This window comes from Dasypus novemcinctus, chromosome 3, assembly GCF_030445035.2.
Source record: "Dasypus novemcinctus isolate mDasNov1 chromosome 3, mDasNov1.1.hap2, whole genome shotgun sequence".
Taxonomy (NCBI): Eukaryota; Metazoa; Chordata; class Mammalia; order Cingulata; family Dasypodidae; genus Dasypus; species Dasypus novemcinctus.
Window position 1 is genome coordinate 126,921,047 of NC_080675.1, and position 1,153,433 is coordinate 128,074,479.

At 37.1% G+C, this 1,153,433-nt stretch overlaps 1 protein-coding gene, 2 non-coding genes and 3 pseudogenes across 3 annotated transcripts; 3 read left to right on the top strand and 3 right to left on the bottom strand.

The window, feature by feature from the left end:
- The first annotated feature begins 130,068 nt into the window (after window positions 1–130,068).
- UNC13C (unc-13 homolog C) lies at window positions 130,069–868,142 on the top strand. The gene is made up of 32 exons (XM_058294229.1): window positions 130,069–130,748; window positions 153,334–156,576; window positions 309,572–309,594; window positions 310,178–310,242; window positions 392,576–392,654; window positions 394,656–394,727; window positions 406,321–406,540; window positions 416,345–416,572; window positions 417,772–417,913; window positions 459,292–459,461; window positions 462,686–462,801; window positions 464,523–464,686; window positions 495,109–495,265; window positions 528,266–528,334; window positions 532,738–532,827; window positions 541,588–541,716; window positions 630,634–630,767; window positions 649,745–649,830; window positions 713,661–713,787; window positions 719,373–719,469; window positions 720,105–720,248; window positions 727,510–727,587; window positions 735,129–735,206; window positions 748,443–748,531; window positions 753,051–753,200; window positions 768,677–768,800; window positions 771,339–771,395; window positions 777,941–778,021; window positions 789,111–789,258; window positions 860,378–860,470; window positions 862,001–862,160; window positions 866,344–868,142. The coding sequence occupies exons 2-32, from the start codon at window positions 153,588–153,590 to the stop codon at window positions 866,627–866,629; spliced, it is 6,645 nt and encodes a 2,214-aa protein (XP_058150212.1). The 5' UTR covers window positions 130,069–130,748; window positions 153,334–153,587; the 3' UTR covers window positions 866,630–868,142.
- On the bottom strand, window positions 294,570–295,554 carry LOC139438204 (zinc finger protein 784-like; annotated as a pseudogene).
- LOC139438205 (cell division cycle protein 20 homolog) lies at window positions 560,363–573,857 on the bottom strand (annotated as a pseudogene).
- LOC131278012 (centrin-2 pseudogene) lies at window positions 584,393–585,288 on the top strand (annotated as a pseudogene).
- Window positions 741,910–742,012, top strand: LOC111767173 (small nucleolar RNA U13). The gene has a single exon (XR_002799064.2). It is a non-coding gene; the product is annotated as a small nucleolar RNA U13 (small nucleolar RNA).
- On the bottom strand, window positions 858,130–858,236 carry LOC131278122 (U6 spliceosomal RNA). Its single transcript, XR_009185372.1, has one exon. It is a non-coding gene; the product is annotated as a U6 spliceosomal RNA (small nuclear RNA).
- Window positions 868,143–1,153,433: the final 285,291 nt, after the last annotated feature.

Sequence of the window (1,153,433 nt, forward strand, 5' to 3'; positions counted from 1 at the left end):
TTCTTCCTCTTTACTTATGTGCATTGTCTTCTATGAACCTGGAAGAAGGAAAAGTAATGAAAGTTATTTTAAACAGGAAAAACAAGCAGTATTTTCTCCTCTGTTCATGCTTTGTCAATCTCATTCTTATTTCAACCCCTTTTAAAAGTCACAATGTGAGTTCTATTATTCTATTGTAATACAAAGACATTGCATAATTATTTATATAATTTATATAATTATTGCTTTCAGACAAATGAATATTAAAGGTAATATTTAATATTACCTCCAGCAGCTCCTAAAGCAAGTGAATTTCACTTCTAAACTTTCAAATTTCTCTCTTCTTTGGTTATATCTCTATGCATTTCAGACCAAAGATATTCTCTTGTCACAGGAAGAGGATTGATCTATGGAAACAAATTGTGTTTGCAGAATTGTAGGTATAGATTACCTGAAGAAATACTCTCTTCTTAGATTACAGTGTTTATTATAAAGTAACTCTAGTTTATTTCAGATGAAAAGGTGACCAGACTTTATGATGGGCTTTAGAAATGTTCATTGCAGAAAGGCTTGAAAGGCAATTATTTGATTATCATACAATTCTGTTTGTATGGAGGGAGAGAAAAGGAATTCTCTAGAAGAATCTATGAATTGGTGTAATGAGCAATGTAGTGAGTGGGAAATGGCATTGAACCAGGAATCAGGAAATCCATGATTTGAAACCATAAATCAATAAAACCCTATTGATTAAGCCAACCCATTGTGTGGTATTTGTCATAGCAGTTTGTCAAACTGAGACAAACCAGTTGTCAGGAAATCCAACTCTATGGCTACTGCATTAGTGGAATATCTTCTTCCAGCCTTTCACTTTCAATCTATTGGTACCCTTCAGTATAAGGTGAGTCTCTTGCACACAGCATTGATTAGGCAGTTTAATCCAATGCTATTATATGATCCCAGTGTATTTTAAATTTCAATGTTATTACTGTAAAGGTGGTTCTTATTTCACCATGTTGACCTTTAGGTTTTATCTGTCATATTTTATTTTCACCACTCTTTTGAGACTTCAGTTACTTTTACTGATATAATCATCATTTCTAGAGTCTCTTCCAAGCCTCTCTCTCCTGTCTTTTGTTTCAGATGGTAGCACACCCTTTAGTATTTCCTGCAAGACTGGTCTCTTTGTTATAAATGCTCTCAGTTTCTGCTTATCTGTGAATATTCTAAATCTCCCTCATTTTTGAAAGACAATTTTGCTGGATGTAATACTCTTGGCTGGAGGTTTTCCTCTGGCAATATCTTAAATATATCAAAGCACTGTCTTCTTGTTACCATAGTTTCTGATGAGAAATAGACACTTAATCTTATTGGGTACCCCTTATATGTTATGCATTGCTCTCATATTTCTCTTGCTGCTCTCAGAATTCTCTCTTTGTCTTTGGCATTTGACATTCTAAGTAGTATGTGTCACAGAGTTGGTCTATTCAGATTTATTTAGATGAGAGTACATTGTGCTTCTTGGACACAGATATTCATGTCGTTCAATAGGGTTGGAAAATTTTCTACCATTATTTCTTCAACTATTCCTTTGCCCCATATCCCTTCTCTTCTCTTTCTGGGACACTGATGACACATATATTTGCACATCTCTTGCTGTCATTTAGTTCCCTGAGAACTTGTTCAATTTTTTCTATTCTTTTCTTCATGTATTCTTTTGTATGCTTGCTTTCAGAGGCCATGTCTTCAAGCTCACCAATCCTTTCTTCTGCCTCCTCAAATCTGCTGTTATATGATTCCAGTGCATGTTTAATTTCATTTATTGTGCCTTTCATTCCTGTAAGATCTGCTACTTTTCTATGTATGCTTTCAAATTCTTTGTGCTCATCCAATGCCTTCTTAATATCCTTAATCTCTTTAGTCATTTCATTGAACTTATTAAGGAGGTTTGTTTGAACATCTCAGTTAGTTGTCTCAACTCCTTTATGTCATCCAGGAGGTTATCATGTTACTTTAACTGAGCCATATCTTCCTGTTTCTTGGAATGGATTGTAGTTTTTTATTGGTGTCTTGGTATTTGGCTTACTTGATGTATTTATTCTGGGTAGAGTTTCTCTCCTTAATTTAGGGCTTTCTTGCTTTTCCTCCCTTGCTGGTTGTGTAGTATTTGCTGAGGATATAGTTGGTGCTGTAAGTTGTGGAGGCTCAGGGTGCCTGTGTTGCCCCGGAACTGATGAAGCTTCTTCCACCTTTCTCTTTTGCCAGGGGTAGGGACAGAGTCACAGCCATGTGTAATAATCCAAGTTTTGCAGGCCTAGACTGAAGTTGCCTGGAGAGACAGATGAAGGCAGGCCCTTCTTCCCCTACCTTGGGTAGGGATAGAGCTGCAGGTGTGGGTGGCAATCTGTGCTGTGTGGGTCCAAAATGACCACAGTTACCCTGATAGACTTTCAAGTATTCAGTCTGTGCCATCCATATGTACTTGCATTACCTGGGGAGGCTAGTGCAGGTCCTACCAGCTTCCTCCCTGCCATAGGTGGGGCTGGAGATTAGGTTAGAGCTGCAATCTGATCTGTATGAAAAGAAGACATTCCCTACCATCACTGTACCATGCTTCCCCTCATTCTGGGGGTGGAGTTCAAATGGTGGCTACTGGCCTCTTTCTGACTTGGATAGGTTCAAACTTTAGCTATTCTTAGCATTATACTTTAGTCCACTGAATTTACTTATCAGTGACTGAATTTGGTGCCCAATCGTCTCTGCCTCCCCCATTTTTGAGAAGTGGAGCTTTCAATTCCAGCCACAGAATAGCTCCCAAGGTGGCTTGTGCTGCTGGTGGAGGGTGGGCACTGGCTTCCATGGTGGGGAGTGCTTTACTTATGAATCTTCTTTGAAGATGAACAGTCTCCTCCTTCCATTCTTTCAAGAATGTTGAAGGATGCTCTTCTCGCTTCCTGGAGGTTCCAAACATGTGCTTTAGATAGCTCTGGGTGATTACTAACTGCCCTGCAGCACAAGCTCACACTAGGAGCTCCTTATTCTGCCACTGTCTTGCTGGTTGTCCTTATATTTTTCTTGATATATATATATATATATATATACACACACACACACACACACATATATTTGATAATAATTGATCTAAATATGTACTTGATTTATTTAAAATAATGTATCTATCTCTACCTGTGGTAGTTTGGAGCTCTATACCCCAGAAAAACATGTTCTTAAACCGAATCCATTCATGTTGGTGTTAACCCATTATAAATAGAATGTTTTGATGAGGTTACTTCAGTCAAGGTGTGACCCAGCTCAATCAGGACTTAATCCAGTCTTTTTTTAACCAATAAATTTTATTGATACATACTATTAAAGCATAAATCCATCCAAAGTGTACAATCAAAGGTATTTGGAATAATCACAGAGTTGCGCATTTATCACTTCAATCATTATTAGAGCATTTTCATTATTCCAACAATAGTAATATTAATAAAGACAAAAATAGACAAACTAAAAAAACCCAATTCATCTCCTCTCAATACCTCTATGCTTCCCTGTCCTACAAAGCTACTATTCTGTTTCTGTCTCTCTAGATTGTGTTTATACTTTGCAAAAACAGTCTAATATATGCAATATTACTCACATTCATGTTCCACATGAAGTTTCACTATATTATATAGTCATGTTACATTTTTTAGTTTTCCTTCTAGTAATATACATGTTCTTAGACTTTCCCTTTTAACCATATAATTGCTCTGCTAATCACAAGCACCATGATGTGCTCTCACCATTTCCATTCATTTCAAAAGATTTACAATGTTTCTTTAAACAAATTTTGCACAGGTTAGCCTTCAGCTTTCCATTCTTTACCCTCATTCTATTTTCTGGTGACCTATATTCTAATTAACACAATGAGTTTACACAATATATTTAGTTCATAATAGCACAATCATACAATATTTGTACTTTTGTATCTGGCTTGCTTCACTCAACATAATGTCCTCCAGGTTGATCTATGTTGTCATACTCTTCACAACTTCCTCTCTTCTTACTGCAGGATAATATTCTATTCTGTTTATACACCATAGTTTGTTTATCCATTCATTGGTTGATGGACACTTGGGTTGTTTCCATCTTTTGGCAATTGTGAATAACGCCACTATGACATTGGTGTGCAGATATCTGTTTGTGTCACTGCTCTCAGTATTGTTGGGTCATATGACAAGTCTTTATTCAACTTACTTAGGAACTGCCAAACAGTCCTCCATAGTGGCTGTGTCATTCTACATTCCCAACAACAGTGAATAAGTGTTCCTATCTCTCCATATCCTCTCTAACCCTTGTAGTTTTCTGTCTTTTTAATAGTGGTCATTTTAATAGGTGTGAACTAATATCTCATTGTAGTTTTGATTTTCATTTCCCTAATTCTTAGTGATGTTGAACATTTTTTCATGTGTTTTTTCACCACTTGTCAATTGGACAATTGTCTCTTCAAATCTTTTGCTCATTTTTAATCATGTAGTTTGACTTTTTATTGTTGAGTTATAGTATTTCTTTATATATCATGGATACTAAGCCCTTAGCAGATATGCGATTTCCAATATTTTCTTCCATTGAGTCAGCTGCCTTTTTACCCATTTGACAAAATCTTTTGAGGTGCAAAAGAATTTAATTTTGAGGAGGTCCCATTCATCTAATTTTTCTTTTGTTGCTTGGGCTTTGGGTGTGAGTTTTAAGAAACTACCGCTGAACACAAGATCTTGAAGAAGTTTTCCTACATTTTCTTCTAGGAGTTTTATGGTTGTGACATTTTTATTTAGGTCCTTGATCCATTTTGAGTTAATTTTTATATAGGGATTAAGATAGGCATCCTCTTTCATTTTTTGAATATGGATATCCAGTTCTCCTAGCACCACTATCGAATAGACTGTTCTGGCCCAGTTGGAAGTGTTTGAGGGTCTTTTCAAAAATAACTTGACTGTAGATGTGAGGGTCTATTTCTGAGTTTTTGATTCAGTTCCATTGGCCAATCTGTCTGTCTTTATGCTATTACATGCTTGTTTACCACTGTAGCTAAGTAATATGCTTTAAAGGCCAGAAGTGAGAGTCTTCCAACTTTGTACTTCTTTTTAAAGACATTATTGGCTATTCAGGGCCCCTTACCTTTCCAAATAAATTTGATCTTTGCCTTTTCAATTTCTGCCATAAAGGCTGTTAGGATTTCTATGGGGATTGCATTGAATTTGTAAATCAGTTTTGGTAGAATTGACATCTTAAAGATATATAGTCTTCCAGTTCATGAACACAGAATGTCTTTCTTTTTATTTGTCTTCTTTGGTTTCTTTTAGGAATGTTTTGTCGTTTTCTGAATACAGATCCTTTATGTACTTGGTTAAGTTTATTCCTAAATATTTGATTGTTTTAATTGCTATTAAAAATGGAATGTTTTTTTCTGATTACCTCCTCAGATTGATCCTCAGAAGTGTATAGAAACACTGGTTATGGCATATTAATCTTGTATATTGCCACTTTGCTGAATTTGTCTATTAGTTCTAGTAGCTTGGTTTTGGGTTTTTCAGGATTTTCTAGATATAGGATCATAACATCAGTGAATAGTGAAAGTTTTACTTCTTCCTTTCCTATTTGGATGCCAGGTGCCTTTTATTTCTTTTCTAACCTAATTGCTCTAGCTAAAACTTCTTGCACAATATTGAATAACAGTGGTGACAGTGGGCATCCTTGTTTTGTTCCTAATCTTCCTGGGAAAGCTTTCAAACACTTACCATCGAGTACAATGCTAGCAATAGGATTTTTTAATCCCCCCTCCCCTTGTGGCTTGCTTGCTGTCTGCTCTCTATGTCCATTCACTGCATGTTCATCTGTGTTTTGCTTGTCTCCCTTTTTGTTGCATCACCTTGCTGACTTGGCTCTCCATGGCGCCTGTGGGCTGCTGGCTCTCCACAGCATGTGGGTAAGCCTGCCTTCACAAGGAGGCCCTGGCATGTGAACCCAGGGCCTCCCATATGGTAGATGGGAGCCCAACTAATTGAACCACAGCCTCTTCCCAGCAATAGGATTTTCATATATGCACTTTACCATATTGAGAAAGTCTCCTTCTATTCCTACCTTTTGGAGAGTTTTTATCAAGAAAGGATGCTGTATTTTGTCAAAAGCCTTTTCTTTATTAGTTGAGATGATGATGTGATTTTTTATCTTCAATTTATTAATGTTGTTTATTACTCTAATTGATTTTCTTGTGTTGAACCACCTTTGCATACCTGGGATAAAACCTGTTTGATTGTGGTATATAATTCTTTTAATGTGCTTTTGGATTCTATTTGCAAGTATTTTGTTGAGGACTTTTGCATCTATATTCATTAGAGACATTGGTCAATAGTTTTCTTTTTTCATATTATCTTTACCAGGTTTTCGTATTAGGGTGATATTTGATTCATAAAATAAGTTTGGTAGTATTCCCTCAACTTTTTGGAAGACCTTGATCAAAATTAGAATTAGATTATCTTTGAATGATTGGTAGAATCATCTGTGAAGCCATCTGGTCCTGGGCTTTTCATCTTTTGGTGGTTTTTGATGACTTATTCAATCTCTTTACTTGTGATTGGTTTGTTGAGGTCTTCTATTTCTCCTACAGGCAGTGTAGGTGGTTTGTGTATTTTAGGAATTTGTCCACTTCCTCTACATTGTCTAGTTTTCTGGCATACATTTGTTCATAGTATCCTCTTTGATCTTTATTTCTGTGGGGTCAGTGGTAATGTCCCTCTCTCATTTCTGATTTTATTTGTTTGTGTCTTCTCTCTTTTTTCCTTTGTCAGTTTAGGTAAAGTTTTGTCAATTTTGTTGGTCTTTTTGAAGAGCCAACTTTTGGTTTTGTTGATTCTCTCTATTTGTTTTTGTTTGTTTGCTTGCTTGTTTTTTGGTTGTTCTCAATTTCATTTATTTTTGCTTTGATCTTCATTATTTCTTTCCTTCAGTTTGGTTTGGAATTAGTTTGCCATTATTTTTCTAGTTCCTCCAGGTGTGTAGTTATATCTTCAATTTTAGCTCTTTCTCATTTTTTATCTTAAGCATTGAATGCTATAAATTTCCTTCTCAGCACTGCCTTTGTGGTATCTCGCAGGTTTTGAAATGTTGTATTCTCATTTTCCTTCATCTAAGATATTTACTGAATTCTCTTGTAATTTTCTCTTTGACCTACTGATTATAAGAGTATGTTGTTTAATCTCCATATATTTGTGAATTTTTCCTTTTTCTGCCCATTATTGATTTCTAACTTAGTTCTCTTATGATCAGAGAAAATGTTTTTACATAATTTAAATGTTTTTAAATTTATTGAGACCTGTCTTGTGACCCCACATATGGTCTTTCTTGGAGAAGGATCTATTAGTGCTTTAAAGAATGTATATTCTACTGTTTTGGAGTATATTATTCTATAAATATCTGTTAGGTCTCGTTCATTTATCATATTATTCAAGCTCTCTGTTTCTTTATTTTACCTCTGTCCAGATGTCCTATCCCATACTGAGAGTATTGGATGTATAAGTATTGAGTATGTAAGTCTCCAACTATTATTGTAGAGATATCTATTTCGCCCTTCAGTTTTGCCATTGTGTGCCTCATGTACCTTTGGGCATCCAGGTTCCATGCATAAATATTTATTATACTCTTTTCTTCTTAGTGAATTGCCATTTTTATTTATATAATGATCTTCTCATCCTTTATAACAGTTTTACATTAAAAATATGTTTTGTCTGATATTAGTATCACTACTGTAGCTCTTTTTTTATTACAATTTGTGTGGAAAATCTTTTTCCATGTTTCACTTTTAACCTAGTTGTGTCCTTACATCTCAGGTGAGTCTCTTATAGACAGCATATAGATGGCTCAGTTTTTAAATCTATTCTGTCAGTCTTTGTCTTTTGATGGGATGGTTCAAGCTGTTAACATTCAATGTTATTACTGTTAAGACAGTACTCGCTTCATCCATTTGTCTTTTGGCTTTCTTTTGTCATATCTTACTATCGTTTATCTTTTTACCTTTCAATTTATCCTTCCTAATAATCTTCATTTCTATACTCTTTTCCAAGTACATAGCCCTTATTTTTTTCCTTTCAGGCTATAGCACTCCCTTTAGTTTCTCTTGTAATTCTAGTCTTTTGGTACCATTGGTAACATTCTCTCTCAGTTTTTTTGTTTGTTTGTTTGTTTGTTTATTTTGTCTGTGAAGACTTTAAACTACTACTCATTTTTGAATGACAGTTTTGCTGGACACAGAATTCTTGGCTGGCAGTTTTTCTCTTTCAATACCTTAAAATAGATTGTACCACTTTCTTCTCACCTCATGGTTTCTGATGAGAAGTTGGCACTTAATTTATTGATGTTCCCTTGTATGTGATGCTTCTTTTCTCTTACTGCTTTCAGAATCCTCTCTTTATCTCTAGTATTTGTCATTCTGCCTATTAGGTCTATTAGGATTTATTCAGTTTGGAGTGTGTTGTCCTTCTTGGATATTGATATTTATGTCTTTCATTAGAGTTGGGAAGTTTTCAGTCATTATTTCCTCAAATAGTCTTTCTGCCCCTTTTCCATTATCTTCTCCTTCCTGGACACTGATAATGTGTATGTTTGTGCATTTCACATTGTCATTCAATTTCCTGAAACACTGTTCCACTTTTTCATTCTTTGCTCCTTCTGTTCTCCTGTCATTTCTGGCTCAGATATTCTGTGTTTGAAATCACTAATTCTGTCTTTGAGCAATTCAAATCTGCTGTTTTGTGTCTCTAATGTATTTTTTTTAGGACATACCTGGGAATGAACCCAGGACCTCATACATGGGAAGCAGGCACTCAACCATGTGAGCTACATCCACTCCCCTCTAATATGTGTGTGTGTTTAAAATATGTAGTGTTTTGTCTTTCTAAATTGTCCCAGCATTCACATATTTATTATTTTTTAAAAAGATTTTAAAATTTATCCCCCCCACACCTTGTTTGTGCTCGCTGTCTGCTCTCTGTTCATCGTGTGCTCTCTGTGACTCCTTCGTTCTTTTTTTAGGAGGCACCAGAAACCTAACCTGGGACGTCCAACGTGGTAAGTGGGCACCCAACTGCTTGACTCACATCTGCTTACCTCTAATGTATTTTTAATCTCATCCATCATTTATTTCATTCCCATAAACCCTGTACTTTCCTTTGCAGGTTTTCAAATTGTTCATTATGCTCACCCAGTGTCTTCTTAATATCTTATCTCTTTAGTCATATTTTCCTTCAATTTTTAAAATTAATTTAGGAGATTTGTGTGGTTATCACTGATTAGTTCCCTTAAATCCCATATCTTAGCAGGATATTTGGTTTGTCTTTTGGGTGGGCCATATCATCCTCTTTCCTGCTATGGCTTGTAGTTTTTGCTGATGTTTAGGCATCTGAATATGTTGGTGAATTTACTCTGATGGTCAATTTCTCTCTTTTGCCTAGTGTATTTTTTTTTTTTCTACAGCTCTTCTTTGATTTTTGGTTCAACTTATTCTATGTCTTTAAAATTGCCCAGTTAAGTTATGTAAATCAGGTCTGGGACTCATTAATGGGGTGGAGATTTTCTCCCAGAGATGGGGTAAAGAGAGACCAAAAAGCAGTTTCTCTCTTTGTAATCTCCAGCAGATGGCAAATGTTGATGAACTTTTCCATAGAGGTGTTTCTTTCTATCTCTGCTTTCCCATGTTTCTGGTCTTGCCAGAGTCGAGATTCAAAGTGGGCTCTGCTGACCAAATTCACTGAAAGAAAGGCCTTCTGACTCATCCTCCCTTGTAACAGCTGACAGGGAGGACAATGTCTGTTCCCCTCTCAGTTGACTGCAGTGAGCCATGGGTTTGTTCTTGGCTTAATATTTTGAGGGTGGGTATGAAAGCCCTTTCTGGCCACCATGGAGTTTTAGTAACTCATATTTGTTGTTTTGGGTTCTTTGTCTCTCTGTCTCTCACTCTCCTGGGAATTGTGCAGCACTGTCTTGGTCTGCTGACCCCCAAAGCAGTTCCCAGACAGGTTTTAGCCCTTTCTCCATTGTTTCTGAAAGACAATTGAGCCCTGCCTGCCTACTCAGATACCATTTTCCTGGAACTTCTTAATCTAGTCTGAATCCTATTACTGGAAAATTAAATGAAATTCGGACAGACAAAGAGAAAGCCATAGGAAGCAAGAAGATGAAAGTCAGTGGAACCCAGAAGAGAAGGCAGAGACAAGGAGACCCCACCATTTGCATTGCCATGTGACAGGTGAGCCAAGGATCAAGGATGACTGGCAGCCAGGCCCAGGATGCCACAGTCTTCAGGGAGAAAGCATCACCCTAATAATTTCTTGATTTGGGCTTTCCTTAGCTTCACAACTGTGAGCCAATAAATTCCCATTGTTTGAGCCAACCCATTGCATGATTTGCTTCAGCAGCTAGGAAAACTAAAATACTCTTTCCTTTTGAATTGTAATTACAGAAATTTTCTAAAAATTGGCTCCACTTAAAAGTAAGTTAGCTTTAAAATATTCACATACAAAATTGATTACATGTTAGGCCAAAAGAAGAATGTCAATAAACCACCCAAAGTAGAAATCCTGAAGCTACAAAACAAAAGAGTGAAAAATCAATAGCTAAAAGCTGGCAAAATCAAAAGAAAGGAAAAGAAAGGAAAATATCAAAATAACTGTAAAGAAATAATTAAAAAATACACACTTGTAAATAGCTAAGATTAAAAGACAAGAAAAAACTATATAGTGCATAGTGTAGTGAAGAAAACTTTTCAATTTTTGTTCTGCAGTACTCTGAAATATTTATGGTGTGATTTTATCACTTTTATAACAAGAAATCAATAGTTATTTATAACTAAGTGGCAGTTAAGACAGAACATTAAACATTTTTTCCAAAAGAAAAAAATAATTCAAAATATATGAGCTATGTGTTCCTCTTAAGAAGGCAGGTAAATTTCGTAGCTAAATAAATAATATAGGAATGAATGAAGAACAGCTATTAATGAAATAGAAATTTAAAATAATGTTTTCAGAGCTGTCTCTTTGAAAAAACCATACAAACAACACTAATAGTAACATTAGTATAACAGAGATATTAACTCAAATAAAGAAGAGATTTATCCATTCTAAATGAATACTAGCTATAAACTTATACTAATACATTAAAAAATGGATGAAATAATTATTTTCTTGAAAAAAAATACCCAACAATTTTGATTTAAGAAGTAGAAACCCTTAAAAAATGATCATCAAAGAGCTCTTTCCCCCACCACTCTCCAACCAAAGGCATAGGATCCAGATGTTTGGACAAGAAATCTAGTCAAATCTTTAAGGCACAAAAATTTGAGATATTTAAGTTATTGCAAAGCATATATAAAAATTTATAAACTCTAAAATCATACTATTAATAAAAAATAGTATGATACTAGTTCCAAAGGTGTAGGAAGATAGCAACAACAACAAAAAAATTTACAGATTTGTATATGAATATAGAAACAAAAATATTAAAAACACATATCTAATAAAACCTAGCAGCACATCCCATATTTCAGAAAAGCAAAGACATCTGAGCATTAGGAAATCTATTGAGATAAATCACTATATCCGAGGGAGTTGAGGCAAGATGGTGGCTGCGTGAGCTTGCCTGGTAATGTCTCTGCAGGGGGCGGCTGGGCAGCGTTGAAGGCTCTTTGGGACCGCGCTGTTTCGGGGATTTTTGCTGGTTGGAAGGTGTCTGGACGTCAATTCGGTGGGAAGGTAACAGAGAGGATACGTCTATAATATATAAACGGAGGTCCCAGCTGGGCGTGGGAAGTTCCCTCCTTGGGTGGGCGGAGCCGCGGTAGCGGGCGCTCCTGCAGCTCCGGAGCCGCAGCGGCCAGGGTTTTTGTTTTTTGTTTTTCCTTTTTCTGGAGGCTTTGCGGTGCTGAGAAATTCGCGGATACTGGGCTGGCTGGTGAGGGGTTGTTGAGACAAGACTCCTTTGCAGATCGATTTGGGGAGACAGACGGTGTTTTGTTGTGAAGCGGGGGACGTTTTGGTCGCCGGACAGGGGGGGTAGCGCTTCCGGCTGGAGCCCCATCCCCACAGGTCCGGCTGCCGATCTGCAATGGAATTAGATTTTGGGCAATAAGGGGACACAATTGGGAGACTGTTGTAGGGTGCAGTGAGGGAGGAGGACACGTCTGGAAGCCGATTGGGGAATATTTTGCGAAGTTTGGGATTTCGGATCTTAGAGTCTGTTTTTGGCGTTTCCAGCTGAAGCCCACCCCACCTGGCGGGGCTTGGGATCTGGGTCATTGAACTGGCTGTGGTGTAGAGGCGCCCTCAAGTGGCCGTTTTGTGGGAGCACAGAGAGGGAGCTGTCCAAAGGCTGAAACCCTGAGGAGTAGGTGAATTGCAGGGATCAGACATTCAATATAGAGTTCGCGGACCTGGCTTCCCCCACGGGGCTGGCACCCAGCTACGGGGATCCCTGAGGGCTGTGTTGCACTGCGGGGCTCCTAAGCTTTCTGTGGACCAGATTTGAGGTTGCCAGGTCTGGGTCCCCTGGACTCTGGCGGTCTACACCCCAGACTCACACCTCTTGAGTCTTCAGTGTCTCAGACTTTCCACCCCTGAATCCACCACGCCCTGGGGTCTACCTGGGGTCCTTGAGTGCCCTGGACCCTAACGTTTGCGTTTTATCTTTATTGGTTCATATTGTTTTGTTTTTATTTTCACTTTATCTTATTTTTTACTCTTTTTGACGCCCTGATTGCTAATATTGCATTATCCCCTAGTCTTTTCTCCTAGCGTGTCCCCCAAAGTCCTTTTTTTTTAATACAGTTATTTAGGGGTTTTTTGGTTGTTGTTTTAGATAGTGTTGCAATTGTGACACGTGTATACCTGTATCTCTCTTCCCACTATCTGTTCCCCACTGTTTGCCCATCCTCTTTTTCTTTCTTCCTTTCTTCTTGTCTTTCTTTTTTTCTTTATTATAATTAGTTTTTTTTTCCAGTTTTCTCTTTCCCTCTTGTCCCTCATCTTCCACTTATTTTATTTTAATTCAAGTATACAATAGGTGCTACAGGGAACACCTCACATTTGCTGGGTTTTCCCATCCTCCACTGCCTCATTTCTGTGTGAACTGATTTAGGCTACCTACACTATCCCCCTTCCCCTGCATCTTGATATCCACTATCATCTACTGTCTCTCCTATATTCCACCCCCCACCTCCCGTTCTTTGATCCACAAAGTGTCTAACTCTTAATTTCTAATACCTTTGTTCTGTTTTCTGTCTGTTATCCACTCTTGAAACTATTACCTTTCTTTTCTTTTTCCCTCTCTCATGAAAACAATAGCTTTGTAGTTCATACCATATTCCTCCCATATTCAGTCATCTACTTCATAAAAGGTACTCTACCTACAGCTATAACTCTATACAATCTACATGAATCTAACCTCCATCCTCCCAGATCTCATAGTCTTGCTTTGTTAACATACATCACCAATACTACTTTACACTTTTCCCTTGCTTACACAATTGCCTTTCCCCAACACTAATACTTTCCTCTAAAGTGAACTTAACCAACAACAAGTAACTAGAATAAGAAGAAAAAAGTGACAAAGAGAAGATATAACACCTATGCAAAAATAACAACTAATTAACCTCCAAGAGCAGACAAAGAAGCTAAGGAACTGATTAAATTCGTCAAAATAAAGAGATGACCAGAAAGCAACAAAAATCTACAAACCAAACCAATAATCAGGAAAACATGGCTGAATCCAATCAACAAACCAATAATCACGAAGGGGAGCAAAACTTGGCACAAGCAATGAAAGACCTCAGAACATTTATCACCGACAAATTTGATGCAGTAATGAAAGAGGTTAACAACATGAAGACATCACTTGGAGGGGAAATTGCAGACATACGCAAAAACATAACAGATATGATGGGAATGAACACCACAGTTCAAGAAATCAAAAATACACTTGCAGCAAATATCAGCAGACTAGAAGAGACAGAGCAGAGAATTAGTGATGTGGAAGACAGTACATCAGAAATCAAACAGATAGTAGAAGGGGTCAATAAGAAGATAGAAAAAACCCAATTAGGATTTAGGGACCTGAATGACAATGCAAAACGCTCAAACATACGTATTATAGGCATTCCAGAAGGTGAAGAGAAGGGAAAGGGGTCAGAAGGAGTGTTGCAGGAAATAATGGCTGAAAACTTCCCAAATCTACTGAAAGAGACAGATGGACATATCCAAGAAGCACAGCGCACTCCACAAGTCATAAACCCCAACAGGCCCACCCCAAGACATATACTTGTCAAATTATCCAATGCTCAAGACAAAGAGAAAATCCTAAAAGCAGCAAGAGAAAAGAAAACCATCACATACAAGGGAAGCTCAATTAGATTAAGTGCTGATTTCTCTTCTGAAACCATGGAGGCAAGAAGACAGTGGTATGATATAGTCAAGGTACTAAAGGGAAAAAATTTCCAACCAAGAATACTCTATCCAGCTAAACTAGCATTCAAACATGATGGAGAGTTCAAAATATTCGCAGACAAACAGAAACTGAAAGAGTATACCAACAAGAAACCTCCCCTTCAAGAAATTCTAAAGGGAGTTCTGCAGGAAGAAAGGAAAAAACAGGAAAGGCAAAGTTGGAGGAGAGTATAAGACCAACAACAACAACAAAAAAGACAAAAAAAATATACAAACAAAATATGACAAACACAAATCCAATCAAAATATGGCTAACACAAATAATTCCTTGATAATAATAACACTGAATGTCAATGGATTAAACTCACCTATCAAAAGATTCAGACTGGGACATTGGATAAGGAAATATGACCCATCCATATGCTGCCTACAAGAGACACATCTTAGACCCAGAGACGCATGGAGATTGAAAGTGAATGGCTGGAAAACAATCATACAAGCTAACAATAACCAAAAAAAGGCAAGAGTAGCTATATTAATATCAGACAAAATAGACTTTAAATGTGAAACAATTGTGAGAGACAAAGAAGGATACTACATTTTAGTGAAAGGGAAAATCTGCCAAGAAGATCGAACAATCATAAATATCTATGCCCCTAACAAGGGTGCCTCTAAATACGTCAGGCAAACGCTGGAAAAACTAAGTGAAAGAATAGATACATCTACAATTATAGTGGGGGATTTTAATACACCACTATCAACTCTGGATAGAACATCTCAAAAGAGAATCACCAAAGAAACAAAACATCTGAATAGTATATTAGAGGAGCTCGATCTAATAGACATATATAGATCGCTACACCCAAACACAGCAGGATATACATTTTTCTCAAGCGCACATGGATCATTCTCCAAGATAGATCATATGCTAGGCCACAAAGAAAGGCTGAACGAATTCAGAAAGATTGAAATCATACAAAACATTATCTCTGACCACAGTGGAGTCAAGCTGGAGATTTGCAAGGGACAGAAGCCCAGATTTCACACCAGGATTTGGAAATTAAACAGCACACTCTTAGAAAAACAGTGGGTCAAAGAGGAAATCTCAAAAGAAATCAATGACTACCTTGAAACAAATGATAATGATAACACAACATACCAAAATTTATGGGATGCAGCAAAAGCAGTACTAAGAGGGAAGTTTATAGCCATAAATTCATATATCAAAAAAGAAGAAAGAGCAAAAATTGAAGAACTAACTGCACATTTGAAGGAATTAGAAAGACAACAACAAAGTAACCCAACAGGAAGAAGAAGGAAGGAAATAACAAAGATAAGAGCAGAACTAAATGAAATAGAAAATAAGAAAGCACTTGAACAGATAAACAAGACCAAGAGCTGGTTTTTTGAGAAGATTAACAAAATTGACAAACCTTTAGCAACACTAACAAAGAAAAAAAGAGAGAAGATGCAAATACACAAAATAAGAAATGAGAAAGGTGATATCACCACTGACCCCACAGAAATAAAGACTATCATAAGAGGATATTTTGAAAAACTATATTCCAACAAAAATGACAATCTAGAGGAAATGGACAAATTCCTAGAAACACATAAGCAGCCCATATTGACAAAAGAAGAAATTGATGATCTTAACAAACCAATCACAAGCAGAGAGATAGAATCAATTATTAAAAATCTCCCAACTAAGAAGAGCCCAGGGCCAGATGGCTTCACAGGTGAATTCTACAAAACATTCCGGAAAGAACTGACACCAGTCCTGCTGAAACTATTCCAAAACATCGAAACAGAAAGAACATTACCCAGCTCCTTCTATGATGCCAACATTACCCTAGTACCAAAGCCAAACAAAGACATCACAAGAAAGGAAAATTACAGCCAATTTCTCTAATGAACCTAGACGCAAAAATACTTAACAAAATACTTGCTAATCGTATTCAACAACACATTAAACGTATTATACACCACGACCAAGTGGGATTCATCCCAGGTATGCAAGGATGGTTCAACATAAGAAAATCAATCAACGTAATACACCATATAAACTGATTGAAGTAAAAAAATCACATGATTATATCTATTGATGCAGAAAAAGCATTTGACAAAATACAGCACCCTTTCTTGATAAAAACACTCCAAAAGATTGGAATACAAGGGAATTTTTTGAACATGATAAAGAGTATATATGAAAAACCTAAAGCCAATATTGTTTACAATGGAGAAATCCTAGACTCCTTCCCTCTAAACTCAGGAACAAGACAAGGATGCCCACTGTCTCCGCTCCTATTTAACATTGTCTTAGAAGTACTTGCTCGAGCACTGAGGCAAGAACCAGAAATAAAAGGCATTCAAATTGGAAAGGAAGAAGTCAAAATTTCATTATTTGCAAATGACATGATCCTATACATAGAAAACCCTGAGAGATCTACAACGAAGATTCTAGAACTCATAAATGAGTTTAGTAAAGTCACAGGTTATAAGATCAATGCGCAAAAATCAGTAGCATTTCTGTACACCAATAATGAGCAAGATCAGGAGGAAATCAAGAAACAAATACCATTCACAATAGTAAATAAAAAAATCAAATACTTAGGAATAAATTTAACTAAAGAGGTAAAGAACTTATACAACGAGAACTATACAAGATTGTTCAAGGAAATCAAAGAAGACCTAAATAAATGGAAGACTATTCCTTGTTCATGGATAGGAAGACTGAACATTATTAAGATGTCTATCCTACCAAAACTGATCTACACATTCAATGCAATCCCAATAAAAATCAACGCGGCCTTCTTTAAGGAACTAGAAAAACTAACTATGAAATTTATTTGGAAAGGAAAGAGACCCCGAATAGCCAAAGACATACTGAAAAAGAAAAACGAAATTGGAGGAATCACACTACCTGACTTCAAAACATACTATAAAGCTACGGTGGTGAAAACAGCATGGTATTGGCATAGGGAGAGACACATAGACCAATGGAATCGAATTGAAAGCTCTGATATAGAACCTCACATATACAGCCACATAATATTCGATAAAGCCACCAAACCCTCTCAACTGGGAGAGAGTGGCCTATTCAACAAATGGTGTCTGGAGAACTGGATAGCCATATGTAGAAGAATGAAAGAGGATTACCATCTCACACCTTATACAAAGATCAACTCAAGATGGATCAAAGACCTAAATATAAGAGCCAAGACCATAAAAACCTTAGAAAGCAGTGTAGGGAAACATCTACAGGACCTTGTAATAGGAAATGGATTTATGAATATCTCACCAAAAGCACGAGCAGCAAAAGAACTAATAGATAAATGGACTTCCTCAAAATTAAAGCCTTCTGCACCTCAAAGGAGTTTGTCAAGAAAGTAAAAAGGGAGCCCACACAGTGGGAGAAAATATTTGGCAATCATATATCTGATAAGAAACTTATAACTTGCATATATAAAGAACTCCTATATCTTGAAAATAAAAAGATAAACAACCCATTTAAAAAATGGGAAAAAGACTTAAACAGACACTTCTCCGAAGAAGAAATACAAATGGCAAGAAAGCACATGAAAAAATGTTCCAAATCTCTAGCTATCAGGGAAATGCAAATCAAAACTACAATGAGATACCATCTTACACCCATAAGATTGGCAGCTATGAAAAAAACAGAAGAATACAAGTGCTGGAGAGGATGTGAAGGAAGGGGAACACTCATCCACTGCTGGTGGGAATGCAGAAGGATCCAACTATTCTGGAGGACAGTATGGCGGTTTCTCAAAAAACTAGCCATAGATTTGCCATATCACCCAGCAATACCACTGCTGGGTATATACCCAGCAGAACTGAAAACAAGGACACAAACTGATATATGTACACCAATGTTCATAGCAGCATTGTTCACTATTGCCAAAAGTTGGAATCAACCCAAATGCCCATCAACAGATGAGTGGATCAATAAAATGTGGTATATACACACAATGGAATACTACTCAGCTGTAAGAACAAACACACTACAAACACATGTGATAACATGGATGAATCTTGAGAACCTTATGTTGAGTGAAGCAACCCAGACATTGAAGGACAAATACTACATGACCTCAATGATATGAAATAAACAAGCTGCCCTAGATAGCAAGAGACTGAACGATAGGCTTACAGGAAATCGGAGGGTGGAGGAAGGATATGAGCCGTTGTCTGCAGGGGTGGAATTTAAGACGATTTGGTGGTAAGTATGAACACAAAGAAGAGATAAAAGGGGGGCAAGGGGTTGCCTTTAGTTGGGGCTTTGCGGGTTTGAGGGTGGCTGGGGAGGGACGGATGGGTAACATTGCCCAAAAGTGGGGGGAGGGAGGGGTAGCATACGAACACAGGAGAGGGTCAGGTGTTGGTGGAGAGTAAAATGCCGAGAAAATCATATCAAAATATAATAAAGAGGGTTACCTGTTTAGAATGCTCGGAGGGGAGGGTCTGATGCAGGACGGGCTTCTGGGGAATGTCTAAATGCTCATTCTGCCAGAGTGGGTGACACCATGGGGTAGAAACCCAAGTAGTGAGAGTGGGGGTGGACCCACATCCTGGGGAGGACTAATGCCATCAAATAGAGGGAACTGTATCCCTCGAGAGAAAGGGTGGCTCCCAGGGCATTGGGGCAGTTGAGCAAGTTAGGCCCTGAACACTATTTCATCTATCTCTAGAAGTGGCTCCTCAGGAAACGGAGGTTGGCTGTCACTGTGGGCACCAAGGTGGAAGGGAAAATGGACGTTAAATGTGTGGAACCAAAGTAAATGGGGGGTAAGAGAGGAGTTTCTTGAGAGTACACAAGGATGGATATAAAACATGTAATATTACACCATAACATATAGGAGATGACAGACTGATAATGTAAACCATAATGTAAAACATAGGATAACTAAAAATGTAAAGAACTGTGTATCCTAAAGAATGCACCATAATGTAAGCACAGATGTCACCTTGTTAGAAAGCTAATGTCTCAGACTCTGTACATCACTTTAAGTAAATATGATATGAATAGGGCGTAAGAGTATCACTGTGGAAGGGAAAAGGTTTTCTGGTGGATGTGTGGGAGTGCTGTATATTATATATATGCATTGCTGTGGTCTAGGACTCCTGTGAAGAAAAGCTGAATAATTAGGGGGGGGGAAAAAAAAAAAAAAAAAAAAGAAAAAGATAGGATGTGGAATTTTTTCAAGTCAACATTCTTTATCTAAGTTCTTTATCTAACTTTATCCAAGTTCTTTATCTATCCTTTAAACCCATCGCTATATGCCATTCCCTAGTAAGGGACCATGACATTATATTGGGCTTCAAATTTCGGGGAGTTCTGGATTACAGAGTGTTTCAACAATGGCAATGGAGGGATACTGGTATGGGATACCAATGACAGGTGATATATGGCTGACAGGGAGCTGTACAGAACATATGTCCAGGGTGCATGGTAATGTTTGGATATACTCATAGTGGCAACAATTAAAAACCACAACAGGGGGGGTACTGGGTTCCTGGCCAGTGGTGCTCTGTCGTGGTCCCTAGGGGAGCAGCGACAGTCTCCCAGGAACAGCGGCGGGGACCGGGAGGGAGTGAGGGTTCAACAGTGAGCCCCTGATGCTAATGACTATGCTTGTGAGCTGATAAACCTAAAATAAGAACAAGGCCTAGAGCAACATTGTGCCTGGGAATTTCCTCCTGCCAGCCTTCATGTTACTCAAATGTGGCCAGTCTCGAAGCCAAACTCAGCATGTAAATGCAATGCCTTCCCCCCAGCGTGGGACATGACACCCGGGGATGAGCCTCCCTGGCAACGAGGGACCACTATCAACTACCAACTGATGATGCAACTGGAAAATGACCTTATACGGAAGGTTCAATGCGGATCAGCAGAATATCCATGTCTACATAAAATACCATGACTTTAAAATGCTGTTTGACCTAAAGTAAGGGGGAAATGGAAAGGAGAAATGAGTTTATATGGCTACGAGTTTCTAAAAAAGAGTCTGGAGGCTGGCAGAAGGATTGCCCTCATGCACAACTGAGCAGAGTCAGAGAGACAGATAAAGCAGATACAACCCCCAGATATTGGTTCCTTTGAGGGCTAAAGAGACCCATGGGAGTTATGGTCATGGCCGATGGGGTTAACTACCAGGGCAGATGGCCCCTCTTTGGAAATGGTGTTTATGTGTGATGAATCTGGACTCAGATGGGATCTCCCTTCATAAGACTTTCATGCTAATGTGCTGGAGGTGCAGTTAATGTTGGGGTTTAAGATATATTTAGGGGATTTGAATCTCTGGACTGACAATGTGATAGCCAGGTCCTGAGCCTCAACAGACTCCAGCACCTACAATCTGATCTATTGGACTTACCACACTCAGCTAAGATGGAGTTGAAGAAGGACAACCACCACACCATGGAGCCTAGAGTGATTACAACTGAAAATGGGAGGATTGCATCCAGCATCCATGTGGAATCTGAGCCTCCTCTTGACATAGAGGTGCAATGGACACAACCAATCCAATGTCCACATAGAAGAGGTGGCATTGGATTGGGAAAAGTGGACATGGTGGACGATGGGTATGGGGAAAGGCAGGAAGAGATGAGAGGTGGAGGCGTCTTTGGGACATGGAGCTGCCCTGGATGGTGCTTCAGAGGTAATCACCGGACATTGTAAATCCTCACAGGGCCCACTGGATGGAATGGAGGAGAGTATGGGCCATGACGTGGACCATTGTCTATGAGGTGCAGAGGTGCCCAAAGATGTACTTACCAAATCCAATGGATGTGTCATGATGATGGGAACGAGTGTTGTTGGGGGGGGGGGAGAGGGGGGATGGGGGGGTGGGGTTGAATGGGACCTCACATATATATTTTTAATGTAATATTATTACAAAGTCAATAAAAAAAATGAAAAAAAAATCACTATATCCATAGATTAAGGAGATAAATTATATGATAGATGCTAAAAAAAGCTATTTAATAAAAAGCCACTTGATAAAGTTCAATCTCCATTTCTGAGGAAAACTCCTCAGTAACTTGGAAATTAAATAAAATAGTATTAATTTGAAGACAGTATTTATAAGAAATTAACCATAGAAATTGTACTTCTTAGAGAAACTTCAGAGGAATTCCTAATAAATTTAGGAAAAAGACAAGAATGTCCACTGATTATTATTAGTGAACATTGTACTGGAAAACTAAACTAAACAAAACAACACGAATGGGTATTTACAGAAGCAGAAATGCAAATGAACAATAAACAACAAACATGAGAAAACGTGCTCATCTGTAGTATCAGTTAAAGAAATGCCAGCTAACCTGTAGTAAAATACTGTTTTTACCTCTCAGCTAAAAAACAAATAGCATTTAGCTTCCATGGCATTGTTCTCCTTCATCCTCCCTTACCCCGCATCAGGTGTCCACCCCACCGCTCCCTCTCTCAGCAGCGTGCTTCCCTCTGGATTAATGAAACCCACCTTTCAACCCATTCTTTCTAATTCCAAAGCCTCAAACCGTTCATTGGATGTCAATGGCTTTCTCCTCTGAACAAGACTCTGCAAGGGCAAAAAGTCTGAGGCATTGGGAGAAGGTGAGGTGGAGTGGGAGGAAGTGGAATGGGGAGCTCTGTGCCTGTGAACGGTGGTTGTTGGGGGAATGGTGGTGCTTTTTCCTAAAGTATCTAAGAATAAGCATACCTTGCCGCTGTGAGGATTGAGTGCCTTCCGGACAATTAACATGATTTGGACCCTGTTTATGTAAACTAATAGCCCTTGCATTATTTTGTTAAATTACGTTCTTGCCGTCCTTATTCAAGGTTATATTACAAACCTTTATTCCATTAAACTAACTATGAATAGAGACTGGCCAGATTACTGCTCTCTAATGTCTGCACTGAACACCTGAACTGTGTTGCAGGAAGGCAGGAGGGATGAAAGGCATTTCAATGTACTCCCACTTCATTAGCAAGCAGAGAAGCAATTTATTACATGCTTGGGCTGATCAAGAAAAAGGAGCAGGGACCATTAGGGATGATAATCTGCTGTTCTTTGTAACAGAAGGGCCGGTTTAAGCAAAGAAAAGAAATACATGTAATCAGAGGCTCAGCCCCTGGTTTACCTTTCATGGCTCTGGAGGCTGGAGCCTGGGCTTGTGTTTCCTGTGCTGTCAGACTCAAAAGAGGGGGTGTTGGAGGAGAACTGATACCCTATGCATCCTGCCCCTTGGGGGTCCTCATCTCTGTTTACAGTGTGCACTGGGTTGAACTGTGCCCCCAAAAGATATGTTCAAGTCCTAATCTTCAGTTCCTGTGAATGTGAATTTATTTGGAAATAGGATCTTCGCAGATATAATCAATTTAAGATAAAGTCACACTGGACTATGATGGGCCCTAAAACGAATATCTGGTGTCTTTATAAGAGAAAGAAGAGGGGGTTTTGCACACAGAATCACCAAAAAGACTCAGGGAAGAACCAGGATTGGAGTGGTGCTGCTACGAGCCAAGGAATGCCAAGGATTGCTGGCGACCCCAGAAGCTAGGAGGGAGACATGGTTCACAATCTCCCACAGAGATTCCAGAAGAAACCAAGCTGTGGACACCTTGATTTCGGACTTTTCGCCTCCGGAACTGTGAGAGAATAGATTTCTGTTGTTTTAAGCCACCCAGTTTGTAGTGATTTTTTAACAGTCCTGAGAAACTAGTCAAGTTATTCCTGCTCAGGAAGTGCCTTGTCAGCAAAAAATGAATATATTTCCTCTTGTTTAAACCACAGGCAGTTGGGATTGTTTCTTTTGACTAAGCCAGAAAGAGGTAAAATGACCTATATGACCTGGAGGAATGGGGATAAGTTAAATTCTAATTGGTAAATTAAATTCTATAACTCAGGGATTGGAGTAATTTAGAGTATTCGAGATTTTCATTATTTCAAAATTTGAGGTTTTTGATGGAGATCTTATTAAAGGCCATATTTTAAAGTAAAAATAATCATAATGACAGAAAGCAAGTTGATAACCCACCATTTTGAATGAGGGAATAGATCCTGGGCCAGGACACACAGGATTTCGAGGTAGAAAGTTTAGGGCAGTGGAAACCTGCAGTCATGAGGAGCACCACATGGGGGCAGCAAACATTTGCAATCACAAAGTAGCCAGAGCAATTTGAGATTCCCTATTAGCTCATGAGCTGTGTAATAGTGTTAGTAGACTGAAACAAACATTCATGACTTTGTTTTTCAGAAGAAGAAGAAAATAATATTTCTCTCCATGAGGTCATGCATTGCTAGGGAATCCCTAGCAGCTCCCTTTTGGGCTTATTCCTTTTTCTTTCAGTATTAGGATATATTTCTCTTCTCCTTGAAAACAGTTTATTAGTCATATTTGTGGTTCCTGTAGCTTTGCTCCAAATACTTTAATTAATTCTTAAAATATCTCTATTATAAAAAGATCAAATCCTTTGGGTGCTTCATTATCCTTACATGGTTTTTGCCTAATAGAGTTCACCTTAAATCCTTCACTTTCGATAAAACTTTGGAAATCTTTTACATTTACCAAGTCTCACCCACCAGAAATACATTTCTCTTATTTTTCTCCTCTCTTTAAAGTGGTCAATCTTTGTCATTGTATAAAATTAACATATAATGAATGCTGCTAGTTGCTAATTGTCTCCCAACAAGCATTCCTCCCTCTTCTGTAAAACACTGACTCCTGAGTTTTGGCTGGACACCCCCTTCCTTTGCACTTTCCTCTTTTCTTTTCCCCACTGGCTGGAATGAAGATTTTCTTGAACTATGTGGATAAGTGCATTATCCCAATGATGGCAAAGCAACAAGTTTGAAGAGTCCTTGGCCACCCAGCTGAGAAAAGCACACGTCTTTTGTCTTTTTTAAGTCACTGTAGTTTGGGGTTTCTCTTATAGCAAGTGAGCTTATGTCCCAACTAATGCAAGCATCTCATCCGTGTCAGGTAATAGCTCAGCACTTTACATGCATTGTCACATTTAATTTTCACAACTACTCTATAAAGTGGGTCTTGTTGTTATTCTCATTTTGCAAATGAGTAACCAAGGGACAGAGGTTTAAGAAATTTGGCCAAGATCATGCAGCTAATAAGTGGAAGAACTTAATAATGCAGCTAATAAGTGGAGTCCCTGCTACTACCCACTACACCATACTTCTACTCCAGGGTGACTCTATCCTTTCCCTCATTCCTCACATACCATCAAGACCAAGTCCTGCTTAGCACTTGCAGATACTGTAGGAATCTATTCCTTTCTCCCCCCTTCTACTATCACAAACCAGCCTCATTCTTCCTAATTGGTTTCCCAGCAGCCAATCATGTTCTCCTCTAATTCTTTTATGTCTTCAATTTAGCCTTCAGTTACCCACCCCAGAAATAAATTTGACTGCTATGTATTGCATTGACTTCCTTTTAAAATTCTTTTATAAAGGCCTTCCTACATTTATGATATGGCTACTGAATGCCTTTTTGATCTCCCTTTTTATCCTTTTTCTCTCTGCCACCTTTCCCTATTTTCTAGGATAGAGTGATTTTAATTGGCCTTTGATGAACAGGCCATGCTCACACATTCTTGCATTGGGCCTTTTGCTCATGCCTGGGAAAGTTAATCCCTTCTCCCTTCTTCCCTGGCTGACCTATCCTTCTCCTTCATGTTTAGCTGATGTTTGAATTCTGGGAAGCATTCCCTCCCAATCTAGACTGGCTGGACGTGCATTTCCACAGCAACCGCTGTCATTTATATCAGGTCCAACATTCTGCTTTGATGTCTTAGATGTTTTCCTCACAAAGCTGTGAGTTCCTTGAGCAGGTCTATTTTGTTTATTGTTGTATTCCAGTTAATATAGTTCTGTGCTTGGGACAGAGTAAACCTTGAATAATGGTATTTTGAATGAATCAATAAATGATTGAAGAGGAAAGCGGCCATGAGGCTCCCTAGGCCTGATCATGTGGGCTTCAAACTTACAGGACAGTTTAAAAAATGCTATGAATTCAGCATACCCCTGATCTCCCAGATACCCAACACTACAAAATTTTTTCCTGAATCCTTGAGTGTAGGTTGTATACATTATGTCCCTTGAACGCTTAGTATGCCATGTATATTTCCTAAGAACAAAGATATTCGCTTATGTTACTACCTTAAGTACAGTTATCAAGTTTAAGAAATTTATCATTGATATAACCTTACAGTTTCTCTTCCAATTTTTTCACGTCCCAAAATGACCCTTAAAGTTGTTTCTCTTCCCTTGCTTGATCCCATCTAAGACTGTGCATTTCATTTGTCATTGTCTCTTTAGTTGTTTTTATTTTTTAAAATTATGGGCACATATATACAACATAAATGTTCCATCTCATCCACTCCCAAGCATTCCATTCAATGGGATTAATCATATTCACAATATTGCAGTACTCTATGGGGATTAATCATATTGACAATATTGCAGTACTCTAACCACCTTCCATTGCTAACACTTTTCCATATCCCCAAACAGAACTATCTCTTCATCTTTAGCATTCAACAGTTTGACGATAATATGCTGCAGCATATGTCTATTTGGGTTAATCCTGCTTGGTTTTTGTTGAGCCAATTTGTATATTTATATCTTTCATAAATTTGGCAAATTTTCAGCCATTATTTCTTTGAATATTCTCTCCACCCTTTTCTCTCTTCTTCTGGGATTCCCCCAATACATATATTGGTATGCTTGATAGTACTGCACAGATTCCTCAGGCTCTGTTTACTTTTTCTCATTCTTTCTTCTTTCTGCTCCTCAGACTGAATGATTTCAATTGTTTTATTTTCAGGTTCTCTGATTCCGTCTTTTGTCTGCTTCAATCTTCTGTTGAACCCCTCTAGGGAATTTTTAATCTCTGTTATTATGGTCTTCAGCTCTCTTTGGTTCTTTTTCATAATTTTCATTTCTCTATTGATATTCTCTGTGTTCATTGATCATTTTCCTAATTTCCTTTAGTTCTTTGAGCATATTTAGGACCATCTTTTAAGTCTTTTTCTGGTATGTCCTTGGTCTGACCCTCCTCATTGATAGTTTCTAATACTTTAATCTTCTCCTTCACCTGCACCATCACTTCCTGTTTCTTTGTATGTCTTGTGATCTTTTGTTGTAACCTGGATATTTTGGTTATTTTAAAGTGCTATGGCCAGAATTTAGACTCTGAGTTGTCTGTTCCTTAAGCTGGAATCTAGCTGGTGTTATGACAGAGTCTTCCTCAATTTCCAAGAGCTAACGAAGAGACAGAAGAATAAGAAGAACGAAAAAAAGAAAATGCTTTCCCAGTCTTTGCATATTAACTTATTTGAGTATTCTCCTTCAGGGCTTATCCCTATAATGAGTTTAGGAAATAGTTCCATGCCAAAGTGTAGGGGTCTCGCTGGTCCTTTCTGTGCATGAATCTTGTCTAGGGCATGTGTGCCTGCCCCTAGAGAGTCCCTTACTTATATGATTCCAAATGATCTTTCTTTCTTAGGAAACTGTTCCCTCATGGTCCCAGGCATTGCACTCTAAATCCTACAACCAGTGATCCCTTGCACCAGGCAGCAGAACTTGACTGCTCTCCAACAGCACATGAAGGGCAAATCCTGGGACAGTGTCTCCCTCAGTCCACCACCAGACAGATTAGACAAGACATACAGGTTCCAGTATATACAGTGGGGTTACTCTGATCTCCCTGGAACCAGGACTAGATCTGCACTGGTCCTGTACTGGATCTGCACTGGGAGTGTGGCCCAACTCCATACCAAGCTAGTGAGAAGTGAGAGAGGGGCCAGCCAGGGTGCTAGGAGATCTTATTGCTTTCAAGTAGACTTTTTTCTTGATTTGGCAAATGCCTTGTTACCACAGTCCTTTAAATGTTTTCTAGAGCTTTGAGAAAGACATTTTTTTTCCAGTTCTTGTTGATTGTTTATTGCTTTTTGGGGGAACAGAACCCTGAAGCATCTCACATCACCATCTTGAAGGGGTGGGACCAGACAGTGCAATTTCAAATTTTAATTTTATCTCCTTCCTCACCCGCACCCCCACACAGGCGTCAGCTGTGCCCCATGAGATCTTCAATGCAGTGTCACATTGCCTGCTCATGCCCTCCTCCTTCTCCTTCCTGGTTCTAGAAACTTTTGGTATGTTAAGGAGGTATAGGGCCAGGGAGAAGACCCTCTTTCTTTGGTGGACATGGCTATAGTCTTCCTTCTAGGGTTTTCCCTGTTGCTTTGTGTAATACCAACTCACTGTCAACGTCTTCTGTGTTTCAGGCCTTCAAGAGTTGTCTCTGGAGAGAAGGGGCTGTGAGTTCTGGGGTTTCCTGTGGACCCTGGTGTTTTTGTTTCGTGTCAGGTATTTCTAGATCTACCTCTTCCTACTCTGTCAAATTCCCTAACCATATGGTCCCCCAACAGACACTTGCTGCTGGAGTTTTCCTCCCTGTTGCTTGCAAGATGGCTCAATTGGCTATTCTTCCATAATGTCCATCTGACCTGTAGGAAATTTACACAGTAGCTTTACCTTGCCAAATCATGGGCTTGTAGGCTACTCCAGAGTCACACTGATTTTCCCTCCTCCTCTCTCTCTTTGTCCATGTACTCAGTTCAAAGAGGTTCAGAAGACAACATCATCAAGTGTTCTCTATTAGCATATTTCCAATTATGGGATGAGACATCATTGTACCCTATATGTGAAAGGTCCCACTAATGTGATTTGGGAGGAATTAAGCACCCCTTCTTACTTCCATGGGGAGGAGAGGAAAAACATACCCAACTTCTGTTCCAGTAGATGACTTACAATTCTGATGTTTCCTCTGCTCACTGCCACTTCATTGCCCATTTCTCCTTTTGTGTAGACTAGATGGGAGGGTTGTGATGGGTTGATGGTGTAGGGTAAATGAGATGGCTTAGTTATCTCCAAAATGCCTTAGAGGGATTCTGATCCTCCAATAACACCTTCAGGATGTGGGTTTTTAGATGGTCATTTGTCGTAAACTTTAGTTAGGTTCTAGTGCCCATTCTGGGAAAACAGGAAAAGTTTTAGTTAACATTCTTAAGCATTCCCAGATAAGCATAGTTGTTATTAAAAAAGTAAAATTTACTGGGCATTTATACCACGCTAGGTACTGCACAAAATATTAATGCATTTAATCCTTCTGACAATATTATTAGGCATATATTATTGGTATTATTCTCAATTTATAGATGAAAACAACTAAGACTTAAAGAAATAATACAACTTTTTGAAGGCCACATGTGTGGGAAGTGGCAGTAGTAGGACAGGATCCCAGGTCTGTCTGATGTCTATGCCCATGCTCTTAAACTCTATGGCACATTTCTCCAAGCACATGTGCACTATGCCTTCAATTACATTGTTGAAAGTAGACGTTAGAGATCATCAAATTTAGATAACTCCATCATGCAGATGAGATAACACCTCAAGAGGGCAGGTGAATTTGTCATGGTCACACATCAGAGCTTTCTTTCCTGAATTGCCTCTCCTACTGTCCTAGACCTGCAAACCCTACCTTGCCTTCAGTACCAAATTCAGATTCTGCCTCCATCCAAAGCCTTCCTTGTCCAGCCCAGTTCTGGCAATCTTATAAAATTTCCTGCCTGTGCCATTCTTTTAACCCACATATATTGTCTTGACCTTCATTTAATTACCATGTGACTGACTTTTAAACAATCCTTTCATGTGCACATGACTTCTTTTCCCCTAAGATTGAGGCGCGCTTTAAGTGTTCTCTCACATTACAATTTCAAGTCAGTTCACTGAAAATGTATTGCGCGCCCATTAAGGTTAACACAATGTACCCAGAGATGAGTAAGAAAATCTCTTATTTCAACGAAGTTTGTATTTTAATAGAGAACATAATTTAGGTGCACAAATTATTATTTTAGAGAAGAACAATTTATATAAATACCATTGCTATGTGTCTTAAATAGACAGGTTATATCTGATTTGAAGGGATCTGGGAGGATTCAGAAAGGAGGAAGATTTAAGATAGATGTTGAAGGTGTGGATTTGTGGGCTTTCAAAACCAAGGGAAAGACAAAAAAGAGCAAAGAGAAAGAAAAATGATGCCCTAGCTTATAATGAGCCTGCCCAGCAGGTGGACCATAGGCTAATTTTGTATGACTAGCATGAGATTTTTGTTTTTCAAGTTATAATATAAATGCCTTTAGGGGAGTCTTGCAGAATATTTAAACTCTCTGTAGATTTATAACAGGATGCTGCACATTTTTACTTTGCCTTCTGGATCCTGAAGGCACTTGATTGAGGAGAAGAGTGGGAGAATACTTAAAAGGTGATTTGGAGACTGAAGTCATGCCAGGGTAAAGACTTTTCAAACAGACGAGTTTAGGAAGCAGATCAGTTTTCCAGTCAAAGAATTGTGTGATTGGAGCAGCACTTGGGGAGATGGACCTGCCAGCTGTGTGTAAGACTGATTGAGTAGAGAGAAGTAGGAATCAAATAAGAAATTAATTCTCCCTTTGTTCCCTCTCTGTCTCTGTTACAGGTTGTTTTTCAATAAATACTCATCCAATAGTTCTTGCAGTTTGCATTCTACAATTTAGCATTCCTGATTCCTTCTCCAGTGTTTCCATTGTGGCATTCTTTACTCAAGCATTAGCAACCTGGGGTCATGCCTTATACATTTTGGGTATCACATAATGCTGGCTCTATGACAGGCAATCAATGGAGAGTTGCTTGAATGTTGCTGGAGAGGTAATATTATTTGTTCTCGCACAAGGGGTGGTGAAAAGGGGCATTAATTCATGTGCTATGGCAATTTAAATTTTTAAAGAATTTCTCTCTTAAATATCCCAGCACAAAGTATTTGCTCCCACATGTTGACCTTCTATGCTATCTGATCTTTCATATTCAAGATAAAATATCTTTCTTTTTGTAGCCTGACATATGTGATGTGATCTTAAATATTCATGATTGTTCTTAGCTTTTGCTCATGTGGCATTTTGAAGTCCAATATGCACAAACATTTGGGCATTAATGTGGCGCTAAGCTTACTCATCAATATGTTGGAATCTGTTATTCCAGTTCAATGGAAAATTAAAACTTATAAGCTCAAGTTCTAAAGCTTCCATTGAGCTTCAGGGAGGCATCACTCACCTTCAATTGTTAAGCCCGTCTCAAAATTGAACCCTCTTATTTCCATATTATATTTTAAAATGAAGGCTTGAAAGATTGACTTGGTGGTATGTTGAGCTTTGTAGGAGTAATGAATAGGTCTGGCAGTTCAGCTTCCCCATGTTATCTATCATATTATGGAACTAGAATGTTAAGAGATTAAGAAAATGCTATAGACATGGATGGATTTCTTTAAAAAGTCTCATATCTCATAGTGCTCACACACCACGCTGTTTTGGAAATAAAAGGAGAAGAGACTGCATTGCTGTCTATGTCAGGTTTTCTTTGTTCCAAATGATTTTTATAACATTATCTTTGGTTATGTTTGTTCAGGTTTATGTGTTTTGAAAAATATGGACAATAAGTGGGTGTGGAATGTGGATTTACCTCTCTTTTATCCTGGATATATTTTTAAGTATATCTTTAGATTTTTCATAATTATAAAACAATATGTTAATTGTAAATGGAAAGCAACACATACAAATAAGATAGTGCATCCTGTGGTTCCTCTCCCCAAAGATAACCACTTTCAACAATTTCACAGTTTGATGTCTTGTGGTGTATACCTATATAATATATATACACAAATATGTACATATATAAGAATGAGAGAAAGGGAGCTGAGATTTTCGGTGCTTTAAGATAAAGAGCAAACATTGACACTTCTGTAAGTAAAACTATCATATTTTTTGGAAATCACTGAGGTGATTTCTTTCATACTTATATTCATTCTAATGTAAGATTCAACAACTTCAGTGAGTGTTTTTCTTAACTCTTTGGCTATTGCGGGACTGCTCCTTGACCATAGTTTAGACCTCAGGCTGTTAAACTCTCCTGTGTAGTTATTTAAATCTGGCTGAGTTAACCTGATGGACCATTTACTAAGTCCAAGAGATTCTGGAGATGCTCTTTCTGGGTAATTTAGGAAGTTGTCAAGATAAATCCTTCTGGGATAATACAGTAATATTTGTAAAAAAATATAGGTTAAAAATTCATTTTAAGATAATTGTTCCATTGGATGAATTGTGCAAAATGTCGCAGTATTCCACAGGAAGTTTGTAGCAGGTAGTGTCCTTTACCTCGCCCTCTTCAGTGCCGCCTGATCCCCTCGATAGTCATAGAAATTTAAGAGAAAAGACTTCACTTCCTTAGGGACTAGGAAAGGTAATGGAGAGAGACTAGATTAATTAGAAAGGCTAGCATGTTTCTGTAGCAGGTGTATGTGGGTGTTTGTGTGTGTGACAGAGAAAGGGAGAGGGAGAGGGAGGGAGAGAGAAGGGGAGGGGCCGGGGGGAGGGGAGGGAAAAAGGGAGAGGAGTAGGGACAAGAAAAGGAAGGGGGAGAAGGAGGAGAAAAAATGAGAGAAGAGGGGAAATTGCCTTTTTAAAAAACTATTGAGGTACAATAGAATATTCAGACAAATGTGGAGATCATAAGGTTTGGCGTGTTTACACCTGTGTCAATAGCACTCCAATAAAGATATAGCACAGTTTCTTAATCTCAGACGGGTCCTTAGTGTCCCTGTCCTGTCAGTCTGCACCATCCCCTCTGCAACTATGGAGATTTCTTTCACTAAAGATTAGTTTACCTGTTTGTGAGTTTCATATAAATGGAATCATATAGCGCATTCTCGTTGTTTCTGTTTTTTTTTTTTTTTGGTGGTTGTTCAATATAAAGGTTTTGAGATTCATCCTTGTTGTTTGTATCATCATTCTTTCTTTTATCCTGCTGAGTATTGTTCCATTTTATGAATATACCACAGTTTGTTTAACCATGAAACATGCCTTTTTGTGTTTTGTTTTTTGTTTGTTTGTTTCATTTTGTTTGCTGGTTACTGTGATTTCAAACTTCGAAGTGGAAATATTTGTGTTCTCCATGATGAGGGACCAGGTGATTTGGAAGTGAACCGTAACTGCAACCTGTAGTCAACTTAACAACTTTATCTGTGCCCACTGTGATTACCTCCCCACCACCAAACCTTAAATCCCTGCTAATGTCCTCTCAAGTGCTGGGATCTAGCTGAGATGGAGCTTGACACAGTTTTCATACATAGCATTTTCATTCACCTTGATCAACATCCAGGGTTTCTAGGTACTAGGTTTTGAAATGGAGATTCAGGTGTATAGACTTTCTGTTCCTTCCCATCGAAGTTCTTTGTGAGATGTGCTATTCTTCCAGATTTCTTTTGCTCTGTACTAGAAACTACCAATGCCCTGCAGAGTTCCCAGAGCCTGGCTAGGGTTTTAATGCAGTCAGCCTTACTATCCTGCTAAGCGTGCCTGCTTAAAGCCCTGTGGTTCTGGTCCATGATGCTTTTTGTCCACTCTTGGTCTTTCACACATTCTTTTTTAAAAGTAAGAAATATTTGGAAACTCCAAAGAAAATAAATAGAGGAGTTGGTTGCCTTAAATAAAGCTATTTTCAATTCAATTTCATCTTGAAATTGCTTTAGGAAAAAAACAACTTTTGTTATAAACATCCTATTGCATTGCTGAAAGATTACTACCGCTTTATTCATGAAATCTGACCAAAACATTAACCCCTGGAGCAATGAATGTGCATATACGAGCACTCTGATATCTGTAGAAGCGATGGTCTTTAGAAAATTTACGATTGTATTATGTGCCCTTTGAGTTTAATTAAAAAAAAATTTGGTTTTTAACTATTCAATCAAATCTGGATATGGTCCCTGTGGAAAAGATAATTGCTTCCAAATTCTCTTTGGAAAGAGGTCAGTGCATTGTAAATTTTACTTCCCTTGTAAAAATAGATTATCTGAAAATTGGAAATATTTTTTAGCAAGGAAGGTATTCCTCCCCAATTTTTAAATAGGTTCAATATTTTTTACAATTTTTATGTCAAATGCATGTATGGAAATATATATGTTAATGTGTATATGTAGACTCCATCGGTAACAAAAGAGCTTTGTGCTTGTGGCTCTATTAAGTAAACCTTATTCGTAAATAAATATTGACCCTTAAAAAATAAAAATTGGATACAAAATATGCATAGTAATGTAAAATACATATAAGGTGTGATGAAAATGTTTTAATAAATTTTTCATGCTGCATATGTATGTGTGTCTATACATATATACCTGTGTATATAGAATATATATATGTATGTGTGTATATATATATATATAATTTTTCTCTTTTTGTTTTCAGTCAACACATGTTATCAGGGATGACTGGCATTTTTGTTTAAACCGTATCATCGCTCTACAAAAATCTGTGAGCTCATCAGGGCAAGTACATGCCCTTTTTACAGATGTGAGAAAGATGACTCTGCAGTATTAAATTGCTGGTAAGAGGTGGGGCTAGCATTAAAAAGCAGGCCCTCTGAGAGATTCTTCCAGTGCTCTCCCTGCTACCTCTTTTTCTTTTTTTTTTGTCTTTTTCAGTGTTTGGTGGAGTTGCCGAAGGAGCAGACCAGGAGCAAAGCCAAGATCAGAGGGAGTCTGCAAATGGCATAATGAGTGCTTGACGAATCAGAGACTAGATAGCAAATCAATATTCATGCAGAAAAAACTATATTGATCAATTACTTCAATGTCAAAGAAGTTAATTTGTATTGTAGCAGCTTTGCAATTGCTTTCTGAAGAGCTGCAGAATGAGCCCCAGGATGCATGTTTAGTTTTAAGAGAGGATGATGTGCAGTGCCTTAGAAAACAACTGCGGGTCAGCATTTTGGTGGCAGTGGGAAAGGGCATTGGTGTCAAGAAGCTTCCTGTGAGGTCAGCTGGGGGCTCTTCTGGGACCAAATCCTGATGTATTGTCAGGACAGTGCAGTCTTCTCATGCTATGAGAGGATTTCCAACAGGAATAACTCTGATTCCTTTTTCCTCTTGAAAGCAAGCTGCTTTGTCATTATTCTTTTACCAATATCCTCACCAAGGAAGAGTTTAAGAGTTGTTCTGCTTAAGACATTGAAGCAGATAATAGACAAAAATAAGATATAGGTGATTGCTCACTGACCCCTCCCAACACCATTGCTTCTTACCTCCTTTAGAGAATACACAAGTGGGTTTTTGCATGACAATGGCTTGTTTTTTTAATGTTCATGAATAAAAGAAGGAACTCCAGTGAAAGTCTGAATTCGGGAGGCAGTAAAGAAACATCAAGAGAGAAAAGGAACTTGAGGCTAAATTGAAACTGTAATAGGAAAGAAGCAATTCTTTTTCTGCATTGCCCCAAGTAATGTTGGCCTCAAATCCATCACAGTTTGAGTCAAGTTTTCAACAATAGTTAAGCCATAGAGAAGAAATAAGCCCATTCTTTAAGGGGCAGCATTTACTGCTCTAAGACACTTAGAGTCATGTGTGTGTATATGTGTATGTAAATTTAAATCTAATTGGTTTGTTGTTTTGCTCTGTGAAGGGGGCAAAGTAGAATTTTAAGCATCAATATTCTCTATTATGAGCTTCAAGGTAGCCATTTGGAGAGCCTGCTGCTTACCCAAGTTTCTGTGCTTAGGAAATGACAGAGCTGAATATTATGTTAAAGTCTGTGGAAACTTACCCTACCCCACATGGTCAAAATGTTAAATATCCTAAGGTTAAAATGCTTTGTCCTGTAATGGATCGTAACTTCTGATTTTCACACATTTGAAATCAAGTACATGTAAATTTTAAAGGAAGTTCTGCTCAGCCGCACCTCTCTTTCAGCCACTTTAAGCCAGATTAACACAAATGAGAAATAACAAGATTTTTCTTTCGAAAATGAATAGAGGAGAGGAGGGGGCAAGATGGCGGCTGAGTGAACATCCCTGTTAGAGTCTTCTGCAGGGAATCGGCTGGGCGGCGTTGGAGACTCTTTGGGACCGGATTGTTTCGGGATTTTTGCTGGTCCGGAGGTGTCTGGACATCGATTTGGAGGGAAGGTAACAGAGAGGATTCGTCTGTGAAATATACACGGAGATCCCAGCTACCTGTAGAGGATTCCCTCCTTGGGTAGGCGGAGACGAGGCATCTAGCCCCGCTCGGTGGGGCTGAGCCAGGCCGGGCCGCAGCGGCAGACGCCGGAGCCGGGCCGCGCTGCGCCGGCGGTGAGCGGGGCCGGGCGGGGCCGAGCCAGGTTTGGAGCCGGGCGGGGCCGGTGCAGGCCCCGGCTGCGGGCCGCGGCAGCGTTTGGAGCCGGGCGGGGCCGGTTCAGGCCCCGGCTGCGGGCCGCGGTAGCGTTTGGAGCCGGGCGGGCCCGGGTCAGGCCGCGGCGGGTACGGAGCCGGGCAGGGCCGGTCCAGGCCACGGTGGCGGGAGGTGGACGCCGGAGCCGGCTGGGCCGCTGTAGCGAGCGGAGCTGGGCGGAGCCAGGCCAGGCCAAGGCGGCGTGAGGAGCCGGGCAGAGCCGGTCCAAGCCTCCGCGGCGGGCGGAGCCGGGCCTGCGGAGGGGTTTCTGTTTTTTTTTTTTTGTTTGTTTGTTTGTTTTTTGTTTTTGTTTTTTTTTTTTAATTTATTTTACTTAATTTTTTTTTTTTTTTTTTTTTTTTTTTGAGCATCTGCAGTACTGGGGAGTTCGTGGGCCCTGGGCGGCCTATTGGGGGTTTGTGGGAAGGGAGGTGCTTGCAGACCCATTTGGGCAGACAGACCGGGGGGTTTTAGGGCAAAGCGGGGGGAAGCTGTTGTTTTAGATAGTGTTGCAATTGTGACACGTGTGTACCTGTATCTCTCTTTTCCCTATCCGTTCCCCACCGTTTGCCCATCCTCTTTTTCTTTCTTCCTTTCTTCTTGCCTTTCTTTTTTCTTTATTATAATTAGTTTTTTTTTTTTTTTTTCGGTTTTCTCTTTCCCTCTTGTCCCTCATCTTCCACTTATTTTTACTTTAATTCAAGTATACAATAGGTGCTACAGGGAACACCTCACATTTGCTGGGTTTTCCCATCCTCCACTGCCTCATTTCTGTGTGAACTGATTTAGGCTACCTACACTATCCCCCTTCCCCTGCATCTTGATATCCACTATCATCTACTGTCTCTCCTATATTCCACCCCCCACCTCCCGTTCTTTGATCCACAAAGTGTCTAACTCTTAATTTCTAATACCTTTGTTCTGTTTTCTGTCTATTATCCACTCTTGAAACTATTACCTTTCTTTTCTTTTTCCCTCTCTCATGAAAACAATAGCTGTGTAGTTCATACCATATTCCTCCCAAATTCAGTCATCAACTTCATAAAAGGTACTCTACCTACAGCTATAACTCTATACAATCTACATGAATCTAACCTCCATCCTTCCAGATCTCATATTCCTGCTTTATTAACATACATCACCAATACAACTTTACACTTTTCCCTTGCTTACACAATTGCCTTTCCCCAACACTAATACTTTCCTCTAAAGTGAACTTAACCAACAACAAGTAACTAGAATAAGAAGAAAAAAGTGACAAAGAGAAGATATAACACCTATGCAAAAATAACAACTAATTAACCTCCAAGAGCAGACAAAGAAGCTAAGGAACTGATTAAATTCGTCAAAATAAAGAGATGACCAGAAAGCAACAAAAATCTACGAACCAAACCAATAATCAGGAAAACATGGCTGAATCCAATCAACAAACCAATAATCACGAAGGGGAGCAAAACTTGGCACAAGCAATGAAAGATCTCAGAACATTTATCACCGACAAATTTGATGCAGTAATGAAAGAGGTTAACAACATGAAGACATCACTTGGAGGGGAAATTGCAGACATACGCAAAAACATAACAGATATGATGGGAATGAACACCACAGTTCAAGAAATCAAAAATACACTTGCAGCAAATATCAGCAGACTAGAAGAGACAGAGCAGAGAATTAGTGATGTGGAAGACAGTACATCAGAAATCAAACAGATAGTAGAAGGGGTCAATAAGAAGATAGAAAAAACCCAATTAGGATTTAGGGACCTGAATGACAATGCAAAACGCTCAAACATACGTATTATAGGCATTCCAGAAGGTGAAGAGAAGGGAAAGGGGTCAGAAAGAGTGTTGCAGGAAATAATGGCTGAAAACTTCCCAAATCTACTGAAAGAGACAGATGTACATATCCAAGAAGCACAGCGCACTCCACAAGTCATAAACCCCAACAGGCCCACCCCAAGACATATACTTGTCAAATTATCCAATGCTCAAGACAAAGAGAAAATCCTAAAAGCAGCAAGAGAAAAGAAAACCATCACATACAAGGGAAGCTCAATTAGATTAAGTGCTGATTTCTCTTCTGAAACCATGGAGGCAAGAAAACAGTGGTATGATATAGTCAAGGTACTAAAGGAAAGAAATTTCCAACCAAGAATACTTTATCCAGCTAAACTAGCATTCAAATATGATGGAGAGTTCAAAATATTTGCAGACAAACAGAAACTGAAAGAGTATACCAACAAGAAACCTCCCCTTCAAGAAATTCTAAAGGGAGTGCTGCAGGAAGAAAGGAAAAAACAGGAAAGGCAAAGTTGGAGGAGAGTATAAGACCAACAACAACAACAAAAAAGACAAAAAAAAATATACAAACAAAATATGACAAACACAAATCCAATCAAAGTATGGCTAACACAAATAATTCCTTGATAGTAATAACACTGAATGTCAACGGATTAAACTCACCTATCAAAAGATTCAGACTGGGACATTGGATAAGGAAATATGACCCATCCATATGCTGTCTACAAGAGACACATCTTAGACCCAGAGACGCATGGAGATTGAAAGTGAAAGGCTGGAAAACAATCATACAAGCTAACAATAACCAAAAAAAGGCAGGAGTAGCTATATTAATATCAGACAAAATAGACTTTAAATGTGAAACAATTGTGAGAGACAAAGAAGGATACTACATTTTAGTCAAAGGGAAAATCTGTCAAGAAGATTGAACAATCATAAATATCTATGCCCCTAACAAGGGTGCCTCTAAATACGTCAGGCAAACACTGGAAAAACTAAGTGAAAGAATAGATACATCTACAATTATAGTGGGGGATTTTAATACACCACTATCAACTCTGGACAGAACATCTCAAAAGAGAATCACCAAAGAAACAAAACATCTGAATAGTATATTAGAGGAGCTCGATCTAATAGACATATATAGATCGCTACACCCAAACACAGCAGGATATACATTTTTCTCAAGCGCACATGGATCATTCTCCAAGATAGATCATATGCTAGGCCACAAAGAAAGGCTGAACGAATTCAGAAAGATTGAAATCATACAAAACATTATCTCTGACCACAGTGGAGTCAAGCTGGAGATTTGCAAGGGAAAGAAGCCCAGATTTCACACCACGATTTGGAAATTAAACAGCACACTCTTAGAAAAACAGTGGGTCAAAGAGGAAATCTCAAAAGAAATCAATGACTACCTTGAAACAAATGATAATGATAACACAACATACCAAAATTTATGGGATGCAGCAAAAGCAGTACTAAGAGGGAAGTTTATAGCCATAAATTCATATATCAAAAAAGAAGAAAGAGCAAAAATTGAAGAACTAACTGCACATTTGAAGGAATTAGAAAGACAACAACAAAGTAACCCAACAGGAAGAAGAAGGAAGGAAATAACAAAGATAAGAGCAGAACTAAATGAAATAGAAAATAAGAAAGCACTTGAACAGATAAACAAGACCAAGAGCTGGTTTTTTGAGAAGATTAACAAAATTGACAAACCTTTAGCAACACTAACAAAGAAAAAAAGAGAGAAGATGCAAATACACAAATTAAGAAATGAGAAAGGCGATATCACCACTGACCCCACAGAAATAAAGACTATCATAAGAGGATATTTTGAAAAACTATATTCCAACAAAAATGACAATCTAGAGGAAATGGACAAATTCCTAGAAACACATAAACAGCCCATATTGACAAAAGAAGAAATTGATGATCTTAACAAACCAATCACAAGCAGAGAGATAGAATCAGTTATTAAAAATCTCCCAACTAAGAAGAGCCCAGGGCCAGATGGCTTCACAGGTGAATTCTATAAAACATTCCGGAAAGAACTGACACCAATCCTGCTGAAACTATTCCAAACCATCGAAACAGAAAGAACATTACCCAACTCCTTCTATGATGCCAACATTACCCTAGTACCAAAGCCAAACAAAGACATCACAAGAAAGGAAAATTACAGACCAATTTCTCTAATGAACCTAGACGCAAAAATACTTAACAAAACACTTGCTAATCGTATTCAACAACACATTAAACGAATTATACACCACGACCAAGTGGGATTCATCCCAGGTATGCAAGGATGGTTCAACATAAGAAAATCAATCAACGTAATACACCATATAAACAGATTGAAGGAAAAAAATCACACGATTATATCTTTTGATGCAGAAAAAGCATTTGACAAAATACAGCACCCTTTCTTGATAAAAACACTCCAAATGATTGGAATACAAGGAAATTTTTTGAACATGATAAAGAGTATATATGGAAAACCTAAAGCCAATATTGTTTACAATGGAGAAATCCTAGACTCCTTCCCTCTAAACTCAGGAACAAGACAAGGATGCCCACTGTCGCCGCTCCTATTTAACATTGTCTTAGAAGTACTTGCTCGAGCACTGAGGCAAGAACCAGAAATAAAAGGCATTCAGATTGGAAAGGAAGAAGTCAAAATTTCATTATTTGCAGATGACATGATCCTATACATAGAAAACCCTGAGAGATCTACAACGAAGATTCTAGAACTCATAAATGAGTTTAGTAAAGTCGCAGGTTATAAGATCAATGCGCAAAAATCAGTAGCATTTCTGTACACCAATAATGAGCAAGATCAGGAGGAAATCAAGAAACAAATACCATTCACAATAGTAAATAAAAAAATCAAATACTTAGGAATAAATTTAACTAAAGAGGTAAAGAACTTATACACTGAGAACTATACAAGATTGTTCAAGGAAATCAAAGAAGACCTAAATAAATGGAAGACTATTCCTTGTTCATGGATAGGAAGACTGAACATTATTAAGATGTCTATCCTACCAAAATTGATCTACACATTCAATGCAATCCCAATAAAAATCAATGCAGCCTTCTTTAAGGAACTAGAAAAACTAACTATGAAATTTATTTGGAAAGGAAAGAGACCCCGAATAGCCAAAGACATACTGAAAAAGAAAAACGAAATTGGAGGAATCACACTACCTGACTTCAAAACATACTATAAAGCTACGGTGGTGAAAACAGCATGGTATTGGCATAAGGAGAGACACATAGACCAATGGAATCGAATTGAAAGCTCTGATATAGAACCTCACATATACAACCACATAATATTCGATAAAGCCACCAAACCCTCTCAACTGTGAGAGAGTGGCCTATTCAACAAATGGTGTCTGGAGAACTGGATAGCCATATGTAGAAGAATGAAAGAGGATTACCATCTCACACCTTATACAAAGATCAACTCAAGATGGATCAAAGACCTAAATATAAGATCCAAGACCATAAAAACCTTAGAAAGCAGTGTAGGGAAACATCTACAGGACCTTGTAATAGGTAATGGAATTATGAATATCTCACCAAAAGCACGAGCAGCAAAAGAACTAATAGATAAATGGGACTTCCTCAAAATTAAAGCCTTCTGCACCTCAAAGGAGTTTGTCAAGAAAGTAAAAAGGGAGCCCACACAGTGGGAGAAAATATTTGGCAATCATATATCTGATAAGAAACTTATAACTTGCATATATAAAGAACTCCTACATCTTGAAAATAAAAAGATAAACAATCCATTTAAAAAATGGGAAAAAGACTTAAACAGACACTTCTCCGAAGAAGAAATACAAATGGCAAGAAAGCACATGAAAAAATGTTCCAAATCTCTAGCTATCAGGGAAATGCAAATCAAAACCACAATGAGATACCATCTTACACCCATAAGATTGGCAGCTATGAAAAAAACAGAAGAATACAAGTGCTGGAGAGGATGTGAAGGAAGGGGAACACTCATCCACTGCTGGTGGGAATGCAGAAGGATCCAACCATTCTGGAGAACGGTATGGCGGTTTCTCAAAAAACTAGCCATAGATTTGCCATATGACCCAGCAATACCACTGCTGGGAATATATCCAGCAGAACTGAAAACAAGAACACAAACCAATATATGTACACCAATGTTCATAGCAGCATTGTTCACTATTGCCAAAAGTTGGAATCAACCCAAATGCCCATCAACAGACGAGTGGATCAATAAAATGTGGTATATACACACAATGGAATACTACTCGGCTGTAAGAACAAACACACTACAAACACATGTGATAACATGGATGAATCTTGAGAACCTTATGTTGAGTGAAGCAACCCAGACATTGAAGGACAAATACTACATGACCTCAATGATATGAAATAAACAAGCTGCCCTAGATAGCAAGAGACTGAACGATAGGCTTGCAGGAAATCGGAGGGTGGAGGAATGATATGAGCCGATGTCTGCAGGGGTGGAATTTAAGACGATTTGGTGGTAAGTATGAACACAAAGAAGAGATAAAAGGGGGGCAAGGGGTTGCCTTTGCTTGGGGCTTTGCGGGTTTGAGGGTGGCTGGGGAGGGACGGGTGGGTAACGTTGCCCAAAAGTGGGGGGAGGGAGGGGTAGCATACGAACCAGGAGAGGGTCAGGTGTTGGTGGAGAGTAAAATGCCGAGAAAATCATATCAAAATATAATAAAGAGGGTTACCTGTTTAGAATGCTCGGAGGGGAGGGTCTGATGCAGGACGGGCTCCTGGGGAATGTCTAAATGCTCATTCTGCCAGAGTGGGTGACACCATGGGGTAGAAACCCAAGTAGTGAGAGTGGGGGTGGGCCCACATCCTGGGGAGGACTAATGCCATCCAATAGAGGGAACTGTATCCCTCGAGAGAAAGGGTGGCTCCCAGGGCATTGGGGCAGTTGAGCAAGTTAGGCCCTGAACACTATTCCATCTTTCTCTGGAAGTGGCTCCTCAGGAAACGGAGGTTGGCTATCACTGAGGGCACCAAGGTGGAAGGGAAAATGGACGTTAAATGTGTGGAACCAAAGTAAATGGGGGGTAAGAGAGGAGTTTCTTGAGAGTACACAAGGATGGATATAAAACATGTAATATTACACCATAACATATAGGAGATGACAGACTGATAATGTAAACCATAATGTAAAACATAGGATAACTAAAAATGTAAAGAACTGTGTATCCTAAAGTATGCATCATAATGTAAGCACAGATGTCACCTTGTTAGAAAGCTAATGTCTCAGACTCTGTACATCACTTTAAGTAAATATGATATGAATAGGGCGTAAGAGTATCACTGTGGAAGGGAAAAGGTTTTCTGGTGGATGTGTGGGAGTGCTGTATATTATATATATGCATTGCTGTGGTCTAGGACTCCTGTGAAGAAAAGCTGAATAATTAGGGGGGGGGGAAAAAAAAAAAAAAAAAAAAGAAAAAGATAGGATGTGGAATTTTTTCAAGTCAACATTCTTTATCTAAGTTCTTTATCTAACTTTATCCAAGTTCTTTATCTATCCTTTAAACTCATCGCTATATGCCATTCCCTAGTAAGGGACCATGACATTATATTGGGCTTCAAATTTCGGGGAGTTCTGGATCACAGAGTGTTTCAACAATGGCAATGGAGGGATACTGGTATGGGATACCAATGACAGGTGATATATGACTGACAGGGAGCTGTACAGAACATATGTCCAGGGTGCATGGTAATGTTTGGATATACTCATAGTGGCAACAATTAAATACCACAGTAGGGGGGGTACTGGGTTCCTGGCCAGTGGTGCTCTGTCGTGATCCCTAGGGGAGCAGCGACAGTCTCCCAGGTACAGTGGTGGGGACCGGGAGGGAGTGAGGGTTCAACAGTGAGCCCCTGATACTAATGACTATGCTTGTGAGCTGATAAACCCAAAATAAGAACAAGGCCTAGAGCAACTTTGTGCCTGGGAATTTCCTTCTGTCAGCCTTCATGTTACTCAAATGTGGCCAGTCTCGAAGCCAAACTCAGCATGTAAATGCAATGCCTTCCCCCCAGCGTGGGACATGACACCCGGGGATGAGCCTCCCTGGCAACGAGGGACCACTATCAACTACCAACTGATGATGCAACTGGAAAATGACCTTATACGGAAGGTTCAATGCGGATCAGCAGAATATCCATGTCTACATAAAATACCATGACTTTAAAATGCTGTTTGACCTAAAGTAAGGGGGAAATGGATAGGAGAAATGAGTTTATATGGCTACGAGTTTCTAAAAAAGAGTCTGGAGGCTGGCAGAAGGTTTGCCCTCATGCACAACTGAGCAGAGTCAGAGAGACAGATAAAGCAGATACAACCCCCAGATATTGGTTCCTTTGAGGGCTAAAGAGACCCATGGGAGTTATGGTCATGGCCGATGGGGTTAACTACCAGGGCAGATGGCCCCTCTTTGGAAATGGTGTTTATGTGTGATGAATCTGGACTCAGATGGGATCTCCCTTCATAAGACTTTCATGCTAATGTGCTGGAGGTGCAGTTAATGTTGGGGTTTAAGATATATTTAGGGGATTTGAATCTCTGGACTGACAATGTGATAGCCAGATCCTGAGCCTCAACGGACTCCAGCACCTACAATCTGATTTATTGGACTTACCACACTCAGCTAAGATGGAGGTGAAGAAGGACAACCACCACACCATGGAGCCTAGAGTGATTACAACTGAAAATGGGAGGATTGCATCCAGCATCCAGGTGGAATCTGAGCCTCCTCTTGACATAAAGGTGCAATGGACACAACCAATCCAGTGTCCACATAGAAGAGGTGGCATTGGATTGGGAAAAGTGGACATAATGGACAAAGGGTATGGGGAAAGGCAGGAAGAGATGAGAGGTGGAGGCGTCTTCGGGACATGGAGCTGCCCTGGATGGTGCTTCAGAGGTAATCACCGGACATTGTAAATCCTCACAGGGCCTACTTGATGGAATAGAGGAGAGTATGGGCCATGATGTGAATCAATGTATATGAGGTGCAGAGGTGCCCAAAGATGTACTTACCAAATCCAATGGATGTGTCATGATGATGGGAACGAGTGTTGTTGGGGGGGGGGAGGGGGGGGGGTGGGGGGGTGGGGTTGAATGGGACCTCACATATATATTTTTAATGTAATATTATTACAAAGTCAATAAAAAATAAAAAAATTAAAAAAAAAAAAAAAAAAAAAAAAAGAAAATGAATAGAGGGAGCAGAAGTGGCTCAAGCAGTTGAGTGCCAGCCTCCCCACATGGGAGGTCCCAGGTTTGGTTACCAATGCCTCCTAAAGAAACAATGAGCAAACAGAGGAGGGAGACATCTGGGAGTGGGGTAGGGTGGGGGGGAATGAATAGAGGCTGTCAAGTTCTCCTAGATCCTCTCCCCTGCCCACAGTTTAATTGTCCAGTTGTGGGCTTCTGACTCCAGTCACACATCAGAGCTCAGACTTTTAAAACATGCAATTAGAAAATTCTGTAGTCAGTTCTCTCTTGTCAAGGAAATTGTGAGGTTTGGATGTTGATTTTGTAGCTTGTAGTCAGAGTCCTGACCAATACTTTAATTTGTTTGTGGGGTAATTCAAGGTCTCATGTTCTTGATATCTCTCAATGGCATTCCAAGAAATTGAATTTTCCTACATTTCCACTTAAGATGTAACTATTATCTAGAATGTCTATATATCAACCTCTAATCACCATGGTCATTTTAATATTAATTATCTTTCTACTGTCTAGTCAGCAGTCTTTCCAATCTAGAAAAGTTATCATAGGTCAGTTTTGAAGGAGAAGAAAGGCCAGAAACAAAGGCACGCTTGGTTTGAGGATGCCCAGAACATACATGGTTGTGGTAAGTTAACCTGTAAAATGAGTGTAATTAATACTTAGCTCATATGATTGTAGGAATGCGTTTTAAAGTATTGAGTACAATGCCTGGCTCTTATTTTATGTTCAGTAAGTATCAGCTATTACTATCTCATAATAATATTAGTTAACATAATTGATCATGTTTTTATAAACTATTTCAGAACTTCCATTATCCAGGGATGTTCAGTTATCATAAAAATATGATATTATGTTTGTGATTTGTAAATCTAGAAATTAGTTTTTTTCATATAACTTGTGCATAAAATGGTATTTGAATATACCTATAGTTATTGTATTTTAATCCATTATTCATAAATACACATGTGACCCAGAGTCTTTATTTATTTGTATGCATGTGTGTGGTATTTGTATGCTTTATTTTATAATATGTCAGGGTGTCATGACAGAAAATAATAGAAATATTCACATTGGCTTGACTACTCATATGGACCTTAGAGAAAAGACATTTCAACACTTTTCTACTGTCATTTGATAGGATAACAGGGCTAAATGAGGCAATAAAAAAATTATTTATTGAAAATGGATTTGGTGATGGTGACCTATTCTTGCCAGAACTTTTTCTAATTGATACAACCAGGAAATGATTTCAGTGGATAGAAGAGAATTACATTCCTGAGCTCCTAATTTATGGATTGGCTTGATGCCTACAGAGGTTTTAACATTAACTACTTGTACGGCTTTTGGAAAAGTGCTGTTCTCCACTAAGAATGATATTACTGTTCTTATTAGTAGACAACTTCTGATCATCTTTTTTGTACTGAGACAATCTGAGGAGAGCTTTGTAGCTACAACATCTGAGAAGACCACCTTGTAGGAAAGATTCAATGGAGAACCAGCAGTTGAACTTTCTTTAGGTTTAACACAACACAGATTTATTATCCTCCAGTTTTGTAGAGCAGAAGTTTGGCATGGATCTTACGGGGCTAATGTCAAGGTGTTGGAAGTAACTGACATTTTAAGGGATGCAGAACTCAATAAAAAGTAAGGCGTGGACCACAGATGAACTCCAACCTCAGGAAAGGGCAATACAGCGGCGGTAGATTTGGGTCACAGGCTGCAGCATTGGAAGCCTCAAAAATGGGGAATTTGATTTTTTTTCCACTTCCAACATCAAATATTGTTGCTGTTTATTTTGAAATCTTTCCTTTTCCTCAAAAATGGGGAATTTGATTTTTTTTTTCACTTCCAACATCAAATATTGTTGCTGTTTATTTTGAAATCTTTCCTTTTGGTGTCAGCCATATTTCTGCAAGTTGTAGCAAGTAGAGCATATTTCCTAGGTTTTCGGATTGGATCAAAAGCAAAAGATAACTCCTTTTGCATCCGATTCAAGAGTTACTTGCATTTTCTTAACACAAAAAGAGAGAGCCCAGTGCAAAATTGGGTCTACCCACATGTCCTTTCCTAGAACTGTTGGTAAACACCTAAATGTATAAATGACAGAAATGATAGATGTTGGTTCCATTATTGCTATTTTATGCAGGCAGAATATGTGTTTTCCCAAGATTAGATTTTTATGACAAGATTATTTTTTTAGTCACCATATAATACAGAAGTGTTATTTGTCAAAGAAGTTATATTTGTCTTTGGCTGTTGCAGAAATCTCAGAGGAAAAATTCCCAGGTTCTGTATTACTTTTAAAAAGTACATAGCCCTGAAACAGTAAGGTTTTTCCTCTCCAAATGGGTTTTGTTTTGATGAAAGCCTCAGATATACTCAAAGAATTCTGGTATTTGGAATAAGAATATATTTCAGGTTACTGGTATTTCTTTTCTCTTATAAATCTGAAAAAAAATTTCCTAGGGAAAGTCTGAGAGTACATTTCTGTTATTTTCTTTCTATTGTTTTCAGTTTTGCGAAGTTGTCTTGATGTAGGGGTCTGTGGGAAGTGCTTCAGGTCCAGTCACACAGCTGAGGAGTCACGGCCAGCTAGTGCCAGAATTGTGACCCAGGCAGACTAGTTCTCCATCTAGTGCTTTTCCCCCTTTTTTAAAAGATAAACTTTTTATGTTGGAATAATGATTTACAGAAAAGTTGCAGCGGTATTATGGACTTCCAATAATGCCCTTTAGAAAAAGGATTCACTCTAGGGCATCACATTGCATCAAGTTCTCATATCTCCTTAGGCTCCTCCGACATTCCTTCCTTTTCATGACCTTGACAATTTTGAGGTGTACTGGTCAGGTATTTTGTACCATGTCCCTCAACTTGGATTTGCTTTTTAAATATTTTTCTTATGGTTTTTCTGAGGTTATGGATTTGGGATAAAAATATATGAGGTGCCCTTCTCATCACATCATATCAGGCAGGGTCTATATGAAATCAGCATAACTTACTACTAGGGAATGAACTTTGAGTATCTGGTTACGTTTGTGTTTGCCAGGTTTCTCCTCTAAAAAGTTACTATTTTCCCTGTTCCATACACTATTTCTTTGGAATCAATTCCCTAAGTCCAGTTCATACTCTGGATAGGGTATCAGGAGACTAAACTCCACTTCCAAAAAAGGGAAAGAGTATCTACTGATACCATTTGGAATTCTTCTGTAAGGCTTTGTAGTGCTTTTTCTCAGTAACTTCCCCAGATCCTTGCTACTTCACTCCTGACTTGCCTCATTCCGTTCCATTTCACTGGCCCCTGATCTTGCCTGGGATCCTGTTCTGGACTCAGTACTGCCCTTTGGATATATTGACTGAATGTGATTACTCTGTCTTGAATCTTGGCTTTCCCTGAGTGATTTTGACTTGGGCTTACGCCTTTGGAGGTTGCAGTTCCTGCTTACCTTGAGAGAAGGGCTACTTCTCTAGCTCCAGCCCCATTTGCCTTTCTAACTATTTCCATAGCTATTGCTCCTGTTATTGCTACCCCCACCCCCGCCCTGCTGCCCCCACATATTATTTAATTACTCCTTTGTGTGCAGCACTGTGCATGGCACTTTATAAAAATATTCTCATTTACTCTACACAAATACTCTTTAAAGTGTGTATTTTTGTCACTTTCTTGCAGCTGAGGAAGTTAAATCATGTCCTCATCATTTCACAGTGCTGAGTGGCAAGAGCTGAGATTAAGATCTAGCGAGGTCCACAACCCATTCTCTTTCAAAGACACCGCACATTCCCTATCCGCAACTTCTTAAAACTCAGTGTTTGAGTAACAAAATCACTGCAAATTATACTGCTTAGGGGACTCGGCTTCCCATTTTACGTTGTAAAATACTTTTCTTTAATTATGTATTAACACTTGAGGCTTCCCTTATTGGGCTTGCCTGGTGACTTTGCTGGGAGGACTTTGTCTTCCCTGTTCTGCTCTGCTATGTTTTCAAGATGTGGAAATGGGAACAGTTAAAACTCACTCTTTTCACTGAATCAGTAATGTCCTGATTAAAACTGGAGCTGGAGCTGAAAACAAGCCATCCAAATGGTGAAATCTTAGAATATTTGATGTAACACTATTGAGTATTTCCAGCTTCTTCCCCACCTCCCACTTAAGCCGCTCAAGAGATAATTTTCCCTTTAACTATTTCACATCCATTATCGTGAAGTTGTCATGGTCAAAAGGCTCTGTAGCAGTGTTTGTTCCCATAGTTGTCAAAGGCCATCTGCTAGCTGTTAGCTAAGGCAGGTGTGTCTACCTATCTTACCCCGACTTGTTGGTAGCTCCTTAGAAGCTTTGATCTGACAGCCTTAAATTCAGTATTTCCTGGTAGGATACTTCTCCAGATAAATGGAAAAGAAGGAAAAAAATATTCATTGAGTGTTTAGTATGTACATGAAATTATGCTAGAAATTTTCACATATATCTCCTCAATTGATCTCCACAATAATTGCATGAGATATGGGATTTTATTTTTATTTTTAAGAGAAATTAAGTAAGTTATTCAAGATCACCTATTAGTACTGGGAAGAGCTGGCATTTGAATCTAGGTGGGCCTGGCTTCATCTACATTACCAGGCTACCCCCGAATACTCCAGGGGTCAGGGACTCAGGCCTCCATCATTCAATTCATCATTATTTTCACCCTTTGAGGGTTTGACTGGAACCTTGGTTTCAGAAATCCTTACAAGAATCTTCACTAATCTTTGAAATTATCTCTATCAAAGAATAGAAATTCACATTGTTATACATGGATTAATTAGAAATCTGTACCTTCATATAATTTCAATTTTCTTTACTCCACTCAATATCTGGACAGTTTTTTGGTGAAAAAAGTTACCCCTTGTTCCAGTGTGTCCTGGTACGTATGGGAACATGACAGTTTTTCTCTTTGACAAAGACCCAGCAAATTCCTACCCCTGATGGCTTAATGAAAAGCCAAGTTGCCATCTGTTTTGGTGACATGTTTAGTCTCAAGGGAAGGTAATTCAGCCAATTAGAATAGCTAACTAATTCCCTTTTCTCTGGATCAATAGCTCCAAACCTGAACATAAACAGAGAAAGAATCTTATCCCCAAATAGTGCTTATTTAGGATTCTTTCTCTCTTTCCAGTTTTCAGCTTCTGTGGCCATCTGTACCAATTCAGCAACACATTGGTGGCACACATCACCAGTATGCACTGAGTCTTCATTTTTAAAAAATTCCTTTCTATGAAGGTGAAGATAGACTGTATATATATTTTCTGTGCATAACTCACTTCACCTTTCTAAATTTGAGTTTTCTTTTCTGAAAATGACTAGATTAAATTCATGGTATTTCCAGAATCCACATATTTCTCAACCTGATTAAAAGAAATGAACTTTAATGAGCAGCTCTTATTCTCTTATGGTATGTAAAATTTTAGTATTGGCCCTGCCAGCCATGAGATGACTGCCTCGGTGAGGCTGGAATTTTTTGCCATTTCTCTCAGGTCTGATCAGTGCACAGCCTCCTTCTTTCCATTCCTTTTTCATGGGCATCCCATTTTCCCTACAGTCTCCTCGTTGGCTTCTCAGTCACCTACTAGTTCTTTTCTCCTTTGCCCTCAGGGGCTAGTCAGGCAGAGGTTTTTGCCTTAAACTTTTCCTTAATTTCCAGATTAAAGTCATTCCTGTCAACTCTCCTTAGAGATTTCCTCATACTAAATTCAGTTCAGCAAATGTATATTTAGTGCTCACCATGTTGTATCAGTCAAGGTTCTACCAGAGAAACAGAAGCAGTAGGATGGAGATTAGGTAGCTAGCTATGTGGAAGATATACATAATAGAGTTAGAGATATAAATATATGATATTTATTTCAAAGAACTGATTTATGCAACTGTAGGGGCTGCAAGTCTAAAATTTGAAGGGTAGGTTGGCAGGCTGGAAACTCTTGGACAAGAGCTGACACTGGTCCACTGGTGGGATTTCTTTTTCCCAGGGAAGCCTATGTTTTGTTCTTAAAGCCTTTTAACTGATTAGTGAAGCCCACTCAGATTACTGAAGATAACCTTCTTTACATAACCTACAGCATATCTTAACAGCAAAACCTAGATTAGTGTTTTATTGTATAACTAGGTACTATGGCTTAAAGGGAGAATAGAGCGAGGTAATTGAGAACATTTGTGAAATGCAAAAGCACTCATCAACATAATTTTTTTTGCTCATTAAAATGCTACATTAAAGACAATTCATTAAATAAAGAGAATTTAATAACACTTATCATAAAGTACTAGTAATGGATAATATATCATTCCTTTTTCAGAAAAACCCACTTTAGGATTTTACTCTGCCATGTTTTAATGAGATATATAAAAATGTATTTAGCTTTGTTGGGAATTATGTGATATTCCATCCTGAATTTGGTATTTGTTCCAGAAGCTATGGAGTAGAATTGTTGACTTTTGCTTTCAAGGTTGGACAATGATTCCAGAAATAAAGAGTAATTAATGACTAAGATGAAACAAAGCACTGGAAATTCTTTTTCATAGCTAAGTAAGCATCTCTCAGCCCTGTTAGGATTATTTATCCTGAGTTCTGTTCATGGTCATTTTAGGTCAAGTTACATCTTAGCAACATAAAAAAAAAATCAAATCAATTTTATTAATACATATTAATAAAAAGCATCCAATTCATCCAAAGTGTACGATCAATGGTATTTGGTATAATCACATAGCTGTGCATCTGTCACTTCAATCACTATTAGAGCACTTTCATTATTTCAATAATAATAATAAAAAACAACAGAAAACAGACAAACAAGAAAATTCTTGTTTATTCTTTACCTATAGCATAATTACTTTGTAGTATCTTATTTGTCATTATTATAAGCTTTTCAAGTATAGAATTCACTCATCTTTTTTTTTTTTTTTAATCCAGCAGCATTTTTTAGATAATGGCTACTCAACAACATTGCCTGAAATGAATTATTGAGTTATTTTTTGGTAACTTTGTGCTCACAATGGAATAGTTAAATTTTACTATTCAGAAAAGAATGACCAAAAACATACCCTCTGTACAATGTGTGAATATTTCTTTTCAATTTCATAATATACTAGATTGAGTTAATTTTGTAGCTCAAAATTTGACATATTGAAAATACTGGCAATTTTATATGGCTTACCTAATATTATTATTAAAATTTCTTTCAAAATTTCTAATAGGCACTTGTGTAACTTTTGGACACTGTGATACCAATGATCAATATTTTAGGACCCAAGGAAATCAAGTTTCTTTCCTCTTTTAAGTATTTCCCCCTTCAGTTGCTAATGTAGGTTAAGGAGAAATTTTATGGTATATTTTGAAAGATAAATAATACTTGGAGCACACACATATCAAGTATTGGAATTATTGCTAAGCACATAGTGTGGAGAATATAGAAAGTCAATTCTAATTCTGTCAAATAATTTGGTATAATTTGTTCATGATCAAATAAGAGAATTATAAGGATGGATTTATTTACAGTTGTTTCAGGATTCATTGAGGGCCTCCAAAATAACAGTCAACCATTGCTGTATCTTTCTAAATAATATGCTTAAATTGTTATTTCCTCATTACTCTGGTAGGTGAGGATAGATCTCTTATACTATCACTCTCTTTACTCATGTACACCTTTCTTCTATACCTGATAGCTTCATATAGTTATATCACAATTTTGGTTAAATATTATTCTCTATTTATATTATTATGACCATGTGTATTTTATTCTAAGTAAAGCTACATAGTATATGATGATTCGATTTCTTTCCTTATACAGTTTTTAGGTTTTCCTGGAGTTAATAATTTCTATGCTTTTCATATGCTTTGCTTCCTATTCCTATTTACCTTTCATCAATCATCACTTGTAATTGCCTAAAGAATTGTAAAAGTCTTTTCAGTATAATGAAATATATCATATAAAAAAAGAGTGAACTATAGCTGTAAGACTTGCAAGACTGAAACTCTTTTTAAGATAGAGTTATGGGAAGCAGATTTGGCTCAAATGATAGGGTGTCTGCCTACCACATGGGAGGTCCAGGGTTCAGCACAGGGCCTCCTGACCTGTGTGGTGAGCTGGCTCATGCCCAGTGCTGATGTGCACAAGGAGTGCCATGCCACACAAGGGTGTCCCCTATGTATGGAAGCCCCAAGCAAAAGAAGCACGCCCCATAAGGAGAGCCACCTCCACATGAAAAAAAGTGCAGCCTGCCCAGGAGTGGTGCCACACACACACAGAGCTGATTCATCAAGATGATGCAGCAAAAACAGACACAGATTCCCAGTGCTGCTGACAAGACTACAAGCAGGCACAGAAAAGCACAGAGTGAATGGACACAGAGAGCAGACAACTGCGGGGAGGGGGAAGGAGAGAGAAATAAATAAAAAATAAATCTTAAAAAAAAAGAGGAAGTGTTATTAGGGAAACCCCAAGATAACAGGGGAGAAAAAAACAAGGATGCTACAGGAAACAGAAACCTCTGTCACCTAATGCAGCAACATCAAACACAGACCAGCTCCTAGCCAGATTAACATAAAACCTCATACCAAAGGCCCATTTATTTTAGTACCTTTACACAATACATTTTGTCCAGCTTTCAACAAAAAATTCTAAAGTATGCTAAAAGTCAAGAAAATATAGTCTGAAGAGACAAAACAAACATTAGAATGAGACGCAGATATGACACAGATATTGGGATTATCAGCTAGGGGGCTGTCTGGGGATTTTTAGAGTGGTGAAATCATTATGAACAATACTGTAATGTGTATTTATGGCATTATACATTCGCCAAACCTATAGAACTTTACATCACAAATTTTTACTTTAATATATGCAAGTTTTAAAAATAAAAAAGAATCATTTACAAGGCCAGAGGATTTCCAGAAAGAATGAAGACTGTCACAAGAGAATCTAAATGTATTACCAATGTATAAAACAACCTCACTGAAGGGAGTAGGAAGAACAGTTGCTAACTTAAGTAACTTTGTAAATTAGTGGAGTCTGTAAGACCAAAGGCAGAAAGAACTGCACTTAAGCACAGTACTCATGTTGATAAAGCTTTCCCATGGAAGTCCAGGTTAAAAATTCTGATACTGCAATATATGTATACTGAAATTGAACATTTAGATAAATGAATGATGAATGGTGGGAACCAGATTCCTCACTGGTAGATTGGGAATTTACAGTTGACTGAAAGGAAGCGAGAAGATGTGATCCATATACAAATTAATGAAAGTTAGAGACATTGGTAAGAACTCATGTTTAGCTAAATATAGATACAGATGGTTATACAAAAAATTTATAGATATTTGTATATATCATTGGTTATTATACACACATACATTTTTTTTCTCTTTTAGCTGAGAGGATCTAAAAGAAACAACATCCCAGTAGTAACATGCATTTATAATGACCTCATCTTGGTTTCTAAACCATTCTCCAATAAAAGGAACTAGGGATTCTTGCAGAAATGGTTGTTTCTAAGACTGGAAAAGACATATATGAGATAAGTCTAGAGCATCTTGTAGTGCCAGAAAGTAATGAAGTACTAAAAAAAAAAGCCCGTATTGATAAGTATATATCAAAGGGTTCACAGGACACAGGAACCAAATTAAAGAGTTCCCAGTGGCCAAAGCTGGAACAATTTCAATAACCAAATAAATAAAGTAGTATTGGTTATAACCCAAAGTATAAAATAAATATCCATGAGTTTGTAATGCTGGTATAATTAAATGATTTATTAAGTTAAATAATGAGGGATAAGAGACAAATCTCCTTGGATATTACTTTCAAATAATTTATGTATCTACTCCACCCTAAAGGAGAGGGAGGATAACTCTTTACTCCTTAAGTATGGCTGCACATAGTGACTTCTTTCCAAAGAGTACAGTATGGAAAAGGGGAGAAACCTGACAAATGAAAACTGTACTTAACCTCTGTGATCTTCCTCCCCCAAAAAATCTATTACCCAAGTCAAACCATGAGAAAAATATCAAATAAATTCTATTAGAGGGGCATCCATAATACACCTGGCCAGTTCTCCTCAAAATTGTCAAAATGATCAAAAGCAAGGAAGGTTGAGAAACTGTTATAATCAAGAGGAGCCAAAAGAGACATGACAAATAAATGGGATCCTGGAACAGAAAAAGGATGTTAGGTAAAAACTAAGGAAATGTGAATAAATATGGATTTTAGTTATTAATAATTAATCAGTATTGGCTCATTAATTATAAAAAATGTACCATACTAATATAAGAGGTTAATAAAAGGTTGTTATAAACAATAAAATCTATTTTAAGAATTAACAGTTAAAATGTCAGTGATTATCCATATCTTAATAATCCTTCATTATTTAATATGCTTATGGTTCTATTCTAAAGTAATTCATTTCATTAAAGGGAAAAGGGTAGGGGAGAAAAGATTAAGGGTAAAATAATCATTCCAATCCATTATATCAAATGTAACTCAATACTTTTGCTGCATTTCATTATTTTTTTTCTATACTTAGCATTTCATTGTTTTTATTTCACACTTAGTGGTACTGATATCAGATATAAAGTTGATATGAGGGAAACGGACTTTGGCCCAGTGGTTAGGGCGTCCGTCTACCACATGGGAGGTCCACGGTTCAAGCCCCGGGCCTCCTTGACCAGTGTGGAGCTGGCCCATGCGCAGTGCTGATGCGCGCAAGGAGTGCCGTGCTGCACAGGGGTGTCCCCTGCGTAGGGGAGCCCCACGCGCAAGGAGTGCACTCCATAAGGAGAGCAGCCCAGCGCGAAGGAGGGAGCAGCCTGCCGAGGAATGGCACCGCCACACTTCCCGTGCGGCTGACGACAACAAAAGCGGACAAAGAAACAAGATGCAGCAAAAAGACACAGAAAGCAGACAACCGGGGGAGGGGAGGGGAATTAAATAAATAAAAATAAATCTTTAAAAAAAAAAAAGTTGATATGAAGCTATAGCCTTTTTTCATGTTGTGCATGTGTCTTAGTTTCCCAGTTGCTAAAAGAAATATAATACAATGGGTTGGCTTAACAACAGAAATTTATTGACTCACATGGTTTCAGGGGCTAGAAGGCATGCTTGCTCCCAGTGTCAGTGTCTTCTGACTGGCTGTCAATCTTTGGAGTTTCTTGGCTTTTCTATTACATTGTAAAACACGTATTTTCCTTTCACTTCCAGGTTCTCCTGATTTCCAGTTACTCGATACTCCCTGTGGTTTCTCCTCTCTGTGTCCAATTTCCTTTGCTTATTAGGACTTCAGCATATTGGATTAAAGCCAACCCTCATTCAGTGTTGGCACACCGAAACTAATAACATCTTCAAAGGTCTTATTTACAAATGGGCTCATACCCACAAGACCAGGGGTTGGGACCTGAGCATGTCTTTTGCAAGTTGCTCTTGCAGATATTGTAGATTGACACAGACAACATCAAAATCTAACCTCTTTCTCTCTTTTCTGACTCTATTATAGAGAATATAAAAGCCAAATATGCAATTTCTTTGCAGCAAGGAGTGGTCATGTGACTGGGCTTGTGCTGGAAGCAGAATTCTGCTACCATTATTCCCCCTTCTAATGCCTTGAAGACAGACATGTGGTTGAAGCTGTAGCAGCTACTTGAGATAATAAGGAAGGGAGTTGCTGAGCCTTGAGTATCTTGACACTTCTTGCTATTTAGGAAATAAACTCTCATTTATTTAAGGCACTCATTGGACTTTCTTTTAATCACTACAAAAACTTTCCTGTATGAAATAGTTTAATAATTATTTATTCATTTATTTGATTGTAAATGAATTTTTTTATTTAATATTATATTTTAGAAGATATTGATCATTCACAAAAATAGAGACTAATATAATGAATCCCCATGAAATCACTACCTATGTTCAGCAATTATCAACTCATGACCTACCTTATTTCTCCTAAAATATATCCCTTCACCCCCCTCATGTAGTATTATTGATAATCATAATACTTATGTTGGGCATTGAATTATATTTCCTGAAAATGACATGCTCAGGTCTTAATCTGCATTCTTGTGGGTTTAAATCCATTTGTAAATAGGACCTTTGAAGATGAAATTTGTTATGGTGTAGACTCATTAAAATAGATGAGTCCAAATTGAATCAAGGTGGGCCTTAATCCGAATGACTAATATCCTTGGAAGGAAAGGAAATCTAGACAGAGACACAGATGACTGAGCAGGAAAAGGAGAAGCCCAGAGGAGAAGCCGTGTGTATTAGTCAGCCAAAGGGGTGTTGATGCAAAAATACCAGAAATTGGTTGGTTTTTGTAAAGGGTATTTATTTGGTGTAGGAGCTTACAGATACCAGGCCATAAAGCATAAGTAACTTCCCTCACCAAAGTCTATTTTCACGTGTTGGAACAAGATGGCTGCTGATGTCTGTGAAGGTTCAGGCTTCCCGGGTTCTTCCCTTCCAGGATCTTGCTTCTTCCTGGGCTCAAGGTTCCTTTCTTCCTGGGGCTTGCTTTGGAACTTCTTCTGTGAGCTTACTTCCTGGGGCACCACCTTAAGGCTTCAGCATCAAATTCCAACATCAAAAATCCTCCAACTCTGTCCTTTGCCATGACTTTTATCTGCAAGTCCTCACCCATCAAGGGGCAGGGACTCAATCCTCTACTAACACATGATAATCAAGTAAACCTCTTAGTCCAATATAATTTCATATGCCCAGAGGAAAAGACCAGTTTACAAACATAATCCAATATTTCTTTTTGGAAATCATCAATAATTTCAAACTGCTACACCATGTAACAGAGTCAGAGAAGCAAAGTAAGGAACCTCAAGGGTTATGGAAAGCCAGCACCAGAATGCTATAGACTGGGTGATACCATGACCTGTCAAGACCTTGATTTTTCACTTCTAGCTTCCAAAACCATGAGAGAAGAAATTCCCATTTTTAAAGCCAACCCATTGGATGGTATTTGTCTTAGTAGCTCTGTCAAACTAAGACAACTTCTAAACTGAAATGTTATGTGTAATTATCTAGTGAATACTTTCATGATTAAAGTTTTTTCTTTTATTAGAAATATTTCTTTATAATATATCCTTAAAAGTGAAATTATTGGGTCATTAGATGATTGTTCTTGCCTTTCAAAAATTAGGTGAAGAGGATTCAGGCATGATCTGATACTGTTTAAATCTTAGGTGAAAATGGATAGCCATAAATGACAGTAAAATATGTTTTCTGTAAAATATATTTCAGCATGCATTTATAAACCTAATTAAAATATATTCTAGCCTTAGTAAATTGTATATTTAACTCATAGTACATATAATCCCTTGTAGATGAGTTTTATATTCTCTAGTTGTCTGTGAGATTAGAATGTATGTAGATAGCTGAAGAATTAATAGTGCTTTTTATACTTTTTAGGAGTTACAGATGGGAAGGATTTACCTTTCTCTGAATTCATTACATCATTAAAATTTCCACCAGTTTTATAAATATCTGTTCCAAATTATTGAAATATTTGAGAAATCTTTGCTCTTTGATTAACATTAAAAGCATGAACCAACATAATGTTAATCCATTGTTTAATCTTAACATCTTTAACAAAGATAGAGTTCTTGTATGATGCAAAAAATTAAGAATTTCTGAATCTGAAGGCAATGTTGGTACCATTTAATTCGATGTTTTTAATTTTTCAGTGTGTTTTTCTGTGATTCTTGAATTCTGCACATTATATTTGATCTTTGCTTAAAAATACATCTCCAACAACTGAAATTATAATAAATAATAAAAACTACACATACAGTTAAATATATGCCAAATAGGACACCATTAGCAACCACCACCAAGTTAACATGATTGCCTATGTAATTTGCTTTTATGGAACCCCTAGAACAATGCTTCTCTGGTTACCTCTGGGAATATATTTGAATGTCTTATAACATGTTATTGATTGAGGAACATGTAACTATCATTGTTTCATATGGTGTTTATTTGATTTTAACTTACTTGTGAAAAATATGAGTAATATATTACTAAAGCATATATGTGCCAAGTACAATTAAGTGAGTTAATTATGAATTGGGCCACAATCTTTCATTGTGGTTTTACCGCTTTACGTTGGGTGCTACTTTGTTCTTCTGGTTCAGTTAGTAGATTTTTCTGAGATTCCATGGATTGTTTGTTTTTCAAAGTTATTACTTACAAATACTTTTGTGTGAATCAGTATTTTCTCCTCTATTGCAGTAGTATATTAGATGATTCAAATATAAGTTTGTAACCCCTAAGCTTTACCACAGACATCCTATTTGCTCATTCAATTTCCACTCTATTCCTCTTCCTTAAGAAAGCCAGGTTATGTTTTGGGCAATAATCTGCTCTGCTGAAAAATATTCTCAGCTTCCCTAGAGATGCAAGAGCAGTCTGTTGGAGATTCCTAGGAAAGTTTGGCTTTCCAAATGCAGGCACAGTCACTTCTCCTTGGCACTTAATTCTTTACCATGACTGGAGTGAGAACGTGAGACAGTCATCCTACCACTATGACCACAAGCATAAACAGCATACCTTAAAGCCACTGCATATGAAAAATAGAAGGCACTGGGACACTAACGACATCATGAAGCTGCTCCACCTGCTCTAGACTGCCTACCTAATATACATAATAGGTTTTTTTTTTTTTTTGAGGTACTGGGGGCTGGAGATTGAACCTAGAACTGTGAATGTGGAAAGCTGGCACTCAACCACTGGGCCACATTGGCTTCTCTGAGTTGGTTTATTCATTTGTTTTTGCTTTTGTTTTTTCAGGAGGCACTGGGAACTGAACCTGGGACTCCCATGTGGGAGGCGGGCACTCAACTGCTTGAGCCACATCCACTCCCAATAACTTCTTTTTAAATGAGAAAAAGAAACTTCTATTATTGAAAGTCAAGAAGGTGGATTGGTTAGGATTTTTGGTACATGAAATAATTTAAAATCTGTGAAAATCACCAATGGAGTTCAGCCTCCTCCTTTTGTAGATAAGGTAACACATTCTTCCTTCACTTGCTCACAGCTTATCTGACTTTACTTTTCTTCATGGAGCCTAACATTAGCTGAATTTATATATTTATTTGCCTATATCTTTATTGTCTGTCTCTACACTAGAATGTAAGTTCCTCTCGAGGTCATTGCTATAGCCTTAGCACCTAGAGCAGTGTCTCACACATTGGAGACACTCAATAAATTTTTATTGAATAAATGAATGAGTCATGAGTCCTTAGAGGGTTTAAGTGACTAGACCGATAAAATCCAACTCCTAATACCAGCTCAGTAATTTTTTAAGATTACTTGATGCTTTGGGGACTCTTTCAAGCCCTTGGATAGCAATGATAATTTTATACATTTATTTAAACTTCAACACATTATGATTCAATTGAATTTATTTGCAAGGTCTCCAAAACTCTTGTAGCATTAGCTCATCAGGTTTATGACTTATTCAGTACCATTTTAGTCATTTTTCCTGAATTGCAATGAGTGGAAACTATCCCTGCAAAGGCTCTGTACATGGATCCCTTTCATGGAAGAAACACAAAACATTAGCATCATAATTAAAGTTTCTGATATGTACAACAATTTTAAAAATCCATTTAACTTTATGTTAACAAGTTCCAAGTTTATTTTCTCTCAAAAAGCCCTGCCTGTTTCATTTTCCAGCTAACACCTACTAAAAATCCCAAGGGGTTAATGTACTTTGAAAAACCCAGGGTTTGACCATTGTAGTTCTAGTTGAGTATTTTAAGTCCTTCAATTTCTTAAGATAAAAGCCCTGCTGAGAGCTTTGTTGTCTGATGATAAAAACCCCTCTCACTAATCAAGTGTTCTCTTTTTGGGCTAACTCTTCCAGCTGTGAGACTCATGCTGGTCAGTTTGATATAAGAACTTCAAGATCATTTCTTCCTGCTGGAGCTTCCAGTACTAAAATTCAGCTTATTCTCTTTTTATACAATTATTATGATGATGATGATCATTATCATAGACAACTTCTAGGATTAATATTAGGGCTCTTATTTTTAAACCAGAAATGTTTATCTTTTAAATATAGTCCTAATGAAAATATTTTAAATAATGGAGGATGTAAAAGAATTGTTGCTGCAATCAGCTCACTAAAGGTTGGCTGGAAGGGAAGGCAATGCAAAACTTTACAAAATAAAGGGACAGATAGAGAGACACAAGAGAGGACATAAAGATGGAACCAGGGACTCTCAACTTCTGGAACTGAGAACCTCAACCCTAGTTTCCACTTAGTATTTATTGGAAACTACCGTGCAGCTGTTTGCTATCTGAACTGCAACATGATCCACAATAATAAAGAACAACTGAGGGAAACGGACTTGGCCCAGTGGTTAGGGCATCTGTCTACCACATGGGAGGTCCACGGTTCAAACCCCGGGCCTCCTTGACCCGTGTGGAGCTGGCCCATGTGCAGTGCTGATGTGAGCAAGGAGTGCTGTGCCACGCAGGGGTGTCCCCCGCATAGGGGACCCCCATGCGCAAGGAGAGCGCCCCATAAGGAGAGCTGCCTGGCGGGAAAGAAAGTGCAGCCTGCTCAGGAATGGCGCAGCCCACACTTCCCATGCTGCTGAGGACAACAGAAGCGGACAAAGAAACAAGACGCAGCAAATAGACACAGAGAACAGACAACCGGGGGAGGGGGGATTTAAATAAATAAATAAATCTTTAAAAAAAAAAAAAAGAACAACTGCAACATCTACAATAGAACAGATGAAACTCTTTTTCCCACAAATTGTAACATTTATTGAGTGCAGTTTTTCTCAACTTAAATGACTTTAAAAGCCTATCTTAACTTCTCTTTCACTGACCATTACACACACACACACATGCATATTTTTTTTTCTAGTTACTATATATATTCCTCAAAAAATCAAACTTGTCCCCATTTGGTTTACTTCAAGATAGCCTAAACACAGAGGTCACCATGGTCTCTTCTGATTCCCTAGTAATGTGGGAAGTAATCAAAGGCATCAGATTATTTGGAGAACAGACTTTTGACTAGACCATTTTAAACTGAATATGTTTTAAGAAGTAGGCAGACAGTAAGTTTTAAAAAAATATGGTATCATCTGTTTTGCGGACCAATAATGTTTTGCTATGGAATATTGTCGATTTTTATATTAGCAGTTAGAAAATAGAATCCAGAGATTCATTTCCCAGGATATGGTTAGAAGGTATTGATTTACTCAGACCCATCAAATCAGTTTGAATCCACCACTTTCTCAACTTCAAAATGTTGGGTTATCTCAGGCTCTGCTCTTGGCATTCATTGATCTTCCATAAACACACATTCTCTCTGGGTGAAATTTTCCAGATACATGGTTTTCGATATCCTCTTTGGTCTCCTAAGTGTGCAAAGCCATTTGACCCTTTTGCTAAGCTCCAGACTTATATATCCATGTGCCTTCTCAATATCTCTGTTTGCAAGTCTAACAGCCATGTCAAGCTTAAAATGTCCTAAACACAAAGCTTAATTTCTAGCTCCCTTCCCACAATTTCTTCTGCCCCAGTTCTTCCCATTTTGGGAAATGGCCCAATCCAATTGCTCAGGACCCCAGATTGGCAATCATTCTTAATTTCCTTTTTCTCCTTATCCTCTACAACTATTCTATTAGTAAGTGCTGTCAGTACCTTCTCTAAAAATATATCCAAATCTGACAACCTGAAACCATCTGCACTAATAAACTCTGATTCAAGCCACTGTTACATCTCAGCTAGACTATTGCAGTGGCTTTTTAATTTATTTTCCTGGGTCTACTCTTGCCCTCTTTTGGTCAATTCTCCATTGAGCCAATGTGATGGTTCCAAAGTTAAATCACATTATACCACTCTTTCGTCTCAAACTTTTCAGAGCCTTCATAGGTCAGTTAGAAGAAAATCCAGGTCCTTATCATGGCTCACAAGTTCCCACACGATATAGTCCCTGCTATCTTCCACACCTTCTACCACTCTCCCTCCTACAACCCTGGCTGCCTTCTTTTTTCGGTCGGTCAAGTACATCGTGTTCATTTCCTCTTGCGGCCTTTGTACTTGTCGCCTCTGCCTGGAAAGCTCTTCTGCTGCATTTTTCCCTGGCAGCCTCGCTTTCATCACTGAAGACTCAGATCAATGCTACTTTTCAGAGAGGTCTCCTCTGGCACATGATTTGCTTCAGTAGACTCCTGTGAACCAGGCATTGCCCTACCACATATTTATTATCTGTCTATGTCCACTGGCATACAAGGTCAGAGAATTTGATTATTGCATATTTCCAGTGCCTAATACAGAGTCTCTCATAACAAGTGCTCTATAAGAATTTGTTGACTAAATCTGGATTATTAAACACCTCTCTGTCTCTAATATCTTCCTTTAAGATAAATTAAACTTTTTGCAACATCATTTTCTTATGTTAAGGAGCATAAACAGCTTCCTAAAGGAATCAAGTTCCAAACTCCTTGTTTTTTTCCCCAGTCCACTCTTCTTATCTAAAATTTTTAGCCACAGTTCCCCAAGATGAGCCCCTTGGGGAAAGACTGGTCTCCCTGTCCTCAGAGGCTCCCTTTCCAGTCTCTCATCTTTGCAATAGTCCCTTCCACTAGGAAGTCTCACCCAATTCCACAGGTTCAAGCCTCACCTCCCTTGCTAAGCAGTGTTCTGGCCCACAGAAAGCTCCTCCTTTTCTGCCATATGTATTTTGTATTTTATTTCTTATCAGGTTGGTATAATATCTACTATTTTCTGTTAATATGTAATCTCCCTGAAAGAAAAAATAAATCCTCATGTTAAAATTTTCCCTCAATTTCCTAGCACAGTGCTCCATAGATGGGACAGCTATTTAATTAGTAATTAATGATGGGCTAGAATGGTAGCCTAGGATTTAATTAGGAATTATGATTTTTTATATTAAAATATAGAAGCAATTTATTTACATTATTACCATTACTGTGTCCCCAGATTTATTCCAGGATTGCAGAGGCAAGTGCTTAGGTGGCTCATGTAAATTAGAGAAATGTAAATTAGAGAAATGTACCTGGTGTAGAAATACCAGCCATATAGGAATAAAGTGTACTTCCACAAACAAATATGCTCTTTATTTTCTTGAAATATGTGGCCCTTTCAGGCTTTTCAGTTTTACTGACATGGTGACACAGAAATATTTATTTACTGTAGGAAAAAAGAGAGAGAGAGAGCAAGGGTTATGACAAAAGGCAACTTCAAGAAGCAGGGAATTTGTGTTGATAGAAGCCAACATAGAAACAGATTGGTCAGGGGTCTTCAGTAGTTTAAGGCGTGTATAGATGCTTCAAATATATGCTGGTAGCAATAGCAGCAGAGGAGGTAACTGAAAGTCATTATGGAAAATAAAATGTGTGAAGAAAGGAAGTAATGAAGTAAGAGGGGTGATAGGAGAGATGGAAAAATCAGAAGCAATAGAAGTTACAAAAGATTGGTAGGTGACAGTGGTGAGATTGGGATATTCAGACATGGGTTCTGATGGAGGTAACTTTTCAAGATGCCAATGGTGATCACATAGTCAATACAAATTTTAATTCTGTTAGAAATAAAGACATGTAAATGTCAATGTAATCATTTGTTTGCTAAAAAGTATTGTCTAACACAGGAGATAAAATCTTCATAAAAAGAAATGTTAATATACAGATTTTAGTCTCAATTTTGGAACTCTAAAGCTAATGTAGATTGTAAAGTAAAAGGTCAACTCAGAATTCAAGATTGCCTTGATCCCAACAGATGTAACACATTAGAATTTTCTAGTGCAAAGAGCAAGACTCAGACAAGAGTCCTTGTTGGAATCTATCGAAATAAATCAGAACACATCCATCAAATGTCACTTGAAATATTTCAGAGTTTAATCTCTCAAGAGAAAATAATTTTCATTTTAATTAAGTTTTATGAATTTTAAATCTAGCCAGAATAAGACAAATCCAATGATAATCCTCTTCATTAATTTAAGATTGTGATGATAACGCCACGTGGAACAGAATGGCCGCAAGACTGATCAGATCATTTTGTCCTTCTTGAATCTCATACCCTTCAGTGAAGTCAATAGAGTGTCAATTATCATCAATTTCTAAGCTGTCCACAATGATCAGACTAGTTACACTGCTGTACCATGACATATCTCTAGCAATGTTCTGTAGCCTGAGAGCAGATACAAGGAAAGCAGGCAGTAGATATGACCTGGTATTGAGAAACTCTAAATTGAAGGATTGTTTTTAAATCCAGGCTATGCAGGGAGTCATAGTGTTACCTGTTTGGCCATGAATGAAAACTATTTAGTGACTGAAAATCTCCCTGAGAGAGCTTTAGTGATTGTAGGATAGTCAAAGAAAAGGGAGATATTAAAATTTCCACCTAAGGCAGGGAGCTCTTAGTGTTTAGATCTTGAGTGCACATTAGAAAGGGGTGATGATGTGAAGTAGAGATGGCAGGGTGTAGAGACAAAAAAGAACACTTGAACCTCAGTGGGTTTTTAACATGAATATCAAAGATACTTAATAATTCTTAATTGTTTGATTGATGATTGATTAGTTTACTTGGCCAAATGCAATCCTTAGAATTAAGATTTCTAATCCTGCTGGATATTCAATGGGGAGGTTTCTTGGTTTGGGGAAATTCAACATTTCTGCTGAGATGGGAAATCCTGCTAGCTCTGTTTCCAGTTTGGAACAGTGCCATATTTATCAAATAACTCTTTTTAGTTAGCACTTGAGGAATTTATGAATCTTTGCTTTCCTCATTTTTAAAAGATGAGACATTTAATACATCCGAAAGAATTTATATAAACACATTATAAAGCATAATAATATATAATGCAAATATTTTAATGTAAAAGCTGATTTTTATTTTTCAAAATGCATTGTGCTCTTACAGTATATAAATGGGAAGAGATACTGTCATGTAATTTTTTTTTCAATAAGAATGCACAAAATCATCCTTTCAGTGTTTGCCAGATTAACTCCAAACTATTTGTTTGCCCTTAAGCCAACAGGGATATCACCACTTTGCTTTCACAAAGTAACATTTTAATTTCTAGAATTCAAAATATATTCACAAGGTAGGTTAGTCTGAACTTTAAAGGCGAAACTTAAAATCTTGAGACCTCTGATTCTTATTCTTAAATCTAATGTTCTTTTCACCAACTTCAAATCTGATCATTGAGAAAAGATACTACATTTCTGTGGCCATGGGTGGAAATTTTACATCAGCTTGCTTAGGTTTGTATCCTCTCCTACTTATTGGCTATTGTACTTTGGGCAAGTAACTTACCTTTTATGACATTTCATTTTGTTCATCTGAAGGTATGTGATAACCTGTATGTATTGTCGTGAGGAGTAATGAGACAACGAATAAAAACATTGAATGTAAGATTATCAAATTTCTATATAGATATTTCAAGGGCTTTAGAACTGAGGCATGAATGGAGAGAAAATCAAAAACAGAATTGATTCATGTTTGTTTGGCAATGAAAGCACATGTGTGACTCCCTGCTTCAGAATAGGAATATTAAAAGTAGACAGCATGCTGCTCTCCTTAATACATCAAGCAGACTGAGTGTACTAATATTATAATAAAACTTTAAAATATAAATATCCACTGCCCAAGTTCTTGCTAGAGGTAGGTGACCAGGGAACCAACTTAAAAGTTTCTGTAATGGAATTATATGAATAGCCCCACAACTGTTCTAGGTCTATCAACCCAACATAGTCTTGCGTACATTGCTGCCTCTGAAATTCTAATGTTCAAAATCTGTTTTTCACAACGTCTGTTTGTTAACCTTATTCATTCTTCTCATAATGGCCTCCTCTTCCACTTTTGGTTGGCATGTAGATGGAACAGTCAATCCAGGTGCCCCAAGGGATCAACCAAGACAGTTGAACATTCATCCCAAGATACTGAATTTTGAGTGAACTGACTTAAGAATTAAAATGGTGTTCTTAAAAATTCCTCCAGGTCACAGTGTCCAGAATCCAGAAGAGACTTTTTTTGTTGTCGTTGTTATTGAGATCCTTAGAGTTGTTCTGCTTTTTGCCTTTCCCAAAGCTTGCTTCTGATCTTTTCCTTCAAGTACATTGGCTACCCCAGATCCTCTTAATAATGCCATTATTTCTAACTTAGACTATCTGCTTTATGTCATCAAAGGCATGAATATAAAACTTCAAATACATGTGTGGCAGTTTGAAATTATTTTATGAATCCCAGGAAGAGAAATATTATACTTCTGAGTTAATCCATTCCTGTGGGTGTGAGGCCATTTCAATTGGACTATGTCAGTGAGTTGTGACTTAGGTTGAGTCTCCTCCCTCTTGTTGGGTCTGACAAAAACAGAGACAGAGAGAGACACATGCACAGAAAAAGGGAACTGCCATATTTAATCCTGCCATGGGAGAGAAAGGAGAGGCTCAAACAGCTGAGGCCCAAGGAGAGATGATCCATATGCCCACTAGCTTGAAGCTGAACTTGGGATGAAAGTGGAGCAGTTGAGCTTGAGAGAGGAGGCCCTGTAAGAGACAAGCCCTATGCCTAGTTTCTCACATCTCCAGGAGACCACAAAGGGGAAGGCAAAAATCTCAGCACAGATCAGCTGCCATCTTGCTTCCCCACATGGCAACTGACTTTGGTGAGAAAGCACCTCTTATGGTGCCTTGAATTGGACTTTTCATGACCTTGAAACTGTAAGATTTTACTCCAAAAAATCTCCTTTATAAAAGCCAACCCATTTCTGGTATTTTGCATTGGCAGTCCTTTAGCAAAGTAAAATATTATCTTTAGAGATAACAGGAGGAACTTTATCCCTGCGTTTACCCACACAAATGATCAGATTAGCAGCACATGACTCATTGGGTAGTATCCATTGTGGTAAAATTTGGTATGTAAACCTTTGAATGTATTCATGTTTTCAAAAATTACATTTTTTAAATACTTAAGATATATTTTTACCATTGGTGGAGTGGCATGACACAAATGATATGTGCTAATTTAAGAACAATAGCAACAAAAGAGTAAAAATATTAACCATTATATTATCATTGAGACAAACACTATTATAACTGGTTTAATAGATCTATAAACACATTTATACATGGTATGTATATATATGTATATATATATACACATTGTTTTATTGAAAACATATAAATGATAAAGTTTAAAAAGTAAAAAGTATATTCAAGGGAAAGTTAGTTTCTTTCCCCACAGACTGCCAGTTTCCTACTCCCCAAGGCCCCATGTGTCATCCTCATAAACAGTTGCTGTTACTAGTTTTCACCTCATTATTGTAGAAATACCCAATATATATAAGCATACTTATGTATCTCTACTTAAAATTTCATATCAAAGCACTTTTCTATGCTGTGCTCTTTTTTAACTTTTATCTTACAGATTTTATTCCATATCAACATATATTAAATATACATATATGTACAAATGAATTTTGATTCATATTCAAAATTTAGTAGAACCCCTGAAGCACCAGACATGATTCTAGAGCTAATATGGTCCAACTCCTCCATTTTAGGAATGAGGAGATTGTGCCCTAAGGAGGTAATGTGAGGGTGAGAGAGTAACAGAGTAAGGACTAGACCACAGGTTTTCTAGCTCTCAATTGTGTTACTTTACATTACACCCTGGGAGTAGGTTCACAGAAGTCCTAGAATATTTACAGGTGGGGAAAAAGTAGAATATGGAAAGAAGGGGGAAAAATCACAAGGATGGGAACTACAGTGACAATAACAATAACACTACTAAATTGAGAAAGTGTCAGGAAGTCTTTGCTAAAAATTTTGCTTGGAGAGGTTTGTATTTCTGACTCAGTCACTAATGAAAACCTGGAATAGATATTAGGGCCCTCTGGAGTTTTCCTACGGTTTGGAACAAAGTGAAATGTGACGACTCTTCCATTAGTAGATTTCTATAGGTCAGGAAAAATGAGAGGGATTCCCTTCTTCTCTAGCCCCAGGGTCTTTACCTCTGCCCCTGATGCACCTACCCTGGCAGTGTTGGACCCTAGGAGCAGGGTTGGGTCCCAGGGACTTGCACTAGAGGCTACAGATCCTAGACTAATTCCTCTGAGGGTTGTTCAGTACTGGGCCTGAGCCCTGGGCCCCAGTTCTGCCCAGTTCATCAATCAGAGCTCCAGGGGCTGTTTGCACAAAAGTGCTCCACCTAATTAGACAGACTAGTTTAAAGGCAAAAATCTGTGGGGATATTGCTTTATCAGACACACTGGGGAGACAATCATTTTCTATTATATATTTTTTAACACCTTACTCTCCTCATAAACCAGTTCAACTAACCTGTGGTCTATGTCATAAATTCTATCTGGAAACCCCTTCTAACTGCTTCCCACAAAAGAATCAATTCCTCCCTTATGGGGGAACTGATGAGCTGGATTTTTTATCAAAACATTATTTAGATCTACATATGAGTGTGAATTTAAAGGTATGCTAAAGTAGATTGGATTATACATGTCAATTTAACATGTTTTAAATTTTAATCTACGTTCATGTGGTTGTGAACCCATTGTGGATATGATCTCTTGAATATGTTATTTTCAGTTAAGGTGTGGCCCACCTGAATGAGGGTGGGTCTTAATCTGGATTACTAAGGTCCTTTATAAGCACAAGAAATTCAGACATAGAGAATGAAACAGGGAGATGGAAGCAAGTAGTCAATGGAATCTGGACCAGAAAGGAGAAGACATCACCATGTGATATAAGACAGGGATACAAACCAAGAGACCTCAAAGGATCACCCACATCCATCTCCAGAATGTTACAGACTTTGGGGAGAAATGATGGCCTTGCTGATGCCTCAATTTTGGACTTGTAGTCTCAAAACCACAGGCCAATAAATTTTCATTGTTTAAGCCAATCCATTGTGTGCTAGTTGTCATAGCAGCCTGGAAAACTAAGACATATACCATCTTTCCAATAGAGTGCTACAGTTTACCAGAGTTAGACATCAAAAGATTGAAAATATTTTATAAGGCCAATGGATCTTGACTTTTGATTCAATTCTATAAATGTACTTTTGAGCACATACTTTATATAAATCTCTGTTCTGGGAGGAGGGGAGGCAGGGTGGTTAGGGACAGTAAATGATAAATATAATATAGTTCCTACTCCATTGGGCACACACTGGAGAAAGTTATTACAATTCATTGTGATTTTTAATAGGGCAATTCAATAGCCAGGTTGTAGAGAAGGAAATATCCCATATTTTTTTTTAAGATTTATATATTTATTTCTCTCCTTTTCCTCTCTCCCCCCCCACCCCAGTTGTCTGTTCTTTGTGTCTATTTGCTGCATCTTTTGTCCGCTCCTGTTGTTGTCAGTGGCACGGGAATCTGTGTCTCTTTTTGTTGCGTCATCTTGTTGTGTCAGCTCTCCGTGTGTGCAGCGCCATTCCTGGGCAGGCTGCACTTTCTTTCATGCTGGGTGGCTCTCCTTATGAGGCACACTCCTTGCGCGTGGGGCTCCCCTACGCAGGGGACACCCTGCATGGCACGGCACTCCTTGCGCACATCAGTGCTGCGCATGGGCCAGCTCCACACGGGTCAAGGAGGCCCAGGGTTTGAACCGCAGACCTCCCATCTGGTAGATGGACGCCCTCAAATTCTAGTAGGTTAAAAAGTGAAATATGCAAGTTAGATGAAAATAGAGCTGAATATCAAACACCTGGAAGGGAAGTGAATTTTTTCAAGCAGAGGATCACAAAAGAAAATATTTACAAAGTGAACTACTTAAGTCCAATCCTTAAGAATCTCAAAGTGATTTTTAAGCACTTTAAAGTTTGAGAACCAGCATGTGTAAGAATCACCAGGAAAGCTTATTAAAATACACATTACTGATCCCATTGCTAGAGATTCCGATATACTACATAGAGTGCTGCCAAGATTCTTCATTTATAACAAACATCTTATAACTTTGAGGCAGGTAGTTCACAGATGACACTTTGGGAAACAGTGCAGTAGGTACTTTGAATAAAATCATAAGGAAATGAAGTGGATGACCTGGTGTATTAGTCAGCCAAAGGGGTGCTGATGCAAAATACCAGAAATTGGTTAGTTTTTATAAAAGGTATTTATTTGAGATAGAAGCTTACAGTTATCAGTCCAGAAAGTACAAATTACCTCACTCACCAAAGTTCATTGCCACGTGTTAGGGTAAGATGGCTGCTGACATCTGTAAGGGTTCAGGCTTCCTGGGTTCCTCTCTTCCCAGGGCTTGCCTCTCTCTGGGCTCAGCTGCTCTGTTATCTCCATAAGTCCAGCTGTGGACTATTAGGCAAATGGCTTGTTTGTCTTCCTGAGGCCTTCTCTCTTTCCTCACAACCAAGATCCTCTGTGTGCTTACTTCCCAGGGCTCCAGCTCAAGATTCCAACCTCCCTTTTCTGTAGTGAACTTTTTCTGTGAGTCCCCATCTACCAAGGGACAAGGACTCAACATTCTACTAATGTGGCCCAAAGAAAGCCTTAATCATTATTTAATCAAGTAAAAGTAAAACCTCTGAATCCAATATACTCTAATATGCCCAGAGGAAAAGACTAGTTTACAAACACAATCCAAGATTTCTTTTTGGAATTCATCAATAATATCAAACTCCTACACCTAGTTATGATTAGATATTAAGCTAAACATCAAAAAGTCATCCTAACTTTTTATTTATTTATGCATTTATTTTTATGATATTCCAGTCCTGGTGAGTTTACTTTAATATTCAAATAGATATGAGTACTTTATGTGAGAATTTTATCCTTTCTCCTTTCTACCCCATTACTATTGGTACATCATGTAGGTTGAAAATCTGCAATGGAATGACAATAGTGAGCTCACTTCCGAATATGAGAAATGATTACATCTGATTGAGCCTCCCAGGATTCTTTAAGTGGTGGCTGCAACTAAGAAAACTGAATGAGAAGCAAGTACTTTCTTGATGTCACACACTCTGCTTCTAGCTGGTTATGTTCTTGAGACAGAAACCAGAATAAATCAGGAAGGCACTAGATTGTTAGAGATTTCAATAAAGAAAATAATTTTTAAAAGTTGCATTCTTTCATTGACCCTGAAAGAGAACGCGTGTAAGTACTCCAGTTGTTATGGCCATTGATTGCCATTTGCATGAATACAGGCTTGGCTTTGGTGGAGATTCAGCCAAATGAGCACTCCAAAATTCTCATGGTGAAATTTTACATTTAGAGAAATATAACTAAGTGATGATTCAGTTTGTAGATGGGAATATGACACAGATGAGGGTACTTTTCTCCATCTCATCCCCACTACCCCTAACCCCAGTTCTTACCACAATCCCCAACACACTCATATACTCATACACATTTTAAATCATTCTGTTATTTTTTTCCTCCAAAAGTAAGGAAGATTAAGATTGTGGAGTGAGATGCTTCACGGATCCATCTCGCACAGAAGTTTTAAACAACCAGCACAATCTTGTGGAAATGTCTTCCACAAAGCTCTAGAAAACACTTAAAGAACTGCAGTAATATGGTGAGTGCTGAATCAAGGAAAAGGTACTTAAAAGTAGTGATCTTGTGGCTTCCTGGCTGGCACATCTCCACCCCTCACCAGCTCAGCACTCTCCAGTGTGGATCCCTGGTCTCTGTTCTAGAGGGAGGAAAGTAACTGGGAGCATGTATGTCCGGCCCAATCTGCCTAGCAGTGGCCAGAGGGACTTGCCAGCCCAGAACATGCACTGTGTGTAGAAGGAAATTCATAGAGCTCTCCTAAAAAATGTTATGGGAAATCAGTCAATCCCAAAAAGGGCTTTCTGGCTATCAGAAATACAATGATTCACCCAGACAGTGGGGGAACTGTTTCCTAGAGAAGAGGGAATATTTGAATCTGTGTAAATGGGGGAATTCCTAGGGACATACCACATGCTCAGACAAGACACATGCACAGGAAGGATCAGGGAGGCTCCCACACTTTGGCCTGAAGTTATTCTCTAAAATTATTGTATAAACCCTGAAGGAGAGCATTTGAGCAGGTCAGTCTGCAAAGACTGGTAAAGGGGTTTTCTTTTTCACTTATTCATTTTGTTTGTTTGTTCATGAGATCCTGTCAGTCAAGGAAAGTTGTCTTTTTTCTTGCTAAATACCAGCTTAAGGAACAGATACCCCAGAGTCTAAATTCTGATAATATCACTTAAAATATCAAAGTGTTCAAGTTTCAACCAAAAATCACAAGACACACAAAGACACAGGAAATGATGGTCCAGGTGAAGGAGAAGATTAAAGCATTAGAAACCATCAATGATGAGAACCAGATTTGGGGCATATGAGACAAAGACTAAAAAAATGGCACTAAATGTGCTCAAAGAGCTGAAGAAAAACAAGGAAAAAGAACTAAAGGAAATTAGGAAAATGATAGATGAGCACAAAGAGAATATCAATAGAGAGATGGAAATTATGAAAAAGAACCAAACAGAGATGAGATGAAGACCATAGTAACAGAAATAAAAAATTCCCTCCAGGGGTTCAACAGCAGATTGGAGCTGGCAGAAGAAGGAATTAGAGAACTTGAAGATAAAACAATTGATATCAGTCTGAGGAGCAGAGGGAGGAAGAATAAAGAAAAGTAAACAGAACCTGAGAAACCTGTGAGACACCATCAGACATATATGCATTGTGGGAATCTGAGAAGGAAAAGAAAAAGAGAAGAGTGAAGAGAAAGTATTCAAAGAAATAATGGCTGAAAACTCCCAAGTTAGACATGATTATACACACCCAAGATGCTTAATGAATGCCAAACAGGATAAACCCAAATAGACCCACGCTACAGCATATTATAATCAAACTGCTGAATGCCAAATCTAAAGCCACAAGAGAGAAGCCACATGTCATGTACAAGGGAACTTCAACAAGATTAACTGCCAATTTCTCATCAGAAACCAAGAAGGCAAGAAGGCAGGGAAATGACATATTTAAAGTGCTGAAAGCAAAAACTTATCAACCAAGAATTCTATATCTGGCAAAACTGTCTTTCAAAAATGTGGGAACTATTAGGACATTCCCAGACAAACGAAAACTGAGGAAATTTGTCACTCACTAGATTTGCCCTACAAGAGATGCTAGAGAGAGTTCTGCAGGTTGAATGAAAATGATGATAGACAATAAATTGAAATCACATAAAGAAATAAAATATCTCCAGAGAGTGTAATTAGATATGCAAATATAAATTCCAGTAGTGTTGTATTTTTGTTTTTTTTTAACTCTACTTTTTACTTCTTACAGGATCTAAAAGGCAAATGTATGAAATGTAATGATACATCAGTGATTTTGCACTCATAATTTGTAAACATGTAATTTGGGATAAGAACTACATAAAAGATGGGGTAGATGGAGGATATAGGAACATTGTTTGTATATACTATTGAAATTAAGTCGGTATCAAAGCAAACAAGATCGTTGTAGTTTTAGGATGTTAAATTTAAGCCTCATGGTAACTACAAAGAAAGTATCATAGTATATGTAAACTCAGAGAGATAGAAATTAGAGTACAATTTTCATGGCTGGGGGTCAGGGGGAATAGGGAATTAATACATAATGGATATAGGATTTCTGTTTCGGGGGATGAGGAAATTTTAGCAATGGAAGGTGGTGAGGTACTGCAATAGTGTGAATGTGATTAATTCCATAGAATGATATGCTTGGGGTAGTTACATATGTTCACACAATTAAAAAAATAATAAAAGAAGGAAAAGCAACTAAAGATACAATGACATGTAGTTGGTGCTGGGGCTTAAGATATATCTAGGGAATTTGAATCTCTGAACTGACAATATGATAGCCAGGCCCTGACCTCAACAGACTACAGCTCCTACACTCTGATTTATTGGACTTACCCCACTCAGCTAACATGGAGTTGAAGAATGTCAACCACCACACCATGGAGACTAGAGTGCCTACAACTGAAAGGAGGAGGATTGCATCCAGTATCCATGTGGAATCTAAACCCCCTCTTGACAGAGATGTGGAATGGACACAGCCAGGCCAAGGTCCACAGGAGGGAGGAATACAGTAAGGATCAGAGTGGACTTAATGATATTCTATTCATGAACTATTGTGGTTAGTAATCGAGAAGGTGTGGCATTGATGTGGAGAAAGTGACCATGGTGGCTGCTAGGTGTGGGGAAGGGGAGGAAGAGAAGAGATGTGGAGGCATTCTTGGGACTTGAAGTTGTCCTGGGTGGTGCCCTAGGGACAATTGCCAGATGTTGTGTGTCCTCCCATGGCCCACTGGATGGAACGTGGGAAAGTGTGGGCTATGGTATGGAACACGGAACATGGGGTGCAGCGATGCCCTGAGATGTACTCACCAGACACAATGGATGTGACATGATGATGGGGGAGAGTGTTGTTGGGGGGGGAGTGGTGGGGTGGGGGTGGTGGGGGCGAATGGGGAAATGTAGTATCTTTTTAAAAAATGAATAAATTGAGTAGAATTTGAAAAAAAAAAGATACAATGACAGTTTAACACAATATACACTGTGGGATGGGATCTAGGAAAGAAGAAGAAAATGCTCAAAAAGATATAGGAAATATTTGAAATAGACTGTAAGGGTTATGTAGATGTTAAATTCCTTCAACCAGATAATAACACTTGTGATTACATAAGTGAAAAATGAATTTAGAAAATGTACTTGGCAGCATTAAGTATTCAGAGAACTTGATGTATACAACCTACACTCCAGTGTTCAGTAAATGGATAGAAAAAGAGAGAAAGAGAAAAGGGGGGGAGGGAGAGAGAGAGAGGAAGGAAGGAAGGGAGGGAGAGAGGGAGAAAAGAAAGAAAGGAAGAAAAAAGGAAAGAAAGAAAAGAGAAAAAGGGAGAAAGAAATATGGCACATGTGGCAAAATGTTAAAGTTGGTCGATGTGTGGACCTGTGGAGGATGGGGTATATTGGAGGTCTCTGTATGGAGTATGTGGTTTTTTTTTTTCTTTGTAACTCTCCTGTAAGTTTGAATGTATTTCCAAATAAAAAGTTAAACATAAAGTTAAGGAAGTAGAATAGGTAATGTATATTTGAAGTGCAACCGTTTTTTGAGGCTTAGGACAACAGGGTATAGGAATAGCTAAAGTTCTTCATACTCTAGTTTTGTCTGAGAACTACTATACAGATTTTTATTTTTTGTTTTTTCTTGTGGTTATTTCCTTTTTTTGTGCTCCCTAACTTTTAATAACATAAAACACAGTTGCCTGTTTTAGTTGGAGTAAGAAAATGAAGGAAAGGTTTTTTTTTATATTTTTTAATACAGTGTTATTTAGTTTAGCAAGGCTAAGGAAAGTAAGACATTCCTGGGGCTGGGCGTGGTGATAACAGCTGGATCACACACAATTCTTTCCATCTGAAGAGTCTCTTGCCCAAATTTTGTTTGCTCAAACACTGGATGGTTTATAAATTCTATTTTAATAAGAATGATTGATTGCTGCTCACTTTCAACCCTAATTTGTTATTGTTTTAGTTTAGTTTGCTTTTACTTATGAAAACCACTGAATTGCAGAAGCAATAGGGACTTGAATCTGTGGTGTATTGAGGCCCTGTTTGTGTGACTTTCACTGGCTGAGCTGCAGCTCCTGGGAGCAGGTATTTGGTCTCAGGCTTGGTTTCTTTCCTCCAGCTCTCAGCAACTGCTTATTTTCCTACTCAGTTTCTTTTTCTTTTTTTTTTTTAACCCTCTGGTCACAAGTCATACATAATAATAGCTCCTTAACAGTCTTTTTGGTTAAGGAAGAAATAAAAAAGAATATTTCAGCCTTCAACCTTTCATAGGCATCACTTGTGAAGTCTCTCTCTCAGTGGAGCATCAGTCCCTGACATTGATATTTTTGTCCTTGGCTAGTGAGTCTTGTTTATGTCTGTCCCCTGCTGTGTCAGCCAAGTGAGTACTGAGCACAGGGACCTGTCCCAGCTCTTGTAGCTGGTATTATACACTATATGGCTCGTGGGAAATGAGACTGGGGCCATTGGAGTTTGCGCATTCCCCTTGCCTGGTGACTGCCGGGTCCCACAGGTACTTGGAAATTGGCTATTTTCCAAAGCAAAGACCAGCAGGTAAAGTAAGTACTGTGAAGCCAGATGACTCTTCTTGCCAGTTCCTGTCGTCGGAGAGCCTCTATCCTACATGGTACTTGTTTAGTAGTAAAAGGTCATGCGCTCGTGAATGTGTATGGGGCATTGCATAATGCTTTAGAGTATTTAGAAAGATGGGGCATGCACTGTATTTACTATAGTCAAAACAAATATGCCTCCTTGGCTCTGTAGTGAATAATGGGATTTCTTCTTTTCTGCAATCTTAGATTGTTCTTGTATGTGGAGGCCCAGGAAGCTCTATGGTTTATGTGAATTTAACAATACAGAAGCAGGTATTTTCTGACTTGCCAAATTTTGCCTAAAGTTTTTCAGATCTTCTCAAATTTCCATGGTAGCACAATTTAACGACTAAATGTTCCTGTCTTGAGTAATTATTAGCTCTGTGACCATGCCGGTTATATAAATATTATGAAGTTTCCATTCCTTTTATTAAAAGGTGGGAATTAATAATCATGCTTAATTATTATTATGAGGGTGAATATGTCTGGCACATCATAAGCACTCGAACATGCTAACCTTTGGTACGACTATCAGGAGAGTGCGTTTTTCCCTAGGAGACTCAGTGCTTCAGTGAATCAGTGCTTTTAGAGTAGTGTAGAGTGTTCCAGGTTAAGCAATGAATTAATTCCTGGTTGGAGCTGCCTGGGGGGCTATGTCTAAACTGAATGCAGCTGGGCTCACCTAGATGCCCTGCCAACACATGTCCAACCTCCAGTTCAATCAGATGTTTGGGGAACACTGTAACAGCCCTGGAAGAAACAATCTTCTGACGAAGCACTGTAAATTTTAGATCCCAGCCAGGTATACTCAATTAGTTTAAATTCAGGGAGTTTCCATGACTAAGACTAGGAGCCTATTGGTATTTGCAATCTTCATTCAAAGGTGTGGCCAGGTTTTCCTTTACAGTGAAAAATGTGCCATATATACAGTAAAGCATTCTTAAGATGGGTTTGTAAAGTTTTGGTTAAGATATTCTGTAGTTAGCCTCTGAGTACTACTTTATGTAAACTTTCTAATGATATCTTGATACACATATTATAACAAAGATACAATTAAAGAGAAGCATTCACTTTAATCTTGCCACACCCTGAAATTAAGTTGCTTTTCTTTTCCATGTCTATTCCTAATCCATCTTTCTACATAAATATATATGTACTCTGTATGTCAGAAGATAGTTATATAATTTTGTATTTTGTCCTTATTCACTTAGACTTATTTACTATGGGGAGTTTGCTTGTTATAAAATAATCTTCCTGATTATACATTTTAATATAACAATCAATGAATGGGTACATTTTGCTTCATCATTTCCCCCTTATTGGCTAAACTTGTTTCTGTATTACTGTTAGTATAACACTGTTGTATATAACTCTGTGCATTATCCTCCTCCCCTTCTCTTAGATTTTTTCTGTAGACATCAATTTAAAAAGTAGTGTTGTATTCATAATTGTTGAATTACCAGTGTAATTTTACCAGGTAAATATATAATCTTAGAAGGATTTTGACTTGATAGCTTGGTCTTAGGCAGGAGTGCTGTTTATTGAAGGGGAAGATTCCAGCTAAATGTGAATGTTTTAAAATACTCTTACAAAGTATTAACTCCTTGGTGTATAAAACCCTTCTGGAATAAAAATCCCAGGCACAGGGTTTGGAGGAGGCTATGAAGCATGGTTACTGAGACTGGATGGAGTCTTCTTCAAGAGAGGGCAATTTATTCTCTCAAAAATGTTGACTGAGTATCTTGTATGTACAGGCCACTCTGCTAGGCCTTGAGAATATAATAGTGACTAAAAAGTCATGGTCTCTGTCCTCTTAGAGCTTGTGTAAGTGAGGGAGTCATTTTCAATCAAATAATCACACAAATATAGTAGCTGCAAAAAGGAAGGTCTATGCCCATAATTATGAGAAATATGGTAGATTGAGTTTTGTACCCCAATTCAGACAGGTGTGTGAACCCATTATAAATAGGATCTCTTAAGGATGTTATTTTCAGTTAAGGTGTGACTCGACTAAAGAGGGTAGGTCTTTAATCTGGATTATAGAAGTCCTTTAGAAGGAAAAGAAATTCAGACATAGTCAGAGAATGCCAAGGGCAGGAGCCTGAAGCTGGTAGTCAAACAGAACCCAGAAAAAAAAGGAGAAGATATTGCCATATGATGTGAGGCAGGGATACAAGTCAAAAAATGCCAAGAATCACCATCAGTCAGCAACAGAATGCTACCCGCCCTTGGAGGAAGCAAGTTTTCTAGCCTCAAAACTGAGCAAATAAATTCCTGCTGTTTCAGTTAACTCGTTATGTGGTTTTTGTTATAGTAGCCTGCAAACTAAGACATGGCAGTTGGGGAGCATTTGAGCTGGTTCTGTGGCAGGACAGGAAAGGCTAATTGAAGACAAGAAAGCCATGCCAGTGCAGATGGAGCACAGATATTGAGGTATCTTCTGTTTTCTCTGACAGGAAGGGACATTGCTCTACAGTATTTACTCTGGAGGTAAATGGGAGATTCAAGTCAATGTTTTATTACTTTTTAATCTGCAAAGTTCTCAGAACTACTATGAAAACTGGTTCTAATATTGGTAAAAACCTTCAAAATTGCTTGGTAGTCTATGCGCGCTTATTCGAAATAATATTCCATTTGCAATCAACAAAAAGTTGGAGTTGCCATGTTATTTCTATAGATCTTTTTAATGAGTGAAAACTCCCATCTGTGACTTTAGGTCAATAAAGGGCATTTCATTTGCAACATGATTTCTTCTGATCGAAGGAAAGTGAATATAATACATATTCTGTTTGACATTAAAGATGGCCAAATCCTTTTAGAGATTATATATTGCATATGAAAGGAAGCCAAATTGCTTAAACATCTATTATTCTCAGAGCTCTCCAATCTAATAACTTCTTCAGTGGAATATCAACTTTGTGAATGTCAGGACAAATTATGGCTATTTATGGCTTAATCTTCCCAAGGCTATAAAGACTCAAAATGTCTGCCCACTTACTCTGGCATGCAAATAATGATGAGTAGGATTTGTTGGACATGTGGGCATATATTATTAATGAGTGTTTTATATTGCCATCTCACATTTTTATAGCATTTTATATGTTCTAAAGCATTTTCACATTATTTTTTTAATTGTATTGCATATTCAGTTTTAGAATCAGAATGGACCTAAAGCATTATTTGGTCTAAAATTATTTTCCCAGAAAAAGCAAAAGGTGTTCAAATTGTAGCTCTGTAACCTGTTTGCTGAGTAGTTTTGAACAAATCCAAAACTCTTCACAACACAGTTTTCGAATTCTAAGACAGGATGAACTATAGCCAAACAAATGAATTTGGCTTGAATAATAGTTTTGTAAAAAAAAAAGTTCCTAGGAGATGGTTAATCCATATCCATATATATATTTAAAAGCAACGCATGTTCACACACAAACTGGGAGATAAGAAAACATACAAGTAAGTGGTTCCTGGCCAGATATTATTGGTTCAATTTCACAGGTAATGAAATGGAAGCCATTTAATAAGTATGTGAATCATGATCAAATTCAGATCACCTGACTCTTGGTATTTTATATTTACCTCTATCCCTTGTCCTCCTCTTTAGGGCTTTATTCCTTTTCATATTAAGCAGAAAAATAAATAACATTTGTGGGTTCAATTAACATCACCCTCTGACCTCAAACTATCACCTCTCTGGTTTTACAAAGGACAACCCTAACATAAACTATTGACTCACAACAGGACACAAATATCAAAGTTTCAGAGAAAGAATTCTGGATAGGATATCAGGAAATCTAAAGTTTTAGTCTTTTTATTTCAACCAACTGTGTAATCTCAAATAGGATACTTAACCTTTCAATGCCTCATTAAAAAAAGAGGTGATATTAGGCTAGGCAACAAATCAGAACTTTTCTACCATTAATATTTTAAAAATCAATGCATAAATGTAATAGTTAAATTATCCTTTTTCCCTCAGAGGCAATTATGGATAGTGAAACGCATGAGGTGATCTGCAGTTATTATTTACTAAACCATTCTACGCATTGTTCTAGAAATTTTTTCTTTCTTTCTATCTAATAAAATATTTCAACTTTAGGTTGATAGAGCCTTCCCATGGGAATTGATGTATCCATTTGTATTTATTGGTTGTGAACTGCAGCAGGAGTAAAATACTTCCCTTTCTGTTCCTTGCTTACTGAACTACTACTTCAATTATAAGAACCAGTCCGAGGGTCAGTTTCTGTGGAACCTTCCCAATGCCAGCAGATGGGGGTAATCAGATTCAATGCATGTAGTTCTACCTTCTACTAGGAGGCAGTGTGGTTATTTGTGTTATGTGTCTGTCTTCCAGACAACACTGAGGTATGCTCAGGGTCTAGTCTAGTGTCCGGCACATAATAGATGCCTGATAATTATTTACTGGGTGAAAGAAAATTCTGGAAAACATTTGGTAAATCACTAAATGTAACTAGACAAAACTATTATCAGAATGTTCTGGGGTAGTCTTCACTGTGTATTTGATACCATGTAATATTTATAGTAGAAACAATAATGAAGAGGACTCTGATAAGCTGAGTAACCAATAGCCTTGACTTATGGGAAAATAGGCTCACTATCCTGATTTGTCCACAAAAAGCAACTCTGTAATCCTGTGTGTCTCACTCTCTTACAATAATGCTGTCATTACAGAGCACTATAGAGGTGTTTGCTTGTTTTCTGGTGGAAACTATTAAAATGTAGAACTGAAAAGAATTCAGTTGGAAAGAGATGAGCACACAGAGAACATGGGGCATATTGCTGGAGAGTGTGGTTCTTTCTTGCAATGCAACTACCACGCAGAGAATCATCTCTGTTTTTAAGTGCTCAACAGCTGCTCTGCAGAAGCCTCCCTTCTACACTTCCCAAATTTGTATAGCTATTGCTAGAGTTAGTTTACAGCAGGTAGGCACCCTGTAGCACTTTGGGTGCAAAATGGATTATTCTATGTAAAGGCAAATTTTATTCAAGAGAGATAACACTATGTAGTTCAGTAAACTAGATTTGTTTCCAATTCTGCATCTGCCAGCTGGATGACCTAACCATACAATCTTTCTGAGACTCAGCTCCTCCTTTGTAAAAAGGGGGTTAATGATCCCTTCGCTTCTCTTTCTTACAATTGTTGTCAGGCTCAATTTAGAAAATGAATGGGTAAGTGTTTTTAAAATGTAAGATGCTATTATTAACCTCTCCCATTTCTATTTTACTTTCATGAATTAAGAAAATAACCACAGACAACTTTATACTTTTAGCTTGTGGTTAACAGTAAATTTTAGTTTGGGATAATTTGGGCAATAACACTGGTGTTATGAACTTATGCTGAGTTTAACCTAAATAATTACTTAATTTTCACTGCAAATTTAGTGATATGCCACACGTTATGAATTTTAGTTAGAAAATATAAAAGGGAGAGCTATCCTTTCCTAATCCCAAAAAAGACTATTCTTCATTGAACAAAATCATAGGCTTTGAATACTAGCTTATCTGAGAATATCAGTCAAAATTTGACTTCTTATGGACAAATAAATAAATTCTGTTGATCTCAGAATATTTTCTTATGTGTTGGGAATGTATGGCTATATCTATGTATGAGCCTGTGTAGAACTGAGAATCCCAAGGTGGGCTGGGAATTAAGTTTTCAATATAAAATTGTGCTTTCAAAGCTATTCTGGGTCAAATATTGAATAAGAGTACTGTTTCAGTCAATGTTTTTCTAAAGAGAGAGCAGCACTTAGTTTCACAGGGGAGTATCTCAAAACAAGGGCAATTTGTTTGCATTATTCTGCTTCTTCAGTGTGTAAATGTCGCCAGGTGAGTTTCTTAGAGATTCATGGACTTTTATAACAATTACATTAGATTTTTATTTCAGATAGCCTCTCATGGGGTAGGTATCATCCTAAAGTAAGGATAAAATGAAAGAGATCATATTATACCTTTTGTGTTATAGAAAGTTAAACACTAATCTACAAAGACAAAACAAAAACAGAACATTCTTGTTTGGGGCCTGTCAAGATTTCAAACCCCAAAGGGTACCTGTCTGGCAAAACAGCCTCTGCTTCCCGAGGGAGAGGCTTGTTTTCTCTGTGGCAATTAGCATTTGCCATACACCTGGATTTGGAAGGTGTTTAGAGCTGAGAAAAACTCATTTTAGAGCTTTGGTATAAAGCTCCTTAGTCAAGCAGGATAGAAATGTTTCTGCATTTTAAATTCGGCTTTTCTTAAAATCCCTGGAAAGGGAAAATAGGCTAGATTTTAAACTCATAGTTGTCCTGGTAAAATTGCAGGCTCTGAAAGTCTGGCTGCCTCATTCAATTTATGGTGTCAGGAGAAACAATCCCCCGTGAAAATGTAAACACTAGACTATTATTTACCAGTGACACTGGCTCTGAGCCTAATTTTCAGGTGTCTCTAAAAACTATCTTTTTAAAGAAAGATCTTTCTTGTTTAGCTCTTTTGAAAAAGTCTCCATGTTGGCCCAGATGTCCTGTTTTTGTGACCTTTCCAGGCTGAGTCCTCTTGTGGACTGGCTGTGGGACATCAAGGAGCAGAAGGTGTGAAGAAGATCGGTTTCAGGGTGGGTGGTGATACCATTTAACAGGATGGAAGGAGTGAGAAAGAATGGGAGGGAGAAGACAACTGGCCATGTGGATTTTGAGGCAGCTGTGGACTATGGAGGTGGGCCTGTTTAGAAGACAATTGGTTATACGAAGCTGGAATTCAACAGAAAATTATGAGTTTGAAATTTAGCTTTTGGGGTTAACCCAGAAGCTGTAGGTATAAATGTGATTGTCCTGGGGAATTTTGAAAACTGAAAATGGGCCGCTGTTGGTTTGTCCTGGCTTGTGGAAGTGCAGCGTGTGGCTCATATAGGGAGTTCTAGAGACATTGGAGTTTGCCTCCTTTGGCATGAAGTGAGAAGAGCAAAGGGCCTGGAAAAGAACTCAAGGGAGGACCAGCTCTCATGGTGTCTTCAAGGTGTCAAAGGCGGAGATCTATGTAATGGCTCAATTAGTTTGACAACTACAGAAATAATGGTTTATAAAAAAAGAAGGGATAAAGTATGTCTACCTGTGGAGCATTTCTGTTTAGAGATAGAAAAATCTGACTACTACTCAAGAGAAAAGTCCTTTCTATTTAGACTCCCCTGGGAGGATACCTGATTATATCTGCTTTAATCTCTGTTATGAGAAAGCATCACTGCCGGCTCTTTCAGTTGGGGTTTATGACATAGTATGATTTACTGCGAATGGCTTTCTAGGGCCATGCTGAGAACTATTCCTGGAGGCACTGCTGCTTTCTCTAAGACCTGGGAGGCCTACCTTCTTATTTTACCCAGAGTAGAAGCAATCTCAAAGTACAGAAGTTTCTTTAGTTCAGTGGAAAAACAATCACAGGTGTAGGTCATGCTCTTTAGGTGCCGTTTGGGAAGACTCCACATTGAAATTAGCCCTGAAGTAAGGGATGAGGCAGTCAGTGAAGACATGAATCATGCTCAGTGCTCACTGGAAAGTCTAATAGGGTGTTTCGTCATTTCACCATGTTATTTAGAAATGCCACTAAGTCAAAATGATGTTGCCAGAGACTTTTCGATGAGTGTATCTACCGTAAGTAATTTAAAATATCTCCTAATGAAATTTTGAGGGATAAAAGAATAAGCCATTTCTGATAAGACAATTTACTATGAAGATATGCAGTTGATTATACAATGGATCTGCTTAGGCCTGAATGAATTTTTTAGATACACACCATGAGGGCAGAATATATTAAGTTTGGGTTTTGCTCTTCTTGTTACTGACTGCTTAAATATCAGCAGATTTTTAAGAGTAAAATTTCTAAGTATTTGAATATTTCAAGTGCAGTGAATTTGATTATAAAGGGGAGACTGTATCCTTTATAATAAAAGTTATTTATCTGACACTGTACTCTTTAGAAAATTTCATTTTGAAACCAGCATTTTTGAGTATAGTTCTTCATCCTAGAAACTGGTTTCAATACTGCAGGTAAAGGAATCATGGTAGAATTTCTATGAGAAAAGTATCAAAATGAAAAAAACAAACAAACCCTACAACAAAACACATAAGATGCTAATGGTAACATGGAAGGGAAGAACTGTGATGTCATTTGTTTTAATTATCTATTACTGTGTAACTAGTCACCCCAAACTTAGGGGCTAAACAATTTCTTATTCTTACCATTCTGTAGGCTGATGGGGTGGATCTTGGCTCCAGATGGGGTCACTCACTTGGATTCATCTGGCAACTGGGCTTGCTGGGCTGGGCTGGACATTCAAGATGGTCTCGTTCACCTGCCTGGACCTTAGTGCTGACTGAGCTGGATACCCTCCATTCTCCCCTAGGGTCTCACATGACCTCTCTTTCCATGTGATATCTTATCTTCTAGCATTTCTCCACATGACCCCTCTTTCCAACAGGACACCCTGAACTTTCTCACAACATGGCGGTTGACTTCTAAGAGAGCAGGAATGGATGCTCCCAGGCTCTTAATGGCTAGGCCTAGAACTCACTCATGTCCCATCCATTGCATTTTGTTGGTCAAGACCAATCACAAGTCCAGTCCAGATTCAAAGGGAGTGGAAATAATCTCTACCTCGTGATGGGAAGAGTGGCCTGCAAATACAGGGATGGGAAGAATTGTTGGTGGCCATCTTTGGAATCTAACAACCTTATCATTTAAGGTAGATTTTATGGAAAGAGGGCTGCTTTGGCAGTGGTGGACTAAATATGTGGAAGGGCAGTGGTGGACTAAATATATATAAGACTGATATTAACAAAGACTCCTGTTGGTCTGCGTGTGCTGAGGAAAATTGCTTCTTGGTAACCTTTGCTGAATTTTATTTGTATCTCCTATTCTGTACTGACTCACTATACTGATTACCTGACAGAACAAATATTATATACAGATTTAAAGATTGCATTCAAATTTCTTCATTCAACAATTTTTGAGGGCTTGCTAAAGGTCATGTACAATGCTGGGGAAACATCCATGAACAAGGCAGACATAGTTGCTGCCTGCAAGCATTTTAGTTGTGAGATCTTAGCATAGTTTTGCAATGTTGAGATTCCTAGGGCAAGAAAATGAAAGTAAGATCTAAACCTAAATGAAGTTATTGTCAGCCTCTGCAAAGAACACTTTATTGTGTCAAATGAAAAATACTCTCTAGCCATTGCCTAATAGGTTCTTCCTAAATTGAATGTACTTAATTGGAAAGGGCATTTAATCAAGTGGTTTTGCAGGGTAAGAACCAGCAGGTAACAACTGTCTAATGCCATTGAATGACAGAGAATCTCAAGTGAGATGAGCTTTCCATCTCAGACAGGAAGTTGTTTTTTCTCTATTTTTTTTTTAAAGGTTTATTTATTTATTTAATTCCCCCCCTCCCCCGGTTGTCTGTTCTCTGTGTCTATTTGCTGCGTCTTGTTTTTTTGTCCGCTTCTGTTGTCGTCAGTGGCACTGGAAGTGTGGGCAGCGCCATTCCTGGGCAGGCTGCACTTTTTTTCGCGCTGGGCAGCTCTCCTTGCGGGGCGCACTCCTTTGCGCATGGGGCTCCCCTACGTGGGGGACACCCCAGCATGGCACGGCACTCCTTGCGCACATCAGCACTGCGCATGGGCCAGCTCCACACAGGTCAAGGAGGCCGGGGGTTTGAACTGCGAACCTCCCATGTGGTAGACGGATGCCCTAACCACTGGGCCAAGTCCATTTCCCATCTACTTTTTCTTATTAATTATACATTTTGTATTACAAACTACGTACGTATGTGAGTGCAAATTGTCTTTGAATCTTTGTTCCTAATCATACATGCTTTTCAGAGTAACTTAGGGTAAGGAGCTGATCTCCAAGACCCTCAACCTTTTGTCTTTTGTGCCTGGCTCAAGCTTTAAAACTACTTAAGACAAATAAGTCAAGGTATTCATCTGGGTGAGTTTTGTGAAGGATTCTAGGATGACTCTTCAGGGAAGGGTGAAATCAAATGAGTTTTTTTTTTGGTCAAAAGTATTTCCTACTTGTTAGCAGCAAGTATGTCTAATTGCCACATATAGCATGTATATTAACAAGTAGTCAAGTCCCTGGTGTTATGATGTTGTCAATGATTCATGTAGTAGGAATAAAGTCATCTCCTTTTATGGAGATGATTAACTCCATCATTTGCTAACATCTGGACTGCCATGAGTGTCAGTGTTTTGTAAATATCCACAACATGCACATTGTGTTGCTCTTAATTTATCATATACTAGCTGCTGGGTTAACAATGCTAACCTCAGGCGTTTAAATGATAGACAAAAAATGTTTACTGTTTGAGACTACTATCCACAGATATTCAATTCTAAATTGTCTGTGTCCATAATACTGTGATCATGAAATTAATGTGGTTTTTGTAATTGTAGATGTGTAATAAATACTTGGCAATGACTTTAGAAGGACAAACAAGGACTGTTGTTTACTTAAGGCAGTTAGACAAGTCACTTTCCTTCATGAAACTCTCCCTTACCTGGGCCTTATTGACACCCATCTCTGTTCATACTCTTCCTACCTCTCAAAGCTTTTCTTCTGAGCTTCTTTTTCTGTGTTTTCTTCCTATACTTTCCCTTTAAAGATTGGTATTCCCTTAGCTTCTGTCCTTGAACTCCCTTTCTCTTTTTATTCTTTATACTCTTGTTCACTTGTATTGACTAAACTACTGATTACATGCTATTAACAACCATACATATTTATTAGAGCCCCAAAACCCACATATTAGTCTCCTAAACATCTCTAAATGATTTTCCAGAAGAATCTCACAATTTGACATGCCAAAATAGCAGCTCATTACCTTTCCCACTAAACCTTCTCTGTTCCAATGCCTCAGTCACTATGGATGCTACTACCAGCCACTCAGTCACTCAATCCAGGAATGTGGTTTGCATTCTAGTTTCTTCTCCTCATCCCTTTCACCCTATAAGTAATTGAGCCCTGTTAATTATTTTTCTTTAAGATCCTCCAAGAATGGTTCCTTCCTTCCTCCCCAATTCCAAAGTTAGTGCTATAGTTCACATCCTCATCATCTCAGCCTGGACAATTATAATATACCCCAACTGATCTCCCAGCCTGTAATCTAGACTCCACATTGCCCGATCTCCCCCCACCATGAGGACTTTTTCATGGTAAAACCTCATTACTTTATGATCTTGATTAATACCTTTAGTAGGAGTTGTACCCAAACTTTGTGAATAAAGTACCTCATCAAAAAAGGTAAAATTTAAGCATATGCTCCATATTTATATATAAATGCATTTATAAATTATCAACATATTACTATACAAACACATTATATATTATAAAATATGCACAAAATAGAAATTATGTGTGGGATTAAAATAAATATAAATGGGCATTCTAATATTTACTTCCCACCCTCCAGTGGATCACCTTGCACATCTCTGGGGGTGAGGATGAATGCATCCCATGGTGGAGACCTCTGAGCTATCAGAAAAATCACAATATTTAAATATGTCTTTCATGATCTGACCTGCCTGCCTCTCTAGCCATTGCCCTCAAAGCACCTGGTGAGCACACTATGCTTTAGTCATGCTGAACCACTGAAGTTCCTTAACTGCACCCTACATTGATATAGATATTCATGATATATAGATATACATGAATAGATATAATCTATTCTGCTTTTGTGCTTTGTTCTGCCTTCTCAGCTTGGAGTGCCCTTCCCAACCTTGTCTACTTGGTGAACATTTGTTGAACTTTCAAGTCTCAGCTCATAAATCTTCTCATCTTTGAAGTCTTTCCTGCAATTTTACCCAATAATACCCTATGCAGAACTTTTGCAACAATACCCACACAACTTCATTGCACTTGTCTACATCTATAATTGTCTCCTTACATTCTACTGACAGGGCTCTCTCTCTCTCACACACACATTATTCCAAATACCTAAAAAGTTTCAGATAATAGTAGATACATGATAAGTATTTGACAATGAATGCATATATTTATGACGAAATTATCCTCAAACCGGAGTAACAAGCAAATCAATAATAATAGCTAAGAATCAATGAAGGCCAGCTTTGTCAACAGCTGTATTATGTTTTTAATTGACTTTATCTTCCATCTCTAAAGCAGACTTGAAGTTAGATATCCTCATGAAAGAACTGAGATTCAGAGATGGGAAATGCTTCCTCAACATCAACCAGGAAGTTCAATCACATCTATTGTTGTTGGTGTCCATGGCCACAATTTTCACTCTCTTTGTATTACTTTTATCAGCCCTTTGATTTTAACATTTTCAGTAGTTCCTGATTCAGGTAGGAAGGTTCAATCTGTTATGAACTTTGCTTAACAATGAGCACACTCATCCCTGCCCCATTTTTTTTCTGGTTAAAGAAATCATAGTGCATCAAGGGAAATTCTCAGCCTTCAGTGATTTTCACCCTCTGTTCATTAATTTCTTCCATGCCAAGGCCAATGACTTTTTACCATGCCAAGCAGATGGGACTTTTGTTTTATTTTTCTGCATCTAAGGCTAGATCCATGAAAAATTGTGTAAGATTTACTCACAAAATAATATATGTGATATAGATAAGGAAAGAGAGGATTAGAGAATACTTATGAACCAAATGCCCAATTTAAGAATTAGTGTGTTGCCAGTATGTTTGAACATGTGTATTTCTTCCCTGGACCATATCTGTGCTCCCTTTCTAGGTAACTATTTTTTTCCTGATTTTTTTCTGTTTGTTGCATATCTCATTTATGAGATATTTCTTTTCCCTGAAATATGAATCATATTTGTCTATATTTTTGTGTAAAAATTTAAAATTTCTCACTCAATATAATTATTTAATCCACCTGAGGTTGATTTTGATGTATAGAATAAAGAGCCAACTTCATTTTTTCCCCTATTCGAATAGCCAATTGTCCTGGCTCTACTGAATTGTTTAGGCTTTAACCATTAACCAGCAATGCTAGTTCTTCTAGCAAATTTTAGCAGATCTGTTTATGAAGTTGAAATTTTATTCCATCAATTAATTTATTGAGACTTAGGCCAATCTCACACTATCCTGTCATAATTGTATGACAAATTTTACTGTCTAGTAGGAAAAATTCCACCATATAACTTTTCTCCTCTATAAATGCCTTTGCTATTCTTGGCTCTTTGAAATTCCTGGTTTAGCATTAGAATTAGTACTTCAGATTCCTTACAAAAAAACCTGTTGGAGTTTTGTAAGCCATATATCAGTTTTGGGAAACTTGGCATCTTTTCATCTATGCTAGGCATATGTCTCTTTGCCACTGTTTTCCAAAAAACTTTACAGTTTTATCTATAAAGGGTTTATGCGTAATTTTAATTAAACTTTCAATCTGAAGTAATTATAGATTCACATGTAGTTGTAAGAAATAATACAGTCAAATCCTGTGTACCCTTTACCAAGTTTTCCCCAATAGCAACATCTTGCAAAATTATACATAATATAATTGATATTGATATTGAATCAGTCAAGATACAGAATATTTTCATCATCACCAGGATCTTACCTGTTTCCCCTTTATAGCCACACCTACTTCCCTTCCACCCTAGCCCACTCCATTAACCTTCTGGCAACCACTAGTCTATTCTCCATTTCTGTAATTTTGTCATTTCAAAAATGTTATATATATATGTCATCATACAGTATGTAGCCTTTGAGACTTTCTTTTTTTACTCAGCATAATTCTCTGGAGATTCATCTGAGTTGTTGTGTGTATGAAAAATTTGTTTCTTTTTACTGTTGAATAGTATTCTATGGTATGGATAAATCACAATTTGTTTAGACGTTCACACATTGGGAGATATATGGGTTGTTTCCAATTTCTGGCTATTACAAATAAAGTTGCTATGAACGTTCATGTGTATGCTTCTGCATGAAAATAAATCTTCATTTTTGGGGGGATGTATGTTCAGAAATGCAATTGCTGTGTCATATAGTACATGTGGTTCCAGAGCACACCACATATGATTTCAGTTCTTTTAAATTTGTTGAGGTTTGTCCATTCAGTCTTTCTCCCTCCCCCTCTCTTTTTTGCTTGACATATTTTGCAGCTCTGTATTTGGTGCATGCACATTTAGGATTTGCTATACCTACTTGGTGGATTGACCTTTTCATCAGTGTGTAGTGTCTTTCTTTGTGTCTGTCTCTTTGTCTCTGGTAATTTTCTTTGCTGTAAAGTCTATGATATTTTATATTAATGTATACAACTCCTGCTTTCCTTTGGCTAATGTTTACCTGATATATCTTTTTATATTCTTTTATTTTCAATCTGCCAATATTCCTATATTAGAAGTGAGTTGCTTATGGAAAGCATGTAATTTATAATCTGTTCTGCTAATATCTGTCTTTTAATTAGTGTATTTAGATCATTTACATTTAATGTAATTATTTACCTTAAATATAAGATGGCCCAAGTCTGCCATTTTACTTTTGTTTCATGTTTGTTCTGTTTTTCATTTCTGTTTCCTTTTTCTTGCCTTGCTGTGGTTACTAAAACATTCCATTTTTTATTGTTTTTCTTTTTTAAGATTTATTTTATTTATTTCTCTCCCCTCTCCCTCTGTTGTCTGCTCTCTGTGTCCATTCATTGTGTGTTCTTCTGCATCTGCTTGCATTATCCAGTGGCACTGGGAAACTGTGTCTCTTTTTTGTTGCATCATCTTGCTCCATTAGCTCTCCATGTGTGTGGTGCACTCCTGCGCAGGCTGCACTTTTTTCGTGCAGGGCAGCTCTGCTTTCAGGGCACACTCCTTGCATGTGGGGCACCCCTATGCTGGGGCACCCCTGCATGGCACGGCACTCTTTGAGCACGGCAGCACTGTGCGTGGGCCAGCTCACCAAATAGGTCAGGAGGCCCTGGGTATCGAATCCTGGACCCTCCAAAAGGTAGGTGGACACTCTTATCAGTTGAGTCATATCTGCTTCCCTATTCTGATTTTGAATGTATCTTTTTATATAACTTTTTAAGTTTTTACTCTAGGTTTTTAAAATATATATACATAAATTATCAATTTACCAGTGTCATCACTTTACTAGTTTGAGTGAAGTATAGAAACTTTAATGCCCTACATACTCTTTGCCTTCCACCATTTATAATTGTTTTAATTGTTCCATCTATATACATTCAGAAACACATCATACAATGTTATAGTTTTTGCTTCAATCACCAAACGTAATTTAGAAAAGTCAAGAATAGAAAGGCAGTGGGGATTGGGAATTTTTTAATGTAACATTTAGTGTGATCTATTAACTTTAAAAAAGATATGAAAAACAAAATAAAAAATAGAAAGAAAAAAAAAAAAGAGAGTCTTCACCCATTTTTGATTGCTATGTTTCTTCTTCTTTCTTGATGTTCCAACTTTCCTTCCTTTATATATTTTTTAGAGAGATACTTTTCTTTAGCTGTTTCCCTAACCATAGCTGGTGGCAACAAATTGTCTTAGTTTTCCTTCATGTGAGAAGGCCTTGACTTTTCCTTTATTCCTGAAGGATATATTTGCTGGCTGTAAGATTCTGGGTTGACAGTTCTTTTCTTTCAGCATTTGAAAATTGTTGTCCTACTTCCTTCTGCCTCTAAGGTTTGCATTCTCTCTTCAACTATTAAATCAAGTTTGCTACTGTGTGTTCAAAACTTCTAAATATTTACTAAATTTTAACTTTCTGAAAGTGGTTTCTTGAGAATTCCCACTAGGAGAGCCAATTTGTCATTTTCCCTATATTGTATTAATTATTACTTTATATATTTTGAGGGGTTTTGTAGATACACACAAGTTTAGAATTAACAAAAGCTAGTCATTTGGTAGTCATGATTTCTTAATTACAATGATATTCTCAGAATTAGTCCCCTCTTGGGTCCTAGGATGGCAACAGCCTTCTTAATTTTTATAGTCTCTTAAAACTACAAAAAGAAAAAAAATGAATTACTTGTTTTATTATTTTGATCATTTTGTTTGTTTTTGTTTTGTTTTGTTTTGTTTTGTTTTAGGTACTGGGGCCAGGGATTGAACTGGGGACTTTGTATATGGGAAGCTGGTACTCAACCACTGAGCCACATTGGCTTCCCTGAGTTGGTTTTTCCATTTGTTTACTTTTTGTTTGTTTTATGAGGCATGAGGAACTGAATCCAGGACCTTCCATGTGGGAAGTGGGTGCTCAACCGCTTGAGCCACATCTACTCCCCTGGCTTAATTTTTTAAAAGTCATAGCTGCAGAGACTAATAGATTATAATTCCAGTCCTAGTTTGTTATATAGGTAGCAGAGCAAATAAATGAAACAATCTTTTCTCTTTTGTTCCCTATCTTTCCAAATATAAGTATAAAACTGGATCTCAAACCTATAATGATGATTTATGTGAAATGAATCATCAATCCATGTGACCTGTTCTAGACTCTTCAATCTATGCCCTGATGAGTCCCAAGGATGTGTGTGCCCCAGAATTTCAAAGTGAAATCATAAAACCTAATGAGGTGGATAAAAGATATTATACTCTAATACTCTAACTACCATTAGAGTAGGGGTTCTTAAGCATTTTTGTTTCATGGACCCCTTTGCCAGTCACGTGAAATGAATACTACTGTAATTTATTTATTGCATACATTCATAAGTGAAGGAAATGCTAGATTTCAGTTAGGGGTCAGAGAAAATAAAGATAATAAGTTGATTTATTTTTCAATTCAAGCTCATGGACCCCCTGAAATCTTTTCACAGACCATTTAGGAGTCCATGGACCCCTGATTAAGAACCCCTGCATAAAAGCAAGGGTTGTGTTTCTTTTGTTCACCAGAATATGTTTAAAGCTGAGCATGGCATGGCACATAGAAGACATTTCATTAATACTTTGTGCATGAAAGAATGAAAAGAATGAACAAATGAATTAGAGGACTGATTTATTAGCTCAAGAACAGTCCTTTGGAATGTCCTTTCTTGCATTGTCTCTTGTCCACACCCAATCCCAATACTTTAAGGTTCAGCTCAAAATCCATTTCCTTCACAACATTTCTGAATCTTCTCCCAAATGGAAATAGTCTCTCCCTTTCCTGAAATTTCATCTAAATTCCCTCACCATTTTCACTGATCACTTTCTACCTCTTGTTGAAGAGAATTACTTGCATGTCTTATTATGGCCATGGATTCCTCTTTATTTCCTGAAGGGGGCATATATGTTTCTTTTATCTTGTGTTATCACAGCCTCTGATACTGTGCTTTGTATACATCAGAGTTCTTGATGAATTCTTACTGTGGAAAATCAAAACTGAATGAGATGGTTGTTCCTCTTGTCTGAAAGTTGTTCTGTGATGATGGGTGAAGGGTTGGCAATATAGAAAATGACCCTTCAGATTTTTCTGCAGAGGAATATATGGCCAGAAAAACACCTAGAACTGGAAGTTGTGCCTTGTATCCAACAACTTTGTTTCAGAACTATGTTATAACATAAATTTTGGAAAGTGGCAGTCAACATCTCCTGAATAAAAAGGCAGCTGTAGTTTTAAGTATGTCAGCAGGATTGATTTGCTGTCTAATTCAGTAGTGAAACTAGATGAATATATTCTGAAGGTAAATGAGCAAAAATTGAATGTAACCAATAGAGTAGGCTGGAAGTATAAGCCAAAAGCAAACTCCTGATTCAAAAACATTTCTGTGTTGGGAGATACCCATGTAAGAATTACCTAGATTTTCTATCATAAAAATCTTTGCTTTCTCTTTTTAATAATTAAAATGTCAGTTTACTGAACGTTATTGTTTGAAGATGATTCTCCTGGGGATTTTAAAGATGGGTAAAATGTCTTAAAAACTACCATACATACTTAAGATCAACAGAAATTTATTTATTGTATACCAACCTTGGGCAAGGGTCCTTTCATTGATTGGCCTCTTAATTTAAAAAAAAAAAAGTGAGGATTGTAATGACTCTAGAACAGGGATTTTTAACCTCTTTTGTTCCACGGATCCCTTTGCCAGTCAGGTGAAAACCATGAACCCCTTACTAAGTCCACACTATCCTGTGTATTATTTAATAAATATATCACACCCACACCAAGACGTCCCCACAAGAACAATGCTTTTTTGAATTTCAGTTCAAGCTCCTGGGCCCCTTGAGAACCTCTGCTCTAGAAGGGTATGTAGAAATTAGTCAGGTGAGGAAACAGTCTTCCATACAGAGGAAATGTGGAGAGTGAAAGCACACAGCTAATACAGTATATGCTGTGAGGAGAGCTTTGTAGGCTGAAGTGAAAGGCAGGAGAATTGTAAGAAATGAGACTAGAGAGAGAGCTTTAGATAGTATAGGTAAAGAACTTAAAATTTATGCTTTATGCATGATAAACCACTAGAGGTATTTCCCATTTTAATGCACTAATAACTATTATCTAGGCACCGTTCTAGGTGGTAGGAATATCACAGTGGGCAAGACAGAGCTTCTGTCCTCAACAAGCATACACTCTAGTTATGGTTACAGCAATCATTTTATATTGTTCACTCTTGCTGTGATTTAGGTAAAGAGATTGCTAACTGGCAGACTGGGCCATTTCCTACTTGTTACAAGGGAGATTGAGATATTTTTAAAAAATTAACTGACTCAGAATATTCAATGAGGTAGTCCAGGAAATCCAAGGGGCTTTCTTTGGTTTTGTATTGTGTTCATTTGTCTGTTTTAAGAGAGAGATAAGAAAGAAAGCTGCAAGTTATCTACAGTAATTTGTATAAAATAATTTCTCAATGATCTAAAGTACTTGGTTGTTTTTCTTCTCTTTCCCCATAGCACTCTGTACATACCTTATTTAGTATTTACTGCAGTTTATAACAATCCAGTTATACATCCCAGGACTGGAGGGCTGTGAACTGGATTGTAAGCAGAGGACACAGTGCCTCAAAGGGATATTTGTCTCAAAGCATCATTGAAAGACCACCTGAGGGGCTTACAAAAGTACATATTCCTAGAGCCCTGCTCCAGATCTACTGAATCAGGGCTTGGGAATCTGCATTTTAGATACACTTCTCAAAAGAGTCTTATGTTCAATAAAATTTGATAAGCATTTACTAAAGCCTCAATAAAACTCAAAATTTTTTTCTTTTTGAGTGAAAGATATCTTTTAATAAAGTAAGATTTAACTAAACTTTCATTTGACATTAAAAAAATCCCCACTATCTTTTTTTGTTCTTCTTATATTTTTGGAACCACTATCCTCCATGTCAGAAACACAAGCAGAAAGAAGCTATAAATGTCAATACTGTATCTAGAAAAACATCTGTGACATTCTTACCTTAGTTCATTACATCAGTATACATTGGAAAAATAATCTACCAGCCAGGCAACTGAAAGTCATCACTATGGCAACGTCTAAAACTCAAAATATAAAGAAGGGGGTGGGTAAAGGTGATCAGGTTTTGAGAGTCCACTATATAGCACACACCTTATGTTTATGAACTAGTTTAATCTTCACAACAGCCATATAAATTAGGCAATATTATTCCCATTTTATAGACAGGAAATTGAGATGTGGAGAGGTCAAGCAATTTTCCAAGAGAAGATCTCTTTGTTTTTCTCCCTTTATGTTAAATACAGTATTTTCCCCCTTTTTCTTTTTTTCCTTTCTTTTCCTTTGCCTGTTGAAAAAGGTAGCAGCAAAAACAAAAACAGAAGCTAACAAAGATGTTTTCTTTGTAGGACCTGATGTTTAGCATTTAATTTGCTGCTAACCTTTTCAGATATAACTCCAAAATCTGAGTTCTGTAATATTGTCTCAGCTTTAACAATAGAAGACAATGGTTGGGGAATCATTGGCATCGCTTGACACTTCAAAGTTTTTATATTTAATTTTGGATTATAGTCAATTCATCTACCTCTATCCATCCACACAGTGTTGTTTTTACAAGATAGGAAACTGGCTGGAGAAAAGTCACATCTAATTCTGGACTTGGTGCCTAAAACACAGAAACAGCGAATGGCAGTCAGTGATGATGCCTTTCTCTTGCAGCTGAGAGGGCAAGCTCAGGGTCAGCGCTGAGCTACAATGTTTTGTTATCCTTAGGTAAGAAATGTTTGTGTTTGAAGAGGCTTTTAGGAAATCAGCCAAAGTAAGTGCATTTCTTTCATAAATATATCCCCATGTGTTATAGGCCTTTAAAACAGATTATGTAACATTTTTGGATATATTACAAAAAGAAATTTAATAATGTGGTGAAAAGAACCTTGGAGTTTTACTCTCTGACACTGTGAGCAAAATGTGCCTTTTCTCTGAAGCTGTTTCCTAGTTGCAAAATATGAACAGTGAATTGAATCATTTCTAAGGTTCCTTTTGCCAGACTTTCTTTAATAATTATCTCTATATGTCTATAACAAGGGCTAACATCTTTATCTTTTCTCCTAATCCTGACTCAATTCAATTCAACTCAACTCTTCATTGATGGGTGGTTTGGCATAAGAAATGCCCTATCTGAGCTGAATTGGGGCTAATGAATTCCAACTTGACTTACTACACATTTTACCCTATTTTCACATGTTTTATCTATAAAGCAGGGATTCTTAACAAGAGGTCAATGAGCTTAAAATTAAATAAACAACAACAACAACAATATTCTTGTGGGGATGTTTTGGTGCAGGTGTGATATATTTATTAAATAATACACAGTATAGTGCGGACTTAGTAAGGGGTCCATGGTTTTTACCTGATTGGCAAAAGGGTCCATGGAATAAAGAAGATTCAGGACTCCTGTTATAAAGGCTTTCTCTGGTGTTTAACATAGTAATGCGAATAACCAAACTACATTGGGGGTGTCCATTATGCTGGCTCACCATATATGAGTTTGCCTGGGACAGACCTTAAGTCTATTAAAATTAACTAACCCCTGTGAATTACTGTAGTGACTCCTTTTAGTCTCCAAAGTGTCCTGATTTGGATGATAAATTATATGGTCACCCTAATCCTCACAAGACCTTTGTAAAGTATGTATTGGTCCTAATTTTGTAGATGAGGAAATGGTAGTTGGCTTTGAGAGATTGAGAAACTCACTAATGAGAAGTGGATTTGACTCAACTGATAGAGCATCCACCTACCACAGAGGAGGTCCAGGGTTCAAACCCAGGGCCTCCTGACCCATGTGGTGAGCTGGCCCATGCACAGTGCTGCTGCACACAAAGAGTGCTGTGCCACATAGGGGTGTCCCCTGCATAGGGGAGCCCCATGCACAAGGAGTGTGCCCTGTAAGAGCCGCCTCACACAAAAAAATCGCAGCCTGCCCAGGAGTGGTGCTGCACACATGGACAGCTGATGTAGCAAGATGACATAACAAAAAGAGATACAGATTCCTGGTGCCACTGACAAGAATGCGAAGTGGACACAGAAGAACACACAGCATATGGACACAGATAGCAGTCAATGGGGTGGGGAGGGGAGAGAAATTAAAAAAAAAGAAACTCACTAAGCCAGCAAGTGGCAAAGCCAGTATGAAAACTCTGTGCTGTCTGGTGCCAAAATCCATGTTTTTAACCACTACCTTTCAAGGTCTCCTTGTTTCTACAAAATGTTTAGGAAAAATACTTCTAATGTAACACTGAAAAGGGCATTGCATCCTTTCTTTTTTTAAAGTGCAAATAACCTTGGCATCTAGAACATTTTTCTTTACGTTGAACTCAAATCCATCTTGCTGCAAATCTGAGTGTTTCCTTTGGCACTGTCCCAGTAGAGCTAGGGACCAGCTGGTCACGAGAATTTTATCTTTGCTCAAGATATTTTTGTTTCTTAGTCTTTGTAAATGGAAAACTTTGACGGCAAAGAACAAGAAGTTAGAAGTTGCATAGGGTGAGATGTCTCTTTGGTTCACACATCTGCTCTAGGACCTTGTGGGAGCTTGGGTTATTTGGGGGTTATGATGGTGGGCTAAGGTGACATCCTAAAGGCAAAGGACACAGTCCTTATCCTGAGCAGAAAAGAGGAAACTTTTCTGAAGTGTAAGGATTCTGAAGACCTGGGACACATGGCCTGGAGCATAGTCAGGATACTTGAGGGCCCCAAAGTTGTGCAGATCTTAAGCAGAGTGGGAAATTCACAGGGAGGTTGAGAAGTAAATGTGGTAATGCTGGATAAGATGATGATGATGTTTCTTGTTAGGAAAATATCATTATTCCCATTCCACAGAGGAGGAAAAAGAATCAGACAGGTTGTGAATTGCTTGTCCAATGTTACATAGGAATAAAAAAGCTGCATCTTGAATTCTGGATTATTCACACTAAACCAGTCCACCATTCATTCTCCCTCCCCTCATAAATCCTGCCTCCCCACTCACAAATTGATTTATAGTGTTAGTTATTGTCAAACATTTATTGAGTGCCAACTTTGTGCTAGGTTCCCAAACTTTGGTACCAATTTTTAACACCTTGGAATCTTTTAAAAATTCTGGCACCCACTTGGCTGCGGCTCTAGACATTCTGATTTAATTGGTATGGGGTGTGAGGTGGGCATCAGGACGGTTAAGCATTCCCCAGGTGATTCTAATGTGTAGTCAATTTAGGAAAACATTATGCTAGGTACTTGGTTAGGTGCAAGGAATAAAAGAAGAACAAGGCAAACTGACGCTCTTAAAATTTTGCAATGAAATAGGAATTAAGGCCCATCCTTGAAAGCGGACTTGGCCCAATGGATAGGGCATCCACCTACCACATGGGAGGTCCGTGGTTCAAACCCCGGGCCTCCTTGACCCGTGTGGAGCTGGCCCACGCGCAGTGCTGATGCGCGCAAGGAGTGCTGTGCCACACAGGGGTGTCCCCCGCGTAGGGGAGCCCTACGCGCAAGGAGTGCACCCGTAAGGAGAGCTACCCAGCGCGAAAGAAAGTGCAGCCTGCCCAGGAATGGTGCTGCACACACGGAGAACTGACGCAGCAAGATGACACAACAAAAAGAGACACAGATTCCCATGCCGTTGACAACAACAGAAGTGGACAAAGAAGAACACGCAGCAAATGGACACAGAGAACAGACACCTGGGGGGGGGGTAGAGAGAGAGAAAAAAAAAAGCCCATCCTTACTTCAAGTTTTACAGAAAAACCAATAAAGCACAGTAATCCATGGTGTTCAAAATATTCATAGCATATATTAATAATAATTGCCAACATTTATGGCTTCTTAGATTGTCTGATTTTTTTCTGAGAGGTTCGGGAAAGAACATAACAAAAAGAAAATAAGATTGCTGTAGTGCCTTGCATTTATATAAAGTGTAAAATGTGAAATATATGTCACTTGTATGTTCAAAACATTAACTAAAATAGTAGATGTGAATAGTGTAAATTATTACTGAATTAGCACCTTTGAACAACTGCTCTCGGGGTAATTTAGGCTCCTTTTATATTCTGCTTCAGACTTTGTTGTGATGAGAGGATTTTGAAATGCACTTTGAGAATTCTTTTCCTCTGACTAGCATGGCTAAATGATCAGAGATCACATTTTTATTTCAATGTGGAAAACCTCCATTAATCTGATGCAAAGCAGGCACTTTTGAATCCCGAGAGAAAGGAGAAATTGATGGTTTTCCTTGTAAGAGCATGCCGTGTAGGCGAGGAGCTTGGCTTCGCTGAGAGGCTGCTACCACGCGGTGTTCCAGGTGTTTCCCTTCAGGATGGCTCCAAAAGTCAAGACACATTAGCAATGAGTCTGCGGCTTCTGTCCAGCTTAACCCTAAGGAATCTTTCAGACCCAGGGATATTTCTTGACTAGCAATATATGGCATCACCCAAGAGTATATTACAAGAGGAGCAAAATAAAGAAAAAAATCTTGTCTCCGGACTTGGATAAAGGTTGAATAAGTTTGCTCTAAAAATGGATGCATTGTAAATTGGGGGCAGTTGCTCATGGCAGGGGCTGGAGGCAATGACACAGACGCAGAATGGATACTTAGATATCATCTGCATGTGCGATAGCATTTGTTTTTACACATGCCAACACATTTGATTTAAATTTTGCCTGTGAAATCGTAGGATGGAAAGGGATATGACGAGATCCTAGGGCTTTCTGAATCCCCCTTAAATTGTCTCAAAGCCATCTAGGATTGATAAGTTTTCTCATCACAAATCTCTCCCAGCTCCTAGGTCCCCTAGAAGCAGTGCTGCATTAGAATCCAGAGCTTCTTATTAACCAGCTGGCAGATGCCATGTGCTCTTGGGTGTGAACAGGCAGGAGCTGAGACTCTGGAGGGACACACAGCAGCCAGGCCTAGAGCAGTGGCTCAGAGCTGCAAATAGAAGGAGCAGTAATGCTGTCAGCTCTCTTCTTCCTCCCCCGTGTCCCCTTTCTCATTTGTCATTTCCTACCCATCCCCTAAAGAGCCTGGATCTCTTGAAGTCATGGGTTGCAGGAGAAATAACTACCACTTGCTGGTATGTTTTACATAGGCCATCCCAGAAAGCTATTATCACCACCTTCTCTGCCAGTGTCTGGGCTAGGTGTTTCTTTGCTGTATTCTAATAGCTAATTGAGATAACATCTTCCATTATCTGTAGTATTTCACCTGCGCAGACAGAAATGCTGGGCTGCTCTGTGCTTTCTGTCTCATTTTGTACTGTGAAATCAAAGTTATGATTTTTTCTATGCTTAACTCTGTAATTACACAGTATTATAATTATCTGTTTGTCAACCTCCTCCACCACATTGTGTGCTCAATGTTTCTCTTTGAGCTATTACTGTAAGTACAGCAATTTCACATAATAAATGTTTGGCATAATTATTAATTTATTTAAAATTCAGTGCCTTATGTTTGCCAAGAAAGTATTTATTGAATGAACAAAGGAAATTAAAGTCCAGGGATGTCAAAAATAATTTGCTTATGGCTATACATAGTTAGGAAATGGTCAACCTAGAATTCAAACCCCAAAGCTCCAAATTCAGGTCCCAGTGCTTTTCCTGCCATCATATATTCTCCTCTGATGAAGATGGAATCCAAAATTAGATGTCACCATTTATTTTCACAATTTGCTGTTGAGTGAGCTGTTCAGATTTTATTTTCTAACTATAGGCTTCCAATAGAAGTTAGTAGTTAGATTTGTCTGTCACAGAATTATATATTTAGATGGTTCCCAGGACAAGCTTATGAAGGAACAGTAAGATTTCTCCTACTGTTCTGATTTAGGATTAAGGGATAGGGCATTTTCATTACCTCAAAGTTAAAGGAGAAACCTTATATGAATTATGAAATGCTATGCCTAAATTTATATTTCAAAAGATTATAATAAACTACATCCTGCTAGCCTTATATGAAGGGTTAATGTACTATTATCTTGTCATGTTAAGGCTTTCAGAATTTATAGTGATACCAAAGTCAAGATTAAAGGTCAAGACTGCAGGTCAAAATGACCAAGAAACTGGCATTATTTCATAGTCCAGTTATAATGTTATAAAGGTGAGCTGCCTAGGATATCTGAAATTCAACTTCTTTGTTCTGCTATTTGACAAAGGTAGTAAGAATCAAAGTGTATATTCTTAGTCACAGAAGGAGGAAAATAACAGAGTCATTAAGTACAGAGCAACTTCAGGCAAGTATATATTTTGAGCCTGAATTATCAAGATAATCTCTTCAATTATCTGTAGTATTTCCCCTGCATAGACGGAAATGCTGGGCTTCTCTGCAAAGATTTCTGCCTCTTTTTTGTTCTGTGAAATCAAAGTTTTGATTTTTTTTCTGAAAGTCCCATGTATCAAATTTAACTAGGAAGAAAGTCAAAATGGGAAAAAGAGCAAACTATATATATATATATTTATATATTGAACATGCAGAATTAAGGAATACAAAATGATAAGAGACAGGGTTTGAAAGAGCCATGGTGTTTATCATCTGTATTCTTGTTATTTCATTAGAATGAATGGAACTAGAAAATAAGAAATATTGAAACTGCTCCAGCCAAAATGATGTGGGTAATTAGAGCAATATACATTTGGCTAAAACACAATCAAAATGACAGAGCTGTTGAAATTCCATCTCCAGAACATTTAAATACTGTTAGAGTATTCTCTACAGAAATTGGGGCATCAAGATGTGTAGGCATGTAAGTGGATGGTGGCAGCAGCTCAAGAATCATTGGAGGTGGAGTACACGGAGCGGGAGGGAGGCAGTTGGTTCTAAAAACCCCAAGGCTTTTTACCCATCTGTTCAACTGGGTATTTTAACAGTACTTCCACCACCTACCTTCTGCATCCTGATTCCTTTTCGTGCTGGCCATTTTCATCAGCTTTCATCTGTTTAAGAATATTGAAGAATGTGGTAGTCACTAGAATCAATATGTATAATATGTATTGCATGACTAAAACATCTAGGCACTTGACTACATGCTTAGAAGGCTGTGATCAAAAATAGACATACATCATCTTGGTCCAGAGTCCAGTTCCTAACAATTATGCTATACTGTCTTAGGATGGGGTCTGTCTACTAAAAATGAAAAGAAGAAAAAAAAAGAGGACACTTAAATTAAGGGTATTGGTAAGGGTGTTACTGAAATGATCAGCCCTGGAATTTAAGGTGGATAAGATTACAAGACGAAAATAAAAAGAGAATCTTATGGATTGGGACAAAAAGTGGGTCAAAGGGATGGACACTCATGAGTTTGCAGATCTGACACACTGGTACCCTGCGAATGGTTGAACAAGACAACCAGAGAAGACTCTGAGCAGAGAATGATTGTGTAGCTGGAGGATCTAGGGGTGATGACCATGTCATGATGTGATCCAGGGAAAAAATGCCTGAGTGGGATGGAGGAAAAGATCATCAAAGTTGAGTAGGTCATGGAGTTTAGAGGCAGTGTTGTTGGTTGGGTTGTCTGTGGTGCTAATAAATTTATGCTAAAGCATGTGTTTGTGAGCTCACGTATGCATGGAAAACATAGAGGCGCTGCACCTCCAGGTTTATAAAATAATCTAGGAGCTTTAAGCACCACCCATAAGGCTCAAAACACTCTACTATTGCCTTTACAGGAATATTTTATCATGAAAATAAGTGGAAATGCACATAAACTATTACTATATGCCTCTTAAGTCATGATAATCCTTACTGAGAAATTCTAACGTACGCAAAGCAAGAATTTACAAAAATGAGAATGTTCTCAAAGTTATGTTTTTAAAAGTAGTGGTAAATTATTTATTTTTTGGGGTTGGAGCATCATTTATCCAATTTAAGAATTTTAATAGTTAATCCTTTCTTAGCTATTATGATATCAACTAATCCTAACATCAAATCAAGTTTGTCCTTCAAATGACAGGTAATAGATAGTCTCTCACCTTCTCGGCAGCCAACCTCTCCCCGATCCCCAACTGTGAACACTTATTCCCCGGTCCCTGCATCTTCCCTGGTTTTGTATATTACATAGCAAGAAAAGTAGATATTGCCAATTATTCTTAGTTGATATGTAAATGACAAAATTACAAGAAAATCCAGAAGTTGTTTACAATGCTTATAGCCATTCTTTACAAAAATGTATGGATAGGTAAAATTCACCTTTTGAGTGACTGCCTACTTTCTAATGGCCCACAGAGCTCCTTCCCTCATCCTTTCCTTCATCCCCGAGGTTTTGCTACAGCAGACAGTCATAAACAATTCCCCTGAGCCCCTTGGGGCTCCACAGGTAGTGGAGCACGGCCCAGCAGAGGGACATCTGTTCCCCCCAAAACTTGCCCCCCCTGCCCCTTTGCCCACCCTCTGACCACGATTCCCCCAAGGATTTGGCGCTGTTGTTCCTTCCCCAGAGGTATCTGCTCTGTCAGTCCTCTTCTCTGAATTGTTTTGCCTTTTAGAAGTTGCCCTGTTTGCAAAGAAGTCCATACAAGCAGGGTTCTGGCTCTGTTGTCTGAAAAACGCTATCCTTAACTTGTCTTCATGATGAAGGATGAATGGATAACAGACCCAGGGGTGCTCTTACTACAGGGAACTTGGAGGCATAGTACACAGTGGTTAAGGGTAGGTTTGGATTCAGAGTGATTGGGTTCAAATCTTCAATTTGTTACTGTGTGACATCTCTAATCTTCCATTTTCCTAATTGTAAAATACAATGACGTTGTTAGAGTATTAATTTTGGTATATGTCAAGTGCCTAGCAAAAGAGAAAGTTTTTATATATTTCATATACATTACATATATATCACATATACATTGGGCAATATTTTTGCTCCAGCAAAATAGTCATCCCGAAAAAACCTTGTAACTAGTTTCTTATTTATCACATTTATATGAGGAAATTCACCTGACACAAATAGATATTATAGCAGAGCAAACTGTATTTTGGATAATGGATCAGCATCAGGAATCTACAAAACAACTTCACAGTGTTAAAATTTTTTGGGGAAAAAAAGAAACCTTTTTCCTTGTCATTTTTCTTCCTTTAAATGCCTTTCTTCACTACTGTTTACATCATCAAAGTTTAGATGTTACAGAGTTAGTGACTTACAAATTTCCTTCAACAGATAGCCTCTCCCATTCCCAACAACTTATGGAATTTGGGCTTGTGTGCTAATTGAGTGTTTCCATTATTTTCAGTGACTTTGAATGATAGCCACAATGCTAGATCTCTGCTTGTATTTTGTCTAAACTCTAGGAGCTAGCTCATATCTGACAATGCTTAGCATTTTGCTGGCTTAAGGAGGTTATCAGACAAATAAATATATAAATGGATATATTAGAAATAGAACAGGCTGCATAGATTTAAAATGACCAAATTATTTTTAAACATTGGACTTTTAGAATACTGATATATTTTAGTAGCATTAGTATTTGTGAAATATTTAATTTCACATTATAAGGTTATGATTTCTTTCAAACATATGATATGAAATGAGTTTATTTTCAGGGGTGTGTGTATCTATTCGAGTGTGTGTTTATTGCATTCAGGGTCCAGCCCTATTTTTAACAGAGCATAGGAAAATGTTATTCTCTTAGCCCCAGTGGATACCATAGCAAACCTAGTGACAGCCATCTGTCTCCAGCAGCAAACAAACCTAAACCATGCTGACTGTTCTATTTCAGTGTGGTAGCATTCATCAGGTAACCAGCTGCAAAAAAGAAGACTGCATTATTAAAAAAGAAGAGAGGAATAGATTGAAGCAAATGCCAAGGTTTTTAGTGTCCTTTCCCTTCAGATTCTTCTGAATCTCTGTGATTCAGAATGGAATCACAGAGGTGAGCCTCTGCTCTAATTAGTTCTTCCCTTGGTTAGAATGTCAGCCTTCTCTTTTCCGCTGCCCTCATCAAAACCACCTGAAGAGAATAATTAATATGAATTCATCTGCCAGCTTCTGTACATGACAAAGGTAGCTAGTTATTCTCATCTGCAAAAAAATCCTAATAGCATATATTATTGTAGCTCTACTGCATGGTTTTTACAGATTGTCTTACCAAGATAAGAAAGCTGATTTTGCTGCACTAATTCTAAATGGACAGAAGGTAGTTTATGCTTTAGTTACCCTACAGAAGGGTTCTGGCCTTGAAGAAAATGTTTTTGGAGCAGAAATAAATTACGCCAGCAGGGGGCGAGCATTAGCCATGAGAAAGGCTCAGTGTTCCTGTGTTGAGGTCCACTCACTCACGCTCCCAAACTCATGCACTTGTACCCCCACACTGTAATTCTTCTTTGAATCTTATTTTAAAATATTTCAAAATGAAAATTATTATATTTTCTCTGTTGTATCAAGAGCTTGGACTATTGTCTTCATACTTCATCAAAATTTTACCCAGAGTTTTGTTGTAAGATATAGTTTCAGATTTGGGGAAGACAGCCTGGTATAATGGAATGCACCTGTTTTGAATTGAATCAAGTCTGCCTGGGTTTGAACTCTTGGGAGATGTGTGACCTGAGGCAAATCTCATAACTTCTCTGATCTTCCAGTTTCTTATTGGTAATGTGGGATGACAAGGGAACCTACCCCATAGTGTTATTAAGCTACCTAGGTGGGATAATACATGTAAAGGGTTTAGTTCAGTCTACTAGCTAGCTCTTAGCACAAATCCTGGGTAAGAGTAGACACTCAAAAATAGTAAACTACTATTCTTAGAGAAGCCCTGCTAAGAATGGTTTTGGGAAGGCTTAATAAAGGATGTGTCTGCAGAATTGAAGGACCAGGTGCTTGAGGAAGATGGATGCACATTTCAGTTAGTGGGGGTGAATCTACAGGAGCAAGGAGCCAATGACTAAAGTTCACAGTTCACAAACCTAAAACGACTAAGACATTGTCAGGAGAATTGAGTGCTGCACATGGAAATGGAAATAAAACAGGCTGGATGGTTTTATATCCAGAAACATAATTTACGGTTAAGCAATTGTGTCAGGATAGAGGGATTTTCTGTATCTATTTTACCAGGATTCAGGGAAGAACATATCTTTCAGAGTTTGGCAGATCACAAACAGGCCTATAGTTCTGGAAGGAAATGGTTTTTACCTTTTGCTGTTTTACAATTTGGAGTCTTGACAGATAAAAGACGTAAGCTTGGGGAAACAAAAATGGGTTCTAATAGCAGTAAATAAAATCAGAAAGGACTAGCATATTTATGGAGTAGAATGAGTACTGAGAAATCTCATGAGGGAGACTTATCTACTTCTTCATCCTGAACTGTGTATACAGAAAACTATTAAATCAAACAACTTGATAAAAAAGGCTTGGAAGCAAGTTAACAATTTTTCTGGGCTATTGGTCTGCTTGCTGAAAACAGTCGATATGCTTGATCTGTCTCCCTCAATCCTGAATACCCTCTGGAAGTAGTATTTTAAGTCTAAGAATTATACCTAGTACAAACACTATATTTTCACAGCTATTTGTACAGAGTATGTCTATGGGTGTCTATTAAAAGTAGATAAAAATGGTCTTTCTCCAAATAATTACTATTTCATATTTTTCTATCACCTGAGGGTATGTTATACATCTCAGTAAGGCAAAATGAATTCTAAAGTGATTCTCAGGCATTCTTTTGAGGTACTTAACAACAGACCCGGGCAACTATCCGAGACAGAAATCTGTCATATTAAACAAAGACTTCACTTTCATTATTAGAGATGATATATGAAAAGCCATACTTTTCTAAAACTCAAAGAAGAGTTTTAGAAATAGCCTCTCATATAGAGCTGGCACTAGGTAAGATTTGACAAGCAATAAGAAAACATATAACCCTTTAGCACCTCAGAAGCTCTGACAGCCATTATCACTGGAGAGAAACGGTAGCACAGTTGAAAAGTCATGTTGTAAGCCACAGTTACACACATGTATTACAGGTTAAGATGAATTCTGAATTTCTGCACTTTCTGTGGAGGCAGTACCTTGGAAAAAATTTTTTCCAATGGCAGTGATGTTTGTCATTTACCATATTATTGTCTTAATATAGTTGCTGTTATCAAGGTTTTTCTATGTGAAGGTTGTTAAATATCGTACCAGGGCTCTCCAAAGTCATATCTCATCAGTATTTAGAAATGGTTCCTGATCTTCTTCAGACTGAGCTAGTTTTACCTAAGTTCTCTCCCCAAATGCACATCTTTTAGGCAAGAAAGTGCAACTGTACAGGAAAACAATGTTAACAATCTTATGAGTTTTCTTCTCTGGTTAGGCCAAAGTACTTGTTATTTATAATGGTATAGAAGTATTTGATACATTATAATTACATTGGCATCACAACTCCATACAAATTGGTTTCTTTACTCTGTGATCATCAGGCATTAGCTGACTTGAGCTGCAAATATAGACAGATTATTATAATAAACTCCCATGGACCTATCAGCTGGTTTCAATGAATATCAACCCATGCCCATCATCTAAACCTTATCCACTACCTCCCAGCCTGAATTAATTTTTGTTTTACTTTTTTTATTTGAAGTATATTGTTGCATCATAACCTGAAATCTGCCCACTTCCCTAGCAACAGCTAACAGCACAAAACCACAAGTCCGCCCACAAGTTTCTGCCAATCCCCAGCCGCCCCGTAGCCCTCACTCCTCCTGCTCTACCCCGCCCTCCTCATTCTCTATATAACCCACTGCACTTCCTTAATAAACCAGACTTGCGTACCAGACCTGGTCTCCGCGGCATTCTTTCTCCCCTCGCCGCGCGTCCTCCACGCCTGAGAGCCCCTCTGAGGCTGTCTGCCGCAGCCTCAGACGCCTTTGCAGCCAGCTGACCCCTCCAAACCCACCCGTCAGCGTCGGGGTGCAAGCCGCCCCAGCCGCAACTGGCGCCCCAACGTGGTGGCAGTTCAAGTCCGGTCCGACGTGACCACTGCCTCACCCCCGTGGGACCTCGCTCCCACCCCTTCGCCGCGCTCTCAAGGTAAGGACCCCCGTTATCGGCCCCCGGCAGAAAAATGGGCGGGCGTCTATCTTCCCGCCAAGCGCCGCAAGTCAGAGCGCTTGCTGGTCTCCTAGACACTAATGGCGTTAGGGTTTCCCTCCGCCACCTGCAAAAGTACTGGGATCTCCTCCTGCCTTTCAATCCGTGGCTGGCCACCTGCCACCTTTGGAGCCCAGACACTTACTCGCGTCTCATTGACCGCGTCACCTCCTCTATGGAGCATGAGGGCAGGTCGTTTCCCCCTGGCCTCCTGCCCACGCTTGTGGCCATCCGCGCCTGCCTCCTTGGCACGCCTGCCCTGAAAGACGCTTACCAGGTTTCCGCCGGGGCTGCTGCGCGGCCGCTCGACTGCGACCCTGATAAGGGGGACACTCCCGACTCAGATACTGAGTCCTTATCTAGTCAGCTCAATGCCGACCTTGAGCTCCATCCTCTTCGGGACAACCATTATCAGGATGGCGAGCCTCCTCTTTCCTCCCCGCCTGAGGGGGGGAGGTCCCTGCCTGGTCGCCAAGATGGCGAACTTCCTCCTTCTTCTTCGCTTGAAAGGGGGAAGTTCCCACCTGGCCACCAAGATGGCACACTTCCTCCTTCTTCTTCGCCTGAAGGGAGGAAGTATGGGCCCTCAGGCGGAAATCCCGCCTCTCTTTACCCGCCTCTTCCGGTCACTCCGCCATCTTGGCGCAGACCGGAAGGAGAGCGTCCGCCATCTTGGCGCAAACCGGAAGGAGAGCCTCCGCCATCTTGGCGCAGGGCGGAGGGAGAGCCTCCGCCATCTTGGCGCAGGGCGGAAGGAGAGCCTCCGCCATCTTATAAATCACCGGAAGCCTTGCCGCGGACATTTTGTCCGCCGGAAACTGCTCCGCAGCCATCTTGTTTGCAACCGGAAACTCCTCTGCGTCCATCTTGTCCCCCCTCTCAGACAACGTGGCCGCCACCTCCTCCTCCATTGGCCGCTCCGCCGGCACCAGCATCCAGGCCTTGGACCAGTTCAGACACATGGCTGGGCCACTCCGGCCCACCCATGACAGGGGCCATCCCTCACCTCTTCCCTTTGAACCCGGCGCCCTCTCAAGCGCGCCCCCAGCAATGGCTCCCTTTCACCACTGATGAAATTAAAAACTCTCTCAATTCCCTTTCTGAGGTAGTTCTCCAAAACCGCCGGGGCCTTGACCTTCTCCTCCTCAAGGAGGGAGGCCTTTGTGCCGCCCTTGGAGAAGAGTGCTGTATATACGCCAATTCTACTGGCCTTGCCGAGGACAGCCTAAGAAAGATCCGAGAAGGACTAGAGCGGCGCCAAAAAGAGCGTGAAGCCGCTAACTATTTTTCCGGAGTCTTCCATACCCTCCTCCCATACCTCCTCCCTCTCCTAGGCCCGCTAATAATAATTCTCCTAGCTCTTACCATAGGGCCCTGGGCTGTCAAGAAGATCATCCAGCTCGCCAAGGACCAAACCAACGCAATCCTCACGTCCTTCGTGCGCATCCAGTACCATCAGCTCGCCACTGAAGACAGCCCCCCCAACGAGCCCTGCTCAGCCCGCCCCAAGAAGAAATCAAGAACAACCCAACACCTAAAAACCCCGCAACACATCCCATTGCTCCCCCAGCCCGCACGTTCCCCACCTTAACAGCCAACTTCACTCCCCTCCCCAGCTGCCACCACCCTAGAACTGCTTGACAATCAATAGGGAGCAGGGGACGGGGCGGGCCCGAGTCTGAATGGCAAGCGTAGCCGCACCTAGTGGGGGAAGTGCGCAGCCCACCACTCACGTGTAGCACAGCTGGTCTGTTCTGCTTGCCTGCCACTCTTTGGACCTGCCACTCGCCCCCTGTTAGCGGCCAACATAGCCAGCACACGTCCATAAGTACACACCCAAGCAAACCTCTCACCTATACCCCCCCCAATAAAAAAGAGAAAAAGGGGCAAATGTTGCATCATAACCTGAAATCTGCCCACTTCCCTAGCAACAGCTAACAGCACAAAACCACAAGTCCGCCCACAAGTTTCTGCCAATCCCCAGCCGCCCCGTAGCCCTCACTCCTCCTGCTCTACCCCGCCCTCCTCATTCTCTATATAACCCACTGCACTTCCTTAATAAACCGGACTTGCGTACCAGACCTGGTCTCCGCGGCATTCTTTCTCCCCTCGCCGCGCGTCCTCCACGCCTGAGAGCCCCTCTGAGGCTGTCTGCCACAGCCTCAGACGCCTTTGCAGCCAGCTGACCCCTCCAAACCCACCCGTCAGCGTCGGGGTGCAAGCCGCCCCAGCCGCAGTATATCATTCATATATGAACACACATAAGCAATAAGTTTATAGTAAAGATTGTGATCTTACAAAATAGACATCTGTAACATTGCACAGGGATCTCATACATCAGCCTTCCACCAACACTTTGCATTGTTGTGAAACATTTGTTACAAACTATGCAAGAGCATTATCAAAATATCACTACTAACTATAACCCTTATCTTACATTTCGTGTACTTTTCCCCCAATCTACACTATTTTTAAAAATATATATATTTTTACAGATGTTGTGGACTTGCAAAACATTCATTCAGATGTGTAGATTTCCCATACAACATCACACCCTGGTGGAACATTTGTTACAGATTATGAGATAATATCACCAGACGTTATCACCAATTATGGCCCATAGCATACACTTGGCACTCCTTTTCCATACACCTCCATTATCAACACAGTACAGCTTTGGCACTGATGCAAGAGTATTATAGTATTGCTGTTAACCACAGTCTATAGGTCACACAAATTGTAGTTTTTCCATGCTCTCCATTTTCCATTGCCCTGCAATAGTGATGTACACCTGCTCTTGCTCACAGAAGGATTCTCTTGCATTTTACCCCTAATTACCATCCTCATCCACCTCTGGGTTCACTGTGTTATTCAGTCCCTAGATTATTCTTTAGCTTTCTTTCTAATGACATTTACTTTCCCAGACTACCATTTTCAGCCACAATCCCATTTATTAACCAGTTGCTACTCACTATAATGTGTTACCATCAACTCTACACATTTTCACACTTTTACAGTCAAGTTAATTAAAACTTCTTCATACATTAAGAATCAGTAGTTCTTCTCAACCCTCCTCTTACCTCCTAATAACCTATACTCTAGGGTTTAATTCCATGAGTTTATTATTTGTATTTAGTTCATATAAATGAGACCATGCAATATTTGTCCTTTTGTATCTGGCTTACTTCACTTAGTATAATGTCTTCAAGACTTATCCATGTTATCACATGTGTCTCAATTTCATTTCTTCTTACTGCAGCATAGTATTCCATCATATGCATACACTACATTTTGTTTATCCACTCAGTGGTGGATGGACACTTGGGTTGTTTCCATCTTTTGGCAATTGTGAATAATGCTGCTAATGAACATCGGTGCACAGATGTCTGTTTGTGTCATAGTTTTTAGTTCTTCTGGATATATTCCTAGTAGAGGAATTGCTGGATCATATGGCAGTTAAATATTTAGCTTCCTGAGGAACCATCAAACGGTCTTCCACAGAGGCTGCACCATTTTCACTCCCACCAACAGTGAAGGAGTGTTCCTATTTCTCCACATCCTCTCCAGCACTTACTGTTGTCTGTTTTTTTAATAATGGCCATTCTTTGTGGAGTTAGATGACAGTTCATTGTCATTTTAATTTGCATTTCCCTAGCTAGTGATATGGAACATTTTTTCATGTGCTTTTTGACCATTTGTATTTCCTCTTTGGAGAAATGTCTATTTAAATCTTTTGCCCATTTTTAAATTTGATTGCTTGCTCTTTTATTGTTGAGTTGTATGATCTCTTTATATAGAATGAAAATCAAAACCTTATTGGATAAGTGGTTTCCAAATATATTCTCCCATTGACTGGGCTGCCTTTTTGATGAAGTCCTTTGAATCACAGAAGTGTTTAAGTTTGAGGAGGTCCCATTTATCCATGTTTTCTTTCATTGCTTATGCTTTTGGTGTAAGGTTTAAGAATGCACCACCTACCACCAGGTCTTGAAGATGCTTCCCTACATTTTCTTCTAGGAGCTTTATGGTACTTCCTTTTATATTTAGATCTTTGATCCATTTTGAGTTAACTTTTGTTTAAAATATGAGACAAGGTCATCTTTCTTTCTTTTGGCTGTGGATATCCAGTTCTCCCAACACCATTTGTTGAATAAACTGTTCTGCCCCAATCGGGTGGGCTTGACAGGCTTGTCAAAAATCATTTGGCCATAGATGTGAGGGTCTGTTTCTGAACCATCAATTAGGTTCCATTGGTCTATGTATCTATCTTTATGCCAATACCATGCTGTTTTTACCACTGTAGCTAGGTAATATGATTTAAAGTCTGAAAGTGAGAGTCCTCCAGCTTCACTTTTCCTTTTTAATATGCTTCTGGCTATTCGGGGCCTCTTACCCTTCCAGATAAATTTGATAATTGTGTTTTCCATTTGCTTAAAAAATGCTGGTGGAATTTTTATTGGGATTGCATTGAATCTGTGTAGCAATTTGAGTGGAATTGACATCTTAATGATATTTAGTCTTCCAATCCATGAGCATGGAATATTCTTCCAATTATTTAGATCTTTTTTTAATTTCTTTTAGCAATGCATTATAGTTTTCTGAATACAAGTGCTTTGCATCCTCAATTAAGTTTATTCCTAAGTATTTGAATTTTTTAGTTGCTATTGTAAATGGAGTTTTCCCCCTGACTTCCTCCTTAGGTTGCACATTATTAGTGTATAGAAACACCACTGATTTTTGCATATTGATCTTGTATCCTGACACTCTACTGAAATCATTTATTAGCTCTAGCAGCTTTGTTGGAGATTTTTTGGGACTTTCTAGATATACAATTGTATCATCTGTGAATAGTGAAAGTTTTAATTCTTCCTTTCCAATTTATTTCTTTTTCTTGCCTGATTGCTCTAGCTAGAACCTCTAGCACTATATTGAACAGCAGTGGTGACAGTAGGCATACCTGCCTTGTCCCTGATCTCAACAGGAAAGATTTCAGTCTTTTACTATTGAGTACAATATTAGCTGTGGGTTTTCATATACGGCCTTTGTCATGTTGAGAAAGTTTCCTTAATTCCTATTTTTTGTAGTATTTTTATCAAGAAAGGATGCTGTACTTTATCAAATGTCTTTTCTGTATCAATTGATAAGTTCGTGTGATTTTTCTTCTTTAATTTATTAATGTGGTGTATTCACTGATTGATTTTCTTGTGTTGAACCAGGCTTGCATGTCTGGCATAAAACCCACTTGATTATGATGGATAATTCTTTTAATGTGTTGGATTCAATTAGCAAGTATTTTATTGAGGATTTTGCATCTGTATTCATTAAAGAAATGGGTCTGTATTTTCTTTTTTTTTGTAATATCTTTACCTGGATTTGGTATTAGGGTGATATTGGCTTCATAGGATGAATTTGGTAGTGTTTCTTAGTTTTCAATTTTTTGGACGAGCTTGAGTAAGACTGATATTAAATCTTCTTTGAATGCTTGGTAGAACTCATCTGTGAAATGATGTGGTCCTAGGTTTTTCATTTTGGGGAGCTGTTTGATGATGGTTTCAATCTCTTGTGATTGTTTTTTTGAGGTCTTCTATTTCTTCTAGCATCAGTATAGGTTGTTTGTACATTCCTATGGATTTTTCCATTTCATCTACATTGTCTAATTTTTTAGCATAAAGTTGTTCATAGTATCCTCTTATGATCTCTCTTATTTCTGTGGGGTCAGTAGTAAATGTTCCCCTTTTCATTTTTTATTTCATTTATTTGCATCTTCTCTCTTTTTTTCTTAGTCCATCTAGCTAAGGGTTTGTCAATTTTGTTAATCTTCTCAATGAACCAACTTTTGGTTTTGTTAATCTCTCTATTTTTTTGTTGTTGTTCTCAATTTCATTTATTTATGCTCTGATCTTTGTTATTTCATTCCTTCTACTAGCTTTGGGATTAGTTCATTGTTTTTCTTCTAGGTCCTCCAGCTGTGTAGTTAGGTCATTGATTTTTGCTCTTTCTTCTTTTTTCAATGTAAGCATTGAGGGTGATAAATTGTCCTCTCAACCCTGCCCTAGTGGCATCCCATAGATTCTGATATGCTGTATTCTTATCAAGATATTTGATATCTTATATCAATATAAGATAAATAAATATCTAATCAAGATATTTATTGATTTCTCTTGAAATCTCCTCTTTGACCCACTGATTATTTAAGAGTGTGTTGTTTAATCTCCACATATATGTGAATTTTTCCTTTTTTTTCCACTTGTAGATTTCCAACTTTATTCCATTATGATCAGAGAAAGTGCTTTGTATATGTTCAATTTTGTTGAATTTATTGAGATCTGCTTTGTGACCCAATATACGGTCTATCCTGGAGAAAGATCCACAAACACTTCAAAAGAATGTATATCCTGCTGTTTGAGGGTGCAGTGTTTTGTATATGTCTATTAGGTTTAGTCCATTTATCATATTATTCAAACTCTCTGTTTCTTTATTGACCTTCTGCCCAGATGTTCTGTCCAATACTGAGAGTGGTGTATTGAAGTCTCCAACTATTATTGTAGAGATATCTATTCTCTCTTCAGTTTTGCCAGTGTTTGCCTCATGTATCTTGGGGCATCCTGGCTAGGTGCATATATTTTTATGATTGTTATTTCTTCCTGGTGAATCATCCCCTTTATTAACTTTTAATGTCCTTCCTTGTGTCTAATAACACTTTTGTTTTTATAGTCTATATCATCTGATATAAGTAGAGCTAACCCAGCTTTTTTTTTTTTTGGTTACTGCATGCATGGACTATCTTATTCCAACCTTTCACTTTTAATGTATTGGTATCCTTGGGTCTAAGGTGAGTCTCTTGCAAACAATACATAGATGGCTTATATTTTCTTATCCATTCTGCCAGTCTGTGTCTTTTGATTGGGGAGTTTAATCCATTAACATTCAATGTTATTACTATAAAGGCAGTTCTTATTTCATCCACTTTGATCTTTGCATTTTATCTATCATTTTATTTTTGACACTTTTAGTTACTGTTACTGATACAGTTGTCATTTCTAGACTCTATTCCAGGCCTCTCTCTCCTGTCTTTTCTTTTCAGGCTGTAACACTCCCTTTAGTATTTCCTGCAAAGCTGGTCTTTTTGTTATAAACTCTCTCAGTTTCTGTTTATCTGTGAATTTTCTAATTTCACCCTCATTTTTAAAAGATAATCTTGCTTGGTATAAGATTTTTGACTGGCAGTTTTTCTCCTGCTGTATCTTAAATATATCATACCACTGCATTATTGCCTCCATAGTTTCTGATGAGAAATCAGCACTTAGTCTTATGGGGTATCCCTTATATGTTATGCATTGCTTTTCTCTTGCTGCTCTCAGTATTTTCTTTGTCTTTGGCATTTGACATTCTGATGGGTATGTGTCTCAGAGTTGGTCTATTTGGACTTATTCAGATGGGAGTACATTGTGCTTCTTGGACACAGATATGTACGTCCTTCAATGGGGTTGGGAAATTTTCTACCATTATTTCTTCAAATATTCCTTCTGCCCCTTTTCCCTTCTATTCTCATTCTGGGACATCCATGACATGTATGTTTGCATGTATCTTGCTATCATTTAGTTCCCTGAGACCCTATTCAATTTTTTCCATTCTTTTCTTCATCTGTTCTTTTGTATGTTTGCTTTTGGAGGCCATGTCTTCAAACTCGCCAGTCCTTTCTTCTGCTTCCTCAAATCTGCTGTTATATTCCTCCAGTGTATTTTTAATTTCATTTTTTGCACCTTTCATTCCCATGATGTCTGCTATTTTTCTATGTATGCTTTCAAATTCTTCTTTGTGCTTATCCAATGTCTTCTTAATATCCTTCATCTCTTTAGCCATCTCATTGAATTTATTAAGGAGATTTGTTTGAACATCTAAGATAAGTTGTCGCAACTTCTTTATGTCATTTGCAGACTTATCTTGTTCCTTTAACTGGGCCATAGCTTACTATTTCTTGGTATGGATTGTAATTTTTTGTTGGTGCTTCCAAATCTGGCTTGCTAGATGTATTTATTCTGGGTGCTGTTTCTCTCTTTAGTTTTGGATTTCTTGTCTTTTCTCCCTTGCTGGTTGTGTAGTATTAGCCAAGGATGTAGTTGGTGCTGCAAACTATGGAGGCTGAAGCTGCCCACATTTTCCCAGGAATTGATGAAGCTTCTCCCACCTTTCTCCTCTCTCACGGGCGGGACAGAGCTGAAGCCATGTATAATAATCCAAGTTGGACACAACAAGACTCTCTGTAGTCCCCCAGAGACCCTGATGAAGCTTCACACCCCTTCCTCCACTACCCTAGGCAGGGATGGAGCTATAGCTGTGGTCAGCAATCTATGCTGTGTGGGTCCAAAATGAACACAGTTGCTCAGGTACACTGATGTAGCATCCCTTTCCCTGCCAGAGGTGAGAATGGACTCTCTGGAGTGCCCAACAATCTAATCTCTGAGGGCCAAATATGTCTGCAGTTGCTCTGAGAGACTGAGGGAGTGCTGTCCCTTCTGTCCTTTCGGGAGTGGGAATGGAACCACCAATTCTCAACAGTTCAGTCCCGTAGGCCAAAAGTACCCACCATTGCCTGGAGAGGCTGAGGAAGCACTAGTTCCCTCCTATCCTATTGGGTGGTGGGGTGGTTCTATGGGCACTCAACAGTTCAGTCCCTTTAGGTCAAGAATACCTTTAGTTGCCTGGTCCAGCCTGAATTAATTTTAAGCAAATTTCAGACATTATACCATTTTATCTTTAAAATATTTGAACTTCTATTTTAATTCATCCTTCTATACCAAAACCTCCAAATTAACAATAATTAAATGTGCAATTTTCCAATTATCTCACAGCATTCTCTTTCTCTTTTTCTCTGAATCAGAATGCAAATAATGTCTAAATATTGAATTTATTTGATGTATCTTTTAAGTCTCCTTTAATCTATAGGTTCTTTTGCTATCTTCCACTCTCCTTTTTTTTCCCTTCTGAAATGTGTTTTTGAAGAAACTGTTAAGAGTTTGCTCATTTTATGGAATTTCCACATTCTGGATTTTGCAGCAATTGGATTCTTGTGGCCTAGTTAACATATTCTTCTATGTATTCTATTTCCTATAGAAACACATACATAGAAGTAATTTTATATTCTCACTTGATTAGATTCAGTTTCAATTTTCTTTGTAGGATGATTTCATAAGTTGTATATTTTTCCGTATACATGCAGATGTTCAATGTCACCTTTTTTTGTTGTTTTTACATACAACATGTTTCCAGTCACTTTAGTTTTCTGGTGCTCTTTAATAGTATATTACCCAGCAAGAGCTCACAAGAATGATATTCCTTGAGTTTTTATATGCTTATAGCAGTTTGTACACTTTATCTTTGAAAGTCAGTTTGTCTGAATATTAAATTCTTGGCTCCTATTTTCATTTCTTAAGTATGTTAATTATTGTTACTCTACTGTCTTTTGGCATAATGGTTGTCAAAAATTCTAAAGACAGTTTGGTTTTCTTTCTTTATAAATGACTTGGTCTTTTGGTCTGAATATCCAAATATTGTATTAGAATATGCCCTGGCATTACTCTTTCTGGGTTGAATTTCTCAGGCACACTGAAGGCAATCTCAAAACATATTTCAAATGTTTTCTTTTTAATTTTAGGAAACATAACTTCAATTAAAGCTTTTAGTTTTCTCCTTTGTGTATTCTTTTTTTTTTTTTTTTTTTTTTTTCATTACTTTGCTCTGGGTTTCTTCTTTTGGTCTCTTGCTATACCAATGATGGATTTTCTTTGCCTGGCTTTAACTATTTTATATAATTTTGATTTAACTTTTTTTCTCCTTTTACTTATATTCATCTTTCCTGTTTGTAAACTCTTATGTTCTTCCATTTCTGAAATAATTTTACTTTTATTACTAATTATTTCCTGAGTTCTATAACCTTATCTCTGATTTTTCTATATCCAATTTATTACAGTTTCATAGCTTTTATCATTTTCTTTATTATGTTTTGGCTTATTTTCAAATATTACTGTAACAGTTCTAAAAATCTGTTTTGGGCTTGTCATGTTTTCATTGACTAGAGGACTGTTTGCATTTTATGCTCATTTTTTCTTGTGCCAAATTTGTATGGGGTTTGAACATATTTCTTTTATGCTCCATACTTTTTAACAAAATTAATTTTCATGAAAACAGGTTCCTTAGAATCATTGAGTTGAATTTGTACCTGCTATTCTCTAATGTCCACTGTGCTTTCAAATGAATACCTTTAATTATTTTGGTGTTCTCCTTTTCTCAAGTCTTCTAAACTCTTTGTTGCTTCTTTTTGTTCCCTCTCACACAAAAGCTGATACCAGGAGGGTCTGATAGTTGTCTGAATCTGCCTACTTATATTTTGGGATCCTTGGGGTATCACATCAACTACTTTTATTGTATTGTTGTCTGTGGGTTTTTGTTTTTTCCCTCTGAATTATTCTGTCTAGTATTTGGAGGCATTCACATTGTGCAGATTAAAATGACAGGATAAACTGCATTGAGTTCATTGTTGTTTTGCTTTAATGAAGTATGTGCCTTTCTTGAATATGGAAGACATTTGGTACAAGCAAGTTTGTTGGAATTGGTTTGGTGGTTTCAGATAGATAGTAATAGTAAGTATAAATTGCGACGGGATGTTTCAAACTAAAAATTTATCTGTGGATAATATAAAGACTTTGTTCTTACACATGTTTTTTGCATGTATTGCTAGGAGGAAACTGCTGGGTACCAGTAACCATACTTGATACTGGATTTTTATATGAAATCCTGCATACCCTGGGAGATGTCTCCAGTGATAAATGGGATTGCTTTCATGACTTTGGAGACTTGAATCTGGCTACTAAGAGGAAAAATGTCTTTGTACTCCATGCTAGGATAGAATGTGGCCTAGCCCATTGCATACCAGAGAATAATTTAGAGAGGGTTTAAGAGATTGCATTATGCAGGATTATAGAAGCTCATTTCCCTAGGCAACTTCGGTTCATTCTGATCGCTTCTGTGAGAAGCAACCAAATGATTTTTAAAATTCAGCTTATAGTTCCTGTCTTGGTTTGCCAAAGGGCTGCCGATGCAAAGTACCAGAAATGTTTAAGTTTTTTTAATGGGGATTTGTTTGGGGTAAAAGCTTACAGTTCCAAGGCCATGAAATGTCCAAATTAAGGCATTAGCAGAGATGTTTTTTTCATCACAGTCAGCTGGCACATGGTGAAGCAAGATGGTTGCCAATCTCTGCTGAGGTGTCCAGCTTCCCCTCCAGAATATCCCATCTCCCAGACCTCAGCTGAGGACAACCAGGCATAGGACTTTTCTCTTTCTGGACCTCCTCTATTAGTCTTGGCTCCTTCACTTTTTCCTTGAGTTCATCTACAAGCTATCAGGCATATGGCTCATCTCTCTCTCTGGGTCACAGCTCTTTGCTCCTCTCGGGGTGCAGCTCAGCTGTGGGTGAAACTAGAGTCCTTTCTCTCACATTGCAGGATCAATATGGTGGCTCCCTTTTCTGTGTCTCACACTTCCCCAGGAATTGACGACGCTTCTCCCAACTTTCTCCTCTCTCAAGGGCAGGGATAGAGCTGAAGCCATGTGTAATAATCCAAGTTGGACACAACAAGACTCTCTGTAGTCCCCCAGAGACCCTGATGAAGCTTCACACCCCTTCCTCCACTACCCTAGGCAGGGATGGAGCTATAGCTGTGGTCAGCAATCTATGCTGTGTGGGTCCAAAGTGAACACAGTTGCTCAGGTACACTGATGTAGCATCCCTTTCCCTGCCAGAGGTGAGAATGGACTCTCTGGAGTGCCCCACAATCTAATCTCTGAGGGCCAAATATGTCTGCAGTTGTTCTGAGAGACTGCCCAACAAGAAGGCTGAGACTCAACATGGGTCCAATGAAAGGGTCTCATAATTATTTTATGAATTCCTAATCCATTCCTGTGGGACAGGGGTCCCTGCTACTGGAAAACTTCTATCAATCCAAGAGTAAGACACCAGTAAGAACAGTTGAAACACTAAGATATCAAGAACTTATTAAGATGAGGAAGAACCCAAGGAAGACTGTGGGAGAAGCAGATGGACTCAGGACATTGGGTCACAAAGGAAATAGTGTCTCAGTATAATCACTGAAACGCCATGGGAGGAGAGGTTGGACTCAATGCTTATCACCTAACAATATCCTTTGGGAGCCACTGATCCCAAGGAAAAATTGCACAGGAAAGGGCATTGGGCTAAGAAAAGATCCAAGTCTCAGGGTTTAATTAGTAACCATATTTAGACCTCTCCATTGGAAAAGGGGAGCCAGTCTTCCTTTTTTATGTAATTTGGGGTCGGAAGAGGATCTAAATTTCTTGTCTCCTTAAGCTTTATGCAAGGGATTAAAACTTTGCAGCCAGAAAACTGAAAAGTGCCCAAAGATTTTTTTTTTTTTTTGGTATGAAGATTTATACAAAGTTCCAGAATTTCTGACTTTCTTTGAAAACATCTCATAGTCTGGTACCCTTCTGATAGGCAGCTATCTCTTTTAGATAGGGCAGGTACTCTGCAATTTCCTCTAGTCCCTATCTCTTTGAGTTTTATCACATTCAATTGACTTGAACAATTTCTATGACCTTCCTGACCATTAGAGGTATTTGTGTTCGAAACCTCTGTCCAACAGGGCGATGAAGATAATTAAATTTCAAACACTTGAGTTGGTTTTATATCCCAGAAACTATGGAATTCCAGAGATCTCAGACCCACAGCTTACAGTAGAAGGTACAGACAGAGGAATGTGATTCCAAGTTGACTAAGAAGAGGTAAAGAAGAGAATTAGAGAGGTATAATTAAACATTGGATATAAGCCTTGAAGAGATAAGAGCAAGGAAGGAGAGGTCCTGAAAAAGAGATGCCTCAAGGTGACCTGTAGTCATTCTCTCAAGGAGCTTGAGATGGAAGCAATTCCAGCACTCTACTCTCTTTCTCAAGCAGGAACTTGATGAACTGTTTTCTGAATTTAATATATAGTTTAGCACAATACCCCTTCAGAGAGCAGTATTTTCATTTTAATATAGGTTGCATCATTAAAAACTGAAAAAAAGTCTCTATTTGTTGGAATTTCAGATATTGTAAGAGGGCAATGTTTTGAAGCAGAAAACCTTTCTGGAATTCTTTTTTTGTTTGTTTGTTTAAATCAGCTTATTTCCAGGCATATATTTAGTAACTAGAAAAAATTTCATGAACATGAATAAGACTTTATTTTCTCTGTTTTATTTCCTATTACAATGCTATCAGATATTGTCCCCATTTACCACTTCTAGGGGGTATAGCATATCCTCCTCCAACACCCATCCAAAAAATAAAACAAAACAAATGATAATAGTAATAACAGCTGATACTCTGCCAAGCACTTTATATTTTTAATTCATTTAACCCTTAAAACAATCACATGAATAGTTAGCTACTCTTTATTTCTCTTCATTTTATAGATGAGGAAATTAAGGTTTCAAGTACATTATTTGACTTTTTCAAAATCACAAAGCAAGTAAGGGCATAAGCAGATATATTGTAAGTTTTCTGTCTTCAGAGATCTCTCAGTCCTTTCCCACCTCTACCCCTTTGCAAAGTCTGAGCTTCTTAATTTATTTTTCATATCATACTCATACCTCATTTCTTTGTTAATACCAAATGTATATTGGTATTAAAACTTTGTCTAAATCTGACAGGTGATAGAACATTTTGCCTTAACCTTTTTGGATAATGCTACATATAAATTATATACATATAAATTATAGATGTATAAATGATATACTCCATCCACACAAGGATGGAGTAACAGAAATGAAAGAAAAGAAAGGACATATTCAGGCAAATAGTAAGTAGGTTTAGTTATCTGGGAGAGGATTGAATTGAGTATTTCCTTCTAATCACTCAGTGTCAGTTAAAACCCTGCTATTTCATTTATTTTATTATGAGCAACTGAACAGTTCCTGTGTTTGTTATTTTATCAAGTGTAACTAAAATAAAACTAAAGTTACTTCTGGGTTAAGAGGAGAAGAAAAGAGAAGATGCTTAAAAACCTTAGAGTTATTTTAGCCTCCTAGGTAGAACTCGACTGAAGAGAAGAGAGGGATGAGGATAGTACTTTTAAATCCTCTTGTTAGCTACTGTTAATTGCTACATCAATTATTACTAAATAATGAAAATAATGATTTTAGGATTTCAAGTAGGTAGACTGTATCAGTTTGCTTTCAACTTGAGCATAGTTCTTCACAGAAGCTATATTGTACAGATTGTGGCATGGTTTAGTAATATTTTAGGGGGGAAGGTTACTGTAGGGTAGGGGTCAGATAATTCATTTTAAGGTACCTTTTGCTTCATGTCAGAGTGGAGCAGGATGCTTCTGTTAGAGCCCATAAAAGGACCACTGCCAAATGATGGGTAGCCTAGGCAGTTTTTAAAATTGTTTTCTTTACAAAGTCCCTTGGGGGAACTATGTCAGAACATGTCCGTGCCATCGTAGAGGCAAAGTGACTGTGGTTGAAGATCAGGTTGTATGAAAGCACTCAGCCATAGGCATGTTGACAGTGTGATTTAATGTCACCAGGAATGTCCCATAAATCAAATCTACCAACTGTCCTTTAATGCTGTAATGCCAGAATTTACCTAAAAGACTGGGGGCTCATAGCCTTGATTTCGTCTTTCTCCCATGTGATCTATTTTATTAATTTAGCAGATAGTATTGGTTACTTATAGAGCCTTTCCTTCATAGAGATAGCCACAGTAACTGGAGATTGGCTGAAGAAGAAATATAGATGGGCAAAGACCTGGAAACTGAAGGACTCTCAAACAAACTTCACTTAGTTCCAGCTTTACCTAGAATTAACCCTTCTGACAGTCCCTTGGCCCCAAATTAGAAGGTGGGTATTTTTTTTTTTCCTTCTAAGCTCTATCCAGTATGCGGATGTGCTGTGTAGAGACAGAAACCTAGAAACTGAACAGAATATGAAATATCATGAAGAGGAATGATATTGAGTCAAATAATATTAACAAAATGCTCTAAAGTGAATCTATTTTTTGGTACCACTTCAAAAAAGGATTCTTTTGACTTGCTACATGGTTTGCACACATGCTGGACAGTGTTTAATTTACGTAGAAAGGACTTTCAATATGATGCATGAACAATTGCTTATAGCCAGGAACTAGGTAATTAAAGTCCCTTTAGTACCAATGCAGTTTTTGAAAACCTCTGGTTAGACAAAGGACATATCTTTACAAATTTTGAATCTTGCTGTAGTTTCTACCGTTGTAGACTGATTTTCCATCAGTCATCATGGAGCTTCTACTGAGGTCATTTTCACTGCTCTTGAACTCAACAGCACATATTGAATAACTTCTTAAACACTGGCATGTAGTGCTAGGATTCACAGTTACATTGCTTGTCATCACAAGATAGGAAACGAGGTCATAGCTGGCTTAAGGGAAACCCAGGAATCATTTATGAATCACTGTATGCATAAATACTTTAAGACACTTATTTCTTGTAATATTGAACAAGATATTTCAGTTTATATGTGAACTTTATTGTCAAGCATTTATTAGAAATATCTGGTAGACAGAAAATGTTTAGCAAGCTCACATAACCCATTATGATAGTAATTGTCATTTTTGCCAAACCCAATTGTAATTTGCATTTGGAAATCTATAAAGAATATAAAAGGGAGAAATTAACACATATATTGAGCATATGGCATATACAAACATAGTAGATATGAAAACTGAGGCTCAGCGTTATATAACTTGTCTAAGTTAATGCAGGTAGGAAATAGCAGTGCTATGGATCTAAAACTATGATTTATAAAATATTCTTAATATATTTTAAAAATTTCTCCTCTGAAAGCTTCACTACTATGAATTCAGGGCAGGTTAGTAATAGTAGAAAATAACGATGATGATATCTGGTGAGAAGTTTGATAATATGTCAATTATTATTGGCTAATATTTGTTGAGTATCTTCCACCTGTCAGGTGTATAAGTTTATACTAGATTATCTCATTTGTTTCATTGGTAGCAGTACGAATAGGAATTATTATTATATCCATTTTATATATGAAACAACTAAGGCTTTAGAGAGGTTAAAAAACTTAATCCAAATCAGAAAGACAGTACTTGTTAGGGCCAAGGGTCAAAGTTCTTATATGCTTTGCTGCCTCACTAAATCATAGTTCCCTAAGTCAACAAAAATCAAAGGAATAAGGGAATGGAAATATTTTTACTTGCTACTGTCCGAATGCTGAAGTTTAGAACTCTTTATAAATGCCCCCAGTTGATGATTTGTTTGAATATACTGCTGATGCTAATTTTACTAAAGGGGAAAGAAAACCAGAATGAAAGCATGGATTCTGTTACATCCAAGTTTTCAACAGCTAAGATGATTGCCCAAAGTGCAATAATTATTACTCAAACAGATATAAGTGTTTTCTTGAGTAATTTCCCTCCTCCAGTATTCCTTAAAACTTTAAAAAAACTTATACATTTTTCCATCTATTTTGATGTTTGCTTAAATAAATGCTTAAATAAATACTGATCAGCTTTGTGGAGGGACCAGTTTTGAAGTGATTGGTTTCCAGTTCATTCTCTATCACTTACTAGTTCTGTGCATTAAGGTAAGTTATGCAGTCCTTCCAAGTCTCTTTTTCATCATTATAGTGTGGGGACCCAAACAAAACTGCCAGAAAGTCTTATAGGTTTTTAAAAATTAAGTATCAAATGAGAAAATATATGTAAAAATGCTTTACAATGATGTTAAGCAAACTTTAGACAGTATTGTTTCACTGCCTCACCATTGTTGGAGGATGTAGTTAGAAGATTTATTCTGGCACACAGTTGTGAGATAGCTGGCTGGAACTAAGAAGTGCTATTTGGGCAAAGAAATAGAACAAAGCTATTTGTCTACGTTAAGGACTCAAACCATGGCTTTAGCCTCGCTAACTCAGTCCTCTACTAACTGAGCAAACTGTCACCCACTCACTTACTCAACTTACCTTTAATGAGTCTGGCCTTGGGGTGGGCATTGGTGATGTGAAAATGAATATACCATGGTCTCTGCCCTCAAAGGCCTCACAGTCTAGCAAAGAAGGGCAGGCAGATGAGTAAATTGATGTGCTTTATAATACACCAATGTTGTAATAGTGCTAAGAAGGCCCAGAGAAGAGAACCACTTCAGTGGTTAGGGGTGTATGTCATTCTTGCTACTGAATTTCTTAAACCTACAATTCTTACACCTCATAATACACAGTTGTACATAAATCCACAAGTTAAATATTAATCCGATTTTTTTGGAAATTTCAAAGGTTTGTTTTGCTTTGTTCTTTTCTTCATGAACGTTTATTATCTCATGGTTTCTGTGGGATAGGGATTTGGGAACAATTTAGCTGGCTGTTTCTGGCTTAGAGTTTCTCGTTTGCTTTCATTCAGTATGCTGACAGCGTTGAAGTCATCAAAAGCCTGAATGTGACTAGGGGATCAGCTTCCTAAAGGGCTTCTTCATGGCTTTTCGTAGGAGGTCTTAGCCCCTGGCTGGTTGTTGGCATTAAGACCTTAGTTCCTTGCCCTCTGGACGTCCCCCTTGGCTGCTTGAGTGTCCTCAGGACATGGCCATGAACTTCCTGCAGAGTGAGCAAACCAAGAGAGCCTGAGCAAAGAGAAAGCTAAAGTGCCTTTTATGACCTACTCTCTGAAGTCACACACTCTCACCTCTGCCTCAAATGTACATTTTAAAAATGGCCCATATTTAAGAGAAAGTTTTCATCTAAGAACAGGATTCAATGTGTGCTTTACAATGTTGAAATCTATATTAGGTAAACCTTTCCAAATTACACTGGATGGTTTATTCACAAATATTTGTTTCCTTATAAGATATTCATTTATGTAGCACTAAAAACACCAGCTGGTTATTTTAGAGATAATCATGCTTTTGCCTTTAATTATCTTCACAGTTAATGAATTTTTGCCAATTCATTTGCAAGGATAGAAAGAGCCAGTGACTGGCCACAGTTTCTTAGAAATAGTGAGGTTCAGTATTGATCACCAGTTCACTGAAACAAAGAGTAAAATGTTCTAAAGAGGTGAAAATCCAATCCAATCCAATATATAAGGGGTTATTTTATGCTTTTTCAAGAACTTTTCTATTGCTTAATATTGCTTAAAGCCAGGCACACAGGCAACAAAATTCTCTAAGGAGAGCCATCTTATTTGGTCCTTTTGGCCCAGTCAAGCTTTACTAAAAATAATAAAATAAAATAAAATAAAATAAAAACCAATGACCCAGACACCTTACCCTTCTCCCACCTGAACCAAAAATGAGATAAATGATCAGACCCAGTATGTATGTTGGGAAATGGGAAAGGAATAGAACCCTGTAGGTTTTATTCCTTCTGAAATTATTGCTGAAGTACTTACAGGGGGAAATTATTATATATAATATATACATTATTGTCTTAATCAATCTGTGAGTTTTGGAGCATGTACCTGTGGAGTAGCAAATATGTAAGTGAATGTTACTTGTTTCCAATTCTGTGCTGCTTAATGTCACTAACCAGAGTTTGAAAAACTCTTTGCAGAAATAGAATGCATTTTATTGGTAATAGAATGTAGACTGTAACCGATTGCTATATTTGCATTAGTATGATTATATATTATTAAAATCAGGCACTCAGCAGGAGCCATCAAGAGTCAAAGAAGTTCTGGTAGGGATTTTGGTGTCCCTGCAGGTCCATAAAGTTATAAAGCTCTGTCATTTCCTTCTGTAGTGATATATTTTATTAGCAGCCAGTATCCCTCAGATACATGATTCCTGCCACTTTCAGAGATGTAAACAATTTCCTTTTTGAAATATATAACTAGGATCCTGATCATTAGAGCTAAGCAGTACATTCATCAGAACACACATTGGCTTTGGAGCATTCTTGAAACATTATTTCTCCTTACCAGCAAAGACTGATAGTCACCACCCTTGGTGTTATTTCCTCTACAAGAGTATTTGAATTAAAGCAATATTTTCAAAACTCATTTTATTACACTACATACACGTTCTGGGAATCACTCATGGTTAGGATCATCTTATTTGTATTTCCTTTTATAGGTTTAAACATTTAAACCACTGGTATTGTATCCTAATTTACTGAGGACTTAGATACATTGCACTATGCTGTGTGCTTCTATGCTAAGTAATAAAGCTTCAACACATTGGTCTGTGTTTTGCACCTCAGGAAAAAAAAAGCCAAAAAACTAACAAAACCACTGTGTGAATAAATACAGTGTAATGGCCAGCCTGAATTTTTCTGCATAAATATGTTGTTTTGCCCTGTCATTTGCTTTTAGGTTTAACCAGTTTTCTTTGTTAGTCTTGTGTGCTCAAAACCAAGGGCAGCAAAGGTTTGTCCTGCCTGCCTCTCTAGCGGCTGCTTGAGGCAGAAATCACACTGCCCCAGTGTTTGCCCCCTGATGCAGCTCATTAGACCTTGAGCAGCTGCTCAAGTCCATTAACAGTCATTTGAGCAGCAAGTTGGGGAAGTTGTACTGCTAAAAGCTAAGGGTGGAGCTGAGAGCTGGGAATGGGGCGGTCTCAGCTGCCAGTACTTGGCGTATATATTGTCTCAGATTTGGGGACAATTTTTTAATCAGGTTATTTTTCAGTTGTCACATATGGTAGGTGGAATATGTTTGGCTGTGAGTTTTGCCAGAAGAAGGCTGTAACAGATTGAACTGTTCATTTTTTTCCAGCAACCATGATATGTTAAACATTTAGGTAATGTGGAGTCAACTCTAAAATTGGTCAAAACATATTTACCTTTACATGTACTGAAAAATGCCATGTAAATCTGCATATTTACTTCTTATCCTGTGTCATCTTAAATGCTAATTGAATTTTCATCAGTCATGGAAAACATCCTATATTTTTTTAAAGCAAAGAAAAGTAAATATAAGTAAGCCAGCAGAGCAGATGCAGCTTAAAACCTACAAATTATACAAGGACTTGAACTCCTCTAAGATTCTATTTTTAAGATCCAATCCTTTTTTGGTTTGTTTGTTTCAACAGGGGTGTTAGAGGATTGAAAATGCTTTATTGATGGAAAGTGGGAGCTGTTACTCCCCCCACCTCCTCTACTCAGCAAAACTGAAAAAGAAAGCAAGCCACTTGGATTCCTAGCCAGATCTTTAAATGCTAACAAAAAATGGGAAGACTATTTCTAAGTGAGAAAAACCTTTGTATCACCATAAGTTTTCCATCATTTCCCACTTTGATTTGTGTATGTGTGTTTAATAATCCAAATGGTTGAGGATTACCTTAAAATGGTTTTCCAGAACGTGAAACTAAAAGAAAACCCACCTGGATGAGATATCAGCGTCTCCTCCCTATGTACCTAGTCTTATTAGCTGCCTTTCCGTCTCTAATTGGAAATTATACTATGTGCAGTGTACTTTTCATGATTCCAACCACAGCCAACTACATCTAAAACAATCATTATTAAATTATCCCGGTTATCAAAAAGACTGTTTATACGGCTGGCTAGCAGACCTGCTGGCCATACGATTGCCTCCCAGGTCACCGTCCAGTGATAAAAGAAAGATTAGGCTAAGGAGGCTCGGGCACCCAGGCGCTTCCCCAGCGACGAAGCTGTGCCCCCACGCAGTTAGTTGCCTGCGCGGCGGTCACGGCCACACCTGGCCGTGTCCCCGTGTGTCTCCTGCGAGCCAGGGCTGTGGCTCACCCTCGCCGAGCTGCTCGGTGCAGCAGCGGCCGCGGCAGAGGGGGCCGAGGCGCTCCCGGTGGAGGAGGCTGGGGGATCGCGGTGCCAGTGCTGCATTGGCCAGAGCCGCGGCGGCGAGTGAAGTTCTCGGCGCTCACTCCGCCAGGCTGCTGCTCGCCCTCAATTGTTGATGAGTCCTGGCGCTCCTCAACGCACAGGAGAGACTCCCATTTTGCTTTCCCAGAGAAAAGAATGAGAAATGAGCTGCCGAATTTGGCAATGAGAGGAGTGAAAGGCAGTTTTGTGCCAGCAGCTAAGTTGTAAAATTGCTTTGGAGGCTGCCCGGGGAGCACGATAGACCTGACAACAGACACCGTTGCAGATCAAAGGCTGTCCTGATTGCACAGGAGTCCGATCACTGGGATGCAGCCTCAGCTCCGGCGCTAACTATTTGTGGCCGAATAAAGGGAACGAGTCTAGAAATACGATTGCAAATGGTATTCCAGAAAGGAAAACACAGACACCCAGAAAGGAAGGGGAGGAACAGCCTAACTGATGTGTACCTTTTTTTTTTTTTTTTTAAGGAGAATCCCTCAGGTATGTTCTCTTCTCCCATTATACGTTGCCTCATCCGCATGTGTTTTTGTGTCTGTCTTGTTACATCTTTTTGTTCGCACTTTGAATCACAGCTATGGGGTTCTCCTAGTGTAGTAGATGCATTTGTAAATGCCCAGTTAACCTGTGTATGTAATATAGAGGATCCTATTGAGGATCACTGACTTTACTCATTGCTTTGTTGTAAAATGCAGAATGATAAATGATTGCTTAGTTTCTACTCAACTTTCAGGGAAATATCTGCATAGGGACAAACAGGGCTGGGATAAAAGACTGTCATATTTCCTGATCCCTGGAATTTGGGGGAAAATTAGAGTCAAACGGAAAAGTTGAGGGCTTCCAGGAAGAGGTTAAAAGCCAAGATGCCATAGATTAGCATTGTGTCACCCAAATGTTTTTCCAGCAAAGCATGAAGTATGGAGCAAAGTGAGCTTTAGCAATGGTTCTGCATTTCTAGCTCTTGATCAGTCCCCCGAGATGAAGATTCTGCCCATTTACTTACAAGATATGAATCGCTTAAATTGTGTGCTTGCTTCTGCCTTACAACTGTTGTAAGGTGCTGGAGGAGGCAGTGTAAAAAAAAATCTCTTTGCTCCAACAGTGTGAGTAAACCCGAACTTCTGCAATTACATCATCGATATACATGTATAATAAAGAGAAAGACAGATATGGCAACAATAGTGATGTTGGCTGCCTTCAGGACCTAGGCTGAGATGACGAAGCTTAAAGACAATTTTCCTTATTAGGCTTTTAAAAGAGGAAAATGAAAGGGGTGGATGGGTAACACACGTAAAGATGAGTTTCAGTGATACTCAACATTTTTGTAGAAAGCTAAAAGTATACATTTTTCTCATTTTGGACTTGATAATTAATATAGCACTTACTCGTTTTAAAAGTCTTGCCAGTTTTACCCTTCAAACACAATATTACTTTCATAAAAGTGGGTAAAATTGGCAATAAGGCAAATGCACATGTAGTTAAATGATGTTTGTGTGGAGGGGAAAATGAGAATGAAAAAGTTCGCTAAATTTCTGTGCATGTCAAAATATTTTAAGGATTTTTCTGTGTTTTGTTAACATACAGAGTTAACATCAAGGTCCTAGGACTTTGAATTATTTTTGGGGTTGCTTTTTTATGATTTAAAAGTCCAAATGGACTAGAGTTAAATGGGATTTAAATGTTATTTTATTTATACTGTAAAGTACATCATTGCCCTGATCTTTTTAAAACATAAACCTCATTTTTGCCAAATGATAGCTATCTGGAGCACTGAATTGGGCCACACAATGAGGAAATGAGGAAAACTGTTGTTTTAAAATGTCACACATTATAACAACAACATTGTTAAAATATGGTAAGTAGCTACAGAAATTTCTGGGACCAGAAAGCAAGATACAGAAAATGAGCAAAGAGTTGAGTTTATATTCATTGGTAGGGTAAGAAAAACCTTACATATTTCTTCTATGTTGACATCTCATATGGAGAGGGCTATTATATCTGTAGATGAAATACTAAAGCAATGATGTAACAGTTATTTTACTGACCTTATTAAAAAATTACTTTTCAAACTGATGAATAAACTGCCCTTAGATAACTTAAAATAATACTTGAACTCATTTACAAATTTAAAACTGTAATGGAATTCTGTTGAGAAAGTAATTTCAATAGCATTGTGGACTTGGAGTTGAAGGTAAATAAGCACGTATGGATTTAATTCCTAGGATTTAATAATTTATTCTTAAACTTCCATTAACTAGTCTTGGAAACTTCTCCCAGAGATTATTATCATGTGTTTTGATAAATCATGCCCAGGTGAAATCCGAGGTAACTATATTAGGTATGCCTAGAGGAACCCCTTTCCATATCCAGATTGTTAACAAATAAACTGTTTTCTTTCCTAGGCTATCTAATACTGTTCTATGGCTGCTAATCTTTAAATATGTAACAATGAAGTACGGTACACAGAACTACTTGTCTAAGAGTCCACGGATCATTTAAAATAAATGGCAACAGTCCTGATTCCCCTTCAAAGATAAATTATACTGACTAGGGTACGTGTGAGGGGGACGGGATTGGTCAGTAAGGAAGAGAAAGTACTTTGGCGTCTCCGCATATTTAGGGAAAACCTGTGTTTCTGAATATCAGTATATTTTTTATATGATTAAATCTTTTCCTGATGCTCTAGGCATTTCCATTAGTATTGATCTACTGAAATAATGCAACCCATCAAGCCACACAGTGAATTCTCTGAGGCATTTTGCTACCTGTATGTTTTTTTCCACCAGTTTTATCACTATCAACTTCTGCCATTTATTCTTTCTATTTTATGGTCTTAACAGCAGAAGGACTTTTTCCAACATTTTTAAAGATACTGGATTTTCCTTCCACACCCCCAAAATTTTCCTGCTTTTCAGGTGGAAATGTTAGGAATTTTAAACACCTATGAAATTTATTACACTTTTACAGATAGAAAATCTACTTTCTTACTATGTTATGGTTTACACCTTATATCAACTTCCTCCAGAGGAAACACAGAAGTGAAGATACACGAATCATTTCTCTTTCTCTTATAAAAAATGGTTGCAACCCAAGGAACATAAATGTTTCCTTTTTCTTGTGTATCCTAGTTATAGTGTATAGTTTAGGTGCAGGATATAGAAATTACTGTCCTCTTGATATGGGTGAGGGTTTTATATTATTCTGCCTACATAGAGAGTATAGAAGACATTTTATAGTATATTCAGCATTTGAAAAATATTTTAAAAACTTTGTTAAGGGACGTATAACTGGCAAAAGCTAAACAATTTCTTTATCAATGGAAAACTTTTAGCAAAAAATGCCAGTGAGATAAAGATGGAGCACTAATCAAAACACTAAGTTTAGTACTTTGTACTATGTGATAGAAAAAAACTGGAATTAGTCAAATTCTGGCTCAGTCTCCAATTGACTGGGTAAACTTGGACTGTCACTTTACCTTTCTAAGCATTGATTTCCTTGTAAGCAAAAGAAAAATGATTAAATGCTCACGAAGATCCCTTCTAGTTCTCAGACTCAGACAGTCTCTAAAATCTACATAACGCACATTCTCCAGGGTTGATTCCATTTGAAATGTAGCTACAGGCTTACTTGACTCTGATCTGCTTCTCCTGAGAGGTTAGAGACATTTTCATTACTGTTTGTAAATAGTACTTAACTGCCTAAAAACCTGAAGAAAATGTATTAATCCTTTTGTAATTAAATAGGAAATTTGTCAACTTGTTTTTCTTTTCCCAACTAGGCAATGATAAGTATCCACCTAATCATATTTTATGTAACTGCATATTTTCTGTAAGGCCCTGGATCTGTGAGTCATAAAGTATTTGCTACGGTTTTGATAGATATTGAAACGCTGCCATTTTGCTACAAGAAACAAATGGTTTGTGAGTATTTAGCTGCTCAGTTCTTTAGAGCCATTCATAGATAAGTTTTATTGAGTGCTTTGTAAAACTCAATGCATGTCCATCCTGTACTTAGCCATTTGAACGAATTTGCTCTCTGTCCCTCCAGCTCTCTTCTCTTCTGACTGGGCACACTCACTGACCCTGTGCCTGAAAGGATGGAGTGCAGGACTCCCTCATGGCTGAAGGGTTGAACTCTAGGCAAGCTTCCCAGAGCTAAGGAGAATTTTGATTTCCTTCTTAATTTCAAGGAAGGTTGATTGGGAGGAGGCAAATATATATAGATTGTTTCCTATATGTGAAAATTAAAATTTAATTCTAGGAAGTTCTTAGAAAGTCACCTATAAGATAAGAAAGCAGTGCTTAATCACCCAGTAAGGTGCAGTGATACGATTGAAGGGAGTTGACCATATTTTAAAAATGGTAAGCAATTAAGAAATATAAACTTGATAAATAAATATAGCAAATTATAATAAATGTATGCCTCAATTGCTCGCTTCTTTCCATTTAGCCTTGAGTGGGAGAATTCTCTTGATCCTCTGTCTACTCTTTGTCTTAGTGACCCAAATTACCCTAGTGACCTATACTAGCTCTTTAAGGGGTTTTCTGCCAAGATATCTCATATCAGCTGAAAGTCAAGATTTAACTCCTCCACTTCTCCCCAAACTTCTCCTCTTCCTAATTTCCTCAGTCTCTCAGACTGAACCCTGAGTCATTCTCACTGCCTTCTTCTCCTTCATACCCCTTATTCAGTTACTAACCAAATTTTGGTTTCTCTTTTACACATAATTTATAGTTTTGCCTCCTTTCTCTTCTAATTCAAGTCGTTATCACTTTTACCTAAAATACTGCTCTAATCTTCCAATTGTTTTACTTGCTATGCTGTTAGCATAGTCTCTGAGCATCTATTCTGCGTACTACTGCCAGGTTCCTTGTCCGAAAAATATTTTGATTATGGCACACGTCACTCTGCAGCTTTCAAGGACATCGTGTTGTTTATAAAATAAAGCCCAGAATATTTAATTTATATAAAACACCTTTTATAACTAGATCGTAGCCTGCCTTTCCAGAGTTTACGTTCTGGTTTCTCACCCATTTTCTATCCCAGTTAAACAGATTACTCAATTTCCAAATACTGCCATTTCTTACTCATCTATAGGATTTAATTACCTGTGCAATTCATTTACTAATTCATCCTTTACCTTTTCGTCAGATTTCTTCTTTTGTCTATACCTATAGTTTAAGCTTTTATTGTTGCATGGTATTTAAAAAATATTCCTAGCTGGACTGTCAATCCCTTAAGTACAATGTCCATAAACTTTGCCAAGATTTCTACATCTTTATTTCATAACCATAAAAAAGGACACTAAGAAGAGCATTGCTTCACAGAGCTTTGTGAAGCAAAAGTGGTTATTATCAATTATAGATATGTTCCTATTCCTCAACACCTTGTGTATGGAAGGAGGGTTCTCAGAAAATATATATATGTATTTTTGCTTTTGTACATAATTTGCATTCTTTATCAGTTATTAGAGGAAAAGACCAGTAAGGGAAGGAGAGATACTGGTATATGAAGTAGGAAATACCAAAGAGAAATTAAATAAAGCCTGAAGGAAAAACTCAAACTTCTACCATGACCCGAGATAGAAATTACCTCTGTCACTACATTTAGGACAAATTGCAATAGTTTTACACAGCCTATCTTTGGTAAAAAATACAAATGTCCTGAGATTCCGATATGGGCTATGTGCGTTTTCCAGAGTGTTATGAGGCAGAAAATCTTTTTGGCTTCCCATGTCACAACTGACATTTTGAGCCTACCACCCTAAAATGCTCCTGAGATCAAGAGGAGAGATTAGTGTGTGACCAGTGACCCTAGTTTATTCTCATGGTGCAGAGCACCCTTCTTCAGAAGGCACTCAGTAGCTCTATGGCAAATGACAGCATCTAGTGCCCATGACGCTTATGAACGCAAGTACTAAAAGGCAGAAGAGGAGGAGCTACAAAGAGGTAGAAGATGGGCAATGAACAGGGAGCTGCCTTCCTGACTTTATTTAGGTCAGAGCCATGTCCCATAATAGGTCCACATCAACTTGATGAAATTTGTCTTCCTTTTCTTGATCAGGGATTCTAAGAAAAATGAATGATTTTTTTTTTTTTTGGCTCAGTATTTCTAGTTACAATACTTTCCTCATTGGCAATTTTTCTTTACCTCCTCAGACTTAAACTCTTTCCTTTTTTATGTAAGTTAATAATCTAGAATGCACTCTACTTCTCTTCTATTTACCTTGCAAGAGAGCCCACTGGTGTTCATATTACTGGTTTCTACTCCAGTTGCTCCTGCTTTGTGGCATTCAGTCCCCAATGGCTTCTGCAAGAGCCACCATTCTGGAAAGAAATACAGAGAATCAACAATAGTGGGCTTTTGGTGGCGTTTTTTTTTGGTCATTGTTTTTCTAGGAGAAATTCTTAGAACATCTATTTATTACAAGATAGAAGGCTGTGCGACTGACTATAGACAGGGTTTTTGCCTGAGATATTTCATATTGGAGAGAAATTTTCCAAGAAAGGATGAAGAGTCTGAGCAAAATCTACCTTGAATTTCTTGTTTGAGGCTGAAACCTCTGAGGTCTTCAATATTGATGGTAGGGGCAGGGTATGTGAATGTGAGGGGCAAAGTATGGTCACCTCAGAAATCTATTGAGGGAAAACATGAGCCTAGCTTTGTGAGTTTTCCTTGTGAGTTTCTAGGTTTCTTATTACCTATCTCTTAAGAAACTTTGTTGGGCGGCGGACTTGGCCCAGTGGTTAGGGCATCTGCCTACCACATGGGAGGTCCGCTGTTCAAACCCTGGGCCTCCTTGACCCGTGTGCAGCTGGTCCACGCACAGTGCTGATGCGCGCAAGAAGTGCCCTGCCGCGGCGCAGGGGTGTCTCCCGCTTAGGGGAGCCCCACGCGCAAGGAGTGTGCCCCGTAAGGAGAGCCACCCAGTGTGAAAGAAAGTGCAGCCTGCTGACACAAGATGATGCAACAAAAAGAAACACAGATTCCTCTGCCGCTGACAACAACAGAAGCAGACAAAGAAGAAGACTCAGCAAATAGACACAGAGAACAGACAACCGGGGAGGGGGGGGGGTGGGGGAGAAGGGGAGAGAAATAAATAAACCTTTAAAAAAAAAAAAGAAGCTTTGATGAATTACTCTTTTAGTTGGTCCCAGTTGTCTGGACTTCAGACCCTAACACACTAGATATTATTTTTTTTTTATGTTTAATTTTCAAATAACTTCAAACTTACAGAAAACTGCAAAAAACAAACAAAAAACCAAAAACGTAGAGCTCCAATATACTTCTATTTCCCCAGTTTCCCAGATCCACCCATCTTAACATTTTGCCACAGTTGTTGTACATTGTATGGATCCGTCTATCTGTCTCTCTATCTCTGTCTATCCCCACACAAGGTATTATTTGCTGACTGTTGTATTTGGAATATAAAACTTCCTCCCATAAGAATGGAGAAGACATTTCTTAGAATGTAGAAAAATTTAACAATCTATAAGATGTGGCACAAATTTCAAATACTAAATTTGATTAGAATTATAAAATGCTGTATGTGTTTTGAAAACCTATAGAGCACCAAGAAAGTGTTGAGATAGTCATAGTTTCTGGATATCTAAATGTTTTTCAATTGCTCTTCAGTTAATCCACACATCGTCTTGGTTTTCGTTGTGGACCAATTGCTTAGTTCAGTTATCTAAAACTCCTAGAGGACAGATGATTTACTGTACTGTTTAATACCAGATGGAAATGGATCAAAAAGGAAAGCCTGTTTATGTTTCAATGCAAATAAATTTGTTACTACATGTCTGCAAAAATTATTGAGTGATAAAAACCAAATAATCTGAAATTCTATGGAGAGGTATTGGGAACTTCTACTTGTCAGGAATTCAAACATTAATGAGCAATTAATTAATTTGGGGCAGTAGTTTTAGAAGAAGAATAAACATCAGATATTTATAAATAAGAATACTACTATTGATTAAGACTTCTATTTCTGAAATATTCTGCTGTGTTGAGTGCTGAGTGACGGCTGTCTAGGTAATTAAAATTCTATTTTATTTGGTTTGAGAGATAGTAGAAATGACCTTTGGAAAATAACTTAATTCCTATATGGCTTGCTTATTAGTGCTGAGAGAAAAATGCTGTCCCAAGATCCCAAATCTGGATCCCAGTAAATCATCTTGGAAGAGGAATAACAATTGATCCTGAAGAGGAAGAGAGAAGAGAATATAGTTATGCAAAATCTGTCACTATTCTCAAAACAGCAATTCAAAGCCAGCATCCTACTGCAGGGAAGTGAGAACATCAACTTCACACATAAAAAAACAGAACGTTTTCCATAGTCTTGAATCTTAGCATGTTTGTCTTAATTACATTTTGCTTATGTTACTACTGAAACTAGATTGGTGGGTCCTGAGGACTCAGCAGCTGGCTATGGGAGAAGGCAGGACTGGCGTGTCCAAGAGAGCAGATGAAAGCCTTGAACTTAAAACTCATCCCAACATAATCCACATTGCAGAAATTCCAGTGCACAGAGCTGATGGTGTTTACATGTTCTGTTCTTGATACAGGCCTTAGGCTGCCCGAGGGAGGGATGCCTCCTGTGCCACTCTGATTGAGAGGTGTACCTCATGCCACTTGAGCTGTCTTTGCTCTAATTAGACTAGCTCTAAAACACTCAGAGTCTAGGGGATTCCTTCTGGATTAATTACAGAACTGTGAGCATTTTTGCAGAAGAAATGAAGCAAGTTCAATTTCAGACAAAAGCTTGTGTCTCTGTGTGGTTTTAATGTCTGGCTACCTGTGTAGTGGCCTGGGGCTCGGCTTTCCCACTGCCTCTCTCCCTCGCCATCCAGTGTGGTCTGAATACTTAGTGCCTCTACCCACCTTCCCGTCTACTCTTCTCTAGAGTATGAGTTCCAAGAGGGTAAGGACTGTGCCACTGTTCTTATTGCAAAACTGGTAGAATGCTTATGAATATTAGATGCAGGAGAAGAAAAACTGTTGAATTAAAATGGTTCTGATAGGATACAACACAGCAGTAACCTGTGTTTGACATTATTAATAACAAAATCTGGTGTTTTTTTTTTAAGAGTTTCCTTCATATTTTGTAGAAGGAAGGATGACATAGATTATGGTAGTTGGTCAGAAGGGATATTCCAAAGCAGATGAAATACTTGTGGGGGAAAAAGAAATAACAAAGATATGAGTGGAAAGCAGCAACTGGTTTTGTTATTTAGGAAGACTCTGCTGAGTGCCTGTTTGTGTACTAGGCACTTTGCTAGGCTTTGCAGAAGGGAATATGGAGAGGAATAAAAAGAGACCCTGCCATCAAAATCTCTTATAGTGTACAGCGGGAGGGAAACATGAACATATATTATCACCCAAGGAGTGAATGAAGGGGGTTTGTGGGAGTATTAAATGTGAGTTAAATATGAACTACAATTGGAAGGAATGCAGCATTGCATATTGCAGCATCGATAGTCTGGTGAGGAGGAACTAAAAGTACATTCTATCTGAGCAAAGAGGTAAAGAAATATGTTTGGTTAGAGCAGAGAATGTATGTTGAGGAGCAGGGCAGTTTAGTATGTCTGAATTTCATGGAGCAGATGTCAAGGAGCCACTGTTAGGTATAACTGATTGCAAAGACCATCTGTAGTTTATTGAAATTGCTTGCTTATATGACTCTCCCTTTTCATTGTGCTATTACAGAGGGCAGGAATGCTTGCTGTTTTCCTTGCCTTTATATCCCCCCAACCTAGTGCAGGTCACAACACATAGAAGGTGCTCAATAAATATTTGTTGGGTGAATGAAGAATTGATATCTTAGTCCTGTCAGCATTCTTAAAGCTCTGGAAATCAAATGCAGATTTTTAGCTAGTCAGATTCCTCAAGAATAAAACTTTGACTTCATCAACACTAGTAACCTTTTCTGTGTAGACCAACATGGAGGTACTGGGATTACAGAGAATGGTCTTTCAAATGAAGAGTTTGTAACCTTATTGGAGAGAGAAAACACAGACATGTCATGCTTGTTGTGAATAAAACATCATAGAGTGAATTTAATTGTTGCTCTAATGTCAACACATATTAATCAATTTTTTAGAATCTGTTAAATAAATAATACTCCTTCAAATTGTGATCAGATATTTTTCACCTGACGTTATGGCTTGATTTGCATTTACCTATAAAGGCAAGGTTATGCAACCTCAATTACAATCTTGGAAAACTGTCAACAAAATCTTATTAAATACTGTTTAATTATTAAAAATAAATTAAGGCAATCTTTCTTGATTTCTGCTTGAAACAATATTAGACAGGTAGGAAATTCAGGGATAAAAATAAGAGGGTGGAAAAAAAAAACCTTTAGTCCAAACAATGCCTAAAGTCACGAAGGCCAGGCAGTGGCCCTCAATTAAAACTGAAATTCCTTATTCTACACTTGTTTTGCCATTAAATCTATAGATTTCTTCTTGGCCAAAGATAGGCTATTTGTGTTTTATTTATTTTTCCATGTAAAATCTGTCTTATTATTTTCACTGTTCAATTAAGAACAGCCAAATGCATACCAAAGGGAAGATCATTTCTGGTCATGTATTCATGCGTAGTTTTAACTTATATAGCTTGGGGGTTTCAAAAATATCTGCAAGTTAATAGCGGTGTTAAATTTTCTAGGGCACTGGCTTTCTTTATTTTCTGGAATATTGTGTTAAAAATAAGTAAACTTCCATTGATTTATCTGATTTTTAAAAAATATGGATATGCTTATCCTAATGCATAAGTGGGCACTTTTTGAAAATAGTAAGCAGATTTAGAGCACGGTCACCCTGTTCTCTGCTTTAAAAAGAGATGTCCTGCCTGCTGATGGGAGCACTGCAATAGTCTCTCTTTGTAGAATTTTCCTGGAGATCTCAGATTGTTAGGCTATGGAAATCAGAAGAAGAACTAGGCTGAAGAGCCTAGCATGACTGTATATTCAGGTTTTTTTTTCTAGAATACTGATAAGATATGGATCACTGGGAGAACTCCAACGTCTACTTAATCAGGCAAAACTCATGAAAGGAAACAGGCCACGGTGAGCCTCACTGCTGAATCTTTGGCTTCTTTCCTTCTGTCCCCTGTCTGTATTCTTGCTCCCACTGGGTCTCACATAGACCTGCCTTCTCATCTTAAGCAAATTCTCTGTTCATTCATTGATCCCTCCATTCTATTAAAACATAACTGCATTGTGTCTCATTCCCTTACCTATTTGAGATGCTTTAAATTATTTCAACTATGCAGGTAAGTATTTCATGTACCAATGGGATTATCTTTGAAAGAAAGACCATGAATTAAGAATGATTAAAAAATTATAGGTCTTTCAAAAGGAACCAACAAGAGATTAGGAAGATCAAATGCGAAGCATCTAGCCCTCTGCTGCCCAAGAAATTGGTGACACAACTCTAGCTTCGATTGGTCTATTTATATTTGTTCATAAAGAGCATATTGAAGTCACTTATAAATGTTATATAAAAAAACATTTCGATCCTTCCTTCCTTAAATTGTATTTTCTTATATTATTCCTATTTCATAACCCCTTCCCAAAATAAAAAATTTCTTTGTAACTTTCTTTCATTGTGTAATTGAATTTAAATGTCCCTATTAGTAAAATTTGAACCTCTAGAGAATGGAAAATAGCTTAAAAGAAAATAAAGTAGATGTGCTGGGAGTAGCAAAATAAATTTTCACTTATATGGTGTGATTTCAAATGCCATAAAGCCCTCATTTGGTGTGATTTCAAATGCCATGAAGCCCTCATATGGTGTGATTTCAAATGCCATGAAGCCCTCACAATTGGGGGGAATAACCCTCATCATTATCCCCCTAGAATGCTGATGCTTTAATTGCTATGCTAAAATTCTTCCAAATATCCCAGAAAAGTAAATAAATTGGGCTGCATCTGTTATTATCAATTATCATCTCCAGTCATTATAGTCTTTCCTGAAACTTGTGGCATGTCAGGTAAGACTTGAATGCATTGGCCACTTGAGGCAGAGAAAGGAGTCATTGAATGGGCTAAAAAGAATTGTGAAGGGATAGCCAGAATGTTGGGAGAAAAATTTATTATTTCACAAACCTTGTCTTTGTAGAGCTAGGTACTCCTCAGGTGGGGAGAAACTTCAACACTCAGATCACCTGCGTGAGAGCTCCTCTAGATTTTAGGAAACCTTTGATTTAGGAGAGTGTTCTGTAGTTAAAACCCATTTGGGAGAGGGAGAATCTACCTTGGAGATGGAATTTTCTATTAAGGATTCATCAAGAATGATTTCTTAAGTGCTGTACACTTTATCAACAGAGGGTCTTTTCAGTAGAATATTTAGAACATTTATATTTAGTACATTCAGTATTTTAAATGGATAAGCATGCAGTTTAAATTAAAACTATGCTTTCTCTGACAGTAACTATATGCATTTTATATTGGTATATTATCTGGATAGTGTAGTGATATGATAAAAGGTTAAGGCTTTGGAATTATATAATCTGTGTTCAGAGGTAGAATTGTGGTGTTGGGAAAGGTGCTTAATTGTACTGGGCTGCAGTTTCCTGCTCTCTACAGCAGAACTAAGTATAGTACCTTCTTTAGAGAATTGTCTGAAGATTGTGACATATCATGATTAAATGAAATATTTTTAAAAAATGCTCTGCATAGTACCTGGCACAGAGAAAGAAAATATTAAATGGTAACTGCTATTATTATCCTTTGTTACCCATTAGCTGTCTTTACCACTTGTGATATGCTGCAAAAAGAAATAGGTATATTACATTTTGTAGATCATGAGTCAAGTGACCTGAAGATAAAAACTGGGGCATATTCAGAGGTGGTATGGATAAGTGGTGAATTGGTATATGTGTAAATGCAGGTATCAAGACTCCCTGCAGCCAAAGACCTTTCCCAGGGGTTGACTCCAGGGAATGGGTGCCTTGGTCCTGCAGGGTTATCTAAGTATTACACCACAGCATCCATTATCTTCCTTTAATTTAAGAGACATCCTCCAATGAAGCCAAATATATGGGCTGAGGAAAAGGAGCTGATGTAATAATAGTGGATGGTAGACGTCTGGGTCACCTACTCATGCAGCTTATTTTGCTTTCTGAACCTGTTCAAACTGAAAATCCCAGTTATATCATCTCCACCTTACAGTGGATTGCTATTGGGGTCAGCCAATTTTATGAGTTGGTGGGTCTAATGAGACCCAGATCATGATCAATGTCATTACACCTTCAATTGCTCTGTATATGTCTGGGCCCAAGTTGCAGATTAGAAAATATTTCTTGAATGGGATATGCAGATAGCATGATCTTTCTTCAGAACTCACAGGTCAACATTTTGATTCTCTTATGGGGCTGGCCATAAAGGCTACAAATTATCTTTTCCCACCAAAGACATCTCTGGTTTATAGGGTCTGAACCTACTGCAGAACCCTGGGCTTCACTAAAAGCAAGCAGCCTTTCATGCCACCAGCAGGTGGGGTAGAGTAGTGCTCCTGAGTATGGAAGATATTGCCTTCAGACCCCGAAGAGGCTATCAGGCTTTGGGTATGAGAGACAGGGACTAGTATTTTACTTCGGGGCTTGGGGGGTTGGGAGAATATTGTCTAGACCACTTACCTCTAAAACTGCACTGAAGTGGGTCTCTGAATCGTCATAGAATTTATCTCCCTGTGGAGCTCATATGTCTTTTGTTGGAATGTGAAAAGCAATGATTTATTTTTCACATTGGAGGAGATGTTAGGGTATGCTCTGGACCACTTGCCCTAAAAACCTCACTGATGTGGAAGGCCTCTGAATCATAATAGGATTTATCTTCCTCTGGGGCTCAGCGTGTCTTATCATGTCTTTTCTTGTTTATCTTCTTGCCACTTCTTACTTGCTGGGTTGAGTTAACATAAATGTAATGGACTCCCAGAGACAGATAAAGTAGATACGACCCCAAGTATTGGTTCTTCTGAGGGCTACAGAGACCCACAGGTTCTATGGTCATGGCAGATGGAGTTCAGGACCATGTCAGTTGACCCCACTTTGGAGTTTGTGTTTCTGTGTGATGGAGCTGGACTCAGATGTGATTTTTGTTCACAAACCTCTCCTGCTACTTTTACCGGATCTGTAGTTGGCACTGGGGTTTAGTGTATACCCAGGGGACCTGAAACTCTGGACTGACCATGTGATAGCCAGGCCCTGAGCCTCAACAGACTTGCAACCCCTACACTCTGGTTTATTGGACTTACCGCACTCAGCTAACATGGAGGTGAAGAAGGTCAACCACCACACCAGGGATCCAAGAGTGCCTACAACTGAAAGCAGGAGAATTGCACCCAGCATCTATGTGGAATCTAAGCCCCCTCTTGATATAGACGTGGAGTGGACACAGCCATTCTAGGTTCCACAGGATGGAGGAATAGAGAATGGATTAGAGTGGACTTACTGATATTCTATTCATGAACTATTGTGATTAGTAATCGAAGAAAATGTGGCATTGGTGTGGAGAAGGTGGCCATGGTGGCTGCTGGGGATAGGGAGTGGGAGGAAGAGATATGATGTGGGGGCATTTTTGGGACTTGGAGTTGTCCTGGGTGGTGCTGTGGAGACAGTTACCAGACATTGTATGTCCTCCCATGGCCCACTGGGTGGACTGTGGGAGAGTGTGGGCTATGGTGTGGACCATTGACCATGAGGTGCAGCGGTGCTCAGAGATGTATTCACCAAGTGCAATGAATGTCTCATGATGATGGAGGAGGTTGTTGTTATGGGGAGAGGAGTGGGGTGTTATATGGGGACCTCATATTTTTTTAATGTAACATTAAAAAAATAAAGACAAAAAAAAGATAACCTGAAATGTAATGGACAAATGTGATGTTCTATATCATGTGGTCCAGGTTCCAGTGCACTATATACTATTATGGAGGGTAGGAGATTTAGCATAGTTTTTAGCATAGTATTTAGCATAGTCTTGGGGCAAGACTGTATAATCTTGCCTGCCTCATCTGAATATGAACTGCTTCTGAACCATTTTTCTGATAAGGATTGCCAACTCAATGATCTAATACTATATACCAGAGGCCCTGTTAATTTGCTCTATCAAAGTTTTTACATCTGGCACAGCACCTACATTTGAAGTGACTGCTTTGTTGTGTTTGTGGTAGTTCACTGTCATTCACAAGGATCCATCTGACTTTTGTAGGAGCCAGTCTGGTGAATTAAATGGGGATGATTTAAAAACTGAAATGATTGAGACCACTGCCTTTGCATCCCTTAAACCTTTAAGGGTGGTACTTATCTCTGTGTTCTCCAGGAAGTGAAATTGTTTTTGATTTACTCTCTTGGCCAGTGACAAGGAGGGTAGTTTCAGAGGCTTACACTTGGCCTTTGCTACTCTGACAACTCTAGTCAATGTGAAGGTTCTTCCAAGTATCAAGTATCTTCATTCCAATTACACATTTCAAGACTGGAGAAATTATTACTGGATAGGTCGATGCTCCTAGTGTACTCAGGGAGTGTCGGACTTGAGCCAAGACTACATTTAATACTTGCTCCTTTATGCCCTCACTGTAAATGAGATATATGATGATGCTTCAGGTCACTTTTTGTCAGTGTCAACTCAGAACCTGTGTCTCATAGTCCTCAAAATGTTTGGGTATTCTCTTTTATCCAGTGTATGCTTATATGAGTTAATAGCTATAGGTCCCCTTGGTGAAGGTCCAGGGGAATCATTACCATATTCATTTGACACCATGTTTCAGGGCACTACTTCTTGGAGAACCTGGTCTTTCTTCTAATCAGTGGGTTCTATATTTCAGTATTGACTCAACTCTGGAAACCTGGTAGGAGTTCTTTGTACTGAGGAGATGACCCTTAACTCCCAGATCATCCATCCACAATTTCAATATCTTTGGATGGGTGCCCATCTATCTTGTCTCAATGAACTATGTCCTATAGGCCATCTCCATACCTCCTTCTAGGTCAGGCCCTATAGTTGCCACTCCAACATTGGAGCTTATTATTATAATTATACCTATCTTGCTTCTGATAGCTAAATGTTATCACCTAATATCCTAATTGTTTGGGGGTTCTAACATTCCTATTATTATCAGAGCCTAGTTCTATAACAGCCTTGATTTATAGAAGACAGACACAACTTCATTTTCCAACCATGCCAGTGCCCTTACCATCCCATTGCTTATCTTATTGGTAAAGGTGTGCCACCTGCCCCTTTCTGTGTAATATTCTTGGCTGTGGGGCTTTTGGGCTTTACTCTAGCTCATCTACTTCTCTGAGATTTAAGATCCCTTTCACTACTTTGTCCATAGTATTTCTACTAAGTATGGAACATAACATTTTCCAAGTTTCTAAGAACCATCCTAGCTTTGTGTTAATCCTGTCTTCCATTGTCTTTTCTAGGGTGTTTAATTCTGTGTTATAGGAGAGTACTCCCATAGCAATAAATTCTCCCTTATTTAACTTTATGTATTTCCCATTGATCCTGTACCCTCAGAATTCTGTCTGTAAGTACTCTCCCAGTTCTTACTGGTACACTTTAGTAAGGTCTTGCAGCTTCTTCAACATATAGTCTTTTTCTTCCCTTACCAGACCCAGATTTTCCTCAAATGAATTATGTTGTGACTTTACCCTAGTCATTGTCCTGGACATCCAGGAGAGTATTTGGGAATAGATCTTGATGGACAGTTTTGATGGTTAATTTCACGTGTCAATTTGGCTAAGTTATCATGTTCGGTTGTTTGGACAAGCATTGGCATGCTTGTTACTGTGAGGGTTTTTGTAGATGAGATTTGAATCTAAAATCATTGATTGCATATATAATCAGTTGATTATTGATAAAATCAATGAAGTAGATTGCTCACAGCCTTGTGACTTTAAGACCTCCAACTGATTAGATGACCTCACATGAGCACTGATGAGGGCCTGAGCTAAGGCAGTACTCTGGGAAAAGAAAGGAGATGTGGGAAATGAGAGATATTGTGAAGTTAGGTCCATAAGATTTAGAACTGGTTAGAAGTGTGGGGCAAAAGAGGTGAAGGAATCAAGGGTGAGTCTGGCATTCCCAGCTGTATGACTAGAAGAATGTTGGTTTTGTTAATAAGAACTCTATGACAAATTTAGAGAATATTGTAGTTCATGGTGAATTAGAAAATACTGAATTTGAGATATTACTGGTCATTTGTGCCAAAATGGTCAACAAACAAATAGGAATTGATACTAAGGCTATAAGCTAATTGCATGCAGACTAATTGATTTGATAACTAGGGGAAAGAAGAAAAGTCTGACAAGTCCTTCGAATAGAGGCCAGTAAAAGGATTTCGTTAGGACTTTTTCATTGTAAGCAGATAACTTCTTAAGCTGGCATCTCACCACACCTTAGACACACTTATTATGGCTCCACACAGAATGGAGACACAGAACTGGAAAGCAATCAGAGCGAGGGGATCCATGGGGTCTCTCATTTCTGTATTTCCCCCCCATCTACATTCTTTCTTTTTTTCCTGAAAATATGTTTTCATGTTTTAACTTTTACATGGTTCAAACTTGGTTGCTCAGATCTCAACTTACATCAGGGTCAAGAACAGCCCTTGGTTGTGATGAGAGGAACCAGGTTTCATAAGCCAGAACTACTGGATTCTAGCTCTGTGACCTCAGGCAAGTCACTTAATTTCTTCAAAGCTTATTTTTCTGGGAGATCATGTCTCCTCATCCTTCCTGACCTTTGCTAAGCAATCTAAGCATTCTTAGGATCAAGTGAGAAAATAGGTATGGACAAATTTCAAAAGCAAAGTCGTAAAAATGCAACTGGTGATATTATATCAGAATATCACTGAAATCTCTAGCAAATTTTATTCAAATCTATGTAAAACCAATTTTAGATTGTCCAGCAAGTGGTACTATTATTGATATAATTTATAAGTCAGTATCTTGCTTTTCACCCTGGTCTTAGAAAACCACAGTTAGAAATCAGTCTGAAATTGTTACTAATTACTAAATAATTGTCTTGCTTTTCAGAATATGCTCTTGGCATATTCTATATTAGATAGAATGAATTTATGGACAGATCAAAAGTAATAACACTGAGCAAAGTGAGCTAGCAGCATCTAATAATCTATGAAGAATACTTTGTGAATGGATTTTTATCGAGACACTCTTACTACAGAGCTCTTTAGATTTCAGGAATTAGGTGGATATCTAGTTTAATGTACCAGTTTGCCAGCATTATTCATAATTTCTTGTTATAGATATATTTAGTGTAATTTTAGCATGACATTTTTGACAAATATTTTATTGCACTGACTATTCTTATAGAAATACAGGAAAACTTAAAAAAATTTCAGCCTTATTCTTTCAGAATGTATGGTATTTCTTTCACCTAGGAAGATATTAGAGTTATGTTAAGAACAGGTTAGCAACTCCTTTCGCCTTCCTCCCTACTAACATTTAGGTCAAGGTCTGTTTATGGGTTACAGGTTAGTGAGAGTTCACGACAGGCTTGAATACATTTGCTCATTACTTTTTTTCAATGAAAAGCAGTTGAACAGGTATCCTGAGACATTCCATCAGGGAAAATAGACGCCGAAATGAAGAATTGTATTATGACATATAATATGCTAAAATACATATAATATGGTATAATAAAGGTGTGTATGTACGTCAGAAAAGGTATTTATGATGTTCAGTGAGCCTGTGACACAGATAAAGGAGCGCATTTACTTAGATCTGCACTATCAGGAAAACTTTTGCAGGGAGTATTGTTTAACTTGGCTCAAAAAAATCAAGCTTGCCAAGTAAGGAATTCAAGACAGACTCTCTTCATGAGGTTTGGTTTAAATAAATTTTTGTCAAGGTAAGAGAAAGAAGGAAGGAAGAAAATAGATATCATTGAAAGGAAATAGTATAACCAGCCATGAAATGTGTTCATTTACATTATCACCTTATCTCATGTTCACTCAGGATTACATTATCACATATCTCACAAACATCTTTATGAAATAGATATCATTCCCAGTTTATATGTAAGAAAACTCAAGTTTCCAGTAGCTACAAACCCAGCATCAGAAATGTCAAAATGAAAAAAAAAAAAAGCACTTTTTTTCTAGTTCATGGAAGAACATTCTTAAATCTGTACTGTTAACCACAGTCATCATGTACAACAGGGTTCACTATATTATACAGTCCCAAGTTTTATCCTCTAGCTTTTCTTCTAGTGACATACACAACCCTAAACTTCCCCTTTCAATTAATTTTAATTACATATAAAAGTTAGATATTTATATTCCTCAAAAATATCTAAAATTAGTGTGACTCTTACTACACCTTAAAAAAGATACTGGACAATTCATATTAGTCTAAATAAATTGCTGTGTTACTGTGGGGCTTTCATGGCTGCCCTGCAATGTAGAAAGGAGTTACAGTAGAGAGAGGGTCTACTTAGATAGGAATCTTGTCATTGTTTATTAGCATCAACAACATTTTTTATTTCTTATGATATTCCTGGCACTACTTTAATCATTTCTTATTTAATCCTTCCAGCAACATGAGGAAGTTAGCACTGTTATTTCCATTTGCCTGATGAGGAAACTGGGAAACAAAGCATTTAAGCAATTTGCTTAATCATGACTCAAAGCAGGCAGTCTGGATTGAACCAGGTAATCTGGTTCAAGAGACTCTGCTGAAAACCAATAACTGTTAGTGCCTCCTCAGCAAATGATACTGCTCAACGTAGATTTCAAAAAAACTTTCCACAGTCTCTTTCCATTTTGCCCATCCAAATGCATTTCTGTCTGGACCCCATCATAGGCATTCCTTTCTGGCCGAGGAGGATGCTTTTCCATCTCTGGCTATGGCACAAATGTCTCTGAGGCGCAGCTTCTGCTCAAACAAAACTGCTCTTCCTCCAGATGGAGGAACAATCCAGATGGATTGTTTGAGGCCCAATTCAGATTTCTTGGAGTCTTTATTATTTATTAATTCACAGACTTGTTATTTGTCAATTCATTCATTTGTCCATATATTTATTTATTTGTCTAACAAACAGTATGGGTCTACTGCATATTAAGTAATATGGATATTTAAAGTTAAATAGAACATGGACTCTGCTCTTCAAGAGTTTAGAGCAAGGTTGGAGAGACAGACACATACATAACATATTTCACATATGTAAATATATTATGAAAGTCAACCACTGTAAAGGTACAATTGCAGCAATATGAGAGTATGGAGGAGGAAATGTCGAACTGTTAGGATGTCAAACATTCTGATGCTGGTCAAAGGATATATACATATTCAGGAGAGCAACATGTTGGGTGAGAGGAGGAAGGGAAAGGAATTTGAGGCCAAAGGAACAGCATGGAAAAAAGCATATAGGTGAGGCAAAAATGTGGTAATCAGGAAACCTACTGCTTCATTGTGGCTGCAGCCCAAGATGTGCCTGTGGGAGTGACAGGAAATGAGACTCCCAAGGCAGAAAATGTTTTATGCAGGAGGATTTAGAAATGTTTAAAATATAGTCATTTTAGAGGACAATTTGGCAGATGGGCCAAAGTAGTGTTGGGAATATCACATAGGAATACTATTGTAGCAGTACAGATGAGAAATAATAGAGTTCAGAACTAAGGTACTTCTAGCAGAATGAGGTGACATAGTCATAGGTATGGATGTGGGATGGATCATATGGAATTTAAGATGATTCCTGAGTATATATCTTGGGAAAATGGATAATTATTACTATAATGATTGAGATTGATAATTCAGGAAAATAACTAGGTTTTGGATGGAATTTAGTGTTGGGCTCTCAGGTGGAAATATTTAGCAACTTGGTAGCTGAAATGTGGGCCAGTTCTTCAACAAATATTTACTGAATGCTTATTATGTATGCTGGATTCCGGCTGTGGAAAGTTGGACAAGACATACTTTTCTCCTCCCTTAAAGAAGGCACAGTGTAGTGGGTGGAGACAGAATTGTAATTATAATACGGAAGAGCTCTGATGGCCTATGAACTGGGCAGTAGTACAGCAGAGCAGAGAGAGATATGAGCTTGGGTTAAGTGGTGAGATATTCACAGGACAAATGATACACAATTTTCAGTCAGAGAGGGCTGGATATGAATTGTATTATAGATTGGGAGAACAGAAAAGTTACCACGGTGTGAAAGAGCGCAGAACCCCTAGCAAATAATAAGTCATCCTGTGTGGTTGGAATACAGAGCACATAACTTCATATCTGCAACTGTGCACATGTACCCCTTGGCTATGTGTTCAGTGGGGCAGCACTTCTCCAGATTGGCTTTTTCTGCTCAAAGTTGTTCTAACAATTATTGCCTAAGCAATAGTTCTCAATTAGTAATGCAACTGGTCAGAGGATCTATATATACAACTTTGTGAAAACTTCGGAGACATTCACAAAATTGCTCCCTTCATTTAAACAAAAAGTAGATATTGTTTGGGAGACCAGGATTTTGGACTGAGTGACTGGCAGAGTAGGCTGTTATATCAAAGTTGGTTTTAAAATAGTTTTTCTACTCTACTACTACTTAACTTTCAGAGGAAGCTTTTTCTCCATGAGGAGAGGTTGCAGAGGAGCACAAGAAATACTTTTGGAATTTAACTCAGGAGTCAATTTCTTTACATTTTTCTTAGTAGAAAACAGATTTGGTTTGTAACTGTGAATACCAAATTGTTTCAGAGAAGAGAAGTTATACTCTGGCAGCTTATGAAACTCCGTGAGACACTGGCTTCTTTAGAGGCACTCTCTTTTTCTCCTCCATCTCCTCACCTCTCTCTCTCATTGACACCCCCCTGTCTGTGAAGCTTGGCTCCCAGCCAGAGGATGTGTTCTGTAGGTCCCTGCCAAGCCTGGATAAAGTAAATTTGGCAGATATCCAAGTAGAGGGGGTTGACAGAGTCTGCAGGCTCCTGAAATAATATTCAGTTTATGATGTATTCCTTAATGAATTAGATTATATCCCCAAATGTATAGTCCAATGTGAACAAAGGATTTTAGCAATATCTGTTATCCTATGATGAATTTCAGTGGTAAAAAGAGTAATTCGATTCATCAAAAGTTTATTTGAATAGCCACTATTTATAAGGCACAGTGCTAGCAAATCGATAAAATTAAATGTAAACTTTTCACTTCTTCACATCATTCCAGAAACTAGCCATCATAAAGATTATTAAGTTGTGTGGTCATTTGCATTATAAAATACCAAATCATTGCATGGACTATGTTCAACCTTTTTTTTTTTAAGGTACCAGGGATGGGGATTTAGTTGATTAGACTGGCTCTGCTCTCTCAAGCCATAGCCCTTTTAAAAGTTGGATGAATTATCCACAGTTTAAAATGAATTTGATATAACACCAATATAACCTTCAATTTTTTTCAACCCACGGTATTCCATTGACAAATTTGAGGGCTAAATAAAATCTATTTTCTCTTGGTATTTACTTCATCATTTGAAATATTTATTTACTTGGTTTACTTTAATAGTTATTTGAGAAATTCCTAATCATTGAATAACTAAAAAAGTAAAAAGTTATTGAATAAGAAAGGATCTTACATACATGAATAATATCAGTTTGGAGAACTTTAAATATCTGGGAGGAAATACACTTAAATTTATACCCTTAAGATTATGTAAGGAAATACAATTTTAGAAAAGGAAAAAAAGTAAAAATCATTTTGTTATGCATTTAGCACTGGTGTTTAAATTTGCGTGTCATTTCACTCAACCATTTCTACATAATAATTAGGTTTTATTACTATTTCAACTATGTCATAAATTTAAGGAAAAAAAAACCATTGTGATTTAGACAGTTACTGGTACTGATTTGGCTTAGTTAGTTGTTCTAAAAGCAACTAGATTCCAACTCCTAGTTATTTTACAAGGAACTTTTAAAGTAAAACTTTAAAAGTAAAAGGATTTTCCTGCCCCCACCACAATTTTTCCCACGTTGGGTACTTTTGGAAAATGTTGGCAATAGGATAAACCTAGAATTGAATTCTGATATTCATTTTAACATTCCTTTCCTTTTAGACACTAGATGAAGTTACATGGAAATGAGAGAGATTCACCAAACCCCTCCACTGGGAGAGAATGTCTTTCATCAATGGAGCTTTGCTGGTTTTCACGAGACACTGACATTGTGGCAAAGCCACGGCTGCTATTCATGCTGTTTTCACTGATTCACAGAACATCTGACCAGTGATGCTTGCCTTGAATTTACAGATTTTCAACCTGATACATTGTTTACTTCTTTGGGACAGAAAAACTTGCACTGATTGCCCTCCATGGTGGCCAACCTTTTCAAGAGCCTGATTTTACCTTACATCCATAAGCTTTGCAAAGGAATGTTTACAAAGAAACTGGGAAATACAACCCCCAAAAAAGAGAATCGTCAGCAGAAAAAAGACCAGGACGTTCCTGCTGCTGTCCAGAACAAAACTCCCAAATTTTCTAATACCTTAAAAAGCACTGTCAAAAGGATTGCAAAGTGTTCATCTGCTCGCAACTTATCCACTGAAGAAGACGAGGCCAGTAGAGAATTTTCCCTCTCACCAACATTCAGTTACCGAGTAGCTATTGCCAATGGCCTACAAAAGAATATTAATGTAGCCAGCAGTGATAATGAGGATCTGCTTCAAGAGCTGTCTTCAGTTGAGAGCTCCTACTCAGAATCATTAAATGAACTAAGGAGTAGTGCAGAAAACCAGGCACGATCAACACACACAATGCCAGTTCGACGCAACAGAAAGAGTTCAAGCAGCCTGGCACCCTCGGAGGGCAGCTCTGATGGTGAGCGCACTTTACATAGTTTGAAACTGGGCGCTTTACGCAAATTGAGAAAATGGAAAAAGAGTCAGGAGTGTGTCTCCTCAGACTCAGAGTTGAGCACGGTGAAGAAAACCTGGGGAATAAGAAGCAAGTCTTTGGACAGAACTGCACGAAACCCAAAGGCAAATGCCCTCGAGCCCGGATTTAGTTCCTCTGGCTGCATTAGCCAAACACATGATGTCATGGAAATGATCTTTAAGGAACTTCAGGGAATCAGTCAGATTGAAACAGAACTTTCCGAACTACGAGGCCATGTCAATGCTCTCAAGCACTCCATCGATGAGATCTCCAGCAGTGTGGAGGTTGTACAAAGTGAAATTGAACAACTACGCACAGGGTTCGTGCAGTCCCGGAGGGAAACCAGGGACATCCATGATTATATTAAACACTTAGGTCATTTGGGTAGCAAGGCAAGCCTGAGATTTTTAAATGTGCCTGAAGAAAGACTTGAATATGTTGAAAGCATTGTGTATCAAATTCTGATTGATAAAATGGGGTTTTCAGATGCACCAAATACTGTTAAAATTGAATTTGCTCAAAGGATAGGACAGCAAAGGGACTGTCCAAATGCAAAGCCTCGACCCATACTTGTGTATTTTGAAACCCCTCAGCAAAGGGATTTTGTTTTAAAAAAATCATACAAACTCAAAGGAACAGGCATTGGAATCTCAACAGATATTCTTACTCATGACATCAGAGAAAGAAAAGAGAGAGGCATACCAACCTCCCAGACATACGAGAGCATGGATATAAAAGTGTCTACTCCAGAACCCAAAATCAAGAAGAACAATTGGCAGTCACCTGATGACAGTGATGGAGACCTGGAATCTGACCTCAATAAAAACAGTTATGCAGCACTTTCCAAGTCAGAGTTTCAAACAAAAGGAAGTACTTCCAAGTCAAGCTCGAAGTCTCACAATGCTAGATCCAAGAATAAAACTGCTAATAGCAGCAGAATGTCAAATAAATCAGATGATGATAAAATTTCCTCACAGCTACCTGAATCAGATAACCTGGAAAAGCATACCACAATCCCTTATGTGGATGCAGTGCCCCTCTGGCATTCACAGAGTGATTTTTTCACTACTAAACTTAGTCGTTCTGAATCAGATTTTTCCAAATTGTGTCAGTCTTACTCAGAAGATTTTTCAGAAAATCAGTTTTTCACTAGAACTAATGGAAGCTCTCTTCTATCATCTTCGGACCGGGAACTTTGGCAGAGGAAACAGGAAGTCATGCCTACCTCTTATGAAAGTACCCAGGACCAGTGTTTGAATGGGGGTATTCAGGATGTCCAAAGGCAGAGTGAAATTGTGAACACAGAAACTGTGGATAGTGGAATGAGTAATGGCATAGTGTGTGCATCTGGAGACCCAAGTCATTACAGTGATTCTCAGCTCTCTTTACATGAGGATCTTTCTCCATGGAAGGAATGGAATCAAGAACAAGCAGCTGATTTAGGCTTGGATTCATCTACTCAGGAAGCTTTTGACTATGACACCAATAGTCTATCTGATCAACAGCTGGATGTTTCCAATAAAGACCTAGAAGACTTTGGAAAGTACCAAAGTGACCTTCAAGATGACTCTGAAAGTTATGATTTAACCCAAGATGACAACTCATCACCATGCCCTGGATTGGATAATGAAACACAAGGCCAGTGGGTTGGCCAATATGATGCTAATCAGGAAGGTATTTCTAATGAGTTGCACCAAAATAAAAACCAGTTGTCTATGATATATCAAAGTCAAAGTGAACTGCAAAGTGATGATTCAGAGGATGCCCCACCCAAATCTTGGCATAGTCGATTAAGTATTGATCTTTCTGATAAGACTTTTAGCTTCCCCAAATTTGGATCAACATTACAGAGGGCTAAATCAGCCTTGGAAGTTGTATGGAACAAAAGCACACAGAGTCTCAGTGGGTATGAGGACAGTGGCTCCTCCTTAATGGGGAGGTTTCGGACATTATCCCAATCAACTGCAAATGAATCGAGTACTACCCTTGACTCTGATGTCTATGCAGAACCCTGTTACTACAAAGCAGAGGATGAAGAGGATTATAGTGAACCAGTGGCTGATGATGAAACAGATTATGTTGAAGTGATGGAACAAGTCCTTGCTAAACTAGAAAACAGGACTAGTATTACTGAGATAGATGAGCAAATGCAAGAATATGACCACACTTCATATGAGACTCCATATGAAACCCCACAAGATGAGGGTTATGATGGTCAGGCAGATGATGTGGTTGGTGAAGGGGGATTGGAGCCCTCAAATGTAACATCAGTTGTAATGGAAATAGGAGAAGATGAAAACCAAAACATTCCTGAACAATCAGTAGAAATCACAAAGCCAAAGAGAATCTGTCCCTCTTTCAAAGAAGCAGCTTTAAAAGCCTATAAGAAGCAAATGGCAGAGTTGGAAGAAAAGATCCTGGCTGGAGGTACTCATATTTAAATATTACATTATGAGCTAACTCTTTACCATTGGTTGGTGATTCTTTAGCGCAAGCTCTGTATATACTAATGAGAGAAAGGGCTTACTTGCAATGATTTTTTTTTATTTTTCTGAGAAGAATTTTATTTCCCCAGACAGTTCCCCCAACATGTTGTGCTTAATGATTTAAAATCAAAGATTATTTAATGTGGGTCACTTAAAAATGAGCCTAAACTTCTACACAGTTCACCTATATTGTGGATCAAGATTTCTTTGCTAGTGTTAGGCACAAAACCAATGTTAGATTAACCAACAACCCTGTGGCATAAAAATAGTTATCAGAAAAATTGGTGACTGAAATCAAAGAGCTGCCTCTCAAGCCAGCATCCTAGGGTCTGCTCCTTGGTTCCATTAGGTCTTCAGGAATGAGGAGAAAGGTATAGTTAATCTTTAAAAAATTGGAAAGATAGACTCTTAGACTTTCCATTCTTTTCATTAAATCCATAATTTGGGACCTACCAGTACGAGGACCTGGGTCTATACAGCCAACCTTAGCCACTCCTATGGAGGGCCATAGGCTGTGCTACCACTTGATGCAGCTGAGAAAACAGTGGAAACAAGAGCCCAGGCCATGGCTTCTCATGACCTGTATTTCAACCTCCCTAAACAGAAAAGTCTCTTACGGAGGAGGAGTCAGTTAGGGGTCAGAGTCAAGAAGTTTCCTTCTAAAGAGCATACTAGAAGTTCCTACTCCTTTATGGAAATGAGTACCTTAGCTAACAATTTTACTTGATTTCCTGTAGAAACAATTTTAAATTTTACACTTTTGAAAAGTAGCTGTGAATGAATTTAAGAGTTTTTGACTTTTCATTTCTGAACTAAACTTGATCTGCCCCTCTCCCAGTCTCTATCATATACTTTATTTGCATGCTTATTGCTTTATAGTTTGTAAATAGTTTGTTATAATCTCAGTTTTAATTAATTACATATTGCTAATATTTGCCATAATTGTGGCATTTTAATATTTTATTCAAATATTTACTCCACTTAATCTTTCTTAAAAGTATATATTTACTTGAGCAAGAGTTACTTACTATTATGAAATTATGTAATATCTGCAGACAGCAGCTGATTGCAGCTTCTTTGTCTTGACCAAAGCTGATTAGACATTCTTCCAAACTGATCATTTTCTACTTAATAGGGAGAGATTATGGAATAATCATTATTGTTAAACTGTTTCAGGCTTTAAGACAATTGAAAAAACAATTAGTGTTCTCCGCTTTAAAAATATGTCTATATAAAACAACATGTAATTCATTTAAAGAAAAGCATAAGTCAAGATATTGGGTGCATTGGCCATTTTATTTATTTCTTGTGGGAGAGAATGGAAGTTCTTGAATATATTTACAACTTAAAAGTGCAAAACTGACAAAATAAGTTCATATTGGAATAATTTATATCTCATTTCAGAGTAGTTTTTGGTAGTTAGATATCCTTGTTATTGAAACTCATTTGATAATTTCTTGGGATACAGACCAGCAATTTGATATTTCACTTTATCTGCTGTTGGTTCAGAGAAGTCTATTCAAAAGTAAATTCAGACTAAGCATTGCATGTATGTGTGTAGGTTGTATGTGTATCTATTGCAATATAATAGGTGAATGTTTAAGTGCCAGTTGGGAAAAGTATCTGTTTGAAATGTTAGGTAGTATCTTAAACAGAGATTAGGCCATAAATTTCAGGAAAAAAAATGGCTGTTCATCAACTTGTTAAAAATTCCAAATTAGCAAAGGATACTGTTATTGTTAATAATCCTTCAAATAGCTAACAAACCTAGTCAGCTAATGACACTTAGTTGTTACTCATTTGCCACCAACTTAATAATTCTCAAATGGGTACAACAATCTCATGCCATATAACTGACATACTAGGGCTGGCAACAGGGAACTCAAACCCCTCTACCATCTTGGAGCTTGGATTCTTATGCTGCCAGCCAGCTTCCAGTGCAATCTGTTGGATAACCTCTATCCCAGAGGAAATCAGCACACATGTCTTTAAGATGCTCTCTTGTTGCTGAAAGGCACCAGATTGACTACCCAGGAGCCTGCACTAGCCTAGTTTCAAAAGGCCATCGCTCTTCCCCTTGGCAGCAACCAGGCAGTTTTTCCCATCCTGTGCCACCAATATGCCTCATAAGGAAGGGCAGCCAAAGAAAGGCATTTTCCAGACCCCTTCCCTGCCAGGGCACCCTAATGAGGTGCCAATTGTCATGATACTTTTTGTGCCTGGGGCCATCTGCTTACTAGGCTTTGGGTATATGCCAACAGATTTTTCTCTCCCTGGCTACCATTAGGTAGCAGTGTTTTCTTGCCTCCATTATTAACCTGGCCAGATTCGACTGTAGAGCTCTTGCTGTAAAACGTCATAGGATGCTTCTCCCCTGACATACCTTCATGGAGTCATAGTCTTATAAATTTCAATTATTTATTTCAACTCTTATCTTCAGGGTTCTGGTGGGAATGAATTTTTAAAACTTTGATGTTACTGTGGTAGATATTGTGATGATAGTGTTTCTGAGAAATTACACCTTGAGTAGCATGCCAATAGGGAAAGAGATATGAGTGTGTGCAGCCAGGAACCACCCCATTAGGTCTAGTTCTTCCCTCAATCCTGGGCCCTGATGAGTGACACTTTTTATGTAGCTGGCCTGAGCCCTACACCATGGTGGTGACTATGACACCCCATCTCCAGCCCTGTACCACCCTTCAACTGGAATTTATTATTGTCTCCTCCAAACGCCCATCCATATGCCTCTTATGGAACTTACTACTGGCTTTCACCTTACATAATACCTCTTTATATTAATCTCTCATTTTCTCTTCTGAACTTTAATCTACTGGTGAGATGTCTTGTCTTCTTCATTGTTTCATTTGCCCTGGTACTAGACCAGTGCATGATGCAGATATGACACTGACAATATTTGTTGGATGACTACCTGATCACAAGAGCAGGATACTAAGTAAAAAGCATAAGCTTTGGAGTCAAATCCAAACTATGCCCTTTAATTGATGAGATACTGACTCTCTTTCCTAGGAGCTCAGAAGCATGGCTAAAATTGAAAGCTTACGTGTATTGAGAACTTCTGTCTATATACTAGGCCCTTTCCAGGCAGTTAACATGTTTCCATTTTTTTATTTTGTATACAACCTCTATCAATATTCCATTTTATGCATGAGGAAACAAAAGGTTGAAAAGTCATGTAACTTAATGTCACACAGCTAATGAGTGGTGGATCCAGAATTAAATGGGTGACTAGTGATTTTGAGCTGCCATATGATTACTCATTTCAAAAGTCATTTCTTTCTTATTTAACTGTGAGAAAAAGACTAAGGATGGAGAACAGAGTCAGGCCATTGGGTTTATTCTAAGAAAGACGTTTGGTTTTCTGACACACTGGAGGTTTTGATGTGGAATAGTTCATTCTAAGTTTTTCTACTTCAAATCCTCCTATCAATTTATAAATCAAGACTTGAAGGGCCCCATAAATACTGTTCTTTAATGACTGCTTGAAGGATGACGTATTTGAAGTAAGAGGACACTTAACCTGGAATTAGAGCTAAAAATCAGTTTGAAGTAAATTTTTCTAGTATAGGAAGAAAAATCTTGTTTTGTTTAGAAAGGCCATTCCCAGGGTGTCTGTAGATCCTGAAAGAGACTGTTACATCATTATTAAGTATGATTATGACTAAGATGTTTTATCATTGTATGCATTATTGTTTTCTGAATGATTATAGAATTTTGTAGGAATGTTTTGGCTCCCAAATAAAGATGTGAAATTGAAAGTATAAAAATTTTCCTCAGGTTGATAATTTGTTATTTTAGTCAGTGGTTCTCAAATGGGCGAGTTGTTGGAATCATCCAGGGAACTTTTTGTAGTAGTTGTTGATGTTCCTGGGGTGTTGTTAAAAAGTTACAGAATATTAGGATCCTACAACTGAAAATTTTGATAGGGTGGGCATGTATTGGAGCCCAGAATATGTATCTAAAACTTGTTATTGTTGCATTACACAACCACACTCACACATACATATCAAAACATAAGAAAATAAAACCCTGAAAATTCTAAAATGAAAAGTAAAATAGACAGCTCTTTCAATTCTTCAGAGGAAGGTAATCAGTTCCAAACACTACATAGGGATAAAAACATGTATACCTTTTATCTTTTTCTTTCTTTATGTTTAAACATAAATGGCCCTATAATATCATATATTCTTATTGTTCTGCCTCTTTTCTTACATGAAATATATATTAAAAGTATCTTTTCATATTAGCATCTACTGCATTCTCTTTTTGTAATAACTTTTTAAAGATAAGTTTTAGATTTACATTTACAGAAAAATTACATCAAAGTATAGGGTATTACCATATAACCCTGAATACCTCCCCCCTCCACAGTTTCCCCTATTTTTAACATCTTACATTAATGTGGTACACTAATTGTTACAATTGATGGACCGGTATTAAAGCATCGCTACTAACCAAAATCTAGAGTTTACGTTATGATTTACACCCTGTTCTGTACAGTTTTATAGGCTTTGACAAATGTATAATGTCACGTGTTCATCATTGCCTCATACAGAACCATTTTGCTGCCCTAAATATGCCTTGTGTTCTACCTATTCATCCTTCCCCCTCCCTTCTGAATCCCTGGCAACCACTATCTTTATATCAATGTTACGAGTTCCTCCATTAACACAAGATGATAACTACACTAACAATAAGTCTACCTTGGTACATGTTATGTTTGTTCATTCCTTAGTCTTGAGGGATTTGGGATGATGTCTGCTCTGACTGCTTCAGGCTCAGAGGGGACTTAGATATTATGGTGCAGATGGAAGAATTGTTTTGCTTGCTGTTGGAGACACTCCTTGTTTTCTGGAATGGGACTTACCCATCATCATTGTTTTCTTGGTTGTCCATGGCAAGCCCGGAAGAACTGGAGAGTAGGAGTTGGCCACAACACTGCTGGGATTCAAGGCTCAATTGGCATCTAAGCAATCCAAAGATTTAAGTCTCTGGGAAATATAGTTAATGGGTATATTGAAAATTATAAGTTTCAAATGAAAGGAGTAGAAGGATCACAAGTAGGGGAATTATTTTAAATAAGTATAACTATGTTGTACTGGGGAATTAGTTTATAATATATTCCCAAATACCCCCCGCTGAAGGGGTGTTGATTTCATGAGACCCTGTCCAGAAGTGCCCTAGAGCCCTCAGGAGCACTCTTGTTTGAGGCTTTGTTTACTGTGGCACTTAGCAAGGATTGTGACTAAGAATACCATAGTAAGACCTATGGAGTAGCTAACAAAACACTAAACTTCCATCCTGGAGAAGCCCTGCTACTTTCTCAAATAAAATGGCAAACGTCTCTGGAATGTATAAGGTGTGCCTAAGAAAAGAAATCTGGCCTGTATGCCAAATCCTCGATCTTAATGCCTGTACTGCATTCTTTTTAATGACAAAAGATTTCTACTATATAGTTCTTCTGTAGTTTATTTAATTAGGTCCCTATTAATTGGCTTTTAAATTCCTCACAAACAATGTAAAGCCATCATCTATCTTTGGGCAAAAGAGATAATTTGTATATAGGATAAATTCCTAGATGTGGGTTAAAGGATTTATTCTAGCTTTGGGGAGTTAGGAACTCATGAATCCTAGGTCAGCTCCAACTACTTCATTCTCAAAGCAGCTATCTTAGTTATAAATTTACATTTAGAGATATGACGATTTGATTATTGTAGATCTCTTTCACTATACTAGATTGAAATGTTAGTGAATGATCTTTTTTCTTTCCACTGCCAGTACCTGGCCCAGTGTGTGGCATGTAGTAAATTCTCAATAAATATTTGTTCAGCAGAAATGCTAGCATCCTCTCTAAGTTGCTGGCATATTTCCATTTCAGGTAGAGACTTCTTGGAATTCAGATAAACTTTCTTCTCTTTTTTTTTAACCAAAAGGAAATTTCTTGTATATATATATATATATATATATTTCCTTTTGGAAATTTATATATATATATATATAACACAGTTATATATATATATATATAATAACACAGTACAATAACTCTTATTTGGTTTTAACTAGGAGATGCATAATTGAGAGTAAAAATATGACTTTCATCCCTGTAGCACAGTTAATCACATCTTTGAGAAGATTAGCTACTCTTTCTATGTTGATGTAACCTTGACATCTCCAAAAACTTAGTAGCATTTACTTAAATTCCAGGCTTAATGTTTAAGAAGAATAAACATTTCAACTAAGTCTTTGTCCTTGTTGTCCTAAATCTATGGAAATGTGCTTCTCAAACTTTAGAATGCATCTGAGCCTCACCTGCAGAGTCTAGACTGGGAGGGATGGGGCCTGCCAAATTAACATGCCCCCTTGGAGGTTCTCATGCAGGTGATCATAAGATCACACACAGTTTAAGAGCACTGCTAAAACATTGATGGCACATAATATACCTGCCCACATAGCATTGTTTAATTTCCTCTTCTTTTTTGTTTCTTAATTGGAAGGGAAAGAATCAGTCTCGAGAAAGCATGTTAATAATTTTCATGGCTTAGAAACAAAGAACAATTTGCCAGTTTTCCAGAGAGGTATATTATACTTTAAAAATGCTTCGTGTGTGTATTTATGTATATATATAGAAAACACAGAGAAGCAATAGATGTATCTTAAAAGGTATATGTAAATTGAAAACTAAGAAATCACCTATTACAAAAGCCCTAGTATTGGAGGAACCACTGTGGATAATTTTGACTACACATAAATCCCCATCATCTCACTTTTATCTGTTTTTGTGAGTTTAACATATATATTGAGTACCTGCCTATTAAATTTGGTCCTAGATGTTTTAAGTACATATTTAATCCTCACCTTAACCTTGGTATTAGCACCATTTTTCAAATGAGATGACCAAATCTCAGAAAGGTAAAACAAGGACTAAGGTAATAAAGCTAGAAGTGTATTTATAGAGTCTAATGAAATCTAAAGTCTGATTCTCTTTCCATGACATAACTTTTCCTTTGTGGGAAGTCTTGTCATAAAAGGACACAGCTTTTGGTTTCAGCATACATGTAAACTGTGCTCTCAAATTTAGTCAGTTGTGTTAGCAACTATAGGAAATATTGATCTCTGTTAACATAAAATGAAGAACAACAGTTTGGACTAAGATGTAGTATTATATTTTTATGAAGTTTAACAAATTTCAGAGGTTGACACTTGTCATGTTAAAATACTTTATTATGGGTGAAGAAGTGCCAGTAACAGTAGTTTTTGAGGAGTATGAAAATATTTACAGAATGTAGGGAAGAAATTTATGAGGATGCACAAGGATGAGCCATGAACAGGAACAATCACTATGTTGTAGGTTCAAACATTAAGTTTATTCAAAATTATATATGGCTACCAAACTATATACCTGAAACACTTGTTTTATAGGGAAACTAAAAATATCCACTGGCAATGAAAGATGGTGGTTTCCAGTTGCCTTGGGAATATTGCTTTAAAGCCTGCAGTGGAAATTTCCAAATCCCTGAGATTCAAGAATGGTGTTATGTAAAAATCTCAAATGAGTAGGTTTTACATTTGTTTTTGCTAATGTCATTGTTCTTATTCTTCCTGCAAGGTCAGAGAGGCATATTCTATAGAAATTATGAATAATTTGTGTGGAATAAAATAAAACTCTTACCTTTGACATAAGACACAGAAATGCATAGCATAATCAATTATTATAGAACAGGTTAGAATGGAAGGTTCTAGGACCTGGAGTAGGCACACCCACTGTGTGATTCAGGCTCTGGGCTAAAACTCAGGAGCATGTGAGGAGAGGAAGCCCAGTGCAGCCAAGAAATATGCCACCAGGGGAGAATGACTTCACACAACAGGTGACCACTAAGGCATCTGGGAGTCTGTATCTGATAACTGTAAGTATCACTTGGGCAGGTAGAGAACAGTAATAGACATCCTGGAATTGAGATGATCAGGGACCTGAGATGGACATGGAGTTACTTCCAGGAAGCCTGTTTGATGATAGTAGAGCCTTGGCTACCTGCCTAGGGATTAGGAAAAGCTTTCAAAACCCCAGAATGGGAACGGTTGAGAGAGATGCAGATCCCAGTAGGGATTAGGGTTCTAGAAAGTTCATCAAGAGAGTGGCATAGATACTTAAATAGGTACTTAAATTGAATCTCTGAAACAGGTAAAAGTTTGACTGTTTGCACTAGGAACTAAGGACTGAGCCAGGTGTGCAAACAAGATAGCTTGATGCTCAGTGTCAGAGAGTTGGGATATCCTGACCTCGAATTGAACAGTTTCCAGCACTAAGGATATTAGCTTAGGTTGCCTCTAGAGGCTACAAAATGTAACAGAACTAAATGCAAGAATTAGATTCTTGACCATGGCTTAGTTCAACCAGTGATGTGCTTCTGTTTTAAAAAAAGAAAGTATCCTGTAGAATATTATCATCCCTTTCATTGATCAAACTTGGCTCATGTTGACTCTCAGTTACTTCCAAAAATAAAAGAAACCCTCAAAGGATAAAAATTTACTACCTTGGGAGAATCAAATTACTGTGAGGACTTGGTAGGCAATCCGAGAGAGTACCAAAGATATTCTGAGCAATGTCACTTTATTTAAGGGAATCTATCTCTCCCCACTCCTTCCAACCATCTTCACTTTCTCCTACTTATCCCTCACTTCTTCCTCAATTTAATCATTCTGACCTCTTTGAAAAGGTTAGTCCTTATTTTGTAGTATGTAAACTGATGTTTGTGAGGGTTTTTTCAGTAACATTGACATATATACAAAATTGCATAGGTTTTCCTATGAACCCTGTAAGAAAAGTAGCTTAATATTGGCTAATATTTATTGAGTACTTTACTATGTATCAGGCACTTGTATAAATATTTTACATTATATTGAGTCATATGATCCTTACAACAACTCTATAAGGTAGATACTATTACTATCTCCGTTTTATGGATGAGGAAGAGAGACACTATAATTTACAAAAGGAGAAGTCAGGGCAGCTAAGAAGTGGCAGAGCCATGGCTTGAACTCAGGCATTCTTCTTCTAGATTCTGCTCACTTAATCACTGTTCTATGAAGCCTGGTGTAGGACTTCAGAAATTAAGGATTTGTATTCAACTTTATAAGATGGAGAAACTGAGGTGATTTACCCTACCACACTAATCCGTCATGTAAGCTTCAATGACAAGCTATTCTCTAAAATCATAAGCTAGCACTCAAGCCATCAGACCATTCTTCCATTGTTCATGATATTATTATAGCTACATGATTTGTCCAGGGATCATTTCTGTGTAACTTGTGAAAAAAAGAAATTGTTAACTGCATGTGATAGTGGCAACAAGAAATGCCAGGTTGAATATGATCTTCTTATTTCCCAGAGATATAGGTTAAGCTTCTGCTTTTCTTAATGCCTTTTCTGATGCTTAGCAGTGTCTTGTGGAAAGCCCATTTTTATTTTCTATTTCTCTTCTTCAGTGACTACAGGTGAAAGGACATACACACAGTCTTGTGCATATAGAAAATTCTTAACGTAATGGTTTTTACTGCCTGAGGAAAACCAATAGGAAATTCTCAAGATCATCAAAATTCTCTTTGAATTTTCTAAAACACAAAAAATTATAATATACTAAAAAGTTAGCTATAACATGTACTGAATCTTCATATCAGTGAAATAGATTATAGCCAATGATTAAGGTCCTCGGGTCTCTGTTCTTTCAAGTTAATTAGTAATAGTTACATAGATTGTAAAACTAGCATGGATTGAACTGAACCTAGGACTTCTGATTCCTAATCTGATATTTTGTGCACAACAACTTGCCATTAACTACTTATGCTTGTTTATACATCATTCTTTTAGAGGAACATCTGGCCTTTACAAGAAACTTCTGGGGTTGTGCTAAAGGTATCCCTCTGTGATTCCTTACATAAATGGTTCTCAGATATTAGAATCCATGAGAAACACCTGAGTGTACTTGTTAAAACTACAGATCCTTGAATCCAATCTCCAGTTAATTCTGATGCAGGGTGAAATATGGATGACATTAAGAACTGCTATTTTAGTTAACAATATGTCCTAAATCTTACTCTGTTATTTTTACTCTTTCTTGAGGGATTTCATTTGATTCATTGGCTTGGGTTACCATCTGTGTGATGATGAACCCAAATTAAAGTCTTTGAGCTAAATCTTCCCTCCCTAAATTTAGAATAGTAGTTTAATTCATCCATCCATCCATCCATCCATCCATCCATCCATCCATTCATTCATTCATTCACCCACTTATCCATCAAAAAATATATAATTGCCTGGTTGGGCATCTGGGATATATATCGTAAAGAAAAGAAAAAGCATTCTTGGAAGATAAAACCATGGTCAGAGTCTTGAAGCAGAAAGTGACATGACATTTAAGAGGAACTTGAAGTAAGTCACATGTTACTGGAGTATTTTGAACAAGGCATGGAACCATGTGAGATAAATCTGATGTGATAATCAGAGGCCAGATTTTTCTTGGTCTTGTGTATCACTTGGGGATTTGTGTTCTCCTAAAAACCAGGGAAAGCCATTGTAGGGGGTGACAGATATGTGGTGTATGAGTTACAGCAAAGAGGATATTCTGCATTCTTCAAATCATAGTGTGTAAGATTGAACTCTTCTCTCTCATCAGGTCCATCCTAATCCTGCTTCTCCCCCTCAGTTCTCCATCTCAATAAATGGCACCACCATCCCCCTGCTTGCTCAAATCAGAGCCATCCTCCTTGGCTCCTTTCTTGCCACACTGTAGTAGGCATTTGCACCTTTTTGGCTACTCAGCATCTGAATTCCTTTCTCATTGGTGCTCCCCCAGTGTATGAGCCCTTGGAGGGAAGTAGCACCCCGTGTCCTATCACAGAAGCTGAAGGAACCTAGATGTTCCTTTTCCCTACTCTGGCAGCCATGGCTTGAACATATGACATAGACTCAGCTAAATGGGAGCTCCTTCCCAGGACTTTGAATTTGGAGGGAGCAAATCAAGGTAGGGATAATTAGATATTATACGTTATCAGTGTGCAAGGAGTTGAGAATCCAGTATAGTATTTGTTTGTAGTACAAGTGCCAGCCATGGTGAACTCACTAAACTAACTGGTGAATGAACCTTGGCTATTCATTTAACTCCTATGTCTCAAATCTGGTTCTTCAGACTTCCAGTTGATTCTATGATCTACTCGAAGAAATCCTTTTTGCCAAAGTGAAATTTATTAATTGGGATATACCCGTCACCCTAGATGTAATCATTCAACATGCCCGGATGATTTTACCTCTTAATTAGATCTCAAATACAATGAATTCTTTAACTTTCCATAGCTTCTACTCTAGTCCTAGCCAAAACTCTCTCTTACCTGCACTATTGCTAAACTTTATAACTAGTCTCCCTGTTTCTCCTCCCTCCCCAACAATCCATTGTCTTTCTGCATTCAGATACACATACAGATATGCAAAACTGTGAAAATGTCTTTATATTTTATTTTTTGTATAAGGTCTAATAAGCAATGAGCCATTTACTGAACATACCTGTGTTCCTGCTACTTCCCTCACTAGACTGTAAGCTCCTGGAAGGCACGGCCTGTGCCTTGTACCCTCAGCATCTTGCACAGTGCCCACTGTGACCCACAGTGAGGCACTGATCACAGTGGCTAAGAACATGAACTCTAATGTCAGCTACAAGTTGTGCAATTTTGGGCAAAATGTTTATTTAGCCTCTCTGTGGCTCAGTTTCCTCACTTCTAAAAGGGAAATAATTAATAATAGTATCTTGATGTGATAAAAAATAAAGTAAATAAAAATAAGATAGGCTTTCAGCCAAACCAAAAGTAATCAGTAAGGGAGCCAACCTCACTTGAAAAGCATAACTACATCTTCCTTTGACCTTAAACTGTTTCTGAGAAATATGACCCAGAAGCCAAATGCTTCAATTGCCTTCCTATGCATTTCTTAAATGAAGTAAAATAACTATCCAGAATGCATTTCGGGAAGTGATAACTTATCTGATTGTTTTTGTGGCTTGAATCCTTGAAAGACTTTGGGCACATGCAGCTTGATAGAACTCAACACAGTATTAATAGTTACAGTTTCCATGGAACACAAAACATTTAACTGCCTGATATCTCCGACATGTTGTCAATTTCCTTTGCCTCAGGGCGATTTCAACATAGAGAACCAAGTATGTCTACCAACATTTATTGAGTGCCAGAAGTGTGAGGGACTCAAGATTAGGGCAATGTGAAGAGAGAAAAAACAGAGAGAAAACACATGGATTCTTAACTTGATTGGGTTACAGTCTAGTTCAGGTCAGTTCCTCAATTATTTCTTGAGCTAACTGTTTTCAGAGGCACTGTGGCCAATCATAAAAGAAATAGACGGAGGCATGTCCTGCTGTCATACATTATCATTCTGTAATTCATTAAAATATTTATTTGCCCCTACCCTTATGTTCACTATCAAGGAGATCATAGTTACAGTGATACAAGAAAATTAAATAACTGGATGACTAATGTCAAAGTTAATAATAAGTCTAAGAAGGTAGAGTTATTATTAAAAATAATAACAAATATGTATCCAGCTCAAACTATGTAAGAGACAGAGGTGATTACCTTGCATGCATTTTCCTCTTTGATTCTCCACACAGACTCAGGAGGTGCAGCAGATGTCTTTGGAATCCCATGCCATTCCCTCACAGCCTTCTCATGACTTCAGAGGCAGCTGTGGTGGGCAGTAGCTTGTGAGCTCACCTCATCTGTCATTATTTACTGGACAGATGCTGCAACTTCCTTGCTTCAGGAGGGCAATGCAGGGGGGCACACTGGACATGACTTTCGAGGCCCTCACTGAATCAAGCCTGCAGCAGCCACCTCAGTAAAACAACCTGATTTTGGCTCTTCTTTCATCTCTGTCCTCTTCCCATCTCCTCATTCCTGCTTTAGGGGATCACCTCCCCAAAAAACTACCTTTGCCCAGTCTCTACCTTTGGGGGAGCCCCAACTAAGATGTGAAGTTGTAATTATTAATATCCCCATTGTCATATGTCCTTAGGACATTAAGCTAAGTTTTGCTTATCTAGCTGACTAATCTTAAACAGAGACAGGGTTAGAATACCCGCCTCTACTCTTAGTTACTGCACAACCTCATGTAAACAATATGAAGGAAATTGTGAAAAAATGCCTGCTAATGGTAACCAGAATACCTAGAGGGGCTTTAGAAGTTATATCTCAGACACTTAGGTCAGTTGGGTTAGAAAGTATTGTCAGTGACAGTGACAATACTGAGCAAAAACACCTCTCTGCTCGTTGAAGTGCAAATGGGAAAAATTATGTAGATGTGAGCAGAGCTTCCATCTTCCTTTATCCTGTTTTTCTTGCTGGGCTGGCAGTGCTGTGTCTTCCCACCATCAAGTGTCCTGTAACCACTTGCCCTCTGCTTCATCCTTCTTGCCTTCCTGTATTAGTCAGCCAAAGGGGCGCTGAAATACCAGAAATCTGCAAAATACCAGAAATCTGTTGGTTTTTATAAAGGGTGTTTTTATAAAGGGTGGTTTTTATAAAGGTTTGTTTGGGGTAGAAGCTTACAGTCACAAGGCCCTAAAGAGTCCAATTCAAGGTACCATAAAAGTTACTTTCTCACCCAGAGTCTGTTGCCACTTGTTGATGCAAGATGGTGGGCGGCGTCTGTGAGGGCTGGCTTCCTACTCCTCCCTAGGCTCCGTGGTCCCAGCTTCTTCTTATCCCAGCCACAGGCTGGGACAAGTCTTGTCTTTCTCCTGGGGCTGGTTTCTCCCCAGGCTCAGCTGCTCTGCTCTCTCCACAAGGCCAGCTGTCAACTGTCAAGTGAACGGCTTGTCTCTCTTTCTGTGGCCTCGGCTCTCTCTAATGGAGTCTTCTCTCTTTCCTCCCATACCTGCTTCTCTCTGTGCTTACTTCCCTGGCACCAGGATCAAAACTGTAACTTTTTCCTCTGCCATATCTTTTTCTCTGTGAGTCCCTGCCCCCTTGGGTCCTACTGACGTGACCTAAACAAAGCCTTAATCATAATTTAATCAAGTAAGAGTGAAACCTCTGAATCTAATACGATTTGTGCAGAGGATCAGACCAGTTTATAAACATAATCCACTATCTTTTTTTGGAATTCCTAAACATTATCAAACTTCCCTACCTTGCTTTGTAAAATGACTCTGTTATTTATTGTAATTGACATTCAGCTAATAAACTAAGCATCCTGGGGATGTTTACATTTTATGCCTTTCCTTTTCCATTATAGATTGACAGGCTTTCCTGCAGATGAAGACGTTTTAGGCATTGGAAAGTAGGTGAGGTATAGTTTTTTCATAGCAGAGCTTATCCAAATATTCTGAAATGATACCATATTAGTAACAACAAACATAAAGGAGAACTTGAATGAAATTATCTTTGAACAATTTAAAGTTTCTGCATTTTGAAGAGGAGTTAGAAGAACTGATAGAGGTACATGGAAAGAACCAGAGCATCAGGTCTGTACCAAATATTTGGGAAGGGGCACAGAGTGTGAGTGTTCATGTGTGCACTGGCACATGCATGTGTGATGACCTCACTGTACATATATCTGTGGAAACAGTTTTCATTGACACCTTTTACTGATAGTATAGAAATAATAAAATAAGGATTGAGTACAATAAAGCTTTGATCTGGCTGCATAAAATTAACCATAATCATGGTCAAGTATGTTATTTATTTACCATGGTCACCTTATTATCAAAACCAATTATTATCCAAAACCAATCTTTACATATCACTGATGAACTTTGTCATAAATTTTTTTTGATACAAAACAGAATTATTACACAGGTGCTTAATATTCATGGTTTATTGCCTAGTTAGCTCAATTTTCTGCCTACAACTTAACTTTAATTTAAACAGTTAAAGAGAGTATTAATTAGAAATATTTTCTTTTCTTAAGATTAAGTCATGCCTTTATATGTCTTACAGATGGAAGATTATAGAGGGAGGAAATACATTGCACTCAGAGTTCAGGGTCAGATGACCTTCCTATAAGGTATCTGATTCTTTGAAAACCTAGACTCTCTCCTTTCAAGTGTAGTAACAGACCACAAGGGGATACAGGTAGATGTAATGTGGCATTTCCTAGGCACATTGATTTTTAGGCTGGAAAGAATCTTGTAGATCATTTGGGCCAATTCTGTCATTTAACAGTTGAGGTCTGAAAATTCAATGATTTGTCCAAATTCACACAGGTAGTTGTATTAGAGAATTTACTAGAATCTAGTTCTTCTCATATAATCAGCTATAAAAACAAATGCTTAGTTCCAAAAATAAAAAGAGATATTCCTATTGATATGACTTTCACTAATGATGACATAGATACAATTAAAATAACACTGACCGCTTCAGAGGCTATTATCAAATTTATAAAAAGAAATGAAAAATATTCAATTTACTTATATTTACCAGTATTAGAATGGAAATCTGAAAATGCGAAGAAAAAAGAAAGAAAAAAAAGAAGAAGGAGGTAGAGGAAGAGGAGACGGAGAGGAAGAAAGTAATGTCAAAATATTTTTCAGTTAGGTCAGAGAAACATCATTACTTTGGATATATCCCAATTCCTAATTTTATCTATTGGGTAATAAGAAAAACTATTCTTTAAATCATCATTTCAATTTTGTCTTAATTTCATGGAACTGGAATGGATCTTGGAAATCACTGAATACAGTTGTTCCCAAGCCTAGATTCATGTCAGTATGACCAAGGTGAAATTTACATACAAAGGTTCTTGTGTCTTCCTGGGAGGATTCTAAGTCAGAGGGCTGGAGAAGGATTTGGGAATATGCAATATGCATTTTCAGAATGATCCCCTAAGTTTCTGAAGACCACCCAAGTTGGAGAATGTCCAGTCTAATTCAGTCCCTATGTTTTGCAGATGAGAACAGCTGATATTTCTAGATATTGTGTGTTTGGCTTTTTAAAAAATTTCAGGCCAGAACATGGGATGGTAGGAGAGGGCGCTTGGTCGCCAGAATCACTGTAATCAGAAGCCTCATGAAGGCCCTCACACTGAGCTTTTTGAGCCTTTGTGACTTTATATGGCCTTTCACAGTTCATTTTTTTGCTGACTGAAAAAAGCATTCAACAGGAATGAGCTCCCTATAAAATCTCCTACTATATACACCGGAGTCTCATTTTAGGGTCTTTGAACTTAGTTTCACTCCACATGCAGAGAGAGAAGGAGTGGGGATAGAATGACTTAAATAGTGCCAGTATTTGTTCTTACCAATTCAATCAAGAGTTTGCCCCAGAATGAGTAGATGTGAGCCCTTTCCTCCTCTAAATCCCTTCCCTACCCTTCTCTGCCTTGCTGTCTGCCCCAGGACGCTGACCCTCAGACTGCTTCATCTAGTCTCCTTTGCCAGCAGGTTTTTGGCCAAGATTTTAGGAGATCATTGGGCAGAAGGGAGAGAAGTTCTTCTCCTTTTCCTCCCCACTTTGATGCCTGAGCTCTGGCTATAGGTGGGTCTCCCCTGTTAACCACTTCTGTTGGCAGTCCCCCTTCCACCATAGCATTTTCTCTGGGCACTAGGTTTAAGCCTTCACCATGGTAACTAGTTCTCACTGTAGCTAGTCTCTGGGTTCCTTATCCTAACTCTGTTCTCTTAACCCAAACTACACCTCTGTAATTTGTATCTTTTTAAAGGACATTCATTTGAACTACTGGCACTTAGAGTAATACAAGATGAGAAATATAATTATTCCAAATACATTTATATTCTATAATATTTCTACTTTACTTATTTACTCTATTTCATTGCATATCATGGTACATTTATTATCTTTGCATACATTTAATGTACAATTTGTTGATGTAAAACTATACATATTATACTTTATGAGCTATTGATTTTCAAAGGTCATTTTGACTATGTGGGTTCTTCCCCCCTTTCTTTTATGAGCAGCTGGTTTTATTTGAGTAGCTGTATAAATGGCAGCCAGGTATCCATAGTGTTGTGTGGTACATTGCCATAGTTGGAAAAAGCATCAACATCCTATAAATATAACAAGATGGAGACCAATTAATCCTTTTATTGTTGCCCATCATTTAAAATTTAGATTGGAAAACCATGTTAAAGGGTTTAACCATTGTAACTATTCTGCTAAGATTTTTAGTGTGGTTTGTTGAGTTTGATTTTTTAAGTTCCATAATTGCTGAGTGGAGAAGGCACTTTGAAGGTGTTTTTATAATTTGGTTTTAATTATGTTAGGTGTTATTCCATTTCAAAGGAGTGACACAAATGCCAGAATGCCTCCAGTCACTTTCATTTTTTAGTGACCCTATAGGAGGAACCCAGTATCCTCCTGTCCATGTTGAGTTGTTTGAGGATAACAGGGGGCTCAGGATCCCACCAGGAGGTGAGAGCAAATAGGGATGGATTTGTTATAAAGGCTCAATAGGTGTGATTAGCACCTAAAAACATAAGGATGAGCAATATGTACATTTTCCATTTACCCACCTTAGCAGAAGCAGAAGTGACTACTGCCAAATAAGCTAAAAATGTATTTTTAGGCGTCTTAGGGCATACAACTTGTGCCATAAAATTGGTTGCCCAATATTTTAAGACTCCCCCATGTAACCATTTCAAATTTTTGGGTAATACTCAGGGGGATGTTGGCCTGTTGCAGGCTGAGTGCTTCCAGGCTTGGTATTGGGTTGTGCCGCAGATTCCACCAGACCATGGTATGGTTTTACATGCTTTGCTGGAAGTCAAGGAGATCCTCCTGGGGAGAGAACACATGCATACCCTTTTCCCCATGTTAGTAAATTTACTGGACCATGCCAGTTACCACTAGCTCCTTGTTCATCCAGGGGTTTGTATAACATTTTAGGATAAATTTTTAAAATTGTTATTTGAAACGTTGTTCTGCTGCTATATAACCATTCTTATTGTGATTTAAAAAATTTAAATTATGTCAGGTTATTTGTATGATGTTCTTTGGACTGTTTAGACCTAATACCCTATTCCCCCTTTTTTGTTTTGTAAGCATAGTTTTAAGGTGGAGTGAGATTATTCTGTTAAAAAAATTTTTTTGTTAACATAATATCATTAATACAATGAAATAGGGTTAAAACTACAGGTTTATTATACAGTTAGATTTTTGTTATTAGGCTAGGATAGATGGTTGGATTATGTACACAACTTTGGGAAAGCACCATAAAATTTACTCTTGGCTTGTTCACATATGAATGTTGGCTGGTTGACTTGTTTAAGGGGATACTAGAGAAAACTTTAGCAAGTTTTAAAATAAAGTGACATAATTGGATATTAGTTTTTGAAATAAACTAACAATACTTAGGGTTGCTGCACACAGCAGTGGTGTTGCTTTAATTTATGATAGCTTGTTGTTATATATTACCCCGTGGCAGCTTTTAATGTGAATTGAACATGTATGAGTTAAAACATCTGCCTTGTGGCAGCTTTCAGTGTAAATCAGATGACTATGAGTTAAAGCATTTGTTTTTTGATTTTCAAGCAGAGAGGTTGTTTTTGTGATACATACTATTTTTAATAATAATTAAAACTATGGTTAACGACATTATATTTTTATTATTATGTTGGAACATTATCAAATTTTTAGGAATTTTACATACTTTTTAAGTATTCATATGAAATTTTCACTCATACAACTTTAACAAAGGGTTAAAGAATCCCTTTAATTTTATAATACTTTTGAATATTGTTCATTTAACTTATAACATATTAAATGAACTTAACTATTTTATTACTTTACCTTTTTTTAAGGTAAAAGAACAAACCCTTTGTAAAAGCCTGAAATAAAAGATTTTTTTAGGATTTGACTTTAAGAAAGCATGTTTGAACATTTTGTTTCTTTAAAAGTGATAAGACTTGCTTCTTAAATGACAAGGTTAAAGAACAAAAAGCTATTTTGATAAAACAGACTTTCTTTGTATTCCAATTATTCATGAGGGAAAAAAACCTTTTATAAACTTTCACTAAAACAGATTAATAACTTAAGAACCTTTGAGAAAACAAAATTTAACTTTTCATTAGTATACTATTTGATAATAAATCTTTTAAAACTTAGATAGACCCATCAAATTTTATTTAACCATAAAAATTCCTTTTCTGCATATCTTCTGTACTTTCTGTATTCATTTAGGTTTTGTCCTAAATTTTACTCTTTCTTAATAACTAAATATTTTATCTTAGGACAAAATTATTTTGTTTCCTTAACAATAAAAACACATTCTATACACCCTATATATATAAGTTAACAAAATGATTTTGGAAACTGTCCCTAAGCAAACTTCTTACAGCATACAATTACCATCAACACTAAACAAACTTGTTATAATAATGATTCAGTTTGGTTATATGCAAATATAACTTTTCTTTATTTCAAATAGTTAGCATGCAAAATTTGAAATAGTTTTTTAGAAACAAGTTGGCAGGGGGAGGCTTGCTGCTAATAAGTTTTCCTGTTATGAAGTTACTTTTTGTTATTATTGTTAATTCAGTTTCTGTTTAATAATGACTTCTTGGAATTAGCTATTTAAACAATGCTTTCATAACAATGCTTTCATAAACTTCTTATAATTATTCATAACCACATAGACTATACTTACTTTATCTTAAGACAAATTTTACCTTCACAGAACACCTTCCTTTTACTGAATGCTACCACAATAATTTTTACAATTTGTCATATGCATTCAAATTTTGTCCTGCATAATTCCATTTTGATTTTATGAAAACTAGTTGTTTTATTTTAGGATAAAACACACTGTTATGGACAAACTTATCAAATTTCAGTTAGCATTCCCACAAACTTTTTACCTTTTTAAATATTCATTTAAGTTTTATATTCTTCACTTGATCCTGTGAAGAAAAATAAACTATTTATTTCAATTTAGGAAAGAACTATTTTTTAGGAAGAAATTTTTAGTAATTTCATTACTCAAGACTTTGAATTTTTATCAGTGTGAAGATCTTATTAGCATTTATACTTACATATTAATGTAAGCACTTATTTATATATTTACTTATTTATTGGTCATTTGAATAGAGCTCTTTTAGGAATTTTTATTTAGTAATTTAACATTACCATCTAGAGGTATTATACACTGATACTGAACAAACAGACAAACACAAAGACAATTGTAACATACTAACAGAAACACAAAGTTTACAATTTGATCCATAATTCTAAGTCTACAATTTCCATAATTTAAAATCTAAGGTTCCCTCATTGGGGAAGTATGGACAAAAGGTCTGTATACTGTTTGAAGCAATATAATAATTTGTTCTTCTTTCACTTTACGATTAACTGCTTTCAATAGTTGTTGTAAAGTGTGGAGATAGATCTCCTGTTGCTTTGATAATGTATTTATTATGTTATACTACTGTCTGCGGTCAGCTTACCTCTCTCGGGGCAGCTGATATCCTCTCTGTGCAGGATGCATAGTCTGGACCAATCTCACTAGGCCGACACGTTCCTATGACTGAAACCAGTGAGCAGCTTACCTCAAGGGCGACTGTGATCGCTGGCAGTGATGAACGTCCAGACTGTAGATACACTAGGCTGTTCTCGGGGGCCATCCCAAAAAATTCCCCTCAACTAGAGGGAATATCAGTTGCCCCAGTTTGGACACCAATTGCTATGGGAATGAAAGACTCACACACCAAAACTCATATGCAGGGAGGGCCCTGTCTGGTTTATCTCTCTTGCTTATATATCATGTATTTTTGGATTCGACCAAGGGCTATGGTTAAAGTTAAATTTCTCAAAGATGTTTTGTCTTGGAAAAAGAAACCTTGTTTCTAGACTCACATCCTATCTAGTGGCAGAAAGGGCAAGAGGAAGCCGTTTTCAAACTTCAAGTGACAAGAGATAGCTTGTGCAGAGATAGCAAGGACAGAGCTAATTTTGCATTGAAGCAAGAACAGATGAGCTTTAATAAATCATTTAACCATGCTCTTGCTGAGGTGGTGAAACTAATCCCCACAGGTTCGCCTTAGAAACTGACTTCAGAACCTTCCTCAGTGGTTAAGTGTAACTTTGCTGTACTTATAGCAAAAGATTTTAAAGCTGGGTGTGAAGCCATAAAATGAGAGAATCAGTGGAAAGAACCCTGTTTATTTCTTCCCATAATCTGCAATTTGCTGTGGCCTAAAAGTCTGTAACTTTTCTTCCAGTGACCCTTTCAAATGTTCCAGGAGAGTATAAATTTGTGTAACCCTCTCAAGGACCGTTTGACTATATCTATCCAAGTTTTAAATAAACATAGCCTTGCTTCCATGAAATCTTCTTTTACGAATGATTATTAAGATATACATCTGTAAGGCTGTTCATTGCAGCATTGTCTTATTTAGCACATCATACACCTTAATCATCCATGAAAGAGGACTTGCTAAAAATGTGTAATATATCCAGACAATGGATTACTCTGCTGCTATTATTTTAAAAATGAGGTATATCTAGTTGAGATATATTAAGTTGGGAAAAAAGCCTAAGTGCAGAACAGAATGTTAAGTGACCCTATATGTGTTAAAAATGTAAATATTCACATTATACTCTTATATTTTTCTATTTCATTTATTTTAAAAAATCATAAGCATGTGTAATTTATATGCTTAAAAAAACAACAAAACAATAAGCAAAACAATGTTTCATCAGTGATGGTGTTGAGAACTTAGAAGCACCCAGCAAACTCTTAATTAACTGACTGCAAAGGATCGCCTTGTCTCCAAACTGAGAGATACCTCTGTGTCTTCAAAGTCCACTGCCCTTTATCCAGACACTTTCAATTAAAGCCCATTGCTGGATCCATGCACATTTATTACTAAAGAGGTGATTTGCATTCTGACCTTATCTGCAGTGAAATGTCAGTGCCCCAATATCATCAGTCAGAAGCAAAAAAGGAAGCTGATATCCACAGGTGATGAGAAGTTTGTCTTTTATTTTCTAGTCTGATTAAGCCATTCTTTAATGAAAAGATACAAACAACAATTACAAAGAACAGTGAATTTAATAAAGCCACAAGTGTGTCATTCAAAGTAAAGCCCAGATGCCTATGGATCCTCCAGCGCAAGAACTCCTGAGAGGCATGTGTACACATGTTACATCAGAAGCAAATAAGGATGCTGATTTGCTGATTTCCACAGGTGATGAGAAGTTTTTCATCATTTGAGATGGCAAAAAGACAAATGAGAATGGATGAAGGGATGATGCTGTGATGCCAGGAAGCAGGAAATGTTCACAACAAGACACAAAAAGCCAGAGCGACTCACAGAGAGGGTTCACACAGAAGGAACTTGATAAATCAGAGACGAGGATTTGCATTCTTAGATGAAGTCACTGGCTGCTGGAAAGAGATAGAAAAGGGGAAGATATGATCATAAATTCATCTATCTTAGAAGACATGTCGGGTATTTTGTAGGCTAGCCACCTGGGACTTGAGGTTACCAAGATTATTGTCATGCTGGGGGCCTGTGAGTCAAATTGAGAGGTTTGTCCCTGGAGCACAATCCTACATTTTTTTTTCCGAGAAACACACAGTCACATCTCCACTTACCTCCAGTTTTGTATTCTTTCCCAAAGAAACTTGGAATTCTAGGATTTGGTGAAGTAACCAAAGCTGATACTGATTGTAGCAGTTTGTTATTGTTTATGAATTCCAAAAATAGATATTGGATTATGTTTGTAAACTAGTCTGTTCCTCTGGGCATATTAGATTGTATTAGATTCAGAGGTTTAACTCGTACTTGATTAGATTATGATTAAGGCTTTGATTGGGCCACATCAGTAGGACATTGAGTTCCTGCCCCCCTGGTGGGAAGGGACGCATAGAGAAAACAACATGGCATAGGAGACAGTTGTAGTTTTTGGATGCTGGAGCCCCAGGAAGTAAACACACAGGAGAAGAACACAGAGGTATAGAGATGGCTCTGAAGACATGGCAGAGGCCCTGGGAAGAGAGAGAGCCTGACAGTCTACAGCTGACCTTGTGGAGTGACCAGTGCAGCTGAGCCCAGAGGGAAATGAGCCCTGGGAGAGAGATGAGACTCAACCCAGCCTACAGCAGATACTGGGACCACAGAGCCTTAAGACGAAGAGGAAGGCTGAAACCTTGTAGACATTGGCATCCGTCTGGCTCCAAAACATGACACAGACTTTGGTGAGGGAAGTGACTTATGCTTTATGGCCTGGTAATTGTAAGCTTCTATCCCAAATAAATCTTTTATAGAAGCCAATAGATTTCTGGTATTTTGCATCAGCACCCCTTTTGCTGACTAATACACTGATAAAAGCTTTAAAGTTTCCCCAGAATCTTGATCTGTCAGAACTGATAGAGCCTCTGGGATCTAATCCAGTGGGTCTAATTTGGGGCAGTACTGGCATCTAGTGGGTAGACACCTGGAATGCTGCTAATGTTCTCTAGTGCACATGAAACAAAGACTGTCTTGCTCAAAATGTAAATTGTGCTGAGGATGAGAAACTGATCTAGTCCAAATCTTTCAATTTACAAAAAGAGAAACTGAAGTCCAGGGAAAATATGAATATCTTAAAAGCATTGAGAACTCTTGCTTAACATGTTCTTAACACGTTTTAAATTTCTTAAAAACATTGAGAACTCCTGCTTAACATGTCCAAAAATCCTTATTTCAGTTCTTTAGATGCTTCTCTTTGGGGCTGATTTCAAAGTGCTGGTAATATGATGGTTAGCCATATCAACTTCATGGACAGAGCACAGGTAATTTTCTGCCTGTCAAGGCAAATGTTGGCAGCCTTCTCCATTTCCCTTCACTGTAACTCTCCTTAGTAGCACTAGATACAGTTAAATTTCTTTCCATCTCCCTTTCCCATACTGGCTTAATCCTGGGTTCTTATTAGGAAATTTGGGAAGTTTGCTAAATTGTAGCATAATTTAGGTGTTAGAGGACCATATCAGAATGGAGAACTTCCAATTTTTTTTTTTAACCTCTTAATCTCTGACTATATGACATGGTAAACCTCCAATGACTCAGATGAAAGGATTCGGGGTACAATGAGAGTTGTTAAACTAACTCAACTTCTGCCCTACTTCACTTAAATCACCAGAAGCAGAGTACTCTGCCCACATAAAGCACCTAATTGCCAAGAAAATGAGCCACATATGAGCACTAAATCGGATGCATTTTATATTGTTCTGGCTATCGAAGGGCCTAGCATTAGAAGGAGACCTGTTCTGGGTACTCTGTGCTTTCTAGGTAACAAGTGTTCCTAAACTCCTGCTGCTTCTTGACATAGCTGACTGAGTTTAACATCACTGCCACCCATCTATTTGGGGGGTTTTAGCTACCTTTTCAGCTTCACATAATTTTGCTGATTTCCCTGTTCATTCAATAGTAGCTACACTTTTAGGCATCACAGTGAAGTAGTTAACAGTATGTGCTGTATATAGTCAGAAAGGCCCAGGTGTTCCATTCTGAACTTCTCTGCAGGGTTCTTGGGCAAGTAGTTGAAATGCTCTGTGCCCTGCCCTCTTCAGCCGGAAAACTGGAGTAACAATGCAATTTTATCATTGGGTTGTTGTGCAGAAATAAAAATGTTATCTAAAGGGGTTATCACAATGCTTGATACTGGGTAAGCAATTAGAAAATGCCAATAATTATTTTACTCTTTTAGTACCCATTTATTATAGCAAAAAGTGACTTTGAATTCATTTATGTATTTAAATGAATTTATATTTTATTATATCAGCATCTATACACATTTGCTATATAGTAATAGATAACTGTATGATGAATAATGCTAACCTAACTTATAACACTAGAGATTAGTTTGGCCTGTTTTTGCATTTAGAGTTCACTTAAAAAAATGCTAATCCAATTTGTATAAGACACCCCTAAGAATTCTGTAAGTGTTCTAACAATATTTATTTACTTAGCTTTTAGAGGCAAAATGGTTAAAAGTAAAAGCATTTTTAAAAAGTAAAAGTATAATGATGTTATGCATGTTTGCTTTGTAAGTTCACAACTTTTACTATATACTTAAATAGTTATGTATGTTCATATATAAATGATATAAAGATAATAATAGGAAAAAAAGTAAAAGTGTAAAGTACAAGTATTGTAAAAGTATTTTTTGGATGTTCATTCAGTATTTTGCCTAACTCATGTTTTATTTTGTGTCCTATTAACTTTTTTCCTAAACAAAACTAGTATGGCTTATTGTGTAAACTTTTAAAATATATATTCTTCAATACCAATAGTGGGAAGTGTAATAGTTAGAAGTTCTTGGTGTCCATGAGAAAGCTTTTGAAGAAGAAAATTTTATTTACACGTATTGTTTTAAAATTAATATTCAATTTTATTAAAGTTGCAAATTTTAAAAATAGTTTTTACTTATGCTTTTAAGTTCAACTTGCATATCTTATTCTATCTATAGCTGCAGTAAATTTTAACAATCACTTGTTAAAATCAAGAAAGCTTTTGATTAATGTTATACTTCATTTACAAAGGAGTTTAACCAAACAATTTTAAACTTTTAAAACTGCATTTCCACATGAAGGTATTTGGTTTTCTTTTTAAGCACTGTAACAGATAAATCAAAACTTTCCCAAATGATTAATTCTTTTAAAAATATAATTAAATTTTTAAAGAAGGAAGGTATCAAACATCTGAATACTATTTTTTTTTCGAATACTATTTGAAAGCTAGCTAAATTTTTCTTTAACAATTAAGATCACAGTTCTTCCAAAATCAATTAATTATGTTTTAAACTTAAAATTCTGGAGCTTATATGTCAGTCATATAAAATTTTCTTAAATATTTCTAATACTTTAGCCACAAAACATAGACAGATTGTGCCCATCTTTATATAAACAATTTTTGTACTTAGCAGTTATATCCAAATAATGGAATATTTATCATCTCTGTGCTTAATTCTAAACCTTTCTGTTTAAGGGGTGATTATATAATCTCAGGCCAGTTGTGGTCGCAAATCAAGGAAAGATTTTGGGTCAGGAGGCAGTATTTGACTCTCCTGTGTCTCTTACCTACAAGCTGAACTACTTTTTCATGTGATGACAACAGGAACTGCAGGTTCCTTGATTTTGCCCTCTTTTTGATGTAGACCATCCTTATCTAACATTTCTGAAGGCCCCATTGAGGTGGTCTGTAATCCTCTTCACTGCTTGATTGAGTTTTGCACTTATTTGATTCTCTCAAAATGTCTTCTCATCTGGCTTAAAATACTTTTCTTTTTTTGCAATTTCATCACATAGTGATACTTCTGAAATCTTTTTTAACATTACTGTCTGATTTAAGTTGTCAAAACTATGTATTCCTTCTATATTATTCCCAGCTGGCAGGACCACAACTCTTAAACAAGGTAGAAAGACATGGCATTGAATGCTGCATGTCCTTGGGTCTTTGGCTCTACACACTTAATGCTGAAATCAAGTGAATGACAATAAGGGAAAATAAAAATCATCTAGAATCCCTCCACCAGACATTGCTATTGTTGACTTTCTACTTTCTAGAAGGTTCACTTCCAATATTTCTAATGTTTTTCTGTCTACAGAAAGCTTTCTTTTTCTGTCTACACACACTTTCTAAGTGACCTTATCCAGTCCCATGACTTTAAATACCACTTACATGCTAATGACGACACTTTTATATCTCCTAGACTTCTTTCCCAGACTCTGGACTATTATATCCAACTGTCTACTGGACTACTTCTTTTGGATATCCAGAATGTGACTTTTACTCACATATCCACTGCTTCCTCTCCCTGTGCCACCAACATATGTCCCCATCATCTATATCCTGTAGCCTCTGAACTTACCTCCTGCTTCTGCCCTTGACCCTTCTGGTCTATTTTCAACACAGTAGCCAGAGAGAAGTTAATAATGTCAGATTATGCCATTCTGTGCTCAAAATTCTGAAACTGCCCCAGTTACTCTGTAAAAGCCAAAATCCAAACTCCTTAAAATGGTCCTATATGATCTGCCCCCATTATCTTTCCAAACTCTTATCCTTTTTTCAGCCCTCATCCGCTCTACCCAGCCCAGCCATACTGGATTCACCTGCCACATTTCTGCCTCAGGACATGGGTAGGGTTATCCCAGAAGCCTACTTTAAGACAAGATGAAGGCAACTAGTTTATTGTGGTGGGTGATGCCAAGAAGCACTGTGTGGCAGTGAAGAAATATGTCAGGGATTGGGAAGATACCAATAAAGGATGTGTTACTGCCATGGGCAAGTGGAACCAAACTTACTGAGTAAACTCTCTAACCTTGCTACTAAGGCGTGGTCTGTGGACCCGCAGCTTGGCAAAGCCTGGGAGTTTGTTAAATGCAGAATCTCAGGTTCTACCCCAGACCTACTGAGTCAAAATCTATATTTTAACAAGAACTCCAGGTGATTTGTATGCTTACTAATATTTGAGAAACATTTCTCTTAGAAGACAGCATAGAACACACATCTGAGCTATCCTATCTGAGGGTAAGGAGGCTGGGGGTATTTTTTCCATCAACTTTTGCTATTGGTTGAGGCCTGCTTCCAGGGCAATTACCTCTGGCATTTCCAGCTTGCCTCAAACACTTGGCCATGACCAGGGAAAAAAGGGAGTGCAAGAAGAGAGTCCCAGGTGTTTGCACTAAGTCATCTACATGTGGCATGGGTGAGGATCCAGAATGTAGGTAAGGCACCAATAGCATCTGCTACCTAGTCTTCCCTCCAGCTGCTTTTCTCTGCCTTAAATCCTCTTCCCTCAGGTATTCACTTGGGTAAATCTTCCACTTCCTCCAAGTCTTGGCTGAAACCGTACTGTCTCCATGAGATTTACTTCTTTTTAATTTTGCAACCTATACCTGCCAATACCACATTTCCAATTCCCATCACTGTGCTTTCCTCTTTCTTTTTTCAATTGTATTTAATACGTATCCCTTTAATTCACTGAGTAATCTATTTACTGAATATATTAAGTGTTTACCTTCCCCACTGGAAAGTTAGCTCCCAGAGCAGGGAACTTAGTCAGTTTTACTTACTGATCGATATCATTGAGGAGTACCTCGAATATTTGCTGAGTGAATATCTTTATTATTTTTAGTGTAATGTAGACCATAGAATTCATAAAACTTATATCTTGTATTTTGCTTAGTATTACATCATAAGTATTTTCCACATTGTGAAAAGTCTTAACAAATGTCATTTTATTAGCTGCCAAATATTCCATTGTTTCTATAAATTAGAATTATACATTGTCACAGATTTGGCCTTTTATATTGTTTCCTCTTTTCTTTTTGGAATTATAAATTATGCTGTCATGAGCTTCTCTGCATAAATTTGTTCTCATTTTAAACAGTTCTTTAGTTAGATTCATAGAAATAAAAATATTGAGACAAAGGCTAAAAATTACTGTCAAGACTCTTGATAGATATGTACAAAATCATCTTCCAGAAATTTTGTCCCCAAAAACTTCTAACCAGCATGAATGAATATGTCTGAATCACAACACCCTTGCCATCAATCCAATGCAACATGGTATAATTACTAAAAGCATGCTTCCGGAGATAGATTTCCTTGGATTGAATCCCAGATCTCTGATTTATAAACTGTGTGACTATGAGCAAATTACTTAAATTTCTGTGTCTCAATTTCATCATCTGTAGAATGGGAATGATGAAACTAATATTGCTTATCTAATAAGGTTGTTGTGGATTAAATTGTTTAATATTGATAAAGCACTTAGATTTGTAGCTGTTAAATAATAAGCACTATGTAACTTATTATATCTTGACCTTTGTTAATTGATGAGTAAATGGCACTTAGTTTTTGCTTTATTTGCATTTTGAAGTTGCATCTTGAAGAAGTTGAACATTTCTCCTCTTATTTGGCATCCGTATTTTATATTTTGAGAATTGTATGTTCCCCTGATATTTTTTTTAATGATTATTTTATATAGTAGGGATATTAGTCTGTTATATTTGGGAAAAATATTTTTCTGACTTAATGTTTGCTAATTAATTGTTTTTGCTCTCCATAAATTTACATGTCATGGGGTAATATTGTTTTCTTTATAATGTCCTCAGTTTTTAAGTTTAGAAGATTTTCCTCATTTATAAATAAGTTAGATGTTTGCATATGTTTTAGATTACATTTTTATTGATGTTGGTTTATTTTTTGCTTCTTTTATCTATTTGAAATGAATTATAGTGTATTTTGAGAGCTAGGTTCTAATTCTACAACCCTCCCCCTCCACCCTGCCCCCAAATTAGCCTATGGTTTTTGAAGAAATTTTGAATAAAGGTCAAGAAGAAATTGGACCCATTCTTTAATATAGGCACCACAATTTGTGGTGATATCAACTTTTGTAGGGCAAAGAATTTTCACAAATTTTATAGAAAAATGAATTTATTTGCAAGAGCCCCATGACACTCCTCAGAGCTATGGTGTCAAATACCCTATGACATTTCTAATTGGGAGGAGGGTTAATTCTAACTCCCTGATAGTGAGATGGTAGCAACCAGGTAATTTTAACTCCAGGGCAGGTCCTGAGAGAGACTCTGGAATGAGTTTCTCAGCTGTACACAAAACATCTGACTGTACATGAATAATTTGATGTTATCTCTCTAAGGAGTCTGTAGCTGGGCACAATTCTGGGTAATGGAACATTTCTAACAATCCCTAGGGTACCTTGTCTGTCCTGGGGATAGAGTGCTGTCACTAGTGAAGAGTATTATTTGGTGAGATTTACAAAGACTGTACAGTTTCAAAATCTGGTCTTGTACTTCTCCGTTTAGCATAGTGAAGTTGGGGCTTGACATTATAAGAAATTGTAATACTACAGAGCCCGATGCGGGAATTCTAAACCCAAATAATTTCCAGAAAACATTTATTTCCTAAATATTTTATTTTTGACATAAAATAATGTGTTCAAATACATAGGAAATTGTGAAATTATCATTGAATATGAAAATTGGCAGGTATAACTCCAACATAACTGAAGGCTCAAACCCACACAAATCGGTACCATTAGTAGTGGGTACCAGAGAATCTGGAGATGTACATGGACATGCCTCTCTAAGGACTTCTTGGGGTGAGGAGGAAAAAAATATAGTTTGAATAACTCCTTATAACGTTCTGAGGGACCCTTCTCATGGGCATCCTCCCTAATCCAAATTTACACTTAAGAATCATTGTCAGAGCCTTGCTTAAGATTTACTTCCTTTGCTCTGTTGTTTTATCTTACTCTTTGCTATCCTTTCATATACCATACTATCTCAAATCACAATCACAGTAGACCAGTAAGCGTGAGTCTGTTTCATTTTTATTCCCCAGGTAACGAGAGTTTATTGGCAATAAAAACTCCAACTAGTTACAGCTGAACAAGGTAGTCAACTATCAATCAAGGTTTTAAGAACTGTAGAGATTCTAAATTCTTAGGTTATTTTAGAAGCAGAAAGAACATTCAGCAAATATCCAACTCATAGCGAGGAATTACTAACTACTTGATTAATAGCGCCAGGAAAATTAGCTTAAAATAAAAAGAGCTAGCCCTGAAGTGGGCTATTACCTAAAGAAGAAGAAGAAATGGTGAAATTTCATATCATAGTGCCTGGTATTTGGGGAATTATTTTGAGCAAGGCACTCCTTTTAGGCTCTCTTCAAATTATAGTAAAATCTCAAATCACAATCACTATAGACTGGTAAGCATGAGTCTGGTTTTTTTGTTTTTTTTTTTTTTTAATTATTCCCCAGGTAAATAGAGTTTATTGGCAGTGAAAACTCCAGCTAGTTATAACTGAACAAGGTAGTCAGGTATCAATCAAGGTTTTAAGAAAAACTGTAGAGGTTATTTGGGTCATGTCACAGCCAATGAAGTGGCAATTTATTTTAGCTCTTTATTTTTAATTTTTTATTACTACTCATAACAAAGGAGTTTTTTAAAATCAGAGCAGATTATTCATAATACTATGTCACTAAAATGAAGCTGTATCTATAACGGCAAGTAAAACAGCTCCTTCCATCTGCACATAAGATCTAAGGCCCCTCTCAATCTGAGACAGAGCGGGTATCACCATCCCAAAATCCTCAAGTTTGAGGAATGGACCAACATAAGGGGGGAATGCAACCATGGACAGAATAAATGTATTAATAGTGTAGCAATGGAAAAACATGTAACACATTGACATAAAGATAGTGGTTACTGGAGGTTCTGAGGGGAGAGGAATGGAATAACAGGTAGAACATGGGGGATTTTTAGGGCATTGTAATGAAATGTAAGCCACAATGTAAACTATAGACCTTGGTTAGTAGCAACGCTTCAACATTTGTTCATTAATTTTAGCAAACATTACACGCATCTTTTTTACATAAAATAATGAATACAAATACATAGGACATTGTGAACTCACTGAATATGGAAGTTGCAAGTTAATTGTAAGATGTTATTAATAGGTGAAGATGGGGAAGGGGGTGGGGATGGGAATAAGGGAATCCCTTATACTTTCTATGTAACTTTTCAGTAATCTAAAACCCGTTTAAAAGTAAAGTTTAATGTATTAATGAAGAAATGAAACTGCATGATGCTTGCTTATATATGATGTCAAATTGAGAGCAAAATTGAAAGAAATGTATATTTTTAGTAATATTTTTGTATTGGTAATATATTCTGTATTTTTCAATTAATCTGCTGGTTTTTAAAATTTCTTAATGGCATTTTATTTGGTCAAAAAATTTATGTTAATATTAATGTCATGAGTATTATTGGTATTGATCATTTTATTATTGGTATTAATAGTATTATGACTAAGTTTACTATTAGTCATAGAGTTTAATACTGGTATATGATTAAATATGTATGGTTCTAAGAATTACTAAAATATCTTAATTGCCAGATGTTTTAATTTTGAATTAAAATTTTTTTTATTTGATTTTGAAATAATTTTAGACTTACTGAAAATTTCCAAAAATATTAGAAAGAATTCACATATACCTTTCACCCAGCTTCTCCTAGTGGTAGTAACTTACAATACAATACTACAATTACTGAAACCATGAAATTAGTGTTAGTACAATAGCATTAACTGAACTGCCAACCTTATTTGAATTTAACCAGGTTTTCCCCTAATTTCCTTTATCTGTTCCATTAGCCAATACAAAATCTTGCTTTACTTTTACCTTTTGTGTCTCTTTAGCCTTTTCTGACCTATGAGCGTTTCTTAGTCTTTCCTTGTCTTTTATGACCATGACACTTTTGATAAGGAGTGATCAGTTAGGTGGTAGACTGTACCTCAGTTTGTGTTTGTCTGATGTCTTCTCATAACCAGATTGTGGTTATGCATCTTTGGCAAGAGTACCATAGGAGGGATAGCCTTCTCAGTGCATCATATCAAGAGTACATGGTGTCTATATGTATTATTACAGGTGATGTTAACCTTGATCACTTGGTTAAGATGGTGTTGGCTGGGTTTCTCCATTATAAAATTTGTTTTCTTTTCACTTTATAGTTGCTAAGTCTCTTGGAAAGAGTATTTTGGTCACTCTTTGTGGTAACAATTATCACAGTTGTATTTGCTTAATTGCTATTTTCTGTTTCACTCCTTCCTTCTTCATTATAAATTGAAATTCTTCTGTAAATAACTGTCCCTTTTGCCCAATTCATTCATTCATTCAGTCAGTCATTTATATAATTATAGACTCATGTATAGTTATGTTGTTCTATAGGTTATAATCCAATAAATCATTTATTTTGTTGCTGAAATTGTTCTAGCTTTGCCATTGGAAATTCTATGCAGTTGGCTTCTGTATTATTTTACATACTCCCATTATTTTTTAGGGATTCTGTATTTTCTGGGATCAGAAGATATTCCAGGATTATCTTGTACTTTTCCTGGAAAAAAATCACATGTCCAAGGAGCCCAGGTTTCTTGTATTGTAGCATGACATATAGAAACCAAGATCTGGGTGCTATGGTTATTCATTATTACTGTAGTATTGCTCCATTGCCTTCCCAGCAGATGGAGCCATAAAATATATGTATGTATACTAACCCACATGTGTACAACACACACATGTTTACATTTATTTCTTTGTCTTTTGTCTGCTTATATATTTAAAACCATGAATTAATATTGGTATTTCTGCTTCCATTGGGAATCTAAAACCACAAGTTTTGCTCTAATATTCTATCCTTCTTAATTTTAATTTCTTTCTATACAGTGAGAATCAAGGCTTTAATAATGTACAGTTTAATCCCTTATTTGTTCAAATTTAGTATACACAGAAGGTAGATACAAAATTGTTCATCCATTACCCTGTGAGAAACATGTACTAACTAGAGTAGTATTTGTTTACTAACTAGAGTAGTATTTGTGTACAGTTCATTAGATCTTTAGCCTAATAGTAACCAGACAAAACAGTGTTTTCCAAAGTTACTTAGGTTAGTAATTTTATCCCATATCTCCATTCTAACATGAGTTTGTTATTGATCTTCTAAAAAATTATTCTAGTAACATATATACAACCTAAAAATTTCCCTGTTTAACCACATTCAAACAAATAATTCAGTGGTGTTAATTATGTTCACAGTGTTTTACTACCATCACCACCATCCATTAAACTTTTCTATCACCCCAAACAGAAACTGTCCCAATTAAGTATTAACTCCCTATTCCCTACCCCCTGGCAAACTGTGGTCTAGATTCTGACTCTATGAATTTTCTTATTTTAATTATCTCATATCAGGGAGATCAAACAATATTTGTCCTTTTATATCTGGCTCATTTCACTCAACACAATGTCTTCAAAATTTGTCAATATTGTTGCATGCATCAAAACTTCATTTCTTTTAGTGGCTTAATAATATTCCATTGTATGTATATACCTCTTTTTTTTTTTTTAATAGAGCTGTCTTAATACCCAAAGTCTTTATTGATGAATATAAAATAGGAGAAGTGTTTGTTGACAAATATATTTAGTAATTTCAGGTTCTTCTCTTTTTTGGTACTGTTTTTTTTTTTTTTTTGGTCTTTATTTTTTAATGTTATATTCAAAAAATATGAGGTCCCCATATACCACCCCCCCTTCCCCCACTCCTCCCCCCCATAACAACAACCTCCTCCATCATCATGAGACATTCATTGCACTTGGTGAATACATCTCTGAGCACTGCTGTACCTCATGGTCAATGGTCCACACCATAGCCCACACTCTCCCACAGTCCACACAGTGGGCCATGGGAGGACTGTCCCTGACAACTCCAAGTCCTGAAAACACTCACACATCACATCTTTTCTTCCCACTTCCTAACACCAGCAGCCACCATGGCCACTTTCTCCATACCAATGCCACATTTTCTTCAATTACTAATCACAATAGTTCATGAATAGAATATCAGTAAGTCCACTCTAATCCATACTCTATTCCTCCATCCTGTGGACCCTGGAATGGTTGTGTCCACTCCACATCTATATCAAGAGGGGGCTTAGATTCCACATGGATGCTGGATGCAATTCTCCTGCTTTCAGTTGTAGGCACTATTGGCTCCCTGGTGTGGTGGTTGACCTTCTTCACCTCCATGTTAGCTGAGTGAGGTAAGTCCAATAAACCAGAGTGTAGGAGTTGCAAGTCTGTTGAGGCTCAGGGCCTGGCTATCACATGGTCAGTCCAGAGATTCAGGTCCCCTGGGTATAAAATAAACCCCAGTGCCAACTAGAGATCTGTTAAAAGTAACAGGAGAAGGCTTGTGAACAAAGATCACATCTGAGTCCAGCTCCATCACACAGAAACAAAAACTCCAAAGTAGGGCCAACTGACATGGCGCTGAACTCCATCTGCCATGACCATAGAACCTGTGGGTCTCTGTAGTCCTCAGAAGAATCAGTACCTGAGGTTGTATCTATTTTATCTGTCTATGGGACTCTGCTCAGGTGTGCATAAGGGTGACCCTCTGATAACCTCCTGGCTCTTTTTGGAGACTTATAGCCATATAAACTCATTTGTCCTTTTCATTTCCCCCTTTTATTCAGGTCAAAAAGAATTTTTATCTCCTGGTTTTATATGTAGACTGAGATATTCTGCTGGTCTGAGTTGACCCTTTTATTCAAGGTCATTTTCTAGTTACATCATCAGCAGGTACTTGGTAGTAATCCCTCGGTGCCAGGGAGGCTCATCCCTGGGAGTCATGTCCCATGCTGGGGGGAAGGCAACACCTTTACATGCTGAGTTTGGCTTTGAGACTGGCCACATTTGAGCATCACAGAGGCTCTCAGGAGGTAACTCTTAGGCATCCAGCCACTCTAGGCCTTGTTTTTATTTCAGGTGCACAGGCTTACAAGCATAGTCATTAGTATCAAGGGCTCATTGTTGGACCTTCCTTCTTTTTTGGTCTTTGCCGTTGCACTTGGGGGATTGTTGCTGTTCCTTTAGGGATTGTATAGAGCTCCCCTGGCTAGGAACTCAGCACTCCCTCAGTTGTTGTTTTTTATTGTAACCAGTATGAAAATACCCAAACATTTTTATGTACCCTGGATATATGCCCTGGAGAACTCCCTGACAACCATGTGTCCCCTGTCAATAACATCCCACACCAGTATTCCTCCCCTGCCATTGTTGAGCCTCTCTGTGATCCAAAACTTCTTGAAAAATGAAGCCCAGTATATTGCCAGGTTCCATTGATAGTGATGAGTTTAAAGGTTAGATATAGAATACATATTAATTTAGAAAAATTAAGTTAAAAATAAATTGGGGTATCAAAAAATTAAAAAATGCAAAAGCTTTGTTTTTGATGTTTTGCCTTCCATCACTGCAATAAGTGTTGCCCTGTATGCAAATTGGCAAGGCAACTTCTTCCATCTTTTCCTCAGTGTCTATGTCCTTTCTTTTTCTTTTTTCCCCCCTAATTATTAAGCTTGTATTCACAAAAGTTTTAGATCACAGTAATTCATATATACAATATGCAGTACTCCCACATATCCAAGATAAAACCCTTTCCCTTCCCCAGCAATAATCTTTTTACATATTCATACTATATTTACTGAAACTGATGTACAGATATTGAGACAATAGCTTTCAAACAAGGTAACATTTGGGTTTACATTGCGGTTTATATTTTAGACTACACAATTTTCTAAATTTTTAGTTATCTTATGTTTTACATTATGATTTACATTTTAGCCTATTGGCCCCTAAACATTTTTGGTGTAATTTAACATGTCTTATATCCATCCTTGCATAATCTTGTGGAACACTTCTATTGCCCACACAGTTACATTGATTCCATCTATTCAATACCTCTTTCCCCCTTCCCTCAGGGCCCACAGTGACAGTCAATCTTCATTGCTTGAAGGGCCATGTTCAGAGATACTTGCAGCAATGTTTGGGCTTGACATGCTCAACTGCCCTAATGCATTGGGAGCCACCATTTCTCTCAAGAGATACAATTCCCTCTATTTGAGAACATTAGTCCTCCCCAAGATGTGGGTATACCTTCCCTCTCATTATATGGGTCTCTATCCAATGATAAAACCCACTATGTCAAAATGAGCACAAACACACACTCCCTAGAAGCCTGTCCTGTGTCAGATTATCCCCTTTAAGCATCTTAAACAGGTAAACTTCCTAATTATATTTTTGAAAAAATTTTCTCAGCTTTATACTCTCAACCAAATATCTGACAATCTCCTATGTTCATATGTTCTCCCACTCTCCCGCCAGTTTCTTGGGCAATATTACCCATCCTCCCATCCCTAGCCACCCGCAAGCCCACAAAGCCCCACCCAAAGCTATCCCTATGCCCCCATTTTATCACTTCCCTGTACAAATACTTACCTCCAGCTTATCATAGATTTCACCCATGGAGGTGTTAGTGTACATCCTTTTCTACCCACCAATTTCCTTTAAGCCTATCATCCAGTCTCTAGCTCCCTGAGGCAGCTTGTTTTACTTATTTCATATCATTGAGGTCATGTAGTATTTGTCCTTCAATGCCTGAGTTGCTTCATGCAACATAAGGTTCTCAAGATTCATCCATGTTATCACATGTTTGTAGTGTATTTCTTCTTAAAGCTGAGTAGTATTCCATTGTATGTATATACCACATTTTATTTATCCATTCATCTGTTGATGGGCATTTGGGTTGATTCCAACTTTTGGCAATAGTGAACAATGCTGCTATGAACATTGGTGTGCATATATCGGTTTGTGTTCTTGTTTTCAGTTCTACTGGATATATACCCAGCAGTGGAATTGCTGGGTCATATGGCAAATCCATAGCTAGTTTTCTGAGAAACCACCAAACTGTCCTCCAGAATGGCTGGATCCTTCTGCATTCCCACCAGCAGTGGATGAGTGTTCCCATTCCTCCACATCCTCTCCAGCATTTGTAGTCTTCTGTTTTTTTCATAGCTGCCAATCTTATGGGAATAAGATGGTATCTCATTGTAGTTTTGATTTGCATTTCCCTGACAGCTAGAGATTTGGAGCATTTTTTCATGGGCTTTTAGCCATTTGTATTTCTTCTTTGGAGAAGTGTCTGTTTAAATCTTTTCCCCATTTTTCGAATGGGTTCTTTATGTTTTTATTTTCAAGATATAGGAGTTCTTTATATATGCAGGATATAAGTCTCTTATCCGATATATGGTTACCAAATATTTTCTCCCATTGTGTAGGCTCTCTTTTCACTTTCTTGACAAACTCCTTTGAGGTGCAGAAGGCTTTAATTTTGAGGAAGTCCCATTTATTTATTTGTTCTTTTGCTGCTTGTGCTTTTGGTGTAAAGTTCATGAAGCCATTTCCTATTACAAGGTCCTATAAATGCTTCCCTACACTGCTTTCCAAAGTCTTTATGGTCTTGGCTCTTATATTTAGGTCTTTGATCCATCTTGAGTTGATTTTTGTATAAGGTGTGAGTTGGTAATCCGCTTTCATTCTTTTACATATGGATATCCAGTTCTCCAGGCACCATTTGTTGAATAGGCCATTCTCTCCCAGTTGAGAGGGTTTGGTGGCTTTATCGAATGTTATATGACTATATATATGAGCATCTATGTCAGAAGTCTCAGTTCGGTTCCATTGATTTGTGTGTCTTTCCTTGTGCCAATATCATGCTGTTTTCACTACTGTAGCTTTTCGTATGTTTTGAAGTCAGGTAGTGTGATTCCTCCAATTTCATTTTTCTTTTTCAATATGTCTTTGGCTATTTGCAGCCTCTTTCCTTTCCAAATAAATTTCATAGCTAGTTTTTCTAGTTCATTAAAGAATGCTGTGTGGATTTTATTGGGATTGCATTGAATGTGTAGATCATTTTTGGTAGGATAGACATCTTAATAATATTTAGTCTTCCTATGCATGAACAGGGAATATTTTTCCATTTATTTAGGTCTCTTTGATTTCCTTGAGAAGTGTTGTGTAGTTCTCTTTGTATAAGCTTTTTACGTCTTTAGTTAAATTTATGCCTAGGTATTTGATTTTTTTATTTGCTATTGTAAATGGTATTTGTTTATTGATTTCCTCCTGAGCTTGCTCATTATTGGTGTACAGAAATGCTACTGATTTTTGTACATTGATCTTATAACCTGTGTCTTTACTGAACTCATTTATGAGTTCTAGAAGCTTTCTTATAGACTTCTCAGGGTTTTCTATGTATAGGATCATGCCATCTGCAAATAATGAAATTTTGACTTCTTCCTTTCCAATTTGAATGCCTTTTATAGCTGGTTCTTGCCTCAGTGCTCGAGCAAGTACTTCTAAGGCAATGTTAAATAGAAGAGGTGATAGTGGGCATCCTTGTCTTGTTCCTGATCTTAGAGGGAAAGATTTTAGGATTTCACCATTATAAACGATGTTGGCTGTGGGTTTTTCATATATATTCTTTATCATGTTCAGAAAATTTCTTTGTATTCTGATCTTTTGCAGTGTTTTTATCAAGAAAGGGTGCTGTATTTTGTCAAATGCTTTTTCTGCATCTATCGATATAATCATGTGATTTTTTTTCCTTCAATCTGTTTATATGGTGTATTACATTGATTGATTTTCTTATGTTGAACCATCCTTGCATACCTGGAACAAATCCCACTTGGTCATGGTGTATAATTCGTTTAATGTGTTGTTGAATACAGTTAGCGAGTATTTTGTTGAGGATTTTTGTGTCTAGGTTCATTAGAGGAATTGGTCGGTAATTTTCCTTTCCTGTGGTGTCTTTGGTTGGCTTTGGTACTAGGGTAATGTTCGCATCATAGAATGAGTTAGGCAATGTTTCTTCTGTTTCAATTTTGTGGAATTGTTTCAGCAAGTTTGGCATTAGTTCTTTCCGGAATGTCTTGTAGAATTCACCTGTGAAGCCGTTGGGCCCAGGGCTCTTCTTAGTTGGTAGGTTTTTAATGATTGATTCTATTTCTTTACTTGTGATTGGTTTGTTGAGATCGTCAATTTCTTCTTTAATCAATATAGGCTGCTTATGTGTTTCTCGGAATTTGTCCATTTTCTCTAAATTGTCCTTTTTGTTGGAATACAGTTTTTCAAAGTATCCTCTTATGATAGTCTTTATTTCTGTGGGGTCAGTGGTCATATCTCCTTTCTCATTTCTTATTTTGTGTATTTGCATCTTCTCTTTTTTTTTTTCTTTGTTAGTCTAGCTAAGGTTTTGTCAATTTTATTCATCTTCTCAAATAATCAGCTCTTGGTTTTGTTTATCTTTTCATGTGCTTTCTTATTTTCTATTTCATTTAGTTCTGTTCTTATCTTTACTCTTTCTTTCTTTCTTCTTCCTGTGGGGTTACTTTGTTCTTTTTTCACTAATTCCTCCAAATGTGCAGGTAGTTCTTCAATTTTTGCTCTTTCTTCTTTCTTGATGTATGAATTTATGGCTCTAAATTTCCCTCTCAGTACTGCTTTTGCTGCATCCCGTAAGTTTTGGTATGTTGTGTTATCATTTTCATTAATTTCAAGGTAGTTATTAATTTCTTTTGAGATTTCCTCTTTGACCCACTGTTTTTCTAAGAGTGTGCTGTTTAATTTCCATATCTTGGTGTGAAATCTTGGCCTCTGTCCCTTGCAGATTTCTAGCTTCACTCCACTGTGGTCAGAGAAATTACTTTGTATAGTTTTGATCTCTCTGAATTCATTGAGCCTTTCTTTGTGGCCTAGCATATGGTCTATCTTGGAGAATGATCCATGTTCACTTGAAAAAAATGTATATCCTGCTGTATTCGGGTGTAATGATCTGTATATGTCTATTAGGTCCAAGTCCTCTTATATACTGTTCAAAGTTTTTGTTTCTTTATTGATTCTCTTTTGAGATTATCTGTCCAAAGTTGATAGTGGTGTATTAAAGTCCCTCACTATAATTGTAGAGGTATCTATTCTTTCACTTAGTTTTTCTAGTGTTTGCCTCACATATTTTTAGGTGCCCTTGTTAGGAACATACATATTTATGATTGTTTGTTCTTCTTGAAAGATTATCCCTTTCACTAATATGTAGTATCCATCTTTGTCTCTCACAATTGTTTTGCATTTAAAGTCTATTTTGTCTGATATTAATATAGCTACTCCTGCCTTTTTTTGGTTATTGTTTGCTTGTAAGATTGTTTTCAAGCCATTTACTTTCAAACTCCTTGAATCCCTGGGTCTAAGATGGGTTTTTTGTAGACAGTATATAGATGGGTCATATTTCCTTATCCATTTCTCCACTATGTGTCTTTTGACAGGTGAGTTTAATCCATTGGCATTCAGTGTTATTACTTCCAAGGAATTATTTATGTTAGCCATATTTTCTTTGGACTTGAGTTTGTCAATTTTGTTTTTTTTTTTTCTTTCTCTTTTTGTCTTTTTTGTTGCTCTTACACTCTCCTCAAACTCTGCCTCTCCTGTTTTTTTCTTTCTTCCTGCAAACCTCCCTTTAGTATTTCTTGAAGGGCAGGGTTCTTATTGACATACTCTTTTAATTTCTGTTTATCTGTGAATATTTTGAACGCTCCATCATTTTTGAATGCTAGCTTAGCTGGGTAGAGTATTCTTTGTTGGAAATTTTTTTCTTTTAGTACCTTGACTATATCATACCATTGCCTTCTTGCCTCCATGGTTTCAGATGATAAATCAGCACTTAATCTCATGGAGCCTCCTTTGTATGTGATCATTCTGCTTTCTCTTGCTGCTTTTAGAATTTTCTCTTTGTCTTGAGCATTGGATAATTTGACAATTATATTTCTTGGGGTAGGCCTGTTGGGATTTATGCTGTTTGGGCTGCAGTGTGCTTCCTGGACATGTACATCCATCTCCCTCAGTAGATCTGGGAAGTTTTCAGACATTATTTCCTCCAACACCCCTCTCTCCCCCTTTCCCTTCTCTTCTCCTTCTGGAATGCCTATAATACTTATGTTTGTGTGCTTTACATTGTCATTCAGATCATTCTGTCATTCTAAGTCTCAGATGGATTTTTTTCTATCTTTTTATCAATCAGTTCTACTATCTGTTTGATTTCAGATGTATACTATCTTCCACGTCGCCAACTCTCTCCTCTGACTCTTCTAATCTGCTCCTATTTGCTGAAAGTGTATTTTTGATTTCTTGAACTGTGGTGTTCATCACCATCATATCTGTTATCTTTTTGTGTATGACTGCAATTTCTTATGTATTCTCTCCAAGTGTTTTCCTTGTATTGTTCATCTCTTCCTTTACTTCATTAAATAGGTCGCTAATATATATTTTGAGAGCTTTAATTTCTTCTCCAATATTCTGCTCCTCTTCCTGGTTTTTAGTTTGTTCATTGGATTGGGCCATGTTTTCCTGATTATTTTTTTGGTTTGTAGTTTTTTGTTGCTGTCTGGTCATCATTTTATCTTGATGGTTTAACCAGTTCCTTAGCATCTTTGTGTAGTCTTGGGGATTATTTAGTTGTTGTTCATGCATAAGTGTTATGTCTTCTCTTTGTCACTTTGTTCTTCTTACTCTATTTTCTTGTTGCTGGCTATGTTCACTTTGAAGGAAAATATTAGTGCCTGGGAAAGCAAAATAAGTAAGAAAAGAAAATGTATAAAGTAGTATTGGTAATAAATGTTAACAGAGCAACAATGTGAGATCTAAGAGAATGGATATTAGGCTCATGTAAGGTGTGTAGAGTTATAGCAGTAAGTAGAGTACCTATAATGAGACAGTCAACTGAATATGGGGAAGAATATAGTATGATAGTATGAATTAAAAGGCCAGTGTTTTCATGAGAGAGGGGAAGAGAAAAGAAAGACAACAATATCAAGCATGGATAAAAGACAGAAGACAGAAGAAAGGTATTAGAAATAAAATGTCAGACATTTTGGGGGCCAAAGAAAGGGAGGTGGAATGTAAGAGAAACAGTAGATGATGAAGGATAGAAAGACATAGAGGAAAGGGGAGAGTGTAAGTGGCCAAAATCAACACACACAGGAAAGAGGAATTGGAGGATGAGGAAACACAGCAAATGTGAAGTGCTCCCTGCAGCACCTGTTATATAAAGAAAAGAAAATAAAAAAGAAGAAAAAGAGAGGAAAAAGAAAGAAAAAAGGAGGGACAAAAAAGGGGGAAGCAAGCAAGAAAAGGAAAAAGAGAAAAATACTAAAGAGAAGATAAAGGGCCTTGGGGAATAAAATGGAAGAGAAAACCAGAAGACAATGCAATAATAGCAACCACGACCAAAAAAAAAAAAAGGGACCAAAGTTTCAAGCTAGGAATCCTCTTTGCAGTTAAATAACATGCTTAGGGATCTGACATTCCCCCTTTCTCCCTTTCTCACTTCCCTCTCTCCCAGGGCAGCAGGAAAGCTGCATAAGTGGTCCAGTAGGGGATTCAAATAGGTCCTTGGTGAACCAACTCAACACAGAAGACAATGACTCTTTTATTTCCAGCGTGAGAGCACCTACACCTCACCAGAAATCCCAAATATGCTATTGGAAGCTTGGATAACAACTCCTACAGTCACTCCCCCTTAGGTGTGCTAGGGGAGGTCTAATTGATTTTCTGACTCCACCTTCTCACAGATGAAGTTTCCTATCCCAGGATGTTTAGGTAAATTGGACTTTCTCAGCAGATTCGCCTCTCCTTTCTTCCCAGACTCTCCCCAGGTCAGCTGGTGTACTCCTCCAAGCTCAAGGAGAAACAAGAAACAAAAAACAAAAAACAAAAAATGTGGAGGGCTAGGGTAATCAAGGACCTCAGACAGCCCTGGGCATGGTGGATTCAGGAATGGGAAGTCTGTGATATTGTAGACTCAGGGTATGTGAGTCTCTAGAGCATGGGCTACTGGGGTTTAGGGGATACAGACCTGGATACCACACATCCGGTAAACACAGGGTTTGGGAACACCACAGCACAACAAAGTTTTCAGGGATTGTCCTGGCTGGGCCACCAGCCCTAGGGGGAGGGGTTTCACCCACAATTTCTGACCTCCTTGTCAGAAACCGAAAACTCCACCTCTCACAAGAATCTCTTCTGTCACTGTCTCACCAAATTGACATCCAGACACCTCCTGCCCTGCAAGCCCCCAAAACAGCCCACTCAGGGTTTGGGAACACCTCAGCACTACAGAGTTTTCAGGGATCACTGCAGCTGGGCCGCCAGCCCTAGGGGGAAGGGTCCTGCCCACAACTTCTGACCTCCATGTCTGAAACCCAAAATTCTACCTCTCACAAGAATCTCTTCTGTCACTGTCTCACCAAATCGTCATCCAGACACCTCCTGCCCTGCAAGCCCCAAAACAGCCCAGTCCAGCAGGACTCTGATCCTACTCAGCCACTTCTTTGCAGGAGAGATTATGAGGTGCACTCCTCAGATGCCATCTTGCCCCGCCTCCCTGTACATACCTTCTTTTATTCATCCAGTCATCTGTTGATGGACACTTGGGTTGCTTCCATCTTTTGGCAATTTTGAGTTGATTTTTGTATATGGAGTGAGGTAAGTATATGGATATCTGTTTTCCCTGCACCATTTGGTGAAGAGACTATTCTATCCCCATTGAGTAGACTAGGCACTCTTGTAAAAAATTATTGGACACATAGATGTGAGGGTTTTTTTTTGAGCTCTCAATTCAATTCCATCTGTCCTTGTGCCAGTAACTTGCTATTTTGATATCTGTAGCTTTGTAATAAGTTTTAGAATTTGGAAAATGTAGGTCCTGCAACATTGTACTTCTTTTTCAAGATTGTTTTGTCTATTCAGGTCCCTTCACCATTTCTTTGATGTTTGGCATCCCATTTCTGCAAAGAAGGCTGTTGGAATTTTGACTGGGATTGAGTTGAATTGGTAAATTGCTTTGGGTAGAATTGACATGCTAACAATATTTAGTCTTTCATTCCATGAACACAGAATATCCTTCCATTTATTTAGGTCTTCTTTGATTTCTTTTAATAATATTTTGTTGTTTTGTATGCATCAATCCTGTTCATCTTTAGTTACATTTATTGCTAATTATTTATTCTTTTAATTGCTGTGGTAAATGGAATTTTGGTGTTGCTTTCTCCTGCAGATTGTTCATTACTAGTGTATTGAAGCATTAATGATTTTTGCATGTTGATTTTGTGCCATGTCATGTTGCTGAATTAATATATTAGCTCTAGGGACTTTGTTGTGGATTTTTTTCAGGATTTTCTCTATACATTTTTATGCCACCTGAAATAAGGAAAGTTTTAGATTTTCCTTTCCAATTCAGATATTTTTTGTTTCTTTCCTTTGCCTAATTACTCTGGCAATAACTCCTAAGAAATGTTGAATAATAATGGTGACAGTGGGCATCCTTGTCTTGTTCCTGGTCTAGAGGGAAAGCTTTCAGTCTTTCACTATTAACTAAGATGTTAGCTGTGGGTTTTTTTGTATATGCCTTTTAACATGTGGAAGTTTCCTTCTATTCCTAGTTTTCTAAGTGTTTTTATTGAGGAGCATTGCTGGATTTTTTCAAATGTCCTTTCTGTATCAAATGTGATATCATGTGGTTTTTTTTTTTTTTACCTTCATTCTGTTAATGTGATATGTCACATTAATTGATTTTCTTATGTTGAACCACTCCTGCACACCAGGGATAAATCCCACTTGATAATGATGTATAGTTCTTTTAATGTGCTTTTGGATTTGGTTTGATAGTATTTTGTTGAGGATTTTTTCATCTGAATTCATAGGAGATATTGGTTGTAATTTTCTTTCCTTGTGGTATATTTGTCTGGCTTTGGTATAAAGATAATGCTGACCTCATAGAATTATCGTGTACTCCCTCCTCTTCAATTTTTTGGAAGAGTTTGAGCAGAATTGGTGTTTATTCTTCTTAGAATGTTTGGTGAAATACCTTTGGAAGTCTTCTGGTCTTGGGCTTTTCTTTGCTGGGAGGTTTTTGATTCCTGCTTTAATCTCTTTATTAGTTATTTGTTTGTTGATATTTTCTATTTCTTCTTGAGTCAGTACAGGAAGTTTGTATGTTTCCATGAGTTCTCATTTCATCTAGGGTTATTTAATTTATTGGCATACAGTTGTTCATAGTGTCCTCTTATAGTCCTTGTTATTTCAATGGGGTTGGTAGTAATACCCCCCTTTTCATTTCTGATTTTGCTTATTTGTGGCCTCTCTTTTTCTTCATCAGTCTAGCTAAACGTTTGTCAATTTTGTTGATCTTTTAAAAGAACAACTTTTGTTGATTTGTTGATTCTCTCTATTGTTCTATTCTCTATTTCTTTTATCTCTGCTCTATTCTTTGTTACTTTCTTCCGTTTTAGTTTACTAGGCTGCTTAAAGCAAATAACATGAATTGTGTCAGGTTAAACAATTGGAATTTATCCTCCCATGGTTTTAAGACCTAGAACATGTATAAAACAAGGCATCATCAACTGCCAGTGATCCTTGGCTCCTTGTCACATGGGGGCATCTCCCTTCTCTTCAGAGTTTCCTTGATTTCACTTTTGTCTCCCTGTATTTCTCTCTCTGTCTGAATTTCAGTGTCTTATAAAGGACTCCAGTAATAGGATTAATATCCTTTGTAATTGAGGTGGGTCATGCCTTAACTGAAGTCACCTCATCAAAAGGACCTATATACCATAGGTTTACACACACATGGAAGGATTAGGTTTAAGAGCATATTATTTTGTGATACATCCAGCTCCAAACCACCACACTCCACTCTCTGGATCCCTAAAACACATGTTCTTTTATATGCAAATTACAATCATTCCATCAGAATATTCCAAAAGCCTTAAGTCATTTCAGAAACAATACTTATTATAAATTCTCATCAGGCTTATAGTTATGGGTGTGTCTGTGCTGTGACACAACTACCCTCTATTGACCTGTGAAACCTGGAGAAAGTTATCTGCTTCCAATATACAATAGATTTGCTATCCAAAGAGACATGCATAGGATAAGCATTCCCAGTCCCAAAGGAGAAATTAGAAGAATAACAGTGGTCACTGGTCACAAACATTTCTGAAACCCTGCGGGACAATGCTCCCTTAAAGCTCAAGGACTGAGAGTCATGTCTGGAACAATGTTTCATCCTCTGGGTTGAATGCCAACCTCACCCCTTTTAAATGAGTGCTCAGCAGCCACTCATTCCTTGAACACTGGGGTGAAGACTCCACCCTCACCAAGTATTAAAATAGCGGCCACACTCTCCAGAGTTCCTGGGACACCGGCCCCACTGATTGAGAAAACTGAGGTATCAGCACTTTTCCTGAACAAAGGGTAGAAAGCCCACCCTCTCCCAGCACTGGAGTAAACTCGCCATTTCCACACACAGGGGTGGGCCCACTCTCTTGGTCTGAAAAATTATCTTCCGTCTAGATCTCAGCTTCTATGGTTTTGCCCTTGAAGTAATTTTTCCTTCAGTTTGTCCCTACTCTGTCTCTTTTACCCAGGCCGGCATTGGTCCAGTTCATAAAGATTTTACAAAAACTTGTTGGTTTTTCATTTAGTACCATGAGACAGTAGAACTTTCCACAGATTCTTCCTGGATAACTGAAACTTCCAATCCTGACTTGCATAGAAATAGTTGACTGGTTCCATGTTTAGTTAATCCTTCACATGGAGCACTGGTCTTTGGTGACTCATTTTTTGAAATCTCAGAATTTTCCAAATTATCAATTTCCAGTTTATGTCCCAGAGTTCAGTTCTTAGCTTATTCCTTTCTTTTCTCATTTCACTGTGTGTTACAATGAGAAACCAGGTTGCATTTTCCATATTTAGCTTGGAAATCTCTTCAGCTAAATACGAGTTTATCACTTTCAAGTTCTGTCTTCCATGTAACATCAAAACATCATTTTTGCCAAGTTCTCTGCCATTTTAAAATAAGGATCACCTTTCTACCAGTTTCCAATAATACATTCATTTTTTCCTTTTAAGACCCTATCAGAAGCACCATTAGCACCCATATTTCTACCAATGGTCTCTTCAAAACAATCTAGACCTTTTCTCTCAAGCACCTCACAATACTTCCAGCCTCTACCCATTACTCAATTCCAAAGCCATTTCCACATTTTTAGTATTTACAATAGCAGCACACCACTCTTGGTACCAAAATCTGTTTTAGTTTTCTAGGCTGCTCAGGTTAAACAATGGGAATTTATTTGATCATGATTTTGAGGCTGAGAAAATGTCCAAATCAAGGCATCATCAGGGCCATGCTTTCTTTCCAAAGAAAGGCTGCTAGTGATCCATGACTCTTTTATCACATGGCAAGGCAGATGGCAGCATCTGCTTGTCTCTCCTGTTTTTCCAGGGTTTCATTGATTTCAGTTTCTAGCTCTATGGCTTGCTTTCTCTGTGTCCGAATTTCATTCTCTTATAAAGGACTTCAGTAATAGGAGTTGGGCCCATCTTGATTGAGGTGGGACAAACCTTAACTGAAGTAACTCATCAAAATAGGTTATACCTACAGGAATGAGTTAGATTAATAACACGTTTTTCTGGGGTACATACACTTTCCAACCACTACACATTCCTTCGCCTTGCTTTTAGTTTAGTTAGCTCTCCTATTTTAGTTCTTCCAGATTTGTGGTTAGGTCTCTCATTTGAAATCTTTCTTTTTTTTAATGTAAGCATTTAGCACTATAAATTTCCCTCTCAGCACTGCCATTGCTGTATCCCACCTCCTACAATTTTTAAAGCTGCATTTTCTTGACTTGGCGCTTGCTCAGTTGCTGAAAACCTTTTACTGTTTTCTGGTGGTTTGTGGAAGATGGTTCTGCCAGTTTTTGCTAGTTGTTGAGATTCTGTGGTAGACTACCACCATAAAGCATGTTACTATGCCCTCTTGGTCACCTGGAAGTCCCTTATTTTTCATTTTTATTATAGTTTGCTTCATTTGTTACTGTTTGTATTGCATTTTGTGTTACCCCTGCATTCTGGTTGATTTTAATCGTTTGGCTTATTAAAGGAGAAATGTTATTATTTATTTTTTACTCTGCATTAGGGTTACATAGTTAAGAACTTCAAAATCAGAGTAAATTACCTGATCTAGAAATACTTCGTTGGTTTATTTATATTAATGGAAATGATGGGGGGAAAAAATTGAACAGAAAGGAAATTATGTGATAATTTTGCTTCCTGACCTTACAAAGTGTAAGTAGTCAGACATTTGACAGTTTTACTGGGATGTTAACTGTCTTGCTTAAACCAGGGAAATGCTATTTATGTGACAAACCAGAAAGCCCTTTTGCTTCATCTCACCTCATCTAAATGCCTCAGGACTGTGTAGCCTTACGACCTGGCTGCCTTCCTAATGGTGCATTGTTATTTGTGGAGAAAAAATAGTTCATAATGTAAGTTCAGGAAGACTTAACAAAAGTCATATCCATTTATGCTAACAAGCAATGTCCCCCGACTTAGCAGCTCACTGTCACTGCAGCCTGCCCTGAGCCTCCTCTATGTGAGAAGAGGGTTTCTGCCGGGCTTTGGGTAATAGCCTCCACAGAATTGCTATGGGTTAGCGGGCTTAGGCAGAATTCTTTAAAGATTGGAAAGCCACTATTTATGCTTTTAAAGTCAAGGAAGATGAAGGAAAAGTTTCAGTTGGCAGGAGTTGTAAAATCAACCCAGAAAATATTTTGAAGAAAGCAGACTATGTCCAGTCACTTCCTCCCTCTCCCTGGTAGCATGCCCTGGCTTTCTCAGTTATCAGAAATAATATGATGAACAAAGGTGAAGGGAGGCTACCTCTTCTAGAATTATCTACATTTTAAATGAAAGTCTTTGTTCAACTATTGGTGACTAAGAAATACTTGGATTGTAGAACTTTCCGAATATCACTTTAATTATTTATTGAGCTGCTGATACTGTGGCCTTGGGGTTTTAAAGCTAAAATACAAAGGGATTCACTGTTATTGTAGGAGATGGAAACATAATGATAATACTTTTTTAGTTGATATTTGTATGTGAAATAGTAGTAATTGAGGGCAAATATAAGTAAGTTAGGGATATTAAAAATAAAGTGACCATATTGGGTAAAGTGGGTAGAAGGAGACATAATGGAAGGCTTCACAAGAAGTTTAAAAGTAAATTTAAACCTTTAAACCTTAAAAGTAAAGGAAGAGGAAGAGCTTGCCACTGTGCCAAGGCCCAAGAGAGGTCCAGAAAAGGGAAATGCTTGCAGTACTTACGATCTCTGATCAAGCATATATGAAAATATGTATGTGCACATATACAGCAGTGTGCTGTGTCTCAGATGCTGTTGTAAGAGCTGGAAATTCAGTGGAGCACAAAGGTGCTTGCCCTGATGGAGCTTATGTTCCAGTGAAGGAAAAAATAGGTAAAAATGTAGATGCACATGGCCCAGTCATTAATTATCCATTCACCTATTGATTCAAAACAGTTTACTGGGCACCTACTCCATAGTGTTGGGCATTAAGATTGCAAAGTGAATCCATCACATCCCTTACCTTAAAGGAGCTGCCTCAGTGCCACCTACTCATTCTGTAAACCTGCCTGTTCCTTTCTGTAAGGAAAAGGGAAAGGCTAATAACATATGCTTGCTCCATAACAATAAAGACTTCATCCCACAACTCTACTATAGAAGCTCAGGTGAATTTACTTTTATCTTACCTCTATGTGGATTTTGAAATTCTATTTTTCATGACTTTCTATTTTGTTCCACTGCCCAGACTTATTTATATGCTCATTATCACAATCTTGAATTGGAGAGGTATGTTATATAATCCATTATCTGGTAAGACTAACTGCAACCAGATACTTGCTAATCCATGGCTTCCCTTTTTTCTGGCTTTTAATTCTATTTCTGAATATTTATTTTTTCAGATGAATTTTAAATCTAGCCTGTTGATGTAAAAAGTTTGGTATTTTTATTTATATTATAGTAAACGTATACTTGAATTGAAGGAGACTACATGTTTTTGGAGTTGAGTTGTCCTATCCAAGAAAAAGGAATGCCTTTACATTTGTTGAACTCTTTCTTCTATATTTAGTATTTAATTCCTTATATGCTAAAGTTCATTCCATAGTTTGTTTCTCTTTCTGGATTGAAAAGGATATGCTGCCTCCATTTTCATATCTCCAAATAATGTTTTCATAAAAATTTTGTATCTTCAATATGATTGTTTTTTTTTTATTTGATACATATCCAGTGATAGAAATAGAATGTTCAGTAAAGTGATTACTGTCCAGATAAAATGATATAAAAAATAAATTAAAAAATCTAAATGACTCTTATACTCTCTCATCTTTAACCTGGACTGTGTACTGAGAATTTCTAAATGGTGTAAAATACATACGTAAGTGCCACAGTGAGCATTTAACTGAAGTGTCATATTCTTTATAAAGCGTTCTGGAATATATACTTTTTATCCACCTGTGATTTGACAGCTCCCTTCTCTTGTTTTCCATCTACCCTATAGTCTTCATCAGAATATCTGTCACACTCTTTGCACTTGTCTCCCTTTTGGACTGTAAATTCCTTGAAGGCAATGCCCATCACTAATTCATCTGTGCATCTTCCTATCATAATATTTGGCTTAGAGCTCGGCCCTTTTGAAATTTCTTCAGATGAATCGGTGCAACAGAACTTTGTGAATAGAATTAAGTGTTATAAATCCAGGACTTTGTATTATAAAAGTTTTGATATTTTTACAGAATCAAAAAACTAAGATGATTCAAGTGAATGCTCAGCAACCATTCACTAAGCTCTTTATAATTTAAATATGTGAGTGGGTTCCAAATTGGACAGACTTTCTACTTTCCTTAATAACTTTCCATTTCTCCTGCCAGTTCTACAATGTATTGTGTGAACTCTTTTCAATCACAAAGGCACATATCAATGTCAATTATTTACGCCAAATATATATTTTCCATCTGACTACCATATAGATGAGAGCTCAGATGAGACTTTCATCAAGGTATTATTATTATTTTTTTACAGTTTTCTCTAATTGGCCTTTGATAAAGGCTAAGAAAGAACTGAACTGACTTTTGTGCAGTTGATTTTATTTTCCTTTAGTGTTCATAATATCCACTGCTCAGTGAATTGGATTCACTGTTGAAATATCCAAATCAACCATGATGTATATTACTTGACCAAGGTTGCTAGATTATTTCATTTTTTTTGTTGTATAAGTATAGTCTACAAATAAACAAGCATCATTTTAAGGGTTAAGCTTTGTTATCCTACAAGTTGTGTAAGAAGAATCACTCTGTCTAAAGGGTAATTTTATTTGGTTAAATCCATTAAAGCATAATTCCATATAATTGACTTATTATAATAAAATACTCATGTCTTAATTCTAAGTTGGTTAAAACAACTCATTGGTAGTAAGTAAAATGATACAAATAGAAATACCATAATTCTGTATATTTAGGTTTCTTTGAAAACTAAGTTAGCTGCTTAGGAGTTGATCAATGGCAATTTGATTATATTTTGTCCTGTCTTTTCTGCTATTTTTCTTGTTAAGTGATACACCATTCAGTTATACTTTGGTGAGTGTTTATCTTGAGGAAACATACTTAAGAATTATTTTCTAAGATTTTTATTTATTTATTTATTTACTCCCCCCCTTGCCACTTGCACTCACTGTCTGCTGTGTCTATTTGGTGTGCGTTCTTCTGTGACTACTTGTCTTCTCTTCTGGTTTTCTCTTTAAGAGGCACCAGGAACTGATCCTGGGACCTTCTGACATGGGAGAGAGACACTCAATTGCTTGAGCCACCTCAGCTCCTTTAAGAATTCTTTTTTTTAAATTTTGTCATTCTTTTTGACATATACCACTACAAAATAAATAAATACTATTGTTGTATTGATGACAGATTTATTTGGTGCTTCAAGCTGATTAATGGAGGGATTTTAGTTCTGTAACCATGTCTAGACAAAATGCAAATGTGAGTATTTGATATTTTTGTCTTACAGCCAGTATGCATTTAGATAGTGCTGAGCATACTCCACTGTGTTAATTGTCTAATGTAACTGATTATCAAGGATTTGGAGACTTCTTTGAATAGGTGGCTGAATTTTTGGGAATAAATATATTACTATGTACATTTCCTAGTAAGATTTTGATGGAATCAATAAGTGACAGGATAAAACAGAATTAAGGTGACATAGATTGAAACTGAAAGATCATGAAACTGAAATGCCTGCTTTGTTTCCAATAGGTACAATTTATTATTTACATTAAGGAATTTTTAGACAGGTGAACAATGGAAGGGTAGTGATTCTCAGAATGACTACAGGGAGCCTGTGGTTCTCTATCCCCATCTCCTGGACACCCTCCATTAGCTCTTCTCACTCTGAAGATTTCTCTGGCTACTGGAGACCCAACAGAGGGCAAGCCAGTATCAGGGAATTCACATCCTGGGAGTGACCCTCGACTCACAATTGGAGAGATTGGTGAATACATTCCCCAGCTTTCTCGAAATTGGGTGGAACAAGTCTGAGGTATGTTCTATGCCATTATCCAGAGGCCCCCAGCAGGAGTGAGTCCCAGTTCCCCATAAGGTTAACTTTGCAATGTTGGCTTCCTTCCCTTACCTTTCTCATTTCCTCTCTCCTCTGCCACTGTTATCTGATTGCTTCCCAAGTACAGGGGATTACTATATACCTCACTCCTTTCCCCTCTAACATTTTCCCGTTAATAACATCTTACATTAGTGTGCTACATTTGTTACAATTGATGAACAGATACTGAAGCATTGCTACTAACCATGATCTGTAGTTTACATTATGGTTTCTACTTTGTACCATATAATATTATAGGTTTTAATAAAATGTATAATGGTCTGTATCCATTATTGCAATATCACTCAGAATAATTCCAATGCTCTAAAAATGCCTATGTTCCACCTATTCTTCCCTCCTTTTCCCCTCAGAACCTCTGGTAACCAATATCTTTACATCATTGTTACATGTTCTTCTGTTACTACAATAATAATAAGCCCCCCCTTTATGTTTGTTCATTCCTCAGTCCTGAGGATTTGGGGATGGTGATGCCCACCCTGCTGCAGATTGAGACGGGACTTAGCTCTTACGGGGCAGATGGAAGAAACTATTTTTCTTGCGGTTGTAGATACTCTTTGATTTTTGGAATGGGGGTTGTCCATCAACATTTTGTTAGTTGTTCTGATGAGTCTAATGAATTGGAGAGTAGGCATTGACCAACTCCTCTGAAATTTAGGATTTAACTGGCATTTGAACAGACCAAATATTTGAGTCTTTGGGGTATATATTTAATGGGTATAGAGCTATTATAATTTACAGGTTCAAATAAAAGGGGTAGAAGAATCATGTATAGGGAAATGATAAATGAATCTAACACTGTAACATTGGGGAAATGTCATCTATTTCAACATAAGGCCCACTGATGGGGTGTTGTTTCCATGGATTGTATGCTTGGCCTATAGTGTCCATCATACATCTCTAGAGCCTTTGAGAGTAGCCCTGTTTGAGGCTTTGTTTACGGTGGCAGTTAGTGAGATCTGCCTAAAACATGTGTAAGTGTAACTTTGGGAATGACCTCCAGACTCACATTTAAATCTCTTGTCTGTAAAAACTCTTTTGTATGTAATATCTCCCCCTTCAGGTCAAGGTCCTTTTCTAAATGCTTGTTGGTGCTTGGTAATAATCCCTTGGTGCCAGGGAGGCTGATCCCAGGGATTCATGTCCCATGCTGGGGTGGGGGTGGAAGGGGGAAGATAGTGAGTTTATTTTCTGAGTTTGGCTTAGAGAAAGGCCACATTTGAGTAACAAGTTTTTCAGGAGGGAACTCTTAGGCAATAGATATTATTAGGCTAACTTTCAATTTTACAAGAAAAAAGTTTGTAAGTACAAGCATTAACATTGAGGGCTTAGTGTATTGATCTGCATTCTTTTATTAGGCACTGTCTATGTACTCTAGAGATTTTTGCCACTCTTTGGAGAACACAGCAGGACTCTCCAGGATGCAAATTTAATATTTTGCTCATTATTGTGTGGGTCTCCACCCACTGAAATAACATCTTATGATCAAATGAACACATTTAGATTCCCCAAGTGTAACATTCCCACACATCTCCCCAATATCAACACCCTGTACCACCTGTCATCATTGCCAAAAGAACACACCCACAATTGAATTCTCAACTCTACCATCGTCTACTTCCCCAGAGTTAACCTGCTCCTTCCTCCAGCCCTCCCTCCAGCTCTATGGATAGCCAAATCCACCATTCAACCCCACTAACCCTCACACTCGAGCATTGTTGACTCCATTCATACTCCTACACCGCCATCATCCTCATCCCCTGCCAAAACTCCCCCATTCACCTTATCTTAGATTCTGCCCAGATTGAGCATCAGTTCACCACTTTTTACTCCCTTTCTATCACCTGGTGACCTATCCCCCTCTGTGAGTCTGCTCAATATCCTTAGTTGCAATCAGTGATTTGTCCTTTAGGGACTGCCTTACTTCACTCAACATAAGGTCTTCAAGATTCATCCGTGTTGTCTCATATGTCAATACCTCATTCATTTTTACAGTTGAGTAATATTCCATAGTATATATAATTTATACCATATTTTGCTTATCCATTCATCTGTTGATGGACACTTAGGTTGCTTCCAACTTTTGGCAATTGTGAATAATGCTGCAATGAACATTGGTGTGCATGTATCTGTCTGTGTTCCTGCTTTTTTCAATTCTTCTGGGTATATTCCTAGTAGTGGAATTGCCAGATCCTATGGCAATTCTATACTTAGCTTCCCGAGGAACCACCAAACCATCCTGTAGAGTGGCTGCACCATTCTTCATTCAGAGCCTCTTTATGAAGGCAAGCTGGCCTGTGCCCACAGAGAGTTGATGGTCCATGCCTGCAGAGAGGTGATGGCCTGCACTTGCATCTTTTCATGTGCTTATTTAGCCATTTGTGTTTCCTCTTTGGAAAAGTGTCTTTTCAAATCTCTTGCCTGTTTTTTAAATGTGTTGTGTTTTTATTTTTGAGATATAAGATTTCTTTATATATGCTGGATGTTAGACCCTTATCAGATAGGTGGTTTCCAAATGTTTTCTCCCATTGACTGGGCTGCTTTTTCACTTTCTTGACAAACTCCTTTGAAGCACAAGAGTTTTTAATTTTGAGGAGTTCCCATTTACCCATTTTTTCTTTTGTTGCTTGTGCTTTGGATAGAAAGTTTTTGAAAACATTTCCTCCTACCTGATCTCATAGATATTTCCCTACATTATCTTCTAGGAGCTTTATGGTCTTGGCTCTTATATTTAGGTCTTTGATCTATCTTGAGTTAATTTTTGTACAGGGCATGAGATGGTGGGGATCACATTCTATTTAGACCTTTCCATGCACAGTGACATTGCTCATTGTAAATACAGCTGAATTCAAGTTTTAGGATGTGACCCATCAGCATCCTCTGTAGGAGGTAGAAAGAATCTAAAAGGAAAGAAGAAGGGAATGACAAGCAAATGAGGTAGTAACCTTCTCAGCCCTTACCTCTTACCACAGTTAGTTGTTGATGTACATAAATTTTAAAAATACATCTCATTTTTCTTTACCTTTTCTCCCTTTTGGCCAAGGTCTTTTTCCACTTGCATTGCTAGTTGGTGCTTGGTAGTAATCCCTTGGGGTCAGGGAGGCTCTTCCCCAGGAATTATGTCTCATGCTGGGGAGAAGATAATGCACTTTATATGCTGAGTTTAGCTTAGAGAGAGGCCATATTTGAGCAAAAAGGAGACTCTCAGAAAGTATCTCTTAGGTACCCTAAAATACTAGGCTAGTTTCAGTTTCAAAAGTAAAGGTTCATAACTACAGTCATCAATATCAAGGGTCCATCAGTGGTCCATCCTCCTTCATTAGTCTCTGCTCCTGTATTCAGGGGATTCTTGCTGTCCCATTAGAGAATGTGGCAGAGCTCCTCAGGACGGGAATTCAATATTCTTTTGGTTATTGTGTGAATCTTCACCCACCATGACAATACCCCATGAACACTTGAACACATTTATGTGCTTTGTAGGTATGCCCCAGGTGAGCCTCCTCCCATATATCCCCCATCATTGATACCCCACATGAATGATCCTCCCCTGCCACAGTTGTGGCCCTTCTGTGATCCAAAACTTCTTCAAAAATGAAGCTAACAAAGGAAGTGGTTGTGGCTTAATAATTGGGCTCCTGTCTACCAAATGGGAGGCAGCAAGATGATGCAACAAAGGGAGACAAACAGACAAGCAGAAGAACGTGCAGCGAGCAAACCACAAGGGGGGGGGGATAAATAAAAAAAAATGAAGCTAACAAAATAACCAAATATAACTATTAAGAAAATGAAACAACAATAATAATAGTGTTAAAAATAACAAAATATAGAAAATTAAAAATGGAATAATAAAAAATACAAAATATGAAAAGTTAAAACATTTTGGACAGTCTGTCTTTCATCACTGTTAAGTACAGTGACATTTTCTTCCATTTATTCCCACAGTGTCTTATTTTTTTCATTTTGTCTTCAAAGAAACTTTAGGTTAAAGAAAGGTGATATACAGAATATAGGGAATTCCCATAGACCCCAAATCCTCCCCCTTTTCCCCTTTCCCCTATTAATAATATTTTACATGTAGATGGTACATTTGTTACAATTGATATACAAATATTGAAACATTACTACTAACCATGGTCAATGATTTACATTATGGTTTACATTTTGGACCATAGACTTTTATAAAGTTTGATGAAATTTAACATGGCCTGTATTCATTGTTGCAAAATCGTGTAGAACACATCCATCACCCCCAAAATGCCCCATGTTACATCTAGTCTATTCTTCCCTACCCCTCCTCTCAGCGCCCAAGCTTCACTCCTTGAAGATCAAGATTCATAGTTACTTGCAACAACATTGAGGCCTTGGCCTGTCCTCCCCTATTAGGCACTCCCTATGCTTTAGAGGGACTTCCACATGTCTGCTTGAGAACATAGCAGGACTCCACAGGATGGGAGTCTAACATCTTCCTGCTCATTATTACCCACAACACACTATGACAAGATGAACACTCATACACTCCCTAGAAGCCTGCCCCAGGTGCACCTGTCCCACATGCCCCCCACACCCAACACCCTAAACCAGTAACCCTCTCCTGCCATATCTGCCAAAAGAATATTTTCAATGTTGTATTGGAATATTTCCACATACCTGCAAATCCCCATAGTTCACCTGTTCCCTCCCTCAACCCTTCCCAAAGTTCCATGGACTGTCCAACCCACACGCCCCCCCTTCACAAACCAGCACTGCCCAACCCAATAGCATCACTGCACCACTGTCACGCCCATCCACTGCACCACTGTCATGCCCATCCACTGCACATGCACACTACACCCTTCCACCTTATCGTAGATTTTTGCCCCCAACCATGGCTAAGAGATTTCAAAATGAGTTGGGTGGCCATTCCACAGGTTACATTTATACATGTCTCAGCAGAATCTCATTGACTGCCAATGTAAATATTGCCTCAAATAGTGGGGCTCCTGAAGGCTCTGGAAACATCCAAACACTCTAGGCAGGGCAGACCACTCAGAAATTTGGTGCCCTGTCAGTGGGCCCTACTTGGGAATTTATGCTCCCCATTGTGACAGAGTTGGACTCAGTTGTAGTTTCTCTACACATGGCTTTTCTGCCCCTTCTATTTGAACCTATAGTTAGTACTAGAGTTGTTAGGAGTATGACCAAGGGACTTAAATTTTTGGGCTGTCCATGTGCCAGCTGGGTCCTGAATCTCAACAGAGTATCAACACCTACTCTCCGGTTCATTGGACTCATCCAAGACACCACCAAGAGATGATGATAGACAATGATCATCCCAAGGAATAGAGAGAGTCTGCAACTGCAAGCAAGATAGTCCTATCAGCCCCATGGAACCTAAGCCCCCTCTCAGTTAGAAGTGGAGTGGACATCACAATCCTAGAATCCTCAGGACTGAGGAATGAAAAATGGACTAGAATAGACTTACTGTTATTCTACTATAGACTTATTGTGATTCTAGCAATGGAAGAACTTTTATCATTTATGTGGGGCAGTGGCTACTGGAGGTTTTGAGGGGAGGGAAAGGGAACAAGAGGTGTAATAAGGGGGCATTTTTGGGATTTGGGAATTGTCCTGAATGACATTGCAATGACAGGTGCAGGCCATTATATATCTTGTAATAACTTACAAAATTGTCCATGAGAGAGTGTAAATGACAATGTATACTATAATCCACACCTAGTGGTAATGCTCTAAAATGTGTTCATCCATTGTAACAAATGTACCATACTAATGAAGGATGTTGTTAATGTGGGAAAATGTGGGAAGGGTAAGGAATGGGGCAGATGGGAATCCAATCCCCTATATTTTTTATGTAACTTTTATGTAATCTAAGTATCTTTTTTAAAAAAATAAAGTATATTAGAAAATATATCTCAGAATTTAGGAAGTCAGTACCCTACTCCATGAACTTAATTTTTAGTTTATGCAGTGATGTGGAGTGACTCAAGATGACTTCATATGTCTTTTAAAAGTCCTTACACTTTCTGTTACTCTCCTAACACCTTAAAAGTCAGTTACCTGTAGAGAGTGATCCAAGTACCACTTCAGAACTAACAGGATTCATCACTTCTAGTCCTGAAGTCCCTCAACTCCATATTCCTTCTTCTTTTTCTGAAACTCAATCTCCAGGGAAAGCAAAATGTCATTGCTAAATATGCTCTGCTGTTCCGCACCTCTATAGCTACTCTTTCCTTTCCCTTACACGTGGAAAGGGAGTTTAGTGTTGCAGTGGTTTTTAACATGTTGTTCTTGAAGTGGCAGTGTTAATGTCACCTGGGAGCTTGTTGGAAATGAAAATGTTTGGCTGCACCTCAACGTATTGAATCAGAAATACTATGGTTTAACAAGTCTTCCACTCTGAAGTTTTAAAACTGTCTGTATAATGTTTGATAACTGTAAATATTGGGCACAGAGACATAGTGGATAAGGAAGTCCTATAGCTTAAAGGAAGGCTGGGCATCTCAGTCATTCTACTGCTATCTCTTTTACTGAGGGACAAAATTGTGCTCAGGACCACTCACTGGCCTTGGTTCACGTGAGAGGGGAGGAAATGGTCCACTTATTCCTACCAAAAATAGGCCTGGGGAATCTTCATGAGGATGGATTAAGAGAAATTCTGCAGTTTTTTATTTTCTTCTTTCTGGAATAGAGAGAATACCTTTCTACCCCAAAATAGCTCCTCCACATTGAATGATATTTTACAATTAGAGTTAATAAGAAAACATCTCTGAACAGGTTAAGGTATATATGGTGAGATTATTAGTCATAAACTTAATGTGAATTAGCCTGATCAGCTTTCTTTCTATAACTTAGCTAAGATGTCTTGTGGGAGGAGAGGCACCCGGCTTTCCTTAGTGGCAAACAGTGCGGCAAGAGGTGACACCGCCTCTGCCCACTGGGCCTAGACAAGGTGACCACGCCTGACTAGGCCTTTGCTGCTAACGGCTGGCCGGCACGGCCCTCCCCCTTCCTATCTCCCGCCTAGCCCAGCTCTCACTTCCCCTCCCCCCTCCCTTGAACCTAATCTCTTAGTACGCTGTTTGCCCAGCAACAGCTTACAACCACCTATCAGCTTAGTAACAGTGTCAGCCTATCAAGAGTTAGCACATACTCTACTGGCCAATCACTAGCCCAATGCCAGATTATTGCCTTATATGGAAACAGCATTTGCCCTAGCCAATCAGAACCCGCCACACCACTCCCCAATCCTATAAATCTGCATCCCCTTCCGCAATAAACCAGACTTGTGCCATCAGCCTGTCTCCGCAACTCCTTCCTGGGTTGTGCACCCTCCACGCCTTCGGAGCCCCCGAGGGAAGCCTCAGCGGCCGTACGAGGCTTTCTTCCCCACGCCAGGGACCCCGCTCGTCCCACAACGGGACCCCACTCGTCCCGCAACAGGGACCCCGCTCGTCCCATAACAGGGACCCCGTTTCGTCCCTCAACGTCTGAAGCAAATGAGAGTTTTGAGCAAGACATCCATGAGGTGGGGTTAGAGATGTGGAACTTTATAGTAAGAAGGTGGTTGATTTAGACAGTGAGAGGGCTTGGTGAGCTTAAATAGGACTCTAAGGGAAAAGAGAGTGGAACATAAGGGGTTTATGCCAAAGCAAATATTGTCTGCTCAACTTGACTGAAGAGCAAAATTTATTTAAGATCACTTTATAGAAATCATTAGCTCTCAATCAAGGATAATGGTCATTTTATTTTATTTTATTTTATTTTTTTAATCACCCTAATTCATTTCATTCTCCTGGAGTCAGCAGAATGTGTGTGGAAGCAAATGAATATTTCTCTGACAGTGGCATGGAGGAAAAAACATTATAGAGAATTTTCTCATTAAGGAATTCTAGGCACCCAGTAAATGATAAAATAATAACTTGATCCTTACAAAAATGATCATTCTTTGTATTAAGTGTATGAAGGAAATGCTGTGCTTTCATCCAGTTCTACAAACACTTTTTGTGCAAAAACTATGGTACTGCCAGACACTGCAGGGGATACCAAGATGGCAGGACAAGGGTTGCCCTGGGAAATCTGTTATTGAAGAGGAGAGGCAAAGTCCAGAAGACAAATAAATGTAGTAAAAGTTGAACGTAAGGGCTTTTAGGTGCTACAAAGGGCAAAGGAGATGCAAGGAGGGTACAGTTACCCTTAGGATAAGCAGAGAGTAAATTTGTATCATCCACACACTATTTCATTTAACATGGGAGTGGTTTGTGGCCACCCATGAATTTCTGAGACTTGAACTACAGTCATGTGCAAAGGAAACTAGATGGAGAAGGCTTTATTATCCCTTTCTATGTCTAACTTCTCACCGTCTCCTTCCCTCAGTTTTCTTTCCTTCTTTCTTTAGACTTTTAAGGTGTATGACTTCTTGTTTCTAATGTTTGGTAAACTTGCCCTCACAAAGGATGCTTAGCCTACGGAGGTCTAGAGAATTACTTAGAGCTACTAACTTAAGGTCACATGGTTAGTTTATGGCAACACAGAGACCAATGGTTCTATGACCTTGCCATGATTTCATTTCTATTATTATTTCTGCCTATAAATTTGCTCAATTTCTTATTAGAAAGATTACAAAGAAATGATACAATCTTTAAAATTTGAGAAAATATCTGCAGTTTGCTTAAGAAGGAGACTATGCTGAGGTCTCTCTCCACTTCAGAATTTACTTTAGGGGGCTGGCAGATCAATACCTCAGATTTCTACTTCCCTTAGGATCAGTAGAGAATAAATTTGTATTGAGTCTGTTCCATTTCATTCAATATGCAGGTGGCAGCAGTGAAACAAATGCAGTATGGCTGATTTCCCAAGAGATACTGCTAACCCAAACCAGAAGCTCATTCAGAAGAATTAAATGTAAATCTTTCAAACACATATTTACTGATATCAGCCACTTCCCTTCCCCATTTCTTTTTCTTTTCATTCCTTTGCATCCAATCTATTAGCAGAAACTATGGCCTAAAATTTTTTTAAAGAGCAGTTAAAAAGGAACTATAGAAGTACTATTTAACTTACCTTCAGGAAACAGGCATAAATTGAAGAGTTTACTTCTTTTTGTATGTTCTTGCCAAAACATTAGAGGCTTAATTTGCTGTTACTGACCATTACCATGTGAGAAAGTTTTCCTAGAGGAAATTCTTATATTTCATTCTCAAAATTGGAGAGGGGTGATAGTACTTGAGAAGTGAAATATGTAAATAAATTCAATCTGCAAGGATTTCTAGCTGACAAATATTACTTTTGTTATTGAAAACTGTCTGGGTTTAAGATTCATTCATTCTAATTTCATGGTATTCTTGAAATTCAGAGCTAATATGTAGGCCTCCAAATTAGATATGCAGACTGAAGTGTCTTTCTCAGAGGTCTAGGTTGCAGAGTGCATTTCAATTGGTCTGGCAATACAGAGCTCACCTTCTAGCCAGGATCAGGAAGAGTAACACCAGGTACAGTCAAGAAAGTTCTCAAGGGCTCTCTTCCCTGTTGGAGGCCTGCCTTCCCAGTCCTGACAAGGGAGCCAGCTCCAGGATATGTTCTCCAGTTATACCTCTACCCCTGCTATTCCTGCCTTTGATTTTAGTTTTTTCTGCATTACCTTATCTCTACTGCCATCCCTCATGGCTCACCATTTCCTCCCTGCTCCGTTTCTTTAGTAGTTTGATTGGAAACCTTGGATCTAAAAATATTCTTCCATTATGAAGAACCATGCCAAGCCTACTAAGACTATTGGGCCTGAGCACCTTCCTCCATGTCAGGGTAATGCTGGTAAGCTGCACCAATATCTCAGTGGGTTAGCATAGCAAAGATGTATTTCTTGCTCATACCATAGTCTGATGCAGATTAGAAGGCTTTTGAGTGTAGATATAGGCATCTGGGTTCTTTCTTTAGGATGATTTAACTATCTTGGAGTCCTTCATTTCCAATTAGTGGAAGAGAGTCGAGAGTCTTGTGGGAGTTTTTAGGAGCCAGTACATTCCATTGGCCTGAGCTAGTTTCATGGCTTCAGTCTAATTGTGAGACTCCAGTGAGCCTGGGAAGAGGAAACGGTATTGGTGAACATCCTGTTATACTCTGCCATACCTAGAAGTTGGCTATAAAGGGAGTAATTTTAATTTTTTTACAGTCCTGGCCTGGGGGGTGGGGGTGGGGGTGGTGCAGGACTGGAGGTGGAGAGCAAGCAAAATTTGAACTTAATTATTTTCTCTTAAATTGTTTATTAACCATACTTATAAAATTTACTATTATCATGAGCACCCATGTAAAGTCCTGGAAACCTGAATTACCTCATCTCTAATTATGACTTGAATGCTATTTCTGCCAGACTTAGGCAAATAGAAAACTGACCAAAGAACCCCTAACTTCACCAGCAAAATCAACCCCAGAGCAGCTAATGGGAGTAGTTTGTTTCACTTTTGGTACTACTGTCAATAAAAGATACTCATATATGGTCTAATTTAATAAATGAGTGGTTGTAGATTTTGTGAGGTTTCGTATAATGTTTTTCCTGCCTTGTTCATGATGATCAAGGGACAAGCACACAGCAGGTATTGAATGAAAATTAATTTTTTTCTCCCCTTAAGATAATTTCTCCAGTGAATCTAAGGGAGAGCCTTTTGTAATCCATTGCTAATAGAACCTGGGGCTCATCTTCATTTAAAACGACTACATCTTGCCCCCATAATTTTCAAACATTTTTTCTAGTCTCTGAACTCCATGTTCAATTCCATGCTATCTCCACACCCATTATGTAAAGCAGACACAGGAAGAGCTGCTGTGGGCCAAAGATTTTGTTCAGCCTCTAGCACTCAGTCACACTCAAAGGAGGCTCTCAGGGCTCCCCACAACACTGCCCACCTAAGGAAATGAGGCCCATGGAAGTGAGATTTGTGACAGAGGAAAAGAGGAGGTCACATTCTCTTCCTTCTGATGATCGTTTTAGGAAATAAGTGGCCAAACTGTACAGTGAAGCCATTTCTCTCCTCTGAGAAGTGAAAACCAGTAATTAAGCCAATGTGGTACTAGAGCATTCAAAATTGAGGAATGGGAAAAAGAAGTTCTAGACATGTTAGTGTTAAGATTTTTCCCAGTACACTATTCTGGAAGGCAAAGTGGTCTGTTGGAGAAATATCTTATTATAATGCCTAGATTCCAGGGATCAATTTGAGGGGAAAACAAATTTACATTTATTTGTTTTAGTCCAGGCAGAATAGATTATGTCATGCTAGAACACGGTGTTGCCATACGCACTTTATCTAATGTTCAGCTTCTTTAGACAGTCCTTTAGTTTATAATTGTGGCCATTGCTAATACATTTCAAGGTAAATGCGTTTCTTTGATTACTTACAGTAATTCTTCCCCATATCCTTGTTTAGTTAATTTGATGGCTGATTTCTTAATCATGGTTGCGTATTCCTGAAAGTGATATTGTCTCAAGTAATTATATTTACCTCAAGGAAAACTGGATTGTCTTCATATAAACATTATGAAATATTTAGATCAAGGCCATATTTAAAATGCCTTTTAATCATCTGCCTTATCTTCTGAAAGAACAACTGTATCTATTAGGATGCCTCTTAGGGTAACATACTCCACATCAAATTTTGGATTTTTATCCTTCGATTTAATTAATGTCTTACAATGTTGTAGCAGTTTGGTATTATTCATGAATTCCAAAAATAGATACTGGAGTATGTTTGTAAACTGGTTTGTACCTGGGTGTGATTCAATTATGATTAGGCCTTTGATTGGACCATGTCAGTAGACCCCCACTAAGGGGGCAGGACTCACAGATAAAACTACACAGCAGAGCAGAGGAGTAGTTGGGGTTTTGATATTGGAGTTTTGATGCTGGAGTTTTGAGCTGTAGCCCAGGAAGTAAGCGCACAAAGGAGCAGAACTGCTGAGCCCGGAGAGAATCAGGCCCCAGGAAGAGAGAAACCCAGGAAGCCTGAGCCCTTACAGATGCCCAGCATGGGCAACAGACTTTGGTGAGGGAAGTAAATTATGCTTTATGGCCTAGTAACTGTACTATCTCAAATAAATACCCTTTATAAAAACCAATGCATTTCTGGTGTTTTGCATTAACACCCCTTTGGCTGACTAACACAAATACGTTATAAAATTGTTAAATATTTGACTTTCTTCAATTGATTAAAAATGTCCTCTTCTCCCAGAGAAAGAGAATTCATTGTTTTAGATAATAAGTCATGCAGTGACAGTTAAAGGTTTTCTCCATGATGATTCATGCATTCATGTGAATGCTGTTTTAAGAAATAGCTATAAATGTTGGAATTGTGTAGACAAAACAGAAGAACTTTTGACTTTAATGTCTTTATGAGTACCTATTGTGCAAAGTAGATAGTAATTACATAATGAATTAAATGTTTGCATCTCTTTGAAGTTATTAGAGAACATTCAGACCTATTTGTCATTAACCCTTAACCTTAGCTAATTCACAAGTCTCTGTATTTTAGTTTTTCCCTCTTTAGAATGAAGATAATGCTCTCTATGTCCAACATGTAGAATGTTCTAAAGACATAAAAAGGTCATGCCCATGAAAATACATTTTTAATAATGCTTGTAGTCTGGCTTTTTTCTCAAATTAACTATTGGAATAGTATTGTAGTGGTTCAATTGCATATACCCAGAAAAACATGTTACTAAACTTAATCCATTCCTGTGGATAGGAACCCATTTTAAATAGGACCTTTTGATGAAAGGTTACTTCAGTTAAGGTGTGGCCCATCTCAGTCAGGATGGGTCTTAATCCTATTACTGGAGTACTTTATAAGTAGAATTAAATTCAGACATAGAGAAAGAAACCCACAGGAAGCAAGAAGCTGAACATCAAAGTAACCCAGAAGAAAAGGGAGAGATCAGGAGATGCTTGAATGTGCTTCGCCATCTGAAAAGTTAAGGACCAAAAATCACCAGCTGCTATCCCCAGAACACCAGTCTTTGGGAAGAAAGCATCGCCTTGTTTATGCCTTTATTCAGACTTTCTTTTAGCCTCAAAACCATGAGCAAATAAAGTTCCATTGTTTAAGTCAATCCATTGCATGGTATTTGCTTGAACAGCCAAGGAAACTAAAAGGTTGCTAAATAAAATGCAGAATATCTATTTAAATTTCATTAAACAGTAATAATTTTTACTTGCTAAATCTGGAAACCCAACTTTGGGATTATTGAGAGACTCTAAGGAGCAGCCACTATCACTTTCCAAAGGGAAGAGAAAGTTTGTGAAGCTTCTTGCCACACAGATTGGTGCCAGATTTTTAGGGGGTACCCTTTGGGAACCTCTTTAATAAGTCTTAGGGAATGTCTGAATAAGCAGTTCTGAATGTAGCTGTAGTGGAAACTGAACAATTCAATTGCTACAACTCTTTGAGAGATTTTTGTGAAAAGACTCATAGACATTTTGAAAATTAAATTCCATTACAAATCATGTAATTTGCTCCATTTATAGATGAAGACTCTGAAGTCCAAAGTGGTAAAGTTATTTTGTGCCATCACAAAGGTGGCTGAAGGGAAGAGCAGGCTAGAACTCTTTTCTCCTGACTACCAGGCCAATGTCTTTCCTATTTTACCATACTGTGGGCAAGGGTCAGAAAACCATGTTCCATTGGGCCAAATTCAGGCAAACACCTGCTTTTGTAATTGAAGTTTTATTTGAATACAGACACATTCATTTGTTTATAAATGGCTGCTTTCATACTACAACAGCCGAGATGAGTTGTTGAGACAGACTGTAGGACTAGCAAAAGATACAACATTTACTATCCTGTCCTTTACAGAAAAAAATTATTTGATCCCTGCTGAAGGAGAAAGGTTTGTCTCCAGCTCATGGTTGTGAGCCTGTAAGTGGGTTTGCTCTTCTAATTATTGCAAGCAAAACCATAGCAACTATATAATTTCCTTTACAAAATGACAAATCATAGCTGCATATAACCATGAAGTGATATATAGATTGATAACTATAGTAGCCACTGGATTTCAGTACACTAGAATTGTCAGATTTGAATTTTTTCCCTTTTATCTTACTGTACACATAATGAGGCAAGCTGCACAATTACTGAAGAATATTTAGTGAGAGGTCATTATGCACAGGGCATTGTGACTGTTTTAAGCATTCTAAAATAAGGCACAGCACAGGCGTTTTGCCATAAAGATGGCAATTAAGTTATAGGAAAAAGGTCACTCGACATCTTCTGTATATCACATCTTCAAGGATCACAGAAACACCATATAAGATATGTAGAACAGTATAGAAGCTTAACATTAAACTCTTCTGTATGTCTGCAGACAGTGGACTAAGATACAAAGCATCTTTAAGGAAGCTGGTCTTTTCTCAGTATGAAGAATGCTTTGTTATTGCTTTTGAAAATGACAAAGATTATCACAGTAAGAAGCAAAGTGCCACTTAGATAGAAAGTGGTCAAGCGGCCCCACAATGGCCATCAGGAAGTTATAGACATAAGAGCTGGACGAGATGGCTTTTAAAGTTCCTTTCTGTGTTGAGATTCATTTTTGGACAGTCTCCTTTTTATCACAGTCATGGGCAGTCTTCTGATCATGGGGCCCATGTGGACAAACATTCACTACATGAAAAGCGTACCTATGATTACTGAACTACTATACAGATTTTCCTGATGTGACTGTTTATTTTAGATATTTATTACTTTCTGCATAAAATAATTCTGGGAAACACATCCTTGACTAAATTGCTGTGATGTGTATATTGAAAACTACACAATGCCTTATGCTTGGCCAAATTTGCCTAATAATTTTTTTTGAAGCCATGAATATCTTCTTTTGATTGCTTCAAAAGGAAAAGAATGATGTTTAAGGCAACACAGGAAATCATAACTGAATTGAATCTATACAATTTGCATTGTAAAGTTAGATAGTATCTTAGCCACAGGGAGGTGTACCTGGCTCCTGAGGACTCTTCAGCACTTGTAGGACCTGATTTTCTACAGATGATGAGTAGACATACAAGGATTAGTCCTCATTCTTTTCAAGAACCTTCCTCTTTCCTTGGTCATATAAGCAAGGAAGAGAATCAGCAGTTATCGATGCCTGTTCTGTGTTGTACTTTTAAGCATTATTTAATTTAATCCTCAGAATCGGGTAGGTATTACTAACCTTCTGGTTTTTGTTTTTTTGTTTTAATGAGGAAATTGATTCTCAGAGAAGTTATGTAATAAAGAAGCTGAAAGTCAGAGAACCTCAAGCAAAGAAGCCTGCATTCTGACTTAGGTCTGCTGGATGCCAAAGCCCATAAATTTGGGCTATTTTACCATAATGTCTCCACTAGCAATGAGGAATCCAAATAACTGAGATTTAGAACTGTTCTGATTTAGCCATTGCTATTTATAGCTTGCTTTTACACCAACCAAATGTTTTCATTAAGTCCTTGCTGTGTTCAAGGCACCATGCCAGTTATTCTGGAGCTTCAGAAATGCATCATCACCCTCAAGGACCCAAATGGTCTAGTTAGGGGTAAAAAACATGAAGAATTGATAAGATGACTGAAAAAATAAGTCAGCCCATGTCAAGAACTGATTGAGTGGAATATATAAGAGCAATAGTTGTTCAGAGAAGGGCAAGTCACCCCCATCTTTAGGAGAAACATGAGGGAATGGCATTTGAGTCCAAATGTAGTATGATCATATTGCAGTATATTAGCCAGTCGAATGTTGCAGCATATTCATTACACATAGACCATATAGTTTTGTTTGTTTTTTTTTTAGGTCAATTCCTATAAAAATCTGATTTGTGGGTTTCCTCAAAATATTTTTTCAGAGGATCTGGGCCATTCAAACCCACATGACAAAATCAGGCTCTGTGCTTCCTAGTGTGCTTCAGCCTCTTCCACTCTAGGAGATACAGCTGCTCTGCTTCTCCTATTTATAAGTCTTTTTTGGCCCTGTGGGCATTTGAGTTCATAACCCCTGATCAAGATGGGGAAGCTGAAACCCAGTGAAAGGAAGTGAATTTTGTCAGATCTCCTAAGTATTAATCTAGTTTTCTTTTTACTATACCACATTATCATTCATGACAGTAAATTTATACTTTGATAAAGAATATGGAGTTAAAACAGGTATGCAATTCATTATCCAACATCCTAGGGGCCATATGTGTATGGAAAGTAAAACTATCTTATGCCTTAGAAAGGTAACATTATTCATATATCAACTATAATGGAAGAATTCCATCAAGTTCTGGGGTGGCATGCAAGTGAAACAAATTAATGTTTCCTCCATGAAATGTATGAATGCTCACCCTAGGTAGGATAAATAAAGAGCAAAAATAGCTGCATGTCAAGTCAGGTCATATTTTGCTATTAACTGAGTTCAGATCAGATCGGGTTTTGCAATAAAATTTTTTCCATTTCCTAAATTTTCAGGATTTCATCATTGCAGATAATGACTTGTGGATTTATAGATATTTTAATACTCTTGTGTTGGTTGCCTTAGTTTTCTTATCTATATAATAGGTAGTAATAGCAGTTACTTCTTCATATGATTATGATGGGGCTAAAAGTTAATATATGTAAAGAACAGTACCCAGAACATAGGAAAATCTATACAAGTAATGGTTATAATTATTATTTTTCATTAATAATATTTTTATTTAAAATGTTTATTTCACAATCATTCTTGATTTGTTCTTCTGCATATATCTCATAAGAGTCCCTTTAAGCATACAGTGTTACCACACAAAAAGCAGGACTATATACAATCAGTTCTGAATGTTAACTCTTGACCCAGAGATTGACAAACAATGGCCCATGGACCAAATTTGGTCTGCTACCTCTTTCTTTGGGCTTGTGAGACCTGAATGGGTTTTATATTTTTAAACAGATGAAAAAAAGAATAATATTTTGTGGCATTTGAAAATTGCGTAAAATTCAGATTTCAATGTCCATAGATGAAGATCAGTTGTGAAGAGCCATGCTAATTTATTTTCTTTATCTATGGCTGCTATAATGGCAGAACTGAGTTGTTGCAACAGATTCCTTATGGCCTGTAAAACCTAAAATATTTATTATCTGGCCCTGACCTATTCCTGGTCAGATTGTCTTCTGCTTTCAGTTTGTCCAACTTCTGACTTGTTTGCTCTTCTCCTTCCATTGTGCTAGTAAACCAAATCTACCTGATTTTCTAAGATGACCTTGGATTTGCTTTGACTATGATGTGGGGTATCCTGCTTCTCTGCTGAAGAATTTGATCCTCTCCTTTCTTCCCTTATTACTTCTCCTATGAACTCTGTATCTCCATTTCCAGAAGTGGGAGCCAGAAACAAGGGTACATTTGCTCTTGGATAATACAATATGCAGAGTTACTTCAAGTATGTCCAGATGCCAACACCTATGCCCCTGTAAAGCCTTGTCAAATTTCTTTTCTAGAAAATTTTCACTTTCCACAATATAGTTATTATGTCCTATAGTCTGTTTGATGACAAATGCAAATCCCTAATAACCTGAATTTCTTTTTTCCAGTTACCAGAAAAGCCCTGGTAATTGTTGAGGCTATTCTTTACACTCATTTCTTACTTTAAATGAAGTCAATAGGGCATGAGAGAAGGATATCACCTAAGCAGCTTGTGAGTTTACCATGTTATTAAACTATTACATGGGTCTTGATTTGCATGGACAGCACACGCCTTTTTTATACCCCTTTCTTTCAAGCTGCTACATTTTCTTTTTTCATACTGTAGTGATTTTAATAGAAAGTTCAGTTTAGGGTAGGTGGAGGTAAATTGAGAAAGGAATTTGAATTATCTAGGAACTCTTAACAGGGGAGCTTTGTCTTCATTTCTCTTTGATAATTGTAGTAGTCAGCCAAAGGAATGCTGATGTAAAGTACCAGAAATCTGTTGGCTTTTATAAAGGAGATTTATTTGGTAGAAGCTTACAGTTACCAGGAAATAAAGCATAAGTTACTTCCCTCACCAAAGTTTGTTGCCATGTGTTGGAGCAAGATGGATGCCGATATCTGCAAGGGTTCAGGCTTCCTCTTCCTCTTAAGGCTCCATGTTCCTAGCTTCTTTCTTTCTCTATTTTCTTTCTTTCTCTCTCTCTTTCTTTCTTTTCTTTCTTTCTCTCTTTTCTTTCTTTCTCTCCCCTTCACCCCCACCACCGCCCCAGTTGTCTGTTCTCTGTGTCTATTTGCTGTGTCTTCTTCTTTGTCCACTTCTATTGTCAGCAGCATGGGAATCTGTGTTTCTTTTTGTTGAGTCATCTTGTTGTGTCAGCTCTCCATGTGTGTGACACCATCCTTGGGCAGGCTGCACTTTCTTTTGCACTGGGTGGCTCTCCTTATGGGGCGCACTCCTTGCACGTGGGGCTCCCCGACGTGGGGGACACCCCTGCGTGGCACACCCCTGCGTGGCACAGCACTCCTTGCATGCATCAGCACTGCACATGGGCCAGTTCACACGGGTCAAAGAGGCCCGGGGTTTAAACCGTGGACCTCCCATGTTGTAGACGGATGCCCTAACCACTGGGCCAAGTCTGCTTCCCCCTAGCTTCTTTCAATATCAGCTGTAGACTGGGATAAGTCTCATCTCTCTCCCAGGGCTTGTTCCTCTCTGGGCTCAGTGGCTCTGCTCTCTCCACAAGGCCAGCTGTAAACTGTCAGGTAAATGGCTAATCTCTCTTTCCCGTACTTTTGCCATGTCTAATGGAGGCTTCTCTCTTCTCACTTATCTGCTTCTTTGCGTATTTACTTTCTGGGGCTCCAGCATTAAAAACTCCAACCATCTCCTCTGCCATGTAGTTTTCTCTGTGAGTCCCTGCCCACCAAGACAGCAGGGACTCAACATCCTACTGATGTGTCCCAATCGAAGCCTTAATCATTATATAATCAAGAACAAGTGAGACCTCTGAATTTAATACAATCTAATATCTATTTTTGGAATTCATAAATAACACCAAACTTCCACGATAATGTACACTTTTAGTTCTTTCAGCCTCATCTTTATAAAAGAATTTTTTATTCCTTATGGGTATAATTATATAACTGAATAATGAATTTACTAGCCAAACATTGAGAGCTTGCCAACAATTGAAACCACAGTGGACCCATAGTCTCTTTCTATAAACAGTTCTTTAAAAATTGATCACCTTAAAGAACTGTCTTGTTGGTGATTTAGGTTTTCAATATAAATCTCTGTAGTGTAGTTGGAGGCATGTAGACCTGTGCTCCAACATTTGTTAGTGGTCTGAGTCTCAATTTCCTCATTTGGAAAATGTCTTAATATCACTCACAAAGTAATGAAATGATTAAGGAAAAGGGTGTATATAATCTGCTTTGCCCAGCATCTCAGAATTAGTGAGCTTTTCATAAAGGATGATTATTAGTACTGTGAGAAGTATTTAGCAGCTTTTGAAGAATATCATTCTGGCCACTCTATGGCAAGTTGTTACTGCAAATAACTGGTGAGTAATTTAGGTCAATTAAAAGAAGCCTCAATGTGTATTTCATTCATATACTTATGTGTGCACATATTTAAAAACATTCCCTATATAACAACTATCTCCAGATATAATAGTATGAGAAAATAATTCTCAAATATTAGATACAGAAACACACAATTGGGAATTTTTTTATCTGAAAACTCAAAGGGATCTTAGAGATCATCTAATGAATTGTCTTCACAGCTATTTCAGAACAGGGTCTTCTAGAGTTGCAGTCTACCTCTTCCCACTCCTTCACTCATACTCTTGCATTTAATTTTATTTCCTTTTAAATGCCTCCTCTCCTCTCATTTGTAAATGAAAACTATTTTTTAAATGTTTATGATTCCCTGGAAAACAACACAATTAGTGGGTTGTCTAAATAGAAGTAGTTCATTTTCCACTTGTATCCATGAGGCTGCTAGCAATGAAGAGAAAGTTGGCTCTACTTCGTAATGAAGCTCTACTTCTACTTACACTGAAGTAAACTAACAGCTGAAATTACAAGCATTACTCTCCCTACCCCTTCCCTCCTCCCCATCTTTAACTTCAATCTCATATTCTGTTTTAGGCTAAATCCCTGGGATTTGTGGAGTAGAGATAAAGAGAAAATAGATGGATGTAGTTGAACAAATATTACTACCTGCTTTCTCTCCATAACAGTTGATCTTAACATTATTAGTGATTTGGACAAATGATTATAAAAGCTCACTTTTTAAAGTGGGCTTTGCTTTATAAACTTTTAATATATTTTTCTGATCTTCATAGTGGACATTTTTATCCCCATATTTATGCATAAGAAAGCAGCATCTGAGGCACAAGTGGTATATCAAGGTTACATAGTTCAAACTAGATCTTAGGTTATGGTATTTTGGCAGTAAGTCCAGGGTCTTTTGAGATCAGGAGTTCTTATTCCCTGTATTCAAGGGTCTCAAATGTCCTTGAAGGCAAAGGCAAAGAGGAAGGACTGCCAAGCATGAATAAACTTTTGCACTGAGTATCTTGCTTAAAAATATATCATATTTAAGTGCATTCTTAGTATAGATTATTAAACATTTTCTTATGGTGCATTTTTAATGCATTTTGTTATCTGCAAATTGTATTTCTTCAGCAAGACTCATTCTTAAAACATTTCATTCAGAAATTGGTATAAATAGTTGCAGATTTATTGGTCCTGTAATATCTAATTAAAGTTAATAACAGTAATTACAGAACTTGCTAAATAAGAAACCGATACCTAAACAAATAAGCCTGTGCAATTTTCTTTCCCCATCACCTTTCTGCTTTGCTTCTGTAATCTTTTACTCTATTCCTTTCCATCAGATGGATCTTAATTCCTCATATGTAATGTGAATGTGTGGAGTTTGATTATGTCAAAGCTCCCCATTTGCAACTCATTTTATGGGCTTATGAATTATCATTATGGATGAGGAAGCATATCCAACTTCCTTTCTTCTTTTTTTATTTTCTATTTTTTTATTAAAAAAGTTGTAGGTTTACAGAAAAATGATGCATAAAATACAGAGTTCCCATATACCACCCTGTTATTAGCATCAAGCGTTAATGTGGTATCTTTATTACATTCATGAAAGAACATTTTAATAGTTGTACTACTAACTATAGTCCATTACTTATTTATAATATTTGTGCTGCACTGTCCTATGATTTTATTTAAATGGAGCTGATAATAGATTTATTCAGTTAATCTGTACTTAAAACAGTGCTGGACATAATGTGTATATCCAAAATATTATTTTGTTCAAATGGGAAAATTAAAAATTGATGTCACTTTTTCTTCAGACTTCATCAGAATGATAGTGGATTTTTGTTATTTTTCTTTTTATAATAAACTGCTAGGTCAATGTAAAAAAAATCGTATCTGTGTACTGAGAAGCTGTCTTCTTTTGCCAAACTGGTCTTGGATTTAGAAATAAATTTCAGCAGTGTTAGACAGCACTTGGGCCCTCTCCCAAACGTTTGCAAAACCCAACATTTTTGCAACATGGAAAGGCTCCCAAAGACAAATGTAATCTTCCGCTCTAGTCTTTGCCACACTTCTGGCATTGACTTTTTACTATTTCATACTTAATGCCCTGCTTTTGTACTTGTTAAATTTTTTTTCTATTATTATTATCTTTATATCATTTATACATGAGCAGACATGAACAATTAAGTGTATAGTAAAAGTTGTGAACTTACAAAGCAAACATGCATAACATACAGGGGTCCCATACATCAACCCTCTACCAATACCTTGCATTGTCGTGAGATGTTTGTTACAAATTATTAACGAATATTGTCAAAATCTGACTACTAATCATAGTCCTTATCTTACATTTGGTGTGTTTATCCCCCAACCCACCCTATTATTATTTTTAAAATATATTTTTTATGACAGAAGTTGTAAACTTATAAAACAATCATGCACATGTGCAGAATTCCCAAACACCACCCCTCCATCAACACACCACACTGTGGTGGAATATTTGCTACAGATAAGATAATATCATCTGATTGTTACCATGTCCATAGTGTACATTTGGCCCACATTTTCCATACTGCCTCATTATCAACACAGTACATCTTTTGCATAGATGCAAGAATATTATATTATTACAGCTAACCACAGTCCATAGGTCACTCCAGCTGTTTTTTTCCCATGCTTCTCCACATTCCCAACATCCTGCAGTAGTGATGTACATTTGCTCTAACTCACAAAGGACATTCTTGCATCTGTACCATCAACCACAACTCTCATCCACCTCTTGGTTTACTGTGCTATTCAGTTCCTAGATTATTCTCTAGCATTCTGTCAATTGACATTTACATACCTAGACTACCATTTTCAGCCACATCCCCATTTATAAACTAGCTGTTATTCACTTTGTGTTACCATCCACTTTATACATTTGCACACTTTCACAGTAAATCTAATTAAATGTTCTACATACATTAAATATCAGTAGTCCATCTCAGTCTTCCTCTTATCTCCTTTAAGAATCCACCACCTACTACCAGGTCTTGAAGATATTTTCCTACAATTTCTTCTAGAAGTTTTATGGTTCTTGCATTTATTTTTAGGTTTTTGATCCATTTTGAGGCAATTTTTGGATAAGGTATGAGATAGGTCCTCTTTTCTTCTTTCGGCTATGGATATCCAATTCTTTCGGCACCATTTGTTGAATGGATTGTTCTGCCTGAGCTGTGTGAGTTTGACAGGCTAGTCAAAAATCACTTCATCAATAATCTTTGATCAAGTGATTTTTGACTAGCCTGTCAAACCTACCCTTGTGTTTCTGACCGGGACAGGCTCAAACTTTATCTGTTCTCAGGATTATACTTTAGTCCACTGAATTTACTCATCAGTAGCTGAAGTTGGTGCCCAACCATCTCTTCCTCCCCAGTTTTTGGGAAGTGGCGCTTTCAATTACAGCCGTGGAACAGCTCCCTAGGGGACTTGTGCGTCAGTGGAGGATAGGTACTGGCCTCTGTGGTGTGGAGTGCTCTACTTATGAGTCTTTTCTGCAGATTGGCAGTTTCTTCCTTCCATTCCTTCAAAGATGTTGCAGGATGCTCTTCTGACCTCCTGGAGCCCCCAAACAGGTGCTCCAGCTAGCTCCAGCTATCTCTGGGTATTTACTTATTAACTGCCCTGTAGCAGGAGCTGACTCTAGGAGCTCCTTACTCTGCCGCCATCTTGCTGCCTCTCCCTATGAATGTTTTAAAAATTTTTTATTCTTGTAGCATAGATACAACCTAAAATTTCCCTTTTAATCACTTTTAAATATATAATTCAGTTATGTTAATTATGCTTACAATGTTGTGCTACCCTCACCACCATCCATTAACAAAATTTTATCATCAGCCTAAATAGAAACTCTGGACAATTTAAGCACTAACTTCCTATTCCCCCCATCTCCTGGTAACCTATAATCCAGATTCTGGCACTAAGAGTTTTCTCATTCTAATTATTTCATATCATGAAATCACACAATATTTGTCCTTTTGTATAGGCTTGTTTCACTCGATGTGATATCTCAGTTTCATCCATGTTGTCACATGTATCAGAACATCATGACTTTTTATGCCTGAATATTATACTATTGGATGTATATACCATATCTTATTTATCAGTTTATTGGTTGATGTACATTGGGGTTGCTTCCGTCTTTTGGAAATTGTAAATAATGCCACTATGAACATTGGTGCTCAAATATCTGTTTGAGTCCTGGCTTTCAAATCCTTTGGGTATGTACCTAGATGTGGTATTGCTGTGTCATATGGTAATTCTATACTTCTGAGGAAACAACAAACTGTCTTCCATAGCAGCTGTACTAGTTTACATTCCCACCAACAACAAGTGCTCCTATTTCTCCAAATCCTCTCTAACACTTGTAATTTTCGATTTTTTTTTTTACTATTAGCCATTCTAATCTATGTGAAATGGTATCTCTTGCACTTTTCATATTCATATCCCTAATAGTGAATGATGTTGAGCATCTTTTCATGTGCTTTTTGGCCATTTGTATATATTCTTCATAGAAACGTCTATTCAAGGTATTTTGGCCATGTTTAAAATTGGTCGTTTGTCTTTTTATTGTTGATTTATAGAATTTTTTTATGAAACCCTTATCAGATATGTATTTCCAAATATTTTTCACCCATTGTATAGGTTGTCACTTTACCTTCCTTATAAAGTTCTATGAAACACAAAAGTTTTAAATTTTGATGAGATCCCATTTATCTATTTGTGTGTGTGTGTGTAGCTTATGCTTTAGGTATAAAGTATAAGGAAGCATTGCCTAACAGATGGTCCTGAATATGCCTCCCTAAATTTTCATCTAGTAGTTTTATAGTTCTGGTTCATATATTTAGGTCTGTGACCCATTTTGAGTTAACTTTTAATATGGCACAAGGTCGGGGTCCACCTTCATTCTTCTGCACATGAATACCCAGTTCTCCCAGTACCATTTGTTGAAGCGACTATTCTTTCCCTAGTGACAGGACTTGGCACCCTTGTCAAAAATCAGTTGGCTGTAAAGGTGACAATTGACTTTTTAAATATCGATGTTACAAGTTACTCTGTTACAAGTTACTCTGCCCTTTATCATGTTCAGGAAGTTACCTTCTATTCCTGTCTTTCAAAGTGTTTTTACAAAGAAAGGATGCTGTATTTTGTCAAAAGCCTTTTTATGCACCAATAGAGATGATTTTCAAGTTATTTGTTGAGGATTTTTGCATCTAAATTCATTAGAAAGATTGGTCTGTAATTCTGTTTTCTTGTAAGCATGTTTATCTGGCTTTGTTATTAGGGCTGATGTTGGTTCTGTAGAATGAGTTAGATAATGTTCCTTCCTCATCAATTTTTTTAGAAAAGTTCAAGTAGGATTGTTATTAGTTCTTTTTGGAATGATTGGTAGAATTCACCTACAAAGCCATCTGGTTCTAGGCTTTTCTTTTTGGGTGGTTTTTGATGACTGACTCAATCTCTTTACTTGTGATTGGTCATTCTTAGGTCTTCTATTTCTTCTAGAGTCAGTGTGGGTTGTTTGTGTGTTTCTAGGAATTTATTCATTTTTTCTAAGTTTTCTAATTTGTTAGCATACAGTTGTTCATAGTATACTCTTATGATCCATTTTATTTCTGTGGGGCCAGAGGTGATGTCCCCTTTCTTGTTTCGGATTTTATTTATTTACAGCTTCTCTCTTTTTTCTTTGTTAGTCTAGCTAAGGGTTTGACAATTTTATTTATCTTCTCGAAGAACCAGATTTGGTTTTGTTGATTCTATTGTTTTTTATTCTTAATTTCATATATCCCTCTTCTAATATTTGTTATTCCTTTCCTTCTGCTTGCTTTGTGATACATTTGTTCTTCTTTTTCTAATTCCTCCAGGTGAGCATTTAGGTCTTTGATTTTACCTCTTTATTCTTTTTTTAGTGTAGGCATTTAGGGCTATAAATTTCCCTTTCAGCACTACCTTTGCTCCACCCACAAGTTTTGATATGTTATGTATTCATTTTCATTCACCTTGAAATATTGATTTCTCCTGCAACTCCTTGTTTTATTCATTGACTGTTCGAGTGTGTTGTTTAACTTTCATATATTTGTGAATTTTCTAGTTCCCTGCCCATTGTTGATTTCCAGCTTCATTCTGATGTGATAAAAAATTCTACATACATTAAGCATCAATTCCCATTCTCAACCCATATTCTATCTCCTAAAAACCTATACTCTAGAATTTACCTACATGTGTTTACTCATTTTATATAGTTCATATTAGTTAAATCATACAATATTTGTACTTTTGTGTCTGGCTTATTTCACTCAACAAAATGTCCTCAAGATTCATCTATTTTGTCATATTTATCCCAATCTCCTTTCTTCTTATAGCTGAATAGCATTCCATTGTATGTATATGCCACATTGTGTTTATCAATTCGTTGATTGATGGATACTTGTGTTGTACTAATATTTTAGAAATTGTGAATAATGCTATGAACATTGATTTGCAAATATTTCATGTCCTCGCTTTCAGTTCTTCTAAATATATTCCTGATAATAGGATTGATGGATCATACAGCAGTTCTACATGCAGGTTCCTGAGGTACTGCCAAACTGTGGGACTCAGGCCCACTAATGGGCCTTAGATCAGATCCAATTGGTTTGGTACTTGAGAGACTCCAAATGGCAGTTTTTCTTCCTGCTGTTTCTCAGCCTGCCAGCAGATAGCTCTCTTCAGCGAATCTTTCCATGGAAGCGTCTCTTTCAACCTCTAATTTCATTCTTCTCTTTCAAGATGTGTCTGGCTATTTAGGGCCCCTTACCCTGCTATACTGGCTTTTCCATTTCTGTAAAAAAGGCTCTTGGAGGTTTGATTGGGATTACATTGAATCTGTAATTTTTTTTTGCATACAGTTGACATCATAACATAATTTAGTCTCCCAAACCATGAATATGGAATATCTTTTCATTTATTTAGGTGTTTTTAAATTTCTTTTAGCAATGTCTTGTAGTTTTCTGTGTATAAGTCCCTTACTTCTTAGTTAGATTTACTTTTAGATATTTCATTCTTTTAGTTGCTATTGTAAATTGATTTTTTTCTTGATTTTTTCTTCAGATTGTTCATTACTAGAAACACTCCTCATATTTGAGCCTGTACCCTGACACATTGCTAAATTCATTTATCAGTTCCAGTAGCTCTGTTTGGATTTTTCAGGATTTTTCATATATAGAAACCTGTCATTTTTACTACTTTCTACCTTACTTGGATGACTTCTATTCCTTTCTCATGCCAGGTTGAACTGGCAAGAACTTCTAGTACATGCTAAATAACAGTGATGACAGTGGGTATCGTTTTCTTGGTTCTGAAATTAGAGAGAAAACTGTCAGTCTCTTACCATTGAATATTATGTTAGCTGTGGATTTTTCATAGATGCCCTTTATCATATTGAAGAAGTTTCCTTCTAATCCCAGAAGGACTGCTTTTGTCAAAAAGTGTTGCTGGATTGTCAAATGATTTGTCTGCATCAACTGAAATGATCATGTGCTTTTTTCCTTTGTCTGTTAATATGGTGTATTACACAAATTGATTTCTAATAGTCAACCACTCTTGAATACCTAGGATGAATCCCACTTAATCAAGATGTGTAATTCTTTTGATGTGCTTTTGGAATCAGTTTGCTGGTATTCTGTGGAGGATTTTTGCATCTATATTTGTATAGGATATTGGTCTATATTTTTCTTTTTTTGTGCTATTTTATCTGGCTTTGGTATGAAAGTGATCTTGGCCTCATATAATGAGACAGGGGTGTTGCCTTCTCTTCAATATTTTGGAAAATTTTTGTCAGGATTGGCATTAATTCTTCTTGGAGGGTTTGGTAAAATTCAACTTTGAAGTTATCTGGTTTTGGGATTTCATTGTTGGGAGTTTTTTATTACTAATTCAATCTTCGTACTACCTATTGGTTTGTTGAGATCTTCTATAACTTCTTGAATCAGTGTAGGTAATTTTTGTGAAGTTGTCTGTTTTGCCTATGTTATCCAGTTTGTTGGCATACAGTTGTTCAAAGTATCCTCTTGTAATCCTTTTATTTGTGTGGTCAATAGTAATGTCCCCCTTTTCATTTCTGATTTTAGTTATTTGTGTTCTCTCTCTCTTTACCTTTGTCAGTCTAGCTAAAACTTTCTGTTTTATTGTTCTTTTAAAAGAACCAACTTTTGATTTTGTTGATTCTTGCCATTTTTTTAAACCTCCATTCCATTATCTTGCTTTGATCTTTGTTATTTCCTTCCTTCTGTTTGCTTTGGGTTTAGTTTGTCCTTTTTTTCTTGATATTCTAGTTTTGATGTAAGGTCTCTGATTTGAGATCTTTCTTTTCTAATGTAAATATTTAGTCTATAAATTTTGCTTTCAGTACTGCCTTATTGTATCCCATGTTTTAGTGTGTTGTGTTTTCATTTTCTTTCACCTCAAGATATTTACTAATTTCCCTTGTAATTTCTTCCTTGACACATAGGTTAAGACTATGTTGCTTAATTTCCACATTTGCCAATTTTCCATTTCTCCCTGTTATTGATTTCTAGTTTTATTCTGTTGTAGTTAGACAAGATACCTTTTATAGTTTCAATATTTTTTAATTTATTAAGACTTTATCTGTGACCTAACATATGGACTATTCTGCAGAATAATTCATGTGCACTAGAGAAGAATGTGCATTCTATTGCTGTTGAATGAAGTGTTCTGTTTGTCTGTTAGAACTAGCTGGTTTAAAGTATCATTCAATTCTTCCATTCCCTTATTGATCTTCTGTCTAGATGTTCTATTCATTACCAAAGGGTGTATTGAAATCTATTATTGATGTAGAACCATCCGTTTTCTCCTCAAATCTGTCAGTGTTTGCTTCATGTATTTGGGGGCTTTGCTGTTATGTGCATATGTATTTATAATTTTTAAGACTTCTTGCTGAATTGATACTTTTATCAGTATACAGTGACCTTCTTTGTCCCTCATAACAGTTTTTTTTTTTTCTTAAAGCCCTATTTTATCTGATATTGGTATAGGTACCCCAGGTCCCTTTTGGATATTACTTGCATGGTATATTTTTTTCCATCCTTTCCTTTCAACCTACTTATATCTTTGAATTTAGGTTGAGTCTCTTATAAACAGCCTATAGTTGATATTATTATGTCATGCCTTTGTAACCCATTCTACCAATCTCTGCCTTTTCTACTAGGGAGTTTAATCCATTTACATTTAAAGTAACTCTTGATAATGCAGGCTTCCTTTTGCCATTTTGCTATTTTGACTTTGTAAGTCTTTATTTCATTCTCAATTCTTCCATTAATGTCTACTTCCATATTTATTTGACTTTCTATATTCTACCATTTTCAGACCCTCCTCATTCTTTATGAATATTTTTTCTTGTATTTATGGTTACTAAGGGGTTATAATTTAATATCCTATACATATAACAATCATATTTGATTTGAAACCAGCTTATTTTTAATAGCAAACATATACACTGTTCTTAAACCTCTCTGACCACCACCTTTTTTTGTACTTATTACAAATTATATCTTTAGTACTTTGTATGTACAAAATCATCCATTTATCATACTTGTTATGCTTTTGCATTTTAAAAGTTGTATGAAGCAAGAAGTGAAGTTAAATAACAAACTATATAATGCAATAATACTGGCATTTATAATTACTCATATGGTTACTTTTATCAGAGGTCTTATTGCTGTATGCTGTTTGATTCATTTATTTCAGTCTGAAGACTTCCTTTAGCACTGCTTTTAAGGCAGGTCTTGTGATGACAAATTCCCTCAGCTTTTATTTATCCAGAATTTATTAATCTCTTCCTCATTTTTGAAAAAAAGTCTTGCCTGATATAAAATTCTTGGTTGACAATTTTTTTTTCTAGCACTTTAAATATTTTGTACCATTTCCTTCTTGCTTCCATGGATTCTGATGAGAAATCAGTACTTAATTTTATTGGGATTTTCTTGTACATGACTCATTGTTTTACTCCTGCAGCTTTCAGAACTCTTCCCTTGTCCTTGTCTTTGGATAACTTGATCACTCTGTGTCTGGACTTGGTGCTCTCTGAGTTTATCCTGTTTGTGGTTCATTAGGATTCTTGCATGTGTTTATTTAAATAATGCATATAGTTTTACATATAATAGTGTCACACAAGTCTCTTAGACTCTGATTATTCTTTTTCAATCTTTTATCTTTCTGCTCCTCAGACTGAATCATTCCAGTTGTCTTGTCTTATAGTTCACTAGTCCTTTTCTCTGCCTCCTGCAGACTGCTTTTGAAACATTTAGGGAATTTCTTATTTCAGTTATTGTGTTATTCAACTTCAAAATTTCTCTGGAGAGATTCCCATATTGTTCATTTATTGCCTTCCTAATATCCTTTACTTTTTTTGTCTTTATTTTTTTAATGTTACATTAAAAAATATGAGGTCCCCATATACCCCCACCCCCTCACCCCACTTCTTCCCCCATAACAACAACCTCCTCCATCATCATGAGACATTCACTGCACTTGGTGCACCTTATGGTCAATTGTCCACACCATAGCCCACACTCTCCCACAGTCCACCCAGTGGGCCATGGGAAGACATATAATGTCCGGTAACTGTCCCTGCAGCACCACCCAGGACAACTCCAACCCCCCAAAATGCCCCCACATCACATCTCTTCCTCTCACTCCCTACCCCAGCAGCTACCATGGCCACTTTCTCCACACCAATGCCTCATTTTCTTCAATTATTAATCACAAGAGTTCATGAATACAATATCAGTAAGTTCACTCTAATCCATACTCTATTCCTCCATCCTGTGGACCTTGGAATGGCTGTGTCCACTCCACAGCTATATCAAGAGGGGGCTTAGATTCCACATGGATGCTGGATGCAATTCTCCTGCTTTCAGGTGCAGGCACTCTTGGTTCCCTGGTGTGGTGGTTGACATTCTTCACCTCCATGTTAGCTGAGTGGGGTAGGTCCAATAAACCAGAGTGTAGGGGTTGCAAGTCTGTTGAGGCTCAGGGCCTGGCTGTCATATGGTCAATCCAGAGATTCAGGTCCCCCGGGTATACACCAAACCCCAGCACCAACTACAGTTCTGGTAAAAGTAACAGGAGAGGCTTGTGGACAAAGATCATATCTGAGTCCAGCTCCATCACACAGAAACACAAACTCCAAAGTAGGGCCAACTGACATGGCACTGAACTCCATCTGCCATGACCATAGAACCTGTGGGTCTCTGTAGCCCTCAGGAGAACCAATACCTGGGGTTGTATCTACTTTATCTGTCTTTGGGACTCTGCTCAGGTGAGCATAAGGGCAACTCCTCTGATAACCTCTGGCTCTTTTTGGAGACTCATAGCTGTATAAACTCATTTGTCCTTTCCATTTCCCCCTTTTATTCAGGTCAAAAAGCATTTTAACTCCTGGTATTATATGTAGACTGAGATATTCTGCTGGTCTGAGTTGACCCTTTTATTCAAGATCATTTTCTAGTTACATCATCAGCTGGTACTTGGTAGTAATCCCCCAACACCGGGAGGCTCATCCCTGGGAGTCATGTCCCATGCTGGGGGGAAGGCAACACATTTACATGGTGAGTTTGGTTTTGAGACTGGCCACATTTGAGCATCACAGAGGCTCTCAGGAGGTAATTCTTAGGCACCCTGCAGCTCTAGGCCTTGTTCTTAAATCAGGTGCACATGCTTACAAGCATAGTCATTAGTATCAAGGGCTCATTGTTGGACCTTCCTTCTTTTTTGGTCTTTGCCATTGGACTTGGAGGATTGTTGCTATTCCTTTAGGGACTGTGATAGAGCTCCCCTGGCTAGGAACTCAGCATTCCCTCAGTTGTTTTTAATTGTAACCACTATGAAACTATCCAAACATTTTTATGTACCCTAGACATATGCCCTGGAGAACTCCCTGCCACCCATGTGCCCCCTGTCAATAATAATCCATACCAGTATTCCTCCCCTGCCATTGTTGAACCTCTCTGTGATCCAAAACTTCTTCAAAAATGAAGCCCAGTATATTGCCAGATTCCATTAATAGTAAAATGGAAAATAGTGATGAGTTTAAAGGTTAGATATAGAATACATATTAATTTAGAAAAAATAAGGTAAAAATAAATTGGGTATCAAAACATTTAAAAATGCAAAAGCTTTGTTTTTGATGTTTTGCCTTCCATCACTGCAATAAGTGTTGCCCTGTTTGCAAATTGGCAAGGCAACTTCTTCTGTCTTTTCCTCAGGGTTTACCTCCTTTCTTTCTTTTTCCCCCTAATTATTAATCTTATCTTCACAAAAGTTTTAGATCACAGTAATTCATATATACAATATACAGTACTCCAGTTCTTTCTCCATGTTTTCCTTTATCTCCTTGTATATGTTAGTTTTAAAAGCCTCTGTCTAGTAAGTCCAAAGTCTGGTCCTCTTCGTTTATGGTTTCTGGATTTTTATCTTGTTCCTTTCGACGTGCCATCATTTCCTTTTGTTTTGTCTGTCTTGTACTCTTTGCTTGTACACTGTACATTTTAATATTTTAAAGTGTTAAATATGGGATATAGTCCCTGGGTTGTTCCTTAAATTTGTACCCAGCCAGTGATTTTGCAGAGATTTTCTTGAATGCCAGGAGCTAATAAAAACCAACTAACCAAGGCTAAAAGCACCTTTCATTCTCTTTGCAAATTCATTCAGCTTTGGCTAGTGGCGTCCTTCAGAATTTAGTACTACTATCAAGAAGATCAGTTGGAAGCAAATGGGAAATGAAGGAATCTGGTATCTATACCTTCCTGGAGCAAGAGCTTGGTATACAGCTTTTATTCCTGGGTTTTTGTTTGCTAGAAGCCTTCGGCATTCCTCATTTACAGTTTACAGGAGTTGAGTAAATGCCTCCTCTACTCCCTTTGAAACAGATCTCTTCCCACTCGTCTGTCTTCTCTTGAATGACTTAATGCAGGATTTTGCTCCAGACCATTTCAACTTAATTGTTTCTCACATTGTCCTAGCTTTCTGCAGGTAGCTTCTCTGCCCTCAGGACAAACTCTGGGTTGGTGACCTGGAGACATATTTCTGGCTTAGTCTCTTAAAGGTTGTCGAGGATAGAGATAGACGGGCACTGACATACATACAGTATGTATAGAGGTCCCTCTCTACTCTCTCTGGACAATGGCCAGGGACCCACAATGGGAAGGCAAACTGACTCACCTTGTATTGGGAGGAGATTTGTGGGAGGGTCAGGAAGGGCACCAGGAGTTTCTTCAATGGTATCTGAAGCTGCATTTTCTTAATTCAGCACTTCCTTTTAATACATTCTTTAACTGTTTTCCATAGTTTTGAGGAAAGTTACTGTTTTCAAGAGTCCTCTGCCACCTTTGCCCTAGAAGGCTTGAAACAATGGCAGCCCTCAAAACAGACCCCCAGCATTCTGAAGTAGCTGATCAAAGGTAGAGATCTGGGATGAAACCAAACATCCCTGGAGTTTGAAGGACTAGTTTTTTATGTCCCAGCCTGGCAAAAATAAGCTGATCCAGAGCTTTAGTTCCCACTGCTGCCTGCCACCAGTCTAGGGGGAGGTGGTATGGTGGTGTTAGTGGAATGCTGTGGGTTCTGGGCTTCTAGATTCTTGGCAATGTTGTATAAAAAGAATTTAAGGACATGCTATAAGGTAGGTAAGGAAATAAAGAGTTTATTAAGAAACAATAAAAGAGATAAGTATACAATCCAAGACATGGGTTCTGGCATGCTACAGGGTGACATGTCCATGTGGGGCCCCAGCTATTTTTGTCCTGATTGGTTGCCTTAGGAGCCCTTCCTGTTAGCTCTCAGGGGACCAGTGGGAGGTCTGTTTGGTGTTATCTGGGGTTTCCCCTTGGCCTCAGAAAGAGTTCCAAATAGGACCTCATGGCCAGGTCTTGGCTGCATCTTTCCAGCTTTGTTCTTTAGTAGCAGGCTTCCCCTTGGGTCCAGGCAGGGAGTCGCAGCCATGTTCTCTGTAGGTCCCAACTGTTTTCCCTCTTTCCCTATACTAACCTGCCTAGTAGCCACAACATAGAGGATGAAACTCACCAATATTTAGGTTAATTTACCATCCTCTTCCTCCCATTCCTCCCTGAATGCCATATGGTGTTCCCAAGGACTTTGGAGTTTTAAAGTGTTTGATTCAGACTGTTCCTGCCAATTCAATAGTTGCTTTGGTGGAGGAACTAATTCCTGGTGCTTCCTATGCTTACCATCTTCCCACAATCCCCAGTGTTATCCCTTTTTCCTTTCTTCTTAAATGCAATAAATTTCATTTAAACTATTGATTTCTGGCTTTATAAATTTCCAACCCTCTGTTTGGATTATTGGCTACCTCACTTTCTAAAATCAGTTGTTCAGGGTCTGAATCTGTTCTTTTCAATGTCATTGCCATTTTTCAGGCACATACTTTTTGGTGGTTTATTTGAGTTCTCTGAGCTTTAGTTTCCTTATTAATTATAGCTATTTCATATGTATACTGTTCATATTAAATAAGGTATTTGTTAGAGATTGAATCAAATACCCCACAAAAGATATGTTCGTGTCCTAATTGTCATTCTCATGGATTAAGGAACCAATGAACCGGTTTGTAAATTGGACCTTTGTAGATGTTATTACTAGTTTAGGTATTACCAAACTGAATCAGGGTGGGCTATCATCCATGTGACTGGAAGGAGACCTCATAAGGAGATGAAATTTGAATGCAGTCAGTCAGAAGAAGCCAGAAAGGATAGAGAAATCATCCTGTGACAGAAGACTGACATCATCAGAAGACTAGGGACCGTGAAAAAAAGTACTTCTTTGTCAACATCTTGATTTTGGAATTCTAGTCTTCAAAACTAAGACAACAAATTCTTGTTGTTTAAGCCAATACATTGTATGGTATTTGTCATAGCAGCCCTGGCAAAATAAGATTATAATATATATGAAAAAAAATACATATTGAATATACTAAGGAATCTATATATATTACTAGTATTTGAATAATTGGAAAAAATTATCTTTCCTAGAAGACATACCTTCCTCTAATATAGATCAGATGCTAATGCCATTTGATTTACTATTTTGTATTTAGAAGCAGGGACTATAATATATTTTCATGAAATATGAAAAAAATTAATGCTTTACTTTGGATCAAATACAGTGGCATTTTTAAATAATCATGTATTTTGATTATTATTTAGAAGTAATGTTGATTTGCCTTTATTATAAATAACATTTTAAAAAATTAATTTATTTCTTATAGAAGTAAATAGTTCAATTTTTCCAAGTTATAATTATATAAATAGACATTTATGTGTCAATTATGGAGATTTCTGCTGCAATTATTAGTGGATTAGTAATTTGGAATAACTCTTCCTATGGGTTGAATAGAAAACCTGGGCAAAATAATTTAAAGGCAAGAACTAACAAGCTAATGAGGAATGAATGGCAGGGCTAAGATCTCAGAGAAGAAAGAAATCCACAGAGATGGAATAGAAATTTGGGGCCTCTTTCCTCCAATTATATTTATTGGTTCCTAGAGAGACAGCCAGATGTTTAATTGCATTTTGACAGGCTTCCAAGGATAAAATCACTAAAATTAGAATCCAGGATCTTACAAACTAGGTGCTGCACCTGGCCATTTAAGGATAGAACCTATTAGATTTTGGCCCAGGCTAGTCTTACAAGGGTCCAATGTCTTAGTTTTCAATCATCCCACTCACTGAAATTAGATTAATAAAATTATGGATTGCTAGTGCCCTCAAATGCCTAGCAGAAGTTAAAAAAGAAAAAAAAAACCTCTCTGAAGGAAAATATACTATCCTTCAAGTTATTCAAATTATTTTTTACAAAAAAATTATCAAGTAGAATGTTCAGTGCACAGTCAAACACAATAAACAATAAGCAGACACAAGAGGAAATAAATAATATGAACCAGCAGAAAAAAATAACCAGATAATGAAAACATACCCCTTGGGATCTCAGAATTAAGATTTTTCTATGTTCAAGAAGATAAAAGGCAAGTCTGAGAAGTGGAAACTATAAAAAAGAGTGATAAAATTAGAAAAAAAAAGGAAATTCTTTTTTTAAAATTTTTATTTATTTTATTTATTTTTTTATTGACTTTGTAATAATATTACATTAAAAATATATATGTGAGGTCCCATTCAACCCCACCCCCCCCACCCCACCTCTCCCCCCCCCAGCAACACTCATTCCCATCATCATGACACATCCATTGGATTTGGTAAGTACATCTTTGGGCACCTCTGCACCTCATAGTCAATGGTCCACATCATGGCCCATACTCTCCTCCATTCCATCCAGTGGGCCCTGTGAGGATTTACAATGTCCAGTGATTGCCTCTGAAGCGCCATCCAGGGCAGCTCCATGTCCCAAAGACGCCTCCACCTCTCATCTCTTCCTGCCTTTCCCCATACCCATCAGCCACCATGTCCACTTTTCCCAATCCAATGCCACCTCTTCTATGTGGACATTGGATTGGTTGTGTCCATTGCATCTCTATGTCAAGAGGAGGCTCAGATTCCACATGGATGCTGGATGCAATCCTCCCACTTTCAGTTGTAAGCACTCTAGGCTCCATGGTGTGGTGGTTGTCCTTCTTCAACTCCATCTTAGCTGAGTGTGGTAAGTCCAATAAATCAGATTGTAGGTGCTGGAGTCGGAAATTCTTGAATTGAAAAATAAAATATATGAAATGAAGAATGCTATGGGTAGTTAAGCAGTTTAGACCAGTTGAAAGGAGAATTTGTACACCAGAAAGTAGATATTATAATTATTGGTTAGAAGAAATAGCCAGAATGAAGTATAGTAAGACAAAAATATGGAAACTACAGAGTTGAGGGTAAAAGATTTAAAAGATTCAGTGAGTAAAACTAACATATTATAGTTAGAGTGTTAGGAGGAAAAGAAAGAATGTGATGTAAGTAATGTTTGAAGAGATAATAGCTGAGAATTTTTGAAACTGATGAAAGGCATCAAGGCCCATATTCATTTGAATCCCCTAGTAGTACATATAAAAAATAATTCTGATTTAGGCATAGCATAGCAGAGAAAAAAATTGGAGAGAGAAAGAGAGAGAGGGAGACTACAGCTATTGAGTTATATTACTTGCAAATGAGCAATAATTTTAGCCTAGTGGCTGACTTCCTAACAGAATCAGTGGAAGCCCCAAACAAAAAAATATTTCTTTAGTGTTCGAAAAAAAAAAACTTTCAATTTGGAACCATTATATAATGTAACTATTTCATTCTTAAAGAACGAAAGAGATAAAGATAATTTTGAACAAATAAAAGTCAACAGAATTCATTACCAGCAAGATAAATGAATTACTGCAAGAAGTTTTTCAGATATTAAGAAAATTTTCTGAGATGAAAGCGCAGAGATGTAGGGGGCAGTATTAAACAAAATCATAAATATATGGTTGAATCTTAATGAATATCACCTTATAAAAACAATAAAGATAAAATGGTGTCTTTTTAAAGAATGGCATGTAAGTTGAATAGTTTTAAATAAATTTAAATTATGCACAGTTCTTTGCATTTTTTTAGGGAAACAATAAAGACATCAATGATCTAAGACTTTGGTAAGTTAATGTTCTGATTTTAGTTGTGTAGCAAACCATTCATAAGCTTAAATTGGTGGCATAGAGCTACCAATTTATTATGCCCGCAGATTCTGTGGATGAGGAATTCTGACAGGACAGAGCAGGGGCAACTCATCTGCGTTCAGAATGACTCACTCACATGTCTGTTATATTAGCGGTGGCTTTTGCCTGGGGGTCATCTGGGGCAGTGGGCCAAGGTCCATAGTTCTCTGCACCTGGTAATCTCCATGAGCTTCTTGGATTTCTTCAGTCTAGTGTTTCAGTAACAAGAACAAGCATTCCAAGAGATTAATGCAGAAGTTTTTATCACGTACTCTCAGAAATCACAGAGCACCATTTTCACTGACTCTATAATTAAGACTGTCATGAAAGCACACTCAAGTTCAAGGTGAAGGGGCATAAAATCTGCCTCATACTGGGGGCATGACAAGGTTGCAGGAGAGCATGTGAGATGGGAGAGATTATTGAGGCTATCTTAGGAAATATAATCTTCCACAGTCAAGAATGCATGTTTTAATTTCCAGAGCAACAACTAAAAGAAGTGTGAAAGTGTGGATATAGTTCAGGAGCATGAAAATTTTACAGTTTATCTAACAAGAAAATAAGGAAAAAAGAAATATTGATTAGCCAGGGTAAATGGAAAAAAAAATAGAATCAAAAGATAGAGACTATTAGCTGTATTAAAAACAAACACTACATGCTATTTATTAGAAGCACACCTAAAAGATGTAGATTCAGAAAGTTTGAAAATAAAGAGATGGGGAAGATGCATTGTGCAAACACTAACCAAAAGAAATCTGGTGTGGTTATATTAATGTGAAGATAAAGAAAACATTCAGATAAAAAGGATTATGAAGACAAAGATATTTCACACTGATTAAAAGTTCAGTTCACCAGTAGCATAATTCTAAATTTGTATGTACCTGGTAACTTAACTTCAAACAATTCAAAGCAAAATGTGATAGAAATACAAGAAGGCATATATGAAACAACAATCAGAATGGTAAATATTGGATATATCTCTTAGAACTGATAAAACTAGCAGAAAAAAAAAATAGAAAGGATGTTGAAAATTTGAAAAATATAATCAATACACTAGATCTAATGAGTAATATTTAGAGCACCACAAGCCCAAACTGCAGGATACACATGGAAATTCCTTTCAGGTATCCATAGAATATTTCCAAAGTTTGGCCAAATATAAGAAAATCTCATCAAATTCCAAAGAACCAAAATTATAGTATGTTGTCTGACCACAATACAACTCAGCAAGATATAAATAATAAAAAGACCTCTTAGAAATTCACATTTGGAAATTAAGAAATATACTTCTGATATATGAACCAATTTGAACAAATAAACCGTAGAATGTTAAGTCATGAAATTAAGAATGTTTAATGTGACTGAATATTGGGCTAAATTAAAGAATTATTGTGGTTATGTTTTTAAAAGAGAGTCCTTTTCAAGTTACTCATAAATTAAATATTTACAAATAAAATGATACATAATAATTGCTTCAAAATAATGCTAGAAGGGAATGAGTGGTTGGGAATAAAGATTTTTCAAAATGCCTGTAAGTTAATTATTGAATCTGGGTTATGAGTCTATAGTATATCTTTGAAATTTTTCATAATAAAAGTTCAAATATAAATATATTGAGAAATAACCCTTGAATCAAAAAAGAAATTCCAGTGAAAATAAGCAATTATATTAAACTGAATGATAATTTAAAATGCTATGTAAAAACTATAGAATGTAGTAAAGCCAAGCTTAGAAGTTTATAATCTTTAATGGTTATACAAGGGAAAAAAGAAAGGCTGGAAATCACTGATAGAAGTTTTCTAATCCTAAGATATTAGAAAAAGAAGCCACACAAAGAAAACAGAAAATATTAAATATATTAATGGATAAAAAACAAATATAAAAATAGTATTAACAAAGCCAATATTTGGTTCTTTGAAAAAGACAATAAAACTGTTAATATCTGGTGAAAACAACCAAAACCAACAACAAAAATAACCAAAGTGAGGAATTAAAAGGGGCCTTATTTTAAGTTTTTCAGACATTTAAAATATTGTAAGAGGATAATATGAACCTTAGGACAATAAACCTGAAAATTTAAATGAAATAGACCAATACTTAGAAAAAGTTACTATAACTAGCACTATAAGAAATAGAAAGTCTAAATATCTAGTAACAATGAAAGAAATTGAATCTGTAATTTAAAATCTTCTTACATTAAAAGTCCAGACCCAGATGGCATTTGTGGAATATTCTACCGAACTTTTAGAACAGATATACTGATTTTCACAAGCTCTTCCACAATCATAAAAAAGAGGAACCACTTTAGCTAATTTTATGAGGACAGAAAATGTTAGTTCTAAAAATTAAAAAAGGTATTATAAGAAAAAAAATTACAGGAAAATGAAATTCATGAATATAATTGAAGTTATTCTAAACAAATATTTGCAAATCAAATCCAATAATATATATGAATGATAATATATCACAATCAAGTTGAGTTTATTCTAAGAACACAAATTTGATTAACATTTAAATAGTATGCCATGATATTCACCATTACTAGGATAAAGGAGAAAAATTATATGATTATCTCACTAGATAAAATAAAAGTTAAAAATTAGCATCCATTTATGATTACAATCTTCTAGCAGTCTGGTAAAAAAGAACTTTCTCAATCCAAAGGATATCTATAAGTGATACAGCAAGCATTATACTTTGGAGTGAAATATTGAAAATCTCCCTAAGTCAACAAGACAAGGGTTCCTCTTATCGCTGCTCTTACTGAGTGTTGTTCTGAAGATCTGGGACAAGAAAGGCAAGAAAAAAGAAAATATATAGAAAATAAAAGTATAATTATATTATTATTCACAGAAGATAAAGTTGTAAATGTGAGAATACAAAGTAAAATGTTTAAATTTTTAGAACTAAAAAATGAATCTAGCAAAATTGCTGACGATAAGACAGATATACCAAAAATAAAGCCAATTTATTTCTTTATAGCAGCAACAAATAATATATTAGACGGAAAAAAAGATACCATTACAATACCTTAAAATAGAAAATATCTATAAATAAATATAAAGAAACTTATAGAGGAGCTCTGCACAGAAAACTATGAAATGTTACAGAAAAAATGTTAAATATAATAAATATAGCCATACACCATATTCATAATTTGAAAGATTCAATACAGTTAAGATATTGATTCCTCTAAAATTATCTATAGACTTAATGCACTACAATCAAAATACCAACAAGTATTTATAGAATTTGATAAGCCCTTTTATTTAAAAAAAACTATTGAAATAATATAATTAATGTACCCAAAATTCACCCATTTAAAATGTATTATTCAGTGGATTCCCACCCCACCCCATCCCCGAGGCTTTTTTTTTTTTCGTGCTGTCTGCTCTGTGTCTATTCGAGGTGTGTTCTTCTGTGTCTGTGTTCATTTATTTATTTTGTTTATATCCCCCCCCCCCCCCCCCCCCGTGGCTTTTTTGCTGTCTGTTCTTTGTGTCCGTTCGCTGTGCCCTCTTCTGCATTTTTTTGGCTTGTCTCCCTTTTTTATTTGTTGCATCACCTTGCTGAGTCGGCTGTCCATGGTGCTTGCGGGCCTGCGGCACTCTGCGGTGCCCAGGCTGGCGATTCTCCGCAGCAGGCAGGGGAGCCTGCCTTCACAAGGAGGCCCTGGGACGCGAACCCTGGGCCTCCCATTAGGTAGACAGGAGCCCAGCTGATTCAGCCACAGCTGCTTCCCTAGTCAATGGATTTTAGTTGACAAATTTTTTAAATGCAAGTGCCAAGAATAGTCAATATATTCTTTTTGTCATACAGTATAATTTATTGATTTTTAATTTTTATTATAAGAATGTTTGAGTGTACACAAAAGTTAAAAAGTTGTATGGTGACCCAGTCATATATCTATTTTCCTAGATTCAACGATTTTTAACAATTTGCCACTTTGTTTTATTTATCTCTCATATTATTTTTTTTTCTTTTGCTGATGTAGTTTAAAACAATTTTTAGTCATCATAATTTCACCTTCAAACACTGGTTTGTGCTTCTAGCAGATAAGGACTTCCAAGACAATTTTGACAAGGAAGAACAAGGTGGGATGATTTACTTTTTTGAATAACAAGACTTATACTAATGTCATAGCAATAAAGTCAGAGTAGTATTGAGGATACTTAATTAATAATAAAGGAGTCCCTATAGAGCAGTAGGGAAAGTATAATATTTTCAATAAATGGTGCTGGCTAAATTGGAGATCTACATGGGAAAAATAAACTTGAATTTCATCTTTATATCACATGCAAAAATCAGTTTTACTGGATTATAGAACTGAATGTCAAAGGCAAAACAATGCAGCACTAAAAGATAACATGGAAAATTATATTTATGACTTTGGGTATGAAAAAGATTTCCTAAAATAAAAAGAAGTGCTAACTATATAGCAAAAGACTGATAAATACAACTGCCACTAAAATGAAGAAATTGTCTTCATGCAAAGATTTAGTTAAAAGAGTTAGAAAGGAAGCCATGAAGTGACTGAAAATATTTGCAATGCATATAATTGGCAAAGAACTTACGTTCAAAATACAAAGTGAATTTCTACAAACCACTAAGAAAGAAAGATAACATAATAAAAGGGGCTAAAGTTATGAAAAGGCATTGTGCAAAAAGGATATCCAATTTGCCAATAAAAATACAAATAAGGCCCTCAACCTCATTACTAATCAGTGACATATAAATAAAAACCACAAATTAAATACTCATATATGCTGTTAGAAGAGTTAAAAAGGATTGCCAACGGCAAATATTGGAGGTAGTGTGGAACTTTGGCAATTCACATGCACTGCTGATAGAAGTATAAATAGGTCAACCGCTTTACAAAAAAGTGATCTTGTCTATCAAAATTAAAGAGTCGTACCTTATGACTTAACAATTCTAGTCCTAAATATTTTCCCAAAAGAAATGTGTTAAGAGACCAGTGTGTACCAAAAGACATGCATAAGAATATTCAGAATAATATTGTTTTTAATCGACTCAACCTGGAACAACCCAATGTTCAACAAGAATAGAATGGATAAATTGTGATATATTTATATAATGTAATACTCTATAGCAATGGCTCTCAACAAGGGAAGCTTTTAACTCTGAGGGAATATTTGGTAATATCTAGAGATATTTTTGGTTGTCACCACTATGTGGAACAGATCCCTGGTAGAGGCCAGGGATGCCAATAAACATACTAAAATGCACAGGGTAGCTCCCACAACAAAGAATTATTTTCCCCAATTGTTAATAATATCAAGGTTGAGAAAAACCTATGGTGGTTAAAATGAAGGTACAATCGTGCAAGCAACTGGTATGCAATCTCACAAAGGCTGTTGGGATTTTTATTGGGATTGAGTTGAATCTGTAAATCAGTTTGGGTAGAAGTGACTCTTAATATTTAGTTTTCTGATCCATGAGCATGAAATGTCCTTCCATTTATTTAGGTTTTCTTTGGTTTCTTTGAGCAACATTTTGTAATTTTCTGAATTCACGTCCTTCATGTCCTTGGTTAAGTTTATTCCTAGATATTTGATTATTTTAGTTGCTAATATAAATGGATTTTTTACCCCTTCTTCCTCAGATTTTTCATTAGTAGTGTATAGAAATGCTACTGATATTTGCATATTAATCTTGTATCCCACCACTTTGCTGAACTCTTCTATTACTTCTAGTAGCTTTGTTGTAAGTTTTTCAGGATTTTCTAGATATAGGATCATATAATCAATAAGTAGTAGATATTTAAATATTTTACCTCTTTTTTTCCTATTTGGGTGATTTTTATTTCTTTTCCTTGCCTAATTGCATTAGCTAGAACTTCTAGCACAATATTGAATAACAGTGGTGACAGTGGGCATCTTTGTCTTGTTCCTGATCTCAACAGGGAAGTTTTCAGTCTTTTGCCATTGAGAACAATGTTAGCTGTGGGTTTTTCATATATATACTTTATCATGTTGAGAAGGGTTCCTTCTATTCCTATCTTGTAGAGTGTTTCTATCGAGAAAGGATGCTGTACTTTGTCTAATGCCTTTTCTTATAACCATAAGTACAGATCGATTGATGCAGAAAAATTTTTATTTCTATGTTTATTTATATTTTCCTCAGTAATCAACATATGCTATTAATATGTAGATTGCCAAGGATTCCCTAAAGCCCACAACTGTGCAGATTACAGATTTACTGTGATGTGTGTTACCAGTACAGATGCATTTCTTGTGCCGTATCTACTCTGGGTAGCACTGAGTGATCCTTACACAGCAGCTGCTTTGGTATCTAAGAACAAAGGAGGATTATTGTAGATTAGCCCCTGCACCTAAGAAACTGAATTAAAGTGAATTCCTATTTCATATTCTTCAAGCTCATTTTCTACAGTGACCAAAGCTTTCATCTCTACCAGGGACTTTCAAATCTGATTAGTCTGAGAATTGGGAGGGAAGGAGCTTAGAAACAATTTCCAATATTGTTTAGTACAAAGCTAGTCAAAATGTGGAACAAAATGGAAGGAATGTAATTTCATTTACTTAAAATTACAGCCACTATTTAAGAACTCATGCATCTGTTCTAAAGTCACAGTTGCAATGTATACCAATAATGCCCATATAGACTAGAAATCCAGAATATTACACATATCTCTTGATACATGTTATTGCAATAACATGGCCTTAAAGTAATTGAAGTAGGCTGTTACTCTGCTTGTATCAACTGAATTTTCTTTTCTTCCTTTTAAAAAACACATCAGGCATAGATGTAGGAACAACTTTAAGTTCCTTCTTTCACCTTCGTTTCCTCATCCAGTCAGTGAAGGCTTCCCCTTTCATAGCCCTAATTTCTCAGTAACAAGACCACAGAGAACACTTCCTCCCACCCAAGTCTGGTCCCTACCTTTCAGTTTGAGGTAAGTCCATCTTTCACTCTTAGGAAAAGCTGAATAGAAGAATGACATGCTATTCTGGTGTATACAGTTCTGACTGTGAAGGGAGAGAAGCATTCTTATATAGAATTGGTCAAAATGTGATGTTAGATATAGTTCCAAATGATAGGTGCTTTCAAATGGATAGGTGGTGTACTGATTCAAAGGAACTTTATTTTTCCCCCACAGAGCACTGTTGTTATTTTTTTAAAAGATTTATTTATTTTATTTCTCTCCCCTCCCTCCCCCCCCCCCCCCCAGTTGTCTGTTCTCTGTGTCTATTTGCTGCATCTTCCTTGTCCACTTCTGTTGTTGTCAGTGGCACGGGAATCTGTGTTTCTTTTTGTTGCGCCATCTTGTGTCAGCTCTCCGTGTGTGTGGCACTATTCCTGGGCAGGCTGCACTTTCTTTCGCACTGGTCGGCTCTCCTTATGGGGCCCACTTCTTGTGTGTGGGGTTCCCCTACGCAGGGACACCCCTGCGTGGCACGGCACTCCTTGCGCGCATCAGCACTGCACATGGGCCAGCTCCACATGGGTCAAGGAGGCCCAGGGTTTGAACCGTGGACCTCCCATGTGGTAGACGGATGCCCTAACCACTGGGCCAAGTCCACCGCCTGTGGTTATTGTTATTGTTGTTTGTTGTTGCTATCACTGTTTAACTCAAAACCAGGTTATGAACAGATTTATTTACTCCTGGTCTATCACTTTTACCAGAGCATGTTATGTCCTTTCTCCAAACTATCCTGTTAAGATTAAATTTGATGTGAGAGTTAGGATAGTGGGTTAAGAAAATAGTCTATGTTACTATCTTTAATTTCTAAGTATATAGAGGGTGGAGACAATGGCTATAGTTTGACTTTGTACTTATATTGCAAGTGCTAAATGGGGATTTAAATGTTTTCTGCTTTATCTTACATAATTTACTATTCTTTCCCAGTGAAGAAGGAACAAGTTTTACACTAGTGAAACAGAAGACTTGGGAGAAACATCATGATTGTTCTAGAAACTTGATAACTGGCCTTGGCGTATCATTGACTCATTATATACCACATACACATGCCCCTAGAAATTCCTAGCAGCCCTCCCCCTCCCTTCTGTTATATGTCATTAAAGTTCCTCCCTTTCCTGCTTCCTTCCTGCTTCAGCCTTGACAATTCACCTCCTCTTCCAATTGGTTCATGGACCTGCTAGGTGAATCACATGTCATCTGTTTATGTATAAGATGGGGTTAACAGTACCTGCCTTGTTCTGCTTTTGTGAAGACAAAAGGTGAGGTATGCCTACTACTGCACAATATCTAGAACCAAAGAAGCTCACTTTCCAATAACTCATTTTTCGTGTGAGAATGGGACTGAACATACCATCTCTTCTCTTAATTCGATGGGAAAGAGGGACCTGGAATACCATAGACCTTATTTGGCTTTCCTGGGTTAGGGCTTCAGTTGGAGTAGAGTGACCAGAGAATCAAGATTTCTTCACATGCAGATTCCAGACAAGAGAGCACTTTTCTGATTGTGTCCCTTTCAAGGTTAGAGGAAAGAGCATGTGTATATGTGTAAGAAACAGTGTGTGCATGTGTTCATTTAGGGAGGAGGTAGTTTTGTACCGAGTGAAACATATATGTGGCCTTTCTACATTATTTTATATTTCTCAAATTTAAATTAATTCGGCAAGAGCACTTCTGATTATTGCTCCAAACATCGATTTTGCCAAGCTAAATGCCTTGCTAGGTTATGTATTTGATGCATGTCACATTTGGCTGCACAATGGGACATTAATTTCTAATGCCTGGAGAGAAAGTTCTAAGATACATGTATGCAGCAACTCAAATGTTCAACTCGTCGTAAAAAGAGATGTTATAAGCATGTAAATACATTACTTGATAGAGAAGTTTGCCTCCATGTTTCCCAGACTAACCTCTGGGTGTGCAAATCAGAACAAGCTGTAGGCTTCCAAATGTGCTGCTTCAGTCTGGGTTCTCAATGGAATGAATGTGGGAGAAGAGAAATCTTAGCTGAGCTCTGTCTGACCCATATTACTGAGAAAGATTTTGGCACTGACACAAAAAGCCTAGGGCTCACATGTGTTTCCTTTGCTGAGTTCTGATGTACAGAACTCTGACATTGGGTAAAGTTCTTTCTCTGAGGATGTATGTCACCTGCAAATGTCAAGTGATAATTTTGTTCTAGCCAAAGGGAATCTGCCCACTGAAAATAGAACCACTTCAGGATTGTAGGGGTAGAATACATTCTACATGGGCCTTATCCTGGGGTCTTATAGGTCAAGTATCAAACAGTATCTGAAAAAACTGTTTGAAGGAAAGATTCGTCAGTAAGGACTCTGTCATTTCTGTAGGAAAAAGAATTGGTGAATGAAGGCCTAAGGATGAAGGTTCAAGAAGCTTGACCCTGAAGGGTTAATATGCTGTTTAAAATAGGAAGAGCAAATGCTTTTATTGTACTATGTAAACACACCTTTCTAAATTTTATATATTTACTCATAATCCTCACAATGGTCTTACAAGGTATCATGCCCAGTTTGCCAAAGATATAACTAGAGAAGTTATATGACTACCCACAGTTAGAAAGTGGCAGTCAGGATTTGAACTCACAAAAGTTCATGCCCTTAATCAACTGTTATATTTAACTATCATCAAGAAGTTCATTCTGTACAACAGCAAATGTTGAAATGTTTGGGAGTAAATGATAGGAGGTACGTCCCCGTTTCCTTCTAGACATCCTGTAGAGATGGTGGGTAACACAGCATTTGATGGCTCCTTGTGAAGAGGTTTTCAGGCTGGAAGTCTTGTGCTAGGCTAAGCAGCTTGAAACTTGGGCAAGTGCACTATCAGCTGCTAGAAGGATCCACTTGATTCTCTTTGTTCATGACTTAGAAGGTGCGGGGTTGTTAGGAGGGACCAAAGCCTAAAGGTCATTCCAAAGTGCCCACGAATCACACACTTCCATTAGAACCAGCAGTCACCCAGGACCCTTCTCACAGGGGCTCTTCGGACTACCTCTGCCTGACTGAACTCTTACTCTGACACCCTGGTTGATCCTGCCTTTAACCTTTCATCTTAGAATTTGCACTTGTCCTTCCTGCACTTAGGATCTCCCCTTTCTCTGTAAGACTCTATCCTGAGTTGTCCTTTCAGTTCATCTTATCTTGTACTGCCTCAGGTAACATCTCCTCACTTGTTCTGTTTTTGTAAACCTCCAATTTCATTTTTTTCTTCCAGGTAGGTTTTACAGTCCTTTGATAGTTTCTGAAATAATAGTTGAAATTTATATTGGAGCTGCTTTAAATTTGTGGATTAATTTGGAAAGAATTGATATGTTTATAACGAGGAATTCTTCCTTCCCTGTTATTCTATATCTTTACACTTATTTAGACTTTATTTTATATCTCTGTGAATTTTTGTAGATTCAAAATATAGTTTCTGTTAATTTCTTGACGTTTATTTCTGTAGATTTTACATTTTATTGCTTTTTTGAATGGGAGTTTTTCGTTATTTTTACTAACTAGATATTTCTACTCTATAAAGAAGCTATCAATGTCTGAATATTTATTTTGTAACTGTCCTCTTTTTTAATAAACTTTTATTAAATCTTACAGTTTTTCAGTTGATAAGTTTTTTAAGAGGTGTTGATTTATTGAGTTTCTATTACACAGGACTTAAAATTTTCCATTTGGTTTAGTTTCTGCTATGAGTATTTTCTGATGTAGATTTATTTCTTAATTGTTAGCCTTCTCATTATTGTCAAGCTTTGCTTATTATGCATCAACCATGTTTCTTTCCTTAGTTTAATTTCAAGAACAAGAAAAGAGTAACTCAAAACTTTGATATCAATATTGACTTGCATTGAATTCAAATTTACTGTACCTCTTTGGCATAGGAATGTGGACATTAGGGATTCTTAGGAACTGAGGAGAGTGATGTTATGCTATCTTTTTTATTTTTTTCTTTCCATATTACCTCCTCCAGGCCCTGGCTATAATTCACCTGCCTCACTGGCAGGACATGAGATCCCAGAAAGACCTTTACCTGAGATCGTGTAGTTTTAGGATTCTACGGGAACAAAAATGATTCAAGCATGACAATATATTGCATTATGGAATGAAGACTTGAATATAATTTATTTTTATTTGGGACCTCCAAAATATTCAGAATTGGGGGTTACTCATGGGCTGATTGGGTTCCAAAGCATATTCACTCAGCAAATATTTACAGAGCACCTGTAATGATATTTATTGCACAATTTCACTTATATGAATACCTAGAATAAGCAAATACATACATTGAGACAGATAGTGGATTATAGGTTACCAGGGGCTGGGGATGGTGGTGTTGGGAGTATGGGTTATTAGTTGATGGATACAGAGTTTCTGTTTGGGATGATAAAAAAAGTTTTGATAATAGTGGTGGTTTTGATAGGATGATATTGTGATTGTAATTAATATCACCTAATTCTAAATATGATAGTGGTTAAAATGGGAGATTTTGTGTTTTATATACATTACTACAATAATTTTTTTAAGTCTCTGAACTCCAAGTTAGCCTCTTCACCATTATTGTCTTCCTTGTCAGCTGGAGGTGCATTTTCTGTACCAGATTTCAAAAACAGTGTTAAGCAACCTTCCCTACCTTTGTGGTCCCACTTTGAAATATGGAAATTATTGGCATTTATTCGATAGTTTGATATTTAAAGTGTGGTCCAAGCACCAGCACTGTCCTCATCCAGGACCCTGTAGAAACTGCTAAATCTCAGGCTTCATCCCAGCATTCACTACTGAATCAGAATCTGTATTTTAAACTTGTCAACAGGTAATTTGTATTCACAGTAACTTTTGAGAGTCTCTAGCCTAGAGTATTTAGCTGAAACAGAGGTAAGAAATATCCCTTTTAACATTCTGTTACAACTGTACTTATTTCTTGACTACTGTTAGGTATAAGACAAAGTCAAAGGGCTTAATTAGGATCTTGTAGGGAAGATTGAACAACCTAATACACAGTTAAAATGCTAAGATTGTTATGCAGTATTGTAGGATTTTGTAAGAGGAAAGATTATTTTTTTGGTCTGGAAACACAGAAAGGAAATTATTTTTTATTTAAGCCTTGAAAGACACGTAGCACTAGGCCATATAAAGTTGAGGAACTGGTCATTTTATGTGGAGAAAGTAGAGTAAATAAAGACACAGAAGAGTTAAATCATAGACAAATGGGAGAGAAGGTATGTGAGGATGAGCCGTAGGAGTAACACTAAGGAAAGTATTTCAGGGTCATGAATGCTGAGTCAGAGCCTGTACTTCATTTAGAAAACTTTGGGGATCCCTTAGGGTTTGGGTCTACAGAAGGGGGATTTTGGAAAACTGTTTTGGCAGCCTTGTATCACATGACATGAAGATAGTACTGACTAGAAACTGAAAAACAGAAAGGAGACTTCTGTAGCCCCATTGAGCATCTAACCTAGAACAATGGCAGAGGAATGGAGAAGAGAGATGAGGTTACCAGTCCTCCTTGGTTCAGTTGTGAATAGTGTGTGAGTCATGATTTGAGACTTTCATTCAGTTCTGAAGTTAAAACCAGGCTGGAGTAGAAAGCTTAAATCTGGAAAATGAGAGATTGGTTTATGCTAGGTCTGTGATGTCAGGGTTGGACATGTGATTTTACTTCACACATATATATGTGGCATTTTCATTCAGTACTAAAATTAATTATATTTTTTGCTCTTTAAGATTAAGTATTCATTGTGCTTTAACTGCCAGTCAACTCCTAAGTAATTTTTTATCACGTTGAATGAAATAAACCAGGCACAAAATGACAAACATTGCATAATCTCACTTACATGAAATACCTAGAATAGACAAATTTCATAGAGGCAAAGTAGATTACAAATTACTAGAGGCTGGGAGAAGGGAGAGGGAAGGGGTGTTATTGCATAACAGGTCATGTGAGTTTTGACAGTGATTTCTCTATTTGAAAAATTAATCTGTGATGGACCAAGAATTTTGTATTCTCGGGAATGTTGAGGGGAGAACATGCTGGAAACTGCTTTGGAGAATTACCAACTTTCTGTTCCCCATTCACAGCCAATTTCTCTAGTTGTCTATATTACTATTACCCATTCTTCAGCTTTCAGTCTCTCTTCAATACGGATTAAGTCTCATTCTGATGCATTCTCTACACACCTACTAGGGTGGTTTTATCTATAGTCAGATTAGACAATTCCTTGCTTTAAACATTTAAAAGCAACTTAGAATAAATTCCAAGTTCCTTACCATTACCTAAAATTTAGCATGGTCTGCATCCTGCCTTCCTCTTCAAATTTGTCTCATATTCTTTTTCCCTTCATTCACCATATTCTAATCACAGAGTAGAGGCAGAATAAGACATTCTGAAAGGTAAAGCTAGGATAGAAGAAGAGAAAACCCTGTGTATTTTTCTATATACATGTATGCATATAAATACATTTTTAAATATCTAGAAAGATAAATTGGCAATAATGGCTATTTTGCGGGGGTGATGAGTTTAAGGGAGGGAAGCTTTGTTTAATCTGTAATGTCTGAATCTAGTTCTCTACAATAAAAATGAATTGAAAAATGTATTACTTGGCAATTTTTAAAATCAGATTTTGAATAAGACTCAGTTAGAGTACAGCTTTTCCCTTCTCAAATGCCCCAAGTAGAGATAGTTGGATCCTTCCTCTTCTCTGTCCCCATGGTGGTTATAGTTCTATTCCACCATACATTTATTCTAAAAATATTTGTAGAACACACAGAATACATGTACGTGGCTAAGATAGTCATAGCTGTTTCCCACAAGGAGTACACTTTACATAATTAGTTTGGTATGCATTTCTCCTTTAAATCATCGATTTTTTATCTCACATATTATATGTTTGCCTTTGTATTGTTTTAACAAAATATCTCAGATGTCTTTCTATGGCAGGAGATATAAATCTAGCTTATTCTTACCAATGTGTAAGAACGTTTGTTGTTTTAATAGGGTACTTGGGACTGCTCTTTGTAAGAAGATGGTGATAGTGATAGAAAACAATGTTTTGTATTCTGTTTAATATAGGTTTTCCTTCAAGGAATTAGAGGACTTTTAGGCACTTTTTCATTTCATTTACACCTTCTTTAACTTCTGAAGAAATCTAGGGACAAAAAGTAATGGATTGTTTTCCAAACAGAAATTCTCAGAGACACAGAAATTTCAATAACTAACTCATCTTTATAAAGAATTCAAGAAGTAGACCCAGGAACTGTAGATTATGTTGGTCTATAAGTATATCTATAATTTGTCTCTTGGTTCATTCTACCTATCTACCCTTCTTGGTCCACAAAGGATTTGAAATAAGTGGATCCAGTAATGAGACTGATATTCTTAGGTGACTGATAAACCATCTTCAAGAGGAATTCATCAAAAATGAAATTGAAATCATTGTTGGAATAACCCACTTTCAAAATTAGTACTGTGATGGGAACAGCACCCATTTTATATAGTCTTTAGGAGTTTGGTTCTTTCTTTTCAAAGTAAGACTTCCTTCTGTAGAGCCATGTTTCATATAAGTTAAATTACTGTGAGTGTTTCTCAGCCATATAGGTTTGCTTTGCACTGACAGGGAAGAATGCAGTTGAGTGTGTGTTTACAGTACAGTGGTCAGTAATAAGTCATGGCAGATACAGTCATCTCAGTTGGGCAGAGTGGCCAGGGCAGGTCCTTCTATGGATAGCTGGACTGAAGCTAATGGTCAGCCATTGTGACTCCCTTTACCGCTTCCTTTCCTTCCTCCCAACTTCTGGGACCTGCGAGCAGATCCAATTCCCCAATCCTCAGTTATGCATATGCTTCCATGTTTTCAGGGATTAAGGTGTGGAATTTTCACTCTACCTGGGTTTCTTTCAATGGGATTGCAAAGTAAAAGAAAGGCGCTCAAGCATAAAATATATATCAATGAATTACACTTTTCCAATCCATATCACAGCTGGCAAATGACGTATACTGTTGCATTTTCCACAGGAACATTTCGAAAACATTTTAGTAGGAATATCTTTAACTAACAGATTCAATGTTTTCATTTTTATAATTTGAAAATGATCTTCCTAATAAAGATTTCCATCTTCATCAAATGTCAGAGAATCCCCGAAGGATATTTTTATTCTGTAATTCACTGCTAAAGTGGGTCAGCAGAGTTTGAAATCGTTGAGGATACATCTACAATTGCCTCTTCAAGTTAGGGCCATAAAATGGATTGTCATTTCTGGAACTCTTTTATTCGTGACTCCCTTATGTATTCTAGCGACCTAAATAATTCCTCTGAGAGAAGGCTTATCAAAGGCTCAGCAGTACCTTTGTGTTAAACAAAGATGTTCATATTTTCATACCTATTCATGAACTTGTAGTGCTTTTTACATGGAAAAGGGCAATTTTCTCAGAGGAGAACCACGACAAGTGACAGCAAATCCAGATTCCCCATCTCTGACTTCTCTGTACCTTGGGGTCATAAAACTCTCCAGGGCATTCAGTGTAAGGAACTATAGCATCCAAGCGGAATAAAATGCCACTTTTTCAATCTACATTCCTCCTGTAGAAATATCCAGATTGTGGTTAACTCTTACTTTCCTACTGCTACCCATATTCTTTCCACACCTGTACAGCTAAACTTTGCTTAAAAATGTAGGAAGTCCTAATAAATGATCTCACTGTAAATCTATGACCATGCCTTTGAGAGAGGCTCTCTCTAGTAACTTTCACTGCATTTCCTTAATAAATTTGCTTTTTATCAAGATGACCCTTTCATATTTTTCTTCTTTTATTAGTCCTCACATTCATTCCTCCACTCTGATGAAGTCATATCAAACATTATTGAGAAAACAAAAGCATTCAGATAAGAAGCCCACCATATTTCTATCATTGAATTCCTAAAGCTATGTGCGTCTGCATCTAGTGGATTTTGTCAAATACCTTTTCTGTGTCAAGGGAGATATCTTGTGGTTTTCCCCTTTATTTTGTTAATGTGATGTATTACATTAATTGTTTATTTTTATGTTAAACCACCCTTGTATACTTGGGCTAAAACCTACTTGATCACAGTGTATGATTATTTTAACGTGCTGTGGGATTCAATTTACAAGTATTTTGTTGAGGATATTTACATCAATATTCATAGAAGAAATTGGTGTAATTTTCTTTTCCTTGTAGCATCTTTATCTGACTTGGGTATTAGGGTGATGTTGACCTCATAGAATAAGTTAAATAGTGTCTCTTCCTGTTCAATTTTTAAGTAGGGTTTGAGCAGGATCTGTATTAGTTCTTGGAATGATTTGTAAAATTCACCTGTAGAAACCATTTGTCCAAGCTTTTCTTTGTTGGGAGGTTTTTGATGACTGATTCTATCTCTTTACTTGTAATTGATCTGTTGAGGCCTTCTATTTCTTCTAAAACCAGTGGAGGTTCTTCATGTATTTCTAGGAATTTGTTCATTTCATATAGGTTATCTAATTTACTAACATACAGTTGTTCATAGTATCTTCTTGCAGTCCTTTTTATTTCTGTGGGTCAGCTATAATGTCCCCCCTGTCCTTTCTGGTTTGATTTATTTGCATCCTCTCTCTTTTTTTCTTTGTCAGTCTAGCTAAGGGCTTGTCAATTTTATTGATCTTTTCAAAGAACCAAATTTTTATTTTGTTAATGCTATTTTTAAAAAATTCTTGATTTCATACATTTTGGCTCTAATCTGTTATTTCTTTCTTCCTACTTTCTTTGGGATTGTTTTGCTGTTTTATTTCTAGTCTTTCATGTGTGCAGTTAGTTCTTTCATTTTATTTCTTCTTTTTTAATGTAAACATACAGTGCTATAAATATTTCTCTCAGAAGTGTCTTTGCTGCATCCCATAAATTTTTATATGTTATGGTCTCATTTTTATTCATCTAAAGATTACTGATTTCCTTTGCAATTTCTTTTTTGACCCACTGATTATTTAAGAGTGTGTTATTTAATTTCCAAATACTTATTGGTTTTCCAGTTCTCCACCTGCTATTGATTTCCAGCTTCATTCCATTATGGTCAAGGAAGATGCTTTGTATAAATTCATTCAAATTTAAATTTGAATTTTAAATTTATTGAGACTCGTTTTGTGACCCAATGTGTAGTCTACCCTGAAGAATGATCTGTGTGCACTTGAGAAGAATGTATATCCTGCTGTTTTGGGGTTCAATGTTCTGTATATGTCTGTAGGTCTAATTCATTTATCATATTATTGAAATTCTCTATTTCCTTATTGTTCTTTGGTCTAGATGTTCTATCTATTGATGAGAGTGGTGTACTGAAGTCTTCAACTATTATTCTAGTTCTCCTTTCAGTTCTGCCAGTGTTTGCTAGCGTCCTTTGTGTCATAACAGTTTTGCATTTAAAGTTTATTTTGTTTGATATTAGTATAGTAACCCTAGCTCTTTGTTTGGTTACTATTTGCATGGAATAATTTTTCCCAGCCTTTTATTTAGTACTTACATTAAAAAAGAAGAAAGAACCAAAATCAAAGACCTAACGGTATACCTGGAGAAACTAGAAATAAAACAGAAAATAATCCCAAAGTAAAAGACTGGGGTCTAAGGTGAGTCTCTTGTAAAGAACCTGTAGTTGGATCATGCTCTTTTAGCCATTCTGACAGTTTGTGTCTTTTGATTGATGAGTTTACTCCATTAACATTAAGTGTTATTCCTGTAAAGGCAGTATTTACTTCAACTATTTCATTCTTTGAGATATACATCTCAGTCCCTTTATTGGAACCTCCTTTACTGTATAGTTGATATTTTACGATGTCTCTGGCTGGTTCATTTCTCATTTCTATTTCTGTATATTTTTAAAATGTTTTCTTTGTTGTTACCCTGGGATTTATATTCTACAATTAACATCTATGACCTAGTAATTTGAAAAGATACAAACCTAGCTTCAATAGCATACCTATTATTTCACTCTTCTTTTCTTCATACTACTCCAAGTCACTCTCCCCTGTTTTTTCATTTCAACCTGAAGAATTCCTTTTACTATTTCTTGTAAGTCAGGCCTCTGTGGTTGAACTCTCTCAACTTCTATTTATCTGTATTTTAAACTTTCCCTCACTTTTGAAGGGTAGTTTTGGCTGTCAGTTTTTCTCTCCCCGTACCTTAAATATATCATATCACTGCCTTCTCACCTCCATTGTTTCTGATGAGAAATTGACTCCTGAGTCTTTCTGAGTATCCATTGTATATGATGACTCACTTTCCTCTTGCTGCATTCAGAATTCTCTTCTTATCTTTGCTTTTGATTAGTATGTGTCTCAGAGTAAGTGTATTAGGGTTTATTTTGTTTGGAGTACATTGTGCATCTTGGCTATTTATGTTTTTCATAAGAGTTGGGGAGTTTTTAGGCATTATTTCCGCAACTATTCTTTCTTAGGGATTTGAGTGACAGCAAAAAGTACACAAACCTATTCTTTCTTCCCTTTTTCCCTTGTGCACTTTTTGCTCTCACTCAAATCCCTAAGATACTGCTCAATTTTTTATAATCTTTTTTTAATCTGTTTTTCTAACTGAATGATTTTGATTGCCCTGTGTCCTAGTTCACTGATTCTGCTGCTTGTTCAAATCTGCTTTTGTATGCCTCTAGTGTATTTTAATCTCCACCATTGTAACTTTCATCCCCATAATTTGTTATGTTTATTTTTATAATTTCAAATTCTTCTTTATAGTCTCACATTGTCTTCTTAATATACTTTATATCTTTATGCATATTTCCCTTCGTCTCCTTAAATTGATTTAAGAGATTTGTTTGAACTTCTTTGATTAGTTGTTCCAAATTCTTTGTCTCCTCCCAAATTTTAATTTGTTTCCTTGACTGAATCATATTCTTCCTGTTTCTTAGTATGTGTTGTAATTTTCTGCTGATGTCTAGGCTTCTGTTTACCTTGATGAGTTAATTCTGAAAGTCAGTTTCTCCCTCTTGTCTAGGATTTTATTGTTGATTGGCTTTGTGTTTAGGTTCTTCTTTGACATTTGGTCCAACTTATTCTGAGCCTTTAGAATAGTCCAAGTTTAATTGATCATATTTTCTCAGCTGTTCTTCACCTGATTCTTGCTCTGGATATGTAGTATAATTTTTAAGATTGCACTTTTGTATATTTGTTTCACCTCTGGGAGAAAGCTTCCTTTCTGCTGTTCTTTCTCTGTGAATGTTGATCTGTCCTGTTTGTTTGTGTGCAGACTTTTCTCCCCAGATCATATTATTTGTTTACATTCTTTCCTTCATTCAGTGCCTCATTTTCCTTAAACTTTCCAGTTTTGGGAACTTCCAGTGTTATATCAGTTCAGTTTAAGCACCCGCCTCCCCTTTTTTTTTCTCTGTCAGTTTTTCTGCCTCCGGTTTCTTCCCTGTTAGAGTATCTTACCCCGGGAATTTAGATGGGATTAATCCAGAGATGGGTCACTCCAGAAAAATCTATTTTGTATATAGGGAGTTCTGCCTATAGTAACTGGATTGAATGAGTTCATCACTTGGCTGCTGCCAGTCTGCATGTTTTCTCTCTCTCTTTTTTCCCCCTTTGGGGCCCTTTTCTATGCAGCACTCCTCAGTGGTTTCTCTTCTGCCCTGGGTCTCTGTGGATTTGGGTCCCTGTGCATGGATATGAGTGGGGTTCTGACTAACTGCTATGAGTTTCTCTGTAGTCTGTGTCCCCAGTGGGAGGGATCCTTGCAGTTGCCTCTGGATAACTCCCAAGTTTTGTGCTCTACTGAATGGGAGGGGGAAAGAGGACCAGTAGGTCTGGAACTGAAGTTTTCTACCTGTTATTTTTCTCTTGTTTCAATTCATAGTTTATGGAGTCCTTCCTCAGTCTTTACCATCCTCTGGAGTTCTAAGCAAGTGGAATTTGTCCTTAAATCATGGAATCTCTCAGGAGATTTTTTCAGGGAATATCTTAACATCAGTTCACGATGTTACCCTAATCTATTTCCAGTTTGACCCTATTCCTAGATTAGATCCCTTCAGGGATTTCAGTAGAAAACCTGGGGATTTTATTAGTATTAATTTTCATTGAAGGGTCCTGAATTTCAGTTTTTGTCTACCAGTGTCATGGAAATGATGAAATATGATTGGCTTTTTTCAGTCTCTTAGAAGCTGATTTTTATTTGGTTTCTTGGTATCTTACTCATACATGTGCAACTAAGTAATTGGTAAATCCCTCTAGGGGAAATTTCCTGCACAATTTCAAATTTACCTTTATGCTTTCTCCTCTGGGATCATGATATATTGGTTATTAACTACTGCCTTCATACAATTTTTCATTTTTTTAAACAAAGCTTTTAAATTTGTTCCTATTGGGAGGGGTAAATATATCTGGTATTACCTATTCTGTCATAGGCAGAAGTAAAACTCTGTGCTATTTTAAATAGGAAAATCAAATCACATAAAATTACTCCTCTGCTTAAAACTCTCTAACAATTTCCCATTGCAATTAGTATAAAATAAAAAACTCCATATCATGACCTAAAATACTGTAAACAATCTGCCAAAAGGCACATAGCATCTAGTGACAGAACTGGATATAAAACTGGCATTTCTTGATTCTCAGTACAGTGCCACAACAGTTTTGTCTCTCAAGGGTACTTTACCATTATGAAAAGCCAAATTTTGGGCAGGAGTGAATGGGATTCCTCCCAGTCCTTGGTTAATTTATAGGATTAAATTGTGCTTTATTTTATCGATAATACCTAGCATAGTGCCTGTACCATACTAGGCCTTCAACATTTATGGAACTGAACCAAAAAGAGAAGATTTTCCACTATTTCTTCAAGGTATTTATTACTGCCTATTGAAAAGGCTTTAAACAGTCTGAATTTAGCATCAATTGTATCTCAATCTCAATCTCTCTCATTCACTTTCTCTCTCTTTTTTTCTCTCTCACTCACACACGCCCATACACACATAACTAACTCTCTTCCTTTCCCTGCCTCCTTCCCACTTTTCATCAGCTAATCATTACTCGAAGAGAAATCTATAGATATATTAAAATCCTCATATTTCATGTTTCCAGGGCTAAATTTTAGAATTTTATAACTAGAGAACAGTACTTTTATGTTTCATGTAAGGAAACTGAGGTTTGTGCAAGTTAAATGACTTGTTAAAGTTATATAAAGTCACAAAATTGGTTGATAGCAGAGGTAGAGAATAGAATCTAAGTTTTCTGATTCACAGCTTATTACTATACTTGATGTCTCTCTGTGAGGTTGTTTTATGTTTGAATATTTTTCCCTTTGGTCTCTTCTATGAGGGAGAATCCTCCACTACATTCCCTATGTTTATGGCAGTATTTTTTAAAGCAGAAGAAACTATATATTTTACTAAATGAAATCTTAATAAATGTTCCAATATACAGACCAGTTTTTACTGTTAGTTCTCTGATCTGTTTTATAGGTATAATGATATAGAGAACTAGTTTATATATACATATATAACTAATAATTACAACAGAATTTACTCAATTTTTCCATCCCTTCCCCACTAATCTGTGATGCTACCTCCATCTCATACCTAGATTTATATTATTGGGTTCTGTTGGAGGTCTCTGTGCTTTTCCACTGGTGTGTTAGTCTGTATCTATACCAGAACAACACACTCTTAATTTCTTTCTATTAAGTATTACATTCAGTAATATTTACTGTAGATTTTATTTTCTTTTGTGTCCTTTGTTATTTTATATAAATGTAAGCATCCTCTCATGTTCTATGGAGAACTCTGTAGATATTTCTCTTTTTTTGTCTTTATTTTTTTAAATGGCACATTCAAAAAATATGAGGTCCCCATATATCCCCCACCCCCCTCACCCCACTCCTCGCATAACAATAACCTCCTCCATCAACATGGGACATTCATTGCACTTGGTGAATACATCTCTGAGCACCGCTGCACCTCATGGTCAGTGGTCCGCATTATAGTTTACACTCTCCCCCAGCCCGTCCAGTGGGCCATGGGAGGACATACAATGTCCAGGAACTGTCCCTGCAGTACCACCCAGGACAACTCCAAATCCTGAAAATGTCCCCACATCACATCTCTTCTTCCCACTCCCTACCCTCAACAGCTACCATGGCTACTTTCTCCACATCAATGCTACATTTTCTTCAATTACTAATCACAATAGTTCATGAATAGAATATCAGTAAGTCCACTCTAATCCATATTCTATTCCTCCATCCTGTGGACCTTAGAATGGTTCTGTCCACTCCACTTTTTTATCAAGAGGGGGCTTAGATTCCACATGGATGCTGGATGCAATTCTCCTGCTTTCAGTTGTAGGCACTCTTGGCTCCCTGGTGTGGTGGTTGACCTTCTTCACCTCCATGTTAGCTGAGTGGGGTAAGTCCAATAAACAAGAGGGTAGGAGTTGCAAGTAAGTCTGTTGAGGTTCAGGGACTGGTTATCACATGGACAACCAGAGACTCAGGTCCTCTGAGTATACACTAAACCCCAGTGCCAACCACAGGTCAGGTAAAAGTAACAGGAGAGGCTTGTGAACAAAGATCACATCTGAGTCCAACTGAGTCCAGTATGGAACACAAACTACAAAGTAAGGCCAACTGACATGGCCCTGAAGTCCATCTGCCATGACTATAGAACCTGTGGTTCTCTGTAGCCCTCAGAAGAACCAATACCTGGGTTTGTATCTACTTTATCTGTCTCTGGGACTCTACTGAGGTGTGTGTAAGGGTGACCCCTCTGATGGCCTCCTGGCTCTGTTTTGGAGACTCATAGCCATATAAACTCATTTGTCCTTTCCCTTTCCCCCTTTTATTCAAGGTCAAAAAACATTTTTAACTGCTGATATTATATGTAGGCTGAGATATTCTGCTGGTCTGAGTTGACTCTTTTCTTCAAGGTCATTTTCTGGTTATATCATCAGCTTTGTACTCGGTAGTAATCCCTTGGTGCCAGGGAGGCTCATCCCTAGGAGTCATGCCCCATGCTGGGGGGAAGGCAATGCATTTAAATGCTGAGTTTGGCTATGAGACTGGCCACATTTGAGCAACACGGATGCTCTCAGGAGGTAACTCTTAGGCACCCTGCCGCTCTAGGCCTAGTTCTTATTTCAGGTGCACAGGCTCACAAGCATAATCATTAGTATCAAGGGCTCATTGTTGGACCATTCTTCTTTTTTGGTCTTTGCCGTTGCACTTGGGGGATTGTTGCTATTTCATTAGGGAATGTGATAGAGCTCCCATGGCTAGAAACTCAACACTCCCTCAGTTGTCGTTTTTAACTGCAACCACTATGAAAATATCCAAACATTTTTATGTATCCTGGATATATGCCCTGGAGAACTCCCTGCCAACCATGTGTCCCCTGTCAATAACATCCCACACCAGTATTCCTCCCCTGCCATTGTTGAACCTCTCTGTGGTCCAAAACTTCTTCAAAAATGAAGCCCAGTATATTGCCAGGTTCCATTAATAGTAAAATGGAATATAGTGATGAGTTTAAAGGTTAGATATAGAATACATATTAATTTAGAAAAATTAAGGTAAAAATAAATTGGGGTATCAAAAAATTTAAAAATGCAAAAGCTTTGTTTTTGATGTTTTGCCTTCCATCACTGCAATAAGTGTTTCCCTGTATGCAAATTGGCAAGGAACTTCTTCCACCTTTCCTCAGTGCCTACGTCCTTTCTTTTTCTTTTTCTTTTTCTTTTTTTCTAATTATTAAGCTTGTCTTCATAAAAATTTTAGATCACAATAATTCATATATACAACATATGGTACTCCCACATATCTAACATAAAACACTTTGTCCCTTCCCCAGCAATAATCTTTTTACATGTTCATACTATATTTACTGAAACTGATGTACAGATATTGAAACAATAGCTTTCAAAACAGGTAACACTCGGTTTACATTGTGGTTTATATTTTAGCCTATGCAATTTTCTAAATTTTTAGTTATCTTATGTTTTACCTTATGATTTACATTTTAGCCTATAGGCCCCTACACATTTTTGGTGTAATTTAACATGTCCTGTATCTATCCTTGCATAATCTTGTGGAACACTTCCATTGCCCCAAATTACATTGATTCCATCAATTCAATACCTCTTTCACCCTCCCTTCAGGGCCCACAGTGACAATCAGTCTTCATTGCTTGAAGGGCCATGTTCAGAGATAACTTGCAACAATGTTGAGGGCTTGACATGCTCAACTGCCCTAACGCATTGGGAGCCACCATTTCTCTTGAGAGATACAATTTCCTCTATTTGAGAACATTAGTTCTCCCCAGGGCATGGGTATACCCCCACTCTCATTGTATGGGTCTCATCCAATGATATAACCCACTATCACAAAATGACCACTCACCCACTCCCTAGAAGCCTGTCCTGTGTCAGATTCTCCCATTTAAGCATCTGAAACAGGTAACCTTCCTTATTATATTTTTTAAAAAGTTTTCTCAACATTATGCTCTCAACCAAATACCTGACAATCTCCTATGTTCATATGTTCCCCCACACTCCCCCAATTTCTTGGGCAATATTACCTATCCTCCCATCCATAGCCCCCTCAAGCCCACAAAACCCCACCTAAAGGTGTTCTTATGCCCCCATCTTATCCCTTCCCTGTACAAATACTTACCTCCAGCTTAACATAGATTTCACCCAGAGAGTTGTCAGCTCGCAACCTTCCTCTACCCCTCAAAGTCCTTTAAGGCTATCATCCGGTCTCCAGCTTTCTGAGGCAGCTTGGTTTACTTATTTCATATCATTGAGGTCAGGTAGTATTTGTCATTCAATGCCTGGTTTGCTTCACTCAACATAAGATTCTCAAGATTCATCCATGTTATCACATGTGTTTGTAGTGTATTCAATCTTAAAGCTGAGTAGTATTCCATTGTATGTATATACCACATTTTTTTAATCCATTCATCTGTTGATGGGCATTTGGGTTGATTCTAACTTTTGGCAATAGTGAACAATGCTGCTATGAACATTGGTGTGCATATATCAGTTTGTATCCTTGTTTTCAGTTCTACTGGATATGTACCCAACAGTGAAATTGCTGGGTCACATGGCAAATCTATAGCTAGTTTTTGAGAAACCGCCAAACTGTCCTCCAGAATGGCTGGATCCTTCTGCATTCCCACCAGCAGTGGATGAGTGTTCCCATTCTTCCACATCCTCTCCAGCATTTGTAGTCTTCTGTCTTTTTCATAGCTGCCAATCTTATGGGAGTAAATTGGTATCTCATTGTAGTTTTGATTTGCATTTCCCTAATACCTAGAGATTTGGAGCATTTTTTCATTGGCTTTTTAGCCATTTATGTTTCTTCTTTGGAGAAGTGTCTGTTTAAATCTTTTTTCCCATTTTTTAAATGGGTTGTTTGTCTTTTTATTTTCAAGATATAGGAGTTTTTTTATATATACAGGATATAAGTCTCCTATCAGATATATGGTCACCAAATATTTTCTCCCATTTTGTAGGCTCTCTTTTTACTTTCTTGACAAACACCTTTGAGGTGCAGAAGGCTTTAATTGTGAGGAAACCCCATTTATCTATTTGTTCTTTTGCTGCTTGTGCTTTTGCTGTGAAGTTCATGAAGACATTTCCTATTACAAGGTCCTGTAGATGGTTCCCTATATTGTTTTCCAAAGTCTTTATGGCCTTGGTTCTTGTATTTAGGTCTTTGATCCATCTTGAGTTGTTTTTTTTTGTATAAAGTGTGATTTGGTAATCCTCTTTCATTCTTTTACATATGGATATCCAGTTCTCCAGGCACCATTTGTTGAATAGGCCATTCTCTCCCAGTTGAGAAAGTTTGGTGGCTTTATCAAATATTATATGACTGTGTATATGAGGATCTATATCAGAACTCTCAATTTGGTTCCATTGGTCTGTGTGTGTCTCCTTGTGCCAATACCATGCTGTTTTCACTACTGTAGCTTTTTGTAGTCAGTTGTTTTGAAGTCAGGTAGTGGGATTCCTCCAATTTCATTTTTCTTTTTCAATATGTCTTTGGCTATTTGCAGCCTCTTTCCTTTCCAAATAAATTTCATAGCTAGTTTTTCTATTTCATTAAAGAATGCTGTGTTGATTTTATATTGGAATTGCATTGAATGTGTAGATCATTTTTGGTAGGATAGACATCTTAATATTTAGTCTTTGTATCCATGAACAGGGAATATTCTTCCATTTATTTAGGTCTTCTTTGATTTCCTAGAACAGTGTTGTGTAGTTCTCTGTGTATAAGTATTTTACATCTTTAGTTAAATTTATGCCTAGATATTTGATTTTTTAATTGTTATTGTAAATGGTATTTGTTTCTTGACTTCCTCCTAAGCTTGCTCATTATTGGTGTACAGAAATGCTACTGATTTTTGTGCATTGATCTTATAACCTGTGACTTTACTGAACTCATTTATGAGTTCTAGAAGCTTTCTTATAGACTTCTCAGGGTTTTCTATGTATAGGGTCATGCCATCTGCAAATAATGAAATTTTGACTTCTTCCTTCCCGATTTGAATGCCTTTTATAGCTGGTTCTTGCCTCAGTGCTCGAGCAAGTACTTCTAAGTCAATGTTAAATAGAAGAGGCGATAGTGGGCATCCTTGTTTTGTTCCTGATCTTAGAGGGAAAGATTTTAGGATTTCACCATTATAAACGATGTTGGCTATGGGTTTTTCATATATACTCTTTATCATGTTCAGAAAATTTCCTTGTATTCTGGTCTTTTGCAGTGTTTTTATCAAGAAAGGGTGCTGTATTTTGTCAAATGCTTTTCTGCATCTATAGATATAACCATGTGATTATTTTCCTTCAGTCTGTTTATATGGTGTATTACATTGATTGGTTTTCTTATTTTGAATCATCCTTGCATACCTGGAATGAATCCCAGTTGGTCATGGTGTATAATTCATTTAATGTGTTGTTGAATACAGTTAGCAAATATTTTGTTGAGGATTTTCGCATCTAGGTTCATTAGAGAAATTGGAATGTAATTTTCCTTTCTTGTGGTGTCTTTGGTTGGCTTTGATACTAGGGTAATGTTGGCATCATAGAATGAATTAAGCAATGTCCCTTCTGTTTCGAATTTTTGGAAGAGTTTCAGCAAGTTTGGCATTAATTCTTTCTGGAATGTTTTGTAGAATTCACCTGTGAAGCTGTCTGGCCCAAGGTTCTTCTTAGTTGGGAGGTTTTTATGACTGATTCTATCTCTTTACTTGTGATTGGTTTAGTGAGATTGTCAATTTCCTCTTTCATCAACATAGGTTGCTTATGTGTTTCTAGGAATTTGTCCATTTCCTCTAAATTGTCATTTTTGTTGGAATATAGTTTTTCAAAATATCCTCTTATGATAGTGTTTATTTCTGTGGGGTCAGTGGTGATATTCTCCTTTCTTATTTTGTGTATTTGCATCTTCTCTCTTTTTTTCTTTGTTAATCTAGCTAAGGGTTTGTCAATTTTATTGATCTTCTCAAAGAACCAGCTCTTGGTTTTATTTATCTTTTCAAGTGCTTTCTTATTTTCTATTTCATTTAGTTCTACTCTTATGTTTGTTCTTTCTTTCTTCTTCCTGTGCGGTTACTGTGTTCTTTTTTTTACTAATTCCTCCAAATATGCAGTTAGTTCTTCAATTTTTGCTCTTTCTTCTATTTTGATGTATGGATTTATGGCTCTAAATTTCCCTCTCAGTATTGCTATTGCTGCATCCCATAAGTTTTGGTACGTTGTGTTATCATTTTCATAAGTTTCAAGGTAGTTATTAATTTCTTTTGAGATTTCCTCTTTGACCCACTGTTTTTCTAAGTGTGTGCTATTTAATTTCCATATCTTGCTGTGAAATCTGGGCCTCTGTCCCTTGTAGATTTTCAGCTTCACTCCACTGTGGTCAGAGAAATTATTTTGTGTGATTTCAATCTTTCTGAATTCATTGAGACTTTCTTTGTGGCCTAGCATATGATCTATCTTGGAGAATGACCCATGTATACTTGAGAAAAGTGTATATCCTGCTGTATTCAGGTGTAATGTTCTGTATATGTCTATTAGGTTCAGCTCCTCTAACATACTGTTCAAAGTTTTTGTTTCTTTATTGATTCTCTTCTGAGATGTTCTGTCCAAAGTTGACAGTGGTGTATTAAAGTACCCTACTGTAATTGTAGAGGCATCTATTCTTTCAGTTCATTTTTCCAGTGTTTGCCTCACATATTTGCAGGCACCCTTGTTAGGAGTATAAATATTTATGATTGTTCGATCTTCTCAAAAGATTATCCCTTTCACTAATATGTAGTGTCCATCTTTGTCTCTCACAATTGTTCCGCATTTAAAATCTATTTTGTCTCATATTAATATAGCTACTCCTGCCTTTTTTTGGTTATTGTTGCTTGTAAGATTGTTTTTGAGCCATTCACTTTCAACCTCCTTGAATCCCTGGGTCTAAGATGTGTTTCTTGTAGACAGCATATAGATGGGTCATATTTCCTTATCCTATCTTCCAGTCTTAATCTTCTGACAGGTGAGTTTAATCCATTGACATTCAGTGTTATTACTTTCAAGAAATTATTTATGTTAGCCATATTTTGTTTGGACTTGTGTTTGTTGTATTTTGTTTGTTTGTTTTCTTCTCTTATTGTCATTTTAGTTCTCTTTCACTCTCTTCCAACTCTGCTTCTCCTGTTTTTTTTTCTTTCTTCCTGCAGAACTCCCTTTAGTGTTTCTTGAAGGACAGGGTTCTTGTTGGCATATTCTTTTAGTTTCTGTTTATCTGTGAATATTTTGAACTCTTCATCATTTTTGAATGCTAGTTTAGCTGGGTAGAGTATTCTTGGTTGGAAATTTTTTTCTTTTAGTACCTCATACCATTGCCTTCTTGCCTCCATGGTTTCAGATGAGAAATCAGCACTTAATCTTATGGAGCCTCCTTTGTATGTGATCGTTCTGCTTTCTCTTGCTGCTTTTAGAATTTTCTCTTTGTCTTGAGCATTGGATAATTTGTCAATTATATGTCTTGGGTAGGCCTGTTGGGACTTATGCTCTTTGGGGTGTGTTGTGCTTCCTGGACATGTACATCCATCTCCCTCAGTAGATTTGGGAAGTTTATCAGGCATTATTTCCTCCAACACCCCTTCTGTCCCCTTTCCCTTCTCTTCTCTTTCTGGGATGCCTATAATGTGTATGCTTGTGCCTTTTGCAGTGTCATTCTGGTCCTTAAGTCCCAGTTGATTTTTTCCATCTTTTTATCAATCAGTTTTACTATCTGTTTGATTTCAGATGTACTGTCTTCCACATCACTAATTCTCTCCTCTGTCTCTTCTAATCTTCTGTCATTTGCTGAGAGTGTATTTTTGATTTCTTGAATTGTGCTGTTCATCACCATCATATCCATTATCTTTTTGTGTTTGACTGCAATTTCTTCTGTATTCTCTCCAAGTATTTTCTTTATATTCTTAAACTCTTCCTTTACTTCATTAAGTTGGTCTCTAATATATGTTTTGAGAACTTTAATTACTTGTCCAATGTTTTGCTCCTCTTCCTGGTTTTTATTTTGTTCATTGGATTTGGCCATGTTTTCCCTATTATTGGTTTGGTCTGTAGTCTTTTGTTGCTGTCTGGTCATCATTTTATCTTGATAGGTTTAATCAGTTCCTTAGCTTCTTTGTCTAGTCTTGGGGTTTAATTAGTTGTTGTTTTTGTTTAAGTGTTATGCCTTCTCTTTGTCACTTTGTCCTTCTTATTCTATTTTCTTGTTGCTGGCTAAGTTCACTTTGAAGGAAAATATTAGGGCCAGGGGAAACAAATGCATAAGAAAAGAAAATGTACAAAGTAGTATTGATAATAAATGTTAACAGAGCAACAATGTGAGATGCAAGAGAATGTATATTAGACTCATGTACGTTGTGTAGAGTTATAGCAGTAAGTAGAGTACCTATAATGAGACAGTCAACTGAATATGGGGAGGAATATAGTATGAATTAGAAGTCCAGTGTTTTCTGAGAGAGGGAAAAAGAAAAGAAAGACAATAATATCAAGAGTGGATGAAAGACAGAAAACAGAACAAAGGTATTAGAAATAAAAAGTCAGACACTTTGGGGGCCAAACAATGGGAAGTGGAATGTAAGGGAAACAGTAAATGATGGAGGATAGAAAGATGTAGAAGAAACAGGACAGTGTAGGTGGCCAAAATCAATACACACAGACAAGAGGAAATGGAGGTTGAGGAAACACAGCAAATATGAAGCACTTCCTGCAACACCTATTATATAAAATAAAATAAAATAAAATAAAATAGAAAGGAAGAAAAAGAGAAAAAAAGAGAATAAAGAGGAAAAGGGGGGCAGCATGTCAGGAAATGAAAGAGAAAAATACTAAAGAAAAGAAAAAGGGCCTTGGTGGATGAAATGGAAGAAAAAACCAAGAGACAATGCAACAATAGCAACCACAAAAAAAAAAAAAAAAAAACAACCAAAGTTTCAAGCTAGGAATCCTCTTTGCAGTTAAATAACATGCTTAGGGATCTGACATTCCCCCTTTCTCCCTTCCACACTTCCCTCTCTCCCAGGGCAGCAGAAAAGCTGCATGAGGGGTCCAGTAGGAGATTCAAGTGGGTCCTTGGTGAATCAACTCAACACAGAAGACAATGACTCTTTATTTCCAACATGAGAGCACCTACACCTCACCAGAAACCCCAAGTATGCTATTGGAAGCTTGGATAGCACATCCTACAGTCCCTCCCCCTTAGATGTGCTAGGGGGGTCTAATTGATTTTCTGACTCCACCTTCTCCCAAACCAAGTTTCCTATCCCAGGACGTTTAGGTAAATTGGGCTTAAATTGGGCTTTATCAGCAGATTCACCTCTCCTTCCTTCCCAGACTCTCCCCAAATCAATTGGTGCGCTCCTCCAAGCTCAAAGAGAAAACAAAAACAAAAACACAGAGGGCTAGGTTAATCATGGACCTCAGCGGGGAACACTGGATTTGGGAATGGGAAGTCCGGGATATTGCAGACTCAAGGTATGTGAGTCTGTGAAGCATGGGCTACCGGGGTTTAGGGAATACGGACCTGGGAACCATGCATCTGGTAAACACGGGGTTCAGGAATGCCTCAGCACAACAAAGTTTTCAGGAATTACCGCGACTGCCAGCCCTAGGGGGATGGGTCCCACCCACAACTTCTGTCCTCCATGTCAGAAACCCAAAATTCTACCTCTTGCAAGAACCTCTTCTGTCACTGTCTCACCAAATTGACATCTAGACACCTGCCTTGCAAGCCCCTGAAACAGCCTGCTCCAGCAGGACTCACACCCTACTCAGCCACTTCTTTGCAGGAGAGATTATGAGGTGGACTCACTCAGCTGCCATCTTGCCCCACCCTCTCCCTGTGGATATTTTGATAGTCACATTATTTCAATCACGATGGTCCTTTGTGTACCATGACAACTTTCATTCTTTTTTTAAAACTTTTTTTGCCAGTTTTATGACTATCTGATTTTCATCTCTTCAAATAGGTCCATTTTGGGTCTGCATTTGTGTTTAATCTGTTCTGTAAGTAGTGAGGACACTGATAATTGCTTTGCAGTCAGGTGTATGCTTTTGAGATTTCAGGTGACTGAAAATGACTACTCCCATCAGTACTTTAGAATTAATTAGAATACCAAGGACTTGACTTGACTTCAATAGATTAATATTAGGATATTTTGTTAGTAGGATATACCCTAACAATTGTTCTCTTCTTAGCATTATTCAGTTTCTTTTGCCACAGTGATATTAATACATAGTGGGATACAGTTGGCAGACATTCATTAATTCAAGTCTCCTTTGAATTCAGACTCTGGAACTTGCTGGTTGTGTGAAACAGAGGAACAATTTATTTGAGCTTTGGTGTTCTCATCTATAAAATAAGGATAATAATATACATCTTAAAATGTTTTGGTAAAAATAAATGAGGTAGGGAAGTGGATATGGCTCAACTGATTGGGCTCCCATCTACCATATGGGAGGCCCTGGGTTCGCGTCCCAGGGCCTCCTTGTGAAGGCAAGCTGGCCTGTGCCTGCAGAGAGCTGATGGCCTGTGCCAGCGGAGAGCTGGTGCAGCAAGATAGCACAACAAAGGGAGACAAGCAGACACAGAGGAGAGCACAGCGAATGGGCACAGAGAACAGACAGCAAGCAAGCGGCAAGAGGGGGGGATAAATAAATAAAAAATAAAATAAATGAGGTAATAAATGTGGAATAATACTATCTGGTATGTCAGAGATGCTAAAAACATTCATGTTCTTCTAAAAGAACTTATTTCAGGATATTTTATGGAAATCTTTGCTGTGCAGAAAGAGGAAACATTCTTTGCAAGTGATTTAACTACTTGTTGAAATAAAACAGTTTTGAGCTGATTAATTTTTAATGACTAAAGGAGAATGATTTTCTTTTACATTATGTAATAATTTCAGAAGGGAAATAGGCAGGTTTGGGAACCAAACATTTTTCTATTAATCCTGACTTTACTACTTATAAGTTACATGATCTGGAAAAGTCAGTATTCTTATTGATGATATGTAGATAATTCTTTTAAGATCTTTATGAAAATTAGAATTAGTAGATTCAAACCTCTTGATGCACTGTCACAATTTAAGTGCTTAATTATTTTCTTTTACTTTAAAAAATTTTTTGAAGTATATCACACATACATAAACATACATAAACAATAAGTGTATAGTAATAGTTGTGAACTTACAAAACAAACATATTTAACATCATACAAGGCTATCACACCTCACCCCACCACTAATACCTTTTGTTGTTAAACCTTTTTAATGAATGATAAAAGAGCATTGTCAAAATATTACCAGTAACGAAAATATTTTCCCCCAACCTCCCTTTATTATCTTTATATCATTTACATATGAACATACATAACAATAAGTTTATAGTAAAAGTTATGAACGTAAAAAACAAACATGCATAACATCATACAGAGGTCCCATACATCAACCCTCCACCAACACCTTGCATTGTTGTGAGACATTTGTTAAAATTATGAAAGAATATTGTCAAAATCTTACTACTAATTATAGTCCTTATCTTATATTTGGTGTATTTTCCCCCCAACCCACCCTATTGTTATTTTTTAAATATATTTTCTGTGATGGAAATTGTAAAATATAAAACAATCATGCACATTCACAGAATTCCCAAACAAAACCCCTCTATCAACACACCACACTGTAGTGGAACATTTGTTGTAAATAATATCTGATTGTTACCACGTCCATAATGTACATTCGGCACACATTTTCCAAACTGCCCCATCATTGACACAGTACATGTCTGGCATAGGTGCAAGAATATTATATTATTACTGCTAACCACAGTCCATAGGTCACTCCAGTTGTACCTGTGCTTCTCCACATTCCTACCACCCTATAATAGTGATTGTATATTTGCTGTAGCTACAAAGAACATTCTTGCATCTGTACCATCAACCTCAATTCTTATCCACCTCTTGGTTTACTGTGCTATTCAGTTCCTAGATTATTCTCTAGCATTCTGTTAATTGGCATTTATGTACCTAGACTACATTTTCAGTCACATCCCATTAATAAACTAGCTGTTAGTATATGTTACCATCCACTTTATATATTTCCATACTTTTACAGTAAAGCTAATTAAGAATGCTACTGACGTTAAATAACAGTAGACCATCTCAGTCCTCCTCTTATATCCTTTAAGAATCCACCACCTACTATGAGGTCTTGAAGCTATTTTCCTACAATTTCTTCTAGAAACTTTATGGTTATTGCTTTCATTTTTAGGTTTTGATCTTTTTTGAGTTAATTTTTGGGTATGGATATCCTGTCCTTTCAGCACAATTTGTTGAATGTACTGTTCTGCCTGAGATGTGTGGGTTTGACAGGCTAGTCAAAAATCGCTTGGCCATACATATGCGGGTCTCTTTCTGAACCATCAATTTGGTTCCATTGGTCTATGTGTCTGTCTTATGCCAGTACCATGATGTTTTTAGTATAATAGCTAAGTAATATAATTTAAAGTCTAGAGAGGAGAGTTCACATTTCCTTTTTAAGATGTGTATCCTTCCAAATAAATTTGAGAATTGTGCTTTCAATTATTTTTTTAAAAATGCTGGTGGACTTTCATTGGGATTGCATTGAATCTGTGTATCAATTTGAGTAGAACTGACATCTTAATATTTAGTCTTCTATCCATGATCATGGAATGTTCTTCCAGTTATTCAGGCCTTTTAAAATTTATTTTAACATTGAGTTGCAGTTTTCTGAATAAAAGTGCTTTGCATCATTGGTTAAGTTTATTCCTGACTTTTTTAGTTTTATCTCCCATATTTTATTTTCACCACTTTTGACACTTTTAGCTACTTTCATTGTAATAATCTTCATTTCTAGGCCTCTCTCTTTACTTTTCAGGCTCTAACACACCCATTAGAATTTCCTGAAAGTCTGGTCTCTTGGTTAGAAATTCTCTCAGTTTCTGTTTATCTGTAAATACTCTAAACTCACCCTCAGTTTTTAAAGACAATTGTGTTGGATATAAGATACTTATGGAATCTGGAAGTTTTTCTCTTGTAGTATCTTAAATACATCACACTATTGTATTCTTGCATTCATGGTTTCTGGTGAGAAATCAGCACTTAATCTTATTGGGTATCCCTTATATGTTATGTAAGGCTTTTTTCTTGCTGTTCTCAGAATCCTCTTTGTCTTTGGCATTTGACATTCTGATGAGTATGTGTCTCAGAGTTAATCTATTTGGATTTTTTTGGATGGGAGTACATTGTGCTTCTTGGACACAGATATCTATATCCTTCAATAGGGTTGGGGAATTTTCTATCATTATTTCTTCAAATATTACTTCTGCTCCTTTCTCCTCTTCTCCTCCTTATGGAACACCCATGACATGTATGTTTGCATGTCTTTTGCTGTGATTCATTTTCCTGAGACCTTGTTCAATTTTTTCCTTTCTTTTCTTCATCTCTTCTTTTGTATGTTCACTTTCAGAGGCCATTTCTTCAAGCTCACCGATCCTTTCTCCTATCACCTCAAATCTGCTATTATATGATTCCGATGGTTTTTAAATTTCATTTATTACACCTTTCATTCCCATAAGATCTGCTATTTTTCCATGTATGCTTTCAAATTCTTCTTTGTGCTCATCCAATGTCTTCTTAATATCCTTAGTCTCTTTAGTCATCTCATTGAATTTATTAAGGAGATTTGTTTGAACATCTATGATTAGTTGTCTCAACTCCTTTATGTCTTCTGGGGGCTTATCTTGTTCCTTTAACTGGGCCATAGCTTCCTGTTTCTTGGGGTGAATTGTAATTTTTGTTCGTGTCTTCGCATGTGGCTTACTAGAGTATTTATTCTGGGTGTAGTTTTTCTCTTTAGATTAAGACTTCCTGCCATTCTCCTTTGCTTGTTGTGCAGTATAAACCAAGGATGTAGCTGGTGCTATAAGCTGTGGAGGCTCTAGCTGCCCTCATTATCCCAGGGACCGATGGAGCTTCTCCCAACTTTCTCTTTTGCTAGGATTAGGGACAGAGTCACAGCTGTGTGGAATAATCCAAGTCATGCAGGCCTAGACTCTAGTTTCCCAGAGACTGATGAAGCTTCACATCCCTTTCTTTCCTGCCTGGAGTGGGGAAGGAGCTTCAGGTTTGGGCAGTGATCTGTGCAGTGCAGGTCCAAGATGACCATGGTTGTTCTGATAGACTTTCAATTATTCAGTCTGTGACAGCCAAATGTACCTGCAGTTACCTGAAGAGGTTGGTGCAGGGCCCACCAGCTTCCTCCCTGCCAGAAGTGGGGCTGATGCCTAGGCTAGGAGCAGGCTCATCTGGGTGAAAGAAACTGATTCCTACTGTCACTGTGATTTTTGGTCATCCAGGCTTCCTCTCAGGTTGGGGGCAGAGTCAAAATGGCTCCTTCTGACCTGAACAAGTTCAAACTTTGGCTGTCCTTAGGGTTTTACTCTAGCCAGCCAAATCCATCACTAGCTGAAATCGGTGGTCAACTCTTGCCTCCTCCCCTGTTTTTGGGAAGCAGAGCTTCAAATTCCAGCCACAGAATAGCTCCTAGGACAGCTTGTGCTGCCAAAGTAGGATGATCACTGGCCTCTGCAGGTTGGCTGCAGACTGGCACAGGTCCCTGTAGCTTCCTCCCTGCTGGAGGTAGCACTGGAGCCTAGGCTAGAGTTGCAATCTGATTTGGATGGAAAGAAGCCAGTCCCTACCAGAACTGAGATTTTCAGTCTGCTCTCCTGCCCCTTGTGCCAGGCACATAATTAAGATGGCAGCTACTGGCCTCTTTCTGACTTGGACAGGTTCAAACTTTAGCTGTCCTCAGGATTACACTTTAGCCCACCGAATTTAGTCATCAGTAGCTGAAGTTGGTGCCCAACCATCTCTTCCTCCCCCATTTTTGGGAAGTGACACCTTCAATTCTAGCTGTGGAACAGCTCCTGAGGGGGCTTGTGCCTCCAGTGGAGGATGGGCACTGGTCTCTTGGGTGTGGAGTGCTCTACTTATGAGTCTTCTCTGCAGATGGGCTGTCTACTCCTTCCATTCCTTCAAGGATGTGCCAGGATGCTCTTCTAGTCTCCTGGAACCCCCAAACAGGTGCTTCAGCTAGCTCTAGATAGCTCTGCATATTTACTAACTACCCTGTAGCAGAAACTGACTCTAGGAGCACTTACTATGCCACCATCTTGCTGGTTCTCTTAAGTGCTTAATTATCAATATTGCTATTTTTACTATTTCATTGGACTAAGATTTCAAATGTATTAGCACCATTAAAGGAGGAACTTCTAAATCTTTCTACTTGCTTACTTGAGAGCAATCCCATCAAGATATATGTTAATGAAAAATAACTAATTTTTCTCTTTATTTATTGAATACATTGAGCCATGATGCCAGAAAATTTCTGTGGTGTTTTACACCAAGTCATCATTCAATAAATGTGCATAAGTTAAATGGAATAATGGAAAATGGATGTTGATTTACCCTAGTAATTAATACCAAATGTATATTAGTTGTCAAAAACCATAATCCTAGCAGGAAGCCTGCAAAGATTAGCAAACAAATCAATGTAAAATACTTTTGAATCTGAGACTCAAATGGCAGAGAAAAAAGTAGAGACATTGGAATTCCAAAATGTAAAGTTGTAGGTGATTCTGATTGACAAAGCATCATTGAAAGGAATTCAAGAAGGGAGCATGGACATGTTTCCATAATCTCTTCCTGAAAAATCAAAGCCATTGAGTTCTGGAAAACAGTTAAAGGGTTGTAATAACAGGGTAAGCATTGAATCAAGAAAAGGAAAATTTAATAATGGTGTGAAAACTCATGGTACCTTTTCTAGCCCATTCCTAATTCCTTCCCTGCCTTTGTGCACAGGCAGCCCAAATTCCAGGTAAAAATTCCTGGCCCTGGTTCTGGAAGGAGCAGAATAATTTTTATGTGCTTATAGGGCTGGGTGTATGTCTGTACCAGTCTGTCAGGTGGCAGCCTGAGTACTGAACAAGGATGATTTTCTCAGCCTTATCAGTCTCAATACTTTCTCTGACAATGAAGATCACATGGCGTCTAAAATGCTTGGAGAAAACAATCAAACTCATTTTTCTGATGCAAAAGACTACCAGCTTTAAGACAAAAAAGAACTTCCTTAAATTTGCTAAAAAAGCTATGAGAAAACCATACAAAGATCTAAAGGAAATAAGGAAAATTGTATACGAACAAAATTGGAATTATTCAGTCTAAGGAATAGAAAGAAAGAAGAACGAAGAAAGTGAATAGAGCCAAAAAGACCTGTGGATTCCTTCAAGTTTACCAATATATGCATTATGGGAGTCACAGATGGAGAGGAAAGAGAGAGAGGGACAGAAAGAATATTTGAAGAAATAGTACATGGAAACTCCCCAAATTTAACAGCAATAACAACAAACCCCCCTAAACATATGTATTCAAGAAGCTCCATGAATTCTAAATAGGATAAATCCAAAGAGATGCACATGGGGACACATTATAATAAAACTGTTGAATGCTAAAGACAGAATCCTGAAACCAACAAGAGAGACGCTATTGTTTTGTACAAGGGAACCTTAATAAAATTAAGCACCAATTTCTCAACAGAAACCTTAGGGGTAAGAAGTCATTGGGATAACATATTTAAAGTACTTTAAAAAATCCCCAAAGAAGAATATTATATCTGGCAAAACTGCCTTTGAAAAATGAGGGGGAGATTAAGATTGTTAATCTCAGAATTCCCATATAGTGAAAAGCTGGAGGCATTTGTCACAACTAGACCTGCTGTACAAAAGTGCTAAAGGGAATTCTTCAGGCTGAAAGGAAAGGACATGAAACAGTGCCTTGAAGCTGGTATGAAGAAATAAAGATCTCTGATAAAGGTAACTATATGGCTAAATATAAATGTCAGTACTAATGTATTTTTGGTTTGTAGCTCTACTTATTACTTCTTCCAACATCTAAAATGAAAACGCATAAAAAATAATGATGATCAGTGGTTAGGAAATGCAATGTGTAAAGATGAAATTTGTGACAAGAACAACATAAAGGGATGAGGGTGGGGCAGTCTAAGAACTTTGATATATTATTGAAGTAATGTTTTTGTCAAATCAAACAAGAACATTACAGATTTAGGGTGCTAATTAAGCCTCATGGTTACCCAAAGAAAATATCTGAAAATACACACAGAAGGAAATGAAAAGACATTCCAAATGGTTCACTACAAAAGATCAAATAAATAAAATCTAGACTGTAATGAAAGAAATGACAGACAAAATTTATGACTTATAAAAAGCATATAACAAAATGGCAAAAGTCCTGTGCTACCAATAGTTACTTTAAATGTAAATAAATTAAACTCTCCAGCCAAAAGGCAGAGGTTGTCAAAATGGATTAAAAAAAGTATAACCCAAATATCTGCTATTTACAAGAGAGTCACCTGAAACTCAGACATAAGTAGGTTGAAAGTGAAAGTATGGAGAAAATACATCACACAAGTAGAAACCAAAAGAAAACTGGGGTGACCAAACTACTGTCAGACAAAATAGACTTTAAGTTAAAAACTGGTAGAAGGGACAAAGGACATGATATATTGATAAAAGGGTCAATTTATCAAGAAGATATAACAATATTAAACATTTATGCACGTAACAACAATGCCCCTAAACATATGAAGCAAACATGGACAGATCTGAAGGGAAAAATAGATGGTCCTATATTAATAGCAGAAAGCTTCAATATACACTTTCAATAACTGATAAAACAGGTAGACAGAAGATCAGTAAGGAAATAGAAGCAATTCTATAAATGAACTAGAGCTAACAAATATAGAACACTTCACCCAATATTAGCAGAATATGCATCCTTCTCAAATAAACATGGATCAATTTCTAAGATAGAACATGGTTTAGGTAACAAAACAACACTCAATAAATTAAAAAATACTGAAATTATACAAAGTGTCTTCTCATCATAATGGAATGATACTAGAAATTAATAATAGAGGGAGTAGTGGACAATTCACAAATATGTGGAAATTAAATATATACTCTTAAATAACCAAAGGGACAAATTACAAGGGAAACTAGGAAATATCTTCAGGTGAATGAAAATGCAAACAAAACATACCAAAGCATGTGGGAAACAGTAAAGGTAATACTCAGAGGTAAATTTATAGTTGTAGATGTTTACTATAAAAAAGAAAGATGTGTAATCAGTAAACTTACCTGGAGGAATAAGAAAAGGTAAAGCTTACTAAACCTAAAGCAAGCAGAAGAAATGAAATAATAAAGATTAGATTGGAGATAAATGAAGTAGAGATTAGGAAAACAAAAGTGTGGCAACCCCATTCAATGGAGAAAAATATTCTCTTCAGCAAATGGTGCTGGGGAAACTGCATATCCACATGCAAAGTATGAAAATGGACAAGTACCTCACACTATATGCAAAAATTAAATCAAAATGGATGAATGATCTAAATACAATATTCAAAATTATAAATTGTTAAAAAGAGAACATACATGAATATCTCAGGACATTGTATTAGGCATTGGGGTCTTTGACTTTATACCTAAAACACAAGCAACAACAATAATAAATATTGAACTTCATCAAAATTAAAAACTTTAGGGTACCACAGTACCTTGTCAAGAAAAAGATACTCTACAGAATGGGAGGATATATTTGGAATCCATATATCTGGTAAAGCTTTAATATCCAAAACATAAAAAGAACTCTTTCAACTTACACACATACAAAAGAATAAACAACCCAATTAAAACTGGGCAAAGGACTTGAATAGACAGTTCTTCAAAGAAGATATACAAAGGGCAAAGAAACATTTGAAAAGATGCTCAGCATCCTCAGCCATTAAGGATAGGCAAATAAAACAGAATATAGCCCTTCACACTCACTAGGATGACTATTATTAAAATAATGGAAAATAAATATTGGCAATGATATGGGGAAATAGGCACTTTTGTGCATTGTTGTTGGAAATGTAAAATGGTGCAACCACCCTGGAAATCAGTTGACATTTCCTGAGAAAGTTAAATATAAAATCACCACATGGCCCAGCAATCCCACTTCTGGATATATACCTAAAATAACTGAAAGCAGGGTATTTGTACAATGGCATTCATAGCATCATTATTCACAATAACCAAAGGGTAGAAACAACCCAAGTACCCATTGACAGATGAATTGATAAATAAAATGTGGCATACACATACAATGAAATATTATTCAGCCATAAGAGAAATGAATTCTAATACATGCTACAGCATGTACTTCATTAGGATACCATGTTGAGTGAAATAAGTCAGACACAAAGTGGCAAAAATTATATGATTCCATTTATTTGAAATACCTACAACATATAAATCCAGAGTCAGAAAGTAGATTAGTGGTTTCCAGGGGCTACAGGAGGGGTGGATGGGAGTGTGATGGCTTGGATCTGTGTACCCCAGGAAAATATGTTCTTAATATTCATCCATTCCAGTCATTGTATATAGGACCTGGCAATATTCTTAATAGGTATATATCCAGAAGAACTGAAAGCAATGACACAAGTAGACATCTGCACACCGATGTTCAAACAGTGTTATTCAGATAACCAAAAGTTGGAAACAACCCAGGTGTCCATCAACTGATGAATGGATAAACTGTGGTGCATGCACATGGTGGAATATTATGCAGCAGTAAGAAGAAAGGAAGTCATAAAGTATATGACAGCCTGGATGAACCTGGAAGACATTATGTTGAGTGAAGGAAAACAGTCACAAAATGACAAATACTGTATGATTGTGCTATTATGTACTAAATATATAAACTCATGGAATTAATAATCAGAATTTAGGTCACCAGAAAATAGAGTGAGGGTGGAGAATGGAAAGGTGATGGTTAATCTATGCAGAATTGGTTAAAAGGTTGTTTGCAACTTTTGGGTAATGAAATGACATCATGAGAGCGCATCATGGTGTTTGTGACTAGCAGAGCTATTACATGGGTACGACAGTGGTTGAAAGGAAAAGCCTGAGGACATTTATATTTCTAGAAGGAAAGCTAAAAAATGTAACCTGGGACTGTATAACATAGTGAAATCTAATGTAAAACATGAATATTGGTGATATTGCATATGTTAGACTATTTTTTTAAAAATAGAAATACCAAAAAAACTAGATAAACACAGAATAACAGCTATGTATTGCAGGGGAAAAATAGGAAGACTGAGAGGTGATGAGTTTGTTCATTTTTTTTTTCTTTTTGTATTGTTACTATTGCTAGAATAATGAAGATGTTCTAACAATGACTGGAGTGATGAATGCACAACTATGTGATTGTACTGAATAGCATTGATTGTACACTTTGGATGAATTTATGCTTTATTAATATGTATCAATAAGATTTGTTATAAAAATTGAACAGAATAGGCTGAAAGTAAGGGCTACATAAGTACAAGGATAAAAAGAATTTTTAAAAAAGTCTTCATAGTTGTATTTTAAATACTTATCAGTCAAATATCAATATAAGCATTTCCAAGCCAGTGCCATAATACATATTCTCACACACTTGAAGCACTTTCATGCATTGCTTGACATATACAAGTGTGTTCCAGGCACTGTGTTAGAACGTGGAATCTGACAGAAAGGTGACGACATGGCTCACATATTCAAGGAACTCTCAATGTACAGGAGAGGTAGTACAGTAAGTCAGTCTTAAAAAGTATATATCGTTAAGTCTTTTGGGAAACCAACTGAGAACAGGAGCAGAATGAGCTTTCAGAGCTACTGCTCTTTTATACAGAATTAGAACTTGGCTATTAGTTTAAAGGCAATTAGTGTAGTGTATAACACTAAAGGAAAGCAGTCTTTTCTCAAACTTTTATATTAAATAGCATGATAACCATTACTTTGGGATGGTTTTGTTGTCCACATTTAAGGAAACATGAGAATAGATTAGATCATCTGTTAAAGTCTTTTTATTTTCATTCTAGGATTATATGAAAATGAGAAAAAAAAACATCCTTTTAAATGAAATTCCCCACTAAGAGATTTGAGTTGAGTCTTAAAAGGATTGGAATTATAATCTTTTATACTGAATTACTGAAAACTAGTATAAGCAAAGGCAAGAGCATAATGGTTTTTCTGACTTTGAAACCACCATTTGTAAAATAAGAGAACACATACTTCAGAGAGAATATTTTCAAGGTTCTAATAAAATGCAGGGATTATCTGGGTTTTATTCTGTTTGATAGTAATGACTGTTTTCTTTTTGCACCTGTAGCAAATATTTTGAGGTACTGATTTGATGATAATAGTTTTTGTGTTATTATATCACCAAAAATATATCTTACTAGTTAATACTTTATTTTTTATCTCAATATGAAAAATGTAGACCAAGAGAAAATTACTTAGTAGTCATAATATTACAGTTCACTTGAATTTCAAGTCACAAATTATACCAAATTCCCTTAACTTTTTTTCATAGAATATATATTTATCCCCAAGGCTACATGGGGATTAATGAAGTTCAAAGGAAGAGACTTATCCTTCTTTCAACTATAACTTGAAAGTTTCTCTCCTTTTCTACTATTTTGGTCTAGAAAAATAAGAGACAGAGAGAGAGAAATAAAAGTAGTGGCATGCAATTGGCTGAATTTCTCTCTGTTGGTTTAGTGATGAGAAAGAGCCACTGTTGGGGTGGTTTACTCAGCTGGGAGGAGTAGTGATATCTGGAATGAGAATGAGAACCTGGAATATGGGTTCAAGGTTTCAGTCCCCTTACCTAGTTTAGTGTTCCTCTTCTCCCCAGTGGCCCAAGAGAATATTCCACTCACCTTTATCCCCTGCACTTCCCTGCATTAACAAATGTTTCTTACTTATGTTTAAAGATGTTTTCCACCTGCACCTGCAGTTGCCTCAGTTTCCAACTAATACTTTACAAAACTGAGTCGGTAGCATTTTTCCTGCCATCAGAGATGAGATTTTTATAAACTATATTTTCTGACTCAATACAAATAATTTTATGCTTCATAGTCTTTATTTAGATAATCCTACCTCATACATTCTGTAGAGTACTCTTTGGTAAGAGGTGGAATCATGATGAGATAATGTGAGTTGAGAGCTGCTAGGGTAGGCATAGAGGTCTTATTTGCAAGGATTCTCTAGTCCCACCCCCTATCTCTCTTCCATGTTGTTCAGACAGAGTCTGTGACAATACTTTCCTTCATCACACTCACTCTTGGTGGCAATACCATCTGCCTTGACTACTAGTAGGGAAGAAGAGGGCTATTGAAAACATTATCCCCAGATATGGTGGCAGTTCCCTCTGTTTAAAGTAGAAATATTAATAGAAATTCCTAACCTTGGAAAGTCCAGAAAAGACAAACAGTATTTTTCGAAGATTCTGTACCAGCAAGAGTAGAATATTATTATTTTTCTGGTTTTTAGGTAGAATGAGATCTGAATGCAAAATCAAATTCTGTATCTTTGGCCTATAGCCTTAGAATTGGGAGATTGCTTTCTGTGTCTAGATGAGTTATGGTAAAGTTGTTACAGGGAGAAAACAATGCATTTTTGCAGTAGTTGGTTTCAAAATGATTAAGAGACTTCCACTCATAAGGAAAAATATAATTGCATGCTATTTGAACATTATAGCTGCAGCCACATGACATCTTTTCATGAAAATTAATGATTATTAGCTTTCCAGATCATTAAACCAGAGCCTGGAGTTGAGATCAAAGTTGATTTCCCTGAGCTTTCTTCCTCGTGAGCTTTGTAGCTTAATATAATTGCCCTCTTTTTTAGTGATAGCCTTGAAGAGAACTGATCAGCCTCATAAATGACCTCTATAAATGACCTCCATAGAGCACCAAGCTAACAGAGGCAGAAATGGAAACTTGATGCTTTATTCCTTCCTCCCCCAACAAGAGACAAGACTAAACCATGGCTTTCAAAACCTTGTATAACCCACCATACTTCCTTTAAAAAGTAATGCTATTTTAGAGGGTTACAGCTAGGTTATGTGTATCCAAAAGCTAACTCTATACCATTTGATTATAACTCTCATTCGTCTGACTGTTAGAATAGGGCACGATGCATACCACAAAATTTGAAGGAGCAAATTCTATCCTCTTCTTCCCTCACTTTGTACCAGAATTGCTGATAAATTAAATATAATTATCCTTTCACTTCTGATTTGACACTTGGAAGAACAGCCTCCTGTACATATGGTATGATGGGATGTTTCTAATAGTGCTGAGATTTCTTCTGTAAACATAAAAATCAGTTAAATATTGAAGAGTTGTGTGACCTTGCTAGAAATTGACTTTAATTTTCTGTTTCCTTGTTTTTAAAAAATAAGGTAATGCCTAAAGTCACTAGTTTTTATCCTCCTCCTTTTAGAGAGAGGAGTTGTTTACTTTTAAAAATAGAGTCTTATTTGGAGCCCAATTAGAAAGCGGATAAAATCAGAGCTTCTCTGCTTGCATCAGAGGTTGTTTGGGTAGAGTTCCTAGCTGCCAAGCCCCTTTCTCACCCATGAGTCTTCCAGGAGAATCCTAAGGCTTCTCAGGACACAACTCAAAACTTACTGGGCAATATGATCTCTCAAAGCACTTTAGTTCTTAGACACTGTGATTCCAACAAGTGATTACTAAATATTTCCATGTTATTTGTTCCATACTCTTTTATACCCCATGAACAGTTGACAGAAGTCCCTGTCATCAAAGGATAGTAAGATTTTTGGCAAGAGAAAGGCCAATGGATATCTGAGGGTGCATGGAGGCCAGCTTTGGGGTGGCTGGGAGTGGGGGGGCAGAAAAGTATGTTGTATTTTCATGGAAAATAGAAGTGAAAGAATATATTGTTCTTCCTTCAGGGTTAAAGTAAGAATCAGTAGCCATTCAAAGGTAGTATGCAAAATCTTTTGGGAAAGAACGTTTACACATGGAGGCTCTCAATAAATGTTGGATAAGGAAACAAAGAAGGAAGGGAAGGAGGGAGGGAGGGTAAAGGAAAGAAATGGAAAGAGAGAGATAAAGAGAGAAAAAATTACTGCCTTCTTTCTCTGTTTCTTTATTGCATTTCTGATCTCCTGAATTGGGATTATTATTAGGAAGAGAAGAAGTGGGGAATGCTGTGTGTTTTATTAGCTGGTCAGAGAAAATTCATACAGGGAAATTGGGGAGTGGCAGCTAGAATGAAGAGGGAAGTCAGGTCAGATATCTGTGGCTGTGGGAGAAGAGGGAAGTGTTGTAGTAGAAACTTGTCAGAACTGGAGAAGTTTTTCTTGGAGTATGGATAAAAGGCAAGCTGTGAGATGCTGTGGCTTGCATGTTCAAACATCACCACAACTAGGATACAAGAAAATATGGTTTTAAAAAGTAATTCAAATAATTAAGTGTATCTTGTGTGTGGATTCTGGAAGATATTGTTCCTATAAATGGTGCCAGAAGCCATTTCTTTTTCATCTGCAGAACAACTGAGTAGACTCCCTCATGCTTTTGAAAGTCTTGCTTTGCTCATCTCTCTCTTTTTTAAAAAAGATTTATTTCTCTCCCCTTCCCCCCCTCCCGCCAGTCTGCTTTCTGTGTCCATTCACTGTGTGTTCTTCTGTGACTGCTTGGCAGTCTTCTGCCTGAACATGCAGCCCTGCCTCACAGTGTTCCTTTCTCACTGTACCTGTGCCTCTTAGAGATGCTTCCCCATTCCACATTCACTATGCAAAACATGATTACACAAATTTTTTAAAAGGCTGTGATTTCCTCCTTCATCCCTTCACCCTCTTTCTATGTATTATATTCCCAGTCTTAAGGGTGCAATGTGAGCCTGATAAAGAATCTGCTGCTGGACTAGCTTTATTTTTTCATACATACTTAAAAATAAATTTTTTTAAAGAGGTAGCAGGGATTGAACCCAGGACTTCATATATGGGAAGCAGACACTCAACCACTTGAGCTATATCTGCTTTCCTCATACATACTAAAGATGTTTCCCATGTTTTCTTCTAGGAGATTTGTAGTTTTTGATTATTATTTTAGGTCCTTGATACATTTTGAGTTTATTTTTTAATATGGTATGAAGTAGGAGTCCATCTTCACTTCCTTTTTTAGAGAAATCCTTCAGAAAGTTTTAAAATAGGAATAGAGCTGGGAGTTTCCCACCTCCCTTTACCAAGCCCTCATCTCTCCAACACGACAATGACTCTTTATTTCATTCCCATCACACCCAAGTGTTAACGCCAACCAACCCACTTTGCCTGCACCAGTCAAACTTTCTTTGGAATTGCTTGAGCACTGAGCAGTAAGGTATTTGCTGCAAATTGGGAGTGGAAGATACTGGAGATACCTGAGGCTGCTTTGGAGATGTGGGAGACCATGGGTGCCAAGCTAAAAGCTTTTTTGCATGTATGTGTGTGTGGGGGGGGGGTTGTTGGGAGGGGATATTGGGTGGTTGCTTCTTGTCCATGTCTGCATTTTCAGTTGCCTCCTAAGAGGAGTATGGATGGGTTAAGGAGGGGCCACTGAGGGTATGGGGTAGGAGCTCTTGGAATCAAGATCTTTATAGTCAGGCTTACATCCTTGAGACTCAAGTGACTTGGGGAACTTTGGCTTCAAAGTTACAGGATTCCAGTCTTTTTATGTAGGACCTGGAGGACATCTGCCTGAGGGTGGGTAGAAATCCCAGGTCTAGAACAATCCAGTGAGGTAAGCAAAAGATTCCATCCTGATTCACCCTAGGGAGCCCCCAGGATAGTTCAGGGCTATGCAAATGCTAAAGCAGAAGTGCAGGGTGGACCCTGATTCCACCCTTTTCTCACAACCCTGACTCCACCTCCTTAGCGCCCCTGTTTTTTTATGGCAAGCTGTGTCTTGTCCAAGGACAATCCAATGTGGAATCAAATGGAGCAATGAAACCCAGTCCGTGTTCCTCTCATTTATCTGGGCATCCAAGGAAACATGTCTGTACCTTCTCCTAAGTCTCACAAAGGTGTTGTGTGGGTTTGTGGGGGTTCCTGAGCTGGTACTCCTTTACCTCTCCCTCTGTTATCCAACCCTACTTTTTCCTGGCTACTATTAGCTGTTACATCATATCTGCCTGAGTCTCCCTTCTTCTGTCACCTGCCTCCTTTTTCCCACTCTCCATCACTTCATCTGTCTTCTACTTCCCATGTTAAATTCCTCATGGTTCTGCTTCCCCAAACTACTAGTCAATCTCAATTTTCACCTTCACCATCTCCCTATATCCCTCTCCCAAGATGTTTTCTGCCACACACCCACTCCCTGACTCCTGAGCAATAGGACCCAGCTGGATTCCAGAGTCTCCAAGACTCTGGCCCATGGGTGTGCTGGTGCTTGCAGAAGTTAGAGGAGTTGTTGCAAGTGCCATCACAGAAGGTACGGCATGGCCTCCCAGCAGTGAGGACTGGGTAAAGTCTTTGCTGCAGATACTGTAGTGGTATGGCCATTCACACCCAACTCATCGTCACACAAGTCGGAGGAGCAGTGAAATGGTTCTACACAGAACCTGCAAGCAAAAGGCTTCTCCACCACTGCTCCCATTGCTACACCTCCATCACTACCTCTGATCTTTCCTGCAGCACCCCTTGCCTCTGTTTTCAAGCTGCTGCTACTTCTGGAGACCTCTGAGAGGTCCCTGGCTCCAGGTCATATCAGTGCTGGTGCCAGAGCCCAGGTACCAAGGACTTGAAGACCCAGAGGCAGTGCAGGCAGTGATAGGGCCACTTCCCTGTGTGGGCACAGAGGCTGTAGTGGGCACAGAGGCTGGAAGGACCTGAGCAACTGTGGCCACACATAAGACATTGGTTCGGGTTCCCATTCTGCCTGCCTCCCTCAGCCCCTGACAGGTGACCATGTTCATGGAACAGCAGCTGAGAAACCAGCTGGACACAAGGCACAGCAAAGAGAGCCTGGTTTCAGGAACTCAAGGACCAGTGTGGTGTTGGTCACCTTTACCACCTGGATCTCGATGAGATCCCTCAGGCTTGTAATGGGGTGGACATCATCAGGACCAGGACTCTTGGATCCTGAGTGTGGTAATCTGTAGATTCTACTCACTTGCAGAAGCAATCTCAGCCCCCCGCCAATCTACTCTGGTCCAGAGGTTCAGGATAACTGGACTCTAGAATTGCTGGTCTTAGACTTGAGGTCTCCATTTGCTCAGCTGCCATCTTGTTCATCCTCATTCTTTTGTATATGGATACCCAGTTTTTGCAGCACTATTTGTTGAAGAAACTCTTTTTCCATTTTGAGTGGAATTTTCATACCTGGCAAAAATTGACTAGAGGTACGGGTATATATAGCTCAGTGGCTGATCATCTGCTTCCAATGTAAGAGGTTCCTGGTTCAATCCCAAGTATCTCCTAAAAAAAGAAAAATTAATTGGTCAGAGGTGTGAGGGTTGTTTTTTGAACTCTCGATTCAGTTCCATTGGTTTATTTCTGCCCCTGTGCCAGTACCATCTGTATTGATTATTCTAGCTTTGTGATACGTTTTTAAACTGGGAAGGTGAGTTCTCCTGCTTTGTTCTTCTTTCTCAATAAACTTTTTAGCTATTCGGGGCTCCTTACCATTCCCACATAACTTTGATGATTGACTTTTCCATTTCTGCAAAGAAGGCAATTGGAATTTTGTTTGGGATTGTGTCGAATTTGTAAATTACTTCGGGTAAAATTGACGTCTTACCAAAATTTAGTCTTCCAGTCCATGAATGCAGAAATGTTCTATTTATTTAGGTCTTCTCTGATTTATTTAGCAATGTTTTGTAGTTTTCCACATACAAGTATTTTACATCATTTATGAAATTTATTTCTGGATATTTGATTCTTTACTATTATAAATAGAATTTTTTCTTAATTTCTTCTGATTGTTCATTAGTAGTATGTATAAACAATACTAATTTTTGCTTTTTGATATTTACCCTGCCTCATTTCTGAATTTCTTTATTAGCTCTGGTAGCTTTGTTATGGATTTTTCAAGATTTTCTATATATAGAATCCTGCCATCTCCAAATAGGATAAGTTTTACTTCTTTCTTTCCAGTTTGGATGCCTTTTATTTCTACCTCTTGCATAATTATTCTGGCCAGAGCTTCTAGTACAGTGCTCAATAACAGTATAACAGCATGCATCCTTGTCTTTTTCCTGATATTAGATGGAAAGCTTTCAATCTTTTTATCATTAATTGTGATATTAACTATGAATTTTTCATATATGCCCTTTATCATTTTGAGAAAATTCTCTTCTGTTCCCAGTTTTCTATGTATTTTTATCAGTAAGGAGTGCTGGGCTTTGTCAAATACCTTTTCTGCATTAATTGAGTTGATCATGGTTTTTTCCCCCTTCATTCTATGAGTATGGTGATTACATTAACTGACTTTATTTTGTGGAACTACCTTCAAATACCAGTGATAAATCCTACCTGGGTGTATAATTCTTTCAACATTGCTGTTGGATTCTCTGTGCTAGAATTTTGTTAAGGATTTTTGCATTATTTACCTAAGGGATATTGGTCTGTAATTTTCTTTTCTTGTGATATGTTAATCTGCCTTTGATATGAGGGTAATTTTAGCCCCATAGAATGAGATAGGGATTGTTCCTTCTTTAAATTTTGGAAGAGTTTGAGCAGGATTGCTGTTACTTCTTTTTGGAATGTTTAGTAAATTTCACCAGTGAAGCAATTTGGTCCTGGGGTTTTCTTTATAGGAAGTTTTGCTTATAGATTCAACCTTTTTAATTTTCATCTTAGTCTGTCGAGATTTTCTATTTCTTGAGTCAGTACAAATAGTGTGTGTTTCCTGAGATCTTTCCATTTCATCTAGGTCAACTAATAACTTGTTAGCATGCAATTATAATCCTTTTATTTTCTGAGGGATGAGTAGCAATGTCCCTCTTTCAATTTTTTAGTTATTTGTGCCTGTTGTTTTTTTCTTTGCCAATTTAGCTAAAGTTTTGTCGATTTTATTGATCTTTTCAAAGAACCAACTTTTGGTTTCATTGATTCTCTCTACTGTTTTTTATACTATTTTTCATTTATCTCCACTCTAATCTTTATTTCCATCCTTTTGCTTCTTTTTGGTTTGGTTTGCTATTCTTTTTCTAGAATCTGTATATGTCTGTTAGATATAATTGGTTTATAGTATCCTTCAAGTCTTCTCTTTCCTATAACTCCTCAGTCTAGATGTTCTATCCATTATTGACAGTCATGTATCAAAATCTACTATTATTAGTACAATACTGCCTATTTCTCCCCTAAAATCTGTCAATATTTCCTTCAAATATTGTGGGGCTCTTCCATTAGGTATATTTTTATTTATAATTGTATCTTCTTGTTGACTTGACCCCTTTAACAGAATATAATGATCTCATTTTGTGCTTGTGACCAAACTTACTTAACAACTATATTATCTGATTTTACTATAGCTACCCCAGTCCTCTTTCAGGTACTCTTTACATGGTATGTTTTTTCCATCCTTTGAATTTAAGGTAAGTCTCTTGTAAAGAGCATATAATTATATCATGCTTTTTAGTCATTGTGCCTTTTGACTGGAGAGCTTAATCTATTTACATTTAAAGTCACTACTGAAAAAGCAGGACTTTCTTTTGCCATTTTGCTATTTGGTCTTTGTATGTCATATTTTTTTTTCCTCTTAATTCTTTCACTAGTGCCTATTTTTGTATTTATTTCATTTTTTGTAGTGGACCTGTTTGAGACACTTCTCATTCTTTCTGTTCATATTTTTCAGATATATTCCTCATTGTTATCAAAGAACTTCAATTTAGCATTCAAAATCTGTATATCAGATTTGATATCAATTTAACTTCACTGGCATGCACATACACTGTTCCTATATCCCTTCATCCCTCCACCTTTTTTGTCATACTTGTTACAAATTATATATTTAAATAGTTTATATTCAAACCCATAGATTTATCGTTACTTTTTCAGCCTTTGCACTTTATAACCTTTTGCATTTAATTACTGATATGGTTGCCTTTACCAGAGGTCCTTATTTCATCATGTTGCTTCAATCCACTTACCAGTGCCTTTTCCATTGAGTCTGAAGAACTCCTTTTAGCATTGCTTATAGAGCAAGTCTAGAGATGATGAACTCCCTCAACTTTTGTTTTTCTGTAATGTCTTAATCTCTCTATCATTTTCAAAAGACAGTCTTATCAGATATATTCTCAGTTGAAAATTGTTTTTTTCCAACACTTCAAATATTTTGTCCCATTGCCTTCTCACTTCCATGGTTTCTGATGAGAAATTGGCAATTGATCTTATTGGGACTCCCTTGTACATACTCGTTGCTTTTCTCTTGCAGCTTTCAAGACTATCCCCTTGTCCTTTGCATTGGGAGGTTTGATTACTATGTGTCTGGGTGTGGTTCCCTTTTAGTTTATCATGTATTTCAAGTTCCTTGGTCTTACTGAATGCGTATATTCATGTCTTTTGTTAAATTTGAAAGAATTCTGTTATTATTATTGGAATATTCCTTCTGCCCCTTTTTTCTCCTCTGGGTCTCCTATAATACATATCTTGATTGGTAGACTTTATGGTGTCTTACAGGATTTTTAGTCTCTGCTTTTTTTTTTTTTTTCCTTTTCTTTCTTTTCCCAATCTGAATCATTTTAATTGTCTTATCTTCAAGTTTTCTGAGTCTTTCTTCTGTCAGCTCCAATAAGCTCTTGAATCCCTTTAGGAAATTGTGGTCTGCAAACTTAGTATTTCTATTTATTCCCTCTTTATTTTCTTGCTCTTTGTGAAGATTCTCATATTGTTTATTCTTTGTTTTCCTGATATGTCATTGTTCTTTCCATGTGTTTCCCTTTATCTCCTTGAGCATACTAAGGATTTTTTTAAAATTTATTTTGTCTTTATTTATTCTTTTAATGTTACATTAAAAAAAATATGAGGTCCCCATATATCCACCACCCTCCTCCACCCACTCCTCCCCCCGTAACAACAACCTCCTCTATCATCATGAGACATTCATTGTACTTGATGAATACATCTCTAAGCACTGTTGCACCTCATGGTCAGTGGTCCACACCATAATCCACACTCTCCCACAGTCCACCCAGTGGGCCATGGGAGGACATAATATGTCTGGTAACTGTCCCCACAGCACCACCCAGGACAACTCCAACCCCTGAAAATACCCCCACATCACATCTCCCACTCCCTACCCACAGCAGCCACCATGGCCACTTTCTCCACACCAATGCCACATTTTCTTCAATTACTAATCACAATAGTTCATGAATAGAATATCAGTAAGTCCACTCTAATCCATACTCTATTCCTCCATCCTGTGGACCTTAGAATGGTTCTGTCCACTCCACATCTATATCAAGAGGGGACTTAGATTCCACATGGATGCTGGATCCAATTCTCCTACTTTCAGTTGTAGGCACTCTTGGCTCACTGGTGTGGTGGTTGACCTTCTTCACTTCCATGTTAGCTGAGTGGGGTAAGTCCAATAAACCAGAGTGTAGGAGTTGCAAGTCTGCTGAGGCTCAGCGCCTGGCTATCACATGGTTAGTCCAGAGATTCAGGTCCCTTTGGTATACACTAAACCCCAGTGCCAACCACAGGTCCGGTAAAAGTAACAGGAGAGCCTTGTTGACAAAGATCACATCGGAGTCCAGCTCCATCACACAGAAACACAAACTCCAAAGTAGGGCCAACTGGCATGGCACTGAACTCCATCTTCCATGACCATAGAACCTGTGGGTCTCTGTAGCCCTCAGAAGAACCAATTTCTGAGGTTGTATCTACTTTCTCTGTCTCTGGGACTCTGCTCAGGTGTGCATAAGGGCGACCCCTCTGATAACCTCCTGGCTCTTTTTGGAGACTCATAGCCATATAAACTCATTTGTCCTTTCCATTTCCCCCTTTTATTCATGTCAAAAAGCATTTTTAACTCCTGGTATTATATGTAGACTGAGATATTCTGCTGGTCCAAGTTGACCCTTTTATTCAAGGTCATTTTCTAGTTACATCATCAGCTGGTACTTGGTAGTAATCCCTTCATGCCAGGGAGGCTCATCCCTGGGAGTCATGTCCCATGCTGGGGAGAAGGCAATGCATTTACATGCTGAGTTTGGCTTCAAGACTGGCCACATTTGAGTAACATGGAGGCTCTCAGGAGGTAACTCTTAGGCACCCTGCAGCTCTAGGCCTTGTTCTTATTTCAGGCACACAGGTTCACAAGCATAGTCATTACTATCAAGGGCTCATTGTTGGACCATCCTTCCTTTTTGGTCTTTGCCGTTGCACTTGGGGGATTGTTGCTGTTCCTTTAGGGACTGTATAGAGCTCCCCTGGCTAGGAACTCAGCACTCCCTCAGTTGTTGTTTTTAATTGTAACCACTATGAAAATATCCAAACATTTTTATCTATCCTGGATATATGCCCTGGAGAACTCCCTGCCAACCATGTGTCCCCTGTCAATAACATCCCACACGAGTATTCCTCCTCTGCCATTGCTGAGCCTCTCTGCACCCAAAACGTCTTCAAAAATGAAGCCCAATATATTGCCAGGTTCCATTAATAGTAAAATGGAATATAGTGATGAGTTTAAAGGTCAGATATAGAATACATATTAATTTAGAAAAATTAAGGTAAAAATAAATTGGGGTATCAAAAAATTAAAGAAAGCAAAAGCTTTGTGTTTGATGTTTTGCCTTCCATCACTGCAATAAGTGTTGCCCTGTTTACAAATTGGCAAGGCAACTTCTTCCATATTTTCCTCAGTGTCTACGTCCTTTCTTTTTTACCCATAATTATTAAGCTTGTCTTCACAAAAGTTTTAGATCACAGTAATTCATATATACAATATGCAGTACTCCCACATATCCAAGATATAACCCTTTTCCCTTCCCCAGCAATAATCTTTTTACATATTCATACTATATTTACTGAAACTGATGTGCAGATATTGAGACAATAGCTTTCAAACAATGTAATTTTATATTATATTTTAGACTACACAATTTTCTAAATTTTTAGTTATCTTGTGGTTTACATTATGATTTACATTTTAGCCTATCAGCCCCTATATATTTTTGGTGTAATTTAACATGTCTTATAGAGGATCATTTTTTAAAAGTCTTTTTCTGGTATATGGAAATCTGGACTTCTTTGTTGATGGTTTCTGGATTTTATCTTGTTAATTTGGATGGGCATTATTCCATTTTGACTTGTAATTTTGTTTAACTTGTAATTTTGATTGATTGACTTGTAACCTTTTGTTACACATTACACATTTTAATACTTCAAAGTATTTACTCATATGTAGTCCCTGGACTGCCTATTCCTTAAGTTTGTGTCCAGCTAATGATATGACAGAGATTTCTTTGAATGCTAGTGGGTAACAAACCAAACAACCAAAAGCAGAAACAAAACAAACAAACACACAAAAATACCCTTCAATATCTTTGCAACTTAGCTCTGTATTGGTTGGTGCTCTCCTCAAAGAACAACCCTCCTATCCAGAAGATCAAACCAAGGCAAAAGTGAAATACAGTGTCTTCTCCATCTCTTCTGAGACTTTATCTTGTCCTGGTCCTGGGATGACTGGCTTATCACCTTAGGAGTTCCCTTGTTTACTGTAACTTGAATGCCTCCTCTACTTACTGTGAAATAGACTTTCTCCCCCTCTGGGGTACTCTATTGTGTGAATTAAAGCAGGTAATCTTTTGTTTCAGGCTGTTTCAACTTAATTGTTTTTTACACTGCTTTAGATGTCTGCAAGCTGTTTCTTGTCCACAGTGAAAGTTTTGGAAGGGAAAGTCAGAGATGAGTTTCCTGGTTCAGTCTTTAGATTGCCAACATATCCTAGTATACACATAGGTGTTACTCTGCTCCCTCTGAAACAAAGCCAGGGACCCACAATGGGAGTACAGGCTATCTCTACCTCGAACCATTGAATGGTTGGGCTAGGGGTCAGCAAGGGCATAAGAGCTTCTATTACTATTTTTAAAACCTTGTTTTCTTGATTCAGCACTTGTCCCATTACTGCAAACCTTTAACTATTTTCTTGAGTTTTGAGGAAGATAGTTTGGGCAGTGTTTGCTAGTTGTTCAAATATTCTGTGAGGGATACCTTAAACTGCTATCTTGGTTGACCAGAAGTCAAGATTTTACTTTTATTCTAGTAAAAAATCTCTGATTTAAACCAGTTTTCATCCATGGCTATTTTTATCATGATTTTACATATTTATTTCCTATCTTTTAAAAATTATTTCCTGACTGTTATTTTCTTTGGGTTTATATTCTTGTTCTTATGTTTTATCTTCCTTCGTTGTGTATTTAGCTCTTAAATTTTTATTATGTTTACAATATACATTTTTATTTTTAAAAAATTTATTGAAGTATATCACTCACACATAAAGACACATAAACAATATATGTATAGTAATACTTGTGAACTTACAAAAACATATATGATATCATACAGGATTCTCATACCTCACCCTACCACCAATACCTTGCATTGTTGTTAAGTATTCTTAACTAATGATCAAAGAGCATCATCAAAATATTACTACTAACCAAAGTATTTTCCCCCAACCCACCATATTATTCTTATTACCTTTATATCATTTATATAAGAACATACATAAACAATAAATATATAGTAAAATGCTGTTACCTTCCTTCTAATTGCTGTATTAGATTTTTCCCATAAGTGTATGTATGAGTTTATGTGTACTAATTTAATTTATAAATATTTCATAATTTCTATTGTAATTTTTTTCTGTGAAACAATCAGGGAATATTTATAAATTTCTAAATGCATTTTTTGTTTCTATTTTGTTTTATTTTGTTTTGTTTCATTTTAATTGCCAAACTCTTATTGACTTCTTATTTTACTGATCCATGTGATATCACTTCTCTGGAATATGTTGTGTGTGATTTTTTGGCCAGGTGCATCATCAATATTTCACAGTATTTTATGTGAAATGAATAAATATATTTCAGTTTGCTGTAATTCTGACCCCATTTCTATTTGTGGTATAGGTCTGAGGTATCTAGTTTTCATGGATAAATGCATTCATATTCCTAGGTGGATAGAAAACTATTTTGATGCTTATACATTCCCATAGGTAATATTTTCCCTGTGCATTGATTTTGTATGAGTTTATTTACAGTACATTGACTTTCTGCTTTTTACAGGTAGCTCCAGAAAGTTCTAGCTTTCCTTGTTCTTAGCTCCTGTGATCCAGGCTCACCTCTTAAATGAAATTTCTACAAGGAGCAGAGATAATTCACTTTTATTTTTGATTGTTGCACCCTGTCTCTTGCATAATGCCTGTAACTTAGAAGGCACTCAATCAGTGTTTTTTGACTGGCTTCTTCCAACATCCTTGTGATCAATTTTAACTTTTCTCCATTCACTGTTAGTTTTAAGTTTCTGCTTCATTTGCAGTTATTGGAAATGACTTTCATTTTTGTTTCCAAGCTTAGATACATTCTAAAGTTTTAAAATTATGTTACTGAGCATTTGAATGTGTGCGTGTGTGTGCCCAATTGTGGTACAGATGGGCCAGAGGACAGAATTCTTCCACATCATCTTATTTTGTCTTAGATTCTAGAGGACTAGACTAGAATTTTAAAAATGAACACAAAATTTTTACCATGTTACCTGTCACTCTTGCTTGAAAACAATCTGTGATTCCTCATTGCAATTTGTTATAATTCAAATTCCTTTATAGGACATACAAGTGCTTTCATGCTGTGAACCCTGTCTATCTACCTTTCATTTCTTATAACTCTTCACTGTCACTCTCCCATGTTGCAATTCCTAACACTTCATGCTCTTTCAAGCTTCCATGCCTTTGCAATTTTTTCTCTCTGCCAAGGGTGCGGTCTTCCATGTGACAAGCACCCCTCATAAATCATCTCCCCCATGAATCCTTATAAACCCAACATCCTTTCTGGCTGTAGAGTTAGGGGCTTTCTTTTCTCTGTTTCCATATCGCTTTGTTCATATCTCTCAAATACTTCTTTTGTATCATATTTGCTTGTGACTAAATTTCTCAGATTCCCCTCAGCCTTTAAGTAAGCAATCAATGGAGTGTGAGATATGAGTTACATCAGCATTAATCTTTCACTAAGCACTCACCCCATTTTATTGAGAATGGCGACTGAAATGTGAGCCAGGCCAAAGTGCTTCCTCTGCCCTGGCAGTGTGTAAAGCATATTCATACTTCACAAGACAGTTGAAAGGATTCAATGCAAGAACAAGCAAAGTGCTTACCAGAATACTTAGCACATAGTAGGTACTCTTTTAAGGCTAATGACAACCCAAAAATCTTCTGATAATGGCTTTTCTCTGAACTGTTTTCATCTCCCATATGATGACTTTCAAGCATACTATGTGCACATTAAAAGTCGTATATATTTTGATGTGGTGGTAAATTAAATAGACCTACTTGCAAAGTGGGTAATGAACAGTATTATCACCAGTGGGAGATTTATATTGTCATCGAGCGACTTAGTGTGAGAAAGTTTAAGGGAATTTCTAACTACATGGTATTTTAGAATTCAAACTCTTTACAAAATTAGAGATTCCTTCCACTCATTTTTTTTCAAAAAATGTGTTATAATAGGAGTAAAATATTGAGAGAAAATGCAACATTTTATTTTTATCTTTTAAGTGTGAAATGACTATAAATATCTCAAATTTAGATATTAATTTTCAACATTTATTTTCTGTGTAACTGATGAACAAACATCCTGTTAGAGTGAAACTTCATTACACATGTAAAAACAAAATAGAAATTCCAGTTAGAAACCTTATATATATGCTGGTCAAACCTTCTTATTCACTTACGTGTGAAGAAAACTGAGAGCTCAGGAGATCACTTAGTGCCTTAGATTACTCTCTTACTGATTTACCCAGGAGATACACACATATTTATATGCACTCCTCTAGGCTCATGATTTTAGTGTTGTTGTTTTTTTAGGTCCCCATGTAGCATGATTGAATAGAGTGAAGCTGTTCACCTAATAAATATTTTATCAATTTTTTTCTTTAAATAACTCATTTATGGAATTCTGAGACATTAAAATGTACAGAAACTGGAACTTCACTTTAATCCTCTTTTAAGTGTAAATTTTGCTATAAAGTAGATGGATGTACCATCTGTACATTAAAGACAGTAAGTTACTGAACTACAAAATGACCTTGTTGTGAGGTGATACGACTTCTAAGACAAGGATCCTTGGAAAAAGCATGATAGTGCATATCCAGGACATAATTACAGAGGTTTAACCAGAATTCAGCTAAGCAGAACTCCTATATGTAGAATAAAAGGCAATTTACCAAGGAACAAAACCATCACTTATGTTTGTGCATATGTATATACACATATATACAAATACATATCTACATACATATATATTTATATACACATGCATGCATATTTTGATAATGAACATATATATATATATTTAAATATCACACTTTGCCAAAGATAATATTCAGTCCTTTTGAATAGTGTATATTTTTGGAATGGTTATTGTAAGAAACTTGGAAAACAAAATGAAGCAAAAAATTATTTTGTTCTACTGAAAGCTGATAATTGTTAACATTTTGGTGATGTTCCTTTCAATTTTTTTTCTACATATAATTATTTTGTTTTTACATACTATTATACTATAAGAATAATATTGTTTCCTGAATTTGATTTTATATGTCATAAACATTTTCTACATTTTTAATCTTTATAAGAATCATTTTTAATGGTGGCAAATAATTGCACCAAGGTCATATAATTTTTAAACAATATGTTTTTACTTAATCATGTATTTGACACATTGTTTTTTGGAAACAACAAAGAATGAACATCTTCACATTGAAAAATTTTCAGTATTTAAATAATTTTATTAGCTTCAGTTTCCAAAAATGGAATTTCCTTGTCAAAACAAATAAGAAGTACATTGGGGAGCAGAGATGGCTCAAGCCACTGAGTGCCTGCTTCCCACATGAGAGGTCCCAGGTTTGGTTTCTGGTGTCTCCTAAAAACAACAACAACAACAACAACATGCAAACAAATGAGGGGAAAAGAAAACAACACAGGGTAGCTGATGTGGCTCAGTGGTTGAGTGTCGGCGTCCCATTTTTGAGGTCCCTGTGTTCAATCCCTGGTCCCTGAACCTTTAAAAAATGAAGTATATTGATAGACATGACTAAAAGTTTTTGAAAATTTTATTACAATTTTCACTGTCACCAATCAGACAGTCTCATGCTTGATTCATGTATGAAACTCTCAATAGTCTTGAGAATTATTTTTAATATTAAAATTAATATATTTAGTCTAGATTGTTTATTTCACAGTCATGACTAGGCATAATTTAAATAAATTGGATACTTTTTCATGTTTATTCAATATTGTTGCATTCCATCTCGTGAATTATCTATTCATATTCTTCATCATTTGTTTATTGGATCCTAAGGATCATTTGTATAGACATCTAAGAATTCTTTATATATTAAGCATTAATTTATATTCATATTCTTGCCAAAAATATTTTTTCTTTTCTTTTTACTTGCTTTATGCACAGAAGTACTCAGTCGGCATTAAACATTTTTCAAACTTTTCTTTGTAGTTTCTTCTTTTATTCTGTTTGAACATGTCTTCACATTCCATAGATTTAATAAATATTCCTTTCTAATTTTCCTTTTTCTTTTTAAAATTATTTTATATTTAACTCTTTTATACTTTCAGAACTCCTTTAGCATATTTATGAGATGAGGCTACCAATGTATATTATACAATACTTAACCCATTATCTAAGCACCATTTGTTGAACTCTGCTTCTCTTTGCCTTTGAAAACTATGTGTTCATTGAATTCTTTGATGTTTCACTCCTCTTTTAATTTATTCTTTTGCCAGGACCATAATATTTATTAAATATTTTAATATTTGTATAGATCATCCTCATATTGCTCCTTTAAAAATGTTTTAGCAGTTTTCTCTTATTTATTAATCTGTTTACACTTGAGAATAATTTCAAATTTTAGGACCTGCCATTAGGGCTTTGAGTGCTAAATTTATTAGGCTATGCCCTATCCTCCCTATACAGGAAGGTGAAATAAAATTTATCTCTTTATTCAGATTTTTAGATGCTTCCATAAAGTTGTATAGCTTATTAACGTTGTTTATGCAAAGTTAAGTAAACATTTATTGGTCATCTACTATATTCTAGGAATGTGGTAGTAACTAAGAAAAAGAGGCCAAAAATCAGGCTATTATGAAGAAACTCATATTTTAAGGGGAATTCTGATTAATAATCTGGCAAATGTTGAAAATTAGCAGAGAGGAATGCACAGTGGGCAATGCTGAGGCACAGGGGCCAGAGAAGTGTCAAATTTTCAGGGGTGGGGGATACAGCTTGGGCTGAGATTTGGAGGATGACATGAAATTATGAAGATGAAGAAAGGGGGATAGTTGTTTTGAGAGAAAGGAAGCAGCAAGCACACAGGCACACATACGCTTGACAAAGCATAGCCTGGAAATGGAACTTCAAGAGCTCAATTGGGGTCAAAGTGTAGGATGTGATGATAATGGAATTGCCCTTAGTATTTCCCACTTGAGCGAATGACTGTGGAAGTGACTTTTTTGTTGTTTATTTTTAAAAAGCAAACTTACTTTAAGGGAGAACGATTCCAGACCTACTTGAAAGAGGTTTTTAAAATTTTTATTTAAAAGACTTTGAATTTTATCAAATGACTTTTGGGCACATTGAAATTCTGATACAGTTTCTAGCCAATTGATACATCATATTAAGTTAGCTATTTCACAATGTTGAATCATCCTTGGTATAAAATCTTCCTGGCTATAGTATATTATTCTTTAGATATAATGCTGAATTTTATTTGCTCTGTTTTTTTAGTAGTACTTAAAAATATTTATGGCCATAAATAAGATTATTCTTCATTACTTTCTGCTGTAATTTACCATGCTTTATATTTAAAGATATAGCCCTGAGATACCAGCAAATGTGAATAGACATATTTATCTATGGTAATTAATTAATCCATACTTATTACGTCTGAAAACTAATCCATTTCAGATTTTCATCAGCAAGGGTCATCAGTGAGCTATGTGGCATTGGGTGTATTTCTTTTTCTTTCTGGAACTCATCTTTTAAAAGAATAGTATTAGTATAAATGAGCTCCACAATCATTCCAGATATAACATTCTGCCAACTTGTATTTAGAGAGATGTCCACCAAGTTATGTTAACATGAATTAGTAAGTTTAAGAACAATACTACTGTTTAAGGTTCTAGACTTTATCCTTATTTAGACCTGAGTTTTAAAAACCAACAACTCCTCCATAGTTCATTGGTCATCTATATGGGCCCATGAGCAGTTAGAACTGACAAATGTTGATCCTGTGATTTATCTTATACTCATTGAAGAACTGTGGACTAACCACACCTCGCTTTTTTGTTCACCTCCCCTGAAACATTGCCTCTAAGGAGCACTGCATGGAGAATCAGGAGCCCTGGATTAGTATCCCACTTCTGCCTTTCACTAGCTTTGTGATCTTAATCAACTCACTTAACTACCTCAGGAATCAGTTGTTTTTTTTCTTTTTTATATATACATAAAATGAGGTCAATTTAATTAATCTTTTAGTTCTCAAATTGTGTGACATGAGAAGCCATAAATAAATAATACCTTAATAAAGTATCTTTAATTTATATAGTTACCTCCTGTTTATTTTCACAAATACTGATCTCAAGTGATCCTCTCAACATTATGAGGCAAATAAGCAAAGTATTAGTATCCTCCTTTCAGAACTGAGTCTAGACTCTAGAGAATAGAGAATTTGGTAATATGCCCAAAGTGCTTAGTAAGTGGCAGAGCCCCAGCTGGAGCTCAGAACTTCTGCTTCTTCAACTATATTCTCTTCTTTATATGTCACACTGCCTTTCATTATACCCTATAATCACCTTTTATACTTTTCAAGCATTCTGGCACATTTTTTAGCTCTTTTATTTAGGAGGACCAACTATTCTTGTTCCCTGGGGGTTCAACTTTGAAACTCTGCTCATTTATCATTTTAAACAATGTAACATAGTAGCACTTTGTTCATGTGTATGTTTAAATGATTTCTTGAAAAGTACTCCATCTAACATTTATCCCTTCTTTTCCCGATTCTCTTTCAGATAGCAGTTCTGTGGATGAAAAGGTTTTAAATCATACTTTTTCTTCCCTCCTTGGGGATCTTGTCTTTTGTACATGTTTGTTTGTGACATATTAGACCCGTTTTGGTTCCTATTTTAGTTGTGAAATGTGCATGCTTTCGCAGCTTTCCATTCTTTGGTTGTCTTTTAAGTGTACCCCCACTACTTTGCATTTATGAAGAGGTTATACCTTGCCAGCTGCGCTTACTTTAGCTTTAATATTTGCCAACCTAGGGGTCTGCTACGGTCAAACATGGCATCTGTTCTTAAGTCTGGCCATTCATGGCCTTCCTGACTGGTTCATGGTCTTCACTGCAAAAATATCAAGTTTGAAGGGCAAATAGTATTTCGGTATGATATATTTTCTTGATTTTCTGCCAGTGATTTTCTTTAAATGCTGACAGATCATTTCAAAACCTCCACTCATTAGCTTTGACTTGGAGCTGACCCTGCTTAGCATCTGTCATACTAGGTGTTACGTGTCTAGTGTGGTTGACCTGTGTCCCAGATTCATGAACATACAGTTGGAGTATGCTAAAAGCCTGTTTGTTTTGTTTTGTTTTGTTTGTTTCTTGTTCTTCATTTAAGGCTCGAATAGTAAGTGGCAATGGTTTGGAAGCTTCCAAATTCTCTGCACTCCAGGCATTTGGTGGGTAAGTGTACATACAGAACCTTTCTAATTCATTCCATTCATTGATGGTACTTGTCTGTGTTCTCAAAATACATAATCTTAATGTGAGATGTTGAATAATGGTATAATTAGCTAGCCTCACTGTTGATTTCTTTTTTCAAAATAATAGTTTCATAGTGTATTTAAAAAGTAATGAAAGACATATGCTCATGAAAAAAATTTCTAACTATGATAAAAATATATAAAGCCAAAATCACTTAAACAGATTAACCTTTAACATTATTGTTGTATACAGAAATACAACCTCATTATTTTATATAAATTGATTCCTATTAATACAGTCCATACTATCTTGTGATCTGCTTTTTCACATTTAATGTTCTGTGCATGAACATCTTTCCAAGTAAGTCAATGATAGCAATCTATGCCAGCATTTTAAACAGTTACTTAGTATTACATTTAATGGATATGTCAAGGTATTTACATTTTAATTACAAAATTCACATATGAATTGTAATTTTCTATAAATAATATTCAAACAAAAAGCAAAGAATTCCCTTTAATGCCCAGAACTATGCACTGATAGTAGTTTGGTATTTATCCCAGTAGGCTTCTTCAAATTGTTGAGGACATATCTATATTTGCATAAAATAAGTAGTTTTGTTTATCTCTGTGCATTTTAACATGAATTAAGCCATTCTATAGGTAAATAAGCACTAATTAAGTGCTGATTTGGGGCCAGGTATTGTTCAAATGTTTCACATATATTGACTCATTTGATCCTTACAAGGACCCTTTGAGGTAAGTACTATAATGATCCAAATTTTACAAATGAAACTGATGGTTTCTTATCATACAGCGAGTTATTGGCAGTCAGTGTTCAGACCCATTTAGTCTGGTTCCAGAGTCTAATAACTATGCTATATAGTCTCTGCAACTTGCTTTTTTATCTTGTTTCCTTTTTCCCCATTTAACAACATGTCTTGGAAAACCTTCTACTTTATTATTTCTAACGAATGCAAATGTTATTTAAAAATGTATATAAATATTTGTTAATTCTTCAATTAATGGGTTTTCAAGATTATTTCTAGATTTCATTATTGTATAGAATATTATAGTGAATATAACACATTAAATTATAACTTTTAGACCCCAGCTAATGCACATTAAATATATGTCCTTATCCATTTATATATTAGTGGCTATAAATGTAGAAATTTGAACATATTTCTGTGTAATATAAATGGAATCTAAATTTAGATATATGTTTTTATGTACAGCAAAGGTGTTGTTTTTATAATTTTAGGTGAAAAAGTAGTTTCATAGTTCTGTTTTATCATTTTCAATTCTTGAAAATGTCTCATTAAATACTTATTTTAAATGAAATGTTTGTAAAATTTAAATTAAAAAATTAAAATTCATGGAAAATAATATAAACCATTTTATCTTGATTTTCCCAAATAGAAGTGATGTTATTTCTATAAATTCTTCACTGTCTTTAACATAAATACATGGAAAATACATTCCTATTGTAATGCCACAGTGATTTAAATATGTTATGCAAACAGACTATCATAAAAGATCACTATCAATTATACATAGATAATTTGTAATAAATGGAGTATTCTTTCCTCTCTACAAACACAATCCCTTTCTTGACTAAAGAATGATAACTTGATAATGAATAAAATGGTTATCAGAAAATAAGTCAAATTCTATTTTAATTATGGAAAATTCTTTTATTAAAATGTCTTGATCCTGGAGTCTGAGTTTATGATCTTACATGTACTGCAATCCTTCATTTCATAATGGTGCTTTCCTAAATACTGTCTGAATGTGGACTTTTATTATTGTCAAAGCATTAGAGTTAACTGCATCCATGTTTTTATTATATGAATGCTGTGTAAATGTCTAGCTAATGTAAGTATTGCATTTTAAATGGATTCCTTCTATAGCATTATTTTTCCAGGAAATACCATTTTTAAGGACTTCCCAAGGGATTTTGAATTATGATGATGTGGGAAAAGGTGATAATTTTCATTCAAGAGAATTTGTCAGTTATTGTATGCTTATTTCCTCTTGAAGAACCTGAAGGGTAAACTTAAATGTGAATCTTTAATCACAAGCTCTTTCAGAAAGGTTTGCTTCTTATATTACTTTCTCTGTAAATATTTATATATATATATATATATATTTTTTTTTTTTTTAAATAAAATGAAATGCTATTACTTTTCTAATATCACAAATTCTACTGTCCTGGGCAACTGAGACTGGAGCAACTTTCAAATTAGAAAGTCATTGCTTCTTCATGACAGTGCCACTGCATCCTTCATTTTTCTCTCTTCAACATCCCTAATCAGTTCAGAGCCAAACCACATTAATCTTTCCCTTCCCCTTCTAAAGTGTCAATGAAAGAACAATCTATATGTATTGAAAGCAGGTAATGGAATTAACAATACTTCTCTCTGATTTCTACTCAGCTTTCTGCACATTTCCTGTAAATGTTGCTGGAAAACAAGCTTCATTTTATTTTTCCCATCTGTCACAATAAAAAATTTAAACATGAATCTGGGAAAATAATTGGGAGGGGAGAAAGAAAAGGTGAACAGATAAAAGGAAAACAGAGAAGACTAGAAGGATGAATGCTTCCATGAAGTCAATAAATTGAATAGTTTATACTTTGGTTTTATAAAATTTTAGTACCTTATGTCATGTCTGTCAGCTACAAGTCATACTTTAGGCAGACACCAAGATGTTATTGGAAGTACAAGAGCTTCATTGGGGGGAAACACCTCTGAAGATAAAATAGGGAGAAGGCAGGAATAGGCAGGTTAGACCGTGATGCAGGTTTGATACCTGTGAAAGGAGAGGGGAAGCCAATTTCTCTGCTATTCCTTTGTTTTTAATTTATCTTGATTTAACATAGTGACTTTTTATAGAACTTACTAGGTTTCACTATCTACGGATATAGATGATTTAGTATACTTGATTCTTTTGCCATATTTCTGACATTTTTTATTTCTCTATAAAGTTTGAGAGATTACATACACACTCCATCTCTCTTCCCCACTCCTAGTCTTTACCTCCATGTTAACAAGGCCCTAAATTTATCCATTAAACACAGAAGCCCAGGTTGTTCTTATTTTCCATGGACTCTGAACCCACCTTCTCCTATTTGCAGGCTTTTCTGTGATAGTTGAGAACTTTGTTTTGGATTTTCTTATCAGACTCCATCCTTTCACATCAGGTAACTTCTTTATTTCTCAAGGGCCAGAAACTCCCCTAAGCCAAGACTTGGGCTGTTTCCATTGCAATTGTCCCTTCCCTGAGGGACGTTTCCACCCACCCCAACATCTTTGCATGCTCCGCACCAAGATTGCCAAGTAAAGAAAATGGCAGCTCCTGTAAATATAATTTGTTTCAATCACAGTAGCAGAAGGTCACTCTTGGAGGAAGATGGAAGCTTCTATCTCCTCTGATTTCACAGTTACTTGTTTTTAAAGGAGTGCTCTACCTCCCTCTCCAAAAGGAATTTGGTACAAAATGAGTTCACTCTTAGATTTAGGTAAGAAGGAATTAGATTATTAATTATTACAAGGGCTATCAGATACAAGCAGGATCCATTTTCACAGTTTATTTCATATAGCAGTTTAACCACTGTCCATATTTTTCCAACTTAGTTTAATTCACTTAGCTTTAGTCCTCAATACCTTTCACATAGGTTATTGCAAACTGATCTTCTAGCTGATCTGCCTTCATCAGTTCCTTCCTCTCAGTCCATACTATACACTGTTAGAGCATAATCTCCTTAAAACAGTCCTTTTCTACTTAAATACATTTGATGGCTCCTCATTTTCAGCATTGAAAATTATGAGATTTTCTAAATGCCTTTGAAGATCCTTTCTGACTTCCATTTCTTCATCTTTATTTTTATAAAAGAGGGAGGTAATCTCTGTCTTTTCTGTGTTCCCCTTGTTTGTTTGATTCCAATAGTATATATAGCATTCTTAAGTTGCATAAAACTAGTTATATTTATATCCTCCAACTTGTTTGTAAACTTCTTAAGGCTGCAGAGTAGGTCTTTTTCATTTAGATTTTATTCCATATAGGTTATGATAATACTTTTCCCACATTAGGGCTACATTATGAATTAGTGTTGCTTTGGAAGGACAGTCTCTAGATCAATTGGTTAGGAATGCTTCCCCTAAGTAAATTCTAGTCTAGTACATTTTAGGCAAAAATACAAACAAACAAACAAAAAACATCTTGAGACAATAATGGACATAGGATAAGACACACATGGACAGTCCTGTGAGTTTAAAAACAGCTGAACCCATCCTCAGACCCAGTGTTCCTCAGCATTTACAGGAAAAATTCATCAAGGGGTTTTTCTTTTATCACACCTAATCCCTGTTGGTCAAAAGTCACTTTGCTTCTGATAGTGACTTTCCTTTTCTCTTGTTTGGAGAAATTTTTGAAGGTTTTATTGAGCAAAACTATTAAAAAATATCATTACAATTGGACTAAGATATGAATTTTATTTCTTCATTTCGCTATCTGAATATCACAGCACTTCAGAACACCTTAGATATAAATTCATACTGTATTAAGGATTTCCTCTGATCAACTCCTTTATTACTTCCTTAGAAAGGAGACCTTTTGTGGTTCATAAATGGAGGACCTTTTTAATAAAAGTAATGAATGGGAGTTGCCTGGCTTAAACCATAGCAGACTGAAAAATCCCTAACATTCCTTGAATAAGGTCAGACTGAATCGTGACACAGGGTAGTTATAGCTTCTATAAAGGAACCCCATGTAAGGCCAGGAAAAGTGCTTTATCAAGCACTTGATTTTACCTGTCTGAGAGTCTTCAGTATCCTGTCTGTGGTCCTCCCACCAAGCAGACACATGGCACATGGTGCCATGCACCAAGGCTTGGCTAGACAGAGAGCCTCTTAATTAGGAAAGCTGACAGCAGTATGGCCACCAGCTTCTAAAGCCTGTGCTTCAAGAACTGATCATTAAGCCATTACCTTCCTGGGATGCTGTATATCTGATTTTGGCCTACCACCAGCTCTCGTTTCTCTAGTCTCAGTGTCATCTGAATGTGTCACTGCCCTCGCTTGGAAATTATTCAGGAAACACTTGACATCTCTTTCAATTAAGAAGTCATGGTATCAGAGTAAATTTTGAGATTAGGCATGAGAGCAGACACTATGGCTGACTCCGTCAGTATGTGGACCTACACGTCACCAGGGTCACAACCATGGGCCCCTTAGGTGGGAAATACACTTCGGCACACTATTTGTGGCAGTAAGATTAAAGTTTACTAACTACGATCTAAAGCAGGCTTATAAACTCCATGTTTCTTTGGGGCATATTATTTATCATTTCTTTTAGGCATATGTATTTTTCCTACACAGATAGTGGAAAATAATATACAGAACTAGCTCAAAGGATTAAGAAAATCTGGATCTCATGCCCAAGCTACTGATCTTTCGTGGAAAGTTCTACACAAAATTACAAATTGGCATCTTTTTCACCATCTCATATTCTGGACTGGTTTTGGAGCTTAACATTCTTCATTTTTTCATACTAATTAATAGACCATAAAACCAAGATGCTCTCACTTAGACCTTGGCATCTCCTCTGTGAATTCCACCTGCCTAGTTCTCCCGTTCCATCCTACTTCTCTTTCCACATCATCAGAAAGGAAAATCTCTGTCTTCAAAAGGAAGAAAAAACATGAAGCATCTTATCTTCTTTTAAAAGAATTTTAAACCATGAAAAAGATAGTTTAAAATAAAAGCATTAAAGTTCATTATATTATTTATCATGTGTGAGAATAAGAAGTATATAACTGGCTAGTAGGTCCCTTTCTCTCATCTCTTAGTTTGTATGAGTAGGGTTTGCTTGGTGCCAGTCCTGTGCCCTTTTCTGTCCTGTCATCTGTAGCTGTCATTAGGAAAAGATATCTGCACTGCACTGTCGGAATCTCCTTTCACTGTAGTGTGTATTAAATTACCTAAGCTCTTTGTTTCATGAAATAAACTGAATTTTTATTTTCTGGAGGGGAGAGAGTGCAGACTATGTAGAATTGTTAAGTAGAGAAGTTTTATCCTGATGTAGATTCTCTGAAGCAGGCTTTGGTTGGTAATTGACTTGACAGCTGCTCTGGAGATGGCTCATAGGACAGGAAGGATTGAGAGAAAGGCAGGGCCGTAACTGGTCCTTGTGGTTTTTAGGTTTTTTTCTCTTCTTCATTTCTCACTGGAGACTTCATTCCAGACCTGCATGGGAAAACAACTTCTGAGCCAGGCTTGGTTTTGAGGGGTAGTTCTTTATCTAAATGGATGGATAACCAGGCTTCTGTCCAGGACCCTTTAAAGACACTCTTGGGTTTGCTGAGTGAAAGCAGGAAGGTTGAGCAGTAGTGCCCACTGACACAAGATTGTCAAAATCCTGTCATCATAAAATTAAAAGAGTCAGGACAACTGTTGGGGAATTAGACATGAAGGTGGGGAAGGAGGGGCCTTGCCAGCCCTGATGGACTTCTCTTGAACTTATAACGAGATATTTTCTCCAAAGAAAAGGTGGCTTGGCAGTTAAAAGGAAATTCTGATCTTGGTGCAGGATGGTATTTTGCTGTTTGGTATTTGGCCAAGTCCTTGAAAATAATGGGTTCTCAAGAGAGTCTGCCTCCAAGCCAGCTGCCTAGGAAATTTTTTTGGAGGGGCATCCAAAGGTTGAAGTGCTCAGATGGAGCTAGTGCCTCTCCTAGCTCTGTCAAGTGGGAAAATAATAATAAGGAAACTGTTGAAATTCGCATTCAAAGCCACATTTGCATCTCCTGGAACCAGCCCATTCAAAGAGTAAAATATCTGCCACTGTTACAGAAGCATCCAGGTTTTTAAATGGCTGCTTTCCATAAAGTTACTGAGTTTGATATGATTTTTTTTTTATTTGAAAATGTGAAAAACCAAGATGCTTACATTTTATCCACAGCCAATCCAGGAATACTGTGTAGACTCCCTCATTCTCTTGTAATACTACAGAACAGTTTCTCCCATCCTCACATATTCACAAGAAACTTGATACTTACATGTTCTGTGTTTAGAAGGCAGACCATAGTAAAATATTCTCCCAAATCATGTTTTTGCTTCCATTATTTAATAATACATAAAAAATGGAGCATCAGGATTTTCCTGCACCTCAGTGATTCTTTGAAGGCAATAGAAACCCCCCAAATTACTAAATTACCAAATTACAAAAGGCTAACCTTTTGTTTTTAAGGAAGAAAAGTTTACATTTTAGATCCAGAGGAAGCAATTAACAACATGTTCCTGTCAATGCAGGGTACAGACAGTGGCTCCACTTCAAGGAAGGAGACCACAACCTTCAACTCTGACCTCTTTTCCTTTTGCCAGTCCCTTAGCCCTGGAGCCTTCCAAAATTGTTGGACGTGGCTCCAGTGTGGCTCCTCAAAAATAATCTGCTTTTCCTTTAATCCTGAAAGGACTGTCAATCTAAATTAATTAATTAATTAACTAATTAATTAAAGCCACTAGTGCCCTGCTTGGGAACCAGTTCCTGGCGGACCAATTCAGCTGCCGCGACTTGCTCAGCTCGCTCTGCCCTTCCACCATTCACCAAGCTGGATTTAAAGGAAGGTAATCACCAGGTAAATATGTGAATTGTATGATTTTTGTGTAAAATTAAACAGATATTGTCATTTCTTTTGACCCATAAAAAACAACAAAAACTCATCAAACAAAAAATTTTCCCTTCTCTGTCTTTGAGCAACTTGCTCCACCTAGTAGCACTTGAGACACATTTTAAAGGAATCCCAAATCATGCACTTTCCAAAGACCAGCATTTGGCAAGGGCCACCTCTATTTTAATGATATAAATTATACTCCCAGCAGCTGGAGTGAAATATTTTCTCAACTTGGAAATGAAGGCCACCAACATCAGCTTAGTTACAAGGCTACTTCTACCTCCTCACCCTTGTGACTCCCATTCAAGATTTCTCTTCTCTTCCCAGATCCCACCTCAGAAAGTCACACATACTGTTCAATCTAGCATTAGTCACATGCTCTTGTGGCTCTGACTCATAGGAGGTCCCATCTAATGTAGAAGCTACTGGGACCATCTAGCCTCGAAAAGTAAAATTTCCAAGGGACCATGAAATATATTTGTTGCAAAATTTTTAAAAAATAACGCCATGAAGAAGCATAGCATTTTGCTAAAGCTTTCTCTGTATTTGATTAGCTAAGTGGAACGTTACACATTACTATAAACTTCACTTCTTTAAAACAGATCCTTAATCATGACCTTTATTTGCTGGAATTTATTAGGAAATCAATGAATCTTTAGAGATAACATAGTATCATGCTTAATCTTCTAATGCCTACCTGGTATTTTATGAGTTTGAGGAGCAGCAAATTCAAATAACAGATGCATCCTTTATGAAGATAGAATTCAAGTAGTCAGTCTTAAAGCACTACTATTTCAGTAAACATGAAAGATATTTTTACATTGAGCAGAAATTTCACTTGTATTAGAAAATTACTAGGTGATAGTCAAAAACATTGAAAATTATCCCACAAATTCAGATGGCAGTTGTACTGAGTACCCTGTCTCCTAAAGTGGCTGGTTTCTTGCAAATTTACTTGAAATAGCTATTGAGTATATCATAATATACATAATACTTCTTAGGTAAAAGAGGAGCACTGAGCATGATTATTTTATTTCCCAATAAAGCATATACAGAGTATGTTTTTAAAGTTTCTTTTAATAATTGAATACTATGTTCCCTGAACACTATGCTTCCTGAATAACATAAATTTCCTCCTATAGTCATTCTATATAATAAGTAGTACAATAGGGTAATAAAATAATCACTGCTACAAAATACTGCCCTTTTATTATATTGTCAGTCATAAAATCACACTTTTTTGTGCTCAGTTATTTTTTTTTGAAAAGGGTTACTTTTTAAAAAGCACACTGTTAGTCGCTTATTTAAAGTAACATTTGCTTATCTCATAATGCTTTCTTACATATTAAACAGCTTGCAGTCAGAACAACACCATAATTCTCAGGTATGGCCATTTCTAAATATAAAACTAGAAAGATTAAAAGAGAGTTCTTATTTATTTATTCTTCCTTAGCATTTAGAAACAATATGGAATATAAATGGGTAATTAAAAAGAAACATTTTTGATGTCATTATAAAAATGGGGATAATGTGCTACATCCCTAATTATTATAATGATAATAAAATTTTTGAAATGTTACAAAATATATCTCTTCTAATCCTCATAACAACTCTCTGAGGTTGGTATTATAATTATTCCCATTTTACAGATGAGGGAACCAATGCTTAGAGACATTAAATGACCAAGGTCAAACAACTAAATTTCAAAGCTGAGATCCAGACTAGGTTTATCTGAATCCAGGACTGGACTACTTCACTATTATGCCAAGTCGATATAATTTGAAAATAAATGATGCTTATTTATGGGTCAGTTCTGTAAAATTATATGTGATATTTTGAACTTAATAATTTATTTGTAGTGGTTTGAAAAGGTTGCTAGGCATATTAAATAGATATATTTCTGCCCATCAAAAAGATATTTATTATGGTTTTTCAGAAGAACCCCTGGATCAATATTCCTTAGATGAATTAATAACTGGTGAAATGACTGGATGAATGATATAGGAAGCTCTTGGTGGAATACTTAGGAATATTACTTTAGACACTTTAGTTTTTAATAGAACACAATAAAGTATAAAATATCTGCTCATAGGATCTGTGGGTGACATAAGGCTGGACAACATAACTAGTGTTTTGGATGATGGAATTAATGTTAAAAATATCTCAGCATACAACAACGAGCTAAATCTGAAAGATAACGTATAAATGGTATTTCAATCAGAATACAGTAAGCGATGGTACAGGAACAAACAAGTCCCAAATATCAATAAATTAATCAAATGGAGGTTTATTTCTCAGTCATTCCACATTTCCATGCATGTAGCTATGTGTGGGGGTCAGGGTGGGAAGGATAAGCTCTGCTCATACTCAGGTACCCAGACTGGCAGAGGCTTTGTCTCAATACACCAAGCTTTCATGATTTCACTGCAGGGAAATTAGTATGAGGTAAACTAGGTTCCACCTTCCAAAGCTTTCAACAAGAAGTGATACACTTCACTTCTCCTGACATTTCATTAGACAAAACAAATCACATGGCAATGCGTAGCTTTAAAGGGAGAATTGAAGTGCAATCCTACTATGAGTTTGGAAGGAGAAAAGAACTGGAATAGTTCTGAATATCCTTAATGTCTATGACAACTAAGGATAAATAGAGATCTCAAATTCAGACTTTAAAGAAGAGTGGAAATCCAGTTTAATGCCAACACATGAAAAAGTCTAAAGTATCTATTTAATTTAGTGGTAAATTCAGTAAGACTCTTGATGATAGTGCAATGGATACAAGGGAAGTCATGACAGTCTTACAGTGCATTGAGATAGTGTAGTTTGCAGGGTAGGGAGGTGAAGGTTTGTTGCCTTTTAACCCTGCTGCTTCTCAGGACTGCTGGGCTCATTTCAGGGCCCCACATCCGAACAGGATATGCACTAAAAAGAAAGCTTGCAGATCAAAAAATTAAATTAAATAGGTGTTTCAAATCACACCATATGAAGAATCACCAAAGAACTGGGGATACTGAATCTGGAAAAGACAAGTTTCATAGGAAAATATGTTAGAGTATTTGAAATATTTAAAAGACCAGGTGTGGAAAAGAGATTAAATTTTCCTGAACTGCCCAGAGGACAGAACATGGATCATTGGGTAGAAATTATTGTTTGGCAGACTTCTGCTCAGTCCAAGAAGAAATTTCTAAGAATAAGAGCTGTCATTGGAAAAACAGAGTTTCTCATTTCTAGAGATATTTAAATAGCTTGGGTGACCACTTGTTAGAAACGTTGCAAGGGAAATTTAATATCAGGTGGCAGATTATCTTGTCTTTTCCTTCTTAAAGATTTTATTACATCTCATCCTAATATTATATATCCTAATATAATCATTGTATCAGTTAGATGTTGCTGAGTAACAAACCACCCTACAACTAAGTGACTTTGTAAAAGCACTCTTGAATCTACTGATTTTGACTTGATTCATTCATGCAACTATGGACTGCTGGATAGGGGTTAGCACTTACGTGTCTGATGTTCTTATTTGTCTGGAGAAAAGAGAAGATTGTGCTATGTTTCACTCATCATTCAGCAGGCTAGCCTAAATTTACTCTTATATCAGTGGCAGGATTACAAAGGAACGGTGGAAGTAAGCGAGAGTACTTGAAGCCAAGTCTGCACTAATAAGCCATCACTTTGTTGCTTTCTATTTTCCCAAACAAATAATAAGGTCAGCTTAGCTTCAAGAACTAAGGAAATAAACTCCTAACTTCTTTATGGTTGGAGTAAAGGTCTGAGGACATTTTTTATGATCTGTCATAACCATTGCTCTTATAATGAAATGTTTTACAAAATAACATATTTTCCATAATTTGAAGAAATAGAATATTATTTTACATATTTACCTCACATTACAACCTGGTGTTCCCTGTATTTGGAATAATAAAAAATAGCAGTTGCCAAAAAACATCTGAATTTAAAGTTTGGTATTTACTCAATGATCTCAGCTATATTACAGAGTGAAGAATAACTTACTTTTCATGTAAGTAGATAAAGTCCTTTGGAAATTTAAGAGGAAGATATCTATGACTTGGAGGTATCAGAGCAGACTTTATGAAGAAGGTGGCATGGAGTCAGAATTTGAATGTAGGATGTAATTTTGACTTATGGATATGGAAAAGAAAAGGAAAACCAGGAAGTAGTACAAAAATTAAGTAGCCTCATGGGTAAGAAAATATATTGGACAATAATGTCTGAACATGTGAAGGAGAGAAATGACAGATGTCATTAGGTAGGTAAGTTGATGGGGTGAATGCCTTTCTAAAAATATTAAACATCTTCGTATTTTGAACAATATATAACTTTGAATACCTGCATCTTGTGAAAAATGACTCTGGTGTTCTTGGAACATAAGGATTGAACAATAATTACTGGATCATGATGAAAATGATGAGGAAGAAAGTGGTTGATTTAAAGTCACAAGAGTATATAGTTTTCATGATTCAGAGCAGAGTCATCTGTAAAAAGTATCAGAAACTTAATTTTTAGAAAGATTGTCCCCCAAAATCCAGTGCATTCAGGCATAACAGCCTTTTTTTTTTCTGAGAACTTTTACAGAAATCTGTCAACCATGATAAACATCACTGTATCGCCTGCTCATTATCTTGATATTTAGAGTCTAATGTTCCAGGTATGAAATGTCGAAGCATGAGAATGGTAGAAGCCATCACTGCCCAGAACCATCTTACTACGAATCTTCTCACACAAGGTGACACCATCTGACACATAATCTTTACATATAAAATCCTTTCAGTCACAGAGTGACAATTACAGAATCTCATCGTATAGAAGTTTCCCAAAGTTTATTGGTAAGATGTATTTATTTATGTAAAGTGTAGGAAGCACCAAAGCTATAGAGCAAGAGTCAATTAAATCATGGATTGTATATAAATGAGGGTATAGTTGAGACTCAGATTTGTCCATTGGGATGAGAGCAATGAAACTCTTTCCAAAGTATGTATTTGCTTTCCATCTATACATAGGGTCTGAGAAGTGCACTTGAACAGGGACTGCAACTGATGTTCAGACCTAAACATATCTGAAGGAAGACTAAGTTAGCAGCAGGGAAATTGAGAGGCAGAATTCAGGGAAGACCAGTGCGGTCCCTGTGAAAAATCTTTTCATAAGAGTACAAAGAGCCTGTAGTTCCAATTCAGACTCAGCAGTAAGAACTGAACGTTAGAGAGAAGGAATTACGATTAGAGTATGTGGTGCTTTGTTTGCTTCTTTGTTTACACCATCCTGACCTAGGCACACTGGTTCTATTGGTGCTCTCAAAGAAACAAATCAATAAGTTTGAAATTGAACTGGTTTTTTGAGATCCAAACAAACCTGCTGAGGTTCCTCCTAGGCAACTTGGTATCAACACCGAAAAGGCACAAATTAGAATTAAAATAACTAAGTTAGGAGCAAATAATATCTTAATTTCTTCTATTTGGTTAATGGGTATTCTGAAGAGGGAAAAATTCCTGCATTGCCTTCAAGTAAAAGACAGAGAATATTGTGATCTACAGGTAAATATGCAGAATTAGTTTTCAATGTTGGCTCCACCATTTATTAGCTGTGTGAGCTTGAGGAAATCGTTTAACCTCTGAGTCTGAATGCCTCACTTTAGAAATGGGGATAATCATCATAATTAGCTCATAGGGTCTTTTAGTGCTTCTCAACTTTTTCATCTAGCACATCATAGTTTTATGATATATTATAGAAAAAAGTAAAAGCTTTGCTCATGATGGCCAGAAATAAGGTCTCTTAGGACTGAGGAGTTTCAAGAGACACAGGACTTTTAGTGTAAAATGCAGGAAAGTCCCAGGCAATAGAGGTCACCGAAGTGGTTCTGGAGAATTCTGGCTGCCCCAACTCACCGAGAGAGCTCTTCTGAGAAGATCAGAATTGTTGTATATTTGTCACACCTGTGTAGCTCACTAGAAATTCTGGTTTTAAGAATTAAATCAGGCAATATCAATATAATATACTTTTATTTATGCAGCTTTGCTTCTCTGGGCTTCTGTCTACAAAAATGCATAGATTCAAGCTTGAAAAAGTAATTGCCTACTCCAGTCTCCTACTTGATATATTTCATTAGACTGGTTTGCTTTTGAAAATAGGATGGTCATATTTTAAGAAACCACAGTAAAGCCATCTCCCAGATAGGCAAAGAAACAGGGAAGAGGGGAGCCTTAAGAGATAGAATGGGAAATAAATTTTGGACTGAACTGAGTAGTAGCAAGGAGGAGAGACTTGACTAAAATAAAAACCTGTTCTACTACCTCCTTGAGGAAGTTATAGTAAGTTTAAAACTCAGATAGCAGATCCTCCTCTTTCTACAAGCTTTGATGTTTGAGCGAGGACATGGCAGAATATTGATGATCATGTTCCCTTTCGGTGTGTGCTACAATATAGTACTCTATTTTCAATTTTAGTCTCAGCAAAGAGTGGACTTTTCGTTCCGGTTATTGCAAGGACTGTGGAGGGTTTTATTTCACCATCTTTGGCCCAAAAAACCAGCTTCCTGTTGGAATCAAAACTGAAAACATCCTGACACTGCTTGGAAACTCTGCCTTTCCTGCAGCACAGCTTTAGACATCTCCCTAATGGCAATGTGTCTTACTACTCTTTAGCTGTATTCGGTCAGTATTGAGCAGCTATACTAGAACTGTCTAGTAAATATGCTGGTATAGTAATTTCCAAGTTTCTCTAGCATTCAAATCTTATTGCGATCACTGGACCAGGCAGAATGCATACAGTAAAAATCTGACATAATATAAATATCGGTGGATTTGAATAGAGATGAAAAGGAGAACTTTATCATTTCAGAAGCCAAGTCAACACATATGTTGAGGGTATACCCAGTGCGAAAGCACCGTTCATTTGGTGAGCCTTTTTTGGATTGCTGTGGAGTATACAGAAGCATGAGGCCATTTTTCTCCTTGTACATGTTGTAATTTAGCTGTGGAGATAATTGGGGTATGAAGTACATATGTGAATCATAAGGGGCCATATGAAACCAGAAAGAAAAACACCCACGTGGCCTTGTGACCAAAGTGGGCATTAATGATCTCCTGTCATTTAAGGCCCTACTTCTGGCATGGCCTGGAGATGGGAATTAATAATTAGTGGGCCAGTTTGGTGGATGCATAAGGTTCATGAGGAGGAAGGGGGGCATAGGCCTTTCAGTGTAAAATATGGTCAGATTGGGAAGGGCCTTAGATATAAGCTAAAAAGAATGGACTTTTTGCCAGTATTTCCTAACCTATTTTTCTGACTCCAAATACCTAAAGGATGCTTCGGCTCACCATTATGGCAGTGGTACCCTAGAGAAAGTTCCAGAATCTCAGGAAAGCATTAGAGGAGTAATGTGTATCTTTCTTTTATCTTTGAAATTATTATATCACCTGCATTTCTCATTCTTCCTTACGAAGAGTCAGTTTTAGGCAATTTGGAGCCAGTAAGGACATTTGAGCAACAAGTTAAGAAGGGCTGAATCTGTGCTGTATGAAGATAGAGCTGGAAGGAGTATATACTAGATACTGGAAGCCAGACAATTGGAAGAATTTGGGGCTATCATTAACAAAAAGAGCATAGGGGAAATCTTATTAGTATAAATGATGACTTCAACTTTAAGCATCTTTAGCTTGGGGAAAATGTAAAATAGGTAGACAAATAGAGGTAAATAACAAAAAGAATAGAGAATAAAAATAAATATAAAAATTAGAAATAGATATGGTCATCCAACATGCTTATTTCCATACTACTGTGTTCTCTAATTATTACAAGATTCCATACTATAGAGTCATATTATTGCTGTTGTTCATTTGAAAATCCATGAGTGTGTTTGTATGTGTGCATGTCTGTGTGTAACAAGTGTCTTATGATTCAAGATTTGCTTTGTTATAGCACTTATACAGCAGATAATCTATCATTCCAAAAGGGCTATTGTTGAGTCCAGCAAGAGACCAGCATACATCTTCCAGGAATTTCATTAAAAGGATGGAGACTCTTCCATTTATCTGTTTGATTCACTTGAGACTTATCCCCTGGGATTGCAAAATCTAGAGACTCAACTCCATTATGAACTCATGGGAAAACAGACCAAAAGACATTCAAAGAGATCTCTGGGGCCAGGCCTTGTAATCAGAGAGAGAACATTTAAACCCTTTTGGCCGCATACTTAAAGATCTCCTGGGGAGGGGAGTTCAAAACCTTTTCCTTGCTATATTTCATCTGGTATATTATTACTTCATTGTCAGCTGAAGACCCTTGTTGTCAAAACACGGTCCTGATTTTAAACCAGCTTCTATTGTATGTCTCCTGTTCTTTTTTTTTAAAATTTAGTGAAGTATATCACTCATACACACATAAACAATAAATGTACAGTAATAGTTGTGAACTTACAAAACAAACATATATAATATCATACAGGACTCTCATAACTCACCCTATCACTAATACCTTGCATTGTTGTTAAACATTTTTAACTAATAATTAAAGAGCATTGTCAAAATATTACTACTAACCAAAATACTTTTCTCCCAACCTACCCTATTATTATTATCTTTACATTATTTCTATATGAATATACATAAACATTAAGTGCAGAGTAAAAGTTATGAACTTACAAAGCAAACATGTATAACATACATCAACCCTCCACCAACATCTTGCATTGTCATGAAACATTTGTTACAAATTATGAAAGAATATTGTCAAAATCTTACTACTAATTATAGTCCTTATCTTATATTTGGTGAATTTTTCCTCCAACCCACCCTATTATTATTTTTTTAAAATATATTTTTATGACAGAAGTTGTAAACTTATAAAACAATCATGCACATGTGCAGAATTCCCAAACAAAACCCCTTTATCAACACAACACACTGTGGTGGAACATTTGTTACAGATAGAATAATATCATCTGATTGTTACCACATCATAGTGTACATTTGGCTCACATTTCCCATACTGCACCATTATCAAAACAGTACATCTTTGGCATAGATGCAAGAATATTATGTATTTACTGCTAACCACAGTGCATAGGTCACTCCAGTTGTATTTTTCCCATGCTTCTCCACTTTCGCACCATCCTGCAGTAGTGACGTACGTTTGCTCTAGCTCACAAAGGACACTCTTGAATATGTACTATCAACCATAATTCTCATCCACCTCTTGGTTTACTGTGCTATTCAGTTCCTAGATTATTCTCTAGCATTCTGTCAATTGGCATTTGCATACCTAGACTACCATTTTCAGCCACATCCCCATTTATAAACTTACTGTTATTCACTATGTGTTACCATCCATTTTATACATTTTCACAATTTTACAGTAAAGCTAATTAAAACTTCTACCTACATTAAACATCAGTAGCCCATCTCAGTCCTCCTCTCATCTCCTTTAAACATCCACCACCTACCACCATGGCTTGAGATATTTTCCTACAATTTCTTCCAGAAGTTCTTTGGTTCTTGCTTTTATTTTTAGGTTTTTGATCCATTTTGAGGTAATTTTTGGATAAGGTGTGAGATAGGGGTTCTCTTTCCTTTTTTCAGTTATGGATATCCAACTCTTTCAGCACCATTTGTTGAATGGACTATTCTGCCCAGCTGTGTGGGTTTGACAGACTAGTCAAAAATCACTTGACCATATATGTGAGGGTCTGTTTCTGAACCATAAATTTGGTCTGGTCTATGTGTCTATCTTTATGCCAGTACCATGCTGTTTTTACTGCTATAGCTAGGTAATATGATTTAAAGTCTGGAGATAAGAGTTCACTTTTCCTTTTTAAGATGTTTCTCACTATTCAGGACCCCTTACCCTTCCAAATGAATTTGATAATCATATTTTCAAGAAAAAAATGCTGGTGGAACTTTTATTGGGATTGCATTGAATCTGTATATCAATTTGAGTAGAATTGATATCTTAATGATATTTAATCTTCCAATCCTTGAGCATGGAATGTGCTTACAGTTACTTAGGCCTTCTTAAAATTTCTTTTAACACTGAGTTGCAGTTTTCTGAATACAAGTGCTTTACATTATAGGTTAAATTTATTCCTGACTGAGTTTTATCTGTCATATTTTATTTTCAGCACTCTTTTGACAATTTCAATTACTTTTATTGATATAATCTTCATTTCTAGACTCTCTTCCAGGCCTCTCTTTCCTATCTTTTCAGACTCCAGCACACCCTTTAGTATTTCCTGAAAATCAGATCTCTTGGTTAGAAAGTCTCTCAGTTTCTGTTTATCAGTGAATATTCTAAACTCACTCTCATTTTTGAAAGACAGTCTTGCCAGATACAAGATTCTTGGCTGGAAGGTTTTCTCTTGCAATATCTTAAATATATCACATCACTGTCTTCTTGCCTCTGGTGTTTCTTGTAAGAAATCAGCACTTAATCTTATTGGGTATCCCTTACATGTTATGCATTGCTTTTCTTTTGCTGTTCTCAGAATTTTCTCTTTGTTTTTGGCATTTGACATTCTAATGAGTATGTGTCTCAGAGTCAGTGTATCTTGATATTTTCACATGGAAGTACATTGTGCTTTTTTGACATGAATATCTATGTCCTTCAATAGGGTTAGGAAGTTTTCTACCACTATTTCTTCACATATTCCTTCTTCCCCTTTTCCCTTCTCTTCTCCTTCTGGGACACCCATGACATGTATGGTTGCACGTCTTTTGCTGTCATTTAGTTCTCTGAGACCTTGTTCAATTTTTTCTATTCTTTCCTTCATCTGTTCTCTTGTATGTTCACTTTCAAATGCCATTTCTTCAGGCTCACTAATCCTTTCTTCTGCCACCTCAAATCTGCTGTTATATGATTCCAATGTTTTTGAAATTCCATTTATTGCACCTTTCATTCCCAGAAAATCTGCTGTTTTCTATGTGTGCTTTCAAATTCTTCTTTGTGCTCATCCAGTGTCTTCTTAATATCCTTAATCTCTGTAGACATCTCATTGAATTTATTAAGGAGATTTGTTTGAACATCTATGATTAGTTATTTCAACTCCTTTTTGTCATCTGGAGGCTTATCTTGTTCCTTTAACTGGGCCATATCTTCTTGTTTCTTGGTATGGATTTTGATTTTTTGTTGGTGTCTTGGCATCTGGCTCACTAGAGTATTTATTTTGGGTGCAGTTTTTCTCTTTAGTTTAGAGTTTCCTACCCTTTCTCCCTTGCTGGTTGTGCAGTAGGAGCCAAGAATGTAGTTGGTGCTATAAGCTGTGGAGGCTTAAGCTGCCCTCATTGCCTCAGGGATGGATGAAGCTTCTCCCAACTTTCTCCTTTGCCAGGGGTAGGGAAAGAGTCACAGCTGTGTGGAATAAACCAAGTCCTGCAGGTCTAGACTGCAGTTGCCCAGAGAGACTGATGAAGCTTCACACTCCTCTCTCCCCTGCCTGGAACATGAATGGACCTGCAGGTGTGGGCTCTAATCAGTGCAGTGTGGGTCCAAGATGACCACAGTTGCCCTAGTAGACTTCCAATTATTAAGTCTGTGCCCACCAAATGTATCTGAAGTTACCTGGATAGGCTGGTGCAGGTCCCACCAGTCTCCTTCCTACCAGCGGTGGGGCTGAAGCCTAGCCTCGGGGTGCAGGCCTATCTGGGTAAAAGAAACTGTTTCCTACCATCACTGTGATTTTCTTTCAGCTGGGTATCTCCTCATGCTGGGGGCAGAGTCAAAATGGCAACCACTGACTTCTTTCTGACTTGGACAGATTCACACCCTACCTGTCCCTAGGGTTATACCTTAGCCAGCCACGTCAACTAATCAGTAGCCGAAGTCGGTGGCCAACCATCTCCTCCTTCCCTGTTTTTGGGAAATGGAGCTTCAAATTCCAGCCATATAATAGTTTCTGGGTCGCTTGTGCTGCCAAAGTAGGATAATCACTGGCCTCCACAGCTTAGCCATTAATTTCCCTGAGAGGCTGGCACAGGTCCCACCAGCTTCCTCCCTGCTGGAGGTGGCACTGGGGTCTAGGCTAGAACTGCAGTCTGATCTGGATGAAAAGAAGCTGGTCCCTACCAGCATTGTGATTTTCAGTCTGCCCACTTCCCCTTGTGCCAGGTGCAGAGTTAAGATGGCAACTACTAGTCTCTTTCTGACTTGCAGAGTTTCAAACTTTAACTGTTCTTAGATTTATATTTCAGCCTGTTTACTCAACAGTAGCTGAAGTTGGTGCCCAACTGTCTCTTTCTCCCCTGTTTTTGGGAAGAGGCACTTTCAATTACAGCCACAGAACAGCTCCTGAGGCAGCTTGTGCCTCCAGAGGATGATGAGCACTGGCCTCCATGGTGTGAAGTGGTCTCCTTAGAATCTTCTCTGCAGATGGACAGTGTCCTCTTTCCATTCCTTTAAGGATGTTGCAGGATGCTCTTCTGGTCTCCTGGAGCCCCCAAACAGGTGCTCAGCTAGCTCCAGATAGCTCTGGATGTTTACTAACTGCCCTGTAGCAGGAGTTGACTCTAGGAACTCCTTACTCTGCCACCATCTTCCTGGTTGTCTCCTGCTCTTTTTTACCACTTCTAGGAAACAGTTTCCAGATGTTCAGTGAGAAAAATTTGATGAGGTCTGTGAACCTCAACCCCCAGCACCACCCAGTGTGGACTGGTTTATACTTTAGCATGCTTCTTAGTTTACATTTAATTCATTAGCTCCCTAAAGAGCTTATTTTGTACAGAGCTTTTTTTTCAACTCTAATCTCCATTTAAAATATTTCCCTAAATAACCACTTATTAATATTCAACAAGATTAAGCATGAGGGGAAGTTCTAGAGATAAACAGATGTTGAAAAATCCAAGGTTATGAGTTTAGTTTTAAGTTTTCAATATATTTTCACTGACTGGGTAAGAGAAGAGTACTTTGGACAAAGTAAAGTTATGCCATATTTTAGGGTTTTCTCCTGCCTTCCCTCTTTCCTTCCCTACTTCCTTCTTTCCTTCCCTACTTCCCTCTGTCCTTGTGGTAGACAGAATAATGACTCTGCAAAGCTGTCCATATCCTCATCCCTGAAACCTGTGAATATCTTACCTTACATGGCGTAAGGGACTTTGTAGTGTGATTAAATTCAGGATATTTAGATGGGAAGATTATCCAAATTATCTGAGTTGGCCACATGTAATTACAAGGGTCCTTATAAGAAGAAGACAGAAGGAAATCAGAGGTTGACAAGGGGATATAATGATGGAAAAGAAGACAGAGGTTGGAGTGATGTGAGGAAGGGGCTATCAGCCAAGGAATTCAGGCAGCCTCTTGTAGCTTGAAAAGGCAAGGAAATGGATTCTCCCCCAAAACCACTGGAAGGAAAACAGCTCTTCTGACACCTTGATTTTAGGACTTCTGAACATTACTGTAAAATAATAAGTGGGTGTTGTTTCAAGCCACTAAGTTTGTGGTAATTTTTAAAAGCACTTTCCTAATACACTCATGCACTTTTTCTTTCTTTTTTTCTTTTTTTCACTTGTAGTTCCTGGGACTAGGGATTGAAACCTGGACCTCAGGAAGTTGGCACTAAACCACTGAGCCACATTGGCTCCCTTCAGTTGGTTTTTTCATTTGTTTTGCTTGTTTGTTTTTGTTGCTGTTTTTAGGAGGCAAGACCATATATGTGGGAAGAAGGTGCCAACCACTTGAGGACATTCACTCCCCTTAATATATATCCTCTTAATATACTCTGTTTGTTATAATGGGTTTAATCCATCCTTAAGTTGCCAGAGCATTTTGTATCTCCTGGAATACCTATCATTCTTTTCAGTTTCCTGTGTTCCATCCTTATGGGCTACTCTATTTTATAGCCAGAGTCTCTTGTACAAATCTCCTAAATGAGAACAGGTATTGCAAGTGGATACAGTCTCTACTCTGTCAGTTCAATGGGGTTTCCAGAACCATCTGGCTCTTGAGAAGCTGCTTTTACTAATGATTATGGTATGTATGTGTGCTATCAAATTTGAACTACAGTGTCAAGGACTCCGGATAGATGTAGACTATTTGGATTTAATTTTTCTCAGCAATTAATCTGGTTGTCACTGAAGGTCTAAAAATAAATGAGAATTGTATGGTGTTCACTATAAAAAAGTACTGGGCAAACCTGGTTTGGAGTAGTTTCACAGTGATATTTTATAATTTGATGCTTTAATTAATAAGGTTGCCATTTGCATATCTTTATGCTTTTGCACATATCATAATATAAAAAGTAATTTTTATTAAAGAAAATGGAAACTATAGAAAAGAATAAATCAAAGTCACTTGCAAAATCCTTTTTATCCAGAGATAGAGTTTGGGGTCCATACAAGTGTGTGTTTGTTATTTTAAACAATGCATGCTTGTTTTAACACTTCAAATAGCCCCAAAGTGAATTTAATAAAAAGTCCCCTTCCCTCTTATCCCAGCATCCCCTTGCCCAACTTCCAACAATTACCCATTGCTTACAATTTCTTGCATACACTTCCAAAAATACTTCAAAGAAATACAAATATATATGTGTATATAGATATATATGATTTTAAATAAATATGGAATCTTTTATTATTTTCACTTAAGGGTATTAATAATAATAATTAATAATGATATACATATATTTGGGAATTTTTTAAAGAGTAAACCGAAAAATTAACTATGTGCCAGGTACTGGTACACTTTTTATCCCGTCTCATTTTACTCTCACAATAGCTATATTAAGTGGTTACCATTATTGCTAATTTATAGATGAGAAAACTGAGGGTGAAGAAGAAGAGATGAAGTCCAAGGCCACATGGTGGGTAAATGATAGAGTTGAGTTCTGAACCCAACCCTATCTTACTTCAGAACTTAGGTATTGTAGACATCTTCTCATTTCAACAAATATAGAACCTCATCATCTTTTATGTAAAATACTTCACATCATTCAAATATAATGAGCTACCATGATTTATTTAACCAATATTTTATTGTTAGAGATTTAGGTTATTTTTTTCTTATCATAAAAAATTGTGCTTGCAAAATTATTTTCCAATGATAAACTACTACAAGGACAATTCCTGAATTAAATTGTATGTGCATTTTTAGGACTCTTAGATTATATTATTAAATTGTCTTCTACTTTACATACTACTAAACTGTCTTGTACTATTATAATTCCATCTTTCTCTCTCTCTCTTGCCAATCTGAATGGTCAAAAGGCATCTCATTTTTTGAATTTGTATTTTTATTACTAATGAGATTAACATTTCTCTTATGTTTCTTGCCATTTGCATTTTTTACTTTATTTATTTTTTAATTTATCAAAATACATCACTCATACATAAACATAAATAATAAATGTATAGAAGTTGTGAACTTACAAAACAAGCATATATAACATCAAACAAACATATAGAACATCTTACCCTATCACCAATAACTTGCATTGTTTTAAACCTTTTAACTAATGATTAAAGAGCATTGTCAAAATATTACAACAAAACAAAGTATTTTTCCCCTAACCAACCTGATTCTTATTATCTTTACATCATTTATATATGAACATACATAAACAATTAAGTGTATAGTAAAAGTTGTGAACATACAAAGGAAACATGCATAACATCATACAGGGGTCCCATACATCAACCTTCCACCAACACCTTGCATTGTCATGAGACGTTTATTACAAACTATGAAAGAACTCTGTCAAATTCTTACTACTAATCATACTTCTTTTTTTACATGTGGGTGTTTTTCCCCCAACCCACCCTATTATTTTTTAAATATATTTTTTTATGACAGAAGTTGTAAACTTATACAACAATCATGCACATGTGCAGAATTCCCAAAAAACTCCCCTCCATCAACACACAACAATGTGGTGTGTCATTTGCTAGAGATAAAATATCATCTGATTACTGCAATTGTCCTTCTCTTATCTCCTTTAAGAATCCACCACCTACCATCAGGTCTTGAAGATATTTTCCAATAATTTCTTCTAGAAGTTTTATGGTTCTCACTTTCATTTTTAGTTTTTGATGCATTTTGAGTTAAATTTTGGATTAGGTGTGAGATAGGGCTCCTCTTTCCTTCTTTCAGCTATAGATGTCCAATTCTTTCAGCACCATTTGTTTAATGGATTGTTCTGCCCGAGCTGTGTGTTTGACAGGCTAGTCTAAAATCACTTGACCATACCTGTGAGGGTCTGTTTCTGAACCATAAATTTGGCTCTATTGGTCTATTGTGTCAGTATTTAGGCCAGTACCATGTTGTTTTTACCACCATAGGTAGGTATTATGATTTTGAGTCTGGAGACTCTCTGGTTTAGGGCTTCCTATCGTTTCTCCCTTGCTCGTTATGTAGTAGGGGCCAAGAATGTAGTTGGTGCTGTAAGCTGTGGAGGCTCAAGCTGCCCTCAGAGCACCAGGGACCAATGAATCTCCTTCCAGCTTTCTCCTTTGCCAGGGGTAGGGACAGAGTCACAGCTATGTGGAATATACCACATGCAGGCCTGGACTGTAGTTGCCCAGAGAGACTGATGGAGCTTAACATCCCTTTCTTCCCTGGGGCAAGGATGGAGCTGCAGGTGTGGGCAGCAATCTATGCAGTGTGGGTCTTAAGATGACTGCAGTTGCCCTGGTAGACATCTGATTTTCAGTCTATGCCAGCTGAAGTTCTCTGCAGTTACCTGTATAGGCTGGTGCCGGGCTCCTCAGCCTCCTCCCTGCCAGAGGCAGGGCTGAAGCCTAGACTAGGGCTGCAGGGTGATCTGCCTGACAAAAACTGTCAGCCCGCCTTCCCCTCAGGCTGGGGGTGGAGTCACAATGGCAGCTACTGGCCACTTTCTGACTTGGACTGGTTCATACCCCAGCTGTTCCCAGGGTTGTCTTTTAGCCAGCCAAGTCTACCAATTAGTAGCCGAAATTGGCAGCCAACCGTCTCCTCCTCCCCTGTTTCTGGGAAATGGAGCTTCCAATTCCTGTCACAGAGCAGCTCTTGGGGTGGCTCTTGCTGCCAGAGTAGGACAATCATGGACCTCCAGGGCTTGGCCGGTAATTTCCCAGAGAAGCTGGCACAGGTCCCCACAGCTTCCTTCCTGCTGGAGGTGGCACTGGGGCCTAGGCTAGACCTGCAATATGATCTGGATGGGAAGAAGCCGGTACCCACCAGCACTGGGATTTTCAGTCCGCACCACTTCCCCTCATGCCAGGTGCAGAGTTAAGATGGCAGCTCCCAGCCTCTTTCTGACCTGGACAGGTTCTAACTTTAGCTGTTCTCAGGATCATAGTGTAGCCCGCTGAATTTACTCATCATAGCTGAAACTGGTGCCCAACCATCTCTTCCTCCCCCATTTTTTGCAAAGTGAAGCTTTCAGTTCCAGTCACAGAACAACTCCCGAGGTGGCCTGTGCCTCCAGTGGAGGATGGGCACCGGCCTCTGCGTCGTGGAGCGCTCTACTTACAAGTCTTCTCTACAGACGGGCAGTCTCCTCCTTCTATTCCTCCAAGGACATTGCAGGATGCTCTTCTGGCCTCCTTGAGCCCCCAAAACAGGTGCTTCAGCTAGCTCCAGAGAGCTCTGGGTGTTTGCTAACTGCCCTGTAGCAGGGGCTGACTCTAGGAGTGCCGTACTCCACTCTCATCTTACTGGTTTCCTGCATTTTTTATTTTTTGACACTTCCATTATAATCATCTCATTTTTCTTTTATGGTAAATTGTCTTTTTGATTAAGGTTTGTAAAGAATGATATTCATCATGTGGGAAGCAGTAGCTCAACCATTTGAGTCACATCCCCGCCTTAGTTTTTAAAAAATTATTTATTTTATTAAATTTATCAATCTTCTCTTGGTTTGTGCCTTTGATTATTGCTTATAAAAACTACTCCTCATACCAAGATAATAAAAAAAAATTTCTTCTAGTTATATTATAGCAAACATTTGTACTTCTACCATTTGAGTGCATGGTATAAACTATGGAAAATAAACTTTACATTTCCAAAGATTTATCTAGTTATCTTAATAAAACTGGTTGAAAATATATTATTTCTCAAAATATTTTAAATGTTAATATTTATTATATGTCTGTATATATTTGAAATTTTCTGGACTTTCCATTTTCTGTCAATTTTGGTACCAATACCAGAGATTTTAAAAATAAGTATATTTTAATGAATTAATAAATATATACCTTAAGCAAAAAAAAAATGTGTAGGCAGTTAGGCAAGAAAAGAATTACATAAGACTAGAAAGGAAGAATTTGAATTTTGCTAATGGAATGATTATATATGTAGAAAAACCAAAATCTATTTGATTTTATATACTTCAGCAAACAATAATAAAATGGAAATTTTATAATTTTATTTACAATAGCATTAAAACACATAATATATAGGGATATATATATTTTTAATAGGCAAGATCTGTGACCTAAGAAACAAAAGATCTGTGGTTTAGAGAAGTTAAAGACCTAAATAAATGAATATACCACATTTGTGGATTGTAAGGTGCAATATTGTTAAATACTAATTTTCTCCAATTTGATTTTTAGATTCAATGCAATTGCAGTCATAATCCCAGAAGCCTTTTTTTTTTAATAGAAATTGGGAAGCTGGTTCTAAATTTATATGGAAATGCAAAGGACTTTGAGTATCCAAAGCAAAGCTGACAAAGAAGAACAAGGTTGGAGGATATACATACACTACCTGACTTTAAGATGTAGTAAAGAGCTAGAATAATCGTAACAGTGGGAAACTGGCAAAAGGATGACAAATAAATCTGCACATTCCAAAAATGCACTCATATAAATATGGTTATTTGATTTTTTTTAAAAAATTATTTATTTATTTATTTCTCTCCCCTGCCCCCTACCCCGGTTGTATGTTCTCTGTGTCTATTTGCTGCATCTTCTTTGTCCGCTTCTGTTGTTGTCAGCGGCACAGGAATCTGTGTTTCTTTCTGTTGTGTCATCTTGCTGCATCAGCTCTCCGTGTGTACAGTGCCATTCTTAGGCAGGCTGCATTTTCTTTCGCACTGGGTGGCTCTCCTTACCGGGCGCACTCCTTGCGCATGGGGCTCCCCTATGCAGGGGGCACCTGTGCGTGACACAGCACTCCTTGCGCGCATCAGCAATGCGCATGGGCCAGCTCCACATGGGTCAAGGAGGCCCGGGGTTTGAACCACGGACCTCCCATGTAGTAGACGGACGCCCTAACCACTGGGCCAAGTCTGCTTCCCATGGTTATTTGATTTTTGACAAAAGTGACAAAATAATCCCAAGGGGAGAAAATGTATTTTCAACAAATGGTGCTAGAAAAATTGAATATCCATATGGGAGAAAAATTAAATCTTAATCCCTATCTCATACAATATTTAAAAAAAATAATAATTCAAAATGTATCATGGACCTAAACATAAAGGTTAAAACCAAAAAGCCTTTAGAAGGAAATAGGGGAAAATATCTATTTTTTGTGTTTAGGTCACAGAAATGATAACTAAAAAAAAATAGATATATTAGACTTTAACAAAATTCTGTTCAAGAAAAGACACCATTATGAAAATTAAATAGACAAGCCATGCATTGGATGAAAAGGTTAACAGAGCACCTATCCAAAAAGTGACTCACAGGCAGTAATACCTTACATATGAAAAGAATTTCTACACTTCAATAATAAAGCTAAACTATCCAATACTAAATGGGAAAATGATTTCAACAGACATTAACAAAACCATATCTATCAATGGCCAATAAGTACATGGAAAAGTTCTCAACATCATTATTTTTTAGGAAAATACATATTAGAACCACAGTAGGATACTACTGCACACTCACCAAAATGGTTAAAATTAAAAGAACTGACCACACCAAATTTTGGCAATAATGTGGAGCAGTCCGAACTCTCCTATAGATAGCTGGAAAACTATCACAAGGATAACAGAATGGATATATGGATAGACATATGATAAAGTAAGTATAGTAAAATGGTAATGGTAGAATCTAGGTGGTGGGCAAAAGCGTTCCCTTCAAATGTGTTTCAACTTTGCTACATGTTTGAAAATTTCCTAATGAAATGTTAGAAAAGAAAAATGTAACTTTAAAGTACATTTTAATATTCAGTCGATTCCCACATTCCTCTTCTTTAAAAAGTTTCTGGCTATTTTTTACTTGTTAACATGCCCAGACAAAAATTAGGATCATTTTGTGAAATTACCAATATTATTTTGAAATTTGTTTTGGATTTTGGTTTATTCATAGATTAGTATGATAATTTCATGCAATCTGTATAGTGAAAATATATTTATATAATTTATAAATTTATGTTTACATTTATTGTTGAGTTTGTTGCCAGGTAGTAAATATTGTTTTTTTTCTTAATGTATTTAGGATCTCACATTCATCTTTATTCTAATTGGTCTTGCTAGTACAGATGCTTCTCTATTTAAGAGTTTTGTGTTTTCATTTGGTTTTATTTTTTAAGGTACTGGGACGGGGGAGTGAACCCTGGGACCTCGTATGTGAGCAGAAGGCTTTCAACCACTTCAGCTACATCTGCTTCCCAATTTAAGAGGTTTTGATTTACAATTTTGATATGCTCTACAGAAAAATTGGGTCACTCTGTCCATTGACAGCAGATGGAGAAAGTTGTCGATGGTCATTTTGTTCCTGGCCAGATCAATTTGACTTGCTTCCTGTGCTTGCTTAATTTTAGGTAGTTTATGAATACAGTAAGCCCAACATGTTGATAAATTCCTGCTGTGCTGCTACTAAATTATTGAGTGGATGCAAAGTTGATAAATCTTAGATTCAGAATGAAAATTAAATTATTTTCACTTCCAATCTCTTAACTCCAACAAGTGCTCATTTAGGAGTTTGGCCATGTGGGACTGGGCATCAGAAACTGTTGTGCTTTTGAGGGATTATAATTATGCAGGCTATGTTCTCTCAGGTCTGTGAGATATATATATCAGATCTGTAAGCTTTTATCCTTTATGATGAGCTCTTACTGGGATGCTCAGTTTCCATATTCACTAAATCAGTTTGTCCAAATATATTTGAAACTGAATATTCTAGAAAATTGAAGTTCATACTTTTTGTTGAACTATTTAGGGCATTTACTTTTTTACATCAAGAAATCTAAAACCTATTGAATTAATGATCATAAGGTAGATTACCAAGCATGAAGTTGAAACAAAATGAGCTGGGTAGTTTAGACCTATACTGTCTAATATGATAACCACTAGTCATAAATGACAATTAAGCATCTGAAATGTGGTTAGTTCAATTTGAGATGCACTATAAGTATAATATGCACATTGGATTTCGAAGACTTGATATGATAAAAAGAATGTAAAATACACTATTAATAATTTTTATATTGCTTGGATGTTAAAATGATACTTTGAATACCTTAGGTTCAATCTATTTTACTTTATTTAATATGGCTACTACATTGTATTTCTATTGAATAGTTCTAGTGTATAGGTTGTCTAAATTATGTTGAAGCCTGGCACATTTTCCCTGTTCTGCCAGGTGAGGGGCATAGGAGGTATATAATGATTACCAGCGACCTAGGAGTGCTGTAATCCTGCCTTGCCAACCATCCCTCTTTGCCCCCTATACTATACTGCCTCTTAAAATCCATTTCCAAATCTTAGGGCTGTGCCAGCCATCTAGAAAATCAACAAGAAAGCCAGGGGAAGCTGTACCACTTGCACCAGGAGGCTAAGCAGCTAAATTATTTCACTAAGCTACACATAAGAGAGTTGTAGAATTATAAGAGCATGGACACTTGGCTTTTGGTATACACTGACAATGAGCACTGGTAAACATGACCCAATGAATGTCTTCAACTCTAACCAATCAAATCAGATTACCTGCAGATTCTCCCAAGATGAAGTAAAGTGGAGGGTGGGGGAAAGGGATTAGAGTGAGAAGTAGAGTTGGAGAGATATGTAACAGAATGTCCTGATGTTCTGAAAAGAGGTAAAAGGACGTCTCTCCCTACATCTTCCATTCCTTTTGTTCCTTAATCCATTGGACTAAAATCTAAGTTTACAGTTAGGATGTTCTGGTCTCACATTTCTGAGGCTGTTCTGCCACTAAATACCCTGGCTCTACTATACCCTAATGGACCAATGAGATGGGTTATACTGAGTTAACTTCAAGGACATTCTGTATTATAGACCAAAAGTTCGCAATTATCAAGAAAGCCTAACTGTATTGTCTGACCTAATTAACCAGATTGTAATACAGTAGGGACTGAATCCAAATACTAAAATGCCAACAGTGTTAAAATAGGCACATTTGAACAGTTTAAACCTTCGTTATTTAATTTCATCAGAGAAATTAAAACCAAAGTGGCATCTAACTTTCTCTGTAGAAACTGAAGTCCCCAAATTACTAAAATTCAAAATTATTTCATTCCTGGCTTCAGTTTTTTCACTTTTTTGGTCACTTAATGCTCAGTAACAGATATTTGAATGAAGTTTGTGTTCTTTCTTCTAATCAACAGCTCAGATATTTTTCTCTGGAATAGATTAGGTCTATTTACCTTTCCAGCATTAAATCAATCCAGTACTGTGTTTCCTGAGTCCCATTTGTCCAAAGCAGTAATTGTCAACAGGGCACATAAGAAAATCATAGTACTAGCCCAGATCTATACAATTCAAAACTGGTTATTGCCCCTGAAGTAACAACATTACATGATTAAAAGAATGTTCTTATGTTGCCTTTGTCACCCATAAACAATTTAGGTATACAGATAAAGCAGGTGAGAATAGAGATAGTTTTTATTTCAGTTTCATTAGGATTCTTACTGTCCAAAGTTCACCAACTTCCAATTTAAACTCATTTAGAAGAAATATCCCAAGGAAAGATTAATTTTTACTTTTGTAAATTTCTGCCATATCCTATTTTGGAGGAGAGTAGAAGGGAAGGGAGATGAAAAGGGAGAATGGAGAATAAGTCCATTATGTGAATGTACAAGTACTACAAAGGGGCCATAATTTTTCATACATAATGAACATAGACTACTAAAATAATAGCCAACCTGATGCCTTGAACTTAACCAATTACATTAGGATTTTCTCCTCTTGTGAAAAAATGAGGAATGAATTGAGCAGAAAGGAGGTCAGAAGAAAAGAAGCCATATTAAATAAAGAAGCACCTTATCCTGAAAACCTTCTAGTGGTTCAAGAATTCTTGTCCACAAGGAGATATACAGAATCTGAGACTAACATTAAAAAATATGGCAATTGGACTTTGCACCAAAATTTACACCCTTCATCAATAGACTCATATGATTAAACAGTCATGGATCAGTTCAGATGCTGTCCAACTCACTTGGTGAAGTGCTTGCAGCATGAGCTGCACACTAGTTACGACCAAGACTATGTGCTCAGCTACTATAGATAGAAAATTTTAAAAAAAATCTTGCCCTTCACCACAGTTTGTTTGAGAAGTACTACTATAGAACATATCTTTTAGTGCTTAAAATAATATGTGTCTGCCCTATATAGGAGCTCTTTTTCCTTATCCCTCAGAACAAATTTCTGCTTTTTCAACTTAGTGAAGATCCCCAACATTTTCTATGTTTATGTTGTTACGATAACCTTCAGTTCAACCTCAGAGAATAAGAGAAGGAAACATTCTTTTGGGAAAGAATCCTAATGGGAAGGGAGTACAATGTTTTTTTTAGCTGCAGCCATCAAGGTTATAGATATTTTTTCTCCATTAAATTTTATCCTAGCTGTTTTCAGTGGTATATAAGAAAGCATTTTCTGCTTTTTAGTAGCATCTTTAAGTCACACTAGAGTGGTGACTTCCAGAATGTAACAGTTAATCCCAGTGAAAGTACTGAGAATGTTCTCTTCCACCAAAAGAAACTATATGCTGCTTGATGTGGGTTGCCTGTTGTAGTTTTCAGCCTCAGTCTTTTAAGTTTAGTATCCAACTTATCTTAGCCTTCTAACTTATAATCACCTCTTATATTATCTCTTGTAACACAAGTTCATCCGTTATATTTTTACAAATATTACATAACCAGAAATTAGATTGGAACAATGTTTGAAAGACTTAAGCCCTTTGTCAAAAAGTTCTGAATGAAAAATTACAATTCTAATAATTCATATCCACAGTAAGGCCAGAGAAAATGGTCTCTTGATAGACTCAAAGCCTATAAAGTTTTCGTTCATGTAAGTCTGACATTGATTAATAAATTTAATATTGCCAGATAGTACCTTAAAACACCAATACAATATGGGTTTAATATTGCAGGACTAAGATATTAGATATAAAATTAAATTTTTGGCTCACCATACAATCATGATTTCTGTCTTGCTCTATGGAGCAAAAAGATGAATGGTTTATAGGTGACATCTTACAGTGCTATAAAAGAAGCATAAATGCTACCAATGAAGAATCATCAAATTAAGGTTTATAGAATTTAATAGTCTTTCCCCAGTACTGAACCCCAGTAGCATTGAGATTGATATTACTAAACTATCTTTAAAGTAGGCTGGATATGTAATTGGGTTGCCTCACTATAATCTTCTAATGAATACTTATCTCTGGTTATAGCATAGATGTCTAAAAACCTAAAATGTTTTGGAGGCAGTCTGAAAAATAATCTTAAAAAGCAGCTATATATAACATCATGGACACATATATTAGGATCATACCATATATATGGGTAAAGGGTAAAAGTTAAAGGGAATTGCTCCTTTGCATGTGCAACTCTATAAATTACTTCAATTACTAGCCCCACCATGAATAGTAATAAAAAATAATGGCGATGGTAATATTTACCTTTGGGTACTTCCCTTAATAATATCTAAAGAGGTTCTTTACAATTCAGGATTTTAAAAATATGCACACAAAGTATGAGTTGAGGCGACCTTTCCATACTCTGGGAAAGTACTTGCAGCTTGCTAAATTAAAACAAATACATATGTAATAATAAAACAAAATATATATGTAACTACCTTGTAGTTCTGGTATAAATCACTAGGCTGTGTTCACTAAGAGGTTAAAGGAAGGTCATTACCTAATTTAGAGGAAAAGCAGAATGAGACAAGCAGTACTTTATCTGGCCACTTTTGCTCCAATGTATACTTTCTTCTGTGGCTCTGTTTCCTGATAAATCAAATTGAAAACTTTTAAAAATGTAAAAGTAATATATATAAACCCAGCTGCGATGAAAGGTTAAAACAATAATAACAACAATCTGGAAACAGTGCACCCATCCCCAGAATGCCTGCAGTTATTGGTCAGTGATCTGGGTTAGTGTTCATTTCCAGGGACTTAATTTTCTATCCTTTTTTAGATTCTTTGATCTAACAGTGGTGGCAATAGCAAAGATTCCTTTTTAGGATACCATAAAAGTCATTTCCATATCTCATGAGACTGTGAAGGTACAGCTGCAGTCTTTCTTTGAAAATACTCCCCCTTTATCTTGCAAAGTTCAAACATGCAGCAGCATTACTATGCATTATGAGGGTAAGACAGAAGTAGGAGAGAAAAGTGTCACCTTTATTGGTTGTAATAGAAAATTCCATTGTGGTTCTACATATAAATTCATATAATCTTTTAACTATTTTAAGTTTATAGGAATCAATCTAAATAGGAAATCAGAGAATTATATAGTACTGGTGTGTTTATTGACCGATTATATATTTTTTATATTTGGTATATGTTCATATGTTAAGCTTCTTTATTATGGGATTGATTTTATGATACTTACATATTATGAAAACACTGTGCGACCCAGCTTTTCATTTTAATAGCAAAAGAAAGTACATAGGAAATTCAATTACTTTGTATTCATACTTTTCCTGATTTTGTAAAATATAACAGCTGTGACACTTCATTCCCAAGAAAGTGATTTTCTATTATAACAGACAAAAATCCTGTTGCATTCATTATATATGGATAATATTATTAAACATCTTTCTTTCTCTTCCTCTTCCTCTTTTTTTTTTTTTTTCCATTTGCCATTTCCTTTAATAGTTGGTGGCTTACAGGAATTCTTGACCATGCATTTTCCTGAATTTTATTCTTTATGTAGTTTCTCTTTTTTGCTCACTTTTTTGCTAAAAAACAAACAAGTATATCCTACCTTCCCCCATCTTTCCCTTTAACTTCCATCATGATATTTTTTCTTTTAAGCAGAAAAATTATGTTTTCAGCTTATAGCAAACCAAGTGTTTACCCAACAGGCATAGTTTCTAAACTATAGAATCCTATATTAAGTGGCTTATACCTATAAGTCAAATATGTAAAACCATTTAAAGTAGGTCTTTTTAGTTTAAAGTGGAGTTTAGGAAGCCCACAAGGAGATGGTAGCTTCCTTCTCACCATCCCTTCTCTCCACAGGCTCTTTCCTATCCAAGTCATGTTACCCTTGATAAGCGTCCAGAGCAACCCTTGATTTCCTTCATGAATAAGTTAAAAATCAAAATCAGTGGATTTGAGGTATCTCCAAATTCCAAAAGAAAAGTTATCAGCAAATACACAGAAGAGTGACTCTTGGAATCTTAAAGAACTTGTGTTTAATAAATAGTTCCTAGAAGGGGAGAGGTATGTAGGCAAAGATGATTAAATGAACAAAATTTCAAGAGGGACAAGCCTTTCCAAGGTAAAATGTCAGACACCCATTGTTTTATTCCCTGGGAGTAATTATCAATTTCAGTATGAGTTAAGGACAGGCTTGGCTCACATAAAGGGGAACTTGACACCAACAAAATTTCTGTTTAAGACTAGCACAATATTTTAGAAACCCTCAAAGTCCTAAAATTCTACTTTTTCCTCCCATATCATCCAGTTGCTGAATTTTGGAGTCATGCTTAAGAGTGAGGGAAATTTATAGGGCAAAATGACAGTTTTCCGTGGTATCACAGAATTTAAGGAAATAAAGTCCTACTTGGAGAACATGGAACAGAGTTTTCCTCAGATACATAGCTTATTTTCTTCTTAGGAAATGTACCAAATTTGGAATTGCCATGGAGTGAAAGGCCAAAGATGAAAACATACAGTTTCAAAGTCTGACTGAATCAATACAACTTTTCAGGGATAAGGAGGTAGAGACCTGACAGTCTCAAGCAAAATCCTGGAACATACCTGAAAAAAAAGAAAAAATTAAAGATGAACCAATCCTTTGTAAAATGGCAGCACAACCTTGACCCATCTTGTATTAGTCAGCCAAAGGGCTGCTGATGCAAAATACCAAAAATCTGTTGGGCAGAATAAAGGATATTTATTTGGGGTAGGAGCTTACAATTACCAGGCCATAAAGCATAAGTTACTTCCCTCACCAAATCTATTCCTACATGTTGGAGCAAAATGGCTGCTGATGTCTGTGAGGGTTCAGGTCTGGGTTCCTCTGGGCTCAGTTCCTCTGTTTCCTCCACAAGGTCAGCTGTAGACTACGAGGCTCTGTAGGGTTTGCCTCTCTCTACAAGGTCAGCTGGAGACTATCAGGCGAATGGCTCTATTTCCCTGGGGCTCCAGCTTAAGACTTCAGCATCAAACTCCAACATCAGAAAACCCTCAACTCTGTTCTTTGCCATGCCTTTCATTTATGCCCTAATTATAACTCAATCATGCCCAGGTACAGATCAGATTACAAACATAATCCAGTATCTATTTTTGGAATTCATAACCATATCAAACTGACATCTCAATACCTGTTTGGGTGGATTTAATTAACTCCTCACCCTATCTACCTCACAGAAAAAAAGGGGAACACTATTCAGAAAAAAAGATAGCAGAACCTTTATTTTTCTTTTATATAAAATATTTACATGCAATAAAAGATTACTAGACATGTGAATAGGCAGGAAAATGAGACTAATTATCAAAAGAAACAAACAAAATAAACAGAACAACAGAAAAATCCAACATTGGAGTTTATAGATATGGACTTTAAAAATAACTATTGTTGATAACATAAAAAAAAATAGAAGTGCACTGAACATAGATAAATGGATAGAAAATTCATAAGAGAATTTAAATATATAAAGATGAAACAAACTGACATTCTAGAATGGTAAAATATATCTAATATCAAGAACTCATGGGATGGGTTTAACAAAATAATGGACATGCAGAAAATAACATGTGTATTCAAAGATAGGCTAATTTACAATATCCAGATAAAGCTCAGAGAGACAAAAGATAATCTACAAAGAACAAAGAAAATTTTAAGAAAATGTAAGATACAGTTATAAATTTAAATATATGCATAATTGAAACCTTAAAAGGAAAGGAAAGGGACATAGAATGGGGAAAATTCAGTATTTAGAAAGAAAATAACCAAGATTTTTTTCCCAAAACCGATTAAGGGCATTGTGGTGGTTTGAAGCTGGATGTAACCCAGAAAAATATGTTCTTAAATTTAATCCATTCCTATGGGTGTGAACCCATTGTAAGTAGGACCTTTTGAAGAGTTTACTTCAAAGGTGTGATCTACCTCAGATAAGAAGGGTCGTAATCCTATTACTGGAGTCCTTTATAAACAAATGAAATTCAAAGAGAGAGAAAGCCATGGAAGCAAGAAACTGAAAGCAATGAAACCTGGAAGAGAAGGGAGAGATCAGCAGACACCATCATGTGCTTTGCTATGCGGCAGAGTAGTCAAGGATCTCTGACAGCAAGTCTTTGGGAAGAAAGCGCAGCCTTGATGATGCCTTGACCTGGACATTTTCTTGGCCTCAAAGCTGTAAGCTAAGAAATTCCCATTGTTTAAGCCAACCCATTTCATGGTTATTTGCTTTACTCATCCTGGGAAACTAAAATAGATTTTGGTACCAAGAGAGTGGGATGCTGCTATTGCAAATACCACAAATGTGGAAACAGCTTTGGAATTGGGCAATGAGAAAAAGCTGGACAAATTTGAGGTACTTGAGAGAAAAGGCCTATGTTGCCTTAAAGATACTGTTCATAGAAATATGGATGCTAAATGTAGTTTTGATAAAGCCTTAGAAGAAAATTATTAATGTGTTATTGGAAACTGGAAGAAAGCTGAGTCTTGTTTTAAACTAGCAGAAAATTTGATGTTGGATGAAAGGGCAGAGATTAAGTTTATTTCTTGCAGCTTACAGTAAAATGCTGGAGGAAGGGGATAAGCTGAGAACTGAACTCTTGGGCACAAAGAAACCAGAAACTGATGGTTAGGAAAATACTTAGCTTCTTGAAGCAAGTCCCCAGAGAATGGTGCTCCATGTGAGAGTTTAACTGAACATGGATCCAGTCAGCCATTTCATTGCAAGTCAGGACTGGAAATAACAGTTATCCAGGAAGACTCCATGGAAGGGTCTTTTGTCTGATGGTTTGGACCCCTGTGTTTTAGATGCAAAACTGACAAGTTTTTTTGTTGTTGTTGCAAGATCTATATGAATGAAATGACTGTCACCTTGGACTAAAAGGGACAGACTGAAGGAAAAATCACTTCAAGGGCAGAACCATGGAAACTGAGGTCTGGACCAAAGACATCTTCTCAGAGATGAGAATCGGAATGTTTATTCTATGCCTTTCCCTCCTTCATGTATTGGAAGCAGATAGCCTGTTCTCTAGGTTTCATAGGTCCACAGACCAAGGGGAATTGTGCCCCAAGATAGACCACATAACCAATATCGATGAGAATTTGTACTTAGCATTTCTTCTGAAATGACTTAAGGCTTTTGGGATATTTTGATGGAATGAAAACTGTTAGCTAATGAATCCCCATTGTTTAAGCCAACCGATAGTGTTTTTTTGTTTTTTTGTTTGGGGGGGTGGGTACCGAGGCCAGGGATTGAACCTGGGACCTCGTATTTGGGAAGCTGGCACTCAACCACTGAACGATATTAGCGCCTCATATTATTTATTTTAAGCAGCCTAGGAAACGAAAACAGACATCAAATCACAGATTCAAAAGCATAACAGTAACCAAGCAGCATAAGTTTAAAAAAAAAATCATACAAAAATACATTACTGTCAAATTGCTGAATGCCAAAAAAAGAACATTTTAAAAGCAATTGGATATTATCTTCGAAGAGCAGCAATAATTTTTATAATAAATTTTTAAGAGAAAATGGAAGACAGAAAAAAGTGAAATAACATATTTAAATGCTAAAAAGAAAAAATGCTAATCTAGAATTCTATATCTAGAGAAAATATCCTTTAACAAAAACAAATAATTCATCAAAACCTACCTATAATGTAAGAATTAAAAGAAATACTTAAGATTGAAAGGAAATTATTCCATATAAAAACATGTATTTTAAGAAAGACTGAAGAGTACCAGAAAGGGAAAATACATAGGTAATTATAAAGGAATATTTACTATTTAAAGTATAGGAAATAGAAATATTCAAATAAAATAACGGAAAACAGAGTAATGTCATCTGTAGTCTATAGCATATATTGAGGTAAAACAAATAACAATAAGAAAGGGTAAATGGAGTTAAAGATATGTTTCATTCATTGTTCAGGAAGTCGTAACAGTAGTAATTCAAGCATGACTTTAATTAGCAAGAATGCATGTTTTAGTATCTAGGCTAACCATTATAATAAAATAACATATATGCAAAAGAAAGGGTAAAAATGGAATAGTAAAATAAAATCATTTAATTTAAAATAAGGCAAAAAAGGTAAAAAAAGAAACCAAAAGTAGATGGGACAAATTAATGTTTAATATTAATACCTATTATAAAAATATTGGGTTTTATCATAGCAATATAAAATTTATTTGATAAGTAAATGTATTTTAACTTAAAAAGTTGATTTAAAGAATAAAATTAAATAAAAGTGGTAACAATTGTACAAAGATTAACATTTGGAAAATACTAGCAAAATAAATATTGCAGAGGAGTAGAAAGAATGCTTTCTGCATTTAGCAAACTAGATCCAGTCCTGACTATGCTATTAACAGTCTATATAACCAGGGAATAGAAATTTGTCTTTGCAAACCAAAAGATAATTTTAAAAGAATCTTGATCTCAAATACATCCAGAATTATTCAATCACATTTTCTGTGGTTAAGATTACTATTATTTGTCTACCTGAATATTCCCATATGTAATGACAAGGTTATTAACAGCCAATGTATTTCTCGGTTATGTTAAAAATCAGAAGAAAAATTCACCTACATGGTGAATTTATACAATTGAGAAACATAAATTATTGAAATGCAATTATGAAGAATATGACTAATGAATCATGTTCTAGAACTCAGCCATTCATGCAATAAATATTTACTGAGCACTTACTATATGCTTCTCTTTGTGCTAAACCCCAGAGATAGTGAGATGAAAAAAATCATTTCCATCTATTACTAGAAATCCATCATTGCAAACAGTGTTGTGATCAAGAGTAGATGTAAATCCCAGATTGATTGGTGACACAAAGGGAGGAATAACTGATTTTGTTAGAGACAGAGAAATCTTCACAAAGGACCAAGCACTTTGCATCTTAAATGATGAATAGATGAATTAATTGATAAAGGATATTTATTACGTTTGGGAAAAAATATTACAAGTATACTATTTTTAAAAGTATAAAAATTATATAAAATCAATGACAATTTTTTTCAGCATCAAAAGTCTCCACAATGCAGACTGTGTTATACTCAATTTAGAGTTTTTTTTAAGGTTTGCTTTGTTTCTGAGGTAACATATGCTAATAAGACAGTTAATAAGAAAGAAACTCAATGTATTTTCCTATGTTGACTTTTTCAGTGTTTATTTGAGTCATTATCCATTTGCTCTGTTTAAATTTCTTCTGGAAATAGATGGAGAAAATAAAATAAATTTTGGTATATACTTGACACTTGAAAAATTCTCTCTTAATCCACAGAATAACTATTTGGAATCAATATATATCAATCAATATAGCAATACTAAAACATTTTCTACTCAATTATTTGGAATCAATATAGCAATAATAAAACATTTTCTACTCAATTATACAACATATTTCAAGATTCTAAAAACAGATTTATCTCAATTTTATATCATACAATGAACTTTTCTTAAGGTAAAGAAATTGTTATTTTTATATTGTAACTGACAACAAATCTACCCTAATGTGTAAAAATATTTAATGAAGGATTATAATAAGAATAGATTAATACCATTTCCATATAAGGACACTTTACTACATTTGGGATTCTGGAAAAAATCTTAATGATATAGTTGAAAAATAAAGTATGCTTTTGGCTTATACATTACTTAATGTAGACTACCCTTAATTACCAAATTATTATGTTATGACATGCAGAAAATGAGGGTTAGTGTCATTTATATATACATACATATGTACATGAGCATGACTCAGAAATATGTTTTGTCTGAGTGTAATTTTTAAAATTCAAGCAAAATTCCAAGTATCTCCTAAGTCTCATTGCTTCACTCCATCACTACTCACTCCCCTATTCTCACCTGGACTATTCTCACCTGGACTTCTACCTGGATACTAGTCCTAACTAGTATCCCTTTACCCTCTCTTGCCCCACACAAATGTGTTCCCTTTACCATAGCCAGAGTGGTCTTTTTCAAAAAGCAATTATAATTGTCAATCTATTGCTTAAAATTCTTCAATGACTTTCCATTGCTCCTAGAATGAAGATCAAAGCCAACCATAAAATGGCCTGTTTGACTTCTCCATAACTCTTTGCATTCCACTTATTCTGGATTTTCAGTTGCTAAAATGTGTCTTGTTTTTTCTCCCACTGTTCCTTTATCTCTGATACCTTTTCTGCTCAGGTTAGTCTGCCAGAGAGAAGCAGACTGCTTTTTAACATAATTTAAATAGTTATAATCCATCAAATATCTTTTCATCAAAACTCTTTTCCCATCCCCTGTAACACTATAAATTTCCTCTATAATAAGATCTCATGGCATTATGTATTTCTCCTTCACATCACCCAACCAGCTGTACTTCTAGTACTGTCATCTGTATGATAATTTGTTTAAAGTCTTTTTTTGCCAGTTGCCAGTGAGGTCCACCATGATCCAGACTGTGAGTTTTTACTTGCTGCTGGCTCCCTAGCCTCTAGCAGTGTGTGTCTGGTAGAAAATGGGACTCAATAAATAATTGCCTAACCTACTTATATAATGAAAACTAAGTAGAAAATCATTATATTTGAGGGTGCTTCCAATAAGAAGGCATAAACTGACTTTCTTTGGGTTAAACCCAAAGTTTGTTAAATAATTTTCTAGTTGTGATGTGTACAAAAGTAAAATATTTGTTGCGTTTTTATATCACTTTTATACTGCAAACAGGAAAATAGTAATCACATTAGAAGAGATTTTATTTATCATTGGGAAAATATCTGTAAAGTAATTTTAATAGAAGATTTTGATTAAAACATTTTATTTAATGATGGACTATAAAAACTACATTAATTTGAATTTATTATATGAGTTTGCAAATATTATATTAATATTTTAACTGTGCAAATATAAGTAGGATTCAAAACCACTTCACCTAACTCCAGAGCCTAAGCCTTTAATAATTAAGCTAAAGCTTTGCTCTGGCAGTTTGATGTATATTGTAGCCATCAGTTGTTAAAGACCTATTATGTTTCAGGCACTCTGCTAAGGGCTCTATGTGCATGATCTCAATTGATCATCATAGCGAAATAGACATGTATTATTATCCTTATTAATTAGATACCCTTTCTGTGTAGTTATATTTATTGACAGTTTTATGTTGATGGTTCTAAATAGGATAAATCACTAATGCTTACATATTATTGACTTTTCCAAATAGAATCTTTCTCAGGAAACAGTGCAGACTCACTCTCCCATTATTATAGACTGCACTCCTCTAGCAACATTGCAAACACTAATACTATTTTGGTAAAACTACATTAAAGATCGGGACTGTTGTTGCTTGGAAGGTTGATTTTGGCTGAATGATATTCCAAAAATATTAGCTTTTACTAGACAATGCATAGATTTCTATATTTACAAAATGGAAAAGAGAAGGTAAGTCCCATTGGATGTCAGGAATGGGAATCTGTCCTCTAGATATGAGAAGATAATTTTCATGGTCCTGAAGGCCAATATTTGGAATTAGTGTAGAATGTATGGAAGTGGCTCAGTAGATTCTATCTACTCCTCACCTAGAAAATAAACATTTCCTGGGCACACAAGGAAGAAATGAGTTGCAGGATGTGGGTGTTCAGCTTGCCTGTTCATATTCTATTTAAAATTTTTCTTTTTACAAAGTGAGCACTTTGATGTTACCACTTTTAGAAATTCAATTTATTTTAATAGCAGTTTCAAGAAAAACAGTATCTTCATAACAACAGTTGCCTACTGAATCTTTTATAATGATTAAGATATGTAGCAACTACTTCAATAGAAGTTATAAGGAAATTTTAGGAGCAAATTACATTGTGGAGACGTATCTGCAGAGGCAGAATGAAGCAATTTTCTAGATATTTTGGGCAAAAACATGTCAAATAATTAAGAGAAAAATTGAATTATTTAACTCAACAGGTTTCATGGTCATGAATCAATGTTGGGTGGGGCAAAGTTTTAGGGTCATGTTCAGATCAAGTGTTCTTAAAGGAGAGAAATGACATCATAGTTCTTTGACAGGCATCTTTATTCTTTGATGCCACTTGAGACACGTCTCACTAAAAATCCTTATGTAGAATGAATGGTACTGCAAAAGACAGAATTCCAGGTAGTATTTTTAGTATCTGCTCCTGGAAGAGAGCCAAAGCAACTACATCTATGTAGTTTCATAGATATAGATAGATGATAGATATGGATACATAGAGAAGGATAAGAAGGTATGTATATATATTTATACATATATGTAATATTTCACTATTACAATAATTCTATGAAATTATTAATGCTAATACTTACATTGTAATGAAAAGGAAACTTATTCAAGTTTGCACAAAAGTGACAGAGTCAAGATTCAAACCTCAATCCTACTACTTTGAAAGCTGTTGCTTAAAAAAAGGTGTATTTAAGAAATAGGTAATACATATACACAAAAAAAGAATAAAAAAGATGAACAGGGGAAGCGGATGTGGCTCAACCAATTAGGCTCCTGTCTACCACATGAAGGCAAGCTGGTCCATGCCCATGGAGAGCTGATGGCCCGTGCCCACAGAGAGCTGGCACAGCAAGATGACACAACAAAGGGAGACAAGCAGACACAGAAGAACATGCAGCAAATGGACACAGAGAGCAGACAGCAAGCCAGCAGCAAGTGGGGGGCGGGATAAATAAATTAAATAAATCTTAAAAAAAAAAAGATAAACAGTACATAGGGATAAGTAATCTCCTTCTCATTCCTACTCTTGCTTCTGGCCATTCATTCCTCTTCCTTAGAGACAACCACTGTTACTCATTTACTTATATATTATCCTAGTGATGTTCCAAGCATGGAAATATTTTTATATATGTCTTCATGTATGTTTATATTCTTTAAAAAGTGGTGGAATAGCATATACATTTCTGCATCTGGGTTTCTTTTTTTTTTTTTAATCATAGATGTTCTTCCATACTAATAGATAGAGAGCTGCCTCTTTCTTTTAAGACGGTATATAGTATGCCATTGTATAACATATCATAAAATTCATGAGGAACATTTAAGTTGTTTCCAGTCTTTTGTATTATAAACAATGCTACAAGAAATACTCTATGAATACTGAGTTGTAATTTTGCTTTAGGTATATCTCTTTGTATACATAGTGTATTGTTGAAATGTACTTAGGTTTAAATATTAACCTTGTTTTTAACTGTAGACATAATGATTTAAGCATACTTCAACTACTTACCACATTTTGTCTCCTTCCCCTCCCAATTTTTGTCTATTAGATCATCTCTACATATCACTCTTTTTTTGTAATCATAATGTCATACTAGTTGTCTTGCTATGACAGAATGATTCACTGTCTTCTAGTCGTTTTGATATAGTTTCTCTTTCAACTCTTTGTCCATTGAAATTCATCCTCTAATACTATTGCCATGAAGGGCTCATGTAAACTATATTCTCTTAATTCCCAAATTTAAAAAAGTTTTGCCTATTGTCTTTATAATTAAACAATAATTTTACTGGTTTATTAATCAGAGTTCAATCTAGGAAGCAGAAGTCATTATTATAAATATTTTAAGTAGCCTTCAGAAATGCCTTGCAGAACAATGGAGAAATCATCCAACAGCAGAGTTATTATGTCTGAGTCAGCCACTGCAAATGTTGAATTCAAAACATAAACCCATAGCTTCAGTCCAGAGCTCATGAAGCCAGAAAAGCAGCCACTGCTGCTGCTATCATCGTACCTGCCTTTTGACACCTAGAAACATGGAGAATGGAAAATGGAATGCTGCTGCAGAAAGACCTATGATCATGCTTGTTGAAAAGGGGCAGAACTTCTGCTTTCAGATCTCACATGAGGGTATCTTACTGATGGTTCCTAATCTGAAATAAGAACTGTGTTTGCAAATGAGTCTGGGAAGTGTAATTTTATCTTTCTCTCAGATATAGTCCTGAAGTACATACTCAAAGGAAGATGGTATAGAGAATAACTTAAGTAACTCATAGTACCCAAACATCTTTTCTTGAGGAACTTGTAAGCAAGTCTGCATTCTGCTTGTTGTTGTGAAGGAAACTAAGGATAACCACTTACCGCCCCCCCCCACCCCCTTTACTTGTAACTTCGCATTTACTCAGGTGCTCAAAGCATTCTTTATCTTCAAGGTTCAGAAATTTTAATATGATATGTTTTGATATTGATCATTCTGAGTCATAATTTTGGAGAACAATGTGTTCTCAAAATGACATATAGTTTCTTTTTTCCTGTTTTCTTCTTTATTAGAGAAAGTGTGGGTTTACAGCACAATCATGCATAAAATACAGGATTCCTATATACCACCCTATTATTAACACCCTGCTTAGCATGGAACATTTGTCACAACTGATGATAGCACAGCTTTATAATTTTACCATTAACAGTCCATAGTTTAACTTAGGGTTCACTGTTTATAGAATGTAGTTCCATGGATTTTTTAAAAATTGTTTTATTCTATTACCATATATACGGTGTAACATTTCTCCCTTTAATCACATTCATTTATTTTGGCAGCTGCCAGACTGCTCATAAAAAAGCCGTTCTTCTCCATTCTGCACCTACAAACATTTTATTCCCCAAATTATTATGTCTGGATAATTTCATTTTTTGGTTGAGTCTTCCTCAATTTACTTTACCTTCATAAAGTTTTCAAGATATATCTTTTCCAACTTTCCAAAGGAATATTGGCCTTAATACTCATTGTGGGATATCATTGCTCTGTTAGTTTCACCAGAAATCTGGAAATGTAGGAATACTCTCTCAACCTCTTCCTATACTTTATTCAGCCTTCACTGCACTTGGCAGCCTTTCTCATAAATTGTGGTTTAGATTATAGATATCTCCTGGAGTCATCTAAGATCAAGTTTTCTTTTTTCTCTCTCTTTCATTATTATTTTAAGGCAAGAGGAGGCAGTGCTCTTTCCTTCTCACCCTTTTTCAAAATAGAAACTCAAGCTACTCAAATCGTTTATTCTCAGTTACTGTGCCATACTACTTTACCACTGCCTCCACTAATAATTTCATAGGTAATCCACCATGGTATGTTCATGTTCTTAACAACTGGAGCTCCAAATTTACAAATTTGGTATTTCTTCTACTTTATAAAGAACAGAATAAGATGGAATTTAATATTTGGCAAATGAGAAAAAAGAATTATTTAGATTTTAGGAATTGCAGTCATTTAAAATAATTCTGTTCAGAATCATCACTCCCCTCCTAAGGAATCTCAATTCAGTCTCAGTAATCACTGGTTATGGATGACCACATATTATGCTAGGACACTTCCAGACTCCTTTCTCTAAGAAGACAGAGTACATAGGCACAAGTTTCCTACAATTACCCAATTTATATAGCATCTTCTCATTGAAGAAAGAACGTCTTCATTTCAAAAGCTTACCTATTTCCACTTTTGCCATAAGTCCTTCCATTCCCACCTCTTTCTTGCTCTTTTCCCTACCTATGTTGATCCTTCTGTCTGCCTTTCTTTTTCCAATGTTTCCTTTTGTCTCATAATGCAAAAGCCCTACACTCACATCCCCTGGCACTTTAATCTACCCTTCCATTTCTATTTTATCTAAACTAATTGAAAAGCTATACAATATATTGGTTATCCTTTTTTCCATTTTGCTGATAAGAAAACTGAGGGAATGAGATGTTAAATTACCTATCCTTACCTCTCAATGGAAAACCTTCTCATTTTAAAATTTATTTACTTATTTTAATTAGAGAAGTTGTAAGTTTACAGAAAATAATGCATAAAATACAAAGTTCTCATATACCATATTATTAACACATCATTGGTGTGGTACATTTGTTAAAATTGATGAAAGAATATTTTTATAATTGTACTTATTAGCTATAGTACATGGTTTACATTAGGGGACATTGTGTTCTATAACATATTTTTAAATTTTTATTCTAGTAACTTACATACAACCAAAAATTCCCCACCTTTAACCACATTCAAATATATAATCAAGTGCTATTAATTACATTCCTGTGCTATGCTAACATTACCACCATCTATTACCAAGACTTTTCCATCAACCCAAAAAGAAACATGGTACAATTTAAATATTAACTCCCTATTTCCTATCCTGGCCTAGATAACCTATATTCTAGGTTCCTGACTCTATAAGTCTGCCTATCTAATTATTTCAAATAGATTGAATCATTCAATATTCACATTTTTGTATCTGGCTTATTACACTAAATATGATGCCTTCAAGACTCATCTCTATTACTGCATGTATCAGAACTTCATTCCTTTTTAGTTTAATAATATTCCATTGTATGTATAAACAATTTTTGTTTATCCATTCTTTGGTTGATGGACATGAGGGTCACTTCCATTCTTTGACATTTGTGAATAATGATATCATGAACTTTGGCATACACATATCCGTTCAAGTCCCTGCTTTCAATTCTTCTGGGTATATACTGAGAAGTGGGATTGCCAGGTCATATGGTAATTCTATAATTAACTTTCTGAAAATCCACCAAACTGTCTTCCACAGTGGCTGAACCATTTTGCATTCCCACGAACAAAGAAGAATTCCTGTTTTCCACCTTCTCTCCAACACTTGTTGCATCCTGTTTTTGCTTTTTTTGTTTTTTGTATTTTAGCCATTCTAGTGGATGTGAAATGGCATTTCATTGTGGTTTTTACTTTCATTTCCCTAATGGTTAATGATATTGAACATCTTTTCCTGTGATTTTTGGCCATTTGTATATCTTTTTAGAGAAATATATTTTCAAGTCTTTTGCCCATTTTTTAATTGGACATTTGTCTTTTTGTTAAGTTGAAGGATTTCTTTGAATATTCTGGATATTAAATCTTTATCAGATATGTGGGTTCCAAACATGTTTTCCCATTGTGTAGGTTACATTATACTTTCATAATAAAAGCTCAAAAGTTTTACATTTTGATGAGGTCCCATTTTTCTATATTTTCTTTTGTTGCTTGTGCTTTGGGTATAAAGTCTAGGAAACCATTAGCTATCATAACATCCTGAAGATGCTTCTCTACTTTTTCTTGTAGAACTTGGATAGTTCTAGCTCTTATATTTAAATCTTTGATCCATTTTGAGTTGATTTCTGTATAAAGTGTAAGGTAGAGGTCCTCCTTCTCTTTTTTTCATTTTGCAAATGGTGATCCAGCTCTCCTAGGACCATTTGTCAAAAAGACTATTCTTTTCCAATTGAGTGCTCTTTGATCAATTGTCAAAAATCAGTTAGCCATAAATGGAGGGTTGATTTCTGAGCTCTCAATTTGATTCCTTTGGACTATTTGTCTATCCTTGTACCAGTAGCATACTATTTTGATTATTGTGGCTTCATAAGAAGTTTAAAGAACAGAAAGTGTGAGTCCTCCAACTTCATTCTTTTTCAAGTTGACTTTAGTTATTTGGAGCCATTTACACTTCCATATAAATTTGATGATTGGCTCTCCCATTTCTGCAAAGAAAATTGTTGGACTTTAATTGGGATTACATTGACTCCATAAATTGCTTTGGGTAGGATTGATGTCTTAACAATATTTAGTCTTCCAATCCATGAACTTGGAATGTCCTTCCATTTATTTAGGTTCTTTTTTGATTTCCTTTATCAATGTTTGTAGTGTTCTGTGTAAACATCCTTTGTATCCTTGGTTAGATTTATTTTTAGATATTTGGTTATTTTAGTTGCTATTGTAAAGGAATTTTTTTCTTGATTTCTTCTTCTAATTGTTCATTGCTTGTGTATAGAAATAATACTAATTTTTGGGTGTTGATCTTGTACTCCACCATTTGCTGGTTCTTGGAGCTTTGTTGTGGATTCAGTGGTGATATTGGGCATCCTTATCTTGTTCCTGATCTTAGAGGAAAAGTTTTCAGTCTTTATTAAGTTGGATGTGAGCTGTAGGCTTTTCATTTTGCCCTTTATCATATTGAGGAAATTTCCTCTATTCCTAGTATTCTAAGTGTTCTATAAAAAAGAGGTGCTGGGTTTTATCAAAAGTCTTTTCTGTATCAATTGAGATGATCTTTTTTTCCCACCCTTCATTCTGCTAGTTAATTACATGAATTGGTTTTCTTATATTGAACCACATTGCATTTTAAGTATAAATCGCAACTGATAAAGATGTATAAGTCTTTTAATGTGCTGTTGGATTTGGTTTGCTAGTATTTTGTTGAGGAATTTTCCATCTGTATTCATAAGGGATATTGTTCTGTAATCTTTTCTTTTGGCATCTTTATCTTGCTTTGATAGGAAAATTATGTTGACTTTACAGAATGAGGTAAGAAGTGTTCCCTCTTCTTCAATTTTTTTGAAGACTTTGAGCAGGATTGGTGTTAATTTTTCTTAGAATGTTTGGTAAAATTTACCTGTGAAGCTTTCTGGTCCAGGACTTTTTGCATTGGGAGGTTTTTGACAACTGTTCTATCTCTATACTAATTGTTGGTTTGTTGAGATGTTCTATTTCTTCTTGAGTTAGTGTTGATAGTTTGTTTCTAGGAATTTGTCCATTTTGTCTAGTTTATCTGATTTTTTATACAGTTGTTCATAGCATCCTCTATAGTCCTTTTTATTTCTCCAGGTCAAGAATACTGTCCCCTTTTCATTTCTGATTTATTTTTTTGTGTCCTCTCTCTTTTTATATTTGTCAGTCTAGATAAAGACTTCTCAATTTTACTGCTCTGTTTTAAGAACCAACTTTTGGTTTTGTTGATTCTCTCTATTGTTTTATTTGTTTGTTTTATTCTCTATTTCATTTATCTCTAATCTTTATTATTTCCTTTCTTCCCTTCTCTTGTGAGTAGTTTGCTCATGTCTTTCTAAGTCTTCAAGTTTCTAAGTTAGGTCTTTGATTTGAGATCTTTTTTCTTTTTTAATGTAGGTATTTATAGGTTTAAATTTTCCTCTAGAATTACCTTTGAGGCATCCCATAATATTTCATATTTTTGTTTTCATTTTCATTCACCTCAATATATTTCCCAATTTCCCTTGTGATTTCTTCTTTGACATATTTGTTGTTTACAAGTGTATTGTTTAATTTCCAAATATTTGTGAATTTTCCATTTTCCCTCTGTTATTGATTTCTACTTCATTTCTTTGTGGTTGGAGAAGATACATTGTATGATTCCAATATTTTAAAATGTATTAAAACTTGTTTTGTGACCTAAAATATGATCTTTCCTGGAGATAGGTCTCTGAGCACTAAAGAAGAATATGTATTCTGCTGCTTTGGGGTAAGTGTTCTATATATATATATTAGGTCTAATTGCTTTAGAGTATTGTGCAAGTCTTCTATTTATTTATTGTCTAGATATTCTATCTATTATTGAAAGAGGTGTAATGACGTCTCCTACTATTAATGTAAAAACCATCTATTTTTCCTTCAAATCTGTTAATGTATATTTTATATATTTTGGAGCTGTGCCGTTATATATATAAAAATAATGACCTTCTTTATCCCTCATAACAGCTTTTTACTTAAATTCTATTTTATCTGATATTAGTATAGTTATCCTTCATCTCTTTTGTTTACTACTTGCATGGTTTCAACATACTTATGTTTTTGAATTTAAAGTGAGTCTCTTGTAAACAAAAGCTCGTTGAACCATCCTTATTTATTGATACATTCTGCCAATCACCGCCTTTTGACTGGAGAGTTCAAACCATTTATATGTTTTTTAATAGATGCAGGTTTTTAGAAATATATGTATATACTTTTTATTTTTTTTAAAGATACTTAGATTACATAAATCTACATAAAAAATATAGGTGCTTCCCATATGCCCACTCCCTAGCCCTCCCATATTTTCCCACATTAATAACATCCTTCATTAGTGTGGTACATTTGGTACAATTGATTAACACACTTTGAAGCATTGCCATTAAACATGGATTATAGTTTACATTGTGATTTAAACTCTCTCCCTCACCACTTTGTAAGTTATGACAGTTAAATATAATGGCCTGTATCTGTCCTTGCAGTGTCATTCAGAACAATTCCCAAGTCCCAAGAATGCCCCCATATTACACCTAGTTTACATTTAAAGTAACTAGTGTGCAGGGCTTCCCTCTGCCATTTTGCTATTTTGTCTTTGTCATACCACTTTTGACCTTCAAGTCTTCCATTAATGCCTACTTTCATATTTATTTGATTTTTAAATATTGCACCATTTTGAGTTCCTTTTTATTTCTTTATTTTTCAGACATTTTCTTTTGGTTACAATTGGGTTAAAATTTAACATCCTAAATCTACACCATCATATTTGATTTGATACCAACTTAACTTTTTTTTTTTTTTTTAATTTTTTAATTTTTTATTGACTTTGTAATAATATTACATTAAAAATATATATGTGAGGTCCCATTCAACCCCACCCCCCCACCCCCCCTCTCCCCCCCCCCAACAACACTCGTTCCCATCATCATGACACATCCATTGGATTTGGTAAGTACATCTTTGGGCACCTCTGCACCTCATATACATTGGTTCACATCATGGCCCATACTCTCCTCTATTCCATCATGTAGGCCCTGTGAGGATTTACAATGTCCGGTGATTACCTCTGAAGCACCATCCAGGGCAGCTCCATGTCCCGAAGACGCCTCCACCTCTCATCTCTTCCTGCCTTTCCCCATACCCTTTGTCCATTATGTCCACTTTTCCCAATCCAATGCCACCTCTTCTATGTGGACACTGGATTGGTTGTGTCCATTGCACCTTTATGTCAAGAGGAGGCTCAGATTCCACCTGGATGCTGGATGCAATCCTCCCATTTTCAGTTGTAATCACTCTAGGCTCCATGGTGTGGTGGTTGTCCTTCTTCACCTCCATCTTAGCTGAGTGTGGTAAGTCCAATAAATCAGATTGTAGGTGCTGGAGTCTGGATACCAACTTAACTTAAAAGTACTCACATATACACTTCCTATATCCCTCTAAACCCCACATTTTTTGTATTTGTTGTAAATCATCTTTGTACATTCATTTTATGTCTCAGACCATAGATTTAGCATTACTTTTATGTATTTGCATTTTGTACAAAGTAGGAAGTAGCATTATATACCGAAAAATTACAATAGTACTGGCATTTATATTTACCCATATGGTTGCCTTTACTGTTGTCTTTATTTCTTTTTGCTGCTTGGATACATTGTCTATTGGCCGTTCTTTTTAGTCTGAAAAACTCCCTTTAGCATTGTTGGGTAGGGCAAGAAGTAATGAACTAAAATAATAATAATAATAAAATAAAAAATAAATTTAAAAAAAGAGGTAATGAAATCCGTCAACTTTTGTTTAGCTGGGAAAGTCTCAATTACACCTGCATTTTTAAAGTAAATCTGACTTGTTATAAAATTCTTTGTGTTGATTATTTTCTTTCAGCACTTCTTATATTTTGTACTTGCCTTCTTACATCCATGACATCTAATGAGAAATCAACATTTAAACTTGTTGAGATTTCCTTGTACATAACTTGTTTTTCTCTTGGAGCTTTTAGAACTCTCTCCTTGTTGTTATTTGACAGTTGGATTATTCTGTGTCTGGGCATGGTTTCCTTTCAGTTTATCCTGTTCGGGTTTCATTGGGCTTCTTGAATATGCATATTATTGTATTTCACTAAATTTGGGACATATTTTGCCATTATTTCTTTGAATATTCCTTTTGCCCCTTTCTCTTTTTTTTCCCTCCCTCTGGGTGTCCCATAATCATTTCAATAGTCAATTCAGAGAGTTCCTGTCAGTTCAGTAGCTGTTTTGGGGGAATGACTATCTTCCCACGGTCCTTCTAAGAGTAATTCATCCACCTGCAAAGATTTCCCTATCACCTACACAGCAGTACTTACTAAATGTACATATCTGGACTTGATTTCTCATTCCCATTTAGGTTTCCTTTATTTTTAATGATTTACTGATGAGTTTGTTGTATAAACAAAAAGTAAATATTTTAAAAATAATTTTAATTTTATTTTTCTTCACTGTTTTTCCATGCACATAAATCTTTTTCACTTTTACTCTTTCTCTACCAGTGTCAATCTCTCCTACCTATTTTCTAAGGTTCAAGGACCTGCTAATTACATTAACAAGTTAACTAATAAACTCTCCTCCAATTTTCCTGCCTGATAGTATAAAACGTTTGAGTGCTCTTTCTTCCTTTAAATTCAGTTTAATAATTGAATTAACCATGTATTTCTGCTAGCCCTATTTCTTTCAGTCTCTTCCAAGTATAATCAGATTTTCACGCAGCAGCTATGTATGTTGAAAATTTTATCATATTTCTCTCTTGCTCAAGAAGGTAAGGTGGTATGCCATTGCTTATTAGAGAATATTCTTTCATTCATCTAGTCAGTAAGTAGTTATTAGCCTCCTTTAATGTTTCAGGCACTGTTTTAGGCTCTGGTGTAACTGTCACAAACAAAATAAGCAGGATCTTATTCTCATGTAACTTAAGTTTTAATATATAGAGATAAAGAAAGAAATAAGCAAGAAATTACCAGATAATGTTAAGTAATATGGAGGTAATAGACCAATGTTCTGGAGAGTGCCAGGGTGGCTTTTTGGAATGTTTTTCAAAAAGGAGTTATTTGAATTAATACCCGATGGAAGGGCCTTGCAGCACTTAATATAGAGTGTGGACTTTATTCTAAGTTTAATTGGAAACAATGAGGAGATTTTAATTAGGGAACTTGACATATATTTTGTAGAGAGAACTTTGGCTGCTTGAAGGAGGCCAGTTGGGTGACTATGAAATAATCAAGCCTGAATGGAATGATAATTTAAACTAGAGTAATCATAGATGCAGATGATCATATTCTGAAGGCCCTTCAAGGTCCTTTGTCAAATCCTACTTTATTAAACTCGCTGCTTTTTTCCCCTTTATATGTGCTATTTTCATCCTTATGTAGAGAGATGTTTTCTTGCTTATGGTTTATAATATTCTCTTCCATTTGTAGATTTTTGAGTGTGGACTTTATTCTAAGTTTAATTGGAAACAATGAGGAGATTTTAATTAGGGAACTTGACATATATTTTGTAGAGAGAACTTTGGCTGCTTGAAGGAGGCCAGTTGGGTGACTATGAAATAATCAAGCCTGAATGGAATGATAATTTAAACTAGAGTAATCATAGATGCAGATGATCATATTCTGAAGGCCCTTCAAGGTCCTTTGTCAAATCCTACTTTATTAAACTCGCTGCTTTTTTCCCCTTTATATGTGCTATTTTCATCCTTATGTAGAGAGATGTTTTCTTGCTTATGGTTTATAATATTCTCTTCCATTTGTAGATTTTTCCGTAAATTCTTAGCATCTTTTGTGGTAAGACCAACATTGACACATATTTTTAATCATAAAATATTGTCAGTGTTAAAAAAGATAGACATTCTAAGATTGAAGCTCTTAGATTAACTCTTGTAATGAAGAATGGAGCTTTAAAGGACTTTAAAATGTATGTGGAGGAGAATATTCATTTGATAATTTAATGATTCACATATTAACATTCACAGCAACCTCTCCATTGTAGCTTTGATATGGAACCAAGGTATAATAAATGACGTTGGTTTTTAAGGCAGCCTTGGGTATGACAGTTCTTCCTGTGGTCATTCAGTAACCTTTACTGAGGAGCCAACAAGATTTTTTGCCCAGAGGGTTGGGCTAGTGGGAAGAGAACAGAAGCAGCCCTTTGTGTTCTAGAGATGGATCAATAAATACAACATTGACGTCAGGAAGGTTAACAAGTGCTTGGCAAGTCAGACTTTTTACAACCCAACTTTCTCCTCAGAATATTAAAGATTCTCTGCTACTTTCCCTTAAGGCCTCATATTCTTAGCAGATCAATCTCTGATTATCGTTCTTTTCAGCAATGTTTAGCAATGTTATTTTTTTTATTAGAGAAGTTGTGAGTTTACAAAACAATCATGCAACTATTGTGATTAGTGATCAAAGAAAATGTGGCATTGGTGCGGAGAGGGTGGCCATGGTGGCTGCTGGGGGTGGGGAGTGGGAGGAGGAGATGAGATGTGGGGGCGTTTTCGGGACTTGGGGTTGTCCTGGGTGGTGCTGAAGGGACAGTTGCCGGACATTGTGTGTCCTCCTGTGGCCCACTGGGTGGAATGTGGGGGAGTGTGGGCTATGGTGTGGACTGTTGACCGTGGGGTGCGGTGGTGCTCGGAAATGTGTTCACCAGGTGCAGTGGATGTCTCGTGATGATGGAGGAGGTTGTTGTTGTGGGGGGAGGGATGGGGGTGGGGGTGTAGGGGGACCTCGTATTTCTTAAATGTGATGTTAGAGGGATAAATGGGGACAAGAAAAGCAAAACAAAAGAAAACAAAAAAAAAATCATGCAAGAGCACAGGGTTCCTATGCACCACTTTACCACCAACACCTTGCATTGGTGGAACATTTGATACTGTTGATGATAGCACATTTTTAAATAATTGTACTATTTTAAAAGTAATTACCTTTGTTACGATTGATAAAAGATTATTAAAATAGTTCTATCTATTATCCATTATTTACATTTAGTGTATTTTTCCTATATACCATCCTGTTATCACCTTGTATTAGTATCATACATTTGTTTTAATTCATTAAAGAACTTTCTTATACTTGTACTGTTGACTATAGTCCATCATCTACAACAGGGCTCACTGTGCTGTACAATCCTAGTGATTTTTTATTTTTGTTCTAGTAAATATACATCCTAAAGTTACTTTTTTTTTGTCTGTTAGGATCTCCTAGTTCTTCTATTTTTTTTAAAAAGAAGTTTTAGATTACATAGAAGTTCTATATAGGGGATTTCATATACCCCACCCTCTCCCCCTCCCCCTCTCACATTTTCCCCTACGAATAATATCTTTCATTAGTGTGGTACATGTGTTGCGATTTATGAACAAATATTGAAGCATTGTTATTAACCATTGTCTCTAGTTTACATTATGGTTTACACTTTGCACAAGGCAATTTTACAGGTTTTTACAAAATGCATAATGGTCTGTATCTGTCATTGAAATATCATGCAGAACTATTCCAATACCCCCCAAAATGCCCCATGTTATACCTGTTCTTCCGTCTCTTTCCCCTCAGAACCTCTGATGACCAATTTAACCACATTCACCTAAACAGTTCAGGGCTGTTCATTACACTCACGATAATGTGCTGCCATCACCACCACCCATTTCTAAACCTTTACCATCAGCCAAAATAGAAAATCTGCCAAGATAAGCATCAAATCCCCCTTCTCTAACTCCCATCTCCTGGTAACCTATATTCTAGATTCTAAGTTTATGAGTGTACTTATTATAATAAATTCATCACAGTCAATACAATATTTTCCTTTTTGTGTATTACTTATTCCACTCAACATAATGTCCTCAAGGTTATATGATGAAATATTATTCAGTTTTAAAAAAGAATAAAGTCCTGGTGCATGAGATAACATAGCAATGCTATTTTAGATGCAAAGAGGAGGTTTCAAGGAGGTGGAGTTAAAGGGGAATAGGACTGATAGCTGCTGAGAGCCTCTTATGGCACTTGATTAAACTTGATGAAATTAACCTGTTGCTTTATAATACACTGCAGCTGAATTGATTTAAGATAAGCTACCCAAGTTGTTCCACAACAGCTACTTCATGAGCTGAATTTTGTCTCATTACTGTCAGCTTGTGTTTGCACATGCTCTTCCACTTTCTCACAGTACTGCCAAGCCTGGGCCATCTTTGTCTTGTTCTAAACTCTCAAACTCCAGAAGTATTTCTCTACAGTTATTCAAGCAGATCTTGTTCCTCCATGGTGGGAAAGCATTCCTATGCATAAGAGATGAAGTTTATTTCCCTCCCCACTAGAAGAATGACACACATTTCCTGAATAAAATATAAAATCGTCCTCTTAAATATATTGATGACCTTGCAAGAAAGTAAGGGGAAATCCTAATAAGTCAAAAATTAAGTGAGAGCGCAAATCCAAAGAGACTAGCAAGAATAAAGCTGGCAGCTGTCCTTGGGACATTTGCTGATCTCAGAAACCTAGATATTTGGCTTTAGAGTATGCCACAAAAAGGATTTGGTACCTCCAAAAATAAAAGACATTGTAGTGGAGATCACTGAAAAAAGCAAGAGCCTAGAAAAGCCCATCCTAAACTCATTTTCCATATAATAGAAAAAGAGGAACTATCTTCCATCTAATTTTATGGACCTGGAATAACCTTGGTATCCAAGTAAGAAAAGGAGAATAAAAAGAAGGAAAATTACCAACTATGCTCATTTATGAATGTGGATAGAAAATTCCTACATACAATATTAATCCACATCTGACCATGTAAAAAAAGACAATATATCATGACCAGTTAGGTTTATTCCAGAAATGCATTTGTTTTAACAGTAGATAATCTACTCTAGCGGATTAAAGGAGAATTTTTATATGATAATTTTAAAATATAATGAAAATTCAATAAAATTGAAAACTCATTTAAAAAATCCTAGCAAATGAAAAAAGACTTCTCCTGATTAACTTCTATAAGCATAACCTTTAGGAAATACCATAATAGGGAATAATTGAAGTCTTCACTTTAAAATCAGGAATGAAAAATGATGCTCTATTCAGAATTGTCTTATAGATTATAGACTGCTCCATAAGAAAAGAAAAAGAAATAAAATGTGTAAGATTTGGAAAATAAGAAACAAAACTTCCATTATTTGCAAATGATATGATGGTTTATGTGAAATGCTTGAAAGAAACTCTACATTTTACGAAAACATTTTATATGTACAGATACCTAAGAAGTCCTATCTTTGACTATTATTGACTAAATGGGGTTACACATGTGGCATTTTGCTGTCAGCATAAGAGTTTGCCTGCTCTACAAATGTCTGTGAAAATTTAGTCTGGAACAAAAAGCAGCCATTTCTCTACATGCACGATTTACAGAAACATAAGAGACTCTTGAAGAATTGTCTCCCAACTCTCCACAGCACTTATTAGTTTACGTAGATAGTAAGAACTTGGTGTATGTTGAAATGAATTAATTTGACCCAAGAATCAGTTCAAAAGAGCACTGAAATGAAGTCATTGCTGCAAATTACATGACTATTTATGGTTACTTCAATGCTGAATTTCCTTTCAGTTGAGTACCTTAGGAAGGTAGTGATTAGTAAGAACTTATATAAATATTATGGAGAAAGATGCTAAGGGCCCATTCCAATCAAAAATACATATGAAAGGAAATGAGAGAATTAATTCAGTTAATGAAGTGACAAATTATAGGAATTCTTTATTGGAGATATAAGAAAGCATTGTGGTTAGTGCTGTGGTGGTAAATGTTTCACAATTGGCTCTTCAGAAAAAACGGTACTAAAGTGGAGTGTTTGCCTATTTTCTTTGTCTACATTCTACCAGTATAGCTGATTTCAAGTTATCAATGTGAAATCTCTATGGAGTTGGGTAAAGATATGCACAATTTACTCTCCACAGTCATGGAGCCAGCTCCAGTGTGCCACTCACTGCATTGGACAAAATGGAAGTAATGGTACCAAATGTCCATCTCCCCAAACTGCTACACCTGCCCAATGTTCTTCTTCTATATGAATAGGGTGATGGCTATAATGCCAGTGGACTTCTTGGGATATGCCATACCTGACAGGTCTAGTCTTACTTCCTTTTCAGGGAAAAACAAAAAAGACTTTAATCTCATTATTTAAACAGCAGGCTATGTATGGCAGCTGTCTTGGATCCCTGCCCTTGCGCCTGTTATGATCAGAGGCAAAAATCTGCTCTTCCCTGATATGACACTCTCAACATGTAAGATAAGAGCCAGAAGATTTCTTCATATTTACTTATTAACTCCTAACACTCACTTTTTAAAATGGGGTTCCAGTTGTCATTGGCTCAAGTACTTTAGCTTACAGAGGGAGGCAACATGACCAAGTTAGGACTCCAGAAACTAATGTTTTCTGTGACCAACACTTGCTGACTGGTATAAGATTGCTACTTTGTTCCATAATCTGTATGCTTATAATTTATAAACAAACTTGACATATGTTCTCTTTACCTCATCTCCCAAGGTGAAATAACCATGAAAAGATAAGTAGCTAAGCTCTCATCATGCCAAACTCTTGAACAGCCTACCTATGCAGGCAATAGGTATAACGGACAAATGACCAGCAGGTATATACTCAAAGAAAAAATTCACATAGTATTATACCTTTGAATTATTTTTGTGTTACTGAACATATTCAGAGACATGTCCATTTTTAAGTGGCTAAGCTTATATATCACTGGCCAGATGATTCTTACCAAAGTCCAGAGAATGATAGACTGTCACTGAAAACCAACTCCTATATCAACACATTGAAAGAAGACTGACATTGCTGTACGTGATATGGTGCTTCTTACGGAGCTGAGCAGAATAAACATCCCTCTTTCTGCTTCTCCAGTGAGCACAGCCAAGTCCCCCAAGTCTACACAGTGTGGTTCACTCCCTCTCCCCTCCACCTTAATTAGATCTATATTTGTTTATTTGTTTGTTTAAACACTGGGTTTAAAAAGTGTTCCTAGAAAATTAGTTTGATAGTCTTCTAGCAGAGTTCATTTACATATTAAGCAAAACAGATGGATTTGTCTTTGTTTAAATAGCTATAATTACTTTTTGGTTGGGTGTGTGTGTGTGTTTAAAAGCTCCATTTCAGGTCCAACAATTGTACCTGAAAACACAAGGCATATCCATTCAGAACAAATGCACTTATCTCTGTTTAACTCTTGATTGCAATGAGTAGATAAAATACTCTCATGCTAAGAACAGGAAGTACAAAATTTTGGCTTAGAGCAATGATGAATTAATTTTTTTCAATTTTCAGAGAATTGTAACTATTAGAACAATAATCTTTGTCCTAAACCCTGAAGCAGAAAAGAAAACTGGCAGAGTCTTATAATTTCTAGTCATTTAAGACTTCCAAAATATGTATGTATTTTTGCTCTAGAAAGGAGTGTTTTTTAAACTGAAAGGAATTATTTCCATTCATTAATTTTACCATCATTCAATTACTAAGTATGTTGTATGTATTAAGTCCTAAACACATCCCTAAATGCTAGAGATGAAAAGTAAATTTTACATAATTACTATTTTTAATGAGTACATAATTTAGAAGAAAGTCAGATGTGAGAAAATAATTATAACACAATGCTTGATGTGTGTAATAAAAGAAATAAATTGATTTCAGTGGTAGCTTGTGCAAAATTGGTCCTTAGCAACTAAAGTTATTCAAGTGCATGCAGTTGGGTTTTGTTAACTTTGTAAGCATATGATCACTTGCACAACCCTGGACGGACAGTCCTCTCAGTACCTTCACGGGTTGCTAAGGAATGATCTTTTTCGAACTTTAATAGAATACTTTATTTAATCAAACATATCTAAAACTTTGTCATTTGTGATCTATATTTAAAAATCAATGAGATATTTATACTATTTTTTCACACTTAGTCTTTGAAATCCTAGGTGTCTTTATACTTACAGCACATCTCAATTCAGTCTAGTCACATTTCAAGTGTTCAGGAGCCACATGTGACTAGAGGCTACTATATCGAAACAGTACAGATCTTGACAGTTTTCTCATATTTTGTATAGAAAATTAAGTCTAAAAATAATGTGTGGTTATGAGCATAAGATATTAGTCATCTAGATTTTAAATTATCTTTTTTAAGACATGCCTATGGCAGTAGGCATGAACAAAGACATCTCAAGGTACTTTGTAAGGGTTTATTAATTATGATATTTATTCAAAATGGACACCTTAGAGGCCCAATGCAAGCTTTACACTCTCCATGAAGCTTTCCCATATTTTAGCATTCTTGTTGATTTCATTCTGTCCTGAGTGACCACAGAACTTAACATTGTTAAGATGTAATTTAACATTCCTCTATATATTTCCTAAATTGTTCTGTTTCATGTCTGGAGACTTGTCTTTGTAATTAGCAAATGAACTATTTAAGGTCAGAAACTATAATATGTGTTTCTTCATTATGCCTGTATATAAACTTTGTGTATTCAGTTTTTTCTTTTTATATTTTTAACCAATCTTATTGATACGTGTTAATAAAAGATGATTCATCCAAAGTGTACAATCAATGGTATTTGATATAATCCCATAGTTGTTCATTTATCACTTCAGTCATTATTAGACTTTTTTCATGATTTCAATAATAATAATAGTATGCAACAAACAAACAAAATTCCCTACCTCTCTCTCTGTGTTCCATGCTGTAGATAGCTGTTATTTCTAGTGATTATGCACAATCATTGATTTGTTTATTAAGCAATTTTACTGGGATATATTCACACACCATATGATAAAACCAAAGTGTGCAATCAATGGCTTGTAGTATAATCACAAAGTCGTTCATTCATTATCTCATAAATTTTAGAAAAGTTTCATTACTCCAAAAGAAAGACTTCATGCTCCTTAGTATTCCTTCCCTAGCCCTACATAACCACTAATCTAATTTCATCCTTATAAACTGATTTATATTTACATTTCATATAAATGGAATCATACAATATGTAGTACTCTTTGTCTGGTCTCCTTCACTTAGAATAATGTGGTTTTTTTGGTCTGATATTAACATTTTGTAGTATTAACCTACATTTGTTCAACTTCAAAGAAAAATGCTCATACAATTTTACCCACATTTATATTTCACATAATATATTTATATTTCACGTAATATATTTAGTTCATATTTGCACAATCATACAGTATTTGTCCTTTTGTGTCTGGCTTGCTTCACTCAACATAATGTCCTCCAGGTTCATCCGTGTTGTCATGTTTCATGACTTCATTTCTTCTTATTGCTGTAAAATAGTCCATTGTGTGTATACTCCACAATTTGTTTATCCATTCATCTAGTTGATGGACACATGGGTTGTTTCCAACATTTGGCTATCATGAATAATGCTGCTATGAACATCAGTGTGCATATATCTATTCGTGTCACTGCTCTCAGTTCTTCTGGGTATATACTGGTATTTTCCGGTCCCATGACAAACTGCCAAACAGTCCTCCACAGTGGCTGTACCATTCTACACTCCCACCAACACTGAATAAGTATTTCTGTCTCTCCATATCCTCTCCAACATTTACAGTTTTCTGACTTTTAACAACAGCCAGTCTAATAGGTGTGAAATGATATCTCATTGCAGTTTTGATTGGCATTTGCTAATTGCTAGTAATGTTGAAAATTTTTTCATGTGTTTCTTGACATTTGTATTTCTTCTTTGGACAGTTGTCTTTTCAAGTCATTTGTCCATTTTTTAACCAGATAGTTTGTCTTTTTATTGTTGAGTGTACGATCTCTTTATATATCATGGATATTAAACCCTTATCAGATGTGATTGCTATTTTCTTCCATTGAATTGGCAGCCCTTTCACCCTTTTGACAAAGTCCCTTGAGGTGCAAAAGTGTTGAATTTTGAGGAGGTCCCATTTATTTACTTTTTTCTTTTGTTGCTTGTGCTTTGGGTGTAAGACTTAAGAAACTACTGTCTACTATAATCTTGGAGATGTTTTCCTACATTTTCTCTTAGAAGTTTTTCCTACATTTTCTTCTAAAAGTTTTATGGTTGTTGTTTTTATATTTATGTCCTTGATCCATTTTGAGTTATTTTTTGTACAAGGTGTGAGAAAGGGTCTTCTTCCTTTCATTTGGATATGGCTAAACAGTTCTCCCAGCACCAATTTTTGAATAGACTGTTCTGGCCCAGCTGCGTGGAATTAACAGCCTTGTCAAAAATTGCTTGCCTATAGATGTGATGGTCAATTTCTAGTTCTTGATTCAGTTCATCGGTCAATCTGTCTGTCCTTTTGACATGCTGGTTGTTTTTTTTTTTTAATCACTGTACCTAAGAAGTCTGCTTTAAAGTCAGAAAGTGAGAATCTTCCAATTTTGGTTTTACTTTTGAAACACATTTTTGGAATAGTGGGGCCCCTTACCCTTCCAAATAATTTGATTATTGGCTTTCTGATTTCTGCAAAAAAAAAAGCTTTTGGGATTTTTATTGCGATTGCATTGAATCTGCAAATCAATTTGAGTAGAACAGACATTTTAATGATATTTAGTCTTCCAGTCCATGAACACACATTATCTTTCCCTTTATTTAAGTCTTCTTCAATTTCTTTTACCAATGTTTTGTAGTTTTCTGAATACAGGCCCTTTACGTCTTTGGTTAAGTTTATTCATAAATATTTGATTACTTTAGTCTCTATAAAAATGGATTTTTTTCCTGATTTCCTCCTCAGATTGCACATCAGTTATGTATAGAATCAGTTTTGATTTTTACATGTTAATCTTGTATCCCACTATTTTGCTGAATTCGTCTATTAATTCTAGTAGCTTTGTTGTAGATTTATCAGAATTTTCCAGATATAGGATCATATCATCAGTGAATAAAGTTTTACTTCTTCCTTTCCTACTTGGGTGTCTTTTATTTCCTTTTTAGCCTAATTGCTCTAGCTAGAATTTCTAGCACAATATTGAATAATAATGGTGACAGTGGACATCCTTGTCTTGTTCTTTATCTCAGTGGGAAAGCTTTCAGTCTTTCACCACTGAGTCTAATGGCTAGCTGTAAGTTTTTCATGTATGCACTTTACCATATTGAGAAAGTTTCTTTCTGTTCCTATCTTTTGGAGTGCTTTTATCAAGAACGTGTGCTGTATTTTGTCAAATGCCTTTTCTGTATCAATAGAGAGGATCATACGAATATTCTTCTTCAGTTTATCAGTATGATTTATTACACTAATTGATTTTCTTGTGTTGAACTACTCTTGCATACCTGGGATAAAAATTAAAACTGATTGTAGTGTATAATACTTTTAATATGCTTTTGGATTCTGTTGGCAAGTAGTTGAGGATTTTTGTATCTATATTCATTAGAGATTTTGGTCTATAATTTTCTTTTTTCATACTATCTTTTTCTGGTTTTGGTAATAGGGTGATGTTGGCTACATAGAGTGAGTTTGGTAGCATTCTTTCCTGTTCAATTTTTTGGAAGAGCTTGAGTAAGATTGGTATTAGGTCATCTTTGAATGATTGCTAAAATTCACCTGTGAAGCCATCTGGACCTGGGCTTTTCATTTTGGGAGGTTTTTGATGACTGTTGTAATCTTTTCACTTGTGATTAGTTTGTTGAGGCGTTCTATTTCTTCTAAAGTCAGTGTAGGTGATTTGTGTGTTTCTAGGAATTTGTCCATCTCGTCAACATTTTTTAATTTTTTGGCATACAGTTGTTCAGAGTATCCTCTTATGATACCCCTTGTTTCTGTGGGGTCAGTGGTAATTTCCCCCCTCTCATTTCTGATTTTATTTATTTGTGTCTTCTCTCTTTTTTCTTTGTCAGTCTAGCCAAGGGTTTGTCAATTTTGTTGATCTTCTCAAAGAACCAACTTTTGATTTTGTTGATTCTCTCTATTGTTTGTTGTTGTTGTTCTCAATTTCATTTATTTCTGCTTTGATCTTTACTATTTCTTTTCTTTAGCTTGGTTTGGGATTAGTTTCCTGTTCTTTTTCTAGTTCCTCCATGTATGTAGTTAAGACTTCAATTTTAGCTCTTTCTTCTTTTTTAATGCAAACATTGAGGGCTATAAATTTCCTTCTCAGCCTGCCTTTGTGGTACCCCATGGATTTTGATATGTTGTGTTCTCATTTTCATTCCTCTAAAGATTTGTGCTGAATTTTCTTACAATTCCTTTTTTGACCCACTAATTATTTGAGTGTATTGTTTAATCTGCATATATTTATTATTTTTCCCTTTTTCCATCCATTATTGATTTCCAGCTTCATTCTGTTATGATCAGAGAAAGTGTTTTATATAATTTCAATATTTTTAAATTTATTGAGACTTGTCTTGTGACCCAAAATATAATCTTTGAGAAGGCTCCATGGACACTTAAGAAGAATATATATCTTGCTGTTTTGGAGTACAATGCTCTATAGATGTCTGTTAGGTCTAGTTCATTTATCATATTATTCATGTTCTCTGTTTCTTTATTTATCTTCTGCCCAGATGTTCTATCCAATACTGAGAGTGGTATATTGATGTCACCAATTATTATTGTAGAGACATCTATTTCTCTCTTCAGCTTTGCCAGTGGGTGCCTCATATGTCTTGGGGCACAGAGCTTAGGTTCAAAAATATTTAGTATAGTTATTTATTCATGCTGAATCACTCCTTTTATTAATATATAATGACTTATTTGTCCCTTATAATAGTTTTGCATTTAAAATCTATTTTGTATGATATTAGTACTGCTACTCCAGCTCTTTTTTAGTTACTATTTATATGGAAAATATTTTTCCAACCTTTTACTTTTAACCTGGTTGGGTCCTTATGTCTGAGGTGAGTCTTTCATAGCTAACTTATAGATGGTTCATATATATATTTTGATCCATTTGATCAGTCTTTTGATTGGGGAGTTCAAGCCATTAACATTCATTGTCCTTACTATAAAATCATTTGTAATAGTCAGCCAAAGGGGTGCTGATGCAAATTACCATAAATTGGTTGGTTTTTATAAAGGGTATTTATTTGGGGTAGGAGCTTACAGACACCAGGCCATAAAGCATAAGCTACTTCCCACACCAAAGTCTATTTTCATGAGTTGGAGCAAGATGGCTGCCGACATCTGTGAGGGTTCAGGCTTCCTGGATTACTCCCTTCCAGAGTCTTGATTCTCTCTGGGTTGAAGTTTACTTTCTTCCTGGGGCTTGCTTCTCTTTCCTCTGTGTGCTTACTTCTTGGGTGCCAGCTTAAGACTTCAGCATCAAACTCCAACATCAAAATTCCAAAATAAAATCCCTCAACTCTGTCCCTTGCCATGCCTTTTATCTGTGAGTCCCCACCCCTTAGTGGGTGGGGATTCATTGTCCTAATGATGTGGCTGAATCAAAGCCCCAATCATAACTTGATCATGCCTAGGTACAGATCAGATCTCAAACATAATTCATTATCTATTTTTGGAACTCATAATCATATCAAACTGCTACAGCATTACTTCATACATTTTAACATTGGCTTTCTGTTGTTTTATCATACTATTGTCTATCCTTTTACCCTTTGATTTACCCTTTCTAATAATCCTCATTTCTACACTCGTCTCCAAGTCTCTTGCCCTTGTTTATTGTTTTTTTGTTTTCCTTTCAGGCTGTAGCACTCCCTTTAGTATCCCTTGCAATTCTGGTCTTTTAGTAACATATTCTATCAATTTTTGTTTGTCAGGGAAGACTTTGAACTCTCCTTCATTTTTGAAGAACAGCTTTGCCAGATACAGAATTCTTGGCTGGCTGTTCATCTCTTTCAGTACTTTAACTACATCATACCACTTTCTTCTCTCCTCTGTGGTTTATGATGAGAGGTTAGCATTTAATCTTATTGAGGTTCCCTTGATTGTGATGCTTTTCTTTGCTGCTTTCAGAATATTTTCTTTATCTCTGATATTTGTCATTCCAAATAGTAAGTATTTTGGGGTAGTTCTATAAGGATTGATTTTGTTTGGGGTGTGTTGTCCTTCTTGGATATTGATTTATGTCTTTCATAAGGCTAGGAGAATTTTCAATCTATTTCCTCAAATGTTCTTTCTGCCCCTTTTCCTTTTTTTCTCCTTCTGGGACATCGATAATGTGTATGTTTTTGCATTTTGTATTGTCATTTAATTCCCTGAGACCCTCTTCCATTTTTGCCATTCTCTTCTCTTTCTCTTCTCCTGTCTTTTCTGTTTTTGAGCAATTCAGATCTGCTCTTATGTGCCTCTCATCCATTCTGTCTTTCATTCCCATAACTTTTCTTTGCATGCTTTCAAATTGTTCTTTATGCTCACCCAGTGTCTTCTTAATATCCTTCATCTCTTTATTTATATTTTCTTTCAATTCTTTAAATTGATTTAGGAGAGTTATGTGATTATCACTGATTAATTGTCTTAAATTCTGTATCTCTTCAGGATATTTGGTTTGTTCCTCTGGCTGAGTCATCTCTTTCTGTTTCCTAGTACAGCTTATAATTTTTCGCTGATGTCTAGGTATCTAAATATGTTGGTGAATGTTCTCTGATGGCCAATTTCTCTCTCTTGCCTTTGTTATTATTTTTTCACAGCTATTCTTTGATATTTGGTTCAACTTATTCTAAGTCTTTAAAATTACCCATGTTAAGTTATAAAATTGTGCAAGGCACTCACTAATAGGGTGAAGGTTTTCTCCCTGAAGTTAGGGAACAGGGAGACCCAATTGCAGGTTTTGTCCATGAAATTTCCAGACTGGCCAGTAGATGGTGTTCATTGACTCACCTTTTCACTGAGGTGTATCTCTGGATTTTCCCAGCTGGAGCTGAGATTCACAGTGGACCCCAGTGGCTGAATTCACTGAATAAAAGCCTGCCAACCTTTCTTCCCTTTTCTCTTGTAACAGCTGACAAGGAAGAAGACATCTGCTCTCCTCTCAGTCAGATGCAGTGAGCCAGGGGTTTTACCCCACTTAACATGTTGGGGGTGGGGGAGGGGAGCCCTTCCTGACTGCTGGGAGGTTTAGTAACTCACAGTTTGTTGTTTCTGGTTCTTTGTCTTTCTGTCCCTCGCCCTCCTGGGAGTTGTGAAGCACTGTCCTGGTCTGCTGATCCCTAAAGCAGGTCTCAGGTAGCTTTTGGCTCTTTCTCCTCAGTTTTTGTGAGAGAGCTGAGCCTTTTCTGTATAATCTAATGCCATCTTCCCACAGTCCTCACAGAGGAATGATTTTATACAAATGGTTAGGTTGAGGAATCCACATCCCAACTTGCCATATATAATTGGTAGTTATGCTTGAAACTTTCAGAGTTGAGAAAATGTCCCTTAGTCCAATGATGTCTACCAGAAGTCTACCAGCTATAGGACTTAATTAAAGCCAGAGATCCAGAGAGGCACAGTTGTGAACTATGGAGGTAGAGAAATAACAGGCTCAGAATCAGTGGTCAGAGCCATGAAAAAATTTTAAATATAATTCTTATTACAGTATTACTTTATTCTGACCTTGCATGTTATGTTCATTTCATCCCAATATTGGAATCTCTCCAACAATCACCCCTGATTAGCAATTTATTAAAATAGTATTTGATGTATATTTATTGTTTTTCCAAATTAGATTTTAATTTTATCCTAAGAATTCTGTAATTCCCATTTAAACAGTTAGACTATCACAAAATGACACACAAGAAGGGCTTGACTTAGTGTCTTATCTGTGAGATGGAGTACTTTATTGGATTTTCATGAAGATCAAAATAAACACTTGTGAAGGTATACAGACCAGTGCTTGGCACATAAACCTGAGTTTTTTCCACTTGTCTTTAAATGTTTCAAGGTGTGGGAGGATCTAAAAGATAATCATGCCTTTCCTGGTGCTACCATCAAAGGTAGAATATTGGGTTGGATATATCTTTATTCTGAGCTGGTGGGCCATGTGTTGTATTTCTGTGAGCACAACATAGGGAAACTATGAAAAAAAAAGGATGCAAGAAACACCAATAAAAAGAGGGACTTGGACTGTGAAAGACTGACAGCCATTCAATAGCTTTAGTTTTGCTGTCCTCAGGTACTGCTAATTTTCATTAGTGATTGGAGGGGATTCTTAAATATTTCAGGGGATTATATGTGCAGCATACTTCTAAAGAAGAATGAAATTAAAAGGAACTCAAGGTTTCAGCTTTTAGACATGTAGTTTCTTTGCTATTAGATATTTTATTATATTTAATGGCATCTAAGTAAAGCATCTTAAAAAGCTGGTCCGTCATTAATTTGTGAAAAAGATTGCACTTTATAAACTATGTATAAATGAATGCTGAGATTTTCCAGAGATAGAGATTACTAAGAAAATTAGCTTCAAACCAAGAAACACCAATACACACAATTTCATGTTTACTATTGCTTTGAATTGCAAAAGCAGGTTTTGGGAGTTTAAAAATAATACTTTAAATTAAAACCTTACATAACAAAAATTTCAGTTAAAGAGAAAATTATTTTTTCAAATAATAATGGGTGCTTAGTTAAGAGACAGTTTGGGGGCATTATTTTTTTCTGTGTTCTGTAGAATGTGATAATGTGTAGGATTAACTCAGGTACAGATTCCATTATGGGAAGGGTAGGAAAGGTTTAATATAGGGAAATGAAAGGGCTGTATTGTCTACTCAGTAAACAATCTTAAAAAAATGAGTCCTAAGAAGGTATATTTTTTAATTGAGTTAAGAAGTTAATCCAACACCTGACATCCTCCTCTCAAACCTAAAATTGAGATAGTCTTCAGGGGAATGTTTAAAAGCTGACTTTAAGTTTTTACTTCCTCAAGTCATTTTAATAGACGGTAGGACCCTTTGATTATTTGTTTTGCAATGAAAAAGAATGTAATCACTGCAATCCCTTTCCCACCAGATTGGTAAATCTACCATGTCTCCTTTATCTTTTTAAAACTCAAAAGCTGCTTTCGCTTTTTAAAAGTAAGGTAAAGATGAATAAAGAGATAGTCAGCACTTCTGAAACGAGGTTCCAAAGGAACAATGGTTTGAAAGAAAAAGCCTGCTTAAAGTGGTAGGAAATATGAAGCTTACAGAAGTCAAATGCCTTGGATAGGAGAAAGTAGTTTAGTAACCTACAAAGCCTCTCCTTGACAGGGGAGCCATCTCATGTTTTTAAAAAAATTAGTAATAATAAACTTTATCTTTAGAGAGACTTTAAATTTACAGAAAAATTACATCTGAAATTCCCCCCTGCACCCACACATGCACACACATAGCTTCCCCTATCAGCTTACATTGGTGTGGTACATTTGTTACACTTGATGTACCAATATTGAAGTATTGCTACTGACCAAAGTCTGTAGTTTACATTATGGTATATACTTTGTGCTGTACAGTTTTATAGGCATGGATAAATGCATAATGTCATGTATCCATCATTGTAGCATCATACAGAAAAATTTCACTGCCTAAAATGCCCTGTTCCACCTATTCATCCCCTGCCCCTCAACTCCTGGCAACTATTATCTTTATACCAGTGTTACAAGTTCTTCCATTAACACAAAAGAATAACCACAATAACAATAAATCTAGTTTGGTCCATGGTTACACTTCTTCCGTATGTGTGTTCATTCCTCAGTCTTGAGGGATTTGGGATGATGTCTGCTCTGACAGCTTCATGCTGAGAAGGGAATTAGATATTATGGGGCAAATGGAAGGCATTGTTTTGTTTGCAGTTGTAGATACCCCTTTGAGTTGGAAACTTAACTGGAGTTCACAAAGTAGAATGAAGGGTTTGAAAATGAAACTGGTAAAAACACCTCAGACCAAGTCCTCATTAAGGAATCCAATCAGAATTACTTCAGCAAATTTTATTTATTTATTTATTAAATTTATTCATTTTTTAAAAATATTACATTCAAAAAATATGAGGTCCCCTTTCACCCCCATCGCCCCCATCCCACCACTCCCCCCACAGCAACACTCTCCCCCATCATACTGACACATCCATTGCATTTGGTGAGTACATCTCTGGGCATCGCTGCACCTCATGGTCAATGGTCCACATCACAGCCCATACTTTCCCATGTTCCATCCAGTGGGCCATGGGAGGATCTACAATGTCCGGTAATTGTCCCTGCAGCACTACCCAGGACAACACCAAGTCCTGAAAATGCCTCCACATCTCATCTCCCCCTCCCATTCCCTGCACCCAGGAGCCACCATGGCCACTTTTTCCACACCAATGCCACATTTTCTCAATTACTAACCACAATAGTTTATGAATAGAATATCAGTAAGTCCACTCTAATCCTTACTGTATTCCTCCTTCCTGTGGACCTTGGCTTGGTTGTGTCCATTCCACATCTATGTCAAGAGGGGGCTTAGATTCCACATGGATACTGGATGCAATCCTCCTGCTTTCAGTTGTAGGCACTCTAGGCTCCATGGTGTGGTGGTTGACATTCTTCATCTCCATGTTAGCTGAGTGGGGTAAGTCCAATAAACCAGAGTGTAGGAGCAGAAGTCTGTTGAGGCTCAGGGCCTGGCTATCATATTGTCAGTCCAGAGATTCAGATCCCCTAGATATATCTTAAACCCCAGCACCAACTACAATTCCAGTAAAGTAACAGGAAAGGCTTGTGAAAAGAGATCACATCTGGGTCCAGCTCCATCACACAGAAACACCAACTCCAAAGAAGGGCCAACTGACATGGAAGTGAGCTCCATCCGCCATGACCATAAAACCTGTGGGTCTCTTTAGCCCTCAAAAGAACCAATACCTGGGGTTGTATCTACTTTATCTGTCTCTGAGACTCTGCTCAAGTGTGCATAATGGCAATACCTCTGACAACCTCCAGACTCTTTTTTAGAGACTCATAGCCATATAAACTCATTTGTCCTTTCCATTTCCCCCTTAATTTAGGTCAAAAAGCATTTTTAACTCCTGTTATTATATGTAGACAGGGATATTCTGCTGGTCCACGTTGAACCTTTAATTCAAGGTCATTTTCTAGTTACATCATCAGCTGGTACTTGGTAGTGATTCCTCCGCACCAGGGAGGCTCATCCCCAGGTGTCATGTCCCACGCTGGGGGAAAGGCAGTGCATTTACATCTTCAGCAAATTTTAGATCAACTCTGTCTCCTTTATCCATCCTCCAATCCTTCAGGAACAGCACTGCCATTTTGCTCTTCTTAAAACATCACTTTCATCATGTTGTTCTCATGATTAAGTACCTACAGAAAGGTGGATGTGGCAGTATTGTCCAAGATGAAGTGAAGATGGGATAAACTGGAGATGGGAAAATTGATAATTAGAAAGTCAATGGAAATAATTACAGACATGACAATTCACAGTACAATTGTGTTGATCTAAATATAAAGAAAGATTGAAATGAGAATAAAGTGAGAAAGAAACTGTGAAAGAAAGTGAACAAGGCTTTTGGCAATCATCTGGGTATCTTGGGCATGCCATTTAAATTCTTTGCATGTCAGTTTACAAATCCCTAAAACACAAGAATGTTGGAATATATTGTTTCTTAGGGTACTTCAGTTTTTCAACTTGGATTAGCAGTTATTTAGGATTTTAAGCCTGTGAGATAGAGTAAATGAGGGTAGTTTAAGAAGCAGAGAAAGCAAAGCCTCATCAGAAAAATTGCAGGGAAAATAATTGGTTCTAAGATGGAATTATTACCTTAGAAGTGCTGGCAGTCTTGTGAAAATACTGAAGAACATTTAAAAACCATTTCTTGATACTCACATTGTGTTCTAGGCATTCAGCAGAATGGCCATGTTTTTTTCCTATTTCAGTGGAGTTACTTCATATATAAATTTACTAAATGAACTAGAGAAGGCACAAAAGAGAGAAAGTAAGCCATTTAAAAATGATAGTTCAACATGCCTGTTCACTATTTCATTAATACATGCTGAAAATGAGCAAGAAATGGAAGAGAGGGATATGCTATACCTTATTCAAGTTTATTTTTCCTATTAACTTTCAGGTGTGAATATTTTTTGTCCCATAGAGCATAATTTCAGCATGAAATAGTTATTTTTCATATAACTATGGCCCCTAAACTTGTCAGTTACTTCATTTCATGCTCAACAAAAGAACTAGGAGTCATGCCAGGACAAGAAGAAATATGGCTGTGCTGGTCTTATTGAGAAATGGCATTTTGGTCTCTAATGGGTTCTCTTCAAAGAGGTCATAAAGGATAGTTTAGAGGACTATTTGTGATTTCCAATAAAGAAAAACACTCTACTTTAAGGCCATAGTTAAGAGAATCTAGCCATTAATGGAAGGAAGATGGGAGAGTTTGAAATGATTAATTTTGTGAAGAGCTTTATTCTTTGAATTTTGTTTTCTGTTTTAAGAAGGGGAATAGAAAATTATTTGAGAGATCAGAGTTAACTGAAAAAATTAACTTGGTCAGAACATCATCTGTCAGTCTCTTGTTAATTATGAAACTAAGTAACTGGAACTGGAAAGCTTGTAAATGTAAAGCAAGGAAAAAGTCAACAAGTTGCATCATAAGTCTTCATCACAAAGTGAGATGCTAACCAAACCAGAGCATCAGAGGACAAAAGTTTGGACCAAAGCCAAGTAAGATGAGAAAGCTAACTGAATTCAGAATACAACATAGAGTGCAATCATGAATTTGGTTTTCTATCCTTCTCTTCCTCTAATTCTCTAAGTATAGAGCTACATACAAGTTCATGTCTGCCAGATTCTGTTACTAATCTGTTCTTCATTTGGAGGCATATCATTGACCCTCAGGCAGTAATGTACCAGCTTACGTGCTATCAGCTTCAATACTATTCCTGTGTATGTAAACTATAATAAAATATTTGCTACCAATGATATATAATCTATTTACATTGCTATGCCAATCAATACTTCTAACAATCCTGCAAGGAAGTTAAATTTCCACTTCCCTTATGAGAAAAATGAAGTTCATAGAGGTTAAAAAATACTACCAGTATAATAATTAGGTTCTTATCTTCTTCCTGTGACTAAATCAATGCCCACTAACCTACTTTACTTTGGGATTTCTGACTTTCCCCTAGTCCTCAGGTATTTCAAACAAAGAATCTTTTTAAGTAAAGCCCTTGGAGACTGTTTCCTACTATTTGATGTCAAATTCTCTGGTATCAAGGCCTATTTATTTTTATTAATTATTATTATTTATTTGAACCTCCACTTTTTGTTCATTCCGTAAACACTTATTTTGTACCTGTCATATGCCAGAGCTGGTCCTAAGAAAGTAGAGATGAGTAACTTATTCCTTATTATTTTGAAACATATTATCTTGCATATAAACAATTAAACTGAAATTACAGGAGCTAAGACAAAATACTTCAAGCATTTGTTCTCAAACATTTTTCTTCCCCAGATCAACTAAAAGGTAGGATACCACCCATCCATAAAAATATTTACCTTTCAACCCATGGAGGCGGTAAGAAGTCTATCTGAGATGCAAGGTCCGTGATGATCCCCTCTCCCCCTCCCTTGCTTCCCAGCCCATGTCTCTGAGAATCCCTGATGGCGGTGGGAGTACAGTGGAAGCACAGTTGGTTGAGATGGAGAGGAGGTATTTACATCTAAGTTACGAAAGATTGGGATGCATCTTAATAACTGATGTTTTAAAATCATTGGTAGTCATGCAGCAGTTGTAAGAGTATTCATTGCCTGCATACTTGCCAACTTAGTTAAAAGTCTCCTGGGAAAGTGTCATAATTTGTTATTGCTGGTGTTATGGCTGGATAACTGCAATCCCTTAATGTTTCCATTTTCAAAACAAGGACAATTTGTGAAAGGTAGGAGTCCTGTTTGTCTCTTGATATTTTTGGTAAGACTGAGAACACACCAGCATAAAGTGCAGCATGGTTGTCTGCTCCTTGGAATAATATCTCAGAGTCAATAATGGAACTCTATTTTATATAAGGTAAATTGCCAAAGCTTAAAGGATAATAATTGGGGGAAAGTCCCAGACACTGACAGTATTGGGTTGAAAATAATTACTCAAAATCAGATCTGAATGAGAGATTAATTTTGTTAATATGGACAAAAGTAATTGATACATGGCAAAATACTATGGCATAAATTAAGTCAGTTTAAGAAGGCTCTTTCAATAATTAGAAAATTTAAATTCTAATTACTAGGAAAGTAATGTGTCAGTTGATTTTTATATTTTCATAATGACACATGAAATAATGCTGCTCATTATGACCCATTGCAATGGTGTCTTAGCCTCAATGAAAACTGGAATCAAGGAATCTTTAGGAATTGGTGATTAATTTGGATCTGGGGAGTGAGGAAGGTAGGAGACAGATTTGGGGCCCATAAAACAGATGAAATCAACTGAAAATACCAAACAGGTTGTTATAAAGAGAAGACTTAGGATAGAACCTTGGAGAAAATAAACATTTCAGGGGATAATTAGATAAGAAGGTGTCAAGAAAGGAAATTGAGATGGAAAAGTCAAAGAAAATTGTAAACCTGAAGAACAATGTCTCTGAATCCAGGGAGTAGATTCAAACTCTTTGTTAGTATAAGATCTAACTAATCCTTGCAGCTGGGCCTGTCCAGTCAATGCCTCATTTGCCTGACACAAGTCTTCAATTTTAGAAACCACCATGCAGTATGTTTGAACCAGCATATGGAATAGATTTCAACTCTTACTTATATTAGGGCAGAAGTTTGAAAATTCTCTAATTATTGCAGTCTACTTTCCTAGTATCCAGAGCAGATACTACTGATGATGTTTCTATCTGTTCCTTTTGATGAATGAAAAGAAAAAAATACTATCTCATAATCTGTTAGCATGGTGTCTTTAATGCTGTCAGTGTAAATTCAATCATGAAGAATGTTAAAATGTTTTTGAATTGATGTTACCAGTGACTGATGTTCTATTTGGGCATCTAAATCAGAGATATTAAAGATAACACGTCTCACTGAACAAAATCATTAATTACAGTCACTCACAAATATTCATTTAGTGTTGACAAAGAAAAAAAGAGAAGGGAAAAAAGAAAAAACATCCTAAAATGCTAATATGCAGCAAGTGAATAATTAAATGAATTGTATCATGATCAGCAGCAAAATTGTGTAAAAAAGTATGTGCAATATAAAATGTTAAGCAAAAATTGCAAAATAGGTTACTGTGTATTTACCAGTTAGTAACTAAGTAAATACAAAGAGTTGTTTAAAAAGTCAGAAAGAAAATATAGCTGTATTAAAAGACAGGGATTTTAGAATGATTTATCATTTATCTTTTGTATTGCTTTATGTTGCATAATGCTGAAAAAGATTAATTATATAATCCTGCCCAACTGTCTTGGAAACAGAAGTAAGCAGAAGCACTACGCTTTATTTGTTTTTGTTTGTTTTTATTTTTAGGCCTGTGGTCTTTAAGAAATTCATCAATTCCTTTGGCTATAAACAGAGTTTAATAATTTTTTTATTTCTAAAGGAAATTAGCTAGTATATCAGTATTAGCCAATAAACTATCACCCATCAACTTGTAGAAATAGCATACCTTTGTCCCATCATCAAAAAGATCTATCATTGGGAAATCTTGATGGTTTTTATGTGACACCCTCCTGGTATCTTGTCAGAGTTCTTTCCCAAATCTGCAAATGTTCAATATGCTATCAGATCAATTTTGGGTGAAATATTCCTATGAATTTATTCAATGAAATCATCTTTTTCCATCTTCTAGCTAAGTATCAAGTTTCTTTAAAATTATAGAATATGTGTCCTTTTGGTAATTTGAGTTTGTTTTTTAAGCAAGATGATTAACCTGAGTTAAGGTTATACATCATTGTGCTTTTTTATTTTTCATTTTATTTAGTGTTTCAATATGCGTTGGATCTCAGATTTCATTAAACTTAGTAAACATGTTTTAATAGTATGGAAAAAGCAAACATATGGAGCAAACAAACATATATAGAAACAAACAAATTATTATGGATACAAACAAAACCGCTACAAATATTAAAACCATGTAATGGGACAAAGGTTGAACTGGAACACAGTCCATTTAATTTAGCCTATAAAATTATGTCCATTTTGTCAGTTTTATGTGATCTGACTTTCCAGATACTCTGAAGATTGCCTGACCTACAATGTCAATAAAAAAATCAAAATGCTCCTCTTTCCATAGAGAGAATACTGTAATAGCTGGAGAGGAGCTACTGGGGGAGATTTGGGCTCTTTTATAGAGTGATGCAGGGTTTCTGATCTGAAAATAATACTGATTTGGAATACCTTGAAAGAATGTCCAAATGATGGCAGCATCCCTGGATCCACTGAGACAGGCCTCTTATCTCCATTTAGCAAAAGACTATTGGTTAACAAGAACACAAAAAAAATAAAAAAAGCAAAAAAAGAAGACAGAAAAGAAAAAAAAAGTAAGAAAAGAACTGAAGAAAATTTAGTGTTGGTTATTAGGAACATGAGATTTGAGATAAGATAATCTTGCAGTTGATACATAGCTCTGACATGTACTAGATGTGTGACCTGGGCTTGGGTCCATTGTTTAACTTCATTTTCCTTCAATGTAAAATGGGATTAATTTTAAGGCCCAGCTCATATTATTGTAGATACGGAATGATCCAATCATCTCTCAGTAGGGCATGACAAGCCCTGGGCTCAAATTCTGGCTCTGCCATCCCCGCTCAGATAGTGACCTTGAGATGATTCAGAACTAAGCAGAACCAACCAATTGGATGCCTTCATCTCCTTATTTATAAAACGTGGGAAATGATTGTACTATACCTCATAGGATTTTTTGAGAATGCAATGAGGTAATATATGTAAAATGCTGACAACAGTAAGCACTTTGTAAATGTTAGCTATGATTGTTAACATCATATCTGGTACCAGTAATCATCATATAAATGTTAGCTGTTGCTAGCTAGTTTCCTAGCCTTGGACAACACCTGTGAGTTCTGGGTATCTTAATCTAATTAACTATAAAAATTTTTTTTTTAAATGACTGAAGTCAAACAGTTTCTTCCCTAGAATCAAACCTTGCCTTCAGAGTTAGTTCTCTGCTTTTATAATTCCTTCTGACCTCCTCCTCATAAAGCTTTGCTTACTTTTTGTTTAATGTCCTTTTAGTCAATTTATCTTAGTATTTATTTATCTACTGATGTTTCCAGTTCTTGCCATATGTTTATTGTTCTGGCTTTCTAAGATCTCTTCTGGATAGAAAGTCTCTCAATAAATATTGCAAAAATATCATGCATTTGTTTAGAGTTCCACAGTATTTACCAGGTGCTTCTCTATGCATGAGATGAGGTCAGTACAGCAGACTTTCAAAAGTTCATTTTTATAATAAAAACTTTATTATCAGTTGAGGGAAAGACTCATGAAAGTATGTGTGTATAAACTTCTTATAGTAATGATAAAAATGTAAAATTGTCAGGGAACACAACCTGATGAAGAATATTTTTGAGGCTCTCTGTGAAGTCTATAAAAGCATTTTATTATAATTTTCCAAATTACAAAATTTAGGTTGAGTGAAATTAAATTATTGACAAAATCAGAAATGGCAGAGACGAATTTTGGATCCATGTCTTCTAACTTGGGCTTATTATTCTGTAATGCTCAGATTTGGCCTGCGCTCCTTGGATATCTGCTCTCATGAGGCAAGCATAGGGATGAAGTATGAGGACAAAGAAAACACACATATGTAACTTATTCTCAAATTTGTCTGAGTGCACTTTGGGAATTTGAATTAAATTCCATGAGAAAGAACACATAAAGAAAAGCAATAAATCATTACTGATAGAAGAAAATACTCAACTTATTTACATAACACTGCAGTTTATAACTTTCGCAAACATTATCTCAGTTGAAAGTTTCTTCACATCGTTATGAAAGTCACATTATTTATGAGTCAAATATTTCAAAACACAACTTAGTATGATTGCCATGTAATGCGAAAGGACATTTATTAAGTGCCACTTTATGCCATTAATAATTCTATTTGCAGAGGGAAGGAAGTAGAAGCCACTTAGAATTGGAACTTAAGATGGGAACAAATAAAACTAGAAAACTCCTTCTAGAAATTCACTTGCACAACTTTTTTTTCCCATTTACTGATGTTTTGGAGGGTGGAGGACTAAGAACAAACTGGAAGGAAGAGGGAAGGTGGAAGTTACAGTGATAGAGTAGTTTGGTGGCTTTCTTAATACCCTTTTTCCCTTGCCATACTCTGCATTCTTTGCAGTTCATAAAGACATGCTGCCAATGATTCTTTTTCATAATTCCAATTCCTGAGCTTCAACTGTCTCTGTGACTAAAACGTTCATAACAGTGATCTTATTGTCTTCTTGGTGATACATAATGATTAGGTTTGAGGTAACAAAAAATCAAATACAAAGTATTAAACTCATTTTTAGGAGACATATAAGGGCTCAAATCTTTTTAATTTTCTAATTGCAAAAATGCTCATTAAAAATTTTTGAAGAGTACAAATTTTACAATATAGTGAGGGTCTTCTCCTTATTTCTCAACCAGTTTCACCCCTCAGAGGTAAGTAACTATAGTTATGTTTTGATGAAAATCCCCAAAGACATTTTCTGAGCATATGTAAATGTAAGACATATCTGGAATATACTAAACCTACTAATTGTAAATTTTCTTTTTTCATATATATGCATAATATATATTTATATCATCCACTTCAATTATTGTATTCTCCCAATTGTATGATGAACTATAATTCTTTAATCAATATATTATTAATGAATATTTAGGTTATATAGCTTTTGTGTATTTACCAAAAATGTTGCAATGAACATCCTTCTACAATAAATTATTTAATCCTTTGTATTTATCTAAGGCCAGCAACACCTTTATACCAAAGCCAAATAAAAAAGGTACAATAAGAAAAGAAAGTTACAGTTATTAATATAGAAGCAGAAATTTTCAACAAAATATGAGCAAACCAATTCCAACAATATATTAAAGGAATTAAACACCATAATCAAATGGGATTTATGGTATGCAAGGTGGTTCTACATAAGAAAATCTGCTGACATAATATGCCACATTAAAAGAATGAAGGTACACATCAAGAACACATGATCCAGATTCCCGGTGCTGCTGATAAGGACAGAAGGAATCACAGAAGAACACACAGCGAATGGACACAGAGAGCAGACAAAAACAAAAACACATGATCATCTAAATTGATGCAGAACAGGCATTTGACAAAATACAGCACTCTTCCTTGGTAAAATCACTTACACAGCTAGGAATAGAAGGAAACTTCATCAACATGATAAAAGGCATATATGAAAAACCCACAGTTAACATCATTCTTGATGGTGAAAGACTGAAAACTTTCTCTCTAAGATCAGGACCAAGTTACTACTGTTATCCAACATTGTCAACATTGCCAAAGCAATTAGGCAAAAGAAAGAAATTAAAGGTAGCCAAGTTGGGAAGGAAGAAGTAAAAGTAAAACTTTTCCTATTTGCAGATGACATTATCCTATATACAGAAAATCCTAGAGAATTCACAATGTAGCTCCTAGAGCTAATAAATGAATTTAGCAAAGTGGTACAAGATCAACACCCCAAAACCAGTAGCATTTCTACATACTTCTAATTAGTAATTTGTAGAGGAAACCAAGGGAAAAAAATCCATTTACAATAGTAACTAAAAGAATCAACTATCTAGGAACAGATTTAAAGAAGGATATAAAGGACTTATACCCAGAAAACTACAAAACATTGCTAAAAGAAATCAAAGATGACCTACAAACATGGAAGGACACTCCATGTTTGAGGATTTGAAGACTAAATATCTTTAAGATGTGAGTTGTACCTAAAACAATTTATGGGTTAGACACAATCTCAATCAAAATTCCAATAGCTTTCTTTGCAGAAATAGTAAAGCCAATCATCAAATTTATATGGAAGAATAAAGGCCTCCTAAAAGCCAAAATCATCTTGAAAAATAACAACAAAGTTGGATGGCTCAACTTCTCATCTTAAAACTGATTACAAAGCCACAATAATCAAAATAACATGGTCCTGGCACAAAGGCCGATATATAGGCCAATGGAATTGAACTGAGAGTTCAGAAATAAACTGTAATATCTATGATCATGGTTTTTGACAGGGATGCTAAGGCCACTCAATGGGGAAAGAATGGTATCATCAATAAATGGTGTGGGAAAACCACATATCCATCTGCAAAAGAATGAAGATGGACTTCTATGTCATGCCATATACAAATATCAACGCAAAATGGATCAAAGACCTAAGTATAAGAACCAGAACTATAAAATTCCTAGAAGCAAACATAGGGAAGTATCACCAGGACCTTGTGTTAGGCAGTCATTTCATAAGACTTTACACCCAAACCACAATCAACAAAAGAAAAAAATAGATAAATGAGACTTCATCGAAATTAAAAACTTCCGTGCATCAAAGGACTTTAAAGGAAGTAAAGGAAATAAAAAGAAAACCTACAGAATGAAGAAAATATTTGGAAATCTGTTAAAGGTTCGATATTCAGAGTATATAAAGAAATCCTACAACTCAATAACAAAAGACAAATAATCCAATCACAGAATGGATACAAGTCTTGGGCAGACATTTTCTCAAAAAAGATACAAATAGCCAATAAGCATATGAAAATACACTCAACATAATTAGCCATTAAAGTAGTGCTTTTAAAACCCCTATGAGATACCATTTCACTCCCACTAGGACGGCTACTATTTAAAAAGTAGTAAATAGCAAGTATCAGAAAAGATGTGGTGAGGTAGGAACACTCATTCATTGTTGGTAGGAGTGAAAAATGATACAACTGCTATAGGAAATCAATTAGTGGGTCCTCAGAAAAGTAAGTATAGAATTACCGTAAAATGTGGCAATCTCACTTCTAGATGTATACCCCAAAGAACTGAAAACAGGGACTTGAACAGATATTTGCACACTGATGTTCACAGCAGCATTATTCACAAAAGCAAGAAGATGGAAGCAAACCAAGTATCCATTAACAGATGAAAGGATAAACAATTTGTGGTATATGCATACAATAAAATATTATTTGGCCATAAAAAGAATTAAGTTCTGATACATGTGACAACATAGATGAACTTTAAAGACATCATGTAGAGTGAAATAAGCCAGACACCAAAAGACAAAATTGTACTATTTCACTGATATGAAATAATTAGAGTAAGCAAATTCAGAGTCAGAAAGTATATAAAGGTTACAAGCGGCCAGGGTAGTGGTAGGGAATGAAGAATTAATGCTTAATTGGTAGTGTTTCTGGTTGGGGTGATGTAATACAATATTGCCAACATAATTAATACCACTGAATTGTATTTTTGAATTCAGTTAAAAAGGTAGATTTTAGATTGTATATAGATTACTAGACTTAAACTTTTAGAAAATCTTAGAATTGTACAACATAGTGAATCTTAATGTAAACTATGGACTATAGTTAATAATATAGTTATAAAATATTGTTTCATCATTTGTAACAAATGTTCTACACTAATGGAAATTGTTAATAATAAGGAAAATTACATGTATGAGAGGAGAAGTCTGTATGTTCTGTATGACTTTTCTGTATACATATACTTTCTCTAATAAAAAGATTGTATAAAATGTATAAGATAGTGTCTTCTCTTTTTCTCTCACCTAACTTCTCCCCACAGATGCAGCAATGGTTATCAATTTGATGACTATCCTTCTATACTTTCTGTGTACATATGAGTGCACACACACATATGAGATCATACTAAACATACTAATATGCAAATTTCCCTTTTTCACTTAACATTTTATGGGTATTTTTTCATATATATACATATATACTTTTCTCATGCACTTTAATTATTGTACTTTTCCACTGTATCATGCACTATAATTTTTGAATCAATATGCAGTTGATGAATATTTAGGTTACATAGATTTTTTTGTTATTACAATAAATCTTGCAGTGAACATCCTTGAACAACAATTTATTTTAATCCTGTGGATTTATCTGAGCGATAAATTCAGATAAGTGGAACTTCTTGCCCAGAGTAATTTTTTTCAATGTTCAATATTTTAAATTCTTTCATGCGTCTTTGAGATGCCATTTTTTAGTTTAATCTGTGAAGCTGCAACATAGAAAATGTTATTTTTATGTTGAAGTCACTTTATCGATGCAGGTAGACAAACTTGGACCAAAAATGATTTTGTCTTTTTTCCCTTGGAGGTACAAAGTTCATTGTGCCTAACAATTTTGATTCTCCTCTCTGTGCTATTGACATAAAAGCAGTGTGTCAAACCAGGTCACCTCTATTTTCAAGTTTGAAAGTTTGGAACTATCCTTGAAGCCAAGTAAGCGCTAGATGTAGCAGCTTGAGTCTTTTTCCCCTACACTGGCTAAGGTCCTAGAGTGTTTGGTTCTTTCCTCCTTGTGAACTAGTTGAAATCCACAGTCAGTACCCATTTAATTTTTTTTCACAGCCTATATACTATGAAGAATGGATATATATTTTTTTCTTATAAGATGTCATTTTACCTACTGAAAGCATTCTTTTTTCTTCCCCTTTCAGGACAGGGCAGGGACTTTATGGTATTGACAGTATGCCAGATCTCCGCAGGAAAAAAACTTTGCCTATTGTACGAGATGTGGTAAGTTACTCCTGTTTAATTCTCTTCGGTTGCCTGTGTTGCCTTTTCTCTATTATAATGTAATATTGTTCTTCTCATTAACTGCCTATGCTATAAGTATTTCATGGAATAAAATATATAAGAGGCTGAAGTCTGCCAAGTGTTTGATTTATTTCCTTAAAATCTGTTAGAGGAGGAAATAACTCTAACCTTTTGACAGCTTTTGATATTAGTTGAAATTACAAATTGAGTTAAAAGGACTCTATAATTGAGAATTTAAAAAATCATACAGCTTGCCAAAAGTGGCGCCACATCTGGACTTTGATGTATTAGTGTTATTAATGACCACAAATTTAATTTTCAGAGTTTAAGGCTGGATTTGAACTTTCTCACCTTAACCATAAACTTTAATATTTTATAATGCAAGCAGATATTAATCAACACTTTATTATATTAAGATCCAGAATAGACTAATTAATAAAGTGTCTCACTTCCTAAAGAAAATTGTGGTTCCCAAGTCATTAAAACTTTCATTAGCCCAAATAGAACATAACTCAAACTGTCTTATAATAAAGTAAATTGGGGGTCACCAAGACATGCAAAAGATTGATAATGGTCTGTATTAGATTATGAAAACAATTAGCCAATCAGTATGAAAAAAAAAGTGTTGTTTTTATCTCATCCAAAATGCCTTCACGTTTTTCTAGTAACATACTCTTAATATACTGTAAAGTATAACACTATGTACAGTCTTCTCAGATTCTCGCCATTATAGTGTAGATGTTATTTTAAAGTGTTAGGCTCATTTAGCATAATTTTACTCTTTTCCCATCTTTGATATATCTAATTATTTACAATTTGTTTCCTCTCATTCGTGGAATCTTCAGGCCATGGTAAGTGGCTTTTCAAATTATTTAATTAATATTTGTCAATCTCAAATGTATATTGCCTTTAGTCATGGGGTAAAGTATGGCAAGGTGGGAAAATAAAAAGAAAGAGACATACAATAATACATTTGGAGAATTTAAGACCCAGCTCAAATTATTTACACAACAGGTACAAATGACAGGCTAAAATAGATTCAAATATTATTTTAGTGACAATACTTGTCAGATATGGAAGATCATCTTAAATAAACACTTAGAGATAAGTCTTCTAATTGTTTTCACATTTGGAGAAGAGGTGGATGGAGAGTGATCTCGCTACTTAGATATGTGCAGAACTTTGAGTACATGGCCTGGGGAGATACTGTATATTTATGACCAGATGGGATTAGAGGCAGAGAAGATCAGGATTGCATTACTTTACTGTGATTTCCATTGACCGTAATGGGAAAGCACTTTTAATATTCCCGTATTAACCTCCTGATTTCCAAATTCCTCTGTAGCATTTTGTATTTTCATGTTACATATATTTTATTAGAAGCATGTAATAATGCTTCTATTTTGTAGATGAGAAATTAAAGGATTTGATTTAAGAATATCTTAATTACCAGCATTGAGTGAAGGAAACAAAGCTGGAGCTGATTCCTATTACATAAAATGGCCACTTGAAAGGGAGTAGCCTGGTTAGATATAGAAGAATATTCTAGGGAACTCTGAAGGACTCAAGACCCATCTAGCACTGACTCACCTCAGGACAGCCCATGTGTCAGACAAGCTCTCTGTTGATAGTCATGTTTTAAGAAGGAAGGTGATTATATATACCATGGGGAAAATAAAAGCTCTAGAAGCTTCTTGCTAGCCAAGTAACCTGGGGCCAGTCATTCTTCTTGGTGGGTCTCAGTTTTCTCATCTGTAATGGTTGGCTTTGATGAGCTAAGACTACTTTTCCAATTTTAATAGTCTATGAGTCCACATTCTGAGTAAATTGGCTGACTATTGGAAGTGGCAGGTGAATTGATCCCTTTGGCTAAAACATGAACAGCAATTGTAGATTCTTTTAAATATTCACACTCTACTGATTAATATGCAGATGACAGCCTCCCTATGTACCAAAAAGTCATAATTCTGTTTGTTTTAGACCCTGGCTGCCCGGAAATCTGGACTCTCCCTGGCTATGGTGATTCGGACATCTCTAAACAATGAGGAACTGGTAGGTGTTGTGTTAATTGTTACATTTGTATTGATAACCGCCATAGAAGGAAAACCTTTCTGTTTGAACTACACATTCGTATTGTTCATTCCACTGTTCCAGTGTTAATTAGGACATGGGGGAAGCCTGAAACCAAACATGTTCCTCAGGGTCTTAGCTTCCCTATCAGACCAATTCATTCTCTGCTCCTCAAATATGCATGCACTTTCCCATCTTTAGAAATGCTGTTCTGCCCTGACATAATTTAACTGTTATTCTTTCCCTGAAAAAAAAGTCCTGCTAATTTTTTAAGAGCTAGTTCAAGGTTCACCTCCTTCATAAGGCCTGCCTCAAACACCCTCCACCACTTCCAGCTGAGTTTTTAGATTCCTTCTCTGGGCTTTTATAGTTTAATCATGACCTCATAGTATCGTAATAGAGGATAGTTAAGAGTGAAGGCCAGTAGGTCTGAGTCCCAACTGTACCGCTTAACTAGCAGTGTTACTTTGGGCAAGTAATGCAATTTATCTGAGCTTGAGTTCTCTCATCTGTAAAAAAGAGGTAATAATAAGACCATGAGGATTAAGGGAGAGGATGGCTGTATGTTTAACATGTCACAAAGTCTAATACATGGTAATGAAATTTAGAAGCTGCTGTTTTATTGTTTTTTATACTTAATTTCATTATTTTACATAAGTTTCTCCTTTTAGATTCTGATTTCATTGAGTGTAGCATTGCATTTTGTTTGTTGTTAAATGTTTTCATCCACATTGCTTCCTTCATCACCTGGCATGAGATAGATGCTTTTAAAGGTTGTTGAATGAAAGAACCAGTCTGATTATTAATCACTGGAAGATACAGGTAGGCTAAAAATATCTAGGTCAAAGAGTCTATATTTGGTGATTTGAATTACCTGGTGGAGCTTTAAAACATACAGATGCCTGGGTCTCTCTCCAAGAGATGCTGATTTAATTGGCCTCAGTTATCACCTGGGCATGAGTTTGGTTTTCATTTTGTTTGTTTTTTTAACTCCCCAGGTGATTCTAATGTGCTGTGGATATTGTGCCATGGTAACTCCATCCTGAACAGACCTTCTGCAGGGACTGTTAGTGCAAGACAATTTATCTACATCCTCCTTTATGGAAACTAATATATCTTAACTCTTCCTAACTTTAGCAATTTTATCATTCTTACAGGATTAAAATTTTGCCAACAATATTGCATCGCTTATTTTAACTTTCTATATACTTGACCTTTAAACACCATTATTTACATTGTTTACAATGCTCATTTTCTTCTTTCCATCATTGTCATAGTCCACCTAAAAAAATACCTTTCCTGGGTCTCTTTAACAGCAGGCTTCTCCTACCACCCCTAAACATATCAGCAAAACTGTATGTATCTATTTGAGTATCTGGGTGCTACAGCAAGCTAAACCATTTTCTATTGTGCCACAGGATAACAAATGTTACTGATTTTCCAGGAAATTATTATTACCTACTGGATTTATGATGCCATGTAGTATTTCGAGTTATAATTTGGACATAAGAGATAGATATTTTCTAGTGTAGGAGAAAGCCCCATATTGCTTGCTGAATCTCAAAACATCTAGTCCAGGGGTTCTTAACAAGGGGTCCATGAGCTTGAATTGAAATTCAACAAAACATTGTTCTTTTGGGGATGTGTAGGTGCAGGTGTGATATATTTATTAAATAATACACTGTATAGTGTAGACTTAGTAAGAGGTCTGTGTTCTCACCTGACTGGCAAAGGGGTCTGTGAAGCAAAAATGGTTAAGAACACTTGATAGTCCTTTGTTTTTTGAGAAAATCATGAATCCAGGGTTGAGGATTAAAACTTCTACAATGTCCCTTTCTTGTAATTTAAAATACAGTATTTTGTTTGAACCACAAATACACATTCCTTTGAAATGTTAACAGGAAAGCAATAGAAATTAGTGGAAAGCTACTACATTTTCTGAGACTCTGAACAGAGAGCACATCCTTACTTTATGGTTAAATTAGCTATTGATCTACTTCTCAAGAACTTTAAAATATCACTTTTCTTCTTTAGTTTCGGAAGGCCTACGTAAAAGACCTCTTTGTGTGGTGTTGGGTGGATGAATAGTCTATCAGCAACTTTCAAAGATCATAAATTCCATTTCCCTAAGACTCATGTCTCATAAAAGTAAATGAAATATGACTTCTATACAACAGCCATAGTAAATGTCACTCTTGGCAAGTTGTCACATTCAGTTACTATATGGGTAACTAACATAAGTGAAGAGTGACGTTCCCACTGCTTGGTGCACAAAGTCTTTGTAGGCACCCTCAACGTGGAAGCATGAAATATTTGCCTTTCTGAAGGAACATGGCTTGGCCATGTGGAAAATATCAAAAGGTAACACTTCTATTTTAATGAAAGAGATGCATAGTAAAAAGCTCAGTCATCTCTTCCAGTGAAGGAGAGGGCCCTAAAGTCTGATGCAAGATGACGGTAGGCCACTCAGCACTGCTGCCTTCATTGGCACTATGTTGGCAGTGTGTGATGCACTGCCAGGTGCCCCATCCAGTAATAATTCCAGTCCACCCAGAAGGAGCTATTGGGGCTGATTTGGAATCTCAATTAGCCATTAAAGGCTATGGTTTCTGAAAATTTCCATCTGGCTTAATTAATAACAGGAAAGATTAATCAACCTAATATATACATACCACAACAATAATCTGCCTGGCACTACATTGTCTAGCTTTGTGCTTGCTTTCACAGAATGATAGTTTCCTAGGTATGGCCCCAACAGTGCGACAGTCATGCAATAATTTAAAAAATATTTATCAAGTACCTACTTGGTGTCAGGCATTATTTCAAACTTTGGAAATACAGCAGCAAACAACTCAACTAAAAATTTCTGCCTTCATGAAGCTTATATTACAGTGGGAGGAAGACTGAGATATTATGTTTTATACATACTGGTGCTACAGGGCATAATGGGAGCCTCTAGCAGTCAGAAGTGTTTAAACTAAGGCATGTTCCAATGAGGGCTATGGAAAACTCAAATAGAGTGAGGAATTCAAGTCACCAGTTCTAAGGGGAATTCTAGGACCCTGTTTGTTCTGTCCAGGTTGATGGCCATGTTTGGGGCCATGGAGACTGGTCTAATCACAGGTTTCCAGGAAGTGTCAATTATCAATATGGTATAGTTTGTCTGAGATGGGGTGGGGTATGTGTGGCCCTTCTCCTAACTACAGAATTTAGTCCCAATGAAAGAAATGGCCTATTAGCATGATGCTAGAAAGATAATATAGGAGTAGGAAGAAGGTCAGAACACCTTTATGATTCAATCATGAAGCTGCAGGTGCAAAATACACCCAGATACTCTGGACACAGTGATCAGGAGGCAGAACCCTAAAAGATGACATTAGACAAATGTTGAAGTGCTATGGGCCTGATAGGGATCTCAACTCCACTACAAAATAGCTTCGAAAAGTTGTTTCTTATCAATAGTCTTCACCTGCCTGAGACTTGTTTGCCTCCTCTGTAAAATGAAATAATAGCTATCTCACATGTTGTAAGAATTAAAAGTGAGACCTGATATATTAAGAAACAAACAAATAGCAACAACAACCTTCCTTAATTCCTCCCTACTGTCCTTCTCTCTACAAAGTACCAGACAGAGAAGGTGGCTATCTGGCCAGTGGAGCCAGGGACTTGCCATCAGATATTTAGAGACCCTGCTGTATCTAATGTCTCCCTGTCACCTTTGCAGCCGAAGGTCAGATTCCTTTTCAGAGATTGTTGAAATGGAAACCAGCATAATGACACCAAATTTAAAAAGGATCTCTTATTTTACATATATTGCTGCTGGTTAAGCTTTCATCCATCAAGAAAACAGTCTTTGCATAGATATTGGTCCAACTCATCATTTACTAGATGTGGATTTACAAGATGTGGAACAAGTTACTGAAACTCTCATGTCCTTGATTTTCTCATATGTTTTCTAATTATCCAAAATATAGTTCCTTTTCATATATTTTTGTCCTTTTTATTGTTTACAGTTTGTGGCAGTTTGATATTATTTATGAATTCCAAAAAAGATATTTGATTATGTTTGTAAATTGGTCTGTTCCTCTGGGTGTGATAGCCTTTGATTGTATTAGATTCAGCTGAGATGATTTTTATTAAATTATGTTAAGATTAGGGCTTTGATTCTACCATGTTATTAGGGAGACTCAGTTTGAGTCACTGCCTCCTTTGTGGGTTATCTAAATGGGCACTCAATCAAGGAGAAGCACAGAAGTAGATACACAGGAGAAGACAGAGGAATAGAGACATCTCCATAGACATGGAAGAGGAGAAAACTTGTCAGCTTTGATCCTCCAGCCCCCGGAAGAGAGATGAGATAGTTTACAACTGACCTTGTGAAGAGAACAGAGCAGCTGAGCCCAGAAAGAAATGAGCCCTCCAGCTGAGATAGAAAGAAGCTGGGCCCACGGAGCCTTCAGAGGAAAGAGGAAGGCTAAACCCTCGCAGATATTGGTAGCGGCAGCATCTTGCTACAACAAGTAGTAACACATTTGGTGAGAAAGTACCTCTTATGGTACCTTGAGTTGGACTGTTTAAGGTGTTGTGCTGTAAGCTTCTACCCCAAGTAAATACCCCTTATGAAAGCCAACAGATGTCTGTTATTTTGCATCAGCACCCCTTTTGCTAATACAGTTATTTCCTTCTGGCTTATAATCCATTATTTCATGTTTGTATCCTTTTTCAATATGTATATTTTATAGTTTATTTGAGATTATCCTTTTAAATTTTCCATTTCTTGGTACACTAATTTTCCTGTTTGTTGTGGGTTACATCTTCATTAGAGTAGTTTGTGGCCTCGTTTGTTTGTGGTTATTTTTCTATCTATCAACTTCTCTTGTTTTGGAGTTTATCTCATACTGGACTAGGGATGTGGTTTTCATTTGTTTCTGTCTATGGCTCCAGGAGTTTTACAGGAGTAAATTTTTTAAAATAAGAATTTGGATCAAAATTCCTTACACTAATTTGTGTAAATTGGAATCCCACAGCCATATAACTCACGTCTAGATTTCCATTTTATTCACAGTAGACATTTCCCCCATCTCAGAGACAAAGGTTGAATGCAGGTAAGGCCACATGTGACGTCTGAATATGGCCCATAAAACCCAAGGTTCCATCCCCTGGAGGTTTCCTGGGTCCCAAACACCCCTCGGCTTCTGTTCTAGTTTGCTAAGCTGCCAAAAGCATATACCATACAATGGGTTGGCTTTTAACAGCATGAATTTATTAGCTTGCAAGCTTACAGTTTTGAGGCTGAGAAAAATATTCAAATCAAGGCATCATCAGGTGATGCTTTCTCCCTGAAGACCAGATGCTGGCAAGCCTGGATTCCTCTGTCACATGCCAAGGAACATGGCAGCATCTTCTGGTCTTTCCCTTTCTTCCAGGTTTTGTTGCTTGCAGCTTCTTGCTTCTGTGGCTTTCTCCCTCTTTGTCTGAATTTCATTCTTATGTAAAGGACTCCAGTGAGAGGATTAAGATCCACCTGGAATGAGGTAGATCACATCTTCACCTTAAATAAAGATCCTACTGACCAAAAGATCCTACTTACAATGGGTCCACACCTACAGGAATGAATTAACTTTAAGAACTTACTTTTCTGTGGCACATACAGCTTCAGACTCCCACAGCTTCCTCACAGTCAGCTCTTGTAATTCTAGCATGAAGTTCATTTATTTTTGTCAGGTACCTGGGAAATCTATTAATATTTCTTTTGAGCTCCTCTATGTATTAAAATATTTGTAGGAAGGGAGACTGTTTCAACCTAGCCTACCATATTGCTAGAAGACCAGTTTTCCAATATGTAAAACGAACCTACTAATATTTCTCGAGGGTTGTTAGGGGAATCAAATAAGATAACAAACCTAAACTTTCTCAAAACCAACTATTTTTGACACATGGTAAGAATATAGCAAATGTTACTTATTTTTATTTTCAGCTACTTTTTTACCTCATACTTTCCATGACTTCATGATTTGCTGTGTTTGGGTGTACCAGAGGACAAGCAGAATGGGCTCCCCTTGTATGTGTGTGTGTGTGTGGGGGGGGTCGTCTCCTTACCTATTTTCCTTTGATAGTCCCCAAACCATTCTTCTCACTCTTTCAGGGCCTCAGGGAGGAGATTTTTAAGAACTCAGACTCTGCCTGAGTGGTAAGAATTAAATTTACCACATGAAATGGCTAACATTTCCCCTAGTAGAAGAATTCACATTATTTTCAGTTATGGTATTTGACAAATTAATCATCTCATAACACCTCCATCATTTCATAATTTAAAATTCAAAAGTTTGGAGAAAATAATGGCACTTGTAGCACATGACAAATCCATTATACTTTGTTTTCAAATCTTGTTCCATGTCATGGTAGAAGGTGCTTGATGGAGTACATCCTATATTGTACTCTCCTTGAATTAGTGAATCATTCACTAATCATTGTTCTGCCCTTTTTATTTGGACTTGCCCTATAAGTTATTTAGGACCATGATGATTAGTATCTGTTATAAAAAAAAAATACAAGTAAAAGCAAGTTACTTACAGTCTTACATGAACAGATATATAACTTTTTAGTCTCTGTACTTTCTGTTACAAAAAAGTTTATCTGAGTAGTTTTAGTTTCTGCAGTCAAACTTATATAATGATTATTCTGATGAGTAAATCAGCACTGATATTATATCTGTTTTTATACTTAAGAACTCATTGTAGCTTTGCTCTGTCTTAAAGTTTCTAACAAATTTCAAAGGTCTTATTTGTACTTAATTTTTAGTCTGCATATTTTTCTGATACTTTTGTCCAGAAATGGTAAAATGTATTCCTGAAGGATAGGAAAATAAAAGATTTTTTCATGTATCAAGTACATAAAAAGTGATTCAAAACACAAAGCATATTTTTTTCTTGCAATTATCAAAAAGTGTTTTGGGGGTATATAGGAAAGGCACTATCTACATAATCCAAGAAGGAAACCCACAGGATGAGAATGAAAATCCATTCATTAGTTTAGTCACTATTTAACATAGTAGGGCAGAAGTAGAAAAAGAATATGGGAAACGGAGGCACACAAGCATTGATCCTGGTATAATCTAACAGCTGGCAGATCGGAATGTTGAAGGTCTTAAAACATTTGTCATTGCTCTTGGTAGGAAACCTGATTGCTTTATTTTTGGGGCTCATTTTAGTTCCCTCATGAAAAGGTAATTCATTTTCTTTCAGTGTCCTAACTATTCAAAAAGTGATATTTGAATGTGAACTCACTGTAATTTCCAGTTTCTTGGAGGAGGAAGTTTTAGCAAAACATGCGTCCAGTAGGTGAGCACCCTCTTCCTATGCAGTCTATAGGTCATACTTGGCTACAAAGTTTTATTAGAGTGAAAGTATTTCTTATTCTCATTTCTACAGTTTAAAAGCATCTACCCACAGAGGAGATTGCCTTTGAAATTATTTAAGCAATGTAAAAATAATATTTATTGTTTTTTTCCTAATTGCAAAAATCTTACATCCTATTTATAAATAGAAAAAGAGGCTAGAAGAACCTGCATCAGATTATGCCTAACTTTGAAAAATTAAAATGAATAAATTTTATTTTTTATTTTAGTGCATTTCTGTATATTATAAATTATTTTTTCAAAGCACATGCAATTTTTATAATCAGAAAATACATACAATTTAGAAACAAATATATACTTATTGTAAAAGATTTGAAAAGTTTAGAAACATTTGAAATTGGTTAGCATCTAGTCACTGTACGACAAACTCATTCTATCCTTGAGTTCTAATCCCTGTAATTTTAGTACTGCTTGTTCTTGGGGCCACTCTCTCCATATGTTCTGGTTCCAAGTTGACTTGTTTACCTATGTTAGAAACCTTCTCTTGATAACATTTCCAGTCACATCTATCAGTTTTTTTTAAGATAGGGCCCTACTATCTGTAGCAATTTATTTCTCTGCCGCCTCTCAGTGCTACTTTATATTTTAAAGATTTATGTAATTTATTCATTTCTTCCCACCCCCTCATTGTTTTGCATTTACTATGTCTGTTTATCTTCCTTGTTTCTTTTAGCAGGTACACCGGAACTACCCCTGGGACCTTTGATATGGGAGGGAGGCACCTAATTACTTAAGCCACCTCCATTCCCTGCTTTGTTGCATCTCTCATTGTGTTTTTCTTCTTGTGTCTCTTGTTGCATCAGCTGGCCTCATCTACCCATTGCATCAGCTTGCTGTCTTGCTTGTCCTCTTTAGGAGACACTGGGAACCTCTGTTCCCTGCTTTGTTTTGTCTCTCATTATGTTTTTCTTCTTGTGTCTCTTGTTATGTCAGCTTGTCATCTTCTTTAGGAGGAACCAGGAACTGAACCAGGTACCTCTCATATGGTAGGCAGGAGATTAATCGCTTGAGCCACATCCCCTTCCTTTTCAGTGCAACTTTTTTTAAAAAGCCTAATCTCTTTACTTCTATCCAACTCAGGGTATTGAGCTACAGATTTCTATTTGCCATTGCTCATGGTAAATTTTCAGGTTTTCTCTTCTTAGTTCTGCTTTTATTTAGTGTTCTTTGCCCTTTTTGTATTAATCCATAACCCCCACACTTTTTAGTCCTTCTATAAAATTTGTTTAATCTAGATTAATTTTGCTTCTTTCAACAAGATGCAATATTATCTTGAGACACAAGAATCCCTTCCTATGAAATATATTTTTACTCTCCCCAGCTATTCATTTGGTGAGTTTCTAAATATGACTGTCTTTTATTTTGGTGGAATAAGGAATGTTCTCACATGCCATTTATTTTAGAGTACTACTTAGCTATGATAAACACATGCCCAAATACAAAAATTCAAGAATGAAAAATTTTCATCATATTATCATTTCTCTGAAACTGAAACATACTGTTTAGAGAATTATCTAATATTTTTCTCCAGCTTCAGTAGCTTTTTAATGTTTAGATTTGCTTTCATGCCTATCCAATTGATTTTCAGTGTGCTTTTTAGTAAGTTTTCCATGTTTCTTATTTTTTTAAATTAACTTCACTCTCACTGCATGAAATGGATCATGTGATGCTTTTACAAAACAAAACCAAACAAAATATTTCAGTGAAAACTTCTCAGCTGTCTGTTTAAAATTCTCTTGTATTTGTTTTCCTCTGGCATATTTATTTTTTTTATCAACTGTTACTTATATTTATTGCTTCTGCTGTATCCTAAGGACTTACAGGACTGGTTATAAATCACCAGAATTTAATAAAAAGAAAATGGACATAGAAGCTTATATTAATAAAACTATTAATCATTCATTTAATTTTGAAAGATGTGAATAAGTCCATGTTCAAAGACAATCCCTTGTCCAATTCTGCTTTCTAAGTTCAGGTTTATTTCTTAATTTTCTTGTGTTCAGTAAGTCAACTCTGTCCTATTTCCTCTTAACATTCCATTGAATTAGAAGAATTTCTATTTCCCCTACTAAAAGAAACAACAAATTGCCTGATGCAATTGCAGATGTACCACAACTCATTCCTTATTTTTTCAGCTAAACTACAAATGCTGTATTAAACACACGTACACATGTGCACCTGCACAAGTACACAGAGCTCCACAGCCCAACTGCATCAGGATATTTTGTGGAAGGCTGATGGAAAACCCATTATGTCAAAAGTCTTTCAATTCACTTTAATGACATTGAGATATTCCCTATGCCAAGCAGAAAATGGGAGGCAAAAATGATTAATACCTGCTTCTACTTCTCAAAGAATTCTGTGTCTTTGAAAGACAAGACATCATTGTGAAATGAAGCCAAGAGATATTTGTGGGTCAGAATACTGTTGCTGAAAAGTGATGGATCCAGTAACTTTGTCCTTATAACCCTCAATGCAGGGGTTTCCCCCTTGAGTAATTCCCATAGTTGGCCACACTGCTGTTCTGTAGACTCATTTGAAGTATAAATAGATTAGAATCAACCAGATCCTCATGTGTTAGCAAAGTTGGATCTGACTGTTCAAGTTAGAAAAAAAAAATTGTTCATCTCCCATTATGATTACTGAACATATTCTGGGTAAACACATGATGAGAGGAATGTACTAATAAAGGGAAATATATTGCTACCATATTGTGGAATTGAAAAAATAATGTTAAGTTGATGATTGCAACACTGTGGGAAGTTATCCTGAAATGAGATTTAAGGATGATTCATGTAAAATATAATGCTTCCATTTTAGCATTACTTATCAGCTAGGCTCCTACAGGATTCAAGTAAATATTCATTAATTATGCATCAAGCAGTTGTATGAAAATATCTGTGAATGAAACCAGAGAGTGCTCATCTTTGTCTCAGGAAGTCATCTTCAGTAGTGGGCTATGAGAAACATGGAGAAGAAATCATCCGATATAAGTCTTTCTTTCTGTTGGCCTATAGTTGGTTCTTGAAAATTCACCATCAGTACCATGGCCTATTATTTATTTAGTGTTTTTCAGTTTACATAATACATTGGTTGCCATTATATAATCTGATCTTCAAAATAATTCCATGAGATAGTCAAGACAGAGGAGGAAAGAAGGCTTTAATTTAAACCTCTTCCTAGATTATAAGACTCATAAGTGACAAAGCATTCATTCATTTCACAAAAGTATACTACACTCCTACTGTGCACTAGGGTCAGTGATAGGCACTGTTTAGGCATTAAGGAAAGAAAGATGGAAGCCAGGGCCTAGCTAAAAGAAGCTCATTTTATATACCATGTGATCTTGTCCATGCTGGGAATCCCAGGTCCCCTGACTACTCATTCAATGGATTTTACTATTACATCTTGGTTTAGGAACATCCTTTTATGTACTTTTAAAAATTACCTCCCTTTAAAATATAAATCACCATGGTGAATATCATATATTGCCTTTATCTACTACCAATGCTTTCATAAGAAGTAGTTAATGAGATCCTTCCTAAGTGATAGATGCTGAAAGCAGTTCCCTGCAGAATGAATTACAGAAGAAGCATAATTTGGGGGTGAAGGAGGAGTGCAGTGTCAGGAAAGGGAAGATAGACCTGGGTGAAATACCACGGAGAAGTGGGGTTTTTTGAAAATTTAGGGTCAATGTTGAGAATATTTTCTATCTACTTCGCAGTTTTACCAATAATCAACATAGACCAAGGATAATAGTATAATTTCTTTTTTTTTTTTTTGTAGAACTACTGTTTCCAGTAGTGAGTAAGATGTCCATGCCTTTATGAAGTTTAGTGAATAGCAGGGGAAATGAACATTAACAGGAAATTATAAGTAGATGCTATTATGAAAGAAGCATGCACAATAGTGAAACCCAGTCAAATCTGGAAAATTAAAGATTTATTTGTTTTTAAATAAATGAATTATGCCCTGCAACACCAAGAGAAGAATAAATGAGCAGAGTTGCTATGTTTGCTGTTGTTACTTAAATCAAGAATCAAGGGGTTCTCTGAAAATAGCTTTTTTGAGGCAAAGTAATAACATGGTTTGTTTTATGTTGCAATTCTCCAAAACCATTGACTTGGCTTGCATTGGTAACTTTTCTCATCTTCGCAGAAAATGCATGTCTTCAAGAAGACCTTGCAGGCACTGATCTACCCCATGTCCTCTACCACACCGCACAATTTTGAGGTCTGGACAGCTACCACGCCCACCTACTGTTACGAGTGTGAAGGGCTCCTGTGGGGCATTGCCCGGCAAGGCATGAAGTGTTTGGAGTGTGGAGTGAAGTGCCATGAAAAGTGTCAGGATCTTCTAAATGCTGACTGTTTGCAGAGTGAGTACTTGGTTAGGCTGAAGAATTGGATAATCCTTATTCCATATATACTCAGGTTAAATCTCTTCAGGTATCACTGGTTTTCAACAAATCCCTCCTACCCACCTCCTACCATACACACAAAGATATGGATACTGTCCATCAGTTCGTATAGTTGACATAATTTTGCATCCTACAGGGCTGAACCATAACTATCATCAGAGTAAGCACCAGGAGAGCAATTGCCCTCTTTAAAGTTTTATACTCTTACCTTCAAAGAGATTCTTAATGAATTTTCTCACTTTCATTTCATGTAGCCCTATGTGGTAAGTGGGAATGTGTAGTCTTGTTCCCCAACTAGAAGTCAAGGCACACCCCTGTAATTGCAGTGCCTGGAATATTTTTCCATGCCTACTTGATGCCTGCCTGACATTCTTCTAAGTCTTGGGTTTAAATATCAAAGTCAAATTTACTTACCAGATATATGACATTGAGCAAATTGCTTAACTTCTTAGGACTTTGTTTTCCTTCAGTGGATGAACAGGGATAATAAAATTACTTCATATGCTATTGGGAGGACTAAATGAAATAGTCTCTGTTAGGAGTCTGGCCCAAATAAGATGAATGTCAATGTTCTCCCTAACTTCCAACTCTTTCACACTCCTGAATGGGTGGGCATATGCCACTTTGACATTTATGACAAGTTGCCTTAAATTTTCCATTTCTGAAGAAACCCTTTTCACTGATACCTTAGATTAGGTTCAAAAGTGCCAAAACATCACACTCTAAAGTATGTATTATTGACCTCCACTACTGTATTTATTCGGTCATTTCTACTGACCTTAAGGCACTAAAACACCAATGCCAAAGAATATTTAAACACAAATATTCATTTGCAAATAATGTTTTTCAGATCTAAATATTGTCTTCTCCTTTTACTGTTTATATGATATGCTCAATCTAAGGTGTATAGATTGGCTGAAATTGAGGGGAGACCAAGAAAAATGTCAAAATAAAGATTAAATTAAAATTGTTGTCACAGATGGCCTATTGTAGTCATGGTCACATGCATTCTAGACTTTTTTCTACCTGATTATTATTATTCCTACACAATCAGATCAGATTGTGACTGTGTTAATGATAATGAATGAATCTTTTAGCAAAAGAAGTTGTATTAATCAGGCAAAGGTGTACTGATGCAAAGTACCAGAAATCTGTTGGCTTTTATAAAGGGTATTTATTTGGGATAGAAGCTTACAGTTACCAGGCCATAAAGTATAAGTTACTTCCCTCACCAAAGTCTATTGCCACATGTTGGAGCAAGATGGCTGCTGACATCTGCCAGGGTTCAGACTTCCTCTTTCTCTTAAGGCTCCAAGGTCCCAGTTTCTTCCAATACCAGCTGTAGGCTGGGATAAGTCTCATCTCTCTCCCAGGTTCATTTCTCTCCATCTCAGCTGTTTTGATCTCTCCACAAGGCCAGCTGTGAACTATCAGGTGAATGGCTTGTCTCTCTTCCTGGGGCCTCTTTTGTGTCTAATGGAGCCTTCTTTCTTCCTTCACTTATCTGCTTCTCTGTGTATTTACTTCCCAGGCTCCAGGACCCAAACTCTAACTTTCTCTTCTGCCATGTCATTTTCTCTGTGAGTCCCCACCCACAAAGGGGGCGGGGACTCAACATCCTACTGACATGGCCCAATTAAAACCCTAGTCATAATTCAAGTAGACAAGAAGTGAAGTAGAAATGAAACCTCTGAACTCAGTACAATCTAAGGATATCACTACTCCAGAGAAACAGACCAGTTTACAACTACCCTGATTTTGGACTTCCAACTTACAGAACTATGAGACAGAATGTCTCTCGTTTTAAGCCACCCAATTTGTTACAGCAGCCCTAGGAACTAAAATATTTCCAGGGAAAAGAACTGATTTATTCTTCCTATCTCAGTTCCAAGCCAGTGACAGTAGGCAGAGTCCACCTGCTTTTTCTTTAATTAACTCATTTGTGTCCTATCACTTACAAAGACATTCTCCTTTTTTTTAAGGGATTTTATGGAGGACGAATTGATTTATAGCTAAAACAGGAGCAATCGTGTCCCTTAATTGTCTTAATATAACTAATAAGGGACATTCCATAGACGGTACAATGGCAGTTTTATACCAAGATAAAGCAAAAACAGAGTGCTGTTGGCTGGAGTGAGGGTTGTGTGCAGAATGAGACATATGATTTCTTTTCAAAGTAGAAAAAATGCACTATATAAATTGAAATAAAAAACAAAACAAATAACCTTGGTACCTCGCCCAGCTGTCCTATACTACCATATACATCTCCAAAAATTAAATCCCAAAGCCTCATTGAATAAACATTCTGCCTAATCTTAATTCCTAACTGGGAATTTCAAGTTCCTGCATAAAATAAAAAAGTATTTTACCAAAAGTTCAGGAAAGCAGAATCTTGTGAGATGTGTTCTTTCCCACTGATATGCTGGTAAACTTATATGTCCTAATGTAATATAAGACTTTGCAAATTCAAAACAGTAATAAAACCTGGCTAGTGGACTCCTATCTCTAAATTAGATATTGATTCCCTATTCTTTGTAATTCTGTTACCACATTTGCAAACGTGATATTTTAAGACAGTTACTTATTTGTATTTATTGAGCCATGGGTGGGAGCTCTATTTAGGGTTTTCAGAGCTAGAAAGAAAGTAATCAGCTCTGTACCTGGACTCAATTGTATTTTCTAAAACTAACTTAGATGAACAGATGTGACCATACATCATGGAAACTTTTAACATTCTACCTTTTCATTAGCAATTATATAAATATGTTTATGTAATGAATACAAAAATAGCTTAGAAGTGGGACTCTATATCTGCTACTGTAGGCTGGTAACCATATTCTTTATTTTTCCAAGGTTTAGCACAAATTTAAGTAGAAAAGCTGTTTAATAAATGTTCGGTTTAGCAATAAGTGAGCACATGAGAACTATAATTAGAAATAGCCTTTAATGGTTTGAAGATTGGCTTTCTATGAAAGCATAGACTATTAGAGGAGTCTTTGAGAATCTAGTCATTTGATTTTATTGCATTTAGGAGGTTTAGTATCTTCTCAAAAAGAATCAAACAGATAGCATAGACAAGGCTAGAATCCAGGTCTCTGACTCCCAGTTTAATGTTCTTTGCTAACTTATAAAAAATGTGTAAACTCTAGAGAAAAATAGAGAAGTAGATTAATTTTACTTTTTGTGCCTTCCCACTTTCTCATGTGGTGCTTCTGTCTTTTAGACATTCTATTCTACTCAGACCTTGTCTTCCCAGAGCTCTCCTTCACGATGATTCCTAAAGTCCTACCTTCTATGGCCAACCCTCCAGCCAGCTGTAAACCCTCAATACCACCATAGCCTATCAAGTAACACTTATTGCATTGAATTTTCAATAACACTGAGAGGGAAATTAGCTAATAAGCTAATTTTGGCAAAAACAGAATCAACAGTTAATAAATTACCTAAGACAATGGAATGAAATAAAAATGGAACATTTTCAGATGTTGCGGTCAGTTCCTGAAGGGGGATAAAGAGGGTGCTTTTTCCTTAAATGATGACATAGAGGCACTTAATCATTCTATGTAACATAAATAATGTGTTTTTTTCTGTTTTTTTTTTTTTTGTTGTTGTTATGGTTTCCTGAGCTACTTGGAAAAAAGTCTAGTTTCCAATCCTGTCACCATAGGAAATTTTAAAAAAACCTTTCTGGGCATCATTTTCCTCATATGTGAAAAGAATTAATATTTGTCAATGCTTTCCAGCCAAAGTTCACCAGGAACATACTTTTTGTTTAGAAAGTCAAGTTTATTATTTATTGTTGCAAGGAAGAATGGACGCGGGGGTTAACTATAAGTTGTCTCAGTATGAGGTTGTTAGAAAGCAGAGGTTTGCTCTGGCTCAGGTGTTGTCTGCAAGTGAGGACAATTCTATGATTGAGAGTCTCAATAAATTTTATCTAGAAAGAGGGCAGACTAGAATGAGGTTACAGCTGTAATTGGTAAAGAAATAGCAGTCACTCATATAGTCAGAAGCAGAGATGTTTGGTATTTTGTGGTTTGCATCGTGACTTTGTTTCTGTCTAGGCTTAACAGACAAAATTATGGTGTGACCTTGTTTTGCCTCATTTCAAAATAGTCATAGAGTGACCTTATCTGAGATTGGAGTTCTGTAAGATTGCTTATGTCCAATAGGATAGTGACATAACTCAACTATGAGCACCAGACCAGCGTCTGACAACACTGGGAATGAACTCTAAGTGTCAGCCAGTTCCCAGCTGCCAAAGGCGGTCTTATCTTTCTTGTGTTTACAGGTAGATATTTTTGTTTTGGTTTGATTTTATTTTGTTTTTTGAAGAGGATATAAAAAAAACTAACATTGTAAATAAACATGTTAAGTACAAAAATATTCTTCCATCACTTTCTCACTTTGCTCTTCTTTTCCTTCATGGAGGTTAAAGTATTTTGAAATTTTAGCACTTTACTGTAAATTTATTACAAATTAATTAGTTATCCTAATCCATATAGGTAATTTTTTACTCAATAATGACTGGGAAATCTCTAGAAAATCATACCCTCATAAGACTTATTGTCTTTGACATACAATAATGAGAATCAATTCCTTATTTTTTAAAACTATGTAAATGGTTTTAGACTTGTTCTAAATGTTTGTATTTACCAATAATGGGATAACTGAATATGGCAGGAATGATATAGATAGAGATGAAGAAAAGGTTTAATTCTGTTTATTTTTAGTGCCAGGTTCATTGACAGTAAAGGCACTTTATAGAAGGCAGCAGTTCCTTGAAAGGTAGCCAGTTGCTGACATTTTCCCACTGCCAGTGATGGAGCCATCTCTGGGAATGAGAGCTGATGCCCTGTTAGATCTGTTCTCCTCCAGTTACCCTTCTGTTAAACATCAGTCCTTTGTTATTTGCAAAAAATCATGTGGGGTGTGTGGCTTTGATTTCATAAGCAAAAGGAGGTGGCTGACTTGCGTTCTGGGGGAGTTATGTGGGTCTGCACCTTGAAAAGACTGAAGGCATGTTTGAAAAAAAAGAGGGTTGAGATTATCTTGGATGTAAAGCAATTAAGGGGAAAGGGCAGAAAATGCCAACTCCACACCCACTTACATGATTTCACGGGAAAGGAAAACAGAAAGGCACCAAAAGCAGGCCCACCTACATGATTTTACTGGGAAAGAAAAGAAAAACCTTCAAGACATGTTTCTAATACTAGAGACTCCTTGAGAGGGAAAGGAATATTTAAACCCTAAGACCCCCTCCACATGCTTTCCAAGGATGTTAGCTCCCTACCTCCTCTCAGTTCGCTAGCCTCGGGTGCAGCTTAAGGGTTTATGACTATCCACAAAACACATGGTTTTCTCTAGTTTCTTTATAATCAATTTTCTTTTATCTTAAAGAATTCATTGGTTCCCATCCATGAAATAGTTATAGAGCATGCAGCAGACACTCGGCATGATGCTTTCCACAGGGGAGTTTTCAAGGAGATGACTCACAGCCAAGTAATTATGAAGTTTCTTGTTACTGTTGAATTATTTAATAAATGCCTATGTCTTTACTTTTCTGACATTCTGAAATCCCTTCATTTTCTCAGTTATTATTATTAAAGCTACATGCAGTAGCTCATTTAATCTTCACAAGGACCCTGAGGGAAGTACTACCATTATCAAACCCCTGCATTTTTTTAGATGAGACATAAGTAGGGATGAAGGAACTTAGATAAATAAAGGCTTCTAGATAAAAATGCTAGCCCAATTTCACACAATTAGTAAGTGGCATACCAGGACTCATATCTAATACTGTCTCCTTCTATAGCCAAAGCATCATTAGTGACTATGCTCTTTTGCCTTATTTAAAAGTTATTATATAATATATGTATGTATGTACACATATAATATACATACACATATTCCTTCCATCTACATTTGGACTTTTGCTTTTATTTTATGCTGGCTATTAAATGCATATGGTATATAGGCCAACCCAATTCTGCTTTCTAGTGATGGGCACATAGTTCTCTATGAATTCCAGTTCTGAAACCAACAGCCAGATATACTTGTCTCTTCATAAGATGTGTTACACAGCATGTTTATCTTTTACATTGAATTTTTACTTGTTTCTTCCAATATCATAGCGTTAGGGTCAGAGAGCATAAGAAGTTCATAACATTAAATTAAGTTGAGAGCCAAATGAAATATTCAATATTGTAGTAATTTATTTTAGGGTTCTCTTATCTTTATTTATTTGGTGAATGCTTTTTCCAAGCACTGAGGAATACTTGGAATACTCATTTTATACAGGTTGGTCTTACAGGCTAGCATGAAAGACAGCCACATATGAAGGTAGCTGTGTCATTGGTAGTAATTGTTAAATATTCAAGAACTTTGCAAGGCAGTTGCTCGAAATCAGCCGCGGTAGGAGAATCTACATTACAAAAATTTGCTAACCCTACAAATCAGTTATTTTTCTCCCCAGGGAAGGAAAGGAAAAAATGTGGTCAGTGAGTTCAGAAGGCCTCTATTTTCCATTAAGTTAGAGATAAAATCATATGCTGAGAAAGAGCATAATGGCGTGAGGTATATAGCTGGAAGGGTAGAAATGTTTGGAACAACTATTAAGAAAAATAGCAAAGATAAGGGATTGAAAACAATGGAGAATATTGCAGGCGTTATGTGTGTAGCAATAATTATTTGCAAGAAACACTAAAATTGTAAATAGTTAATATGCAAAGGTGGTAAATTGTGAATTAATAGTTTGCTAGAAATTCAGATGCTTTAGGCAGTAATCAAAATTAAAGAAAAATTAGGATTATGATTAATTTAATATACCATTAAATGATGTATAAGGGAAATGTGGGATAAATTTGCTATTGTCTAGGGTTTAATTCTCTTGTGATTTTATTATGCATAATCACATTCTCTGATCTGTCAATTAAATGTTTTTAAAAATAATAACCACAAAGCGTTCCATTTGGATAATGTATTATGCCTTACAAAGTGCTTTCACTATACATTATCTCTTTTGATCTCATTTATTGATGATCCCTGGTTGGCATATTACTGTATTCTAGTGAAGTTACTAAACTTTCTAACATACATTTTAAAGAAATACTCATATAAATGCAAATTTAAAGATATCTCTGATGACTTTGAGATAAGCAGAATAAGGCTGAAGGAAAATAATAAACCCAAAGGACTAGAAATTCATGACACATTAAAACTCTTTAAGAAATAGTTTGGTAAGAAAAATAAGATAAGAGATGTGAATTTGATAAAGAATAGGGCAATGGAAAATACTGTAGATCAGTGACAAAATGTAATTATGAATTTGTCTCTGTATCTCTGAGCAAAACAAATCTAAGTTGAATCATTTTCTTTCCTTCAGATAAAAAATGTCAAAACAGAAATAATGAAAGCTACAGATCATTTCTAGAAATAACAAATAAAAGACTTAAATATAATTCCTCTTAACCTGTTCTCCCCAGATTGGCAATTTCACAGTTTACAGATCTGTTATCTGTATATACTAAGGTAGATTCTTGACTCCAACATCAAAACAATAAGGGAAGAATTTCAAAGTTAAATGTCCTACTTTCCTACTTTTTTTAAGGATTCAAAAGCAGTCATTAAGGATAAAGTTTTTATTCCTTTTTATGAGGAAACTCTTAATATTCTAGTTTTTAATTTGGTTGTTGTTGATTTAATGAGCATTTATTGTATGGGTGGAGATTAACTGCCTCTTCCTGAATTTAGAAAAATAATCCAAAATATGTTTAGCTCCAAGGAATTTTCACACTTTTCCTAGAACCTTTGGGGGTACCAATAGCCACATCATAATACACATTTAGAAATCTAGAGTCGGTGGTCAACATTTGTAAGATATTTTTTACCCTTTGAATATTCTTAGAATGGTTGTTACAAACTGAACTTTTTGGACGCTTTGAATCTTGCATGTAAATTCTTCAAGTCACCACTGTTCTTTCCAGTTAGTGACTATTCCAATACTTGAAGTAAAATATGCCTATTGTGTAGCTGCAACTATTCAGTTAAACCTAAGCTAATTTTACTGTATAGGAATGATGCACTGGATAGTTTAGCCATTATTGATAAATTACAAACATTCTTAAATACTTCAGGGTGCACAATTTACAAATGTGTAGCTGTTCTAGGGCATGTTTTAACATAGGAGTAAGACATTTAGAATATCTTTTCACATTACTTTAAATGGAATTTATTCATTTTTAGTATACCTTTTTTAAAAATTGTAGTTTAAGTTCTCAGAGTTTAAATATAAGCTACCCTTTCCAGCATTAGAATATGAATTTCTTTTAGTTTCTTTTTATCACACCCTGGTTATTAGGACTTCTTTTTCCACCTTAGGAAAGAAATGTTATGCTTACAAATAAATTAAAATTTTAACTAGAGTATGGCTGTCAAATTGCATATGAATTTATCAAATAAAGTTAACAGTTGACCTTTCCTCTTTGTCTTAGCTTCTATACTTAATTGGGCTTAACAGTCACAGAACTAGATTCAAAGACTATCAATGAGGATCTCCTTCTGGTAGGAATTGTGCAGATGAATTATCCCATTTAGTCACCACCACATTCCCTGAACTATAAGTTTGCCTGTTTCAGAAGTATACTATTTCTGATAAAATCGTAAGAGAAGTTGGGCAATGCTTACAGTCAACAGTCATATAGATCAAAAGTGAAACAATTTCTATCAACACAAGTCTTTTAATTCTTTTTACTCTGCCTCAGTTACCAGCAGTAGCAGCTTTTTCAGACAGTGCTACATGGTTTTATTCTCTTTGACTTCAAACTTTCTGAAAAACTATGAGGGTTGGACTCATATTGACTTGTTATATAATATCAGGCAACCCAGGAGGCCATGTGGGGCAGTGAGTATATTCAGCCAGTAGCTGGACAAGGTGAGGGACCCTTAAATTCTATTTTGGAAATCCTTCAGGGTTAGAAGAATTTGTGTTATAAACAGATGCCCAGAAAGTCGAGACTAATCACAGGAAACAATGTCTTAGAAATCAAAGGGTTTTGAGTGGAAATTGAGAGTATAGCCTGTTACAACTGTGGCTATGTCAAAGAATGAGAGATCAAGTCTGTGGACAATCAGATATTTTAGAGATCATGCAGCCCGATGGTTCCAAAATTTTGTAAATGGAATCACTTTCATTCAAAATAATAGCTTATTCTTTATTCAATACATATTAAAAGTTAACAGTAGTATTTATTTTATAGGAAAAATTAAAACGTTTGATTATAAAGGCCATCAGCAAAAATAATTCTAGCCACTTTAGATGAATAAAAGTGTATGAAATATCAGTTTCTAAGTTGCATTTGCCATTTATACCCAAAGTATTTCTGAATTTTGGTTATCCATTGAGTAAATAAATACATGTGATACATAACACATTTGGTGGTGCCAATTCTTTTGATTGTTTTGAAATTTCATTTTGAAAATTCAAACCAAATGTGTGCATACCGACTGATTTAGTCTAATAGTACAGGTGAAGAAACTGGAAATCATGGAGGTCAATTGCCCAAAAACATGAGAGGACTAGTTGTTCTCAATCTCATTCTAGTGACTTATTCTCCTGATTTTTTTTTTTCAAAAAAGCTACCCTTACTCTTCAAGATGTAATCATTCATCCATTCTTACATTCCTCTTTCTTTTTCTCCTCCCCTTCAACTATCAAAAGTAACTGCCCATATGTTCACGTCATCATTGATTTTTCTATTATAGGAGCAGCGGAAAAGAGTTCTAAGCATGGTGCTGAAGACAAGACTCAGACCTTTATTACAGCCATGAAAGAAAGAATGAAGATCAGGGAGAGAAATAGACCAGAAGTATTTGAAGTAATTCAGGAAATGTTTCAGATTTCTAAAGAAGATTTTGCGCAATACACCAAGGCAGCCAAACAAAGTGTACTGGATGGGACGTCTAAGTGGTCAGCAAAAATAACCATAACAGGTAAAAACAAAAAAAATTCTTTTTTAAAATTTAATGCCACATTAAGATATTTATGTGTCTTAGAAATCACTGATCATTAATAAAATAAATAGAATTTTTTGCCTTATCATGTTGCCAGAAGTCTTGTTAGTGTTTCAAAATTCTAAAATATTTATTAGATAATTGAAGTGATTTTCAATCTGTGTCTTGTTCAAATCATAGCTCTTCCAGAGGGAGAAGGGTATGGTTTTTCAATGTATTCATCAATACCCTGAAGTTCACAGGAGATTGGCTTTGTTGCAACCTGTTACTGATCAATTTCAAGAGTAGCTGATAATCTCTTTAGTCAATTTTTAAAATAAGAAAACAAATGTCACTTTACTTACTCTTGGTTCATTATTCTCCATCCATTTGATCCTAGAGTTAAGGCAATTTGAATTTAGTGATGTCTAGTAATTTGAGCTTCTGAAATTGCATGTAACGTTAACAGCAAGTGCCTACGTATCATGTTAACATTTACCAAGCCTCTTGACTTACTCATATTATATTTACAAGGTAACATAAAGATGCTTATTTTTCTGGGTTGAGTTGATCAATAATGACAGCAAACTCATAAATAAATAAAACCATTTAAAATTACAGACCTTCACTGGGTTAGAGGTAGGGAATGGGGATTTAGTGCTTAAATTATATAGAATTTCCATTTGGGTTGATTGTAAAGTTTTGGAAATGGATGGTGGTGAGGGTAATGCAACACTGTGAGTATAACAGCATTGAACCATATATGTGAAGGTGGTTAAAATGGGGAAATGTTAGGTCATATATGTGTTACTAGAATAAAAATTAAAAGATAAAAAGATTACAGACCTTCGAATTATGTTGGGTGATTTTTTGACTACTATATGTGCATCCTCATTTCCTTAGTATGTATATAAGTATATAGCTAATATGTATATGCAATAAGTATGCATATAGCAAATTTCATTACAGCTAAAAGCAAATATTAGGCAAAAGAACATTTTAATGTCCACTGTATTTATTCTTTTATTAAGCAAACGTTTTTTAAAGTACTGATAGTCATTAGTATGAAAGCAAAAGAATGCATCTGCAAATCTAGGGGACAAAATAGATATTTTTTATAATAGAAAATAGTACTTTTTTATTATCATTTTTTGTGTATGAGGAAATCCTTATACTGAAACAATTTTGGTTTATTTCAGTGGTTTCAGCACAAGGTTTGCAGGCAAAAGACAAAACAGGCTCCAGCGACCCTTATGTTACAGTTCAGGTTGGAAAGAACAAAAGAAGGACTAAAACAATCTTTGGAAACTTGAATCCAGTTTGGGATGAGAAGTTTTATTTGTGAGTATATAATATGAAACTATTACAAATATTAAAATATTTGAGAATAAATTTAAGGCAAATTCACAAAGTATAGAAGCAATAATAGTCTCATATCACATTTTAATAATCTTATATCAAAATTGCAAAATAAATGAAACTAATGTTATGAGTCCACTTAAATTCTCAAAATTATTATTTATTCTTCATCTTTAGAAGCAAGTGAATAAAAAGAATTTCTTTTTTAAAAAAAGTAGGTATGAAGATTATTGGTATAACTTTGGAGAAGAAAAATAAAGATTCAGAACATGACCTAAAGCTCCAATAACCCAACATAGCTAGGAACTTACTGATTTGATTCAGTAATACCTTGACATAGGAGGATTTATGATTAAAGATGATAGAAATACCTTGGGAATTACTAGACCCCAGGAGGAAGACTGTACCTGTACCAGCACATACTGATGAAATAGTAGATGATAACTTTTATGAACCCTATTTTCAATCAGAACTTCCTTCCTAAACCTCATATATAGTGTGTGGAATATCAAGAAATCAATTTTTTTCAAAGGTTCTTTTTTTCTACCACTCTTTCTTCTTAAAGATACATAAAATGACTTCCAATTACCATTTGGGAGAAATGAAAAGCCCTAAATGTTGATTTAAAGTCTGTCTTTTTCTTCCCTTTTAACTTTGATAATGGTTTAAACATGTACCTTGCTTAACATGCTAAGTAAGCATAGTTTGTTTGGGAATATGGAAAACAGTGTATAAGAAGTGTAGCATTTCTTGCCTATATGGTCTGATGAAAGGAGTAAGAGTTTTGGAAAATTAGTTGGGACCAAATAAGAGGGGGTACAGTATACTGGGTTAAGGGTTTTAGATGGTTTCTCCCTAATGGGAAAAAACTACCCAAATATTTCTTTGCTTGGTACACAAGACAAGAAATCAATCAGTTATCACAAATTGAAATTCCTACTGGGATCCAGTAAATGAATAAAACAGGATAAGGGCACCAAATGGGAGGGATGGTGTGGTGGTTTGAAGCTGTGTGTACCCCTCGAAAACTTGTTCTTGGATTTAATCCATTCTTGTGTGTTTGGACCCATTTAAGTATGATCTTTTGATGAGCCTACTTCTGGTAAGATGTGACCCACCCCATTCAGGATGGGTCTTAATCCTGTTACTGGAGTTCTTTATAAATGGAATGAATGCAAATAGAGAAGAAAGCCAGGGAAGCAAGAAGTTAAAGCAATGAAACCTAGAAGAAAAGGGAGAGACCAGCAGATAGCACTGAGTGACTTGCCGTGTGGCAGAGTAACCAAGGATTGTTGGCAGCCAGTCATCAGGAAGAAAGCATTGCCTTGATAATGTCTTGATTTGGACATTTTCTTGGCCTCAAAACTGTAAGCTAATAAAACCCCATTGTTCAAGCTGACCCATTTCATGGTATTTGCTTTACACAGCCTAGAAAACTAAAAAGATTTTGGTACAAGGAGAATGGGGTACTGCTATTGCAATATTAATACCACAAATGTAGAAATGGCTTTGGAATTGGGTAATGGCTAGAAATATTGTGAGCACTTGATAAAAAGGCTAAGATTTCTTTGAAGAAACTGTACAAATATGGACACTAAAGGTACTTCTAAAGAGGCCTTAGAATAGATGAATGTGCTATTGAAAACTGAAAGAAAGGTGATCCTTCCTTTAAACGTGGCAGAGAAATTGGCAAAATTGAGTTCTGTCATCAGATGGAAGGCAGGATTTGAAAGCAATGAGCTCAGATATTTACCTGAGATTTCCTAGCTAAGTATGGAAAGTGCAGCCTGGTTTCTTCTTGCAGCTTATACCAAAATGTGAGAGGAAAGGGATAAGCTGAGAACTGAACTCCTGGGCACAAAGAAACCAGAAGTTGATGATTTGGAAAATTCTGAACTTTTGGAAAGCAAGTCCCCAGAGAGTTGTGCTCCATGTGAGGGTTTAACTAAACATGGATCATTCAGCCATTTCAGTGTGAGTCAGGGTTGGAAATGCAGTTAACCTGAAATGATCTTTGGAAAGTTCTTTTATTCAATGGTTTGTATCCCTCTGTAAAACAGACAAAACCAAGAAGTTTTTTTTTTGTGTGTGAGTTTCTGTGAATGGAACCACTGCCAGCCTGTACTAAAGGAAAGGACAGATTGAAGGAAAAATCACTTCAAAGGCAGGGTCATGGAAGCTGAGGTCTGCACCAATGATACCTTCTTAGTCCAAGAGAGCAGACCAACCTATGTGTGTGGGAAGGGTTGGTATGTCCCAATATTTGGAGAAGGTGGGCCTTCCACCCTGTTGTTCAGGAAAGGTGTTACCATCCAAGGTTTCTCAGATGGCTAGGGGTTTGCAGAGTCTAGCCACCACCCAGTGCTTCATGAGGGTGGAGCCTAGAATTTGGCTGCCACTATGATACACCTTCCTCAAAAGAATTGAAGGTTTTTAGTAACTAGACAAGTGCCTAATCAAGAAAAAGTAGCCTGAAAAATGATAGGTGAAGCATGTAGTCTTTGTGCTAGTCCCCCCCACCCCTTCCCCATTGAGGTGTGGAGCCAAACTACAGTCCCATTGTAGGTCCCTGTCCCTGTTCCAGAGGAAGCAAAGTAACCCATGTGCACATACTGGGGTGACTGCATGTCAGTGCTGTTTTCATACAGTGGAAGTTTGAAGACTGAACCAGTAAATTTGTCTTTGGCTACCTCTCCCAGAATTTGTCCTGAAGACGGACAGCTAAAGAAGTGTAAGGAGCAATTAAATTGAAGGGTCTGGGGAAAAGGACTAACTGCATTAAAGCATATAACAGAGAACCCAGGAAAAGGTAAAAGTTATTTCAAAGGAAATAGAGGGGCATTGGAATTCCTGGAAACTGTAAACTCAGGAATTCCCAGGACCAAACACAAGCACAAGTCTAGGCAAATGAAGCAGCTCCATGGCCCTACACAAGCTCAGATACGACAGAGAGAACCTATACTTCACATTCCACTTGGGCTGATGATCTTCATAGGAAGGCTAAGTTCTGAAAGAAACCACCAGCCAAGTGAAATCAGTTTTGAAGATTGTGAAAGGGTATTTTTGTAAGGAATTTTTTAAAAATTCACAAGAATGTTTTTGTAGGAAAATCTGTCATATCACTAGCTGGATATGAGCCCAAAGTACAGACAATTTGGGGTTTAAATTGCAGAGTTAATACTTTAAAATATTAAAATGTACAGTGATATGTACTGTTCACTTTTTAAAAATTCTTTTTCTCTTCTGCTTCTCAGCCTGAACTGTTTCAATTATCTTATCTTCAAGATGGCTGGTTCTTTCTTCTGCCTTTTCCAGTCTGCTACTGTAACCATCTATGGAATTTTTCAGTTCAGTTATTGTGACCTTCAACTCCATTATTTCTGTTTGCTTCCTTTGTAAAATATTTATCTCCTTATTGCAAGTCTGACATAGTTCATTCCTTGCTTTCAGGATATCCTTTAGTTCTTTCTCTGTGTTTTTCCTTGACTCCTTGAGCATATTTGAGAGGATTTTTTAAAAAGTCTTTGTCCAATATGTCCAAGCTGCTCTTCTGTGTTAATGGTTTCTGGAGTTTTATCTTGTTTTTTCCACACTTTACATTTTGATATTTTGAAATGTTAACCCTGGGATTTAGTCCCTGATCTGTCTGTTCTTTAATTTTGTACCCAGCTAATAATATGACAGAGATTTCCCTGATGGAAAGAAACTTAAAAAAAAAACAATCAGATGCAAAAATGACCTCTCATTGGTTTTGCTTTGGATAGTGCTCGACTTCAGAATTTAGTCCTCCTATCAAGAAGATCAACTCAGGGTGAATGTGAAATGCAGGATCCTCTCTTCCTTTTCTAAGCCTGTGTCTTGTCTTGGGTTTTTGTTTTCTCATTTATAGCAATTCAAATGCCCTTTCTACTCCTTATGAAATAGAATCTCTACCCCTCCTTGGTGCTCTATTCCATGGCTCAAAGCAGATAATCCTTTGCCCCAGGTTGCTTTTACTTCATTATTTCTCACATTGCTTTCTGCTTCTGCATTCAGGGCAAGTTCTGGGAGGGTGAGCCATAGATGAACTTTTTGGTTTAGACTTTTCAGTATGCCACTCAATAGGTTGATGCAAATATACAAGCATTTCAGTTATGCTAATAGGGGCTACTGTGTTCCTTCTGGAATAGTGTCAAGGATCCATCCATGAGTACAGTCTGGCTTCACAATGTACCAGGGAGTGGATGGAGTATGGACATCATGAGCTTCTCCTGACATTTTTAGAGGTGCATTTTCTTGATTAGGAACTTACTCAGTTACTGTAACCCTTTAAATGTTTTCAGTTTTGCAGTAGATGGCTCTGCCAGTTTTTACTAATTCCTCAAAGGTTCTGTTGGGGAACAGCACCCTGGAGCATCTTATGTTACCATTTTGTTCTACCTACATTAATATCCAACTCATCACCATTTTTTTTTTTTAAAGATTTATTTTCATTTATTTAATTCCCCTCCCCTCCCCCGGTTGTCTGTTTTCTGTGTCTTTTTGCTGCGTCTTGTTTCTTTGTCCGCTTCTGTTGTCGTCAGCGGCACGGGAAGTGTGGGCGGCGCCATTCCTCGGCAGGCTGCTCCCTCCTTCGCGCTGGGCGGCTCTCCTTATGGGTGCACTCCTTGCGCGTGGGGCTCCCCTACGCGGGGGACACCCCTGTGTAGCACGGCACTCCTTGCGCGCATCAGCACTGCGCATGGGCCAGCTCCACACGGGTCAAGGAGGCCCGGGGCTTGAACCGTGGACCTCCCATGTGGTAGACCGACGCCCTAACCACTGGGCCAAAGTCGGTTTCCCCTCATCACCATTTTTAAAGAGCTCTATCCTTTCCCTTCTAAATTGCTTTTGCACATTTGATAAAATTTATTTCTTCCAATATGTGTGAGTCTATTTCAGGACTTTTTATTCTGTTCTATTGACCTATTTGTGTTTATGCCAATACTATACAGTCTTGATTACTGTAATTTTATAATTAATCTTAAAATCAGTATTAACCCTCCAACTTTTTTTCTTTTTCCACTATTTTAGGACCTTTGGAATTCCATACGAATTTTAGAATATGGACATGATTTTATTTACACACACACACACACACACAAACTCTGATTGATTTTAATGGTCTTGCACTGGCTAACACTTCCAATAGGTGTTGAATAGGAGTGGTGAGTATAGAAATCCTAGCCTTGTTCCCAATCTTAGGCAGAAAATTCCTTTCCTGATTTATTATGTTATTTTAGATGCCCTTTATCTACTTAAGAAATCCACCTTCTATTCCTGGTATGCTGAAAAGTTTTGATCTGAAACCAAACTTTACATCTTATTGTAATGAACATATGATTTTGGTTGCTGTGTTTCTTTGTTTTTAGTTTGTTAGAATAATGAATTATCTTTATTATTTTAGAGCATTTGCATTTAAGAGATAAACTGATAAAGATGTATTATTCTTTTTCCATATTGTTGAATTCAATATGCTAAGAATTGTGTTTAGAATTTTTGCATCTAAGTTTGGGAGGGCTATTGGTCTACAGTTTTATTTTGCTGGCATGTCTTTTTGTTTATTTGCTTGTTTGGGTATTAGGATAATATTGTTCTCATAGAATGAGTTGGGAATTATTCCCTTCTTTTTAATTTCTGAAAGATTTAAATAGAATTAGTATTATTTTTCCTTGAATATTTGATCTAATTAATTAGTGAGGCCATTTGGATGCAGGGTATTCTTTATAGGAAGGTTTGAACTGGAAATTCAATTTCTTTAATAGACATGGGGATAGTTTAGCTATCCCTTTTTTCTCGAGTGGGCTTTGGTGGCTTGTGCCTTCAAATAAATTTGTCCATTTCATCTAAGTTGCTAAATGTAGTGCCAAAAAGTTGTTGAAATTATTCCCTTAGTATCTTTTAAATAACTGTAGAAATCGTAGTGATTTCAGCTTTCTTTTTATTGGTATTAGTAATTTGGGTATTTTTTTTTCTCTTTTAATATTGATCTTACTGTTACAGATTTATCAAATTCATCATATTTTCTGGTGTCTAAGGTAGAAGCTGTGGTCATTTATTTGTGTATTTTCATCTTTTGTAATGTAGGCATTTATTGCTATAAATTTCTCCTAGGTACTTCTTCAGCAGAGTCCTCAAATATTGATAAAATTATTTTCATTTTAAAATATGTTCTAATATTTCTGTGGTATCTTGTTTTTGACCCATGGTTTGTTTATAAATGTTTACAAATACTTGGAGATTTTTCCAGATGTCTTTCTGCTACACAGTTGTATGACTTGAATCCTTGTAAATTTATTGAAACTTGTCTTATGTTTCAGAATAAGGTCTTTCTTGCTAAATGTACCATGTACACTTAAAAACAATTTAGTTGATATGAATATTCTATTAATGTCAATAAGGTCAATTTGGTTATGAGTTTTTTTTTAATATCACCTTTATTCCTACTGATATTTTGTCTATTTGTTTCATAAATTGTAGAGAGGGATATGTCCGATGATAAAACTGCTTTTGATTTGTATAAGTATGTTGTGTATTTTTTTCATCCTTTTACTTTTAACCTATCTATAGATTTAAATCTATTATCTTCTATTTTTTTCTAATAATTCCGCATGTTCTTTGTAGCCCTTTTTTTCTCATTCCTTTGAATTAGTTGAATATTTGTTATGATTCCATCTTATTCTTTGGTTCAATTATTAGCTATAACTCCTTGTTTTATTTTAGTGGTTACTCTAGAGTTTACAGCAGACTTCTTAAGTTATAACAGTCTATCTCTGATTGATATTATATTTATGTGTAGTATAAGAACCTTATAACAGTGTACTTCCATCTTTCCCCTCTGGTCTTTGTGTTATTTTTGTCATACTTTTTACTGATGCATATGTTATTAATTTCATACTATATTGTTATTCTTTTCATTTAAGCAGTTAACTATATTTTTCAGAGATTTAAATAATAAGAAAAAATTTTATGTGCCTACCCATGTAGTTTCCATTTCTGTTTTTCTGCATAGCTTTGTGTATATCTCTGTTTCTATCTTATATGCTTTACCTAAAAAAAAACCTTCCTTTAACACTTATAATATACAGGTCTACAAGTAATCAATTCTTCCAGCTTTCATATGACTAATTATTTTTTAATTCACTTTCATTTTTGGAAGTTATTTTTGCTGGGTATATCATTTTAGGTTGACGGTTTTGGTTTTTTTTACTGTACTTTGTAGAAATTGCGCCACTGTTTTGTGCTTGAATTATTTTCAGTGAGAATTCTGCTATTTTTCTTATCTTTACTTCTCTGTATGTAACATGCCCCCTGCTCTGGCCTTTTTTAAGATTTTGTTTTCTTTACTCATTTGTTCAGTTTGATTTATTTGGTATAATATTCTTTATGATCTTTGTGTTTGGGCTTTGTTGAGCTACTTGGATCTGTGGGTTTTAGTTTTCTTCCAATTGGGAAATTTTTGGCCATTATTTATATAGTTTTCTGCCTCCTACTCTTTTGGGATCTTCTCTTATTCTTACTCATATATTAGGCCTCTTGAAATTGTTCCACAGGTCACTGATACTCTATTTCTTTCTATGGATCTATGTATCTATCTATGTATTTATCTGTTTAACATCTTCTCTGTGTTTCATTTCAGAAAGTTTCTATTGTTGGGTCTTTGGCTACATTAACCTTTTCTAATGCAATATGAAATCTGGTATTAATCTAAGACTGTATTTTTCGTATATTGAAGTTTCCATCTTCAGAAGTTCAAATTGAGTCTTTTTATGAATCTTCTCTGTCTCTGCTTAACTAGGGTTTGTTTGTGTTGTTTTTTTTTTAGGAGGTATGAGAATTGAACCCAGGACCTCATATATGGGAAGTAGGTGCTCAACCACTGAGCTACATCTCTCCCCAATGAGAGTTGTTTTTTTCATTTGTTTGTTTGTTTTTAGGAGGTACCAGGGATTGAACCCAGGACCTTGTACATGGGAGGCAGGTGTTCAACCACTTGAGCTTCCTCCACTCCTCTTAGCTGGTTTTTGAACATACATAACAGTTATAATAATTTTTGATGTCTTTGTTTGTAATTTTAACATCTTTGTCAATACTTGGTTCTAGTTGATTGATTTTTCTCATTATGTGTCATATTTTTCTGCTACTTTCTATGTTTTAACATTTTTAAATTGGATGCCAGATATTGTGGTATTACCTTTTGGGATGCTGGATATTTTTGTGGTCATTTAAATATTGTTGAGTTTTGTTCTGGGGCATAGTTGTTATGTGGAAACAGTTTGATTCATTTGGTTCTTGCTTTAAAATTTGTTAGGTGGGAGTTCAATAGTTGTCAGTCTCAGATGAATTATTCCCCACTGATGAGGCAAAAGTCTTCTATCTCTTCTGTCAGATGATTCATGAATAATGAGGTTTCCAGTCTGTCCAGGGCAAGCAAGCATTATTCCTGGTCATTGGTACCTCTTACATCTAATTCTTTTGGGTGGTTCTTACCCTGGCCTTCATAGTTTCATCATGTGCTTGTACTTATAAGTACGCAGCTGATTTCTCAAGGGGCACCCCTTGCAGGGATAAAAAAAAAAAAAATAGATGAAATATTTCTATTACTGCATTTCTTTGGATGGATGCTTTATTGTACAGATTGCATTCAGCTGCTTGTGGGTTCACTATCTCTAGAATATTTGCTCCAGAATATGCTCACTGAAATAGCAATAGTGCCTGTTGCCACCAGACGAACTAGACATCCTCATGATTCATTGGGCTTTAGAGTATACTAGAATGGTCAGTTAAAATATGAGTTGTTTGTTATATTCTAATTAGTAGTTTTCATTTAATTCATTATGCTGTGTGCCTACATTTTCCTTTTGATAGAAGGCACCATGCACAATGGCAATAACATTTATTTTAAACGATTTTTTTTCAAGTAAGAAGAAATTCAAATTTAAATCCATTGCATTATGCAATGCATGTAGACAGTTATTAACATAATGAGAAAGCAAGAAAAAAAGCCCCATTTCCTGTTTCAATGAAATATGGGCAAATAAAAATAAATAGAAGGATATGTAACATGTGGTATGTAATATTTTGCAAGATCTAGTATTTTACTGACAAAATAGTTTTGAGTTTTAAGTGAAGTTAAATTCACAATTATTTTCCATTTATTTCCTTCTAGAATTTAAAAAATGAATGCCGGAATTTTCTTCCACTTCAATTCCCTTTGTTGACTGTTTTAGTTTCATGGCTGCTAAAACAAATCCATTCAATGAATTGGCTTAACAACAGGAATATATTGGCTCATGGTTTCAGAAGCTGGGAGGCTTCCTTCCTCCAGTGGTAATATCTTCTGGCTGACCAGCAGTCTTTGGTGTTCCTTGACTTTCTGTCACATGTTAAGGAGGAACATGGTGATGTCATATTCTTTCTCTTCTGTTGACCCCAACTTTTGGCTGCTCCCTGTGGCTTCGTCTGTAGCCAATTTCCTTTGCTTTTAAGTTCCTCAGCCATATTGGATTAAGGCCCATCCTCATTCCATTTGGGTACACCTTAACTAATAATATCTTTAATTTCCTATTTATAAATGGGTTGATACCTACAGGACCAGAGGTTGGGACCTGAACATGCCTTTCAGGGGGGACATGATTCAATCACCAATATAGGCATTTTCCTAAATAAGATTCTACTCTGATTATAGAGGTTCTATATTTCTGGTTACAGGAAAAACTATTTTGAGTTACCAGGGCATTTTCATTTTCCAATGAAAATTTCATGAGAGTTACAAATTTATCTCTCCTTTCTAGGGGGGTTTTCTTTTGCTGGAGGAAATTAGTTCATAGTAAATTTATGTGCATATTTTCAAAAATGCATACATGGCACAGATGTCCTCATCCTTGCCTCTTACTATTCTGGCACTTCAGTCCTCTGTCACTGGAGTGTAAAAAGATGTCCTGAAATTTTGAAAGCAGGATGTTCTATTAATGGTAATGGTTTAGATGCATCTTGGGCAATTTACCTAACTCTGATTGGTATTTTCCTTGTCTAAAAAGTCGTGCTAAGTTTTTATTTCAGAGGTTTGTTATATTTGTTGAGATAATGTTTATAAATTTCATGGAACTTTTAAGCATTAAAAATGGCAGTTGTATTTTTGTTAATTTTAACATTAATAACATGATCATGTCCTTTGTGTTGACATTCAGAACTTGATAGCAGAAATGATAGCAATATTCTCATCTCAAAAATTGTTCCAACCTCAAAAGTAAGGCTGGGAGGGGACCAATGATCAGAGGGCTGAAAATGGAAGTACTCTTAAAATAGGTGTCAGAGAAGTAAGACTGGACAAAGGCTCTCAGGCATTGTTTTATCCAACTCTGTCATTTTGCTAATGAAACCTCCAAGCTCAGATGGGTAATAGCAGAGCCAAGACTGCAAAGTAGTCCCCCTACTTTGATGCCATGAATACGATACAAGTAGAAATTTGGAAGTGCATTTTTCCCACTTCCAAAATGTTCCCTTGAAAAACAGCTGTTGATTGAACAAGGCAGGTGAACACATTTCAGATGAAAATGCAACTAAAATATTTTTTCAACTTTGGGATTTGGATTGAAAGATTAGTTGTCCCTCTAGTCACGGCACTTTGAGGCTCCCCTGAGATTAATGCTAAATAATTTCCATTTTAATCTTACTTCTCTTAAGTTAAAAAGATGTTTGAAATTTTCATCTTTACAAGACTAAAGATGTGTGTTCTAGGATAGGGGCTCTGGAGAATGTTTTCAGAGAACAGCGACATGACCGATCTCATGAGCCTTTGCAAAAATCTGGATGAGTGAGGGGTATAAATAGATATCAATTTTTAAAATCACATGAGGATATAAAAGTGCTTTGAAAATGATAAAATATTACATAAATCTAAGGTGTTCCTTATCTTTACTCTTTAACCCTAATAAATTGTATATTTATCATTTCATGATTAATTATTATATTTTATTTTACTTTCCTATGCTACAGTTAATGAAATCTTTTATGACTATGTTAAACCATTCCATCAAGAGAAAAGGGAATAATTCTCTCCCAATGGGTTTTAGACAAAGAATGGAAGTGTGGTTTTCCCATTGGAATAAGAAATTTTGGAGTTTGGAGACTTATATTTTATGTTTATATAGATATTACTTTTTCTAGAGGACTCTGTGGTTGATTTTTGGTGCCTCATTTTTCCTAACTTCTGACATAAAAATACAATTATCACTGATTCCTTCCTGGGATGGAGTGGGGGATACTTCATTACAATGAAAGTAGGCATGTTATGGTTACTTTTTTAAAAAGTTAGTATTAGCCATTGGAGTAAAGTATTATATTAATAACAGAAATTCTAGTCAACACAATACCTGCTGATAGGATTATAAACATGCCCTCCTTTACTTATAGCATTATTGACTATGTAGGGCAGTGGTGTTTAAACGTTTTGTTTTTATAATTTACTGGATAACCAGTTCCACTTGGATAGGGGTGTTTTCAATTTAATTCCACACACAATTCCTGAATGCTCATTATATGCAAGGGACTGTGCTGGGTACTATGGAGAGTACTGTTTGAAGAGTGATTCCACTTTGCACCAAAGTGCTATCCAGCCTAGATGTTCATAACCAGGACAGTTCCAGTCCTGTTCTAGCTCCACCAGACTTCTTGACCTCCAGGAAATCTTTTAACTTCTTTGCACCTAAATTTCACAGCTGGAAAATATGAATAAAAGTTATTCCCCACCCTGAGTCAATAAATGTTTTATAAGAGGCAGTACACATGACAGCTCCTTAATTTTTAAACACACCTTAAGCTCACAATGCTGTTGCTTTGGAGGCTTGATGGCTTTGGTCTTTTTGCAGCATATGTCAGCCATGCTGGAGTCACAGCTACCCAGATGGGATGGCTCACATTGAGTGCCTCAGGCCCATAGCTCTCTACCACACCAAGTGCTGCTCAGCCCGCGGCTGAGTATAAATTCAGCATAAGCGAAGTGCCAAAGGAGATATCTTTTTAGAATACCACAATTAAATAAAAATAACTACGTGGTACAGCAGACCAATTTTTTAAATGACAGCAGGAATGTAATCAAGGACTTGATTTATTGCCTAGATTACTAGCACAGATCTTTCCTGGGTTACATGGGAAGAGAGCATTTCCTTGACTGTCTTAGCCCGCTTGCAATGATGCTATCAGCATTAGCAAGTCATTTGTCATAGAAGAGGGTCCCCCAATTGTATCAGACAAGAGAGAGTTGTGAAGTTTAGTCACAGTTTATGAGGTTATAAATTTTTAATAATCATTGTCTATGTTGTGAATGTGCCTGGCACTAGGAAGATAAAATAAGTAATACTGCCTTTCAGTCAGTTAATGAGATGAAGACATTACCCAGCCACACACAGTAGAGCTAATAGAAGAGCATCGATGTCATCACTGCTCCACATCAGAACCTAAGATTTTTGTAATAAGGAGAGGAAGGGGGTATGCAAAGAACTCTGGAATGAATTCCATGAAATATGACCTTAGGGTCACCAAAGAGACTTTATTAATAATCATCAAACTATGAAATAGCAGAACAGGACAGCTCTTTTGAGATAGTGCTATGATATTCCATAGGCAGAGAGGCAGACTGCCATAAATTTCATTTAGTTTTAAACTGAGGGTCAGACATAATCCCCCAAATCTTCAGGGAACTGTTAGATTACAAACAGCAAACCTTGGGAAAATTGGGACTAGAATAGGGGGTTACCTCTTGGTGAAAAGAAAGAGAAACCCTACACATTTAAACTAGACCAGGGGAAAGGGACTGAAGGGAACACATTTTATTACATGGGTACTGAAAGCTACAATAGGAATCCAGGAAAAGCCAAACAACTAAATTTCCAAAGGGACAAAAATTAATATGCCATTTTTTGGTCTATTTGAATATCTTAAAACCATCAGTCTTTTGCTTGGTGTGTAGAGGGGAGTAGGGAAGTCCTGGTGGTCACTTATTTGGGCCTGTGTGTTGAACCAAATTCCCCTTAGTGAAATACACCTAGTGAGGTCACTGTGACCAACCTTGTCTATCAAATGCCTGCAGGACTCAAACTCTGCAATGCCAATCACTCGCTATTTTTTCATTCTCTCACTGTCCATAGCCAAACTGGAAGTCTATAGCTCTCTATTGACCTGGGCCCATATGATTTAAAATCCATTTTCTGGGCAAAATTTTCAGTATCATTTCTAATACTATATAGAGAAATAATTCATTTAACAAATGCGTATGTATGAGACTATGTCTTAGGTATTAGGGACACTGAGGTAATATGAAGGACAAATATTTGGCTCTTTGGAAGCTTTCATTCTAGTTGACATGCAGATGGTGCTGAGGCTAATTGTGGCAGTTAGAAATTTTATGAATCCCAAAAAAGAGAAAGACTATGTTTGTAACCTAATCTGTTTCTCGGGGTATGATATCCTTTGATTCATTAAATTTAGCTAAGGAACCTTTTATTAGAAGGCCTGTTAAGATTGTTGTGGCCTTTTTATTGGACTAAGTCAGTGAGGCATGACTCTGTTTGAGTCCCTGACCCCTTGCTGAGTCTGATATAAAGGACTCATACAGACAGAAGAGGAAAAAGAAAATTAGCATGCTTGATTCTGCCATGTGTGAGAAAAGACTCCAACTTTGCCACAGCTGAGCTGCAAGGACAGAAGTCCTAAGATACAAGCCCTATGCCAGGAGAGAGAGGACTACAGGGTCTCTTATCACAAAGCCCCCGAGAGGATGGGCCCACAAAGCAGTGCAAGAGGACACTTGCCCTGCTATATGCCTGTTAAATTACAGCTGAACTTGGGAAGAATGCAGAACCACCTAAACTCATACAGAAGGCCCTAAGAAACAAGCCCTGTGCTAACTTGCAGCTAAAATGGGGAAGAAAGGGCAGCTGAGCCACAGCCCAGACAGGAAGGCTGAAACCTGGGCAGAGATTGCCCCCATCTTGCTTCAATACATGGCAGCTGACTTTGGTGAGAAAGCACCTCTTGTGGTACCTTGAGTTTGATTTTTCACGACCTTAGAACTGTAAGCTTCTATCCCAAATAAACTCCCATTTTAAAAGCCAACACATTTCTGGTACTTTGCATTGGCAGCCCTTTGGCAAATTGAAACAGTCCCATTATTCTTGAAACATTTTAGGGCATCTTTACATGATTTTAAATGATCTATTAGTGTTGATTTAACACCAATGTTTTAACCTCCTTGAGGATGGGAAGTTCCTAAAATAATATAAGCCCTAAATATTATTCATTGATTATTTTCAAAGGATATTTCTGAAATTGATTTCTTACCAATAAAAGTATCATTTACACAATTTTACTGTTTGTTTATTCATTTATTTTCACTATTGCTTCACCCTTATTTCTTCCATTTCACTGTTCCTCCAATGGCTTTCTCTTCCAAGAAATCCCTAATGCATGGATTCTCCTCTGTGAATGTTACTTCACTTTATTTTGGTGAACTTAGACATTGACTTTTAAAAATTACTATCTCCCGTATATGTTTTCTTGCTTAATGAAATCTTAACAATGCCTTTAGTCTTCATGATATGTTTGTTATTTTCCTTCAGTTCTGTCTCTACCCAATAAACTTTGATTCTGCTTTTGATTAGAATTGGACTTGGAGGGACAATAAAAGGGACAAAACTTATTTTCATTTAATTAAAGCACTGAAATAAGCAGTAGGAAGTAACCTCTTGAGCTTTTCCTGCAACTAGATTCATGGCATCCTTCTCTACTCTGTCCTGTTAGAACTAAGAATGGGGTTGGAATAACATAGGAGGGAAAACTGTCACTAACTTGGGGGGAACTTTGGCATGACTTTTCACCTCAAGATGGTTTTCTAAAGTCCTCTCTGACATCATAAGTTTATAACTTTAAGAAACTCTACTATTGACAGATAATTTAGTACATGTGTTGGGTAATTGCCATCAAAAAAAGAGACACATTTTATCTTTTTACTACTGCCAGTACAAGGACCATATTTAAGATGGGGTAAGAAAGGCTTAATTTAATATTTAATTTTAAGGTATTTATTTATGCCTTTAATTGTTCCAAAGAAGATACAATGACTAGACTTATTTTACAACTAATCCAGGTTTATTTTTCAGTGTGCATAAGGACTGAAATAAAACTCAATGGTGTGAAACCAAATTATTTTGTAACACATGAGTAAAGTGTGGGAAAAATGGTGAATTTGGGGAAAATTAAGTTGCTGATACATTTATACACTTGCTCTCTAGGAAGTCTCAGAGATTCAGGACTACTCTAGAATGAGTCATCTTTATGTGCAGGTAATAATCAGTAGACAATCAGAATCAGTCCCTTTAGGAGAACTATTTATGGAAGCAGGTTCAGTGTGGCATGCATCTCAAGAAAAATTCTATGTGACTACTGTCTTCCAACCTGTCTACCATTCCTTAGCATCTTTGACCTCCTGACTCTGACCGCAGACCTCTGGCTAAATGTTCTGCCAAGCTTTTCCTGTGATTGTTTTTATGCTGCCAAATTTTACTCTCTTCTCATCCCTTATTTGAAATCATATAAATCTTCCTTTATCTAGTGTCTCTGTTGAGTACTTTCTCATGTCACATTTCTGGAACCCCAAGGAACTCCTTAATGCAAAGTTTTTGACTGCTCAAGTTGAAGTTAATTGTCAGTATAATAATCTCACGTGAGCTTAAACTCTAAACCAAGCACTGCCTTTTGCTGGACAAAATTAAACCCCCACTCTGATGGGGAAGGACAGAGAAGACCCCTGAATAGTGGTGGAGTTTCCAGAAAAGCATTTCACCACAGTATATTAATGATCACCTCTGGGCTCAATGCCATCCCCCAGTGAACCAAATGAGTAAATCTTGAAGACCTCCAGGGCTCCCTCAATTTTGATGTTAAGCTTTCTGATACTGTTCTATATTGTGCACACACCCCAGCCTGCCCTACCCCCACAAATCTCTTCAATATCTTGACTGATAGCCTAAAAGGTCTAATGAATGGATTAATTAGATTTCTTAAGATTCTTATAGAATTCCTTGTACTTGACAAATACTAACTGGATTGTCAACTAGGACATAGACATGACTTCATTATGTAGTACTAGTTTCTACTAAGTTAAGCCATATAAAACTGCTGATACTGGATTCTTTTGACCAATAAAAATAGTAATTTCATGCGGTTCACCCTAATGTAATATCTTTCATTAAAATGAATTCTACTTGGATTATCCGTCTTATCGTTTTATCTTCTATATGATGGTATTTTTTATATTTTTTTACTCAAGCTATGTGTATATTCCATCAAACTGGATGTGTCATCTTCATTACCCAAGATTTTGTAAGCCTGAAAACATTCAAATAGATGTTTGGCTAACTTTTTCATTCTGTTATTCAGATTTATATGCATCTAAATTAAATTTTCATAATGCTTAAGTTTGTGTAATAATAAAGGATAAATATTGCAGATTGTACCAATGCCAAAATATCACAGGTGGTGTCAAGTGTTTTCAAGCATCTGTGCAGTGACTTGTTTCTTTTGTAAATTTGGATTCAGTCTCTGATTTTTCTGTAACATCCTAGAAAAGAGTCAAGAGAAGACAGAAGTAGAACCAGCATTACTATTTTTGAATCCTTAAGCACAGTTGCTCAGTTTCAGATAATTGGCTGAAGCTTAGATTTGAGTGGAAAACTAATTGGAATGTAGGATTTACTAACACTGCTCTTCTTCAATAATACCTTAGTGATCAGTGCAAACGTTTTCTATAAGCTTTACTGTGTCACTGTGTTTTGAAATGAAAACAATGTTAGTTAATAGTATTTGCCCTCATGATTGACTTTTCTGATTCAAATTAGGTGTTCAGATGAAGTCTTTTCAGGTATTTGATGCAACTCCATCTTGCTGCTGACATTTCCAGCTTTGGTTCAGAGTTTCTTGGGTGATGGCAGCTCTCCTTTTCCACCAAATAGTAAGGAGGAGAATCTAAAAGAAAGGCAAGTTAGGTGGCTATATGAATGAGTGCTAACTGATCCTATTATCTTGCCAGAGATTAATGTCTGGCAACTTGTTTAGTTTAACCCTTTGTGTTGGTAAGAAATACTCATAAGCTCTTTAGAGGTTTCTTAGATGTGGGATGAGGGTGCTTTTCATGAGCTTTTCTTTTTTCTTTTCTGATGGACTGGTATGAGAAAGAGGAAAGTATGTACAAAGCTATTGTGTGCGTGTGTATCATTTAATGTTGAAATTTGTATTCTGTAAAAGGTAATATAATATGGAAAGAGAGGTTTTCACTTATCTGATTAGCAAAGATTTGAAAGTGAAAATCCTTAATGTTAATGAGAGTATGGAGAAAGAGGTACACAGCACATACTTGCTTTTTGGAGGATAGCGTAGTAATATGTGTGTATGTGTGTATGTCTGTCTGTATATGGATGTGTGTGTGTCCATATATAGATGTGTGTATATATTTAATCAGAATACCTTTCAACCTAGAAAATCAACTGTTAATAATTTGTTTTACTAAAATAGTTCACAAGTTCATAAAGATATATATGTATATATACATACATACATACACATACACAGTGTTCTGTGTAGCACTGCTTGTAACAGTAAATTATTGGAAACCACCTAAATGTCCATCTACATATATAGGAGTTGAGTAAAATAAAGTAGGGCACATTCATATAATGAAATACTATGTAATTAATAAAGAATGATGTACATGTGTGTCAGGATGTGCATGATATATTAAGTTAAATGAGTCAAAGTACCACATGCTGTCTACAGTATGAGCCCATATTTCTAACAATTCAAAGAAGTAGATGCACTTATATGGAGAATGTAATATATTAAGCCTTTTAAAGGTAATATGAAACAATAACTTTCTATTACAATATTGACAATAATAATTGAGTAAAGTAATGCACTGAGTACAAATACCACAGTAATAAAAATTGTGCTTGGGGAGTGGATATAGTTCAAGTGGCTGAGCACCTGCTTCCCATACATGAGGTCCCAGGTTTGATTCCTGGTACCTCCTTAAAAAAATTCTCATTGCAGGTAGAATTGTGCAGAGGTTATCCATTATTCTGAAAAGCACTCAAAATGTTTTAAAAAGTTTTTAGGCATATATATACTCATACAGAGTGACTATATAAATATAAAAATAATGATAATAAAACAGTTTATATTTGTATATCACTGTTACTTTCTCAAAGCATTTTACACCCATAATTTTCTTTCCAATTCACTTGTTTTGTTACCTAGTATGAAAGTGCTTATTATTATTCATTTATCAGTTTCCTTTTTTGAAATGAGGGAGTTGGATTATATACTCCTGAAAAAATGCTTTTAGCATTAGAGAGAGGGCTGTGTCTATCAAATTCAATCACTAAGACCTTTAAGGGAAGCACAGAGAAATACTGAAAGAAATAAGGGAGTGAACCAAAGAAATACTTAAATCGCTTTGTGTGTCTCTCCATAGCATTTTCTACATGAGTTTGGTAAACATGCCGATCATTCTCCTGTTTGCTTTCAGGCTTATTCCCTGAGGTTTCTTTGATATACATTATATCTCAGGAGACTGAATCCTTCAGGCTACATTTCCCAGATTTTCTTGCTCATTAGGTTTAGCCATTGAGGATGGCAGGATGGGAGTAGCCAGAGTATTCCACTCTGTCTTGGACAGCAGTCCCGGCAATGCCTGGGTCTCCTCCGTGCATCAAGCTCCATTGGATGTGCCTTGTTCTGTGATTCCAGCTTGTACCTGATAGCTCCTTCCATGATCTAGTCCTTGCTTCTGGACTCTGGTAACACTACCCCTTCCCTGAATCCCTCTGACATGGGGTTGATAGTATTATAGTTTTGTGATGTTGCTAATTTCTGGGGTGCATTATTTTTGCATTCTGGTTTCCCTGCTATTCTATCACTAGTATAAGCAATTCCCTGTACTAAATTTCCTGGAGTGTTTTCTGATACTGACTACATTTAGATTGCTGTAGTACATTTTGATACATTTATAAACACAAACTTTTTTTTTGGAGGGGGTACTGGGGGCCGGGGATTGAACCTGGGACCTCATATGTGGGAAGCCAGTGCTCAACTTCCCTGAGTTGGTTTTTTCATTTGTTTTGTTTCTTATTTGTTTTTGTTTTTTCAGGAGGCACTGGAAACTGTACCCAGGACCTCCCATGTGGGAGGCAGAGGCTCAATACGTTGAGCCACATCCACTCCCAAAATATATATATGTTTTACTTTAATCAGGGTCAGGTAACCAGACATAGGCAGTAAATGTTTTATCACTTCCTCATGCTTTAGGAAGTAAGGTATATCCTTTTCTCTCTTAGTCACATTGCAGTGAAAAAATATTTTGTAAGAATTCTACAGTAATGAGAAACAATTGTGCAGTTGGATTCAATGTCTTGAACCACATGCACTTGTCACATGCATCTGGTTCCTCTTTGGGGCCAAGCACTGTATCTTACACTTGGGCATAGAATGAATGAGGCATGACCCCTACAGGAATAGATCTTTCAGTTAATTCATTTGTAAATATGGAGTGAGTATACAAGCAGTAGTTAGAATTTTTCAGTATAGAAAAATGTCACTTACATCAAAGTCTGCGAGCAGCTGCCAAACAGGACCCTGAGGCTAAAGTGATTGTCTAGCAAAGTGGAGCATTTCTGGACTGCAGAATGTACTTTTATTTGGAGTATATGTCCTCTTTCCAAGGCAAACCCAAGCCCTTGGCACAAGCTCTTTGTCACAGAAAGAACGGTGGGGCTTTCCAGGCCAACAGCCCTTCTCCCAGGCCCTTGGAGAGTCCAATAACCTTTCTGAGATATCAGTGTTGGCTGCTGCTTGCCTGCCCCCCATGGTGTTTGGCTTTTTGCCCCTTGATGTGACTTCGCACCTTCCATAATTGCTCACAATACTATCTCAATTTATACAAAACAGTGGTAAATTTCATCTTGCTCCAAATAAGATTATAGCATTTCTCTCATTTGATCTGACACCTTTAAAAATAAGGCTAAATTAAGTTACACAACAGTAAAGTTATTTTAAACAAAACAAAATAAAGCAAAATGACTACACAAATTCTATTTTCTTAAGAATTATATTTTCTTAACTAGCAGCCCACTGTTTTCACATTTTCCAGGTAATTCACAGACATGCAGCAGTGGAGAGAAAATCTGAAATCACAGACTCTATTAATCAACTATGAGGTTAAAAAAATGAATGTGTAATTCAATAGATAATCATAAAGTCTATATGTCTCCTGAGTACTATGCTTAGTGCTACCCCCATACACATTAATCTGTTTACTTCTTACAATAGCATTTATGAGGTAAGTATAATAATAATAAAATTATTATTATTTATGGCAAAATCAAGGCACAGCGAAGTCAAGTAACATAACTGGCTAGTAAATGATGGAACTAGAATTTAATGTCCTTTCATTTTTTTAAAACATCTTCATTGAGGTATAATTTATATACCATAAAATTCACCCATTTTAAGTGTGTAGAGTTCAATGGTTTTTAGTAAATTTACAGAGTTGTGTAAAAATCATCACAATCCAATTTTATAACATTTCTATCACCCAAAAATATCCTGTCTGCTTTTATAGCCAATCTCTATTCCGACGCACAGCCTCAGGGGACTCTTCATACTTGCATTTTCTGAAACATTGATATTAACGGAATCGTACAATTGGTGGTCTTTTGAATCTGACTTTATTCACTAAGCAGAATGTTTTTGAGTTTCATCCATGTTGTAGCATGTGTCAATAGATCATTTCTTTTAATTAATGAATAGTATTCCATTGTATGGACATACCACATATTGTTTATACAGTTTCCAGTTGATAGACATTTCAATTGTTTCTACTTCTTGTATATTATGAACAATGCTGCTTGAAACTTCATTATTTTTTAAACATTTATTGATAACTGTGTGCCAGTTCTGTGCAGTGTTTTATATGGACGGCCTCCTTCAGTTATTGTATGAGGTTGGGAGAACAGTTTATTTTTATACATCTGGTATTACAGGAGGAAAAACCCACATGAACAAAATGTATGTATTTACACTTGTGTCTCCCTATACAGAGGGTCTGCCAAGCATTTCTCAAACTTATCTGAGTATAGAATGTCCTCTTTATTCCAAATGTTTTGAAAAACTTCAGCAGGGGCTTAGGAGACCTCATGTGCACTTGGATTTGAATAGAAACACTGAAGAAGTTTTTCACATTAACCACTGGACAATTAATTACACTATATTTTATTTTATTTTTATTTAGATTTTTCCCAGACACTCCCCCTTTCCTTCTCTCCCCATCCCTTATTAAACTCTAACCTACTCTCTATCTCTATAACTGTACTATTTCTAGCTCTCTTTTAAGTGATACCATATGATATTTGTCCTTATATGCCTTGCTTATTTCACTTAGCATAATGTTTTTAAGCTTCTTCCGTGTTGCAGCATATTCACAACTTCATTCTCTCTTATGGCTGAATCATTGTGTGTATCAACCACATTTATTTATCCATTCGTTTGTTGATGGACACTTAGGTTTCCACCTTCTGGCTATTTCTAGTAAGGCTATGAAGATTTATATACAGGTATCCTATCTGGGACCCTGTTTTCACTTTCTTTGTGTATACACCTAGAAGTGGGATTGCCAGCTCATGTGGTAATTCTGTATTTAACTTTCTATGGATCTACCATATTGATTTCCATAATGGCACATCCAATGGATGTGAATTTGTATCTACTTGTGGTTTTCATTTACATTTGCCTGGGAATAATGATGTTGAGCATCTTTTCATATGCTTATTCATTGGAGATGTGTCTGTTTGAGTCCTTTTTAATTGGGTTGTTGGACTTTTTGTTGTTACATTGTAAAAGTTCTTTATATATTCTGGATATTAAGTCCTTACCTGATATATGGTTTTCAACTATTTCCTTCCATTTTGCAGATTGTCTTTTTACTTTCTTGATAATTTCCTTTGATGCACAAAGGTTTTTAATATTGATGAAATCAAAGTTATCATTTTGGTGTCTTATCTAAAATCCACTACTGAATCCCAAGTCTTGAAGATTTTCCTTTACGTTATCTTCTACGTGTTTTATATATAAGTTCCTATATTTGAGTCTTTGGTCCATTTTTAGTTGATTTTTTGTATATGGTTTTTGGTAAAGATCTAACTTCATTCTTTTGCAAGTGGATATCTCAGCACCATTTGTTGAAGAAGCTATTCTTTCTCTACTGCATGTACTTAGCATCTTCATGGCCATATATGTGTGAGTTTATTTTTGGATTTTCAATTCTATTTTTCTACCTTTATGCCAGTATCACATTTTTTTTTTTAGAACTGCAGATCTTAAGTATTATGTTATGATCACTCCAGAAATCTCATTCCCTACTCCTCAGTTCACCATGTCAAGAACAACAACCAAAAAAGGAAAGAGAAAAACAAGAAAAATAAATACTAACAAATGCACAATACACCACTTCCGCCCTCCCACACACACACACAAAATAGAACGGATACTATGTCTCCACGTCACTTGTTATGTGCCAGTCAGAGGGTGGAAGCAGCTCTATGGAGGCTAAAACCTAGATCAGTGTCTGTGTTCATTCCTCAGGGATCTGCTGAACCAAAAAACACAGAAAAGAAAGAGAAAAAAATCCCAAAAATCACAAACACAAAGAGAGGTGCACTGGCTCTTTATGTCCACATATATGCTGATGTGAGACTGGAAGACACTGCTTTCAGAAGGGCTAAAAGGGAGGTTCCATCTTAGTTATCACCAGACCAAACAATACCAGAAAGAGAAAAAAGTAAAAACAAACAAAAAAGGTACACCAGCTTTTTATGTCCCGGTAGGTGCTGGTGTGAGACCAGAAGCCCCAGCTGAGAGAAGCTGAAACCTAGACTAGCGCCTGTGCTTGGCCCAGAAACACCCACCCAGAAAAGAAAGAAAATCTAAGGAAGAAATATAAGTCTCACTGGTCTGTACTTCCTATGGTTGCTGGTGGGGAGATGAAGCTCCTGCTGCCCAGAGCCTAAGGAAATGAGCCAGCACCGACACCGCTCCCTCAGGGATTCCCCGCACCAACCTTGACCCTGCTCAATGCCAGCTTTTGGAGGAAGCAGTTTCCTCTTCCTGCCCTGGCCCCAACAGGCCAATCCCAGAATCCTACCTTTCTGGTTCCTGGGTCTAGAAATGAGAGCTGATTTGTTCTTTGACTTACAAAAAGCTGGACTCTGGGCAGCCTCTTGCTTCCTCTGGTACTCCTGTAGTTGTTCTAAAAGACCATACTTCTTCCAGGGTTACCACTGTCAAAGAAGAGACTGCACCGCACAATGTTAGATAGGCAAGGATGACTTTATTCAGGGACTTGCTGTTGCTGAGAAAGAAGAGAACTCAGTCCCATAGAAATAAAGGATAGCAAGCTTTTCTTTTTTTTTAACTTTATTTTAAAAGAAGTTTTAGCTACAGAAAAGTTATATGGAAAAAATAAGGAACTCCTATATACCACACCCCCTCCCCCATTCACATTTTCCCCTATTAATAAAATCTTATATTAGCATGGTACATTTGTTACATATTGAACAAATATTGAAGCATTGCTACTAACTATGGTCTATAGTTTACATTATGGTTTTCACTTTGCACCATACAATTGTATAGGTTTTGACACAATGTATCAATGCCTGTATCCATCTTTGCACTATCATACAGAACAACTCTAATGCCCTAAAACTGTCCTATATTCCACCTATTCTTCCCTCCACCTCCCCTCAGAACCTCTGGTACCACTATCTTTTTATCAATGTTACAAATTCTTCTGTTACTATGTTGGTCCATGGTTGCATTCCTCCCTTATGTTTGTTCATTCCTCAATCTTGATTACTTTGGGATTGTGATGCCCACTCTGCTTCAGAGTGAAAGGGGCTTAGATCTTATGGGGTAAATAGATGGAACTGTCTTGCTTGCAGTCGTGGATACTTTCTGATTTGGGCATGGGCATTGTCCATCATCATCCTGGGCAAGTCCAATGACCTGGAGAGCAGGTGTTGGCTGCAACTCTATTGAGATTCAGGGTTCAAGAGATTCAGGGTTCAATCCACATATGAACAGACTGAAGATTTTAAGTCTCTGGGGCAAATATTTAATGGACTTAGAGTAGGTTGGAGGAAAAGCATTGGAAGATAGTAATGGGGGTTGATTTCTGGAGTTGGTGAATAATTTACTGAGGTTGTACTTAGGACAGTTTTGTTCCAGGGAGATAGGTAAAGGATTTAATGAAGTTGCAATTAGGACCACTTGGTTGGGAATGCTTTCCTTTGTAGTAATTAGGCCATCTGGAGTCTGTGAGGGCTGAGAGAGAGGAGGGAGGGGATAAGGAATGACCTAATTAGGAGCCTTGGGGTCTTGAGGATTGGATAAGAAGGAAATGGGGGGAGTTTGATACTTAGAGTAGAGTTAGGGTCTGAAATTGCCTTTGTCCCTTTTTATTCTTTCTGTAGGTTTATGTATTTTTCCCTGCAGTTCCATGACTGCAAACTTGGTTTCAAGATAATCAGGACTAGGGAGGAGGGATTAGGGGTGGCAGAGTAAAGGTGACAGCTTGGCCAAGAGAAATAGAAAGGGTTTTGGTCATCACTTAGTTTGGAACATCTTTCCAGCTCATTCCTTTTTCTAGTGGAGGGAAGGAGTGATCAGTAAAACTTCCTAATCCACCATTTTGTGCCTGCTCAATTGATAATTCCTAAGCACTGCTTGAATTTCCTCTCAAATAATTTATGAACCATTTTTAAGGATTATTACATAGTGTGATTATAAGGATGGGAGGCTTCACAACCCTGGTCCATAGAGCTTCTTAGAGTAGCTCCTCAGCAAAGAGAGCAGGGAGTTGGTTTGTTTGAATAACCATTTATGGGGTGAAAATTTCCCATGTTGAAGGCAATGTGCAAATATGTACATTGCAAAGCTGTGGAGTCACATATTGTCCAGCTTAGGAGAATGTAGCTGTTTGATATAATTGATGAATTCCAAAAAGAAATATTGGATTATGCTTGTAATCTGATCTGTACTTGGGAATGATTGAGTTATGATTAGGGTAGTGCATCCCCACCCCTTGGGAATAGGAACTCACAGACAAAAGGCATAGCGAAGAACAGAGTTGGGGATTTCTGATGTGAGAGTTTGATGCTGAAGACCCAGGAAGTCAGCAACCAGAGGAAGGAAGGAAACTTGAACCCAGAGAAAAGCAAGCCCCAGGAAAGTAGGAACCTAGGAAGCCTGAACCCTCGCAGACGTTGGCAGCCATCTTGCTCCAAATAGACATTGGTGAGGGAAGTAACTTATGCTTTATGACCTGGCATCTGTAAGCTCCTACCCTAAATAAATACCCTTTATAAACACCAACCAATTTCTGGTTTTTGCATCAGTACCCCTTTGGCTGACTAATACAGAGAAAAAAATAATTTAGAACATTTTTTTGTTCTTTTCGTTCTTGATTATATACATCTTCAGCCTTTTTTTGTTTTGTTTGGGCTTGTCTCATATAGAAATCTATTTGCTCTCTATAGTCCAGTTTGAGTTCTACCTCAGTCCAAACCAGATCTCTCTCTTTAAAAGTCCCCACAATGGGAAAGCTCTATATTGTCTCCTGATAAACTCTCTAGGTCCTAGCTAAAGGTTTGACAGAAGAGGAATCTTCCTTCTTCATTGCTCCTCCAAGTCTTCTTTACTCATGTCAGAGTAACTTTCTTTCTTACGTATTATTTAGTTGTACTAGCCAATGGCCTTTCAGCCAAACTGTTCCCTTTTAACTCCTGTTTTTTTTTACATATTAGCTTATGCAAACATTTTTGTTATCAATACAGCTACCAATGATGAACAAATCTTATGAATAGAACATTCACAAAAAATGTAAAGAGAAACATTCAATGAAAGACTTTTTTTAGCAGAAGAAACATAACAGGTGAAAAGCTTCAAGTGGGTCTATTTTAGAAAGGCATCTCTCAAATACCAGTTTTCAAATAGTAAGGACGATGCTATTAATGATGATTCTGATTTTTCCTCCTTTGAAATGACTCGACTATTTCTCCCTGTATTTGGAGATAGTCCCTGTTCCTTTGGCAGCAGAATAATGGCTCCCCAAAGGTGCTCTGTCACCTATGAATATGTCATGTTAACATGGCGAGGGGGAATGAAGGTTCTTGATGGAATTAAGATGCTTCTCAGCTGGCTTAAAATAGGGCGATAACTTGGGTTATGCAGGTGGATCCAATGTATTCACAAGTGTCCTTAAGAGATAGAAAAGCAGAAAGAGATAGTGTCAGAATAATGTGAGGTGAGAGAGACTCAACCGACCATTGCTGGCTATCAAGATGGAAGGAGGTCATGAGCCGATGAACAGTATCTAGAAGCGGGCAAAGGTAAAAAAAAAAAAAAAAAAAAACTGGCTTGTTCTCTGGAACCTCCAGGAAGGAATGCAGCCTTACCTGACACCTTGAATTTTAGCCCATTGAGATGCATTTCAGACTTCTGACTTTTAGAACTGTTAGATAATAAATTTGTGTTGCTTTTAGCCATAATGTTTATGGTAATTTTTTACACCAACAGTGGGAAATTACAACAGTCCCAAATACCACTGCTCTTTTACTATTCACTACCCCAAGAATGGAAGGAGGAGAGGTAAGGGCTGTGAAACTAAAACTAGTGGTTATGAAGAGAAGCTTTTTTTTTTTTTTAACTAAATAAGGTGCTTTTCTTTAATTAACTTATATAATAAAATAGATATTTCAATTCTATTATAAAGTTTCTTAAGAAATCTCAGTCCTTAATTTTTAATGGTTTTTCTTATTTCATTTATTCAAAGAGGGGAAAGTGTAATTTGGAGTCTATTATATAAGAGTTGTTGAAGAGGACATGATGATGTACAAGCAATGATGCCTGCTTTCTGGAAAATGGAGTTGGAGTGATAAGACAAAGCTAAATTATTGGTGTTATATGATATGAGTGGTAGGAAATGCCATAAAAGAAGAAAAAAAGAGAGCTTTTGAATGTGATGACTAGGGAAGAATGTAGGAGAGAGTGTCATTTGAGATGATTCTAGAGCTATGTAGAATATTTCATAAATGAAAATGGGTTTTCTGGTGGCAGCATGCCTGAAGGAAGCAAAGATCCTCAAGACCAGTGGCTGAGTTTGATGTAGAGAATGAGGGAGAAGGAGATGGTAATGTTTCTGAGAAGTTGAGCTGGAGCCTAAGAGAATGGAGATTTAAGTCTTACATTGAATTAATTACTGCATTACATTAAATTCATTTTATGCTTCCTAAAAATTTTCAATTTTAATGTTTTATTTTTCATCATAAATCAAGAGAATAAACATGAAAATGCTTTCCAAAGTATATATTGCTCTTAAATTTTAAAGATAAAAATATCCAAAGGAACTCTTCATACTTTATAAGAACTTTCTGTGCTTTGTGTTCAGATCAAAAATTTAACTGAGCAGCTATTATAGCTTCAGAACATAAAAAGAAATAAAATGTGACTGAGTATCAAGAAAGAAATTGGTCTCATTTTATTACAAGAGTTTATTACTTGAAGCCATATATTTCTAGTATATGTAAAGAATATTATCTTTAAAATTAATATTTAAACTGTTTACAAAGATAGAGTATGGTTAAGGCGGGAGAGCATAATGAAAAAAAAGTGTCCCTAAAATTCTACCAATCCCCAGAAATACCCACTCTAAAAAATTTTAGTATCTCTATAACCATACATATACATGTACATATACACATACCTTTATACATATATTTCTGACCTTTAAGCATATATAAAAGCACATTAGTTTAAAAGTTAGAATCACTGTACCCCTTGCATTGTAAGATGTGTTTTCTCTTATTCTCTATTATAAAAATTTCTACATTGTGAAATATTTGAAACATTATTTTAATAATTAAATAAGGTTGTATTGTATCAGTATAGCTCAATGATGTAATCAGTTGCTGGTATTTTTATATTTAGGCTATCTCAAATATTTCCTTATATTAAATATCTTCATAGTGATTTATCCTTAGCTGCTAGCAGCAAAATACATTTATACATATGAATGATGTAAGTAACCATTGGTAGTTGGCTTGCTATCATTAAAAACCTATGTGCCTAGCACAGTTCAAGGTATTTTAAATATATTATCCCTGATCCTCTTAAAAAGGTAATTAGTGATAGTCTCATTTTATATATTGGGCACAAAGGCTGAGTGCAAATGAATAATAATTTGCCTATGGTTCTAATGCTAAGTGACTGAAATGGAATTTTGAGGAGGCTGGTCTTTCTCCAAATTTGGTCTCTTACTCTATTCAGCCAAATACACATTAGCTTTGAAAGTAGAATGCAAAGAGGCACACTTTTTACCATGAATAGCAGACCTTGGAATATTAGAGCCAGACTTGGACAACCATAAAACAACAATACACACTGTTCCGTGCCCTTTATCTTTCGCTGCTCATTACAACCAGGGACTTCAGCAATGATTGACTTGCCGTTCTTTATTATTTTTTTTCTTAAGATTTTTATTTATTTATTTATTTCTCTCCCCCGCCCCCCCGCCTGTTCTCTGTGTCCACTTCGCTGCGCCCTCTTTGTCCGCCTCTGTTGTTGTCAGTGGCAAGGGAATCTGTTGCGCCAGCCCTCCACACGTGACACCATTCCAGGGCAGGCTGCACCTTCCTTTGCGCTGGGCGGCTCTCCCTATGGGGTGCACCCCCCCCTCCCCGCCGCTTGTGGGGCTACCCCACGTGCGGGACACCCCTGCGTGGCAGGGCACTCCTTGTGCGCATCAGCACTGCGCGTGGGCCAGCTCCACACGGGTCAAGGAGGCCCAGGGTTTGAACCGCGGACCTCCCATGTGGTAGACGGACGCCCCAACGGGCCGGGCCAAGTCTGCCGCGCCCCTCCCCCCCTTCTTTATTCTGTGGGTCAGTAAATTTAAGAAAAAAAGAGCACAAGAAAAGTCAGACTTTGGGAAGTCAATGCCTATATTTAACTCTCAAATATGACCACTTATTCAAAGTGGACCTTGCTTCCAACCTTAAACAAATGGTCCGATTTCAGCCACGTAATCATACCACATATTAGAACAGGCAGATTTGTAATATTAGGAAGAAAAAGAAAATATAATTACAATTAAGCTGTGATATTTCACTATTTATTCATTAAACAATTTTTGAATACCTACTTGCTGTAGGTAACTGGGATTGGAAAATAAATTTTAAAAAATAAAGAAGAGTTCCCAGGGAATTTTCATAAAGAAGTGACATTTTGAAAGACAAGTCTTTGTCAAGTAAACAAAGATATCTTTACCAAAAGAAAGACAGTGAATAAAGTGTCTGAACTGGAAAAATGGACTCCTCTTCTCCTCCTTTGCTTCTTCAAAAGTGACATTTACCATATTAATTCATTTCTTCTCTGTCACCGATTAATACAATGGAGCTACAAAATCCAAATACTACAAAGAAAAATATCTCAAAGAAAACTTGTGTTGGGACAGTTTTCTTGATCCCAATTCCCTGAATAAAGAGTCACTGATAAATGCAGGTCAGGGAAGTAGTAGAGGATTTTGAATTTAGAGTTTGTCCATTTTTTGTAATAGAATTCACAAATGATTGGCTTAATGAACTTGATTCATTAACAACTGAGAGATCAATAACTGCAATGGAAGTGCGTTCTGTAATTCATGGTAAATCACTAAGAGGAAATGTGAAAGTTGAGTTGTCTCACAGTATTTCCATTTGGTGGTTCAGAGTTTAAGGAAGTAAGCTGTAACTAGAGATTTTAATTACTGTTTGAGAGGCTGCTGCTGCTTTTTCTCTGGATGGCTCTTGCAAGAGGTTCCTGACAATTTCCTCAATGTCCAGCCTTCCAGCCTGAGTTGAAAAGAGATTATTGATTGTTACTAGAAGATATCTTAAAGTACATTTCATTGATTGTAATGGAAAAAATTATAAAGAGTAAAATAAATTTACAGGGCAGCAGACTTGGCCCAGTGGTTAGGGCGTCCGTCTACCACTTGGGAGGTCCACGGTTCAAACCCCAGGCCTCCTTGACCCTGTGGAGCTGGCCCATGCACAGTGCTGATGCACGAGGCGAGTGCCTTGCCACACAGGGGTGTCCCCCGCGTGGGGGAGCCCCACGCGCAGGGAGTGCTCCCCGTAAGGAGAGCTGCCCAGTGCAAAGGAGAGTGCAGCCTGCCCAGGAATGGTGCCGCACACACAGAGAACTGACACAAGAGAGGCAACAAAAAGAAACACAGATTCCCGTGCCGCTGACAACAACAGAAGCGGACAAAGAAGATGCAGCAAATAGACACAGAGAACAGACAACCGGGGTGGGGGTTGGGAAGGGGAGAGAAATAAATAAATAAATCTTTTTTAAAAAAAAAGTGTACACTAATTTTACTACCCATATTTTAACTTTTCCTTTATAACTTGTTTCACTATGTATGTGTATTTCTATTAATATATATTTACTATTTCTCTCAATGTACTTTTTAATAATACCTGGTAGAATACTTTTTAAAAATAGTTATGCCATTTTAATTTTTATTAGCATTAGCAAGATATATATTTTCCATCCTTTTACCTTTTATTTTTTTCTCTAAACTTATTTTGAAATAATTTTAAACTTATAGGACAGTTCACAAAAATAATACAAATTTTCTAAATATAGAATCATATCATTTATGAATAGTGAGAGTTTTCCAAATTGGATACCTTTTATTTTTTTTTCTTGCCTAATTGTTCTAGCTAGAACTTTTAGCACAATGTTGAATAATAGTGATGATAGTGGGCATCTTTGTCTTGTTCCTGATCTTAGAGAGAAAGCTTTCAATCTCTTCCATTGAGTATGGTATGGGCTGTGGAATTTTCATATATGCCCTTTATTAAATTGAGGAACTTTCCTTCTATACCTATCTTTTGAAGTGTCTTTATGAAGAAAGATGTTGGATTTTGTTGATTACCTTTCCCGCATCAATCAAGATGATCATGTTGTTGTTTTTTCCTTTAATTTGTTAAAGTGGTATAGTATCTTAATTGATTTTTTTATGTTGAGCCACCTTTGCACACCAGGAACAAACACACTTGAACTTGATCATGGTGTATAATTTTTTTATAAGCTGTTGGATTCTGTTTGCAAGTGTTTTGTTGAAAATTTTTGCATCTATGTTCATTAGAGAGATGGATCTGTAATTTTCTTTTCTTGTAGTACCTTTATCTAACTTTGGTATTAGGGTGATGTTGGCTTCATAAAATGTGTTGAATAATTTTCCCTCCTTTTCAATGTTTTGGAGGAGTTTAAACAGGATTGGTATTAATTCTTCTTAAAATGTTTGGCAGAATTCACATGTGAAGCCATCTGGTCCTGGAATTTTTTATATTGGGAGATTTTTGATGATTCATTCAGTCACTTTAAATATAATTGGTTTGTTGAGTACCCTTATTTCTTGTAGAGTCAATGTAGATTGTTCTTGCAATTCTAAGAATGTATCTATTTCATCTGGGTTGTCTAATTTGTTGACATACAGTTTCTCATAATATTCTCCTGTGATCCTTTTTATTTCTGTGGGGTCAGTCATAATATCCCCGCCCCCCCCCCCCCCTTTTCATTCCTGATTTTGTTTGCATCTTTTTTTTTTCTTTGTTAGTTTAGCTGGGGGGTTGTCAACTTTATTGATCTTCTCAAAGAACCAACTTTTAGGTTTTTTTATTTTCTCTATTTTGTTGTTAATTTTGTTCTTAATTTCATTTATTTCTGCTCTAATCTCTGTTATTTCTTTCATTCTGCTGTTCTTTTTCTAGGTTCTCCAGGTGTTCAGTTAGGTCTTTGATTTTAGCTCTTCTTTTATAATATAAGCATTTAGGGCTATAAATTTCCCCATCAGTACTGTCTTTCCTGTGTCACATAAGTTTTGGTAAGTTGTGTTCTCATTTTCATTTGTCATGAGATATCCACAAATTTATCTTGGAATTTCTTTATTTGATCTACTGATTGTTTAGAAATGTGTTGTTTAGCCTCCATGTATTTGTGAATTTCCCCTTTCCTGCCGATTGTTGATTTCCAGATTCATTGCACTGTGATCAGAGAAGGTGCTTTGTGTAATTTCAATCTTAAATTTATTGAGAGCTGTTTTGTACCCCAACATGTGGTCTATCCTTTCAAAAGATCCATGAACCCTGAGAAGAATGTTTAACCTGCTGATTTGGGATATAATGCCCTGTATATATATCTGTCAGTTCTATCTTCTTTACCATATTGTTTAAGTTCTGTGTTTCCTTGTTGACCTTCTGTTTTGATGTTCTGTCTACTGATATGAGTGCTATGTTGAAGTCTCCAAATATTATTGTAGAGATGTCTATTTCTCCTTTCAGTTTTGCCAGAATTTGTCTCTTGTATTTTGGGGCACCCTGATTAGGTACATAGATATTTATGATATTTATGACTGCGACTCCCTCCTGGTGTTTGTCCTTTTTATTAATATATAATGGCTTTCTGCATCTCTTATCACTTTTTTTTGCATTTAAAGTCTTTTGTCTGACACCAGTATGACTACCCATTATCTCTTTTGGTTACTATTTGCATGAAATGTCTTTTTCCAACCTTTCACTTTCAGTCTATTTGTATTCTTGGGTCTAAGGTGAGTCTCCTGCAGGCAGCATATGGATGGCTCATGCTTTCTTCTTTTGTGTGTGTGTGTTTGAAGATGACTTTTATTGCTTGAAAGTAATGCTTTTAAAATTGGTGTGAAGCCTAGAGATGTAACGGGGACAAAGTTAAGATTACTGATTTCAAAGCAATCCCACCATAACTTTGATCCAGGGAAGTGACTGTTGTTGCACCAAGGATTTGTCAGCAATTACATCAGTGACAGAACTTTGAACTAGACATTGTATCATAAGTTCCAGTTACAGCATACATGACAGAACTTGTCTTTTGCCTAGAATGATACTCAGTCACACTCATTCAGTCCTATGTAATTATTATTCATGCTATAGAATTCAGATTTAAGGGAAGGCCTTCCATTTTAATGCAAAGCTTACGTATATCAGAGTCCATGCTGGAGAAAAGCCATATAAAGCTGATGAATGTTGGAAAGTTTATTTTTTTTAAGTAGGTAATGGTTTTGGTGATTGAACCTGGGACCTCATGGGAAGCCAGCTCTCAGCCACAGATCTATACTGGCTACTGAAACCTTTTAGTAAAGGCTCAAATTTTATTGTCCAGTAAGTGTGGGAAAGACTTTAGGTTATATGAATCACTTTACATGTGAAAGATCATAACAAAGAGAAACCAAATGACCTTAATTTTTGTCTTAGTAATATTAAGATGTCATACTTTCTTATACATTCTGTCAGCTAATTGTCTTTTGATTGGAGAGTTTAAACTATTAACATTCAATGTTATTACTGTACAGCATCGTGTCAACAATTTTATCCATTGGCTTTCATGTGTCATATCTTATTTTTGTCTGTCTTGTTGCCCTTTTCTTATGGTCTTCACTCACTTCACACACTCCTTCAAACCTCTCTCTTTTGTCTTCTCTTCTCTAGCTGCAGAACTCACTTTAGTGTTTCTTTCAGAGCTGGTATCTTGCTTACAAATGAACTCTCTTAGTTTCTGTTTAACTGTGATTATTTTAAACTCAGCAACATAGTTGCTGGATAAAGAATTCTTGGTTGGCAGTTTTTCTCTTTAAGTACCTTAATATATCATATCACTTCTTTCTGGCCTCCATGTTTTCTGAAGAGAATTGTACACAATAATCCTGAATCTAGAAAGGGAAAATGTTTTTACTTCAATTTGGGAAAGAATAAAGCACCATATTATCTTTGGAAAATCAGACCTATCTTTAAAAAAAAAAAAAAGGAATAAGAACCACTCTTTAAGAAGAGAATTAGATTTAATTAAAGCAAAACTGCAAGGCAAATTGCTTTGATCGAATAGTATTGACCTTAGTTATTAAGAGCATTTATAATAAAAATATTTTCAACTTGAAAAAAACTGATTTCAACAACACATAAACTAAAAAAGTGAATTAATCAGGTTGCAACACTATCTTGTAAAGATTTAATAGGATTATGCTATTTCTGTTATACATGGTAGATTTTTCTGTTGTTTGGAAAGATGTTTTTGCTATCAAATTCTGTTTACTATGAGAGCCTATCATTTCCTTCTGAAATATAAACCTTTATATTTATATAAAAGTCAAGGTTTGTAAAACATATTTTAAATAGTTAAGAAATGCCATAAAACACACAGGTAAAAAATAGTAACAGTTCATGAATTAAACATATTTAAAATCATTTCCTATATAATCAAACTTAAGGTTACTATGTGTTTTATTCTCTTCTCACTTGATTCAGTTAAGATTGCATTCAGTTTCACATTAAGTCACAACTTTAAGGGCTTGTTTATTGCATGCAACAAGAATTCTAGGTATAGGAATTTAGGGGCTAGTATGGTAACTTAATACTCTATCAAGGATTTCTGCTTCTCATTGACCAGGACTATGCCACATGGTTATCTCTAGTCGTAAAGAAGACTGGAAAATTGAGTAAAAGGATGAAATTCTTTTATACTATCTGTTACACTCACTCTCTTGACTATTCAACATTCATGTACAACCTTTCTACTATATGTTTACTTCAAATGAACTCATCTCCTCTTTTCCAAGATAGGCAGTCCAAAAATTATATTTAGGACTTCCTGAGCCTTCTAACGTTCGTAGTTACCTGGTTAGCCAATATGGTAGTCCCTGGTACTTCTTTCCAGGTGAATACCTTTTATTCATTTTCTGCATCTGGGTAGACCTCCCTTGCCCATTACTATTCATGCGTATACTTTGTGGCTTATACTGTGCAAAGTGAAAGAGGGCTTTAAAATTACTAAAATACATTAAATCATCTACAGTAACCATAAATTGGGACCATCCTAGGAAATCCAACAAGTAGTTTCCTAGTTGGAAAGATTGTTCTATTGGGAGCCCACTTCTTATTGCTATGAATTCAGGGACCCAGGAATTACTTTAGAAACAAACATAACCAAGCAAACCTGAAGCATATTTGTCAGTTCTGTTCTCTGGAAAATTTTCCAGGTTTCCAGGCTATGTGCTTCAAGGCAATTTTATGAATGAGTAACCACATAAGCTTGGAAATTTTAACTTTTAGCTGCTGGCTGCTCTGTTTTGATCCATTCCTAATGATTGCTGCCTCAGGCCCTGGAAAATAGTACCCCAGGGTGAGAATGCAACATCCTTAATCTAATTTTTGTCACTAAATTCCTCCTCATTGTCATTCTGAGAATTCCTAATAGAAGGTATTTGAAAAAAGTCTGAGACAACAATTTTGTCTCTTTTTCAAGTTGCACTTAGAAGCCTCTGCTTGTATGGATATATTTTTGGATTCAGCAACAACTGGCTTTACTGAAACCTGCAGGGATCCAAATTATGATATTCTGAGTCAATTTATAATGCAAGCCACAAGAAAAGTGAGCCTCTTTTGGCATAACTGTATTCCTTTGCATCTCTGCTCAAAGACTGCCCAGCTCTAGTTTCAATGCTTCTCTCTTGCAGTATATTTTTGAAAGTGGCAATATTTAATAAGCATATGCCAGCTTTCTGCATTTTATTCCTACTATTTCTGCAAATAAAAAAGCCTCAGTTGGCATATAGTCTGAATTCCCAGGTATAGTGAGCAACAGTATGACCAGTTATTTTGCTATTGCAAATCAAAGTGTATTGATTTTCCGGCCTGACACTCTCTGCCCCTAACATCTCCACAGAATCAATTTCACATCTTAGGTTCTGTTACTGGCAGCTCCCTTTGTTCTTTAAAGAGTATTGCAATAATCGGTATTATTAGTTGCAGACAATAGAATCCATTCTGGTTAGTTTATGCATATAAAATAGATTACTTCATAAACTATTAGATCTCTCAGGAATCTTTGGAGAGGTTAAAGCACAAGTCTGTGAGGCAACATTCAAGAATAATGTCCAATTACACTTTGGAGAAAACCAACCATGGCTCCTGCTTATCAAAGCTTTTGCCGCTCAGAACTGAATACCAGAAACTCTATCTCAAAGAACTAAAACCTGCACCACCACTATTGCCTAAAGAACAAAGCCACTGCATAGTTTTGCTCACTTTTGTGTTAATTCAAAATAACTGTTGAATGGGTGAATGGATGGACAGATAGGCATATGGATGAGAGCATATTGAACTCTTTTTTTTATTTCTATCCCCTTCCCCGCCCCGCCCCCCCCCCCCCGTTGTCTGTTCTCTATGTCTATTTGCTGCGAGCATATTGAACTCTTAAAGTCATACTAAACACAAAAAACAAAAACAAATTTATGAAGAAATTTAATAATGGAAATGTGGGCTTTTTGAAAGATGTGCTACCACCTAGTACCCAAAAAGAGTTATTTCTAACAGAAATGCAGATGATATTCTCTCACTCTTCTTTTGCTATATAATATATGTATATATAATGTTTATGTATATATGGATGCATATATTTATGAGTTACAGATAGAGAGAGGAAGAGATTGTAATAGATATATATAAATGTATGTGGGTAGTTATGTGTATCTATACACAATATATATGATTTTTTATGGCTTACTATTTGGGTATATATTAAACCAGCTAAAAAATCCTATCTTATTTTTGTTGCAAAAATTACTCCTTTGAAATTTCTTCAAAATAAGGTAGAATATTTTATCTTGTTAAAAAAAATAGATCCCAGAAATGTTTAATCATCTTTACTATCTAGAGATTGATATTTATTATACCTGGTAGTTGAAGGTAAAAAATATATTAGATCTCTGTATTCTAAGGTTATGTGGACTCTGATGGTGTATTTTATCAAAGGGTGATAAAAAGGGACATCTTTGTCTTTATAATGTTTTGAGTTTTATGTTTATAGCAATGATAACTGTTTTCTTCCTGCTACTTTGAGTTTTTGTTTTTCCATTCACTTTCTAAGATAAGAATGAGGTAAATGGGCTAGTTATGGATTTTTTTTTCATGTTTCTACCAGAAGACCTTCCCCACCCCACCCCACCCCTTTTTGATAGTAAAGAAATTAAAGTCTCCATCATTTCTGTTATAAATTTTTGGCAAATTACACAAGACTTCACAATGCAAATACCCTTTCTACAATAGTTTTTGGTGTGCTTTCATGTGAAATTTTGAGTAGATGGCAGACAGCTGTGCTGTTATCCATCCAGCCTGTTCGCCTTGTTCGTGAAGGGCTTTGCTGACTGCGATGGGAGCAGTACTATGAATTTATTAGTCCTCCCTTCACTGTTTCCAACACATTTTACTAATTAAAAAAAAACTATCAAAATTGGAGAATATTTTCAATATATTTCTAAAAATGATAAAATTATTTTTCCTTCAAATAAAATAAAGGGGATTTTATTTTGGTAAAACATTGTGGGTTTTGTTTAATGAATATTTATTGAATGACAGATGCTAGAAACTGTGCCAGGAATATAGATATTACAAGCATAGTCTTGTAAGTTCAAAAAGAACTTACAGGATAATGACTTTTTTTCCTTTAAAATATTTCATATAGTTTTTATATCAATGTTACAAATTACTCAGTTAACACAAGATAATACCTACAATAATAATAAATCTGCTTTAGTCAGTGGTTACACTCCACCCTTATTTTTGTTTATTCCTCAATATTTAGGCATTTGGGACGAAGTCCCTTCTCTCAGCTTCAGGCTGGAGAGGGATGTAGATATGAGGCAGAGGAACGGAATTGTTTTGCTGGCAGTTGAAGATAAGCCTTGCTTTTGGGATGGGGCAGGAATATCATCATCATTTTGTTAGTTGTCCAGGGCAGGCACCAAGAACAGGAGAGTAGGATTTGACTGCGTACCTGCTGGAGTTCAGGGCTTATCCATCATAGGAAGAATCCAAAGGCTTTAAGTTTCTTACTTCTCCTGTAAATTTCTTCTCCTCCTTTCCCCTTACTTCCCCTACTTTTCCTCTCCTCCCCTCCTCCTTCCTTTCTTCTTCCCTCCCTTCCTTTTCCTTTTGCAGCTGGCCTTGTGAACTTTCACAGAAACCTGAGAGTATAACAGTGTAACTGACAAGGAAACTTGGTTGTTTCTATGACGTGTAACATTTTTCTAAGAATTAAAAATACGACATTTCCATATTCCTTCCGTCTGTGCCCCATGTTGACACTTAACATTGATGTGATACCTTTATTACAATTAATAAGGGGATGTTAAAGAATTATGTTAACTATAGTCCATATTTTGCTTTAGGTATATTTTTCCCATATACCACCCTATTAATAACACCTTATATTAATGATGTAATTTTGTTATAGATCCTGAAAGAACATTTTTATATTTGTTCTACTAACCACAATCATCATCCACAACAGGGTTTACTGTTTATATAATCCCATGTTTTTACCCTCTAGCGTTCCTTTTAATAACATTCACAATCCAAAACATCCCCTTTCAGCCATGTTCACATACAAATAATTCAGTATTCTTAATTATACACATAATAATGTGCTGCCATCACCTCCTTCTATTTCTAAACAATTATAATCAACTTAATTATAAATTCTGCACAGATTAAGCATCAGCTCCACATTCTCTACCCCCATTCTATCTCCTGATAATCTATCTTCTAGATTCTACCTCTGTGAGTGGGCTTATTATAATTAGTTCATATTAGTGAAAGCATGTAATATTTGTCTTTTTGTGTCTGGCTTTTCTCATTCAACATAATGTCTTCGAGGTTCATCCATGTGGTCACAGGGTCAGTATTTCATTCCTTCTTACAGCTGAATATTTCATTGTAAGAATATACCTCACTTTTGTTTATCCATGCATCTGTTGATGAACATTTGGGTTGCTTCCATCTTTCAGTAATTGTGAATAATGTTGTTATGAACACTGGTTGCATATATCTGTCCATGTCCCTGCTTTACATTCCCACCAGAAGTGAATGAGTGTTCCTAGTTTGCAACATCTCCAACACTTGCAGTTTTCTGCTTTTTTAAATAGCAGCCAGTCTAGTAAGTGTAAAACGATATTTCATTGTAGTTTTGACTTCCATTTCCTAAATAGCTAGTGATGTTGAGTATCTTTTTCAATAACGACATTTTAACAATAATGTGTTTGGCACTATGCTGACTGCTGTAAGAACTTATTCCACTTATTCTCCATAAATATGTATTATTTATGGATATGTATTTATGGATGTGTATTATTACCGCCATTCTGTAGATAAGGAAACTGAGATTCACAGAAATTATGCCAAGTAGAAATAGTCAGCATTTCTCAACCCTATCAGACCCAATGTCCCATTTTTATATAAAATTATTGACTCCTTTCCATGGTGAAACAAAGTAATATCTAACTTAACCTTATCTACAAACATAATTTTATATTAATTGCTATACTATAAAAGAGAAATAAAAATGTTCTAATATATTTCAATATGAGGGGCTCTGACACAACTACCCTAGAATTCTCAATTTAGTAGACATATGTTTTCACTCATTGATAGAATCAGCATGAATGTCACTGTTTCAAATATAGATTGATAGAAATACTTGACTCAAATATTATTTTGAGGAACTTTGATATCAGTGATAAACTTTCCAGAATGGAGAATAAGCCATGGCAAAATTCTGAATAGCAATAAAAAATCTTCCTTTGATAATGATTTGCATACTCATGCTTTCCAGGAAATTTCCCTAGTTAGTAAAATATACAAAATATTCACTGTGTTTTTGTAAAAGGGTGAAGCTCCAAGTTGTGGTTTTGTACCTTCATTAATATCTAATGAGATATTTTAAGTTGTGCACGATTGTCCTGTGTCAATAGTGTGCCCTGGTGTTTATGTGATCAAATATGCTCCAGATATTGCTGAAATGTTCTTTGATGACTATTCCTGGGTTAAGTAGAAATGGTGGGACCAGGATCTGCACAATGGCATGTCAGACTCCAAATCCTAATCTTATATGTACTATATTATCTTGCCTCATAAGTTAATGGGAGAGACATTATACTATCAGGAGTTCTTAAATGATTTTTGAATTATGAACCCACTTGGCAGTCTGGGGAAGACCATGGACTCCTTCTCAAAATTATATTTTTAAAATACTTAAAATAAAATACATGCTATTGAAAGAAAAATTATTTATACTAAAATAGAACAGTAATGATATATATAAATAATATTTCAAGAATCATAACATTTGTAATGTTATATGTAAATACCTATGGTTTCTATTGGTGACAAATGTACTAGATACTGGATAATATTGCTGTGGTTTTTTGCTCATATTCATAACTGAAGGAAAATAAACTTTTTTTTTTTCAAAGCCAAATTTAGGGACCCTCTGAACTCATTCATGGTGCTTAGGTTAAGGACTCCTAGGCTAGAATGAATGAATATGCAGAGTATATTGTGAACTTGGGTTTGATAATGACAAACTAGTTCACAAAGCTGAAGGAAAGATTATACAGAACAGGTGATTAGCTCATTCTTAAAGAATGATTTAGTTAACGCACAGGGAAGAAGGTAGATACATTTTATGCATAGGTTCTATACATAGGGAAGAGTATATACAAAAGCCATAGGTCAGGAACGACCAGGAAAGACCATAATATGTTGGTACTACTAAGTAGTTTGCTCTGACAAAACAACAACATGGAAATAATGGAAAAAACAGAATGTGTCATTTATTCTTCTTAAAAGTAAGGGGTTTTGCTCTAATTCTACTTGATCTAACAATATCTTATAAGTTCACTGGGATTTTTGCTTTATTAGGTACTTGCATATAACTTTATTGTATAATTTATACTCATTGCAATAAAATGAGCTTTATATTTATCATGCAGAATTTTCTGATCTTGCAAATAGGAAATACGTCATTAGCAAAAATACCCCAAACAAAGATTTCTGACCCATACATGATTATATCTAGTTCAGGTAAATGAAATAAGATGGAGTGGGATAGGATTTTCCCTTATTAATGCCATTTAACTAATACAACTTTTCTTCAAAACTCTGGTAACTGCAACATCCTATGGATATAATGGACCAGCGGAAACTCTCTAAAATTACTTAATACACTGTTTTTCCAGATTAGATAGATTTAAAATAGATGACTAGCATCAGATGCCCTTTGGTACCATTATAGCTGGTTCCTAACTTTTCCACATTTATTTTCAGTGAGTGCCATAACTCCACGGATCGAATCAAAGTCAGAGTGTGGGACGAAGATGATGACATTAAATCCAGAGTCAAGCAACATTTCAAAAAGGAGTCAGATGATTTTCTGGGACAAACGATTGTGGAAGTGAGGACCCTGAGTGGAGAAATGGATGTCTGGTACAACTTAGGTGACTGTCTTTATATCTGCTTGAAAAGGGTTATATAAAATTCTGTAATATGTGATGCATGTATTATATTTGCATGTAGATAAAAATAACCAATGTTCTTCTATAGCATTCTGTTAGATTTCATGTAGTTTATTTTATTAGATACTGATAGTGATAATTATACATTCAAGTCCAGAAGTATTGAAATGTATTGGTAAATTTGAGATGGAAAGGAAAAACAGTTTTTAAAGAATCGACTGGATATCTTTTATTTTTATTTATTTATTTTTAAAGATTTATTTATTTATTTTTCTCCCCTCCGCCCCCACCCCGGTTGTCTGTTGTCTGTGTCTATTTGCTGTGTCTTCTTTGTCCACTTCTGTTGTTGTCAGCGGCCCTGGAATCTGTGTCTCTTCGTTGTGTCATCTTGTGTCAGCTTTCGCTGTGGGAGGTGCCATTCTTAGGCAGCCTGCACTTTCTTTCATGCTGGGCAGCTCTTCTTATGAGAGGCGCACTCCTTGCGCTTGGGGCTCCCCTCTGCGGGGGACACCCCTGCGTGGCAGGGCACTCCTTGCATGGCAGGGCACTCCTTGTGCGCATCAGCACGGCACATGGGCCAGCTGCACACGGGTCAAGGAGGCCTGGGGTTTGAACTGTGGACCTCCCATGTGGTAGCCCGGGGTTTGAACTGTGGACCTCCCATGTGGTAGACGGACACCCTCACCACTGGGCCAAGTCCGCCGCCTGGATATCTTTTAGGTGAAAAATCTTATCCAATGCTTAATTCATGAAACATAGCTTTAAAAACCACCATCAAATCTGTGAGGAACAAATAATCAACCTACACTTTAATACTGTTTGACTTATTTCCTTTTGATACCTTAATGAAAATTTTGCAATACAGGAAAAATGTATTCTATATGTCTTTCCAATAATGTTATAAAAATAGGCAGTAGTTGGCAAAGCCAAGTACACTACATAGATTTGTACTAACTCTGATGAGGAAGATTCTGAGTACAGTTATTGGCATGCTTTTTTTAAAATGCAATTTGGTTGTAGAACTAGTAACTAAATAAAGATAAATTTTAATTTTATCTCTACTGGAATCTAATGATAACCTAGAATCTTTAATGCTGATTTAATAATAATATAATGTCTGGGTTACCACAGTTTCTGTAAAAGATATGATCCAAAATTTCTTAATCATATCTCCTGGAATCTTTTTTTGAGGGCTGGCTATAAATCCAAGAAGGGTTTACAAGTCACTTTCTAAGAGAAAGTCACTTTGATTTAATGGAACTGTAAATATATAGTAATTTAAAGGTGGGAAGAAGTACAACTTATCTAAACATATATGATTAAAATTAAGTAACCATTATAAAAATATTTTATTTTAAGGAACTCTTCTGTAAAGAAGAAATATCTTCTATAATCAGAATATGTATTTCTAACATACAAATCAGTGCTTCTACATTGTTGGAGAGTAAATTTTTAGCCCTCAGTTATAATGAGTACTCTCGGATATCTTGTTTACACTATTAAATAACTATAGATAACAACAGATATGTTAAATAAGAGTAAATTCAGGCCATTAACTCTATCCAATATTTACAACTTGTGATTTAATTAAAGAGGTTAGGGTAGAGATGATATCTTAAATAGACTTTTTTTCTATAAAAAAATAATATGTCCTTGAATTGAAGTAGTAAACGTATAATTCAGAACAGAAATTCTTCAACTTTGTTCTTTTGACAGTGTGTACAGGCTCAGCATAATCATGGATAAGTTCAGTTTGTGGAGGAATTTGAATATGCTATTAATAAAAGCTGTTATCTAACTCTCAAGCTGAAAGTTCCTTTCAGTCTATAAGAGGAAAATATGAAGAAAACAACACTATGGGCCTTTGCTTATTCACCATCAGTTAGTACTTTTGTCCCCTCATTTCTGATGTTTAACCTTTTTTAAAAAAGAGAGAGGAGGAAAAAAACAAGTTTAGCTATATGTAAGATCCCCCAATGAGCTCAGTCCACACAAATACCATATTTTAATTCTTCATTCAACTTTACTATCACTTAGAATTTATCCCACCATATAGAGGAAGATTTGGTCAAAAGTCCTGGCCATCCAATTAGAGCTATTTCCTATGGATCCATTGGGATGATAATAGGTAAAATCAAGAAATCAGTAAGGCTGTCCTGGGACTCTATAAAGAGCCATGTGACAAAAAGATACCCAAGACTTGTATTTCTCTTGGCCCCAGCTTAGGACTTTAACAATTGTTTAAATTCAACCATCTCCCAGCTCTTAGGAAATAAAACCTCATGATCGTAGCACTCCTAAGGGAAGAATCTGTGTAGTACAATGAATATTAAATAGTAACAGTGGGAAGTCAACAGACATTCAACAAGAAGAAAGTAGCCTTCATGATTTAACTGTATCTTATATGGCTAAATAGATATTTGTGTTTGAAAGAGGGCAGTTAAAGAAGTCATTATCACTAACTTTGTGACACTTTGGTCATCCTACCTCTTTATATTTCATCTGTGACATGGATTTCAAACTTACGTCCCCAACTTACATTTATACCCCAGGAATTTGTGACTATACCTATGTTTGTCTGAAAGCCACTGATCAGTTAATATCGGTCACCTACAGACCCACATGCAACACACACAAACACACAAGTTATTTAGCTGAATTGATTACATATTGATTCTATTCAATTAAGCAGGTAATCTAACACTCATAAGTAAATACAGCGTGTAGCCTGTAGGTCTTAATGAATCATTGACAAAAAAGAAAACAGTTAATAGACACTTTTTAGTTAGGCAGACTTTTGAGACATCTTTTCAAGCACAGAAAGAAAAGAAAAGAAACCATGCAGTTGATGCTTTTAGATTAAATAGATTCCTGTTAATATTATATATAAATTATCTTGTCTTTACTAGCCCACATAATTTATTTCCCTTGTATAACCTGATGAAGTACACAAAAAATTTATATAAGAATGGTAGGGTATCCTGATGAAATTTTTTTTGTTTGTAGTATCTACAGTGCAGTTTGTTATACAATGATAAAATTGGCAAATATTTTAAATTGTATTTAGGAGAATTATTAGTCAATAATCAAGTCTGATATAGAAAAATAACATTTAACCACTTAATCCTTTTCTTTAAGCTCTGGAGAACTAGTATGAGAAATGTGGTATTGTTGAATATGACTGACTATTTGTTTTGCTTCATCAGAGAAACGGACAGATAAGTCAGCTGTATCTGGAGCCATTCGTTTGAAAATCAATGTGGAAATAAAGGGAGAGGAGAAGGTTGCTCCATATCATATACAATATACATGTTTACACGAGGTAAATATATTGAATTATGTTTTAAAAAGATGTGACAAGACATTGGTCTTCATTATACAGAAAATACCTGAATTATAAAATCACTGAATTAGTTATATGGAGTTGATACTGGAGTTTGTACTCTATGTACTATACTATGGCAAGTGATATTCTAGGATATCATAAAGTCTCTGTATTGCCCCCTTAAAAGGTTGTGGGCTAAAGAAAATTTGAACTAAGCACATGCGGCAGGTACTAATAAACAGGAAAATAAGATGATAATGCAAAAAACAGACCGGATTAAATTACCATTCTTCCAAAGAGAAGAAGAGTGTTAAAATATTTATTGAAGAAATGAGTTATGACAAGGCATCAAAGAATGCAGTACTAAGGAAATAGAGGATCGAAACTACGATTTTTCTTGAGAACCTTGAGTTAGTGTTCAGATTTTATTGTGGGTTTAATTATCAGCATTGCTTATAACAATAGATATAGAAAAATGCTGATGTTATATGAATGGCTTTTGGGACCCAAAAAGAGGGGCCCGGTTGGGATGGGGGGAAGGTGGAGACAACCCAACGTGAATCCAAAGTCAGATTCACTAGTTACCTTGTGGGTCTCAGTGTAGACACACAGAGAATCTTGGGCTTCTATTGGATGCCTTGCATTTGAGTGCTTAGTTATAGGTGTCACCAGAGCCTATTTCTGAGGCAAATACTTGTCCCATTTATCAAAAATACATTAGGTGAAGGTGAAGAATGTACCTTTCCCCATATTCAAAGATGTAAAGAGAGAGTGCCTTCCCAAGACAGAAATAGGCAGCCGAAAGAATCCTTTTTCTTTCACATATTAATTTTTCTAAATATATCTATTAAAATTTATATATGCAATTATTTGCATCCCTATTTTATGAAAGAAATGAAGAACAGAAATGTAGGGAAATATCTTTCCATATTATGCAAGTAATTAGATATAGGACCTAGGTCTAATTTCCTGACTACAGTCTGGTCAGTGATATTATTCAAGAATGATGGTTAGGTTTTGAGACCAATAAAAATAAACCCTTGCACTGGCATGAATTAGGGAGCCAACTCTGGCCTTAAAGTATGAGCACAGAAGATTCTGGATCAGAGGAATTGCCTCATACTTTGCTTTTCAAAGTTGTTGCTGCTGGCCCATTTATCAGAAAGAACTGCAATCTAAGAAAGAATCATGCAATTATCCAGGCTACATCCACACAGCAATTCCTAATCTTGTTAGAAGTCAAAAGGATTTGTTAATGGTGATTTTTAAATTCATTACAAAATTCTCAAACATTTATTTTCAATCTCAATTCTTGATCGGAGACAAATCCCCTTATTTACATGATCAAATGCTGTATTAACATAGCCCCAACCACATTATTTTTCCAGGACACTATGACTTTACTCAAAGCTCATGAAGGAAAAACACACCCAACATGTAGAAATGTTCACATGCCAAATTTTTACTTACTTCTGAAAATGTCTTGGTATAACAAAATATTGAAATCAATTATCATATAGATACAAACAGAAGTTAGAGCAGATTTTACATAAAAGATGAGGTGAATTAGAATAAAAATCCAACATCTTCCTCTTGGCTGGAGATGTTGATGAAACATTAAAAGCAATTATTGTACAAGTATGTTGTAAAGTTGCAGTTATATATTTCTGGATTATTCTGAGGAATCACTGAACGATTGAAGACCCTCTTACTTTTAGAATCTCTTCCATTACTTGACTGAGGTAAAATCTAATGGTGGAGTGAAAATCCCAGAGGTCAAAGGGGATGAAGCATGGAAGGTTTTCTTTGACGATGCCTCCCAAGAAATAGTGGATGAATTTGCCATGCGTTACGGGATTGAATCCATTTATCAGGCGATGACGTAAGTACTATAGAACATTTACACAATCAGAAATCTCTGTCGTAATCTGAAATAAAAACAAAAATTTTTATCTCATTTATAATTCAAATGAAATTTTAATTAAGGACCATTGCATTTTAATGTTTGTTTGCTGACCATAGTTTTTCTTACAGCTTTGAAGTGTTTAATGACTTTGTTACTCACCACTGCCATCTTGCCAGCCCAAACTCTGTTCAGAAAGTGTGGTCCCAGAGCAGCAACAGAAACACTTGGGAACTTTTTACAAATGCCGAATATTGCCCACCCTTCCCCCCACAGACCTACTGAATCAGAAACTTTGAGGGTAGAGCCCAGCAATCTGCTTTAACAAGCCTTCTAGTTGATGCTCAAAGCCTGAAAATCAATGACTAATTTGATATCTGAGGAAAGTTAAGCCCTGATGATCGAAGCGCTGTATCCAAGGTTACAGAGCCAGTTAGTGTCAGAGGTACACCAGAGCCTTTAGTGTACTTGTCCCTCACATTAGCCTATCCATCATTTAAATCACTGCTCCTAGTTCAGTAAAACGAAGCTCTACCTAGCACCCATGGAACCCAGACGCTATTCTAGATGTAGTGTTACGGTAGGGTCCCAGACCCACATACAGCTCTTCCTGAGGAGTTTCAGTAAGGATTTATAATTGGGTCATTATTTGCTCATAGTTTAGTTTCTGAAACCTGGTCTAAGTTTTTTAGGGCGTTTGATTGAGATATTTACTATGTATGATATGTAGACTATTTATATGCATATATTAAAGGACTATTCTTTCATGTTAAGGATAATATCAGATTTTCATATGAACTGAATATATGCTGACCAGATGAGCAATTATTTCCAGCCATCTTAATGGTGGATTTGGATTGGAGCAATTCAGTCCTCCCCTTCAAAATTATTATTCACAGCATTTAATCACCATTAATAGCTCTTGAATAGCATATGGAAAATTGAATGTTTTTTTATTACTGATAAAGAAATAAATTATTGTGCCTTTTCAATTCACAGAATGTCCTGATACTAAATAGTAAAGAATAATAGTTGCTTAGACTTGAGAGGGACTTTAATGGTTAACTAACTGAACCTCCATCCCAAAGCAGGAAACCCAGTTATTGCATCCCTGACTGGTGACCATTACTCCTCTGCTTGCACACATCTAGTAACAGGGAGCTCACTCTTTTTTTTTTTAAGACAGCTATAATCGTGCAGCCATAATGGAGTCTGTGATTTTGGCATCTGTTTGTCCTATGCCAATGGCTTAACAGAGCACCTAGTATACCACTTTACCACAATTAAAATGCAACTATAATTAATAGTCTAAAGTAAATTTATTACAATGCTCAAAGAAAGCTAGCTTAAAAAATACCAGAACAACCTGTTGAGGAAACCGTCACAGTAAAAGGAAAGATCAGGTTGAATTCCCTGCAAATATCTCTGTAAGCTGATGTTGGATTCCTTTCATTTCTATGTTTCCTATATTATAAGAAGCATAGTTCTGTTAATGTAGAAAAATGGTAAATGTATGATAGTTGGAAAAAGGAGAATTAATCCTCCTTTGTTTTACCACATTGCCTTTTTCTCTTGCCTCCTAACCTAAGGAAATAATATCAACAAAACATATATTATTGGATACTTATTTGATTTCAAGTGTCCTGCAGGTGAACTTATTAGAGTTATAAAATGAGATTTAACAAAGACTCTGCTTGGACTAGAGCAGGAGTTGGCAAACTTTCTGTAAAGGGCCAGATAGTAAATATTTTTGACTTTGTGGATCCTACCTTTCTCTGCCACAGGCACTCAACTACACAGCTGTAGTACAAAAGCAGCCAAAGGTATTATGGTAGTTTGGAGCTCTGTACCCCAGAAAAACAGGTTCTTAAACTTAATCCATTCCTGAGGATATGAACTATTTTAAGTAGGACCTTTGAATGAGACTACTTCAGTTAAGATGTGGCCCAGCTCAGTCAGCATGCGTCTTAATCCTCTTCCTGGGGGCCTTTATAAACAGAATGAAATTCAGACAGATAGTGAGAGAACCACAGAGAGAGCAACCAGAAGCTGACAGTCAATGGAATCCAGAAGAGAAGGAAGAGTTCAGGAGAAGCAACCATGGGCATTGCTATGTGACAGAAGAGCCAAGGACAGAGTCACTGGCAGCCAGCGCCAGAACACTAGTCTTGAGGAAGAAAGCATTGCTTTGATGAGGACTTGATTTGGATTTTTCCTAGCCTCAAAACCGTGAGCCAATACATTCTTATTGTTTAAGCCAATCCATTGCATGGTATTTCCTTTAGCAACAAAGAAACTAAAACAGATATTAAGTAATCAAATGGGTGTGGCTATGTTACAACAAAATTTTATTTCCAAAAACGAAACCTACAGGCAGAATTTGGCTTGTCGACACAGATTGTGAACCACTGGTCTAGAAGGTAAAGGCAAACAGATACATACAAAGAAAGAGAATGCTGTGGATTTTTGTGATAAATTGACAAAGGCACATCAGTGATAAGCCAAGAAATAGTAGGTTGTATCTTTGCATCTTGAACCACTAATTTATTTATTAAATATTTCTTTTAGCATTGAGAACAAAATTTACCACATTTTCAGAATAAAAAAATAAACATTTCTATTGTTTGACGATCCAACTCCTTAAGAAAAAACAAAGAATCCCTACCAAATAGGTACAATATCTTTAGCTACTATTTACTATTAATCATTAGTTGTTGGAAATTAATTGTTTTATATGAAAATATATATATTATATATATATATAACTGTCATAGTTTGCCAGGCTACTGTGATGAAATCTATTCAGCAAGCTAGCTTAAACAACAGGGATTTATTGTCCCATGGTGTAGCAGTTTGATATAATTATGAATTCCAAAAATAGATATTGGATTATGTTTGTAATCTGGTCTGTACCTGGGTGTGATTTGCTTATGATCAGGGCTTTGATTGGGCCATGTCATTAGGGTGTTGAGTCCCCACCCTGTGGTGGGTGGGGACTCACAGATAAAAGGCATGGGAAAGGACAGAGTTGGGGGTTCTTAATGTTGAAATTTTGATGTTGGAGTTTGACGTTGAAGTCTTAAACGGAGCCCCAGGAAGTAAGCTCACAGAGGAAAGTGAAGTAAGCCCGGGAAGAAAGGAACCTTGAACCCAGAGAGAAGCAAGACCCTGGAAGGGGGGAACCCAGGAAGCTGAACCCTCACAGCTGTTGGCAGCCATTTTGCTCCAACATGTGAAAATAGACTTTGGTGAGGGAAATAACTTATGCTTTATGGCCTGGTAACTGTAAGCTCCTACCCCAAATAAATACTCTTTATAAAAACCAACTAATTTCTGGTATTTTACATCAGCATCCCTTTGGCTGACTAATAATACACATGGTTTCAGAGGCTAGAAGGCTTGCTTCCTCCATAGTCAATAGCTGACTTGGTGGCAATCCTTAGAGTTCCTTGGCTCTCCAATCACATAATGCCCTCTCTTTTTTGCCTTCTGTTACTGCCAGTCCTCTTATGCTTCCAGTCCTCTTATGCTTCCAGTAATCCAGAATAAGACCCACCTTCATTGAGTTGAGCCATACCTTAACTAAAAATAACATCTTTAAAAAGTCCATTTACAGTGGGTTCACATGCACAAGATGGAGATGAAGATTAAGGACATGTGTTTGGGGTACATAATTCAGCCTACCACGGTAACCTTTTTATATCAATATATTAACATCTTATAATTATCATCTATAAGCTTGTATAAGAGTAATAATAGGATTAGTCATTCAGAGGTGCACTTGCATTCTATTCAAGGATTTAAAAATTGAAATTTTCGCTTTTTAAGAAGTTCTGGGTGGCTGATAGAAACTCAATATATATTTGTGATGGAATGAATCAGATACAGAAGTTGTTTATCAGCATCAAAATTTTTTTCACCTTCTTCTGATGTATGTCTGTGTGTCAGAGATTACCAGTTGCCAAAAGAAAGCAAAGTGGAACCAAAAAGTTTAATTAACCTGGTACAGGTATCAATTTCACTTTTTATGTTGTATTAAAGTATTTTAGAGAACACGACACTGATCACTTCTAATAATATGAGGATTTTTGGTGTATTGACACTTTCTGTCTGGGGTTAAAATATAATTTTCAGAGATGCTTTTAATTAATTCTTTCAGCAAATAGTTTTGTTATTGAAATGTAACTTAAGTCTCAAATTCCTCTTGGCCAATGAATAGGTCAACTTAAAAAAATTATGAGTAACCCAATCTCCGAATATAAACTATTAACTAGAGAATCAGTTTTACTGCTGTTTTGAAGTTTTGCTTCAGTTCACCAAAAACCAAAACCAGGAAAACAAACCAGTTGAAAAGCAAATAAGTGAAGAAACAAAAAGAAATGTAGAATTAGCCATAGATATCAAGCTAATCTTGGAATTACTTTCCTCTTAAATTTTTAAAAAGCAAAGTATTTTAGGGAGAAACCAATAATCTGTCTGTGTAGTAAGGACACACATGTTTGGGAAAGGGTAAAACTGCTTAATTCATGTGGGTTTGATCATAAGCAGAAATCAAATTACAGTTTCTTTGATACTTAGTCTCCTTAAGCTAGGGCAAATCTCCAGGTAACTTTGTAATCTTCCTCTCTTACTAGAGATTGCTTGGTTTCTTTTAAACATTCTTATGTTTCTTTGAAGATGGATTTGGAACAGAAATCATTAAAGTAGAAGTGTGCATTAAGTCAGAGTCTGGTAGTACATGATTACATTTTCCACTTGTGTATTTCTCATCATTAAAAGGAGCTGAATCTATTTTACTGGTAAATAACCTAAACATTAATACCGAATTTCCCAATCCTCTAAGGTACCTCCTGCTTACTGTAAATACACTCCTCTTACCACAGAACATTTTCTATGAGGGCACAATTTATTAATTCAATTTATTGCATAAAAATGTATTCTTTGTTCTGCAGCGTTCATGAGAAGGTGGAAAGGGAGTACAATTTTCCCATTTGGACAAGTGGAACCTATTTCCATCATGAGATTTTTGGGGATCTCTGATGCTTTTTATCTATTTATGCAAAATAAGTGTTCCTAATAATGTTGTGACCAACTTTTTCCCCAAAAAACTCCCAAGGAATTTCAGGGTAGGTGATTTCTTTCAAGCATAATATATTTTAATTGAGTATTTCCTAAGTCTTTCCTTTATTATAAAATAAAGCTTAAGGTGTCTCAATATCTGAGATTCTATTAGACTATGGTCATACCTGCATAATGCCAAATGAGATAACAGCATTAGGTAATGTTCTTGACCATGGAATGCTTTACAAACAACCTGTATTTCGGCATTGGCCATCTTAATCTAATTCACACTTGAGCCAGAGCTTTTTGGATACAGTTTACTTTAAAGTTGCCAGTCAATTTCAGCTGCTTGAGCCATGAGCCAGATTGCCAGTGCACTCAAGGGCTGCTTAATTGTTTCATTCATTCACTTAAGAAATCTTATGGAGTACATATCATATGCCAAGAACTCATCTAAGAACTGAGGATGCAGAAGCAAATTAAATATCAAGATCCTGTCTTCCATGGAAAAGATGTAATTCATTTATTCAATATACATTTTCTGAGTGCTGACTTATGCTAAGCAATGGGAAAATATCAATAAAAGATAGCTCTTTTCTCCAATAAGCTCCTAATCTTGGAGAAGAGGAAGAAGACATGAAGTAATAATGAGACGGTATGATAAAGGTGTGTGTGGGTGCTATAAAAGCATAGACATGGCGGAACCAAACACAGGCACAGCTGAGGAGAGCTGTCAGAGAAAGCTAATGAGCAGCCTGAGGGCCATGCCATTCTTTGCTCTTCATCTTCTGTCTCTTCCACACCATATGTATTCTATTACTTTCCTGACCCACGCTACTTCCCTCACACTCACATGTCCATAATTGGGCCCAAGAAATCTATAGCATCTGTGAAAGGCTATGGTGATTTTAGCCAAAGGAGAACTGATTCTTTAAAGACTTAAACCTCTTTTCAATGACAAAGATGAATAAAATATATAGCCATCACTGAAATACATGCTGATCTGAGTTTGGGGGAGCAAATAATGATAAATACTATCTTACTGTACTTCTCACATCAGGAATACAGGTAGTCTTTCCTTTTATCTTACAGCTCTGAAATCCTTTCCAATTGATGTAAGAATCATTGCTCTCTCTTCAGTCTTTCCAGTTTCTGCATTCTTTTGTTCATTAGAATATGTTGGCTTTTTAATCTTTTGAGTTGTGAACATTTCCATTCCTTCAAAACTATGATACAATTGTCCATGGAAAGGCACATGAATTGTTTGTTTTTCATTCCAGCATGATGGCTATGAAGGAATAGGAAGTTAGCTAAACCATATGTGCTATTTAAGTTATTTAAGATGTATATGACTTATCAATATTTTGCTAATAACATTTGAGAGTTAATTGTTGATAAATATTGTAGCAGTTGCATCAGCAGAAAATATGCCAATAACTATTTTGTTTTTAGCAATTTAAGCATCATCTCAGAATGTTACTCTGACTTTTTCCATGGAACTGGAATTCAATTTGTTACAATGTCTTAAAGACTAACCTCCTCTTCTTGCAAAACTGAATTCGCATGCTTTTAATACTAATTAATCCATTGTTTTAGTCATGTCTTTGGGGGGACTATTAAACATTTGCGGAGATTGCAGTAATACTTTTTGAAACACATTTGAAGGTATATTTTTTAAAGGTGTGGATTACTGAAGGAATATACTAGTTATTTTAAATTGCATATTGTTCTTTTAATCCTCTTCTCATCCTAAGAATAATTTGTGTAGTATTGGAAACATGTCTTTAAAAAGGAGGTGATTTTCAATGGGTTAGAAGAAATAAAAAGTTTGCCTTGGCTGTAAGAGCACATAAAATAAAGGTCAAATTCAGGGGCAGAGGCTTGTGCCAGACTGAAGACCATTGGGAAGCTTGTTAGCTGAAAGGGCTGCAAAGAGCAAAGGTTGCCTCAGGCTGACTCCTTGTTCCCTGCTTTCTTGTCATCCCTTCTAACTCTGCTCCCAGCAGAATCAAATGTTGATGATAGGAGCAAGTAATATATATAGCTAGGCACAACATTTTATTTATATTCAGCAGGTAACATTCTTACCTGTTAGAGCTGGTAAGAAGTAGATCTTATACTATCCTCATTTTACATATGGAGAAAGTGGATTTAGAAGTGATAAAGTTACTTTTCTAACACAAAACAGGACTATGATTAAAATGAAATATTCCTATGCCATGATGCAAAAGAAGTATAGCTGCTAATTCTAAGATGTGCCTTATTTGAAATTTGTCTCTTCTTTTCTTTTTCTTCAATCATCTAAGAAATGTGTACTTCAATGTGTACCACCACCTCTAACATGTCAACGTCCTAATTACAGTTATCATTTAGGGTTGTACGAAACATAGGATAGAAGGGCAAGTTCAATGTAGGCCTTTGTTCTGGTACCAACAGAACTTACCAGGCTTGTAGTCACAATTTCTAGAAAGGACAAGTATCTCTACTGACCAGGAAAAAGATTATACTAAGTTTTTATAATGACTGTCCTCATCAGAGTGAACTGGAAATCCTGTTTCTGAGTTGCAGTGTTATTGATTTTTTCTTTTAGTCCATATCAAATGCTTGGATTTTTAACCTGGATATTCTGACTTTGCTTCATTCCTAAGTCACTTTTTCTTTCTGAAAGCATTTTTACATAAGTTCTAAAATGTGGGAACTGCTTCCTAAATATTTTATCTTTAATAAGATGTGTTAAACGTAATTCTCACCAAATTTTGGAGAGTCAGATTTATGACTTGGATTCATTTGCCTTTTTCCTTTTATCAAACAACAGAATTTCTGCTGATTGAAATTTTAATCAACTCACAAAAACACCACAGTAATGCTAATTTGATATTGAAACTGATGAAAAAATCTAATAGGAGAGTGGAAGATGGTGGATTAGGGGCCACAGGACAGACTCCTCCAACAAAAAGAGTTAGTGGACAGGCAGAAATGGTCTGAATCAATTATTCTAGGGCTCCAGAAGTCAGGGGAGCACTGTACAGCATCCAGAAAAGAGTGTGATAGGGAGACTGAGAAGCTGTAACAAAAACTAGGAGTGAACCTCTCCAAAGCCAGGCTTGCCTTAGATATGGTTCATAGCTGGCTGCCACCCAGGCAGAAGGGGTGGACAGGCCTTCCTCCCTGGAATAGAATTGGACACATGGTTGAGTGCTGAGCATGGCTTCTGGCAAAAGGATAAAATGGTTGAAGTAAGTAATGCCTTTATAGTAATAACATGGAATATTAATGGATGAAACACCCCAATCAAAAGATACAGAATGGCAGAATGGATTTTTTAAAAATCCATCTTATCTACATGCTGTCTATAAGAAACTCACCCTTAGAACACAAATAGGTTGAAAGTGATCAAACAGTAACCAGCTAAGAGCAGGTAGCTATACTAATATTGTACAAAATAGACTTTAAATGCAAAACTGTTTTATGAAATGGAGAAGAGCACTATATATTAATAAAAATGGCAATCAACCCAGAAGAAATAACAATCATAAATATTTATGCCCCTATCCAGGGTGCCTAAAATTACATGAGGTAAACATTGGCAAAACTGAAGGGAGAAATAGACGTCTCTACAATAATAGTTAGAGACTTCAATATATCACTTTCATCAATAGATAGATCATCTAGACAGATGGTCAATAAGAAAATAGAGAATTTGAAAACTATAATAAATGAACTAGACCTAACAGACATATACAGACCATTACACCCCCAAACAGCAAAATACACGTTCTTCTCAAGTGCTTATGGATCATTCTCCAGAATGACCACCTTGGGTAAAAAACAGATTTCAATAAATGGTAAATTGAAGTTGTGCAAAGCACTTTCTCTGATAATAGTAGAATGAAGCTCAAAATCAATAACAGGTAGAGAACTGGAAAATTCACAAATGTATGGAGGTTGAACAACATACTCAATCAGTGGGGAAAGGAACATATTGCAAGAGAAATCATAAATAGCTCAAGACAAATGAAAAAGAGAAAACAACGCATCAAAACTTATGAATGTGGTGAAGGTGGTGCTGAGAAAAATTTATAACCCTAAATGCCTATATTAAAAAAGAAGGGCTAAAACCAAAGACTTAATGACATCTGGAGGAACTAGAATTAATCCCAAAGCAAGGAGAAGGAAAGAAACAAAGATTAGAGCAGAAATAAATGAGACTGAGAACAAAACCAAAACAACAGAATCAGCAATACCCAAAGTAGGTTCTTTGAGAGGATCAAAAAAATTGACAAAACTTTAACTAGACTGACAAAGAGAAAAGATGGAAAGAAACAATCAGAAATGAGAGGGAAGACATTGCTATTGAGTACAGAGAAATAAAAAAGATCATAAGAGCCTAGTTTGAACAACTGTATGTCAACAAACTAGAACACTTAGATAAAATAGACAATTTCCTAGAAACAGTGAACTTGAATAATATAATAAATGAACAAGGCCTAACTGACATGTACAGAACACTGCACCCCCAAAAAGCAAAAAATACATTCTTCTACACTGACTCTAGGAAAAATAGAAGACCTTAACAAACAATCACAAGTAGGGACTTAATCAGTCAGCAAAAAACTCACAAAAAATAAAGCCCAGGGCAAAATGGCTTCACAGGTGAATTTAACCAATCATTCCAAAGTGAATTGATACCAGTCCTGCTCAAACTCTTTCAAAAATTTGAAGAGCAAATACTACCTAATTAATTCTAGGAGGCCAACATCACTCTAACGGCAAAGCCAGATAAAGATGCTACAAGAAAAGAATATTATAAACCAATGTCTATAATTAATATAGATGCAAAAGTTCCCCAAAATACCTGCAAATCCAATCCAACAACATAAAAGAACTATACACCCTGATCAAGGGGGACTTATACCAGGTATGCAAGGTGGTTCAATACCAGAAAATCAATTAATGTAATATACCACAGTAACAAATTGAAGGGGAAAAACACATTGTCATCTTGACTGATGCAAGAAAAACATTTGGCAATACACAACATACTTTTTTGATAAAAAGCAAAACAAAACACTTTGAAAGATAGGAATAGAAGGAAAGTCCTCAATATGATAAAGGACATATATGAAAAACCCCACAGCCAACATCATACTCAATAGTGAAAGACTGAAAACTTCCCCTCTAGGATCAGGAGAAGACAAGGATGCCCACTGTCACCACTGTTATTCAACATTATGTTAGAAGTTCTGACTAGAACAATTAGGAAAAAAAAAAAAAAAAGAAAGAAAACATCCAAATAGGAATGGGAAGAGTAAAACTTTCATTATTTGCAAATGACCAGGTCCTATATTCAGGAAGTCCTGAAAAATCTGCAAGAAAGCAACTAGAGCTCAAGTTCAGTAAACTGGCAGGACACAAGATCAACATGCAATAATCAATAGTGCTGGACAACCAGTAAGATGATGGTAGAGTAAAGAGCTCCTGGAGTCAGATCCTGCTACAGGGAAGATAGTAATCACCTAGAGCTATCTAAAGCACCTATTTGGGGGCTCCAGGAGAGAGAAATTCATCCTGCAACATCCTTGAAAGGATGGAAGGAGAAGACTGCACATCTACAGAGAAGATCCAAAAGTAGAGCACCCCACACCACGGAGGCTGGTACCCATCCTCCACAGGTGGCACAAGCCACCTTGGAAGCTACTCTTCACTTCCCAAAAATGGGGGAGGAAAAGACAGTTGGGCGCCAACTTCAGCTACTGATTAGCAGCACATTTGGCAGGCTAAAGTATAATCCTAAGAACAGCTAAGTTTGAACCTGTCCAAGTCAGAAAAAGGCTGGCAGCCACCATCTTAACTCTGAGCCTGGAACAGAGTGGAAGTGGGGCGGGGAGTACTGCAAATCACAGTGTTAGTCAGGACCGGCTTCTGGCTCCTTTCCATCCAGATCAGATTGCAGCTCTAACCTAAGCCCCAGCCCCACTGCTGACAGGGAGACAGGGGGACCTGTGCCAGCCTCTCCAGGAAACTACAGGCCATGCTGCAGAGGCTGGTGATTATCCTACTTTGGCAGTGCAAGTCACCCCAGGAACTATTCTGTGGCTGGAATTGGAAGCTCCATTTCCCAAAAACAGAGGAGGAAGAGACAGTTGGCCACTGATTTCAGCTACTGATTAGTAAATTTGGCTGGCTAAAGTATAACCCTAAGAACAGCTAAAGTTTGAACCTGTCTAAGTTGGAAAGAGGCCAGTACTTGCCATTTTGACTCCACCCCCCGCATGAAGAGAAGCTGGGCTGACTGAAAATCAAAGTGACTGTGGAGACTGATTTCTTCACCAGGTTGGCCTGTAGCCCTAGGCTAGGATTCAGCCCCACCTCTGCCGGGGAGGAGGCTGGCAGGCCCTGCACCAACCTATCCAGGTAACTGTAGGTACATTTGGCTGGCACAGACTGAATAATCGGAAGTCTACTGGGGCAACTGCGGTCATCTTGCACCCACACTGCAAAGATTGCTGCCCACACCTGCAGCTCCAGGCTGGGGAGAAAGAGGCTTAAAGCTTCATAAGTCACTCTGGGCAACTACACCCTAGGCCTGCGTGACTTGGATTATTCCACACAGCTGTGTCTCTGTCCCTACCCCTGGAAAAGTAGAAAGTTGGGAGAAGCTTCATCAGTCCCTGGGGCAATGAGGGCAGCTTGAGCCTCCACAGCTTATAGCACCAACTACATCTTTGGCTCCTACTACACAACCAACAAGGGAGAAAGTGCAGGAAGCCCTAAACTAAAGAGAAAACCTGCACCCAGAATAAATATCTAGTAGGCCAGATGCCAAGACACCAACAAAAAATTACAAACCAGGGAAAGAGCTGTGGCTCAATCAGTTGGGATCCTGCCTACCATATGGGAGGCTCTGGGCTCGTGTCCCAGGACCTCCTTGTGAAGGTAGGCTTACCCACATGCTGCGGAGCACCACCCAGTCCACAAATGTCACAGAGCACCACCTGGCCTGTAAGTGCTGCAGATCACTGCTTGGCTATAGATGCCATGGAGAACTGACTCAGCAAGGTGACACAACAAAAGAAGGAGACAAGCAAAACAGAGAGGAGCGCACAGCAAATGGACACAGACTGCAGAGAGCAAGCAAACCACAAGGGGGGATGGGAAACTAAATAAATACAGACACAGAAGATGCACAGTGAATGGACCCAGAGAGCAGACAGCATGCACACACATGCAAAAAGCCACAAAGGGGAGGGGGATATAAAAAATTAAAAACATTACAATCCACACCAAGAAACAGGAAGATATGGCCCAGTTAAAGGAACAAGATAAGCCTCCAGATGACATAAAGGAGTTGAGACAACTAATCATAGATGTTCAAACAATTCTTATAAATTCAATGAGATGACTAAAGAGATTAAGAATATTAAGAAGACACTGGATGACAAAAAGGAAGAATTTGAAAGCATACATAGAAAAATAGCAGATCTTATGGTAATGAAAGTTGCCATAAATAAAACAAAAAATACCCTGGAATCATATAATAGCACATTTGAGGAGGCAGAAGAAAGGATGATGAGCTTGAAGAAATGGCCTTTGAAAGTGAATATACAAAAGAACAGATGCAGAAAAGAATGGAAAAAATTGAACAAGGTCTTAGGGGACTAAATAACAAGAGATGTCCAAAACATATGCATCATGGGTGTCCCAGAAGTAGAAGAGAAGGGAAAAGGGGCTGAAGGAATATTTGAAGAAATAATGGTAGAAAATTTCCTAACTCTATTGGTGAACTTGAATATCCATGTCCAAGAAGCACAACATACTCCCATTCAAAAAAATCTGAATAGACCAACTCCAAGACACATACTAATCAGAATGTCAAATCCAAAGATAAAGAGAGAATTCTGAGAGCAGAAAAAGAAAAACAATGCATAATATATATGGGATACCCAATAAAATTAGGTGCTGATTTTTCACCAGAAACCATGTAGGCAAGAGTACAGTGGTATGATATATTTAAGATACTGCAAGAAAAAAATCTTTCAGACAAGATTCTTGTATCCAGCAAGATTGTCTTTCAAAAATGAGGGTGAGTTTAGAATACTCACAGATAAACAGAAACTGAGAGAGTTTGTAACCAAGAGACCAGCTTTGCAGGAAATATTAAAGGATGTGCTACAGCCCAAAAAGAAAAGAAAAGAGAGTCTAGAAAAGAAGATTATATCAATAGAAGTACCTAAAAGTGTCAAAAGGGTGGTGAACATAAAATATGGCAGATAGTACCCAAATATTCAGAAATAACCTTAACCAATGAGGTAAAGCACTTGTATTCAGAAAACTACAACTCAACTACAAATATTAAAAGAAATTTTTAAAAAAGTCCTACATAATTGGAAAAACATTCCATGCTCACGGATTGGAAGACTAAATTTCATTAAGATGTCAAGTCTACTCAAATTGATATACACATTCAATGCAACCCCGATAAAAATTCCACCAGCATTTTTTAAATAAATGGAAAATGTGATTATGAAATTTATTTGGAATGGTCAGGGTCTTGAATAGCCAGAAACATTTAAAAAGGAAAAGCGAACTCTTATCTCCAGACTTTAAATTATATTACCTAGCTTTAGAGGTAAAAACAGCTTGGTACTGGAATAAGACAAACACACAGACCAATGGAACCAAATTGCTGGTTCAGAAACAGGCTCTCACATCTATGGTCAAGTGATCTTTGACTAGCCTGTCAAACCCATACAGCTCAAGCAGAACAATCCATTCAAAAAATGGTGCTGAGAGAACTGGATATCCATATCCAAAAGAAGGAAAGAGGTCCCCTACTCACATCTTATCCAAATATTAACTCAAAATGGGTCAAAAACCTAAAAATAAAAGCAAGAATCATAGAGCTTCTAGAAGAAATTGTAGGAAAGTATTCTTCAAGACTTGATGGTAGGTGATGGATTCCTAAAGGAAATAAGAGGAGAACTGAGATGGACTACTGATGTTTAATGTATATAGAAGTTTTAATTAGCTTTACTGTAAAAGTGTGGAAATATAGTTACTGGTAACATATTATAGTGAGTAACAGTTGGTTTATAAATGGAAATGTGGCTGAAAATGGTAGTATAGGTATGTATATGCCAATAGACAGAATGCTAGAGAAGAATCTAGGGGCTGAATAGCACAATAAAGTCAGAGATGGGTAAGAATTGTGGTTGATGGTACAGAAGCAAGAGTGTTCTTTGTTAGCTAGAGCAAATGTACATCACTACTACTGCAGAGTGTTGGGAAAGTGGAGAAGTATGGGGAAAATACAACTGGAGTGACCTACAGCCTTTGGTCAGCAGTAGTAATGTAATATTCTTGCATCTATGCCAAAGATGTACTGTGCTGATAATGGGGGTGTATAGAATGTGTGTGTCAAATGTACACTATGGACCTGGTAATAATTTTTCTTAAGTTGTCTTTATTATAGAACTTCTCAGAGACTTTATTTATTTATTTATTTTTATTATTTATTTCTTCCCCCCTCCCACCCTGGTTGTCTGTTTTCTGCGTCCATTTGCTGCATCTTCTTTGTCCACTTCTGTTGTTGTCAGCAGTACGAGAATCTGTGTTTCTTTTTTTGTTGTTGCATCATCTTGGTGTGTCAGCTCTGTGTGTGTGTGGCACCATTCCTGGGCAGGTTGCACTTTCTTTCATGCTGGGCAGCTCTCCTTATGGGGTGCACTCCCTGCGTGTGGGGCTCCCCTATGTGGCGGACACCCCTGCATGGCATGGCACTCCTTGTGCACATCAGCATTACGCATGGGCCAGCTCCACATGGGTCAAGGAGGCCCAGAGTTTGAACCATGGACCTCCCATGTGGTAGACAGATGCCCTAACCACGGGGCCAAGTCCGCTGCCCAACCTGGTAAAAATTGGATGATATCATCTCATAATCTGTAACAAATGTTTGACCGTGGTGTGTTGTGTTGACAGAGGGATGGTGTTTGGAAATTCTGCACATGTGCATTATTGTTTTCTAAGTTTATAACTTCTGTTATAAAATTATATTTAAAAAGTAATAATAGGGTGGGTTAGAGGGAAAATATACCAAATGTAAGATAAGACTATAAAGTAGTAAGATTTTGACAATATCCTTTCATAATTTGTAACAAATGTCTCACAACAATGCAAGGTCTTTGTGAAAGATTGATGTATGGGACCACTGTATGAAGTAATGCATGTTTGCTTTTTAAGTTTACAACTTCTACTATACACTTATTGTTTGTGTTCATGTATGAGTGATATGCTTCAATAAATTTTTAAAAATATCAAAATATCAGTAGTGCTTCTATATGCTAGTAATAAGCAATCTGAGGAGGAAATCAAGAAAAAATGCCATTTACAACAGCATCTAAAAGAACTAAATATTTAGAAATACATTTAGCCAAGAATGTGACGGACTTGTACATAAAACTACAAAGCATTGCTAAAAAAAAAAAAAATCCAGAAGACCTAAATAAATGGATATTCCATTTTCATGGATTTAAAGACTATATATTGTTAAGACGTCAGCTTTACCCAAATTGATTGAGATTCAATGCAATTCCAATAAGCCTACTTTGTAGAAATGGAAAAGCCAATCATCATGTGTATTTGGAAGGGCAAGGGGTCCTGAATAGCCAAAAACATCTTGAAAAAGAAGAACAAATTTGGAGGACTCACTTTAAAGCATATTACAAAACTGTAGTAGTCACAGCAGCATGGTATTGGCTTAAGAATAGACAAATTGAACAATGGAATTGCATTGAGAGCTCAGAAATAAACCTGCACATCTAAGGTCAATTTTTTTTTCAATTGATCTTTGACAAGGTTGCCAAGTCCACTCAACTGGGAAAGAATAGTCTCTTCAACAAATGGTGCTAGGAAAACTGGATATTCATATCCAAAAGAATGAGACACTATCTCACACCTTATTAAAAAATTAACTCAAAATGGGTCAAAAACTTGAATATAAGAGTCAGGACCATAAAACTCCTAGGAGAAAATGTACAGAAGCATCTTCAAGATCTTGTGGTAGGCTGTGGTTTCTTGGACTTTACACCCAAATCACAAGCAGTGAAAGAAAAAACAGGTATGTGGGACTTCTCCAAAACTGAATACTTTGGTGCTTCAAAGGACTTTGTCAAGAAAATGAAAAGGCAGCCTACTCAAAGGGAGAAAATACATGTAAATTGCCTATTTTAGAAGGACTTAATATCCAGAATATATAAATAAATCTTATCACTCAACAATAAAAAGAGAAGCAACACATTTTAATAATGAGAAAAAGAATGGAATAGTCATTTTTTCCAAAGCAGAAATATAAATGACTGAAAAGCACAAGAAAACATGCTCAAGGTGACTAGCTGTTAGGGAAATGTAAATCAACACTGCCATCATATATCATTTCACACCTACTAAAATGGCCACTATAAAAAAAAAAGAAACAAAACTTCAAGTTTTAGAAAAGAGTGGGGAAATAGGCACATTTATTCACTGCTGGTGGGAATGTAAAATGCTACATCTACTACAGAAGACAGTTTGGTGGGTCCTTATGAAGCTAAGTATGGAACTGAGATATGATCTGACAATTCCACTAATAAGTATATACTCAGAAGAACTGAAAGCGGGGTTGCAAAGAGACATTTGCACACAAATGTTCATAGCAGCATTATTCACAATTGCCAAAAGTTGGGAGCAAACCACATGTCCATGAACTGATGAATGGATAATCAAACTGTGGTGTATATATATATATATATGTGATGGAATATGATTCAGCTATAAGAAGAAATGAAGTTCTGATGCATGAGACAACATGGATGAATCTTGAGGACATTATGGTAATGAAATAAGCCAGACACTCAAGGACAAATTTTTATCATCTCACTAATATGAACTAATTATATATATACAAACTCATGGTATTAATATCTAGAATATTGGTTACAGAAGATAGAATGGGGAGCTGATGCTTAATTTGTGCAGAATTTTTAATAAGGCTGATGATAAATGGAAATGGATAGAGGTGATGGTAGTACCTTATTGTGAGAGTAATTAACAGTGCTGAATTGTGTGTGTGATTGTGGTTGAAAAGGGAAGTTTAGGATTGTATATATCATTAGAACGAAAGCTAGAGGATAAAACACAGGACTCTAATATACTGAACCCTGTTGTAGACAATGAATGTGGTTAATAGTACAAATGTAAGAATGTTCCTTCTATGAACTAGAATAAAGGTATGTCACTATTACAAGGTATATTGGTCAGCCAAATGGGTGCTAATAGGAAATACCAGAATCTGTTGGCTTTTATAAACGGTATTTTTTTGGGGTAGAAGCTTACGATTACCAAGCCATAAAGCATAAATTACTTCCCTCACTAAAGTCTGTTGCCACATGTTTGAGCAAGATGGCTATGATCTTCAGCCTTCCTCTTCCTCTTAAGACTCTATGGTCCTAGCTTCTTCCAGTATCAACTGTAGGCTGGGATAAGTCTCATCTCTCTCCCAGGGCTCAGCGGCTTTGTTATCTCCACAAGGTCAACTGTAGACTATTAGGCTCTCTAGGCTTTGTTTCTCTCCCCAGGGCTCAATTTTCTTTAGGCACAGCTGCTCTGCTCTCTTCCATGTGTTTACCTACAGGGCTCCAGCTTAAAACTCCAACCTTTTTATTGCCGTGTGGTTTTCCCTGTGAGTCTCAACATCCTATCCAATTAAAGCCTTAAGCATAATTTAATCAAGTAAAAGTGAAACCTCTGAATCCAATATAATCTAATATGCCAAGAGGTACAAACCAGTTTACAAACATAGTCTAATATGTATTTTTGGATTTCATAAATAATGCCAAACTGCTACACAAGGTATTAATAATAGGGTAGTATAATAGGGTAGTATATGGAAAAAATATACCTTATTCAAACTATGAACTATAGTTAACAGTAATCTAGTATTAACTCATAAGTTGTAACAAAGGTACCACACCAATGCTAAGTGTCAATAATAGGAGGCATGAGGGATATGGGGTGTTTTTTTTTTGGAGCAATGAAAATGTTCAATAATTGATTGTGAGGATGAATGCACAATTCTGTGGTCATAATGAAAGCCATGGATTGTACCCTCTGAGTGGGTTGTATGGTGTATGAATAAAACTGCTTTATAAAAACAAAATCTAAAAGGAAGGAAAGTATAGAGTTAGGTGAAATATTGTTTTCTTCATTTGATTGTCCCATCCTCACCATTCATACCTATATTTTGCCTTAAGAAGTCATGCATCATGATCATTCAATATCTTTAAAATGAATTATTGGTTTATTTTATTTCATGTAATCAAACTGATATCCATTTGATAGTAATTTTATGCCATTTTTGCTGTTGTTCACTAACCAGAAATCACTAATGTCTATGATAAATTTTGATATAAAAATTATTTTAAGGGTGATTTGTTGACTTCTTCCACAAAATCTTATCTAATGATACTTTAAAACCTACACAGGTTTTTAAAGTATAAATAAAGGAAAATTTTACTTTAGTTAATAAAAAGAATTAAAAACAGGAGTTGCATTATCTCTTTGTTTCTTAATAGCATTTAAAATTACAAGGGGATTTTGCTTATTAACAATAGGGCACAGTTGAATTAGCACAAAATTTATTTTTATATATTTTGTCCAATTAGGGTAAGAGAACATCCTAATGGCAAATTATTATGAAATTACAGAATTCATTTTTAAAATAACAAAAGTCTGTAATTCTACCCAAAAAATAACCACTATGACCACTGTGGTCATTTGAAGTTATATGTACCTCAGAAAAACATATTCTTAAATCAAATCCATTCCTATGGGACCTTTTGATCAGGCTACTTCAGTTAAGGTGAGACTCACTTCATTTAGGATGGGTCTTTTTTTTAAATTTTTTTCTCTTTATTTTTTTAATGCTACATTAAAAAAATATGAGGTCCCCATATACCCCCCACTCCCCTCACCCCACTCCTCCCCCCATAACAACAACCTCCTCCATCATCATGAGATATTCATTGCATTTGGTGAATACATCTCTGAGCACTGCTAAACCTCATGGTCAATGGTCCACACCATAGCCCACACTCTCCCACAGTCCACCCAGTGGGCCATGGGAGGACATACAATGTCCAGTAACTGTGCAGCACTAGCCAGGACAACTCCAACCCCCGAAAATGCCCCCACATCACATCTTTTCCTCCCACTCCCTACCCCCAGGAGCCACCATGGCTACTTTCTCCACACCAATGCCACATTTTCTTTGATTACTAATCACAATAGTTCATGAATAGAATATCAATAAGTCCACTCTAATCCATTCTCTATTCCTCCATCCACCCTAGAATGGCCGTGTCCACTCCACATCTATATCAAGAGGGGGCTTAGATTCCACATGGATGCTGGATGCAATTCTTCTGCTTTCAGTTGTAGGCACTCTTGGCTCTCTGGTGTGGTGGTTGACCTTCTTCACCTCCATGTTAGCTGAGTGTGGTAAGTCCAATAAACCAGAGTGTAGGAGCTGCAAGTCTGTTGAGGCCCAGGACCTGGCTATCACATGGTCAGTCCAGAGATTCAGGTAGGATGGGTCTTAATCGTATTACTGGAGTCCTTGATAAACAGAATGAATACAAAGAGGGAGAGAAAAAGCCAAGGAAGCTAGGAGCTCTAATCAACAAAACCTGGAAGAGCTGGGGGACACCAGTAGATATTGCCATGTGACCTGCCCCGTGGCAGAGAATCCAAGGATCACCAGCAGTCATCCCTAGAGTATCCCAGTCTTTTGAAAGAAAGTATCACTTTGATGCCTTGATTTGGACATTTTCCCAGCCTCAAAACCATGAGCGAATGAATTCTTATTGTTTCATTGAACCCACTTCATGGGATCTGCTTTCAGCAGTCTAGGAAACTAAAACAGCCATTTAAACTGATAATGTCTTGCCAAATTTTTTATTGTTTTTGCTGTGTGTTGGGATGATAATATACAGAAATGTTTGTATCCTGCTTGTTTTGCAGTTTACAGGGTTCCTTTGAATTCTTATATGCTGACATCTGATTAGTTCACATCCACCTGCAGACTTAAACTGGAGAACAAGACCCTGAAAGTTTTCCACTCTTTTCCATGTTTTATTTAAGTGCAGCTCCCTTTTACACTAGGGAATGAATACTCCTCTTCCTATTGATGAATTCTCTAAGTATAAGGGGCTGATTTCTTTTTCTGGATAATGTAAATGACCTATGAATTCTTATCTTGCTGGAAGTAAAGAACACACACATATATATATAAACATATATATATGTATGTTCTTCCAGTCTCTTTTTCTAACTAGCTTCACATCCCATTGTCCTTTCCCATTCTCAAGCTGTCTGGCACTTTTGGGAGTTGTGAACTCTTTAATGGATAAAGAGTAAGAAGATGTGGGAAATGAATAGCAGCTTTGCTGCCTTGCAAAGCCATTACCATAAACTAGGGAAGTGATTGAGAACCTTGCTGGGCAGAAGCCTAGGCCCCAGATATCTGACATAGGAGTATACGATAGGGATTCCCGGAAATAGTCTCCTGTTTCTTCTCTGGTCAGGTTAATATTTCAGGGATTTAGATACAGGTCAATCACTGAATATTTCTCACTCTAGCCAGTGGCCTTAAAGTTAGGGAAGGTTCCTCCCAGAAACTGGTAAATTTTGGCCTTCCAGTGCAGTTGTGACATTGTGTTCTTTTTGGTTTAGTTGGGCTTTTCCATGGGAGTAGTTTAGATGGGTGAGTTTTGCAGTTAGCTGCCTGTTATTATACTCCAGAAATCATCTAAGTTAAATTTTAATCAGAAAATGAAATATTTCTGTCAGTTCTCTAAGATGAATAATACATGTTAAATGCTCTGTAAAATTTAAAATACTGCTCTCAGCCTACCAATTATAAATAGAATACTATTAGCTTTCAAAGCTGCTAACCTCATTACAGCATTAACTATTAGGCACTTCAACCAAATGTTCACAAAGTAATTGGATATTTTGAAAAGCTGTCATAATCAAGGTAACCAAGCACATGTCCTATGCTCTCTAACTCTACAAAAATACCTTTGGTTCATATTGCATTAATTTGTTTTCATTAAGAAATACCTATTGTTAATTCCTATATACCAGAAAACATTATGCAAAATGCCCAACTGGAGGGGAGGACAGCCAAGCATGAACTAAGCACATTCCAGAAGAAGAAGATAGATATATAAATAATAACAACATTGAGCAGAGAAGGAAGAGGGTAAATTAGGAGAAGGTATAGTCTAGTGGTTAAGAAAGATGGTGCAGAACTTACATTGCATGGGCTCTAATCCTTCATCACCGTACTTCCTCTGTGAGCTTAGAGACACTACTCTTTCGTGTGTGCAGTGTCTTATCAATAATGGAACACTGATGAGACTTCTATTATCTCAGAGGGTTGCTCAAAGAATTAAAAATAATTAAATGAGGTATCCATATACAACATTTATTATAGTAAAGGTTATTTGGTAATTAATATAAAATATTAAGAGAAGAAGGAAATATGAGTGCTAAATGTGCTGAGACCAAAGCAGAAAGTCTCAAGATTCTAATGAGAAGGTGAGTGGACCATTTTAACATCATATCTCAGCTGTATATCCCCAAGATCTGTTGACTTAATTTTAAATGTTTTGAATTTATCATGATCTCTCTTTTCCAAATATTAGTCCAGAATTTGATCTGTCACCTTTTGGGCACAGATTTTTGCCATTATCCTCTGGAAAGTAAGACTCAGAGGAAAAAATTATAAAAGAAAAGAAAATGTTTAATTGCAATAAATGTAAGGATGGGTAGTTACATTATCACACAAGTACCAGTAAACCAAAACAAAATACAATGAACAAAACCAAACAGTATTTAAAGGAAAAAAAACTGCAAAATTTCTAAGATCACCAGGTTTACATGATGTTTTCATGTTGTTTGTGGTGGAAATAGCAGTGTTCCCACCAGATTTTCGTATTTTCTGAGGTCATAATAAATCACCAGATAGCAACATGATCAAAGTCAGGTTCAAAATTATTTTCTTAGGGAATCTAGGCTTGAGAGAAATAATAAAGATTTTATATTTTGTAGATCAAAACTTTTGTTTTATCTCAAGATGCAGGGCATTTCCCCCCTTCTGAATGTAGTATGTGAAGAGCTTAGTCATATTGGAAGTAGGGCAAAGCTTCAGTTTTTGCTTCTATGCCTCCTAACATGTTTTTCTACTTCCAATACCTACTCACTTCAATCATTTTTCCAAATTCATCTGATAATGTCAGTTCCCACTGTTAAATTCTCAGCAAATTTTATATTGTCTACATAAGAAATCAAAACTCCTGAGGTATATGAGACTAGATCATCTCCCGGCACTTCCTCATTTTTTGCCTAATTTCCCTTAGTGGAATATCTGTCTTTCTATATCTATCAGTAACAGCATGCCATATCCTTGTCTTGGCTATCTCTTAATCATCCACTAATTCTTAGCCCCATCTCATTTCAAGAGGTTTTTGCTGCCACTCTCCACCAGGTTGTGGTATACACATTCTAATTTGGTGTCTTCATAGCACCTTTCTCATAACAGTTCTCATAATTGTATTAAATTTCTTTTGTGAATGGTTTCCCTATTAGTCTGTAAGTAGATTCATTGCTGTATAATCAGTGACTAGTATCTTTCACTCATATGTGTTCAATAAATGCTTGTTGAATCAAGTTCTAGGGACACTTTGCACTTTTCCATGGCCATTATATAAATTCTTATCCTACAGGCTAAGGTTTTTCCCTCTGACTTCCCCTCCCTTCTCCACTAGTAGACTCAACTTAGCCTTTCAATCTCAGGGCAATGCAACCCATATAGAAGATTTGTCTCTATCTCCTGGGCTTAGCTCCTTCACTATATGGCCAACCAAACCTTTTAGCTACCTCTATAATAGCACTTCTTGCTGCATGAAAAAATTAGATCTCATTGTGCATGCATCTCATTAGAGATGTATAAGTGTACATTAGATGTATAAGTTTTTACATTAGAGACCATTTTTTTTCCTTATTACAGAAGTTGTGGGTTTACAGGACAATCATGCATAAAGTACAGGATTCCCATATACCACTTGATTATCAATAATTTGCATTGGTGTGGATCATCATTTGTTACTGCCAAAAGCACATTTTAATAATTGTATTATTAACTATAGTCCATTGAATAACTTAGGGTTTACTGTATAGTGCAGTTCCATGTTGTTGTTTTTTAATTCTTATTCTGTTACCATAAATCCAACCTAACATTTCACTTTTAACCACATTCAGATGTATATTTCAGTACTGTTAATCACATTCACAGTGCTGCACCATCATCATCACCACCATCCACCAACAAAACATTTCCATCATTCCAAACAGGAATCCTGTATCTTTTAAGCCTAACTTCCCTTTACCTATCCCCATCCCATCCCCAATAGCCTATATTCTAGATTCTATATCTGAGTGTGGTTATTCTAATTATTTCATAACAATGTGCTCCTAAAATAGCTGTCCTTTTGTGTCTAGCTTAGTTCACTCAGCATGACGTCTTCAAGGTTCATCCATTTTTTGGCATGTAGAAGGCAATGTTTTAATCAACTTTAGGTTCTTACCACTGAGTACAGTGCCAGAAATGTAGTAATGTGTAGTCAATGAAGGGAGATTTCTTTTGTCAGACTGCTGGTTTTGATATAAAAATGAATAAAAGGTTTTACAGTAGAATACACCAGCAGCATTGAAGCTTTCTCAGTTAAAAAAATATATATATATATGAATCTAGTATTTTATTATGAATTGGACTTATGGAGGTTTTTTTGAAGGAAAGTTTCAAGTGTGAACAACAGTATATTTTCACTGTTTTTCCAATTTTTCTATGACTATTATGTATTAGCATTAATGATAAATGCATAAAAAGCTTGTATTAAGTTGGATAACACAAAAGTACATCTATTTACATTGCTTTGTTGATGTTATCCATAAATTTTCATATGTAACTCATAAATATTTGTTAAAGCTCTCGTTTTGGTTGTGAAGCATTGTTTGGGTCACAAATCCACAGCTTTTTAGGGCATTTTCTTCATCAAGGTATTAGCTTAACTAACTGAAAATCTAAAATAGAAAAATCATGTTTTTTATATCACCAGCCTGCACATATTAGATTCATTTTGCCCTTACATGGCTTATAGTGAGCGATGTTCAATAATGATATCATTTTCATAAAAATCACCCTGTGAGGACACAAACAGCAACATGGCAGCAGAGTAAGGAGCTCCTAGAGTAAGCTCCTGCTATAGGGTGGTCAGTAAACACCCAGAGCTCTCTGGAGCTAGCTGAAGCACCAGTTTGGGGGCTCCAGGAGACCAGAAGAGCATCCTGCAACATCTTTGAAGGAATGGAAGGAGGAGACTGCCCATCTGAAGAGAAGATTCATAAGTAGAGTGCTCCATGCCACAGAGGTCAGTGCCAATCCTCCACTGGAGCCACAAGCCACCTTGGGAGCTCTTCTGCGGCTGGAACTGAAAGCTCCACTTTCCAAAAATGGGAGAGGAAGAGAGGGCTGGGCACAAACTTCAGTTACTGATGAGTAAATTGGTTGGGCCAAAGTATAACCCTAAAAACAGCTAAAATTTGAACCCATCTGAGTCAGAAAGAGGCCAGTAGCCACCGTTTTGACTTTACCCCCAGCATGAGGTGAAGTCCCCCTGACCGAAAATTACAGGGACGGTAGGAATCTATTTCTTTCACCCAGATCAGCATGCAGCCCTAGCCTAGGCTTCACCCCACCTGTGACAGGAAGGAGACTGGGGGACCCTGCACCAGCCTATCCAAGTAACTGCTTGTACATTTGGCAGGCACAGACTGAATAATCAGAAGTCTAACGGGGCAACTACAGTCATCTTGGACCCACACTGCCTAGATTGTTGCCCACACCTGCTGCTCCTGTCCCAGGCAGGGGAGAAAGAGGCATGATGCTTCATCAGTCTCTCTGAGCAATGACAGTTTAGGCCTGCACAACTTGGATTATTCCACACAATTGTGACTCTGTCTCTACCCCTGGAAAAGGAGAAAGTTGGGAGAAGCTTCATAGTTCCTGGGGCACTGAGGGCAGCTTGAGTTTCTGCAGATTATACTACCAATTACAACCTTGGCTCCTACTGCACAACCAGCAAGGAAGGAAGGGCAGGAAGCCCTAAACTAAAGAGAAAATCTGCACCCAGAATAAATAGTAATCCAGACACCAAGACACCAACAGAAAATTACAATCCACACCAAGAAACAGGAAGATATGGTCCAGTTTAAGGAACAAGACAAGCCTTCAGATGACATAAAGGAGTTGAGACAGCTAATCATAGCTGTTCAAACAAATCTCCTTAATAAATTCAATGAGATGGCTAAAGAGAGTAAGGTTATTAAGAAGACACTGGATGAGCACAGAGAAGAATTTGAAAGCATACATAGAAAAATAGCAGACTTTACGGGAATAAAAGGTGCAATAAACTAAATAAAAAACCATTGGAATCATAAGATTCGAGGAGGCAGAAGAAAGGATTGGTGAGCTTGAAAAATTTCCTCTGAAAGTGAACATATAAAAGAACAGAATGCATGAAGAAAAGAATGGAAAACACTGAACAAGTTCTCAAGGAACTAAAGGACAGCAAAAGCCATGTAAACATACATGTACATGGGTGTCCCAGAAGGAGAAGAGAAGGGAAAGGGAAAAGAAGGAACATTTGAAGAAACAATGATAGAAAATTTCCTAATCCTATTGAAGGACATAGATATCTATGTCCAAGAATGTCCTCCCATCCAAAAAAATCTAAATAGACTAACTCTGAGAAACATTACTAATCAGAATGTCAAATGCCAAAGACAAAAAGAGAATTCTGAAAATAGCAAGAGAAAAGCAATGTGTAACATATAAGGAATACCCAATAAGATTAAGTGCTGCATTCTCACCAGAAACCATGGAGACAAGAAGACAGTGGTATGATATATTTAAGATACTACAAGAGAAAAACTTCAACCAAGTATCTTATATCTGGCAAAATTGTCTTTCAAAAAAGAGGGTGAGTTTAGAATATTCACAGATAAACAGAAACTGAGAGAAATTTTAAAAAAGAGACTGGATTTTCAGGAAATACTAAAAGATGTGCTAGAGCCTGGAAGGAAAAGACAGGAAAGAGAGGCCTAGAAGAGATTCTAGAAATGAAGATTATATCAATAAAAGTAACAAATTATCAAAAGTGTGGTGAATATAAAATATGACAGATAAAACTCAAATACTCAAGAATAAACTTAAACCAATGATGTAAAGAACTTGCATCCAGAAAACTGCAACTCACTTAAAAGAAATTTAAAAAGGCCTAAATAACTGGAAGAACATCCCATGCTCAAGGACTGGAAGATTAAATAGCTTTAAGATATCAATTCTACTCAAATTGATATACAGATTCAATACAATCCCAATAAAATCCCATTAGCAGTTTTTAAATAAATGGAAAACATGATTATTGAATTTATTTGGAGAGGTAAGGGGTCCTGAATAGCCAGAAACATTTAAAAAGGAAAAGCAAACTCTCAGAGGCGTGGCAAGATGGTGTCTGAGTAAGTACACCATCGTCATCTCTCTTACAAAAGACTGGCTGTGTGGTGATGGCGACCTGATGGAGTAGGCTGTTTTGGGAACCTGCAGGGTGGGAGGTGTCTGGACATCGACGTGGCAAGTCTGCAGCAGAATTGGTGTTTACTCAAGGGAATTGAACAGGCTCCCACCTACCACATGGGAGGTTCCTGGTTTAGTTGCTGGTGCCTCCTAAAGAAAAGAGTGAGCTAGAATGACAGGATAGCACAAGAAGCTGACACAGCAAGACACAACAAGAGACATAAGAAGAAAAACATAATGAGAGACACAGAAAACCAGGGAACAGACGTGACTCAAGTAATTAGGCACCTCTGATCATCAGAGGTCTTGGGTTTGGTTCCTGGTGCCTCCTAAAGAAACAAGGAAGACAAATAGACACAGCAAGTACAGAAATAAATAAATAAAAGTAAATCTTTTTTTCAGTTTAAAATAAGAAGAAAAAAAAAAAAGGAAAAGCAAGCTCTCATCTCCAGACTTTAAATTACCTAGCTATAGTGATAAAAAGAGCATGGTACTGGCATAAAGAAAAACACATAGACCAAAGGAACCAAATTGATGGTTCAGAAACAGGTTCTTACATCTATGGTCAAGTGATCTTTGATTAGCCTGTCAAAACCATACAGCTCAGGCAGAACAGTCTATTCAACACATAGCGCTGAGAGAACTGGATATCCATATCCAAAAGAAGGAAAGAGGTCCCCTACTCACATCTTATCCAAATATTAACTCAAAATGGGTCAAAAACCTAAAAATAAAAGCAAGAACAATAAAGCTACCAGAAGAAATTGTAGGAAAGTATCTTCAAGACCTGGTGGTGTGTGGTGGATTCTTAAAGGAGATAAGAGGAGGAATGAGATGGACTACTGATGTTTAATGTATGTAGAAGTTTTAATTAGCTTTGCTGTAAAAGTGTGGAAGTGTGTAGTGGATGGTAATGCCTAGTGAGTAACACCTAGTTTATAAATGGGGATGTGACTGAAAATGGTAGTCTAGGGATGTAAATGCCAATTGACATAATGCTAGAGAATAATCTAGGAACTGAATAGCACAGTAAACCAAGAGATGGATGAGAATTGTGGTTGATTGTAAAGATGCAAGAGTGTCTTTGTGAGCTAGAGCTAATGTACATCACTATTGGAGAAGCATGGGGAAAAAAAACTACTGGTGTGACCTATGGACTGTAGTTAGCAGTAATAATATATTCCTGCATCTATGCCAAAGATGTACTGTGTTGATAATGGGGGAGTATGGAAAATGTGTGTCAAATTCATAATATGGATGTGGTAACAATCAGATGATATTACCTGTAACAAATGTTCCACCAGTATGGTATGTTGATAGAGGAGTGTTTTTTGGGAATTCTGCACATGTGCATGATTGTTTTATAAGTTTACAACTTGTGTCATAAAAAATATATTTAAAAAATAACAATAGGGTAGATTGGGAGAAAAATACACCAAATGTAAGAAAAGGATTATAATTAGTAGTAAGATTTTCAGAATATTCTTTCATAATGTGTAACAAACATCTCACAGGAATGCAAGGTGTTGGTGGAAGGTTGCTGTATGGGACCCCTGTATGATGTTATGCATGTTTGCTTTGTAACATGCATTACATGTTACTATACACTTTACTATATGCTTATTGTTTATGTATATTCATATATAAATGATATAAAGATAATTATAGGTTGGTTTGGGAGAAAAATATTTTGGTTAGTAGTAATATTTTGACAATGCTCTTTAATCATTAGTTAGAAATGTTTAACAACAGTGCAGGTTGTTGTTGGTGGGGTAAAGTATGAGAGTCTTGTATGATGTTATATATGTTTGTTTTGCAGGATCACAACTATTACTATATACTTATTTTTATGTATGTTTATGTATGAGTGATATACTTCAATAAATTTTTAAAAAAATTAAAAACAAAATCACCCTGTGAGTGCCTTATGCAGTGTATTTCCACTCTTCTCCAATATTTGTGCTTGAAATAAGTCCTAAGTTGTTGCTTCCACCTTTATAAGATACCAAAAACTCTGGGTGGCAGCCAAACAAGTGAAGACTGAGTAACATGGCTGAATTATGAGGGCACCTATTCTTTTTTGAAAGCAAGTATAAGATTATTGATTGTGATAACCTCCAGTATTCTTTTAAATAGATAATATTGGCTCAGGATAATAAAATTCTTATCTTTTAAAGTTCTTAACAATTTATCCTGACAATTGTCCATGATGTCCCAATATATCTTTTGCCATATTGGTATGCGTATGTTCCATTAATTTTTTGCCATTCATTACCCCATTACATTTAGGCATTGCATATTCCACATTTCTTGAGATGTGACTTGGGTCTATCAAATCTAATTACCTGTGAATTGTTGGGGAAAAAATATAATAGCATAGCTTTAACAATTTTTTAAAAAATAATTTATTTTTAATATCTCTATCATTTGTGGTATTCTTCATAGATGTTGATTATAATCAGTTTAGTGCACAATAAAATCAAAATAGGTATCATTTACCCTAAAAAGCAATCAATAGTATTCTAATTCCAGGGTTAAATCACTCAAATGATATAACTCTCACGGCATATATTATTATTCATATTCCTCAAAGATTCATATTTTAAAGTTAATCACCCTTCACTAACTGGTGTCATGAAAAACTAGGTGAGCTGCTTAGATGAGATCTAATTGGTGCCGACAGTTCATTTACTTTTGGGATGCAACTTAGCTAATCTATTTACGTGTATTTTGCATTTGTGTTTAATAATACAAAATTCAGAGATTTTGGGGTAAAGGATAAATTACTGAGATATGAGAGAAAAATACTATCAGATCAGGAAACTAGGTATTTCCTCCATTCAGATTTCATCTTTTTGCGTTTACCGTAAACTCACTTTCAATTTTCAAGTCTTTTGTTATAATTCAATTGAAACAGGTTTCCATGAGAGAAGTAACAGAATTGAACACTTGATGCCTTAGATGGCTGAAAATGATACCATTATTCAGGGTTTAAAAGAAATGGTTTTTAAGCATAAAGCTGGCCTAATTCAATCTGTCTGCACTATTCATCTGTTTGCCTAATTAAATCCTGGTTTTAACAAAGTGCTTAGAAAACAGAACTCATATGGAAGACATTCTTTTCTGAAGAAAGCTCACAAACTGGCCTCAAGTCATATCGTTTGATCAATGTGTAATGAAAGGAAGACCTCTTGCTATTTTATCAATGAGAGAGGAATACAGGTTTAAAATAACATCGTATAGTTTGAATATGACATTGCAGAAATTGAAATAAGTAGGGGCAGGTATGGGAGACAAAGGAAGACTTCTGTGTTATTGCTTTCCAATAGTGCTAAATTCCACTGGAAATTGCATTTTGGTGTGTACACAAAACACACTCACATTTGAAAGGAATTTTGCACACATCCCTGTGGCAAGTCACATTCTGAAAAAACCACTTCACATTTGTGAATGAGAGATTTTAAAAGAGCTGAAATTGCTTTTTCTGTCAATTAGAGCTTGGTGGTGAGGGAGTCCCTCTTTTTCATACATGTAGTTGAGAAATTATTTCATTGCTGATGTTAGAGACTATGCTGTTTAAAGGGCTCTTCATGTTTCTGTCTTGCAGACACTTTTCATGTCTTTCTTCTAAATACATGTGCCCTGGTGTCCCTGCCGTCATGAGTACCTTGCTGGCGAATATAAATGCTTTCTATGCTCACACAACAGTTTCAACAAATATACAGGTTTCTGCCTCAGATCGATTTGCTGCTACCAACTTTGGCGTAAGTACTATTTTTTAAACTTTAAAATCCCTAATAGTTACATTTTCAAAAGACTTGATTCAAGATATGCCTGGAATCTTATTGGCATAAGGAGCCTTTTAGGAAATATCTTCTAGTATAATGGGCTGAAGCCCAAAGTTCAGTGAAATATCTATTTGGCAGTCAATAGAAATATTCTTTTTCTTTTTTTTTTAAAAGATTTATTTATTTATTTAAATCCCCCCCTCCCCGGGTTGTCTGTTCTGTGTGTCTATTTGCTGCGTCTTGTTTCTTTATCCGCTACTGTTGTAGTCAGTGGCACGGGAAGTGTGGGCGGCGCCATTCCTGGGCAGGCTGCACTTTCTTTCACGCTGGGTGGCTCTCCTTACGGGCGCACTCCTTGCGTGTGGGGCTCCCCTACGCGGGGGACACCCTTGCGTGGCACGGCACTCCTTGCGCTCATCAGCACTGCGCATGGGCCAGCTCCACACGGGTCAAGGAAGCCCGGGGTTTGAACCGCGGACCTCCCATGTGGTAGACGGACGCCCTAACCACTGGGCCAAGTCCGTTTCCCGAAATATTCTTTAGATTCATTCTCTGTATCTGATTTAATCTACATATCTTGATGACCTTTCCCAATAGAAGGAAAGTTGACATTTTATAGGAATTCTTCCTGTGTGCAAATTTGAGATTCATAACTTCAGATACTATTCTCTGGTAAATATGAGCTTGGTTGCTTTCTCTGGGGCCTTTGGACTCCATTTACACTTCCTCGGTTCCTCCTGATAGTGGTGGCTACTGGAATATCTCTAAATAAAATGTAGTAGGCGTATAGACCTAAGAGAGCTATCTGTACCTAATTAAGGCTGTCCAGTTGAATTAGCTAAATGGATCAAGAATATATTGAAAAGTCACTTTTAGAAAAAGGTAAGGTCCTAAAGAGTCTCAAGAATTTATCTGTTGCCCTTGTCACTGGAACTCATTCTGTACAACCTTAATGAAATTGAAATCAGCTAGTCAGGGAATAGAGACATATGTTAAAAATAATCCCAACGAAGTGATAAGGATCTACAATAAGAGACAAAATCAGTAGGGATGGAGAAAAAAAGGATAACTTCCAGAGCTCTTCAGGCACAGAATCAACAGTCATGGGGATATGGACAGTAAGGAGAAGAGGAAGAGACCTAGAGGTTCCCACATGTCTGGCCAGGGCCACTTAATGGGTCATTGTGCTATTCAATAACTCTGCGAGGCAGATATTTTTATTCTCTTTTTTTCATATAGGAAACTAAGATCCACTGTAGAAAAAGTGATTTTCATAGCACCATAGTTATTTTTCCCTCCACACTTCCAAATTGGTTAACAGAATAGATTTTTGTCATTGAGTATATTGTTAGAAATCAAATTCCAACGTGTTTACCATGCAGTAGAAATATTTGAAATCTTGTCTCTGTAGTAAATTAGTAAATAGAAAAGTGTAAACCCAGTATGGAAAAATAATGTGCTGCTGTCTTCACTTTTCCTGTCCTCACCTAAAGAGAAAAAATGCATGTGTGAGGTGTGTGAGGGGGTTTGAGTTCATTTGAAAATTTAGCTGTTAGTTGGCAATTTTGTTCAGATATCCAAGCCTCAGTTTTTCCATCAGTTTAATAATTCTTGCTCTAGCATATATCTCAAATTTAAGACGAAGATCAAGTAAGATAAAAGATACAAAGCTAGTTTGTAAAAGTTGAACATGCTCTATAAATATAAAGTATGAGGATATCATCTCTTCTCCCCTACCTACAGTATAAACAATACACTAACAACTACTTTTGTTAAAGAAATAAACTCTTGTAGGAATTGGGACCGAAGAACTCTCCCTAACCAGCTCAACAAAATAATATTACAACCAAATACCAAGTCATGGAACAGTTTTCCTATAAAACCTGCTTCAGTGACAGTATTCACGGTTTTGGGATTTTATCTTAACATAAACGATTCTGTGTTATGATATTGTTTTTTTCTAATATTCTACCTGGATATATTGTAAAGAATAAAGCAACTTTGTGTAATAGTGATCGCTGAGAAGGAAGATGTGTTTATATGATTAATGTCCATCATAAAAGCTACCTGAAGGAAAATTAGAAAATATGCTCCTTTCCTTCATGCCAATCCAAAGAAGAGAACCTAGATTGATTTCAGTATATTTCAGTGTTTCAGTGGCAACATGGTCATAACAAATTTCATTTTGTAGATCAAATAACTTATTGTATTATAGGGTAAGAAATATTTCTTCAAACTGTATCTTGGTAAACTGGTAATTTAGTATATGAATTTGACTGTATTCTTCTATACCTATTGAAAATAATGCTATTTGCTGGGTCAACTATTTCCTTATGTTATAACTCCCATTTCCATACTGGAGCCTTGAAGTTTTATTCATCTTGACTACTTAAGTTGAAACTGTCATTTGGGACCCAATAATACCATTATATTGGCCTGCCTTTATCCTACTCATAGATATAACTCAGACGTTTTGATTTCCCAAAATGTAAACCAATGGAAAAAGCGTTGTTAACTATAATCATTGTGAAACAAACAAATCTCTAAGAAAAGAAAACCATTAATCCCATTAAATTCATATGTTTTATATACAAATATTATTTGAAGTCATGCTATGAATTTTAAAAATGCTCAAGAATCAGGTGAAAAGAGAATTTCAAGAACAGAACCCTTGCGTGTAAAGAAGAGAGACAAGCAAATTTTGCTGAGGAGAAAGGGTTAGATAGGACAAAAAATGATCATTAAAATGTGATATCCTGAAAAGTGAGGGAAAAGAATTTTTGAGAAAAGGGGAGTGTATAACATTGTCAACTGTTGCAAAAAGTTCAAATAAAATGGAGAAAGAAATGATCCTATTGGATATGGCAATTATGATGTCATTATACAGTGGAGCAGTTGAGGTTGAAGTTAGATTTCATGGCATTGTTAAGTGAATGGGATAGATGAATATTCGTACAAATTAGGATCCATTCACCCACTAAAATATAATGCAGTCATTAAAAACCAGCTTCTATCTTTCTCGCAGTCAAGAAGCTGAGAAATCAGGAGGCTGCCTCCTTTGCCAATGTAGCTGTCATTTCAGAACTATGAAGTTAGTGACCGGGCACTGAAAACTGAATGTCTCCAAGACTATACATAGCAGCAGAAAAAAAGTCAAGGAGCAGGAAGTTGGCCTTCACCTCATGTCTGCTTTTCAGATGCAGCAGAGTAAAATAGGCAGAAAATAAGATCATTGCAGAAACCTAGCTACAAGGAGTTTGGGATATGTGGTGTTTAGTTTCCCAGACTGAAATATAGGAAGACACATTGAAGAAAGGAGGAGTGATTAAACCAGTGACTGGTATTGAACAGAGGAAGACTAGATGAAGATTAGTGAGAAGGTTGGGATACTGGTACTGGCAAAGCAAGTAATGCATTTAGACAGTGGTTTAGAAAAAAAGAAGTGGTGTGGCAAAGGAGAGAATGGATTTGGAAAAGACTTTGGAGGGAGTTATTTCTTTATGTCTAGCAAAATGATTAGTTCTGGGCAGGGATGAACCCAGGTTTTGGGCTGGTGAACCTTATGTAATTTGAGGCAACCCTCTTTAAGCAGAATGCAAAATTGTTAAGAAATTTTTACTTAAAATTAACACTTATTTATAATGATAAAATAAGTCAATAAGTTATAAACTATTATATTTTGACAAATGCCATATACTTTACAAAATCCAACATAACACATTAATTAACTGGTTTGATATACCTCAATACTACTTTTACCTACAGTTCTTGACTGCAAATTTTTTGTTCACTTCTCATATGCCAACAATTCTGAAATACCATTTTCTATAGAAAAAGAAAAAGGAGATCATTCAGTCTTTTATCTGGCATATTGATCAAAATTTTTAATTGATAGTTTAGAACAGTTTCCTTCATCTTCACAACTCATTGACAATGCCATGTACATTTTAATGACTTTTATCAAATTAGAAAAAATTTTTTTTTTCATTTCTGAACTATAACGTCAATGTCTTTCAAGTTGTCTCATGAAGTGACTTAAATCCTCTTTGAATTACTGAAAGGTGTAATATTAATCGGTTTGTCATCAATGTCATCATTGTAGTAATATTTCATAATTTTTTAGTGTCTCTATCAGTATCAGTATTAATCTCAAATCAGTAAGACATGTAAAAATATTTTCAGTATATTCCTATGATTCATAGTAACTGAATTATTAAACAATCCTTTAACCTGTGCCTTATTTCTATTTGAAATGTATCTTTTACTCTTAACCAACTGCTGTTTTTGGTCTGATCTGGGGAGAAAAATTGCTATAATGTGCTAGTCCATGTCAGAATAACTTTTATCTTCCTCTTACAAATTTTACAAAAACATCAAGCCACGTAAATCCACTCCTGGCTCTTGGAGGTAGACTGGAAGAAAGAAAAAGGACTCAAAGGGAGAAACTATGAATGACACAGAGGTGTTTGTTCCCCTTCCTTACAAGAGTACCCTGGGTAAATCTCCTGAGAATAGCCTTATGGAGGGGCAATTACCTCCCTGTTTTAATTTCCTATGGCTCCTCAAACAAATACTGTGAAGTTGGTCAGGTTAAACAATGGTCATTTATTTGTTTATAATTTGAAGCTGGGGAAAAGTCCAAACCAAGGTATCATCAAGCTGGTGCTTTCTTGCTGAACACTGATGTCCTGGGGCTGGCTGCTGACAATCCTTGGTCCTCGGCTCCTCTGCCATATGGCAATGCAGATGGCCTATTCTTCTGCCTCTCCCTTCTCTTCTAGGTTCCATTGACTTTCAGCTTCTGTTTGTTCCCTCTGTGGCTTTCTCTCTGTCTGAATTCCGTTCTGCTTACAAAAGACTCCAGTAATAGGATTAAGGCACATCCTGATTGGGCTGAGTCATACCTTAACTGAAGTAACTTCACCAGAAGGTCCTACTTACAATGGATTCACACTCATAGGAATGGATTAAATTTAAGTACATATTTTTCTAGGGTTCATATAGTTTCAAACCACCACACTTCCCTAGTCAAATATATCCACTGCTCATGGGCCAGATCTGGCCCACCCACTATTTTTGTATGAACCGTAAGTTAAAAATGTTTTTTCACATTTTAAGTCACTTAAAAAAACAAAAGAATATTACTTTGTGGTACATGAAAATTATATGAAATTTAAATATGTGTCTGTAAATCACCATGCCCATTCATTTGCCTATTTTCTATGGCTGCTGTTACACTACAATGGCAGAGTTGAGTAGTAGTGACAAAGACCACAAAACTGAAGAAATTTAGTATGTGGCCCTTTATAAAGAAAGTTTGCTGCCTCCTAGTCTAGAGTTATTCCAATCAACCCTTTAGACCTAAATTTTTGGTAACTGTTAATATTTGTTATTAATTACTGGTTTGCCTTCTGCCAGACAGATGTGGTCCTTACCTAATGCAAAGAACTGAATAATGTGACAGTTGCAGACATTGTGACATGCCCCAAAAGGGGAGACAATTTTTAATTACCCAGTCTTTTGTTGTTCCTCCAGGGGCATCATGCAAGCAGCAAGCCTCCTCTCCTTCTGTAAAGGCAGTATCAGTCTAGTTAAATGGAAATATGGTAAATAAAATTAAATTTCATGCTGTCCTGTTGTTTAAAGAATCTTTATGAAAATTCAATCAGCAGCACACTTTTAATTTCACATCAGCTTATATTGTTTTGGATTTAATAACAAAAAGGATAGTAGTTTTTTCTGCAGTTTTATCTTTCCTTTGAATGGAAATTTTCCAGGTGGGCCATGAAGATGTAGGTGAAGAGACCAAATATGTGATCTGTATCAGTCAGTATTCTATTCAACTGCGTGAAGCAGATGCTCAACTAAATAAACTTAACTAAATTTGATTTTTTTTTTCATATAGGTAAAGAATTCAGGATTAGTACAACTGCTCAGGGTTATAAATTTTTAAAGGGTGGCAGATGGGTATGGATTGAGGTGTGTGGTTTCTTCTAGCTTCCTGCTCCACCATTCTTTTCTTTTGTTTACATTTTCATTTTATGGCCACCAGATGACTGCTTTACCTTTCAGGATCTTATCTGAATTTAAAATGAGAAAAACAGGAGAAAATAAAGGGCAAAAGGGAAAAACCTGAATGTTATATTTAATGAAGAATTACTTGCAAATACCAACATAAACACTGTCTTCCAAACATTCTTTTAAGATGTCTCCAAGTTACAATTCATTGATAATATACTAACTCAATCTGTCTACTTTACTGAGCATTCCCAGAGATGTCTGTATATATCTCATTTGCTAGAATCATTTTATGTGGCCACCTCCAGTTGAGAAGAGGTCTGGGGAGGTATATTAGTCAGTCAAAGGGGTGCTGATGTAAAGTACCAGAAATTGGTCAGTTTTCATAAAAGGTATATATTTGGGGTAGAAACTTACAGATACCAGGCCATAAAGCATAAGTTACTTTCCTCTCGAAAATCTATTTTCATGTGTTGGAAAAAGATGGCTGCTGATGTCTGCGAGGGTTCAGGCTTCCTGGGTTCCTTTCATCCCAGGGCTTACTTCTTTCTAGGCTTAGGGTTCCTCTCTTCCCAGGGCCCCAGCTTAAGGCTTTAGCATCAAACTCCAACATCAAAACTCCAACATCAAAAACCCTTGTATCAAAAACTCCAACTCTGTCCTTTGCCATGCCTTTTATCTATGAGTCCCCACCCACCAAGGGGTGGGGACACAATGCCCTAATGACGAGGCTCAATCAAAGCCCTGATCGTAACTCAGTCACACCCAGTAATAGACCAGATTGCAAACATAATCCAATACCTATTTTGGAATTCATAACCATATCAAACCACTACACTCCACCCTCTGAATTCCAAAAAGAAATTAAAATATTTAAAAAACCTTAAATCAGTAACAATGCAAGTACTAAATCATATCACAATCACTTTAAAGAAATACAGTTTGTCTTGGGCCAAAGTCCTGTCAACTATAGACTACTGACACTTACAAAACAATTTATCTATTTCCAATACACAAATGGACAAAGGATAAACATTTTTGTTACAGTAAGGAGAAATTGGGAGGGAAACATGAGTCACAAGTCCTCTACAGTTCAGTAAACCTGCAGGGCATTCTCTATTCAATTTTAGTCTGAGAGTCATTTGTAAGATGATGGTTTCTTCTCCTTGGTACCTTATGGAAACTCATCCTTTCCACATGCTTGCCCAATGGCCATTTTCTTGGTTCCACCCTCATCAAGCATCTGGGTGTTGACCAAGCTCCAGACCTCATACTCCAAGAGTGTTAGGATGATGGCCATACCTTACCCAATCTTTGGGTTAGAGTCTTAACCTCCCTAGTACAGTGATGTGAAGACAACATTCCCCCTAATCTTTGGCGTACAGGCTCAACACACTCAGAGCAATGTGCTAACCACCTGACCTTCCCTAACCTTTGACATATAGGGTCAACCCTCTGAGAGCAATGGCTTGACCACCTGGCCTTCCCTAATCCATGGGGGACAGGTCCATCCCTCTCAGACCTATGGGGTTCTGACCTTAACTGTCCTAATCCTTGAGGAATGTATTCCACCCTCTCTGTACCCTGGGGTGGCAAAACTCTCCCAGAACATCAGGTGGGAACATCCACCCTCTTCAACTGCTGATGCAAACTCACCCTCTCTGTACACGTGGGTGGAGTTCCACTCTTGGCCCAAGGTGATGTCTTAATTCCAGATCTCAGCTTCCATGGTTTTCCTCTTAAAGCTGTATCTCCTTCAGTCTTTCCTTTCCACGTCCCTTTTAGTCCAAGCTTACAGTGGTTTTGTTCCTAAGGTTCTCTCAAAAACCTTATTGGTGTAGCATGTAAGAAACAGGGGTCCAAGCCATCAGACAATAAGAGTTTCCACAAGTCTTACTGTATCTTCAATCCTGGTTTACAAGTTCCAAGTTTAGTTAAGTCCTCCAATGGGGCACTTTCATCTGGGAGCTTGATTTCCAGAGGCTTGGAATTTCCAGAATCAGTTTCTGTTTTCTTTGTACTGGACAGTTCAGTCCTCAGCATCTCTCTCTCACCTAGCATTTTGTTATAAGCTGCAAGCAGAAGCTGAGCCACATTCTCTGGGCTTACTTTGGAAAGTTCTTCAGCTAAATGCCCAGGCTTGCCATTTTCAAATTCTGCCTTCCATAAAACACCAGGAATTAATCTTGCTAAGTTCTCTGCAACTTTAAAACATGGATTGCCTTTCCTCCAGTTTCCAATACTAGTTTCATCATTTGTTGGAGAATTGGACCTGAAGGGTATCGGGAATGAAACAAAGAGAAAAGGAAGAAGGAAACAAAGAAAGAAAGAGTGAGAGAAAAAGAACAAGAGAGCTGGGATCAGGGGGTCTGCGAGTAATAACTCCTCAGACAACTTTGTTGTTTACAAGGGGCTCTATATACCCTAGTGTACGTGACAAGAGGCAGGCATATGTAGCCTATGTGCCAATAAGCATAAACACATAGCGTACGTGACATCAACCTGCAACATGTATTAACTATCAGCATTACCCATAGTCTAAGGAATTTTTAAAAATCTTATCTCAAGGTACAAAGTCTAAGTGTTCTATTCACTACAAAAGGTATGTGCTCATCTTTTCTTTCAGCCTTTAACAGCTTCATCCCTTTTGCCTGGAACTCTTAATTACCGCATTCCTTAGGTTGCAAGCATAGCCATGGAGACAGCACTAGCATGGAGAGAGCATGTCTCTCCTTGAGAGGCTACTGTGCCTCAATTTCCAACATCTCCCCCTATTTGTTTTTCTTGAGGTGACCGTGCCTGTCTTAGGTTGCCCTCTTCTGACAGTCTTACCTGTCATTGACTACTGGCCAAGCTCTTTGACCTGAGGAAATTATTGAAGTGCTTTTGCTAGCACCAGATTATTTGCATGTCCCATGGCTGTTAAGCTTTGCAATTTTCTTCAAAAGCACTGTCCGGCACAGGCAAGAATCATGAGCAACAGAACAAATATGATTAGCCCTATTCCTAAAGCTGACAAGAAATGCTGTGATTTCCACCAATTAACTGGGTTAAATTTTGTAATATGTGAAATCATATCTGAGAAAATATCCTTATCATTGGCTACATGAATTTGATTTTGAGACATTTCTAATATTTTTCTTTGTAATTCCATTATTTCCAGAGAGATATTACTTTTATGGCCTAAAAAATCATTTTTCCCCATTCTATATTAGATGAATTATAGGCAAGAGGAGTTATACAGAAATTACTTTCATTCCAATCACATTTCAATCCCCTTAACTTTAAATTATACAATTGATCTCTAATATGCAAAACAGCTGATTCCAAATCATTAACCCGATTATGTAAAGCTACCACAGCAGTAGCAGCAGCTGTAATGATTACAATCAGTCCCAAAATGCTTATAATAAACAGTCCAATAAAGTGTTTAGTCTGTTTGAAGAATTCTTATGTAGCAATAATTGACTTTCAGAAGATGACTGCCAAATCTGCATCATTCTCATGGGTATCCAGATGCCTTTTCTTCTTCTGGCCATGGCTTATCGATGTTCACCTTTTCAGTGGAGCCACTTTTGCCTTTTCTCAGGTTTCAGTGGTAGGGCCCTGGATCTTCACAAAGGCATTTGCATCAACAGTAAGAGACATGACAGACACCTGTTACTACTAGCAGGTATCCCAGATGTTTTTTCATAATCTGAGGGTGATTTACAACAGTCCATCATTTCTGTCTTGTTTTTAGTATTTGCAATCTACCCCTGGATAGGGATGGCAGTCTTTAAGTGACCAGACACTATTGGGTTAAGTCTTTCACTTTTAGCAGGACCTCTTATGCTACACACAATTGCCTTTTTATATTGTACTTTTGACTTCCTTCCAGAATTGTGATTAAAACCAAGGGGTACTTGTTTAGAATTTTGCTTTTGCCACAAACTCCACCCAAAGCCAATATGGGTGCTTGCTACATCCAATTCATAGGCTTAAGTTAATGTCCACAATTTACCTTCCTTTTATTATTATTAAAAGCAGCTTGCTGGAGGTTTTCCTACTTCCATGAAGGACTTTTCCCAATTAATACAATGGTTTTAATATTTGAGCTAAATGAGGGATTAAAGATTTTTAGCATTTCAATAATATTACAAACTCTATTAACATGAGAAAACATTGCACTCCATCAGCTACAACAGAGGGTATAGTTTTATCCCACCCAACCAAACCACACTTAGGAATTTGATAGAGCAGCAGGGACTTTGCAGCCTGTCCCAATTGTTTGCTTAGTTCAGGCTCTTAAGATAAGATAGTGTCTCTGATGTTTCTTTTCATTCTGAAAAAAGGATTACTGGTTAACGTCACCAGTAGAGTTTCAGACACTGATTTTATGCAGCTAGATTATTATCACCATGCCAGGACAGATGGTTGGGCTATGCACTCAGCCTTGGGGAAGCACTGCAAAAGTCCGTTGTTCATTTTTCTACAGGTAGGAGAATGCAGGCTGGCTTGACTTGCCTAAGGAAATACTAAAGGAAGTCTTAGCATATTTTAAAACAAAGTGATAGTGACATAGTTGGATATTAATTTTTTGCAACAAACTAGCAATATTTGGGACTGCTGCATACTACAGTGTTATTTTAATTTATGATGAGAGGTTGTTTCTGTGGCATATACCTTTTTATTATAATTAAAACCATAATTAACTACATTGTACTTCTGTTTAATATTATGCTGAAATATTGGTAAATTTATACTCTCTTAAGGACTCATTTGAACTTTTACTCATACAACTTTAACTAATGAGGTTAAAAAAATCTTAATTTTATAGCACTTTTAAACACTCTCTACTTAACTTATAGCATATTAAATGAACTTAACTGTTACTTTAATATTTCTTTCAAGGTAAAAGAACAAATCTCTTGTAATTAGTTTGGAATAAAAAGCTACTTTTCAGGATTTGATTTTTAGAAAGCAGGTTTGAACATTATGTTCCTTTGAAAGAGATAAGACCCTTTCTTCTTCAAACACTGAGGAAATGATGAGGTTAAAGCACAAGAAGCTATTTTGATAAAACAGATTTTCTTTGTATACTGATTATTCAGGATAGAAACTTTTCACAAACTTTCACCAAAACAAACTAATGATTTGAGAGACTTTGAAAAGGACAAAATTTTTATCTTTGCTTTAGTATACTACTTGATACTAAACATTTTAAAACTTTATAGACAGACCCATCAAATTTTATTTAACTTTAATCATAAAAATTTCTTTTCCACGAACCTTTTACACTTTCAGTATTAACTCAGGTTTTGTCCCACACTCTACTCTTTCCCAATATTCAATCATTTTATCTTAGGACAAAATTATTACTATTATTTTTAATAATAAAAACACATTCTATATATTCCACATACTAAGTTACCAGGCAAACTTCTTACAACATGTAATTGCCATCAACACTAAACAAGCTTGTTAAAATAATTAACTTTTCTTCACTTTAAATATTTAGTAGCATGTAATACCAGAAACAGTCTTTTAGAAGCAAGTTGGCAGGGGAGGCTAGCCACCAACAAGTTTTCCTGTTATAAAATTACCTTTTATTAGTAGTATTACCAGTTCAGGTTTTGTTTAATAATGATTTTTTGGAATTAGCCATTTAAATACCTTAAATTAAACAATGCTTCATTAAACTTTTTATAATTATTTATAATTGTAAGACAAATTTTACCTTCACAGAACATATTCCCTTACTTAAAGTTACAACAATACCTTCTACACCTTGCCACATGCATTTAAGTTCCTTGAGTTTATGAAAATTAGCCATCCTATTTTAGGACAAAACACACCTTTTTGAAAAAACTTATTAAATTTCAGTCAGCATTCCCACAAACTTTTAACATTTAATATTCATTTAAGTTTTACATCCTTCATTTTATCCTGTGAAGAAAAATAACCATTCATTTCAATCTAGGCAAGAACAACTTTTTATGAAGACTTATAGTAATTTTGTTAATCAAGACTTAAAATTCCTATCATTAAAAAAGAGATCTTATCAACATTTAAACTTATGTATTAATATAAGCACTTATTTAATTTTTGGCCATTTGAATAGAGCTCTTTTTAAAAAAATTTTACTTATTAATTTATATTACCATCCGGAGGTATCATAATATACACTGACACTGAACAAACAGACAAACACAAAACAATTACAACACATTAACAGAAACATACAGTTTACAATTGACTCATAATTCTTACTTTCTTGGTATAGCTGCTTTTAAGTTCTCCGTTATATCACATCTTAGACTGTACTTTTTAAAATTTCCTCTGGAATCCATGTTGTCTGTAACATGCAAGCTTGTGCTTGGAAACATTTTTATTAGTTGTCAGTAATCAGTTAAGATAACTTGAGCAGCATAAATGCAGTTAAGCTCTTAGTTAGCAGTTTAGACAGACCGTTAACACACATTTTTGGATTACTGCTCTGTAAGACCATACTGAGCACCTTAAGCTCCTGTTCTTGTTCCAATTTACTTTCTTTCATTTCAAATTTACTTATGGGCTTAGGAAATATAGTAATTTCATCTTTCTCTCCTTCTTCAGACTGTAAAGGATCTAAAGCTGCTGCTTTCTGGTGGCATAAGGTCCATACTGATAATGGAATGAATTCCCTTTTTTGATATGCTCTTCATAAAGCTTTCATTACACATCTCCACTGTTTCAAATTTAAAACATTACATCCCTGAGGCTGAAACCAGCAACAATGCTTTTGTATTAAAGCTAACAATTCTAGTAATTCATAGCTTTTTACAGGCACCCCATTAACTTTCAGTAAAGTTCCTAACGTTTGCGAATATGCTTCCACATGTCCCATTTGATTACCCATTACCCTGATGACTTCAGGAAAATGTTACTTACTTAAAAGAAGACTTGAGTCACACTGCTTTGGACGTCACATGACCCTGGGCGAGGTCTTTTCCGTGATTCCTGATACTGATTTGGAAGGCTCACTAACTTCTTCAGGCCCTATATTGGGGCACCAGATGTTGGAGATTTGGACCTGAAGGCTATCGGGAATGAAAGAAAAAGAAAAGGGAGAAGGAAACAAAGAGAAAGAAAGAGCGAGAGAAAAAGAATGAGAGAGCTGGGATCTGGGAGTCTGCGAGTAATAACTCCTCAGACAACTTTATTGTTTACAAGGGGCTCTCTATATGCCCCAGTGTACGTGACAAGAGTCAGGCATACATAGCCTATGTGCCAATAAGCATAAACACAAAGTGTACGTGACATCAAGCAGCAACACATATTAACTATCAGCATTACCCATAGTCTAAGGAATTTTTAAAAATCTTATCTCAAGGTACAAAGTCTAAGTGTTCTATTCACTACAAAAGGTATGTGCTCATCTTTTCTTTCAGCCTTTAACAGCTTCATCCCTTTTGCCCAGAACTCTTAATTACCGCATTCCTTAGGTTGCAAGCATAGCCATGGAGACAACACTAGCATGGAGAGAGCATGTCTCTCCTTGAGAGGCTACTGTGCCTCAGTTTCCAACAATCATTTACTTCTGAGGCATCATAAAAAAGTATCTTTAGCATCCATATTGCTATTAATAATCTCTTCAAAGCACTATAGGTCTTTTCTTCCAAGCATCTCTTAATCAGCCAAAGGAGTGCTGATGCAAAGTACCAGAAATTGGTTGGTTTTCATAAAGGGTATTTATTTGGGGTAGGAGCTTACAGATACCAGGCTATAAAACTTAAGTTACTTCCCTCACCAAAGTCTATCTTCATGTGTTGGAGCAGAATGGGTGCTGATGTCTGCAAGGGTTCAGATTCCTGGGTTCCTCTCATCCCAGGGCTTCCTTCTTTCCAGGCTTAGGGTTCCTCTCTTCCCAGGGCCCCAGCTTAAGGCTTCAGCATCAAACTCCAACATCAAAAACCCTTGCCTCAAAAACTCCAACTCTGTCCTTTGCTACGCCTTTTATCTGTGAGTTCCTACCCACCAAGGGTGGGGATTCAATGCCCTAATGACGTGGCCCAATAAAAGCCCTAAACATAACTCAATCATACTCAGTAATAGACCAGAATAGAAACATAATCCAACATCTAGTTTTGGAATTCATAAGCATATCAAACCACTACAAGAGGTAAGTAATTTATATTGGGCGGTTTTCCATCTGAAAATTATTTAGATTCTATTAGTAAGGAAAGATGGAAGAATGGATGTTGGGCAAACAACCAGAAACATCTGTCCCAGAATATAGAGTAGGGCCATTGATTTTGGCCACAATATGTTGATAAGGGTCACTTCAGAGGTCTTGATGATTTGTAAAGTCACTGAGGTCAGATCAACCATCTAGAGACAGAAATCAATCATGCTGATTTTTACTGTCTTCTCAATGATTAACTTTACTGTGGCCTGAAGTGATCATTTCAGTGACTTCTATTTTTCTGTTTTGGTTGAAAACTATTGTCACACAGGGATGAGGGTTGGGGAATTGAAAAGGGGCAGCACAGATTTCCTCCTCCCTGGAGAGAGAGAACTCTAAGATATACAACTCACTTATATTTTTCAGTAGCTTTATTAGAATAAAGTATGTTCCTGCCCAACAAAAGCACAAGCTTCTGGAAGGCAAGAATCATTTCCTGTGCCCCTTCATTGATTCCACAGGGACTAACACAGATACTAAAAATTTATTGACTGATGTGCAAACCTTATGAAAGTAGTTTACTCAGAAAATTGGGATTTCAAATTAAGAATAATTCATCAACTCCTGTTAATATTCAGCTCACTCCATCAAGATCAGTGTATTCAAGAACAAGAGTTATATACCCCATAAATCTAACTCATAATTGAAACTACTAGGAAAACTTCCCATTTTTGCCGGTATCTTCCAAAGTGCAATTTGGTGATTACAGAGTATTAATGTAGGAAGAGATCTTTACTGTCATTTAATTCTACCCTATTTTTTTTGTTACTATTATTTGATGAGAAAAATGAGACTCAGAATGGTGAAATCTACCTGTAGGGTTTATGTGTATGGTTTTGAGGTTTTTCTTTTGTTTCCATTTAATCTGTGCAACTTAACCTTATTCTTGTTAGCAAAACTTATTTTCATCATTTTCAAATCTTTCAATGGCTAGTTCCATATTAAAATATCATCAGAGGAAGCATTGGTATTTTATACCAGTTTTAGGCATAAATCATAAACATTTTTTAAAAGCAATTGAGAGCAGGATCCAAGATATTAGAATAGACAATGGTAGGCTGCTGTCTTCCTCCAGAAACTGAAAGAATGTAGGCAGGTTTACCTGGCATAAGGGAAGAAGCAGGACAATGGGGGTGATTGGAGAGAGTGGTTGGAGAGGGCAGACCCAGTCAGCTCTAGAAGACAGGGAAGCAGAGCTATCTGGGCCTAACTGAAGCACCTGATTGGGGGCTCCAGGAGACCAGAAGAACATCCTGCAACATCCTTGAAGGAATGGAAAGAGTAGAATACCCATCTGAAAGAAAGATTCATAACTAGAACACTCCACACCATGAAGGCCAGTGCCCATCCTCCACTGGAGGCACAAGTCACCTAGGGAGCTATTCTGCAGCTGGAATTGAGGGCTCCACTTCACAAAAATGGGAGAATAAGAGATGGTTGGGCACCAACTTCAGCTACTGATTAGTAAATTTGGTGGTCTAAAGTATAATCCTAAGAACAGCTAAAGTTTCAATGTGTCCAAGTTAGAAAAAGGCCAGTGGCCACCATCTTAACACTGTGCCTGGCATGAGGGGAAGCAGGGCAGACTGAAAATCATAGTGCTCATAGGGACTGGATTCTTTCTATCCAGGTCAAATTGCAGCTGTAGCATAAGCTGCAGGCCCACCTCCAGCAAAGAGGAAGCTGGGGGAACTTGCACCAGGCTATCAGGGAAATTACAGGCCACATGACAGAGGCCAGTGATCATCTACTCTGGCCACGTAAACCACCTAAGGAGCTATTCTGTGGCTGGAATTGGAAGCTCCATTTCCCAAAAACAGGGGAGGAAGAGACATTTGGCTACCAGTTTCAACTACTGATTAGTAAATTCAGCTGGCTAAAGTATAACCCTAAGAACAGCTAAAGTTTGAACCTGTCCAAGTTGGAAAGAGGCCGATAGCTGCTATTTTGACTCCACCCGCAGCATGAAGGGAAGCTGGGCTGACCAAAAATCACAGTGGTGGAATGGACTGGTTTCTCTCATGGTTTCTTTCACTCAGATCAGCCTGCAGCCCTAACTTAGGCTTCAGCCCCACTTCTGGCAGGGAAGAAACTGGCAGGCCCTGCACCAGCCTATCCATGTAACTGCAGGTACATTAGACTGGCACAGACTGAATAATTGGAAGTCTACTGGGGCAACTGCGGTCATCTTGTACTTGCACTGCATAGATTGCTGCCCACACCTACAGCTCCATGTCTGCCCCAGACAGGGGTAAAGGGGCTTGAAGCTTCATTAGTCTTTCTGGGAAACTACAGTCTAGGCCTGCACGATTTGGATTATTCCACCCAGTGATGACTCTGCCCCTACCCCTGACAAAGGAGAAGGTTGGGAGAAGCTTTGCTGGTCTCTGAGCAATGAGGGCAGCTTGAGCATCCACAGATTTTGGGACCAACTGCACCCTGGCTCCTGCTGCACAACCAGCAAGGTAGAAACCACACCTAGATTATATACTCTAGTAAGCCACATGCCAAGACACCAACAAAAAGTTACAATCCACACCAAGAAACAGGAAATTATGGCCCAGTTAAAGGAACAAGATAAGCCACCAGATGACATAAAGGAGTTGAGACAACTAATTACAAATGTGCAAACAAATCTTCTTAATAAATTCAATGAGATGGCTAAAGAGATTAAGGATATTAAGAAGACATTGTATGAGCATAAAGAAGAATTTGAAAGCACACATAGAAAATAGCAGATTTTCTGGGAATGAAAGGTGCAATAAATGAAATTAAAAATATATTGGAATGAGGGAGCGTGGCTCAATCAGATGAGCTCCCATCTACCATATGGGAGGCCCTCAGTTCGCATCCTGTAGCCTCCTTGTGAAGGCAGGCTCGCCTGTATGCTGTGGAGTGCTGCCCGGCCCACAGACACCACGGAGAGCTAACTCAGCCAGGGTTACAAAACAAAAGAAGGGATTCAAGCAAGAACACAGAAGAGCTGGCAGCAAATGAACACAGAGAGCAGACAGCAAGCAAGCCACAAGCAGGGAGGGGTAAATAAATAAATACAGACACAGAAGAAATGAAAACTGTGATATGGAAACAGAGCAGAGAACATGCAAAAAAGTTGCAAGGAGGGATACAAAAAGATTTTGAATCATAATGCATGTTTGAGGAGGCAAAAGATAGGATTAGTGAGCTTGAACATACAAAAGAACTGATGAAGAAAAGAATGGAAAAAATTGAAAAAGGTCTCAGGGAACTAAATGACAGCAAGAGTTATGCTAACATACATATCATGGGTGTCCCAGAAGGAGAAGAGAAGGGGAAAAGGGCAAAAGGAATATCTGAAGAAATAATGGCAGGAAATTTCCAAACCCTGTTGAAGGACATAGATATCCATGTCCAAGAAGCACAGCATACTCCCATCTAAAAAAATCTGAATAGTCCAACTCTGAGACACATACTAATCAGAATTTCAAAGGTCAAAGACAACAGAAAAGCAATGCATAACATATAAGGGATACCCAGTAAAATTAAGTACTGATTTCTCACTAGAAACCATGGAAGCAAGAAAACAGTGGTATGATATATTTGCAATACTACAAGAGAAAAACTTCCTGTAAAGAGTCTTATATCCAGGAAGATTATCTTTAAAAAATGAAGGCAAATTCAGAATATTCATAGATAAACAGAAACTGAGAGAATTTCTAACCAAGAGATCAGATTTTCAGGAAATACTGAAGAGTGTGCTAAAGCCTGAAAAGAAAAGACAGGGAGAGAGACCTGGAAGAGAGTCTAGAAATAAAGATTATATCAGTAAAAGTATCTAAAAGTGTCAAAAGAGTGGTGAAAATAAAATAGGACAGATAAAACCCAAATATTCAGGAATAAACTTAACCAATGATATAAAGCAATTATATTCAGAAAACTACAACTCAATGTTAAAAGAAATCAAGAAAGCCCTAAATAATTGGAAGAATATTCCATGCTCATGGATTAGAGGACTAAATATCAATAAGATGTTAATTCTACTTACGTTGATATACAGATTTAATGCAATCCCAATACAAATTCCACCAGCATTTTTTAAATAAATGGGAAACATGATTATTAAATTTATTTGGAGGACTAAGGGGTCCTGAATAGCCAGAAACATCTTAAAAAGGAGGTGTGACATTGAAGGATTCTCACTTCTGGACTTTAAATCATATTACCTAGCTACAGTGGTAAAAACAGTATGGTACTGGCATAAGACAGACATATAGACCAATGGAACCAAATTGATGGTTCAGAAATAAACTCTCACATCTATGGTCAAGTGGTTTTTGACTAGCCTGTCAAACCCACACAGCTCAGACACAATAGTCCACTCAAAAAAATGGTACTTAGAGAACTGGATATCCAGAGCCAGAAGAAGAAAGGAGGACCCCTATCTCACACCCTATCCAGAAATTAACTCAAAATGAATCTAAAACCTAAATATAAAACAAGAACCATAAATCTTCTAGAAGAAAATACAGGAAAATATCTTCAAGACCTGGTGGTAGGTGGTGGATTCTTAAAGGAGATAAGAGGAGGACTGAGATGAACTACTGATGTTTGCAGTATATAGAAGTGTTAATTAACTTTAATAGTGTAGAAATGTATACTGCTGATGGTAATACATAGTGAGTAACCACTAGTTTATAAATGGGGATGTGGCTAAAAATGGTAGTCTAGGTATATAAATGCCAATTGACAGAATGCTAGAGAATAATCTAGGAATTGAACAGCACAGTAAACCCAGAGATGGGTGAAAATTGTGGTTGATGGTGCAGATACAAGAGTCTCCTTTATTAGCTAAAGCAAATATACATCATTGTTACAGGGTGTTGGGAATGTGGCGAAGCATGGGAGAATTACAACTGGAGTGACCTTTGATCTGTGGTTAGAAGTAATAATGTAATATTCTTGCATGTATGCCAAAGATGTACTGTGCTGATAATGGGGCAGTATGGAAAATGTGTGCCAAATATACACTATGGGCATGGTAACTATCAGATGATATTATTTTATAATCTGTAATAAATGTTCCACCACAGTGTGGTGTGTTGATACAGGGGTGTTTGTAGCCCTGTCCCCACAGGTGGCTATCTTTCTGGCCAACTTAGCTGATACGCCTGTGTAGCCATCAGACCGCCAGGAACGGCCCCCCCTGCTATCCCCGCCCTCTCACCCCCTCTCTAGCCAATCCATCAGCTACACGCCAACCCCTATCAGTATAAAACCTGTAGCACTTCCTCAAATAAACGGACTTGCGCACAGACCTGGTCTCCGTGGTGTCTCCCTGCAGCGCCACGCGTCCTCCGCGCCTGAGAGCCCCTGAGAGCCCTCTCCTGCCTAGGGTCTCTCCCCTTCACCGCCGCCCGACATCTGGCGCCCAAACATGGGGCCTACAATGCCTCACCCCTTCGCCGCGCTCTCGAGGTAAGGACCCCTCTCCCTTACCGGCCCCAGGCAGCATGGGCGGACGACTATCGTCCCGCCAGGCACCACAAGTGCAGGCACTTGCGGGCCTCTTGGACACCAATCAGATCCGGGTGTCCCTGCGGCAGTTGCAGAAGTACTGGGACCTTCTGCTGCCCTTCAACCCGTGGCTTTCCACATGCCACCTGTGGGACCCAGTGACTTACACATGGCTTATTGACCGCGTCACCTCAGCCATGGAGCATGAGGGCAAACGCTTTCCTCCGGGCTTGCTTCCCACTCTCATCACGATCCGGTCGTGCCTGCAGGGTGCCCCTGCCCCGCAAGAGACCTTTCCCTGCCATACCACCGGCGAAGGGTGCTCCTCAGACCAAGTAACCTCGGACCCTGATTCTGACACCGAATCCCTGTCCATGCGAGTAAATGCCGCCCTTGAGGAGGAACCGCCCGAGCGGGAGGGCTGCCATAAGGATGACCACTGTCCTGGCGATCACCCCACTAAAAAGAAAGATGGCGAACTTCCTCCTTCTTCACCCCCGCCTGAGGGGTCCCCCGCCCAGCCCGCCCTCGCGGGCACGGGAAACCTTTACCCGCCCCTTCCGAGGCTGTCGCCATCTTGGGGCCCACCGGAAATGAGGCAGCCGCCATCTTGGGGCCTGCCGGAAGTGCCGCGGCCGCCATTTTGGGGTCCGCCGGAAGGAGGGCTAGCGCCATCTTGGGGACATGCAGAGGCGGTGGAAGCCAGGCATCAACATCTTGGGATTCACCGAAAGTGGGTCCGTCCCCAGCTCCCGCATCAGCTGGGGAAGGCATGAGCCCTTGGGGGCGACTTACGAGCCCGCCGCCTAGCTACCCCTCTGCGCCAACCCCCCACCTGTATCCGTTAAATGCCAATCCTTCCCAGCAGCGCCCTCAAGATTGGTATCCCTTCTCGTCGGAGGAGATTAAAACTCTCCGACGGGCTGTCAAGGAGGATGGGCTGGGCAGCCCATACGCCCAGCAGCTTCTGGAGGAGCTGGGCACGCAGCTAGTGGTTCCATATGATTGGGTCTCTCTTGGCCGATCCATCCTAACTCCGGGACAGTTCATAGACTGGAGAGCGCACTTCCAGATTGAGGCTGAAAAACAAATAGCAGAGAACGTGCGCATGGGCATCCGAGACCCCCCCGAGGCGTATACGGGAACCAGCCCCTTCTCCAACTCTCAGCGGTACCGGAATGCCCCGCCAGCGTTCTGGCTTTGACTGCGGGCACTAGTTTCGCAATTCGTCAGCCACCCAGCCCCAGAAGTTCGCGCAGCTCACGCAGGGCAGGGACGAAGAGTTTTCGACCTTCGTATCGCGGGTCATGGAGGCCTGCCAGTGGAAGGTCGTGGGGGAACAGGCCCAGCTAGCCCTCGCCCGAGACCTCATCCTTGAGGGAGCCAATGCAGTGTGTAAGCCTGTCATCCAGAACATGCGCGAAAAAGGGGTCCACGACTGGGTCCTCGCCTGTAAAGCCATCGACCCTCAAGCCACCGCCTTGGCCAAGGCCCTTGCAACGGCCCTAGCGATCTCGTCGGACTGTTTCAAGTGCGGTGAAATGGGCCACTTCGCTCGCGAGTGCCCCCACGCTGGTGGTCTCCCACGCTCACTGCAGCGGGCAGAGGGAGCCGCCCCGCCACCAGCTCCGCAAGCACGGCGCAGTCCTCCCACTCCCTGTCCCAGATGCGGGAAGGGATATCACTGGGCTCGAGACTGCCGCTCACGCCCCTCACAGCGCTTGCCTTTAAACTCGAAAGGGGGCAAGCCTCAGCCCCGTCACCAAGAGGCCCCTGCTCAAAGAGCCCCTCTGCCGTAATGTGGACTGTTCCTCTAGGGGAGCAGAAGCCCCTAATGACCTTGAGAGTCAACGGGCAGTGGCTCGAAGGCCTCCTCGATACGGGCGCGGAGATGTCCTGCATCCCCGTCTCCATCGCAGCAGCGCAACACTGGGCCCTTGAGCCAGGACCGCGAGTTGTCAGAGCCACGGGCACTTCCCGGTCCCACCGATGCACCAGCGACCTCAACTGGGAAGATAAGGAGGGCCAACAGGGAACCTTCCGACCCTCATACTGGACTCCATTTCCTACATTCTTTGGGGGCGAGACATTCTTCACCAAAGTGGAGCGGTCCTCACCACATCGCTTCCCCCCCAATGAATTGCGCCACTGTTCGCGTTACACCTCCCGCGCCCACTCCTCTGCAATGGGACACAGAGGAACCCATATGGGTGGAGCAGTGGCCTCTCCCGTCCCACAAACTCACAGCGCTGCGGCGTCTAGTCCAGGAGCAGCTTGACGCAGGACACCTTGAACCATCTACCAGCCCATACAATTCACCCATCTTCGTCATTCAGAAAAAAGGAACTTCTAAGTTTCATCTCCTCCATGACCTCCGGGAGATTAACAAGCACATCCGGCCGATGGGCTCGCCTCAGCCTGGGTGTCCGCATCCTACGGCAGTGCCTCGAAACATGCACGCTGCTGCTCTCGACATCAAGGACTGCTTCTTTTCGATCCCTCTCCATCTGAGGGATCGACCACGTTTCGCCTTCACGGTTCCAGAAACCAACCACCAGGGAGTAGCAGCTTGCTTTCAATGGAGAGTCCTGCCACAAGGCATGAGCAACAGCCCCGCCATCTGTCAGCTCTATGTTCATCAAGCCATCGCACCGCTCAGAGACCAGGCGTTCATCATCCACTATATGGACGACATCCTTGTAGCCCATAAAGACCAACAAAGACTGCGAGAGGTTGTCAGTCGCCTTCTTCAGCTCCTGGCACAACTGGGGCTACAAGTTCAGGCGGAGAAGGTGTGACTCTACCTCCCCTTCCATTTCCTGGGGTTCCAGGTGCGAGACACTGTCACTCCGCTCGCACCTCAACTGCACCTCCCACCCAAGATGACAATAACGGAGCTATAACAGCTCTGCGGGCACATCAACTGGCTCCTTCCTCAACCTCAACGCCTCTTGGCCTACCGCCCAATACCGTCCCCCTGTTCCCCTTTGCCCAGCAATTGTTCGCCCCCCCCACCTGGCTCTCCGACCTCGCTTGGCCTGAGTGCACCTCAGCTGTCCGCGGCTATGGAATCCCCCACAACAGTTCCTCCGCTAGCCTTTGGGTCAGCCCCCTTGCCTCTGCAGGAGCCATGCCCAACGCAACCTGGGGATGGAGGAGAGACCCTTGGCAGCATCTTAGAACAGCCTTTGGTCAACAATATTTTTGCGGTACCTCTGCCTGTTTTGACATTACTGCCTTTCTTTGTCACCCTAACTGTACAGTCCAAAACGGCACGTGGTCACTCCCCGTCAACGCCTCCTGGGAGGCCGAGGGGGCTCTCCAACATCTAGTACACAACTCCACCCTCTACCAGCCCCAAATTACCGTTTCCCTCCCCATGCCTTCCTTACCTGTCTCGATCTAAACAACCTTACCACCTGCAATATTTCTAACTATTGGAGCCCCTTGCACCCCTACGCTTTCCTAATATTACTCCCTCCAGTTGCTTGGATTCCTATAGAAGTCAACGATTGGGCCGGACCAGTTCTCGATCCACGCCAGTTCTCGCAAACGTCTCTCACCCCTCACAGCCGCCAGAAGAGAGACTTCGGCCTCTCCGCCATCATTGCCCTCGTCTTCGTCACAGCTCTTGCCGCAGCCACCACAGCCGCTGTTGCACTCACGCAAACCACCCTCACGGTCGCGGCCCTTGAAAATATCACCGCTACCACTCAGCAGGCCCTAAGCAAAAATCACGAGCTCCACGGCCTGCATCACGTGGCAATCCTCAATCTGCAGCAACAAATTGACCTACTGGCACTCGAACTGGCAGGATTGTGGAGTGTAGCAACTTCCCACTGTGATGGCCGGTACCCCTCGTCGTCAATCTGCATCACCCCTTTCCCCGTTAATAACTCCAGGGGCCCGCTCCGCCAGTGGATCCTCTCCTCCTACAATAACACCTACCTTAACCTCTCCGCTGCGCTGCAAAGCGACATCGATGCTCTCAGCGCTATTACCTTCCCCCACCTAACCCCCTCCCTACTAACTGATGTAGTCCAAAAGCTCACGTCCTTCTTCCGCCCTTCCTCCCTCATAGCCTATGGCGTAATCGGCCTGGGGGGCCTTCTTCTGGTAACTGTCGTTTGGTGCCTCTTCTGCCGCCTGCGGCGAGCCACTGAGAAGAAACAAGCCGCCCTAGCTGCTGCCGTTTTAGAGCTAGCCAATAAAAAAGAAGGGGCAAATGTAGCCCTGTCCCCACAGGCGGCTATCTTTCTGGCCAACTTAGCTGATACGCCTGTGTAGCCATCAGACTGCCAGGAACGGCCCCCCCTGCTATCCCCGCCCTCTCACCCCCTCTCTAGCCAATCCGTCAGCTACACGCCAACCCCTATCAGTATAAAACCTGTAGCACTTCCTCAAATAAACGGACTTGTGCACAGACCTGGTCTCCATGGTGTCTCCCTGCAGCGCCACGCGTCCTCCCCGCCGAGAGCCCCCGGGAGCCCTCTCCTGCCTAGGGTCTCTCCCCCTCACCGCCGCCCGACAGGTGTTGTTTGCGAATTCTGCACATGCACATGATTGTTCTGTAAGTTTACAACTTCTGTCATAAAAATATATTTAAAAAATAAAAAGTTCACAACTTTAAATATACATTAAATATATTTTAAAAATAAACTTCACAACTTTTACTATTCACTTATTGTTTATATATGTTCATATAGAAATGACATAAAGATAATAATAATAGGTTGGGTTTTAGGAAAAATACTATGGTTAGTAGTGATATTTTGATGATGCTCTTTAATCATTAACAATGTTAACAACAACTACAAAGAAGACACCTGACTATTCTCGTAGGAGACTGCATCAAACAATCAAGATTTGGGAGCTGAACCAAAGCCTCTTCAAAACCAGAGGGATTGCATTTAAATTTAATTTCCATCAACATGTTGCTAAGATATAAAAGACATCTCACTCACCTTTGTCTTGTACTTCTGTGTACATATATTATTTTCTTTTTTAAAAAAATTTTGACTAGCATATCTACTGTCCAAATCAAAGAATTGCAGTGTGTATTGCTCCCAGAATCTATAAATGTGTTTCTGATCCACTCTGAAATAGCTTAGTAAAATTACCATTACAAACACATTTACCTATCCACAATATTCAAAAGAGAACTTTCATTTCTGTACCTTACAAGAAAAAAATCTGTTTATGTTCCATTGTATATGGTATATTTTGCTCATATGAAACAATATGATGCTTAAAGTTTTCTAGCAATTTTCTTTTGTTTCTTTTCACAGCGTTGTCTTTGCTATACTCTTGCTGATATTAGGCTGCTAGATTTCTCTACTTTACTGATTCTGATTTCTGTTATTCATTTTGTTTTGTTTTTGTTTTGTTCTTCATATAACATTGGTGAAGGGTCCAGGAATATGACACAAACGTTGGATTAAGCATTCATTTTGTGCATTCTTTGGTATTTTTTTTGTAACTACAAATCATTGCTACAAATTTAAGCATTTCATTCAAAGCAATGGTTCTTGTTTGTGTGACTTCCTAAACATACTTGTGGATTTTCAAAAATGTACCCTCATAATTACATTCCGAACTAAAATTAGAATATCTAATTGTTATCTTTATATATTTTAACACTTTGTTACTTAGGCTATTTTGCTTTGGTTAAAGATGGCTCAAGTAGAGACTCAGTCCCATTCATATTAAGACTGTACAAAATTGTAAATAAAACATATACATTAAATTGTCTTTCAGACAACAAAAAGAAGAAATAGTAAGGGGAATTCTGCAGGATGAATGGAAAAATAAGGAGATAGAGGGTGGGAAGAGAGTATAGAAAGTAAGACCAGTGGTAAATGTAACTAAAAGTATAAAAAGAGAAATAAAATATGACATACATAAACAAAGAAAAAAATGGCTAAAGTAAGTGCTGCCATTACAGTAATAAAATTGGATATTAATGGATTAAACTCTTTAATCAGAAGACAGATTGGCAGAATGGATAAGGAAATATGACCCAAGTATATGCTGTCTATGTGAAACTTAACTTGGACCCATGGACAAGAGACAAAGAAGGCCACTACCAATTAATAAAAGGGGTAATCTATCAAGAAGAAATAATGATAATAAATATTTATGCACCTAAACAGGGTGCCCCTAAATGCATGAGGAAAACACTGACAAAACTAAGGGGAGAAATAGATGTCTCTACAATCATTGTAGAGGACTTCAATACAACCCTATCCCACCATCAGAAAGAACATCTCAACATAAGGTCAGTAAAGAAACACAGACCTTGACTAGTAAGTTAGAGGAACTAGACCTAATAGACATATACAGAACTTTACATCCCCAAACAGCAGAATATACATTCTTCTTGAGTGCTCATGGATCATTCTCCAGGATAGACCTCATGCTAGGTCACAGAATATGTCTCAGCAAATTTAGAAAGATTGAAGTTATACAAAAAGCAATTTCTCTGACCATGATGGAATGAAGCTGGAAATTAATGAGGAGCAGGGAGCCAGAACAGGCACAAATATATGGAGGTTACACAACACACTCTTTGTTTAAATCAACAGGTCAAATAGAAAGTTGCAAGAAAAATCAGTTACTACCTCAAAGTGATTGAAAATGAGAAAACAACATACCAAAACTTAGGGGATGCAGCTAAAGGAATGCTGAGAGGAAAATTTATAGCCCTCAATGTCTATGTTAAAAAAGAAGAGAGAGCTGAAATCAAAGACCTAACTAACTGCACACCTGAAGGAACAAGAAAAGGAAAAATGAACTAATTCCAAAGCAAGTAGAAGGAAGTGTGGGAGGCAGAGGTGAAGGCAGGGGTGGAGGTGCTCAGGCACGCGCTCCTGAGAGTTTTATTGGTGCCTCTTGATCATAGCGGGTCAGTATAAGCCCCCGACATGGAAGGAGAAAGCCATCCAGCGATTCTCCCAGACCACCGTGGATCGTATGAGGTCGCCAAGGTTCAGGAGCAGCAATGCAGAGTGAAAAGATAGGGGTGAGAAGAGAGGAGGGGGGGGCGCCAGGTTATGGAGTGAGGCGGCGGAGGTTCTCGGGGCCCTTACCCTCTGAGCGGTGCAGTGGTGGGGTTGCTTTGGCCCCCCGTTGTGCTGTGGTGGGGTTGCTTTGCCCCACGTTGGGCGCCAGTTGAGGGACAAAACGGGGTCCCTGTTATGGGACGAGCGGGGTCCCTGTTGCAGGACGAGTGGGGTCCCGTTGTGGGACGAGCGGGGTCCCTGTTGCGGGACGAGTGGGGTCCCGTTGTGGGACGAGAGGGGTCCCTGGCGTGGGGAAGAAAGCCTCGTACGGCCGCTGAGGCTTCCCTCGGGGGCTCCGAAGGCGTGGAGGGCGCACGACCCAGGAAGGAGTCGTGGAGACAGGCTGATGGCACAAGTCTGGTTTATTGTGGAAGGGGATGCAGATTTATAGGATTGGGGAGTGGTGTGGTGGGTTCTGATTGGCTAGGGCAAATGCTGTTTCCATATAAGGCAATGTTCTGGCATTGGGCTAGTGATTGGCCAGTAGAGTATGTGCTAACTCTTGATAGGCTGACACTGTTACTAAGCTGATAGGTGGTTGTAAGCTGTTGCTGGGCAAACAGCGTACTAAGAGATTAGGTTTAAGGGAGGGGGGAGGGGAAGTGAGAGCTGGGCTAGGCGGGAGATAGGAAGGGGGAGGGCGGTGCCAGCTAGCCGTTAGCAGCAAAGGCCTAGTCAGGCGTGGTCACCTTGTCTAGGCCCAGTGGGCAGAGGCGGTGTCACCTCTTGCCGCACTGTTTGCCACTGAGGCAAGCCGGGTGCCCCTCCTCCCACAAGGAAGGAAATAAAGATTCAAGCAGAATTAAATTAAATGAAATTGAGAATTTTTTAAAAAATAGAAAAAATTAACAAAACAAAGAGTCATTCTTTGGGAAGATTAATAAAATTGACAAAACCTTGACTAGACTACCAAAGGAAAACAGAAGAGGCAAATAAACAAAATCAGAAATGAGAGAGGGGATATCACTGCTGATACCACAGAAATAAAGATTATCATAAGAGGATACTTTGAAAAATTGTGTGCCAAAAGATGGACAATTTAGATGAAATGGATTTCTAGAAACACTCAAGCAGCCTACATTAATGAAAGAAAAAATAGAAGATCTCAAGAGACCAATCACAAATAGTAAAATTGAATTAGTCATCAAAAATCTTCCAACCAAGAAAAGCCAAGGACCAGGGGGCTTCACAGATGAATTCTACCAAGCATCCCATAAAGAACTAATACCAGTCCTGCTCAAACCCTTCTAAAACTTGAAGTGGAGGGAACATTACCTAATTCATTTTATATTGCCAACATCACCCTAATACCAAAACCATGTAAAGACATAACAAAAAAAGAAAGCTACAGACTAATCTCTGTAATGAACATTGATGCAAAAATCCTTGACAAAATACTTGCTAATCATATCCAACAATACATCATATGAATTAAACACCATAATCAAATGGGTTTTATCCCAGGTATGCAAGGATGTTTTACCATAAGAAAATCAGTGTAATCTACCACATTAACAGATCAAAGAAAAAAGTCACAAAATCATCACTATTCATACATGAAAGTCATTCTACATGATACAGCATCCTTTCTTGATAAAACAAAAACACTTTGAAAGACAGGAATAGAAGAAAACTTCCTCAATATGTTCAAGGATATATATTAAAAACCCAAGCCAACATCATACTCAATAGTGAAAGGCTAAATGATTTCCCTCTAACTTCTGCAACAAGACAGGATGCCCACTGTCACCACTCTTATTTAACATGATATTAGAAATACTTGCTTGAGCACTTAGGCAAATAAAAGAAATAAAAGGAATAGAAACTGGAAAGGAGGAAGAAAAACTTTCACTATTTGCAGATGACATGATCCTATATGTAGAAATTCCTCAAAAATCTACAACAAAGCTTCTAGAGCTGATAAACAGTTGCACTGAAGTGGCAGGATATATGGTCAACATGTAAAACTCAGTATCATTTCTACACACTAATAACGAGCAATTTGAGGAGGAAATCAAGAAAAAATTCTAAAAGAATCAAGTTTCTAGGAAAAAACTTAAGTAAGGGTGTAAGGGCTTACACGTAGAAAACTATACAGCATTGCTAAAATAAAGAAGACCTAAATAAATGGAAGCACATTCCATATTCATGGTTTGGAGAACTAAATATCATTAATATGTCTGTCTTAACCAATTTCATTTACAGATTCAACACAATCCCAATAAAAGTTCCAAAGTCATTTATAACAGAAATTGAAAAACCAATTACCAAATTTATTTGGAAGGGCAAGTGGCCCTAAATGGCCAAAAGCATCTTGTAAAAGAAAACCAAAATTGGATGAATCATGCTTCTTGACTTTAAAGCATACTACAAAACTACAGTGGTCAAAACTGTATGGTATTGGCACAAGGATAGTCATATTGACCAATGGAACCAAATTGAGAGTTCATATTTAGACCTGCACATGCATGGCCAACTGATATTCATCAAAGCCACCAAGACCACTCAATAGGGACAGAATAGTCTTTTCAACAAATGATGCTGGGAGAACTGGATATCCAAATCCAAAAGAATGAGAGAGGATTACTCTATCATACCCTATAGAAAAATTAATTCAAGATATACAAAAGACCTAAATATAAAAGCTGCAACCATAAGGTTCTTAGAAGATAATGTAGAGAAGCATCTGCAAGATCTAGTAGTAGGAAATGGTTTCATAAACTTCATACTCAAAGCACTAGCAATGAAAGAAAAAAATAGATAAATGGGAAATCTTCTAAATTAAGACTGTCTGTGCTTCAAAGGAGTTTGTCAAAGTAAAAAGGCAACCTACTCCATGGAGAAAATATTTGGGAACCATCTATCCAATAAGGGTCTAATATTCAACATATATAAAGAAATCTTACATCTCAATAATAAAAGGACATCTCATTTTTAAAATGGGCAAGAGTTTTTAATAGACACTTTTCCTTAGAGGTAATACAAATGGATAAAAGAACACATGAAAAGATGATCAACTTCACTACTATTAAAGAAATTCAAACAAAAACTATGCTATTTTTAAAAAATGAAACAGAAAACTACATGTGTTAGAGAGGATGTGGAGGATTAGGAACATTCATCCACTGCTGGTGAGAATGTAGAATGGTTCAGCCTCTATGGGAGATGGTTTGCTGGTTCCTCAGGAAACTAAGTATAGAATGGCTATATGATCTAGCAATCCCACTATTAGGAATATACCCAGAAGAATTGAAAGCAAGGATTTGAACAGATATATACGCCAGTGTTCATTGCAGCATTATTCACTATTGCCAACAGCTGGAAGTAACCCAGTGCCTATCAATGGATGAATTGATAAACAAAATGTGGTATATATTACATACTGTGCAATATTACTCATCTATAAGAAGGGATGAAGCTTTAACACATGTGACAACATGCATGAACCTCAAAGACCTTATGTTGAGTAAGTAATCTAGTCACTAAAGTACAAATATTACATGATATTGCTGATATGAACTAAGGATAATGAGCAGACTTAGGAAGGTAGAATCTATAAGACAGGTTATTAGGAGATAAAAAGGGAGTAGAGAGTGGTAGGCCAATGCTCAATCTTTGCAGAATTTATGATAAGCTGAATGGTGGCCGTTTGGGAGTGGATGGGAATTAGCATGGTACAGTGATATGAGTAGGGTTAACAGTGCTGGAGTTAAAGTGGGAAGGCGGGTGTGTTGGGTAATCCTTGGAACTCAGGGGAAGGCTGTATGAAAGAACAGATAAATGTGAGACCTAGCAGACTCCAGGGAGGCTGAGGACTGTCATTGAGAATATAACGATGGGAGTGTTCTTGTAGGATCTATGGCAGTAGAATGTCACTAGTACAAGGGGTTGGTTGTGGGGGATGTGTGGAGAAGGGTACACCTGGGGTACGCCACTATGGAAAATGAATGTTTTTATGCTGTCATAGGGTGTTTCCTCAGTGGTAGAGACCCACACAATAACCAGAAAAATATTAAACTTCCATCCTGGGTAGTCCTGCTACTTTCTCAAATATGGTGGCTAAAACATCTAGAGTACATAGGTAGCGCCTAATGAAAGAAAATACACCAATATGCTAAGCCTTCAGTATTAATGCTTGTACTTATGAACATTATTCTTGTAAAAGTGAAACTTTGCCTAGTAATATCTATTGCTTAAGAGTTACCTCCTTAAAATATCTTTTTTCCTGAAAGAAGCCAAACTCAGCAAATAAACTCATTACCTTCCCCCTGTCATGGAACATACCTCCCAGGGATGAGCCTCCCTGGCACCATGGGATTACTACCAAGTGCCAACCACTGATGCATTTGGAAAAACACCTTGACAGGAAGGGGGAAACAGTTACATATAAAAGAGTTTTACGGCTAAGAGATTTAAAAGTGAGTCATTTCAGAGGTTACACTAACAGGCAGATCTCACTAACTGCTGCAAGAAATGAAACCTCACATAAGGGTGCTCCCTGGTCTCTAGAAATGTCTGCATACTCTAGGCAAGGCATACAGCCTCATGAAATCAGCACCCTTTTGGTGGGCCTTATCCTGGAATATACAGTAATCCTTTTCCCCAATATATCAGAGTTAGACTTATTTATGATTTTGCTACACATGATTCTTCTACCCCTTTTATTTGAACCTGTAACTAGCACTATACCCATTAAATATATTACCCAGAGACTTAAATCTTTGGTTTGTACATATGCCAGTTGAGCCCTGAATCTCAGCAGAGTCACAGCCAACACCTACTGTCCAGTTTATCAGATTCACCCAGGACAATTAACAAAATGATGATGGACAACCTCCACTCCAAAAAACAAAGAGTATCTATAACTGCAAACAAAACACTTCCTTCCATCTGCTCCATAAAATCTAAGCCTTCTCACAATCTGAAGCAGAGCAGGCCACATCATCCCAAAAGCCTCAAACTGAGGAATGAACAAATACAAGGTGGGAATGCAACCAAAGAGCAAAGTAGACTTATTGTATTAATGTATTACAACACTGATGTAATGATAGTGGTTACCAGAGATTCTGAGGGGTAGGGGAAGGAAGAATAGGTGGAACACAGGACATTTTTGGAGCATTAGAATTGTTCTTTTTATATGATATTGCAATTGTGGATACAGGCCACTATATATGTTATCAAACTGTAAAACTGTACAGTGCAAAGTGTATAACATAATGTAAACTATAGACCTTGGCTAGTAGCAATGCTTCAATATTTGTTCATTAATTGTAACAAATGTACCACACTAATATAAAATGCTATTAATAGAGGAAGGTATGGGAGGGGGAGGGGCTATATGGGAATACCATATATATATTTTTTCATTGCAGTATCATTTATACTCATGGAAATTAGAAACAACCTAAATGTTCAGCAGTAGGGAATGGTTACATTAATTATGATGTGCACATAGAATATTATGCAATGATTTTAATAATTTACATTCATTGGCATGAATAGACATTTCCAAATTATTATTCTATGAAATATGGTTACAGGAGAATATTTATAGTAAATATCAACTATAGTACAATTTATAGTATAAAAAATTTATATGTGTATATGTAAATGCACATAAAATTGTGAGGAATATGTATATTCTGAGTTAATTTTCCATATACTTTTGATGTAACCTTTCTATAATCCAAAATTTCTCTAATAATGTATAATTGATCCTTTTAAATTATGAAGTCTATAATTGTTTCCAAAAGGAAAATGTTTTTTGAAATTTTTTTTTCCTGACAAAAATAGCAACTGTTCCTACTTCCATAGATGGGAAAAAAAATTTTAAATTAATTTCTGGGATGAGGGTGGTGCTATGTGGGGGTAGATATAGGGGTGGATTGAATTTTTTCCTGCTGACATTATATTGCTGTGAATCATTTGCTACAGAGGCAATTTTTTTTGCCTGTGCTCTTTCTAGAGAATACAATTATTAAAATAGTTTATTGATACAATTTTACATTTCGCATTTATCAGAGAGGCAGTGTTGCTTATTGGAAAGAGCATAGATTTTATGTCAGAGACATGAGATTAAATCATCATTATGTCACTTACCAGCTTGGATATCTTTGAACATGCCTTTCTGTAAATTGTGGATTACATTTAGAATGACCATTTATTTCCATTTTCCTATTTTGTGTTTTCTTTATACAGAGGGAAAAGTTCATAAAACTGCTGGATCAGTTGCACAACTCTTTGAGGATTGACCTGTCAAAGTACAGGGTATGTACAAAATTTTTGTCTAAAGGTAAAACATTGTGTTTGGTCCATCTGATTTCTTATAACATAGTAAAAAATTATCATCTATATAATTGAATAGTAAAATCCTTGTCTCAGGTTTTATCACACTGGAAGGAAGTTAGCAAATGCCCCTATTGTTCATGTACTTTACCCCATTTCAGCCTGCATTAACATTCTGTGTGTATGTCCAGCTTTAATGTTATGTTATGTTTTGTTTTGTTTTTAACTAATGATCAGAGTGGGTGGCTAGCCCTCTATTAATAGTTCTCATTTTGAAAGACCATCCAATGCTTCTGAGATATGCTGATACTTCGCCAGCTTCTGAGATTCCTACTGGAGTCCCTGCTTAATTCCTTCCTCCTAGATCAGTACAATACGCTCTCTACAACCTGTCCAGAGTTCCATTGTCAACAATTCTATATTTCACCCCATTGAAAGTATCATGAAAAGACACACTGTGTCCTTTATAACTATATCTAATGCCATAAATTAATCATTGATAAAATGAGATAAACATTGTAGGGTAGAGTTTTGCAGATTACAAACTGCATTCACATTTTTATAGCCTTATGAAACGGTTAGATTGGAGAGTTGTATAATCTAGTAGTGTGCTGGATACAACCTGTACCTGATTAAAAAGGTAGTTGTTAAATTTTCAGGAATTTTTGCAATCTAGATATTAAACAGTCATTATTAAATTTTAAATTATATAGACCTAAATAGCTTTAAACATTATTTTGTCAAATCATGGAATAATTTACAGTGTAAGTTGACTAGGGATACGGAATTTAGAAAAAAAGTATTCTAAAAGAATCAATTGACTACATGATATTTCCAATACAGAATATTCATATTGTGTATTGTATTATTCATAAGTTGTTAATTAAACATCCTTTATATCTCTAAAATTTATAATATACTTTTGAACACATTTTGTTTTTAAAGAGCTGGTTATAGGCATTTATCAGCACACCACTGAAATAAATCTATTTTATAGTAATAAATTTACTATAGTAAATGAATTTCAAAGAAGTGGCTTTCTGAAAGCCATGAAACTAAGAAAGATGAAGTCAGGGTTTGTGTGTAAGTCATCTGATTATAAGCCTAGGGTCTTTTCCAACTACCTTAAACTGCTGAAAGTCTTTTCCTCCTGCTGGATGGCCATAAATACATTACAAAAGCAATGAAGTCATTGTTTTAAAAATGCAAACAATATGGAAGGTTATAAATGAAAATAAAATTCTATAATTTCTTTCACCCAAGGTAACTATATTCTTGGGTATCCTTCCAGTAATATGTTCCCACCTCTATATGAAAATGTATGTGTATATGTATGTATATATGTATGTGTGACTACAGAATCACACGTTTTCAGTGTGTGTATAAATACACACGTAATTTTAGTTGAAAAGAATTTTATTTACAAAATATCTATAGTCATGACTACATAGTCTCTTCTACACCTTGCATTCTTTTTTGTTTGCTTGATTTTTGTTTTCTGCCATCCAGTCTGCTCTCAATTCCAGCCATCACAATAGTTTCTGTGATATCTTGGGGATGGTTTACTAATTCCCTCATCATGAAAAAGAATTCTCTAAACTAATCCTAATCGCCACAAAAATTTCTAAGATTTTCCCTGCTAAATTTTAAAAATCTTGTATAACTATAACTATTACTAAATATTATCCAAAAGAGTTTTCCAATCTCCATAAGTGAAGCCCTTCAGTATATGTACCCAAAGTTACCTGTTTACTAATGATTACTCATATATAAAGAACACTAAAAGTTGACTTTCTAAATATTCTCTATATTACAATGCAGGACAAACAAAATCCATAAAAGAATAATCTGGAGAAAGGTATGAGAGTTCCTTTTGAGACACGTAGATGAATGGCAGATTTACAGGACATAATCTGTTTTCCCTAACTGATTCTCTGTGATTTTCCTAATCAAAGGGAAAACATTTTGTTTAAAAGAGAAATATCTTTTTCACAAAATTTTTTGAAGTATATCATTCATACATGAGCATACATAAACTATAAGTGCATGGTAAAAGTTGTAAACTTATAAAATAAGCATGCATATCATCGTACAGGGCTCCCACACATCAGTCCACCACCATCACCTTGCCTTGTTGTGAAACATTGTTACAAACTATAAAAGAGTGTTGTCAAAATTTTACTACTAACTATAGCCCATATCTTACATTTGGTGTATTTTTCCCCCAACTCACCTGATTATTAACACCCTGTATTAGTAATATACATTCATTATAATTAATGAGAGATGTTCTCATATTTATTCCGTTAATCACAATCCATCTTCCACCACTAGTTTCCCTGTGTTATACAGCCCCATGTTTTGTACAATCCATTCAAAATGTAGACTCTGTGGTTCTCATTTTCATCCCAGTCATACTGTCATCACCTCTGTCACTTTTACGGCATTTTCATTACTCCAACAGGAAAAAAAATCCCATACTTCCTTGAAGTCCCCTGTAGTTGTCTCTTAGAATTGCTGTAATATCTTTGCCATTGCAACAAAAATACTACAATATTACTGTTAACTCTCATCCAGAAGTTATGTTAGTTGTAATTTTCCAATATATCACCATATTCTTAGCACTCTGTAAAAGAATATTCTTATGTTTTTACTATTAAACACAGTCTTCATCTATCACCAAAATCACTGTTATTCATTCCCTGGATTAATCTCTAGCTTCCTTTCAGTTGACATACATTTCCGTAGACTACCCCTTTCTGCCACTATCACATTTTAAATCAGTAGTTATACTCAATATAAAGAATGAGCATTCTTTATTTAAGAATTTATCCTAAACATTTTCCATATCTGTGCATATGTATAGCTTCTACATTCATTTTTGTTGAGTTTGTTTAATTAATTTCTCATCGATGGATACATTAATTGAGTATTTAGAGTGACCTCTTGAAATTTATAATACCATATTTTGTCAAACTAAAGTTTCATGTTGGAACTGGATCCAAAATTTTGAGAGCAGAATCATCATGCCAGACATTTAAAAAGGTGTTTGGGGCAGACATAGTCTTAAGGCTACTTCATTCCTCATTATTTAGATACCCCAACTCTATTAGAGTTCATGAATGTCTAGAAATTTTCCAAATGGCTTAGTCTGAGAACGTGCTAATATGAGAAATGGCTCAACATTATAATTGTTTCTTAGTTCAAGCATTTTAATAATCATGATTTTCCTTTGCTTCAAAATTCTGAACATCTGTATTTTTTAGTGGCAATCCATAATATTTCAGGGTAAGAATATCTAGTGCAACCTAATTTTTTTTAACTTTTAAGTTTCTCTGTGACTAAAAGCAAATGTAGCACATTCAGAAGTTCCTAATGAATTTTTTAAATTACCCAACTTTTACAACTCTGTGATGAAAGCAAGAGCCACTGAGAGTATACTCTACATAGAATGTACAAGGCATTTTACTGCATAACACAGTGAATCATGTGGTGGAAGATAGATTGTGGTTAACAGTACAAATACGACAGTGTTCTCTCATGAGCTATAACAAATATACAATACTAATACATGGTGTTAATAATAGGGGAGGCTTGGAAAAAGACACCAAATTTACTCTATAGACCATAGTTAGAGGTAATAGTCTGATGATGTTCTTTCATAATATGTAACAAATATTCCACAACAATGTAAGTTGTTGGTAGAGGGGTGTTGTAGGGAATTCTGCACATTATGTGTAATTCTTCTGTGAGTTCCCAACTTTTCTAATGAAACTATATCTATATAACTCACCTTTTGAAAATTATAAGTATTTTTTCAAATATTTGCTTTTTGTAGCAAAACTATTTTATAAAAAAAAGAATTGATAATCTAATAACTTTGTATTCGTGATATTGTTTTGTATATTTTATTGTAGGGAAAAATAGAAAAATATGGATTTTTGTTGTTTGGATTTTTTTGTTGTTTGTTTTAGGAGGTACCAAGGATTGTACCTAGGACCTTGTACATGGAAAGCAGGCACTCAACCATTGGGCTATATCTGCTCCCCATTGAAAATTGGTTTTTTAGTTTATTTGCTTGGTTGGTTGGTTTAGGAGGTTCCAGGGATCAAATCCAGGACCTTGTAAATTGGAAGCAGGCACTCAAACACTTGAGCTACTTCTGCTCCCTGAGATATGGTTTTCAAAGACTAAGAAGAGAATATTTCCAAATTGTTTATATTCTATAAAATTTTATGATAAAAATATTGTAAAAATACATTAGGGATTTTAAAGAAATAAGTGGTTTACTCTCCATTTTCTGTTATAGAAAGCTAGTTTTAGTTTATTTTCTCCCTCAAGATTTGCTGCTTACTCTGTATGTGTTCTGTTTCCTAATTAACCAGGAAAACTTTCCTGCCAGCAACTGTGAAAGACTGCAAGATCTGAAATCAACTGTTGACCTGCTAACAAGCATCACCTTTTTTAGAATGAAGGTATCTCATTTTATATCTGCCACTGCCTTGATGCAATAGAGAACCCATTTATTTCCTTGTAAAATCTTGTTTTACCATCCTCTTGCTCAGTACTATTCAACCCCAATGATTAAGCTGCCCTGTCTGTGCCTGATTTTAAAAGGGATTAATATCCTAGCCACTTAGGGTATTCTGATATATTTGGCTCAAATATAGTTTTAAATTAAATCTGTCTTAAAGAAAGCACTCTAGTAAATCTAAATGGACATGCTCTTTTAAAAGAAAAATCCTAAAGAATGTTAAAAGGAAATGGAGTCTAATTCTTATTTTAATTTAACTCAAAAATATTTTGTTTTAATAGTAAAAGTTTACAACCATGATTTTAGTTAGCAGGACAATTCGGGTACCCTTAAAGGTAAATAAAGTCTTTTGTAAAGCTACTTGCCAGATTGTGGGCTAAAAACTTTTGCCTTTTGAGAGGATTATGCTGCTTATTTGGAAAATTCCTGGACAGAAAAAAATTACATAGTTGGGGTTTTTTAAAAATTTCCAGTCCCTAGAGGCATTTTTAAGAATATTTTACAATACAGAATATTTTAATACAGAATATTTTGTAATATAAGAGAGACAGAAAACAAAACCCTCCATATCATCATTTAGATTCTTTAAAGTTCACTTAAAATTCTTTTGATTTAAAATCATTGTTAAATTGGATGACTGGGATAGTAGAAAGAATAGCAGATGGGTTTTATCTTTTATATTAGTTCAGATCTACTGGCAGAATCTGCTGGAATAGTGTATAGAGAATGATAGTGAGACAATAGAAAGGCTCAGTGAGAAAGTTTACCCAGTTCACAAGGTTTGCCATTACACTGAGCAGGTGAAGAATGGGGGTGAGAGTAGGAGTGGGAGCAAATGTACTATGTATTTGTCATTCCTCCAGCACAAGTCTGGCAGTCTGTAGAAAACACAATCTCTTCATATTTGCCACTCTTCCTACCCCATCCTCACTTGCAGCTGATGACCTTGCTTCCTAGTTCACTGGAAAAATAGAATCAAAGAGAAAAGAGATCCTCAAGTTTCTACCACCTAAGTGGTAGCTAAGTACCTGAAACTTCCCATATTTGCTTACCTCTTTTTTATTACTAATGAACTACCTGTTCTACAAAAAGCCATCTCTTCCACTTGTACAATTGATTGCATACTAAACCATTGGTCCAACAATGCGCCCCTCTCTCTTGAATCACCAGTTTTCCTATCTTTATGGGATCTTCTCCATCACCAAACAGATTGTTATTTGCCGATCTTAAAAAATATCTCTTGATGGTACTTTCTTCTGTAGCTACTACTCCAGTTCCTTCCTTCCAATAGAAAAACTCCTCAAAATAGTTGTCCATATGCTACCTTTCCAATTTCTTTCTTCCCGTTATCTTTTTTCGCATTTATTTAAGTATATCACTCATACATAAACATACATAAACAATAAATGTATAGTAATAGTTATGAACTTACAAAACAAACATACATAACATCATACAAGACTCTCATACCACACCCTACCAGCAATACCTTCCATTTTTGTGAAGCATTTTCAACTAATGATTAAAGAGCATCCTCAAAATATTACTACTAACAAAAATATTTTACAATGGGTGTATTTTCCCCCAACCCACCCTATTATAATTGTTATTTGTATATCATTAATATGTGACAATACACAAACAATAAGTATCTAGTAAAAGTTATGAACTTACAAAGCAAACATTCATAACATCATTCAGGGGTTCAATACATCAGCCCACCACCAATACCTTGCATAGTTGTGAGATATTTGTTACAAATTATGAAAGAATATCATCAAAATCTTACTACTAACTATAGTTCTTATTTTATATTTGGTGTATTTTCCCCCTCATCCTACCCTATTATTATTTTTTAGCTCACATTTGACACACTTTTTCCATACACCCCCACCACCAACACAGTACATCTTTGGCATAGATACATGAATATTACATTATTACTCTTAAACACAGTCCATTGGTTACTCCAGTTGTATTTTTCCCATGCACCCTGCAATAGTGATGTACATCTGCTCTGGCTCACAAAGGATATTTTGCATCTGTACCACAGGCTTGTCAAAAATCACTTGACCCTAGATGAGAAGATCTGTTTCTGAAACATCTATTCAGTTCCATCAGTCTATGTGTCTGTCTTTATGGCAGTACCGTGCTGTTTTCACCACTGTAGCTAAGTAATATGATTTAAAGTCCATAAGTGAGAGTCCTTCAATGTTGCTTCTCCTTTTTAAGATGTTTCTGGCTCTTCAGGACCACTTACCCTTCCAAATAAACTTGATAATTGTCCTTTCCATTTATTTAAAAAATGCTGGTGGAAATTGTATTGGGATTGCATTGAATCTATATATCAAGATGAGTAGAATTGATATCTTAATGATATTTAGTCTTCAATTCTGTGAACATGGAATATTCTTCCAATTAATTAGGTCTTTTTAAATTTCTTTTAACAATGAGTTGTAGTTTTCTGAATACAAGTGCTTTACATCATTGGCTAAGTTTATTCCTAAATATTTGGGTTTTATCTGTCATATTTTCACCACTCTTTTGGTACTTTTATTTACTTTATGATATAATCTTCATTTCTAGACTCTCTTCCAAGCCTCCCACTCCCATCTTTTCTTTTCAGACTGTAGCACACCCTTTAGTATTTCCTGCAAATCTGATCACTTGGTTACAAACTCTCTCAGTTTCTGTTTATCTGTGAATATTCTAAACTCACCCTCATTTCTGAAAGACAATCTTGCTGGATATAAGAATTTTTTCTCTTACAATATCTTAAATATGTCATACCACTGCCTTCTTGACTCCATGGTTTCTGATGAGAAATCAGCCAATTTTATTTGGTATCCCTTAAATGTTATGCATTGCTTTTCTTATACTGTTCTCAGAATTCTCTTTGACTTTGGCATTTGACACTGATTAGTATGTGTCTCAGAGTTGGTCTACTCAGGTTTATTCAGATGGTTGTATATTGTGCTTCTTGGACATGGATATCCATATCATCCACTAGAGTTGAGAAATTTTCTACCATTATTTCTTCAAATATTCCTCCAGCCTTTTTTCCTTCTCTTCTCCTTCTGGGACACCCATGACACCTATGTCTGCATGTCTTCTGCTGTCATTTAATTCCCTGAGACCTTGTTCAATTTTTTTCCATCTGTTCTTTTGTATGTTCACTTTCAGATGCCATTTCTTCAAGTTCACCAATCCCTTCTTCTGCCACCTCAAATCTGCTATTATATGATTCCAGTGTACTTTTCATTTCATTTATTGCACATTTCATTCTCATAAGATCTGCTGTTTTTCTATGTGTGCTTTCAAATTCTTCTTTTTGCTCATCCAATGTCACCTTAAATATCCTTAATGTCTTTAACCATCTCATTGAATTTATTAAGGAGATTTGATTAGTTGTCTCAACTCCTTTATGTCAGCAGAGGCTTATCTTATTCCTTTAACTGGGCCATATCTTCCAGAGCATATTTGTTTGAGAGTATTCCTGAATTGTCTCTACTATTCACTTTCTATACTTTCATCAATTTTATACTGTCTTTACTATAGTTTCATAGTAAATCATAAAATCATCTCCAAATTTTTCTTTTTCTTTCAGAATTGATTATAGATGTTAGTTCTTAGTTTTTTTATTGGAATTACATTTAATCTATATATAAATCTAGGGGAGAATTGAGAGTTTAGCAATAATGAGTCTTCTTGTACACTCTTAGCTTTTGAACCCATTCTAATCAGACTTTAAATTTAATTAATTTTTAAAGCAACTTTATTGAGATATACTCACCATATAATCCATCCAAAGTATACAATTAATGGCTTCTAATATAATCATGTTATTGTGTATTTATCACTGCAAAAAATTTTAGAGCAATTTCATTACTCCAAAGAGAAAAACTCTCCACATACTTTAGCAGTCACCTCTCAATCCCTATATCCTTCCCCAGTCCTACATAACCACTAATCTAATTCCATCTTTATAAATTGACTTATATTTATGTTTTATATAAATGTAATCATACAATATGTAGTACTTTGTGTTTGGTTTCTTTTACTTAACATAATGCATTTTTACCTAATATTAACATATTATAATAGTAATATACATTTCTTCAGTTTCAAAGAAAGACAGTCTTATATGTGCAATATAATCTCTGTTCATATTTCACATGAGTTTTCACTGTTATACAGTCTCATGTTATATTTTTTAGCTTTCCTTCTAGTAATATACTTGACCTTAGACTTTTTCTTTCAACAGCTGTCATCCCCATATAATAGCACTGCTAGTTATGAACACTGTGATGTGCTTTTCATCTCTTCTATTCATTTCCAAAAATTAACAAACATTTTAAGCAATTTTGCATAGATTAACCCTTGGCTTTCTATTCTCTAGCCTCATTCTATTTTCTGGTGACCCATGTTCTAGTTATTAACTCTGTGATTTTACACAATACATTTAGTTCATAATACCACAATCATACAATATTTGTCCTTTTTCGTCTGGCTTCCTTCACTGAACAGATTATCCACCAGGATATACGTATCTTGGGGCTCCCTAGTTAGTTGGATAGATATTTATGACTGTTATTTCTTCCTCATGGATTATCCCTTTATTAATATATAATGTCTTTTTGTATCTTTTACAATTTTTTACATTTAAAGTCTGATTTGTCCAATATTGGTATAGCTACCCCTGCTTTTTTTGGTTACTGTTTGTGTAGAGTATCTTTTCCCAACCATTTGTTTACCCAGTTTGTAGCCTTCAGTCTAAAGTGAGTCTCTTATAGGCATATGGGTGGCTCATTTTTTTTTTTTTCAATAATCCATTTGATCAGCCTATCTCTTTTGTTTGGGAAGTTCAATCAATTCACATTCAATTTTACTGCAAAAGCATTATTTACTTCCATTATTTTATCATTTGGCTTTCCTACGTCTTATCTTACTTTTGTCTGTCTTTTTATTCTTTTGGTTATCCTTTCTGCTAGTCTTGCCTTCTTCACTCTCCTCCAAGCCTTTCTGTCATTTCTTTTTCATTTGGGCTCTAAGGGTCCCTTTAATATTTCCTGTGAAAGTAGATGCTTTTTTGCAAACTCTCTTAGTTTCTGTATTGTGAATATTTTAAAGTCAACTTTATATTTGAATGGCAGTTTTGCCAGATAAAACATTCTCAATTGGCAATTTTTCTCTTTCTGTATCTTAATTATATCATATGCCTTCTAGCCTGCATAATTTCTGATGAGAAATCCACAGTAAGCCTTATTGTACATCACAGAATTTTCTCTTTATCTTCAACAATTGACATTGATTGTTGAATAGGTCTATTCAGATTTATTTTCATTGGGGTACACTGAGCTTTTTAGACATATATATTTATGTCTTTCATGAGAGTTGGGAAATTTTCAGTCATTATTTCCTCAAATATTCTTTTTGTCCCTTTTCCCTTCTCTTTTCCTCCTGGAACTCCCATTACACATATGTCATCTCTCCGGGTCCCTGATCATTTTTTTCATTCTTTTTTCTCTCTGTATTCTTTCTCTTCCATTTCAGCTATTCTGCCCTCTGAATCACTTATTCTTTCTTATATCATTTCAAGTCTGATGCTGTATGCTTCTAATGTATTTTATATCTCAATTATTGCGTATTTCATTCCCATAAGCTCTGTTGTTTTTCTATTTAGGTTTTCAAATTCTTCTTTTGCTATCCCAGTGTCTTCTTGATGTCCTTTATCTCCTTAGCCATACTGTCTTTCAACTCATTGATTTAATTTTGGAGATGTGTATGAAGCTAATTGATTAGTTGTCTCAGATCCTGTATCTCATCTGGAACTATGATATATAATCCTTTTCTTGGGCCATTTCTTCCATTTTCTTAGAATATCTTGTAATTTTTTGCTGATGTCTGGGCATCTGATTATGGTGGTGTGTTTACTCTGATGCTCAATTTCTCTCTTTTGTGTACATATTTAGTGATGGGAAGCTGTGTGTTACTGCTGTTCTTTGATTCTTAGTGTACCCTTTTTTAGGTCTTTAGGATAATCCCTGTTAGTTACTCAAATCTTGGCCATGGACCTGTAATGGGTTGTAGATCCACTTTCCAGGGCCTTGGGAAGGGAGGCTGGAAAGGCTGGAAAAAGCCTCTCATACTTATTTACTTTTAATTTCCTCACATGCACTTCCTTGTTTAGCCAGCCAATGGTTTTCTTCAGGAGCCCTCTCAGTTCAAACCCTGGTCAGTGTCTGTTCTCACAATATCAACCACAAGAACCTGAGAGAGGATCTTGCCTCAAGGCTATTCAGAGCCTCACAATTCAAACTTTCTCAGAGGCTGTTCTCTAACCTTTGGCAGACCCCTTCCTTTTCCTGGGTAGGAAACAATCCCACTCCCCTCTGCATTAGTAAGGAGAGGGATTGAGAGGGTCAGGTCTCTTTAATCCTGTGCTGGCTCCCAAGTCAAACAATGGCATGGTCCCACCTGGCCTAGAGCTGCTCATGGGACACAGCAGACCAAATTTATTGGCCAAAAGCTGAATCAGCCTTAGGCTGTGTCCCTCTCTATCCCCTTTCCTGGGGCATGGATCCCTGCAACCGTTTTTGTCCATTGCTGTTGGCCAGAGGCCAGAGAATTCAATGCTGCCTGTTCAGAAGGTGGGGGTAATGGTGCCAGCAGCTGCAGTTTCAGCTTCTACTCTGTCTTTCAATTGATATTTTTTGCCTGTGCCTCTCTCTTTTTTTGGGGTGGTATCCAGCCTTCCTCTGGTGTCCTAAACCCTAGAACATTTTTTCCTAGACCATTTCTGCCTGTTGTGTAGCTATTTTTCTGGGGAGAAGTCCTGTGTCTCTATAATCTGCCATCATCCCCTCCCATCAGACTTTTAACTTACCACTTCACCAAAATTGATCTTAAGTCATTAGCGACCATCACTTTGCAATATCGAGTAGTTAATTATTCATCTACATCATAGTCAGTGTTCATAAGCATTTGACACATTTCTTCACTACTTCCACTAGGAAACCCTTTTCCTAGGTTTCTAGCACCCACTTTTGCTTGGATTTCTTCCTGCCTTATTGGCACTATCTTTTCAGGTTCTTTTTCTTATGTCTTAGAGTTAGAATTACCCAGGGTTATTTCTTGGACTTCTTCCCTTCTCTAACCATACTCATCCTGTCTCATTTCTTTAAATTCTCTTGTAAGCAAATGGTTTTCAAATGTATATATCTCGCCCAGAACACTTCCACTGAAATTCAGACTTGTTTAACCAAATGCTTACTTTAAATCTAAGCTTGTATTCCTAATAGGTATCTCAATCTTATCCTGAGTCCAACACTCCTAAGCTCCTAACCACAATCTTTCACATCTAAGTTGAGGCTACCTCCACTGTGCCAGTTGCTCAGGAGATTGAGATGATCCTGATTCCTCTTTTTCTCTCACACCAAATGTCCAATTTGTCAACAAATCCTATTAGCTCTCCCTTCTAAATATAACCAGATACTTATTTCTTCTAACCACTTCTAGTTCTACCCCTTTGATCCAAGTATTGTCTTCCTTTTACAGTTATTATTGCATCAGTCTCATAACTGATCATTCTACATTTTCCATTTCTCTTTTAAGGCAACATAAGGGAGTCTTTTAAAAAATAGGTAAATGAGGTCATTTTGTACCTTTGTTTAAAACCCTCCAATTCCTTACTACATTGCTAAAATAAAGTTCTTACAATGGTCTATTAGGCATTTCCCCCTTTTCTTTCTTCATCTGATTTTTTTTTTAAGATTTATTTATTTATTTATTTATTTCTCTTCCCTCCCCCACAGTTGTCTGCTCTCTGTGTCCATTCACTGTGTATTCTCCTGTGACCGATTCTTTCCTTATCAGCGGCACCAGGAATCTGTGTTTCTTTTTGTTGCGTCATCTTGTTATGTCAGCTCTCTGTGTGTGTGGCACCATTTTTGGTCAGGCTGCACTTTTTTTCATGCTGGGTGGCTCTCTTTATGGGGTGCACTCCTTGTGCATGGGGCTCCCCTACACGGGGTCACCCCTGCGTGGCACAGCACTTTTTGCGTGCATCAGCACTGTGCATGGGCCAGCTCCACACGGGTCAAGGAGGCCCGGGGTTTGAACCACAGACCTCCCATGTGATAGGCAGATGCCCTGTCCATTGGGCCAAGTCCACTTCCCTTCATCTGACTTCTCTGCCTTCATCTACCCTCGCTTATCTCTCTATTAATCCTACTCCAATAAACCATTCCCTATCCCTCTCTTCTACTTAACTTTTCTCTTCAGCATGCATCATATATAATTTCATTACCTATTATATTTTATTTATTATTATTTAGTAGAATTTAAGCTCTACAAGGGAAGGGCTTTTTATTTCTTATGTTCATTACAATATCATCTACTCTTACTGACATATAGTAGGTGATAAATATTTGTTGAATGATCGAATGGGATGGATGAGTGAACTATGTTGGATTGATCACTTTCAGTGTTTTCAGTCAAATATTTAAAACGATAATCATTTTCAATAAGTTGTCCCATAAGAAAGTTAAAATGGATATTTTCACACTTAAAACTTCTCAAAAATCATATTTCCTGAATGTAGAAAACTCAACTAAAAAAGCATTTATTGAATATTGTTCAGATTGTTTATCTTGGATTAAAATGTTCTGTTTGGGGATTTAAGAAAAAAATTTGTTTCTAGGTTCTGGAACTGCAAAGTCCCCCAAAGGCTAGTGTGGTGGTGAAGGACTGTGTCAGAGCTTGCCTGGATTCTACATATAAGTACATTTTTGACAATTGCCATGAACTCTATTCCCAGCTAATAGACCCGGTAAGAAATGATGCTCGTCTTTTATGATCTCTACTATTCTGTTTCTAATGTCTGCTTCAATCAATTTAGAATGACTGTAAAAGAGAAGCTATGTTCATTTAATTTCATATTAACTACAGATTTTTAAATTTCCATATCTTTTCTTCACAACTGAATCAGTTTCATATACATGAACTAATTGACTCCTTACAATAACTTTATGTAGTAAAGGCAGATATTATTGCTCACAGTTTTCTTAAGTGGGGAATCAGTTTTAGAAAGATTAAGGCATTTGTTCAAGGTCACATAGTGGGTAAGTGGCATATTTTGGAATAGAATTTAGGATTCCAACCTCTGATCATCTTGATATTATGTTCTTCCCCCAACACATAGTGTCTCTGATCATTTTACCTCATAAAAGTTATAGATGATAAATTTTTCTAAATTTTTATTATATTATTGTATTATAATGAAGTATTTCAAGAATTCTAAAAGGTAAAGTAAATTTTAAAAATCCACATACTCTAGGGCCCTCTAGGGCCAAATGTTAATATTTAACCATTTTTGCTCCTGTTTTTTGTCATATAAAGACATTAAATGTTACGTATAAAACAACACTTCCCTTTGTACTTTTTCCAAATTCCATTTTCCTTCCATTCTCCTTCCCCAAAGATGAGCGATATTCTGATTTGGATGAGTTCAAATGTCTTTTCACATGTTCAGTGAACATTTGCATTTTATATTCTGCAAATTGTGTGATAAATCTTTACTGATATTTTGTTGTTGTTGTTCGTCTTTGCTTGTTTGTCTTTTTCTTATAAATCTGTAGAAAATTCTAAAATATATTCTGGGCAATAATCCTTTGTTGGTTATTTGGATTTCATATAATATTTCCCTCTTTATTCATAATATGTCTTTTTGTTGTGTGGAAATTTCTAATGCACACAATGACTTGGACACTACTATAACTTCTGGTGTTTTGGGATGGTTGTTTAACATGTATCTGTTCCATGGTGCCTTCACCAAAGAATGCAGTAGCTCTACTAGATATTGAAAACTTAGGATTTGCTATGGAATTTCCTGGTTACTTGGGCTGGGTAGGTTCTAAAAAGCAAATGTTGAAAGAAGGAAAGTAGGAGATCTGACTCTCTCAAGCTGAGTTTTATACTGTCAAAAGAAACTGAGTCACAAATAATAATCAATAGTCAACATACAGGTTTATTGGAAGAGAAACTCTTTGAGCCAGTAGACCTTAAACCCAAGTAAGAATTTCAAATGGTCAGTATGTTACTTTGGCTTATATTGATCAGAGGTAGAGACACCCAAAGAGATGTCAGTCCATAAATACAGGTGTCAGGATTGCCAGCAAAACACAACTGATGCAGGCTCTCATGGACAGATGTTTTACTCACATAAAGAGGAGACAGAGAACAGTCACCGTTCACTTCAACCGTGGGTGTTGATTTCCCACAGAGAGCAGGTCTAAATTTGTGGCCCATGTAGGGGGATTTTCTATGCACAGCACCCCCTCTCATGTTTGTATGCTGCCACAAGTAGAGGAACACCCTGCCTTCCCCATGAAGGACAGATATACTGCTGCAGTATGAAGTAGATGTCATAAAACATGCCTAACAGAGTCAGATTGTCTCCAGTGAATATCTCCTAGGTCATTATGTTTTATCCCACCAAGCTGGTCCAGAGCACAGGATGTATTTGTGGGACCCAAGAAAAGGTGGCAGGCCATGCTAGGACTGTCCCCTACCACAGTTTATAAAGGCAATTATTGCATTTCCTTCCAAATGAATATAATAATTGATTGACATTTATGTTCCTTATTACAAATGAGGGTCTTTCAAAGCCAGGGATGGTTACTGATTGGTCTATTTCTGATAGATTATGTCCTGGGCCAAAATCAACTTATTTCTAAATGTTGATTAATCTGCAACTCTTCTAGAGTATATTCCATTTTCCTGAAAAGCCCCTGCTTTTATTTTTTACTCTTTAAAAAGTTCCTATCACCACCCAGAAAGGAGGTCTTTCTCAGCAGTGCCAATGTGGGCAACAATATCATTTTACTTAACAATAGTATTGCATCTTCCTGGGGTAACTGCTTTCCTAGACTAGTAAGAAAAAAAAATCAAAGCTGGAGTTTGTCATTGAATGAACAAATCATTATAAAATTATATAATTGTTCAGAACTGTAAATATCAGACTTGTTAGATTGCTTTAGTTTAGTAATTTGATTCTCTGGGATTTCTAAGGATTAAATTAAATCTCACTTATACTCTCCCAAAGGGTGGCTTCCTAATGACTTCCGTTTATCTATTCTCTGCTCTATCCTCTCTTCCCTGAAAGGATCTTTCAAATCTTCTTTTATATTTCAACATTATTGTCTTTATCTAAAAGTAATATCCAAACTTTTGATTGTACCATGTGTTACCCAAATATAACTTCCATAATCAATCTTACCAGTCCTTACCAGAATTGATTCTCTGTTCCTAACCACCTCGCCACAACTGGTCCCATTTATGTGCCATACATCCTATATCTTCCATGAATTGGCCATTCTCTTTCATGTTTCCATGCATTTTTTAATCTATTCTATATACCTAGAGTGCTCTAAAGAATAGAATTCATATAGAAGAGATTTCTTCCTGCTAGAGTAGATAGACTAGATTAGACAGATATCTAGATAGATAAGAGATTAAATTATATAGGTAGAATAGACTTTTACTGCCTCATCAAAATCCAGCTCAAATATGTTCTGCTGGTTTACAAAATCATACCCAGTGAATGAATCAAGCTACTAAGGTAAGGTGTGGTGCCTTATTTGGTGTCTTTATAATACCAAAATAAAAGGTTTTATTTCTTTAAGGGAGTCCTGTGGTCAGTTCCTCGAAGTATAATAAATGTGTCCCTATGTATTCGCCAGGTGCAGTGGATGTGCCACGATGATGGAAGAGGTTGTTGATGTGGGAGGGGTAGGTGGGGGTTGGGGGTATATGGGGACCTCATATTTTTTTAATGTAACATTTAAAAGAAAATAAAGAAGAAAAAAAAAACAGAAAAAAAAGACCCCACGTGATATGGCCCATGATATACGTTCCATCACTTCCTCTACTTCTCTCCCCTTTGCACATGCCACCTACATAGTAAATGAGTAGGGAGCCTGTGAAGAATTACCCACAGAAAAGCGTTAGATTGTAACCACTGACTCTGAGCTCAAGCTATGTGTAACTACTGACCCTGAGCTCAAGCTATGCTTCATTCCAGCCCTATCCCTGCCCTAACTGCCAAACATTCTTTCCCCCAAATAAGACAGTTCCCAGAACAAAGATTCCCAGAACAACATCACAACCTACTCTGGAAGCAGCAAACCCAGTAATTTTCCATGCCATATCTATGAGCCACAGCTTTACACCACTCTCCAACCCTGCCCGACTCCACCAGTTCAAAAGGAACTCACCAGCTCAGTAAAATGGGCTTAAGTCTCACTTCAAACACTGCCATGCTAGTGATCTAGTAAAACTCTCTGTTTGAATCATTGGGTTGCCTCCAAACCTCATTTAAACTGGGACCTGACAGAAAGTAACTTGAAAAATGTCATATCCTAAGCACTATGACAGTGCCTGCCACATAGTTTGTGCTCAAAAATACATTTGTTGAATGAATTGAATAAATGATGACTTTTCTCTCATCAGACATTAAGAATTCATAGCGTACTTGGTCTTTTAAAAACAAGAATGATGGAGTCTCAGGACTCCCCTAATGTCTCTTGCAGTTACATGGGACCATATGACTGGGCCTTGGACAATGAAATATGGGAGGGATTTGATGAAAGCCACTTGTAGTCCTGACCCTTGGAAACATCCTGCAATATCCTCTAGCTGTCTCTTCTTCTGCTTCAATAACCTTCAATAACAGAGAGATTCCCAGCTAGCATCAGACATGAACTGTATAAAAATGAGATCATTATTGCATCACTGATGTTTGGAGGTTTCTTACCCCAACACAACCTGGCCTATATTGAGTAATAGACCCAAATTCCATTTTTTCAAAACTGCCACTCAAACTATTCAAAACACAACCATGTTGTTGGGACTTTCCTATTTACCACTCCTCACTGACTCCCCTTTCACTCATGGAATGAAATATAAACTTTGCCATTATCCAAAACTCCTAAAAGATATGAGTCCTGAGACTGATCTGAGTTCAATTCCTTACTTGAACTTCATCTCCAGTTACTAGTTACCTTGCATTCTATCATTCAGCACATTAAACTCCATGATACCTTTTTCTCTACAATATCTCCATCTCCTGGAATTGAGCTTCAGTTTCCAACACCCCCTCCACCTGCCTAATGCCAGTTCACCCAACATTTTCTACAGCAATCTTTTTTTAAATTTTATTTTTAAAGAAATTTTAGATACAGAAAAGTTTCATCATAATATAGGGGATTTCCATATACACTAAACTGTTGTGGGAAACTGGCTAACCTGTTCCTTATTGTAAATGTTACATCTGTTCTATTGCAGATGTTGCAGTTGTTAGATATTGTAGTTGTTCCCTATTATTGTAGATGATGTTGCAGTTCTAATAGCAAACAACTGCTTGGTAGTTTCCAATAATTAAGAGGTGGGAACTAGGGTCAAAGCTCTCTCAGTTCCAGAAACTGCAAGCCCCCTGGTTCCATCTTTGGTTCCTCTCTCATGTTTCTCTTTATCTGTTATTTCTGTAAGTTCTGCGTTGTCTTTCCCTGGAGCAAACCTATTGCTGAATTGGTTCTCGGCAACTGGTGCCCAATGTGGGGCTCGAAGAGAAGCTCAGCAACCAACCCCCTCAAATTTTCCTCTATTAATACATCTTACATTAGTGTGGTACATTTGATACAATTGATGAACAAATTATGATGCAGTGCTACTAACCATGGTCCATAATTTACATTATGGTTTATGCTTTGCACCATACAACTTTATAGGTTTTGACAAAAAGTGTAATGGCCTGTATTCATCATTGCAATATCATGCAGTATCATGCAGAACAATTCCAGTGCTTAAAAATACCCTGTATTCCTATGTTCCTTCCATGTAAATTTGATAATGGGCTTTTCCAAACCTGCAAAGATAGTTGTTGGAATTTAGATTGGAATTGCATTGAAGCTTTGGGTAGGCTTGACATCTTAATGATATTTAATCTTTGAATCCATGAATATGGAAGGTTCTTCAATTTATATAGGTCTTCTTTAATTTCTTTTAGCAATATTTTATAGTTTTCTGTGTACAAGTCCTTTACCTACTTGGTTAGATTTATTCATAGATATTTTATTCCTTTAGTTGCTGTTGTGAATGGAATTTTTTCTTGATTTCTTCTTCCAGTTAATCATTGCTTGTGTATAGAAACACCACAGATTTTTCAGTTTTGATCTTTTACCCCACCACTTTTCTGAATTCATTTATTACCTCAAGGAGTTTTATTGTGGCTTTTCAGGGTTTTCTGTATATTAGTTCATGTCATCTGCAAATAGAGCAAGTTTTAATTCTAATTTATAATATGGATGCCTTTTATTTCTTTTTCTTGCCTTATTGCTCTGACAAGAACTTCCAGCACAATGTTGAATAACTGTGGTGACAATGGACATCCTTTATTGCTCCTGATCTTAGAGGGAAAACTTTCAAACTTTCATCATTAAGCAGACTGTTAACTGTAGGCTTTTTATAACTATAGGCTTTTTATCATATTGAGGTAGTTTCCTTCTATTCCTAGTATTCTAAATGTTTTTATCAAGATGTGCTGCTGGATTTTGTCAAATGTCTTTTCTGTATCAATTGAGATGATCATGTGCTTTTTTTCTTTCATTTTGTAAATGTGGTGTATAACATTAATTGACTTTTTTATGTTGAACCAACCTTGCATACCTGGGATAATTCCCACTTGATCATGGTATGTAATTCTTTTAACATGTTGGATTTGGTTAGTTAGCATTGTGTTCAGATTTTTGCATCTATATTCATAAGAGAAATTGGTCTGGTTTTTTTTCTTGTGGTATTTTATTCTGGCTTTGGTTTGATGGCAAATTTTAGTCTCATAAAATGAATTAGGAGAGAGTCCCTGTCTCTTTAATGTCTTGGAAGAGTTTGCACAGAATTGGAGTTAAGCCTTCTTGAAATATTTGGTCAAATTCCTCAATGAAGCCATCTGGACCTGGGCATTTCCTTGTTGGAAGGTTTTGACCACTGATCATTCCCTTTATTAGTAATTGTTTTGTTGAGATCTTCTATTTCTTCTTGATTCAATGTAGTTTGTGTGTTTATAAGGATTTGTCCATGTCAAGCAGGTTATCTAAATTATTGGCATACAGTTGCTCATAGTAGCCTCTTTTAGTCCTATTTTCATTTCTGATTCTTATTATTTGTATACACACTCCTTTTTCTTTGTCAATTAAGCTAAATGTCAATTTTATTGATCTTTTCAAGAGACCAATTTTTAAAAAATTTTTTTCAAAATTTATTGAAGTATATCACTCATACATAAACATATATAAACAATAAGTGTATAATAATAGTTGTGAACTTACAAAACAAACATGTATAACATTATACAGGACTCTCATAACTCACCCTACCACCAATAGCTTGCATTGTTTTTTTTCCTTCTTCTTCTTTATTTTCTTTCAAATGTTACATTAAAAAAAATATGAGGTCCCCATATACCCCCCCCCCCACCTGAGCCACCCCACCCGTCCCACATCAACAACCTCTTCCATCATCATGGCACATCCACTGTACCTGGCAAATACATTCTGGAGCACTGCCGAACCACATGGGCAGTGGTCCACATTGTAGTCCACATTCTCCCCCAGTCCACTCAGTGGGCCACGGCAGGACACACAATGTCCAGGATCCATCCCTGCAGCACCACCCAGGACAACTCCAAATCCTGAAAATTCCCCCACACCATATCTCTTTTTCCATCTACTTACCATCAGCAGCCACTGTGGCCACCCTCTCCACATCACTATTACAATTTCTTCCCTTACTAATCACAATAGTTCCCCAGCAGAACACCAGTAAGTCCACTCTAATCCATACTCTATTCCTCCATCCTGTGGACCCTGGGATGGTTATGTCCAGTGCCCTTTTACATCAAGATTCTACATGGATGATGGGTGCAATTCTGAGGCACTCTTGGCTCCCGGGTGTGGTGGTTGACCCTCTTCACCTCCCTGTCAGCTGGCCAGGGTAAGTCCAACAAACCAGAGGGTAGGAGCTGCAAGTCTGCTGAGGCCCAGGGCCTGGCTGTTACATGGACAGTCCAGAGATTCAGGTCTCCTGAGTATACATCAACCCAAACTCCAACCACAGGTCTGGTAAAAGTAAGAGAAGAGGCATGTGTAGAACGGTCATATCTGAGTTCAACTCCATCACATTCAGGAACACAAACTCCAAAATAGGGCCAACTGACCAGGCCCCGAACTCCAGAGCCACCTGCTATGACCATAGAACCTGTGGGTCTCTGCAGCCCTCAGGAGAACCAGCACCTGGGTTTCCATCTACCTTGGCTGTCTCTGGTATCCTGCTGAGGTGTGCATAAACATCACCCTTCTGATGACCTCCTGACTCTTTTTTGGAGATTCATAGCCATATAAACTCACTTGTCCTTTCCATTTCCCCCTTTTATCCAAAGTCAAAAAGCAGTTTTTAACACCTGATTTTACATGTAGGCTGAGATAGTCTGCCAGTCTGAGTTGACCCCCTTATTCAACATCTTTTTCTAGTTACATCATCAGCTAGTGCTTGGTAGTAATCCCTTGGTTCCAGGGAGGTTCATCCCTGGGTGTCATGTCCCACACTGGGGGGAAGGCAATGCATCTACATGCTGAGTTTGCCTTAGAGAGTGGCCACATTTGAGCAACATGGAGGCTCTCAGGAGGTAACTCTTAGGCACCCCGCAGCTCTAGGCCTAATTTATATTTCAAGCACACAAGATCATAATTGGAGCCATCAGTATCAAGGGCTCACTGTTGGACCATCCATCTTTGTTGGTATTTGCCATTGCACTTGGGGGATTGTTGCTGTTCCATTGGGGAATATGATAGAGCTCCCCTGGTCAGGAACTCAGCACTCTCTCAGTTGTCATTTCCAACTGAAACCACTATAAAAATATCCAAACCTTTCTATGTACCCTGTATACATTCCCTGGAGAACTCCCAACCATGTGCCCCCCACCAATAACACCCCACATGAGCGCTTCTCCACCACCATAGTTGAACCTCTCTGTGGTCCAAAACTTCTCCAAAAAGGAAGCCCAATATATTGCCAGTTTCCATTAAGAGTAAAATGGAATATAGTGATAGGTTTAAAGGTTAGAGATAGAATACATAGTAATTTAGAAAAAATTAAATAAAGGAAAAATAAATTGGGGTATCAAAAAATGAAAAAATGAAAAAGCTTTGTTTTTGACATTTTGCCTTTCATCACTGCTATAGGTGTTGCCCTATATGTACAGTGGCAAGGCAGTTTCTTCCATTTCTTCCTCAGTGTCTATGTCCTTTCTTTTTTTTTCTTCTAATTATTAAGTTTGTCTTCACATAAATTTTAGATCACAGTAATTCATATATACAATATATGGTACTCCCACATATCCAACATCAAACCCTTTGTCCCTTCCCCAGCAATGATCTTTTTACATGTTCTTATTATATTTGCTACAGCTGATATACGGATATTGAAACAATAGCTTTCAAACATGGTTCCATTTTGATTTACATTATGGTTTATATTTTAGACTATACAATTTTCTAAATTTTTAGTTATCTTATGTTTTACATTATGGTTTACATTTTAGCCTATAGGCTTTTATTTATTTTTGGTATAATTTAACATGTCCTATATCCATTATTGCATGATCTTGTGGAACGCTTTCTTTGCCCCACAGTTACATTGATTCCATGTATTCAACACCTCTTTCCCCCTCCCCTCAGGGCCCACCATGACAATCAATCTTCATTACTTGAAGGACCATATTCAGAGATACTTGCAACAATGCTGACGGCTTTACATACTTGACTGCCCTAACCCATTGGGAGCCACCAATTCTCTGGAGAGATACAATTCCCTCTGTTTGAGAACTTTGGTCCTCCCCAGGATGTGGATATACCTGCACTCTCATTGTATGGCTCTCCACCCAATGATATAACCCACTATGACAAAATGAGCACTCACACACTCCCTAGAAGCTTGCCCTCTGTCAGATTTCCACCCCCCTTAAGCGTCTTAAACAGGTGAACTTCTGTATTATATTTTCTAAAGATTTTTCTCTACATTATAATTTCAACCACATACCTGACAATCTCCTATGTTCAAATGTTCCCCCCACCCTCCCCCCAATTTCTTGGATCATCTGACCTATCCACCCATCCCTAGCCCCCCTCAAGCCCACAAAACCCCACCTAAAGTTATCCCTATGCCCCCATTTTATCCCTTTCCTGTACAAATGCTTACCTCTAGCTTATCATAGATTTCACCCATGTAGATGTCAGTTCACAACCTTCCTCTACCCCCCAACTTCCTTTAAGTTGATCATGCAGTCTCTACCTCTCTGAGACAGCTTGGTTTACTTATTTCATATCAGAGAGGTCATGTAGTATTTGTCCTTCAATGCCTGGGTTGCTTCACTCAACATAAGGTTCTCAAAATTTTGGTTTTGTTGATTCCCTCTATTATTTTTTAAAAAGTTCTATTTTATTTATTTCCACTCTAATCTTTGTTATTTACTTCCTTCTGCTTGTTTTGGGTTTAATTTGGCCCCTTTTCCCCTATTCCTCCAATTTTGAAGTTAGGTTTCTGATTTGACATCTTTCTTTTTTAATGTAAACATTTAGAGGTATAAATTTCCCTCTCAGCACTGCCTTCACTACATCTGTTAAGTTTTAGTATGTTGCATTTTCATTTTCATTTTCCTTAAAGTATTTTATTTGTGATTTTCTCTTTAACCCATTTGTTGTTTCTGTCTATATTGTTTAATTTCCACACATTTGTGAATTTTCCATTTCTCCTATTGTTATTGATTTCATTCCATTGTGGCTGGAAAAGATACATTTTATGATTTCAATATTTTTTTATTTATAAAGAAATTGTTTTCTGACCTAACATATGGTCTCTCCTAGAGAGTGATTCATGTGCACTTGAGAAGAATGTGTGTTCTGTTGTTGTTGGATGAAGTGTTCAATATACATCTCTTAGTTTAGTTGGTTTAGAGAATAGTTCAAGTCTTGTATTTCTTTATCGGTCTTCTGACTAGATAGATGTTCTATCCATTATTGAAACTGGTGTATTCAAGTTTCCTACAATTGATGTAGAGTCATTAATTTCTCCCTTCAAATTTGTCAGTATTCATTTCATATATTTTGGGCTCTACTGTAAGGTACATATATATTTATAATTGTTACAGCTTCTTGTCGAATTGACCCCTTTATTAGAATATAATGGCCATCTTTATTCCTTGTAAATGATTTTGATTTAAAGTGTATTTTATCTGATACTAGTATAGACGCCCCAACTCTCTTTTGGTTACTACTTACATGGTATATTTTTTTCCATCCTTTCACTTTCAACCTACTTGCATCTTTGAACTTAAGGTGAGTCTCTTGCAGACAACATATAATTGGGTCATTATTTTTTATCCATTTTGCTAATATCTGCCTTTTGACTGAAGAGTTTAATCCATTTCCATTTAAAGTGACTACTAATATTTCAGGGCTTTCTTATGTCATCTTGTTATTTAGTGTTTGTATGCCTTATACCATTTTTGTCCCTCAATTCTTCTGTTAATGCCTACATTTATGTTTATTTGATTGTTTGTGTTGTACCATATTGATGCCATCTCTGTTCCATTTAGATAAGTTTTTCATCTATTTTCCTTGTGGTTTCCATGGGGTTAAAATTTAACATCCTAAATATACAGCAGTCATATTTAGCTTGATGCCAACTTACCTTCAATAGCATGCACATATACTTTTCCTATATATTTTTTTTTGCTTTTTACCGTTTATATCTTTGTATATCATATGTACCAAACCATAGAATTATCGTTACTTTATATGTATTTGCAATTTAGCACCTGTAGCAAGTAAGAAGTGGAGTTAAATACCAAACAGTACATGGTACTGATACTGTCATTTATGATTACCTAAATGTTTATCTTTACTACAGGTCTTTATTTCTTTATGCCATTTGAACCACTGTCTGGTATCCTTTCCTTCCAGTCTGAAAAACTTCCTTTTGCATTTCTTATAGAGCAGGCCTAGTGGTAATGAACTCCTTCAGCTTTTGTTTGTCCAGGAGTGTATTAATCTCTCCCTCATTTTTGAAAGACAGTCTTGCCGGATATAAAATTCTTGGTTGGTAATTTTCTTCTTTTAGCACTTTATGTATTTCAACCCACTGCCTTCTTGTCTCCATGGTTTCTAATGAGAAATCAGCACTCAGCCTAATTGGGATTCACTTGTACATAACATGTTGCCTTTAACCTGCAGCTTTCAGAGCACTCTCCTTATCCTCTGTATTTAACTGTATGTTCAATATATGATGGGGTATATTTTTCTTCATTTTTGTCCTGTTTGGTATTCTGTGGGCTTCTTGTATGTACATATTTACATCTTTTGCTAAGCTGGCAAAGTTCTCTGTTATTATTTCTTTAAATATTCCTTCTTCCTCTTTATCTTTTTCTTCTCCTTCAGGAATTCCCATAATGCATTTTGTTGTTTTCTTTTGTTTTCTTTTATATGTTTAATGGTGTCCCAGACATGTCTTAGACTATTTTCAATTTTTATGATATTTTTTTCTTTCTGCTCCTTAGTCTGACTCATGTCAAGTGACTTCTCTTTGAGATCACTGTTTCTTTATTTTGCCAGTTCCAATCTGCCTTTGAAACCCTCCTGAGAAATTTTCATTTCAATTATTATGGTCTTCAACTCCAGAAGTTCTGTTTGATTCCTTTTAAAAATTTATCTTTCCTATATTGCTCATTCATTGTTTTCCTGATATCCTGTTTTCTTGATATCCTGATTTCCCTTCATCTCCTTTAGGGTTTTGAAAATCAATTTTTAAAATATAATAAACTTTATTTTTAAAGAGATTTTAGACAATAGAAAAGTTACATAGAATGTATAAGGGAGTCCCATATACCTCACCACAACCCCCACATCGTCCCCTATTATTAAAATCTTACAGTTGTGTGGTACATTTTTTATAACTGATGAATAAATATTGAAGCATTACTACTAACCAGGGTACAAAGTTTACATTGTGCTTTACACTAATTCCAATGCCCTAAAATTGCCGTATGTTTCAGCTGTTATTTTCACTCCCTGTCCTCAGAACCTTTTGTAACCATCACCTTTATAACAATTTTACATGTTCTTCCATTACTACAATATTAATGTTTACTTGTCCGTGGTTGCATTACCACCTTATGTTTGTTCATTCCTCAACCCTTGGGAAGTGTGGGATGGTGATGCCTACCCTGCCTCAGTTTGAGAGGGGCTTAGATCTTATGGAGCAGATGGAAGCAATTGTTTTGCTTACAGTTGCAGATACTTTCAGTTTTTTTAGATAGGGTCTGTCATTTTGTTAATTGCCCTGAGCAAGTTCAATGCTCTGGAGAGTATGTGTTGGTCACAACTCTTCTGACAGTCAGGGCTCAACCAGCATATGAACAGACCAAAGATTGAAATCTCTGGAACATATATTTAATGGGTATAGTGCCAATTATAGGTTCAAATAAGAGGTAGAAAAATCTTGTGTAGGGCAATTATAAATGAGTCTAACTCTGTTACTTTGGGAAATAGGTTATCATACATTCAAAGGTAAGGCCCACTGATGGGATGCTGATTTCATGGAGTTACATGCCTTGTCTATAGTGTCTGGATGGCTCTAGAGCCCTCAGGAGCACCCCCATTTTGAGGCTTTGTTCACAGTGACAGTTAGTGAGATCAGTCTGAGACATGCAGAAAAGTAACCTCTAGAATGACCTGACTCTTTTTAAAATCTTTTTGCCATAAACACTCCTTTGTATTTGGTGTTTCCCCCTTTTAGTCAAGGTCTTTTTCCAAATGCATCTCTGTTTTGTGCCTGATATTAATCCCTTAGTGCCAGGGAGACTTATTCCCAGGTGTCATGTCCTAACCTGGGTTGAAGGTCGTACATTTATTTGCTGAGTTTGGCTTACAGAGAGGCCATGTTTGAGTAACAAAAGATTTTCAGGAGGTAACTCTTTTTTTTTTTTTTTTTATTGACTTTGTAATAATATTACATTAAAAATATATATGTGAGGTCCCATTCAACCCCACCCCCCCACCCCCCCTCTCCCCCCCCCCCAACAACACTCGTTCCCATCATCATGACACATCCATTGGATTTGGTAAGTACATCTTTGGGCACCTCTGCACCTCATATACATTGGTTCACATCATGGCCCATACTCTCCTCTATTCCATCAAGTAGGCCCTGTGAGGATTTACAATGTCCGGTGATTACCTCTGAAGCTCCATCCAGGGCAGCTCCATGTCCCGAAGACGCCTCCACCTCTCATCTCTTCCTGCCTTTCCCCGTACCCTTTGTCCATTATGCCCACTTTTCCCAATCCAATGCCACCTCTTCTATGTGGACACTGGATTGGTTGTGTCCATTGCACCTTTATGTCAAGAGGAGGCTCAGATTCCACCTGGATGCTGGATGCAATCCTCCCATTTTCAGTTGTAATCACTCTAGGCTCCATGGTGTGGTGGTTGTCCTTCTTCACCTCCATCTTAGCTGAGTGTGGTAAGTCCAATAAATCAGATTGTAGGTGCTGGAGTCTGTTGAGGCTCAGGATCTGGCTATCACATTGTCAGTCCAGAGATTCAAATCCCCTAAATATATCCTAAACCCCAACATTAACTGCACCTCCAGCACATTAGCATGAAAGTCTTATGAAGGGAGATCCCATCTGAGTCCAGATTCATCACACATAAACACCATTTCCAAAGAGGGGCCATCTGCCCTGGTAGTTAACCCCATCGGCCATGACCATAACCAGGAGGTAACTCTTAAGCAATAGTTATTATTAAGTTAAGTTTCAATTTTCCAAGATAAGATTCATAGTTACATGCATTAATATTGAGGGCTTGATATATTGGTCTCTTTTCTTTTCTTAGTAACTGCCTATGTACTTGGGAGATTCTTGCCCCTCTATTAGAGAATGTAGCAGTATGCTCCAGGATGGGAGTTTAATTTTTTTTTGTCTATTGTGTGGGTTTCTGCCCACTGACATAACACCCTATGACAAGATGAACATAATCATGTTCCATAAAAGTATGAGCAAGTGCACCCTTTCCCCCACATCACCCCCTCACCAACACTCTGCATCAATGACCCTCCCCTGACATATCTGCCAAAAGACATTCCCATTATTTTATTTTCAACCACAGACCTCCGCCTCCCCAGAGTTCACCTATTCTTCCTCCAGTCTCCCCAAATTTCTTTGGATCATCCAACCCACCTACCCAGCCGTGCTCACCCTCATGCTCTACTGACATTGATCCTGCTCACATTCCTGTACCACCATCACCCCCATCCACTGTCAACCCCCCTCCTTCCACCTTATCATAGGTTCTGTCCAGATTGAACATTTCAGCTCAACATTCTCTATTCTCTTTCTGTCTTCCTGGTAACCTATCGTCCAGACTCTATCTTGGTGACTCTGCTCAATATGCTTAGGTCATATCAGTGAGGTCAGGCAATATTTGTCCTTTAGTAGCTGGCTTACTTGACTCAGCATAAGATCTTCAAGATTCATCATTTTGTCACATGTGTCAAAACTTCATTCCTTCTTACAGCTGAGTAATATTCTATTGTATGTATATACCACATTTTACTTATCTATTTGTCTATTGATGGACACTTGGGTTGCTTTCACTCTTTGGTAACAGTGAATAATGCCACCATGAACATTGATGTGAATATATTTGTTCATGTCCCTGCTTTCAATTCTTCTGGATCTATACCTAGTAGTGGGATTGCTGAATCATGTGGCAGTTCTGTAGTTAGCTTCCTGAGGAACCAACAAACCATCCTCACAATGGCTGCACCATTCTACATTCCCACCAGCAGTGGATGAGTGAGTGTTCCTGTTCCTCCACATCCTCTCCAAAACTTGTAATTTTCTTTTTTTTCAATAGCAGCCAGTCTAAAAGGGGTAAGATGATATCCCATTGAAGTTTTGATTTGAATTTCCCTAATAGCTAGTGATGATGAGCATTTTATGTGCTTTTTAGCCATTTGTATTTTCTCTTTGGGAAAGTGTCTATTCAAATATCTTGCCCAGTTTTTAAATAAGTTGCTTATCTTTTTTTTTAATAAGAAAATTTTGTTGATATATATTAATAATGCATATATTTCATCCAAAGTATACAGTCAATGGTATTTGGAATAACCACATAGTCAGGCATTCATCACTTCAATCATTATTAGAGCATTTTCATCATTTCAATAATAATAATGATAAAAAACAAAAAGCAGATAAGCAATCAAACAAGAAAATTCATCACCTCTCAATCTCTCAATGCTTTCCCTGCTGTATATAGCTGCTATTTCTGGCTATCCTTCCACATTTATTTATTTACTCTTAAGTCATTTTATTGATATATTCACATGCTATATGATCTGTCCAAACTGTATAATCAATTACTTTTAGTATAATCACATTGCTGGGCATTCCTCAGCACAAAATTTTGGAACAATTTCATTACTCCAAAGAGAAAAAATCCACACCTCTTAGCAGTCACCTTTCCATTCCTCTATCCTTCCCCTGCACTGCATAACCACTAATCTAATTTCATCCTTATAAATTGATTTATATTTACACCTTATACAATATGTGCTACTTTGTGTCAGGTTTCTTTTACTTAGCATAATGGGTGTTTTTTGTGTAATATTAACATCTTGTAGTATTAACATACTCGTGTTCAGTTTCAAAGAAAAATGGTCTTATATATGCATTTTTACCCATATTCATATTTTACATGCACTTTTACTATGCAATACTGTCTCATGTTACATTTTTTAGCTTTTCTTACAGTAATATTTTTATTTTCTAGATGTAGCATTTCTTTATATATGCTAGATATTAGACCCTTATCAATGAGTGCTTCCCAAATATTTACTACCATTGAGTAGACTGCCTTTTCACTTCACTGACAAACTCCTTGGAAGCACAACAGTTTTTAATTTTTGAGAAAGTTCAATTCATCTATTTTTTCTTTCCTTGCTCATATTCTGAGTGTAAAGTTCATGAAACCATTTCCTACTACAAGATCTTCATGGTCTTGGTTCTTATATCTAGGTTTTTGATCTGTCTTGAGTTAATTTTTGTATAGGGCATAAGACAGTGATCCCCTCTCCTTCTTCTGGATATGGATATCCAGTTCTCCCAGCACCGTTTGTTGAAGATGCTATTCTGTACCCACTGAGGAGGCTTGGTGGTCTTGTTAAATATCACTTGGCCAGACCATATATGTATGGGTCTATATCAGAACTCTGACTTGGGTTCCATTGTTCAATATGTCTCTCTCTATGGCACTATCATACAGTTTTGACCACCGTGGATTTGTAATATGCTTTTAAGTCATGTAGCACAATTCTTCTGATTTCATTTTTCTTTTTCAATATATTTTGGCTTTTAGGGCCCCTTGCCCTTCCAAATAAATTTCATAATTGACTTTTCCAGTTTAGTAAAAAATGCTGTTGCAATTTTTACAGGGATTTCATTAAATCTATAAATCAATTTGGGTAAAACTGACATCTTTATTATATTTAGACTTCCAATCCATGAACATGAAATACTCTACCATTTATTTAGCACTTCTTTGATTTCCTTTAACAATGTTGTGCAGTTTTCTGTGTATGTCCTTTGCAATCTTAGTTGTTTATTCCTAGATACTTGATTCTTTTCATTGCTCATGTAATTTTTTCATTTCCTCCTCAGATTGTTCATTATTCCTGTATAGAAATGTTACTGAATTTTGCATGTTGATAGTATATCCTGTCACATTACTGAACTCATTTACAAGGTTTGTTGTACATTTTTTTGAGTTCCCTACATATTGAATCATGTCATCTGCAAATAGTGAAAGTTTTACTTCTTCCTTTCCAATTTGGATTCCTTTTATTTCTATTTCTTGCCTATGTGCTTGACCATGTACTTCTAATACAATGTTAAATAAGAGTGGTGACAGTGGGCATCCTTGTTATGTTCCAGACCTTAGAGGTAAAGCCTTTATCCTTTCACCCTCGAGTATGATGTTAGACTCAGGTTTTTCCATATATACCCTTTATCATGTTGAGGAAGTTTCCTTTTATTCCTAACTTTTGAAGTGTTTTTATCAAGAAAGGATACTGCATCTTGTCAAATGCTTATTCTGGGTCAATAGAGATGATCATGTTTTTAAGAACTCTTTAATAACATGGATGTTTTTCAAGAAGTATGCCTAAAAGGTTTAAAAGTAATATTAATTTTATCATCCTTATTCCAATAGGGATATTTCTACTTTCAGTAAGGATTCAATTAGCTGCAAATAACAGATTCTCCTGCTGTTCACATTGCAAAATCCAGGTTCCCTTGGCAAGGAAGTAGGGATTAGTAATGCCTCCTGGGTTGGCTGACCAACAGTACCATAACATGCCATTTGTTTTAGGAATTAAAGTTATTCCTGTTGAAGAACTCTGATTATCAGTGTGTATACTTGCTCATATCAACTAAAATCTGACTCACTAGCATTATGGTCTACAAAATTTCATTCCGACCATTTGAAAAATAAAGAAAAATTTTCCACCAGAAAACTCTTCAAATATTTATTAGAGCAGCTTTATTGAGGTATAATTTGTGTAACATAAAACTGACCCATTGTCATATATAATTCAATGACTTGGGTAAATTTAAAAAGTTGTACAACTATCACCACAATTCAGTTTTAGAATATTTCCACGCCCCCCATATAGTTCCCTTGTACTCATGTGCAATCAATTTCCATGTCCATCTCTCCCACCTCCAGTCTAACGCAACCACTGGTCTGCTTTCTGTGTCTAAGGTTTTCTTTTTCTGGAAACTTTTTATAAATGGCATCATACTTTATATGTTCCTTTGTATCTGGCTCATTCCAGTTAGTTTATGTTTTTGAGGTCCATTCACATTTTACATGGATGTGTGATTAATTCCTTTTTATTGCTGAGTATTATTCCATTGTATGGATATTCTCCATTTTGTTTACCCATTCAGCAAATAAAGGATATTTGGATTGTTTCCAGTTTTGACTGTTATGAATAATGCTAAGAATATTCTTGTTCAAGTCTTTGTATGGACATATGTTTTTATCTGTCTTGGGTAGGTTCCCAGTGTGGAGTAGCTGGGTTATATGGTAGGTCTATGTTTAGTCCTTTAAGAAACTTCCAAACTGTTTTTCCAAAGTGGCTATATCATTGTACATTTCCAATCACAATGTGTGAGAGTCTCAGTTTCACCAAATCCTCATCCACCACTTGTAATGTCTGTCTTTTTTATATTAATTATTCTTGTGCATATTTGTATTTCATTGTAGTTTTTATTTTCACACAAGAAGAAAAGGAGACGTGATTTAATTAGAAAAATTAAAACAAACAAACAGAAAATGGAAGATGAGTTGGTTTTCAATGCATGCTCTGGTGGATGAAGTTCTTCTGGCTGCACTGGTCTTCTCAAGTTTCTGCCACGGTGCTGGGTCCAACTCAAAGCAGCAACATAGCCTCAGGGTCTCATCTGCTGCTGCTGATGCCACAGAGGCCCCATCTAGGCTCATGGTCAGACTCAGGATCTAGGCTGTGAGGCCTTTGAGCTCAGCCATCTTGGCCATGGTTGGGTACTTCCAAAGAGCCAGGTGGTTCTTGGCAAAACCATGGCCTGAGATGAGTTTATAGTGGAGGGACCAGAGGATGGAGCACACCTGGGAATGGGCATTCACAGCATTCGGCAGAGCCCAGAGCAGATGTTCCAGATACGAATGTGTCAATCACCATTGCCCCTCCCGTGGCTGAGACATTGAACTGCCAGGGACACCAAGCCAGAACCTTGACAGCCCCTTGATGCTGAGTGAAATTCTGCAGGGGAGCCCAACCATGTTCTCTAGCAGCACTAGGCCACTCATTGACCAAGTTATCATTGCCACCACTAGCCAAGTATCGGCCATCTGGAGCCCAGCATAGCCCACACACTTCTTGGCTGTGGCTACTTAATGTGGCCACATGGTATTCTGCTAACTGGACATCATGGAGGTGGATGTGACCAGAGCATGAGCCACTGGACAGGATATAACTGTTCCAACAAAGGGAGCCCACTTGGGCAGAGTGACTGTTCATGTTTTGAAGTCCTTTCTGCTGTTTGCACACCCCACAACTGTACCTCAGCACTGCTGGTGCCTACAGCCAGGTAGTTGGCCTCTTTGATCCCAGATACAGAGGATATGTATTCCCCAGGTTGCTCCATTTGCAGCAGCTTCAGAATGTCACCAGAGCTAGCAGTCAGTCCACAAGTATACACTGTCATCCAGTGTCACAGCCAATACGTCGTGAGAGGGCCAATCCATGAGGTTCAAGTGGTAGTCATCATGAATGGCACAGGCATCCAGTATACAGTCTGGCAGGAAAGGAATAGATGGGCAGGTCTTCTGACTGGAGCCAGGCATAACCTTCTGGCTATATGGTACCTTCAGTCTGTTCTGGTACCTATCCAGGTCATTTTGGGGTTTTCCACTGAGCTGAAGGATCTTGGCTTCTTCCACATCAAAACCGTTCAGGTTCAAGGTCCAGGAATTCTGACGTTCCTTCTTCCTGTGCATCTGGCTATTTTCAGGCTGGTTGTCCTTGCTCAGGAGCAAGCTGGCCACCTCCATCCGGTAAGCGCTGCGATAGGGGAAGTACCGGTCACCGCCAGCTTTGTTGAGAGTAGTCCGAGTTTTGGAGTTGGATTTGCCTAGGATGGGGAGAGAGAAGCCAGGCAGTCTGACTAGGCTCTTGGCGCAGAAAACATGACGGATGCATCCCACCTACCAGAGTTTCGCCCGGGTCCTGCCAGTGCTGTGGTGTGGGTTGGCCACCCTCAGGGTGGATGGTGCTGGCCTCAAGGCATCCTAATCTTTGCACAGCCAGCGCCTTAGGGTGTGCACTGGGGATGGGTGTGTCTAATTGGAGCAGAGAGTGCAGGTCGGTTGTTTTGTAACAGGAACAGTGCCTTAGGTGTTTCTGGAGAAGGCATCTTCAGAGCTGTTTCCTGCCAGCCCTTCTGCTCCCACTATTTTAGCAGCTCTAACCTAAACTTCTTGAAATTCCCACAGGGAGCATGCTTTGACTCCTTTATATCCCAACCATCACAACTATCCCATCGCACATTGACTTCTACAGCATGGGGCGGGGAGAAGGGGGGGTTCCAGGCAAATCAACGCTCTCACCAGATTTCAACCACAGAGCGTGAATTGAAGGTTGTGTTAGATATGCTTGTTAACTATTGGTATACATTCATAGTAAAATGTCTATTAAAAACCTTTTTACCCATTTTCAGTTTGGGTTGCCTTTTTATTATTGAATTGTAAGAATTCTTTACATATTTGCAAAATATAAATCCTTTATCAGCTGTGTTTTTTGCAAATATCTTCCCTCACTCTGTACTTGCTTTTAATTTTCTTTGGACTGTCTTTTAGAGTCACTTTATTAATTTGATAAAGTCCACTTCATTAATGTTTTCTTTTAAACAGTGTTTTTGGTGGCATAGCTAAGAAATTGTTGTCTAACCCAAGGTCACAAAGATTTGCTCCCATGTTTTCATCTAGATGTTTTATATGTTAGCTCCTACATTACATGTATAATGCATTAAAAGTTGATTTTTGCATATAGTGTAAGATAAGGTTTTAAATTCATTTAAAAATATGTATGGATGTCCAATTGTTCCAGCATTGTGTTACCTACTGAAATGATGCGATACCTTTAGTGAAAATCAATTCCCCATAAGTGTAAGCATTTATCCCTGGACATTTAATGCTATTACATTGAGCAATATGTCCACCTTCATGCCAATACCATGGTGTCTTGATTATTGTAGTTATTCATTACACTTTGAAATGAGGTAGGGAAATCCTCCAACTTCTTTCTTAAAATAGTTTTTTCTATTTTAGGGACTTTACATTTCCATTTTAGAATCACATTCTCAATTTCTAAGAAAGTATATGTTGGGATTTAAAGAGGATTGCATCAAATCTACAGATAATTTTGTAGATAACTGCCATCTTAAGAATATTGAGCCTTCCAACTCATGAACTTGGAATGTCTTTTCATTTTATTAGATTTTCTTTAACTTCTTCAGCAATGCTTTGTTTTCAGTGTACAAATTTGTACTTCTTTTATTAACCTTATTCCAAAGAATTTTATTCTCTTGGATGCCATAGTGAATGTTTTTTCAGTTTTATTCAGATTGTTCACTGTTAGTTCGGTGTACTTAAATGTAATTGATTTTATATTATTAATCACGTTTCTGCAACCTTGCTAAACTCGTTTGTTCTGGCAGTTTTATTTGTGTGTGGAGTTTTGGGGAATTTTATATATACAGGATCATGACATCTGCAAATCATGATAGTTTTACTTTCTTTCCGATCTGGATAGGCTTAATTTCTTTTTCTTTTTTCTTTCTTTTTTTCCCCCTTTCTCCTTATGGTACAAGCAAGAATCTCCAGTACAAAGTTGAATAGAAGTGGTGAGAGCAGATATCCTGCCTTGTTCTTGATTTTTAAGGGGAAAGCATTCTGTCTTTTGCAATAAGGGTGATATTAGTTGGGGCATTCTTCAGAGATACCCTTCTTCATGTTAAGGAAATTCCCTTTTACTTGTACTTGATTAAGAATTTTTATCATGAATGGTTAGTGGATATTGGCAAATGCTTTTTCTCCATCTTTTGTGATAATTTCTTCTACGAAAATGGTGCACTACATGAATTGATTTTCACATGTTAAAACACCCCTGAATTCTTGGGAATAAATACTGTTTGGTCATGGTGTGTAATCCTTTTTATAATGTTGCTGAATATATTTTTCTGAGTTTTTGTTAAGGACTTTTGTGTCTATTTTCATGAGGGATATTGAGCTGTAATTTCCTTTTCTTCTGTTGATTTTGGCTTTGGCACCTCGGTATTACTAGCCTCATACAATTGATTTGTGAAGGGTTCCTTCTTCCTGTTGTATAAAAGATTGATACTTTTTTTAAGGACCTAATAAAATTCACCAGTTAAGCCAACCGGACCTAGGTTTTCTTTTGTGGCACTATTTTAAATTACTAATTATTTACTTGTTTTTGTTTCCATTCAGATTTTCTACTTCCTTTTGAGTCAGTTTAGGTAATTTGTGTCTTTCTAAGAATTTTTCCATTTGTCTGATATGTCTATTTTTTGGCATAATGTTATTTATGATATTGCTTTTCTTTTTTCAGATAAATTATATATATATATATATATATATATATATATATATATATATATATATTAGAGAATTTGTTTTCTACAAAACAATCATGGATAATGTGCAGAATTCCCATAAAACAGCCCTCCACCAACATCTTTTATGGTGGAACATTTCTCACAGTTTATGAAAGAACATCTTCAGACTATTACCACTAACTATGGTCTATAGCATACATTTGGTATATTTTTTCTACACACCTGTTATTAACACCATGTATTAGTATTATACATTTATTATAGTTCATGAAAGGAAAATCTCATATTTGTACTATTAACTGCTATCTATCTTCTACCATGGTTCACTGTGTTATACACCCGCATGCCTTGTACAGTCTATCTAAGGTGTACACTCAGTGGCTCTCAGTTTCATCACAGAGTTTCGCAGACATTGCCTCAGTAAATTGTTGGATGTTTTCCTTAGTTCAAAAGAAAAAATCCTGCAGGGGAGGGGATGTGGCTCAAGTGGTTGAGTGCCCACCTTCCACACGGGAGGTCCCAACTTCAGTTCCTGGTGTCTCCTGAAAAACAAAATAAACAACAAGCAAAACAAATGAAAAAACAGGGAAGCAAATGTGACTCAGTGGTTAAGTGCCAGTTTCCCACATACAAGGTCCTGGTTTCAATCTCTGGCACCCAGTACCTCAAAAAAAAAAAATCCCATAGCCCCCTGTATTGACCCTTAGCATTGATATAGTGCCTTCTTTGACACTGATGCAAGAATATTACAATATTGCTGTTAACTGTAGTCCATAAGTTACATTAACTGTATTTCTCCCATGTATCACCATATTCTTACCACCTTGCAATAATGATATACATTTGCTCTAGTACATAGAATAATATTCTTGTATTCGTGCTGCTGACCATAATCCTCATCCACCTCTGGATTCCCTATGTTATTCTTTGATTATTCTCTTTCTTTCAATTGACATTTACATCCCTAGACAACACTTTTCAGCCACAATCCCATTTTTAAGCCAACTGTGTTAGTTATACTTACTATTATATGTTACCATCAACTCTATCCATGTCCACACTTTCACAGTCAAGCTAATTAAAACTTCTACAAACATTAAACATCATTACACTTTCTCAGCCCTCATCCTATCTCCTAGTAACTAATACTTTAGGTTTTAACTCTATGTGTTTATTCTCTATATTTAGTTTATATTAGTGAGACAATACAATGTCTGTCCTTTTGTGTCTGGCTTCTTTCACTCAGCATAACGTCTTCAAAGTTCATCCATGTTATTGTAAGTATGCCAATTTCATTTCTTCCTCTAGCAGCATAGTGTTCCATTGTATGTACACCCCACATTTTGTTTATCCATTTATTGGTTGATGGACACTTGGGTTGTTTCTATCCTTTAGCAATTGTGAATAGCCCTGCTGTGAACTTCACTGTGCAAATATCTGTTCTCTTCACAGTTTTCAGTTCTTCTGGATATACTCCTAGTAGCAGAATTGCAGGATCATATGGCAGTTCTAAATTTGACTTCTTGAGTATGAGAGTTTGAGATTAATTTTTGTGAATTCCAAAAAAAGAAAGATTTTGCTTGTAAACTAATCTATTCTTCTTGGGGCAATACCCTTAGATTATATTGGATTAAGTTAAGAGGAACTTGATTAAATTCCCTCTTTAGATTAAGGTTTTGACTAGTATCACTAAATATCTTTGTATCCTACTTACAGACTCATTCAGAGGCCCTTCTTGATCAAACATAAAAATTTAAAGAGAGAATCTAGAGGTGGAATGGGAAGTTAAAAAAAGGAAGTAAAAGTTTTTCCAAAGATGTTAAGAAGGGCCGTAGTCCAAAGAATCACAGCAAAACAACTTCAGTGATTATGGTGTGTACATATTGCAGTTTATAGAGAGCTTTTCTGAGAATTCATTTCTCAATTTTGAACTAGTATGCATTTGACAAACTGGTTCCTCCTCCAAGAATGAGAACAAAAAGAGAGGAAATCTGAAACATAATTTTGAAGCTGAAGGAAGATTAGAGCAAAGAGAAAAGGAAGCATAAGGACACTTCAACAGAAACATTTTTAGGTGAAGGAACAGAACAATATGTCAATAGTATCTCAGACTGACCATGCATGTTGTCATTTCTACCTTCAAAAATTGAATGACTTTTACCTTTGGCTATAGACAGTAAAGAACTGAACTGCTCACTGCTCAGAGTGATTTGGAAATATTGATGCCTGCATAAATGACATATAATTAATTCCCAATGGAGTGTGCATTAAGTAAACATCTGTAAATGTGTTAATGAGGCCATTTTTTCAACATTTATAATTATATTTCTCACTTTTTAGGAAGCTTTTGTTATATATTTTCTGTTAATAGGATTTAAAAGTGAAACGTCTAAACAGAAAATAAATAAAATATTTATGGGAGGAAACTGTTAATTTGATCTTTAGTAAATTTATATTAAATTCCTCAATGGGTGTGATATATTTCATAGGAATTGTATTAGTCAGCCAAAGGGGTGCGGATGCAAAATACCGGAAATCTATTGGCATTTATTAAGGGTTTTTATTTGAGGCAGAAGCTTACAGTCACAAGGCCAAAAAGTGTATGTTACTTTCCTCACCAAAGTCTGTTGCCATGTGGTAGAGCAAGATGGCTGCAGGTCTTTGCAAGCATTCAGCCTTCCTCTTTCTCCTAAGGTTCTGTGATCCTAGCTCCTTCCATTCTTAGCTGTAGGTCAGCATAAGGCTTGTCTCTCTCCCTGGGGCTCATTTCTTTCTGGACTTTCTCAGCTATTCAGGGTTCTGGTCTCTTCAGCTGCTAACTATCAGGCAAGCAACTTGGCTCTCTTCCCCAGATTTCCAGCATGGAAAAAACTAAAACTCTCTCTGCCCTGTGATTTTCTCTGGGAGCATCCTATTGATGTGACTGAATCAAAGCCCTAATAATTTAATCAAGTTAAAGTGAAAACTCTGAATTCAATACAATCTAATATGCCCAGAGGAATTAGGTCAGTTTACAAACACAATCCAATATCTATTTTTGGAATTCATAAACAATGCCAACCTGCCATAGGAATATTAAAGTATCTTTGATAATATTTTGATCTTTTATGTTTGTTTTAAAATAAATTGAAATATGAAATTAAGATTAACTTCAAGGCATTTTGAAGTAAGAAGAAAGATGTCTTTCATATGCTTCTTTAGCTGAAAAAAAATAACAGGCTTTCTTATACACTTTCATTGTGTTCAGGGAACCAAAGAAATGTTAATAAATATTTATAATTTTAAAGAAATATTTATAAAGAATCAGTATTAAGAGAAATTCAAATAAAAATATCCTTAAATTATGCTATTAAATAACTAAATATATTTTATTATGCATTATTGTAAAATGCATTTCTGGAGAAGTGAAAATCTCAGGTTAAAACTATTTCGGTACATGCAGCTTGAATTTCAAATTTTCCATGTTACCTTCCTATATAATAGCTGAAAGCATGCTTCAGCCTGTGTGATATAATTAGTTGCTAAATATTTTTAAGCTGTGTAAACCCAGGAATTTAGGAATTTACTATTTCTTTGAAATGGCTTTTGCTATTTCATTGCTCATTTTGTTCTTGTTGTTTTGATAAAAGTATCATATTTTACTTAAGGAAAAAAAAAAGATTAGGGCTTTGATTCAACCACATCAGTAAGGTGTGACTCAGGTTGAGTCCCTGCCCCCTTAGTAGGTTGATATAAATGGACACTCACTCAAGACACACAGAAAGAGTGAAAGCTCTGTCATTTTTTATCCTGGTGCCACAGGGAGAGATGAGCCATTCCCCTGGTAGTTTTCAGTTGAACTTGGGAAGAGAACAGAACAGCTGAGATTGATATAGAAAGCCCAGAAAGAAACAAGTCCTATACCAGGAAAGAGAGAGGAAGCCCTGAGAAACAAGCCTTATCCAGCCTGTAGCTGAGAGAGAGGAAGCCCAGGCGGGAAGGCTGAACCCTTGCAGATAGCAGTGACCATTTTTGCTTCAACATGTGGCAACTGACTAGTGAGAAAGCAACCATGAGTTGGACTCTTTAGGACCTTGTAACTGCAAGTTTTACCCAAAAAAATGCCCATTATAAAAGCCAAAAGATTTCTGGTTCTTTGTATTGGTATCCCTTTGGCAGAGCAATACACTGAGAAACAACCAAACTGTCTTCCACAGAGGCTGGTTCATTCTACATTCCCGCCAACAGTGAAGGAGTGTTCCTATTTCTTCACACCCTCTCCAACGCTTATTGTTTACTGTTTTACTTAATAATGACCATTCTATGAGGTTTGAGATGTTATCTCATTGTACTTTTTTAACATAATAAACTATTTTTAAAGAGGTTTTAGAGAAAAGTTACATCGAAAGTGTAAGGGATTCTCATATAACCACTACCTTTCCCCTCCCACGTCTTCCTCTATTTATAACATCTTCCAATTGTGTGGTACATTTATTACAATCGGTGAATAAATACTGTACCAAGGTATATAGTTTACATTGTACTTTACACTTAACTCCAATGCCCTAAAAATGCCCTAGGTTCCAACTTTTATAACCTCCCCCGTTCCTCAGAACCTCTGGTAACCACTATCTTTATAACAGTTATATTTTCTTTCATTAGTACAATACTAACAAGTTTACTATATGCATGGTTGCATTCCCACCTTATATTTGTTCACTCCTCAACTGTGAGGAATTTGGGATGTTGATGACTGCTCTGTCTCAAATTAATAAAATGCTTAGGTCTTGTGGAGTGATGGAAGGAACTGTTTTGCTTTCAGATGTAGATACTCTCAGTTTTTTGAGATAGGAGCTGTCCATCATTATCATTTTGTTAGATGTCCTGGGCCAGTGTGATGATCTGGAGAGTATGTGTTGATCACAACTCTTCTGAGATTCAGGACTCAAGTGACATATTAGCAGACCAAAGATTGAAGTCTCTGGGACATATATTTAATGAGCATAGGGCTAATTATAGGTTCAAATAAAAGGGGTAGAAATATCATGTGTAGGAAAATTATAAATGAGTCTAACTCTGTTACATTAGGGAAATAGGTTGTTATGTATTTCAAGGTGAGGCCCACCAACAGGATGCTGATTTTAAGAGACTGTGTCTGTTGCCTATAGTGTCCAGATGGCTCTAGAGCCTTCAGGAGCACACATAATTGAGACTTTGTTCACAGTGGCAGTTAGTGAGAACTGCCTGAGACATGCATAAATGTGACCTCTGGAATGCCTGATTTGTTTTGAAATCTCTGAGCCATAAACATCTCTTGTATTTGATGCTTCCCCCTTTGGTCAAGTTCTTTTTCCAAATGCATCACTTGTTTGTGCTTGGTATTAATCCCTCAGTGCCAAGGAGGCTTGTCCCTGGGAGTCATGTCTCATACCAGCTTGAAGGTAGTGCATTTATTTGCTGAGTTTAGCTTATAGAGAGGCCACATTTGAGTTAGAAGGAGGTTTGCAAAAAGTAGCTCTTAGGCAATAATTATTATTGGGCTAAGTTTCAATTTTACAAGCGTAAGGTTCATAGTTACATGCATTAATATCGAGGGCTTGACATATTAGTCTGTTTTCTTTTATTAGGCACTGCCCATGTACTTGAGAGTTATTTGAGAATGTAGCAGGACTCTCTTGGATGGGGGGTTAATATTTTTTTACAAATCAACTTTATTGATACATATTAATAAAGCATACAGTTCTTCCAAAGTGTACAAACAATGGTATTTGGTATAAACACAAAGTTGTGCATTCATCACTTGAATTATTATAAGAACATTTTCATTATTTAAATAATAATATTAATAAGAATAAAAAAACAGGCAAACAAGAAAATTCTTCACCTCTTGGTCTCTCTGTGCTTTCCCTGCTGTACATAGCTGCTATTCCTGGTTATTCTTGCACCATTATTTATTTTTTTGGTAAGCAGTTTTATTGGAATATATTCATATACCATAACTTCTATCCAAAGTATATAGTCAATAGTTATTAATATAATCAAAATGTAGTGCATTTGTCAACACAAAAAATTTTAGAATAATTTCATTACTCTAAAAAGAGAAGCTTCACACCATATAGCAGTCATTCCCCAGCCCTATATAACCACTAATCTAATTTCATTTTTATAAATTGATTTATATTTACATTTTATATAAACAAAATCATACAGTATGTAGTACTTTGTGTCAGTTACCTTCATTTAGGATAATGTGGGTTTTTTTTTTTTTTTGGTCTGGTATTAACATCTTATACTGTTAACATACATTTGTTCAGTTTCAAAGAAAGATGGTCTTATATAGCAATTTCACCCATAATCATATTTCACATATAGTTTTTGTTGGAGAAAATACGGCACTTACTGGGACATGGAGACTGATTGACCGCAGGCAGAAAATATATCTATTGAGACACTCTCCCAATGGAGGGGTTCTGAAGAACAGACTTCAGCCCCCTCCTGGAAGGGGGAGACTTGAATTTATGCAGAACTTTCCTAGGCAGGGAAATGATAGTTAGTGGGAGGGGGTTGAGGGTTCGAGTGAAGTGCAGGGACCAATAGGAAACCCTAGAGATGAAAATTTTTTCTGATAGTGACTAGAAGATAGTGGATTAGGGAGTTATGGTTTCTTGGAATGCTGCAGGAGCAGATGTTTCTTTGTTCTGTAGGAATTTCATCTCCCTCTGATATGTAGGTAAGAAAGGTTTCCATTTTCCTTTACTCCCATCTCTATTGGTTTCTTTATTTAACCTGTGGGGAAATGCCATGCCCTTGGACGTGTCGGCTTATGGGGGATGGGGTTATTAACCTTTCCCCAATGCATATCAGGGAAACTGAGCAATAGCTTGTTAATTATTGCAAACCTCTAACAGTTTTACTATGCTTTACGTCTCATGTTACATTTTTTAGCTTTCCTTTTAGTAATACACATGGAACTTACACTTTCTTTTTAAACCACTATCATACTCACAATAGTACTGCTAGTTACTAACATATGTTGGACTTTAACTTTTTTATTCATTTCCAAAGATTACACACATTATTTTTACCAATTTGGCACAAGTTAACCCTCAGCTTTCCATTATCTACCCTCATTCTATTTTCTGGTTACCCATATTCAACTTACTAACTCTATGAAATTACACAATATATTTAGTTCATAGTAGTTCAATCATACAGTATTTGTCCTTTGTGTCTGACTTACTTCACTCAGCATAATATCCTCCAGATTCATCCATGTTGTCATATGCTTTACAAATTCATTTCTTCTTATACCTGTATAATATTCAGTCACATGAGTACAACACAGCTTGTTTATTCATTAATCAGTTGATGGACACTTGGATTGTTTCCAACATTTGGCAATTGTGAATAACACTGCTATAAACATTGGTGTGCAGATATCTTCATGTCACTGCACTCAGTTCTTCTGAATATATACCCAGTAATGGTATTGCTGAGTCACATGGCAAATGTATATTCAACTTCTTTAAGAACTGCCAAACACATTTCCACAGTGGCTGTACCATTCTACATTCCCAGGAACAGTAAATAAGCATTTCTATCTCTCCATATCCTCTCCAACACTTGTAGTTATCTCTTTAATAGTGTCCATTCTAACAGATGTGAAATGATATCTCTTTGTAGCTTTGATTTGCATTTCCCTAATTACTGGTGAAGTTGAACATTTTTTCTTGTGTTTTTTGCCATGTGTATTTCTTCTTTAAACAAATGTCTATTCAAGTCTTTTGCCCATTTTTTAATCAGGTCGTTTATCTTTTTATTGTTGAGTTGTAGCATCTCTTATTATATCATGGGTATTAAGCCCTTATCAGATATGTGATTTCCAAATATTTCCCCAATTGAATTGGCTTCCTTTCTAACCCTTTTGACAAAGTGTTTTGAGATACAAAAGTGTTTAATTTTGAGGAGGCTCCATTTATCTATTTTTTCTTTTGTTGCTCATGCTTTGGGTGAAAGGACCAAGAATCCACCACCTACCACAAGGTCTTTAAGAGGTTTCTCTATAGTTTCTTCTAATAGTTTTATGGTCCTGGCCTTAAGGTGTAGGTCTTTGATCCATTTTGAGTTGATTCTTGTATAGGGAGTGAGATAGGGGTCATCTTTCATTCTGTTGACTATGGATATCCAGTTCTCCCTGCTACATTTGTTGAAGAGACTGTTTTGTCCCATTCAAATGGTTTTGATAAGTTTGTCAAAACTTATGACCACAGTGGTGAGGGTTCATTTCTGGACTCTCAGTTGTATTCCACTGATTGATATGTCTATCTTTATGCCAACACCATGCTGTTTTGACCAATGTAGCTTTGTAATATGTTTCAAGTTCAGGCAATGAAACTCCCTCCACTTTGCTCTTCTTTCTTAGAATGCTGTTAGCTATTCAGGTGCTCTTTGCCTTCCAAATGAAACTGGTAATTTCCTTTTCTATTTCTGTAAAGTAGGCTGTGGGAATTTTGATTAGTATTGAATCTATAAATCAGTTTGGGTAGGATTGATATCTTCATAATATTTAGTCTTCCAATCCATGATCATGGAACATCTTTCCATTGGTTTAATAGTTTTCTGAATTTAGGTCATGTACTTCTTTGGTTAAATTGATTCCTAGGTATTTGAGTCTCTTTGTTGCTATTGTAAATGGAACTTGCCCCCTGATTTCCTCCTCAGATTGTTCAATACTATTGTACAGACACATTGTGGATTTTAGCATGTTGATCTTGTATCCTGCCCCTTTGCTGAATTCATTTATTAGCTCAAGTAGCTATTTTGTAGACCTTTCAGAATTTTCTAAATATAGGATCATGTCATCTATGAATAGTGAGTTTTACTTCCTCTCTTCCTGTTTGGGTGCCTTTTTTTCCTTGTTGAATTGCTCTAGCTAGAACTTCTATCACAGTATTGAATAACAGTGGTAACAGTGGGAATCCTTGTCTTCTTCCCCATCTTAAAGGGAAAGATTTCAACCTTTCCACATTGAGTACAATGTTGGCTGCGGGTTTCTCATATATGCCCTGTATCATATTGAGGAATTTTCCTTCTATTCCTAGCTTTTGAAGTGATTTTATCAAGAAAAGATGTTGGATTTTGTTAAATGCCTTTTCTGCATTGATCAACATGATCATGTGTGTTTTGTTCTACATTTTGTTAATGTGGTATATTATATTAATTGATCTTCTTAGTTTGAACCACCTTTGCTTACCAGGAATAAATCCCACTTGGTCATGATGTATAAGTTTTTTGATATACTGTTGGATTCTATTTGCAAGTATTTTGTTGAGAATTTTGGCATTTCTATTAATTAAAGAGATTGGTCTGTAACTTCCAGTCTGCTGTTGTATACCTATAATGTGTTTTTTTGTCTCATCTATTATGTCTTTAATTCCCATGAGTTCTGTTACTTTTCTATTCAGGTTTTCAAATTCTTCTTTGGGCTTGCTCTGCATCTTCTTGATGTCCTTTATTTCTTTAGTCATATTGTCTTTCAACTCATTAATTTGATTTTGGAAATTTGTGTGCATCTCATTGATTAGTTGTCTCAAATCCTGTGTCTCTTCTGGACCTTTGATAGATTTCTTTCCTTGGGTCATTTCTTCTATTTTCTTAATATGGCTTCTCATTTTTTGTTGATGTCTAGGCATTTGATGGGGATGATGAGATTACTCAGATGCTCAATTTCTCTCTTTTGTAGGGATTTAGTGGCAAGAGGCTATGTGTTAATGTTCTTCTTTGATTCTTATTTCAACTTGTACTGGTTCTTTAAGATTGTCCCTGTTAGTTGCTGAAATATGGGCCCTGAACCTAGTAATAGGTTACAGACCTGCTTCTTAGGGCCTTGGGGAGGGAGGCTGGAAAAGCTGGGAAAAGCCTCTCATACTTATTTACTTTTAATTTCCTCACATGCACTTCCTTAGTCCACCAGCAAATGGCACTCTTTGGCAGCCCTCTCAGTACAAGTCCTAGGGGATTGTGCTTGCTGCAACACAGACCAGACCTGGGTGATAGAGGATCCTGCCTGGATGCTCAGAGCCTCATAATTCAAACTTTCTCAGAGGCAGTTCTATAACCTTGGCTGGTCACCCCCTCCCTTTTTTATAGGTAGGAAATAATTCCACTCCCCTATGCATCTGCAACAACCAGTCCTAATCAGTAGAGAGGGAGATCATTGAGAGCGTCAGATGTCTTTAGTCCTTTGCCAGCTCCCAAGGTAAATAATGGTGCAGCCCTTCTAGCCTGGAAGGGCTTGTGGGTCACAGCAGACGAAATCTGCAGATCACAAGTTAAGTCAACCTTAGTGTGTGTCCTTCTCTCTCCCCTTTCCTGAGGAGGTGGATCTTTGGTTCTCCCTTTGTCTGTAGCTGCCAACTCCGAGGCCTGAGAATTCAAAAGTATCTATAAAGGTGGGGGAGGATGCCAGCAGTTGCTGCTGCATTTTTAAACTCACAGTTCAAAAAAAACTGTGCCATTGTGATTCTTTTCCTTTGTCCCTCTCACTTTTGAGCAGTGTCCAAACTTCCCCTGGCATCCTAAGCCCTATAAAATTCTTTCCAGGCTCTTTCTGCCAGTCCTCCAGCTATTTTTCTGGGAGGGAAGAGTCTTGTGTCTTTCTAGTCTGCCATCTTTCCAGAATTTCCTAGATATTTAATATTTTGTTGTTTATTGCATGGGTCTCCACCCACTGAGGTAACACCCTATGGTAAAATGAACACATTGGCATTCCAAATAAGCATGCCCCAAGTTCACCCTTTCCCAACATCTCCCTGCCACCAACATCCTGCACCAGTGACCCTCCCTTGCCATATTTGCCAATAGTACATTCCCACAATTGTATTTTCAACCACAGACCTCTACCATCCCAGAGTTTACTCGTTCCTTCCTCCAGCCCTCCCCCAATTTCCATGGATAGTCCAACACTCACTCCTAAACTGCTCACCCTCACACTCAAGGACCATTGACCCTGCTTAAATCCTGGTACCACCATCACCCCATCCACTGCCAAATTACGCTCTTCCACCTTATAATAGGTTATGTCCAGATTGAGCAATTGGCTCACCACTATCTGCTACCTGTCTTTCTCCTGGTAACCTATCTTCCAGACCCTCTTAGTGAGTCTGCTCACTATGCTTAGGACATGAAATGTTTGTCCTTTAGTGACTGGTTTACTTTACCCAACAAAGGGTTTTTGAGATTCATTCGTGTTGTCACATTTGTCAAAATTTCATTCCTTCTTACAACTGAGTAATATTCCATTGTATGTATATTTTCCCTATCCATTCCTCTGTGGATGGACACTTGGGTTACTTCCAACTTTTGGCAGTAGTGTGTAATGCCACAATGAACATTAGTTTGCATGAATCTGTGTCTCTGCTTTTAATTCTTCTGGTACATACCTAGTAGTGGGATTCATGGGTCATATAGAAATTCTATAGTTAGCTTCCGAGGAACCAACAAACCATCCTCCACAAGTGCTGTACCTTTCTACCTTTCCACCAACAGTGGATGAGTGTTTCCATTCCTTCACATCCTCTTCAACACTTAATAGTTTTCTGTTTTTTTAATAGCAGCCACTCTAAAGGTGGTAAGATGATACTGCATTAAAGTTTTGATTTGCATTTCCGTAATAGCTAGTGATAATGAGCATCTTTTCATGTGCTTTTTAGTCATTTGTATTTCCTCTTTGGAATAATATCTGTTCAAATTTCTTGCCAATTTTTTAAATGGGATGTTTGTCTTTTTATTTTTGAGACGTAATATTTCTTTATATATGCTGGATATTAGACCCTTATCAGATAAGTGCTTCCCAGAAATGTTCTCCCTTAAGTAGGCCACCTTTTCACTTTCTTGATAACTCCTTGGAAGCACAAAAGTTTTTAATTTTGAGGAGGTCCTGCCTATCTGTTTTTTCTTTCATTGCTCACTTTGGATGTATAGTTTATGAAACCATTTCCTACTACAAGATCTCATAAATACTTCCCTATATTATCATTTAGAAGCTTATGGTTTTGGCTGTTATATATAGGTCTTTGATGCATCTTGAGTTAATTTTTGTACAGGGCACGTGATAGTGATCCTCTTTCATTCTTTTGCATATGGATATCCACTTCTTCTAGCACCATTCATTGATAAGGCTATTCTTTCCCCACTGAGTGGGTTTGTTTGTCTTGTCAAGTAGCAGTTGTCTATATATGCCTGGGTCTATATCAGAACTCTCAGTTCAGTTCAGTCAGTCAGTATGTCTATCCTTGTGCCAACATCTTGCAGCTTTAAGCATTGTAGCTTTATATTATGCTTTAATGCATGATTAACTCCAATTTCATTTTTCTTTTTCAATATGGTTTCTGGCTAATCAGGGGCCCTTCCCCTTCAAATAAATTTCATAATTAGGTTTTCCAGTTCAGTAAAAAATACTGTTGTAACTTTTGTGGGGATTGTGTTAAATCTGTAAATCAATTTGAGTTGGATAGGCATCTTAATGATACTTAGTCTTCCATTTATTTAGGTCTTCTTTTATTTCTTTAGCAATATTGTATAGTTTTATGCATACAAGTCCTTTACAATCTTAGTTAAGCTTATTCCTAGATATTTGATTATTTTAATTGCACTTGTAAATGCAACTTTTTTCTTGATTTCCTTCTCAGATTGCTCATTATTAGTGTACAGAAATGTTGCTGATTTTTGCATGTGGATCTTATATTCTGCTTTTTTACTTAATTCATTTATCAGTTCTAGAAACTTTGTTGTAGATTTTTCAGGGCTTTGCACATATAGGATCATATCATTGCAAACAATGAAATTTTTACTTCTTCCTTTCCAGTTTGGATTCCTTTTCTTTCTTTTTCTTGCCTAAGTGCTCCAGCAGGTACCTCTAATACACTGTTAAATAAGAGTGGTGATAGTGGGCATCCTTGCATTTCTCCAGATCTTAGAGGGAAAGCCTTTAGCCTTTCACTATTGAGCATATTAGTTTTGGGTTTTTAATATATTCCTTTTATTAGGTTGAGGAAGTTTTACTGTATCCCTATATTTTGAAGTGTTTTTATCAATAAAGGATGCTGTATTTTGTCAAATTATTTTTCTATGCCAATAGAAATAATCATGTAATTTTCTTTCAGTCTGTTAATGTGGTATGTTACATTGATTGATTGTCTTATGTTGAACCATCCTTGCAAATCTGAGCTAAAACCCATTTGATTATGGTGTATAATTGGTTTGATGTGTTGTTGAAGACAATTAGCAAGTATTTTGTTTAGGATTTTTGTATATAAGTTCATTAGAAAATTGGTCTATAGGTTTCTTTTCCTGTGGCAATTTCATGTTGCTTTGTTAATAGGGTGAGGTTGCCATCATAAAATGAGTTAGGTAATATTCCCGGCACTTCTGTTTTTGGGAAGAGTTTGAGAAGGACAGGTATTAGTTCTTTCCAGAATGATTAGTAGAATACACCCATCAAGCTATCTGGTCTTGGGCTTTTCTTGGTTGGGAGGTTTCTTGGTGACTTGTGATTGATATGTTGAATTATTCTATTTCATTTTTCATCCATGTAGGTTGCTCATATGTTTCTAGAACTTTGTCCATTTCATCTAAGTTATTCATATTGTTGGCATACATCTTCTCATGATATTCTTTATTTCTGTGGGATCAGTGGTATATCCCCTCCCTCATTTTTTACTTTATTTATTTGCATCTTCTCTCTGTTTTTCTTTGGTAGTCTAGCTAAGGTATTGTCAATTTTATTAATCTTCCCACAGAACCAGTTTTGATTTTGTTAATAATTTGTTTTAGTTTTTTTTAAATTCTCAATTTCCTTTAATTCTGCTCTCGTCTTTGTTATTTCCTTCTTTCTACTTGTTTTGGAGTTTGTTATTCTTTTTCTCTTGTGTGCAGTTAGGTCTTTTGATTTTTAAATATAGGAATTTATGACTATAAATTTTCCCTCTCAACACTGCTTTAGCTGCATCCCCTAAGTTTTGATACATTGTGTTCTCATTTCCATTCATTTCAAAGTAGTTACTGGTTTCTTTTGCAATTTCTTCCTTGACACACTGATGGTTTAAGAGTGCATTGTTTAACTTCCATATATTTGTGCCTCTTCTGGTTCTCTGACACATTAATTTCCAACTTCATTCCATTGCGGTCAGAGAAATGACTTTGTATAATTTCAAACTTTTTAAATTCATTGAGACTTGTTCTGTGACCCAGCTTGTCATCTATCCTGGAGAATGATCGATGTGGCACTTGGGAACAATGTATATCCTGCTGTATTTCATCCAACATTTGTTCAAGGTCTCTGTTTTTATTAATCCACTGTTAAGATGTTCTGTCTAATGGTGATAATGGTGTATCAAAGTCCTCCACTATTATTGTAGAGCGTCTGTTTCTCCCCTTAGTTTTTCCCTTCCCCTCCCCCTCCTCCACCCTGCTATTTTTTGCTCTCTGTCCATTTGCTGTGTGATCTTCTGTGTCTATTTCTCTTTTTATCCTCTTGTCTCATCTTTCTCCTGTAGGATTCACTGGATTTTGATTCCGGCGACCTCTGTGTGGAGAGAGATTCCCTACCAATTGTGCCACCTCAGTTCCTGATCTCTGCTACATTTCACCTTGACTTTCTCCTTTGTCACTCTTTTGTTGCATCGTCATCTTGCTACATGACTCACTTGTGCAGGCACTGGCTAACCATGTAGGCACTCAGCTTGCTGCATGGGCACTTGGCTCACCAGGTGGCACTGGTGCAGATACTCAGCTCACCATGCAGGCACTAGACTTGCTATATGGGCACTTGGCTCACCATGCAGGCATTCATGTGGGCACTCAGCTCACCAGGTGAGCACTCAGTTTCCTGTGCAGGCTCCCACATGGGGACCTGGCTCACCACATGGGCACTGGATCATCATGCAAACACACTTTCTCTACTTCTTTTTCACCATGAGTCCCCAGAGATTAAACCTGGGTCCTCCCATATGGTAGGTGGAGGCTTTATCACTTGAGCCACAACTACTTCCCTCCCCTTAGTTTTGACATGGTTTGTTTCATGTATTTTGGGGCAACCTGGTTAGGTGCATAAATATTTATGATTTTTCTTTCTTCTTGATAGATTGTCCTTTTTATTAAAATATAGTGTCCTTCTTTGTTTCTTACAATAGTTTTGCATTTAAAGTTTATTTTGTCTGATATTAGTATAGTATCCTTTCACTTGCAAACTCCTTGCATTCCTGGGTATAAGATGAGTTTGTCATAGACAGCATATAGATAGGTCACAGTTCCTTAGCAATTCTGCCACTGTCTCTTTTAATTGGAGATTTTAATCCATTAACATTCAATGTTATTACTGTCAAGACAGTACTTACATTTGCCATTATTTCTTTAGGTTTATATGTATCATATTTTTTTATTTCTCTTTTTATCCTTTCAATTACTTTTCCTAATAATCTTCCTTTCCACATTCTCTTCCAACCCTCTCTTTCCTCTCTTCTTTTCATCCTGCAGAATTCCTTTTAGTATTTCTTTTTTTTTTTTTTTTTTTTACAATTTCTCATGTTTTATTTTGTGCTTAGAAGAGACTTCTCCCATCCCAAGAATATAAACATATTTACTCATGTTATCTTATAGAGTCTGTCTGGTTTCCTTAATTTTTTTTGCATCTTTGATAAATCTGTAAATTTGATGCAAAGAGAGAAGTAGAGAACCAGCTCTTTTTATTGTGTTTCAAATGATTAAATGATTTTCCCTACAGTATTTATTTTAAACATTCCTCTTTCCCCAAAGATTTTCTAAAATGTAGTGTGTTTTTATCCTTTTTCCCATTTCTAGATTTCAATGCTTAACTCATTTTTCTTCTATTGTGTTTAGTAATTGTAATGCTTAAATTATGATTTTTTTTTCCTCTAAGTTCAGTGTTGTCTGCATCTCATGGGTTTTAATATCTAGGGTATCTTCATTAATTTTATTTTTTAGATATTATACACCCCATTATGGTATCAATTTCTTCATTCTGAAGCACCTATCTATGTGAGCTTTATACAGTTTATGAATTATAGGAATTTTGTTACTTATTCCTCACTTTATTGTAGTGTGATTAAGGAATCTGGTTTGTATTAGTCTATGTTTCAAAATACATTTAAATATGAATGCCCACAGATTTGCAAGTCTTCTTTGTTCAGGAGCTAGTCTAACATTCCCCTCCCCCCCTCATCATTCTAATGTAAGTAAACATGCCTTTAGTATTTCTTGAAGGGCAGGACTCATTGATAAACTCTCAATTTCTGTTTATCTGTAAACCTTTTGAACTATCTCTCATTTTTGAATGCCTGCTTTGCTGGATAAAGAATTCTTAGCTGGCAGTTGTTTTTTTTTTTTTCTTTTAGCACCTTAACTGTGTCATACCACTGCCTTCTCACCTCCATGTTGAGATGAGAAATCAGCATTTAATCTTATCAAGCTTCCCTTATTAGTGATGGATCTTTCTCCTTTCGCTGCTTTCAGAATTCTCTCTCTGTCTTCAGATAAGTATGTGTCTCTGGATAGGCCTGTTAGATTTATACTGTTTGGAGTTCACCATGCTTCTTGAAAATGTACATCCATGTCACTCTTAAAAGTTGGGAAATTTTCAGACATTATTTCCTCAATCACTTCTTCTACCCCCTTTCCCTTCTCTTCTCCTTCTAGAACACCAAAATGTCTATGTTTGTACATTTTGCATTGTCATTTAATGCCCTGAGTCCCTTCAGGACTTTTTCTATTTTTTTAAAATCTATCTGTACAGTCTATCCCATACAATCTGTATGATTTCAGATGTTCTGTCTTCAATATCTCTAATTCTTTCCTCTGCCTGTTCAAACCTGCTGTTAAGTGCTTCTAGCATGTTTTTAATTTCTTGCATTGTGCTGTCATTATCATTAGATATGTTATCTTTTTATGTATATTTATGATTTATTTTCTATATTCTCCCAGTGTCTTCTTTATATCCTTTAGCTCTTCCTTCACTTTATTAAGTTGATCCATGATATTTGTTTGGCCATCCTTGATTAGTTGTTCCACATTCTGCCTCTTCTCCTGATTTTTGGTTTGTTCATTAGACTGGGCCATGTTTTCCTGATTCTTGGTATGGCTTGTAACTTTCTGTAGGTGTCTAGGTATCTGTTTTTCACTATGGGCTTAATCAGTTGGTTAACTTTTCTTTCTGTTCTAGGGTTTTATTTCATTTTGTTTTGTGTTAAGGGTCCTCTGTGACACTTGGTTCAACTTACTCTATATCCTCATAGTTGTCCATGTCCCCCCCAAATATTAAGACTATAAAAAGGGAAAGAATGAAGAGAATAATAATAATAATAATAAAAGAATGGAAAAGGAAGTATTAAAAAGCCAGGTCATGATGATGGGAACGAGTGTTGTTGGGGGGGGGAGAGGGGGGGTGGGGGGGGTTGAATGGGACCTCACATATATATTTTTAATGTAATATTATTACAAAGTCAATAAAAAAAAAAAAGCCAGGAAAAAAATAACTAATAAGAGTGAGAAGTCGTAAAAAAATAAAAAGTTGTAAGAATTAAAAACATGGAAGGAAAAAAAGTAGGAAATAAAATAAAATAAAATATGGAAAGATGAGAAGAGAAGAAAGAAAATGAAAATCAAACAGGTGAAGGTGGAATGAAAAGAAAAGCAAAGGAATAGGGAAAATGAAAAAAAGGAAATAAAGAATTAAGGTGAAAAGAGAAGAAAAAAAGACTATAGTTTCTTTGAATGTCTCCCTCTCTGGCCACTAGCAATGGTCTCAGGCTGTCAGTGCTCACCAATCACTCTCCAGCCTACCATCTGCAGGTAAGTTACCCAGAAAGAATAAAGAATAAAGAATAAAATAAAATAAAAATTAAAAAGTAAAAAAATATCTCATTCTAAGTTCTCTGTCACAAGGCTGTTTGTACTGTAGCTTCCTTCCCTGAGGGAGCTGGCTGGGTTACCTGCCAACCCACTGGATCCCTCTCTGGCTCCCTTCTCTTCCAGGCTGTTTGGACACCTGACAGCTCACTGGCACCTTTCCTGATTCCCTTCTTACCTGCTTACCTGGGCTTTTGGGCACCTATCAGCCCACCCCCTTTCTGACCCAGTTCTTCTCTCTCCCAGGGAGGATAAGTATGACATCCTCCTGCCTGATCAACTCTTCTCGCTCCTCTCCCAGTGCTTGCTGGTGTCGTTCCTTTTCCCAGAACAGGCTGAGATCTGGTCTGCCTGCCCTATTTCCCATCCCCCCATTTCTCTGTCCCCCAGAGCCAGCTGAGAGCCAGTCCCCACACTTGTTTCCACCACAGGTCCCCCATCTCGAGAGCTTGCTGGGCACCTGAAGCACCCCTGGTCACTTGGTGGCTTTCCTCCTTCTTGGAGCCAACTTAGCGTTGGTCTTCCAGCCAAATCACTTCCCCGGCTTCCCTTTCCCTCTGAGCTGACTGGGTGCTGAATTGCCTACCCTATCTCCTATGGCTTCCCTCTCCCCCAGCCAAGTGGGGCCCCCTCTCTCATTGCCCTTTCTGATGGCCTCCACAGTCCCACAGCTTCCTTACTGCCAGGTAAATCTCCCTTCCTTACCACAGTTTCTGAAGGAGAAGTGGAGCCTGCTGTTCTCTACTCTGCCATCTTGGATCTCCCTAAGATCATTTTTCTAAAGGCTGGGTTTACTATGTCCACATTCTGGTCTCTTCTTTGATGTTTTTTGGATTTTTATCCTCTACCTTTAGAGGGTCCATCATTTCCTGCTTCTTTGTCTTGTACTCTTTTGTTGAACACTGTATATTTTAATATATTAAATTGTTAACTCTCCAATTTATTCCCTGGGATGCCTATTTCTTGAGTTTATTTCCAGCTGGTGATAGGACAAATATTTTCTTAAGCTTTAGCCCTCCTATTAGGAATGTCTGCCCAAGGCAAATGCAGTGTACAAGGTTTTCCTTGTTTATCTGGAGCTGTATCTTACTCTGGTCCTTAGTCATTTTGGAGTTCACCTGTTTATAGGAGATTGGAATCCCTCTCTGTTTCTCAGGAGAGAGCTCCCTTTTCTGTGTGTTTAAAACAGGCAAGCCTTTGCCTCAGACAATATAGTTTCTTTGGATATCTCAATCTGCTTTTGCTTAGGGTAAATTTGGGAGGAGGGGTATACCAAAATGGACTTTTCCAAGTTAGTCTTTCCCAGCTGAAAAAGGTACATGGACCCAAAAATTGGGCACACACCAGCTCCAAAGTGCCCATAGAGGGTATTAAGAAAGGTGCCAAGAGTTTCCTCGATGGTTCCCTGAAGCTGAGGTTTCTTTGTCTAGTAAATGCAGTCTTTCAACTAACTGACCACTGCAGCTCAGAGAAAGTGTAGCATCTTTAAGTCTCCATCTCCTTTGACACTGCCTTTGTCTGTGTTTTGAACAGTGGCTGCCATTGCCATTGCCTAGGCCAGATTGAAACAATGGCCATTCTCAGAGCCATGCCCCCAGTGATATGAAGTTGCTAATCAAAAGCCATGATAAATTATTGACTGTGTCCACCCCTGGTATTGGGGAAAAGGACTTTTATATCTCTTTCTGTTCCCATCAAGCTAGCCAGGTGTTTGACCTCATAGTGGCCTGCCAGAAGAGTGGAGGATGGGTGCCAGTAGCTGCTGTGGGGAGAGAGCAATTAACTATTCTTTACCATGATTTTTCACCCTCTTCCACTCACTCTCCCCTGGATGCTGTACAGTGTTATTCTGCCCCCCACCCCCAAGTTTCAGCATAGTTATATCAGACCCATCCTGCCTGCTGTCTGTTTTAAAATAGTTCCTAAATAATTGTTTTGGTGGAAGTACTGAGTCTTGTAGCTCCCTCTTCCACTGTTTTCCCAAAATGTCCTGGAAAGCTTTTCTGACTTCTCTTATCTCAATTATCTTATCTCTTATCTATTCTCTGCTTCAATAATACCCTGACTTGCACCACCAATGTACTTATAAAGCTGAATTTATAATGCACATGATATAACACCTACTTTGGCTGTCTGTACCACTAGGCCATGAGTTTCATCTTTCTGTCCACGGTGTCCAATGTTGTTTCTGATGAGCAAAATAGTAAATGAAAAAATAAATCTTATTTAAACAGAATTGGAATATCAGCTTGTGGAGTCCAGTGGCGATGGCCTCCAGCTTTAAGAAGGCCAATGTGGCATCAGCTGCCCAGCGAAAAAGGATGAGTACTAAGCCTGAGCTTACTGAAGAGCAGAAGCAGGGAATCTGGGAAGCTTTTGATCTCTTTGATGCTGGTGGAACTGGAACCATAGATATTAAAGAAATGAAGGTGGCCATGAGGGCACTGGGCTTTGAACCCAAGAAAGAAGAGATCAAGAAAACAATATGCAAAATTGATAAGAAAGGGGCAGGAAAAATGAACTTTAGTGACTTTTTGGCTGTGATGACTCAGAAAATGTCTGAGAAAAATAACAAAGAAGATATCCTGAAAGCTTTCAAGCTCTTCAATGATAATGAAGCTGGGAAGATCTTTTTTGAAAATCTCAAACATATAGCCAAGGAGCTGGGAGAGAACATCACCAATGTGGAGCTGCAGGAAATGATTGATGAAGCCAGTCAAGATGGAGACAGAGAGCAAGAGTTCCTGTGGCTCATGAAGAAGACCAGCCTGTATTGAAGCCAATCTCATCTTTTCTATGGCAAGCACCTGGAACTAGATTTAGCCCCTCTCATTGTGTGAAATCTCTTCAGGGAACAAAGCCATTCTCCCCCATTGACCTCTCTATAACTTTAGGAACAACCTCTGTTTTCTGTGCTAGACTTTCAAAAGTGTCCTTTAATATTCACAGTCTTTGTATAATGACCTGCTGATCATTTTCATTAGCAGAAGCAGAACCAGAGCACATTAGATCAGGATCAAGGGTTGTAAAACTTCCATCCACCTGCTGTTTTGCCTTGCATTGATTGCTTCACTCTTACTTTGCATTTCAACCTACGTCCAAATGCAGAACAGTTTCTTAGACTAGCACTTGTACTTGTGTTGCCACAAACAGCAGACAGACAACTTTTCTGTGGTTCTGGCTTTTAGATGACACTTGAGTGTCATTTTCTTTTATAAAGCCCAATGGAATCCCTCCCTGGCCTTTGGATATTTGCCTGTGCTATTGCTTTTATCTTAAAAATAAAGCCTTTCTTATTAAAAACAAAACAAAACAATGGAATTGCCTTAATTATTTTTAGATTCCTTCAATTCTTTTCACTTCATAGCCCATGATCAAGAACATGACCTCTGAGGGAAAACCCTTGAAGTCAGATGCTGGCTGTTCTACTCATTGGATAGATAGTTAGATGAATTTTTAATATGTGGCAGTAACACCTCATTCATAAGAAGCATTCCATATATATTGAATGTATTCATTGTTATTGTTGTTTAAAATCAATGGAAATTAAAACCATAAGACTTTTGTTTCGATTTGCCATTCTACTACTTACTAAGTAGAAAGACTAAACAAGGAAATCATTCCTTAGCCACAGTTTTCTCATCTCTAAAATAGACAGTAATATCTTTTCTCTCTACCTCAGTTTTAGGAGGCCCTAAAATCAGAAAGAGATATGTTTGAAAGTCTCTAGTAATTTAAAAACCGCAAGAGGAACATAAATAATTAAAAGAGAAAAACAAAAGATAAATTTCAAGTTAAATATGGTTATTCACTCACTGAATTCACTGAAATACAGACCTTGGATTGTAAAGCAAGTGTGAAATGTTAAAAGAGGAGGTCAGGAACTCTAGACAATCTAATAGAACCCCCACATGGTGGTTTTTGATGATTTTTTAAAAAATCATTAACTCAGCCTTCCAGGAAACACTGATATTTTGTCTTCATTGTTTTGACTTTTTAAGATATTTTCTTTATAGCTGTATATATAAAAATACTTAGAGGCAAGGGTATACCCTCTCAAGAATAGTTTTGGTCATAATTAATAGTTTTGGTTCATCATCAGCAACAACAATCTCATATGACTAAAATGGTGTCACATTAATACAATGGGATTTTATGTGTCAATTAGCTGCAATCTCTTTAAAAGTCTTATATTTAGTAGCATTTTTCTTTTAATGCTCCTATCTCCTCAAAACAATATCAAATAGAATGCTTAAAACAAAAGTTAAGACAAACTATAATTCTACTTACTTCTAGAGTACATAGTTTAACCGTCACCATATGTGTTATCTATACACATCCTTTAACTAATAGTTATTAAAGACTATAATACGGACTATAATAATTCAGTAGTCCAGTTTTCTTGTTATCTCTAGAGAAAGATAAAGGATAATGGACTCTCATAAAAATATGCATTAGTCCCTTTCTCTATTTTCTTGCTGTATTTTTATTTTTCTCCAATAGACCTCAGATATCTCCTTAGAGGTGTTAGTTTCCTTATCATTTTTGACAATATTTTATTTAAAATGCAGTTTCTGTATCCTGCATTCATGATTTTAAAATTCCACATAGTGAAAACTTCTGTTGCTGAGTTACTTACTTTTCTTGACAATGGTAAAAAGGGAAGTGTCCAAATCATATAGGAAAATTGATTCTGATATCTGTCTCATTTGGGGAATAGGAATTAAAAGCCATTTATTCATAAATGTACAATGATTAATTTTATATGTACCTGTTGTGTTGAATGATACTATAATAAAGAGGGAGAGAGCAGAATAGGAGACAAATACCCATCCTCATGGGACAGTTTAGTCAGAGAGATGGACATTAAGGAAATAACTTCCCCAATGATGAAAATAGTGGTGTGTGCCAGGAAGAGAAAATACAATGTGCTATTAGAGTATGTAACAAGAAGAATCATCCTAATCTAAAATATGGTGAGGATTACAATTTACAAAAATAAGTTGGAATTTCCTGTTGGAAATCCATGAATGCAGATCCTTCCCCAGATCCTTCATTAATTCTGGAAATGTGTTTTCAGAAAGACTAGGAAAATTTTAAATAAATAAATAAATAAAAGATGAACATAGCATTATTCAAAGTAACAGTATTGATTTTATTATACTAACATTGAATTACCAGTACCTGTAATACTAATAGCAAGTCTATTTTTCATCTAAACAGAAGAGATAAAGTAGACCCACTTCTGTAGGGCCTCTACCAACACCTGCCTAAATCAATGGTTAATTCTCTGATCTTACATTATCCAGCCTTTCAGTAGCATTGGTATTGTTGACCACTGTATCCTTCTTGAAACACTTTATTTTCTGTGTCTAATCACCATCCTTACCCGTTTTCTTCTTACCTTGCTATCTGCTCCTTCCAACATTCTGTCCTTCATTCTCTTCTCTAGTTACACTTAGTGATCCCAGTTCCTCAAACACATAAAATATATGGGAGGGCATCAACCTCTTGGAAAACAGGATTTATGTCTGGATCAGAATGACGATGTCAGGCCCTTTCTCTTCAAGTCTGGTAACAGATCTCACAAGTCCTAGAGAAGAATAGGTGATTCTCTCTGCCTCATGTCAACAAAGAAAGAATCTTGTTCTGCTTTGGCAGGCAGTGGGGATGTCTTAGGAAGAGCTTAAGATTTGAAATCAGATACAACTGATCCCTCTGCCCCCATAAATAGGAAGCTATTGGATCTTGGACAAATTATTTAATTCCTCTAAGCCTCAATTTCTTTATCTGTAAAAAGAGGGTAAAAATAATTGCCTCATAAGATTGGTGTGAGGATTAAATGTGATGGTGTCTGTGAATCATTTTACTCAGAGATTTTCAAAAGATCTTTATTTCCATTATTCCTTTGCTATTTGTTTTATTCTTATGCTAAATTCATTGATGGAGTAGGATTCTGTGCTGCAGCACCATGCACTGAAATATGAACAGTTTTTGATTCAGTAATCTTTCACTGATTTAGATTGTTAGCCTATAAAGCAGGAGGAGATTATAACACACAAGATGCACCAATTTTCTGGACCCATCAGATTTACTCTGAAATAAATGTGCTGTTATTCTCCATCTATTTGTAAAGCAGCTTCCAGATATTTGGAAGCACTGGAATGTGCTCTGTGATTAAACTTGTCACTGAAACCCTATCACAATTGCTAGTTCTAGAATTGTATTTCATTGCCCTTTGCTTTCTTGGGTGGGGAGCTTCTTTCAGACCTGGTAAGAAAAACAAAGTTTCACAAGCTAAAGAAGCATTTTCAACTCAAGGAAAAATCTCAACTCCACTGCTATTCAAGAAAGATAACCTAAAGAGCAGGGCTCCAAAATTCTAAGTAAAACATATTTTGGGATACAAAATTATATGTGGGAATAGTTCTTCAATTATCAAAGAGAGGAAGGAATTAGAATTAATTTCATGAACATAGAGCTCCAAGATTGTGTTTCACCATCTCTGAATTGATCTTGATTTCTGATTTTATTTTGCTTTTAATTAAAATTTTATTTACTCATTTATATTTTTGGAATACATTCACAAGGTACATAATTGGAAAACTATAAAAAGTATGCAATAAAAAATTATTCTGCCTTCCTGTCCCCCAAGTATTTAGTTCCCTTTTATGGAGGTAAAAAATATCATCACTTTGCTATGTATTCTTCCAAGAGATATTGTATTCTTATACAAACATAAGTGACAGATATAGATACATACATAGGCACGTATACAGATACATGCATCCTTTTCTTTTTTTGCAAATAGCATACTATAGACTGTATTGCACTTTGTTTCACTGAACAATATACCTTACAGATGGTTTCATATCAAGTCATAAACAATATTACCCTTTTTAAAAATCTATGCATGGTAGTCTATTGAATGATAATTTCATAATTAATCTAACTTGCCTTATTGATGGACATTCAAGTTGTTTCTAATGTTATATTACACACTGTTGGGTAAAATTTTAAGAGTTATAATTGATGGAAAGAAGATACATATATTTGTAATTTTAATAGATACTAGCAAATTATCCTTTGAGGATGTTTTAGTAATTTTCAGTTACCAAAGAAACGTATAAAGTGCCTAATTCCCTTCATCTTGCCAATATGCTTTTCTAGCAAAATTGTTTTTAGTTAATTTTTCCTAACTTTATAGATTAAAATTAAAATCTAAGTAAAAATTATAGGGCAAAATCAAAACAGTCAATAATGTTTTTGCTTTGCATTCCATTCCATCCTAAAATATAGCCAGAATGCTCTTTAAAAAAAACTAATTTTCTCTCAGTATCCAACAGGTCTTTCAGTAATTGACTCATAAAATATTAAATTTGAAAATAGCTGTCAAGCTTAGCTTTGGAAATAAAATATTTTTTTCCATTCTAACTTTACTACCTGAGACTTTAAAAAATTAAGAGCTAATCTTTAATATTATACATTTCCACATACATATCTGCATATTGATAAATATTAAGAGAAAAAGCATAAGTTAAAAATGTTTCAGCAAGCTCATACGCTAAAAACAAAATCAAAAAACAAATTAAAACAAAACTTCAAGCCTCCATTTAACTTAGCGTAAAAATGGTTAAATTAGCAGGCAAAAGCTTTTTACAAGCAAGTAATTATAGTCACTTGAAAAGGCAGGGAAAAATACAAACAGGCAAACAAATCCTTTCATCCTTTTGGTAAACTATTCTTTCATTTACATATAAATTCCCCTTGTTCTTGGAATAGTGGTTTCTTTTAAAATAATTTCATTTTTATTTTCTATTAATAATCATATTGGTCTTTCCTTGATTTTTATCAAAGTGTGCGTTGGTTTAGTGATGCTAATTATAGTATTGCCCAAAGACATCTTTTGACTAATTTTAGTTTGAAAAAAAATCACGTATATTTGTGTTGAATCAGTATGCAATCAGGATTATTCTCATCATGAATGCAAATGTTGAAAATTTGCCCATAAGGAAATGCATCGGTAGTAGTGGTGGATGTCAAAATACCAAGAAATGTGGTCAGTATTGAGCTAGGGAAACTCCAAAGATAGTTTTTGCCCGCTTCACTATTATTTCTGCATGTAGGCTATTTTAAGCTCCCCAAATGTGGCAATTCACGTAGTATAAACACTTGAATATTTCCTACTGGAAATAAGTCATTAGATTTTACACTGTACGCCAGGGTGAATAATTCAAAGCCTCACTTTCATAGTTTATTTTATGTACAGGGTTTCTCACAGTGTGGTTGTAGCATCACTGTTACCTGGGAACTGTTTAGAAATGTACATTGTTGGATGCTACCCAGGAACTAGTGAATCAGAAAGTCTGGTAGTGCGGGTCCAGCAATCTGGCTTCTAAATCCAAAGGTGATTGTGATACAGGAGAAACTGAAAACTAGTGGTCTGCTGCATGGCTCAGACAAGTAAAGAGGCAGCTACAATGAAGTGTGGGAAATGCTCAGAGACATAAGACAGGTGGTCTATGTGCAGGTAGGAGGCTCACCTAATGCTCTGGGAGAAGGGGTTCAAGAAATGCATTAAGAAAAGAGACCTCTAGAAAGACTTTTAAGTAAGAGTTAAGTAAGCAGAATCTCTTAGGAGGAGGATTAGGGACATGGAGAACATGGAAGAACTAGGACTAGAGAAAGATTACAAAGAGAGGACCGTTCCATATACCCAAAATCATAGTGGTGTAAGAGGATTTGAAGCCTTCTGGAACTGAAGCTGGAGCAACTGTTGTCAACCAGACTGCTGAGTTGATCATGAGGCTTGATTAAATGTGAGAAGTGTCACAAGTCTTTTGATATTAGTATTGGTAAAAGAGGTAGGGACTGCAAATGGTTTGCCTTTACTTTTGATAGATAAAGCTGGAGAAGAAAGGAAATGTTTTGTAATCCAGATTAAGGAGTTTAGATTTATCCTGAAGGAACTGTGGATCCACTAAAAATTTTAAGTAGGAACATGGCATGCCTAGATTTGTGTTTTATAAAGATGGGTTTGGCTACAAAATAGAGAATTAATTGGAGGGGTGAGACTGGAGTTAAGGAGAGCAGTTAAAAGGCTATTTGAGTAATTTAGCAAAGGTAAATTTCCTAATTGAACCTTACTCATTCTTGCTGAAAGAATTCATTTACAAAACTACATCTTTCATATATGTTGAGTAAGAATATTGCATATAGAATGATCAAAGTTTTATCTTATTTCTTCCATAATGGTTCCCAACTTGGGGATCATGGATAACTACAGGTTTATATAGAAAGTAAAGGGCAATCAAACTGTTTTCAGTATATTAAAACATCCAACAGAAATCATACATTTGTATAAAAGCCAATTAAAATTTGTCTGTTTCATGTGGGCTGATTAAAGCTGACTAAAAACTCCAGCATGACCTTTATATATTACTCCAGAACAAAAACATGAGGAAATGAGCCTTTTGCTTATCTGGTACAGTATGAAAGAAAATGAAATAGGATCCATGGGAGAATAATAAAGGCATGTATCTTGATAATCAAACATTGGAAACCATGGCATGTTTTCTATGATATAATGTATCTAACTTCAAGTGTACTAGCTGGCCACCCAAGTGTTAGACAGAAAAGTGATGCAAAATGAAAAGAAAAATTTAATTGCATGTCAATAGATGATTTTTTTTAGATAAAAATCGAATTTTATTTGTAAGTAATTATATTCAGAGCTGCTATGAGAGGGAAAGGCATCAGCATCCAACAAAGCCTTGTTTGTGCTCTTGGCATTTAAGCAGGGCCCCACTTGGTCTTCATTTTCTTAGGTACAAGAACCTACTGGGGTTTAATGCTACTTTGTTTCCATAAAAATTCAATTCAGTCTCATCTTTTGAGTGGCAGGTGCTTTTGTAATTTGATTTGAGCTGATGACAGCTTGTACTTTTAGTGAGTGACAATAAGATTTCAGTTTAGTAACTTTTTAACGGGAACAAACTTATACAAATCTAAATAAAAAGTCTGAAACTTTTATGGAAAATAGTGGTCCATACTGCACTGTTTGTATTTATCCGGTTCCTCATTAAATGACTTAATGGATCTTAGTATTTTGAATCTAGAAAGTACTGGCTGCATGCTTATCTAGTGATTGATTCTCACTGATCAATGATTGTGCGAACTAGAAAAGCATGAATGAGTCTAATTCTAGCCTCCTAGAGCCACTTTCTACTGGTCGAAAGCATAGACTGGATCATAATAATTATGCAAGTTACTACATTTCCATATGTTGATAATGATTCTAGCACTATGTCTAGGGCTATAGCTCTGATTGATTTGCAAAGAATCTAGCCCTTGAGATGGCAGAGTCCGACTGGTATACTTGAAGGCAGGCTTTTCCTCTCTGGAATCTTCTTTGTCTCATAGAGGAGATCCTATCCAGAAATTTTGGCTGCTCACTACCTGAGCTGCAGAACTGCAGAACCAGGCAATAGCCCGGGACCTTTTGAGTGATGCTCAGTCCTCCCCTGCATGCATTCTGTTCCTAACTTCACTCGATACAGGTACCTCACTGAGACCCTTCTCTCTGCACCAGTCTTCTCATCAGCTAGTCCTCTTCAGAGGCTAATTCACCATAGCCACTGAAAGCATGGTACCTAGGAGAAAGGCATTTCTCTGATTTATGCCCATGAGCCATGTGCTTAAGGAGCCTTCTTTATAACTGCCCCAAATTTATTTCTTCTACTTCTAAAATAACCTTTATATTGTCTAAGAATTTGAGATAATGTAGAAGTCCATGTTGATGTGTGACTTTACATATGCTAACCATATCTCCCTGGAGACTCATCTTTTAGGATAGAAGCATCTGGGTCTGTCTTTCTGCAAAATCCTCATATGACATTTTCTAGACCGCCCCCCCCCCACCGCATCCTTCCCTCAAATCCCATAACCTAGATGGTTCACAAACCATCATTGTGAACATTTTAGGAACATTCTTTAGCATTTCTTCAGTTATAGCATATCTCTCTGGAGGTTTGGTATTTGGATTACCCATCTCTAGCAGTTTGACATTGCTTATGAATTCCAAAAATAGATATCGGATTATGTTTATAAACTTGTCTGTCTGAGGTTTCACTTTTACTTTATTAAATTATGATTAGAGCTTTGATTGGGCCAAGTCAGTAGGGCATTGAATCCCTGCCCCTTGTTGGGTGGGGGCTCACAGATAAAAGATATGGCAAATGACAGAGTTGGAGTTTTGAGATGGAGTCCAGGAAGTGAACACACAGGAAAAGAACACAAAGGACTAGAGATGGCTCCTTAGACATGGCAGAAGCCTGGGGGAGACAGAGCTATTTGCCAGGTAGTCTACAGCTGGCCTTTTGGAGAGAGGCAAAGCCTAGAGAGCCTCATAGTCTACAGCTGACCTTATGGAGAAAAGAGAGGCACTGAGCCCAGAGAGAAATGAACCCTGGAGGAGAGAAACCCAGGAAGCCTGAACTCTGACAGGTGTTGGCAGCCATCTTGCTCCAATACGTGGCAAAAGATTTTGGTGAGGGAAGTATCTTACGCTTTATGGCCTGGTAACTGTAAGCGTCTACCTAAATAATTCCTCATTATAAAAGCCAACAGATTTCTTGAATTTTGCATCAGCACCCCTTTGGCTGACTAATACACAATCTTATTCATTTGTAAAGTCATCATGGTTTTTACAAGGGAAGAAAAAAATATTGTTTCAGTTCCCCATTTGAACATAGTTAAAATTTGGTTGCATTTTCTGATCTTTGCTATAATTTGGGAAAAAGTATTCTCGGAGATTTGTGCTGATTTAGTTGTTTCAGAGAAGAGGAGAAATTTGAGGCGTTACTAGTGTGTATTATTATATTTATTTTTATTGACTCCTTTTATTAATAAAGCCTAGCATCCCTCACTCAGAATCAAAAACCTTATTTTTATCTTAAAAGTATCTACTTACTATGATTTTTCTTTTGTTCTGAATTAATTATAGATGTTTCTTCTACATATAATTTTGTTGATGCATTTTCTACCTGCTAAACAGATTTTGTGCCATAATATGGCAAAATTTATAAAGAAGCTGGAAGCTTAGAGTATTTATATTCAGTATTTCCCAATTTCCCTGATGACTTTGGACATGTGGATTTTAACCCTATTTTGTATTTTGCCTGCAATTTGTTTTCCAGCCCTAAGATGCTTAGAATAAAAAGCATGTTTGTCTGAAAAACATTTTATTTATATTTTACTTATGTTATGTACACATTCATGCACATGCACACACACACACACTCATACCAGATATATTTAACCCTCTGTAGCTTTTTATTCTTGTCATTTTTAATATCATGGTACTACAATGTTTGTATGCTAAAATTGTAAATATTATCTGATAATTGGTTTGAAACCATTTAACCCAGTGTACTGGCTGCAACTGAGTAAAGCATGGTTTGCTGTAAAAAACAAATTGGATTCATTAATGGAAGAACAGGTCTTTCGGTGATATTTCTATTAAACATCATCTTGGCAGTGGATGGTATTTTATTGCAGTGTGCCTGAGCTTTCACAGATATTGTGCAGAAAATCCATGAAAGACATTGTATTAGTCAGCCAAAGGGGTTTGATGCAAAATATCAGAAATCAGTTGGTTTTTATAAAGGGTATTTATTAGGGGTAGTAGCTTACAGACACCAGGCCATAAAGCATAAGTTACTTCCCTCACCGAAGTCTATTTGGAGCAAGATGGTTGTCAATGTCTGCGAGCATTCAGGCTTCCTAGGTTCCTACAATCCAGGGACTTGCTTTTCTCTGGGTTCAAGGTTCCTTTCTTCCCAGGGCTTTCTTCCGTTTCCTCTATGAACTTACTTCCTGGGGCTCCAGCTTAAGTCTTCAGCATCAAACACCAACGTCAGAACTCTAACATCAGAAACCCCTATTCTGTTCTTTGCCATGCCTTTTATCTGTGAGTCTCCACCCACTGAGAGGTGGGGACTCAATGCCCTAATCATAAATCAATCATGCCCAGGTACAGATCAAATTGCAAACATAATCCAATATTTCTTTTTGGAATTCATCAATTATATCAAACTGCTACAGACATTTTTCTTCATTTTTTTGGAAAATGGCTAACCTGATTTAAAGCACATATAATTTGCTCAGTCTCTCAAGAGGGCTGTGAGGTACTAATATCTGTGTCTCTGCAAAGAAGGACACTACTCCTTAGGGAATCCAGGTAGGTTGGAAATTACTGAGATCTAACATAGGAAAACTGACTGCATATCATTGAACTTCAGAGGGTACAATTGACCTTACAATTTATGGAATTTAGTTATACACAAAATCAGATATAGAAGAGATATAATTGTTTAACTTAAATCTATTTATATTAAAATTGTTTCTCAGAAGCTACCAGAACAGAAGGTACCAATAAAACATAAAGTCTGCTAACCCTCACATGCCTCATATTCCAAAGAAACCAAACATTTCTCCTCATCTATGGCCCACATTTTCCTACTTCTTAATCTTTTCTTATAGAGCTTGTCCTGCTACTGTGTTCACATTTCCCATTTATATCTATTCCTGAAGGTTCAATATAAATAACACATTTTATTTGTTTTTTAAATATATATATATATATATGCAAGTTTTAGCTCACCTATTATGCATAGGCTCTTTGGAGAGAAGATTTGAGTCTGATTCATTTTTTGTAACCCCCTACACCTGCATACACAGTGACTGTACATGGTATAATACTGATAGAATGATTGAATCAAAATAAAATTTTAATAGTCTCTAGAGGGAAAATGCAAACAATTCAACAAAATTGTAGAGTAATAAAATATGCTCTTATAATTTCCTTCATTTTTGAACCTATTCCTGCATCTGGTCTCAGTTAAAATCAGAGTACCTACATTCAGATTGTGGACTGAGCCAAGGTAACTTTGCCCAATAGAATTTTCTGCAAAGGTGGCTAGAGCAATTGAGGAATTGATTTTTAATTTTATTTAAATTTAGTTTAAATTTGAATAGCCACAAGTAATTAGTGGCTGCCATATTGGAAGACAGAGCTCTTGGACTTAGAGCGATTGTTGGCATGCACAGTGTGCTAGAACACTTCCGCAGGACCAGCACCAGAGCAAATCTCACTAGGGAGAGACTCTCAGGATCCTACAAGGGCAGAGTCGACCTTGACAATGAGCACCTCCTTAAATTTTACAGTCAAGACATCTTGCTTGCCTCACCCTAGTCCCAGCATTTCACCTTATATTGAAAGACTCATGTTAAACCACAGATAGAACTGGGGAAACCATCACTGACTATTCAATGTTATTTATAGTATGGTCTGCTCACCCATCTAATGGAATGCCTTTTGTTATTGTGGAATCAAACATGTTTTCTTTTACCTCTTCTCTTTCCCTCTGAAGCCTCTTAGAGATCAGATCTTCATTCTATACTCAAATCAAATGTTTTCTCCCCTGTTTTGTGACTCTTGGTGCTTTGTAAGCCACTTATCTTTTTAAAAATGAGTTTAAACTTAAACCCTGAATAGGCAGTATGATGACACACAAGTTAACTTTTCTGTTCTCCCTGTCCTCACATCCCCAGATGGAGATACCAACACCTTATTGATGTTTATTCTCTTAAGAACTATTTAATGAGTGTCTGCTGTGTGCCTGTTATTTGCACTAAATTCAAGGAATTCATTCAGCAAGGGAGATTTGGCCTTTTCTACAACAGAATAGAACTATGTAAAACATAAGCAGTTGTGATAAGTGTCTATCATGGCTGCAAAGCCATGATTTTAACAACTGAAACAGAGTAGGCATTCACTAAGTAATTTTGTATTACTCTTTTTACTATTACGGTTGAGGAATCTACTTCATAAAATCCAGAAAATGAATGGATCAGTAGATTGTTACTGTATTAAGCAATTGTAGACTCATTTCATCATAACTGGTTAATAAAGAATCACCTCGAAGGGCAGCAGACTTGGTCCAGTGGTTAGGGCATCCATCTACCACATGGGAGGTCCGAGGTTCAAACCCCAGGCTTCCTTGACCCGTGTGGAGCTGGCCCATGCACAGTGCTGATGCGTGCAAGGCGCAAGGAGTGCCCGTGCCATGCAAGGGTGTGCCTGTGTGGGTAGAACCCCACACGCAAGGAGTGTGCCCTGTAAGGAAAGCTGCCCAGCATGAAAGAAAGTGCAGCCTGCCCAGGAATGGTACCACACACACAGAGAGATGACACAACAAAAAAAAACCCACAGATTCCTATGTCTCTGACAACAGAAGCGGACAAAGAAGATGCAGCAAATAAACACAGAGAATAGACAACTGGGGTGGGGGGAAAGGGGAGAGAAATAAATAAAATAAATCTTAAAAAAAAAAAGAATCACCTCCTCCATGGAGGAATGATTTTTTTTTCAGGTATACCTTTTAAGGACCACTCCCCTAGCCCACCCAGAAACAAATGAAAAGAATGAATTTTCTCTAGCCACCACAATTGATGAAATTGAAAATCCTAGTGTTTTTATACATACAAGTAAATTACAGAAATAGACTATGCTGGTTAAAGGATTGTTAGCCAAAGAAAAGTTGAATTCTGGATGATAGTAGACAAATGTAGGCTATTATATTTTTATTTCATTTAGTGTTGGTAGTTTTGAACTGCAATTATTTGCTGTAAGGTTAATTTGGAGGCTTTTCTCTCCCAACAAAATTATTATCTTTGTTGAAGCTCTTTCTTTTTCTTACTTGTTTACTGCAATCCAGCATAATAGCCACATTTACAGCTACATTGGTAATTGACTATTTAGATCACTGTTCCCCATACAACACTAAACTTGTAAGTAATGATAATTTTGTCATTAATAAGAAGCCATACAGTTTAAAAAAGTGCACCACAAATTTTATGTCTACCTGATGAATTGATAAATCCAGAAGGAAATACTAAATGGGTGCCATTAGCTATGAAATTAAAGATAGGCTATGAAGAAAGCCAGCCTCCTTTAGATTATTTACAGATGAATTATCTAATCCAGAAGGTCCTTAGATTTCCCTATTTTTGGCTTGGCATTTTTACTGATTTATTATTGTCACTAATGGGTGGAAAAACAGTGAAAAAAAGGGACACTCAGATCAGTCAAGTCAGCTGCATAAAAGGAGCTTGAGATATTATTGAGCATGTTCTGGTTGTTCGTCCCTCCCCTCTCTACCATTATTAAGAAAAATGAGAGAGGCTGTATTGGAATCTTTGATTAGTCATGGATCATCAGTTAGTATTGACTACACACTCTCCTTGTCTTTTTAAGCACGATTTAAAAAATAGGCATCATTTTTCTTTATGTTTGTATCTAATCTCAGTTGTTCAGGTTTTCTGGGCCATCATCACTGAGATACTATGACTCTTAGCATTTTCCTGTCTTTGCTTTGTGCTTTCATTAACTACTTCCATCTCTCTATGCACAGATGAAGAAAAAGACAAAACACCCAGCATGGTGGCTTGCTACACCTAATCAGTAAGTGACGGAAGTGGACTGACTTGGATGTGTTTATTCCTACCATTCAGTGTAACTTTTAAACACTGGAAAATAGTTGCAAAGTCCTAGTGGCTGTGTAGTTTTTCTAATTCTGCCTTAAATTTTGGAAACTTAAATCATCCTCAATCAATTTCGTTCACTAAGTAAAATTAATAAATACCTTATAATGAATACTGTCATTTGGGCATAAAGAGAGTCTGCTTACTTGTCATAGTAAGATAAACCTAGATGAACATAGGATTTGAAATCTAAGGTTTCTTTCAACTCTGAAACCTGACATTCATATCAAGGTGATTTCTTTTGCTGCCTTGATGCTAATTCTTGTTGAATTGTCCTGCTTACGTCTTGACTTGCAGACCACTTTTGACAAAACAGCAATTGGTGTTTTCTAATTAACTACTCTGCTTTCTAACCTGACATCTTGTCTCACTTTTATTTAGAAATTTCAGTTTGCAAGCCACTATTCTAGGACTATTTCAAGTTTCTGTCTTTTTGGCCTATACTGAAAGTCATTCACCTTTAGATATTATCTGGGCATAGTATAAAACATTTGAATTTCTCACAGATATAAGATATCTCAAATTAAAACAGTTCACTAAATTATAGTTTTGAAAATTAAAATATCATTCTTTAAAAGCAAGTAAGGGAGGAAGGATCCAGCAGAGGGTGGAGCTGAATTTATAATGCAGTTATATCTGATACCTCAGTCAATCCTATAGAAAGATCTGGAGCTGGGATCACACTTCAAAGCTTTCCCCACACTTCAAAGGCAAAGCAGTTGGACTTTCGTTTCACAGCATAAGCTAATCATTTGCACTGTTTCCTAGAAGAAGTATAAACTTGGACAAGTTAGTTGTCTGCAACTGAGGGCAATCCCAGTGAAGAGCATACTTTGAGCATTCTGCAGCCAATATTCCAAGGGAGATTGGTACTAAGCCCTCAATGGGGAATCTGCATGGAGCACCAATGTCCACTGCATAGTTCATCATTCATTTTCATTGCTCTATGTGATTCCATTGTGTGATTAAACCATAATTCATTTATATATTTTACAGAAGATGGAGAATTGGTTGTTTCCAGTGTTGGAGATTGTGGCTATTGTAAACAATACTTCTGTAAACATTCTTTTACATGGCTCCTGGTGAATAGATACAAAAATTTATCTAGGCTATATGCCCACGAGTAGAATTACAGGGAGTTAGGATATGTGCATAATCTATTTCACTAGATAATACCAAGCTGTTTCCAATAAGGCTGTTTGACTTACAAATTATGACTTTTCATTCATTATCTAAATTGTGTTAATTGAGAGGTTTATTTGGGGTATCTAATCTACCATGCTTCTAAAAACAGAAGCCAAGTTTATAGTTACTAATATAATTTCCCCCATTAAAAAAGTATTAAACTTTTACCCTGCCATGATTAACATAATTCTAAGAAGAGCCCAGTGAGTCATGCTCTTATATGATGCTCTACCCTTGAGTAGGGGCAGAACAAATGACTTGCTTCTAACCAAGAGAATATGGGAAAACCCATAAATCTAAAACCCAAAATTAAACCCATGACTAGGTCATGTATATGTTGAAGGTGAAGGGATTTTAAAGTTGTAATTAAAGTCCTTCATTGATTTGACTTTGAGTCAATACTGGGCCGGCCTGACCTAATCAGGCTAACCCTTTAAAGGAAGGCTTAGGCTATTTCTGAAGTCAGGAAGATTCTCCCACTAGTCTTGAAGAATCAGTCTGCCAGGAGTTCTACAGGCAGTAAAACCTTTCTATCCATGTCACAACATTTTATTTTCTCCATCTGACTATTTTATTTCCTTGAGTCTTTTGTACTTGAGTAAGAGAGTATTTACTATTTCTATCTTTAAGAGAATGTGTAATTCATTGAAATTAGACACTAAGCAGTTGCTATAGTCTAGTAGCCGGTAATGGCTGTTTCCTTTGAAATTCTATTTTTTTTTTACCATGCAAGAGTGTACATGGAGGAGCTGAAGGATTAGAGAGAAATTATTTATGTCAATTTCAAGGTTATATATTCTAAAAAGCACTTTCCTGAAACATCTAAGAACATGTAAGTGAAAATAGAGAAAGGGTAAGGGTAACCCGTAGTGTTTCAGTATTTCTTTAAGGACTGAAAGAGATTTTAAGAAGATGACAATAACAGAAACAAAAGGAAAATGTGGATGACACTTGAAAGATATCCAGAAAAAATCTGAGAATAATTTAAATTTTATAAAAAGCAATGAGATTATGATATTTCAGATAAAACCAATTGCTAAAACAAACAGACTGAAAATATAAGGGTGCAGAATTCCATTCTCCCTCTTGTAGAGTTCAAAATGCATGCTCTTAATACTCAATTGACTCTTCTTGTTTACGTTTGAGTAATCTGAAAGCAGAGCCTAAAACAATTTATAGGTAATTCCAGGAAAGAGATGTGGGAGATACAGGGAAAATGAGATAGGAAAGGAAGAAAAGCAATAAACAGTACTTTAATGAGCTAGTTACCACCATGGTCGACTGAGGCTCTATAACTCTGGGAATCCTGTAGGAAACTACATGCAACACATCTCAGAATTTCCCCAATGGAAGACGGAGAGGCTGAGCTGTTTACTCCTACACACTTCTGGGCTATACCTGAATGTGACAGAATGGGTCTTCTGTGAATTTATAAAAAGCCTTAAGGCAGCAAAGCAGAGAGAGGTTCAGCAAATGCTTGATATGGAACTCTGGCAACATGCATGGAACTACTCATAGAGATGAATTGAAATCAGGTGGGCTGAAGAAATGTGGCAAGGTTTTCTGCAAGCAACTGCTTTGCTCCTCCAAGCACTGATCAGGTTCATTCATTGTGGTTGTACCATCTTAAATATAATACTGAGCCAGCTGCTGGTTTTATGTAACAAACTGGAAGAAGGGAAAACACCATGGCAGATTATATGGAAAATTTATAGGCATAGCACTTCTGCTCACATTCTATTGATTAAAACACAGTCATATTTCCACAACTAACTACAAAGACTAGGAGATATACTTGTTCTGTTTTTTCTATTGCTATCTAAAAAACATCACCAAATTCTCAATGACTTAAAAATTTTTATTTTGGTCATGAATCTGGATCTGTAATTTCAGCAGGGTCCAATTGGGTTGGTTCATCTCTGCTCCACATAGCATTACTTGAAGTGGTTCAACTGGGGCTCCTTCCAAGATGGCTTACATACATGGCTTGGAAGCTGGTAACAATGGTTGTCTAGTTGTTCAGCTAGGTTCATCCATAGCCCTTAGTTTGTTTCCATATTAGCCTGTCCATGGGCTCTACCTTTCTTTGACATGCAGAATGCAGTTACTCCTAATACCCTGCAAAATTCTCATCCTATTCCAACATCAGACTGATGCTTGAGGTTCCAGAAAACAACTAAATCAGATTCAGATGGACATGAGGCTCTTTGGGTAGTTTGTCAAACATGCTTCCTCTTGACCTGAATACCTGGAAACCATTTCTTTGCAAAATAGAACTTTTCCACTTTGGATTAAAAGTCATGGTTCTATGGGACAATACATTTAAGATTCTTAGATGCCTTTTTGTCAAATTTCAAAGAGACCATAAAGCTCACCTTTAAGATTTTTACAAGCCTTTCGTTTTTCCTAGCAGAAAGATTCTAAGAGTAACTTCCAAAGGATTCCTAGAAACACCCCACTAGATAAACCTTAAATTTTCATGAGCCTTTTAGGAAACTTGCTTTGGACCCATCCATCTTACTAGGCTCTATACTTAGCCACACCAGGAAAGAACACAGTTGCCCAGAATCTATTTCTTATAGTGAGAGTCTTGACTTATGAAAAGACTGATGAAAAGACTTATGAAAAGTTTTATTTTGGAACCGGGATTTCCTGGCTCTTTCAAAATTTCCTCTGAACTCTGCTTGAGAAATGAATTCGATTCTGTATCTTATTCTACATGGCTATGAGAACCAGCTGCCACTTTTAGTATTCAGACAAAGCTACCAATTTATACTATATTTTCTACTTTCATGTTTATTGTCAAACTTTTTTCCACTAGGTAACAGGGGTTGCCTTTTATCTGGCCTAAAATGACAATTTCCTAACTATCATTCAGGTTGTCACCAAGTCTCCTCTAAACCCTTACAGCTTTCACTAACAACCTCCTTGAAGTCTTCCAGGTTCTGCTCACCACCACTTAGTCCCAAATTACTGCCATATGTTTTAGGTTTTTGTAACATTAGCACCTCTCTTCCAGTGTGAAATTCTGTTCTAGTTATTGTGGAGTAACATCAACCCAAACTCTATGGCTTAAAACAATAGTTATTTCCTTTACTCACAGATCTGCATCTCAAGCAGGGGTGGTATAAAGCTTCCTCTCTGCTTCACTTGGTTTAAGCTGGTGTGGCTTGACTGGGGCTAGAAGATCTACATCCAAGATGGCTGACTCACATGGCTAGCAAGTGGTTGCTGGCTTCCAGCTGGGAGCTCCATAGGATTTGTCATTTCTCTCCAGGGGATTGCATGAGTTTCCTCAAAACATGATAGCAGGTTTCAAGAGCAGATGTTCCAAGAAAGAGGAATGGGGACTTGCCAGTTCTTAAGACTTGGGCCTAGAAACAGTCACAGGTCACTTCTGCCATATCCTATTGGCCAAAGTCACCTAGAATCAAGGGAAGGAAATACAGATTTTCCTTTTAATGGCAGGATTGTCTAAGAATTTGTGGCCATCTTTAATCCTCCAAAGTAGTCTTGCTGTGTATCTAAGAAAAAGGGAAAATTGATTTGGTAAACACTTATCCAGTCTCTGTTACTATATATTTTAGCTTTTTAAAACAGTAACCATATATTTTCATCAGTATCCTGTCAAGTGCTTAAAACATGTGGATAATGTTTGAAATCTCTGTGAATTATAAGCCTATAATCATAGAAAAGTATGTTAAAAAGAAACTCAAGGTCAATTTTTTAGATACAGTATAGAGAAGGGATTTCTCATATAGCACTTCCCTGAAAAAAGGGCACCTCTAAGTGTGCCTGGAAGTTTATGACATTTGGACACATTTCACATTTAGAATGTCTTTCTTTATATTGTGTTAAAACTTTATTATTGAAAATTTTACTCATATTTACTAGTTTTGTTTTCTTGACCACATGAGAAAAATCCAATTTATCTTCTAACATCTTTTTATACAATAATCCATTGTGTATTTGTAAACAGCTATTATGGTACTCCTGAGTTTGCTATTTTCAGACTAAGCACCACTGACTCTTTTAAAGATGTGACATCTTGAATGTAAAATAAATTCCTGCCAGATGTGATCTATTGAATTTCTCCTTTTTAATGTAATTTTAATTTACGTAAACAAAAAAGGCAAAATCATTAGTTTATCCATTAAAATTGTAATGTTTTATGTTCACCACAAATTTTCATATGCGTCTCTCTTGGGATCCTAACAAGAACCTTGTCAGTTAGGCATTGTAGCAGTTTGGTATTGTTTATGAATTCCAAAAATAGATATTGGATTGTGTTTGTAAAATGGTCTGTTCCTCTGGGTATATAAGATTGTATTAGATTCAGAGGTGTCACTTTTACTTTATTAAATCATGATTAGGGCTTTTATTATGACCATGTCATTAGGGCGATTCAGTTTGAATCCCTGCCCCTGCCATTTGTGGGGTATATAAATGGATGCTCAGTCAAAGACAGGGAATTAAATACACAAAGGAGAATACAGAGAGTTTAGTTTTTGGTGCTGGATCCCCAGGGAGAGACCCAAGCTGTTTGCCTGATAGTTTGTAGCTGAAGAGACCATACCCCTGAACAGCTGAGAAAGTCCAGAAAAAAATAAGCCCCAGAGAGAAAGACAAGTCCACAGCTGAGAATGGAAGGAGCTGGGACCACGGAGCCTTAGGAGGAGGAGGAAGGCTGAACCCTTGCAGAGACTGGCAGCCATCTTTCTCCATGGCAACAGACTTTGGTGAGGGAAGTAACTTATGTTTCTTGGCCTTGTGAATGTAAGCTTATACCTCAAATAAACACCCTTTATAAATGCTGACAGATTTCTGGCACTTTGCATCAGCACCACTTTAGTTGACTAATATAGGCATATACCAAAAGAAATAACTATCTATTATAAAAGGTATTCTACCTACATATTTGCTAAAATTCTAAGAAACATAGGATTAGATATGTATATTCCTTTTTAATGGATTAGGAATCCAAAGTTTGAATATACTAATTCCTTGCTCAAATTTATACAAGTTAATGATTAGCTGACACCAGAATATAAGTTTCTGATTCTATATTCAATGATTATTTTTTTCTATTTTACTTACTATTACATAATGTGTGTATTTTAAAGTCCAAATTCAGAATTAAGATCGTTTATAGTTATGTATAGATTACTTAACCATGAGCAAATTCATGAAACCACTTAGAGCTGTTAAAAACCACTTAACATGTCCAAACAATTTGAAATGTAGTTTTAGTAATTTGAATGTCAGGATATCTTTGACTTATGGAAGCTAAAGTAACCCACTGAAGATCCTTTGAACATTTTACCATAATGAGAGAGAAATATTCTAAGATATGAAGATTCCTTGCTTTTCTGACCAGATTATCCTCTTTTTAGTTTTTAGTCATTACTCTTATTTAAAACTAACAGTTGCTCAATTCTGTATCATCAGTTAACAACAGTATTTTCAGCAATTTGAACATATCAGTGATTTCTTAGTGACTATTAATTTTAAAAACTAATTTTTATACAAGTATCTAATATTGGAGTCTAACAACAGCTGGTAGTAGCACCATATAAATATCCAGTAAGCTATCTCTCCTACACTTAAAATAGGCAACTGTATGTAGTTGGAAAGTTGCCAGATGTAAAAAAAGAAATAGCAGTTTTTGTGATCATGACATTATGCAAACTCTAGGAAACCCAAGACTAATATTGTCATCAAGGAGGAAATAGATCACTCTTCTTCCTACATAATAAAGTTTATATATTACCTGACTTAAGCAGTAGACTCTTCCTATGAGTATGAGTATTTCAGAAGAGCAGTACTATATATGTAAGTCCAGATTCTCAGGCTATACCTCAGGTTACACCGACTTAATGCATCTGCAGTGGGGCTCCAACATTAACTGTATTTCTGAGTCAAGGGGATTTTCATGTAGGTGATCTGTGGACTAAACTTAGGAAAAAACTAATTGATGACAGCTGGAAATACAGTTTCAAATATTAGTTCTCAGTATATTGCTTTTAGATTCCCTATATAACTAATACCCTTAAATTCTCTGTCTAAAGTATGATTCACATTGTCCCAAGGTACTTTTTCCTATAGATGTTAAAAGCCAGTTATCCAATAAATTAGTGAAGTTGAAACATGGACTCTATCCCAGCTATGTCAGGGAAGTAAATGTGTCACAGTTAGGTCTGTGGTGAAAGAAAAATCAGATATATCTACCTGGACAGAATTTGAAGGCCTATTCATCAAGCATTTGAACAAGCTCCAGTGAATTAGGGGATCCAGATACTCAGTCTCATTCAGCTTAACTTCCCAAATCTCTCCCTTTCATGGCCAAGTTTAACTAACTTCCCATATGTCAATAAAATTCATTGAGTGAAGAAGGCAACTTTGACAGTGACATTAAAGATCATTAGTGGAAACACCATTTGAAATAGTAGATCAAAGATGATGTACTTGCAAATGGTTAAGAAAGAGATGCACAGAACTACACGAAAGGCAAAAACTACGGTCACATAGAAGTAACAGGAAATACCCATCTGCCTTAAATAGGATACCTCCTTTAGTTTTTGAAGCACTGGAGGCCTGGGCTTGAATCTGGGACCTCGTATGTGGGAAGCCAGCACTCAACCACGGAGCCACATTGGCCTCCCTGAGTTGCTTTTTTCATTTGTTTTGCTTGTTGTTTGTTTTCGTTTTTTTTAGGAGGCACTGGGAACTGAACCCAGGACCTCCCATGTGGGAAGCAGGCACTTAATTGCTTGAGCCACATCCACTCCCAGATACCCTCCTTTTAATAGGTCTTGAGATATAAATGGGGACTTTTAGGGTCATTAATTAAATAAAACTTCTAATGCTTCCATTTAGCAACAGCTCTCAAACTTTTTAATGAGGGTGAGGGCATTATAACCCCTACTAATCTATATCTTCATTGGCTTTTTTTTGCTTTGGCAAACAAAATGCAGCTCTATATTCTGATATTGAACTTGAGTAATTGTGAACTTTAGGAAAAGGAAGGTAGAGTGAAGTAGTTTGTCTTAAAAACATTAAATGTTTGTGGTCTGGATTTTCTGACTTGTCTGAGCTATGACCTTGGATGGATCACTTTAACCTGTTCTTGGCTCAGTTTCCTCATCTGAGAAATGCAGAAATTGCAATAAGATGTTATTTGCTACCTTTTCTGTACAATAGTGTGATGAAAGAACAAAGAAATAAGGCCCAGAGGTATGAGTGACCTGTGAACTCTTGTCAAAAGTTGAGAAGCAGTGAGACAGAAGCGGTGTGCATTTGTTTACTCATTGACTTGAATCTCACTCAGTATCCCTTCCTTTCTTGTCTTGTCTGTGGACAGACTCTTTGATCCTACTCCAGATGCAAGATCCTGGAATCCAGTTCCATTTCCTTTGAGCCGACAAAGAGAAGGGGTTGTACAACTCTCTGGTTTGGTGACTCAGTTGCTTGCCTAAAATTAATCCATCTTAACGATGACTCTTTTTTTGTTTTCCCCCTCTGCTAGGTGGTAGTCTTCACAAAATACCATCCTACCTTGCTTTGTTGACTTCCTGTCCACACCTTCACACCAAGAGCAGATACTTGTTATTTTGCTTGAGTGTATTCAGTTTAACAGTTTGGTTTTAGCCTGCCAGGATTACTGAAATAAACAATTTTACCAAAGTCATTTTGGCCATCATAGTGTTATTTTGACTGTTTTCTCTCTGGGTAAGCAGAGTAGGAAGCCTATGAAGAGCTGAGAGCCGAACTCCTTGAATTTTCCTATTGTGTCCATGACTGGTTGTCCATACTGCCTCAAAATGAATAGAATTAATACCAGTTGGAACTGCAAGAACTAGAGGTAGCGTGATACCAACAGTAAAGACTCTTAACTTTAGTAGAACTTCTTTATGGTGTTAACCAGGTGCAGATTATACAACAGTATCGATTAAGAAAACTCTAAAACTGGGAGAAACCAAATGGAAATTAACTTAGAACCAGACCCTGACTGTGCCTACAACTCTCAAATAGCAAATGAGTGCTGAACCATTGTGACAGTCTCCAGAGCTCAGGAAATGGGTAGAAATTTCATATAAGAATCAATAATTATTCTTTGAAAGTTTCCCCTCTCATTCAAGATATATAATTTAGAATAAAAATGAGCTTAGTATTTTACCTGGGGGTAATGATTGTCATCTGTGTCTATAAACCATAAATCAAGTCTTGGAATAAAGAATAAGGAAAAATCAATACTATATGTATATCTATATAGCTATCTATCTCTCTCTATATATATTTAATCTGGTCCCTATGTTTGGTTCTACTCATTTAGGAAGAGGTTGTAGGAATTAAGATAATCCTCAATTTGATCATCTGTGAAATGGCTGGAGAAATAAATGAATACCAGTGTAATGAGAATACACTGAGGCTATTTATTCCGAACTCACAATAGCAAGGGATTCAGCCAGTATCACTTGCATTTGGCAAAGAGTAAAGATAGACAGGAGAGTGGAAACACTTTAAAGCAGGAAAAAAAGGAGGCATAAGGTATTCTCTGAATGGAGACTGCTGGCATGGGAAGCTGGAGGTGAGTTAACTGGTTTGGGGAATGTATTTGACTTTCTCTGGGTGGTCCTGAGTTGCAAGCCGGGGCAAAATGTAGGGGGTCTGGCAGTCATTGACCAAGTCCTGTTCATTCTGTGTCAGTTGCTGCAGAGATTGTGCTTTGACTTCCTGGAATGGTTGCTGTGGAAGTTGTGCTTTGGCTTCCCAGGCTGGTTGCTGCAGAGCTTGAGGGTAAGGGTTCTTTTGTTTATGATCCATTTTCATATTCAGTCTCAAATGGCTAACAGTATTGTTGTGAAGACTGAACATAAAATGAATTTGAAAAATGCCTCTGTTGCTGCTTTTAGCAATGGCATGCATTATTAGACAGTAAGAAGAATGCAGCAATATCTAGGAGAGGCAAGAAGCTTGCTCCAGTGATGGCAAGAAGTTTCCACAGGTTTCCCTGAGGTAGGGAAAGGTACCTAGAGAATTGTCTTCCTCAATCCCATCAACCTGTAGGGCAGGATAAACAGTCTCCTTTTTCCTAGCTGAGGAGCTGTCCATATTGCTGTTCACAAGGACTTACATCACCCAAACAGCTACAACTTTATGTTCTGCTTCCAAAACCGTTGACAGAGTTCACAGTTTTTATACCTATGAACTACCAGGCCTGGAATTTCCTTATCTCAGAAGTGTGAGGAGGCAAACAAACTCATCAGAGTCAGACAAAGTTGTAATCATATAATAGAAGAGCAGTCTAGTTCATTGTTTTTTATTTATCTTGCCTGCTTTTTTTTTCATATTTTATTTTATTTTATTATTTTTTCTGTAGTATATATTTTTTTCTTTTTTTGTCTTTATTTTTTTAATGTTACATTAAAAAAATATGAGGTCCCCATATACCCCCCACCCCCCTCACCCCACTCCTCCCCCCATAACAACCTCCTCCATCATCATGAGACGTTCATTGCACTTGGTAAATACATCTCTGAACACCGCTGCACCACATGGTCAATGGTTCACATCATAGCCCACACTTTCCCACAGTCCACCCAGTGGGCCAACGGAAGACATACATTGTCCAGAAACTGTCCCTGCAGCACCACCCAGGACAACTCCAAGTTCCCAACCCCAGGTATTGGTTCTTCTGAGGGCTACAGAGACCCACAGGTTCTTGCCTGCTTTTTAACCTCATTTTAAAACATTGCTTTTTAAATTTTCAGGATCACCTCTATCTCATTTTCTTTCTTGTGTTTTATATCTACACTGTACCAATTTTATAAATCCTTGGCATCTAGAAACCTTGTAAAGAACTTTAATCAATACCTATTTACCTTGAACTCTCTTAAACCATCTATCTACGAACGTTGCAACATTCATACAAACACATACACAAAGAAACCATCTATACATTATTCTTAGAGATATTGCAGCTTGGTTTAGTAACCCAAGTGGTCATTTTCCTTGGCTCTTCAGTTAATCTCTCTTTTAGCCTCAGACTCCAATAGTCTGGATGCCTAAATGCTATGATTCTACTGACCACCACCTCTTTTCCTTCTAGCTCTTTTTTTACTGCCTCTACCTAGTCCTGTTCCTCCACCTTTCCTCATACTTCTTTTCTATCTTCTTCTGGAACAAGTATGTATATTTATTCCGGCACTTCAGCCATTCTTGTCAAAGCACTCAAAGCTCTTTCTTTCTTCTTGCTTCCATTGCCTCCAGTAGCAAAATACTCAATGTCATTCCAGCACTCTGCTTCCTTGGCTTCTAGAGCTAGTACAGGAGAACACTTTTGATGGTCCAGAGCTGAAACTATGAGTTCAGGGGCCCACCCGCAATAGGGTTCCCAAGCTACCTGGCAGTACCACAGTGGTGTCCAACTGACAGCACTCTTTCATTCCTTTCAGGGGCTAACTCAAACCTTTACTGCTGACTCCTCTAGCACTCTGTCATACCACCTCTTCTGTTGGGATAAAAATTCCTTGCTGTCCTTCACAATCCATAAGACTTACCTGAAAGATTCTTTACCACTTGACCCAGGAAACTATGTTCCCCATTAATGTTTAAGACTAATCCTGACAGAGGCCTCACTCTCCCAACTATGCTCTCTTTCCTAATTTTTTTTCTCCCAAGGTTTTGCCCATTGCCATATATTTTCCCTTCCTTCAAGTGATCTTATTCACCCCATAAATTCAGCTGCCACATATATCCCAGAATTCATCCATTCACTATCAACAGTAAAGAATGTTTTATGAAAACAGGCTGGCCTATCTAATTCCTTCTATCAATTTTGCTTATTAACTATTTCATAAGAATGTCCTTTCCTCTTCATTGAACTTCTCCTGCTACTGCCAAGTCATTTATAACATAAAATGAGCAAACACTCCCATGCTTAAAATCTTTTAATGACCTTCATCAACTTTGGTTTAAATGCAAACTCCTTGACATTACATGCAAGGGCCTTCATTATAGGACCCCCTGTTGCATCTCTCTCTAGCTGTTGAATCTGAAAGTATGTTTAGAGGAATACTTATCCTGTGGGAAATTTTACAGGATGGGGTGTGGGAATTAGGACAGAAGTAGAGGAAGCTTAACCAAAATACATTTGAGAAACTAAAGCTCCAGTATTATTTCTTAGAGCAGTGGTTCTCAAATTGGTCACTGGACCAGCAGCATTGGTATCACCTGGGGTCTCATTAGAAATGCAAATTCTCACACCTCACCATGGAACTACTGAATCAGAAACTGGTGGGGGTGGGGAGGTGAAGTTGAGCAGTTTATGGTTTAGCAAGACTTTCAGGTAATGCTGATGTACTTTAAACTTTGAGACCCTGTGGGCTCGCTGGCAGTGATTAGCGGCCCACGAGGTCCGGGCAGCCTTCCACGGCTCGGCGGGAAGCCCCTAGGCCAGCGTGTAGGCCTAGGTTCTCCAGGCGTGGGGGACGCGCGGTAAAAACCACGGAGACAGCCTGAGCGCAGGAACAAGTCTGCTTTATTGCGGAAATACACTTGGTTATATAGGGTTGGGTAGAGGGAGGGGCAGGAGCTGGGGCGGGTTAACTACGGGGCGGTAGTGGATAGGCGGAGTTGTGCAGGCGGCTATGAGGTAGGCAGTAGCTGGAGAAGAAGGCAGATTATATATTGGCAACGTGGGCTGGACTGGCGGGAAGGACAGCAACGGCTGGAGGAAGGAGATAACAAAGGCTGGGGGAAGGGATGCAGCAACAATTGCTCCTTCTGTTTTTTAAGGGAGAGTAGATGAAAACAGAGTATCTCTGGGGAGGACGAGGGGTGAGGGGGCAGAATTGACTGGCTAAGGGCAAATGACATAGCATTTGATAGGATGCATGTATAGCCCTTAGAGTCGGTACGTGCTAGTGCTAAATGAAATATCTAACCTGATGTTGCTTTTTTGGGGTGGATAGCACTGTGGCTAACTTAACTGCAAAATTTCTCTGACGTATAGCAATAAAGGGGGGCGGGGGGTGCACCCAAGCCCTTTACGCCGAGGGAAACAAACCCGTGCCGGCGGCTACGGTCAGGGAGTTCTACAGTAAGCAGCTTACAGGCAGGAAGTACGGTGGGAAGGGGGGCGAGGACATGGTCGAGATTGAGGAATGGAATCAGAAGCAACGAGACGTTGGTAATGAATTTGGACAAATGAGGAGAATACACTGTCAGCATGATCTTTGGCAAGGCGGATGATTCGTCGAATGGCCCAGGGACCGACGGTGAGGCCCAGGACAATGAGCAGAACTGGGGTTAGTAACGGGAGGAGATAGGGAAGAAGGGGCTGCAGGAAGCCCCAGGAACCAGCAGTTTGGGCTCGTTCAAGTCGGCATTGGTTGAGACCTTTTTCAAGTTCTTTTAAGCTAGAGTCTACTAAGCCGGTATAGTTAGCATAAACGCAGCATTCTTCTCCTAGAGCAGCACATAGGCCACCTTCTTTAAGGAGGAGGAGGTCAAGGCCTCGGCGGTTTTGCAGGACAAATTCAGAGAGAGAATTAAGAGAGTCTTTAAGGTATTTGACTGCATCACGGAGGTAGATGATATCAGAGTCTACTGCTTGTCTGAGGTTTTGGAGGGCAGATGCTTGTGTGGCTAGAGCTGCAACACCAGTGGCAGCTCCAGCTGCAGCTAGGAGGGAAGTGACAGTGAGTACAGCAGTAATAGGTTCGCGTTTGTGGAGGTAAATAGCTTCTTGCGTGTGATCAAAGGCTTCAAAGAAATGTAGAGGAGTGTGATAAATGACTCGAGGTGTGAGGAGGATAAGAGCACATGTTTCTTTGGTCTTGTTAAGTGTGGCAACAGATAAGCATGGAGTAAGTCCGGTGGAAGAGCAAAGCCATAGGGTAGTGTTTAGAGGAATTAAGTATTTGGTAGAGATATTTGGGGAGGTATAGTTGGCACAGGCTGTAAGGCTGGGAGTGCGAGAAGAACGGGGGTGAATGCATAAACCTTTGGAAGAGATGTGCGTAAAAGTGAGTGGGACATGAGTAGATTGATTCCAATTGCAGGAAGAGGGGGAATCGTCGGTGGAGGAAGTAAAGAGTGGTGAAGGAATAGCAAGTGGATCATAGAGGGGGAGGCTGGGGGAAAGACACAACCAGCAAGAGCGAGTGAGGTTGGGGTGGGAGGCGTTGAGAGAGAAATAGGAGGCGTTTAGGAGTTTGAAGTAGGGACTAGAGGAGATGAGAGGATGTGGTTGTAAATCTGAAGCAGGGGGGGAAGTGGACCTAGTAGAAGGAACGAAGGCAGTCGAGCTGGAAGAGATTTTGAGGGGAGTAGATGAGGACGGAAGAAGGTGAACAGTGGGTGGGGGAGGAGGGTTAAGGATGTGGTTGGGACCAATAGCAGAGAGTGGGGCGGAGAAAGGTCTTTTCATTATAATAAAAAAGGCACCAGGGTCATACTCGGTCATATACAGACGGATCCCCCAAGTGCGGCCTGTGAACCACTGATCTGAATTAGGGTCTTTGACAGAAAGTGTGACGCGGTCCCATCGATTTCCATACTTGAGAGTGAGATATGGGTCTTTGTCTTTTGGGGTTGTAGACAGGCCATAGGCTATGGTTTCACAGCCCCAGGATGGGCAGTAGTAATGTATCGGATCATGACAGCCTCTCACTGAAGGGGGGCATATATAGTAACCGGAAAGAGTTTTCCCGTAGGGGCCAGTAAGGCCACTGCTAGGGGTGCCTGAGCACTTGGGTCGGGGTGGCAACTTATTACTGATGTATCCCATGTTAAATGTATTTATAACAGAGCTTGAGATTTTAGTATCTGTGTGATCGTATCCAGCTAGCCGGCAAACGTGCAGCGTGAAGGAGGGGGCTCCAGCAGTCACGTTGAAGGCGAGAAGTTTTTCAAACTGCCAGAGGCTGAGGGTCCAATTGAAGGGCTGGTGATTCAGGTTGGCGGTAGCAGAGGAGGCTAGAGACAGCATGAGGATAAGGAGATGAATGAGACGGGGGAGGGTGGAGGGGCAGGAGGCGGGGGTCTGGATAGAGCGGGCTTGTCTGAGGAGTTGAAGAATTTGGCGTTCGATGGGGTCATCATCTTCAAGAGAAAGTCGGCTTAGGCGGCGAGCAAAGAAGCGTTGTCGACGTCGTTCGCGGCGAGAGAGAGCTGGTGTGGTCCCCATGGGCGACGGTGTTGGGGTAGTGGGCTCAGATGAATGTACTTGGGGGCGCATAGTGGTCATGGGAGAAGGACTACAAGAGAGATGAGGATAGCAATTAGAAGCAACCAGGCAATAGCGAGGAGAAGACGTTGACGAAGGTTCCAGTCTGTTGGGGCTGTGGCTGCGAGACAGACAGCTGAAAAGATTGTTAGAAAAATGAAAATTGCAAGAAAAAAGCAAAGTAAGAGTGGGTGGGAGGGGAGCTTGAGGAGCATTTGCACGGTGAGTTCCCTTTATTGATAGGTTATAAGGCACGTTTTGGTGAAGGTCAGGCACTTGTCAACGGCGGGTTGCGGAGGTAGCAGAGGCTTCTCTTGTGCAGAGTTGGGTCTTTGGAAAGATCTGGAATGACAAAAAGGAAAAAAGAGCCCCCATAGAGGAGGGGCAATCAGCAGAAAGAAACTTAGAGAGAGCACTTATTGGAATAGAAACATTTTTAGGAGGGGGCTTGGCCGATGTCTCAATCATTGCCATTAGCATTGTGTTCTGGTATCAAAGGACGTGGGATGTCTTCGGGGTCTGGCGCTAGTGGGCGCGGGATATCATCTAGGTCAAGCTGCTGTGTTGCAGGCCGGATGTACCTTCCTGGGACCCAAAGAGGCTGTCGTTCTGTTTCTGGGAAAATACAGGCGAACCCTCTTCCTTGTGCTAGCAGAGGGGCAGGTTCTTCTTGCCAGCGATTGGAAGCTGGGTCTTTCCAGTAGACCACAGGAGTTTGGGAAGGCGGCCACATAGGTCCCCAATGCTTATGCGTGGGAGAGAGTCCTTGACTATCAAAAGTTAGGAGATTGTGATGGATGAGACAAGCTGTTACAACATCTGCTGGAGCTTTGTGGGGGGAAGAGGCTTTCTCTTTTTGAATGAGTAGCTTGAGCTGTTGATGAGTGTGTTCGACAATTCCTTGTCCTTGTGGGTTATACGGAATGCCGAAGTGATGTGTGATGTGATACATTTGCACAAAGTTGGCAAAGGAAGCACTGCGGTATGCTGGCCCGTTATCTGTTTTGAGGTCCCACGGGACTCCTATGAACAGAATGGCTTGGCGAAGAGCCTTGATGCAATGTTTGGCACTCTCCCCTGCGAGGGGCACCGCGTAGCACAGATGGGAAAAGGTGTCAATGGCTACGTGAAGATACTTGAAGCGGCCGAAGGCGCTGACATGAGTGACATCTAGTTGCCACCGCGAGTTAGGTCGGAGGCCGCGAGGGTTGACACCTCGGGGTTGCAGGGGCCCCAGAGGGAGGAGAGGGGTGCACACGCGGCACGAGCGCACTAGGTGCTTGCAGGTTTCAGCAGGTAATTCTGGATAAAGCTTGCGAATTGTCCGCGCCGAGTAATGAAACCGCGAGTGCAGCAACTTAGCGTGGTTGATGGGGTCTCCAAGCAGATTTTCATCCAAAACATAATCTTTGCAGGCTAAAGGAAATACTTTAAAGCTTGACACCGCCACATCGGCAAGGTTGTTGCCGTGGGCAAGGGGCCCCGGAAGGTTGGAATGACTTCGCAAATGTGTGATGAACCAGGGCTGCTGTCTCGTTTCAAGTAAGCACTGCATGAAGGCAAGCGCTCGGTCAATGTTTGAATCGCCTGGCAAAAAGGTGGCAAGTGGCAGGCTGCGACAAACTTGTAGTGTGTATAGGCTGTCTGTAAAGATATTGAGAGGCTGGCTTGGGTGGAGATTGAGGACCGCTGCGACCGCTAGGAGCTCGCCTACTTGAACAGAAAAGTCATTGGCGAATACTAAGTGCTGGGGCTCAGGTTTTCCAGGAGTGTAGATAACGGCTGCAAACGCTGTTTTTGAGGCATCTGTGAAGGCAGTGATGGCTGATGGAATGGGGTTCCGCGCAGGCAACGGGCGGAACGGGTTAGAGAATGCTAACTGAGACACCCCTTGCAGCAAACGGTGATGAGGGTAGTGATTATCAAAGGAGCCGCGAAAGAGCTCTACTAAGCTCTGCATCTGGGTATTGTTCATAATAAGGGAAGAAACTTCTTTGGCATCAAGAGGCCAAACAATAGTGTGTGGTGGGATACCATACGTTTGTATGGAAAGGAGGACTAAGTCAGTGGCCAACGCAATCCAGGCCCTTAGGAAAGGGCAGATTTTTGGGAGTTTGCTCTTTGACGTGTGCAGAAAAAGAAGAGGACCATCTTGCCACAGGAGACCTGTCGAGGTGACCGGTGTCGGTAGAACCAGGGCAAAGATTGGAAGATCTGGAGAGAATCGCTCGAGGCGGCATTGCTGAAGCGCATCACTGACTTGTTGGACGGCTTCTTGTGCAGCGCGGGTGATGGTGATCTTTTGCTGGACTGCAGCAGGTGGGCTATCTTTGGTTTGCAGAAGCTCGAAGAGAGGCTGCATTTGTGCTGTCGTGATGGGAAGTGCTGATCGAAGCCAATTGATTTGCCCACAAAGTTGCTGAAGTTCAGTCAGTGTCATAGTGGGAGAGATGTGCAGCCGAGGGCTTGACGGTTGTATGAAGTGATGGAAATGAAAGCCCAAGAATTGAAAAGGAGGTTTGAGGTTTATTTTGTCTGACTGTACGGTAAGCCTGAGACTCGAAAGGTTGGTCATCACTGCAGAAAGCAGGTCATTGAGAAGGGTGCTAGAACTCGCTGCTAAGAGAAGATCGTCCATATAATGGATGATGTATGTTTCTTCAGGCTGGAAATGAGAGCGCAACAGCTCGAGGGCACAGTTGACATAAAGCTGGCACATGGTGGGGCTATTCCGCATACCTTGTGGTAGCAATCTCCACTGGAATCGGCGTGCTGCGCCCTGGTTGTTGGTATGTGGGACTGTAAATGCAAATCGTGGGCAGTCCCGCGGGTGAAGAGGAATGGAGAAAAAACAGTCCTTGATGTCGATGGTCGCCGCATGAAAATACTGGGGGACTGCAGTAGGATGGGGGCAGCCTGGCTGAGGTGACCCCATCGGCTTGATGTGCTTGTTGATTTCTCGAAGGTCGTGGAGAAGGCGGAACTTGCTAGTGTTTTTTTTGTTAATGACAAAGATTGGTGAGTTGTAGGGACTGGTGGACGGCTCAATGTGCCCCGCTTGTAGTTGTTCCTCGACGAGGGCAGAGAGAGCCTGTAACTTGTGCACGGGCAAGGGCCACTGCTCGACCCAGATGGGCTCCTCTGTGTCCCATTCCAGAGGGATAGGGTCAGGTCTTGAGACAGGAGCAGTGGCCCCTAGAAGGGGGGGGGCAGCGCGGCTGAGAAGGCTTCTGTGGTGATTCGAGCTTTTAGCTGGCTGAGGACATCTCGTCCCCACAGGATGGTTTGAACTGAAGAAAGGACGAGTGGACGAATTTGGCCTTCGTGACCTTCTCGATCGTTCCAATGCAAAGGCTGTGATGTCTTCCAGGAGGTAGCAGCTCCCGTGGCGCCAATGACTTGAGGGCCGGTTTCGAGGGGCCAGTGGTTGAAGGCAGCGATTTCAAAGGGAATACAAGAGATTTCAGCACCAGAGTCTAAGAGCCCTTCAAGCCACTGCCCGTTGATTTTGAGCTCGAGGGAAGGTTTCTGGTGACGTGTGATAGGCATTGTCCACATTAGGGCTTTGGAGCTCTCTTGAAGGCCTCTTGGGAGAGGGGCTGAGGCCTGCCCCGTTGGAAGTTTAAAGGCTGTTGCGAGGAACGGCAATCGCCAGCCCAATGGTACCCTTTTCCACAGCGCGGGCATGGTGTGGGGGGGCCTCTCGGTCGGCGCAGTGCCTCGGCAGGGCGGGGAGCCGCTTGTTGAGGGCACTCGCGGATGAAATGACCAGGTTGACCGCATCGAAAGCAGGCAGAAGCAGAGGCAGAGGACACAGCCATGGCGGAGGCGAAGGCAGTAGTAAGCGCTTTAGTTTGAGGGTCAATATCTCGGCAGGCTAAGACCCACTCGTGTATCTGCTTGTCGCGAAGAGAGAGGATGACAGTCCGGAAGGGTGCGAGGCATCCGTCGAGAATAAGCTCTTTTGCTAACATAAATTGGGCGTCTTCATTGGTGATTTTCCGCTGACAGGCTTCTAGAACGCGTGCAACAAATGCAGGAAAGGTCTCTTGTGGGTCTTGAAGCATTTGCGCAAATTTGGTAGATTGCTTGGAGGAGACTAGCGAAAATGACCGCTGGACAAGGTTCTTTGCTCGTTGCCAAAACCCTGGATCTATATTGACATAAGACTGAGGATTAGCAAAGCCGTTGATTCCGGTGTAGGCGTCCGGTGGATCTCTGACACCGATGCGGGCGTTCTCTGCTACTTGCTGTTCAACAGCATGCTGATAATAGGCACGCCATTCAAGAAACTGACTGGGCGGAAGGATGGCGCGGGCTAAGGAAATCCAGTCATAGGGGAGCGCAAGTTGAACTCCCAGTTCTTCTAACAATTGTTGGACATATGGGCTACCTATACCATCTTCTTTCACGGCCTTTCGCAGTGTCTTGATCTCTTCGGCCGTAAAGGGAAGCCAGGTCTGAGGGCGCTGTGGCGTAGGCAGCGGGTTGAGCAGGTAAAGCTGAGGGGCGGAAGGGTGCGCTCTTCCGGAGTCGCCGTTATATGGTGGTGGTGAGGGATGAGCGGTAGCGGGAAACAAGTGAGGGAGTGGCAGCTTAGCAGCGTCAAGGCGGCAACAAGCTGGTGGCGGGACCCTTTTGAGCGTCGGACAAGATGGCGGTGAAGCCACGTCATTTCCGGGAGCCGGCCAAGATGGCGGCGAAGTTACGTCACTTCTGGGGGCCGGCCAAGATGGCGGCGAAGCTACATCATTTCCGGGGGCCGGCCAAGATGACGGCGAAACTACATCATTTCCGGGGGCCGGCCAAGATGGCGGCGAAGCTACATCATTTCCGGGGGCTGGCCCGGGGGATGACGAGACAGGAAGGGGCGGGTAAAGGCGAGAGGAAGCGCCTTTGTTCCCGCCGGCGGGCTCTAATCCGGGTGAGGAAGAAGCAGGAAGCACGCCATCTTGGGCAGGGGTGGAGGAAGGAGGAGGAGGTCCGCTATTCTGAGGAGCCACAGAAACGGTTTCGCACTCGGGGGAGGCTCGCGCTCGAGAGCTGCGGCGAGCTAGTCAGACAGAGAATTCGTGTCTCTAAGATCATCGGGCTCATAATAATTGGGTTGTTTGATCGATTTGTCCTGGATGACTTCGGATGGTGCACCAAGGAGGCAGGCACGAACGGCCACAAGAGTAGGCAGCAGGCCGGGCGGAAAAGACCGCCTTTCATGCTCTATGGCAGAGGTAACTCGATCTATTAGCCGTGAGTACGTGTCCGGGCTCCAGAGCTGGCAGGTGGCGAGCCACGGATTGAAGGGGAGTAGTAAGTCCCAATATTTTTGGAGCTGTTTCAGGGAAACGCGAACCCCATTGGTATCAAGCAGGGCGGCTAAAAGCCGAACCTGAGGGGTATGGTGTGAAGAGAGGGAGGTGCCCATAGTGGGAGAAGAAAAGACGGCGACGGGGTCCCTACCTGGAGAGCTGAAATGGTCGCCAGTAGACAACAGCAACAGCAGACAACAGGGGCCGTAAGGCGGTGGAAGGAAAGGATCCCGGACGAGCCCCCACGTGTGGGCTCGCTGGCAGTGATTAGCGGCCCACGAGGTCCGGGCAGCCTTCCACGGCTCGGCGGGAAGCCCCTAGGCCAGCGTGTAGGCCTAGGTTCTCCAGGCGTGGGGGACACGCGGTAAAAACCATGGAGACAGCCTGAGCGCAGGAACAAGTCTGCTTTATTGCGGAAATACACTTGGTTATATAGGGTTGGGTAGAGGGAGGGGCAGGAGCTGGGGCGGGTTAACTACGGGGCGGTAGTGGATAGGCGGAGTTGTGCAGGCGGCTATGAGGTAGGCAGTAGCCAGGGAAGAAGGCAGATTATATATTGGCAACGTGGGCGGGACTGGCGGGAAGGACAGCAACGGCTGGAGGAAGGAAATAACAAAGGCTGGGGGAAGGGATGCAGCAACAAGACCCAACATCTTAGAGAACCGTAACACTTCTTAGCATATTAAAGGCACTGAGAAGACTCAAAATAACCTATTTAACTTTTATAAGCAACTTTTCTTATACAATTTAAGCATGACTCGTGTGTGTGTGTATATGTGCATACATGCATGTGTGTAACACATCCTTCAAAATTAATATTAGAGACAACCAGAAGGATGGCGGTGGAGTAAGGCTCTCCTAGAGTCAACTCCTGCTACAGGTTAGTTAGTGAACACCCAGAGCTATCTGAAGTTCCTATTTGGGGGCTCCAGGAGACCAGAAGAGCATCCTGCAACATCCTTGAAGGAATGTAAGGAGAAGACTGCCCATCTTCAGAGAAAATTTGAAATTAGAGTGCTCCTCTCAATGGAAACCTGTGTCCATTCTCCACTGGAGGCACAAGCTGCTATTCCGCAGCTTGAATTAGAAGCTCCACTTCCCAAAAACAGAGGAGGAAGAGATGGTTGGGCACCAAGTTCAACTACTAATGAGTAAATATGGTGGGCTAAAGTATAACCCTAAGAACAGCTAAAGTTTGAACCTATCCAAGTCAGAAAGAGGCTGGTAGCCACGATCTTAAGTCTGCACCTACCATGAGGGGAAGCAGGGCAGACTGAAAATCACAGTGCTGGTAGGGACCAGTTTCTTTCCATCCAGGTCAAATTGCAGCTCTAGTGTAAGCCCCAGCCCCACCCCCTGTGGGGAGGAAGCTGGGGGACCTGCCAAGACTCTCAGAAATTACAGACCAAACTGTGGAGGCTGGTGATCATCTTACTTTGGCCATGCAAGCTACCCAAGGAGCTATTCTGTGGCTGAAATTGTAAGCTCCATTATCCAAAAACAGGGGAGGAAGAGATGGTTGGCCACCGATTTCAGCTACTGATTAATAGATTTAGCTGACTAAAGTATAACCCTAAGACAACTAAAATTTGAACATGTCTAATTTGGAAAGAGGCTAGTGGCCACCATTTTGACTCCATCCCCAGCATGAAGGGAAACCAGGCTGACCGAAAATCACAGTGACAGTAGGGACCGGTTTCTTTCACCCAGATCAGCCTACAGCCCTAGCTTAAGCTTCAGACCCACCTCTGGTAGGGAAGAAACTGGTAGGCCCTGCAACAGATGATCCAGGTACCTGCAGGTACATTTGGCTGGCACAGACTGAATAATCTGAAGTCTACAGGAGCAACTGCAATCATCTTATTACCTAGATTCTTAACCACACCTGCAGCTCTATCCCTACCCCATGCAGGGGAGAAAGGGGCATAAAGCTTCATCAATCTCTCTGGGCAACTACAGTCTAGGCCTGCATGACTTGAATTATTCCACACAGCTGTAACTCTGTCCCTACCCCTGGAAAAGGAGAAAGTTGGGAGAAGCTTCATTGGTCCCTGGGAGAGTGAGGGCAACTTGAGCCTCCACAGTTATAGCACTGACTATATCCTTGGTTCTTACTACACAACCAGCAAGGGAGAAAGGGCAGGAAGCCCTAAACTAAAGAGAAAACGTGCACCCATAATAAATATTCTAGTAGGTCAGATGCCAAGACACTAACAAAAGATTACAATCCACACCAAGAAACAGGAAGATATGGCCAGTTAAAGGAATATAGATAAGCCTCTAGATGACATAAAGGAGTTGAGACAACTAATCATATATGTTTAAACAAATCTCCTTAATAAATTGAATGAGATGGCTAAAGAGATTAAGAATATTAAGACATTGGTTCAGTAAAAGTGACAGAAAAGGCATGTGTACAGAGTCACATCTGAGTCCAAATCTATCACACTCAGGAGCACAATTTTGAAAGTAGGGCCCAATGGCAAGACACTGAACTCCGGAGCTATCTGCCATGACCATAGGACCTGGGTGTCTCCATAGCCCTCAGGAGCACCACTACCTGGGGTTGTATCTACTTTGGCTGTCTTTGGGTTCCTGCTGGGATGTGCAAAAGCGTGACCCCACTAAGGACCTCCCGACTCATTTTGAAGTCTCTTCACCATATAAACTCATTTGTCATTACCTTTTATTCAAGATATTTTTCTAGTTGCATCTCCAGTCAGTGATTGGCTGTAATCCCTTGACGTCAGGGAGGCTCATCCCCAGGAGTCATGTTCCATGCTGGGGGGAAGGTAATGCATTTATATGCTGAGTTTGGCTTAGGGAGTGGCCACATTTGAGCAACATGGAGGCTCTCAGGAGGTAACTCTTAGACACCCTGAAGCTGTAGGCCAAGGTAAAATTTTAAGCATACAGTCTCATAAGCATAATCATCAGTATCAAGGGCCCATCATTGGACCATCCTTCTCATTGGTCTTTGCCCTTGCACTTGGGCCAGGGAATTTGAATCTCTGGACTGTCCATGTGCCAAGCTGGGCCTTTAGCCTCAGCACAGTGGCAACACCTACTCTCCAGTTTTTTGGACTTCCCCAGGTCAGCTAACAAGCAGATGAGGATGGCCAACCACCACACCAAGGAACCAAGAGAATCTACAAGTGCAAGAAGTTCAGGTGGATGGGATGGATCCATCCATCAGCCATATGGGATCTAAGACCCTCTCAACTTAGAGGCGGAGTGGGCATCACCATCCCAGTATCTTCAGGATGGAGGAATAAAATATGGATTAGAATGGACTTACTGCTATTCTACTATGGAAATATTGTGACCCTAGCAATGGAAGAAATTATATCATTGATGTGGGGACAGTGGTCATAGTTGCTGAAGGCAGGAAGAGGGAAAAAGAGGTGTGAAATGGGGGCATTTTTGGGACTTGGAGCTGTCCTGAATGACATTGCAGGGACAGATGCAGAACATTGTATATCCTGCCATAACCCACTGAAAGGACTGGGAGAGAATGTAAACTACAACATAAACTATAATCCATGCTGTGTAGCAGTGCTCCTAAATGTATTCATCAAATACAATGAATGTACCACACTAATGAAAGAAGTTGTTGATGTGGGAGGAGTGGGCGGTATGGGGAATGAAGTATATGGGAACCTCATATCTTTTAATGTAACATTTTGTGGGTTCTATCTATCTTTTTAAAAAGATAATAAAGTCTATTTCATCTTTTAAAAAAAGAAGACATTGGATGAGTACAAAGAAGAATTTGAAAGCATACATAGAAAAATATCAGATTTTATGGGAATGAAAGGAGCAATAAATGAGATAAAAAATACTTTGGAATCATATAATAGCAGATTTGAGGAGGCAGAAGAAAGGATTGGTGAGCTTGAAGAAATAGCCTCTGAAAGTGAACATATGAAAGAACAGATGAAGAAAAGAATGGAAAAAAATTGAACAAGATCTTCGGGAACTAAAGGACAGCCAAAGGTGTACAAACATATGTGTCATGGGTGTCCAAGAAGAAGAGAAGGGAAAAGGGGCAAAAGGAATATTTGAAAAAATAATGGTAGAAAATTTCCCAACCTACTGAAGGACATAGATACCCATGTCCAAGAAGCACAACATACTCCCATTCCAAAAAAATATCTGAATAGACCAACTCCAAGACACATACTAACCAGAATGTCAAATGCCAAAGACAAAGAAAGAATTCTGAGAACAGCAAGAGAAAAGCAATGCATAACATATAAAGGATACCCAATAAGATTAAGTGCTGAATTCTTACTATGATATATTTAAGGTCCTTAAGATGAGGTGGTGGTAGCTGGTGGATTCCTAAAGGAGATAAGAAGAGGACTGAGATGAACTACCGATATTTAATATGTGTAGAAGTTTTAATTAGCTTTACTGTAAAAGTGTGGAAATGTATAGAGTGGATGGTAACACATAGTGAGTAAGAGCTAGTTTATAAATGGGGATGTGGCTGAAAATGGTAGTATAGGGATGTAAATGCCAATTGACAGAATGCTAGAGAGTAATCTAGGAACTGAATAGCACAGTAAACCCAGAGGTGGATGAGAATTGTGGTTGATGGTACAGACGCAGGAGTGTCCTTTGTTACCTAGAGCAAATGGACATCACAATTGCAGGGTGTTGGGAATGTGGAGAAGCATGGGAAAAATACAACTGGAGTGACTCATGGACTGTGTTTAGAAGTAATAATGTAATATTCTTGCATCTATGCCAAAGATGTACTGTGTTGATAATGGGGGTGTATCGATAATGTATGCCAAATGTACACTATGGATGTGGTAACAATCAGATGATATTATCTTATAATTTGTAACAAATATTCCACCACAGTGTGGTTTGTTGATAGAGGGGTGTTGTTTTGGAATTCTGCATATGCACATGGCTGTTTTGTAATTTTACAACTTCTGTCATAAAAATATATTTTAAAATAATAGGGTGGGTTTGGGGAAAAATACACCAAATGTAAGATAAGGACTAAAAGTAGTAAGATTTTGACAATATTCTTTCATAATGTGTAACAAATGTCTCAGACAATGCAAGGTGTTGGTGGAGGGTTGATGTATAGGACCCCTGTATGATGTTATGCATGTTTGCTTTGTAAGTTCACAACTTTTATTATATATGTATGTTCATATATAAATGATATAAAGATAATAATAATAGGGTGGTTTGGGGGAAAATACTTTGGTTAGCAGTAATATTTTTTTTCTTTTTTTTTTATTGGCTTTGTAATAATATTACATTAAAAATATATATGTGAGGTCCCATTCAACCCCACCCCCCCACCCCACCTCTCCCCCCCCCCCCCCAGCAACACTCATTCCCATCATCATGACACATCCATTGGATTTGGTAAGTACATCTTTGGGCACCTCTGCACCTCATAGTCAATGGTCCACATCATGGCCCATACTCTCCTCCATTCCATCCAGTGGGCCCTGATATTTTGAAGATGCTCTTTAATTATTATTTAAAAATGTTTAACAACAGTGCAAGATATTTGTGGTAGGGTGAGTTATGAGACTCCTGTATGATGTTTATGTTTGTTTTGTAACTTTACAACTATTACTATACACTTATTGTTTATGTATATTTATATATGAGTGATATACTTGAATAAATTTAAAAAAAATTTTTAAGCCTATTGTATGCGAAGTGGGTGTAAGTTCAATGGTTGAGCACCTGCTTTGCATGTATGAGGTCCCAGATTCAATCCTCAAGTACCTCCTTAAAAATAAAAGCTAAGGAAATCTGAATAAGGTATGTACTTTAAAAAAATTAATATTAGAGAAAAAGTTTGTCAAAAACTGTTGTCACCTCATCTTACTAGTAATTCTACAAATATGCATCTGTCATGTGCTTTTGCATTCAAACATGTCACCTTTTCATTTATCTATCAGATGTCTACCTCCCCACCGTCCCCTGGCCAGCTCCTTCAAGTAGGTAATCCACCATTATATGGTCACTGAACGAACACAGGGAATGCTAAAGAGCTATTCTAAAGCAATTTCAGAAGTGTTAGGTTAAGTTCTACTAACTAAAGATGTCTGTTTTTTCCATTTTTTTTCCTGCCTAAATAGTTCTCTGTCTATATTGACCTCTATTTGTTGAAATATCCTGATATTATCTCATTTAATGTCATGAAAATGTAGTGTACACCTTATCAGCTTGTCTGTAAGGGTTTTTCTATAGTAAAATATCTTTCGATAAGCATGTCCATTACAAATTTATTCAGCTAATTATATATCCTGGCAACTTTTCATTTTCATGAAACCCTATCTCCATTAGACTCTCACAGATTTTCATTCATGTATCTTTTCACAATACGTAAACAAAATAAATTTTAGCCATGATTATAATAATCACTATAATTAAAACTGATCTACCCAGCCATAGTTTTATAAAATTACAGTTATTTTATTTGCTTAAATAGCTACATTTTCCTATTATGACAGATAGTAATTCATAAGGGCTGCAATTAATATTAATGGCCTATTATTAGCTTTTTAAATTCTACCATTACCTTAAATTTTCCCAACCATAAGGTCAAATACTCTAGTAGACTTCCAAATAAAGTGTTACTTAGAAAATTTAATTTTTAGAAGACCAAATAAATATTGTAATATTTGTGCCCCATCTATGTAGTCTATTAAAATGCACTATTACAATAGGGAAAGCACTGAATTATGGTAACCTTCCTAAAAACTGACAGATACAGCATCTAATTTCATTTATTCTGAGGCAGAATTTAATGCAAAAATACTAAAATCAATAATCCTCTTCTGTCATAAAAAAAGAATGATAGAAGTATCATTTTTGACAGCTCAGGGACTTGGGAAATAATACATTTTCAACTACTTCTGTCTCTGTTCCTTGCCACAACACTGTGAGTTGATTTTAAGTGAGTTTGATGCTAGACATATCTTCTACATTAACTTTCTTTCATTTAATCACATTGCCTAAAATATGTTAGACGTATAGTTTGGCTATGAACACATCATAATGATTAATAATAGTATTAGAGTCCACTGAGGCCATCAGAAATAATTTTATTTACAACCTTTACAAATCCTCAGGTTCTCTGAATTTCTAAATACTTATTACAGAGAGAGAAATCTATTGAGCTCAATATAATAAGTACATTACTGTGAAAATACTTCAGTTCTGTACACAAAAGAAAAAAGAAATTTCAATTAGGTTAAAGTAGGCAAAGCTGGATATATGTAAATCTATATTGTTGCCTTTTTCTTCTTAGAAGATCTACCAGTCTATTTTGATATACCTATATAGCCTCAGGAATTAAAGAATGAAGGCTGCCAAAGTTTCAGGTGATTCTCAGGGATCAGGTATAAAAGGCCCTTAAGATCTTTTGGAGACTGCTTATAGTTCTATCTGGTTATTTGAAGTAGTTTGTGACAGCCACTCCTTTTTTTTTTTTCCATATTAATTTATCTTTTCACATTTCAATATCTTCTACATTTTTAGTAGTAAGGTAAATCAGCAGAGCTTGGAAGTACCCTAGGGTAATACATGTCCCTAAAGGTATATTATAGTCTGTCTGTAGAGGTCTCTAGTGTTAAGAGGATTCACTATGGGATTATATTTTAATGTAAATTCTAACAATAATGGGATAATGACTCATCCAAATATAGTTACATATCTTGGGCAGCACTGGAAGATATGCAGTATACAACCATTCAGCCCAGGGTGGCTGATCTGGCAAGGTATGGCAGTGGGATAAATCAGTAGATTGGGTCAGATAAAATTGAAATGAATTTTTTTGGTCAGAGAATCCATGAGTTTCCTGTGCCACAATCTGAAATTTCTTAATTTACTGGACCTATAAGTGTATAAGTGATTTCACAAAAATAGTCAGGATTCCCAATCCATATGTTTCCCATTTATTACCTGAGTGAAAAATTATCTCTTCCTTTATATTTTTGCCTAATTTTAAAAAGTAAATGTAAAAGAAGTACCTTAAGAAGAATATCCTTTTATTTTCTAATTTTTAATTTTGTCTTCAAAAAAGTTTTAGATCACAGTAAAGTCACAAGTACAATATAGGGGACTCCCATATATCCAACATCAAACCCTTTTCCTCCTTCCCCAGCAATGATCTTTTTTACATGTTTATATTAAATTTGCTGTAGCTGATGTACAGATATTGAAACAGCTATCAAACATGGTTCCATTTTGGTTTACATTATGGTTTATATTTTAGACTGTACAATTTTCTAAATTTTTAGTTTCATTATGGTTTACATTTTAGCCTATAGACTTTTATATAGTTTCAGTGAAATTTAACATGTCCTATATCCATCATTGCACGATCTTGTGGAACACTTCCATTGTCCCCCAGTTACCCTGCTTCCATTTATTCTATTCCTCTCTCCCCCTCCCTTGAGGGCCCATAGTGACAACCAAGCTTCCCTGCTTAAAGGACCAGATTCATGGACACTTGCAGCAATGCTGAGGGCTTGATATACTAGATTGTCCTCCCCCACTGGGAGCCACCAATTCTCTGGAGAGACACCCTCCCCTCTGTTTGAGAACATCAGGTCTCCCCAGGATGTGGGTGCACCTTTACACTCATTGTATGGGTCTCCACCCAATGATATGGCACACTATGACAAGATGAGCACTCACACACTCCCTAGAAGCCTGCCCCTGTGCCAGATGCTGCCCCCTTAAGCACCTTAAACAGGTAAACCATCGTTATTACATTTTCTAAAGAGTTTTCTCAACATTATTGTTTCAACCACATACCCGACAATCTCCCATGTTCAACTGTTCCCCCCAACCCTCCTCCGAATTCTGTGGGCCATCTAACCCATCCTTCCAACCCTAGCCCCACTCAAGCCTGCAAAGCCCCACCCAATAGTATCCCTATGCCCCCATATTATCCCTTCTCTTTACAAATACTTACCTCCACTTTAGCATAGATCTTACCCTTGTAGCCATCAGCTCATAACCCTCCTCTCTCTCCAGTTTTCTGTAAGTCTATCATGCAGTCTCTACCTCTCTGAGACAGCGTGGTTTACTTATTTCATATCAGAAAGGTCATGTAGTATTTGTCCTTCAATGCCTCACTTGCTTCACTCAACGTAAGTCCTCAAGAATCACCAATGTTTTCCCATGTGCTAGTACTGTATTCCATCTTGCAGCTGAGTAGTATTCCATTATATGTATATACCACATTTTGTTTATCCATTCATCTGTTAATGGGCATTGGGGTTGCTTCCAACTTTTGGCAATAGTGAATAATGCTGCTATGAACATTGGTGTGCATATATCAGTTTGTGTCCTTGTTTTCAGTTCTTCTGGGTATGACCCAGCAGTAGAATTGCTGGGTCATATGGCAAATCTATAGCTAGTTTTTTGAAAAACCCCTAAGCTGTCCTCCAGAATGGCTGGATCCTTCTGCCTTTCCACCAGCAGTAGATGAATGTTCCCAATCCTCCACATCCTCTCCAACACTTGTAGTCTTCTGTTTTTTTGATTGCTGCCAGTCTTATGGGAGTAAGATGATATCTCATTGTAGTTTTTTGTTTTTTTGTTTTTTTAATTATTTATTTATTTTTTAAAATTACATTAAAAAAACATGAGGTCCCATTTAACCCCACTGCCCCCACCCCCCACTCACCCCACAGCAACACTCGCTCCCATCATTGTGACACATCCATTGCACCTGGTAAGTACATCTCTGAGCTTCACTGCACCCCATAGTCAATGGTCCACATCATAGCCCACACTCTCCCACGTTCCATCCAGTGGGCCCTGGGGGGATCTACAATCATTGTAGTTTTGATTTGCATTTCCTTAATAGCTAGTGATTTTGAGCATCTTTTCATGGGCTTTTTAGCCATTTGTATTTCTTCTTTGGAGAAGTGTCTATTCAAATCTCTTGCCCATTTTTTAAATAGGTTGTTTATCTTAAAAGAGTAAAGAGAAGAGAGCTCTACCATTTTTGATCCTGCCATGTAACAGAAAGGAGAGGCTCAAGCAGCTGAGGGCCCCAGAGAAATGAGCCATTTGCCTGATAATCTGCAGCTGAATTTGGGAAGAAAGTGAAACAGGCATGCTTGAGAGAAGAGGCCCAGTAAGAGTCAAGACTTATGGCTTGGTTGCCCTCAGTTGAGCTCCAGGAGATGGTATAGCCAGGATGGGATATCAGAGACCAGGCAGATATCACCTGGCCTCTTGATTCAACATGCAACAACTAGCTTACATGAGCAAGCACCTCTTATGGTGTCTGGAGTTGGACTTTTCACAGTCTTGGATCTGTAAGCTTTTACTCCAAATAAACATCCTTTATAAAAGAAAAAGAGAGAGAGAAAAAAAAAAGAATATCCATCACACCAAACAATCAGAATAGTTTATCTGATTTTATGATTGAAAGAGTTGTATATGTCAAGTATGAAGTCAATATGTAAAACTTTCAAGATGGTAATTGTACCCTGCTTAGCCTCAATGAAAATGTAATTCATCCCAGGCCATCCTCTGCTTTCTAGAGATAAGAGTAGGGGATTCAGACAATGTGATAATTAAAAAGTTTTCAAATACGATTTTTTAAAATGAAAGATATATTTACAAAGCCTTAGGATACTACATAAATTTGTGGGTAGAGTGCGAGATGTCCAGGACATTCGAGTAATGTGAACATATTGTAGGGTTTAACTGCACTGACATTATAACCTGGTACACTTTAGTTCTGCCCACTTACTACCAATGTGACTTTGAGCAAATTATTTTAGCAGGCTAAATTTACATACATACACACACAAACACGCACACACACACTTTTGTAGACAGAAAATTCAATTTCTCCCTTTGGAAGAATTAACATTAAAGTGATAATTCCTCCAAAAACAATTCCTAAAGTTATGAATTAAATTAAGAGAAGAGAAACCTCCATTCCAGATCCAAAGCTTTTAAAAATACAAGCCTGTGCCGCTATAAGTTTATCCAGTGGGCTGTCATTCAATGAAGAAATGAAATCTGAATTTAAGACATTTGGGTTACATGATCTATGAATTACTCCATAATCACTTTTCTCTGATAGTGATCTGTAACTAAAGTCATTCCATCTAAATTTTTCTTTTGCATGTTGTATGACCTCGCAAGCAGAGTAAGAAACTGGACGTTCCTCGGGAAGATCAGGGACCAACGACCAAGAATTTGGATTTTTGGCCTCAACTTATTACACTGATGGTCACTATTATTGATGAGGATAGAACTTCCTACACACCTATCCTGAATCAGTAAGTATGCCATTTTGAAAATGAATGGATTTTATTCCATTAAAGTAAAGAGAAAAAAATATTGGAAGCACATCTTATACTCATAATAATGACTTTTTCCAAAATTAAATTGTAGAAAGAGTATTTTTATTTTATTAATAAATGTCATTTGTTATTCAGTCATATTATGAACTTTTAGTTTGAGTCTCATAGAGTATGATTCTTTAGATATGGGAAAAATTATTCTCAAGATTTAATTGTTATTTAATGCTGAATGTTTTCTTTTGTTCCTTTCATGACCGATTGTCTCAAAAAAAAAATACGGGAGAAGGTATCAATTAAGAAGTACATATTAACTCATATTTAGATATATCAAGATTCAGGTACCTATGTTATGTCCAAATATTATATACAGTGGGCAATTTATATTTAGATATGAAAGTCTTTTAGACTTACTCTTATTAATATATAACAAAGGGGAGGTTCATTATATCTGTTTGAAAGTAAGAACTTTTATTTCTTTTCAAATATTTATAAAATTTTACTATCATTCCTTTTAAATTATTATAACTTTATTTTGTTTTTGTAATGCTGACAAAAATATAGGCAGAAATATGTTCTTTCTTTGCTCCTGTTCGTTTGCATGCATTTTTTTATTGTCTGTGATTTCTTTTAGCTTCCTCCAAAAATATACATACAGTGATGGCTCAGTTGATTTTCTCTCTGTAATAAGAGAGCATATATCAGAGAAGATTCAAGGTATTGAGTAGAAAATGAACCACTTTTCAAAGATGTCCTGTTTCATTTGCAAAGATAAAATATGCTGCTTTTATTTTCTCAAAGATGTCGGATAAGACAGAATATTATTTTCAATTTTTATGTTTTAAAAGATACCATATTACATTTGCTGCAGCAAGGAGGCTGGGTTTAAACTATTCTGTCCAGGGATTTTCATCTTGTTCTTTCTTTTTTGGAACTCATGCTATTCAGAATATTACAGTTATTGATTTATTTGCTTTTTTTTTTGCTTCCCTAAGTTATTTTTAGATTTTAAAAATTGTAACGAAAGTGTTAAAACATAGTTGAAATTTGAGAGACTATACAATGGATCATCACATAGCCATCACCAAAATTCAACAGTTACCAAGATTTGTCATGTTCCATTCAACTGTACTTTTGAGTTTTCATTTTCTTTTTTCCCTTTGCTGAATTATTTTAAATAAATCTCTCAGACATCATGTCATTTCATCCCTTCATATTTCAATATTCATCTCTACAAACCATGGCTATTTTCTTGCATATCACAATGCCATCATCTCAACTAGGAAGATAAACAATAATGCTTTTTATAAAAATACCTTTTTCACTTGGTTGCTTTGAATCAAGATCCAAATAAAGTCCACATGTTATATATTATTAGTATGAATCTTAAGTCTCTTCTATTCTATTCAGGACTCACTCATTTTCTTTTATTCCCTGCCATTAATTTCTTGAAGAAACCACATCCATCGTCCTTTAGAATATTTCATTTTCTGTATTACTCTGTTCACCTCCTGTGCCGTTATTCATCTTGTTCCTCTATATTCTATATTTCCCATCATTGAGAGTTAGCTATTGAAGCAAACTTTCAGGTAATTTTTATGGCAATTATTATTGACAGGTGGCTATGGATACTTCATATTACATCACATGGGGCACATTAAATCTGTTTATTCTTCTGTAAGGATAACTAAGAGTGATCTGTACTGGCAGCCCAATGTCTCCAATTTAAAGTTCCCCATCAACCTTTCCTCTAATGATTTCACCCATTTATAGTCATGTACAAAATCAGGTATTTCATGAAGGTCTGCGCAATGGTGGTGTGGTTTAAAGCTGTATGTGACTCAGAAAAACATGTTCTTAAATATAATCTATTCTTGGAGGTGTGAACCCACTTTAAGTAGGATCTTTTGATGAGGTTATTTCAGTTAAGAGGGTGTGGCCTACCTCAGTCAGGATGGGTCTTAATCTTATTACTGGAGTTCTTTATCAGTGGAGTGAAATTCAGAGAGAGAGAGCGACAAAAACACAGGAAGTAAGAGGCCAAAATTAAGGAAATCCAGAAGATAAAGGAAAGGCCAGGAGAGGCCACCATGTGCATTGCCATACGACAAGCTAAAGACCAAGTATTGCCAGCAGCCAGCCGCAGAATGCCAGTCTTTGGGGAGAAATCACTGTCTTTATGATGCCCTAATTTGGACTTTCTTTTAGCCTCAAAATCATTAGCAAATAAATTCCCATTTTTTAGCCCAATCCATTTCATGGTATTTGCTTGAGCAGCCTAGGAAACTAAAACAGGTGGTTTTCTAATATTATTCTTTTAACATTTATTAATTTGAATTTTTCAATAAAGAATTTTCTTTCATCAACTAGGGATATTTACTTGGTTACACCAAAATAAAATATGTGCAGGAAAGATAGGGTAAATATTTAATTCTTTCCTTTTACTCTAATTGTTTATTCTATTCTTTTCTTTTCTGCTCCATAGCACTTTTATAATTTTTATAATTTTTCAAGTCCCATTTCAATTTAACAAAAATCTATCAAACACTTATTATATAACTGGCACTATACAAAGTTGCTGCCACAAGGATTTAATTGGAGAAAAGAGATGTACAAAATTAATTGAATTGTATACTGGTTAATCACAGTGCCTGTCACACTCAGGATCCTTCCAGGATTAAACTGCTTTACCCATAACCACTGGTTGAGATAACCTGATGAGAAAAGTTTTGCACAATAAGAAAAAACTATATAGTGTGTGTGTGTGTATATACACACACACACACACACACCTTATATTTGCTCTCTGGAACTTGCCAGTATAGAAGACTGTAAATAAGTAATCCAAAATTAAGAATAAATCAAAATGATGTAAAGGACACCAGGAAATAAACAGAGTGAAAGGAGAGAGGATGCTCAGAAGGAAAAGCATAAGTGAGGAGAGCAGCAAAGTTGCGTTACTTTTTGAATGATCCTATCTGTAGCTGCTTGTTACACACCCTTGGGACTCCTTCACCTCTGAAGGAGCTTCTTGCCTAGCCTCTGTAAAGCATGGCTCCTCCTGCCAATATTCTGCCTTTTAAACTTAGTTCAGATTTTCCTGGGTTCCAGTAAAATATGACAATGCAGTTTAGTCTTGTTTCTCCACTACCCAAAGTAACCTTAGAAAAATTACCTTTTGACTGTGTGCAGCTACTTTTAATGATGCTCTGATCTTTATAACCAATGTACAAAACTAACTCAATATGATATTTTATGGAATGACACATCGTTTCCAGTAGTCTGGAAGTTAGATTAATGTTGAAGTGTAGTGGAATGCTTCAATTCTGACTCTTGGGATCTAAGCAGTTTAGTTCCTAGAAGCAATCTGGAGATTACGGTGAGGAGAATGGGCTGAAAAGCCACCTGAGTAAAGGGATAAAAGAAAAAAAATGCCATTTTTAAGTTTTAATTAAAGTCATTCTGAATTTTCAAATGGATCAGATGTTTCTCTGAAAATTCCCAAAACAGTGCATTATTTGGAGAAAATGAGAATTTTTTTGTAAGACATGAAAGTACTGTTACAAGAATGTTTGATAAGAATTGTACTAATTCAACCACTTCTGAAACTTTCAAAAAAAAGTATTTTCCATCTTTGATTTTCCAGTTTTATTGTGTTTGCCGAAAGACTTAGACACAATCATTTATATGTTATAAATATCATCATTGTCATATACTATATGTAATAAACTGCAATCAGGCATTGTATGAAGTATATTTACATTTTAATGTTTAAATTTAATCACCAATTTAATTCTAATGAGCTGGATACCATTATCATCCCCAAATTACAGATAAGGAAACTCAAGGATGGAGCGACTAACTTTCCCAGGAATACACAGCTAGTAAATGGCAGAGTCAGAGTCTAAGCAATTCTCTGAGTTAATGAAAGGACTAATTTTTAAGAAAAGGATCCCATGAAAAAAATGGTAGGCTTGAATTCTTTAGTCCAATTCAAACATTTCTGATATTTTAATGATAAATCTGGAGCCAGTCATGATAAACCTGTACCATAATTATTCACAAAAATTGAAAAGTACAAGATATGTCTTGTAGTACCAATTGCAATTAGGCTGCACATAGACCAATAAAAACATAGGCAGTTTCTTTATTGTAGGAAAATGTTAATATATAGTGCTTACTCACTGTCATTCGGGAGTAATCATGAAAGGAATTTTATCTCAGAATTCACTGTCAGGAAAACTTTGCTTCCCAAGTAATTGGAATATATAAAACTGATCAGTTTTCTCCTTTGCATTAGGTCCCAGAAATCTGTGTTGAATTTGTGGCCACTTTTAATAACTCTATAAGATTTAATGGCATGCATTTCTGACTGGTCTCATTTTATTGCTAAATCCTCATTTTTCCTTTAATTTCTCTATTCTTAAATCTCATTTTATCATAATAATTTTGTAAAAACTTTTAATGGGATAAATATATATATAATAAGTAGAAGCAAAGACAGAGACCTGTGTTTTAAATATGCAAAGATCAAGGTGGCCAAGTGGCTTAGTGATCTAACAGAGGGTTTTTGTGTGAGATAGACTGAGCTGTCTTAGAACAAATCTTAGAAAAGGTTTGTATATCATTCAAACTGTTTCTTACATTCATAAAATTGGGGGGCTCTCATAGGTTCATTATCAGGATTTGAGGAGACAATGCATGTAAAGCACCCAGCCTAGTGCCTGTCATGAATTAGGTGCTCCATAAATGTTAATTTCCAGCTCTGCTCTACTACCTCAAGCTCCCTGCCCCACAATGTGAATTTGAGGAGTTGCCCTCCCCAGATCTTTTCCCTGGTAGTACTGGTATAGCTTGAATAAGTTTCCTGACCTCAGTAAATTATTATTATTCGTCACTTATTATTCATCTCAGGCACATTTAGCCAAGTTATTTAATCTATCTCTGGCCATCTCCTTTGCCACCTACCAGTGGCATTCTTTTGTCTTACAAAATGCTGATTTCAATATTTAACCTAAATCTATAGCAAATTTTATTTTCTTGGTGTATTTAAAGATCCAATTTCATTAAAATAATGCGATAGGTTATAAATGTAAGCAGGGCTATCAAAAGGAAAGAAAAAGTTATGGTGTTTAAAGGGCATTGGTGATTGTTTAGTCTTATAGTACAAGTGAACCTAGGTGCAAAGGAAACATTATCACCACAGGAAATATTCAGTTAGATTAAATTCACATGATCAAATAAATGTTTAAGCTGATTGCACCCTTAACTGCAATGTTATATATTTTGGTTTTCCTTAAACACAATTTTAACTTGCCGTGCTAGTTAATAATTTACTAGTAGAATCCTGCTTCATAAAGTTCATTCTTCCTGGCTCTTCTCTCTTTTTATAGTAACAGTTAAGGGCACAGCTATGTGTCAAGTATTTTTAAATGCAGAACATATTATCAAAAGCTGAAATTTTCTTTGCAATTTGAAAAGAACACAGCAACCTATATGCATTTCGAATTCTATGATAATGAGGCTTAGGTTGCATACATGACACAATAACAGAATTGTTACTTACACATTTGTAACAATGAGCACAATTTTCTTCAAAGACAAACTGCATATCGAAATAATTCTTCACATTTAATGAATTCTAATTTTATCTGTTGTGACTAATGAATCATCATTATTGAACTTGGCAGTAATATATTTTGTTTTCCTTATTTTACTAAGACATGTGCAAGATAATAAACTAAGTCATTAAATTGTTGTGTCTCATAGGATTCAAAGTTTAAAACATTTATGCTTGTATTAATTGTAAATTAAAACAAGAAAAATTCAAATAATCTTGGAATGGATCAGTTATTTTTAAACTTCCTCTTTAAAAATGGTAGAGTAATTTAAGCTATGACTGCATTGCAAAAAATGAAGAGGTGCAATTTTACATTAGAGAATTAAATTTATGTAGAGCAAAACCTCACTAATTCAGACCAGTGTGATGAGTAGGGCCACATTTTAAACAAATATGAATAATGTAATATGAATACTTACTGTATCTTACTTTATAAGTACTTGTTTTAACTTTTAAGTATTTATAAGAATTCCTATAACATTAGGAAAAGGCTATAGTAAGTTCAAACCTCTTTTAGTCCTGTTTGAATAGTTGTTTGGAAATTATTTATAATTAGCATATAAATAGTGTGTAACTTTGGATTTCCAAAGTTTGAGAAACCAGTTTACTCCCATAAGCGCATAAAACAGTTCCTCTGCACTCTAGATTATACTACTAATTTTATTAATAACTCCCTTACCTACTACTTCTTTCTAGAGACCGAATACTAGAAAATATAAATTTAAACTTCCATTTGGTTTCTGTGATAATATTTTTTTTATATCAGGAATCAATGAAATCTAAGGTTTTCCCATATTTCTCATTTATAGTTAGAATTTCATTATCAGCACCAAACATTTATTGTGTGCCAAAGGCTGCACGAAGTATTCACATGTAAAATCTCATTTAATCCTCACACGAACCCTACTTTAAGTCCTAAAATACACAATTATTATTGCCCCCACTTGACAGATGAGGAAATTGAGTCTTAAAGAGATTATTCACTGTTTCACTTGGTAAATTAATTAAATAGCAGAGGAGAAATCAAATTTCCAAATGCTCCAATATCATTGAGATTTAACTATTACATTATACTACTGTGGGTTGTACAGAGGAAACAGCCAGAAATATGTTAAGCTGTGGAAAATCATCCTCTAGCAAACATGTAGTTGGTATGGATTTCTTAGCCAGTGCAAACAAAATGCAGATATATTCAACTTTGGAGCATGTTGAGGAAAACAACTCAGAATCATGATTTTGGTGCCGCGGATACAACCTAAATAAGTATATAATAGTTGATGCCAAAGTGAAATTATATTTTACAAATTTGCAAAGGAAATTTGGGTAGGTGCAAAGGGCACTACTGTAGGAATCTATTTTGTGGTGTCTTAAAAACTGAAACTTAAATCTAGCCAGTAGTTACTCAGAACTTGATAAAATCTACATTATGAGACAGACCGGGAAGCGGACTTGGCCTAGTGGTTAGGGCTTCTACCACATGGGAGACCCATGTGGAGCTAGTCCATGTGCAGTGCTGATGGCGCGCAAGGAGTGCTGTGCCACGCAGGGGTGTCCCCCGTATAGGGGAGCCCCACACACAAGGAGTGCGCCCTGTAAGGAGAGCCACCCAGCGCGAAAGAAAGTGCAGCCTGCCCAAGAATGGTGCCGCACACACGGAGAGCTGACACAGCAAGATGAGGCAACAAAAAGAAACACAGATTCCTGTGCAGCTGACAGCAACAGAAGCAGACAAAGAAGAAGACGCAGCAAATAGACACAGAGAACAGACAACCAGGGCGGTGGGTGGAGAAATAAATAAATAAATCTTTAAAAAAAGAAAAAAGAGACATACCTACCTTGTGTCTCTTTCCCCTCACCCCAAGCACTCATTGATTGCTTTCATCTGTTGCATTTTGCTAATAGACATAAATTTTTCTTCCCTCTTTTCATTAGGTAGATTCAAGCAGAGAAAATTTTTTAGAAATTGTCAACTTTGCAGATGTCAGCAGGTTATAACCTGGACTCTGGAATTCTTAAAATAATATGGAGAGGGAAAAAAAAATATATATATATACTATATATATATATATATTTAAAAGACTGTATAAGCTTAATAATAGTTTGTAGTGAAGGGAAGCTAGGTGGGAGAAGAAAAGTTTGTATACTGGTAGAAAATGGTTAAAGAGAATAAGTATTCCTATTATTTTCTGCATCTCATCACTTTTTTTTGCATTTTAAGTCTGCTTTGTCTGATACCAGTATAAGTACCCCTTTTCTCTTTTGGTTACTATTTGCATGAAATATCTTTTCCAGCCTTTCGCTTTCAGTCTATTTGCATCTTGTTGTGTGTCTAAGATGAGTCTCCTGCAGACAGCATACAGATGGTATGGTATGGCTCCTGTTTTCTTATCCGTTATGTCAGACTATTTCTTTTGTTTGGGAAGTATATTAGTCAGCCACAGGGGTGCTGGTGCAAAATACCAGAAATCAGTTGGTTTTTATAAAGGGTATTTATTTGGGGTAGGAGCTTACAGATAACAGACCATAAAGCATTAGTTACTTCCCTCATCAGTCTATTTTCATGTGTTGGAGCAAGATGGCTGCCAACATCTGTGAGGATTCAGGCTTCCTGGGTTCCTCCCTGCCAGGGTCTTGCTTCTCTCTGGGTCCAGGTTTCCTCTCTTCCCAGGGCTTACTTCTTTTCCTCTGTGTGCGTACTTCCTGGGGCTCCAGCTTAAGTCTTCAGCATCAAACTCCAACATCAAAAACTCTCCTTTGCCGTGTCTTTTATCTATGAATCCTCACCTACCAAGGGTTGGGGACTGAATGCCCTAAGGACACAAGAAGTTTACATAATTACTTAATTAAGTACACCTCTGAATCCAATATAATCTAATATGTCAAGAGGAAAAAATCAGTTTACAAACGTAATCCAATATTTCTTTTTGGAATTCATCAATAATGTCAAACTGCTACAGGGAGTTTAATCCATTAACCTTCAGTGTTACTGTTCTAAAGTCATTACTTAATTTCAAGCATTTTATCCTTTGACTTTCATATGTCCTATCTTATTTTTGTCCATCTTTTTACCTTTTTTTGTTACTGTTTCTAATAGTCTTCACTTTTATACTCTCCAAACTCTCTTTCTTCTCCTTTCTTCTCTGGTTGCAAAAGTCATTTAATATTTCCTGAAAAGCTAGATTCTTGTTTACATAATCTCTTAATTATCTGTTTATTTGTGAATATTTTAAACTCAGCATCATATTTGAAGGACAGTTTTACTGGATAAAGAATTCCTAGCTGGCAGTTTTTCTCTTTCAGTACTTTAATTATATTATACCACTGCCTTCTCACCTCTATGGTTTCTGAAGAGAAATCCTCACTGAGTCTTACTGGACGTCCACTGTATGTGATTTTTCACTTTCCCCTTGCTGTTTTCAGAATTTTTTCTTTCTCTTTCACATTTGGCATTTGGTATATTATTTGTTTTAGGATACATCTATTTGGATTTATTCTATTTGGAATACATTGTGCTTTCTGGACATGTATATTCATATCTTTCATGAGAGTTGGGAAATTTTGGGCCATTATTTCCTCAAATACTCTTTCTACACCTTTCCCCTTCTCTTCTCCTTCCGGTACTCCCATAACATGTGTGCTGGTATGCTTCATACTATCATTCAACTCCCTGAGCAACTGCTCAATTTTTTTCCATTCTTTTCTCTCTCTGTTTTTCTCTCTTTTCAATTTCAGTTGTTCTTTCCTCTATGTCACTAATTCTTTCTTCATGATTTCAAATCTACTGTTTTGTGCCTCTATTGTATTTTTTATCTCACTTATTGTGTCTTACATTCCCATAAGCTCTGTTATTTTTCTATGCAAGACTTCAAATTTTTCTTTTTGCTCGCCCAGTGTTTTCTTAATGTCTTTTACTTCTTTAGTCATGTTGTCTTTCAATTCCATGATTTGATTTAGGAGCTTTGTATGAATTTCATTGATTAGCTGACTTGTCGGGAGCTTTGACATATTATTTTGCCTGAGTTGTATCTTCCTTTTTCTTAGTATGGCTTATAATTTTTTGCTGATCTCTAGGCACCTGATTCTAATGCTGAGTTTATTCTGATGTTCAATTTCTCTTTTGTCTAGAGATTTACTATTAAATAGATGTGTTCTACAACAGTTTTTTTGACTCTTGGTTCTATCCCTCTACATATTTAGGATTGTCTCTGTTTAGTTGCTCAAACCAGGGCTAAGGACCCAGAAATGGAGAACAGGCAGTTTTCAAGGGCCTTAGAGAGAGGGGTAATAAAGGCATCTGCTTGCCACTTTATTATTATTTTTCCCTTCTTTTCATACACTTTTTGGTCTGCCAGCAGATGGCGCTCCTTGGCAGACCTCTCGGCTTAGAACCCTGGTGCTAGGGGAGAATGCATTCAGAGTAGTCTTCAGGCAGGCAGGCAGTGAAGAAGAGAAGTCCTCAGGGCTGGTCAAGCCCCATAAACAAATTTTCTCAGAAACTGTGCTCCTCCCTTGACTGGCTTTACCCTCTCTCCCTCAGTCTCCTGAGCAACCTACCTGGGGCAGTGGGGAAGGTGTTTGAGAAGGCAGATTATCATTAGCTCCCTGCAGGCTTGGACTCTTAAGTGTAATATCAAAGCCCCACCCAAATTGAAAGTATGTGATTCCTCCAAAGCAGCAGATGAAGTTTGCTGTCCAAAATCTGAATTTTCTGTAGGCTGTGTCCCTCCCTCTCTGCTCTCTTAGGGAAGAGGATCCCTGCATCTCCTCAATCTGCAGCCACTCTAGTCCACAGCCCTTGCAGTCAACAGAATGCTGTTTTCTCCAAGGGTGTGGGGGATAGGTACCAGCCGCTGATTCTGCAGCTTTACTCATGAGATTTTTCAGCCAGCTGATACTCTTTCCCTTTTCCCCCTCTTTATTCTGTGTTGTGTCTCATCTTCTCCTGGTATCCTGAGCCCTAGAGCAACCCTCCAGACAGCCTCAACCTGTCCTCTAGCTATTTTTTTTGGGGGGGGAGAGAAGTGATCCCTCTGCCTCTCTAATCTTCCATCTTCCCTCTATCTCTATTCCTATTGTTTTCATCAGTTCTGAACTGTAAAACAAATGTTAATAAAATAACAAATGTTAATAAAATGTTAATAAAATAAAATAATAAAAATAAAATAAAATAGCTAAGTTAAATATACATCAGCAATAAAATCTATGGATTTAACTTAGCTAATATCAAAGTTATTTACCATTTTTTACAAGTCTTATATAGTAAGACTCCTATTTATTTTATTTCAAAAGAGTAATGCTTTCTTTTTAAATTTTTATGGTTGAAAAATTAACTCTAAATTAACTGCTACTGAGTAAATAAATGTATAAGCAAATGGCTTTAGGAGTAGTTTGTATTACATTATCATATGTCTTGGAACCTGTCAATTTTTTAAATTTTCAGATATTTTTCTAAAAAACTACATTACAAATTTGAATCAAATTTTATGTGTATATATTCCTCCCTGATCCCATTCACTTCATTCTTTGCCTAAATATAACTACTAGTATGAACTTGATATGTTTTATTACCCTGTATTTCTTTATGCCTGTATGAAATATACACATATCTATAAACAATAGATAAATTGTTTTGGATGCTTTTAAAAGTTTATGTAAGGAAGCAGCTGTGACTCAGCGCTGGGATCACATCCTGGGGCCTCCTTGTGAAGACAGGCTCGCCCACATGCGGTGCTGTGGAGTGCCCTCTGGCTCTCAATCACTGCGGAGAGCCAGATCAGCAAGGTGATGCAACAAAAACAAAAGGGAGATAAGTGAAAAAAAAAACAACAACACAGAAGAGCACACAGTGAATGGACACAGAGAGCAGACAACAAGCAAGCTGCAAAGGGGGTGGGGATAAATAAATAAATAAATAAATAAATACAGACACAAAGAAGAACGTGCAGTGAATGGACACAGCAGACAGCAAGTTGCAAGGGGGCGTTTAAAAAAAGTTTATGTAAATGGTATCATTTAAAACTACACTCTATAACTATTTGTGTTTTTTTAATAATCAACAGCATGTTTTTTAAAGATTCCCCATGTGTTGGCTTATATAGCTCTAGTTTATGTACCTATTAACTGTCGTATAGTATACCTCTATGTAAATATAATAAGTTTAGTTCTTTTATCTGTTGGTGGATATTTTTTGTTTCAAATTATTATATTTTGAAATATTGCAGTGTATATTTTGTATATGTTCCTTTTGCATATGTATAAGAATAACTTTGCCCCTCGTGAACTAAAATATTCTAGAGATTCTTATGGTTTCTACTAACAGATGAAATAAATGGAGTTACAAAGAAATTTCATCTGTCTTTGTAGATAATATTTATTTTTTGGACTACCCAAAACAGCACTGCTTCTCATACTTCTTTGAGGAAAGCCTTTTACCAAAATCTAGCCATTGTACTTTACTTGAACTGATAATGGTAGTACAATTCCACGCAGACCATCACCCTAATAATTGGTTGAGAGTTGGACATGGTAGGCCAATTAGAAACCATTGTTATCATTCTCCTAATTGGTACTAGAAAGGAAAAGCTTTATTAACGCATTGGTCATTAAACTCTTAAGAAGCTTGTCAGTAGATGGGGCTTCCACATCCCATGCTGCATAGTTTAAGCTAGTTTGGGAGACAAATATACATAGAAATTTGAAAAAGGATCTTTTTAAAATTTTTTATTCTGTCATCATATATAAACTCTAACATGTCCTCTTTTAATCATATTCAGATATATATTTCAGTGGTGTTAATTGTGTTCACAATGTTATCTTACCACCATCCATTACCAAAACATGTCCATTTTTTCAATTAGGAATCCTGTACATTTTAAGTCTTCACTTCCCATTCCCTATTCCCACACTGTCCCCTGGTAAATTATATTCTAAATTCTGACTCTGAGTTTGTTTATTCTAATTGTTTCAAGTTAGTGAAATCATACAATATTTGTTTTTTGTATGTCTGGCTTATTTCACTGACATCTTCAAGTTTCATCCATGTCGCATGTATCAGGACTTTATTCCTTCTTATGATTGAATAATATTCCATTGTATGTATATAACTCATTTTATTTATTCATTCATCAGTTAACGGACACTTAGGTGACTTCCATTTTTGGCACTTGTGAATAATGCCACCATGAACATTGGTCTGCCAGTATGTGTTCGAGTCCCTGCTTTCAATTCTTTGGGTATATACTGAGTAGGGCAATTGCTGGGTCATATGGTAGTTCTATATTTAACTTTCTGAGGAACCATCACACTCTTCCATAGTAGGTGGACCATTTTACATTGCCAACAGCAATGAATGAGTGTTCCTGTTTCTCTGCATTCTTTCTAACACTTGTTATTTTCTTTTCTTTTTTTTAATAGCAGCCATTTTAATAACTAGGAAATGGTATCTGATTGAGGTTTTGATGTGCATTTCCCTGGTGGCTAATAATGTTGAGAATCTTTCCATGTGCTTTCTAGCCATTTGTTTATCCTTTTTGGAGAAACGTGTTCAAGTCTTTTGCCCATTTTTTAATTAGATTGTCTTTTTGTTGTTAAGCTAAAGGTTTTCTGTATATATTCTGTGTATATTTCTGTACATACTTTCTACCATTCTGTTAGTTGCCTTTTTACTTTCATGAAAAAGTCCAGTGATGAACAGAAGTGCTTAATTTTGATTAATCTATTATCCCATTTATCTATTTTTTTCTCCTGTGAAGTCTCAGAAACCATTGCCTAACACAGGTCCTGAATATGCTTCCCTATGTTTTCTTCTAGGAGTTTTATAGTTCTGGTTCTTAAACTTAGGTCTTTGGCCCACACTGAGTTGATTTTTGTATGAGTTATGAAGTGGAGGTCCACCTTCATTCCTTTTGCATGTGACTATCCAATTTTCCCAGAACCATTTGAAGAGACTATTCTTTCCCAATTGAGTGAAGTTGGCACCCTTGTCAAAAATCAGTTGACCATATATGTGAGGGCTTATTTCTGAATTCTCAATTTGATTCTTTTAGTCTATTTTACTGTCTTTGTGCCATTACCATACTATCTTTTGAATACTGTGGCTTTGTAATAAGTTTTAAGATCTGGAAGTGTGAGTTCTCCAACTTGTTTTTCCTTTACAAGATGACTTTGGCTATGTAGTGCCCTTTTTTATTCTATAAAAATTTGACTGATTTTTCCATTTCTGCAAAGAAGGCTGTTGGAAATTTTATTTGTATTACATTGATTCTATAAATCACTTTGGGTAGAATTGACATCTTAGTGATATTTAGTCTTCCACACAATGAACTTGGAATGTCCTTGCACTTATTTTGTCTTCTTTGATTTCTTTTAACAATGTTTTGAACTTTTTTTGTACAAGTTTTTAAAACCTGGGTTAGATCTATTCCTAGATATTTGATTCTTTTAGTGGTTATTGTAAATGGAATTTTTTTTTCTTTTTTTCTTGAGTTCTCCTTCAGACTGTTCATTATTTTGTGTATAGAAATACTACTGATTTTTTTGCATGTTGCTCTTGTTGCTGAGTCATTGATTAGTTCTAGTATCATTGTTGTGGATATTTCAGGATTTTCTGTATATGGGATCAAGTCTTCTGCAAATAGAGGAAGTTTTACTTCTTCTTTTCTGATCTGGATGCCTTTTATTTCCTTTTCTTGCCTAATTGCTCTAGCTAGAACTTCCAGTACAATGGTGAATAACTGTCATGACAGTAGGCATGCTTGTCTTGATCTTAAATGGAAAGCTTTCAGTTTTTCACTGTTGGTATGATGTTAGCATTGGGGTTTTTTTGTTTTGTTTTGTTTTTCTGAGGTACCTAGGACCAGAGTTTGAACCCAAGACCTTGTATGTGGGAAGCCAGCACTCAATCACTGAGCCACATCGGCTATCCTGAGTTGTTTTTTTCATTTGTTTTGCTTTTTGTTTTTTCAGGAGGTACTGGGAACTGAACCTAAGATATCCCATGTGGGAGGCAGGTGCTCAATTGTTTGAGCCACATCTGCTCCCCAGCATTGGGTTTTTAATATATACTATTTATCATGTTGAGAAAGGTTCCTTCTAGTCCTAGTTTTCTAAGTATTTTCATCAAGAAGGGGTACTGGATTTTATCAAATTCCTTTTCTGCATCAATTTTGATGTTTTTTTTCCCCCTTCTTTCTGTTACTGTGGTATATTACATTAATTGATTTTCTTATTTTGAACCACCCTTGCATACCTAGGATAAATCCCATTGGATCATGGTGTATAATTCTCTCAGTGTGCTATTAGATTTGATTTGCTAGTATATTGTGGATATTTCCATCTGTGCTTATGAGGGATACTGCTCTGTAATTTTCTTTTCTTGTGATACTTTTGTCTGGTTTGTTATTAGGTTGATGTTAGCCTCATAGAATGAGTTAGGGAATCTTCCCTTCTCTTCAATTTTTGGAAGTGTTTGAGAAGCATTGGTGTTAATTCTTCTTGGAAAGTTTAGTAGAGTGAATTCCCCTGGACTTTTTTTCAGGAATCCACAAAGGGAGCACAGACTGGCTCCATAGTGCCTTGGGGTGGGTGTTGGGGAGAGGCCAGCAAGGGCATCACAAGCTTCACCTGTTATTCAGGCCGCATTTTTGATTTGGCACTTGCACAGTTATTGCAACCCTCTAACTGTTTTCCAGAGTTTTGAGAAGATGGTTCTGCCAGTTCTTGTTAGTTCAAAGATTCTGTGTGTTTGTGCAGGGGGACAGTACTGTGGAGCATTTTATGTCACCACCTTGGTAGAATGAAAGTCTGTTACTGAGATTAGAGAATAAATTATATTCTCTGGATTCAAGTCCTTTATTGGACAGGTAGGACTTTTTGTGTGTTTTTATTTTTATGCAGAAATGGTCCCCCTGGATATGTGTTTTGAAAATATTTTCTCCCTTCCTATAGCTTAAAGAGCAGAATATTTTAATTTTGAAAGATCCAGTTTATCAATATTTTTATTTTATGGTGTGTGCTTTTGTGTTACACAAGCAACCTTTGTCTAATTACAAAGATTTTCTCCTATATTTTCCGTTAAGTTTTAAACATTTAGGTTTTGCTTTTGGGTATGTGGTCCATTCTGAGAAAAAATTTTATATGATGTGAACTATGGATTGAAGTTCATTTTTTTACATATGGATAGCCAATTATTTTTGCACCCCTACATTGAAAAGACTATCCTTTCCCTATTGAACTACTTTTGTACCTTGTTGAATTGATCTTGTTTGTGAAGACCATATCTGGATATTCTCTTCTTTTAATCTGTTTTTCTGTCCTTCCAGCAATACCATACTGTCTTTATTGCTGTAGTTTCATAGAGATGTGAAAATAGGTGATATGAGTTCTTCAGCTTTTATTTTTAACATTATTTTGGCTCATATACTTCTTATGCTTTTAAATTATTCCTCATAAATTTTATGATCAATTTGTCAATTTCTAGACATGTAAAAAAAGAGGGATCCTGCTGAATTTCTTATTAAGATTATCTGGATCTATAATTAAATTTGGGGAAAATTGGCATTAAAATATTTTTGAGTATACCAACCAATGAGCAATACATTTCTCCATTTACTTAGGTCTTATTTGATTTCTCCCCTGACTACTTTGTAGTTTTTTTCAGTAGATCTTGTACATATCATCTTAGATTTAAACCTATTTCATAGCATCTGGTGATATTTTGAATGGTACTGTTATTTTCATTTAACTTCCAATAATTCATTGGTAGCATATAAAAGTTTGATAATTTTTTTAACTTGACCTTGTATTCTGAGACTTCGTTGGGCTTATTTGTTAGTTCTAGAAGATTTTGTAGTCCCTTGCAGATTTTCTAAGTAGACAATCTTGTCTGCAAATAGAGTATTCTTATTTCTTTCCTTATTTATATGGCTCATATTTCTTTTTTTATTTCTTTCTCTCTTTTTTTTTTTTTTGCATTCTTTAGGACCTCCAATATGTTGTTTAAGAGAAATGGCATACATAAATATTATTGCCTTGATCCTAATCTTAGTAAAGGCCACTAAATGCAATGTTAACTGTAGGTTTTTAGTAGATTCCCTTGATCAGATTAAGTTACCCTTAATCCATATTTTTCAGATTGCTTTTATCATGAATGAATGTTGACATTTGTCCAGTGCTTTTTATGCATTTATTGAAATGATCATAAGTTTTTCTTAGTTGATATTCTAAAGTATATTAATCTTTTTATGAGTGTAGAACCAACTGTACATTTTTGGTATAGACCTAAGTTGGTCATAAGATATTTATCCACTTTTTATTGGGTATTGAATTTGCTAATTTTTTGTTGATGATTTCTGCATCTATGTTCATGAGGGATATTGTTCTGTAGTTGGGTTTTTTTGCTTTTGTTTTTGTTTTTTGTCTGGTTTTTGTGTCAGGACACCATAAAGTGATTGAATATACTCTTACTTTATTCTCGATTTAAAGTAATTAAAATAAATAGCCAAGTTCCTTCTTTAAGGAGCTCGAAGCATTCTCATTATACCACTTAAAATTTTGTTACTAGGTATCTATTACATTAAAAATTTGCTATGCTACAAGGTTGTAATCTTAGCACCTATCCACAAATGCAACCTTTGAAATAAACTCTTTGCTTAAGGTTATTTTTATGTCAGTAGGGGAAGTTTAATGTTGGAAACTAATTTTGTGTATATACAAATTGTATAAATTTTTATCATAAAAAGTTCTAAGTAACTAATTAGATAGTTAATAAATGTATAGCTTGGCATTTAAGTTTTAAAATATTAATTGACATTAAATAAATTGATGGATGGCAATCAGTAAGGGATACTGAGGAAACATAGCCTGCTTTGGGGGAAAAGAATAGTCTTTATGCAGTATAAATGGTCTTTACTTATTTGAAATCAGATTGTTCCATTATTCCATCACTTTATATTCCATTCAGGATTTTTTTTTTAAGACAAGGTAGTACTCTGTTTGATTTGGACTCCAAAATATAGATGAGTGTGACAGATACTTTCGGTTCTTAATATTATAATATGTGTTCCTGTATGTATATATGCATATATACATGTGTGTATATATATGTATGTATACCTATACATATACATTCATACATATAAATATATATATTTGTTGGACCAGAAAATCTTTTAGTCTAACAGGCTGCCATGGGATGTTTACAAATACAATCAAGAGACATGATCATTCTACTCACTGAGATATTATAGGGCTTTATCATGAGATTGGAAACATATAAACACAGAGAATACATATTCAGCAGTAGTAGGAAGCTGGCCTTTATCCTAAGCTTGTTTGGTCTAAAATACAGACTTGCCTAGGAGTTCTAGAGTCTTGATTAATGGGTCTACCAGGAGCCATTTTTACCATAGGGCATGAGGAGCCTTCCTTGAAATAGTTCACTTTAAATAAGTAGAGAATTGAAGCACTCAAGCCTGCTTCAAGGAAAACACTCAGGAATGAGTGGGAGGTATGTTTTTTGGTTTATATGGTATCTACTACTCAGATTCATTTCATCTATCTTCAAGGTTAAGACACAGGTAGATGGAATGTGTGATAACAACAAAAGAGCTCTTCAGGCACAAATGAAAAAACAGACATCAAAAAACAAACATCTTAAAATATCCATTGGGACCCCTGGGCACCATTATTTTAGCACTCTTATAAGGACATCTATTTTCCCACCACCCAATATTTTTTTGACACAGTACTCTGATATATTGCTCTCTACCTGATAAATTTCATACTTAAAAGTATTTACAGGGAAGCGGACTTGGCCCAGGGGTTAGGGCCTCTGTCTACCACATGGGAGGTCCACGGTTCAAAACCCAGGCCTCCTTGACCCGTGTGGAGCTGGCCCATGCGCAGTGCTGATCGTGCAAGGAGTGCCCTGCCACACAGGGGTGTCCCCTGCGTTAGGCGAGCCCCACGCGCAAGGGGTACACCCTGTAAGGAGAGCCGCCCAGCGCAAAAGAAAGTGCAGCCTGCCTAAGAATGGCACCACCCACACAGAGAGCTGACACAACAAGATGGCACACCAAAAAAAAACACAGATTCCAGTGCCACTGACAACAACAGAAAGGACAAAGAAGATGACACAGCAAATAGACAGAAAACAGACAACTGGAGGGGCGGGGCAGAGGGGTGGAGGAGAAGAAGGGGAGAAAAATAAATAAATAAATAAATAAATCTCTTTTTTTAAAGTATTTACAATACTTAATGGTTCTGGTATATATGTAAATGTGTTTTTTTTTAAATGTACATGTCTTTTTTGGATACACTAATAAATGTTTTATTTTAGGTTCCCTCAAGAACTGAACATGGGAAAAATAAGTGCTGAAATTATGTGGACCCTTTTTGCTCAGGATATGAAATATTCACTAGAAGGTAACTACAAGTATTTATACTTTTAAGAATATATATTTAACCTAAATTCTGGTTTTGTGTTATTGGTTTTAAAAGTAAGGAATTAAATTATTGATTATTGTGATAATTTTTAGCATAAGATCAGAAAGCTTTGGTTCTAACACCTATTTCTGCACAATAAGAAGATAAAGTTTAAAAGTATTTAAAAGCCCTAAGGAAGTATATACACTTTTAATCAGATGGTCTAGGTTGAGCATCATACTAAGTATTTCACTCAGAGGATAATGCTCACAGGCAGGAATACTTTATGGCAGTATATTAACCAAAGTAAACCACATTGAAGGAGCAGGTGAGTACTCTTTATCCAGATATGTATCTACATGGACTTGGAAATGATATCCATAACTAGGCAGGTTAGAAATTTGACCAAAGTTTGCTCAAGGACAATGGCCAGGCTTTTCATCAGAAAATCTACTCTAAGTAAGTCCAAATTATACATGATAAAGCTTGGGAAATACTGTTCTTCAACAATTCTATAAATATTTTTCATACAAACTGTGTTAGAACTGGAGACAGGACAATAAACCAGGATAGATTTCCTGTCATTTAGGAACTTACAGCCTACTAGAAAAAAAAATATTTTCACTCACTCAAAAAAATATATATTGAACCCCTTGATACTAAATGCCCAACACACCATTGTGGGGCGGAGGATACAATGGTGAATAAGATAGCCATGTTCCTAGCCCTCAACAAGAAGGGGGAGGAGCACTACCAATATGCAGATAATTGCTAATTATGATTGAGTGTCTGGAGAAGAAGCGCCTAAATCAGACTTGGGGTAAGAAGGCCAAGGAATTTCATTTAAGAAATGTTATCTTGATGAAGTCTTGAATTAGGTTTTGGTCCTGAATTGAACAGGAAGAGCTCCTGGTAGAGGAAAGAGCATTAACATTTAGAGTGAGAACAAGGTGCATTTTGAGAATGGAGTACTCAGTAGACTGGATGAGTGAGAGATTAGCAAGAGGTAGGGCTAGAGAAATTGGAAGAGACCAATATAGAGGGCTTTGTGGACTGAGGAGTTTGACACTATGCTAGGAGAAATGAAGGACTATAGAGTTTTCAGCAAGGGCATGTTTTGTTCTGATTTGTCGCAAGGAGTCTGAGTCTGGGGAATGCAATTCAGAAAGCTTTATCACCTTATTAGCTGTGCACTTGGGCAATTAATTTATAACATCTCAAATTTTAGTATTCTTTTCTATAAAACCATGACATAGTTCCCATATTGGTCTAAGGGTCAAATGAAACCTGAATTGCACTTTGCAAACTCTAAAGTACTATTTGAGGAGACATTTATTATTATGTAAAGGAAGAAAGAATGGTCAAAGTCTCAAAACAATCTCCCTTAGGGGTCAGTTAAGGTTTAAATCACTAGGAGAAAGTTGACAAATAATGCTAATCTCTTCACTATCTCTCCCTCCTTCCCCTTCACCATTCCATCTAATATGAGGCTTCAAAATACATATCCTTTTGTGTGTGTGTGTGTGGCATGAATATTAATTATTAGAGAAGATGAGTGTTCAGAGTAAGATACATTGCAGAGGACACATACTTCAAAACTCCTCAAATAAGTTCTTCTGCACAATGGTAGTGCTGTTCTCACTCCCCGTTTGCTTTATAGAATGTTGTTAAAATTAGTTTTCCATGGAGTAGTGCTTCAGGCTACTGACCTAGAAAGAATGTTTTGTTTTTATATAATTTGGCCTGCATAGTTCTTCTTGTGATTAAAGCATTTTGGCCTGACTTGTGAGCAACTTCTGATAAGTCAGGTCAAGAGAAGAGAGCCAGTTAGAATTTATAGACTTGAAGATTTTTTGATGCAGCTTTTTGCTTTATTTCATGAACTCATCATCCACTGCAAAAGAAATAATCTAATTTAAAAAGTAAAATGTTTTTCCCCAGTTTGCTCAATCTATATGAATCAACTTATTTTATTTTCACGTTGCACATTAATCACCTTACAAATATGATAAACTGATTTGATTACTATGGAGATAAATTGTTGAATGTAATCAAAATAAATTACCTTATAAAGTTAAGAAAAACTACGTACTTTTGGTGAAAAAGGAAGCATAGGAAGAAAAAAAACTCAGATGAAATGTCTCATTTTATAGTGAAATAGAGTTGGTCTTGATGAATTTCTTCTAACGAATTTATTCTAAAGACTTCTAAAGTCTTTACCTGGGAGGTACAAATATGGATTTTGAAGTAGTTTAGACCTATATTTGAATTCAGGCTTTGCTAGTTTTTATATTATTAGCTATGGTTTAGGATATCACTAAGCCTCAGTTTTAACATCTGCAAACTGGGGACAAACATACCTACCTTATGAAGTTATCCTAAGGAGAAGGAGAGAAAGAATGGTTTCCCAGGACATGGTAAATAATAAATAGTAGCTATTATTATGACAGTGTTGTGGATTATAATTTAATAAACAAGAATTTAGTGATAATTCATAATATCAAATTATCTAGATACTTGTGACTGAAATGTTTAATTAGTAATTCCAATTAAATACAGAGATTATATTTGTCATCTTGGTATCCACTAAACTTAGTTGCCTAGCATTTCTCAAATCAGGACAGTCCTCTTTGGGGCACGAGTTGTATACCATATGTCTGTGTCCTCAAAGTCTCTATTAAATGTAAATCCTACTAGGTCCCAAGGTGGCAGCCAGATGGTAGTTTGGGTCTACAAGGATTTGGGTGGTTTCTAATTGATAATTCTGTAAAAGAGAATGTGGAATTCTTTTTAAACTCTGGTTCTTAAACTTGGTCTCATGGCTGGGCTTCAAGTTGTATCCTGAAATTGCATCCACATTTGGGGGCTGGAGGGATAGGAGCAGGGTTATAAGGCATTGCCAAATTCTCAAATTAATCCTTGCATATTAAAACAATTAAGAGGCACAGAAAATAAATTAGTTAAATATTGGTCATTTTACATAGGTAAGTCAAGATAGAATTAATTACAATAAGTAAAACTCAATTGGGTTTTATTAATTTCCAATCATCTTCCTGTATCTGAAAAGTCTTCTAGACCAGTGCATCTCAAATTTTCATGTTCATACTAATCACCTCTTGTTAAAATACAGATTCTAATTCAGTATACCTAAGATGAGGGCTGATTTTCTCTATTTCTAACAAATTCTGAGGTGGTGCCTATACTGCTGCTGGCAGACCACACTTTGAATAGCAAGACTTTAAGATGGTAGTGAGAGTCTAAGGTCTGGACATTCTATCTTTTTGTCACCAGTCTGTCTGTTGCTTTTGTATAATGTTCGACCTCCTCATTAATAGGATAAAATCTTAAACTTGGATGAAAATACTCAGGCTGGTTTTGTAGTTTTTTTGGTGTCTCACCATCTTAACAAATACCACCACTGCCATTAATGTGGCCCTCATAGTTTCCACATATTTCTCAATTTATGAGCATTTGCATTTTGAATACCTTCAGGTAGGGCTTTATTCTCCTCACATTTACTTTTTGGGGCTTCTCTCAATGCAATATGACCTCCTTTAACTGCCCTTCACCCAAATACAAGTCTCAGGCTACCGGGTGTTTTATAGAAAATTGCCCTTGATCATGTTATCACAAAGACGGTGAGGCCACAAAGACCTGGTCTGTTTCTCTTCTCCTGGTCCTCCTGACCTTGCTATCTATATGGAAAGAATCAAGGAAGAAAGACAAAGGAGCAAACTGACATACAACAATCACATTTTTAAATTATAAATAAAGATAAAGGAGAAGAGAAGAAATGAAAAATAGGTACCAAGAAAATGAATGGAGGAAGGGATGGATACGGCCCAGATCATTAACATAAAACCCAGTGAGGAAAAATGAAGGGGAAGAGATTGATTCAGCCAGCTGGGCATATAATGCTTTGTTAAGGAAAGTCCATAGAATACTCAGTAACATAGAGGAAAATGAACCTTTATTACAAAGTAATGAAAAACTTGATTATTTTGTGTAATCTATTTTTAAAAAATAGAAATACACTCCACAGTAACATCAAGTCATTTTTCATTTTTTGCCTTGCAGTTAAATTCCAAAGGGAAAAAATGTTTCCTCTAATATTTACATCTTTAAATCTTTATTATTTTGAGTAGAACAAAACAGTGCATTTTAAAGTATTTCATGGTTTTTGTTTTTATAATACCATGTAAGCCAAATATTATAGAAGAAGGTAAATAACTAACTTAAATATTTATGTTTTATTAATCTTATCAATGTGACTTCAGTTGGGGATTTAGGTAAAACATTGCATAAGACTATTTTCTATATTTACCTATCCAGCAAGCTTCATATATAGTTTACAGGGAAAAAGATTTTGTGTTTCATTTTGCTTTGGTAGAAAGGATGGTCTTATTAGTGACATTTTTTATTATATGAAATTGTGAACTCTTTGGGGGCAAGAGACCATGTTTCAGTCCTCAGCTCAAGACAGGCACATGGCAGGTGCTCAATAAATAATGGTTGAATGAAAATTCAAGGTGCACTAAAACAGTGTATATATGAATGTGTGTGTGCAAATTACATAATTTATGACTTTCATCTGGATTAGAGCAAGGGTTGCATATTGTCAAAAGTCCCTATATGTTTTCCAGGACAATCTCTGTTAAAGTACATTATCCATCAGTAATTTTCCATATTGATATTTGAACAACAGTGTAGTAAAGCTTCAGTTCATCAGAATGCCTTTCATCAGCAAGCCTTTTAACTTCGAGCCTAAACCAAAGGCATTCTAATATATAACAATCTATTTCACATTAGCAAGCATAACATCTAGAACATATGGTAAAATTCTACTTTTATGAGATAGAGCCAAATTTTAGCCATCAACATCTTTCACAGACTGGTTAATAAAAATCAGTTGTCAGGATATACAATCTAATACCAAAAAACATTACATTAAATCCCCTATACCATAGAATGAGGAAACAGATATCAGTGAGAGGAGATGCTGAGAGCCAGCACAATGCCAAGAATGTATTTCAGCCCTGACTTCCTCTGTCCTTCTACTTTTACCTTCCCACTGTCTATCCATGTCTCCTCTTCACTTTGCCATCCTTCTCCTTGAGCACCTAGTATACTCAGGGCTTTCCAGCAATTGAATACACTAAAGGGTTTGGGTCATCCTGGTTACCCCTTCCCCAAAGTTCCTGAAATCAAAATGAGAAGAGAAAAGAAAATTGGGAAGGGTGTGGGTGGTAAATAAATTCTAAGCTGGAAGACCCTGTGAGCATAAACAAAAGAAAATAAAATGTGAACTATGAAATTGAAGCCTATTGCCTTCTGCTTTTCATTTTCTAAACATGTTTCTAAGAAATGTAGGGGATTCGTGCCACCTTTCATTTTACTTTGAAGAAAAGCAGTATTGCTAATTCAAATGACCAAGATTGGGAAACATAGAGCCTCTTTCAAATTATAGTAAATGAATTTCACAGTTTACTCATTCATGCCAATTCCCCACCACCACCTCTTGTCCCCATAATTAATTTGAAACTACTCGATTTGTATTTCTGGAGCAGAAAGAGAAAGTAAGCTATGTGTGTAATTAATCTAGAAACACACTGACTAAAATATTGGCTTTTAAATAGCAGAAAAGAAAAATAGGCATCTGGGAGTGTTTGTAATGATATTATTTATCTTATCTTTTCGCCATCTACCTAACTCACCTTACTACCTTTTTCAGTAAAAGATGAAGTACATTGACCTTATAATATACTGTATTCTTTTGAAAGAAATGAATTTATCAGAGCAGGTATGTAATTAACTGATCAGCCACTTTCTCTAGATCCCCAAATCTCCAACTCCAAAAGTAGTCACTGGCAAAATAGGGCAGCTAACTGCTCAGACTATGGAAATGGTTTCAGAAGCAGTTCAAGCAATCCATTGTCTAATACACTCCTTGGGTGTTCTGAAATTAAATTCAGTGGCTTTTAAGTCTGTCTTTCCACAATGGCAAACTTTTGCAGAATCTCAAGTAAGCAAAAATGATTTTTCAAAAGCCCATTGACTGAGTTTACTACAACAAGGAGATGAATCATTATTTATTCAAATATTTTAAATTGTTACATGATCAGTAAATACATAGTACATATAGCTTTTCACAAGCATTCTCTCTGCCCAAACTCAGGTTCTAACAAGAAAATTCCCATTACATCTCACATAATCCCATCTGTTTATCTGGTTTTGAAATGAAGAACAACAGTAGACACCAACCATTCAAGGGCTTAATTATGCAACCTGGCCATTTGGGCTTCTTAGAAACATTGAGCTTTCTCGTTTTTTTTTTGTTTTTTTTTTTGAGATGGTGTTAGAATTTAAATCCTTTGGTAACTCAATTCAGAGTCCATGCTCTCATGAGTAAGGACAGCCTCTAACTGTTGAGCATGATAGTACTCAAGAGAAAACAACTGTTTTCTTTCTCTCAGGATGTGAAGCCTTAGAAGAATGCAAGGCAGGGTCCTCTTTCTCTCACATTCATAGAGCCTGCCCACTTTACTAGCTAATCATTTATCATTTCTTAGATTGGTTTAATGAATGGGAAAAAAATAGAATAGAGTGAACAGTTAACTTGCTTTAGCACCGAAAGAGCAAAAGGGAAACTCTAAGCTCAGATAACTAAAAAATACAAGGTTTAGGGTTAGTACATCAGTTACCTTTCACTATGTAACAGATTATCCCAAAACTTAGGGGCTTATATAAAATAAATGTGTATGATCTCTCATAGTTTCTGTGTGACAGGATGTTCTGACTTGGCATCTTTCGTAAGGTTATAGTCAAGATGTTGGCTAGAACTATAGTCATTGAAGGCTTGACTGGAGCTGCAGGTTCTTCTTCCTAGGTGGCTTCGTCACATGGCTGGCAAATGCTTAGGGGCTGTTGGTCCGAGGCCTCAGTTTTTCTCAGCATGGGCCTCTCCAGGAACTGCTTGACCATCCTCACAATGTGGTTGCTAGCTTTTTGAAGTTATTTTATGCTTCTGCTTTTTCTAAGTATACAATTCAGTGGCATTAATTACATTCACATTTTTGTACAACTAGCTCTGCTGCCCATCACCAAAAATTTTCCATCACCCCAAATAGAAATTCTGTTCCCATTAACCAATAACTCCCCATTCACTCCTCTCCCCAGGCCCTGGTAGCCTTTAATCTATATTCCATCTCTAAGAATTTGCTTATTATAAATATAGCATGAAATCATACAATATTTGTCCTTTTGTATGTGGCCTATTTCATTCAACACAATGTCTTCAGGGTTCATCCGTGTAGTCACCTATATCAGAACTTCATTCCTTTTTATGGCTGAATAATATCGCATTGTATGTATATTCCTCATTTTGTTTATCCTCTCATTTGCTGGTGAAAACCTGGGTTGTTTCCACCTTTTAGCCATTGTGAATAATGTTGCTATAAACATTGGTATACAAATGTTTGACTCTCTGCTTCCACTTCTTTTAATTACATATATAAAAGTGGAATTGCCAGATCATATTGTAATTCTGTATTTAACTTTTAAAGAACTGCCAACATGTTTTCCACAGCAGCTGTACAATTTTATGTTCTTACCAACAATGTACAAGTGTGCCAATTTCTCCACATCCTTGTCAACAAATGCTATTTTTACATTTGTTTTATTATGGACAACCTAGTAGATATGAAATGGCATTTCATTATGGTTTTGATTTGCATTTTCTTAATGACTAATGACATTGGACCACTTATATATCTTCATTGGAGAAGTGTCTATTCAAGTCCTTTGCCCAATTTAAAAGTTTTAAAAGTGTTTGTCTTTCTGTTGTTGTTGTAGGAGTTCTATATATATATTGGACATTAAATCATTAAGATACATGTTTTTTTTCTTTTTTTCTTTTCTTTTTTTAATAGATAAATAGATCACACAAAATGTTACATTTAAAAAACCTAAGAGGTTCCCATATACCCCAACTCCCCAACACCCCACCGCAGCTCCTCCCACATCAATATCCCCTTTCATCAGTAAGGCACATTCACTGCATTTGGTGAATACATATTTTGAAACTCTTTTCTCCCATTTTTTCACTTGCTTGATAATGTTCTTTGATGTACATATATTTTTAATTTTGATTAAGTCCAGTTTATCTATTTTTTTCTTTTGTTGTTCATGCTTTTGGTGTCAAATATAAGAATCCATTGCCAAATCCAAGTTTATAAAGATTTCCCCTGTTTTCTTCTAAAAGTTTTATGATTTTGATTCTTATATTAAGGTCATTGTGCATCTCATTTCGCACAGATAAGGCAATTGACAAAATCAAGTATCTTTCATGGAAACACTTGGAAAACTAGGAAGAAACTAGAATATCATCAATATTATAAAGGAAATTAGTGAAAAACAAAAAGTTAGCTTCTCATACTCAATGGTGAATGACTGAAAGTTAGTTTCTCATACTCAATGGGAACAAGACAAGATTTTCCACAATCGCCACTACTATTCAACATTATACTGGAATATCCAGCCAGAGAAATTAGGCAATAAAAAGAAATAAAATCTATTCATACTGAAAAAGAAGAAGTAAAAGTCTCTCTATTCATATCTGGCATGGTCCTTTGTGTAGAAACTCTACATAAGAAAACTAGTAGAATTAATAAGTGAATTCAACAAAGTTGAAGGCTATAAGGTAAAAATCAGTTGTGTTTCTATAATACACCAGCAAACATACTGAAATAGAAATTTTTACAATAATCTCCTCCATTCACAATAGAATCTAAAAGAATAAAATATATTAGAATAAATTAACAAAGGAGGTAAAAGACTTGTACAGAAAACTCTAAAACATTGCTGAAAGAAATTGGAGAATACCTAAGTAAATGGAAAGACATCCCATGTTCATGCATTGGAAAAATTAATATTGATAGGATGTCAATATTACCCAAAGTGACCCACAGATTCAATGCAACCCCTATAAGAATTCCAGCAGCTTTTTTTTTTTTTGATAGAAAAGCCAATCTTCAATTTCATAATAGAATTGCAGGGGACCCCTAATGGCTGAAACAATCTTGAAAATGAGGAACAAAGTAGGACTATCCACACGTATTTTAAAACTTACTACAGAACTGCAGTAAGCAAAACAGTGTGGTACAGGTATAAGGATAAACATATAGACCAATGGGGTGAATGAGAGAGTCCAGAAATCAATCCATCCATCTATGGCCCATTAGTCTTTGACTAGGATACCAAGACCATTCAATGGGAAATGAATAGGCTTTTCAAAATGTGATGCTGGGAAAAGTGGATATCCACATAGAAAAGAATGAAACTGGACCCTAATCTCACAACAGATACAAAAACTAATACAATGTCTTTTATGAGGACCTGGGAAATCATACTCTGTCACTTCTACACTAACCAGTTGGTTATACAGGTCAACCTAATCAGTTTTGGAGGGAATGTACAAGGACATGAACACCAAGAAGCAAGAAGCAGTAGTGTCATCTTGGAGGCCGGCTAGGAATTATTATTTGTCTCTCTAATTTTTTATAATACTAGCATATTATTAAATTACAATAGGTTTTTGTTTGTGTTGACTTTAAAATCAACAGTCAACATGGATATATATATATATATACACTCCCTTAAAACCAATTTTCTCCCTTCTGCTTATTTCCTTAGATATTCCCACTTCCACAATAAAAGGAGGTGAGGTTTTGTTGAGCATAAGCCAACTCTTGAAATTTTACAAAGATAAGCTAATTTCAGTGATGCTAGGGCCTTTGTTATTCTTCTTTAGTTTTTCTAGCTAAGGTCCTCTTGGGAAGGGAAGTCTGATTCACTGAGAAGGAATTGAACCCATACTCTCAAGAAAGGCACTGATTTATCCCTTGTTCTCTCTTAATTGCAGAGCAGTGGTTTTCAATCCTGGCCTGGCTGTACACTGGGGGTGAAGAATGGGCTTTTAAAAAAACTCAGATTTTTAATCTTATTAACAAGCATCTAATTTTCACTTATTTAGGTGCTGTTCTAAATTATTTACAAATAGTAACTTATTTGATCCTCAGAAATAGTCTGTGAGGTAGTTACTATTATCATCCCCATTTTATAGATGAGGAAATTGAGGCACAGAGAGATTAGGTATTTTTCCCAATCATATAGCAATGAAATGGAAGAACCAAGACTACCCATGGTTCTAATATGCAGCTTTGATTAAGAAACACTACTCAGTACAAGTTAAATTTTAGAGGCTTTCTTTGAGTATCTGATGAAATATGCAGCTCTATACAAAAAATTTTGTGCATATATTCTCCTAAAGATGAATATACATATTTCCTATAGTCTATTTGTAGTCTTTTTCAGGGATCCGTGGGCTCCAGGTTAAAAACCTGTGCTCACTAGAGCAGTGGCTCTCCCTAGCCAGTGGCATCAGCCTCACCTGGGAAGTTGCTAGAAATGTTCTGGCCTCACCCCAAGCGTGCTGAATCAGAAACTCTGAGAATGCTGTCCAGCAATCCCTATTTTAACCAGTCCTCCAAGTAAGTCTAATGTGCTCAAGTTTGAGAAACACTGCTTTAGAAAGCAGATTTGTAGAAGCAAGTAATTTAAATAATGAGCTAGTCATGACTTTGCGTGAACATCTTAGCACCATTTTTCTTTGGCTTATTAGTATGCTTACAGAAATTCTCTTCTGTTAAATCTTGGTTCCTTTGATTAAAGTGATCTCCAAATATACTGATATTCATTCATTTTTCATTAATACAACTAATTATATGTTATTTTTAAACAGGTATTCACTGACTGCTTGTTCCACATAAGGCATAGTGCAAGGTTCAATGTGATACCCAAAATAAACAAAAGAGGCATGATACCACCTTGAGGAAATTGTTCCCTGTAATAAGTAAATAATCACACAAATAAATATATAATTTAAAAATATAGCCAGTGAATGAATGAAAAATATGTCTGTTAGATGTCTCGAATTTACTTGTCAAAAAAAAAAAAAATGAACCTCTAGATTAAAAGTGTCCCCACCCAAATTTTATTGCTCTCCTGGTCTTCTCCATTTCACTAACATCATTTGTGCAGTTTTGTAAACATCATGTTTGATAATTTTATTCCCCTTACTCTATAACCATCCCCTGCAGACAACACAAATTCATAAGTAAATGCTACCGATCTACATCCAAAATATCTACATTTCTCTCCATTTCCACTACCTCCAACTAGTTCAAATCTCAAACCTCCTTTGCTTTGTTTATACATTTCCATCCTTGCTCTTCACTATACTCAAAGCATGTAGATGAACATTTTCAAATTCATATTAGGTCATGACATTCTCTAGTATACCAAAGCTTCCAAAGTCTTCCCATTCCAAAAGACCAAAACCCAAACTTTCTACCATGGTTTACAGTACGTTTTGCAGTCTCACCTCTACCCATCCTTCCAACATCATCTTCTCATATTTGTTCTCACTCTTCTCTAGCCACACTGCCCTTATTCCTGTACCTCAATTAAGGTTTGTTTTCACACCAGGACTTTCATACTTGCTCTTCCTTCTGCTCCCCCTCCCCCACCCCCATGGCAGCTCCTATCCATCCCTCAACTGAAGTCTTTGTTTACAGGTGACCTCCCTTGAATACCCTCCCCTGCCCACCCCATTCCTCACCACACTCCCCCACATCAGCCTATTTTAATTTACCCCCTCCCCCCCAACACTTACTGTATCTACATCTCTTATAGAACAGTATTTTAAATGTTTGGTCACAGCCCAAAGTAAAAAGTATATTTTTACACTGTGACCCAATACAAACACACACACATATACACACAGGAGCCCAGTCACTCATAACCAAAGCAAATTTAATGAAACATGGATCCTTGATAAGGATAGGAGTAAGGTACTCTGAAACTTTATTTCCTATTCTATTCTCTCTCTCCTTTTTCATCTCCTTCTCTCTTCCCATCTCTCCCTCCCTTCCCCCTTCCCCTTCTCTCTCCATGTATAGGTGTATAAATATATGTATATAAATATTATGGTCATAATCCCCTAAATTGATTTCATGACCCACTAATGAGTTGTAACCAGCAATTTTAAAACACAGCTCTTAAAAATGAGCTCCAAAAAGTCAGAAATCTCATATAGTTGAATCCCGAATATAAAAACATGGTAGGTATTTTAAAAATAAGTATTAATTATACAATGTCCAGTAGAACCTTAAATCTCACAAAAGTTGCATGCAGAGATATTTTCATTTTCACAAATTTGCTAGTACTAATAGAGCATATATATGATTTCTCCAGTAATATGTGGAATTTGACACAAATTTGGTTCTGCTTTTATCTACCTCTTTATTTTTAAAATATCCGTAATGAGAATGTTATATTTAAGCATAAGAAAGTTTTTCTTTTAAGACCAATTAAGATATTTCATATCTCTTGGGCAAGATATTTGAATGGAATATTTGATCATAATTTCCAAGAGGAAAATGCAGTAAGAGTAGAATCAGGAAAATAAATTGGCATTTGCTATAAACAGGGGAATGGGGCTAACTGCAATTTGTATATGTCAGTATCATAACAGTAAATTATCATTTATGTGAAAGTGTATATTGAGCACTTCATTTTCCCTCCTCCTGTTAATCTTTCAGCCATTTGAGAAAAGACTGGGGGTAATGATAGAAAAAAAATAAAGAAATGGTAAGCTTGAGTTAGATTTTTCTTCTTATTAGGAGATTTTGGAAGAGATTTAGAGAAATAACAAATTGAAAGTAATTGCTAAAATTAGTGTTTAAAAAAAACTCAACTGAAACAGGAAATAGAAATATTTCAATATCATGGCCTTAGATGCTATTTGCTGCCTTGCTGCCCCTGATGGTTATTAAAGAAAATAGTGATTTAGGAGCAAAGTAACATTTTCTAAATTGAGCTTTCTTTGTGAAAATTGTAAATTTAGTTATACTTTCCTTAAATTGAATCAATTATAAGCTCAGCAATGTATTCAGATATGCAAATGTAAACCAAAGAATAAAAATAGCTATGATTATTTTTTGAAATATTTTGGTCAAAACTCTTTGCCTTTGTTTAGAGATTGCCAATACCCAGCCATGGGAAGGACATAGCAATTGGCATAAAACTAGCTTTCCAGAAACCTCCCCCTGACAAAGAGCCCAGAAAACCATGCATTTTGCACTAGTTTTTTATTTGGGGAATTTCCAGGGAATGCTCTGAAGGATGACCTTCTGTTAGTTCTTGTCAGTGAGAGGGGTGCTGGTGCAAAATACCAGAAGTCTGTTGGCTTTAAAAAGGTAATTATTTGGGGTAGAAGATTACAGTCACAAGGCCCTAAAGAGATCAAGTCAAAGTACCATTAGAGGTACTTTCTCACCCAGAGTCTTGTGTCACATGTTGATGCAAGATGGGGGCAATGTCTTTGAGTGTTCAGTCAGTCTTCCTCCTCCTCCCAAGGTTCCATAGTCCCAACTTCTTCCATTCTCATCCAAAGGCTGGGACAAGTTTTGTCTCTCTCCCAGGGCTCATTTCTCTCCAGGTTCAGATGCTTTGCTCTCTCCACAAGGTCAGCTGTAGACTGACAGGCTCTCTCTCTTCCCAGGGCCTCTGCCATATCTACGGAGCCGTGTCTATTCCACTGTGTTCTTCTCCTGTGTGTTTACTTCCTAGGCTCTAGGATTAAAACTCCAACTAATTCTTCTGCCATGTCATCTTCTCTGTGAGTCCTGCTCACCAAGGGCATGGAGACTCAACGTCCTACTGACATGGCCCAATCAAAGCCTTAATCATAATTTAGTCAAGAAAAGTGAAACCTCTGAATCCAATATCTATTTTTGGAATTCATAGGCAGAAGCTAGAAAGAATGAAAACAAGGGGAGCAGGTTGGGGAGAGATTCTTCAGAGGCCTAGGGCATTGGTTTGCAAGCATGAGTAGTAAGTAGTTTGTAAGCATGAGATCATTAAGCAGAGGAGACTCACAGTCGAGGTATCAGGGTCTTCCTATAGATGTTAAATTTGAACTAGTTAAAGAATAGGTAGCATCCTGTGTTTCACGTAAGAAAAACTTAAAGGAACCACCAAGCATGAGTAATGTTATTAATAGATCAAAAAGCAAATGAGGTCTAGAATATTTGGTTATTATTTTGTCAATGATTGTAGCTCCTCTCGAGCACCATTCAGGGGAATATTTCTCCATCTCCTAAGAAGTTAGTCTAGATCATTGTTTTTGTTGGTCAAGGCTTCTGTAGCGAAGTACCACAGACTAGTTGGTTTAAACAATAGGAATTTGTTGCCCCACAATCTAAAAACTAGGTATTGGCAGGGCTTCCTTCCTAAAGGTTCAAGGGGACAGTCCTTTCCCTTGCCTTTTCCAGCTTCTAGAGGCTGCTCACATTCCTGAGCTTTTGCCCCCCTTGCAGCTTCAAAACCAGCAATAGTTGGTTGGATCTGATTCACATTTCAACACTCCAACACTGACTCCTCTGCCTCCTTTTGTCACGTTTAAGAACCCTTGTGATTTTGTTGGGCCTATTCAGATAATACAGAATAATCTCTCTGTTTTAGGATCAACAGATTAGAAGGCTTAATTCCATCTGCAACCTTAATTCACCTTTAATCTTTTTTTAAAATTAATTAATTAATTTATTTTTAAGAAAACCTTAGATCGTATAAATGTTACATAAAAATTATAAGAGATTCCCATATGCCCCACTCCCTCGCCCTCCCATACTTTCCCACATTTTTTTTTCTTCTTTATTTTCTTTTAAATGTTACATCACCTTTAATCTTTAACATAACAGATCCACAGGTTCTGAGGATGAGGATGTGGCCATTTTTAGAGGTGGGGAGCATTAGTCTGCCTGTAGCTAATAATCCAGGCATGGTTTAACTAGGTTCTCTGATTCAGTGTCTCTCACAAGTCAAGAGCTAAGTTCTCATCTGAAGCTTACTCATGTAGTTGTCAGAATCCAGTTTCTCAGGGGTTGTTGGGCTGAGGGTCTTGGCTCTTCCTGGGTGGTTGACCAGTGGCCTCTCTCAGTTTCTTGCCATATAGGCCTCTCCAACATGGCATCTTGCATCATCAAAGTGTGCAACCCAAGAAAGCAATAGTGAGTCTACTAGCAGGAAAGAAGTCATTGTCTCTTATAACCCAGTCACGGTGATATCTCATTGATTTTGTTTTGTTCCATTCATTAGAAACGAGCCATTAAGTCTAGTTTTCTCAAGAGGAGGGGATTACCCAAGAGGATGAATACTGAGGCAGGGATCATTTGGACCAACTTAGAGGCTGCTTTCCTCAGGGTATTTAGTGACAAAATACCCTGGTTTTAATCAGAATGAACACAAAAGTCTGTCTCCACTATTTTCCGGTGATTTAACATTGAGCACCTGTCATGCCAACTCTATGCCTCAATAAATTTCTCCATCTGAAAAATAAGATTGTTACGAGGATTAAATGAGATACTGTAAGTAAAGCATTGGAGAATTGCCTGGCACATAGTATGAAGAGCTCAATAAATATTAGCTTTTATGGTGGTGATAATTTAAGTTTTTTTTTGAAGCAAAAAATCAATGCTAAAATAAGAGTTGAAAGTCATTGAACTAGATAAATTCTAAAGCCCTCTCTAAATTAAGGATTTATGTGTTTTATTAATGCCCTAAAAGTTAAAATTTTTTTCTCCTCATAGAGTCTTTAGAAAATATGAAGCACACCATTTTACTAAAAACCAGAGTATGTGATGGAATAATTTCTTCTTTTTCTATTAAAAATATATATTCTTTTGCTGATTGAAAAAGCAATTATAAATTTGGAAGATACAAGGACATTAAAAATCACCCAGACTGATTATCAGAAATTTTATATTTGTGTGTGTCTATCACATATTTGTGCTTTCATCACTTCATTCTTAGACCACTTTCATTATTCCAATCATAATCCTCATAGTAATAATAATAATGAAAAAAACAAAAAAACTCATCACCTCTCAATCTATGCTTCCCCTGCCATACATAGCTGCTCTTCTTTTTTCCTTCTCTCTACTATATTTGCATTTATATTTTGTAAAACACTTATAAATGCAATATCACCCATATTTGTCTTTTACATGAGGTTTTACTAACTTACACAGTTCCATGTTACAGTTCTTAACTTTCTTTTTAGTAATGTACATGACCTTAGATTTTCCCTTGTATGTGATGTTTTGCTTTTCTCTGGCTGCTTTCAGAATCCTCTCTTTATCTCTGATATTTGTCATTCTGAATATTAGGTATCTCTGGGTATGTCTATTCAGATTTATTCTGTTTGGCATGCACTGTACTTCAATATTGATATTTATATCTTTCATATGGGTTGGGTAGTTTTCAGTCATTATTTCCTCCATTATTCTTTCTGCCCTTTCTCAATTCTGTTCTCCTCTGGGACACCAATAATGCAAATGAGTGTGCATCTTGCATTGCCATTCATTTCCATTAGACTCTGTTCCACCTTTTCCAGTTCAGATGTTCCGTCCTCAAAATCACTAATTCTGATTTTGAGCAATTCTTACATGCCTCTAATGTGTTCTTAATCTTATCTATTGTGTCTTTCATTTCCATAAGGTCTGTTATTTTTCTTTGCAGTCTTCTAAATTGTTCTTTGTGCAAATTCAGAGTCCTCTTAATACCTCTTTTTCTTTAGTCATATTTTCTTTAAATTCTTTGTGTGATTATCACTGATTAATTGTCTTAAATCCTGTTTCTCTTCAGAATATTTGGTTTGTTCCTTTGGCTGTGTTCCCTCTTCCTGTTTCCGGGTATGGCTTGTAAATTTTGCTGATGTCTAGGCATCTGAATATGTTGGTGAATTTACTCTGTTAGCCAATGTCTCTATTTTGCTAGCTTTTTTTTTTTTCCCCTACAGCTCTTCTTTGATATTTGGTTCAACTTATTCTAAATCTTTAAAATTTTCCAGCTTAAGTTATCAAAATTGGGCCAGGGTCTCACTAATGGGGTTAAGATTTTCTCCCAGGTGTTAGGATACAAATTGAAGTGAAAACAGTTTTTGTCCATGCAATTTCCAGACTGGCCAGCAGATGGTGCTTGTTGGTGCACCTTTCCACACAGGTGTTTAAATCTCCATTTTCCTGTGTTTAGGTGTGGCCAGAGCAGAGTTTCAAAGCAGGCTCTGCTGGCCTATCCACTGAAGAAAAGCCCTCCCCCCCGCCTCCCCCATTCCCTCTCCCTTTCCCCTTGTAACAACTGACAGGGAGGAAGGTGTCTGTTCCCATCTCATCACCTGCAGTGAGCCAGAGGTTTTACTCCAGCTTAAAATCTTGGGGGTGGAATGGGGGTCCCTTCCCAGCTGCTGTGGGACTTGGTAAACTCACATTTGTTGTTTCAAGTTCTTCATCTCTTTGCCCCTCTCCCTCTTGGAAGTGGTATAGCACTATCCTGGTTTGCTCACCCTCAGGGCAGGTCCCTCAGATGGCTTTTGACTCTTTCTCCATTGGTTTTGTAAACACATAGAGCCCTGCCTGTTAGTCTGAGGCCATCTTCCTGCAATCCCCAAAACGCTTTTTAGTGAAAAATTACATTGCATTCTATTCTTCTATTGTTCCATTGTTTACTTCTTTTACAATGCCCTACCCATTCTTGATATAGTTGTTTGTTCAGCATATATCTGCAAGTTATTTTTTAGGAAGCAAATATAGATTATACATTTTGTTTCACTCATGTCTGAAAACATATCTTTGTTGCACTTTAATGACAACTTGGCTATGTATATAATTCTTGGGTGACATTTGTTTCCTTTCAGAACTCCATAGACACTTCTCTATTAGATGTGGTATTAGGGTCATAGCAGAAGAATATATGACTAGAATGATTTTTTTCTTTTTGTGTAACCTTTTGTTTTGTGTCATCTAGATGCCCATTACATTTTTTGTTTGTTTATTACAAAGTTTGAAATACGTGAAAGGGTTGTTGTTATTCTTAATTTTGCCTGGAACACTTCTTATCTGTCATCCATTGACATGCTTGTTTGTCTATTGTCCATTTCCTGTCTGTAGAATATAAGTTCCCTGAAAGGAGGAACTCTTCTGTTTTGTCCATTGCTATATCTCCATGCGAAATAATGTGAAAACACATCTTTATATTTAGGCTTAACATGTTAACTCTAACTAGTAATTCCCTGCGGCTGGGGTTTGTTTAACCCCGACGCTGACGGGGGGTTCTGGAGGGGTCAGGCTAGACCACAGCGGCATCTGAGGCTGCGGCAGACAGCCTCAGAGGGGCTCTCAGGTGTGGAGGACGCAGGGCAAGGGGAGGAAGAAAGCCGCGGAGACCAGGTCTGTGCGCAAGTCTGTTTTATTAAGGAAGTGCAGTGGGTTATATAGAGAATGAGGAGGGCGGGGTAGAGCAGGAGGAGTGAGGGCTACGGGGCGGCTGGGGATCGGCAGAAGCTTGTGGGCGGACTTGTGGTCTTGTGCCGTTAGCTGTTACTAGGGAAGTGGGCAGATTTCAGGTTATGGTGCAACATTTGCCCCTTTTTTTCTTTTTGATTGGGGGGGGTATAGGTGAGAGGTTTGCTTGGGTGTGTACTTATGGACGTGTGCTGGCTATATTGGCCGCTAACAGGGGGCGAGTGGCAGGTCCAAAGAGTGGCAGGCAAGCGGGAACAGACCAGCTGTGCTACACGTGAGTGGTGGGCTGCGCACTTCCCCCACCAGGTGCGGCTATGCTTGCCATCCAGACTCGGGCCCGCCCCGCCACCTGCTCCCTATTGATTGTTAAGCAGTTCTAGGGTGGCGGCGGCTGGGGAGGGGAGCGAAGTTGGCTGTTAAGGTGGGGAACGCGCGGGCTGGGGGAGCAATGGGATGCGTTGCGGGGTTTTTAGGTGTTGGGTTGTCCTTGATTTCTTCTTGGGGCGGGCTGAGCAGGGCTCGTTGGGGGGGCTGTCTTCAGTGGCGAGCTGATGGTACTGGATGCGCATGAAGGACGTGAGGATTGCGTTGGTTTGGTCCTTGGCGAGCTGGATGATCTTTTTGACAGCCCAGGGCCCTATGGTAGGAGCTAGGAAAATTATTATTAGCGGGCGTGGGAAGGGGAGGAGGTATGGGAGGAGGGTATGGAAGACTCCGGAAAAATAGTTAGCGGCTTCACGCTCTTTTTGGCGCCACTCTAGTCCTTCTCGGACCTTTCTTAGGCTGTCCTCGGCAAGGCCAGTAGAGTTGGCGTATATACAGCACTCTTCTCCAAGGGCGGCACAAAGGCCTCCCTCCTTGAGGAGGAGAAGGTCAAGGCCCCGGCGGTTTTGGAGAACTACCTCAGAAAGGGAATTGAGAGAGTTTTTAAGATGGGAGATAGTGACTTGGAGGTGGGAGATATCACTGTCGACAGCGTGCCTGAGGGAGGAAAGGGAAGAGGATTGTGTGGTAAGAGCGGCGATTCCCGTGCCTGCCCCGGCGAGACCTAGAAGGGTAGCACCTGTGAGGATGGTGAAGGGTTCTCTCTTCTGGAGGTGAGCAGGGAGTTTGTGACTCTGAAGGGCGGAGAAGAACTCTTCGTCACTGTGGAAAAGGACTCGAGGGGCTAGGAGAATGAGTAGACAGGTTTCATTGGTGGCGTTGAGGGTAGCGACGTTGAGGCAGGGGGTTAGTCCGGTAGAGGTGCAAAGCCATTGGGAGGTGTTATGAGGGATTAAGAATTTGGCGGAAGAGTTGGGAGAGGAGTAGTTGGAGCAGGCATTTAGGAGGGGATGGGGACCTTGACGAGAATGAACACAGCGCCCTGTGGAGGAAACAGATTGAAAGGTTAAGGGGATAGAAGAGGCATTCCAATTGCATTCAGCAGGATTATGTTCAGAGGATTCACTGAAGGCGAGGTTAGTGGCGACGGGCTCATATAGAGGAAGAGAGGGAGAGAGACAAAGCCAGCAGTTCGCAGTTAGGTTGGGGTGGGAGATATTCAGAGAGGTGTAGGAGGCTCTGATTAGGTTAATGAGAGGGCTAGAATACTGAGTAGGGGGTAAGCAAGGCTTGGGGTTGTGGGAGCTAAGGGGGGCAGTAGCGAGGGGGGTGCTGGGCGAGGGAGAGGGTGAGGCAGAGCGGGGCGGAGAGGGAGGCTGTGCCTGTGGAGGATTGAGAACCTGATTTGGGCCCACTGGGGTGGAACGTGTGGGAATTGGCTCCTTTTTTATAATGATAAAGGCGCCGTAGTCGTAGCCGGTTGCATACAGGCGGACTCCCCATGTGCGGCCAGACAGCCAGACTGGATCTAGGGGATTTTTGACTCGTAGGGTGACGGAGCGCCAGTTTGTGCTGCTGTGGACGAGCTTAATATAGGGGTCTTTGTTAGGGGCACCGGACCATCCGTAGGCGATGGTCTCTCACCCCCAGGAAGGGCAGTAATAGTGTGCAGGGTCATGGCATCCTCTGGCGGTGGATGGACAGATGTAGAAACCTGAGAAATGGTTACCATTGGGGCCAAGGCACTTTTTGGTGAGGCCCGCACCGTACGTGGCTGCAGGGGTACGCCTGCTGCGGCGCGATGGGGGTGAAGTATAGCAATGAAGAGAGCAGCTATCGAAGGCACTGCTATAACTGGACGTGTAAGCTAGGTTGGTGAGATTACAGATGTGCACGGTAAAGGAAGGAGCGCCTGCAGTGACATTTACAGCGAGGAGCTTTTCCTGCTGCCAGAGGATGAGCATCCAGTTGAAGGGTTGGTGTGAGGGGTTGGAGAAGGTAGGCGGGAGAAGAGGAATGAGGAGGAGAAGGACTGGATACAGATGAGCTTCAGTCCTCTGCTCCATCGGCGTAGTCGTCTCGGGGGGCGAATGAAGAGGGGGTGCTCGGTGGTGGACCGTTGCTTGATGGCGCAGGCACAGCGTTCTCTGGAGGTGCTGGCGCCGGCCTGCGTCGGACGGCGGTGAAGAGTGCCAGATCGTCGGGTGAAGGGGTGCGGTCCGTCGCAGCACTTTGGCAGGACGGATCAGACGAGCTGGGATCCACAGGGGCTGCGGCTCAGAATCTGGAAAGACACAAGCAAAACCTCGCCCCTGGGCGAGGAGGGGGGCTGGTCGTTGCTAGCGGTTAGTTTGGGGGTCTTTCCAATGGACAAGAGGGGCTTGGGTGGGACACCACATGGGGCCCCAATGCTTGTGGGTGAGCGATAGTCCCTCTTTATCAAAGGAGAGCAGGTTGCAGTGGATCAGGCAGGAGGTGATGACGTCTCCTGGCGGCTTCAGTGGGGCTTCATCCTGTTCTTTGTGGATGAGGAGCTTGAGTTGTTGGTTGACGCGCTCGACTATGCCTTGCCCCTGGGGGTTATAAGGAACCCCGAAATGATGTGTAATCTTGTACATTTGCAGAAAGGCGGCGAAGGCGGAGCTCCGATAGGCAGGGCCATTGTCCGTTTTTAGGTCCCAAGGAATGCCCATAAAGAGAATGGCTTGGCGCAGCGCGTGGATGGCATGCTTGGCTGTCTCTCCTGGGAGGGGCAGCGCGAAGCACATGTGTGAGAAGGTGTCGACGGCAACATGCAGGAACTTGAGTCGCCCAAATGAGTTAACATGGGTGACGTCCATTTGCCATCTAGAATTTGGGCGGAGGCCTCGAGGGTTGACACCTTGCGGCTGCAGTGGGCTGAGGGGTAGGAGAGGCGCGTAGGTGCGGCAGGAACGCACGAGATGTTTGCAAGTTTCTATGGGAAGATTTGGAAAGAGTCGATGGATTGAGCGTGCCGAGAAGTGAAACTGTGCATGCAGCAGCTTGGCCTGGTTGACAGTGTCTCCAAGATACAATGGCCAAGGCACGCTGTGGTTGAGGGGCGCGGCGTGCTGTGGCTGGCAAGCGCAGGGCATGCTGCAGGGGGCCAGCGCGGCATCCTGCTCCGGCACTGTTCGAGTTGGTGAGGGCTGAACAGCGCAGTCTGTGGCCTGGTTCCCAGCAGTCAGTGGGCCTGGGAGGCCGCTGTGACTTCTGATGTGAGTGATGAACCAAGGGCGGTCTCTGGCTTCTAATTGGTGCTGGAGGAACTGAAGCGCCCTATCGATGGCTGTATCTGTAGGGAAGAAGGTGGCAAGAGGCAAGGCATGGCACACCTGCAGGGTGTATAAACTGTCTGTGAAGATATTGAGCGGCTGGTTGGGGCAGGTGTGCAGAGCAACAGCGACTGCGAGCAGTTCTCCGACTTGGACAGAGAACGCGTTCGCGAACACAAGGGTTCTCCGTGTTGAAGAGCCTGGTGTATAGATGACAGTGGCATAGGAGGTCTTCGAGGCATCTGTAAAGGCGGCTGTCGCATGTGGAAGAGGTTTCCTGGTCGGCAGCGGATGGAACGGGGTGGAGAATGAGAGCCGTGAGAGGCCTTGGAGAAGCCAGTGATGAGGATAGTGGTTGTCGAAAGAGCCTCTGAAGGTTTCAGCAAGCACTTGCATGTCCACGTCGTGGATGAGCAGGTTGGTAGTAGCCTTGGCGTCAAAGGGCCAGACGATTGTGGAAGGAGGAACTCCGTAGGTATGCACACATAGCCCCACAAGGTCGGAGGCGAGGGCGATCCATGCCCTTGTGAAGGGGCAGATTTTTGGGAGCTTACTCTTGGAAGTGTGTAGCCAGAGCAGTGGCCCATCTTGCCAGAGGAGTCCAGTGGGCGTTACTGGCGTGGGAAGAACCAATGCGAGGATTGGCAGTCCTGGGGCGTAGCGCTCGAGGCGGCAGGCCTGAAGAGCATCGTTGACATCTTGCACAGCTGCTCGCGCAGCTGGGGTAATGGTGATGGAGCGGGTGACCTCATCGGCGGGAAGATCTTTTGTTTGGAGGAGCTCGAAGAGAGGCTGCAGCTGGGCCGTTGTGATGGGGAGCGCTGATCGCAGCCAATTGATTTGGCCGCAGAGCTGCTGTAGCTCTGTCAGAGACATTTTGTGCGCGATTTGAAGCTTTGGCGCCACTGGCTTGACATAGTGGTGAAAGTGGAACCCCAAAAATTGAAAGGGGGTCCGAAGGCGCACTTTGTTGGGCTGAACAGTGAACCCGATCTGTGAGAGATTGCAGAGAAGTTCTGTGACGAGAGTTTCCAGTTCACGAGGATCCTTGGCGGCAAGGAGAAGGTCATCCATGTAATGGATGATGTGGGCACGTCTGTGGGTCTTCTTGCGCAATGGATCGACAGCGCGGTTGACGTAAAGCTGGCAGATAGCTGGGCTGTTACGCATCCCTTGTGGGAGGACTCTCCACTGGAAACGCTGTGCTGCACCTCGATGGTTCGTGTGTGGCACAGTGAAGGCGAACCATGGGCAGTCTCGTGGATGGAGAGGGATGGAGAAAAAGCAGTCCTTGATGTCGATGATTGCCGCGTGCATATGCTGCGGGACTCCAGTGGGATGCGGGCATCCTGGTTGAGGCGACCCCATTGGCTTGATGTGCTTGTTGATCTCACGCAGGTCATGGAGAAGGCGGTATTTACCGGTGCCTTTCTTGCTGATGACGAAGATAGGCGAATTATAGGGACTGGTGGTTGGCTCAATGTGCCCTGCCTGTAATTGCTCCTCGACGAGAGCAGAGAGGGCTTGCAGTTTGTAGGCTGGCAAGGGCCACTGCTCAACCCAGATGGGCTCCTCTGTGTCCCATTCCAGAGGGATAGGGTCAGGCGTTGTGATGGGAGCAGTGGCCCCTACAAGGCGGGGGGCAGATTGAGCGAAAGGGCTTCGGTAGTTAGGATGGCTCCCGTTTGGCTGAGGATGTCTCTTCCCCAGAGAATGCCGCCAACGGTGGAGAGGATGAGGGGGCGGAAGCGACCGTGCCGGCCCTCTCGGTCCTCCCATTTGATAGGAGTGGCGCATCTCCAGGACTCGGCAGAGCCTGTGGCCCCAATTACCTGAGGCCCCTGCTCAAGAGCCCAGTGGTTGAAGGCGGCGATTTCAAAGGGAATGCAGGAGACTTCAGCACCGGAGTCGAGGAGTCCCTCTAACCATTGCCCTTCGATTTTGAGCTCCATGACAGGCTTGGAGGCGCTCCTGATGGGAACCATCCACATCAAGGCTTGGGGGCTCTCTGGTGGGTGGCCTCTTGGGGGCGGGGCTGAGGCTTGCCCCGCTGGGAGTTTAAAGGTTGGCGAGGGCCTTGAGCGGAGTGGCAGTCGCGGGCCCAATGATATCCTTTTCCGCATCAAGGGTATGGGGTGGGAGGCCCTCTCGGGCGGGATGGAGGGCGGCTGCCGGACGCTGGGAGGGGTGGTCTCCCGGTCTGCGGTTGTGGGCAGTCTCAGGCAAAGTGGCCTGTCTCACCGCACCTGAAGCATCCGTAAGAAACGGCTAGGGCCGTGGCGATGGCTTTGGCGAGGCTAGTGGCCTGCGGGTCAAGGTTGCGGCAAGCCAAGACCCAGTCATGGACGCCTTTATCCCTCATAGTGAGGATGATTTGCCGGCAAGCATCGAGGCATCCCTCAACGATGAGATCTTTGGCGAGAGCGACCTGGGCCTCCTCTCCGCGGACCTTGCATTGGCAGGCCTCGATGACGCGGGCGACAAAGGTAGCGAAATCTTCGTCTTTGCCCTGGGTCATTTGGACGAGCTTTTGAGGTCTCGTGGTGGAGACATTGCAGAAGGATTGCAGGGCCAGTTCTCTAAGCCGGAGCCAAAAACCAGGGGGCGCATTGTGGTATTGTACAGGGTCGGTGAAAGTACCAATGCCAGTGTATGCCTCCGGGGGGTCCTGGATACCCGCATTGGCATTCTCAGCGACGCGCCTCTCAGCCTCTGCCTGGAAGTGGCTTCTCCATTCGACGAACTGTCCCGGGGCCAGGATGGCCCGGGCGAGCGAGATCCAATCGTAGGGGATGACGAGTTGAGCCCCAAGCTCCTCAAGCAGCTGCTGCGCATAAGGACTTCCAACACCGTCTTCCTTAACTGCGCGATGAGGTTCTTAAGCTCATCAGTGGTGAAGGGGAGCCATTGTTGGGGACACGCCTGAGTGGGCGCAGGGTTTAGGGGGTAGAGGTGAGGGGCGGTCCCTATCATGGGTGGGCTAGAGTGGCCCAGCCATGTGTCTGAACCAGTCCAAGGCATGGACGTTGGGGCTGGCGGAGTGGCCGATGAAAGAGGAGGTGGCGGCCATGTTGTCCGAGAGGGGCAAGATGGGTGTAGAGGAGTTCCCTGTTGCAGACAAGATGGCGGGGGCTCTCCTTCCGGTCCGCGCCATGATGGCGGACAAGATGGCTGCGGAGCAGTTTCCGGCGGACAAAATGTCCGCGGCAAGGCTTCCGGTGATTTATAAGATGGCAGAGGCTCTCCTTCCGGCCTGCGCCAAGATGGCGGAGTGGCCGGAAGAGGCGGGTAAAGAGAGGCGGGGTTTCCGCCCGAGGGCCCATACTTCCCCCTTTCAGGTGAGGAAGAAGGAGGAAGTGTGCCATCTTGGTGGCCAGGCGGGAACTTCTCCCTTTCAGGCAAAGAAAAAGGAGGAAGCTCGCCATCTTGGCAGCCGGGCGGGAACTTCCCCTTTTCAGGCAGAGAAGAAGGAGGAAGCTCGCCATCCTGATAATGGTCTTCCCGAAGAGGATGGAGCTCAAGGTCGGCATTGAGCTGACTAGATAAGGACTCAGTATCTGAGTCGAGAGTGTCCCCCTTATCAGGGTTGCAGTCGAGCGGCCGCGCAGCAGCCCCGGCGGAAACCTGGTAAGCGTCTTTTGGGGCAGGCGCGCCAAGGAGGCAGGCGCGGATGGCCACGAGCGTGGGCAGGAGGCCAGGGGGAAACGACCTGCCATCATGCTCCATAGAGGAGGTGACGCGGTCAATGAGACGCGAGTGTCTGGGCTTCAAAGGTGGCAGGTGGCCAGCCATGGATTGAAAGGCAGGAGGAGATCCCAGTACTTTTGCAGGTGGCGGAGGGAAACCCTAACACCATTAGTGTCTAGGAGGCCAGCAAGCGCTCTGACTTGCGGCGCTTGGCGGGAAGATAGACGCCCGCCCATTTTTCTGCCGGGGGCCGATAACAGGGGTCCTTACCTTGAGAGCGCGGCGAAGGGGTGGGAGCGAGATCCCACGGGGGTGAGGCAGTGGTCACGCCGGACCGGACTTGAACTGCCACCACATTGGGCGCCAGTTGCGGCTGGAGTTTGTTTAACCCCGACGCTGATGGGGGGGTCTGGAGGGGTCAGGCTAGACCGCAGCGGCGTCTGAGGCAGCAGCAGACAGCCTCAGAGGGGCTCTCAGGTGTGGAGGACGCACGGCAAGGGGAGGAAGAAAGCCGCGGAGACCAGGTCTGTGTGCAAGTCCGTTTTATTAAGGAAGTGCAGTGGGTTATATAGAGAATGAGGAGGGCGGGGTAGAGCAGGAGGAGTGAGGGCTACGGGGCGGCTGGGGATCGGCAGAAGCTTGTGGGCGGACTTGTGGTCTTGTGCCCTTAGCTGTTACTAAGGAAGTGGGCAGATTTCAGGTTATGGTGCAACAATTCCCCATCATTTTTCTTTATCAAATTCCTTCAAGTATAGCATAATACAGGTAGAAAATTGCATTTATTTACTTGTAATTTTAATTAGATTTTTCTTAGTTGAATTCTATCCAAGTTTGTTAAGTTCAGATATTATCATCTATTAATTTTCATTTTATCTCTTGGGGAAATTAATATTAAATCTTTGAAGTCACTGAAGTGACAGCATTACCATTTTGCTACTCTTTTAATTTATTTCTACTTGCCTAAGGAGAAATATGTCAAGTCACTTTATCAATAGAAGTAAGTATCAGAAAATGAAAAGTAGTATAGCTCAGGATCATATACGAACACTTTTATTTATAATTAGAAAAACTGAATTTTAATGTCATTTTATCTTTTATAGTTAAAGAGTCAGAACAAGGCATAAGATATACTTAAATGTATACTTATCACTAAACACTTTTTACCAAAGTAATATGGCAATTTTAGATGATAACACCTGAACAAATACATAGTAAATTATCACTTCTATTTTAGAACATATTTCATGCTCAGATATATATATATATTGTTTTTAGGAGTTCTGGGGATTGAACTAAGGACCTCATACATGGGAAGTAGGTGCTCAACCTATATCTGCTCCCAGCATATTTTTAATTTGACCATAAAATATTCTCTAATCTAACATTATTTCAAAGTATTTGATGAGTTGAAGTCCCAAATTCTGTTTTCACTTTTTTTGTGAACAAAGGAAAAGTAAATTATCTGTATAGCATTTAAAGTTATGATTTATCAACTTATATTCCCAGTTAACTGGGGGTGATAAAGCATAATTACATATTTTAATTCTTCAAATTATAACATACTAAGTATGTTGATTAGTGTTTTATAACAGAATGCATCTAAGATCAGATATTTAATTTTTTAGATCATATGTGGTAAGATAAAAGGAAATCCTAAATTTGCATTATTACTAGTCTTCACATGCTCCTTTCATGTTGAATTTTGCTTTCATTTATAAGTTTAGACATTTTTAAAAGTGTGCTGACTGATTACACTCATTAGCCTATTAAATTCTTAATATTCTGTGAAGTAAATCAGTATTAAATTTTATTAATAGAAATTAAGGTACACAGAGTTTAAATGATTTGTCAAATCACATTTCATATGGTATTGCTTTTTTATTTTTTCAGTTTTATTTATTTTTATTTTTTAAAGATTTATTTTATTTATTTAATTCCCCCCCCCCCTTGTCTGTTCTCTGTGTCTATTTGCTGCGTCTTGCATCTTGTTTCTTTGTCCACTTCTGTTGTTGTCAGCCGCACGCAAAGTGTGGGCGGCGCCATTCCTGGGCAGGCTGCACTTTCTTTCGCACTGGGCGGCTCTCCTTACGGGTGCACTCCTTGCGCATGGGGCTCCCCTACATGGGGGACACCCCTGCATGGTGCGGCACTCCTTGCGTGCATCAGCACTGCGCATGGGCCAGTTCCACACGGGTCAAGGAGGCCCAGGGTTTGAACCACGGACCTCCCATGTGGTAGACGGACGCCCTAACCACTGGGCCAAGTCCATTTCCCAGTATTGCTTTTTTAAAAAGTCATCTTCCTTAAATCCATACTTAGTAAAACTGTTTGCATGAGAATTTAAATCACATTTTCTTTCCACTACATGAAGAGGAAGCCCCTGAGACTGACAACTATACTAAATACTCTTAAGAATTTCAAGAAGCAGAATGAGCCTGCTCTGCGATGGAGGTCTTTCTTTCATTTATTCCAATGAGAGGTTCTGGAATTTGGTAACTAAATTGAATTGCTAATGTAACAGAGGGAACAGTTGGTATGTGGGTTTGGACCAATTTGCCTGCTTAGTGATCCAAGTTAATCCATATGTCTTCCCATGGGAAATTTCAGACCATATGAACCATGTTTCAAATTCTCTTCAGGGAAAAACTGGATAGGAGATAACACCCAAAGCAGTAATGAACACTTTTGCTTCTAACTGCCCTTGCAAACAAAGTAATTTGTTAACTTACAACACAGGAACTTTCAGAAAAATAATTGTTGATGCAGTATTGGATTTGAGATTTAGTTTGGTAAATATTTGGTTTTGTTAAATTATGTACTCAAGCAAAGTGAAGGCTAATATATTCAGCTTTATAACATGAACAAATTTCCTGGAATAATTGAAATTTTAAAATCTCAGATCTCCTCAAATGTGGTACCACCATTTTGGGAGATCATCCCTTGCCAATTTTACTTTTCTGAATCACAGGACTTTTTCCTGCCTAAGGGTCTGATATTTTTCCTCTCTGTCGTCTCAGAAATTATAGTCTCTTTTATAATGACTAGGTATTTAGAGGATCTAAAATGCAATGTCACATCTTGTCAGTGCCTGCCACAATATTAAAATGTACATCCATCTGGTTTTATCTATCTTAAACTCTAAACTTTGAGGAAAGGAATTTGTATTCTTTTTCACCATTCTTTTAAGAATTCTATTCTGTAAAATAGATCAATTAAAATATGGACTGCAATCTATGATATGAATTGATTGCAACTAAGGAAGTAGTTTTTAAAATTGTTGGCTTTATATTCTGCAAATTACTTTCTTTGGTGAAGTAGCAAATTTTGAGTTTTAGAATACCCTTTAGTGCTGGTAACTGTATTTTCTAAACAAAATAACAGAACTCATGATCTGACAAGTAAGAGTATACTTCTGTATAAAATAGAACAACATATTTGAAATGGGAACAGTCTCATAGAATACAGACCATATGGTCTCTATGGCTATAATACTAGGAAGTACCAAATAGTCATTCTATAAAATCATTAGAAAAATCTACTGCAAAAATATTTTTAAGATGGGAATTGATCTATAAGTGATATTTAAATGCATTTCTAACACCAACAAAAATGTTATTCATTCATTTGACCATTTAATGACCTAATACACAAATGTCTTTTCTGTGTAAGGTACTGTGCTGGGTTCTTGAGACCTTTATGCAACTTGTAGTTTGGTCAGGGAGACAGATCAAGTATTCATACTAATTTAGGTTGAATTGTATCCATGATACCTGCTTTAAAAATGCTTAGATGATGCCATAAGAACATTTGTGAGAGAATATTTTGGCAGTCAGTTTCAGAAACATGTTCCCTTAAGAAGTGATTTTCCAGCTGAGATCTCAAGGATAAGTAGGAGTTAACTAGTTGAAAAGGGATGGGGAGATATGTTCCAATGAAAAAATTTTAAATCAATAAATGTATATCAAAATATTTTCCTTTATAAATCATTGATTTTAAGTATCAACTCTGGCTCTATAAGTAGCCTGTGAAATTTGAAATTTCTGTTTCTCTGTTGGCTGCCTACAATGAGATTATTTGGTTTACTGTGGCTATGCCTTCACCAATTTGGCCTTTCAGGTACAATCCTGTTTCTTTCCTATTACAAAATTAGATTCCCCTTGGATAATTGCACCGACTGGTTACCCCTTAGCATCAATTATTTTTATGTTGGCAAGTCCATAGAAAGTTCCAAAAGAGGAAATGAATGTCCATCTTTAGCTATTTGATTATGCTCATGATATTTTAGTCGTGAAATAATTTCCAGCTGGCAAGGTTGGCATACATATTCAGCAGCATCTAAATATTGTTGCATCTTTTACATAAGCTGCAAAGAAATTCACTCAGCAGATGCTCCAAAATTCATAAAACTTGTAATTCTCAAAACATTTGGTGTTTTTTTATCATAAAATCTGAGTCTCATCTATAATTGATTTGATTGTTCACATTACAGCCCTTCCCTTTCCCAGATCTATCAAGTTTGTTTATTTTCTGTGCTCCTACATGTTCTGTTTCATCAGTGATGGGCCATTTTCCAAGAAATCAGGCTATAGGTGAAGTATAGGGATGGGGAAGCTTTTATGAGGAGAAGCATACCAAGTTAGAACTTAAGATACATTCGAGGGAGGTTAGTTAATTCAAAGCCACCCTACTGCAAACAAGAACACTAGTGTCCAGGAACATTAAATGATGCTCAAGGTCACACAAGTGGTTGGAACACAGCTGAGGCTTTTGAAGCCCCTTCTCCAGAATCTGTCCAATACAGTTTCTATTACACTTCTTTTTATGGAGTAATGACTAAAATCAACTTTGGAAACCATGAAATTAAAATCAGTCTTTGAGTAAATTACTTACAGGCAGAATTCAGCCACAAGTAGCTACAGACCCATAGAAAATCATAAAGGTTATGACTGAATGCTTCTAAACTTGATGGATTTCCTAGAGTGTGCCTCCTAGAGGTTATGATTCTTCTACTAAAATGTGGATGGAAGATGAACAAAATATAAAGATGACTGTTTCTCTTATGGAAGAAAATGTTATGCCGACCAGAGACTTTTATTTTAAACATTTAATTCTTTTTTTCCCGTGGCTTTGTACTCACCAATTGTAAGCATGCACAATTTAAAATATATATTTAAGCATGTGTTGACCTCTCTATTCTAGTTCAAGTAAGGATTTTATTTTCTAAGTTCTTTGACCCATGTAGCTAGTATCTTCTTCCAGTTTGTAAAATGATAAACAGAATATTCCTTAATATTTATACCATCACTAAGACACACAATATCTGATTAAATATCTAGCTGCAATTTCTCAATCTTTTGAATTGATTATGTCTGTATATCTATGAGTGGCAATTACCCTCTGAATAGGAATGGCCGTAGCGAAGTATCCCCACAATCCAACAAGCACAGCAAGGATTTAGTGTTCCTCCTACAGTCCCTATGATACTCAACAGCTCACAGAAACCTCAACCAGATACAGATCAAACTAGATTCTCCTCTCCCCATTACTCTTCATTGCGTATCAGTTCTTACCTTTAAGTGTTTTCTTCCTTCACCTCTTTTCACACCTTCCCACCGAAGCACTAGCTGAGGACAACCGCCTTTTCCTCATGGATTCCTTTCTATCTTCCAGGCCTTCCAAATTGTTTGTCTCCTGCTGCATGAAATCTGTCTAAATACCACATCTCTCTCTTTCTCTCTCTGCTACATGGAATTGTTCTAAGCACAAAACACTTTAGTGGGATCCCATTAACAGTAATATTAAGTTCAAATAACTTTGCATTGAATATCTACCATTTATGTGTAAATATATCACTACTCCTGAGAGAGCAGTAAAAAGCCTGTGCCTTTGCCACTTTTCATTAGCTTAGGTAATATAATGTTTGAATTAAAATCTATAAAATAGAAAACATTCCCTGCTTCAAGGTACATAAAAGCTGGTTTCCTTTTTGATGATTTTCAATAGATTTAATTGATTTATTTTTATTGCTCAATTTTCATAACAGAAATAGATTTTTAAATTAGCCATGATCCTACTACCTGATTTTCTAGCGCTATATAGGCATATAGAATTTTATATAACAGTAATAATAGCATAGATGCATTTATGTATTTATTTCACATTTTTTACGTATTTGGCATACTGATACAAAGTTTCATAGTCATTTTAATAGTTACATTATATTCCATCAAATCCATAAACCTCAGGTTTTTTTTGGATAATCAGGTTGTTAGTATTCTATAAAGTACTATGACTAATGCTACAGTAACAATGTTCTTATATTATGCTTTTTCCTCATTTTGTTTATATCCTTGGGGCAAATTATTAATTCCCCAAATTTTTAATACTGTGTCCTGCCAACAGCAATGGATGGGTGTTCTTGTTTTAGCACATCTTTGACAGAATAGAATATTGTAATGACTTTAAGTTTGCTGTCTTAATAGCTATAAAGTTATATCTCATTGTTCATTTCTACTTTGAATTTCTTTCATAAATAAGGAATTGAACTCCCTCCCATATGTTTGTTGACTAAGTATATTTCATCCTGTGTATTTTTTAATTCATGCCCTTGTCCTTTAAATATTGGCCTTCAATTTAATGAATATGTTTTGAATTTTTAGTTTCTATGGCTTATTTATATAATAGGCATTTCATTTTTTTAAACAATTGCTGCATATTTTTTACTCAGGGTATTTTCCATTGTTGCATTATTTTTGTCATAAGGTCTTATTATATTGTATAATCTGTCTTTTATTTCTGGTTTCTTTTCACTTAAATGTTACTCAGCAAAAGATTTTGTTAGTCTATAATTTGATTTTATATTTGTAATGTTAATTGTGTATCCCTCTCATCTTAAAGAACATGGAAATAATACAGTAGACAGAGAAATTTGATGATGCAGAAGAGAGTGTACACAATTGCAGCAGCCAAGTCTTTGAGAAGGAGAAATGGAATGGTACCTGGTATGTAAGCGGTCTTAGTAGCATGAGCAGTTCAACCATTGTAGCAGGAAGGGTGGCAAAGTATATGGCTACAGAAGAAGGTATTTTGGAAAATGTAGTAGTGGGAAATGTGGACTCTAAGTGATGAGTTGAGAGTGAGGAGAAGAGATGGTTGTTGGATTTTGAGGAAAGGGAGAACGCTAGTATGAAACAGTAGCCTCAGAGAGAAGAAGAGCAAATGTTTGGCAAAATCTAGAGATTGCTTCAGTGCTGATGGTCCTCTTGTGCTTTTAAGTTAGTATAATTTTATCTTTTTCCAGTCCTGTTGCAGTACTGGGATATGGGCACAGAAAAGACAGGAAGTTGTGTTTACCCAGGTTATGCCTTTGCCAGGTGTTAGGGATTGAATCATGTCCCTCACAAAGACAGTTCAAGTCTTAACTCTTGGTCCTAGGGTGTGAACTCATTTTCAAAAAGGATCTTCAAAAATACTGATAAGAGCTACTCAAATTGAATCAGGGTGAACCTAATACGATATAACTAGAGTCTTTATAAACAAAGAAATTTGGACATGGATATAGAAACCAGAAGAGGAGACAGAAGATGACAGATTGCAATGTGACACAGGACTTGCTGGCAGGGCACCAGCACATGCTAAAGACTCCAGAGAAAGCATGGCCTGCTGATACGTTGATTTTGTAGTTCTAACCTCCAAAACTGTGAGACAATACAATCCCCTTGTTTAAGCCAACCACTATGTAATGTTTGTTATAGCAACCCTGGCAACTTGAGACACCAGATGAGTATGACAAAGACAAAAAGAAACCCAGCAGTGGAGGGCGTATATAAAGGAGAGATTCCAGTTATGACCATAGACCCAAATTTGGATAAAGTAGAGGTAAAGTTATGAAAGTGGTCATTAATAGAGAAAATTTGGATCTTCAGTAAATTATAAAGGATTATGGAAAAAAAATTAGTTATTAGATAAAACTAATTATGATAATGATGGCTGCTTAAATCTGAATCTCTTCAAATATTAGCCAAACCTCTCTATATATCAATTAAAAGGAATCCCTTCCAAAAAAGAAAAGAGTCCACAACCCCATTTTGAGCATAACTAGAAAATTGAGATCACTACAAATTTTTAATTACTCATAAGAAGAAAAATAAATACCCAGTTCCAACAGAGATAGCTGTCAAAAGTCCTCAAGCCTACCTATGCAAAGGAAGAGCAAAGAGAGTCTGTAAAACCTGCATGAAAGGAGACAGAGAGAATGGTAAGTCTCAAAATGAGCTAAGATATTTCCAAAAAGAACAAATCTGTCCTAAATGTGAAAATGCTAGAAAAGAACCATCAGAGATACTTAAAAGGGTCTATCAAGATGGAAAGGTATTTTCTTTCTTTAGAAAAGTAAAGCTTCTTGAGGAGAAGATGGTTAAAAGAAGGATCCCCTCTCCTTTTCTGAATGGTAAAGAAAGAGATAGAGGAGAGTTAGGATCTCATAAGACAAAAAAGAACCAAAAATAATAGGAAGATATATGACTCCTGCCCTCATTGCCAAAAAGGAATACATTAAAAGAAACTGCTCTCTCCTTAAACTAGGAGTCTTGTAAACAACCCTGAACTCTAAACCTTGTCCAGAAAACAAATGGACAAAAGAAATTTTCATCTATTCAAAGCCACTCTAAGAAAATAGAAAATGAGCCCCAAAACATTTCAGCTTATGAAAACCTCCCTCTCCACACTACCCACCAAAAAAGAAGAAGAAGAAGAGAAAAAAAAGAATAGGAAGAAATAGAAATGGTAATATAGCATTCCAAACTAAATGAAATGTCATCAAACAAGTATTTAGGGACATGAAGAAACAACCAGAATCAGAAATTTAAAAATTGAAAAAACAAAGTTATCCCTGAAAATAAAAAAGAAGAAATTAACGGTTAATTGAATTCAGGCAAGAAATGGAAGAAAAAGAAAATCAACTCAGAAATGAAGCCTAAATTGCCCAAGGAAAAATAGATTCAAATGAAAATGTAGTAAAGAAAGGAATGAAAACATCCAAAAGAATGAAAATATGATTTCAGCAAGAAGTAAGAGAGTCAAAAACAAAATTATTGAAATAGAAGGTAGGTATGGAAATTATGATATGTAAAATTGGAGTCCCTGGGGAAGGAAAATGAAACAAAGAAACTGAACTAATATTTAAAAGTTGAATTAAAGAAAAGTTTAAGGAAACAAAAGAAGACCTCAGTCTATGTATTGACAGATCCCAATGGGTTCTGGAAAAATTTATCTGAAATGTTTTCTGAAATATATCCTAGTAAAATTATTAGACTTTAAAAATAAAGAAAATATCTTCAGAGCCTCTTGGTTCAAAGAATAAATAACTTTACAAGGCTCACAAACATTAAAAATACAAAACAAAACAAAACAAAACACCATGATTCCTTCAGACTTCTCAAGAAAATCATACAAAGTAACAATGAAACAGTTATTTTGAAAAAACTCAGGAAAAGAAAGTATAAACCAAGGATTTTATATCCACTCAAACTTCCCTTTTTATATATAAAGTTATAGGAAAACAGTGTTAAATATCCAAGAACTCAAGGGCCATATGAATAATCTATAAGGGAAAAATGAGCTTCATCCAAACAACAGATGACCAAGGAAACTCTGGGTTTAATTGCACTACTAAGACTAAAACAAAGGTGGCAAAGATGAATGCAAGGATCAAAAATCAATATATAAATGATATGTGTTCTGACACAGAAGAACATAAAACTGAAAAAGATATAGGAGAGGCAAAGAGAAAATTAGAGTGGGCTCATTTATTTTTGCATAGGAAATAAGTGGTAGCCAAAGGTTAAAATTAAGAACTGACATAGCACATAGTAAAAGGTAAAATGAGAAGCAGGGAAATAAAAGCATTAACAATTATTTAAGTACAAAGATACAAATTAAGCACAAAAACACAAATCTTTTGAACTACAAAAATTTTAAAAGAAAGGAAACACATCAAATAGAAAAAAGAACCAGAGTAAATATAACATAGTACAAATAGTAATTAAAATGTAAAATAATATTACAAACTTGAAACCAAATGTCAGTCATATAAATTATGATCAATAGGCTCATAAAGAAAGATGTATATAAGACACACCTAAAACAAAGTAATTCAAAAATCTAAAAAAAAGAAATCTGCAAAAATATATTAAGCAAGTATAAACAACAAGAATACAGAGATTGTTATTTCTATGTATACCTGTACCTCGTTTTTGAGGAAAATTTTTCTAAAGTAAACATGGAATAATCATACTCATTTATCATATCTAAGGTCACAAAGAAAGTATTAGTAAATTCCATGGAATAGAAAATTTAAGACAACACTAATCAGAAAACAATAAAACTAGAAATTAGTAACATAAACAAAAAGGTTCTTTGTGGAAGTTACAACTAACAAAAATTTTCTATAATTTTTTGGTAAAAGAGGATATAAAAATTCATATAACGTAATTTCTAAAAAAATGATAAAAATGTTGCATTAATTTGTGGGATATATTTTAAGCATGGATCAGAAGGAAATACCTAGCTCTGAACACCTATATTAATAAAAATGTAAAAATTAAAATAAATGAATTATATTCCTAACTTTAAAAATCTAGGAAAAAGATTTAAAAAGTAAACCAAAAGCAAAGGGAATAACATAATAAGGACAGTAGCAGAAATAAAGACAGAAGAGAATAAAAATAAGCCATTAGATCTGATTAATAAATCCTAAACTAGCATTTGAAAAAGCTAACAGAAAAATAAGAAGTGATCATTGAAATAGAAATTTTAAAAATTAATGATACTACTATGCAAACCCCTATGCAAATACATTAGAAAAACTAAATGAAATGGATGATTTCCTATGAAAGTACAATAATCCAAATTTGACCCCATTAGAGAAAAAAAATGCTTAAACAGACCAATTTCCATAGAAGAAATAGAGAAAATTATCAATGAGCTACTTAAAAAACAAGACAAAACACCAGAACCATTTGAATTATACAAAACTTTAAAATACTGGATATTTTCAGTATTCTATAAATTATTTCAAAACATTAAAAATGAAGAAAAATTTCCAAGTTTGCTTTCTGAAGCATATAAACATTAATACTTAACCATGAAAAGATACCAAAAAAGGAAAGAAAATTATAGAGAATTATCATGAATATTGATACAAAAGCATTAAATAAAATGTTAGCAAACAAAATCCAACAACATATTAAAATAACTCATTATGGACAGGTGAGATTTATTTCAGGAATGACACATTGGTGTAATATTAGCAAATTCACTAATATAATTCACTGTAATAATATATGCAGATATTATTGCCCATAAAGAGTAAAGCAAAGGCATATGATACTTACAGATACAAACATGCATATCTGAAACTTACAGATACTTCCTTAACATGTGCACATGTGTGTGCATAAATGAGAGAGATAAGAGTGAATGATAAAGCAAACTTGGCAAAATGTTAGTCTTTGTTATCTTTTGGTAAAAAATATGATAGGGAAACTGGATGTGGCTCAACTGATAGAGTGTCCGCTTATCACATGGGAGGTCCAGGCTTCGATCCCCAGGGCCTCCTGACCCATGTGGTGAGCTGATGTGCAGGGCTGATGCGCCCAAAGGGTGACACTCAGGGGTGTCCCACATAGGGGAGCCCCACGTGCAAGGAGTGTACCCCATAAAGAGAGCCGCCCAGCACAAAAAAAGTGCAGCCTGCCCAGGAGTGGCACCGCACACACAGAGAGCTGATGTAGCAAGATGACCCAAGAAAAAAAGATACAGATTCCTGGTGCCACTGACAAGAATACAAGCGAACACAAAAGAACACACAGTGAATGGACACAGAGAGCAGACAACTAGGGTGGGGGGAAAGGGGAGAGAAATAAATAAATAAATAAATCTTTTTAAAAATATATGACAGATGTTTGTAATATTTTTACAACATATCTTTAATTTATTGAAGTATATCACTCATACATAACCATGCATAAACAATAAATGTATAGTAATAATTGTGAACTTACAAAACAAACATATATAACAACATATAGGACTCTCATAACACACCCTACCACCAATACCTTGCATTGTTCTTAAACATTTTTAACTAATGATTAAAGAGCATTTTCAAAATATTACTACTGAACAAAGATTTCCCCCCTACCCACTCTATTCTTGTTATTATTTTTATATCATTTATATATGCACATACATAAACAATAAGTGTATAGTAAAAGTTGTCAACTTACGAAGCAAACTTGCATAACATCATACAGGAGTCCCATACATCAACCCTCCACCAACACCTTGCGTTGTTGTGAGACATTTGTTACAAATTACCAAAGAATATTGTCAAAACCTTATTACTAGTCATAGTCCTTATCTTACATTTGGTGTGTTTTTCCCCAATCCCACCCTATTATAATTTTTTAAATATATTTTTTATGACAGAAATGGTAAACTTATAAAATAATCATGCACATGTGCAGAATTCTCATCACCCCTCCATCAACACACCGCACTGTGGTGGAATATTTGCTACAGATAAGATAATATCATCTGATTGTTACCATGTCCATAGTGTACATTTGGCTCATATTTTCCATACTGCCTCATTATCAACACCGTAAGTCTTTCCCATAAATGCAAGAATGTTATATTACTACTGCTAACCAAAGTCCATGGGTCAGTCCAGTTGTATTTTTCCCATGATTCTCCACATTCCCAACACCCTACAGTAGTGATGTACATTTGCTCCAGCTTACAAAGGACACCCTTGCATCTGTATCATCAACCACAATTCTCATCCACCTCTTGGTTTACTGTGGTTTTCAGTTTCTAGAATATTCTCTAACATTCTGTCAATTGGCATTTACATACCTAGGCTACCATTTTCAGCCATATCCCCATTTATATACTAGCTATTATTCACCATGTGTTACCATCCACTCTATACATTTCCACACTTTTACAGTAAAGCAAATTAAAACTTCTAGGGAAGCAGATTTAGCTCAATGGATAGAGAGTCTGCCTACCATGTGGGAGGTCCAGAGTTCAAACCCAGGGCCTCCTCACCCATGTGATGAGTTGGCCCATGCACAGAGATAATGCGTGCAAGGAGTGCTGTGCCATGCAGGGGTGTTCTCCATGTAGGGGAGCCCCACGTGCAAGGAGTAGGCCCCATAAGGAGAGCCACCCAGTGCGAAAAAAGTGCAGTCTGCCCGGGAGTGGCACTGCACACACAGAGAGCTGATGCAGCAAGATGATGCAACAAAAAGAAACACAGATTCCTGGTGCTACTGACAAGAATACAAGTGGACACAGAAGAACACACAGCAAATGAACACAGAGAGCAGCAACTGGGGCGGGGGGGCGGGTGCAGGGAAGGGGAGAGAAATAAATAAAAAATAAATATTAAAAAAAAAAACTTCTACATACATTAAACATCAGTAGTCCATCTCAGTCCCTGTCTTATCTCCTTTAATAATCCATGATTTACCACCAGGTCTTGAAGATATTTTCCTACAATTTCTTTTAGAAATTTTATGGTTCTTGCTTTTAGTTTTAGTTTTTTGATCCATTTTTTCATTAATTTTTGGATAAGGTATGAGATAGGGGTCCACTTTCCTTCTTTTGACTATGGATATCCATTTTTTTCAGCATTGTTGAATAGACTATTCTGCCCAAGCTATGTGGGTTTGACAGGCTAGTCAAAAATCACTTGACCATACATGTGAGGGTCTGTTTCTGAACCATCAGTTTGGTTCCATTGGTCTATGTGTCTGTCTTTATGCCAGTGCCATGCTCTTTTTACCACTATAGCTAGGTAATATGACTTAAAGTCTGGAGATGAGGGTTCACTTTTCCTTTTTAAGATGTTTTTGGCTATTCAGTAACCCCTACCTTTCCAAATTAATTTCAAAATCATGTTTTCAAATTGAAAAAAAAAATGCTCATGCAATTTTTATCAGGATTGCTTTGAATCTGTATATCAATTTGAGTAGAATTGACATCTTAATGACATTTAGTCTTCCAATCCATGGACATGGAATGTTCTTCTAGTTAGTTAGGCATTTTTTGATTTCTGATAACATTGAGCTGCAGCTTTCTGAATGCCAATGTTTTACATCATTGATTAAGTTTTTTCCTGACTATTTGAGTTTTATCTGTCATATTTTATTTTCACTACTGTTTTGACACTTTAAGTTACTTTTATTGATATAATCTTCATTTCTAGACTCACTTCCAGGCCTCTCTCTCCTGTCTTTTTTTTAGGCTCTAGCACACCCTTTAGTATTTCCTAAAAATCAGGTCTTTTGGTTAGAAATTCTCTTAGTTTCTGTTTATCTGTGAATATTCTAATTTTGCTCTCATTCTTGAAAGACAGTCTTGTTGGATATAAGATTCTTGGCTGGAAGTTTTTCTCTTGTAGTATCTTAAATATATCAGGCCACTGTCTTCTTGCCTCCATGGTTTCTGGTGAGAAATCAACACTTAATCTTATTGGATATTCCTTATATGTTATGCATTGCTTTTCTCTTGCTGTTCTCATGATTCTCTCTTTGTCTTTGGCATCTGACATTCTGATGAGTATGTGTCTTGGAGTTTGTCTATTTGGATTTTTTTTTGGATGGGAGTACATTGTGCTTCTTGGACAGGGATATCTATGTCCTTCAATAGGGTTGGGAAATTTTCAACCATTATTTCTTCAAATATTCCTTCTGCCCCTTTTCCCTTCTCTTCTCCTTCTAAGACACCCATGACATGAATGCTTGCATGCTTTTTGCTGTCATTTAGTTCCCTGAGACCTTGTTCAATTTTTTCCATTGTTTTCTTCCTCTCTTCTTTTGTATATTCACTTCTAGAGGCCATTTCTTCAAGCTTGCCAATCCTTTCTTCTACCTCCTCAAATCTGCTATTATATGATTCCAATGTTTTTTTAATTTCATTGATTGCACCTGTCATTCCCATAAGATCTGCTATTTTTCTATGTATGCTTTCAAATTCTTCTTTGTGCTCATCCAATGTCTTATAGCCATCTCACTGAATTTATTAAGGAGATTTGTTTGAACATCTATGATTAGTTGTCTCAACTCCTTTATGTCATCTGGAGGCTTATCTTGTTCCTTTAACTGGGCAATAGCTTCCTGTTTCTTGGTGTGGATTGTAGTTTTTTGTTGGTGTCTTCACATCTGGCTTACTAGAGTATATTTTCTGGGTGCCATTTTTCTCTTTAGTTTAGTTTCCTATCCTTTCTCCCTTGCTGGTTGTATAGTAGGAGTCAAGCATATAGTTGGTGCTGTAAGCTGTGGAGGCTCAAGCTGCCCTCATTGCCCTAGGGACCAATGTACCTTCTCCCAAGTTTCTCCATTGCCAGGGATAGGGGCCGAGCTACAGCTGTGGGGAATAATCCAAGTCTTGTAGGCCTAGACTGTAGTTGCCCAGAGAGATTAATAAAACTTCCCATTTCTTTCTCCCCTGCCTATGTTGGGGATGGAGCTGTAGTCGTGGGTAACAATCTATGCAATGCAGGTCCAAGATGACAGCAATTGCCCTGGTATCCTTCCAATTATTCAGTCTGTGCCAGCCAAATGTACCTGCAGTTACCTGGATAGGTACACCAGCTTCCTCCCTGCCAAAGATGGGGCTGAAGCCTAGGCTAGGGCTTCAGGCTGACCTGCATGAGACAAACCAGTTCCTATTGTCACTGATCTTCGGTCAGCCCAGTTTCCTCTCATGCTGTGGGCAAAGTCAAAATGGTGGCTACTGGCCACTTTCAGAGGTGGACAGATTCACAGCCTAGCTGCTCCCAGGGCTATATCTCAGCCAGCCAAGCCCACAATCAGTAGCCAAAATCATTGGCCAACTGTCTCCTGCTCCCCTGTTTTTGGGAATGGAGCTTCCAATTCCAGCCAATTCTGGCAGTTTGTGTTGACTAAGTAGGATAATCACAGGCCTCCTCCACTTGGCTGGTAATTTCCCAGAGAGGCTTGTGTAGGTCCCCCCACCTTCCTTTCTGCCTGAGATGAAGCTGTGGCTTAGGCTAGAGCTGTAATCTGACCTGGATGGAAAGAAGTCAGTTTCCTACCACTCCGCTTCCCCTTGTGCCATGCATGGAGTTAAGATGAGGACTACAGGCCTCTTTCTAATGTGGACAGGTTCAAACTTCAGCTGTTCTTAGGATTATACTTTAGCCTGCTAAATTTACTCATTAGTAGCTGAAGTTGGTGCCCAACTGTCTCTTTCTCCCCCAGTTTTGGGAAGTGGAGCTTTCAAATCTAGCCACAGAACAGTCCAGATGTGGCTTGTGCCTCCACTGAAAGATGGGCACTGACCTCCATGGTGTGGAGTGCTCAACTTACGAGTCTTCTCAGCAGATGGGCAGTCTCCTCCTTCCATTCCTTCAGGGATGTTGCAGGATGCTCTTCTGGTCTCCTGGAGGACCCAAACTTGTGCTTCAGCTAGCTCCATATAGTTCTGGGTGTTTACTAACTGCCTTGTTGCAGTAGCTGTCTCTAGGAGCTCCTTACTCAACATCCATCTTCCTGGTTGTCCCTCTTTGTAATATTTTTGCAACTTTTCTGTAATCTTCACATCATGTAAAAACAAAATATTACATTTTATTAATAATAGTGCAGGTGAATAATGGACTGTTTATATCATCTAGTCCCTTATCTTCAATCCTTTTTAGCCAAATTATTGTAATAACTTTCTCATATGGGGTTCCTGGTGTAACTACTGTCACTAATATTGCCATTTATTGGGTGTATTTCAGTGACCAGACACATTTATATATGTTCTATCACTGGATTTTTCACCATAACCCTGGAAGAAGTGTAGGATTACTGTTCCATTTTACATAGTAAAAAACAGTCTTTGAGGGACAAAATGACTTTCCCATGTGGTAAATTTAGTAAGTCATGAATCCAAAACTGAAAAGTCCATGACTTCTGGCCACCTTGCTGCCTGTCCTCTGATGTGTCCATCTCGCCCCAAAAGACAGATTAATCTTTCTGTAATCTACTGCTGCTTAAATGTTAGGACCACATCCTATACTGCTTCTATACCCCCATAATGCACACAACAGTGGTATGCCTGTCATAGGCAATCAATAATACTTGTTGAATTAAAGGGTAGTGTGAACAAGTAGTGGGGAGCAAAGAGAAAAGAATCAAAGTTTGTTGCTTAATTCGTTCCTTGGATATATTGATTCTATTTTTCTGTACTTCTGTTTAAAGAGAAAACACACTGACACACTGAAAAAGTTAAATAAATGCATACAGAGGTTTGATTATATAAAGGTAATGTTTCAAATGTAATTAAAAGATATAAAATATTTGATTATTTAACTTTCAGAAGGAAATCCTAATGACCATAAATATTAAATAGGGTAAATATGCCAAGGTGCTTGTGTCTTTCACATTATGTCTGTTTTGATGACTGTTTGCCTGAACATAACACAGTTGGCATTTAACTTGTTGATAAATCTTCAGTTACATGAAGTACTTGGAATTATTGAACTTTGTCTAACAAATGAGATTTATTTTTACAACTAAGGAAATCTTTTACTGAACTATAGAATACTTTTTTAAAAAAAGAAAAGCTTTTCATGTAATTTGGATCTCACAACTTTACTGAGCAATTCATGAATCAGGTAGCATCCCATTCAGAAAGTAGAAGGGAGGTTGGTAGAGGGAGTGGGAAGGGGAAACTTGTATCGTGGAAAGGTTGAATCAAGCAAGAAAATGTCCTATTTGGCTGATGTTAAGTTTCCATTTTACATGAGGAGTGTGGTATTAACAGAGTGGGGAGCAGATACATAGCAGTTAGTATGGTATGTCCAATCTGATAAGCTATCTTTCCTGGACTGAAACTGACTTATTACCAGGTATTGCTTATCTGCAATTCTGTAGCATGTACTCCCATATTCCATTTTCTTGGAAAGTTCCTACAGGTTAAATATTTTGGTCTTCTGGAAAATTATTTCTTGGAAAAGAATCTCTCCCTGCAACACCAAGGCAGGTTGCCAATTTATTGTACCTAACAGTCCCTGTTGTTTTTTTAATGATTTTTTTTTTTGAAGAAGCTTTAGAGTACAAAAGTGTTACATAAAAAATATAAGGGATTCCTATATGCCCCACACTCTCTCCCATACTTTCCCACATCAACAACTCATTAATATGGTACATTTTTTACAATTAAAGAGCACTTATTGAAGCATTGCTACTAACCATGGACTACAATTTACATTACAGTTTATATGCTGTCCTGCACAATTTTGTAGGTTATGAGAAAATATAGAATAGCCTGTATCTGTTACTGCAGTGTCATGCAGGACAACTCCAATGTCCTAAAATGCCCGCATGTTACACCTATTCTGTCTTCCATCCCTCAGACCTCTGGTGGTCCCTGCCTTTATAGCAATGGTAAGAGTTCTTCCATTGCTAGAGTAATAATAGGTCTATAGTAGAATAATAATAAGTCTATTTTAGTCAATTTTTCACTCCCCAATCTTGAGGATTTTGGGATGGTGATACCCACTCTGCTTGTAATTGAGAGGCAGCATAGATCCCATGAGGCAGATAGATGGAGCTATCTTGCTGGCAGTTGCAGACACTCTCTGTTTCTTGGGATGAGTGTTGTCCATCATCATCTCCTTGTTAGATGTCCTGGGTGAGTCCAATGAACAGGAGAGTAGGTGTTGCAATTCTGCTGAAGTTCAGGGCTCAACTGGCACATGAATGGATCAAAGATTTAAGTCTCTGGAACATATTTATCAAGTATAGTACTAATTATTCATTCAAATAGAATGGGCAGAAGAGCTATGTGCAGAGAACTTTAACTGAGTCTAACTCTGTTACATTGGGGAGCATAAATTCCAAAGTAAGGCCCACTGACAGGGTGTCAAATTTCTGAGCTGATTGCCCTGTTTATAGTTTTGGGATTTCTCTAGAGTCCTCAGAAACCCCATTGTCTGAGACACTATTTACTGTGGCAGACAATGAGATCCTGCTGAAATTTGCATAAGTGTAACCTTGGAATGATCTCCAACTCACTTTGAAATCTCTTAGCCATAAAAACTTACTTGAATTTACCATTTCCCCCTTTTTGTCAAGGTCTTTTTGCATTGCTAGTTGGCACTTAGTCCCCCACTTTTAACACTCCAGTTACCATCATTGATTTCTTGTCAGACAGTTAAGTGGGCTCTGTCTATCATTTTATTTCATTTTCCCTTTTCATTTTTTGTGTTGGTTTCCTTTCTTGATTCCAGTGAGATTCCTTGGGTGGCTATTCAATTACATTTAAGACCATTATAGTAGGATAACTTTCTCAGTTGAGTGGATTATAGATACGGTCCTTTTTCCAAGTCATAGGGTCTATTATTTTTTATTTTATTTTTAGTCTCGGTTCACTGGAGATAGTCCCATTTCTATCTCATTTTCCTTTTGATTTGCTATCTGAAGAGCAAAAGATGACTGCTCCAATGTTATAGATAGCTTAAGAGAAAACAGTAAGGGACTCCTTGTACCTAGAAAATAGAACATCTGCAATGATACACCAAAACTAGAATCACTGTTCATCAGTTCATTCAGTCCTAATGAATACAACCCTTGATCTGTTTGATCTTGTGTTCACAATTTCATGAACCCATTGGCTTCTTCACTAACACTCCGGAAATCTTGACACAGTCCTGTGGAGTAGTCTCAAAGTTATTTAAGGAATATCATTAGAGAATTGTGCCCAAGAGTACCAGGCAAGTCCTTTCCTTGGGTTTCAGAGATAATCCTTTTTGTTGAAGCCAAACTACTCTGACCTGAAGCTGATTGTGTGTTCAGGGAAGCATCAGATAAAAATTATTTGTAGATAACAAAAGACTTAAAATGACTGTGATTCACTTATTGCTGTTTTACAAAAGTGAACAGTCTGATGAGAGTAAACACTATTTTTAAAAATAATTGAAATTTTGACCAATGTTGCTACTACTATGTTGATAACAGAAATACTAAGACATCTCAAGTATGTGAGGACATTGACAAATCTCTAGGAACCTTACACAATATCTTAAATGTATGTATTAATAACATTTACCCATACAAATTTAACCAACAGGAGGTTAATTTTTAATTTGACAACACTTCCCATGCAACTCATAAAATAAATCTAGCTATTTCTAGCACCTCTCCTTTTATAAGGTGGAAAAACAAATCCTTTGGGATTTTCAAAGGACCCTGGAAAATCCCAAAGGGAAGTTTAGATCAAGAAAATGTTATTTAGGGTTTGATTTTGGGAAGGTGAAATGTTACTGTGAATCAATATTTGGTTCCCAATTTAAGCAAAGTTACAATCAGAGATTTTAAAAGTAAATAGAGGAGTTATTGTTGATTGTGATAAACAAAACAAAACAAAAGTTCTTTCAAAAGTGAGAAGACTTGTTCTCTAAAACAATGAAGGATGATAAGGTCAATATAAAGCATAGGAGATTATTTTGATAAGGTACAAAATCTTTGCCTTTTAGGCAGATTACTCATGGCTAAGAAAAACCTTAAGACCAGTTATCCAAGAAAACTTTGTCATTTTAACAGAGAGAAAATCAAATTCTAGTTTTGCATGAAGATAAAGTCTGATTTAAAAAACTCTTAAAAATCTTACAAACTTTTCAAATCTTAACCAACCTTGACCATGGCAAATAACATCCCTTTTCTACAAATCTTATACAAATTTCTATATCCATTTAGGTTTTGTTCTACATAGTCCTGCTTCTCATTCTTTAACAAGTCATTTTACCTTAGGACGAAACTACTTTTTCCCCCATAACAAAAACACATTTTGTGAACCTTACATGTTTAAGTTTCCAAAGGGATATTAGAAACTGTCTTCAAGCCAACCTCCCACACACCACAATTCCTTTTTTTTTTCACAATTACTATTGAAATAAAGTTTTCCAGAAAGATAACTCAATTTGGTTAAATGTAATTTACATTTTTTATCATCTTAACGACTCAATAGATATAATGCTACCTTATTTGATCAATAAACCTGTATAAATTTGGGATGAACATAGTCAAGTAGAATAAAATTTTATGCTTGTATTATACTTAACATTAATAAATCAGAAGACATAGCTTTTTTTAAATTTAACAATATTATACTAGTCCTGTTTATCAAAGTTTTATATGAATTGGGTGAACTTAAATTAAAAAAAAAATTTGGGTTTAGTCCTACAAACACTTTTTTTTTCCATTAGAAATATTAGAAGTTTGGTTTCCTAAATTTCTAAGACTTCAGGATATTTGTTTATATATAAGCACTTAATTAGTTTTAAACCAATTTCAATAGAGCTCTTTTAAGGAGTTTTAATATTAAATTGGTAATACCATCTGGAGATAGGAAAATATCATACATCAAATGTACAGAGACAGAGAGTTTAATAGCTTCCATTAAAATTTTTCCAACCATGAATTAGACATAAAAACACAGAAACATAGAAAACATAGAAACACTGAACTTACTAGTTTATATAAAAGAACTGGCTTTCTGTCTTTGCTTCACTCAAATTTTTATTAGAATTTTGTTTAAGTTGAGAATCATCATTATTTGTAGAGACTTTTTAAGATTGCCTGTGCCCTGATGTGTAATCTTTTGGAGTTTTAACCTTCTATATTGGGTCTATTTACCCTCAGATTTATTGTGGCAAGAAGGATCCTGTAAGTCCCTTTCTGGGTCAGTCCAATAACCTTTGCCTTCCAGGATTTAGCATCTGAGGTTCAGCCCCACATGTGCACAGGCAACACTGGATCATATGTGCCTAAAAGAATTCTGAATTCATCTAGGAATAATTATGCCTCAGAGTTCCATCTTTGACCACAGGTTAAAGGTGGCTGTGATCAGAATGTCAGAGTCTAACCTTAAATGATACCTGTCTAGTGTCCTTTTCTTCTTCATTTTCTAAGTGAAAGGTCATATGAGAAAAAGGGCTAATATGTCAGTAATTCAGCAAAGGAAGATAAAAAGCACCTGAAGGCACAGTTGGAGTCAAGTCAGTTTGTCTACAGTTCTCATCAGTTGTTTCAGCTTCTCATTTCTTATGTTTTCCATTGGCTTTTTGTAAAGAGTGGTATCAGTCAAGGGTTTAGAACCATCATCAAGTCTAGGTTTCTCATGAGCTTTAAAATTTTTTTTCTTTATCTTCTTTTTATGTTTTTTATTTTCTTTCATGATCTTTTAATTTCTCATTTGCCTTTTATAAAGAATCCTTTAATGAAGCTATTTTGGAGTTTGCAATTTCCTAGTAAACTCTGAGAACCAATTAAAATAGGTATCCTGTTTAATCTGGGAGCCCTTTTTCTCACAGATATGAGTAATTTTGTCTAATTAGAAAATTCCCCATACTGTCCATTGCAACTTTAGGGTATCTTTGGTGAAATTTTGCTATTTTGTTAGATTGGCACAGTTCTAGTTCAATTACTTTTGAACATGTGATATGCCAGAGTGCCATTTTATCTTGTTGTATCTTACCTTGTACACAGGACAAAGAACTCATAGTGGCAAAAATGAAACTTGAGACTTCATTGAAAGGCTAGGGACTTGTTCTACTTCCTAGGAAAGCCTCTGTAGGTCAAATGTTTTGGGCTTCTGGAAAATCCTTTCTTGGAAAGGGATCTCTCCTGGCAATACCCAGTGCAAGTAACTGTTTTATTTTACTTAATACAAATCATAGGTACAGGGCTTGATAAATGTTCACAAACTGAATTGAACTGTCAACAGAACCTCAGAAGCCCTCCTTGAGCTCTGTCTAGTAATTTACCTAATCCCACTAATTAAGTTACTTGCTACTTTGAGTTTACCTGTACTTGAACTTCATTTGACTGAAATCATAGGTATCTTCTCTTTGGTAATTGACTTCTTTCATCCAACAATATTTTAGTGAAATTTGTATCCATATTGTTGTATCGAGTTATAATTTTTTCATTCTCATTGCTGCATTGTATTCTAAATTACAAATATGCTACAACTTATTTATCCATTTTACTGTTGAGGTATATTTGGGTAGTTTACAATTTTAGACCATTATGACTACTGCTTCTATGAATATTCTTATGCACTTTTTTTTGGTGAATATATGCACTCATATCCATCATGTATATCACTAAGAATTAGAATTGCTGGGCCACAGGATAGTTGGTAGTAGATAATAGATAGTAGATAGTAGATAGTAGATAGTAGATAATATTTTGGTAGATACAAAATATTTCCCAAAGTGCATATATCAACTAACTCTCCCAATAGCAGTATATAAAAGTTTCATACGTTTCACATCCTTAGCAGTGCTTGACATTGTCTGTCTTTTTCCTTTTAGCAATTTGGTACATATGTAATAATATCAAACTGTAGTTTATTTTCAATTTTCCTTATTTACTAATAAAGTAGGGCCCTTTTCATATGCTTATTGGCCATTTGAATATTGTCTTTTGTGAACAAGTTTTTCAATCTTTTGCCCCTTTTCTATTGAGTAGTCTGACATTTTCTTATGGATATCTTAAAATTCTTTATATTTTGTTGTTATTACCCTTCTGTTGGATATTTGTATTGCAGATGTTTTCTAAGAGACCATGGCTTGCATTCTTACTGTCAATGTCTTATGATGAATAGAAGTTCAGAATTATAATATAGTCCAATTTATGAATATTTTCCTTTATTGTTAGTGCTCTTTGTGTCTTATTTAAGTAATCTTTGTCTACCCAAGGTCATGAAGATAATCTTACATGTTTTCTTATTGTTTTACCTTTTACTTTTAGATCTAGAACCCATCTAATGTTCGTTTTTTGTATATTGAAACACCATTGATGAGGTGATATAATGCAAAGAGGTTAGACTCTAAAGTCAGACAGCTAAAGAATAATAACAAAAATATGTAGAAGTTTATGCCCAAATATGTACAAGGCATTATTTCTTAGGAGTCAATTTAAAGGCAATAATAGATCTAATTTTATTGTCATGGAAATATGTTGAGTTAGAGGAGCTGGTTATAGAACAGAAAGTATAATAATATATTATTTATGCAAATTATATGTACATATATCTTTATAGGTGTATAAATTCATAGAGAATTATCTTGAGTATACAGTGATACTTTATCAGTATATCTGTGCATAGTGGGATTTCTGGTCATCTTTATTTCTTCTTTGAAGCTTTCTGTAATGTTTGAATTTTTTAAAAAAATTAACATGTATCTTCATTTCCAAAATAAATAGGAAAAGTCATTTGTATTGTAATAAAGAAAAGTACACATAGGAAAAGTCATCCAGAGATAACCTCAATAACATTTTGAATCTTTCCATTTCATCTTTTTTCTTGCCATAAGTAGGTGATGGCTGTTTTACCCTTTAATAAAAATTGTAATTCCCATTTAATTGGAGTTCTGAATCTGTTGTAAGCCTGGTTTGAGGGGGAGACTGTAAACAGATGGAATCTTTGTGTCCAATTACGAGGTTTATTTCCATAATGAAAAATAATGATTCATGAGTAAAGCTGCTATTATGAATGAAGGAACCAGTCCCTCCACATCTTTGCGTGTTTATTAGTGAAGCCAGTGTAGATGAACGTTCCTTGCCTTCCTATAAAAATTTTGATTGAATCTAAAATTCTTCAGTCCTCAGCAATTTTCCATTCACAATACTGGAGATTTTCTTTCCTTGTCTCATAGCCTTTAGTGTATGGAAGAGTTATAGGCCAGACTGTCAGGAGTAAATATATATGTTAGTTTTTCTGCTTAGAAGACTGTAAGATTTTGACATGCAAAATTTTGGTAGGAAGTGTCTGGATGTATCTATTCACTAGTATCTAAATGTGAGCATCTTTTCACTAGTGGAGAATCCTTTAACCCCATACTTGGTTTCCTCTCCCTCTTTCCCACTACAAGATCATCTTTTTAAATTAATGTCTTTTATTATTAATTCTGTTCTACTTATTTGACTTTTTTCTCTTGCATTGAATCTCTACTCCCTGACTTCTGTGCCAGTCATTTATTCTCATTTCCTACTCTAAAACATATCTGTGAGTTCAGGACACTTTATCAAGTTACTGATTATTTTACTAATTAGTCCATTTTATTTTTTGCTGTTTTCTAGTTGCATTTTTAAAAAATATATTTATTATAGAAGTAGTAGGTTCACCTAAAAATCATACAGAAAATATATAGTACATATATACCCCTTCTCACACACTCAGTTTTCCCTATTATTAACACTTCGGGTTTGTGTCATACTTTTGTTGCAACTGATAAAAGACATTATAATTGTACTATTAGTCATAATCCATAGTTTACATTAGGGTTCACTGTTTGTATTGTACGTCATATGTTGTTATTGTTTTTATTATAGTAAGATAAATAAAACCTAAAGCGTCCTCTTTAACCACACTTAAATACATAATTCAATAGTGTTTAATTACATTCACGTTATTATGCTAACATCACCACCATCCATTACCAAAACATTTCCATCACCCCAACCAGAAATTCTATACCAATTAAGCATTAACTTCCCATTCCCTACATCCATCCTGTCCCCTGGCAAGTTATATTCTAGTTTCTGACTTTATGAATTTGCTTTTTCTAATTATTTCATAATAGTGAGATAATACCATGTTTGTCCTTTTGTGCCTGGCTTATATCACTCAGCATGATGGCTTCAAAGGCATTTTTGTTGTTGCATATATCAGAACTTCATATTTACAGTGAACAATTCCATTGTATCCATTTGCAACATTTATTTATCCGTTGATCTGTTGATGGACACTTGGATTGCTTCCATCTTTGGATAATCATGAATAATCCCACTGTGAAAATCAGTTTGAAAATATGTGTTTGAGTCCCTGCTTTCAATTTTTTGTAGTATATACCTAGAAGTAAGATTGTTGGATCATATAGTAATTCTATACTAAATTTTCTGAGGAAACACCAAATTGTTTTCCACAGTGGATACATCATTATATATTCCCACCAACAATGAATGATTGTTCCTTTTTCTCTACATCATCTCCACCACTTGTTATTTTCCACGTTTTTAACCCTAACCATTCAAGTAGGTGTGTATTTTAGTTTCCTCAAGCAAATACCATGAAATGGGCTGGCTCAAGTAATGGGAATTTATTAGCTGATAGTTTTGAGTCTGGGAAAAAGTCCAAATCAAGGCATCATCAAGATGTTGCTTTCAGGGAAGCGGACTTGGCCCAGTGGTTAGGGTGCCCGTCTACCACATGGGAGGTCTGCGGTTCAAACCCTGGGCCTCCTTGACCTGTGTGCAGCTGGCCCATGTGCAGTGCTGTTGTGCGCAAAGAGTGCTGTGCCATGCAGGGGTGTCCCCGTGTAGGGGAGCCCCACGTGTAAGGAGTGTACCCCGTAAGGAGAGCTGCCCAGTGCAGCCCACCCAGGAGTGGCACCTCACACATGGAGAGCTGACACAGCAAGATGATGCAACAAAAAGAAACACAGATTCCTGTGCCACTGACAACTACAAAAGCGGACAAAGAAGAACACACAGCAAATAGACACAGAGAACAGACAACTGGGGGAGGGGGGAAGGGGAGAGAAATAAATAAATAAATAAATCTTAAAAAAAAAAGATGTTGCTTTCTTCCCAAAGTCTGGCCTTCTGAGGCTGACTGCCAACAATCTTTGGTCCTTGGCTCTTCTTTCACATGGCAATGAACATGGGCCTCTCCCAGTCTCTCTCTTCTCTTCCAGGTTCATTTGATTTTCAGGTTCTTTCTTCCTGTGGCTTCCTCTCTATTTGTCTGAATTTTATTTTGCTTATAAAGGACAGCAGTAATAGAATTAAGGCTCATCCTGATTGAGTTGAGCCATATCTTAACTGAAGTAACATCATCAAAAGGTCCTTCTAGCAATGGATTCACACACATTGGTATGGATTAAGTTCAAGAGCATTTTTTTTTCCTGGGGGACATACAGCTGCAAACCACTACAGTATGAAATGGTATCTCATTGTCATTTTGACTTGCATTTTCCTAATGACTAATGAGTTTCTATGTGTGCTTATTGGTCATTTGAATTTCATCATTGAAGAAATGTTTGTTCAGGCTTTTGCCCCTTTTTAATTGGTTTATATGTCTTTTTGTTGAGTTGTAGGAAATTTTTACATATTTTGTCTAATGATTCTTTATTGAATATGTGGTTTCCACATACTTTCTCTCATTCTGTAGGTTGTCCTTTTACTTTCATGATGAAGTCTTTGCACAGAAGATTTTCTTTTTTCTTTTGATGAAGTCCCATTTATCTCCTTCTTCTTTTGCTGTTCATGCTTTTTGTATAAAGTCTAAGAAACCATTGCTAAATAAACAGGATTGAAAAGATGCTTCCCTATGATTTATTCTAGGAGTTTTACAATTTTGGTTCTTATATTTAGGAATTTAATCTATTTCAAATTGATTTTTGGTGAAGGTGTAAGGTAGGAGTCCACTTTTATTCTTTTGTTTATGTATATCCAGTTCTTCCAGCACCACTTATTGAAGAGACTATTATTTCCCCATTGAGTGACATGACGCCCTTGTCAAAAATCAATTTGCCCTAGACGCAAAGTTTATTTCTTCACTCTCAATTCAATGCCTTGGTCTAAATGTCTGTCCTTCTGCCAGTACCATGATGTTTTGATATTGTGACTTTGTGATAGTTTTTATATTAGGAAACATGAGCCACCAAAGTCATTCTTCTGTTTCAAGATGGCTTTTCCTATATATGGACCCTTACCTTTCCATATAAATGTGATATTTGACTTTGCCATTTCTACTCAGAAAGTTCTTAGAATTGTAATTGGGATTGCATTGAATCTGTAAATTACATTGGGTATAATTGACATCTTAACAATATTTAGTCTTACAATTCATGATCATGGAATATCCTATTTATTTAGGTCTTTTGATTTCTTTTAGCAATGTTTTGTAGTTTTCCATGTAATATTCCTAGATATTTGATTCTTTTAGTTGCTGTTCGTTTTTGTTTGGTAAATGCTGCTGGAAGCAATATATCAGAAATGGGTTGGCTTTTACACTGGGTATTTATTTGGTTAAAAGCTTGCCACTCTGAGGCTGTGAAAATGTCCAAATCAAGGCATCATCAGGATATCCTTTTCCCCAAGCTGCAACTGTGGGTGGTCAGACAAAGGGCAGGGCATAATGGCAGTATCAGCTTGTTTCTCCACTCTCCTCTGGGCCTCCTTGCTTTCAGCTTCTTCCTAAAGGGGCTTCATCTCAGTTTCTATCTCCTGGGGCCTTCTCTTTCAACCTCTGGGTTCTTCTCTGTATCTGTGGCCTTATTTCTGTGTCTGCTGCTTTTTATCCCTCATTTTAAAGGACTCCAGTAGGAGGATTAAGCCTTACCCAGGGTCATGCAACCTGATCAAAGGCCCTTAAATGAAGTAATTTAATAAAAACGTCCTACCTATGATAGGTTTGCATGCAAAGGAATGGATTAACTTTAAGAACAGGATTTTCTGTCTTTCATAAAAGCTTCAAACTGTGACAAAATTGTAAAAGGAATTTTTTTTTTCTTGATTTCTTCTTCAGATTGTCCTATTGTCTTTGAGTTTATCCTCTTTGGGGTTCATTGGACCTTTTGAATTTGCAAATTCATGTCTTTTGTTTAAATTTGGGAAGCTTTTTGCATGTTTTGAATACTTTGTCACTCCCTCCTGCCTTTCTTCCTTCCCTCCCTCCCTCCCACCCTCCTTCCTTCCTTCCATTTTCTCTATTTCTTTCTCTTCCTTCCTTTTGTTCTTTTCTTTCTTTCTTTCCCTTCCTTCTTCCCTCCTTCCCTCCCTTCCTCTCTCCCTCCCTCCCTCCCTTCCTCCCTCTCTCCCTCTCTCTCTCCCTCTCTCTCTCTCTCCCCTCTCTCTCTCTCTCCCCCCCCCTCTCTTTCTTTCTTTCTTCCCTTTCTAGGACACCTATGATGCATATATTGATACGCTTGATTGTGTCCTATAGGTCTTTACTACTATTTTTGTTTTTTAAATTATTTTTCTTTCTCCTTCTCAGTCTGAATCATTTCAATTGTCTTGTCTTTGAGTTCAATGATTCTTTATTTTTCCAGTTCCTATCTGCTGTTAAAACCCACAAGGGAATTTTTCATTTCAGTTATTGTGGTCTTCAACAACTGTGGGCTCTTTTTAAAATGTATGTCTTTTTATTGAGAGCCTCTTATTGTTTCCCTGATATCCTTGTTTCTCTTTTTCTCCTTGAGTATATAGAGGAGTGTGACAATTTGAAGTTTTTTTATGAATCCCAAAAAGAGACCCTCTTGTTGAACTACATCAGTGAGACATGACTCAGGTTGAGTCTCCACCCTCTTCCTGGGTGTGATAAAAACAGAGATACAGAGAGAGATACACAGGAACAGGGGGCTGCCATATTTGATCTTGCCAAGTAAGAGAAAGGCCTCCAGGTTTATCTACAGATACGGAAAGACAGAGAAGCCCTGAGAAACTGAAAGAGGAGGCCCAGAAAGAGATAAGTCCTATGCCTGCTTGCCCACAGATGAGCTCCGGGAGTGGGTAGATTTTGGAGGGTAAAGCAGAAACCTCAGCAGAAATTGGTGGCTATCTTGATTTATCACATGGCAGCTGATTTTGGTAAGAAAGCATCTTTGCTGATGACTAGTTTGTTCATTTCATGGCCTCAGAACTGTAAGCTTTTACCATAAATAAAATTCCCATTAAAATATCCAACCCATTTCTGGTATTTTGCATCAGCAACCCTTTGGCAAATGAAAACAGGGAGAATTTTTAAAAAATTCTTTTCTGGTATGTCTACAATCTTACCTTCTTTATTAATGGTTTCTGGATTTTTATCTTGTTCCTTTGGATGGGCCACAATTTTCTGTACTTTGTTTGATTTGTAACCTTTTTTTAATATACTACACATTTTATTATTATCAAGTGTTAATTCTGAGATTTAGTCCCTGGGATGCCTGTTCCTTAAGCTAGAATCCAGCTAGTAATATGACAGAGAATTCCTTGAGCACCAGGAGCTAAGAAAAACAAACTCAAAGAACATTTTTCACTGTCTCAGCGAATTGGCTCTGCACTGGCTGGTGCTGTCCTGCAGAGTTTAGACCTACTATCAAAAAGATCGACTTTTTTGATAGTAGCTTCTCCTGCCATTTTTTTAATACACTTTATTTATGTTTAATTGTCTTTTTTTAAAAGATACATAGATTACAAAAAATGTTACATTAAAAAATATAAGAGGTTCCCATATAACCCCCCCATTTCCCCCCCCCCCCCAATTCTTCCCATGTCAACAACCTCTTTCATCATTTGGCACATTCATTGCATTTGGGGACTACATTTTGAAGCACTACTGCACTGCGTGGATTATAGTTACATTGTAGTTAACACTCCCACAGTACATTCAGTGGGTTCTGGCAGGATATATAATGTTCAGCGTCTGTCACTGCAATATCATTTAGGACAACTCCAGGTTTAAAAAATGCCCCCACATCATACCTCTTCTTCCTTCTCCCTGCCTTCAGCAACTCCCATGGCCACTGTCTCCATATCAATGATACAATTTCTTCCATTGTTAGAGTCACAATTGTTCTATAGTAGAATACCAGTAAGTCCACTCTAATCCATATTTTATTCCTCCATCCTATGGGCCTTGGGATGGTGATGTCCACTCCACCTCTAAATCAAAAGGGGGCTTAGATCCCACATGGCTGATGGATATGATTCTCCTGTTTCCAGTTGTAGGCATTCTCAGTTTCCTGGTGTGGTGGTTGACCATCTTTACCTCCCTCTCATCGCCTACCATTTTTAAAGCTGCACTTTTCTTCATTCAGCAGCCACCCAGTTACAGCACCCTTTCTGTTTTCCAGAGTTTTGAGGAAGATGTCTCTGGAGGTTTTTGCTAGAACTCAACGTCTTACTCATTCTGCTTCAGCCACACTGGCCTCCTTGCATCTCATGGAAATTGTCAAGCATATTCCTTCAGGGACACTTTACTTGTTACACCTATATTTGACATGAGATTCCAGGAGAGAGTTACATGGTTTGCCCTTTTATTTCATCCAGTTCTGCTCTCATGGCACCTCATTAGGGAATTTCCCTGGGCATGCTATTGAGAAAGGCAATCAACAACTTATCTACTCCCTTAACTTGCATTATTTGTTTTCAAAACACTTACTACTGCCTTGCATTATATTGAATGATTTTTATCGTCTGTCTTTCCTCACTCTAATGTAAGCTCTATCATAGCAGGGGTACTCAATTTTCCTCCTTGCTGTATTCTCACTGTCCACAATAGTACCTGGATCATAGTAGGTATAAATATATGTTGCATAAATAAATGAAATCCACATGTTAGTCCCCAGTTCTATCTCTCATGGAAATACTCTCTACTTAATCCATAGCTAGCTCTCTGGGAAAAATTAAAAGCAAACGAAACTTTTTTTTTCCATTTACTTACATATTTTTTAATACCCTTGCTCCATGACTTGTCCATTAGTGAACTAGCTTCTGTGTGAAGTCTCTGTTATCACAAATGTGTAATGACAGACATTTCTATATTTTCTTTCTTGCCCTACAAAATTTAATATTTTGTTCCTTCATAGTCATTGATTCTGAAGAAATTTGATTACAGTAATTTTAATATTATGATTAATCTTTTCCTTTGTTTGCCAGTTTTCCTCTCAGGAAGCATTACATTGGTCCAATTTTTTTTCCTAATTTATTATAAATATAGGTATTTATTTTTTAATTTTTATTTTATTATTCTGAACTTTATACCTACTGCTTTTGGCAGTCATAATTGTAGGCAATTTTTACCTTCAAAGATGTGCTAACAATAATATTGGAACTGTAAAAACAAATAAACAAAAAAGATATGTTAGCAATACAATGCCAAAGTGTTTCTAAAATAGAAAATGGAAACCTATTTGTCCTTATGATTTTTTTCTTTACTTTGAATTACATGGCTTAACAGTCTCAGTGTATAAAACAGATATTATCACAACTATCAATATGAATTTATAGTTACCTTGGATAGATGTCTGTATGTGTATCTGTATCTATAATAGTCTGATACGTATTTATGTTAGAACCAGAGTTCCTGGATGATAAGGTTTTGTGTTTGTGAAAACACAGGTATCTAGCAAAACATCATATACATTGAAACCTTAATACTGGCATTTTATTTGGTATTCCTCCCACATCTTCCACATTGCCACCTCTTCAAGATAGAACAGGCCATCAAATCCTCATGCTTAAGATGCTTAAGACAGTCCTAGGTAAACTGCATTCTACTAACCATGGGAAAATGTGGAGTGTTTATGCAATAAAATGATGTTACAAATTAAGGAGTGGAAAATAGAACTGTAAGCATAGCAGCAAATTTGCCTTTGGCATGGGAATGGGTATTATGTATTCCACTCTTAATATGTAAACCAATATATAAATATATATTTCCATATTATACATAAAACCTCATGCATAAAGACTAATTTTCAGAAGAAAGCATATTTTTTTCCAAATAAATGTGGGTAAACACCATGTAAAGGAAAATAGCCATTTTCTTCTATGTCACCAAGCTTTTTTTTTCCTTATACAGTTTTAATGAAGCATTTTTATTCTGGTAGTAAAATATTCATATATTACCATTGAAATTCACAGATTAAATTTTGTACAAAATTAGTATACTTCAGTGTAGAGAACTACACAGTTGTTTCATTTTGTAAACATACTGAGCTCATTGAATCTTCGTTGCCAAGATTAAAAACATAGGAGGATTGGTGGCTAAATAAATTCTAAAAGATTCATTCACATCATGTGAGGAAAATGTAATTTTGTCAATGTAGTCTTCTATTAAGGAGAAGATAATAAGAATAGAAATACAGATAATTTGAAGTATGCTTTTAAAATTGATATTATAATCACATACATTGATGTTTGGTAGGCAGTAGTTAGGATTAAGTGTAGTTCAATTGAAATACCTCCTGTATACTATATGATTATACAGTATGGGGGAGTATATTTAAGAACATAAGAAAAATAGGCATAAAGATTTTAGAATAATCACAGGTCACTTTTTATAGAATTATTTAATTGGTAATGATAACTACCCAGAATAAAACTGAGAGCCCATAAGTATAAAACAAGGTTGCCAAGAAAGTAAAATGTGATAATAGTCTCTCCACAAAAATCTGTGTATTTTACTTATCATTCTTCAGACAGAGCCTATGCATTTTTATCTTAACACAAATTTAGCAAGATTAATTGATCAGTTTCCTATGTGATGATGGATCAAGTCACAGATTAGAAACACAATAGGGTTTGCTAGAGGTATTTACATTGATATACCTACAAAGAGCAAGGGGACAGCCTGAATACATGTATTAGCATATACATATATGTGTATACATATACGAAAAAGTGAAGTAGGAATTTAGAAAGTGTAGGAATTTGGAGGTTAGTAAATAAGTGGCTCTCGATCTTTGAAAATTCTGTTTTGATTCAACAGAATATAATTCTGGGTTGTTTAACTCCATAACAGATAACTTAACACAATGCAATTTTTAAAAAAATTCTTATTATACAAGTCAAAGTCCAAGTGGGTGTTTCTGGTTGAGCAGCTCTCAAGGAGCTATCTCAAGCACCCAGACTCCCTCCCTCTAGTGGCTCTGCCATCTCCTAGAGTCATTGAATCCTCCACTGGCGCTTTTGTATCTGGCCCATTAGATGAGAGAAGAGAGAGCATGGGCAGTTTCACAGGAGGTGTTTTAGGGGAAATGGCATCCACTTCTGCCAAAAACCCAATCATTTTGTCTGGAAAATGTAGTCTGGTTGCTCACCTGAGAGAAAAAGGACATGGCTTGGTAACCAACTAGTTAAAACTGTCAGACCATCACAAGTCAATAGAAAACTGTCGACCATCACAAGTCAATAGAAAAAAATCTTAAATTACGTTTGACATTCTCTACTTAAGGCCAAATAGCATAAGGGGACATCACCACAAAGGAAAACACATTTTCTTGTCATTTTCATTTACACTTTCTGAAAGATCAGACTTACATCACCAACTAACTCAAATTGAAAACCTCTTGCTGTATCAGCTGAAGTGCACATCACATGTAAAGAAGCCAATTTTTTGTTGAAATGGCAGGATGTGGAAACATATGTTATTGGTTTTCTGTTTCTGTCTATAAAGAGCATAAATATCAGGTAATAGTGCATGAGAGATATGTGACTTAAGGGATAGAAGCTATTCCTATTGGTTTGCAAGGAATTCTGTAAGGAGGAAATAGAGTTTCTTCTAAGAATTTTTTCCCAGCAAAGGGGCTGTTAAAAATCCTGAGAGTTTGAGTAGTTATAGTAGGTACATTCTTCAGAAAAAAAAACAAATAGTCTCTAGACTAGAACCAAAACATGTCTGATCTTTTGGTATCTTTCCTATGTCCTTTCCCATACCCATCCTCAGTGGGAAGATTTGGGGGTAGGATAAGAAGGGAAAGTGGCCTGTCCAATGCATGAATTAGACATAAAGAAGTGTTTCTTTTCTGGAACTGTAACAGCAGTAATGAAGGGAAGGGAGAGAGCTTGCAGAGTCCAGGAAGATGGATTTGGGGAGATCTGTGAATTCTGTGTAGACTGTACAAATGCCAAGGAGGGAAAGACTCCTGCAGATGTGGAGAACTGAAGTGAAAATGGGTTATAGATATAAAGAGAAGGTCCTAGCTGAAAAACTACTGCGATGCTCCCAAGCTGAATTTTTCAAAGTGTAGAGGATAGTACACTGCAAGGGGCAGGGATTAGTGAAAGTTTTCCTTTCATGGCACAGCATAAATTCAAGGTTTTTAGATATCTTTTTCAGCCAAACTCACTACCAAAAATTTGTGTAAAGCCACTTATTTTTAATATGCTGAAAGTTGGCAAAATATCAAAGATAAAATTGGACTGTTAATGTTTGGGTTTTAAATATTGACAAAAATAATTTTTTTCTTCCTCACTTTTATTTCAACAAAATCATTAATGATGCTATTTTAATAAAATTTTTCAAATACTTTGTATTCTATTTATAGTGGTATCAAAGTTAGCATCCTTTCCTAAGTCACATGATATCTGTCTTTCATTATTTCCTCTCTTAAAAATGTAAGCATACCTTCTCTTAGGAAATTTTTCTTCATATTTTCATTTGTTTCCTTTCTGAGTCCATTTTCATATTTTCTTGTTGTATCCAACCTAGTTCGTGCCTATTCTTTTTTTTTTAAAGATTTATTTTATCTGATTTATTTCCTCCCCTTCCCTCCCACCCCCCCCCCCACCCCAATTGTCTGTTCTCTGTGTCTATTTGCTGCATCTTCTTCTTTGTCCACTTCTGTTGTTGTCAGCGGCACAGGAATTTGTGTTCCTTTTTGTTGCGTCAGCTTGTGTCAGCTCTCCGTGTGTGAGGCGCCATTCTTGGGCAGGCTGCACTTTCTTTCGTGCTGGGCAGCTCTCCTTACGGGGCGCACTCCTTGTGCATGGGGCTCCCCTACGTGGGGGACACCCCTGTGTGGCATGGCTCTCCTTGTGCACATCAGCACTGTGCATGAGCCAGCTCCACACGGGTCAAGGAGGCCCCGGGTTTGAACTGTGGACCTCCCATGTGGTAGACAGAGGACACCCTAACCACTGGGCCAAGTCGGCTTCCCTGTATTTATTCTTAATATTTAAAGTATTAAAATGAAGTGTAGTTATATTTGAAATGATACAATTTGAATAACTTTATAAAAATACATAATTTAAAGTAAATTTCAAATTTAAAAATTATAATTTTAATTATTTCCTTATGTTTTTCAATATAGTTTCATATTTCGTTTCAGAAAATTTTCTTCTCAAATAGTCAAAAATACTTACTGAAAACAAAATACAAAGTATAGTTATTTGATATAAAAATTCTATGTAAACAAAAATTTTTAAATAAAGCTAAAATTTTAATTTATATCACATATATAAATCTAAATAAACAAAACAATCATTTGACAGTTCTTGCGTCCAGTGACCATCTAGTTGCCAAAGAATTAAAATCAGATTCTGTGTACATTATATCTAGAACTACATATTTACCACCTTAAGAGTTATATGAATTGTTTAATATTGTGAAATATTCCCCAGCCATCATGTGCACCAATGTGTATACTTCACTGATTCCTGAGTACCTTTAGAACCACAAATTAGAATGTAAGGAAACTATGAAAATGAGTGCTTTATATACTGGGAAATGGTAGTTTGGTATGCAATAATCGATTGCACTCAGGCTATCCAGAAATAGAACCTGACAACTTAAGTAATTTGCCCTTTCTCTTGCCTCAGCACTTCCACAGCTCAAATTATTGCCAAAAACCAAAGCAATGACTTTGTTTTCAGTAATGGCACAACCTATAAAACTTTGTAGCATTTGGGCACTGTTGTCTTTTGTTTCTATGACATTGAACAAAAGATGGTTGATAGTGTTTCTCTAGGGCTAACACAGTACTAATCATAAGAGCACGCGTTGTTAGTATAAAACTATATGTTTATGGTTTGGGCTTGCTCAGCACAAGCACCAAGTAAAGGATCCCAAGTGATAGAGGAGTCTGAATCTATGTGCTATTTTGTTCTTGAGTGTATATTTTAAATACATAGGGCTCACTAAATGTATGGGTTGTAGAGTGGTATTGCATTAAGTTTCTACTTACGAGTTTGGCAAGTAAATATTTCCTCTTACGTAGCAGACATCTGAAGGAGAGGAGAGATGAGGGAGAACCAACACTGAAAGGGGAAAAGGATGACAAAAATTCTGGAGAAAGTTGAAGCAAAACACCACCTATTTCATAATTTTCTTTGGGAGTTTGACCTAAAAGTATTAGTTTATTACTCTTGCTTCTGTGTTGTGTGTATGTGTATGTATGTGTGCTTCTCTATTTCATGGTTCTACAAATTTCTTGAATGAATTAATATTTAGATCATTTGAAATTGTTCAACTTGGAGTTGTGTTCCCTCCTACATTTACTATGTGAATTTAAATCCCTCTATAGTCATGTTTTGGAAACAGTGATGCCCTTAATTTGTTTATAACAATCTAATTGCCTCAGTATTTTCAAAATTAAGCCTGAAATGTAAAATACAGAATTGCTAAATTAAAAATCAAAGCCTTTATCTTTAGGGAGACTCACAGACCTCAACTAGTACTTTTCAGAAGCCTCCTTCAACTTGAATATAGCCAGGGATAATTTTGGATTTGGTTGCATTTATATTTGTAGCCAAAATTGGACAAGCTATTAATACTGTGGAAAAACAAAAGGAGAGATAAACTTATTCACTCGCATTATTACTTGTCTCCATCTCCCAGTTCTTTATGTCCAAAACACAGTGTAGATTTAAGCCTTATGTTTTGAGCAAGACAAAAAAAAATCCACTTATTAGGAAATCCTGCTAAAGAAATAGAACAAAAATACAAGGTACAAAATAATTTTTAAACATTTCTTCAAAATAATTTTAGCTGAATTTAAAAGGTGAAGAGTAAATCATATGGCAGAAGTTAGATATATTTCTTCTTCTCAACTACCTACTCTAGGTGTTAAATAACCAGGTCAGAAATGTGACCTACTCATTAACATTTCCAGTATTAATAAGTGATTATGGCTCCAGTGTAATTCTTATATTACTCATGCTTATAGTTTTAATTCTTTCTAGTGTTTTGCTTCAGACTAAAAGTCATCAAAATATGAAAGCTGGCAGATAAATAGAAAATTATTAGTATGTTATTAACCTTTAACTATATCAGAACTCTTACCTTTTTCAGTAAGATACATTAGAGCATTCAAGTTATTTCACATTACTGCATGACCTACTCTGTATAAGACTAATGATTTTTTTTTCCATTTTGAAAATTTTCAGATCTCTCTTCAGTGATTTACTTTGCCTTTACCTCAAATACACTATTTTCTTCCTTTTGATATACTATAATAAAAGTAAATTGGAACACAGCAATATTGTTGGCAAACCAAACTTTATTAAATGTTTGATTTTATCTGTTATAGAACATGAAAATCAGCGGTTATGTAAGAGCACCGATTATATGAATTTGCATTTCAAAGTGAAATGGTTTTATAATGAATATGTGCGAGAACTTCCTGCCTTCAAGGATGCTGTTCCTGAATACTCCTTGTAAGTAGTGATTTTCACTCCCAATTTTGTTCTCAATTCATGATCCTGTAAAATTACACCTGAGTTATGCAGCCCTAAAATCTCTCCACATAGTCTTTTGAATGAAGAGATTTCTAGTATGAAATTAATAGTAAATGATCTGCATGTCTTTGAGATACATGTTTAATTTAATTGGTTTGCAGTTTTCTAATATCAACTTAAGAAGGAAAAATACATAATAGGATATGGCTAACAAGATGAAATTATTTCCTTGTAAAAGTTCTAGAAATAATATTTTGTGGGAAAATGAGGTTGCTTGTATATTGATATTTATAATCAGTTTTCCCCTTTAATTCAAACTGAAAACATCTTAGAAATCCTTATTTCTAAAATATAAATCATTATTAAACAGGTATATTCATGAACATGTCTTTATCAAACACATTTTTAATCCCACAACCACATTTTTAATATATGATATTTGATATTTCTCAGGATTCTATTTTATTCTATTGCAGGGGTTGTGGGGTGATTCTATATGCCAGGCTCTGTGCTAGATTCTACAAGACAATAGTGCATACTGCTTACATTCTAATTGTCTTGGCAATTTAAATCCTCTCTGGTGGAAATGATTACCCAGAGTGCCGCAATTTTTCATAGACAATGTAGAACATTTAATAAATAATTAACAGGCATGGCAAGCTAGGAATCAAATGATCAAATAACAAGGACTGAAAAACAGATATTAGACTTATCAAATGTGGATATATTTTAAAGAGAAAGAGAATTTCAACAGAGAAGTGGAATCTATAATTGAATAAAGTAGAAATTCTAGAACTGAAATAAAATGAAATTAGGAATGCAATAGATGGGCTTAATAGCATATTATGCATAGCACAAGAGGGGATAAAATAACTGGAAGATAGATCCAGAGAAAATATCTGTATAGAATACAGAAAGGAAAAACAGTATAAAATATACAAAAAAAGGAACAAGTCATATGTGGGCCAAAGTGTAAAGGTCTGATATATAAAAATTGTATCTCAGAAAAGAAGAGAGAAAGAATAATACTGGAGGAATTTTAGAAAAGATGCCATGTATGAATTTTGCAAAAAAGATGAAAGACTTGAAGATACAGGTTCAAGAAGGCCTACATCATTGAAAAGCTGCTTAAAAAAACAAAAACAAAATGAGGAATTCTTAAAGTCAACTGGGGTTAAAAAAGATATGGCATTTTACCAGAGTTACCTCCTGAGAGCCTCCATGTTGCTCAAATGTTTCTCTAAGCCAAACTCAGCATGTAAAAGCATTACCTTACAGTGTGAGACATGACTCCTGGGGATGAGCCTCCCTGGCACCAAGGGATTACTACCAAGCACCAGCTGATGATGTAACTAGAAAAAGACCTTGAATAAAAGGGTCAACTCAGACCAGCAGAATATCTCAGCCTACATGTAATATCAGGTGTTAAAAACTGCTTTTTGACCTTGAATAAAAGGGGAAAATGGAAAGGACAAATGAGTTTACATGGATATGAGTCTCCAAAAAATAGTCGGGAGATCTTCAGAGGGTCATGCTTACACATGCTTCAGCAGGGTCCCAGAGACAGACAAAGTAGATACAACTCCAGTTACTGGTCTCCTGAGAAGTACAGAGACCCATAGGTTCTATGGTCATGGCAGATGGTTCTGGAGTTCGGTGCCATGTCAGTTGGCCCTACTTTGGAGTTTGTGTTCCTGAGTGTGATGGAGTTGGACTCAGATGTGACCTTTCTACATATGCCTCTTCTGTTACTTTTACTGGACCTGTGGTTGGCATTGGGGTTGGTGTATACTCAGGAGACCTGAATCCCTGAACCGTCCATGTGACAGCCAAGCCCTGAGCCTCAGCATACTTGCAACTCCTACCCTCTGCTTTATTGGACTTACCCCAGCTAGCTAACAGGGAGGTGGAGGTCAACCACCACACCAGGGAGCCAAGAGTGCCTACAACTGAAAGTAGGAGAATTGCATCCATCATCCATTTGGTATCTAAGCCCCCTCTCAATATAGAGGTGGAGGGGACATAACCATCCCAGAGTCCACAGGATGGAGGAATAGAGTATGGATTAGAGTGGACTTACTGATATTCTAGTATGTAACTATTGTGATTAGTAATGGAAGAAATTGTAGCATTGATGTGGAGAAAGTGGCCATGGTAGCTGCTGAGGGTAGAGAGAAGGAAGAAGAGATATGATGTGGGGGCATTTTCAGGACTTGGAGTTGCCCTGGGACAGATGCTGGACATTGTATGCCCTGCCATGGTCCACTGGGTAGACTGGGGGAGAGTGTAAACTACAATGTAAACTATTATTCATGTGGTGCAGCAGTGTTCCAAAAAGTATTCACCAAGTGCAGTGAATGACCCACAATGATGAAAAAGGTTGTTGATGTGGGAGGAGTGGGGTGTTGGGGGTGGGGGACATATGGGAACCTCTTATATTTTTTTAATAGAACATTTTTTTAAAAATAGAGAAAAAAAAAAAAGAGCCACAGGAAGATTTCAAGCTGATTTTCAATAGAAACATGTGAAACTAATTGGTTTGGAATGACAAATTTTATATGCCTAAAGAAAAAAACTACCAACTTAATTCTATAACTATCAAAAATATCTTTAAAAATATAGACAAAGTAAAGGCACAGACATGCAAAACTTGAGAAATTGAAATAACTTGTTTCCATTATACCATCACTGAAAAAAAAATGCTTAAGATAGAAGGCAAATGATCCCAGGTAAAACTATGGTAATGTAAAAAATAAAATAAAAAACATTACGGAGAGTAAACAAATGAGTAAATTTTAAAGTAGATTGTTTAAATTTTTTTAAAAAAATGTTTTGCTTGGAGTAAAGTATATAAGGAATTAAAATATAAGACAGCAATGGCATGATAATGTAGGGTAGGGTTAAATGGAGTCAAAATGTTATGAGACCCTTGAATTAATGATTTTTGCATGTGATTGTTCAACTAGTCCAAATAACTCATCAATCAAAAAAGTATCCACAGTGGAAATTAGAGAATATTTTGCATTAAATGATAAAATATGGCAAATTAAAATTTGTGGAATGTAGCTGAAATAGGAAATAGAGGGAAATTTTATAGGTTTAATTCAAAATATTAGAAAGGCTTAAAGGACCAAAAATCAATGGTATCGATATCCATATCAAGAAATTTTTAAAAGATAAAATTAATTTTCTTAAAAAATAGGAGGAAGAAAATAATAGTATATCATTGAAAAAATGAAAGTGACAAAAAATGGAATAGAAGAAATTGTGAAGACAAAAGTTGATCCTTGAAAAGAATAATAAAATTGATAAAACTGCCACACGGCTAATGAAGAAAAATGAGATGCTACAAATTACCATTTTCAGGAAAGAGAGACAGGACATCATTAAGGAGTCTGTAAACATTAAACAGATAATAAGAGAATAGGCAGACAAAACATACAAAATCCTTTAAAAAAAGTATTAAGCTGACATAAGAAAAAATATAATATCTGAATGGGCCCATAACTATTTTAAAAATTGAACCCTTAATTAAATATCTTACAACAGAAAGAACTGCAGGTCCAGGTAGCTCCAAATGAATTCTTCCAAATATTTAAGGAAGAAATATAACCAATCTTACATAAACCATATTTCAGAAAAACTAGGAACATTCCTCAAATCAGTTTTTGAGGCCAGCATATCCTTGATACCAAAACTTAATGAAGCCATGACAAATAAGTAAAATTACAGACCTTTTCTCTCAGTAGACTAGGTTTTTAAAAACTCTAAAAAATGTATTAGACAACAGAATCCAGTGATTTACTAAAAGGCTACTATAACGTGAGCTGGAGAATTTGTTTCTGGAATGTGAGATTGCTTAAATATTTAAAATCAAATGTACATTGCAATTCACCACATTTAAAGAATAAATGTGAAAATCCATATAATCATCACATTAAACAAAAAATAATGCTGGTTAAAATCCAGTATAAGTTTATGATAAAGAAAATATCTCTTAGCAGTTAAGAATGGAGGAATGGAAGGGAACTATCCTAATCTGATGAAAGAATCCCCTTATCTCCAACCATCCTCCCACCACCAAAAACAAAACAAACAACAAACAAAACTACTAAATAAACCATTATACTAATTGGTAAAATTTCAAAAACTCTATGAGATCAGGAGACTGATAACTGATAAAGCTCTATTTAATATGTTACTAGAGGTCCTAGCCAGTGTAATAAGAAAAAGATATGTATAACAAATAGAAAAGCACTTAATGCTGTCAATATTTGTATAACACATAATCATGTACATAGAAAACCCAAAAGAAACTATAGAAAAACAAAATTTTAAAAATGAATTTATCATCTATATAAATGTTGACTGAATATCTATGTAATAGCCACAAACAGAAAATGCCATTTAAATAGCATTAAAAACACCAAATATCTAGGAATAAGTGCAATGAAAGATATACAAGCCCTGTGTTCAGACAGCTACAAAATATTACTTAGACAAAAAAGGGAACTAAACAAAAGTAGTGTTCCTAAAAATATTCATTACTGTAAATGAATTGTAAAGATGATAGTTCTTTCCACATCAATGTATAGATTCAGCACAATTCCTTAAATATTCAAACAGGTAATTCTGTGCAAAATGGCAAGCTGATTCAACAATGTACATAGAAATGCAAAGACCTAAGAATCAGCCATAACATTCTTAAGAAGAAGTAAAAACAGCTGGAGAATTACACGCTTAGATATCAAGGCTTATAAAATATAAGAGTCAAAAGAGTGACATATTGATGTGTGACAAATAGACCAAAGGAACAGAATAGAAAGTCCATCCAGTTTCCTCTTCTTGAATTAGCTAGAATTTAGTAGTGTTGTAGCACATAGAAATATGCACAATAATTGATTATATTTCTATGTACTAGAAGAAAAATGATGAAATTGATTTTAATAACATTAATAAAAGAAAAAAATAGTATCAAAAAGGAAAAAAAGTCCAGAGACAGACCCATGCATATGCTGTTACCTGATTTGCACCAAAGGTGCCAGTTAATTGCAGTGGGGAATAGATGGTCATCTAAATAAATGGTGCTAAATCAATTGCATGTCCACATAGAAAAAAAGAACTTTGAAACCTATCTCAGATGATCCACGAAAACCAATTACAGGTGAAACCTAGATCATAACTAAAAAGTCAGCAGCGAGCATATAGGATCAGTCTCAGGAGACTGGTCAGGATGGGTGGAAACCAGAGGGAAAGGATTAAGAAATGAGGAAATGGAGTGACAAGGTGAGCAGCACACAGAATTTACATTTTCTAGGAGCTTGAATGGAAAAAGTACTTACACAGTGAGGATTGGGGAATAAGAATATTTGAAGTGGCAGCGAAAGAGTAGAGATTGAAGAAAATGGAAGATATATTTGATGAATTGAAGAGAAAGAACTGGAAAAGGGGAATGAAGAGATTTGGGTCCTGAATTAAGCTCATGTAAGAAAAGAGCAGTGTTGACTGTTAATTATGTGCAAATAATATCCTTTGTGATATATAATATTATTCGTTATTTTTAGGTGGTTTGAACCTTTTGTCATGCAATGGCTAGATGAAAATGAAGATGTGTCAATGGACTTCCTTCATGGAGCACTGGAAAGAGACAAAAAAGATGGCGTGAGTTTAAGTTACTTTCACATTGCTTATAGTCAAGGTTCATTCACATGGCTCACTTTTAAGTTACAGGGAATTGTCATTAATTAGGTTTTGTTCTAATTTTCCAATGAACAAAATAAATTTAAAACACAATTTTAAAGGGCTAATTAGAACTCCAGAGAATTGCTTAAATTAAAAAATCAATTACCCTCTTGCCCAAGTATCTTCTTTACTTATTGGTCTGAATCTACAAGTTCCCCAGGCTTGTACAAAACTCCCTTGGTGTTGTGGAACATTTCCAGGATTTCTACTTTAGGACTAAGTACCCTCTTGGTCCCTCTGGAACAACTTTCAATGTCTTGAGTCACAACTAGCTTGCTAAGGTGTCCTAATGCCCAAGAGGAATGAAAAATATGAAAGAACCAACCTCTCAATTCAGTAATAGAGATACCAATTAGTATCACCCTGCCCTCTGATATTAACTCCACTATACTTTCCAGAAACGATGAATGATTTTCAAGTGGGTAAGCATTTTATTATGGGGAAATGAAGGAATATGATATGTAGTTGTTCATGTGAAATAATGACAACTTCTTCCACACCCCCTATAACGTGCTTATTGGGATGGTTTCACTCTATTCCTTCTCTCCCCTCAGTTTCAGCAGACATCTGATCATGCTCTCTTCTCTTGCTCTGTGGTTGACGTCTTTGCTCAGCTTAATCAGAGTTTTGAGATTATCAAGAAACTGGAATGCCCTAATCCTGAAGCATTATCTCACTTAATGAGAAGATTTGCAAAGGTAGGTTAAGTGAAATGAATTCCTTCTTTTCTAGGACTGTGGTATGTTGTTTTCCTGCACTGAAACAGAAAAGTGCTAATGTTGTAGAGTATTGCTTCTCTACGACACCACAAGCAAATTTAGTTTCCTATTCTAGTACAATAACTTCAGTTGTTTCTAGGTTTGTCACCCAATTTCCTGAACATTCTATTTCTTTAGTATGTATTTATCATTTTAAAAATCTATGTTTATCTACATTAATTATTCAGTTATTTATAATTGAATAGATTACCTCAGATTGCCAAATTACTTCTGTTTCAAATGTGGTGCTTCTAGCTGAAATTAAGTCCTGGCATTTCATATTCAAATAGGCAAATATGATATTTAATAGATACTATAGTTTAGTAAAAAGTAAATTGAATTTTATATCATGAAAACTAAGTTCTGATTTCAAATCATTCATAACTGCAGTATGAATCTGGACAGTTCACTAGATTTTTGTGAATTTAGTTTTCTTATTTGACAGCTATATATTGATCAGCTAGATTAGACTTAAGGCCTCCTCCTCCTCTTTGAGTTTAAGAAAATTTTGCCAAGAGGTTCAAGGGAAATATAAGAAATAAAAATGCAGTCTCTGGCCTTCACAATCGTTTTTAAAAATCCCACATAATAATGAACACCACATGATATGAACTAATCTGAAAAGACTTTAAGAGGAACAAATTCAGCCTCACTGTAGTGGGATCTCTAGTTAAGCTGAATGGGGAAAAATGATGAAAACTGAAATAGCGGCTTTGTGGAAAACTGTGGCTTATGGAAGCCTAAAGAAGGTGAAATAAGTATTCTAAGCAGGGCACTAGCACCAAGAAAGCATGACATGTGATGGACAGTGAGAACCAACCCTCTCTTTCAAAAAACTGGCTCATGCTGGGAGAATCAGTGAGGAATGTTGGGAGAGTGAAGACTGGCTTAGATCTTGAAGGGCTCGACTTTCCTGCTTGAGAAATTTAAACATACTCTTTTGGGCTATTTAGGAAACACTGCACGTTTGGGGATTTTAAACAAGGGTAGTGACATGATCAGCATAGTGTTTTAGGGGAACTCCCTATACAGTCCTGTGTCTCACTGAATGTTGGATATATCTGGCTGGGTAGGCTGCATGATGGCTAAGGTGTTGGCTGTTCTTTCAGCAAGTACTTGTCGATTGCTTCACTTACACACCTTACTAACCACTTTGAGCAATACAATCATGAATGAGCATAATTTCTGATGTCAAAAAACTTATACTGGGAAGGCTAAACAACTGTGACAAAGTCAAATGCTATAATCAGGGCATTTTAAAGGTTGAAACAGGCCCAGACATGCTTACACGCTCTCTCTCTCACGTGCTCTCTCCAGCTGTATTATTTGTCAGCTATATTTTCTATCTCTATATATAGACAGACATATTAAAATATAAGGATATGTCAAACTTAGTTATAAAAAAATGTGTCATATTGAAAACATGTACATTCAATATGGTACTGATTTTAATCACAGACACAAACACAATGATTGCATAACTTCTTTTGGAAGTATCATAAAAACTTTATGTTTGTGGTTCTTTATGAATGGGAAACCTGAGCCTGACCTTGTTATTGGCTCCAGATCTTAGAAAAGTTTAAATCTAGTTCACTGATAGATGAAATAGGAAAGGCTTCTTGCAGGAGATAGCATGCTTATTAATTGTGATAGGAAATAGGATGATTGTGATATGGTAATAGACTAATGGCAAGGTAACAAAACCTAGAAATCTCAGTAATTTAACACAACAAAGATTTATTTTTAGGTCACACCACATCAAGTATGGGTTTGGGGACTCTGTAGGGGAGTCCTCAACTATTCTGTGACCCAGGGGTTCTAGCCCTAGGGTTCCCAATGAGGAAAGAACATAGAATTCAGTTCATAAGGGCTGAGGGTACTAAAATTGGAAAGTTAGGCTCACATGGTACAGTGCCTTGAAGACTAGGCAGGGTGCTTAAACTTATTTAGTAGAAAATGAGGAGCCAATGAAGAGTTTTAAGGCAGATAAGCTGTCAACCTAAATTGTATTACAATATTTACCTGCCACAAAATATTTTGAACTATATTTTTTTATAGCTGTTAATTAGGAAGACTAAATTAAACTCCCATCTGTTAAGATCATAGCTAAAATCCATTTATTTGGGGATTTTTCTAGTAGAAGATGATTCTAATTTCCCAATACATTGAAATCTATAGTAAATTCTGAAGCTATGTTTTGGATGACTGCCAAGGAAAGAATGAAACAGGGTCATTAGGGAAAGTGTTTGAAAAAGTATGTCATATGCTATTCTTGGATATCTGTAGCACTTGCAGTAGAAGCAGGTTCATATGAGACTTTAAAAATCTCAGAGTTAATATATTTAGTATTATACTATTTAATTGCCTACAATATTAGAAAAGTAACTAAATTTCACCCTCATAGTAGGCAAACAGACGGTTATATAAGGTGGAAAACATGGAAGCACTGTGAGAGAATAGGAAGAATGCTGAACTGCGATTCCTCCTGTCTGGGCTCTAGCCCACCCACCCCCACCCCCTCTACAGCTCTGACCTTTCTTCATCTGTACAAACTGAACTTAGATATGCTGAGACTGCTGGGATTTTTACTGAATGGAATGGAATGAAGTATAAAGGAGTGGTAGGTCACAAAGAGTCTTGCTAGAATCTCTCTCAGAAGAACATGTTCTCTGAAGCAAGAAAAAAGAATTAGGCCCCATGTGTCACTAAGGAAAAGCATGTTTATTATTGGCACAATAAAAATTCAATTAAATAAAACAACTTTAATCCATGGATATTCAATATTATCCAATTATTATTCTCACAAGGAAATAATATAAGAACAATGCAAAGCATTTCTGAGAAAGAAGATATTGGCAGTTTTCAAGAAAAAAGAAATTTTATTTTATTGGAATGTTTTCAAAAAGCATGCTCATGTTCCACTTTTACTTTTCTCAGTGACTTACAAATTTTAGAAATAAGAAAGTCAATAAAATCGTAAATATAAAAATAAACTAGCATAATTCAAATTCATTTTACCAGTCAGATATTTTATCTATAACTTACATTTTCATTAACAAGGTAGATAAAAATGGAACTTTGTGGTTAGTGCAAATAGCTATTTCACAGTAACAACAGTCTCTAAGAGTTTGTTGGTTCATCAGCTATGACCCTCAGTCTTGAAAGCTCTCTCTTTCTTAGGTGTAGACTCCTTGTATCAAAATAACTGAAATCACATGCTCTTTCTGGCACTCAACATGGTTTAAAGCAACCCCTACAGATAAGATATATTAATGATATCTGAAGACATTTTAGAAGATTTAGCATTCTAAAATGGAAATAAAAGGGTGATTTGTTCTTATGAAAGAGTATATAAGACTGAATAGGATACCAAACAAATTTCCTAAAATTATATAGCAGCAACATCCAGGGACTGTGATAAATGGTGAAATGGACATATGGGTAGCAATACTGATGCTCTTGACAACTACCGGCACTTTAATTTAAAAAGAGATATAAAATAATGTCATCTTTAATATTACTTAAAAACAAAACAACAAATACTAATTTAGCTCTGGATATAAGCCTAACTGTTTTTCAGGTGCTAGAGAAATTATGGTGAATGAGACACATTTCTTTTAACCTCTGGGAAGTTAATCCTAATAACAACAACAACAACAAAATACTTATTCCCAGAACATTATATGCTAGTCACTTTATATATATTGTCTCATTTTTTCTTCAAGACAACCCCATGAGATAGGTACTGCTATTTTCCCTAATTTTTCAAATAATGAAACAAGCTCAGAAATTTTAAGTAATTAAACAAGGCACTCAACTAGTAACCGTATGGATGGAATGTTTTTAACCACTAAGCATACTGCCTTCACGTTCTGATGTCAATCAGAAATCAATTAGTATATTGGAGAGCAAAAGCTCACCATTTATTTTTACACTTGAAGCCAAACCTAGGGGTCTATGATGGAAGAAATGAGGGAGCCTATCTTGTGCTGGATGTGTTAAAATACATGGTATTGAACATCAATGTTATGTTTCTAATGCTGTCACTGAATAGATACTAGACAGTCTTCTTGTCCTCTGTGTGTTGCTCGAATACTGTAGTGTTATATGCATAAATGAGACTGAAAAGATGGATTCTGAACCAGGCTTCTTATCTTATCTTACTTATCATCGTAAGAATACACTGGATGGAGCAATCATAGTGTTAAGAGGATATTTAGCCCACTCCTACTAGCACAACATTTGCTCGGGAGACTACAGCTGCCTTTGAGTGACTGATGGCCATTCCAGTAGTTTTATGTCAAATCAGAGCAGATTGAGACTGGGAGGTATTTTAGTCTTCCTGTCTGATCCTTTAAATGCAGCAAAATCATTCCCTTACTGCCACAATCCTATTAGAATTTCATTTTATTTAATCTAGAGCTCTTTGAATGAATGCTGCATGCATAAACAGAGCTCTCTGTACCTATATCTATCTCTTCATATAAACTGTGTTTTATTATAGAACAGGATAAAAGTAACCCTTGCTAGGTTGTCTCTTACCCTCCTCTCTGTACCACCTACACTTAAAAGCCCAACAGTTGCCCAAAGATAAAATCATGAGCTGAGTACCCCTTCCCTCAGTAGATTCTCCCCATTCTATTACTTAGTTAAGACAGTGATCAGAGTTAATCAGAATCACAGATGCTAGGACCCACCCCCAGAGTTGCTGATTCAGTAGACTTCTGTCCTATCAGACAAGAATTTATATTTCTCACAAGTTCCTAGGTGATGCTGATGCCAAGACTACACTTTAAGAATCAACTAGTTAGAAGATATGTCTTAAGTAATAACTACCTACTAATATTAGTGGGAGAACCAATGTCTGGAGGTGATATACTTTGTTGAATGAATTGGAGTGACTTTCAAATCACCCCTAAAATGATACTTTGCCCACTGTTCACTGTCATGCAGGTATACTTTTCACATTAGTTAAAATTAAAAAAAAAAAAAGCAGTGTGGTTACAGTCTGCGTACCCAAAGTTCCTATGGGCACATATCTTAATAGGCTGAGCACTTCTTACCCAGCTCACTAATCATTGACATTTGCAGGCTGCTGGATTTGAGATACCGAGAACAATTGTCTCAAAGCAGGAATTCCAGGAAGGAGGGTTTTCCAATGAGGCAGATCCAAGCAGTAGACCTAGAGGGAATTCTCTAAAATGATCAGAAATGGATGCCTGCATTCCCTTTTTTTTTCCTGAGGAAAAAAAAAAAGCAGACTGTTTTGCAAATCACGCAGCAGATAGATGTCTAAATGACGGTAAAGGGACATTGTATGTCCTCCCATGGCCCACTGGGTGGTCTGTGGGAGAGTGTTGGGCTCTGGTGTGGACCATTGACCATGAGGTGCAACGGTGCTCAGAGATGTATTCACCAAGTGCAATGACTGTCTCATGATGATGGAGGAGGTTGTTGTTATGGGGGGAGGAGTGGGGTGAGGGTGGTCAGGGGTATATGGGGACCTCATATTTTTTTAACGTAACATTAAAAAAATAAATAAAGAGAAAATAAATAAATAAATGATGGTAAAGGATTTTTGTGCTGCCCAAACATTATCTTGAGCAAATTATAATGTCTGAGTTGCAACAAGCTCCTAAAGTCAGGATTATTGTTTTTTGTTTATTTTTGTTTTTGCAATATAGTTAAATGATTCCTACAGTTTATAGTCCCACTAAGAAACTTTAAATTGAGAGTAGTATTCATACGTACAAATGGATCATTACTCCTTAGGTAAGTCCCCAAATAATTTTCAGCGCTATGTCTAAAGTGAAATTTAAAAGTTATATTTGGAAGATACTTCAGTTTTATCAGTCATCTGTTTTCCTTGATTTGTTGGTCTGCTGCCTGATTCCTTTTTATATTTTTCAAGGTCAACTTTCTATTTTAATATCAGTTTTCTATCTGTATTTCATTCCTAAATTTAGGTTTTCATTGTAATTTTAAAAGACTGTAAATACATTCATAGTTACATTTTGCAATTTCAGTTTTGTAGAGCAAATGTCTCTTCTTCAGCTTAACTCCTTGGAGTATCTCCCCATTGATATGAGGCCACAAAGAATATTAAGACAAATATCTTGTACAAAAAAGAATATAAAAGATTTTCCATCCTTTCTTTTCTATGAAAAGAGACAGCATGTTTCTGCTATATTGCCTTCTCTTCTCTAAGAAAATCTCATCTCCATTTGGCTTTTAATTCAAGCCGTGTAAGAAAAAACAGGAGGATGCAAAATCACCAACATATCAAGTAATCAAAATAAAATTGAACACACGGGGTGCATTTTCTCTGTTTCACATAATTAATCAAAGCAGAGGGCATTCTTAGGCTCAGAATTAGCTGTTAGAGGTAGAAGAAAAATATGACGACAGAATTGGGGTGAAAAGGCCAAGAAGAGAAACTTTAGGCAATAATTTTAGCAAATAATGCATTGATAAGTAATTTAGTAAATAAAATGTAAGTGTATTGAGGAGTAGAGATAGTGTGATGAAAACAAAGTTTAGTGTTAAATTTTAAGAGGTGATCTTTGATATTACTGAGTAAGGCCCATCATCATAGATAATTGCTGAAAATATTCATTGCTAATTGAACATGTATGGGAATGTAGTAATCCTGCTTATAATGAGTTATTCAGGAAGCTTGGATAAAGTTGAGAAATGACCACCAAAAAGATTTTTGGGATGGTGTGTGTGTTTGGGGGGAGAGGAGGGTAGAAACCAGAAATCATGAAAGTTATTTCAAAGCATATAAAGTATCATTCATCCAAAAAGGGGAAAAAAAGAGCATTAGGAGATCATTAGGTAGTAAGTATCCAAACATCAAAAAGATTGCCACAAGAAGCTCATTATATCTTCTGAGTATATAGTAAAGTTAGAAATAATGAATTTTATCATCGAGAAGATTATGTTAAAATAGAGTGGATCCATGAAGAGTGAGGAGCGTGTGGACTGTCTCCCAAATGCATTCAGAAATATGACAAATCATTATTAAATATAATAGTTATTAAGATCCTTCTTTTGGCAAGGAATAGATTTAGTAACTGCTCATGGCCTACATTCAGCTGAAAAAGATATATGAAAACTTAGCTTGACTTAGCATTAGTCTGAATAATGTAAAGGTGACCTTTACTTTTCCAGATAAGTTTCACAATGTTTTCTTTCCTAGACCATCAATAAAGTGCTTCTCCAATATGCTGCAAAAGTTTCAAGTGATTTCAGTTCATACTGTGAAAAGGAAAATGTGGTGAGTAAAAACTTCTCTGCTTTCAAGCTTTTCTCAGTCAAGACCCACTTCTTCAAACTAATAAGTAAGCAAGAGAAAGTGTTTTTGTTCTGTTTTTATACAGGACAATAGGAAATAGGGATCTCAAGAACTTGTTTGAAAAACATCTCTAGTAGTCATGAGCTTGTTTCAATACAAGATGCAGAGGATGTTTGAGAGAGTGTCAATATTAGCCAACTTGTGACTTTCCATGATGATGAAGAACAAGACTCACCTAAATACTTGAATACCCACATACTCATTAAATATTGGAACTGAGAACTAGGGAGTTAAAAACTAGTTTAGGGTTGAAACCAACTAGTTTAGTTTTGTAATAATGTAAAATTAATATAATCTAGTCTCAGTTTTCAAATAAATTGAAGGATGGGTACTATACAGAATGTTGATTTCACTCTGATTAATTAGCCTTTTATTGTTTGATGATTGAGAAACTGTTTATAAAATACAAACCAGTATTGCAACTTAATCAATAAAAGGTATGAAGGAAAGCAAAATAAACTAGAGTGATTTTTTGTTATAATTAGTGTTATTTTATGATGGAAGGTAAAATCTTACTTACCATATACAGTGTTAGGAGAGATGTTGGGTATACTATAGTATAGCAGTTTGGCATTATTTATGAATTCCAGAAATAGATATTGGATTATGTTTGTGAACTGGTCTTTTCCTCTGGGCATATTAGATTATATTGGATTCAGAGGTTTTACTTTTACGTGATTAAATAATGATTAAAGCTTTGATTGAGCCACATCAGTAGGACGTTGAGTCCCTGCTCTTTGGTGGGTGAGGACTCACAGAGAAACTGCACCACAGAGAAGAAAGGTTGGAGTCTTTAACTGGAGCCTGGGAAGTAAGCACACAGAGGAACTTGGTCATGAGGAAAGAGAGAAGGTCCTGGCAAGGGAAACAAGCCATTTGCCTAATAGTCTACAGCTGGTCTTGAGGAGATAACAGAGAAGCTGAACACAGAGAGAGGCAAGTCCCAAGAAGAGAAGAACCCAGGAAGCCTGAACCTTATAGATGTCATCAGCCATCTTGCTCCAACACATGGCAATAAACTTCGGTGAGGGAGGTAACTTGTGCTTTGTGGCCTGGTGACTGTAAGCTTCTACCCTGTATTAGTCAGGGTTCTCTAGGGAAACAGAATCAACAAGAGATATTTGTCAATAGTATGCTATTTTGTAAGAGACTCTCAGGCAGCCATGGGGATGCACAAGTCCAGGTTCCATAGGCAGGCTGCCAACAAGGACTCCAATGAAAATCCAATGAAGGTTTTTAACAAATTCTGGGAGACGTTTGTTGTCCAAAGACAAGCTGGGAAATTCTCTCTCAATACTGGAATCATTTCCCTTTTTAAGACATTCACTGATTAGGTTAGGTGTCACTCATTACTGATGGCAATCTCCCTGATTGACGTAATTATAATCAGCTATCTATGATTTACCACCTCAATAAAGTCAATGGTGACTAAAGTCCATAAATGCCCTTGTATTACAGTTAGCCCAGTGCTTGCTTGACCAAACAACTGGGCACAATTACCTGGCCGAGTTGACACAATAGTCTAACCATCACAACTCCAAATAAATACCCTTTATAAAATCAACTAATTTCTCGTATTTTGCATCAGCACCCCTTTGGCTGACTAATACATGTAGGAACAATCTTTTTAATGAGGTGCTAGAAAAAGTGCCGACAAGGTCAGTACAGGATATTTAAAAGGAAAACTTTTTTTTTCCTCTCATATAATCACTTCTCACTATCAGGCAAGCCTAAAAGAGAATTCTCAAGAAAGCTGATAGTCTTCAAGCTGAAACCTCCTTTGTCTCTTATGGACAAATCAAATCATTAAGATAAGTCAGTCCTAATGATTCTTTAAGGTCCCAGATGATGCTTCTTTCCTTTAAATTAATATGCTGTCCAGAATTTTTATTTAAACTTCCAGATATTTCAGCAGTGATTTCTAATTGTCATTGATTATAAATTCTCAAGTAGGCAAGACAGAATTTATTTACTGAAAGTGTATATATCTAATTAAAGGATAATACATTTGAAAAGTGTTATTGAAACTCAAAATAGTGCTTTATAATTTCAAAAAAGATTCTGATTATATTAGGATAGCCAAATCAAAGGTTTTGAAATGTGGCTATGAGTTTATCAAGACTGATCCTATCATTCAGAAAGGAAAATTAACCTTAAAAGCCTTTACAAACTTCCATTTACATATTATGTTCTGTATCATGTTTTATTAAAAAACATTAAAAAAATTATAAATTGGTGTTTGTGGTATTATTCTCTGTATTTTTTCCTTTCGTATATAATTATTTTCTAATTTTTTCCTTTTAAAATTTTTAATTATATATATAACATAAAATTTGCCATTTTAGCCATATTAAATGTATAATTTCAAAAATAAATTTTTATAAAGAAAAAAAGCCCTTGTAAATATTACAACATAGGAACTAACTTTTCCTTTACTTAGTATTTTTCTTTCATAATTGCTAATACCTCAACCAGCCTTAAACTATATTGTTCAAAGACCAAATATGTCATTGTATTTTAGGTTCCTAACTTTGTTCTTGATTTAGATAAAATGAAAACTCAAGAATTTTTAAGGGAAAAGTGAAAATATACAAATAAAAAGATTACAACTTGACTTCAAGCATTGATTATTTTATCTTACTAAACACATAAACAAAACCACTGAATTAGACTAATACTCCCTTTACTGTTGTTTTTTTCTCCCTATTTACCTTAGAGGTGTTGAAAGTAAAAGCTGCTTCACAATTAGGTTTAAGGTAGAATTTTATAATCCAGTTCTTGGTAGTGATTTGTTAAATTGATTCATTAAAACAGAAACTTGAACATTTCAAGGTCAGGGAAAGCTTAAGGAGAAAGGAATACCTCGTTTTTATTTGTATCTCCCTATGAATAAATGCATCTCTTTTTCCTATATAGCCTTACCTAGGGTCAAATAAGCCCAACAATCTGCTCATTTTGTTCTCAGTAACTCTTTTCCATGGGAGAGGATCATATTATAAAACCTTGGTGGTTGACTTTTATTTATAAAGCTGGTATTTATGTCCTGTTACATGTGCCTTTATCTGGTTTATGGCATCATCTTCACCTCTTGTTGCCATGCACAACTTCAAAGAAAGTCAATTCTGACCTCACTTTCATGCTGTGTTTGAAATAATGTAACCAATGGCAAATATATCACTAGGATATGGACTATCTTTCTAAGTAGTGATTCTCAGCCCTGGTTGAATATTAAAATCACATGAAAATCTTTGAATAAATACTGATAATACCAGGTGGATTAAATAAAAATTAGGGGGGAGGGGCAGTCAAAAGTATTTTGAGAACATTCCCAGGCATTTGTATTTCAAAGTGTTCCCCTGGTGATTCTTATGTGCATTCAATATTGAGAACCACCATTGTGAAAACATTTTCATGCATGCATTCATTCATTTATTCAATAAGTATTTAGTTCCTGCTTTTGACCAAACACTAAGCTATATGTTGTAGAGCACATGGAACAACATATCCTTGAATATTTTGTAATCTGGTTGAACAGCACAGTCAATAAATAGAAAAATGAGTATGTAAAGAGGAAGTAGATGACCAATTTCCAGCTAAATGCTAACTATTCAGTCATTCAATTATTGATTAAGTACCAACCAAATGTCAGGCATTACTTAATTACTGGTGATACAAAAAGATATATAGCTTCTGATTCCAGGAAAATGGCATAGACATACTTTTGCTTAATCCCACTAAAATCAACAAAAAGTAGTGTGTGTGTGTGCGCATGCATGCTTTAAACAAAATAGAAAATCTGAAACCTGGAGAGAAGGAGGCAGACCAGCTAGAAAACACAGAACCCTAGAAATGATACAATGGTGAAGTTCTAGAGTTTTCTTTTTGCCTCATCAATCTAAGACTTGAGGCTGAAATTGCCAGCTACCCAGAAACATCTATGAGTACACGGAAGAGCAAATTAACAATACAGAAAACTTTTAGAAAACAACTACTCTACTCCAATCAAAAATCACCAAAAACAAAAACAAAATTGGTCCCACCCTCACCAATACCAGCAAAGGCCAAGTAGGGAGCATAGACTTCACCCTCACAAGGCTAAAACATGGTGCCACAACACCCAGGCTGGGGTGATGCCAGAGAAGGCCAAGTAGGGAGTTGTAACTTGCATCTCTTCTGGCTGAGAATGACCCCTATCCCTGAAGTAGAACTCCAACCCCCATCTATCCCTTATATATCAATAGATGCTAAGTGGTGAACCTGAACTTCTACAAATATCTGACAGGAACAAGGTGGCCTCTTCCCATTCCCCTGACAGAGGGGTTTCAGAAAGAGCCAGTAAAATAGAAGAGTTTAAAAAGTTCCAGAGTTTCAAAATATAACACAAAACTGTCCTAGTTTCTGAAAATCTGAAAATCACTGAGAACCAGGAAGACCTCAAACTGAATAATGAAAGACAATCAATAGACACTAACATCATGATTTCAAAGATGTTAGATTTATATGATAAAAATTTTAAAGCAGCCATGATAAAAATTCCTTAACAAGAAATTAAGAATGTGCTTGAAACATGAGGAAATGAAAACAAAATTGAAAGTCTCATCAAAAAAGAGAAAGACTCAGCAAAGAGCTTGAAGATACAAAGAACAAATGGAAATTTTAGAATTGTAGAACACAATAACTGAAACATAAAGTTCAATGAATGGGTTCAACAGCAAAATAGAAGGTACCAAGTAAAGAAACAATGAACTGAAAGATAAAACAATAGAAACCACACAGTCTGAATAATAGAGAGAAAAGAAACAAAATAAAACATGAACAGAGCCTCAGGGACTTGTGGGACTATAACAAATGTTCTAATATTTGTGCCATCAGCATACTAGAAGGAGAAGAGAAAGAAGATGGGTCTTGAAGAAATCTTGGTTGAAAATCCCCCAAACATCCAAAGAATAAACAGGGAATACTATGAAAAAATATATACAAATTTTGACAGCTTAGAAGAAATGGACCAAATCCTTCTAAAAAACACACACACAAACTACATAACCTGAGTGAATGGTTAGACAAACTGTGCTAAATCCATACTTTGGAATAATTAACAATTAAAAGAGTAGACCTTATTAACATGCTATATTTGGTTGAAAAAGCCAATCCCTAAAGATTAGATACTGTAGGATTCTATTTACATAAAATTTTTGAAATGACAAAACTATAAAAGTGAAAAAGGGCTTAGTGGTTGTCAGTGGTTGTCAGGGGTTAAGGATGGGGTCAGGGAGGGAGGGAAGATAGTATAGCTATTAAAAGGGCAACATGGTGGTAATGGAAGTAGTCTGTACTTTGTGCCAATATCAATATCCTTATCCTTGTTATGATATTATAATACAATTTTGAAAAATATTACCATTGGGAGAAACTTGCTAAAGATATGTATTAGTTTCTAATTCATATCATAAATACGAGATCTCTCTGTATTAGTTCATACAACTACATGTGAATCTACAATTATCTCAAAATGAAAAGTTTAAATAACAGAGAAATACAGCTAATTTCTTTTAAAGAGCTCACCACCTAGATGAAAAGTTGGTGGACAAGTTACCAGGCAATATGTTGGGAGTGTCATGATATCCAAGAGTGAAATAAATTATCTCTTTAGTCATGTAAACATATTTCTGATTGACTATGTAATAAGTACATTCTTATTAATTATTAATCAATCTTCAAATTGGGCAAATAATTTGATTTGGGGGGTTGGATGATTATTAACTTGAAAGGAACTAAGAAAAAGTTTGTCCTATAATTGGAGTCTTTTAAAATGTTGAGTGGTGTTTTTTATAAAAAACAAATATGTTTTATTTTTAATATATTATTTAGTAAAGTGCCCATTGCTTTCTTCTAAATACCTGTATATTAGCTGTTTTTAAAAACAGGCATTTACCTGAAATGAAATAGGAAACTTTAACCTCAGTTACCAGTAAGAACAAGACTCCAGTGAAAAGTTGAGATCTGGCACTGGAAAAAAGACGTTAGAAATTCTCTACAAATGGGTCCTAAGAAACCAATAGCCTATTATATGATTTGTTGATCAAGTAATGGAAAGCTATTATATTTCACTTGAAGCAAAATGCCAAGTTGGACATTGGTCACAATAAGAGAATATTTAAGTGGCTGAAATCAAGGGAACAGAATATAAGCTTAAAATTATTCTTGCAAATGAAGTTAGGATATGATCACTTTAAGAGTCTCAAGTATAAAGTTTTTCAAAAGCCATTGATATGGTTAAAGCTGAGATAAAATCTTTCTAGTAATGAGAGCCAGCACCTATCTGATGTCCAGTAAAGGTTTTGCATCCCTCTCTCTAATTCATCATTGGCTCATTTCCCAGCAACTTGGAAGAAATATCCATTTTCCTTTCTATGTCTGTTTTTCTTTTTCCATGGTCTAATGGCCCTTTGGCATCAATAAATAGCAAATACCAAATGATTCCATAACTATTCTGAATCCTACTTTCCAATTATAAACCAATTCCTACCATTGCAAGGACACATAAAGTCCTTTATGTTATTATTATATTTCTGACTCCCTGAAAATAATAAATCAAGAAACATTTATTGAGCATGGACTATTTGTAAGGCATGGTGCAGCACTCTGTGGGAAAGAAAAAGCAGGAAAAGACAAAGTAACATATTCAGTGTATTTAAGGTGAGCTGGTAAGCCAGTGAAAAGTAACTCAAATATAAAATAATATAAAACAAAGTCCAGTGGATACAAAAAGGATAAAATCTAGGAAAGAGAAGACTCTACCCTGAATAATAGATATGATTCAAATAGGTAGAGGGGGTAATTCAATTGCAGAGGCCAAGTTACAGAATCTGGAAAGTATAAGGTATGTTTGGAGAATGAGTTGCTCCGAGTTGAAGGTTATCATAATGCAGCAGGATGAGATAATAATGGATATAATGATTGGAGCCAGGTAACGGAAGCCTTTGAATGCCAGGATGGGGACTGACGCCTGTAGCCAAAGAGGAACATTAAAGCTGTGTGTATGTGTGTGTGTGTGCGTGTGTGTGTTTGTGTATTTTTTTTTAAAACTTGGATGCAGTTTGGTTTTTAAACTCAGTGAAATAACAGAAGAACTTAAACTAACCTGTTTTTCTTAAAATAAGTCTTCAAAACCAGAATTTTGTTGAAATGCCACAATGTTAAGGATAAAAAAAAAACTTTAGTAGCAAATCTCCTGTTTTATTGTCTATATATGCTATTAAAATTTCATTCCCCAAAGTGACCCTTATATTTTCCCTTCCATTCTTTGCTGTTAAAAACCATGATGTTGAAATGACAGAATGATTTTATTTGCTAAATATAATAGGACTTCAGTGATAGCTGTAAATCAAACTCATTCCGTAGTTTCTTGTATAAATGCTTCTCACACTGCCTTCTCTTTCTTTCCCTCTTTTCTTTATTTAAAGCCCTGTATCTTGATGAACAATATTCAACAATTGAGGGTCCAGCTGGAAAAAATGTTTGAATCCATGGGTGGGAAAGAGGTGGGTATATTTTTACCCTTGCATTTGCCAAATAATTACTTAGAGATCATTAGCAGCATATCTCTTTGCTATGGAAAGTGGCTTCAGTTTTTACAGGGTTTATCTATAAATAGAAAATTATAGTAATCTGAAATTTCATTAACAACTAGAGTGATATTATACACAACTGAATACTTCAGTAAATATATTAGAAGTGTGAGTAAGGAAAGGGAGATAGTCAATTGCCTTTTATTGTTTGTATATATATTAATATATACCCAATTAAATATATATATGCTAATGATCTGTAAAGTTTCACATATTGTAGATGTTTTTACTGTATTGTATAATGCCGGCTTTATATTGATGTCTGTTCTGAAAAGTGCTTTGTGGTGTTGGTGGTTTTTGATGTATTAGTGGTTTATTGTGCACATTTAAAAATCTTTGTCAAACGTGTTGTGGGCTGTGTCTGTAATGTGTTGTGTCTTTGTCCAACATTTTGACTTGCAATTCCATGAGCAGAAGAAGGAAGGAGAAAGATTCTTTTATGAGGTTTGTGATAGTAAATATCTTATTCCTTTCTTGCTGTTTTTTTTTTTTTTTTTAATCCCTTAACCAAAAGACCATTGTCCTTCCTACTTACTCTCACTTGCTTGTTTGGGTCAGGAAGATCGATACTAGTTGTGCACCTACCTCCTCCTACCTGCCCCAAGTCTTTTCTTTCACAGCCAGAAGTGAGAATCTGGAGTTGAGGACTGGAGATGATGCAGAGAAGGAGGGTCTTGTAGTTGTGATTCTCTCACCACCACCCCTTCCATAAACCAATGATCTTAAGGGTCACTATGTCAAGAAGGTGGGGATTTTTCAGTTTAAGATTTATTTACATTGTTGCTTACTGTGGTAACTGTATGAGACGTGTGTAATGCTAGGTTGGGTTTCAAAGCAAGATCCCAGTTATTTCTAAACATAAGGCAGCAAAATGTTTCTTTCAAGCCTGGGCCTATTTATATGTGATTTTGCTTTTAACCCCAACGAGATATTTATGTATTTCCCCCCAATATCTCTTCCATTTTCCTCAACCCTCAGTCTTTAAACAGACTTGCTATTTAGAATCCTAGAATACATGTGTGATGGTGCAAAACTTAAAGAATGAATGCTTATGAGCTATGCTTCCACTTCAGTCTCAGCTTAATTTGTATAAAATAGGCTCCATTCCCCAAAGCATGTTAATGCTTTTTGAAGGTTTGAAGGCATCTAATTTTTAGAATTCTTCTCTTGAATTAGATGAGCATAAGCAATTGGAGGTCATAACTTGAGATTCCCTTTTTAATTTTAGCCATGTTCTATATTAAGACTTTAAGTCTACTTAATGATTGCAAAGGAACTGAAGAAATTACTGATTTTTTAAGGGAAATCCTATCTCCTTTCTGTGAATTTTAAAGACTGCAAATCATTTAAAGATGAAGTTATACTTAAAAAGGCATATTGCCCTAAATTTCCCCTGGTACTGTTGTAATTTCATTACTATACTGTGGTTGAACTTTAATGTGTGTAAAATACCCCTAAGCTGAATAGAAACCAGACAAGTCAGAAAAGACCTACCAGACAAGGCAGACCTATACTTAAGGGAAAATGTGTGAGACAAGCGACCTGCTACCTACAAATTTTATAGAGTGGCCTGTTCACACAACAAAAATGGGCTTCCTATTTCAGATAAAATTTTCCATTTGAAATGTACAGATTTTACATTACAGATTTGTTTTCAAATATATGGCTAAATTACAGAACTCTCGTTGCTGGGGGAAATAATGAAGGCAGAACAGTTTGTGCTTCATGCCTCCTCCCTTTGTACCTCTTGCCATGTCTGTTTGCTAAACTCCTCACACATAGTTTAAAAGGAAAAATTCAATTAACTAAATGAAATGAATGTCTAGATTTTAACAGTGTAATTTGTTAGGAAGGTAGCATTTATCCTAACTTCCTTCTTTTCTCACATTTGTTAATAAATATCTCCCCTTTCTTTGCCCCTCTCTCCTTGCCCTAGTCTATGTTCCTCTGACTCTTTTGATGTAATTTATTTTCTCTTATTCTCTTCCATTTTTGTTTCTCATCTTCTGTTACCAAGAGAAAGCTTTAGGCAGGCCTGGTTAGTGTTGGCATCAGGATTGATGAAATGTTGGGAAGAAGCAAGACCTATACCCAAAGATCCCAAGCCTGAGTGTAACATGCAGCCTTCTCTGTAGAAATAAGCTTCACTAACACAGACTTATGTTTCTGGTGCTACACCTAGACTCCTCTAGGCACCCAATGCTCAAATTAATAGCCAGACAGAGTCCAGTCAATCCTGTTATTTGTGTTTGGTGGTATCTAAATGCATTCCTTAACTTGGGGCTTTTATAAAGATGAAAAATAATTTTGTTGAGAATGTCAGAATTCACCCTTTAATAGGAGAAGTATATACGGATTTGATGTAGACCTGTTCAATGGTCTTTAAAAGTTACACAGTGTGTACTAAGGCCAGTTGCCAGATTCTTCCTCCTAGTGGGACTGGTTATAAAATCTTGAATGTTATTGCTGGTAATGCTAAGGGAAATGATCTAGCCTAGACCTTATTCTCTTTTTCTAAGTGTTTATTATTTTGTCCCCCACCATCTGTGCTGGGATGTACACTTCTTGCTACAAAGACTATGTTAGCAAACCATTGCTTTTGCACTTGCTCAAAATAGTTTTTAATGCCATGTGTTTATCAGTTGGCTTCTAACAACAGCATTGCTTGCTGCAAAGTTTGGCCGCTTGCAGGCATAGCTGCATGAGGCTGCACAGCTCTGCCGCTTTGATCCAACCACTGTGATTGGGCAAATGATCTCTCTTTGCAGGATTAGGATTAGGATTTCTGCCCTCTGGAGTCAGGAGTTCTTGAACCCTTTATGGTGGAAAGTTCCACTTTGTATGGAGGACTAGCTGGAAACATTACCTAACACTCTGATAATTTTGGGGTGATTTTGTTGACAATGGCTCCAAAAGTGGTCACTTGAGCAGTTCTTGTTAATAACTGCCACACTTTCCTGCATACAAACTAAGAATGTGCTTCAGCATAACAACCCTGCCTCCTCTAAAAAACATTTTAAAAAATAATAATAATAATAAATAATAAATGTGTTACACAAACCGTGAAGCAAAAGTGATTTTTCTGTGCATACAGTTTTGGAAATTACTATATTAAAGCAGGTAAAATACTCAACCCATGCTATGGACTAATTGAGTTAAAAGTTAATTTTTAGCACTACAACCTCCATACTGTATAACCTGTCTCTATAACACAATAACAACAAAATGATGATCAGGATGCCATGTGATATTTTTTGTTCATCAGTGAATGATTGTTTTGTTATCTTGTAATAGCTCAAATAGCTCAAATGTAAAACAAATGCATTTTGGTTTCTAATATCTTACTAGCTTAATTATTTCATGACTATGACTTAGTGCATATCAATTGCAATTAAATACCTAATCTATATTCATTTTACAACAGAAGCAGATCATGTGGCCTATGGGAAATGTAGCTGTATTCCCTTAATCTGCAGTCTAACTTGCACAAATACATGAAAAAGAAAATCAAGTCATCCAGAATTTAATTTCCTTTCAGGAAGCGATAAAATAATTCACACGAAACTCTATAGAACTTGTAGTAATAGATTTAGAAGAATTAACATTGTGCTGTCACAATGTTGTATTGGTACAATCATCTTGAGTAAGATAGAATCCATACTTAATAGGCTTGCTGAACTTTTGATAGTACTTCCAATTCTAGAAGTTAGCCATTATTAAGATACTTGGGGCAAAGAAAGGATTTGTTTGCTCACCTAAATTCTCTCATTCTGCTGGCCACAAAGCACACCAACTAGGTACAATGGTAATGCTGTTTATATTGATATGCCTCAGAAAAGGATTGAGTCTCCTGAGTCAGTTCATTTGTAGTATCTTCCCTGTGAATGAAACTTTCCCAGATGTCAAGGTAGAATATAAGCAAGGAAACTGAACCATAGCTCCACTTTCCTAAAAATGTTCATATTTTCATGATCAATGTAGTTATTAATTTGTTTCAGGTATGCATATCAATGTCATTTTCCATATTTTAATGATAAATTTGATATGTCAATTTAGAAATTTCATTTGGGTGCCCAAAAGCTTGCTCATGCACGTCATGGAAATTCATTGTAAGACCTGCTAGCTATAAGGACACAGTCATTAGCTAAGCAACTTCCTGATGGGAGAGGATAGAAAGATATATGTCGTTTTTTACTTAGCACTGTCCCCTCTACTTTATAGTTGCTGGGCAACAGGGAATTGAAGACCATTGCTTTATAGGAAATAATTTGTGCACCACTCCTGACCAGTCCACTTTGTGTTGGAGCTGAGAACATATGGGATTTAATGTGTTGAAATGAATCTTGAGAGTTCATGCAACAGTACAGGCAAAAATTAAAATTATAGAATATAGCAACCCCAAAATCTAGGTGGCCAGTTTGCAGCCAAATACAAAAGTCCAGTATTTTTTAAACATTCTAGACTTTATGCTTACATTTTAGGTATGGTCTTATATAACAGAAGAATCATAGTTGTAAAGAGTTCAGGCTTTAAGTTCAGGTTTCTGATCTATCTCACCTTTTCTCCTTAATGCAAATGGAGATAGTTAATACCTTAATGAGAATCAGTCTGCTGTTTTTATCTCTTTTTCAGCAATTACAAAATAAATTATAAAATAAATCAGATTAATAAAACATATATTAGATGCCTTTAGATAATAAAATAGACCATTTTAACTAATTAAATCTTCTTTTGAATTCCGAAATTGTTTCCTAAAGCAAATTGCCACATTATTCCTATTTAGTTAAGTATCTATTGTTTGCTACTGCATGCACACACTAGTTATTTACTGCATCTGTATGTGGATGGAGGTGGGATTGGTTTAGTAAATACCAACATGTTTTTTTTTAAGTCTTAAGATCTCCTTTATTCTTGATGTAATATTTATGTAATGTAAAGCTTCTTCAAAAATTAATAAAAAGCATTACCAAAAAAAAAAAAGTCTAAAATCTTAAAGAGTTTATAAGAAGTAAGACTTGGTAAAACAACAACAATTAGACCTGTGATATCTTTTAGCAACTCTTGAAAGAGATATTCAGAAGCCCGATGCTCCAGTCCTACCTGGACCGTTCTAAGCATCTTTTCGCCTTGGGGCAGTCATCCCCTATGGAAAACCAAGGTCAGAGCACGCTGCCCATGAAGACAGAATTCATTCTTCACTGGCTCATTCAACCAACATTTTGTTGTTGTTGTTGTTGTTGTTGTTGTTGAGCACCTATTATGAATCATGAATTTTATTTTGCACTAGAGAGAGTAATTACTAACATGCACCCCATCCTCAAATAATTTAGAGTTTCTTAGTGGAGTAAGAACAACGAAAGAGATAAGGTTTGTGGGGAGAAAAAAACAACACTCTCTAAATTCTAAATATCCCTCAAATGAAAGTTATAATTGTTAAACCTTATCCAGCAAAAATCCAAAAGATAAACTAAAATATCTATCCTATTATGTGTAAATAACTCTCTTAGGTGAGATATCATTTGAAGGAGTTCAGTATAAGGAACTAGTTATTTTCAGTTTCATAGCACCAGACAACAAGGAGAATGGAATGTTTAAAATTCTGGCCTCTCATTTTGGCAGCATGTAGATATTGTCTGGTTTCTCTCTCCTCTTAACCATCTCTGCAATTAGAGTTAACAAATTGGACTTAATAGAAAATTAAGAGAATAATGAGGGCCAGGAGGGGAAAATTGCACTGAATTGATTCAATAAATATGATTAAGAATCCAACAGTATTACCACGAAGTTCAGTTAACTGCTAAGCTTGTGAAATTAAGAGAAGGTGCTACTGAGGAGGCTGAGTAGTTTCAAGGCTGGCTATTCATATCAAAATAAAATACAGACTCAGGCATATGGTGCTTGTTAACGTCCTACTCTAGAGCATTCCAGGAAGATTGTAAGGTCACCTGCTTATGCCAAGTGTCTTTTTAAACTAACTTTTCTCTGAGCCTTAAGAAAACTTAAGGAGAGAATACAAACCAATGCCAGGAGGAAAAGAAATTGTGAGTTTTACTTTAACTGCCATTTTGAATAGTAAGCGAATATTTTGTTGTGATCCCTTTCAATAGTTTAAGCCTGCCTCAGCAAATCATAAGTCAGTGTAATCACTAGTAAAACTTGCTTCTTTTTAACCCAACCAATCCTTTCTCTTTTCACACTTGGCGGAGTGGTCCTCAGGCACCTCATGCTAATTATGACTCACGAGGGAATTCAGTCCCCATTACTTGATGTTCAACAATAAATTCACTGATGAATTCAACAGACTGTACTCACACTGAACAGAGATGAATGCAATAATGTGAACAGCAGATTGGGAAGGACAGGAGGCAGTTTAAAAAAAATAAAATTCTGTACATAAATTCTATGTTTTGTTTTCCAGACATCCTTACTCTATCCAGATTCAGTTAGTCAACCAACAGATGGAACTAATTAGCTAATAAGCTAACAAGTTCCTCTGCAGTCAGGTTACCATTATTATTATTATTATTTTTAGTTTTTAGGAGAGAATTTCTTAAAAGATTATAGTTTCTTAGAGTGCCCCTTTCAATCCCCATGTGGCTTTAAAAGCATGGCACAGATCCTTTTGTAGTTCATAAGCATGATGAATGGGTGTTTACGTGCTTGTGTGAAATGTGCCTCTCTCCAACCTTATTACCAAGTCACACATTACCCATCTGATGTGAAAAAAAAAATCATGGCACATTATCTAGGCTTTGGTTTCTCTCACCTGTAAGAACAGAGAGAGTTTGGAATACTGAAGTTTATTCTATTTCTAAAATTCTGTGATTATAAAAACAAGAGCTTTGTTAGCAATTTATAAAATAGAGGGATACTATATGTGCTATGGGTGAGAAGAAAAACATGTTTGAGCTGAAAGAAAACAATATGTCATACCATTCACATAAGGCAATGCCCTTTTAAGAGAACTAGAAATAGAAAATTCCAAAATTTGCCATATATTTCCTGACTCAAATTTCCTTATACAAGATAAGATCTTTCTTTTTTCCCTCAGTCTTCTAGGCTGAAGAACCTCACTTACCATACTCAAAGGCATTTAGTTGGTTTGAAGTACAACAGATTTACTGCATACTGTCTTTATTTAGGTTGGGAGACTACTCACGTTCAACTTTTTAAAAAGAAGTACTTAAAAGCATGAATTTGTATAACTGATACCTCTAGCATAACAGTTTATGCAAATCTGAATAAGAAAAGGAAAATGTCGTAGTCTGTCCCTAAAAATGAAAGTGTAAATTCTTGGGGAGGGTCTCTCCTAAGAGGAATGAATAAACAAAACAAAACAAAAAAGCAATGGCAGCAGTGGAAGTGCTGGCAGAGCTGGTATACTTTTCTGTTTGTTTTTGCAATAGAGAGAATCAAGTATTCTTTTCTCTCTGAAAAAATAACTTCAGTTATTTTAAGCTGAACATCATAGCTCTAGAGAGTGATTTAGGCATTTCAGGGAGAGTACCCTCTTGCTGGAATCACTATGAAGGTTTCAATATTTTGTCAATCACATACTTTAACATTGAGCTAGACCTTATATGATGAATAGATTTGGGTTAAGTGGAAGAGTTGAAGAAAGGTGATCTTTTCAAAATAAAAGGAAGAGCAAGAGCCCAGATAAGATTACAAAAAGTCACTTAAATCAGTTCCCTGGTTGAAAGCCAGCTAAAGGAGTCAACAGGTGTTATAGTCAGATTTGAGCTTTATTAAAACAGTTCTGGGAGCAGAAAGAAGGTTGGAATACAAGGAGGAAACAGAAAACAAGAAAACTAATTTGGAAACCATTGCAATAGTCTGGATGAGAAAAATTCTAAATCAGGATTGTAGAATAAAGAGGATGGGACAGATGAATGAAACAATGAAGAGATATTAATATTTACTATCCAAATGAATATGGAAGGGAAGATGGCTGAGAGGAATCAAAGATGACTTTCAATTTTCTGGCTTGAACAACCGTGTGCCATTAACCAAATCAGAGACACAAAAGAAAAATAAATTAAGGATGGGCAGGTAGTAAGTTCAGTTTTTGATTTACTGAGCTTGAGTTATCTGTGAGCCATTAAAGTGGAAAAGTCTAGTAGGCAGTTGGGAACATAGATATGATGCTCAGGCATATTATTAAGACTGGGGATAATGGGTTCAAAAGTGGGTGGTAATTAAGTTGTAAGCATGTATGTGATTGCTCAAGAAGAAAATATTGGGTGAAAAGTAAAAAACGCCTGAAGGCAAAACTGAAGGATACTAATATTTAAGGAGTATGTAGACAAAGAAAAGTTAATGAAGATAGACAAATCATCATCAGAGGAGTAGAAGGTGTGAAAGAAAAACTGGGGTTAAGTTTGCAGATTGGGACATTTTATTTGGGATACCAACATTTTGCTGCAACAAAGGAAGCCAGAGCAGAAGTATCTTTGGAGTTCTAGTGATGTCAGATTTTTATAGACATAAAAAGAAAATTAGTTTGACCCCTATTGATTGGACAAGGATTTTTCCATCTCATGTGGGTGGGTTTAGGGTAGGTGGGCTTTATTTTGCATTGGGTCAAAGGTAATGAACTAAGGGCTTGTTACCTATCTGGGTAAGATACCTTGGTAGAGATTTCAAATTTCAGAAGAGGAAACTCAAGAGGGTATATTTTTGTTTTTGTTTTTTGGCTGGGGGAGAGGGTGGCAGGATTTTCTCTATACAATTTTTATCAAGGGTAACCTAAAAGATGGTAATCCCTAGAAAAACAAGGAAGAAAAGCTTGAGAAATAGACTAAAACAACAGTATGAAGGCTGCAGTTAGGATAAGCAAGGCCTTAGATTTGTCAATTAAGATGACATTAGTGACCTATATGAGAAGAATTTCAGTGAATTATCATAGAAGAAACCACACTGCAGAGGGTTTAGGAGGGTTTAGGATGTGGAGGCAGGAAGTTTTGCATCATTCTTGTGAGCATTTTGAAGGTAAAGGTAAGTTAGATGTCAGTGAGAAGTTGGGCTTTTCTTTCTGTTATTCATTCATTATTCATTGACCCGATTCACGGATCAGTCGAATCAAGACCTGAGGGAGGGAGTGGGAATGAAAAGGGGACAAGAGACACAAAGAATGGAGACAAGACAGGATTCTGATCAAGTCTCGTTTATTGAGGGTTGGTCAGAGGTATATATAGTCAGGGATGAAGGAAGTGACACACATACTGACGACAACGTATGTGTCGGTAAATGATTGGGTAACTAGATTTTGTTTTTCATGCCATACACACGCGCAGATAGTTGTTTTGCAGCATCCACGGAAAGATTTCCGCGCGCTTTAGGGACTGCCCAATCGGAGCGTGTCACCTGAAACAGTGGCGGGAGAGGGAGAATAAAGGGGAAGAAGAAAGAGGAAGTAGGAAACCAAGGAATGGCGGCCTTAGAGCGCGACACAAATGAATCATGGCATTTTGTGTCGAGAGTGAGAGAGAGATGGCTCCCTACAATTCATATTGATGGAACAAAATCTAGAAGAGGAAATGGGAAGAGCTCAAGTTAAACAGTGTTTTGCCTGGAAACAATGCCTTCTTTTCAACAGAAATAGTGATGAAGTGTGCATATACTAAAAATTTTTCAGCAAAAATATTAAAGAGAACATGATTCCCCATACCCACCCCCTCCAAGACAAATTATCAAATTTTGGACCCTGTGGAAACAAAGGCCAGGGAGAGATTTTCCTCCCTGATAAACATAGGTGTTATATGAGTAAAACCTAAATAATGTGCTAGAAAAAGAAAAAGAAGAAAACTAAACAAAACATGCAGAGTGGGTATGGTGACCGGTTTTTAAACTAAATAAATATCAGGATGTGATCTAACATGATCTGGCAATTACCATCTTGGAATCTCCAGAATATATGATTGCTCTATGAATGAGAGGTTTCACATGCAAAAGCATTCTATTAATAGTCAATGAAAAATAGCAATTCAAGGAGAAGGAGCACGCTGGTTATCAGAACTGCCTCTTTAGGTTACTCCTTTCATGCTTCCCCTCCTCAAACATTTGGTAAATGTCTAGGCATGCAAGGCACTGGGGCCTGCATTCAGGATAGAAAATTAAGTAAGTTAAGTTAGTTAAGACTTAAGAGTTCTAGGGACTGATTTATAAGAACACAATTAGAAGAAAACATTATATACACAGTATTAGTAAAAAGTGCAGTTAGGCAGAGGTTAGAACATCTAATGCCTAACATTTGGGGGAAGCTTTGCAGAAGTAGGTGATGAATAAATCATTTTTTATAAAGACAAGTAGAAGTGTGCCTTAAGGATAGAACTTTAAAAAAATGTAAAATATACTTTCTACTTGCTATTTCTTCCTACAAGTTAATTATATTGCCATAGCTCAATGGTAAAAAATATCTCAAGGGCATAAAAACTCAATTAAATATGTGACTACAGTAAGCTATGATTATTAAAACTTTATCAGCCAAGACTTTGGAATTCCCATTTTATAGAGTGTAGATGAAATCTATTTTGGAAGTTTTACTATAAATTCAGAATTTGACTAAATTTTCATTAAATATATTCCTCTTTACACAGAGCCATTTATTTTCTCCTAAGTAATTAATTGGCCTGGTTACATGACAGAGGCATTCCCTCTGTACCTACTTGGAAACACAACTTCTATCTAGAAATAGAAACTGTCATCCAAGTTTAAATTGGTTTGCTTGGCAGTTTCAGATTTTCAAGTAATAACCAAGTATTTGATATGAAATTTCCATTCACAAAAATACCCAAGATATACTAAAGTAATTTCTTGGTAAATTGCATAATTTCATCCAAGTGTCCCTTCAAGTCAGTTTTGTGACTTTAATAGCCATTATCTTAACTGGTGAACAAACTACCTCAATGTGTACATCAAATTAATAGGAGAATGAAACACACATTTTCAATAAGAAACAAAATCATTTCCTGAAGAAAAGCCTATTCTCAGAGTCATTTCCTTAGAGGTGGTGAAGGTATGTGTGGGGGACTAAAATCTGTCCACCTACAATGTCCACCAAGGATTAGGGAGCCTGAATAAAAACATCAGAAGATTTCTCTCTCATTCCTTATTCCCATCAATTTGTGAAATCAATTTGAAATTGATATTATGGCAATAGCAAGAAAATATAATAGAAAACATTCAGCCTGAGTGGTTCTCTGAGACTGGGGACAGGCTAAAGATGTTTTCTTGGTTAAGATTTGGGAAGTTAAGATTTGATAGGTTAGTTGTGCTTAAATGTTTATCAGTCTTAAGTGTTTTTAGAAAAGCACTAATTGTATTTCTGAATCACTTCCTTGCAACTGATTGTAGTGAATGGATCTTCCAGAAAGTAGGAGCTTCAAGGATATTCTAATTTTCCAGTCCCTAGGGAAGTCTCTATTTGTTATAGAGGCCTGGATATCTATGGGCAAGAAGTATGAGACAATATGATGATGAAGAAAGCAGGAAGATAACAAAGAGTTCAGCAGGATCACATTGGCTATCATAGAGGTGCAGAAACTAACCATTCCTGTCAGTCACCTGAATTTGAGTCAAACAGATATCAAGGATTGGTTAAATATAATTGGTAAAGTCTCAGATGCCAGATGCAATTTGGATTTTTCAATCCAATGTTTATAGTCACATAAATACAGTTTAGAGCTACCCAGTCACTGAGATATGTGAATCATTCAACTTCCTAATGGTTTCTTAGTATAAGAGAATACTCTTTTGAGTATTATAGGACATATGCCCAGTGTATATTCCTGGGGAAACTTCTTGGTCCTGGGCTGACTCCCAGGAATTTAAACTGATATTGGGCCCTATATTTATTTGATGTCCATCTTGCATTCTCTCTTTTAGACTATCATTTAATTCAACTTACCCCCTTCAATAGCCCATCAGCCTAGGCAAGAACTACAGGCAATAATGATGAGAAACTGTTTCCAAGGCACAAAGGAACAATGACTTACATTTCAGAGAATATTTCAGACTGCCCTTTACTCAAATTTCTCCCTGCTTAATATGATGCATCTATTATAAGTCCTTTAATGTTGTTTTTTGACAACTACTTACATTCAGAAACATAAGTAACAGAATAAAATTTTATGAAATTATTGGTGAAATGCAAGCTGATCCTCCACTTAAATTACAAAAAAATAAATAAATTCTGCCAAGCTAATAGATTGGGTTGCTTATTTGTTTGTGTTTATTTATTATATACATTCTTTAGTGATATGCTTAACATTCTTTATTCTAAGAGCTGAAATAGATAAAAATTAGTTAGCTTTTAAATTTTTCACAGTAAGAACAAGCACCAAAATAAGTCATCTGTTTACCTTGATCTAATTATTTTTTGTTTTGCCCTCAAATTTGCTAATTAGCTTATTCCCAAGCTAGAAATACTCGAATGCTTGAAGAAAAATAAAATAAAAATAAAATGGGAAGTTTGAGTCTTAAACTTTGAGTTGCAAAGTGGCATCCAAGAAGAGAAGCCAGGTCCTAGGAACCCTCCCCACCTCCTATCCCCACAAAAAACATGTTAGCGTGCTTGGATAATTTATTTATTTGTTACATTTAATTCCATAATTGAAAAAATACAAAACACCTTTAAACAAGGCACAATGCAATATTGAATAGTTAATTATTTTACCAAATTTTAAAAAAAAATTTTAATGGATCACTTTATTTCCTGGACTATTAAAGATTAGAATATATGTTAGATTGACATATATACTCAACTAATGTACTAATGTATAACAGATTAAGTTTTATGGATCATAAGATCATCATGTTCTGGAGAATATTTTGTCATGCCTTGCATTCCATTGCTGTGACCATTGAAGGCTTTGCTATCTAGCTTGACAAGTCTCTTATCTATACACATGCTGTGTGTTTTCAAGCAATTTTTTCATGTATAAGAACCCTCCATGTTTCTTTAAAATTTTTAAATAGGGGGGTATCTTTGCATTTGATTTCAGAGATTGAAAAAAAAGGAGAAGTATAGAAAAGAGATGCATGTGTTCTGATGTTTAAAGTTTACCTTAAAACAAGCAAAATGCTTATAAGAGAAACAAAGTCATGCTCCCTCAGAACTCCAAAATAATGTTTATGGTCTCTCTGCAGCTAGATCCTGAAGCTAGTTCTATTCTAAAAGAACTTCAAGTTAAACTCAGTGGCGTTCTGGATGAGCTCAGCATCACTTATGGTGAAAGGTAAGGAGCTAAGTAATCATTATCTAAATATATAGCATTTTATTTATAAAGAATTATGCCTCCAATGCTGTTTCACTCCTCTGTCTAAATCCATTGACCTGTAAGACCAAATTCTGTATCATCTCCTCTAGAAAGTCCTCCATGACCCCACAGTCTAGAGATGTCTCCTGACATGCCTGTCAGCACTCTCGGCATCAGTCAGGTGGAACTTAAAACACCATGCTCTAAGTTTGGGCTTTCTTATCTGTTCCCCAAGCTCCACTCTATGCTCCCTAAATGGAGAAACCGTGTATCTTTCTTATTTGTAATTCCAGTGTCTAAAGTTTAGCAAATGGCTGTTCAAAGAATGGAGGGAAGAAGGAAGAGAGGGAAGCTTTTCATCCAAGAGAAACATGAATTATATTTACATCACATACATCAGTGTAGTTGTACTTCAGAATAAATGAACCCCCAACTCTATAACAAAATAGTCAGGGTTCTTGGTTTTGGGACTTAGGAATCCAAATGCAACTACTCAATGGGTAAGAGTTTGGAAACTGCTGCAGTGCCTATATATTTTTTCTATCTGTAAATTAATTTTGTTTGTCTATGGTGTAGGTCTAAAGAAAGAGAAGTTCATCCTAGAGAATCTTCATTTCGGTCCTGTGGAAAAAATCATCATCTCATCATCAAATTTAGAATAGATAGGAAAGCAAATACATCTTTGAAGAAGTTCATTAATTCAGTATGGAATTTGCCGTAAATTTGCTTTAAATATTAGTTCACTAAAGGTTGACTTACCCAAAGAGACTAAAATTGCAGGAGTTATGTCTGAACACTACTCATAAGCTATCATTGTGATTTGCAAAGATATAGGCTTAATAAAACTTAATTGAATAGTTATGGTACTTTTTTAATCAGAAAAATTAAAAAGAACACTAAAAGCATCATATTTTCCCCAGATATAAGAATGAGGCAGAGTAAAGGCAAATATCATACTTAGGCTACTCTTCAGTATCGGAGGTGTGTTTATAATACCTTTAACTCAGTGGCATTGTCTTAATGGAGCTCAGATGCAGCCTTGTGTATTGGGCATAAGGTAGCTGTTCTGATATCTGTTTTTTGTGTTGTTAGCTGACCTAGATGATCCTGCTTATATGTTCTAGCTGTTATCAAGCAGTTTAGGTTCTGTTTACCTGGAGTTGAAGAGGCATAGATTGTTCCAGAGATTGAGTGACTCACTGTCTCTGGCTTCGCTGGCTCTTAGTGACAGGGCTTTTCTCAGCCATTTTAGATTTGCTTCCTTTTATTCTGGTTGTGAGTTATAGCTGTAAGAATGTTGCCTTCAGCTAGGAAGGCAAAATTGGAGATTATTTAGCACAGATAGGAGGAGAAAGAAAGGGGTCAGAAATAGCTGGAGGGGTTAGGAGCTTTATGGGAAATAAGATGACAAAACAACAAAAACTAGAATATAAAGAGGAAAGGTATTTTCATATTACTTTCTGCAGTGTATACAAGTCATCTGATAAGCAAGTACTTTTTGTTTTGTTTTGTTTTGTTTTGTTTGTGAGAGGGGAATATTCTGGTTACAAAGACTGGAATATAAATTATGATTTGAAAATAGCTGGACAAAGCTCAGTTATGTAACAAGGAGTGACGCCCTTAGGAGGGTACTTAAAGAGCTTTTTTCCTATGAAGCCTGCTATTCCCACATACCATGCATCCCTTATAAAAAGAATAATTATTATATCCTTGTTGCTATGGCTTTATTCCTCACACTACCAACCAGGTTTACAACACCATGCTGGATGGGTAGGTAATCCACTGATTAGTGGGATCATGCTGTGAAGTCAAACTGGATAATTTTTAATATGAACCTACCCTGTTTAGGTGGTATATAACTTTAAAATTAAGTGCATGATTAATGGCCAAAAATCCATTTCATATGATGTTGTTAAAAACCCACAATTAAGCAATTCTACTATATGCAACTGGTAGTATGACTGATATACATACAGGACACCCACCTTGGAAATGAACCTATGATATCACTCAGTGCACCACAAATCACTTTATGCATTATCAGAGAGGGCACTTCCTTCTCTACCCCAAACAATCCTGATCACTTGCATGAAAAGAGGGAATATATTTACAGCCATTCACCAAAGGGAGCCTATGAAATGTGAGTCCTTCTAAACACTGCTGTTCTCAGGAACTAGATCCTGCTCTGAATGATCTGAATAAATGTCCTTTTCTGCCAAAGAATTGCTATAGTTCCACCAAATGATGGAGACAGCCATTGATGAACTGGGTTATTTGGCAACTGAATTTTAATAGTAAATATTTGATCTCCTTAAAAGGAAGAAGAATAGAAGAGGGCTAAACAAATTAGTACCATTCTATTCTTAAACAAAGAAGGTCTTAGAAGTTTCCAAAACTTGTGCCACTTAACAAGTTTCTTTTTACAAACATATTTTGCATTTTAGTTTTGAGGTTTACTGCATTTCTTTTAATGATACCTTTGGTAATTAAGTAAATTAAGAATTCAGGGACATTTCAAAGGATTCTTTTGGCTCCTTGGGTACTCGCAAAGTATGTCATCGTTTACTGGCATAGCTTTTATTGAAGATGATTATCAATAAAGACTTTTTTCAACAAAAACATAGAAATAAAAAATATATTTAGGTGAACTTATCAAAAATTAATAGAGAAAAAAAACTTTTAATGTGAAATGAGGGTGTTGATTCACCCTGGATTAATGCAAAGGTAGAATGCCTTTGTCTATTATACTCTGAGAACACTGATTGCATGTGCCTGATTCTGTGCGCATACTTGATTTCTGGTTGGTGTAGGGAATTTAGAGAATGGGAAAATAAAAAAGGGATTACTCTTCCCATGCATATGTAAATGCAAGGGATTAGGTAGGTGGTGTACCAGAGATTGATAGGTTGATACAGTCAACCATTATTTCTTGAGCAACTTCTTTGTGCGAGGCCTGACACTTTGTGTCAAGGTGTGGGCTATAGCACTGAGCAAAACAAAGTCCCTGTACTCCTGAGGCTTTTGTTCTAGTGGGGCAGCAGGTAATCAATAAATAAACATGTAATAGGTCAACTAATGGGGAATGCAATTAAGGAAATCTAGGGGAATTAAGACTGATTGGAATGTTATTTCAGGTTGAGTGCTAAGGAAGACTCCTCTGAGGAGGTGACAGTTGCCATGTGTCTGAAATAACTGAGAGACTAAGAGAGCCATTGAGTGAATATAAGAATAGTGGCCATGAGATAACAGTGTTCTTGGAGACTTCTAAGAACATTGGGAAGGCTATTGTGGATGAACTGCAATGAAACAAAGGAAAGAATAACCAGAAATGAGATTGGAGAGGTAGCTGGGGCCAGATTATGTTAGGTTCTATAGAACATAAAATTCATTCTAGATTTTTTTCTAAGTGGATCTGGAAGCTACTGAAAGTTTTCAATAACGAAGGTGCATGATCACATGAAATTCATTCTAGATTTTTTTCTAAGTGGATTTGTAAGCTACTGAAGGTTCAATAATGAAGGAGCATGATCTGTTTTTCATTTTAACAGAAGGCCTGTAGAGGAATAAACAGACAATTTAAGAAATTATTGAGCAAGTTCATGTGCAAGATGGTGGTGAGTTGGACTATAATGACAGGAGAAGTGATAAATCTGCACATTTAGGATACTTTTTGAAACTTTATTGATGAATAGGATGTTGAGTGTGAGAGAGACTCATTAGACTTCCAAGTGGAAAGGTTATATACACAGTATAATAAAATGGTCTGGAAATGAGGTCTGCAGATATAAATTTGGAAATCTTCAGTAAATGGATGGTGTGAGAGCCATATAACTAGATGTGATCACCAATAAAATGATTCTAGGTGAAAAGTGGAATCGTTCAAAGATCAAGCCCAAAGGATTATAATGTAGAGTTGTCAGATAAATCTACAGTTAAATTAGAATTTCATGTAGAGTGAATACTTTTAGCATAAGTGTATCCCATGTAATATTTAGGACATATTTATACTAAAATAACATTAATCTAAAATTCTCATTTAGCTGATCCTTCCATGTTTTTATTTGCTAAATCTGACAACCCTACTCTTAATGATTAGAAGTCAGGCAATTAAAAAGGAGCAGCCAGTGAGGTTGGAGGAAAGGCAAGACGGTATGGAGTTCCAGAAACCAAATGCAGAAGGCGTATCTACATTCTCAGGATTTTCCCACACGATGTTCAGAGGAATATCTCAGCTGTTATATGACAGTAACTGCATGTATCATCTCTCCAATTAAGTCCATCTGACAAGCATCACTTTTTTCTGCTTTACATAGAGGGGTTCTAAGTAAGCTTTCATTGCAACAAAATTTGTGCAGCTAAACAAAATGTTTGAAAACTAATGATCAAAGAAATTTCATTCCCTTTGAAACAGATCATTTCTATGGGTGGTAGTAAAATGAACTCCAGCAAAGGAAACATAAATGTTGGCTTTTATTCCATAATCTATATTCATTTTTAGTTTCCAGCTTATAATTGAAGAATGTATAAAACAGATGAGTTTTGAACTAAATCAAATGAGAGCTAATGGAAATACCACATCTAATAAGAACAATGCGGCGATGGATGCAGAGATTGTATTACGACCTCTCATGGACTTCTTGGACAAAACGTACGTTTGCCACCTGGTTTCCTATTTATTTGTCTAATGGTCAATTTTTGTCCTAATTTCACTGATGGCTTTATGAAAAAAATTTCTCTATGTAAGACAGCTTTAAATAGATTTCTACTGGATTATATTAATTTTAAAAAACATATTTCAGCTATTATTAGATGGAAAACAGGAGTGACTTCATATTGAAAAGGGAAAATGCAAAGGAAAGAAATATTGTAACTAAGGAGGCTGCTTTTCTGAGTGAGGTGATTAGGATTTCATGCTCCTCAGATAACATATTGTTTTGCATCTTTCTGGACATAGAGAAAGACGGAGTTGAGTTGAGAATATTAGATTTTATGTCAGCAACCTACTGAAGCAGAATAGCACAAATGTGACTAGAAGTAACGGAGCTGAGAGGCAAGTAGATAACTGCCCTGCCCAACCTTCAATAACTATTGAGTGCTTCACTCTCTCAAACTTTATTCTAGGCCCTAGATGGTGATAAAAAAGAGAGTCAAAGTCTCTGACTCCATGGAGTTTACAGTTTAGTTGTGGAATGGGGTGGAGATAGTGCCCTTTATGGCCAACTAAGAAAGTGCTCTTAACCAGAAAGCCTTTTTTTCTTCCTCTAAACTTCTATTTAGTCCCTAGCCTCAGAAGTTCTAACTTATTAACCTTGGAGTAAGGTCAAGGCACTCACATTTTAAAGTGTCCACAATGGAAACCATTGATCTAAAGCAACCAGAGAAATGATTTCTTAAACAATGATACTTAAAACCAGAAATGAAGGATGAAGAGAAAGGTAAATCATAATTTTGAATTCCTACCAAGGGGCCAGAATTATACCTGGTAGTTTACATATGTTATCTCCCTTAATATTGTTGTGACAAATTAATTAATACCAAAGGGACCAAAATAAATGAGGATATATAGCTGTCTTTAAAGATAAGAACAACAAAAAATGAATTGGTAGGAATTCTCTTTATATACTTACAGTTTCTATTTTATTTCCATTTCCTTTGCTTACAATCTTACTCCTAAGTAAGACTAAATTTTTATCATTTTAAAATCAATGGTAGAAAAAGAAAATTTTATTTTCTTTGGGTAGAAATATCTAGATGATAGGTAGATACCTTAGCAGGAGGAAGGTAGGCAAGTGAGTGAAGAAGAAAGAAATGGAAAGAAGAGAGGGAAAGTGGAAGCAAAGAAAGAGAAAAGGAAAGAAGGGAGAAAGAGAAAGACATCTTTTCATTTCTTTAGTTTCTCAATGTAGATTTTTACTCTTACCACATAATTTTATATAAAATACCTTGAAAATCTTTTCATATGGCTCTTCTATGGACGTTACAAAATTGAGTCACTTTATTTATTTATTTTTTTAAAGATTTTATTTCTCTCTCCTTCCCCTTTCCCCCCCACCCCCAGTTGTGTGCTCCCTGTGTCCATTCGCTGTGTGTTATTCTGTGCCCGCTTGCATTCTTGTCAGTGGCACTGGCAATCTATATCTCTTTTTGTTGCATCATCTTGCTGCATCAGCTGTGTGTGTGTGTGTGGCACCACTCCTGGGCAGGCTGCACTTTTTTCACGCTGGGCTGTTGTCCTTATGGGGCGCACTCCTTGCGCATGGGGCTCCCCTACGCGGGGGACACTTCTGCGTGGCAGAGCACTCCTTGCGCGCATCAGTACTGCACGTGGGCCAGCTCATCACACAGGTCAGGAGGCCCTGGGTATTGAACCTTGGACCTCCCATGTGGTAGGCAGATGCTCTAACCATTGGGCCAAATCCGGTTCCCTTGAGTCACTTTAAACACACCAGCAGTTGGTTGTGAATGTGATAGTGAATGGAAAGCAGGGCTAAGCAATATTGATTCTCTTTAAATCTTCCCTGGAATGTCTTCTCTGATTTTAGAACTCCAAGCAGCAGTTTGAAGACATAGTTATCACTAGCAAAACTATATTTGTTTTCATCTGCACTGTAAAAAAAGGTCATAGAGCACACAAAATAGTTTTATGTCCTCCTGATACTGCCAACTATTAGTAGAGTGACCTAAATCCATATTACTATCTATAAAACAGGCTAATACAGAAAGTGGATTACCCTTATTTTCAAAATATTTAGATTCTTATTCTACTCAGTCTTAATTTGGTAATTCTAATTATACTTCATCATATCATCATACATGTTCTTTCTTGTAATTTGTTCAACTAAGAAACAGTATATAATGAAAAGGAAAAAAAAACTATGAGGTTTTACATTTTTGAAAGTGATGACCCGGAGAGCAATATTCCATAGAAATTCTCAGAGCTAATACAGAATGCATATATTAAAAGTCACTGGTTAAGGGAAATTTAAGAAAAGTCAGATATTGACCCTATTCTGATAATTTGGGAGGAGAAATAAGAAAGGTAAGCAAATAAACATAAGATATAAAACGATATTCTTCTCTTCAGCAGAAATTTCATTTGTGTTTGCTCTTTCTTGGCCCAGTGGTTAGGGCATCCGTCTACCACATGGGAGGTCCGCGGTTCAAAACCCGGGCCTCCTTGACCCGTGTGGAGCTGGCCCATGCGCAGTGCTGATGCGCACAAGGAGTGCTATGCCATGTGGGGGTGTCCCCGCATAGGGGAGCCCCACGCGCAAGGAGTGCACCCATAAGGAGAGCCGCCCAGGGTGAAAGAAAGTGCAGCCTGCCCAAGAATGGTGCCGCACACACGGAGAGCTGACACAACAAGATGACACAACAAAAAGAAACACAGATTTCCATGCCGCTGACAACAACAGAAGCGGACAAAGAAGATGCAGCAAATAGATACAGAAAACAGACAACCCAGGTGCAGGGGGAAGGGGAGAGAAATAAATAAATAAATAAATCTTCAAAAAAAAAAAAAAGGATGGGTTTTGGATGGAAGGAGGTAAGGGATGGGCATTCCAGAGAGAAAAGTACTGGATAATTTTTCATGAAAACACGATCAACTATATGACAGGAAATCTCTATTGCCAGCTACTATGCTCAACATATAAACATTGACTGGCTAATTGGTTCTAATGTCAGACAATTAGATAACCCAAGTTCTAAAATATATGATTTTTGACATGTATTGTCAAGTTGGTTAACTTGGTTTAAATTATGGAGGCAGTTACTAGACTTCCCCTTGATTTTCTGTGATTTAAAACCAATAGAGAGCTGAAATTCTTCAAGGTGTTTTTGTGAAAACCCCTTAGAAATCATGTCATGTTCTAAATATAAAGGTCTTTGTCTTTGTACAGCCTCTCTAAATAAAACATCCTTTAATTCTATGTTTTACCTACTCCAACAAGACCTTACCGCTTTAAAAAACAAAGAGCTATAAACTCTCTTGGCAACTGGCAGAAATTCCATGAAGAGCAACAAATACATCAGTGATTTTATTCCTGTTTTTCTTTCAGTTCCAGTCTAAGTAGGGTTAGTTAGCATGCCAAGTATGTGAGCTGACCACAAAAACAAGGTCAATTCTTATTTGAAAGTGGAAATTGCACATCTGGAATAAAATTGGCAGTTGTATTTCAAATCATCCTAATAATTTGTCTGAAGATAGGTTTAATAGTTCTACAGTGGCATATCTGCTGATTTTTATCTTCTGTCCATATCATAAATATTCTCCAGAAAGCTAGAGTCTCCCCTCAAACAGTGATTTCCAAACTATGGAGCTAGAGAATTATACAGACATACCTCAGGAATTCCTATCCTACTCATCTAGAAGAGGTCATTTTCATGTGTTCCTATATATTCGGTTTCTACATACAGTAGAAACTACATACAATTCTACACTAAAATGTACTTTGGAAATACCTCTTTTTGCCTCTAACATGTCTTTAAATAATATCATTGTTAGTTGTCTGGATATTAATTAATAATGTTAACTATTTGAATATTAACCATGCCTTTAAATACTAAAAGCAGTAAATTTGTCTCTTATCAGGATGAGGCTTAGGTTATAATTTCTGGGTCCAAAGGCACAGAGTACTAGTAGCATTATTTAAGGTCCCAGAGACTGCCCTGAAATACATGACCCACCATTCCACCTCAGAAAACAGGTGGTTTTTTGTTTTGTTTTTTATTTTTTTTTCACTTTTTTAAATTTTTAAAAGATACTTCAATTATATAAATGTTACAGAGACTATATAGGGGATTCCCATATGCTCCACTCCCCACACCTCCCACATTTTCCCACATTAGCAACATCTTTCATCAGTGTGGTACATTCATTACAATTGATAAACACATTTTGGAGCATTGTCCCTAAGCATGGATTATAGTTGACATTGTAGTTTACACTTCCTTCCATTCGACTCTGTAGGTTATGACCATATGTATAATGGCCTGTATCTGTTGTTGTAATGTCATTCAGGATGATTCCCAAGTCCCAAAAATGGCTGCCTATTACACCTGTTTTTCCCTTGCCCTAACCCAGAATATCTATGGGCCACTGCCTCCACAACAATGGTGTTTCTTCCATTGCTAGAATCACAATAAGTCTATAGTGAAATACTAGTAAGTTTAGTTTAGTCCACAGTTCATTTCCCAGTCTTGAGGACTCTGGGATGGTGCCGCCCACTCCACCATTAACTGAGGGGGAATTTGATCCTATATATCCAATGGAAGGTACTCTCTTGCTTGCTGTTGTCAGCACTCTCAGTTCCTTGTTATGTTGTTTGTCCATCATCTCCTCTCCATTAGTTGTCCCAGGTGAATCCATTGAACTGCAAAGTAGGTGTTGCAACTTTGTTGACATTCAGGGCTCAGCTGGCATGTGGACAGCCCAAAGATTTAAGTCTCTTGGATGTATACCTACCAAGTCTAGTACTAATTGTAGGTTCAAATAAAAGGACAGAAGAGTCACGGATAGGGAAACCACTGCTGAGTCTAACTCTGTTACACTGGGGAACATAAACACCAGATTAGGGTCCACTGGCAAGGGACCAAATTCTTGAGCTACCTGCCCTGACTATAGTGTCTTCATGTCTCCATATACCTGAGGAGCTTTGCTATTTGGGTAGTATCTATGTTGGTTGTCAATGATATCCTGTTGGGAAACGGACTTTGGCCCAGTGGTTAGGGCGTCCGTCTACCACATGGGAGGTCTGCGGTTCAAGCCCCGGGCCTCCTTGACCCGTGTGGAGCTGGCCCATGCGCAGTGCTGATGCGCGCAAGGAGTACCGTGCTACACAGAGGTGTCCCCTGCATAGGGGAGCCCCACGCACAAGGAGTGCACCCATAAGGAGAGCCGCCCAGCGCGAAGGAGGGAGCAGCCTGCCGAGAAATGGCGCCGCCCACACTTCCTGTGCCGCTGACGATAACAGAAGCGGACAAAGAAACAAGACACAGCAAAAAGACACAGAAAACAGACAACCGGGGGAGGGGAGGGGAATTAAATAAATAAAAAATAAATCTTAAAAAAAAAAAAAAAGATATCCTGTTGAGATGTGCATGAACACAACCTCTGAGATGGCCTCCTGAGTCACTTTGAAGTCTCTTAGCCATACAACTCACTTGTCATTACCTTTCCCCTTTTGGTCAAGGTCTTTTTTCCCCCCAGATGCATTGCTTTTTGGTACTTGGTGGCAATCCCTTGGTGCCAGGGAGTCTCATCTCAGGGAGTCATGTCCCATGCTGGGGGGAAGTTCTTGCTTTTATATGCTGAGTTTGGCTTAGAGATAGGCCACATTTTCACAAAAAGGAGGCTCGCAGTAGGTAACTCTTAGGCACCCTACATCAGTAGGCTAAGTTTCAATTTCAAGAGCAAAGGCTCATAAACATAGTCATCAATATCAAGGGTCCTTCAATGGACTATCCTCTTTCACAAGGCATTGTCTTTGTACTTGGGGCATTCTTTTTGTTCCATTAGAGAATGTGGCAGAACACCCCCAAATGGGAATTTGATATTCTTTTGGTTATTGTGTGAATCTCCACCCACCGTGACAATGCCCCATGAGCATTTGAACACATTTATATGCCTTATATATATACCTAGGTGAGCTTCCTCCCATGTATCCCCCTTTACTGACACCCCACACCAATGATCCTCCCCTGCCACAGTTGTAATGCTTCTGTGCTCTAAAACTTCTTGAAAAATGAAGCCAATAAAATAACCACATATAATTAATAAGAAAATGAAATAGTGATGATAGTTTTATACATACAAGGTAAAATACAGAAAAAATTAATAAAAAGTAAAATATTTTTAAAAATTGAAATATTAAAGAATAATGAAAAATATTTAAAGAAAAAAATTTGTTTAACATTTTGCTATTAATCAGTGTAAGACTGTTGTCCTGTATGTACATATGTACAGGGACATTTTCTTCCATTTACATCCCCAGTGCCCTACCTTTTTTTTTTTTTTTTTTCATTTTTTCTTCAAAGAAGTTTTAGGTCATACAGAATACAGGGGATTCCCATATACCAAACATCCTCCCCCATTTCCCATTTCACCCTTTTCCCCATCAATAACATTTTGTATGTGGATGGTATATTTGTTACAACTGATGCACAAATATTGAAGCAAAGCTACTAACCATCATTAATAGTTCACATTATAGTTTACATTTGGGACCATACACTTCTATAAAATCTGATGAAATTTAACATATCCATCATTGCAAGATCGTGCAGAACATTTCCATCACCCACAAAATGCCCCCCGTTGCATCTATTTTATTCCACTCTGTGGTGACCACCAGGCTTCAGTCCTTAAAGGACAAGATTCATTGTTACTCGAACCTTCACTGAGGGCTTAATACACTGGTCTGCCCTCCCCTATTGGGCACTGCTGATGCTCTCAGGTGACTCCCATCCCTCTGTTTGAGAACATAGTGGCCCTCCCTAGTTGGGAGTCTAACACCTTCATGCTCATTATGTGGGTCTCTACCCACTGATGCAACACACTATGCCAAAATAATCACTCACACACTCCCTAGAAACCTGCCTTAAGTGTGCCCTGGCCCTAATGCCTCATAACCAATGCCCTAAGCCAGTAACCCTTCCTTGTTACATTGCCAAATGAGCCTTCCCAACATTGTAATTTCAACCAGATACCCACCAATCCCCAGTATTCAGCTGCTCCCCCCAGTTCCATGAACCATCCAATCCACCTTCCCCACCCCACCCCCTGTCAAACAAGCACCACCCAACCCAATATTATCACTATACCCCTGTCATGTCCCTTCAATGCACAACTACACGCTTGCACCTTGTCGTAGATTTCACCCATATGGGTGCTGGCTCTACAACCTTCTTCTCCCTTTCTATTTCTAGTAAACCTATCTTCCAGACTAGCTCTGTGAGTCTGCTAAGTTTGCTTAATTTATATCAGGGAGGTCATGTTATATTTGTCCTTCATTGCCTGGCTTGATTCACTCAACATAAGGTTCTCAAGGTTAATCCATTTTGTCCTGTGTGTTAGTTAGTACTGTATTCCATCTTACAGTTGAGTAATACTCCATTGTTTGTATATACCACATTTTAATTATCCATTCATCAGTTGATGGGTATTTGGGTTGATTCCACCTTTTGGCAATAGTGAATAATGCTGCTATGAACATTGGTGTGCATGTATCTGTTTGTGTCCTTGTTTTCAATTCTTCTGGGTATAAACCCAACAGTGGAATTGCTGGATCATATGGCAGATCTATAGTTAAGTTTTTGAGGAACTGCCAAACTGTCCTCCACAATGGCTGCACCATTCTACATTCCCAAAGGAGTGGATGAGGGTTCCCCTTCCTGTGCATCTTCTCCAACACTTGTAGTCCTTTATCTTTTTAAGAGCCACCAGTCTAATTGGTGTAAGATGGTATCTCATTGTAGTTTTGATTTGCATTTCCCTAATAGCTGGTGATGTTGAGCATCTTTTCATGTGCTTTTTAGCCATTTGTATTTCTTCTTTGGAGAAGTGTCTATTCAAATCACTTGCCCATTTTTTAAATGGGTTGTTTGTCTTTTTATTTTCTAGGTGTAGGATTTTTTTATATATGATAGGTAATAGACTCTTATCAAATATATGTTTACCAAATATTTTCTACCATTGGGTAGGCTGCCTTTTCACTTTCTTGACAAGCTCCTTCAAGATGCAAAAGGTTTTAATTTTGAGGAGGTCCCATTTGTCTATTTTTTCTTTCACTGCTCATGCTTTGGGTGTGAAGTTCATGAAGCCGTTTCCTATTACAAGGTCCTGTAGATGTTTCCGTACATTATCGTCCAAAGTCTTTATGGTCTTGGCTGTGGTATTCAGAGCTTTGATCCATCTGAGTTAATTTTTGTATATGGTGTGAGATGGTGTTCCTCTCTCATTCTTTTGGATATGGATATCCTTTTCTTCAAGCACCATTTGTTGAAGAGGCAATTCTCTTATAGTTGAGTGGGCTTGGTGGCCTTGTCATATATCAGATGACTGTATATGCAGGCATCTATAGAAGAACTCCCAATTTGGTTCCATTAGTCAGTATGTTTATCCTTGTACCAATACCATGAAGTTTTAAGCACTGTAGCTTTGTAGTATGTTTTAAAGTCAGGTAGTATGAGTCCTCTAATTTCATTTTCATTTTTCAATATGTTCTTGGCTACTTGGTGCCTCTTGCCCTCTCAAATAAATTTCATAGTTTTTCCAATTCAGTAAAAAATGCTGTGTTGATTTTTATTGGGATTGTGTTAAATCTGTAGATCAGTTTGGGTAGGATAGATATCTTTTTTTTCCCTCTCTTTCTTCACTTTTTAAAAATGTTACATTAAAAAAATATAAGCGATCCCCATGTACCCCCACCCCCTCACCCCAGTCCTCCCACATCAACAACCTTTTTTTAGTCTTCTTGTCCATGAACAGGGAATATCTTTCCATTTATTTATGTCTTCTTTATTTCCTTAAGCAGTGTTGTGTAGTTTTCTGCATGTAAGTCATTTACATCTTTAGTTAAATTTATCCCTAGGTATTTGGTTTTTTTAATTGCTATTGTAAATGGTAATTTTTCCTGATTTCCTCCTCAGATTGCTCATTATTAGCATACATAAATGCTGCTGATTTTTGCACATTGATCTTATAACCTGTGACTTTACTGAACTCATTTATAAGCTCTAGAAGCTTTGATGTAGATTTCTCAGGGTTTTCTATGTATACAATCATATTGTCTGCAAATAGTGAAGTTTTTACCTCTTCCTTTCTAATTTGAATGGCTTTTACATCTTTTTCTTGCCTAAGTGCTTGAGCAAGTACTTCTAATACAGTGTTAAATAGAAGCAGTGATAGTGGGCATTCTTGTCTACTTCCTGATCTTAGAGGGAAAACTTTTAGGATTTCACCATTATATATCATGTTTGCTGTGGGTTTTTCATATGTAGAGGAAGTTTCCTGTTATCCCTGTCTTTTGTAATGTTTTATCAGGAAATGGTGCTGTATTTTGTCAAATGCTTTGTCTGCATGGATACAGTGATTTTTTTCTTTCAGTCTGTTTCTGTGGTGTGTAACATTGATTAATTTTCTTATATTGAACCATCCTCTCATACCAGGGATGAAGCCCACTTGGTCATGGTGTATAGTTATTTGATGTATTGTTGAACACAATTAGCAAGTATTTTGTTGAGGATTTTAGCATCTAGGTTCATTAGAGAGATTGGTCTATAGTTTTCCTTTCTTGTGGTGTCTTTGTTTGGCTTTGTTATTAGGGTGATGTTGGTGTCATAGAATGAGTTAGGCAATGTTCCTTCCACTTCTATTTTTTGAAGAATTTAAGCAGGATTCGTGTTGGTTCTTTCTGAAATATTTGGTAGAATTCACCTGTGAAGCCATCTGGTTCTGACCTCTTCTTAGTTGGGAGGTTTTTGATGATTGATTCTATTTCACTATTTGTGATTGGTCTGCTAAGCTGATCAGTTCCTTCTTTTGTCAATGTAGGCTGCTTATATGTTTCTAGGAATTTGTCCATTTCCTCTAAATTATCCTTCTTGTTGGTATATAATTTTTCAAAGTACCCTCTTATGATACTCTTTATTTCTGTGGGGTCAGTGGTAATATCCCCTTGGGGTTAGTTTGTTGTTCTTTTTCTAATTCCTCCAGGTGTGGAGTGATGTTGTTCATTTTAGCTCTTCTTTCTTTTTTGATATTTGCTTTTATGGCTATGAATTCCCGCTCAGTACTGCTTTTGCTGCATCCCATAGGTTTTGATATGATGTATTGTCATTTTCATTCATTTTAAGGTACTGATTTCTTTTGTGATTTCCTCCTTGACCCCTGTTTGTCTAAGAGTGTGTTGTTTAACTTCCATATCTTTGTGCTTAATCTGGTTCTCTGGCCCTTACAGATTTCCAGCTTCAGTCTATTTGGTCAGAGAAATTACTTTGTATACTTTCAATCTTTCTGAATTCATTGAGAGTTGTTCTGTGGCCTAGCATGTGTTCTATCTTGGAAATGACCCATGTGCACTTGAGAAGAATATATATCCCACTGTATTTGGGTGTAGTGTTCTGTATGTCTATTAGGTCCACAACCTCTAATGTATTCTTCATTATTAGTTTCTTTATTGATTCTCTGTAGAGATGTTCTGTCTAATGGTGATAATGGTGGAACAAAGTCCTCCACTATAATTGTAGAGGCATCTATTTCTCCACTTAGTTTTTTCAGTGTTTGCCTCATGTATTTTGAGGCACCCTGGTTAGGTGCATAAATGTTTATGATTGTTATTTCTTCTTGAAAGATTACCCCTTTTACTAATATATAGGGTCCATCTTTGTTACAATATTTTTGCATTTGAAGTCTATCTGCCCAATATTAGTATAGCTATTCCTGCCATTTCTTGGTTATTGTTTGCTTGTAAAATTGTTTTTCAACCATTCACTTTCAGCCTTCTTGAATCCCTGGGTCTAAGGTGGGTTTTTTGTAGACAGCATATAGATGGGTCATATTTCTTTATCCATTCTGCCAGTCTGTGTCTCTTGACTGGTGATTTTAGTTCATTAACAGTCAATGTTATTATTGTCATGGAATTACTTTGATTAGGGATATTTTCTTTGAGTTTATGTATGTCATATATTGTTTTTGTTTCTCTTTTTATCTTTTTAGTTTTTCTTACACTCTCCTTCCACTCTCCCTTCCTGTTTTTTCCTTTCAACCTGCAGAGCCCCTTTAGTATTTCTTGAATTGCAGGTTTCTTATTGACATACTCTCTTAGATTCTATTTGTCTGTGAATATTTTGAGCTCTCCCTCACTTTTGAATGCCAGCTTTGTTGGATAGAGAATTCTTAGCTGGAAGTCTTTTCTTTTAGCACCTTTTAGAACCTAGATGCTATATCACTGCCTTCTTGCCGCCATTGTTTCAGGTGAGAAATCAGCAATAAATCTTATTGAGCTTCCCTTGTATGTGATGGTTCTCATTTCCCTTACTGCTTTCAGTATTTTCTTTTTGTCTTGAGCATTGGAAAATTTGACAAGTATATGTCTTGGAGTAAGCCTGTTGGGATTTATACTGTTTGGGGTGCACTGCACTTCTTGTATATGTACATACATCTCCTTCAATAGAGTTGGGAAGTTTTCAGCCATTATTTCCTCCAACACTCCTGCTCCCCCCTTTCATTTTTCTTCTCCCTGCTGGATTTTTTTCTATCTTTTTATCTATCTGTTCTGTTATCTGTTTGATTTCAGATGCACTGTCTTCCATATCACTAATTCTTTCCTCTGCCTGTTCAAATTCTCAGTTGTGTACTCCCATTGTCTTTTTGATTTCTTGGATTGTGTCATTCATCACCATCATATCAATTATCTTTTTATGTATATTTGTAGTTTCTTCAGTATGTTTTCCCAGTGCCTTCTTAATAACCTTAATCTCTTCCTTCACTTCATTAAGCTGATTTATGTTTTTGTTTGGACAACTCTGATTAGTTGTTCCATGTTCTGCGTCTCCTCTTGATTTTTTGTTTGTTCATTGGACTGGGCCATGTCTTTCTGTTTCTTAGTATGGCTTATATTTTTTTGTTGTTATCTAGTCATTTGTTTATCTTGGTATGTTTATTTAGTTGATTAGCTTCTCTCTCTGCTCTATGGTTTTATTTTGTTGTTGAGTGTTGTAAGGTTTCACTTTCATACTTGGTTCCTCTTTTCTATTTCCTTGCCATTATCTATGTTCCTTTGAAAAAAAAATGTTAGTAGCAGAGAAATAGGAAGAGATAGGAAGAGAAAATGAGTAATAGTAGTGATAACCATAAAAGGTAGGAGAGGGACCATGCAAGATGTAGGCAATTGAACAATTAACCTGAGTAAGAAGTACAGAAGATTGGAAAAATGAAATAGAAGCAATGAAATATGAAACAGAATGGAGAAAAATACAGAATAAATTAAAAGTCCAGAATGATGAGAAAAGGGGGGAAAAAAGTAGAAGAGAGAAGGAAAGAAAAATATTTTCAAAAAGAGAAAATAAAACACATAGAATGTAGGAGAAAGAAAAAAATGAATATGAGAATTGAAGACCAAGCCCATAGAGGTGGAATGAAAGAACAACAGAAAACAGAAAATATAAGGGTGAAGGAGGGAAGAGATATAGCATAGGTAGAGAAAATTGGGAAACAAAAGAGAGGAAAAACTAACAAACAAACGAAGATGGAGTACAACAACAAGAAATCAAGACAGCAGCTACTCATTTGTTTGTTTGTGTTTTTTGTTTTTTTTTTAAAAAAGAGGAAGAAGGCAGAAAAAGCATCAAAAAGCCAAGATAAATATGGGAAAAGAAACTTTTCTCTTTGACCCTAGTGATGTTCTCAGACTGTTCCTATTCGACAATCACTCACTCTGCAGCCTGTCCTCTGCAGCTTTTAAGCCAGGTTTTAGTGAGTGAAATAAGGAAAGTGAAAAAGGAATCTTTTTTTTTTTAAATAAAAGCTAATACAAAGAGGATGTCAGTATGGTCCCCATCATAGAATTTCCCTGGATGCTTGATAACCTTGTATTGCTTCTTAGAGAGGAGCCAGGGATCTAACCAGGAACCTTGTGTTTGCTAGGCAGGAGCTCTTCAACTGAGCTTACATGCTTCTTAGGTGAGCAAGGCTTTTCAGAAACCTATCAGACCCTATTCCCTCCCTGTTATCTCTACCTCCTTTCTGATGTAAATTCTCTCTTTACAAAGGCTGCTTGGCATGGCAGTCTGCCTTAGGAGATCCCCCTCACCATCTCTGTAGCATCAGGGTCCCTTCTGACACCCAAGGAGGACTTGCCTGGCTAAAATAACCATAAAGAAACCACTCTCCACTCTTTCAGACCCCTCCTCCTTCCAGGGAGGTTGCTGCCACCCTCCTTTTGGAGGAGGAAGCCAGCGGCTCTATTATCAGATTTTATCTAGGGTCTTTGACTATGGTATGGAAATGAATTTCAAGAGCACATCTGGTGAATTAGGCCAGTAATTTATTCAGGTAGGGAGGGAAGAGAAATGGGAGGAAATAACAGATCATGGGTCCCAGGTGAAGAGGAAGGGGTTGAAAAGTGATGAAGAGGCCTGATCTACAGACTACAATTCCCTATTATAGACTATAAATGTCCAAATTTTACTTGTATGGCCACATGCAGAGGAAAAATGGTGAAAGCGGTACCCAGAGGGCAGACGCGTCCACAGGTGAGAGAGCAAGAGCAAGAGAGAACCCAGGCCTGGTGCTGCTCTTTGAACTTTTAATTATCCCACCCCTTTGCTAATGGAAGGAGAGGAGGTCCAGCTGTTTATTGTTTTGATTGCTTATTTTTCCCATCAGTTTCCCAGGAGGGCCCAATGATAAAGTCATGGTGAATATCCGCGGCTTCTCCTGGTTTGCGGAGGAAGTCTTCTTCTGAGTGGCAGAATCTTGGGGAAGGTCTTCCAGCAGCCATCTTGGGGTTATTGATGCCCATGTGGACTTCTTGCCCTATCTTACTAGCCTGCATCAGCTCTACTTAGGCTGTTTGTCCTGAGGGCAGGGTATAAATGCCACTTCAGCCACAGGCAGGAGAAACAAGATTTTTCTCCAGCTTCTAGCTTCCTTTTCTTTCTAGCACCCTCCTAGATGACCCAGAACACTCTCTCCCCTCCCACCTTCCCCACCCCCCTACCCCCCCACCCATATATATCTAGAGGTGCTAGCAGGGAGAAAGAAGTCTGTTCTCCTTATAGTCAGATACTATTTGCCAGGAGTTTTACCCTCGCCTGATAGCTCAGGGATGGGGGAGAGCAGCCCTTCCCGGCAGCTGGAAGGACCAATAACTCAGGTTGCTGTTTCTGCTTCCTCCCCTCTACCCCAACTCTCCTGTTAGTTGGGAAGCAGTGTCCTGGTCTGCTGTACCCCTAAGCAGGTCACCAAGGCAACCCTAGACTCCCTCTCAGTTGTTTTAGTAAGGGCTAAGCTTTATCTGTCTACCCGTCCACCATGTTCCCCTAGGAAACAGGTTTAATTCACTCTTATTAAAGGAGTCTCAAAGAGTCCAGTGTCATTTTATAATATATTTGATAAATATTTTTGTAGCACTGTGCCTTTGTACAGTGCCAGGTTTCATACACCAGCACATTCATTGTGAGCATCATGGAGCACTGGAAGATGTGCTGGATTCAGAGAGAGAGAGCCCAATACTGAATCTCAACCCTTACTTATTAGCTTCACTTTCTTGGACAAATTTCTTAGCCTCTCTGAGCCTGGTTTTGATCTTGAAAATGGGTATAGTAGTAGATGAGGAAAAATATGCAGAAGAGGTTTCTAAAATAAGATGTTGTACAAATGCTAGATTTTGCTATTTATCATCATTATCTCACCACTAGAACACTTCGGAAAAAAATACCTTAAGCCTAGTAAAGTTGGTAAATTGGGATTCTCAGGTGAAATTATGTCATTGCCATGTGCTGCTTTGTCAGCTAAGTGCCTTGTAGTGATGAAAAATGTGTTTCCTTGGTATTTGGCCTCACACCACAAACATGACCATATAATAAAACAATGTGGGGGATGGTGGAAATCATGTGCCTTGGGAGCCTTGACTCCATTATGGTGAGTGGTCTGCCCTCTGCTCAGAGACCTCTCATCAGGTGGTTACAAAAGCTATGGCTTCTGCTGACTTTTCTTAACCCCTGTGTCAAGCTCTGGTAACTCATGTCAGAAATTGCTCTTGGTTTAATAAATATTAAGTAAGGCTAAAGGGGAATCCTTTGCATTTAAATGAATGTTTTCTTTATGTGCTTCAAAAGTTGTCTTTCTGAAGTGGATCAATTTAGGAAGCAAATTGAGGAAAACCATTCTGAATTCATTTTCTGACATTAATAGAAAGTATCTAATGTATAATATGATGAAATAGAATTTTTAATGTTATATAATTTTTCCAGTAAATATAATTTATCATTTAAAAATAACAAAGCCCCTTTCAAGTATTTTAATTCCAGTGCTAATAATATGAATTTCTGATAAATAAAATAATTGGATACCTTGATCTGAGAATTAAAAGTCAGTGTGTATTTTTTATTTCATTTCAGGTTAAGCCTCTCAGCAAAAATCTGTGAGAAAACAGTCCTCAAGAGAGTTTTAAAAGAGCTGTGGAAGCTAGTTCTTAACAAAATAGAGAAACAAATTGTTCTTCCTCCTCTGACAGATCAAACAGTAAGTATTTAAGTATTTAAATTAAGGCTTAGTTATAGTTCCATTAAACCATCTAAATGTTTAAATGAATGGTTTTGATCCAAAGGAAACATTAATTAAATCAATTTGGGAAGAAATGTTCAGTATACAGTTTCTAAAAAAGGACCATTCAAATAAATTTTAAATAGTGGTGTAAAAGCTGTCAAACTTTATACTTGCTTGGCATTCAAAACTTCATCACTTGAAAAACAAGTATTAAAGTTCAATTTGTAGGGTTACCTGGTCTACTCATATAATTTCTCATTTGAGTTTTCTGTGAATCCACAAGGAAATAGAGTTAGGACAGACTATACCAGCTGTGTTCCTTTCTTAGATTTTAGTTAGAAAGATATATCTAACACTGCTGTATGGCGTGGTTTTTCACCTATCCATTCTGCATTCATCTATTTCCTTCCCACTTGGAGGTTAATAGAGGAAACACTCTTAGTGGATTTGAAGGGTGTGAGTGTATTGCATGCAGTGAAATAAAAATTAACTAGAAAGATCAATTGGCAGCAAAGTTAGTCAATGGTCAAGTGTATACTCAGTGCCAGGTATCTCAATTCTCATATCCTGACCCAAGCAAAAAAATAATAATAATAACCCTAATAAGTACCTGTTATAGAGTAATTAGTTTTTCTCTGTAATCTGACTGAGGAAGACAAGTTAATGTAAATAATGAGTAATTATAAACTAAACTAAAATATGCATTGACATCATTTATCATGTATAGTCAGTCCATATTTATCCAGTGAAACTGTATGTATATGTTTACTTGCAAAGTGTTCTGAGATGCAAGAATGCATGTTTTTGTTGATTTACTACCAGACAGTGATGGACTATAAATTATTTAGAATTTTGTTTAATACCATGAATGTGTTGTATCATGTATGTATCATATATGTATAATCATATATGACCTACTATATGGTTGGCCAAATCTCTCCCTCTGCCACCCCCAAACATACACACACACAGATTATTCTGCTGTAATACATTCTATAACATCAGTCAGCTTTTGTATAATTAGTCATAATGGAAAGATATCAGTATAATCTAGTTTGTTTGGTTTATATATGAATTTTCCTTGGTGAGGAGCTCTGTAATATAAATGGAAAAGCTATAAAAATCAGGAGAAGAGAAAAGAGCTCGCTCTGCTTTGCCACTGCACAGGAAGGAGCACTTTCATCTGGTTTAAAAAAAAAAAAGTACCTGCTCATAGGCTCCTTCTACAAAAAGATGTAACTCACACAGCTCTTACATGAAGCTCCACTCACAACAGCATTGGTTCAGCCCACAGTTGCATTCTGTTGTTTTTGTTTGTTTGTTTGTTTTACTTTATAAATATCCCCTGAGGCAGCCCTCAGTCTGAGATTCCCTGCCTACAATACAAGTTATCTGTAATACCAAGGTAGCCATTATTTTTTTATAGTTCTTTGGTAATGAATTTGTATGAGTTCGACTGCTCTGTACCATTGCTATTTTTCCCATATGCCCTTTTATTTTCGGTGCATGAATTTGTAGAATGTGGGGTTTTTCAACAATGCATGTCATGTTACAACAGACATGCAATGTATGAAATTTTGTTTTCAATATATAGTCTTCCCTAGGAAAGCTTACCATCAGCAGAATTTCTATATATTCTAGGCTTGAGATTCCTAAGAATGAATGATATAATTCATTCATTCATTCATTCATTCATTCATTCATTCAATAAACATTCTCTGAGGTTCTGCTATGTACCAGCCACTGCGTTAGGTGTTGGGGATAAAATAATGAGCAAAAATTTTGGCATTATTTTTGGCTATGATTCTCATGATCCTTGCCATCTTTAATATCCCAGTCATGTGCTCCAGTAAAAACTTAGAGAACATCATTCCATAGGAGGTGGTTTTGCTTAATTTGGAATATATTCTAAGCTACTAATGAATTTACCCAGATTTAGCAATTTTCCAGTAATATACATCTGTAGACATAGCTCTAGCAGGGCTTCTGAAAGGTTTATTCCAGTGTTTTTCAACTCTTTTCATTAGGCCTTGGGGCTCTAGGGAATGCCTTTGGTTGAGGGTGGGTTTAGAGCAAGTCTGGTAGGTTGACAAGAGCATCTCCACCTTTTTCAGCTGTGTTTATTGAAGTTTTGCATAGATTTCATTTCTTTTTCGGAGGATAGAGTGAGGGAGTTGCCTATGCTAAAAATAAACAAAGAAAAATTACAGATTGCTGATTTAATTATTATGCTACATTAAATTGGCTACATTAACAGCAACCCATTCAGTAACCCAAAATTAAGACTTTCAGAAGAAGTGGAACACTTATGCAAATATTAATGCTGCCAGCGGTACTTGATATCTTTGACCCAATCTTAAAAACAGACCAATTAAGAGCATTGGGCATAAAAGTCATAAATATAAGGAAAATAGAGCAGATTCTCTAATGACTACATTTCTGCTATGCCTAATACTAAAGATCTTAAGACTAAGTCGTCTCTCTCTTTTTCTCCATTTGTTTCTCTTTTTCTAGGGACCCCAGATGATTTTCATTGCAGCTAAAGATCTTGGACAATTATCCAGACTAAAGGTAATAAGAAGAAAGAAATTATCAGTTGAATAATCTCATGTAGCAATAAATTCTCTTTTTACTTGTGTTATTTTGGTTTTCTGTCCCTTCAAACTGAAACAGTTATAGCTGATGTAACATCCAACTCCCTCACTTTTTAGGAAACTAGAGCTCATGAAAAACAATGAGCTAACTACAGCTTTGCAAGAGCTGGTAAGGATATTTAGCATGACAGAACTAAAGAATGTGTGTGCGTGTGATATCACAATTTACTTTAAGGATGAATCAGGTCAAAATGTCAGGACTGAATTTTTATTTTACTATATCTTTTCTCCCATATTTTCCAATTAGTAGGCCAATTGAAAATTATTAACTTTGTATTGTACTGTTCAACATTGCTGCTTTTGGAATAAATTAGAAAACATGTTCTTTCATATACCAAACTGATTTCATGTATATGAAGGAAAAGTGGAAAACTGCATAGAAATTCAGTAAAGTCTAAAGAAATTTTGAAGACTAGAAACCTAATGTGGGAAAATAAAGCTCATGAAAGCAGACACTGAACTTGTCAACATGTTCAACCTCATTTTAAGTAAAATTTTGCCTAAATAACCTTACCTTTAATTCCTACTGAGAGTCCCAAGACTTCAGAGTTTTACAAGGAATCTCAGGCCCTGTTCCTCTGGCTTATAACTTAAACCCCACCTGTCTACCTTAAAATGCATGTTTTTCTTTCATTTTTATCTATTAGGATATAGTACAGCATGGTGTTAAAGGGATGGGTTCCAGACAGAAATGACCATGGTTCAAATTCTTCTTTATCTGTTTCCAACTATGTAGCATGGCCCATGGTATTTAACTTTTCCAGACTTCAGAGTTGGCATTTCTAGAAGTGCAGAAAATTTTAATTCTTGGTTCACAGGATTGTTATGAGGACAAAGGAGATAATGTATACATTATCCTTGCCTGGTAAGTGCCAAGAGTACGCTATCTACCACTTCCTAAAGGCGCTATCATCCTCTCTCCCCCAGCTAATAGATCATAGTTAGGTGTCATTATGAGTTTTTCGTTGTTGCTTTTTTTTTATGTGTAGAACACAGAAGAAGGATGATCATTTGACTGTGTAATTATTTAAATATGTGCCCTATAATTCCAGTATCCTATTTTATCATTTAGATTATCTCTTCCTCAGAAAAGTTTAGAAAGCCAATAATCCATCTAGAAGAAGACACAATCACCACCTAAAGTTGTTTCTCACAGGGATTCAGTGCTGCTGATACTTAGGAAGGAGTGTAGAAGACAGATGTTGCTGACAATCAGTTGTTCCAGATCTTGGATCTCAATGCCTTTCAGTACCCCTCTTTTGCCTCCTAGGGATTTCTGGGCCATACTTGAAAAATGGATTTATGCAGTACTTAAGTTACTCATATAAAAATATAAAAGTAAAGTATTATGGTGTCTGATTACAAAAGAGTTGATCCAGGCCATGCTTCTAGCATCTGTGTGATATTGGGAAACAGACATCATCTCCCTGGGCCTCAGTTTCCTAAAAGAGTAACGGAGTTAAATATCAGCTGAAACAGTTTGTTTCAAGTGACAGAAAATCAAAGTAACATAAGCAAACAGATAATTTTTTGATCCAAGAAATGTTATAGTCCAGGGGTAATTCCAGTTTCTACCACTGCTGTTTGGGGACTCAAATGATGATATAGGACCCAGTTCTTCACAATTTCTCAAACCTCTGCTCTTCTCTTTGTTTGATACATGGTCATAACAGATCTTTCGTCATGTAAGCAAAATGGTTGTTGCTTCCATTCTTTATCTTGCATCCTTTCAACTTCAAAAAATCATGTATAAGGAAGTGGCTGTGGCTCAATCAGTTGGGCTACCGTCTACCATATGGGAGGCCCTGGGTTTGTATCCCAGGGCCTCCTTGTGAAGGCAGGCTCACCTGCATGCTGCGGAGAGCTGCCAGGCCCACAGGTGCCGCAGAGAGCCTACTCAGCAAGGTGACACAACAAAAAAAGAAAGACAAGCGAAAACACAGAAGAACATGCAGCGAATGGACACAGAGAGCAGACAGCAAGCAAGCCACAAGAGCAGAAGGGAAATAAAATAAATACAGACATAGAAGAACTCACAGCAAATGGACACAGACAGCAGACAGCATGCAAAAAGCCGCAAAGGAGTTGGGGGGGGATAAAAAAAATCATGTATAAAATAGTACTGACCTAGGTCCATGGAATCCTGGCAAAGTCTACTAGCACCCTATTGGCTCTGATGGAGACATATCACCCTTCCAGAGTCCATCACTGTGGCCTATAGAATAAAATGTTCCAGTTGGTTTAACTCACATGCCATCTCTGAGATGGGATGCAGCCAGCATTGTCTAAATCTTATGGACTATGAGTGAGATAGGACCTGGCTCTCCAGTGGGTCTTTGCATGCTGGGTGGCAAAAACCAGAGTCAAAAGAAAGTATAACACACTAAGGTCCAGTGGTGGTTTGAAACATGTTTTTAAACTTAATCTGTTCCTGTGGGTGTGAACTCATTGTAAATAGGGCATTTTGAGGAGGTTACCTCAGTTAAGGTGTGGCCCGCCTCAATCAGGATGGCTCTTTTTTTTTGTTTGTTTGTTTTTTTTGTTTTTGTTTCAAGATATTTTTTTTTATTGACTTTGTAATAATATTACATCAAAAATATATATGTGAGGTCCCATTCAACCCCGCTCCCCCCACCCCCCCCTCTCCCCCCCCAACAACACTCGTTCCCATCATCATGACACATCCATTGGATTTGGTAAGTACATCTTTGGGCACCTCTGCACCTCATAGTCAATGGTCCACATCATGGCCCATACTCTCCTCCATTCCATCCAGTGGGCCCTGTGAGGATTTACAATGTCCGGTGATTGCCTCTGAAGCACCATCCAGGGCAGCTCCATGTCCCAAAGACACCTCCACCTCTCATCTCTTCCTGCCTTTCCCCATACCCATCGTCCACCATGTCCACTTTTCTCAATCCAATACCACCTCTTCTATGTGGACATTGGATTGGTTGTGTCCATTGTACCTCTATGTCAAGAGGAGGCTCAAATTCCACATGGATGCTGGATGCAATCCTCCCATTTTCAGTTGTAATCACTCTAGGCTCCATGGTGTGGTGATTGTCCTTCTTCAACTCCATCTTAGCTGAGTGTGGTAAGTCCAATAAATCAGATTGTAGGTGCTGGAGTCTGTTGAGGCTCAGGACCTGGCTATCACATTGTCAGTCCAGAGATTCAAATCCCCTAAATATATCTTAAATCCCAACGTTAACTGCACCTCCAGCACATTAGCATGAAAGTCTTATGAAGGGAGATCCCATCTGAGTCCAGATTCATCACACATAAACACCATTAATGCTATTACTATAGTCCTTTATAAAAAGAATAAAATTCAGACAGTGTGTAAATCACAGAGGGAACAGCTAGAAGCTGAACATCAATGAAATCTGGAAGAGAAAAGAGAGACCAGGAAACACTGCCATGTGCTTTGCCCTGTGACAGGCTATACCAAAGATCAGCAGTAGCCAACCTCAGAACACATTGGTCTTTTGGGAGGAAGCATTGTCTTCACAATGACTTGATTTGGACTTTCTTTTAGCCTCAAAACCACAAGCAAATACATTTCCATTGTTTAACTCAGCCCATTTCTTTGTATTTGCTTGAGTAACTAAGGAAACTAAAACAGGCCATTTGCAGTAAATTTTCTTCAATTTTGTGAATTCTCTTTTAATTATAATGATCTAAAAACAAACTATGGTTTAAAATGTCCTAAAAGTTTATTTAATCAACACTGAAATAATCTGAAGAACTAACTACAGAATCTTGTTACCCCATAGTTCATGGAAAAATAAATTAGCTCTGATCATATTATTCTATTACTGACCCTTGATTTTTAATTTATTATTCTACTTGGTTATTTTTATTTACAGAGTGATAAGACCCCCACAATCTTATACAAATAATTAAAATCCAAATGGCATAAAGAACTCCAAATTTTATAAAATTTTTTTATCAGTTTTTCACTTTTGATTTTTTTTTATTGACTTTGTAATAATATTACATTAAAAATATATATGTGAGGTCCCATTCAACCCCACCCCCCCACCCCCCCTCTCCCCCCCCAACAACACTCGTTCCCATCATCATGATACATCCATTGGATTTGGTAAGTACATCTTTGGGCACCTCTGCACCACTTTTGATTTTTTTTTCATTTTAAACCAAGGATCTATAAAAGTTTTAGATATTAGCAGAATTGATTTGCCAAAAATGTGCTATCTGAACTCATTGTGCTGACAGATAAAGTCAGAAATTCTCCAGAGAAATATTTACAAGAACAAAGTATCAAGGAAAATAGGAGAGGGAATAAATGTTTTTCTGCATTTGACTATACTTCAGGATTTTTTTATTAACCCAGTATTTATCCAGTGGTTTGACATAACCTATATTACTTCATACTCTTGGACCATGAATTTCATAATAAGATATTCTAAAATGTAGCATGATAAAAATAGAAATGGCTTTAATATTTTAATAACTTTACCAACATAATTTAATGCTATAAGAAAGTCCCAAAAAAAGGAATTCAATAGAAAAATAAAATGGTGAAGGAATTAATGGAAAAATGTTTTGACTAAATGAATAGTGACTAAAATAGTTCTCACTATTTTATTAGCTATTTATGTTAAAATAACATTAATTTCAATATTATCTATGCCCAACTTATTGCTATTTAATGAGATCAGGTTTATTTGCATAAAATAAAAGAAAATATGAATAAATCATCATAGGCTGATGATACTCTAAAAAGCAGTTAATAAAAATACACCTGCAACTGTGAGTTCTAGCCTTTTACTTGGGCAATAATTCATTGCTAGTCGATTTTAGAGCTTCCTAGAGACTTATTTCTAGCAAGAATTATGTTTGTCTATAGCACCATTATTTGCATCTTATGTGACCACATTACAAAACCAGTCAAGATTAATGAAGTCAGAGGGAGTTATTTAATATAAAATACCCATTTTTACTTGTCCTGAAGCATTTCCTCCTATAACTCAACAAAACTTTCCCATCACTCTTTGAGTCTCAAGGGGATATTTATTGATTTATTGTATTTTTTCAAGTGTTAAATGGGCTCATATATTTGAGTTTATATCCCTATATCAGAGAAAGTCAAAGATGCAGATGGGTTTGTAATGGATCCATGAAGCATTATACTTTGCATTTAATAATATTTGAAGAATATGATTCCAGTCAAGCATGCTGAACCCAATGAGAGATGTTGAAGGAAGTACAAGTCAATTACCAAAAATGTGTAGAGTGCTGACCATGTGCCAATTGCGAAGGTAGGCACTGAAAGCCTTCTGAAGTAGGTGAGGCATAGAGATTTCATTCAGGAAACCATGGTATCTGCTAAATAATAGAATAAGCAAAGGGCCAAGATAGAAGTATGATTGCACAATTTGTACATTGTACAAAAATGTCTAGCTAAGGGAGCAAGTGACTGAAATCGAGCTAAAATCATGGCTGAATTAGACTTGATGCTTCACTTGTAGAGCTGTGTATGCTGATGCGGAAATGTGTCCTCATAGAAAAAGAGACAACTTTTATTATTGACCAAAGGCACTCATATGTTACCCAAGTTGGGTCCTCCAAACTTTGTCCATCCATCATGGCTTTTCCCCTAATTTGCACAAAGGCACACGTGTAAGTTACAGTTTAAGCTCCAGGAGGATAAAAACATTTCTTTTATTCAACAACATAGCTCAGTCACCTAGAGCAGTACACACATACACTAAACACTCAATAAATGTTGTTGAATAGTGCAGTGGTATCTCTGGTAAAAGTGTTACCAGTTAGGGGAAAGGGCTAAGGAGCTTTTTAAAAAATTCTCTTACACATTTCTCCAACTTTCTACCAATCTTCTACTGATTGGTGGAGAGTGTCCAGAGTGAACAAGGCACAAAATCAGTTGTAAAATACTGAAATCGATTCTAAAATATTGAAAAATTATTCTAAAATATTGAAAATCTCCAGAGCAAAATTTCATTAACTCTGGGGGTTTTCCTATGAGTAATGAGTAAGAATTAAGAGGATTCAAGAAAGAGAATAAATTGGGGACATTATGCTTAAAATAGACTTTATAAGTTATAATTGGGAGAAGCTAAAATTCACTCCTTATATCCCTTCCATGACTTTCCTCAGTGTGAAAGACAATAAAGTAAGGAATTAAGGTGAAAAATCTTTGACATACATTTTCCAGGTTTCTCTCTTTTTTCCTAATATAAACTGACAAGTGAATAATAAAGCCACATGATTATCAAAATACTGCTCTTTAAGATTAATTGGACTTTTAGCATTTCTTCTTTTGGCAAAAATGGAATACATACATATATATATCCATTAAGAAGATATATCAAATAGGAAATGTTTGTGTATGGAAATTATAGTGATTTTGTTTGAAAGCAGTTGTTAAATAAATGAACTGGCTATTTTACAAGCAGTTAACCTGTTTCCCAGGAGCACATGATTCGAGAGGATGCCAAGGGCCTGACGCCAAGACAGTGCGCTATAATGGAGGTGGTCCTGGCCACCATCAAGGTAAGGTCATGGTGTCCTTGGATGGGCATCCAGAGAGTCTTCCATATACCCCAAGAGATAAGTACTTCCCACACATGTCTGTAGATAGTTGTAAAGATGCATACCTGCAGTGTGTCGTTTTTACCCCCTACAGATATCAAGATATAAATGAGAAGTTCTTTGTTTTCAAATAATTTCATAATTCTAAATAATCATTATATGAAAAATTAAGCAATTTTCTTAAAATGTAATCATCTTTCATACACATGCATGTGAAAGAGTATTAAGGAATTCAAATAATTTCAACTGTGCTAAATGTGTCCATCTTTCACTGGGCACACATCTATTATCTAGAATGTGTGAGCATTAGAGCAAAGAACTGTTAGCTACTATAAACCATTTGCTGAGCACAGAATAGTCCCACTGGATAGAAAGAGACATTGCAATGTATACATTAAAAGAGAGTTTTACCTGTGTAAAAATTGGATGCTGTCACCCCATGGTTTTTGTTTTTGCAGTTTCAGCATTTAATATGAGGCTGCATTTTGCTGCTTCAGTGTTCAAAACTGCCAAATGAGAGTTGTGAGATGAGCGCTTCATTGATACCTAGTGGCAACTGGGAGTGTGAATCTAGGCAATGAAATGATAAAAATGGAATTTCTGAAAGTACAGCCAGAGTTTTGTCTGGAAATACGGAAATTGTGCAAAATAATTTTCAAGGAAAACATGAGAAAGGATTACAGGAAAACCTAAAAAACTAGCTATTTTTAAAGATTATTTTTTTAGAATGTGAATAAGAAATGACTAATGTTTAGAGTCAGAAATAATGGCTACAAATAAAGAAGTGCTAGGAGAGAATATAAGAACTCTGTTGTGCATCACGAAGACAAAAATAAAATATTTAGAATCCAAATTCAGCCCTTCATAGATTTTATTAGATTCATGCATGATTTAGGAAAGGAAAGAAAATGTGTGGAAATAAGGAATGGCATGTAATGTATTCATGGGCCTGGTTCCTACTCTAATCCCAGTATTCCTCTAGGGACATGTGATCACCATCGGCAAGCCGAGCTCTGCCCAAACTCTGAGACGATCTTGATCCCCAAGCATAACCTGCTTATCAACATCTTGACAGCTCAGATATCCCCTCTTCCCATTCAGCTCTTCTTGTCTCTTTTAATTCAGTCCTATCTACCAGATACTTGCTTTGATATTTGGGACAAAGCTACTGTCTGATATCCGAGTAAGTGAGTCTGTGTCACTCTGTTGTGTCTGAATCTGTGTCCTGTTCATCCAGGACTGGAGTCTGGCTGGCCCTGGTCCTCCTGAGCCCTATAGTCAGGTCTTCAGTTCCCCTGTTCCCAAACTTCTCTGATGCCACATCTATATTTGGGTCCTCCATGGATGTGGGCTGTCTCCCATGAGGCTGTCGACCTTATGCTCTTTTGATCAGCCAAGGCATTCTCCTGCTAGCTGCTTTCAATGCCTCTGCCATCATTTTGCCAAAGCTGGGACACCTTTCATCCTATCTGTTTCTGAGATTTGCCTCTATTGATAGCTCTGAGGCACTAATTCTGATGTTGACTTGTAATGATTTCAGGAGGAGGACTAGCACTTCTTAAAACTCATTGAGCTAGAGATCTTGTCACTCTGGAGCCTAGCAAGGGGAAGACTAAAAGGCAGACAGAGGTCTCATAAGAAACATGTAGGTAGGCCAAAGCAGCAGATGCTTACCAGACTAACTCCCAAAGCTGTCAAAGAGATGACCCTTAATTCCTCTTTAGCTCAATTTAATCAAATAAACCAGAAATGCAAAAGTGACAAATGAAGGAAAAGAATGCTATGAAGTTTATAGAATATAGGTGGAAAGAATAATTTGAATTTTTCAAGTCACTCTCATGTATATACATCATCTCACCTAATCCTCATAACCAACTGGGGTATTAGGCAGGTCAAAGATAATCATTCCCATTTTATAGATGAAGAAATTGAGGGAATTTAAGTTATTTGTCTAAGACTGCAGAGCTGCTAATAATTGACAGAGCTGAGATGGGACTCTAAACTCTAAATTCAGTGTTCTTGTTTCTATGTCACCTTATTTAACTAAATTACAAAGTGGTTTAACTGATTATAAAGTATAAGTGAAATGTAACAGGCCAAACTGTATAATATTTCCTCATAGAGAGGACTTCTTTCTAAATTTCCTAATTATTTAAAATAAAATCTTTCAGCCTCCATACAAGTACAGATGAAAATATTAACCCTTTTAAATGTGTGCTGTGAAGGTGGAAATGAGGAAGGGGATCCTAAGACAAATTCAAAAAACTTAATTGGGCTTAGACTATTGTGTCACACCCATCACATGTATTTTCAGTTATAATAAGGAGGGTAGAATATGGCACAAGTAAAAATTATGATGATCTGTTGCAGGTAGGATGGTTGGACTTTGAGACATTCCAATCACCTGCCAAAGGATGACAAATCACAGTATTTGAAAATGAAAGTAGTGAGGTGACAGCTATGGAGCAGAAAGCCAACAGTCTAATCAATATGCACAAGTTAATGAGAAGGCCAGTCAGGGATCCCTCATTTGAAAGAGCTCTCATTAGGCCCGTATTTTAAGAAGTCTTCAGGACTGCTGTGGGGCTTCTCTGAAATATGGGTTTCTTTCAAGAGAAAACAGAAAACCTTTTCTCAGCAAATGCTACACTTTGACCTGAGCGTGCATCAAAATTTAAGGAAAGTCTTAGATCTTGAACAATACACATGTGTTTTTATCATGAATATTGAAATACCCAGAAAAAAAAAATGGATGTTTTTCCCTCCACCCTACCAAATAGTCTTGGAACAGAACACTAATGGCTTGGATCTAAACATGACACCCTGAAGATTGGCATCATGTAGTGATAATACAGAGATTTCTCTAGAAAATGCTAAAATTGTGGATCAAGGCCTTCTAGAAATCTACATTTCCTGGTATAAAGGAGAGAATTCAGACTAAAGGAATATCTATTCAAGTATATCTTTGTAATTTACATATTATCTATTCTTCCTAGAAAGCCCTAAATCTTATACTCAGAATTCCAGATACATAACAAGATGTGGTAATGAGCCACATTTTATGACTCTGATGTTCTTCTTGTGACTGAGTCCCATCCCATTCTGTTATTCATTATCCATTTCCTTGGCTCCTGCTCCATACCTTTTATTTTATCATAAGTATATTTTCACATCACTTAAAATCTAGATGCTTATGTGAAGAACAGAATACTCTACCTAGTTTGGAGCACAACAATTCAAAAATCATTATTTTGAGAGCTTATTGTATGGAGAAATTTTGATAAGCAATGAAAAGATGGTTGAAGATAAAAAGAGAGTGCTTGCCCTTCACTCAGGAGCAAAAACATCTACAATCAGTACAATAAAAGTATTGTGGACAAAGTGCTGGGAGTGAATAGGGGGCAATTAACTCATTCTGCATGACTGCGGAAAGACTTCCCAGAAAGGGGAATTGGGGGATTAGAGGATGAAAAAGGGAAAGGAATTCTAGGCCTGGGAAAAGCATAAGGAAAATGAGAGAAGGTGTGAACTTCAGGGTCCAGTGTAATAGAAGAGGCCATGAGTGGCTGAGCAATGAATGGGCCAGAATGTCAAGACTTACACACCAATATAAAGAATCTGAACTCTAGTTAAGGGAAGGAGTAGCATGTTCAGATCCAATGTATAAACAAGCACTCCAGTTGGGATAGAATATCATTTTTAAAATATCTATAAATTCTAAAAAAATGTAAACCTCAGTGGTTAAAAGCAGGTTATGATTATATCTAAGTTTTCAAAATGTGTGTATTTACAGAAAATATGATACAGGTATTAGAAAGAGAAAAGCAAGTAATGACAGGAAATTGTTACCAAAATAGTATATGCAACAAAAATGAATACTTCCCTACAGATGTGTGATGAAATATTAGCATTTTTCCCCTGAGACTTTAAAAATAGTTTCTGAAAGATCTCCAAATTCATGACAAATAGGAAGAGTTAGAAGAATTTAGAGAGTTATTATTGGAATTATAATAAGAACAGCTTGCTAAGCTTGCAGACAATATTTTTCCTGATTTTTTATATGGCAGTATTACTTTTTTTCCACAAATCACAGACAGATCTGAAGTACCTTATTTTTTTTTTTGCAGTTTTATGAAGAATACAAGAAACAGGAAAACAATTACTAATTGTTTTCAAAATAAAGAAAATGATACTTCATACACAGCTCTTTCCAAACCTCATGGAGATGTAAACAATGGTGTTCGCCCCCACTCACCATTCCATTAGTGAAGCCAACATGGTGATGTATCTGGGGTGGAAGACTTTGTCAATGTTAGAAGGATGAATATGAATTTAAATGTAAATAAAATATTTGAAACTAGGTAGGAATTACACTGCTGGCAAGAAGCCTCAAGATAGCAGATACTGAAGAGAGAGACTTTAGAGGGCACAAGCCACTCTCCTCTCCTACAGGAATAATAATATTACTTAATTTAAAGAGTCATAGTGAGAATATTAAATGTGTTATCACATATAAAACACTTTAAACAGCCCTGTCATGTAGAAAACTCTCCCTAAATCTTAGCTATCATTTCTCCTATGGACTGGTTCATTTTGTTGGATCCTCTTTCCACTGTTAAATCAAGGAAATAACTGACATCCTCTACTGCAACCAGTGGTTGCTTTTTTAGCCATTTTACTTTCCTAAAGCCTTTCATTCTTATGAAGCTATCAAATCCAACTCTATAGATAGTAGTAATATTTTGAGGGAGTTGGTTCATCATTTGTAACAAATGTGGCACAGCAATGTAATGTGTTGGTGGTGGAGTGATGGATGGAAATCCTGGATGGTATACATTATTATCCTATAAACTCACAACTTCTCAAATAAAAGGAAAAAAATCTGACTTTCTTCCCCAGCAATAGTTAAAGTCCTTAAGGCTTTGCCCTTTGGGTTTCTGGTTTCCTGTGTACAGCACCTTCTCACTATAAGACCACAAATCCCCTCATATTCTTTAGTGCTCCATGAGACTCCTCTTTGGGAAACAGTGCTGTTCTTTCTTTCTAGGAGTTTTTAGTCTACATTAAAAGATAAAAAAGGCACATTAAAAATTAAATAATGATATTTGTTGACTTAACAAGACATCAGTGTAAGAGCCAGACTAGAGTAATATCATACTAATTGAGGAGCACTGATAGAAAGTGTAAGGATTTAGAGGAAGTGAGTGACACTATGAAGTCAAGAGGTCAGAAAAAGCTGAGTGGTCTTGAAGGATGGATAGAAATTCACAGCCTGGATAGGAAGGACAACACTTTCTTTTGAGGGAAGACTTATGACATGAATGTATTCAGGGAGAGAGGCTTTCATCATGATATAAAGCAAGAGGGCAGAGAGTTAGTCCATTCTGTGGACTGGAATGAATTTCACCAGATGTTTGCAAAGGGAAGTAATGTGAAATGAGATTGAAAGAAAATGTTTGTGATAAAACTGCAGAGATCTTTTTCTCATACTTAGTAAATTCTGTTAATGAGGAATCATTGAAGATTTTGAAAGCTATCTTACAGGAATAGCAATAACAATCTTAATAGAACGCGCAAAATGAATTGAATAGAATAGTTCAAGACTTAAGCCACAGAAATCATTTACAGTTATTTAATGTGTAATGTGATGATAGCTATCAGCAGGTGGTGGCCTTAGGAGTAGAAAGTGCGTGATGGATATGAGTGGCTCAAGAAGAGTCACTGGAACTTGGCAACCGAATATGGGGCAAGAGTAAGGGAGAGCCCAACATGATCTGGAGGTTTCAGTCCCCATGATATGGTTCCACTGGGGAAAATGGCCAACTCTAGCAGGAGAACTGTTTTCCTTTTGTCGTGCTGAAGTTAGATATAATGGCAGAAACTTGGAAATAAATCTCCAGTAACCTGCTGGAGATAGGAGCTGGTACTGAGGAGATAAACCAGGGCTGGCATTTGGGGAATTATCCTACCAACTGGGTACACTTTCTTACTTGTGGAAAGAACTCTGCGGTTCACAAAGCTTTGCCAGATAAAGTAATTCATTTCATCTTCCCAACATCATGCTGATGGTTGACAGGTTGGATATTTCTTCTACCATTTTATAAATGAATTAGCAGATACTCTGAGAAGTTAAATAGCCTATGCAAAAATCACATTGTATAGCAGATGAATAATTACATTTTCTAGCACATTATAAAGTAAATAACAGAAAATCAAGGAGAAAAAGTGTATTCTAGAGTCCCAGAATTGGAAACATGATCCAACATCTCCACTTTCATTCTCATATAGAAAGATGCCATCCACATTATCACTGGATTCCGTTTAATAATGTCTGGTGATGGAACCTTGCTAACTTACAAGTAGGAATTTCAATTCTTTACATATACTTCTTATTAGAAAGTTTCTCCTTATATCCAACCAAAATCTGCTTCTCTGCTACTTCTACTTACATATTGGTACTCCTTCTGTTCTTTGAAACTGCTATAAAATAATTCTATTTACTTTTCCGTAAAATAGCCCGTCAGATACTAAAGAAAGCTATCATGCTGTCCCAAGTTGTCTATTGCCATTTATTAAATAGCCTGGCTTCTAAACCTTACAAAATTCTGCTCACCCACCCTTGGATGCACTTCATCTTTTTATATCCCTTATAAGTGATGAAGGCTAGGAATGAACCCAGTTCTGACCAGTGGAGAATGTTGGTGCTGTAACAACCCCCTTGCCTTGACCTATTGGTCTACATTAATGCACTGTAAGATTTCATTAACTTTGATAGCAGCCCCATCACTTATTAAGTTAATGTTGAACTTGAGAGCAAATAGAGCTTTACAGCTTTTAAAAGCATACTGCTGTTAAGTCAGGTCATTCCCATTCAGTACTTTGCAGAAAATATTTTATCTAAAATATAAGAAGGCTTTTCCTTTTTTCTCTTTGCCATCTCATACTGGAACATTGACTCTCCATTCCAGACTGTCAATACCTTTGAAATCTTCTATCCAATGTTAAGAGTCATTCTTACAAGCTTTGGCACAACCGAACATTTAAAAGCTTCCTTTCCACCTTTTTCTGTCCAAGTCCATAGTAAAAATATAAGCCAGGCAGGGCCAAGGTAGAGAGAAAGTCACGCAGCTGACATCCTTCACAGGACTAAACAGCCAACATCTCCCTGGTCCTCAAGCTGAGAGGAAGAAGTGACATATCCCAACTTATTATTTTGCCAATTATGTTATGCTAATTTGCACTAGTCTGAGCAGAGCATCTGACTACAGCTACTTGGGGGTTCTTGGATTATGCTGCAGATTGCAGAGGAACATTAAGAAACTGAATTGACTTTCACATACATAATGGAAATATCCAGAAAGCTTTCAGCCCTACATTCACAAATACCCGCCTAGCATAGAATTTCCCCCACAAAATACTCCTATAATGAATGTAAACCAAGTAAACTGAAATGAACTGTGGATAGCAGGACTTGTTTAAGATCTAAGATACCCACACCCACACACTAGCTCGCATATATGTCCTTCAAATGAGCTTCAGTAAAATACAAAGTCTTCTCTGTATTTCCTTTAAGGTCACATGCGAAGAGACAAAACCGAAGGTGAAATTTCTAATGCCAAGGTCCATGCAATAACTGTAACCCTGTTTCTCCTAATTATCTATGCCAGTGAGATAATTATACCTATTTTCCCAGGAGCTGCCACCAATGTTCTGAATACTGTGTGAGGAGCTTCCATAAAGTATCATTTCAATTGACTTTGAATTTGCATAACCATGGAAATCATTTTCTTTGCTCTTTGAGTGAACAGCCTGTAGCATGTGTTGTCTCTGTTCATTGAACAGGAAGCTCTCATTCTTAGAATCTTGCTCTTTGTTTTCTCCCCTGACATTGTTATGTTCTGTCCTGGGTTCCTATCTTGCAATATATTCTGTTATACAATGCATTCAAAAGACAAAGGAATCATTCTACCCTTATAGGTGTTCTTTTACTAAATCTAATGCTAGAGCCTTTAGTGGAAATACAGCTAAAACTATGGCTAAAGAGGAGGAAGTTAGTTAAATATTATAACTTAAAATTCTGGGGAGACTCTTAAGCCTTACTCAGGAATAAACTCATAACTTATTTATTTTTTTGCTTTGAGATTAGTCTCTCCATGTCCCAGAGTTCTACAAAGATTGTTAATAGATGTCCTATAAAACAGGTGTCCAATGTACAAGTAAGTTTAGGAGACAGGTGTATTGTTAAAAAGTTCAACATATTTCATTACCACAGTAGGTCTCAGAGCCTTTAGTAAGTTAATAAGCATTGTAAACCTTTAAAAGCACCATCTTATGCCACTCTTACCTCCTCTAGACCTTCTAATACCTAGAAGCAACTTGTATTTCTAAGCAGCACAAATCTGATGTAAAGAATAGAGCAACAGTAGCAAAACAATATTTCTTTAGCTATACCAAAGGACTGTCCTGTGAGAACTCCAAGTACCTCCATTCTTCTTAAGTGGTGCTGGGATTCCCCAGGCTTCTCTTGGTTACCTAGAGGGATCTTGATTATATTTCCAATGAAATTATACTCCTATTGAGAGTAAGCACTATGTCCTTTTCATGTCAAAACCTTGGTGCCCACCACAAGGCTAGGCTCATAATACTGATTTAATAAATATCTGCTAAGGGATGGAAGGAGAAAAAACAGGCAGGAAAGCTGTCAGCCTCTCTTTACAAATTAAACTGTAAAACCATGGACATCTTTATGCATGTTGTCACCCATGCTACTTTATATACACAGTCAAATAATAGTTTTTAAAAGAGGGTGTTGTTGTGACTTTAATGGAGATGTAAAGTATGCCAAAATTTTTCTTTAACTCATTATTAATTGATGAGGGAAACAGTTCGATGTTGCAGTTGGTTCAAAGGAGACCTCAAATAACCAAACATATATAAGCAATAAGGAAGGCTGAAATAAAGTTGCAAATTGATGCCAAAAAGATCTATCCATAATGCAATATCAGTTGCATTCTATTAGAAACAATTAAATTGCACCTCTATGAGCAAGAACCATTTGCATTATTATCAGCTTTCTACAATATGCAGAATTTTTAAATAACCCAAAGACAGTGAAAAGTGAATATAACCCATCTGGTCAGGTAGGCAGAACACCCCTAATCTTTTTTGCCTATTTCAAAGTTTTTAACATTTTCTCAAACAATACTCAATAGTCATAAGATATGGCAAAACATGCTTGCAAGTTTTTCTTCTTTTTATTATAATCTTCTAGCACTTATGCTCAGGTTTAATAAGACTGGGGCTCGTCCAAGAAACATTGACAGGGAAAATGTTTAGTTAATCCCACAGCTCTTCACTCTTAGGGTGAGTTGTTTCTTCTGGTGGCTCCATGGTCCATTATGTAAACAAACTTCTAGAGAGCATGTCGCCATTCTTCTAGAAGGAACAGAGTTGAGACCATGCTGGATCTTATCTCCTTTAATACATACACTTGATCTTTTTTCTACTCTCAAGTATCATGATTTCATGTTTCTTGAAGAAAGGAAACATGTTTTTATTTTCATTTGTCAAGGTATCGGATATAGTTCAGGATTCTCAGTCCTTAATAAATTCTTCCTGCATGTGAAAATATTTTAAATTTTTTATAAAAAAGTCAAGGTTTAGAACAAATTTAAATGCTATATCTTTGGCTTCTCTAAGAGTAAGAAAAGTCTTTTCCAATTTTTCTGTTTCTTTTTCATAACCATACCAAGATTTTACAACTACTTATATTTTCACTGTGTACCCAGCTATCATCAGTAAATGAAATTTTAAGTGACATACATAGGTTTTTCTCCTTGGGAAGGATTTCTGCAATTGTAGTTATCTTTCTTCAGGTTAGATTTCCATTGCCTTTTCTATCTAGCTCATTCCCTGAATCTTCTCTACATTATACTCTTTCAAAGTACACTTTGATAGCTTCAAATACACAGAAAATTTTTCTTCATCTCGCCTTGGAAAGAGGAAAAAACTGCAATAATAGTGATTTTCAGTTCATTGAAATGCTCCACATCAAAAATTCTTAAAAATTAAAATAGATGACACATATCTATTTAGGAAAGTGTATCAGAATCATTAGTTGAGTTTCTTCAAAATGTTCATTTGTGAGACTCATAGATCAGAGGGAGCCAGAGTTATCAATGAATGTTAGTTTCCTCTAGCACTGTTGATACAAGAAGAGAGAGCAAACCATTTATCTAACTTTAACCATACATTATAAGAATATTATCATCTATAAATGGTTGGAGAAAAAAAATTGTTAGTTCTATCACATATCTCTAGAAATTGTCTTCCAAAGAGATTTCTATGCATAATACTGGCAGCATGCAAACACTAACTTCCCTTAAGAGCCATATTTATTATCCAAGAGCATATATCTACTCTGTTATCTGTAAATATTGGAACGTTTTGAGCTTGTTGGATGAAAATAGCAAACAATTCCTCAATGTTTTATCACTTTTATCAGATATGAGAGCCAGGGGTATTGCACTTCCAAGGACCACATGCCTCAGGTTGGCCCATACCTGCAAATGTAGGAATGATTAGAGGATGGGGAAGATGGAGCAGCATGCACCTGGCCTAGAATCTCAAACTACTATCTAGAAAATATGACAAGGCCCTACCTTCCTTGTAAAATTTTGATGATGCTGGGTATACAGAGGATCTGGAAATAGACAATTGTTACCTAAACCTGTATTCTATATGGGTTCAGACCACAGCATCTTCATGCTCTCAAGTGCTTAAATAAAGTTATTAATGAGAGTAAAAGGCTTAAGACTTCAGGGCTCTGGGGTCTGTGATGTAAAGCATCACTTCAGAAAATAGCTAGATGACTGAATTAGATGACAGTGACTCACTCATAATGGATAAGTGGTTACACTGTTTGCACCAATCTTACATGGATCAGATTTATTATTCTATGTTGGGTTTCACTATAGAGGGCAATAAAATCTCTCCTCCAATAACTTCTTCTGAATGCCTCTGCTTATGTGATTTTTTTTTTCTTCTTTAGCAATACTTTCATGCAGGAGGAAATGGCCTGAAAAAGAATTTCTTGGAGAAAAGCCCAGATCTTCAATCTCTGAGATATGCTCTCAGTCTTTATACCCAAACTACTGATGCCTTGATAAAGAAATTCATAGATACTCAAACCTCACAGAGTAAGTAACACATTGGACCTAAGAATAAAGTAAACAATGCTAAACTAAAATTAAATATAATAAATATTATAAAAAGTATTAATGATTTTTTTACTGCAACAAGTTAAAGCATTATTAAGAATGGAAGATTATGGTTAACAAGAATTACCAATGTACTTTTACAATTTATGAATTAGAATTTTATAAATAATTTCAATATCACTAGGATATGTAAATATTAAAGCTGTATAGAATGGTTGCTTGTGCTGGTGATTTTGATTTCCATAAAATTACCTTCTGAAAAAACTAGCTTTGAATATGCATGACCATTTTATTTAATTCAGGACAAATGATTTAGTATATGCTGGTCTTGGCAACTTCTGAAAAATGGTTCTAATTCCCCAAATCCTGACTACAAATTTAAAATTTTCTGCTCCCATGTTTCCCAAAGGGAAGTCTTACTTTATTTTAATGTCGTGTGAGAAAAATTCCAACTTTTACTATGAATTGAGCACAAAGCCAGCTTGATATTTTATTTGAAATCCAGGTCCATTTCATGTGGCAAAGTTCCCACCTCATAAACTTTCTGTCAAGTTGCCTTGTGATTTATTATATTTTGGTAATTATATGCATTTAACACCTGCCATTTCTGAGAGATGATTGAAAATGTCAGTGTGAGTCAAAAAGAGTCAAATACAGACTCAAACTCTAAAACATAATATATTGCACCACAGAAATAATAAAAATGGATAGAAGGACACTTTCTTTATTCTGAGAGATCCTCAGAAAAAAGAACATACAGGAATTTTGTTTCTCTATGATAAAAATGCCCCAGACTTATTCGTGTTTTGTCATGGGTGCTTTAATTTCTCAAACTATATCAAAGACAGTACCAGGATAGGTACCAGGTAAGTCCTAGCCTGTCTTTAACACTGCGTGTTTTCCAATAGTGTCGAAGTAAATGCTGTGAATATTCCTTGTCATACAGAATGCAGATTGGGATAGTTCCAGAAAGGGAAACAATTTGAGCTCATGAGGGTTTGTCAGGAGATACAGAAATTCATATTTTCTTGAATCCATGCTCCCCCAAAGTTTTCTGAGTTCATAGATAATGGATGCAATTCTAATACATCAAATAAACCATGTTGTTGTTTTATTCCCAGAGAATGTGAATGTATGAAATTTTGTTTTGCTTTTATAGGTATACATGTGTCTGTATGTTTATGCATGTGCATAAGCACACCATGTTTTAGCAAAGAAACCACACCAAAAACAATATATATCCAATTTTTTCTATGGAATTTAGCACATTTCTTTTTTATTGAATGTATTGTATGGCAATATTAAAAACCTATGGGGAAAAAAGAAGGTGAAGAATTCCAAAAAGTGACTGATTTACTGATTTTAGTCCTGGATTTTCTTTCTCTTTTTTTCTCTTTTCTCCCCTTTTCTGTCTTTTTTCCAGGTGTGCAGGTTTTTTCTTGTTGTTGTTTTGTGATTGTTGTTTGCAAAACTGAAATAGTTGGGGTACAGATATGAAATGCTTTGCACTTTCTCCAATACCTGTCTTCAACAATGCTCTGTGGAAATTTATTTCCATCTCTTCCCTTCCTCTCATCATCATCCCAACTGCCCCCAGCCAGTCATGCTCAAGCCTGAAGAACCTGGAGTAAGAAGACAGTTTAGTGTGCCCTTTCCTCCTCCTTCCCGCCTTGACTGAGGTCTGTCTCTCCTTCAGAGCTTTGGGAGGAGGGACTGGATAGGAGAGAAAGAGATGTCTTCAATGCTCCCTGTTTGGTTACATCTAAACCTTGGCTTTCCCATGTGTGAGTTTCTGAGGGGCCCAATGTAGGGGTCCCTCCTACCTCCTCAACTTCCTGATGACCTCTTCCAGCTCAGCTCCCTTCAGTGACTCCTCAGGACCTGCCTCCTGTAGCACATACCATAGCTTCTTACTGCTAGAATGCCAGTCCAGTGGAATGGGTTCCCAGTAAGAGGGCTAAAGCCCAGTTTCTCCTTATGGGGACCACTTAAGCCACAGAATACACTTTCTTGCCATGTGATCTTTGGTAATAGTGGTTACTTCCCCGTCATCCATTGTCCTAGTTTTCCAGAGCAGACGAGGAAAACTACTGCTTGATTTACCATACCTTATTCAATTAAAAATGTGCTTGAGCCTTTCTCAAATGGAGACAAGCTAAAGTCTCATCAGTTAATGGTTCCAAGATTTCTGAGTAATATCCATCCTCTTCTAATTCTATCACAATCCTATTTCAATATTTTTAAAAATTTTATAAACTTTATTTCAACCTCAAAAAATAATAGGCCCAAGGTAACTTAACAAACCATGGAAACATCATCACCTTAAAAAACCCTACCCAGACACATTTATCCTATCCAATCCCCAGATCAAATTCAACTGTTTCTTTAGCATTCCGAAAGATGAACAAATGAGCACAGATTAGTCAAATGACATGACCAAGGTCTCCTTGTTCATGAAAAAGTTGAAAATAAAATGCTTGATCATAGTCACATCTCATAAAACTAAATCCTGTATTCTTTTTTTTCTGACCTTTAGCATTGATATAGTACCTTTTTTGTCTTTGCTATAAAAATATTACAATATTACTGTTAAAGTCTATAAGCTACATTAGGTGTTTTTCCCATGTATCACTGTATTCTTAACACCTTGTAGTAGAGGAACATTCTTGTATTTTTATTATCACATTAATATTAACCTATCTCAATATTTATTGCAACATCTCAATATTTATTATCCATAAAATAATGCAATCAGCCACCAACACTATGCCCAATATAAATAGTGAAGGTAAAGGAGAGAGAAGACGAATATTAGCTGAATTGTAGAATTAAAATACACCAAGAAAGAAAACACCTTAGAGGCTACAATCCTCATTCTGCAGCTGATTCAAAAGCCATGGTTTATGCTTATAACTTCTAAATGCTCCTGATTAGTCCATGTTCCTTTTAGCTTGAAAGCAACCTCAGCTGCTAGAGTTTTTTAACTGACAGGGAAACATACAGAAAAGCTGAATTCTTGGGGTTTTTATTTTTATAGGGTGCTATACTATTCCATGAACATTTATCACTGAACATGCTGAACCAGATGCATTGGCTTCCAGCCCTTGGTTCCACATATTCTCCTCCCTCTTCAATTCCAGTTAATTTCCAGTTAATATTTAGGACCAATTATCCTAGTCAATCTCATGACTCCTTTTTGTACCTGTTATCCTGGTGGCATGAGAAATCCAAAATGAAGTCTGTTTCCAGTATAAATGTGTGCTGCAATTTTCCAAATAATTTTCTAGATCTGGTTCAATACCCAATATCCAATGAATATTTATTTCATTTTTACTGATCTCATTTCTTTTTTTCACTTTTTTAATTGTATTTTTTTAAGATACATAGATCACAAAAATGTTACATTAAAAAATTTAAGAGGCTCCCACATACCCCACACCACCCCCATCCCCACCCCCCACTCCTTCCACATCAACAACCTCTTTCATCATTGTGGCACCTTCATTGCATTTGGTGAATATGTTTTGGAGCACTGCTGGGCCTCATGGGTTATAGTTTACATTGTAGTTTACAGTCTCCCCCAGTACATTCAGTGGGTTATGGCAGGATATATAATGTCCAGCTTCTGTCCCTGCAATATCATCTAGGACTTATGCCAAGTCGCGAAATTCCCCACATCACATCTCTTCTTCCCTCTCCCTGGTCCGTGACCACTTTCTCCACACTGATCTCATTTAGGTTTTGTTAATCCACTTAGAAAGATCATACTGGTGTTATGGTACATTCCAAATATAAAATAGGAATTGCTCCTACTGCTTAACTGCAAACACCTGATGCTCTCCATCTGAGGTGCCACAAGCACATGCTCAGCCCATGCAGGGCAAGCTGGAGTGTCAGAGTCGGTGCCCCAGGGAGGAGCCTTTAGCCAGTGAAAGACAGGAAGTTACTGGATTAAACAAAGAGCCCAGCTTCCTCAGCCCTCAGCTAGGACAACTTTGACCTGTGTTCTATACTGACTTCAAAGTTCCCCAGTGAGACAGAGTGCCATTTCCCCTCAGAGGACTGGCCTGATAACATAGATAATATTTTTGGCTTTCTTGCTTTTTCCTTTTCTCACCTCCCCACTCCTTACCTGTGGTTCATCAGAGTCTTTCCAAGGTAAACAACTTGACCCTGAATGCCTGTCTCTGTTTCTGCTTCTGGCAGAACCTAAACCCAGGCTCAAGGCTGTGAAGTAGAGAGCCAGATTCTAATTCAGGTAGTCTGGATCTAGATTTTGTGTTCTTAACCACGTGCAAAAATATCCTTTTCTCTCCCATTTTCTTAAGTTAGGAATGTAGAACTAATGAATGAAATTCAGCTTTCAAATAAATAAATATTATTTGGGAAAACAACTGACAATTTTTCATATGCCTTGTGAACAATAAAACACAAAAGCATTTTTTATCTTCTTAATTGCTAACTAGTACTCTGCTGGGAAATTATTGTTTAAAATTACACTGAAATATTACCAAGTGTCATTTAATCAATCTATATGTCATGTAGAATTTTAAGCATATTTTTAAAACATTCGTATTTTATTTCTCTTATTCTTATATAATCTTCCCTTACTCTACTTTCTATTTTCCTTTCTTTTTTTAAATTTCATTTTTCATATCTTTCTCTCTTTTCTGTTTTTTTGACTATCCATTTTGGAAAATTAACTATTACTTAAAATATAAGGGAAAAACCAATGATTTCAATTTCATTATTTTTTCATACATCTTTACATTGAGAGAAATACTTTCCTTTAAAGAATTTATGTTTATCTTCAGCTTTTTAAAAATAAATGGACTTAAAAGAACAGAAAAGCCAGATGCATGTTGCTCATTTCTTTTTTTCCTCCCCATTTTTCTTTCTACTTTCTCATTTTCAGTCTGCCTTCCTCCTCCTTTTTTCTCTTTTTGGAATAGATTTAGATGTTATCTTTCTCTAGTAGTGAAAGAAAAACCTACTAAACTTTGAGTTCCATTAGAAATTTATGGACAACGGTGTTCAAATGAGATCTGTCAATTTGGATAAAACGATGTCTTCTTTTCTTTAATAATTTCAAATATTGGAAAATAAATCCAAAAGGATATAAAGTTATTCTTAAGTTCTTAAGTGAAACTGAGAGTTCAATTTATGAGTAGCATGTTTATTATTCTAGCAGCATACTGCAGTGATAAAACATCATCTGACTCTGCATTCACTTAACAAATATATACTGAGCATCATCTCTAAACTAAGTTCCATGCAATGAGCCATATAGTCAAAGGGTAATATGTTCATCAATTGATGTAACACAGTGGTTCTCTAGTAGGGGTGAATTTGTCCCCCAGGGAACATTTGGCAATATCTGGAGATTTTTTAATCAGTGGCTCTGTGAGTGGTGGTGGTGGTACTGCTGCTGGCATCTAGGGGGTAGGGGCCAGCGGACTGCTCAACATCCTACAGTGCACAGACAGCCCCCTACAACAAAGAAGTACCTGGCTCCAAATGACAATAGTGTTGCAGTTGGGGCACCCTTCTCTATGTCTAGGCTGAAAAGGGAGAGATGATATAAAATAGGTAATGCTAGAGTTGGGGCTAATTTGGCTTGAGGAAACAAAGAGGTTTCTCAGAGGCGTTAGTGGGTAGAAAGGATAAGGCATCCTGGGTGGAGAAACTGTCTGGAATATACTCAGAGGAAGAGTCGTTTCGCTTATCTTGATCATAGGAGATGAGAAATAGAGTTATGAATGATAACGATAAAAAGAGAGGTTAAGACAAGATTATTTTTCTTCAAAAATGCCAAGCATCCTCCTATCTGAGGACTTTCTCACTTGCTGTTCCTTTGCCTGAAAGATCTCCCCTCAGTTTTATGCATAGATCACATCCGTAATTCCTTGTGAGCAATAAGCAAATATTTTCTTAATGGGGCCTTTCCTGGCTGCTCCCCTCACCTTACACTTCATGTCCCCTTTTCCTAGTTTCTTTTTCTTCTTAGAACCAATCACTGTCTCTCATATAATTTACTTTCTCCTTACTTGGCTTGTTTATTACCTGTCTCCCCTTCTGGAAGGCAGGGTTAAATAGAAAACAGTGCTTGGTACATAGATATTCAATAAATACCTGTCTAATGTTGAATCATGGATGCATGATAGTTGCATTCAAAGGCCTTTCCATCTGATTAAGACCAAGCTAGTGGACAGATTTGTACCACACAAAATGGTAAATGTGTGATAGATGGGAGCAATGGGCTGGTGGGAATCCATTGGAGAAGCACCTCATCCAGAACCAGAGGTTCTCAAATAGGGTGATTTTTTTTTTAACTTTTTTAAATTGAAATATATCACTCATACATAAACATACATAATAAATGTGTAATAGTTGTGAACTTACAAAACAAACATACATCAAACATATATAACATCTCACACTACCACCAATAACTTGCATTGTTTTTAAACATTTTTAACTAATGATTAAAGAGCATTGTCAAAATATTACTACTAAAAAAGTATTTTCCCCTAACCAATCCCATTATGATTATCTTTATATCATTTATATGTGAACATACATAAACAATTAAGTGTATAGTAAAAGTTGTGAACCCACAAAGCAAACATGCACAACATTGTACAGGGATCCCACACACCCTCCACCTTGCATTGTTGTGAAAGATTTGTTACAAACTATGAAAGAGCACGGTCAAAATCTTACTACTAATCATAGTTCTTATCTTACATTTGGTGTGTTTTTCATCCAACCCACCCTATTATTATTTTTAATTTTTTTTTATGACAGAAGTTGTAAACTTATAAAACAATCATGAATATGTGCAGAATTCCCAAACAACACCCCTCCATCAACACACCACAATGTGGTGTGTCATTGCTCCAGATAGAATAATATCATCTGATTATTCCATGTCTATAGCATACATTTAGCTCACTTTTTCCATACTGCCTCAGTATCAACACATTACATCTTTTGCTTAGATGCAAGAATATTATATTATTACTAATAACCACAGTCCATAGGTCACTCCAGCTGTATTTTTCCCATGCTTCTCCATATTCCCAACTCCCTGCAGTAGGGATACACATTTGTTCTAGCTCACAAAGGACACTTTTGCATCTGTACCATCAACCCAATTCTCACCCATCTCTTGGTTTGCTGTACTATCCAGTTCCTAGATTATTCTCAAGTATTGTGTCAATTGGCATTTACATAACTACACTACCATTTTCAGTCACATCCCCATTTATAAACAAGCTGTTACTCACTGTGTGTTACCATCCACTCTATACATTTCCACACTTTTACAGTAAAACTAATTAAAACTTCTGTATACATTAAACATCAGTAGTCCACTCAGTTCTTCGCTTATCTCCTTTAAGAATCCACCACCTACCACCAGGTCTTGAAGATATTTTCCAATAATTTCTTGTAGAAGTTTCATGATTTGTGCTTTTAGTTTTAGTTTTTTGATCCATTTTTAGTTAATTTTTGGATAAGGTGTGAGATAGGGGTCCTCTTTCCTTCTTTCAGCTATGGATGTCCAATTCTTTCAGCACCATTTGTTGAATGTATTGTTCTGCCCAAATTGTGTGAGTTTGACAGGCTATTCAAAAATCACTTGACCATACCTGTGAGGGTCTGTTTCTGAACTATCAATTTGGTTCCACTGGTCAATTGTGTCTGTCATTAGACCAGTACCATGCTGTTTCTACCACTATAGGTAGTTATGATTTAAAGTCTGGAGATGAGGGTTCACTTTTCCTTTTTATGATGTTTCTGGCTATTCAGGACTCCTTACCCTTCCAAATAAATTTGTGTTTTCAATTTTTTCTTTAATGCTGGTGGAATTTTTATTGGGATTGCATTAAATCTGTATATCATTTGAGTAGAACTGACATCTTAATGATATTTAGTCTTCCATTCCATGAGCATGGAATGTTCTTCCAGTTATTTAGGGCTTTTTTTATTTGTTTTAACATTGAGTTGCAGTTTTCTGAATACAAGTGCGTTACATCATTGGTTAAGTTTATTCCTATTTGAGTTTTATTTGTCATATTTTATTTTCACCACTCTTTTGATACTTTTAGTTACTTTCATTGATATAATCTTCATTTCTAGACTCTCTTCCAGGCTCTCTCTCCTGTCTTTTCTTTACATGCTCTAGCACACCATTTAGTATTTCCTGAAATTCTAGTCTCTTGCTTAGAAATTCTCTGTTTCTGTTTAACCATGAATATTCTAATTTCACCCTCATTTTTGGAAGACAGTTTTGCTGGATATAAGATTCTTGACTGGAAGTTTTTCTCTTGTAGTATCTTAAATACATCAGACCACTGTCTTCTTGCCTCCATGGTTTCTGGTGAGAAATCAGCACTTAATCCTATTGGCTATCCCTTATATGTTATGCATTGCTTTTCTCTTGCTGCTCTCAGAATTGACTCTCTGTCTTTGGCCTTTGACATTCTGATGAGTATGAGTCTTGGAGTTTGTCTATTTGGATTTTTTCTGATGGGAGTACATTGTGCTTCTTGGGCAGGGATATCTATGTCCTTCAATAGGGTTAGGAAATTTTCTACCATTATTTCTTTATTCCTTTGCCCCTTTTCTCTTCTCTTCTCCTTCTGGGACACCCATGACATGTATGTTTGCATGCCTTTTGCTGTCATTTATTTCCCTGAGACCTTGTTCAATTTTTTCCATTCTTTTCTTCATCTCTTCTTTTGTATGTTCACTTTCACAGGCCATTTCTTCAAGCTCACCAATCCTTTCTTATGCCTTCTCAAATCTGCTATTATTTGATTTCAATGTTTTTTTAATTTCATTGATTGCATCTTTCATTCCCATAAGATCTGCTATTTTTCTTTTATGCTTTCAAATTCTTTGTGCTCATCCAATGTCTTCTTAATATCCTTAATTTCTTTAGCCATCTCATTGCATTTATTAAGGAGGTTTGTTTGAACATCTGTAATTAGTTGTCTCAACTCCTTTATGTCATCTGGAGACTTCTCTTGTTCCCTTAACTGGGTCATAGCTTCCTGTTTCTTGGTGTGGATTGTAATTTTTTGTTGGTGTCTTTGCATCTGGCTTACTAGAGTGTTTTTTCTGGGTGCAGTTTTTCTCTTTAGTTTAGGGCTTCCTATCGTTTCTCCCTTGCTGATTGTGCAGTAGGAGCCAAGCATGTAGTTGGTACTGTAAGCTGTGGAGGCTCAAGCTGCCCTCATTGCACCAGGGACCAATGAAGCTTCTTCCAACTTTCTCCTTTGCCAGGAGTAGGGACAGAGTCACAGCTATATGGAATAATCCGCATGCAGGCCTAGACTGTAGTTGCCCAGAGAGACTGATGAAGCTTCACATCGCTTTCTCCCCTGCCTAGGGCAGAGATGGAGCTGCAGGTGTGGGCAGCAATCTATGCAGTGTGGGTCTAAGATAACCACAGTTGCCCTGGTAGACTTCTGATTTTCAGTCTATGCCAGCCAAAGTTCTCTGCAGTTATCTGTATAGGCTGGTGCAGGGTTCCTCAGTCTCCTCCCTGCCAGAGGCAGGACTGAAACCTATGCTAGGGCTGCAGGTTGATCTGTGTGAAAGAGACTGGTTCCTGCCGACACTGAGAGTTTCAGTCAGTCAGGTTTCCCTCAGGCTGGAGACAGAGTCAGAATGGCAGCTACTGGCCTCTTTCTGACTTAGGCTGGTTCTCACCCCAGCTGTACACAGGGTTATCTCTCAGCCAAGTCTCCCAATCTGGAGCCGAAATCAGCAGCCAGTCGTCTCCTCCTCCCCTGTTTCTGGGAAAAGGAGCTTCCAATTCCCATCACAGAGCAGCTCCTGGGGTGGCTCGTGCCACCAGAGTAGGATGATCACTGGCCTCCATGGCTTGGCCAGTAATTTCCAGGAGAGGCTGGTGCAGGTCCCTGCAGCTTCCTCTCTGCTGGAGGTGGCACTGGGGCCTATGCTAGACTGCAATATGACTGAATGGGAAGAAGCCAGTCCCCACCAGCACTGTGATTTTCAGTCCACCCTTCTTCCCCTCATGCCAGGTACATAGTTAAGATGGCAGCTCCCAGGTTCTTTCTAACCTGGACTGGCTCAAACCTTAGCTGTTCTCAGGATAGTACTGTAGCCCACTGAATTTCCTCATCATAGCTTGAATTGGTGCCCAACTGTCTCTTCCTTCCCTGTTTTGAGGAGCAATTCCAGCCATGAAACAGCTCCTGGGGCAGCTTGTGCCTCCAATGGAGGATGGGCACCGGCCTCCATGGTGTGGAGCACTCACTTATGAGTCTTCTCTGCAGAAGGGTAGTCTCCTCCTTCCACTCCCCCAAGAATGTTGCAGGATGCTCTTCCGGCCTCCTGGAGCCCCCAAACCGGTGCTTCAGCTCCAGAGAGCTCTGGGTATTTGCTAGCTGCTCTGTAGCAGGAGCTGACTCTAGGAGCAACTTCATCTGCTGCCATCTTGCTGGTTCTTCAAATACGGTGATTTTTAAAAATACATTTTTATTAGAGAAGTTGTAAGTTTATAAAACAATCATGCATAATGTGCATAAGTCCCATACATCACCCCTCCACCCACATCTTATATTGTTGTGAAACATTTGTTAGAGATTATGAAAGAACTTTGTCAGACTGTTATTACTATGGTCCACACCGTACATTTGAAATATATTTTCCATACACCTTTATTATTAACACCACATATTAGTATTGTACTTTTGATATAGTTCATGGGCAAACACTCTCATATTTGTACTGTTAACCACAGTCCATCTTCCATCACATGGTTCACTGTGTTATACAGCCCCATGCCTTGTACAGTCTATCCAAAGTGTACACTCAGTGGCTCTCACTTTCATCAAAAATTTTGCAGCCATCACCCCAAAAACCTTTAAACATTTGTCTTAGTCCAAAAGATAAAAATCTCATACCAGTTTATCAAATAGGGTAAATTTTTACCCACCAGATGGCATTTGGCAATGTCTAGGAACACTTGGATGTCACAACTGAGGTAGGGGTTGCTGCTGGCATCTAATGGGTAGAGACCAAGAATGCTGCTAAACAGCTTATAACACACAGAACAACTTCACAACAAAGAATTATCCAGCCCACAATGTCAGTAGTGCTGAGTCAGAAATTCTGACTAAGACTGAGGATGGTGGGTACAGGGCCGTCAGTAAGTCAGGGAAGAGAGGATAAAGTGGTTATTTGTCATGAAAGAGAAAAGGAATTTTCCTCCCAATTACTCCTCATTGGCAGTGGAAAAAAATCTAATCCAGGAAATTATATATTGCACTCTTAATTTTAAAATCTCAATATCTCAAGCATTCCACAGTAAAATATTTTTATCGGAAGAAATGTTTGTTTTGCTTGTAAAAACAAAAGTCACCATATTATCATGTATTTTCGACTAAAACATATTTTGGTTAAAACTGCCTTGTATTTCCCAGCACACGTAAAATATACAGAAATTACTGTGGTAAATTTTGTATAGCATTAGTAAAATTTATTTTAATTATCCATAATATTTATCACATATTCTTCCTTCTAGAGTTGACTTGATTTCATTTGGGGAGTTAGCTTGAAAATATATTTTTTTGTTTGTTTCTCAAGGATGTGTTACATTTTTAAAAGATGGCATAAAATACATTTCTTGCACCTTGATTGCAATACTCACCATCTAAAAAAGGTTTTCCTAACAGCTATTTCATTATACTGAGAGCTCTATGAATATTTCACGCAGTAGCAGACAGTAAAAAATGTATGAAACTTTAACATATTACACTTTCTTTAATGGATAACACAATCTGTAATGAGACATGGAATGATTAATTACCAAGCCATATTGTATTGTATCCTGTTTCCTTATCTGAGTTTTCATTACAGCTTGAGGAACCTGAATCATAAAAGCTTTACTCACAAAAGGGAAATTTTATGTCTATGAGCTCTGTTCAGTTACAGCTCATTCAGAACCCCCACCCCCAAAAAGCATTTATAATGAAAGTTAATGACTATATGAATTACAATACTGAGCTGATATGATTTTGCTCTAGGATCTATCCACTTTCCCTTTTTTTATGAGTAACATTTTTGACTTCCTGCTTATGTGGTGTTTCTTAAAATTTAAATCAAATAATTTTAGTCATTTTAATAATCTGTGTCCTACTAAAGTGGAGTATAATGTATTTTCATTTTAAATGGAAATCAGACAGGTAGCATTTTGGGAAACTTTGAATGCACTTCAATACATTCATTAGAGTGCATTAACATCACATAGGATTGGTCACTTTTTTGCTTAGTGATCATTTTTAGAATTTGGGGTAGAAGTAATAAAGTATTATTTAGAACATTATCCAGAATATACGATGAAAAGTTTAACTGACCAATTGTATATGCAGACACATATTTATTCTCAGAAGTAAAATAGCAAAGGCTCTCAGACATGGTCGTTTGGGGGGTCATTTTACCTAGTGCAAGCACTAATTATCTCTATTGAGGTAACTCAAACTGTAGAAGTTATTCCTAGAGCGCAAAAGAAACCTTTTTCTGAAACAGTCCACTCTGGGAAGGGTCTCTGCTTATCAAAAATATAGGGGACCTTAAGGTTAATAGCATTTAGTTGGCAGAAGAAGTGGGATCAAAAGAAAGTAATGAGTTTGGGGGCCAACAGCTGTAAGCTTCAACTGACCGGTCACCTATGGGGGAAAAAGCCGAGTAATGTCCTCAGCTTACACCGGGAAGGTGCTGTTAATGTCTACTGAGCCTTTTCCAAATTAATACTGATTTGGAAACACAATCAGAAGTTGTTTCTCATTTTAGCTCATGAGACTTTCAGAGACAACAAGAGACCCAGGATCCCGTCCAATCTGTTGTCCAGTCTCTTGGGAGCCATTCAACCAGATAGCACTACCTTCCCAAAAAATGAAGTTAGCATTTCTCTTAGAGGCACAAATGGGAAAATTTAGTCCCATCTGTGAAGTTGGCTTTTGAAACATGGCAGTGCCTGATACCATTGACTTCATAAAGCTGGAAGAGGATATTTGGTATGGTCAAAAAGCCATGTACAGATAACTTTAATAGCGGGGGTGATATATGGTTCCAAGTACATTGACCCCTTTTCCAAAGCAGAAATGCTAACTGTTAGGTAAGAACAAAGAGCAAACATCCAAGCACATTGTATGCCTCTGTGCTCTTCCTCCCAATAATCCCACAAGGCTGGTTATATTAGCCACACTTCTCAGATTAAAAAAATGAATTACAAATGTTTTAAGAAACTTGTTCAAAGTCATGTAGATAAGTAGCAGAGCCAACGCATCCCCCCTACTACCTCCCACTAATTTTAATCACCAAAGAAATTAGAGGGTATTATTATCATTTCCCACAACCCATGCTTTCTTCTTCTGAGATTTGAGTTTTGATCTCACTCCTTATTTTTCAACTACAACTTCCTTCTGTTCAGAGATAATCTTTAAATTGATGCTTTGTTTTCATGTTAGCAACAAATTCCCTCCCCAAACTTCCAACTTTGTGTGCCCCCCAGTTTCTCATCATTCTAGCTACAGATTCTGGATATACTCAGTGGCCAGGACACCTTTCCAATATTAATAGGAAGCATCTACATCACAGGAATCCAAGTTGAATGTAAGAAAAGGTATCCTGCTTTCTGAAAACATTTCTAATACCTCCTATTTTCATTCCTCTGGAGTCTACTGTGTTTGTTTGTATGTAGATATTGTTATTTTGGTTTTCCCTCCCTTACCTACTCTTCTCCAACCTTGACTCCTACCAGCAGAAATGAATACTTTTTTTGGTTACACTTCCTTTGCACATTGAATTATAGTGATTGCTCCCTTACCTCACTCTGCCCTCACAATGTAAACGCTAGAATTCGAACTGCTTAGTACAGAGTTCAATACAAAGTAGGTGCTTAGTGAATTGTACAACAAATGAAGGCTATTAAATGCAGAAAATTAAAAATTGTTTGATAGGACATGGTTCTCATATCTGTAGTGTATGCTATTACAAACCTTTCAACAAACTCTTACTGAAAGCTAACTGCTATGGCATAGCCAAAGTACAAATATATCCTTAGAAAAGGGAGCTTACAATTTTGTGCATGGTACTATGTGGTACTTTTCATACAAAGTAGGAGATAGTAAGTGCCATTGGAGGAATACATAGAGGTATATAAAGTTAGATGGAGAAAACAAAATTAAGCTTTATTATGTTCTTGAAATTATGGTGGTTTATTTAATCTACATGAAATTAAAAAGAGTCAAAGAAAAAATGAAATATACTCTTGTGTCCAGTTTAGGTCAATGAGAGAAATATTTATTTGTCCTTCAATTTGACTCATTTTCAGGAACATTGTGTTCCAGACAAACACTACAAAAGGCTGTTCCTGACCTTCCATGATCCCCTCCTAATCTACCCTGCTCTCCTCTCAGGCTGTTAAGCTATATAAATCCCATCATGATCCTTGCTCTGTTTCTCACTTGGTTCAGCAAGCAGGGAGCACCTCAGAACCTCTGAGGGAGGGGAGAGAGTGAGGGCAGATGTTCCTTCCTCAGGCTGTCTCCTGGCACAGTCCCCTCCAGCTAGCGATGTCCTCGGACTGGTCACTAAGCCTCTCAGTGTAGCCTTCCCTCCAGAATTCTCTCCTGGGTTCTAGTACCTACTCCTACCCCTCATGCCTTATGGCCTAGGGCTATAAGCAGCTCTACTGTCCCTTGCAGTTCCCCTAAAACCCCACTGAAACCCTTATAAACAGTCTCTTCTTAAACCCTCCTGATAATCTCCTAATTTGAGTTACTGTCTTTTTGCTATTAATACCCTGACTGAAGCAAAGATAAATCTTAATGGCTTTGCAAGCTTTATTTCATGCTGAATCTCTTTCATTTGGGTCATCAAACATTAATGTGTTGAAATAAGCAGGTCAAGCCTCAGAATAATTCTCTTTAGAGTGAGGGAACACACCACATTTTGATGACCGAGCATTCCAGAATGAACGAAATTGGGCATTAACTTTTCACTCATAATAGGAATATATTGCCATTACACTCAGGACAGGGCATCAAAATCCTGGATCCCACTTTCTCATAGTAAAGTTCTTCTTGCTCAGCATCTCATCTCTGAAAACTGAAGTCAGATTAAGACAAGTGGGGGTCATTGGTGAAATCATTTGTAAAATTTAAGAGTCCCCTCAGCACAGAGTAAGCGGGTGTTTGTTGTATGTCATGTGATGGGAGAAAGTATCATTTTTACTGCTGTAGTCTATGTATACATATATCTAGGTCAAAATAGGCATACTTTCATTATTTCTTCATTTACTTTTTTGACAGGAATAATTGAAAATTTCTCTTTGTCAAAATACCACCTACATTCAATTGACAATTGTGCATGTATGTGTGAGTATGGGTAATGCATCCTTTTCATTTCCTAAGGTCATACAAAATATCAGTGGCATTAATATCCTAGCCTTCAGACTTAAAGTATTCTCTGTTACTTGCCTTTCAAAGGCTAAGGTTACTTTAAATGATTCTGAAATTGATATGTGTTTTTTTTTTCATGGTAGAACTTCCGTGGTCTACTACAAAAAGACAAAACAAAGCAAAAACAAATACCCATTGGTAATTGGCACTGCATGTAAACATCTAATAACCAGGCATGCCTTCAGTTTACAGTGATTTATAAGTACTTTCATATACCTTTTTCTCACTTGAGCCTCAAACAACCCTGCAGAGTCAGAGGTGTTTTGATTACTAGTTTAATATTCCATGTTGCCTCTGGGTCTTTTATTGAGACAGTTAGATCACCTGAGAGCAATGGATACAATTGCAGTGTTAGTTATGAGGGTCCCAGTATAGAAAATGGATTGAAGGGAGGCAAGACAGAAGCACAAAGATGGTTAGAGGCTGTTTCAGTAATCCCTCACATCTCCAGGTGAGAGAAGGTGTGGCCCTTGGGTGGTGGGAATAGAGGGAATATGTGGGCAGATTCAAGAGATGTTTCAGGAGTAGAATAAGATAGGGTTGGTGAGATACATTTTATTAAAGTAATGAAATTTTTTACAGAACATCAAAATAAAGCAAGTTACTTCTGTGTGGTGAAATCATAGTGGACATTTTTCTGCCTCTTTATAATTTTCTGCAATTTTAAATTATCCCTAAATACCCAGGTATTTCTTTTAGAATCACACTATTTCCTTCTTTAAAAAAAAAAAAAAGAAATGAGAAAAACATATGAAGAACACACATTGTGCTGCAAAGTATCAAATACCAAGATGTAGTTAATTCAGAGCAGTATATTTTAAATCTTTTAAGGGATTGGGTTTAAAGCTATAGGATGGAATAAGCAGCCCAGTTAAACATTTTTTTCCTTTTCTTTAAAATATTTGTATTTTTTACTTTTAAAGAACTTTTAGGTTGCTCGAATGTTACATCAAAAATATTCAGGATTCCCATATGCCCCACCCCCACGCCCTCCCACACTTTCCCATATTAACATTTTTCATTAGTGTGGTACGTTTGTTACAATTGATGAACACATATTGAAACATTGCTACTAACCATGAAATATAGTTTATATTATAGTTTACACTCTGCCCTGCTCGATATTATAAGTTTTGACAAAATATATAATGGCCTATATCCATCTTTGCTATGTCATCCAGGACAATTCCAATGTCCCCAAAACACCCCCATATTACACTGATTCTTCTCTCTCCCTTCTCTCAGAACCTCTGGTGGTTACTGCCTTTATATCAATGATGGAAGTTCTTCCAGTGCTAGAATAATAATAAAAGTCTGTAATAGAGTAAAAATAAGTCTACTTTAGTCCTCTGTTCATTCCTCAATCTTAGGGATTTTGTGATGGTGATGACCACTCTATTTCTAATTGAAAGGGGACTTAGAGTTCATGGGGAAGATTGATGGAACTGTCTTGCTTGCAGTTACAGACACTCTCTATTCCTTGGAACAGGTTTTGTCCATCATTATCTACTTACTAATTGTTCTGGGTGAGTCCAGTGAACCGGAGAATAAGCGTTCCAACTCTGCTGAGATTCAAGACTCAATTGGAAAATGAACAGACCAAAGATTTAAGTCTCTGGGACATATGTTTAACAAGTATAGGTTCAAATAAAAGGGGCAGAAGAGCCATGTGTAGGGAAACTAGTAAATTAATCTAACTTTGGTACATTGGGGAGCATAAATTCCAAAACAAGGCCCAATGACAGGGTGCTGAATTCCTGAGCTTGTCTGTCCTGCTTATAGTGTCTAGATGTCTCTAGAGTCCTCAGCAATCCTACTTTTGAGGCACTGGTTACTGTGGCAGTCAATGAGATCCTGCTGAGATGTGCATAAATGAAACCTCTGGAATGACCTCCAGACTCACTTTGCAATCTGTTAGTCATAAAATCTCATTTGTATTTAATATTTCCCTCTTTGGTCAAGGTCTTTTTCCAAATGAATTATTAGTTGGAACTTGGTAATAATCCCTCGGTGCCAGGGAGGCTCATCCCTGAGACCCATGTCCCATGCTCGCGGGGGGAAGTAGTGCATTTATATGCTGAGTTTGGCTTAGAGGGAGGCCACAGTTGAGCAACAAGGAGGATTTCAGGAGGTAACTCTTAGACAATAAGTAATACTAGACTAAGTTTCAATTTCACAAGAAAGGGTACATAAGTATAATTATCAATATCAAAAGCCTGGTGTAAAGGACTTTTTAATTTCTCTGTGAGTAAAATTATCTACTGTGGGAGCTACACACATATATAGATGCTATATTTATATTTATATCATATATGTATATGTAATTTAATAACTTATAAACTAGATTTTATGAAGAAATTTTATGAAAAGTTTACCAGAGAGATTGTATAATGTCTTGATTAAAATTAAGTAGGTACTGAGTTGATGATATAGCAGTTAATTTTAAAAAGTTTATAATACTTTCTTATTATGAGTAGCAATGATACTCTTCTGTGTTTTGTTATTACTGTTATTTTTGTTTTGGGTCTGATTGGAAAGTAAAACAGATTAGAATCAGGTTTTTTGGGGACTTGTGAAAATGTTGAGAAACCAAGATATAAGAAAAACATTTTTCAAATCTGAGTCAAGAAAGAAAAATGCAGTAAATACATTTTCTTTGGACCCAGTGAGCCATACAACTCTTTTTGTTCATTGAGAACAAGTTTTAGTACCAAAGGGGTCAGTGGCATTAATAGAAAACTAGAGACCATTGTCTTAAAACCTGCATATTCCCTTCAAAGTTAATTTCCAAAGAAAAAATATTGAATGTTTTCTTCTTCAGTTACCCTTTGGCACTAGACTTGTTATTAAATGTTTAATTTATCTTAGAAAAAATGAGTATGAGCTGTTACATGACGTAGAAATAGTAACCAAAATCTTTAGAACTTAGAAGTCAAGCTTGTATATACCTTTGGCCTAAAGCTCTCTGTTTATTTATAGAGAAGGAGCAAGAAATGAATGTATTGGTTAAGATGGAAATATGGAACCATGAGGTCATATACTCCTTACCCAAGCATATACTCTCCTTCTGCCTGACTATATGCCCCTGCAATAAGTTACTTGACCTCTCTTAACCTCAGTATTCCCACAAGTGGTAATATATATATGAAGCATTCAGTCATAGCAATCCCTCAATAAATGTTCATTTTTCTTATTATATGTATCATTTTTAAAGTGCCTATTCTACAAAACGTGAAAAAGGAGCTCTCTCCTGCTTTAGGACACAGTTGTCTGAGCAAGGAAGCCAATATCTTTGTTCCGCCACCCCACCATATGAGCTCTACTACTGTATTATCAAGAGATTCTGAGTGATTGAGAAATTCTATGACACTGACACCTGAGTGATTCACACCTGCAGTTTCTATGAACCCCTTCTCCTTGCATACTAAGCTTTTTAAATAATCACGTATTAATTGATTCCTTGCTATGGGCATGAGACACATTAGACAAGTTCTCTGCTCCTTGGATATTATCCTGAAGCTACAACAGCCTTATGTGGAGAAAAAGAATTATACAAGGTAGCTTATGCTAAATGCCAGATGAGTCTAAGGGCTTTCAGGGAAAGGAGAACCTACTGCAAATAGGAGACACAGGAGGCTTCAGAGAAGAGATGTGGCTCAAAGTGGGTTTTGAAGGATGTGCAGATTTCAAATAAGGAGAGGAAAAGAAGAAGCCATTTCAGGTTTGGAGGATAATGTCGGTGAGGTACCAAGATCAAGAATAAAAAGACCCATTTGGTTGTGGTAGAGAAGGGCTTCTCCAAGTATAGCCCCAGGATGAGCTGCCACAGCATCACCTGGAAGCTTGTTAGAAATGCAGTGTCCTGGGCCCCAACCCATGCCTACTGAGTTAAAAACATTTTAGGTCCTATATTCAGCCCTCTAGGTGATCCTGAGTTTGAGAAACACCAGCATAAAGGGAGGGAGAGAGAGGAATAGGTGTAACATGGAGGCACTTTGGGGACATTGGAATTGTTCTACATGACATTGCAATGATGGATACAAGGCCATTATATATTTTGTCAAAACCTATAAAATTGTGCAGGGCAGAGTAAACTATAATGTACACTATATTCAATGGTTAGTTGCAGTGCTTCAATATGTGTTCATCAATTGTAACAATTGTAACAAATGTGCCACACAAATGAAAGATTATTAATGTGGGAAAGTGTAGAAGGGTGAGGGATTGGGCATATGGGAGTCCCCTATATTTTTCGTATAACATTTATGTAATTTAAACCTTTAATAATTAAAAAAAAGATTTAAAAAAGTCAAGTGAAGAAAGGGGAAATGAGAGACTTGAGTTGTGATCAGAACTTGGATAGCTTTGAATGTCAGGCCCAGGAATGTGGACATGGCTCTGTGCTAAGTGGGAGGTCCTGAAAGAAGAGGGGTCAATTGGTGAACAACATGGGCTAATCCATGTAAAGCCCTCATCTGATGCCCTCTGTTTTTGCATATGAAAAAAAAAAGAAAGCAGGAAATCTCTTTTTTTTTAATTTTTAAAATTTCAAATAAAAATAATAACCAGAGTAATCAGAGAAGAAAGAGACAAGAAGAGGTGAATAGCATGGCATACAAATGACTATGTCCTTGGGAAGATGCAGCTGAGAAAGCAGCCAAGTCTCAAGCTGCAGTCAGGAGCCAGTTTTTGACACCTGAGGAGCGCCAGCAAGCTCTGAGAAAAAGTTAGCAGAATCATTTACAGAAAAGGAATGACCCTGAAAGAGAGGGTGGGGATCAGGACAGAGTAACTGCCAGTGCTGTTCAAACACTTTTGTTAGCCAGCTCCTCAAAAGATCGCCAAGTGAGTCTGAGCCACTTCAGAAAGGATGAGTTTGCAACTCGTTGTGAGTCTTCTGGGTTAATCATTATGCCTGCGAACAGAGCCAAGTAAGCAGACATGTGAATTACCAACAGCACTATTCTTAACCTGAACTGTTGCTATAAATATGGTAGGGACCTTTGACACCAGACTTAAGGATATAGGCCATTTATATAGACAAAGAAAAAAACTGCACCAGCAATGTTAAACAGTCAAGGATGACTTTATTCAGGGGCTGCTGTCACAGAGGAAAGAGAGAAGAACTCAACTCAGTAGAAACAAAGGACAACGAGCTTTTTAAAGGCTAGGAATGGGCTGGAGGAAAAGCACTGGAAGATAGTAAGGGAGGATTGGTCACTGGGGTGGGTGAGTGGTTTACTAAGATTGCACTTAGGATGCTTTGGTTCCACAAAGATGGATAAGGAATTTACTTAAATTTCAATTAGTACCACTTGGTTGGAAAGTGTTTTCCTTTGCCACATTTGGACCACCTGAAGTCTGTGAGAGTTGAGAGAGAGGAGTAGAGGAGATAAGGTACTACCTATATAAGAGCCACTTAGGTGCCTGGTTAGCCTGGGTGAGAAGGAAAGGAGAGGGGGAGGTCAGGGGCAAGTTTCATATTTAGAAAGTTAGGGTCTGACATTGTCTATTTTTCTTTTTCCCCCTGCAGTCTGGGTTCTTTTTCTCTACAAGTTTCAAGGTAGTCAGGCAGGGGAGGAAGGGGTAGGGATACAAGGGAGTAAGGCTGGCAGCTTGGTCAAGAGAAAGAAAAATAGTATTGGTCAGTCCTTCCTATTCAAGAAAAACATCAAGTTATTTATTCAACAACTTAAATGGTTGCCTCTTGTTCAGATGTTTTTGTTGGTGGAGAACAAGTTGAACCACTTGTTTAGAGGTGATGGCAAAAGGTCAGTTGTTTTAGAGTAAGGCATTTTAAAAGAGGAATGTCTGAAACAAAAAAGAAAAATATTAATATAAAAGGTTGTATTATGGTCTAAGAGGTTGGTGGATGAAAATCTATTATGGAGCACTACTCCTTGAGTTTCTTGAAGCTAAGATGTAGATGCTCTTGGTAATGTTATTCACAGTCAACTTTAATTCTCATGTAAGGTCATGTATGAATTGAGCATTTTATAGACTTCTTTAGTCATACAGAAGCAGCCTGGGCAGGGAGAAATTTATCCAAAGCATATAGTCTGCTGCAGGAATGAATCCTTTGAGGTATGTATCAAGTTGTCAGGCTGTAGCTCACAGAACTTCTTTAGATCCTGGGAAAAGGCCAGCTATGACTGTCTAGTGTCTAATAATGGTTGTGGCAATCAAATTTTAGTTTTCAGTGACATCAAGTTAGAAGGAAGGGAGGAAAATTTGAAAATGTTAGTTTGGAGAGTTGTAGTCAGATATTGGAGGAAATGTCAAGAATAAAAAAAAATTGGTGAAAGTTGAAAATATGTGCAAGATAATAGGCTCTAGTCCATTTTACAGGTAGGTAACAAAATCATGAAGTTATCTGCAGCTTATAAAAGGGATGCAAAATAACTCAGAAAATGAGCAGGAGCAGAATCTGGTAACCCTCAGGAGTCTCCTGTAGTTTTCAATTGAAACACGAAATTTTTCTTTACAGTCAACCTCTTTTTGATGAAAGATGATTCTTGATTACAAAATAAGACTGGCTTTTTAAGATTTGGTCTGATTATTTCTATAGGTGAAGCAAGAATTTACCATATAGGTTTTTTTATTTGATGTACTACCAAGTTAATTTGAATAATATATTCATATACTGTTCCTATAATCCTCTGTCCCCCAACTTTATATTGTACTTATTATAAATTATATCTTTACACATTGTATTTTCCAAACCATAAAAGTATCATTATTTTTTATGCACTTGCATTTTTGAACCTGTAAGGAGTAAAAAGTGGAGTTCCATATAAAAAAATACAGTAATACCAGAATTTATAGTTATCCATATCAAAAAATACAATAATACCAGAATTTATAGTTCCATATCAAAAAATACAATAATACCAGAATTCATAGTTACCACATGGGTAACTTTCTGTTGCTTTGCTCTGCTGTCTAGTGCCCTTCCTTTGGAGTCTGAAGAACTTCCTTAAGCATTGCTTGTGGGTCAGATCTAGTGTTGACAGTCTCACCCACCTTTTGTTTATCTGGTCTATCTTAACCTCTCCCTCATTTTTTAAAATCAAAAGCATGTTTTCTTTATTAGAGGAGTTGTGGGCTTACAGAACAATCATGCATAAAATAGAGGATTCTTATCTACCATCTTCCTCATTTTTGGAAGACATATCAATAGATATAAAATTCTTGATTAGCCTGTTGTTTTCTTTCAGCACTTTAAGTATTTCAACCCGTTGCCTTCTTGCCTGTGTGGATTCTGATGAGAAATCTAAGCTTATTAGAACTCCCTTGTTTATAAAAGTTGCTTTTCTCTTGCAGCTTTCAGAACTCTATCCTTGCTCTTTGTATTTGAAACTTTGACTATTATGTGTCTGGCCATATTTCTCTTTGTGTTTATCCTGTTTGAGGTTCATTGGACTTCTTGAATATGCATATTCACATATTTTCCTAAGTGTAGGAATCTTTCTGCCATTATTTCTTTGAATATTCCCTCTGCCCCTTTCTCTCTTTCTTCTTCTGGGACTACCATAATGTGTATATTGGTATGCTTGATGTTATCCCACAGGTCTCTCAGGCTATTTTTACTTTTTAAACTTGATTTTCCTTTCTGTACCTCAGCCTGAATCATATTAATTATCTAAACTTCAAGTTCATTGATTCTTTTGTCAGCCAGCTCCAATCTGCCGTTCAAACCCTCCAAGGAGTTTTTCATTTCAGTTATTATGATCTTCGAATACAATGTGAATGCTTAGTTCTTTTATGAAATTTCTATCTTTTTGTCAAGATACGCATATTTTTTATTCATTTTTTACTGATATCCTTTAGTTTTTGTTTTGCATTTTCCTTCATCTCTTTCAACATATCAAAGATCATATTTTTTATTTTAATTTTTAATTTGTCTTTTTTTAAAGATACATAGATCACAAAAAATGTTACATTAAAAAATATAAGTGGTTCCCTTATACCCCACACCCCACCCCACCCCCACTCCTCCCACATCAACAACCTCTTTCATCATTGTGGCACAGTCATTGCATTTGGTGAATATATTTTGGAGCATAGCTACACTGCATGGATTATAGTTTATGTTGTAGTTTACACTCTTCCCCAGTCCATTCAGTGGGTTATGGCATGATATATAATATTCTGCATCTGTTCCTGCAATATCATTCAGGACAACTCCAAGTCCCGAAAATGCCCCCACATCACACCTCTTCTTCCCTCTCCCTGCCCTCAGCAACTCCCATGGTGACTGTCTCCACATTAATGATACAATTTCTTCCTTGCTAGAGTCACAATAGTTTTATAGGAGAATACAAGTAAGTCCACTCTAATCCATATTTTATTCCTCCATCCTGTGGTCCCTGGGATGGTGAAGTTCACTCCACCTCTAAATCAAGAGGGGATTTAGATCCCACATGGCTGATGGATGTAATTCTCCTGCTTGCTGTTGTTGACACTCTCGGTTCCCTGGTGTGGTGGTTGACCATCTTCACCTCCCTGTTAGTTGATGTAGGTAAGTCCAACAAACCAAAGAGTAGATGCTGCAACTGTGCTGAGGCTCAGGGCCCAGCTGTCACATAGACAGTCCAGAGATTCAAGCCTCCTGAGTATACACCAAGTCCAGCACCAGCCACGGGTTCAATAAAAGTGACAAAAGAGGCATGTGTAGAAAGGTCACATCTGAGTCCAACTCCATCACTCTCAGGAGCACAAATTCCAAAGTAGGACCCACTGGCAAGGCACTGAACTCCAGAGCCATCTGCCATGACCGTAGAACCTGTGTGTCTCCATACCCCAAGAGCACTAGTACCTGACGTTGTTCGAAGATCATATTTTTAACATCTTTGTCCAGTATGTCCAAATTTTGAACCTCTTCATTAGTGTTTTCTGGATTTGTAAATTGTTCCTTTGGATAGGCCATCATTTACTGTTTCTTTGTCTTGTAATTTTTTTTTCCAGATGGTATGAGTTTACACAACAATTAGGCATAAAATATAAGATTCTCATAATAGGGAGGTATAACATCTTGCATTGGTGTAGAACATATATTACAATTAGTGAAAGCACATTTTTATAACTGTAATATTATGTAGTCCATGGTTTAACTTAAGGTCCACTCTTGTGAAGTGTAATTCCATGGATTTTTTTTAAAATTTTATTCTATTATAATATATACAATCTAATATTTCCCCTTTTAATCACATTCAGATATATATTTCAGTGCTGCTCATTACATTCACAGTGTTGTACTACCAACACCACTATCCATTATCAAAACATTTCCATCATTCCAAATTAGAACCCTGTACATTTTAAGCTTTAGTTTCCCATTCCCTATCCCCACCACATTCCCTTATAACCTATATTCTATATTTTGACTCTATGAGCTTCCTTATCCTAATTATTTAATATAGTGAGATAATATAATATCTGTCCTTTTTTGTCTGGCTTCCTTCACTTAGCATGATATCTTCAACGTTCATTCATGTTGTTGCATGTATCAGAACTTCACTCATTTTTTATAGCTGGATAATATTCCATTGAATTTATATACCACATCTTGTTTACCCATTCATTCATTTGCTGGACACTTAGGTTGCTTTCACCTTTTGGCAATTGTGAATAATTCTTCTATGAACAACAATGTGCAAATACCTATTTGAGTCCCTGCTTTCCATCCTTTGGTATATATACCTAATAGTGACATGGCCAGATCATATGGTAATCCCATACTTAACTTTCCAAGGAACTGCCAAACTGTATTCCACAGCACTTGTGCCATTTTGCATTGCCACCCACAGTGAATGAGTGTTCCTATTTCTCTGCATCCTCTCCTCTCCAACACTTGTTTTTTTCTGTTTGTTTTTTTTTAATACTAGCCATTGTAATGGAGGTAAAATGTTAACTCTTTGTGCTTTTTAAAATATATTTTATTAAAGAAGTTATGAACTTACAAAACATTCATGTACATATGTGGAATTCCCATACAACACTCCTCTACCAACACACTACATTGTTGTGGAACATTTGTTACAGATTATGAGATAATATTATCAGAGTATTACCACTAATATGGTCTATAGCATATATTTGGTATCTTTTTTCCACCCTCCCTCCCCATTATTAACACAATACATCTTTGGCATGGATGAAGAATATTTACAGTATTGCTGCTAACTATAGTCCATAGGTTACATTAATTATATTTTCCCCATATTTCTCCATGTTCTTACCACTGTACAATAGTGATTTACGTTTGTTCTAGTTCATAGAAGGACATTCTTGTATTTGTACTGTTAGCCACAATTCATTGTGGTTTTGATTTACATTTCCCTGATGGTTAATGATGTTGAGTATCTTTTCATGTTTTCAGGACATTTGTGTATCTTCTTTGGATAGATGTCTATTCAAGCCTTTTGCCTACTTTTTAGTTGTTTGTCTTTTTGTTGTTAAGTTTAAGGATATCTTTATATATTCTGGATTATATTCAATTGGATATATTTATCAGATATGTGGTTCCCAAATATTTCCCCATTGTATAGGCTGTCATTTTACTTTAAAGATAAAATCCTTTGAGGCATAAAAGTTGTTAATTTTGATGAAGTCTCATTTATCTTTTTTTCTTTTGTTGCTTGTGCTTTGGGTGTAAAGTCAAAGGAACATTGCCTGACACAAGGTCCTAAAGATGTTTCACTAGGTTTTCTTCTAGAGATTGATAGTTCACACTCTTATATTTAGGCACTTGATCCATTTGAGTTGATATTTGTATAAAGGTGTAAAGTAGCGGTCTTACTTCTTTCTCTTGCAAATGGAAATCCAGTTTTCCTAGCGCTATTTATTGAAGGGACTGTTTTTCCCAATTGAGTTGTATTTGCTCCCTTGTCACAGTTGGCCATAAATGTAAGGGTTAATTTCTGAGCTCTCAATTAGATTCCATTGGTCTGTATGTCCATCTTTGTGCCAATAATGTGCTGTTTTGATTACTGTGGCTTTGTAATAAGTTTTAAGATTAGGAAGTGTGACTCCTCCAATTTTGTTCTTTTTTCAAGATGGTTTGGCTATTTGGTGCCCATTAACCTTCCATATAAATTTGACAAAAGGCTATCCATTTCTGCAAAGAAAGTTGCTGGAGTTTTTATTGGGATTGCAATGACTCTACAAATTGCTGCTTTTGCCTGGAGAACAAATTCTGGGAAGGGGGCATACCAGAAAGTATTTTCCAAAGCAAGTTTTTCCAACTGACACAAGGCTAGGGACTCACAAAGATGGCACAGATAAGCTCCAAACTGCCCTGGGAAGGGATTCAGGAAGGGTACCAGGAGTTTCTTCCACAGCTCCCCAAAGCTGGGATTTCTTGGTCTATCTGGGAAATGCAGCCCTTAAACTTGTCCCCTGTGTAACATCTTTATGTCTACTCCTTCACACCTTTTTCATGGAAGGTTGAGACAATGGCCTTCTTCAGAACTGGCCCCATCAATCCAAAATTGCTAATTAAGTGCTGTGATCAGTCATTGGCCATGCCAACCACAGATCTTGGGGAAAAGGATTTTGACATCCCTTTTTGTCACCAGAAGCTAGGCCTATTGGTGACCTGCTACAAGTGTGGGAGGTGGGCACCAGTAATGCCCTGCAGAGAGAGCAATTTACTGGCGTTTATTGTAATTTACCAACTTCTTCCTCCTGCTCTTCCCTGAATGCTCAACAATGTTCTTCTGGCCCCTAGAGATTCAAAAGTGGTTTTAGACAGTTCCTGCCTGAGTAGTAGTTGTTCTGGTGGAAGGTTGAAATTGTAAAGCTTCCTACTGCATAGTTTTCCCACTATCTCACCCTGTCTTGTAATCTTTTGTTATAAAGTGTGTACTTTAATATTTCAAATTGTTAACTCCGGGATTCTGTCCCTGAGCTGTCTATTCCTTGAGTTTGTATGCAGCTCATGTTATGACAAAGTTTTCCTTAAGTGCCAGGGTCTTACAAAACCAAAAAACCCAATGTAAGAAATGTCTTTCACAGTCTTTGCAATTGGTTCTATATTGGCTGGTGCTTTTCTTCATGGTTCAGCCCTCCTATTAAGAATATCAGTCCAATATAAATGCAAGCTGCATGTCCTCCCTGTCTTTCTGATCCTATATCTTGTCCTCGGCTTTTGCTTGCTAGGGACCTTAGGAATTTCCCCATTTACTGTAATTTGTATGCCACCCTTCTCTTTTTTTATATTTTTTCTTTATTTTTAAAGGAGCTTTAGATTACATAACTGTTAAATCAAAAATATAGGGAATTCTCATATACTTATCCCCTCCCCCTCTCACACTTCCCCTTTACTCTTTATGAATACTGCTTTGACTTAAAGCAGGTAAGCCTTTGACTCAGGTACTTCAACTTTTTATTTTTTTACGCTTTGTTAGCTGTCCCACCCTGCATCTGCCCGGAGGGCAAATATGAAAGTAAAGCCTGAAAGTAGTTTCTTAGGTCAGTCTTTCACTCTGCTTCTGGATTGATTGGCACCAGCAAACAGGCACCTCAGTATGTTGATAGTGGTTACTTTGCTCCTGAGCACATAAGCTGGCTCCACATCACATGGGAGAAGGGATGGGATAGGACCCTGCAAAGGCACAAAGAGCTTTTCTGCAGATTTTGAATTTGCATTTTCTTGTGCGGGTATTGCAACCCTTAACTGTTTCCCATAGTTTTTGAGGAAGGGTACTTCTTTTAGGCTCCTCACCTTCTTTTTGCCTTAGGGGAGTTGAAACAAAGGCCACCCTCAGAGCCAGAACCCAGAAGTCTGAAGTAGCTACCCAAAAGCATTGATCAGTGATCAGACCACCACAAACTCCAGGAATTTGGAGGATTAGGTCTTTATACCCACCCTGGCAACAAGCTATACCAGAGGCCAAGGCTGCACACCCCCACTGCTATTTTCCACAAGGCTGGAGGATTGGGAATGGTAGACATTGCACGGAAGGTGACATTCACTGGTTTACAGCAATTTACTATCCTCTTCCTCCAGTTCTTCCTTGGAGCTATACAGTGATCCACTAGACTCTAGAGTTTCAAAAATAGTTGATTCCAACAGTTTCTGTCAGTTCAATGGTTGTTTAGATGAAGGGACTGATTCCTGGAGCTTTCTACTCTACCATCTCCCCTCTCAATTTAGTTTTTGTGCATATACAATATTATGTAAATGATTTAAAAATGAGGTTCTGTGGGAAAGCTTTGCTGTTTACTTATAATATTTTTGTAATGAAAAATGTTTTTATGATAGATTTAGAACACACTAGACCCATTTTGCTTTAAATTTCATTGCCATCTTATAGTATTCAGTTATGCCTCATTTCATTTTATTTTCCACTTGAAGTCATTTCATTCCCTTGGTTTATAAACACCTTGACTTCTCTTGTACTGTAAAAGCAAGGTAACTTTATAAAGCATTCCCCTTAGCAACCATAACCGCCTAAAACAGAACCAAATTAAACAGAGCAAAACTATAGGCAGCAAGTCCTATCATTAAAGAAAATAAAATGCAGCTGAAAGGCAAAAAAAAAGCTACTCTGAAGAAATTCAAGAATGTGGAAGAATAGATATACTGGAAATGGAAAAGAAGAAAGTCAATTTTGCTTTCCTTTTAGAGTAAAGCCATCTTGAAAATTAGCAGGGAAATGTTACAGTAAGTTTAGATGCCAAGATTAGTGAATGCTAGACAAAGATTATGATCCAAAGGTCCATTATACAAAGTAAATGTTTGGTATGTTTAAATATGTGGTCTTCTCAGTGGCCCTGTAAGAATGATGAGACTATATCCAAAGATGTAAATGATGGAGCTGGGCTCAAATCCAAAGTCTCCCAACTACAAATACCGGGAAATTTCCAAATTAATAACCAAAGTTTTCAATGGAAATCTAATTTTTCCCACTTAGAATGATATAGTGTCCATTTCAGTAAACAAGTTTTGGTATGTAGCCTATATTCCTCACCATCAACCTACCGTTGGTCATCCAATATTAGCAGCAGAATTAAGATGGAATAATCTCTAATAGAATCTTTTCATTATTTGTTGAATTATTTGTTTGAAACTATAGACATTACTCCAACAGATATTAATAATATTGTATAATATTTGCCCTGGCACTGGGGAGACAGCCATGACTAAGACAGGCAAGGTATTTATCATCATGGGGCCCATTTTCTTTAGGAGAAAACAAATCATAAACAATTAAACAATATACAGGATTTTTTTCCAGTGGGAAATGATAATTAAGGAAATAAAGCACTGGGATAAGTGAAGGCCTCTATGTATAGATGAGATCTCAAGGATGAGAAAAGGCCAGCCAGCTCCTTGCTGGTCAGGGTGTAAACTGAGTGTTTCTGACAGTTTGGGGAGAGGCATTCATATAGATGTATGTTCCATAAATACTCAGTGGTATAACTAGATATGAAATAGTCAGTAATATAATTAGCTTGTGCAGATTGTTGAGGCCATAGGTCAATAATAATTTATAATCAGCCCAATCACTTATTCATTAGTTCAGTCATTCATTCACTCAACATTTAATCATTCATAGATTCATTTTACAAGCCAGTTCAGCTAGAGGTCATCCAAACAACTTTTCCTTCCAGGATTCTTATAATACCATTACAGATTTTATGAAACTATTGGGATTCATACTTAGATTTCAATTCCAGTGTGTTATGTTGACTTGACACCAATATCTATGAAGTAATATGACAGAAAATCAGATGACAGAATTTACTCCTGCTGGTACAATTAAAAAACCATGAAACATTAATATGTCCTGAAGCTTCATATGTATTCTCAGTCTATAGTGGGAAACAGTTTTCTCTATTCCTTCTCAGTTCTTAAAAACAACCACCAACCAATTTACACAGTTATGTGACACTCAAATTGGTATAAAAGGTATCTTGACATAATATGGTTTATATAATACTTTAAAAGATTGTTTAGTTTTAGAACTTCCACATATTGAGAGTAATTTGTCATCTAAGAAGTCTGGGACTGATTCTCAAGGCCTATGGGCCACTCCTGCCAACTTTCCCACATTTCTCTCACTTTATAAGCTTCATAATGTGGGGATATATCATAGGAAGCAGATATTACCCTACCTTTTCCCTCAGGCGATCAAACTTGGTGGGAGGGTAAGTAAAGGGAAGAGGATATTGATGTCCCTCTATAATACCACCTCTTTCTCCCCACCTTCTGATTTCCCAACTCATACCTACTCTGTATATACAAACTTCAAGCATAGTTTTTTCTTCAGTCAGGTAAAAACTAGACCTCTTCATGTAAAACATTGATATATTAAAAAATGAAACATTTAAAGAAGAGTCTGGTTAAACATGTCTTAATGTTTTAATGACTGCCACCCATCCCTTTTTTTTAATAAAGAAGAAATGATCCATTGTGTATTTATTATACTAACAGAGTAAAATTGGTCCTGAATACTGCCCATGGATTAATCACTTTATCTCAGTAAGATGGATTTTGTGTCATGTTCTGGATCAGGTACAAGCAGAGGATAGAGATTGGAGAGTTATAGATAGTAATAGAAAATTGGTAGGGCACATTTCTACTAGCTCCCTCCAGCCTCTGGCTTCCCACATTTATGAGTAGCCCCACCCCAAATTACACGGTTAAACTCATTATTTACCTAGACCTCTGCTTCACCTTATTTCCCTTATGTTTCATCTAATAGCACCAGAGCCAAAGCATTATCTGCTCAAATACAGAGGAAATGCTAATATATTTATTATATTTTGTCAAGTAGATTTCACATTCCTCTGCAAATGTAGTCATATTATTAATTTGCTCAAATCCTGCTCTGCCACTTATTAAGTGTATAACCTTGGGTAAGCTATTTAACTTCTCTATGCCTCAGTTGTCTCATCTATAAAGTGAAGATGATAATAGCACCCTGATTAGGCCCATTGTGAAGATTAAATAAATTAATGTATATAAAACTCTTAGAACAATGCCTAGTACATACTGAATACTTTAAAGTGGATTCTTATTATGGGATTAGTAGTATTTTATTATTTTTGTTTAAATTATCTAAGGCAATTAGGTTCTCCCTTATTTTGTTATGAAATTTCACAGAAATATATTCTTACCACTTATGTTAAGAATACCATTTATTTGAAGAACTAAACATTATAGTTGAGTGATGCAATTGCATAACATTTTTCTTTAGAAATAATGGAAAATTTTGGACCATTTCTCCAGAATAGTTTTCAAGCCTTTGGGTAATATTCACTGTTAAACTTGACATCCTTAACTACTGCAACATGAAACTAGTACAATGTATGTCATGAAGGGAAAGGATAGGGAAGAAAACAAAGATAACTCATTTACGTATGTGTATAAAGATACTCGTAACAAAAGGAAGAAACATGACCATTACAGTCCTCGTTTCTGTAACTGGTCACATGGTCAAGGTTCATATTAATCACTACCTTCTTCTACTATCGATTTCATGTTCCTTTTACGTACAGCAAGCACATCAGCTTGCCATGGTTCTTTGAGTAGTGGGGTGACCCAAACTTTCATTCCTGAAGATTTTGTGTCCCTGGATTAAGTAGTTGCAATTTTCCATTGACTTTAATTATAGGGTATGGTAGATGCCCTAGGGGATCTCCTATATTCCAGGAATATTCTTCTTTACCTCCACTGGGTAGGTTCAGTCCTATTTCCCCTTGGTAGGCAGGATCAATCACCTGACCAGTACAGTAATTCTCTTCTTTACCTGTTGATTCAGAGGCATGAGGAGCCCAAAGTGGCCAGGTACAGTCTTAAATTCCAGTTCAATTTGCAACATAGTTGTGTTCTCCGGTGGAAGAAATCCTCCTTTTGGAACAAATACCTGTAGACCAGCAGAGCTCAAGGTTGCAGGACAGGAAGCAAACATTTTCCTAGTGGATCACTGGGTGAAATAGTGAGTGCTGGCACTCCCATTTCAACCCCTTGATTCCTGGACCCATGAATCCTGGCTATAGGAGAAACAGCACCATAGATTGGATGCAGATTTAGAGCATACACAGCCTCCTAGAGAACATTGCTTCAGCCATGCAAGGTAGAACCACCGAGTTGTTGCAATAATTGAGTCTTCAAAAGGCCATTCCAATGTTCTATCAATCCAGTTGCTTTCCAATAATGGGGAACTTGGTAAGACCAGTGAATTCCATGAGCATGTGCCCATTTCCACTCTTCATTTTTTTGTGAAGTGGGTTCCTTGGTCAGAGGCAATACTGTGTGGAATGCCATGGTAGTGGATAAGACATTTGGTAAGTCCACGGATGGTAGTTTTGGAAGTAGCATTATGTTCAGGGAAGGTAAACCAGTATCTGGAGCATGTATCTATTCCAATTAAGACAAATCACTGCCTCTTCCATGATGGAGATGGTCCAATGTAATCAGCTTGACACCTGGTAGCAAGCTAATCACCTTGCAGAATGGTACCATATTGGGGCCTGAGCATGGGTCTCTGCAGCAGTAGCTGTAGCCAGGTCAGCCATGGTGTGGGGAAGTCCATTTTGCTGAGCCCATGCATAATGTCCATCTCTACCACCATGGCCACTTTATTCATGAGCCCATTTGGCAATGACAGGAGTGGCTGGGGAAAGAGGCTGAGTGCTATCCACAGAGTGGACCATCCTATCCTCTTGATTATTAAAATCTTCCTCTGCTGAAGGCATCCTCTGGAGAGCATTCACATGGGATACAAATATTTTCATATTTTTGCCCACTCAGAAAGATCACATAACTTTCCCCAGATTTCTTTGTTACCAATCTTCCAATCATGTTCTTCCAAGTCCCTGACCATCCAGCCAAACCATTGGTGACAGTCCATGAATCAGTGTACAAATGCACCTTCAGCCATTTCTCTTTCCAAGCAAAATGAACTTATTGCACTGCTCTAAGTTCTGCCCACTATGAGGATTTGCTCTCACCATTTTTCTTAAGGGATATCCCATAAAAGGACTGTTGTCCACTTTCAGATGGTACCCACATATCATGCAGAACCATCTGTAAATCAGGTGTAGTAGTTTGGTATTATTGATGAATTCCTAAAAGAAATATTGGATGTTTGTAAACTGTTTATTTCTCTGGGCATATTAGGTTATATTGGGTTCAGAGGTTTACTTGATTAAATAATGATTAAGGCTTTGATTGAGTCACATCTGTAGGATGTTGCATCCCCACCCCCTTGGTGGGTGAGGACTTACAGAGAAAAGGGCATGGCAGAAGAGTTAATTGGAGTTTCTTGATGTTAGAGTTTCATTGTTGGAGTTTTGATGCTGGAGTTTTGAGCTGGAGCCCCAAGAAGTAAGCACACACCCCAGGGAGAGAGAGAGAGCCAGTCACCTGCTAACCTTGTGGAGAGAGGCAAAGCCTAGAGAGCCTCATAGGCTGCAGCTGACTTTGTAGAGAAAACAGAGGTGCTGAACCTGGAGAGAAAGGGAGCCCCAGGAAGAGAGGAACCCAGAAAGCCTGAACTCTGGCAGACATCGACAGCCATCTTCCTCCAACACGTGGCAATAGACTTGGAAGTAATTTATGCTTTATGGCTGGTAATGTAAGCTTCTACCCCCAAATAAATACCCATTATTAAAGCCAACAGATTTCCTGTATTTTGCATCAGCACCCCTTTGGCTGACTAGTACACCAGGACTGAGTTTTTTCTTCCTTAGTCAATTGATTATAAGGAACTCCCCAGGAGGCCATAGTTGTAGGCGGTGAAAAAGAAGGCAGTGTGGCAGGTATGGTAGCCTTGGGCATTTGGGCCACTTCCTCATGTAACTTACTTGTGGACTTCAGGACCTGCTTTAGCCCTATCTCGTATATACCACTTCAGCTTTATGAGGGAGTAGTGTTGTGCACACCCAATTTCATGGTTTGGCAGGTCAGACAACATCCAGCTCATGATAGGCAATTCAGGTCTCAGGGAAACTTGGTGACCCATGGTTATGGATTCAGTCTCCACTAAGGTCTAATAAAAGGCCAAAAGCTGTTTCTCAAAAGAGGAGTAGTTATCAGCAGAAGAGGACAGGACTTTGCTCCAAAATCCTAAGGGTCTGCATTGTGATTCCTCCATAGGGGCCCACCAAAGACTCTAGACAGCATCTCTATTTGCCACTGACATTTCCAGCACCGTTGGATACATTGGATCATGTTGCCCAAGTGGCAGTGCATCTTACACAGCAGCATGGATCTGTGGCAGAGCCTCCTTTCATTCCAATCCCCTCTCAAAACTAGCAGCTTTTCTGGTCACTTGATAACTGGGCCAGAGTAGCACATCCAAATGAGGAATATGCTCTCTCCAAAATCCAAAGAGGCCAATGAAATGTTGTATCTCTTTTTTGGTGGTAGGAGGGACTAGATGCAACAACTTATCCTTCACTTTAGAAGGGATGTCTCTACATGCCTCACACCACTAGACGTCTAAAAATTTCACCAAGGTAGAAGACCCTGTATTTTTATTAGATTTATATCCCATACATTCTCATATAAATACCTTACCACTAAGTCTAGAGTAGTTGCTACTTCTTGCTTACGGAGTCCAATTGGCATGATATCATCAGTATAATGGACCAGTGTGATATCTTGTGGAAGGGAGAGACAATCAAGATTCCTGCAGACAAAATTATGACATAGAGATGGAGAGTTGATAAACCCCTGAGGTAGGACAGGGAAGGTATATTGCTGGCCTTGCCAGATGAAAGCAAACTGTTTCTGGTGGTCCTTACTAACAGCAATTGAGAAAAAAGCATTTGCCAGATCAAGAGCTGCATACCAAGTACCAGGAGATGTGTTGATTTGCTCATTCAATGATATCACATATGGAACACAGCTGCAACTCACAACTTAGGAGTCACCACTTGGTTAAGTTTATGATAATCCACTGTCATCTTCCAAGATCCATCTATTTTCTGCACAGGTCAAATAGGAGTGTTGATTGGGGATGTGGTGGGAATCACCACCTTGGCATCCTTCAAATCCTTAGTAGTAGCACTGATCTCTGCAATCCCTTCAGGAATCCAGTATTGCTTTTGATTTACTATTTTGCCAGATAGGAACAGTTTTAGTGGCTTCCACTTAGCCTTTGCTAACACAATAGATCTCATTCCACAAATCAGGGAACTAATGTGGGGATTCTGCCAGTTGCTGAATATGTCTATTCAATTATGCATTCTGGAACTGGGGAAATAACTGCAGCATAACCGGACTTACTGTGAAATGGACCTGAGCTAAAACTCCACTGATCACCTGCCCTCCATAAACTCCTACTCTAACAAGTAGACCACAGTGATGTTTTGGGTCTCCTGAATTAATGTCATTTCTGAGCCAGTGTCTGATAATCCTTGAAATATCTGATCATATCCTTTTCCCCAATGCATTGTTACCCTGGCAAAAGGTTATAGGTCTCTTCATGGAAATCTTGGAGGAAGATTAACTGTATAAATTTTTGACAGTATAACAGCATCCTTCCCAATGGGAAACAGCCTTCCCCTCACACAAGGGGCTCTGGGTCTGTAAACTGTCTCAAGTCTGTTAATTAAGGGGCTGTAACTCTCTATTTCTGTGATTCAAGTTAGGCTTTTGTTCACTAGATCTAGAATCTTCTGCTTATACAGATCAAGTAGGAATTTAGTAGACTGCCCATCTGTTTTATTTCTAGGTATCCCATGATCTATAAGCCAACACCATAGGTCTATGTGACTCTGACTATTTTGATTGCTACTTAGAGTCTCCTTTTGTGGTAGCCATGCCCACCTAGTCTTTGGCAATTAAGTGCTACTACTTGCTTGTGCTGGTGTGGAATCTGATCATCTCCACAATGTTTAAGGATCCTAGTTCCGTGACAGCAGTTACCACAGTATATCTGACTTACAGAGAAGAGCAAACACAGAGCTCTTCAGGGAAGATGGAGTTATAGTAACTTGGTGCTCAACTGCTTTGAAACTCATCAAATTTTATACTTGATGCATTTTGGTGTGAAAAATTTGTCCCAGTACTTGTCATTTGTTTTGTACTCAAAGTGCAAGCTAGAACGTGGTGGTGTCGATTGCCTGTGACTCGCTACCCTTTCCAGCCAAAACAAAGGGTCACCCATCAGTCACATGGTAGCTCTTACCCTATGTTCGTTCATTGTGGCCTTATCTCAGCTTCTGGGGTCATTTTGTGTACTTTGGCATTTTTTTCTTCATCATGGGTCCTAAGAAACTGAGCAGTGATAGCACTGAGCAGAAAAGAAAATTACTTCACACCACCATTGAGCAAAAAAAGAAATAATAGGTAAATATGAGAGCAATATTCATATTACTGATTTGCTAGGGAATAGGGTATGGCTAGAACAGCGGTTTCCACCATCATTAAGAATAAAGAAAAGATAAAAAAGGCTGATTTTGCAAAAGGAGTTGAAGTAATAACAAAGCAGCTTTCCCAAACACTCAAGGAAGTTGAAAAGCTGTTATGAATTTGGGTAAATGAGAAGCAGTTAGCAGGTAACAGTGTAGTGGAAACCTTGATATGTGAAAAAGCAAAAGTGTTGCTTGCTGATCTTTTGAAAAACAAACCAAAACCAAGTGATGAGAGTGTTGAAGTTTTAAAGGCCAACCGTGGTCGGTTTGATAATTTTAAAAAGAGGACTAGCATCTATAATGTTGTGAGGCATGGCAAGGCAGGGAATGCTAATAAAATGGCTGCAGGTGAATCATCAGTGAATTTCAAGACTATGTAGAGGTTGTGGGTTTTACTCCCCATTAAGTTTTTAGTGGTGCTGAGACCAGAGTTTTTTGGAAAAACAATGCCTAGTAGAACCTACATCGCAAAAGAGGAGAAGGCATTACCAGGCCAGAATTTGAGGCCAGAAGCTATGACACAGGGAGACTTCAAAGGGTTTGAGGCTGACCCCAAGCCTGCAGGTACAGAGGGTACAGTTGAGCTGGATATTGTATCTTTGGGCCAATCCATGGCTCTGGAGGTTGATGCTGCTGATGTTGAGGAGTTAGTGGAAGAACATCGTGACGGGCTCAGCGCTGAGGAGCTGCAGGAACTACAGAAGGAGCAGCAACAAGAGGTGGCAGGAGAGATTTCTTCAGGGGAGGAGGAGAAAATGGAGGATGTTCCCAGTTCCTTGACAAAAGAAATGTGTGCAAAATGGGCAGAAGTTCAGAACTTGGGGGAGAAGTACCATCTGGACAAAGCTCTGACAAGCAGAAATGTGAATTTATTGAATGGCCAAACAATTTCACACACGGAATTCTGAAAAGAAGACAGAAGCAGTCCTCATTGGATAAGTTTTTAGCGAAGGTGACAAAGAATGTGTCAGAGACTGTGATGCAAGTCGAAAAAGGCAGAAAAGAAAAAGAACACCTAAAGTGCAAGTGCCCGATGTTCTATTGGAGGGGGAATCTCCTTCCAAGTAACATTCCATGTAACATCTCCTCCTCACCATTCTCCTCCTACCATTCCGTTAGGCCATGAGCTCTTATCAGGACAGTCAAAGTGAAGTTTTTATTTTATTTAATCTAAGAATTTATTAATTTTAGGTTTATTTCTCATGTAAAGTAATGATATGCAACCCTATCTTTTAACATAGTGCCTTAAAATGTGCATTGTCTTTGGTTTGGGAATGCATTGAATTTATTTACATTATTCCTTATGAGAAAAATCTGTTCAGTACTCATCCTTTTTGGTACTTGTCGTGCCTCCTGGAACCAATTAATTATGAGTACCAAGGTTCCACTGCAGTCTTATGAATTTATTTCTCACAGTCGTGGTGAAAGTTTTGTTCTCTGACTATTCCTGGGGTGGATGGGTGGGTCTTTGATGGTAAATCCATTCTATCATCCAGTCTCTCTAGGCCTTTGCATCCCCTCATCTACAGAATACCAGGGCAAGTCTGGCATCTCAATTTAGGCAGTGTTGGCCATTCTTCCATCCACGTTTCAGCCAGTCCCTGGAACAAACTGTTAGAGCACTTTCTAACCTCTCAAGCTGCAACATTGAATCCGGAATCTCTGCTTAGTGGGCCCATATCAATAAATTCACCCTGATCTAATTTTGTATTCCTTCCACCATTATGCTATACCCTTAATATCCATTCCTGCACATATTCCCCTGGTTTCTGTGTATATAAAATGGAAAACTTATGCAGTTCTCTTAGAGTATAGTATACTTCCTCATGGGTCACACTTAGTATGTCATCTTTGGGGGCTTGTTGTGACTTTAGTCTAGTTATAGGTCTGGAAGAAAGAGAAGTGGTAGGGTGTTGGAAACTGAGGCACAGTGGTCTCACAAGGAGAGACGTGCTGTCTCCATGGCTACGCTTCCAGCCTGCAACCTAAGGAATGTGGTAATTAGGAGTTCCCAGCAAATAAGATGAAGCTGTTACAGGCTGAAAGAAAAGATGAGCACGTACATTTTGTAGTAAATAGAACACTTAGACTTTGTACCTTGAGATAAGATTTTTTTTTAATTCCTTAGACTATGAGTAATGCTAATAGTTAACCGAACTGGTGCTGCTTGTTGTCACTTAGACTGGGATATATAGAGAGCCCCTTGTAAACAAAGTTGTCTGATGGGTCTCTGCTCGCAGATCCCCTGATCCCAGCTCTCTCATTCTTTCTTTCTTTTTCTATCTTTCTTTCTCTTTCTTTCACTCTCCTTTTTCTCTTTCTTTCATTCCCAATACCCTTCGGGTCCAAATCTCCAACATAGTAGAGGTGACCGTGCCTGTCTTAAGTTGCCCTCGCTGGGGATGGGTAAGGAGGAGCATTAGAAATATCTTGCAAGCCAATTACCTCAGGGCTTTCCTTTGCAGTTTCTTCTGGTGAAACAGGATTAATCTCTTCAGGTTGGATGGCAGACTCTTCAAGGCAGGGTAGAGGCTGGATCATGGTCTCCTCAACGAGGCTTGGAGGTCTGGATTCCTTTTTGCAGGCTGTAGGTTGGGTGGTGCAGACTTAAGGTTGGGTGGTCCTCTCTTCAGGGTGGGGAGAGGTCTAGCCCCCCAGGGCAGACCATTATAGGTTTATCTGGCAAAGTGCCAGCAGAGTTTAGGGGTTCAATGTCCCCATTGCCATCATCATTAATCCATACGTCTCCATAACAATTCTCAGGATTCCACTCCTTTCCAAAAAATGGTCTCACTTTAACTGCAGACACCCTGCAAGGTTGACATTTTATTTTCCTTTGTAACTCTGCTACTTGTACGATGAGACTCTCAGTCTGGTTTTCAAAGATCTCAAGTCTGCAACTGCACAAAACAAGATTTTCTTTCAGAGCACACAGAAACTTTCACATCATTTATGCAGTACTTAAGTTGCAAATTTAATCCTTTTCTTTTTGTATCTCTATCCAGCCCATTAAGGAACAGCCAGCCAACATGATTGTACCTTTTAACTCCACAAAACTCTGTTAAAAACACTTCTCGCCCAAGGCTTGCCTCTTATAACAATGGAAGTAGTCATATCCAGTGGTGATGATATTTTGTGTATCTCTAGTGCCAAAACATGCCATGGACTGCCCATGGCCTCTTGATTAGTGGAAACAAAGTTATTAGTGCCCTTGGAACTAATCAGAGCAGAACGCCAATTCAAAAATCCAATTTTAAAAATTTTGTTTCTCAAGAACCACTCTTGGTACCAAGCAGTATTAGTCAGGGTTCTCTACAGATATATAACTGGAAGGATGTAGGTAAACATTATGAGATTTTATAAAACTGTCTCAGAAACTATGGGGATGCACAAGTCCAAATTGTGCATCAGGAATGTAATGTGGACAAAGAAGTCTAGGGAGTATCTTAATGAAGTCATATACTTACGGGAGAGGAACAGTGGGGTATTTCTATTAGCACAAAATGGTATCACCAAACACAAAGAGAGGAAAGAGCAAGCTATGTTCAGGGTATGTCCACAGATGAGCTAGAACAGAAGGTCCGATTTGAAAATAAGATTTGCTTGGATAAATGAAATTAGATACAAGGGACCTTTTAAACGCCATTGTATATATAGTACTTTCAAACTACTGAATGCACAATAATTTTAGCACCTGAATACTCTCTACAATTCACTTTGTAGTACCTAATTTTTTATGTGTATATACATGAAGAAATTTCTGAATTATAGAATGCCTAATCATCTTTTTTCTTATGTAAGAGAAGTATTTTTTCCCTTGAAAAAGAAACCAAAAACTTTGTTTTATACCATAAGATACCTCCATAGATTTATTGTTCATTTGTTCATTCATAGGACTATCATTAGTTGAGTGTTTATCGTGGGTCACCACTATTCTAGATATCGATTACACATTGTTGAATAAATCAAGCTACTACTTTCAGGAAATCTACAATTTAATGGGTTATAGATTAGATTAAACTGTTGCATTTTTACTAGCAATTATTTAGCCCAAGGAACACTTAACATATCATGCAATGGATATGAGCAAAAGAAGTCACATAAGCAACAAATATGTTTTGATGACCTATGTGCCAGGCTTTCTGCTTAATACTATAGGGAATCCAGAGTGTAATAAAATAGGGTTTCTAAAATCAGAATACCTCCTCGCGTATTAGGCCACAAAAAAAGAGTTTATTTAATAATCTGACACAAACTTGCTAGAGTATTACAATTTAATATTTTAGATTTAGAGGATGGAGAGAGCACCTGACAGTGAGATTGGGCTGAGAAGACAGTGGAGCAACAGGGACCTAAGTTTGGCCTTGAGGAATGGTAGAATTGGGTAGTCAACAAGCACAGAAGAAAATAAAGACATGAAAGGGGGACAAAGTGGTGCAGCAATTTTCATTTACATCAGTGTCTTCTATAGGCAGCTAAAAAATTAGTTTGTACTTTCACTGGCAGAAGGAAAAGTTATTTAAGTTTGATGCACTGTGAAAGTACAAAAGGATAAAAGACTCTCCTTTCTCATTACCAATATGATCTTTCATTTGGGCCCCTGGTTGAAGTGTCCAGATATCCATCTCCCGCCATCTCTTCCCAAAGAGTTTTTATCAGTGCTATTAATTTAGTGATTGAAAAAAGGAAGTAAAATGATGCCATCCCAGGACAGTTAGCATTCATTTAAGGTATCATCTTCCCCCACAATAGAAAAGAAGCAGAAGCAAAGCCTAGGTAAGGTAAGAAAATAGTGGGAATGAGAACTGCCTGGTCTCTACAATGACTTTGATGGACTGCGCCATCTAAGAATAGAGGGACTGACTTGCACTCCCTCTTATTTCACATCTCTTGGGATCCCACTGCCAGTTCCCAGTCTTCTGTTCCTGCCTCCCCACGATCTCCTTTCTTTGCCAGTTCAGCCTGGCTTACACCCAATAGCCAAATATTTTTCCATCAGTTAGCAGCTATTGAGAAAAGATTCGCTCCTTACTGGACTCTGAGGATTAAGAAGTCATTGAAAGGAAGCAAAGCTGCAGGTGGTTTCCATGGAGCTTTGTAGCCTAGAGGTAGCAGAGATCAAGTTATTTCTGAAACACTTTAATTACTGTAACAGCTCTCTAACACACTATACAGAGTAATAAAAATAATTGTTTCTAGCTTTCAACGAGGACAATGGGTTAATTTGACAGGGCTGCAAGCGAGTCAGAGTTAGAGCAAGTTTAAGAGTAGAAAGAGAATCCTTCCATCCCTACCAAACGTTGCATAGAAATGAGGCAGAAGAATATCTTTGAAGTGGTCAGTACCATTCTACTATGAAGTAGGCAGAGTATTCTGATATTTTCATTTAGAGATTATACTATCAATAGATTTTTAAATATCTTAAGTATTATTATGAAATAGAAGAGAGGTATGGAACCACAAAACAAATGTAAGACCACAAAGGTCAACAACTAGAACTTTGCCAGCCACTGAGAAACTCCTCTATGTGCACTATCTCAATCAAAACCCTAATCCTTCCTCCAAAATTAACCACTATCCTGACTTGTATAGTAATTACTCCCTGGCATTTCTCCATTTACCCAACTGTCAGTTCAGAGGTACCTTAAACATCTTGCTCATTCTATTAAATTTAATGTCTTTCAAGTTCCTTTAATGTACAGTTCTGCCTTCATCTCTTTCTTGAAATTTACCTTTGGAAGAATCATTTGATCTGTAGAGTTTTCCATAGGCTGGATTTTGCTGATTGAGGACATAGAGTATGAGTCAACATGTCCTGTGTTTTCTGCAAATTGGACGCTGAGTCCAGAGGCTTGCTGGGACCTAAGTTCAAACAATTAGGCAAGACTATGGGTGGAATCATTGTTGAGAGTTCGCACAGTCTAGGTTGCTCCTGCCCCTTCATTCCTTACTCCATTCCTCCTGGACTCATCTACTCTTGATAGGACAAACCCCCTCCAACCTTCAGGTTCTGTCTCAAATTGGCCCTCAGTACCTCCCACTTGAGTGCCTGTTGGCAATTTTGGGGTTCTCTGGTTCTCAAGACTTCTGCCAGATATACCCAGGCTTCTCTCTGCTTCCTTCCACACAGACACCAATACTGCAAAGCCCTCTTGGTGGTTGTTGGTGTCACCCACATACCTGCATTTAGCAACTCAGGGGGACATCTTGGGACTTGCTTCATGGTAAATGTCTTCCTTGAGTTTCTGGTTTTAATAAGTAGTTGCTGTATATGTTTTCATGGAAAATCCATGTGTATGGTTTTAGGAAGAGCTGAAAAATTATGCTGCCACTGTCCCTAGCCACCTTCCCAGAATTTCCTAAGTGTAATTTTTTATTATATCAAATGCATTTTGGAAGAAATAGATTCATGAATTTTTAATGAGAAAAATATTTGATGCTCATAAAATCAGTTTACTGGCAAATTTGAAGATCATGTTTATTCTCTACATTGAGAGATGTTTATCTGTTTGGTTGTTTATCATTCCACAGTTAAATTGCTGCCAAAACCCTGTTGTAGACACTGTACTCCATTTGTCGTTTTTTAAAAAAACTGAGTAATTTTTAAAAGATAAGTTTTAAAGAATACATAATTTTCCTTCATATATATTGAGCTAAATTTTACTTAGTCATGCATCTAACACTTGGAGGTTATGTTAAATTATTTTTATATTAAGAAAAACTAAAAGTTTAAGGTTGTACTCTGTCATTTTTCTCTAAACAAATATTACAGCAGCTTTATTCATGACAATCAAAAACTGGAAACAGCCTACATGTTTGAATGTAGCCTTCAATGGATGAATGACCAAACAAACTGTGGTGCAGCCATACCATGGAATACTTTGCAGCAGTTAAAAAGAACAAATTATTGATATATGTAAAATCTTGCATGGATTTCCAGGGAATTATGCTGATTTTAAAAAGCCACTTCTAAAAGGTTACATTCTATCTGATTCCATTTATATAGTGTTTTTTTTTAAAGATTTATTTATTTATTTATTTATTTATTTCTCTCCCCTTCCCCCCACCACCCCGGTTGTCTGTTTTCTGTGTCCATTTGCTGCATCTTCTTTGTCCACTTCTGTTGTTGTCAGCGGCATGGGAATCTTTGTTTCTTTTTGTTGTGTCATCTTGTTGTGTCAGCTCTCCATGTGTGTGGCACCCTCCCTGAGCAGACTGCACTTTGTTTCGTGCTGGGTAGCTCTCTTTACGGGGCGCACTCCTTGCGCGTGGAGCTCCCCTACGCGGGGGACATCCCTGTGTGGCACGGCACTCTTTGTGCGCATTAGCACTGCGTGTGGGCCAGCTCCACATGGGTCAAGGAGGCCCAGGGTTTGAACTGCAGACCTCCCATGTGGTAGAGGGTTGCCCTAACCACTGGGCCAAGTCCGCTGCCCATATAGTGTTTTTTAAAGACAGCATTTTAGAAATGGAGAACACATTCCTCACTACCAGGAGTTTGGAATGGATGGGAAGATAGAAGAAGGAGGTGGGTGGTGGTTATAAAAGGGCAACACACAGAATCCCTGAAGTAATGATCTGGAGCCAGTGGAAAATAGTGGAAAATAGTTTTGTTCTTTCTGTTGGGATGTTTCATCAGCAGGGGAACCTGGTGGGTTTAGTCCCAGCTGGGGCTTAGGATTCATTGCCTGAAACTAACTGACTGGATAGTGAAGCCAGAGGGAGACAGGTAAACACTGGCTGCCAGGGGACAGTCAAACAATTAGCATCTAAATTCTGTCAGCATGGCAGCATATTTCTTCTGAGACTGGATCAGGTATCTGAGATCTAGGAGGGAGCAGTCGCAGAGAAAGGGCAGCTTCGACTGTGCAGGGCAGGATCATTGGAATTGTTTTTCCAGGTCAGCTCAGGAACCAGGATCTCTAGAAAGCCCTTCCTGGCACTTTGATCCAATCCACCCCAGTCATGGTCAAGTACCCGTCCTGTATCCCCCCAAAGCCCCCTAACTTCCCTTATCAAACACTTATCCCACTGGATTGTAATTATCTATTTACTTTTCTACTCCTCCAGGAGTCTTAGGAGCTCTTACAAAGATTTGTGTGTATTGCTTGGGAACCTCTATACCCATAGTTCCCAACCTTGGCAGCATATTAAAACCACCTGCAGAGCTTTTGAAGAATACAGATGCTGGAGCTTCACCCAGAGTTTCTAAATGAATTGGCCTAGAATGAGGCCTGCATCCCTAGGTTTTAAATTTCCTTAGGTGTTTCTAATGTATAACAAGGGTTGAAAGTCACTGCCCTAAACCATCTTTAGTGCGTGAGATATAGGTGCTCAGTAAATGCCTGCATGAATGAATGAGTGTGTGAATGCTGGTGGCAATCAACAGTATTCATGGATACCAAGTCAGTGGTACCTACAATTGTTGATAGCAAGTCTTTGCAGATTTGGAGAATATGCCAGGGCTGGGTGTCCTTCTGTCTCTGCCTTCTTTGGAATGTGGAAGGCATCTGTGTGTGAACTACTGCAAGTCATAATGAAGCTACCTATTTTTCCTCCTTGGAGAGGGACGTTTGTAAATAAAACAAAATTTATCTTTGGCAAGTGCTTTGCTATTTTATTACAGTATAAAAGAGAAGCACATTTATTATGCAAACATATTCTAGTGTTACCTGGCAGCATAACAGGAATTGTTGAGGACTTCCAAGGCTATAGATTGTTTCTCTGATTCTCTCTCTCACACACACAGTGTAGCTAAATCGTCTTCTTGCTTTTCAGCACAGATTTGAAAAGGCCTTAAGGCTTAGACTTTTATTCAGAATGAGAATATAACATGAAGACCTTTAGAAAGCATTACAAGAGTTCCACAAGAAATATTTGTAATTTGAAGGAGTTAGATTAAAAACAAATGTAAGAATGTTTGTGCCATATGTGATCAGTAGATAATTTCAAAGGTTATGTGTCACTTAAATGTATTTCCATAGGATCCCTATCAACCCAATGTGGGTTCCACAGGGGATGCTAGGAGGTCAAACTTAATTTCTTTGTCATTCAGTCAGTTTAAAAAAATTTAAAACTAGATAAACTTCAGTTATATGAATGTCATAGCCAATCCAAGAACTCTGAATGTATCTGTTTTTGGAGACTGTATATCTTAGAGATACTAAGATTTATTGCATATTTATTATGTCAGGCACTGTACTGTTTTGTATCATTCAATCCTCATAATAGCACCAAGAGGTAAATACTATTATAATCCTATTTTTCATATGAGAAGCCAAGGATTAAAGAAATAAGTAACGTGCTCAAAGTCACACAGTGAGTATGGAACTAGATTTCAAGCTACATGTGTGTTTATTGGACCCCAGAGCTTGTGTTTTCAAGCTCTCTGCCACACTCCATGACTGAGACCCTGTGGAGTTCAAAGTGCTGGGTTAGGCATTGGGGGTTACAAAGACGAATGTATCACAAACCCTGTTTGGGGGAAATTTATAGTTTATTGAAGGAAATACATTTATTTTGCAAATAAATAACTAATTAAAGTAAAAATTAATAATAGCTTTAAAAGAGTGCAAATGGAATTTTATCAGAGAAGAGGGGAAGACTGTTTCCTGTCTGAGGGTTCAAGGGGGGCTTCAAGGAGAAGATGGCATATGAGTGCAGCCTCAAATGTTGGAATTTTAAAGTTTTTTGAAACTTTAAAAATAATTATTCTGCAAACTTGACTTTTTTTTGAAGGAAGTGTCTAGTTCTATGGCAAATTCCAGATTATGAAGGCAACCATGAGGCAAATCCCAGATTATGAATGTGACCATGGTTCACTGTCACAGAAGTCTAACCCCAAATAGCTTCAGCAAAGAAGGGAATGTATTTTAAGGATTCTGGTGCATTTCCAGTTAGACCAAATCCACTGGGATATAGCAGGGCATGGAAATTACTATAAACCAGCATTCTAACTCCTTCAGATCACTTTTCATTTGTGTTTCTTAATGTGTATTTGCCCTTTCCCCTTTTTCAGAGTTGTAGTATACATTCTCTTTAGAAAGGAAAACTATTTTTAATGCTATAACCTACTTGGGAGTTCCCCAGTACTGTCTGAACTTACAAAGTTTGTTAGAGCAATAATAATTGCAAAGAAAACAGTCTTTGGAAGTTATTTCTGAGGCCTTTAGCTTTTTTTCTGATGACATCAGACAGTTACTGTCATAATTACATACATGCCTACTATAAAATTTAAGGTCTCCTCAAAAGGTATATGTTTACCCTGCATTCTTTAAATTAAAAAACTAATGCCAATTATCTTCTGTTTGTCAGATAAAATGCAAGATTTTTGGGGAAAAAATAAACATTACCATGAGAGTAGATATTAAAATTATTCTGCTTAGCTAAAATCATATCAATATATTCCAAATATTTTCCCTTAAAACAACATAGAGGGGAGTGAATGTGGCTTGAGCAGTTGAGCCACCACCTTCCACATGGGAGGTCCTAGATTCAGTTCCCAGTGTTTCCTAAAGAAAATAAAACAGACAAGGAACAGACAATGAATGCAAATAACTTGCAAAAGCCATGAGCAAACAGATGAGGGAGCCATCTTGGGGGGTGGGGACATTAAAAACATATATTTAATTTTGTTTATACATATGAAATGGATTTTTTAAACAAAAATTAAATAAATGAATTTACCCAAATCAAAAGGTAGGAACATAAAGGAATTAGCCTTTATAAGCACCTAATACATATTTGAAAATGAGTTCAAGCAGTGTTAAATTTGCCAATCTAATCTTGTGAAGATGTTAGCTCAGTTCTACAGATTGAAAAAAAAACAATGTGAGTCTTAAAGATGTCATATGTATTGCCCAAGGCCACAGCTCCTAAGTGATAAGTGGTAGAACCAGGATTGAATCCCAAATCTTCCAGATTAAAAAAAGAAGTATCTTCCAGTGTCATTTATGTAGATATTTTTTTCTCTTACTTTTCTAAAGGGAGGGAATACAGCATACTCATTTCTTCTTTTTTATTTCCCAAAACACCTAGCAAAGTGGTAATTTTAATATATTAAAAGCCAAATGAGGAAATCATGTTTGCTGCATTTATTTTTAAAGCCTATAGAGTGATTTACTGTTCACATTTTTCAAATTTTAGAGTCATAATCAGACTGTTTAATGACCAAAAGCAAACAAAACTGAAAAAAAAAAAAGAAAAAACTAAAGAAAGGAAGAAAAGGAAACACAGAGGGTATCTTGCATTACGCTTTTTATAATTACTATATCTGTCGGAAAGTGGAACCGTATCTATTCTCTCATTCTCCTGAACAAATATTGTTCATTCTGTCCATGACAATTCCTTCTATTTTGTCGTGTTTTCTTCCTAGATTATATTAGATGTGACCAATTCTTGACAAAAAGGTCAGAGCAATACATTCATGCCCCATTGCCTTTTTCCATAGGGGAGTTAATTTTTGTATGCCTGTCCCCTACGGAGATGGTTCAAAGTGATGGTTGCAATTGTGTTTTTACTATTTCAACATTCACCTTTATTTCTTCTATCTTTTGGTATTAAATGAGCTCTCAGCCATATGCTCTGAACCTGGGACCATCTCTTGGAACTGTTTGCGTTGTTGTCCATAACAAAGCTGACTGATTTCAGTTTTTTAAAATGGTTTTTACTACTGCTTCTAGGGAGTATTGTGCTCAGTGAGCACTCTTGATTTATTACTGCAAGGAAGTCAGTTCTATCTTCTGCTGTCACCCAGGCGCCTATTACTGGATCACTGAGGATACTGCTCCATCTATCCATAAATGCACATGTTACCAATTTTCCTCTCAACAGTGTTCAATTACTTGCTCACATGCTGCATTCAGCAATTTGTTCACAATGTCTGCCTGGTGGGGTGGATAACATCCTGGTCAAAATGTCTGAGCTGAATCTGTGAAGTGTGTATTATCATAGATAGGGAAAACACAGGGCTTTAAATCAGTGAGCTGAACTTATCTCCTTTTTTCCAGCTCTAAATTAAAAACTGTTATGTACTGTTTGAAGAATTCAGATAATATGAAAGCTTACAATGGAAAAGATTTTATACTCACCTGACTCTCCCTCTACTTGATGCCCTCTTATATTTATACTTCCAGACTTTCAATCTTATGCATATAAATCTTAGATACTTCTTCTTTCTTCCCCCCAAAATTAATCAATATGCATATCATTGTGTTATTTGATTTTTCATATACATCTTTTTATATCTTACGTAACAGATTTCTTTTCATTTTGCATGTAGATTCATAGTATTTCATAGTAAGATGTATGATGATATATATGTATACTCACTATTTAACTGCTTATTACATATAGGTTGTTCCTAATTGTTTTAGCCATTATAGAAATGCTTCTATGAACATCCTTACTCATATATATCTTCCTGTATTTGTGTCAGTACTTCTGTAAAACAGATTCATAGAAAAGAAATTGCTAGATCAAAGGGAGTACATAGTTTAATATTTTTATAAACAACTGCCACAATAATAGCTAACACTTATTGAGGACTTTCTATAAGCTAAATATTTTTGTAAGTGCTTCACAAATGATAATTAATTTAATCTTCATAACAACTGAATGCAGCAGGTATTATTATTATTCCTGTTTTACAGATGAGGAAATTGAAGCACAGAGAGATTAAGTACCTTGCCTTAGATTGCCCAGTGATAATTAGATGTAAGGGTGCTATGTGGGACTCCTGTATGATGTTATGCTTGTTTATTTTGTAAGTTCACAACTTTTACTATACATTTATTGTTTATGTATGTTCATGTATGAATGATATACGTCAATAAAAATATTTTTTAATTTAAGATAATTATATAACTTTTTAAATGTAATACTAAAACTAATATTGGTGTAAATTCATGGTACAATAAGGTTTAGTCTATAAAAGAAAAAACAGGAATAAATAATATGAGGCAGAATATTATTACATGGCAAAATGGATGGTATAGATAAGAACACAAAAGTTGCTCTAAGAGGATAGTGAAATGTAAACTGGAGTGCCTGGGAAAGTCCTGGAAAGATACCAGAGCTTGTTAGTGGTGTAGTATTTGGATATATGGAAGGAAGGCTTGTGAAAGGAGCTGTGTTGAGTGTAGTGGGAAACACATTGTTTTAATAATTAATGGGGACAGAATTTCTAAAGCTTTGTATTACTTAGGGAATTTGGACTTTTCCTCTCAAAGCAACAGAAGCCCTTAATTTTTCAGAAGAAGAGTAACATGATGGAATTTGTATCTCAGGAAGGCTAGTCTGCTGAATTTTTAGAATCTAAAATAAATGAAAACAAAGTGACCTCTTTGGGGGAGGGTGATATAAATATATAGACATAAATGATAAGTCAATAAATGAAGGAAGCACCATGTAGAAATAGAAATTATATCAAAGAAACGTTTTAAAAAATAATGGACAAGATTTAGTTAGCCGTTAGAATCAGGAAATAAAGATAGGAATAAGTCCACGAGATTTCCACTGATTTGAGCTTGGGTAGCAGAAAGAATAGCGTTATCAAGGTCAGAAATACAAAAGTTGATAACTGAGGGTGGCTTGAGAAAATCTAATTTTTGGACTCAATGAGGTTAAGAACTTCCAGCAAGGGTATCCATTAGAAAACTGGAAATGGAATTTGACTGAAAGATAAGGGTAGAGATTAGAAATAAAGATTTTTAAAACTTATTAGAATAAAGATGAGAGTTGAAATTATGAAACCCAGAGTAGAAAGAAAGGAGAGTAGAGAGTCAAAATCTGAAAATCATGAGGCATTGCATAACAATAAGCTGAAAGAAGAAAGAGGAGGCTATTTGCCATTTCCTTGGCCTTGACGTGGTTGGTTACTTCCTTGTAGTTCTTTCCCCTTTGACTTATGTTTTTTTCCTAGATCAGATGCAACCTAGTTGTTTCTCATGTGTGAATGAAACATAAGTCATTTTTAAAAATACTAACGCCCAGAAACTGTACAGTACACTTATACACCCTTCTTGAGAAAATGACTCAAAGACATATTTCAGCCAAAATAACCTAAGACTGGGGAACTTGTGTTGTAAATGCCTGGCAAAAAGTTATAGCACCATTTAAATATGAGAATATATTTTGTTGCAGCTATCATATGGAAGCATCTCCCTTATTACTCTGAGTTCTTAAGGGAAAGCATAGTCTTATTTAGCTTTATTCCCAGTGCATATCTCTGTGCCTGGCACAGTGGAGGAGCTCCATAAAAGAGGGAAAAGAACAAAGAGTTGGATAGGGTTAAATTAAACTGGAAGGCAGATATCAAGAAGGGATGAATTCTTTAATGGGAAAGTATTTAGTTCTGAAAGGTTTTTCCTGTAGGTTTAACTTTAGAATAATATATAAGTCAATCAATTGTGAAATAATGAAATTAGGAGCATCCTCAATGGAGATGTTCCTTTACAAACTAAATGGGTATTGATCTATGCCTGGTTTCCATTATGCACAAGTATTCTCTCCTATAATATAATACCTACAAAGGCAAACTACCATATTTGCAGGGTAATTGTGGGTTCAAATAGATTAAAACAAGTCTACAAGTACATGATTATAGAGTCCAAAAATTTCTGTGTAATATCTCAGAATTGCTCATGGCAATCCCTTAAATATAGATGCCATGGGACTTAGGGTTGTGTGTATCAGCTGTGGTACAGATTTTATTACATAAGATGTTAGGATAAGAAGATGCAAGTATTAATAATAAGATGAATGGAAAGACAAACCCTGAGAATATAATGTTAAAGGTCAAGTCTACAAAAATAGATCCAAAATTCACTTGAGATTTTTTCCCATTAAAAAAAAATTGAAGCATATCATTTACACATGAACATACATAAGCAATAAATGTATAGTGAAAGTTGTGAACTTACAAAATAAACATGCATTCATCATACAGGGCTCCTGTTGTAGAGAAATCGGGTGTGCGCAGTATCGAAGGCCAGAACACGAGAGTACCGAGAAGGAAGTTGGTTTATTTCCACCAGCCGGGCTCGGCGGACTCTTGTCCTAATAAAATCCGAGCCCTGAATAGCCTTTTACAGACTCTTTTATACAGAGGATATAGGATTAGGGAGACTAACGGTGATGGTATGCAAACAGACCTTTGGTTAGCTTCTTCAGTGTTTGACCTTAGTATCAGATAGGTTATTTCCTCCAGGTGAGTTAAATATTCTCCACATCCACGCCAGCTTGGATTAGCATATCTTCCACATTCCGTCTGGAGACAACCCTGAATACACATTCAGTCTCATATCCTTTCTGAACATTCAAAGACTGTAGGGCCTATATTACTTATTTGGCCAAATTGGGGACTAGGTACACTTGGAAACAATTTTGAATTTATGCACAGGCTATATCATTCCCACATATCAGCCAAATGCCACCACCTCTCATTGTTGTGAAACGTTTGTTACAAACTATGAAGAACCATTGTCAAAATATTACCACTAACTATAGCCAATATCCCTACATTTGTTGTACTTTTCCCCCAACCCACCCAATCATTAACACACTGTATTAGTATTGTATATTTGTTATATTTAATAAGAGAACTCTCTCATATTATGTTAACCACAGTTCATTCAACCACAGAACTCACTGTGTTATACAGTCCCATGCATTGTATAATCCATTCAAAGTATACACTCAGTGGCTCTCATTTTCATTATAGAGTTGTGCTGTCATCAACTTAGTAAATTTTAGAATTTTTTTTATATAATATACTTTATTTTTTGAAAAGATACTTAGATTACATAAATGTTACATAAAAATATGGGGGATTCCTGTATGCCCAACTCCCTACCCCTCTCACATTTTCCCACATTAACAACATCCTTCATTAATGTGATACATTTGTTACAATTGATCAGCACATTTTGGAGCATTGCCACTAAGCATGGATTATAGTTTACATTGTAGTTTGTACTCTCCCACACAATTTTGTAAGAAATGATAAGATATATAATGGCCTGTATCTGTTATTGCAATGTCATTCAGGACAAATCCCAAGTCCCAAAAATGCCCCCATATTACACCTATTTTTCCCTCTCCCTTCCCCCTCAGAATCCCCAATGGTCACTATCTCCACATTAATAGCAGTTCTTCTATTGCTAGAATCACAATAAGTCTATAATAGAATAACAGTAAGTCTACTCTAGTCCATCATTCATTCCCCAATCCTGAGGACTCTGTACTGGTAATGCTACTCTGCCTGTAACTGAGAGGGGCTTAGATCCCATTAGGCAAATGGATGGACCTATCTTGCTTGCAGTTGCAGACTCTCTTTGTTCCTCGGGATGGTCATTGTCTATCATCATCCCCTTGTGATGATGGGTGAATCCAATGAACTGGAGAGTAGATGTTACAATGCTGTTGAGATTCAGATAGAACGTTTTCATTACTCTGAAAGGGAAAAATCCCATTTCCCCTTACATCCACCTAAATGTTGTCCCTTAGAATTGATAAAATTTCTTCTTTACCATTGCTGCAAAAATATTAAAATATTACTGTTAACTATATCCATAAGTTATATATGTAATTATCCCATGTATCGCCATATTCTTAACACTTTGTAAAAGAACATTCTTATATTTGTACTATTAACCACAATCTTCAACTACCACCAAAATCACTGTTATAAAGTCCCTAGATTATCCTCTAGCTTCATTTAAATTGGCATTTACATCCCCAGACTGCCCTTTTCAACCACAATTACATTTATAAATCAGCAGTGTTAGTTATACTCACTATAATGTGTCACCACCAACTCTATTCATTTCTAAACATTTACAATAAATGTTATTAAAAATTCTACATACATTAAGCATCAGCTCCCATTCTCAATCCATATTCTATCTCCAATAACCTATACTCTAGAGTTTACTTCCATGAGTTCACTTATTGTATTTAGTTCATATTAGTGAGACTATACAATATTTATCCTTTTGTGTCTGGCTTATTTCACTTAATACCCTCAAGGTTCATCAATGTTGTGATATGAATCCCAATTTCATTTCTTCTTACAGCTGAATACTATTGCATTGTATGTATATACTACATTGTATTTATCCATTCATCAGTTGATGGACACTTGGGCTGGTTCCATTATTTAGCAATTGTGAATAATGCTGCTATGACATTCAGCGTGCAAATGTCAGTTTGCATCCTTGCTTTCAGTTCTTCTGAATATATTCCTATTAACAGTTTTGCTGGATCATAAGAAAGATCTAAATTCAGCTTCTTGAGGTTGTGCCAAACTGTCTTCTACAGAGGCTGTGCCATTCAACATTCCCACCAACAGGGAAGGAGTTTCCTATTTCTCTTCATCAACTCCATCACCTGTAGTTTTCTGTGTGTGTGTGGTATTTTTTTAAAATAATGGCCATTCTAAAAGGTGTGAAATATCACATTGAGTTTTAACCTGCATTTTCCTATTAGCTAGTGATATTGAACATTTTTTCTTTTGCTTTTTCACCATTTGTAATTCTGCTTTAGAAACATGTCTATTCAAGTCATTTGCCCAATTTTTTAATTGGGTTGCTGATCTTTTTATTGTTGAATAGTATGATCTCTTTATATAACATGGAAATCAAACCCTTGTCAGATATGTGGTTTCCAAGTATTTTCTCCCATTGAATAGGCTGCCTTTTTACTTTCTTGACAAAGTCTTTTGAAGAAGAAAACTTTAATTTTGAGGAGGTCCCAGTTATCCAATTTTTTTTGTTGCTCACACTTTGGGGGTAAAGTTTAATAAACTACTGCCTACCAGAAGATCTTGAAGATGTGTCCCTACATTTTCTTCTAGAAGTTTTATGGTTATAGCTTTTATATTTAGATCTAAGATTCATTTTGAGTTAATTTTGTGTAACATATCAGACAGGGATCCTCTTTCTTTCTTTTGGGTATGGATATCCAGTTCTCCCAGCACCATTTGTTGAATAGACTATTACAGGTCCAGCTGGGTGGACTTGACAGCTTTGTCAAAAATCACTTGACTGTAGAGGGTCTATTATCTGAGTTCTCAATTTAGTTCCATTGATCAATGTGTCTGTCTTTATGCCAGTCCCATGCTGTTTTTACCACTGTGGCAAGGTAATATGTTTTAAAGTCCAGAAGTGAGAGTCCTCCAATTTCATTCTCCTGTTTTAAGATCTTTTTGACTATTCAGGTATACTTACCCTTCCAAATAAAGTTGATAATTGGCTTTTAAATTTCACATTTTTACTGAGATTGCATTGAATCTGTAAATCAGTTTAGGGAGAATTGACATCTTTATGATATTTAGTCTTCCAATTCATGAACATGGAGTGTACCTTCATTTTTTGGTGTCTTCTTTGGTTTCTTTTAGCAATGTTTTATAGTTTTCTGAATACAGGTCCTTTATATCCCTGGTTAAGTTTTCTCTAAATATTTAATTTTTTAGGTGTTATTATACATAGAATTTTTTCCTTACTTCCTCCTCAGATTGTTCATTAGTAGTGTTTAGAAATGCTACTGATTTTTGCATATTAATCTTGTATCTTGCCACTTTGCCACACTTGTCTTTTAGTTCTGGGAGCTTTGTTGTAGATTTTTTGAGATTTTCTAGGTATAGAATATTATCACCAACAAACAGTGAAAGTTTTACCTTTTCCTTTCTTATTTGGGTAATTGTTTTCTTTTTCCTGCCTAATTACTCTAGCTAGAACTTCTAACACAATATTTATTAACAGTGGTGACAGTGGGCATCTTTTTCTTTTTCCCAATTTCAGCAGGAAAACTTTCAGCCTTTCACCATTGCGTACAATGTTAACTGTGGGTTTTTCATATATGCGCTTTATCAGGTTGAGGAAGTTTCCTTCTATTCTTTGTTTCAGAATGCTTCTATCAAGAAAGGATGCTATATTTTGTCAAAAGCCATTTCTGTGTCAATAAAGATGATCATGTGATTTTTTCTTCAGCTTCTTAGTTTGGAGCATTACACTAATTTTGATCTTGTGTTGAACCACATTTGCTTATTAGGGATAAACCCACTTAATTTTTTTACTGTGCTTTTGGATTTGGTTTGTAAGTATTTTTGAGGATTTTTGCATCTATATACATTAGAGGAATTGTCTTTAATTTTCTTTTTTCATAGTATGTTTATCTGGCTTTGGTGTTTTGGTGATGTTGGTGTTATAGAATGAGTTTTATAGTGTTCCTTCATGTTCAAGTTTTTGGAAAAATTTGAGCAATATTGGTATTAAATTATCTTTGAATGATTGGTAGATTTCACCTGTGAAGCCATCTCAATTTGGGCTTTTCAGTTTGGGGAGGTTTTATTTTTAAATATGCATTTTAATTAAAAAAAACACTTAGATTACATAAATGTTACATTAAAAATATTGGGAATTCCCATATGCACCACTCCCATCCCCTCCCACATTTTCCCACATTAACAGCATCCTTCATTAATGTGGTTCATTTGTTGCAATTGAGGATCACATTCTGGAGCATTGCCACTAAGCATGAATTATAGATTACATGGTAGTTTATACTTTCTCCCACACATTTGTGTAAGTTATGACAAGATATTTAATGACTTGTATTTGTCATTGCAATGTTATTCAGGACAATTCCCAAGTCCTGAAAATGTCCCCATATCACATCTGCTTTTTCCTCTCCCTCCACTCAGAACCTCCAGTGGCCACTGCCTCCAAATCAATGATAAAATCTCTTCACCTATGATAGGTTTCTGGAGGTCTTCTATTTCTTCTAGAGTCAGTGTAGGTTATTTTTTTTTTGTTTCCAGGAATTTGTTCATTTTGTCTGCATTGCTTAGTTTGTTTGTGTACTTCAGTTCATAGAACCCTCTAATTATCTCTTATTTCTTCAGAGTCTGTGGTAATGCCCCCCCCCCCATATCTAATTATATTTATTTGCATCTTCTTTCTCTCTTTCTTGTCACTCTAGCTAAGGGTCTATTTTGTTTATCTTCTCAGAAACCAACTTTTGATTTTGTTGATTCTCTTTTTTTTTCTCAATTTTATTCATTTCTGCTCTAAGCTTTATTATTTCTTTTCTTTAGCTTGGTTTGGGATTAGTTTGCTGTACTTTTTCTAGTTCCTGCAGGTGTGCACTTAGGTCTTTAATTTTACGTTTTTCTTCTTTTTTAATGTACTTGTTGAGGGCTATAAATCTCCCTCTCTGCACTGTCTTTGCTGTATTCCATAGGTTTTCATATGTTGTGTTCTCATTTTCATTCATCTTGAGATATTTACTAATTTCGCTTGCAATGTCTTCTTTGACCCACTGATTATTTGAGTGCGGTTTAATCTCCATGTAATTGTGAAATTTCCCCTTTTCCATCCATCATGGATTTTCAGCTTCATTTCCTTATATTCAGAGAAAGTGCTTTCTATAATTTCAATCTTCTTTAATTTATTGAGACCTGTCTTCTGAAATAACGTATGGTCTATCCTGGTGAAGGATCCATGAGCACTTGAAAAGAATGTGTATCCTCACATTTTGTGGTGTAATAACTCTATAAATGTGGTGTAATACTCTATAAATATACAACTATCTCATGTATATATTATTTAAACTTTCTGTTTCCTTATTTATCCTCTGTTGAGATGTTCTAAAAAATGCTGAGAGTGGTGCATTGAATTCTCCAACTATTATTATAGAAAAGTCTATTCCTTCCTTCAATTTTACCAGTGTATGCCTCATATATCTTAGAGCACCCAGGTTAAGTGCATAAGTATTTATTATAGTTATTTCTTCATGGTGAACGTATTAGTCAGCCAAAGGGGTGCTGATGCAAAATACCAGAAATACGTTGGTTTTTACAAAGGTGTTTATTTGGGATAGGAGCTTACAGATACCAGGCCACAAAGCACAAGTTACTTCCCTCACCAAAGTTTATTTTCATGTGTTGGAGCAAGGTAGCTGCCAATGTCTGTGAGGGTTCAGGCTTTGTGAGTTTCTCCCTTCCAGGGTCTTGCTTCTCTCTGGGTTCAGGGTTCCTCTCTTCCTGGGGCTTGCTTCTCTTTCCACTGTGGGCTTACTTCCTGGGGCTCCAGCTTAAGGCTTCAGCATCAAACTCCAACATCAAAACTCAAATGTCAAAAACCTTCAACTCTGTCCTTGCCATGTCTTTTATCACCCTAATGACATGGCCCAATCAAAGCCTGAATCATAACTTAATTACACCCAGGTATAAAGCAGATTACAAACATAACCCAATATCTATTTTTGGAATTCATAACCATATCAAACTGCTATAGTGAATTATCCCTTTTATCAATATATATTGACCTTCATCACTACTGTTTTGTGTCTATTTTGTCATATATATAGAGAGGGAGAGAGAGAGAGAAAGAGAGAGAGAGAGAGAGGTTCTGGGGATTGAACCCAGGACCTCGTATGTGAGAAACCAGCACTCAACCACTGAGGCACATCGGCTTCTATTTTGTCCAATATTAAGATCACTACTTCAGCTCTTTTTTGGTCACTATTTGCATAGGAAATCTTTTTCAACCTTTCATTTTTAACCTGATTGAATCCTTAATCCAAAGTGAGTGTCTTGTAGATAGCGTATAGATGACTCATATTTTTTAAATCAATTCTGTCAGTCTATGTCTTTTGATTGGTTAGTTGAATCCATTAACATTCAACATTACTATAAATCTTTACTTAGTTCATCCATTTTATCCTTTGACTTTCTGTTGTCATATCTAACAATTGTCTGTCTTTTTACCCTTTAATTTACCCTTACTAATAATATTCATTTCTATGCTCTTCTCTAAGTCTCTCAGTATTGCCTTTTCCTTTCAGGCTATAACATTACCTTTAGTATCTCTTGTAAATCCAACTTCTTTATGATAAACTCTCTAAGTTTTTGTTTGTCTGTGAAGACTTTAAACTCACCCTCATTTTTCAGGGACAGTTTTGCTGGATAAAGAATTCTTGGCTGGCACTTTTTCTCCTTCAGTACCTTAAATACCTCATTCCAAGCCTTCTTGCCTCCATGGTCTCTGATGGGAGACTGGCACTTAGTTTTATTGAAGTTACCTTGTATATGATGCGTTACATTCCTCCTGCTGCTTTCAGAATCCTCTCTTTATCTTTGGTATTAGTCATTCTGAATAGTAAGTATCTCAAAGAAGGTCTATTCAGATTTGTTCTGTTTTTGGTCAGTTGTCCTTGGATTTTGGTAGTTATGTCTTTCATAAGAGTTGAGAAATTTGGAGTCATTATTTCCTTAAATATTCTTTCTGCCCCTTTTCCATTCTCTTCTCTTCCTGGCACATATGTAATATGTATGTGTTGTTTCATGATGTCATTCTATTCCCTGAGAATTCCCAGTTCATTTTTTCCATTCTTTTTTCTGTGTGTTCTTCTGTCTTTTTAAGTTCAGATGTTCTGTCCTTGATTTCACTTATTTGCTTTTCTGCCATTTCAAGCCTGCTGTTATAAGCCTCTAAACTACTGTTTTAACCAATCAACTTTATTGATACATATTAATAAACATACAATTCATCCAAAATGTACAATCAGTGGTATTTGCTATAATCACATATTTGTGTATTCATCACTGCAATCATTATTAGAGCATTTTCATTATTTCAGTAATAACAATAATAAAAACCAGACAAACAAGAAAATTCTTTTCACTTTCTCTCTGTTTTCCCCATTGTACATAGTGCTGTTTCTAGCTATTCTGTCCAAAGAGTATAATCAATGATTTTTCATACAAGCACAATATTGCACATTCATTATCTCAAAATTTTAGAATGATTTCATTACTCCAAAATATGCCCAGAAAAACTGAGAACAGTGACATGAATAGCTATCTGCACACCAATTATTCACTATAGCCAAAAGTTGTAAACAACCCAGGTATCCATCAACTGATTAATGGATAAATAAATTATGGAGTATACACATGATGGAATATTATGTAGTGGTAAGAAGAAATGAAGTTGTGAAACATATGCCAACATGAATGAATCTGGAGGACATTATGTTGAGTGAAGCAAGGCAGACACAAAGGGACAAATGAATGCCCTATAATGAACTAAATATATTATGTGAAATATAAATTATTATGTGAAATATGAATATGAGTAGAATTACATATATAAGACCATTTTTCTTTAAAGCTGAACAAATGAAGTTAATAGTACAAATTGTTAATATCAGACAAAAAATTATTCTAAACAAAGGAAACCAAATACAGAGTACTACGTATTATATGATTCCATTTATATAAAATATAAATAAATTTCTAAAGTATTTTTAATCTTACCCATTTTGTTTTTCATTCACATATGATTCTGTTTCTTCTCTTTGCAGGCTTTCAAATTTTCTTTATGTCACTTAGTGTCTTCTTAATACCCTTTATCTCTTTAGCCATATTTTCCTTCAACTCCTATTGATTTTAGAGGTTTGTGTGGTTTTCATTGATTAGTTGTCTTAAATCCTATGTCTCATCTGGATTTTTGAGTTTTTCCTTCGGCTGGGCCATCTCTTCCTTTTCTTAGTATAGCTTGTAATTTTTTGCTGATGTCTAGGCATCTGATTATAGTTGGATTTACTCTGAAAGTCAATTTCCCTCTCTTTTGTCTAAGGGTTCTGTCAAATACCTTTTTTGCATTAATTTAAATGGTCATGTAGTTTTTTTCCTTCATTAAGTTAATGTGGTGAATTACAGTAATTGATTATTTGTGTTGAACCGCCCTTGCATAAATTGTACTTGATCATGGTGTATAATTCTTTTAATACGTTGTTGGATTCAGCTTGCTAGTATTTTGTTGAGGATTTTTGAAGAGATATTGCTCTGTAGTTTTCTTGTGTTGTGGAATCTTTATCTGGTCTTGGTATTAGGATGATATTGGTCTTTATAGAATGAATTTAAACTTTTGGAAAAGTTTGAGCAGAATTGGAGTTAAGTCTCTTGGAATGTTTGGTAAAATTTCCCTGCAAAGCCATATGGGGGTCCTGGGCTTTTCTTTGTTGAGATTTTTTGATGATTGATTCGATCTCTTTTCTGGTAATTAGTGTTTTGAGGTCTTCTATTTATTTTTAAGTTAATGTAAGTAGTTTGTGTGTTTCTAAGAATTTGTCATCTACGTTATCTAATTTATGGGCATATGGTGTCCATAATATCCTCTTATAGTCCTTTTTATTTCAGCAGGCTTGGTAGTCAAGTCCCCCATTTTGTTTCTGATTTTCATTATTTGTATTCTCTCTCTCTCTCTGTCTCTCTCTCTCTCTTTCTCTCTCTCTCTCGTCAATCTAGCTAAAGATATATCAATTTTATCGATCTTTTTTAAAAAGCAATGTTTGGCTTTGGTGGTTCACTCTATTGTTTTGGGTTTTTTTGTTTTTGTTTTAAGATTTATTTATTTATTTTCCCCCCTTGCCCTCTTCCCACCCTGCTGTTTTTGCTGTCTGTGTTGTCTTCTCTTCTCATTTTCTCTCCTCTAGGATTCACTGGGATTTGATCCTGGAGACCTCTGATGGAGAGAGAGGTTCCCTGTCAAATGTACCACCTCAGTTCCTGCAATTCACCTTGACTCTCCCCTTGTCTCTCTTTTGATGTGTCATCATCTTGCATCATGACTCTCTTGCACAAGGCACTGGCTCACCATGCGGGCACTCAGGCAGGCACTTTTGTGGGCTCTGGCTCACCACATGAGCACTGGCTCTCCACACGGGCATGCTTTCTCTTCTTCTTTTTCACTAGGAGGCCCCAGGGATTGAACTCAGGTCCTCCCATATGGCAGTGGGAAGCTCTATCACTTGAGTCACATTCACTTCCCACTCTCTTTTTTTGGTTTTTGTTTTTTTATTTCATTAATCTCTAATCTTTGTTATTTGCTTCTTTCTGCTCACTTTGGGCTTAGTTTGTTCTACTTCTAGTTCTTCCAGGTTTGCAGTTAGGTCTCTGATTTGAAGTCTATCTTCTTTTTTAATATAAGGATGTAGAGCTATACACTTCCTTCTCACCACTGCATTTGCTGCATCTCACAAGTTTTGGTATGTTATATTTTCATTTTCATTTGCCTCAAATATTTCCTTATTTCCTTGTTATTTCCTCTTTAACACATCAGTTGTTTAAGAGTATATTGTTTAATTTCCATATATTTGAAAATTTTCTCCCTCTTTTATCTCTAGCTTCATTTCATTGTGGTTTGAGAATATGTGTTGTATGATTTCAATATTTTCAATTTATTGAGACTTGCTTTATGACCCAATATATGCTCTATCCTGGAGAATGATCCATGTGCATTTGAGAAGAGTATGTATTTTGTTTGGGTCAAGTGTTCTATAAGTCTGATAGGTCTGTTTGATTTAGAGTATCATTCAAGTCTTTTATTTCCTTATTGATCTTCTGATTAGATGTTCTACCCATTATTGAAAGTTGTATAGTAAGATCTCATGCTATTAATGTAGAATCACCAATTTCTCCTTTCAAAACAGCCAGTATTCACTTAATCTATTTTGGGACTCTACTGTTAGTTGCATCTGTATATATAACTGTTAAAATTTCTGTCACAGTATACTCTTTATCGATATATAATGAAAAACTCTGTCCCTCATAACTGCTTATGTCTTAGCTTAAAGCTCTCTTTTGTTTACTACTTGCATAGTATATTTTTATCCATCTTTTCCCCTTGAACTTATTTGTATCTTTCAATTCATGCTGAGACTCTTGCAGATAGAATACAGTTGGATCATGCTTTTTTATCCTTTCTGCCAATCTCTGCCTTTTAACTGGAGATTTTAATCAATTTATAGTTAAAATCAGTACTCGTAATATATTACCTTCTTCTGCCATTTTGCTGTTTAGACTTTGTAAGTCATATCTTTTAAACTCTCATTTCCATTAATGCCTTTTAAATTTTTTAATATTTGTGTGTGTGTGTTTTACCCTATTTAGTGTCTTCTCTAGATATATTTTTCATATATTTTTCTTGTGGTTACCATGGGGTTAAAATTTAACATCCTAAATATATAGCAATTATATTTGGTTTGATACCAACTTAAGTTGAATAGCACACACATGTACTTTTCCTAAACTCCTATCCTCCAACTTTTATTGTTAAGACATATCTTTGTACATTGTATATCCAAAAACATCACTTTTTATGCATGCACATTTTAGCGCTTGTAGAAAGTAAGAAGTAGAGTTACATAACAAACAATATATTACAATAATAGTTGCATTTGTAATTTCCCAAATGGTTACCTTTCCCACTTGTCTTTTTTCTTTATACTGCTTTGAACCATTGCTAATGTTGTATCATTTCAGTCTGAAGAACTCCCTTAATACTGCTTATAGGTTAGGTTTAGTGGTGAAGAACTCTCTCAGCCTTTGTTTATCTGAGAATGTCTTAAATCTCTTCCTCACATTTGAAACAAAGTCTTGCCAGATATAAAATTTTTGACTGTCAGGTGTTTTGTTTTGTTTTCTTTCTTTCAGCAGTTTAAGTATTGCAACCCACTGCCCTCCTGTGTCCTGTGTTTTCTGATGAGAAACTGGCATTCAATCTAATTGTAACCTCCTTGTAGGTAATAAATTTCTTTTCTCTTTCAGCTTTCACAACTCTATCCTTTTTCCTTTGCATTTGTTAGTGTGATTAATATATGACCAGGTGTGTTTTTCTTTGTGTTTATCCTGTTTGGTGTTTCTGGGCTTCTTCGATGTGTGTATTCACATCTTTTGCTAAGTTTGGGAAGTTCTCTGTCATTGTTTCTTTGAAAATTCCTTCTGCCCCCTTTTTTTTTTAATATATTTTTTTAAAGATTTATTTATTTATTTCTCTTCCCTTCTCCCCCACCCCTCAACTCCCCAACCCCACCCCAGTTGTCTGTTCTCTGTGTCTATTTGCCGCATCTTCTTTGTCGGCTTCTGTTGTCGTCAGCTGCATCGGAACCTGTGTTTCTTTTCATTGCGTCATCTTGTTGTGTCAGCTCTCTGTGTGTGCAGCACCATACCTGGGCAGGCTGCACTTTCTTTCACACCGGGCGGCTCTCCTTACAGGGCGCACTCCTTGCACGAGGGTCTCCCCTACGTGGGGGACATCCCTGCATGGCACAGCACTCCTTGCGCGCATCAGCTCTGTGCACAGGCCAGCTCCACACAGTCAAGGAGGCCCGGGGTTTGAACCGCAGACCTCCATGTGGTAGACGGACACCCTAACGACTGGGCCAAGTCCACTGCCTGCCCCTTTCTTTTGTTGCCTTTGAGGATTCCCATGATACATATATTGTTCATTTGATGGTGTTGCAGAAGATCAGGTTGTTTTCGCTTTTTATAATTCTTTTTTTTCTGCTTCTTAGCTGGAATAATTCCCAGTATCTTATCTCCAAGTTCACTGATTCTTCTGCCATCTCCAATCTGCTCTTGAAACCCTCCTAGGAATTGTTAAATTTCAGTTATTGTGGCTTTAACTCCAATAGTTTGATTCCTTTTTAAAATTTCTATCTCTTTTTTTAAGACTCTCATATTACTTATTCATTGCTTTCTTATTAACCCTCAATTCTTTCTCTGAACTTCTTCATCTCCTTGAGCATTTTTATGATAATTTATTCAAAGGCTTGGTTGGTTGTCTTCATTCTCATCTTTTTCTTTGGTGTTTTCTAGATTTTTTTATCCTCTTCCTTTGGATGGGCTATCATTTCCTGTTTCTTTGAGCTCTTATTGCACACTGTACATTTCAATATTTTAAAATGTTAACTCTCAAATTTATTCCCTGGGATATCTGATTGTTGACTTGGTAACGAGCCATTTTTGTTTTTTTTTTTAATTAATTAATTTTATTTATTTCTCTCCCCTTCCCCCCGACCCCGGTGGTCTGTTCTCTGTGTCTATTTGCTGCGTCTTCTTTGTCCGCTCCTGTTGTTGTCAGCAGCACGAGAATCTGTGTTTCTTTTTGTTGTGTCATCTTGTTGTGTCAGCTCTCCGTGTGGGCGGCGCCATTCTTAGGCAGGCTGTACTTTTTTGTTCATGCTGGGCAGGTCTCCTTACGGGGCACACTCCTTGTGCATGGGGCTCCCCCACGCGGGGACACCCCCGCGTGGCACGGCACTCCTTGGGCGCATCAGCGCCTGGGCCAGCTCCACAGGGGTCAAGGAGGCCGGGGGTTTGAACTGCAGACTTCCCATGTGGTAGATGGATGCCCTAACCACTGGGCTAAGTCCGCTTCCCTACCAGCTGTTGATAAGATAGATTTTCTTGAACTTCAGCCCTCTTTTCAGGAAGGTCTGACCAAAATGATTGTAGCGTGCAGTTTTTTCTCTTTCTGGGCCTGTGTCTTGGCCTGGGCTTTTGCTTGTTTGTTGTTCTGGATTTCCCTTGTTTACAGGAGTTTGGTTGTCCCTTCTGTTTACCAGAAGATGAACCTGCCTTTCCAAGGTGTTTGAAGCTGGCAGACCTTTGTCCAAGACTGTCTGCCTCCTTTGTCTCAGGCTGCTTCAGACTGTTATGAGCAAATTCTGGGAGGAGGGCACCCCAGAGAGGAGTTTTCCAAGTCTGTCTTTCCCAGTCACAACAAGGCTAGTGACCCATGAAGGGGGTACAGACCAGTTCCAAAGTGCCTTAGGGAGGGGATCAGAAAGGGCACCAAGAACTTCTCCAATTTTTCCCCAAAGATAAGGTTTCCTTGCCTGCTTGGTAACTGTAGCTTTCCATTCACCTGTTCCCCACAGCTTTGAGGAAACACAGTGGCTTTATGTCTCCACCATCACTGCGTTTGAAACAATAGAATTTGGTCCCCAGCAATCTGAATTCATTAATCAAAAGTCATGATAATTCTTAATTTAAATTCATGATTTGAATTCGCTAATCAAAAGCCATGAAAAGACAAGTTATATTTCCCTTCTGTCACCAGCAGCTAGCCAGGGACTGGACTCCACTGTGGCTGCCATGACAGCAGTGGGGAGGGATGGGCACCCATAGCCATGATGTAGAGAGTGCAATGTACAGTTTTTAACCATAATTTATTGGCCATTCCTTGGATGCTGTATGGTGTTCTTCTGGCCTCTGGAGCTTCATATGAGTTATTTCAGATAATTCCTGTTTAGTAGTTGTTTTGGTTGAAGGACTTATTCCTGGAACTCTGTACTCCTCCATCTTTCCACAATCTTCTGATCATTCATTTTTATGTACTGTAAAGGACAATATTTTATGAATAGATCACAATTCATTCACATATTCCCCTCTTAATGAATATTTAGGTTGTTTTCAGAATTTTCTATTACAAAGTTTTAAAAAATTGTTGAATATGTTTCTTGTGAATTTTTAGCAGAATTGCATTAAATGTTTATATTAATTTGGAAATGGGTATCTTGATATTATTGACTAAGAATCCACTAATATAGTATTTCTCTCCATTTGTTCAGCTATTCATTTACTTAATACCTTGAATAAAATTTTGATTTTTTTTCTTATAGTTGTATACATTTTTTAAAAAATTTGTAGATATCTCAATTTTATTGAAATTTTAAATGGGATTTTTTATTTTCTTTTGGCTATTAACTGTATAATGGAATGCTGTTCAGTTTTTTATGTTAATTTTGTAATAAGCAAGCTTGCTAAACCCTCTTATTAGTTCTATAGATTTGCTTATGCTTTTATGCTTTCTCTGTAAACAACTCTGCTTTCTGATTACAAGGATCGTTTTCATTCTGAATTCCTTTGTTCTTGATCAAAAAAGAGGATGATAATATTCTTCCTAATTATTTTCATGTGTATATAGCTTTGAGATGAAGCCTTAACTTGTAGAGAATAATGAGAGGATCTCACTAAACTTATACACATAACTACAAAAATTTTAAATGAAATACTGATAAATAAAATCCAACAATTTGATCAAGTAGATTTTATCTTAAGAAAATGTTGGTTTAAACTAGCATCCTAATAAATATCACCAAAAATTTTCTAAATAAATGCTGAAAGGGCATTTGATAAATTTCAATCCCCATTGTATTGGTCAGCCAAAAGGGTACTGAAGCAAAATACCAGAAGTCTGTTGGCTCTCATAAAGGGTATTTGTTTGGGGTAGGAGCTTACAGATAGCAGGCCTTAAAGCATAAGTTACTTCCCTCACCAAAGTCTATTTCCACATGTTGGAGTAAGATGGCTGCCGACATCTGCCAGGGTTCAGGCTTCCTGGGTTCCTCTCTTCCCAGGTCTTGCTTCTTTCCAGGATCAGTGTTCCTCTCTTCCCAGGGCTTGCTTCTCTGGACTTAGGGTTCCTCTCTTCCCGGGGCTTGCTTCTCTTTCCTCACAACCATGGTCCTCTGTGTGTTTATTCCCTGGGGCTTCAGCTCAAGACTGCAGCATCAAACTCCAACATCAAAATCTCCAACATCAGAATCCCTCCAGCATCAAAAAGCTTATTTGGTTTAATGCAATTCTAATGAGAATCCCAAAGGCTTTAAAAAATTTTACAGTAACAAAGCTTGTTTGGAAATACAATGACAATAGTAACTGAGTAACTTATTAAACGCAGAGAAAAATGAAAATGTATTGTTATCAAATATTAAAGCATTTTATTAAGCAACAGTAATTAGATTGGTCTGATCCTTGGCAGTAAATGGTCAGACAGTCTGGAATAAATTGCCCAGAAACAGAAATCCAATATGTTTAAGATATTAATGGCAAAGCAGTCATCATTGGGAAAGAGTAGTTTTATTCAACAAAATGTTCTGGGAGAATTGTTTACAAATAAGGGGAAAAGTGTTTATTTTACATCCTTTCCATATGCCATGAAACCAAAACAAACTCTGTTTAATTGAAACGCTAAAATTGAAAAATCAAACTATGAAGAAGGAAGAAAATATGGATATTTTTTATTTGACATCTGCATGTGGAAAGATTCTCCCTGAATTTAAAGATATAAATCACAAAGAAAAATAAATTAAAAACATCTGTAGGTTGAAAGGCATCATGTGCAAAATTTAATCAAGGAATCACTGCTAACTGTTACAGATAGAGGATAACCATCATTAATATATGAAGAGGTCACACAAAGTGATAAGATAAACTCTAAGGTACCAGTAAATAAATGAATAAGTTAATAAACAATTTACAAAGAGAGAATTTCAACCAGTTAATAAACATGGCAAATATTTAACTTTTTGTAATCTAACTGATGTAAATTGAATTAAAATAGCTAGTATTCCCTATCATATTAGGAAGTATTTTCAACAAATACTATTTGTACTGATGGAAAAATCTAATACTCTAAGTTACTGCTGGAAGGAATGGGAATTAGAACAACATTTTAGTTGGAAAGCAACTTGGATATTCCACACTTTCTAGATGTTCAGAACTTTAGGTTCATTAATTCCATTTTTGGAATTTTATTCAAAATATATGATTACAAATACAGAAAAAGTTTATAAAGAAAAATTTTAACCCATGTGTGTGGTGACTTGAAGCTTATGGACACCAGCAAAACATGTTCTTAAACTTAATCCATTCCTGTGGGTGTGAACCCATTGTTAGTAAGTACTTTTGATTATGTTACTTCAGTTAAGGAGTGGCCCAGGATAGGTCTTAATCCTTTTACTGAAGTCATTTATATGAGAATGAAATTTAGACAGAGAGAGAAAAGCACAGGAAGTAAGAAGCTGAAATCAATGAAATCTGGAAGAGAAAGGAGCAAACAGGAGATTCCTCCATGTGCCTTGCCATGTGACAGGAAGCCAAGGATAACTGGCAGTCAGACCTAGAATGCTGACCCTTCAGGAAAAATGCATCACCTTAATGATATAATCATTAGGGTTTTTAGGCTTAAAAGTGTAAACTAATAAATTCCCATTGTTTAAGCCATTGCATGGTGTTTGCTTGAGCATCCTAGGAAACTAAATAAACCCTCAACAATTTTTTTTTTTAATTTTTTTATTTTTTATTGACTTTGTAATAATATTACATTAAAAATATATAAAAAATATGGAACGCTTCACGAATTTGCGTGTCATCCTTGCGCAGGGGCCATGCTAATCTTCTCTGTATCGTTCCAATTTTAGTATATGTGCTGCCGAAGCGAGCACGTCCCTCAACAATTTTGACGATGGCTGCATATTATAGAAATGGTGTAGGTCAACCTCTCCCATTCAGAATCCTGGACCTAAAGGCAGAATAAACTGTAGAGCAGGTCATCTCTGATATTCAACTGTATCCTTGCCAGAGTGGTCAGCTCTGATGAATTCCCCAGACATTTCACTGGTGGACTCCAGTCAGTGTCCATGGGAACAGATAGAAACCCTCTCATCAGGAGCTTAGGCAGTTTATTAAATTGAAGAGATCATTTGAGAGCTGTGATGTTTTTCATGTTTCACAGTATAATGATTGAGGCATTAATTGATGGACTCTTCCAAGACTCAAGACTTGGCTACTTCAATCTGCTGAACCTTACCTAGTACCATCATTCCTCTGAAGTGCATGCTTCTTTGCCCCAACTGTGACAATCCCTGACAAAACCATAGCTCACAGTCACTTCTATCCTCCTTTGTCACCATTTCTAGGGCTTAAAACCCATTCAGGAACCATTTTTTATACTGCCCAGGTACCATGAATTTAAGGAAGTGATCCTGGCATACTCTGTAGGTGGTTGTCCCACACTTGGCCTTACTTGAGTCATAGTGTCTTCTAAGTAGGCAGCTAATCTTAGAATGACATGCCCATCTGCCAGCACTTCCAGAGCTTAGGTATGTATGTCTTGGAGTTTTCCTCCCTTATCTTCAGGACAAGGGAACATTTTCTAACTTCCTTCCGTGAAGCAGAGAATAGAGAAAAAAGTCCATTTATGCCCAAACTCATCACCTTCTCCCTTCTAGTCCTCTTAAATCTACTTCCTGAGGTGGAAGGACAGGAAGTGGGAGAGAATGGTCCTTGTGAAACTGCTCTTTCCAGAAGGACCTGTTGGAAAGTTCTGACACAAATCCTGGTGGTTCCCTAAACTTAGAAACTATAAGTCTCTTAGAACCTTTTGTTTTCAGTTGAGCATTAGTCATTAATTTTAGGAAAATAAGATTCTTGTTGTTACAGTCTCTATGAACCAAAATTTAAGTTCCACATACCCTTTCAAAAGCAAATTCCACTTCTAAAAATAATCCTGTAGGTAAACTCATAAATATATGAAATAAATTTCTAGTATAGATTACCTGTAATTACAGAGGATTTTTGCTATTTAACATAAATATAGCTAAATAAATTATGGCATATACATAGAATGGAATAAAAGGCAATATTTTTAAAAATTAAATATTTATAAACCACTCAATAATTCATTTTCAAACAAGTATTCATTGAACAATTACTTTGTAGTCAGTTCTGTGGTATTTCAGGCCATGAAAGAATAAGGCAGCTCTAAATATACTGAAATAGAAGGATATATATTAGGTAAAAAGGTAAAGGTAAGGTTAAGGACAGTTTAGAGAATGTGCTTCTATTTGTGGAAAAATTATATGTTTATAGATGTATTAATAGATAATTATATACCAAGAGGTTGGTGGTATTATTCTCAGATGAGGAAACTAATGCTTAAGAATAATTTAGTAAATATAATAGATCATGGAACCAGTATTCAAGTTTATCTGACCCCATATCACAGGCATTTTCCAATTCATTATGCTGAACCCTTGACTGATCTTTACTGGTATAGAGTTGACCCCTCCTTTTAATGCCATCAGGACCTTATGTATCTATCTACTATAGAATTTATCACACTATTTTGAAATGTTTATATGTTGGTCTTTCTTGGCAGCCTGTGAGCTTTATGAGGGTAGGTGCTCCATGAACTCATCCTTGTGTCCCCAGTGTTTTGTGTGGCACAATGTAGAAAGGTTCTTAAAGGAGTGGATGACAATAATGCATCCTGGTGCATAAGCAATAAATAGAGCTTTATGAAGTACCTAGTTAGGCAAATGCAAGTTGCTTTTAACAGTAGTAATGAGATTTCCTATGATTTGAGTGCCCTATGACATTTTAGTTCAAGATTATTACATCCAAGCCTCAAATCTCCATAGCAAATCTAATTTAGTGAACATATATCAATACCTATTATGTGTTGTTAGCCAAAAGAACAATCCATTTTGCATTAACACACTTGAAAATCTCTTTTGTGAAGAAATGTAGATGTTCATTTATATGGTCTGAAAGTTCAGGCCAGTAAACTTCTGCTTATTTGCAGGTCGCTCCTCCAAAGATACAGTGGGTCAAATATCTGTTCATGTGGACATCACCACCACACCAGGAACGGGAGAGCATAAAGTCACTGTGAAAGGTATATTTCAGTCTAGACAGATCAATAGCCCAGAAAAGAGATAATTGTAACCTCTGCAGCAGTAATGATATAGATGATGCGTTTTTTCCCTTCAGTATCTATTTAAAATTTTGCATTAAATGATTTTAAGGAATTATCAGGACTTCAGGAAAGGAAAACTTCTATTGAACTTGAAAAAAAATTCAGTGACATAGAGGTTTAGATTATATGATTTTCAATATCTTAATAGTTTAAACACACTGGGAATTCAATTTCAAAATTGTATTCATTGAATTTACTTTGTGGTTGGTGCTGTCATAGTAGCTGAACATTAATACTGTAGTTGGCTCCTTATATATCAGATTTTGGATGTTAAGTGAGCACATTCTTACTATTCACATCATCTACCTACTACTTCTTTTTCTATGTGATTTTCAAAAACTGGCTTACTATTTTTGTAGTTGTTGTTTTTAATGAGTGGCACAATCAATTGGTTTTTGTCCTGTAAAAACTAGGCTGAATACAGGAGCCATTTCAAAAGTGAAACTTAATGGTTAACATTTGCTCAATAGAAGCATGGTCTATCTAAATTTATATTATTATAGACTTAGTAACTTTTAATAAAATCAGCTTTTATCATCAAAACATAACCTCCCAATATATTTTAAAATTGCATTACATAATCTATCCTTGTATTATAAAGGTAATGCACCTATAACTATAGACTTGATATACATAGTATTAATGAGGTAATTGGACATGCTTCTATACTGTCAGTGTCCTTAATATTTTTTTTTAAATATTTGCCAATATATATCAAATGCCATGAAGTTTTCTGAACGTTTAGTGTTAGCAATTCTCATTGTAACTCACCTTCCTAAGGATATCATCATCAAAGTATGAGCAAAGATGTACAAATGAGAACATTCACTTAATTGTTTATATGGTTAAGTTTTGAAAATATCCAAAATGTCTAATAATAAATGTTTACATATATTGATGGTATATACATACAGTAGAATCTTTGCAGTTGGAAAATATATAAATTAGAAAGATATCCATTAAGGACTTTAAAAAATGACTGAAATCGTTATGATCTCATTTTGTATATAAAATAATTAAATTTTGAAAGCATACACACCAAAATATTGTCATTGCCTCTCAGTGATGAAATCATGGGAGATCTTTATTTTAATCTATATGTTTTCTAAATATTTCAGATGAACATACCTTAATTTTTAATGTGAAAAAATTAAGGACTAACTTTCTCTGGTAGCAGGTGTAAATTCAATTATAGCTGATTTTTCACTACACCATTGACTCACAGCTTAGTGCTGAAAGCCCCATCAAAAGTGTACATTCCAGAGAAGAAACTTTTTCTTCTTCAAGGGCATTTCTTGTAATTGGGGTGAGGGTGCTACAAAATGGAAGTTATGGCTTCATAAATTATTTAAAAATATAAAAATTCACCCTAAGGACCAAATAGAGGAAGCTGAGTTTCTACACATTTTTTAGCTAACACTTCATATTCCTTTCCCTTCCTTTTCTTAGTGATTGCTATTAGTGATCTGAACTGGCAGACTACAGCAATGTTCCGCCCCTTTGTGGAAGTTTGTATTCTGGGACCCAGCCTCGGAGACAAGAAGAGAAAACAAGGCACAAAGACAAAGAGCAACACATGGTCACCAAAGTACAATGAAACGTTTCAATTGTAAGTCGAATCTCAATCCATTTATTCAACTAGGCAATAGATATTATACTGCTAAACTTAATTGAGGATTCATGGTGGGAATGACACTGGTCTTGGCTAAGGAAAGCAAACCCTTTAGGCATTACTGTTCGTGGCTGATCCCGGGCAAATGAAGAAGGCTGTGTTTTTCGTTCCCTTCCATTCATTTAAGATGGGGTCAGGGCCTACCATGTGTCAGATTAATGTTATAGGCACTGGGTATATAAAATAGGAGGCCTCTGCTCTCCTAGAAATAACTTTCTAGAAATGAGGTGTATATGGTAAAAATACAAATAAATGAACAAAAATGTATCCGATAATATTAAGTGCTATGTGGAGATATAATAGAGTGACTGGTTGGCTGCTTGGATTGGGTGGTCAGGGAAGCCGCTCTGAGCATATGACTTTCAGAATGAAACTTAAAACCTAAAGAACCAGTCCTGCAGGGAATAGAGTTGAGAACATTTCAGGCCTAAGGGCCATAGCTAATGAAGGGCCTTAAGGCAGAAACAAATCTGGCTTAATTTAAGAACAGTATATAGTGGGCAAGGAAGTGAGACAAAATGAGTTTGGAGAGGTGGTCAGAGTGCAGATACCACATTGCACCAGGGTTTGCCATCATTAAAGGAGTCTAGGTTACATAGGTTCAATAGGAAACGTAGGTTCAATAGGAAACCTGGTTTAGTTTGCAAGCTGCTAAAAGCAATATACCGGAAATGGGCTAGCTTTCATAATGAAGATTTATTGGGTTGCAAGCCAACAGTTCTGAGGCCATGAAGGTGTCCAAGGCATCATTAGGCAATGCTTTTTCCCCAAAAACTGACACATGGAGGTATCTCCTGGTCTCTCCCTTCTCTTCCTGGTTTCATTGTTTCAGCTTCTAGCTTCCTCTCTCCAGGGTTCCTTTGATTTCATCTTCTGCCTTCTGGGCTTTTCCTCTACATCTCTTTCTATATTCGACCTGTTTATAAAAACTCCAGTAAAAGGAATAAGACCCACCCTGGGTCACAACAACTGAAGTATTCTAATCAAAAGGCCCTTACCTAAGCTGACCTAATCAAAAGGTCCACCTAAAATAGGTTAACACCCACAGGAGTAGGTTAGCTCTAAGGACATGGTTTTCTGGGGTTCATCCAGCATCAAACCATCACAAGACCCAAAGAAGGGTTTTCAGATGAGGGGATGAACAATATGATTTACATCTTTTAAAGTTTATTTTGTTTGCTATATAGGAAAACAAGACTCAATATGTGAAGATAAGTCAGAAGGTTATTTCAATAGCCCAGAAAACAGATAATTGTGATGTGGACTAGGTAGTAGCAGGGCAGATGGAAAGAAGTGGAAAGATACTGGGTATGTATTGGGAGTAGATTCTACAGAACTTTTAGTAAACTGGAGGTAGAACATAAAAGAAAGTATATTAGTTAGATTCCCAGGAATATTCAATTTAGGATAATTCAAGAAGAGCTTATTTTCAAAAAAAAAAAAAAATTACAAAGATGTGATTGTAGGGGATCCAGAAATAGTAGTGATGTAACTTGGGGATAAAAGTCACCAGACTATTACCACTCTTATACCTGAAGGAGGAAGAGAAGGAACCATTGTCGAAATTGGGGAAGTAAAATCTTAATGTGCAATTATCCATCTTCAAGGAAGAGTAACCTCCCTCCCATGGAAGGATACAGTCTACTAGAGGCAATCCCACAGTCAAGGAGCCAGGAAAACAAAGTCTCTAACCTCATTCTCATCTCTACTTCTTATCTGATGCAGCCTTTTTCGGCCAAAAGCAACTGAAAGCCAGACCATGGAGAAACCCTATTAATATAGTCCTTTACAGGTCAGCATTCTAGTGCAAAGTGAAAGGAGAAGAAGGGTGGAGGGTGGATCCAATTCAGGCAAATGGTAGATACTTGGCACTTAAGGAAATCAAGAATGACCTCTAGGTTTTTGCCTTATGGGACTAAGTGAGTGAATAGTGATTTACAGAGATGGGAGCATAAGGAGAGGAAAAAAAGAGATCAAGCATTTTGCTTTAAATCCATTAATTTGGAGAAGGCTACTGATCATCCAAGAAGAAATATCAGATAATGTACTTGGATGTAGCTTGAGAGTTATCTGCATATAGATGTTATTTAATTCCATAAATCTAGATGAGATGACCTAGAGATAGACTATGAAGTAGAGATGGTGACCTCAGACCAAGCCTTAGGAACTTGACTCCCACAACCCCCATAATGGCCCCTTTCTATTTTTTTTTTTTTGTCTTGTTTTTTTGTAGTCAATTTCCCAGAGACCTTTTAGCACTTAGCTCTCTTGCCCCTCATTAAAACTTACCTATGTAACCATATTGGTCAAATGCGGTCACTGGATTGATCACATAAGTAATCCCTGCTAATAAGCAAAGGTGGTCTACTGGATTGATCACATAAATAATCTCTGCTAATAAGCAAGCTCACAAGATTCTACCTATCTATGCCTCTAAATTAAACAAAAACCTTAATTCAATCCAAGTGACTTCTAAAAGGTTCTAGACTTGAATCACATAAACTTCAGGGAAAAAAAGAAGGCTTCCTGGGGGCATTATTCTGGGAGAAGGAGGCATTTTTGATGTATTTTAATTCATAAGAAAATCTAGCTTCTGTCATATTTTTCTCTTCCATTCTTACCCACTATGACTTTATTTTCTTTCCCATTATTTCAGATTAAGTACCCAGTTTAAGTTATCAATGTCACCTGGAAAGAAAGGTTTGACTGCAATTTTTTTTTTTTTATCAGAAAAGGTCATTTGGAAAGGAAGAAATTTATAAGCCTGTGCTGCTGAAGAATATAATGAGCACTCATTAGAAAGTCAAAAATATATGAGGATGAATTAAAACAAGGGGTGGAAGAGAACTATTTCCAGCATATTACCATTCAGTCACCTTTATTATATTCATTTCTACACTGACAACTTATCTTGGATTTTTATTAGTAGAGGCCATTCCCAGCTCCATATTTGACAAGTCTGTCAAGAAAAGAATTGGCATTGAAGCACCGAGCTCTGCTGGAACTCATTTACTCTGGAGATTTGTATCCAATTTAGCATGTTGTGAACAGTGCTTGATAGTCTGTGCAGTGTATCCCCCAGAGAAAAGGTTCCTGGATATAATACCTTATCCAGGAGTCTGAGGTAAAGAAAAAGAGACTGAACTAACTGATGTTGAAATGGCAATGTAATTCTACAAGGTAGCCTTCGTTCTTGTCTAGCTCCCATAACCCTAGCAAACTTGTCCAGCCCACAGTCTTGATATCAGCAGTGAAACCCTTCATCCAACGACAGAGCCCTCACAATTAACTAGGCAAGATAAGCAGGTTGAGTCTGGTTTAGTGAGCAACATGGGTGCCTAAAAGAGTTTGGACATTAACCAAAGGGAAAGCATAATAGGAATGCTGAAGGAGATGACAGACCCATGCTCATTTAGTTAAAGGTCAAGGTAGAAACAATCTTCAAAAGACAACATAAGTGCAGAGTAATTCATATTCCAGTTAAAATAACCAGAAACATGGGGACTAGTACTATGGCCAAGCCTTATATTAAAGCCAAGGCAGACTCACCACTTCCATTCTTCCAGACATAGTTAGGACATGACCACTAAAAATTAAGTGAGCCAGACCATAAGTTGTGATCTTTTCTCATTGTTCCACACATCAACAGAAAGAAATAAAGTACAAAAGTTTTACTTAAGATTGAGAGTTAAGTAAAATGTACTTTAATTCCAAACTCTATTAATATGCTTAGCATGAAGACAATAATGCTAATTTAGATTGATTTCCTATTTGTACCCAGGGGAAAAATAAGTTTTTAAATTAGATTTGACAGGTAATATCTTATGTAATAAAAATCTAAAATTTGAAGGATATTTGCATTAGGGCTAAAAATTCAATGGTAGTTCATTTACCAATATAATATTCTAAAACACATATAAACTTTTCAACAGAAATATAAGGGGGAATGCCTGTAGCTTTATCCACTAACCATTACAGACATTGTGTTTGTGGTCTACAAGCTTTCTAAGAATTAATAAAATACTTAAGGGGAAAAAATTTTTTTCAACAGGAATTTAGAACCATATTGATCCACAGGTGAAGTTGTTTTAGCTCTAATTTCATTTTTTCATCTATACAGCCTTCTGAGTAATGAAAACCGCCCAGGGGCCTATGAACTTCATCTCTCAGTTAAGGATTACTGCTTTGCCCGAGAAGATCGAATTATAGGAATGACAGTCATTCAGCTGCAGAACATAGCAGAAAAGGGAAGCTATGGGGCATGGTATCCTCTTTTGAAAAATATCTCTATGGATGAAACTGGTTTGACTATCCTTAGAATACTTTCCCAAAGGACCAGCGATGATGTGGCTAAAGAATTTGTAAGACTTAAATCTGAAACAAGAGCTACTGAAGAGAGTGCTTGAAACAAATACTGCAAGATATCGTAAACTATAATTGTTTGATTACTGCATGCATGTGCAAATACATGGGAATGTCTATTTCACTACCTTTCAGTGTTTACCAGTTATCAAATACATTGTCTACAAGGTATATGGAAAACCTGCTGAACTTTTATATTAATTATGGTCTTTAAGGAATAAATGCTCCATGAAGTGCCAAAATTATTATATAAAGTAAAATATCAAGAATAGCTTTTAAAATGTTTATTTCAATTCATTACCATTTTTTTCATCCATTAAACACACAAAATAACAATTAGTCTCTTGAGTTTGTCTATGGATTGTCTTAGTTTATATTGCCCATATATCATAAAACATTTGTAACTCAAATTGTTTTATTTAGATTTAAACTCATTGTAGATGTCTTACCCTTTTCTACCATAGCTAGAAATGCTGTCACTTCTAGAAAGCATTTGTAATTTTATAGTTACAGATATATTGTGATGATTTTTGCATAAAAATTAAAATAGAAAAGTTGGGAAATATTTTATGCTGACCAGTTTCCAACCTTTTCTGAAATATCACTGTGAAGAAATGCTATTAAAGCAAACTTAAACAAAGCAATGGTAAATAGAGTTTGTTAAAAATGTTTGATAATTAAAAAATAAAATCTTTGTTCTTCAAAATTGCCAAGGTCATATTATATTTGTAAAAGGGTAAGTTGATGCATTTGCTCTATAGCATTGTCTCAGCTTTACCAAATTTCATTCTTTGGAAAGTCATAGAGTAATGGTTTAGAAATTAGATGAAAGATTTGTTTCTTAAAATTACCTATGATAAGTAACTATACTGTTAGTGTTTTCCCTCTGACAGTTATGACTATCTATTTTATTTAGCTCTATAATCAGTTAAATGCTTTTTTCTTTTAGAAATATTCTACAGTTTGTACTGAATGCTGCATTATTATAGCACTGGAACAAAAAAGTTATGTCTTTATCTACATAGTGATTAATGTAAAATAAAGTCTGAAGAAATTGCTTAAACTTTTGTAATTGATGTTATTTATAAGTCCAAAATGCATCAAATGCAATATAGAAAAAAACTTAATACAGCTCTGTACATAAAGATATATCTAGGTTGTTTTGAATATGAAATAGTCTATGAATATTTGCATTTCTGTATTTTTATGGTTTGACTTTTTAGAGTCTGTACTTAAATACTTGGCTGTAGAGTGGTACTTTGTAATTGTAACTTATGGTCATAACTGATAGTAGACTACCCACTGATGCAGAAGCAAGAACCTGTAACAATGATTGTATTTTGTGAACAAGCTGCTCTGATATGTTAAAAACAGAAGTGAATAGTATCCTGCCTCACAGAACCGTTCTGCAATTGGGTGTGAAAACACAGATCAGTGAGAACTAATTCATATAAAGTTGTTAAGGATCGCTTTGTTAATGAATTCTCCAAATGCATAGTATGATGCGACCCTTTGGCATATCTATTAATAAATGATGTATACTGAGCACATACCACATTTTATTGCATCTTCTGCCTTTTTATTTCATTTATAGAACATCACTTCATTGTTAAGTAATAAAACTGCGGGCTCTTTTAATTGTATAGAACACTCTTCCAATTGTTCAGGTCTAATATCTCATTAGAATTTAAAAACTTTTTTCCAGGTGTTCTGTTCATGAAATAGCTACATATTCAATGATAATAACATTGAAAATAAGGAAAGACTAATGTGTCTATGTATATGTCACTGAATACTGTTAAGACCCATGAAGAAAATTCAACATATAAACACACAACTTGGTTAAATAAAAGCTTACATTAACAAAAGTTTTCATCATTTTGGTGGATAATTCATTCTAAGATTTATCTTAAATGATTTACAGAGCATTCACTTAAGCTCTTTATAAAAGCACATTAAGGACATAAAGCATGATACACTTGAAAAAACAGCAGTTTGGGTTCACATTGATCACTTAAAAGAAATTGTGAGCAGACTATTTTTTCCAGTATATGTTTAACTGAATCTATTCATTCTGTCTTTTTAAAAATACAATACATATCAAACACTAATGGTAGCAGTTGAATTGAGTCAATATATTATCATCATAATATACAGGAGCTATTTTTGAAATAGTTACGAATTATGTAGACTCTATTTCTCACAACATGCCAGTAATTCTTTTGTCTTCAGAACAAAGCCTTTTGTGTTTACATACCCAAATTAGCAGTCACTGTGAAGTTCACAATGATTTCTGTCAACTACAGGCTCCACTAAAGAATATGCCAATTTTATTTATCTTATTATAGATAAAACACACGAAGATACAGTTCTGCTAGTCAACTACAGATAAACCTGACGTTATAAATTCTTAAAGATACATGTGTAAATTAAATAGGTTGGCAGAAATGAAATTTTAAAACCATACTGGAGCCATTACTATTTACAGGAACTCTGATGAATGATTAAGTAATCAGATGTTCCCACCACAAACTGCTCTAATTCATCTATTTCTAGGATAATTTATATATTGAGTATCACTTAAATGAGGCACATCTATAAATGACAGTTCTTAATATCTTTCATTTGGTCTTTTCATTAAAAATTTGAAGTGAAGTTTTATTTTCTCTTTTAATTTATCTAAATTACATAAAGATATGATTGCATTAGCAATTTTATGGACTAATAGTAGCTTTAATCTGGACACTGAAATAATGAAAAATCATCATATTTCAATGGGACTCAGGAACTATCCCCGAATAGATGTCTGATTCTCTCTTCACCTCTTGGAAGATTTCTTGGGCCCTCTGAGAAGATACTGCCTCGCCTGGTATTATATTCACTCACGTCCTTTGTTTGAAACAAATGACTCCCTATTTTCCTCACTTCCAGGCCTCTACTTAGCAACTGACTCTGCTTCACACCTCTGGTATTTCTTCAGACTCAAAAACTGTAACACGTGACCTCACAGGATAAATTCCACTTTGTGAATTTGCATTTTATAGACTCAAAGGTGCACATTTTTCTTTTTTACATCATAGTAACCATTAATTTTTTATATTGGTGTTTTTCTCCTTTCTTAATAGTATATAAAATAATGATTTATCCTGCAATGAATGATATCCTGGCATTAATAAAATAAGTGTATTTATGAAAAAAGATTTACATAAGCATGAAAAGTAATGGTTAGTTATCTATTTAAATTTTTTCAAATTTGCGTATACTAAAATTAAGTCTTTTAGTACATATTTCTGTGAGTTTTGACAAATACCTAGAATCATTTCACCCAGTTAATGGTGTCCATTAGTTATTAAACATTGAGGCCAGGAAAGCACAAGAACAACTGAATAAAAGATCTGCTCATGGGCTAAAGGTTGATAAGATAAACATAAGTATTTGATAAAAATATGATTAAAAATAGCTACATCTTAAAAACTTGCATTTTTTAAAAAAATGTATTTATTTATTTCTCTCCCCTTCACTCCCGCCCCAGTTGTCTGTTCTCTGCGTCCATTTGCCACGTGTTCCTCTTTTTGTCCACTTCTGTTGTTATAAGCAGTACCGGGAATCTGTGTCTCTTTTTGTTGCGTCATCTTGCTGTGTCAGCTATCTGTGTGTGCGGCACCATTCCTGGGCAGGCTGCACTTTCTTTCGCACTGGCGGCTCTCCTTATGGGGTGCACTCCTTCCACGTGAGGCTCCCCTACCCGGGGGACACCCCTGTGTGGCATGGCACTCCTCACTCGCATCAGCACTGCACATGGGCCAGCTCCACACGGGTCAAGGAGGCCTGGGGTTTGATCTGCGGACCTCCCATGGGTAGGCGGACGCTCTATCCATTGGGCCAAGTCGGCTTCCCAAAACTTGCATTTTTAAATGACAGCATTCATAGCTTCAGAATAAATTGATAAAATCCAGGAAAAACTAGAAAACCGGATTTTAAAATGCATTACATTTTAAAACTTTTATTTCAAAAACTTATGAATATTTAATGACTTTATATGAATATTGGTAAAATACTTTCATCACTGGTAGAATTTAAAATGAAGTATTTTTCTTCCAAATAAATGTAGAAGAATAAAAACCAACCAAATAGTCCAAATAACAAAAGTAAATTGAATAGAAATGCAGCAATTAAAATCAGAAAGCATAAAATAAGATAGAAAACTCAGAGTGTCATAATTATGACTATAAGGGTATACATGATAAATTCCCTGTAGAGGCTCATACTAGATTAAATTAAGACAAAGCCAACTATTTCTTCTTGTTTTACAGTGAATCACCTGGCAGTACAAAATACTACTACAGTATTTGAATGGTCTACTTACCGAAAATAACTTTTTGGTATATGAATCACCTGGGTTCTCTCAACTAGCGTGGACTGCTAACTGTCTTCCTTAAAGTCAGCCTGGAGAAGCTATGGCAGCAAGAGAAAAGCATGGAAATAAAGGAGGGGATTTGGAAAACCAGTGGGGAGGAGGGTGTGTTCAGGCCGGTGTGGGAGTGGGCAGTGGGGAGGGAAGGTGCATTCTTCCCTGAAGAAGGTGCCTTCCCTAAAGGCAGCTAGAAAGGCAGCTAGAAATGGCAATGACAAACCAGTCCAGAAACAGATGTGAATGACAACCCTTTCCTCTGTCTCCTACCTTTCCAAACACCCAGGATTAAAATTTACAACCTAAGGAAACTGTCCTTGCAGTGCTGTTTCTCTCAGAGTTTGAAGGTAAATTTCTGACTTTGGTATTGCCTCCTGGGGCAGCTGCGAATAAGGGCTGGGAACAGTGACTCTGTAGGGCCATGGACTCTGTTCTGGGGCTCTTCTCTCCCTCCTTCCATTGACTGGGGAATGTTGACTATGTTTGTTGGAGTATTATCTTCTGCAGGAATTTTCAAGAAAGATACACCATTTTTAGTTTTAATAGTAATTATTTACTTTAAAGTGTTTTCATAAACATTCATTTATAGTCGCTATTATCAAATATTTTAAAATGACTTATCTCAGACTTAGGAACTAAGAAATTTAACATTTATTTCTTGCATTTTCGTTTGGTTTCCTGGCCTTGCCTAGACTTAAATTTATTCTGGAGCAATGAACTCTTATTATTTTTTTAATGCAAAATTTCCAACTTCAAGATATGTTTATTTTATATTCATTAATGCAATCATATTTCAATCAACTATATATTGTACCCTATCAAGTTTTCTCCGATTTTGTGGTTAGTTCTTTTATTTAGCCGTACTTGTGACTAATTGGCCTAAATCAGAGGTTAACAAGGAGTCCATGGGCTTGAATTGAAATTCAGAAAAAACATTATTCTTGTGGGAGCGTTTTAGTGCAGGTGTGATATATTTATTAAATAATACACAGTATAGTGTGGACTTAGTAAGGGGTCCATGATTTTCACCTGACTGGCAAAGGGGTCCATGGAAAAAAAGGTTAAGAACTCCTGGTCTACATGCTCAATAACTAATTGCTACTATTAACTGAGTGCTGTCATTTGTCAGTCACTATTCTAAATGTTTTGCATATGCATATACATATCAGCTTATTTAATCTTCACAAAAATATTATGAAGTTGGTATTATAATAACCATTGTGCATATGAGAAAATTGTGGCTTAGAGGAATTAAATAACTTGCCCAATGTCATGAAGCTATAGAGGAAGTCAAGATTTAAACTCAAGTAGTCTGATTCCTATTTTCAATTCAAGGCAAATGAAAAATCTTAAAGAACAATGAGAGACAATGATATAACTATCATGAAGATATAGAACTAACAATAAAGATTAAAAATATATTAAGCAACAACCTATAAACCTAGAGGGAAACCAGCAACTATAGTTGGAGTATTTAATATGCCTATCTCAGAAATTTATATATCAAACCCCACAAAATAATCTGATACATCAATTATTTGAATATAAGTTTAAGATATTAAATGAATATAAATGGTGAGTTCTATATACTTCAGAGAATATGCATTGCTTTTGAGAAGGAAAATATTTACAAAAATGGCAAATAGACTACAAAGACACCTTAAGTATGTTCTAAAAGGTCAATAACACCCTGACAGTGTTTGCTGACCATTTGCAATAAAATTAGAAATTAAGAAAAAAAAGAGCTAACAATTATGTTTGAAAATTATTTTAATAACCTTTGTCTTATTGAATAAAGATTAATAAATTAAGAAATACTTGAAGCTGAATTACAATAACTACATGACACTACATGTCAGAATTTATATGTGAAAGAAGTATTTAGTGGGAATTCTATAGCCTTAATTATACTTATTTTTAAAAAGAAGATAATGAGATACTTCTTCACACTTACAAAGGTGGCTATTATTTAAAAAAACAGAACATAACAAGTGATAGAGAGGATAAGGAGAAACTGGAACTCCAGCACATTGTCAGAGGGACTATAAAATGGCGCCGCTACTATGGAGAGCAATTTGGAGTTTCCTGAAAAAGTTAAATATAGAATTGCCATTTGACCTTGCAGTCTCACTTTGGGTATATACTCAAAAAGAGTAAAATTGGGGTGGGAAATAGATATTAGTACACCAATATTTATAGGAGCATTAGTCATAACAGCCAAAAGCTGGAAACAACCCAAATGTTCATCAAGAAATCAATGGATAAACAAAATGCAGTACATTTTAGATGGAATATTATTTGGCAATAAGCCAAAATGAAGTTATGAGACATGCTGACATGGAAGAACCTTGAAAACATGCTCAGTAAAATAAGCAAGATATAGAAGGACAAAAATTGTATATCACATGAGAAATGACTAGAAATAGCAAATTCACAGAAATAGTAGATTAGAGATTACCAAGGGAAGAAGGGAGAGCAGATGTGTTAGCTAAAAAAAAGAATAAAAAAAGCTAAATTGAACTTTCAATTAAATGAATTATAAACAAAACTGCTTAATGAACAAAAGCAATAAAAACTCAAAACTCATTTCTTTCTAATTATTTTACTACATTCTACTATTATCTATTACTCAAGGTTATTTACATCTTTTATCTGTATGGTGTAAATACTGTATGATAACATACTATCTGCATATCTTCCCAATCCTGCGTTCAATGACATCACATTAGTAGCTTGCAATCATCCATGGAGTGAGTATTTATACCTTGGAAATCAGGTCTAATTCCCTGCAACCTTCCAGAATAGATTGTTAAGCATTTATCGGTACATAACTTTTTAAGGCCTCCTAGTAAACTCTTCATAGGTCCATATTTTGATCTCAATAATCTGCCTAAGTCAATGGCCCAATCTCTTGCTCTGCTCAGTCAAAAAGAAGAAACAATTTAAAATTTTCAAAAAGGAACGAACTGAGAATAGATGTGCTTTAAGCAATTGAGCACCTGCTTCCCACATGGGAAATCCTGGGTTCAGTTTCTGGTGCCCCCTAAAAAAAAAAAACAACAACAAACAATAAGCAAAACAAAACAAACCAACTCAGGGGAGCAGATTTGGCTCACTGGTTGAGTGCCAGTTTCCCACATAAGAGGTCCAGGGTATAATCCTCAGTCCCCGGTACCTCAAAAATAAATAAATAAAATTTTAAAAAAAGAATGAAGAATTTAACTCAAGGTGTCACAAGATAGTAGGCCAAATAACAATGAAAAAATTAACAAAATTAAGATAAGAAACAATATACAAGTTTTACAAAAACCTAATTTCCCAAAGAAATTAATAAAATAGACCTTTGACAAAACTGATCAAGAAAAATAGGAGGGAAGCGGACTTGGCCCAGTGGTTAGGGCGTCCGTCTACCACATGGGAGGTCTGCAGTTCAAACTCCCGGCCTCCTTGACCTGTGTGGAGCTGGCCCATTCGCAGTGCTGATGCGTGCAAGGAGTGCCGTGCCATGCAGGGGTGTCCCCCGCGTAGGAGCCCCCGTGCGCAAGGAGTGCGCCCCGTAAGGAGAGCCGCCCAGTGGGAAAGAAAGTGCAGCCTGCCCAGGAATGGTGCTGCCAACACGGAGAGCTGACACAAGATGACACAACAAAAAGAAACAGATTCCTTTGCTGCTGACAACAGAAGCAGACAAAGAAGACGACGTAGTAAACAGACACAGAGAACAGACAACCAGGGCGGGGGCAGGGGGGGATAAATAAATAAATCTTTAAAAAAAAATAGAATGTTATAAAAAAAAAAAAGAAAACTAGGAAAGAAGATATTACTGCATGTAATGCAGAACATATAGGAAGTCTAACCATAGACACAACAGAAATATAATAATAAAGAGAATTATGAATGAATATACACTATTATATAGGTAAAATGGATTAAGTGAGTGGATAAACTGTGGTACTTCCATTCAATGTAATATTCAACCATAAAAAGAAATGAACCATGAAAAGAAATGGAGAAAACTTAAATGCATATTGCTTAGTAAAAGAAGCCAGTCTGAAAAGGCTACAAACTGTATGATTCCAAATATATGAAAAGGCAAAGAGACAGTAAAAATATCAGTGGTTACAGGAGTTCAGGGAGAGAAGTGACAGGGAATAATAGGTGGCGTTTTAGAGTAGTGAAATTGTTCTGTATGATACTGTAATGGTGGATACATGACATTGTCAAATGTCATTTGTCAAAACCTATAGAACTGTACAACTCAAAGGTTGTACTTTAATGCAAACTGTGAACTCATCAAGAACCTCTCCTACCAAAAATGTCAGTATATACATAAACTGGTATTACTGCTCTGGAAAGCAATATGGCAGCACTGGAGGGTAAACAAACTCAACAGGTCTACTCATGGGTTTTATATCCCAAAGAAATTCTCATGCTGGTCTGAATAGGGACATGTATGAGATCATATGTAGCAGTCTCTTGGTTGGTGGAAACAGGCAAGCACTGAAGGAGTGGCTAGCAATAGGCGGAGGTGCCCGCTATGCATTACTGCCAGCAGAAAGCAATAGGCTAGATGAACATACCACGACAGGGATATAGAGCTTAATACACAGTGATGGTCTTAAAAAGCGTGAAACAACAAAATCTAGCTTGCTTATATTAATTTTAAAAAATGCATTCACTCCAAGAAAAATACTATATTTAAATAACACACACACACAAACACATATACACACATGTGTAAATATTTTAGGATGTTTGCCTCACAGGAGGCAGGCCAGTCGGTGTTAATGTAAACAGATAAAAAGGACTAAAAAAACTAAAATATTCTTCTATCACTACATTTCTATTTGAATCGCAATATGTACCGTAGATGTGAGAGCTCTGTTAAATGAAAATCAAATTGCACTAGTATCTTATTTTAGGATTAATGCTATTGAAAATGGTTTAATTTTGGTAAAATGCTCTTATGCTTTTATCTCCAAATAGTTTTTCTCTCAAACATTAACTGATTCAAAGCAACATAAATCAATGACTTCCTTACCCTCGGGTACCTTACAATATTTTCAAATATTGTAAAAGTACAGGAGTTCAGTTTCTTCACATAGCTCATCAGGTCTTCTATTCTATATGTTAAATGTATTTGGGTCGGTGGACTTGGCCCAGTGGTTAGGGCGTCCGTCTACCACATGGGAGGTCCGCGGTTCAAACCCTGGGCCTCCTTGACCCGTGTGGAGCTGGCCCACACATGTGCGCACAAGGAGTGCCCTGCCACGCAGGGATGCCCCCCGCGTAGGGGAGCCCCATGCGCAAGGAGTGTGCCCTGTAAGGAGAGCCGCCCAGCGGGAAACAAAAGTGCAGCCTGCCCAGGAATGGTGCTGCACACACAGAGAGCTGACACAACAAGATGACACAACAAAGAGAAACACAAATTCCCATGCCACTGACAACAACAGAAGCGGACAAAGAAGATGCAGCAAATAGACACAGAGAACAGACAACCGGGGTAGAGGGGGAAGGGGAGATAAATAAATAAATAAATCTTTTTTCTGAAAAATGTATTTGGAATGTAGAAGCAAAAGTGAACCAGACAACCAATGGGATAGAATAATTTTTTAAACAATACAAAGAGGTCCACGGACCTCCTCCTTTAGCATGGAAAAAAGTACAGGAACACAATTAGATTTAGTTCTTATAGTTACTGCAGTTAGCATGTTAGAAATGAGTGCTATTAATCTTCTGTCCATTACTTTTTTGTCTATTACTTTTAAACTTGAATCTAATGGTACTAAATAAATTGGATATTTTAATTGTTCTTTGTACAGGGAAAAAACATGTATTTAGTATTAGTAACAAACTTTTTAAACTCTCTCTTCCCTCTTGGTCAAACAATTTACTTAACCCTTTCCTTTACAAGACTGATCTGTAATCGAGGGTTAAGAATTAAATAATTTTGATTACTGAATCATTATATAGATGCCCTTTTACTTTATAGTATATTATAAAAGTAAATAACTAAAATTACTGAAATGTGCTGAATTGGAATCCAGATGCGTTGATCTCTGATAATGATTGTAAAACTATATAACCTTTATTTTGTGATTACTAGTAAAGATCTTGTGATAGGCCTAATTTTGTAACTGTCCCTCCTATCCTGTTTTATAACTTTTAAGTCTTATGAGCATTCAAACTTGAGCCAGCCCCACCCCAGTTACTCATTAGCATAATCCTGCTGAAACCGGATACTATAAAACTATCAGAATTGCTGCAGTTCAGGGAGACAGACTTTCAGGCCATTAGACTGAGTTCCCTATGTGCTAGCAAATAAAATTCTTTCTCTCTTTGAAACCCTGGTGTTATAAGAATTAGACTTTGAAGTGCATTAGCCAGAAAAGAACCCCAGTTTTCCTCAGTATCAAATCTAATGATAACCATCCATAATCCCTTTATTTAGGTTTAGCTTTTTACTTTAAAAAATTCAGCTAAATGAAAAGATATTTTATTTAAATTATAAGGCCCATAATTCAAGAATAAATTGATTATATCCAGGACACAGGAGTGACAGCTGAAGGCAAACACTGGTAAAAATAAAACAATGATACTGACACACCAAGAATGGAAAATATAACACACTCTAATAAAACTTAATGAAGCAGAATTGATGTCACTCCTGAAATCTGTAAATATTATAAACAATATATCTTCTCAAGACTATATAGAATATTCTCAAATACTGATCAAATATCCTGCCACAAAGGATATCAATAAATGAAAGGAAGGTAGGACGGAAGGAAGGGAGAAATGCATAGTCCATGCTTATAGCTGTATTAAAACATAATAACAAAATTGGGGACTTCCAGGAACATGGCAGACTAGAAAGACATGGGACTCTCTCCACACTTAGAAAAATAGCTATAGAGCAGGCAGAAATGACCTGAAAAAAAAAAGTTATAGGATTGAGGATACCAGGGGAAAGCTGGGTACCCGCAGAAGAGAGAGGGACAGAAGAAAAGAATCTTGACTGCAAATCTGTGAGGTAAAGTAGCTACAGCTGCCAGTTCCCTCTCCTACCCTACAGATGGTCTTGAATTTCTCAGGCCTCGGGGCTGATGGCTGCAGACAAAGGGGGGCTGCAGCTATCCACCTCCCCAGGAAATGGGAGAGAGAGGGACAAGCCTAAGGCTGACTCAGCTTTTGACCCACAAATTTGGTCTCCTGTGTCCCACAAGCCCTTCCAGATTGGGAGGGGCCATGCAATTGTTTGCCCTGGGAGCCAGCACAGGACTAAAGAGAGCCAACCTTCTCAATAACCCTTCCTACTAACCAAGACTGGTTGTTGAGGACACAGAGGGACTGGAATTATTTCCTACCCAGGAAAAGAGAGGGGGCTCCCAGCAAAGGTTGGAGAGTAGCTCTGAGAAAGTCTGAATGATGAGGCTCTCCGGGCAGGATCCCCTATCACATTGATCTGATCCCTCTTACAGTGTACATATTCCAGCCAGGCTTTGAACTGAGAGGACTGTAGAAGAGCTCCATGTGCTGGCAAACCAAGGACATGTATGGGAGGAAATTAAAAATAAATAAGTGAGAGAGGCTTTCCAGCCTTTACAGCCTCCCTCCCCAAGGCTATAAGAAGTGGGTCTGCAACCCATTACTGGGTCCAGAGCCCAAATATGAGCAACTAACTGGGACAATCCTAAAGACCCAGAACAGGTTGAAATAAGAATCAAAGAATAGCAGTAACACACAGCCTCCCACCAGTAAATCCCTACAAAAGAGAAAGAAATTGAGCATCAGAGTAAACTCATCATCATAATCAGATGCCCAGGTATCAGCAAAAAAATTAACCATACTAAGAAAATGTAAGAAATGACCCAAGGAAAGGAATATTACAAAGCCCAGATAGACACAGGATTTGAAACAACTAATTAATGAAATTCATAAAAATTTCCAAAATCAGATTAATGATTTGAAAGACAAGATGGCTAAAGAAATAAGGGGCATCAAGAACATGCTTGATGTGAGCACAAAGAAGCATTTGAAAACCTGAATGGAAAAGTAACAGAGCTCATGGGAAGGAAAGACATGATAGGTGACATCAAAAACACACTAAAGACAACAACAAACTTGAAATGATAGAAAAAAGAATAAGTGATACAGAAGACAGAACAGCTGAAATAGAAAAAAAGAAAACAGAGAGAAAAAGAAAAGAAAAAAAATGAGCAGGGGCTCAAAGAATTGAATAATAACAAAACTGACAACAACTTACACAACAAGGGAGTTCAAGAAAGAAAAGAAAAGGGAAAGGGGACAGAAAGAGTATTTGAGAAAAGAATGGCTGAAAATTTCCCAACTCCAATGAAGGAAATGAGCATACATGTCCAAGAAGCACAGCATACTCCAATCAGAATAAATTCAAATATACCTACTCCAAGACACATACTCCTCAGAATGTCAAATGTCAAAGATAAAGAGAAAATTCTGAGAGCAGCAAGGGAGAAGGAAATGACCACATATGATGGAGGCCTGGTAAGAGTTATTGTGAAATTCTCGTTGGAAACTATCAAGGCAAGAAGACAGTGATATGATACAAATAGGATACTGAAAGAGAAAAACTGACAGCCAAGAGTTCTTTATCAGGCAAAACTATCCTTCAGATATGAAGATGAGTTCGAAATATTCACCAGCAAAAAGAAACTAAGAGAATTCATTTTTTTTAAATCTGACTTTGCTGAAAATACTATAAAAGGAGCCTTACAGCCCAAAAGAGAAAGACAGGAGAGAGAGGCTTGGAAGAGAGTACTGAAGGCAAGAATAGCAGAAAGGATAACCAAAAGAGTAAAAAGACAAATGAAAATAAATGTGGCAGTTTGATATTATTTATGAATTTCAAAAATAAATATAGATTATGTTTGTAAACTTGTCTGTTTCTGGCATGATAACCCTTTGATTGTATTAGACCCAGCTGAAACATCTGATTAAATTATGTTAAGAGTAGAGATTTGATCCAATCACATCATTAGTGTACAACTCAGCATCATGTCCCAACCCCCTTGGGATGATAAAACAGACTCTCACATGGAAGTAGACACACAGAAGCAAATACTCAGGAAAAGAGAGCACTCCATAGACATGGTCCCAGGAAGAGAGATGAGCCTGATAGTCTACAGTTGACCTTGTGGGGAGCACAAAGCAGATGAGCCCAGAAAAAAATGAGCCTCAGAGAAAGAGACAAGCCCTATGCCAGCCTACAGCTGAGATCAGAAGCTAGGACAAGAAAGCCTTAGAGGATGGAGGAAGGCTGAACCCTCACAGACATTGCCTGCCATCTTGCATGAACATGAGGCAACAGAATAAGTATCTCTTATGGTAGCTTGAGTTAGACTATTCAGGACCTGGTAACTGTAAGCTTATACCCCAAATAAATACCCTTTATAAAAGCCAACAGAGTTCTGGTACTTTGCATCAGTACCCCTTTGGCTGACTAATACAGTGAGTTTTATAAAAACCAAAGAATAATATGATGTAAATAAATAATGCATTTACAGTAATATCTTTGAATATGAATGGATAAAACTCCCCAATCAAAAGATATAGGCTGACAGAATTAATAAAAAAGCATAAGCTATCCCTATGCTGCCTACAAGAGACTCACTTTATACCCAGGGATATGAATCAGCTGAAAGTGAAAGGCTGGAAAAAGATAATCCATGCAAACAGTAACCAATACCAAACAAAACAGACTTTAAATGCAAAAAAAGTTATAAGATATATGGAAGGCTATTATATAATAATAGAAAGGACAACCCACCAGGAAAAAAATACAGTCATAAATATTATGCACATATCCAGGGTGCCCCAAATTATATAAGGCAAACTCTAACAAAACTGAAAGGAGAGATGAACATCTATATAATAATAGTTGGAGACTTCAACAGACTGTTCTATCTATCACTAGATAGAACAACTAGACAGATGATTAACAAGGAAACAGAACTTGAACAATGTGATAAACAAGCTAGACCTAACAGACATAAAAATGTTGCATCCCAAATCAGCAGGTTGTGCATTCTTCTCAAGTGCTCATGGATCGTTCTCCAGGATAGACTACATGTTAGGTCCCAAGGTAAGTCTCAATATACATGAAAAGATTGAAATTTTACAAAGCACCTTCTGAGATCACAATGGAATGAAACTGAGAATCAATAATAGACTGGAAAGAGGGAAATCCACAAAAGTGTGGAGGCTGAACAACACATTCCTCAACAGTGTGGGTCAAAGAAGAAATTGTAAGTGAAATTAGAAACTATATTGAGAGGAATGACAATGAGAACACGACTTATCAAACTTATGGAATACAGCAAAGGCAGTGCTGACAGGGAAATTTATAGCTGTAAATGCCAATATTTTAAAAAGAAGAAAGAGCTAAAATCAAATATCTAATTGAACAACTGGAGAAACTAGAAAAAGAACAGCACACCATTGCCAAGCCAAGCAGAAGGAAAGAAATAATAATGATTAAAGCATAATCATTGAAATTGATAACAACAACAATAAAAATAGAGAAAATCAACAAAACCAAAAGTTCTTTAAGAAAATCAATAAAATTGACAAACACTTAGCTAGACTAACAAAGAAAACAAGAGAGAAAATGCAAATATATAACATCAGATGAAAGGGAGAGTTGCAACTGACTCCACAGAAATAAAAAGGATCATAAGAGGATATTATGAGAAACTGTATGCCAACAAACTAGAAAACCTAGATGAAATGGACAATTTCCTAGAAATGCACAAAGAAAAACAAGACCTTTACAAACTAATCACATTTAAAGAGATTGAATCAGTCATCTACAATCTCCCAAGAAAGAAAAGTCCAAGACCAGGTGGCTTCACAGATGAATTCTATTAAGCATTTCAAGATGGATTAACACCAATTCTGTTTAAACTTTTCCAAAAAATTGAAGAGGAGGGAAAATTACCCAACACACTTTATGAAGGCAATATTACCTTACTACCATAGCCAGACAAAGATACCATAAGAATAGTAGAGACAATCTTTCTAATGAACATAGATGCAAATATTCTCAATGAAATACTTGTAGATAGATTCTAATGGCATACCAAAAGAATTATGCACCACAACCAAGTGGGATATCTTCCTGGTATGCAAGGGTGTTTCGACATAAGAAAACAATTAACATAATACACCGAATTAACAAATTGAAAGAAAAAAAACACATGATCTTCATGATCTATGCAAAAAGTCATTCAATAAAACCCAGCATCCTATCTCGATTAAAAACCCTTCAAAAGATAGGAATAGAAGGAAAATTCCTCAATATGATGCAGGGCATATATGAAAAACTCACAGCCAACACTGTACTCAATGGAGAAAGATTGAAAGCTTTCCCTCTAAGAGAGGGAACAAGACAAGGATACCTGCTTTCACCACTGTTATTCGACATTGCGCTAGAAATTCCAGCTAGAGCAATTAGACAAGAAAAAAAAAAGGCATCAAAATAGGAAAAGAGGAAATAAAACTCTATTCATGGATGGCATGATCCTATTTTTAGAAAATTCTGAAATGTCTACAACAAAGCTAGTTGAGCTAATAAACAAGTTCAGCAAAGTGGCAGGATACAAGATCAACACACAGGAATCAGTAATGTTTCTGTACATTAGTTTTGAATAATCTGAGGAGAAAATCGGGGAAAATTCCATTTACAATAGCAACATAAAGGCTCAAATACCTAGGAAAAATCAATTTAACCAGAGAAGTACAGGGCCTATATGCAGAGAACTACAAAACAATGGTAAAATAAATCAGTGAAGACCTAAACAAATGGAAAGACATTCTGTGTTCATGGATTGCAATATTAAATATCATGATGATATCAATTCTACCCAAACTGATTTATAGATTCAATGCAATATCAATCAAAATTCCAACAGACTACTTTCCAGAAACAGAAAAAGAAATTACCAAATTTATTTGGGAGGGAAAATGTACCCAAATATCCAAAAGCATTCTAAAAAAGAGGAGCTCTGTGGAGGAATTTCATTGCCTGAACTTGAAACATATTGCGAAGTTACAGTGGTCAAAGCATATGATATTAGCATAAAGGCAGACACATTGATCAGTGGAATAGAATTGAGAGTGCAGAAATAAACCCTCACTTCTATGGCCAAGACCATGTGAATGGGACAAAACAGTCTCTTCAACAAATGGTGCTGGGAGAACTGTATATTCATAACCAAAAGAAAGGAGGACCCCTATCTCACTCCCAATATGAGAATCAATTCAAGGTGGGTCAAAGACCTAAATATAAAAGCCAGGACCATAAAACTACTAGAAGAAAATGTAGGAAAACATCTTCAAGATCTTGTGGTAGATAATGGCTTCTTGGACCTTATACCCAAAGCATGAGCAACAAAAGAAAAAAGAGATAAATGGGACCTCCTCAAAATTAAACACTTTTGCCCTCAAAGAACTATGTCAAAGGGTGAAAAGGCAGCTGACTCAATGGGAGAAAATATTTGGAAATCACATATCCAATAAGGGTTTAATATCCATGATATATGCAGAGATGCTATGGCTTAACAGCAAAAAACAAACAAACAAAAAAAAACAATGAAAAAATAGGCAAAAGAAACTCAACATGTAAATGTATTACCTTCCCCCCAGCATGGGATATGATTCCTGGGGATGAGCCTCCCTGGCAACGAGGGATTACTACCAAGCACTAACTGGTGATGCAACTACAAAAAGACCTTATATAAAAAGGGGAAATGGTAAAGATAAATGAGTTTATGTGGTTAAGAGACTTCAAAATGAGTTGGGAGGTCATCAGAAGGGTTGCCCTTATGTACATCTCAGCAGGATCCCAGAGACAGTCAAAATAGATACAACCCAGGTAGTGGTGTTCCTGAGGGCTATGGAGACACCCAGGCCATATGGTCATGACAGGTGGCTCTGGAGTTCAGGTGCCTTGCCAGTGGGCCCTACTTTGGAATTTGTGCTCCTGTGTGTGATGGAGTAGGACTCAGATATGACCTGTCTATGCATGCCTCTTCTGTCACTTTTACTGAAACTGTGGTTGGTGCTGGGGTTGGTGTACGCTCAGGAGACTTGAAAATCTGGACTGTCCATGTTCCATCTGGGCCCTGAGCCTCAGCAGAGTTGCAACACCTACTCTCTGGTTTGTTGGAATTACCCAGATCAGCTAACAGGAAGGTGAGGACAGTCAACCACCACACCAGGGAATCAAGAGGGTCTACAACTGCAAGCAGGAGAATCACATCCATCAGCCATGTGGGATCTAAGCCTCCTCTCGATTTAGCAGTAGAGTGGACATCACCATCCCAGAGTCCTTAGGATAGAAGAATAAAATATAGATTAGAGTGGACTTAACTGGTATTCTACTATAGAATTATAGTGACTCTAGCAATGAAAGAAACTATATCGGGAAACGGACTTTGGCCCAGTGGTTAGGGCGTCCATCTACCACATGGGAGGTCCGCGGTTCAAGCCCCGGGCCTCCTTGACCCGTGTGGAGCTGGCCCATGCGCAGTGCTGATGCGCGCAAGGAGTGCCGTGCTACACAGGGGTGTCCCCCGCGTAGGGGAGCCCCACGCACAAGGAGTGCACCCATAAGGAGAGCCGCCCAGCGCAAAGGAGGGAGCAGCCTGCCGAGGAATGGCGCCGCCCACACTTCCCGTGCCGCTGACGACAACAGAAGTGGACAAAAGAAAAATAAGACGCAGCAAAAAGACACAGAAAACAGACAACCGGGGGAGGGGAGGGAAATTAAATAAATAAAAATAATAAATCTTTAAAAAAAAAAAAAGAAACTATATCATTGATGTGAAGACAGTGGTCATGAGAGTTGCTGAAGGCAGGGAGAGGGAAGACGAGGTGTGATATGGGGGCATTTTCAGAACTTGGAGTTGTCCTGAATGATACTGCAGGGACAGATGCAGGACATTACACATCCTGCCATAACCCACTGAATGAACTGGGGGAGAGTGTTAGCTACAATGTAAACTATAGTCCATGTGGTATAGCAGTGCTCCAAAATGTATTTATCAAATGCAATGACAATGTGCCACACTGATGAAAGAGGTTGTTGATGTGGGAGGGGTGGGGGGAGTGGAGTATATGGGAGCCTCCTATTTTTTTTAATGTTTTGTGTGATCTATGTATTTTTTTAAAAAATACAATAAAAAGTTATAAAAGTAAAATGAATAAATAGTAGACAAAAGGCTTGAATAGATATTTGTCCAAAGAAGAAATACAAATGGTGAGAAAACACGTGAAAAAAGTGTTCAAATCAAAGACAATTAAGGAAATTCAAATCAAAGCTACAATGAGATATTGTTGCACATCTGTTAGAATGGGCACTATTAAAAAGACAGAGAACTACAAGTGTTGGAGAGGATGTGGAAAGATAGGTACACTTATTCTCTGTTGGTGGGAATGCAGAATGATGCAACCACTCTGGAGGACTGTTTGACAGTTCCTAAAGAAGTTAAATATAGACTTGCCACATGATCCAGCAATACCACCACTAGGTAGATATCCAGAAAAACTGAGAGCAGGGACATGAATAGACATCTGCACATTGATGTTCTAGGTGACATTATTCATGATTCCCAAATAATAGAAACAACCCAGGTGTCCATCAAGCAATGAATGGATAAACAAACTATGGTATATACATATGATGGAATACTATGCAGCTGTAAGAAGAAATGAAGTTGTGAAGCATATTTAAACATGGAGGAAACTGGAAGCCATTACGTTGAGTGAAGCTAGCCAGACAGCAAAGGACAAATACTGTATGATTGTGCTATTACGAACTAAATATATTGTGTAATCTCATGGAGTTAATAACTTGAATATAGGTCAACAGAAAATAGAATAGTGTTGAAGAATGGAAAGCTGAGAGTTAATTTGTGCAGAATTGGTAAAAATGATGTGTGTTGATCTTTGGAAATGAATAGAAAAGATGAAAGCCCACCACAATGTTTATAACTAGCAGTGCTATTATGTGGTTATGACACAGGTTGAAAGGGAAAGTCTAAGGTCATTTATATTACTAAAAGGAAAGCTAAAAATCATAACATGGAACTGTATAGGATAGTAAAGCCTCATGTGAACTATGAAATGTGGGTTCATATGACAGGTTTTATTTGAAACTGAACAAATGTATGTTAATGTGCCAAGATGTTAATATCAGACAAAAAAAAACATGCTAAGTGAAATAAACAGACACAAAGTACTAAATATTGCATGATTCCATTCATATGAAATGTAAATATGTGAATATAAATATGAAATTAGATTAATGGTTATGTAGGGTTAGGGAAGGATAGAGGGATTGAAAGGTGACTGTTAAGGGATGTGGAATCTTTTTTTTTTTTTTTTGGTGGAACGAAATTGCTCTAAAATGTTTTGTGGTGATAAATGCACAATACTGTGATTCCACTAAAAGTCACTGATTGTACACATTGGATAGATTGTATGGTATGTGAATATATCACAATAAAACTGCTTAAACAACATAATAACAAAATTAATAATAAAATTAACTCACCCTTGGCAGGCTGAAAAGATGAAAATATAGGTAAAACAATAATTAAAATTGGGAATGTAAAAGGAGTTATGAAAAACAAGAAACTACTATTTATAGCTCCAGGTTAATAAGTTTTAAAATGTGGATAAAATGCCCAATTTTCTGAGAAGCTTTTATTGATCACATATATTAGAACAAATAATACCAGCTGCTATAAAAATGCAAAATCCTATAGCAATGCAAAATTCTCAAAATAATGAAGGTTTATTTCCTATTCACAACAAACTCAACATAGATTGCTTGACTCCTGTGCAGCTTTTCTTTAAGCAGTGATTGGGCATCCATCCTCCACTTGCAGCCATCTAGACAAAAGAGAGTTTGACCATAGAAGTCCTATGGGTCATTTTAAGGTAGTCGTGGAATTGGCATATATGGCTTCCACCCACATTCTACTCGCCTATCTGCAAGGCCACTTAACAGCACCTCACTTCAAGGGTAGCTGAGCAAAGTAGACTTCCTTTGTTTTCGGGAAGAAACCTACCATTAGTAAGCACCTAGCCAATTTCTGCCGTATCAATATTGACTCACAATGAAGCAGCAAAGATGGTTAGGGCCATAACTGTAATGACATTGAAATAATGTTTAAATAATTTTATCCAAAAAAGTTCTTAAGGAATTTGGTTTTATTGGTGGGTTCACTCAAATGTACAAAAAAGAGGTAATCCATCCACACAACTTAAGAGCTATTCCAGAGTATAAAAAACAGAAATGACCCAGTTTTTAAAATGACATGAATAAAACACTTTGATAAACATAGCGTCTTTGTTATTTATCTGAAGTATGAGAATAGCAATGTTCTCAAAGTCATGGTTATTGAGAATATTAAATGAATTATGTAAAATGTTACAGTAATTAGCAATTTCAAACTGAATTCAGTAGCACAGTAAAAGAACATTATCTACCACAACAGATACAATTTCTTCCAATAACACAAGCTACAATAGGAAATCCATTAATAAAATATATCACATTGAATTATAAAATTAAAATGATCATCTCATTAGATGGTACAAACTATGAAACTTAACAAATACATTAGATAAAAGTGTACAGAAAATAAGGTGTAAATAAGTAGCACTTCTCACAAGAAATATTCCTTCAAAATGAGGTACAAGACAAAATTTCCTACTTTCATCAATATTTAATGTTTTTCCAAGAATATAAAAGAATGTAATAATTTATTAATCAAATCATTAGTAGATCCTATGTTTTGCTCATAGAAATTACTGAAATAACATTTACAAAATAATACTTATATAAACATAACTTATGTTAAATAGTATAACAATTAAAATTGATGGCTATAAAGATTAAGGAAAAACATGGGACAATGCCTAGAATGTAATGATAACTAAGAAAGAAAGATACAAAATTGCATTTTAATATGGTTTTGGAAAAATAATGCTCATACATTTAAAATAATAACCTTTATTTGTAGAGCAATAATCTTTAAATGTAAGTAAACTTTCAATCCTTATAACAAATATTTAGCTTATCAGCTTGGAAATTATGAAAATAGCTAAGATTGTCTAACATTTTATAAACACCTTATAGTATGTCATTTATTCTTCACAGAGAGGCCTGTAATTGGCATAAGAGAATGGCAAGGCCTGCAATAAAACCCTGTTTCCACATGGTCTGGAGCTGAGAGGACAAATTACCTACCTATATTACTTCTCCCCTTCCTCCAAACTAAGAGGAGAAAAATAGGTATTATTTCCTTTGGAAAACTACCATATTAAAAGGCTATATTTCTGAGCTACTCTTTGAGCTGTGAGTAGACAATACCCTTCTTGTCTTCTTCATATTTCCTTCCAGGAATACAGGTGTGATGGATTGAAGTGTAGCAGCCATCTTGGACCATGAGGCAACCTTTAGGTTAATAACTATACCCTTAACCATGTTCTAAGTCTAGAACACTGATGACTATGGAACCATTCTTAGTGGTTCCAGAAAGCAACCTCCAGTCTGCTTACATGAAAAAAAAATCCCTTTTTGTGTTCAAGTCACTGTACATAGAGTGGAATTGATTCTTATTTTTTTAATTTAGAAAATAATATATTTTTAAGCAAATCAATTTTATTGATACATATTAATAAAGCATACAATTTATTGAACATGTACAATCAACAGTATTCAGTATAATCACATAGTTGTGCATTCATCCCTTCAATCATTATTACAGCATTTTAATTATTTCAATAAGAAGAAGAAGAACAGACAAACAAAAATATTCCTCACCTCTCAATCTCTCTGTTTCCCATGCTGTATATAGCTGCTATTTCTGGATATTATTGCACAATTACTTGTTTATTGGAATATATTAGCATACTATATGATCTAGACAAAGTGATATAATCAATTGCTTTTAGTATAATCACAAGGTTGTACATTCATCATCTCAAACATTTTAGAAAAATTTCATTACTCCAAAAAGAAAGACTACATGCCCTGTAGCATTCCTTTCTTAGCCCTATATTATTAATGCATATGGTTTTCTCTACATCGTAGGTTAGGTAATCAAACTTAACAATAAACAGAGGACAAAAACATGTTTAAAATAATCTTAAATTCCCTAGTCCTGAATGAAACCTTCAGTGTTTCAGGAACAGATGCCTCCTCAAAATACTTAAAGGAAAATAATTACATCTGGTTGTAGGTTTATTAGACATTGTGGTGGTTTGAAACTGTATGCACCCCAGAAAAGCGTGTTCTTAAAGTTAACCCATTTTTGTTGGTGTAGATCCATTGTAAATAGAATCTTTTGATGAGTCTACTGCAGTTAAGGTGTGACCCACCTCAATAAGGATGGATCTTAATCCTCTGACTGGAGTCCTTTATAAAAGGGATAAATGCAGAGAGACAATGAAGGCCAAGAAAGCAAGAAACTGAAAGCAACAAAACCCAGAAGAGAAGGGAGAGACCAACAGATGCCACCATGAGCCTTGCTGTGTGGCAGAGGAGCCAAGGATGGCCGGCAGCTAGTCTTTGGGAAGAAAGCATTGCCTTGATAATGCCTTGACTTGAACATTTTTCTCAGCCTCAAAACTGTAAGCTAATAAATTCCCATCCTTAAGCTAATCCATTTTAGCCACTTAGCAAAGTAAAACAGACATTATTCTTTTGGTACTCTGTTTTCCTCATTTGTGTATTGTACAAGATTGAGCTTATTATTTGTTTTAAGAATATCAATTTATAGGTTTTGTTTCTGAAACTAGATAATGACCATGTTTTTTTATCAAAGTCAAAATCATTTCACTTTTGGTTGGAATTTTAAAACCCTCTGGACAAAACATCTCAAACCTCATATTTTGTCAGAAGGAATAGAAATGCATGTTAAACTCTTTTACTTTGTTTTGTGTTGTTTTTTGAGTTTAGTCGTTCTGTGATCTAGGTAATAAATTAGTTGTTTTCTGAAACATCTATCTATATTAACACTTCTCTTTGCAGTGGGAGAGTCCATAGCACTCTACAATTTGGGAGAATTCCTCCTATTGACAGAACAGAATGTAAATGAATGAGGAAGAAATTTGGCATCAGTCAGACCTGAACCTGGAATCCTGCTTAACATTTATAGCTGTGTGACCTTGAGCAATTGTTTTCCATCTCTGAGTCTCAGTCTTTGCCTTTGTAAATTGACCATAATAGTACCCCCCTCATTAGTTTGTTTTGAGAATTGGTTAGGAAAATGCATGAAATATCTCTGGCAAATAGTAGGCTCTCTATAAATTTTACTTTTTTTCCCCATTATGAGAAAACTGCATTATATTTTGACTAGCATTTAAATAAAGGATTTTATGAGGAGTTTAAATAGAAGTTTAAATATGTTTCTAGTTTTTTTTTTAAATGAAGAAATGTTTATTTGGGCTTAACTCATAACAGGAGACAGCAAGTTTAGAAATGTTAGAATAGTAGTATTCTTTAAAGAACATTCTGTGCCTGGACACATGCTACAAATAATGCAGGAAGCTTGATGTTAAGGGTGGGTGAAGGATATAATGAGCACTATGACTTCTAGAGAGGAGGGCATGGCCCTCACTGAAGGTAATCTCAGTGAAAAGTATCACTCAGCACTTTGAAGATGGGTTTTCTTTTAATATTATGATATTAGCTGCCATTAACATTTTTTTAAATACACGTCAAAGATTTAACCCAATTCTAGGAAAGGAGAATTAGATAGTCCATGATTCAGGAACCCGGATATAAATTTGCTAATAGGTAGACATAAAAGTTGCTAATATCTCATTGCAAGGTAATCTTACAGAGTTGTAAACTATCCAAATCAATAAAGAAAAAAGAAAGTCAAACAAAGGTATATACCCCTAGAAAATCAGATAATTTCCAGGTGGGGTGGGTCTGCTTTACAACTTCAAAAGGACACCCAGTAATCACTCTTGACTATTTTTAAGTTTTGGATAATTTTTTTTCAACAGACTCAAAAATAGAGACTGGGTTTGAATCCCAGCTCTGCCACACTTGCTATGTAACATTGGCTATGTAACGTAATCTAATACTCAGTTTTCTCATCTGTAAAATGGGGATATTAACAGTAATAATCCTATATTTTTTGTGAGTTCACAAATAATCATGCATACCATACAGGGTTCCCATATATCACCCCAACACCAGCAGCTTATATTATTGTGGCACATTTGTTACAAATGATGAAAGATCATCATAATATTACTGCTATCTATTGTCCATAGCTTATACTTGGGGTATTTTCCCACAAACTAGCTTAATTTTAACACCATGTATTAGCACTATATATCTGTTTTAATTCCAGAGAGGATGTTCTCATATTTCTATTATTAACCACATTCCATCATCCATCAGGAGGCTCGCTGTGTTATATGGTCCCCTGCCTTGTACAATCCATCCAAAGTGTACACTCAGTGGTTCTCAGTTTCATCACAGTGTTACGCTATCATCACCTCAGTCCATTTTAGAACATTCCACACACATTCAGCATAATCTCCCCCTTGTAAACCCACATTATGTCTCCTAGTAACCTATACTCCGCTATGAACAATGGTGTGCAAATGTCTGTTCACATCCTTGCTTTCAGTTCGGTTGAATATATTCCTAATAGCAGGATTGCCAGATCATATGGTAGGTCTATATTTAGCTTCCTGAAGAACCAACAAACAGTCTTCCACAGAGAAGGCACCATTTTGCATTCCCACCAACAGTGAAGGAGTGTTCCTATTTCTCCTCATCCTCTCCAGCACTTGCAGTCTTCTGTTGTTTTTTAAAAAAATAATGGCCATCCTATGAATTGTGAGATGATATCTTATTGTAGTTTTTATCAGCATTTCCCTAACAGCTTGTGATGTTAAGCATCTTTTCAAGAGCTTTTCGGCCATTTATATTTCTTTGGAAAAATGTCTGTTCAAGTCTTTTGTCCAGTTTTTAATTGTATTTTTATTGTTGGGTAGTATAATCTCTTTATATACATGTAAATTAAACCCTTATCAGATAAGTAATTTCTAAAAACTTTCTGCCATTGAATAGGCTGCCTTTTCACCTTCTTAAAGTCATTCAAAGCACAGAAATGTTTAATTTGAGGAGATCCCAGTTTTCTGTTTTTTCTTTCATTGTTTTGTGCTTTAGGAGTAAGGTTTAAGAAACCACTGCCTACAACAAGGTCTTGAGTATGTTTCCCTACATTTTTTTTTCCAGTAGTTTGTGGTTCTAGCTTTTATATTAGGTTGTTGATCCATTTTGAGTAAAGTTTTGTATAATGTGTGAGATAGGGGGTCATTTTTCTTTTTTTTAGAAATGGCCTTTCCATTTTTCTTTCATTTCTTTTTCTTTTAAATTTTTTCTAAAGAAGCTTTAGATTACATAAATGTTATGTCAAAAACATGGGTGATTCCCATATGCCCTACCTTGTTCCCCCTCCCACACTTTCCCACATTAACAACATCTTTCATTTGTGTGGTACATTTGTAACATTTGATGAACACATATTGAAGCATTGTGCTAGCCAAGTCCTATAGTTTACATTCTGCCCTGTTCGATTTTATAAGTTTTGACAAAATATATAATGGCCTGCATCCTTATTGCAACGTCATGCAGAACAATTCCAATGTCTCAAAAATGCCCCATGTTACACCTATTCTTCCCTCTCCCTTCCCTCAGAACCTCTGGTGGCCAGTGCCTTTATAGCAACGATTCAAGTTCTTCCATTGCTAGAAAAATCATCAGTCTACTTTAGTCCATAGTTGCTTTCCACTCTTAGGTTTGTTCATTCCTCAGTCTTGAGGATTTGGGGATGGTGATGCCCACCCTCTCTCTGACTGAAGTGGCCTTAGATTGCATGAATGGGGCAGATGGATGGAACTGTATTGCTGGCAGTTGAAGATATTCTCAGCTAACAGGGAGGGTGTTGTCCATCATGATCCTTTTTTTTAACTTTCAAAATTTAACACACTTTATTGTTTCTTTTCTGATGCAGAATTATAAACCAACACCAATGCAATTGCCCTCTAACATTTCTGTATCAATTCAAGTTTTTCCTTCACTATCCTTTCTCACTCTCTGAAGCAACTAGGTATTTTAATTTGGTTGTCTGTTTTCTTATTATTATTAGGTTTAAGAGGTCTTTGCATATTTTGGATACAAGTCCTTTGTTAGATATGAATTTTGCAAATATTTTCTGACAGTCTATGGCTTGCTTTTCAGAGAAGTTTTTAAGTTTAAATGAAGCCCGACCAGGAATTATAGACAAAGTACCCCTCTTTTCTCTTTTTTTTTTATTTTTCATTTTTGTCTTTATTTTTTTAATATTACATTAAAAAAAATATGAGGTCCCCATATACCCCCCACCCCCTTCACCCCACTCCTCCCCCCATAACAACAAACTCCTCCATCATCATGAGACATTCATTGCATTTGGTGTATACATCTCTGAGCACCGCTGCACCTCATGGTCAATGGTCCACATCATAGCCCATACTCTCCCACAGTCCACCCAGTGAACCATGGGAGGACTTACAATGTCCAGTAACTGTCCCTGCAGCACCACCCAGGACAACTCCAAATCCCGAAAATGCCCCCACATCTCATCTCTTCCTCCCACTCCCTACCCCCACCAAACACCATGACCACTTTCTCTACACCAATGTCACATTTTCTTCGATTACAATAGTTCATGAATAGAATATCAGTAAATCCACTCTAATCCATACTCTATTCCTCCATCCTGTGGACCTTGGAATGGTTGTGTCCACTCCACTTCTATATCAAGAGGGGGCTTAGATTCCACATGGATGCTGGATGCAATTCTCCTGCTTTCAGTTGTAGGCACTCTTGGCTCCCTGGTGTGGTGGTTGACCTTCTTCACCTCCATGTTAGCTGAGTGGGGTAAGTCCAATAAACCAGAGTATAGGAGTTGCAAGTCTGTTGAGGCTCAGGGCCTGGCTTTCATGTGGTCAGTCCAGAGATTCAGGTCCCCTGGGTATACATTAAACCCCAGCACCAACTACAGTTCCGATAAAAGTAACAGGAGAGGCTTGTGGACAAAGATTACATCTGAGTCCAGCTCCATCACACAGAAACACAAACTCCAAACTAGGGCCAACTGACATGGCACTGAACTCCATCTGCCATGACCATAGAACCTGTGGGTCTCTGTAGCCCTCAGAAGAACCAATACCTGGGTTTATATCTATTTTATCTGTCTCTGGGACTCTGCTGAGGTGTGCATAAAGGCAACCCCTGTGATAACCTCCCAGCTCTTTTTGGAGACTCATAGCCATATAAACTCATTTGTCCTTTCCATTTACCCCTTTTATTCAGGTCAAAAAGCATTTTTAACTCCTGGTATTATATGTAGATTGAGATATTCTGCTGGTCTGAGTTGACCCTTTTATTCAAGGTCATTTTCTAGTTACATCATCGGCTGGTACTTGAGGGTAATCCCTTGGCACCAGGGAGGCTCATCCCTGGGAGTCATGTCCCACACTGGGGGGAAGGCAATGCATTTACATGCTGAGTTTGGCTTCGACACTGGCCACATTTGAGCAAGATGGAGGCTCTCAGGAGGTAACTCTTAGGCACCCTGCAGCTCTAGGCCTTGTTCTTATTTCAGGTGCACAGGCTCACAAGCAGAGTCATTAGTATCAAGGGCTCATTGTTGGACCTTCATTCTTTTTTGGTCTTTGCTGTTGCACTTGGGGGATTGTTGCTGTTCCTTTAGGGAATGTGATAGAGCTCCCCTGGCTAGGAACTCAGCACTCCCTCAGTTGTTGTTTTTAATTGCATCATGATCCTTTTATTAGTTGTCCTGGGTGAGTCCAATGAAATGGTGACTAGGTATTGCAACTCTGCTGAGATTCAGGGCTCAGCCGACATATGAATAGACCAAAGATATAAATCTCTGGGACATACATTTAACAAGTATAATGCTAATCATAGGTCCTTTATGTCCTGGGTTATGTTTATTCCTAAATACTTGACTCTTTTAGTTGCTATTGTGAATAGATTTTTTTTCTGACTTTCTCTAGAGTTTGATTATTAGATGTGGTTAGAAACACTACTGATTTTTGCATATTAATCTTGTATCCTGCAACTTTGCTGAACTTGTCCATTAGTTCTAGTAGCTTTGTTGTGGATTTTGGGGATTTTCAAGGTATAGGATCATATCATCAGGGGATAGCAAAAGTTTTATTTCATCTTTTCCTAATTGGGTGCATTTTATTTCTTTTTCCTGCCTAATTGTTCTAGCTAGAAATTCTAGCACAATATTGAATAACATTGGTGACAGTGGGAATCCTTTCCTTGTTCCTGATCTCAGCAGAAAAGCTTTCAGCCTTTCACCATTGAGTACAACATTAGCTGTGGGTTTTTCAAATATGCCCTTTCCTTCCATTTCTATCTTTTGGAGTGCTTTTTTTAGGAAAAGTTGATGTATTTTTTTATATGCCTTTTCTGCATCAATTGAGATGATTATATGATTTTTCATCTTCAATTTATTAATTATTGTAGATACATCTATTTCTCCCTTCAGTTTTACCAGTGTGTGCCTCATATATTTTGTAGCACACAGGTTTGGTACATAAATATTTATTACTATTTCTTCTTGAATAGTTGTCCCTTTTATTAATATATAATGACTTTCTTCATCTCTTATAACAGTTTTGCATTTAAAATCTACTTTTTCCAGTATTAATATTACCATTCCAGAACATTTTTGGTTACTGTTTGCATGGAATGTCTCTTTCTAACCTTTCACTTTCAGCCTCATTGTGTCCTTGTGTATAAGGCAAGTCTCTGGTAGATAGTATATAGATGGCTCATACTTTCCTATCCATTCTTTCAGTTTGTGTCTTTTGATTGGGAAGTTCAAGCCATTAACATTCAGTGTTATTACTGTAAAGGCATTACTTCATCCATTTTATCCTTTGGCTTTCCGTTATCATATCTTACTATTGCATGTCTTTTTACCCTTTTAGTTACCCTTACTAATACTCTTCATTTCTATACTTTTCTCTAAGACTCTCACCCTTGTCCCTTTCAGGCTTCAGCACTACCTTTAGGAGTCCTGGTGATAAACTCTCTCTGTTTTGTTTGTCTGTGAAGACTTTAAACTCAACCTCATTTTTTAGGAAATTTTGCCAAATACAGAATTCTTGGTGGGAAGTTTTTTTTTTCAGTATGTTAAATATATCATACTACTGCTTTCTTGCTCCACGGTTTCTGATGAGAGGCCAGCAATTAGTTTTATTGAGGTTCCCTTATATGTAATGTGTTGGTTTTCTCTTCCTTTCAGAATCCTTGCTCTGTCTCTGGTCTTTGATGTTCTGAATAGTAAGTAGGTGTCTTGGAGAATATCTGTTCAGATTTATTCTTTTTGGATTGTGTTGTCCTTCTTGGATATTGATATATATGTCTTTTATAGAGTTTGGAAATTTGGGATCATTATTTCCTCAAATATTCTTTCTGCCCTTTTCTATTCTCTTCTTCTGGGACTCCTGTAACACATATATTTGTGTGTTTCACACTTATATTCAATTCCTTGAGACCCTATTTTATTTTTTCCATTCTTTTCATTTTCTCTTCTTCTGTCTAGTTCATATGCTCTGTCTTTCTAGTTCATATGCTCAGTCTTCTAATTCTTCTGACCCAGGATTTAAAGTAAGACCGTGTCATTTAAACTCGCTGAAGAGAAACCACACTCAACCCTCTGCCACACCCTCCCTCTTCCCAGGGAGAGATCCTCTTTACCCTCTCAGTTGGCCATTGTCAGCTGCAGTTTCACAGAGGCTATTTGCCTCAAGCATGGGAAATGGGTGTTTTTCCCAGTCACTGGGGGGGAGTAACATACGGTTTCATTTTCGACCTCTTCATCTCTCTGATCCAATCCTCCCTGGACACTGCACATGGGCCCCTCCTGGTCTGCAGATCCCCGAAGCAGCTCCCTCAGACAAGCTTCTGTCCTTCCTCCCCTGTTTTGTAGAGTGCTGTGCCTTGCCTGAGTTACTCTATGTCATCTTCCTGGAAACTATTGCCTTAAGTGTTTTCTTGTTTGTTTGTTATTACTGATGAACATAGACAAAATCCTTCAAAACAGATTTGTTTCTTCATCTTGGAAAAATTAAGATCTTTTTACTGATTCTTTTTTTTTTTAAATAGCTCTTACTGTTCAGCAGGGTATGGCTCTGACTGATTTTTCATATATAATTATTACTTGGAGAAGCTTGGTTGAAATCTGCCAATTATGCTAAGAAAAGAATCTGAGGAACCAAGCTAGACATCCTTTTATCCCAGATTATTTTTTCTTGACTTTATGATAGTTCAGTGAAAGCACTGAGAATGGTTTGGAAGATAGAGTGGCATATATTTCACACTGAACAGCTAACTTCCTCTCAGGGTTAATGCCTCCTTTCTGAATCCTGTGGTGAGAAATTCCTCATATCCTCATCTAAGAAATTCATTCTTCTTTGAAATAGTTAGTCAGGCTGATTTAAGAAATCTGCAGAGTACCTAAGTCCTTCCTCCTCCTTGTAAAAGCTTCAATCATTATTAGAGATCTCAGTGACACTTTGGATTCACCGATTCCTCCAATTTCCTACTACCTATCATACTAAGTGTTTCAAGGAGTCCTTCTCCTTCTGCCACAGTCAGCCTTTACTCAGGGCCTGTTTTAGTTTGCTAAAGGGTGTTGAGGCAATATATCAGAAATGTGTTAGCTTTTACAATCAGAATGCATTAACTTGTAAATTTATAATCCCAAGGCCATGTAAGTGTGCAAATCAAGGCACCATCAGGAGATGACTTCTCCCCATGCTGCAGCTGTGGGTGATCAGGCACATGGTGCTGTCCATTCCTCTTCCCCCTCTCTTCTGGGCCTCTTTGCTTTCAGCTTCTGGATTCAGTGGCTACTCTCAGCTATTTGTTCTACTGAGTTAAGCTTCTGGCTCATAGGACCTTCTCGCTCAACTCTGAACATTTCTCTTTCTCTCTCTGCACATGTCTCTCATTTATAAAGGACACCAGTAAGAGGATTAAGACCTACCTTGGGTCATAAATCTAATCAAAGGCTCTTAGCTGAAGTAATTTAATCAAAGGCCCCACCTGCAAGAGGTTTACATACACAGGAATGTATTAGCTCGAAGGACATGATCTTCTGGGGGTCTGCCCAGCTTCAGTCTGTCACAGGGCAACAACTTATTTACTTTGAATAAGAGAAAAATTAAGCTTTTAGAGAGAAACACTTTTCAAACATTCTGCTGATATTGCAAGCATTTCTTTGATCTCATAAAAGATCCAAGCAGAAGCTGACTTCAAGCTTTGTCCTCAGTGTGAAATAGCCTTGCCTTCCTCCCTTTCTTTTGTCTGGCTAATTCTACTGATCTTCCTCTAAGCCAAGCTTTCCTTTTTGTAGGAAAGCTTGGTATCTCACACTCATATGCCTCTTTCCTATTCTATGTACCTGTTTATCTACTTTCATCACTAAACATTTATGTCTGTATCCCGAGGGCTTGGAATAACTCCTAAACCTTCTCAATGATTAAACAAATACTAAAAAAAAAACAAACCAGCAGCTCCATAGAGGATAGGACTAAGAAAGTTCAGAGATTCACACCTTGCATCATCTACTTCAGTATCCCACATAGTGTTTACATATTATATATTTTTATACACTTAATATATCCATATATATTTTCTATCAGTTATGTTCCCCTGGAGAACTCATAAAAATGCAGCTACCCTCTCTGTAATATTAGATATCATAATACATACACCACTTCCCAGATAACAGCTTATTGATAATATTGGTTCTCAACCCCCAAATCACAATGCTAATACTTCTGCTGAAGGCCAAAATGATCAGACTAATACTATGAGGCACATGGTACATACTAATAGAAGAAACTGCTAATTCCTGTTGATTCCAGCCTGGCATATGATAATAGCACTCATTAAATTGGTCTCCATATATTATGATTTTCATTGTTCCAATCCATTCTAAGGGACTACCTACAACTTCTCATCCATACTTCTTGTCTAGACTTCAATGCCAGCAGAAATTTGGCCCCAAACTAGTCACTTTCTCTGCATTTATTTTCTACTTTAACCGTACTGCTTTCCTCACTGTCCTCTCCCCTCCTTCCTACCACTCCTATCATATATGACCTTTAGTCCTATCTTTGTGCTTTTTTCATTGTGCTATCTTAGCTAGTAACACCCTCTGCATGACTCTCTGCTGATGTAAATTCTATCTATTTATCTGGATCAAGTACCCATTCATGTGGCTCAACCAGGTCCAGCCATGTTAGATCTGCATGTACAGATTCCATAGTCTTGGTGGCCAAGTAGAGTGAGAACATTATGAGAAGCTGAAGCAAGGTCCAGAAGGTACTTTGCCTGTAAAAAGAGCATTGATAGGCTTGCCTATAGTGGCCTCTCATGTCTTTCCCTTCCCACCAGGCCTGATGGCCAGGAGGTTCAGGAGAGAAGCTATGCTCATTTGGTCGTGTGCTTCTAATTTGTTTCTGCCTCCAAAGGAAGTAAAGAAACTTACTTTCTTAAATACCAGTTTCATACTATATAGTACATTCCTTTCAAACAGTCATGACTCTTGCCAAAGAGCAAGATATTCAATGTCCAAAACAAAACCAGAAGAAATGTTAAAAATTCTAGATAGTTAGCCTGCATAAAAATGGGTTTCAGAAGAGGTAATGTGGTTAGTGTTGCTGGGTACAACAAAAAATCACACCTGACAGCAATGACTGTATAAACTGGTAATGGCCATCTATGCAGTCAGATCAATGCCAGATGAATCCCTCTTTCCCATGCTTCCTTTTGTGTAGGAAAAAGTGGGTTGGCCAATGTAATGTTCTCCACCCTAGAAATGGTGTAGGAATTTCCATCTGGTATCTAGTTTCATTTGTAAATCTAATGTGAATCGGAAATTTCAAGGATTTTATTTCCTTATTATGTCAATAACATTTTTATCTTGGCTTTACTTCTTTCTAACTGTGTACCTGGATCAAGTTATTTACTTTCTCTTTGCATCAATTCTACTGTTGTGTTGATGAAACATATATTACTAGGGCATAGTCCCCCTGAGGGCAAAAATATTTGTCTCTCCCTCCCTTTTAGATTGTTACATTAACTAATATCCAATCTATAAAATTGCCTCCAATCCTAAGTCTTGCTGAAAGGTCCCAATATGTCACCTACCAGCATAATTCACTCAATTATCTGGAAAGACTGACAAAGTTAACTAGTCTGCCTTCAGTCAAGATGGTCCATAATAATCACTTTTACCTCACTGGAGAGACATGATCTTAACATTATGATCATGGGCAAAGTAATTCCCCTTTGTCTAATTTCTGATGAGAAATAGCTGGCATTTTAGAGGTACTTTTTTTTGTTTTTTGATAAGCAAGCATACTAATTACTTTGATGTCTCCATAAAAAATAGCCCTCTGAGATTCTTTTACTCATTCCAATATGATACTACCTTTTCAGTGCACTGAAATTCTATCTCTATCTTGCCTCTAAAGCTCTTAAGGCTAAATTTTAACTTTCTATTTTGGGGACTTACCATTCTAGTAATTTTCCAGCAGCATAATTTTATTCAAAACTTCTTGAATAACTACACTGTTTCAAAAAAGCTCCCAGAGTGTGAAGGTAAAAGTCCAATTAAACACTAAGTTAATATTAACGAGAAGCAGAAATTTGGTGTCATAACTTAGTAAACCTAAAATTTTGCAAAGCAGTGTCTACTTCTTTAATTAATGCACTTTTAAAGGAAAACAAAAAAAAGTTAAGGGATTCCTTAACAGACTGGACAAACATGTCAGTTAGGACATGTTTTGAGATGATAGATAAATAATATATTATTTTCTCTGGAAGGGTTAGTTTTGTCTCATAAAATTTTGACTAAGATAATTCTAAAAACTAAATTGACCTTCCATCATCCTCAAAAATATTCCCCTACTTCTTCACACATACATATGGTCTGCTTTGTGCTAGTAAACAATATGAGTAGAGCATCCTGTCATACATTTTTCACATTTTCACACAGTTATTAAAATAAGTTAGTGCTTTCATCTCTCATCTTGATGGAGTTCACAATGTGGATTGATCTGTACTACCCTTGCATTAAAAAAAATTTGTACCACTGAATTGCAAGCTCATTTTTCTTATTATTGTTTTATTATAATTGTTTTAAATAAGTCACACATACACATATATACATGCACACATTTATATATAAAATCACAATTTAATCCTCAGAAATTGCCAGATTGGTTTATATATAACTAGGGAAGTTCCCTAAGTGTATTCTCAATAGTTCTATTATATTCTCAAATTGAAAAGCTACCTAGAAAACAAACTAGGATATTGTAAATAACTATTCCTTCCAGTCCTTTAAGAGAAAGTAGGTCGTCAGGACACCACACATTCCGAAACTCTGGACGTGGACCTAAGAGCAGTGGTGGCATTTTTCAAGCAATGTTCATTCTAGAACACGTTTTTACTTCCCCACCTAAAACCACAAAGGTCTACTGATGCCCTCCCATAAAGGAGAGTAATTTGCAAGGCATTCAGAAGAGTTGCAATTTCTGCAATATTTGCTGCCGTTACTGAGCTCTTTCTATGTTCTAAGCATGGTGTTAATATTTTATGTGCATTAGGTCATTTAATTCTCATAACAAATTTATGAGGGGTTATTATTTTTTCCTCTTTCTCGGTAAGGGAATCTGATCAAGACATTCAGTTTTTTCCTCCAAATCCTTTACATCTCTACTAATTCCTTTCTACACCTAGCTCATCCCCATCCCACTTACCATTCTATTTCTTGATGTACTGCTAAGCATAATATCTACAATACAATTATTACATTTCAGTTCACAAGTCCCTATCCCCTTGTGGATGTCAGTGAGGACAATTGTATGCCCAGCCCCTCACAGGATGTCTGGCACATAAGTACATAGTAAGTGGCTAAGTAGAAAGGTGGAATTCAGATTCAAGTCAATGTTTTGCTCACTACACCACACACTGTGAAATATTCAATTGCCCAATCCCCTCTCAGGTTATGATCCAACAGTCAGGAAAAATCATTTAGCAGCTAAAATCACTACATTTTCTTATTCCTAATAGAAATTTAGTGAAAGCTGATAGAAATCAATGATCACATTGCCATTCCTTCTTCCATATTCACCTCCTTTAAGAACAAAGTCACATCAGGAAACACCTCAATTAAAAGGGATACTTGAAGAAAGTGTAATGAAGGAACTTCAAAAAATACAGAGTTATGGGAAACCGTGAAGAATGGCTAGTGACGCATCCTGGGGTGAGGAAAAATAGAAAGCAAATAGAGGAACTAGTTACTGAAAACCACCTAAATTGTTAGAAAAGCACATCTAACAGGAGTTGTGGCCTTAAGCAAAGACATGCAGTCATTGGCCAGCAGAGACCAAGGAAACAAGCCAACCTCAATTTCTTTCCAGACTCCATTCCCATATTGGTGTCTCTCATTAGCCAAATCCAACCAAAAGCCCACAGGGACAAGGGAGCCTGGTTTACATGGTCCATGGAAGTGAACCCCTCCAAACACAGATAAAGAAAGGTGAAGAGTATATCTGGAAAGGCAAACTGAGGGCATCTCAGGACAGCAGCCATGAATTTCTGTGCATTGAATTCTAATCATTATTATTGAAATTGCCAACTCTGAATGAACTAAATGAGATCACTTCCATATATACTAATATTTCACTGAGATGAAACTCACAAACAGAAGATATTCTGTTTTCCTTAGCACCAACAACATCATTTTTCCTCTCTAACTTTGTTCTGAGCACCCTGATAAGCCTGCTGATGGACACAAGGATCTGAAATGTAATCCTGAGTGACATTTACTCTTCTTTTAAAGGCTGCTTAACTCCAGACAGTGTGGCTATTCATTGTTCACTCTGGATTCACTGTAAAAAAATACCAGACAATGATAGGCAAATGCTTACTAACAATTGGATAACAATATCCTGGTATTTTTCAGGGCATTGGGAAACGAGGATTGAACTGTCAGGAGACAATTGACCTACATCATAGCGTTATGCAGGTCCCAAGTAGAGGAGAATTCTCAAGCAGCTGCCAGTACACACCAAGCAAGTGCTGGTCTGCTGTCTGTCCCAGCACTTCCTTTAGGACGTTTCTCATCAGTGAATGATCAATTATTATGTCAAATCTATTCTGACCACTAAAAAGCACAGTCCTTTCTGGGAACCACTAGGCAATTCTGCAACTAAAAGAAGACTATTTGTAGCTGCTGTACATCAGGTTTTTCTAGTAATAGATGTTGTGTAACCTGACTTTTCTTAAAATGGAGGTTATTAATTGACCCAGGAATCAACTCCAGTTATCTCTCAGGCACAGCACCAGTTCATATATTTTACTATTCTCATTGACTTTCATGATTGATTTTGGAATTATGTTCTCTTTGGCTGTGGCCATCATATGTTGGGATATAAGATTATCTCTGATTATAAACTAATATAGTTCATTTAATATAGTTATAATATATATAGACATTATAATTATGTTTATAAAAGACTGCATGAGAAGTCTTTTAGAGAGGGCTAAGCTGTTTTCTTTCCTTAATAATAGCTCCTGTTTAAAGAGCACCCACCACTGGCCATGACTGTGATAAACATTTAGAAGTTAATATTATTAATTCACATGACAGATGTATAAAATAAAAGTTTTATTATCCTTATTCAGATGAGACACTGAACTTCAAAGGTATCTCAGAAAGGTCAAGGTCACTTAACTAGTGTTAGACATGAAATCCAATTGTAGATTTGTCCTCTTTCAAAATATATCCTCTTTCTACCACAATATAAAAGATATATTGCAATGCTTTGAATTGTTCTATAATTCTTAATAAGTCAGTAATTGGACTTGTTTCTAAATAGTTTACCCAACATGTCAACATATAAATACAAATTATTACCTAATTTACATTCTAAAAAATTACAAAAATGTCAATTTTACCAAAATCTATTTACATGCATATTTTACAGTACAATAAATTAATATTAGATATAGAAGTTACTGAGAAGTATCAACAGCTTAAAATTTTAAAAACCTGATATTGTAAAGTTCAAATATTTACTATGAAGTCAAATATAAAATAAAATTGGAGTACACTCAGACAGAAAAGCTTCGAGTTTGACCCTTAGCCCAGTTCTGCCTGTTTTTTGATTCTATATCCTCCAAGCCTTATATATTTGAAAGGCCCTACAATTATGTTAATTAATTCCATTAATTCCTGTTAATTGCTACACAAAACGCTCACTACTCAACCTTTCCTGGAGTGAATTATGGCCTTCTGTGAACAGATAAAGCAATGCCCTGTGTGATATTTAAAATATAAGTTGGGTTTTTAGATGCTTGGTATAAATACAGTAGTCTCTTCATGGTCTAATTGGTTAAGTCATAAATCATGGAATATCAAAGAGAGAGGAACTCTAGGAAAGAGATATCGAGATCTTCTTTTCTTGCTCTTTATTATATGGTTAAGCATGAAAACAGAAAAGGGATCAAATTTAGAAACTTGAGAAATATTATATTATTGGCCTTCTAAAACTTCATGGAAGATAGACTTGGACCAAGACACACTCTGATTCCCATGTACGATAGGTATCATGTAGGAAAAAAACAAATAAGACACTTTAACTTTTTTGTTGTTATACCCCAAAACCTATGTGCAACTGGTTGGTTAAGGGAAGAATGCTCCTGATACCTCGATAGCCCAAGTACCATATTTACAGATAAAGTTGGGAATCAGAGAAGTGATTACATTACTACTAGTGACAAAAACAGAACTCAAATCCATGACTTTAAAGTATGAATAAAATCCACAAGCCGTGTCTTTCCCATCAGAGGTCTAGTAATATATTAATATATACAAAAATTAATGTTGTCTCCAAAATTTATAATTTGTATATTTTAAAAATGCTTATTGAGGGAAGCAGACTTGGCCCAGTGGTTAGGGCATCTGTCTACCACATGGGAGGTCTGCAGTTCAAACCCTAGGCCTCCTTGACCCGTGTGGAGCTGGCCCATGCACAGTGCTGATGCACGCAAGGAGTGCTGTGCCACACAGGGGTGTCCCCCGCATAGGGGAGCCCCACGCACAAGGAGTGCCCCCCGTAAGGAGAGCCGCCCAGTGCGAAAGAAAGTGCAGCCTGCCCAGGAATGCTGCCACACACACGGAGAGCTGACACAGCAAGATGAGTCAACAAAAAGAGACACAGATTCCCATGCCGCTGACAATAACAGAAGCGGACAAAGAAGAACACAAAGCAAATAGACAAAGAGAACAGACAACTGGGGTGGGGGGAAGGGGAAAGAAATAAAATAAATAAATCTTTAAAAATAAATCAATAAAAATGCTTATTGAGCATCTACTATGCAAAACACAATCCTAGATGCTGGCAATACAAGAGTGAACAAGAGACATAATCCCTACCTTCATGGTTCTAACATTCTTATAAGCAGTAAGACAATTAAAAAATTAAATTAGAAAACTAAGCCCCCCAAATGACACATAACTGCAAAATATGGCAAATGCTACAAAGAAAACCAAAGCATATCAACATTATGTAATAGAAAAAATTAGCAAGGCCAGAGAAAGAAAGCTAGATGTAAATTTGGATAAGGTTATCAGAGAAGAAATCTCTATAGATGTGGCATGAAACATAAAGAATACATGGCTTTCTTGGCACAGCCATTTGAGGTATTTTTCTCTAATGCAGGGGCTTTTAGCAAGGGATCCATGAGTTTGAATTGAAATTCAAAAAAACATTATTCTTGTGGGGATGTGTTGATGCAGGTGTAATATATTTATTAAATAATACACATTATAGTGTGGACTTAGTAAGGGCTCCGCGGTTTTTATTTAACTGGCAAAGGGGTCCGTGGTACAAAAAAAGTTAAGAACCTCTTGTTTAATGGAAAGAGCTGGGAAAAGAGTACTCAAGACAGCACTGGGGAAAAGTCTAGTTTGTAGGAGATGGTAGAAGTCAGGTTTGTAGGAAAACAAAGGAACCTGATAACATAGGGCTACATAGAAAATAACACAGAAAATAAATTTTATCTTAAATATGATAGGAAATCATTAAAGGAGTGGCATGATCAAACTTATTTTTAGATTTTCTCTCTATGTGGTCTCTATATGGAGGAGAGAGATTAGAACTGCTCTAGAGCAGAAGAAGGAAGATAAGTCAGGTAGATCCTATATAAATTATGGAAATAGTCTATGGGGAAAAATGAGGAGATTCTTGTCTAGAGTAAAAGAGAGACTCAGATTTCAGATATATTCAATGTACAAGCAATGAAACTGACTGATGGATTGGATTCAGGGATGGAAATGAACTAGGAAAGGTTAATTCACAGTTGCCAGTTCATATATCTAGATGGATGTGGTATCACTGACAGATTGAGAATGTGAAGACTGAGGAAAATACAACATGGAAGGGAAAATCAAATGCTCAGTTTTAGAAACATTCATGGTAGGACACTTGAGAGATATTCCAGTGAAGGCAATAGCTAAATGATTCAATCTTTCATTCTATGAGAGTGATGTTCAGACAGTCTAATTCTAATTAAGAGTTTTTATGCTAACTGAAACATAGGATCATGAGTTTTAATGACCAGGCAGGGAACAAAGAAAAAGCCTTAGATCTGTTCAAGATTTGAATGGACACTTTCATAAAATGCAGAACCCCAAAGAGGCTATGCACTCAGTATTAGGGAAGAAAGAAAATCAATGTACAACAAACAACAAATAATTCGTCAAAGAAATTCTCAGAATGGACTTTGAATAGAAGAAAGAAAAATGGCCCCATAGAAATTTTCTACAAAAAGCAAGCCATCATGGAAGTTTGGGTGAATTCATACTATGTATTTGGTAAAAAAAAAAAAAAAAAACACAAACAAACAAACAAACAAAACCACCATTCCATTCCCATCTTGTGTATGTTCTCTCTTTTAGCAGGATATTTTATATTCTGCCATAACATTATATATCTGCCATAACCCACTGAATGGTCTGGGAGACATTGTAAACTACAATGTAAACCATAATCCACACTGTGCAGCAGTGCACCAGAATGTATTCATCAATTGCAATGAAGATGCATCACTAATGAAAGAAGTTGATGTGGGAAAATGGGAGGGTGTGGGGAGTGGAGCATATGGGAACCTCCTATATTTTTTAATGTAACATCTTGTGTGATCTATGTATCTTTTAAAAATAAATTAAAAATATATTTAAAAATATATTTCAAATGGTCATGAGTTAATAGTACTTCCTAATATCTGATAGGAAAAGACATAGTAGCAATCACAATAAATATAAATGGTTTTTCAATTAAAAGATATTAATTATCAGATTGGATTTGAAAAGAAATAATCTAGCCACAATCTCAAAATATAAGTACCATAAATGGGTGAGAATAAAAGTATGGATAATGGCTTACCAGGTAAATACTAATTCAGGGGGAAGAGGGGACTGAGCCTGTATTTATATCAGACCATATATTCTTTAAAGCAAAAACATTATTTATAATAAAGAGGCTTATTATTTGATTATAAAAAGCTTCAATGAACCAGAAAAATATATTAAAATCTGAAAATTTTATCCACTTCATGACATTTATAAGACACTATATACCTCCTGATAAGATATACTATGAATGGCCTAACAATCTGAGATATTTTTGCCAAACATGCATAACTTCAATACAATCATGAAAAGACAAGGGAAAAAACAACAAACCCAATTAAGGGACTTGCAGTAAAATTACCGGTCACGACTCCTAAAAATGTGTCAAGACCATGAAAGAGCAAGAAATACAAAGGAACTGCCAGAGATTGGAGGAAACTAAGGAGGCAGATAACTAGATGAAATGCAGGATCCTATATTACGTTCTGAACTAGAAAAAGTGCAAAGGGTGCAAAACTCAAGCTGTAGATTAGTTAATAATATTGAATTAATGTTATTTTCCTCATAGCAGTCGTTGTACTACAGCTATGTAAGAAGTTAACCTTGAAGGAAGTTATGTAAGGGTAAGCAGGAACTCTTTCTACTCCTTTGCAAATTTCTGTAAGTCTAAAATTATTTCAAAATAATATGCTAATAAATATAGTTGACTGTATAAAGCAAAAAATAGTAAAAATGCATTGTGAGGTTCATAAAATATGTAGACGTAAAAGTTAATACAAAAATAACTCAAGGGATGGGAGGGGAAAATGGAAGTATACAATTGTAAGGTCCTTATACTCTTTAACTGGTATATAATGAAGCTAGATCAAAAGATCAGTGATGTATATACACACTCTCTATATATACACACACACATATTATGTTATCTATTATATATGTTATTTATAGCAACCATAAAAATTAAAGGTGTAAATATTTTAAAAATCATGAAGATAGACATAAAATAACTCCATATTTTTTCACAGATTAAATGATCATCCTAGAACACAACAGAATGTATAAGCAAATTATTCAAATATCAAGAAGTTTAGCAAATTTTTAACATAAGGTCAATATAGAAAATGTATTTCTATGTACTAGACAAGACCGCTTAGAATAAACAGGTTTTAAGAAAAGACACAAATTTTCAAGTCTGGAAATGGCAGTCCTGGTTGTTTTGGACCTAGTATCTTGTTGAAAACAATTAGAACCTAGAGATATGCTATATTAAAAAGCTATTGCATAACATTAGAAGTATGAAAAAAAAACCATTGATGTTTGGTTGGACCAATATATGGAAGAATATGTGGTTATAGAATTGAGCCCTGCATTTGCAGCAATTTTTCTCTTCCAGACTATTGCTAATTTGGAAACAACAGCTTTTAGGCTAAGGACGAAACAGAGAGAGTCATTGGGCTTTGGGGACAAAGATTGGAGTTCAGGGTCCCACAAGAAGAGTAGGCCCTGGTAAATCCCTCAGGGCTACACCTTAGTGTTATGATAATAGAAATATATCTCCCCACATAGGTGAAATTCATGTGCTCCAAGCCTAGCTGCCTCCAAGAAACAAAAGTGAGTCCATGAGATGAGAAGATCATCCAGAGCTTTAAATTAGTTTGATATTTCCCCCCCAAATAATTGTTAGCACACAATAGAAAATAACTGGGCCTAGGAGACATATGTGGTCATCTAAAACAGAGCAAAAACACTGGCAAGAATCCAAGCAGACACAGAAGAACACACACAGTGAATGGACAGAGAGGGCGGACAACGGGGAGTAGGCGGAAGGGGAGAGATAAATAAATAAATAAATAAACAAATAAGTAAAACAGAACAAAAAAGAGAAAAAGCAAACAGACCAAAGGGGATCAAAACAAGGGTGTAGTTAGACTCAAATTTTAAAATAACAAGGATTAATATGATTAAAGAATTATGACAAAATTGAAAATTCCAATGTACAAGAGAAAACTATAAAAAGGGAATAAAATAGAAATTCTAGAAATGACCAATACAACAAATAAAATAAAGAACTAAATGAATGAGTTTAACAACAGACTGGACATAGCTGAAGGGAGAAATGTTGAACAGAATATAAATTAGAAAAAAATATTTAAACTCAAGTTCAGAGAGACAATAGGATAGCAAACATAAAAATAAAGCTTAAGCTATAAATTAAATCTGATATAAAATTCTAGCATTTTAAATTTGAGTTTCAGAAAGTGAGAAGAGAAAAAAATGAAGCAGCAACAACATTTGGAGAGATATTAGGTAAAAATTTTCAAAAATTAATGAAGCAATATGAATCCCAAAAGGATATAGTCAAAGAAATTCACATCATAGTAAAACTGGAAAAAAATCAAGATCAAGGTTTTCTTAAAGGAGGTCTGAGCTTTCAGAAAGGGAGTCCCCAGAGAATAATGCTCCATTTGAGGATTTACCTGAGGTGGAGCCAGCTAGCCGTTTTAGTGCATGCCTGGATTGGAGGTGCAGTAACCCAGAAGGGGTCTGTGAAAAGTCCTTCTGTCTGTGGGTTGGAACCCTGTGTACTACATACAAAACCAAAAAGTTTTTTGAGAGATCTGTATGAATAGAATGACTGCCATCTTGGACTAAAAGGGACAGAAAAGGGGCAGTTAGAAGGAAAAATCAATTCAAGGGCAGGACCATGGATGCTAAGGTCTGGACCAAAGACATCTACATGGGCCAAGAGACCTAACTCATCCAGTTGTATGGAGAGACTGAATCTGCCCTAGCACTTGGAGAGGGCTATTCAGAAAGTGTTACCACCACAGTTGGTTCAGAAGTCTGGGAGACTGCAGAGCCTGACTGCCATTCTGATGCTTGAAGAATGTGGAAGCTTCACCCCAGTGTTTGAGGAGAGCATGGCCACTGTGCAAGCCCTTCTATGTGCTGCCTCATCAAGTCCAGAAGAAAAATCCTCCTTGGTAAATGACTTTCAGACCTTGAAATCTAATGGACTATGCTCCTTGCAGGGTTCCAGAATTGCTTGGGACCTGTGTCCCCGTTTTCCTTCTAATTTCTCCCTATAAGAATGGGAATGTTTATCCTATGCCTGTTCCTCCATTGTATATTGGAATCAGATAACTTGTTCTCTAGGTTTCTCAGGCCCACAGATGGAGAGAAATTGTGCCTCAGGACAGACTACACCTATAAACAATTTCATTTGATGAGCCTTTGTACTAAGCATTGTATCTGAAATGATTTAAGGCTTTTGGGATATTGTGATGGAATGAATATATTTTGCAGATGGAAAGAACATGTCTTTTTGGGGTTCAGAGGGTGGAGTGTGGTGGTTTGAAACTGTTCAAACCCCAGAAAAACATGTCCTTAAATCTAATCTATTCCTGTAAGTGTGAGACCCTTGTAAGTAGATCTTTTTATAAGGCTACTGCAGTTAAGGTGTGACCCATATCAGTCAGCATGAATCTTAATCCTTTTATTGGAGTCCACAGAATGAATACAGAGAGAGAGAGAGAGAGCGCTAGGGAAGTAAGAAGCAAAGGCAATAAAACTCAGAAGAGAAGGGAGAGACTAGCAGACGCCACCACATGCCTTGCTATGTGGCCAAGGATTGCTGGCAGCTAGTTTTGGGAAGAAAGCATCACCTTGATAATACCTTGATTTAGACATTTTCTCAACATTAAAACTGTAAACTACGAAAGTGGATGTAGGTCAAGTGGTTAAGTGCCTGCTTCCCATGCGTGTGATCCTGGGTTCAAATCCCTCTCTCTTAAAAAAAAACAAACAGTAAGCTAATAAATTACCATTGTTCAAACTGAACCATTTCATGGTATTTGGTTGAAGTAGCCTAGGAAAATAAAATAACTGCAATAAGGAAAATAAAACAACTGCAATCTATATACTGATAGGAAGTGATCTTCAAAATTAAGTGAAAAATAAGGTATAAAACAGTGTTTATAGTGTGTCTTATTAGTAATAAATTTGTATTGTCATTTGCAATTGTGTATGTCAGAGAATAAAGATATATAATTGTGCTAATGTCATTAGGAACTAAGATATTCAATGTAAAGAGAAAGGAGATACTCACATTTAAAACCTAAGTTTAAAAAAACCTGTATTCACATACCTGAATTGGATATATCAACATGAACTCCTGATTTATTTTTCTAATTACAAAAATAAAATGTGTTTTCTAGTAATGCCCATTGAAATAGTCTAGGAGCAATGAAAGTTCAGTAGAAATGAGTATCACCACTCCTCAGATATGGTCTTTAAAAACCATTCCACTAAAAGGAAACAGGGATCCTTGGAGAAATAGCAAATTTCAAATTGTAGGCTGAAAATATCCAATGTGAACCCAGAGCATATATTTTTATGTAAGAAAGAAAGATAACAATAATTACTTACTGGGCTAGTGTTAAAATGATACCGAAGCTGGGAAGCAGACTTGGTCCAATGGATAGGGCATCTGCCTACCACATGGGGGGTCTGTGGTTCAAACCCCCGACCTCCTTGACCCATGTGGAGCTGGCCCATGCGCAGTGCAAGGAGTGAGGGGTATCCCGGCGTAGCGGAACCCCATGCACAAAGGAGTGCCTCCTGTAAGGAGAGCCATCCAGTGCCAAAGAAAGTGCAGCCTGCCCAAGAATGGCACCACACACACGGAGAGCTGACACAGCAAGATGACACAACAAAAGGAAACACAGATTCCCCGGTGCCGCTGATAAGGACAGAAGCAGTCACAGAAGAACACACAGCAAATGGACACAGAGAGTAGACAACAGGGGGGCGGGGGAGAAGGGGAGAGAAGTAAATTTAAAAAATAGATCTTTAAAAAAAAAAAGGGATATCAAAGCTCTCTTGTAGAAATTCAATGACCAAAAGTAGAAAAATTAAGCATCAAGAATAATAATGACTGCATTGATTGAAACATCAAATACATTTGTTAAAATTCATGGTTTCATACTGATACTTTGATACTTAAAAACTCAAAATAAAAACTGTCAGCTTTGGAGTTTGCCAATCTGATAGTTATGAAGTCAAAGGAAATATTCATACATTGATCCTGCCATCCCATAGGAACTGTTTTTCAATTAACCAAATAGTTTTTTAAAAAATACACTGTGACCCTGTACACATTTTTCATCTCTTTGAGCCTTGTTTTCCCATCATAAATGAGGATATTAATGCCTACCTCTTAGTGATGTTAAGAGGATTAAAATAGGCAATATATGTAAAGCTTCTAGCACATATCTCTGCTAAGAGATTTTTATACACCTTAAGAACAATCAACTTGTCATTTACTTCTTAGGTATTATCCATGTGTTAATTAACTTATCATTAAGCTGTATCTATTAAAGGGCCTACTATATCAAACACTGTATGAGAGTTAAAGTATAAAGAAGATTGGCATGCTCCTTGCCCTCAAAGAACTCTTAATCCAGTAGAACAACTAGCCAGAAGATAGCTGGCACTCATTTAATATTTGTTGAATTAAATGGAAATTTGCAGACTGCTTTAGATTTCAGGCATCTGTCCAGGTGGCTCTTTATCACCCATGCTTTTTGAGATAGAAAAATAAAATACAAAGATAACAATAGTCTTAGAAAATTTCCAAGAAGACAGTAATGAAAAAACAGCTAAATTAACATGGTAATCAAAATGACAAGAACAACAGATTTACTATTACTTAGATTTACAGGTTAACAGTGTCTGGAGGATATGTCTATATTTTGGTCTTAGCCTGCCTAACAGCACACAGGCACAAATAAGCTATTCGGGTCACATGGACTGTCTAGGACAAATGGGTCAAGAGGGAAAATTAATGAAGACAAATAGCATTTGAAATGGCAGTATCTAATTCTAGGTAAGCTGCCTTAGCGATGACAGCTGAAATACATTCATACCCCCAAAACTACACCCCACAGCAATTCATCACATGCATGAAATGAGATGCAAATCAATGACCCAGAGTGTGTGCATGTCTGCTGGGAATCTCCTACAAAAAGGTGGCAAGCAAAATCCAAAAAGCTATCCCACTCTGCCTAGAAATGTTTCTATTATTTTAAAATATATATATAAACAAGGCTAATACCCACTAAAAATTCCTGAGTAACTGATGAAAAAATGATTCCTTGGTTGAGTGTCACCTGTTATAACCAGGTGGGGTTAATTTTTAATTGCATACTTTTTCTGAGTATTGCCAAGTAAACACTAGAGAGAATGCAAACACATAAATGGATAAATATGCAAAAATAATTTTTTTACAAATTCTGAAAATAGTTCATTGGCCTCTTATTGCTGAAGTGTTTGTACTGTGAACTCTGCAATCACATCTATGTGACAAACTTGATTTTAAAACAATATTTTTCACATCTTAGTATACAAAGAGAATATTAACGTTTGTACATCACTAGACAGAGAAAATTGGCGAGGAAGCTTTATTGCCCAGGTCCTGGCTAGCTGACTAAAGGCCTGAAGGAATAAATATTCAGAGGACCCTGTAGTATATCCACTATATGTAGTATGCTGCTATGAACCATTCCTAGGCTAAGGTTCTCAAAAGCACTGCAAGAGACCTAACAGGTCTTTCCATCAGGAAAACCACCACACCCTCAAAACAGAGCAGCTCCAATTTTACTGTTTTGTTAAAGAAAAAAAAATTTTTTGGACAATTATGTTGGTTCTAGGACCATTGAAATTCAATTTAAAAATAAAAGTGAGCTTGGAGACCTAGATACCTAATTAGGGTAATGTTTGGCAAACAAACCTGACTGCACGTAAGAATCACCTGTGGAGTTTTTTCTTTTAATTACAGATGCCTGGGCCCTTCCTGCAACCATTCTGATTCCATCAAATTTGGCATGACACAGGCATTCAATATTGTTTAAAAACCACCCCAGGTGCTTCTCCTGTGCAGTCAGGTTTGAGGAGCCCTGAATTAGAAAACCAATAGGCAAGGTACAAAAAATTCCCAGAATAGGAGTTAGTTGAGACCAAGTTGTGCTTTCTGCCTCATTTCATTATTTTGCAGAATAACTTGCATGGGCCGTAATTTTTATAAAAAGGTAACAGCAACACTTGTAGGTTGTTTCGAGTTTTCTAAACCAATGAATTTTAATTGGGAAAAGTCAAATGGTCAACTATAGAAGGAGGACTTGGTGATTACAGTGTTGGAAGAGAATGTTTTGGCTTTTCCTTCTTAAGGAAGACAGACAACTCTCAGAGCAACTGGGGAAAAAGTGAATTAGTGAGGATTGGGTGTGCCAAGACTTCATATTATCTGCTCCTTCTCATCCTCTCCTGCCCCATGTTAGTTAAATGGAAGTAATCAGGGTCTCTTGAAAATGGAAACTGACAGAGAAGATGAAGCTGGAAAACTAAATAAGGGTAGAAAAGGAAACTAAAATTTGGAGTCAAGGGAGACATGGAGAAGAAAATTTGAATCAAAAAGGGGGAAATGGAAAGGACAAGTGAATTTATAAGGCTATGAGTCTCCAAAAAGAACCAGGAGGTCGTAAGAGGAGTGATGCTTATGTATACCTCATCAGGGTACCAGAGACAGCCAAGGTAGATGGAAACCCAGGTAGTGGTTCTCCTGATAGCTACAGAGACCCACAGGTTTGGTCATGGCAGATGGCTCTGGAGTTCAGGGCCATGTCAGTTGGCCCTACTTTGGAGCTTGTGTTCCTGAGTGTGATGGAGGTGGACTCAGATATGACCTTTCTATACATGCCTCTTCTGTTACATTTATTGGATCTGTGGTTGTTACATTTATTGGACCCGTGGTTGACCTGAATCTCTGGACTATCCATGTGACGGCCAGGCCCTGGGCCTCAGCAGACTTGTAGCTCCTACCCTCTGGTTTGTTGGACTTACCCTGGCCAGCTAACAGGGAGGTGAAGAGGGTCAACCTCCACAGCAGGGAGCCAAGAGTGCCTACAGCTGCCAGCAGGAGAACTGCATCTATCATCCATGTGGAATCTAAGCCCTCTCTTGATGTAGAGGGGAACTGGACATAACCATCCCAGGGTCCACAGGATGGAAGAATAGAGTGTGGATTAGAGTGGACTTACTGGTGTTCTGCTGTTGAACTATTGTGATTAGTAAGGGAAGAAATTGTAGTAGTGATGTGGAGAGGGTGGCCACAGTGGCTGCTGATGGTAGGAAGAGGGAAGAAGAGATATGTGTGGAGGCATTTTCAGGATTTGGAGTTGTCCTGGGCGGTGCTGCAGGGATGGATGCTGGATGTTGTGTGTCCTGTCATGGCCCACTGGGTGGACTGGGAGAGAGGGTGGACTACAATGTGGACCACTGTCCATGTGGTTCGGCAGTGCTCCAGAATGTATTCGCCAGGTGCAGTGGATGTGCCGTGATGATGGAAGAGGTTGTTGATGTGGATGGGGTGGGGGTATGTGGGGACCTCATTTTTTTTTTAAAGTAACATTTAAAAGAAAATAAAGCAAAAGGAAAAAAAAAGAGCTGATTTTCCTATTCTCTAGAATCCTAGAATTTCTGGGAAAAAAGTGATGACAAGAAACAAAGATAAAGAAAGAAAATTTGGGAAGAGGAGAAAAATTAGTTGTGATTTGATACACTGTGGATTATGTGATCATGGTTCTTTTCCAATTGGGATGCATCCCAGGCTTCATTGGTTGAAATAATGAAAACACTGACCATTCAATGAACACTTTCTATGGGCCAGACATAGTACTGGCTTATGGTAGCATGTTATAATGGGTATAACTAACACTGCTGATTTATAAATGTGACCTTTTTTTACTGAAAGGGATAGTCTAGGGAGGTTAATGTTAATTCAAAGAGGGACAGCTAGAGGTTAATTTAGGGACTGTATAATATAATGGTTTTGGTGGTAAATGATTTTGCGGTTAATAATACAAATACAAGAATGTTTCTCTATTACAAGATGTTAAGCATATGGTGACACATGAGGAAAGTACAACAATGTAACTTATAGACTGTAGGTATCAGTAATATTGTAACATTTTTGTAGCCAAGGCAAAGAAGGTAACTATATCAAGGCTAAAGATCAAAGAAAAAAGAATAAGGGATTTCGTTTTATGGGATGTGAATATAATCAAGCATTTCTTTTTCATTTTGTTTATTAAAAAGGAGAACTTGGTCATTTCATTTAACCAATCTCTGCACATTTATTCATCTTTTGAAATACTAGAAAAATAATTGATGTTTTATTTTAAGATTAAATAAGATAAATGTGTCCAGACAGTATTTTTTAAAATATTATTTCCAGTTTGTTAAACTGCTTTTTGTCAGTTATTTTAGTTTTTGAAGTTGAAATTGAAATATAGTTTAATTTTTTAGAAAAGAAAGCATATTCATAGGGAATTTACTAGCATATAGAAAATGTGAATACTGACCCAAGTGCCTCTTTTATTTTTGTGAACTAGTTGTAAACAGCTCTTACCAAAAGGACACATTTTAATTACCCTATGGAGAAGTAGGGTCCACTTGACAGAGGGTACATCATGTATCCGTAACTGGAGAAAGGAAGGCTAGACAAAATCAATGCAGAGGAGTTCAATGTTTGATCATTACAAGGCAGAGAATAACAATTGTAGGGGTTGCTCCAGACTCTACTTGCCAATTTTGAAAGATGAGTAGAAAGATTTTACACTAAAGAGAAACATTTTCAAATAAAAGCATGGAGCACACAAAAATAAAAAGAATGTCATGGTTGAGAATACAGCCAGAGAATACAGAACTGAGAGCAAAGGATTATACAAAGAAATCTCAAAGGAAGTTTTCTATACTCAAAATAGGTATTGATTATAATGTTCTTGGAATTAAAGGAAATTGAAGAGGTACTTCAGATCAGGGAAGTTGCATGGAGTAACTTGCATTGAAAATTTCTAGTTCTAATTAGAATAAAGTTCTGAGTTTCTGAGATAGGGAAACTTTCAAGAGAGCATGCTGGGGAGACAGAACCAAAGCACTAGGAGTCTGAGGACAACAGAGTTAAAGATGAATCTGCTGAGGTGGAGTGGACATAGTTTATAATTTTTAAAGTGAAAAAAATCACCGTAACACTGAGTCTCCATGTAGCACATGAATCATACTTTTTTAAAATGTTAGAGGTTAAAAGCAACTATACAAACTAAGACTGTTTATCCAGCTACTACTCATAAACAACTAGAATCAGGAATAAGAACAGCTGGAAGGTTATATTTCCTCTTTTTTTTTTTTTATTGACTTTGTAATAATATTACATCAAAAATATATATGTGAGGTCCCATTCAACCCCGCTCCCCCACCCCCCCTCTCCCCCCCCCAACAACACTCGTTCCCATCATCATGACACATCCATTGGATTTGGTAAGTACATCTTTGGGCACCTCTGCACCTCATAGTCAATGGTCCACATCATGGCACATACTCTCCTCCATTCCATCCAGTGGGCCCTGTGAGGATTTACAATGTCCGGTGATTGCCTCTGAAGCACCATCCAGGGCAGCTCCATGTCCCAAAGACACCTCCACCTCTCATCTCTTCCTGCCTTTCCCCATACCCATCGTCCACCATGTCCACTTTTCTCAATCCAATACCACCTCTTCTATGTGGACATTGGATTGGTTGTGTCCATTGTACCTCTATGTCAAGAGGAGGCTCAAATTCCACATGGATGCTGGATGCAATCCTCCCATTTTCAGTTGTAATCACTCTAGGCTCCATGGTGTGGTGATTGTCCTTCTTCAACTCCTTCTTAGCTGAGTGTGGTAAGTTCAATAAATCAGATTGTAGGTGCTGGAGTCTGTTGAGGCTCAGGACCTGGCTATCACATTGTCAGTCCAGAGATTCAAATCCCCTAAATATATCTTAAACCCCAACATTAACTGCACCTCCAGCACATTAGCATGAAAGTCTTATGGAGGGAGATCCCATCTGAGTCCAGATTCATCACACATAAACACCATTTCCAAAGAGGGGCCATCTGCCCTGGTAGTTAACCCCATTGGCCATGACCATAACTCCCATGGGTCTCTTTAGCCCTCAAAGGAACCAATATCTGGGGGTTATATCTGCTTTATCTGTCTCTCTGACTCTGCTCAGTTGTGCATGAGGGCAATCCTTCTGCCAGCCTCCAGACTCTTTTTTAGAAACTCGTAGCCATATAAACTCATTTCTCCTTTCCATTTCCCCCTTACTTTAGGTCAAACAGCATTTTAAAGTCATGTTATTTTATGTAGACATGGATATTCTGCTGATCCACATTGAACCTTCCATATAAGGTCCTTTTCCAGTTGCATCATCAGTTGGTATTTGATAGTGGTCCCTCGTTGCCAGGGAGGCTCGTCCCCGGGTGTCATGTCCCACGCTGGAGGGAAGGCATTGCATTTACATGCTGAGTTTGGCTTCGAGACTGGCCACATTTGAGTAACATGAAGGCTGACAGGAGGAAATTCCCAGGCACAATGTTGCTCTAGGCCTTGTTCTTATTTTAGGTTTATCAGCTCACAAGCATAGTCATTAGCATCAGGGGCTCACTGTTGAACCCTCACTCCCTCCAGGTCCCCGCCGCTGTACCTGGGAGACTGTCGCTGCTCCCCTAGGGACCGCGGCAGAGCACCACTGGCCAGGAACCCAGTACCCCCCCTGCTGTGGTTTTTAATTGTTGCCACTATGAGTATATCCAATCATTACCATGCCCCCTGGACATATGTTCTGTACAGCTCCCTGTCAGCCATATATCACCTGTCATTGGTATCCCATACCAGTATCCCTCCATTGCCATTGTTGAAACACTCTGTGGTCCAGAACTCCCCGAAATTTGAAGCCCAATATAATGTCATGGTCCCTTACTAGGGAATGGTATATAGCGATGGGTTTAAAGGATGGATAAAGAACTTGGATAAACTGATGATGCAACTGGAAAATGACCTTATACGGAAGGTTCAATGCGGATCAGCAGAATATCCATGTCTACATAAAATACCATGACTTTAAAATGCTGTTTGACCTAAAGTAAGGGGGAAATGGAAAGGAGAAATGAGTTTATATGGCTACGAGTTTCTAAAAAAGAGTCTGGAGGCTGGCAGAAGGTTTGCCCTCATGCACAACTGAGCAGAGTCAGAGAGACAGATAAAGCAGATACAACCCCCAGATATTGGTTCCTTTGAGGGCTAAAGAGACCCATGGGAGTTATGGTCATGGCCGATGGGGTTAACTACCAGGGCAGATGGCCCCTCTTTGGAAATGGTGTTTATGTGTGATGAATCTGGACTCAGATGGGATCTCCCTTCATAAGACTTTCATGCTAATGTGCTGGAGGTGCAGTTAATGTTGGGGTTTAAGATATATTTAGGGGATTTGAATCTCTGGACTGACAATGTGATAGCCAGATCCTGAGCCTCAACAGACTCCAGCACCTACAATCTGATTTATTGGACTTACCACACTCAGCTAAGATGGAGGTGAAGAAGGACAACCACCACACCATGGAGCCTAGAGTGATTACAACTGAAAATGGGAGGATTGCATCCAGCATCCAGGTGGAATCTGAGCCTCCTCTTGACATAAAGGTGCAATGGACACAACCAATCCAGTGTCCACATAGAAGAGGTGGCATTGGATTGGGAAAAGTGGACATAATGGACAAAGGGTATGGGGAAAGGCAGGAAGAGATGAGAGGTGGAGGCGTCTTCGGGACATGGAGCTGCCCTGGATGGTGCTTCAGAGGTAATCACCGGACATTGTAAATCCTCACAGGGCCTACATGATGGAATAGAGGAGAGTATGGGCCATGATGTGAACCAATGTATATGAGGTGCAGAGGTGCCCAAAGATGTACTTACCAAATCCAATGGATGTGTCATGATGATGGGAACGAGTGTTGTTGGGGGGGGGGGGAGAGGGGGGGTGGGGTTGAATGGGACCTCACATATATATTTTTAATGTAATATTATTACAAAATCAATAAAAAAAAAATTAAAAAAAAAAAAAAAGAACTTGGATAAAGTTAGATAAAGAACTTAGATAAAGAATGTTGACTTGAAAAAATTCCACATCCTATCCTTTCCCCCCCCCCCTAATTATTCAGCATTTCTTCACAGGAGTCCTAGTCCACAGCAATGCATATATATAGTATACAGCACTCCCATACATCCACCACAAAACCTTTTTCCTTCCACAGCGATACTCTTACACCCTTTTCACATCATATTTACTTAAGGTGATGTACAGAGTCTGAGATATTAGCTTTCTAACAAGGTAATATCTGTACTTACATTATGGTGCTTACTTTAGGATACACAGTTCTTTACATTTTTAGTTATCCTATGTTTTACATTATGGTTTACATTATCAGTCTGTCATCTCCTATATGTTATGGTGTAATATTACATGTTTTATATCCATCCTTGTGTACTCTCAAAAAACTCCTCTCTTGCCCCCCTTTTACTTTGGTTCCACACATTTAACGTCATTTTCCCTTCCACCTTGGTGCCCACAGTGACAGCCAACCTTCGTTTCCTGAGGAGCCACTTCCAGACATAGATGGAATAGTGTTCAGGGCCTAACTTGCTCAACTGCCCCAATGCCCTGGGAGCCACCCTTTCTCTCGAGGGATACAGTTCCCTCTATTTGGTGGCATTAGTCCTCCCCAGGATGTGGGTCCACCCCCACTCTCACTACTTGGGATTTTACCCCATGGTGTCACCCACTCTGGCAGAATGAGCATTTAGGCATTCCCCAGGAGCCCGTCCTGCATCAGACCCTCCCCTCCGAGCATTCTAAACAGGTAACCCTCTTTATTATATTTTGATATGATTTTCTCGGCGTTTTACTCTCCACCACCTCCTGACCCTCTCCTGTGTTCGTATGCTCCCCCTCCCTCCCCCCACTTTTGGGCAACGTTACCCAACCATCCCTCCCCAGCCACCCTCAAACCCGTAAAGCCCCAACCAAAGGCAACCCCTTGCCCCCATTTTATCTCTTCTTTGTGTTCATACTTACCACCATCTCGTCTTAAATTCCCCCCCTGCAGACATCGGCTCATATCCTTCCTCCACCCTCCGATTTCCTGTAAGCCTATCGTTCAGTCTCTTGCTATCTAGGGCAGCTTGTTTATTTCATATCATTGAGGTCATGTAGTATTTGTCCTTCAATGTCTGGGTTGCTTCACTCAACATAAGGTTCTCCAGATTCATCCATGTTATCACATGTGTTTGTAGTGTGTTTGTTCATACAGCCGAGTAGTATTCCATTGTGTGTATATACCACATTTTATTGATCCACTCATCTGTTGATGGGCATTTGGGTTGATTCCAACTTTTGGCAATAGTGAACAATGCTGCTATGAACATTGGTGTACATATATCGGTTTGTGTCCTTGTTTTTGATACATAGAAATGGGGTGGTTACTTTTGGTTGGCATGTAGAAAGCTGCAAGAAGATAACTTCCACCCTGTGGTAGTTTGAGGCTTTTGTGGACCCAAGAAAAGATCATGACCTTGGAGCTAATCCAAGTGAGTGTGCACCTTTTATAGGTGGGAACTTTTGATTAGGTTACTTTAGTTAAGGGCCTTTAATTAGAGTACTTCAGTAGGGTGGGTCTGAATCCTCTTACTGGAGTTCTTTATAAATGGGATGAATATGGAAGAGACACAGGAACCCAGAGAGAAACCCCCAGAAGCTGAGAGAGTAAATCCAAGAAGTTAGAAGCTGAAATCAAAGGAACCCAGGAGAGAGAAAGCCATATGAGCAGAAAGAAAGCTGGAGGGAGCCAGAAATTGAAAGCATGGAGAACCAGAGGAGAAGGGAGAGATAGTAATTGCAGCTATCGTGCACTGCCATGTGACAAGAGTCCAGGATTACCAGCAGCCAGTCATTGGGGAGAGAGCTTTGACTGATGCCTTGACTGGATAGTCATCTCAGTCTTGGAAATGTAGGCTTATTAGTTAATATATCCCCATAGTAAAAGCCAACTCATTTCTGGGTATATTGCTTTTGGCAGTTCCTAGTAAACTAAAACCCCCTAACTAAAAGAAAGAACTGGATAATCTACAAAATCATTAATTTTCTTGAGCCCGAAGACCCAAGCATATAGATAAGCAAACAAAGTGAATTTCAAAGAAGAGAAAGCACATATGAATTTTTTTTGTCTTTTACAAAACATGGTGAAATTTGTCATGAAAGAGACTAAGGAAAAAATCAGCAAATAATTTAATGATTTCTTAAAGCTTGGTGTGGATTAGTGTGAGAGTTTGGAACCCTTGGGAGGTCAAACACAAGTTGTGTCCACATTCACTGCCAAGCTTTTTTCTATAACCTGCCACCAAGTATGCACATGCATAAGAAGACTGGGATCAGGGCAGAAGATCTAAGAAAGCACATAATCTGCCCATTCCTTTATCCTTTCTCTCATATGAAACAAAATCCTTAATCCATGGACAAGAATTAAGGCTCAGGGGTAGAGATAGTAGCAAAAGTTATCTGTCACTGGGGAGGAGCAAGAGTGTAGAGAATTAGCCCTTCTGTGCCCTACTAAAAGCTGAGAATGGAGCACAAACACACACACACAAATTTTCTGGCACCTCAGGACCTAAACTAAGCACAAGGTAACAGAATCTCACTGTATTTGAAGTACTTTAACACTGTGGTATGGTACACAGAATCAAACTATAGCAATAACAAAACCTAAGCCCAGCTTGTCTGCTGGATAGATTGATTCAATTCCCCCACAGTAATGGCCTGACAGAAGAGGAGGAGTGCCCCTTTGGGGACATAAATATTATTTACTGCCGCAACCTGCACGAGTGAACAGAAAACCTGAGGGGAGGCGACAGGAGCTTAAGAAAAACCCACAAAGACAAGTTTAGAGGGGACCAGGTGAGCCAGCACTAGCTGATAGCAAAGCCAAGGCCCTGAGCTGGCACCACAAGTTTTATTTAAAGCAGTTAACTAGGTCATTGTTCTCAGAGCAGGGGCTATCAGGCATGAAGTTCTTTGAGGAGGATTTTCTTAGGGTTTCTTCTTATCAGGACATCAGCTCCTTTTTCCTTACTTGCAGGTACAGACACAGCTGACCACACCCTCACCTCTCTGTGCACATGGATCCTCCCTAGCAACGTGGCTTGAGCCCCACACATTACTTCAGGGACCCCTACAATTTACCTTGGTCTCTACCGTTCTCCTACAAACCATGTTGAACATTCAACTGAACATTCTGAGACACGCCAAAATCATGAATAAAACGACTCACTCTCAAGAGATAAAGCGGTCAAAAGAACAAGAAAAAGTCCAGATATTGGAAATATCAAAGACTTTAAAATAGCTATTATTTATATGCTAAATAATATATGTTAAATGTTACATGGAAAATGTGGGCAGTATGCATGAACAGATGGGAAATATCATCAGAGATTAAAACTTTAAAAAATGAGTCAAATGGAAATGTTAGATTCTATAGATATACTATGCATCACTTATAAAGTTTTATTTAAAATAACGAAGCAAATAAAAGTTTATTTTGTTTTGTAAAACAAATAGGTTTTTCATTATTTCTATCATGAGTTAATGTACAATGTGATCAGAAGAGCCAAAATCTGACATATATCGGAGGGAAGAATTTTTAAAAATAAATGATACATGTAGACATCTGCAGTTCAGGTACACTCATTTTATCTAATAGTAAGCAACTATGTATTTTTTCTTGTCTTTCCTTCTCAAAGTTCTATTTCTTTTTCTTATTTTTTATGGTATAGCAATACATTTGAATTTCCATTTTGTTCTTCATAAAATCATAAACTGTGGTCATTGACCAGTCACCACCTAATTCACCCCTTCACAGAAACTTTCCACCTTAAAGTTTTATTTTGCCTTTTGAACAAAATTATGCAGCATCTGGTTTTATTCTTGAAATACATGTGACTAATGAAACTGAAACACATCACATATTGGATTGATATGAAACATTTGCAGTTGCCACCAAAGCTTGCCAAGTTGGAAATTAGTATAGGCAAAATATTTTTGGAAGGATTGGCAGCCAACCTCAGGGTTCAGAATACTTAGTTTCTTTTTACAATTTTATTAATACAGTTAATGAAGATTCTGGACTAACATCCTTCTGGATTTCAGTAAAATTATAAGAAAGGTAACATTATGGGAAAAGCTAAAGAGTATTTTATCTTTTTATCAGACCGTTTTCTATTTGATAAGAAACATCAAAATTCTTGGAAATAGATTTTTGGTTAGAGTTTTATACTTTACTCAGATGTCATGGTAGTTCAATTTCATGAGAGAAAAAAGAGCTTGATATTAGAATAAGGTAATAAAGGTTCCTTCCTCTTACAGAAAGTTGTAAGCACTAATGATTTTCAAAATATCACAAACTGAGGCACAGCGTCAGGCAACAGTCTGGCTTGCCTCTCTGGCCAGCTCTGGCGCGAAGTAGGTACCGCTTCCACTAGGGTAAGAGTGGCTGGTACGGGCGCTCTGCCCTCGGCCTGGTACGGGCGTCACCGCCCTCGGCCCGCCCTTCGGCCCTCCCACCGCACGTCATCTCATGCCCCCCCCTGCTTGCCGAGCCGACCGCCTGACCTTATAAGGGCATTCAGCCCGCCCGGACCAATAGGGAGCCGGGGCCAGCAACAGCCCTCCCCGCGCCTGCCTGCAGCGCCTCAGCTCCCATACCATAGATAGGCAAAAACCCCGTGCTCACCAATCAGCTCTCACCCCGCACTAGCCCCACCCCGTTCCCTTGGGCTTATATTGTCAAACACTTCCTCAATAAATCGGATCTGCGCCATCAGCCAGTCTCCGTGCTCTGTCTCCTCTAGCCGGGCCACGTCGTCCTCGCCTCCTGCGACCCCACGAAGCCCCGCAGAGGCTTCAACAAACTATTTTATATGCTGGAAAAGAAAGTCAAACAACATTAGTACTGACACAATCATTTGTGTCAGTGAAATAAATTGATAAAGACAATCAAATAAATTGAAAGTAAGAAGAAGATCATGATTTTTCAGACCAAAATAATTCCAGCCCACCACTTTTTACTTTATGGGACCTAAGGTACAATGCAGTAGCATCCGATATACACATCAAAATTGATTTCACAAAGGATCTTATGATAAATATGCTGAATAATTTTATAGATACACAAGTATAAACTATGTAAATTAGAGGAGATTGTATTTTCCAGAACCTATACATTTTAGAACGTAGTTTTAAAAATCACCTATCCATTTTCCTTTAATGGCTTACCAAAATAAATACTTAGAGTATAATAGAATAATATAGTTATTTCTTAATGTATTGAAATGTATCACTCATACATAAACATACATAAACAATAAATGTATAATAGTTGTGAACTTATAAAACAAACATATATAACATCAAACAAACATATATAACAACCACCCTACCACCAATAACTTGCATTGTTTTTAAATCTTTTTAACTAATGATTAAAGAGCATTGTCAAAAAATTACTGCTAAACAAAGTATTTTCCCCTAACCAATCCCATTATTATTATCTTTATATCATTTATATATGAAAAAACATAAACAAGTGTATAGTAAAAGTTGTGAACTTACAAAGCAAACATGCATAACATCATACAGGGGTCCCATACATCAACCCTCCTCCAAACCTTGCATTGTCATGAGACATTTGTTACAAACTATGAAAGAACTCTGTCAAAATCTTACTACTAATCATAGTTCTTTTCTTACATTTGGTGTGTTTTTACCCCAACCCACCCTATTATTTTTTAAATACATTTTTTTATGACAGAAGTTGTAAAATTACAAAACAATCATGCACATGTGCAGAATTCCCAAACAACACCCCTCCATCAACACACCACAATGTAATGTGTCATTTGCTACAGATAAAATAATATCATCTGATTATTGCCATGTCCATAGTGTACATTTGGCTTACATTTTCCATACTGCCTCAGTATCAACACATTACATCTTTTGCATAGATGCAAGAATATTATATTATTACTACTAACCACAGTCCATAGGTCACTCCAGTTGTATTTTTCCCATGCTTCTCCACTTTCCCAACACCCTGCAGTAGTGATGTACATTTGTTCTAGCTAACAAAGGACACTCTTGCATCTGTACCACCAACGACAATTCTCACCACCTCTTGGTTTACCATGCTATCCAGTTCCTAGATTATTTTCAACATTCTGTCAATTGGCATTTACATAATTAGACTACCATTTTCAGTTACATCCCCATTTATAAACGAGCTGTTACTCACTGTGTGTCACTCTATACATTCCCACAATTTCACAGTAAAGCTAATTAAAACTTCTATATACATTAAACATCAGTAGTCCAGATAACATCAGTCCTTCTCTTATCTCCTTTAAGAATCCACCCCTTACCACCAGGTCTTGAAGATATTTTCCAATAATTTCTTCTAGAAGTTTTATGGTTCATGCTTTTATTTTTAGTTTTTTGATCCATTTTGAGTTAGTTTTTGGATAAGGTGTGAGATAGGGGTCCTCTTTCCTTCTTTCAGCTATGAATGTCCAATTCTTTCAGGACCATTTGTTGAATGGATCATTCTGCCCGTGATATGTGAGTTTGACAGGCTAGTCAAAAATCACTTCACCATACCTGTGAGGATCTGTTTCTGAACCATAAATTTGGTTCCACTGGTCTATTGTGTCTGTCTTTAGGCCAGTACCATGCTGTTTTTACCACTATAAGTGGGTATTATGATTTAAAGTCTGGAGATGAAGGTTCATTTTTATGATGTTTCTGGCTATTCAGGACTCCTTTCCCTTCCAAATAAATTTAATTGTGTTTTCAATTTTTCTTTAATGCTGGTGGAATTTTTATTGGGATTGCATTAAATCTGTATATCAGTTTGAGTAGAATTGACATCTTAATGATATTTAGTCTTCCAATCTATAAGCATGGTATATTCTTCTAGTTCTTTAGGCCTTTTTTATTTGTTTTAACATTGAGTTGCAGTTTTCTGAATACAAGTGCTTTACATCATTGGTTAAGTTTATTCCTATTTGAGTTTCATCTGTCATATTTTATTTTCACCACCCCCTGACACTTTTAGTTACTTTTATTGATATAATCTTCATCTAGACTCTCTTCCAGGTTCCTCTCTCCTGTCTTTCCTTTTCAGGCTCTAGCACACCCTTTAGTATTTCCTGAAAATCTGGTCTCTTGCTTAGAAATTCTCTCAGTTTCTGTTAATCTGTGAACATTCTAGTTTTGCTCTCATTTTTGAAAGACAATCTTGCTGGATATAAGATTCTTGGCTGGAAGTTTTTTTCTTGTAGTATCTTAAATATATCAGACCACTGTCTTCCTGCCTCCATGGTTTCTGGTGAGAAATCAGCAGTTAATCTTATTGGCTATCCCTTACATGTTCTGCATTCCTTTTCTCTTGCTGCTTTCAGAATTCTCTCTCTATCTTTGGCCTTTGACATTCTGATGAGTATGTGTCTTGGAGTTGGTCTATTTGGATTTTTTCGGATGGGAGTACATTGTGTTTCTTGGACAGAGATATCTATGTTCTTCAATAAGGTTAGGAAATTTTCTACCATTATTTCTTTAAATATTCTTTCTGCCCCTTTTCCCTTCTCTTCTCCATCTGGGACACCCATGACACAGATGTTTGCATGTCTTTTTCTGTCATTTATTTCCCTGAGACCTTGTTCAATTTTTTCCATTCTTTTCTTCATCTCTTTTTTTGTATGTTCACTTTCAGAGGCCATTTCTTCAAGCTCACCAATCTTTTCTTCTGCCTTCTCAAATCTGCTATTATATGATTCCAATGCTTTTTTAATTTCACTGGTTGCACCTTTCATTCCCATAAGATCTGCTATTGTTCTATGTATGCTTTCAAATTCTTCTTTGTGGTCATCCAGTGTCTTCTTAATGGCCTTAATCTCTTTAGTCATCTCATTGAATTTAGTAAGGAGATTTGTTTGAACATCTATGCTTAGTTGTCTTAACTCTTTCATGTTATCTGGAGATTTATCTTTTTCCTATAACTGGGCCATAACTACCTGTTTCTTGGTGTGGATTGTAATTTTTTGTTGGTATCTTCACATCTGGCTTACAAGAGTATTTTTTCTGGGTGCAGTTTTTCTCTCTAGTTTAGGGATCCCTGTTGTTTCTCCCTTGCTTGTTATGCAGTAGAAGCCAAGCATGTAGTTGGTGCTGTAAGCTGTGGAGGCTCAAGCTGCCCTCTTTGCACCAGGGACCAATGAAGCTTCTCCCAACTTTCTCCTTTGCCAGGGGTAGGGACAGCATCACAGCTGTCCACATGCAGGACTAGACTGTAGTTGACCAGAGAGACTGATGGAGCTTCACATCCCTTTCTCCCCTGCCTGGGGCAGGGATGGAGCTGCAGGTGTGGGTAGCAATCTATGCAGTGCAGGTCCTGGTAGACTTCTGATTTTCAGTCTATGCCAGCCAATGTTCCCAGAGTTACCTGTATAGGCTGGTGCAGGGCTCCTCAGTCTCCTCCCTGTCAGAGGTGGGGCTGAAGCCTAGGTGGGCTGCAGACTGATCAGTGTGAAAGAAACTGTCAGCCTGCCTTACCCTCATGCTGGGGGCAGAGTCAGAATGGTGGTTACTGGCCTCATTCTGACTTGGGCTGGTTCTCGACCCAGCTGTTCCCAGGGTTATCTCTTAGCCAGCCAAGTCTCCCAATCAGTAGCTGAAATCAGCAGCCATCCGTCTCCTCCTCCTCTGTTTCTGGGAAATGAAGCTTCCAATTCTCATCACAGAGCAGCTCCTGGGGTGGTTTGTGGTGCCAGAGTAGGACAATCACTGGCCTCGGCCGGAATTTCCCAGAGAGGTTGGCACAGGTCCCTGCAGCATCCTCCCTGCTGGGGGTGACACTGGGGCCTAGGATAGACCTGCAATATGATCTGGATGGGAAGAAGCCAGTCCCCACCAGCACTGGGATTCGCAGTCTGCCCTGCTTCCCTTCATGCCAGACGCGGAGTTAAGATGGCAGCTCCCAGCCTCTTTCTGACCTGGACAGGCTCAAACCTTAGCTGTTCTCAGGATCATACTGTAGCTCGCTGAATTTCCTCATCATAGCTGAAATTGGTGCCCAATCGTCTCTTCCTCCCCCATTTCGGGGAAGTGGAGCTTTCAATTCCAGCCACAGAACAGCTCCTGAGGCGGCTTTTGCCTCCAGTGGAGGATGGGCACAGGCCTCCGTGGCATGGAGCACTCTACTTACAAGTCTTCTCTGCAGACGGGCAGTCTCCTCCTTCCACTCCCCCAAGGACATTGCAGGATGCTCTTTTGGCCTCCTGGAGCCCCCAAACAGGTGCTGCAGCTAGCTCCAGAGAGTTCTGTGTATTTGCTAGCTGCCTTGTAGCAGGGGCTGACTCTAGGAGCTCCTTACTCCACCACCATCTTGCTGGTTTCCTGCTATTTTTAATAGTTTGATTCCTGCTTTCACAACACTGAATGCTAAGAGGAGAACTTCTAGAATCCAAAGAAAATATATTTAGGCCCTCAGAGAATCAATTGGCGTAAGGAAGAAAGAATTCCTGCCTCAGATCTCCTTGTCTGAAGGGTCCTGGCACAGGACAAATCAGCAACACACATGAGAAACAAGGTGAGAAGGTTCCCAACGGCCATGAACAGAAAACTCCTGAACGATGCTATAACTTACACTATGGTTCCAAAGTTAGCAGAGAAGTTAGACTAATAACCCCAATTTAGAGTATATAAAAGTAGAAATGAGAATTCTCAAGCTATCTTCAATACATCAATAAATATGAAAGAAATACTATCACATAAATTATAATTTATAATGTATATTTAGTTGACGACCTTCACAGCATAGATCCCTGTTATGAGAAACATAATACAAAAAGGGTCCATGACAGCCAAAATAAAATAATAATAATTAAATTTCTTGAGGTACCTAGAAAATCTCTAGGTAAGGAAATGATACTCAAAGGGAATACATGATTCCCTGCCTCTTTCCTTTTACTCTTTTATTTTTATTTTTTCTCTTTTCTCTTTTTTCTTTCCCTCCTTTTTTCCTTTCTTCCTGTTTTTCTTTCCTTCTAGCTCTAAGTAAAAAAAAGTTCAGCAGCTATTTCAGCCAATTGGCAGACCCTAAAACCTGAATGAAAACTGTCTTTAAATCTCACAGTACCATTTCTAAAATCCAGTTGCTCTGTTTGTCACAGTACTCAGTGATACATAGCAGACTCAAGACTAATAATGGTGTTTTCACTTGCACATCGAACTTCTTTTCAGAGATTTTAGAGTCATTAGAAACGAGGGGATATTTCTTAAATGTCATATGTCTGTTGGCTTCAACCATCTAAACTGATTTATCTTTTAGACAGCATTTTATTTGAGCTTTGCAAGAATAGAGGCTGGCTTTGCCTAAGATGGACTATATTAATCCAATAGATAGTAGGAAAAAAATAGTACAGTGATCCACAATTATCTCATCCTGTATGAGTCACAATTCTTGGGCAGTTTGGTTTGGGACCCTGTAGTTAGTCCTCTCTGCAGTTCAAACTTTAGCTTCTAGTCTTGTCTGTGGTTCTTAGATTTTATGTCCTAGGTATCACCACATGTTCTGTTATTTGCCCACATTTCACTGCATTTAGAGCTTCTTAAAATACTTCAGTCATGTCATAATGCTCTAGTTTCCCATAGAAACTATGTATTATTCACCAGTTGGAGGAGCTCCCCTCTAGATCTAGGAAGTAATTCATGATCTTACAGCAACACTCAGCTCTTGCAAAGAGAGTACAGCTCAACAACTTCAGATCATCCTCGAATGGGTTCAAGCCAGCTCATAAAATAGCACAGCTCTTTTCTTCTAGACCTGAAGAGTCCTCTTCCTTTCCACATCTCTATTATGGGTCTGGCCATCCTCTGCGAAGAATCCAAAGGTCTTCATTACCTGTTAAACATGCGTTCAAAGCACACACAGAAGTTGATATACTGTAAGCCATTGATCTTATTTTGGGCAATTCTGAGGCATTTAGGAAATTCACGGCTTCTGAGATCACTCAGTCTTAGTAAGTGAAGTTACCTGTATAATTTCAGGCAATGAATATGGACATTTTGGGCAAATTGGTCGTTCAGTTTGTGTAAATTTCAAGTTTCTATTGATCATGGGTTTCTGGATTGTTTCTTGACCCACTCAACCCAACTGAAGTTTACTACACTACAATTTGATTTTGAAATAATATACTATTGATCAAATTGAGTTTATGTGACTTTAGCAAATACTTCTAATAGACTTTAGCAAATACTTTAGCAAATACTTCTAATTTATATTAATTACTGGAATTAATATAAATTAGGAAACTATCCCACACTGTTCTAATTTCAGAAAATAAAATTATCAGCATGAATCCTGAATACTCTGTATATTTCTACCATATTTACTTTGCCCTCAGTGCTCCCATATACCCTCATTTTGGTGAATAATGGTTTGTCACTTTGCTTATCACAAAGGACATTTGTCTTGGCCTCTTCTTACAAAACTGCCTATTGTGTAATCCAATAAAAAATGTGAAAATGCAAAGGATTACAAAAAAAAAAAATCCAAATGTATTTACCAGTATTAATTTAAGGAATAGCTTCAATGTATGATTTCTCAAACTTTCCAACTTTAATGTGTGATCCAGCACATAACAAGGGGTTTTCTTTATGCATCTTTCTATGCTATATTCACAGCATGAATTGTCTCCTGCCTTCTTTCATGGTCCCATCAGTAATCATTGAGATCTATACTTTCATATTCCTAGTCCCAGTGGCATATCCAAGTCATGGACATAGGATACCTAGGCAAGTCTGGGGAAATTTGGAGGCAAGTACTTCAGGGGGTTGTGAACATAAGCTTAGACATACACATTTGATCAAGTGCAGTGGACAAGCTTAGGAAGAAAGCTACCAATTACCCTACTGTTTTTATTAGAGCCTCCCACAAAGGTGGGATTAAACATGAAAGGAAAATGCACATGTGAATAGAAAAAAGGAAGTATCCTGAGAAGACTGGTAGGGTCACTGGACCATGATATAAGTGTGATTGAATGAAGATGAGATGAAGAAAAAAACTGACTGGAAAAGATTTGGACTGCTCTGTAGTCTCAGAAACCTTCAGCAAAACCTTTGAGAAGTAGGACAGCAAATGACATGTACATCTCAAACTGGTTTACTTTTCACACCTAATCCACAGGCTGGAAACAGAACTAAGGAAGTGAGGTAGCCTTGGCGGAAATTTGAATGTTAAAGTACAGCAACTGGGACATTGGTCTATTATGCTCCCTATATTGGAGATCTGCTAGGTTAATGCTCAGTCATCATACTTATAGAATTTGTCATTATCATCATCCACTTGTCTAATCTCACTTCACTTCTCCTTGATGGGCTGTAATAAAAAAGCAAATTAAAACTGATACTGTAAAATATTCTTAAAGTATCTAGAGTTAAGTGCCTCAGTGATACTCATGCCATTGGCCCTGATCTCTTGACTTGTGAAGAGTCTTGTGGGAGTAGAGTGGTGAGAAGGGGAACGCCACAATTAAACAATTCCAATAATTATAATTTTATTAGTTCTACATATAGAAGCACAAGGTCGAGAAAACCTATAATATAATATATTGCCATAAGATTCATATATATATTAAACAAATATTTTGGAAGCTCCTACTTGAGGTCAGACATTGGGTTGCTATAATCCTCAAAGTGAAATACAAAGCTGTTCAACACTGAGATATTACCACCCTCTTCAATCTTTTGCAACCTCAGTGATATTAGCAGGTGGCAGCAATCAAAACAGCAGTGCCCTGTGCAGTGAGAATATGCAGTTTCAGTGCCCTCATTTCAAATATCAGCTGACTGGATTCTGCACATGGACAACTTTGGCTGGCAAATGGAAAAAGTAACCACTTCACACTTTGGTGGCACTTCTTTTGATGGGCATGAATAGCATGGAGAAGTAGTCACCATTTAAGCTAAGGAACCTAGAGATAACGAAAATGATCATGGTTAAGAAGTAGCTATGATTAAGAAGTAGTAGGCAGGAAGCAGACTTGGACCAACGGATAGAGTGTCTACCTACCACATGGGAGGTCCGTGGTTCAAACCCGGGACCTCCTTGACCCGTGTGGAGCTGGCCCATGCACAGTGCTGATGCACACAAGGAGTGCTGTGCCACCCAGGGGTGTCCCTGCGTAGGGGAGCCCCATGCACAAGGAGTGCACCCCGTAAGGAGAGCCGCCCAGCGCGAAAGAAAGTGCAGCCTGCCAAAGAATGGCTTCGCACACAGGGAGAGTTGACACAACAAGATGATGCAACAAAAAGAAACAAAGATTCCCAGTGCCACTGATAAGGATAGAAGCCATCACAGAAGAACACACAGCAAGGAGACAACTGGAGGAAGGGGGAAGGAGAGAGAAATAAAATAAATAAATCTTAAAAAAAAAAAAAAAAAGAAGTAGTAGGCAGAGTAGGAAACTACTGATATCAATCCCTCTACCAGAACAACTATTAAACAGGCAGAAACTTCTGAATCAACCATTTCAAAAATCTGGAGTTCAATAAAACACTGTACAGCATCCATGGAAGAGTGGGAGGAAGAGGCTGGTAAACTGTGGTAGATACCAATAAATTGCTCTCTCTTTGCAATGGTTACCATTACCCATTTCTCACTCTCCTGGCAAGCAGCTGTGTAGAATGTCCCGTGGCATACTTTTCTGGTGCCAGTGAGAGATATAAAAACCTAATTCACCAAGATCTTTGGGGGACAAATGGGGAGGGTAAATTCTGACTGCAGGTATTGGTTTTGATTAGCTACTTCAGATTACTGGGAACCCAGCTCTGAGGGTGGCCATTATTCCAACGTATCCTGGACAAAGATGGTACAGAAGATACCTAAAGACAGAAAAAATGATGCTTCCTCAGAGCAGCAGAGTACAGTAGAAGGGCTTCATTTGCTAGGCAGGTACCAAGTCAAAAATGCATAGGTTTCAGAAGACATGGAAGAAACTTTTGTTTCCCTTCTTGGCCCATTCTCATCTCTTCCGCATGGCCATTTGGAGCCGACCAGAGCCCCCTTTGTGGGTCCCTGGCCTTGTTTCTCCAGCAGGAAAATAACAACTTGGGAAATTCCTCTCCTGTGTTGCCTCTCCCACCCAGAATTTTCCCTCTAGGCATAAGCAGCTTAAGATAAGGAAAGCAGTATAACCAAAACTTGAGGCAAACTGCCTGGGGCCAAGGGTTGCTGCTTTAAATCCTGCAGTGGGACACTCAGGAGAGGGAGAATATCTATTTCCTGGGAATTATAGGGGCCATTCAAACTTCTGTAAATAAGAGAACTCCTAAGGCCACTATCAAGCACAAGGCCAGGACAAGCAAGACATAGGCACAGGGAAGACAAAGAGGATCCTGCACTTTGCAGTTGCCTTTGGCTGACATTCCTGATGGGGGAGGTTGAATGCTGAAGGAGAACATCAACATACTATTTTTTTTTTAAAGATATTTAGATTACATAAAAAATGTAGGGGATTCCCATATGCCCTACTCCCCATACCTCCCACATTTTCCCATATTAACAACATCCTTCATTACTGACATACATTCACTGCAATTGATGAAGACATTTTGGAGCATCTCCACTAAGCATGGATTAAAGTTTGCATTGTAGTTTACACTCTCTCCCATCCAATTCTATAGGTTATGGCAAGATATATAATGGCCTGCATCTGTCATTGCAATGTCATTCAGGACAATTCCCAAGTCCGAAAATGCCCCCTTATTATACTGGCTTTTCCCTCTCCCTGCCCTCAGAACCTCCAGTGGCCACTGCCTCCACATCAATGATATAATTTCTTCCATTGCTGGAATCACACTAAGTCTATAGTAGAATACCAGTAAGTTTACTTTAGTCCATCCTGAGGATTCTGGGATGGTGATGTCCACTCCACCTCTAATTGAAAGGGGGCTGCAATCCCATGGGGCAGATGGACGGGACTCTGTTGCTTGCATTTGTAGACTCTCTCAGTTCCTTGGTATGGAATTTGTCCATCAACACCTCCTTGTTAGTTGTCCTGAATGAGACCAATGATTGGAGAGTAGGTGTGGCAACTCCATTGAGATTCAGGGCCCAGCTGGCACATAAACAGCCCAAAGATTTAAGTCTCTTGGATGTACACATACCAACTCTAGTACTAAGTATAGGTTCAAATAGAAAGAGAGAAGAGCCATGTATAGGGAAACCACAACTGAGTCCAACTCTGTCACATTGGGGAGCATAAATTCCAAAGTAGGTCCTGATGGCAAAGTATCAAACTCCTGAGCTATCTGCCCTGACTATAGTGTCTGAATGTCTCCAGAGTCCTCAGGAGCCCCAGTATTTTAGGTACTATCTAATTTGGCAGTCCATGAGATCCTGCTGAGATGTGCGTAAGTGTAACCTCTGGAATGACCTCCCAACTCACTTTGAAGACTCTTAAGTCATATAAACTCATTTGTTTTACCTTTTCCCCCTTTTGGTCAAGGTATTTTTCCAGTTACGTTGCTAGTTGGTGCTTGGTAGTAATCCTGGTGCCAAGGAGGCTCATCCATGGGAATCATGTCCCATGCTGGGGGAAGGTAATGTATTTATATGCTGAATTTGACTTAGAGAGAGATCATATTTGAGCAACAAGGAGACTCCCATGAGACAACTCTTAGGCACCCTAAACTACTAGGCTAAGTTTCAATTTCAAGAGTAAAGGTTCATATGCACAGTCATCAATATCAAGGGTCCATCAAAGGACCATTCTCCTTCACTAGTCATTGCTCTGTACTCAGGGAATTCTTGCTGATCCATTAGAGAATGTGGCAGAGCTCCTCAGGATGAGAATTTGATATTCCTTCAGTTATTGTGTGAATCTCCACCCACTGTGATGATGCCCCATGAACATTTGAGCACATTTATATGCCTTATATGTTTGCCCAGGTGAGCTTCCTCCCATGTATCCCCCATCACTGATACCCCACGCCAATGATCCTCCTTTGCAATTGTTGTAACCCTTCTGTGATCCAAAGCTTCTTAAAAAATGAAGCCAATAAAATATCCAAGAGATGGAAGCAACCCAAATGCCCATCAACCAACGAATGTATTTTTAAAATGTGGTACACACATACAATGGAATATTATTCATCCATATAAAGGAATGAAGTCCTGATATATGCAACAACATGGCAACCTCATGTTGAGTGGAATAAGCCAGATACAAGAGGACAAGTACTTTATGGACTCACTGTTAGGTAATAATTGGAATGAGCAAACGCATAGAATAAGATTACTAGAATGTAGATTACCAGGGGATGGGGTCGGGGTAGAGACTAGGGAGTTAAAATTTGAGTGATAGAGAATTTCTATTTGGGACGATGGAACAGTTTTGGTAATGGATAATGGTGATAGGAACACAACATTGTGAACAGAATTAACTGAATTATATATTTGAATGTGGTTAAAAGGGGAAATTTTATGTTGTATATGTATTACTAAATTTTTTTTAATCCATGGAACTGCACAACATAGTGAACCCTGTTAAATTATGGATTATATTTAATGGTGCAATTATAAAAATGTGCTTTTATCAATTGTAGCAAATGTACCAAACCAATGCAAGATGTTAATAATAGGGTAGTATCTGGGAATCCTGTCTTTTACACATGATTTTTTTGTAAACTCACAAGTTCTCTGATAAAATTTTTAAAAAGTAGCCAGGGTATTTCGCTTCCTTTAAGCTATTAAAATTGTTTGAAGAGAATCAATCGCAGGAGATAGTGGACTCAAATGAGAAGAAATACAGCTTTATATTAGTTAAATGTGACTTCATTTTTAAGACCCTGATTCATCTGACACAGGAAACATGAGATATAGAAATATCCCCACATAAATATTTCTAGTAAGGAGGAGTTAGTAAAATGGGTTCATTTGAGGAGTGTAGATTCCTATGCACTGAGGATCACATATCTCCTACTCATGCAAAGGTGATCATCTAAAAATCGAAGCCAAAACTGCAGACTTTTGGGCATGGGATTTCCTACAAAACATGCATTCCATTTTGAAAGAGTACTCAGAACTGATAACAGGGATGAAGTTATATGTTTTCTGAGGGCTCTGTATCTTCAGGAGCACATAAGTACATTACAAGGCAGGCCACTCTAAGCCACCTCAAATACCTCAAGTTTTAAACCAAGCTCATTGGAATTCACTGCATTTGCTACTGATCTTTCCCGTACCAATATGTCTAGATTAGGCATGTCCAAAGTTGGGTTAACATACTTTATAGGGTGGACAAGATGATTCACTAGGACATAAAACATAGAATTTTCATTTATATCCACATGTATAGTTACATTTGTATAAAAATGAGGACAAAACTAAATATTAAATTCCATTTAATACACATGATCAACACTATGCCCCTGTGTCAGATGTCATAGTTGTGGTACTGTGCCACACTAAAGCAGGAAGGGAGGTTACCTCACATGGAGTGGATGAGAATGGCACCCTTATTAGTGTGTTTGCTTTAATATATTACAATATATTTCATAACATGTCAGGCTGGTTAAATGAATTTAAAGTTTATGCTGCCTATTTGTAGCCAAACCAACACTCACAAAAAGGAATAAGAGCTTTAAGAAATTCCTGAAAACTTTCAGATTAGATATACTAATGTGAAAGTACAAGTGAGCAAACAGCAGAGCTGATATTTTTCCTATTATAGCTACAAACCCATTAGCGTGAGCTAAAAAATAACCATCTAATCGCATCTGACAAGAAGTAGAAATCAAAAACTTGGAATTATCAATATTATTTGAAATATGAATCTACATCCTCTTTTGTCCCCAGTGAAACTTGCCCTGAGTATGCAATGTGCTTCAAGATATTAGCTAAGGAGTGTAGGAAATCATTGTGATTAACATGATTAACAAACACTGATAAATTAATTATCCAAATCTGAAGACACATCTCTACAATGTTTCAGCAAGTCATGTGATTCTTAATTCAGATTATGACAAAATTTCATGAAATGTAATAATAATAAAAAAGATTAAAAGCCCTTTTCGAGATTACTTACTTCAGTGTAAACCACAAAAGGGATAATACTTTGAGGAAGCACTTTGTTTTACCTGAAGCAGTAAAATCAGTGGAAACAACACAACAAACAGAATATAGTGATTAAAATGCAACCTTCTAGCAGATAATGCTTTCAGAGGATGCACAGAGAACACTGCTGAAAAACTGAATAAACAAGCATTAGAACAAAGTATATAGAAGGGGGAGGTTAGTTATATATTGTGTTAAAGAACAGATGTTTCTAACATCTTAGCATATGATATTTGCTGGATTCTGTTCCAGTAATACATCAAGAACTATTTTTTTTGTTAAACATTAAATAGGCAGTCACACACATATTCTCAACTGTATATGTATTATTAATTCTAAAAATCAAGGCTTTATGAAAAAATGCACAAGTATATCCAGTGATGGAATGGCACTTTAACTAGAATCTTTCGAAGATGAAGAAGATGAGGAGGAGGAGGATGATATGGATGGAGGGATGGACAGACAGATAGATAGATATTTAGATTCACTCAGTCATTCATCTATTCATTTATTCCAAGATAATATTATAGCTATCCTTTGGCTGTATAGACAAGCAATTGAACAAAGAATTTAGAATTAAAAACAAAGTGCTAAAGGATGTCATGATGTGGCTAATTGTGTAAAAAGTATATTTTTAAATATAGTAGAACTTTTAATATACATGATATAGCAGCTTGATATTATTGATTAATTCCAAAAAGAAATATTGTATTATGTTTGTAAACTGATCTTTTCCTCTGGGTTATTAGAGTATATTGGATTCAGAGGTTTTACTTTTGCTTCATTAAATAATGTTTAAGGCTTTGATCAGGCCACGTCACTAGGACATTCAGTCCCCACCCCTTGGTGGGTGGGGACTCAGAGAAATTACACTGCGGAGAAAGGAGGTTGGTCTCTTGAGCTGGAGCCCCAGGAAGTAAGCACATAGAAGAGCTTGTTTGTAAGGAAAGAGAAGCAAGCCCTGTGAAGAGAGGAACCCTGAGCCCAGAGAAAAGCAAGCCCTGGGAAGAGAGGAACCCAGGAAGCTTGAACCCTGGCAAATATTGGCAGCCATCTTGCTCCAACACATGGCAGTAGACTTTGGTGAGGGAAGTAACTAATACTTTATGGCTTCTACTGTAAGCTTCTACCCCAAATAAATAACCTTTATAGAAACCAACTGATTTCTGGTATTTTGTATTAGCACTCCTTTGGCTGACTAATACAACTGATAATGAGATGAGGAGAAGGAATTAAAATTTTCTACACACAGAACTTCACTCATGGCAAACTACTAAAAGAGTTGCAGAACTTGGAGGTGAATTATACATTCTTCTCTTATGAAGAAACAAAATAGCTCTTGATCTTTTTAAAGATGCTTAATAACAGAGATTTTTAAAACATGTATCCACTGAATTTCTCCTTTCAAGATAAAGGTGATGTTTTTACAATGAGTGAGAAAAACAATTCCTTCTCTTTTTTAAAAAAGACTATGATACTTCAGCAAGAAAAATTTCAGAACTGTTATTTGCAAATTGTTCAGGGTCATTTACTTTGGTTCCAAGAACTATATAAATGTATTAACTACTTAAAAATTGTCATATCTGCTCAGTTAAGTTAGGAAATAGAATATTCTAACCTGATTTCAAAATCTTTCAGAGTTTCAGTGGTTTCTACATCTATTTATTAAAAATATAATAAAAATGCAGTACCTTGTGGTTACTTTGTGAGAACAAGTAACTGTTCAGTTCTGGAGAAGATGGGTGCAACTTCACTAAAGTGAAAAACATTACTTTGTATATTTGATGGTTAGAATGATACATGGACGTGATCCTCAAAAAGGTTTTGTTATTGGAGTACAGCAAAATGTGTGCAATGAGAAATTCAAAGACTGCTTATGTGTAGAAACAAATGGGAAATCATCTCTTCCCTCCGTGAAGATGATCACAGCTATAGTTTGCCTTCTTTGTTCTTTCATATCATTAAATGTTATTAGTATTTATATTAGCTATTAGCATTATTTCTTGTAGTAATATCTGCACCTCATTTTCACCATATCAGAAAGAATTATTTATTCCATACCTACCTCTGAGAGGTCTTGCAAGAACCAAATACTATGGATATGAAATTACTGAGTATATAGTAAAGTATGATACAAATAGAAACTATTAATAAACCACTCCTGTCTATCTTAGCTTGGGTCTGCTGTCTCTTTCAATACTGTGAGGCTTTCTAATCTCACATCTACACTTTTTTTCACAAAGGTTGAAAATTAAATATTTATTCCAAGAAATTAGGCTAGTATTTATTTTCCTTGATTGAGGAGGTTAACACAATAGGTAGATAAAGATAGTAGATGGCTTAGGGTCCTTGAATAATTATGTATCCCATATTAGATTCAGCCTGACTAAGCAACAGAAAGGGATCACATTATCTCCAATATATATCATCTGTCCTCATGTCAATTTCTCCAGTTCTCCCTCACTCTATTCATCAGAGCCTAATACAAATAATTATTGTCTCTCCAGTAGGATTTAAGAAGAATAAAATTCATGTCGACCTCAAAATATGAATATGAATGCTCTACAATGAATAGATCTAAAAAAGAATCAAATATGAAGAATATAAATCCAAAATCCAAAATGGCATACTGGAAAGCACATGAGACTTGTGGTAATATGAGCCCATTATACATCAGTCATGACCAGTGGATGCCTGCATGATTGTTTATAAATCATCTAACCATTTATACAATATCCAGTACATGGTAAATACTCAGTGAAATACCAGTTAGTATTATTAATGTGTTAGTAATAAAAACCTTAGAAACTGTATCACCATGTAAAAATAAATAAGTATAGCTGCTACACCCACTTCTTATCCCAGAACTTTTGTAAGAATCAAGCAAAAAAAAAAGAATCAATGCATATGAAAGCACTGTGATAAAACTTGGCCTAAATATTGTATGATAGACTGCATAGACTAAACTGCCCTGGCTGACACTGTCTGCATCTCAATCTAACTAAAAACCACCAGTTCTACCTATTTGGCTGCAAGGAACTTTACACATATTAATTAAGTTACATATTCACTAAATACAGATTCTCAAGGTTATTGTATGAGCTAAGTGGGTGATTCTTTATTCTGAAATGTATTGATGGGTAAACTGAGTCCTGTGTGCTGATGCAGATGCAGAAGAACCCAGGTTTCTGATTCCTATTCAGTAATGTCCCCTTCCACCATGCTCACTTCCACAGTTATTCAGAACTAGTTTTTTTGCAGATTTATAACAGCCCATTAAGACACTCTGTAAAGTGCATAACTTTAAAAATACATTTGCTTAAATCCTGTTCCATAATTAAAATAGAGGAAATTTCTTTCCTTGGCTTGTTTAAGTCATGATTTATGAGGCTTGTTTTATTCTGACTATTTAGGTAGAAAATGACTTAAAACACCTCATTAACCATAGGAAATTCTCATAAATTCAGGAGCCATTGGAACACTTCAAGTGGGTGCAGAATATATGTATTTTATACACTATATTATAAAATAATATAATGGATTGGTATATACATTTTATTCTTTTAGACATGTAAAATATATTCATTCTTTGTTCTTATTTGCTCAAAATATTTCCTTTGTCTATAAAATGAATCAAATAAAATTACATCTCATATCACTTCCTCCAATGAGCATCTATGAACAAAATTAAGTCTAATTTATGTATAGTTACATATGCATTGAATAAAAATCTAAATAAAATATATTATTTTTTCCAATACTATATAACTATTACAATTAAGAAAATACAAAGCCTATACTCAGAAGAAAACACTCTTAATAGTTGGCATTTATCTTCCCAGACTACTTTTAAACATTACAGGCTTTTACATTTTTATTCTAAATGAAACTATCAATAGAACATAGAAAACTACATCAACACACATTTGACAATTTTTGAAGAGCAAGCAAACTTCAATCATAAAAGAAAGATTTTGTTATAAGTAAAATCCTCGCTTGAACTGGCCTCAGGAAAACCCAGAAATAAGTTATGATAAAGACACAGGTATGTCTCATTGGATACAAATGCAGAAATGTAGCTGATCTCAGAGGAAATGGGATCAGCACCTGGAAAGTAGTAAGACCCAGGTGATCTTTACCCTGTCTCTTGGCTCTGCGTATATGCTTCATTCCTCTCTTACAGCATTCTCTCCTTCTGGGTTCATTCACATGGTACAAAGTGGTTCCATGGCAAATGAAATGTTCACATAAACTGTCAGAGAAATCAATTCTAGTACTGAGGCTAGAATATTTTATTCCTAATTCCAAAATATTGGGAAACATCTATATCAGTCAGGGTCCCAACGAAATACAGAGGGCTTACTCAGTTGGTATTGTGAGCAGAGTTTGAGTATTTACAGAGATGTGTACAGAATTAAAAGAACCAAAACTGGGTATTGAGGCACCCAGGATCTAGTAACAGAAAGAAGACTTTCTCACACCTAGGCTTTACTAAGCAAGGAAGGAAGACATGTGGAGTGGGGTTTCCGAACAAGAGACTTTAAAGAGACACAACCATTGTCAGAACCATAGCAACAAGGCAGAGAGAGCAAGGGAAGAAATATCCAGACATCTGTTCTCCATATTCCAAATCCAACTGGAAGCTGCAAGAGAGCAAGGGAGCCCAGGTAATGCAGCTATGAGTTATCACCACGGGCACAGAGCAGTGTAGAGAAGGATGGAGAAGGAACAGAATGAAGGGTGGGTAGTGGGGAAGGACGAAAAATGACCCGCATACATTCTAGGTGGTCTAACAGCTTGGATTACTTCCCACACCAGTCAATCATCTATGATGCCCAAGTTGAGTTACAAAACTGTGACTCAGTGGTGCTCCTATATAACCCTTGACTTGTTATTTATAGCAGTTATCCCATTTATTTTAAACAGTTGTTATTATCACTTGTTTAATGTGTTCTCGCTTTGCAACCTGCTAGAGGACAATGATCATATTCTTTTTTTTTTTCACTGCACAGTCTCCTCTATTTCAGTGCTTACTCACAGTAATAAATATTTGAGAAATGGATGGATGAATAAATACAAATTTTGGACACAAAAGTGTCTATTTCTCATAATATCCCCAAAATTAAATTTATTCAAAAATTTTTGTAATTAACTTTTTTTGGGAAACAACTTCACCTACAGAAATAATCTCTAAGTATAGAAAAGTTGCAAGAATAAGAAACAAAGAACATCTGTTGCTTTACTCATTTACCTGCTGATATTTTGCTCCATTGACTTTACTATTTGTGTATTTGTGTTGTGTGTATATATATATTTCTAAACCAGTTGAGGGTAAGTCACATATATTATCGTTCTTTATCCTAAATACTTAAGCGTGTATTTACTACAAATAGAGACATTAAATGACCACAGTAATCAAATTCAATAAATTTAACATCAGCAGTATAATTTTATCTACCATCCACATTCCAGTTTGCAAATTGAACCATTTCCCCTACTCCAGTACAGGAAGCAGTCTAAGGTCAGATGTTACATTAAGTTTTCCTGTGTGTTATCCTCATTTAATCTGAAACATTTCCATAGAATTTGTCTATTATGATGGTGACTTTTTAAAAAATAATGTCCCCTTCCTTTTAAGTGGATAATTCCTCATGATTGGTGTGGCTGATGTTTCTCCATGAATAGTTTCAGATTAGGCATTCTCCCTCAGAATAAGACTTAGATGATGATATGTTTTTCTCAAGGTATTACAATTGAAGACACATTAACACGTCTTCCTTTTATTGATAATGTTAATATTGATCACCTAGTCAATTCACCACTCTGTTTTTTCCTTGGAACAAATAACCATTCTTTGGGGAGACATTTTAAGACTAGGTAAGTATGCTGCTTCTCATCAAAAGTTCTATTTGGGGATCCACTGATAATTCTTGCCTGATCCAATCTTTACTTTGATGGTTGCAAATTAATGATTTTCCAACTCTAGCTTCCCTCCACATTTACCAATATTTACTACTTGACATCCTACCATAAAGAAAAACCCTCTTTCCTCCCACCTCCCATTTATTTATTGTTGGTATGAAAGTCACAAACTTCTATTTTCCTCCCTGATGGCTTATAATTCATTTTTGTACCTAATTAATTCAGTACTCAAATTGACCTAGATTTAGTCATCAGGAGCCCCTTCAAGCTGTCTCTTAGGTCTTGTGGCATTCCCTAACATTTTTTGAGCAATGCCTTACTTTTTGACTTAAGATATTCTAGGCCCATCTTGTACAAAACCTGCAACAGGCTGGAATTAGCCAATTCCCTAAGGACCTTTGATTTATGTTATTGTTGAAAATTAGAGAATAGGGCCAGGGCAGTAGGTTTACTCATTGCTACTGGCCCTTTCCGCAGAGAGCAGACAGAGCTAGGAAACAATGTATGTACATATACATAAGCATACAAAGACATACAAGTTTATATACACATGCATATGTACATATATATTTATATGTGCACATAAGTATTAATATACCCTTGCATATTTTAGAAGTTATAATTTTACACCAATACATACAGTTCAAATCTATCCCCAATGGGTTCTTTCTTTCTTCGTCCCTTCTATTTGTATGTCCATTCATCAGTGAAAGTTCTGAATCCAAATAACATTAACATATTTACTGATTTGCTTAATTCTATATTTTATATTGTTTCAGAATTGCTTCGCCATATCACCACAACAAACAAATTTATACAAAAGGATTCTGGATTTGTTTGCAATTTCTACACACACACACACACAATCACCTCTCTCAAAAGTGAGGGTAATGTTGAAATACCATCTTCCTAAAGACCTGGAATAGTTACTTACTTGATCTTCAATGTCATTCTGGTATGTATTTAAGGTGCAATTGTGTTCTTTTGTTTCAGTTTTATTCCCCTCATTTCCCATCAGTATCGATTTAAATTTTTGAATATGTGTAATATCCACAGGCTTCCCAAAGTCAAAACTATACAAAATTGTATAATCAAAGATGTGTTACTCATCTTTTCTGCCCAAGACCTCAACAGCCATTGCAGGTAACAAACGTTACTGTTACCTAGTTCATCTTTCACACTTTTTTAAATTGACGTAAACTTCATATAACATAAAATTAACCATTTTAACTATTTTCAAGTGGCATTTAATACATTCATAATGAAATGCAACCATCAACTTTTTCTAGTTCCACACCTTTTCATCCTCCCAAAAGGGATCCCCATTCCAATTAAGCAGTTACTCTCTACCCTGCCCTCCTCCCCACAGCCCTTGATAACCACCAATCTGCTTTCTATTTCTATGGATTTATCTGTTCTAGACAATTCATATAAATGAAATAAGGCATGACCTTTTGTGTCTAGTTTCTTTCATCCATGTTGCAACATGAATCAGTACTTCACTTTTATGGCCAAATAACATTCCAATGTATACATATATTTGTATATTCATGAGTTGATGGACATTTGGAACATTTCCACTTTTTTTGCTATTATGAATAATGTTGCTATTAACATTTGTTTACAAGTTTTATAGATTTTATATTGAACTACACTTGCACATATGGAATTAATCCCAGTTGATCAAGGTGTGTAATTCTTTTAAAGTGCTGTTGGGTTCAGTTTATTCACAATTTATTGAGGATTTATGCATTTATAAGGGATATTGATCTGTGATTTTCTTTCTTACTGTATCTGTCTGATTTTGATGTGAGAGTAATATTGGCCTTACAGAATGCGTTAGGAAGTAATCCCTCCTCTTCAATTTTTTTGGAAGAGTTTGAGCAGTCTTAGTGTTAGTTGTTCTTGGAACGTTTGATAGTGAAGCCATCTGGTCCTGTAATTTTCTTTACTGGGAGGTTTTTGATTTCAGAATTCAATCTCTTTACTTGTTATTGGTCTGTTGAGACCTTCAATTTCTTCTTGAGTCAGATAAGTAGTTTGTATGTTTCCAGGAATGTGTCTATATCATCTAGATTATCTAATTTGTTGGCATAAATTTTCATAGTATCCTCTTACTATCCTTTTTATTTCTGTGGGGTTGGTAATAAAGCTCCCTGTTTCATTTTTTAGTTTACTTATTTTGTGTCCTCTTTCCTTTTTTGTCAGTCAGCTAAAGTTTTGTCAAGTTTACTGATCTTTCTGAAAAAAGGACTTTCGGTTTCATTGAGTCTATTTTTTTTTCTATTTCACGTATCGCAATTCTAATCATTATTTCCTTTCTTCTGATCAATTGGGGTTTATTTGGTTTATTTTCTCTTCATTTTCTATACCCTCCAGTTGTAATTTTAGGACCCTGATTTGAGACATTTCTTCTTTTTTGTTGTTGTTGTAAGCATTTAGAGCTATAAATTGACTTAGTACTGCCTTTGCTGAATCCCATCCATTCTGGTATGTTATTTTTGCTTTCATTTGCCTCAAGATATTGCCTCCTTTCCTTTGTGATTTCCCTTTGGCTCATTTGTTGTTTAATAACCATGTATTTGTGAATTTTCAAGTTCTCCCTTTGTTATTGATTTCTAGCTTCATTCCGTCATGGTTAATGAAGACATATTATATGATTTCAATATTTTTTAATTTACTAAGACTTGCCTTATAACCTGATATATGGTCTATCTTGGAGAATGATCATGTGAATGTAAGAATCTGTATTCTTCTCTTGTTGGGTACAGTGTTATAGATATATGTTAGATCTACTTGGTTTAGAGCAGGGCTTCTTAACCTTTTTTCTTCCACAGACATCTTTGCAACTCAGGTGAAAACCACAGACCCCTTACTAAGTCCACACTATACTGTGTATTGTTTAATAAATATATCACACCTGCACCAACACATCCCCACAAAAATAATTGTATTTTGGATTTTCAATTCAAGCATATGGACCACGCTGAAATCTTTCCATGGACCCCTTGGAGTTCCATGGGCCCCTAAGTAAGAACCCCTGGTTTAGAGTATTGTTTGAGTCTTCTATTTCCTTGTTGACCTTCTGTTTGGATGTTCTATTCATTAATGAAAAGGGTGTATTGAGTCTTCTAATATTAATGTTGAACTATTTCTCCCTTCATCTGTCAATATTTGCTTCATGTATTTTGAGTCTCTGCTGTTATGTGTATATATATCTATAATTGCCATGTCTTCTTGTTGAATTGTCTCATCAGTATATAGTGGCCTTCTTTGTCCATTGTAACAGTTTTTTACTTAAAGTCTATTTTATCTAATATTTGTATAGCTACCATAGTTTTCTCTGGGTTCCTATTTCCATGGGTATATATTTTTTCAATCCTTTCATTTTCAACCTACTTATGTTTTTGAACTTGAGTCTCTTGTAAATAGCCTGTCAGATTGTTTTACCCATTGTGCCAATCTCTGCCCTTTCACTGGAAAGTTTAATCCATTTATATTTAAAGTAAATACTAATAACTCAGGACTCTCTTCTGCCATTTTGCTATTTGGTTTTTGTAAGTTTTATACTTTACTACCTCTCAAGTTTTCTGTTAATGCCTATTTTCACATATTTTAGATTATTTGTAGTGGGTTGTTTTAAGTTCCTTCTCATTTCCTTCTGTAAATATTTTTCAAATATTTACTTTGTGACTACCATGAGGCTTAAATTTAACATCCTAAAACCATAACAATCATTTGATTCAATACCAACTTAACTTCAATAATATACACACTGTTCCTATATCCTTCTGTTCCACAACCTTATTTTTTGTACTTGTTAGAAATTACATCTTTACATATTATGTCCAAACCACAGATTTATTATTACTTTTTATGAATTTGCATTTTATATCTTTAAAAAAGAATGCAGTCACATATCAAAAAATGCAATACAGTGGTACTGGTTTCATAGTTACCCATATGGGTAACTATTGTTACCCTTCACCATAGATCTTTTCTTTATGCTCTTTGACCCATTGTCTAGTGACCTTTCCTTTTAGATGCAATAATTCCAATTAGCATTGCTTATAAGGAAAGTCTAGACATTATAGATTCCCTCAACACGTTGTTTATCTAGGAATATTTAGCCTTCCTGTCAAGAAGATCAATCCAAGGTGTCATTTGTGAAACTTGTCCTGGAGTTGAACTTGCTCAGGACCTTCAGAATTCCTTTATTTACAGGGATCCAAATGTCCCCTCTACTCCCTATGAGATAGACTTCCCCCATTCCCAAGTGCTCTGTTGTAGGTCTGAAAACTAATAATCCTTTGCCCTGCTTGCTTTGACTGTTTCTTACACTGCTTTTTCTGTTTACAAGTTGCTTCTGCCTGCATGACAAAGTCTGGAAGGGCAAGACAGAGATGACTGTCCTAGTTCAGTCTTTTAGTCCACCACCTATTATATTGGTATCAATATGCATGCACCCCAGTATGCACATTAGATTATTCTGCTGCCTCTACAACAGGGCCAAAGGCCCAAAATAGGAATGTGGACAGTTTCCTCACTGTGCTGGAGAGGAATGGAGTTGGGCCAACAAGAATGCCATGATCTTTTCTTACCATTTATATAGCTGCATTTTCTTGATTCAGCACTTGCCCAGCTTTTACAACCATTTAACCATTTTCCAGAGTTTTGAGGAAGATGGTTCTCCAGTTTTTACTAGTTGTTCAAAGATTCTGTGGGGGAATGGAACATCTTATGCCACCCACTTGGTTGACTGGAAGCCTATTAGAAGATATTTTGGAGTTGATTATTTGAAATTAATTTTCCTGGCACCTCTTACGCCCTTTTAACATAGATTCAGGTGTTTTAAATTTTTGGAAACTGATTACAGTTTTAAATACTTCTTTCATTCCATTGTATTTTCTGCTTCAGGGATATCAACCGTGTGTATGTTGAACCATCTATGTTTTCCAACACTTTTTATTTATGCCTTTAGCTCATCTTTTTATTTGGTTAAATTTTCCCTGATTTTTCTCAGTGCCCTTTATTAAGTATTCAAATATATTATGTTTTGGGTATTTATAATTTAGGCTTTATTTCTTATATAATTTTACCTTTCTCTTCTGTTATTTTCCTGAGCTCAATCAACTCTCATTACATTTCTTCTTGGTTTTGGTCAGTATCATGCCTCAATTTTTTGTATTTCTTTCTCAAAGTGTCTCCAAATGCTTATCTGAGAATAAACTATTATGTTACAATTTTGTTCAGCTTCATAGTTGATTTTTTGGAGAAATTTTTCATCACTAGTAGCTAAGTTTGCCAGGTTGCTATTACACATAACACACAATGGGTTCACTTAAACTATGGGAATTTATTGGCTCAATTTTCCAGAGACTAGAAGGGTTGCTTTTACCCAGGTTTGGTAGCATCCTGATGCTGGCTTATAGATCCTTGAGGTTTCTTGGCTTTCCTGTCATGTGGCAATGTCCTCCTCATTCTCTTCTGCATTCCCACTGATTTCTTGCTTCTCCTTTGGGGATTTCTCTTTATAAACCCTCCAGTAATCTAGACTAAGACCCATCATGCTTTGGTTAACTAAAAATAATACTTTCAAAAGATACTTTTTACAATGTGTTCACACCCACAGGCAAGGGGATTAAGAGCACATCTAAATCAGGGCACATAATCTAATCTACAACCAGTGAAGTTTTATTTGCATTTTCTGATTTTTATAGGAGTTTTGTATGGAGGTTGTCTGGTTTTTACTATTTCTACGTTGTGAACAGTGTTCTAGGCAAGCAGTTCCCTCTCATGTTAATTCTACTCTGTTCTGAGCAGTTTATTTAATGGATGATTTGTTAGGGTGGAGAAAAGGAGAAATGGTCATGTCTTATTTTTCTTTTCTTTCTGCAGGATCCATAATTTTCTATTCTTATTACTTTACTTAGTGTCTCATCTGCAAGAAATAGTACCTACCTCTTGTCCATGTTTTATTCTCCTCCAGAAGTAACTCTACAAGCAGCTCTAAGGCTACTGCTTCCAGTCCAACACATTTAGTAACATCTTCCCCTTCCTTTAAGCAGTACTTTAATTTATGCTCAGTATTTTGACTTTTATTGTCATATTTTCTTTCTGGGGGTGATTTGTCTGTTCTCTAAATTCTCTTCTCCCCTCTACTTTTTTCATGAATTTCTTTAAGGCTGCTCATTCCCCTTTTCTGTAAATACAAACTTTTGGTAGAGAGCCAGTGATGAGAAATCTATTGACATTTCTCCCCTCTTTCTATGGATAATTCATAGGGTGCAGTGCTCTGTCTCCCAGTAATTCTGAATGTATAGTATAGGTAATAAGTTTTATTTGGTTTCTTGTTGGTTTTATGTTTACTTGGAGGAGAGTGTAGGAAGTATTTGAAATCAGCAGCTATTATTGTTCTCCAAACTTCCCTAGTTATTTTTATTCATAAAAGTACATTAAGGGGATTGTGGGAAGGTGGCATCAGATTTAATAGGAAGAGCCTAATGCTCTCACAAAAACAATGGAGAAAGAGCCAAAAGCTGTCTGAAGAAATTGGGGGTCTACAGACCAGGACAGTGGTACACAATTCCAAGGAGCATGAGAGACAGAGAGACAAAGAACGTGAAGCAGCAAACATGAGTTACCAAGCCCCAGTGCCGGCCAAGGACTCCCCTCACCCACACCTAAGATATTAAGCTGGGGTAAAATCCCTGGCTCACTGCAGGCCACTGGGAGCAGAACAGACATCTTCCCCCCTGCCAGGTGTTTGAAGAGAAAAGGGAGGGGAGTCGGGGGCTTTTCTTCAGTTAATTTGACCAGTGGAGCCCGCTTTGAATGTAAGCTCTGGAAACTCAACACTTGAACACAGGAAAGTTGAGATTAAAGCACTCCATAGTAAGGTGGGCTGATGAAAGCCTTCTGCTGGCCAGTCTGGAAATTGCATGGACAAAAACTGTTTTCAGTTCTGTCTTTATCCTAACCCCTGGGAGAAAATCTGCACCCCAAATTGGCCATAAGAGTAAAATCACCAATATATTCAGATGTCGAGACATCAGCAAAAATTGCAAGCCATACTAGAAAACAGGAAGAGATGGCCTAGCCAAAGAACAAACCAAATAACCTGAAGAGATACAGGATTTAAGACAATTAATCAGTGATAATCTCATAAGTCTCCTAAATCAATTCAAAGAATGTAAAGAAAATATGACTAAAGAAGTAAAGGATATTAAGACAACACTGGATAAACATTAAAAAAAGTTTTTGAAAGACTGCAAAGAAAAGTAACAGACCTTATAGGAATGAAGGACGTGATGGATGAGATTAAAAATATACTAGAGGCACATAAGAGAAGATGTGAATTGCTCAAACCAGAATTAATGATTTCAAAGACAGAAAATCTAAAATGGAAAAAACAGGAAAACGTAAAGAGAAGAAAATGGAAAAAAATGAAATAGAACCTCAGAGAATTGAATGACAATGTGAAACACAAAATATTCTCATTACCAGTGTCCTAGAAGGAGAAAAGAATGGAAATGGAGCAGAAAGAATATCTGGGGAAATAATGACTGAAAATTTCCCAACCCTTATGAAAGAAATAAATTTAATTACCAACAAAAATAACACACTCCAAACAATAAATTCTGAATAGACCTACCTCAAGACACCTAATATTAAGAATGACAAATATCAAAGATAAAGAGAGAATTCTGAAAACAGCAAGAGAAAAGTAAAGCATCACATACAAGGGAAATTCAATAAGGTTAAGTGCAAACCTCACATCAGAAACCCAGAAGGTGCGAAGAAAGTGGTGTGATGTATTTAAGGTACTGAAAGAGAAAAACTGCCAGTCAAGAATTCTGTATCTGACAAAACTGTCCCTCAAAGATGAGGATGAGTTCAAAAAACAAAACAAAAAAACTAATAGACTATGTTACCAAAAGACCATAGTTAAAAGAGATATTAAAGGGAGTGCTGCAGCCTGAAAGGAACAAACGAAGGTGAGAGATTTGAAGAAGAATGTAGAAATGAAAATTATTAGGAAGAGTAAACTAGAGGGAAAGAAGACAGATAATAAAACAATAGTAATGCCTTTACAGTAATAACATTGAATGTTAATGACTTGAACTCTCCAATCAACAGACTGACAGAATGGGGGAAAAAATGAGCCATCTATATATTATCTACAGGAGGCCCACCTCAGATGTAAGGACACAACCACGTTAAAAGTGAAAGATTGGAAAAAGATATCCCACAGAAATAGTTTCCAAAAAATAGCTGGGGTAGCAATACTAATATAAAAAAAAATGGATTTCAAATGCAAAACTGTTATAAGGGAAGAAGAAGTTCATTACATATTAATAAAAGGGGCAATTCACCAAGAAGAAATAACTATACTAAATAATTATGCAGCTAACTAGAGTGCCCCAAGATACAAGAGGCACACACTGGCAAAACTGAAGGAAAAAATAGATGTATCTACAAAAATAGTTCAAGACTTCAATACACCACTCTAAAGCATTGGATAGAACATCTGTACAGAGAATAAATAAGGAAACAGAACTTGAATTATATAATAAATGAACTAGACCTAACAGATATCTATAGAGCATTGTACCCCAAAGCAGCAGGATATACATTCTATTCAAGTGCTCATGAATCCTCCTCCAAGATAGACCATATGTTGGGTCCCAAGACAAGTCCCAATAAATTTTAAAATATTGAAATTATACACAACACATTCTCTGATGACAATGGAATGAAACTGTAAATCAATAATGGATGGAAAAAAGGGAAATTCATAAATATATGAATACTAGACAACACACTCTTAAATAATCAGTGAATCAAAAAAGAAATTTTGAGAGAATTCAGGAAACATCTTGATATGAATAAAAATGTGAACACAGCATATCAAAACCTATGGGATACCATAAGGGCAGTGCTGAGAAGGAAATTTATAGCCCTTACTGCATACATTTTTTTTAAAAGAGCTAAAATTAAAGATCTAACTGCACACCTGGAGGAAGTAGAAAAAGAAGAGCAAATCAATGCCAAAACAATACAAAGGAAAGAAATCATAAACATCAGAGCAGAAATAATGAAATTGAGAACAAACAAAAAAAAAAATAGAATCAATAAAACCAAAAGTTGGTTCTTTGAGAAGATCAACAAAAACAACAAACTATTAGACTGACAAAGAAAAATGGAGAGAAGACAAATAAATAAAATCAGAAATGGGGAGGAGGCATCACCACTGACTTCATAGAAATAAGAGAGATCCTATAGAGACCGTAACAGCACTCCCTTTAGTATCTCTTATAACTATGGTCTTTTGGTAACATAATGTGATAATTGTTACATGTGTCTGATTGCTCCACTGACCAGTCCTTCCTCCATCCCCCTCTCCCATTCCTTAGGCCTGATGGAGAGGTATAACAAGATTAATGGTTTTTATTTTCATGCCTGCTAACACAACATCCATTCTGCAGCACTTTCAAAGAGTGATTTCAACTTTCAAGTCTTATTATTGAAGAAATATATCGCATAAGGTTATAGTTGCCATAGATAGTGATTTCTCTGGTGGATCTGGTCAAAGTAAATTGCAAACTTTCTGGAAAGGAGTCACCATCTTAGATGTCTTTAAGAACATTTGTAATTCATGGGAGAAGGTCAAAATATCAACATAAGCAGGAGTTTGGATGAAATTGATTCCAACCCTCATGGACAACATAGAGGGTTTCAAGACTGCAGTGAAGGAAATAACTGCAGATGTGGTAAAATTAGCAGTGGAACCTGAAGATGTGCTTTTATTTATGCAATCTCAAGATAAAACTTGAGCAGATGAGGAACTGCTTCTTGTGGATGAGCAAAAAAGTGATCTTTTGAGTTGAAATCTACTCCTGGTGAAGATGCTGTGAATATTGTTGGAATGACAAAAAAAGATTGAGAATGAGAACATTACATAAATTTAATTGCTAAATCAATGGCAGGGTTTGAGAGGATTTACTCCAATTTTGAAAGAAGTACTAAGATGTTATAGAGAAATATTTTGTGAAAGGAAGTAAATTGATGTAGCACATGTCATTGTTATCTTAAGAAATTGCACAGCCACCCCACCTTCAACACTATCCTGATCAGTCAGCAGCCATCACCATTAACGCATGACCCTCCAACAGCAAATGATTATGACTAGCTGAACGCTCAAATGGTTAGCATTATTTAGTAATAAAGTACTTTTAATTAAGGCATGCACATTGGTTTTTACACATAATGTTATTTCATATTTAATAAATTACAAAATAGTGAAAAGTTAGCTTTTATATCCACTGGAAACTAAAAACTTCATGTGACTCATTTTGTGATATTCTCTTCATTTCAATGGTCTTGAACTGAACCTGCAATATTTCTAAGGTATGCCTGTATTGACTAGTTTTTATTAATCTCGCATCTTGTAGCTTTAGTCTAAATTTTCTTCCTGAATAATAAACTTTGGTATATGCTTTAATAAGGACCTATAATTAATGATTTATCTCAATTTTGTCAAATTACACTTACTTTCTACTCATTTTTGAAGGCTATTTTAATTGAGTAACAAATGCTATAGAATTCTAGGAAGGCAGTGTTTTTAAATTTGAAGATATTTCTGATTCTTTAAATTTTATGTATGTTAGGTTTGTAACCATATTATGCATATTGTACACTTAAAACTTCTGTGGGTTTTTTTCTTCTAATGTATCATCTACTTAATGTCCAATCTGCAGGTTGGCTCATTCAATGTTACATTTATTTATTTATTTTTATTTTTTATTTATTCCTCGCCCCCACTCTCCCCCAGCCCTGTTGTCTGCTCTCTGTGTCCATTTTGCTGTGTATTCCTTTGTGTCCACTTGTATTCTCATTAGGGGGCTCTGGGAACCGATCCTGAGACCTTCTGGAGTGGGAAAGAGGTGATTATTCTCTTGCACCATTGCAACTCCCTGTTCTGCATCTTCTTATTTTCTCTCCTCTGTGTCTCTTGTTGCATCATCTTGCTGTACCAGCTCTCTGCGTCAGCCAGCACTCCTGCATGGGGCACCTTTCCCATGCTGGGCGGCATTCCCATACAGGGGGACACTCCTGCACGGGCAAGCACTGCGTGTGGGCCAGCTCACCATATGGGCCAGCTTGCCCTCAACATGAGGCCCTGGGCATCAAACCCTGGACCTCCCATGTGGTAAACGGGAACCCAATTGGTTGAGCCACATCCATTTCCCTCAATATTACTTTTAGTTGTTATATTTTCAGTTCTGAAATTTTACTTTTGTTCTTTCACATTTTCTGTGAAATTCCCCATCAAAATTCATCACCTTGTCTTTTAATTTCTTGAAAATATTAATTATTTTAAAATCTTCCAGAAAAGCCCATTTTCTGCCATATGTTTTAATTATTGGTTCATGGTGTTTAGTCACATCTTGTCTTCTCTTATAACCGATTACTATCTATTGAGTGCTATATATTGAAAATGAAGATTAGTAGAGATAACTTGACAATTTACATGATATTATTTTTTTTTCCCAGGGAGGATATGCTTACACTAGAGGCACCACAATCCAAGATGACTTTGATTCAATTAGTAATGGGAAAGATGTGAAGCTGGGCTTCAGTCCTTTGAAGACCAATTATTTCTGGTTCACTATTTATTCCTTTCAAAATACTAGAGGTCTGGAGTCTTTGCCAGAGACCAATCCTTGACAAGCCCTAACATCCACTTTTTGCCCTTCTTGACCTATCTTCACTATATCTTTTCTTTTCATGTGAATTTTTCTCCGTAAATTAATCAGTCAATTCTGATCTCTAATGGGACCTCATTTATCCTTCAAAAAGACTCTATGTCCAATCAATCTTCAACTGCCTCTCTCTAGAAGAAAGCTCTACATTAATACTTTATATTACTTTTGCATAATTGTTGGTATTTATTTCTCAAGCCATAGAAATTAGCAGATTTGGATTTACTATTCAAAAGATAAGAGTGTCAGAAGTAGCATTTACAAATTTTTAAATTGCCATTTAAGTTAGAATAAGGCCCAAATAACAACGTGAAAATTTTCTCTATTAAACATTATATTTTAAATGATGAAATGTAATTTCATATTTTAAAGTTGTCTTTTTCACATGGACAGAGACAAAAACCCTCAGAGGCATGGAAAAGTTTTCCTTAATTTTCTGTTGCTGATTTTTCCTACACTTAATAGAATTAAAATCTTCAAAATGGGAAAGCAATTTTATTATCATTCCTTTTATAATTTTATTCATCACCACTTATATTGTAAATTTCAAATGCTTACCACAACTTAGCAATTAAAATTCTGTCAGCAAAATTTATTTTTAAAATAATCAGATGCAAAATAAAAACTAATTGCCATTTACATGGCTCATTTAATTTAGCAGACAAATCATTGTAAATATTAATGTGGAAAGTTAATTAATTTCATTCAATTCATCCAACAACTATTCATTAGATATATACCACATGCCAGGCATGGGACAATGTGCTAGGGCTAGAGTGGTGAACTCATTGTTTCTGCCCTCATAGAATTTACATATATGTTGAGACATGTTGAGAATTACATGTATGTATTTGCAATAAACACACACACAAGTAAATGTAAGGTGCCCTTTATCAGATAGTGAAAAGGACTATGGAGAAAATCAAATTAGGGTAAGGGGAATGGGATGCTCATGCAAGGAGGGGTTGTGTCTTATTTTAAGGATGATAAAGTGATATTTGGGAAAAGATCTGAAAAGATTGAGAGAGAGCTATGTAGATTTCTAATGGAAGAACATTCAAAGTAGAGAGAAGTTGAGTGCAAAGGTCCTGAGGTAGAAGCTTGATATGTTTTGGAACAATATGGAAGTTAGAATAAATGTGTTCTAAATTAGGTTAGAATAGAATGAGTGGAGCCATAATGTTTAGGGCCTTATGGTTTATTAATATGAAGACTTAGGAGGCTTTTACTCTGAAGGATAGGAAGCCACTGGGGAATTATAAGCATAGAAGAGACATTTTCTGACTTATTTCATTAAAGTACCACTCAGACTGACATGTCAAAAGTAAATAGCAAGGTGTGGATGGAACCAAGAAACCAGTTAAGAGGCTACTGCAAGAGCTTGGATAAGATGGTGTTTGAACTTCGTTGCCATAATAGTAATGAGATATGGCCAGTTTCAGAATGTTTTTTGAAGACAGCACTGACAGGATTTGATGATGAAGGTATGAGGCTTAGGAATGACTTTATAGTTTGTTTGTTTTTTATGGCTTATCAAATGGAAGAATAACATTGTGATCAATCTGAGATGTACAAAATAAGGCAAGACAGAATAAAATTAGGTACCATTTGGCTGGGTTTTATTTTACACATGATTAATTTGTAATATCTATTAGGTATCTGGGGGAAGATTTGAATAAGTCATTGAGTATATGAATCTGTAGTCTGGGGGATTCATCAGCTAATTAATGGTATCTAAAGTCCTTACAGTAGGTAAGATCACCTAGGTCAGGGGTTCTCAACCAGGGCTCCATGTGCCTGAATCGAAATTAAAAACAAAACAAAACAAAACAAAAAAAACATTATTTTTGTGAGGACATGTTGGTGCAGGTGGGATATATTTATTAAATAATACACAGTATAGTGTGGACTTAATAAGGGGGGGGGGGTTTCACCTGCCTGGCAAAGTGGTCTATGCAACAAAAAAGTTTAAGAACCCCTGACCTAGGTAGTGATATAGATACAAAAGGGTGGAGGTCTGATGGATGAGCCTTAGAACATTCCTATAATCAAAGGTCTGGGAATGAGGAAAAAGCAGGAAAAAAAAAGTGAAAACAAATTGCCAGTGAAGTAAAATAACTAAGAGAGGTTAATCTCTTAAAGCCAAGTGAAAATAAGATTTACAAGGAAAATGAAGTGATCAAATGATGCTAATATGGTAAAACAAAGACTAGAAATTGGCCATTAGATTTAACAACATGGTCATAACTGAAAACTTCTTTGGAGTTATAGAAATAAGGTTTAATTAAAATGGGTTCAAGCAAAAATGGGATAAGAGAACTATATAGATATAAAGATAGAAAACATAGGTAACTATTTTGAGGAGTTTGAGTGAAAAAAAGCTCAAAGAAATGAAGGAACTAGTGAGGAATTTGAGTTTAGGTTCTGCTTCTTTTTCCCCAAAAATAAACTCATACATCTATGGCCAATTGATTGGGGGGGGGGGGGGAGGTCTCTTTAATTTCTTTAATCTCCTTTAATTTTTTTCAACAAATCAATTTTGTTTATACATATTAATAAAGCATAAATCCATCTAAAGTATAAATCAATGGTATTTGGTATAATCACATAGTTGTACACTTATCACCCCAATTATTCCCAGTGCATTTTCATTATTTCAGTAATAATAATACTAAAAAGCAAAAACCAACCAGGAGAAGCAGATGTGGCTCAACTGACAGAGCATCCACCTACCATATAGGAGGTCCAAAATTCTGTACCCAGGGCCTCCTGGCCCATGTGGTGAGCTGGCCCACGTGAAGTGCTCCTGCACACAAGAAGTGTCGTGTCATACAGGGGTGCCCCCCGTGTAGGGGTGCCTCACATGCAAGGAGAGCACCCCACAAGGAGAGCCACCCTGTACCCAGGAGTTGGCGCGCACACATGGAGAGCTGATGCAGCAAGATGACACAACAAAAAGACACAGATTCCCAGTGGTACCTGACAAGAATGTAAGCGGACACAGAAGAACACACAGCAAATGGACACAAAGAGCAGACAGGTGGGGGGGGAGGGGAGAGAAATAAATAAAAAATAAATCTTTGCAAAAAAACAAACAAACCCAGTTAAACAAACAAGACATATCACCTCTCAATCTCTCTATGTTTTCCCCACTGTGCATAGCTGCTATTCAAGTTCTGCTTTTCTTTTAGAGGATATTAAAGCACATTTGAATAAACCAGTAATGGGAAAAACTGATGATGCAAGAGAGAGAAGGGGGACAATTACTGGAGTGGGGTCCTTGAAAGGGGACAGAAGCCAGTGAAAAAGCAGAGGGGTTGGCATTTATGACAGTTTGAAGCTGAGTGGATCCCAGAAAATCCTGTTCTTAAAGTTAATCCATTTCCATGCACGTAAATCCTTGTAGGTAAGACCTTTTTATTAAATTACTTCAGTTAGGGACCTTTGATTAGATTGCAGGTCCCAGGGTGGGACTCAATCCTCTTCCTGGAATCCCTTATAAACAGAGAAATAAAAAGCTGCAGAAAGAAAAAAAGCTACAGAGAAATAGAGAAGCCTCCAGAAATTGAAATCAATGAACTCAGTAGAGAGAAAAGCCACAGTCAGAGTAGTGTGAAGCTGAAAGCAAAGAGTCCTGGAGGAGAGGGGAGAGAAGAGTAGACCTTCCATACGTCTGATCACCCATAGCTGCAGCTGGTGATGAAGCATCTTCTGATGACCCTGCATGCGCCTGCTCACCCACAGGTGTAGCTTGGAAAGATAATCATGTCTGATGATACCTTGATTTGGACACTTTCACGGCCTCAGAACTGTAAGCTTTTAACTTAAATTCTATTTTAAAAGCCAGCCCATTTCTGGTATACTGCTCCCAGCAGCTTTTATCAAACTAAAATAGCATTCAACAGGAGCAAGGATATTTCACCAATATGAAGAGCAAAATCAGCACATACAGACACAGAAGCAATTAGCATTGTATTTTCAATTGTGTGGAATAGGAAGAGAATTGGACTTCACCAGGGTTGAGGTTTTTCTCTCTGGAAAATCAAAACAGAGGGAGAAAAAGTCAGTGAAGACATGCATGGGGGTGCTTATAATAATTGACTATGGTCTCTAAGTGAAACTTGAACTGCAGACATGTAGCATGTGACATGCAGACATGAGAAATATTATAAAAGTAGTGAAATCAATGGATTGTAAATACCAGTAGGGCTAAAGAATTCTTGATATGAAGGCAGTAGAAGGAGTGAACTGGGAAAAGATAAGTAGTGTTTGGAGAATGTAATTCTTACAATGAAGATGTTGGAGATGTGTAGTACTAGTAATGCTAAGGTCTAGGTCATGGCAGTAGGAACACCTAAGGGAGGTAAAGTGCAGTTTCACTGAAGGAGCTGTGGTGGCAGATAAGTGGATGATGAAATAGCTAAAGAAAATATTAAGGTATATACATATACATATATATATATATATATACACCCACACACATACATATGTTTATATATAGGAAGAGATTCAGAGAAACAAAGGTAGGGAAAGAGAATTGTCTATGTCCTAAGAGTTTGAAGGAAAAAGGAAGAAAGAAAGACTTGGGCATCAGTAGATACCTGCAACCAGGTAAAGTAATGAGTGGAATAATCTGATAACTTGATTTTAGAATCAGGGTATTTATAAGGAGAATAAAAAGTAGAATGGTGAAAGGGATAAGAGAATATCTCCCTGTCTCCTGTCCTAGTGGTAGAAGACTGAAGAAGGAAAAGTGTCCTCTACTTAAAGGTCTTCGTGAGAAGCTGATTCTTCAGGATGGAACCAAGTTTCAGAGAGCAAGAATGGTGAAAATGTCAGGAACACAGAGGATACTGCTGATCATAAACAATTAGTCCCAACATGCTCATAGGAAGGCTTGGGAAGGTAGAAAGAGGAAGCTTTTATGAAAAATAAAGAGCCTTACCAGGGTGAGGGATTAATCTGGGTGACTGGGGATGACTTGGGAAGTCTTGGGGTTCACGAAGTGATTGAGAGAAATAAGGGCACAATGGGATTAGTCCAGGGGTCCTCAAGCAGGCTACGTTGGAGAGACAGTGAGAGTTGGTGAGAAGCAACAGGAACGTTCATGAAAAGAACATTGGAACTACAGGATCCCCTCTTCCTTCCTACTCATGAAAGTGTGAAGGCCAGGGAAGGGGCCATATTTGATGTGCTAGTCTAAAATACATATACAGAGAGAGTTAGATGTATTAGGTAACTGCTAAGGCACTTAAACAATTCAGTTTGAGCCCAAATATGCAGTATCTGAGGAACAGCTAATATTAGAATTTTGTATTAAAAAAATGATATACAGTTGGCAGTTTGTCTTCCCTGGCATTAAGAAAATGGTCTCTCATTAATTTTCATTGCATTGTCAGATCTAACACCTGTTGGTTGAGTACTTAAATTTTATAGATGTGTTTTCAATCATCATCATAAAATATCCATATTGTAGACACTCAGTGTTCCTAACCTTAAATTGAAGAAAATTCTTAAAAACAATAAGAACTATAGAACCTTCCCAGTGCAGGCACTGTGCTTAAAAGCCTTATCCTATGAAAAATTGCAATAGCCTTGTGATACATCATTCTTATTTTTCAAATGAAGAAACTGACGCTTAGAGAGAGTAAATATTTTAAGAATAGTATCTCTGAGCCTAACACATGGGTTCTTCACCAGTCTGGAAACAGGATCTCTGCAAGTGCCTATAACATTTCTCATTGTGGGGTCCCTGGACTACCAACATCAGCATAACCTGTGAACCCATAAGAAATGCATATTCTAGGACTCCATCCCAGATCTATTACATAGGAAACTCTGGGGATGGCACCCAGCAATCTCTGGTTTAACAAATCCTCCAGGTGCTTCTGATCACACTCAAGTTTGAGGGTCCCTGTTCTAGAGTAAGTGGGGATAAACCATCAGATAACTGGGAAAGCATAATAGAGGACATAATTAACTGCCCATGATTCTGGGTTCTTTAAATTTTGTCTCAGATGCTTGTGTGTATATGTTTGTCTGAGGTGGGTAGGTAGTTTTGGCAAATGGGTGTCTATGAGGGTGGGGAAGTAGTACTAGCTAATGCACCTTCCCCACTATAAATATCTTCAGGATTTATGGAATTATAGGAGACAAACAATTTTGAAACATCCAGCTTAAAATCCGACCAGTGTGAGGATTTGAACATTAGCACAATTTTTGTCTTTATTTTCTAGTCTATTAACTACACAAAGAAACAATAACCCCTCCTATTTGAAAGACTAAAGCTCTCCTTTCCACTACAAAATCCTGTGCTTATGGGTATGCTGCATATTACGAGACTCTCAATTTTACAAAAAGCAAGACTTTGCAGAAGAGGATGATAATGCTTTAGGGCTGTGAGACATGAGAACTGTCATGATGTTAATCTCTGACTCTGTGCAGGGAATACCTTGTTAGAAAAAAAAAACATTCTCTCTGCAGCAGAGCTGTTGCCAGGGGCAGCTAAATTGCTAAAACAGCCACTTAAACTCTTCTTTTTCAGTGAACAGAGAATCAATATGAAATAGAGTGCAACTGACTTTTTTCTCTTTTGCATTACATGAATAACTGATTTTCATGGAAATAAAAGATTTTCCAAAAGTCATAGCAGGAGTTCTCTCACCTATTTTCACACTTTAGACCAAAATCGGGATCATTACAAAATCTTCATCAGTCCAACACTTTTCCTTTAGCCAAGAGGGCATAATGAAAAACTAAATTCCCCAGGAAAGAAGTGAGATAAAGAGAAAATGCCGCATCCAATATTCATTTTGTGAGGCAGGGCTGGTAAAAGGGGATGGAGTGAGAAGCAAGTAGTTTATTGAATTTGTATGTCTCTGCTAACTTTTATTTGAGCCACTTTACATTTTCCATATCATATGTAACATCATCATAGAGGTAATTGAGAAAGATACAACTATCCCCATTTTACAGAGGAAGAAACTGAGTAATTGAAGGTAGAACAAAACATGGTCTAATTAGCTCCACCAAGGAGGTTCTAAGAGTAGCCTGAGATAGGAGAGCAAATTGAGTTTATGTAAAAGAGTAAAAATGAGTCTGAGTACATGGGTCATCATCTTTGGCAAGGAACATCGACTGAGAAATGAGCTTTTTATATCTGTGCCCTCTGTAGGCTGGCCATGGGTCAGAACAATTTTAACAGTTATTGCTTAGACTGATCTCCCTGCCCTTACACTCACCGAGGAAAATTGGACCTCTCTGAGGAAGAGATGGAAATAAAGCCCAGAGTCATCAACCTGATTTCTATTTTTCAAAGTGCGCTCCAACTGCCATGAGAGAAGAGATTGGGGAGAAGGGAGAAAACTGGAGAGACATTAGAAGACTATTATAGTTGTCAAAGAGAAAGATGGTGGTAGCTTTTATAAAGTAATAATGGAGAAAACAGAGAGGAGCAGATGATGGTGAAATGGAGATTAGATAAAACGTTAAAGATATTTTTAACGTAAGAGCTTGTGAAGGGTGAAGAAAGGTAGAAATAAAAGATCATTCCCAGATTTCTGGTTTGTGCAGCTGAGTAGGTAATGATTTCATTTGCTAAGATGTGAAAAAGTGGGAAAGGGGTACATCCAGTAGGAGAGAAGGAAATCAAGAATTTGGGAGAGGGAGACATGTTAGGTTTCACTTTGTTGTGAGACATCTAAGTAGAAAATGTCAAGAAGGCAGTTGGATAAAGAAGCATAGAGCACAAATGAAAGGTTTGGAATAAAATACACATTCAGTAAACAGATACACAGGCATATAAAGCCATTGAGATGGACAACTAGGCAGAAAGGTTGAAGAGAAGAGAAAATACAACCCAGGTATCAGATACTGGTGATGGTGCAGCAAGAGAAGTTGAGAAGTCACTTGAGAAATTAGAGGGAAACCAATAGAATGCAGAGTATAGGCATTCAAAAGGAAAAAATATTTTAAGAGGAGACTAACAGTCACACAGCCACATTTGGCAACATGGAAGTCACTGATGAATAAAGCAAGAGTAGGTTCCTGGGAGTAGTGAGAATGGAGTGAATTAAAGAGTTAATGAAACATGAGGATGTGAAGATGCCTAATCTTTTCAGAAGTTCAATGACAAAGGGAAGTAGAAAAATAGATCACTATCTCTATAGAAACCTGTAATTAAAGGAAGGAGCCCACTGAAGAAAGGCTGATGCTGGGGGAAGAAGAGAAGTCTAAGAATGAGAGGTCCTTCAACGGGAGGATGAAGACAATGAGTTTTGATAAGGCCGGGAACTCATCATTCTTTTAAAAAAAAAGATACATAGATCACACAAAATGTTACATTAAAAAATATAAGAGGTTTCTATATACCCCAGTTCCAACATCCCCAGTCCTCCCACATAGACAACTTTTTTCATTAGTATGGCACATTCATTGCATTTGATGAGTACATTTGGAGCATTGCTACATAGCATGGATTATAGTTTATGTTGTAGTTTACACTCTCCCGGTCCATTCAGTGGGCTATGGCAGGACATACAGTTTCCTGCATCTGTCCCTGCAATATCATTGAGGACAACTCCAAGTTCCAAAAATGCCCCAATATCACACCTCTTTTTCCATCTCCTGCCTTCAGCACCTCCCATGGCCACTGTCTCCACATCAATTATATAATTTTTTCCATTGCTAGAGTCACAATATTTCATAGAAGAACACCAGTAAGTCCACTCTAATCCATATTTTATTCCTCCATCCTGAAGACCCTGGGATGGTGATGTCCACTCCATCTCTAAATTGAGAGGAGGCTTAGATCCCACTTTGCTGATGGATGGAATTCTGCTTGCAGCTGTACACTCTCTCAATTCCCTGATGTGGTGGTTAACCATCTTCACCTCCCTGTTAGCTGACCTGGGTAAGTCCAACAAACAAGGGTGTTGCAACTCTACGGAGGCTCAGGACCAAGCTGGCACATGGACAGTCCAGAGATTCAAGTCTCCTGAGCATACACCAACCCCAGTGTTCAGTAAAAGTGACAGAAGAGGCATGCATAGAAAGGTCACATCTAAGTCTCACTCCATCACACTCAGAAGCACAAATTCCAAAGTAGGGCCCACTGGAAAGGCACCAAACTCCATAGCCATTTACCATGGCTGTAAGGCCTGAGTGTCTCCGCAGCCCTCAGGAGCATCCTCTGATGACCTCCTGACTCATTTTGAAATCTCTTAGCCATATAAACTCATTTGTCTTTACCATTTCCCCTTTTTATTTAAGGTCTTTTTCTAGTTGCATCACCAGCTGGTGCTTGGTAGTAATCCCTCAGTGCCAGGGAGGCTTATCCCTGGGAGTCATGTCCCAAGCTGGGGGGATGGTAATGCATTTATATGCTGCATTTGGCTTAGAGAGTGGCCACATTTGAGCAACAGGGAGGCTCTCAGGAGGTAACTCTTAGGCACCCTGCAGCTCTAGGCCTATTTGAAATTTCAAGCACACAAGCTCATAAGCATAGTCATCAGTATCAAGGGCCCATTATTGGACCATCCTTCTTCACAGATCTTTGTCCTTGCACATGGTGGATTATTGCTGCTCCATTGGGGAGTGCAACAGGGTTTCCCAGAATGGGAACTCAGCACTCCCTCAGTTGTCATGTGAAACTCTACCCCTCATGTTAATATCCAATGAAAATATGAACATATCTATATACCCTATAAGCATGCCCTGGAGAACTCCCTCCCACCCATGCATTTCCCATCAATGATACCCCACATCAGTGCTCCTCCCCTGCCATAGTAGAACTGCTCTGTGTTCTAAAACTTCTTCAAAAATGAAGTCTAATATATTGCCAAATTCAATTACTAGGAAAATGAAACAGTAATGATAGGCTTAAAGATTAGAAGTAGAACACATAATAATTTAGAAAAACTAAAATAAAGTAAAAAATAAATTGGGATATTAAAAAATGAAAAATATCATAAAAAATTTTTTGACATTTTGCCTTTCATTGCTGTAATAGGTGTTGCCCTGTATGTACAGTGGCAAGGCAATCTCTTCTATTTCTTCCTCCTCAGTATCTACATCCTTTTTTCTTTTATAGGTCTTCAAAAAAGTTTTAGGTCACAGTAAAGTTGCATATCGAATATAGGGAACTCCCATAAACCCAACATCAAACCCTTTTCCCCCTTCCTCAGCAATGATCTTTTTACATGTGGATGTTACATTACATTGATATTGAAACATAGCAACTAATCACAGTTCCATTATGGTTTACATTTTAGACTATACATTTTATAAATTTTGGTGATATTTAACATGGCCTATATCCATCATTTCAGGATTGTGCAGCAACACTTCTATTGCCCCCCAGTTACATCCTCCTCCAACTATTTGATTCCTTTCTCCCCCTCCCCTCAGGGCCCACAATGACAACCAAGCTTCACTGCTTGAAGGACAGAATTCATAGAGACTTGCAAAAATGCTGAGGGCTTGACACACTAGTCTATCCTCCCCCTTTGGGAGCCACCCATGCTTTTGAGAGACACTCTACCCTCTGAGAACATCAGGCCTCCCCAGGATGGGGGCATAACACCTTCCCACTCATTGTATGGGTCTCCACCCACTGATATAACACACTATGACATGATGAGCACTCACACATTCCCTAAAAGCCTGTCCAAGGTACACTCTGTGCTAGATGCCCCCTGTCAAACAACTTATATCATAACTGTTCCTTATTATATTTTCTAAAGAGTTTTCTCAATGTTATAGTTTGAACCAAAAACCCGACAACCTCTGGTGTTCAGTTGCTCCCCCCTCCCAACCCTTCCCCTCAATTCCTTGGACCATTTGACCCATCCTCCCAAACACAGACCCCATCAAGCCTGCAAAGCCCAACCCAGAGAAATAGAGGCATCTATTTCTCCACTTATTCCTTCACTGCACAACTACTTACCTCCACCTTATCATAGATTTTGCCTATAAGGGCATTGGCTCTCCCCCTCCCCCCTTTCCTGTAAGTCTATCTTCCAGTCTCTAGCTCTCTGAGACAGCTTGATTTGCTTAATTCATATCAGAGAGGTCATGTAGTATTTGTCCTTCAGTGCCTGGCTTGCTTCAACATAAGGTCCTCAAGATCATCCATGTTATCCCATGTGTTAGTACTGCATTATTTCTTACAGCTAAGTAGTATTCCATTGACGTATATACCACATTTTGTTCATCCACTCATCTGTTGATTGACATTTGGGTTGATTCTAACTTTTGGCAATACCGAATAATGCCACTATAAACATTGGTGTTCATATATCAGTTCATGTCCTTGTTTTCAGTTCTTCTGTGTATATACCCGGCAGTGGAATTGCAGGGTCATATGGCAAATCTATAGCTAGTTTTTTGAGTAACCACCAAACTGTCCTCCACAATAACTGGATCCCTCTACATTCCCACCAAAAGTGCATGAGGGTTCCCATCCTCCACATCCTCTCCAACACCTGTAATCCTCTGTTTAATGACCATTAGTCTAATGGGAGTAAGATAGCATCTCACTGTAGTTTTGATTTGCATCTCCCTAATAGTGATGTTGAGCATCTTTTCATGTGCTTTTTAGCCATTTCTATTTCTTCTTTGGAAAAGTGTCTGTTCAAATCTCTTGCCCATTTTTAAAATGGGTTGCTTGTCTTTATTTTTGAGATATAGGATTTCTTTTTATATGCTAGATATTAGGCTCCGATCAGAATTACGGTTACCAAATATTTTCTCCCATTTGATAGACTGTCTTTTCACTTTCTTGATAAACTCCTTTGAGGTGCAAAAGGCTTTAAATGTGAGGAGGTCACATTTATCTATTTTTCTCTTTCACTGCTCATGCTTTGGGTGTGAAGTTCTTATTATAAGGTCCTGTAGATGCTTCCCTACATTGTCTTCCAAGGCCTTTATGGTCTTGGCTCTTATATTTAGATCTTTGATCCATGTTGAGTTGATTTTTGTATAAGGTGTAAGGTGGTGTTCCTTTCTCATTCTTTTGCAAATGTATATACAGTTCTCTAAGCAGTATTTGTTAAAGAGGCCATTCTCTTCTAGTTGAGTGGGCTGAGTGGCCTTGTCAAATATCAGATAAGTGTATATGCAAGAATCTATATCATAACTCTCAATTCAGTTTCATTGGTCAGTGTGTCTATCCTTGTGCCAATACCATGCCATTTTGACCACTATAAATTTGTAGTATGTTTTAAAGTCAGGCAGTGTGATTCTTCCTATTTCATTTTTATTTTTCAATATGTCTTTGGCTTTTCGGGCCTTTTTCCCTTCCAAATAAATTTCATGGTTAGTTTTTCCAGTTCATTAAAATATACTGTGTTGATTTTTATTGGGATTGCATTACATCTGTAGATCAGTTTGCATAGGAAAGACAGCTTAATGATATTTAGTCTTGCTATCCATGAACAAGTAATATTCTTTCATTTATTTAAGTCTTCTTTGATTTCCTCTAACAGTGTTTTCTGAGTATAAGTTTTTCACTTCTTTGTTTAAATTTATTCCTAGGTATTTGATTATTTTGTTTACTATTGTAAATGGTACTTTTTTCCTGATTTCCTCTTCAGAATGCTCATTATTGGTGTATAGAAATGCTACACATTTTTGTGCATTAATCTTATAACCTGTGACTTTACTGAACTCATTTATAAGTTCTAGAAGTTTTGTTGTAGATTTCTCAGGGTTTTCTATATATAGGATCATGTTGTCTGCAAATAGTGAAATTTTTATTTCTTCCTTTCCAATTTGGATGCCTTGTATATGTTTCTTGCCTCAGTGCTCAAACAAGTACTTCTAACACAATGTTAAATAGGAGGGGTGATAGTGGGCATCCTTGTCCTGTTCTGGATCTTAGAGGGAAAATATTTCACCTTTGTAATTGATGTTAGCAGTGTTTTTCATAAATACCTTTTATTATGTTTAGAAAATTTCCTTCTATTCCTATCTTTTGCAGTGTTTTTTTATCAGGAAAGGGTGCTGTATTTTCTCAAATGCTTTTTCTGCATCTATAGATATGATCATGTGATTTTCTCCCCCTCAATCTGTTTGTGTGGTGTATTACATTGATTGATTTCCTTATGTCGAACCATCCTTACATACCAGGGATGAAAGCCACTTGGTCACGGTGTATAATTCATTTGATGTGTTATTGAATATGATTAGCAAGTAATTTGTTGAGGATTTTAGCATCTAGCATCTAGGTACCTTAGAGAGATTGGTATGCAATTTTCCTTTCTTGTGATGTCTTTGGCTTTGGTATTAGGGTAATACCATCATATTAGCATCATAGAATGAGTTAAGCAATGTTCCTTCTATTTCTTTCTTTCTTTTTTTTTTTTTGAAGAGTTTAAGCAAGATTGGTGTTAGTTCCTTCTGGAATGTTTGGTAGAATTCACCTGTGAAGCCATCTGGTCCAGTACCCTTCTCAATTGGGAGATTTTTAATGACTGATTCTATCTCCTTACTTGTGATTGGTTTGTTGAGATCATCAATTTCTTCTTTCATCAATATAGGCTGCTTATGTTTTTCTAGGAATTTGTCCATTTCCTCTAAATTGTCCTTCTTGTTGGCATATAGTTTTTCAAAGTATCCTTTTATGATAGTCTTTATTTCTGTGGGGTCAGTGGTGATATCCTCTTTCTCATTTCTCATTTTGTATATTTGCATCTTCTCTCCTTTTTTCTTTGTTAGTCTAGTTAAGGGTTTGTCAATTTTATTGATCTTCTCAAAGAATCAGCTCTTTATTTTTTCTAGTGCTTTCTTATTTTCTATCCATTTAGTTCTGCTCGATCTCTGTTATTTCTTTCTATTTTCTTTGGAGTTAGTTTGTTGGTTTTTGCTTTTTGTTTTTGTTTTTTACTAATTCCTCCAAGTGTACAGTTAGGTCTTTGGTTTAAATCTTTTTTGATGTATGAATTTATGGCTATGAATTTCCCTCTCAGTACAGCTTTTGCTGAATCCCATAAGTTTTGATATGTTGTCATTTTCATTGGTTTCAAGGTAGTTACTGATTTATTTTGAGATTTCCTCCTTGACCCACTGTTTGTCTAAGAGGGTATTGCTTAACTTACATATCTTTGTGCCTAATCTGGTTCTCTGGTCCTTGCAAATGTCCAGCTTCATTCCACTGTGGTCAGAAAAATTATTTTCTATTATTTCAACCTTTTTGACTTCATTGAGACTTTCTCTGTGGCCTAGCATGTGGTCTACCTTGAGAATGATCCATGTGCACTTGAGAAGAATGTATATCCTGCTGTATTTGCATGTAGTGTTGTGTTTATGTCTATTAGGTGCAGATCCTCTAATATATTATTCAAAATCTGTGTTTCTTTATCGATTCTCTGTTGAGATGTTCTGTCTAGTGGTGATAATGGTGTATTAAAGTCCCCCACTACAATTGTAGAGGCATCTATTTCTCTACTTAGTTTTTACAGTGTTTGCCTCACATATTTTGAGGTGCCCTGGTGAGGGTCATAAACGTTTAAAGATTGTTCTTTCTTCTTGAAAGACTGCCCCTTTTACTAATATGTAGTGTCTATCTTTGTCTCTTACAATAGTTTTACATTTAAAGTTTATTTTTTCCAATATTAGTATAGCTACTCCTGCCCTTTTTTGTTTTTTGTTTGCTTGTAAGATTGTTTACAGTCATTCACTGTCAACCTCCTTTAATCCCTGCATCTAGGTAGGTTTCTTGTAGACAGCATGTAGATTGGTCATATTTCCTTATCCATTCTGCCAATCTGTCTCTTGACAGGTGAGTTTAATCCATTCACATTCGGTGTTATTACTCTCAAGGAATTATTTACATTAGGCATATTTTCTTTGGATTTGTGTGTGTCATATGTTCTTTTTATTTTTCTTTTTGTCTTTCTAGTTGTTCTTACACTCTGCTCCAACTCTGTCTCTCCTGGTTTTTTTTTTTTTTCTTTCCTCCTACAGAACTCCCTTTAGTATTTCTTGAAGGGCAGGTTTCTTTTTTTTTTTTTTTAAAGTCTGGTATATGCATTTTTTTAAGATTTTATTTATTTATCTCCCCTTCCCCCTTGACCTGGGTTGTCTGTTCTCTGTGTCTATTTGCTGCCTCTTCTTTGTCCACTTCTGTTGTTGTCAGCAGCATGGGAATCTGTGTTTGTTTTTGTTGCATCATCTTGTTGTGTCAGCTCTCTGTGTGGGCGGCACCATTCCTGGGCAGGCTGCACTTTCTTTCACACTGGGCAGCTCTCCTTATGGGGCGCACTCCTTGCACATGGGGCTCCCCTACGTGGGGGACACCCCTGCATGGCACGGCACTCCATGCGCACATCAGCACTGTGCATGGGCCAGCTCCACACGGGTTAAGGAGGCCCAGTATTTGAACCACGGACCTCCCATGTGGTAGATCGACATCCTAACTACTGGGCCAAGTCCACTGCCCCAAGGGCAGTTTTCTTATCGGCATACTCTCTTAGTTTCTGTTTATCTGTGAATATTTTGAACTCTTTGTCATTTTTGAATGCCAGTTTTGCTGGATAGAGTACTCTTGGTCGGAAATTTTTTTTTTAGTACCTTGACTATGTCATACCTCTATCAGATAAGAAATTAGCACTTAATCTTATTGTGCTTCCCTTTTATGTGATGGTTCTATTTTCTCTTCCTGCCTTCAATATTTTCTCTGTCTTGAGCATTGGATTATTTGACAAGTTTACATTTTGGGATAGGCCTGTTGGGATTTATGGTGTTTGGAATGCATTGTACTTCCTAGACATGTACATCCATCCCCCTCAATAGGTTTGGGAAGTTTTCAGCCATTATTTCCTCCAACACCCTTTCTGTCCCTTTTCCATTCTCTTCTCCTTCTGGGATGCCTATAATGAATATGTTTGTGTGTTTTGCATTGTCATTCAAATTCTTAATTCCCTGCTGGATTTTTTCTATCTTTTTATCTATCAATTTTGTTTGATTTCAGATGTACTGTCTTCCCCATCACTAATTCTTTCCTCTGTATGTTCAAATCTGCTGTTATTTGCTGAGAGTATATTTTTTATTTCTTGGATTGTGCCATTCATTACCATCATATCCATTTTCTTTTTGTGTATATTTACAATTTCCTCAGTATGCTCTCCAAGTGTTTTCTTAGTATCCTTAATCTCTTCCCTCACTTCATTTAGTTTGTCCATGATATTTGTTTGGAAAATTTTGATTAGTTGTTCTATGTTCTGCTCCTCTCCCTGGTTTTTAGCTCATTCATTGGATTGGGCCATGTCTTCCTGATCATTGATATGGTCTGTAATTTTTTGAAGCTGTTTGGTCATCATTTTATCTTGACGGGTTTGTTCAGTTGATTAGTTTCTCCATCTAGCCTTGGGTTTTATTTAGGTGCTGTTTTTGTGTGTGTTTTAAGTTTTCTCTTTGACACTTTCTTCTTCTTATTCTATTTCCTTGTTGGTGTCTAAATTCCTTCGAAGGAAAAAGATTAGGGCCAGGGAAAGCAAAAAAAGGTAAGAAAAAATATAATAGTAGTATTGATAGTAAATGTTAGCAGAAGAACCATATAAGACATAGGAGAATGAATATTAAATTCATGTAAACAGTGTAGAGTTATAGGAATAAAAAAGTGGAGAAGCTAAATGAAATGGGAAACTAAATATGGAGAAGAATATAGTATGAATTAATGCTGAGATCAGTTCACAATAGGTTGGCTCAAAGGGAAGGCAACACAGAACTTTATGAAACAAAAGGCAGAGAAAAAGACACAAGAGAGGAGATAAAGATGGGACCATAGCACTCACAGCTTCTGGAACTGAAAGCCTTAACCCTATTTTCCACATTGCATTTATTTAGGAAATAACAAGCAGCTATTTATTATTTACTATAATAAGGGATAGGCGCAACAGTTACAATAATAAGGTACAGGTCATAAAAAGTTCAAATGCTTCCTCATGCAAACATTTTTTGTGCTGACCAGATGGTGTTCCATCTAGTCAAGGGCTGGTGTTCCTAAGCCCGCAGTTTTTGTCTGCGTTATGGAAATGTTTCAACTTCAAACCATCTTCCTTACTGCTTTCCCACAACAATTCCCCCTTTTTGTTTTTGCAAGGCAGTGATGACACATTCGGTGATTTCTTGCTGCTTCATACCCCAGAGGGTTTGTTGTGTGCATCTGAGAAGTTTGCTGTTACTATAGTGAGCACAGCTACCAGCAAATTAGGAGCAGTAACTGGCAATTTCTCTTTTTCCACCTGTTGTTCAGTTTCTTGACTCAGATGTTTGAGTTGTCCCCATTGAGGGAGTGAAGCTGCTCTGGTCTTTGGAGTGGGACCCAGCCGTGTAGTTTCCAGTGTCAATCTCTCCATCTGTGTGACCAGAGGTTCTGGGTTCCACAGGAACCCTCATCATCTTTTGGTGTTCATGATATGGCTTTATTTGATGAGCTGGTACCCACACAGGATGCTCTCTGTCTCCTGGGGAAACACAAGCATACCCTCGTCCCCAAGTTTTACAGCTTCCCTGTTAACCATTCATTAGTCAGTGGATCATTCCACCAAATTAAAGGTTTTTCTTGGGTTTGAGTTTTTGAATTATTCTGGAAATGCCTTTCAGCTGCTGTCCCTTCCAGGATTGTTCCACAGTTAAGAAAATTAAGAGTGAACAGTGTTTTATGTAACTATCTGTGGTGTTTCCTTATTTCCCTCTTTTAGTTTTTGTAACATGAGTTTAAGAGTTTGATTTGCTCACGCCACAACAACTTGCCCTTGAGAGTTATAAGGAAGTCCTGTAGTGTGTGAAATGCTCCAAGTATCTAGAAACCTTTTAAGGGAGACATTGGTATAAGCAGGAGTATTATCTGTTTTTAGAGACTGAGGAAGACCCATTACAGCAAAGCAAGCTAACAAATGCTATGGTACATGTCGAACAGTTTCTCCAGTCTGAGCTGTAGCCCAAATGAATCCTGAACAAGTATCTATAAAGACACAAACATAACATAATTTTCCAAAGGAGGAGATATGAGTTATATCCATTTGCCACAGAGAGTTAACAGTTAAACCACAGGGGTTTACTCCAGGTTCTGATTGTTTTGGATTATTGAGAATTTGACAGGTTGGACAAGTGTGAACAATGTTCTTAGCTTGAGTCCACATTAAAGGGAAATGAGCTCTGAGGCCAAGTGCATTCAGATGGGTTAAATTATGAAAATGAATAGCTTCTTGTAAAACAGAAGTAACTAATTTATCAGCTTCATTATTGCCCCTAACCAATGGTCCAGGTAAATTTGAATGTGATCAAATGTGAGTAATAAAAAATTGACTTTTTCTCTTCCTAATTATCTGTTGAAGTTTGTGAAAAAGTTTATAAAGAAATTGATTTATACTGGGTTTGATAAAAGCTGTTTCAATTAATTGGGTTACTTAAATAACATAAGCAGAATCTGAAAGAATGTTTATGGACTCGTATGTCCTGCAAAGCAATAAGCACTGCTACTAATACAGCGTGCTGAGCCAAGAATCCAGGAATAGGAATTTTCTTAGTTTTATACCCAGTATACACAGCTGCACCATTTCCAGACCCATCAGTAAAGATGGTAGGGGCATCAGATATTGGTTGAAACCTTGTTATGTTAGGTAAAATCCACTGAGTGCATTTAATGAATTATAATATGTGATGCTTTAGGGTAGTGATTATCTATGTGTCCAATATAATCAGCAAGGGCTATTTGCCATTGTAAGTGGCTTTGTAAGCAAGCCTCAACTTTTTGTGCAGAAGTGGGAGAATGATATGAGAAGGGTCCTGTCTGTGAAGGGCACAAGTACATTCACAGCCTTTAAGTATAACCTGGGCCATAAAATCCAACTAAGAAGATAAAGTTTTAACAACACTATCAGGAAAACATATCCATTCTATGATATGATCTTGCTGTACAAGGACTCCTGTGGGAGAATGTAAGGAAGGCAAAATAAGCAATTGCAGTGGCTTGTCTGGATTAATGCGTTCAACTTGGGCACTTTGAATTTTTTCCTCTATAAGTTTTAATTCTTGTTCTGCTTCTTTCATCAGAACCCAGGGGCTGTTTAATTGAGGATCTCCTCGTAATAAAGAAAAAAGATTATAGACAGTTCATTTGTGGAAATGCCCACTGTGGGCCTCAGCCAATTTATATCTCCTAATAATTTTTGTAAATCATTCAAAGTTTTAATAGAGTCTCTATGAATCTGAACTTTCTGAGACTTAATTGTAATTTCATCAACCATAGTCCCGAGATAAGAAATGGGAGTAACCTTTTGAATTTTCTCAGGGACATGTTTTAACCGTGCTGCAGTTAAGCTCTTTTCTAAGGCCTGATATGCTAAAACTAAAGTCTGGGAAGAGGGAGCAGCACATAATATATCATTCATATAATGTATAATGTAACAGGAAGGAAAAGTCAATCTGACTGGGTCAAAAGATTTAGCTACAAAATTTTGACATTTAGTAGGGCTATTAAGCATTCCTTGAGGAAGATATTTCCACTGAAACCATTTCATATGTTCTTTGTTATTGAAAGAAGGCACTGAGAATGCAAATTACTCAGTCTTGGGGAACCAAAGGTATTGTAAAGAAACAATCCTTTAAATCAATAACAAGTGGACAGCTACGAGGGATCATAACTGGTGTGGGCAAACCTAGCTGCAGTGCACCCATAGGTTGAATGACTGCATTTACTGCTCAGAGGTCTGTTAAAAGCCTCCATTTGCCTGGTTTTTTCTTAATCAGAGACACCAGAGAGTTCCAAGGACTAAAAGATTCTTCAATATTCCCCTTATCTAATTGTTCCTTAACTAATTTATGAAATGCCTCCAATTTATCTTGAGATAATGACCACTGTTCAACCCAAACTGGAGAAGTCATAGGCCACTTGAGAGGGATGGGTTTGGGCCATCCTAGACTGAGCAGTGACCCTTATGGAAAAGGTGAATATCCTAATCCTTCATGACTACCATGAGCCGTGGGATATATTGGTTTAACAATTCCTTGCTGGTGCTTACCCAACCCTAATCCTGGAACATGTCCTTGTTTCCTCACTAATTGTTGACTTTGTTTACTATTTTGGCCCTCTGGGGGAATATAAATTTCAGAAGCCACAGTTCTAATAGATCACGTCCCCAAAATAGGTAAGTTTGCAACATACGGCTGCAGGGTGGCAGATTGCTCATCAGGTCTCAGACACTAAAAAATCTGCACACTTTGTTTCAAACCTCTGGGAGTGTCAAGTCCCACAACAGAAATAGATGCATCTTGTAACGGCCAAACAGAGGGCCAATGATTAGAACTAATGATAGAAATGTTAGCTCCAGTATAAATAAGCCCTTTAAACCATTTGTTCTGAATGGTTATTTCACAAACAGGACGAGATTCTAAAATTTTTTCAGTTAAAATACTCCTATCATTCCTGTACTTCCAAACAATCTTTCCCTCAAACTTTCTTACTAGTTCCTATTGAAACATAAGGGAGCAACAACAATTGTGTTATGCAATCTCCAATACCATCTTTCCAAGGAACTGAGGTGGACATGATAACTTTAATTTCTCCTTGATAGTCACAATCAATTACTACTGTGTGTACTCTAACTCCCTGTGAGGTAAGACTGCTTCTCCCAAGGAGAAGTCCAACCATGCCAATTGGTAACGGCCCCCTTACTCACATTTTTAAACAGATGGGGGTTCCCCTGGAGGCAAGATAACAGGTTCTGCTATAGAGATATCTACCGCTGTGCTTCCTGCTGTGGTGGGGGATAAGTCAAGGACACTGCAGAGTGTTGGGGAGTGCAGGGGTTGCTCTACTGAACTTGGAAAAGCCCAGGAAGGCCCACTGGAAGTTTCCCAACAAGGGGATGCCATTCTTATGGTATTTAGACCAACATAGGTTAGACCAATGATATCCTTTACCACAGCGGGGACACAGCTCAGGTCATTTCTGAATTGAAATATTCTGTCTGAATGGCATTGTTTTTCCCTCAGACCTTTTCCAACAATCTTTTTCCAAATGACCAGTTTTTCCACAATTAAAGCATTTTCCAGAAAACCTCTTATTGATTTTCATCCCAGCCATAGCCTGAGCCATCATTGTATCACGTTGACCCTCCATTCCTACATCCTGGCACAATTTAATATATCCAATCAAATCTACTTTACCCTTCATAATCCCTATAGCTTTCTGACAATCCTGATAAGCATTTTCATAAGCCATAAATTGCAAAATAGTATCTGCAGCCTCTAAGTCATTGACCTGTCTCTTGTAACCGAGCAATAAAGTCAGGGTACAGTTCTATAGGTCCCCATGATATTTTTTGGAATGACACTGGAGACTGGCCTTTAACCTCAATCTTTTCCCAGGCTCTTAAGCATCAGCATTGAACCATGTGATGGATTGATCATTCATCACTAATTGCTGATCTACTCCCGCCCAGTTCCCCATCCTCACTAACTGATATAAGGAAATGGGGATATTATGGGCTCTATTATGGGCAGCCTGAGTTTCTTCATGATCAGTCAACCAGGTTTTGAATTGTAAAAACTCTTCAGACCCTAGGGTAATGCATGCTAATGCAGACCAGTCAGCTGGGATTAGCCTAGAGCCTTCAGCCAGCCCCTGCACCATATCATAGGTAAAAGGAGAATTTGGACCATATTGTTGCTCTGCTGCTTTTAACTCTTTCAATATTTTAAATGACAAAGGCTCATGGGTGAACTCATAAACTCCATTTGGGTTTTGAGGTTCTACTCTGGGAGCTATTCTTTCTTGTATGTTAACTGGAAAGGCAATTTGAAATGCCTCCAAACCACCCTTCCTTCTAGCCTGTAAGATGCCCTGTTGTAAAGTGGACAACTTTGGCTGAGCAGCTCTGGATATGGGAGGGAGAGAGGGAAGGGGAGAGGGAGTCAGTAGAGGGGAAACTGATTTTCTAAAGTCAGTTAATGAAGGGGCTGAAGGAAAGACAATGGAGGAATTTCCTCACATTCTATCTTCATCCTCTTCTGTTTGCGAGGGTTCTAAAACATTTAATTATCATTGAAGTGGGCCAAATAGTAATACGGAGTGGCATACCTCATACAAGTAATTTTTCTAACTCTTTTTCCACTTTTTCCCAGTCTCCTAATTTAAACTTCCTAATGCTAGGAACCTGTAAGAGTTCCAAAGTACAAGGCTCAGTGACCATAGCTCCTCTTGCTTTGAGAAATTATTTAAATAGACATATGTGTGATATTTTGTTGAACTGTTCTGTTTCCCTGCAAAAACACCTGAGAGCATCCTAACTTACTGAGGACTTGGAAGGCCTTCTAAACCACTTGGGGCTCTATGCCATGACAATACCTTTAATTTCGCTTGAAGCAATTCTTCTTTCCTTCATGCCCCATTTTGGGTGCCAGTTGCTGAGATCAGCTCACAATAGGTTGGCTCAAAGGGAAGGCAACACAGAACTTATGAAATAAAAGGTAGAGAGAAAGACACAAGAGAGGAGATAAAGATGGGACCAGGGTACTCACAGCTTCTGGAACTGAGAACCTCAACCCCAGTTTCCATATCATATTTATTTAGGAACTAACAAGCAGCTGCTTGTTATTTACTATAACAAAGGACAGGTGCAACATTTACAATAATAAGGTACAGGTCATACAAAGTTCAAATGCCTCCTCAGGCAAACATTTTTTTCATGCTGACCAGACAGTGTTCCATCTAGTCAAGGCCTGGTGTTCCTAAACCCACACTTTCTGTCTGCATTATGGATATGTTTCAACTTCAAACCACATTCCTTACTGTTTTCCCACAACAAATTAAAAGGTCTGTACGATGAGGAGAGAGGGTAAGAGAGAAGAAAGGTCAATAACATAAAGAGTTAATAAAAGATAGAAAACAGAATAGAAGTGTTAGAAATGAAAAGCCTGAAAAATTGAGGGCTGAACGAAGAGAGCTGGAATGTAAGAGCAACAACAGAAGGTGGAATATAGAAAGATGTAGGAAGGAAAAGGGAGCATTGGCAGTCAAAATTAGTACTCACAGAAAAGAGGAAATTGAGGACAAGGAAGCACAGCAAACAAGAAATGAGCCAACAATACCTAATAGAAAAAAAGGAAAACAAAAACAAAAAACGGGGTGCTGGGATAAAGAAAAAGGAAAGGCAACAAAACAAAACAAAAAAACAAGCCCTCAAGCAAGGAGTCAACCAAATATTAAGAAAAACCAGACTTCCCTTCCACCCCCCTGTGGAGCTTGTCAGGCTGCTAGTGTTAATCAATCACCCTGCCACTTTCTTACTGCCGACCCTGAAGTGGGTTTTAGTGAGTAAACCAAGCCAAATTTTGTAACAAAAGTAATCTCTTTTTTTTTTTTTAAGGAAAAGTAAGAGACCAAAGGGAAGCTAATACAAGGATAATGTTTTTCCTGTCTCAAAGTATCAGCCAGATTTTAATATCTCAGTGGGTCACTACTATAAGAGGAGCCAGGAACTGAACCAGAGACCTTGCACATTCAAGGCTGAAACTCCTCCCCTGAGGCCAAACCCTCCTTCTGGGTCAACCTGCTTCTCAAAAAAGAGTCCCCTTCCTAGGGCAGGATCAACTCTTTGCAATTGAACAAACTGATTAGGAATCTGTCCTTCCCTGTTTCTCCCTTCCTCACTTCCCTCTCTCCCAGGGCAGCAGGAAGCCCATGTGAGAGCCCTCCTCTGAGACTCAAATGGAACCCTGGTGAACCAACTCACCACAGAAAATAATGACTCTCAGTCTCTTTGAGAGAGAGCACCCACACCTTGCCAGGAACCATGAATATGCTCTTGGAAGCCTACCAGGTATTTCTTACTGTCCCCTTCCCCCAGGTCAGTTGCACAGGACTAGGTAATTGCCTGGCTCCACCTTCTCACAGACCAATTTTCCCTAGCCCAGAGAGTTTAGGTAAATCAGCTGCCTCAGCAGATTTACCTCTCACCTGTTCCTAGTTTCTCCTCAAGCCAGCTAGCATGCTCCTCAAAGCTCAAAAAGGGGGGTCCAGGCAATTGAACCTGCACTCATCGGACCGCTCTGCACCCTTCACCAGAACCCTCCCACTCTCACAGTTTGTCCAAGAACAACAGGGTTCAGGGAATGGGGTTTGGGGACCATGGGGTTGGGGGATGTGGGTTCGGGGAACATGGTGTTCAGGGAACACCACCATGTGACCAGCGGGGTTCAGGGAATGCCACAGCTACCTGCCCTACAGGAGGGGTTTAGCCTTCCCACAGCTCCACAAGTGCCAGAAACCCCCAGTTTTACTTTGAGCAATCACTCTTTTTGTCGCACTCTCTCCAGATCAACATCCAGAAGCCTCCTGCTTTGTGGGTTCCCAAAACAGCTCACTCAGGCAGGATTTTGTCCCTACTCAGCCATTTTTTTTTTGTAGGAGAGATGACATGGGTGCACTTACTCTGACACCATCTTGCCCCACCTCCTCATCATCCTTTGTGACAGGAGAAAGGAAGAGTAGAATGTGGATCCTGGTATTTTGCAGATTTGGTAACAGAAGGAAGAGAGAATTCTTTTTGGTAGCTTCCATTTTCCCAACGAAGTGATAGTTGCAACTTAGAGTTGGAATTTGGAGAATGAAGAGACAGAATGAAAAAGTTAATGTGGAAAGTGGAGAGACTGCATTTGAAAATCATAGTCAGATTTTGATGGTGTAGTCATTCCCAATTAAATCAGCCCTTCACGGTAAGTTACAAACTTAACAATAAATTGTTATAATTTTGTGAACACTTTCTATACTTTATATATATTATCTTATTTCACTTAAACCTTATCACAACCTTATGATGTTGAAATCATCTTTCCCACTTTATATATAAGAAAATTAAAGCTCAAAATCGTATGTAATTCTTCAACCTAGTGACAGTTCAGTAAGATGAATTCTGTTCTATCCAATGAAAAAACCTCCACTATTTGTACCACATCAGCATTTCTCAACCTTGAATAATATAAAGATATACTTTAAAAGAAAATAATTCTTATGACTCTTAGCATTTGCTTAAATTAGTTTATATTTTATAACAATATATACAAACTGGGAAACACTATATTTATAGCTCTTGTGCCATTATAAAACCATATAAAATGTATAAATTAGCACATAAATTTAAGACCAATAAAATTCCAATATCAGTATTATTTTAAGTGATAGATCACATTTTGTTAAAACTGAACCATTTTAATAGGTCGAACAGCAGAGTGATGTATTTGTGTATAATAGGTTTCAACTTTTGTGATTCTTTTTAATTTGAATATATTAGACGATCACTTGAGTCACCATCATTACCATTATTTGTCCTTTAAAACAATGGACACATTTTTCTGATTTTCTCCCAATCCTGACCCCATTTTCCCTCTCCAGAGGTAGGTAACCACTGTTATCAGTTTAGTGAAGATTATTCTAGTTCTTTTATTCTATACATATGCACACACACATATGTATGTTTGTATGTATATATATGTATGTGTGTACATAAATGTATGCATGTATATATGTGTGAGTTTGTATATATATGTGTTTGTGCACATATGTATGTGTAAATATAGAGAGAGAGAAGGAAAATTTCTTCATTGTGCATTTGCTACACTTACAGCTAATGGACAAATGTGAGAGGATTTGTAAGTACAAGGGAGGTATTTGTTTGCACTTCTTAGGAATGGCCCAGATTATCTGAATGCTGGTACGTTTTAATAAACTAATTATCCTGAGAGTTCTCAGTTCCACCTACTTTAAAAGTCTTTGGGTCTTATCTTGGCATCACAAGAATTGTAAAAGGAAATGCAAATTCAGGCGCTAAAATTGTGTGAAAATGTCATTTTAAAGCATTATTTGAATGACTTGACACAGGACTTTGAGATATTAACTCAAGTTCTCTTGCCACATTGTGTGATTCCTCTCACATAATACCATTAGAAAACTATACGATTCAATACACATGTGAGAAGAACAATAAATATCTGAAACTAATGAGGTCGGCTTTGGATGGCACTCAGGAGTATACAACCAAGTAGATACTGCACAGAAGAGACGAGAGGGCAGTGGGGAACTAATCAGGGTGCAACAGATAAAATCTAGCCAGAGGGAATCTCATACAGGATAGAGAAATCATTAAAAACAAGTCTAACCTCATATTGTTTTTTTAATGTAATATTTTTACAAAATCAATAAAAAAAGAAAAAGAAAAAAAAACAAGTCTAAGGTTTTGTGGATCAGAGGGCTAACTCCTGGGAGATCAAAAGGAAGGGAATCAAAGGTATATGGGACTAATAGTGACAATCTTGGGAGGGGTACTATAGAAACAAAAAAGAATCACAAAATCAGAAGACATATCATCCACTTCTCCCCTCACCACCCTTTCCCAGAAAAGTTAACTAAAAATTTTAGGGCATAGAGGAAGAGGGTGATCTTAACCAAGACACTTAGGAAGCCACCAAAATCCAGAATAACATCTAAAATCATGTTATTATTAGTGCATGAAAATTATAAGGTCCTTCAAAATAAATGAAAAATGGCAGAAATCATCCACACAAAGATATTATGAGAAAAAAATCAATATAAAAACACTTTAACTGACAAAAATTCCCCAGAGAAAAACTAACACAAAGCAGAGAAAAATACTGTCATATAACTTCCTAACATGAAATAAGTGTTTTCAAATAAGCACTTGCAGACAGATTTTAATTATTTAAATCTCTGAATATAAATGCACAAAAGGAAGATATCAATTGAGGGTTAACTGAACTCAGAACAGAAATTGAAGAAAAACATAAAATCATCTCAAAAATAAAGGTTAAATTACAATGTGCAGAAAAAATAGATTCCACTTAAAACATGATTTGGGAAGATAAATAAAAACACCCAAATAAACTAAAAAAAGACAAAGTTTAAAAAGGACCATAGAGAAAGTAATAAATATGGTAGATAATCAAAGATCTAACAAATTATCGAAGTCTCTGAAGAAGAAAACAACAATGGAAGAGAAGTAATATTTAAAAGCATTGTCCAGGAAAACTTTGCAGAAATAACAGAAAACCCAAATCTATATATTGAGAAGACCTTTAAATTGAAGAAAAAATAATCCTGTGGACAGCCAAAGGACTAGGTGACTTGCAAAGGAAAAAAAAATCTGATGAGCCTCAAATATTTCAACAGCGACATAGAGAACAAGGCGCAGCAATATTTTCAAGTAAGAAAAGAAAAGGTAAGCTGAGGAATTTTTTAATCTAACACAATTGTTCATCAAGTGTCCAGATGCAGGAAACAATCTGAAAATGTAAGACTCCACAGAAGACTGTACTCAAAACCTTCTTGAAAAATATAGTACAGGAGTCATACATACCATCAAGAGACAACTGAAAACTTCAGCAAAAGGCTGATACTGTACATGAACATATTTGTATTAGTTAGCCAAAGGGGTGCTGAGTCAAAATACCAGAAGTCTGTTGACTCCTATAAAGGGTATTTATTTGAGTAGGCACTTACAGATACCAGGCCATGAAGCATAAGTTACTTCCCTCATCAAAGGCTATTTTCACTTGTTGGAGCAAGATGGTTGCTGACATCTGTGAGGATTCAGGCTTCCTGGGCTCCTCTCTTCCTGGGTCTTGCTTCTCTCCAGGCTCAGGGTTCCTCTCTTCCCAGGGCTTGCTTCTGTTTCCTCTGTATGCTCATTTCCTGGTGCTCCAGCTTAAGACTTCAGCATCAAACTCCAACATCAAAACTCCAACATCAAAACTTTCAACTCTGTCCCTCACCATATCTTTTATCTGTGAACCCCCACCCACCAGTGGGGATTGGTGGCCAACTGACATGGCCCAATCAAAGCCCTAATCATAACTTAATCATGCCCAGGTACAAACCAGGTTACAAACATGTTCCAATTTTTATTTTTGGAATTCATAATTCTATCAAACTGCTGCAATATTAAAAGTAAATTATGTCAAAGACAAGGTAGGGACATAGCTAGAAAACATAGTATGTAAATGTTATATATCCTGAGATGCAGAAATAGCCCAACTGAAACAAGACAGGAGAAAGGGAAGGGAAAGAAAGAGGAAAGTAGCAAAAGTGCAATGACTACCACGTAAGTAAGAGGTGAGAATAAAAAGATATTCCTTTGAAGCTGACAAGCCAAAGAAACCAAACCAAAGCTCAAATAGGGAAAAAGAATATTGAAACTGTCACAGAAGATACTGCCATAAAGGTAGCAATTATACCAAAAATTCAAACCTACCAACTCAACAACAACAAAAAATTTTTTTAATTTTTTAAACAATTTTTTTAAACGATTTTTTTATTTATTTATGTCTCCCCTTTCCCTCCATTGTCTGCTCTCTGTGTCCATTCATTGTGTGTTCTTCTGTGTCTGCTTGTATTCTCATTAGGCGGCTCCAGGAACTGATCCTGGGACCTTCCAGGGTGGGAGAGAGGCGATCATTCTCTTGCGACACCTCAACTCCCTGATCTGCTGCATCTCTTATTGTCTTTCCTCTGTGTCTCTTTTTGTTGTGTCATCTTGCTGCACCAGTTCTCTGCATGGGCAAGCATTCTGCGTGAGTCAGCTTGCCACATGGGACAACTTGCCAATACCAGGTGGCCCTGGGCGTTGAGCCCTGGATCTCCTATAAGGTAAATGGGAGCCCAATTGCTTGAGCCACATCCACTTCCCAACAAAAAAATTTAAAAGGAGAAATCAAAACATGCCTCAGAGGAAGAACAAAAATAAATATAGCATAAATTATTGCAAACAGGAAACTTAACATAAAACTCATGACTGAGTTGAGATCACACTTATAATTATAAATGCACTTAACTCATACATGAAAAGAGAAAGATTTTCAGACTGGTTCTCAAAGTGAAACTGAATGAAGCTCTGTGCTGTATATAAGAAATATATCAAACAAATTAATTAAGAAAATCTAAAGTGATGGGCAAATACATGCAAGGAAATGCAAATATTTATAAAGCAGTGTTTGCAATACTGACATATACACAATATAGAATTCTTGTCAAAAATACTTAAATGAAACAAAGAACAACAATTCTTTCTAATATAAAACCACATTTTAAAGTAAAGATACAAAATTCAGGAATCTATGCACCGAGAAACCACAACAACCACATTCAAAAATCAGAAACTATTGACAAGCAAAGAAAAACTAACAGAAACACATTCATTATTGGAGTCCTCAACATACCACTCAATTTAATACAAATAAAGTAGAAAAATATGAATAAAGATCTTATATGTCAAATTTTACCTTAATATGAAAAACATATATTTTTAAATATACAGGAAACATGCATGGAAATTGACCATATATCAGGTTCCAAAGAAAAGTTCCACCAAACAGAAACAGATATTCTCTTACCACAATGAACAAAATTAGAAATTTATAACAAAATCTAAAATTGAAAAATTTACAAAACAATTTGATGAATAGAGAATAAGAAACAAAATGTATTGTTACCAAAACTAATAATAATGAAAACATTCTTGTGAGATAAATTTAAAGCTCTGATCAGAGAAAAATGCATATTCTCAAATACTTATATAAATTAAAATAAATTAAATTCTCAACTCAAAGTATTGATAAAAGAAAAAAGAAAATCAAAAGAAAACATCAGAAAAGAAATAGAAATAAAAGCAGAAAAAATAGATGTAAAAAATAAAATAAAAATGAGAAAAAATATAAAATTAAGATAAAAATAGGAAAGGACAAGAAAAAACAAAGCTTCAAAAAAATTTAAGGAGCTCTTTTGCGTAACTTTGTACAAATAAAGTTGAAATCTGAGTTCAGTACACAATAGAATGTCTGCCTTGATGGCGGTGTCCTACATCTGTGCTGTCCACTACATAGCCACCACGTGTATCTATTGAGCATCTGTGCACTTGAAGTATTTCTACTATGACCAAAGAGCTGAATGCTTTTTTAATTTAAATTAATTCAAATTTGAATAGCCTTACATAGCTAGTGGCTGTTATATTAGAGAGCACAAAACTGATGAAATTGAAATTTTCCTAAGAAAATGCAGTTTACCAAAGTTAACTTCAAAAGAGATAAAAACAGACCGACTCTAGAGAATTGAGAAAGTTATCAAAGAATTTCACTATCTCTCTCGTGCACATGTGCCCACATTCACACACACACACTGTATTTCACAGGAGACTTCTACTAAATCTTCACAGACCTGATAGTTCCAATTTCACTATTTTTTTCCAGAACCAAATAAAATAACAAGATTTCTAAACTTTTTAAAATAAAAAAAGAGAAAATGATAAGCTATTTACACTAATGAATACCACTGCAAAAGTTCTAGATAAAGCATTAGCAAATGGAATCCAGCAAACAATTTTAAAAGAAATTCTAATATTGCAGGGAGGTTTATTAGAAAATTAATAGCTATAGTTCACCATATTAAAAATTTGAAGAAAAAAATCATGTTACTGCCATAGATGCAGAAAAGGTCTTTGACAAAATTCACCACCCATTTGCAATTTTAAAATAAGAAAGGAAAAATAATTCTTTAATATGATAAAATAAATATACTTCATTTCCAAACCAAGACTATATGTGGCCCCCAAGTCCTAAAATATTTACTGGTTCTTTACAAAAAAAGTTTTCTGGCTAATAATCTAGAAGAATGATTGAATCTTTAAAAATCACCATTTTGCAACCACCAATATAAAGAGAGATACAACCAAGAAATAAATCCTAGAACCACAGCTTAAAATAGAGAAAAGAATATTCACAAACTCCAATTATCACCTGTCAGGTTTTATATTAATTACAAATGTAGAAAGTTATATTTGAAATGAAGAAATCAAATTTAGCTTCACCAATATTGGGATAAACTGGCATTATAACCTTCTAATATGGTGCACTGGGAAATATGTGATATTTACCAAAATGTTTAAAACTAAATAATTATACAAATCCACATTGAGGAACATTCCAGAAGACAGTTGGCCCAGACTCCCAAAAATGGCAATGTTTTCAACAACAACAAAGGCAGGGTGGGCAATGTTCTAGATTAAAGGAGACGTAGAAACAAGGTAAGAAAATCCAATGTGTGATCCCTGGTTGATATAAAAGATAATTGGGAATAATCAGAGTTGTTCAAATTAAGACTATACTACATAATATTACTTATTCATGGTAAATTTCTTGTCTAATCTGTGATAAGTGTTATTTTGATTATGTAGGAGAATGCACTTGCTCTTAGGAGACACACACTGAAGTATTAAGGAGTGAAGAATCTAGACATCTGCAACTTACTTTCATGTTGTGCAGTCAGAAAAACAAAAAAGAAGCAAAAGCCAAAAAAATGTTAACAATCCAGGTATAAAGAATAAGGATGTTTATTGAACAATTTTTCAACTTATCTGTCAGTTTAAAATTTTCAAAATAAGTTAGGAAAGAAAAAAAAAGCTTTTGGTTTATTCAGGATGAACATTATTATTTGCTGGAATTTGTTTTCCTGTGGGTCTCTAATTCTCTCATGTCAACCCATTGCTTTCTAAATAATATAAATCCAGCCACAAGAGGAAAACTAAGAGGGCAGTCACAAAAGCAAATCATTTTTTTCCACTGAATAGAGAAAAATACCACCATTAAATTTATTGGCAAGTGATATTCTTATAAATTGTTGCTCTCCTAATACAATGTAACAAATTATTGCCTTGTATTATTATCTACTAACAGGGAGAGAAAAACAGGCAGAATATATGTCTAATTACACTGTGGCAAATTCTTTATTGTCTAAGACTAAGAGTATGTCAAACAATAAAGAAGATATATGAGGCATTTTTAACATGACCTACAAGACAGAAAATCACATTACCTCTACTACATAATTGAATATTACATAAAGCATATAATAAGATTTATGGTTCTTATAAATAAGCATACAAAGAATATATGCAATCCTGTTATCCCTCATCTTTTTATAGCCATTCCAATCTGAAATGGAGCAGAAAATGATATATATAGGAAGGGGCCTTGGCCTAAGGGTCACAGGACCAGGATTATGGCTTCAGTTCAGCTTCTAAATAGCTCAATCTTTTTTTTTTTTTTTTTTGAAAATTACTTTATTTCTGTAAATTTCCATTTCCTCATCTGTAAAATGAGGTGGCTAACCCAAATAAAGAGGTAGTTGAACTATAGAATCAAGGGCTATTTATCATTCAAGGATTGGGCAGGGGGAGGTAAGTAGAGAAGGACAGTTAAAATAATAATTTTGTAAGAAATAACTCAATTTGAAGCAGATATTATTATTCTTTAGAATCCAGTGGGGCAGAGAGAGGGGAGGCTAGGATGGGGAAAAACAGATTTGCTTGAGTCATTCACTTCTATGATAGGGAGCTACACTCAGTGGGGAGGGTCACTGGTCCAGAAGGCTAACCTATAGAAAGTTGTTGATGAAAGGATGGCCCTGAAATTAAGAGTAGAAATTATGTTGGGTTAGCAAGATGGTCAACAACTGCTCTTGCTGGGATGTAAACACTCTACCAAGAATCACAAAAATGTTTATGTAGTTGGTGTGGTTAGATTTTTTTTTTCCAATTCTGGAAAGGAACAACATTTTGCAATCAGGTATCAAGAGAATTTTAAAGTTCCCACCAATGGAAGAGGGGCCCCTGAGAAAGTAACATCAGAAATGTCTGGAAACTGTGAAACTTTAAGAAAATTTTGCCTAAACTTCTGAAGGCTGGGATGACCCTAAGTGAGGTCTGGGTTAATTCAAATAAAAGGACTATAAATGAGTAGAGTGCTTGGGAAATGGATTATCAGATTATCTGGGAGTTATTTATGAAAACTTCATAGTCTCTCACTGTACATTATTCAATGAGATGTTTTTTTAAGTGTGTGTACACATACAAATTTTCTTTCCTAAATAGTTAAGTCTCCTGAACATTTCTGATTCTTCATTTGATCATTTCAGATCCTGTGGTACATCCAAGTCATTATTTTAAACATCATTACTTCTGCAGAGGAAATGAAGATATGGAAAGCAATGAACATTGGATTGAACCTACATAGGACTCAGACATCCCTGGAAAAGGCTATTTGGAGGAGGAGTGCTTAAATTTTGAATATGAACTAATTTCTTAGTTTGTCTCCTCTTGAAATTAAAATGTAGCAAAAAATAGAAAAGTTTAGTTAATTGAGGATTTTGATTAGTTGGAACTCATTTAATCAAGGTCACTATATTTTGGTTTAAATCAAAGTAAATCAAATATTATCCACATACCTATTCCAATCACTTTAATAATGCTGAAGTTTTTCAGTAGAGCAATTAGAACACTTCTTTTCCCTCACATTTTAAGAAAATTACTGCAGCTTATTGCTGACAGGTCATTTTTTAAACTATAGAAATTTGGAAGTAAAAATTTTACTCACAACTTAACTTCCCTGAGTTGGAAGGCAAAGAATTCTAATTCTACCATGGAAAGTTTGGGACAAATAAAGTGTATTGTTTGCACTGGAAAATTGTATCCATCAACAATGCTTTTTATGCACAATGGCAAGTTCCCTTAAGGATGTTTATGCTCCTGGGAGTTTTTCTAATAGTCCTCCATTAAATGTATATGTACACACAGCAGTGTCCTCAGACTTTAAGTGACAATGACATTAATTTCTAGTAATGAAAAAATAGTCTCTAAAAATTCACACATTATCAGGCTGAGGATAAATTCAATTCTGAGTTAGTATTCTATTTTGAATCTTTCCTTGAAAGATGCCTACCTGCTCAAATTCTTTGTTTAAAATAATGAACATGCATTATGAATGGACAACTGATAACAGTTGATTACTTTTTCCTGGGATAGTCCTCCCTAGCAGTACCCATGGGGATTCTGTACAGAAGTCCTTAAGTCAGGAACAAGATTCTCAGAATTTTGTCTTGTTGAGAATTAAAGCAGAATTTAAACAATTTAATTCTCCAATTTAACTTTTTTTAAGTTTCCTATACTCTCATGATAAGCACTCGAGTATTATGGTAAGGAAAGAGGTATGCATAAATGAAACAGCATAAAATCTCCTTCAGCAAGACTATTCTAGGTACTGCCACTGCCAAGAATGAAACCTGGCAGCAAACAGACACCAGTGTTGAGCCCCTGATACAGCACCATCCCTTAGTGACTAGCCAGCTCACTACACTGGACTCCTTCTATCATGAAAGGCACAACAATTAATCTTGACAGGAATCACCACACATGCCAGATAGGGATTCAGCAAGTATCACTCCCCAGAGGCTTACAGAGAATTTGATCCACAGATATACATTCCACACACCCTCACAAGAAACTCACTTTTCAGCAAAGGTAACAAGGCAGTGGGCACATGGCCATGGGACACACCAGTCCTCTCACTAAGAAGCTGCTGGTCTAATAAAGAGCTGGATTAACCTGTTGAAAGTGTTACTGTATCTCCAGCTTGGGGATAGTATCCTAGAGGCTTCATTCTCTAGAATGTAATATATACACTAAATCAGTAACCATTATATGATGTCCAATATGGTCCCCAGTAGAAAGTATGTATAGACCTCAGAATCAAAGCAGGAAAGCAGGAAAAGCAGAAAGTGGTCCTTCTTACCATCACCAACAGTGACCCACGTAGGGAATTTGCATTTCCCATTTCCACAGTTCTGGACTCTGTAGATTTAGAGGGATATATATGAGCAGATATAACAAAAATCCTATTGGACATTAAGATATGGCTGCCACACAGGTATTTTTGGTTCCTTATATCCAGGCCAAACAAAAATGAGTCACCCTCATTTCAAGGAAAATTGATGTAACCTTCAGGAAGAGATAGAGATGCTCTTATGTGATGGGACAGGAATTGACATGCTTGGCATCGAGATAACTGGTATATCTAAGTATTTCCTCATCCAATTTTGATGAAAAGTCCACAGGGGCCAGAGTCACAGCCTGAGATAGGCATGGAAAAAAGGGACTCACCCCACTCTGGTATGAAATCTACCAGGTAAGCCTCTTTAACTTGCAGAGAAGCTAGCTGGGTTATAGCAGCAGGAGTTATAACTTGTCCCATTATCCTTTTCTCACCAGTTTCACCCAGAAAGAGAGACTCACAAGAGTCCTAAAGGATATGCTCCAAGAACTTAGGTGAAACAAGTGGATCTGAGGGCAAGAGATGGGCTGTTGTGAATACTAAACACTGTCCAGAGCTGCTTCTCCTACCCCATTCAGGACTGAAGTACTTGTTTTATCAGCTTAGTATGGCCTCAACTAAAGAGATTCCCTCTTTCCCTACCATGAACTAGAGAGGGGCCCAGAACCTCTCTTCAACAAAGAACAACACTGAAGGGACATCACACAGTTTCAGAGCACCCAGTGGAGTTAGCTCTGCCCTTGTTGTAAGTGCATCACAGTCCAAGTTCTTCTCTGGCCACATGGGTTGAGCCTAAGATATCATATCTAATAAACAACCCCTTAAAAATTTCCTGCACCCCCACTTCCATCTGAAAGTCTACTTCCTGGGGTAACCAATCTGTAATAATAACTCCTTCCTAAGGGGTCTCTTATGCACTACTGACAGATTTTTAAAAATTAATATATACTACTGCCAAACTTAAAAACAAACCAACAAACAAACAAAAGCAAATTATTTTACTAGGGTCATAATATTTTTCTATCCTTTAGGTAATTTTCTTGCTCCTCTTAGTGTCCTTCTAAAAACAAATTTTCAAATGTGTTTATATTCCAATGAAAGCTACAATACATAAAATTATTTTTAAAATAAAGATGACACCCTTGTTTTGGTCCTTTAACCATTTTAAATATGTTAAATAGGACTTCCATCTTAAATAGGACTTCCAGGAAGATGGCATTGGAATAGGTAGGCAGGGCTCAACTCTCTCACAAAAACAATGGAGGAAGGGCAAGAAGCTGTCCAAGGGGTCCACTTTGGGGCTCTGCACACCAGGAGAGTGCTGTGCACCCTGCAGGAGGGTGAAGGACAGAGAGATGAAGAAGCCAAAATGAAATGAAAATCATGAGTTTCTAGTCACCATGGCTAAGAATGGCACCCATCCTCCATCCTCACAGTGAAGACTGGATAAAAAACATGGCTCACTGCAGTCAACTGAGAGGGGAATAGACATCTTCCTCCCTGGGAGGAGAAGGGAACAGCAGAGAGTGGAAAGTGGTTTCTCTTCAGTAAATTTGGCCAGCAGTGCCCTCTTTAAATCTCTGCTCTGGCTAGACCAGAATCACAGACAAGTAGAAGTTGAAAGAATTAGCTCTGAGGAAAGAGTCACTGACGACCACCATCTCCTGGCCAGTGAGGAAAATGCAAGGAGAAAAACTGCTTTTAGGTTTCTCTTGTCCACTTGATCTGGTCTGTACCTCAATAGTGAGACCTGAACCTATTTTGATAACCTAAGCTGGGCAATGTTAAAGACTTTAAATAATTTGAAATAAAAATCAAAGAAGAGTCCTGGGGAAAAAAAAAAAAACACTAAGAGAGAGAAATTTACCATCAGAGTAAATTCACACCAACATATTCAGATGCCTGAAGACATCAGCAAAAAATTTACAAGCCACACTGGGAAACAGGAAGAGATGGCCCGGCCAAAGGTACAAACCAAAATCCTGACAAGGGGAAACGGACTTTGGCCCAGTGGTTAGGGCATCCGTCTACTACATGGGAGGTCCGTGGTTCAAACCCCGGGCCTCCTTGACCCATGTGGAGCTGGCCCATGCACAGTACTGATGTGCACAAGGAGTGCCGTGCCACGCAGAGGTGTCCCCTGTGTAGGGGAGCCCCACGCACAAGGAGTGCACCCGTAAGGAGAGCCACTCAGCGTGAAAAGAAAGTGCAGCCTGCCCAGGAATGGCACCACCCACACTTCCCGTACCGCTGACAACAACAGAAGTAGACAAAGAAACAAGACGCAGCAAATAGACACAGAGAACAGACAACCGGGGTAGGGGGGGGAATTAAATAAAAAAATAAATCTTTAAAAAAAAAAAAATCCTGACAAGACACAGGATTTAGGACAACTAATCAATGATAATCACACAAATGTCCTAAATCAATTTAAGGAGTTGAAGGAAAATATGACTACAGAGGTAAAGGATACTAAAAAGACACTGGGTAAATATAAAGAACAATTTGAAAGCTTACAAACAAAAGTAACATAGCTTATGGGAATGAAAGACAATGGATGAGATTAAAAACACATTAGAATCATTTAACAGCAGATTTGAATTGATGGAGGACAGAATGAGTGAAATCAAGGACAAAACATCTGAACTTGAAAAGACAGAACAGAGAGAAAGGAAAAATGAAATTTCTCAGGGAATTGAATGGCAATACAAAACATACAAACTTACTCATTATCAGCGTCCCAGAAGGGGAAGAGAACAGAAAAAGGTCAAAAACAATATTTGAGGAAATGACTGAAAGCTTCCCAACCCTTATGAAAGGCATAAATATCAATATTTATGTGTGTGACAACACACCCCAAACAGAATAAATCTGAATAGACCTACTCTGAGACACCTACTATTCAGATTGACAAATACAGGAGATGAAAAGATTCTGAAAGTGATTAAACAGGAAAAATAAGAGAACATTCTCTCAGAAACTATAACAGGAGATGAAAAGATTCTGAAAGTGATTAAACAGGAAAAATAAGAGAACATTCTCTCAGAAACTATAACAAACATATAATATTAATACAGGGTGTTATAATCAGGTGGGTTGGAGGAAAAATATACCAAATGTATGATATGGGCTATAATTAGTAATATTTTGAAGATGCTCTTTCACAGTTTGTAACAAATGTTTCACAACAAAGCAAGGTAGTGGTGGTGGACCAATACGTTGGTGCCCTGTACGATGATATATATGTTTGTTTTGTAGGTTCACAATTTTTACTATATACTTACTGTTTATGTATGTTCACATACGAATGCTACACTTCAATAAAATTTTCTTTTGTAAAAGAACCAAAACAAACAGTACAAAGAGGTTCTGACTATGAAATAGAATATTTGGGTATTTGTAGCAAAGAAATTTTTGAAATTTTTATTTTACTAAATTGGCCCCTAACTTTAAATTAATCCAATATATCAAAAAGTGACTTCTACACCAAAATTGGATTAGAGTACTATTTCCTAACCCATCCTTCCTCTTTTTCCCTCCCTGTCTTTGCTCATCTCTCTATCTCTGGAATCTATTTCCAACCCTGAAATCCCAGTAGCTGTGCTCTCTTATCTGTCATTGTTTATCTCTCAAACCTGCTTATCACCTGAACCTGCCAGAGAGCTGTTTCTGTTTGCTATCCACTGACTTGAAGCCCCAAATGCCTAGCCCTGCAGCATCTAGCTGTATCTGACAGCTGCTTTAATTTGACTCCTTGTTCTTGCCAACCCTGTTTGATTTCTTCTTAATTATAATACAAAGCAGTCACAGCTTACTCAGAAGTTAAGTTCTAATCAATCTGTAAGGTTAAAAATGTCATCAATATTACCTTGAAAAATCCCATAACAACAGAAAAATACTTGTTTCAGTAAATGCATCACTGCCACTTTTCCCTCAAATGTTCAAACCAATCACTGTGAAGGGTTTGGCTTTCATTTAAGGTGCCACTTTGTCCAAAACAGTACCATGTTTAAATACTGAAGTTTCACTCAACTTGGTAAAACGCAGTCCACTGAGGGAAAGGCCAGTCCTTCTCCTTGAGGGACAGCCCTGGTGTACTTACCTATATAACATAAATTATTATTCTGCCTTGTTCTTTTATTCTTCATTGGAGCCTTTGTTTTGGTCTTGAATTCTTGTCAACTAAATGCATACATACACTGGAGCCCAATGGAATCTGATATGAATTGAATAACCTTGAGATCAACCAACCCTAACAGTTGTCAGGATATCACCTGTGCAAATACAGCAACTTTCTGAAACCCTGTCATTGAACTTGTTTCATGTGATTATTTCAACTTCTTTATTTCCACCCACTTTATTTCCACCTGCCTACCTATTTCCTCCCACTCTAATTTGACCTCAGCCGAAATCTGGTTTCCAGCTTTGCTATTGTGTGTGCATTGACAGTCTAAGGAGTCTAAGGTCTGTTTATCTGCTATATTATGACACAGAAGAGAAATAGAACATTGAATTCACATAAAAACAGTAGCTTTGTACAAATCAGTTCAGCCCTAACAGTGAAGTCTCACCATCTATCACATGTTTCATTAAAGTTACAAGCAAATCTATCCCTGTGGGCAGACTTTAAACATGAGAGAAATTAACACAGTTGCACTAATGCAATCACATTGTCAATAATTTATATCTTGAGGATAGGAATTAGTAAATCACATGTTAATTATACAAGCTCACTCTGACATATTAATTACATGCCATTTAAAAATTCATCCAGTCAGTAATTATTCTGGGCAAGATAGTTTTAATAAATTATGGTTAAATACACTATAGTAGCATTCTTTCCTCTCAGTATGTTTCTTCCTAACCTCTTGGACATTTGTAAAAATATCTCCTGGGGTAAGACAATTCATTCCCCAAGATTTGCTGCGCCCTGCAAGTGTTTTTAAATCATTTAATTCAATATGACTTGAACCAATGAAAGAAAAATTTAGTCAGTAAACAAGCAGGTATTTGAAAGTATTGTGTATTCGTGAATTTCATATATGCTTCAAAGCAGTAATAAACTTGGCATAATGCTAGATAATTTTAGGAGGCTAAGCAACTGTAAAAATGTAAAACATGTTATATTTGTAAGAGAAAAAAAAACAACAACACTAAATCTCCTACGTCCTAATAAGAGCACAGAACATTTCCCTGGGTAAGAATTGAGAACAGATGGCTATGGGGAGCTGACGTCCACTAGTGACGCTGACCTTGCCCGTCCCTCCTCTATGTGAGTAGATGTCTTTCCACCAGATCCTGTGTGAGTTGGGCTTTTTTTGCTGGCAACCCTTACACCTGTTTTGGAGTAGGCTGACATCTCTTTAGGTCCCTCCTTCTGACCAACAGTTCCTATGTGCAAAAATTTAGCAGTATGGATCGCATTAAAATGTTCCCAAATTTTTCTGCATTCTTAGTCACCAAGTAGTAATATAAGGTAAATACTCAAAAATCCATTAGAAACACTCTTCTCTTACAGTAAATTTGAGTGTGTTTATTTAAATTCTATCTAATAAGGAAGAGAAGGATGGCTGCAAATCACTTGCCCATTGAATATACCTCACAAAACATGTCAGAACACATGTGCTTGTAGATCAACAAGATGACATAATTATTCCTGCTCACTTAAAGTATAATTCACTTTACTCTTGTGAGCCAGGAAAGAGGAGAGTGAAAGTGTAATAGGGGGGAAAAAACTCTCCAAGAAATAAAGCACAAGTAAGGCAGACAGCCAGAGCAGCAGAGGCTGTGAAATTGTTTGCTTTCTCTAAGACACTGGGAGCCTTTTCTCTCTCCTAGGGACGGGCCTATTTTCCTCAGAGAGGAAGGGGGCCTTTGAGGGCAAAACCACACACAGGTACACAGAAAGAGTAAGTTCTGACTCAAGAGGGTCTTTCAAATTGATGTGAAATTCAAATATGATTCCGGTCATCATGACAAAAATAAACAGCAGTAACAACACTCCTCCTCCTCCCTCTCCATCATCAACTAAATGTTTTAAATTTTCCAACAGGAGGTTAAGTGCTTGGCATGCCTTGCCTCATAAAAGCCTCACAATACCTTTTTGAGCCAAGCATTCTCATTAATCTCATTTTACAAATGAAGAGACTGAGTGTTAAAAAAAATTTTTAAATAACTGCTCCAAAGTAGCTAGGCTAGTAAATGTCAGAGATTTCTCTCTCTAAACCCCAGTCTTCCCAAAAGGCAGAGAAGTTACTAAAGTTACCTTAAAATGAGAATGAGGAGTAGCGTTTGGAGAAGGGAAAAAAGTATGTTACAGGAAGAAACAGAAATAACATAACATGGGGAAAAGGGGAAAAATAGACAAGTCACCTCAATAGTATAGTGAGTAGGCCAGTGGGGTCAGTGAAGAATTTGTATTTAGGAATGCTCAGAGAGAAGCTGAGGCAGTAGACTGGAGACAAATTATTTACATTTATTTGACTACCAGTTAAAAACCAGGGCAATTAAAAGCCATTAAACATTTTTGCTCTTGGAGTTCAGCACTTGATTGGATAATTCTATGCTTATTTCAGAAGAACGCACAGAAGTCCATCAAAATTCATAGCTAAAAGGCAGTTTACTGATTATCTGGTTAAACACCTTCAATTTAAGGATTAGACACCACAAAATGAGCAGAGGATCCTCACAGTCTGCTTTGAGGATTAATTTAAAAATCAAGAAGATGAACACTTTATATTTCTCTAATACAAGAAATATTTAGTATCTGCCTTTTCAACATGATCCTTTTAAATCACAATTATGTTTTGTTCCTTGTGAATCACTGAGCCTCTAAAGAAAATAAGTCCATAGCCTTTTAGTAGTAACTTAATAAATGCACATACCAAGTGTCTTAATTTTTCCTGCACTGCTATAAGAGACACCATATAATTCTTCCAGCCTCTTCTCATTACCAAATTCCAAAGCCATCTCCCATTTTTAGGTATTTGTAATAGTAGCACTCTACTTTCTGATACCAAAAACTTAGTTTCCTGGTTGCTATGACAAGTAGCATACCACGGGTTGGCTTAACCACAGGAATTCACTGGCTTATGGTTTTAGAGGCTAGAATAGAAGGCTTGCATCCTCTTGGATCAGCGACATTCTGGCTGGCTGGCACTCTTTGCCTTTCTCATCACATGGTGATGTCTTCTTTCTCTTCTTGTTCCTCCCATGGCTTTCTCTTTAAAGGCCTCCAGTAATAGGATTAAGATCCATCCTGAGTCCTTTGGCCAAGCCTTAACTAAAATATGAACAAAAACTCTTCAAAAGTCCTATTTATAATGGGTTCACCACCACAGGAATGGGATTAAGAACATGATACCTAGTTCATTCTACCACAGTGAACAAGGAAGAAATTAATACAAATGGTACCAGCCAAAGGAGACAGATTTAGGAGAAGTAACAGACATGAATTGTGGAAAACGTCAATGTCTCATGACAGCCACATGCTCCAAGACATGGCCACATATCATAACTGTTTGACATTTTCCAACTTTCAAGCTAATACCATAAAGTTTGCTGGGCAAGGAGCACAGAGAAGTCAGCTCAGAACACTCCATGAGTGCCTTTCCGACTCTGTTTCTGAATTCTGTGTCTTCTCAGTAATCAGCTACATCAGATCACTTTAATTTCTTTTTTGACTACTGAGTTCTAGAATTTTATGTTGCCATATTATGGTTCTGAATCTTAGAATAGATTTTGGTTCATTTCATATACTATTTGATGATCAGGCTGGGGAAGCAAATGCACTTCTGAAGTCTTAGCTAAGTCTTAACTTTCTCGGGGAAGGTTTCCCTACTATAGAATCTCAAAACCAGAGATTGTGATTCTAAAAAGGGCCAAAGGTAGGAAAGCCATGGTTGACAAATTCAAGGTCTCATGACATAATAGTTGAGGTAAAAATGACTTTGAATATATATTCACATATGTGATATATTTGTATAAGTAAATAAAAATTCTGGAGATAATCTACTTTCAAAACACAAATTGACTTAAATAATTTTCTCTATGCTTTATTCCTTCTTCTAATAACGTTCAGATCTTTAAGAAATATTGCTATAGTATTGATATCTCCTAAATTATAAACTCCTCCAACTTTTGTGTTTTGCATCTTTTAAAAGACATTTGAAACCATGCTTATTGGTTTAATGTCTTTTACATGAGCATTGTCCCTGGTTTAATTCCACAAGCCTGCAAAAAATTGTTTTTGTCGCTATTTGGCTCACCAATTAAATTGTTGCCTAAGGGTATGTTTTTACTGGATCTAGTATTTTGTCTACATGCTGAGAGGATGGACTATAAAAACTTATCTTCACTGTTGACAAACCACAGAGCTACCAACATAGGTTAAAGAATAGTTGTTGTGTGTTATTGTATCACACACACTCAACTGAAAATGGCTTATGTAAAAGAGAGCACAGATGATTTCTTTATTATAAAACCAAGTTTAGAAAAGGATCACTACATAGAGGTGCAGTTAACGTTGGGGTTTAAGATAGATTTAGGGGATTTGAATCTCTGGACCGACAATGTGATAACCAGGTCCTGAGCCTCAACAGACTCCAGCACCTACAATCTGATTTATTGGACTTATCACACTCAGCTAAGATGGAGTTGAAGAAGGACAATCACCACACCATGGAGCCTAGAGTGATTACAACCGAAAATGGGAGGATTGCATCCAGCATCCATGTGGAATCTGAGCCTCCTCTTGACATAGAGGTGCAATGGACACTACCAATCCAATGTCCACAAAGAAGAGGTGGCATTGGATTGGGAAAAGTGGACATGGTGGAAGATGGGTGTGGGGAAAGGCAGGAAGAGATGAGAGGTGGAGGCGTCTTTGGGTCATGGAGCTGCCCTGGATGGTGCCTCAGAGGTAATCACCGGACATTGTAAATCCTCACAGGGTCCACTGGATGGAATGGAGGCGAGTATGGACCATGATGTGGACCATTGTCTATGAGGTGCAGAGGTGCCCAGAGATGTACTTACCAAATCCGATGGATATGTCATGATGATGGGAACGAGTGTTGATGGGGGGGGAGAGGGAGGGGGGGTGGGGATGAATGGGACCTCACATATATATTTTTAATGTAATATTATTACAAAGTCAATAATAAAATAAAAAAAATAAAAAATAAAAAATAAAAAATAAAAAAAAAAGAAAAGGATCACTACAGTGATCCATTACCTATCTCTCTTGTCATTTACTTCCTACCATCCTTGTAGTCAAAGCTTATTAGTGTTCAATATCTGTTTTCTTTCATTGTTTACCATTTTGTTTTGCAGCATATGAAGTAGTTTCTATTATTTTTTAAAATATCTATTACCGCACTACCATCTTCCTACAAATGCAATTGTTTAACATTTATATATCAAGTTTTAAGCATTAAATAGAGAACTACCCTGATTTAAAGTATGACCTTTCCTATGTGTTATCTTATATAATTCTTATAAAAACTGAGAGACCTTAAAGTCCCGTAATTCAATTTGGCAAAATGCATCAATAAATTGCTCATAATTGCTCATAACCTTTGATTCTTCAATTCTACTCTTAGGAATTTATCCCAAAGATAAAGAGATGTGTGAAATTTTTATATTTAAATAAGTATTAATTATGTCCATTAAGGAGACTGATAAAATTATGATAAACCTGTATGATGTAATGATGTACCCAATGCTCATAACGATGTTAAGATAAAAAGGACAGAAAACTGATACAGTTGATATCACTGAATAATTGGCTTATAGGTGTTTTTAATTTTTATCATTATCTTTTTCTCTATTATTTTTAGCTATCGATAAAGAGCATGTAGTGTGTGTGAGATTAGATCAATAGGATATAGATATATAAGTAGATAGATATATAAATAATTTATATAGATATATAAATATCTATATTTTATAATTTATATGTAGATATATAAATAATTTGGACCAAAGGACTCATCATAATTTTGTTTTTAAGCAAGAAAAATAGCATTTATATAACTAGTCACCATTTCACCCAGTAATCCCACTCCTAGGTATACGTCCAAGAGAAATGACAAAATATGTCCACACAGACTCATATACACAAATGTTTAAAGTAGCATTATTCATAATAGCCAAACAGTGGAATGAAAAAACAAAATGTGGTATGTCCATACAATGGAATATCACTCAGCCATAAAAGGAGGAAAGTACTGATACAAGCCACGCCATAGATGAAACTTGTAAGCATTTTGTTAAGAGAAAAAAGCCAGCAGTCACAAAAGACCACATGATTTCATTAATATTAAATGTCCACAAAAGGTGAATCTATAAAGACAAAGTATATCAGTGGTTGCTTAGGGCTGGGGGTGATGAGATAATAAGCAGGTGATACTTAAAGTTTCAGAGTTTCTTCTTGAGGTGATGTAAGTGTTCTAAAACTGATAGTAGTGATGGTTGCACATAGCTGAATACACTAAAGACCATTGTATACTTTAAATGGCTGATCTGAATAGTGTGAGAATTATATATCAAAACACTATCAATAGTGTGAGAATTATATATTAAAAAAGGAAAAAGAAAAAGAATAGAAAAGGAAAAATAGCATTTGCGTTACCAGCAGTTAGGTTTCTCTTGTTAGCAACTTCAATTTATCTTTGAAACAGACTTACTTTGTTTTGGAAACAAATCATAAGACTAGTGTGCTACTTTAGTGCAGCAGAATTTTCAGCTCAACAATTTAAAATATGATAAAAATCATTAGGCTTTTTCACATGCCGTTTTGCTTTTTGAGAATTATGAAATTAAATACTTTGCATTTAAATAATGAAGTGAGATATGTTTAGATAACAACAGATGTCTATGGAAGAAATATGTCCCAGATGTAAGGCTCCCTGGAGAGACATTTAATTTGTAAATGTTTAATCACAATTTAAGGTGTTAATTGGCATAGCAAAGAATTTTTCAAGCAAAAACATGGGTAGAACTCTGGACTTAGATATTAAAATAGAAATGAAATAGAATAGAAAATGGGCACATTTACTGGTATGTATTCAAAACTATACCAAATTGTATACCAAAATCTTTAATGCTTTCACACTATTGTTATTTGACTTTAGCATTTCTAAGAGTATATGTGAATTTGGGGGCCTTTTCAATAAGAAACTTTGAGATGGGATATTTCCCTGTGTATGCACAAAGATTACCAGCCTAAATTTCTGCCCATAACATTTTCAGTGGAGACCAAAGTTACCAGTGACATTAATTATACCAAAAAAACAAAAAGGGTGCTTTGCCTAAAAATATTTTCTGCAATATTCTCTCTCCCAATTATTGTACATTTCAGCAACACTCCATTCCTCATCTTTTCCACACTCTCCTACCTTTTCACCCTGTTCCTTTTGTCTCTATCCTCTTTTTCCTATCCTCTTTTTCTCTATTTAATAAATTGTGACTTGATGCTCTTGATCCAACTTAAGTGCTGCATCTTCTGTAAAGATGCCCAGGTACTTACTATATTTATCTGTTTATATGTCTCCGCCATGGACTACAAGGCATGTGGAAGTCTGGAACCAAGAATTAGTTATTTCCGAATCCCTGGAATCTGGCAGGTCCTGGTGCAAACCCAGTATGTACTCAATCAACACAAAGATTGGTCAAGTGCTTTATGGTTGAGTTAAATTAAATGTGTAAATGTATTTATTCAGTCATACTTCCATTCTTTGAACTGAACCATACCGTGTATTTCTCAGATGTCAAACAATGAGATGTATACTAGAGACACAAAGAAGATAATGGCATGGCCTTTCCCACAGGAGGTAGGCAACTTTTGGGAAAAAAAACAAAACACTATTCCAGGAAGTTATCACATAGTGTGCTGAATTCTTCAATGAAGCTGTCTTAGTGTTCCCGACAACATGACAAATACCACACAATGGGTTAGCCTAAACAACAGGAATTTTTGGCTCAGGATTTCGAGGTTAGGAGAAGTTCAAAATCGCGGCATCAGCAAGGCAATCCAAGATTCCAAAAAGGAATCTCTACAAAGTCTGTAACATTCCGATGCTTGCTGCTGGCAATCCTTGGGGTTCCTTGGCTTTTATCCCTATTTCACATTGCATGGAAATATCCGCTCCTTTCTCTTCTGGTACCCCTGGCTTCCAGCTCCCTCCTCGTGGCTTTCTCTTACTCTGTCTGGATTTTTTTCTTATAAAGAATTCAGCAATCTGCATTAAGGCTCACTCTCATTTACTTGGGCCACACCTTAACTAAAAAACATCTTCAAGAGATCTTTACAATGTGTTCACACACACAAGACCAAGACCCAGAATGTGTCTTCTAAATTGGGGTACATGATTCAATCCACCACAGAAGGCTATTGTTTACTGGGGAAAGGAGCAGATTTAATTAGGCAATGGGCTCCTACCTACTAGGTAACCCGGGGGAGGTTGATTGGCCCCCCAGAAACTCAGGTGTTTATAATGAATAAGTAAGAAATAAAATTATTATACATTGGGAAGCAGATTTGGCTCAACTGATAGAGCATCCACCTACTACATAGGAGATCCAGGGTTCAAACCCAGGGCCTCCTAGCCCGTGTGGTGAGCTGGCCCATATGCAGTGCTGATGCATGCAAGGAGTGCCATGCCAAGCAGGGGTGTCCCCCGCATAGGGGAGCCCCATGCGCAAGGAATGCACCCCTCAAGGAAAGCCACCCCATGCAAAAAAAAAAAAGTGCAGCCTGCCCAGGAGTGGTGCCGCACACACGGAGAGCTGACACAGCAAGATGACACAACAAAAAGAGACACAGATTCCCAGTGCCACTGACAAGAATACAAGTGAACACAGAAGAACACACAGTGAATGCACATGGAGAGCAGCAACAGGGGGGGAAGGGGAGAGAAATAAATTTAAAAAATAAAAAATAAATTTTTAAATTACTACACATTTTCAGTGAATATGGAACTGTTTATTAAATACCAGAAACTTTAAAAACTTTACTTTAGACTCCATGAAGCTTGAAAAATGACATTATAGATAAATTTGGAGTATAAGATTTATGACTCATCTTTCCCACCAAAGAATGATACCACTGTAGTCGTAAAATTAAATTTACCCCAAATTTAACTGTTCTTTCATATTCATTTCATGATATATTAAAATTAGTCTTTCTGTGAGTTATGCCTTGATTGTACCTAAAACATGAAGGCAAATACATATATAGTAAAGAGGAAATGAAGAAAAATAGGGGCTCTTTCTTTACATGTTCCTGATATCACATTTCAAAAATATTTATCAACTAAATTATACATGTTTTATAAAATGTGTAATATTCTTAAACCGTCTCTTCTGTTTTCTAGACTAGCTCAGTAACCCCACATTACAAAATTCTACTTCTCACTTTTATCTGTCCCCTGAAGCCAGATTTATGCCTGGCATCTGAAGAGAAGAAGGAATAGCTCCACCACACACAGGGCACCACAGTATTTACAACAGGTAAATAAATTAAATTAAATAACCATAGCAACTGAGCTCATGCTTCCTCTCCAATAAGTCCTTCACTCATCTGTGGAAAGGCAGAGGATCTGCAACAAGTTGTAATCCTGCAACCTTCTCCAAAGATGGGGCCAACAGACCATGCCACATGAATGAGTAAATAACTGGCATTCTTGCAAACCAAGCGTAATTGTGGGCAGAATTACTTCTCATTGGAGGGGAAGACCTAGCCCAAGGACTTTAGTTAAATGATCTAAAGTGTTCTTTCAAAAATAAACTATTTTTCAAAATTTATATTATTTTGAAAAGGATTTTATTTTTCTCTTGTATAAAAATCCACTAAACTTGTCTGAGAAATAACTAAACTCACGTAGTTATTTCATTTGGTATTTATGTCCATATTTTTAAAATAAAACTCCAAGGTACTATCTATATTCAACTGATAATTTTTTAAATTGTTAATTTTCTCAGGATATAATGTTAATTTTCTCAGGATATAATCTTACTTAAATCCCTCTTCCCTTCATCTTCCCAATGTAGTTTTATACCAGTTTTTTGTTGTTGTTGGTGGTGGTGGTTTTTTGGTTTGTTTGTTTTTTAGGAGGTACTAGGGATTGAACCCAGGGCCTTGTACATGGGAAGCAGGTGTTCAACCACTGAGCTACTTCTGCTTCCCTATACCAGTTTTAATTTATTATTTATTGCCATAAATATGTAAATATTACTTACTGCTCAACCAACTAGTATGCTATAATTACATTTCTATTTTTATTTTTCCTGGCATTAATAATTCTCTTAAGTCAATTTTCTTTGATTATATGATTGAGTCTTCCCAGACCTACCCAAAGTTCTGTAAACATGACTCAAAGTAAAATTTTCCACTAATCAAACCTGGTAGATAGTAACAACATTAATAACTATAACTAACTAATGCATACCATACCATATGCAAAGTACTTCATGTATCTTTCTCATTTAATCCAGACATAAAGCAGAGAGATAGAAACTAGTAGTATCCTCATTTTATAGATAAAGTAACCAGAGAACTACGAGATGAAGAAAATTGTCCTAACTTTACCTACCTAACAGAGGTAAAGCAGGATCTGACTTCAAACTCAGAATGGTCCCAGAACCCACATTTTGACCATTCTACCATCACCCCCAATGTGTATAATTACCAATACTATTTGCTTCCTAAATTTCCCACTATAATACAGTTGTTTCTAGGACTACTGAACATCTGGCACCCTGGAAATTTCCTGTATGTCTCTTGCTGGATCTTGTTTTGGGTTTTTGTTTAGTTTGGATTTGGTTTGATTATATATTCTTGGATCCCCTTCCAGCTTTTAGATAACTTCCTCCTTTTGGTGAGGCTCACCTTCCAGAAGCTTCTGGAGAAAGGCACTTCAGAATTATATTTAGCCTTTTAATATTTGAAAGTGCCTTTATTATAGCCTTATATTTAGCTGATACAGAATTCTAGGATGAAAAATATTTTTATCCAGAATTCTGAAGACATGCTTCTGGTGTGGCTATTGACAAATCTGATGTATTCTTACATGTTCATTTGCAGATGATCCAGTTTTCTCTCTGTGGAATCTTTAAGATTATCTCTTTATCCTTGGTGCTTCAAATTTCATAAAAGATAAGCAGCCACTGGGCTGGGAATTTGCTATACCTTTGCAATCTGAAAATTCACATCTTTCTCTTCCAGAAAATTTCTGCCAACTTCTTTAATAATTTCCTTCCCCACATTTCCTCTGAACTCCCTTTCTGAAACTCTTATTAGTTGGATGTTTGCATAGATTCATCTTATATTTTCTTATATTTTTTTCTTGTATTTTAATCCCCTATTAACCTTGTCTATTCCTTTATGCCCATCTAGCCAGAAGATTTCCTAAATATCTTCTAACAAATACAGTGGATTTTTATATTTCAGGGCTTATATTTTTAATTTGCAGAAGCACTTTATGGTTCTCTATCCCTTTTATTTTTAAGATTTATTTTTTATTTATTTCTCCCCCCTCCCCGCTCTACCACAGTTGTTTGCTCTCTTTGTCTATTCGCTGTGTGTTCTTCTGTGTCCGCTTGTATTCTTGTCAGTGGCACGGGAATCTGTGTCTCTTTTTGTTGTGTAATCTTGCTGTGTCAGCTCTCCGTGTGTGCAGCGCCACTCCTGGGCAGACTGCACTTTTTTTATGCAGAGCAGCCCTCCTTACAGGGCATACTTCTTGCTCATGGGGCTCCCCTATATGGGGGACACCCGTGTGGCACAATACTCCTTGCACACATCAGCTCTGTGTGTGGGCCAGCTCACCATACAAGTCAAGAGGCCCTGGCTTTGAACTCTGGACATATGGTAGTCAGACTCTCTATCAGTTAAGCCAAATCCACTTCCCTCTATCCCTTTTATATAACACATTGTTCATGTATCATGGAAGGGGTGAATTCTGTTCTTTATCAGTGGATATTGATGGAATGATTTTAAAGTTGTGTCTTTTTTTCATTCCTGTGCTGCTTCTATTTCCTCCTATGTCCTTTTCTACTATTTATTTGATTTCTTTCTTTCAGATTACAGGGTGTTCTAATATACTGGGTGTTGTATGGACTAAAAAGTTGATTAGAAATTCTGCATTGGGGTGTGTGGGGCCTTTAGACTAGTCTGCATTACAAGGGGCAGGGTCACTATCTAACCTTCCTACTGGGGATATCTATTATATATATGAAAATGCTAACTTCTATAAGTCTTTTTATGTGAAATAGACCACACTCTCCAGAGAAAAATGCCTCCAGTCCTCTGGAAGGTAGAAATAGAGAAGTGGGGGAAAAAAATTAACAACTGGTAGAACCTGGAAATTGACCAAGCAGAACAGACACCAGCCAGAAGGCTGGAACAGCACTGCTACTGTGCAAGGAGAGGGTAAGGGGGCACTTCTTCAGGGGTGGAAGAGGTGAGGACATAATCGCCTTGAGAATGGGGCTGTGAATGGCTGCCAGAATTCTGGAGATAGGTGGAAGGAGTAGCCCCAGGTTTCTCATTCAGAAAGAAAACCTATTCCCTTTCTTTCAGTATGGTATCTATTCTCCCCACTACCCCCCTAATATTTATAGAGTTTTTCCTATTTTTTTTTCCTCCAGAGAATAAATCTCCACTGTGGGAGTGAGAAGAGAGATGGATAACTGTATGAGATGAAAGGTGAAGTTATGGGCGGCAGACTTGGCCCAGTGGTTAGGGCATCTGTCTACCACATGGGAGGTCCGTGGTTCAAACCCCGGGCCTCCTTGACCCGTGTGGAGCTGGCCCATGCACAGTGCTGATGAGCGCAAGGAGTGCCCTGCCACGCAGGGGTGTCCCCCGCGTAGGGGAGGCCCACATACAAGGAGTGCGTCCCATAAGGAAAGCCACCCAGCACGAAAGAAAGCGCAGCCTGCCCAGGAATGGCGCCGCACACACAGAGAGCTGACACAAGATGACTCAACAAAAAGAAACACAGATTGCCGTGCCACTGACAATAATAAGAGAGGACAAAGAAGACGCAGCAAATAGACACAGAGAACAGACAACCGGGGTTGGGGGGGGGGGGGAGAGAAATAAATAAGTCTTTAAAAAAAAAAAGGTGAAGCTATAACCACTCCTTATACAGATTTTCAAATGATCTCTATGGCCTACCTCCATATTCCTTGATGTAAACTGTTTTATTTCTGGTCAAAATGCTCACCAAAAACAAACCTATAGGAAATAAACTTTACTTTCCTCATCTCTGTCTTCACAGTGCAAGTTTCAGTTATTGACTATTTTAGTTTGAATGCATATTTGGATTGTTTATTCTGCTTATTGCTTTGCGGTGATTTTCAAAAAAAGGGACAGTAGATACTATATACTCTGACCTCATGTTAAATAGACTCTGTCATGGCACTTTCCTCTCTTTCCCTGGCATTAACATTATGTATGTATGTCTTTTCTCTGCTACTAAATCTCATGCTTTTAAGAGGAAGTTGTCTGTATCCACTTCAGGGCCTCAATATATATTTTTAAAATGAATAAAATGTAAACATTAATGGGAAACCAAAACAATGTCTTGTTTTCTTAGCCTCCTTTTTTGTAAATTCTTTGTAGGGTATACAAGCTTGCCTGGCTCAGGTTTTCAGGATTTAAATTACTAATCATTTGACTAATAAATAGCCTGGTTCTAGAAACCATGAGAATGAAAGAAAAAGAAACGATAAACAGCCAAAACAAACAAAGGCACAATCTATACCCACAAGGAAGTTACAATCTTCCTGGAGTTACAAGATACAAAATAACATAACTAGTAAAGTTATATGAAACAGAATTCAGTGAAACATTACTTATTTTGCCACACAATAAATGCAATAGTATAGGGGTCCTTTGGGATCTAGGATTCTGTAACTGATTCATAGTTTCACTTGCTCACTTCCTTTTCATAGTCTCACTCCCTTTCAGTTTCTCACTGGAGATGTTTAGGAGTCAGGTCTCCTAAGGAAATCAAAATATCATTTTATGGGCAGTTGTTCTTTTGACTCCTTGGAACAATCATCATCCCATTTACATCTTCATTAGACTGCATTATTTATAACTTTATAAATGCTTCCTTCTATTCTGAATAACTCTGAGTTAGCTTCATTAATAAATCAGTAGATCATGTTTGCACATCAGAAATTCTCCTCAGGTGTTTTTAATGGCAAGGCATTTGCTAAGGAGCCAAGAATTCAGAAATTCAACTTGTCTTGGAATACTTAATTGCCTTCCCAAAGGTTACTAATTTGGTTTCTAAGGTTCTTCCAGATGCAGTTTTATATGATCATAGATACAAAGACAGACATAAATGTAGAGACATATATATATATATATAAAGTTTGGTATACTAAGCTTTCTTAAATTTCCATATCAATGGTCAGTATATGAATGATGGGACTCCAGCTTTTTTTTTTGAAGATTTATTTTTATTTATTTATCCCCTCCCCCCTCATTGTTTGCACTCACTGTCTGCTCTCTGTCTGTTCATTGTGTGTTCTCTGTGTCCAGTGGTCTTCTTTTTAGGAGACACTAGGAACCGTATCTGGGACCTCCCATGTAGGAGACAGGTGCCAAGAGCTTGAGCCACATCTACTCCCTGCATGTTGTGTCTCTTGTGTGTTTCCTTCTTGCACCATTTTGTTGAGTCTTCTCATTACATCAGTTTGCCATGCCAGCTGGTCATGTCAGCCCATTACATCAACTCACTGTCTTGCTTGTCTTCTTGAGGAGGCACTGGGAACCAAAGCCAGGACCTCCCATGTGGTAGGTGGACACCCATCTGTTTGAGCCACATCTTCTTCCTGGGACTCCAGCTTTTGAAGTATTTAATAAGATAATGCATGTTATGCACATGATCCTTATGTGCATAGTAAGTACTCAATAAATGTTAACCCTTTAACCAGAAGCTCTGAGTATTCCAAAAACCAAATCTTTTTCACATTGTGTGATGCTCAGGACACAGATAATACCCTTTTTCCTACCTGGACCACTGAATTAAAACACTGGCAAGGCCTCAGGAATATTTCTATCAAACATAACATTGTCTACACTATATACAATCTTGTTTTCTTTCTCAGTTACTTTAATTTCTATCAGTCCTAAAGTAGAATTCCTCTAAGCTATCATTCTGTGCCTTTCCTACATTTCTTTATATAAGTTCCTTCTGACTAAAATTTACCTTCCTTTCTTGCCTGGAGAACTTGTACAAATCTTTCAAGAGCCTCTTCTGTAAACCTTAACTATTACACTCTTACCTATCAGTTAGAATCAAGCTCTTCCTCTTACAGTCTACCAAAGCATTACATATGTCACTACTACAGTTCTTACCATATACTGCAACTCTATCCATCTCCCCTACCAGTCCATGAGCTTGTTAAGGTAAATACTATGTCTTAGCCATCTCTGCACTACTAGCACGTAGCATAGAGAATGACATCAAATCAGGAAATATTTAATGACTGAACAAAATATAGTAAGTTATAAAATGACTCATAATATCATAGGCTGTCATGCCAGTTGAATTGAATCTGTGTTATAGTTAATAAAAATCACTAGATGTCTATATCAGTTAAGAATAGGTACTGTTTCAAGTGGTAGAAAATCAACATAAAAGTGGTTTAAAGAAGTTAGAAGTGTTTTTCTGTCTCACAATAGAGGTCTACAGGTAGGCAATCCAGAGCCAATATAGCAGTTCCACAGTCATTGTCATCAGGAAATTACTTTCCTTCAAGCTCTCAGCTACACAATCCCCAGGATGTGGTTCTTATCATTTAAAACGGAAGCTAGTGGTTCAGCCATTACTTCCATGTTTTATTATATCCCAGCAACAGAATGGAAGATGAGGATGAAGAACATACCCTTCTGTTTAAGATGACCTCTCTGAAGCACTACACAGCACTGGTTACTTGTTAGAACTTAGTCATGTGACCACATATCTCAAGGTATTTCTCATTAGCAAAAGATAATCAGACACTTCCAATCTGGGTTCTATCACTGAAAAAAAATTAGTGAATCCATATTGGGAGAAGTCAGTATTCTCTATCACAACAGGTAATTAGAGACCAACTCAATTACTTCTCTTCAAGTTAGTTTATTATACTATGAAGAGGTTGGCTCAAGAGCTCTCTTAGATCCCTTCCAATTCTTTCCTATTTATCTATTATTGTGAAATAATATTAGAACTTCAAATGATGAAAATCAAGTGCGATATGTTTAGCATACATGACTTTATAGTTATTCTAGTTCCCAACACCTGTATTTCAAATGGTCCCACCATCCACAGAGTAAGAAAACATACAAAAGTTTGGAGTAAACCAATATTTTAGAGTTAAAAAATATAATAGGAGAAGCTTTAAAGACAAGTTTTTAATGTTAAAGATTTGTCTAAGCCTATGTCAGAAACAATGGGTAATACCTCTATCAATCCCTCCAAGACTTCTAAATGGAAGTTTTGGTATAGACCAGTTAGGTTTATACCTAGTTAGGTTATTTGATACAGACCAGTCAGGTTTCCTCAATTCCTTAATAAATATGAAAAAAAAACCTTTTTTTAAAAAAATATTTATTTATTATTATTTTTTTTAATTACATTAAAAAAAATATATGAGGTCCCATTCAACCCCACCGCCCCCGCCCCCCCACTCCCCCCACAGCAACACTCTCTCGCATCATCGTGATACATCCATTGCACCTGTTAAGTTCATCTCTGAGCATCACTGCACCCCATAGTCAATGGTCCACATCATAGCCCAGACTCTCTAACGTTCCATCCAGTGGGCCCTGGGGGGATCTACAGTGTCCCGTAATTGTCCGTGAAGCACTATCCAGGACAACTCCACGTCCCGAAAACGCCTCCACATCTCATCTCTTCCTCCCGTTCCCCACACCCAGCAGCCCCCATGGCTACCGTTCCCACACCCATTCCACATTTTCTCTGTGGACATTGGATTGGTTGTGTCCATTGCACACCTATGTCAAGTGAGGGCTTAGATTGCACATGGGTACTGGATGCACTCTTCCCGCTTCTAGTTGTAGACACTCTAGGCTCCATGTTGTGGTGGTTGACCTTCTTCAACTCCATGTTAGCTGAGTGGAGTAAGTCCAATAAGTCAAAGTGTAGGAGCTGAAGTCTGTTGAGGCTCTGGGCCTGGGTGTCATATTATCAGTGCAGAGATTCAAATCCCCTACATATATCTTAAACCCAGCACCAACTACAATTCCAATAAAGTAGCATGCAAGTCTTGTGAAAAGAGATCCCCTCTGAGTCCATTTCCATCACGCAGAAACACCAGCTCCAAAGAAGGGCCATCTGTCATGGCAGTGAACCCCTTCTGCCATGACCATAGAACCCGTGGTCTCTTTATCCCTCAAAAGAACCAATACCTGGGGTTGTATCTACCTTATCTGTCTCTTAGACTCTGTTCAGTTGTACATAGGGGTATTCCTTCTGACAACCTCCAGACTCTTTTTTAGAGACTCACAGCCTTATAATCTCATTTCTCCTTTCCATTTCCCCCTTACATTAGGTCAAACCGCTTCCCGAAGTCATGTTATTATATGTAGACAGGTATATTCTGCTGTTCCGCATTGAATCTTTAATTCAAGGTCATTTTCTAGTTGCTTCTTCAGCTGGTATGTGGTAGTGATCCCTCGGTGCCAGGGAGGCTCATCCCCGGGTGTCGTGTCCCATGCTGGGGGGAATGCATCACATCTACACGCTGAGTTTGGCTGTGAGAGTGGCCACATTTGAATAACATGAAGGCTGTCAGGAGGAAACCCCCAGGCACAATGCTACTCTAGGCCTTGTTCTTATTGCAGGTGCATAGGCTCAAAAGTGTAGCCATTAGTATCAAGAGCCCACTGTTGGGCCCTCCTTCCTTCCTGGTTCTTGCCGTTGCACCTGGAGGATTGCCGCTGCTCTCCCAGGGCCCACAACAGTGACCCCCCGGCCAGGAGCCCAGTACCCCCCCAGCTGTTGTTTTTAATTGTTTCCACTATGAGTATATATAGACATTACCATATACCCTGGGCATATGCCCTGTATAACTCCCTGTCAACCATATATATCCTGTCAATAACATCCCATATCAGTATTCCTCTGCTGCCATTGTTGAACCACTCTGTGATCCAAAACTTCCCGTAAAGTGAATCCCAACATAATGTCAGCTTCAGAAGAGTCTTAGATCACCAAAATTCATATATACAATATACAGTATTTCCCCAGATCCACCATAAAACCTTTTCCCTTCCACAGCAATAATCTTTTAACTTATTCATATCATATTTCCTGAAACTGATGTACAGATTCCGAAACTATAGTTTTCAAACAAGGTAACATTTGTGCTTACTATGTGGTCCATACTTTAGGTTGTACAGTTTTCTAAATTTTTTTGTTATCCTATGTTTTGTCTTATGGTTTTCATTATTAGTCTGTCGTCCCCTATATGTTTTTGGTGTAATATTAGCTGTTTTATATTCATCCTCGTGTACCCTCACATAACTCCTCTTTTGCCCCCTTATTTACCTTTGTTCCATCCATTGCACGTCCATTTTCCCCTCCCCTTAGGGCCCACAACGCCTGCCAATCTAATGCCCTGGGAGCCGTCCTTTCTCACAAGAGATACAGTTCTCTCTATTCGATGGCATTAGTCTTCCCCAGGATATGGGTCCACCCCACCCAATGATAGAACCCACCTTGGCAAAATGAGCCTTCAGCTATTCCCTCCGGAGTCCGTCCCGCATCAGACCATACCCCCTGAGCGTCCTAACCAGGTAACCCTCCTACTTATACATTGATACGTTTTACTCAACATTTAGTTCTCAACGAACTTCTGGCACTCTCCCATGTTTGTATGTTGCCCCTCCCTCCCACCTATTTCTTGGACCATATTACCCCTCTTCCCATCCCCAGCCCCCCTCAAACCCAGAAAACCCCACCCGAAGGTAACCCCTTGCCCCCATTTTGTCCCTTCTTTGTGCTCATACTTACCCCCAGCTCATCACAGATTCCACCCCTACAGACATTAACTCACATACTTCCTCCACCCCCCGATTTCCAGTAAGCCACTTTTCCAGACTCTAGCTCTCTGAGGCAGTTAACTTATTTCATATCATTGAGGTCATATAGTATTTGTCCTTCAATGCCTGGGTTGCTTCACTTAACATAAGATTCTCAAGGTTCATCCATGTTATCACGTGCGATTGTAGTGTATTTGTTCTTACAGCTGAGTAGTATTCCATTGTGTGTATATACCACATTTTATTGATCCACTCATCTGTTGATGGACTTTTGGATTGATTCCAACTTTTGGCGATGGTGAACAATGCTGCTATGAACATTGGTGTACATATATCGGTTTGTGTCCTTGTTTTCAGATCTGATGGGTATATACCCAGCAGTGGTATTGCTGGGTCATATGGCAAATCTATGGATAATTTTTTGAGAAACTGCCAAACTGTCCTCCAGAATGGTTGGATCCTTCTGCATTCCCACCAGCAATGGATGAGTGTTCCCCTTTCTTCACATCCTCTCCAGCATTTGTATTCTACTGTTTTTTTCATGGCTGCCAATCTTATGGGAGTAAGATGGTATCTCATTGTAGTTTTGATTTGCATTTCCCTGATAGCTAGGGATTTGGAGCATTTTTTCACGTGCTTTTTAGCCATTTGTATTTCTTCTTTGGAGAAGTGTCTGTTTAAATCTTTTTCCCATTTTTTAAATGGGTTGTTTATCTTTCTGTTTTCGAGATATATGAGTTCTTTATATATGCAAGTTATAAGTCTCTTATCAGATATATGGTTGCCAAATATTTTCTCCCATTGTGTGGGTTCCCTTTTTACTTTCTTGACAAACTCCTTTGAGGTGCAGAAGGCTTTAATTTTGAGGTAGTCCCATTTATCTATTTGTTCTTTTGCTGCTCGTGCTTTTGGTGTGATATTCATGAAGCCATTTCCTATTACAAGGTCCTGTAGATGTTTCCCTACACTGCTTTCTAAGGTCTTTATGGTCTTGGCTCTTATATTTAGGTCTTTGATCCATCTTGAGTTGATCTTTGTATAAGGTGTGAGATGGTAATCCTCTTTCATTCTTCTACATATGGCTATCCAGTTCTCCAGGCACCATTTGTTGAATAGGCCATTCTCTCCCAGTTGAGAGGGTTTGGTGGCTTTATCAAATATTATATGGCTATATACATGAGGTTCTATATCTGAACTTTCAATTCGATTCCATTGGTCTGTGTGTCTCTCCTTATGCCAGTACCATGCTGTTTTCACTACTGTAGCTTTGTAGTATGTTTTGAAGTCAGGAAGTGTGATTCCTCCTATTTCGTTTTTCTTTTTCAATATGTCTTTGGCTATTCAGGGCCTCTTTTTATTCCAAATAAATTTCATAGTTAGTTTTTCTAGTTCCTTAAAGAAGGCTGTGTTGATTTTTATTGGGATTGCATTGAATGTGTAGATCAGTTTTGGTAGGATAGACATCTTAATAATATTCAGTCTTCCTATCCATGAACAGGGAATATTCTTCCATTTATTTAGATCTTCTTTGATTTCCTTGAACAATCTTGTATAGTTCTCGATGTATAAGTTTTTTACCTCTTTAGTTAAATTTATTCCTAAGTATTTGATTTTTTTATTTACTATTGTGAATGGTATTTGTTTCTTGATTTCCTCCTGATCTTGCTCATTATTGGTGTATAGAAATGCTACTGATTTTTGCGCATTGATCTTATAACCTGCAACTTTGCTAAACTCATTTATGAGTTCTAGGAGCTTTGTTGTAGATCTCTCAGGGTTTTCTATATATAGGATCATGTCATCTGCAAATAATGAAATTTTGACTTCTTCCCTTCCAATTTGAATGTCTTTTATATCTGGTTCTTGTCTCAGTGCTCGAGCCAGTACTTCCAAGACAATGTTAAATAGGAGCGGAGACAATGGGCATCCTTGTCTTGTGCCTGATTTTAGAGGGAAGGATTTCAGGATTTCGCCATTGTAAACAATGTTGGCTTTAGGTTTTGCATATATACTCTTTATCATGTTCAAAAAGTTTCCTTGTATTCCGATCTTTTGGAGTGTTTTTATCAGGAAGGGGTGCTGTATTTTGTCAAATGCCTTTTCTGCATCTATAGATATAATCATGTGGTTTTTTTCTCTCAGTCTGTTTATATGGTGTATTACATTGATTGATTTTCTTATGTTGAACCATCCTTGCATACCTGGAATAAATCCCACTTGGTCATGGTGTATAATTCGTTTAATGTGTTGTTGAATACGATTAGCAAGTATTTTGTTAAGTATTTTTGCGTCTAGGTTCATTAGAGAAATTGGTCTGTAATTTTCCTTTCTTGTGGTGTCTTTGTTTGGCTTTGGTACTAGGGTAATGTTGGCATCATAGAAGGAATTAGGCAGTGTTCCTTCTGTTTCGATTTTTTGGAATAGTTTCAACAGGATTGGTGTTAGTTCTTTCCGGAATGTTTTGTAGAATTCACCTGTGAAGCCGTCTGGCCCTGGGCTCTTCTTAGTTGGGAGATTTTTAATGACTGATTCTATCTCTGTGCTTGTGATTGGTTTGTTAAGATCATCAATTTCTTCTTTCGTCAGTATGGGCTGCTTATGTATTTCTAGGAATTTGCCCATTTCCTCTAAATTGTCATTTTTGTTGGAATATAGTTTTTCAAAGTATCCTCTTATGATAGTCTTTATTTCTGTGGGGTCAGTGGTGATATCACCTTTCTCATTTCTTATTTTGTGTATTTGCATCTTTTCTCTTTTTTTCTTTGTTAGTCTCGCTAAAGGTTTGTCAATTTTGTTGATCTTCTCAAAAAACCAGCTCTTGGTCTTGTTTATTTTTTCAAGTGCTTTCTTATTTTCTATTTCATTTAGTTCTGCTCTTATCTTTGTTATTTCCTTCCTTCTTCTTCCTGTTGGGTTACTTTGTTGTTGTTTTTCTAATTCCTTCAAATGTGCAGTTAATTCTTCAATTTCTGCTCTTTCTTCTTTTTTGATATATGAATTTATGGCTATAAATTTCCCTCTCAGTACCGCTTTTGCTGCATCCCATAAATTTTGGTATGTGTTATCATTATCATTTGTTTCAAGGTAGTCATTGATTTCTTTTGAGATTTCCTCTTTGACTCACTGTTTTTCTAAGAGTGTGCTGTTTAATTTCCAAATTGTCGTGTGAAGTCTGGGTCTCTGTCCCTTGCAAATTTCCAGCTTGACTCCACTGTGGTCAGAGATATTGTTTTGTATGATTTCGATCTTTCTGAATTCATTAAGCCTTTCTTTGTGGCCTAGCATATGGTCAATCTTGGAGAATGTTCCATGTGCTCTTGAGAAAAATGTATATCCTGCTGTGTTTGGGTGTAATGATCTATATATGTCTATTAGATCCAGCTCTTCTAATATATTGTTCAAATGTTTTGTTTCTTTAGTGATTCTCTTTTGAGATGTTCTGTCCAGAGTTGATAGTGGTGTATTAAAATCCCCCACTATAATTGTAGATGCATCTATTCTTTCACTTAGTTTTTCCAGCGTTTGCCTCACATATTTAGAGGCGCCCTTGTTAGGAGCATAAATATTTATGATTGTTCAATCTTCTTGACAAATTGTCCCTTTCACTAAAATATAGTATCCTTCTTTGTCTCTCACAATTGTTTCGCATTTAAAGTCTATTTTGTCTGATATTAATATAGCTACTCCTGCCTTTTTTTGGTTGTTGTTTGCTTGTATGATTGTTTTCCAGCCATTCACTTTCAACCTCCATGAGTCTCTGGGTCTAAGATGTGTCTCTTGTAGGCAGCATATAGATGGGTCGTATTTCCTTATCCAGTGTCCCAGTCTGAATCTTTTGATAGGTGAGTTTAATCCGTTGACATTCAGTGTTATTACGTTTAGAGAGTTATTTATGGTAGCCATATTTTGGTTGGATTTGTGTTTGTTATATTTTGTTTGTATTATTTTATTTTCCCCTTCTATTTTTGTCTTTCTTGTTGCTTTTACACTCTCCTCCATCTCTGACTGTCCTGTTTTTTCCTTTCTTCCTGCAGAATTCCCTTAAGAATTTCTTGAAGGGGAGGTTTCTTGTTGATATACTCTTTCAGTTTCTGTTTATCTGTGAATATTTTGAACTCTCCATCATTTTTGAATGCTAGTTTAGCTGGATAGAGTATTCTTGGTTGGAAATTTTTTTCCTTTAGTACCTTGACTATATCATACCACTGCCTTCTTGCCTCCATCGTTTCAGATGAGAAATCAGCACTTAATCTTATGGAGTTTCCCTTGTATGTGATGGTTTTTTTTTCTCTTGCTGCTTTTAGAAATTTTTCTTTGTCTTGAGCATTGGATAATTTGATAAGTATATGTCTTGGGGTGGGCCTGTTGGGGTTTATGACCAGTGGAGTGCGCTGTGCTTCTTGGATATGTACATCTGTCTCTTTCAGTAGATTTGGGAAGTTTTCATTCATTATTTCCTGCAACACTCCTTCTGACCCCTTTCCCTTCTCTTCTCCTTCTGGAATGCCTATAATACGTATGTTTGAGCGTTTTGCGTTATCATTCAGGTCCCTAAGTCCTATCTGGATTTTTTCTACCTTTTTATTGACCACTTCTACTATCTGTTTGATTTCCAATGCACTGTCTTCCACATCACTAATTCTCTGCTCTGCCTCTTCTAGTCTGCTGATATTTGCTGCAAGTGTATTTTTGATTTCTTGAATTGTGGTGTTCATTTCCATCATATCTGTTATTTTTTTGCGCATGTCTGCAATTTCCCCTCCAAGTGTTGTCTTCACGCTGTTAACCTCTTTCATTACTTCATCAAATTTGTCGGTGATAAATGTTCTGAGATCTTTCATTGCTTGTGCGAAGTCCTGCCCCCCTTCCTGATTTTCAGTTTGTTGATTGGATTCAGCCATGTTTTCCTGATTACTGGTTTGGTTTGTAGATTTTTGTTGCTGTCTTGTCAACATTTTTTCTTGACGGGTTTAATCAGTTCCTTAGCTTCTTTGTCTAGTCTTGGAGATTAATTAGCTGTTGTTTTTGCGTAAGTGTTATATCTTCTCTTTGTCACTTTGTTCTTCTTATTCCAATTTCTTATTGCTAGTTAAGCTCACTTTAAAGGAAAGTATTAGTGCTGGGGAAAGTCAATTGTGTAAGGAAGGAAAAAGTGTGAAGTAGTATTGGTGATATATGTTTACAAAGCAACAATATGAGTTCTGGGAGGATGGAGGTTAGATCATGTAAATTGTGTAGAGTTATAGTAGTAGGAAAGTACCTATAATGAGGTAGACGACTGAATATGGGAGGAATGTGGTACGTACTAAGAGGCTATTGTTTTCGTGAGAGAGGGAAAGAGAAAAGAAAGGTAATAGTTTCAGGGACGAATACCAGATGGAAAACTAAACAAAGGTATTAGAAATTAAGAGTTAGACACTTTGTGGATCAAAGAAAGGGAGATGGAATATAGGAGAGATAGCAGATGGTGGAGGATATCAAGTTGTAGGGGAAAGGGGATAGTGTAGATAGGCTAAATCTATTCACAGAGAAATGAGGCAGTGGAGGGTGAGGAAACCCAGCAAATGTGAGGTATTTCCTGTTGGAGGGTGAGGAAACCCAGCAAATGTGAGGTATTTCCTGTAGGACCTATTGTATTGTTAAGGTAAAATAATATAAGAAGAATATTGGGGACAAGAAAGAGAGGATTGAAAAAAAGAAAAGAAAAAAAAAAGAACAACAACAACAACAACAACAAATAAAATAAAAAAAAACAAAAAACAAAAAACAAAAAAACACAAAGAACAGAAACCCCACCGCCAGGCTCGGCTGGGCTCAGCTGGGCTCCGGTCCCCCGCCCGCTGCCCGCCGCGGCTCGGCTGGGCTCAGCTGGGCTCGGGTCCCCCGCCTGCCGCCCGCCGCGGCTCGGCTGGGCTCGGCTTCCCCTCCCGCCGCGGCTCGGCTGGGCTCGGCTGGGCTCGGCTTTCCCGCCCGCTGCCCGGCGCGGCGCAGCGCGGCTCGGCTCTCCCGCTCGCCGCCCGGCGCGGCGCAGCTGGGCTCAGCCGAGCTCAGCTGGGCTCGGCCCCCCCGCCCGCCGCGGCTCAGCCGGGCTCGGCCGGACTCGGCTTCCCCGCCCACCGCCCGCCGCCGCGGCGCGGCTAGGCTCGGCTGGGCTTGGCTCCTTCGCCCGCCACCCGCCGCGGCACAGCGCAGCTTGGCTCTCCTGCCCGCCACCCGCCGCGGCGTGGCTAGGCTCGGCTGGGCTCGACTCCCTCGCCCGCTGCCCGGGCGGCTCAGCGCGGCTCGGCTCTCCCACCCGCCGCCCACCACGGCACAGCGCGGCTCGGCTCTCCCACCCGCCGCCCGCCGCGGCGCAGCTGGGCTCGGCTGGGCTCGGCTGGGCTCGGCTTCCCGGCCCGCCGCGGCTCGGCTGGGTTCGACTGGGCTCGGCTGGGCTCGGTTCCCCCGCCGCAGCGCAACGCTGCTCGGCTCGGCTCTCCCGCCTGCTGCCCGCCACGGCGTGGCTCGTATCCCCCGCCCGCTGCCCACCTCGGCCCAGCTAGGCTACCCTGGCCGCCGCCCGCCGGGGCTCCGCGCGGTGCTAGCTGCCTTGGCTCCGCCTACCCAAGGAGGGAGTCCTCCACACATAGCTGGGATCTCCGTGTATATTTCACAGATGGATCCTCTCTGTTACCTTCCCTCCAAATAGATGTCCAGACACCTCCGGACCAGGAAAAATCCCGAAACAGCCAGTCCCAAAGAGTCTCCGACGCCTCCCAGCCGATTCCCCCCAGGAGCTAGTAACCGGGAAGTTCACTCAGCCGCCATCTTGCCTCCCCCTCCTGAAAAGTCCCAAATTATATCTTATAGACCAGTCCTTTCCGTTACCTTCCCACCAAATCGATGTCCAGACACTTCCTGCCCTGAAAAAATCCTGAAAAAGCCTGGTCCCGGAGAACCTCCAGCGGTGCCCAGCTGCCTCTTCTCAGGAGAGACGGCAAGGCAAGCTCACTCAGCCACCATCTTGCCGGAAGTCAAAAAAATACCTTTAGATATTTATCATTTTTATTGACCTGTGACATACTAAAAGAAATCTGCTTGTAAAAAAAATGTAACTTTAGAACGAGTCCTTAAACATCCTACAATTCCATCTTCCCACCACGGCCATGACTATTCTAAAAATATAGATATACAAATTAAAATTCTGGAAGCACTAGTGGTCCAACTTGAAGTAGAAAATACATGAACACTGTCGCCCAAATCAAGGTATTTCACAGCAAAAAGAATGATTTTAGCTATCATGTATTAAAGGCTCTGAGTATATTTTAATCACACTCATATGTAACAACTTACAAGCTGTTGCCTATCCAGCATTGAAAGGACTCTTCCTCATTCCAAATATAAACAGATAAAACATCAACTTGAGATCTCTCTCCATGAAGCTCCAGAAAGTTATATATATCGCCAAAAGGAGATAACAGTGCAAGGGTTGAAGTTAGGTTTCATATCTACTGCTGCCAATTTTCTGCAAATAAACGAAGCTATATGAAACTCTTATTTTTGCCTTGTTTGATCTAGTTACCTGTCTTCTTCATTCCAAAGTTTGATTTCAACATTCTGTCCCACATCAGAAAACATTAAGCTGCTTTCATAATTAATGCATCTCAACTTTGCCTTTGTATTGCTTGAAAATCCAGAATTGTTTCATTTACCTTCAGTTTTGACTCTTTTAAATAAATATAAACGTGCTATTCATTGATAATAATCTTCTGATGTCAGAATAGACAATGCTCAGATTGAAGGAGATACATTTCCTATGTATAGTCAACCACCTACCAATTTACAATAATAATTAATTGAGCTTTATATCACCTCCCTAAGAACTGCAAAACCAATACTATTAGATTGCTCCCAAAGGAAAAGGGAGAAGGTAGATCATAAAGCAACCCATTCCACATCTCAGAAATGATTTGTGCCTCAAATGGAGTAAAGCATCCCAACCGTCTATTGTTCTCCTTTGAGCTTTGACAGAGCTAACTCCATCAGAAAAAAGTGGAAACCATTTAAGTCTACTAAGAATGTAATGAAAAATAAATTGAGAGTTTTATTTGATTAATAATTTTCAAATAATAATGGAACCAATTGTACTATGACTAGAATGCCATCAATGCATTCTCCTAGCATGTGAGGAACAAATACCTCACTCTACCCTCATTCTGTATATGTTTTCTGCTACTCAGAGGAGAGATCACTCACTATCACTGTTGTTATCCCAAAAATTCTCAAACTTTTTTCCAAACTGTAATTTTGCTCCTCAAACACTGGATTTCCCATAGAAATTCATTCACAAGATCCCTGTTATCTGCTGGATCAAATCCAAACTTTGAATTCCTTCATGCATTGCATTATACTTTGGGACTTACGCTTTAAGCATCTAGATAACAGATCATATCAAACATACTTTAAATGCATTGCTGAGCCCCGAAAACAGAGAAACCCCCAAGGGACAACAAGAGCAAAGAGAAAACCAGGGAGCTAAAATCTAATCTCAGAAACCAGGACTATCTTGGAGCAACTGCTGATGCTGCTAGCTCTGCTAAAGCTAGAAGTTTAGGGATTAACTGCCTGGAAGAAAGCAGGAAGCTAGACATGGGTCTGTCAAACTATATACATATGTTTGGAGGTAGGGGATGGGTACTGAATCTGAGATCCACACATAGAGTCATGACCCTGAAAGAGGTCACATCATCAGTGAAGGGTAAACTAGAATAAAAACTCCACCTGCTTTAGTAATGGGAACGCATGAGGAAAACGTGTTTATCCTGGCTAACACTTTGTATAATAATTAACAACAAAACAGCCTCTTTGAAGACTTGTAAACAGACCTCCTCTCACCTGGGTATGAAGTCCAAAATTCCATTACCTGAACAATAGGGAGAAATATGAGTCAAAATTAAAGTGGTCCTCAGAAGGTCAGATAGAAAAGTCAAGTCAACCACAGGGAATTACAATTAGATTAACTGTAGACCTCATGAAAGCAACAATGGAAGCCAGAAATCGGAAGAATCATATTTCTGAGTGCTGAGAGAAAAAAAAGAAAGAATAACTCTGGTATTTTAGACTAGTCAGTAAAAACTATTTTCAAGAACAAAGGTAAAATAATATTTTCTGATAAAAAGAAGGAAGCATTTAAATACAAACCTCAGGAAGAAGGAAAATCATCCTAAAAGGAAAGTCTAAAATGCAAGAAGCAATAATGGCAAGGAAATTCATAATATGGAGTTAACTTTCTACCCTTTAGAGGGAAAAACTCAATAAGAAAAAGAATCCAAACATAGGCAATAAAGGAAACAAAAGGAATACAAGAAAAGTGGAGCAAAAGAAAGCATAAATTTATATGTTAGAATATATCAGAAATCACAATAAAATAAAGTTCCAGTTAAAAGATGGAGACTATCGAAGTATCTTTTAAAAAATAAAAAAGTGGAAAAAAAATGATGGAGACTTTCAGACTGGATTAATAAAATCCAATTATATAATGTTTTGAAAAGATACACCTTAAATATAAGGACTCAGAAAAGCTAAAACTAAATGTTAGGAAAAGATAAACCAAATACCAAACAAAGGAACATTAGAATAGCTGTATTAATACCAGATAAATTGCCTAATAAATTAACATGAGATAAACTGTAAGGACAAAGTGTCATTAAATAATATAATATATAATGGCAAAAGATTTGATTAATCATGAGATTTAACAATTCTAAGCATATATGCCCCTAATAAAATAGCATTGATTTATTAAAAATTATAACTATAAATAAATATAATATCTTTAAGAAATTACAGTTGAAAATCTATCATCATATTGTGGGAGGTTTAACATATTTCTGTAATTGATAAATCAACAGGCAAAAATTAGAAAGCAAACAAAAGATCTAAGCAGGATGGTTGGCTACTCCCCATGACTTCAGCTCACTTTGATATCTTTCCTTTCTGATCTTTAATTGCACTTTTTGTTTGTAGAATGCGTTACTGTATTTACTGTGTTTCCCAATAGCCCATCTTTAATATCAAAATAGTCACAATCTCTCCCTACATGGCAGTAGTAGTGCTTTCATCATCCCCCCAGAAATAAAAACTCCTGTGGGCACAGAGATAGACCTCACCACGCCTGGGCATCCACAGCCCCAAGGGAGGAGCTATAAATTCATAACACACAATTTAACCAGCTGCTTGATTGTTTTCCTTCTGTTACATTCTAATTCTCAGATTGAGAAGAAAAGCTCATAGTGATCTAATGACAACTGCTATGCCATCTTGATGTCTTCCTAAGACCCTGGGAAAATGTGGGTACAAAGTAGATTCCAAATAGTTGGCAGTGATGCCCAGAAGAGTTACACGATAGTGAATAAAACAACACCTGAGGACTTCAACCTCCTGTCCAGGAATCGCTTTGCCTCAAGTGCTAATCCTGTCTGGCAAGCACAGCCTTGGTATCAATTTAATGAGTAGGAATTTTGGTTTCCAAGAGAATAAGAGAAGGAAGAAGGATAGGTAGAGAGAAAGAATAAGGGAAAAATAAAAACAGATCCAGCTTTAGAAGGGAAGGTTATCCAAGTGTGTGCTTAGAAACCTCTAGTTTTCTTGAAGTTACCGTAGTGTCTTCTGCCCATCCCACCCCAACATCTCTACCTTCTTAAACCCACTCCCAGAGCTATCAACCCAGGTAGAGGCAATTTCCCCAAGGCAATGGATTCTGCTTTGTAACTTCCTCCAATCCTCCCACCATCGTCTCTCCTTACTTTCATTGTCCTCACCAACCACCAGTATTGCTAACAAAATCCTTCTTGTATTTCTCCTGTTAAGACTTGGCCAGCCAGATAAAGTCCTAACTCAAATTTAAACCCAGCCTGTTGCCAAAGAATCTACCTGCTCACTGAATAGGCATGGAGAAGACTGAGAATTGAAAATTAATAGGAATTAAAGCAGCTGCAACTCTGAAAATACTAACAAATGAAGAGGACCTCAGGTTCTCAGATCTGAGTTGGTACAAGATTCTGTGCTAGCTATGGTCACCAGCAGTACCTAACTAGCCATTGGTCAGAACCCTATGCACATGGCACAACCTAAAACTAAACACATTGTCTCCTCCCAAGCGAGTCATTATTGCAATATTCCCATCTACTCTTTTTTGTTTGTTTGTTTGATTTTGTCTTTATTTTTTTAATGTTACATTCAAAAAATAGCAGGTCCCCATATACCCCCCACCTCCCTCACCCCACTCCTCCCCCCATAACAACAATCTCCTCCATCATCATGAGACATTCATTGCATTTGGTGAATACATCTCTTAGCATCACTATACCTCATGGTCAATGGTCCACATCATAGCCCACAGTCTCCCACAGTCCACCCAGGGGGCCATGGGAGGACATACAATGTCCAGTAACTGTCCCTGCAGCACCACCCAGGACAACTCTGAGTCCTGAAAATGCCCCCACATCACATCTCTTCCTCGCACTCCCTACCCCCATCAGCCACCATGGCCACTTTCTCCACACCAATGCCACATTTTCTTTGATTACTAATCACAATAGTTCATGAATAGAATATCAGTAAGTCCACTCTAATCCATATTCTATTCCTCCATCCTGTGGACCTTAGAATGGTTGTGTCCACTCCACATCTATATCAAGAGGGGGCTTAGATTGTACATGGATACGGGATGCAATTCTCCTGCTTTCAGGTGCAGGCAGTCTTGGCTCCCTGGTGTGGTTGTTGACCTTCTTCACCTCCATGTTAGATGACTGCAGTAAGTCCAATAAACCAGTGTAGGAGTTGCAAGTCTGTTGAGGCTCAAGGCCTGGCTATCACATGGTCAGGCCAGAGATTCAGGTCCCCTGGGTATACATTAAATCCCAGCAACAACTACAGTTCTGGTAACAGTAATAGGAGAGACTTGTGGACAAAGATCACATCTAAGTCCATCTCCAGTTCTGTTTAACATATGAAGACAAGAGTTGAGGGTAAGGATAAGATTCTGCTCCACCTCTGCTTTTGCCCAAGACAGAACTCCTATAGGATGATGACTGACCTAAGATGACTTCTGTTAACATGTGTATAGATACACAGAAAAGTGCCTCTTCTTAACCAGATCTATTAATCTATCAAAAGAATTTAATACTTCTCTGTTCTAAGCATAATGCTTGGTACTACATATAGGTCAATGAATAAGGTATAGACTTAACCCTCAAAAAATTCACCTACAACCGTCAAGAGAAATACCACAATATAAGATAAAAATTGGCATGTGGCATGAAAGGGTGATGGGGACATGAAAAAAATACTACAGGTGTTCAGAGGAGGGATTTGTGTTGGAGGGCCCAGAGAGGGACCCCCTTCATAGATGTAGTGCCATTTGAGAGGCTATTAAATGTGTAGATCAGGGCATTGTTCACAATTATTCAATATATAATTATATATATATATAATTGCTCATTCTACAGGAAAATTACATATCCCTGCCCTGTTGAACTCAGAAATGTCTATGTAACTTGCTTTTGCCACCGAATGGGAGTGGAAGTAATGTGTGCAGTTTGCCTTTGCTCTTTCTCCTGCGCTATGGGATACAGGAAGATGTCAGATGGGGGCTGCTCTTTCAGCTTGAGTACCAGAGTGATGACAACTGAGGCCTCTCCTTTCCCCTCCAGCCACTTATTTAAGCCCCTACCAAAGCCATCAGCCCAGGAAAAGAGAATTTCCCCAGGCCACAGACAGCAATTATCCTTCTCATTTTCACTGACCTCACTAGCAGCCAATGTTTGCTAAAAACAAACCAACCCAACATTACCCTCCTATCAGAACAGGATTTACCAGGTTCAGACCTCATATAGACCCCAGATCCAGCTCCTGCCAAGGGAACTTCCTGCTCATGGAACAAAATGATGGAGGCCAAGATGGGCTCATGGCTTGAAGTGGAGAAACAAACTTTTGTCAGTCACTGAAATTTGAAGGTTGTTGATGACCACAGCATGAGCTACCCTGACCTGGCTGAGACAGGAGTACTTGAATATGTGCCAGGGGAGATACTGCAGATCCATGGAGAGAATTCTGTAACTCTGTAGACATTTATGAAGAATAATAACAGTTCAAAACTGCTAATGCTCTAGGTATATAAAATGAAAGAAATAAGCCTGCTGTGTTTGATCCTACAGTTTAAGAAATGCACATATACCCTACAGGCAAGTATTCTATACCTAGTCATACCTATTCCTAAATCAACTAATTTTTTCTTCTCAAATTTTAGTTGATTTCTCTGCCTGCCTTTATTGCTTTTATTAATCTCACACAGAAAATTGACTCAATTTTATTCCTTCTTCTTTAGGTGACATTTAAAGATTGGATTAAATTCTACAAATGCTGATTTATGTAGCTCAGATAAACCATGACATTTCCCAAATGAGTCTATAAAAATATGCAAAGATGATAGATTCTACTTATGTTGTGGGTATCTGATAATGATTTCTGTACTAAAGAAACACACAAAGCATGTCTTTTAAATTGTCATTATGTACCATGTCTTCTTGCTTTCAGAAGTAAAATGAATATGTTATAAGAAAAGTGCTGCTCTTAAAATTTTGAAACTATTCTGATGAGGTAATAGAGACAAATAAGCATTCTTTCATAGATACTTTCTCACCTTATTATGGAAATACATAGAAAATGCAATGATTTTACAATGGTTTTATTGGAACTAAATGGCCATGTCTTAATTTGACTAAACAATGGAAATTTATTGGCACATGATTTTGAGGCTAGAAGTCCACCACTGAGGCATCAGCAAGGATGCTCTCTCCTGGAAGACTGACTGTGGAGTCCTGGTCCTGGCTGCCAGTGATCCTTGGTTCTTGGCTTTTCTGCCATATGGCAATGCACGTAGCAGTATCTCCTCCTCTTCCAGTTCCACCGAGTTCTGGTTCCTTCCCCTGACTTTCTCTGTTTATAAAGAACTCCAGTAGTCTGGATTAAAGCCCAATCTCATTCAGTTGTGCCACATTTTAACTAAAGTTGCACTGTCAAGAGATCCTATTTATAGTGGGGTCACACTCTCCAGCATGTGGACCAAGACAAAGAATATGTCCTAACTGGGATACACAATTCAGTCCGCCATACCACATATAGCCTAAGGCTATCACTTGCCTTTAATTTATAATAAATCAAAAGTTTCTTTCATTCATATAATCTGTTTCTAGCCACTAAGGGCTTTCATTTGCATAATTTCATTTAATTTTATTGATCTCAGGGTAGCATAATAATTATTATACTCATTTTACCAATAAGGATACTAAGTCTCAGAGCTCTAACCCGTGACTTTCCCATGAATCATTTTTATAATTCTATGTCACAGAATTACACATAGTAGAGATGGTACTTCAACCCAAAAATGACAACTCCCAGTATTCTAGCTTCAAACCTTTAATGCTCCCCTCAAACTGCCTCCCACCATGTCTGGAGCCACAGGTATGTAATAAATGCTCCCTCCCTCTCTCCAGCAATCCTTTCTGCTGGTCCAACAGCTTGTCCTTAACACCTCTTGATCTTACTAACACCAGTTTCCAAATCTTCATTAACAATCAGCCTGGGCTTTCATACCTTAGAGTTTTCCTTGATTCCTTGGCCCTCATATTTCATCCCTCTTAGGCAAGGTTTAACTTTGCCCCCTTCTCACTCCTGGCCTTGGCTTCACAGTTATTCTAGAGCTCCAAATGCTACATTTTCCTAAGAATTCAGCCTTTGTAGTGATCTGAAACCATACGTACCCCCATAAAATCATGTTCTTAAATCTCACTCATTCCTGTGGGTGTGAGCCCACTTTAAGTAAGATCTTTTTATGAGGTTACTTCAGTTAAGGTGTGGCCCTGCCCAATCAAGTTGAAATTCTTTACAAGCAGAGTAAAATTCAGAGAGAGAGAAACCCACAGGAAGAAAGAAGCTAGCATGACCCAACCTAGAACAGAGAGGTCAGGCGAGACCATCATGTGCATTGCCATGTAACAAACTAAGGACCAGGAATCACCAGTAGCCTTGATGATACCTTGATTTGGACCTTCTTTTATCCTTGAAACTGTGAGCTACTCCCATCGTTTAACCCAATCCACCTCATGGCTTGTGCTTCAGCAGCTTAGGAAATTAAAGCCCTGTCCTTCTACATTTGCATTTATACATTTCTTGTATGCATTTACGTGCACAGTGGGCTCTTAGACAAGACTATTCTTCTATCTCACGGTTTTTTAATCTTTCACCGAAAAGAGTTCATACTTTAAATCCCACATAAATGAATTGGGATAAATTTATTCCATATAAATAAATCAGGATTATTTTTGCTTGTTTCTAGATCACGCACACATAATTGATCACAATGACTTCCCAGAGCCCACAAACACATTTCATTATCTGTATTTTATAGACAAGTCCTCAGCTCCGCAGTAAGTATCAACAGAAGTCAACAACCATAAACATTCCCTAGAGTCAAAAATATATACCTTAATTTAGGAGTGATTTGCATACAGTTACTTCAATGTGTGTGATCTGACAAATGCAATTCTTCTTAACCAGATACATCCCGTGCAACACGGAGGTTGAACAATTTACTAGTATTTATGTGGCAAATTGGGAAAAGAACAAGGTAATGTAGCAATTCATTTTATGCAAAACAAGGATCAGTGGTCACTATCCCCTGCCCTAATCCAGGGATTTGAAAAGATAAAAAGATTTTAAAATAGTACTGTATTAATCAGTATTCTCCAGAGAAACAGAACCAACAGGATATATATTTGAGATTTATTATGGCTTATGTGATCATGGGGATTATCAAGTTCAAATTCCAGAGCGCAGGCCACAAGTTGGAAACTCCAATGAAGGTTTTGTTGAATTCCCCAAGAGAAGCTGGAAAACTGAAGAAGAGATAGAAATTCTTCTTTCTGACTGCTTAAATCATCAGTTCTCCCCCTAAAGCCTTCAACTGATTGGATGAGACTTCTCTCATTGCTGAAGGCAATCTCCTTTGTTAATTGTAGATGTAAAATAATAAGCCATAGCTGCAATTAACTAATGATTTAAATCCATGAAATACCCTTACAGTAACAATCAGGCAGTGCTTGCTTGACCAAACAACTGGACACCATTATGTAGCCAAGTTGACGTAAAAAATTAGCCAGAAGCACAGTGTTTTTAAAGCCTGGTGGAAAAAAATTAGACTGAGATGGTCTGACAAAAATGAACCTAAAGCCTTCACATCTTATGAAAATTTATGAGAACCCATGCCTTTTATTATGTTATATCGTGTTTTATTATGCTAGAGAATTTTTTTTGTTTCAAATTTAGAACTCTAAGACAGCAAGGTTATTCCTTACATATCTCTTATAACCTCCATTGTATCTAGCACAATACTAGGTGTTCCAGTCAACGTGGTACATGAAAAAATCACTGGACTAGGGGACAGTCCTAGGACACATGCCCTAGTCCTAGTACTGCTTCTGGTCTTAGATATGGCCCTTCAGCTTTTCCATACTTCTATCCCCTCATGTCATAAGACAAATTAGCCCTAATGTGCTGGGCGCTCCTGATTTCTTTCAATCCATACTTGTCTTGTTCATAGTGAAAGGCTCATTCTAATAATGTTATGACTCTTCTCTTAAAACTCTAAGGTTAGTAGAGTTCCTTTCTACAGATTTGCTACTAAGATTCTTAGTAGATCAAAGATCCATTTCAAAAACAAAAGAACTGAAAACACTGCAGAAAATGAAAATAATATTTTTGTTGGAGCCAGAGGGTTAAGCTGAGTTTGGGGAATTGCTTATTGCAGCAAGTAACAAGAACAGATAAAGGTGAAACAAATTGCAAAGAAAAACAGAAGTGTTATTACTGTGTGCCACAGGTTTTCTTTTTCAAATCCTGTTAAGTCTCCCGACCTGATTCTCCAGGGACTGAGAAATGTCTACTTTGATGAATAAGGCAACCCTACCTGATAACTGAAGATCTGGGTTGGTTTTGTGAGCTTTCACTAATCATCATTCACCACTTATGAACAGAGCTGCAAGAAGTAGAGCATTTTGTTTTCTTGCCAGTTTACATTCTAATTCTTTTCTCTAGAAAAAAAAAAATTTGCCTGATATAATCAAATGATTTGCAGAGCCGTATTTTCTTTACACAGTACCCGTGAAGTTAAGTCCAGGTCTCAATTGTCTTTATAATAGTTACTTTAAGTCAAACTATTTAGAAGCCAGAATGTTGGGTTTTTTGATTTATCCAGATACAAGTTCCAGCCAGCACCTACAAAATCTGTTCTTCCTCCAACATTCCCCTTTCTTTCCATCTCACTGCCAATGTCTCAGTTACTAAAGCATGAAAATTCAGGATTATTTCCTGAAATTTCCCTTTTCTATCCCCCAAATCTAGTCATTTGACCCATCCTCTTAGTGACCTCTCAAAATGTCTTTCAAATTCACTCAGCCTTTTCTCCACTTCCAATATTACTTCTCTACAAACTCTATGTCTGTCTAGATCATAAAACAGACCCGTATTTATATCCTTGTTAGTCTCTCTACTCTCCAATCCATCTTAAACAAATTATCTTAAGAATAATCTCACCAAAGTACATGTTACGGGTCTGCTAAAAATTAAGACTCTTCTCCACCTACAGAATAAAACCCAAATCTCTTTAAGCCTTGCATTAAAGGACCATGACCTATATTTCTAAATTATGTTGCCCATAAAATTCTAGTTTTGGAAAATATTACCTTATTGAAAAATAAAACTTTATAAGCAAACATTCAGGAAATGCTGGTTTGAACAATGTACAACATGCATCTTTATTGTTGATTTTCTAAAATCTAGTCGTATTCTTATGTACCTTCTGAAGTATCAAGACATTCTAGCTTTGTGTCTCTAAATGCTAAGAAAAAAAGTTGCTAATGTAACTGACAACAGTTGAAACAGCTAGGCAAGAAGGATGGCAGAATTAATCTTAGGGAGAAAACTGGTACTATATCAAGATAACTCCCCTAAGAGAACAGTTTGGTTATGACAGGTGAAGCCATCATTTCTAGGCCTAGTTTAGATGTGAGAGGTTTAGACAATGAAGTGAATTGTTCTATAAAATAAATTAATTGGAAAATTGTTGTTGTCTTTTTCTATCTAAGAAAGAGCCTTGAGCATATTTAAGATAAGATGAAAGGGATGGTCAAATGAGACAAAACCAGGTGGTAGGCCAAGGCCCATAAAAGAGACAAGGCCAATGTTATTGTAGGTATCCCTGACCCCAAACCTTCCAGGAATAGAGAGAGAGGGCCAGTTATCCAAGAGTTCCAGACAATGATGAATAGCCAAATATGCTAGACCCAAGGCTGAGCAAGAAGTGATGACTAGAAGTCAAGAAGCAAAGGAGGAGATTAAGCATGAACTCAGAAGAAAATGTGAGACCCAATATTTTTCTCTACTATATTAGAAAAAATGTGATGCCCAGTGTTCAGTGACTTAGAAAATGTTTTACCTCCTTCAATTAGGCAATCAGTGTGTTTTTCACTAAAGAGTCACTAATGAAAATTTGGGGGGGACTCTAATCTCCTTCATTCATAAATCAGAGCTATCTTGACAAAACTGTGTTGTAGTCCTAACAGAGTCTGTTCCTAAGGCATTACAAAAGCTGGAAGGATCTTTTGCCCTGTTATCTATAGAGATAAGCAAACTGGTCAGACTGCCTAAAAAAATATACAATATCTATGATTGATAGACTTGTAGTAAAGAAGTTAGTAATAGAGACATATATCTTTTATTTTGATACATGTGCTAATTCAATAATTTTCATAAATGTTAACAGTAATTTCTTAAAGTTGGTAGCTTCACAAAATATAACAGTATTTGACATGCTTGTCTAACTCATCATAGTGTTCATGTAAACTGTTAGTTTACAAGAAAGCTCACTCTTTATCCTCCAAGCGCAGGGTGAATTATGCAAAGAGATATGTTTTATAAGATTTATATTGTAGCACAGTGTCCAATATAAGAGAATTCTTTTCATCCTTTAAAGATACAGAATCACCATTTACAATTTCTCATCTTTTTCACTTCTAATGAGGAAGATACCAAGTCACCTTAGAGTAAATCTTCCTACTGAAAGACCGGTTTCAAGAGGTCCCTTTTTAGATGTCAGGCAAAAAAGCATATTTATGGAAGTAGAGTATAATAGGACTTGTTTTTTTGGAGGGTGGGTTGTTGTGCTCTCTCTATAAAAGCAGGATGACACTCCCACCCACAATTTGGGTCAAATAGCAAACTAATAAGTGGTATATAAGCTGGATAAATATGTAAATCACTTAATATGCTAGAAGCCAAGTATCTTTTTCCTCAATTCAAGGCTCAAACTTAAGCAGTCAAAAGCACATTTACTGGTAAAGGAAAGAAAAAATTAAAGATAAATATAATTATTATAATATTTTCAAATATGATGTCTAAAATCAAAATACAAGTAGAGATCATATATGTTTAGCATTCTGTGAACAGAAATCCTCTTGCACTATTAAGTCTGCTGTTTAATTTTAGTAATAAAAGTTTCTAGAAATTCACAGTATATAAAAATAGAGGCCTTCTATCATGGTAAAGCACAAGGCAATGAAGTTTATACCTTAGAACAAAGTTTCTGCTCACAACCATTTCAAAGCATGATACCTAAACATAGTTTACCTGTATGTAAAATCACACATGCAGGGATCTAAAAAGGTCTTAGATGGAAGTTCTGAGGGGAGGGAGAGGGAAAAATAGGTACAATCTGGGGGCATATTCAGGACATTGGAATTGTTCTGCATAACATTGCAATGATGGATGCAGGCCATTATATATTTTGTCATAACTTACAAAATTGCATGGGGCAGATTATAAACTATAATGTAAATGATAATCCAGTTAGAGGCAATTCTTCAATATGTGTTCATCAATTGTAACAAACGTACGACACTAATGAAGGGTGTTGTTAATGTGGGAAAGTGTGTGAGTAGGTGGGGGTGGGGCATATGGGAATTTCCTATATTTTCATGTAACATTTATGTAATCTAAAGTTTCTTTTAAAAAATAAAAAGGTCTTAGAACAAACTGAGCAATAAGTAACATTTCCAAGGATTAGAATCCTAATTCCTATGTCACTCTGACGCTTTCAAGTACTTTCATATACACTCATGCTACTCACCAGTCGTGGGACTGGGACGGTCCACGGGACATAGCAGGAAGGGAAGCAGCCCTGGAATCAGAGAAACCTGGGCTTGAAGCCTCCTCTCCCTCTGATACCAATCTGCTATGTAATCTTGAGAAAATTTAGCCAGAAAGCATTTTTAGAACTTTCTCATCTCCAAAACTGAGGAAGACAACTACAATTCCAGGTTTTATATACATCAAATAAGGGATGTGAAGATTTCCAGCACAGTGCTTGGCTTATTTTCAGGAAAGCCTAATTTCAGTCCACACTGGGAGCTAAGTTCTCACTGCCTATCATAAACCAACCCCATTTTCTCTGTGTCTAGGATTTTAAAACACGAATTAACTCAGTGAAAATAAGCCCTGAAAACACTCATTATTGATGAAGGCACCTATTCACATTGTTCATGTTCTTGTGAGAGAAATGACGTTGAGATCTTAAAGTTTTATTACTCACGTGAAGCAGGCTAGTAAGATAGGGAATCAATAGATTGGTCTCAAACCTGGCAGGAAGTCCACATGGGCATCAATAACCCCGAGATGGCTGCTGGAAGACCCTCCCCAAGATTCTGCCACTCAGAAGAAGACTTCCTCCAGAAGCCAGAGAAGCCCTGGATATTCACCAAGACTTTATTATTGGGCCCTCCTGGGAGATTCATGAGAGAGATAAGCAATCAAAATGGTAAACAGCTGGAACTCCTCCCCTGCCATTAGCAAAGGGGTGGGATAATCAACAGTTCAAAAGGCCGGCCCCAGGCCTGAACTCTCTTTTGTGCACTCTCTTGCCTGTGGTCCTGTACCTACCCTCAGAGCACCCATGTCACCGTTTTTTCCTCTGCCATGTGGCCACACAAGTAAACCTGGGGATTCATAACCTATAATGGGAAACTGTAGCCTGTAAATGAGCCCACTTTATCACTTTTCAGCCCTTTCCTCTCTACCTGGGACCCCTGCTCTATTATTGTCTCCCATTTCTTTTCCCTCCCTACCAGAATGAATTACTGGCCTAACTTTCTCAGCATGCTCTGGAAATTCATTTCTGCAGCATAGCCAAGAACCTAAACAAAATCTGGCAACAATGGGAATGAAAGTGTCTATTTCACAGAGAATTTTCCCTGTACCGTGCCATGATACCTCTAAACATCACTACTTGAAACTGAGATTGAAATTCAGTTTTATTCAGAAAGGCTGCAAAGTTTGACTCTTTACATGTCCCTGGGCACTTTAGATAAACCACACCTCACCTTCAAGCTGTAGTACAAGCATTCTTTGGACAGTACAATTAAAATTATTTGAGGACTAAGTGCAAGGCAGTATCCTGGATTGAGTCTTAGAAAAGCCACATCAGTGGAAAAATTGCTAAAATACTAATAAAGTTTCTAGTTCAGTAAATAATGTACTAATGTTTGGTTGTTTTTTTTTTAACTGTTGACAAATGTACCAAGGTTATATAATATGATAAAGTAGGGGAAACAGGGTGACAGGTATACAGGAACACTCTGTACCAACTTTGGAACTTTTCTGTATATCTAGAACTATTTCAAATTAAAAACTTTATTTTAAAAAGTTAAGGGGAGCCAAGTTTCTCTCTGTTGGAGAAGGAAGTTACAAATATGGAAAGGGGGGAGACTAGAATTTACTGTGTAGCATTGGATTGGAATTGACGGGAGGATGATTTGTTCTGGGAACTATGATTTACTCACTTTAAATGAAAGAATCAGAGTGGCAGGGGATAAGACCAGATCAGACACAGATAAGGAAAAAAGGGCCTTCTAAGACTAAGGAGCTGGAACTTTGTTCTGAAGGAATTGCTCAAAGGTTTGGCAGTTTTCTGGGTCTTTTGTCTCTACCAGCATCTAGGGTGGGGCTGGGCCCCACCCGCAAGCTTGAGATAAGTTTTAGTAGGAACACCACACTAAGCAAAGGAAACAAAGTGGCAGAGAAGTCCCAGGGGCTGTGCTTGGTCAGGAAGCAGAATAAGGGAAAGCGCCAATGATGTCTGTCACCAAAGTAGTAGAGTAAGAAGAAAATTACCACCTGATAAGGAACTTAACTGTAAACAGAATATGCATGCCTGTGAGCCCCGATGCAGCCTACCCATAAGAGGAAAGAAACAGTCTCCTAAGGAGCTGTGCAGGGCTGGGAAATGCTCGAGAATTCCTCACCAATGACTAAAGGTAGAAAACTTGTAGGAAAAACTAAACCCCTGGACTGGTGCTTGTAGAAGCAGAACACTTTAGACAGATAGAGAACCTTTAATTCTCAGTCAGTGATTTTTCAATACATCAAAGAGACCCTCATCCTAATACAAACTTACCACCAAGTTACTATGTGACCCCAAAGACACTTTACCTCTCTGCATCTCAGGTTTCTATGTGTCAGCAAGGGTGTTTAACTAATAATAGTTCATCCCATGATGGTTTGAAGCCATATGGACCCCAGAAAAATCATGTTCTTAAGGCTAATCCACTCCTGTGGGTGTGAACCTACTGTGGACAGGACCTTTTGATGAGGTTACTCCAGTAAGGTATGCGCCATGGTGGGTCTTAATCCTCTTACTGGAAGAAAAATAAAACAGGGAAAGGGCTAAAATATGATAGTATGGGAAAGAGGTAGTAGTTATTTTAGTTTCAATTATCAGTGAAGAACTCTTTGAAAAGGTGACATTTTGAGCAGAAATGTAAAAAAGTGAAGGGGCAAACTATGCAAAGATGTGGAGAAGGCCATTCTGGGAAGAGAGTATAATATGTGCAAAGGTCCTGAGGTGGGAGTATACTTAAATATCCAAGGCTGGTCTGCCTGGTCTGGAGAGTTTGCTATAAAAAAGCTTAAAGTACCACTCTATTTCTGTAAAGAGACACAAAGCACATTGTACATCCAGGAGTGAAGATCCCAGGACTCTGAGATTTTAGCAGAAAGCTGAATAAAAGTCTTCAAAACAGATTCATGGTCTGGTGTCAGCAGGGAACAAGATGGACAAAGGAGTTTCATCTTGTATGCCCTCCCCAGAGGCTTGGTAATGGCTATCTGGAAGCTCGGTGGTAAGGCACTTTCTTCGTTTCCTGGCTATTAAATCAATTACTATAGTTCGGGTTGGCTTAAAAATGGGAATTTATTGACTCCGCAGGCATTGCTTTCTCCCCAAAGACGATGATGCTCTGGGGCTGGCTGCCGGTGATCCTTGGCCCTTGGCTTTTGGAGCCAGGGAGTCAAAGAGTGAGGACAAACTAAGAGCTGGGAACAGAAAAGTGGACCAAAGTATAATTTTGCAATAAAACTTTAAGAGAGAAAGAAAGCTGAAAGAAGGACAAGTCAGACCTAGGTGACCCTCCTATTCTGTTAGGAGAATAGAAATTGATCTGAGGTTGAGAGGCCCAAACTTAGGCATGACATCGTCCTGGGAACGGATTAGTAAGGCAACGTAGCTTCATATTTTTGACATCGTAAAAACAATGATTTACAGTATAGGCTCTGGTGTCAGGGCACCTAAGGGAAAAATCCTGGATCTGCACATTGCTGGATAGGTAACTTTAGGTAAATCACTTAATGTCTGTGTCTGTTTCCTTAGCTGTAAAATGGGGATAACGATCATATCTACCTTCAAGGGTTTCTGTAAGAATTAAATGAATTAATTCAAGTAAAGTGCTCAGAAAAGTACCTGGCATATGGGAAACAGAATAAAATCTAAATCCACTTTAGAGATTTAACAAAAAGAATTTGTGAAATAACCATTTAGTTATAATGAATAGGTTAACATAATGGTCTCGAAAGCTTTTTCCATCTCAAACATCAAAAAGACTTTTGTCTCTGAGGTCACAGTGGTACCTAGGAGATCAGAATCAACAACTCTGCACGAAATATGAAAGTCTGAGCAATTTAACCAAAGAATAGACAGCATTCTGAAAGTATCCAATTTGCATATTATTTGCAGAAATGCTAAGTGAATGTATAAACATTTTATTGAAATCTCAAATTTTCTAGCAAGCAAGGAAGAGTAGGAGGAATTTTACTGCACATTAACCATTCTCACTAAAACAAGATGTGTGAAACAATATTGCTATTCCTTATTTAGTTTGCTATCCTAATTGTTTTAATTTTTTATCATGTAGATAAAGATTTTTGTAAGCTTACTCATGACGTGGCCCACCCAGCTCTATTTTTTCCATAATTCCTTCAGTTTTTCTAACTATCTTTTCTCCTACAAAAAAGGATTTGGAACATTTTGAAAATTTATCCCTTGTGGATGGATTAAACTGAAGTCAAATTTTCTGAATTGTAACTAACACAATCCAGCTTTTAATCAATAAAACTGATTAATTTTATTTAATTCACTTTAGTTCTATAGACAAAGAACTTTCACTGGGGAACTCAGGAACACTGTTATTCATCCAGAAACATAAAAAATAAAATCAGAATATATTCTGTAACTCCTTCCAATTTACTGTTAGCCTAACATTCTTCTAAACACTTCCAAATCCAGAGATCTTTCCACTACCAAAACAGCTCTAGGATTATAGAAATAAGCCTGGACTTGAGTTTGGTGATCTGGGCTCAAAGCTTAGGTCCACTTTGTTTAGCTGTATAAATTCAAGCAAGTTCTAGATCATTATCACACTATTTTCCTCAAACAGGAAACATGTTAAAACTCAGTAGTATTAACATTATATGAACTAACATATCAATGACTAGAGATGTTGAATAAATGAAAATGTGCTACCCCCACCCCCGCCCCCCCCAATCTCCACATTGTCCCCAGAGAAACATAACTGGCTGAAGAGTGATTTTTTAAAAAAACGTAAATCTCTTGGAGTTTAGAAAAGTTCAGGAAGAAATAAAGTATAGCAATAAAGATGGTAACTGGCTCCTTCCCTTTTCCACTCTGCCCCCTTCTAAATCACAACACTGAAGATAGGAGGAACTTAAGGGGCTAAAGGAATGAGCCATCTTAGAGGGGTTGACTTTGTCCCTTCTCTTCTTGTACTCTAGACTTCTAGAATCTTTCTTTCCTGCCCTTTGTCCCTATCCAGACTTCCTTGCTCTTTCCTCCCCTCTCCATCTTGGGAGAGATGGCCTTGTTGCAGACCATTTATCTTTGTAGATTGATGATTAGGATTATAGGAAGAAAAGAGGAGAGGCTGGATTAGAGCTTTCTCCAGGCTGCAAGGAGAAAGGAAGAGAAACCTCCAAGTCAGTGAGGGCTCAGCCAGATATTTCCAATGAGTTAGGATTTAACATAGTGGGGGGAAAAGTCATTATTAAATTGTTGGAGGAGCTAGAAGAGCATAAATTAGGGGAAAGGAAGTGATACTACCCAGAAATCAGGATACTGCATAAAGCTACTGCTGAAGCACAGCCGCCTCTATCCCCAAAACTGCAGATGGATAGCAGACCACAGAGCCCAAGGAAGCCACTGGCACCCCAACTGGAGCCCTCGATGGTCTGGCCCCATCACCGACAGAGAAAGACCCCCGCCCCCCCCCCCCCCCCCCGCCTTCTATCCTCCAAACATCTATCCCTCTGTGCCCAATTGGGAAGGGATCTAGGAGAAATGTAGTTTTCAGACTTACAACACTATAACAGAGAAGAGAGCATAAAAGGAGGAGTCGTGGTGTTAAGGGCTGAAAACAATAGCCAGCACGATCCTATAATATATTTCATTACTTCATTCTAGTTTGTTGGGGGTTTTTGTTTTTTTTGAATTTTGGGTTTTTGTTGTCATCGTTGTTGTTATTGTCTGGCCAATTAAATCTATAAGGATAATAGAGATTATGCCTTGACCCCTGCAATTTGTATCTCAAGAGATGGAAATGATAGACAGAGTTCAGGAATGTCTGAAACCAACACGATTATTCAGACTCAACATCACAGGGCTTGTAGTCCTCCCTTGTACCTGACTACGAAAACTCACTAGGAACAGCCCAGTTTTTAAGGAAGCAAAAGAATATACACTCCTTTGTCTTACTTATCTCTGGATCCCTAATATCTATCATAATTCTTGGAACCTAATAAATGTACAATTGTTTCTTGATTAAGCCTCAGGGCTATGTATGGTCCAGAAGGGCTTGTGAATAAGACCTGATATCATCAAGCACAGTGTCTAACCTATATTGAATAATTCAGTCAGCCCAGTACCATGTAGCCTCCAAGCTGTAACATTTACTTGCTAGCCTCCTTCTACTACCCACACAGTACCAGAGTCATCCTCTCAAAATATTAGTTATGTCATAACTTTCTGTTCACAACCATCTGATGGCTTCCCACCTCTCTCAGAGAAAGTTGCCCAGTCCTTATAATGGCTCCCCTGTTACATCTCTAACTCAGCCTCTCCATTCCTGCAGATGCTTACACCTCTAATCATATTGACTTCTTACTGGTCTTTGAATATGCTATCAGAGGTTTTGCTCATGTGTCAACTTAGTTAGACTACAGTCCCCAAGTTTTCAATCAAACACTAATCTAGGTGGTTTTGTTCAGGGATTTCATAGACATAATTAAAGTTCCTCATCAGTTGACTAAGTAAGGGAGATTATTCCTGGATAACCTGAGTGGGACTGACTTAATCAGTTGGAAGGAATTAAGAGCAGGTCTGTGGATTCCAAGAGAGAGGGGGGAGCAAGAAGTCATTCTACTTAGGTACAACATCTTTGACCCATGCCAATGGAGTTCCATCCTGTTCATGATATTCCCTTACTGTCTACCTATCCTACAGATTTTGGACTTGTTTGGTCAGTCCTCACAAACACATAAGGCAATTCCACTTAATAAATCTCTTCATATATACTTATGTCTTCATGTGTACATAATATATGTATACCACACATAGTAGTTGGGGTTCTCTAGAGAAACAGAGTCTACAGGATATATATATCTTCTACTGGTTCTGCTTCTGTGCTTGAACCCTCACTGATTCACATACCAAGCCTCTCCTACCTCAGGGCCTTTGCACTTGACAATTCTTCTGCCTGAAACCCTCTTTCCTTCAATTCATGCATGGCTTACCCCCTCACCTCCTTCAAATATTTTTTCAAATGCTACTTTCATATTGAGGCCCCCTCTATCTAAAACTGCAGCCCCTTCACCTTGATAGTCCCTATGCTCATTCCCAGCTCCAGTTTTCTCCATAATATATAGTGCCATGAGACACAGTCTATATTACTAAATTTTATTTACCTTCCTCTAGTGGAATCCAATCCTATGGAGGATAGCAATTTTGCTTTTATAATTACTGTTAAACCCAAGAATAGGTGCTAAGCAAATATTTACTAAGAGAATGAAGAATGATGGGGAAACGGACTTTGGCCCAGTGGTTAGGGCGTCCGTCTACCATATGGGAGGTCCGCGATTCAAACCCCGGGCCTCCTCGACCCGTGTGGAGCTGGCCATGCGCAGTGCTGATGCGCGCAAGGAGTGCCCTGCCACGCAGGGTGTCCCCCGCGTGGGGGAGCCCCATGCGCAAGGAGTGCGCCCGTGAGGAAAGCCGCCCAGCGTGAAAAGAAAGAGCAGCCTGCCCAGGAATGGCGCCGCCCACACTTCCTGTGCCGCTGACGACAACAGAAGCGGACAAAGAAACAAGACGCGGCAAATAGACACCAAGAACAGACAACCAGGGGAGGGGGGGAAATTAAATAAATAAATAAATCTTTTAAAAAAAAAAAAAAAAGAATGAATGAGCACACATTTATATATTAGCCCAGTAAAGAGAGATGATCTGATCCGCTGCTTTAATTTTCAAGTTAGTTTTTCAATTCTTTTGCTGGGACCAAAACCCAGCCTCAAACTCCAGCCTGCTTGGTTGGTACCTCAAGACTAGCATTTGCAAATGCCTTATTCAAGCAAAGTCATCTTCTTCTCATACCCCGACTATAGTTTTGAATCCTTTCACACAGGTGGAGAGATTAATATCAGTGTCATCTCCGCACTTCTACCACTGCTGAGCTCACTTGTCAATTGACTTTTCCTTGTGACAATGTCTACCCCCCAAACAATCCTTAAATTTTCTACCCACTGGGTTATCTTGGGCCATAGAGTTGTTCCACTAGAGGCAGATCATTTTATACCCTCCACATTATGTTATACCAGTTACTTTTCCTTCTCCGTGATCTCTCTGAGAAGTCAACATGACCCAGAGTGAAGTCTACTCATGAATGATTGGTAATTTTTAAGATTTGAATATTGCTTTGGGTACCTTGGAATGCATACTTTTTCCTGGATGGTTCAGTCTTTGAATTTTCTTTTTTAAACTTTACCTAGCATCTATCCAGATTTTGTTCCTATTCATACTGGGGTAATAGGGTGGGTGTATTAGTCAGCCAAAGGGGTGCTGATGCAAAATACCAGAAATTGGTTGGTTTTTGTAAAGGGTATTTATTTGGGGTAGGAGCTTACAGATACCAGACCATAAAGCATAAGTTACTTCCTTCACCAAAGTCTATTTTCACATGTTGGAGCAAGATGACTTCCAACAACTACAAGGGTTCAGGCTTCCTGGGTTCCTTTCTTCCCAGGTCTTCTTTCTGGGCTTAGAGTTCCTCTCTTCCCAAGGCTTGCTTCTTTCCAGGCTCAGGGCTCCTCTCTTCCCAGGGCTCCAGCTTCAGCATCAAACTCAAACATCAAAACCCCAACATTAAGAACCCTCAACTCTGTCCTTTACCATGCCTTTTACCTGTGAGTCCCAACCCACAAAGAGGGTGGGGACTCAGTGCCCTAATGATGTGGCCCAATCAAAGCCCTAATTGTAACTTAATCATGCCCAGATACAGACCAGATTACAAACATAATCCAAGATCTAATTTTGGAATTCATAACCATATCAAACTACTACAGTGGGAAACTACATTTACTTTATATCTTGTGTTTAAGTTTCTTTCAGTAGGACCTGAGAGCCAATCTAGTTTTGGCACCTGAAGCTGTAACCCAAACCTCTCCTCAAAAATCTGGAAATGATTTAGTTTATTGACCAATATACAAGCAGAAAGTCAAACAGTTAAGAATTAGAACCTAAATGAAGGTAGTTTACAACCACTAATGATGAAAATAATATAAAATTTCTTCACATTTCTCTGAAATTCTCTTACTTTTGCTTAAAAATAAGTCAAATCATCAAGATTTACCAATTCAACTTACTAATATAAATACATTTAATTAGTCCTTTGAAACAGATGGATAATGTGCAGTTGTTAACTTTATTTATTTCTTCTTCCCTCTTATTCTATTTTATTTTTAATATGTGTTAATAGGAATTCTGCAGCTTTGAAATTGGGTTGAACTATCCATATTAATTGCAGTTAACTGTGGAAATGAGAAATACCATCCTATCAATAAACATACATTGTGATAGAGAAAGTTTTCTTAAATATGTCCCAGAACACAAAGGTCACAATGGAAAGCATCTAAATATTTTACTAAATGAAAATTGTAAATTTCACAACTCACAATGAACAAAGTTAGAAGAGAAGTAATAGGTTGGGAGAAAGTATTTGCAAAATAGGCAATAGATAATACATTCCTATCAGAAATGTAGAAAGAACCTCTATAGGGAAGCAGATGTAACTTAAGTGGTTGAACACCTGCTTCCCATGTATGAGATCCTAGGTTCCATCTCAGGTACCTCCTAAACAAAAACTAAAAAACCAGCTCACATTGGAGAGTGGATATAGCTCTTTAGTTGAGCACCTGCTTCCCACATATGAGGTCCTGGGTTCAATCCCTGGTACCTCCTTAAAAAAAAGAAGAAAAAGCATCCTCTACAAATTTTTAAAAAGTGATAATCCCATATAAAAATGGACAATGGCTGAGAACAGGAAATTCACAGCACAGTCCAAATTACCAATAAATGTGAAAATATGCTCAATGCCACTAGCATTTAGGAAAATGTAACCTCTCGGTATGCCCCCTTTCATGCTTACTGTGGAGTCTGGCCTTATGTGTGCTGAAAGGCAGAACTGTTGAGAGGAATGGGTTTGGGGATATGAGGCCAGGGTACCTCTGCCTCTCAGGGCTCCTTTTAATAGCTTCTCTCCAGAAACAAACCTCTCAAGCCATTCCAGGCCACTCTTTCTGCTGGGGCTCTCAAGGCCCAATTTCTCAAGAAAAAAATTTTTTAAAAGGAAGAAAAGAAAAATCAAAGGCAGTTTCCCCTAGAGATCATTGGTCCCAGCCACCTCTGCCTCTGTCTTCTGATGATGTTGAGGTTCCAGAAGCCAAGCCACTTTGCTGGGAATGGAGTGACCTGAAACTTTGTGACAAACCACATCTTAAATGAACAGAAGCTACTGCTGTCCAAATTCTGTCATCCAACAGCCACTGCCTCCAGAAAGCTGAAGTCCCTCCCCAGGAACAGGCTCTAGTGGCAGTGCCTCTGCTCTGGGTAGGGGAGCACCAGGAGCACCTCCAGGGTTCCAACTCCTCTTGCTCCCTGAAGGGAAGTCAAAGTGAATAAACACGGACTGAGTACTTAGTGTGAGCTAGGTCTTGCCAGGCATTTAGCATATCCTAGCTCATTAAATCATAACAAATCTGAGTAGGACTTCTTGTTCCCATGCTACAGGGGAGGCTGTGCATTAGGATGCCTTCAACTCTGTAAACAAGAACTTCCAACTGACAGTGGTTTAAATGTTTTTGGTGTGGTGGTTATGAGCAGAGGCTCTGAAGACAGAAAACCTACTTTCAAATCCTTGCTCTCCTTTTTTTAATGTGTGCATAACTTTGAGTAATTTACTTAAAACACTTTATGCCTCAGCTTCCTCATTTTTTGAATGGGAAAATAATAGTACTTCACCCTCAGATCACTGTGAGAATAAAACAGGTTAAAACACTTAAGGTACTTACAACAGAGCATAGCAAGTACAAGCAGTCTGGGATCAGGTGAGCCCAGGGTTGGTGCAGTGCTTCTGTGATGTCAGTGAGGACCAAGACCTTCCTGCAGTCCATGGAGCTTGGTTGTTGTGTTCATGTGACAAGATGGTGACCACAGTTTCAGGCATCACATGTAGAAATGACTACATGTGACAAAGAAAGAGGGCTCTTTCCTCCCATGTGTTTCATTTTAAGGAGAAAGAAGACTTTCCCCAAATGTATCCTTATGTTCCTTGGACCATAGTTGTGCTATATGGCAAAATCATAGTTGCAAGGGAGCCTGGGAAAGCAAGTATCTGGATTCTCAGACCCTAGTGGGGTATAATTTCTGCCAGAAAAGAAGCAGAGATGGGGGGAGGGGTGAAAATTACTATTGTTTAGACCACTAATGACATAGTGAAAGTGATTTTCAGAGATGTTAAGTCACTTAAGGTCACATAGCCAGTATATGGCAGAGATGGAACATGAAAACAAGTCTGGAACTTCTGCTGAAGATGCCACCTCCCAGATGATTGCAAACCATCTTAAATGGAGACCAGAACAAGAATCTACTCTTTGCAAAAAAAAAAAAAAAAAAGGAGGGTTTACATCTATTTATCTAATTGAAAGGAAATATAAAAGGGCTTGTTCAGGAAAAAAAATCACTAAACATGCAGGGAAAGAAATTATATTAATTGAGCTCAAAACAGACATCCATTCAGACTAACTAGCAACTATTTTGAGGGGTAAAGTATGTTTTCTGGTCCTTTGCATCTTTCTTTTCTCTAAAAAGGTATAATTCATTATTCATAATGTAATAATGTTTTGCTTGATGGAAGTACTTTTAACTGAAACCTTTAGGGAAAGAAAACATGGAACACAGATTTTTATCTTTCTTCTTGCTTTAAAACAGGAGAGAGCAAGTAGGTAAGGATTCTAAAATTGCATCTAAGTACAAGGGCTTTGTTCTTAATTTAACTGTTACCTGCAGTTACTCTTCCCACTAAACTAAGGAATGCTACTGATTACTAATGGACTGAACAGGAATTCCCATCCCTCTAATATTGATGGCTCTACAGCTCATGTTCCTATAAAAGAAAGCAAGCCTTCTGAGGAAGGGTAAGGAAGAAAGTGGGGAGCCAGAGAGGCTGGATTGAAAACCTACCTCAGAAGTTGTCATTCCAAGTGGGCTATCAGGATAGGAGCAGCTAAGAGACCTGTAGCTTTCTTTATGATAAGTAACAAGTATCTCCACCCAACATGGGCACTAAGACACTGAGACGGAAATTCTCAAAGTGGTCAGGCAACAGAAGTAAGAGTGAGGAAGAAATAAAGGTCATTCCTAAACTTGGAGGAAATGCCTCGATGGGCAGAAAGTACAATACAATGTTGGAGGAGCATAGAGTCTATCTTGAAGCTCTAGTTCACCAGTGATGGGGGAATACTTCCAAAGGGAAACACTGTATAGTCATACGAAAACTGAAAGAGATAAATAATGCTTTCAAATCCAAAGAAAGGGTTAATTCTTTCCAGGAGAGTACTGACCTCCAAGCCAGCAAGGTTAGCACAAAGTCTGTATCCGTAGTAACAGCAGCAGCAGCCACCACCACCAACTAATGCCCCCGTTCCACACAGAGAGCACCATGAGACCATGCAGGAAGGCAATTATGATAGGAAAGAAAACTTGAGGACTCTGAAGCAGTTTAACAAAGAAAAGGAATTTGGAAGCTGTGGTACCAGAGCAATACCTGAGTAGGATATTGGAAACTTTAGTCAATGTTTCTAATAGCAATTACCAAGAAGAGGCATTTAGTAATGAGCTAGACCTTGTGCTAAGCAAAACAAGGCACTTTGGCATGAATTAATTTGTTTAATACTCAATCTTATGAGAAAGATTGCTGGTCAGTGGCAGTGTCAGGGCTCAAATCCAGGTCTGCCTGCATTCAGAGCTCACACTCTTAATAGAATAAGCCTTGGCAGCAGTTGGACTGTCAATACTAGTTTTGCTACTGGCTCTAAAACTCTGGGCAACCACTTCCTTATCTATAAAATTTGGATTAAACTACCTGATTTAGGGGAAAACTGGCATTTTCCCCTTAGCCCTCTCAAGTTTGGATCAAAAACACTTGACAGTATATGCACTTGGTAATTGATTTTGGTTCTGGCACTACAATGGAAAAACCAGTCCAAATAAAGGTTTTTGCTGAGAGCTACGTCTTCAAAACTTGGTAGGTGTTAGGTTGGTGCAAAAGGAATTGCAGTCTCAGATCGTGAATTTTAAATCATTATACCTAGGCTGAAACACATCTTTATTAATCAAAATAGGAGCCATTACAATCAAGATATTGTTGCCAATGAGAAATAAGTTTGCTTATTCCTGTAGTGTAAAAATCCCTGCTTCAGAATTCAACGAACTCTTGGAAAGCATTTTCTGCATCCTGCTGGTTGTGGAAACATTTTCCCCACAAAAAGTTGTCAAAATGCTTTAAGAAGTGGTAGTTGGTTGATGAGAGGTCAGGTGACTATGGCAGATGAGGCAAATCTTCATAGTCCAATTCATTCAACTTTTGCAGCATTGGTTGTTCGACGTGCAGTTGGGCATTATCGTGGAGATGAATTGTGCCCTTTCTGCTAACCAATGCTGGTTGCAGGCATTGCAGTTTTCAGTACATCTCATCAATTTGCTGAACATACTTCTAGATGTAATGGTTTCTCCAGGATTCAGAAAGCTGTAGTGGACCAGACCAGCCGCAGACCACCAAACTGTGACCAAGACTTTTTTTGGTGCAAGTCTGGCTTTGAGCAGTGCTTTGGAGCTTCCTCTCAGTACAGCCACTGAGCTGGTCATCCCTGATTATCATATATGTCCTGCCATGGCCCACCTGGAGGACTGGGGGAGAGTGTAAACTACAGTGTAAGCCATTATGCATGAGGTACAGCAGTGCTTCAAAATGTATTCACCAAATGTAATGAATGTCCCACGATGATGAAAGAGATTGTTGATGTGGGAGGAGTGAGGTGAGGGGGGTGGGGGGTATATGGGACCTCTTATATTTTTTTAATGTAAGATTTTTTTTAAAAATTACAAATGAATAAAAATCTACTTTTCATCACACATCACAATCTGATCAAGAAATGGTTCATTGTTGTTGCATAGACTAAGAGAAGATGACACTTCAAAACGACAATATTTTGATTTTTGGTCAGCTCTTGAGGCACCCACTTATGGAGCTTTTTCACCTTTCCGATTTGCTTCAAATGCCAAATGACCATAGAATTGTTGACAATGAGATCTTCGGCAACTTCTCATGTAGTTTAAGAAGATCAGCCTCAATGATTGCTTTCAGTTGGTCATTGTCAACTTCCAATGGTGGGTCACTACATTCCTCATCTTCAAAGCTCTCGTCTCCTTTGCAAAACTTGAACCACCACTGCACTGTACATTCATTAGCAGTGCCTGAGCCAAATGCGTTGATGCTGCGAGTTGTCTCCACTGCTTTATGACCCACCTTGAGCTCAAAATAAGAAAATCACTTGAATTTGCTTTTTGTCTAACACCATTTCCATAGTCTAAAATAAATATAAAATAAACAGCAAGTAATGTCATTAGCAAAAAAACACAAAGCGAGAAATGCACATTAAAATGATGTATAACATGTATACATCATTGTATAACCACATTTATTTAAGAATGTATGCTAATATCAAATGGCAAATTTCAACAATGCCAAACCACAATTATGTTTGCACCAACCTAATAGCTTCTCTTCCTGCATTCTCCTTACTTTTTCTACTCAGTGTTATGTCTCAGTCCATAAAAGAATCTCAGCCACCTTCTGCATACAGCCTCTTTTCCTTCTTTAGGCAATTTCCTGCTTATGATACCATCCAAGATGTACTATAGCCACTAATTTTTTCTTTTTCCTTTGTGCAATTAATGGCTCTAGACAATAGGGGCTTCCAACTTCCATCTTATAGAAACTTTGAAAACAGGAACCATAAAAGGAAGGAAACTGGGGGATAACCTGTTCTACTCTCCTTTCTGTTAGAGTAGACGAGCTGCCCTATTTTTAGCTAAAGCTGATCTTATGCCCATGCTTGAGGTCCAATCCCCTTTTGGTCCAAAAGATCTTTGCATTGCTTCTTATCCTATTTTTCCCCAACCTCAGGTGTAGAGAGTTGTGTTAATGACTCCCAGTTCAGGGCACAGTTTCATCATTGGTCCATACAAAGAGCCTATCTGTCTCTTCTCGTCAAATTCCCATTTCCCACCCCTCACCCTACAAGCAATAACTGCATACTTTTAAAACAACTAATGTGTGTTTGTATGACTTCCTAAACAATGTGCATCACTGTTGTCATGTGCTTTTAGTTTGTGTAAATGATAGTGTTATAAATCCTTACTAACCAAAGTCACGGTACATTGACCAGCAGCAATGTGCCTTTTATACAAATACAGAAACTCAGTTCCCATCCAGGATCTACTTAGTCAGAATCTGCATTTTAACAAGATTCCCAGGTGATGTGTATGCACATTATAGTATGAAAAGTACTGATATCTAAATCTCTTCTCTTTCTTACTAATAGTAATACAATATTTGTAAGATCTATTACTGTTGCTATGTAGAAATCTAATCCATTGCTCCATGTACTTCATGTCATGCATCCCCCAGAAGTTACTATCCACTTGCAGTTTGGGCATAGTTGCCCCCAGGTTCCAACCACAAGAAATGCTACAGTGGACATCCCCATAAAGGACTTGTTATGGACCAATGTGAAAATGCCTTTGGAATATCAACCTGGGAATGCAGTGGTGGGGCTGTTGTGTCTGCCTAGTCATTTTCCTACGTCACTGCCATTACTTTTCTAATACTTCCAATCTAACAAGCATAGGGATCTCTCAGTGCAACTCATTTTAAGATAGGGATTATGGGCGGCGGGCTTGACCCAGTGGTTAGGGCGTCCATCTACCACATGGGAGGTCCGTGGTTCAAACCCTGGGCCTTCTTGACCCGTGTGGAGCTGGCCCATATGTAGTGCTGATGCAAGGAGTGCCATGCCACGCAGGGGTGTCCCCCGCATAAGAGAGCCCGTGAGCAAGGAGTGCGCCCCGCAAGGAGTACGCCCCGTAAGGAGAGCCGCCCAGTGCAAAAGAAAGTGCAGCCTGCCCAGGAATAGTGCCGCACACACGGAAAGCTGACACAACAAGATGACGCAACAAAAAGAGACACAGATTCCCGTGCTGTTGACAACAACAGAAGCGGATGAAGAAGATGCAGCAAAATAGACACAGAGAACAGACAACTGGGGGGGGGGGGGAGGAATAGAAAAAAAGAAAGAAAGAAATCTTAAAAAAAAGATAGGGATAATAATACCATCTACATCCCAGAACTGATGTCTGTTAACTCTGCCACTGTCCTTTATTGAAAGGAAATCTTTAACTTTAATGTATTCAAATTCATTAGTTTTATGCTTTGTAGTTTATACTTCAAACTTTTTTTCGGGGAAGCAGATGTGGCTCAAGCAGTTGAGTGCCCACCTACCATATAGGAGGTCCTGGGTTTGGTTCCCAGTGCCCCCTAAAGAAGACAAGCAAGACAACAAGCTAGCATGGTGAGATGCCACTACAACAAGATACCACAATAAGGAAACACAATGAGAGACACAACAAGCAGGGAGCAGAGTTGGCTCAAGCGACTAGGCACTTCCCTCCCCCAAGGGAGGTCCTGGGTTCGGTTCCTGGTTCCTCCTAAAAAAAGACAAGCAGTCAGGAAGCACAAACAATGAGGGGGGAGGAGAGAAATAAATAAAATAAATCTTTTAAAAAAAACTTTGTTTACATAGATCTTTGGTGATTTTAGATAATGACTACATTTATTACTCTAATATTTACTTTTCACATTTAGATCTTTTACCTACCTATGTCTCATTGTATGTAGTATTACTTTTATTTATTTTCCATCTAATGACCATTTTCCTCCAAGCCCAATTTACTGAAGTATCTGGCCTTTGTGATGGTTTCTGGTATCATTGTATACACAGGTTCTGTATCAGTTTTCTACATGGCTCCAATGATGCATTTGCCTATTTTTGTCCCAGTATCACACATTTTATTACTATGACCTTGTAACATGTCTCAATATCTAGTAGGGCAAATATGCCATCTTTGTTCTCCCTTTTTAAAATTTACCTGTCTGTGGATCATTACTTCAAGTAATTTTAGGTAGATTTAGTGGCATTTTTCTATTTCTACAGTAACATGAATAAAATAGGAATTGACTGGTACTTGAAAGTTTGGCAGAAGTCATCAAAGAAAATATGCTGGCTTGGTGTTTGGGGAGAGGGGAGAGCTTAACCATTTTATTCTTTTCAAATGCCATATGTCTTCTTGCACACATTTATAGATTTCATATTTTTCTAGAATTTGTCATTTGGTCTAGTTTTCAAAATTATTTTGAGTATGACTAAAATAATTCCCTCTTATTTTCTCCATTGCATTCTTTGTGTTTTACAAATTTTCTCGATCAGTTTTGACAGATAACTATTATTATTAGATATTATTAGATAACTAATAACTATTATTAATCCTTTCAAAGAATCAGCTTTTGAGTTTATTAATTTTCTCTATGCCTTACTGTTCTTGTTCTTTAATTCATAAATATCTACTGGTCTCTGCTTCTATTCTTCCTGTTTCTTTCATTTTATTCTGTTGCTTTGTCATAATTTATTGGCTGAATGCTTTGTTTGTGGTTTGATCTTATATTAATTTTGACATTATTAATTCCAAAAATATTTAATTTCCATTCTTTTCTTTTAAACCCAAGAATTCATTAGTAAAATGTAACTTATTTTACAAAGATATGGACTTTTTAGCATTAAAATTAGAGAACATTGTGTTACATTGATGTAGGAGAATTGAAATTTTATTTGGCATTTATTACTTGATCTGTTTTCCTGTGTTCTGTATGTGTGCTACTACAATCAGTCATAACTGATCTCCCTAAAACACTCTGACTAAATTGTAGTATGTTTCCATAGTACAGAGCTTTTATGTTTTTAAAACACAAATTCTGTTCTTGTCACACATCTCTGTGCTTACCATTACCAAAACCCAATCCCATCTTTTTTTTAATATACTTTTAATTTTTTAAAAAGATACTTAGATTACACAAAATATTACACAAAAAAATATAACGGACCCCCATATGCCCCATTCCCCACACCTCCCACCCTGCCCTACATTAACAAACTGTTTAGAACTCTGCATTGGATTCCAACTGTTTTTAGGATAAAGACCACAACACTTATCACAGACTAAAAGCCTGCACGCACCCAACCACCCCTGCATTCTCTTCTCCTACCATGTGCCCCCTCATTCTTGGTATTTCAGTTACAATGCTTTGCAGCTTCTGTTTGCTTCCTTTTTCCCTGGGGCATTTAAATCTGTTTGCACTACAATGTTTCTCCCCTGCTGCCTATGCCCACATAACTTGTACCTATCCGTCATATCTTAGTTCTATCATATCTTCTTCAAGAAAGCCTTCTCAGACTGACCTCATGGCTAGATGTATACAGGTTAAATCAGATGAACAGCAATTCTACTCTTAGGTAATAAAAAAAAAAAAAATTAAACGCACATATGTTTCCAGAAACATGTTTAACAATGGCCTTAGCCCCACTAATCATAACAGACGTATTAATAGGATGAATAAATTGTGGTATATTTACACCTGGATATACTATGACATCAAGGAAATAGACAAGATCTTGCTACATACAACACATGAATAAATTTCACAAAATTAACGTTAAGGAAGCAAGACTAAACACAAAAGAATACATATTATATGATTCCATTTATACAAAGTTCAAAAACAGTCCAAAATAATGTTTAGTGTTTAGAGTTGCATGTATAAGTGAGGATAATGGGGGAAGGAGAGGTCTACAATTGGAAAGAGTTCCATGGTGGGTTTTTGGGATGGGGGCTTAAAATATTTATTATTTCTTGACTCAGGTAATGATTTTAGATGTTTGCTATATAATACTTCTGCATATTTTATGTTTTGTGTGCTTTTCAGTATGTATATTTATTTCACAAAGTTTTATGAAAGATTAAATAGGATAGCATGTAAAATCCCAAGGCATTAATAAATGATAGTTACACTCAAACCGCTCACATATAATCTGTTTAGTCAGGGGTGGGGACTCTAAGAAATGTTAAAGAAACACATTAATATAAAATTTTTGTATTTTAAGGGTAGAAAGCTTCATTTGGTAAACAAAGCAGTTTAAGGAATTGTTGATTACATGGAAACCTGGAATATAATTTAGAAGAGGAGATACCTAAATTGCTCTGAAGAGAATAATGAGTATTTGGAAGAATGAAGCTGGCAGCTAATGAGTTGAGAAAGAAGATCTCAAGGGTGAAAGAGAAAGATCCAGAGATGATGACAACCCAGGATCTACTTAGGTTGGTGCAAAAGTTATTGTGGTTTTGCATTTTTGAAATTTGCTATTTGCTATTGGCTTACATTTTTAAATAAAAGTGGTTATGTTATACATCATTTTAATGTACATTTCTCACTTTATTTTTTTTTTGCTAATGACTTATTACTTGCTATTTATTTTAGACTATGGAAATTATGTTAGACAAAAAGCAAATTTGAATGATTTTCTTATTTGAGTTCAAAATGGGTCATAAAGCAGTGGAGATAACTTGCATCAACAGTGCATTTGACTCAGGAACTGATAACAAATGTACTATGCCATGGTGGTTCAAGAAATTTTGCAAAAAAAACCAGAGCCTTGAAGATGAGGACGTAGTGGCCAGTCGTTGGAAGTTGACAATGACCGAATGAAAGCAATCATCCAAATTGATGCTCTTAAACTACACAAGCAAGAAGTTGCCAAAGAACTCAATGTCAACCATTTTATGGTCGATTGGCATTTGAAGCTATTTGGAAAGGGGAAAAAGTTCAATGAGTGGGTGCCTCATGAGCTGACTGAAAATAAAAAAATCATCATTTTGAAGTGCTGTCTTCTCTTATTCTATGCAACAACAACAAACCATTTCTCAATCGATGGTGACATGCAACAAAAAGTGGATTTTAGACAACAACTGATGATAACCAGCTCACTGGTTGGACTGAGAAGAAGCTCCAAAGCATTTCCCAAAGCCAAACTTGCACCAGAAAAACTGTTATGGTCATAGTTTGTGGTCTGCTGCTGGTCTGATCCACTACAGTTTTCTAAATCCCTGTGAAATCTGAGAATTATGCTCAGCAAATCAATGAGATGCACTGAAAACTGCAACACCTGGAGCTGGCATTGGTCAACAGAAAGGTCCCAATTCTTCTCCATGACAATGCCCAACTGTGCGTCGCACAACCAAAAGAGGTTGTTGATGTGGGAGGAGTGGGGTGGAAGGTGGGAAACTCATATTTTTTAATGTAACATTTTTTGTGATCTAATATGTATCTTTTTAAAAAAAGATAATTTAAAAAATAAAATTTAAAAGAAGTTGAACGAATTGGGCTATGAAGTTTTGCTTCATCCACCATATTTACTCGACCTCTCGTGAATCAACTATCACTTTTTCAAGAATCTTGACAACTTTTTCAGGGAAAATGCTTCCACATCCAACAGGATGCTGAAAATGCTTTCCAAGAGCTCATTGAATCCCAAAGCATGGATTTTTACACTACAGGAACAAGCAAACATATTTCTCATTGGCAACAGTTTGTTGATTGTAATGGTTTCTAGCTTAATTAATAAAGATGTGTTTCAGCCTAGGTATAATGATTTAAAATTCACGGTCTGAAACTGCAATTCCTATTGCACCGACCTAATAACTAGGAACATAGCTCCCTGTTTAAAGGAAAGAATGATGATGTTTTAGGACAGTGTCTACTATTCAATTTTAACTCATTGCCTGTCGTTCAGTAATCACTAATCCTATTCTATTCTCCAAAATTTCAGTAAAGGTTATTCACATACAACAGCTTTATGAATAGTGGTATTATGGAAGAAATGAAGGAATGGATACAATACCTGACATAGATCAAGACAGTGTAGAAACAACTGCAGTCAGAAAAGCAAGGTGGAGAGACAAAATTCCTGGATGAGGACCAGAGCAAGAGGTGACCAGGAGAAAAATAAACACCCTCAAGTTCCTTGGGGATCTTGAGGAACTAACTAGATTTTCCACAGCATGTAGAATGAGGTCCCAAGCACTCTATTCAAATATTTCAGGAAAAAATTATTTCAGCAGTCTGGAGGACTTGAGGGTGCCAGGAAATGGATACTTCATCACCCCCTGCCTTACCAGCACCTGACCTGTGTGGCCTGGCAACTCAATGTTTTTATAAATAGTCTTATATAGGTTTCACTTAAAGTTGATCAAAGGTCCTAGTTCTTTAGAAAGAATGTTATAACCTTAAAAATTCTAGGTTGAAGGTTTATAGGGAAAAAGGAAAGCGAAGAAGAAACAGGTAGTACATATGGTAAAATAAAAAGATTGAAACTGAGGAGTATTATCCATGGTGTCCAGAAAACTTTGTTATAGTTTAGTCAATTCCTTGGTTTCTCCCATAATTATGTTTCTTCACCCTAGAGAGGTATATGAAGGGCATAGCCTTCAGCTAATAAATACGTGCTCTTGTTGGTGATGCTCAGATCTTTAAAAAAAGTCATGAGAAACCTACAAGCTCTCAGAGTGCCCACTCAAAGAGAAGGAGGGGAGAATTTAGCTTCCCTATTCAAATAGAACTGTCTGGTTAAAGAGGGTATTCTAGTCACCAAAGTAATGTGCTTTACCTCTCTGTGCTTACAACCACCACACATACCCTCAGCGGTACTTGGAGGCTTTACTGTGCCCCAGAAAGATCATGTCCTTACTGCTAATCCATTCCTGTGGGTATGAACCTATTGTAGGTAGGACCTTTCAAATTAGGTTACTTCAGCTAAGGGCCTTTTTATTAGGTTACTTCAGTAAGGCATAACCCAGGGGGGTTCTTCATCCTGTCACTGGAGTCCTTTATAAATGGGATGAATTCTGATGACAAAAGAGAAAGCCACTGAATAGGAAGCTGAAGCAAGGAGACCCAGCAGAGAAGGGAGACACTAGCAGATGCCACCACCATGCCTTGCCATGCAACAGAAGTCCAAGATCTCCAGCAGCCGGTCTTGGGGAGAACAGCATTGCCTGATGAAGCCTTGATTTGGACACTTCATGGCCTCAGAAATGTAAGCTTATAAGTTAATAAATCCCCATTGTAAAAGCCAATCCATTCCTAGTATATTGCATTCTGGTAGCCAAGCTGACTGAAACACTTCCCAAACATTGGTGAGTTATGTAACAGTAAGCATGGTGAATCAGTAACATCTCTGGAAGAACATGGAGGAAAAGCTGGGTCCTAGCACTATATATTTAGCATTTGTACATGGTCCTTCCACCTCTCATTCCGAAACACACATAGACTATTAACCAGGGAAAAGTAATGAGGACTACCTTTCTAATAAGTACAATTACAATTAAAGTCACCTCTAAGCTTCTAGAATCAAAGAACATCAATAGCAAAAGCTCTCTTCCTTGTGTTTTTTTTTTTTTCCTTGAACAGGGTTTTCTTCCCTGGCTTTATTACTGAGAATCACACAGTTGTCCCATCTGCCCCTCTGTCAAGTTGTCATTCTTTTGGTCCTGCATTTTATCTGTTCACATTTCTTTGATTTTTTATTTCTAAAAATGCCCTCTGTGTCTCAAAGGATTCTTTGCTCATGCACACAATTTCTAAGATATTAAGAGACCCAAGAAAAGAACAATCTAGACAGCCCCAGGCACATGAAGATTGAACAGGAACAAAAGTCATTTCCCAACCCCATATATCCTCTTTGGGAGAGGTTAAATCATTTACCTGCAGCCTGGTGTTGAGGTCTTTGACAGCACTAGGGATCAGAGAAAGCTGGAGGTCAGAAAGTTAAAGCTTGATGTAAAATTAATGAAACCTGAACTAATTCAAGAGAGTATATTTGGTATGAGAATTGTGTAGCAAGATTTCAGGTGGCTGCTTAAGAGCAGGAGGAGGCAGTGCAAGAGGCTCTGGATGGGAAGTAAAAACACTCAGTTCCAGGCCGAGAAATCAAATGACTTTTCTGTATCTTTTTCCTTATTTGTAGATAACAGCATATTTCTGGAAGTTTACTGTATGGATTATATCAAGTTACTTTTGTGAAAACTTCAAACATATAATAACCACCAAATAAATATCTGGGAATCTGAATCTCACCCTTCAACAGCCTCCAGTTCTCACATGTGGGTCAAATCACTCATTAAATCCAACTCTGCTGTACCACAACCTGATGTCCTGGAAATGTGTCAAGCCTCCTGGATTGTCTCTATAATACCATGTTTTCATAATCTTACAAGCCATGAACACCTTTGTGCCAAATTATGTCAGTTGCTAAATTATGTCAATTGCCAAACTTTGTGACAACCAGAATCATTATTTCTTTGTAACTTTGCAGGGTTTAATTATCATAAAACCAGGACCACAAGCATCTTTTTGAACATGTGGAAAATACATAAATTTATTTTCTGTCTTTTTTTAATATACTTTTTTTAAAGATACTTAGATTACATAAATGTTACATTAAAAATACAGGGGATTCCCATATGCCCTGCTCCCTACCCCTCCCACATTTTCCCACATTAACAATATCCTTCATTAGCATGGTACACTTGTTACAGTTGATGAACATCTTTTGGAGCATTGCCACTAAGCGTGGATTATGGTTTACATTGTAGTTTACAGTCTATCCAACCCAACTTGTAGGTTATGACAAGATACATAATGGCCTGTATCTGTCATTGCAATGTCATTCAGGACAATTCCCAAGTCCTGAAAATATCCCCATATTACAACTATTTTTTCTTTTCCCTTCATTCAGAACCTCCAGTGACCGCTGCCTCCACATCAATGATTAAAGTTCTTCCATCGCTAGAATTACAATAAGTCTATAGTAGAATAACAGTAAGTCTACTCTAGTCCATTTTTCATTCCCCAATCCTGAGGATTCTGGGTTGGTGATGCTCACTCCACCTCTAATCGAGAGGGGGCTTAGATCCCATTGAGCAGATGGATGGAACTATCTTGCTTGCAGTTGCATACTCTCTGTTCCTTGGCATGGTTTCTTGTCCATCATCACCTCCTTGTTAGCTGTCCTGTGTGAGTCCAATAAGTAGGGGGTTGCAACTCTGTTGAGATTCAGGGACCAACTGGCACACGGACAGCCCAAATATTTAAGTCTCTTGGACATACACCTATCAACTCTAGTACTAACTTTGGGTTCAAATAGAAGGCGCAGAAGAGCCGTGTGTAGGGAAACCACAACTGAGTCTAACTCTGTCACACTAGGAAGCATAAATTCCAAAGTAGGGCCCTCCGGCAGGCACCAAACTCCTGATATATAAATGTATTTAAGAGGTTTGGAACTGACAGAACTTTTTATTCAATACACTGAACTAACCATAATGGAGAGACATTCAAGCAAATAAAATTGTTTGTTCCTGCGTTATGCGCTCTCTGGAAAATTCAACAGCACACTGTTCTAGCTCACAAGGAAATAAAGGATCTCTAAAAGGTAATAGAGTAGTTCAAAAAAAAAAAGCAATAGATGTTGTGTGCTATACAACTGAGGTATTAATAAATGTGTTATATTCTAAGCTTTTATAAATTAAATCCTTCTTTTCCAGTGATTTACCTGAGGTATCATAAAAATCACACATAAAGAAAATTTTGATTTCTAGCTATAAAATAGGATTTCCTTTCAGAAATCACTCCAAAACAAAGATAACTAGAAACACAATGAAATTAGATGACAATTCAATACCAAACAAAAAATATATATGAAAGAGCTTTCAAATACCATCACATCAAACAAGTATGTGGAAAGACTCAAGAGGACTTCAGAGGCTATACTCTTAGACCAAGCTGGCGGAGGTCAATTCTTCCAATAGGTGGCATACTCCATAGCGCAAAGCCCTTTGTTTATTATGAGAAACTTCTTTATGTACCAGGAAGAATCCTGGCAGCCATCTTAAATATTTAACCCTGCTTCTTTCCCAGCATGAACTTTCTACAGATTAATAGTCCTGGAAAAACGCACCTCATTCAAAGATAAATAATTATCTTAAAAAATAGCAAGTATGTTACAAAATTTTTAATGTTGGGTGTAAAGAACAAAACTATTGAAGGCCAGAAGAAAAATATCATTAAAATTATTGCCACAGAGAAAATAAAAATCAAAAATAGCAACTGAGTTAGAAATATTGAAACTTACCTTAAAAAAATAGCTCAACATAGACATAAATTGCTATGGAAATATGTGGAAAGACAACAGCAAGAGAAAAAAGCACATGCTGAGTTCAGGAACAAAATGGAAGAGAAAACTAAAACCATTATAGGATGAACCACAGTGGAAACAACTCAAGGCAGAAAAGACACTGCTAAAAACAGGTAAAGAAGCTTGAGAAAAATTAGTTTCACAAAGAATAAAGAGTTTAAAATGGAAGGAGAAGATAAATGTACATAACAAAGGGGAGTCAATACTGGATTTGTATCCATAAAGAAGAGCACTGCAATGATGATTCAGAAAACAATACACACATGGATGCACACATATATATACACAGAGAAAGACGATTATAAGCAGCTGTGCATCCCATATTCTCTGCAGTAAAGCACAATTTTTAATAAATTTCCAATCCATGCAGGCTGATACTTTTATTTAAAATGATGATGATGATGATGATGAAAATAATAATGTCACAGCAACGTCATTTGGCTATACAACTTTCCATATGCTTACTCTCATTTCCTATATTTATCTCATGGACAAAGTGCATGGACCAAAAGTGGTCCATGAATGAAAATGTGGTTATCTAATATAAATATAACTGAAGAAATTTCCCAGGATGCAGTACAGAGTGATAGAGATTGAAAATATGAAAGAATATGTAAGAGACAGTGTACAGAATAAAAAAGACTACTATACTACAAATCAGTTTCTGAAAGAGAAAGTATGGTGAATGGGGAAGCTTAAAGAGATCTTGCCTGAGAAATTTTCAAGAATTGGTGAAACATGTGACTTTCCTGACATAAATCCAAAATATAAATCAAAATGAATAAAAAGAAATAAATACGTACCTACATCACAGTGAAAACACAAAACACCAAAGACAAAGAGCATACCATAAAAGCAAAGAGAGAAAGATAGGAGACCTACAGAAGATATGAACTTATACTGTTATCAGTGAAAGATAGGAGATACTAGTCAACATGCTTGAAATGCTGACATGATTATATTCTCAAAGTATTGAGAAAAAAAGTACTATCAACAACAAATTCTATAATTACCTTAACTGATAACAAATAATGGCAAAATTAAGATATTTTCAGAGAAACAAAAGCTAAAAAGCTTCATACTGAATAATTACTAAAGATGTATTTCAGGAAAAATAAAATTATTAAACTCCAAATGAAAAAATGAAATGAAAGTAGATATGATGAACAAATACATAATAAACTTGTTAGTAAACACAAGCATGAACTGTATACAACAATAATACAAGTAAAAACTACTTGGGGGATAAAAAGCAAGCCTACAACTACCATACCTGTCAAAAACAACAAAAACAAAACTAAAGTATTTAAGTTTCCTGTATTGTTTGAGAAAAGGATATGTTGATTAACCATGTTAAGTATATAAAGTAAAAATTTAAATTAAAAAGTTGAAAGTTTATTGCTTCTAAACCAATTGGAGGATACAGAATAAAAATAAATAAATCCTGATGAATACCCAGGAAGCAGGAAAGCAGAAAAAATATACAGCATAAAAAGCTACAATTTAAAATTTAAGAATTTTAATGCTTAAAATGTAGCTAAGGCGCCACTACTAGCTATGGTGTAGTAACTGGCGAAGAAAATGATGGAAATCATTACACAATATATTTATTAGAATATATGGGATAGAATGAATCAACAGTGCTAAGAAGATAATGCATAGTCCTAAATATGTTATTCAAAAAGAATAAATACAAATGTAATAGGCACTAATTTTAAGAAGAAAAGAACAGGAATTGGTAAAAATGGTATTACTGAGTAAGTATAATCCACAGAGCTAAGATTTTTGAAGAAACAGTTAAACTTTAGCGTACCTCATTAATAAAGGTAAAAAATATGCACACCCATGAACACAAACACACATATCCAAATGGCAAAATAGGAATCCTCAAATCTAAACCAAAAAATTTGAAATCCTGAATTATTTTTAAGTTCCCTGCCAAAACACTCTATTAAAAAAAATACTATTTATCACACTGCCTCCACCTATTTCCCCTTCAAAGGAAAACAGCCTAAGACAAATTCACAGTTATTCAACCATATTTTAATGAACAAATAACTACAATATTTTTAAACTGTTCTACAGCACAAATAAGGAAAGTTTCCAAAATATTTTTTATAATGCCAACAATGCATTCTAACCAATAGCCTTCAAACATAGCACAAAAATAAAGTTATTCCATAAAATTTTAAGTAATATATTAGCAAAGGAAATCCATCAAAACAGATTATATGATTATACTTGAAAGATTGAGAAGAAACTAAAAACTATTTAAACAGAGTTCCTATTTAGGGTGATGGAAAGTTTTGTTAAAATAGAATGGTGATATTAAAACCACATTGTGAATGTAATTAACACCACCAAATTATATATCTGAATGTGGTTAAAAGGGCAAATTTTAGGTGGTATATATGTTAATAGAGCAAAATTTTTAAAAGAACATAGGACTGAACAATATAAACAATGATCCTAATGTAAAATACAGACTATAGTTAGCAGAACAATTATAATATTCTCTCAGTTATAACAAAGATGCTGTATTAATGCAAAATGTTTAAAATGAGGCAAGAATATTGGAACCGTTTTCTGCATCATCTTTCTGTAAAACTACAACTTGCCTAAAAAATTTTTTTTCAAAAAATATAATTCTTGCAACATTAGAATGTAAAATTACTATACAAACGACTTCCTAATTTATCAAATTAACATTATTTCAGTAAGTAAGATAATATCAATTAGATAAATTGTTCTAAAGTTCATATGTAAAATTGTAAGGAAGAAGCAAAGTCTGAATAAGGAATTCTATTGTGGGAAGACAATAGAGTAAGGATATCCAGGACTTAGTCCTTCCATCAGAACAACTATTAAACAGGAACTGTCTGAAACTACTACTTTGAAATGACAGAAGCTGGAAAAACACTGTATATTATCCAGGGAAGAACAGGTGATAGAGGCTGATAAATTACAGTAAAGAGCAGAATTTGTTCTCTCCATGCAGCAACTACCAATGCCATCCACCATGCTCACCACAGGGTGCCCTGGTGTCCAGTCCTGGCTAGCTCTGTGGACAGAATGGGACATAAACACACTCCTTTCCAAGGTGATGGGTAGGCATGGCCAATCACACTGAATTCAGATCATGGGAGTGCCTGGCTCTGAGAATAGTTGATGTTTCAACTCGCCACAGTGAAAGGCAATAGCAGAGGAGACAGATGCTGTGCATCCTCAGGGCTATGGAGGCAAGTTAATTGAAGGGCTCCATTTGCTGGGCAGGAAATGAAAGCTCACCTTTGGTGACCCATAGAAGAAGATCTTGTAGTTCTTCCTAATTTCCACCCCAGGGAACTTTAGAGCTAACCTGCACCCCTTTGTGAATCCCTGTCCTTGTTTTCACTGAGAAAGCCTGACTTGGGTCCTCTACTGCATGACCCTCCCCCCAGAATTTGCCCTCAGGCAAAATCAGATGGAGACAATGAAGGGAGTGAAAGAAACTATAGAGACAGACCGGCTGGGGCAAAGACTTGCCAACCTCAAACACTTGGCAAAGGGAAAGCAATGTCCTTGGAAACAAAGAGGACAACCAAATTCTTGTAAATAGGAGAACTCCGAACAACTGACAAGCAAAAGACCCAGACAAGGCATAGGCCCAGAAAGACAGGGAAAATATTCACATTGCATTTGCCTCGGGCTGAAGCTAAAGGAAACTGTCGAATTACCACCAACTGTTTACATAGTCTAGAAACAGACGTTTCAGGGAACACATCCCAGAGTGAATATATTAAAATATTAAAATGTGCAGTGTTAAACAAAAGAATACAAGATAAAGAAACAGGAATTGATGATCCACCCAAAGGAAGAAGATAAGAATCCAGAAATGAAGAAAACTAGATTGTGTAAGTATCAAACAAAGCCTTTAAAAAAGAATCTTAAAAATGCTCACAGAGATGAAAATACAGAGCAAGAACTAAATGATATCAGGAAAAACATAAATGAGCAAGGTGAGAACTTTAGTAAAAAGATAGAAATTTTAAAAGAAACCAAATAGAAATACTGGAGTTGAATAATTGAAATGAGAAATTCCCAGGAGGGTTTCAAAAGTAGATTGGAACTGGCACGTGAATGAATCAGTGAATCAAAGAAAAGACATTTGGAGGGTTGTGGGAAGATGGCATCAGATTAGGGTGGCAAGACTCAGTTTTCTCACAAAAACAGTGAAGAAAGAGCCAAAAATTGTATGAGGGACCTGCTTTGGAGGTCAACAGACCAGGACATGCTTCACAACTCCCTGGAGGGTGAGAGACAGAGAAATGAAGAACCCTAAACAATAAACTGTGAGTTACTAAACCTCTCAGACTCCAGGAAGGGCTTCCCTCCCCCATCCACAAAACATAAGCAGAGGGTAAAACCTGTGGTTCATTGCAGCTGACTGAGAGGGGAGCAGACGTCTTCCTCCCTGTCAGCTGTTACAAGAGAAAAGGACAGGGAGTTGGGGGGCTTTTCTTCAGTGGATTCAGCCAGTAGAACTCACATTGAATATTCGCTCTGCCTAGACCAAAACATAGGAAAACAGAGAGATAAACCTCCATGGATAGTTGCACCAATGAAAAACATCTGCTGGCTGACATGGAAATTGCATGGACAAGTACTGCAATTGGATTTCTGTTCTATAACTTTTGGGGAAAAAATCTATGCTCCATTAGTGAGTCCCTGGCATTTTGATAACTTAAGCTGGGCAATTTTAAAGACTTGGGATAAACTAATAGGCAAGAGAGAGAAGTTGGCCATCAAAGTAAATTCACCAACATATTTAGATGCCCAGACATCAGCAAAAAATATTACAAGCCATACTAGGAAACAGGAAGAAATGGCCCAGCCAAAGAAACAAACCAAATATCCTGAAAAGATACAGGATTTAAGACAATTAATCAGTGATAATCACACAACTCTCCTAAATCAATTGAAAGAATTTAAAGAAAATATGATTAAAGAGATAAAGGATATTAAGATGACACTGGGTGAGCATAAAGAACAGTTTGAAAGTTTGCAAAGAAAAGTAACAGACTTTAAGGGAATGAAAGACACAATGAGATTTAAAATACAATACATTAGAGGCACATAAGAGGAGATTTGAATTGCTAATAGACAGAATTAGTGATTTTGAAGACAGAACATCTGAACTAGAAAAGACAAAAGGAAAGAAAGAGAAGAGAATGGAAAAAAATGTGACAGGGCCACAGGGAAATGAATGACAATGCAAAACACAGAAACATATGCATTACTGGTGTCCCAGAAAAAGAAGAAAACGGAAAAGGGGCAGAAAGAATATTTGAGGAAATAATGACTGAAAACTTCCCAACCCTTATGAAAGACATAAATATAAATATCCAAGAAGGACAATGCACCCAAACAGAATAAATCTGAAAGACCTATCCTGAGACACCTACTATTCAGAATGACACATATCAGAGATAAAGGGAGGATTCTGAAAGCAGCAAGAGAAAAGCAAAATATCACATACAGGGGAAACTTGATGAAATTAATTGCCAACCTCTCAGCAGAAAGTGGTATGATGTATTCAAGGTTCTGAAAGAGAAAAACTGCCAGCCATGAATTCTGTATCATGTATTCAAAAATAAGGGTGAGTTCAAAGTCTTTACAGACAAACAAAAATAGTAGAATATGTTACCAAAAGACCAGAATTATAAGAGATACTAAAAGGAAAACTGCAGCTTGAAAAGAAAAAGCAAGGGCAAGAGACTTGGAGAAGAGTTCAGAAATGAAGATTATTAGAAAGGGAAAATTAAAGATTAAAAATATAGACAATAGTAAGATATGACGACAGAAAGCAAAAGGTCAAAATGGATGAAGTAAGTAATGCCTTTACAGCAATCACATTGAATGATAATGGCTTGAACTTCCCTATCAAAAGACATAGACTGATAGAATGGATAAAAATATACATATATATATATATATATATGAGCCAGCTATATGTTGTCAACAAGAGAATCACCTCAGATATAAGGACACAACCAAGTTAAAAGTGAAAGGTTGGAAAAAGATACCCCATGCAAAGAGTAAGCAAGAAAGTCCTGGAGTGGCAATACTAATATCAGACAAAATAAATTTTAAATGCAAAATTGTTGTACAGAATGAAGAAGGTCATTAAATATTGATAAAAGGTGCAATTCAGCCAAAAGAAATAACTATACTAAATATTTATGCACCTAACCTGAATACCCCAAGACACATGAGGCACTACTGGCAAAGCTAAAGGAAGAAATACGCGTCTCTACAATATTAGTTTGGTGACTTCAATATATCACTCTCAGTGTTGAATAGAACATCTGGACAGAGACTAAGTAAAGAAACAGAGAGTTTGAATAATTGAACTAACCTAACAGACATCTACAGAGCATTGCATCCCAAAAGAGCAACATATACACTCTTTTCAAGTGCCCATGGAAACTTCTCCAACACAAGACTATTTAGTGAGCCACAAGTCAAGTCTCAAAAATTTAAAAAGATTTAAATTATGCAAAACACTTCCTCTGATCATAATGAAGGTGGAATCAATAACGGATGGAAAAAAGGAAAATTCATAACTATATGAAGATTAAACAACACACTCTTAATCAATCGGTCAAAGAAAAAATTGCAGGAGAATTAAACAAATACCTTGAGACAATAAATTCATAATTATATGAAAATTGAACAACACACTCTTAATCAATAGGTCAAAGAAGAAATTTCAGGAGAATTCAGCAAATACCTTGAGACAAATGAAATAGACACAAATTTTTTAAAAAATGAAATAGAGAACCCAATATATCAAACCTATGAAAACCACAAAAGCAGTGCTGAAAGGGAAATTTATTGCCCTCAATGCTTACATTAAAAAAGAAGAAAGAACTTAAATTGAAGAGCTGACTGCACACCTGGAAGAATTAGAAAAAGAAGAGTAAACTAATCCCAAACCAAGCTAAAAGAAAGAAATAGTAAAGAGCAGGAAAAAAAAAATCAAGAACAAAAAAAACAGTAGAATCAACAAAACCAGAAGTTGGTTCTTTGAGAAGATCAACAAAATCAATAAACCCTTAGCTAGACTGACAAAGAAAAAGAGAGAAAAGACACAAATAAATAAAATCAGAAATGAGAGAGATGACATTACCACTGACTCTGCAGAAATAAGAGAGAGCATAAGAGAACACTATGAACAACTGAATGCCAAAAACCTTGACAATGTAGAGGAGATAGAAAAATTCTTAGAAACATAAGAACCACCTGCACTGACCCTAGAAGAAATTGAAGAGTTCAACAAAAACAATCACAAGTGAAGAGATGGAAACTGTCATCAAAAACTTCCCAAAGATGAAAAGCCTGAGGCCAGATGGTTTCACAGATGAAATGCACTAATCATTTAAGGAAAGAATGCTACCAAACTCATTCTATGAAGCCAATATCACCTAATACTAAAACCAGATAAAGATTTTACAAAAAAGGAAAATTACAGACCAGTATTGCTAATGAATATAGATGCAAACACCCTCAGCAAGATACTTGCAAACAGAATCCAAAAGTATTATAAAGAATCCAAATACATTAAAAGAATTATATTTCATGATCAAGTGGGTTTTATCCCAGGTATGCAAGGGTGGTTCAACACAAGAAAATCATTAGTGCAATAAACCACACTGATAAACTGAAGAAAAAAAAAATCACATGGTCCTTTTGATTAATGCAGAAAAGGCATTTGACTAAATATAGTACACTTTCTTGATAAAAAAACACTTCAAACAATAGGAATAGAAGGAAACTTTCTCAATATGGTAAAGTGCATATATGAAAAACCTAGAGCAGGCATTATACTCAATGGTGAAAGACTGAAAGCTTTCCTGCTGATATTGGGAACAAGACAAGGATGCCCACTCTCACCATTATTATTCAATATTGTGCTAGAAGTTCTAGCTAGAGCAATAGGCAAGAAAAAAGAAATTCCCAAATAGGAAAGGGAGAAGTAAAATTTTCACTATTCACTGATGACATGATCCTATCTGGAAAATCTTGACAAACCTACAGTAAAGCTAATAGAATTAATAGATGAGTTTAGCCAAGTGGCAGGATACAAGATTAATATGTAAAATTCAATAGCGTTTCTATACACTATTGATGTGCAATCTGAGGAGGAAATTTTTTTAAAATTTCATTTATAATAGCAACTAAAACAATCAAATATTTAGGAATAAACTTAACCAAAGACATAAATGACCTATATTCAGAAAACCACAAAACATTGTTAAAAGAAACTGAAGTTTCTTTTCCATAAATAAATGGAAGGATATTCTGTGTTCATGGATTAGAAAACTAAATATCATTAAGATGTCAATCCTACCCCAACTGATTTACAGATTCAACACAATCTCAATAAAAATCCCAACATCCTTTTTTGCAGAAATCAAAATGCCAATAACCAAGCTTATTTGGAAGGGTAAGGGGTCCCAAATAGCCAAATAAGTCTTTATAAAGAAAGACGTTGGAAGGCTCTCACCTTCTGACTTTAAAGCATATTGTTTTAGCTACAGTGGTAAAGACAGCATGGTACTGGCATAAGGACAGACAAATTGACTAATGGAACTGAATCGAGAAATCAGAAATCTACCCTCACATCTACAGTCAAGTGATTTTTGATAAGGCTATTAAGTCTACCCAGCTGGACCATAACAGTCTATTCAACAAATGGTACTTGAAGAACTGGATAGCCATATCCAAAAGAAAGAAAGAAGACTCCTATTTCACGCCTTATACAAAAATTAACTTAAAACTGATCAAAGGCCTAAATATAAGACCAACAACCATAAAACTTGTAGAAGAAAATGTAGGAAAACATTTTCCAGATCTTGTGGTAGGTGGTAGTTTCTTAAACCTTACACCTGAAGCACGAGCAACAAATGAAAAAATAGATAAATAGGACCTCCTCAAAATTTAACACTTTTATACCTCATGGGACTTTGTCAAAAGGGTGAAAAGGCAGCCAACTGAAAGGGAGAAAATATTTGGCAATCACATATCTGATAAGGGTTTAATATCCATGATATATAAGGAGATCATACAACTCAACAATAAAAAGACAATCTATCTGATTTTAAAAATGGGTGAAAGCCTTGAAATGACAACAGTCCAAAGAAGAAATACAAATGGCTAATAAACACATGAAAAAATGTCCAACATCACTAGTGATTGGGAAAATGCAAATCAAAAGTACAATGAGATATCATTTCACACCTATTAGACTGGCCACTATTAAAAAATTGAAAAACTATAAATGTTGGAGAGGATGTGGAAAGATAGGAATGCTTATTCACAGTTGGTGGGGATGTAGAATGGTACCACCACTGTGAAGGACTGTTTGGCAATTCCTAAGGAAGTTGAATACAGATTTGCTGTGGGACCTGGCAATACTGTTACTAGGTATATACCCAGAAGAAATTATAGTAGTGACACAAATAAACATCTGCACACCAATGATCATAGAGACGTTATTCACAATAGCAAAAAGTTGGAAACAACCAGGTTTCCATCAATAGATGAATGGATAAACAAATTGTGGAGTATATACACAATGGAATATTATGCAGCAGTAAGAAGAAATGAAGTTGTGAAACATATGACAAAATGGATGAACCTGGAGGACATTATGTTGAGTGAAGAAAGCTAGACACAAAAGGACAAATACCGTATGATTGCGCTACTATGAACTAAACATATTATGTGAAATATAAATATATTATGTGAAATATGAATATGGGTTAAATTGCATGTATACCATTTTTCTTTGAAGCTTAACAAATGTAGGTTAATACTACAAAATGTTAATGTCAGACACGAAATATGAAGTGAAGGAGACCAGATACAGAATACTACATACTACATGATTCCATTTGTATAAAATGTAAATATAAATCAATTTGTAAAGATGAAATTAGATAAATGGCTATTTAGGCTGGGGAAGGAATGCTAAGGTTTGTGAAGTTTTCCTTTTTGGAGTAATGAAATTGTTCTAAAGTTTTTGAGATGATGAATGTACAATATTGTGATTATGCTAAGAGCCATTGGTTATACACTTTGAATAGATCATATGGTATGTGATTATATATGGTATGTGAATATATCTGCTTAAGAAACAAAAAATAATTGTGCAAAAATTGCCAGAAATAGCAGCTATGTACGGCAGGGGAAACAGAGACTGAGGGGTTAGGAATTTTCTCATTTGTTTTTCTTTTATTTATTGTTATTATTGAAATAATGAAAATGCTCTAATAATGATTGAAGTGATAAATGAACTACTATGTAATTATACCAATTACTATTGATTGTACACTTTGGATGAACTGTATGTTTTATTAATATGTATCAATAAAATTGATTTGTTTAAAAAAAAAGACAAGACATTTGAAATGAGTCAGGTTAAGGAGCAGAAAGAAAAAATAAATTATTAAAAGTGAAATTAGCCTAAGATACCTCTGGGACACCATAGTGCTTACCAATATACACATTATGGGAGTCCCAGAAGGAGAAGAGAGAAAGGGACAAGAGAAATATTCAAAGAAATAATGTTAAAGACTTCTCAAATGTAGCAAAAGACATACGGGTGCACATGCAAGAAGCCCAGAGAACACCAATATTCTTTGCCATTCATGATCTTGATATTTTTTAAAAATTAGCCAGTAATTTTACAGTGGCCTTCCATTTGTCTGATAGTTCCTTATTAGACTCCTGTCACACATTTCCTCAGGAAAGCCACTGAAGTTACATCGTTTCCTTCTCAATGCATTTAGACACATGTCAATTTGTCACATTGCTGTTAATATTAACTTTGATTACTTGGTTAAGGTTGCATCTGTCTGTTTTCTCCTTTGCAAGTTATTATTTTTCCTTTACAGTGATACAATATCATAAAAGAATGTTTTTTAAAACATTCACTGTTTTAGTTTACCAGAGCTGCTATGTTACATATCATTCAATGGTTTGTTGGTTTAAATAACAGGGAATGTATTTTCTTATGGCTTTGGAGACTACAAGTCCAATATCAAGGTACTGGTAGGGTTTACTTTCTCCCAAAGACTACAAAGTTCTGGCAATCCTGCATCACATGGCACACCTCTCTCTCCTTGACTGTTCCTCTACTTCCTCTAACTTCTGTCTTCTGCAGTCTACATCTACATTTTTTTTACTTAAAAGGGCTCCAGTTAGATGGATTAATCCACCATGATTCATTTTTGTCTCACCTAAATAGGATCATCCAAGAGCCTATTCACAAATGAGTCCACAACTTAACTAATAACATCTCCAAAGATCCCATTTACGAGTGGGTTCACACCAAAAGAAATGTGAATTAAGATGAACTGTCATTTGTGAGGAACATGATTCAATCCCCAACATTCATCATCATTGATGATTCTTGCCTAAATCAATTATTACTGGGATACTTGTAAAATGGTGATTTCTAATTCCATCATTCTCTCTGTATTAGATGGCATGTAGAAAGCTTCTACACCCCTCCCCCACTTCTTTTTTGTTTTATGTTAAATAAATCAATTATTTTGATGTTGTCTTAAAATTATTTTGGTGCTCAAATTATCCCCTTCTTTCTTTCAGCCAACTTTTGTTTTTGCCACATCCAGATGTTACAGGTTCACACTGTAATTTCCTTGCCTCAGTTTATACTTATGTCTCTATTTCCAATCTATTATGTTGGGGTTCATTTTAATTTTCTTCCTTTCTGAATTCATAGCTCTCTTCTCCTATAAAAATGAGAAATCTAGCTCACATTAATCCTCAATATATTTATTTGCTTATTCCTAAAATCACAGAAAGTAGTTCCAAAATTGCTAACCCATAGCACTACAAAAATAAACTTACCAGAGTTTAATATCTCTATCATTTATTATGTCTGAATTTATTTAGTTAAAAGACTGTGTCCTTTAAATAAATAAAGTAAAATAAAATAAAAGACTGTGTCCAAAAATTAGGTTTGTTCCCCTTCAATATGGATACCTTATTCGTTTGAAATATAGTTAGATTCTCCTGTTTCAATTTATATTCCATTTTAGAGACTCTTTTCTCCCATTTTTGTCATAGTTTTATTTTATGAGTTTTTGTTTTGTATGTGTTTCCAAAAGTCAAAATTACACAAAGAGATATTCTTAGAGAAGTAACACTAACATCCTACTTTATCTTTTTCACCCATTCCCACTCATCTAATGCAGGTAATCAGTCTTTTTATATTTATCCTTCCTCTGCTTCTTTTTGCAAAAGTAAATTGATGTATGTATTCACAGATTTCCTAATAGTTAACCAACCTTGCATGCTTCAGATAACTCTTGGCTATATATTTGTTAACATAGTGTTGGATTCTGTTCACTAATACTTTATTTAAAAATTTGTGTCAATATCATTAGTGATAACTGATCTGTGGTTTTCTTTTTTTATACTACCTTTATCAGGTTTAGATATCAATGTTACGTTTGCTTCACAAAAAGCACTGGGAAGTTTTTCTACATTTCAATACTTTGGAACAGTTTATGAAGCACTGGAACTATCTGTTCTTGGGAAATGTTAGAGTTCACCAGGTCCTTCCCATCTGACCTGATACTTTTTCGTAGGGTCATCTTTTAATAATTTTCTTCTATTTCTTCCATATAAATCTAACTGACTAATATTTCTGTCTTTAATGGAAGTGAGACAGCGAACTATATTTTCTTAATTATTCTTTTCATCTTGGTTTTCAAATTTTCTAAGAAGTATACAACATAATCTTTCTTAAATCTCTTGCAATTTTGCTTTAGAAATGTGGCTGATGTATTGGGTATATAGAGATTCATAACCTTTGAATATTCGTTGTGCATGAATTTTAGTATTAAAAAAGATACTTCACTGCCACATATAATGTTTCTTGCTTGAATTCTATTCTACCTAATATCAAGATTGCAAACCATGGTTTCCTGTCATTTCCCATTTGCCTTTGCTCCTTTATTTTTAATATTTTTCAAATCTATTCTACATGTTTCTCTTATATAGAGCATAGAGTACATCCTGATTTGTGAGCCAAATAGAAAAATATTTTAATAGGTCAGTGCCTTAATTTTCTAGAACTGCTGTAATAAAGTATCACAAATTAGGTGGCTTAACACAACAGAAATTTATTGTCTCACAGGTCTGGAGGCTACAAGTCAGAATCAAGGCGTCAACAGGACATGCTGCCTCTGAAGCCATTGGGTCCTGGCAGTGACACACCAACAATCCATGCATAACTCAATCTCTGCTTCTATCACATGGCTGTCTTCTTTGTCTCTCTGCATCCTAATTTCCTCTCCTTATAAGAACAACAGTCATATTGTATTAGGACCCACCCTATCTAGTTTGGCCTCATTTTAACTAACAACATCCTAAGGATCCCAGTTCCAAACAGGCCCTTAGTCAAAAAAATGGAAATTAGGACTTGAACAATCTTTTGAGGAGACACAATTCAGTTCCCAATAGTGGGTTAAGCTATTTCCATTTTGTGGTATAAATGGTATGTTAGGCCTCCGTGCTGCTGTATTATCACATAGTTACTATTTGCATTGTGTTATATTTGCCTTCATTTACCTCTCAGTGATGTTTGTTTTATTGTACTTTTAGATTTTTTTTGGCATTTAGGAAAACTTGTTTTTTTCTAGCAGTGACCTTTATGCCTTTCTAAATACCCTTGATCCCTTCTTTCTTATTTAATATGAACTATCTTGTTTAAAGTTTCATTCATAACCTTACTCATCTACTGATTATATACAACAATTAATGAGATGATTCTACTTTCTTCTTTCCATTTCTGTTTAGCTCCATTTTCAGTTGCCTTATCTTTACTTTGACAATACATATATTTATATTTTATTTTTCTACCTTTGTTTCCCTATGTTTTAGTGTTAGTTTTTCAATTAAATATCTTAAATGATCACCATAAATTCTCTTTGCTGAAGTATACTGAATCATCCTTTATTTAGATGAAGTTTATCCTCTAGTAGATTCCTCAAGAAAGGCTCATAAATATAGATTTGTGAGTTCTTGCATGTTTACAACTATTTTTCTATAATCTTGATACTTTAGAGACACTTGGCTGAATATAAAATATTTTGTTAACACATTTCTTCCTTATGTTTCTTGAAAATACTGCTCTATTATTCCCTTGCTGTGTCTGTTCTCTATTGAGATGACATATATTATTTTAATTCTCCAGACCTTGTAATTACTTAGATATATCTTCCTGGAGGCTCTGAGGCATTTTCTGAATCCTGAAAATTTAATGCTTTAACTTAGACTTGTCTTATAGTTGATCATACATGGTGAATTTTCATAGGTTCTCTATAGATCTTTTTAACATATAGATTCAGATCTTGTTTTATTTCAGACATTCTCCTGTGATTTATAATTTTATTTATTTCATTGTTTTGTTATTTTACTTTATTGACACCAGTTATGCATGTGTTGGATTTTCTTTGCCTCCCTTTCATTCGAGCCCTGTCTAATACATATGTACTTCCTTCTTTATCTCATTTTCATTTGGTTAGTTGCTTTTCTGGATTAACTCAATGACTTTAAGTTTTAATTTGATTCTACTTGCTCTTGGGCATCTTATAATTCAATCTTCATTTCTGGTATTTTCCTCATTAATTTCTATCCTGAGACCAGTCCTAATTTAATTTCTTCCTATTTTTGGCCATTTGTGTTCTTAATGTTTGAATATCTAATTTAAGATGTTTTCAACATGTATTTCTTTGAGGACATTTAATTCCATTTGGAATGTTATGTTACAGGGTTTTTTTTGCTTCATGATTCTTTTTTTTAATTTACATTTTTTATTTAAATTTACCATCTCAAAGGTTTTGATTCCCTTTTTTAATATCCTCAAATGGTTTTGTGTAGATAAGACTGCTAGCATCTCTGTATTGAATGAGCAGGGCTGACATTTGTGGTGATTTAAAGGACTCCTATTTCAAGATTTCACTCTGTCAATGCAGCAGGTTTTTTTGTTTGCTTGTTTGGAGGGGTTGGAGAAAGGATCTTTGTCCTATTTTACAGTTTTCTTTTTTTCCAGCAGGCTTCTAAATTTCCTTCTCTTGCTTTTTTCTTTTACCACTCAGTTTCTAAAGGGCGACTTTCCTATAATTTTATCCTCCTCTTCTCCAGAAGCATTTCCTTTCTAAGATTTCCTTAAACCCAGCATGGACTTTTAATTACCTTCCCCGTAAGCATTGCTCTGATCTTCTAGGCTGTTTTATCACATTTAAACATGAAACCATTTTCTGGAAGTAATGTTATATCATTACTCAACATTCTCTTCCATGCAGTTTTCCAAAGAAGCTTGAGGCAGGAGCTGGAGAAAGAGTTCAAATGGAAGTTAGTGTTTATTTTTCTATTTATAGGAAAATTTAAGTTTTAGTATCCTCTCTCTTCTAGGTAACTCTAAAGGCATGAGGTTTATGTGGTTTTATGTGTCTTCTTTTTCATCTATATAACTGAGGGGGGGTGGTGAAGAGATTAAGATTTAGATAGACTCAGCCACACCTCCACAGACTTTTGGATACTACTATCTAGAAATTCTGCTTGAAATTTAGATAGATTATTTTTATCAGTTGATTTCAAAAGATGTCATAGTCATAGAAAGTTAGAAAAGGAAGGAAAGCCTGTAAATATCTCATAATCCAGAGTTTTCTAAAATTTTAATTTATTGAGCAGTACAAGAGAAAGGCATTAGCATGTTAATTGTATGGGTTAAGGGATCAGGGATTTGGCATTAGTATATGACTGTCAAATTATTTTTCAAGTTAGACTTTTAAAATAACCATTAAATACTATCATATTTTAATCCCAAGAGAGCAATTCCAAAATCTCAAATTAAGAAAGAGCCCTTAGAATGGAATACTTTTAAAATGTCCTATTTTTTCCACCTCTTACCCATGAAAATTTCATCATAGATTAGTGCTAATCTATGGTCTGCATTTTGGAACCACTATGTTAGTTCAAATCCACCTTCAACTAGGAAACTGAGATCAGAGATTTGAGGTGACTTATTCAAATTCATCTAAGAGCTGTGAACTTCCTTGCGTTTTTTCCCTATGTCATGCTGCTTTTAATATGCTACCATAATAGCAGTGAATACATTTCACAAAGGTTACATGTTTTTATTTGTTTGTTCTCTTTGTTTCTGATTCTTTCTTTTTCTTTATCAGAAGCATAAAATGGTGTTGCCAAAATGTCTGTTGCCCCCATCTCATTCACACTGTTTTACTGAATATCTTACTGAAAAAGCCTATAAGCAAAAATTTACTTTTTTCCTTAATTTTATTAATAATCTGGAACCATAAAACTTTCAAATTCTTAAGAGAACAAGGACATCCTGCCTTTTTAACTTTCATAACATTATAAAACTGTATTTGGTATAAAATATATGAAAGATCCCTACACCAAGAATTAGGATTCAAGATACCAATTTGTGTTACTATTAATGCAACATTGCTTTGTTGGTTAACATGGAGTAAGAATAAGTCCCTTTTACCTCACATTTATCTTATGAAATATTACTATTACCTCTGTTTGCATACCAGGAAAGAATTAACATGGCAATTATTGGGTGTTTGCTAGTTATACATATCCTGTCAAAGCTATATTGATTTTCAAAAGATGAAGAAGCAGTTCTCTTTTCTATTGTAACTAAAACTTTATGTTTATACTCCCCTCTTGGTCATACTTCCCTCTTGTTCATAGTAGTTTAAAAAATGAGATGACCGCTGATGTTTTAAAAACACACATATATACACCTCCAAATAAGGGAGAAATTTGGGGTGGGGGGTATCAATGGCCTGAGAAGTCTTAAAGCTTTAGACAAAGGCATTCTTAACTTAAGTGGGTACACTCTGTAGTAAAAGCAGGCCTCAAAAGGAGGCAAATGTCTCCGTAACACAATAACACCTGAGTGAATATTTTAAAACATAAGTTAATTGAAAAAATATTCATTTCTCATGTGATCTGGATTTTAGAAAAATGTTAATGCCCACTAAAGGGAAGGGTGTATCCCTTAGAGAATTCATGAGGAAATCGGTCTCAGGCTAGACACTGAGAAGACAGAGCTAGATCAGAATATCTACTCTCTTCTTCCTCACTTACAGCACTATAACACACTCCCTCACCTGGGAACCAGCAAAAATGTAAGAAAAGTCCCTTTTAACATTTGAGTAAAGTCTAAGGCATAATAAAGGACAAAGTACCAGACTCTATCTTCAAATGGGAGGAGGGTGTTTCCAGAAAGAAAATTGGAGAAATTAAGTCAGAAAGCAGGGCTTTAGGTTCTTAAAATGTTTGTGGAAAGATGCTAACAGAATTGAAAAGATATGACTGGGAAATAAATAAGGAGATGTACAGTTTGGAAGCAGTACATATCCTCATGAAATACATAAAAACCTCATATTTTTCTGGACTGAGAAGCAAGGACAACTGTAATACAGAAATGATTTCACAAGCTTGAGAAATTAGGACTGCTTTCCCTGATCCTTTAACCCACACAAAAGCACGGCTTTAGACCAGGCTGATGGAACTCTGCACATCCAGGTAGCACTCTTGTTATCAGGTTATATTAGGTACTTTCTGGGATAGGTTATTATGAAAGTAGATATGGTGGCTACTCTTTCTCCTTCAGAACACCATAATATTCCAAATCACTCTTGAAAAAAAATATTTGCCAGTTTCAAAACTAAGCAAGCCATGTTTGGATCCAACTAGACCACTGGAGAAAGAGATATGTGAGTTACAAAAAAATAATAAAGTTGCATCATAGTCTAGGGTAAAAGGTTAACAGGTAGGACTTCCACTGTGTTTTTTTCCAATAGACACACAGGACAAACAGGATACATGGACTCTAAAGCTAAAGGCTGTATTGCACTGTCCCCATGTTTCCATGTTGGTCCTCCTTTCCATATCCCATTCCCCTGAAAAGACAGGCATTAAGGACAACAATGCAAATGACTTTAGACTTCACCATCTAGGTAGCAAGTGTGACTACACTGGAAAAGTAGCAGCCCATCTCACTTTCTTTCTTGTCCTTCAAAGCATAGTGAGGTAGACTGCAAACTTCTATTTACATAGCTAGGAGAATAGGCTGGGAGCCTACTCCGCTCATTCAGCCTTCTGCAGGACTGTCTCCAAGATCTTAATATATGGGTAAATTTGAATGTCTGAAGGTAAATGGACTCCAGAAAGTATGTTCTTCAAGTTAGCCCATTCATGTGGGTGTAAAGCTATTTTGGGCAGGACATTGTGATTAGGTTACTTCAGTAAGGCATGGCTTAGTGTAGACTTTAATCCTCTTATGGCATCCTTTATGAGAGAAAAATTCAGACAAAGAGAGAAAAAAGCCAAAGGTACCAGAAACTGAAAGAAAAGAAACACAGAAGAGAATGGAAAAACCAGCATCTGTTACTATGTGTTTTACCAGGTGACATAGGAGTCCAGGATTCCTGACAGCCAGTCTTTGAAAAGAAAGCATCTCCTGATGATGCTATGAGTTGGATATTTTTCTCAGTTTCAGAACTGTAAGTTTGTAAGCGAATAAATCCCCATTGTAAAAGCCAACCCATTTCTGTGTATTACATTTAGGCAGCTTGCCAGACAAGCAGATTTTGGTACCAGAAAAGTTACAGCATTGCTAATGCCAGAAATGAGGAAAAGGCTTATTGATTGGATATGCAGGAAGAATTGTGAGGGGCTTGATAGAAAAGTCCTAGATTTCTTTGAAGAGATAGTTCATAGAAATATGGATACTAAAGGTACTTCTGATGAGGCCTTAGCAATGATGAATGTGTCATTGCAAACCGCAAGAAAGGCAACCCTTGTTTTAAAGTAGGAGAGAACTTGGCAAAATGGTGTTCTGATGTCAGATGGAAGGCAGAATTTGAAAGTGAGGAGCATATTCAGGTGAAGAGATTTCCAAACTAAATTTGAGAAGAACCAGCAAGATGGCAGCAGAGTAAGGAGCTCCTAGAGTCAACTCCTGGTAAAGTGCAGTTAGTAAACACCCAGAAGTATCTGAAGCACCTGTTTGGGACCTCCAGGAGACCAGAAGAGAATCCTGCAACACCTTGAAGTAATGGAAAGAGGATACTGCTAATGTGCAGAGAAGATTTGTAAGTAAAGTACTCCACACCACAGAGGCCAGTGCCCATCCTCCACTGGAGGCATAAGCCACCTTACGAGCTCTTCTGCAGATGGAACTGGAAGCTCCATTTCCCAAAAACAGGGGAGAAAGAGACAGTTGGCTACCAATTTCAGCTACTGACTAGTAAATCTGGCTGGCTAAAGTATAACCATAAGAACAGCTGAAGTTTGAACCTGTCCAGTTCAGAAAAAGGCCAGTAGCCACCATTTTGACTCAGCCCCCAGCATGATGGGAAACCAGGCTGATGAAAAATCACAGTGATGGTAGGGTCTGGTTTTTTTCACCCACATTGGGCTGCAGCCCTAGCCTAGGCTTCAGCTCCACCTTGGCAGGGAGGAAGCTGGAAGGCCCTACACCAGCCTATCCAGGTAACTGCAGGTACAGTTGGCTGACACAGATAAAAAATTGGAAGTCCACAGGGCAACTGTGGTCATCTTGGACCCTCACTGCATAGATTGCTGCCCACACCTGCCACTCCATCCCTGCCCCAGGCAGGGACGAAGGTGGTGTGAATATTCATCAGTCTCTCTGGGCAATGAAAGTCTAGTCCTGTATGACTTGGATTATTCCACATAATGGTGACTCTGTCCCTAACCCTGGCAAAGGAAAAAATTGGGAGAAGCTTCATCAGTTCCTGGGGCAATGAGTGCAGCTTGATTCTCCACAGATTATAGCACCAATTATATCCTTGGCTCCTACTACACAACCAGCAAGGGAGAAAGGACAAGAAAGCCCTAAACTAAAGAGAAAAACTGCACCCAGAATAAATACTCTAATAAGCCAAAGGCCAAGACACCAACAGAAAATTACAATCCACACCAATAAACAGGAAGATATGGTCCCATTAAAGGAATAAGATAGGCCTCCAGATGACATAAAGAAGCTGAGACAACAAATCATAGATGCTCAAGCAAATCCCCTTAATAAATTCAATGAGATGGCTAAAGTTTAAGGATATTAAGAAGATATTGGATGAACACAAAGAAGAATTTGAAAGCATACATAGAAAAAGAGCAGATCTTATGGGAATGAAAGGCAAAATAAATGAAATTAAAAATACATTGGAATCATATAATAGCAGATTTGAAGAGGCAGAAGAAAGGATTGGTGAGCTTGAAGAAATGGCCTCTGAAAGTGAACATACAAAAGAACAGATGAGTTTATATGGCTATGAGTCTCCAAAAAAGAGTTGGGAGGTCATCAGAGGGGTCGCACTTACGCATGCCTCAGCAGGGTCCCAGAGGCAGCCAAAGTGGATACAACCCCAGGTACTGGTTCTCCTGAGGGCTACAGAGACCCACAGGTTGTATGGTCATGGCAGATGGCTCTAGATTTCAGTGCCATGTCAGTTGGCTCTCTTCAGAGTTTGTGTTCCTGAGTGTGATGGAGTTGGATTCAGATGTGACCTTTCTACACATGCTTCTTCTGTCACTTTTACTGGACCTGTGGTTGGTGCTGGGGTTGGTGTATACTCAGGAGACCTGGGTCTCTCGACAGTCCATGTGACAGCCAGGCCCTGAGCCTCAGCAAACTTGCAGCTCCTACCCTCTGGTTTATTGGACCTACCCCGGCCAGCTAACAGGGAGGTGAAGAAGGTCAACTACCACACCAGAGGGCTAAAAGTGCCTACACATGCAAATAGGAGAATTGAATCCATTATCCATGCGGAATCTAATCCCCCTCTTGATATAGAGGGTGAGTGGACATAACCAACCTAGGGTCCACAGGATGGAGGAATAGAGTATGGATTAGAGTGGACTTACTGATATTCTACTATGGAACTGTTGTGATTAGTAAAGGAAGAACTGATGTGGAGAAAGTGACCACGGTAGCTGTTGAGGGTAGGGAGAGGGAAGAAGAGATAGGATGTGCGAGCATTTTCAGGACTTGGAGTTGTCCTGGGTGGTGTTGCAGGGACAGATGCTGGACATTGTATGTGCTGCCATGGCCCACTGGGTGGACTGAGGGAAAGTGTAAACTACAATGTAAACCATTTTCCAGGTACAGCAGTGCTCCAGAAAGTATTCACCAAATGCAATGATGTCCCACGATGATGAAGAGGTTGTTGATGTGGGAGGAGTGGGGTGAGGAGGGTGGGGGGTATATAGGGACCTCTTATATTTTTTGAATGTAACATTAAAATAATAATAATAAAGAGAGAAAAAAAGAACAGATGAAGAAAAGAGTGGAAAAAATTGATCAAGATCTCAGGGAACTAAAGGATAGCAAGAGACATGCAAACATATGTGTCATGGGTGTCTCAGAGGGAGAAGAGAAGGGAAAAGAGGCAGAAGGAATATTTGAAGAAATGGTAGAAAATTTCCCAAACCTATTTAAGGACAGGTATCTGTGTCCAAGAAGAACAATGTACTCCCAACTGAAAAAATCTGAACAGATGAGCTCCGAGACACATACAAATCAGCATGCCAAATGCCAAAAACAAAAAGAGAATTCTGAGAACAGCAAGAGAAAAGCAATGCATAGCATATAATGGATAACCAATAAGATTAAGTGCTGATTTCTCCTCAGAAACCATCGAGGCAAAAAGACAGTGGTATGATATATTTAAGATAATACAAGAGAAAAAATTCCAGCCAAGATTTTTATATCCAGCAAGATTGTCTTTCGAAAATGAGGGCAAGTTTAGAATATTCACAGATAAACAGAAATTGAGAGAATTTCTAACCAAGAGGCTGGGTTTTCAGGAAATACTAAAGAGTGTGCTAAAGCCTGAAAAGAAAAGACAGGAGAGTGAGGCCTGGCAGAGAGTCTAGAAATGAAGATTATATCAATAAAAGTAACTAAAAGTGTGAAAAACGTGGTAAAAATAACATGACAGTTTAAACCCAAATATTCAGGAATAAACAACCAATAATCTAAAACACTTGTATTCAGAAAACTACAACCCAAGTTAAAAGAAATTTTAAAATGTCTAAATAATTGGAAGAATATTCCATGCTTACAGAATGGAAAACTACATATCATTAAGATGTCAAATTAATACAGAGACTCAATGCAATCCCAATAAAAATCCCACCATGGTTTTTTAAATGATTGAAAACACAATTATGAAATTTATTTGGAAGGGTAAGGGGTCCTGAATAGCCAGAAACATTTTACAAAGGAAAAGCAAAGTTGGAGGACTCTCATCTCCAGACTTTAAATCATATTACCCAGCTACAGTGGTAAAAACAGCATGGTTCTGGCATAAAGACAGACACATAGACCAATAGAACCAAATTGATGGTTCAGAAACAGACCCTCACATTTATGGACAAATTATTTTTGACTAGTCTGTCAAACGCACACACCTCAGGCAGAATAGTCCATTCAACAAATGGTGCTGAGAGAACTGGATATCCATAGCCAAAAGAAGAAAAGAGGATTCCTATCTCACTCCTTATACAAAAACTAACTCAAAATGGATCAAAAACCTAAATATAAAAGCAAGAATCATAAACCTCCTAGAAGAAATTGTAGGAAAATATCTTCAAGACCTGGTGGTAGGTGGTGAATACTTAAAGGAGATAAGATGAGGACTGAGATGGACTACTGATGTTTAATGTATGTAAAAGTTTTAATGAGCTTTACTGTAAAAGTGAGGAAATGTATAGAGTGGATGATGGTAACACATTGTGAGTAACAGCTAGTTTATAAATAGGGATGTGGCTAAAAATGGTGGTCTAGGGATGTAAATACCAATTAACAGAGTGCTAGAGAATAATCTAGGAACTGAATAGCACAGTAAATCCAGAGGTTGATGAGAATTGTGGTTTATGGTACAGACGCAAGAGTGTCCTTTGTTAGCTAAAGTAAATGTACATCACTATTGCAGGATGGTGGGAATGTGGAGAAGCATGGGAAAAATACAACTAGAGTGACCTACAGACTATGCTTAGCAGTGAAAATGTAATATTCTTGCATCTATGCCAAAGATGTACTGTGTTGATAATGAGGGAGTATAGAAAACGTATGCCAAAAGTACACTATGGACATGGTAACAATCTGATGACATTATTTTATAATCTGTAGCAAATGTTCCACCACAGTGTGGTGTGTTGCTAGAGGGGGTGGAGGAAAAATACACGAAATGTAAGACAAGGACTATAATTAGTAGTAAGATTTTGACAATGTTTTTTCATAGTCTGTAACAAATGTCTTACAACAATGCAAGGTGTTGGTGGAGGGTTGATGTATGGGGCCCCTGTATGATGTTATACATGTTTGCTTTGTAAGTTCACAATTTTCACTATACACTTATTGTTTAGGTATGTTCATATAAAAATGATATAAAGATAATAGGATGGGTTGGGGGAAAAATATTTTGGTTAGTATTAATATTTTGATGATGCTCTTTAATCATTAGTTTAAAAGATTTAAAAACAATACAAGATATTGGTGGTAGTGTACACGAGAGCCCTGTATGATGTTGTGTATGTTTGTTTTGTAATTTCACAACTATTTTGTACACTTATTGTTTATGTATGTTTATGTATGAATGATATACTTCAATAAATTTTTTTTAAAAATTTTTAATTAAAAAAAAACTAAATGAGGGAAGTGTTGCCTGGCTTTTTCTTGCAGCTTATAATAAAATGCAACAGGAAAAGGATAAAGCTGAGAACTGAACTCCTCAGCAAAGAAGCTAGAAATTGATGGTTTGAAAAATTCTGAGCTTCCAGAAAATGTGTTCCCAGAGAATTGAGCCCCATGTGAGAATTTAATCAAACATGAAACTTGTCAGCCATTTCAGTGCCAGTCAGGATTGGAAATGCAGTTACCCAGGAAAGACCAGCGGAAAGTCTTACAGTCTGGCAGTTGTGCCCCCTGTGTGCTACATGCGAAATGGACACGTTTTTTGCAAGATCTGTATGAACTGAAGTGCTGCCAGCCTGGACCAAAAGGGGCAGAAAAGGGACAGATTAAAGGAAAAGTGACTTGAGGGTAGAACCATGGAAACTGAGATCTGGACTGAAGACATCTATCTTCTCTGGCCAAGACTGTGGACCCACCGATATATGCCCTGGTACTTGAAGACAGTGGACCCTCCACCCCATTGTTCAGGAAGACTGCTGTGCCCCAATCTTCAGAGAGGGTTGAGTACATTTCTTGGACTTTGGGGAGAGTCCAGCTGCCACCCTCATGCTTGAAGAGGGTAAAGCCAAGAGCAGGCCTCTGTGCAAGTCCTTGGAAAGGGTGGGGCTGCCCCTCCATCACGCCCAGAGGATAACAAAGCATTGTTCCATAGATGACTCTCAGACCCTGAAATCAAATGGGGTATGCCTTGCAGGGTTTCAGAATTGTTTGGAACCATTAATCCCTGTTTTCCTTCCAACTTCTTTCTACAGAAGTGGAATTATTATCTTATAACTGTCCCTTCACTGAATATTAGAAGATAAATTGTTATCTAAGTTTCACAGGTTCATAGCCATAGGGGAATTGTGTCCCAGGACAGACCACACCTATAACTGATTTTGATGAGACTTTGTACTTAATATTGTTACTGAAATGATTTAAGACTTTGTGGGAGGAAAAAGAAGAAAGAAAGGAAAAAAGACTTTGAGATATTGTGATGAAATAAATGGATTTGCATATGGAAGGAACATGTGTTTTTTTTTTTTTGGAGCCCAGAGGATGAAGTGTGATGGTTTGAAGCTGGATGGACCCCAGGAAATTATGTTCTTAGAGTCAATCTACTCCATTGGGTATAAACCTACTGTGGGCAAAACCTTTTGATTAGATTACTTTAGTAAGGCATGGCCCAGGATGGGTCTTAATTCTCTTACTGGAGTCCTTTATGAGAGAATGAAATTTAGAGGAAGAGAAAATAAGCCACAGTAGTGGAGAGAAAGCCATGGACACCACAAGCTGAAAGAAACAAAACACAGAAGAGAAAGGAAAGACCAGCAGGTGCCGCCATGTGCCTTGCCATGTGACAGAAGAGTCCAGGATTGCCAGCAGCCAGTTTCAGGAGGAAAGCATCACCTTGAGTGTGTCTTCGTTTGGGCATTTTCACAGCCTCAGAATTGTAATCTTGTAAGTGAATAAATCATCATTGTAAAAGCCAGTCCATTTCAGTTGTAATGCATTTCAGCAGCCCAGCAGACTAAAACAATGAAGAAGATAGAAAGATCATTACTAAAAACCGTCTTAGTCTCAGGCCTCTATCCCATCATCTAGTAGAATCTATCAGAAGCCCTGTATTTTTGGAATGACCAAAAGGATAATACCCTGAATTCTCATGAGGTTCTTTCAGTCTCTTTATCCATTGATTAACAACCCAGAAGGGCTGACATTGCTACAGATGGTTAACCATCTGTTAAATACCCTACTCAGGGCTGAGAACTTCACCCCTGCTTCTCACCATGAATAAAAGAAGAATTGATGGAGATAATCACATGAAACAAAGAGTGCTCAACTGGGATAAATGTGTTTGAGTGATGCTGACAGGCCAGTTAGATATCTGCATGATTAGAGAAGCCTGGTATACAGGCAATTTTCAGGTTAGAGACTGAGGAGAGTCTCAGTAAGGTGACTAAGTGGGGGGACAGGATGGGAAGGATGACATCTCCTCCATAAAATCATCCCTCATCTCCATCCTCCCCTCCCCTAAAATGAACATAAAATAAATATAAGAGAAAATGCTATGACTTTTTTCCTGAATCTTCTGCATTGTACTTTATTTTTATGGGTATAGTTTTTTTTGTCTCATACTAAATCTAAGTGTATAAACTGTATTAAATTATTTTCTATATTCATAAAAAAAACCCTAGCACAGAGCCTGACATTTGGTAGTAAAACTTATAAGAAGTCAATAATCATTGCCTTGTTAAAGCAAATAAAATAATGCTGCTGTGAAGAGTAGACAGTATAAGAATGAGATGGAAGCACCTGCAGGTATTGAAGCAAATGCACACAAAACTGCACACACATTCAGCAGAGGGGAAGTGAGGACTCCAGCAAGGGCATTTAGCAGAAGTGCCAACAAGGCACAAGGAAAGGTTTAGACAGGACTGCCTGAGTATCCCCCTGGAGCGATGGATAAAGACCTCAAAGCAGAGTCAGCCAAGCTTCTTCTGGATGCAGGCAGAGAGCCTGGGAGAGCAGGCAGGGGAGAAGGCAACTCTAGACCATTTGGGATGCTTCCCTGGGTGTTGAGGCCCAAGGAGGGTAAGTGGTTTCCTCCTTTCCCTGATGAGTGAATTTTCATTTTCCCCAGCAATTCTCAATTTTCTCGAACCTCTCTTATTCTTTCATAACTCTTCAGTCCCTTTTCATGTTCTCTGTCCCTGCCTGCCTCTAAATTCCCAAGCTCAAGACCCAGTCTCAATTCTACAAATATTTTACTCTGCCAACATCTAGGAAAAGAAAGCAAGGAAGGAAACACTTAGAAAAGGTGCACATGAACATTAAAGCAAACCACAAACTTACTAAGTCTAAGACTCAATTTTTTATATGTTAAAAACCCAATCTAGGATTTTCAGGGAGCTGAGGATGATAGCTGCCTAGCTACCAATCTCCCAAAATTTCTTCTAAAAATCAATAAAGAACAAGAGAGCAACAATAATCAATACAAAAACCAAAAGCTCATCATAATTTGAAGACAGAGAATGCTCAGACCAAAACAACAGTAAGAGAGAAAAATCACCAAATCTATTGCAAAATCCTAAAGCTCCTGCCTCACCCCACCCCACCTTGGGCCTAGTGGCCATCAAAGGCAAAGTGAGAAAAACACAGGGAAGGCAGAAAAAGTGGCTAGCAAAAGGATCTATGGTCAATCTAAAACACCTCCAGAAAAATAAGTGCACCTTAAGCCTCCATATAAAGCAATACACAGAGGACATAACAGTAGAAAATAACCATTTACAATAGGAACACTGTTTTTATGTTTAATAAGCAGGCATACTTAATAAACATGAAAAGCTATGTGCATAATTGTTAAACTCCCTGAAAGACACAAAAATAGACCTGAACAAATGGAAAGAAATTAGCCAGTAATTGGAAATATTTTAAAGATGCCAGTTACCCCAAAGTTAATTTATAAATTTAACACCACCCTAATTAAAATACTGGCAATATTAAAGAGTATGTGGAAAAACAACTATAAAAGACTATTTAGGAAACCATTAACAGTAAGATTGCTTACCAAATGTTAAAATATCCTCTGAAGTCTCTAATCAAAATAGTGCAGTACTGGTATGGGACTAGAAAAATAGACCCAGGGAATAGAATAGAAAGCTCAGAAATAGATCCTAGTATATATGGAAATTTAGTATATGATAAAAGTGATCTCCCAAATTACTGAGGCAAAGAAGAATTTTAAATAAACTGCTGATACAACTGGATCACCATTGAAAAGAAAATTAAATCCATACCTCTCATGGTATACAAGAATAAAATCCACAGTCTAGAGATATAGATATAAAAAATGAAACCAGACAAACCCTTAACTAGACTAACAAAGAAAAAAGAGAGAAGAAATAAATAAAATCAGAAACAAGAAAGGGGACATCACCACTGATGCCACAGACATAAAGAATATCATAAGAGGATATTACGAAAACTTGTATGCAAACAAGTTGGACAACTGATCTAGAAATGCACAAGCAAATTACACTGATGAAAGAAGAAATAGAACACCTCAACAGAACAATCACAAGTAGTGAGATAGATGTAGTCATCAAAACCTCCCAACCAGGAGGTGAATTCTACCTGAATTCTAAAAAGAACTAATGCTAATCCTATTCAAATTCTTTCAAAAAATTTAACTGATTCTATGAAGCCAACATCACCCTAATACCAAAGCCACATAAAGGTGCTATAGGAAAGGAGGGGAGGGGAAGGGATGCATAGGTGGAACATAGTGCATTTTTAGGGCAGTGAGAGTGTTCTGTATGATACTGAAATGAAGGATACATGACATTATTCATTTATCAAAAAACCTATAAAACTGTACACCACAAAGTGTAAACCATAATGAAAACTATAGACTTCGGTTAATTACAATACTTCAATATTGGCTCATCAATTGTAACAAAAGTACCACGCTAATGTGAGATGTTAATAGGGGAAACTGTATGTGTGTGTGTGGGGGGGTATTAGATGGGAACTCCCTATATTCTTAGTATAATTTTTCTGTTAATCTAAAACCTCTCTAAAAATAAACTTATTATTTTAAAAACTGAAACCATACAAGTAGTAGAGGAAAACATGCATGAAATATCCTTTAATCTCAATGTACGTAAAGGCTTTCTAACTATGACTGTAAATCTAGAGAATGAGAAAAATCGAAGTTGATTGTATAAAATCAAAAATGTCTGCATGGCAAAAATTACCATAAATAAATTTATCAAAAGATAAATTGGGAGAAAATATTTGCAACATATACAACAAAGGGTTAGTGTCCCTAATAAATAAAAACACAAGAAATTCAGGAAGTATGAAGTACAAACTAATAAGATTGGCTACCTGCAAGAGTTGGGCAGGAACAAGATAGAAAGAATGAGATGGGAACAGGATAGTAAAGATGAAGGAGGGCAACATTTCTCTAAGTATCCCCTTTTTAGTTCTTTGAGTATACTATTTTCGTAATGTTCCATATATCCAAAATCTAAATCAATAGTTAAAATCAAGCCAGATGTGGACATAGCCCCAAATGGAATACATGCATTAACAAATGAACCTAATACTAATGCACTGAATATAATTATACTGAAGCAGGTGGATGAGGTAAAAACAAACCTAAGTGTGACAGTTTGAAGTTGGGTAGACCCTAGAAAATTCTGTTCTTAAAGCTAATCCATTCCTGTGCATGAAAACCTATTGTAGGTAGGACCTTTTTATTAAATTACAGCAGTTAAAGGCCTTTGTTTAGATTGTGGGATCCCTAGTGGGTCTTAATCCTCTTATTGGATTCCTTTATAAACAGAGGAATAAAAAAAGTCACAGACACAGAAAAAAGCTGTAGAGACAGAGAAAAACCCAGAAGCTGAGAAAGAAGTCCTCAGGGACCAGAAGCTGCAATCAATGGAATACAGAGGCTGAGAGGAAGCCACTTTAGCCAGAAGCTGAAAGAGTCAAGGCCCAGAGGAGGGAGAAGAGGGGAGAGAAAGCAGACTCTGGCATTGCCTGGTCGCCCACCACTGCAATTTGGTGAGGCAGCATCTCTTGATAAAGCCTTGATTTGGATACTTGCACAGCCTCAGAACTGTAAGCTTTCAACCTAATAAACCCCTATTGTAATCGCCAACTCATTTCTGGTATATTGCATTGGCAGCCTTTAACAATCTAAAACACTAAGTATCTTTATTTTTTTTTTTTTTTAAGATATTTTCAAATACATTTTATATCCACCTCTAAAGTGTTTTCAAGCCAATGGAATGTCTGTGGCTTTCAGAATATTGTGCAATTTTCCTTTTCATATAATAATATTTCCCATTATGCATAATCTAACTGCAGTATGATTCTGTTTTAATACAAATCAATAATTCTCAAGCATTTTAAACAACCTACTTCATGCCATTTTAGAAAAGCACACATAAACATACAGCCCAGGGTATACACCTCTGATTTATATAAGAAGAATTATCCATTTAGCTTTTCTACAAAATACTTTAGGCTAAAGAAAATAAGAAATAATTTGAAAATTGCATAAAGAGAGAAAAATCATTGTGGCATCTTCCAGCTAACAATTTTCAAATATAGCAAAACTTTTTGGAGGATGGCAGCCAGCATCCATGTGGAATCTGAGCCTCCTCTCGACATAGAGGTGCAATGGACACAACCAATCCAATGTCCACATAGAAGAGGTGGCATTGGATTGGGAAAAGTGGACATGGTGGACTAAGTATCTTTAGAAAACAGTACCATGTGTACTGCAAAGCTAAAAACAGAAAGAATTTGGAGTAAGTTACAAATACTATATCCTACTTAACAAAATTTTTTCACACAGGAGTATAGGTCAGCAGTTCTGAAATTGTGTATTCTAAGTTGGAATAATAAATAAATTGTGTATAAGAGGTTTCGTATTGCCAGAGAAAGGAGTTACAAAATGGAAGGTGGAATACTAGAATGAACTCAATAGTGTTTGACTGAAATGGGGGAATCAGTAGAAACTCATGGTTTTTCACATACATTCAGATTGATGGATAAGAATGTGTGTGTAATTATTCATACATATTTCCTAGCTCTGTCGGCTGAAAAGGCCTAGAAACAATAACATCCCTGTAGCAATGAGCAAACCTATGAACAAGATCTTTGGCTGTAAACACCATTCCCCAATAAAAGGAATCATTTTTCTTAGAGAAATGGTCAATTGCAGGTCCGAGGAAAAAAATATATAAAATGAGCTTGACATATCTTGTGGTGCCAGAAAATAAGGAAGTGCTCAAAAATTTATGGGCACATCTTGACAGAAAATAGAAGCCACCTTGAAGAACCTCCCAATGACCAAATTTGTGACATAAAAGGTAATAAAATAAATAATTATATTGGATTATAAACAATGGAATAAAATAAACATCCCTGAATCCATAGTGACATAAATAATTGAACAAATAAATAAATTTGGGAGAAGATACAACTCTTCCTTGCAGAATTTCAGTTACTAAATGTAGAAGGAATGATCGAAAAGTCACCATTATGCAAGTACTACAATAACTATTGCAGGCAAGAACCATCAATGGAAGCTAAAGTTAGTGGATGACCACTTGATGAGAAACAGTATATTAGCATAGTCTCAAGAAATTTCCCTACAACATACTTATTTCAAAGATAAAAAGGATAACTTTAAAATTGAAAATTCTGGCAGGCACTCCCTTAACTAAGCAATCAAAGTTGACATCACAGTAATGGGACCAATTGACATACCATATACCCTTAGAAATGAAATACTAAAGAGGATACAACATCATTTTTGTGGTATATTTGCCAAAAATGTGTAACTCCCATCCAACCATGAGAAGACATCAAAAAACCCAAATTAGGGAACATTCTCCAAAATAACTGACCAATACTCCTCAAATGTATCAGGATCATGAAAAAAAATGACTAAGGAACTGTCACAGGTGAGAGGAGACTAAGGAGATATGATAAGTAAATGCAATGTGGGATTCTGGATCCTGGACCAAAAAATTATATTAAGAAATCTGGTGAAATTTGAATAAGGTCTGTAGACTAGTATATCAATGTTAATTTACTGGTTTTTGATAGTTGTACCATGGTTATGTAAGATGTTAACATAAGGACATAAAGGAACCTGGGTTAAGAGTATACTGGAAATCTCTAAAATTTTTGCAAATTTTCTTAAGTCTAAAATTAGATAAAATTAAAAGATTAAAAAAGAAAATTACAATCAAATCAAATGTGAAGCTTTTGTTTACAAACTGTCCACTAAATACTATCAAATGCAGTCAAATTATTAATTTTCATTACAGATTTATAATTGCCTACTATTTCCCAGGTACTGTTTTATGGGAGGAAATACAGGGAAGGTCCAGTCCACTCTATGTTAAGGGGGGGTCAGGGAAGAGAAAAATTTTAAACACCAAAGAAAAAATATGACAGGAACAATAGACTGCAGTGCAGGCAAAGGAAGAGCTGGTGCAATGCCCCTGAAGCAGAAACATGTTTGGGGACAGACCCGGTACCTACATGTTAGTTGCTTCACATTTTACCCTGAGAAACTAAACTCAAAATAGCTCCAAATAACTGCTCTTCCCACCAGGTAAATGTTCCAGCATTTAATAGCTTTCATAAATCTTTGTCAAGCTACCACCTGTCAACAGTTTCCATATCAATCATAACTGCAAAATCATGGACTGACTCCACAGCCTCTGCTATTAGGATTGAGTTAACTTGGCACCATCAAATGTTCATAGCCCAGTGACACTTTCCCAAGTGATTCTGAAGAGTGTGCTGAAATCTTATCTAAGAATGTAGCACTGTGGTGTGTCAGTGCAAGCCAGTCAGCCTGATTCCAAGGGACATCAAAGCAGTCTCTGGCAACTGTACAGTATGGAGTTTATTCTGTTCTCTACACTTAGAATGGAGAAAGTATAGAATTTGGAAATTATGTAGTCTTTCATTATAAATACATGAACTTCATGCGCTCTGCATTGTCATAGCAATGCCATGAGCAAAAATTTAACATACCCTAGAAATTTAATATAATCTAGATATCCACAGGCCATACTTTATTTATTAGTACAAATGAAGTGATATTAAAAAACTACAAGACAAAGTTTCCATTCCTGCCCTTATGTGCCTATGAAGAATATTTGTGTTCCAAAAACCCCTCATTGGCTCCCACAATTTCTGGAAGTGCCCAGAGGTATTCGATGTATATTATGTGGTCTAACAGCTACATTCAACCTAGCACAGCTGCCATGATTTTTCCCTCCTGCTCTCCCCACACTGTAGATGTCCTCTGCTCAGTAAGCTTCATGACAGCCCTCAGACTTCCACTGAGGATCCATATCCTGAGAATGCCGATATCTCTGCAACAGTGCTCTCCAAGCATGTCTCCAATGTTAATATTCCTCAAGTGACAAAATACTATATTCCTGGAGGAAATGGGGGAAATGTTCCCTGTTTTATTCTGTGTCACACTTTATTATGTGAGAAATCTATGCAACCTGCCCAAGCTCCATCAGCCAATGTCCATTCATGAAAATAGCTTGATTCCTCATTTTTCTTGGAATAGCTCTTCCGTATGGGTTCAACAAATAAAAATAAATTTTTTTGGTTATTTTGGTTCCTCTGTTCCTAATCTCCAGAAGTGGAGAAACACAGCTCGCCTTTACTCATTCAGCCAAAAGAAAAAAATCATCACTTACTCGTCTCCCTTGAAACACCAGACACATACATTCCTACTGAGCTCACATGGGACCATCCACAGTCCAGATACCATGTTTCCAATATTTTCTAATTATGACTAGCTACAAACTATTTGTCATTTCTGTTACACAAAAACACCTTGTAAGCTGTAAAGCATTTTACAAATAATAACTATTAGGATTTGATTGCTTTTTACCTAAAGCTTGAGAGAATCAGTGCTCTGGGTTTCCTCTCCTATGTTATTTTTCAACAGGAAAGAACTATTTCTTTTAAGCAGGAGAAAAAGTTATCTTTCATTGAATAATCATGTCTGCTGAAATTTAGCTATGTTGTCTCTGAAGGAACCTTGTTGCATTTACACACCTACTGACATAAATATTAACAAAGGTACAACTTTTAAATTACCAAAAATGTTATGAAACATTGCAGGAGAACCAACAGAGTAGATTATGTTATATAATGTGTCCTTCCATTTTTCCTTAGACACATGTCTATTATAGTACTCACTACACTACAGGATTATCCTTACTTATGTGTCTGCCCCAGAACTAGGCTTTACTCTTCTTTCTATCCCTATATCTAGGCAACATTTCAAACACTTAGTAAGTAGTGAATAAATATTTCATGGATGAGTGAATAAAGAAGTAATTTTAACTTTAAGTGATGGAGTTGACCAAATAAGCAGTCCATTGACTAGAATTTGCCTTCATTTGAATCACATTTCCAACATTTAAAAATTAGGAAAGTGGACCAAAAGAAATTCTGATTTTCAGCTTTTCTTCAAAATTATGCAACACTGGTCCCACATTCTCATCGTGGCATCAGTTTTGCACATACTCTATTAGTATACCACAGGCCCTCACTATCTGCTTCACTCATTTATTTGATTCAGTCCCATTTTTTTAATCCCATCCCCTCCTCCCCAAATGGCTCCTTCATCCATTTGCTCATTATCTGTTTTTTCTTTCAGAAACACCAGAAATGAACACAGGACCTCCCATTGGGAGGCAGACACTTAACTGCTTGAGTCACATCTGCTCCCTGCTCATCGTCTGCCATTTGTCCTCTTTTGTCGTCTTTAGGAGGCACCAGGAACCAAACCCAGGACCTCCCATGTGGGAGGTGGGCGCTCAACTGCTTGAGCCACATCTACTCCCTTACCCCATAGACATTTGAGGTTATCATGAACTCTTAACCAAACAATCTCTACTGTAATTTTATTCTAACACTTGTCTTCCCACACATACCCTGAGTCACTTCCTACACAATTTTTTCTCTTTTCCTTTCAGAGGTCCCACAAAGTACTTGGTATGAAATGACTATACCTCCAGCAGCTGAGTCCAGTCATGCAGAGGACACTATCCTCACGGGTAGAAGGTGGCATTCATTTCTGTCCATTCTATTATCTGAATCATTTTGCAAAATAAAAAATTGGAGTTGTATATGTTTTATGTAGAATACTACCCCTTGAAATCCTTTTCCTTAAGAAAAGAAAAATAACTCAGTCATCCTTAGAAAAAGTCTGGTATTTGAGCAACTAGCTTAAAAAACAATGAAAAGTTTAGATACTTAAATAATAATTACAACTATTATTTGCTGCATGATGATTTATGCTTTTAAAAACGGCTCCCACATCCATTATTTATTCTGCCCCCTCCTCCTCCAATGGCTCCCTCATTTGTTTTCTCATTGTTGTTGCTCATTGTCTGCTTGTTTCTGTTTTGGAAGCACCAGGAACCAGCATGGGAGGTGGTTGCCCAACTGCTTGAGCCATATCTGGTTCCTACTCATTTTGGTCCCTAAGCATTGTTTATTCTTTATAGCAACTGCTTAGGTCCCAACTAGATAAAGATGGACTTCTAACTCTCAATTTTTTTTTTTTTGAAATTGTTTATTTATACATTTTAAAGTGTCTATTTCTACAAGTTATTTATAAGAGAGGATGTTCTGTAATTCTCAGTAGGATATTACACTTTTAAATTAAGACTTGCCCAACCAAAGTCATTATTAAAATTTCATATCTGTTCTCTATAAAACTTCCCTGGGTGTAAGACATCTGATGTCACCTTTTTTTTTTTTTTTTTAATTTATTTTTTTTATTGACTTTGTAATAATATTACATTAAAAATATATATGTGAGGTCCCATTCAACCCCACCCCCCCACCCCACCTCTCCCCCCTCCAGCAACACTCATTCCCATCATCATGACACATCCATTGGATTTGGTAAGTACATCTTTGGGCACCTCTGCACCTCATAGTCAATGGTCCACATCATGGCCCATACTCTCCTCCATTCCATCCAGTGGGCCCTGTGAGGATTTACAATGTCCGGTGATTGCCTCTGAAGCACCATCCAGGGCAGCTCCATGTCCCAAAGACGCCTCCACCTCTCATCTCTTCCTGCCTTTCCCCATACCCATCAGCCACCATGTCCACTTTTCCCAATCCAATGCCACCTCTTCTATGTGGACATTGGATTGGTTGTGTCCATTGCACCTCTATGTCAAGAGGAGGCTCAGATTCCACATGGATGCTGGATGCAATCCTCCCACTTTCAGTTGTAATCACTCTAGGCTCCATGGTGTTGTGGTTGTCCTTCTTCAACTCCTTCTTAGCTGAGTGTGGTAAGTCCAATAAATCAGATTGTAGGTGCTGGAGTCTGTTGAGGCTCAGGACCTGGCTATCACATTGTCAGTCCAGAGATTCAAATCCCCTAAATATATCTTAAACCCCAACATTAACTGCACCTCCAGCACATTAGCATGAAAGTCTTATGGAGGGAGATCCCATCTGAGTCCAGACTCATCACACATAAACACCATTTCCAAAGAGGGGCCATCTGACCTGGTAGTTAACCCCATCGGCCATGACCATAACTCCCATGGGTCTCTTTAGCCCTCAAAGGAACCAATATCTGGGGGTTGTATCTGCTTTATCTGTCTCTCTGACTCTGCTCAGTTGTGCATGAGGGCAATTCTTCTGCCAGCCTCCAGACTCTTTTTTAGAAACTCGTAGCCATATAAACTCATTTCTCCTTTCCATTTCCCCCTTACTTTAGGTCAAACAGCATTTTAAAGTCATGTTATTTTATGTAGACAGGGAAATTCTGCTGATCCGCATTGAACCTTCCGTATAAGGTCATTTTCCAGTTGCATCATCAGTTGGTAGTTGATAGTGGTCCCTCGGTGCCAGGGAGGCTCATCCCCGGGTGTCATGTCCCACGCTGGGGGGAAGGCATTGCATTTACATGCTGAGTTTGGCTTCGAGACTGGCCACATTTGCTAACTCTCAATTTATAGCTAGGTAAACATAACAGAAAGGTTCAAGAATTCAATGTCCTAGAGGTAGGAGAAACCTCAGAACCTATGTAAGCTCACCCTCAGAAAATAGAGTCCTAAGAACCTCGGAACTTGCCCAAAGTCATACATCTAGCTAGTGTGGCAGGGAAGAGAAGGTGTCAATTCCATTGTAACTCAGTGTTTGCATAAAGTCAAAGGAGACTTCATCCCATTAGAGAGAATTAATTGTCAGGACACTTTTATTAGTTAGATGTCTTAACTTCATGGAAGGTTGATAAAATGTCTGAACAGCCCACATTGTGAGGAAAAAATCTAATTCCCTCAAAAATGAAAAATAAAATGTCTTATTTATAAGTAGTAATATCAAACAGCACATTACAGAGGACATAGCCAGACCAAATCAGAAAAATCCCCAGATTTGGAGGGAAAATATATACTTTAAATATTCTTACTTTCTCTAGCTCAAATTTAATCAAGCATAGACAGGTGAGCCCTCACAAACTAAATATCTTTCTCCCAAATTGATGGATTTTTATTAAGGATTTTTTTCCAACAGCATTTTTAAGCTTGAAGATAAGTTAACAGTTCATTTCTCCTTCCACAAATTCACAGGAGCAATCCCCAGATTCAGGAAATGCACTGACGAAAAAAAAAAAATTGTGGCTACAAATGGTGTATTTGTCTCAACATGTTTGAATGCTATGGATCTACTCTGAAAATTTGAACCCAAAATGGCTCCATCACTAATTCACTATATGCATTTGGAGAAGTTAAACATCTGAGTCTCAGTTTTCTTTCCTGTAACATTCAAATACCTTGCCTTTTTTACAGGGTTACTGAATATCCAAGTTGATTCAAATCACCTGATTCTTACAAACTGGACTGCCTGGGAGTTAGGGGAGTTGATGATAGTCCTGGTTCTGACAACAGTATGACCAAGTGTGTCCCACTTCCTTCTCTGGGCTTCTTTTCTCTTATCTATAAACTGTAGGAGGGTAGAGAAAAGGGGTGGACCAGGGTGTTCTCTCTAGCATTCCTCACAGCACAAATGCTCTATGGACTCCAAATTAGTTTTCTGAGGCTGAGGAGAGAAATATGGGGTGTGCTAGCCAACAAGCCATATTTTTATCAGCTGCTCAAGAGGCAGAGATAAAATGAGCATCTTTAGAGCATAAGTCCCAGAGGATTTGGAAAAAAACTGCTACAGTGAACACTCCAGCAGCCTCCCCCTCCCTGTGAATTTGCAGAGGAGAAGGCATGTCCTTCAGAATAAGAGATCTCAATACAAAAGTATAATCTAAAGAAAAAGACAAAATTAGAACCATGTGGATGGGTAGAAACATGAAGGGGTGATGGCCGGGATGAAACAGGGAAATGAAACCAGGATGTCTCAGTGGAGTCAAACATGACCTGCATTTTTGTAGGACTAGAGGAAACTCGAGAATCTTTTTGCATGAGATGATATGCTCAAAGGCTCTTTGCTTGGGACCATTTTCCAATTTAGAAAAATAGAGATGAAAAGTGAGAATGGAGGAAGAAAATTGAGATACTCCACATCCAGAAATTGGGACTACTTTTGAACATAGGGGAGGAAAGGAAGGGCTTAGGGCCAGAGGCTGTAGTCACAGGCTAGTGAGACACAGTCACAGGCACTAGCTGGGCTGCTGCTCTGGAGTCAGGTACAAAGTGATACAGAATAGACCCATAAAAGCTGCCTCATGGGGAAGCAGATGTGGTTCAACTGATAGACCTAATTGGTCTCTATATCAAGTATAATCCCTTCATATTTCACACTGTTGCCAAATATGATGGTATCATACATCTCCTTAAAAACTCTTCAGAGGATCCAGGCATCTTTAGGACAAAAAACAAACCTCTCAGTATAGCAATAATCTGGCTCCTACCTACTTTTCCAGCTTTAACTCCCATGCTTTCTTCTCTTAGACTATGCTCTTCAGTTAAATGGAACTATTGCAGCTCTTCAAATGCATCATTCTCTCACAACTATGTGCCTTTATGCTTGCTGTTCCCTCTAAATGGATCCTCCTTCCCCCATTTTTATTCCCCATCACACATTCTTTCATTCAAACCTCACTCACATGTTATCCAAGCCAAGAAAACTTAACCTCCATAGCCTGGGTGAGCTGACCTTCTTTGTGCTTCCATAGCATCCAGTTGTGGCCTCCTCAATGCTGTATCATATTTTTCAATCACCTTACCCATTTTCCCACCATTGTTATGGCAACTTGTGCCCTTCATTTCAGAATTTCTAGTGCCTAGGGCAGAATCTGGCATACAAACAGTTTTTTTAAAGTTTAAAATATGAAAAAAAAATGAAGGAAAGAGTGAATGAATGAATAAACGAGTGAACTTGATCTCCAAGTCACCAATTTCTCATTGGTAAACTAGGATTAATAGCCTGCCTTTCAAAGTCATTGTAATAATCAAATAGAATAATATATGTTTTATAAAACTGTTGGAAGTTAAAACACCAAAGAATTTTTTTTTTTTTGCTTTTAATCAAGTTTTTTTTTTATTGACTTTGTAATAATATTACATTAAAAATATATATGTGAGGTCCCATTCAACCCCACCCCCCACCCCCCTCTCCCCCCCCCAACAACACTCGTTCCCATCATCATGACACATCCATTGGATTTGGTAAGTACATCTTTGGGCACCTCTGCACCTCATAGACAATGATTCACATCATGGCCCATACTCTCCTCCATTCCATCCAGTGGGCCCTGTGAGGATTTACAATGTCCGGTGATTATCTCTGAAGCACCATCCAGGGCAGCTCCATGTCCCAAAGACGCCTCCACCTCTCATCTCTTCCTGCCTTTCCCCATACCCATCGTCCACCATGTCCACTTTTCCCAATCCAATGCCACCTCTTCTATGTGGACATTGGATTGGTTGTGTCCATTGCACCTCTATGTCAAGAGGAGGCTCAGATTCCACATAAAACACCAAAGAATTTAATTGTCATTATTAATAAAATAAAGTACTACTTTTCTCATAATCTTCAGTTCTCTTGGCCCTGGTCCTTCCACTGTACCTGCTCTCCAATCCCCAACTGCAGAGTACTCCCACTGTCCTTCTACTCTCCTGCTTCTGTTCCCTGCCTGCACAGCCCTGCCAGAGAAATGTTTGCAAACAAACTGATTACTGATTAGCTTTATTACAAATTTATGATCTCCAACTTCAGCTGGGCCTCCAGTGCTTATCAGCATTGATCTTTCTTGATTCCTCTCCTATTTCAAATACCACCAGTTAAAATATTTACTATACTCTTCAAGTCCTCCCAAGCCCATCCCTCATTCTTGGTGAATAACCAAGTATCAAAATTCACCAACACATTAATTTAATCACCTGTCACCCCCTTGGCATCCAATGTTAAGTCCAAACATTGTTTTTCCTTTATGCTTCTATCTCAAAGTAACATCTCTTTAATTTGTTCTAAGCTTAACCCCTCTAATAATTAAGCAGAAATATTTTAGCTACCTTTTTATACTCCTAGGTATATGTACTGACTACAATCCAGCTGATACCTAAGTTGCAAAAATAAAATTGAAAAATATTTGTTGGATTCCATTCTCCAACCAAATCAAGATGCTATCAACTGAAACTAAAAAGTCACCTCAAATTAGCTTCCACAATTTAAAAATATATATTAATTCATAGAAGGGGAAATCCAGAAGTAGAACAAGTTCCAAGATACAGCATTTCCACCACATCATCTAAGATCTATCTGCTTTCCATTTTTCCATTGCCATGCCCAACTTCTGGACCCCTTGTGATTCTAAGTCAGGAACAAGAAGGGACTATAGTATGACCCTGGTTCATGTGAGAGGAAGAGAGTGTTTTAGTTTTCTTCACAGCTCAAACAAATACCATGCAATGGTTCAGCTTAAACAATGAGAATTTATTGAACAATGGACTAAGAGAAAATCCAAATCAAGGCATCAAAGTGATACTTTCTTCCTGAAGACTGGCATTCTGGGGTTGGTTGTTGGCGATCCTTGGTCCCAGACTACTGTCACATGACAATATGAATGGCAGCCTCTCCTGGCCTCTCCCTTCTTTTCTGGGTTCCGTTGACCTTCACCTCCTGCTTTCTGTCTATCTGAATTTCATTCCACTTATAAAGGACTCCAGTAATAGAATTAAGATCCCTGATGGGTGGGCCACACCTTAACTGAAGTAACCTCATCAAATGGTCCTAATTATAGTGGGTTCATACTCACAGGAATGGATTAAGTTTAAGAACATATTCTTCTGGGGTACATAGAGGTCCAAACCACTAGAGAGTAAATTTCCATGAAACTGATGAAGAAAACATTCCCAGAAGCCCCAATAAACTTTTCTTCATGACTTATTAGGTCACATTCATTTCTGAAGCAATCATTGACAAGAGGGATGAGAATATTCTCATCAATCAAGACCATCACTAGAGTTAAAGACATTTCCCAAAACCATATTAGGAAGGGGTGGAAATGCTATCAGGGAGTCAAACACAATGTCCATAACTCCTACCAAGCTACCTTGTCACATATTTGGGCATTGCTACTTCTAGCTGGATTTGTTACATGGCAATAAAGATTTCCCCCAGCCTCACCAGCTCCTGCCCTTTTCTACTTGAAGTTTACTGCCCACAAAGCCCTGATGGGTAACACAGCACCACAGCCATAGCTGGCAGGACTCTCCCAAATGAGAATTTTTTGGTAAGGTATGTATTCTAAGGCCACAAGCCTGTGCTCTCTTGGTCATCTTTATATCAAGTAGGTCTATCCACTCAACCCTTGAATGTGCTTTGCCAACTGGGAAATGAAGTTCCTGTGCTCACTCCCACAGCTAGTGTCTCCCTAGAGATCCAGCCTAGGCTAGATTTGGGAACAGACAATATACAGTCATGATTCAGCATACTTCCCAAGAAACCATGTTTGAATTCTCTTCCTTTGGACTCAAAATCTTCATGCAGTATTTCTCATACAAATAAACTTATCTCCAGCATCCCTACTAATTCCCCAAACATTCCCAGACTTGCCAGTACCCTAATAAAATGGATAGTACAGGAAAACTACATGTGGTAGTAGGACAAGATAAGCTTTGGAATTAGAGATCTTCGGGTACTAATATACATTTAAAATTTTTTTAAATAACTGAATGAAGATATGAATGCATTTCATTTTTCTCAGCCTAAATACTGAGTTAATAGCCAACTTCATTTGGTTGAGTGATTTTGGCTTTTACCTTCAAGGGTCTTGTCTACAAAAGGTGGTTTATAGGGCCCATAGAACAGGGCATCTGTGAGTATGAAATAAGATAATTTGGGAAGCAGACCTGGCCCAGTGGATAGGGCATCCATCTACCACATGGGAGGTCCACGGTTCAAACCCCTGGCCTCCTTGACCCATATGGAACTGGCCCATGTGCAGTGCTGATGCACACAAGGAGTGCCGTGCCACACAGGGGTGTCCCCTGTGTAGGGGAGCTCCACGCGCAAGGAGTGCACCCCGTAAGGAGAGCCGCCCAGCATGAAAGAAAGTTCAGCCTGCCCAAGAATGGCGCCACCCACACGAAGAGCTGACACAGCAAGATGATGCAACAAAAAGAAACATAGATTCCCATGCCACTGACAACAACAGAAGTGGACAAAAGAAGAACACACAGCAAATGGACACGGAGAACAGACAACTGGGGTGGGGGTGGGGGGAAGGCGAGAGAAATAAATTAAAAATTAAAATCTTAAAAAAGAAAAAAGATAATTTATATAAAATGTCTAGAAGAATGTTTGATAGTGGGCCTTCTATTAGAGTTGTTCTCTCCCCAATCTGTTTTATCCCTAAATTGAGTGAGAATGTAGTGAGAAAGATATAATGGCAACTATTAGTTATTAAGTGCTAACAATATACTAGGTTCTTTATACATACTATCTTATTTAATCTTCACAAGAACAACTAACATTAATATCCTTTATATTAAAAATGAGAAAATGGAGGCTCAGAAGTTGAATAGATGGAACACATTTACCCAACTAAAAGTGACAGAGCTATGACTCAAATCTAGGTCTGTCAGACAGGAACGTCTGTATTCTTAGCCACTACACTATCTGCCTCACTAAGATGCCTATATCTATGGTAAGGTAGGAACGAACAAATAATGGTGGTTTGGAAACTTCTCTATGAATATATTTAAAAATAGAAAAATGCATTTGCCAAATGGCCACCTTCAATGGGCCTCACCCCTAAGGAAGGAATTGAGGTTCTGCATTTCACCCTTTATCTCTACTGCTTTGACAGCCTTTCATTGGTCTACCTGCCAGAATATCTTCTTATCAAGCTATGTGACTTTGAGCAAGTGATAGTGTCATCAAGATGTAGCCTTTCATCACTAACATTAGATTTTAACAGTGTTTATCTCATAAGGGTTTTAAGTATATTAAATAACATATTTGTAAAGCACCTAATGGTCCTGCCATGTAATAAATTCTCAACAAACAATGTATTTGTGACTTAGATGTCACTGGGATTACCAAGTCCTTTAATCTATCTAAGATCACCATGACCACCCATTTGTATATTAGTGGGATCACCATGACCTCCCAAAATTTCTGCAACTTCCAAGGAGGCAGTGGCGTGCTTATGTTCTTGCTAGCTCTGACGGCACATTCTCACGGACTAGCTCAGTTTATGGATTATCTTGTCATCCCATGTATACAATAGCACCTTCTGAGCATTTAGTTCCTTCAGCAGATTAATATTCATTCACATTCATTTTCTGTCTCACACATTTACACAATCCTTTCTGTGAAGAACAGGTGGAATTTATATTGTCACACAATGAATTTTTTTAATTTTTTATACTAGATATCTTTAATCTTTAAATATCTTTTGATTTGTTTTGCAGTTCAAGCAGCAGATTACAGCAATCCTGCTTGGTTGTCTTCTCTCTTTCCTGTCCTCTATGATTGCCCCACAACCCCAGATTCCAGTTTATTTCTTACATAGTAGAGTTTGTCTCTCCTTTATAGCCCTGTTTCCTGCTTACCAGGGATATCAACTTCTACCCCAGCTGTTAATATGTTTTATTTGTTGAGGTTTTTTTTTTTTTACTTTCTTTAATGACTAGGATGAATCGTTTATCCACCCTTGGTCCTTATTTCTCAGCTTTATGTCATGATTAAAGTTTCCATATGAATGAGATTAGGATTTCAGAAACAGAAAATAGGACTTCTTTAAAGTTATTATTGACTCATTAATCCTTTCAATAAATATTTACTGAGCTTTACTCAATGCAAGATACTCTGCTAAATTCCAAGATCCTCGTGGTGAATAAGACAGACTTGGTCACAGTTATGACATTAATAATCTATCATTAATTGCAATGTTTTAAATTAAAATGTTTAAAAACTATACTGAATATCATAGAAAGGGAAGTACAAAGTGCCATGGGGATATGTGATAGAAATATGATCATGGATTTAAATGAACATATAAACAGTGAGAAATGAAATGGAAAATATACAAAAGAACCAATGAACTTAGCTAAAAATCACAGTATTTGAAATGAACATTTCACTAAACTGGAATAAGAGAAGATTAAAAATGCAGAAGAATATATCAATAAACTTGAAAATATAGCAAAGGAAGTTACCCAAAAGGAAGCACAAGACTGGGAAAAAAAAAAAAAAAAAAAAACAGGGCCTCAGCAACCTGTGGGAAGATATCAAGCAATCTGCTATGCATGTAATCCAACAGGAAAAGACTGGGAAACAAAAAAATTATATTTAAAAAGTCAAAATTTTTCAAAAATTTGATGGAAACTATACACTCACAGACCTAAGAGCTCAGAGAAATTCAAGCAGGATAAACCCAAAGAAAACAATATCAAAGCATATCATAATCAAATTGCTGAAAGCCTGTAATAAAGTAAAAATCATAAAAGCAGATGGGGTAGAACACATTGTGATTTAAAAAATACCATACATATTTCAAAATAAGAACTATTCAAGCAAGAATAAAGTGAAGCATTATTAATTGCTAAGAGAAAAAAAGCTACAGATATACCTAGAATTATATATTCAACAAAGATATCCTTTTAAACTGAAGGTAAAATAACTTTTTCAGGCAAAGAAGAACTGAGAGAATCTTTCACTAGCATACATGCACGATAAGAAACATTAAAGCAATTTCTCTAGGAAAAAAATTTATAAGATGAAAATTTATAAAAAAGAAGGAAGAGAGAAACAATAAATATGTAGATTAAATGTAATATATATCTTGTTAGTTTCCTAGGGCTGCCATAAAAAAATTACGACAAACTTAGTGGTTGCCCTAATTTCACCCAAGATGCTATGACAAATATCACATAATAGATTGGCTTAAGCATCAGGAATTTATTGGCTCGTGGTTTTGAGACTAGGAGAAATCCAAAATTGAAGCAATGCTTTCTCCCCAGTATAACATTCTGGCCCTGGTTGTCGGCAATCCTTGGGGTTCCACGCTTTGTAATCCTTGCCTCACATTACATGGTGAGATCCTCTTTGTCTTCTGGTTCCACTGACTTCCAGCTCCCCCCTGGGACTTCTCTAATTTCTCCTGCTTATACAAGACTCCAGTCTTATACAAGACACATCCTCATTCAATTTTGCCCCACCCAAACTATTAATAAAAGTAACATCTTCAAAAAGTCCTATCTCATGGGACTGTGTAACACAGTGAACCCTGTGGTGGATGATGGATTGTGGTTAACAGAACAAAAATGAGAATGTTCTTACAAAAAATATAACAAATATTCAATACTAATACATGGTGTTAATAATAGGGTCGTTTATGGGGAAAATACCTAAGGTAAGCTACAGACTCTAGTTAGTAGTAATATTTGAATATTCTTTTATCAATTGTAACAAATGTTCCACTACAATGCAAGGTGTTGGTGGAGGGGTGGTATATGTTATGCATGATTGTTCTGTAAACTCACAACTTATTTAATTTAAAAAAATGAAAAGTCCTATTTCCCATGGGTTTGCTCCCACAGGAATGCAGATTAAGAATAAGAACATGTATAAATTGGAGTACATAATTCATTTACCACAGTGGTTAGGCTAGAAGTTGTTCAAGCTAGAAGCTGAAATCAAGGTGTTAGGAGAGACATGCTCCCTCTGAAAGCTTTAGGGGAAAATCCTACCTTGCCTCTTTCTAACTGCCAGTGGCTCCCAGTAATCTTTGGTGTTTCCTTGGCTTGTAATTACATCATACCAATATCTGCCTTTGTCTTCACATGGCTTCCTCCTCTGTGTGTTTATATGTCTGTGTCCCAGTCTCCTGTTTCTTAAAAAGACTCCAGTCTTTGGATTTAGGAACCACCTAAATAAAGGATGATTTCACCTCAAGAGCAGTAATCAATCACATCTGCACCATACATTGGTATACATGAATTTTGAGGAGGAAATATTCAACCCACCACACACATTTTTAAAAATTTCTTTAGAAGGCAATTCGTTGTTTAAATAAAAGTATAATGTATTGTGGTATTTATAATATACACAAGAGTAGAATAGAAAGAAATACAGCAAAGGATGGGACAGCAGATATGAATATATATTCTCTCTCAATATTCCTATTTTATACATGAAGTGATAACATATTTTCAAATATTACCTGAGGGTAGGCTGTAATAAGTTAAATTTGAATATTCTAAACTTATGACAAGCACTAAAAATTAAAACTAAGATATTGTCAATAATCTAATAATGGAGATAAAGCAGTAGAATACTAAAAATGCTCTGTTATTACAAAAGAAGACAGAAGAGGAAAAGGAGAACAAAGAACAAATGGACAAAAAGAAAATAAATTGCAGGATGGTGGATTTAAACCCAACCATTGAGATAAGTATTATGAAATATAAATATTCTGAGTACTCCATTTCAAAGGCAGAGATTTTTATACTGGATAAAAATGCAAGAGCTAATTATAAACTGCCTACAATCAAATATGACAAAAAAGTTTCAAAGTAAAAGGATGGAAAAATATATTCCATGCAAAACTAATTATAAGATAGCTGGAGTGGTTAAATCAATCAAAATAGATTTCATAACAATGAATATTATAATGGATTAAGTAGAACATGTCATAATGATAAAAGGGTCAATTCATCAAAAAGACATAATAATCCTAATTGCACATGCACTTGATTAGAACTTCAAAATACATGAATCAAAAACTGAATTTAAACAAAACATAGAACAGAACAGAAAATATTCTAAGACATGAAATAAATCTCAAGAAATGTAAAAGGACTGAAATTGTCCCAACGATATTTTTGGATCACAATGAGATTGAACTAGAACCATTAAAGTATCTGGAAAATTCACAAATATTTAGAAATTAAATAACAGTTCTAAATAGCCCATAAGTTGAAGAAGTCAAAAGGGAAATGAGAAAATATTTTGAACCAAATAAAAATTTATGGGATGAACCTAAATCAGTTTTTTGAAGATAAATTGTATTTTATATCCTTACATTATTAAAGATGAAAGTCCCAAAATAAAAAAGTATATTTAAATTTCCACCTTAAGGTAAAAAAACAGCCAACTGAGCCCAAAGTAACTAATAGTAATGAAATGATTTATTGAAATCAAGCATTAAATAAAATAGAAAATAAAAACAACAGTCAAAAGCCAATTAAATTAAAACTGGGTGTTGGAGAAGATTGATCAAAATAATAAATCTTCAGAATAACTAAGAAAAAATTACAAGTGTCAGAAATTATAAAGGGGGCATCACTATAAATCAGATACTAAAAATATTTTTTTATTTTCCTTGACTGTGCAAGCAAATATGTAATGGGTTGGTTAAACAATGGGAATTTACTAGATCACAGTTTTGAGACTAGGAAAAAGTCCATATTGTGATTGTTAGGCTAATGTGTCAACTTAGCCTGGTGATGGTGACCACTTTTTTGGTCAAACAAGCACTGGGCTAACTGTAATACAAGAGAATTTCATAGAGATTTTAATCATCAGTGACTTGATTGCACCGGTGGTTGGTTACCACCTACAATCAACTAAGGAGCTTACCATTAGTAATGAGTGACGTCTCATCCAATCAGTTGAAAGCCTTAAAAGGGGAAGTGATTTCAGCATTCAGAGAGAGAGTATTCCCATCTCTACTCCAGACCTGCCAGTTCTTCTGGAACTCATCAAGGATCTTCATCAGAGCCCCTGGTTTGCAGCCTGCTCTACAGAATTTGGACTTGTCCATCCCCACAGTCACATGAGACAATTTTTGAAAGTTGCGTACTATTTACAGATATCTCCTTGTCAGTTCTGAGTGCCTAGAGAACCCTGACTAATGCACATAAAGGTGTCATCAAACCGATGCTATCTTTTTGAAGACTGGTTGAAGGAAGTAATGATTTGTTGGCTGAAGAAGATAAGACATGATGTAACCTAGGAAACAGAACAAGAAAAGAATGTCCTTTGTTGAGACTCCCTTGGTCAACAGACCAGTTTAGTAGTAAGAAAAAAGTCACTTTGAATAGCCTATCCCTGTTTCTAACAGTAAGATAACCACAATAAATCTGTATGGGCTTTTAGCATGCAGACTTGCTCTATAAATAGGTAGCTGAATAGAAATAAACTTGTCTGTGGGCATTGACTTGCAGATCCCCTGATCCCTTCTCTCTTGCCTTTCTTTCCCATTACCCTTTGGGCTCTTTGCAGCAACTCGTGTTTTGAGAGCTGGCTGCCAGTGGTCCTTGGTCCTGGGCTCCTCTGTCACATAGCAATGCACATGGCAGCATCTACGGCTTTTCCCTTCACTTCCAGGTTCCATTTACCTTCAGCTCTTACTTCCCATAGCTTTCTGTCTGTCTGAATTTCATTCTGCTTATAAAGGACTCCACTAATAGGATTAAGACCCATCCTGATTAGAGCTGGACCACACCTTAACTGAAGTAACCTCATCACAAGTTCCTACTTAAAATAGATTCACATCCACAAGAATGGATTAAGTTTAAGAACATGTTTTTCTGGGTTACATACAGCTCCAAACAACAACAAATATTAAGAGAGCATCTTTAAAAATTTCATACAAATAAATTAAGAGAAGGAAAAAGTAATGTTGTTGGGGAAAAGAAGTCCTGTTTTAGGAACTAAGAATTGTTTTTGTTGTTGTTCATAAATCTAGCCAGAGAGAGCTCGACCTGAGAGTTTCTTAGATACAAATATGCATTTTTCTTTTTTCACCATAACCTACTCATTAAATCCCAATGTAATTGTTCAGAATTTCTTTAAGGAAAAAGTAAATAATCATCCCTGCAGGATTACGTCGGATGCTCATTCTTTTCTAGCTCCTGTCATCTTGGATACACTGAAGAGATGTTCTATAGTTTTTGTAACATCAGTGGGTCCTGCCCTGACCCCTGTACAGGGAAGATTCCTCCCCTGAGCTTTAGGTCCTTCTTCACTAACCGTGAAGTTGTCTCATTGTTCTGTCCTCTGGTTCCAGACCTGGAAAGTCCTACATTTTCCCTGGCCCAGGTTTCTCTCCTTCACTGAATACAGCAGAAACATATTCATCAGCCAGTTTCTCAGTGTCTCATATTCTTAGGTGATGTTCTGAGAATATTTTTGTTCCAATTATTTTCAGAAAATACATGGACCTACCTTCAGCACCAACCAATTATCTACAATAATGAATGCCACTATCCCTGGACTTCTTTCTATACCAATCATGTTTTCCCTTTTCTTCATGACCTAAGGTTCTTCTTTTCTGTTTTCCTTCTTGTTGTAAAATGAAGATAATGATGGTATCTACTTCAAAGAGTTATTGTGGGATTTCAATTAGTTAATATATGTAAAGTGTTTAGAACACTGACTGACATAGTAAGCACTATATATGTGTTAATAATTATTATTACTTGTACTCCTCTTAATTCTATGCAAGAGAACACTTCTCTCACCATTATTCAATTTGTGTCTATTATTTGGACTCATCTTCAGAATTATTTCCAGTCCTTGTCCTTGGGATGCTTATAGCTCAGTCCACTATCCTAGATTCTCCCAGACAATACCTGAAATGTGGCATAAATAAAAACAGGCTTCTTTTCTCATACCATTATTGGATCTTCCAGGAATATCTACAAGTTCTTGGCCTAACCACTGACTATGTGCATGACTGGGAAAGTTATTCAGCCACTTGAAAAAATTCTGATTCCCTCTCTACCAATTGGAGATGAACATGAGAAGCTTTGGCTCGGGATTTTTCATGAGGTCAAAATACAGGCCAGAATCAAAGAGGAGGAAAATAATTATACCTATGAAGATATTGCAGATGATTAACCTGAGAATGGTATGTTCTGCACCTGTTGGTCTCATCATCATGATCTAGAGAAACTTTCTTATCCCTAAATACAGCCTTATCTGGATTGGAACTCTGGAGTATGCATTTTAGAAACATATATAGCCTTGCAACTAATTCTAATGCAGGCAGTTGGAGGGTCACACTATGAGAAACTGTACCATGTGCATTATCTGTGCCATATTAGTCATTCCTAGCTGGAGTACATCAACCATTTCTCACCCCCCCCCCCCATAGCACTGTTAAAATTACTGTGCCTTACTAATATAATTTGGCCAGAAAATGCCACAAGTTGTAGTAGAAAAGTAAATAATGGGGAATGAAAACAATTAGTTTGAAACTAGAAGATACAAGAAATTTGCATAACAATATCTGTCCTACTGAATGTGATCCATACAGGCAAATATTACATCAAAAGGAGCTTCACAACCAAAAATATTCAGGTACTGCCAAACAATTACGAAATCTGCATTATGACTTCAAGCTCCTGGTTTTAAATATTCAAGAAACTGGTCCAATGGGTAAAATGACCCTAATCTCTCACACATAACCCCTGACTCCCAATAGCTCTCTCCTTCCTTTGTGTTCTGCCTTAGTTGTTCCATATCCCTCTACTCATCCCATATGTGCCATAACACATCACCCAAATCTATTCCCTGCCAGTCAACATCCTTATTCTGGGTCTACCCTATGGCCATACAATATCTCTGCTTCTCAAGGCCTCCACCCACTAACCAATCCATCATGCTCCCAAGTATTCTAAACATTTTCAAACCCTGTAGCAGTCCTCTACCCAATCCCTTCCAATCCCTTTCTGCCATTACCCATTTGAACTGGCATTCCTCAGCACTGATAAGTGAACCCCAGGGGGAGGGGGAGGGAGAGGGGGAGGGTTGGGGAAATCACAGAGTTAGCCTTCTGGTGAAAACAAGAACAAATTTGTTAAGTAGGTATGAGTACCAATAGCAGGATTGAGGTTCTTCAGGCTGATGGCAGGGAAAGGAGCCCAGAGCTATTAGTGACTCTAGGTTGAGACACACAATTATGCCCATCATTATCACAGGCAGAAACAAAAGTGGATCTGGGTACTAGCCTGGGTAAGTGGTTTTGAATACAAAGAATTTCATTTGAGAAGTTTGTATTTTTTTCGTTAATCTACTTCATTAACCCCATAAAAAGCAACACAGATACAATTTGGGTCAAAAAATAATTTTTAAGAAACCCTGGGAATCCCTTATTTTTTTATGTAGCATTTTATGTAAAGTAAGCCTTTTTTAAAAAATTTTAAGTATATTTTTAAAAAAGAAACTACTGTGTAAAGAAGTTCAAACTGTCTGAAAATTTCCTTTCTCTAATCAAGTTAGCTTAATGAAGAAGGAAGTATCACTGAAGATCATCTGTTTATAATTTCTGAACTTTTCTCCAAACTCCTTTTATCTTCCCCATATAGCCTCATGTTCTAGAATATTTCTTCCACCAAAGATACTCCCTTTATTATGTAGTAGCCTTCGGATTTTTGAAATATTGAAAATAGTATTCAGATATCAATTACTATCTTTGGAGAGTCAAGGTTTTCCAACATTGATCTAATCTGTACGTGTCCTCCAGTCAAAATTTTACCTAAACAATGAAGCCAGAGAAAGAACCTTTCTTACTCCTAAAGATAAAAAATGAGCTGAAGCAGAGCTGTCCCAGACAGTTGTTTAAGCCATTGACTAATATAACAATTTAAGGGCAAGGAAGTTTTAAAATAACTGGTCTATTTCTTCAAGTATAAAAATTGTTCAAACATTTGAAATCATATATATCTCCCGTTGACCTTCTTTTGCCCTGACTAGTTGATTAAAATATGATCCATTATTACATGAATTCAAATATACACAAATCACATTTCCCATAAACAAACTGCATACAATTGAGAGTTTATAGGAACTACCCAGTTAACCTGAAATAAGCACCAGTTCCATCTTGTAACATCGAGTTTCATGTAGAATTTATTATATTTCTCTCAAAGAGCCATCATCTTGTCCAATTAAGTTAAGGTTTAATTTACTATTTGTGCAAATGGGAATAATTTACTACGTGGTAGTAATCAATACTTTTTGCAGAATTGATTGAATTCTATTTGTGCAAATGTGGATAAGCTATCACTCAGTATTAATCAATTCCTTTTGCAGAGGAAAAAAGCCATTCAAACTACCTTGAGCACAAATTTCACTACTGGTCCAGATCATCAAACACCAAGTTTCACTACTGGTCCAGATAATCAAACACGCAGGTAAGGTTCACTTCAAGATCAGTTGGTTCCAAGGACTCAAGGGCATTAGAGCTAACTTTAACTCTATCTCAAGCTCTTGTCTCAGGTTCTCTCTCCCTACTGGTCTCCTTCCCGCAGGCAGAGAACATAACTGCTGGCTGCTTTGGGGTCACATATAGTTCTCAGCCCAAGGAAAAAGAATAATTTCTCCCAGGTCAGCAAGATAAACCGCACACAGGACTCTGGTTAGCCAAACCTGCGGTGCATGTAGGAAAGAAGGAGTGAAATTATTTAACATAGTTGGAAAGTTTTCAAAGGAAGAAGGCTGCTCCTACCAGAAGGATGGGGCTAGGGAGAAGAAAGTATGCTGCTTAGAGAAAAATAAAAGCCATTATAACAATTGCCTCATAAGGCCTTGTGTCTGAAAAGTCAACTCTGATAAACTGAATAATTAGCATGGATTTTCTTGCAATCCCTCAAAAGTTTATACACATGTATAGTTTTTAAACTGTAAAAACTTGGATATATTTTCATAGCTTTCTTACTCTTAATGAGCGCATTAGTCATTGTGTTTTTAAAATTTTTTCTTAGTTTTTCCTCCAAACCTAAATAGAATTTCTTCCTAATACTCTTTTAATAGATATCAAGCATTCAGGCTCCTTCATGGAAAAATACAGAGCTCAAGCCAACTTTGTATCTAAAAACTTAAACAGTTTGTCCCTAACTCTCAGCAGCTTTTCTCTGCCTTTTCTCCTTAGTGGTTATTAGAGAAAGTCATGGTTCAATACACTGAAGGATTTGGGACTTTTTCCAGTTTTCTGAATTCTAAGAGGTCCTGCATTTTTCCATCTGTTGTTTGGCAGGACAAGAGGAAGATGAGGGACAGGTGCAGAGAGCAGGGTTTCCCAAGTTTCACCAAACATCAGACTCACCTGGAGTTTTACAAATTTTACAATGCCACTTCTACCTTCCCTGCACTAGAACGTGGCTTCCAATAAATCATTCTCTCAAATTCTAGTTTTTGCTTCAAATGATTGTTTCTATGGTTATGTACTTAAAGATCAGTTGTTAATTTTGAAAACACTGACTTTCCTTAAGTACAATTCTTCTCTTAATAGCTTTACATGAAATGAATTGAAAGGTCTTATCCTTTTTCATGAAGCATAACAAACAATAGCTAAACAGTGAACTGTAATAAAGGTTTTTGTTTTTTTTAAGACAAGGTTTTTAGGAAATGAAATACATTAATATACCTCTTAATAATGCAACTCCCTTCTGTAGAAAACTCATGTTTGTATCAGGAAAAGGTGCACTATAAAAAAATCTATAGGAGATTTTCATACCTGTAATTATTTGATAAAAACTTGGTTTTCTGTAAAAGCACTTCTCCTAAATTGATCCATGACTTTCTATCTGCTAGGTCTGAAGTGATGGAAAAAATATCAGTTACCAGTATCCCTCACAGAAAGTCCATCTGTAAAGCTTCTATTTCAGAGGAACACTTTGGGATATTAGAATCCAGTCACTAAAATCAACTGCAAGAATTCAAAAAACCAGTACAATCTGTGAAGAATAAATGTCTATTCAACTTTTCTCTGAATGACCATATTTAACATGTACATATTTTAAAACATATTTATTTTAAAAGGAATATGTCCTTTTAAAGTATGTATGCTGTTTCAATGTGTATGCTGGAGTTCAGTCCCAAAACAACTACAAAATTCTCAATATTTTAAATGTATAAAACTGGGCTTGCTAATAACAGTTCCAAAACACTTACTAGAAAACTGTAAAGCATTTGAAGTTCATCATGCAGTACTGAAAGTACCTCATAGAAAATTTATGTCAGAACAAATATGAAACAATTGTTTTGTGCATGAGAAAACATTCTTTGACCTTATGTTTGAAATTTCCCAAAGCACAATGCTTATTTTCCATTTTTATAAAACAAGGACATTTAAACCAGGTAATTCCTAAGGTCCCTTGAACATTCTTTGATTCTATGATTTTTGTTTATGTATTGTTCTTAATCTGTTTTTATGTTTTGAAAAGAAATTATTGTTGATAACTGTTAAAGGCAAAAAATAAAGTAATTTTGACCCTTAACAGACCCTGAAGTTTTAGTTTTTGTTTCTGTTAGAAAGAAAGCTGTACCTGTAAGAAAATAAATGCTCACCCAATTGTGGAGGAGAAAATAATTTTATTAACAATCTTGCAAAAATGGGAGTGTAACCAGAATATGGAGGTTGGCCCACCACATGGCAGGGCACAGCAGAATTTACTACTCCCTAAGCCTGGCCTACAGATCTCCCATTTCTCCACTGGCTGGGTACTCCAGAGGTTACAGGCTATCCGAGAGAGATCTAACTAACCCATGTGAGTCCTCCCACCCACCTTGTATTTTACCCATATAAAGAGTTAGCACCACTTTCAAACTTGGCACCACTTTCAAACTGGCCCTGCCTTCAAACTTGGTAGAACCTTCAAACTTGGCACCACCTTCAAACTTGGCACCATAACTGTTAGAAACCACGAGACTGATTTTAGTTTCTATTTCCCAATCCCACATCACCTTCATGTGAAAGCTAAACTTAACTCTTTGCTTACAAATCCCCTCCCCCTTTCTTTTAGACTCTTCATAGTTTCCACAATTTAGTTTCTCAAATTTGCTAAGAGTTTCCTCACATACTTCATCATAGAGCTCTACCTCTTTAAGGGGGGTATAAGTTGTTTTGCTTATACTGCATAGGCATGTGTTTGGTTAGGGCTGTTTCAATGAGTTTTTAAGCTAACCCTTGGGCACATGGGATGCTGCAACATCCAAGTGTTGTCAGTACCCCAGCTACAATAATAAAGGAAGTCAGGATGGACAGTACAACCCCTTTCCATCTTCCAAATCAGCTTTCCAACCATCCCATGAGGAGGTTGTCAATGCCAGAATTTTCTGCCCTCAGATAAGGCTGTTAAGCCCTACATAGCTTTGGTGATAGTCCCATCTGGTACCATATTATTGGGGATGAACATACAACAACTACCCCCAATCATAACACAGCCATCCCCTTTTTCTGCTAGCATCCTATTTTCCCATGTCATTCAGCTGGTAGCATCTAATTGTAGCATCTAATTGCATGGCATCTCTAGTATAATTAATTAAAGCAAAGGATTCTTTTGGTTAAAAACTCTCTTTCCCTATTGGTTGCCTCAGAATCCTTCTTCCTATTGGTTAGTTCAGGATCCCTCTGCCTAGGGGTCCCAGAGTCAGTTACCTGCTCACTCCTTCATTCCCCCCTTTCTTTCTTATGGAAGATGGGGTGCACCTTCTGAGTCTTGCTACTTCCTGCTATAAAGAGCCATAGTTTAAAGAGAGGAGAGTTTGGAGCAAAGGATCAAGCAATGGTTCTGGCAGCCAGATACAGTTTCCCCAGGGCAGGTTGGAGTACAAGCTGAGATTTAAGGGCAGCCACTAGGGAGAATAGGTAAGAGTGTAGAGTGACTTCAAAAGCCACCCCCAGCAAGAATAGGCAGGAACAAGAAAGGCAAAACATAACTGCACTTAAAGAAAGAGAAAGATACACAAGGGGAACACAAAAACACTTCACAGAAAGATCTGGCAAGGAGGAGGTCAGGGATCTCCAATATCAAGCAGACTTTTCCTGGAACATGAACTTGAGATCTTTGACGACCTTCCAAGTATAGGTGGGGGCCCCTGGAATTTCAGTAGCAGGGCCCTGGAATCCTTGGAATTGTGCATTTCTGGATCCAGCAAATCTAGTATTGAGCTGAAGAACTTCTAAAGAGACCATCATTGCCCAGGGCAACGAGGATGTGGAAGAGCCCAAGGAGGCCAGCAGCAGCACAGGGCTGCATTCCAATGAGAAGTGGTTCCATGTCAAGCTTGGAGCAGGACAGGATGGGTGGCACATTGCTGAGTGCTTGCTCACCAAGTATGGCATTGAGTCCAGAACTCTGGACAGTTCCTTCCTCGTGTGAGAGAGGGAGAATTTTGTGGGCGACTACACACTTTTTGTGGCAGAACAGGAGAGTCTACCACTGCTGTATTCACTCCCGACAGGATGTTGGGATCCCCAAGTTCTTCCTGACAGACAATCTCATTTTTTATTTCCTGTATGACCTCATCATACACTACCAGCATGTGCCCAAGCACTGTGAGTTCAAGATGCACCTTCAGAGCCTGTCCCTCAGACCAATGCCCATAAGAGCAAAGGGTGGTACCATGCAAGCCTGGCCAGAACTTCCTCTCCTTGGGCAGCCATGGCTGTGCTGCAGCCCAATGAGATCGGCTTGCATTCAGCAGGTATTGCACCTCTTGAACAAAAACTGCACACCTTTGACAGTCTCCAGACATTCAATGACCAGAGCCCTTAGGAAGTATTTATGGCAATACAGTATCTTCTGGATTTGATACTGCAAGCATATGGATTCTTTTGTTAGACTTAATTTCAATTCTAACTTTAACCTGCACTGGTACCTCTTAAAAAGCTACAGGCATCCTTCACCTGATATTGTTGCAAGAACAGCCCCAATTTTGCACACATTGCTAACTCTAGTTAACAAACATAGAAACCAGAATAATTTGAGGTGAATACCCAGAGTGTGGCTTATTTAGTAGCCTTACACACAGTGTCAAAGGAAGCTCAAAGTCACTGCAACCTAAAACATAGAAAATTCTCTGATTCTTACTGATATTTCAATGAAAAATATTCCTGTGGATATATATCCCACTCACCATGGTGACGCAAGCTATATATAGGACACTCAAGGAGAATCAGCCATGGTCCTCTTCCAAAGGTTCTGAAGGGTACCTTGCAGCCACCTATTCAACCATGGGTCAAACCAGTCCCCAAACAAGGAAATCCATGAGCCTGGACATGGGACAGCCTCCCAGGCTAACACCAAGAACCTGCTTGGAACAAGGGAAAGTTTTGATCACTTGATATCAGATACCAAAGCTCTCAAGAGGCAAGAAATGGAGTCTGGGATCACAAACACCCCTGGTTTTCCTGCCAGGTTCCAGATCTATCTATTGATTCTTAATTAATCAACCTGTTCCCTTCAATGAAGAGATGACTGGTACAGAATATGCCCACCATCAGAACACTATCCTCCAGAAACCAAGGCTGAGAAATATGTGAACAAGGCCATGGGCAAGAAGTTCCTCCAGCACAATCAGCTGCAGCTCTCCCACATCAACCCCAAGGGCCAGTGGCTGGACTCCTCCAATTATGACCCCTTGCCCATGTGGATCCATGGCAGCCAGCCCATGAAATTCAACCTTCAGACTCCAGACAAGTCAATGCAGGTGTACTAAGCACTCTTCCTGTCTGGTCAGCACTGGTATAACATCAGAGTGCCAATTCTGGACAGTGTCCAGTAAGTGGGAAGCACCCACTGTCTATAGTGGTGTCATCCTGGGAATTAAAGACAATTTAGCAAGAGATTTGCTTTAAATTCTTATGGCAAAAGGTTTGCACTGCAGTACTGCCAAAGACTTTGCCCATGCTAAACAGCCATTTGCTGCTTGTTAGGAGTTGGCAAAGAGTTCTCACCAAAACTTCATCAGGTCATGCTGAATGACATGCTGCTTTTGGATATTAATAAGTGTGAAACTGGAACTGGGCAATCTGGAGAGAGAGACTGCCTTCCATCCTTATTAGTAGGGTTAAAAGATATCTAGAAATGAGGCTTCCCAATATTCCTCCTCATCAAGCTACAGCTCAGGCATGTGTTCCCTCTATGTTAAACTAGACAGAAAAAGAATACCTTACACTGCAAGTTCCTACATTTCTGCTTCCGAGTAATCCATATGTAAAGCTCGGACAGCCTCCAGCAGCTATATGCAAAAAACAAACAAACAACAACAACAAAAAAAAACCTCCAGGCCCCAAGAAAGCAAACAACAGATGGACTGAATCCCATGTGGCTGGCCAAGACCTTTCACTTCCAGATCGGTAATCTTGAGTTGTCTTCCTGCACCTTGTGGTGTATGAGTAAGACATGTTTAGTGATCAGAACTTCCTGGCTCAGGCTACCCTCCCAGCCAAAGACCTGAAGACAGGGTACAGAGCTGTGCCTTTGAAGAACAACTACAGTGAGGACCTGGAGTTGGCTTCCCTGCACATCAAAATCCTGGTCTCGCAGTCTGGAGCCTGTATTCCAGCAGCAAATGCTAGACAAAAATCCAAGCCATTTTTACTGTTCTAGCTACCCTGGTAAAATATACAATGGATGAACCTGGCCAATAAATTCCCCACTAGCAGAAGCCAGTTCTATCCTCCCCAAAGTCCTTCCCACTGTGCACAACCTGCTGGATGAGGATCTCTCAAAGTCCTTCCAGCAGCGACCTTGTGGGGTATCCATGGTCACATGTTTAATTGCAGTGGTTTTTTCTGCCAGGTTGCCAATTCATCTCTTTATTCCCTAATCTAGCCTGCCTCAACTCCCCCTGAGAGTTTACAACTTCATTCTTAAAAGGGAGCTGAAGGACAACGATCATTCTTCTCTAACTACTTCCTGTTGGTAAGGGGCAGTAGGCCCTACCAGACAAAGTGTAAAACCCTCCTCCTATTCTATCATGATTAGAGGAAGACAAATATGGCACCCTGGATGAAGCTGGATGAAATCCCTGTATGGCTAGCAAAATGTTGATTCTGGAAGAAATAAACTCAATTAGAATTTTGAAGATATAGGGTTTCACTAAAAGGATACTGAACCACAAGAGTAGAAAGGTCCAAGTGCCTATAAAGTCTGCATCTTCCCAAAGTTGATGGACTTTATTTTGCAGGTTTTAAATGCTAAACTATAGGAAATGGAAACAGATAAGGTTTCTTAAGAGATGTCTGTTTGCTCTCCCCCTAGAGCAATAGGCATTTAGGTTAAAGTTAGAGGGAACAATTGGCTTTGACACAGACACTACTTAGCTTTGTTTCTTGAAGAGGTATTTCATGCTGTCCAATGACTGGCAATTCTATGACCCATCAGGTGCTTCTGCTGAGCTGGTACTTCCTTGGGAAGCTGGCTTCACTTGAGATAAGCACACCCACACAGTTATCAAAGTTAAAGAGATTGCCAGTTCATCCCAGAATACGAGTGGGACAAGTTTTGGAATAAGGCATAGGAGGGAGAGTTGGATTAGCATGTTCATTAACTGCTTAAAAAATGAAGCTTACCAGGACCTTTTAACATGTTCAATATACCTCTGCATATCATCTAGAAAAGATATCACCATATTCATCAAGCATATATCTAGAATAGGAGAAATATAGGTGCAGTACGCAATACTAAGAAATGCACCAATGCATAAGTTTCTTTTTGAGTTGCAATTAATAGATCTAAGCTCCAGGTTCACAACACCATACATGTTATCTCTACATGGGATCAGGCCATAATGCCAATTATGTTTAAGTTCTACTCACAGTACTCTGGTAATCACTGCTCCACTTAGGATGTCCTTCATACAGCCAGCATGCTGCAGCACCATTGACTCTAGAGAGAAACTAGGAAGATAGGCTCCAGTATTCCACCAGCCTGGTGCATAGCGTCCTTCAGCATCATGAAACAGTGCCAGTTTGGAGGTGATAGCCATTGCACATCTTGCCATTTTGATCCATCAATGGCTGCTGCAAGAGTCTGAAGTTATAATGTAGTCTCCATCAACTTCAGGAGCACAATCAAGATGTAATAGATACCTTCATTGTTTTAGAGGTCAGTGACCCATCTATCCAATACCTCAAATGGAGAGGCAAAGTTCCATGTATTGAAGACCTGGTTTGAATGTACAAGAGAGCTTGACAGTGCTAAAATCTATCTCTTGAGATATTTTTACATTTTTTAAACACTTTAAAAGCAATGTGTAACAGATGAAATGAACTTAACTTTTTAGTACTTTGCTTTTTACTTCTAAGCCTTTACCATAATGATTAATTAACAGGTATTTTATTTTAGCAATACAGATACCCAATGGAGTCAAGATTATCTTCCTTTACCACCACTGGAATATGCAGATTGAGGTGACCTCTGACAGTTTTTAATATTATGAAGTTACTTTTTGTTACGGAAATCAATTCAGTTTCTGTTTAATAATGACTGACTGGAATTAGACATTCAAATATTTCAGTTTAAGCAGTGCTCCAACAAACTTCTTATAACTATCCGTAACTGCATGAAAAACAATTGCTTCATCTCAAGACAAATTCCATCTTCACAAACACATTCCCTTACTTGATGCTACCTTTTGCAATACCTTCTACAATTTTCCATATGCCTTCAAGTTTTGTCCTACATAATTCCATTCTGATTTTATGAAAACCCCAGCTATCTTAACTTAGGAAAAAACACATTTCCTTAAACAAACATCAAATTTTAGCCAACATTCCCACAAACCTTTTACTTCTTTCTATACTTACTCAAGTCTCATATCCCTCAATCTGTTCTGTGAAAAAGAATAAACTATTCATTTCAATTTAGACATTTCAAAGACTTCCATGTTTTATTTATCAATATAAGGGCTTAGTTAATTTTTAGCCATTTGAATAGAGCTCTTTTAAGAATTTTCATTTGTCAATTTAATATTACCATTCAGAGATATCAAAATATATACTGAACAAACAGACAAACACAATAAGAATTATGAAAGCAAGGTCATCACAGAGCTAATCCTCATCGGCCCCATATCTTGGTCAAAATATATCAGGCCGTCATTTCCTTTGTCCTTTCCCTTGGTCTGTTCATCATCAGTCCAATGTTTTAACATCTTCCCTGGGGGAATATCTAGAGGAATAGCCCCCAAAGTTGTTAGAAAGAAACCTGTACCTCTAAGAGAATGCTCACCTGATTGTGAAGGAGAAAAGAATTTTATTAACGATCTTGCAAGAATGGGCACAAAACTAGAATATGGAGGTTGGTGCACCATGTGGCAGGGCGCAGAACAATTTTTTCCCTAAGACTGGCCTGCAGATCCCTCCCCTGTTTCTCCATTTTCTGGGTACTCCAGAAGTCACAGCCTATCTGAGAGCTCTAACTAACCCATGTGAGTGTCCCCTGCCCCGTATTTTATCCACACAAGGAGTTGGCACCACTTTCAGACTTGGCACCACCTTCAAACTTGGTGCCAGAGCCATTAGAAACCATGAGGTTGATTTTAGTTTCTATTTTCCCAATCCCACATCACCTTCATGTGAAAGCTAAACTTAACCCTTTTCTTACAGTTTCTAAATTTATTAGAAAGATCATTTAAAGTATATTTAAGAGAAAAGAGTAGCAGTTATATCTGTTTATTCTTCTTTTGCTTATTTCTACCAAATAGACCTAAAATTATGATTGGCAGGGGAATAAGGAGTAAGAAGATGGAGAAGGGAAGGAGAAGGGGAAGAAAGAGAGAGAAATGAAAGCACTTACTGTATTTGTGGAGCAAATATTTTGACTATGTCCAATTAACAAAATATTCAGCAGTTTCTTCATGAATCATTTAGTAAGTTACTAAATTAATAAATTATACTTGTATTTATACCCAATGATCAGATAAGTTCTTTAACTAATGTAAAATTAATCTTGTGAGTCACAAAAAATACTTTAAAGACATTAAACCTAAAATTTTTATATTTAAGAAGAGGCACAGAAAAATTCCGTTTGTGGAACAATTATAAGGTGCCTTTCCAACAGTACCTTTTCAAAATAGTGGCCTATAAAAACAAAATGCCTAATAAAATAATGCAGAAAAACACATTATATAAATCTTGTCTGCCAGACAAGATTTTTATAGGTTTCTGCTGACTAACTGCTTAATACTGTGCAAGGTTTTATGCTTACTTAGGCATTTGCACCAAATAAATATAATGCAGAAGTGACACCAATTACCAATACCTGAATACATAGAGGAAGGAGTTATAAAATCTCACTTTCAAAAGTATCAGAACCAGAGAAGATGTTAGAGCTTAGCCCAAGTCTCAACATCTAAAATCCAAACTCAAGCAGAGACAGAAAATCATGTGCTCCATTGGCCCTGGGCCCTCTTAACTTCACTAATTTTGCTGAGTGTCTGAGTGAGGAGTCTTCCCCCGTACAGCCTTCCTGAATGCTCAGCACATCTCAAGGAATATGCCAGTGATGACCTCAAGCCAGTCTCTCAGGGCAGCTTCCAGTGGACACCTACCCCTGAAGTGGGGTGGAGTTACGTACCCCAGAAAAACATGTTCTTATCTTAATCCTTTCCTGTGGGTGTGAACCCATTGTAAATAGGACCTTTTGATGAGGATACTTCAGTTAAGGTGTGGCCCAGACCAATTAGGTTGGGCCTTAATCCTATCACTAGAGTCATTTATAAGCAAAATGAAAGACTCAGAGCGAGTAAGCCATGAAGAAGCCAGAAGTCAACAGAACCCAGAGAAGACAGGAGAGGTTGCCATGAGTATTGTCACATGACAGGAAAGCAAGGACCAAGGATTGCCAACAGCCAGTCCAAAATGCCACAGTCTTCTGGGAAAAAGCATCACTTTGATGATGCCTTGATTTTTCACTTCTATCCTTAAAACCCAATAATTCCCTTTAAGACAGCCCATTACATAGTTTTTATTTTGGCAATCGAGGAACCAAACAGTCCCCAATTGCTCCTTAAACAGGAGTCCAGGGCCAAGGTGGTGCTGATATGAATTCCTCAAGTTCATCCAGAGAGTGATGAGCATCCACAAGCAGAGCATCCTTTGGATGACAATCCCCCACTCCCCAAGTCAGTCAGCTTCTGGCTGGGGACAGGCTACACAGAAGACAGGATATAGTTGGTCTCCCGGTCATGTTCCCTCCCACTGACTAGAGCCATGTCAAATAGAAGAAGAAAAATAAACTTATCCACCTTGGTGCTCAAAGTTTTCCCAATAATGATCTCATTCCCTGATCTCAAAATTCTAATGAAAACATTAGCATCAACGAAACAGAATTTTTCTTACTGTACTGTGCTTATGAGGGTATAATTTGGCAGGCCCTTTCAATGGGATAAAATATACACATGTGCCTTTAAATAGTATTTCATATTAAGCAATTTATCCTAAGGCAATCAGAGATTGAATTGAAGTCTCTGTGGAAGGGCCTTAATTGCATTATTTATAAGAACAAAGACTTAAAAACAATTCCATAAAAATAGAGAATTAAATAAATTGTAGATCAAAAAAGTTAAGCTCAAAAAAAAATTCAAGCTTCTGAATAATACTTAATATGAGGAAATGTACAACATAATTCAACTGAAAATAAATCAGTATACAAAGTTCAATATACAGCACGATTGCAATTCTTAAGATATAATTCTTAATATATTAATGATTTTAATGATTTATTATAATACGTTTTAATATAATTCTAAAAACACATAGTATGTGTGTATATATAAGGAAAAGACTAGGAGAACATACACATTTTTAGTATTTGCTACCTCTTGTGTAATAGGATTAATTGATGACTTTAATGAGTCTTTATACTTTTTATCAGTATTTTCCAAAATACTTTAAATGAACATAGGAAATGTCTGACATATTATACATGTTCATTAATATTTGTTGAAAAATAAGTTTTGTTTAAATCAGGGAAAAATGACTCTCTAAAATAAATAAGAGCCCAAAATTCCATGCTTTCTCTGCTAGATTCAAATATTTAAAGCCTGGATTATGTATTTGTCAGTGACATATCCTCCTGAATTTGAAGTGAGAAACCCAGAAACTAGGCAAATGGAGGGTGATTTTTCAAACACTAACCAAGTAAGGCTTCATAGACCCTATGCTGTTGCTGCTGATCCATCACCACCACCTCTTACCAAATCTCTCTGTAAACCTCTATGCATCTGTTTTCCAGTCTTGAGACCCAGAGTTAAATGAAATCTTTGAGTTCTGCAGAAGATCTCTGCTAAGGTTACAGCATCAATCACTGCCTTGTGATTATTACCTTTTCTAGGATAACACAAGATAACAAATTCTAGCTATTAAATAGCAAATATGAAAATTTTGACTTTTATATAGTCAGACAGGTAATTGTAGAGAAAATAAGTATTCATCTGTCACAAGTTTTTTTGAACCATAAATGCATTTTTCAGTTGCTGGTAAATACTTTGTCACAGCTCTCCAATTAGATTTTTGTTCTTGGCCCAATCCCAGGAACGGAGAGAAATTTCAAGCAGCTGAAGAGACATCAGGGTGTACAAACATATCAGGCCAGGAAGCTTCACTAGACCTAGTCTGGTGCTAATGATTCACTGCATGCCCATTGAGCCAGAGCCTAAGGGATCTCCTTTAGGGGCTCTGGAAAACAGTACTCCCTCTATAACCCACCCCAGCAATTCCAGATACAAAATACAATGTGCAAGAGCCAAATGAACCTACGAATCTTCCAGATCTTCAGGAGCAGAAGACACAATTCTTCCTTTCCTCACACATACCAAACTTTCCCACGTCTCCAAACACTCCCTACTGACCCAAATTGGCTGATTATAAATAAGCTTCATAGGTCTGTTCAAATCCAAGCCAAAATTTGGCATGGCTTCCATGGTGCCAGATGCCACAAAGATACACAAAGTGATATTGAACATAAATTATAGTCCCTGTACAAGCATACCTCATATTATTGTGCTTTGCTTCATTCAACTTCACAGATAAGTGCATTTTTTAACAAATTGAAGCATCATGGCAACCCTGCAATAAGCAAGTCTATTGACACCATTTTGGTAATTCTCTCACTAGTTCAAACTTTTTCATCATTATAATATCTGTTATGGTTACCTGTGATGTGTGAGTTTTGTGTTAATATTGTAGTTGTTTTGGGTACCATAAACGACACCCATATAAGAGGCAAACTTAATAAATGTCCTGTTTCTTGACCACCCTACTCATCAGCCATCCCCATCTCTTCTCCCTCTCTTCAGGCCACCCTATTCTGTGAGATACAACAATAATGAAATTAGGACAATAACCCCACAATGGCCTCTAAATGTTCAACTGAAAGGAAGAGTTCCACATTTCTCACTTTAATTGGAAATACTAGAAAAGGAAGGCATGTCAAAAGTTGCGATGAGCCAAAAGTTAAGTCTCTTGGGCCAAACAGCCAAGATGTGAATGCAAAGGAAAAGTTCATGAAGGAGTTTAAAAGTGCTGCTCCAGTGAACACATGAATGATAAGAAAGCAGAACAACCTAAACTGTCCATTTGTACAAAAGTTTGAATGGTATGGATAGAAGATTAAACTAGCCACAATATGCCCTTAAGCCAAATCCTAATCCAGAAAAAGGCCTTAACTTTCTTCAATGCTATGAAGGCTAGAAGAGGTGAGAACTCTTCAGAAGGGAAGTGTGAAGCTAGCAGTTGGTTCAGGACATTTAAGGAAAGAAGCCATCTCCATCACATAAAAGTGCAAGGTGAAGCAACAGGTACTTCTATACAAACTGCAGCAAGTTATCCAGAAGATCTAGCTAAGATAATTGATAAAGGTGGCTCCACTAAATAACCCATTTTCAGCATAGACAAAGCAAACTTCTATTGGAAGAAGATGCCATCTAGGGCTTTCATAGCCAGAGAAGAGAAGCCAAAGCCTGCCTTCAAAGCTTCAAAGAACAGTTCAACTCTCTTATTAGGGGCTAAAGCACCTGGTGACTTTAAGTGAAGTTAGCACTTATTTACCATTCCAAAAATCTTAGAGCCCTTAAGAATTAGGATATAGAGCACTCTGCCTGTGCTCTATAAATGGGACAACAAAGCCTGGATGACAGCATATCGGTTGATAGCATAGTTCACTGAATATTTTAAGGCCATTGTTGAAAACTACTGCTAAAAAAAAAAAGATTTCTTTCAACATTACTGCTCACTGGCAATGTACCTGGTCACCCAAGAGCTCTGATGGAAATGTACAGTAAGATGAATCTTGTTTTCATGCCTGCTAACACAACATCCAAACTGCAGCCTACAGATTAAGGAGTTACTTTGACTTTCAAATCTTATTATTGAAGAAATACATTTCATCAGGCCTCAGTTGCCATAGACAGTGATTCCTCTGATCAACCTGGACAAAATTGAAAATCTCCTGGAAAGGATTAACCATTCTAGATCCCATTAAGAATATTCATGATTTATAGGAGATCGAGAGATCTACATTAATAGGAATTTGGAAAAAGTTGATTCCAACCATCATGGATGACTTGGAGTGATTCAAGACTTCAGTGGAGGAAGTAACTGCAGATGTGGGAGAAATAGCAAGAAAACTGAATTAGAAGTGAAGCTTGAAGATGTGACTGAATTGCTGCAAACTCATGATAAAACTAACTGATGAGGAGTTGCTTCTTATGGATGAACAAAGAAATTGGTTTATTGAGCTATAAACTACGCCTGGTGACAATGCTGTGAACATGGTTGAAATGACAACAAAGGATGTAGAATATTACATCAACTTAGCTGATAGAGTAGTGACAGGGTTTGAGCGGACTGGTTCCAATTTTGAAAGAAATTTTACCATGGGTGAAATGCTATCAAACAGCATCTCATGCTATAGAGAAATCTTTTGTGAAAGGAAGAGTCAATGAATGTGTCAAACTTCACTTTTGCTTTAAGAAATTGCCATTGCCACCCCAGTCTGCAGCAACCACCATCCTGATCAGTCAGCAGCCATCAACATTGAGGCAAGACCCTACACTGGCAAAAAAAAAAAAAAGTATATATATATATGACTTGCTGAAGGCTCAGATAGTGGTAGCATTTTTGAGCAATAAAATATTTTTAAAATTATATTTTTAGACATGATGCTACTGTACACTAATAGATTACAGTATAGTATAAACATAATTTTTATATGCCCTGGGAAACCAAAAAATTCATGTAACTCACTTCATGATATTTGCTTTATTGCAGTGGTCTGGAACCAAACCTACAATATCCCCAAGGTATGCTTGTACTAAGCTGTGTGCTAACAAGGCACACACATTTCTGTGACTACAAAAGGGTCTGCTGGGCATCTCATTTGGAGCCAATTATTGATCAAGGTCAAACCTAGACAAAATTCCATGAAGGTGAAGTTTATTTTGGGTCCTTTCCACCTTTCCTTTAATTCCTTTTCTTTAAATCTGTACCTTCTCTACCTTTCCCTACCAGAGGCAATCTGGGTTCAGCATATCCTCACTGAACTTTTATGAACAGTTCCCTCCAACATAGGACTTCTCATAGTGTCTTTCCTAGAGGATTCCATGGCCAAGTTATTTGGGGAAACTCCACAAAATTGAATCGGGGCAAATTAAGACTGACAAATCTTGCAGTAAAGATTTTGTTTAATTCTACATTTCCCAAGCATTTTTGATCATAGAACTGGTCACCCATTCCCACATAATCCATATTAGCATCCAATAGAGCTAATATTTTGTGGAATATTCTCTGGGACATGTTTTAGGGCATAATGATTCATCTTTTCCGGAAGCATATTATTGCATGATTTTTAAAAGCTAAATCATAACATTCAGTAAAATATAAAAAGAACATATATCATAGACTTTAACTCAATGAATGAGGGACCCAATAAGGTGTTATAACCCATGCATAGGGAAATAAAGAGAAAATACATATATGAGGAATAAATGAACTCTGAAATGAGTTTATAAATAATGCAAAATGGCTTATACACAGGGCACTAAGTAATTGCATTTCACTGTACACAATTAATGGGCAAATCATTTGTATTATCAGTTTTCTACAATTTACAGAGTTGTAAAATAGTTCAAAACAATTAAAGACAGAGATAACCTAGATAGATGTGCAAGGTAAGACACCCACTAATCTTTCTTTGCTCATTTAAATGTCTTTCAGTTTTTCCTGACAAGTGTTTCCTTTTTAATCCAGACTTCTAGAGACCCAAAAGAAGGAAACAGTCTTTAAATTATATAATCTGAGCAAATTTGCTTACATGAAGCAGATGGGATTCCCATCCTTCCTTTGTAAATATATTGCATAGTACCAAACCATACTCAAATCCCTTTTCTCTGAGTTACAGTTTTTTTGCTCTCCCCCAAGTACTATTTCCTCAAATACTCAGAGAGCCGGGTAATTACAGATATTTGGGATTAACATCTCAACATGTATCCAAGTTTGCATACTGCAACAGCTTTCCCTGGGGTGTTTCTAGTAATCTAGAGGTTACTACTGTGTGGCCACAAGAACTTTTTAATAGAAACATACATTAAAAAAAAAACCAATGTATTTTAGGACTATAGACATCTGCTGAAACAGAATAAGGTCTAACATGGTGCCCAGTGAAGTTCTTGCTGTGCAATGCATTTGAGAAGGGAGAGATTTCATAAAGCAACTGTTCACTTCTTTTGCTGGTCCTGAGAGTCCCAGAGATATGGCTTATGCCTATGCTGCTTAGTCTCCTGCTCAGCTGAAGCAGAAACACCATATGAATAGCTCATTGTGTCTCAAGCTGCAATTAAGTGCTCAGACTGAATGATGGTTACCATTTGCTACCGGGGATAGAATATTAACCTCATTCTCCCCAAATTAAACCCAAGCACTAAATTCCCTAATAAAACTGAATAGGGCTTCTGCTTCTATTAGTATGAGAGAAAAGTTCATACACTGGGGAATCTTGTGCTTTCTTAGCATAAAAGCTTCTGTTATATTTTCAAAACATTTCCCCTACACTGTTAGCCCAGACTCCCTTTTATATATATCAAGGGTCTCTTCTTGGAACATGCCTGTCCTCTCTGGGTACACCCACCAGTATTTAACATGATACTACATAAATGTATAAATGCTAGTTCTCTTTCCCCGTTCCCTCCCACCTTTTGAGATAACCAAGTTAACAATCTAGTATGTGTCCTTCCACAACTTTCTCCTTGCTTATACAAATATTTGCATATTTTTTAAGTTACTAGATGTATGTTTCTTTGTTTTTTTTAAAAAATAGAATCATACTCCCTGATTTACTCAGAATCTTGCATTTTTCTCATCCAACTATTTCATGAGTATTTCTGGTCACACCAAACCCATTTTCTATTTTATTTATGTATAAACAGACAGCAGGAAAAGATGGAAAACCACTCAAGTTTTTAATGAAGTTATTTAGGATTTTCTTTTTGGCCAAATACACAATCAGCTTTTTTTTTCTTTTAGATTTTATTTCTCTTCCCCTCCCAGCACCCCCTCCCCCCCATTTGTCTGCTCTCTTGTGTCCATTCGCTGTGTGTTCTTCTGTGTCTGCTTGCATTCTCAGCGGCACCGGGAATCCGTGTCTCTTTTTATTGCATCATCTTGCTGCATCTGCTTTCCACGTGTGCAGTACCACTTCTGGGCAGGCTATGCTTTTTTCACGCCGGGCGGCGCTCCTTGCAGGGCGCACTCCTTGCGCGTGGGGCTTCCCTATGTGGAATACCCCTGCATGGCATGGCACACCTTGTGCTCAGCAGCACTGTGCATGGGTCAGCTCACCACATGGGCCAGGAGGCCCTGGGTTTGAACCCTGGACCTCCTATATGGTAGGCAGACACTCTTTCAATTGAGCCACATCCACTTCCCCACAATCAGCTTTTAAAGCATTCCATATACAGAGGGAAAAGTAATAATATATTCAATTGTCAAAGACTGTAAAGTTTGATGTATCAAAGGTCATATACAAAGATTTGTTACCTTATTTTCATATTGTTCAGTTTTTCTATTTTGTATACTATATTCTGAAAGAGGTATAATAATCTCTCACACTGTAATTGTATTTCATCTTTATCAAGCTGGTCCTGCATACCTAATACTTTTTGCTTGATATATTTAGCTGCCTTATTGCCAGGTGCTTAAAGTTTAGGACTGTCGTATCTTTGCCCTGAACATTGCCATTTATCATCACCTAATTTCTCTTTTACACTAGTTTAACCATTCCTACGTTCTTTTTGTTTGTGCTTTTCTGGGATTTCATTGTCCAGGTCTATTTTTTTTCCATAACTATGTTGGAGGTGGGGTTTATAAACACTCAGGTTTACTCTTAAGTATACAATTTGACAAATTTCGATAGATGCACACTCATAGCCATGACTACAATCAAGAGAGAGAACACTTCCTCCACATAAAATGTCCCTCATGTCCCTTTAGTCAGTCCCTTCCCCTGATCCTTGTGGCCTAATGTCTCTCATATAAAGAGAATCATACAGTACAGGCCTTTTTGTCTGGCTCCTTTCACTTAACATAATACTTTTGATATCCGTCTAAGTTGTGGCATGAATCAATTGTTCAGCCTTTTTCCCTGCTGAGCAAAATATTTTATGGTATGGATATATCACAATTTGCTGATCCATTCACTAACTGAAGGACATTTGGGTTGTTTCCAATTTAGAGCTACAAAAAAAGCTGTTATTAACATTTGTATACTAGTCTTGGTATGTTCATACACTCTTATTTCTCTTGGGCAAATACATAGGAATGGAATAGTGATTATGAATAAAGCTGCTAAGTCTTTATGTACACATGCTTTCAATTCCTTTGGAAGTAGATAGATGCATTTTTAACTGAAATGAAACTAATGAAACTACCAAACTGTTTTACATCATGGCTATACTATTTTGCACTCTCACCACCAATCTATGAGAGTTTCATTTGCTCCACATCGTTGTGAGCACTAAGTACTGACAGTTTTTTAAAATTTTAGCTATTCTATAAGCGGGCTAAGCAGAAGGTGGGTTTTTTAGAGGGCACATCTTGCTTGCTCAGATGATCTTTGAAAACAAGCTTATTCCTACAACTTCCCCCATAACAATCAGCCAATGAACTAAAATGAGGGCATAGCATCATCCAAGTTGTAACATAACAAGATGCATTATTACCATATGCATCATCAGCTGCCTCTACCCAAGGGTGTTCTGCCTTGGAATGAAGAATCCAAGTATAAGGAGAGGGGAAATCAGTGACACTTCTATATTTGTCTATAGAATCAACAAAAACACCCAAATAGGCTTCTTTGCTACCATAAGTTCCTGATCTTTTGCTCAAATAAGTTGAAAGTTGAGTTGGTTAGGAAGGGCTTGGATAAACCATACTCTAATTTCTCTTGATAATCCAGAAACTATTCTGAAATACAAATTTAAAAAAAAAAGGCAGCCCCAATTACAGAGCACTCTGGAAACACTGTTTTTGTTTTGGGGACATACATTGCTATCCTGAAGTGATCATCCTCACAATATATTAGGGTCTTCTTACATATCTGGAAGCATTTCTCATAGGTTTCTAAACTAAGCAATGATGTCATGCCTCACTCTATCCGAAGTCCTTCTCCATAGTTTGCCTCAATTTTTAGGAGTAGAAAACAAAGTGAATTCCCACCCCTCCCCCACACAATCTCCACCCTCCTCCATTGAGGGGCTTTACCACAAGGACTTCTCCTGGCCCCTTGCTTCCATCCATGGACTTGACTTTTAGAAATGCTTCCAGAGAATGTTTCCAGTATTCTCAGGGACTTCCAAGGCAATGAAAATGGTTCCTTATCATGGAAATTGAACTGGGGGAGGGTAAAGCCTAGGAGGGTAGAAATTTTCCAAGAAGTCCCACTCCAAAATCAGACCCCTCCTAAACACAGTCTTAGCCACCTGAGACCTTCAGTATGCTTGTCTCTTTTACCTGCCTTTGAAGTAAAAGAAGCCTTATTTGGCTCAAAGGGCCAAATATTATTCTACAACTTGTACAGCAAATATTGGCATTTCCATTTTTCCCTGAAGGAAGCTTGGGTGTCCAGAAAGTAAATAATGACCCAGATCACACCATGAGGCACAGGCAAGGATAACATTGGAGTTATGTCCGATAACCAGCTCAAATTTGGCTGAAAGCCCAATTTACAGTTCTGAGAGAGCTCTACGTCAAGGGCACAGTAAAAAAAAAAAATTCAAATGACACCTGGATGTTGAAACAATAAAATAGAAGCACCTACCTCTTCTCCCCACAATTACCTACCAACTCTCCCACCCCCATCCTTAGAAGTAAACACTTCTGGATTTGATACATCATATAGTTAAAAAAAAAAAAAAAAAGAATGCATGTGCTATGTATGGATCCCTAAATAAACCATTGAATAACATGTTCTTTGATTTTTATGCAAGCCATGATGCTGTGTGTATTCTTCAGCAGCTTCCTTTCTTTGTTCAGCTTTATATTTGTCATTCTAACTACTATCCATAGTATTCTATTATGGGCACACCATAATTTATCTATTTTCTCACTGATGGGACATTTAGGTTGTTTCCAATTTTTGTTACTACAGACAAAGCTGCTATAAATATTATTCTACATATTTCCTTGTGCACTTGAGTGAGAGTTTCTCCAAGGTATGCATCTAGAAATTGGATTGCTGGGATCAGATGACAGGTATAGAGGTAACTTTATCTTGGATGGCCAAACTGCACTCCTAAATGATTATGGCAATTTATATTCACTCCAGGATTGCAGAAGAGCCCTATTGTTCTGCATTCTCATCAACATGTGGTATTTTCAGCCTGGGTTTGCAATTCTGATGGCTATGACATAGCGTATATGTGCAGTATTTTCTTGATTAGAGGTTCTTGGCCATTCAGTTTTCTGATTCTTAGAATTGCCTGTTCATATCTTTTGCCCATTTTTCTATGTAGTTTCTAATTTTTTTAAATGTTTATACAAGTTTTTCGTATACTCTGGATATTTTATCAGTTATATGTATTGCATATCTTCTGTGACTTGGCTTGATTTTCTTTTATGGTATCTTCTGATGAAAACAGTTTTTAATTTTTGTATAGCTAAATTTATCTAAATTTTCCTCTTTGGTCTATACTTTGTGTTCAATATTTCTCTGTTTCAAAGTCCTAAACATGGTCTATTTTATTTAAAATTCTGATTTCCAAAATTACTGTCTTGTGTATACGCCTTTCAAATTCTACCTATTTGTATCAAATTTCCATGTATACCTATTCACTGACCTTTTCAATTCCATTGATTTATTTTTCTGATCGTATGTCTTATAAAATCAAAGCAATCTTCATATTTGGTAGTCCAAATCTCCCAACTTGTTTTGCTTACTCAATTTTCTTGACTTCAACTGCATTTTTGGCTTCATACTTTGTTCCTGTGTTTAAAATATCTCAAGAGAAAAATACATTGAATATTATTTCACCATTTAGGTAAGCATGATCCTATCAGAAATTATTCTGCTAGAGAATAGTGCACCATGTGTACAAGAGGGAAAGGCCCAGGTGTTCACTAAAAGGAAATATATCATTGAAAATCCCAAATGCCCATTTCACCTGCATTACCACTTTGGTATGTTTAGCCCTGCAAAATAAAGCCCTTCCATATCTTTCCATTCTCCAAGAACACCTGGTTCCTTATTCTCTATATTCCTACACATATTTCTGGAAAGATTCTCTCAAAAAACAAAAATTTAGCTTAATACATAGAACTGCAATTCAATTGCAACTCAGCAACCAAGGAAAAATATTGGGACTGGCAACAGTATTCTAGGTCTTGACTGCTTCCCTGGAAATACCCATACTGGGGAATCTTAATTGTTCATCCCTTTGAACAGTAACTCTTTCAAAGGCTATTTCCTTAGCTAAAATATACTGATTATTCCTTTTTTCCTTCAGGCTTAGACTTCAACTGCTACCAGTTGACTGATATCAAATAAATAGAAGTAGAAACATTTATTTAATAATTGCCACCTTCTTTGTAGAATTAGCCTCTGAATGTTTCATTTCTTAGCGTACAGAAATATGGCAGCAGATACTGCAATGACTATATAATAGTCATTCAAAGCCTCCTTCATTCCCAACCCTCAGCTGCTATTCACAAATAGACTTTCTTTAAATGATCATATAATCCCAATATAAGTAGCAGATCACTCAGTGGTATGTTTTACAAAAGCTACAGGTCTGTTTATTAATACCCTTCTTGGGTTCTACTCCCAAATGCATTAGTACTTTAAAAAAAAAATAAAATCAGACCAAATAAACCATGGCTTACACTCCCAAGTGGCATGTATAAGCAAAAGCTTGAATGAGGTATTCCAAATGCCACTATCAGTATGGTACAAGCCCATGGCTAAGTCAGTTTCTATTCTGCTTATTTTTTTCCTCTCTCTGGGGAATCAGCAGGACAACAAAAACCAGAAAAGGAATACATGATAAAATTGACTTTTGTCAATAGTGAAAGCAATTTTCCACTACAGAATTATAAATGGATAGGATTCCTTCATCTCTCAGAGCTGATTTCTTTAACACCTAGAATCCCTCTGAGCCAGTCTCTGGAATTTTTATTATGAAACTAGAAACCTCAGATTACAAATTATCTCAAGTTCCAATGCTTAAGTACCTAATAAGTAATTACAGGGGCTTTCTTCTTTAATTTAATAAATGGGATGCCCTTTTTCTGACCCCCTCAATTCTACCTGCAAGAATGTGTGTGAAGGAAATAGCAGCAGGTGTTAAGGGCAGGTCTCTACAGACAAAATGCTACAGTTCAATCCTGACATTGTCATTTACAAGCTGTCTGACTTTGTGTAAATCACTTAACCTTTTTGTGCCTCAGTTTCCTTATCTATAAAAGGAGGATAATAGCAGTAAACAGACATAGGAATTTTGTGGGAATTAATAAGTTAATAAATATGAAATACATAGACAAGTACTGGCACACAGTAACTTCTATATAAGAGTTTTCTGTTATTAAATAATTAAGGATAAGAATGCTCATCATAGCATTGTTTCTGTTGACAAAATTGTTTTTAATCTAAATGTTCATGGTTATCTTTTAGTTAAATAAACAATTGATTACTATGCAGCCATTAAAAATAATGGGATGCCTAGACAGACTGCCTGAGGGAGCCTGGTAGCAGGGCGTTCATCCCCAGGCTAAAGAGGAAGAAGCGCTCTTTAAAAAAAAAACAAAAAAAAACAAAAACATTGAGCCATCTGTGAAATATTAGAGGTATAATTTTCTTTATTTTAGCATTGGAGTAGAAGTAGAGGTAATTCGGATATTTAAGGACTCAAAAGTTATTTCCCATACAAATTTCTGACCAGTATGTTTGAGGATATATTCCAGCACACAATAAAAATTCTAGAATAATAGAAGACAAGGGATTCAAGAAGCTGTGGACACAATCAAAGGGAGGGAGAGGGTTGGAACTGCGGACATAGAAGTCCGTTGTTTTAAAGTAGAAACAAGAAGTCAGAGCATTCCTAGGAGGTGTTTTTAAAATTGGTTTGGGAAGTGGACGTGGTCAACTGATAGAGCGTCTGCCTACCATCTGGGAGGGTCCAGGGCTCCATACCCAGGACCTCCTGACCCATGTGGTGAGCTGGCCCACGTGCAGAGCTACCCCATGCAAGGAGTGCTGTACCACACAGCACACACACACAAGGAGAGCAGCCCCACATGAAAAAAGCACAGCCTGCCCAGCAGTGGCGCCACACACATGGAGAGCTGACGCAGCAAGATGACACAACAAAAAAGAAAGGCAGTTTCCTGGTGCCACTGAAGGTACAAGTGGACACAGAAGAACACACAGGAATGGACACAGAGAGCAGACAACAAGGAGGGGGGCAGAGAAATAAAAAAATAAATAAATAAAAATAAATAAAATAGGGATACTGTCTCTTTAAAGTTTAGTGATGACTGCAGAAGAATACATGATTTTCTAGTGCACAAGGAACATTCTCCAGAACAGATCATGTTAAGTCACATAAGTCTCAAATTTAAAAATATTAGAGTCATACACTGTATCTTCTCCAGTTAATATGGAATGAAGCTGGAAATCAATGAGGGGAAAATGGGAAATACACCAATATGGGTAAATTTAACAACACACTCTTGAACAACCAACGGGTCAAAGAAGAAATCAAAAGGGAAACTAGGAATATCCTGAGGCAAATGAAAGCACAAAACACCAAACCTGATGGGATGTAACAAAGGCAGAGCTGAGAAGGAAATTTATAGCTCTAAACGCTTACGTTTAAAAAGGAGAAAGATCTCAACTCCATGACCTAACTTCACAAATAGAGGATGTAGGAAAAGAGCAAGCTAAATTCGAAGCAGGGAAAAGAAAAAAAACTAGAGCAGAAATAAACAAAAGAATAAAAATCAACAGAATCAATGAAACCAAAGTTGGTTCTTTGGAAGGGCAATAAAATCCACAAATTCTTAGCTAGATTGACAAAAAAAAAAGAGAGATGACACCTAAAATCAGCAATGAAAGGGGAAACAGAAATGAAAAGGATTATAAGAAGATAATATAAACAAACAACTGTATGCCATTAAATTAGTAAACATACCTGAAATGGGCAAATTCCTAGAAATAAACTACCCACACTGACACAAGAAAATAGAAGCTCTCCACTGACCAATAATGAAGAGATTGAATCAGTCATCAAAACCCTCCCAACAAAGAAAAGTCCAGGACCAGACGGCTTCACAGGAGAATTTTACTAAGCATCCCAGGAAAAATTAGCATAAATCCTGTTCAAACTCTTTTTTAAAAAATTGAGAAGGGAACACCCAGAATTCATTCTATTTATTTATTTATTTATTTCTCTTCCCTTCCCTGCCCACTGCCACCCCCCCCCCCCCAGTTGTCAGCTGTCTGTGTCCATTCACTGTGTGTTCTTCTGTGTCCACTTGTATCCTTTGAGTGGCACCAGGAATCTGTCTCTTTTTTGTTGCATCATCTTGCTGCATCAGTCAGCCCTCTGTGTGTGCAGCACCACACCTGGGTACGCTGCACTTTTTTTGCACTGGGTGGCTCTCCTTACCAGGTGCACTCCTTGAGTGTGGGGCTTCCTTACTTGGGAGACGCCTCTGCATGGCACGGCACTCCTTGCGTGCATCAGCACTGCATGTGGGCCAGCTCATCACACAGGTCAGGAGGCCCTGGGTTTGAACCTTGGACCTCCCATGTGGTAGGTGGACACTCTATCCATTGAGCCAAATCTGCTTCCCCATAATTCATTCTATGAGGCCAACATCACCCTCAAAATCAGACAAAAAGACAAGAAAATTACAGAACAATATCACTTATGAATATGTATTCAAAAACCCTCAGAATACTAGTAATCTGAATTCAACAGCACATTGAAAGAATCATATACCAAAATCAAGTGTGGTTCATCTTAGACATGCTTAGGTAGTTCAATATATGAAAATTAATGCAGTATACCACATTAATTTTAAAAAGGGGGAGGAGGGGAAGCCCTAAATGGTCATCTCAACTGACTCAGCAAAAAGCATTAGACAAAATCTAACACCACTTCTTGATTTAAAAAGAAAAAACAAGAAACTTTAAAACTAGGAATAGAAGGAAACTTCCTCAACATGATAAAGGGCATATAGCAAAATCAAATGCTAATATCATACTCAGTGGAGAAAGACAAAACTTTCCCTCTAAGATCAAGAATGAGTCAAGGATGCCCACTGTCACCATTGTTCTAGAATTTCTAACCAGAGCACTTAGGCAAGAAAAATAAAAGGCATCCAAATTGGGAAAGTAGAAATGAAACTATTTGCAGATGACATGATTCTATATATAGAAAATTCTGAGAAATCTACAGCATAACTACCAGAGCTAAAACAAGTTTAACGAAGTGGCAGGGTATGTGATCAAAAGGCAAAAGAAACATATATATCTCTACATACTAGCAATTTATATTTTAAAGAGGAAATTAAAATTTCTATTTACAATAGCAAATATCTAGGAATATTTCACCAAGGATATAAAGGACTTTGACACTGAAAACTACAAAACATTGCCTAAAGAAATTAAAGAAGACCTAAATAAATGGATGGACATTCCATGTTCATTAATTGTTAAGACTAAATATTGCTAAGATGTCAATTCTACTCAAAGATTTACATATTCAACATACAGAACAATAGAATCCAATTGAGAGCTTAGAAATAAGCCCTTACATCTATGGCCAACTGATTGTTGACATAGTTGACAAGTCCAGTCAATTGGGAAAAAAAAACGGTGCTGGGAAAAATGGATATTCATATGCAAAAGAATGAAGTCAGACCCCTACTTCACAGCATACACAAAGACTAGAGCTGCAGGATGTCTAAGAGTTATCTCCTGAGAGCCTCCATGTTTCTCAAATGTGGCCACTCTCTAAGCCAAATTCAGCATATAAATGCATTACCTTCCCCCTAGCATGGGACATGACTCCAAGGGATGAACCTCCCTGGCACCAAGGGATTACTATTAAGCTCCACCTTGCAATGCAACTAGAAAAAGACCTTGAGTAAAAGGGGAAAATCGAGAAATGGTAAAGACAAATGAGTTTATATGGCTAGGAGACTTCAAAATGAGTTACAAAGTCTTCAGAGGGGTGCCCTTGCAAAAGTCTCAGCAGGATCTCAGAGACAGCCAAAATAGATACAATCCCAGATAGTGTGCTCCTAAGGGCTACAGAGACACCCAGGTCCTACAGTCATGACAGATGACTCTGGAGTTCAGTGCCTTACCAGTGGGCCCTACTTTGGTATTTGTGCTCCTGAGTGTGATGGAGTTGGACTCAGATGTAACTACTCTACACATGCCTCTTCTGTCACTTTTACTGAACCTGTTGTTGGTGCTGGTGTTGGTGTACACCCAGGAGACTTGAATTTCTAGACTGTACATGTGCCAGCTGGGCCCTGAGCCTCAGGAGAATTGTAACACCTCCTCTCCAGTTCATTAGACTTACCCAGGTCAGCTAAAAAGGAGGTGAGATAATCTACAACTGCAAACAGGAGAATACCATTCATCAGCCATGTGGGATCTAAGTCCCCTCTCGATTTAGAGGTGGAGTGGACATCACTGTCCCAGGGTCTTTAGGATGGAGGAATCAAATATGGATTAGAGTAGACTTACTGGTACTCTACTATAGAATTATTGTGACTCTAGCAATGGAAGAAATTGTATCACTGATGTGGAGACAGTGGCCATGGGAGTTGCTGAAGGTAGGGAGAGGGAATAAGAGGTGTGATATGGGGCATTTTCAGGACTTGGATTTGTCTTGAATGATATTGCTGGAACAAATGCAGGACATTATATATCCTGTCATAACCTACTGAATGGACTGGGAGAGAGCATAAACTACAATGTAAACTATAATCCATGCTATGTAGCAGTGCTCCAAAACATATTCATAAAAAGCAATGAATGTGCCACACTAATGAAAGAAGTTGTTGATGTGGGAGGAATGGGGGTTGTGGGGAGTGGGGTATATGGGAACCTCTTCTATTTTTTAATGTAATATTTTGTGTGATCTATATATCTCTTTAAAAAAAGAAAGATAATAAAAAAGGGAAAAAATAATAAAATAAAATACATATATGAAAAAAATGCACCAAAAATCCAAGTGTAAGAAGCCTGACTTTAAAACTTTGGAAAGAAAATATAGGAGAGGATCTTCAGACATTCTGTTAGGAAATGGTTTCCAGACTTTATGCCAAAAGTACAAGCAGAAAAGAAGAAAATAGATAAAGGGAACTTCAAAATTGAAATCTTCTGGGCAAAAGACTTTATCATGAAAGTAAAATGAAAACTATGCACTCATTGTCTGCAACAGGGTCCACTATGGTATACAGCAGCATGTTTCATCCTTTAGCTTTTCTTCTAGTGACATACACAATCCTAAATGTTCCCTTTCAACCTCAATCATACCCCCATATTGGCACTGCTAACTACCCCTACTCTGACATCTTATCTTCACCTCTAGCCATATTCCAAGCATTTACAATCAACCTTTTTACCAATACTGCACAAATTAAGCCAACACTCCCCATTTTCTACCCTCATTCTATCTTCTGGTGACAAATACTCTAGTTATTAATCCCATGACTTTGCTCATTATATTTAGATCATAATAGTGAGATCATACAATGTTTCTCCTTTTGTATCTGGCTCATTTCATTCAACATATTATCTTCAGGGTTCATCCATATTGTCATGTGCATCATGACTTCATTCCTTCTTACAGCTGACTAATATTCCATCATATGCTTACCACATTCTGTTTATCCATTCATCTACTGATGGACACCTGGGTTGTTTCCATCTTCTAGCAATTTTGACTAATGTGGTTATGAATATCAGCGTGCAAATGTCTGTTTGCCTCTCTACTTTCAGTTCTTCTGAGTATATACCTAGGAGTGGGACTGCCAGATTGTATGGCAGCTCAATATTTAACTTCCTCAGGAAGACTGGTGACCTATTCTACACTCCCATGAACAGTGAATAAGCCTTCCTATTTCTCTACAACACTTGAGGTTTTCTGTTTTTTAATATTGGCCATTCTAATACGTGTGAAACGATATCTCATTATGCTTTTGATTTGCATTTCACCAATAGCGAGTGAAGTTCAACATCCTTTCATGTGCTTTTGTGCCATTTGTATTTCCACTATTCATGTCCTTTGCCCATTTTTTAATTGGGTCATTTGTTTTTTTGTCTTTGAGTTGTACGATTTCTTTATATATCATGGGTATTAAACCCTTTCTGGATAAGTGGTTTCCAATTATTTTTTCCTCTTGATTAGGTTTGACTCCATGTATATAAAATGAAAATATAAATAAATTTATAGAGATTGAATTAGATTAGTGGATATGTACAACAGGATGGATAGAGGGATTATAAGGTAACTGCTAAGGAGGGAGTTCTCTTTTTGGAATAATAAAAATGGTTTAATATTGATTGTGGTGATGAATGCACAACTCTGATTACACCAAAACCCACTGAATGTACACTTTAGGTGGATGTATGGTATATGGGTATATCTCAGAGTTGCTATTTAAAACATTTCTGATTTAGTTTGACTGAAAAATGTTTTTGTGTGTACCTGCACGTCAGAGCTACATTGAAGATTTATTAATCTTGAATCTAATATTGCCATAAATATTGCATTTATAATCCTCACAACTGGAACACTCAATATGGTTTAATAATTTAAGAAAATTATGGGGGATAATGAGGAATTCTTCATAGTGAATTTTCTGCATCTGATTGCAACAAATTTGAATTATAAAAAAATGACAGGGAGCAGATATAGCTCAAGTGGTTGAGTGCCTGCTTCCCATTTACAGGGTCCTGGGTTCAATCCCTGGTACCTCCTAAAAAACAAAACAACAAAATGACAACCTACAGAATGGGAGAAAGTATTCGGAAACCTCATATCCAATAAGGGTTTAATATCCAGAATATATAAAGAAATCCTACAACTTAACAACAAAAAAACAAACAACCTATTTTAAAAATGGTGTAGGAATGGGGAGTTAATGCTCAAATTTTACAGAGTATCTATTGGGCTAATGGAAAAGTTTTGGTACTAGATGGTGGTAGCGCAACACTGAATATAATGAACAGTACTGAATTAAATATCTGAATATGGTTAAAAGGGGAAATTTTAGGTTGTGCATATCTTATAATAAAAATTTTAAAAAAGCAATAACATATGACTGTACACAATGAACCCTAGTGTAAATTATGAAAGAACATTTTAAAAAATTATACTAATAACTGTAGTCTAAATGTTCTTTCATAATTGTAACAACTGTATTACACTAGTTCAAGGCGTTAATAATGGAGCGGTATATGGGAACTGTGTTTTATGCATGATTTTTCTATAAACCTATTCGCTAGTAAAAATAATGAAACAACAAAAAATGGGCAAAAGACTTGTATAGACATTTTCCCAGAGATATACAAATGGCCAAAAATCACAAGAAAAGATGCTCAAAGTCATTAGCCAAAGAAATACCAAAATCATAGTAAGATACTATTTCACATCCACTAGAATGAGTACAATTAAAAAAAAAAAAAAAAGAAAGAAGAAAACAAGTTTTGGGAAGACTGTAAAGAAATATGAATATTTTTCATTACTGATGGTGATAGATGTAGGGTAACTGAATACCTGAAAGTAACTTGTTTCCCTGTTGCTAGGACACAAAAGAAAGAATTGAATGTAAATCAGAAGGTAATGAAATATAACCCTCTTTTTCTGCCAAATTCCACTTTTGGTGGTCAAGAATATTCTGTTGAAGCAATGAAGTATGAAAACCAGCTTTACCTGGTTGACTGGACCTGCGCAGAAGCAGCCCCTTGCTGTCTTCACTTCAACTTCCTTAATTAACATAGTAAATTTCCCACTCAGGGGTGGACTTATCTACCCCTTTCTTGATCATGCAATGTGTGTGCAAGTGTGGTTTCCTGAACATACTAATCATACAATTATATAACCAGCTATGTGTGTTCATCCATATGCATAAAAACTAATGCATAATCAAAGCGAATGCTAAGTAGTAAGTTGGGTATTTAAACAAGAGTGAAACTGAAGCACGGAGAGTCAGGTCTGAGTTACTTTAAGACTCACCTTAGCTCCTTACCTCTGCAGACATAATATTTGTGAGTTTGCCTAACTCTCATGTTGAAGTTTTCTTCATACCATCTCTGGTTATCCATAAAGGCCCTGCCTTGAGGCCTAACAATGGAACTATAAAATGGTGCATCCACTTTGGAAGACAGTTTGACAGTTACTCAGAAAGTATAGAATTATCACACTAGCCAACAATCCCACTGCTAGGTATATTCCCCAAAGAATTGAAAGTTGGGATTTGAACAAATAATTGCAATTGATTTTTGTAGTGGCATAATTCACAATTGCCAAAAGATGGAAGCACCTCAAGTGTTCACCAACCAATGAATGGCTAAACAAAATGCGGTGTATACATACAATGGAATATTATTCAGCTATAAAAATGAATGAAGTTCTGATGAATAAGACATCATAGATGAACCTTGAAGTTCCTATTGAATAAAATAAGCCAGACATAAAAGACATATTGTATCATATCACCAATATGAAATAATTAGAATAAGCAAATTCATAGAGTCAGAAACTAGGAATACAGATTACCAGGGGCCGGGGGTAGGGAATAGGGAGTTAATGCTTAATTGGTAGAGTTTGTGGCGATGGGAAAGTTCTGGTCATGGTTGGTCATGTTGGTAGAACAACATTGTGAATGTAGTTATCACTGCATTGTATATCTGAAAGTGATTAAAAGGGGGAATTTTAGGTTATATAAATGTTACTATGAAACCAAAAAACTATAGAACTTAGAGTTTAATTATATTGGTTCATCAATTGCAAAGATACCACCTAATATAAAATGTTAATACAGAAAACTGAGGAAGGATATATGAGAACTCTATATTTTCTACATGAATTTTCCATTAATCTATAACTTCTTTAATAAAAATAAGTTAGTGATGAGCTTTCAACAACCACAAAAATTGAAATTAGAAGTTCCTAAACATACAAAAAAGGAAACAAAAAGATTATGGTCAAAATATGGAGCAAATTGAAATATAACATGATTTTGAATACACAAAGGCATGTAAGAAAAGAACTCTTTGTCCTTCATACTTAGGACATTTTTCTTCAAGTTTCAGCACTCTAACAACAGAGAATTCTTCATTTCTGGAAAATCACATCACATGGCATAGCTCTACAATGAATAATATGTACAAAGTTGTCATTTTTATTGGTTTTCACGTTTTAGAATGAACATATGGACAAAACACTTTTAGTTACAGAATATAACTTTGTCAATCTTATTTATTCTTACCCAAAAAGTATCTTTATGTGAATTACAAAATGGCACCCCCACCTCAAGATACTTTACTGTAATAACTATACAAACCTGTGATGACCATGAACAAATGGCGCCCCCTTGGACTTGCCTGCATAACCATTAACTGTTGTCCCCAGTAAATTAACAAAGTTGGGGGCAGAGAGAAAAAAGAGGAAGGGTTACTAGATATGCATTCACCCAAAAGGGAATGGAGATAAATGTCTAAGGTTATTGGATCAAGAGAAAGAGATTAAGGTTTATTATTTTAAATTATAGTATTAAGTCAATGGAAGACATTAATATATTATTGACTAAAATTTGGAAATTGGAGGGGAGGTGGATATTCCATATGTGAGCTAAGGTCCTTTCATAGTTTGGGGTGGAAAGGGTCATTGATAAATCCATACTGGAGGTGTAAGTTTATTATTTAGAGTTATGAAAGGAGCCAGAAAAATAAAAAAACAGGTACAGTTAAAAGCTCCTGCATATAGAAAGTGGAATGCGAGGGTGGTATTGGACAGAAGACCAACTTTATTTCGTACCATTTGTCTCTCAATTTCTTTTTATCATTCATATGTATTACTTTTGTAATAATTTTCAGTATGGTACGGTATATTTCTAAACAAATGTATATACAATAAGACCCAATTACATAAAAGCAACACCACATATTAGTATTGCTTGTCTCTGGATTGTGCAATTACAAATAACATTTTATTTTGGCTAATGCCTAATTTTCACTTTTCCAAATGAATTCTTGTATGGGGGTTTTTTGGTTTTTTTTTGTCATGATTCATAAATAAAATATTCAATTGTCACCAACTAATTGATGGAAACTCTCCCACCCCTTCTGTCTGCCTGTGTTATTTCCCTGAGTTTCTGGCCAAAGCACCTACAATATTGGTGTGCAAAGCAAACCAATGCCCTGTGACCATTTTACTAGCTGAGTCTAGCATGTGCCCCTAATACATGATGATAGTGAAAGGTCAAAGGATGGCACTGTTAAAACATGCCAATTACATCACTTCTTAGTGGATGAAACCACATGTTGGCAAATAAACTTACTCTTCGCAAATGAACATATGTCTATGGGAATATGCTCATTTGGAATTAGCCAATTTCTGCCAAAACAAATTGCAATGATCACCAGAGTCAGCTCTCTGGGGGCATATTTAGCATTCATAATCAATTCATCTCAAAGGACCCACAACAGTGTCTTTCATGTAGAAGGCATCAAATATTTTATTAAACTAGAAGACATGAACAAGTCAATGAAAGAGTTTTTTAAAAAAAGGAAGTTTCTCATGTCCATGCTCTGTGGTTTCACTCTTTCTGGCCATGAACCCAAGTAGAACTGCTCATTTAGCAATGGCTACCTTTTTCATTTTCTGCTAGGAAAAATTTCATGAGTGTTTTCAGAGAAACTCAGCTCAGCCCAAAGTTCAAGTGTGACTAACTGAACTGCTAGGAAACTTCTGGGTTTCTCACTCTTGCAATACCTTGCACAAGGTGCAATGTAGAGAATATTTTAAATTAAGGTATATAATATGCATAATGTTTCCTCAAAATCATTACAATCCTGTTTCAGAGAACAGAGAAAACACAAAGCCTAAGAATATTAAGCCCCAATTTTTAAAAAACACGCACAAAAAAAAACAACCATACACAAAAGAGAATAGATTGTAAAGGAATGCATTAAATGCCTGCAGGCACAATGATAGAGAGAGATAAATTTGCTTCACGTAAGGGCTAACTCTGTATCTAAGAGGTAACTGAGCATAGGGAAGTTAATGCAGACTATTCTTGGTATAGCTTCTGGAAGCAAAGTGATAGGTACTACAAATAATAATCCAGTAAGAGAATCTCAAGGATCCTCTTCAGAAAGTTCGCCCCAGCCATAAAGAAACCTGGGTCACAGAGGATAAAACCTTGATACCAAAAGCCCTGAAAGTCCCCTCTCACTGCCTCTCTGTCAACCCTGCTCCCAAATAGCCTCTAAAGAACACAGACCTCCAGCAGAGATGCAAATTCAATGGATGCAGATCATAGAGAAGATAGTACAAGGAGCTGAGATTAAATATCTGTTTATGATAAGTGCTTTTACATATATTGTATAATCTTCAAAACAACCTTGCAGTAAAGTACTGTTTCACACGTGAAGAACCAAAGTTTCAGATTACAAAATTGCTCAATGATGCATACTAAAAAGTTATAGGATTAGGATTCTGGCTCCAAAACCCAGGCCCTTATACCACTCACCTAAATAAATGGAATAGATCTTCCTCTCAAAGGGATGCTGCCTTCATCTTAACTGGCCATGGTTGTTTATACCTAGAAACTCACCCTCCACTGCAGGGAACTGGGAACTTCCCTGCCTAAGATGACATTTGCCTGGTGAACTTTGTGAAGGCAGTAGTTGGCTCCGTTACGTCAGTGCACATGACTCATCTGTGGTCACTCTGGATCTCACTTTCCCCACCTACGAAATAAGGAGTTGAATTTGAGGATCACACTAAGTGCCCTTAGAGCTCTAAACTCTATGTAACTAAATATAAAGGGTGGAAATCTTAATAGTGAGCAAAGGAAGAATACTTGCCAAATTGCTCAGTCATTTTAGTGTCCATCAACTGCAGCTAATCCTGAAAAACACAATGAACATCATGTAGCCTAATGTAAAAGTGAGGGAAGGTCAAAATAGACTGTCAGCTGCAGAAGCAGTACTGAGGCTTCATTTAATTTGGAAGGAAAACTGAAAACCACTTACGGTCCCTAATCATGTAGGCAATCTGTTGCACAATGAAGTTAATCAAATATCAGTAAATACGCAGTTCACCCCTTCACCCACACACCTGGTTGACATTTGATTTAGATTGAACCACAGTCTTCAATTGTTTCACATTTTTTTCTCCACAGCTACAGGTTTTGCTACAGAGGATATCTTCCAAGGACTGAGGCAGCTACACGTTTCAAATTTATGAGGCAGCTACATGTCTCAAATTTAAGTTGACAGAAAGTTGCTTTCTCAACTGAGGAAGAAGGAAAACGGGCAGTCCTTAGAATTTAGAGGGCCTAAGTTAAATTTCCTGTTAGGATAAATCTTGTTTAAGTCAAGGCCCCAGGATGAGAGTGGAAATAAAGGAGTGAAGGCAGTTATGGTGGTAGACACCTTGGGCCGAGACCCGTGTATGATGCTACTCACAATAAAAAGATTCTATTCTTTTCTTTCTCTTCTGTGACTATAGCTTAAGGGGTGCTATAAGCAGAGAACAACAGAAAGGAGAAAAGCTGAAGCATGGTGCCCAGCCTGGAAACTGGGGCTCCTGGCTTCTTACCCAAAAGCCATCATGGGCTGCTTTTGTGACCCTGTGACCTTGGCCAAGTTACTAAGGCTCCATTCTCTCATTTATAACAAGAATTGAGCTTTATGCTCTCTAGAATCTAAAACTCTGTCAATTATAAGGAATGAAAAACTGTTGGGCAACCACAAATTTATATTTTAAACACCTCCAGGATTCTTCATTTATTGACCCCTAAGGATCCCAGGTCTAAAACTTTTTTGAGCTATTCAGAATTTCTCAATCCCAAAACTGGCTAAAGAGTAATACAGAGTATTCCTAGTGTTCCCACTGACCTACCTGTTCCCCAGGAAACAGTCCAGTCCTTCACTTATTTTATTGTTACCATAGGAGAACTAAATATCCACTCAAAAGAGATGAAAAGTGTTCCCTTATAGATGATATCCTCTCAGCTTTGTTTTTTCCTCAGGATAAATCATCCTCCCCATTCCAAACTTCTACTCTATGTTGAAGTCCCTCTTCTCCAGCATGCAGAACTGAGGTTATAATAAGGACAAAAACATAGGTGAGATTAAAGGTAAAGTACCCCTCAAATACTCCAGTTAAGGGGAATCCCATCCTCCAGGACCATAGCTCAACCATTCATAAGTTATTCTAGAGTTTTGTGGGTTTCCCTCCCCCCCCCCAAAAAAAATATCTCTACAGCAATGTTTGGGAGACTCTGCCTGGCAGGACAAAAAGGTCTGCCTGCAAAAGCAAGCTGATGCAACAAGATGACGCAACCAAAAGAAACACAGATTCCCGTGCCAGACAAAGACGATAGACAATCGGGGTTGGGCGGAGCAGGGGGTGGGGTGGGAGGGGAGAGAAATAAATAAATCTTTAAAAAAAAAAAAAAAGCGAGCTGATAGATCTTGTTAAGCAATACTTTTTCAGTCCCACTACTAAGCACTAAGTTCTAGACAACAGCAGTGAATTAGATCCATCCCTCATCCATCTCTCAGTTTGCAAAAGTATGTTTCCCCTATATGTTTAGAAAAACTTTCTCCTTTTGATTTTTTACATTATTGGTTCTCATATTCAGGTAGGTGGGGATAGAAACTATTGACTCAGGAGGTCATGCTTGCTTGACTTGGTAGTTCCTACCCTCTTTTTACAAAGTCAAATGGCATCATTCTTATGCAGAGCTAGCCAGCAGCTACCTGGAGAATCCCTGGCCTTAAATTCACTCTCTTTGTCCATGACTCTCCAACCACTTTCAATAGGGCAAGACAGCCTGAGAAATCTTCTCACAGTGAGACCTCCCTACCTTTGATGTACAGTCACAAGACTACGTTCCTCCTTGATTACCACTTTCAACAGTTGTTTAGATAAAGGTTTTGATGGCATTAATTTGAAGATGATAAGACTGGAAACAGAATCCAGATTCAAAATGATCTCCCCCCTTGTGCTTGATGCATGGACCACTGGCACAGCAAGAAAATTGGTGATATGTAGTTTTCTTTATTTAGGTTAAAAGAATGTATACAGCCATTCATGTAAAAATTTTTTAAATATTTTTTTTAAAGCCTGAGGAACTTCTGACAGGAAGCTTTACATAAGCCAATAGGATAACAGAGATGCTGAAAGAGTTGTGCTCTGGACCACATTAACAGTGATATCCAGAGGAAGAAAGAAAATAGTTTCACTGCAACCTATGTTGTTCGGACCATATGTTTTTACTTCTGGGTGCCACAGTTTCAGAGGAACAGCAAAAAAACTGGAAAACTTGATAAAGAACAAATCCAGCATGGTCAGAATCCAGAAAACACCACTTAGAGGTCATTTCAGAGAAATGAGGGTATTTCCTAGGGAAGAAAAGACATATCTGAAGTATTGTCATGTGGAAGATGGATTAGACTGTGTTGTTGCAAAAGGTAGCACCAGTGCCTTTGTAAGTTGTTACATGGAGACAGATATCAATTCAAACCAAGGAAGCCCTTGCTCACAGTTTGACCTATTATATAATAAAGTCCACTGTTTTATGAAGTCCAAAGCTCCCTGGCAAAATATTCAAGCAGAGTGCATGAAGAGCACCTGTGAAAAATGTAAAGGAATTCTTGAGTGGAAAGTATGCTTCAATTGATAATTTTCTAATTTTCTTTCCACACCATATTTGTGTGACCCTATAGAAGAAGAAAATATGAGTATTAGTCCCAGCTCTATCACAATGATAACAGAATGTTAGTTAGGAGGGAACCTTTCATCTGGTCCAGACCTTTCATCTTGTATATACTGAAAACCAGGTGCTGGAGTAAAATGACTTGATCAAGATCATGCCAATATAAAGCAGCAGCTGCAGGTGTCAAGTATAAGTCTCTTTTGGAATAATACACAGCAATTTATATTCATGCTATAAAACTAGAAAAATGGAAAGTCACAGGTGATTTAATGTTGAATAAAAGAAAGCAGATTGCATTGTATGTGAAAATATGCTTGGGTAATAAGACAGAATGGGAAGACATACTAATAGCTAACAGTGTTGAGAGGAAATGGTTACTTTCTTCCCTGATTTCCAAAATGTGTGTACCATGGGAGTACGACATTTATAATGAAGAAAATTCATATAGAGAGCTTGTGACTTTTCCTACCTATCTAAACCCTTTGCATGGATTCAGTCCAATTTGGTGACAGCAGAGGGAGTAATTAAACCAGCAGGCTTCTGCTGGTATCCCAAGACAATCCACATAAGATATGAAACTTATCCATTTCCCAGTTGTTCCTTTCATACAACGAGATCAACAGGTATACAGGTGCTACAGGTGAAGTGATGTAGATTCTATTTGCACCACCAGCTGCCACTACAGCTGGAGAGGCATCTGGTCTATAGAACCCAAGTAATATTTGTACTTGCTTCCCCAGACACTATATTTATATCCCTGTGATCTCATTTCTTTTCATTGCACATTTCTCCAAAGTGGAATTAGTTGACCTACAAGTTTCTCTCTCCCTAATTAATGTTTACTTCATACACACATAAGCTGCCACTTCATAAAATCACCAATAGAAGGAAGAGGCATATAACTTAGGCAATTGGAAGTATTGCTCACCCATTTCAGTATCAGGTAAGGCCTCCGCTCCACCTGGTTGGATTCTAATTGTTTATAGTTCACCTCTGTGGTAGCCTCTTCCTTATCTCACCTAAGTATCCCAATATTTTGCTTAAAGAGATAGCTTCTTGAAGCCACTGATTCTGTATCTTTTTTCTTAAAATTTTTCCTTACTACACAGCCCACTTCCCAGGCCATGCAAAGGTTCTCTTTGTTGTATTCCTCTATTAAATCATTTATTCCTCTTATCCCCATTCAAGACTCTACCCTACCCGAACGCATACACAGCTGCTCTAGTATGTTGAGACCTGCTGCCAGAATGCTTTCCAGAATGGCCTTCCCAGGCATCACTCCCACCTGAAATGCACAAGGGTTCCTGGGGATCTACATCACCCCTGACACTTGGCATTATTACAACTCTATAAAATTTGCTTACACAATGGATAAAAAAATAGCATATCATTGTTATTATGACTTGTATGTCCTAATGACAGAGTCTCTTTACAGTAGGCTGGCTTTTAAACCTAAATGTAAACTATTTCTATCCTATAATGAAATGAATTTTCTTTCTGCTTAGTACTACCCACACTAAAACCAAGTCTGCCTCCATGCTGTGTCCTATTAGAAGCATACGCTTTTTTGTAGATTGTTAGAAGAAAGAACTAGAACAACAAATGATTCTCCTCGTCTCTTCTACCCTAACCCAGTCCTTCTCCTCACACAGGTAACCCTATATTGGTTATGTCAATATTTGTTCTCAAAGTCTGATGCCCTCCTTCTAAACTACTCTTTTATGAGAACTTAATCAGCATTATTTTCATATCTTTAGAACATTAATCAGGGATTTTAAGGATTCTGACTTCGTTAAGAATGATGGTGGTGATGGCAGTACAGCACTGTGTGATTATTAGCACTGAATTATACATGTGAATGTGGTCAAAAGGGGAAATGTTAGGCCATATATAAGTATTAAAACAAAAGATAAAACAGGACTGTACACAGTGAACCCTATTGCAAACAATGGGCTATAATTAATCCTACAATCATAAAAATGTTCTTTCATGAATTATAACAATATACCACACTAATGCAAGGTATTAATAATAGGGTAGTGTATTGGAAAAAAATATACCCTAATATAAACTATGGAGTCTAACTAGAATTACAATATTCTTTCATCAATTTTTACAAAAGATACCACATTTAGGCAGAGTGTTAATAAAAGGGGGGTTATATGGGAATGCTGTATTTTTTACATGATTTTTCTGTAAACCTATAATTTCTCTAAGCAACCATAATCTCATTATCTTGTAAGACAATTCAGCTCTTAACGACTTGTCTGTTATTTCTCTTGGGTCCCTAAGGGAAAGGTTAGGTTCCTTTCAAAACCATTTTTTTACATTATCTCTGAAAAGACTACTTCACTAGAGTCAGTGTCTAATCCTTTATTCTGTCTTATTCTTTGTGCATTTACTCTCTCAATTATCATTCACTTTGCTTACCTCTTGACACTTCAAAGTTTCCCTATATAATGCAAGCCTTTTTAATCAGGCTATCCTTAATTGCTTTTGTGAAGGGAAGACTGCCACAAGTCAATTTGAACTAGTCCATGTGAAAATCTATGCTGTGCCTCCAGCAACTTGCTGATAGTCTTAAATTCAAATAAAGGCACAGCAACACCTTCAAACACTGAAGGCTCCATGTGGTATCCCAAAGGCCTGATGGAGTCACACAATTTCACAGCTGGAAACTCCATTAAAAGTAGAAGATATGAGGCCCAAAGCAGTTACATGATTTATTCAAGCTCTTAGAGCATGTAGCATTAAACTAGAACCCTGTTAACCAACTACTATTCTTTCTGCTATTCCATATTAGTTGGCAGGAAGACAGATTCCTTAACAAACTGCTGTCAGTAAAGCCTTCTCATCTCCAGGCCAACTCTCTTTAGGCACCTGCAGCTTGACTGGTGTGGCCGCCAAACCATGACCTCAGTTTGTACCAGATCCCCATGTAGCCCCAGATCTCTAGGGGTCTTTGGAGTGGACATCAACCTGGCCTGGAGTCTCTTCAACAGCATAATAAATTGAAAGTTGTGCTAAGGCAACTTCCAAGTTAGAATATCTCCCAGGAAAAGACCATTTATGGAGCTTACCCAGATATTTTGACCAAATAAACCAGACATTTAATGTTTCCAGGCAGTCCCCATTTAAAAGGAATTGTACAGAAGAAATCTCAGCCTTGTTCAGCTTCAAACCCAAGAACCTCCTTCCTAGACTATAAATGCTGAAGGTGCCTTGTGGATTTCCAACTGGAGAACATGTAACCAAGACCTGTTTGTGCCTACAAACCTTATGTACAGAAAAATACTCAACTACAATCCAGGTGATTTCCCTTGTAATTGCAAAGGAACAGATAATCTTGTGGCCTAAAAACTATGCCCCTTATCCTGTTTTTGTAACTTAGTGATCTGATGATGGTGCTAACAACCCCTCATATTTATTAATGAGGAAACCTGAGTCATCCCACCCTAGTTCTGGTTTATCTTCTAGATAAAACCAGTTCCAGTCAGAATTGGCTGTCTAGTCATGAGCAATAACACACTTAACCAATAGTAACATACCTTGTAATACTAAAAATCACACCCATCATGCCAAGACTGCCATTTTCATACATATCCTATGATTAAGAATACAACTAGTCTGCACATACATAACCAAAATACCACCTCAGATTCTGTCACCTCAGACCACTGTACTCTAACATAATCACACTTTTCACTAGAATACTATAAAACAATCAGAGTCTTTCCATTCAGGAAAAAAGATCCGAGGCTTAGCTTTTTTAAACTCTGCCTTCTCTTCAGTAATAAAGCTCTTTCTCTCTTTGAAACCCAGTGTCACAGATGGGCATTTCTGTGCATCAGGCAATGAACCCAGACCAGCAAGAAAAACTTAAGCATTTTTCATGAATAAATAGCCAATAGTGACACCAATATCCCTGTGGGTCCTGCTAACACATCTGCCACCATAGTAGTTAGTTGGGCTTGAGTGGGCCACTGCTCTGGTCTGTTGCACTGTCCACTGACACAACCTGACTATAAGCCCATGAAATAAACAAGTCCCTTCAAGGCACAGTACTTTTTTTAAATGGAATCCCTGAAATGCTCTCTAGCAGCTGAACAGGCAACTCAGCTCTTATCCCAGCTGAACAGTCCTGGAAAAAAAGAAGTGGCTTTCTTTACAACAGTACTTCTTAAATTTTAAGATTTAAGACTTAAATACAGATTCCAATTGGATAGCTCTGGGATAAGGTCTAGACCATAATTTTTTTTTGTCTTTATTTTTTTAATGTTACATTAAAAAACATGAGGTCCCATATACTCCCTAACCCCCTCACTCCACTCCTCCCATAACAACAACCTCCTCCATTATCACGGAATATTCATTGCACTTGGTGAATACATCTCTGAGCACTGCTGCACCACATGGTCAATGGTCCACATTACAGTTTACACTCTCCCCCAATCCAGCCAGTGGGCCATGGGAGGACATACAATGTCTGGTAACTGCCCCTGCAGTACCAACCAGGACAACTGCAAGTCCTGAAAATGCCCCCACATCACATCTCTTCTTCCCACTCCCTACCCTCAGCAGCTACCATGGCCACTTTCTCCACATCAATGCTATATTTTCTTTGATTACTAATCACAATAGTTCATGAATAAAATATCAGAAAGTCCACTCTAATCTGTACTCTATTCCTCAATCCTGTGAACCCTG

Excerpts from the sequence above, each read along its gene's own strand:
- UNC13C (XM_058294229.1), top strand. The coding sequence starts at position 153,588 with ATGGTGGCCAACCTTTTCAAGAGCCTGATTTTACCTTACATCCATAAG. Across the intron at positions 464,687-495,108 it reads TCCATTTATCAGGCGATGAC|ACACTTTTCATGTCTTTCTT; the intron begins GTAAGTACTATA and ends TCTGTCTTGCAG. Across the intron at positions 541,717-630,633 it reads ATTCCCAGCTAATAGACCCG|AGTAAGAAACTGGACGTTCC; the intron begins GTAAGAAATGAT and ends CCTCGCAAGCAG.